Here is a 1,115,823-nt window from a genome sequence, read left to right on the forward strand (position 1 = left end):
TTCAATTGCAAGCATAAGCATCAGTCAAGGAAACAGGCAGCTTCATGATCTCACCCCCTAACTGCTTCTCTTATCTTCCATCACTGCTCACATTATTGTCCTTTTCCCATAATAGTTCCTGATCACGTAAAGGTAGAATTGAGATAAAGATTATCATTCTCCCTCCACCCCACCCTCTTAATATCCTTGTCTGTTCACTGGACTGTGTATTTATGTATGTGTCATCATATAGGATGAGGAAATACTGTAGCTTATATGAGGCTCAGAGAACTTCCAGCGAGGAGGCTGTCATACATTTTGCTCTGAAGAAATGAACATTGAAGCTGGAAACAAGAGAACCCTGTGTGTGTGTGTGTGTGAGCGAGCTGCCCGCTCTCCGCCGTGGGGAGGGATGGGCTGAGGAAGAGTGGTGCACTCTTTAACACAGTGCTGCTGTGTGTAAACGAGGATGCCCCAGACCAGTTGTTGGCTTCCCCTCCCTCATTAGTAATTTTTATATTGATTACATGGTAAAATAATATTTCAAATAGATTAGATTTGTTTGACAAAATATGTTCTTAAAATTAAATTCACCTCCTTTTTACTTTTATAGTCTGGCTACTAGAAAATTTTAAATTACACGTGTGGCTCATATTATGTATCTCCAGAAGCCTGTCACGTGCTTTACACTTTCCGCTCCTCTGAGTTTGGACTGGCCACGTAGAAAGTGCCCAGTCGCCATACACGGCTAGGGGCCGCCAAGCTCCGCAGCACAGGACAGCACTCAACAAGTTCTGCCCTACAGATAGTGAAAATGAGCCAAGCCTTGAACACAAACATTGTTACTGAGGAAAACGGAGTTGTGCCAGCAAAGTAACCAGGGTTGATTCCTTTTTAGGGGGAAGAGATCTGTCACTCTGAGGTAAAATAGGGGTGTATTCCCCTCCCCCTTGCCTCAGCCGGTCAAGAGGGCATTCATTCCTCAACCAAAGTACACACGATTCTTGCCACTTTCCTCTTAATCTCCACTAAGTATCTGGAATTCCTGCCTCCCTCTAACTTAATATTCTCCTTCATTCAGGTGTCTTTTGAAGTCATACTTCTTTGGTAAGCTACATAACAGTCTTTCTCAGCAGCTAAGTTACTATGTAGAAAGGATTTTCTAATTTAGCTACAGTCCACATATCAGCTATTTTCAGTTTCCTAACATGCACCCATTTAAAGTGTACAATTTCATGATCTCTAGTATCTTCACAAAGTTGTGCAGCCAGCACTGTGATCTGACTCTGGGATATTTTCAACAGCCCAAAAGAAGTTCTATATCCTTAGGCAGTCACCCTTACTCTTCCCACCCCCTCCAAGCTCTGGACACACACTAATTTACTTTCTGTCTTTATGGATTTTCCTGTTCTGAACACTTCATATGAACAGAAACATGCTGTAGATGGCCTTTGTGTTTGGTTTCTTTTAGTTAGCATAATGTGTTCAAAGTTCTTCCATGTTGTAGCATGTATCAGTACTTCATTTCTTTTTGTGACCGAATCATATTCCATTTTAGGGACTTAACCAAATTTTTTATCTATTTACCAGTTGATGGACAATTTGGCTTGTTTCTACCTTTTTGGCCATTATAAATTATGGTGCTATAAACATTCATGTAGAAGTTTTTGTGTGAACATGTTTTCATTCTCTTGAAAGTGTGGACTTGTAACTGTTTTCTCACAGCGGCTGGCCCAGTTTACAGTCCCATCACCAGTGCCACCCACCATTATCGTCTGCCTTTTGATTAAAGTTGTCTTAGTGGGTGTGAAGTGTTTCTCATTGTGGTTTTGATTTGCATTTCCCTAGTGAGTAATGATGTTGAACATTTCTCATGTGCTCATTGGCCATTTGTCCATCTTTTTTGAAAGATATTTCAGATCCTTTGCCCATTTTTTTTTCAATTTTAATTTTTTTTAAGATTTATTTATTCATGCATACAAGAACGGGGGTACAGGCCAGATGTGCAAGAGGGTGAGAGGACTCACCAGAGACAGAGAGGGATCAGAACAGGCAGACTGATGAAATACACTGCTGAGGGGAACAGTGGGAGAGACAGGAGAGGTCTGCTGCGCCATGTGGGTATCTCGCCGGCCGGGCTCAAACCCGCGCTGCAGAGACTGCCGATAGCTTCATAGCGCTGTGCTCAACCACCTGCGCCACCAGGGAGGCCTCCTTTGCCCATTTTTAAATTGTGTTTTTTGTGTTGATGAAGTCCAGTGTATTTATTTATTTTTATTTTTTATGCTTTTTGGTGTCATTGCTAAGAAATAACTGCACAACCCAACGTCATAAAGCAATATACCTATGCTTTCCCGTAAGAGCTTTGTAATATTTTAGCTCTTACATCGAGGTCTCTATTTTTCTATTCGGTAGGAATCCAACTTCATTATTTTTTGCATGTGGCTATCCAGTTGTCCCAGCACCATTTTTGGAAGATACTATATCTCTCCTCCCCCCCCCCCCCACTGAATTGTCTTGGCACCTCTTATATAAATTTTACCTCTAAGCACTCCTTGGAAAGCTGTCTCCTAAACAGATGCTAACTGGCGAAGGAAAGGTTGCTCTCTGTAGGAGCAAGTCTTCCATTCAGCCTCTTTTTACTCCGAGCAGTCAGACTTGTAGAGTCAAGCAGGTTTTCTGATTGTGATTATAAGCCCTTTGGAAGTCAAATAATGAAAAATGGATTCTAAGAAATATAGTTTCCAGGTCTCTGTACAGACACTTCTGGATGGGTTTTTCTAGGTATCTCTTGTCTTTGATTTGTCATCATCATTGACATTTTTGTGCCTCAGGAGCCCATAGCTAGACACGTCACGAGTCATTCCACCATGGTTCTTCCCAGTGTTCAAACAGCGGCACCTGCACTGAAGTCCATTTTGCTTCCCTTCCTTGCAGTCTGATAGCCACTACTCCAGCCACTCCAGCAGCAATACCCTCTCCAGCAATGCTTCGAGCGCCCACAGTGACGAGAAGTGGTACGATGGGGACCGCACCGAATCCGAACTCAACAGCTACAACTACCTGCAAGGCACGTCTGCCGACAGCGGCATCGACACCACCTCCTACGGCCCCAGCCATGGCAGCACGGTCTCCCTGGGGGCTGCCACGTCATCCCCTCGCTCAGGGCCGGGCAAGGAGAAAGTGGCACCCCTGTGGCATAGCTCCAGTGAAGTGATCTCCATGGCAGATCGAACTTTAGAGCCAGAGAGCCACGGCATGGACCGGAAGGCAGAGTCTTCCCTGAGCTTGGATATCCACAGCAAGAGCCCGGTAGGCTCCAACCCTCTGACGAGGGAGAACAGCACTTTCAGTATAAATGACGCTGCTTCCCACACAAGGTAACTGCCCTGCCTGGGCTTCTCCCATCCCCAGCCCAGTCCCCAGTTGAGTTTCCTGCCTCATCCCACTTTATTCAAGAATGGATAAGAAAAGGGGGGTTTTTATGCAGTGACAGTTATTTGTATATATTTAATGCCTTTTATTTGTAACAAAAATACCTCATTACTATAATCCTGATGCATCATTATTTAAACTGTGAGAAAAATTTTCAGATTCGTTCTTTATAGTTGTATTTGATTTTATAAAATTTTCCTAACTACAGATCAGAATTAGGGAAGAGTTTTGTGACTTCCACTTTCAGCTACTGATAGAGTTCTAGAAGGAGACAGTCTTTTGAAGATACTTTGGCCTTATTTTTAAGAAAGGATTTTTTTCTCAAGCTGGTATGCCATTATTTATGATGCTGAACACATCCTTTACACGGCCTCTCTGCCAGAGAACATCACTTACCCAGTATTTGCATGGTAATTTTTTACAGTAATTGCCTCCTGACAGTGATATGTTGATGGCAGGGAGCTGGTGGTGCCCAACAGAAAAGTGTAGCTAAAATTAGATGAGCTATCTACCTTTCAGTACTGAAAAGTGCATATTCCCCTGTATCCTTGAAGAGCATGCTCATAGACCATACTATTTTCATATCTGCTTCTGGATTTGAGCCTAAAATCCAAAGTAGCATTAGGTTCTTCCTTTTAGGGAGGAAGCATCTTATCCATATTTTTCTGGATCTGTTGATCTCTGTGTGGTTTCTTTTACCTTTGATGATTTTCAGTCACTGTACAGCTGATTTGACAGCAATCTAACCTTGCTGTTTTCTGGGGGTGTCTCCTTATTATGCCCTACAGGGAAATAGCAGAGAAACTAAATGCAGTTTTACTTTTCAAGTGCGAATCCAGGTACATAATCTATCTGTGAACCCCAGATGATCTTAATGAGAGAGGGCATCACCTATTAATTTGAATTTGTTTAAACTGATCAGTTAAATATTCATTTCTCTCATTGTTTCTGTTTTACTTCCCATCTTGAGCAATTCCAGCTTGACCTTACTGTAGGAAGCATCTCACGACTTTTGTTTCTATTTTCCACTGCTATGTTGCAGTAACAAAAAATGACTGTAGTAGGGCTGAACTACATCGCCACCAAGCCAGAAGGCAGCTGGAAAGTCGTCTCAGTGCTCTTAGATACCAGGCACCCAGCTCACCTCCCACAATTCTGAAGATGGAATGTTTGATTCAAGTGTATGACGGAACTGTTTGGAAAAGTAGAATAGAAAGCTGGGCATTAGGTCCCATAATATTCTGTAGACCTAGAACCAGATGGCAGAGTTGTGACACTTCCCGCTGGCTTTGATGCCTCTCACCATCTCTACATCAACTAACCATCTCCTGTGCATCGACTTAGAACGCTTTTTGGTTCAGTATAATTTCTCTATGGTTTCTAGATTTGGTGTGACTCCTCTATCTCTTTGATTCTCAGTTATTCTATTTGAAAGGAGGATCCCCCCCCCCTTTTTTTTAAAGACTGTTTCACCTGGGTCTGTATTTCTGGTCTACCTTGATGGCAGGAGAAAGTCAGTTATAGAAGTCTTGTCTAGAGTGGCACCACCAGGCAGCATAAAGAAAAGGGCTGGGCATCTGAAGTCAAAGTACAAAATGTGGGCTTTGCCATCTAACGAATCTGACAGATCCCAGGGAACTATTATGTCCCCCTTGAAAAATAGGCACCTGGGCATGCATTATCTGAGTGTGCTGACTGGGGCTGCCTGAAGGCCTCAGGATTATCCCACATGTTCCATTTCACCCTACCCATGCTGAAATCATTTAAATCGTCATTTAGAAAGAACTCTTCTATTGAAAGTCAAACTTACTGGAGAAGAATGTGGCCTTTCAGGGAGGGTGGTAAGGCTTGCCACCCGCTGATAGGTTGAGTCACATTATTTTCTAGACTGGTAAGCGGGATGCTTTGTGACTTCAGTTTGTTGATCTTGGCAGAATGAGCTGGATAATCAGGGCTTTAGCAGCCTGCCTTTTCTGGAGGGAAAGCGGGACTTAGCCACCAAATGCACAATTGCTAGAGAAACTGAAATCGCTGCAAATTAGAGTGTTTGTGTCCTCAAAAGACAGGAACAGCAATTAATGTGGAAATCTCTTGACAGTGCATAAAAGAGCTTGTACCTGGGACTTGGTGACAAAATCTAAATTACAGTGATTAAGTGCCACTGCATATTTCTGGCTGGGCTGTGTTCCTACCCTTCTGTCCCCCAGTCTCCCTATTGATGATTGTGCAGGTTTTTTGTGGCACCCCCTGAGAACTGCACTAATGTAGGTTGGTAATTACATAGGGTTGTTATATTCGAATATCATTAAGAGAAGCCATATACACTGATAACTTTCTACAATTAAAAAGCCTATTAATTGTTCTAAGGTATTGCTCCCTAGAATATATGTGTATTTGCTGTGAAGCTTGGAAAGTTAGGGAGACGTTTTCATTTTATTTTTTACAATAATTTTTGTAATGACAGTTTTATTTTCTGATCTTAAAATGAAGAGAGTTATAATTTTAATGAAGAGAGTTATAATTTTAATATACACTTACTAGCTGTATGCACTTTTTCCTCAGCTTTCTGACTTGGGCATTAGGCAGTACCAGTTTTCGTGGTGACCAGAGGCCTTGTTATGTAGCATGCAGAACTCTGGTCCTGCCAACATCACTGATGCCAGAACAGGATTTGAGAGCACATACGACAAAGCTGAACAATCCCTCTGCTGCTCGCACATGCATGTCTCTTCTGTAATGCCCAGACCTGCTTGAGGGTCTGGACTTGGTGCCCACCCTTGTGAGCCAGCGGTTGTGCTGCTTCCTCTCACTCCCTGCCCATCGTGCTCAGAGCCCTGGAGCCCGTTAGTATCCATTTGTGTGATCACTGGATCAATCTAAGCACCTTTGCTTGGTGTGTGCCATCCCACCTGTAATAGGCAGATGCTCACTGCACCCACATAGTGGACAGATGCTCTGCATATTTTGATAAACAAAAAGGAATAGTATCTCCCTTAATGTTTCCACTTTTTGCACAGTGACTGAGGCCTCCGCTAACAAACCATTTTGAAAATAACATAAACCTCAATTCCTTACTCTTCTAGGAAACCACTACTGCATTTCAGAGTCTATGATATAGACATGTCAATCTCTGCGCAGAGCTGAGTGTATTTATGTACAGCTCTGCCTATGAGTGTATAGAAGGTGCTGGTACAGCATAAATTTTAGGGATCATTACTATATAAGATTTTTTTTTTAAACCTGCAAAATATAACGGAGGGATTTTGTAACAGCTTATATGCAAAAATGCATATCTGAGCATAAGGTGGTCAGTGTCTGACATTCATTAAAGGGGCTGATTAAAGGCCAGGAAATATGCCTGCACAGTTGTCTAGTTTGATTTCATGAATGTGCTTTTTCTGCTGACCTATAAGTTAACTATTCATGCCAGGAAATCTTAAGTTTCTTGAGAGTAAAGGTAAAGAAAGACTTCTTATGTTTAGTGTGCACCGGACAGTAAGGCCATGCCGGGAGCTATCGCAGAATAGCCTGCCTCTATCTGTGTGCCTATGAGCCCGCACTGACTGTTTCAGTGTTCTCTACACTCTGGCATCCTGTGAGTGTGAAAGATAGGCGTCATTTTCGCATTTAGGAATGATCCATTGTCTTCTCTGTAACATTTTTCTTGAATTTCTTCTCCCTGGACTTTTTAAAAAATTACTCTCCACTCACCTGCATTTTTTTCTTAAAGCGGGAATATTCTGTTTCTAAACTTTATAGGCTAATTCAAAATTTGAAAGTGCAGCCTCCAAAATGGCAAACCCAGAACTCCTCAAGGTGAAGTTGCCCTGCCACCTAATGTGTATAGATCTTTTTCGTGAGTAATTATTACTTTGTGGTCTTGCACACAGTCAACATTCAGGACTGCACTTTGTTTTTATACAGCAGAATTCCACGTGATCTGTCCTAAGCTCTTTGATCCCATTTCTCCAGCCTCCAGGAGTGGGTGATTATTTTATCCAAGTCTTCAGTGGCGTTCAACCAGCCTCATAGGCTGAAAAATAGAAACACTGTGGTTAAAGTTTCAAGTGCACATTGAGAAAATGAGGCCTCTGTCAAGCCACAAATGTCAGGTTGGTTGAGGTAGAGCTTACCCACAAAGAGTTTGTCGATGCTTTGTTCTGTGAAACAACTAATGCAGTCACCCAGTCAATGTAGAAAGCCCACATTCTCCAAATGCCATCCAGTCTTCAGACCAATAGAGTTATGAAAGAACAGAGTCCATCCCTTGTCATGTTTAAACCATCTGACCAAGGTGACTATCTAATTGCTTTAAAAAAAGAAAAGTTGGGGGAAGAATCATCTCAAAAGGAGCAATTGCACAACCTTTCGGAATACTTTGAATACTTAACAGTCCTTTCTCGCTTCAGAATTCTGTCCCACATCTACCAATCTGAAATTCCTCTAGCTTGCAGCTTCAATATATAGTCAAGAAACAGTGGTTTTTCTGAGCTAAAGTCTTCTAGACAACAGGAGGACTTTTGAAAACAGTTTTCAACGATGAAATTTTGTGACAGCCGACTGCCTCCAGGCCAGTTGAGGGAGAAATATATGGAAAAAAGATTTGGACTTAGCCTAAGACATTGAGCTGACCAGCCATGTGGCTAGTCACCAAGCTTGTCCCACACTACAGCTAATAATTCTCATTCACTTACTAATTTTTTTAAGCTTACTGAAAATGAAAGGGTTATCAATGTATTGGCAATTCTTAATATCTTTGTAAGACAGCTTTCTGTCACTGCTTTTTTAAGCTTGGCTTCACCTCGTCTGATGCAGTAACTCCTCTTCCTTCAACAGACATGTATCTCCCACCACACCTGAAATTATGTATTTCATTTCATAACCTTATTTTTGCTTCTCAAGTTCCTTGCTTTGTTTTCTTTGTCCTTTTTAGATGCAGACCTGTACATCATTCTTCTCAGTGATGCCAAACCGAATAATAAGAGCTGGGTATTCTGTCCTTAGCTCCCTGACTAGTTCAGCATTGCACTGGTACAGCTTGCAGTCCACAGTGGCCCCGAGGCCTCTGGCTGCGGTGCCCACTCATACCCCTGTGCTGTATGTATTAGGTGCCCTGATGCTTGTTAAATAGCAAGTTTCAGAGGAAATGTTTTCTTTACTGCAGTGACTTGGATGTTTCCCTCTGCCGACTTATCATTCCTGCTTCCCTTGTTTGTTTCCCTCAGTCCTTTAGAATTAGTGTCTCCTGAATCCCTCCTAAATTGTAGAGCCCAGTATTGAATAGAGTTGGCTAGTGCTGAACACAAAAGGGGGAGTCCTCCTTAGTCATTATCCTCCACACTATCTCTCACCCAAAAGCTTATTAGTTATTTGTACAAGTAATCACAGGAAACGTGATCAGATCCCCTCCCCTTGGTGCTAGGCCAACAACATTCAGCCTTTTGCACAGATTTCTCCACGGCCATTGACAGGAGACTAATTGCTGCTCTGCCCCTTCTGGAAATGTCCTTAGCAGCCTGTGTAAAATCCGACCCTCCATGGCAAACCTGAATAGGAGATGATGCCTGGCATTTCCTTCAGCAGCACAGAGCAGGCTGGGAGATGTTTTCCATAGGAGGTGGCGGTCTCCAGGATGAGGCAGAAACTCAGAGCAGTTTTCTAGGTCCCTCTTGGCTACAGCACTTGGGACTTTGGCTCTAACATTCCGGCTCCTCCAATCTGTGTGATTCCTCCTTCCATGAAGTCAGCAAGCAGGTGCAGTTCCTGTGGTATAAAGTGGACAGTTTCAAACTGTTCAGTGGGCTCTCAGTTACCTCACTGCCTCTTCTCATTGTATATGAAGTGCCCATGTGTGTTCTCTTCAATATTCGTATCCTGGGATGATCAAACAAATCAGAGGCTGGTCATTTTTAGGAAAGGGGACATGCCCTATAGTTTCTATTAAAAAATAAAGCTAGTGATCTTTTCGTGTAGAATCCAGGAAAACCCAAACGAATTCTTAGTGGTTTTAGTTTTGCCATATTCAGCTAAACTCACTTGTTATACACTGCAAAAAGTAACGGATATTCATCCCTTCCTAACATTTCTACTGCTGTTCTTTTTTTGTTCCATATTATTGGTTCATTACCTGCTTGCACAATTCCCATGGAGACAGTTAATTTGCCACAGGTAAAATTGAAGTGCACCAGGTTACAGTAACATGAAATCTCCAGCGTAATGAAACAGTCTGACCAACACAGTGCCCCTTAAAAAGTATGAAGCTGACAACTCATTTTAGCTGATTTGTAATGAAAGACTTTTCAGAGATTTTTCAGAGATTCTTTGGTTGGGCGGGGGGGGGAGGGGCAGTTGGAGAAGGTATGTGGGTGCAAGTCATTCCAGATGATTTGAGCCCACAGGGTTGGCCAACTGTGATGAGCTCCACCCTCAGCTGGGCCCAGGAGTGGGGCTGCAAAAGGAGGAGGAGATCCATTTAGAGTGGAAGGTCTGAAGGGGCTAGTGCAGTAGTTTCTAACTCCAGGAAATTGAGACTTTTTGGGGAGTTTGTTAAAATTCAGATTTCTGGGGCAAGATGTGCTATGGGTCAAAGAATCTTCATTCACATCAACACTTGTAGGTACCCACAGTCTACACTGGAGAAAATCTTCTCTAATGCCTTTACCTGCTTCATCTTGACATTATGAAGTTAGATTTTCATGAGCTCATAGAATAATTCAACTTCAAGCAGTTGTTCTCAATTGGTATGCACACTTGGGGGAGATTTTGCCAAAATATACAACCCAGCCACCACCCAGCTCTGTTAAGTTAAAATATCTGGGATTAGGGCCCAAGAATGTGTTTCTTTTAAAGCTCCCAGGTGACCCTAATGTGCTTATTGAATTAGAGGCCGAGTGTGCTGAAGTCCTCACCATAATGTCACGCTGGCAGCTGTATACATTAGAGAAGGAAGCTCTCCCAAGGAATGGCTAACTTTTTTTTTTTTTTTGCTGTTGCCTTCATTCTCATATCTAATCAATTGTTAAGTTTGGCTTTCCTGATTTTAAGCTATCTGTGAACAAAAGTGTGCTGGCTTCTTACTCCTGGGAGCTGATGTTAGCCATCATGTTCACAGATAAAACTAATAATCAGTACCCATGTTCTTCTTTAAGCAATTATCATTGTAAGAAAAGAGAAGACAATTTGTAGATTTATTTCTTTCAACAAAAATAAAGCTACATTCAGTTTTAAATACAGCATGAGTAAAATCTTTATATATAAATATTCTTAACCCTTTTTAAAAGGGTGACAAATTGATCATTTATTTCAGTTTCTTTCATGTGATATTGAGTGACTCCAATGGCAAGAAACTGCTCTAAGAATAGAGAATATAGCTGTCAACAAAAAAAATTTCAGCCCTCATGGTCTTAATTTTTTTTTAAAGATTTATTTATTTTTGCATAGAAGAACTGGGTTATAGGCCAGACACGTGGTAGGTGAGAGGTTTCACAGAGTGGGGAGCAGAACAGCTAGATCTACTGAAATACACTGCTGAGGGGAGCAGCGGGTAAGACAGTCTGTACACCATATGTGGGTTAGCTCCCTGGCCAGGGATCGAAATCAGCGCAGGGTTTCCATTTATACAAGAAAAGAAGTTAAATATATAGTATGCTACATAGTGTTAAAGAGAAACACTTCGTTCAACAGTTATTTTACTGGGAGGCTACTATTTCCTGATTCTGTTAGATATATAAAGGTAAATCCCTGCCTTCAAAGAACTCAGTATCTAGTACACAAACTTACTGCCTGCTCTCAGAAATCATGGTCATAACTAAATTCATACAGGAAGGAAGAAGCCCCCAAGCTGTATATACTGTATGTGCTGCTCCCTCCTTGGAGTTTCTAAGCCTTACAACTTTTCCTTTTATGGAATATTTGCTTTATGGATAAAACCAGCATAGCTGTTTTTGTAAAACATGGATGATTTTTAAATTAACAGGCTATGCCATTTACTTTCTCTTCTCATGGCTAATTACTTCTATTTTGACCAAGCATGTCATCTTCTAAAGCCCCAGGGTTTTGAATACTGAAGTTACCAACAGGCATCTTGGCTTGTTGCTGAGAAATGTAAAGTATGGGCAATTCAAATGTGCCTCTGGTACAGTGGTTTTCACGTTTTAGCAGAGACTGTGAGTCAGGGACCACAATATCACCTGAGCACACATCAGAAGTACATGCTCTCCCGTCCCCAGGCGATGTATTAAATCAGTCTCTGAGGGTGGGCTCTGCAATCTGTATGTCATATGCTTCCTTGTGAGAACCAGTTCCAGTCATTCAACCACACTAGCATTTGCTTGTGGATACTAGTCACGGCAGGTAAAACAAGCACATGATTGCTCAGGATAAGTGATGTGTACCTTCAGCCCTATTGCACAGACACTAGCCAGGGCTAAGGCTTGAGAATCTCCTCATCTGTGCTATAAATGTGTATGATGGAGGTATAGTCTGATGAAAAAATCTGCAAGCCAAATATTCAATCTCTTCTCTAAGTGACTAACAAAAGGCACAGGCCTACATGTTGTTCTGAAGTATTCCAAAAGCTGCATTCTGGAGCCATTTCTGGAGATTCTTTGGCTGTGAGCTGTCCAGTCACTATGTGATGCCGTCACGCCGGGTGTCTGGTGTCCCCTGTGGCACATCCACCTCTGTCCCTGGGTGTCTTCCCTCTTCTTTGTGTCTTTTGGTTCACCTTCCTACTTCCAGCCTTCTCCTTAACATACACCTGTTATTACTTTGTTCTTATTAACTTCATGTACTGCTTGCATGGAAGAGTTTTGCATTCCCTTTTTCTTAGTTTTAATAGCAAATTGGATATTTGTTGTCAAAAGGTAAAAATTAAATGAGATTTCATTGCCTTTCAATTTAAGCTGCCCTTCTCTAGCTGGAAAAATCTTTGGGAGAAAAATATTATTAAAGGGATTAGAGATTAACTAGTCCTTTTTTTAATGATTTTTTGGTAAGGTGTAGGCACAGTTCTTCCTCCTTAGTCATAAAGACAAGGTCCTCTTAGGAGGACCCAATTAGTGTGGAAAATCCTCCAGATCACCATTGCTTTGTGTCCTCTTCCTAACACCTTGCCCTGCTCTCTCCTGTCTGTTGCAGAGCCTCGTGGAGAGAGAGGTCCTTCCCCTTTCAGGTCACCTACTTGATTTCTGTGGGTGTGTTTAATTGAAGTATAACATTCACACAGTGAAAGGCACAAGTCACTATTATATACTGGGATGAGTTTTCCTAAAGTGAACAGTCACTGCCGGGATCAGGAATTGGCGCACCACCCACATCTAGACCCTCCTTCTTACCTCTACCCTCCCACCTCCTCACCAAGGCGAACACAGTCCTGCATCCTAGAGCCAGCACTCATCTTGCCAACTTATGTCTGTATGTGTAAATGGAACCATACTATCTGTATTATTGTGTTTGGTGCCATTAAGTCATAACTATGTTGGTAAGATTCACCCGTGTGTTGATTTTCATTGCTGTAGTATGTGTGCATTGTGGGAACACACCACAACTCATCTATCCTTTCTAGAATTGAAGGACATTAGGAATGTTTTGAATTTGGGCATTTTATGGATTCTTGTACATGTCCTTTGTCACACATGTGGGATTGCTATATCATAGGATATACCTACATTCGACTTGAGCAAAGACTGGAAAGTAAGTTGCCAAAGTGGTAATTAGTAACACTCCCACCAGCAGTGTGTGAGTTCTTACTGCTTCACAGCCTTTCTAGCACTTGGTACTGTCTTTTCAATTTTAACCATTCTGGTGAATGTGGCATTGCAGTCTTCTGTGTTGACCACTAATGTTTATTGGTCTTTTAAGTATCCTCTTTTGTGAAATTCCTTTTCAGATCTTGGCCCATTTTTCTATTGGGTTGTTTATCTTGTTGAGTTTAGGAATTATATATTTTGGATAGAAACCCACTATGGATATGTTTTATGTATAGTCTCCTACTCTTCTGTCTTTCGATGAGTAGAAATTTTAGTGGGGTTCAGTCCTTTGCTATCATAAATGAATTCATATTATAGTCCAGAATCCTTAGATATACATATAAATATGCAATCCAGCTGGAATTGATTGTTTGAGATGGGGATCAAGAGTCATTTTCATATATATATATATAACCTCAGGAGACTATTAGGGTTTGTCTTTTGCTTAGATTTTTTACAAATTTTCATATTTTTTTAAATTGTAGAATACTTCTCGGTTTATAGGAAAATTACAGAGGTCATACAGAGAATTCCCATATACCCTTTACACAGTTTTCCCCTTATCATTATCTTACATCCCTATAGTACATTTGTCCTAGCTAAAGAATACAATATGGATGTATTGCTATTGACTCAAGTCACACTTGACTGAGATCAGGGTCATTAGTTTTTGACAAATGGAAGTGCTGTTGAGGAATAATACTTTAAGACCATGTCCCATTAGGTAGACATCCCATTACAAAGTCCACCATAGCAAGACTCCACTGTCTTTAGTCTCCGTCTAAGCTGGTGAATTCAGCAGCTCAAATATCATGAATATAGATCCTGTGAGATCAGTGGGCAGGAAATATGGAAATCGTACAGTCCAAGGCCCTTCAGATTAGAAGCCAACTTTAGTTTTTATTCTTCATTTTGAAGATTCTGCTTTTGGTTTGAAAAGTGTAATTGAAGTTTAAAACACAGTGCTGAACAGCTTTTTATTTTAATTTTTAGTCACCACAGTGTATATCACATCCCCAGTTACATCTTATAACTAAAAGTTTGTTCCTTTGGATCACATTCCCCCCATTTGTTATGCACCTTCCCCCACCTCTGGCAACTACTAGTCTGTTCTGTTTTTGTTTATGTTTGTTTAATACCAGGTTGTCTAGGTACCACATGTAAAGTGAGATTGTACAATGTATGTCTTTCTCTGAGTTCTTTTACTTAGCAATATGTCCTCAAGGTCCATCCATGTCATCACAGATGGCAGAAGAGTATTCCACAACGTGTGTGTGTGTGTGTGTGTGTGTGTGTGTGTGTTCCCTGTATTTTCTTCATCCATTCATCCATGAGAACATCAAGTTGCTTTCATCTCTTGGCTGTGGTAACACTGCACGGTGTGGGTACAGAGTCTTTTCGCAATAATAATATTTCCTTCAGATAAATATACAGAAGTGAAATTGTTGAATCATACCTATTTTAATTTTTTTGACACTATACCAATATACATTCCTACTACCAAGGCATAAGGGTTCCCTTTTCTCCACATCCTCATCCATACTAGTTATCCCTTGTGTCTTTGATAATGCCAATTCCAACAGGTGTGAGGTGATAGCTCATTGTGGTTTTGATTTGTGTTTCCCTGATTAATGAGCTGAGAACGTTTTCATGGCCTATTTCTTTTTCAGGGTTGCGGGGGGTGGTCTTTTTAGACCTTCTGCTCATGTCATAATCAGATTTTGTTTCCCCTATTGAGTTGTGTATCTATTTTGGATATTAACCCTTTATTAGATATATAATTTGCAAATATTGTCCCCCATTCCATAGGTTGTCTTCTCATTTGTTGAGAGTTCCCTTTGCTTGTACAGCAGCCTTTTGATACAGTCCCAGTCACTTATTTGTGCTTTTGTTGACAAATCCAAAATATCATCACCAAGACCTATGTCAAGAAACTTAAACCTATGTTTTCCTGAGGGAGTGTTATTGTTTCAGGTCTCACATTCAAGTCTTTAATACATTTTGAGTTTTTTATATAAGTGTCATTCTGATGAATAGCCAGTAGAAAAGTCAATAATAATGCCAGACACCATGGGGCAGGAGACCTGTGTGCCCCTGGGCCTTGGACTGAGTGTGTGGAGAGCTGTATGCCCCAGACTCTGCCTGCCTCAGTTTGGGCCTGGGAGCTTCGCCCCCACCTAGTCTGAGGAACGCAGTCTGTGGTGGAGACAGGCACACCTCCTACACCACTGACTCCCCCAACGCTTGTCTCTTCTGGACTTTACTGTAGTAAACCTCAGTGGTTCCAGCACACTGCAGTATCCCTGACAGTCTTAACTATTTTTACTTTTTAACAAAGTGCAGCCTAAGCCCCAGTGGCCATCTGTCACTTCTGACAGCAGACATTTAAATTAGAGAGAGAGAGCAAGGAAGGCCAACCAGTCATCCCCATTAATATTTTATGAAATATTCATTGTTCTTTAACCTGGCCGTAACCTCTATCCCAGACACCACTTTTATAGCTGATGCTTTGACCCCAGGATGCACTCTTGAGTTGTGCCTTCTTTGTCCTTCTCAGCACCATGAGCTCCCGACACTCTGCCAGCCCCGTGGTCTTCACGAGCACCCGCAGCTCACCTAAAGAAGAGCTCCCCGCTGCCTCGCAGCTCGCGCCCTCCTTCTCCTCCGCATCCTCCTCTGGCCCTAGGACTTTCTACCCCCGCCAGGGTGCCACTAGCAAGTACCTGATTGGATGGAAAAAACCTGAAGGAACCATAAACTCTGTGGGATTTATGGACACAAGAAAGTAAGACTTCTTTAGCTTCTCTTGCTGAGTGGTTTGCTTTCAGTATGACAGAGAACCGAAATGGTGGGGGAAGCTTCCTCCAACAGGGGAGGCTGGGCTTGGGGGCTTGGCAGGGGTTGATTGGTAGAGAGGTCCTTTTTTTCCCCTAAGTAAAACTTCAATTATTTCTCTACTTCCTTCCTTAAATAAGATGTATTGCAAAATATTTGAATTCAAGAATATTAGTTCTCCTAGGAAAGAGTATGTCTGAAGAAAAGACTTCAGAATGATGCCCCCCTTTGATGGCATTAATCACAGCCTTCCTGTGTCATGCCTAACTGGGCCAGGAGGCACCAGAAGGGATATTAGAAAGTAAATGACTATCTCTGAATATAAAGAACTTTTTGTCAAAGTAGTGCAGCAAAAAATATACATGATTCATTCAATTATTTTGTTTTTGTTTGTACAAAGGTTGCATTTGGGATTCATACCCCGTGGTCTTTTATTAATAAGTCTGTTGCTAATTTTGGCTCAGAAGAGCTAAGAGTTTCCTGTAAAAGAGTAATTTATTCATCAGACTTTTCATTCTGTGTTTCTTTAACAAGCATTTATCTAAGTGGATTCTAATATCAGTGAACAGAATTAATCCCCCTCTTCTCTCTTTATTTCCCCATTGACTGACATCCTTCAGGGCCCAATGTGCCCTTGATTCAACCTTGTCAGCTTAATGTCTACTATCTTCCCCCTTTCTTTCCAGGCGTCATCAGAGCGATGGCAATGAAATAGCCCACACCAGGCTGCGTGCCTCAACCAGGGACCTCCGGGCATCCCCTAAGCCAGCCTCCAAATCCACCATTGAGGAGGATCTCAAGAAACTCATTGACTTGGAAAGCCCAACTTCTGAATCCCAGAAGAACTTTAAGGTACCGGGCAGAGCTTGGGGTAAAGAGCAATTAGATAAGGCCAGACAGCACAGGCTGCTCACTGCAGTTTCTTCCCTCAAGAAGTGTTGGTTCCCAGAGCCTCTTCACTCAACCCCACTTCCTGCTGTTATCTAATCCTCCCAATAATTAGTTCACACTATTTTCCAAATACTCTGTCCCTGCATTCACACCTCCTTAATCTGGGTTTATGTTAATCTGTCCCTACTCCCGCAGCTTTGCCTTCTTTCAGTGTGCCATGCCCACAGTGCACAAACTCTACTCTGTTCTGAACATTATTATGCAGCTGACATTGCTCCTTAGAACTCTGCAGACACACTTAGTTCCCTTATCAGGCAGTTTTCTATACAGACATTAGTGCCTTCGCCCTAACTGTACCCCTCCCACCCAGAGCCTCCAGTTCACTTCCAGTCATGTGTACCCATTGTGCCCTGCACTCTGACCTCGCCCCGAACCCAGCCAGACAGACCTACTGGCCATCCATTTCATGTTCTTCAGCCACTCAGAGGAACTGCCTGGTCGACACTCACCCCCCAAGGGCCACCCCTGAAGTCTATACCCTTACCTTCAAAACTTGGCAGAAACCACACTTCATAAGAATTGTATAAGTGCCTTTTCTAAAACCCAGCCTCTGGCCCCACAAATGTCGAGCACCTGCTCAGGGTTTGTGGGTTGGTGATCAGACCTTGCAGGGCCTCTTCCCTCCACTTGGAGGACTCTGCAGCCTGCTTCAGGCTCTCCCTTGTCTCCAAGTGTGTAGCCCCAGGGCTCAGAGCTGGTGTTTGCTGGACTGGACCCAAAGGTATTTCTCCTGGGCATCAGGCCTTCTGTCTGTGGTGTAGCGGGCAGCCCCAGGAAGAGGGAATCCACTCCCAGGAAGTTTGTGGCAGATTGGACGTTTCCTGTTTTCTGAGCTCTTAAATGATTTGTAGTCTGCCTGACATGACTAAAATAAGACAAAGGAAACCTTTGAGACTTGCTTAAAAATGGACACTAGACTATTAACCAGTCCCCATCCTCAAACTGTACTCAGAGGAGAAGAGGCGTGGCATGCTGGCTGCAGGAGCTGCAGGGCCTTTACGTGCAAGCTCCACCTATTGTGTGCACCACATGCCCCGCCAGGTAGTTCAGATAAACCAACATTTACAGAAATGTAAGGTACCTAAAGACCATTCTAGAGTTTCTCTGAGAAATAAATGACTTACTAACATAAACATAATAAGTCATTTTTAAGACTTACCATTCTTGATTTCTCTAAATTGCTTTATAAGCCAGCACTGATCAGTTCTGACTCATCACCCAGAGTACAGATGGTTTCCTTAGCAACCTCACAAAAGATAGTACTTGAAACTTCTTTCTCCATCAAAACCCAAAGAGGTGTATAAAATGTTTAAGTACCAGTTTCAAAGTAAAAATTATTTCAGATTTTCCCTGTTAGGTTAGCGGAAAATAAAACTTGCCCTAAAAGGGATCTTTCCTCCATATCTTGGCTTAACATTTTTGGAAGGGGGCAACCTTAGAGCTTTTCATGCTTTTGATTTACTCATGCCATGGAAATAATCAAAAGCAAATGTCTGTTTTGCCCTTATTCCAGGTCTTGGCTTTTATTTCCAGAGCGAATTACTTTGGCATTCCTGTTCAGAACAGGGGTGTGCTCTGTTACCAGAGGCCTGTGCAGAAAGCACTCCTGCCGGCCAGGCTGCCTCTGGGAAAGGCTGGGAGCAGGAGCTGGAAATTCACTGTGATGAAACTCTCCAGTTTCATCCTTTTTGCTTTGGTTCCAAACGAGTTCAGCCATGTGGCTCTAGGCTCTTCAGAGAGTCACTGAGGGCTGATACACTGAATGGCTGCTGGGCGAGAAAAGCCAGCCTTCCCTGGAGCATCTTAGTGGTCACACCTGGCTGAGACATCTGAGCCACTGTGTCAGGCTCTGGGATACCAGGAGCAGCCACTGGCTTTGGGCTCTGACACTAGAAACCCATTCACCGTGTGGGCTTTCTTGGATAGCAAGTGGCACCTCTGAATGGTCGCAAGTACTGAAGGGCAGGGTCACTGCCAGGCGTGTTTGCCCACAGAGTGTCTGCTTTGAGCCATGGCCGTGCTCTGCTGGGCAGGCTGCAGCTGGGCAGCAGGCGACTTCAAGGCCCTCACAGCTGCTGTGGAGCTCCTGATCCAGGAAAAGTGTCAGAGCCGTAACATTTTAAGAAGCCACGTTGGCAGGCAGAGATGGGATAACCTCATGTTCCCTGAGGGCCACAGACAGCCTGGCAAGTGAGCAGAGGTCATGCAATCTGTAGCCCTCACCAGCAGCGCGCCATGTGCAGACCACAGAAGAGGCCACATGCAGCTGCAGCACTTAGGAAGAGCTGATCCATGCTCACTGCCAGTGCGGGGGAGCCAGGAGCCTGAGCTGAGCAAGGTCACCTCTAGGCCTTGTTCCTGGGCTTTGAAATAGAGGACCAGTGTAGATCATTGATGCCCAAATGATAACAAAACTCAGGAACCTTTTTCTAGAGTGAAACTAGACATGGAAACCCAGTATGTAGGGCGGAGAAAGCAGTTTCTCTGGGAGAGGCATGGATGTCATGGACTCCTGGGTCCCACCTGAACAACTCTGAGCAATGATGCTGTGAGGAACCCAGTTTTATTACAGGGCAGGGAGAGGGGCACCCCAGAACCCCCAAACCTGCCTGCTCTAAATAGGTTCTGCCATCTGCCACATCAAGACAAAACATATAGCCCTTTAATGGAAAGGAACTTTAATACAATTAGCGTGTAATATAGGCAAGACGAAGAATATAGTTTCCCAATCAAGCACCCACAGTTACCCATCCCCTCGTAGGTAAAAGTCCATCCAAACAGGATTGGCCCAAAGCAAGGCCTGAAAGCCTGCCACAAGTCTAAGGTACCTTCCAGCAGGGACCCATAGAACATGGTCAGAAACAGACAAGTCTGGGAGGAAAAGAGCACAATCAAAGTCAAGATAAAAGCTGCCATTGTTAACCTCCCCACGGGTCTCTCACCCACATCTATTTCACTCAGCTCAGGATCAAGAAGCAAGCGCAGTTTCTTCACATGTCTCTCTGCTCCACATGCCTCCTCCAGGTCTCCTCCTGGCACTCCATCCTGCTTCCTTCCTTCCTTTGTCTCCTCTCCAGCTTCTCCTCCCTGCTCAGCTCCACCCTCCCTTGGGTGGGGCAGGGAACCTGGAACCTCCCCTTTCTGGGCCCCACCCTATTACAATTTGAACCCCACCTGATGCTCTCAAGCCCCTTTGGGCTTGTCACCAGCTCCTCTGTGGCTCTTTCCCAGGGGCTGGCAGCACTGGGCAGTGGCACTCAGGAGTCTCAGGTGTAACCTGCTGGGAAATCAGAGGGAACTGGACAGGTGGGCACACCTTTAAGACTGGAAGTGAAGAGGGCCGGGGTGAGGGGCCATCCCCAACATGTTGGAACAAGACTGAATCCTCCTCCCTTTTGATGGGCAGGCAGCATCCAGGCAGACTGCTTCCTTCCATCCCCTGCCTCCCTATTGCAGGCTGCCAGAACTGCTGTGAAACAGCTGGCTCAATGGAGCTCTTCAAGATAGCTCTTTGCTTCTTAAGTACATTAATATTTCCCAAAGAGGCCAAAATTAGAGTTGGTGGAAAATTCATCTCCTGTAAAAACACCATTGTGGTGATACTCACTGAGGAAGGAAATCCCTTTGCCAAAAGCAAAGGCTGAGAGCAATTTTTGAATAGAGACCTGTGGTCTGGCCTAGGACCACAGATGGAGAAGAGAACGCTTAGCTTTTTTGTTTGTTTCTTAGAATGAGCAGGCCGGTTCCCTGCTCCAGTGTGTCCTCTCTGCTCTGTAACATGAGGAGGGAAGTGGTCTTTTCCAGACCAAGTTCCCTACACTAAAGACTCCCGAAGCCTTTGTCACAGCAGCTTAGTTTTCTAGGCAAGCACATACGTACCTTGGGAACTCATCATGAATTTTTAAAGTGAATAGGATTTTTACACGATTGGCTACATCTGGGGCTCATTTACGATGCATTTGATTAATAACTTTTCCACATTTACGCAGCAGCTGTGCACACCTCATTGTGGGGAGCCAATTGATGAACCCTTGGCCTGTTGAACAAAAACGTGATAGACCCCCAGAGCCCATGAATGAACTTGAGGGTCAGTTCTGTATTCCTAACCTCCAAATGGAGCCATTGCTATGTCATTGCCTCTCTGCCCCTTTGTGACACGGGAGTCCCCCAGCAGCGACTCAGGCCTCCTACCCACATGCTCACCTGTTCTCACCTCGTTCTCCCTGCCAAGGTGAGCAGCAGTTAAGAGAACCCAAAGGAGGATAACTGTTAACATATCAAATGCTCTGTTTACTCTCAAGGTTCTGGACATTAAAATACTGTTAATATGTCTATTTCTCCATGCGTGGGATTCTCAGAAGCTTGCCTTTTGCAGAAAAATCTCAAGTAAAATCAGATGCAGCCAGAAAGGCAAAAGATAGCAATAAGACAGTAAGCTCCCTGGAATTTTTATTGTTTATATATCTTTATAAATATTTGTCACTTATAAAATGACTTCCCTGTATTTGTCTCATGAGTAGAAATTCATCACCAATAAATGGTCTCAAATCATTAAATTTAGCTGCATTGAGAGGTTCAGTTACTGCATAACTTAGTAGCTCATTGGTTACCAAGATCCCCCTACTATTTGAGTTAATAGATTGAGATGCTCGGTTGCTCTTGTTGCCTAGCAAACGTGGTCACTTGACAAGCTTCTGAGGACACTCCTGGCACTGTTGCTGGGCCCCTGCGTGATTTCTCATGCCATTGCACATGCGCCTGGCGGGTGCAGGGTTTCGGTTCCTCCTTGGCCAGTCTGAGGCCCACTAGACTAGTTCTCAGACCAGGAATTGGGTTCAGAGGAATTACATGATTTAGCAATGCTGAATTCAAACAGAACTCACACTAGTCTGGCCCTCCGGTCTTGTCCTGGACCACAACACATACTGGTGAACCCCTGTAATCATGTCTCTGACGTGCTCAGCCTTGACAGTCAAGGCCTGGAAGAACAATGACCAGGACCCCCACTTTAGCTCCGAAGGAAGTAAGTAGGCTAGTGGGCTCAGGGGTGCTAACTGGGCTCCAGGACTTGATGGGATGTGTCTAAGAGCAGGGACTTTGTTACACCCCCCACCCCCCGACTTGGGTGACAGGTGTCTGAACCAGAAACTGACTTTTGTTGTCCTGTTTTGCAGTTCCATGCACTCTCTTCTCCTCAGTCTCCTTTCCCTACCACCCCCACCTCAAGGCGGGCCCTGCACCGGACACTGTCAGACGAGAGTATTTACAGCGGCCAGAGGGAGCACTTCTTCACCTCAAGGGCTTCGCTCCTGGACCAAGCTCTCCCCAACGATGTCCTCTTCAGTAGCACGTACCCGTCTCTCCCCAAGTCTCTTCCGCTGCGGAGGCCTTCATATACCTTGGGGATGAAGTCGCTGCATGGTGAGTGTGTTTCCAGCGGCCATTAAACAGCCCTGCTGCTGATGACCAGTGTCCCCAGAAACTGCCGCCACCCAGTTGCTTAGAGAATGACTTGGTGCGTAGAGGGCCTCGTCCTGCCCATCCCCTTACCTGACCCCTCATCTGTGTTCCAGTCTGCCTGGTACAGACATTTCAGCCTCACCAGACCCAGGATGCTTGTAAAATTACAGATCCCCAGGGCTTGCCCAAGACTGGCTGGATTTGAATGTCCACAGTGAGTCTGGGAATTAGTTTTTGCCAAATATCCCATTTGCTGTTCTGACTGGACAAATGACGAACACTAGAGTAATTTTTTCTTAGACTTGTATCCACAGGCTCCCCCTAGCACCATCAGAACCCAGACTTTGCTCTTATCTGTCTGTCCCAGGTGGTGGGAACCGTGCCTGTGGTGTCAGCCCTCACATGTGGACTCACTCAGTCTCGTCCCATGAGCAAACACGTAATATGTTAGGGAAAGGCTCGCTGGGGACAGCACCTCCATTCCAGCCATAGGTTCCTAAATGCCTCCTTTCTTCTGTGACCTCACCAGATCCCAGTTGTATGAAGGCCCACATTCTGGGGCTGTGCATTTAAATGTGTTCTTTTCCTTTTTCCAACCTTTGTGTACCCCCACTCCGGGCCTCCTCGCTATGGCCTAGACCGTGACTTCTGTGGAGCTGTGCTCCTGCTTGTTGCACATGTGACTGTGGCCCCACATTCCTGCTGAGAATGTGGGGCCACATATCTCCCTGTCTACTCATAGGCACATTTCATATCTCCCTGTCTACTCATAGGCACATTCCTTTCCCTTTTGCTTCTCTGGAACAGTATTTTCTTTGAATCACTTGCTTGGCTAGTTTGTTTTCTTCCTGCATCATTCTTGAGCTCTCAGCCCATTCTGATGAATGTTCCTGCACTGTCTCCATCCTGCTCATGGCCCCCTGCAGTCCCTTCCCCTTCCATGGCAGCCATCACTCAGGCATCATGCCTGCTTCCTCCCCACCTCTGATTGCAGATGGAACTGGCTTCTCTCTGGTCTAAGAGGTCACCCCAATGACCTTGTAGACAGGCCCGGTGAAAGGTCTCTGCATGTGCCATGCCAAAGTAGACCCTGCCTTCTAGAAGCTTACATTGAAGAGGGCACCCCAGACATCCTACTCTCACACATCCATTGTCCAGTGAGGAAGCCAGGGGTTGAAGGCAGCAGAGCCGACATAACTGTGGGAAGGGTAGGGAGGCCAGGCTGCCCTCTCTGAGTGCCCTCTAGCACTTTCTTGCTTCCTGAGCTGAGCTGCTCTTGTTGGGCTAAGCCCTGAGCCCTGGTCGCTATTGGTATGAATACCACTGCAGTGTGATTAGGAAAAGGGAAATGACAACTTCTTTTTTTCCCCCATATGGAAATTTGGGCCCCTGATATAAAAGGGCAGAGGGCTGTGAGTGACACACAAAATTGTCTGTTCCCCCTACTTAGCCTTGGTGGGAGCAAGTTTAAATAGAACCGAACATTTAATATCTGGCAGTTTTTGTTGATTGCCATTTACTCATAATTTTGCTAATTTTCAGCACATTAATAACTAGCAGCTGCACTTCAGAGCAGTCCTTTATGTAATTTGAAAGGGAAAACAAGCACTAAATATACTCTGGTTTACCAGGCTAGCATAATTGATGAAATGTTTTAACTCCTTGTAAACAGGTATTTCTGGAGTGACTGATAAGATCTTAACGGATAGCTTCACCTTTAGCCTTGTCTTGGCAGGGATTTTACTGTTACAGTCACATTCCGAGGGTGTCCTTTCTCTGCCCTAGTTTTCACCCCGTCTACTGCCCTGTTGATGGCATTTACTTTTCCTGAGCTACAGCTTCCTGGCCCCTCCAGCCCTTCCTTTCTGGCCTCCACATGCATGAACAGTGTGGCATGGCCTCAAGTGGCACAGAGTGGCCTCCTGCTCCCTACCCAGGCTGCACAAGGGTTAGTTGTTAGGATGATTTAATATTTGAATCTGAAATATTGTGAGCGTAGCAGGGACTCCGGATGTTGGACTGCTGTAATCCAAAACCAATCCTTGGAGTTCCTTACTGTGTCCTTGGGAAGGAGAATAGTGCCAGCACCAGCTGTAAAGTCACCTTCCTCTGGTAACTGTGCGGGTATCCAAGGACCGTCATGTGATCTGACCTGGTTCTGCCACCACCACAGGCACTGCCAACCAAGGAACCAGTGGGCCATCTCTGGGACCTCGAGCAGATGGCACTGGGGCTGCGGCTGTCCCTCGTCGCTCCCAGGGACACTGGAAGTCCTCAGAGAGGGCAGGTCGGATCCCAGGTCCTAGTCCAGACAGAAACAAGCCTTATTGTCCCCTGATATAGTTATCAGTAGGCTTCCCTGGTCAGACTCCAAAACACTTTTCTGGTGAAAAGCATCTTCGTCCCAGCCTGGGGCCCTCAGCTCTAGGACGGGCAGGGAGCCCTGGAGCTGCCCCAGGTCCCACTGTAGACAGACAGCTCCCACAAAAGCACATTCCCCCTGTGTACCACTAACTCTTCCATGACACACATTACAGGTCATTAAAAAGAAAAAGATTTCAAATTGGTGGAATCCATTTCCTAGCTCAGCTTTAGAATAGCCACCAGTGGCCTGCTAGCAGCCTATTCCTGGTAACGACTGACTTGCAGATCTCCTGGACACCAGGAATTAGCTTTTCCCTCATCCCTTCCTTTAGGAGAGTTCTCCGCCTCGGACAGCTCCCTCACCGACATCCAGGACACGCGAAGGCCCATGCCTGACCCCGGGCTGATGCCCTTGCCTGATGCTGCTGCGGATTTGGATTGGTCCAACTTGGTGGATGCTGCCAAGGCCTATGAGGGTGAGTCTACTTGAAGACCCAGGTAGAGCAGGTGACTACTCCCCCGGTCATTTCCATTCCCTCTGCTGGTCTGGACACTGTGCAGCACCCGTGCTTCCCTGGCATGGCCAGGAACCAGTAAGAGTCATTGAGCACGGGGTAGGGATGTCTGTGGTGAGCGTCAGTCACAGGGAGCCTGGCGTTCCTCTGTGCAGGAACTCCCTGGATATGGGAAGGGCAGGGCTGGGGAACCCAGCTGCCACATGACTGAAAGGAAGATGCAGCAAGTCTTTCATCATATCATGAAGGTGTCATCGCCAAACACATTGTCTGTATGCTGGTACGCTGGTCCTGCTGGACCCAGCCCCGTCCTGACAAAAATTCAGTGCTCCCTTTGCCCTCATATTTCATCTGGCCCGTGTGGCCGGCACACTTTCTGCCTGCGCTGCTCCTCTGCCAGCTCAGGCCAGTGGGTCGTGAGTTTTTTCCTGTAATTTTTAGATACTGTTGGTGTATTTTGTTTTACTAAGATCTTCTAGGTACTTAACCATTTCACGGTTAAAATACAGTAATCACTTTCCATAAGATAAAAATGGGACAAGGATTCATCATTATGAGAAATATGCTCATAAGTTCATATTTTACAAAATTAAACAAGGAGATAAGCCGGAACCAGTCTCGGAAAGTATAGCGCCTAGACCATTAACAGAAAATGATTAGGAAAACTAAGTTCTCCTTTTCCTGTACCTTGGGAGATTTAATTTTATTTTCAGTAAGCCATAATATTAAGGCAAAATTTGACTTTGCAAAACCACAAGCAAATAAGTTAATAATCTGCCTTATTCTCTGTACCTTTGATAATTAAGAGAAAATATTTATGGGGAGGTTTTTAAAAATGCACAACTAGTGCATAAAGGAGAGAGCAAGTGAAAATCAAAGTGTTTCAGGGGAGTGAGAGGTATAATAGAGGCAAGTCATCCATTGTACGTTTATGGCCAGGATGGGTTGAGAGAAGCAAGTTAAGGTTGACTTTCCCTCACTGGATCTGTACCCATGAATGGCTGAGAATGCGCACTGGCCACGAACAATGTCGCCGTGTGCCCACGTGGCCTCCGTGTCTGTTGCTACATCTCACATGTAGCTGTGGGCACGACTAAATTCCCATCAATGTCATTCTGAAAATGTTCACATGTCGTCTGCTGTTTTAACTCATTACTATTTCCTAAATAGCCAGAATTTGCTGTGCCACATCAAACACATTAAGAAACAGGATCCCTGAATCTTTCACAGGCCAGCTCTCCAGCTGTGGGGAACTGGCAAGGGGGCGAGGCCTGTGCTGCAGAAGTATGAGAACACAGAAGGCCGTAAATGCCCTTTCTTGACCAGCTGACCTTATTCCAAGGTTGTCATTCCAAATTTTTTGATCCCAAAGTGTTCTCTACCAAATGAGGAGACTAGCAGATGATTGGTTTGGGAGTTCTTTTGTTTTTATTGTTCTTACTTGAAGAATTAAATGTAGCTATGCAGTCCAGCTCCATTATTCAGGGGGAGCTGAGCAGACCACAGAATGCAGAGTGGCCAGCAAGGAGTCCACATTCAGCAGACTGCAACTTCCTCAGAACTAACTAGATTTTAGATTTCAATTTTTTGGTCACTGCCCTTCATAGATGATGGTAATCATTCATTTTAAGTTGGTATATTTTGAAACACAGGGGGCGTGGACTTCATTTAAAGTCCACCAAGGTGGCCAAGCATCCCGAGGAAATGTACTTCAAGAAGCTGAACGCTGGCTCTTTGGTGTATTTTCTACCAAGTGGAAGGCCTTGGTCTAGAAGTTTGGCACAAGGCCCGTTTCCAGGGAAACATTTAAGAGTGCTACTTTGATGTGCAAGGGTAAAGGAGGACTAGAAACTGATGCACAGGAACTATTTTTAAAAGGGAGATTACAAATCTCCTGTCCTCACAGCTGAGACGGTAGTGGCTTCTCCCTGTGAGGGCCAGAGGCAAGGCCTGTGACGCATTCGTGCAGGTGACCCGGGTTGGCTGTCAGTGCAGTTATCTGCTGTTGCCTCTCAGTAGACAGGGGCCCAAGAAGTGGCCTGGTTCCAAAACACTGAATGGTTTCCTATCTACCTTCCAGTCCAGAGAGCCTCGTTCTTTGCTGCTAGTGATGAGAACCCTCGCCCCTTGAGTGCGGCATCCAACAGTGACCAGCTGGAGGACCAGGCTTTGGCCCAGATGAAGTCTTACAGCAGGTTGGTCACCCAGTGGCGAGGGCACCACTCTGTACCACGCGTCACCTCCACTAGTGACAGCAGATGTGGGGAAAAGGCGATGGAGGCCCTATGGATTAGCTGAATGAAGCTCATCACCGCAGTGCCAGACACTTCAGATCCTAGTTAGAACTCTGTAACTCAGTACTGTCAACAATTAAACTTCTTGATGACTTAAAGTCGTAATTACGAATATTCATTATTTTTAGTGCCATAATCTATGCCCTCAGGGCTTACTAGGTAAGGAAAATCATTTTTTTACAGGAAGAATCCCCGGGTTCCTGTGCAGTCAGTCCTTGATCTGGTTTTTGAGTCCTTCCCCAGCCATTAGTTGGTTATGTTTGTAAAAAGTACCTGGGTCTTAGCTGCTTCAGATCTCTGCTGGAGAACTGGGTCACCAGGATAGTTAGGATTATATGTAAAATAAAAAGTAAATAAGCAATAATTGGGGCCCAGAGGATTTTTTTATGCGTTAAGAGCACAGACTTTGACTTGTGTTTAGCTGTGCAGAGACTGACTTTTCAGATAATGAGGTTCTTGGATAAATGTGCAGTCCTGCATGTGAGAGCATCCAGCGGTCAGCTTGGAGTGCAGAGCACTCCTGGATACAGAATTTCAAGAATTTGAAACCTCTTCCCTTAAAACCTTTTGAGGGTGATTAGAATCCAGGTGTCTGTAAAACTTGGTCAGAAACAGTAATTAGGAAAAGGGAGGTTGGTATAGATTGTGCAACTATTCTGTGGGCTCACACATGTGGCCTTCACTCAGCGGAGAACTTGAGTGGTGGGTCATTTGTTACAAAAATAACAGGCGAGGCAGGACAGCAGCAGCTACCTGGAGGGGCAGGGAAGAGAGCCCTCAATGTACTTTCTTAGAATGGGGCCTCCAACAAAGAAAAAAGTCTGAGTGAGCAAAGAATGGTTTCCTGAAAAGGGATTTGAAAACAGTTCCTAAATCTCTGTAGACTCATAAGGCTCTTAGTTCAGGGGAGATTAGCAACTGCAAATGAAATTAAATGTTTTTTAAAAATCATCGGTGCACACACAGACAATTCATTCTGAAAACCTTCAGGCATCGAGATAGGCTAGTGAGAGCTGCTTCCATCCCGACCAGCTGCTTCAGCCCTTCGAGGGCTGGGACTCTGGGCTGGGGCCTGTGGAGGACTCCTACCCGCAGCCTGGGTGTCTGTTCGGCACCCCCTATTCAACCACATCGTTGGCCTTTGACCCCTCCAGATCGGCCCAGATTGTACCTTATCATCATGAGGTTGTAGACTACCACTGCCCATTTCCCTTTTAAAATCCATCCACTGTCAGCTTTTACAGCCTTGTGACACTCCATCCCACTCTGGGGTTTGCCTTGTGGGCTTGTAGATGTAAAATTAGCAGGAGACATTGCACAAATCATTTTGCATCTTTGATTTTTAAAGTAAAGACTGAAAATTCAGAGTCACTTCCTCTCCCCCTTTGACTTGTGGAAAGAGGAGTGACATGCCACCCCAGTGGAAGCCTCGAGATTCTCCGCTGTGTGATCCTGTAGTTGCTGCTGGCCAGCACGCACTGGGAAATGTTCTGCAGGTGAAGACAGTGGAGGAAGGAGAATGTCCAGGGTCTTCATTCCTAAGGCCCTGGAGGTAGGCGCTTGCCTGCCGTGCCATCTGTCCTGCCAGTGGGGTAGCCTTCTTGTCCTCTAGTTCGCCCTCCCTTGCTAGTCCACTACCAGAGCAATATATTTAAAATGAGAGCAAATAAGAAAATGGGCCGAATAATTTGCTAACACAGCAATAAAATAACAGAGAACTTAAGTCATTAAACTGAAAAGCTTTTGAGACATGCAATGTTTAAAATATTTTAAGCTATGTAGACTAGCTTTTAAAACATGAACCTGATGACTTAGACTGCCACTGGATATGTATACACAGACTCTTTTATGGGCAACTGGAGACCTGCCTAATCTCAACTCTTCCCCATCCTACATGCACACGCGAGAGACGCTCTCCTCCTCACAAAGTCCACCAGAGATAGGACTCATGATGCTGCTGGACAATTCTGTCTGCCAAAGAAGCGCCAGTTGTGCTGCCAGAGACCATTTTCACTTATTGTCCTATATTCTTTTGTGTGAAGATGCAGCATCTTCAACAAAAGAAGCTATTGATTGGCTGTAGCTCAAGCTTATTATTGCCTTTTGTTAAGATTACCATTTTTTTTTAAGTGAAAATGCACATTGGGTGGCCAGACTAATTTGCCATTGAAAACCACTTTATAAATACAGCCACTTCATTTAAAAAAAAAAAAAAAAAATGCCAAATCCAGCCATGGAGGCTCCTGCCAACATGGTCTTTTGTTTCTTATTCCCAGCAGTAAAGATTCCTCTCCCACTCTGGCTTCTAAAGTGGACCAACTGGAAGGTATGCTGAAGATGCTTCGGGAAGATTTGAAGAAGGTAAACGCGTGTCCTCAAGACAAATTGCCCAGTTTGTGCAAACTGTCCTTGAATTGTGTGAACCCTTTTTAAGCAGTGTCAGTACAGTAAGAGGTGGATGCTTTCCCTGTTCTTGGGACACACACCTTTAGGAGGCTGCTTGGAGCTCACTTCCCACTGACCACATGGTACAAGAAGGCCCTCACTGCCAAACACGGAGCCCCTTTTGTGACAGCCTTTAAAGCTTGGCCACCCTCCCCCAGCCTCCCCACCCTCGTCTAGTCCAGACTCACCTGTCACCATGATGCTTGCACATTAAAAGGTCTGAATCTTGGTTGTTTTCTTAAAGTGGCTTTGACTGTTTGAAACAGCAGCCACCAAAACAGTAGTCTAAAATTGCAGATATCCTTATTAACAAAGACATTAAAATGCACAGCAAAATATTTACATTCCCACATAAACCTGTAGTGAACCTCTGGAAGCGCTGGGCTCTGGGTCAGCCCCCAGTCAGCTAGAGTAGCTCACACCTGACACCAGGCCATGCACACCGCGGTGCAGTAGAATGAAGAATGGAAATGGGCCAAGGGTCAAACAGATCGCTACTTCTAGCTGTGGGCTGAGGCGGCCCCCCTTAGTTCTTTTCTGCTCTGCTCTACCTCCCAGGAAAAGGAAGACAAAGCCCACCTTCAGGCCGAAGTTCAGCACCTGAGGGAGGACAACCTGAGGCTGCAGGAAGAGTCCCAGAATGCCTCTGACAAGCTGAAGAAGTTCACGGAATGGGTCTTCAATACCATAGACATGAGTTAGGGGAGGCTAGGTGGACAGGAGGAGGGTGCCCTCCCGTGCGTGTCTGGAAGCCCCTAGCCATGCCATTGAAAGCATTCTCCAAGTGCCCTCCCTGCACCCTACTTTGCCCCCCTTCAGGGAGTGCACAACACAATTGCAGATCAACAATCATTATCTGCCTTTTGTAGAAAAGAAAAACAAAAAAAAGTAAATAAAAATTTTAAAAAGTAAAATAAAAGTTTAACTGCTAAAATGTGAATGTCTTTATTTTTTGCACAATTATCTTTATCTGTTATGTATTTAAAAAGAAACTGGGCCTGGGCCCAGGGTCCCCCACCACCCCCCAGGCCCATCTGCCACTCTTTCTTATCTATTTCAGGTAACCCAAGCTTTCCCTCCTCATCCCAACAAATGTCATTGTTCCTAGGAATATAAAGTTTTTTAAATTGTTTCTTTGGGGACGGGGAGGGGTGCTTCCTTATTACCCCATTCCTAAATGCCTGGAGAGGGAGGTGCCCTTAGAAAATGCCCACCTCCCTTGAATGAGTTGTGCATGAGCTAGCGCTGTTTGTATCCATCTTATAGATAAGATCTGCAGGACTGGGATTAACAATAGCAAGTGAGGGACCAGGAGCGAGGCAGAGACCGTGCCTGTGGCCACGCTCCATCTGTCCTTCCTTCCCCAGGGAGAAGGACCCAGGTGCTCCTCAGCGCTAAAGCCCTTTCTTAATCTCGTAAGGCCCACTAACTTGAAATCAGCCTGTCCACATTCATTGGTATCATAATTCCTCTAACTCAAATCTTACTTGGATACATTTTGGTCAAAAGGATAGTTAAAAATGTGACAACATTGGGTTTGTTAGCTGCTCAAAATTGGCACTTATAGACAAATCAGTCCTTTTCTCCAAAGCAAGACTTCGCCAGTATTGTAACTAAAAGTGAATGTCGAATTGTGAATTTTAATACTTGCTTAGGAGCAATGACTGTGACTAGAATGGGCTTTTGATCCTGCATGTCCCAGTGTGCACTTGACGCACTGCATTTTCTGCATCTTTGTGTGGCCATCCATAGGTGCCGACTGCAGAAATGACTCGTGCTCTGTTGTCCTGTCTGGAGATGTTGCCTCCTGGAACACCTGGGCCCTTGTTCCAAGGCCCTCAGTCCTGCAGAGCACAGAGACACTGGCCCACTGGTGTTGAGAGCACCAAGGGGAGCCCCTGGTGGCCTTGTTTCTTGCCTTCATAATTGTCTCTAACCTGACCCCTAAGACCCTTCTGTGGTGACTCCGGTCTAAGGGAACATCCAGCAGCCTAATGACATCTGCTCAGAAGCTCCCTGTCCCAAGTCATCTCAACTCATTCCTCTCTCCATCCCTGAAAGAAATGGGGGTGGATTTTCCTCTCTCCTCCCCTTCTGTTGCCTCCACCACCAAACTTTTATGCTACAATTTCATTCATGATTGTGATTTCTCCATGGGATTTTTCTTTTTCTTTTTCTTTTTTTTTCTGGTGACATTCCTATCATGGAAATAGGAAGATTTCAGAGTGCTTTGTAAAGTCTCCCTGGTCTGGCTCTTCTCTCTGACTGGTATGAAGGAGATTGTACATTGCCGGATGCCTCTTTGTAAATGAGAACTATCGCTAACATCCAAGCATTCTGAAGTCTTGCTTATCCGAGTTTAGTTTCTATTTTGTTTTACTTTTGTTGGGGACTTGGGGCAAGCTATTTATTAGAGTTTTGCAACAGAGTTCTTGTTTGAAGCCTTTAAAGACTACTTGTAAAATTCAAACAATAAAATTCATTTTAAATGCTCTTTTAAAATGATTTTGTGTTATTGCTTGACGTTTTCTTTTTTGAAGGACCACCTTCCTTCTATCTTTCCTTTTTCATCAGGCCCCACTGGTACTAAAGATGATTCATGAACGTCTCTGCCCCTTTTAGAATTTTAATAAGCTTTTTCACTCTGTCCACATGTCCATAGAGAATTCCTATGCTTCTCTGCTTATGATTTAATATTCTCAGAGTCCTTTATAATTAGTTCCCCCTTCATTATCCATGTGTGGATTTTCCATAACATTTTCATTCCCCGAGACCAGCACATTTTTGGACTGCCTCTACTGCATCTCTCAACGTTACATGTTGTGTGCTTGGGGAATACAAATGCCTGTTAATACTAGGCTGTGCAAAATATAATTAGAAAAGTTAATCTACTGAAAAAAATCATAATGCATTCCAAAACCAAACAGATCCAAATTTTTTGTATCTGCCACGTCACTGTTCTTCTCCAGTGGTGCAGCTAATTGAGAGCTGACAGTAGAGTTTCTTTCCCTTATTTGATTCAACATTTCTACAAATCTAGAATCACAAGACAGGATAACACTGTATGCCACAAGATACTCTGATTAACAAGGTGTGTTTCGGCCATGACTCTTACCTGGTTTGGAGACTTTACATAATTTCTGAAGCAAGTACTTGGCACATGGGTTGGAAGGTGCTTGGAGAAGATCCCACTGGCCTTGCTTGATGGAAGGTCTTCATCACAGAAGCTGACTAGAGGGGCTAAGGGACTGCACTCCAGATCTGCTGCAGGTGATGAAATGGACTGGGTTGGATTACTTTTTTCCCATTGAAATAACACTGATTATAAGTTTTGGGTACATCAGAAACCAACATCTGCATATATATACTATAAATTCACTAAAAGTCCAGTTCTATCCTTTAGCATACACTTGACCCCTTTTACTTGATTTACCTGTCCTCCTCCCCCCTTTTGGTGACCACTAATTTGGTCTTACAGTGTACAATTTTGCTTTTTTTTTTTCTCTCTGTAAAACATGAGTAAAATTAAACAGTGCTCGTGATTCTCTTTTATTTTAGAGACAAAAATGATAGCCGAAGAGCAAAGGAAGTAGGGCCAGCAAGCTTAAGCCTTTGCCTCTTGTTAACTATAATGATGACTTGAACACATTCCAATATCATAGTACAACATTCCAGCAACTGTCTGGTGCTCCTTCCCCAGAATGAATGAAATTGAGATGGCAGTACAGGATGGCAGGCACACCTTGGGCAAAAAACACGTAGCCAATAATGACTTGGGCATTGTTATACATGAATTGTGTGATCGTAAAAGAATGATACCACAGTAATGTGGGCTATCTTTTCCCTATATGAGTTAATGCCACTGATAGCCTATTTATAAGGAATCATCGTACTCTGATGGAAAGGGCATTTGCCTTAGACTAGGACTCAAAACCTGTCTAATGTAGAGCACCTGTGTCTTTAAGTAAATAACTTGATCTCATTGAGTCTGGTTTCTTCAACTGGTAAAATAGTTTCATATATTGTTTTAAGAATTAAATGCAGTACATATCGAAACACCAACAATGCCTTTTTTAAGGAAATAGAACAATTATCACATTTATATGGACCCCAAATAGCCAAAACAATCAAGATAAAAGAAGAAAACTGGGAGCATCACACTTCCTGACTCCAAAAATATTATACAACAATAGTAATCAGAACAGTATGGAACTTGAACAAAAAACAAAAACTCAGACCAATGGAACAGAACTGAAAGCCCAGAGAGAAGTTCATATAAATATGGACAGCAGATTTTCTATAAAGGAATTAAGGCCATACTAGGGAGAAAAGACATGACTTGTTAATAAGTGGTGCTGGGAAACAGGGATAACCACATCCAAAAAAACAAAGACCGACCCATATTTAACACAATGAATATTCACTCAAAATGGATCATAGATTTGGACATAAGAACCAAAAACAAAGTCTTGAAGGAAAATATAGGGACACGCTACAAAACATTCACCACAAAAAAGGAAACAGCCCCAACAGCAAGAGGTTAAAAAAAATAAACAAGCGGGACTATAGCAAACTTAAAAGCTTTTGTACCTCAAGAGAAACCATCCAAGAACAAAAAGGAAATCTACAGAATTTTAAAAAAATAATTGCATGCCATACATCTGACAAGGGCTTAATCTCCAAAATTTACAAAGTACTTACACAGTCCAACAATAAAGAAACAAAAGACCCAATTAAAAAATGAGCAAAGGACCTCAATAGACACTTCTCTGAAGAAGACATTCAGATGGCCTACAGACATGAAAAAATGTTCAACATCATTTATAGGAGAAATGAAAATTAAAATCACACTGAAATACTACCTCACCCCTGTGAGAATGACCCACAAGAAAAAGAGCAGTATTAACAAATGTTAGTGAGGTTGTGGTTAAAAAAAAAAGGGACTGTTATCTACTGTTGGTGGGAATGCAAACTGGTACATTCCCTGTGGAAAAATGGTATGGAGGTGTCTCAAGAAAATTAAAATGGGGCCTCCCCTGGTGGCGCAGCGGTTGAGCACTGGGTTGCAAAGCTGCCCACAGCCTCTGCAGCACCAGTTCGATCCCCGGCTGCTCCCCGGCCACCGGAGGAGGGTCCCACATGGCGTGCAGACCTCTCCTGCCGCCCGCTGCTCCCCTCAGCAGTGTACTTCAGTCCTTCTGCCTGCTCTGCTCCCCGCTCTGGCTCTGGTGAATTCTCTCACCCTCCCGCGCTTCTGACTGTACCCAGTGCTTGTAGAAATAAATAAATAAATCTTTAAAAAAAAAAAAAGAAAGAAAATTAAAATGGAAATCCCATCTGACCCAGCAATGTTGCTATTAGGTATGTATCCTAATAACATGAAAAATCTAGGACGAAAAGATCTTTCTACACTTATGTAAATGGTAGCATTGTTTACAATTGCCAAATCATGGAACCAACCCATGTCCTTCAACAGATATATGGATGGAGAAACTGGCACATATATTCAATGGAATATTACACAGCTGTGAAGAAAGTTGAAATGGTGGCATTTGGGACAACTTGAGGTAATTATGTTGAGTGAAAGATCAAAAAGTGAAAGATTTCAGATAATTTCACTCATCTGCAGAATATAAATACTCTTAAAACAATTACATGCAAAGAATAGAAATAAAAATTTGAATTCACCAAGAAAGAAGATAATGATTACCAGATGGAATAGGGAAAAGGGGGTGAGGGTTGGAGAGTGAGGCAGATGTGGTATGAGCACTAGTGTTCTCGTGAAGGCTAAAAAAGAATTAAATGGGACCATAATTGTAAAACCAGTGACTAGCAAATTATGGACACTCAATAAGCACATCTGCCTTTGGCCTTTGTTTCTAATATGTTAATACTTTATTGTATTCCTAGGACAGATTATCAGTGTATTAATGGAGTATGATAAAATCAGAATAAGCTTGTCCATTATGTTTAATATCAGTCAGGTGCTTGTAACCCTTTGCTGTATGTTTTATAACTGACTTTCAAGCCTGAGCTTGCATCTGAGTAACTTGGTGGATTTGTTCAAGCACACACAGGTCATTGGGTCACATCACCAGGATCAGTGATTTTGCAGGTCTGGGCTGGGAACTTAGTATTTTCAAGGAAATGATTTAGAAGTTGGGCTTTCGAAGAATTTCAAAGAATAGGAGGCTGTCCATTCCCACTGGTAATTAAAAGTAGGCACTACATGGCACTTAACCATATCCAGGAACCCAAGTTTTATTTTGACATTATTTTGACATTATTTTGACCACAGAATACCTTGTAGGGGTAAACGGGCTTAACTGACATCTAAAAAGAAAGTATTTATTTCTCTTTACTAAAAAGGTCACTTACAGTCCCCTTTGCATGAGATCTTCTTCTGCTTTACTTTCAAATTCACGTGCTACCTGGATGGAACTAGATCGTCCTCACCACCATTAATGACAAGAGCCTACTCAGAAAGGAATGACCTTGGTGACATTGGGGGGCTGATAGTTTGGATGGCGGTGCTGCTGGGGAGAGCAGAGCCTGGGACGGTGGAAGAGCTGGGCCCTCAGTGGGGAGCCACATGAGGGCACAAAGACTGGGATCCTGGTTCTAGGCTGGAGTTTGCAGCTCCAGGCTCAGCCTTCCACATTCAGGCAGTGTCTCCATCCAGTCGCCGTGATCCCACCAAACCTCAAGGTTACTAGGTGAAGCATTTCCCCACAGACCTGCTGCAGACTGAGCAAATCTTCCCCTAATCATGCTGCATAACAGCCTACTTGCTCTGCTCTGGCCAGAGAAGGAAAGGTTGCATATCATCGGTATCTATTAAATAAACTGCCATAGGCTGTCTTCTGCAAAGATCATTCTAACCTTGCTTTTATTTTCTGCTGCTCTCGCCTCTCGCCTCTTACTGCTCTCCTCTCTGCAGTTCTCCTGCCTCTCCCCCAGCCTGATAGCTGTGTGCTCCCTAGGTTCCTTGTCAGATCAGCCGAAAGGTCCTTCAGCCTTTAAAATCCAGTATTTCCTCCTGTCTTGCCTTCAAGCACCTGAGTCATCACACCTGAGACCCAAGAGAGCTTTAACTTTTCCCTTCTCTCATTATACCTCTCATTAAACCCCGTCAGCTTGCCTGTAGTCCCGTAACAGGCATAGCTCAAATTTCTTCCATCACTGACTCTCAATGAGCACATCTCATTATTCCTCTTAAACAGTGCCTCTGCCAGACACAGTCCCGCCCTTAGACCTGTGCAGCCCACTTTCCTCTAACGTGTACACTCGTGACCCATTCGCAGCCTGAATCATCTCCCAGACAGATTACCCTAAACTCTGGTCCCTTACTCGGTGTCTTTTGACAAATGCCTCCTTAAGGGATCTTGTCATGAGCCTCTGTTATTCCTCTCCCTTAGTCAAAGTACTGTGTCCTTGGAAACACATTGCACTCACTACTCATTTTTAAACATTTTACACATTTTACATGTTTACACATTTTAAACATCTTGTTGGCCCACCTTGGAACTCATAATGAGCCCCCCCACACATACTCCCAGTTCATTTCTATAATCCAGCATTTCAAATAGCTATCCTCCAATAAAGTCCAGTACCTTCCACCAAAGTAGAAAAGGCTCAGGAGAGCATGGAGAACCCATGAGCACACTCATGCAACCCGCTCCGCAGGCAGATGTTTGAGTTGGTTCTTTGGGATCAAATCACCAAGCCCAAGCCATTTCTTCTCCAACCCAGCTTCCCATCCTACACACTCTCTAACACCTACCCTGTGTTCCTGGGAATTAAAACTCTTAGAAAATACATTTTAAAGACTTTTTTCCAAGTTCAAATAACAAACTTAGTGACTGGTAAAGTCACCTGGTGGTGGCCCTTTAGCTACTTAGTGACGAGGAAGGATGGGTTGTAGCTCAACCTAGTAATTTTTCTAAAGAGCTTAAGGGCATTGAAAGCAGTTACTTCTCTGAGGAAACTTAAACATTGGTCTTCAATTATAAGATAATGAATGTGCTCAGCAAGCTCTCGTTTTAGTTGGTAGCAAGATAAACTCAGCTCAGTGTAGGCATATTTCAAATTAATGGGGCTGTGCCTATTAAAACATGTGCTGTAAACACAGTCTAACTACAAGAATTTCTAGCTGAATTAGAAGTAGGACTTCACTTACAGACACTAGGCCCAAGCAGTTCCACTCCAAAAAGAAAAGAACTGGCAGAGGCTAGGAAGGGGAAATCTCCAAACTGCTTGCTCTTTGATATACCATGGTGTGAAGGAGAAACAAGGCTTAATCTTTGTATTCTAGAGGCAAAACTGCGACCAGGGAATGTGAGTTGCAGGAAATGGATTTTGTCTCTGAGACAGGTGATCTGTGATGATTGGGCAGGTTCCTAGACAAGATGCCAAGAACTAACAAATTAGTGTAGGAACCACAGCGGAGATACATGGGTAGTTTGGTGGAGGGCAAGTAGAAATGTGCACATATTAAAAAGCAAAATATGTTACCCCCCAAATTAAAAACTTCAAAAAATATTTCCACTATATATAAAATATATCTGCTCCCCCCATATTTATTGCAGCATTATTTCAACAACCCAGACCTGGAAGCTACCTAAGTGTCTGTTGGTGTATGAATGGATAAAGAAAATGTGTTATATGTCCACGATGGAATATTATTCAGTCATGAAAAAGTAGATGCTGCCAACAGATTGGTAGTTGCCAAAGGTGGAGAATTGCAGGGTGGGAGGTGAAATTGTGGCAAAAGTATAAGATAAATAAATCCTGGGGATGTGATGTATATAGCACAGTGATTATAGTCAACAATTTTGTGTTATATATTTGAATGGTGCTAAGAGAATGGATCCTAAAAGTTCTTATAAGAAAAAATTAACGGTAGTGATGGATGTCTACTAGACTTAGTATGGTGATATTTTGCACTATATTTAAATATGCAATTATGTTGAACACCTGAAACTAATACATGTCAATTATAATCTCAATTTTTTAAAAAGGTGCCATAGGAGACATGAAAACTACTTCTCCCCATTCCTCACTGGGTCATGGGGGCAAGAGCAGGCCCTTTTCAAATCCTCTGCTCATTTCCCTCCCCCCTATGCACGGTTCTGGGTTTCACCAGGTGCTGACAGCTCCCATTTTTCTCACCGGCTTGGCCTGAGTGCCATCAGAAGAGACCATCAGGAGCCTCCCTGGTGGCGCAAGGGGTTGAGTCTCAGTACTATGAAGCTATTGGCAGCCATTGTGGCACAAATTTGATCCTCGGCCGAGGAGCAGACCCACATGGCACAGCAGACCTCCCGTCTTGCCCGCTGCTCCCCTCAGCAGTGAATTTCAGTCAGTCCACCTGTTGTGCTCCCCACTCTGTCTCTGGTGAATCCTCTTACCACCTTGTACCTCTGGCGTGCACCCCAGCTCTTATATGCAAAAAAAAAGAAAGGAGACCGGCAGAGGGAGTTAACCTCTCCTCCAGCTCTTCTTCTCCACCAAGATCAAGAATCTCCACCCAAAATTCCTGGCAAAGACTGACAACTGGAGGTTCTGAGAGGGACCCAGCCCAAAGGACCAGGGCCCCAGCATCACCCAAGTTTGCTATAAATTGTGAGCAGCCCTTTTGACCTTCAAATGACCATCTCTGGGCTACTAGAAGGACGAGTAGACAGGGCAGTCAGGAGGTAGCTGGTGGAAAGCAGCAGGGGAGAGGCCGACAGCTGGCAGCGTGTCACTGGCCAGCAGGGAGACGGTGGCCAGAGCTCCAGGGAGAGTCCCCTGGCTGCCTTTAAGCTCCAGTGACGGCGGCTCCTCTGCTGATGGGAAAGGGATGCACCAGAATTCCAGTTAGTGGGGCCCTGATACCCTCTGCCTGCCTCTGGAGGTATAGGAGGCAGCCTGGCTGCTTTGCTTCTGTGCTGGGAGCCCCAGCCTGGGGAGCGTAGTGAGGGAGTGTAGTTAGCTTACCCCCCAAAAGCTCTCCTCCTGAGAGCCTCGTGCTCAGCTGCAAGCCCTGCCAGCTGGGTCCAAACTCTTAACTGGCCAGAGAACTGACCACGAGGAGCAGCAGGAAATGGAATCAAGAAAAACCCTCTGCTGGGGCTTAAGAAGAGCCTCCCAGTGACACTAAAGAAGATGCCATCCAAGGAAGGGGCACCCACCACCCCTCTGACACTTAATTGCCTCTCAACTTCCCAGCTGCCTCCAGCCAGCCCTGCCTTCATGACTTCTAGGCCCAACGTGTAAACAACCACCGCCCTTCTTCATGACCAGCTGTGGGGACTTCGCCACCCGCCTTAATGAGCTGTTCTCCAGCCTGGTGGCCTGAGGGGGCCTGCCCAGGATAACCGGACAGGACAGGGGCCCAGCACACTTCTTTTCCCCAAGGCAGGGCAGGCACCCTTGCTAAATTCTCCCTTGGGGCAAAGGGGGAAACTTGCAATGGCCTAATAGGGTGACAAGGACGCACAAGTGCCACTCGTCAGTGTCGGAACCACCCCAACATCTGTGACCTGACAAGGCTGCTCTCGTGGAGGGGAAGCGCCAGGTGCTAGGAGGCGCTTTCAGCTTTCACACTCCACCAGAAATTGCCTCCTCTAACTGCTCCTGAATAGTGATGGAGATACAGGTGCTCCAGCACTTAGTGCTCCTGCAAACCTTTCCAAGCACTTCACCTCTGCTCCTCCATGCGAGGCAGCTTCAAGCTGGGGTGGCTTAGGAGGGCTGAGGGAGCCTCGGCACATCAGCTGGGTAGGAACACAGATTTGTGGGATTCTGGTGCCCTGTCCCATGTGGGCCTGTCTATCCTCAGAAACCTAAAGAAGCTTTTCCTCGGCTGTCCTTGTCCTTCACCTACTAAGAGGCTGCCTTAGCCTCTCCATCGCCAAGTCTTTTGTCCTGGACCGCACATCCTGGCATTCTCATCGCAAAATCCTGCCTCGGCATTGGTCTCGTCACCTTCCTGGCTACTTTTTTACCTGATTTCTCTTCAAAGGGTGACAGGCACATGCAGAATGGACACACTATTCCCGTGCTGGGAACCACCCTATATCCTATGTGCTGCAGCCTAAGGTTAATCTCTTTCTTGCTAGTTTGTTTTGCCTCTCTATCCCCCCACGAGCTCACAGGCAACTCCCAGACTTTCACAGGGGCTTTTTTGGGCATTCCTTCTGCATCCAAAACCTTTATCACAATTACATTTCATCTTGTTAGGTCTGACCGATTGTTTCAGTCTGTTGATACTTTTAACAATGCTGACTGTCATTTAGCACAAAGCTGTCCCTCAGGGGTCTCATGCCTGAGGCTCACAGGCCTCCTGGAGGACTCTAAGGACAAAAGCGCCTAGCGAGGCTGAGAATGGGCCTGTGGCCACCACATGCCACCAGGCCCGTCCTTGGTGAACAGGGCTCTGTGGGAGGTGTCGCCCAACCAGTTATGAAACTATCACTTAATCCAAACCCCATACTCACCTTCTCCACCACCTTCTCCTGGCCCCTTGCACCCCAGACTGTTTGTGTCTGTCTGGATGGTGTAAAGATCAGCTTCTCTTCTCCGCACTGTCCGCGTTGGCCCACAATGGTAGCGCTGTTCTCTGCAGCGCCTCCTGATAGGATTGAAAGTTGTGGGGCTGATACCTGCGCAGGATCAGGGTGGAGGTGACCAAGAGAGGACCTTGCTCAACAGCCAGGTCTCCCCAGTGGTAGGTGAGGAGGAAGAGCCAGGGAAATGAGCTGCTTTCAAAATGGAAGCGTCTGAGAGTCCACAGTGAGCTGAGTGCTAATCAAGAGAAACGTGCAGCACCTGCCCAGGCCCAGGCACACCCTGGGGCGGGGGGATGGCAAAGAATGGCGACTGCTCAGCCCAAGGGAGGAAGCTGAAACCCTGACTTTGAGACAGGTTGGAGAGCAAATGGGGGTTGCCTTTGCTCCTTTTCTTTGCATTTTTCTCAACAGGCCGATCACCCCAGGCCTTTTCTCTGACTGGGTTCATCCCCTGTATGGAAATGATATTATAGCACAAGGTAAAGGGGTGTCTCACTTTAAGAATAACTTTTAAAAACTCAGAGCTGGCAAAGGAGTTGATTAGTTTCATTACCAAAAGGTGCTACTGACGGACATGCTCTCGGAGCCTCAAAAACAGGGAGCTCCTGCAAGGCTTCTCCACGTGTTCCCAGATGAACCGTCCAAAGAGAGGCGGAGGGAAGGACAAAGGGTTCAAGTCCAGGGTAGGGAAGGACTCTTTACTGCAAAAGAACGAGAAATGAGGGTAAATTCCCTCTGATACTGTACAAGTGAACTTTCATGGGCAAAAGCTCTTTGTCACCTGTTTATTGGGAACACAAGCCCTGTGAAAAGGTGGATTCTCAGAGCCAGAGGTAATACATCTGGAAGGAAAGCACAGTGGGCCCTTGGCAGGCATCCACTAAAGTCAATTTGGGTTTTCGTGCCCCAGCTTCCACGGGGAAGAAGGGACAAGCCCTGGGAACGGTTCCTGTCCTCAGCCCAGCCCGAGCGCCAAGAGCAGGCTGCGGGCGCCCTCTGCTGTCCGCTCCTGCGTTTTGCCTTCGCGTGAAGGAGCTGGACAGGGAGAAGAGCCCAAGGCTGGGAGACCTGGGCCTGGGGCTTGCCCAGCGCCACGATAGCCCCAATTGTGGATTTGGACCAGACTCATAGCCGTCAGTGACCCATTCATTGGCCAGGGGACACCCCTCACCCCCAAAGCACAATTTCTTTCAAGGACTTTTCTGTCTTCTTGGGACGGGGGTGAAGAGGGAGTCTCTGGAATTTCTCGAATTCTCGTGGAATTCTTCACACAGTGATCTGAGAGGGGTAGTATCCAGGTACTGAAACACAGATAGTTTTCTCCCTAAGATGTGTTCCAGAAGTATGGAGAGTTGTCCAGGAGGCAAGGTCCTCAACTAAAGGGGTCCTCAGAGCACCAAGCAAGTGATAAAAGCTTGGCTTCAACTTGGAATGCAGTCAGAGGAAAGGGAAGCTTCTGTTGGTGGTTCTTTGTGGTTTTATGTCCAGAAACTCCAATTTCCTCTCCTCAGATTGATAGAAAACTCCCCACCACCTAGAACCTTCTCCACCAAAACCTGAAAGTCCCTGGGGAGCCAACCTCAGCTACTTTGGGGGAGTAGGAACAGAGATGGGACCCTGAATTCAAGAAGTTGCTCCCAGGGCACTGGTTTTCTGGCCAGGAATCTGGAGGGAGAGAAACCAGATGCTGAAACACAGACCATTTCCCCCTTCAGGTAAGTTCCAGAAACATGGAGGGTTTTCCAGTAAGTAAGGCCCCATTGTCCACCTTTCTGCAGATCCTCTTGCTTCAAGACTGTACGAAAGAAGAGAGGAAGAGTTGCAGTATTTGCTCAACTTATTTATGTGGTGGATTATGATTTTATTGAACAAAATGTAAGACATGTCCCATTTCTTTCCTTTCTTCCTGCTCCAAATCGAATCTGGCTAGGTTGAAAGGGAATTCTATTTTATTTTCGTGCTTCTATTTGTGTTTCAATTCATGGTTCCTGTTCTATTTCACAACTGGCGCCTGTGGTGACTGAGAGAACTTTTGTAATATTATACAATTCCTATTACTCTTAAATGTGTGTATGGAAAGGTCTAAAGGCCACACATTTGAAGTGAGCTAGCAATTCATTTTTATTTTTATATTTATGGTCATTTACACTTTCCCCCCAGCCAATGAAAGGGAAACATTATTGAGGCCCCGGGAACATGGTCACCCTGCAGGCAGAGGAAGAGCCAGTCCTTGGGGTCTTCTTGATCTTCATTTTGGGGCGTAGGTTAGTGTGGCTGCACTTCTTTCGCTGCTGTTGACAGCGCAAGGATGCAGGTGAGCAGAGTAGGTGCGGCTGATCATCTTGCTGCATTTTTATTTCCAGGCGACCTGGTGAAAGGATGGCTTGATGGTGTCATCCCACAAGTGCAGCACCCAGTGCAAGGTGGACTCTTTCTAAATATTGTAGTCTGAGAGAATGCAGCCATCCTCCATCTGTTCTCCAGCAAAGATCAGATGCTACTGGTCAGGTGTGATGCCCTCCATGGGTTTGGTTTGATTTTGACATTCTCAGTGGAATCACTGAGCTAGTCCTGGTGGTGATAGTCTTGCCGTTCAGGGTTTTCATAAAGATTTGCTTCTCTGAGTCTGCTACTTGGCTGCCTCATTGATGAGAAAGAACTCATTTACATGTTTGATAATTGTATGTTGAAATTGTGGGATGTAATTGTATTTAATTTTTCTAGATCCTTGAAGGTATGAGAATAAGTAAAGATGATGAAAATTGAAAATACAACAGTAGAACTTGGAAAAGAAGAAAGGCTGAAAAGGGAAAAGAAATAGAAACTCTTCAGAGAAATGAACTACTTAAAATCTTAGAAACTAAAATGAGCACTGTAAGTGAGCACGCGAGCAAATCAAAATGTACTTATACCATTATTACAACTGACAAATGTACATAGCCAATAGTTAAAGTATTCAACAAAGAGAAATGGGTGTGAGATCCTGAGATAATATCATTATTTGCAATATTTAGCTGGATATCTTATGCCTTTGATGACACTAAAACTACAGTATTTACAGAAAACAATGAATGATTTCAAATATAATAGAAATGATTTTGAAATGTGATGCCAGAATGACTGAAACATTTGTTGATAAAAATGAAATAACCCCTTGATAATATCATGCTCCCTGACTTCAAATTAGACTAGAAAGTGATAGTAATCAAAACAGTAGTGTACTGGAACAAAGACAGACACAGGTCAAAAGAATTGAGGTCCCAGAAATAAATGCACATATATATGGACAAAGGAGTAAAGATCATACAATGGAGAAAGAAAAACTTCTTCAACAAATGGTATTGGAAAACCTAGACAGCCACATGCAAAAAAAAAAAAAAGACAAACAAAAAATAAAACTAGGTCTTTAATACCATGTAAAAAAAAAATCAAAATGGATATAAGACCTGAAACGATAAAACACAAAGAAGAAAACATAGATGATACACTCCTGGACATTACCTCAGAGATGTATTTTCAGACTCTAATAGCAAAGGAAGCAAAAACAAAAATAAATAAATGGGACTACCTCAAATTAAAAGAAGTTTTCTACAGCAAAAGAAAATATCTCAAAAACAAAAAAGTAATGAGCTTACTGAGAGAAGATATTTGTATATCACACATCTGACAGGGGGTAAATCTCCAAAATATATAAAGAACTCATATAATTCAACAACAAAAAAATCAAACAACCCAATCAAAAAATGGACAAAAGAGTTAAACAAACACTTCTCCAAAGAAGATATCCATGTGACCCATAGGCCACATGAAAAAATATTCAATGCCATTTATTATAAGGGAAATGCAAACCAGAACCACAATAAGATAACCACCTATGCCTTTGAAAATGACCCGTATTAAAAAGGCTGCACACCACCTGCACTGGTGAGGTTGTGGGTAAAGTCTCTCAGTGGGAATGCAAACTGATGTAGCCTCTATGGAAAATGGCATGAGTTTTGGTTTTAGTTGTTAAAAAACTAGAAATGGTAATACCACATGACCAGCAATACTATTCCCAAGTATTTATCCAAAGGACGGGAAAACACTCATTTGAAAAGAGCCCCTGTGTTCATTGCAGCATTATTCTCAATAGCCAAGACCTGGAAGCAACCTGAACGCCCATTAACAGATGATTAGATGACTGGATGAAGACTTGGTGATATATAAGTTTTGGGGAATACCACTTAACTATTAAAAATGGTGAAATCTTGCCTTTTGTGACAATATGGATAGAACTTAAAGTGATTATGTTAAGTGAAATAAGTCAGAAAATGAAAAATAACCAGTTTCACACATTTGCAAAATGTAAATAACCAAAGGAAAAAAACTGGCAAAACTCCCTAAAATAACTCCAGGACTCTGAAAATAGGGTGGTGAGCAGAGGGGGAGAGGAAAGGGAGGAAGGGGGGCAGGAAAGGCCAGAGGACGTCACCGCAACCCTGTGATGCCCAAGGACATTGGTGGAGAAGGAAGCATTAATCCTCCCCCTACCCCACCCCCAGAGTCCAGGAGCTGTACGCCCCAAATGACACAGTTTTGTAAATGAATGGTAAGACAATAAAATTTGATTAAGGGCCTCCCTGGTTAAGCCTCAGTGCTATGAAGCTACCCGCAGCCACTGCAGCACGGGTTCCATCCCCGGCCAGGGAGCTACCCACATGGCGCAGCAGACCTCTCCTGTCTCACCTGCTGCTCCCCTCAGCAGTGTACTTCAGTATTACATCTGCCTGTTCTGTTCCCCACTCTGTCTCTGGTGAATCCTCTAACCTCCTGCACCTCTGGCCTACATCCCAGCTTTTATATGCATAAATAAATAAATCTTTAAAATTTTTGATTAAAACAATAAACTTTCTCTAGAATGAAGACATTACAATGAGATTATTAATTTATGAGTAAAAACATGTGAAATTATATCATTCAACTAGATGGCACTAGCTACAAAATCCAATTGAATTAACACTTACTATACAGATCATTGAACGACCACGAGCAAACAAAACATTGACGTTAGTGTTTCAGGACTCTTGTAAAAGAAGACATTTTTGTTCTAAGTGAAGAACTGATCAAGTTTCAATTTTAGGTATTGATTTTAGTGTATTTGATAGGAAATATTTTAGTCTGCCGATGGGCTGTGCCGCCAATCCCTCTAGTTCTTTCAGGCATACAGAAGACGTTTTAGGTTGTCCCAGATGGAAACTTTAGGAAATGCTGAAAAAGACACAGGATCCCCAACCCAGCATGCCTGGCAGGATTCCCATTTACAAATGGACCATGCTAATGGGTCCTTTCCAATTTAGAGACTCTAATCTCAGTATCTCAACATCCTGTTTACCACCTGCTGTGGGAAGGCCAAAATTAGACCTGCCAGTGGCACATTTCATTGAATAATCTGTGGTCTATGCACGTATTTTCTTTGTGAACATTTTAGGACTTTTATCATTTAACTGAATTTCCCATATCTTCTAAGGGTTCCATACTATTTGACTATCCAGATACAGTCTTTACATTTGCAAGTTCAATAAAGAATTTCCTGATTCTTTATACTTACTTTTTTAGGTTCCTTTCTATGATCTAACTCATCACCTTTATATTTCTACAAGAAACATGAAAAGAAAAAGAAAAAAGCCCTTCTCAATTCATAGGGGTTCAGCACATCATACCAACATCCTAGAAAAGCAGAGAGCAGAATTACAGTAAAACTTTTAAAGTTAGGTCTATATTTTATTGTATGCTAATAAACTGCTTTGTTATTTTTACAGTAACACGTGCAAAATCTCCTTTGACTTTAGAATGGTGTGTGTCTTTTCCTTTTTTATTTTTGCAAATGTACCTTAACTGGGGTTGGATAGAGAACTTCAGAGAGAAAAAGGAGAAACTACTGCCTTGAAGTTTGCCTGTGGGTCTCCTAGCAACTGCATCGTGTTTGAGACTCAGTTGAGCTGTGAGGACTCAGAATTGTGTGAAGGGGTACATGTTTGTTTTCCCACTGGCTAATGAAGTTGTTCGTAAATCCACTGCAGCAGCAGTGCAGGAGAGAGGACGTTTTCCTAATGATTTCTCAGAGTTGCTATGTCTGCTGTCATGCAAAGACAATCAGGTGTGTGCTGGCGTGGGTGTTGCCTCTGCCTGGCAGGACCTTCTCCTTCCTTCCCTTCCTATAGGGCCAAGCAAGCTACTGAATGAGTGAGGCCACCAGGTGAGGTCCTGGAGGGCAGAGCCAGGACTAGATGAGGCAGGTGAGGAGAGAGAGGCACCTGGGGTGAAAATGTTAGGTGGGGTTCCCCCTCAGGCTGGTGCAAATACTCTCCTGTACTTGTGCAAGTGAGTGCCTCCTTCCAATAAAGCACCCCACTTATCCCACCTGGCCCTGCTGGGGGTGGGGTCATGTCCTACCTCAGGGCAGCATTTGCTACTGACTGTGAGTTGAGTCACCAGATCACTTGGTTTTTGAAGAAATAACTGGAATTTAAATTTTTGTGTGTGTTAGGGGGGAATGGACTTCAATCTCCCCATATAAAAACATTCTCCTCTAACATTTTTTATTCCCTTGAGCCAGAGTGTGAACCATGATTCTTTGCCTAAAAGTTTTCTAAGCAGGGCCTCCCCGGTGGCACAGCGGTTGAGCGCTGGGTTGCAAAGCTGCCCGCAGCCTCTGTAGAGCTGGTTTGGTTCTCAGCGGCCGCCAGGCGAGGGTCCCACATGGCGCGCAGACCTCTCCTGCCGCCCGCTGCTCCCCCAAGCAGTGTACTTCAGTCCTTCTGCCTGTTCTGCTCCCTTCTCTGGCTCTGGTGAGTTCTCTCACCCTCCCGCGCTTCTGACTGTACCCAGTGCTTGATAAATAAATAAATCTTTAAAAAAAAAAGTTTTCTAAGCACTCTTTGCTTTAAAAAAAAATCTCTTTTCTATACAGTTTCTAAGGCCATCACCTCCCCTTCAAGCAGGGTGATGATTGGAAGTGTGAGAGGCATCAGAGATGTTACAGCCCCAAGTCTTAGGCCTTGAGCTCTGTCCCACCTATCAGGTTTGTGTGGTGAGTACAGCGCTCTCCTTAATGGAGAACTGTGGTGAGAGGGGAGTCATGGGGCTGTGAAAACTTGGTGACCTGGGCTTGTATTTACAGAAGTGAAGAGTCCATCGAGGAAAAACACAGCAGATTAAAGGAACAGAGTGTGTGCATTTACAGGCTGGGGCAGAGGAGCACTGGTTTAGCCAAACTTGTGAAGCTGAGTTTTGCTTCTGGGTTGGTCAGAGTACATCATGGGACATGAAATTGCTCACTGATAAAAAGCAAAAATAAAAAAAACCTGAATAAATTACAAATGTCATATTTTTAATAGCATCAGAGAGTTGAGGAAGCAACAAGAATAAAATGGACTCGCATTGCAGAAAGGAAAGACTGGCCCAGAGGTAAGCAGACATTTATTTCTGCCAGATCATTTACTGATTTTGGTCTGGATCGAGGACCAGAGCTCAGCTCCAGCAGAGATTACCAGCTGGAGAGGGAATAGGAGAGGAGCTGCAGAGAATTCAGCATCACTCATCGTACCCTTGTGGGCCAGGGGTTTAGGGAGTCTCAAACACTTGACTAGTTTCCCCACAAAGCTTTTTCTGAATCCGAGGCATGTGGGTGACTGAAGGGCTAGGTGACATATTTTAAAAGAGTGAAATATTCTATGGTCCAGAAGTGCTAAGAAAATGGCTGTAGGTAAGCTGAAAGCCAAAAGGCAACAGATGAAAGCTGTAGGGAGTGTAGGAATTGGCTATGAGATTCCTTTTACCTGGGACCACTTAATTCTGGGAGCTGCTAGAGTCTAGGAATCCAGGCTTGTTCCTAAGCTGGCTGCTAGAGGACAGAGAGATTATATTTGTGGGGTGACACAATTGACGACTAGAGAGAGATCTCAAACAGATGGCCAGCCTCCCTTTCAAGATATGTATCTAATTTAAAATCTCTGTGAGGTGGGATGCTAAAAAGCTAAGTTGTAAACCTCTGAAGGGAGGAGCTAAATCTCCTGCAGTCTTTCAGGGTGAAAGAGACAAAGCCCTTCCAGGAAATAATTGAAAACTCTGGAGAGTCACCAACTAGGGACAGAGATAAGCTAGAGACTGACCCAGTCTTTACCAAAGCTTACCAAAATTGCATTAGTCTCAATTTCACCCAATCTCCAATGAAGTCTCCCACCTGATGTCTAACAGAGGGAAGGAGAGAGGCAACAACATCTGGAGACTTTATAGGTCTTTTATCCAAATGTCTGGCATACAATAAAAAATTAGTAAACGTGAAAAGCAAGATCATATCACAGATAAGTAAAAATATCAGATGAGAGCCATTTGGACCACAGTATGTCCTAAATGAACTCCACCCACGGATGTTTTATGGATTCCACCCCGACCTTCATGCCAAAGGGATCCCAGCCATGAAGGATTACAACTTCCATCATGCCATGGATCTACCATGACTCTTAACTTCCTGAAGGGGGGATTGCTGGGAACTAGGGTGGAGTTAAACAGCCATGCTTGATATAAAAGCAAACACATGCGCTCTTGGTTTTGCCTGCCTTCAGCATGCACTTGGGGTCCCAGCTCTGACAGCATTACTGGTAGGATGCATTGACCAATTAATCTCTCTCTCTCTCTCTCGCTCTCTTTCTCTCTCTCCCCCCCCTCCTCATTTCCCTCTCTTTTCATATCCCAGGCCACCCCACTTCCTTTTGGGGTGGTTCTGTGTGAGGCAGCCCACAGTCATGTCTTCCTCTAAGTCTGCTCACCTGGGTTTCTCCTGAACTCCTATGTATGGAGTTCCTCAGGTTTAGACTAGGAGAGAAATGTGAGGAAGGAAGATTTCATATATGTATATATATATATATATTATATATATATATAATATATATAAATATATATTATATATTTTTATCTCCCATAGGCCAAATCCTCATTCTCAAATCCAGTTTCATGCGCAATATTTTATTCTCAATTCTTTTTCTTAATTGGTTCAAGCTCCAAGAAGATAAGAATATGGTTTATTATCACTCTTAAAACCACAATGAGACTCATCTCAAAAATTATAACCTCTGTTAAGTCTTTCTCATCCCTTCCATGTATAATAAACAGCACTCTTTATGGCTGTGAAGCTTTTTAGTATAGCACCATGTTGTGTGGTAATTGTTTCTCAAAGAGATATCTTCCTCACTAGGCCCAGCTCTTTGAGGCAGGTACCAAATCCGATCTGTTTTTATTTCCTCATATCACCTGATACAGTATCCAGCACATCCTAGGCATTCAGTATTTGTTTAAGGAAGGAACCCTGGAATTTGACCAAATATTAACTACCTGAGAATCGCTCATGTTAGCAACTAATTCTTGGCTCTGCAGCTGTTTTCTGTATCAGGTTTACATTCTTTAATTCAGAACAATCAGAAATGGGCTGTTTTAGAGGTTAAGTCTCACACGACAACATTTTTTTAAGTGTCAATGTTTTAAAGAATGTTTACCTTCTGAATGAAACTTTTCCATACATATAAGTAAATAAGTAACTTTATTATAGGAATCTCTGTGCTCTCTGTTTAGAATATCTTGAGCATAGCGTGATCCTTGAAAGTCTCAAGCCCTTGTCTCAGGGTGAGAATTCTATTTCAATGGAACAATAAACCGTGTAATGACTACTGAGATGTGTTTCTTTGTGGCGCTTTAAGTAACTGCTGTGATTTTCACGTTCAGGATTTTCTAGCTTCTCCTCTTCTGTTATCTGAACTCACTGCCTCTGATAGGGTCTTATCTCCAAAAGTCAGTTCTAGTCTCTGACGGCTAGGAAACCAGGTAAGGTAGGCATGTCACAATTATTTGTTGAAAAACAGTAAAAAGATTCTGAAAGAGAAGCTTCTAAAGAGAGAAGAACCTAACTTTAGCCATCACTACAGCCACAGCAATCTTTTACCTTGCAAGCTAATTTTTGGGCCTATAAACACACCCCACCTTGGATCCAGTGCTGGAGTCCGGGAGCTATGTAAGGCCAGGAGCAGGAGAAGGTGAGAGTCCTGGCTCTGGAAGAGGCCTGATTCCCTAAGGAGAGAACCAGCATGGAGGATGAGAGCAGGGTGATGAAAAGAACAGCTATTGGAAGCACTGACAGGAGAAAAACCTGACTTGTTGTGCTTTGTTTATCGATAAGCTCATATTTAATAGTAACTCTGAATTAATTCACTTCAAACATCCTAAATACAGCAACTACATGGTTTAGTGCTGAGAGCGCAACAATCAGCCTTCCCAGACTAAGCTGGTTTAAGATCTGGAAGAGTCCTCTAGGGAATTTAACACAGAAGAAATTTGGTTTATTTCGCAAAGCAATACAATATTTTTATTTTATTGGGATAACATTAGTTTACAACACTGTCTGTGATTCAGGGGAATAGAGTCACACCTCCTCAGGTGTGTGTTACCACAGCACTCCCACCCCAAGGCACCATGGTCCACTGCCATTTATGACGTTTCTTCTAATTACTGGGAAATGAGGTTATCGGCTTCTGAATCGCTTCAATAATTTAATCATGGGGTCAGTCTCCCCAAAAGAGTCAGATGGGCTTTTTTCAATATGCTCAGAATAGGTCTCTCCCAGCAAGTGTCACACTGGTATGAACTAAAGATCAATCGAGACTTCACGAGCTTCAGGAATCTGTTCCCATTGCTTAAAGAAAGCAGATTACTTCAAGTTAAGAGTAATGAAGGCTGTTAGGATTTTTTAATCCTTTGTATTTTTTTCCCTAATTGAAGAAGTAATCACGATTCCACCTTTTATGACCTAAAAGATTATACTTGGCGGGGTGTATCATCTGGGTGCAGATTTCCCAGTGAACATGTATGGATTTTAAAAAACCTGAGGATTTTACCTTTTCTCTCAGAGTGAAGATGAGGTCACCCCCCTCCTTGTTTGTCATCTAAAGGCTGCCTCCTCTCTCTCCATAATAGAGGATAAATATCCCTGGTCTACTCCATTATTCTTTAGAATTTACAGTCATGCAAATTCTCCATACATATGTCCTTAAATTTTGACCTTTTTCCTACTAATCTATCTGATGGTAGTTTGTTCATACATCCAGCCTCAGAACAACCCAGGGGTGGGGGGATTTTCCCTCTGTGTCCCAACCTAGCCAGCATCATGGAGGTATAGATGTTGGATTATATGTATTTGGGGAAGATGTGTGCAGGCAGTTCCTCTCAACAGTGTTACACACAAAGTGTAAAAAGTAAGGGAATAATGTACAAGACTTTATTTGTCCCTTGTATTTATATTTAAAAGCTTTCTTATTGCATGTAAAACTGTTTTTGTCATTTTGGGGGATTTTTTTAAATCATTTATTGACCAGTGTAACTTTTTTTTTTTTGGACCAGTGTAACTTGATGTGTTTTCATTTCATTGATAGATATCTTTTTCTGTGTCCTGTGAAGGGACTTGAGAATTCTCTTTGCTCTGTAAATATAACCATTGGATTCACAATCTCGAATTAGAAATAGCAAAATTCTTGAGTTTTTCCAGGGTCCCACAGTATACACGGTTGATTTCCAGAGAGGAAATGAACTAATGGAATAGTTTCTGCGGTTACCTTCTTTCTTATTGAGATATAATTCAAATACCATATGTCTTAAGTCTGCACAGGCTGCCATAACAAAATAGACAGGTGGCTTAAAGGGGTATTTATTTTTCACAATTCTGGAGACTGGGAAGTCTAAGACAAGGTAGTAGCAGAGTCTGTTCTTGAGGGGAGGGTCCCTGCCTGGAAAGGAGCCGGCACCTCCTACTGTGCGTTCACAAGGCACTCTCTTTGGTGTGTGTACATGGAGGGAGAAACTGTTTCTCCTCTTGTGAAGGTGTTACAACTCCATTGCGAGCAGCCCACACTCTGACCTAATCTGACCATCTCCCAAAGTTTTCACTTCCAAATAGCGTTATGTTGAGAGTTAGGGTTTCAAGATACAAATTTGGGGGGCGGAGAGGGCACACACATTCACCCCATAACATAATGCAATATATAAGGCTTAAAATTCAATGAATTTTACTATATTCACAGATATGTGCAATCATACCACAGTCAACTTCAGAACACTTCCATCAACTCAGGATGAAACCCCAAGCCCTTTAGCTCTCGTCCCTTTCTCTTCCCAGTCCCCAACCCTCAGCAACCACTAAATCTACACTTCTGTCCTCCACGTGAGGTGATGATTCAGCAAGAAGAATGTCATCTACAAGTCAGGAGAGGGTCCTTGCCAGAATGTACCTTGCTGCTACCCTGACTTCAGATTTCCAGCCTCAAGCGACATGGGAAATAAAGTGCCTATTGTTTAAGTCACCCAATTTATGGCATTTTTTGTTATAGCAGCCCAAGGTGGCCAAGATAAAGTGCATTAGAAAAAACTTAAGAAACTTTAAAATTCCCTTGCAAAGACATGTATAAGACTCGAACAAATGGCAAAGACAAAATGTTTCTGTATCAAGAACATCTTCACTAACAGAATTTGATTTAACCTAAGACAATTTATGCCAAGATCCTGGTTAAAAAATAAATAGTAAGTATAATACCCAATTAAAGTTGTTTATAAACCCCCCCAAATAAATAAATAGTAAGCCAATGTTGTTGAAAAAAAATGGTCAAACTAGTGATAGTTTATTTTGAAAAATAAATGGGCATTTGAGCCAGGTTATCTCCTGGCAGAAAGCACACAGAAAGAATCTTAAAGGACTTGGCCCGCAAGTGATTGCATCCTCTGTGCTTCATTCAATGGCAAGAACGAGGCACCTGGCCAGATCTAGATGTGACACAGCAGCCTGCCCTAGCGACATTGCACTAAGGAAGGGGACTGCACTGCCTTCTCTATTTCTTGCAAGAAATGACAGGAGATTTATCATCATGCCTATTTTAGAGACCTCCCTGATCTTTAAGGAGGTCCAGTAACTTTCCCAAATTCACTATTAGTAATCAACAGAACTGAGAATCAGATTGGGTTTGCGTCACAGAAAGGAACCCCAGCCGAAGCTCTTTACTCCACAGCAGGTGAAATTTTAGAGCTAGAAGGAGTTTTAGAAGATCACCCGGTTGCAGCCGAGGCTGCAAAATGCATGTGGGCTTCTCCTGAGCGCTGTTCAATTGTACGTGTTACCTGCCGAAAAGTAGCTGGTTGTCCTACAGGTGTGCACACTGAGGTCCAGGCCTTTGGATGATGTCCTCACTCTTCATTGACTTCTGCCAGAAATGCAGAACTGGGATGAGGCCATGTCAGGCTGTTGCTCTGTCTTCTAGGCCACACTGCCATGATTCCACTCTCTCCTCCACATGAACTCCTCCCTGGGACAACTCCACGGGACAACTCCAGTCAGAGGGTAAATCCTATATTCTCACTTTGAGGGTTAACTGTGATGCTCACAGACTAGTGCCCTGCAGTTTTCCATGCCATGATGTTAGCGCATGATAGAGGGGCAACCTTGGCCCCCCTAATTTGTACACTTTAAAGGGATCAAGTCATCTGAGCACAGAAGCAAAGCAGGCTTAGTGTCAGAGAACTTTAATAGGATTAGTGTGCACAGAGAGAGAAGAAAGGATAATAGTTTTCAAGTAAAAGATCCAAAGTTACCCATCCCCTTGTGGGCAAATGCCAGGCCAAATAATGTTGGCCCGAAGCAAGGCCGCTGAGGCCTGAAAGCTGGCCACAAATCTAAGCCATTCTCTGGCAGGGAACCAAATGGAGGGGGTGAAAGAGGCCAGTCAAGTCTGGGATGAAAGGAGCAAAATCAAAACACAAATCTAGATAACAGCTGCCACTTTTAGCCTCCCCACAAGTCTCTCACCCACATGTCTCTTCCAAGTATCTCCTCAAGTCCCTGATGCAAGTCTAAAGCCAAGAAGAAAGCACCCTTCTCCCCACCTGCCTTCCCCGTTCTATTATATCACTTGGCTTCTCTGTCCCACCTCTGTTCCCAGTAGCTAGTTAGGGGGCTGTATGTAAATGGGGTGGGGAACATGGGAGTACCTCCCCTTTCTATGGAGATGCCTCTGTTGCAGGACAACAGCATAGTTAGCTTCTCATGGACAAAGTTGTCATCTCATCTCATGCACTAGCTACATTTCATCTTTGACCACAGCAGTTCTAGATGAGAACAGAGCTCTTTCCTCCCTCTTTGAGTTCAGTTTGGAAATTATCTTTCCCCTCAAGCTCCTCACAACTGGAACTGGTTTCTTTCCAAATTGGGTCTGTCAGGATTGTCTTTTCCTTGCATTCTCCTCTGAGATCAGACTTACATTTGGATTAATTCCAAATCCTTCTGCTTGATAACTATCCCTTGCCATCTCTTGCTGTCATGGGGAAGAATCTGTCCAGCTTTGTCCCCAGATGTCTGCTTAGGTGACACCTGTTCTAGCTCAGAAGGATCACATAATTTAGTTTCCTACCAGTAAACTTCTGTTAAACAACAAAAGTCCAACTGTGTTAATTTTAAAGATCTAATATGCTTTATTAAAAGATTCATTAATCAGGCAGGATCCCATCAGCCTTGCCAAGTAGAAAGGCAATGCAGGTCATTGTACAAAATGGAAAGCTTTACATAGCCAGAAAGAGAGTGGGACAAATTCGTTAGCAAAAGGGAGAATTATTTCCAGGCTAGGCTACCTTCCCTTAAGGGGAAGGTGGTGATGGGAGGGGCTTGTCTCCCCAGGAAGATGATCTCCCTAGTTCTACCCAGAAATTCCTAATTGATTCAATTTCTGCTTTATGTTGATACTGAAACAACAATTACATTAGGTAAATTCTAGGCTTGCATCAAAGATCCATTTTGGACCTATTGTTTCTTTCTTTCCTGCCTCTCTTCCCATCCCTTCCCCTCCTTCTTTCCTACCTACTGCTAATTTATATGTTCATGACACACACATTTACACCACGCACATGCATGCCCACGTACACACATGCATATATACATGCACTCTTTTTTTAAAGATTTTATTTATTTATTTGTCTGTTTGTTTATTTATTTATTTATTTATACAAGCACTGGGTACAGTCAGAAGCGCGGGAGGGTGAGAGAATTCACCAGAGCCAGAGCGGGGAGCAGAGCAGGCAGAAGGACCGAAGTACACTGCTGAGGGGAGCAGCGGGCGGCAGGAGAGGTCTGCACGCCATGTGGGACCCTCCTCCGGTGGCCCGGGAGCAGCCGGGGATCGAACCAGCGCTGCAGAGGCTGCGGGCAGCTTCGCAACCCAGCGCTCAACCGCTGTGCCACCGGGGAGGCCCTACATGCACTCTTTTTATGGGTTTGTTCTTACCTGCAACTAAAGACAGGTACAAATGATGATACCCAAGAAACAGGGTTTTCACTGCAGCAGGCTAGAAACCACATCTGCCCTTGGAGATGAGTGACTTCACTTCTGCCTGCTGGGGATGACTCTCCTAGGTGACAGAGGATTGTGGGCTTGATATCAATCACTTAGATGCATGAACCAGTCTATCAAACCAAAACAACTCATAACCTGAGGCACAGAACTCTAATTAAAACCTCTTTAAAGAGAATTTTGAGAAGCGATGATTATCTTGCTAAGGAACCCCTATTTAAGGTGTTTCCAGAGTAGGAAAATTTTTATCTGAAGATGCCAACATTCTTTAAATTTCATGTGGATGAAAAAAAAGTCATAAGAGATAAATGAATTACAGTGGTTCCTCCAACCCATCTATTTAGTTGACAGTGAAAATAAAAGCTTTCATCACAGGCACAACTGTGTGATATCTTGAGCCTGCAGATTTGGACATTTGATTATATAATTATCAGTGTTTATTTGCATTCACCTTTTGTGTGTTCACATCTTAAAGAAAAATAATATAAATCCAAATAATCACAATGTCATTAAGCCAGAAAGGGTTCTTTATAAACCAACAATATAGACTGTAGCTCCTATTCTTAGGGCCACATCTTCAAGCTAAATCCTGAAAACAAGTGGCAGACTTGAAAAAATCAAACCCCACTGAAGACTTGAGCTCCTTCTACCTAAGGAAAAACCGGAGCCCATGTGATAGCCATGAAGTCAGATCAAACAGCTCTGAATTTCTTCTTGTTCATGTCCTCCGCCTCCTGATTATTCCTCAGCCCAGAAAGGCAAGGCAGATGTTCCACTTGAAAGGAAATTGGAGTGTGAATTTCTTCCAAAGTTAGCTGTCAGGGAAGAGGTTCTGTGGTGAGCACAGAATGGTGGGAGAGGGAGAAATCCAGGCGGTGACCATGCAAGGTGTCATCTGTCTGGAGGGTGCCTCAGCACTGTGTTTCTGGGTACAGAGACCAAGCTGATGAGGTGGAAAAGCGTAGAAGCAGGGTTGGGCACACGACCTGGGAATGGCAGCAAGAAGGACAAGACTCGCTGATGGGACCAATTTTGAGTCAGCAGCCAGGATCCCAGAGAGGACAATGAAAATGCACTTTATGGGGTGTCCTGGGCATAGATGCAGGAACAGAGGCAGAGCCACAGAGCTAGCCCGAGAGGAGGGGCCTGAGCTCAGCCAGTCCGCTGGCAGCAGGGAGAGACAGCCTAAGGCAATGAAACAGCGAGTGTGGAGCTTCTGGGAAAGGGCAGTGTAGCTGGGGTGTTGGATCCCGGTGCTCCTGGGACTGGCAAGTGCAGTGGGGGTGATGTTTTCATTTCCACAGCCTCCCTTTGTCCCTTCCCTTCCAAGCGCTTCGGTCAGACCATGTTAAGGAAGAGCTGTCAGAGTGATGTTCAAAGGGAAAAGTAAAGAAGGACGTGTTTCTTGATTTTTGTATTTCCAAGTGGACTTATACATTCCCAGAAGGGAGAGATCCCAACTTTTGTGTACCAAAGTCAAAGTTCATGCCGCTTGCTGTCAGCCTGGGAAGGACACTGGATCTCTGTCCGCCAGTTCTCCTGCCCTAAGCTTGATCAAGGGTCGGCTGGCTGAGGAGAGAGAAGGAGATCAAATTCTGTGCATAGCATGCCCTGGGCTCTAGTTCCATCGAGGGACCTGAGGACAGAGTCCTGGGCCTTTAGGCAGCTAGAAGGAGAGAGGAGTATACCTCAGAACCATCGGATGCCCAAGGCCCTCACAGACATGTGGGTGGAGGCAAATGAGGCTGGGATGGTGGCAGGGCAGGGAGGACTTGATGTTGGCCAAACCTGACAATGCTTCAGTCCACAGAGGCACGAGGCAATACACACATGAGTTTTCTTGTGTGGGAGAGCGAGGGGTGACTCAGAGTTAGCAACAGAAATGAGAATGGTAAGATACCCAAGGTTGCTAATCTATGAGTGAGTCTGAATGGGATGGACAGAAGATGAAAGCCCTATTAGGATTTATGGTTTTCAGCCACATCTCCTGGGATCAGGAATTCCTTTCATTCCTTACTTGTTTATTATTTCAATTATTCATCTTCATTGTGTTCAGCTTACTATATTTCTAGAGTTTAAATCTTGTATTTGCTATGGAGCCAGACCTTACCAGCTTTCAGAAATGTTTCCTTAATTTACTCTGGAAAGAGGATGTCAAGTCTAAATTGGATACTGTGATCATACTAATTTGCAAGTGGAAGGTAATGTTTTTAGAAAACGTAAACCATAAAACATTTACTTTTGAGTGGATATTTTGAATAGAACGTATTATCTCTCTCTAAAGTTTTCCACAGTGGTGGCATTATTTCACTTATGAAAATATGTGAAGATGCATCTAATTCTCAAAAATCAAAGACACGTAATCTTTACCTTTCAGGAGGGTGAACATTTAACTCCTTTATTGTTGTCAAGGTCACCAGGGCTCAGAGTAAAATTTCAATTTCCTTTTAACTCCAGGCCCTTTGACTGAGTATTATTCTTCTTGGTTCTGTGTCTTTTGAGCAAATCAGGTGATAGCTATGTTCCAAGCACTTCTGAGAGATAAAGTCTCCATAAGTGTTGGAAACTCAGTAAGTGAGCTATAGAAATTTAAGTGATCAAGGAACAAAAATGTAGCCATTCTCAGAGGCTATCAAGAGCTGCTTTCTTCAAGCTTCTTTTATCTCTAAGTTCCTCTAGGGGAAGAATGGGTGGTAAGGATTGGTGGACTATGCCTTGGGTGGATAATCAGACTGTACCTTTCTAGAAGAAACCATGAACACAACAGGAGACACTGCAGATATTTTGTCACCTGTGTATAATGCAAGGTTATTTTCCACACATCCCCAATGGGGAGTATGCATTTTTCTTCTGTAAAGAAGAAAAGTGGTTGAGGTATTTTGCCTGTGTAAGTGCATGGGTGTCTGGACAGATCACTGTAGTGACCGGAGGAACAGTAATGAAGCCAAGGATTTAGTCTATAGTTAAACCTGTTAGCTCCAAGTTCTGACCACAAATTACTCTCCTAATATGCCTTGCAAATACCTTGCTTTGGTCATGAGAACTGATCAAGAAGTCCAGATGGCTCAGTGCATATCCATCACCCCCAGTGGGGAAATAACGCCAATTGCATGCTGGCAGCTCATTCCAGGCAGCCACAAATGGCTTCCTTTCTGGTTGTGTTGAAGGTTGAAGGCTTTTCTCATTATAAAAAGATGTTATTTAAAATATTGTTTGCTTTTGCTCTGATGTGATGGTGGGGGGGAAGCATGGTTTGCAAAGACCCTTTTCCTGCTGAGATGAAACTGAGAAGGATAAGGCTACAAGCTGAGAGGGCATCTGTGGTGTCTTTTTGGTCGCAGATCCTGGGGTAGCAGAAAGACACCTTCAGTCCATTACGGGGGTGAAACACATTCAGTAAAAAAGTGTGAAAACTTCAAGGTCATGGGCTTTCTCTGAGAGGACAGAAAAGCTAATGAAGGAAACCACAAAGAGATGGCAAGGGAACCAAGGAGGACTGAGTCTATCAATAGCAATTTTCCATCTGTTTTTGTTACACACAATTAGGTAACATCTAAGACTGAGTCTTTCAAGGGCAATCATAAACAGCTTTTTCCAGTTTCTTCAGTGGGTTCACAGATTAACTGGGTCAGTGTCTCATTTGCAACTCAAAGATTGTTTGGAGGTTTGTTCTGTGGTCTTTGAGGAATGCATGAAGATAATTGGTAAACTGAAGAATGATGTTCAGAGAATAGTTGGTGTCGGCGAAGGCAGAATCTCTCTGGGGAAACTGAGCCTTACCCTGAGCAGACCTGTACATTTGATTTTGGTGTGTGTGCTCCAAGGTAAACCAACCCAAGGGACTGACTTACACTAACTAAACCCATAGGAGGCAGATGTAAAAGCCCAAGTGACAATTCATTAATTTTTAGCAATAAATATAACTGTTTGCATACTGTGTCAGTTGGTTAGCATGTTGGCTACTCACGGGGATGACAGGACTATGCAACCAGGCGGGTAAAAAAAAAAATGAATGGACCCCCAATTAGATAAAATCATGGAGATTGTCCTGAGTAGAGACCCCTAATCCCCTTCTAAAATATGCAGCCAATAAGATTTCCACCCAATTGTTGCTGTTCAGAGTGTGGCATGCCCAGAATTTCTGATTTTCCAGAAGTTGGAGATTCAGATTTATATGAGCAATTTCCCGATTTATAAATATTAGGAACTAATTTTAAAGTTTTAAAAATCATCATGCAAGCCAAACATGCCTACACACTTTTCAGTTGCAATTGCTGATTAAATTATTACCAGAAGACTGTTTCAAGAGCCATTTTCGGGCCTCCCCGGTGGCGCAGCGGTTGAGCGCTGGGTTGCGAAGCTGCCCGCGGCCTCTGAAGCGCCGGTTCGATCCCCAGGTGCTCCCCGGCCACTGGAGGAGGGTCCCACATGGCGCGCAGACCTCTCCTGCCGCCCGCTGCTCCCCTCAGCAGTGTATTTCGTCAGTCTGCCTGCTCTGCTTCCCGCTCTGGCTCTGGTGAATTCTCTCACCCTCCCGCGCTTCTGACTGTACCCAGTGCTTGTAAAAATAAATAAATAAATAAATCTTTAAAAAAAAAAAAAAAAAAAAAAAGAGCCATTTTCAGGACAAGGAGTTAGTTGGTTGACCTCAATGGTTAGTTTGATCAAACTGTAAAAGCCTGATGTATCTGTTTATATCCTGCAGGAACACATCTGCCAGGAAGGGCTGGAACGGTCTCTGGCTCCAGATAAACAGTCCGATTTGCCTCAACTTCATAGGCTTCATTAAAACCACCAACCACACTGCTAGCAACACAATTTACATTGTATTGTTTGCCAATTTAGGCTCCAATTTTCTAAACCTCTTTTGGGATAGCATTTTTGCTTCCCAACCATATTTGGCAGTCCCTTCTTTTACCTAAGGATCAGGAGCATTTTGTCCATGTGGTTACCTAAATTTAGAAATTAAGAATTGATTTTTCATGTTTAATATTCCAAAGGTAGTAGCAACAATCTTAATAATATCCATCTCTTCAACAAGTATTAATTGAGCTTTTACATGGAACCAAGCACTGAGTTGGATGCTGGGGAAACAGAAACAAGACAGGACTCAAGGGGGTTACATTCTAACCATTGCCAATTTTTATCAAACTCTTCCATGTGCCAGGCTCCATGGGAGACATTTTATATAATCATCTGATTTTATCTCAGTCTAATTCTACTAAGTCAATACTGTAATTATTTCTCTTTTATAGTTAAAACGGTGGCTAATCAAAATCAAATGATCCTATCTGCACTCCCATGGATGGGTCCCCATCTGTCAACTGCAGTGCTTAACTTCATTACTGATGACTCAGTTCCTTCTATACTTTGCTGTCTTAGAAGTGGATTAGGAAGATGGTAAGTGGGCTGTTTTTTCTAATGGAAATTGCACATATGTGTTGAAGATCTTTCTGACACCAGTTATTAGTCGTAATAGTAAAGGATGCATTTACTCACTGCTTACTGTATGCTAAGCTCTAATACTAAGCACTTTACATACATTGTCTAATAAATCCTCAAAGGTATCATATGAAGTAGGAATTATTATTCATTTTATAGATGAAATGCACTCAGAGAAGAAAATAATTTGCCCAAGGTTGCACAGAAGGTCAGTGCACATCCCTAGGGGAGCATTGATTCTGCAGCCCACAGAGTTTAGAGATACATGGTCTAGGCAGTTCTTCCCAGAGTTGATACATGGTGGCCCTAAGAACTGACCCAGAGCAAAATCAGTCAGATCAATAACAGGCATAGGACTGGTGCAGGAGAAAAAAAGAATGGGAAGGAGGGATTTGCGAGAAACCCCCAAAGGAAGTGGGAGATACCACCATGTGGGAAAAGCCAACCAACATCATCATTTTTGCCCAGTCTTATCCATTGAAAGAAATCTAGTAACTGGGCCAAAAGACAAGCAACAGTTTGCTTCACCTATAGGATAGAGTCTTGTTTAGTTATTGTACTTGTTCATCTTTTTTGATCTCACTTATTTAGAAACGGAATTCATTAATTCAGCCAGGTATTTTGACATCATGTGGACAAGGAAGAATAAGTTGTCCACTTTAAGATCCAGAAAGTCTAGATTAAGATATGTTTCTTTTCTTGAACTTCAAGAAAGTCGTTAAGAAGAGTCAGAATATTTCATAGATCATGAGGCTTTCCCTGTTTATGGTTTGTCCTATTGTCCTAGCTGAGTTTGAGGAAGGAAATATTTTCCGAAGGCTTAAAAATAAACAAGTAGAATGCTATCAAAACCATAAACTGAAAGAGTCCCTGGAGAACATCCAAACAGGCTTGTTATCAAGGTGTACAGCCTTCCTGAGCATCTGTCCAATCAGCAGCATGTCAAAGTGGATGGCAAGTGGAACAAGCAGTCTTGGCATTCTAGAATGTTGAATTTGGAAGGGACTCTAGAGACCAGCTAGCCCATTCATCTCCCTTATTTTATAAATGAGGAAAACACTTAAGGACCAGAGAGACAGAGTGACTTACCCAAGGTCACACAGTGATAAAAGAACATTAGGATGAAGCCTTCCTAAAGCCTTTGTACTATGCCAAAACAGCATTTCCTCTGTCCTTGAGGGCTCTTTAGGGTTTTAAAATAAACAGTTAATTTATTAATGCTACAAATTTAAAAATCCTAGTTTTCCCCTAGACATTTACATTTACATTTATGTCTTCTATTTTCATTTATCATCAACCCTATTTAATGCAATTAAAAATCTTTTAAGTATTATTTATAAAGGTGATATATTCTATTTTCGCTTTTAAAGGTTTTCAAGTATCTAAAATAATAGTTTCCAAGTTCTTAAACAAAACTAACAAATTTTATAAATCTAATAGTCTTATCAGTGACTATCAATATTAAAAGTTCCAGTGACATTGTAAAATTCTCTCAACTCCCAGGAACTTACAAACCACAGTCTAAAATTAACTACTCAGCCTTACTTTTTCAGTTGGAATCACAAAGCAATATTTTATTCTCTAATATGACAAATTCTATTAAACATATTTGATACTTCAAGAATCAAATATATGCAGATTTTTCTCAAGGTTCATAAGTCTTTTCTTAAATTGCTAGGAAAGTATTAATTCAATGTAATTGTTGTACTTTGTCATCTCCTTATTTATGCTTACATCTTTCTCATCCCTCATACTCAAGTTGAGGTTTTAATTTCAAAGGATTGAGGCTACTAGCAGAGGACCAAGAGGGGTTGGGCCGTGGTGAGGCACCTCTAGAGGGGCATCAAACACACTATCTCTTGAAGCCTTTTATATATTTTGCTCAAAGAGGGTGATCTTGGAGCCCAGTTCATCTGCCTTGATATTATACATTCCTTCTTTTGACTGACATCTTTATTCCCTCCCTACTCTGCTAAGTGTACTTCACAACTTGATTGGATTCTGCTAATGTATTTACTTCCTTATTATATTCTGGTTTTCCTCCTTGTTCCTGTTGCCCAGGTCACAACTCTTATAGATATTTAAATAATATTTATTTGGATTCTGTATGAATATTGCAGAACTTTGGTCTGTGGTCATTTAGTACAATGATACTCCCAAAGTCCTTTCATGAGACAGCCTCTCCCTTTGACGTGGTCACTCACTGGAAAGGATCTGAGAGTAGCAAGTGACTAAAGCCCTTTTCTTCTCCCTCCTGAGAAAAGCTACCCTCAAATTCTGATTGTCTTGTAGACCTTTAAAAGAGTGTTCATTTCTCCCCAGGGAACTATTTCCCCATTTGCACATAGTCAACCTCCTTAGGGCAGTTTTCTTACATGGAGGAGACTTTAATGAAAAGCTTTTTAAAACAATAAGATTTCTGGTGTCTTTAAACAATTCATGTGAATGATGTGTGAAGGGTGTTTGGGTGTCTTATAATAAATAAAATAGAAAGTATGTGATGCATCCAAATTTAATTTGGAGGGTCCTGGGGTCTCTAAAGAGATTTGGGATCTCACATTAGAGAAGCAGGAATTCAGATAAAATCCAAATGGCTTCCAGCCAGGAGTAATCTACTCTATGTAGTAAGATGCAGTGAACAAAGAAAAAAGGAGTGGTTTAAAAGACAAGTCACAAAACAAAACTCACCAAAAAAGAACTAATGTCCACATTGTGCAAGTCGTTTTTAAAAACATGAGAAGAGGGAAGGTTTCCTAAAAGATTTTATGATGCCAAATTACCCTATCACTGAAACCAGTCAAATACAACCCAAGAAAATTATAGACAAATACCCCTGATGAACATTGACACAAAAATCTTCAACAAGATACTAGCAAATTAAATCCAACACTATATCACAAGGATTGTAGATCATGGTCAAATGGGATTTATCCCAGAATGCAAGGATGGTTTATTACATGTAAATCATTCAATATAGTACATTATATGTACAAAAGTAAAGATAAAAGCCATATAATAGCAATAGATACAGAGAAATGATTCAATAAGATCAGCACTCATTTATGATAAAAACGCTAAACAAGATGGGAATAGAATAACAAAGTTCTTATACCACAAACCAATAGCTAATGTAAGACTTAATGGTGAAAACAGAAAACTTTCCCCTTAAGATTGGGAACAAGATAAGGATGCCATTGTCACCACTTCTTAGTATTAGAGGTTTTGGCCAGAGCTATCAGACAAAAAAGAAAATAAAAGGAACTGAAATTGGAAAAGAAGTGAAACTATCACTCTTTACAGATGACATTATATTCTAAACAGAAAATCCTGAAAATGTGAATAAAAAGTTACCAGAACAATATATGAAAACAGCTAAGTTGTAGGTTACAGTATCAAATACAAAGAACCATAGCCTTATTATGTACAAAAAAAACAAGAAATGAAAAAGATTATGAAAATAACTCCATTTATAATAGTTCTTAAAGTAATTAAATATCTTAGAATTAATCTAACTAACAAGGTAAGAAACCTATATGATGAGGACTACAAGATGTTATTAAAGGACTTAAATAGCAACATAAGGAGATGGAAGGATATTCCATGCTCATGGATGGGGAGAATCAAAACAATCACAAAGACTACCCTGTCTAAAATTATATATTAATTTAACATACTTCCCATCAAAATATAAACAAAATTTTTCAAAGAAACTTGACAAAAAAATATTGAAATGTATGTGGAACCACAAAAGACCTCAGTTTATAAAAGCAACCTGAGAAAAAGAAGAGTAGTGGAGGTATCACATTACCTGACTTCAAACTTTACTATAAAACAACAGTACTAAAAACAATATGGTAAGGCCTCCCTGGTGGTGCAGGCAGTTGAGCGCAGCGCTGTGATGCTGTCCACAGCCTCTGTGATCCCCGCAGGCCATGGAGCAATACACATGGCACGGCAGACCACTCCTATCTCGCCCGTTGCTCCCCTCAGCAGTGTATTTGGGTCATTCTGCCTGTTCTGTTGCCCACTCTGTCTCTGGTGAATCCTCTTAATCCCCCATACCTCTGGCCTGTACCCCAGTTCTTGTATGCTGAAATAAAAAAATCTTTAAAAAATACAAAAACAAAAAAACAATATGGTATTGTTACAAAACATAGATACATGGGACAACAGAATAGAATCAAATGCCCAGAAATAAATCCACACGTATGTATATTAGCCACCAATCTATGACAAAGCAGAGGAAGGACCATAAAAAGGGGAAGGAAAGTCTCTTTAAAAAATGCTGCTGGCACTATTTATAATAGCTAAGCTTTGGAAACAACCCAAATGCCCAAAAATAGATCAAGAAGACTGGATCAAGAAGATGTGGTACATATATACCATGGAATATTACTCAGCATTCAAAAAAGATAAACACACACAATTTACAGCAACATGGATGGAGCTGGAAGGGATCATGCTCAGTGAAATAAGCCAGAAAGAAAAAGAAAAATATTGGATGGTCTCACTCATAGCAGGAATCTAGAAAACTTAAATAATGGACCAGGAAAAAGAATAACTATAAGAAAGAAAATACCAAAATCAACAAACAACTATGAACCAGAGACACTATGGAGGGTGGGGGTGGGGAAGGGAGATGTTGGGGTCAAAATAAGGAGGTTGTAATTGTATGGGGAATATAAAACTAAAATTTAAAAAAAAAATTTCAAGTTCAAAAATAAATGAATAAATAAATAAATAATGCTGCTGGGAAAATTGGAAAGCCATACATAATAGAATGAAGTCAGATCACTCACCAACCCCACACACAAAAGTTAATTTCAACTAGACTAAAGATTTAGCTATGAGGGGCCTCCCTGGTGGTGGAGGGGTTGGGATGCAACATATGAAGCTGTTCACAGCCACTGCTGTAGGTGTTCAATCCCCCGCCAGGGAGGAACCCACATGGCGCAGCAGACCTCTCCTGATTAATCCGCTGCTCCCCTCAGCAGTGTACTTCAGTCAACCTGCCTGTTCTGTTCCCCACTCTGTCTCTGGTGAATCCTCTCAGCCCCCCAACACCTATGGCCTGTACCCCAGTTCTTGCATGCATAAATAGATAAATCTTTAAAAAAAAAAAAAAGATTAGCTATGAGATCTACAACAAAAAATGCATAAAACATTGGCGATGCATACCATGATATCAATGATGAAGATAATTTTAGTGACTTGACAAAAAAGGGAAGGAAACTAACTAATGGGATTATCTCAGGTTAAAAATTCTCTATGCAGTGAAAGGAAATATGAAACAGTTAAAAAAAGACACCATAAGGAATGGAGGAAAATATTTATATTAAAAAAAACAATCAATGGGCAGCAGATATGAACACAATTCACCAAAGAGGATATCCAGAAGGCCAATAGACAACATGTAAAAATATTCTTCATTGCTTCCATTAAGTGACATGCAGATTATAACCACAATGAGTGACCATCTCACCCCTGTGAGGATAATGTATATTAAGAAGACCTACAAAAAGTGTTGGAGAGGCTGTGCAGAAAAAGGAAACTTATTACACTGTGAGTGGCACAACCATTATTGAAAACAATCTAGATTTACTTTAGAAAACTAAAAATGGAATACTGTACCTCCTGGCAAACCCATTCTTGGGCGTATATCCAAAGAATATGAAACCATCAACACAAAAACACCTATGTTCCAGTGTTCATAGAGGCATTCTTTACAATAACTAGGACATGGAGGCAGACTAAATGCCATCAACAGATGATTGGATCAAGATGTGATATAGCCACAATATGGAGTACTCCAGAGCCATAAGAAAGGATAAAATGCAACAAAATGGAGATTGAGAGAATTATGTGTATGTAGTAAGTCAGAATGATTAAAACAAATACCAGATAGTTACACAGCAATTTGATAATGTTAAACACTTTTCAAAAACCAGTTGACATTAGTTAAACCATGAGGTTGGGTGCAGGAGTGGGGAGGTAGAGAGGGAAAGGGACAGGGAATATAAAGGACAGTGGTGAGAAAAAACCCCCAAAAATTAAACAAACAGGTGCTGATTTACAACTGACATGCTTCTCTCATGAACCTACTGCTGGGTGGGGGGCAGCCGGGCATGAGTGAGTCAACATGGCTGAGAGCTTCTCCGGCACAAAACTGGGTGAACCTGAATCTGTTTTATGTATGTGTGTGCATATGTATGTGTACATCTTTTAAATTAAAAAAGAATTCAACAGAAGTTCCTTTAGCTACCTTATTTACAACAATATTTTGCTGAGCAACAAAATTTCTGCTTATGAGCAGCAGATGTTGTAAACTAGTGCTACTCTGGTAAGATCTAGCCTGCAGATGGGATTAGTTTAGCCCATCAGTGTAGGCCCATATGGTGTTTAAAAAACAAAAGAACTAACATTTAAGAGTAGGAAGGTAGCACGTAAATATCTGGGTTTCTTGACAATAGGAATATCTAGCAAGACAGACCATTGTTTCCCCGTGGTGACAGCGCTGTCCCCACTAGGTGGGGCTTGTACTCTCCAGTCCCTCACACCATTATTGAGCATCAGTTGCTGTTTATCATCACACCCATCCTGTTACTTTTCTTAGAGTGGCATTAAGCAGCAGCATAATCCTATCAAAATAGAAAAATAAAAGGCTAAACAAGTGGCATGTTTTCAGAAATAAAATAGCATATTCCTACATGGCAAGAAAGACTGCAGAGTTTTCTGAGGCCAGCCAGCACTGGGCGCTGGCTTTGCCCTGGGGTTCTTGTTGACTTGTGAATATTCAGTCCCTGGTAGACTGTAGTTGGGATGCCCTCCTAAGCTTTGGCTGGCTTCCTGGCAATAGTATCAACTCTATCACCTAGTGAAATCCTCATGGCATAGAACTTGACAAACTTCAGAAGTTCCCCTTTTTTAGTTTCTAAAGGTCTTAGACTGAGCCCTGCATTCTCATGAAATTCAGAAGCCAGTTGCAGTAACTCCACTTCACACAAATGTAATTGTCTTTACTGGTAGCTGCCCGTTTTCAATCTCCCTTGAAATAATTGGGTTATTGCACTGGAAGTGTTCCTGCTGACGAGAGACTTAAAAGCTAATAGAGATATGTAACACGAAAGACTCAGCATTCCCTTAGGAAATTATTGTGGAGTATAGTTGAAAGGGGAAGATATTACAACCAAGATAATGTTGAAGGAGATTGAAAAGGAAACACTGTAATTGGTGAGGGGGAAATGAAAGTAGTTGGAGGGATTTCTTGATTTTAAAATTCATCCTATTAAGAGGATATTTTCAGTTTAGAACAGGCCCTATTCTTAGCTTTTGATTAAAAGGTCAGAAGAAGAAATGAGAATTTCAAACTTCAGTATGGACAGAAATAGCATTATGGATTACTCATTTTAAAGAGGAAAGAGGAGTAAATGTTATCTTGCAGTTGTGGGAAGAGTGCTGGAAAAGGCATATTTTTCAGACAGCAAATCTGATGTACGTAAATTCAGGATTCTGAGCAGCATGAAATCATGGAAATGCTAGAGGGTCACTGTGCTCATGCCCTCTGTTTCACGTATGGGGTGTTTTCTGTTGCAGTCACCTCCCACCAATGGACCATCAACAAAACAGGACTGACTCCTAAGATGCAGGCCCCAGAACAACCATCTTGGCCTTCCCACCTCAGGTCCTGGTCATGGCCAGTACCTTGCAGCTCCTTTTTCTGACTTTTTTTTTTTTTTAATAATTACCTATTTATTTAATTATTTATTTATTTATTTATTTATTTATTTATTTATTTATTTATTTATTTATACAAGCACTGGGTACAGTCAGAAGCGCGGGAGGGTGAGAGAATTCACCAGAGCAGGAGAGGTCCGTGCGCCATGTGGGACCCTCCTCCCGTGGCCTGGGAGCAGCTGGGGATGGAACCGGCGCTACAGAGGCTGCGGGCAGCTTCGCAAGCCAGCGCTCAACCGCTGCGCCACCGGGGAGGCCCCTTTTTCTGACTTTAGATGAGTGCTAGGCCAGGCCCCAGATTTTCTTTGTCCCTCTCCGATAAGGAATCATCTTCTGTTCCCTTTAAGTCACAGAATCAGGCTCGCTCATCTTAGTTAATGGGACTGTTGTTTCCATGAAACAGTTAACTCCAAGTCCATTTAGAGTTAGTGGTTCTTTTTTCCCTTCTCTCAGGCCTGCACAGAAAATGGGGGGCTGATAGGGTTCTTCATGATTTCCCAATCCAGCTCTTTGACCAGTGCTCCCCACCCTCCTTCTTTAGTTCAGCAACCACTGTTTCTGCTCATTCCAGGGCAAAGTAGGGAGAAGTTGAGAGATCAGGAGGGTCTTCTCTGACTGGTACAAACATGGTGGCATTGGGGCTGGGATTAGGACATAAAATTTAAGACTCTCCCACCAGAATTATTAATCGAGGTAAATCATATTTTAACACAAAAATTCAAAGACCTGCCACTAAAGCAAAAATCCATATTGAACAAAATGTTGAGTTTTTAAGTAAGCAGATATAAATTTCAAAATTATTTTAGATAGTCACTTAGTCAAGAGAAATTGTCAAACCAGCAATTCTCTCAATTGAAACTGAGATAAGCAAAGAAGTTCATTTTGAAAATATTGATGAGGTTGTGTCCATTAAAGTCAGCAAATTAAAATGATGGTAAATCTGTTTGGGGAATCAATAGAATATTTAAAGTAAATTTGAAGTAATGTGGTTTCAGTACATTTTTCATTATTTTTCAACTATGCTAATATTCTGGAAATCAACCATTAAAGAGATACATTAAAAATGTGTATGAAGGACAACATCTTTCCTTTCACCTCAAGCTCTGATACAATTTGGTGTGACCTATAATCCACCTTGCCTTTATTTAAAATTTTAATACTTTGTTCATCATGAATGTTTTTAGTTTTGATATTACAAAAACATTATTTAGCTTCATTGCTGAATTTATTTTTGTGTCCCCTTAAGTTCTTTGTCCACCTGAAGTGCCTCACTCCTATCTCCCCAGCCCCAGCACTAGCTGAGCTTCCCGGGCTGGAGATGAATATGCCTCTCTGTACACAGTCATGATTCTGCCCTCCCTGTGGACCGAGCACAGCCCTTCCAGCCATCCACACAGCTGTTGGGCAGGGAAAGCTCCTGGAATGGCTGTCCTAGACCCACATTTTCCCAGAAAGCAGGTACCTTGGACCCACTTCTGGTGGAATTCAGTTACCTCCCAGACCTAGCCCTCTCCTGCTGCAACAGCCACTCACCTGTCCACTCACCTATTAACTTTTTCAGGTGTGTGTTGTAGGCCCCAGGGATTCTATCTAGCTTGTCCTCACTATTGAGGAAAAGGCAGCCCCAGTTTCTCCCAAGAGAGAAATTCTCTTGACTCATCTTCTCTTTAGTCAACCAGCAATTTTTTTGTCTCTCCAAATTCTTATAGACTGGAAAGTGTTTTGTTTTTTAAAAAAGTAACAACTTTATTGAGATATAATTTGTTATAGTATAGTTCACCCATGAAAAGTTTATCATTCAATGATTTTTGGTGTAGTCAGCACCAAATCAAATTTAGAACATTTTTTATCAGTCACAAAAGATATCACATACCCATTAGTTTACTCTTCATACCTTTTACTAGCACCCTACCCCCAAATCCTAGAGAAGCACTACCCTATTTTCTGTCTCCATGGATTTGCCCATACTGGATGCTTCATATAAATGGAATTATGTGATATGAATTCTTTGTGACTGACTCTTATACAGAGCATATTGTTTTCCAGGTTTATGTTATAGCATGAATAGCACTTCAATCCTTTTTATAGACAAAATAATATTCTGTTGTATGAAGAAGTGTCTATTCATATTCTTTGCACATATTTGCTCATTTGCAGTTGTAAGAGTTCTTTTTATATTCTGGATAATTTGAAAAAATAATATTCCCACATTCTGTGGGTTGACTTCTTTCTTGATGCACAAAAGTTTTGAATTTTGATCATATCTAATGTATCTAATTTTTCTTTTGTTGCTTGTGCTTTTGGCATTGAGTCTAAGAAGACTCTGCCTCTTCCAAAAATGCATGGGATTTTTTCTCCTTGTGTGTCCATCTAAGAATTTTATAGTTTTAGTTTTTACATTTAACTCTTTAATTCATTGACTTAATTTTTAAGTATGTTCTAAAGAAGGGGTCCAGTATCATTCTTTATTTTTTTTTTATTGAGGTAACACTGGCTTACAATACTGTATGATTTAGAGGTATAGGTATGTTGTTTGGTTTTATCTGACCCTTTGCTTTGTTACTCTATATTTCACATACAAGTGAAACCATCTGGTATATGTCTTTTTCTTTCTAACATATTTTGTTTAGCATTATCCCCTCCCATTCCATCTATTTTGTCACAAATGGCAAGAATACATCTTTTTTTTTAATAGTTGAATAGTACCCCATTGTGTAAATACATCACATCTTTTTTTTTTTTTTTAAAGATTTATTTATTTATTTATTTATACAAGCACTGGGTACAGTCAGAAGCGCGGGAGGGTGAGAGAATTCACCAGAGCCAGAGGGGAGAGCACAGCAGGCAGACTGACGAAATACACTGCTGAGGGGAGCAGCGGGCGGCAGGAGAGGTCTGCACACCATGTGGGACCCTTGCCAGGGACTGGGGATCGAACCGGCACTGCAGAGGCTGCGGGCAGCTTGCAACCCAGCTCTCAACCGCTGCGCCATGGGGGAGGCCCTACATCACATCTTCTTAATCCAGCCATCTGTCCTTGGGCACTTAGGTTGTTTCCATAGCTTGGCTATGGCAAATAGTGCTGTAATGAACACAGGCACGATTAGGTACATTCTTCAGTTAAATATCCTGGAGTAAAATTGCTGGATCATATGGTAGTTCTATTTTTAATACCTTGAGAAACCTCCATACTGTTTTCCATAGAAGCTGGACCAGACTACATCCCCACCAACAGTGTACAAGGTGTTGTTTTCTCCACATCCTTGAAAGCTTGTTGTTTCTGGTCTCTTTGATATGGGCCTTTCTCACAAGTATGAGGTAGCATCTCATTGTGGTTTTGATTTGAATTTCCATGGTGGTAAATAATAATGAGTATTATTTCATGTGCCTATTAGCCATCTGTATGTCTTCTTTGGAGAAGTGCCCAATTAGCATTTGTGCCCATTTTTTGATTGGGTTATTTGTTTTCTTTTTGTTGAGTTGGTTTGAGTTCTTTGTAGATCTTGGAAATCAATCCCTTGTCAGATGTATAGTGTGCAAATATTTTCTTCTATTCAGTAGGGTGTCTTTTTGTTTTTGTGATAGCTTCTTTATCTGTGCAGAGAGCTTCATTCTTTTGTGTGTACATATCCAGTTATTCCAATATTCTTTGTTTGTGAATTGGTATAATTCACATACCATAATACCCTTATAGAGTATACAATTCAGTTTTTAGTATATTCACAAAATTGTACAACCATTATCCCTATCTCATTCCAGAACATTTTCATTACCCCATAAGAGATCCTATAACCATTGTCAGTCCCTCCTTATCCCCTCATCCCATTGCCTGTCAGCCACTGATCTACTTTCTCCTTGGATTTGCCTGTTCTAGACATTGTATATAATAAAAACCATACACTACATGATGTGTAGTGTCTGTTTTTATTCCCCATTTAACATAATGTTTTCAAGCTTCATCTATGTTCTAGGATCCTTCCTAGGACACAACATTTTATTTGTCATGTCTCCTTCTGCTCCTCTTGGCTATGACAGTTTCTCACTTTCCTTGCTTTTCATGACCTTGACAGTTTTGAGTACTGATCAGTTACATTGTAGGCTGTTCTACTCTTGGGCTATGGGTTTTAGGAAAACCACAGAGGTCAATTTTAGCACATCATACTACCAACCTGATTGATGACTGTTGATGTCGATCTCGATCACCTGACTGACTGAATCAGTGTATGTCAGATCTCTCCAATGTAAATTACTCTTGTTTATGTCCTTTCTGTACCATCCTCTTTGGAAGGTGGTCACTCTGTGCAGCCCTCACACAGATAGTGGAGACTTGTGCTCCCCTCCTGTGGAGTATCTACATAATTTATTTGTAGTTTTTCCACAAAGGAGATTTGTGATTTATTATTCAATAATTTATTTGAAGCAGTAGGACTTACACTTATTTCTTCTTTTTTTTTAAGTATGCATTTCTAGCTAGGGAATTCCCTGTAAGCACTTCTTAGCTACATTTCATAAGTACAAAACAGATTTTTAACCAACTCCTGAGCAAGTCCTTTCCAGTGACTATTTGCTAGCCCTGTCTTGGGACTGAGCTAAAACTTTGAGTGCCATTTTAGCACCCTGGTATGCTTATAACAAGGTTCTCTGGCAGTTTCCCAACCAAAACCTCTTTTATGAAGTCCATGATAGATCTGTATTTAGTTCACATTTCTGTGACATTCAGCAAAGTTCCAGGGTAAGAAGCATCATTCAGTTGGGGAGCACTACAGGAAGGTCCATCCCTTTTGAATGTTCATAGTGGGGACTTTTAGTTTAATTTGGATATGTCCTTGGCCAGTTCCAGCAGCAATGTTAACTGTAGCAGAGTAAACAGACAAATCACCTGTAAACTATCTGGTTAACTTAGACAGGAGTGTGTGTTTATATGTGGAGAGAAGTGATGGGAAATGGAGAGATGGAGATAGTAAATATTTGCAATAGTTGAGGTCTGGCTTATAGTCTAGAAAGGACAAAACTCACGGGCAGTCACAGTGACTCCAGGCATATGGCAGCTTAAACATTCTTACTGGCACAAAACAAACAAAAGTGTAATGTATTTGAAATAGATGCGTCCTGGCCCACTTCTTTGTTTCTTGGTTCTGAAATAAACTGATGTTGGCCTTTGGCCCTTGGAAGGCAGATGCCCAGGCCTGACTCTGGGGACTCTGCTGTGCCCTAGGGGAAGACAGTACCTCTGAGGCTTCCCAGGGTATGATACTGTCACACTAGCCCCTGCTGCTCTGTAATATACCAAGTGACCATGGGCAAACCCCTCAATGACTCTGGGCCTTAGTTTCCTTATCTGGGAAATGGGACTGGAATGGTCTGATTAAATGATCACTGAGCCCCTTCTATGTTAGATTTTTGGCTGGTTTAACCTACCTCCCGTTATAAAATGACCCCCCAAAGAAACAAAGCATCTGTATTTTCCTCCTTTTCCTTTTTTTTTCTCTCTTCACTCTTGCCCATTCTTTCTTGTATTTATGCAAATACCAAAATCCCCCTTAAACTTTTGACAAGAATGGAATTGAAAAAGACACATTGCTTCCCACATGTTTAATACTGGTGGAAAGGCTGTTTAGTTAGTGAGGAAAGATTGCAAGACACAGCACTCCCCAGGGCATCCCTGATTATGTTTTCATCCAGGGCACTTCCAGTTAACAAAATGTAGTTAACAATAAAATAGAATCAAAGCCAATCCATTTGTACCCATTTGCATTCTCTGCACAGGGTGATGCCTAATTCTGGAAGCAATGGTAAAAAAATTACAACAAAGAACTCTGTTGTGATTCAGTTGGTAAACAGCACACTCCAGTTCTGTTCAATATGCACAAGGTTGGGGGAGGGGTCAACATGATTAGATTGCAAGAGTCTCTTTTGGCAAAAGCTCAGTGAATTTTTCATTTGTTTTGTACCTCGATCTTCTGAAATAGATTTTCTGCTAAAAATGTTTCAGAGATTTTTTTTTTTGGAGGGGGTAGTGCATGGAGGAGGGGAGAGAAAGAAGAGAAATACTATCAGGGATAAGGAGCCCAATGTAGTTTGTGCTGTGGTTAGAAGGCTACAGTTAAAGGTCTCTCCAGGATAACAGTGTAGTGTGATGGGACGAACACTGGCTTTGTAGTTAAAGGCCTGATTTTGTGATTTGACTACTATTAGGACCTACCTCAACGATACAACTAATATCTGCCTCACATGGTTGTTGTGAAGACCAACAAAAAAAAAGATTTGCTTTGAAAATAGCAGTATCTCGTCTTGGCCAGTGCCATGAAGGGTCATGTTCCTTGGAAACAGAAATGTATTTCAAAGAAGGAGTAGGTGGAGTTGGGGAGCAACTACATTTGAGGGTGAGGCTTCCGGGATATGCGCTCACCCTTTCCATAGGGTCACTTCCTGTAGAGGCAAACAGGTAACCAGGGAGGCAGAGCCCCATGGGAAGCTCTTGGGAGGAACCAGCCTTGGGGACTCAGGCTGCAGTGTTATTTGAGGACCTGTGATGTGCAAGGTGGGACAAGCACATGGCTGTGGCTCAGGGAATGGCCACAATCTACTCATACATCAAAGGTATTTTTTATTCACACACACACACACCCCATTGCCATCTCCCAATCTTCCCTCTCAGGTACTTTTCCAACCTTTCTAGAGAGTTTTATTCTTCCCTTACAAAATCAAGAGCTCCTGATTGCTTATTTATGTGTCTTGCAAACTTTGGCTGCTTGGGTTTGAATAGGATGTTAGTGGAGGTTTTCCTTTGCTGACTTTAGATGTGTGTGGAAAGTGGGAGCAGCGGAAGGTAAACTGGTTAAGGAAGGAAACGAGCTTGTGTGGATATGATGCACTTGTCTAATTCAGTTCAGGTTATGTGTGCCAACAGCCAAAGTTGGGTTGCATTTCCTCCTAAATTAACCTAGAAGTAAACACACAAGATGTGACCAAAGTATAGACAATTCTGTGTGTGTGTGTGTGTGTGTGTGTGTGTGTGTGTGAGAGAGAGAGAGAGAGAGAGAGAGAGAGAGAGAGAGAGAAGTGGGAGGAACAGAGGGAGAGGGGGAGAGATACCTTATTGTTATTCTATGTTTAAATGGGATGATTTTAAAATTAAATGTTTACATTTTCAATTGGGAGCATGGATAGATGGTTTAAAAGTGTAAGCATTGGGCCTCCCTGGTGGCGCAGCGGTTGAGCGCTGGCTTGCGAAGCTACCCACGGCCTCTGCGGTGCTGGTTCAATCCCCGGCTGCTCCCCGGCCACCAGAGGGAGGGTCCCACATGGCGCGCAGACCTCTCCTGCCGCCCACTGCTCCCCTCAGCAGTGTACTTCGGTCCTTCTGCCTGCTCTGCTCCCCGCTCTGGCTCTGGTGAATTCTCTCGCCCTCCCGCGCTTCTGACTGTATCCAGTGCTTGTATAAATAAATAAATAAATAAATAAATAAATCTTTAAAAAAAAAAAAAGTGTAAGCATTAATGTCTGCATGACAATGAGGAACATTCAGAACAAACAGAAGTGAATGATAATCACAGCAGCCTTGGTATGGTCTTGAGGCTCCATAACGAATTTCCACAATAAATAGCAAAAACATCACTACCCAGTGTATAACAAATGATCACACATCTCATTGAAAATGTCTTTAACTTAAAAAGAAGAGTTTGCAAATTAGCACATTTCTACACACGCGTCATTTAAAATGGAGTGACTCAAACACAATAAATGCTCAATTAATTAATGGCTTTAGCCCAATCAGGAATAAAAATGGAGTTGACTTTGGCCTCTTAGTCAGAGTTCAGGTACATCTATTAAACACGTGAAGATGTATCATTCCAGATTGGCTGTCTCTTTTTGAGCCTAAACACATCCAGAAAGATCCACTACATAGGCATCTACCAGCTTTCTCCAACAAAGTGATTCTGAAAGTTTGAAAGAAGCTTCAAACAATTTTTATTTGCTTTCCATTGTATCATTCTAGCCCAGGCATCTTTATTACTAGCCACAAGAATTTATGAAACTCATTCAAAATTGTGTAGTTAAATTTTAAATGTCACTGAAATTGTGGTTCTGATTCCTTTTAATACACATGGGTTTTATTGTATAAAAGTTTGTGCTCATTTGCATCTCCAGAATGATAAAGTTCATATTTAATAAGCATCTAAGGAGGGAAAACAATGTGCTATGTACCTCTTAGGGATAATTCCGCATCTGTCTCTCCTCAGTAGTTACTCTGATGTTTGAACTCTAAAAAAATGTTGTAGCCATTGTATTTATGCAATATGTACATATATTTATAAATATGATGTCATAAAGACAGAGAATAATATTCTTGGATGGCAAAGGTGTGATGTGTCCCTTCCTGGGCTGCTCCTGGCTTCTGAAGCCTGGAGTCCTGGCCCCTGTCCTGTATGTATGGCCTGGGGGCGTCATTGATCGGCCCCATTTCCTGGGCCTCTTGGTCTCAATTTCAAACTGGGGTTAGCAGGTCATGATCACTTCCTCCTTGCGATGGACTTAAAGGACTGCTTACCCGGCATTTCCATGCAAAAGTCTTTGTGGTTCAAGTCCCAGGTGATATAATAGGTACTTAATACTGTTGAGCGTTGTTCAGCTGCTGTGTTTTGTGGTCTTCCCCATTTGGGGTACTTGTGCTCTCATTTGGGGTACCTGAGAAGTATTCTTTTCATTGTGGTACTCACTTTGATTTTGCTGATTTTGACTGCCAAGTATTTTTGGCCTTTGTCACACAATTCCTCCCCCTCTGCATACCCCTGGAGTTTCTAATAAGTGACCTTTTAAAGTGTCAAGGCTTTCTGTGCATTTGTTTTCTTGTTCTTTAAATCTGGTCTTGTAACTCTTCTTCTGTATTTCCCCCTCTCTTCTAACATATTCTATGTATGCAATGGATATCCTCAGGGTTCCTCTCTTCCTATGGCTAGTGAGGGAGGGGTAAGGGTGGAGCTGAATGGAGAAAACTAACATTTATTATAGTCACAGTATAGACTTTGCGTGTGTTTTTATTTAATCTTCACAAATGCTTATACATAACATTATTTATCATAATGGCCAGTATTTATTGAGTATTTACCACCTTACCAATACCAGGTTTTTGCTACGTGGTTTGTGTGGACTACCTTATTTGATTCTCATGACAACTTTATGGAATAGATTATACTATTTCTATATTTTAAAAGTATGGAAGCTGAGGTTCATAGATGCCAATGACGTGCCCAAGGTCACATAGCTAGTAAATGGTAGAAGTGTGCTTCACACTTAGGCCAACTCTTATGCAGCTGTACACTCAAGCATCCTGTTAACAGGAGCTGTAGCTGGGTCACAACCCAATCAGACTGGCTACAGTGCCCGTTCTCCTGCTGCTACAGCATCCCTGTCTCCCCTATCATCACGTGCATTACACACAACCCCATGGTGTATAAAAGTCTTGGGACTGCTGGTCCATGGTGAAAAGGTCATATCCCTACATTGCCTCTGCAAAGGTTTAAAGCTATGATGTGGCTGAACAACCACAAGCTTAAATTAGTATTAAAGATATAAACAAACTGGTTTATACTGTATTTTGAATAATTTGCAGCAAGTTAGGTGATATTGAGAGGCTATTTCTATATGGTATGCAAAAGATTTCATTAGCCCTGTTTTAGCCTGACCCTATTCCTATTGGGTCTATCAGTCACATCTGTGAAATAGTGACATTGAGCTTATAAAGGACTCTAATCCATTTGCCCAGGTTTCCATTCATTCCCTCACTCAGCCATTCATTCAACAAATATTTATTAAGTTCCAACAATGGAGTAGAGACTGTTGTAGGTCACATGGTTATAAACAGAATAAAACATGAGGTTCCTGTCCTCTCTGACCATGTTCTAAGGGTGATGAGCACCGCTGAGATGTCTGAGTGGGGCTCTTGAACTGTTCTAATAGATGTTTTTCAATGATGGCTATGGCTGCTGGAGTGAGGACAAGCGCAGAGGAGGTAGATTATTTGGAAAGACTTTGTAGATGCCTAGGCAAGTTGTCATGGGGATTTGGATGAGCAAGAGAGACAAAGGTGGAAGGGATAAAAGGAGGTTAAGTTTAGGGGGGCATAACCAATGAGATTTTGATGAGTTTGGGGGAGTGAAAGAGAAAGACAAACATCAACAAATATCCCAAGGGCTCTGAGGTTAAATATGGAAGGTTTTTTTTTGCGGGGGCGGGGGTGGTACAAGGAGTTAAGATGTAGCATTATGAAGCTATCCACAGCCACTGCAGCACGAGTTAGATCCCCGGCCAGGAGTTACCCACATGGTGCAGCAGACCTCTCCTGACTCACCTGCTGCTCCCCTCAACAGTGTATTTCAGTGGATCATCCTCTTCTGCTCCCCACTCTGCCTCTGGTGAATCCTCTCACCACCCCTCAGCTGTGGCCTGCACCCCAGCTCTTGTATGCATAAATAAATAAATCTTTCAAAAAAAAAAAAAAAACAGATGGGAAAGATTTTTTTAAAAATACAGTTAAGAGAATCCACTTGAGGTAACTAGAAGGTATCTTCAGGAAGAAAGTGCCCATAAGTGCTGATTAAAGAAAAAAAAAAACTAAGCAAGCAATAATCTAATCGCGGTGACATGTTTCTCCTGAGGATGAAATGTGCTGACAGCCTGACAACTCAGAGGGCTGAGTGGGGGAAAGCCTTCTGCAGAGGGGTCCTGTGGGAGCAGCAGGCTTGGCAAGCAGCCGTGTTGTGACTACTGTGTGTGGGTGACACGTCCATCGGGTGCGTTTCCATTGGCCTGGTCAGGAGACAGAGGATGTGTTGGTCTAGAGCTCTAGGGAAAAGTCAGGAACTCACTGCTGTTGGCTTGTCCACCTGTACCAGCTCGAGCGGGGGGCAGAGCTACGCTTTCTGCCTCTTCATCAACAGTGAGGCTCACATGGGCCTTTTCATAATATGTAAACATTGTCTTCATATATCCTTGAGCAATTTTTGTCAGTCTTATTGCTAGGTATTTTATCTTTTTTGTTTTTGCTACTCAATTAAAAACTACTCCTCACTGGTCATGCACAAACATAAATAACTGACTATTTATTTTGTGTTCCCACTAGAGTAATGAACTCATCATGGACAGTGACTTAACAGTTGATTTTTTTGTGTTTTATAGATACAGAGCAATAGCTTCAAATAATGATAATTTTAGCCTTCCTTTTTTTTTTTTTTTTTTTTTGTTACTCTTTTAATTTCTTCCTCTTTTCTGGCTATGTTGGCTAGTACCTCTAGGGTAATATTAAATATGCTGGTAATGGTCAGCAAACCTGCTTCTTCTTGCCTTGACAGGGACCACATTTTGAAATTATTTGTCACTTTCCCTCCTTCTGCTTTTTATTTCACAGTCATTTCTTCCTTCCTTCTATTCCTTCCTACTCCCTCATTCCCTTGCTTTCACTCTCTTTTCTTCTTTCCATAAGTCTTAGACTACAATGAAGGAATTGTGATTATTGCTGTTTTTTAAAGATTTATTTATTTATGTAAGAACCAGGGTACAGGTCAGATGTGCAGGAGGGTGAGAGAATTCACCAGAGACAAAGTGGGGAACAGAACAGGCAGACAGACTGAAACACACAGATGAGGGGAGCAGCGGGTGAGACAGGAGAGGTCTGCCTCGCCATGAGGGTAGCTCCATGGCTGGCAGGGATCGAAACGGCACTGCAGAAGCTGCAGACAGCTTCACAGCACTGCACTCAATCACCTGCACCACCAGGGAGGCCTGATTATTGTGTTTTTTGTCTCAACACCTGTGCCTGACAATATGCACTCAATAGGTATTTGTTAAGAGAATGAATACATCGATAAATGAAGATCATTTTTACGTATGGGTGTCCTGTTTCAATAGGGAAATTGGTAAGACCTGTTGTTTACATTGGGCAGTAAACAAAGTGGAAGGAGATCAGGAGACTTTCTTGGAGGGTTGGGTTATAGGAACAAAGAATATTTCATTTTGGAAAAAAAAGTTTTGGAGATAGATATTCATCACCTTCAGACATAGGAAGCTCAGTCTCATAGAGGGGTGTTTTTTTTTTGTCATAAGAATCACCTGAGGAGCTTATTGAAAACACAGAATCTTGGCTTCTTCCCTGGGCTTTGGTGCACTAGGTATGGAGCAGGGCAGGGAAATCTGTTTTTTTGATTGATTGTTTTACTTAGTTTTTTAATAAATTCTCCAAGTACTTCTTTATATCAGAAAATACTAGGCAATGACATATTATTAGAAGTAGTGCTGCTCCTGGGAGAAAAACTAGGATTCGGGGACTAAAATTAGAGAAAGGCAGATTTTGATTGGCCATAAGGAAATTGTTTCAGTCTATAAAGTCACCAGAGCAGGTGAGGCTGCTTCCTGGATGGACTCAGCAGAGCCCACCAACCTTCCAGAGGCTAATCTTGCTGTGGTCCTTGTGGGAAGTGACTGGGATCCCCACTAAAGTGGCCAATATCTTGGATTCAAGAAAATATAAAGTTTTTTAAATGCTTGGGGCTAGCAGTAATTGAGAGAGTGGGGAAAGGCAGGAAACAACAATAATAAAAACAACCAAACACACACAAATCAAGGAAGCTTGGAGTGGCAGGGGGAAGGAAGCAAAACAGTAGCTATAATTAAGCTCTCAAAAGTGTTCAGACAAGAGGAAAACTGACATTTAAAAAATGTCATTGACGTACAGCCTTATATTAGTTTCGGATGTACAAAACAGTGAGTCAATATCTGTGTAGTTTGTGAAATGCTTACTACAATCTAGCATTTTTAATACACAAAATCATAGGACAAACTACAAGATTGATGAGGTGAGCTGCAGTCTCTGTTCTTTTATTTTTAAAGATTTATTTATTTATGCATCAAGACCTGGGGTGTAGGCCAGAGGTGTGGGGGTGAGAGGATTCACAATGACAGAGTGGGGAGCAGAACAGGTGGATTGACTGAAATACACTGCCGAGGGGAACAGCAGGTGATACAGGAGATGTCTGCTGTGCCATGTGGGTAAGTGCCCTGGTCAGGGATCAAACTCATGCTGCAGAGGCTGCGGATAGCTTCATAGTGCTGAGGCTTAACCCCTTGCCTCACCAGGAAGGCCTTAACTGATTGTCTTGAAGGGCCTCAGTGATTAGCATGCAGAATCATTTTGCATTTCCAAATGAAAAATTATGAGCAAATAGACCATGAAGACCATCATGGCTGCAGGAGCAAGAAACTGGCCAGGAACTCTTTGTTCTTCTACAGTCAGGAATTCCCCAGGCAGGTTAGAGCAGAGGAGTGCATGAAGCTGCTCTGACTTCCAGGTGGGGCTAAGTCAGAAGCTAAAGGTCTGGCTTGTTTCTGGATTGGTGGAGGCTGCTATAGAAATAGAGGCTGATTCTAGAAACATACTCTAGATAGGCCTGAGAGAGGCTCAATAAAGCAGGGGTGATCATCATCTCTGTTTCTTAGTCTCATATAAGACATTCTTTAATTCTCACAAAAATTATGATTGCTTGATTTAATCACCCCCATTTTACAGTGAGGAAACTAAGGCTGAACAAATACATAAGTGGCCCAAAGTAACATAATTATTCACTTAACAAAAATACATTGATTATTTGCTAGGGGTTAGAAAGCAAAGAAGATGCCAGGTTTGAACTCCTATGCAATTTCAAGTCCTCCCCTTTTTAGCAAAGGGTTGATTTTAATAGTAGATTGAGCATAATTTCAAACCCATAAGAAAAATTCCAATAATCCAAAAGAAAAATTGGTGAGGTACACCAACAGGCAGTTCACCAAAAATTTAATACAAGTAAGTTTAAAGGACACAAAGGGAGTGTAAAATTTTAAGGACATTTCAATAAAAGGAATGCAGGAAAAAAGCAATGGCCTTCCATTGGGGACTTATTAAATAAATTATGGTAAAACATAAAATGAAATTTACAGAGTCCACACTGAATTACTGACTTTAAATTGTTGTTTTACATGTTTCTTCTGATCAATTTATTTTTCTGATCATATATGAAATATTACTCAATCTTATTGAAAAGAATCAGAGAAACTGGTGTGTGGTTTCCAAGCCTCCTCATTCCCAGAAAATGCCAAGAATATGGTCAAATAACAGGTCAATTTTCTCAGAAAGGTAGGAAACAGAGATAAGCATTATAGGGAAATAAAAGAAAGGCCCTCCTATCCTAATCAACCTCTCCTCATCAAACTCAAGTGAAATCTGAAAGAGACCAGCATCTGACTGACTGAAGCCTGGGGGACAAGTAGGAGGGGTTGTAAAAAAATACTATACTCTGACTCACAAACCTCATCTGCCCTGATGTCCCTTCCCAGGACATTTCAGGGAGACCAGTGGAAGATGCAGAGCAATCCGGACTGTTCCACAATCTTCCATCTGCTATAATGCATTTATCACAATTTCAGTTCTACATACACTTTTAGCTATTTTAAAGAAATGAGCATTAGAAAGGGCTAAAACTAGAAACTTGTGACAGATACTTACTCCCCATATCTTAATCCTCCCCTTTTCCTTATTAATACAGTCACCATTTCTTAGTGTGGCAAATAGTTACCTAAAATGAAACCCCTTTCAATAATTTGTTGAGACCTGATGGTGAAGTTCTGATGAATAAGTTATGAGTGGGAAGATTATGTTAGATTCTAGAAAATGTCCTTAAAGATTCTAGAAAATGTCTTTGTCTTTCCTCTTTTATGTTAGCTTTAATGTAGACATAAACATGGGAATGTTGGTAACTATCTTGGATCATTGACAATGTTGACGAGCAAAATGAAAGGTGCCATAGTTCCAGTTCCTGGTAAGATGGAGCAGACACACAGCCTTGTCTCTTCCACTGAATGCAACTATGAAACCTGGACAAATATTTGTAACTGATATCTGAAGATACTAAAAAGTAAATTACAGTGGGAGAATTGGGAATAAGACCAGAATTCAAAGAATCACCAAATCAGTGATGAATTCCCCTGCCCCTTTTCTTCTGTTATCCTTAGCCTGGACCCAAGGCTGCTTGGAACTGGAAAGTAGTTTCCTGTGCATGGACACAGAAAGCCCCAGGAAAATCCTCTAGGACTTGTAGGTTTGAAGAATGGGAAAGGAGATCCCTACCATATTGAGAAACACCCTATTTCTCTTTGTTTTCTCCATTCTCTTGCCGCTCAGCTCCAAGGACACTCCAGGGTGGTAGTGGCAACAGTGGTGCTAACGGCAGCAGGCAGATACTCAAAACTGAGGGAGGGAAAATTTCCTTTTTGATAAGGTCTGTGGTCCCAAAAATATAAGGTAAATCTCTATTTTCTTTTCTTCCCTCTGTCTTCTTAATACTTGGCAATTATAGGTTAACTGCAGTAGAGTAGAATAAAAAGCCCTAGTCTGTGGCCAGAGGACCACAAAAGGGAGTCTAGGAACAAGAGATTACCAGAAATATGACAGAGTATGGAGAACTTAGGAAAGAAGTCCCATGAAGTTACTGGAATTGTTAGGGGGAAAAGGATGTCCTAAAGCTAATTCCATACAGGCTTTGTGGACTCCACCCCCACCCCAGGTCAAAGCCAAAGACACTGGGAACTCCAAATCCCATCACCACCAAAGGGAAGGTGGCTGGGACCTGAGGGTGGGGTTAAGCAGCCAGGTTGGTATAAAGCCAGACACGTGGGCTTTGGGGGGGGGTCCCCCATTTTGGCTCTCCGCCAGCTTGCAGCCTCTGGCCAGCGCTGAGAGTGCCTTTGGGTTTCCAGGTCGGCGGATTGGGTAGGACGCATTAAAGACTTTATTTCCCTATTTTCTCCCTGAGTTGTACATTTTCCTTATTTCCTTTTCCCTTGTAAATAAACCTTTTATTAACCTTTTGTGTGTGCCTGTAGTGGAGTATTAATAAGTCCCTTGTAAGCGCGAGGATGAGGACCCACAGCCAGGAACCCATTCAATATCGGGGCTGCCCTATAACAGGTTCACCCCAAGTTGTGCACAGATCTGACCCTAAAGTCATAGATAGGCCACCACTTAAGTCCCAAACTGGCCACTGGGTGGCACATGCAGTGAGCAGACATGAGTAGTACAGGAAAAGATTTGAAAACAGAATTGACAGTGGAATTACATTTCACAGAAAGCTGGTCATAACTTGATGCCTAAAGGGAAACAACCAACCATCCAATAGGACTTCATCAAAATTCTAAAAAGTTCCAGCACCGTGAAAGAAACTATTATCAAAAAAACCCATGCTACTGAAAGGAAGACGCTATTTGCGGAATCATGCATCTAACAAAGGTTGCTATCCAAAATATGTAAAGAACTCATAAAACTTAACAACATCAAAATAAGCAACCCAAATTTAAAAAAGGCAGATTATCTTGACAGATATTTCTCCAAAGAAGTGTGCATGAAGTGTACATGGGTACATGAAAAGATGTTCATCATCTCTTATTATTAGGCACATACAAATCAAAACAACAATAAGGTATCACCAGCTATTATCCAAAAGACAAGAAAAGATAAATCTTGGAAAGGATGTGGTAAAAAGGAACTCTTGGATGCTATTGGTGGGAATGTAAATTGGTGCTGCCATTATGGAGATTCCTCAAAAACATAATGGTGCTGCCATTATGGAGATTCCTAAAAATGACAATTCTATATGACCCAGTTATTCCACTACTGGGTATTTACCTGAGACTATGAAACCACTAATTTGAAGAGACATATGCACCCCCACATTGATTGGAGCATCATTTATAATAGCCAAGGATTTGAAACAACCTAAGCCCATTAAAAGATGTTTCTATAAAAATTATATATTTATGTATATATTATTATGTTATATATATGTATTTATATATGTGTGTGTATAAACACATGCATACCACATACACATACACACTGGAAATACCACTCAGTTATTTAAAAAATGAAATTTTATCACTTGCAACAACACAGAAGGACCTAAAGGGTTTTATGGCTAGTGAAAAAAGTCGGGGGGAGAACAACAAACATCATATAATTTCATTGATACGTGGTACATAAAGAGACACATCAAATGAATGAACTAAATAAAACAAAATAAATTTTAGACTATAAGACTAAATTAGTGGTTACCAGAAGAGGATGAAAGGGGTGGATAAATCAGCAAAAAGACGTCAATTTTATGGTGAAGGATAGAATGGACTTTTGGTGTTGGGCTTAATATTGTATATACCAGGGTTGATACATAACAGTGCACACCTGAAACGGTATACTGTAATGTTACTTCAATAAAAAATAAATTAAAAAATAAAAGAACTCATGCCTGAACCAAAAAGGGCAATATCCTGGTAAAACAAAAATAGCAATGTTTGCTATGGAATTTAAACAAGACTTAAAGTCTTATGATACAATATCCAAATTGTCCAGGACAGAATCCAAAATTATTTGGCAAGTTAAAAACCACAAAGATCTCAATTTTAATGGAAAAAGACAATTGACAGGCACCAATGCTGAAACAGCTCACATTTTGAGATTACCTGGCAAGGACTTTAAAGTAAATGTTACAAATTGCTTCAAAAAATAAGGGTGAATACTCTTAATGAATGAAAAGATAGACAGTCTCAGCAAAGAAACAAAAGATATAAGGAAAAGGGAATGGAAATTTTAGAAATAAACAACATGATAAATGAAAAAAAAATTGTATTGGATGGATTCAAAAGCAGAATGGAGATGTGAAAGGTAAGAGGCAGAGAACTTGCAGACCAACAGTAGTCACTTGATAGCAACTTCAGAGAGAGAATGATTAGGGGAAAAATTAACAGAAACTTAGGAACTCATGATTCAAGGTCAAACTTCTGTGGCCTCAGAGTTGCAGAATATGAGAAAGGGTGTGGTGCAGAAAGTAGTTGAATAGAAGCTGAAAACATCCCAAATTTCTCAGAAGACAGAAAGCTACAAAGTCAAGCAGCTCAGTGTATGTCATACCAGAGATACACCAGAAATCTATGTCCAGATACATCAAATCAATTGCTGAAAACTAAAGACAGGAGGAATAAATTCTTAAAGCAGCCAGAGAAAAACACACATTACATACAGAGGGAGATAATTCAATGACCACGGATTTCTCATCAAAAATTGGATGTCAGGAAAAAGCTGAAGGGCATTTTTAAAGTACATGTCAACCCAGAATTGCATTCCTAGGATAAACCAACCTTGTTTATGACATAGTCTTGTTTTATACTTTGCTGGACTTCATTTGCTTATATTTTATTTTTTCTTTTCTTCTTTGTTCATGAGAGAGGTTGGCTTCTATATATATATATTTTATACATTTTCTTTGTCAGCTTTTTATTTCAAGTTTATATTAGTCTTATAACACAAACAGGGAGTGTTTTCTCTTTTTCTATATTTAGTAACAACTGCCTAAGATTATTTGTATTTAAATTTGTCTGACAGAATTAGCTGGGAAGACTTCTGGGGTGCAAAAGTTTTCCATGTTGAATTTAAAAAATTGATTAAATTCTGTAATGGTTTTAGGATAATAGATATCTATTTCTTTTTGAGTCAATTCTTGTAAGTTGTGTGTTTTTATGAGTAATCAAAATATAAGCTTCTGGCTGCGAATCTATTTGCTATTTCATCAATTTCTGTTTTTATCTTTATTATTTTCTTCTTTCCCTGGCCTTTGAGATTATTTTGTTAACCTTTTTTTTCTAAATCTTTGTCTCATTTTCTAACTATAGCTCAATAAATTCTAATTGTTATATATATAATTGTTATATATATGAGATTGTTTTATATATATATATATATGGCTATAACTATCCCTCTCAGCTCTGTTTTTACTTATCCCTTAATTTCTATTTGTAGTGTTGTTTTTATAATCATTCAGCTTTAAATAGGTCTAGTTTTCTTTTTGATGAGAAAAATTATAGCATTTTTATTACAAGTGTGGCATGTAGGATTTTACTAATTGAAGGCAATCCGTCAACTATATAAACTTGGGTAAATCACTTAACTTGTTGGGGACATTGATTGCTTTGTTTGTAAAAATGGAGAAAATAATATTTACCTGAAGGGGATTTTTGTGCAGATTAAATGGAGCCTCACACACAGTAGAAGTAATGGAAGTGTAAGCTGTTATGTGTTAGCTGTTATTTCTTTTTTAATTCATTCACTATAGTTCCTTAATTTCAAGTTTCTAGTTATCCTTCACACTTTATTTTCAGTCTTTGATCGGAGAACATTTTTTTCTGTCTGATTTCGATGACTGTATGACTTAGTAAACAGTTCTGGAAATGTCCTACATATGTTTGAAAAGAAAATACATATTTTGCAGTGTAAAGTGCAATGTTGTACTTAATTGTTGTATAAAGCCAGTGTTCTCTCAGAGAAATGGAAACCATGCTAGGTATTTCAAATAGAGAGAATTTAATACAGGAAATTGTTTACAAATTCATTAGAAGGGTTAGAAGAGTGAAAAAAAGGAAGGGGAGCTTAGTAAAGGCAGAAAGCAATTGGCAGTTCCCCCCACCCCCCCAAGAGAAGAGTTAAACCGGCTTTATCCAGAACCGGCTTTACCCAGAGCCCAGGATGTCTGCCCACCTGAGGATGAGAGAGCCACTACTGCTTAGAATCATTGCTGCTGTTTGTGCAAAATAGAAATATGCAGAATGACAGATGTAGAAGCCCAGTAAGCTGAAGTCACATGGACTGCTACTGCTGAAGTTGCTCTCAGAAACAAAAAAAGAAAAAGGGACTCTCTTTTTTTGCCTTAAAATTGGCAGTGGCTCTCATTGGCAAAATATAAATTGAAGTCAATTAAAAAGGAATCTGAAAATGTATTTGGGGGATTCAAGCCTGAAATGAAGAGCAGAAGCTAAATGACTGACAATGCAAATGTGTTATTCAAATCTTTTATGTCTTTATTGATTTTTTTTTTGTTCTGCTTGTTTTATCAATTATTGAGATAGTAGATTGGTATATTGCTTCTTGTCCTTTTGTCAATTTTTTTTTTCCTTAAATATTTTGGGGCTGTATTATGGGATGCATACACATTTAATATTTTTAGAGCTTCCTGGTAAATTGAATCCTTTAAAAAATTATGAAGTGACTCTCGTTATCTCAAGAAAACATTTTTGTCTAAAAGTCCATTAATGTAGCATTGTAGTTTGTCTTATGTGAATTTCCTTAAGAGCAAAACAGAGACAGAGATTCAGATGTAAACTTTACCATTTTATCCATTTTGAAGCATATGGTTCATTGGCATAAGCACATCATTGCTAGATTTTTTTTTGTAGATTCCCCATATAAAAATGAGGAAGTTTCCATTTTCTTGGTTTGTTGAGAGTTATAAGTGTATGCTAAATTTTGTCAAATGTTCTATGCATCTGTGAAATGATTAAATTTTCTCTTTTCTATTAACTTAATAAATCATATTGATTTATTTGGAATATTCAATCAAACTATTTTGGCTAAAGCTGCTTGTTTATTATGGTGGCTTGCCACTTTAATAGACTGATGAGTTCATTTTACATTTTATTAAGGATTTTTGAGTGTATGTCCATAAGTGGCATTGCTCTGATATTTCCTTTAATATCTTTTTCAGTTTTGCTATGATTATGCTGGTCTTATAAGATAATCTGGCAAATACTTTTTGTATTATTTAGAAGTGCTTCTGTAAGATTAAAATTATTCCTGAAATATTGAAAATAATTCAGTTGTAAATCCATTTGAATCTGGAGATTTCTTTGTGGAACAGTTTACAACTATAAATTTAGTTTCCTTAACAGATTTTCTATCTCCTTTTATTTCTATGGTACTTTCTTTTTCTTTTTTTTAAAAGATGTATTTATTTATGCATACTAGAGCTGGGGTACAGGCCAGAGATGTGGGAGGAGGGGGTGTGTGAGAGGATTCACCAGAGACAGAGTCCGGAACAGAACAGGCAGATGGACTGAAATACACTGCTGAGGGGAGCAGCGGGGGAGCCAGGAGAGGTCTGCTGCGCCATGTGGGTTGCTCCCTGGTCAGCCAGGGATCGAACTTGTGCTGCAGAGGCTGCAAAATGCCTCAGAGTGCAGTACTTCACCCCTTGCGACACCAGGGAGTCCTCTGGTACTTTCTATTATTGACATAAAGTCATTTCTAGTATTCACTTATCCTTTTAATGTTTGTACTTAAATCCTGATACTGGGGCTTTCAGTTTTCTCATTCTATCTATTTTCTTTACTCAGTCTTGCTAATACTTATCAATTTTATTGATTTTTTAAAAATAACCATCTTTTGACTTTAAACTGTTTTTCTATTTTCCAGTATTAAATTATGGTTCATACCTGTATCATTTCCTTCCTATTCCTTGTTGTGGGTTTGTTTTGCTCTTGTCTACCACTTAATTTTAGAGGTTATATTTTCCTTTCAAAGTTATTCAATTAAAAATATTGGCTAGAGGGGGGAAATCTTATACTGCCAAAACACTAGGATGTGAAACAATGACACTTCATTATAAGAAAGACAATTAAAAAATACTGTCTGCTTTCTTCTGTGATTTCTTCTTTGACCTCTGGGTCATTAAGCAGTATTTCATATAATTTTTTTTTAATGTGGAGGTTTTATAGATATCTTAGTGTTATTGATTTCTAATTGAAATCCATTGTAATCAGAACATTAACTGCATAATTTTAATATCTTGACTATTTTTGAGATTATTTTATGACCCATCTGGTGGCCTATTTTGGAGGAAGTTTCATGTACATAGTCAGAGAATATTCTGCAATTTTTGGTCATTATGATCTACAAATATTTAGGTTGAGTTGGCTATAGTGCTCATATTTTCAGTATTCTTACTTTTTTAAAATACCTGCTTGTTCTATCCATTATTGAAAGAGAAATATTAAAATTTCCAGTTATGATTGGGAATGTCTGTTTCTCCCTTTTAATTTTAAGACTTGCTTCCTGCATTTTGAAACATTGTAACTTATAATAATTTAGGGTCGCTGTGTTTTCTTGATGAGCTGAACTTTTTATCTTTAGAAAATGTCCCTCTTTGTCTCTAGTCATAATCCTGTGACTTTTCTCCCTTCACTTAGTACCAGGATTCAAGACAATTTATTTTCCTTACCATCTTTTGTTCTGCTTGTTTAATCAATTATTGAGATAGTGCATTGGTATATTGTGCTTTGTACTTTTGTCAGTTTTTTTCCTTAAATATTTTGGGGCTGTATTATGTGGGATGCAAGCTAAGAGGGGAACAGTATCTTGAGGGAATGAACCGGAACTCAGTTGCCAACATGGTTGAGATCCCTAAGAGACATATAAGTACAAGAGGAGATAACTTTTGAGCCTTTTCAATATGACAGGAATAATCCCAAATACTATACATGTACTAACAAATTTAGTATGTGTAAAAACCCTATGATGAGAATGACATTCTCATTTATGGTTAAGAAACTGAGGTTCAGAGAAGTTCAATTACTTGTGGTGCTAAAAGAGGCAGGGTGAAAACCTCAGCAGTGGCGGTCCTGGCCCCAGCCCTGTACCACTGTGGACATATGGTGACCTATGACCTCCAGCGGACAGTCAGTTTCTGAATCTCATATGCACATCTCTACACAACATGTGACTGCTCAAATCCTTTGTAACTAGTCATGGTTCCTAGGTTAAAGACCAATTTTTTTTTACTTGTCCCTTAAAGATTTAGTGTCTGCTCCTGTCTCATTTTGAGTTTTTTTCTCCCTTGGTCCACCTTATCCATATTGATAGTCTCTAAGATTTTCAAATATAATACATTTTTTCTCCTTTTCTAAGAACATGATACATACTGGATCCTAGGCCCAAACTCTCCCCCTTTGCCTTGTCATCTTTCCAGTCTCAAATATTCTTCCTGCAGGAAACCTCCTTTGATGCTCCTTAGTTTCTCCAGCCTAACACACCCACAGCAACCTCTGGCACTTATGCTTGAAGCTACGGTTCTCTTTCAGAACCGTAGCAAGGCCAGGAATGGGGACTGTCTTATTCACAACTGGGCCTCTATTGTCTGATAAAGTATTTGACACATAGCTCCACAGTAAATGTTATTTTTTAACTGTTTGCATAAGCCCTGGACATAAAATTGGCATCTCTGAAAAATAATGCTCTTTTTAGTCCCATTGTCTCTGAGAACTTGTGGTGTCTTATAAACAGTTCAAGTACTTTTTAAGGCTCATATTCAAGACTTAATTTACTGTCTGAAAACTAGGTCATCATTCTCCTGAGACCATCCCTCAGGAAATGAGATTTTTGGTCCATTTTGTTTATAAAAGTTAAAGAAGCATTTCTTCTGGTATTTTGACCTCATAGATGCCACCCCATCTGGAATCTACAAATTTTGTTATGTATATTTATGAGGGGGGAAAAAAGTGGCCAAGTCTGTGATACAATCTTTTTTTAGACACAAATAAATTTATATTAACTAATGAGAAAGACATAGGGAACATTATTTATACAGAGATTGATTTAAGATATAAAATGGATGCCAGGAAACCCCCGATGCCCCAAGTATTTCCTTAATGTTGCCTCAAGTTCCACTTGTAACATATATTTATTTTGGTTAAATGTAATTTCAACATTTAAGATGCAAATATCACTAGGGATTGAGGGGGTAGGGTTAAAGGATATAGAATGATAAGTTGCTTTCAGTGTTCATTTGTTTGATTTTTTCCCCCCACAATTTTGTGGGAATGAGTAAATAATCTCTTTCCAAATGACTGTAAGTTGAGAATAGGTTACATGAGAAGGAAAAGAAAAAGATTAGAGGAATGTTAACTGAAAATTAAGTCTCCACAACAGTTAATAGATAATCAAAGTGAAGATTCGAACCTGAAACAATTCAACAGATTTTACTCTGTGAGCACTGTTCCAATAAACAGTTTTACTATATAAGTAGGACTAGTTTGAAAACACACACACAAACACATAGTGAGTCTGTGATATTAAGAAGGTAATTATTCTTAATAGGAGGGACTTCTGAGTCTACATTGTCTTGACCTAAAGCTACGCTGATACTAGGGGAGGCAATGCATGATTTAATTTTTTCCTTGCTAATGAATGCACTGCAGTGATGGAAAGGCTGGGTACCCATTGACCACTGTGAAAACTTTTTGTTTGAAAAATCTAATTTACCCTCAGGTTATAGATGTCTGCATATAGAACGTCACTTGTGAAGATGGCTTTACTCAAGATGAGTCAGAAGGAAAAAGATAAATATTGGATGATTTCACTTATATGCGGAATATAGAGAAACCAAACAAAAGATAGGGGAAAAAGACAAAACTTGCAAGCTGTCATAGATCTGAGGCATGCAGCAGGGAGAGAGAGGGACAGGGTTCAAAATAGGGTAGGGAAGAGCCCAAGGGGCTATGGTGGTGTTTATGGGTGCTGTGGTAGTGGGAGAGCTGCAGGGACTACACCTGAGGGGAGAAATCAAATACTGTCCCAAAATGAACCATGATGGAAGGGAAAAAAGATCACTTTGCTCTCTTATCTGCAAGATAAAGTCCCCTGAAGATTTGACAGTGTGTGTACAGTAGCCATGCCTGGGTGATCCTTCATGGGAATAGGATTCAGAAAGGTAGGATCCAGGTGAGCAGGAAATGGCACAGACTTGCAGGAAACTAGGAAGAGCAGGAAGGAAATCTTCATAAAGAAACTGCATCTCATTCATACTGTTTCCAGAGACAGATTTATCTTTCTCATTCAGCTTTGCTTAATGACCTGAACATAACTCTATCCTACCTCTTTTAATTTGAAATAAGGGATTAAAAGGAGGTAGTTTTGTTGATGTAGGAGTGGCATACAATAAACTGCACATATTTAAAGTGTAAAATTCAAAGTTTTGATACATGAATACACCTGTGAAATTATCGCAATAGAAGAAATGAACATATGCACCAACCACAAAAATAAGTTTCCATGTGAAACCTTCCTCCTACCCTTTCTGCACTTTCCTACTAAGCAGCTAATAATCTGCTTTCTACCACTGTAGGTCAGTTTGCATTTGATTGGCTTTTATATAAATGGAATCATACTGCATGTATTTCTTTCATTTGGAATAGTTATTTTGAGATTCATCCATTTTGCATGTGTTGAATAGCACATGACTTTTTTTATTCCATTGCAAGGACACACCAAAATTTGTTTATTGAATCACCTATTAATGAACATTTGGATTGTGTCTAGTTTTCGGCTTAAGGACTTTCATGAATTAATCTGTATAAGTCTCTGTGTGGACAGATGCATTTGGTTCTTTTGGACAAATGCCAAGGATGGGAATGAGTAGGTAATAGGACAGGTGTACTTTAAGTTTTTAAGAAACTGCCAAACTGTTTTTCCAAAGTGATTGTACCATTTCATATTCTTACCAGCAGCACACAAGAGATCATCTTTCTGTATCCTTGTCAACATTTGGTACTGTCACACATTTTAATTTTAGTCATTCTAATAAGTGCGTAGTGGTAAACCTTTTGGCTTTAATTTGCATTTCTCTCATGGCTGATATTACTGAGTATTCTGTGTCTGCTTATTTACCATCTGTATACCTTCTTTGATGACTTGGCTAATCAAATCCTTTGCTCACTTAAAAAATTAGGTTGTTTTCCTACTTTTGAGTTTTGGGAGTCCTTTATGTATCCTGATAATATGCCCTTTATCAAATGTATGCTTTGCAAATTTTGGTTCCTACTCTTTCGGTAGTGTTTTTGTTCTCTTAAAAATATCTTTCAAAGGTAGCAGCACTGACAGAGCATGGGTGGACTTGTTAGAAATGCAGAAACTCATACCTTGCCCCAGAACTGTGGAATCAGAGTCCATATTTAATAGGGAAGCTCTGGTAGGGGGCCACTTCATAGAAGGAAGGACATCTGATCTGAAAGCTGAAGGAAAAGTGGGAAATTTCCAGATGATATACATACATCTTTGAGGCAGAAAGAACAAGAGCAAAAAGCCTGAAAGCGGGAGAGCAAGTTTGAGGAGGTGAAGTTAGGGACCTCATTGGCATTGCTATGATGTTAACACTACTCTAGGTTAGGTCTATGCAAACTATGGATAGTTTGGATCCAACATGCAGTGACTTGATTATGTTCAGATCCTATTTTGAAGAAATCTGTTATAAAAGACATTTTTTGAGACCATTGAAAATTTGAATATAGAGTGGGTATTCATGTCACTGGCTATGCAAATTGCTTTGTTTTTGTACAATAAACTGTATTTATTAGCAACATGTATGGGAAGATTTAGAATGAAATGACTTGACAAAAGTTTGCTTAAGACATTCACAAAAAGGTAAGATGGATGGAAAGGAATAGATGAAGTCAGTGGGAAAAGAGTAATAATTGTTGAATCAGGGGGATGGGTACATGGGATTCATTATATTATACTTTCTTTTGTGTATTTTTTAAAACTTTAATAAAAAGTTAAAAAAGAATTTTGGATTTCATCAAATCTCTTATCTTTGCTTTTATGTGAAGTTCAGCTCATGATTAAACTATCCCAAGAGCTATGCACAAAGCAATATTTCCCTTCTTTGAAGACAATCCAGAAGTCCTTGACAGAAGGTCATTTTGAGCTCAGTGGATCTACATGCATTTTCCACTATTGGAAAGAGCAGAAAAACAGTGGCTTTGTGAAAGTTTTATTCCATTTCTGTAAGTATCTATATCTGAGGCGAGAGAGGGAGGTCATGCCAGAGAGGCAGTCCAGGCCTTACCTTGAAGGACCCCTTGAAGCAGGCACAGCCCAATATGCAGTGTGGTAGGTGGCATTCTGTATTGGGCACAGAAGATTCTGCACTTCGTGGTCCTAGGCTGAGAATCATGTATATGCAACAGTGGCCTTTTATGGGGAGGAGTATAGATTTTTCAATGAGTGTCATTTATTGCCTCTCTGAAAGGATCAGTAACAAGGAAATAAGTGCAGTGAAAGGGGATGGCTTTGGAGCCACTCTTTATCAGCTCTGTAGTCTTGCGAATGCTACTAGATCCCTTTATGTCTCATTTCACCTACTCAATAGGGTTGCTATGAAGACTTAATAATTTATATAAGGCTTGGTTTCACTGGGAGCTATAAGAAGTCAGTGAATGTTAGATGCATCATTTCTGAATTGGATTTCCTAGTATTCTCTATTTCTTAGGCGACTTGTAAAGTTTATTTTTGGCCCTCAAATTTTACTGCTTTCCCTATCTTCATCTCTAATGAGATAAGCATGTTTGCATTTTAACCTGGATCTTCTTTTACTTGGAAAGTTAATGTGATTGCTGGAGGTGCAGCAGCCATCTTGCCATCATGAGGATTATCCCACACAATGTAAGGATTTTAGTGCAGAAAGATAGGAGCCTGGATCCTCAATGACTATGTGGGATGGTATCAGAGTTAGATTGTCGACAAAATTTCACCTTTTAATTATATTCACACTAGAAGTTAGATATACAATTATCTCTAAGATAAGAAAATAGATAAGGAAGTATAAGGGAATACAAACAAATGATGAATCTGTAGAAAGCATACCTGGGTTCACTACCTTTCTCTCTACTTCTATGTGTGTGTGTGGGGGGGGCATGTGCATGCATATGTGCACATATATGTCTGAAAATTTTTCATAATTAAAAGTTTGAAAGAAATCTGAACTTGAAAAAAATTTATATCTTCATGATTATGCAAAACTCTAGCTCATAGCTGATTATTTCCCAAAGCAGAGCACAAGGCCTTTCCATTGGCAAAGTTTTCATTGGCCTCATCTACACAACCTAGGCCTGTCTCTAGATTCCTGCTGTGCTGCTGCCCCCTGCTGGCCTGTGCCATTTTTTTGTGCCCAAGTTTAAGGGTCTCCACCATAACTGAGTCCAAGCTGTGAGCTCTCCACTAACGGTTTTCTGGGCGAGATTTCTTCATTTCAGATGTTAATAAATGAATGTTCTTTCTATTCCAAAATTCTTAATGGCTACTTTGACAAAGTACCATGGCTCCTCTAAAATGGCACATTGGGAGATAAGAGAAATGAAACCTCTGAGGTTCATATTGTGGTGCCAAGGACTCATAAGTATCCCCCTGGAACTGTGCCCTCCCTTTCATTCCCATCCTTCTAATTTCTTCAGCTCTCTGCTTATGGACATGTTCTGGGATATAGCTCTGAAATCCCATCCTTTCTGTTTTTATTTAACCTTCAGTTTCATGGTTGTGATGCTAGTGAAATATTTGAAAACAGAACAATTATTTGAGATGGACCAGGGAGAGATGAAAGGGTAGGTATAGTTTGCTGAAGAGTTCTTGACCTTGTTTTGTAGCACTGTTAGCCCCAGGGAACTGCTGGATGCATCACTTTTGGCTGATTTCTGGAAAAGCCATCAGCAGTCTAGCTGGGTGGAGCAACTACAGTGCTCTTTTCATCTGGCAGAGTGTTAGTGCTTCAACAAGGAGATTATGGAATCAATTCTGTAATCCCAGGTCATAACACTAAGACTGAAGGAGTTGCAATATCTTTTCAAGTTCAGAAAAAGGAATAGATTCACATTCTCTTTTCTTAATAAGGTTGTGGAAATAGTCTTGTAGAAAGCCTTTTTTTTTGTAATAAATGACTCAAATTTCCCATGGCTTTTGGGTAAATGGAGATAGGACTGTTTTGTAATTGATGGCAGGTAAATAAGGAAGAAACTGGCTGGTTTCTGTTTACTCATGGAAGTAAGGAAGGTACCTATTAAAGACAAAAGGGGACTTTAAGGATCATTGCATTGGACTGACTTAAAACAAAAGATTTGTAGACTGTAACATTTAATGGTAGCATTAAATGTGTTTTATTTATTTATTTATTTATTTATTTATTTATACAAGCGCTGGGTACAGTCAGAAGCATGGGAGGGTGAGAGAATTCACCAGAGCCAGAGCGAAGAGCAGAACAGGCAGACTGACGAAATACACTGCTGAGGGGAGCAGCGGGCGGCAGGAGAGGTCTGCGCGCCATGTGGGAGCCTCGCACGGTGGCTGGGGATCGAACTGGCGTTGCAGAGGCTGCGGGCAGCTTCGCAACCCAGCGCTCAACCGCTGCACCACTGGGGAGGCCCCGCATTAAAAGTTTATATTAGAAAAAATTTTCTTCATGATCTGACTTGGGCAAAGAATTTTTATTTATGATAACTGATCATGTGACAGATTGGCCCAAAATAGGAAAATTGTGAAATTACATTTCATCAAAATGAAAGGGATTTTTTTTCTGATGAAGGCATTTGAGAGAATGCAAATACACACTTTATGCTTGGACAAAGTATAGATCACATACCAAAAGTAATATATGCAGAGGATATAAAGAGCTCTCAATATTGAACAGCAAGATAATTTTTTAGATGGGCAAATGCTTTGAACATACACTTTACCAAACAGGACATATGGATAGCAAATAGGCACGTAAAAAATTACCCAATATTATCAGTCAGTAGGAAAATGCAAATTAAATCCATAATAATAGGCCCCTCCTGGTGGCACAAGGGGTTACATCTCAGCACTATGACCATATCGGCAGCCACTGCAGCACAAATTTTATCCTTGCCCAGGGAGCTAACCCACATGTCTCTGGTGAATCTTCTTACTCCCCCTCCCCTGCACCTCTGGCCTATATCCCAGCTCTTGTATGCATGAATAAATATTTTTTTAAAAGTTAAAAAATAAATCCATAATAATACCACTGTAATACTAGTACACATCTATTAGAAGCGCTAAACTATATAGACAGTGCTGACAAAGATGTAAATTGGAACTTTTATACATTGTTGGTGCGATTGAAAAATGGTATACATCTCTAGAAAGTGATTTGGTGATTTTTAAAATAAAGTTAAAAATAACACCACACATAATCTAGCAATCCCACTCCTAGGTATGTACCCTAGAAAAATGAAAACTCATGTTCAACATATCATTCTACTCAAAATCTCCCTAAACTGGAAATTAACTAAATATATATCAATGAATAGTTAACAAAAGGTGGCATCAACGGCATTTTGCTCAGCAGTAGAAAGAACTGAAATATAGACACATGAAATAATCTGGTTAATTCTTCAAGGCATTGTGCTAAATGAAAGAAATCACTCTCTGAAGGTTATATGCTACAGTTTCAATTTATATGATATTTTTAAAAAGACAAAACATAGTGACAGAGACCAGATTAGGAGTGATGTGGAAGTGTGATTACATAGGGTAACAGGAGGCACTGTTTTGGGTAATGAAATTGTTCTGTATCCTGACTGGTGATAGTTACAGAAAAATTTAGAAGTGTTAAAATCCCTAGAACTGTACATCTTATGTTAACTTAAAAAGTATTATGAAGTAATATTTGAGTCTTTAATTGCAGACATTTACTGTTCTGAAACCCCTAAGAATCAGTGATCAGGCAAAATGAACTTTCAAGATTCTTCTGGTAACATGTCTCTGATATTTTTTAGCCATTCCTTTGCAAAATACTAAGGATAAATTCCTCCATGTTTAATTGCTTACAATACTGTAATTTGAGATCAAGATGGTAAGTAGAAGGTGTTTTATTTATCATTCAGATAGTCATTTTCTGTGCGAGACAAGAATCTAGGTGGGGAAGTAAGGAGTCATTCTAATCTTAGAATACATTTGCATTTCAGCCTCATATTGTTTTTTTGACCAGGGTGGCTTGAACACAGAAATCCAACCTATTTTTCTGCTTATCCAACCTTAGTATATACCCTACATCCTCAAGGTCACCTCAGGGTCAAAGCTGATGGATTTCTAACCATTATGCCTACCTTTCAAGTAACAAGAAAGATGAAGAAGAAAAATTGCAAAAGGGTACACATTCTAGCTGAGTCAAGTCCTTTTAAGGAATTTTCTTTGGCATCCCACACATACTTCCTTCCATTGGCCAGAATAAGGGAAATGTAATCTTTTAGCTGGGTCCATTACAGTCCAGAATAAAATCAAGGTTTTATTACTAATGAAGTAGGAAAGTGGATGTCAGGTATTCAACTAGTAGTCTGTTTCAGTGTGGCAATAGATTTTCTTATGGAAAGATAGTTAATTTAATTTCATTAGGAAGAATAGGCAGAAAAGGCTGTTTGCAATAATTCAGAAAAGAAGTTGTCTTTCAGGGAGATTATCTGGTTGAACAAACTGTGAACAAACTATTCAGCTTCAGCTAAACTCCCTTTACCAAGAGGATTGTCAGTCTTATCAAGAGAAGATCCTCTCCAATTTGTCAACACTTTAGAATAAAATATGTCTTCTGTTCCTGGAATCTTTTAGGAAGAATTACACCTTTTACTTGAGGAGCACTGAGTCTCACACTAATGACTTAGAAGCAATAAAAGCCTAATAAACTTAGACATCTATTTTCAAAACTCAGCAGATTAGAAGTAAAACATTAGACGAGAGTAATTAAGCTACAGGAAGGTAAAGAAAAGTGAATTAAAAGGTGAATTAAAAGGTAAATTAAAAGGTGAATGCAAAGGAATGGCAAAAACATGATTAAAAAAAAGTGGTCAGGATTATTGGCATCCACAAAGGCAGAGGCCACTTAGTTCTATATCCTTCAGGTGGCCACAGAGGATATGTGTAATGGAATTATAGACAAAAGTTTTCTAATTTCTAAATCCTCACTCTTAACTGGGTACTGCAATCCATTTCCCAAGTGTCAGGGGCTCTGACACTTGGTCCCAGAGCACCGCTTGTGGGCAGTGCAAGCGTCAGTGGGTGGTGGGCATCTTATCACCCTATTATAGCACCCCAAGGTATGTGGCCTGTGGTTTAGGGCTGCAGGGAGGACCATGGGGACCCACTGACCCAGATCCAATGCTGTGGCTACCCCCAGTTGCAGGCAATAAAGAGGCCCACCTACTTGGTGACTGGATTGTAGAATGGACCAATCAGGTGCAAGTTACAAGCTGATTGGTGCTACAGTCCAATCAGTAGGATTAAAATGGTCCAATCAGACTTGTAGGTGGGGAAGCCTGAGAGAATATAAAGTAAAGCAGGCACCAGTTTGGGACTCTCAGACAGACTCACTCTCTGCTTGAGAAGGACTCTGTTCCTGGACTCCAAAGAAAGAAGTAGCACCCAGCAGACCTCCAAACAAAGAAGGGAAGCCAAAGAGCTTCTCAGAGGCTTGGCCAGCCACACCTGCCTCCACCTTGCCTCTGACATCACCTGGAAGAAGCCCCAGCTTGGTGTCTCAAAGAGCTGTTTGTGGGTGGGCCAAGAATTCACAAAAAAGCTGTTAACATGGTATTCTGACCCCATCACCTCTTGGAGACTGGGTGACCAGCACTACTGGACAGTGCTACTCAGGACTGTTAATGGGTGAATGGCACTCTATGTCTGAGTCATCTCTGAGAGCTGTTAACTGCTCCTGACCACCTGGCACAACCTCATGGTGCTGCTGCCTCCATTGCTATCTGGTCCAGCATCCGATGCTATCCATCCTGACCTTTAGTCTGTTGTTATAGGCAGCTGTGGGGTCCTTTCAGCAACCCCACCTGTGAGTGCCTCCAGCTCAGTGAGTTAGATCTGGTCCACTGCCTTGAGCTCCAGGCCCTGTTGGTGGGATGGCACCATCTTGGACAACCAACATTTTGTTTGGGACTTTTGGACACTGTGGACACTCTGTGGACACTCTGTGGGTAAGATAACTGGCCACCTGTGGCCTATGAGACTTTCCCCTGTTTTGTTAAATTAACCCCATTGTTTTTGTTCCCCCAAGTGTGAGTGGTCTTGCAATTGTGCATGTCGGTGAGGAAGCCACAGTGACCTGTCCTCTGCCAGCTACTGTCCTTTGAGGGGATAGCCCCTGTACGGCTCTTTCAACTGCAGACATCACTTAACTTTGGCTTCAGGCTTAGCTCTCCTTAACTCATTCTCACTGTTGTCAGAGAGCTCATTTTAAAATGCAAACCAAATTACACTTAAAATCCTTCAGAAGTGTATTTCCCAATCAGGGAATATCCCAGATGTCTTAGGGTTTTATACCTTTGAAAGTTTTTTTTCCCCACTTCTTGTCTTTCAGTTTCTATTTTTCTGAATTTGAAACATGAATCTTAGAGTTATTAAAAAATCCCTACCCGTTAGTGGAGAGGAGAAGCCTTTGATCCTCTGTGAGTGGTGTGCGCAGTGGTTAATGAGATGGGAAACTCTCTGGAAGCACTTACTCAGCTGGGTGAGACTACCGACATGCATAGTGGGGGGTTAGATGCTGTACTGTGTAAAGTTCTTTGATTTAATTTTAAAACTTATGCCCATAATGGATTAAGCACTAAAGATAGAACACATTTAGGTATCCATTTTGAAATGCAACTGATTAATGCAAAACATGAGACTATTCTCTAAATCTCTTCAAGATGATTTCATCAGATAGAAATGTTGCAATCATGTAATTAAACTCATAGTAAAATATCTTTGGTGCTTCAAAAAATAGTGGCTGTCATATGCATTGTCTCTGGGTATAAAGACCACGAATACCTGTGATATCCTCACTGCTAGAAGAGCTGGGAAAAAAAGCAGTCTGAAATCCTTTTTCAGTTTCATCATTTAGAAACAAACTGAATGTTTCAAAAATAAACCAGTTGGTATTTTTTTTTAATAGCAAATACAAGCATTCCAGCATTAGGTCATAAAGGCCATTTTAATCTATTTTTGCTACTCTAAAATGTAGTCAAATCATTCTATATTAGGTGTGTTCAATCTCAAAACACACCCACACTACAAGATGTTAATATTAAACATCTTAGTGAAGTAGCCATGTCTTTCTTCATGTAATTAACAAGGTAAAGTAAGGAGCAGGTGTTGCTTATTCATGGAACAAAGAAAAATGCCTTGTAAAATATTAAAGAATATATTAAAAGGTGAAATTTCTAATGTAATCTGTAATATAGTAATCCAAAAGTACTTTTTAAATCAAATATTTCCTTATCATAGACCACATATAAATGACAAAGTTTGAGAATCACCTGTGCATCAAGGGTCAGAAGCTTATTATCATCCCTCCGTGAAAGGAATTCAAGTTATATCTGGACCTTCAAGACAGCCTAGCCTCCAAGACTGGGTCCACATTCCTGCCATTCACCAATGCACAGTGCCTCTGGGGTACCCCAAACTGTTGGAAGTTTTCCTAAAAACATGTTCAAACTTGATTTTCTGCCAGAAAATACATCATCCTCACTTTTTAATGAAAGCCTGTTTTAGTTAATCCTTGACACTGATTTCTCTCTAAATGTTTCCCTGTCTGAAAGTCAGGGAGAGTAGAGGTTACCTCTGCGTTTCCAAACCATCCTATTCACATTCAATGATGAGGAAGTTTCATAACTAGTTGATTAGTTTTTCTTCTCTCCCCTGAGACTCAGAATGCTTTGCCAAGGGGGTTTTGTTTTATTTATGTTTCTATCCCCTTGGCATAGTGCCTGGGATAAAAACTGGCTCCCAAGAAATATTTAAAATAATCCATATAAAGTGACCCCATCAAGAAAAGGCTTACTTACATCCTACTATTCTGTTTAAAAGTTGGAAAGTATATAATGCATAAAATATATTTTGAAAAAGTTTCCCATCTTAAATGACTAAAGCAAAAACAGAGATGTTGATGCTTACCAGGGTGGGTGCCCTCTCAGATCTTCCCAGCACTGAACTTTTCTGTAGACCCCCGTCTCCCGGGGATCTGGACGAGCTTGCCTGGCTCAAAATTGCCCATTTATTTTCCCTGAGCTTATTTCCACTGCCCCCACCTGCTGGATATGACCAGGTTGATCCTTTTATCCCCAGCACTGACTCTGGGTTACCTTTGCAGAAGGCTTTATTGCCAGCACTGATGAGGTAAGACAGAAAAGGACAAAGGAGCCAGGCTATTATTGCCATAAGACACTATTTTAGTGCCTCACCAAGAAAGAGCCCCTTGGAGAAATGAATCCATCCGTGTGCATGAGCACAAGAGGACACATTTAATTTAGCTTCAGAGAAAACCCGAGAAAAGCTAAAGGAAGACAGTTTCATTCTCTCTTTCTGGCATAGGAATCTAAAGGAGTAAAAGCTGAAAGTCCCTCTTTTCTAAAAAGGGTTAAGTGGGTATGCTGGGCATCCTCTCTTTATAGCTGAGGAATGTCAGAAAATCTCTAAATATTCTGAAGAGGTGCTCTAAACTTTTTGGAATTGCATTTGAGCAAAACCCAAGAGATGGCTAAATAAGAAGACAGGTCTTAAAAGTCCACTTCTTTTTTCCAATTGAAAGACCAATAGTGCATTCTACCAACTTCACCTGAACACTTCCCTAAAGAAAGGGATGCAGGTTAAAAGGGCACCAGAAATACCTTCCAAGAGTTTAATTATTTAACTCACTCCAGGTGATTTGGCTGCAAGCTGTTCAAGCAAAAGCAGTTTGGTGGAATATGAGTTGGCCAATAAGATCATTTCGGTCAAAAAATTATTGCTTCTTGGTCATTGATTTTTCATGTATTAATCATTTTAGCAGACCATAGGGGAGCTTTTGCAAACTTTAATGGGTTTGTTTGGCATTTTGTCCCCCTCCCTGCTTCCTTAAAGCACATTGAGTTTTTTCCTTCTTATTCTTTTAATATTTTAAATCTGGAATTAATTTTCAGATAATTGTTTCAGCTCTGTACTGTGCATAATAACAAATTGAAAAATCCTAAATGCCCAGCAAAAGAAATATTGTTAAAAATAATCTCCTGTGGATTGCTCAGAGTTGTATGATTGTTTTAAGGCAGTATGAACATCCCCCAAATTAGTTACTTTTCAAAATGCAGATCTAAGATGCAGGCCATTCTTGTAGAAAAGACATATGATATACCTAGAAAAAATGTGGAATATGAACATCTTGGTGATTACCAAGGTGTGATGGTGGACTTTCATGGGGGTTCTGTATTTTGGTTTGTCTATTTCCTCCCTTTGAGCAAACATCCATTACTGTTTTAATAGGAAATATAACTTGAGAAAATTTCTTAATTAAATACACTATAATAAGGAATGATCTGGAATTTTCCAGCTTTGGGGACGCGGCAGGACTAGCAGTTGCTGTTTCATCACCGTGTAATTAGAGGCAGCAGTGCACTCAGCCACAGGGCTGCCTCTCTTGTGGCTACATGGGCTGAGGGGAAAGTTCTGACCTGGGCAGAGGGGCTATGTGATCTTTCTAGAACATCTTAAAAGGCGTGGCATGGGTCTGGGTCCTTCCCATCTTCTGTCCTACTTTCCCTGGATATGATTGCTGACACCCCCACAGTTAAAGCCAGGGATAATTGACTGCAAATGAAATTAACAAAGGAAAAGCAGCAAACCTCCTTGCCAAATCATGAAAATATTAGAAAAATAGAAAAGAATTCATAGAGGCTGCAAAATCACCTCAAAGGGGTGATTGCTAATACTTTTTTTTTTTTTTTAAAGATTTATTTATACAAGCACTGGGTACAGTCAGAAACGTGGGAGGGTGAGAGAATTCACCAGAGCCAGAGTGGGGAACAGAACAGGCAGACTGACAAAATACACTGCTGAGGGGAGCAGCGGACGTGGCAGGAGAGGTCTGCGCGCCATGTGGGACCCTTGCCCGTGGCCGGAGATGGAACCGGCGCTGCAGAGGCTGCGGGCAGCTTTGCAGCCCAGCGCTCAACCGCTGCGCCACCAGGGGAGGCCCTGCTAATACTTTTTAATGGTCAGTGATTGGGGATATTTATGTAACAGGATGAAGCCAGGTGCCACATGGGAGTCTCTTCTCATATCGGTTGGAACTGATGACCTTATTCCTGAAAACAGAAGCTCCAGTTTTCCCCATATTGAAAGTGCAGAGAATGACCAATTCGTGGGGATGGCAATGTTCCAAAACTACTTGCTGAGAGGCAACACTTTCTGCGGGTTCCACACTGCCACCAACCAACCTCCCAGGACCTGTCCACCCCAACCTAGACTACCACACCACCTCCATCCATATAGGGCTTTGAGGGAAAGGTGGTTTTATGCAGGAAAGTATTAAAGAAGAGCTTTGTCTTACCTTTCTCTCACCCCTTATGGGAAGAGAGAGTAAGTGCCAAGTAAAAGGGGCAGGGGCCTGGAGAGGCAATGTCTTCAAGAAGGGTGGACTGACTGCTCCGGTTGAGACTGGAGAAAGAGTCCTGGGAGAGATGAGGAGGCGAGGTGACCCAGGGACAAGGGCCATCCCTTTAAAGCTTCCATTCCCAGTGATACAGAAAACAGATCCTACATGTGTCAGCAGGTCCTTGGACTCTGGACCTTCTTGAATTGAGGAGGTGATGGGTAGGGTTCACTGGTGACCATCACAGCAAAGAGCTAAGAGCCCAGGCTCAAGAAGGACAGCTGGGGGCCACTCTGAAGATGGGAAAGTTCCTCTTGGGGGAACCCAGAGACCATGGGAAACCATGTCTCATCCCAAGGAAGCCTGCTGAGACCATCACTCATCTATATCCAGGCCAAAGGAAACACTTGAAAACGAGTTATGACCGACCACGGAAAGGGTCAGAGACGATGTCATTTTCCTGGTCTCTCCTCTTAGCCCAACAGCAGAGGGACGAACACAGGAAGGAAGGGGAGGTGTGTCAGGGAGACCCCATAGCGCTCCAGTCTAGCTTGGGGTGGGAGGGCTGGGAGCAGAGAATTGATTTTAAACAGTTAGGACCTGAAAATTTATATGACTGTGTTTTAAGACTAAAGGAGATGACTTTGATAACTGAAGGTAACTGAGGAACTGTGTGTGTAAACTGAAGTGCTGTCAAGGAAGCTCACTCCCCGGTGGGAATGCTGCCCAGGGCCTGGTAGAGGGCAGGGACTGGCAGGGACCTACTTCATGTTTTTATTCCGATGTTGAATTCTCCCTTATTATATTACATTTCTTTAAAAAAATTATCCAGGTGACTTTGTTGCTTCAAACCAAGTGGCATGGTATCCACAAGACTTCACATGACCTTGTAAGGAAGTGGTCATGTTAGGGGGAAAAGGATGTCCTAAAGCTAATTCCATACAGGCTTTGTGGACTCCACCCCCACCCCAGGCCAAAGCCAAAGACACTGGGAACTCCAAATCCCATCACCACCAAAGGGAAGGTGGCTGGGACCTGAGGGTGGGGTTAAGCAGCCAGGTTGGTATAAAGCCAGACATGTGGGCTTTGGAGGGGTTCCCCATTTTGACTCTCCGCCAGCTTGCAGCGTCCGGCCAGCTCTGAGAGTGCTTTTTGGGTTTCCAGGTCGGCGGATCGGGTAGGATGCATTAAAAACATTATTTCCCTGTTTTCTCCCTAAGTTGTACATTTCCTCATTTCCCTTTCCCTTGTAAATAAACCTTTTATTAACCTTTTGTGTGTGTCTGTAGTGGAGTATTAATAAGTCCCTTTTAAGCGTGCGGGTGAGGACCCACAGCCAGGAACCCGTTTTTATATCGGGGCTGCTCCGTAACAGTCATACAGCACAGATGTGAAGGAAAGTCAGTGTAGGATAAATGATTGTCAGGCGTTTCTGCCCTCCCACCATTAGATTAATGATGATCCCGGTGGTCCTAAATGCATGCCTGATGGCGGATACCTGGAGTAGGGTGTGGGCATGCATAGGTGGGTACACCTGGGCTAAGATTGGCTTATAAGGGCGGCATCACGAGGACGTCAGCAGACTAGGAGAGAACCAGGAAGAGAGCCAGAGGAGAAGCAGAGGTCACAAGAGAACGCCGGAGAATCCAGAAAGAGTGAAGGCTTGCCGGGGGGTTGGAGGCCTGCTAGTGTTGTAGAGCAACCCCGATACAAAACGGGGTGCCTGACTGTGGGTCCTCACCCGCGCGCTTAAAAGGACTTATCAATGCTCTACTGCAGGCACACGTGAAAGGTTCATAAAAGGTTTATTTACAAGGGAAAGGGAAATGAGGAAATGTACAGCTCTGGGAGAAAAGTGGGAGACAAAGTTTTAAATGAGTCCTACCCGATCCGCCGATCAGGAATCCCAAAATGGCTCTCTGAGAGCTGGCCGCCAGCCAGGAGCCGTGAAGCCAGGAGGCGAGCGATCGCGAGCCAGAGAGAGAGCAAGGCCCACGTGTTTGGTTTTTATATCCAACCTGGCTGCCCAACTCCACCCTCAGGTCCCAGCCACCCTCCCCTTGGTGGTGATGGGATTTGTCTTTCCCAATGTCCTGATGGCTTTAGTCTGGAGTGGGGGTGGAGTCCACAAAGCCTGTATGAGATTATCTCAGGACATCCTTTCCCCCTAACAATTCCCCCCTTTCACTTTTTGCCACCATTTCCATGGTGATGAAGATCAAACATATGGATTCTGGGATACAGTCTCAGATGAAAATTTTCCAGGGTTCCAGTCTGAAAGAAAACGAATCCCTCCAGGTAGTGTCCATTGTGGAAAGCAAAAGTCCTCCATTCCTGGAAAAACAGTTCATCAGTCCCAGCCAAAAGAAAACATCTGGAGGCATTAGCCAGAACAAGACAGCAGATATGTCAAAAATCACAGGAAAAAAAAATCTTAAAATGGTTCAACTTATGTAAAGACAAATTCTCTCAACCTTGATCCCAAATTTTTTAAACAGCATAGCAAAAGTTTGCAAACCAAATCTACTTTTAAACCATATTGCCTATTTTGCATAAAATCACAGGGCAGAATAACTAAGCAGCAATTTTAGCTGGCTCCATTGGAATACTCCATATAGGATTCAGAGCGAACTGTTGACATCCGGTCCGTGTAGGCTTCTGAAAGATGTTGGTCTCATCAGACTCCACCTGGGCTTTCCTCTTCTCGAGGGTACCAGGGACTTTTCGTTGGCCGGGTTGTCCAGTCCTGCCAATGGAGGCAAGCTTCCTCACCTTCTTTGGAGGTCTCTGGAACCCTACAAACAAGGCAAACAGGTTCTCCTCTTCTTGGTTCAGCTCTGTTTCAACTTTCTGGAAGAGCTCCACACAAAGCCACACAATGAAACTTATGTCCAATTTTTTTCAGTTTAAACAAAATCCCTATGGAAGTTATGCAAAAACAGACTCTGAGATAAGTAGTAAAAGATTACTACCACTATTTTTATGCCGTGTTGGTATCAAGGGGAGAGAAAATGCAAACACAAGTTAGCTTTGTTGGAAAAAAAAATTACAACCTTGCTGCAGATCCTGGTCACCAAAACAAGAAAACTTTGTGGATTTAGAGCAAAATGCAAAAAAATCATCAGTATTATTATGTCAAGGAAAACTTAGTAAATATGAGGTGTATTTCCAAGTCTATTCAGTCCTTAGTAGAAAAGTTTTACTCTCAACAGTTCCATCAATAGGAATCTGTTGAGACCTTTTCTCCCTATATTTTCAGAAACAATTTCTGTAGATGTGAAACAATTGAATTATAATATTATAAGGTGACAATCACCATTGACAATTTACATACATACCAGATACTACTGTTAACATTTTGTACATACCAAAGTTTTACCATTTTCCCAAGTGACAATGCTTCCCTTCCAGTTTTACTTCATTAGGTAAAATCCAAATAGAACAAATTCATCTAATGCCTTTCCCAGGAGGAAAGGGAGAAACTTTGTGGAGTGTCTCAGGAGCTCTACTGAGGTTCCACAAAATTCCTTGCATCAGCCAAATGACAGGCTACCAAATTTGTACTTGAATTTAGATTTCTGGGAAGCTTTGCCATAAATATCAGAAAAATAACAGAAACAACAATGTTCAATCTCTATGAAGGCACCGGCTTAGTTCAGTAGCACAATGTTGACAATCAAACAATAACCTTTAGTTTTTCTCATAACTGGAGACTCTCTCTTTTTTTTTTTTTTTTTCAACGTCTATGGGCACCATGTATACCAATTTGTCAATCACTTGAGGTCAAGACAAGGACACAAGGAAAGGACATACAGACATACAACATATAGACACAAAGAGCTCATTAGTTACCATTTATCACGCGTGGGATATCTCATGCAACTGCAGTTTCACTCATTGGCCAAAGTAACAAAAAGAAAGCAGAGAAAAAAATCTCAAAGGTAAAAAAAAACCAGAAAGTTAAAAAAAATAACAAAATCAAAATCAAGATTGAAAACCTTTCTGTGTAAAAAAAATAGTGGCACCATATACATGATCCTAGATGTTATTTCACGTCTCCTAAACTTTGAAAAGAAGAAGATTGGTTAGAGCATGTTAGTTTTCTCAGGGTTTCTTCAGGAAAAAAAAATGAGTCCTTGGGTATCCTGCAACAATAACTGGAAAAGAAGTCAGTAACATTCAAGTTTTTGTCTGTTTCTTAAACAAATATCTCAAGTCCTCAATGGGTTCACAAGACCAATGGGACTTCGTCTCTGGGTCAGTTCCTCCTGGGGCTTTCTTAACTCTGGAATGATGTACCCAGGGTTTTATGCCTGCAAGTTTCAGAGAAGTATGTGTGCTCAACAAGACATCATAGGGACCAGTCCATTTTTCTGACAGCTGGTTTTGAGCATCCCCGCTCTGCCAAGTCTTCAGTAAGACCTGATCTCCAGGTTTGAAGGGATGCAATGGTTGATCAGGAGGCATAGAGATCCTTGAGGTTGCAAAGTTATGAATCACTGCCAGAACCTCCTGGATGTGTTTCACATATTGCGTGATCCGGCAATCTTGTGTTATTTCCGGACTGGCTTTCAGAACTGAGGCCTGAAAAGGTCTTCCAAACACAATCTCAAAGGGGCTTAATTGTAGCCCACTTCTAGGTGCCACTCTTATGCGGAGGAGGGCAAGGGATAGTACCTGGTCCCAACGAAGTTGTGTTTCTTGGCACAGTTTTGCCAAGGTTTTCTTCAAGGTGTGGTTCATCTTTTCTGTTTGCCCGGAAGACTGCGGTCTCCATGCAGCATGCAATTTCCAGTTTATCTGTAACGCACTGCTCACTGCATGGGTGACGTCAGAGACAAATGCCGGCCCATTATCACTCTGGATAGAGTCCGGCAACCCAAAGCGAGGGATTATCTCTTTCAGTAGCTGTTTGGCAACCTCGGAAGCTTTTTCCGTCTTTGTGGGAAATGCTTCCACCCATCCCGAAAACGTGTCGACAAAAACCAAGAGATATTTGAAATTGCCTGTTGTTCTAGGCATTTGTGTGAAGTCCACCTGCCAGTCCTCAAAAGGACACTTGCCCCGATATTGAACCCCAATGGCTTTAGGGTGGGAGTCAGTCTTGGGGTTATTCCTGGCACATAATTCACAACCTCTGGTGATCCGTTGTGCTATTTTGTGTAAATACGGGCCCTTCAAATATGGGCGCACTGTTTCTAATAAGGCATCTCTCCCATAGTGAGATCCCTCGTGAAGATGTTTTAGCACCGGATATACCAGGGCCTCCGGGAGGAGTATCATCCCATGAGAGTTTACTCTCCAAGTAGAGCTGGGATCAAACTCAGTAAATCCCCATGCACGAGCTCTCTCCTCATCCCGCTCGGTGTATTCAGGAGCATACTGAGTCAGGTCCACAAGAGGGATGAGTGCACCCTGGAGGGCAGAATGGGCAGAACGGGCAGCGACCTTAGCCACCCGATCGGCTGCCCTGTTGCCCTTTGCCATGTCAGACCCACCCTTTTGGTGGCCAGGACAATGCATCACGGCAACAGCTGATGGTAAAGCTACTGCCTTTAACAGGGCCAGGATTTCTAATGGATGTTTGACGTCCTTGTTACTGGCAGTAAGAAGTCCCCGCTCCTTCCAAATGGCCCCATGCATGTGGAGAATCATAAAAGAGTACTTGGAGTCGGTAAATATATTGACTCTTTTACCTTTCGAGAGTTCCAATGCACGGGTCAGGGCTATTAATTCAGCTTTTTGCGCTGATGTACCTGCCGGAAGAGCCTTGGCCTCCACGGTGTTCTGGAGCGTCACCACTGCATATCCAGCACATCGACGGCCTTGGTCCATGAAGCTGCTGCCATCTGTAAATAGCTCCCACTCTGGGTCTGGCAGAGGCTGGTCAGTTAGATCTGGTCGGCTAGCATACACTGTGTCTATGGTTTCTAAACAATTGTGGATTAAAGTGTCATCCTCAGGTCCATCTGCATTGCTTGGAAGCAGTGTGGCGGGATTCAGGGAGTTAGAAACCTGCAGCTTCACATTAGGATTGTAACAGAGCTGCTTGATATTTTCCCATTCGCCCGGCAGTCAACCAAAGTCCACCCTTCTGCTCCAGCAATGTCAAGACCTGATGTGGCACACACAGTGATGGGCTGACCCAATGTAAACATCTCTGCCTCATGTAGGAGGTCACAAGTGGCAGCCACAGCACGCAAACATGGAGGCCATCCCTTAGTGGTGTGGTCCAATTGTTTGGAAAGATATGCAACGGGCTGCATTTCTGGTCCCAACAATTGGATTAGTACTCCAAGGCCAACACCCTGTCTCTCATGTACATAAAGTTTGAATGGCTTCCTAAGATCTGGAAGCCCTAATGCTGGTGCTGAAATCAACTTTACTTTTATTTCTTCAAAGGCCTTTTGACATTCTGGAGTCCAAGACAAAGGTTCAGAGTCCAGGCCTTTGAGAGCATCGTACAAGGGTTTTGCTATTAATCCAAAGTTAGGAATCCAAATCCTGCAAAACCCAGCCATACCCAAAAATCCACGCAACTGTCGCCGGTTGCTGGGGACTTTAAGGGCTGAAATTACTTGTTTCCTTTCTGTCATCAAGCTCCGTCTGCCTTTCCTAATTTCAAACCCCAAATACGTCACCGTTTGTTTACAGATCTGTGCCTTTTGGGTGACACCTTATAGCCACATTCTGCCAGGTGGTTCAGTACCACTATGGTATTTTCCAGACAAGATTTGTAGTCTGGACTTGCAATCAATAAATCATCTACGTATTGCAACAAGACGCCCTGGTTTAATTGAACCTTCCTGAGATCCCTGGCCAGTATTTCCCCAAAAAGTTGGGAGTTCTTAAACCCCTGTGGAAGCACAGTCCAGCAATACTGGAGAGTGCTCTTGGACTTAGGGTCTTGCCACTCGAAGGCAAAAAGCAGTTGATCCTGGACATCTATTGGGATACAGAAAAAGGCATCCTTCAGGTCTAATACCGAAAACCACCCAAAATCACCAGGTATGGCAGTTAATAAGGTGTAGGGATTAGGCACAGTGGGATGTAAATCCCGAACAATGTCATTAATGGCCCTTAAATCTTGGACAAAACGGTACTCACCTGTATGGGGTTTCTTCACTGGCAGAATCGGAGTGTTATACGGTGAGCGACAGGGCCGAATGAGTCCAGATTGAAGGAACCTTTTCAATACTGGCTCAATTCCCCTCAAGGCTTCCTCTTTTAAGGGTATTGCTTCCTCCTCGGGGTTCTGCTCCCCTCTATCACTTCTATTTTTACAGGCTCCGCATTTTTCGCACGTCCTGGGGTTCCATCAGCCCATACCCATTTACTTACTCTTTCAACAATTTCTGGAGGTAAAATTTCACCTTTCGGTGGAACATCTTGAGTAAGTAACATCTGGAACCGCAGAGCATGCTCTGGAGGCACCTGTAGGTGAAGCCTCTGATGTTTTGGTGAGAATATAATTCGTGCGTTGAGCTTACTTAAAAGGTCACGACCAAGGAGAGGGATTGGACACTCTTCCATGTATAGGAAGCTGTGCTGGAGCTGTGTGGTGCCTAGCCGGCACTCCAAAGGTTGCAGGAAGGGTGTCTGTTGTGACTTCCCTGTAACCCCAATGACTGCTGCAGTCTTTTTGCTCATTTTAGTTAATTTCGAATTCAAGACTGAGTATGTTGCTCCAGTGTCCACCAAGAAATCAATGAGACGATCCCCCACAGCGAGGGTTACCCGGGGCTCTGAGGGGGTTATTCTAATGGCTTCTCTAGATCTAGTGGAGCCCCCGGGCACCCCTATTCTGCATCTGAACTTTCTCCATGAACTATCATCTGTCTCCTCTCCTCTGCACTTGGTTCTAGATTCCTTCTACTCTGTCTGTATTCCCTCCTATCTTCACCTGAGGCTCTACCCTGTGCTGTCATTTGTCTCCTGTCCTCTGTACTGGGCTCTCGATTCCTTCTCTGTCTGTATTCCCTGTCATCATCTGAGCCTCCACTCTGTGCTAACATTTGTCTTCTTTCCTCTCTCCTTGGTTCCTGGTTCTGTGTGCTCCTTCTATATTCCCTCCTGTAACCCCTACGTGAATCATCATGTCTTGGGGTTCTCTGTCTTCTATCCTGCCTTCTATAATTATTGCGTCTGCCGCTTCCCTGTAACCTGGGACAACTGTACTTCCAATGTCCCTCTTCCCTACAGAAAGCACACTGATTTCTTCCTAGGGGTTCACGTCTCTGTCCATTATTGTTTCCCTGAAACCCTGTTCTGTGTTCTCTTTGTGAAAAAACAGTCGCAGGTTTCGGTCTCCTGTGCTCTCTATTATTATAAACCCTGAATGCCAGGTCCACTACCTGGGACGGACTCATCTCAGTGACGCCGTCCACCTTAGCTAACTTTTTCTTTATGTCTGGGGCACTAGGGGTAATGAAAGCCGTAGTGATCAGACGAGCATTTTCTGGGGCATCTGGGTTTATGTCCGTGTGGTTAGTGTAAGTTTGAATAATCCTCTCAAGGAACTCTGACGGATCCTCATTAGCTCCTTGCTCGAGTTCCAATATTTTGTTAAAGTTTTTTTGTGTGGGGATCCCCTGCTTCAGTCCTACCAATAAGCATTTTTTATAGAGATCCAACATCGCCGTTCCTCCATTGTTAGGGTCCCATCCAGGATCTCTCTCTGGGACAACAACCTCCGGCTCTGGGGACTGCCTATCCTGTTGGTGGAGACGGTCAGCCTCCTCCCTGGCTTTCCTGAATACCATCCTCTGCTCATCCAGCGTTAATAAAGTATGCAGCATGGACTGTATATCTGCCCAGTTAGGGCGGTGGGAGACAAAGATAGAGGCAAACAAGTTCGCCATCCTCTGAGGAGCCTGCCGGTACGAGGGAACAGAGCTCCTCCAATTTAGGAGGTCCGCAGTACTGAACGGATGGTGCGACCAAAAGTACCCAGCAGGTCTCCCATGTTCATTTAAGCCACCCATTGGCATCTGGCGAAGGGGAAACTGCCCTGCCTCAGGTTGATCCTTCCTGCCAAAATGGGTGCCGAGTCTAGTGTGGGGAGGGGACGCCATTTTAGTGTCCTCCCCAGAGGGCAGTGGAGGCTGTGCAGCCTCAGGGGTCTGCACGGGAGGGGCTTTGTCACGTGGAAGAGGATTTTGTCCTCGTGTATTTAAAGTATTTAAAATATGATGCTCCTCCTCTTCTAACTCTGCTCGCTGGCTGTCCTCATGGAAAGGGGAAGGTCTATCCTTTCTCTGCACCATTAGCCTAGCCTTCGCCTCCGCCATATCTAATTTATGGAGGGCGGCCTGCATCTGGTCCTGCATACCTTTAAAAGCTGACTCAAAAGTCTGATTTTGTTGTTGCACTTGATACAGCATGCTTTGATAAGCTGACTCAAAAACGTTACGATTTTCATCCCTTATACTCTTAATAGTTAAATCAAAAACCTGATTTAGTTGTTGTATGGCCACGTTAAAAGCCTGAATTTGTTGTTGCACATTCTCAGTATGTGAAGTAGAACTTCTACCTCTCACAGAAACAAGAATGTAGCAAACTGCGCTTACACATATTACCAAAAAACTACCCAGAAGCACAGTCTGTAAAGGGATGGCTTGTAAACCACCCATGTATGTATACAATAGTAAAATCACATGCCATACACCAGGCTTCATCAAATTATTTATATTAATGAAACTGGTGGTGATATTTAATGGAAGAAGGCTGCTCAAATTCAAGGCCGGAAGGAAACTGAAAGAACTCAGGCTAGGGATGAAACTGTATAGGCTCATGGTTGAGGCCATATTTGAGTCAAAACACACCCACAAGGGCTGTACGCACAGGGAAAAAAAAACAGACTTTTCAGGACTAGAGACAAATATTATACTGCTAGTCCTGCAGAACTAGTGCGCTTATGGTGACCAACGCAAGGAATGTTACTTTGGGCTGGTCAACCGCGGGTGTAACTTGGAAACCACGCTGGGCGCCAAACTGTTGTAGAGCAACCCCGATACAAAACGGGGTGCCTGACTGTGGGTCCTCACCCGCGCGCTTAAAAGGACTTATCAATGCTCTACTGCAGGCACACGTGAAAGGTTCATAAAAGGTTTATTTACAAGGGAAAGGGAAATGAGGAAATGTACAGCTCTGGGAGAAAAGTGGGAGACAAAGTTTTAAATGAGTCCTACCCGATCCGCCGATCAGGAATCCCAAAATGGCGCTCTCAGAGTTGGCCGCCAGCCAGGAGCCGTGAAGCCAGGAGGCGAGCGATCGCGAGCCAGAGAGCGAGCAAGGCCCACGTGTTTGGTTTTTATATCCAACCTGGCTGCCCAACTCTACCCTCAGGTCCCAGCCACCCTCCCCTTGGTGGTGATGGGATTTGTCTTTCCCAATGTCCTGATGGCTTTAGTCTGGAGTGGGGGTGGAGTCCACAAAGCCTGTATGAGATTATCTCAGGACATCCTTTCCCCCTAACACTAGCATACCTGCCTGCCGTGTACCTGGTAAAATGGCAATAAAGCCTAAAAAGCCACCGAGGGCTCCAGGACTCTCCTTTAACCTGTCTGCTTGGATCATAGAGAACCAGCTCTGTGCCTTCCTGGCACTACAGTCAGTTTTCATTATGTTGTACTAGTTACATTTCATGAACCATTTCTGAACCCTTTGACCTTATCTGTCCCTGGGCCCTTCGATAATTGATCTGCTCTGGAAAATATTTTCTGAAGGACCCTCATCACCTTCAGGAGGGCATAGTTCCATAGCCCCTTGGCCTTTACCACACTCCTCACTCTGTTCAGGGGTGTCCCTATTGATGGGGAGCACAGCTCTGCTGTGAAGCCTGCTGGGGTGTTTATGACAACCCAAAATTATGGGGGTTCATGGCCTGTAGAGTGACCCTTATATCAGTGAGAGACAGGACTCGTGATACACTCTCCTTTTCCCTTGGGACAGACAGGAGCTGCGGTTTGCACTCCAAAAAGGGAGCCTTTGAGATTGAGCAGCCAGTGGGGTTCCCGCTCCCCTGCCACTCCCATCTTCTCCCTCACCCCTCCTTGCCTGGGATTGTACTTCTTAATAAGGAGTAGCACTTGAGCTTTTGCCTCAGGCTCTGCTTCTGGGGAACTCAGGCAGGAACAGGTGTGCAAACCTGCCTTGATTTTCAAAGCAATGTATATATCTTCAGTTTCTGTGCCAGTTTTGCTTTGAAAATCAGCTTCAATGTTGTGAGTGTTAGCGTTGAAGATGCTGCCAGCCAGAGGCAAGCAGGCAGCTTTCTCCTCTGTTATACCTGCAAGCGCCCACTTGTTTGCCAGGAGAAGGCAGAATTAGAAATACTTAGACTCCAACCCATCGTCACTGCCGGGACTGGCCAGGGTTCCTTTCCCAGGTGAAGAAAGGAGATGATCTTCCCTTTGCCTATGGAGTGAAGTTGAAATGACAATTATTGGGGAAACAAAACCACTCTGCAGTTGATCTAGTCACTTCTAAGACTAAACCTGAACTTGACAGGCTGTCTCAAAGAAACAATATCCTTCAATGCGCTAAATATAGTAAAATATCCATTTCAAAAGCAAGAAACCCCCTTCCAGCTATAGAATGCCCGCTAACGGCTGAGGCAAAACCATTGACTAAAACTCCCTAAGCCAATTTGTGCACATCAAAACTTGAGTTTCCCAAAAGAATAAGCTGGCCAAGGTGTCAGGAGGCTGTGTTATAGGGCAACCCCGATATAAAATAAAAAGGGTTGCCTGGCTGTGGGTCCTCACCTGCGCGCTTAAAAGGGACTTATTAATACTCCACTACAGGCACACACAAAAGGTTAATAAAAGGTTTATTTACAAGGGAAAGGGAATTAAGGAAATGTACAACTCAGGGAGAAAATAGGGAAATAAAGTCTTTAATGCGTCCTACCCGATCCGCCGACCTGGAAACCCTAAGGCACTCTCAGAGCTGGCCAGATGCTGCGAGCTGGTGGAGAGCCAGAATGGGGGACCCCTCCAAAGCCCACGTGTCTGCCTTTATACCAACCTGGCTGCTTAACCCCACCCTCAGGTCCCAGCCACCTTCCCTTTGGTGGTGATGGGGTTTGGAGTTCCCAGTGTCTTTGGCTTTGGCCTGGGGTGGGGGTGGAGTCCACAAAGCCTGTATGGAATTAGCTTTAGGACATCCTTTTCCCCCTAACAATTGCCCAGTCTATTTCCACAGGCACACAACTGGCCAATCCTGTATGACCAAAGGCAAAACCCTCTCCACTGATCTTTAGCTTTTTTTTTTTCATTCAACTATTAGCATTTTCCCCCATTCAACTCTTAGTCCATTTGCAATTTGCATAAAGATCACCTAGTAAAGTCAGGAAAACAATGACTCACCTCCAATGTGGGAGGGAAACGGAATAGAAAAGTATTCAGTGTTATTAAGGGGAGCAACAGCATTGCCTCCCCAGGGGAAGCCCAAGGGTATTCAGGAGTGGAGAGGTGTGTGTAGGGGGTGAAATCTGCAAATGGCCTCTGGGTACTAATCCAGATAGCCCGAGATGCAGTTTTTTTTTTTTGATTTATTTTATTTATGCATACAAGAACTGGAGTGTAGGCCAGAGGTGGGAGTGGGGTGGCAGAGTGAAAGAATTCACCAGAGACAGAGTGGGGAGCAGAAAAGGCAGATCGACTGAAATACACTGCTGAGGGGAGCAGCAGGTGAGACTAGAGGTCTCCTGTGCCATGTGGGTAAGTGACTTCCCTGTCTGGGGATTGAATTCATAGCGCAGTGGCTGGTGATAACTTCATCGGGCTGAGACTTTAACTCCTGCACCACCCAGAGATGCAGTTTCAGGAGCTGTTGCTAAAGCAGTAGGAGAGTTGGAGAAGTCACCCGGAGAGGGGAGTTTTGTGGGCTTGTGCTGGCCTCCTGAGTGAGGAACGAGACACTTCTGTGTCTGTCATCAGCTTGGTGTCCCAGGAAGCACCCTGAGGCTGCTGAGGCCCCCCAGAAAAAATTATTCCAAAGGCTGTGGTTCTTTAACTGCTGTCGGGCTCCCTCCCAAAGCCCTGGCACAGAACATCGGGAGAGAGGCCATTAGAGGCCAGATACCAACCAGCAGTCCAAGGAGCAGCTGCTGTTACCGGAATGCCGGCTGGTCTCAGTTCCCTTGGCCCATAAAAGGAAACAGAATTTGAGAAGGAAAGCAGTTTAATTTGCTGACAAATTGAGACGGGCAGCAGACTCGTGTCCGAAAGACCACCGTCCTGCTCTTTGGCAGAGTGCAGGGTATTTATCTAGAGGTATAAGGCAGGAGAAAGGGGAGTGGGCCGGGCAGCATGTCCATCGTTGCAACAGAGCATCAGAGGCTTTGCTTGACACCACCTTGCTTTTGCTGTCACGTGGTGTCAGCAACTCCAATATTATCTTCCCAGTGATGCTTTTTCCCCTCAGAATGTAAGAAAACAAAGTTTAAGCCCAGAGGGTAAAGAAAGGAAGAAAATAGGAGAGCTGATCTAGAGAGAGACAGACAGACCGACAGATAGACAGACATAGTTTGTTGCTGGGTCACTGCGGGGGGGGGGGGGTGGGGGGAGTGGTTGGGGTGGTGGGAAGCCCTGCCTTCTCCAGTGTGTGCGCAGGAGAGCAGGACTGTCTGTGTGGATGGCCGCCGGGGCTGCACCGGAGAAGTGAGCCTTACTAAGGGCCTTGGGATTTCTCTGTAAGGCAGACATAGGTTTATGCGTGTGCCTCTGGTGGAGGGAGAGGTCACATACAAGTCCTTGTGGGCAGAGGGAATGGCCGTAGAGAGGCGGGGTCACTAAAGATGCCAAATCAGCTACTCACCAATCCTGCCAGGCCCCACCAGCCCAGGGTGCCAGCTGACTTCAGAATGGACAGTACAGGGAAGGTAGCCTCCACTGAGACCCTGCTCCCGCAGACTTATTTGGGAGGTAAGATTGGTTTACAACTCTATAAATTTTAGGAGCACAGCTTCATATTTCTTCAATTGCCTGATACCACCACATCCATTACCAAAGTTCTAATAACCCTCATCACCATCTAATTGACTCTGCTCTGGTTCTTCCCACCCACACCTCCTTCCTCTCTGGATTCTTTTGTCAGAATCCAAGTGTTTGTTTGGTTTGGTTTATGCTGTTTGCTTTATTTTCCACATGAGAGTGAAATCATCTTTCTCTTTCTGACTTATTTCACTTAGCATAATCCTGTTAGGTCCATCCATATTGTCACAAATGACAAGATTTCATCTATTTTTTTCTTTATACCTGAGTGGTATTCCATTGCATGCAAATACCATGTCTCCTTTATCCAGTCACCCGTTGTTGGACACTTAGGTTGTTTCTATATCTTGGCTATTGTAGATGAGGCTGCAATGAACATAGGGGTACATATATCATTTCAAATTAGTGTTTCATATTCTGTGGGGAGATACCTTGAAGTGGAACTGTGGATGTATAAGGTAGTTGAATTTTCAATTATTTTGAGGAACCTCCATACTGTTTTTGAAAAATGGCCACACAATTTACATTCCCATCAAGGGCGGGAGTGTGTGAGAGTTCAGTTTCCTCCCTACCCTTGGCAACAATTGTTTCTGATCTTTTCTCACAGCTGTGAGATGATATTTCACTGTGGCTTTGATTTCTAAGTCCCTAACAATAGTGACGATGAATATTTTTATATGCCTGTTGTCCATCTGTATGTCCTCTTTGGAGAAGAAGATTTTCTTTAGGTGTGAGGAGATCTTTGATGAGTGCAGGATACTTTGAATGGTTGAATCAAACCTCATGCTCTCAAAATAATGAAAATGGCCACCACCCTGATCTCTGTCTCCATTATCTCATGCCTGGGTCATTGGGCTAGGAGTCTACCAATGACATTCTTTTGCTGTCCAGTTCATGCCACTCCTTACCGCTGGACAAATTTTCCCTGAGTGTCTTTCAGCAGGTCCTGTCACCCACTTTCACCCAACCTCCAACAATGACTTCCTAACACACTACATTTGAGCTAGACCTGCGTGGAAGTGGCAGGGGTGGTGCAGATGAGAGGGTAGGTGAGTATGTTATAGGGCAGCTCCGATATTGAACGGGTTGCCTGGCTGTGGGTCCTCACCCACGCGCTTAAAAGGGACTTATGAATACTCCACTACAGGCACACACAAAAGGTTAATAAAAGGTTTATTTACAAGGGAAAAGGAAAGAAGGAAAATGTACAACTCAGGGAGAAAATAGGGAAATAAAGTCTTTAATGCATCCTACCCGATATGCTGTCTTGGAAACCCAAAAAGCACTCTCAGAGCTGGCCAGACGCTGCGAGCTGGTGGAGAGCCAAAATGGGGGAACCCCCCCAAAGCCCATGTGTCTGCCTTTATACCAACCTGGCTGCTTAACCCCACCCTCAGGTCCCAGCCACCTTCCCTTTGGTGGTGATGGGATTTGAAGTTCCCAGTGTCTTTGGCTTTGGCCTGGGGTGGGGGTGGAGTCCACAAAGCCTGTATGGAATTAGCTTTAGGACATCCTTTTCCCCCTAACAAGGAGAGTGGCAAGGCAGGCTTCCCCTCCTTGACAGATTGGCCAGGAGTTGGCCGTGGGCAGCCTCCCAGCAGGCCTCTGGCTCTGGTATAGACTGAGGTTTATTCGGTTCTAATTACAAGTGAACACAATACCACCCCCACTCCTTAGCCACTAACTCATGTTACTCTCACTAAGAGGAGATGAGAAATGAGCAGTTTTCCTCACTTCCACCCACAAGATCGGATAAAAGAAGAATCAGTTTAATGACTCAGGGCTTCCTTCTCCCACTGACAATCCCACCCTCTCACCGGTGGTGCACAAAATTTCCCAGAATTACGTCTGTGTGATCCGAGGGGCACAGCTGGATTCCCTGATTAGGACAGAGAGGGGAATGATTCCTTTTCTCTCCAGTTCAATGAAAAGCTTTCTTTCCTCCCCCTGGAGCCTAACCTAGCTTGAGGGGTGCTCACATGCTGCTGTGGATAGCGGGGTCTCTAGCCAGTGCCTTTGTAGGGCAGCCCTGGGACTTTCTTGGTGTTAAAGGGAGTTTTTAATTTAATGCTACCATTAAGTAGAGCCTACCTAGCAAAATCAAAGAGGTATTATAAGTAAACATAGAAAAAGTATTCCAAAGCCTATTAAAAATAAATTTGTAAAAAAAAAAAAAAATCAGCAGTTCACTTTATCCTTGCCATAGTTCTCTTTCTTTAGGAATGCTGATTTAGATTCCTTAGACTTCCACTAAGACTTTCCTTGTGGTTAGTTTTGTGCCATTTCATCAGGCATATTTGTCATATTGGTTCATTTTTCTCCATGTCCTCCGCTTCGTGGCTTGATCTCCTTCCCACCCTGCAAAAATCCCTCGTCTCAGTTCTCAACCCAATGTGCTGAGCCTGAGGCTTATGAAAAGAAAGAAAAACTCACCGATACTGGAGCCTTTATGTTGGAACACCTCAAAGGGAAAAACCGTGTGTTTATGGGAGAAAGCTATTTTCATTTCTTCTTTTTGAAAGCACAACATGAACAAGCTTAGAAATATAACAGGTAGTTCTGAAATGTGCTTTATTCAGAAGTGAAAGACTTTCATGGATAGAAAAGGCAGCAGAGAGGAGTGGTTAAGAGCATAGGGCAGAATGGAGACAACTGAGGCTCTGCTGTGTGACTTAAGGGAACTGAACTTACCTCTCTGAATCTCTGTGTTCTCATCTACAAGACAGAGAACTGATATGCCAGCTATGCCTGGTGCTTAGTACAGAGGCTGACCCACAGTAGCAGACAAAATTACAAGGCCCCCAAAGTAAATGTGAGTCTGACAATTGGACAGCACTATTTTCTTGTCTCCCTTCCTTTTTATTGTGGTAAGTATGCATAAAATGCACCATTTAAATCATTTTAAGTGTACAATTCAGTAGCAATAAGTATATTCACATTGTTGTGCAAACATCCCCTCTATCCAGCTCCAGAAGTTTTTCGTCATCACAAATAAGTTCTGAACACTAATTTCTATTCCTTCCTCCTCCAGCCTCTGGTAATCACTATTCCATATTCTGTTGCTATGAATTTGACTATTCTAGGTACTCATAGTTGTGGAACTGTTTATAATTTGTCTTTTTGCATTTGGCTTATTTCACTTAGCAAATGTCTTTAAGTTTCATTATGTTGTAACATGTGTCAGAATATCATTCCTTTTTATTGTTGAATAATATTCCATTGTATGGATGCATCATTTTATTTATTGTTCAATCTATTGACGGATACTCAGGTTGTTTTCATAGTTGGGATATTATGAATAATGCTCCTGTGAACATTGGTGCTCAAATATCTGTTTGAATCCCTGCTTTCTGGACATTAATTTTAAAAGAAGTGGTTTGTTATAAAAAATAATTCAGAAATGGTAATAGGCAAAAATAATTACTGAATGTCCTTTTGTGCTGGAACCATCCTGCATCGGTGTGATCTGATTTTCTAGGGATGTTTACCTTTGTTTGATTTCCTATTTATGATAGACTCAGCTATAAAATATGTCAGTAAATGTTAGTGTGTAGAAAACCAGTAGCAGTAAAAACAGTTCTTGTCCAATTTCAGTGCAAATGATATCTGCACCAAAGGAAAAAAATGATTATAGTTAATGCCTTATAAGATCTTTTAGAAGGTTTAATAGAGGTAGTGAAAGAAATAGAGAATTTGTACAATTTTAATAAGGATGTTGTTTTCTTCCTGGTCTGTCTTGCTCTTTGCTTCTCAAAGAGTCGATAGTAGCACTTGTTTTGTGGATTTGTCACTTCATCTACTGTTTGTTTCTCCTAAATTTCTCTTCCATTCAAAGAGGTGGAACCTGGGCAAAAACCAGCAACCAGACCCTTGTTTGTGTACTAATGACAAACTCAAAGCTGCTTCCTGTAGCAGGCTCTTACATGAGAATTTACAACCCCAAGGGGCTGAGTTTGAATGAGTGTTTCCTTTTTCAGGGCCATTTACATTTTAAGCTTCCTACCTGTGATCTGAGTACCTTCAGATAAAGGAATATCAGGGGATTGATTGATGGATTGATTGATTGATTGTAATTCCCTGAAATAATTCAGCAAATATTTATCAAGCACCTGTAACATAGTTCTATGTTATTTTTTTGAAAGTGCTGTCTTGATCCAATTTTGAGATTCTGGCTAGAGGGCTGGTCAGTTGCCCCTTTGAGCAGCTGATTAAGTCCACACTGCTAACCACTCCCCTTATGAGATGTCAAGCTCCAGCACACTGTATAATAGCCCCAGCTGCCCAGCACCAGGTATCTAGGGTCACTTTCCAGACAACTAGGGGCAGCTCCTATGCCCTGGAACCCATAAAATGTTTCACATCTTCCAATCCACACACAAGTCAAGAAATCTAGTGTGGTCTACCCCATTTGCTGTCCACCTCTAGCTCCAGCTCTGTTACCTTTCTCTGTGCCTGGATGCCCCCTTACATGATTTCACCTGTAACAAAGAGTTCTGCATTTTATCAGTACCTGCAGCTCACCATCAAAAGAAACTTTTGATCTTAGAAAAAAGCACCTACTATGTGTTGGGTATTCTGTTGTGTTGTGAAGGACCCTGGGCAAAGGCAAGGAAGTCTCTGCCCTTGAGAAATTTACAGTCCAGCAGGAGAAATGAAAACCCTCTACTAAGAAATAAAGTGAAAGAAGAAAGCATCTCCAAGATCAAGAGCTTGTGAGTGTGAGCACTAGGTGAGGTTATTTGGAGGTTGGAGGTTTCTCCACTTATCCTTGTTGAGTTATATAAACTGATCCAAGCAAAAGTGAGATTACTAGAGAATCAAGTCTGGGGGCTCAACTCCCAATACAGCCTCCAGATAGTGCTGGGAAAGTTGTCTGAATTCTGAGCCTCACAATGAGAAGTTTATACACTCTTCAAGGAGAACACATTTTCAAGGGATTTTCACAAGAAAGTCTAGGGAAGTGTTCGGTTAATGTATCTATTTGACGTTGTTTCTGTTTTGAGGAAAACAGGGAGAGTTATTAAAGTTTACCCTATTTACAGTCTGATCTTTTAGGAGAGGGAGTTTTAACAATGTCATAAACCTTGAAGACTTCTTTTTTTAAGTTACTGATTTGCTTGGAGACAACATTTGCTTATTGTTGATGCAGTTAGCTGTATCTTGAAAATGCCAGTTCAACTGTGACTTGGCTCTTTAAATTGTGTCCCTTAACTGAGGCTAGGGGGAGGGGGTACCCTTTTAATTGTTGACTTTACTTCCTTGATTGGAGGCTTAATTTCTTATGCAGAATCCTGATCTCAGTGGGACAGTTCAGATTCATTTCCCTACTCTAGTCACTTTATTACTTATGCTTCTGTATTATCTTAGCTTGGCAGTAGGCCAGGTGTGGAAAATCAAGAGCAAATGAGCAAGCCGGAAGGGTGAGCGGGCGGTTGTCAAAGTACAGGTTGGGTTTTCATAAGCAGCACCTCTTCTAGGGCAAAGTGACCCCATTTCTTCCAAGTCAAGATATGCTTTGTTCCCAACCATAGAATGAGGGCTATCTTCCTTATTAGTAGTGATAATTTGAAAAGGAAAAGCAAAATGGAGTTATCCTCTGTCTGGATTAAAAACCAAATGGGGGCCTCCCTGGTAGCGCAGGGGTTAAAGACAGTGCCATCAAGCTATTGCCAGCCACTGCAGCAAGAGACCCATCCCCAGCCGGCCAGGGACCGTCCCACCTGGTGCAGCAGACCTCTTCTGCCTCGCCCACTGCCCCCCTCAGCATTTTATTTCAGAGATCTGCCTGTTCTGCTCCCCGCTCTCACTGATGAATCCCCTGCACCTCTGGCTTACACCCCAGTTCTTATATGTATAAATAAATAAATCTTAAAAAAAATTAAAAACCAAATGGAGTGGGGAGGTGGTTAAGGTTGGGCCCCAGGGAGGCTTATCTCTGAGAAGGAAATGAAACCATGCCCACACTCCAAGGAACTCTAGGGTTGAAATTCTACCAGTCATTGCTTTACAAATTTTCCACCAATCAGAATGTGCTAACTGAAAAAACTTATCTGCATAAAGCAGACCTGAGTGTAGACTATCCTCTCCTGTGTACAGAAAGGCTTCCCACACCAGACTGCAGGAACATACAGCTCAAATGCTTCTTGGGTTTGTACCTTCCAGGTAGCCTTTCAGGAATAAAGGGTGTGACTGAGCAGGCTTTGGATTCTTGGTTATATTATATTATCAATAGTTTCTTGGTTATATTATAGTATCAATAGTAAATGTGTCCACTCTTCAGAAGTCCTGTTTCTACATTTGCATGCCTGTTTGTCACAGGTAAGAGAATTTATGTCTGGATCCACTCACTTTTTTTTTTTAAAGATTTATTTATTTAGGCATACAAGAACTGGGGTACAGGTCAGAGGTGCGGGGTGGTGGAGGGGTGTGTTGAGAGGATTCACCAGAGACAGAGTGGGGAGCAGAACAGACTGATGTACTGAAATACACTGCGGAGGGGAACAGTGGGTGAGTCAGGAGAGGTCTGCTGTGCCGTGTGGGTAGCTCCATGGTAGGGGATCAAACTCCTTCTGCAGAGGCTGCGAATATCTTCACAGTACTGTGCTTAACCCCTTGCACCACCAGGGAGGCCCCACTCACTTTCTTATAGGTAACAAAATTCAATTGTCCCAGGCCAGGACTGGGGCTGGATGCAGGGCTTTGTTGTCTGGGCAGGAAAGTTAAGGAGGCTCCCTCTCCACGTGGTACAAGTACAGAGTCAGCACCCAAGGGTGAGCACCTCCAAACACTTTCCACACTCACTTGCCTCACTTTGCCCTGGTCTTGTTTTTCCCACCAGGTTGAAGCTGACTCTACTGCTAATGTAGGAACATTTTTCCCATCACAGTGTCCCTTCCTCAATACAATGTTCAGCAGGCCTGGCATAGCTCTCACCCACCCCCTTTACCTACCTTGACCCAGGCTATTCTGACTCAGCCTATTGAAAGGGAAAATTGTATTTAAATCATAAACAAAATTTTGTTTAACCAACACTAATGAACAGGAACATTTCTGACCCACCAACGTGACCAAGTTAGAATTTTTATTTGCTTTATAAAGTTGTCAAAGAAATTCGAGATGTAAGGACTTGTGTCATTAAATCTAGAATGCTTGAACTAGGTGATATTACAGCCATCTCTGGATCTTAGAAATTAAATGTATTCACTTTGGTTCTAAAGTGAATTCTAAGATTCTAAAGGAGGCAGCTTGTTGAGTTTTGGGAGCTCAGATGGTAGAAAGAGGGCAGAGCAACATGGGGAAAGTCTCGGTGGTTCTCTTAGTCTCTTGAGTGCCAGAAATCACATCACAAAGCCCAGGAGGGATTTGAAGAATAACAATGATTGAGGTTATGGGAGAGTTTGAAACACAAACAAGGACTACAAATGAATAACACAGTGCCTTCTTTGGAACATGGAAGAGTTCAAAAGCTGTTCTCATGGGATATTGAAATTTCCTTTCAGTGCTCTCTACTCTCAGCGACCCTCCCTTTTGGCCTTGATTTTTACCCCTGTAACTGGTCTTTGGCCACTGGAGGAAGGCTGTTGAATAGCAGGATACAAGATTTTCTTTCCTGCTTCTCTTCCCACCTCCCTCCTCTTTTTCTTCTTCCTTTTCCTTTCTCTTCCTGCTCTTCCACCTTCTTTCTCTCTCTCTGTCCTCCCTCCTCCTCTCTGCCCCCCCACCCCTATTCATTTTATTTTATTTTTTATTTATTTTTTATTTTTATTTTATTTATTTATACAAGCACTGGGTACAGTCAGAAGCGCGGGAGGGTGAGAGAATTCACCAGAGCCAGAGCGGGGAGCAGAGCAGGCAGAAGGACCGAAGTACACTGCTGAGGGGAGCAGCGGGCGGCAGGAGAGGTCTGCGCGCCATGTGGGACCCTTGATCAGCGGGCGGGGATTGAACCGGCGCTGCAGAGGCTGCAGGCAGCTTCGCAGCCCAGCGCTCAACCGCTGCGCCACCGGGGAGGCCCCCTATTCATTTTAATCAGGAACACATGCAATCCTAAATTCAAAGAAGGGAAATTGACTGTCTTACCTCTTGCTAATCATTAGAAAAACATTTCATTCTTAGGACTTGGACTGTTCAGATTGAAGTGATTAAGATTTAAACCATGTTGACGTGATGGCAGTGAATTGTGCTTAAATGTGGCCTTCCCTGAATACTCTAGGTAAGGTAACTCCATTGCCTACAATACTTTTTTAGTGTTTGAAACTCTTTTAACGGTTGATTGTCTGATCCTTTCATTAGAAGGTAAGATCATCAGGGGTAGTGATTTTTTTCTTACGTATCACTATGCACAATCAATATTAGTTGAATGAATGAATGAATAAAAGCATGAGTTGCATTCCAATAATGAATAATCTAAGTAAATAATAAAACTGTGTTTGAATTTTCTCATTTTGTAATTGGTTTATTCAAGACATATTTTGAGACATATGTCAGGCAGTGTGCCAGGCACTAAGGATAAGGTCATGAACAAGACTAACGTGTGGCTCCTCCCTTCATGGAGCTTAAGGCCTAGTAAAAAATTCAAACAATTAACCCATTATTTCTCTGTACCATACTTTTTGAAAGTTAGAACTTTAATTTTGTTTGTTTCAGAGGAGAACAATTTAATTTTGTTTGTTTCAGAGGGGAATAACTTGAAGACTGTGGAGTAGAACTTGACAGATTCTTGAAAGGAACCCTGGACTTCTGGCAGGACCTATTCAGGAGACATTGCTTTTTCCTGCATATAAAGAAACACTGATTATGGAAGCTTAGCCAGATTGGGATTTATTTTTCCTCATATAGGGAACAGTGTGGCCAGGTAGTATAAGTCTGGTACGGTGTTCCATGAGGGCGCTGGTGTCCTTCTATCCTGGCATTTCAGCTATCAATATTAGACTTTATTCTTCTAGATTCTTAAGTACTGTTTCACCTCAGGCCTCACATTTGTTTTCCATTAACTAAGAAGAAAAAGGAAGTGAGGAGGTGCAAAAGGAGGGGAATTAAACTCTTCCTTCAAGTCACCATGAGACTTCTTCCAAACCTCTGCCATATGGTTAGCCTCAGATGCCTGAGTTGAGAAACTTTTTATTTTTTTCACCTTGGGCAAAATTTACATTAGGGTGGGGTAGGATGGCTTTACAAAATGGAGTTTCCATTAGTAAGGAATAGGGGGAGAGTAAATATTGGGTTAGCAACTAGCAGTCTTCCATAGAGAACTTATTTCCTTCCAACTCTGTTCAGATGGTCTAACAAGCTTAGCTGTGGGTTAGTCACTGGAAATGAGAGTGTGGTGAGTCACACAGAGAATGAGTCTTCAGAATACTAGGGTTTCAGCAGGTGGTGACAAAAGACTGGGTCTTATCAGTAAAAGCCGTGACATGGCCCGACAGAGGTATCTCTCAGTTTAGTGACAGCAAGTTTCCATAGCAACCAGGATCTGGTGTGTGTAATGTTAAATAGGGAGCAAGTTAGGCTGCTTATGATAAGAGACTCCAAAATACAGTGACTTGAACAATATGGAAATTTATTTCCCTCATGTGTAACATTCCAGAGGTAAGCTCTCCTGGGCTATTTGAACAGCTACATGGTTCTCAATTTGTGGCTTCCATGTCAAAATAAAGCAGTTAATTTTTTTCATCTCTTAGACAGAGGAAGGAGAAGAGGGCCAGGGATGTATGTACCAAATTTTTTTAAAAAGCAAGACATGGAAGTGGTGCACACATCGTTTCTGCTTATCTCCCATTGGCCAAAATGTCATCAATGAATAGGCAGATGAAGAGATGCTGGGAAATGTAGTCTTTAACTCAGCAATTGTGTACCCCACTAAATGTGTATCATGGATCTTAGCAGAGAGTATGTATCTTAGCAGACAATAGCAATCTCCCATACTGGTGAAGTCTTCAGCCTCAAGGGATTCTCCTGATTTCATTTGTGATTCAGGAATGTACAGATCTGATGCTGTGTACATTAGGAAGATTTGAAGTCTATAAGGGGAGGAAGATTCCAGAAAGAAAGGCAGACTTTCTATAAAATAGGCAGAAGGGAGCTCAAGCATTGAACACAAAAATTGTCATTTGTATTCCATTCTGTGAGGTGGAACTCCAACTCTTAGTAATAAAATGTGATTATTAAGAAAGGCAACTATTGTAGATTGGCTACTCCAGAAAACAGCATGTGGCAAGGATTAAGGTGCTAATCCCTTTTTAGGGAGGTACAAACTTGAAGCAAGAAGAGTAAAGGAAACAGAGAAAGGAAGCAAGAAGATAGGGTATGACATAATGCAATGTATTTCCAGAGACAAAGGTGGGACTTCTGGAAGGAGAAACCTCATCGTGATATCTAACAGGTGAAAAAGAAGAGGAAGAATTTAGCTTCCTAGTTCTCACTGACCAAGATTTACTTCACAGGAAGCAAACTTTCCCTTCCTTTCAGGGTGCACCTCAATAGACCCTAAAATTGACCATATCTGGTGGTGTACAAGAGGTTGTTTCTAAGTTTGTAAGTGGAAGGGTAACTTGACACAAGAGGACACCAATCAAGAGAGCAAAAGAAGGTGGTCAAGGGAATTTGAGAAAGTGCACAGATTTCTGTCCTAATTGCCAGAACATACAGGTACTGATAGGACCATAAAGGTCAAGAAGCCCTACTTTGGTCTAAAGGATTAGCTGAGCTGCCTTTATATGTCTTCCCTATTTGATCATTAAGGTGCTAAAAAATATATCCCTAGTAACTCCTAAGAGTTACATTATTCAAAACAACAGTAAAACTACAACATTTAAATGTATCATTTTCCTAGGAAGAGTACCAAGTCAATGGTTTTTGATATAGATTGTCTCTTACTGCAGTATTATCATCTGTTCTAATACAAATTGAGTGTGGAGCACGGTGCATCAGAAATTCCAAAGTATTGTTACTGTCCATGTCAAGTAAGAGAAACATAAGTGAAAAACACAACACATGCTAAGGGCCAAATGAGTGATTTAGAATTCAGAGTAGAACACTATCACTAGGATTTGGGGGAGAGGAGAACCCTTTGAGTTGTTGGTTATATTTGATCTGGGCCTTAAAAGAAAGGTGGTCTTAATTACGTGTGGATAGGAGGATGTTCTGTGCTGGGAGCAAGGCACAGACAGAGATATGATTATAGGAAAGTACCTGGTGAATAATAAGAGAAGAAGCATCAATATATGCCTTTGGAAGAGGAAAGAGAGAAAAGCTTTAGCTGGGAAGATGGGTTGGATTTTAAATTGTGGATAGTCTTAAATACTAGATATGGAATCCGGATTTCACTGCCTCTGCCCTGAAGGAAGTGAGAACAATGAAGATTCAGTGGAGGGATTTTGCACCCTGAGAATGGGAAATGGGAGGGACTTTTGATGGGTGGGGGATGAGAGCTGGCAAAAGTCCATATGGAAACTGCCCCTTCAAAAGGACTCAACTAAGTGGGTCACACCTGTTTGGTCAGAGAAGGGATTGTTAAGTGGAGAGGGCACTTGCTGAAGTTCACTTCAGGGGGTGTACAGTACAGAAAGGAAAAGAGGAAGGCCGTGAAGATGATTTTTTTAGGTTGTAATTTGGACAAGTTACTGATCTGAGCAGACGAGAGAGATCTGGTCAACTGGTTCATGCTGGTCCTTTCAAGTGTATAGGGGAGCAGAATCAGTGCAGGAGAGGTATGGTGAGTTGTAGTAGTCTGATGTCTGATGTCAGGGACCTAAGACAATGCTGTGTGTGCGTGTGGGTGTGGGTGTGTGAGTGAGAGAGAGAGAGAGAGAGAGAGAGATCTTGTCTAGAGACTGAACTAGGTCCTTCAGGTCTCCTCTCAACCCCTCATAATTCAATGGCACCTGCTTCCTGTTAGATCAGTTGTCAGGTATATTTTGGTGAGCAAGACCTTTTTCTAACACACTCTTGAAAAGGTTTTTTCCAATGTATTCCATACGTAACCATGTACCTGCTGCTAATCGCGGCATAGTTAATTCTAGGACTGCCTGCAGATTGTGCCAAGCATGTTTTATAACTATTACAACGTATTTTTCAAGATCATTTGGAATGTTTTCCCTGTAGTAACTTATTCTTCTGGAAAGTCTTTAGCTGCTACCCACGCACCACATGAGTCACAACAGAACTTGATTCAGAGCTAGTGAAACCTTTAAGAATAAAAAACTTATTAGTGAAAAAGGTTTAGTTCAGAAGCAACAAAGGAGGATTCCATTCAACATGGGCTTAAAAACAACAGAATATATTTAAATATAAAATTTCTCTTTATTTTATTTTATTTTATTTTTTTTTAAATGTCATTCTTTTTTTTTTTTAAAGATTTATTTATTTATTTATACAAACACTGGATAGTCAGAGGCGTGGGAGGGTGAGAGAATTCACGAAAATATCTTAGTATTTGGTGTGACTGCTGGTAAAATAAAAGGACAGTTTTCCAGAACTAGCCAACAAGTTCACTTATTTTTTTCAGTTAACTTATTGCAGTTTACAGGATATTCTTGTTTGTGAAATTTCTATGCATATCTCCTGTAGATTAGTGAATCAATCCTTGTTCTGATAATTATTTTTATGTTTATAAATGAATTATCCCAGGGCCAGAGATTTGGATGGGCTCAAATATAATTTTCTCTCAGCTTTCATGTAACTGCAGTCAGATGTCTATTGGGACTGCAGTCATCAAACACTTGACAAGGCCGAATGTTCAACATGGTCTATCACATGGTCTGGCAGCTGATGCTGGCTCTTGGCCGAGAAGAGTGTCTACACATGGCCTTACCAGCAGGAAGGCCTCCGAGTAGTCAAACTTAATATGGCAGTTAACCCCAGAGCAAACCTCCCAACAAGGCCAGGTGGAAGCTTTATAGTGTTGCCAAGCCAGTCTCAGAAGCCACTATTACTAGGAGTTGAAGCAGTCCCAGGTATAGGGGCAAAGACACAAGTCTTGATGAGAAAAATATCTGAAAAATATCTGATCATTGCAGCCATTAAGAAAATAATAAGCAAATGCTACAGTGCTTCACATCTCTCTGAGCCCCTTTCCAGAAATTCTTATCAAGTTTACCCATAACTGTTAGCATTTGGATAGTCACTGTCTTCCCAAATTTCTTCCCAGCCTCTCCCTGTCATATTTTTCTATCCACTTGGACACTTTCTCGCTGATTTGATTCTAATCAGTTAATGGATTCTTAACTTGCATGAAGAATGTCATAAAATTTTATTTTTATATTACTGATAAAGCAGAGATTTTAATACAATACCTCATTCTTTGAAATATCTTTCACATGACTACATTACACTTGGATCTTATTTTAATATATATCTTTTCAGGGAAGAGTGTTTTTTCATCTTAATGGCATCTAATTGTCCTTCTATTTGAAACAATACAGTGACATTCCTCTAAAATAAAATACTATGAACAGTCCTGCGGAAACAATTGTGGTGGGTTGGGCCCATGTTAGAAAAGGAAAGCTCTTGGGAGCTGGTCGAATGCCTGAGAAGTTGTTTTCTGTCTTAACATTTTCAAGCAATTAGGCACCAATAAGCCTCATAAAAATAGATTCTTTCTTGCTTTAAAAACTGGATAATTGCCAGTAATCTTCAGCCAGATGGGTATAGTTTTTTACAAATCACCTTAAATTTTCCTCTTCAGTCTTCCTGGGTCAGTCTGAGAGTTATGCTAGCATTCGTTGCTTAATAACGAGTGGACTAAGATTGGTAGGGTGGATCCTACCGCTTGCCCCTATTTAAATAAGGATACAAGAGTGCTTGCTTTTCCCATAGGCGGATGTTCTGAAGATGGAAGGTGCCAGTAAAGAGCAAATGTCACAGTATAACCTGAGCATTTCACACTTAGCTTTTCCAAGGGTATAGACTCTGATTTGCAGATTATCTAAACTGTTATCTGAAGCAAAAGGAAATGGTAAATTTAGAAGGAATAGCACGGCACCGAGATGGCAGTAGGCTCACGCAAGAAACTATGAATGCTTTTTTAGAAATTAAATGTGGTTTATATAAGGCATGGGATTTTAGGGATTTATAAATTCAATATAGTTTCTATAATCCAATGAAATTTCATGGTGGTTTTATATTAATATTGTATATGCAGTTTTGTATTATAGAAATAGTATAGCAGGACAGTAATAATGTGCTTTACAAATAGATGAATAAGTGACCCTAACCAGCCTCATAGGGTGGCAACACTTTGCCTAGGGTATTTATTTGTTAGATCATTGCTAATTTACATTAAAATCCTTCTGTATAGACACTATATATAACTACATTAGTTGGGTTTTTATATACACTCTAAAGTCAGTTAGTTAATATTTGAAGTACTCTAATTATACACAGAAATTATACATCAAAGGGATGGTGGGTTAGCATCTGAAAGTTCTAAGCAAAATCTACACTCCAGAAACTCCTGCTTGTAGAGAGACTTCAGCTTTAATAGAGTGATGTTAGGATCATTTTGTCACTAATGAAATGAGAGGTCCTTACTGTGTGGACTTGCTAGAAATATTGTTTGGATACTCTCACCTTTATATAAAGAGGGTCTAAGAATCTAGTGGTTTCAATACCACCTCTTAGGACTTTGATTCCAAATTTGTCTCATGCTCAGATACTGAATGGATAATTTTTGTGACCCTCCTTTCTCTTGGCAGCTGAATCTGCAGCTGGGACATTACTGTGTCATTTAACATAGTTAAAACTTAGGCCCTGCACTTTGCTCAGCTAAACAACACTGGGAGACACAAAATAGATAAGAAAGGGATACCGATAGAGTTGCCATGGGAACCTGGCCATGGGTCCACGTGAGCAGTGGGGGGGCTATGGAGAATTCCGAGGAAGGTGGAAACATGGCAAAGGGAACCAGGTGGGACACCTCTTGTGTGGAAGGCCCGCCGAAACCTGGTGTCCCCACAGATGGCAACAGGCAGAGACAGACTCCCCCAGTTATGAAAAAGCTGGGGGAAATAGGTTATGAAAGAAAGCCCCAAACCCTTCTTTGCTGCAGATGTCTTCTTTCGACTTGCCAGTTGCTCTTCTCAGCACTGAATTTAATAAGTCCGCCTTTCTGTTCTCTACTCTGCCTCTGTTGAATCCTTTCACCCCACATCTCTGGCCTCACCCCACATTAGGCTGTGGCAATGACCAAATTTGCTTTAAGTGAATTTTTCAAGAAAGATGCTATCCTAGAACCCCAAAGGACAGAAAGCTGCGGCTTCAGCCAGTGAACAGAGTAGGACATAGGACTCTTTGTGTTTATTCTGTTAAAGTAACGTCTCAGGAAAATTAATTATGAGGCTGTATCAAAGGAATTCTTCAAACTCACTGCCAGGAAAGAGACTTACATGCACACTGTCTTCAATATTTTTTCCTTGATACTGATTTTGTTAAAAAAAAAAACAAAAAAAGAGTCAGTTAGATAATCACTGTTTGACTGCAGTTTTTTAAAAAAAGGATGTTTAGATAAAGACTTGGGAAATTGCTAAACAATTTCCAGGGTTGACAGTCAGCAAGCGATGGGTGTGTTAGTCAAGATCTTGGTCACAAGCAGATGGCTCACTTAGATTGGGTAATGTGAAGACAGCGGAATAGACTGCTATGGTATGTGCAGGATCGAGGGACCCTAACAAAGGGCAGTCCTCAGGGCTGGCAAGAGTGGGAGCCACGACTACTTGTAGGGAGGGAGGTCTCTAGACCCATAGAAGGGAGCTATGGAGCAGGCGCTGTCTGCCAGGGGCACCTTCAGTAGAGGCTGCCAGGCCCCCCATGCAATCTCTGCAGGAGAAGAACCAGGGCATGGAGACCTAACCTCACTGTCTTGCTGACACTCTGCCCTCAGACTCCAGAGGGTGCTTCTCACTGCCAAGTCAAAGTGCCCATGAATGCAGACTGGTAGGTTAGCCTCCAGGGCACAGGAAGGAGGAGAAAGATGTGGATTGGAGCTGAAGGGGCAAATAGAAGCTCCGGCACAATCCGTTTTTTAGAAAGGACTCTTAAGCTCATTGAATTTTATCAGAAAATAGTTTATGCAATATATCGGAAATGGTAATTATCTCACCAAAGGAGCAGCTAATCACATCAGATGACAAAGTTCTGCCTCAGTTCAGGGCCAATTTTCTTTTTCACTAAGTGTAGCAGAAATTGGTCTGACCTAAATTTTATTATATATCACCAGCTGGTAGGAGGCTTACTGCTTCATCTCCCATGATAAGTAGCGGTGGCTATCAGGAAGGAATTATCTCCTTGATTCCTCATACCATGAAGAGTTAGATTGGATTAGGTGAACTCACTACATCTCTAGACTCAAACCCTTGTTCTTTTCCTCACTGTACTTATTGTCACTCCTAATTATATTTTTATTAGTTTATTTGTTTATTGCCTCGCTGCCACCTCATCAGTGGCCATGAGACCAAGAGATATGTCTCACTGTACTAACTGCCATGGTATAGGTACACAGTAGGTGCCCAATGATTACTGAATAAAGGAATGAATGGAGGCTCTGGCTAATTGACAGCAAGGCAGCATCAGTGACGTGGAAAGACTGTAGAATAGGAAGGAATTGGGTTTGAGTCTTTGCTCTATTTTGGAGGCAAGAGGTTTTAGCAAACTGCTTATCTCTCAAAGCTGCGAACTTCCTCTTGTATAACATGGGATTATAAATTTTTTTTTCTTTTCACTATGATTATCACTATTAAATGATTATTCTTTTTTAATTTTTTAAATTTTATATATTTTTTACATCATTTTTCATTTTTGCACAATGAATGCATTTTCATCTTGGTTGTAGTCCCCATACAATTACCACGCCCCCTTGTTTTGATCCTACTCCCCACCCCCACCCCCCAGTGTAAAATTTACTCACCTTGTTAAAATTTTTTTTTTAATTTTAATTTTTTTATTTTTATATTCCCCAAGCAATTGCAACCCCTTTATTTTGACCCCAATCCCTCCCCTCCCACACCCCTCCCCTCATAAAGTGTCTCTGGTTCATAGTTGTTTGTTGATTATGATTTTCACTTTCTTATAGATATTCATTTTCCTGGTCCCTTATTTAAGTTTTCTAGATTCCTGCTATGAGTGAGACCATCTGGTATTTTTCTTTTTCTTTCTGGCTTATTTCGCTGAGCTTGATCCCTTCCAGCTCCATCCATGTTGCTGCAAATTGCATGTGTTTATCTTTTTTGAATGCTGAGTAATATTCCATGGTGTATGTGTACCACATCTTCTTGATCCAGTCATCTATTTTTGGGCATTTGGGTTGTTTCCAAAGCTTAGCTATTGTAAACAGTGCTGCTATAAACATAGGGGTGCAGGTGCTCTTTGGAGTTGATGTTTCTGTGTCCTTTGGGTAAACACCTAGGAGTGGAATTGCTGGATCATATGGAAGCTCTATGTTTAGTATCACCTTGTTAAAATTTGAAACAGATACCCATTGAGTGCTTTGCAGGCCTGGAACATGAAGGAAGACAATGGGCCATAGGGTGAAACCTCTCACTGCTCCCATTCATCCATTCTTAGATTCTGTAAAAGAAAGTTTATAGCAAAGGAGAAACTTTCAAAAGAGTGATGCGCATTAAGTTTTTTTTTTTTCCTTGAAGGCATAACCCGAGACTTGCATACAATATAAAAGTTTAGGGTTTTTTTAGGGCCTACTGACATTTCTCTTTTAAATGGTCATTGGTCACTGGTGTTTAGCACAGTCTGGTGTAAATATATTCAGTAAAGTCTGGAGAATTTAGCATCTGATGGACAGGGTGGAATTGGCAATGGATAAATGCCATAGAGATGTTCCTAAAAATATGCAGGCACTTTAATTTATTTATTTATTTTAAGATTTATTTATTGATGCATACAAGAGCTGGGGCACAGGTCAGAGATGCGGGGGGTGAGAGGACCCACCTGAGACAGAGTGGGGAACAGAACAGGCAGACTGACTGTGTAATACACTGCGGAGGGGAGCAGCGGGCGAGTCAGGAGAGGTCTGCTGCACCATGTGGGTTGCTCCCTGGCTGGCCAGAGATCGAAACCATGCTGCAGATGCTTCGGATTGGTTCATAGTGCGGTGCTTTAACCCCTTGCACCACCAGGGATGCCCTAGGCACTTTTATTAATTGCAACATAATTTAAACGTATTAAGAGCTTTCGTCCTGTGATGAATTCTCTTCTTAAACTGGGTGACTCCAATGTTATTTTTTTAATCCAATTTCCTTTAACTGATGCTGATGTGGGAAAACCCATATACTGGTGAAATCCTCTGCACTGGCTTTTCAAGTACTTCTCAAAAAAAAGATTATCCTTTAAATTTTTTTAAAAAAACACACAAGCTGACTATAGAAAAAGTAAGAAAACCAGATAGAGACAATTAAAAATTTAAAACCCACCCAGACTCCAACTTTTAGCAGCTCATTTGTACTTACCCTTTCTTTATAGATTTTACTAAGCAAATTCTTCATTAGCGTTACTTTCTTCTCTGAATTATCGGCAGGATTTCAACATTTTTGTAAGCTGAGTCCCTTTTGCAAATTTCCTCTACTCTCCTGTTCCATGAAAATGCTTTTAAGAATCTGTCATTGTCTCTCCAACATTGATTTTTTTTTGCCCCAACTATATGGTTTAGGTGGGATTGACCCAGCCCTCAGTTTTAGGGAAGGGGGATTTGCAGTCTGAGCCAATCCAGGTAACCCTACTTCCCCTTACTGAAATGATTGGTTCAAGCAATCAAAGTCTAAAGGAACCAATGAGAACTATTCTTTAGACACAGGCATTGCTGCAGACAATCCAATTAACTGTAAGGAGGCTTTTGCTGGGAATTTTGGGCTGCAAAAATTTCTTTTCTGCACATGGAAGGTGGATGTGAAATCTGGAGCACTGGTAGCCATTTTGCTTCCATTTAAAAAGTCAGCCCTAAATCCAATCTTTAACTGATTGATCACCTTGCACTCTGCTCATCTGTCCATCTAATGAAATTTTTAAAATTTCAGTACTTACATTCATATTTAAGAACTGTATTATTAATTCTTTTCCTGTTTTTGTTTTACAAGCAGCTAGCTATTCCTGTTTCAAAGATGCAATCCCTCTCTCATATTTCAGAGGACATTAAACTTATTTTAAATTTCTTTTCTGGTTGTATGAAAGCACTTCTTTGTGTGCATGTCTTCTGTAGCAGTTTATTGCCTTTCTGTTGAGGTGTGAGTTTCTCCAAATGTTGGCGACTCTTTATTTTAAGTACATTTTTGCTGTTGATATTCCCTGCTAGATTGCCTGGAGCCTCTGTGTATACATTCTACCCAGTGGGAGGAGAGAAGTAGCTTTGGGGCTTGTCCACTGCTCCTCTTCAGGGACAGTGAGAGGTGGACAGAATGTCTGTTTGGTGGGCTACCTGACAGGCTGGTCTTTGGACTTGAATGTTCCCCAGTCCTCGGAGGCCCTCTGGTTATTCTAATTCCCCTGTTGGTTCACCTGGGACTCCTGACTTCTACCACATCTGGATGTGGAAAACACATGATGTCACTTCTTTTTTTTTCCTTCTTTAAAAATTGCTATAGGGGTCTCCTTGGTGGTGCATGGGTTAGGATCTAAGCGCTATCAAGCTATTGGCAGCCACTAAGGCATGAGTTCAATCCCCAGCCAGGAAGCTGACCCACATGGCACAGCAGACCTCTCCTGATTTGCCTGCTGCTCCCCTCAGCAGTGTATTTCAGTCAGTCTGCCTGTTCTGCTCCCCCCTCTGTCTCTGGTGAATCCTCTCAACCCCCGCACCTCTGGCCTACACCCCAGTTCTTATATGCACAAATAAATAAAAAATAAATCTTTAAAAATATTGCTATAATAAAGAAATTGATGTCACTTCTGCTTTTTGATTAGTTATAGTTGGCAATGAATTCTGCATGTCTGGGATAGCATATCTCCTGTTTCAGTTGCTCTTAGAGTTTCTGGTCCCTCAGAGGTACCTTCCGGCTTCAGGTCCATGAGACATCCTCATCTTGTTTTTCTTTGTGACTATATATTGATCTAAAAATATTTTACAATTTTACTATTTCAGAGCATAGTCATTTTCCTGTTTTGAAGGTAGAAATATGATTATTCTTGGCGTGCTTGACTGTTGTTTTTAGGTGATTACAAATGTAAGCAGGACAAAGACTGCCTCTTACTCATAAGTGGTTTCTCTTCTCTTCCCTTAACATGGCTAGCATGTGCTTATTAGATGCATGGCATGTACTTCTCAGTAGAACTGATGAAGGCCATTTGAGCTAGTGCCACGACTGATACATTTCTAAATGGATGGCTCTGCCAATCAATTCTGGGATTAACTACCTATATTTTTTTTTTTTTTTTTTTTTTTTTTTTTTAAATATTAAATTTTATTTTTATATTCCCCCATACAATTGCAAACGCCCCATTCTGACCCCAATCCTTCCCCTCCCGCCCCCCACCCCCCAAAAAGTGTCTCTGGTTCATAGTTTTTTTGTTGATTTTGATTTTCACTTTCTTATATTCATTTTCCTGGTCCCTTATTTAAGTTTTCTAGATTCCTGCTATGAGTGAGACCATCTGGTATTTTTCTTTTTCTTTTTGGCTTATTTCGCTGAGCATGATCCCTTCCAGTGCCATCCATGTTGCTGCAAATTGCATGTGTTTATCTTTTTTGAATGCTGAGTAATATTCCATGGTATATATGTACCACATCTTCTTGATCCAGTCATCTATTTTTGGGCATTTGGGTTGTTTCCAAAGCTTAGCTATTGTAAACAGTGCTGCTATAAACATAGGAGTGCAGGTGCTCTTTGGAATTGATGTTTCAGGGAAATGCAAATCAAAACTACCATGAGATACCATCTCACACCAGTGAGAATGGCACATATTAAAAAAACTAGCAACAACAAATGTTGGCGAGGATGTGGAGAAAAAGGAACTCTTGTGCACTGTTGGTGGGAGTGCAAACTGGTCCAACCACTATGGAGAGCTGTGTGGAGATTTCTGGACCTACTAAACATAGAGCTTCCATATGATCCAGCAATTCCACTCCTAGGTATTTAACTACCTATATTAAGAGTATGTTTACAGTCAATCTGCTTGAATTCAAGTTCTGACTCTCCCCCCAACCAGTAGTGTGACTATTGGCAGTTATTTGGTTTCTTTTTGCATCAGTTTTTATCTCTGTAATCTCTAAGCTATGGAAAGCATTTCATACAATGCCAGCACATGGTAAGCATGTGATAATATCTAACATAACCTTTGGCATTATTTGCAATCTGATTTGATCAATAAATCCTTGCTAACATGCCAATGGACATGGGTTACCTGTTTGTCTTTCTTCATTTCAATTAACATATATGCATTTTAACAAAAACCTTTTAGAGAAAATATGTTCAATTCAGAAGAAGAGGCGCAGTGATTGAAATCCCAGGCCAACCATAAGAGGAGCGTTGTGTGACTCCCCCAAGATACTTGGGTTAATCCCTGTTCCTGTGTGTTAGGGGAATGAATCTTGATAATTTCGATTTCCATGCTAGTGACTGGTTTCAAAATGGGTGTTTATTACAATTCTAGTCAATTAAATATAAAGAAAGTCTTTGTGCTTTTAGACTTCTTGACATCTGGAAAAGAAAACATTTTTTCCCCACTATTTTGTTAATTTTTATTTTTTAATAATTTTAGATTTTCACAAAAGTTACAAACATAATGTAGAGAGCTCCCGTAGTGATGAAAAAAATGTGTTGGAATTAAATAGAAGCTATGCACCTTAAATGGTTGCAAACCATTCTGAATGTACTATATGCTGCTGCATGCCACTTTAAAATAACTGCTGGCTTTTATATATTTGTTTTGTATTAACTGCCTAAAATATTCAGTGAAAAGAGATTTTTAGCTGCCAATTCATCATCTTCAGACAATAAGGATTTTGCAGCTCTCTTTTCACCATGACATGTCAAGCCTGAGATGAGAGTCAACATTCTGGGGAGAGAAGCTGCTCCTTGACATTGGTGGGCAGCTGAAAACTGGCCTGTTTCAGTACCTCTCTGCCACACCATAGGGTCGATTAAATCCCTTTATTGTTTAGGCTGTTTAGAGCTGTGTTTTCTGTTATTTGCATCAAAAAAAAAATCTAAATGATTCAACTACTCTTAGATGTTGTTCCTTTTATACAGAGAGAAGCAGGCTGTGGAAAATCAGGACGGCTTTATTCATTTTTTAGACAAAAAATTACTAAAGGTTCTTTTGGCAACTCATTATTTTCATAGTCACTTGCATGACATCAAATCTTACTAGGATTAAAGAAAAATCAAAATCTTTCATTTCTGTTAGATGTGGAATCTTGGGTAAGGCAGAAATACCTTTGGGTATCTCTTGGGACATTTTACTTTATACAATCTTTAAAGTCTGGATACTCACACACAGTAGTGTTGCTTTTGAGGTGTATTTGGGAATATACAATTTCATGTAGGGAAAAAGTCAGCTACAGAGAGGAAAACTCTTAGAACTACAACTTCTGGCAAAGTTAATATAGTTAGAAAGAAGAATAGATGCTGTTTCTGGACCATATATTGACAAAGGAAATAAATCAAATATGTAAACTTATTTGTTTTTGGAAAGTAAAAAATTGTGTGGTATTTATTTAAAGGCAGATCAATTTCTCTGCCCGACGAAATGAGGAAGAGATTAATTGAAACCTTAATGAAAAATAAAACTGGACATTTAGTGATATTGCCTGCAACCACTGTAGAGTGACAAATAATGCAGCCAATCTGTTTACCTTATTGGAATGAGCCCCGGGGAGGTGATGTGTCCTATTCTTAATCTGGGAATCAGATCTTTACTCCTTAGTTTCTGTTGACAGGTTAATTTCTTGACTCCCTGGATATAGCAGGTACATTTTTTATCCCCTTTGTTTCTACCTACAGAGACATAATTATTGGTCAAGGCACAGCAGGGTTAATTCCAACAGGGTGATGAAAAGAACTCCAGGAAGCTGGGGTGCTCCTAAGACCTGGCCCCATCTGTCAGGAGCAGCAGCAGTGCTCCCTTTAAGTCTGCAGGAGAGGAAGGTGCCTTTAGAAGAAAGCCTGCTGTTGTCTCCCTGTCATGTTTCTAGTTATAGGGACCACTCATTGGCCATTGTTGCCCTGAGTTTTCCCTATCTTTCACTGAGCTGGGAACATTTTCCCAGATGAACCACCCCAAAACTTAGCTCTTTGCCCTTTGGAATTTGAACTTTGATTTTTTAACAAGTATGTTGACATAGTCATTTGTAATTTTTGCAGTAGGAATTTTTGAAGGGGACACAGAATTCCTGAAACTCAACCTAAATCAGAAAAGAAATAGGGCATAACCAGACATGTCAATGTTACCCTTCTTCTCCCCCTCTGTGAAAGACAGGAGAGACATAAGACTGCCTGCCCCCTCTTTTGTGAGGTGACCCTATTCTCTTGTAGGTTTGAAAGTCTGTTCCATATTAGGGTCTGGAAGCAAAGATAACTGATGATTTCCTCAAGTTTGATGGCTCTGTTGATGATTATGCTGCATGAGGCCCAAGGAAATGTTGAAGGATGGGATTGAAGGCAGCTTTGAACTGTGAGCTTTTCCCATGACCTGTGCCCCCAAAATAGTAGCTCTCTGACGGTGGCCTTGTGTAGCCTTGATTTGACCCTGCCATTTGCCATGTGGGAGCAGCCGAGCCATGACAGAAAAGGCAGATAAATTTCCCAGTGTTTACAGACTTCACTTGGACTTCTGCATCATCTCGAGTAATCACTGTTTAAAAACACTCGATAAAATTCAAGAACGTGCCAATAATAACTGCCTCATTGCTTGCTGGGTTGGGTTTCCAGGCACCAGATGCTGAATGTTGCTCCCCAAGGAAACACAAGGAGCTGGGTGCTATTGGAGGGGGGTCGTTTTGGGGGCACTGCCATCACCTTGGGTCCAGATCCACCTCTCTCCAAACTATAGGACTGATCCAATGCAGGTCAGAGATGCTGGTGTGGGCCGACTGGACAAGGAAGAACATGTCACCATTAACATCAGCTCTTTTGAACTTCTCTTTGCCATGAAGGTCCTGCAGTTTGTCTCACTATTGTTTCCACCTCTCCCCTTCCCGCCCCACCCAGTGGAAACTGATACTTCAAACATTGTGTAGAAACCTTTGAGTCTCCTGCCTTGATACACCATTAACTCTTCCCCCCACCATGCCCTTCCTTCCATAAATCTCCTTTGTGATATCAGTGAGTGCCTAAAACTTCACCTGCATTGAGATGTTAAAAAATACGTATTTTTAACTTAGAGGAGACAAGGATATATTAGGTCTTCCAGTTGAATCAGGACTTTGAGAGAGGCAATGCGGAGCTTATTTAGGGATCCTTTCCTTAGATGATCCAGGCAGAAGTCAGGAAGTTTGTGCTGGAAAGTGTAAGATAATGTATTTCCAGTACTACAAGGAAATTCAGGAAAACATTTCTCCATGTGTGGGTGAAACACCTCCCTCCCCCCTCAAAAGGGCTAAGGTGAGCACAGTAAGGGATGGGGAACCAGAGGTAAAAGAGATGCTATAGTTAGATGTGGTAACACTTCCCTTTCTCTTGGGAAGGGATCCTGCCAAAGGGAAGACTTGCATTCCCAGGGGATTAATATTTGTATCCTTCAACAAATATTGAATGTCCCGGATGTGCCAGGAATGATATTGGATGTCAAGAATACACTGATGAGAAAACAGGTGTGGTTTATGCTTTCATGGAGCTACCCTCTGGAGGGTTAATGCTAGTAATCAATTACTAATTAAATAAATATGCAAAGGAAGAAGGGATTACTACTGTAAGGAGAGGTCAACTGGGCTATGAAAGGCAATGTTAGGGGGCCTCCCTGGTGGCGCAGCGGTTGAGCGCTGGGTTGCGAAGCTGCCCGTGGCCTCTGCAGCGCCGGTTCGATCCCCGGCTGCTCTGGCCACCGGAGGAGGGTCCCACATGGCGCAGACCTCTCCTGCCGCCCGCTGCTCCCCTCAGCAGTGTACTTCGTCATTCTGCCTGCTCTGCTCCCCGCTCTGGCTCTGGTGAATTCTCTCACCCTCCCGCGCTTCTGACTGTACCCAGTGCTTGTATAAATAAATAAAGATAAATCTTTAAAAAAAAAGAAAGGCAATGTTAGAGAGGATTTGAACTAGACTGATAAGCGTTCCTGAAAAATTGACAGCTGGGTTGAAGTCTGATGAGTAAGAATTAGGTAGATAAAGAAGGGAGAGGACAGGGCATGAGTCAGGGTCTTGTGCAGGTCTGGTGGGCAGAAGGTACTGGGGTAAGGATGGGGGCTAGAGAAGGGGGAGCAAAGGAGAGAGGAGGCGAGGCTGGGGAGGGTCTAGGGCCAGATCTGAAAGACCTGGCTTGTAGATGATGTCAAGGATTCTAGTCTTTATTATACAAGCAATGGAAAGTCATTGATCATGGTAGCAGTGGGGGCTATGTTCAGGTTTGTGCTGGAAAAGATTGTTCTGACTACAATGTGATTGGGTGTGGGAGGGGGTAGATCCAAGGTGGGAAGAGCATGTAGGAGGGGTTTGTAGTGTCCTAGGCAAATAATGGTGGTGACTTGAACTAAGTTGGTGACAGTGATGGGCAGAGAGATTTAAGAGATAAAATCAATATGATATTGGTGTGTGTACCCCCTTTATCACCTTCAAGCTTCCTCAAGTGCAAATCTGACAGGATCCTGCGTGTAGCATGTCCGCTAGAGTGTGGTAGCACAGGTCAAAGCTAAATTACATTTATCAGAACAAACAGCACTGATGCTGGATCCCAAGAAGCATTTCCCAGCTCTCCTGCATCTTCAGCATGAGCAGGCACTGAAAATGAAGCTTGAGGGAAGGAAGCAGTCACCCAGGTTATTTTTAGCAAGCTATAGGAAATAGCCAACATTCTAATTTGAATCCTTCTCATTAAAACCCAGAGCCTAACCCCACACAGTTCTTGTTTCTAATGTCTGCAAACTTCTCTTCTCCCGGATAATTGACAATAGGCCCCCACGGAAGTCTTCTCAGCATTTCTGCAAAAATTTAGGAAACATTAGGTTTGACACTATCATCATGTTTGCCAAGACAGCAAAAATCCCAGCCGGCAAAACTTGAAGTGTGATGAAGTGGAACAGTGAGGGTAGCACAGAATGACTGATCATTTCAGAACATCTTCTAGCAAGAGTTTCCAGTGCTGGAGTTTTCCACTGTCTTGACTCAGGAGCAGTAGGCAGTAGCTACACTGGTATCCTGCCATCGTGATATAGGTAGGGTTTCCTCCTCTTCCTTTTCAACCTATACTCTCTGCCCTCAATTGGTTCCTGGCATTAAATTATTTCTTTTTTTTTTTTTTTTTTTTTTTTTTTTTTTTTTAAGACTGCTCAAAGTGACATCCTCCTATTTATTTATTTATTTATTTTTTTTAAATATTAAATTTTATTTTTATATTCCCCCATACAATTGCAAACGCCCCATTCTGACCCAATCCTTCCCTCCCCCTCCCGCCCCCCACCCCCCAAAAAGTGTCTCTGGTTCATAGTTTTTTGTTGATTTTGATTTTCACTTTCTTATATTCATTTTCCTGGTCCCTTATTTAAGTTTTCTAGATTCCTGCTATGAGTGAGACCATCCGGTATTTTTCTTTTTCTTTTTGGCTTATTTCGCTGAGCATGATCCCTTCCAGTGCCATCCATGTTGCTGCAAATTGCATGTGTTTATCTTTTTTGAATGCTGAGTAATATTCCATGGTATATATGTACCACATCTTCTTGATCCAGTCATCTATTTTTGGGCATTTGGGTTGTTTCCAAAGCTTAGCTATTGTAAACAGTGCTGCTATAAACATAGGAGTGCAGGTGCTCTTTGGAATTGATGTTTCTGTGTCCTTTGGGTAAATACCTAGGAGTGGAATTGCTGGATCATATGGAAGCTCTATGTTTAGTAGGTCCAGAAATCTCCACACAGCTCTCCATAGTGGTTGGACCAGTTTGCACTCCCACCAACAGTGCACAAGAGTTCCTTTTTCTCCACATCCTCGCCAACATTTGTTGTTGCTAGTTTTTTTAATATGTGCCATTCTCACTGGTGTGAGATGGTATCTCATGGTAGTTTTGATTTGCATTTCCCTGATGACAAGTGATGTTGAACATTTTTTCATATGTCTGTTGGCCATTTGCATTTCCTCTTCAGAGAAGTTTCTTTTTAGCTCTTCTGCCCATTTTTTGACTGGAATATTTTCTTTGTTGTTGCTGAGTCTCATCAGCTCTTTGCAGATTTTTGTGATCAGTCCTTTATCATTAGTGTTGGGTGCAAAATGTTCTCCCAGTTGGTGGGGTTTCTCTTTGTTTTTGTTATTGTCTCTTTTGCTGTGCAGAAGCTCTTTAATTTGATGTAGTCCCAGCTGTTTATCTTTCTCTTCACTATCACTGCTTTGGGTGATGTGTCTGTAAAGATGTCTTTGATGTGCAAATCCCGTAGTGTTTCGCCTATATTTCCTTCTATGTATTTTATGGTTTCAGGTCTTATGTCTAGTTCTTTAATCCATTTTGAGTTGATTTTTGTGTATGGTGTGAGGTAGTGGTCAAGCTTCATTCTTTTGCATGTAGCGACCCAGTTTTCCCAGCACCATTTATTGAACAAACTTTCTTTGCTCCAATGCATAGTCTTTGCTCCTTTGTCAAAGATTAGTTGACCATAAATCTGTGGGTTTATTTCTGGATTTTCTATTCGATTCCATTGGTCTGTATGTCTGTTCTTGTTCCAATACCATGCAGTTTTGATGATTATGGCTTTGTAGTATTGTTTGAAGTCTGGGAGTGTGATGCCTCCATTTCCTTCTTTTTTTTTCAGTAGAGCTTTGGCTATTCGGGGTTTTTGGTGATTCCATATGAATTTCATCAATAATTGTTCTATTTCTTTGAAGAATGCCATTGAGATTTTGATTGGAATAGCATTGAATCTGTATATTGCTTTTGGTAGGAAGGCCATTTTAATAATGTTTATTCTTCCAATCCATGAGCAGGGGATGTCTTTCCATTTCTTTGTGTCTTCTTCTATTTCTTTTAACAGTGTTTTATAGTTTTCTTTGTATAGGTCCTTTACCTCTTTTGTTAGATTTATTCCCAAATATTTGATTTTTTTTGTTTCGATAATAAAAGGGATGGTTTTTTTGATTTCTTCTTCTTCAGATTTATTGTTTGTGTATAGGAAGGCTACTGACTTTTGCGTGTTGATTTTGTATCCTGCCACTTTACTGAATTGATTGATGAGTTGAATTAGTTTTTCTGTGGAGATTTTGGGGTTCTCTATGTATATTATCATATCATCTGCAAATAGTGATAGTTTGACTTCTTCTTTTCCTATTTGGATGCCTTGGATGTCTTTCTCTTGTCTTATTGCTCTGGCTAGGACTTCCAATATTATATTGAAAAGCAGTGGTGAGAGTGGACATCCTTGTCTTGTTCCAGATCTTAATGGAATTGCTTTCAGCTTTTCACCATTGAGAATGATACTGGCTGTTGGCTTGTCATAGATGGCTTTTATGATGTTGAGGTATGTTCCTTGTATCCCAAGAATTTCAAGGGCTTTTATCATGAATGGGTGTTGCACTTTGTCGAAAGCTTTCTCAGCATCTATTGATATTATCATATGGTTTTTATATTTCTTTTTGTTGATGTGTTGGATAACGTTGATTGATTTTCGGATGTTAAACCATCCTTGTGCCCCTGGAATGAATCCAACTTGGTCGTGGTGAATTATCTTATGGATACATTGTTGGATTCTGATAGCTAAAATTTATTGAGGATTTTTGCATCAGTGTTCATTAGGGAGATTGGCCTATAGTTTTCCTTTTGTGTTGTCCTTATTCGGTTTTGGTATTAGTGTAATATTGGCTTCATAGAACGTGTTTGGTATTGTCCCTTCCTTCTCAATTTTTTGGAAGAGTTTGTGAAGGATAGGCACTAATTCATCTCTGAATGTTTGGTAGAATTCATTTGTAAATCCATCAGGTCCTGGGCTTTTGTTTTTTGGGGAGGTTTTTAATTACCATTTCAATTTCGCTGCTTGTAATTGGTCTGTTTAGGTGTTCTATTTCTTCTTTATCTAGCTTTGGGTGATTGTAGAGTTGTAGGAATTTGTCCATCTCCTCTAGATTGTTGAACTTGTTTCCATATAACTGTTCATAGTAGTTACTGATTATTCTTTTGATTTCTGCTGTGTCCGTTGTGATTTCTCCTCTTTCATTTATGATTCTGTGTATTTGTGCTTTCTCCCTTTTTTCCTTTGTGAGCCTGGCTAGGGGTTTGTCTATTTTATTTATTTTTTCAAAGAACCAGCTCTTGGTTTCATTGATCTTTTGGATTGTTTTTTTAGTTTCAATTTCATTTATTTCTGCTTTGGTTTTTATTATTTCTTTTCTTCTACTGGTTCTGGGGTTTTTTTGTTGTTCTTTTTCTAGATCTTGAGCTTCGAGATTAGGTTGTTTCTTTGAGTTCTTTCTTGTTTTTTGATGTGAGCTTCTATTGCTATATATTTTCCTCTTATTACTGCTTTTGCTGCATCCCATACATTTAGGATATTGGTGTCCTCCTTGTCATTCAATTCAAAGAATTTTTTAATTTCTTCTTTGATCTCCTCGTTAGTCCAGTGGTCTTCCAGTAGTGTGGCTTTTAATCTCCATGAGGTAGGATAGTTCCTTGCCTTCTTTTTATGATTTATTTCTAGTTTGATGCCTTCGTGGTCAGAAAAGATGGTTGGTATGATTTCAATCTTGGTGTATCTGTTGATGTTTGTCTTGTGCCCCAGTATGTGATCGATCCTGGAGAATGATCCGTGTGCGCTTGAGAAAAATGTGTACTCCGTTTTTTTTGGGTTTAGTGTTCTATAGATGTCTGTTAAGCCCAAATGCTCTAGGTCCTTATTTAGAGCTTTAGTTTCTTTACTTATTTTTTGTCTTGTTGATCTATCCATTGTTGATAGTGGTGTGTTGAAGTCTCCCACTACATATGTGTTTTCTCTGATGTCTGTTTTCAGAGAGGACAACAGTTGTCTGATATATTTTGGTGCTCTTTCGTTTGGTGAGTATATGTTAATGAGTGTTATTTCTTCTTGAAGTATTGTCCCCTTAATCATAATGTAGTGACCATTGGGGTCTCTTTTTATTTTTTTGAGTTTGAAGTCTGTTTTATCTGATATAAGTATAGCTGTTCCTGCTTTCTTTTTTGGCCCATTTGCTTGTAGGATTGTTTTCCATCCTTTGACTTTGAGCCTATTTTTTCTTTTGTAGTAGCTAAATGTGTTTCCTGGAGACAGCAAAGGTTGGGTTTTGTTTCTTAATCCAGGCTGCAACTCTGTGTCTTTTTATTGAAGAGTTTAGTCCATTTACATTTAGAGTTAATATTGATATGTTAGCATCTGTATTTGCCATTATGTTTGTCTTTCCTTTGATTTTATTTATTTATTCTTTTAATAACTTTTTTTTTTTTTTTTGGTCTTCTTTCATTGTTATTCGTCCCTCTGAGGTTCTGGCTTTAGGATTCCTTGTAGTATTTTTTGGAGTGGGGGTTTAGTCGCAATGAAATTCCGGAGTTTCTCTTTGTCTGGGAAGGTCCATATTCTTTCTTCATGGAGGAAAGAGAGCTTTGCGGGATAGAGTATTCTTGGTTGGCATCTGTTTTCTTGGAGTCTGTTGACTATGTCCCTCCACTCTCTCCTTGCCCGTAGTGTTTCTTCAGAGAAGTCTGATGTCAGCCTGATTGGTTTTCCTTTGAATGTTATCTGTTTCTTCCCTCTTGTCAGCTTCATTATTTTTTTTCCTTGTCCTGGATTCTTGGGAGCTTTACTATTATGTGTCTTGCTGTGTTTTTCCTTTCGTCGTGGAAGTTTGGTGTTCTTCTTGCTTCTTGTATATCAATTTTCAGCTCCTTCTTCTCATTTGGGAAGTTCTCTTCAATTATATCCATGAATATTTTCTCTGTTCCTACTTCTCTCTCCTCTCCTTCTGGTATTCCTATAACTCTTATATTTCCTTTTCTCATGGAGTCAGATAGTTCCCGAAGTCTTTCTTCTTCTTTTTCCTTTGTACTTCTCTTTCCTTTTCTGTTTTGGTTCTTTTTATTTCTGTGTCTTCAAGATTACTTATTCGTTCTTCCATTTCATCTATTCTGCTTTCATTGCTTTTCCCAGAGTTCTTTAGTTCCTCCATTAATTCTTTGATCTCCTGCATTTCTCTTACTTCCCTCTTTAGGGACTCAATTTCCTTCTTCTGATCTATCACTTTTTTAATCATGGCAATTTTAAATTCTCTTTCTGGAAGGCTCAGAAGTTCTTCCAAGTTGCTGTGTCGTTGCAATCTGGGGAGTGGTTTTCTTTTTGTGGTGTGCTTCTTTCCTGAGGAGTTAGGTTGCGTGGTGTTCTTCTACTCTTTTCTACTCCCTGTCTGTTTTCTAATTTGTCGTATGCGTTGGGACACTGTGTTGCTCGGACTGACTGACATCTTGGGTGAACTTCTCCGCTCCCCTCTGGCTCTTCCAGGAGCCATCTCTGTCTTCTGGGGGAGCTTTCTGCTGGTTTTAGGCAGTTTTTACTGAAGAAATGTCCCTGTTCTCAAATGGCGAAGCGGGATGCAGTCCCTGCGCCTCCGGTTTCAGGCACACTCTTCTGCGCACCCGGTCTGCCCCGGACGTGGGTGCCTGCTCCCTCTGTGGGCTCAGACTGCTGGTCGGAAGGGGCCTGGCGTGGAATAACTTCCCGGCTGGCCACTGGGTCCTCCAGAAACCTTCTGCCCTTTTCAAGCAGTCTTAAGAAATGTCCTGTTTTTATAGGGTGTTAGTGACTTTTTTTTTTCCTGGTCGCTAGGTGGCGCCAGAGATCTCTCCTATTGTCCTTGGGGGGCTGTTTTTCACCTACCCCAACCCCGTGGGACAGCGAACAGAGCGGGAATGGTAGGGTACACCTCAACAGCTTTGGGGTGCTGTGTCTGCCTTGTGCCCCACCGTCGTGGAGAAACCACGCCCCGAATTTTCGTGCCCCGGGTCTCAGTTCAAAGCCCTCAGTTCCAGGACGCGGGCTGTAGCCCAGTTCAGTGGCGCGGGAATGGCGCCTTTTGCACAGCTCCCGTGCCTGGGCGCCTGGTTCCTGCTCACTCAGGGAGGGACCTTTACCTCAGTGAGGACCTCCGTGCGTCTCCCCGCAAGCCTAGGTCGTCTCCCCGCAAGCCTAGGTCGCAGGCGCGGGGACCTGGGCAGCTGCGATCCAGGTGTGCACTTACTTTTCAAGTGCACGCCGAGCGCGCCGCTTTCCCGCGCAGGCTTACCGGCAGCCCGGGCTGTGTGCGCGTCTCCCGGGGTCTTTGTTCTTCTCTAATGGCGCCCGGAGCCGTTCGCTCACCGCCGCGGCGGATCCTGCAGGGTTCGCCTCAGCTCCCGTTCACGGGGTGTGGTGGCTGCAATAGTTCCTTTCCGCTCACAGTCCCGCTTGCTGCGTCGTTTGTTCTTGTGGGCCGTTTTGGTTTGTTGTTTCCTCCTCTCTGCCGGTCGGAGAGTGCCGCCTCTGTGGGCGGGGGAGGGGAGCAGGGTTCTGCGCTTCCCTCCCTTCTAGTCCTCTTTTATGGCCACTTTCTTCTTCGGGCAGTTCGCTGGCGTCACCCGTTTATCTTCCGTGTCCCAGTTCTCACTGGGACCTGCCGCTTTTCCTCCCTATTCACTTTTTTTAGTGGGAGATCTTACTCGCAGAGTCTCCTCGCCGCCATGTTGCTCCGCCCCCTCAATGTGACTCCATCCTCCTATTTATAAGGGATCTTCTCTCATTCTAAAATGTGTGTGTAATAGTGCATTTTTTAAAAAGATTTATTTATTTATTTATTTATTTATTTATACAAGCACTGGGTACAGTCAGAAGTGCAGGAGGGTGAGAGAATTCACCAGAGCCAGAGCAAGGAACCGACGAAGCACACTGCTGAGGGGAGCAATGGGCAGCAGGAGAGCTAAATTATTTCTTAATTCTCCATTTAATACTCATTCAATAATATTTAAAAATATTTAATATTCATTTAATATTTTATTTTTAAAAAGATTTTTATTTATTTCATTTTGCTTAGAGGAACTTTGATATAGGCCAGAGGTGCGGGGGGTGAGAGGATTCACCAGAGACAGAGTAGGGAGCAAAACAGGCAGATCGACTGAAATACACTACTGAGGGGAGCAGTGGGCAAGACAGGAGAGGTCTGCTGAGCCATGTAGGTCACCTCCCTGGCCTGGGTTGAACTCAGGCCGCCCTCGGGAGGGCTGTCATGGTGGTAGTGCTAAGACTTAACCCCTAGGTCACTAGGGAGGCCACGTTCACTTAATATTTTCATTTAACAGCCACAATTTTATTTCATTTAGTTGGAATTGTATGGAGTAGTCAGCATCTGAATTACTGGTGAGTGATCTTCACATTGGCATTCCAGGCCCTCCACATGCTTGGCCTGGGGCATATTCTGTAGCTTCTATGGGTTGATTCCTTTGCAAAAGACAAGAAAAGGGATTGTATTAGCTAAGCATACTCCAGCTTCAGTCAGTCAAGTCTATATTTGCCAAATTGACCTTTTATTTACATTACTTTCTTAACACTTTTTACTTTAAATGGACTTTTTAAAAAGTCAATAATAAATGTGGAATCATGGGATTAATGTTATAATGACCTTTTTCTAATACACATAAATAAGCACATAATTAAAATAAAAATGCTTTACATGTATATATAAATTAAACCACACTCCACCATAATGATTTATAGACCCAGTCTGGGAAACTGGACAGGCTTATTTCTAAGCCTTCTTATAGTGCTGACGTACTGTAGTTCACATCTGGCCTCATCTACCCCGGCTTATTTCTTATGGCTTCCTAAAATAAAACCTTATATTTGGCCAAGTCAATATCCTTGTTGCTCCTTGTAGACAGTATATGCATGCTGTTCTCTTCATCTGAAACCAATAATGTAGAAAGGAGAGAGAAGCCTGGGCCCAAAGTAAGAAAGAGCAAATTGAAAAAGCACAAGTTTAGAACAAGCTGCCCTTGACCAATAGGTGAAGAAAATTCCTTGGGTGGGAGCTGCTGGAGATAGGTCATATGAAAAGAGTTGAGATATTGGCCACTCACAGGCTACTTATTTTCCTTGAAAAAGATGGTTACCCCATTTACTGGACAAATTTTTGGGTGCCCTCTGGGCTTAGTCAATCTTATCTAAAGAGGAGAAGTACTGGTTAGAAAATTATTGATTAATCATAAACTGCTGCAGAAATTCATGAGTTCATTTATGTGTGATATGTTTATTCTACTATAGTCACAGGATCTACAAAAATCATTAAGATCTTTTCTCTACCCTCTTGGAACTCAAAATTTGCAAGAGACAGAAAGTAAATAGATGAACATGATAATGTGTCACTGGTCCCAAAGCAGCAGTATGTCCAGGGCACAATATGGCCAGAGGATTGAGCATATCAGTTCTATTGGAGAATCAGGTGACACTTCCTGGGGGTGTAAGCCTTAAAGTGGGTCTTTTCTATGAGCCTGTATTGGTTAGGTGAATAGGATGTATAGGATGGGATGCCCTTCCTGGGGAATAAACAGAGTTATAAATGATCTGTCATATTTGGAAAATTGAATGCACTTTAGTGGGCTGGAACATACTGTCTCTGTGTGTGTGTGTTTGAGAGGAGAGAGAGAGAGTGAAAGAGAGTGAGAGAGAGGATGAAAAGAAGAAAGAGATAATTTTAGAACACACTGAAAGCTTACTCAGGCAGCCAGGTAGTAACTGTGTTGGGAAGGGTTCCCAAACTATAGGCCAAAAGACCAATTAAAACACTATTACAAAGACCTGGTGAGTGCTGATGGGAGCAGCAGCAGTGGGTGAGAGTGTATTTGAGAGGTATTAAGAGGATGCGATGATGAAAGAGTTCCAGATGTCTATGAAGATGCCAAAACTTCCAGCATGTGATTGGGTGGAGGTGCCATTCTCAGAGTGGGAACCGAAGAGGAAGGATGCAATTTGGGGAAACGTGGATGTCTTTTTGGAACTGTACTTCGTGCATGACAAAGTGGCAGGGTATGGAGTGGTAGCACCTGTGTTCTTTTCCCAGCTCTGTTGGCATGACCTTGTCTGACTTCCCAAATTCTTATCCATAAAATGTGTCACCTGCCCTAGCTTGATCTGACTTCTCAAAGAGAAGAGATATATAAAAGCACTTTGTAAATGTCTCCAGAAATGTAAATATTTATGTCTTCCGGGAAGTGCAAGGTGTGAAAAAACAGTCATCAGCATATTAGTTTATAAATAGGCAGAGTGTGTGGCTGATTTGCATTGTGACAGAGCATCCAGCAAAGATTTCTCTACAAAATTTCTAATAACACTGCTTGTCCTCTGACCATTAGACTTAATTTCTATGAGATTAAAGGGTATTACTTTGCTCTGCAACACTCCAATTCAAGACACATCATGCCTCTTTATTTTTTCTAATCTTATTACATTGCTTTGCCTTTCTTGCTTGCTAGGATGGGCTAGACATCCATCTTTAGTCAAAATTGGGATTCCCAGTGAATCACCTAAAGCCCTATTTTTCATTGGTGAAATGAAAGGAATTCAAGATGTAGCTGGGCTAGGAATACTACACAGGGCATGAACAGGGCATATATGTATATATGCCCTGAGCATGAACACGGCATATATAAAATTTGTTCTAGGCTTAGGTAATCTCTAACAGCTGTTAATTGAGACCCAGATCTTCCAGATGGTTCCTCTAGGGCTGAGGACACAGGGGACCCAAGGGACTGCCTGACCTGTGCTGGTGGTTGATGTGCCCAAGACAGCTCAGCAGCGTTATTAGCCAGACCAGAAAATTAAGGTCTACTATTGGTTGCTGATGTGTCCATAGTTCGCTATAGGATAATCATATTCCTCATAACTGAGGAGGGCGGGAATGTCAATAGTGTGGGAAGGACAGATGGAAGGAAAATCCCAAAACTGAACAGCTGAGTGTGGGGGCTGATCAGGAGGGCTGATATATTGGCACTGAGTCTACTGAAGAGAAAGAGGCAGGAAATGAAGATTGAATCAGAAAAGGTGCCAGAATGAAGAGCAATAGGACCAAGAAGATATTTTGGGTTTATTGAATAATTTTCATTCAAATTGAGAAAAGATAACTTAGAGCAACCACCCTTAGAATAAAGTTTTCAGGTCAGAGTATTTCAGATGTTAACTCTTCTGGGAGGAGAAGAAAGTATACCTGAGAGCTGCATTTCTCGAGTGGGACCCACATACCGCGGCGGCCAGAGAAATGAGTATTGGAGGGAAACATGAATATTCTATTGACCATCAAGATCTTTGCCAAGTCATTATGTTTTCCAGTTAAGGTGGTGACATGACATTTTCTTTCAAAATAAATTTGCTTTGCTTGAGAAAATAGGGAGATGATTTAAAGAAAAAATATTTAAAAATAGATGATAGAATATGGAAAAAATGGAAAGGTTGTATTATCACTAATATTTGGGAAATATCAATGATTGTGTTTTATTTGGGTGGAGGTGAGTGAGAGAAAGGGGAAATAACCCACAGGGCTTGTCATGAGCCACAGAGAAGTAACTTCTTCATCAGGTTATGTCATCACATAGGCTTTTCTCTCAAGAAGATTATTTCTTGCAAATGTAAATTATCTGAGGAGGGGGGGTCATATTTTATCATATTATAAACACATTTCTTAATGACCCACTTACACTCTGACCAGGACATTTCTGCAAGGAAAAGGGGGTCATTGGGGCTGCAGTGGGAGTGGGGCAGACTCCAAGACAGTTCATCAATCTCACAATTTTGTTCAGGTTTTGAATAGAGAGTCCACAGGAGGTGACCCTCACCTAGTGCAGCCACTGACAAGTGAATGGAATTCAAATGACATGAAGGTTTGTTTCATTTTTTATTTAAAGATTTTTATTTATTATTTATGCATACAAGAGCTGGGGTACATGCCAGAGATGCGGGGAGTGAGAGGATTCACCAGAGACAGAGTGGGGAGCAGAACAGGCAGACTAACTGAAATACACTCCTGAGGGGAGCAGCGGGTGTGCCAGGAGAGGTTTGCTGTGCCATGTGGTTAGCTCCCTGGCCTGCCGGGGATCGAACTTGTGCTGCAGAGGCTGGGGATTGCTTCATAGTGTAGTGCTTAAACCCCTTGTGCCACCAGGGAGGCCCCTGAAGGTTTAGTTTAAATGTGGTGATGAGGGCCTCCCCGGTGGCGCAGTGGTTGAGCGCTGGGTTGTGAAGCTGCCCGCAGCCTCTGCAGCGCCGATTTGATCCCTGGCTGCTCCCCGGCCACTGGAGGAGGGTCCCACATGGCGCGCAGACCTCTTTTGCTGCCTGCTGCTCCCCTCAGCAGAGTACTTCGGTCCTTCTGCCTGCTCTGCTCCCCGCTCTGGCTCTGGTGAATTCTCTCACCCTCTCGCACTTCTGACTGTACCCAGTGCTTGTATAAATAAATAAATAAATCTTAAAAATAAATAAATAAATAAATAAATAAATGTGGTGATGAGTACTCCTTGAAGGCAGACATGAGGAATTATAACATTTTTGTATGCTGACCTTACAGTGCCTATAACTATATATACTGAATATACACAGGTGGTCAAGAAATGGTTACTTATTAAATAAAAAATAAATGACTGTGAAAATTATTTTACATTTATACTTGCAAATGGCCAGAAAAAGACCAGGTTTAACATTATTAAGAACTGAGTTCACCTCCCATTTCTAACCTTCACTTGCTGGGTTACCCTGAGTAAGTTACTTGACCTCTCTGAATCTTATCTATCAAATGATGCCAATGAGTGTTGAGTTGCTAAATGTTGAGCTGATACAACTGATTTTCCAGGGAGAAGGAGAGTTTTGCTTCATAGTACTTGCTGATTTTCTTGGCATAAATATTCCCATCAAGCTATCAACTGTTTAATAGTTAACTTGCAAAATTCCTGCAAATCTGACCATCAGCTCTCAGGAGCCACTGGATATAGTTCACCCCTGGAGGTAATGATACCAACCTCATAGGGGTGTCAATCATTCTCAGAGCACTTACTACCTGCTAAGCACTGTGCTTGGATTATCTCATTTAGTTCTCATAACAGTGCTGTATGGTAGATACCATTTTTATTTCTGTTTTAGGGATAAGGAAACAGATTGGTGGCGAGGTTAAGGGATTTATATGTGGACATACCATAAGTCTGTATCTTCTCTGCCAAACTGCCTCCCCTATTCTTTGATGGATTTAAAAATGACAAGTCATACAGCATCTGACATAAAATATGTGCTTATTTAATGTTACCTTCTTTTCCCTCTTGACCATTTCTCTGAAAAATACATTGGTAGGAGATGTCCTGAACCAGATCTCAGATATCCCTGGGAAGACCTAGTCATAGATTAGGTTAAGACCATTGATATTGGTGGTTTTTTTTGTTTGTTTGTTTGTTTTTCTGGAGAAAGAACCTTAGGTGCTGAGGAAGCGGGGAGAAAAAAACCCAGCATAATGAACTGAAGATACAATAAAATCCAGGTGCAGTTTCAAGTATTTCAAGGACTAAGTTGTTGTCTAATCACCCATGTATGGTTCCTTTCCCGGAGGGACCATACTCCTCTTATGCTACTTCCTGCCTAGTTAAAAGGTTTCACAATGACTCCCGCAAAGTGAGAACTTCTTGGGACCCTGATCCCTCCGAGAGTTGGCCCAACACACAATGAGAAACGGGTTTCTCTAGGAATTTGACATTCAGCTATTCATTAAATGTATAATAATTGAAATTGATATAGTAATATATATTTTCTGCCAGAAGTGTATGAAACTCTTCTCTCAGAGCATATGGGCATAGTGTGGCCTATAGGACATTGGGCTGGGAGACTTGATGAGGTGAATGGGGTATCCTGCTCAGCAGTCATGCCCGCCCTCATCCTCCTGTCTGGCAGAGCCGGTTCAGGGAGAGACTGGAAAGGTCAGGCATTTGCTTGAAGGGGGGATGGCTGTGTAACCCACTTGTTCTCGCCAGTGAGACTTAAGGGGCTGTGTGCTAAGGGACTTCTGGGAACAATTTGCTGAAAAAAGCAGAGGCTGGCAGTCTCCCTGCCTGCTTTTTGCATTTGTGGGAGAAAGTCATTGAGAGAACATGACCGTAGGTTGACCTGTGAGCAGGACCCAGGTAAGTGGGGGCGCCTCACTTCCCTCCCTGTTGTTGGAATGTGCCATTCTGCCCACTGTTCCCGCACTGTTCAAGGGTGCAGCCTTGAGACTGTATGTGTTGTAGAGATCACCCGGCTAACACATTACCAAACCCCCCTATGCCCTCATATAAATCTTTAAGATTTTGGGGGGCAGGTGTGGGGAGCTATTCATCATGAAGCCACCCAAGACAAGCCTTGAATGGAAGATCCTAGCTTATTCAAACTGCCACCTACCTCTTTCTTCATCCTTCCCATAGCCTCCATGTACCAGGGGAAATTTCCAGTTTCACTTGGGGGACTTGTGAAAGTTAGTAGAGGAAAGAAATTTGTCAGTTAGGTGGATCTTTTTCTCATTTGATGGGAGTCCTGCCCTTTCCTTTACCTCTCATGGCTCCTTCACCTGTAGACAAAATAATTTGCAGAATTATTTTGCATCTTGTTTGTGCTGCCTAATTCCCAAGTTAAATTTTCTTTTATTTTTTTTAAAGATTTATTTATTTATACAAGAAGGGGGATACAGGCCAGATGCACGGGAGGGTGAGAGGATTCACCAGAGACAGAGTGGGGAACAGAACAGGCAGACTAACCAAAATACACTGCTGAGGGGAGCAGCGAGTGCGACAGGAGAGGTCTACTGCACCATGTGGGGCCCTCCCTGGCCGGCTGGGATCGAACCCACACTGCCGAGGCTGCGGACAGCTTCACAGCGCAGCGCTCAACCGCCTGCGCCACCGGGGAGGCCCCCAAGTTGAAATTTTTAGCCAGAAGCTGCTGTTTTGACCATTGTGGGAAGACTACCCAGCATCCCACTACTCTTTCCCTATGCTAACAGGACCCAGTATCATGGGCTTAAGCCAATCAGCACATCTGCAGTCACTGGTTCAGGGGCAGGCATGACAGAAATGGTCCAGTCAGGATGACTCTCAGGATGACTCTCATGTTGCTTAGAATGCTGTGGCGGACACATTCTCCTCCCGTGGTCTGTGGATGTGGAATTGGGTGCTGCTGACAGTATGGAAGGCAAAGGAGAGAGGCTGAAAATGAAACAAAAAAGCAGATGGAAACAAACTGAACCAACTCAGGCCTGACCTGGCTCTGGACCTTACAGTGAAACAAGCCAAGAACTCTCTGCACTGGTGATTGAGTTTTCCATTAGCAGCAAGTTAAAAGGGTCCACAGATGCAATGGCTTATGCCATTTGTGTTTACAGGCTGAGGAAGAAGATGCCTTCAAGAAATTTTAGTAAATAGGCCAATGTGTTTTATAAGCCTAGGTTCCTTAAGGCAAATATGTTTTTTTGCCCAAGGGGTGGGGGCAATGAATCCTTTGTGTTTGAGGGTTGGAAAGAAAATTATCCTGATTTCAAGTGTAGAGACACAGGCCTGGGAGGCAACAATGTTTTGTTTTAGGAATTTTCCAGAGACTGGGTCCACACTCTTTCAGAGGCAGCACTGCTGATGTGTGGGGTCTCTGAGGAGGCTGGGCTAGCTGGTGCCTAACAGAACTGGGCAATCAGGGGTCAACGATGGGGGTAAACCTGGTGGAGTGGCCATGGAGGCACCTGCTGGCCCAGAAAAGAGGCTTGTCTGTGTCTTGTGTTAGAAATGCTGAGCAGTGTGTGGAGGACGAGTAACCCACAATTGCCCTGTTTGTTAAAATGAAGATTCCTAGGACTGTAACTGGGCAATAAGGGGCACTAAAGCTAAGCAAGGACAGTGTCCAAATAGTTTACTGGTCACTGTCTGAGTTCACCCACAAAACACACAAAATTGCAAGACCACTCAGGTTCAGGGGCCAAAAATAATGGTATTTAATTAATAAACAGGGGGAAACAAAGAGTCACTAAGGCCACAAGTGGTCAATTATCTCACCCCAAGTAGTGTCCAGTGTTACAGAAGTCCTAAACAAAATGGTGTCCAAGATGGTGTCTTCCTGCCACTGAAGATGTGGAACATGTATTCTGAACAAAATGCCACATTTCCAAAATGGTGTCTACCCTCACTGAAGGATTGCAGCACGTGACAGCCAGAGACAGCAGGCCAGGATCCAACTCTCAAGGACAGCAGGAAACTGGAGCTGTCAAGATGCCCCCCGAGGCAACAGCTCAATATCAGACAAGCAACACTGGAAGCAGCAGCAGCCAAAGTATCCAACACTCACACCTCTAGGCCCTCACCTTCTCCTCTGGGGTGTAATGGCAGCAAAACTGGGAACAGTTTGAGCCGTTCTGCTACCTGCAAAGCTTCTCAACTTTTCTCCTCCAAGGTCGGCTGCTGGAGGTCTCTCCACATCCTTCAGAGACCAGCAACAGCAGTCTGGACATGGTGTGGTGGGGGCTGGAATGAGTGAATCCCATATAGTCCCCATCAGAGTCTCCACCTCCACCGATTCTTCCTTGTCCAGGCCTATCCCATCCTGGCCCTACTCATCCTCACCTGCACCCCCCTTCCCTGCCCCGAGGGGCACCACCTGCAGCAGCCTTTGGCTCCAGACTTGCCCTTTAGGCTCCAGTGATAGAACCACACACCAAAGTCACTGAATCAGAACTCCTGCATGCACAGCCTGGGGCAGGTATTTTGGGAATCATCCCAGCTAACTTAAGAACCGTTGGTTCCCAAAATGGCCCTGGTACATGGAAAGCAAGGAGAGACCAAAGAAAGACACAGGCCAATTTAGACTGGTAGGTGGCAGTGTTAAAAAGCAAGGGAACTTTGCAGGCTTGTCTTCAAGCAAGAGCAGTCCTTTGCACCTGCCTATCAGAATCTCATGAGTTTCTATAGAGGCCTTCACTGGGTTCAGTCATTTGTACTGTCCAGATAGTCTCAACAGCACATTAGTATCTCAAGGCTTTGTCCTTGGTGATGAGAGCACAATCAGGCTCCAGAGAACCTGCGATAAGCAGAATCAGAGATGAAGCTGACAACAGTAAACAATTCCAGCAGACCTGCCCCTGGCGTAAACAACTCCAGCAGACTCCTTCCTGCAGAATAGACCCCCTCACATATGCCAAAAATTCCAGCAGTTGTCTAATCATATAAAGACCTGCTCTCCCCATTTCAGGGGGTGACTCTTGGCCAGCAGAGAATTGTCCTCACGAACTTTCAATAAAACCTGCTTCAGTCTGATGCTGTTGGCCTCCTTTCTTTTCTAACACTTGGGCCCGCGTTTGGTGTGAGGAGGGCCAAGCAGAATGAATGCATGTTGCAAGGATGGGGAAGAGTAAGGAACCTCTGATTGCCTGGATCCAGGTTGTAAGACAACCTGCATCCTGTCAATGTCTTCCTCCAACAGAACTCATGAGAGTGTGTGGAGGGTGAAGCTAAGAAAGTTCAGGTTTGTTATGCCCAGTCAGGGAAGTGAAATGGCTGAAAATAGGTGGCAAGAAAACCCAGGGTTAGGGTTCCAGCTGATGAAGCAATAGGAAACCATAGGTGATCACTTTTGGTCACCCATGGGTCAGGCTGGCTTAAGGTCCAGGGACAAGATGAATCTTGAAATACCTTGGCAGCTTTTATCTTGATTTTGATTTTTCTCTTTTCCTTCTAGACTTGTCTGGTTGTTTCTGATCCTTTTCTGTGTCTCCACTGAAAGGTGCTTTAGACCTGTGGCAGGCTTTGGGGACTTGCTCTGGGCCAGTTCCATTTGGGTGGACTTTTACCCACGAGGGGATGGGTAACTTTTGGTGCTTGATTTAGAAGCTATATTCTTTGCCCTTCCTGTATTGTTTCCTAATTGTGTTAAAGTTCCTTTTCACTAAAGTCTGATGCGGTGGATGGCAGAACCTATTTAGAGCAGGCAGGTTTGCAAGGTCTGGGCTGCCCCTCTCCCTGCCCTGTGACAGTTTTAGAGCCACCTTCAGTGTTGTCAGTGAACTTAGACACTACTCTTACTTCATGGGATCAGTCTGCCAGCTTTGAAGATATGGAGATATGGGGTGATTGGCATATAGACCCCAGTACCATCAGAGCACCCCTGGCCTGTGTCAAGGTCACAAAGTCCATGTGACAGCTCTCCTCATGTACTCTCTTCTCTTGCCCCTGATTTTAATAGTACACAGACGGCAGGAGTAATAATAGTACAGTTTAGCAGGAAAAAGATTTTTACCCGCACTGTTTATAAATGAGGCAGAAAAACTGAAGTATTAGACTTCTCCAAGGTCAAGCAACAGGAATTTGGGGAGATAGGAATCACAGTGATTTCTGTGACCTGGCAGCCCTCAAAGTTAGTAGAAGTAACAGTGTAATTTCCATAGAAAGGGGAGGCTCCAGTTCCCTGCCCCACCCGAGGAAGAGTGGAGATGAGCGGGGAGGAGAAGCTGGAAGACTTGGAAAAGACCTGGAGGAGGCACGTAGAGCAGAGAGACATGTGAAAAAGAAGCAGTGCCTGCTTCTTGGCCTTGGACCTGTACCACGTACTTGGGGCACATGGAAGGAGACACTACAGAGACCCATCAGCAGGTCAACAGTGGCAGTTTTTATCTTTACTTGTATTTTGATTTTGCTCTTTTCCTTTCAGAGTTATCTGACCCCTTCTGCCCCTTTTCTATGGGTCCCTACCAGGAGGTCCCTTAGATTTGTGGCAAGATTTTGGGTCTCCGTGGCTTTGCTTTGGGCCAACCCTGTGTAGCTGGGCATTTACTCATGAGGGGATGGGTAACTTTGGGGGTTTCATTAGAAACTATTTTAACTATAGTCTTTCTCTTCTGTCTATTGTACACCCACTCTATTAAAGTTCTTTTCTATTGAAGGTCTTATACACTAAGAGTATGTTTTGTCTTAATGTTGTGGATGGCAGAACCCATTTAGAGCAGGTAGGATTGGAGGTCTGTCCTGGGGTACCCGTCAGACTGACTGCTAATCTTGCTGGCATCGCCCCATGTGGTCCAGTTGCTTCTTCTCCTATGGTTATTTTAGTCCTGAGTGTTTTTTCAGCTTCAGAAAAGCAAATCAAATAACAAAAACTTTGAAAAGCACCTTTAGGAAGATCACAGGGCTGGAACTGGGAAAACTGAGTTCTAGCTACGTTGAATTTTGGTGTGTATATTGTATTTTCAATTTAAACCTCTTTCATATAAGGCCAACTTGGAGAAACACTTTAAATTTATGTTTTATACTGGTGGATCTTAGATTTTTCACCTTGAATTCATCTCACTTGGAAAACACTCCTCATATTTTCCAACACAGTGATATTAAAGACTGAGGCTAAGTTTATCATTTACAGGCTTATTTTATATGCTACATTAATCAGTTGCTAAACCCTGACCTCATAAAAGGAGTAGTTAATAGATTCTTTCTTTTAATTTTACTTAATTTAGAGACTTCTCTGGAGAATGAAAACACGTGATTTATTGGGATTGGGATTTTACTGCTGAAATTCTTTATTAATTGAGAGGAAATAGATACCGAGATATTGTTTACCCCAAAATAATTTTGTACTCCCATTTGAGTTGATATAGTAGCTTTAAAAAAGGCTTTTATTTAAAAATACTCCTTCAGTATAAATATTTATATGTGTATATTTTCTTAAACCTCTGTCTTTTTCCATTACGTGAAATAGTTTTCATTCTTGGTATGCACTTTTGTTAAACAACCTATCATCCTCAAAACTAAGCACTCTGATAATTTCTTTGGGGATTAGTTTTGAATTTTCATTTTAGTCAATGGTTGTATTTTTGGGATTCTATGATTTTGCTGCATTCTAAGATATATATGAAATGAAAAACAAATATAATGTATGGTAAGCAGCAAGGGAGTTGAGTCACTATGATAGAGGTTTGTTTGACAAAACCCACATGAGGTTACAGAACAGCTGTCGTTTCTAGGCAGCTGCATTTAAAGTATTCAAATTCTTTTCTTCTTGGTTAGAGAATAATTTTTTTCCCAGAAAGTGATGTTCCCAACCAGATCATAAATGATCTGTCCCAGTGCTGAGATAAGTAGGAAAGAGACAAGGGCTCAATTCCTTTGTGGTCATGCACCTGGAGAGGCTTGAGAACCTCCCAACAGGAGTGGATTCTGTTATCTGCAGCTTGGAAATTCTTTGGAGTTGTTCCCAATTTCTCCACAGCATCTTGAACAGCTTCAGCATCTAAAGGGGAAAACAGGGTTTCTTCTCTTGGTTTGCTCAAATTTTTCCGGGGTAAGTGCATATGGGGGACCAGGAGTGTCCTAGTCAGGAATGAGTATTCTAGGAATAGTTAGGGAATTTATAGAGATTCGCATCTAAAGACTCTGTGTGTGTGTGTGTGTGTGTGTAGAGATGCTTACTAATAGCACCTTCAAGTAGTTGTATCCCCAATACAAAACACCATCATCTCTTGTCGTATAGTCACCATTTTTGCACCTCCTTCAAATCACAGCAGCTAGAGTTTAGATAATAAATGTGATTGTGTTATTCTACTGTTCAAATCTCCCCAACAGCTTTCCATTGCACTTCAGATAACATCCAAAGTTTTTATCATGACCTACAAAGTCTTACATAGTCTGAACCCAGGTACTTTTTTTTTTGGTTTTAATCTCTTCCAATTCTTTCCCCTGGTGGATTCTATTGTTTAAACATGCCATGCTTAGTCCCACCTCAGAGACACTGCAAAACTGATGCTTCTGTCTTGGAAGGGTTTGCCCTAGATATATGTGTGCCTGGTTTACAATCTTCAAGTCTTCTCAAATATCACCTTATCAAAAAAGGCCTTCTGTCTCTCTCTACTCTAAAGCAAACTTATGCAGCTTTATTTTTTATTTATTTATTTATTTATTTATTTATTTATTTATTTATTTTATTTTTCTTTGTGACAATTATTTTCTGACAATATTTTTTTTGATCCTCCCTCCCTCCTTATCTTTCATTTTGTCCATCCTCTCTGGAATATATGTGCTATGAAGAAGATTCTTTGTTTTGTACCTGGCATATCCCAAGCACCTAAATAGCACCTGACATATAGAAAAAAATTAAATATTTATTGAATGATATCCTTTAAAGGATATGTCACAAAAGTATTATAACATTAAAAAATTATATGATCTTGAAACTTAAAAGAAAAATTTGGAATACTTTTAGACTTAGAGAAAACTTGAAATAATAGCACAGATTGTTGTTATATACCCATCACCCAGTTCCTCCAATGTTGACATCTTCCATAACAAAGGTACATTTATCAAAGCTAAGAAGTTAACTCAGCTGTGATACTGTTAACTAAACTACAGACCTCACTTGCATATCATCACTTCTTCCACTAATGGCCCTGTTGTGTTCTAAACTCAGTATAAAATACTACCATGCATTTAGTCGCCATCCCCCATAGTGGCTTCCAACCTGTCAGTTTTTCATGATCATGACAGTTTTGAAAAGCACTGGTCAGGTATTTTGTAGACTGTGTTATTTTTATTTGTTTGCCACAGAGGTCAAAGTGATAGTAAGAGGTCAATGTGATAATAAGCCAGCAAACCAGATTCTGCAAGCCCCCTCATATTTTTGCTAGAGCTCACCTGCTATGGGCTCCCTTATGGATGAGTTCCTGATGCCAGAATTGGGAGATTGTGAACGAAGGAGAACAGGCAAGTGGGTAGTAAGGGCTACAAAACCCTTTATAGTAGATTTTCCATCAATTCTTATTGATTATAATTAAGTGACATCCATAGAAATGGAGCTACCACAATTAGCTTAGTCAAATGAAGATGCTCCCGGGTGATATAGAAATATGTCTTCTTCCCTGAGTCATGGCTGCCAGGAAGGGGAGAAGGCAGCAAACAAGAAAGAGGGAGTTAGAAGAGTTTCCAATAGGAGGGTGGGGTAGGTTTGGTGTCTGTTACGAGTCTATGTATTCTATGTATCAGTAAGGTTCAGATACCCCCTAGGAAAATAACATCTCAGAAGTGTGATACTTACCAAAAGATGGTAAGTGTCTGGGTATATTTACATGAAAAATACAAAGACTAATTGGAAGATATTTATGTACCCCCATGTTTATTATTTATAATAGCTAAAAGCTGGAAACAACCTAATGCCCTGGTAGATGATTGGCTAGAGAAGATGATACACACACACACACACACACACACAGATACTACTCATCTATTAAAAAAGATGAAATCCTGCCATCTGAAACAACATGGAAAGACCCAGAAAGTACTATGTTTAGTAAAATAACTCACATGGAGAAAGAAAAATACCTTATGACTTCACTCATATGTAGTACATAAAGAAACAGTGAATGAACTAAATAAAACCAAACTTTTAGACTATTAGACCAAATTAGAAGAAATCAGAAGAAAATGGAGAAAGAGCATGAGTAAACTGGGTAAATAGGGTACATATTCAATGATATGGTCAAGAATCAATCAATGATAGGGTGAGGAATAGAACTAGACTGTTGGTGGTGAGCTTAATGTAGTTTATACAGATATTAATTTAAAATGATGTATACCTGAAACATAATGCAATATTACTTTGATTAAAAAAAAAGAAAAGAAGTGGTTAACAATAAACTATCACCTTAGGGAGAAAAAAGATGGCTGGTATGGATATACAAATTGGGGTATCTCATATAATGAAACATTACTCAGCAATAAAAATGAACGGCTGCTGACACATGCAGCATTCTGGATGAATCTCAAAGGCAATATGTCAAATAAAAAATTCCTGACACAAATGACTATGAACTGTATGATTTTCTTTATGTAATATTCTAGAAAATGTAAACCCATGGGGAAAGAAAACAGATCAGTGGTTGCCAAGGGCTGGGTATACAGGGAGGTGACTGAATACAAAAGGACTTTTTTGAGCAATGAAAATGTTCTATAAACAGAGTGAGCTACAATTGGGTCTTGGGTGATGATGTAAAAGGTAATGAAGCAACATTGCAGCAAAGTTCATTTTGAGCATAGGGTGCAGTTCTGTTGTCTTGAGAAACAGGGTCATCTGCCCAGCCTTTGGTTTGGACAAAATGTTTTTTAGAACATCAGTGAGGAGTTGGCAAACAGGATTCTGAAGAGGATTGAGAAAAGCCTTTGAACTGAGTTCTGGTTCTTAAATACCTGCAAAAAAGTCTTAAAGTAATTAAAATATGGTTCTCCTTAAGAGGAAAGCTGCCATGTTTTACAGAGAGTGTTCCATCTTCAATTTGTGTTATTATTTGGACTGCTTGGGTCTTAGATGACCAGAACTTCTGAGTGTTTGACAGATTTTGCCTCATTTAAGGAAATTTCTTGCTGACATACATTTCTGACTACTCACCACGGACCTAAGCAAACATGCCTGTAATTGGTTATGACAAGCTGCGAATCCCAGCACCTAGCAGGGAGGCAGAGGGAGGTAGAGTGAGGAACAGATAGTTTTGATTGAGGTAGAGTGAGGAACAGATAGTTTTGAACAGATAGTTTTTGTTTAACATTCCAAGTCACATCCACAAGAAGCTGCCTATTCTGTAACAATTCCGACCACAAAATCCTGGAGGGCAAAGCCTGAAGTGGTGCACAGGAGATGAACTGAAGAAGAAGCTTGGTCCAAACAGTTGGTATGAACAGAATCCCATGGCTATTTGGGGACTGATGTAGGTTTTAAAAAGGTGTTATTGTTGATGGAAGTTTACACCCTTTTGCATTGGTAATATATATACCACACACACATATATAATAGATGTATGACCTATATATAGATCTATACCTGTATCTATATCTAGCTCTATCTCTGTCTCTCCCTGTATCCTAATTATTAAGCCCTGGAACTTGGTAATATGCATTGCACTCTGACATAACATTGCTTCCATTTTTCAAAATGTTGCCATTTCAGCACTATGATATAAACACATCCATTCCCGGACCCAAAATTTTCAAAAGTACAGCTCAACTGTCAGTCCTAGAAAGAGAAAAATATCCCACTTCACATTGTAATCTGCTTGCCTGCCTTAGACTCCTCCTGAAAGGACATTATGCCACTGGCGACGACAGAAATTCTGGGTACTCTGAAGGGTCTACTGACCCCACCATCCTTAAGTCACAAATTTTCATTCAAAAGCAGGTTCCTGAGTCTGTCACTAGAAGTATCTACTCACAGATCTGAGGTGGGGCTAAAGAATCTTTATTACTAAATTTTAAAAAATACATCAGGTGCTGCAAATGCCATGGCCTTTGAGTTACCCTTTGAGAAAACCCGTTTCTAAAATCTCTAACCTGGAAATTAATTTTCTTTCAGGATTGAAAGCTCACTGATTATGCCAGCCAGTAATATCATTTATAGACCTTAAATCCCATTCAAGATCGCCTGTTGCATTTACTCTCGTCTTCTCTCGTCTCTTTCAATCCTCTACAACCTTTACATCCATAACTTTGACATTTTGGTAGAGTACAGGCCAGTTGCTTGAATTTCCCTCAATTTGTGTTTGCCTGATGTTTTCTCATGACATGTATTTAAACATAAGTACTTCTACATCCTTCTCAGTGTATTTTAGGAGGCATCACAAAGTTGATTTGTCTCATTATGTTTTTTTTTAATTTTTATTTATACATTTTTACATCATTGTTCATTTTTGTGCAATGTTTGATTTCTCCTTTCAGGTGCTGTTCCCATAAAATTACCAACACCAAGACACCCATGAACCATCACCATAGACTCTTGTGCTCTTCCCTCCCATTTTGACCTCCCCTCCCCCTCCCCTGATGAATGTCTCTGATTTATAGTTTGCCTGCTAGCTTTGTCTTTTCTTCCCCCTGATCCCTTATTTGGCTCCCCTATATTCCTCCAATAAGTGAAACCTTCTGATATTTTTTTTCCTTCTGACTTATTTCACTGAGCATGATCCCTTCTAGCTCCATCCATGTTGCTGCGAATGGCATAAGTTCATCTTTTTTGACTGCTGAGTAGTATACCATTGTGTATATATACCATATCTTCTTGATCTGTTTTTGGGCATTTAGGTTGTTTCCATAGCTTCACTATTATAAATAGTGCTGCAATGAACATAGGAGCACAGGCTTCCTTTTGAATTAATGTTTTTTTGTCCTTTTGGTAGATTCCTAGCAGGGGAATTCCTGGGTCATATGATAAACCCATTTTTAGTAATTTGAGGGTCCTCCACACAGGTTTCCATATAGTTGGACCAGTTTGCATTCCCACCAGCTCATTACTGGCTTTTATTTATATGAACCCTTACCAGTTAATTAAGATGGTATCTCCGAAGTATGACAGCTTCTTCATCTGTTTGTTGTGTTCTCTTATAAGTGTTCTTTTCCTTTTTTACTCAAAGGGTTACTACCTGTTGCTGTCATTTATTTTGATGCTTAAATTGTCCTAGAGTTGGCCAGTGGGAACTTGTTCAAACTGGTTCCTATAGCCTTTTGACATATCTCTGTAATTCTTCAGTTTTCTTATACAGCAAATTATTCCAGATTCACCCACTACACCACTGAGCCACAGTTCCTTTTACTGAGAATGGTGTTTTAGAAACCGAGGTCTGAGTGTTAGGGGTGTCGATTGCTAATGAGGTGCTATTGCTTTTAGGCTCTTTCAGTGAACAAAGTTAGGAAATAGATCAGCATATACACAGAAATACACAAATACATGTATTTTTCTGTCTATCTAAATTCAAAACCATTTTACACTATCATCACCAATTTCAAGTTACATCAGCGGGTTTTTTTCTAGTCTTTCCTCTTTTTATATGTGTATATTTAGGCAATGAGAAACCTTCCCCAACAGTGAGAAACCTGTCTTCCAATATCCTTGATATATTTATTTATTTTCTTAATGCTCCAGTATATAAACCAGTCTATAAGCCATGCCAGTATGACCTGTCTGTATTGGTATTTTAAAATAATTATATATTTAAAAATTCCATATAATGATATTTGTAATGTAGTTTAATCATATAAAATAATATTTATATAAAATTATGTATATAGTGTATATATATATGCCAGTGCTATACTGTTTTGATTACTATCACTTTATAATAAATTTGAAATCAAAAAAGTGTGATGCCTTCCACTTTGTTCTTTTTCTTTTTTTTTCCTTTTTTAAAAAAGATTTATTTATTTATGCATTCAAGAGCTGGGGTACAGACCAGAGATGCAGGGGGGTGAGAGGATTCACCAGAGACAGTGGGGAGCAGAACAGGCAGACTGACTGAAGTACACTGCTGAGGGGAGCAGCAGGCAAGACAGGAGAGGTCTGCTGCACCATGTGGGCTGCTCCCTGGCCAGCTGGGGAGGGAACTCATGCTGCAGAGGCTGTGGATTGCTGCATAATGTTGTGCTTAACCCCTTGCGCCACCAGAGAGGCCCCTTTCTTCTTTGTCTTGATTGCTTTGGCCATTCAGGTTCTGTGTAGCTCCATATTGAATTTTACGATTTTTTTTCTATTTCTGTAAAAAATGTCACTGGAACTTTGATAAGGATTGCATTGACTCTATAGTTGACTTTGGGTAATTTGGACATATTGACAACAATAATTTTTCCAACCTACGAGCACAGGTTATCTTTCCATTTGTCATTCTCTAATTTCTTTCATGTTTTGTAATTGTCAATGTACGGCTCCTTCAGCTCCTTAGTTATCTTTCCTGTTTTATTATTGTTGATGCTGGAAAGTGTACAGCAAGGCCTTTCTTCAGGTGTACCTGGAACCTTCTACTCCTACTTTCAGGTAGCTGTCCCTTCATGCCTGATCTTCAAGAAGATGCTGGTTTCAGACATGTAGAGCTCCCCAAAGAAAGAGGAATACTTGTAATCACCACCTCTCTCTCAGTAAGTAAACTGCTCTTAGTGCTGCAAATAGTCACCACCAGCTCTATAACCTTGCTGAAGTCAAATGCTGAACGTGGGGAAGGGGAGATTTAAATTTCATCTTCAATAATGAAGTTACTGGGATACCATTGAAATGACATTTTACTCACTAAGTTGGGTTTCATTTCTTTAGGTTGTAGGTTTTCCTCCAAGTTTCACTGGACTCTCTTAGGTGGAATTAGCCCTGGTGTAGTGTCCTCATGAGACAGGAGGCCTAACACAGGGGCTGCTTATTTTATCCATTTGTAGACTTAGCAGAGGGTTTTACGCAGGGCATGTTAATTATTGTTTGTTAGATAAAAAATGAATGCGTCCATCAGTCTACATAAACACCAGGAAAAGAGATATGTGTTGAGGAGACTTAAGTTTCAACCTCTGGACTCACATGAATGAAGACGGTCCAGGTCATTATCCATCCTTAAAGACACCTGGGTATTTTATTTGTTTTTGTTTTTTTTTCCCCATGGAACATAATACAATTCAAAATAATAAAAAAAAAAGGATAACACTGATATTGCACACAAATCCCATAGCTACCACCCAGCCGCAGCAATCTTGTTCTGTTTCCACCTGCAGCTTCCTGAATCGTCAAGCCTCAAATTTCAAAACACCCACATTAAAGAAAGTCGGCAATTTTTTTTTATCCTTTCTCATTTACTGCCTTCACCTCTTCCTTACTCAAGAACATGTGCACCATTATTTTTTCTTGAAAGATTTTTTTTTTTTGGGGGGGTGGTGGTTAGTCCTCCAGATAAGAATAATCATTAAACACTCCCAATACAGCAAGTGGCGTAAATGTTGAATCAGTAAAAACGACGCGGTCAGTAACAACATCCCTGGCTTTCGCGGCGGCTCATTTTAATTTAGAGGGCGCCAGCGACCTGTCAGCAAGAGACTCAAAAGCTACAGGGCAAGCCACTCCGGGCCAGGGATCCCTAGCACGACTCTGACGCCACCCAAGTTTGCAGACGCGGGCAGCCCTCGCCACCGACGGAAGGCGTCTCCGCGCGGCCGAGCCCGTCTGCCAGTTTTCTCGCAGGCGGCCAAAGTGCCTGGAATCTCTAGGTGTTCGCTTCCTCGGGCCAACACCGGCCGCCCCTTCCGCGGCGCCGGGAACAGGTGAGCCCCGCGGCGGCGCCCTCGGGACGCGCTCAGGTGCTGCGGCCCCGCCCCGGCCGCCGGGTCCGGGCCCAGGTGGCGGCGCCCAGGTGCGCGGGGCGCGGGCTGCAGCTCCGCTCGGCCCCCGACAGCGGGCGCCGCTCAGCAGCAGGCGAGCTGTGGAGCCCGGTGGCTCCGCGAGTTGGGGCAGCTCCTCGCGCGCGGCGCGGCGCGGCTCGGCGGCCAGAGCTCCGCCCGGGCGCCGGGGACCCACGGCGGCGGGAGCGGGCGGGAGCCGAGGGGGCGGACCGACCTCGGCGCACCCTCTGCGGGCCTGCGGCGGACCCCGCGGGCCTGCGGCGGGGAGAGGCGGGCGAGGAGGGAGCCCCCCGGAGTGCTGAGAGCCGGGCGGGCCCCGCGCGCGCTGGAGACACCCGAGCGCCCCGCGCCCCGGCACCATGCGACCCGCCGCGCCTCCCCGCCGGCCCCGGGCTTCGCTCTCCACTCGCTGAGCCCCCGCGCTCCGCGCCACGGAAACTCGAAAAGACCAGCGAGGCGTTGGAGAGCCGCGCGCAGACGGACTCACACGTCCTCTGCGCCCCAAGAGGCTGCCGGCCCCCAGGTCCTTGGGTTGCTCTAGCTTTGCCATGAACCTGGAGCAAGCTTGGCTTTAGGAGAAATTCAGAAGCCGAGGGGGAGTCAAGGCAATTCTTTGGTTGCTAAGGTAATTGTAGTTGTGACAAAAATGGGCAAGAAACAAATGGGAAAGATGGCTCAAAATGGTATGCGCCCCCGCTCCCCCAATGCCTGTGTGCTGCTTTCTTCCATCCCTTGGCTGTGATGCTTGTCCATTTTCGATGTGTGACAGGTGTCGGGGTGTGAGTGCGCGCGCGTGTGTGCAGTTTGGGACTGTAGAGGCACGAGCTTACATAAGTGTTGGCATGCTGGCGTGTGCACTTGTGTGGGATGGGTGCAGGTCTGCATATAAATCATGTTTCTGGGTTTCTGGGTGTGGAGCGCTCACCGTTTGGGATAGGCATGCAGAGGGGACAGGCTTCTGGGCACTTGCTGTCGTCTGACTTTGTGATCGCAGGTAGGCAGCTTTACCTCCAAAGCAGACGTTTATTAACTTTTTCTCTGAATAAGCTCGCCCATTCGTGCTTGGTAAGGAAGCAAGCCAGGGGTGAGGAGGTGTGGAGGGCGGGGGCTGTGGGGGAGGTCTGTTCTTTGGGGTCTGCAGCTTGGAAAGGGAGATCAGGTAGGTATTGGTTCTGAGAGGGTTTCCACTAAACCGGTTGAGGGGAGAGAGCGCGTTAACTGTCTCCGTGAGGCTGTGGGAAAAGTGGCCCAGTGAGACTGGGAAAGTGACCCAGAAAATTTAATTTTGCTCAGAATGAAAGAAGCTGTATTTTATTTTATTTAAAAAAATTTGATGGAGTAGGGACGTTATTTCTTTCTTGTTGAGAGGAGTGGCATCTCTATGCTACAGAGTGAAGATATTTTGGGTCTTATTGGCTTGGAATTGTTCCCTCAGCATTTATCAATACTTACAAGCTGGATCTGCAGGTAGTTTCTAATCAATACCTTTTAGCAACCCTGAAGTCAAACTGCAAAAATAAGCAGCGTTAGGTAAAAATCTAACACTGGACCCCTTTCTCCTCAGCGGGGGAGAGATGGAAGAATAAGAATTGGACTTTTACCTGTGTGAATGGAAGTAACTACCAGGCTGCACGTTTGTGCGTGATCTGTCAAAAAGTGTAGATTAAAAGGAAACTGCTAGGTTTGGCGTCCTGTGTCAATGACGAGGCTGCCACAGATCCGTTTTCACAGGCAGATGGGGCATTGCATGAATTGGCAACTGGGGGTTGGTGAGAAACTTTCTGAGTTGTGTGTTTTTTTATTCTTGATCTTCTTATTGATGTACTAATTTTGCAATATGTGGGACTACCCTGTGAAAGAAAGTAGGTAGAAGATTGAGGGAAACTTCAGACTCTTCAGAGATACACCTTTGCAAGCAAAAGCTTGCATGCTGAATAGCAAAAGCCAAGATGATAAATTCTTTGAGTTGTCTGACACCATTGTCAGCTAGGTTGTGTAAATATGGTGATTCCATATTTACCATCTCATACCCAAATGTCAGGGTATGCCATATGTATTAGAACTATTTGTACTATATGTGATATATGCAGCATATATAATATATATGACATAATATACCACTTACATGTTTTATATATATATATATATATATATATATATACACACACTCTACATAGTTTCCCAATAACTCATCTTCTCCTGAAAGTGCCTAAAATTCTAGAAGCATCAGTTATTGTGAGGCATTTGGACGAAGTAGGTAATCATGGGTATTTCTTTTTTTATATTCATTGCATTGATTCTTAACTTTACTTCCCTGTCTCCTTTAAGAAACTAATTAACATTCATGGAATTTGCATTGCTGAGAGTTTCAGTAAAATAATGCTAGTGTTTCTTCAAAGCAATACATTTGTTTTATCCAAATGAAATGTTACAAGAATGCATTTATGGTAGTAATGCCTCTTTAAATGAGACAGTCTTTTTTATTTATTCATTTATTTAGTTATTTTTGTTAAGTAAGCAACCATTTCTTGGGGAAGAAAAAATAATTTTAAGGAATAATTAGGACAATGAAATTTGCCAATAATTTTGGATTTCTTAATGTCCCCAGATATAGAATTTTATGGTAAAGTAGGATCATTCTGTTTCTTCTTTCTTTGATATTCTCTCATGCATTTTATCTCTTGAACTCCTAAGACTTTGCCAGGAATTGCTGAACATTCTGTTTCGAGCCAGGGGTTAAACATCAGGGAGATATGAGTAAGGAGTGATGTGTCACATGAACCCTTTTCAAAAGGGATGCTCTCAGTGATCTCAATACTGGGATTAATTTTTCCTTTAACTTCACAGTTAGTTTGTCTTAATTCATAGCGCTTTGAACCCAAGGAAGCATTTAACCTCCTCATTTTCAGTGCCAGCTGAATTTATTTACTGATTTTCATCTTCATTGTAACATATGGCATGATATAAATAATTACTACACACACACTGTCCCGCTGTATGGAAGGAAATCGAATTGGAAAATAAACCTTCATGTTGAGTGATGTGGATGTAACATTGCAAAAAACAGTCCTACTTTTTTTAAGTACAAAAAGTTAGCTAATCATTGGGGAAAATTCAGGAAATGCACAATAAAAATAATCATTTGTAATTCACCCATGGAAAGTGACCCGCTGTTGCATTTCTGTATACTGTATATCCTTCCAGAGTTTCTTATTTGGATTACTTGTCTTTCCCTTCCCACTCTCCAATTTTCAAATCTTATAGATGAAACTTGACTGCGTGTTAAGGATTTGAGTTACTGTTAGTTTACTGGATGGTTTTGATAGATTTTAAATTTTTAAAGAGAATAGTTTCTCTTTTTTTTTCCTGTTTGGTTTTTAAAAAAAATCCCCTGAAAACCAAGGTTTGTACTTTGGGTCAGTAATACTTGGGACTCCTCATAAGATTTAGGGATTAAAGCATCAGAAAAGAAATGGAAAGACTTTGGTTGTAGTTCTAATTGGAGTTCTAGTTTCAGTTCCTCCACCAACTCTTCATGTGACCTTTGGCGTCTGGGTTTCTACGTCTTCTAAGGACACTTTTAGAGCTAGCTCAGTCAGCTAACCTAGCTGTTGTTTTAACATCAGGTGGGGCTTTTATTGAAGCAATCTTTTTCAAACACAGACAGTTGGGTGTCTTGCCCAGAGTTTCTGATTTAGTAGGTGAAGTGCCAGCAAGGCACAGAACAGGTTTTCTATGATCCAGGCAGATGGGTAAAGGAGGATTCCTGGAGCCCTCAGTGGCTTTTTCAGGTTTTTAATGATCTTTCTACACCATTTGTAAAGAGGCAACCATTTTCGGGGCAGGCAGGGGATGCGGGTGGGGGGGGGGTGAGGCCGGAAGGCCTCCTAGCCCCGGGCGGATCTTTACTCCTTCTGGGCTCTCTGCCATTTTCTTGTCCACCGCGTCCTCTGCTGCCAAGCTCCTCTGCTCTCTGCACGATGCCCTTATATGCCCAGCCTTCAGGCTCAGGTGTGCCCACATTATATTCCAGGTGTCCACCATCAGGCTTGCGTGTAAGGCCACAGGTGTCGATCATTGATGCCAGTGGCTGGAGGATGGAAAAAAACCTGATCGCCTCCACTTGCCCTACAGTAGGTTTGGGATGGAACTTGAGAACTTGCATTTCTAACAAGCCCAGATAATAATGACTCTGCTGATCTGGGATCCATACTGAAAGCTAGATGATAAACTTCTGGGGTGCAAAAAAACCCTTTTCACTTTTCTCTAAATCCATCTACCCAACCATGTAGCTGATAGGCTAGTGGGATCATTAAACACTGGTTAAATTAATATTAGTTTTCTACATGGGGGAAAATCTTTCTGAAATTGTCAAGATAGAAGAGATAATCATCTCGAACCTGGAATGATTATGTCTATAATAAGACTAATAATCAGTCATGAAACCCAGTTCTTCAAACTCCAAGGAAAGCAAAAATGCTTCCAAGTAGGTAGTTAACATGAACATTAAACCTAATGAGTTATATAAATAACAACCCAGTAAGTATACCTGCTTGAGATGTTACAAACCACGAAGCTGATCAAATGCCTCACTCTTGTCTCCCTGAGACCTTTAATAGGCAATTCATTTCTACCACATACCTGTTCCAAAAAGGGGGAAGAGGAAATTCATCATTAATTACCCCAACCACCAAAGGAGCAGGTAAAGCAAGCAATGGCCCAGACCTCCCCCACCCCTGACCCTCAAAGGCAGAATAGCGCTCATTAGAGCACACAGCCATTATGAGATGGGTCCCAATTTATGATGGAAGAAATGAAGAGAAACAGATTAATCTGTGCAAACCCACAAGACAAATCTATGGAAGCTCCAGAAATCTGGTCCAGGGCTGCCTGACACCAGAGGGTGTTTGTCACCATTCCCTCTACTGCCCCTGAGAGAATGCATTTGATAGTAGCAGATTCACCCCAGGCTGAAATAGCCCCCATGTAGGGTAAGTAAAGTATCAGGCTTTTCTGCCCTCGGGGCATTAGGATTGATGATGGATTTTTGTGATCCTGAATGCATGCCTGATGGTGGTCACCTGGAGTAGGGTGTGGGCATGCACAAGGGGGTACACCTGGGCTGACAGACTGCACTTATAAGGGCAGCGTCACGGGGGCGCCAGCAGAACCACAAGGAAGAGCAGAGAGAGAGAGAACTCCAGGGAGCCCAGAGTGGAGACTAGCCTCCCGGCCCCCTGGCGCCTCTGCCTGCTATGTACCCAGTAAAATCCCAATAAAAGCCTGAAAAGCCAGTGAGGGCTCCAGGACTTCACCTGTCTGTTTGGGTCATAGAGATCCTGCTCCGTGTCCTCCTGCCGTTACACCCCACTTTTTGGAAGTTTCAGTTATATCACTTGGCATTTACAATAGGTCCACCTCAGTACCAGTTTTTCCCTAGCTGAAAGAGATTTGAAGGGGATTTTGGCTTTTACCAAAGAAATCAAAGGAACACATAGCATTGAGCGTGAAGTTTGCAACAGCCAGCCACTCTAGAAGCAGTGGCACCTCTTGTAGAGAAAGTGGCCTCACCAAGCTCCTTCCCCTGGAACGTACGTAATCAGCTTGAGTATTATTCATGTCATTCCTGCTTTTAGTATATGTTAGTATTACTTTAGGCTTTATATGTTATTGCTCTGTGATTTGGTAGGTTACTTTTGGGGTCTGAGAACACTATTTTTTCAAATCTTTGAATAGTACTTGCTTCTTTGCCTTATGCCATTTTGGCTTCTGAAAGCTCTCATAGGAATGGATGGGAGGGCAAAACTGTATTCCTGTTAGAACTTTGGCCATCATTCTGTGGCTACTTTGTGAATAGAAAATGAATTCTTTCCTTCTACTAAGTTGTTAGAAACATAGGGTACAGAGAGCATACATTTTTATGCATGAAACTTTAAGATATGTGTAATTATTTGAATATGGATATAGCAGATGCTCACCTATCTGAAGCCATCCAAATGAGTTGTGGTGGAGACAGCTGTCTTGGCTTTTCTAAATATTCACATAAACCATCCCCCGAAAAATAACATGGTAGAATTTCCTTGCTCACTATTATCTGCCCAACCCAAGAAGCTATTTTCATTCCCCAAGAAAGTGCACATGAAACAGAGCCTCCCAGGTGGTAGAGTCCCGCAGGAAGGGCCACCTGTGGGGAAACTCTGGGAAGCACCAAGGCTCCTGCGTGGTGGGCATTAAAGCCAACCAGCTCAGCCCTTGATGGAGAATTGAGAATGGTGGCTCTTAAATCAGCATGACAGGCATTTCAAAACCCTGTAAATTGTGTTTCCAAACATCTGTTTCCTCATCTATAAAATAGGAATAAGAAATATACCCTGTGAGTTTTGTGTGGCTATGAAGAAAATAGGATGCTGTCTGGTGTTCCAGGCAGGGGATCAGAGCAACTTGAGAAGGTAGGACTGTCATGCTACACCTTCTATTTTCTTATAATGTTGAAAATGGCTTTGTTGGGAAATAAGTATTTCAGGGTAATGGTTCATCCTACCTTTTTTTCTGTCTCTGAGGTTTTGCTATATTACCTACCTTTTGAAGGATTCTTAAGCCCTTTGGAGAATCCTGCTCCAGAATTCTAACAGTGGATTTGAGGAAACTTGTAAAAAGCAAGTGTGTGTTCCCTTGACTCTAAAGGCCATTCACTAGTCACCAGCAGGAGAAGTGAAGAAGAGGAACTGCTACGACATTGGTATCTCTAGTGCTAGGTTATGGCCCACACCCAGAGTAAAGCCATGTGTTACTTTTCCTTTGTACCGTTGGTGTCTCTTATGGTGCTTGGCATATAGTGAGGGTTTGCAGAGTGACAGCTGTGGGTGGGTGAAAATTGGAGGCAGGGTAGATTACTAGAGGTGCAGATGCCTGGATTGGTTCAGGTGTGGCTGCATGGGCTTTTCTGGGTGTGGGTGTATGGGCTGAGCCAAGTGTGGACACGAGGTGCACATAGTTATAACCCCCAGTGTTATTGTTTGCTGCATGTTACCTGGCTAGATCCGCTCCCCATTCAGGATATAGTGAGCCATCATGTTAATTTGTATTACATGTTAATGTTAATGTTTGTCTCTCCCACTAGACTGTGGTCTATCTTTATTTCTTAGCCATACTTTTATCCTGCCCCTACCACAAGGCCACATGCATCATAAATGATTGCAAAAAATTGGTTGCATAAACAAAAATATTCCCAGTCTGCAAAGTTATGGATTTGTCATATAACGATTGAGCTCACAAAATAACAATCCACTTTGGTAAAGCTTTTTGTAGACCAAAGCCCTTTGATAAGAATTAGGTGGCTTTACTCCCATTTTATAGATGAGGGAAGTTGAAAATAGGCTCAGCCACTTACTATAAATCAGATAGTTATTGAGTGGAGAAACCAAGATTTAAACTCAGATTTAATTTGACCTCAAAGATGGGACTTTCTTTGACATATCACAAGATGGGGGATTGAAATTATTTCAGTTGTCTTGAAGAGATGGTAAAATATAAATAGAAAATTAACAAAAAGGATATTAAGTGACAGTTTAGGAAAATAATTATGTAATTTTAAAGATTAGGTAGCAAATAGATGCCAGAGTACAGTTCAGAGAGAATATTGAACATGTTTCCCCTCTCTGCTTTTCAAAAGCTTGGGTTATATCACGTTGCTTGTACCAAAAAACCTATGTTAGTACTTGTTTCTGCTACCTGAAAGAAATTCAAAGAGGTGCAAAGTGAAAATGCCATTCAGTGTTAGTTTTTCAGCAACTCTTCTAGATCCATGTTAATAGCGAGTGGCACTGCCAAGCCCCTTTCCTGGGAACAACTTTATATAGACTGTATCATATCATTCCTGCTTTACTATATGTTAGTATTACCTTCGATGTCATGTGTTATTTGATATGATTTGGTAGGTTGTTTTTTTCCTATATAAGTTTATGGTAATTACTTTTTTTTTTTACTTTGCATTTTTCCGGCTTACAAAGGTTTCATGGAAAGCTCTACTTTTGGATTGTGGGGGACACCTGTATAATGAGACCTAGAAGAGACAGGTTTTGGGAACTAGTAGAAATTTTATAGGTGAAGAAAGGGATAGTAGCCAGCTTTACAATTGAGAGGTATTAACAATTGGTTGTTAAACCAAATATTGTTTGCTTTCAGAGTGAGAACTAATATTGTAAAGTCTTCATCATCAAAGCCACCCCAGATTACCCAAGCTAAAATAGTAATGTTTCACCTCTGTATTGCTCTTTGTTGCCTTTTCTGATCTAGTTTTCTTCATTATCATCATAACTGCATACTATATAGATTTGTATATTGTTTTGTCTCCTCCTAAAATATATGTTCCATGAGAGCAGGGACTCTGTTTAATTCCCTGTTATAACTTCAACATCTGCTACAGATTCTGGTTCATAGTCATTGCTTAAGAACTATTTGTGGAATAAGTGAAGGAAGAAAAAGTCTTAGAAATAAGGTTGCAAGCTAAAACACAGAGCCAGTTAGGTAAAGGTAAAGTAAATGAATGAATCAAATGGAAGTTTTTTTCACAATAGTAAATTAAGTTGCATTTTTCTAACAAAAAACATGACTTGTTTTTGTGTTAAACATATAGAAAGTTTTTACTCCCAGAAGTACATTTATACCCATTTGTATTGAAATATGTGGCCTCTGATACATTTTTTTGCTAGAAACGTACATGGATACCAGTCACACTTTTTTTTTTAAGATTTATTTATTTATTTATACAAGTACTGGGTACAGTCAGAAGTGCGGGAGGGTAAGAGAATTCACCAGAGCCAGAGTGGGGAACAGAACAGGCAGACTGACGAAATACACTGCTGAGGGGAGCAGCGGGCCAGACAGGAGAGGTCTGTTGAGCCATGTGGAACCCTCGCTGGCAGCCGGGTATTGAACTGGCGCTGCAGAGGCTGCAGGCAGCTCCGCAGCCCAGAGCTCAACCGCTGCGCCACCAGGGGAGGCCCCCACTTTTCTTTTTTCTGAAAGCAACACAGCACCCATGTGTGGTGGTGGATGATGCTGGACCTCAGGCCTGGGAAGATGAAGGACAGGTGAGGACTGTTAAAACAAAGGGTCTGTCCTGCTCAGAAAGCCCTGCTGCTGCTGTCCATTTGTAATCCAATTTTAATCACTAGCAATTCCAATTAGAAAAATATCTTATAGATTTACACTGTCCCATCCAAACGAAATACTTGTTAGAGCTGACTGTGGTTTTTTTTTTTTTTTCTGTTTGTGACCTCTCTAGAAAAAAGACAACTTCAAAAAATATCCCATGAATTTCCCCCTTAAGCTGCTATCTAAGTGCTGCTATGTTCACATTCCAAACCAAGCAGGAAGATGCCATTATATTATTTTGCTGACCATACATCCTAATACAAAAACTGAATCAGCAGCTGGTCAAAATAGAAAGGATGTATACACAAAGAACGCATGTATTGATTATATTTTAGATTTTTTTTCTTTAGGGGAAGGCACTTTACCTTTCAGGATGGCAGGTAGTTTAGGGGTCTGACAGCTGGTTTCTGCCCATCTCCAGGAGTATTAGACAGAGTAACTTAGAAGTGGTCTGCATTCTCATCAGGTGCAGAATAGGACTGAGAATTGTGATGGCTTTGACATTACTGAAAAAAAGAGTGTTTCTGGGAATAATCTTACGTTTTGTCAACTCTGGGTTAGGTGGTGGTAGTGGGAGCATGGGGAGGGAGGGCTCTTGCTCATGCTTGGTTCAAGGTCTCCAGTGTTCTTTCCTCCTCCTGCTTATGCACATCAGCAGTAAGACCTATTAATCAGATAGCACTCTTGTTTTCAAGACGTTTAGAATCCTGTGAGGGTAAAAAGATGGAGAAATACCATGTGGTAAGACAGGCACATATTCTTGGAACGAGTGGCTGAGTGGATAGAATGGACTTTGGAGGACCAATGATGGGTTTAGAGCCTGTTGATAAGGGGCTACAGGGGACAGAGGTAGCAAGGATCCTTGAGTCATTTTAATGCAAATGAAAGGATAGAGGTGACTAAGTGTGCAAAGAATACCTAATACCCCATACTGAGAGTTGGGTCTTTACAAACCCTTCAGGCAGGAGAAATCCACGTTAATGAATTTAGAAGTTGGGGGGAATCAGAATACGGGAAAACCATATTGTAAGCCAACGGATTTAAAAACCTTTTGCTTGCCAAAACTAAAATGAGAAAAAGTAGACTGAATGACATTTTACTTACCTTATGTTGGCAATAGAAGGTGTATCACATGAATTTCTAGTTACCTCTTAGTATTTTCCGAGGGGAACACTTCCTTGCAGTGAAATGCTTGTGTTTTTGCAGGTTTTTTTTTTTTTTTTTTTTTAACAGTCAGTGCACAATTCCCATGCAAATGGGCATTTCCCCAACTCTGTCAGGCTCTCTGTCCAAATGTTCAGTTCCTTTTAGACTTTCATTCTGAGAAGTTGACTGCTGACTCCCAGATCTCCCTGTGGCTCAGGGTAAAGTGCACAAACTTCGGGATAAACTTTATTAACTTACTTGGTATAACTGATTAGGAAGTTCTCAGATGTCTCACCCCATGCATTAGGGCATTTAGCTTCATTTTCAAAGCATACACTGTCAACTCCAGGTTTCAATTTCTTTGACTTCCTTCAGCTTTCAAAAGCTTTGCTGCAAAAACCACTTCCACTGTCTGCCATCTGCCCTACAGCCTCTCCCCCCACTTAAAAAATCTGTTTCTAATCCTTATTTTCCTGTTATCCTTTACAGAAATGACCAATTGGCTATCAAAAGTGTATTTGGAAGTAGGTTGATTTAAGTAGAACATCACTTACTGAGTTTTCTTGGTTGGGAAGGTTTCCTGTGCTGAGATTCTCCATATGAAAATGAACCGTGATTGACAAGACAAGAAGTGCAAATTTATTGAGGAATTTGAGTGCCACATGAACATGTAGATGATGATGATCCTGTTGCTAACGATAATGGTGATTTTGTGGTCTGTTGGATGCAAGAACCAAAGTTGAACTCAAGCACAATTCAGAAGTTAGTATCTGACTCCTATATGAGGATTCAGGCATGGCTGACTCCAGGGACTTAAATGATATTGACACCCCATCATCTTGACTTCCTTTTTCTTATGATGCTCAAGAAAAGAAGATGGTCACTAATATCCCTTCCCTCATATCCTTTCAGCACAGACTCTCACAGGGACGGAGTCTTCTTTTTGTCCTTATCTCAGTTTCAGGGATGAACCCTACTTGGTCTTGAGTAAAGTCTTAAGGGTATCATGGTCCAGTCAGTGTGTCCAGCAATATGGCATGCTCCAGCACAGTTCACAGGTCCATCCTTCTTTGCAGAAGATGTGTAGTATACATATACACATATATACATATATACATAGACATACACATACATCATATACACATGAGTGAGACCAGGCAACCAGAGACAGTAATTGAATCAATCTTCTAAATTGGCTGAAGAACATTGGATTTTATCTACTGGGCAGTAGAAAGTTATTAAGAACAAGTGCAGAATATTTCAATACCTTTTTGGAAATTCTGAAATATTAGAGTTGGAAGACTTTCATTATATAAAATAAAGCTTTTGGATAGTGTGAGGCATTTCTTCAATGTATGTTTCTAGTTTCATTTCATTTCTATACCAGTTCTTTCACTCATAATTATTGCTCAATAATATTCTTGAAAAATATTTTAGGGCCTCCCCAGTGGCACAGCGGTTAAGCACTGGACTGTGTAGCTGCCTGCAGCCTCTGCAGCACCAGTTCGATCCCCAGCTGCTGGTGAGGGTCCCACGTGGTATGCATACCTCTCCTGCTGCGCCTGCTGCTCCCCTCAGCAGTGTATTTCGTCAGTCTGCCTGTTCTGCTCCCCGCTCTGGCTCTGGTGAATTCTCTCACCCTCCCGCCCTTCTGACTGTACCCAGTGCTTGTATAAATACATAAATACATCTTTAAAAAAAAAAAGAAAAATATTTTAAAATATAAATATGCACCATGCATTCTTATATGTGTAAAAGTATTATACACAATATGATCCTGTAATTCATTATTATTTATTTAAACATACAATTCCACTGAAATATATTTACAGAAAAATGTGTAAATCATTGCTTCATGAATTTCCAAACAGTGAAAAGATCCATGTTACCTGGCCTTCATCAAAAAATGTTATTCCTTCATGTGCCCACCTAGTAACTCCATACTCCCCTCTCCTTAGTCATAACCACTAATCAGATTTTTAATACCATAACTTTCTCATTTTAAAATGAGAAATACAAAATGTATTTGGGGTTTACATATATTTATGCACACTTTTCTGGCTTCTTGTCAACATCACTGAGAATCTCATTCATGTGGTGATGTGTAGCAGTAGTTTATTCATTTTTTTTGATCTGTAGCAATCTTCCTTGTAATATTCCATGAGCTTTATTCATCTACCATTGAAGGGCATTTGAGGCTCTTCAAGAATAGGGGTTTTATGACTAATGCTACTACTAACATTTTTCTGTATTATTTGGTGCATATATGACAGCATTTCTGTTTGGTATGAGGCTGGGACTGGATTGCTAGGTCATGGATTTAGGTCCTTACATAGAGTTCTCCTTTGTATCAGTTCATACTCTTATCAGTTTATGGGTGTTTTGGTTTCTTTAAAACCTTGTCAACACTTGGGATTGTCAAACTTCTGAATTTTAGTAATTATGGTGGGTGTTTAGTAGTGTCTTGTTGTGGATGCCATTTGCATTTCTCTGGTGACTAATGATGTGCCTTTTTAATATTTTTATTTTGGGCAATTTTATTTAATCTTTTGTAGTCCCTATTCACAGTTATTGCCTGTTTTCCTATTGGATTGTCTATCTTTTTCCTATTGGTTTGCAGACATTTTCTCTTTTAAAAACAAACTCTGAGTTAATATATTTGTAGCAGTCATATGAATTCAAAATATCATTTCCCATTCTGCTATTTGATTCCTTTTTGATGAACAGGACCTCTTACTTTTCATGTAATCCAGTTCATCAGTCTCTTCCATTGTTGTTTTCTGTCCTTGCTTATGAAATGGTAGTTGTTTTCTGTCCTTGCTTATGAAATGTTTGCCTGCCCTAAGGTCATGAAGCTATTTTTCTGTTTTAATTTATAGAAACCTTATTGTTTTTGCCTTTTATCTTAAGGTGAAGAAATCTACCTGAGTGTGAGTTTTGGCTATGACATGAGAAAGTGATGCACATTTTTTTTCCCCCATAAGCTATCCTTATTGAAATCTCTTGTTTTCTACTTCTTTGAAATACTAGCTTTCTTATAAATCAGGTGTTCATTTATATCTGGGTCCATCTTTGTGCTGCCCTTTTTTTTTTTTTTTAAGATTTACTTATTTATGCATAGAAGTGTTACAGAGCAACCCCGATATAAAAAATGTTGCCTGACTGTGGGTCCTCACCCATGCGCTTAAAGGGAACTTATTAATGCTAAACTGCACACACACACAAAAGGTTAATAAAAGATTTATTTACAAGGGAAGGGGACATGGGGAAATGAATAACTCAGGGAGAATAAGAGAGAGATAAGTTAGTACACGCATCCTACCTGTTCCACTGACCTGGAATCCCAATGACCTGCTGAGCTGGTGAAAAATCATGTGCTGTCAGGCCAAGAGAGCGACCCCCCGGCCACATGGCTGGTTAAATACTCAAACAGAGAATATAGCTACTTAACTCCACCCTCAGGTGCTCACAACCCTCCCTTTGGTGATCATGGGATTTGTAGTTCCCAGTGTCTTGATGGAGTAGGGCTGGAGTCCTGTATGGAGTTTGCTCAGGACATCCTTTCCCCCAAACAGAAGAGCTGTGGTGTAGGCCAGAAATGTGTTGGGTGAGAAGATTTACCAGAGACAGAGTGGGGAGCCGAATAGGCAGATCTACTGAAATACACTGCTAAGGGGAGCAATGGGCAAGGCAGGAGAGATCTGTTGTGCCATGTGGGTTAGCTCCCTAGCTGGGATCAAATTCAGGCCACGGGGGTGATTGCTCTGTGACTTAATCCTTAGGCCACCAGGTTGCCCCACCATCTCTGGGCTTTCTAACCCATTCCATTGTTCAATTGGTCCATTCTTATACTGATATAACACTACCCAATTACTATAGCTTAATAATAAGCTTGATATCTGGTAGTTTATGTCCTTTAGAATTGTTCTTATTAATAGGTTAGTTATTCTCATCCAGTTGCATTACTGTATACATTTTGAAATTATCTTTTGATGAGATTTTCATTGGGGTTGTGTTAAATCCCTATCCCAAATTGGGAGTAAATTAATGTCTTTAGAATGTTGACTATACCAGTTCATTAATATCTCTTCATTTATTTAGCTCTTAAATTTCTATTACTGTTTTGAACCACTTTATGTTTTAAGGGTATTGCCCATCTTTCTTTAGCTATACTCCTAGTTGTTTGAAGTTGTTTGATGCTCTTATACATGCGTCTTTAAAATACATATCGGGGGTCTCCTTGGTGGTGCAGGCGGATGAACACTGCACTGTGAAGCTGTCCGCAGCCTCTGCAGTGCAGGTTTGATCCCGGCCAGCTGGGAAGAATCCCACATGGGACTGCAGACCTCTCCTGTCTCCCCCATTGCTCCCCTCAGCAGTGTATTTCGTCAGTTTGCCTTGTTCTGTTCCCCAGTCTGTCTCTGGTGAATCCTCTCACCCTCCTGTGCATCTGGCCTGTACCCCGGTTCTTGTATAAATAAATCTTTAAAATAAAATAAAATACATATCATATACAAAATAAAACACCTGTTTATTGCAGGTATGTAGAAACACACTTGATTTTTATATATTGACCTTGTAACTAATGACTGCTAATTCACATACATATTTTAATAGTCTTGTATAGATTATTACGGGTTTCCATATGCACAAATTACCTACTAAGCAGTTTTTACATTTTCCTTTGCAATCCTTATGCCTCTATTTTTTTTTTCCTGTTGCATTGGCTGAGACCTTTAATATATAACAGTGAAGGGAAGTGATCATAGTGGGCATCCTCTTATTCCTAATTTCAGTGGGAATGTTTTCATGGTGTGGCTGTTCAATGTCATGGTTGCTGTGTTTAATAAACATCCTATATCAATTTAAGCCAGTTCCTTTACATTCAGAGTTTGCCAAGAGTATTTTCATGAATAGAGGTTGTGCTTGACTCAATAACTTTTTTTTTTTACTTTTTTTTAATTTTTATATTCCCCATACAATTGCAACCCCGATTTTGACCCCAATTCCTCCCTTTCACCCACAAAGAGTGTCTCTGGCTCATAGTTGTTTGTTGATTTTGATTTTTTTTCTTTCTTATAGTTACTCTTTTTCCTGGTCCATATTTAGGTTTTCTAGATTCCTGCTATGAGTGAGACCATCCGGTATTTTTCTTTTTCTTTCTGGCTTATTTCGCTGAGCATGATCCCTTCCAGCTCCATCCATGTTGCTGCAAATTGCATGTGTTTATCTTTTTTGAATGCTGAGTAATATTTCATTGTGTATATGTACCACATCTTCTTAATCCAGTCATCTATTTTGGGGCATTTGGGTTGTTTCCAAAGCTTAGCTATTGTAAATTGTGCTGCTATAAATATAGAGGTGCAGATGCTCTTTGGAATTAATGTTTCTATGTCCTTTGGGTAAATACCTAGGAGTGGAATTGTTGGATCATGTGGAAGCTCTATCTTTAGTAGGTTGAGGAATGTCCATACAGCTTTCCACAGTGGTTGGACCAGTTTGCACTCCCACCAACAGTGCAGGAGAGTTCCTTTCTCTCCACATCCTCGCCAACATTTGTTGTTGCTAGTTTTTTAAATATGTGCCATTCTCACTGGTGTGAAATGGTATCTCATTGGAGTTTTGATTTGCATTTCCCTGATTGCAAGTGACGTTGAACATTTTTTCATATGCCTGGTGGCCGTTTGTATTTCCTCTTCGGAGAATTTTCTTTTTAGCTCTTCTGCCCATTTTTTGACTGGATTATTTTCTTTGTTTTTGTTGCGTCTCATCAGCTCTTTGTAGATTTTTGTGATCAGTCCTTTATCATTAGTGTTGTGTGCAAAAATGTTCTCCCAGTCGGTGGGGTTTCTCTTTGTTTTGCCTATTGTCTCTCTCTCTCTCTCTCTTTTTTTTTTTAAGATTTATTTTTATTTATTTATCTGTCTATCTATCTATCTATCTATTTATTTATACATTTATACAAGCACTAGGTATAGTCAGAAGTGCGGGAGGGTGAGAGAATTCACCAGAGCCAGAGCGGGGAGCAGAGCAGGCAGAAGGACTGAAGTACACTGCTGAGGGGAGCAGCGGGCGGCAGGAGAGGTCTGCACGCCATGCGGGACCCTCCTCCATTGGCCGGGGAGCAGCCGGGGATCGAACCGGCGCTGCAGAGGCTGCGGGCAGCTTCGCAACCCAGCGCTCAACCACTGCGACACCGACACCTGGGAGGCCCTGGCTATTGTCTCTTTTGCTGTGCAGAAGCTCTTTAATTTGATGTAGTCCCAGCTGTTTATCTTTGCCTTCACTATCACTGCTTTTTGGGTGATGCATCTATAAAGATGTCTTTGAGGTGCATGTCATGTTGACTCAATAACTTAAAGCAACAGTTGTGTAGAATGCCAGACTCTTGCCTCCACTCCCCATGTGCTTTGTTTCCCCTCCCTTTTCAATTTTATACAGTTGTTCCAGTTGTTTTCTAGGTTTGTATTATTGTAAAGTAAGCCCTCATTGTAGGTGGTGGTACATTCTACTTATAATATTTTTGTCTTCCATCTATATAATGGGAACAAAACTATAAAACAAACTCACAGAAACCCACTCAATTGTTATTTCTTTAACCTATATTACTTCTTCCTGTTGAGTTTTATGAATACATCCTTTTTTTTTTAAAGCATTACTACCTCCAGAAGAGGAAAAACATACTCTTGCTGCTCCAAGTATATGCATTATAGAATCATAGAAGAGTCTGTATTTAAATGTATCGTTTTAAGGTCTAGAATACTGATTTTACCTGCTCTTTAAAAAAAAGAGAGAAGAAAGAAAAGAACAAAATTCCAAGGAATAAAGCTGACATTCTTTATAAAAAGCCCATAGGAATGCCTTCCTTTTTTTGAGTCCTTTGGGAACATGTTATCCTCTTCATCTCTTAGTCATCCCCTTCTTTTGTGTAAAAATTGGCAACGCTTTTCTGTCACTCCTACCTCTTCTCTAAGAGTCATAATCTTTCATGTAGTCCCTACACTCAGTAGTATTAGTCAGTGGTATTAGACACTGTAATCTTCAAACTCATACTTACTAAAAGGTAAGACCTCTCATGAGAGGAAAGGCCGGTGAGCTCTCAAGGCCTGAATTCTAATGCCGAGTCTATTACCAACTTCCACGGTGGTGTTAGAAATATAAATTAATGTCCCCAAATCTTATTTACATCCTCTGAAAATTTGAATGACTGGACTTGTTCAGGAAACAAAAACAAATTTTATTTCAAGGACCAAATAGTAAATATTTTGAGCTTTGTGGGTGGTCTGGTCTTGGGCTGCAACCACCCCAGTCTGCCATGGTTACAGAAAACAGACAATAAGTAAACAGGTGGGCACAGAAATTTGAATTTTATATAATTTGCACACACCATAAAATTTTTTTAAGTTCTGTCAACCATCTAGACATGTAAAATCCATTCCTACTTGTTTTGTCTCACAAGTGCTGGTTTGCCAGCAAAAGAAATCATCCCAACTAATTGATTGTGTGGGGCTGTTCCAGAGCATTCTGTTAGGCATTGGTGTGCTCATTGCTTTAAAATATTTTTCTATCCCATGGACATTGTTCAAGAGAAAGTTTCTCTTAGATCAATTAAGAATAAGAAAATGAAAGTTCCCTCCCCTGCTCCCCCCACTTTATTCCTTCCCTAATGCTTGCCTTATTATTGTTCTTCTTGCCTGAATAACTTCTCTTACTATTTCTTGCTGGGAAGGTCGACTAGTGATGAATTTACTCAGTTGTTTCTTGTTTTTTTTTTTTTTTTTTTTTTTTGTCTGAGAAAGTCTTTGTTTCCTTCACTTTTTTACAGAATTCTAGATGGTTGGATTTTTTTTTTTCTTTTAGCATTTTAAGTATTTCAGTCCACTCTTTGTCTCATGGTTTTTGATGAGAAATCTGCTGTAACCTTTAGCTTTATTTTCCCAGAGGTAAGGTTGTTTCCCTCTGGCTTCTAAGATTTTTTTTTTTTATCTTTTTTTTTCAACAGATTATTTTTACAGGCTGTCAATAGATGTAGTGGTTTTGGTTTTGGTTTTTCATTTATTATGATTAGTGTTTTTCTGATCTTCCTGTATATGTAGTTTGGTGTATGTTAATTAATTTTGGAAAGTTTTCAGTGATTCCTTCAAATATTTCTCCTGCTCTTTTCTCTCCTCTCCTGGTAATCCAGTGATACTTTTGTATACCTTTTTATATTGAAAAGGTATTGTATACCTTTTTATATTCCAAGAATTTTATAATTCTTGGAAAGAATTCTGTTGTTTTCCAGGCTTACCGATTCCTTGGCCATTTTGAGCCCATCAAAGTCATTATTCATTTGTTAGTATTTGAATTTTCTCATTTCCTTTCTTTAGAGATTATTTTTCTTTTAAAGAAGAGTTTCTGTCTCTCTGCTTGCATTGCCATCTAATTTCTCATTAGAACCCTAAACATATTAATCATAATAATTCAAATTTTCTTGTTTGGTAATTTCAACATCTGTGTCATAGGAGAGTCTGGTTCTGACGATTGCTTGTTTCTTCTGATTGTGTTTTTTCTTACCTTTTTAATAAGTCTTCTAATCGTGCCAAATATGATGTATCAGGTCATAGGAACTTAGGCAAGTAGATTTTTAGTGTGAGGTTTCATGTCATTTCATTGAGTTAGGAGTTGGGTGTGTTTAATGGGTGCTGCAGCTTTCAGAGCACAACCTCAGCCTCCTCCTGTGTTCTTGTTTTTGTTTCCCCTCTTGGCTCTTGGTTTCCATAAGTACTCCTCAGAGAGTTTAGGTCTTAAAGGTCTTTTTGCTGTACCCACTGTTATTATCCTGGACCCCTGTTGGTGTGATGGTAGGGTGGACGTGAGGAGCGCTGTCCTATTATGTTCCAATTAAGAACAAAAGTGAAGCAACTTCCCTTTAATAAATGCAGTAACACTTCCCTTTATTCAATAGGAGGGAGCACAAAGCACTTGGTGGTTTTTAGATGGGGCTGTCTCAAGATGAGAGGCTTTTCCTTTGCTGGTTTCTATTTCTTCATTGAATTTTAAAGTGAGTCCATCAACTAATATTGTGTGTGAAGTTTGAAAGAAGAGATGGTATGAGATGGCCAGTTCAGAAAGGGAGAAAGCAAACTTGCTAGGAAACATTTCAGATTTGGTGGGCACTGTTGAGTAATTCATTTATAGTTTGTGTTCATGAATTTAAAATGTAGCTCTCAGCTTGATGTGTGATTTCTTCCACTCCCCGTCCCCAAAGTGTTCACCAACTTGGATGTGAGCTTAGATATTTGGATATGGTATGAATATGGTGAGGTGGCTATTCAGTGTTGGAATTATGCCAGGAAAGGAGGAGGTGAGAGAATTGAGAATATGTGCAACGGAGTGATTATAATCATGGAGCCAGTGAGAGAAGAAAGTAAAAGCAGAGGGAGAAGTAATGGATAGTAAAAAGGTTTGGGGCGGAAATGGATTGGAGGCCTAAATTAATTTGAAGAATGTTTGCAATGTATGTAGAGTAAGTGAACTGGACAGAGGGAAGGTAGACAGACTGGGGAATGCTTGTATTAGAATTTGAGGTGGTCCTGTCACTGGTGATGACAAAGTTTAGCTTGTGGCCATGTGTTTCCATGAGGCAGGGAGATGGAGTTAAAGGTTTCAGGTGAAGAAATAAAGGAGAAAACAGTTTTTCAGTGAAATCCTGGACTCTGATGTTAAAATTACTAAGGCTGACAAGAGAGCAAAGTATGGAGGAAACCTCTGAGAACTGAAAGTCAAAGTCACCAGGAAATGAAAAGACATAGCAGGGGAAGGTGAGATGGGTAGCAAGTGGCAGATCCAGATAGTCTAAGTGTCACAGGAGTGGAGATTTGCATAGGAAGATAGAAGGGAAATTGTTTGAAGCACTGATGGAGAGCCAGGAGGATGCTTACCTTTCTTCCTATTCTTGACATATGTGGGATGAGGACAGTAAGGGCATAGGGTAGGGGATGTCCTTGGGGGAAGCCAAGTTTCCATTAAGGTCACAGAATCTCACAGTTCAGTGAGGAGACAAAGACACAGTAGTTCATGCTATCTACAGAAGAGTAGTTCAAAAGGCAGGAAGAGTTGGTGGTGACTTGGTAGGGCCAGGGCGTGTCTAGAACAGAGTAGAGTTGAGTCATAGGGAGAGAAGATGCCTGGGTGGGCCTGCTTTGAGTAGTTGGCAGTCCTGCAACAACAGGACTGTGGGGCATATCACACAGACAAACACTTCTTTTGTGTGAACGACTTTTCTACTTCTCCCTCCAACCTTTCTAGGACTTGCTTAATGTAAGGAATGCAAAAATATTTTTCTTTATAAGCAGCTTTGGTAGATTAATTTGGGTTGTCAGGCAGCAGTGATAACCTAGAGAGGATTGTATGAATTTATAGGTCTTCAGGTAGGATTGGTTTGGGGACATCAACTTCATTGATATATTAGGATGCCCAAGAAGAGAAGATTAATAGAGGACCTACTATTACAGTTTGTATATGTATCAGTGGTATCCTGTACTAAGTACTTTATAAATAGTGTGTGTTTTCTGAGTACTTTCTATTTAAGTATATACTTAAATTTTATATATTTACACAATTTTGTTTTAAGTACTTTATATAGGTGATTTCACCCAACCAAGATAGACATGTTAGAAGGTGCATGGGAGCTGGAGTCAGTCCTGGGTTTGACTTGTAGTTTCTGTTTTTTAAAGATTTATTTTTATTTATTTATGCATAGAAGAACTGGGGTGTAGGGGGCTGAGAGGATTCACCAGAGACAGAATGGGGAGCAGAACAGGCAGATTGACTGAAATACACTGCTGAGGGGAACAGCCAGCAAGACAGGAGAGCCTGCTGTGCCATATGGGTTAGCTCCCTGGCTGGGGATAGAACTCACGCAGCAGTGGCTAGTAGCTTGATAGCATTGACACTTTAACCCCTGCGCCACCAGAGAGGGCCTTGACTTGTTGTTTCTTCACTGAAAAACTATGTTGCTTTGGGAAAGTTACCTATGTTTTTGATCCTTAATTTTTTCATCTGTGGTGGGAATAATAGCCACCTGTTACAGCTACAGTGCCTCACCGTCTGGGTGATTCTGATGAGCAAGGAAGGCTGAGAACCACTGATAGATGGTAGTTACTATTTGTTCCTTTATTTAGATAAGGAAAACAAAGCTCAGAGAGGCTAAATTAACCAAAGCAATAAGTTGCTCTTGGTCACAAGCACTGAGTGGCATGGATTGAGGGCACATTCTTTGATGTCAGAACCCTTTTCTTATCCATTACAGCAGGTTTCTGCCTCATACAAGGAAGATAGAGGAACCATCTCCACACCCAGCATGACTGCCCAGACAGTGGGCAGCATGGACATGGGAGGGGATCAGGCAAAAAGGTGGTGGCTTCATGGAATGTGGAGGCTTGGGTTAGTGGTTCCCAAGCCTAGCTATTCCCCAAGTCACCTGGAGAGCATTTAGATTATACTCCAGGGACTACCGGAACCTACTGGTTTAGAATTTCTAGATCATGGAAACTGGAAACACTTTTCTTTTGAATGTCCCCCAGGTGATTCCAAAGCTGCTAGTTTGGTTCAGATCCTTGGACCAGCTTTTGGGAACCACTGAATTCTAACTGAAGTCCTGAATTGATCAAGCAATAATATCCCACTAAATACTGGGTGCCTGCATTGCCACCAAAATTGACCCCTAGGGGTTGAGCGCTATCATCTTGACTTCAGATTTTTGGTGCATTACATGAAGCAGATCCTCAAACTGTCACTGAGCATCTAAACTTTGAGTATATAGGAAATGTCAAGTTGGCAGATTCTGCTCTAAGAGAAAGAGTTATTTGTTCTTTAGAGCTGTTGTTCTTCCTTCTTCCCCCTTGAGGTTCCTGCCCACTCAGTAAGATTAGAGCTATATAAACAAGCTTGTACTACTGAGCTCGCACATATCTTGTAAATTTTGTTTCTGAAGTGCTTTAACAATGCTGATGTCAGAAAAAAAATCCATTGTGTTTTAATGGACTAAGGCAAACAATGTGAATTTGATAAAATATGGAAGAGAGGAAACAACATCAACAGAAATTTTTACTTGGCAGCAAACACATTGAGACTATGTTTCAGTCAAGGTTTGATTACCTCTCCTACTAGATATTTCTTGCTTTGAAGGCTGGGCACAGTGACTGGCAGGGATGATGTTTAAGGCTTTTAGCTGCAGGTGACCCTGATGTTAGTGTCATTGTGGTGTGATTGCAGTTGGACACCTCTTAGTGGGAGTATCAGGATCCCCTGAGAAACTGGTCAAACAGAGGCACTGACTCAGAGACACTGAGTCAGAATACCCCAGGTGGGGAGGGTCCTTCTTCAAAGATCCTGATGCCCAAGTCTTAGGAATTTCACTTGGTCAGACAGTAAGGAGAACAAACTGCCCATGAGTTGCTACATTCATTCTGTGCTCGGGAATTTGCATGCCTTGTTTTATTTTATCTTGCAAAGCAACTCTGCAAAGCAGAGCATTCATATCTTCTGGATAAAGAACTGCAAGTTTAGAGTGGAACAGTCAGAATCTTTGGTGTGGCCAGAGCTGAGTGCACTTCCTGATCTGACTACAGAGCCCTTTTCCTTCACTCAGCCTTGAGGTCCTCCCTCCCTGCTCTGCTCAGCATTGCAATCTGTTGGAGCTTTGGCTTTGCTTGTTCCTAAGAGGCAGGCATGACAAAGGCACAGCTGGCATTTGTAACTGCAAGCTACAAATGTAGTGTAAGTTTGGAGTAAATTGCATTCTTGACTTTCAAAAGGTTTACTACTCAGAGCTTGAGTCATAAATGCTTGATTGTGCCGTTGTTCACAAGGGTCTGTCCTCACTACATCTTCTACCCGCCCACATACTCCTTACTTTAAATTGCTCATGGATTCCAAAAGTGTGTTCCTGAGCGTAGGGGTGGCCTGTCTTGATACATCCTGGGGAACATCTTCATGTGTGAGTCCAGAGACCAGGACCCTTCATGGGTGGGTCTTGGTTGACAACCTCTTTCTTGAGCAGTTTTAGGTGAGATGGGGTGAATTCAGGGTGGTGTGGGTGCAGGCGCTGGGCAGTTTAATGGCTTGTTATCCACATGTATGCTCCAGAAGGAGAGTACTGGACCTTGGTGGAATCTCATCAGTTCTATCATTCATTAAAAAAAATATTTGAGTACCTACTGTCTCAGGTTCTGTTGTAAGTGCCAGAGATTGAGGGATGAAGGTATCTTCTTTGCTCCAAGAATAAATGTTGAGTATTGCAGCACTCAGTGGCAGGTGCTGGTGTTATAGGGATTGCTCCTGGGAGGCTTGGTGAGTCTGGAGGGGAGGCTTCCCAACAACAGTTCTGTGATTCTTGGAGAAGTTTAGCAAAGAGTAGGTTATAGGCACTGATGATGGCAGAGATGTGGCATAGGACATTCTGGTGAGTCTTTGAAGGAAAGGTAGAAATTTGAAGTTCTGGGATTTTAGGTCAGAGCTAGAGGGAACACTAAGGATGCTGGGTTTATAGCTCATGTCCTAATGTGGTCCAGAGAAAGTTGACTTGGTTCTGACAACTAGTGGCAGATCAGGTGGAAATGCTAGTTCTCCCCATTCAGAGGACCGTCTCCTATGTCGGGACTGTGCTTTGTGACAGATACAGAAGCAGAAGCATAGAGAGGTGAAGTGTCCTGCCCCAAATCACAGAGTAAGTGGTGGGGCCAGGATTCGGGCATACATTTGCCTGATGACAGAGGCCAGGTTATAACGATGAAGCTGTCTTGTCTCAGAGATTGTAAAATGCATGGTCTTAACAAATTTCAGTTGTCCTAGTGCCAGTGCTAAACAATTATAGGAAGACATTATTATTAACATGTGTTCTTTCTACTGCACTGTTGTTATATCTTTTCAGGAAAGCACTCACATCCTCCAAATATTGAAACAAAAGTCCCTGAATTATTTACTTTGTATTTATGCACATATAGTATATATAAATACCAGGAAGTTTTTATTTTTCTCTACTGCTAAGTTTAAACTGCTACCCTTTTATTTCTCTAGTACTTAATCTATTTTTTATAAAAGATTTTTAAAATTTTATTAATATAAGAACCAGGGTACAGGTCAGATGTTGGGGCGGGGCTGAGAGTATTCACCAGAGACAGAGTGGGGAACAGAACAGGCAGACTGACTGAAATACACTGCTGAGGGGAGCAGCAGGCGAGACAGGAGAGGTCTGCCACGCCTTGTGGGCTGCTCTGCAGCTGGCGGGGGTGGAACCGGCGCTGCAGAGGCTGCAGACAGCTTCACAGTGCTGCACTCAACCTCCTGCACTCAACCTCCCTCTCTAGTACTTAATTTAAAAATAAATATTTCATACTATATTGTAATATGAAAATTTATTCCTTTAATTTCATGAGCCCCAACTTTGCAGTGAATGAATTTAATTAGAACACCCTTGCCTTTGTAGGTTTGGCATCTAGTTCTTTCTAACATTTGTTGACATATGGCCTAAAAAGTGATTTCATCATGATTTAGGAATGATTCTTTGTAGACATAGAAAAGTTAAAGGACTTGTCTGAGTTTCAAAGGAGTTGACAGAACCAAAAATACAAACTTTTCTACCACAGACTAGATTCACTAAATTCTTAACATAGAGACTACCTGTATTCACTTACCAGTCTAAAGTCCAGATGGAACCTCAGCCTGTTTAACAGAGAAATGTTTCTGTTGTGGGGGTGCAAGGTGGGTGGCCAGGGGAAGGCGAAGGGAGGGCTGACATGATTGTTTCTAGGTCATTTCCAGCCATGCTATTATAACAGCGTTTTCTAGGTGGAAGATAATGTGCTCATTAAAGTGAACGTGTTCATTTTAAAATAAAGCAATAGAAACTCAGAAATGACTCTGTTACATAGATAAATGAGCATACATAAATGGACTCAATTTTTGTTTTTCATGCTCTGTCATACTCTGTATGAGGCAAAAGAGTAGGCAAATAAGTAGTTTAAAATGAAGCAGTATGTTGTTCATTTTCTTTTAAAAGTCACTGGTTAGAATAATAATATGTTTCCATGTAGTGCTTTATGCATAGAAATTCCCATATTATGATGTGTACAGATAACAGAATGATGTTCTTTATCTCTTCTTGTAATCTAACTTTTAAGATGCATTGCAATTTATAAAGGATAAAGAAAGCAAGAGACATTATTCGAATGGATATTTTGGACAATTATTATTATTTTTTTAATATTTTATTTTATTTTATATAATTCTTACATCATTTTTCATTTTTGCACAGTGTATGCATTTTCATTTTGGTTATATTCCCTGTACAGTTCCCACCCCCCTTATTTTGACCCTGATCTCTCCTCTTCTCCCTCTCCCTTCCTCCCCATTAGTGTGTCTCTGGTTTATAGTTGCTTGTTGATTTTGATTTTTCTTTATTATAATTAGTCTTTTTCCTGGTCCCTTATTTAGGTTTTCTAAATTCCTATGAGTGAGATCATCCGATATTTTTCTTTTTCTTTCTGGCTTATTTCGCTGAACATGATCCCTTCCAGCTCCATCCATGTTGTTGCAAATTGCATGAGTTTATCTTTTTTTGATTGCTGAGTAATATTCCATTGTGTATATGGACCACATCTTCTTGATCCAGTCATCTACTTTTGGGCATTTGGGTTGTTTCCATAGCTTCGCTATTGTAAATAGTGCTGCTATAAACACAGCAATTAAATGATTAGTATAAACTTCAGATTCTTGTCTCTTCCCCATCTTCCACCCAAATTTCTTTTTATGAAATGACCTTTGGTACCAACTTATTTTCTGATAAAATGTTTACTGAGTTTTTATTTTAAATTGAAATGGCCTTTTCTGTCAAGTATGGTATTTATAAAAGTTTCTTTGATGAAAAGCCTGTGAGTTTTGTGCAAATAACCCAGGCAGGCTCTTAGATTAGTGATAACATTTGTGTAGGACTTTTATGGCTTTATATGATACTTTTACACTCAGCTGTTTGATCCTGACCTGTGAGGACTCAGTGGAATTCACCTTTGCTGATGAGAGTGATGTAGAGGAAGGTGCCTTGTCATGGTCCTGAGCATGTAGCAGGCATACAACATGTTCGTTTTAAAAGAAGAAAGTTCAAATCTTGGTGTGGAGAGGTTTTTTAAATTGCTTGAGGTCATATGGCACACATAGTGTCACAGCAAGAATTGAACTTGCTTCTTTACTCAAAAATTCCACATGCTGTCATTGTCTCTTGTTATCTTTTTAGGCTTTTGAAAAGGTCAAATTAAAAATAATCTTTTTTCCTCATGGACGTAAAATGGACATAACATAAAATTAACCATTAAAGTGTGCATTTCAGTGGCATTTAATGCATTCACACTGCTCTGCACTCATCACCTCTATGTAGTTAAAAAATACTTTCATCACCCCCAAAGGAGACCCCATCTCCATTATACAGTCATCCCATCCCCTCCTCCTACAAGCTGTTGGTAACTACCAATCTGCTTTCCATTGCTATGGATTTGCCTATTCTAGATGATTTCATATAAGTGAAATAATACAGTATGATTGTCATCATACAATGCATGCTAATTATACAACACATGCTATCATACTCTATCAGAAATGCTATAATGAAACACTCCAGAATGGGTGGTTTGTGAGCAACAGAAATTTATTGTCTTGGTTCTGGAGGTTGGAGAGTTGGAGTCTCAGATAAAGGCAGATTTGGTGGCTGGTGAGGACCTGCTTTCTTGCTTATAAGTGACCTTCTCATTGGTCCCCACCTGGCAGAATGGAGCTCTCTGAACTCTTTTAGGGCACTAATTACCTCCCAAAATTTCACCTCCTAATACCATCATATAAATTTTGACAGGACATAAATATTCAGTCCATTGCAATTACCTTTTGTGTCTGCTCTCTTTAAGTTAGTGTATTTTTTCCAAGTTAATCTATAATGTAGTATGTATCGTGTGTTATTTCTTAGGGCTGAATTATATTCCATTATGAGGATAGATCATATTTTGTTCATAATTTGATGGTCATTGAATTGTTTCCATCTTTTGACTTTGGTGAATAGTGCTGCTATGGCCATCCACATTCAACTATTTGTTCAAATACCTGTTTTTAGTATACACTTTTGGGAATATGCTTAGTATTGGAATTGCCAGGACATGGTAATTCTGTGTGTTTAACTTTTTGAATAGACACTAAACTTGTTTTCTTTGGTGACTATACCATCTTACATTCTTGCCAACAGTATACCAGGATTCTGATTTCTCCATCCTTGCCAATGCTTGTTATTTGAGTTTTAAAACATTATTATAACCATCCCACTGAATATAATGTGCTATCTTCTGATAAATTATTCGTATCTTAATGCATAGAATTAATCAAAAAATGAACTTTGATAAGATAAAAATCAGCATCAAAATGATTGGTTCATCAGTGTGCAGGAGATTCTTTAGGACTCGCATACGATTACCCCTAAGGTGCATGTTACTGACCACAAAACAAAGAACATGTGGCTTTGAGATTAAGAAGATGTATGTCAATAACACCATAATCATTTTCTAACTTTTTAAAATGCTGCCTAAATTAATGAGGAGAAATAAGAAATGACATCATGTTTTGTTTTCATGCCACCTGCAAAAAGATACTTAGTTCGCTGCATTTCAAAACTTTCTTTAATTTTTTCATGTCTTAATGGTCTATTCATTTATTTTTGCAGGGTGAGTGAAGATACTGAGGATGGCTCAGGGACCCGGGGAACCGAAAGCGGTGGGGACGGCTGACCCAGAGGACAATTCTCCGAACATGATAGTCTACCGCAAAGTAAGGCATCTGATTCAAGGCTGCCAGTGTGTGTGCTTGTGATCTGTGTAGGGCTGACTGATGGTTGACAGCTCAACACAGGTATTCTTCCTTGACTTCTAAATGAAAATCATGTTCTTCTCTTATGTTCTTATTCTCTGGTGCTAAAATTCAAGGAAGTTTGCTTTTGCCATATTTAGTATTGAACACTTGAATAAGATCATGTGGTTTAATTTTCTTTAAAGACTGCCTAACTAATATAGATGGAGACAGACTCTGCCTAGGGGTATCTCTTGTGGTGTAAAGGCCTTAGCGTAACATTTATGAATCGAATGTTCTCTAGGCCCACGGTGTACACAAGCTCTGGTGTACTAGATGCTCACTGTCAGCAGGAGACATAAGATACACACACATGGCTGCAATAGAGACAGTGATAATTTCCAAAAGTGACATGAAGGAAGTGTTACGTAAGTGCGGAATGCTTCCCAACTCAGCTAATTTCCCACCTTAGATTATTTCCCACCTGATGTCTCTGAACCCCATTTTAAAGGATCAGTAGGACTGCTTTATGTGAAAAGCAGAAAGAACAACATTGCAGGAGAGATGTATCCTGCAAAGGCAAAGAGCTGAAGAAAGAGAAGAGCAACAACCTGAGCCTGTTATCTTGGGCATAGAAAGAAATACTAGGAGTAAATAGAGGTAAGATTTTGGGAAGAGTGACTGCATGGAGTCAGATTTTAGAATGTTCAACTACAGGCAATATAATGAAAAGCATTTGTGCCGGGAGTGGTAGAAACAAAATTTCTTGGGGATTCTTACCCCCTTGTGTCAAATGTATTGTTCCCAGGACAGATTGGAGACTCTGGGCGGCGTGGGGTGGGGGTGAGGGGGTGTCAGTGTTTCTGCCTCTGTGAGAAAAGTAAGGAGGATGTTAATCTAGTAGAGGGAATACCCATAAAAACAGAGGCACCTGAGCAGAGGGATTAAAGAATCTGAATTAAAAATGACTTGGAAATTGCATGGAAATGAAATTAGGAAGTGAAGGTAGAATCAAAGATGACTGGGTCTTTGACCTTGGGTGATAAAAAGGCATGATGCTACTAATTCAACTGGACACATTTAGAAAAATGCATTTTAAAGGAGGAAAATATGGTGCATAAGTTTTAGTTGTGTACATGTTGAATATCAGGAAGAAAACGGTGCTTTTTACATACCTTTTCAATGTTGGCATTTTTGTGAAAATTTAACCTAACTATATTATATATTAATAAGAAAATGAGTTAATGTTGATTGATTTTGCTAACTCTGAGTTGTCTGCTAGGGTCTATGTGTTCTGCAAGCCTATGCTTGATCTGTGTTAGTCATATGGGCAATGTTGAGCTAGATATTCCTGGATGATCAATATGGTGAATTTTTCTCTTTTCCTTGCAAAAATAGAACTCTCAAACTATTCATTTTCTGAGTCCCAAATTCATTAATCCTTTGCAAGAGATGGTTAGATAACTCATCTTGAAAATAGATGCTTATTAAGTTGTAGGAAAGAAAAAAATAGGTTAATGGGGACAACTAATAGGTGAGGCATACCGAATAATAGGAAGGCATTTATTCATGATTTTCATCTTCATCCACTCAAAACTGGGAGACACTGTGCCGAGTTCATAGGAACATGGACTTTGGGTTCAGATTTGGGTTGAAATAGAAACTCCCACTTTCTAGCCATGCAGCCTTGAATCAGCTATTGAACTTCTATGAGTCTGTTTTTTAAAATCTATAACAAGGAAAAAAAGGTGGGAAGAAGGATAGTACCTCTTTACTGAGTTGCTGTGAAGCTTCATTTATAGAAGGTAAATAAGACATTTGGCATCCTGCTCAGCGTGGATGGCGTGGACGTGTGCATAATGAGCACTTCATGTTCTTTTATCTTTAGGTCTTGTAGAGACAGTGCTACTTGGAAGGGAAATAAATTATAAAATGTATAATTGTTGGTGCTGTTAATAAGATGGCTAATGTTCATTTATATAGCAAGTTGCCTTTTTCTTAAGACACAGAAAAACAATACAAATGTTTTTATATTATTCAGGAGATTACAAATCCATGGATTATTAAAGGTTAATAAGAAATGTAAAGGTCAGACAATCCAAACACCACTAGGATGTTTGGCATTATGTTGAAAGGAAAAACTTCCTACAAGTTTATGGGAACTTGATTTTTATTTTTCAGGCAATAGCAGGGAATACTTTTTTGATTTTATTTAGTAACCAAATTGTTAGTTGTAGGTCTGTAGAGAAATGACCACTAGCCATTTGTTTTCTATATTGGAAATAGATTTGCTCCCTCATAACAAATTTGTGTGGGGGGTATGTATATGTTTGTGTTATTTGCTATGTAGTTAATTCCCATGTATTCAATCTGTTAGAAGAGAGAAGGTACAATTATTGTCCAATATGAGCTCAGGACCTGGAATCATTTAAGCCAGTTAATTTGACTAGCTAGAGCCATGGTTGTGTTTGAATCATGGGATGTTTACCTACCATTACCTAGTTCCCTATTCCTAATGCTTTTGGCCACAACCAGGACTGACCTACTGCAGGACATTATCCTCAAGAAGTCAGTAAAGTTCAAGTCTTGAAACCCAGGTCAATTCTAAATATTTTGTATAGAAGTCCTCTTGTGCAATGATTTATTCAAGGTCATAGCTATATGACCAAAACTCTTATAGATGTTCAGATGTCTACAAGTAAAATTGACTTTTAAATATTACACAAATTGTGTTTTCATGTTGGTTGTTTCTTTCTCTTGTTTTCAATGTGAAATTTTTGCTTGGACTGTGTTGTGTTGATTCAGATGCTGACATTTAAAAAGCCAAATCTAGAGAAATGGAACTTTTGGGTAAACTTCTGAGTAATAAGTGGGATGATGGTGTCCATAATGCTGTTATGACTTTAAAATGCCATTTAGGATGGTAACCTTCTGACTTATGAGTAATGATGGGTAGGTTTCCTAAACCCACACTTTTCAGAATACTTTTCATTCTCTTTTCATGTTTCCCATGTCATTAACTGTGAGAAGTTGTACTTTCCCAAGGCATGATTTATTTATTGTCTTGAGCAGACTTTCTAATTTAGTTTTCCATCTTTCATATTCACATTTTGGATTGGAGGTGTGTATGAAAAATGTATTGGTCACATTAAAAATCTATTTAAAAGAAAACCTTAATTATTCATGAAATCACCCTTTCTTAACCTTTTTTATATTCCTGGTTCTAAAAGATCTTGGGTCATTGAATTGCTCAAGGTGGAGATGATATTTGAACCTGACTATATACTTCAGGTAATTTAGGGGAGCTTTATAAAAATGTTCATCTTCGAAGGACCCCTCTACACCCAACTCAGCTGGATCCTAGGAATTTGAGTTTTATAATATTCTTAGGAGTAATCTGATGCCCAGCTTATTTTGAAGAATACTTATTTAGAATCTTTTACAATATGTGCGGCACAGAGTAAGTGTGGCATGGAACATGTGTGGCAAAATAACGGGGATGCTGGTGTTTTGAAGTGGGTTTTGGACTTCATTAACTATTTGTAGATCTCTCAATATGTAGACTAGGCTCTTTTCATAGAGTCAGAATGAAAGGATCTTAGCAGCTCCTTCCTAGGTTTTTCTAATAAGACCTTGATTTAATAGAAGAGAAAACCAAAATATGGAAAAGATAGGTAAATTGCTTAAAGTTACTCATCATTTTCCCAGTGAAGCTATGATTGTGTCCAGGTAGCATGGTCTCTGTCTGTGACCTTTCTACCATTATGTTATCTATCATTCCCACATCGCTGGGACTCAATAGCCGTTGTTTATGTGAAATAAATGAAAAGGCTGTGCAGCACATATTTGGTTTTCATGTTTATTTATGGAGATTTGATGTGGGCTAACTTTATTTTTTTTTATTTTTTTTTTTATCTTAAATTTTATTTTTATATTCCCCCATACAATTGCAAACGCCCCATTCTGACCCCAATCCTTCCCCTCCGCCCCCCACCCCCAAAAGTGTCTCTGGTTCATAGTTTTTTGTTGATTTTGATTTTCACTTTCTTATATTCATTTTCCTGGTCCCTTATTTAAGTTTTCTAGATTCCTGCTATGAGTGAGACCATCCGGTATTTTTCTTTTTCTTTTTGGCTTATTTCGCTGAGCATGATCCCTTCCAGCGCCATCCATGTTGCTGCAAATTGCATGTGTTTATCTTTTTTGAATGCTGAGTAATATTCCATGGTATATATGTACCACATCTTCTTGATCCAGTAATCTACTTTTGGGCATTTGGGCTGTTTCCAAAGCTTAGCTATTGTAAACAGTGCTGCTATAAACATAGGGGTGCAGGTGCTCTTTGGAATTGATGTTTCTTAAACATTTGTATTGCTAAAGCTCCATTTTACTTGCTATTGGTCTTATGCCTTGGCTAAAGACTTTCTGATAGGTTTACTTTCTTACATAACTGGGCATTCTTTTGAGTAAGTGTAGCTTGCTTTCTGACTTTAATTCTCTGAGTGGTGTTAATAATGTCTTTTGATAAATTTCCAACTGGACTGGTAATTTTATTTGATAGAACTTTGGGTGATTAGATGGTAGGTAGACAGAGAAAATTGTAGCTTAACTTGGGTCAAGAGGCCGTACAGTATAATAAAACAGCTTGCCTAGAGCTCTGAGAATCTGCTCCCAGCTCCCACACTTGCTACTTTGGCTCCTGGCTGGGGGACTCCATCTTCCTGGCCCTGTTCTTATTTTGTCTTTTCCCTTTCCTCCTTCCTTCCCATTTACAAAATACTTCTTACACAAAAGAATGTATTTAGTGTCCGTGTAAGGTAGAAGAGAGCATAATAAAACAAATCATGTGTCCCCACCAGCAACTTAATAAATAAAATATTATTTTGGCTTCATTTTATGTTCTGAAAAGAGAGGGGATTGGACTAGATAATATGTAGGTATCTTTCACAATGATTTCAAAGTTTCATGCCATAACTTTTTGATCTTTTAGAACTTAGTACATTGATTTCAAAACAATGTTGTGAGACTATATGCATGTTAAGGGTCTTTTGAAATTTGTGGAAATATTTCAAAAAGTACTAAGCAACCGAATTTGGATAGAGATTAAATCCAATATAGACAGGCATCAGAAGGAAAAATTTTAGTTTTAGTGATTCAGCAGTTAGAGTGTCTTCTTAGTTTGATAACCTGTTTCACTGACTCATAAATAACATTTAAGGTATCTGTACAGTTATAATTTTTTGCAACACTGATTGTAAGCTATACAGGTAGCAGGATTGGTGTTTAAATAGCAACACTGGACACTGTCAGTAAAATATAGGGATGAATTAGGCATGTTATTAGAAGAAGAAAAGCCTGTGATCTTGTATCAACATTCTTACAGTTAAGTAGCCTTGTCATTGCTGATTTTCTTCATCCATTAGTTTCTGGCTGTGGACTCCTTTTATGATGGAATTTGGGTCTAACCATTGTGTTGCTATATGATACCCCAGGTCACCTTCCCTAATCACCTAAGACCCTTGAAGTCTTGGGCAGTAATTGGTTTAGGTATATTTCCAGAAAGTAAATGGAGCACTATTTTCAGAACACAGGCAGTGATATACAGCAAGAAGAGAAAATCTAACCTGGAAGAGGTTAGGGCTGTGGAGAGAGATAGGAATAGGGTATTGTTTTGTAATTAACAGAAGGCAGTCATAGAGACCAGCACAATTGAGGAGAGGTGAACCTGCAGGTCCTGGTGACTAAGACATGATGAGGATTATAAACTATTTAATCATCAAGTGCATATTGAGTGTCATTCGTGTGCCAGACTAGGCATGCAAGACGAGCTTAGTTCTCTAAATAAGCCCATAGGTTGGTGGGACCATCGCCATTCTGGTAGAGGGTGATGAGGGCCTGGGAGGCAGAGGGGTCTGGGAGGAGTGAAAGGGGTCACATAGCTCACATCAGGGGAGAGGATGATGATTCTGTAGAAGATGCTCAGATCTGTCTTAATTCTTGAAAGATGAATAGTAATTTACTTGGCAGAGAAGGAGTGGAAATAGTATAGGAGGTAGTAGGGAGGGCCTGCACATGAAAAGGGGCAGAGTTGTGATGTATTTATATATATATATATATATATATATATATATATAAAATATATAACATATACATATATTATATAAATATATAACATACACATCATATATACTGCACATTATATTATATATTATGAGATATATAATATACTATGTATTGTACTATATATTATATATTATACTATGTAATTATACTGTGTACTATATATTATATAGTATCATATATTTTATATATATATTTTTTAAAGACTTATTTATACAATAGCTGGGGTACTAGCCAAAGGTGCCAGAGGGTGAGAGGATTCACCAGAGACAGATGGGTTGCAGAACAGGCAGACAGACCAAAACTGCTGAGAGTGTAGCAGGCGAGACAGGAGAGGTCTGCTGCACCATGTGGGAATCTCCCTGGCTGGCTGGAAATTCACCCTGTGCTGCAGAAGCTGCAGACAGCTTCACAGTGCTGCATTCAACCCGCTGCACAACCGGGGAGGCCCTATTAAGGGCCCTATTAAGGGCCTCCCCGGTTGTGCAGCGGGTTGAACGCAGCACTGTGAAACTGTCTGCAGCTTCTGGCAATTTCAAGTGGCTGTTTTCATGGAACAATGTTTCCAAATCCATGAAGGGTTGAAAAATAAAGCTGGGGAAGTAGGACCAGACCATGAAAGATCTTATACACCATGCAAAAAGTTTGGATGGTGTTGGGGTGTCTTCCCTTTGTGCCCCCACATCCTTGCTGCACCCAGCTGCCTGCTGCTCTTTGCCCCAGAAGCCAGCACTATGTGAACTACGGCATCCTGTGACCTCTGGCTTTCAACTGGATTCAGTCAATGGAAGCCTGGGAAGAGATGGGAGGAAGGAAAAAGAGCAAAGTCATGGTATTTCTTCACCTGGCTTCTTCTCTGGAAGGTCTTGCTCTGGCTGTGTCACTTAATGTCTTTCTTCCTCTCAAGTGGTCCACTCTCTTCTATGGGTCCTGATACCCTTTTCCTTTATTAAGTCTTTTGAACCCTCAGGGAAGTTCCAGTTTGTGTCAGTAAACTATGGCTATGTAAGGAATTACTCCAAAACTCAAGGGCTTAAACACAATATTTATTATGTCCCAGTTTCTGTGGTCAGTAATTTATGAGTGGGCAAGGTGGGGCCTTTGGCTCAGGGTCTCTTACAAGGCTATCATCAAAATGTTGGCTGGGATTGTACTTTATCTGAAGGCCTAATTGGGGAAAGACCCAATTCGAAGCTGGTTAACATGGTTGTTGACTAGATTCAGTTCCTCAAGGGCATCTGTTCTTCACTAGTATTCTCCAGTGTTGTTCCTCACTCCAGTTCCTCCCCATGTGTTGCTCTGTGGGGTGGCCTGCAACATGGCAGCTCATTTCATCAGCATGAGCAAGGGAAGAGGCTGGGAGGGGGGTGTTGGTAGTGGGAGTCTTACTGTTTTATAGGTTAATCTTGGCTATAACATCCCATCCCTTTCAGTAGGAGCAAGGCACTAGGTCTACCGTGGGGAAAGGGATTATATAAGGGCATGGGTAATAGGAAACAGAAATGGACTGCTGGTGCTTATGAAGTTGTGGTGCCTGAGTTCTTCCCTGACTCAGAGATTCCTGATGATCTCCTTATGGTTCTTCTGTATCCTGTGGCTGCTTTATACTTGGTCCTTTTTGAAATAAACCTTCCTTGGATTGTCTTATATTATGTGTGCCATCTGTTTACTGATAAGGCTCTGACTCATTTAGAAATTATCCCCCAAGCAAAGGATGCCACCGAGACCTTGTTTTTCTTCATAAGGAAATACCTTATGAAAGGATTTGAAGCCGGAAAGTCTTATGTTCAATGTGAAGAACAGGTGGAGGGAGGGTGGAAAGCTAGGGCTTTAGGCAGGAGGATAGTTTAGTGATTTTACAGCAATTGAGGTGAGGGAAAAGTGACATCCAATTGGTGGCAGTGGTAACAGATGAAGGGATGCATTTGAAAACTGCTTAAGAGGTTGTATTAACAGGATTTGGTGACACTTAAGATTTAGGGAGGATGTGAGGGTGAGGAGGAATGTGGAGAGGTCTTTTTATGAGGTTATAGCTGGGAGTTATTAAAAGATCTCTTGGGACCAACAAAAGGTTAGAACAAATAATCATAGAGCTGGGTTGTCTGCCTGCCCCTCTCCTCCCTGTATGTGGGTAAATTAAGAGGGTCATGAAAGAGATGGCATTTGTCAGTTCAAACATTCAATGGATTTAATAATCAATAAATTTACCTTTTTTGTTTATACAATTCAAACCTTATTTAAATTGTACAATTACCTTCTGCTAATCTAGTGTTCATCCAAAACCATATAATTGACTCCTTTTATGTTACTCACCTTCACCACTTCCCCTTAACCTTCTTGTGTGTTTGGTGTGTTCATTGGTTTTGCTTCATCTCGCACATATGAGTAAAGTCATGCAGTATTTGTCTTTATCTGACTTACTTCATTTAGCATAATCCTCTCAGTGTTCATCCATGTTGTTGCAAATGGCAGGATTTCATCTTTTTATGGCTGAATGGTTTTCTGAATAGTTTTGTGGAATAATACATATCTTTTTATCTAGTCATCTGCTGGTGGGCACTTAGGTTTTTTCCAACTTTTGGCTATTGTGAAAAATGCTGTGATGAACATGGGGAGGGTGTGCAGAGATCTCTTCAAATTAGTGAAACTATCCACATTTTATTATCCAGTTATTCTTTCATAATATCCTTTGCATTCTTTAAAAAAAATAGCCCAAGAAAAACTTGAAAACAGGCAAATCACTATGTTTAAAGTAAAAGCTTTTTGGTTTTGAACATTTAGGGCTTTCTTTCATTATTTTTTGTCTGTGTCTCTTTTTTTTTTTTTTTAAATGTTAAATAAAATTCCCAAGGACTAATTTCAGAGGGTGTTCTGGGTGACTGTTTTAATTGTATAATCGACATTTGAAAATTTATTTCATTATATATTTTGAAGGGTTTTTAAATTACCTTAGGAAAAAATGGTTTCCTATGTTCTTTTTCTGTACTTTTTTAAATTTTTTTTAGATTTATTTATTTATTTATACAAGCGGTGGGTATAGTCAGAAGCGCAGGAGGGTGAGAGAATTCACCAGAGCCAGAGCAGGGAACAGAACAGTCAGACTGACGAAATACACTGCTGAGGGGAGCAGCGGGCCAGACAGGAGAGGTCTGTTGAGCCATGTGGGACCCACGCAGGTGGTCAGGGATCAAACCGGCACTGCAGAGGCTGCGGGGAGCTTCACAGCCCAGCGCTCAACTGCTGCGCCACCAGGGGAGGCCCTTTCTGTACTTTTGATCCCTTGTCTGTTTCATGTTTCAAACTCAAACTTTGTCAATATTCTCTACAGACCTATTCTCCAGTTCATCAATTCTTTTCTTAATTGTATCTAGTCTGTGGTTAAACCATCTCATTGAATTAATAACTTTAGTTTTTTTTTAAGTATTAAAATTTTAGCTTAATTTACTTTCATGGTTTCTAGTTTCCTTCTAAAGTTCTGTCATTTAATTAATTTCTTAGCCATGTTAGTCATTGTTATTTTAAAGTCTCTACCTGATACTTCAAAATCTGTATCATTTGCTGGACTGTTATTTTGTCTTTAAAAATTTTTTCTTATGTTTTTAACTAAGTTCTGGACATTGCTTATACAGTAAGTATTGGAGAGATAATTTAAAGCTCAGAGGAAATGTTATCTTACCCCATAGAGGTTTTAATTTTTTTTTCTTTTCTAGACTAGGGACATATTATCTTAATCTAAGTAGATACAGAGATTATATATAACTGAACTTTAGTTCTTGTTAGTGCCAGTATATTTCTAGATTGCCTTTGTTATTGGGAGTCATTTCTGTTCCCAACCAGTACTTTGGGTGTTCATTCAATCCCCTCAGCCTTAGTGAGCTCTGACCTTTGATTTTTGCCCCTTAAGCTCCATGAGACTGCTGAAAGCACAGAAAACTTTTCAGTTATACCTTTTGCTTAAGAAACTGAAAATCCCTTGAAAGGAAATAGCAGCTTCAATTGCTAGGCTCACCTTAGCTTTCTTCTTTCATATTGTAGCTTCACAAATTCTTCCTCAGTTGCTCTCCAATGCCCTCAAATATTTTTTTTTAAAGATTTATTTATTTATTTATACAAGCACTGGGTACAGTCAGAAGCGTGGGAGGGTGAGAGAATTCACCAGAGCCAGAGTGGGGGAGCAGAACAGGCAGAAGGACTGAAGTACACTGCTGAGGGGAGCAGTGGGCACGGCAGGAGAGGTCTGCAGGTCATGTGGAACCCTGGCCGGTGGCCAGGGATGGAACCGGCGCTGCAGAGGCTGCGGGCAGCTTCACAGCCCAGCGCTCAACCGCTGTGCCACCAGTGAAGGCCCATCCCTCAAATATTTTTAACAAAACATTTTCCCGTCTTTCTCAGCAAGAGAGTGTTTCTGAAACATTAGTTAGCCATTGCCAGAAGTAGAACTTCAGATCATTGCCTTTGAAGGAGATGGGTCTGTTTCTTATAACCTCTGTTTACTCTCTAATATGTTTCAGAAAGGACATTTCCAGAATGATTTACTGGTCCCTGGTCATGGTGGAAGAGATGAAGAAAAGTGAGAGAAACTTTCAGTGTGTTTAGGAAGCACTGTTGACTTGGAGAGTGAGAGAGAGGGATTTGAGGCTAGTGTCCAGGATTTGGGCCAGAGTGGTGGATCACCAGTCACTGGGGAAAAATAGCAGTCGAAGATGCCACTGAAACGCTGTGTCATTACAAGAACTGAAAGACAGTTATTCATCCCAACCTGGCTCTGCAATCTGAAAAGGGGCCAGTGTCAGGCAAATATCTCTTATCTGAAATAGATCTGAAAAGAAGCCTTATTTGGAGGAAATCTTACTTGGCTCCAAAAACAGTCAGGAAGTAGCTTATATCTGTCAGTATAACGATTCTGACCATTCCTGTATTAGTTTTCTAAGGCTTCTGTAATAAATTACCACAAGCTGTGTGGCTTTAAACAAGAGAAATTTATTCTCTCACAGTTCAGAGGGCTTACAGTCTAAAATCAAGGTGTTAGCCAGACCATGCTCCCCCTGAAGGCTCTAGGGGAGAATTCTTCCTTGTCACTAACTTCCTGTGGCTACAGCAACTATCCTTGGTGTTCCTTGGCTTGTAGCGCATCGCTCCAGTATCTGCCTGTCTTCACACGGCCCCCTTTCTTCTGTGTCTACTTCTGTGTCTTCACAGGATCTTCTCATAATGACACGGGTCATTGGATGTAGGGCACACCCTACTCTAGTCCAGTTAAGACTTCCATCTTCACTTTGCTCATTACATCTGCAAAAATTCCATTTCCAAATAAGATCAGAAACCTACAGACTGGGTGTTAGGATTTCAACATATCTTTTAGGAGGACACAGTTCAACCATAACAGTTTCTATTTTGTCTCTGTCTGAAGCTTCATGCTTCTTGCAAATACCAATCCAACAGTGTATGAATTGAACTTCTACTTCTGGCAAAGCATTGTACTTCATTCTCGACACACTGTTATGTGGGGGCCATAGCACATGTTTCCTGTCCTAGGCAACTTTACAATCTAGATGGGAAGAACAAGAGTGGCGTAGGATTAAGGAAGAAAATTCGTACTTATTGATCACTCACTATATACCGGGTACTGTACCAGGTTCTGTACACACAGGCAATCATTTAATTATCAGACAGCTTCTTAGATAGGTGGTGGTGATCATCCTATATTACAGATAAGGAAACTAAAGATCAGAAAGATAATGACTGGTAAAAATAACTGGTATTAGGACTTGAGTCTAGGTTTGCCTTATTGTAAAGTCTGCAATTTTTTTTTTAAACAAATTGAATTATGTAAACAAAGGAACAAAAAGCATATCTCAAGGCTGTTTGTAATTGATTTTAGAAAGGTTGATGTAGGCAGCCTGGGCTTACAGAGAAAGGAGAAATTTGAAGAGGAGTAACTTGAATTGTGTCTTTAAGAAAGGGCAGGTTTTGGTCTGTCAGAAAGAACTAAGAAAAGATTCTAGGTGATAGGAGTTGTGTGAGCAAAGGTGTGGTGATAAGAAAACATAATCTGTATTTAGGAGGAAGTATATTTTATAATACTAAATATAGGAGTTATCCCTAATGTAATAATAGTCTCATTGTTCATGTGGAGACCCTGAAGCAATAAAACATAAAATATTTTTAGTTCTGAAACTCACATGTAAGGTATTGGTAAAACTAAGCTTTCTGCCAACTGATTTTCTTTTTTCCTTTTCTTTTAAAAAATAATTGTTTTCATCTTAAAAGTATCAAAGCCTGAACAAAAAAATAAACCTCACACATTCTTGGGCCTCCCTGGTGGTGCAAGGGGTTAAGAAGCAACCTATGAAGCTGTCTGCAGCCGCTGCAGCACGAGTTTGATCCCTGGCCAGGGAGATACTCACATGGCACAGCAGACCTCTCCTAACTCTCCCGCTGCTCCCCTCAGCAGTGTATTTCAGTCAGTCTGCCTGTTCTGTTCCTCACTCTGTCTCTGGTGAATCCTCTCACCCCTCGCCCCTCTTGCCTGTACTCTAGTTCTTGTATGCAAAAATAAATAAATCTTAAAAAAAAAACAAAACAACTCACACACTCTTATCAGGCAAATGTGACTACAGTTAGCATTTTGGTCTATTTCCTTCTAGTTTTTTAATTTGTAATATACATATGTAAATATATGTGTCAGTACATATATATGTTAAAACATATATTAATGTAGTGGGTCATCATAGTATACTATTGTATGTGTTTCCCTTTCATATTTTCAGCATTAATCAGTGTCATCATAATCACAGTTTTTTTTTAAATTTTTTTTAATAGAGGCATGTTTTATTTTATTTATTATTTATTTGTTTGTTTGTTTGTTTGTTTATACATGCACTGGGTACAGTCAGAAGCGCGAGAGGGTGAGAGAATTCACCAGAGCCAGAGCGGGGAGCAGACCAGGCAGAAGGACCAAAGTACACTGCTGAGGGGAGCAGCGGGCGGCAGGAGAGGTCTGCGCGCCATGTGGGACCCTCCTCTGGTGGGCGGGGAGCAGCCGGGGATCGAACTGGCGCCACAGAGGCTGCGGGCAGCTTCGCAACCCAGCGCTCAACCGCTGCGCCACCGGGGAGGCCCATAATCACAGTTTTAAACATTGTATAATGTTCTAAGTGAATAATAATTAAATTAATAATTTAATTATTTGGTCTCTTATTTGCTATTAATAATGAAACTAGGATGCCTAGGCCAAAAGGCATGGCTTGTGTCTCAACTCCTGATATAAATGGGTTCAGTACTGGTTTCTACATATACAGAATAGTCTTCTTTGGGTTGTCAAAATTTGTGTCATTGAACTACAGAAAGAGAGGAAAGGGGTTGCTAATTGGAGACAGGTGTTTTCTTCAGGTGTTTTCCCTCTAAAGCAGACCTCCGCCTTAGTGTCTGGCTAGCTTTGCAATATCACCTTTATCTTTAGAGCCTCAATGCTGGGATACTCAGAAATTTTCAAGTTGGAGCCTCTCCAAGTCATTTGCTATTTCATCCTCTATTTGTTTTTCTTAAGCAACTAACTAAATAAGAATAACATTTCAACCTCTTTCCATTCCCCATAGCATTTTTCCTGCTGTACCAGTCTGCCTACAGTTTAACCATGGGTTGCTTCTTATATTTTAAAGCTAAATACAAAAGCACAGTTCTGAGAAGCAGCCAAGTTCTGCAGCCAAGTTTGAAGAATAAAACTTTAAAACAGCTCTTCTGTCACACACTTGAGAAGGGAGGCAGGCTTTGCTATAAATAAGTCACATTCCATTTCTATCTCATCTTTTGCAGGACTCTTGGGTAATGCTTTTTGTACATGACTACAGTGTTCTCTAACTGCCCACTCACCCCCTTCAACCTTCCATTTTATATCTCATTTTATTTAAATGTTGGGTGGTTGTGGGGTTTAAGGACTGTACATGAGAGAGTAGAGAGTAGCTCTTCCCTTTTGTTCTGTAAGGTTAAGTGTTATGAGATAAAGAAACTTATTGGAAACTACACTTTATCTGTGACAGTTTTAGCAGCTGCCTGTATTAGTTTCCTCTTGCTGCTATAACAAATTGCTATATTCTGTGATGTGTGAAAATTATGCAAAATTCAATGAGTGACTTAAATTTATTCTCTGACTTTTCTGGAGGTCAAAAGTCTGAAATAATTTGCCTGGGCTATATTCTTCCTGGAGGCTCTCAGAGACAATCCACTTCCTTCCTTTGTCCAGCTTTTTGATGCTGCCCACATTCCTTAACTCATGGCCCGACTTCATTGTGGCCTCTGCTTTGGTGATCATATCTCTTCTCGGACCTTGATCCTCTGGCCTCCATCTTACAGGAAGCTTTGACAACATGGAGCACACCCAGATAATCCAGGATCACCTCCTCACCTCCAATCCCTTATCTTAATCACACTTGCAAAGTCCCTTTTGCCACATGAGGCAGCACATTCAGTTTTTGAATATTAAAATGTACATATGAGGGGGAGGGGGCACTATTTGCCTACTGTATTGCCTATTTTAGAAAAGGAAAGGCGAAATTATTCTGGAATTTTATCTTTTTCTCCATAGCTATGGAGGAGATGTGCTGAAGGATTGTTTTTTCTTTCAGTGTTTAGAATGGTAGATGTGTGGCAACCGAAATTAAGTTTGGAATATCCGCTTGGATTGGCTGAAGTTCATTTGAGAGAGGAAAAAAGGCCTTTCAGTGACTGCAGTGAGGATGAGAAGGTGTCTTGGTTAACAACCTTCCTCCCCAGATCCTCACTGTGTGGCCAGATCAGACCCTGCTGGGGCACACACAAGCCCTTCCCATTGAGGGGAAATTTCCAAGCAGGTGCATTAAAAATAAATGAAGGAAAACCTCCCTTACAGTAGCCCTATACAGAGTGGCTTCCATATCGGACTGTTTATCTCTAGTTATTTTATATTCTAGAATATATTAAAATAATGGAACTGAATGTAATTACCAAGCATTTTCCTTGTGGTTAGCTGACCAGTACAGTAGAAGATCATAACCTTGCTTTTTTTTTTTTTTTTTTGGTCAAACCATAGGGGCAAAGTGTGCTCCCTTTAGCCTGCGGGGAATATACCAGTCTGCTTCTTGACTCTCCTGAGGCCCCCACTTCCCACTCTTTTTCAATAGGTGAGGAACCATGACAGATGATGGCCAACAAAAGGCGCGTGGGTGATGGTGTTGGCAGTAAAGCTGTCAAGGGAGAACATGACCCTTGGTGCTAAAATGACTCAGGGCAATGAGCCCCTTCAAGGAGCTCATTAAGGAAACAGATGACAAAGCCTGTCAACGAGATATGGGAGTGAGCTCTCCCTTCCTGGAAGGAATTATTAATATCAATAACTTCACTGCCTTCCTGGGAAGGAGAGGTCAGTAGCTGAAGAAAAATCTGCTGTGACTGATGAGCTGCTACAACTTTAAGACAGTGGTCAGCAAACTACTTGCCTTTGGGCCTAGTCTGTCTCCATGACAGTTTGTGTAGCACTGGAGCTGAGGACGGTTTTTACTTTTTGAAACATTTCAGAAAAAAATCAAAAGATAAGCTGTATTCTGTGATATGTGAAAGTTATGCAGAATACAAATTTCAGTGTTCAAAAATCAAGTGTTCAAAAATTAAAGCCATATCATTGGTTTATTAATTCTTTATGACATTTTTTTGCTAACACACAGGAGTAGCATATGACAGAGATTGACCATATAGTCAAGAAAATTCTAAAATATTTACTAACTGGCCTTTTCCAGGGCAGTTTGCAACCTGTGTTATAAAGAGTTTGGAAGAAACTGAAGAAACATCTGCAAACGTCCTTGATGGGACAGTATTTCCATAGGAACCAGGACCCAGAAATTCTGCATAATGCAGACTCATTTCCAGGGACCCACAGAATCTAACTGGGGAATGGGTAAGACAGCTCGGACTCTAGCCCCATGCTATAAATACTACACAGGTCCTGCCATTCATCCTTTGAATATGTTTCCTTTACTGAGGGGTCACATAGGTTCTACCAGTAGATTATTGATGAGATTTTGTTTGTTTTAAGTAAAAACCACACATCGAGTTGCTGGAATTGTTGGCTGCCTGTTCTGAAATATCCTACTGGGATAAGCACTAGCTCCCTACTTTTCAGGTGTGGTGTTGAAGTAAGTGATGCTCACATCTGCAGGACTCCCCTTGTCTCTGCATTGGGCCAGTGCTTTGGCACATGGTTGCTCACGCTGACAGCACGTTTGCAAGATCATTGCTGTTGCTTCCACTCTGCCTGTGAGGAGAGAGGGTCTTGCAGTGGACGCACCTGTGTCAGTGTGATGCCCCTTCATTGAAGACCATGCTCTTCTCACAAGACCTGGAAGGAACCGGTCATTCACCTGGGGAACTGCTTAATTCTGTCCTTTTCCTTGGAAGAGAAGGGTTATCACAATGTCATAAGCAAATTACTCTAGTTCCTGAGTTCCAGTGGTCAGGCATCACTTCCATTGGTGGACATGTAGGTTGCTTCTCTATGTAGGCCATTGTGTGTAATGATGCAGCCAATATGGGAGAGCAGATAGCTATTTAATATACTGATTTTTGTTTCCTTCACTAGATACCCAGAAGTGGGATTGCTCCATCATATAGTGCCAGTATTTCTCATTTTTTGAGGAAGCTTTATACTGTTTTCTATAATGATGACATCGATTTTAATTCCCACCAGTAGTGTACAGCCTTCCTCATCCTCAGCATCCTTGCCAAAACTTATTATCTCTTGTCTTTTTTTTTATAATAACTACCCTAACAGGTGTGAGGTGCTAGCCCATCGTGGCTTTGGTTTACGTGTACAAGCCATGATTTGGAGACAACCAATGTATTTGTCAAAGGATGGAGAAAATGTGGTATGTACATATAATGGGCTATTGTTTAGTCACAAAAAGAAGGCAATCCTGCCACTTGCAACAACATGGATGTCCTTAGAGGACATTATGCTTAGTGAAACAAGTCAGAGAAAGGCAAACACCATATGATCTCACCTATATGTGGAATCTAGAAAAAAAAGTTGAACTTTTAGAACCAGAGAGTAAAATGATGTTTGCCAATGGTAGGGAAATAGGAAAATGTTGATCAAAGAAGTACAAATTTCAGATACAAGATTAATAAGTTCTGAGGATTTAATATACAGCATGATGAATATAGTTAATGATATTGTATTGTTTAGTTGAAATTTGCTAAGAGGATAAATATTAAGCATTCTCCCCCACACATACACAGAAGTAATTGTTAGGTGATGGACGTTTGATAACCTTATTGTGGCATCTATTTCAATATATATCTATACACCTATATTCTCTCTATATACATGCACACATGTACATATGTATATATATCAGACAGTCACATTGTATATGTTAACTATATAATTTTATTGATTATAGCTCAGAAAATCTGGAAAAAAGTTAACTGCTACTTTATAGTTCCTTCCAATACTCCAAATGCTTTTAATATATTTGTGAAAGTCCTATGAAGTATAGAAGGCAGATATTATTTATTTCTACTCTGAAAATGAGGAAACTGAGACTCAAAGAGGTAAGAGATTTGTCTAGGGTCAATTTGCTTTGAGGGACAGAGCCAGACCTTCTAACCTGGGGCCTGGTGTCTGGTCTACTACTTCCGCTGGCTTCTCCATGAGGCAGGGTCATGCCTTCAACCCTCAAGCCTTGTCATTCAAACTGACCTCAGCAGAGGACCACAGTCCAGGCATTTGCTATTTAGGTTCGTCTAATGCTGGTCACTAATCGACCTCCAAAGACCAACTGCACATGCTAGGTGTTTTTGGCATTGCTTTAAAATCGCCTAAGTTGAAGACAGCATTTGCTGAATCCCTTTCTCTTCCGCATCACCACATCTGTTGCTTGTGTTTCAGCCCAAACAAAACAAAACAAAACTAAAAATGGATTCCCATTCATGTTCCCTTTACCACTTGGCTCCAAATGAGGAAGGGCACAATGCTTGTGTTGTGCTTAGAAAAAGGCTGAAAAATTGTAGGCAAAAGCATGTTCAAAGAAAGATTGTGTTCTGTAGGACACAGGAATATGTCATTAATCGGAGCGGCTGCTTCCAGCTGCACAAGTGACGGAACAGCTCATATTGAGAAAAATTTAAATACTAGAGAAGATCATGTTATAGCACATTTAACAAGTACTCTGTCCTGGTTTTGCCCCCGTCTCTGCACATTTGTTTACAGACTTCGTCAGTGAAGTAGTTTCCTCTGCCTGTCCCCCTTCTCTCCGGCATGATGTCTGTGCACCATCTCCTGCACCCTATTCTTTGATTAGCGATCCCCAAATTACTATCTCCTCTCCAAACTCCAAAGGCCTATATCTAGCTGCCAAAAGGACATCTGTTTGAATCCTTCTCGCTTACTGTAACTCGACAGGTAGCCACATGACTCCTTGCTTGTCTTCTGAAACTCTCTCCCTCTGGGATTCAGTGGTGGGTGTAGTGTCGTTAATCCTGTTGGCGTCTGAGTGAAAACTCAGCGATCTCACCTCTAATGCCATATAAATACTTTTATTTTTTTATGTGTTACATTTTGTATTCAATTCCCTACGATACTGTAAATGCTTGGCACTAAGTAGGCAATAAATGTTTGATGGACAGACCTATTGATTAAACACTCCTACAACATACTTCATTATCTTTCCTAGGTGAGATTTGCTGCCACATGGTCTCTCCTCCTCACGCTGTATAGGCTGTCGCTTGACCTTTGGCTCAAAGATTGCTCGTGTCTCTCTAAGTTTTGCAAACTCAATTTATCTTAGGAATTAAATAACTAGGTTGATCTCTATATCATGTGACAGTTCTGCTACCACATTTGCCTTCTTGCTTTCTTTCTTCCCGTGCATTCCTTTCTCATTCGTATCTGTGAGAGAATGAGAAGAAAGGAAAATATTTTCCCATCTTGTTTTCTCTCTGTCATAATTTCTTTTAACTTTTTTCGTTTTGCAGAAATGATTCAAGTTTATTGTTGAAATAGCAGCAATTATAGAGAAACATAAGTAGGAAATAAAATGTATAATCCCACCTCCTTACTCAGAGAACTATATTTAATGTTTGGAGTACCTACTTCCATATACTTTCCCACCCCCCATATACATATTTTTAACAACAGTGGAGCCTTACTATACTTGCTTTAGGGAAACTTATTTTTATTTATTAGATAAACATGAGAACATGTTCTCATAATAGTAAATATACCTCAAGATCAGGGATTGGCAAATTTTTCCTGTAAAGAGCCAAATAGTAAATATTTTAGATTTTGCAAGACATGTCGTTTCTATTTCAACTATTCAACTCTGCTGTTGTAGTGCAAAAGCAGCCATAGACAATATATAAATGAATGAGCATGATTATCTTCCCATAAAAGTTTATTTACAGCACAGGCAGGGACCAAGCTTGTTCATGGACTAGGCTACAGGTTGCCTATCCTTGCTCTAGAATACAATTTTAAATGGCTAAGCAGTAGTCTACTTATTGAAATATCCTGATTTACTTACCTGATTACAATAATAGCTAATGGTGTTTGTGACCTTGTACTGATTTTGGTACATTGCTAGATTTCTTCTATCTACTTTCTCACTTTTGCTGCCTGTAAAGCTATGCAGTGATGATATCATTGTGTCTATTTAATAGATGAAGAAACTCAGGTAATTTGCCTAATATTAGGTGACTGAATTAGAAAAGATAAATTTAAATTTGCTTGATTTTTAGAGGCCAAATTCTTAAATACCCATATTTTTTACACATATCAGCGGTTATTTCCTTAGGATAAATCCCTAGAATCAAAACAGCAAGTGCTTTTAAGGCTTTAATCCGTGTTGCCAGGTTGATATGTGTGGCTAAGTCTTATTTCTTAGGCGGTATATTTAGTTGTAGCATAGTTGTTCATGTCTCCTTTCTCCAGCTCTCTTGGAATGCCCTGGAGAACTGGCATCTAATTCATTTTTAAAAATCTCCTGCGTGGAGATTTAAACATGGCAGTTTTCCAGAGCTGAGTGATGACATGCCTTAATCCTGTTCTCAGGGATCCTGACTCTGGAAGAAATGAAACCTCTGCTTAGAGTTTTGTTCTTCATTGAATTGTGTCTCCAAAAGCCATGCAACTTTACCTTAGAATGTGACTTTATTTGGAAGAGTTATTGCAGATATAATTAGTTGAGGTCATATAGGAGTATGATGGGTCCCTCAATCCGCTATGATTGGTGTTCTCAAAGGGAAATTTAGAAACACACATGCAGGGAGAATGCCATGTGAAAATTGAAATTTTGCTGCCTCAAGTCAGGGAACTACCAGGGGCCAGAAGAATACCCGGAGCACTTCCTTCCCTAGAACACTCAGGAAAAGCACTCAGACTTCCAGCCTCCAGAACTGGGAGACAGTAAACTTGTGTTGATTTAACCACTCAGCTTGTGGTACTTAATTATGGCTAGCCCAGGAAACTAATTCCAGCCTGATGTTTCCACTTTGTTCACAACAAACAAGATGAGGTGTTTTAGATAATCCTCTGTTAGATGAGATTGAAGTCTCAGTTCCGCGTAAGTCTGTTAACACAGTCACCAGAGTCTTCTCTGTGTCTGAACCCCCTGGTCCAAGCTCCAGCCCCAAGGTGCTCCCAGCCCTGTGGGCATCTTTCGCACCACAAACTCAGCATGTCAAAACTGGACAGTCATCTCCAAACCTTTTCCTCTTAATGCCACTTAATTTTTGTTATCAGAACAGTCGTGGCTAAAACCTTCTGTGATTCCTCCTCTTCCTTATCCCCAATTAAAAAAAAAAATCTAGATTTCTGCCTTCTTTTGAAATACTGGAATATCTGGCACCAATAGACTCTCATTAATGCATGGCAATAATTGACCAGACAGAGAGGGACTAGGCATTCATACAGAGAGCGTGTTCTTAGTGTGGTAGAAAGCACCTGCCTGGACTGCATGCATCCTGCATCATGAGGGGATGCTGGCAGACCAGAGTGCAGAGCGCTGCCCCTCCCTCTCGGGGTGGAAGTGCAGAGCTTCAGATCCTGGGCTGAGTCAGACTGGAGGTTTGCATCCTGCTGTGTCACTTCCTGGCTGGGGGGCAGCTGTGGGGAGGCTCCTTAATCTCACTCGGGCTTCTCCATTTATGAATCTGTAATAGAGATAATAATGGTGCTCACCTCATAGTGGCCTTGAGAAAATTAAATGATTTAATGCATATCAAGAGGTTAGAACCTGGCGTATAGCAATGCTCTGTAAGTGTTCACTCGTATTACAATATATTCAAGAAAACCTCATCAGCATTTATCCAAACTGCCCTGTTGTTTTTCATAAAGAAGGATATATTTACTCCCCAGTTTTTCTTTGCTTCTCCCCATCCCCCACCAGTTTCACACACATTAAGAAATGTGGCATTGGTTTGTACACACAGATGCAGGGCTGGCCAAGCAGGGAATTTGGAGCAAAGCTCCTGGGATCTAACTCGGCTGAGCTCCCGGGTGTCTCCTGGCTGCCAGGTGCCCTGTGCTTAGCTGCCTTCTATGTTGTCTAGGTTCCAGTGACCAAGGGCACAGCTTGGTGACTGGCCTCCTGAGGCCCCCGCAGCTGCTGAGGGGTGCCTCTAATTAGGTACACTGTTGAGCAAGCAGGTATTTATCCTGGAGGCAGGAAGGGCTGCTGGGAATAGCTGCTTACCATGAAATGCAGACAGCGAGTCCACTGATAGAATCATGTTGCCTATGATCTGAGGCATTGGCCAAGCCCAAACAAGCAAACAGTGAGGACCCCCCAATCCATTTGTTTCCATTGTATTTCCCTTGTAGGACCACTCCTAAGAAGAGCTGATTCATTCAGCTGATTTTATTGCCTCAATTTCACCAACCAATAGGTACTTATTTAGCAATTCCTGGGTGCCAGATACAGTACTGGATGTCAGCGATAAATGGAATGAAGGAAAGACACAGAATTTCTGCCTGCAAAGAGTTTATGGTCTGGTCATTGGGAAAGATGAATGAACCAACAGTGCTGGGAGGTTGGGAAGCCATAGATGTGGATTTGGGGATCCCAGTGTTGGGGATCCTGACTCCAGCTAGGGCTGGGACTTGGGGCAACTGAAGGATTATTGTACTTGTCATCACTGGCCTAAAGTTCTTGTGAGATTGAGCTTTGTCAGGATGAGCATTGTGATTTTCTTTGTGTTACTGTCTCTAGTGCTACCAGTGGTGGGCTTGTAGTAGATGCTTAATAATATTTGATGAATAAACTGAGGAAACAAATGATATCTAAATTGACAGTTGAAGGATAAGGGGTGAGCCAAAAGGAAAGAATGTTTGTGTCTGGGGTGGGGTGGTAAAAAGGGCTGGTAATAGGAAATAAAGTGGAGAGGAAGGACATTATTGGGAGGGAGTAGTATGTGCTCCTTGGTGGTGACAAGGACTAATTCTGAGAACTGCCAGCTCATAGGATGGGTTGGTGTTGAAGCCATTTTGGGAGGTATGGAGAGAGCTGATGGTGCAACTAATGCGGTGTTAGTTATTAAGGGTCTCAAACAGAGGAAAGATATGATTTGATTTGATGTATATGTTTTAAGGTGCAGGAGATGGCTGGAAGAGGACAGAGGGGAAGCCATGAACCCACAGTGACGGCCTCAGCAGATGTGATGAGAGATGATGGTGACTGGATAAATGTCTGACAACTGAGATGGGAATGTGGGCAGATTCAGAGGGGCTTAGGGATATGGATTGGTCAGGACCTGGCAATTTTCTGTGGACAAGGAAGGACAGAATGCCCATGTCTGTGGGGGCACTAGCATCATTTACTTTTGTGATGAATAAAGAGGTTGCCTGTGGGAAGTCCAGTGGGTAGTTGCATACGTCAGTCTTAACCTCAAGATATAGGTCTAGCCATTCATCAGCATAAAATCTCATAAATTTCATCAAGTAAATTTCCATAAATAAAATTCAAATGACCCATGAATCTTTGAAATTATGTAGAAATTTTAATGAACGTGCATTATTGTGGAGAGTTGGCCTTGTGTCAGTTTTCCAAAGTACTCATGTTCTTAAGTAAATTAGCACTTGAGAATATGGTTATTGAAGCTAGAAGGAGAGATGAGGTTTTTCTTTTTTTTATTTCTTTTTTATTGAGGTAACATTGGCTATAACATTATATAGTTTTCCAAGCATAGTGAGCAGGGAAGAGAGCTGATGACTGTGCTGGGGGGTCATTGATATTGCAGGGATGGGAGGCACTGTGCCAAATCAGGGGTGGGGGACCAGAGTATGGTGGGGGGGGGGTGAGATGATTTACAGAAAAAGCTTCACTATTTATGAAGCACTTTCACTGACGTCGTCATTTCATGTCTCAGTAACTCAGCTAGATATTTGTCATTTGGCTCTGTGTCAGTGTTCAGTACAAGACACAGACACTGGGCTATAAATTTTAAACAAGAAGTGATTTAATACAGAGAATTAGATGCTTACAAAACCTTTGGAAGGGTGTGCCTCTGAGAGAGATTTCCAGAACAATCTGGGGGTCTGGTTCAGAGTACACTCCTGTACCTGCTGTTTGGGCATTGGGAACTGCTGTGCTGCTGCCACCACCACACTGCTTCTTCACCCTGGGAAAGCTGGAGGAAGGGTACTGGGGTGCTGCTGTGGTTAAAAAGTTGCACATTTCTGTCACCTCCTTCACAGTGGTGAGCAGTCCAGGAGGAGCCAGGAAATGTCCCCATTTCACTTCCACTTTCTGGAACTCCTTGCTTGAGTGCATCTAGCTAGTGGAGCCCCTGTACTCTAGATTCAGGGAAGTCTGGAAAATATTTTTAACTGTTCCATGTTTCTAACTAACAGGTGGGTGAAGTGGAGGTAGAGGAAGGGGTCTTTTTTTCCCCCTAAGAGTCCAGATAGCAAATATTCTAGACTTAGTGGGTCATATGGTCTTTACCATAGCTACTCAGCTTTACATCTCAGTGCAAAAGTAGCCATAGAAAGTAGATAAATGAATTAGCCTGGTATGTTCCAATAACACTTTATAGAAATGGGTGGCAGCTTGGATTTGGCCCATTGGCCATAGCTTGCCCACCACTGGGGTAAGGAAGTCAATGCAAAGTAATTAGTAAGTTCTTTTTACAGATGAGGAACTAAAATCTGGGAGATTCAAGGTCATTTCACTAGTGCAAGTGAAAATACATACTGGTTATTTTGGTCTCATAGCTCATCTTCTTTTCAGCAAACCATGATGCTGAGCCCTTCCTTTGGGGATATTTGTGGTCTAAAAGATGAGACAAAATGTGTGTGTCATTGTCATAGACATTGGTAAAAGCTCCAGGAATGGTCCAAGATGCTTTTGCATGCAAGGTATTTTGGACAGGAAAAATCAGGATATTTCATTGTGGAAGTAGTTTGAGCAAGTTGTTGAAGAAAGGTATGCTGCACAGGTGAAGATGGTTGGGCAAATCAGCTCAAAATACATTTCAAGTGGAGTGAGAAACTTCCAGGCAAGTTTCAGGAAACAGCTAGGCCCAAACTCATTGGAATATTTCGACCTTCTAGGGTGTTAGCAGAGCTAAGACTGGATTGTGGAGAACTTAGGTGTTAGGATCAGGAATCTGGACTTAAAATACAGAAGCACTGGTGATTTTTGAACAGGGCTGTGATACATAACTTCAGGAAGATTTATCCGGCAGAATTTTTTGAAAGTCAGAAAAGACTGCCAACAAGGATCCACATAGGAAGTTATTGCAGTATCTTTGCACAAGGATGCAGAAGCAGCATTTGTGGGACTTGGAGACTGCTAAATATGGGTGGAGTAGATGGATGACTTTGAGAGTGAGAACTGAGAATAACAAAGCTTGGAATGCTAGGAGCAGGAGCTCACTTTTTGTATAGGAAATGCAATGGGTTCCACTTTGGTGATGAGGTGCCGAGGGGCAGAAATGGAATTATTTTGTAGGAAGTCAGAGAGGTGGCCTTGAATTTCAGGAGACAGGTGGTTGGGAGTTGTCACATACAACTAGCTGGAAGAGAGCCCCTGATGGGTGGGGATCACTCAAGGAGGGTGGGTAGTGGAGGATGCCCGCTGCAGAAAGCAGGGGACTTAGGTATCAAGAACTGGGGAAGGAACAGGAAAATGGAGTACAGGCTATGAGCAGAGTGCCAGATGGGGATTATATCAGAGGAATCGGGGTGGGGGGGTTATTCAAGAAGGAATGTCCAGAAGTGCTGGCCACCACAGAGAGGTCGAGGGTTGGTATGCCCAACCCCTTATAGGAACTGAAGGGGTGATCATATAGTCAGATGGTGACCCCCCAAGAGAGCTGTGTGGTAGGTGGTGAGTAAATGTAGGTGAAAGACTGGATTCTCTTGAGGAGTTTGATATTGAAAGGAAGGAGTCGAGAGGATAGTAGATTGAAACTTTTTGTTTTAGGGTTGATTAATTCTTCACTGCCTACATACCACAAATGAGACACATCATAATACATTTTGACTTTTCTCCTCTGACTAGGTCTTCCTAAATAAAGAATAATAATTTTTCTAAAAAGCTGGAAAGAGGAGTCTGGTTGTTTCCTGATTTCAGGATTACTTGTTTGGTCAGTTGTTTGTCTCTGTCTTGACTATGCTCTCGGCTCTGCCTGTGGCCTCTCCTGGCAACCTGTGAGGTAACACACCCATGTGTGCAGTTGTTAGGCAACAGCTTCCAGCCATGTGGCTCTGCTAAATTCGGAACACATATTAGTCCCAATTTAAGTCTTGGTTCAGTAGGAAAATATAAATCCATGCCTTTGAAATTTCAGAGGTTATACGTTTGTGGCTTATAAAATCAGTGTGTTGATGGTTTTGTCTTACCTCACAGGATTCCTTTAAAACCCACTAGAGAATTGCTGTGTAGTGCTGTGAAAATTTAGTTTTCTCCAGGGTATTTTTTTAGAAAAAAAAAATTGGTACGCCCAACCCCACAGAGGAACTGAGTACTTCGCATCAGTGCTTTCAATGATAATAAATAAAAATAACTCACACGACAAAAACAACACATGAAACAGATGCTAGAGTTTTAGGTGAAAAAATTTTTATCAGTTTAAATCAAAGGATATACCAGCTCTTATTTCCTTTCACACCTTGGCCTATGGCGTCCACAACATAATCAGCTTGGTCTCAAATGGGTTATGAAATGGATGCAAGATGAGGTAACTTGGATTAATGTTTTTCTCTCGGTGGAATTCACTTCCTCACTCTCATATTTAAACAGCTCTGTTATACTTAAATGGCCCTAAGCTATGTTTCTCTGGAGCTCTCTAGAGATGGGAAGTGTTACAGTACTCTCACATTTGTATAGAACTTTAGTTTTTTGAAGTGTTTAGGCATCCATTATTCTCACTTCACCTCACATAGTCTGTGAGTTGCCAGCATAAATATTACCATTAATTCCATATAGCAGTTAAAGGAGCTGAGATTCAGAATAGTTAATTAATTAGCTCAGGGTCACACAGGTTGAGAGTAACAGATTCAAGGCTGAAGCTTGTGTTTCCCAGATCTAAATTCATCATTTTTCCCAACGTGCTTTGGGTGGCATTTTTTTTTTTTTAAGATTTTATTTATGTATTTCTACAAGCTCTGAGTACAGTCAGAAGCACGGGAGGGTGAGAGAATTCACCAGAGTCAGAGGGGAGAGCAGAGCAGGCAGAATGACGAAGTACACTGCTGAGGGGAGCAGCGGGTGGCAGGAGAGGTCTGTGCGCCATGTGGGACCCTTGCCTGGTGGCCGGGGATCGAACCAGCACTGCAGAGGCTGCGGGCAGCTTCACAACCCAGCGCTCAACCGCTGCGCCACTGGGGAAGCCCTGGGTGGCATTTTTGACATGTTTTCTTTCATTCTTAATGTTTTGTTGTTTAAGCTTCCTATATTATTAAGTTGGCTTCTGGTAGCACATTGATTGTGGAGGGCCAGGAGCCTCAACCACAGACTTTAAATGACAGTTACCCTTATTGGAGGTTTGGCCTTTATTGAATGGAGGTCTTTTGTTAAGGGTAGTACACATTGAGATAAGAGGCTTGTCAGTCATACAAAAATGGAAACTTCTGGATACCTTGGGGATGGCTAATGATAGTGATTGTGGAAGGCGTTGCAGATATGAAGGACTTTGTAAGTTCTGGAGGCATGGCCATGGAGTATCTGGGCAGATGGATTTTTACATTCACTGGACACTGGTCTTTCTTGTCCTGTTTTTATAAAAAAGCCCATGTTGTTTCTCCCTTAGAAGCAGGTCTTCATTTAGTTTCACTGTTGTTATCTGTCTGTGTGAACAGCACTTTTGTTAAACTGAGCCCTTCTACTACTGCAAAACTGAGTTTCGGGATGTGGCCAATATCTTAGTCCTCAAGTAGTCTTTAAACATTCTTAATCCTGGGAGCTGGCCCAAGAAATTGCTTTTTGTTTTCCTTCTACCACTTAGCATATAAATCCTGAATTACTGCTGACCAAAGATACATAGAGTACAAATCAATAAGCATTTTGTTTCTATATTTTAGGGAATGAGACAATGAGTGAAAGAAAACCCCTAGATGAGGACCTAAAAGTATTGTCATTGTTTTATGGATCAGTAGATCCGAGCCTACTCATTATAAATGAGAATATGACTGCCTTGTCATTACATTGCACTGAAAGAATTTTTAAACAGTTTTATTGAGATATAATTCATATACCAACAATGTGCCCACATAAAATATACAGTTCAGAGTTTTCAGTATATTTCTTTATTTTTTAAAATTGTGGCAATCTATGTTTATATATAATATATATAAATATATAAGACTTTCCATTTTAACCAGAGGGATTTGTTTACATTCACAATTTTGTGCTATCATCATTATAATTTCCAGCTATTACTAACTCCATAAGCTCTTGTTTATGTTCTGCTGATGAGATTTTGCTACTGGGATTTAAAAAATGTGAATGGATATGCTTTTGGCTGGGTGGGAGGGCACTTGTAAATCAAAACAAAAACATTGAACATTTTCATGGCAAAGACAAAAGCATAATTCACAGAGATGTCTAAAATGATCTCTGCAAACATTTGAAAATATAGTCTTAATATATTAATTGTCTGTTTTTCATGTCTGAAGAAATGATATTAAGATTGTCTGATTATTGTACTCAATAATGGTGAAAGAAATGGTTAGAAACATTTTATACTCTTAGTTTCAGTGTGCAATGGAACAATATTTATTGTGGATCATGCAGTAATCTGTATAAAAATTTTTAAAAGTGATTATATTTTGACATGGAAAAATCTCATGCTAGAAGTTTATCCTGAGGGAGCAACAGATAAGTGTACAAAGATGTGTATATAGCAGTGTAATTCCTGGCAGTGGCGGAAAATTGAGAGAAACATAAATGCTCACTAATAGGATATTGGTTAAATAAGTTAGGTATACGCCTATCTGGAAAAATATAATCATTAAAATGAATAATATGTTGTGCCTGTATTAAGAGAGGAAGATAGCCACATACTTTTAAAGGAGAGAAGCAGTTAATAATTCAGCATGAGCCTATATTTTGCATTAAAATCATATTTGCAATGAAAATTGTTTTTAAGAAAAATACAGATATTAATAGTAAACAGTATTCTCTCCCCTGAGTAAAAGAATTACAGGTAAATTATATTTTCCATCTCTTCTCTCCATAATAGACTTGCAAAAATTACCCATATATTAATTTAAGTTTTGTGTTAATTTTATATTCATGAAAAATAACCATTTCCAAAATAATATATTTACAATATCACACACACAAAGTTTATACAATACATATGTACATATGTACAACAGATAATATATATTCACATATATAATATGTGTGTTTTTATATCCAGCAATCTGAAAGGAAATAGTCTATAATCCGATTAGTGATTATCTCTAGAATTTGGATTCATGGGTGATTTTTATTTTCTTTCTTATGCTTATTCTTTACAGGTTTTTATAATGAGATTGTAGCACTCTTATAATGGGAAATGCTTCGCTCATAATGAGAAATAAAAAAGTAGCTTTTAATACTGCAGCCTGCTTGCCTGACCTACTTTTCCATCTACTCTTTAAACAGCATTTGCAAGTAGAGGATTCTTTGGTTAGCATTTCTTTCTCCATGTCTTTCTTATTGCCTTCTTATTTAAATAATCACTATTATGTGTTGAATAGTCATGTGCTTATCCAAATTAGGGGCATTTATTCCAACTTGCACATTTGTTACCAAGCTGTGCATTTTCATTCTGTTCATCAAATTTTTAAAGTAAAGTTTGACCTTCAGGTAAGGCATTTGCAAGCATAGCATCCATCATCTACCATTGTGCTTTTGATTCATCTATTATATGGTGATGTGTCCTCCAAAAATATTGGTATTAAATGAAATCATCCCATATTTACTCCTAGGTAGAGCTTTAAGGTTATAAAATTTACCAGACAGGTAGGTTATGCAAAGAGAAATGCATGGAGCATTTGCAGAAGGCAGATTGCCCATGTGTCTCACAAATCTCCATCCCTTCAGGCCCTAAATTAAACATCACATCTGCTGTCAAACCATCTTGACTCCCCTGGGCTAAGCTGGTGCTGACTTCTCTGTGGTTTTTTGTGGCCCTTATTAAACTATGTTGAAGATGTTATGTATGTCTGTCATCCCATTAGACCTCTAGATAGTATATGTGGTAGCCATCCACTTAGACGTTCCTGATGATTCCCAATTCCTGCTTGGTGTTCTTGCCCTTGACAAATAGATTATGACAGAAGGGATATGTCATTTCGATTATATTATAAAAGGCTAAGTTTTCCATCTTGGACTCTTTTTCTTGCATCTTTCACTCTGTGGAAAGCCGGCTACCATCTTGTGAAGACACTGAGGCAAAGTATGGAGAGAGTCTTAGGGTGACAATGACCCATAAAAATGAGCCTGGCCAGCAATTATGTGAGTGAGCTTAGAAGCAGATCCTCCTGTGGAAAAGCATTCAGATGTCACAGGCCCTGCCATCAGTTGGACTGCAGTCTCATGAGAGAGCTGAGTCCACACCACCCAGCTAGATGACCCGTTTCTGACCTGCAGAAAACATGGGAAACAATAAATGTCTTAAGTGCTCAGTTTTGGAGTGACTTACTAGAAAGCAAAATAAAGTTTGTAATATTTCAGTACTAGGAGAGGGGTACTGATATAACAAAAACTGAAATGTGGTGGAAGCTTCTTTTTAGGTAGCACACAGTGGAAAACCTGTAAGGATTTTGAGGAACACACTGGTAAAGGCTCAAAGTCTCTTGAGTACATTGTTCATAGAATTTGGACTTTGAGGAGGCTGCCAGTGAAGCCTTAAAGGCAAATGAGGAAAATCATACTGGAGAGTGGAAAAAGGGAGAGTCTGTGTTATGTAGTGGCAAAAAATTTAGCAATTCTGTCCCCTGTAGTAATGTAGAAAGTAGAAAATGTCCCTAATGAACTGGGAGATTTAGTTATGGAGATTTCTACCTGAGAGCTGAAAGTACCTTTATTTTTTTTCCCTGCTGCTTATAGTTAGATGGTAAGAAGAGAGAGAAAATGAAGGCAGAACTAGTAAGCAAAAAAGAGCCACGCCTTGCTGTTTTTGATGATTTTCAGCCTCTCTAGATGGTGATTTTGATGATTTTCAGCCTCTCTAAATGTAAAATCTTAAGATTCCAAAGTCATAGGTAGTCTCAGAGTACTAAGCAGTCAGCCAAAGTTCTTCTGAAGGAATTGAGGTTTTGCCTTAGAGATACTTAAATAATAGGGGTCCCTTGGAAGCCCAAGGATAGTGCACTTCAGCAAAAGTCCAAGGTTAAGAAGTAGGCGTGGCTTTTATATAATGGAATGAAGCCTAAAAGGATTTACAGAGGGCAATGTTTTTTAAGAGTGTTATGCTTGAAGAGGTACGATTCCTCTGAAATGAAAGGGATATAGAGAGTGCTAAATGAAAAGAGACCTTTGGGTGGGATAGGAACGTGGGAGATACTTTCTAAAAGAGCAGCAAAGTCTTACTATAAGATGCAGCAATGATACTGTTAGTATTTATCCAATGGGTTTGAAAACTCAGTCCATAAAAGTATCAGCATGGAAATGTTTATATCAACTTTATTCACCCTTGCTCAAAACATGAGAGATTCAAGATGTCTTTCAATAGTAAATGTATAACTAATTTGTGCTATACCTACCTGATGGAACGTTATATAATAATACAAAGAAAAAACTCTTAAGCTAATTAAAGATGTGAATGAAGCTTAAGTGTATACAGTAAGTCAAATAAACAAGTCTGAATGATAAAAAAAGAAAAGAAAGTATCAACAAGTAAGAAGCAGACTGAGAAAACTACTCAGCTGTAAATGCTTGTTACCTTTCATGAAAATAGAAAGATGACTGAGAGGCCCAAACCAAGTCCAGGGGGTGCAGGTATACAACATAGAGAATTATTCTCAGACCTCAACTCAAGACCTGACTAAGGAACTCCCAACATTTGCTAGGCTGGATTTCAGATTGGCTCCCCCTATACGCTTCCCTTTTCCTCCTTTTTGAGCTGCACTGTCTATGGTGGCTGTTCCCTTCTCATCCTGCCATCACCTGTATATGTGTACGCAGATAAGTTGTTGCTTTAGCCGCATGTCTATAGATTGAAAGGAGTCATATTTAGGGACTCATCTGTCAGGGACTGTACTCAAGGGGCCCCCATCTGTACCTAGACCTGCTTTAGATGATGAGAATCTAGACGTAGAAGTAATGCTGTGATGGGGTGAGACTTCTGGGAACCAAGGGAGGGATTGGTGTACATTGCATGCAGAAGAGATGTGAATCATTGGAGCCAGGGGGTGGACTAGGGTGGCTGTCAATCCCCACCCCTTCACAGAGTCTACTAGGATTGGTCTGTGTGACCAGTAGCTGAAGTGATGGTGTGTCATGTTCAAGATTAGTTTAGTGAAGATTGCAGCTTCCATTTTGGGCATGCTCTCACTCTCCTGCTCTCTTGGATCACTCCCAGTGGGGAAAGTCAGCTGCCATATGTTTGTGTCTGGTGAAAGAAAAAAGAACAAAAAAGAAAGGAGGGACATGCCGAGCACAAAATGAAGCGTGACTTCTCACATGCATAGATTTGTGGCAATACTACGCAAAAAGCTGATTTCTTTTGTGGATGGCACCTGTGCCCTTGGTTTCAAGTGTTTGGTTTGTCAATAGTATCATACATTTTTTTTTTCCCTTGGTGATCAAGCTTACTGGAAGTGTGAAATCAGAGAGTGTAAAGCCAGATTGCATACTAGCAAATGATAACACATCATTTTGCAAAACTGGTTTCTTAGTTCGTCAATGGGATATGAAACCAAACTGACAACTAGCTTAAATATATTAAAGTTGGCCAAAGAAGAGTGATTGATTTGTCAAGGGAGAAATGAAACCAAACTTCCAACTAGTTCTTTTCTCTTTCATGGCAAAATTGCCTTATGGCCAATTAATTATGTGACAAAATACCTGCAGTGAAGATGCTTTCAGTGAAACCACCTGGAACTGGTAAGGACACTCAGGCAGCCCGATGGAGAGACCCTCATGCAGAAGAACCTCAGCCTATAGCCAGGTTATAGTTTCTTCTAAGTATACCTTCCAACCCCTATCAAGACTTCAGATGGTGGAGACACAGCTGAGAGCTTGATGGCAGTGTCATGAAATACCATGTGAAAAAGAATTAACAACAGTAGGCCTGAGACGGCTGTCTCTAGAAGGGCCTACTTGCAAGATTGGGTCCTGGCCAGCATTTGGGAACTTGGATTTAGGGAGGTTCCTAAATGAAGAGATGAAAGTGGTGCAAACAATATCATTTATGATAAACACCTGCTTCTATTTGGGAGTCTGGAGTTTTGGTATGTGCTAGACAGAGGGTGTGTACATGAGCAACTCGCAGTAAAAATCTTGATCACTGAGGCTCCAGTGAGCTTCCCTGGTAGACAACAGTTCACAAATAGTTGTCATGATAAAATGCTAGAGAAATTTAGCCCATCTTGTGTCACTCCTTGGGGAGAGGACTCTTGGAAGCTTGTCCTGCTTTCCTATAGACTTTACTCCATGTACTTTTCTCTTTGCTGATTTTGCTTTATGTCCTTTTGCTGTATTCACTCACAGCCATGAATGATACATTTGAGTCCTGGGAATTCTCCCAGTGATCAGTGAATCTGGGGGTGTACTTTGGGATTCCCAATGCAGAGACCCTAAGCCAGAAATCCCTACTCAGAGAATGCAAAATTAACAGTTGTTTGTTATTTTTTAAGCCACTGAGTTTTGGAGTAGTTCCCTCCCAGAGTAACAGGAAGTTAGTCATTTCTCTCTCCCCAGGATTTAGCTTAGTGTCTGGAACACAGGTGTTAAAAAAATATTTGTTGTACAATTGGTATTTTTGCCTTTATGGAATTATATTGTCCTTCTGGTTTCTTAGCAGGAGAAATCTAAATCCTGGGATGTTATCATGAAGCAGACTTACCTTACTTTTTTGTCTGGAGAAACCAGTCCCAGTGGCAGCAGTGTGCCTCATACTTGTCAGATCCTGCTATCTTCCTTTTTGAATGTGGTCCCCGAGATAGGAACTATTGTATGGCCATTCTTCTTCTCTGTTACTAGTTTCTTAGGTCCTTTTATTTTTTTTTCTCTCTCTCTGTCTTATGGCTTGGCGATGATCGCTGTTCTTACCACTGGAATAAAACTTTCTTCCTGCTGAAAAATTAATTACTGAGTGTTTCAGGGCCTTATAAGATATTAATATATCTCTATTGGGTCTTGCCTCTAGCACTATCGTATGAGCACCTTGACAGAAGTTCAGACAAATTAACTCATGTTTTACCTTGCCCCCTCCTCTACACACTATCTTGAAATAGACTTATATACAAAGATAGCAATCATTCCCGCTCAGATGATTTAATGTGGGAGAAGAACCTCAAGTATATAATAAAGTAGGATACTTTTAGTTACTTATAGTTTCTTATAAAAGTATTTTTATCAAAGGGAATGTGTGTACACGCATACACACACACGCACACACACAAACCATGTTGATTCCTGTGGCATATCCTTTGCCAGAACTTTCCCCCTCCCTTCAAGTCTCCTTTAGTTTTAGCAGATGACTTTGGGTTCTGTTTTCTTGACAATATCAAGGTGACATAATTGAAACTCTTTCTTTTTTTTAAAGATTTATTTATTTATACAAGCACTGGGTACAGTCAGAAGCGCGGGAGGGTGAGAGAATTCACCAGAGCCAGAGCAGGGAGCAGAGCAGGCAGAAGGACTGAAGTACACTGCTGAGGGGAGCAGCGGGCGGCAGGAGAGGTCTGCGCGCCATGTGGGACCCTCCTCCATTGGCCGGGGAGCAGCCGGGGATCGAACCGGTGCTGCAGAGGCTGCGGGCAGCTTTGCAACCCAGCGCTCAACTGCTGCGCCACCGGGGAGGCCCTGAAACTCTTTCTTTTGATCTTCTTTTCATTTAACTATTTAGAAAACTTTTCCCTTCTTTCATCAAAAAATTTCTCTATTCTTTGAAAGTATTCCCCCTCTACCCTTTCCTTCCTCTTCCTGAATGTTATTTCTCTGTCATTCTGCTTTTTATTCTGTTTTTCTTTCTTCCTCTTCCTACCAGTTTCTATAGGGATGTGCAGGTTTCTCTGAACACTAAGTACAACCACTACCATCTTCCTTAGCCTGCTTTCTCTGGCAACTATAATTCTATGTATTTCTTACTTTGCTGCCACGCTTCTTAAAATTAGACCTTCTGTTGGCCTCCTTCATGTCTCACCATCCACTCACTGTTTAATCCTAAACCCCGTGTGTCACCCTTTCCATTTGGAAATTCCCCTCCAAGGTATTTAATGACCAAGTCTAAAATACCCCACCCCCCACCGCATGTATAGATTGTTTGCCTTACAGAAACAAGTATCTTTGTTGATAAATTCTTTGAAACTTCTTTTTCTTCTTTGGCTTCTGACACTTTTGTTTTGGTTCTTTTCCTATTTTATAGCTGTATTTCTGGTTTTTTGGTATTTATTTATTTATTTATTTATTTATTTTAGCACAGAAGAACTGGGGTGTAGGCCAGAGGTGTGGGGGGTGAGGGCATTCACCAGAGTGGGGAACAGAACAGGCAGATCTACTGAAATGCACTGCTGAGGGGTGCAGCAGGTGAGACAAGAGAGGTCTTCTCTGCCATGTGGGTCAGCTCCCTGATCAGAGACAGAATTCAGGCTGTAGGGGTGATAGTGCTGAGACTTAACCTCTAGGCCACCAGGGAGGCCCAATATAGCTATATTTCTGATTATTGACCAATGAGTCAATCAACTAAGATTCGTCCAAGTGGGAAAAAGTGGTTTCTGGATGAATGGTCCATTTACAGAAGGTCTGTTTCCTCCTCTCCCCTAGAGCTGTGTTGCTCACACAGAGTAGGAGACCTTTACATCTGAATGTGTAATCATGTACTGTTGATTGTGCCATCTTGTTTATTCATTTGGATATGACTCCAGAATTCTATATTAGCCAAGAGGTATCTATATCAACTTAATTGTATCTGAGGTAATGAAATTCTAGCTGAAACCAAAGTTTTCATTTTCCTTCCCCAAATAGCTCCTTTTTTTTGACTTCTCTAATTTTTGTCTGATTCTAGAATCAGTCTCAACTTTTCTCCTCGTCTACACTCAAGTCCAAAAGACCCTCACATCCTGTCAGAGCTACTTATATAAATATTACCTTTATTTGATATTTTTCTATTCCCAATACCACTAGTATTTTCTCCTAACTACACTGTCTTCATTCCTCTTGCACTCCGATTGTAGTTGTGCTCAATGATTCTTTCAAAAGTGAAATCCTTGCCCAGTTATGTTACCATCTGAAAACAATACATGACTGTTTCCTGATAAGTAAAGGGTAAATGTCCCTCCCCAACCAGCCCCTCAGCCACCTTTCCCCTCTTAAATATCCTTACTTTCCTGCCTTTCTTTTGCTCCTGTTATTCCCTTGAAATAGGTTTCATGAGTGGAATACAGCTTTGAAGGTAATTCTTGAGATTAAACAAAAAACCAGGAGTTTGGAGGAAATTAGTATTTTCAAAGAAGCACTTAAGTGTATATCACTTTTGCCTATTGAAACTCATCCTCACCTTTGAACCTTATCTCAAGTTTGTGAGGTTTTACCCCACAAAGGCTTTCATGCATTCACAGTGACATCATCGACTTTCTTCTACATTGTGTAATGCTTCATTTCTAGTACTCTGATGACACCATGAGTCTATGCTCTTTTGGTATTTAGGATTCATGTATAAGTCATTAAGATATGAAAATAAGATATTATAGGGCCTCCCTGGTGGCACAAGGGGTTAAGACGCAACCTATGAAGCTATCTATAGCCACTGCAGCATGAGTTCAATCCCCAGCCAGAGAGCTACCCACATGGTGCAGCAGACCTCTCCTGACTTGCCTGCTGCTCCCCTCAGCAGTGTATTTCAGTCAATCTGCCTGCTCTGTTTCCTACTCTGTCTCTGGTGAATCCTCTCACCCCCCACACCTCTGGCCTCTACCCTGGCTCTTGTATACGTAAATAAATAAATCTTTTTTAAAAAAGGAAAATAAAATATTATAATTGCTATTTACTTTGTTTTTTAAATTTCTATTTTTATGAAATTTTTAGATATATATAAGTTTAGAGAGTATATGCAATTTCAAACTAACTAAATATCCATGTATTAGAAATATATGCTCAAATTTTTAAGTGACATAGAAACAACCAAAAATGATTTGGAGATCCATAATAACTAGGCATTTTATAAATATTAACTTTGGATATAAGTGATTTTACTGGCATCTTTCATCAAAATTGATTTCTGCTTTGTAGAGAAAAAATGTTAAATTTAGATACGTGAATGTTATTAAAAGTTAATAGATTTATGAGTTATCATAGATACACATATATATTATTAAAATTTTACTGTATTCCTTTCAGGTAGTTTTCCTTTTTTTTTCCATGTAGTTTTCTATACATGTAGCTTTCTTTTAAAAAGGAAAAATCATGTTATATTTATAATTTTTATAAATTTCATGCATTTTTCTTTGTACCTTAAAGAATTCCGTGAACATTCCTTTGATACTAAACATTCTTTCTACATATTAATGACTTTATCTTGTGAAGATATAAAATTAATTTACTTAGATACCCTGATTCATGTGCTATTGGATATTTAATTTTAGTTTTTTCTCTTTTTGCTTTGTCAACATTTCTGTAAGAGGCTATCAACCATGTCTTAGATATCCATGATATTTCTCTAGTAGAAATGCCTAGAATTTGCATTTTCTTTTAGAGGTAAAGGTCAGCCTTCATCTTTGTTGTCTGTCTCCAAGTCAATTTTGTGTAGTAGTGAACACTCAACACTCGACCTGGGTGACTTTGGGCAAGTTGTAAGACTGTGTATGCTTCATTTTTCATCATGTGTAAATTGGGGGGGAAATAACACTCCCATTGCTTGGGTAAATGAGTTAATAAGTGAAAAATACTTAATAGTGCTTGGCACAGAGTAAGCAAGCAATGCATCTTGGCAATTATTTCTAGTGTATATCCCTTGCCAACCAAGTAAGCCAAGTTAACTATCAAACTGCTCCTGTAGAATAAGACATGGTTATATTGTTTAATTAGGTGAACTGAATATTGACTCCATCGTATCAGTTCTAATATCCAGGAACTATGAACAAGTTCAACATGTGGTAGTTCACAGGGATAGTATGCAATCTTGCAGGTTTTAAAGACAAGTAGGAGCCCTTTTGTCATATAATGACAAAAGAGGGGAATTAAAGTCTTGTTAGAAGAAATTTGCCATTTGATCTGAGAGCATTATTGTTAGACCATGGGTGAGGGCAGGGATATGGCTATTTCAGTCTGCCATTTATATCCCTGCCTAGCATGTGGCTGCCTAGCATGTACTTAAACGAAATGAAGGCTTTCTGGGATGAGCTGACAATGGACAACTGACTTCTTGTCTGCCAAGCGGAATGTGACCATTCGGCTTTTCTCCTGATTATTATTGGATGAGAGGGTGAGAAGATTCAGAGATTATGCAGGCAGCTGTTTCCCTGAGTGAAAACCTCATTCTGTGCTGGTCAGGCTCTTGGTTGCCCTGTGGTTTCCTTGTGTGTGCTCTGTCCTTATTGCAGCTGCTGGATCTGATCTCACTGTGGAAATAGTGTTTCTTTTCTGCTGACCCTTGGGGTTCAGTGTTTATTAACAAATTTCCCATTTTCTGAGCAAAATACCTAGAGGTAAGTCCCCTTTGGATGATGCAGGACTCCACAGTCATTTATAGACACCTTATGAGGCTTGTGTTGTATGACGTGCTCTGTCCAGCGGTGGTGGCATTTATGATGCTGGCACCAATGTCCACTCCTAGGGCATTCTCAGTGGAATGTGTCAACTCCCATGTTGGGTAACATTGACAGTCATGAGAGGAATGACTTTAGCTGCTGTGATTAATTAAAAAAAAAAATCAGACTTGCAATATAAATGGGTTTTACTCTCTTCAAAGTGGTGACCTTGGGATAGATGTAATGCTTTGATGCTTCCATTGATGTTGCTATTGCCCCAAACATTTCCGGAATCCTTCATTTTATGTTGCCTTCAGAACCTATGGCACATTCTTGTGAATATTTTCCAGTGTGACAAATTCATTCTTTGTAGGAGGCTTTGATTTTTGCAAGAATAAAAGGCACTGGGTCCAGCCACTGAGGTGATGGACCAGGGAGTACTAGTTCTGTCCAAGGCAACATAGGGGTTTAGACACCTTGCAATTATGTCATGAGGTGTGCATTTGTTCTGAATAGAATATTTTCTAAAAATAATCTTTTATATTATAAAATATTTCCAACCTATAGAACACTATGGAACACTGTATGACAGGCAGTTTCCCAGAATTCATGTCAAACAAATGCTAACATTTTGCACTATTTGTTGGTATGTGTTCTTTCATCTTTTTGTGATCCTTATTCTTTCTTTGAAAGAAAATATTTTAGGTATTTCTAAAACTTCACCTGCCCCATGCCTATCTCCTTTTCTCCCTGCCTCTCTGTCCTCCAAAGTTGCTATGCTTCAACCTGTGGTTGGAGGACTGCTCAACATTTTGGAGGGACTGTTTAAGGATTTACACCAATTGTATTATGTGTATATGTCCCTCTGACATCGTTTTTGAGGCTTATCCATGTTGATTTCTTGTTCATTGAGGCACTGTTGTTTCACCACACTATTCAAGTGTCAGGAGCACAGCTTCACACCTTGACAACCGTATGTGCCACAACCGGGGCATCATCAAGGGTCTGGAAACCACCCACCACCACCTGACTGACCCTCCTCTACCTGTTACTCCCATCCTCATCCTCAACCCCCTTTCATGTTGATTTGTTTTAATTGCTCTTTAGCTTTGCAGGATGTGGATAGATGAGTTTATTCATCCAATTATTTAAAAGAAGGTTAAGATGCTATTACTGATAGTGCTGCAGTGAACATCTGTGTCTATATCTGTCTAGAAATATGTGCTAGTGATTGTATAAAGCAAGAACCTGAAGGTGGAACTGCTAGGTTCTAGAATATACACATCTTCAATTTAGTGGATGTTTCCAAACTGTTTTCCAAACCACTGGTAATTAACTCTCATTAGCATTACTGCTTCCCTGTATCCTTTTTGGCTTATCAGATTTTTAATTTTTTCTACCTGATTGCATGGAATCATAGCTCATCATTTTAATTTGCATTTATCCACTTGCTGGTATGATTGGGCATCTCTTCATATGTTCAGTGGCCATCTGAGTTTCCCGTTTTGTGAATTGCCCATTCATAGCCTTTGCCAGTTTTTCTCCAGCCACCAGCTTTTTTAATTAATGATTTGTAAGAATCATTTTATATTCTAGATGCTAATTCTTTGTCAGTTTGATGGACTACAAATATCTTCTCCTATCCCATGGCTTATGTTTTCACTTTTTATGATGCTATTTATTAGGCAGAAATGTTAAATTTTAATACAGTTGTATTTATCAATATCTCCTTTATGGTATGGGCTTTTTGGTGTTTTTACAAAATCCTACTTTACCCCAATGCCAAAAGAAAAAGTTCCCTATATATCCTTTTAAAAGTTTTGCATGTAGGGCACAGGCAGTTGAGCACAGCGCTGTAAAGCTGTCTGCAGCCTATTCAGTGCCAGTTCGATCCCCGCAGGCCGAGGAACAATCCACATGGCGCGGCAGACCTCTCCTGTCTCACCCACTGCTCCCCTCAGCAGTGTATTTGGGTCATTCTGCCTGTTCTGTTCCCCACTTTGTCTCTGGTGAATCCTCTTGCCCTCCTGTGCATCTGGCCTGTAGCCCGGCTCTTGTATAAATAAAAATAAATCTTTAAAAAAAAAGTTATGCATGTAGCATTTTATAATTACCCAGCACTGATTTTTGTGTATAGTGGTTATTGTCTGGTGGTCTCCGTTCCGTATACTGAATCTTTTCACCACCATCACGCATTATGTCCCAGACCCACACGGGTGTGTTCTGTAGCTTTCTGTTCTTTGTCAATGCTGCATTTGTCTACTGTGCATCAGCTCTACTCCAGTTTAATTACTTTGGGTTTGGAGGTCTGGGTTGTTTAAGTTTCAACTTCAGAATTGTTTTGCTATACCAAGCTCTTTATACTTCCAAGTATATTTTAGGAATATGGAAGCCTTGTTTGCCATTGTTGGGAATTACTCAGATGTTTTTCCAGATATATTGTGAGAAATTTTCCCCTTATGATACTGTATTATCCACAAACATGGTATATAGCTATGTTTATTTCATTCTTTTTTCACATCCTTCAATAAAATTTCACATTTTTGGCCATCCTTTTTATAGGTCTTTGTTAAATATATTTCTAATTGCCCCATAGACTGTGTTGTAATTTTTGATAGCATCTATTATTTTCTTTTCTTATTGTTACTCGTTTATAGGAACATTTTTTGGTATGCTTTACTGATCTCTCATTAATGTTCATGGCTTATCTGTAGATAGTCTTGCATTTCCTTTGCAGACAGATGTTTAATCCTTTGATAATAACAGATTTTTTTTTAAATTTTTCAAGTTGTATAATGAAAGGAAAACTGTTTCACTAATCACAATACTTCTGACACCAAATGTGTGGGTTTTCCCCACATTTCAATTATCTGATTTTCTGTGGCTACTTACTGGCTCTCCTGCAATTTAATTCAATTGTGGTACTAACTACTTGGAATTTGCAGAGACACTACAGATTAAAGGCTCAGTCCCACAAGACTAGCTCCTTTTAGGTGATAATCGCAAGTCAGCACCTCCCATACTTCTGACAGTTTTCCTGTGACCTTCTCCTTGGGTTCAGTGATTCACCAGAATGGATATTACTGGTTTATTCTAAAGGATAAACTCAGGAACAGCTAAATGGGAGAGATGAATAGGGCAAGGTTTGTGGGGCGAGGGGAGGAACTGCATGGGCCTTCCATGTTTTCTGCAGACATGCTACCCTCCCAGCACCTCCATGTGTTCATTTTCCATCATTTATGGCTTTTATTAGGCCCTATTACATATGCATGGTTGACTAAATCATTGGCCATTGGTATTTGATGTCAATCTCCAGACCCTCTCCTGTTCTCTGGTAACCAGTTTCTTTTCTCAAGAGTCATTTCATTAGCAACAACTCAGGCAGAGTGACAAGGGGTTTATTATGAAAAGTACCCTTATCACTTAAAAATTCCAAGGGTTTTATAGGATCTTTGTTCTAGGGACAAGAGGACAAGGACCAAACACATATACATATATGTAAAATATTTAATATCACAATATCACAGTAACTTTCACTTATTTTTCTTGTATTAATGTACTGTCTTTGACTTCCACGATAGTATCTGTGTTTGTAAATAAAGTATTATTGAAATATAGCCATGCCCATATTGTCTATGGCTCCTTTTGCATTATAATAACAGAGTTGACTGCTTATAACAGAGACTGTCTAGCTTTCAAAGCCTCAAGTATTACAGAAATTTTACCAACTCCTTCACATAGTGGGGAGTTGAATGTGGGAAGCAATGGTGACCTTTCCTGTCTTATTCCTGACTTTACCAGGAGAGTTTGTGATGCTATGCCTGTAAGAATGAGGCTGCCCATGGATTGGTTGGCATGGGCCCTTTTTTGACTTAAGAAAATGTAACCCATTTCTGAGATTTGTAAGAAATATTTTCTGCTTTGATTTGTTATTTAAAAAATTGTGAATGGATGTTTTTGGCATCTATGAAGATTTTTCTCTCCTTTTAAATATACTTAATTATATTCTCTTCTAGTTCTATTATTTCCAATTCTTGGGGCTAGAATTCTCCTGTTTATAATGTGCTTTTACAGCTTGGGAGCTGAGTGGGCCTGATTTTCCTGAGGGAATGGTAAAACAGCATGGATCGTGGGAGTTCTACTTTAGTTTTCCCCATGTCTATCATTGGTCCAGGATCAATTTTTATCTTAATTTCCCAGGTTGGGCATTTCTGGACCATTCAGGTCTGTACTCAAAATGCTCCCAAGGAACAGACTTGGGGCTTAAATTTTTCAGGGTGTGTTCTCTCCTCCTGAGCCAAACAGATCAATAAGCAACCCAAGCTGATGGGAAAAAATTTTTTTTAATTAAAGTTTTATAATCTTTTTTTGTTTTATTTTATATTTTTGTACATCATTTTCCATTTTTGCACAATGTATGCATTTTCATCTTGGTTATAGTCTCCACGCAATTCCCACCCTCCCTTATTTTGATCCTACTCTGCCCTCCCTCCCTTGTAATGTGTCTATGGTTTTTAGTTGCTTGTTGATTTTGATTTTTACTTTATTATAATTAGTCTTTTTCCTGGTCTTTTATTTAGGTTTTCTAAATTCCTGCTATGAGTGTGATGGGGAAATGTTTTTCAAACACTTTTCTCACGTAGGGCAGCAGCCTTCCCCCTTGGCTTTGCTTTTTGTGGTAGCTGAAATTCAAATGCTTATCACCTATGCTAGGTATTTACCCAAATATGAAAACTCCATTACGAGGAGACCTATGCACCCCTGTGCTCCTAGCAGCACTGTCATTGAACCAACCTAAGTGCCCATAGACAGATGGCTGGATAGAGAAATTATGGAATATATGCTAAAGGTAATACTGCCAGCAATTTAAAAAGATGAAACAGTGCCTTTTGTAACAAAATGGATGGATCTTGGTGATTTGTTGATTATGTTAAGGTGATTATGTTAAGAGAAAAAAGTCAGAAAGTGAAAGACAAGCTATCAGATGGTTTCCTTATCTGTGGAATATAAATAACCAAAGATAGATACTGGCAAAATACAGCAAAAAGAAATCTTAAGCTTAGTGAAAAATTCACTGGTTACCAGAGGGGACAGGAAGGAGGGAAGAAGAGAGAGGGAAGGCAGGAGATAGGGCGTTGGCACAGAATGTTTGGTGAGGATGCGTGAAACATGTGCACATTTGGAGGTGTGTACCCCAAAGTTATGTAGACATGTGAGCAACTGACAAGTTTATTTATTTATTTTTCATTTCTTTTTTTTAATATATAAATTTTATTTTTATATTCCCCATACAATTGCAGCCCCCTTATTTGACCCCAATCCCTCCCCTCCCCGTCCCCCACCCCCCATAGAGTGTCTCTGGTTCATAGTTTTTTGTTGATTTTGATTTTCACTTTCTTATAGATATTCATTTTCCTGGTCCCTTGTTTAAGTTTTCTAGATTCCTGCTATGAGTGAGACCATCCGGTGTTTTTCTTTTTCTTTCTGGGTTATTTCACTGAGCATGATCCCTTCCAGCGCCATCCATGTTGCTGCAAATTGCATGTGTTTATCTTTTTGAATGCTGAGTAATATTCCATGGTGTATATGTACCACATCTTCTTGATCCAGTCATCTATTTTTGGGCATTTGGGCTGTTTCCAAAGCTTAGCTATTGTAAATAGTGCTGCTATAAACATAGGGGTGCAGGTGCTCTTTGGAATTGATGTTTCTGTGTAGCAACTGACAAGTTTAATAAAAATGAAACGAAATGTGTATGTCTCCTGGATCAATACTTGCTCTATTCCTCCCTCTCCTCAGGGGCCCTCAGCCCACAAGCAGCTGTGCAGCTGATTCCTCTGCTTACTTCTGGATTCCAGTTGCTGCTTTGTCTCTGGCACCTGGATTTCCCTTGCTTATTGCAGTTTCAGCTATGCGTTATCAAAAATATTACATCTGATATTTCCAAGCGCTTGTAGCAGGAATGTGTGAATCCCTGTTTTCTTAACTCTCTTGCTGGAATGAGAGACCATCCTCTAAATGGAATTTCACTACTCAAAAAAAAAAAAAAACCAAAAAACAAAAGCAAAACAAAATAAACCCAATAAAACAAAAAGCAAACTGCTACATCAGATCTCTATAGGATATAACCATGTGGCCAACAGCATGTCAAGTCCTTTGATATTAGTTCATGTCATTCTTACAAAACCCAGTAGCCCTTTTTAAACAGACAAGTTGACTAATTGGCCTAGCAGCTGGGGCGGGACAGAGTCAGACAACGGACTCAGCTTTATCAGACATGGCCTCTTAAATGGTCTGAACAGTGGAAAACGCTGGGTATTAAGTATGTCGCTCCTCAAGGTGACTCTGGTAAAAGTCAACACTATTTCCATCAAACAGTCTAAAAATATTTACACAGTCGTCACCTGGTAATTCTAGAATGGAATCATTATCAAGCTTATCTGTGAGAATTGGCAATTTGGTGTGGTTTTAAATTAAAGAAAAAGCTGAAAACTAGTTGTCTAGGAGTTTTCGGCAGCTGAGAAAGGAATGTGGGATTACTGCTATCTGTTCCTTCTGAGCAAGATAGAGCTTTAGGGATTCCAGAGAGCCATTATTTTTTTTTGTGTTGGCAAAATATACCGTGCTGTCAGGCTTACTAAAACATGTTTTAAGGATATATTGTCATGCATACAGCTTCTGGAAAGCCACAGCAGGTGGATTTTAATGTCCCCTCAGTTTAGTTATTCAGATTCTAAAATCAAGGTCTCTTTGAAGATGGAGCCAGTGGTCATTTTATTTTGTGAGGAGGGGGCTGCAGATGGCTGACATTTTAATCTTGGTTGAAGGCCAAGGGTAGACTCCAGTGCACTTCACCATAGCTCACCCTTGTCACCATCTAATTCTGCAGCAATATATTTTGCATTGAGGTCTAGGGGCTTTGTGTGAGAGCTTGTAAGGGCATTCTGGAACACTCCATGCCACCTGATACTACCTGAGAAGAGGAATTCTGGCAATCATGCCCTTTCTGAGCCCTGACTTATCTGAGAGAAGTTGAGGCGAGGTGGAACGTCTAATCGATCAGGTATGTAGATCTGTATCACGAAGTTGTGCTAATGACTTTGCCAAGAATTTTCTCAATGCAGAGTAGGCACATTTGCTGGAGGAGCTGATCTCACAAGCCCCGTATATCTGGAGCAGTCAATTATGAATCTGCTAATTAGCTTGATGTTTGGTCTCCCAGCTAAGTGAGCTCTTGTGAACTTTGCCAGAATCTGAATTTCCAAATGATCTGACAGGAGGAAAGGAAAGGATTGGGCCAAAGAGGTTCAAGTAGGTCAATTTCTTATAGTCAGATTTTTTTTTTTAAGATTATTTATGCATACAAGAACTGGGGTGCAGGCCAGAAGTGAGGAGGGTGAGAGGATTCACCAGAGAAAGAGTGGGGAGCAGAATAGGCAGATGTACTGAAATACATTGTTGAGGGGAGCAGCGGGCATGATAGGAGAGGTCTGCTGTGCCATGTGGATCTCCTCCCTGGCCAAGGATTGAACTCATGCTGCAGTAGCTGCAGACTGCTTTACAGTGCTGCTGCTTAACCCCTTGCACCACCAGGGAGGCCCCTATAGTCAGACATTTACTCAACCCAAGTGCTTTCCTTTGCTGTTGCTAAAAAATACTAATTCTTCCCCTTTCATAACTGCTAACCTGCCCCAAGAGGAGCTGTTTTTTACCTCCCTTTCCTGTTTCTGATATATGGTCTGTGGTGTGACCTCCTCAGGGCAGATCTTGCCTGACTTCTGTAGCCCACGTTTCCTAATCTCTGTAACTCCAGCTGCCCTAATGGAATTCTTCTTTCTCCTGATGATTAACTATGACTTATCCAAGGATCTTCCCATCTACCTTTCTTTTTTTTACAACATTTTGGAGACAACTCAATAAATGCTAATATATATTAAATGTATTTTATAGGCCAGGCACTCTGGAAGGTCCTTTAATAAAAACAACTAATGTTTCTTGAGCATCTACTATGTCCCAACCAAAACAAGGGCCAACCCTTTTGGAGCACAACTTTGATTGGGCAGCCAGACAGTCCACCCCATCAGGGAATTAATATATTCCATGTCATGTGCTCTGAAGGGATGGGTATGGTGGAAAATGATTGTATATAAAGGGAATGCAGATGAGGGCACATTTGGAAAGGAAATGAAGGCACAAGTCCCCACACCATGCGGTGTCTTGCCACATCTTGCTCATCAGACAGAGCATGTCTGGTGGAAGATTTCCCTCCTCTCCATATTTGCTGATCATGACACTGCTTTGTTCTAGAGCCCAAGTTCAAGGCCTGAATCTTGACCTTTTCCTATTCTTGTCTTTGTCAAGTTGCCAAATCTCTTCAATTTTTCCTTTGAAATACCTAAGGCAGCAAAACCCACTCCCTTTGTGGAAAGGAAACTATTGCTCAGTTGAGTATTTTGCTGTTGCATTTCCAGATTCCAATGTGAGCTTTTGTCTCACCAGCCTTTTCCAGCCACTGGGCTGGAACATACAAGCTACCATTTGAGTGCTTCCTCTGCCAGGTGCTAAGTCCTCACAAGAACTTGATGCCACTGCTGTAATTTTTATTCCTGTTTTGCAGGTGATCACATAGACTTTCTCCAGGTCACTCACTGAGCTAGTCAGTGATTAAGCTAGAATTTATTCTCAGGTCCAGCTGAATCCACACACATCTCCCAGCTTCCTACCTGAGCCTATTCTAGCTCACTCTTTTGTATGACCAAGATCCTGCTTGGATCTCTTACTCCCTTACTCAGGATGCTTTTGTGTGTCCAATCTGTGGGGACCTGCACCATTCTTCACCTGTCTTCCAGTTTTCTATTTGCGTTCTCTGCTGTGACAACTGCTGCCTGCTGGACACACACACTTGATCCTGCAAGAAAACTCAGCTCTGCCTGTGCTTATAAGGTGAGCATGTTTCATTCCCTCTACATAAAGTCACTCTCTTCCTGCTCCAGCTCATACTCTCTACCTCCCTCTTATCTTCAGGTGTGTCTACCTTACTTCTACCCTCAGAAGGGGTTCTTTGTTTTAGCCAGTCCTAACTTCAGAGAATGCCCTGAACCATCCCATTGACACTTAACAGCTCTCCTAGCGCCTGTCTCCAGCTTACCATTCCTGTTAATCTCCTTAGTACTTTTTTATGTGATCCTCAAATAATAAGATAATGTATATCCAACATGAGAATAACTTTCCTAAGCAATGGTCTTGGGAGATGAGTACTTATTTCACTAAGGAGTCACATATATAGAGCTCATTCGGAGGAGTTCCCTTTTCTGACTTGCCTTCCAGCTACTCAAGAAATTCAATTTCCTCCTTTAATAGCTGCATCTCATTTTTGGACTTATAATGACATGAATCCTGTTCAGTCACCCATCTGAGTCATTAGTAGGGACTCCCCTTGAAATTTCCCTGAATCAAATCCATCCTCAAGGGATTGAAACTAGATATTCACTAGGACGTGCTGCAGGAAATACTGAAATAAGAGTTCTGAAATGTTTGTTTAAAATGTCAGCTGATGAAACAGAGAAATGTGGGACTGGTGTGGTCCTCCTTTTTTTAGTTCACCATCTCTCACTTACCTGCTTCTTTGAAGACCCAGGAAAAGGGGGAAAAGGGAAGTGTGGAAATGAAAGGGGTGCTATTCAGATCAACCTGAATCAAGGTGACGAAGTTCAAACTTAGAAGAAAGTGAACAGCATCCCCTCCTGACCCCAAGCCTTCCTTAGGGGAGGACTGAGCAGCAATTTCCATTTTGAAAATGGAGTGAGACCTGGTCTACAAGGTTGGAAAGATGGATGGCAGGGGCAGCAGAAATAAGGCAGAAAGGCAGTCATGCAAAGGTAAGCTATTTGCTTGCAAATACTTCTGAGGTAAGGGAGAGAACTGCACAGAGAGCAAGCCTAGAACGCAGAGGGCATGGCCCATGCTACCTCAGGACCTCTGTCTTCTTGCAGCTGCAAGCAATTCCATACTCACAGGTGGTCTCGACAGTGAACTCACTGAGGGTCCGCTTACTGTCCTTTACTTTGTGCATCCAGCACTGACCACTTGTGTGGCTCATAATAAGGACTCAGTAAATATTTACTAAGTGAATAAATAAAAAATAATTAGTTGCTGGAAGAGGTGCAGAGGCTAATTCAACGCTGTCTTTTCTGGTAATGACCACCAGGTGGTGCCTTCATAAGAGCAGGAGCAAATGAAATCTTGACTCTTCAGTGGAAACCTGGGAGAATCATCACCAGCACGCATGTCCATCAGCAAGTCACCACACTTTTTTATTCCTTCTGTGGAGCATGCAAACAGAATTCAGATAAGTTGCCAGCACTGAAACTTTCCTTGGTCAGTTCCATTGGAGGCCCAGAAGAATGCTTCAGAAGGGTTTTTTTCATTTATAGATAAACTTTGGGTTTGAAACCAGTTCCACCCCAGGCCTACACTGTGCCAAGTAGGTTCTTGTTTTTCCTGAGAAGACATCCATACTGCTTCCATATTTTCTCTGAGATTCTTCCCCTGAGTCATTTATGACTGCAGACCTAGGCCTGGCAGCTAGGGGTTGAAGTATGGTGTACCCTCCCTGTGTTCCCTGTTACCTGATGAGTACCTGCTCTATGCCTGTGGTTTCTGTGTTGAAATTCTCTGTGCAGCCCAGTCTCTGAAGAAGCCAGCTCAGTAGGCCTAGACAGCTTCCCCAGAGTGACACAGCTAGTAAAGGTAGGGGTGGAAGAGTCACACCCAGGGCTGTCTGCTCGCAGGCCTTGCTGTGGTCTCTATTACATTTCACAGAGAGTACAATTGAATGTGTTGGTATTAATGAGGCCCAGGGGCAAAAATCATATCACAAAATTGACATAATGTGAAACAATGTCCTATAACTAGTACAGTTGACTATCAGTGGGAGCAGATACACACAGATCTTGTCAGCTTTCAGAAAGCTCCAAAGGAACAAATGTTCAACTTGAGGCTCCTTGTGCCCATAAACTTAATTAAAGGTATGAGAGGTTCTGATTGGCAAGAACTGGGGACAGAGATGCTGAGTGATACTTTATGGGTCTGATGAGTGTGTGTGTGAGAGAGAAACAGAGATGAGAGAGGGAGACAGAGAGGAAGAGAAGAAATAGGAGAAAAGAGGAGAGAAAGGGGACAAGGACAAAATGGAAGAAAGAAGGTGGGAGCAATGGAGAGGGAGAAGGTGTTAAATGATACAAAGACCTGGAAAGCAATCATTTTTGCCAGAACTGGACTTCTGCAAAACAACAGCTCTTCTTAACCTTGAACCTCTAGCCCCGCGGGGCACCTGCCCCATCAGGGCCAAATAATGCGCCGAGCAGCACCCCCTCTTTGAGACTTATCTGTCCTATGCCTTGTTGTCTCGACTTCTGCTGTATGATAAGTCCCAATGAATCGGGCAGGGTTAGTCCATTAAATAGGTAAACAGAATGTACTTGCTATATAGTGTTTCTCTGGGGAGAAAATGAGCTAATCAAGTTAAGGTATTTCCAGGCATGGAAGATGTCAGCATGGGGAATATCAGGAGTGAGTGGCCTTTGGGGAGGCTGAAGAGAGGGGAGAACCCATGTGATGATGAGGGTTGAGGCTGAGTGAAGGGAGGGTGGGTAGAAATGGGGAGATTCCAGTCCGGAGCACCTCTCAGGGTCTTTTATTTTAGCCCTTAGTTTATGCTTTTCCGCATGGCCAAGCCTGAGCATCCTGGTTTTTATGGTTTGACATGTCTTCTTTGCAATTTTGAGGGACTTTCCAAGTACTAATAAATATGGTTCATATTTTTGCATATTTATGTGCTAGCAACTGGGCATTATTTCTATCATCCTCAGAAAAGCCTTGGGATAGAGTTACTGTTGTTCTTCTCACCCACTCTTCTTCCAAAGAAGAAAGTAGAGGTTCAGGTAGAGCATAAGCCATATATTTAATGACTAAGCCAAAAATCCAAAGCCAGGACTATCTAATTATAAAGCCCTTAAATTGCTATATCGTGCTGTCAGAATGGAGTGACAAACTCATTATTAGTAATCTAGCAAAAAGAATGGTTTATTATTCATTCAGCAGTGAATGTGCCAGGTGCTGTGGCAGCTATTGGGAATACAGGATGAATAAAACAGGCAAACCTGATCACATGGAGTTTACCTTCAGAATGAAAAGTAACCCCCAAACTTAGGAAAAGCCTGATTATTCTGTAACCATGGGAACAGGTAGCCATCAGAAACAATTTTAAATCTGCTCATTTAGTCAATAACAAGTTGTCTTGGTGAAAATTGGTTTCAAAGCCAACCAATCTGAGTCCCTCACTTCTGAAAATCATCCAATCAGGAATGACCACCTTCTAGAAAACCTGCCTCTGAGGCCTGCCAACCAGCAAGAGCCTTACCTGAACACTCACCTGATATAGGTAGGTGAGATTGCCTCTGAATCTCCACCCATCACAAAATGCCAGACTTTCTAAAGTTTCCCTAACATCTGCTGTCTGCTCTGCTTGGAGTGGCTTTTTGGCAAACATAGCTCTTCCTTATTATTGTGAGAAACACAGTGAGCCTTGTGGTTCAATTTCACATACTAAGTAGTGATCTCAATGTCTTTTGACAAAACAAACAAGTATACAGGTCAGGCAGTATCTGGCTGCCAAGAAAATAGCACAGGTAAGAGGTTGGAGCATGGCAGGCGTGAGACTGTTACTGATAGAAAGCTCAGGAGAACCTCTTGGGTGGGGGAAATGTCTGTGGAGAGACCTGAATGATCTGAGAAGTGTCCACATGCATGTGTGGGCCTAGGCCTTCCAGAGAGGGAAGAGACCTAAAGGTAGGAGAGGATGCCTGTGTGTTGGGGGGGGCAGAGACTGGGGTCAGAGTATCCCCAAACTATTGTGAAGCCTGCCCAAGTCAGAGGAGGGGCGGTTTACTCTTAAATGTATCAGACATTATTTTCCGTGTTGTTACACAAAGAGCTCAAAGTCGATGTTTCTCAACGATGATTTATCCTGATCATCGTTCTCACAGATGGAGATAGGTGCCAATCAAAAGACAAAATATACTCCATTTTACTCTTTTTTACACTGATGTTTCTTCAGCGAGATCATCCATCTGTCTTCTCCTGGGAGTATTTTCATTAGCTAGTACTTGAAGAAAGATATAAATTGCTGTGGGATATGAATGTCATGCCTGCTCAAGCCTTAGTTTTGGGGAGGCTGCTGCAGTGGGTCACTTGTGCTGTGCTGCTGACTCTTGCTAACATGGACATTGAATTTACACTGGGTGATGGCCTTGCCATTTGGGTGGGTGGGTCACTCTTTAATTCCAGGCTGCTTTGTTCTTTCTTCCAAAAAGCACTCACTTAAATTAGGGTGGAAATTGTTCTCCTTTTCATCAGTACCAATGACTGAGCGCATTCCTTCAGCCACACCTCCAAATTGCCCTGGGTACTTCGGGGATGTATTTTGCCTGTTCACATTTGAGTGGCAGCCTGGCTTGTGTTCCCTCTCTAGAATGTCATTTGTTTGCAGAATTCCTGAGCACAGTTACAGCACATCACAGAAAATAAAAAGGCAAAAGGGGAGCTAGTGCTGCTCAAGGGGGGAAGCCCTTTGTCATTCTTCCCTCTTTGCAAAAATGTATTGTCTTTCTCTCTGAAAGAAGAATTTGTGTAAACATACTAAACATGGTGGATAGCGACTGTCATGTTTATCATGAAAACAGACTGTTAATGTTGCGTCTCCAAATACAGTGAAGAGCCTTTAGCAAAATGGCCTCATAATACTTTTTTGAAGGACATGCATCCTTCTGGTACATGTTGCTAATGTAATTAGCATGCAAAGACTCTATTACAAGTTGTCTTTGCTCCACTAATGGGTTTGGATGTCTCCAAGATTCACTATGGTGGGTAGTTAGAGTTGCTGCTCATGAGGATTTAGTGCTTATTTGGCTTTGTGGCTCTGGGGCAACTTTCAAAGACATAGTTGAACAATCAACTTGGGTTGGTTCACTCTTCTCTTTACTGCTTTGGTTGTCTAGTGAATCCATCAATGATGCCGTCTGCATGAGAAGATCCAGACAGCTTGTCCTTTATGTCTTATGTATATTGTGTATGTCAACTAGCATAAACAGTAGGAGCCATCAAAGCAGAATTTCTATGACACATTAGTTAGCTGTTTTCTAGCTTAATACTGACTCTTACTGTTTGTACTCCATGGAGAAGTTAGGTGGGATTAAATTTTGTTAAGAATCTCCTATTATCAGGAAGAATGAACAGAAAATGGGAGGGCTTGTTGGATGTGGACATTTCTTATAAATCACAGTGCACTTGTAGGCACTATGAAGGGTTCCATATAGCAGGGATCAATTTTTCATTATCCCTCTTACAGTGGCCACTAGCTGGGTCTCTATTATTAAAGCCTACAATACATTAATAATTTCAGGTGAGTAGCAACTACATAATCCTCATCATCCCCAAACTGCACAACTTGCTAGGATTTGTGTAACAAGGGCCTTGCTGATTATTGACATATATTCATCTTACCACTTGACCTTGGGAAAAAAATGCAGCCATCATTGCATTTTAAGATAGAAGACTCTGTGATTAAATCCTTAGATTTCTTGGTCCTGGAGATTTCAACACCACCTGATGCTCAGTGATACTAGCTAAGAAAGTTCCCCAAATGTTCTCTGCCAAGTTTTTCAAGTTATTTCCTTGTGAAGAGGCCCTGACACTTGCACTTTCACCCGGCATTCAGAAGTGCTCTGGTTTGTTGCAGTGGCAGGAAATGAAACTGAATTTTGGTGGAAAACATGTTTCCCAATGGCTTCTAACTAGGGGCATAATGTGATTTTGTATGCTGCAACTTTGTTCAATTGTTTATTCTAACAATGCTTGTGGAATTTTTAGCTTTTTTTTAAAAATGTGATGTTATCTGTGAACAGAGATAGTTTTACTTTTTTTACATTTATGTGTTATTAATTTTTCTTTCTTAATTGCTCTAGCTAGGACTTCCAGAACACGGTTGAATAGAAGTGATAAGAATAGGCATCCTTGAGTTATTTCTCTACTTAGAGGAAAAGATACCAGTTTTTCACCATTAAATATTTTATTAGTGGTGGGCTTTTCATATATGACCTTTATTACATTGAGGTAATTTCCTCTGTAGTTTGTTTGAATTTTGTCAAAATATCTTTCTGCATCAATTGCAATGATTGTGCGATTCTTCATTTCTTGAGTGGTATATCACATTTATTGATTTTCATAATTTGCACTATCTTTGCATCACAGAAATCCCATCAGCCGTGGCATATAACCCTTTTAACATACTATTAAATTCAGTTTGCTATTATTATTACTATTATTATTATTATTTTAAAGATTTATTTATTCATTTACACAAGAATTGGGGTATAGGCCAGATTCATGGGAGGGTGAGAGGATTCACCAGAGACAGAGCAGGGAGCAGAACAGGCAGACTGACAAAATACACTGCTCAGGGGAGCAGTGGGCGTGACAGGAGAGTTCTGCAGCACCATGTGGGACCCTCGCCAGTCGGCCGGGTATTGAACCGGCGCTGCAGAGGCTGTGGGCAGCTCCGTGGTGCAGCGCTCAACTGCCTGCGCCACCAGGGGAGGCCCAGTTTGCTATTATTTTGTTGGTGATATTTATATCATTGCTATTGATTGTACTCCTGTTTCTTTGCAGTAACTTCAATCAGGTTTTGAAATGAATTTAGAGCGTCCTGTCTCAGGTTTTTGAAGAGTTTGATAAGTATTGACATTCTTTGAGCATTTGGTAAAATTATCAAGTGAAATCATCTGGACCTGGGCTTTTTTTTTTTTATTGAGTTTTTGATTATTGATTCAGCCTTCATATTAGGGTCTATTCATATATTTTATTCCTTTATAATCTAACCTTGGCATTGTATTTTTTAGTAATTTATCCATTTATTTCTGGTTATCTAACTTGTATATAATTGTTTACAGTTCTATTTTAGGATCTTTTCCCCCTCTTTTATTTTGGTCTTCTCTTTTTTCTTAGTCTAGCTAAAGGTTTGCCAATTTATGATCCTTTCAAAAAATGTTGTTTCATCAACTTATGCTATTTTTTCTGTTACTCCAATCTTTATCTCCTTCATTTTCCTAACTTTGGTTTGGTTTGTTCTCCTTTATCTAGTTCCTGTGGGCATGAAATAAGATTGTTGATTTGAGATCTTTCTTCTCTTTAATGTGCATATTTATGGCTATAAAATTCCCTCATGCTACTACTTCTGCTGTATCCCATAAATTTTGGTGTGTTGTATTTTCATTTTTATTTAATCTCAAGATATTTTCTTTCTTTTTAACACTACCTTTTTAAATTAATATTTTATTTTATATAATTCTTACATTATTTTTCAATTTTGCACAATGTGTGCATTTTCGTTTTGGTTATATTCCCCATACAGTTGCACACCCCCCCCCATATATTTTTTAAAGATTTAGTTATTTATTTATACAAGAACCGGAGTATAGGCCACATGCGCAGGAGAATGAGAGGATTCACCAGAGACAGAGTGGGGAACAGAACAGGCAGACTGACTGAAATACACTGCTGAGGGGAGCAGTGGGCGAGTCAGGAGAGGTCTGCTGTGCCAGGTGGGTATCTCGCCAGCTGGCCGGGCTTGATTCCATGCTGCAGAGCTGCAGACAGCTTCACAGCACTGCACTCAACTGCCTGAGCCACCAGGGGAGGCCCTCTCAAGATATTTTCTAATTTTCCCTATCATCTCATCTTTGACTCCTTGCTGTTCAAGAGTGTGTTGTTAATTTACATGTTTGTTAATTTGCCATTTTTCTCTTACTATGGATTTTTAGTTTTATACCATTGTGTTTGAAGAGATAATTGATGTGATTTCAGCCTTGTTTAATTTCTGAAGACCTGTTTGTGACTTAATATATGACCTATCCTGGAGAATGTTCTATGTGTGCTTGAGAAGATTTTTAGTCTTTCATTGTTGGATGAAGTGTTCTCTATATATCCAATTAAGTCTAATTGATCTACAGTATTGTTTAAGTCCTCCAATTCCTCCAATTACCAGACTGCTATATGTCCATTACTGAACATGGGACATTGAAATCTACTATTATTGTGCCACTATCTGTGTCTCTATTTAATTCAGTAAAAGTTTGCTTCTATATTTGAGTACTTCAGTGTTAGGTGTGTATGTATTTATAATTATTATATCTTTCTAGTGAATAAATATTTTTGTCTCTTGTGACAGTTTTTGACTTAAAGTCTATTTTGTCTGTTATAGGTATAACTATCCTTTCTCTTTTTTGTCTACCATTTGCTTGGGATATCTTTTTCCAATCTTTCATTTTTATTTATTTTTTTATTTTTTTCCCCAACCTTTCATTTTTAATCTTTGCATGTCCTTACCTCTAAAGCGAATCTCTAATAGACAGTATATAGTTGGATCTTGGTTTTTCACCCATTCAGCCACTTTATGTCTTTTTATTGGCAAGTTAATTCATTTGCACTTAAAGTATTTATAGGGAGGGATTAACTGTTGCCATTTTGTTGTTTTATGTATGTCTTGTACCTGTTCTTTTCTCTCACTGTCTCCTTTCGTGTTTTGTTGATTTTTTTTTTTTTTTTTGTAGTGACATGATTTGGTTTCTTTCTTATTTTCTTTTGTGCATCATCTGTAGATATTTTCTATGGGGAGTACACAGAGGTATAACAATTTTTTTTCCTAAACTGATAATTTAAGTTCTGTTGAATATAAACAAACACTCCTTTACTTTTTCCCATCTCTTTGTTTTTGGTATAAAAAATTACTTTCTATTGTGAATGCATGATTTTATAATTAGGTACTTTTTTACACTTTTACCTTTAAAATTCTATCCCAGAATTAAAATCATTAATATTTACACATTTATATTACAGGATTATATGATTCTATATTTGCCCATATGTTTAATGAGAGCTTTATAGTCTATGCAGTCAAGTTGCTATCTAGTATCCTTTCAATATAACTCGAAACACTTCCTTTAACGTTTTTTTGTAAGGCAGTTCTAGAACTCCTTTAGCTTTTGTTCCCAAGAAAAATCTTTATTTAGCCTTTATTTTTAAATGACAGTTTTTCCAGATATAGTATTTTGGGTTGGCAATATATTTCCCTAAGTACTTTGAATGTATTGTCCCGCTCTCTTCTGGCTTACAATGTTTCTCCTGAGAATTCTGCTCACAATCTTATAGGCTCTCCCTTGTATATAATAAGTCACTTTTCTCTTGCTGTTTTCAAGATTCTTTGTCTTCGTCTTTTGACAGTTTAATTACGTGTCTCATTGTGGGCTCTTTTAAGTTCAATCAAAATGGAGTCCTTTGAGCTTCCTGAATTTAGGTGTCCAGAATTCTTGGCAATCATTGCTTCAGATAAACTCTCTGCTCCTTTCTCTCCCCCTTCTCCTCTGGAACTCCCATAATGCACATATTGATTTATTTAAATAGTACCCCTTAAATCCCTTGAACTTCCATTCATTCTTTTTTTCTTTTTGCTCTATGGACTGGATAATTTCAAATGAACTGCCTTTCATTGATTATCATGCTTGATCAAGTCAGCTGGAGTTGAATTTCTTCAGTGGATTTTTCAGTTATTGTATTCAGTTATTGTATTCAGTTATTGTATTCTTTAGCTCCAGAATTTCTGTTTGGTTCTTTTTAGTTATTTCTGTTGATATTTTTGTATTGTTCATCATTTTTATGATTTTCTTTTTTAATGCCTGTGTTCCCTTTTAGTTTATTGAGCATCTTTATGGAGATTTTGACTTTTTTTTAGGTTTATTTTGGTCCTTTGGGCCATGCTTCATTACTTCTGCTTATGCTTTGTTAATTTTCCTGGAGTTTGATCATAAAGAAATAGCTATGCTTATAGTCTTTATGAATTGGTTTCATATAGAGGGAGACCTTTCTCAGTTAGCCTGACCAGAGAATCTGGAGACCTCATCAACCTTTTGTAGGAATGCATCTTCTCTTGCCTTATGTGCATAATTTCCCAATTACAGAGGTTTGCTGATTTCTTTTTCCAGAATTATCAGTTATTGCTCCCTCTGGTGTCTCTCTGTAGTACTCTGGTTCTCTGGTACAGTAACAAGTCACCAAGCTCTTCTTTGTTCTCAGTTACTTTAGGCATCCTATGCCAGTTTTCCAAAATCAGAGTTAGGCCTTCAGGAAGCACCCTGAAATGTCAGACTTTAGATGTCTGTTTCACTTTTCTATTTCCCATCCAGAGGGAAAATATGCAAGTTGGGTGTTTTGTTTTTGTCACATCAAGCTGTCCAAGGGAAAGCCTTTTGAAGGTAAAACACAATGGCCTCTTACTTATATCAATGAATCTTTTCTTGATTTTGTGCTCATCTGGGGTACTGTGACTTCTTAACTTGTTTCTGGAATTCTCATATAAACCTTTTGGACCACTGATAATTGGTGTCTTTATGAGAAAATGATATCTAGGACTTCCTATTTTGCATCTTGCTAATGTCACCTCACAAGAAGATAAAAGTTTATAACTGTCAGTGTGTGGCAGTGGAAAGTCTATTGTATGCTGTAACTAATGATAAACAACTGCTACCTCATAAAAAATTTAAATGATACTAGAATATAAATTATATATAATAGCATTTAATATAAAGCCTGAAAGACTTTATTGCTTATCATCTTCCTTCTTAGAGTGTTAAGAGTAAAAAAATTTCCTTTAGTAATTTTACTGTTTTTCTAATAATCTGTAATGAAGTCAGTTGACTAATAATTGTCAACAATTTGGAGTATTTCCTTTATACTTTGGGTGATTATGATTAATGTGTTCAAAAGTATATATTTTTAAATACTTTCTGTACAAAGTTCTGTTAACTCTCTGATCACCAAATTTATATAATGAACTTTTTTTTTCCCTGTTGAACATTTAATGATTTTTTTTCGTAGTTACATTATACTAAAATATGGCTGTCCTATATCTTATTTAACCATAACCGTATCTATATTTCTGATTGGGGAGCTTATCATAAATATGAGGTCATGAGTGTTTATGTAAAATAGGAAAATGAAAGGGGTTTCTAAGGCTACAAATGGCCATCTGTCCTACCTCAGATAGTTTTCACAATGTCCAGTAGTCCAAACCAAGCACTGCTCATGAATGGTGATGTCCTGCTGATGAGAGTCTGCAGCTGGTGGACCAGAGGCCTGAGGATCATATCCTCTTCTGCTGGGCCATATCCTCTTCTCTTTTCCCCATGTCTTTTCTTCCTGCTATGCTTCAGGAGCAAACCTGTTCCTCTTCATCTTTCTGAGCAACTCAGGGGAAGGGGGCAAAGGGGAGAGAAAAAGAGAGGAAGCACAGTGGAGTATGGTGGAAGACTATGGATGCTTTGATGGGGGATGTGGTTTGATAACAACACCTGAAGGGGGAGATCCTATATCTCTAAAACACAGGTGACAAGTTCTGGGTATCTATTGCATTTCATGTTGTCTATTATTAAATATTGGATGACTAATATTACTTTCATCTTAAGGGTGATTTGTTAATAGTTTTCCAGAGTTAATTCACAGAGATCTGAAATTACAGTCATAGTAGAAAGTCAGAATTTTATTTTCTCGTTTGGAAAGTAGGAAAAAGATATAACCTTGAAATTATTTTCTAAGTGTATTTTTGTGTTGGATGATTTAAATTTCAGACAGAGAAAAGTTTTTGATTCCTCCCCTGATTCATTCTTAGAAACAAGTAGAATTGTTTTCCCAACAAAACTATGGAAAACCCCCAAGTCGGAGCTAGTGTGATAGGAGAAGGAATATGGATATGGTGAATGGCAAGGCAAAGGTTTTTAACTTGGAAACTACCACTGTTTAGATTGCTAAAGAGTTGGTTGCCACTTTTACTTGTGCTTGATTAGGGCATTAGTTTCAAAATGAAGGAGGGGCTTCAAGTCTTAGATCAGGATATTGGGAAAGTTTAGTAAAAACAGTGATAAGTCCCTTATGATAGCTACCAGACTTATGGCCTGTCCTGTGTTAAAAACAGATCTAATCTTTTGAATATGCCCTAATATCCCACCAGTAGAAAGTGAGGGAGCCAGGAACAATCAGCTACAACCAAACAAATGGCTTTGGACATATCAACCCAATAGCCCACACAAAGTAGCTGCTCCATTTGACCCTTGGCGATCACAGTTAAGTGTAGTTGGAATTGTTTGAAGTCCGTGGCAGTCATCTGTTTCATTTGCTGATAGGTTTCTGTTCTGAACTCTTAAGGTGAAACCATTAACCCATCTTTACGTTTCAGACAGGGAAGTTCTGACTTCCCTCATCCTAGGAGTCCTGTGCAAATGTTGCATTCCATGTTACCTACTCACTAATCATTGAGAGACCAATGTTACTTTTATTATGATGGTGATTTGTAAATGACTGCTCAGTGTTAATTCATGAAAAGTGGGGTGGGCATAATTTTACCTACTGTGTATGGTCTGTAAACCTTTTTCTTTGGTAAAACAAAATCTTACAAAGGAAATCCCATTCAACTATGAAATAAACTAAAATGTGTCAGAATTCTGAGTAGTTAGTGCTATGTAAGAAAAAAGAATACAATTGAGCTTACTGCTTGCAACTGGTAACAATAACAAAGGATTTTATCTCCTTTAATTGATCTAACCTCACTATCTGGATATACACAGAATAAAAACATTTATCTACTAATAATATCAGAAACATTTTATTAGTTTTCAATTTCAATATTAGCTTATGTGCAAAGCATGAAAGATAAATTATTTTTAGTGAACACAATGAAAATACTATAAAGGTTGACGTTGTAGAATAATGATATAGGTGATAAAATATTATATAAGCAGTAGAAAGGGTTAGGAGATGAATCAAAGCATGTGGGTGTAATTTTCTTTGGTTTTGTAATACATGGTTGAATGAGACTCTTTAATCTTGATAAATAGAGGGAGATTTAGCTATATAATTATGTGATTACAGTAACCAATAAAATATTATATGTGAAGGAGACAAAAGGGAAAGGAGATGATAGATACCGAAATCTTTTTCTTTCATAGTAGGGAATCAATACAAATTTCTTAAAATTTATAGAGCCATATGGGAGCAAGTCAAGCTTATACTTCTCACTCCTTGTCCTTGCTTAATTTATGTTGTTTTTTAAAAACATATATGTGCATCTTTTGAAATAAAAAGACAAATGCATGCTCTGTAAGAAGCTCTGAAAAGCATTTTCAAAACTTCAATTAATTTCCCTGTTAGAACAGAGTTTCAAGTGCAGTAAAAAAGCACAGTCTGCCTCTGTTTACAAAAGAAGTACATGAACAAAATGGCACCAATTTTAACAATAAATAGGCAAGATTCTAGGCAAGCCCCAGCACAAAGAAAGCAGGGCTGGCAACTTAAGCCTTGAACAATGTCAAGACAAAATGTGTTTAGTGGACAAGAGGGGATATTTTAAAATATGAAAGTTACAAAATACCAGGAAATTATTACAGTCATGTATCTTTACACTTGGGAAAATAGCATGGAAATTGGTAAAGAAAAAGGAGGAGTTAAAAAGAATCAAAGAATAAGGCAAGAATATGTTAGCACATAGAAAATTAAAATAGCCTTTAAATGACTTAATTTAATATTCTAAAAAGATAACATAGTTAAGCAAATGGCTACATTTATAAAGGAATCTTAAAAGGCAGGGTTCTTGGGGGTTCAGGGGTAGTAAAGGGGTACAAGGAGTTTATCCTAATCATAAGTTTCAGTCACTTTCTAATAGAAGAAGGGAAATGTTTTTTTTTTTTCCTGTGGCATTTTCTCATAAAAAAATTCCATAAAACTGAAATCTTTGAGATAAAGGTATTATCTAGAGATACTGTCATGATTTTTAGTATGTGAGCTATAAATTCTGTTCTTATCACTAAGTCACTGAGAACTAAGATAGCTGATTTTCCAACTCAGTAAAACAGAGTGACCCAACCAAAAAAACAAACAAACAAACAAAAAAACCCAAACCAACCCGATTCTATTGACCTTCATTCTTCCCATCCAGCCCTAATGCCCTTCCTGCATCTATAGATTCCAGTCGATACAGAAATTTTAGTGGCATTGTAGACTTCCTCTAATGGAATCTAAGGTTGAGAGCAAAAGGAGATCTGCTCTGACCTTGTGCAAATATCAGTTGGAGGGTTAGGGAGGAGGCAGGCAGGGAGCTGTGGAAGCTGTGCTTTGAGTATCAGAAACAGCTTTTTTAGTGGAAGAGAGATCTATATATAAGCCAGAATAGCACATGTTGTTAAATTAAAAACAAAACAAAACAAACAACAACAACAAAAAAAAACAACCTTTCTCATGTATCCTGGTATACACCTTTTTGATACAATAGGATTGTGATCTTATTTTAATCTGTGGGCAATAGATATGTTTATTATATTTGCTACTTAAGACATGCCAATGTGCTATTTCATCAAAAGCTTTTTAAGGAGTTTATTAATGGACCACTAGACTCAACATACATGGTAGCAATTCCTACCCTCAGTTCCTCCCGTCTTTTCATACTATACTGATTTGTGAAATCAATACAGATAAATTAGCTATGTTAACTTAGTGAGTGACTGCTCTCCAGTGTCTGACTGAGTGATGAGAAGGCTCATTCCACATAGACTTGATACCAGATGGTATACAAGACTTGTTCTAACACAAGGACCAAAAAAAAGGGCAGATCAGGGATTGGAGTCAAATTTGTTTGGTGTTTTAATCTATAAAGATCTCATGGATTTTTCATACTTGAGTTTTTAAATGCCATTATTTGTCAGTTGTTTATTTGAATTCAAACTTCAGGAGAGCTAGGAACAGTCACATTTCCAAGGGATTAAAAGTGGTTCAACACTGTATTTCTGTTTTTATTTAGTTCCTTAAAAAAAGGGCTCTCACGGTCCTCCCTGGTGGCATAAGGGGTTAAGACACAGCCAATATTAAAAAAAAAGAAAAAAAAAAAAAAAAAAAAAGGACACAGCCAATGAAGCTGTCTGCAGCCTCTGCAGCATGAGTTTGATCCCCGGCTAGCCAGGGAGCAACCCATATGGCTCAGCAGACCTCTGCTGACTCGCCTGCTGCTCCCCTCAGCAGTGTACTTCAGTCAGTCTGCCTGTTCTGTTCCCCACTCTATCTCTGGTGAATCCTCTCCCACCCCACACCTCTGGCCTGTAGCCCGGTTCTTTTTTTTAAAAGATTTATTTATACAAGAACTGGGGTACAGGCCAGATTCGTGGGAGTGTGAGAGGATTCACCAGACACAGAGCGGGGAACAGAATAGGCAGACTGACGAAATATACTGCTGAGGGGAGCAGCAGGCGAGTCAGCAGAGGTCTGCTGCGCCATGTGGGATCCTCGCTGGCCGGCCAGGATCGAACTGGCTCTGCAGAGACTGTGGACAGCTTCACAGCACTGCACTCAACTGCCTGCGCCACCAGGGGAGGCCCTGTACCCCAGTTCTTGTATGCATAAATAAATCTTTAAAAAATAGGGCTGTCAAGTTTTATAGCAGACTGAAATATTCTAAGTGCATTAAAGTTCACAAGAGTTTCTTTTAAAACTATTGATGAAATCCAGTGGATATAATATCAGATATCTCAGAAGTTCTTCCAAGGTGTCTAGTATCCAGGACAGAGCATGTCTATCTGAATTTGCATTGTAAATCATGGAAGACACTATTTTCTACAATGTAGCTTTGGGGGTTTCTGGCATCTGATTGGCCCTGAGGCACTTGTTAGAGTGGTAGTTTCCTGGTCCAGTGCCCCAGTTCTGCTACAGTAGGTCTGGGCTTACACTTAGGAATTTTCACTGTGACATGGTTCTAGGAAGATTTTCGGCACACCAGAGTTTGAGAATCTTTGCCTAGGGCCCCTGGGTTTCCTAAGGCAAACCTACTTTTCTGTTTTCATTTTATATCATACAAAGGTAGAAGCTTAAGAGTTTATTTCTGTTAAAACTGGAACACTGTCTTCAAATTAATAAGGGCCCTGTTGTGTAAGAGAAATATTCTCTTCAAAATTCCTCTACGAAATTGATCTTAAAAAGACCTGCTGACTCAAATGCTAAACAAATCTGTCCTCTATTCGACTACTGCCTGTCAGAATTGCTGACCTTAGGCTTATGTATTCAAATGCTTCCTGAAAGTCAAAACATATTTTCAAAAGTTTTTAATGGAAAAGAACTGAGCCTGTCACTTGGTTTTAAAAGGAAGAAATTGAGATAAGACAAAATGGCTCAGATAAATTTTACATCGCAAGAGTGGAGGTGGGAAGTGAGGGATAAAATTTTCCATAACTGCTATCAGCTGTCTTTTGGGTAAGACTTGTGAAATAAATAACCCTCTCTCCCAACCAACAATAAATATTAGCCACACCTGCCATGTCATTCCTTGTGTGTCAGAAAGTGAATTATAATAATCCAGTATGAAAAATCCATTTGATCTTGATAGATTAATGGAAATATTAACATAATCCTTTGAAAATTGGGAATTGTTAAATTGGAAACTGGATTATTTCCTATTTGGGTGATTTCCCCCTCTGCCTAATGGTTTGTTCTCCACTAGCTACACCAAACAGGAAGTGGGACACCATGATTGTCTTCCTTGTAGTGTAAATGGAGAAGGGAGCAGTTTTCCTGTTAGAGGGGCAGGGATTTGCTCTGGACAAAGGGTTAGTGGCTACTGATGTCAAGGTAGTCAAAACAGTTGATGTCTAATTTTGTTTCTTTTTCTTTTTTTTTTAAAGATTTATTTTTATTTATTTATACAAGCACTGGGTACAGTCAGAAGCACGGGAGGGTGAGAGAATTCACCAGAGCCAGAGCGGGGAACAGAGCAGGCAGAAGGACCAAGGCACACTGCTGAGGGGAGCAGCGGGTGGTGGGAGAGGTCTGTGCCATGTGGGACTCTCCTCTGGTGGCCGGGGAGCAGCTGGGGATCGAACCGGCGCTGCAGAGGCTGCAGGCAGCTTGGCAACCCAGCGCTCAACTGCTGCACCACTGGGGAGGCCCAAATTTTGTTTCTTATCCAAACAAGGGAATGTAATTTGGTGTAGAATAGTATGAAGAGATCTTTAAAAAATGGAAATACCATATGGTCCAGCAATATCACTGCTAGGTATTTATCCCAAGAATATGAAGGCTCTGTTATGAAGAGATTTATGCTTGCCTCTCTTCATAACCGCAGTCTCCACAGTAGCCAAATCACAGAACCAACTGAAATGCCCAATGATAGATGACTGGGTAAAGAAATTGTAGACGATATACTCAATGGAATACTGTTTGGCTATTAAAAAAAGATGAAACAGTCCCTTTCAGGACAAAATGGATGGATTGAGGTGATTATGCTAAGTGAATATGTCAGAAAATGAAAGACAGATACAGGATGGTTTCACTTATTTGTGGGCTATAAATAACCAAAGAACACAAACAGGCAAAACACAGCAAAAGTAATTCTTAGATTCTATAACAATATATTGCTTTGCAGAGAGGATGGGGGAAGGTGGGTGTGGCTGTGGCAGGAAGGAGTCTGGCAGAGTTTTGGTAGAGGGTGAGTGAAGCATATGTATGAATGAAGGTGTGAAAATGTACCTCCAAAGTTATATAGACATGTAAATGACTGAAAATTAATAAAATTTGAGGAAAAAGTTCCATGTGTTCATGGCTAATTTGTGGGGCCAGAGTGTCTTGATGTGTTGGCTGCTTGTAGAGTGAACGTGTCAGGCTTTGTTTATGTATAATTAAATTTCCTGGCAAATCCTTTCCTGTAGAATACAGTAGACAGGTTAAAATTGCCATTAGCTCAAACCTCTTGATTTTGATTTTGAGGTGGATTGACTTTTGAGAGACAACTGCATGTAGAAGGATTCTAATTAAAAACTGAATCTGCAAGAAAATCAAATGTGATATATCTGATCTCATTTGGCCCCTAACGAATTATTTCTAAACAAATGGACAAGTAGATGGAAGCATTTCGTTGCACATTTTATAAACTTGTATTCCATGCATGTTCTTCTCTCCAAATTAAAACTTTACTATGAAATCTGGGCCCTTGGCCTAAGTATTTAAATGATATTCATATTGTACTATGTCTGCAACCATCTGTAATACAGCTGTGTATTTCCACACAAAACACAATATACTTTTATGTTTTTGTTCCATTTGTGAGCAGATGGTAGTTTGTCAAGGAAGTGTCATGGTGATGTCTGTGTCCATATTTTGCCATGAATATCTCATAATCACTTTCAATAATTATAAATCCTTCTCATGTTATCTATAGTAAGTGCTATGCCATCATATGTGCTGGCATTGTGATGTATATACTTTGTGTGCAAAGGTAATTTTCTTTTTTTAAAAGATTTTATTTATTTATACAAGAACCAGGGTACAGGCCAGATGCATGGGAGGGTGAGAGGATTCACCAGAGACAGAGCAGGGAAAAGAACAGGCAGACTGACGAAATACACTGCTGAGGGGAGCAGCGAGCAAGACAGGAGAGGTCTGCCTCACCGTGTGGGATTCTCGCCGGCTGGCTGGGATCGAACCCACGCTGCAGAGGCTGCAGACAGCTTCACAGTGCGGCGCTCAACCTCCTGCGCCACCAGGGAGGCCCAACGGTAATTTTCTTAATGTCACTACAGGCACATTTCTGGTCACACTGTGACATGTTCAGGGTTCATTCCAGTTTGTATCTGTAGCTGTTCAAGGAGGGCATCACTGGGTCTGTGGTTTTGCTCTAGTTCAGTCCCCATCCGACCATTTCCCAGTGCACTTGCTCCAGAAGAGCCGCTGGTTCTGTTGGCTACATGTGAAATGTATCTGTCTGTGGGTGCTGTTTCCATTACAAGCTGCTGAGCTGCTTCATAGCAAACTTTGCTTTATTCTCCTTGCTCCCCCTCCCTCCTGTAACTGTTCTCATTTTAACTCATTATCAAACCAGCAGACTTGAATTGCAGTGATTTCTTCTTGAATAATTTCCAAAAGGCTTCATTCCAAGAACCTTTTAGGGTCATTTGTGCTCTACTTAATGCTCATCTGTGGTACGAAGTTAACTGCTCAAGAAGCAGCCCTGTTACCCATGACCTCTCCAGGTATCCACGGTGTTCAGAAAGTTAGAACTTCATTCTTTGTAGGATTTCTATCTGACTTGGCAATGAAAGCTGCATTAGCTCCACACACTCTTCGCCACTTCTTGAGGGGTCTGCCAATCTCTTTGTGGAGTCCTAGTTCAGGATCATACCATTCCTGAAGCCATGAGGCAAGAATTAAAAACTGTTATTAAATCTGCCAGGATAACCAATCTGCTTATCCTGGTATATGATGCTGGTTATCATATTGTCAGGTCATGCCTGTTCTGCTTGTCATCTTCCATGTGAGTATTCTTGAGCACAAACATTGACTTGCAGAAGGTGTGGCTGTAATCAACCCAGTTCTCTAAGATGTGCTGAAGTTTCAGCAAGGGTCTTGAAAAACTCATGTTAAAACACCCATATTCAAAAATTTCTTTGAAGTTGATGCAATGAAGCTACTTTGAAGCTGATGCAATTGAGCATCAGTTTTGAGATGATTTTCTTTTAATGGGACTATCTGCTCATCCTCTTTTTCAAGTATTCCTGGTGTTAAACATTTTGAGATTGCTGGCTAGAGTTGGATGTTCCTTGCTTGTGAATAGTAATGACAAAACTTTAAAATCATATGGTTATTCATCATCAAAAGCTTTTTTTTTTTTGACATCCAATATCACTCATTTTCCCCTGCCCCCCACTTGCCCCAGTTTTATAGAGAAATAATTAACAAATATCATTTGTATAAGTTTAAGATGTACATATGGGGGTTTGATTTATATTTATAGTGAAATGACAACACAATAGGTTCAGCTAGCATCCACTTTCTCATATAGATAAAGAGAAAATAAAATAAAAATGAGAACAGGAGAAACATTTCTTCTTGGATGAAACCTCTTACGATTTGCTCTCTTAATCATTTTCCTTTGTATCATGCAGTGTTAGCAAGAGTCCTCAAGTTGAACATCACATTCCTCGTCATTTATTTTTTGTAACAGACTCTGAGGTAGGTATAATAAGTGTCTTTGTTTTTGGCCAAGTGTTATTTAGTAGCAATCATAAAACTTGAGAAAGGAAAACCTAATTAGTGATTCTCACTCTTAACTCCCTCATGTTACAGATAAAGAAACTGAATTCCAGAGAGATTAAGTCACTTGCTTATGATCCCAGAGCTAGTTAGCCTCCCAGCAAATTGTTTCCCAGTCAAAGATGAATTCATGGATAAAAACAGATTGTTTGGACCTGATTCTCATATTTTTGACTGTTTGATTTTAGCAAATATTTAGCATTTCTGGGCTTCTGTTTATCTGTAAAATGGATGTCTGTGATTATTATACTACTTCTAAAAAAGCAACTTACTCAGTGCCCAGGATCAAGTAAGCAGCAGTTCACAACTGGACTTACTGTTAATGCTCTTTTCTCAGGGCCCTTGAGAACCAGAGCAGAATGGGAATTTTTCAGCTTTTATATAATGCCTTTGTTTAGAAGCGTATGTATGTGTCTGTTCCATCATTTAAAATTCTAAAGCCATTTAGGATTGTTTACCCTGGACAAAGCAGGCACATCCTCTGGGAGAATCTGATGAGAACTTGTTATGTGCTGGTTCATGTCAAATTCTGAATGAGTTCTTTTTTCATTCTTACTTGCACACTCTCATTTAATTGTGAGGTATCCTGGCACTTAAATCAAGGTGCCATATTGTTTTAAACTCAGTGCTATGCTTTGAACCCATGTTTCAGAGAAGAATTCATGTTTCATTATCACTAAATCATAGTTGGAGTCTTGTAATGGGCTTAGTATCCATATTTATATTATGAAAATCCCCCAATGTGATGGTGTTTAGAAATGGGGCCCTTAGTAGGAAGTTGGGGTTCATTTAGGTCATGCAGGTGGGACCTTCATGAGGAAATTAGTGGCTTATCAGAGGAGGAATAAAGAGATCTGTGTGTGTGTGTGTGTGTGTGTGTGTGTGTGCGCGCGCGCGCAGAGAGGAAGGCCATGTAAGGACTCAGCCTGAAGGTGGCTTTCAGCAGGCCAGGATGGGCTCTCACAAGAAACCAAACCCTGCCAGGCCTTGGTCTGGACTGTCCTGTCTTGAGAACTGTGAGGAAATAAATTTCTACTGTTCATGCCACCCAGTCTGGGGGATTTTGTTATGGCAGCCTAGGTAGATTAAGACACCTCAGCTGGAGTAGTTATTTAATCATCTCCTTTTTTTGTTTTCCTAAATTAAATACTTTCCTAATATTTCTGTGATGGAAGATCTAGAAGGACTGTTTAGATGTGTCAAGAATGTTCTTTCCCTTCAGGGTTCTGTGTTGTGAGCGCACTGTCCTCAAAGGGGACTGGTCATCTGCCCTTTTGCATCAGATATTGACCACAGGTTTGTGTGAGATGTAAAAGCTTTTATAGTGAAGTTCTGTGTATGGCATATATATAATTTCCCTGTAAGCATTTTTTGGTTTACTCTTCATTTCCATAATTGCTTATAATCTTTAGATTTAGCATTGCTGTCCCCCACCTCTTACTTTTTTTTTTTTTTACCATGATTCATATGCTTTAATGTAACTCAACTACAAAAGACTGTGATACTACAGATATTTCTCCATTTCATCTAATCTGTCAATTCTCTCATTTTCTTATAAAATGTACTTAGTCTGTGAAAAACAAATCTCTGTATAGATACGCATATTCTTATCTATTTTTTAATTTATTTTGTTCCTTTGGCTTCTGGATCATCTATTTCATTGGGGGTGAAATCATCTGAAGTTAGAGCTTGCTTTTATACAAATAGATTAGGGGCCCCTAAGCCTGTGATATAACCAAGAAATGTTATCAAATGGCTGCAAAATTAGAAGTGCCACCAAGGGAACATTAGCAATTTTGTTAGCTGGCATTTTATTCTTAAATATTTTTTTCTTACATTGGTGATGGAAAGTTTTGGTTACTATTGCGAAACTCTTAGGCAATGTACATTGTTGAATTTTACTTTTTATTTTTGAAGTCTGAATTCTTTCTTTCCTTCCTTTCCTCTTTCTGGGGATTTTGTCATCAGGGTTTGGGGCTATCCATTGAAGTCATCTGTGTTCACATATGTGAGTGGGTAGAATGTATGAAGTAAGCGGGAATGTCTTTACTTGCTGTTAGTATCCAGGTGTCTATAAGAAGAATGTTGTAGTCATGAAGGTTGAAAATATTCTAGCAGGATTGCAGGATTCCCCTTGCCCTCCACTTTGAAGGTAGGAAGCATATGTGACTTGTACTGGCCAATGAAATGTGAACAAAATGTTAGAGATTTTATGCTTTCTTTTTATTGAGTTATATAAGCTCTTTGTAGATTTTCTGCATCAATCCCTTAGCACTTGTATGATGTGCAGATATTTTCTCCCATTCAGTAGGGTGTTTGTTTTGGTTTCTGTCTCTTTCACATTCTTTTAGTTTGATACAGTCCCAATTGTTTATTTTCTCCTTTGTTTTCCTTGCTCCTAGAGATGAGTCTGCAAAGATGTCTGAGGTTTATGTCAGGGAGAATTTTGCCTACATTTTCTTCTATGTATTTTATGGTTTCAGGTCTTATATCCAAGTCTTTCATCCATTTTGAAGACTGTGGGCATTTTGGTGGTGAGAAAACTATGGTGATGTTAAAACAACAATAATATATGATCCACCATATCCCATTGCTATAGTGATTATAAAAGCCAGTATTAAAATAGAACCTCTTGGTACTTAATCAACTTTGATAAGCTGAATTGTAGCCACCCATATTCGACATATATCTTTAGCAATAATCTTTCTTTATATTTAATAAAGTACCATTAGTTTATGTCCTTGTTAATATCTTGACAGTATAGGATTTCTCCCCTAAGGTGTGGTCAGCTTTGCTTTCCCAACACCAAAGCACCCAAAGTCCTCCACCATTGTTCATTGTACTCTCCTGTTCTTACCATACCCCCTCACCCCCATGCTTCAGATCTGTGATCAGTGTCAAGGGTTAGTTTTTAAGCTTGTCTTTGTCTGACCCTTTGTTTGGCTTCTCTATATTCCACATATAAGTGACTCCATCCAGTATTTATCTTTCTCATTCTGGCTTATTTCACTTTGCATAATTCCTTCCAGCTCCATCCATATTGCCACAAATGGCATAAGTGTATCTTTTTTTTTTTTTGATCAGTGAATAGTATTCCACTGTGTATATACACTTTCATCTACTTGATCCACTCATCTGTTATTAGGCATTTAAGTTGTTTCCATGTTTTGGCTATTGTAAATAATGCTGCAACAAACATATGAGTGCAGGTTTTCTTTTGAATTAGTGTTTTTGATGACTATTTTATTCTATTACTATTATTATTTCCTTATACCCAGGATAGATCTAGCTGGGTGGACAAGATATACTTTCACAAGGAAGAAATATCTAGACACTGTACCTCTTATTTGGCTACATTTAATACTGTGCAAAAGAGAGAGCTGATCATAGCATAAGATTGAGCCTTTTTTTTTTAAGATTGAGCTTTTGAACCTAATTTTGACACCGTAGTTCAGCTGGGGGAAAAAGCTATTTTTCATGAGACTTTTAGATCACAGTTGATCAAAACACTGATAGAGGAATTTAAGTTTGCTGTTAATTAGTCAGTAGATATAAGATATCTTCAATGTGAAACTGGGGGTAAGGAGACCAATTATGAGTTATCTCTCCAATGTTATTTCTACCTTATTTACCTGGAAAATGGAATGAAAATCTTTAAAACAATACAGATTTTCTTTGATGACATCTATTAATCAGAATTGTCCTTTTTTGTTGTTGTTGTTATATGGGGACAGCCTGCCTGACTACACATACTCATGGCTTGTATTGGTTAAATTGGTAATTCATTCATTGCTTAAATTGGTAATTCATTCAACAGACATTTATTAGGCATCTGGTATGAACCAAGTGCAGCTCTAGATTCTGTGGGTATAGTGAGGAACAAAACAGTTTCTAACTTCATGAACCTTACATATGAGTGAAGGGCAGTTGAACAGTAAAAGAAATAAACAAAGATACAATGTAGCATCACTGAATAAAGACAAATAAAGGAGGAAAATGTGATAGAGAATGGTAAGGTATAGGTTTAAGATATGGCATGGGATGAGTAGGTGACATTTTGAGCAAGCAATTAAAAGAAGTGTGGGGGGAAAGCTGTGTGAGTACCTTGGGAAAGAATATGTTGGGTGACGGAAATTGCAATTGTGAAGGCTTGGAGGCAGGCATCTCATACAGTATTGGGACAAGGAGGCTAATGTGGCTGGAGATGAGGGTGCAAGGGGAAACTGGGAGCTGAGAGGAGATAAAGCCAGAAAGCAGTCAGCAGACAGACAACCCAGGTCTTCCAGACATATTCTACATCGATTGGCGGCCATCAGGATTTTGAATGTGTTTTATGTTTGAAGCAGATGTAGTTTGTAGAGGTTAAGAGAACAAATAGACTGATTAGAAGGCTTATGGATAAGTCTGGCAGGAGGCTATGGGGTTTGGATGCAGTTGGTAAGTGATGGTTGTGAGAAGTGGTTGGATTTGGGATATGTTTTGAAAGTCTAACTGTTAGGATTTAGTCTTGACTTTGCCTTGAACATGTGGTTGACTGTTGTCATTCGTCTAGATGATGTTCTTGGGCAAGTCAATGAAATCAGTCAGCTCTTTCTGTGTCTTGACCCATAGAAGGAAACAAGTGAGAAAGCAGAACTGAATTGAACACTTAGTGATTGTTCCATTGCACCGAATTTCACTGCTTTGTTGCTGTTTAACTGGCAGGCGAGAATTGCAGGGAAGTCATTGCAGCTGACCCCCCCAGCCTCAGGTAAGGAGATAAAAGTGGAAGATAAAGTCTTGGTTGGTACAATAAAAGAAGCTTTGGTGTGCCACCAATGAGAGATTGCTGGATAGGTGTCATCTATCTGGCTGTTAAATAGTAACACACAAAGAGATATCCCTCCTATATTTTTGCCATTTGTATTTATCTTGTGAAACATCAGTGAATAAAAAAACTTGCTTCAGAAATATAAAAGGGACTTTGTCAAAGATATGGCAATTGTAAGGTGTGTTATAGATGTAGATTTATTTAAAATCACAGATGAATTTTTTCCCCAGTATCAGGCATTACTGGCTAGAACTATTACAATAGTCAGATTTATTTCATATTTTCTGGAAATCTACAGGCATTCTCACATATATTGTTTTTAGGACACGTTACCAATGAATAACATATGTTTTCTAGAAGGAGAGCTTTCTGAATTGAAACTGAAATATGATAATTGCCATTTTTATTAAATATCCAGCTGGCACACTTTGAAAATGTTATCTCAGTATCTAACATTGGTTTTATTTCGGTTGCCAGCTTCCCTATTTATTTTATCTGATTTTCTGGGAGGCAGGGGTTAAGGTTATAATTTTCATTTTTTCCCTGTACTACTAATTTCCTCAGAGGTCAACATTTTTGAGTCTGTTGGGATTTTTATCCCAGAACTATCAGCAACAACTATTTCTTACAATAATTTTAGATTGATTCCTAGATCTAGGAATTTAGATTCATTTAAATTTGGGATGAACTGATGATGCATGATATCTCAGGTCTTCATATGAATCTTTGCTTAATTTTTTAGCGTTAGGATGAGGTTCACTTGTTCAATTTACCCATGCTTAACTGCCTCAAAATATTTCTCTCTTAAAATGATCTCTTTCTATTGCTGTACTCTCCTTATCTTTAAGACAATAGCAACAAACCCTCACAAGTCACTGGGATCATCAGGAGATTTCCTTATTTTCACACCTTTGTCAGTGCCTTTCCTCAACAATGAGGGTTTTCAAGTTGACCATTTTAAAAGGAGCAGGGAGTAGAAGGCACTTGTGCATCAGGTGGCTTTGGAAAGTGGCTTCACAGAATTAAATCAAGGTTGCCTGTTGACTGATGTGTTACCTGTTTTATAGACTCAGTTCAGAGTGTCCTTGGTAAACATTTGGGAGTATGTCTTCTCTCTCTAAGGTGAAGTTTCTACATCCCTCACAAAATCTGCAGGGCTCTGGAAAGGAGCAAATGCAGAGATACTTGATATGGCCATTTATTGCTGCCTTGGAAATACTTCTGATCTTTGAAAGTATGTGGTTTGACAGGGTGGCAGGGGGAGGGAACAGGTCACTGAAGATTTTATCTTTGCAGACTCCAAGATTCATGCTTTGAGAATCAAAGGCAGATAAGAGTTGGGAAGAACCCTGTATGAGACCAAAGATTTTTCTAAAGCTTTTAATGTCTATATATAGGTCTGTATGTTACTACTTCAAGCTCAGCAACTGACAATTTTGGTTTCACTGAGACTGTGCTTTCTTTAAATAAACAAGATACTAGCACTTTCCCAGGAATTACATTTTGTGTAGATGTATTTTATTTCGTATTGTCAAAGTTTTTTTTTTTTTTTTTTTTTAGTCAATTTTAAGCTAATTTGGCATCTACCTCTTTTTAGAGAGGCTTGTTTAAGGAGATATCATTGCTTTGCCTTGAGGATGCTCAGTGACTGTCCACTTCAAAGCTGAAATTAGGCCAGTGTTATTTTGTCTTCAGGTAACAAAAATAAAACCCCGAGTGAGCAATGACTTGGGATTTTATTTAAGTACTTAATTTCCTGAAAAACCAGTTTTGAGACTGAATAATTATTGTACTACTGAATAATTCTGTTTTCCTCTCTGCTTCCAGCGTTCTTAGACTTTAGAGTGAATGTTTTTAAAAAGACCACAACACTCTAATTAGTCGAAGAATGAAAGAAATGTACTAAAGGTCCATAGTCCGTTCTCCAAAACCTCGGGAACAGGTATATTTTGGAACTAAAGAATTTATTTTTACTTTAGTAGTGTTGGAGCAGGTTGTTGCAAGGAGGTGACAGTAGGGTGCCTTCCCTTCCCCGTCTTCCAGCTGGGCCTGTGTCATCAGAGCCTCTTCATCCCCTCGCTTTCCTTGGGATGTACTTTCCACACTGTTTTCCCTACCCTAGAAGCTGCCCCAGGGACACAGTCTGGAAATGGTAATGTGTCACTGAGACCATTGTATATGTGACTGAGCCCAGTTAAGACCACTGCATAAAAATTTAAAATTCTGGAGGGCAGGTGCAAGGATCTACTGGTCTAGTGGCCTGAGACGAGCATTTTAAGTTCCCTTGCTTGTTGAAACTGCCACCTCCCAATCTGGAGTTATCTTTCTCTTTCTTTGGTCTCTTCTTGCCCTTATGTAGGGGGCCAGTTTGCAAACTAACAGGCAAGGTCTGATGTGACACTTTTCACTGGGATTTGTACAGTGAAACATATGTGTATTCACAGTGGGTAAAGACAATGATGATCTCACATCAGTTCAGGTAATTGAGGGCACCAAATCCTAACTGCTAAACAACTGAGGAGTTGCCTGCTATTGAGTGCCATCAAACTTCAAAACCAATCAAACAAGCAAAAAGAACTTTGTCTTCAAGGTTTTAAAATTTGGACCTGCACTCAGATCCTGGGCCTGTCCTTGCTTTTCTCATGATCATCTATACCTTATTTGTTAGTCTATTTGTGGAGCAATTAAGCCTTTTTATTTTTATGTTTATTTTTTTTATCATATCCTCTAATTTTACTTCTCTAAGTATAATCCAGATCCAGGAGCTGCTGGAAATACAGAATCACAGGTCTTGCCCCAGAATTGCTGGGTCAGAATCGCATTTAAATAAGTCCCTAGTTAAATAAATCCCATGGGTTTTTAAAGATCAAGGAACACTGGTCTACAATTGCATGGGATTTCATTTAGAAACCAAGTGTTAGAGGGAAAAGGCACAGGTGAGTACACTTCAGCTTTTCAAGCCCTTGGAGAATGGTGTGTCCTGTACCCCCTCATCATCCTGGTACCCCTCTTCTCTGCAACCCCACCGAGATGACCCCAACATAATCAACTTTTATAGTCACTGTTTCCTCTTTTTCCCTCTCTCCTTTCCCCACTTCCTTCCTATCTTTCCTATCCTTCCCCCTCTCTTGAGTCTGACATTTGACTTTTAACTGGATCATCTAGTCCCTTTAATTTATTGTAATTCTTGATGCATTTTTATTTATATCATTCATTTTATACTTTTTATCCATTCTCCCTTTGTTTCTTTTCTCTTTCTTGCATATTTTTAGTGCCATTCCTTTCTCAACTAGTTTGTTACATATTCTATTTCTATGTTTTAGTAATAATCCTAGAGATTTTAGCATGCATCCTTTACTTACAGAGTCTAAATTTAGTCAATCTCTTTTCTTCCTCCCAAGTAATGCTTTAGAACATTTTAGCTCCCTTATTCTTTCTTGTGCCATATGCTATTGTTATTGAGTTTAGTCTATTTAAAAAATGTTATTAATCACATCAGGTTTTGTTATTGTTTTAAAGAAGAGGTTTATTTACATTTATCCCAATGCTTGCCACATTCTTTGCTTACTACTCATTTTTGAATTTTAGATCTTCTCTCTATTTTATCCCACCTGAATACTATAGACTTTCTTTAAATGAATGTGACAGATTCTCTTGTTTTTTCCTGAAAATGCCCTTTTTTGCCATTATTCTATTGTTAAATTGACCCATTTTTTGAATTTCAAAATTCAATATTTTTTATTTGTAGAACATATTTAGTTTATTTAACTTAATATTTGCTTGGTTGTTTTTATTTCAAATTTCTAGTCTATTGGCTGTAAGCACATGAAATATAGTATCTTATGTTTTGAAATATAGTAAAATATAGTATCTTATGTTTTGAATTTGATAATTCCAGTAATTGAAGTCTTTGTGAATCTCATTCTGATTCTACTCTACACAATTAGTTACTCATTGTGCCTTGCTTTCTAGGTTTGTGTGTGTATGTGTGTGAGTGTGTGAATTAACTAATTAATTCCTTTTTAACTGAGTTACTCGCTTTTCTACTCACTTTGTGGAGATTCTCCAGGTCTAAGTTACAGATTTCTCCCAGAAAACATTTAAGATTGCTTCTGCCATATGTCTGAGATATTATCAACTATGCGTAACATGAAAATTTCTAATTTAGGGTTTTGGGGGATTTTGCTTGTTGTATGAATTTGTGCTGCAAACTTGTATAAGTTTTGATTTATTGTAATGAATTCTTAGTGCTGATTTTCTTTTTCTTTTTACATTCATTGCTGAGACTGGCATATTGCCTGCTCCTCATCTAGGATTGTGGTTTGATGTGTTGATCTTACTGGTGGTGCTGCTGGGGGGAGCTTCTGACCACCCTGTCTCTGGCAGGCCCTAAGCCCCCCTGAGCCTTTCAAGCAGTGATTCTGAGGGTAGCTCAGTAAAGGTAACACAAGGTGGATTTCAGAAACATCACTGCTTGCTGTGGTTATGTCTGCTGAGCCTTAAACCAAAGCTCAAGTCTATGGAGGCACATCATGACAAGGCAAAGCCAGCTTCCATGCTTAGTGGACTTCACAGGAATCACACTCTGAGGTACACACACACTCGCACACACACATAATTATCATATATAAACATATATACACACAAGCATAAGACATGTATACAAAAATGAGCCTGTGTGTACATTTGTACATATACATGTACATGTGTAAAGAACAGGTGGATGTAAAGAAGCATTTAAAGAGAGAATGGTCTCTGGCTAAGGGCAGCATCATCAGTCCCCACTAGTGCTAACATAACCCAGTCTATATCTGCACCTGTGCTCTTTTAATATAAGCCCCTCCCCTCTTTGGGAGGAAGTATATGTAGGCCTGGGAAATTTGATATCTCTTAAATTGGGGGACAGGAACTCTATTTTAAGAAAACAGTGGTTTCCAGTCTCTAAGGTAATCACCAGTCCTCCAATCAGTTAGCAACTTAATATATGTTTTATAGACAGTGTTTCAATGTTATGTCAATTTTCACATCAAAATGTATTAAATGGTGCCACATAAGAATTAAGGTTAGTCTGGTAATCATCAGAGCAGTATGGCACTCTGCTGTGGATGTCACACTTGTCTGCACATTGGATCTTCCTGGGGAGCTTTACATTTTCTTACTGCCTGTAAATCACCCTCAGAAACTCTATGTATCTGGTGCCATATGGTGTCAGGAGTTTAAAAACCTGCCCATGTGTTTGTAATGTGTTGATATGGTTGAGTATTACTTGATATTACTTAAATATGGGTGCCATATCTAGACTAACTGGGTTCAAATTCACTTAATATGTGACCTTAGGCAAGTTTCATAATATCAATGTGGCTCATTCTCTTTATCTGTAACATGGAGATGATGATGATGATGGTAACAGCATCTTAATCTCAAAGTGTTTTGGTCAGAACAAAATGAATAAACACAGGTCAAGTGCTTAGTGTAGTGACTAGCACAAAATACACATTTGTTGTTGCTGTTTTGAATATACAATTGACAAGAAATTATTATAATTATTGGATATTTCCATCTCAAAGACATTTTGGGGGCCTACAAATTTAAATCAGTTTGCGTAGCACCAACCTAACTTTGGTGTTTGGTTGGTTTTGTTTAATTTTTTCCCCTGGTTTTATTTAAAAGTTAGTCCTAATCACCCTTTGAATTTAAGAAGTACTATTGGAATCATTTGAGATGATTGCAGAAGTTAAATCAAGATGTTTGCAGAGAAGTGATGGCCAGCTTGCAGGTAGACTAGAGAAAGTGCTCCCCTCCATAACAAAGAGCAGAGTTGGGTAGCAGGGTACATTTCCTTAAACCGGAAACTAGGACCTTAATAATTTAATATATGCTGCATTGATGAAATAAATATTCAAGATTTCAGAGGAGCACTTTATTAACACAAATTATATCATTTTTTTTGAAGTAATACCAGGTAGAGACTGTATTTCCAAGGATCTACTTGCTAGATGATTTTCCCCCAGTCCTATTTTTAATCCTATATCACATATAAGAGGTTTTGAATGTTTGTGCTCTTGGTTTTATATTTTTATTTCTCAAGCAGATCATACACTAGCTCTCAAAAGGGGTTGCATTAGTAAATCATTTTCTGTTTTCCTACTAAATGATTTGATAATTTTAGAGAAGCTTTATTTGCATTTTTGATTTGTGCAATTGGTATCCCCTGTATTTCAGGTGCTTTTGTTATTACTGAAAAATCTACAAACTTTTGAATGAACTGTCTTTTTAGGAAGATATTTTATATTTTTAAGTATTTTAATTTATTTTTAATTATATTATTTTTCACTGAGGTAATATTGGTTAAAATACATTGTATGATTAAGAGGTAAACATTCACATCTCTTCAGATGTATGTTAGCATACCACACCCACCATCAAACACCCACAGTCCTCAACCACAGTCCACTGGGCCCTCCACACTTTGCTCTCGATGTTCCATCCTCCCCATCTGGTAGCCTCAATTCTACAGTTAGATATCTAGGGTTAGTTTTGGTCTATTCCTTCATTTTTTTCCCTCTATATAACATGAGTGAAATCATCCTATATTCATCTTTTCTCTTTTGACATTTCATTTAGCATAATTCTTTTTTTTTTTTTTACAAGAACAAATCCACTTTTATTGGGCTTTCAGTATATTTAAATCCTTGAGGGGTACAGCATCACACGGATTCTGTGTCCTATGGCCTTAGCTGGAAGGTTGCTTCGGAATTTTGCGCGAACCATGCCACTGTTTCCATGGGCACGTGTCACTTTTCCCCAGATTACTCTAGTTTTATTCGGTTTGCCACCAGGAGTCACTGTGTTGTTCTTTGCTTTGTACACATAAGCACATCTCTTGCCTAGATAGAATTCTGTTTCATCTCGGGCATAAACACCTTCAATTTTAAGAAGAGCTGTATGCTCCCTCTGGTTCCGGAGACCCCGCTTGTAGCCAGCAAAAATGGCCTTGGACCATAGCCTTCCAGCCATATTTTAGAAGTCCTGTTCCCAGCAGGCCTCCACAGCGACCAAGATGGTGGAAAGAGCTCATTTAGCATAATTCTTAAGAGGATTTTGTATTACAATGAAGGATCTTTTTTTTTTTTAAAAAAAAAAAAAAGATTTATTTATTTATTTATACAAGCACTGGGTACAGTCAGAAGTGTGGGAGGGTGAGAGAATTCACCAGAGCCAGAGCGGAAAACAGAACAGGCAGACCGATGAAGTACACTGCTGAGGGGAGCATTGGGTGTGGCAGGAGAGGTCTGCATGACATGTGGGACCTTTGGGATACCTCGCCCGGGATCGAACTGGTACTGCAGAGGCTGCGGGCAGCTTCGCAGCCCAGTGCTCATCCGCTGCGCCACCAGGGGAGGCTCAGAACTTTTTTTTTAAAGATTTACTTATTTATTTATACAAGCACTGGGTACAGTCAGAAGCGTGGGAGGGTGAGAGAATTCACCAGAGCCAGAGCGGGGAGCAGAACAAGCAGACTGACAAAGTACACTGCTGAGGGGAGCAGCGGGCGCGGCAGGAGAGGTCTGCCACTGTGCCACCAGGGAGGCCCCTGAAGGATCTTTTTGAAAGGCAAATAATGCTCTTGTTTAGGATCCTCTGGAGACATCATTCTTGTTTCTGTAAGTCATTGCCCCCACACTGGCTATGCTTCATTTATTTTTTGTTGTGAGTAAAGTCATGCAAATATGGTTTTGATTATTTATCTCAGCCTGATCTATCTCTCCAGTTAGATATCATTATCATTAAGAAAACCAGCTACTCTCACATAGTATTGGAAAGTATAATGGGCTTGTGACATTAGGCCAATCAGAGCATTTATGAGATATTATTAATTTCTTTGTTCCTATATGAAAAGTCATTTCATTAATTCATAGATTCATTTACTTATTTGCATACTCAGCAAGATAAATATGATATAGCCTTGCACTTAGGATTCTATAGTTTAGGAAAAAATATATATACACAGGATGTATGAAGATAGGAACAGACATAGATGAAGGTAGAATCCAGATCAAGTTTTTTTGTGTTTTGTTTATTTTGTTTTTAAAGATTTATTTATTCATTTATACAAGAACCGGGGTACAGGCCAGAAGCACAGGAGGGTGAGAGGATTCACCAGAGACAGAGCAAGCAACAGAACAGGCAGACTGATGAAATACGCTGCTGAGGGGAGCAGCGGGTGAGTCAGGAGAGGTCTGCCGCGCCATGTGGGACCCTTGCCCTCCGGCCTGGAGTGAACCCGCGCTGCAGAGGCTGCAGACAGATTCACAGTGCAGCACTCAACCACCTGCGCCACCAGGGGAGGCCCTCTTTTGTGATTTTCCCATAATCTAGACCACCTTTTCTTTCCCACAAAGTAGGGAAAAGATAATTGAGAAAGATACATAAACATAAAAGAAAGAACATTATCTGTGATTTCAACATCTGGAAGTAATAGCTACTAGCACTTGGTCATTTACTCTTAGAATTTGGCCTCTGTACTCATGGCTGTTACAATGGTTCAACCCAGCATCACTTATGCATGCCATTGGAATGAGTTCCTACCTTTTCTCAATCCTGGAATCTTGAGCTCTTCCAGGTGGCAAGCAGTGCAAGTATGGATGGGGTGGGCTGATGGAAATGTGCTCCAACCCATACCTAAGAGCTCTTCCCAACATATGGCTAATACTACTTTGATGCATTCCTTAAATTCTTCCATCAAATTCTAAACTCTTGTGCTTTTTACAAGGTAACATCTTTCCTAACTCCTACCCAGAACTTCTCAAGAGGCCCTGGCTAGAGCACATATGGTTTCCACACCTTTACATTACTTTGCATCTTGTAGCTTCTTTCTGCAATTCCATTACCAGAAGAAAAGTTAGACCTTTGCTAGAGCCACCTGGAGCTGATGATGCGTTGTGCTACCTTGAGCACCTGACCCTGCATGTCTGAATTCCCATTTTAGTCTTTACTTCACCAGGGCACAAAGAGGATAAGAGATACTATAGCCATACCTTTTTTCTGTTCTTGCTTTTTTGTCTTCTTTTCTCTATCTTTATGACTGATCTTCCTAGTTCTATGTTTCCAATTAATAATTTAATAAGTTCTTTTTATTTCTCCTATTTGGTAGAGTTTTAGTCTGAGTTTCTTCTCTGATCAGTGCTATTCAACAGCAATGGGTCATGTTATACTTGGGGCCATGGATTACTTGTTTTTTGTCTTCTTATTGACATCTATATCATTGGTACTGTATCAAAATAGTTTTTAATAGCTATAAACCAGTGCACTGCAAAGATATCCCATGACTTATATAATCAATGGTATAACATTTATTTTTAGTTTTTCCATATACTAATTAATGCTACAATCAATCTCCTTTTACTTTGGATTTATTCTAGATGATAAATTGCTGCATTGAAAGATGTGTGATATAGTATATATGTGTATGTAATATCTAATTTTCCAAATTATCCTACATAAGAATTATGCTAATTCATATTCCTGCCAACACGGCACTGTAATTTCTTTCTCCCAGAGTCTTGCCAACACTGGTTATTTATAATTCTTTCAAGATTTAGAATTGAAATAAATAATAACACATTTATATTGATTTATAATTGTTTACTGATGAGAATATTTCCATATATTTTTTACATTTATATCCGATGTCCCTCTTCATCTTTTCTCACTTTTCCCTTGGATTGTTTTTGTTATTGATTTGTAATAGATCTGTGATAATAGATGGTAAGAGCATCAATCTTTGCTGATGTTATGTAGCGCACATAACTCCAGTTTTCCATAGGTGTCTTAACCTTAATTAGTTTTTTTCTTCCTTTAGATATGCTAAATTTTATGTAATCCTATCTTTTGATCTTTTTCTTTATTGTTGCCAACTTTAATGGTGCACAGAAAGTTATGGTACACCCCAAAGTTATAAAGTTATTGAGAAAGTGATGTCGACTTAATATCTGTTAAGTGTTCTTTCTGTTCTAATATCTGTTAAGTGCATAATCTGGTATATTGAAGCACTTTAATTTGCCTGTGTCTTGTCCTGTGTCTAGTCCTTACTGTTGTGCTTATAGCAGGACACGTGTTTACATACACACATAAAGTCATACAGAAGCAGCCAGCACACTCGAGAGTAAGGATAACTTTCAGCCTATTCTTGAACGATCATCCTTTTAAATGAAGGTTAAATATTTTGTAAAGCTCTAAGAAAGACCCCACTCATGTTTGTATTTAGATTATATTTGACTTTCAGCTCGTTCATGGGAGATCAGCATCTGTGTTGCATGTGGGCATTGTCTTTCTTTATCCTCTCAAGTTTCTCTCAAATCCTCAAGGATGATGGAAACTTTCTCAAGTCCTTCTCCACCAGGATTCCTCTCCCCCAGACCTCCAATGGCTCCCCAGCCCACAGTGTCCCAGCCTAACATTCTGCTTAGATGTCCCTTCATTACTCCTCTGGATCTGTATCTCCAACTGGACCTAACCGTTGTGGTCACTGCTTATGTCTTTCATTTTATTTCCACCCTCTTCCATTATATTTTTTGATATCTTGTTTTCTGTTTTCTCCTTCTGTACTTTTACTAGGTTTATGAGAATTTGAAAAATCTTCTTTACTCTTAGTAATTTGTTCAATTAATTACATTTTGCATGTGTTCATTGTCCTGTTTATAACAGCCATAGATCAAACTATATTTTTTTATAAATAAACCAAAATTAATGGTCATATTAGACTTCCTTTCCCAACTAAACTTTGCTACCATTCTGAGGCTTCACACACTCTTCCAAATTGATGTAGGGCATTTAAAATACTCTTGTGTTCTTAGCATTTTCCCAGTTTCTTCCTTTAAAAGTCTGGGGTTTATTGACTTAATTTTTAAAATTTTTTTGCAGCATACTTCTATAGTTTAAAGAATCAAAGCTTTTTATACTTATCACTACTCACATTTATGTCATGTACTTTAACAACTACATTATCATATATTTAATCTCATTTCATAGAAAGTACTGCTCAGCCTGAATTCATATTCTCTTTCTCTTTCCCCTGAGAGCTTTGTTCCTGTTTAATTTGTATTTGATTAGGATGCTTTCTTAGAGCCAGAGTTTGTATTAGGGTTTGTTTCCAAAAATGTTTTTCCCCTCATGTTTTTCAGTCATGTGGCCTTGGGTTGTCCTTCTTTTCTTTTACATGTGTATAAACAGTGTCATTGTCACCCCGTGTTACAGATGAGAAGTCTGATGTTAGGTGGGTTCTTTCCTGTTTTTAAGTTAGTTGCTTTGTTTTTAAGAAAGATTGAAGAAATTTTTTCATTTGTCCTTAAAAAAATTTCTCCAGAATATGTCCAGATGTCTTTTCATTAAACCTTGCTCGGATCTCTACAGCCTCTTTATCCTGAAAACGTGTCTATCACTCGGTGAAGCTTTTTGAGCTGAAAACTGAACTTTCAAAATCACTAAAGCTTTCTTTTACCTTAAAAAGTTATTACAACACCTACTTTTTCTTGTTGTGTTTGTTTACATTTAAAAACATAACAGAAAGTATAAAAAATAGCATAGTAAGTTCTTATTTGGCCCAAGCAAATTCTTATTTGGCCCGAGTTCTTATTTGGCCCAATTTGTTTCAATTTTTTTTTTAAAGATTTATTTATTTATGCATACAAGAGCTGGGGTACAGGCCAGAGATGTGGGGGGTGAGAGGATTCACCAGAGACAGTGGGGAACAGAATAGACAGATTGACTGAAGTACACTGCTGAGGGTAGCAGCAGGCAAGTCAGGAGAGGTCTGCTGCGCCATGTGGGTTACCTCCCTGGCCTGCCTGAAATCAAACTCATGCTGCAGAGACTGCGGATTGATTCATAGTGTGGTGCTTAACTCCTTGCACCACCAGGGAGGCCCTCAAATTATTTTTAAAAAGTATAGTGTACTTTAAAATATTTTCTAGAAAACTGGAATAATAGCCATTCATTTATTACAACTTAGATATTTGTTTGTGAGTTGGAGCATAATGATATGCAAGGCATACCAGTAGCTGCAGAGGGAAGTCTCAGTGGGAAGCATTAATTTAAGATTCATGGAACTTTAATCCTGAGTGATAATACTGATTTTATAAATATTTGTAATATACAGTGCACTAGGTAATTGTATCAGGATGCTTTTTGCTGCAAGTTAGAAACCCCTTAAGTCTTCCAATTGACTTAAGAGTAAAAAAATGGGGCCTCCCCGGTGGCGCAGCGGTTGAGCGCTGGGATGCGAAGCTGCCCGCGGCCTCTGCTGCGCCGGTTCGATCCCCGGCTGCTCCCCGGCCACCGGAGGAGGGTCCCACATGGCGTGCAGACTTCTCCTGCCGCCCGCTGCTCCCCTCAGCAGTGTACTTCGGTCCTTCTGCCTGCTCTGCTCCCCGCTCTGGCTCTGGTGAATTCTCTCACCCTCCCGCGCTTCTGACTGTACCCAGTGCATGTATAAACAAAAACAAAACAAACAAACCAGCAAACAAATAGATAAAGCATGCCTCTATAAAAAAAAAAAAAAAAAAAAAAAAAAAAAAAAAGAGTAAAAAAATGGCTTCTCTCCAGTAACAGCGGCTACTTAGCTTCTCCACAGGCCAATCCCTCATATGGACCCATTGTGGGTATAGCAGTTCCAGGTGTTCCCACACCTGGATATGCACCTACAGACATACAAATGTCCTCAAGAATCAGGAAGGCAATTTGTCTTTTTTGTTTAGTTGTGAGAAACCCTTTTCCAGACTCAAAACCTATCTATAGGGTCTCAACAGCCAGAATTCACTGACACACTTAGACCAATCAGTGATAAGAAAGAATAGAATTCCCATAACTGGCATAGACCAGGGCTTCCCAGCCAGAGATGGTTTTGCCACCAGGAAACACTTGGCTGGAGACATCTTTAGTCATGACAGTTGGGACACACTATTGGCATCTTGTGGTTGGGGACCAGAGGTGTGTCTAAACATCCTTCACTGCACAGGACACCTTCCCACACAGTTATCCAACCTCAAGTGTTCATGGTGATGAGGTTGAGAAACTCTGACAGAAAAAAACCAGGATTTCATCCCAGGGGCTGAAGAGAATCAGGAAGGCACAGGACTACAGAGGGACTGTGTGGGTGTTGTAGAGACCACAGAGTCACAGGAACCTGCTCCCTGAGAGAGTTGCCTCTGAGCTGCTGGGAAAGGCAGCTCAGAGTTGTGAGTTTTCAGCTCTCACTAAAAATGAGCCAAATGCATTGAATTTCATATTCTTCTCAAATTCATTCCCAACCATTTCGTTTGCCAAACTCTCTGCTGAAGACATTTCTAATGAATTTAAGCAGGTACTTAAATTATTTTAAAAAAAGTTTGAGTGCCTGTGTGTTGCTTGACTAGAAGGCCAAAGAAGTGACACATAAGGAAAATGGCCCGACAAGATTTCCTGTCAGTCCTGCACTTAGTGACAGGGGCAGTGGGAAGACACAAGAGAAGTTCATTTGTACTTGTGCCTCCAAGCATTAGGGTTGTGAATTGCCAGAAATTCTCATTATCAGAAGTGGCAGTAGTGCTGTGAGGAAATTCCACTTTGCACAGAACTTCACATTTTTTTCCTCCTAAAAACTCACTGGCTTTGGAATTAATAATATACTGGAACATTCTGCATTAAGCAGCTAAGGATCTTCTGCAAATCCCAGCACAGCCACTCAACTTTGAGATGCCGTTTGACTATTTTCAGCTTTGGGTACCTCATCCCTAAAAGCAAAGAGTCGAATTACCCAATGTCACAAATCCTGTAATTCACCTCACCACTGACAAAAAATAGATCCCCTTCTCAATTCAAGAGAACTCACAATTTTGATGGGAGCTCATGGATGTGTGCTGTGCTTTTATTGGTCTTAACAATCAATGGTAAGCACATCAGTTGAAGTCTCTCAGGCCTGTGGATTATCTGTTCAAAACTCATGGATTGATTTTTTTTTTTCTGCAGAAACTTGCATATATACATATATATTAATAAAGAGACCAATGTGAATTTTCACCAACTTATAGTACAGTATTGTGGCAGCTCATCCTAAGTTGTTCTCTAATCAACTAAAGTGTGAAATCTTTAAAATATTTGACCATTGGAAAGCCTCTCTGAAGGCTCATATGTTTGTGTAATTGATATTTAATCTTAATCCCCCTGATTTGTTTCCAGGGAAAACCAGCCACATAAGGAGTCTACCATCTCGGGCAGCACTGTCTTCCCTGTTGGCAGGATTGGAGGCTGATTACCTTTGTGGGCTTTATTTGGAATAACTTTCTTCTTCCTTATAGAACATGGTGGAGACTATGTATGTAGAATAAGACTATGTATGTATGTAGAATAAGTCATTAACTTGGTAGCAGTGAGATGTGGAAAGAGGGAATCAAGTAAGCAAAAAGGAAAGGAATTAACATTTATTGACTGTCTTCTACACAAGAGCCACTTGAATATTTTAATCACATTTCAATAAACTTTTCTCATTTATTGCGAGAGGAAGCAATGATAACATGGTTCTGAGTTCATTACTACTGCGTGAGGAAATTGCTGCTCAGAGAGGTTAGGTAACTTGCCCAGCATCTCTCCATCAGTATTAATTGGTAAAACAGAGGTTCCAACCCAGGGCTGAGGGGCTGTAGATGCTTTGGCCTCAGTCTAGAAGCAGTGATGCCAGGGCTCATGTGTGAGATGGGCCCAGCCCAGAGACTCACCTGGGTCATCATTTTTAGCAGCCACAGATTATTTCCAAGAGCATAGAAAGTGGGACTGGGCTTAATAGAAAGCGGATAAGCATGAGAAGGGTTAAAATGACATTTACAACGATATTTCCTGATTCAGAGCTTGTTATCGTTGCTGCGTCCCACAATAAATGAGAAAATTTTGCTTCTTTGGACTCTCTCCTATTTGTCTTCCCCGGCCCCTTCCTTTTCTTGCTCTAATGCCAAGAATGTGGTGTTTATTTCTTCTCTTTTTCCCTTAGAGACCCACACGAAAAGATATTTTTTAAATCTCAGCAATTAAATACACTGAATGACTACTGTCTTAGAAAAGACTCAAATTAAGCTGTGTTTGAATCCAGAAAAGCAACAGGGTAACTAGTTTCTATCTGTGATCCCCACTGCTAAGGTACTGGGGAGATAAAGCAGTTTTCCCAGTCATTGTGGATTTCAAAGGTATTTGCTGGGGGGGTTTCTTGCCATCTTTGGTCTGGAGGCATCAGACTTTTTCTCCTACAGCGCTGGGCTCTATTATTTTAATTGATGACAGCCTGCGTATTGGTGTTCTTCCTTCGGCATTCATGTCTGACCCTTGAGCGGCAAAAATAAGCAGTACGGCATTGACTTCAGCCTCGGCATACCTACTTTGCAACCTTAAAACGGTCCCCAAGGATATTTTGCTCCTTATTGAGGCCTTGTATTTTTCTTCTTGTCTCCTGCACCTTCTCTAAAATCCCACTGCATTCATCGTTGTGCGCATTCTTAGTTCTTCCCTGAGCCCTGCACAGAGGAACTTTCCATGTCTTGAGCTATGTTTTTTAATGGGGTATCAATTCTTTAGACTTCCCATTTTTCTGGTTCCAATTATGAACTCACCTCACCCCGTTATTCCTCCCCACAAAGATCCACCTGAAATGCTAACCAGGAAATTTTGGGGGGTTGTTTCAAGGTTTGTCTGACATATCTGAAGTTGACTGGTCCCTTTGCAATTAAATAACAGAAAAAATAAATTGGTGAACTGGTTCTTAAAAGTATATGTATTTATACTAAATGTAAGATTTAACCTGGAAGTTAAAAATGAAAGTTTTTTTCTTGATTCAGATTCTAATCAGTAAACTAAATAGTGTCTGAGTATTTGTAGCTAATGGACAAGACCCCAGTTAATGTCCTGACTGCTAAATACCCAGCCCCCTATGCACTTTCCTTGCAATGTTTACCACCATGTGTCCTTAGGACTACAATTATAAAATACTGAATTAGGAAGAGTTGGAATATTTTGTTCTGAGTATTTTTGTTTCCTTCATCACATAAAATGACACACATTTTACAAAAGATAGGGAATGCGCTGGAATATTATGAAGTAGTGAAGCATGAATAACTCATAGATATAGTCAGCATGGATAAATCTCAATAATTGTTATAAGTGAAAAGGATGGTCCAGAAGAATACAATAAGTATGATGACATCTTTTTCATGAAATTCAGAAACATGCAAAGTTCAATGTAACACATTTGTTTTTAAAGAAAGAATTAAATGGACAAAAATTCATGATAGTGATTATAGCAAGGGTGATGTGAGCACCCAAGTAAATATTGCTAATGTTCTTATTTTGGAGTTTATTTTAAAGTTTGTGGCTCTTCAATATAGTATTAAAACTATTTTTTGTAAACCCACTGTGGACCAATGATAATAGTTTCTCCTGATTATCAACAATCTGATCATCCAAGAACCTTTGCAATAAATTGCACGGGTGAACTTATCTACTATAAATTTTGGATTTTTTAAGTTTCTGGTGTTCCCTATTGTTTTGTATTTCTAACTGTCATCCTTAGGGAGCCTTTGTAGAAAAAAATATTCAGATACTTGGTAAAGATGATAAGGGGGATTTTATTCTAGGGAGATTACTACAATCAGGCATTTAAGTAGAGGAGAGAGAAGGTCCAACTCTGAATACAAGGACAAGTGGAGATTTATATCCAGGGAGCAGTGTGATGACCAGTGGATGCAAATGACCAAGAAGAATCTCAGGGGTCAGGAGGATGTCTTACTGGGAAGAAATGGCATGCTTTGCTCATCACTGATCTCTGGAGCTCAATTTTGTTTGGAAGAAATCAATTTGGGGGCCATTCATTTGAATCAAAGATGGATCTGCCAGCTGCCATGTGCTTCTGTTTCCCATCATCACATAAAGGTTTTTCTGAGTGACCAGCATCTTGATTCTGCAGGTTCTCTCCTGTGCTAGTGGCTGGCTGAGCTGAGGTTATCTCGGCTCAACATTCACCACAGATCCCTGCATTCCTATTAAGGCTCCGCTCTCTTTGGCAAAACTGAAGTGGGACTTCATTTGGAATGGTTCATTGACATGCTGCAAAGAGAGAATGGGGCATCTCACTTACAGTCATGAACTGTAAGGTTTCTCTACTCCCTTCATGCCCCCCACCCCTTGTCTTGACCTCAGCCAGAGTTCTCTTTGGAGGTTTAAATAGGACTAGTTCATTCTCTCTCTTAAAAACACTCGAGTGATTTCCCACTGTATTTTTATCATGTGCCAATAAGATCACCACTCGCCCCTGCCTGTGATCCCCACCTTATCTCAGGCCAATTTGCCCTTTGCTCACTCTGTTCTGTTCCCCAGAGAGCACATTCCTGCCCGAAGGCTTCTGAACACCCTGTCCCCTCTACTAGAACACTCCTGCTCCACAGATCTTAGGAAGGATGTCATCTTCTCATTGTTCCCAGGGGGACCTTCCCTGGCCATCCTGTCTAAAGTAACTTCAGCCACATTTCTAGGGACATGATCTCATTGTACTTTTGTATTATCCTCATTGCATTTACCATTCTCTGAAGTTATTCTAGTCTTGGATTCTAGTCTAATAAGTAGTTATTCTAGTAATTCTATTTATGGTTGTCCCAATTAGAATTATTTCCACCAGGAGAAAAGGAATCTTGACTGGTTCACCATTGAATTCCTGGAGTCCAATACAGTGCCTGCCACATAGAAAGTGTTCAGGAAATGAAAGCAGGATGGAATGTTGAGACTCACTCCCTCCTGTGTATGGCTGTCACCTACGTAACCCAATGAGGTCGCTTCCAGCAAGCATGGGGGAAACCTTCCTAATTTTCTGGCGTAGTATCACAAAGGGTGGAAAATAAGCACACACAGCTGGAACAACACTTAATACTGCTGTGACCTGCTTGTGCACATTTAAATAAATATTGCTAAAAGAATTAGGCCAGCATCACATGACCTCTGCTTGTATTCTACACATTGTGTATTAGTTTCCTGATGATCAAAACTGGGTTAATCATTCTATGCTCTGTCTTTCCTGTTGGGGATATGAGGATCATCGGCTCTATCCAATTTTTTTTCCTTAGCTAAGAAATCTCTGTTGAGTTTAAAAGCTACTTCCTTGACCCTGTTTCTTGATCCGCTGATGAAAATGGTTTAGTGGGAAAAAATATTTATTAGAGCTAGATAATTGAATTGTTTTATGTATTTTTTCATATGCTATTGCTTTTTGTTCTTTGAAGGGATAACTCCTTCCCAAGTGCAAAGCAGAATGAGGAGAAAAATTCTCATCCTTTTCCCCAGCGTCTTCCCCTGGCTAAGCCTGGAGCTCTTCCTGCTTGTTACCAACTCTCAATTCCACTTGGGTGCAAGCCTCTCAGGTCTGATGGGACAGCCCTTCCCCCTGCCTTCACTAAACATTATCCACACGCTGGGGCTCCAGCTTCCAAGAGGGTTGATGCAAAGGAGATTGAAAACTTTAAAGTTAACTGGGACTTTCATGGGGCATGTAAATGGAAAAATATAACACAAAATTTTTTTAGCAGTAACATTCTTTAGGAACTTAATTTCTACAAAGCAACTCTCCGAGTTCTCACTAATCAAAAGTTTACATAGATTTGAGAATCAATGAGTAAATGACCATAGCAGTCCTCTCGTTTTAACTATCAATCTGGAGCTGGATAATCTAAATATGAGCTCTGTGTGGGAAAGAGTTTTTGTGTGTTGATTGTGCTTGGAGCTGTCCTAGATATTTGCACATCTTTTCTCGATTCATCTTTATGTCTCTATAAGGCAGATATTATATGTTCCATTTAACAGTTGTGCAAACAGAGGCTCAGTGGCACGATGCAACTTCTAAGTGACAGTGCTAGGATGGGCAACTGAATTTGCAGGTAAGGCCTATCCTTTGTCCATTTCAACATACATTCTCTGGCTCCATGGCTTATAATTGAATTTTTTTGCATATTAGGATCCTCATGTGTGGAGGGGGAATCAGAATGCAGCATGACCTAGCTCCCAATGTGTTAAGAATCAAATGTGGGCCTCCCTGGTGGTGCAGCGGTTGAGCGCTGGGTTGCGAAGCAGCCTGCAGCCTCTGCGGCACCGGTTCAATCCCCGGCCACCGGGTGAGGGTCCCACATGGTGTGCAGACCTCTCCTGCCACCCGCTGCTCCCCTCAGCAGTGTACTTCGGTCTTTCTGCCTACTCTGCTCTCCCCTCTGGCTCTGGTGAATTCTCTCTCCCTCCCACGCTTCTGACTGTACCCAGTACTTGTCTAAATAAATAAATAAATCTTAAAAAACAAAAAAGACAGATTGCTAAAAAAAAAAAAGAATTAAATGTGATGTGAAACAACTTTGAAAATGATGTGCAGTTCTTCAAACCTAAGAATTAATGGAATGAACAGGTAGGTTTCATTAGCAGCAAAAGTCAGAACACATATTCTACCACAGTTCCTTCTATTTATTTATTTATTTATTTATCTATCTATCTATCTATCTATTTATTTATTATTTCAGTTTTTAATTGAGGTAATATTTGGATTCCCTCATGATGTATTATTGCAGTGCACCCACCACCAGCTCACCCATAGTCCACCACCTCAGTACCTTGTGCTTCCCTTACTCTTTTTCTTGTTGCATCAGTTCTGTAGTCAGCTATCATGGTTTTTAGCTATCAAGGTTTTTAACTATTTAGTTTTTAAGCTAGTATTTATAGTTCTCTTAATTTAGTTACTTTTTAATCCACATATTAGTGACACCATCTGATATTTGACTTTATCCTTATTTATTTTACATAATCCCTTCCAGATCCATCCATGTTGCCACAAATGGCGTAAGTTTATCCTTTTTGATTGCTGAGTAGTATTCCATTGCGTATCTAGACCACATCTTCCCGATCGACTCATCTCTTCTAGGACATTTCGGTTGTTTCCATAATTTAATAAATAGCACTGCAATAAACAATTAGTGTTTTTGGGTTTTGGGGATAGATGCCTAGGAGTAAAATTATGGGGTCAAAGGGTAGATCCATTTTTAATTTTTTGAGACTCCTTCATACTTCTTTCCATAAGGACTGGACCACAGTTCCTTCTGCTTTCCCCTCTCCATTTGTTCTCCTTACCATCTCCCATACAGTTCATTTCTTCATGGTGAAAATCCTTCTTCATGTCAGTTTTAAGTTGCTTAGCAAAAGGGCTAAGCTTGGACCCTGGGCATACCCTCTTTCTCTTTATGTTTCTCTTATGTTCAACTCCATGTACTGCAATTTTGCCCCTTCCACTCCACAAAAAGTACAAGATTCTTTATAGGCACATTTGGTACCTTTGTCCCAATTAGGAAAAGAACATCCTTTTTTCATGGGGACAGGACAGCCTGCTGTCCTTGTGGAGTCAATAACTAATACAAATATCTTTGGCCAGTAAACGCTTTGGCAAGTTGATCAATAACTTCCTGCTGGTAAAATATGATGAATACTTCTCAAACTTCATATTAAGCTCTATGTGACTTTTGACACTGTTGAGAATGCCCTCATAGAACCTACCCCCCTTCCTCAGAAAATGTGATACCAGTATCTTCTGTTTCTGCAGCTCAAGGTCTGGCAGTTTCCCTTAGCCTCTTTCACTGGCTCTTCTAGCTGCTTCTAGGTTCTATCTGTCTTGATTCCACTTTTTTCTCACTTCACGCCATACATATATATATATATATTTAATTGAGCTAATATTTGGATACCCTCACCATAGTGCCCCCACCCAATTTGTAGCACTGCAATAAACATGGGAAGGTGTACTTGAACTGTCTGAACTTTGAGGGAAATACAGCAATTTGGGGGGGAGGTCAAATACACACACACACATACACATACATTTATACATATTTATTTATTTAAACCCTTCGTTAGTAGCTAGATGGAGAATCTGCATCCCTTTGTATTTCTTAAGGTACCTTCATAGTTCTTTCACACTGTAGGTCCTTGTTGGCAAAGTTATTTTTTATAGGCAGCTCTCCTTTAAATGGTCAAATCCACTCACGGACCAGTGAAAAAGCAGGTCTTCTTGGAGAAGACTAAAGAGAAAGTAGCACTGTCCCCACTGTTCTCTTTTTCGAGAACTCCATGCTGTGTACTTGGTGGGCCAGAGCCCTAGCGGGCCCAGTGTGGCCTTGCTGGCATCTGTCATCTATGCCATTAGGGTCTGCACAGGTTTGGCTCACGCCTCTGTTTCCACTCTCCGTGAATTTCCTCCCTCCTCCCGGATTGCCCACGTTTCTAGTCCTGCTTCAGTGATTTCTACTAAATGGACCCTCTTATATTATTTTGAATGTGGTGGATTTCACTGAAGATGGAGGGAGAAGGAGTGTCCAGTGTTTATAGAGCAGAAGACAGTAATGTCCACACCGGCTCTCACAGGCCCTCCAGCCACAGGAGGGGACTTCCCCAGCCAGAGTCTGCCCTTTGTCTCTCACATTCCTGGCCGATCTCTCTCTTTCACCTACTCTTACACAGAGCCCTTGGGCCATCCTCCTTGCTGTGCTGGCCCTCCCCCTCGCTGACATCCTCCCCAGTAAGCAGTGCTTGGGTGATTCCCTCCCTGAGAGGATGCCGGTCACTGCTGAGGCCACATTTTTCCTTATTCACACAAGGAGGGCATTCTGTGCCCTTAGCCTGTGAGGGGCATATGGAAAAGGGCCTTCACCAGATTGCTGCACCTCCCTGCACCTAGCTTGACACCTTATGTGAGGAGGCCATGGAGCAGAGCTCCCAGCTCCCCCTTGGCTGGAGATCTCTGTGACTTTCCTCATCTGAGGCTGGCTTTGAGCATGCAATCCCTTTAAATATATAGGAAACCATAGGTATAACTGTATCTGCTGTGGCATCTTTTTTACTCGTATTTTATTTAAAGAGGATGTAAACAGTTTGGCTGCACTTGACGATGAAAATGGCCTAAGCAAGCAGGACAGAGAAGCTGCCTGGAGAGGAGGAGCTCAGAGTGGAGGGAGGCCAAGCTTGTTATTAAGCAGTTTGCTGGAGGCCTCTGTTCTCAGATGAACTCACTTTATGGGAATGAGGTCAGTTTGACTGCCCTCCAGCTCTCATAGAAGGCGCACTTGAGACTTCTGATCTTTGAGGGAAATGCAGCAATCTGGGGAAGGTACTCTAAGTTTTTTTTCTATAAGTTGGATCATGAACACCGCCCCCCCTCAACCTACCCATGGACCCTAATATCTCATTGTCCCCTACAGGGTGGTCTTTATTAAACTTAGTGGTTTGTAAGAACATGTGTCTTTTTTGAAGGCTTGCCATAAGAAAGATCCATTTGAAGAATGTCTTGGTATTGTTTACTTCTTTTGAAACAGACTTATTTTATAATTGTTGTAGATTTATGGAAGGACTATGATGATAATTCAGCAAAGGCACATATATCCTGTATCCAGTCTCCCCTATTATTAATGTCTTGCATTAGAATACTACATTTATTACAACTAATGAAACAATATTAGTATATTGTTATCAACTAAAGTCCATTTTTCCCCATAGTTTTTACCTAATGTCCTTTTCCTGTTCCAGGATCTCATTCAGATGACCATATTACACTCAGCCATTATGTTTCTATGTCTCCCCTGGTCTGTGACAGTTTCCCAGAATGTCTTTTTTTTTTTTTTTTTTTCATGAAATACTCCAAGCATACAAAAAGTGTGTGTGAGTGTCGCGCGTGTGTGATTGAAACCCTGTGTGAGCCCTCCTGGATCCCATTTTCTCTGTCTCTGAAGACAACCAGTATCTTAAATTGGGTGTTTTTGTACCAGGCAGGCTTTGAAACAATTTATATAGTGTTCTTTTGCATATTTAAAAATGGTATGAGGGCCTCCCTGGTGGTTCAAGGGCTTAAGTCACAGCACTACAAATCTTGCTGCAGCTACTGCAGCACGAGTTCGATCCCCACCCAGGGAGCTACCCACACGGTGCAGCAGACCTCTCCTGACTCTCACGCTGCTCTCCTCAGCAGTGTATTTCAGTCAATCCGCCTGTTCTGCTCCCCACTCTGTCTTTGGTGAATCCTCTCACTTCACCTGCCCCCCTGCACCTCTGGCTGTACCCCAGTTCTTGTATGCATAAATAAATAAATCTTTTAAAAAAATGGTATGAGAACTATCCTGTCAGCCTTTTCTGCAGTTTGCTTTTGTCCCCACATAATATTTCTTGATCTGCATGGCTCCAGTTAGTGATTTTAGTTTCTAAATCAGGTTCCATTGTAGGAATACAGATTTTTCCCTGACCAGGTTGCCATGGTCATTGCAGTGCGCTGAGCAGATGTGTTGATGTGCCTCCTTTCTGCCCATACACGAGCATTCTTCCTTGGGGCTTGGGGAGGGTGGTTTGTGGGCCTCAACTTTTATCTTTGACAAAATAGTTCATTCATTTAATAAATATTGATTGAGCACCTAAAGTGGGTCAGAAACTGAGCCAAGCTCTGGAAGTACACAGAACAGAAATAATCCCTCCCTCATCATTGGGATTACAGGTTATTTAGAAAAACAAACATTCAAGATATGTATCTAGATGTATTTTAAAAAAATTGGACAATATATTGTGTTGTGTTCCATAAGAAAATGATAAGGACTAGTGAGAACCTCAATATTTCTTGTGTCATAAATTACCAAAAGCATTTCCTGCTAGGACAAAGTATCCCTCCTATTTTATTTATGTGCTGCTTTTTAACAATTTAAGCAATATAAATCAAAGGGTTTCTCTTTTGCCTTAGCTACCAGCCATCTTTCATCTAAATGTAGTGCCCAGTTACAGTGCCTGGCACACCCCCCTAGTTTCCTTCAGTGTATTTTTTATTTTGACTTTTTATTTTATTTTTTAATTTTTGTTTATTTATTTTTTTGTGGGACCCTCGCCGGCGGCCGGGGAACGAACCGGCGCTGCAAAGGCTGCTGGCAGCCTCACAGCCCAGCGCTCAACTGCTGTGCCACCAGGAGATGCCCTATTTTGACTTTTTAAATCATGGGTTTTCTTTTATTTTTATGTGTCTTATTTTGCATAACAAATTATTGTGAAAGTGATTAAGGTAAACAGCTGAGGAGAGGATGAGATATCGGTCACCCTCGTTGTTAGCTTTTCAGAGACTAGTAGACTTCCTTTTACCTGGGGTTTGAGGTATTTGTGTAGGTATCATGTACAGACACTATTGCTTAATTATAATATAAATTCTCCAAATTAACTTATCATCCATCAAGAGGCAATTTGTTCCCTAAATACTTCACTTAGATGGTGATTCTTTTTAATCACTACTAACCAACACACACACACACACACACACACACACACAAACAGAACTCCTTAGCACTTGGCTCTACTGCTATCTTTAGGAACATTTGTCTTGCCTTAGCTACTCTCCTTTTAAAGCCATCTAGTTTTCTGTGACACTGTTTACTTTCATTATGCCTTAATTATGGGATTCTGATAACCATGGAGGAGTAGAGAGACAATAAGTGGGGTTTTGTGGGTGATTAAATACTAAAGCAAAACTGAGATATTTGATAACCACAACAGTTGTTTCTGCAAGTATATTTCAAAAGCAGGGATATTATTGCCATTATACAACAAGCAAGCAAAAAAAAAAAAAACCTCCCACAAATCACTGTGATACTTTCCTTAATAAGCACTGTGCTTTTGAAAGTCTGATGCTTTTTAATCTGATGTCTATTTGATTGTCAGTCTGAGTAGTTGGCTCTTTGTGGCAAATGCTATTTAAAGCACAAGTTCTCATTATCATTATGACACTATCTAAATGAATGGTTGAAATGGCAAAAATGTACCTCATCATCAACCATGTGAGCCATAACATAGTCTGCAAAAAATTATATTTGAGCTCAAACTTATGAGAATTTATTAGGTTTTAATGAATACCTAGCAATGCATTTGGCTGCAGGTAATGGAAAACTGAATTGATGGCTGATTTTTCTCATATGATGAATCTAGAAGAGACAAATCTAGAATGGAATATCTAGACTTTCTTTCTTCTAGACTTTGTTGGAAATTCCAGCAAAAGTCTTTTGTACATTTGTTGTGATTTTCAATGTATTAGCACGATGCTCTTGCCTCATGGTTGCAAAATGGCTGCTGCTGACTGCAGGCATCACATCCATATTCTAGGAAGGAAATATGAAGTGGTGATGCTGGTCATAACTGTTCCTCTTTATCAGGATAGCAAAAGTTTAATCAGAACTTCCCCCCAAAATTTTGCTTTTATGTTTAATGGCTATTATAGTGTCACAAGGTTGTGCCAATTTCAAGTCTCAAAAAGTTGGGTATTTAGCTGACACATTAAATTTACAAACAAAATGGAGGGCATCAACAAGGAACACATGGAGACTGGATACTGACAGAGCAAGTAACTGCCTGTCATTGGTCTGTCATATATTGTGCAGGAGAGTTGTTGTTTAATTATCAAACATAAGAATGAAAGACATTACCATGGAAAAGAAAAATGATTGCATTTTTATGTCATGCCAATTTCATAGTTAAAATGGAAGGGCAGGAAATGCTGGTGCCTTGTCCATATCAATGTACTTAGTTGTTGACTGCATTTAGGATATTGGTGGAGAAAGGCTAATTTTGCTCTGTTTCAGAAGATTTTGCTTCTGTTTTCTCCAGCTAAAAACAACCTTGGGGAAAATGAAGAAAAATACATGGACATATGAAATGGAGCTTTTTACTTTAGTATATATTTTCAGAAAATGTATACTTTTGTTCCTTGATTATTTTCAGGTAATCAGTAGGGAAAGGGGATAAGAAACAGTAACTACAGTCAGTTAAAAAAAAAAACTCAGTTGGGCCACAAATTTCAATCTCATCTCTCAAGTTCCTCTTCACTTCATGTTTTCCTTTTCTTCCTTTGATGTTTATCTTCTTGTTATATCTTGCTTCATCATAAGCCACATGTCTGTGGATTCAATGGACTTAGCTGGGTGGTTCTCACTGGGGTCTCTCATGCTCTAGATCTCAAATGGCAGCTGTTTGGGGTCATCTGTAAATTCCACTGAGCTAGATATCCAAGATGGCTCCTCATCTGGCTGGCAGTTGACCTCAGGTGGGCTCCTGCCTGTGTCCTCTCCATGTGGCATGTGGCCTCTCCCAGTCTGGTGGCTAGGTTCTGAAGTTAAAGCTTTCACGAGATCAAGGTTGATGCTCCAAGGCTTCTTTTGATATAGTCTTGGAAGTCAAGCATCCACCTTCTACTGGATTTGCAGGACAACCCAGATAAAGTGTGTGGCAGGAGATATGGCCCCTTGGGGACCATCTTTGGAGGCAAACTATCATAATCTCCTTCCTTTCTTTCCATGGGAATTGAAGGGACTATCAGAAGCCATTCGTAAAGAGAAGAGGATAAGGATACTCCTGAATGTAGCAGGCAATGAACCAGGGATGCTGAGAGTTGTCGCACTTTTCATATCATTTTCAAACATGACAATTGTAGTTGTGAGTACAGTTGAAACCTTGAGCTTTATAACTTTGACATTTTCCCTTTTAGAGCAAAAATAAGTAAACGTTATCTTAAAAAAAATCCTTTAATATTAATGTTGCCAACAAAACACTAACCATATGACAACATCAAGCTCAGATAGAAACTAGACCTGAGCTTTGATGTACAATTTCCATCCTTTATATGTAAATATCTCCACTCAAATTAGAGACCAAGCAGAGAACGCTTGATTCCAAAATAACTGAGATTGAAATTGATTTTATTAACAGCATTGTCTTCATAAGACTTTAAGAACATACTTAAATACATCTGAATGGAATACAGGCACTTTAAATCATTCTCTTTATCTTGGTTTTTGGGGGTTTTCCATCTTTGCTGCCTTTTTATGGGAATGAATGGCAATAATAGAGCAAGTTTTAGGAATCTTCAGGGATCCTTAGAGATTCCTGTCTTGCTGAAACTCATGAAGGCCATAATTAGCAAACAGACCAAGAAGGAAGAGGTGGAAAAGAGGGCGGGTATCCTTGCTGCTATAAACTACTAGCTTTCACCATTCTCTGCTTTGGCCTGTGTTGCTGCTGCTACCTGGAACACCCTTTTCTGCTTGCTGACTCCCACTCATCTCCAGATGCAGCCCAGCTGGTGGCGTCTGTGTGAAGCCACCTCAAGTCCCTGGACTGTGTGCTTCATTGCATCAATCCTCTGTCTTGTCACCTTGTCTCTGTGTAGTCCTCTCCCTTACTCGATGTGGCTTTTTATGGGCAGAGGCCATCTCTGAGCCTGACATCAACAGACAGACAAAGCATCGTGTACAGAAGCTCCGTAAATGTTTGAAACCAAAATGCATAGTTAAATACACCAACATGTAGGTCATTTTATTTTATTTTTATGTTTTTATTTTATATATTTTTTACATCATTTTTCATTTTTGCACAATGTATGCCTTTTCATCTCGGTTATAGTCCCCATACAATCCCCCCCAACTCTTATTTTGACCCTAATCCTTCCTTCCCTCCCCCTACCCCCCATAGTATGTCTCTGGTTTATAGTTGCTTGTTGATTTTGATTTTTACTTTAGATAGGTCATTTTTATGATGACTGATGGCTTATACCTTTCCATAACTAAAATACAACAGACACTAAAACAACAAAATGAACCATACAGATTTTTCCAGTGTTAAATGGAGGGGATGTTACACTACCCTGAGATAACTGTGCTGTTGTTCCTTTTGCCTATTACCTAGAGGATACCCTCTGTCTTCTCCCATTCATGAGAAAGTTCCCTAAAGAGAAAATAGACCCCAAAGTAGGCATGATACACAACTGTTTCAGGGAATCCTGTACCAAGGACTGATGTTTTCGTTATCTGTGGTCAATTTGTGTTCCTATACAATAGATTTTCTATAGGCAGTTCTATATAGACAATAAGGAAATAACAGCAGGTAGCTAGAGTGATAAGACACATTACTGAGAAAAGACAGACTGAGTTGCTTAGAAAATGAGATGCAAATGGATATTTATGCAAATCTATATTCTTGTCAAAAATTACCTGACAATGTGTATCCAAAGTCATCACAGTGCTCATTCCTTTTAATCCAGTGATACAACTTCTGGGAATCTAATTTTGGGAAATATTTCCAAATATGGAAAAATCCATATGCATAGAAATTATTCATTTTAGTTCTATTTATAATAGCCCAAAATAGGGAATGCTCTGCATGTCCCTCAGTGGAGGCATGCTTAAGTAAATTAAAAACATTTCCTTGGTGGAATGTAATGTAGTGATTACAAGATGATATCAAAGATTATGAAGTAACCTGAAAAATCCCCAAATAATTGAAAACTACAATAACAATTGTTCACTGTGATCAAAACTATATAAACATGCAAAGGAAAAATAAAATATGGGGAATACAGCTAAATGTTTATAATTATTGAGTTAGATGTAGGATTGTGAATATAAAATGACTAATTCTTGCACAAAACCTAGTTCTATGATGGATTTGTGATTACTTTCTAAAAATAACAATTTAAACACTTAACAATAATATTGTGATGTGCAAGTAATAGAGAGGCAGAGGCAGGAGCCTTAGCATAATATTTAAGTAGAATCTATGGACATTTTACATGGGAGATGATGTTTTAGTTGAGTCAAATGAAAGGTCTGGCTTGAACCAAGGGTCCAAGAAGGTGGATATAGAAGCACTGCAAAGGCAAGCAAAGGGCAGACAATGGCACCCTTATTGATTTGAGAATGTCTTTTTGACCATCCTTTGAGAGTGACATGGTCTTTAACACAGCTGATTCCCATCCCACTACAGCTGGTTTGCCAAGGGAAGTGTTGACTTTTCTTTCTTTGGAGACCCTTCCTTCCATTTGATTGGTTTAGTAAGTCTGGGATTGCGCTTCTTGGGAGCTATGGACACCCTGGAGAAAAGTTGAGCCAGACATATTAAGACAGTCCTGCCTCTTGTCTTATGAAGGGCTTTCCTTCTCTCTTCCTGGTGCTGTTGACTGCGATTATTTGTCTTTGAACTTACTCCTTTTTAAAAATTTATATTTATTTTTAAATATTGAAGTAATGTTGGTTTACACTGTTGTTTGTATTTCGGAAGTATAGGATTCCCCCTCCCTTCACCCCCCAGTGTTCCCAGTGTTCCCATAATGCTCCCACTATCAGAGCACTCATAGTCCACCATCAGAATATATGGTGCTCCCTGCCACTTTGTGCTTGTCCCTCCTTTTCCCGCCCCAATTCTCAGTTCTACAGCTTGTCTTCAAGAGCTGGTTTTTGGGTGTGTCTTTATCTGCCCCTTTATCTGGTTTCTCTATATTCCACATATATGTGACATCATCTGGTGTTTGTCTTTCTCCTTCTGACTTATTTTGCTTAGCGTTGAACTATTGAGCTCATTCTTTTTAAAGAAAGTGATCATAGTGGTACTCTTTGTAGCAGTCACTGCTATCTTTGTGGAGTGTTCCCAGGGTCAGATGTTATGGTAAGCACTTTACAACACAAGGAGATGCTTACTAGACTCCCCATTTTATAGGCGAATGTATAGAAGCTTTTAGAGAGTAATTTACTCAAGATTATACAACTAGTAAGTGGCAGAATATTCCTTTGAACAAGGGGAAATGAGTCCATTTAATATATTCCGAGCAGCTAGTTTGAATGGATTCTTCCTGATATCAGCTTAAGTCATGAAGTTCATTATCTTGAAATACCTTTATTTGCTTAAAGTTGCTCATCTATATTTATTCTCTCATTTATTTTTCATCTCTAAAAGTCTACACATTCATGAAGTCACAAAGCCCAAGAAGACATGAATTCCTTTCTGAACCAAAATCTCAGGGTCCAGAAATATTTGTAAAACGTCCTATAAAAGCTAAAAGATTATCCTGAGATTCTGAAGAACTAAAGGCTTGGTTTGCTGCTCTAAGTTGAACAATGAGCACATAATAAGCTTGGCCCCTTCACAACTCCATTGCATCCATCAGCATCATCAGCATTAGCCAGTCCTGCTAGGAATCCCAGCTCAATCACCTTTAAAAAAGATTTCCAAACTGTAATATGTGGGTATCTGAGTGTCACATGTGGCATGCGCTGTATTTAAGACCCACTTAAGGAAGAAAATTAAAAACCTCAGCACTTTGAAATGATTAAAAATGATGTTTTGACAGAAAATTCCTACCATAAGCAACCAAGTATCTTTTGTGCAACTTTACCCAAATTCTTAAAAGCACAAGAGGAAAACAACTTTTCCTTTCCTCCTTTTATCCCACTAACAACCATCACCAAGGTAACTTCTACCCCCATCTCATTCTATCTAACTTATACATTTTTTAATAAATAAAACAACGTAGGGAAAAAAATGACAATAAAAATTTCCCATAAATGTAAAAAAAATTACAGAAAAAATCATTTATTTTAAACCCACTGAAGAAAGAAAATCAAATTGTAAAAGGTTTTGTTTTTTTTTTTTCCAGATTGAAATGAATGTCCTTGGGTTTGTTTCTGTGGTGGGACAGGGGTCCTGAGCATGTGTGTGGTAGCCTGAGGAAGGGCCCGTCATCACTTTCACCGTAGTCTGTTGGTCAAAGCAAGTCTCTAATGCCAGCCAGATTCAGAGGGGAAGGAGATTCCACCAGTGAGTGAGGGAGTGTGGCCATGTTTAAAATCTACCAAAGGAGGGCCTCCCCAGTGGTGCAGTGGTTGAGCGCTGGGTTGCGAAGTGGCCTGCAGCCTTTGCAGCGCCGGTTTGATCCCCAGCCGCCGGGTGAAGGTCCCACATGGCACACAGACCTCTCCTGCCTCCCGCTGCTCCCCTCAGCAGTGTATTTCGTCAGTCTGCCTGTTCTGTTACTCACTCTGACTCTGGTGAATTCTCTCACCCTCCCGCGCTTCTGACTGTACCCAGTGCTTGTATAAATAAAAGATTAAAAAAAAAATCTACCAAAGGAGAAACTTTGTCATAGGTTATTAAATGGAGTTAAGTAAGTTCATATAAGTCAAGCGTTTAAAAGATGTCTGTTACACAGACATCTTTTGCTATTTTGCTATTATTTCTAGACATTTCTCCAGGAGCTTATTAGGTTTCCTTTAATATTACCTTTGTTTCTTAAAATTATATAGGAAGAACAGCGTGAGTTTTCTGACCCTGAAATTGTTATCTATGCATTATATCCTCTGACTTACAGAACAAAGATCTGAGGTGGGAGATATTTTGTCCACTTTCCAGATGCCCCTCTAGGTGGTGCTGTTGGGGACTCCCAAGTATCTTGTGTTTTTGTGCTTTTTCCTTTATTCTTACCATTGTGGTGTTTACCAACTATGAATAATATTTTCCTTTCAGAATAAATCAGTCTTGTGAATTTATAGTTTTATTATGATGTTAAATAATACAAAGAGCTGTGTATAAATTGTGCTTATCTATAGCTTTTGTGCATCTGTAAAATTTGAAACAATTGAAAGTGAACCTAAAAGAACAGATTTAGATTAAAGGCAAGAAAAATTAGAATTTCAAAATAACAGCATTAGTCTATATGACAGATCATGTTATTTTTACTACAATGATATCTGACTCAAAATCACTCTGACCTTTGACCCCTTGGTTCTCCCACAGTTTTCTCTACCAAAAAAGTGGCAAGCCACGGCCTCCCCTGGTGGTGCAGGGGTTAAATTTCTTAGTGCTATCAAGCTATAACCAGCTACTGTGGCATGAGTTCAATCGCTGGCCTCTAGCCGGGAGCTAACTCACATGGCGCAGCAGACCTCTCCTGTCTTACCCACTGCTCCCCTCAGCAGTGTATTTCAATAGCCTATTCTGCCACCCCACTCTGTCTCTGGTGAATATTCTCAACGCCCCCCCCACACCTCTGGTGTATACCCTTGTTCTTGTATGCATAAATAATTAAAATATAAATCTTTTTTTTGAAAAATAAATTGCCAGGCCTTTCCATGTCACAGTGATCTGTGACACTATTTATCCTTTCTTTGGCTTGACAGCATTATTTAATGGTCAGGTCCATCTCTGTCCACTTCCCTTTGGCCTGCAGTAATTGGCATGCCATTACTTGGTGTTGACTTGACTATAAGCTAGAATATCAACACTGAAATCACTTGCAGTGCTTGGTTCTAAGATGCCTATTTAAATTTAGTGACTTTCAAATTTTAATGCGCAGATGAATCATCTAAGAATCTTTGTAAAATGCACACTGGCTCAGTAGAACTTGGGTGGGGCACAGTATTTTTGCCTATCAAACAAGTTCTCAGGTGATATTCTTGCTATTGGTTCAGGGATAGGGTCTTTATAAATATTTTTTTGTGGCATTGATTGTGCCTCTAGAAGTACTTGTTAGTTTAAATGAAAGACACAAAAATTTACATATCAGTAGAAATTTTATATATATATGGATATATCCATAGTTCCCAGTCTTACAATTACTGTGTTAATTATTAAAGCATTATACTGGCCCTATGAGAGTCAAATCCGGACACTAAGTAAGAAGTTGCATAGCAGGCATTACCAGTAACATAGGAGGAAATGGAACTTCTAGAGGCTTCTCTGACATTCCAGACCTAACTCATAGATGACCCTTCTTCCAGTGACATCCGTCAACAGTGTTTTTACCTCCTATAAATCAAATGTCTCTTTTTCACCCAAGCAAAATATTTTTTGGTCCTTTTTTTTTTAATATCACCATTCATATTTTGCCTGCTCTTAGAGTTAAAAACACAGCTGAGTTTTCTTTTTCAATTTTAATGTCCCGAGGGTAAGGATTTTTTCTATTCATTTTTATACTTTCATACAGCAAACATAAGCAGTTGTGGGATTGAATTTATTAGCTAGATGAGTCTTCTGAGTGCTCTTTCCTATTTGCATAGCCAAGTTTTGCTTTTCTAAAAATTATAGGAATTTTGCTCTTTTGTATTTCAGGACACTTGTTATTTACTACTTCTTCTTTCCTTTTCTTTCTAGGAAATATTCCTTAAACTCAAATGACTAAAACTCAGTCACTGATACTTGAATTTAACATTTTTTATTCTTGAATGTCAGGTACAATTTGCTTTTTATTTTGATCTGAGGATAAATGTTAAAAAGATAAGAAATGTTTGTAGATTTCCATTTGATAATTTGTATAGCCAGCATTTATCTTTTCTGAATAGTCTGATACCAGTCTTCTGGGGAGAAGTTCTGTCAGAAGAGACAGTGAGTGAATGTGTCTTCAATAAGAAAGCTCAAGGTTGTAGAAAGATCACAGATGTAAGCTCTGAGCATTTACTGTTTCCCTATAAGGAAAAAGAAACTTGTGCCCAACCTTATAAAAATAAACCATTAAAAGATGTCATCAACATTGGTACTAAGTACATAATAATTCTTCTTTTGAATGGAGAAACTCTCAGGTAATGATTGGGAGAAAAAGATGGGACAATCACTTAGTAAACGTATGATTTAATTGTGTGGCACCTCACTGCTCTAAGACCAGGCAGATAATATATGAATGGAAAGGAAGTCTCATGGTACTGATTTCTTTTTCCTTATTCTGTCAGTTTCCCAACTTCCATCCCCCCAATCAACTTAAGCCATTCTCTCAGTCTACCCATCATCTGTCCATCCATCCATCCATCCATCCATCCATCCATCCAGCCAGCCAGCCAGCCAGCCAACCACCCACTCATCCATCCTTTCAACCATCCATCCATCCATCCATCCATCCATCCATCCATCCATCCATCCATTCAATCTTTATTAAAAAAAAAAAAACAATCTCAAAAACACACAAAGCAAATATAATTTAATGCAAAGACTCTTGAAGTCTTTGAAATATAATTTAGTAAAATATTGAAATATAATTTTATGCAAAGATCCTATCAGCAGCATCAGCATTGTCTTAGAACTTGCTAGAAATACAAATACTAGAGCTTCTGTGGAGGCTTATTAAATCATAAACTATGGATCTGGGGCTTCTGTTTCAACAGACCCTCCAGAGGGTTCCTGTACATATTTGAGTTTGAGAACCACTGACTTAGTGGACTTTGATAAGGTGGACATCTTTGTAACTGCCACCAAGCTCAAAAAACAGAACTTTAACACACACTTCACAAGTCCTTCTGTGTGTTCCTTCCAAGCCACATCTCCTTCCAAAAATCCTTGAGTTTTACGGTCATTGTGTTCCTGTCTCGCTATAGTTTTATCACAGAATTGCAGGTCCCCAGATACTCTAGTCTTGACCATTGATAATAACTTTTTCTCTATAGGCTTCCCTCACTGCTGCTTTCTTTCTCATTCAATGGAACATAGATTGTTTGACCTGTTGGAGACCCCCAGAGTGTGAATTTTTGATAGTTGCTATTCACAGTGCAGTTCAAAACATTCCTCTGCATTTCCTGCAGATTAGCAGCTGAATAGATAGTCTTTATCAAACCCAAGTTTAATCCTTTTACCAAGAATAGAGATGATATCAAGTTCTTTCATCACGAAGCACATAATGTCTAATTTTACTTTTTTTTTTTTTTTTTTTGATGTTAGGAACATAGATGTTCAATGCCTTGATCTACTGGGAGGTATATTTTGGTGATGTTCTGTCATTGAATTTTCTTTATTATCTGGAATAATTTATATCACTGCGTGTCTATTCAGTGATAGATTTCATACATGAAAAGCAGATCAAATGGTCATCTTTCTTTTTATTTACCTAGTTTTCAAAGTGGTGTATTGCTTCTTTGTCATATTCAGAAGATGACCAATATTTTTTTAAATATCATTGTGAACTACAATCAGTAGTTCTGAGCTATCAATAACAGAATAAACGCATTAGCTGTTTTGACTTTCTATATTTAATTATGCACCCATATAGATATATTTTATGTACATAGAACAACAGACATTTCTCTTCAGACTCCTTTTATCCTTTTTTTTTTAAGATTTATTTATTTATGCATACAAGAGGTGGGGTATAGGCCAGAGATGTGGGAGGTGAGAGGATTCACCAGAGACAGAGTGGGGAACAGAACAGGCAGACTGACTGAAATACACTGTTGAGGGGAGCAGTGGGCGAGACAGGAGAGGTCTGCTGCGTCATGTGGGTTGCTCTCTGGCCAGCCGGGGATCGAACTCGTGCTGCAGAGGCTGCAGATTGCTTCACAGTGCGGTGCAGATTGCGCCACCAGAGAGGCCCAGCTTTTATCCTTATGTTGCATTTTATTTGTCAATCTTCATATCTTGTCACTTTTCTTTTTAGCATTTTTTCTTCATTTCTTGATTTTTAAAATTTCCATTTTCCCCTCTTAGGTTATGATATTTTTTAAAAATTCATTCTTAAGTTCCTTCTAATTAAGTCTTTGTTTCTATAATTTTTAATTCCTTTAAGTTCTGTCACTTCATGTCTAATTTATTTCTAGGTCACATTTATTCCTGGGAATAAATTGTTGTTCCCTCACGCCTAGTATATTTTCTTAGTGTCTTTTGCCAAACTTAGAAATTGTGTTTCCATTTGTGGTATGATCTTTGACCCTGTTTTGTTGGTGCACTTTCCTTGCCTGTGGTGATATTATTATTTTATTCCTTTTTCTCATTTCTTTCCTTATAGTAATTTTGTTGAATTTGATCTCAGTGCTTTCCTGTTGTTGATTTTCCTGAAGTTCTAGGAAGAGACTTGATTTAGATAGCTTTTCTGACTTCACAGAACTCCCTCTTCTATTCATGCAGTATTAAAATACCAGCAGCAATAACAACCTGTTTTCTGAAATTTCCTGGGTTTTTTTCCTGCTTTTATGTTATCAGGCTCTTCTGTTTTGTTTTTTAATATTTATTATTCATGTTCATCTCAACTTTTATTTTTCTCCAAGTAGTTTCTCTCTTGCATGAAACTCTGTCCTGGGGGCAAGTGTTGGCTAGTCATTTGCCAGTAGTGGCTTGTCCTTACCTGCTTGTATTTTGGTATTTCTTGGGGCATCTTGTCACCTAGTTTTGCTGTAAATGTTTTCCATGAATTTTTAGTTTTCCTGTTAATTTCTCTGTTTTAGGGATTCCAGAATATCTAAAAACACTGTGTTACTACCACACCAGTATGTCAGTTTTTAAGATGTTGATTTTAGAACTTTAGACTCTAGAACTTGAAAGCAATAGCATTTTTGGAGCTGGGACAAGAAAAAAAATAGAAATGTAATTATGAGAAATAGTGGTAAGAATTTGCTAAATATAATGGATTATAATGCAGAGATGGGTAAAGTTATTCTCTTTGTCTTGCCCAATTACAGAGCAAAATAGGAATAAAAATGATGTTACAGAAAGCCTAAATGTGATCTGGAGCTGAAGCAGGTTAATCAACATAGTTTATTTCCTCTTTAGGACATATACTTTATTTTTTCACAAAGTGAAGACATTTACATGGTTTCTTATAGCACACTTACATATTATCTTAGGTGCTTTAAAAATATGTTGATCTTTGCTACTTGGTTTGCCTGCCCATACTGCCATATACAAAATCATGCACGGAGGGCCTGAGAGCATATGGGGAAGTGTAAGGGGGAGGGAAGTGACCTGTCTGCTACTGCACAGTTCCTTTGTGGATTAGATTTCAAGCCTACATTTCCTTGGCTCCCAGTCCAAGATTCCTCAACACAACATTCTGTCTCATCACTAACTATAAGGAAGATGGATTTGTTCACCAAAATAGAGCTTCCTGACATGGAACATGTGGTCATTTTCCCAAGAATATTGTGAATTCTCTTTTCTTAAAAGTCAGCAGTGCAGCCATCTCTGCGGAGTTGCTTTGCCAGGCTCACCTCGCTGACTTACTGTGGCTTGCTGTCTTCCAGACCTCACTGCTGCTTTGCAAACATGTTCTTACCTAATCCTCACCACCTGGCAATGTATCGTCATCATCCCAAGTTTACACACGAGGAGACGTAATACAGCTCAGAGAAAGTGGCCCCAAACTTTCTACTAATAAATCCAAATGTATGGAAATAGACGTTCTATTATTTTAAAGCGTTCTAGGCAGCTAAATGCCTCTCTCCTTTCACTCTGGACACCATGGTCTGTGTCCCACTGCCTTCCCCTCTCTGCCTCACTGCACGCTTGCATGTACACACACACGCGCGCGCACACACACACACACAAATGAGAGGAAAGAGGAGGATGGAAGCATCCTGGATGATTGTCTTGGCGGGGAGCCTATCCTTTCTAATGGGTTTTGTAGGAGGGAGGCAGCCTCTTTTGTTTTCCTGCCTTTTCCCTTTGTGCTTCCCTCCAAACTTAATCATTTCATTGAGAATAGAGGCTTGATCCAATGTACATTTCTGTGCCGTTTTCTATGTACAATTTTTACTTGAAGTCTTTATAACCTGTTGCCTCGGTGTCTATATTATAGAACAAGTAATAAGTAAAACAAACATGTTTAGGAGGCAAGAATGTTTTGCCTGAGCCTTTCTCTTCGTTGGCCCTGTTAACCGTTGCAGCCAGAGGCAGGAGGCGCTGCCCTCTCTTTGCCACCTTCATCTTTTCAAGGGCTGATGACAGCCAGTAGCCTCCTTGCTTATCTCCTTGTTGTGACCTTCATCTTTCTCAGATCCATCCAACACACTATCTGCAATTCAGGCCCTAAATCTCCTTTCACTCAGTCGCCTTCCTACCCAGCACCCATCGACATTTTCTCACTGTTCCCCAAATCTAATCCAACCCTGACTTTTGAGATGCTGTGCCCTTGTCTCCCTGAGCGCTTTGGGAGGAGGGCTTAGAATTACAATGGTCTGAAATCTTCCTCTTCTTTCCATCCTGCCTCTCTCTGACCACTTGTACTTTCACTGAGGAACATTTTCTTTTTCACAGTTACTGTGAAAAGAGATCGAATCTTTTTAGCTAAATGACATGCAAATCTCCCTACATGGAAACAGCCACTAAAGTGCTGACAGGTAGCCTCTCGGGCATGCACACGTGCTCACACTGGCTCCTTCCAGGGTATCGGCAACATGCGTGCCCAAATGCTCATTCCCTGTGGAGGGGAGGTGTTGGCTCATGCGACAGTTGTACACCTTGCAGCAGGTTTCAGTGTTTCTATATAATTTGCCAATCACATATTGCAAATCTTCAAATAGGAAGACAGGATGGATCAGATACTCTGTCCATATTTAAAATACAGATTGAATAACAAAACCACACAAATGTATTAAGTGGTCTAGTGAATTTCCTAGAATGTAGTAGAACCTCAAAAATTCTGATTGCTGCTATATATTGTTCACACCACCGCCAGCAAGTTTTGATACAATGCATTTGCTAAAGGAGGTTCCTGCCTCCTCAGATCAAAGGGCGGGGGCAAGACTGCATTTATGTGTAGCGAGCTGCATCTGTGGGGAGCACAGATCTCCAGGAGCTTCAAATACCTATTCAGTGCAGACTCAAAAGGGGAGCCTCTGAGGAACGTTTAGACCATTTGCTTAAATCACTGTATGTAACAAAACTGGCAGACTTGGCAGCCTCAACTAGTGATCCAGTGGTGAACCCAGGTTCCAGACTAAGTTAATGTTAATACTAAAGAAGATGGGCAGGTTGCTTTCCACTGCTGCTTATTCTGTTTTGCCTTCCTCGAGCTGTCTCTTTGGTATAATCCTTCTGGGAGGCCAGAATCCACTGGCAGGGCTCTGGGTCTTAGAGAAATATGGCTGTGAAATGCATGAGGTTTATTCTGATGGTGCTCGTTATGCTGGGCAGGTGGTGGTATTTACCATGCAGATCGGCAAGGAGTGTTTGTGATCCCAGGCACAGATGGTCTGGGAGGTCTTCCCAGCGGCAGCAGCTCTGCCCCCCAAAACACACTGTAGCATTAGTTGCAGTCCCTAAAGCTATAGCACTTAGTTTTGCATTTCTTTCTTGCTAGCCAGTGGTGGTGGTCATGCATACTGTCAGGTCTTCCCGGCAGGGCCCTGGCTTCTACTCCAGACCTTGTGAGGTTCAGCACTACCCTCAAGGTCACAAAACACTGTGTGACCATGGTGTGGGATTCCAAGCTTTATTCATTAATTTCCAAAGCCCAGGCTCTTAATTGGAAGGCTTGTCATGTCCTAGAAATCATAATGGTGTGGTTTTAGGGAAAAACAATGGGCGTGAAATAGCCCACTGTCCAATGATAATTACAGTGGTAATTGCTTATTGATATCAAGAAACCGCACTAATCATTTTATAGACACTATTTCAGCTACTCCTTCAGTAAGTGCTATGCATAAATAATGTGATCACCATTTTCAGATGAGGAAACTGAGGCTCACAGAGATTAAATGATATTCCAACCAGATCACACAACTACTAAGTAGCTGCAGCTTTCACATAGTGAGGTGTGATTCCCAAGTCCTGGTCAAATCTGCCGCACTAAGAGCCTGTTGGCACACATGGCCTTCAACATGCAAGAAGCCTCCAGCCTGGGAGCCTCTCATCTGCGTGTTTTTCTTACTTTACCAATGCCCAGACTCTGTAGATCACTTGTTCCTTGAGCACAGGGAACACACAAGGGAATAAACACACTTAAAATGAACATATAACCTGTCATACACCTGAATCGAATTGTAGAAATAATTCTATGTGTTGTCCCACTTTTTGCTTGAAGTCAGTGGAGAGCTTGGGCGGGACTGTTGAAAACTGCTGCAGCCTCAGTCAGGGCCCCAAACACATCTCACCTCTCACCAGTTTAGGGCGATGGGAGTGGCTCTGGGGCATCCAGCCGCCCCTGGGATGAGCACGGAGGGGGTGGTGTGGTGATGGTGGGACCTCCTGAGTGTAGCCTGGTGACCGAGGATTGCCTCTGCCCTTTCTGTCACACAGGAGGGATCTGAATCTCAGAAGCAGTTTAGTGATGTAGAGTGGATCTGAACTGAGGATTTCTATTTTCTGACTTTGTGCACAGTGCTGGAGTACTGATTTTCAAACTGAGGTGCCTCCCAAAGTATTAGGATGAGTGGGGACCAAGCAGCTCAGGGACCCACATCATCTCTCAAATGGTGCAGCTCTGCTGTCCTCTGATTGATTACAGGGGTCTGCATGTAGCTTTGCTTAATAAAGCCTCTGCATTCGATCAGTTCGCTGTTGCCATGCTACAACTCACTGTGACATGCGGCCATTTGTTACTGTGCAGGCATGTTTGTGGGATGGGTTTGATGGGCTCTGCCAGGCTGCTGTGCTTCTGGCTGCAGCAGAGGGACATCTCTGCTCCTCATTGTAGGTGTGGGGGTCAACTGGGGCAGTTCTTCTCCGAGGCCTCACATCCTCCTTGAACCAGTGGGCTGGCCCACACATTCTTTTCATGTCATCTTCCAGATGTAGACATGGAGCTGGCAGCTATCACTTCTGAAGCAGATCACAGATCACACAGCCAAGCCCAAAGTCCAGGATGGAGCTGCTCACTGCTTATGGGTACAGAGTAGGGTGACAAGCTGGGGCCATCATAAAGCCCGTAACAGCTGCTTTTAGCATCGCTGCTGTGTTTCCGTTTGAAAGTGATTTAGTTCTCCATGCCATAGGATCAACTGGAGGTGGCTGCTGTATTTGTACCCAGGGATAATCAGGTCTGAGCAATGTTGCTTGTGAGCAGCTGTCAGCTTGGGGTGTGGTCAGTGTCCTTGTCTTTCCACCTATGCCTTGTTCAGGTTGGGTGATGTTTGTGTGTGTGTGTGTGTGTATGTGTGTGTGTAAGAGATGGAGTGATATCTGCAAGGTACAATGTATATTTATCTGCCAACCTTGTTAGCTTCCATCCTTATTGTATTTGAAGGCTTCACTCTGTGCTTTACCTTCGACTCCTGTCCTTTTGTCCTCCAACATCCATATTAGGCTGTTCTATGGATCTAGTTTTTCCTCTGCCACCATTTCCTTGCCCATGGATGTCAATTGTACCTCTGAGCTTCAAGCCTTTACCTGCTGAAAGCTGTTCCCAGGTGGTTTGTACCTTTTGACCCTAGACTGGCTAATTTGCCTCCATAAACTGTCAGATTCTCCTAATTCTGTCTTCTTTGTAATGTGGTTCAAGTAAATGGAGAAGAGGTCAAGCAATGACAAATCTGCCTTGGAACACAATGTGCCAGCAATGTTCTATTGAGTTATTGAAGAAGTGGTGTAAAGAGTTACCTATAGTAGCATATTTTCTGAAATGGACTCCATAAGGAGTTTGTACAGACAAATGCACAGCACTTCAATGCACCATTGCAGTTGCAAAATAAAGATTCATTCTGGAGGATCAGGGCAGACAGAATCTCCCCATCTTACTCACTGCTGTTTTCCCCAGTCAGTTTAATTACTTGGGTGACAATCTCTAAACACTGCAAGTCACGCATCCAAGTAATCCAAGCGCTCTTCACTGAATGTCTGAGCTGGAGAGTGATTACTTTGTGGGACAAATGATGATGATAAAGGGAAATAAGAAAATCATCCGGTGATATGAAAAGCCTCACATCCATTCTGGTTAGTGAAAGTAATTTCAGTGGTTTAAAAAGATGGAGAGAATCACAACCATAGAAACTATACAAGTATGACCACTTGATCTGATTTAACAAGTCATTTTCTAATTATCTGGCATTAAAACTGTGTGTATCTAGGTACTATAATCCCCTTCTTTCTAATAAGATCCTATCCACCTGAATCTACGGCAATCTTGTTGATAAGTAACAAATCTCAGAATATGAGCAAAAGGATGTAGGAAGACCAGACAATCATCAACCCTGTGTCTTAGGATTTGATCAAAGAAGCAGAAGCAGTGGTATTTATCTTACAGGATGTATTACCTGGATTTCATTCATGCAATTATGGGGTCTGGTTATATGTCAGTAAAGGGTGTTGCATTTGTATCTGATACTGAGGTCAGAAGGGCAGGCCGCAGGAAGGAGAGATGGACATAGAGTCGAGGAAGACACAAAGATGAACCGAAGCCTGCAAGGTAAGCTGGAATCTTTGATGACCCATATTAGTCTCTCTCTGCCTTCAAGCAATTTCCATGATGGGGACAGCCTCGAGGAGAAGTCAACTGACCTGCACTGTGGACTAAACATGCTCCTGGTCAGGAGTCAGTGCAGGTAAAGGAGGAGTTCTGGGCTAGGCTGGCAGGCACATTTGCCCTTGGACTCCTGGGTGACCACAATATAAATGATAACACTCAAGAACTGTGGCAGTACCTGATGTCCTGCACAGACCTTTCAAATGCAAAAGGACAACAGCTGCTCTTCCACTTCTTTCTTCCAAACCTCATGCAGAATGCCTCCTATGTTCATGTTAATCCAGAACTAAGCAGGAGAAGGAAGTTTGGGAAACATAGTTCCAGCTTGGCTGGGTTGATATGATATTCCCCATATCACACTTATTCTCACTGAGGCCATTCGTCACACGTGGTCCATTCAGACTGGGGTTCCTTTTGCTTTACCATTTTAAAAGGGGCCACTCTTTTTTTTTTAGAGATTTATTTATTCATTTACACAAGAACTGGGGTATAGGCCAGATGCACAGGAGGGTGAGAGGATCCACCAGAGACAGAGTGGGGAACAGAACAGGCAGACTGATGAAATACACTGCTGAGGGGAGCAGCGGGCGCAACAGGAGAGATCTGCCATGCCATGTGGGACCCTCGCCGGCTGGCAGGGATCAAACCAGACTGTGGACAGCTTCACAGCGTGGTGCTCAACCACTAAAAAGGGCCACTTTCTACCTAGTTTGTTCAATTAAGGCACTAGATTGCTAGATACAAACATTAGTTCTCCATTACCTGTTAAGGATCTCCTTACCTGATAGGAATCTTTTAACTCTTAAATTTGAAAGTTTACATTTGTAAAATCTTAAATTTGATGTCGAAAGGATTATTTGAGAATAATGAGTATAGTATAGCAAATTGCACTGATAGTCACATCTTATGTGGAGATACATAGAGGTGCATGTTAAATACTTATATGCACTACAACTAATATGCAGGTGTTGATAGAACATGGCCTAGTGATGGCACCAGACGATTCCCATCAGTGAAACCTAGAGCAGCTCAGCTTAGTCACTCAGTCAGCAGGTGTTGATGGTGCACCTACTGTGTGTCAGGCAGTACCAACAGGCTGCATTGTTAACAGAGTAGTGTTGCCCTGTAGAGTATGCATCTATTTCAGGATGTTCAACTATGACATTTTTGGCTGGATATTTCTTTGGTTTTGGGGATTGTCTTGTGCATTGTAGAATGTTTAACAGCATCATTATCTCTAGCTACTAGATACCCCAGTGGTCCTCCCTCCTTCCACTCTCAGCTGAAATAGTAAAAAATGTCGCCTTAGGTCACAATCACCCCCAGAGACAGGTAATATATACCTCTGACATACTTTCAGGTATGAATAGGTACTACTGAGAGTATCAATTAGGATGGCATGGTTACATGACCCAAACCATCATGTTCAGGGTGGTTTGGAAAGGCTTTGTGGAAGGTTGACATTTTTTTTTTAATATTTTATTTTATATAATTCTTACATCATTTTTCATTTTTGGACAATGTATGCATTTTCATTTTGGTTATATTCCCTGTACAATTGCACCCCTTGGCATTTGATCAAATGCAGATAGCCATTCTGAGATCTGGGGACAAAATGTTTTAAGCAGAAGGAAGACTCCCATGCTTGGGTAGAAACAAGCTCAGGATGTCAGAGGGCAGAAATGCCAGGGGACCTGGAATATGTGTAAGAAAAGGAGAGGGGATCGCATGGGACACAGGTGGAAGGGAAGCTGGCCATGACATGTTGTGGGATGGCTTTGTTCAGGGGTCCTGGTATGGAATCTGCACTTAAGCCTGGCTGCTTTAAGAAAATGTGAAGGAGAATGGGTCAGGGGAGTGATGTGTTCTGATTTAGTCTTGAATGGACAATGCTGGTCACCATGTGGTGGGTGGACAAATAAATTCCTTGTTCTGCAATGTCTGCTCTGCCTCCTCCATCATGCCAACTACCTACAGCTGGCTATTTCCAGCTACAAAGACTGATCATCTATGGTAAAGAGTTTGAGTCTCTTTGTCTGCTCATGATCAAAATGGTGTTTGAAAGTCTAGTACTTTCATCAGCAGCATTTCTGGAATACTGGCTGCATCTGCTTCTGGCCCTGTATGCACACATATATATCTTTGCCAAAAGTGCTGGGCCCCACCTCACCCCTGTTTTTAAAACAGCCTTTGGTAAACATTGACTTCTTCCTGGGGCTATAATAAGAGGGCTGCCATTGATTGATTTTGAGTTTGGGTGAAATATGAAAGTCTCCTGCCTGATTACTGCCCTTAATATTCTTTTCTTATTGATCAAAAAGTCTGTACTCTGTGGGTTATTTCCCTCCTCCCCTCCCCCACTCCTCTACTCCATACCTTCAGGAGGTTTCTCTTTCCATTTATATGGGCTCAAAGTGATGAGTGATGCAAGCGTGAGCCGGTGCGCTTCACTCACAGGAGAGGCGCTCCACCTTTCCTGAAAGACTTGCTTGCTTGCGTTTTGAATGTGTCTTGAATACATCCAGTTGAGCAGAAGCAGTGAAGTAGATGGCAAGGAGATCCTGCACAGGCGAGTCATCCGACGGGCATCTGCCAGCCTGGGAGCAGATCAGTAGACATGGGGTCCAAAAACCTCTCCCCAGTCAGCACAGGGTCCCCTACCCTGGCAGCAGCATCCCAATGTCATCCGAGGCATATTATTTGAGTGACAGGACCGCATGACAGTGGGTCTCCTGCTGTGGTCAGGAGCCACAGAGTAAAGCTCTTATCCTTATAGTGTAGTTTACTCAAAAATGCAGGAAAAAGTTACACTTTTAAATTATACTTTGATTTAAAATGAGAATATGGCTGTGGTGCTTAAAGAATTACTTATCTGGGGAAAAATCAATTACTTACCTGGGGAAAAAATTGATGATCCAAAATATTTTTCTAAAAGTTATCTCTTCCCCAAATTTTATTAATTGGTGTAGGTCTCCCTGGAATCTTTCAAAAGACATTTATCCATTCTTCTAAAATATGTTTTCTGGATGGATATTATCTATTTTTCTGCTTTAAGGTTTCTAGGACACAAATAAGTTGGAGAATATATAGTTGATGCAAAATAATTTTATGAAGTATTGAGGTTGATTGGGGGTGGAAGGAGTAACCTAAGGCATACAGATGCCTTTTTTTCGGTTTTCTTCAGAGGATATGGAAAGGAACAGCATCTGAAACTAAGATAGGAAACACTGAGCTGAGGAATAACTAAATAGGGACCAGGCTGAGCTTTTTTAACACAGCTCCAGACAGCTGTTGACTTAGACCACGGCAAAACCCAATACTGTAAGGACTTAGGAAGCAGTTTTGTTAGATGCTGTTGGACTTAGACAGGTAAATCATATCCCAGTGGTTCTAAAAGAAAATCAGCAATAGTTTTCCATGGGCCGTTTGTGCCAGTGGCAGTTTTGTGGAGGACGAGAATTACAAAATTGACCATGTATTTCAGAGGTCATTGGGGAAGGCGAGCCTGTGAGTAAATGCTCCACAAATGTCCTTTAAGCTTTGCCATTCTGTGAACAGCCTGAATTCCACTTGGTTTAAAGATGAAGGAAAATTACAGTCATACATACTCACAAATCAAATTCAGTCAGTATTGATTTTAGCCTGGTATGAGCAAGGACTGTTCTTGCTGCTATCTGTGAATCAAAGGACAGAGAGAGGCAGAGCAGGACACTGTCTCTTATTCTTTTGATTTACAAGTGAGGGTCTAGAGACACTTACAAGTAGCTATGTTGTCATACACATGGATAGCATATGTGTTCTTATGGACATGAAAAAAGGTCTCAGTGGGTTAGGAAGATTTCTAAAAGGGTTTGAATTTCAATCTGATTTAAAAGAAAAGGATGAAACCTTGGCAGATGAAATCATCAAGACTAATCCATTGTAGAAAGAGTGTGTGTGTGGGGGGGTAGGTACAGAGTTGGGTGTTGCCTGCTTAGTTTTGTTGGGCATAGATTGGAGCAGTAGGGGAAACTGAAGTTTTGGAGGTGATCCTAATAAAGCGTTCAGACCAATTTGGAGAGCAATTGTGAAGGTCCTGCCAATGGGTTTGTGTTGCATTTTCCATGCAACAGAGGATCCATTAGAAGAAGTTGAGTAAGAGATTGTCATGAAAAATTTAGAGGATATAATTTAGATATAAACTGTGAAATTATTTTCTTGAAACTATTAAAGAATTATAGGTTCTTAGAGCTAAAAGGGACACTGGAGATTGACTGTTGAGGTTGTTTTCAAATATTGTATGGGATTCTTCAAATGACATCTTACACAAATGCCTCATCTGTAAGATAGATAGAAGAGCAGTTTTGGTGAAAACGTGACAGGAAAATCTTGCATTTGCTGTGTTCTCCCTTCAACTCCTGTAGCAATCTCAAGGTACCTCCACAGAAAGTACAAATTGGGGGACACCATGCCATTTTAAAGATGAAGTAACTCAGGGGGACCCCTGGTGGCACAGGCGGTTGAGCACAGTGTTGTGAAGCTGTCTGCAGCCTTTGCAGTGCTGGTTCGATCCCCGCTGGCCATGGAGATAACCCACATGGCACGGCAGACCTCTCCTGTCTTGCCCACTGCTCCCCTCAGCAGTGTATTTCAGTCAATCTGCCTGTTCTGTTCCCTACTGTGTCTCTGGTGAATCCTCTCACCCTCCCGCACATCTGGCCTGTACCCCAGTTCTTGGATAAAAATAAACAAATCTTTCAAAAAAAAAAGATGAAGCAACTCAAAGGAACAAAAACATTTGTTTACAAAAAGACATGTACAAAATATTATCAGCAGCTTTATTCATAATAACTGAAAACTGGACCTGAACGCCTCCAGACACGTGTAACAATGTAGATGAATCTCAGAAGCATTTAGGGGAAGAAGCATGGCACAAAGGAGTACACATTCTCTGACCCCATTGATCTGATATCTGAGACCTTTTGCAACTAATTTATGGGGGAAGAAATTAGAAAGTAGCTGCCTCCATGGTAAAGTAGAAAATAAACTCAAAAGCGGTATAGGGGAAATTCTGGAATGTTGGGGAGGTTCTTTATCTTGTTTTACAAGATGATTACATTTGTGTATTCAGTTGTCAAAACTCATCACACAAAACACCATTTTATTGCATGTTCATTATACATCAATAACAGTTGAGTTATCAAAAGCCCTTAGAGGGAAAGTTGCCCAGTTCCCAGCTAGTCAGGAGGAAGACTAGGGCCTGGAGTTTAGGTTTCCCTAATTTGTGGTCAAGTGTTTGCACTGTATCTGCCCTCAGAGACATATATCTTCTTCACCAACACATCATCAGGGCTGACTCACCTCTACCCCCAACTACTCCCCACTCCCACCACCAGCTCAAAAGTGTCACTGTTGCTGAGAAGTGTTAACTTGACAGCACTGCAGAATTTCTGGCTCAGTTTTTAAATTTTCCCATAATGAGACCAGAGGTGGCAAACACAGTCACACAATTCTATACTGTGCCTCGTTCGTATTGCTGACCAATTGATAAACAGTGTTCAGTTTCATAGTCAGGGGATCCTTTGTGCTTTAGCCATTTTAGTACTAGATGGGAGTATGCCAGAGAAAAAGGCACTGGTGGCTTCCACTGTAAATCTGTCTACATAGATGGAATGTCAGCTCTCAAGGCCATCTGGTTATTAGATACTCCCAAGGAGCACCTACGAAACATGTGCAGTCCAGCTCCATCAATACTCACCAAAAGGAGGCCAAGCATTGCTATGTGCTCCAGTGTGAACTTCAGGAAGAAGTGGGTGGTGATCATGGAAGCACTGGATGTCAGGGCACTGGATGTCAGGAGTTGCTGGATGTCAGGAGTTGCTGGATGTCAGGAGTTGCTGCTGCTGTTCAGGAGAATGTAGGCCTTTAACCAGCCTGAGCGTCGATGGTGCTCTGGAGTGTGTTGGGCTCCTTCGCCTATCCACAGGGTCACATCTATTCATGCTGACTCTCACTCTACTGAGGGCTGGAGATGTAACTTCATCATCTTTGTGTTCCCATTAGCCACAAGAGTGTCTTAGTCTGGAAAGAGAAGTCTTCACTTGGAGTTATTTTTCTTTCCCCCATTACCTCAGGAGACATTTTGCAAAGTCCAGAGATACTTGGTTGTCAGGGGGATCTGGGGCGGGGACGGGGGTGTGTTACTGGCATCTAGTGAGTAGAGGATGCTGCTAGTTGCCTATAGTGCATAGAATAGCACAATCAAAATCATCCAGCCCAAAATGTCAGTAGTGCCAAGACTGAGAAACACTCATCTAAAGTATGCTTTATTGTACATAAGATAATAGCAATAATATCACGGAATCATTGCTTATTCAGGGACCAGTGCTTTTCCATTATGGTGAATCACTCAGCTTCTATTAATGTTCTTGATTCTCTAGCATCATAGTCAAACTCTGAGATGAGGGTGTTTGACTGAGTGAGGTAGCCACTAGCTAAACTAGAATCACATTCAGCAGACTTTGAACCAGTTCATCTCTAAAACCAAATTGCTTGATTCTGGATTGATCCATCTATGAATATATTGCCAGAATAATAGGGGTTCCTGGTAAAACTCATGGAAACCTGCCCACTCTGCTTAGAATGGGTCTGTGATGTGCAAAATGAACTCAGATTGCCCAAGGTCACCAGCTAGAATTTTTGGAGTCAGATCCCATCCAGATTGCTAATGGCTCCCAAGGTTGTCATTTGTCACTCTACCTGTTTCTTTTTTAAATTTCATTTTATAGTCTCTCCTCTCCCTGGTAAAATTGATTTTACTTATCACAGATTCTCTACTACTCTTGGTCCAGGGCGTAGGCTCTTCCAAAGTGCAGGGACTTCATCATGTTAGTTACAGGCTGTAGTTTCAGCCATTCTGTTCTAAATCTGAATTAGGCCAGCTCTCACGTGCTAGCTTGTCTTTTTGTTCACCCCATGTGCTTCATAAGAATCTTTTATTTAAGGTAAAAATTAAAATGTAGGGAAAAACTAGAAAGAAATGGAGGACCAAACATTTTCTAATTAGGTTACTAATTAACTATGTGACTGAAGGCAAGTCCTCATCTTTAATTTGGTAGATAAGATTTCCTCCTAGATCTTAAAATTTATGACCATAGGGTCAGATTTTTTTTTCTTATTCTTATACCACAGCCTTTTCTTTTCTTTTTTTTTTCCATTTAAATCTCCAGTATTCACCAGCTTGAGGTATAGGAATTAAGAAAGGAGAATTGTTCTAAAGCAGAAAAGGCAGGATTAGTTACAATTGAAATCGTGAAATATAATTTGAAAATTTGGGTGTGGCTTGGGATACTATTTCTCTGAGCACTTAGTTTCTCAGGTAGTCTTTCCACTGTTAATTTATGGTCGTCAGTCTAGTTCTGTTTTACAGGCACAAACTTTTTATGCTTGATTTCACTTATTTTTTTAATTTTTATTTTGGTTATAACATTGGTTGGCATCATTGTTCATCTAATAGAATTAGAGGATCTCCCCCACAGGTGTTGTTACCATACCTTCCCCCCACACCAAGACACCCATAGTCTGCCACCATAATTTATTGTGCTCCCTCTGCACCTCGCTCTGTCCCTCCCCCTGCCTTTTCCTCTTGGTAGCCTCAGTTCTATAAGCCTCAGCTTCTAGGTCTCTGCATGTTTTAATGAGGGGCTCAAACACAGGACATAATTAAGCGTGACGTGATTATAATGGAAGTAGGCACCAAACTTGGAATTTGGTAAGGTAGGAGTCGCCTTTTGTGTTGGGGATGGAAAAGTATTTGTAAAGCTGAAAAATTGATAAAAAGATTCTTTAAAATAACAGTCTCAATTCTGAATTTTATGTAATGTAATTTGCCAAAATTTAACCTAAACAAAACCTTTCATAAGCAACTTACATAAAGCAAGGCTGATGTATCTTTAATGAGAAAAAAAATGTTCCTCAACACTTTGGAAATCACTTAGAAGACTCAGGTGAAAAACACGAAAATGGAAATGCTGCTTCTTGACTCTGTAACAGATGTCCCCAGCCCTGGTCTGCTCAAGGACTGACTTTAGCTCAAACTGGCTTGACTACTATGGGTAATGATGCCAAAATGTCAATAAGAGACAGAATGTACAGAATCACAGTATGTAGCGTTCACTTAAAACTCCCCCTTAAGTGGAAGGAGCACAATGGACTGTGGTGGAGGAATCTGGGTAGTGGGTGTGGTATGGCGACATACACCTGAGGATTGTGACCCTGCGCCTCTCAATTATACACAGTATTGTAATCCAATCCTGCCTCAAAACAAACAAACAAATAAACAAAAAACAACTTACCCTTAAACTGCTAACACAAGCAAGAATGAAGATCAGAACCGGAAGTTAGGTAACACCTGCTTTGTGTCTCCTGCAGCTTTGAGTGTGGAGCTCATTCTTCACTTACTGTCTAATAATAACAGGCATTTAATTTCTGGCTGATACAGTTGTCTTAGCTTTATTTTGTGGTTTATTCCATGTGTGTTTTCAATATTAGTGATAAAAATGTTACTGGTCTAAACTTGCATTTTCATCTTGTAAATTCAGGGATCTCATCCATTTAACTTACTTTGTAGAGTTTGCAGCAAACCATTACAGCCAAAGGTAAACTTGATCCAAGGTTTTTTTCTTATTAATGAGCATACTACACAGGAAAGCATAGCAATGAAGGAGCCCATGTAAAGACTTATTATATGAAAATCTATATTTAAATTCACAGCGTTGCAATAGGATTCTTGATTGTACAAGAAAAATCACCATAGGATACCTCTAAATAGCAAATGTACCCTAGGCCTTTGGAATAGAATTTAATCTATAAACTGATTACCTTAGGTTTGAAGCACTCCATTGCTGGTGAAAAAAATGAATCTGAATTCTTTAAAATAGAAATAGAAAAGCATTTCCAGTAACTGGCCATTATTATAGAGAAGTACAGAGGTAATTTTCTTTTGTGTAATTTTTGAATTACAAAGTATTTATCTTTCCTGAATAATTTTCACCATAGCAAGAGCTCGTTTTCTTGCTCTGTTTCTATGGGTGTCTGGAATAGTGCAGTGACACAGATGTCTGATGCTTTCACCCCATTCTCCCACCGGCTTGCCCTTATCCAGTACTAAGTAGTGTAAAGGCCAAAAGTCAGACAAAATGGTGTGAAAAGACATGACAGCATGGGGGACCAGAATGAGGCTGCCTTATATAATGGAGAGGCACCAGTTGACATTTTCCTGAGATGGTTAATGATAATCATTTTCAAAGGTTCTCTTTTACTAGTCAACAAATATGAAATACGTTACCTCCCTCCAGACTCCCAGTTCTTGTAATAGAATTAGCAAATGCTCCAACCTTCCCTTCCAGATATCCTGAGAGGGAAGTCTTTTTGGCACCTCAGGCTGAGTCATTCAGAACACCTGGGGAAAGCTAGTGTTGCCTGACTTCAAAGCAAGACAGCAAAGGCACTCTGACCTCCTGGCAGGTACTGACCAGAGCCTTTGCAGACTGTGGCCACCCGGCTGGGTGGCACTTGTGTCCCTTAGGCTTCCCCAATGGTGATGTGAAAATCTGATTCACCAGTTCTTTGTGTTGGATGCTGCCTCTTTACCTTTTCTGGCAACCTCGGTCCTCTCTTCCACCCTCCTTTTCAAGTATAGGTACTCACCTGTCTGACAAATACAGGGAACAAATAAGATCCAGTTACTTCTTATATACTTTTCGAGGGGGCGGAGGGTAGTCACATTGGTGTGGAAGTTTCAGGCTCACAGCTTCATACATTGACTTCTGTGTACTTTAAGCCACACCAACCACCCAAGGTCTAGTTTCCATTCACCACCCAATTGACCCTTTCACCCCAATGCCCCCTCTCCCGTCCTCTTCTCCATCTAGTAACCATCATTTTGTTGTCAGAATCTAAGGTTTTGTCTTTGTTCATTTGCTTTGATCATTATCTTCCACATATGAGTGAAGTCACAGGGTGTTTGTCTTTCTCTGGCTTTGTTCACTTAGCATAATCCCTTCTAGGTCCTTCCATGTTGTCACAAAAAGCATGACTATCTTGCTTAATGCCTGAGTAGTATTCCATTATGTATCTATACCATATTTTCTTTATCTACTTATCCATCTATGGACATTTAGGTCATTACCATATCACGGCTATTGTGAATGATGCTGCAATGAACATAGGGTGCATGTATCTTTGGGGATTAGTTTTTTCATATTCTTTTTTTTAAAAAAAGATTTATTTATACAAGAACTGGGGTACAGGCCAGATGCGTGGGAGTGTGAGAGGATTCACCAGAGACAGAGCGGGCAACAGAACAGGCAGACTGACGAAATACACTGCTGAGGGGAGCAGCGGGCGAGACAGGAGAGTCTACCACGCCATGTGGGATCCTCGCTGGCCAGTGGGGATCAAACACACACTGCAGAGGCTGCGGACAGCTTCACAACTTGGCTCTCAACCACCTGCACCACCAGGGAGGCCCTGTGTTTTCATATTCTGCAAATGAATACCCCAAAGTGAAATTGCTGACTCGTGGTAATTCTTCTATTTTCAATTTTTTGAAGAACTTTCATACTGTTTCCACAACAACTGCACCAATTTACATTCCCATCAGTAATGTGCCAGGGTTGCCTTTTCTCCACATTCTCAATACACTGGTTGTTTCTTGTCTTTTTGAGAACAGCCTTTCTCAGGGGCATAAAGTGCTATCTCATCATGGTTTGGGTACATTTCCCTGGTGATAAGTGATGTAGAGCATCTTTTCACGAGTCTATTTGCCACCTGTATGTCTTCTTTGGTGAAATGTCCATTCAGATCCTCCAGCAATTTTTCAACCAGGAAGAGTGTTTTTTTATTGTTCAATTGTATTAGTTGTTTTATATATTTCAGATATTAGCCTCATGTCTGGTATGTGATCTACAAATATTTTCTCCCACTCTGTAGGTATTTTCTGTATTAACACTAAATATTCATCTTCAAGTTTTAAATTATGAAATTTATGTCACCTAAGTATAGCCTGAATATATTTTAATATTTAATTATTTAATTTTTCTTGTTGTGATTTGGAAACAAATAATAATTCTTAAGCTGTCTTTCATTACTTTGGAAGACAATTATGTTTTGTAGTAGAGCACATTAATGGTTTAAAAATCTAAGGTCAAGAAAAAATAGTATACACTTGCAGTTTCAACAGAATTCTAGCACAAGCCATAATTAACCAAGAAGTTTTGTTTAATTAAACTTTTAATTTTGAGTAATTATAGACCATATGTACTTGTGAGAAATAATACAAAGAAATCTCATATTTCCATTTACCCTATTTCCCCTCTCACAATCTCCTCCCACCCCTCCAAAGTAACACCTTACAAAACTGTAGTATAATATCACAATCAGGTGTGGTCACCACCTGGTTGTTGACATTGATATTGTCAAGTCCATTAACATTAACACAAGCATTCCGTTAACACAAGTCTTCTTTGAGCTTCCCTTTTATTTTTATTTTTTTACAGATTCATTCATTCATTCATTCATTCATTCATTCATTCATTCATTCATTTATACATACAAGCACTGGGTACAGTCAGAAGCGAGGGAGGGTGAGAGAATTTACCATAGCCAGAGCAGGGAACAGAACAGGCAGACTGACGAAATACACTGCTGAGGGGAGCAGCGGGTGTGGCAGAAGAGGTCTGTCGCGTCATGTGGGACCTTGCTGGTGGCTGGGGATCGAACCGGCGCTGCAGAGGCTGTGGGCAGCTTTGCAGCCCAGCGCTCAACTGCTGCACCACCGGGGGAGGCCCTGAGCTTCTCTTTTATAGCCACACCCCCTGCTTTCCATATCTGACCCCTGGTAGCTACATATCTTTTATTTCTATAATTTGCCATTTCCAGAATATAGTCAGAGAGGTTACCTTTGGGAAGAGTCTCTTTTTCCCTCAGCATAATTGCCTCAAGATTCATCCAACTTGTTACATTGAACAACAGTTAGTTTCTTTTTATTGCTGAGTAGTGTTCAGCGGCATGGATGTAGCATAGTCTATTTAACCATTTACCCACTCAATGACATCTGAGGTGTTTCTAGTTTTTGCCTTTTATAAAAAAAAATAAGCAAGACTTTTTAAAAGCACAGTTACAGAGATACTTATATGATTATGTCTTATTACAGGGTACTTATTGGTCTGGGAAGAGAAAGAGTTACAGGATTAGAGTTATATGGGACTGAAAACAAATCTCACAAACTGTGACAGTCCTGCCTAAAGTACTTTGATTTTGTAAATGCAGTTTACTTATAGTGTTTGATCAAACTAAAGTTTTTTTATTGGCAAAGTCCACTAATAGATTTTGCAAATGCTATCTTGTTCCCTGTTTTTAGATCTGTTCTCAATCTAAATGATTGCTCACTATGCACTATAAATATTTGCCTTTATTAAGCATTGCTCACACATCTCATTGTGTTTATTGAAGCTAGTAATGTGATAGCACATGATTATGTCGTGGGTTTTTTTTTTTTTTTTTTTTTTTTGCTGCCAAGCTCAATTGTTGAATGTTTTAAAAACATTAAATGCCCTTATGCACTTGGTGTCCCTGATAAAATGGTCTAATTAAATAAACATTTGATTATGAGCAGCAGTGCCAGCATGGGCACGATCCAGGAGTCCACAACTGACTGATAGATGGTAGGTAATCAGCTGAGGGATGCTCAGACACATGTGGTTATGTCAGTAGGAAGTTGAAAAAGCCTGTCTGTCCCCTCTGCCACAATCCCACAAAGTATGCTGTGCATCTGTTCATGCTCCATGCCCGCCCAGGCATGACCAGAGAGGCAGAATGACTGACATCTGCTCATCAGATTCCCCAGGTAATGGTCATTTATAGACATTGTTTTTAATCTGATTCACCAAATTTGGGCAAACACATCTTAGTAGACAGATGAAAGTCCAGTGTCATCTGCTTCGTAATTTTTTCTAAAAGGTGCTGGGGCCTCCCTGGTAGCGCAGCAGGTTGAGCACAGTGATGTGAAGTTTTCCACAGCCTCTGCAGCGCAGGTTCAATTCCCAGCCAGCCAGGGAGATTCCCACGTGGCGTAGCAGACCTCTCCTGTCTCATCTGCTGCTCCTCTCAGCAGTGTTTTCAATTGTCTGTCTGTTTTGCTCCCCGCTCTGTCTCTGGTGAATTCTCTCACCCTCCTGTGTCTCTGGCCTGCACCCCAGTTCTTGTATAAATAAAAAATAAAATAAAATCTTTAAAATAAATAAAAGGTATAACCTTTTTTCCCCTTGCTTTAACCTCATAACAATCTTTTAGAAATACTATTATTTAAGGCTTTGGGGGACTCTTTTTAAAACTGGAGAAATTTAAGCCAGTTTGTTCTGGGAAAACTTTATGGAGAAAGGTAAACTTGAGTTAAATCTTTTTTGCCCTAGAAGTGGGGAATCTAAAGATGGAAACAGTTCTGGGGGATAAAACTTGACAGCTTTATTAAAGGAGGAAAAAGTAAGAGAGGCTTAGGCTGCAAACTCCTTGAAGGTAAGATTACTCTTTCATCTGTGTCCTTCATACCTAGTCAGAGTTTACCCAAATAGCAATGCAATAATATTTGTTCAAAACATAAATAAAACTATGAATGGGCAACCATGCTGACATGATTTTTAATGTTGGTGTTACTAAACACTTCCTCAGACTGTTCTATACACCTTATCCAGATCATGTCGTATTTACCTCAAACAAAAGCAACCAGATATTCTAACAACAAAATGGACTTATTTGGAAGCCAACAACAGCTTGGAGACCCATGAGCATGTCCTTGAATCCATGACTAACAACCCTCTAAGTAACCTCTGGAGGATCTCCCCTCAGTTCCGAGGGCAGGAAGTAGCGCCATTTCTCTGGGGACATGCAAGGCATGTTGGGTCCTGTAGTTTACTGATTTACCTGTGCATGAATACAATCTAGCTTCCTGGCCTCATTTAAGAAGAAAGTAGGGACAACAGCTAAATACACCCTCCCCCAGTACCACAGGGGTGATGACAATTTGTAACCATCTTTATTTTTTTTAATTTTTAATATTTCTTTAAGCAATAAGTTACAATTGTTTTACATCCTTATAAATTTTTTTTAAGATTTATTTTATTTATACAAGAACCAGGGTACAGGCCAGATGTGCAGGAGGGTGAGAGGATTCACCAGAGATAGAGAGGGGAACAGAACAGGCAGACTGACAAAATACACTGCTGAGGGGAGCAGCGGGTGAGACAGGAGAGGTCTGCTCGCCATGTGAGTCGCTCCGAGGCCGGTGGAGATTGAACCAGCTCTGCAGAGGCTGCGGACAGCTTCACAGCACTGCTCTCAACCGCCTGCGCCACCAGGGAGGCCCCCTCATCCTTGTAAATATTTTGACAGTATAGGATTTCTCCCCTCAGGGGTGGTCACCATCGCTCTCCCAACACCAAAGCACCTTTCTATTGTTGATTTGGAAAATAACCCTAAGCACCTAATCCCATTGCCCCAAGAGCAAACTCCCAGAAAGCTGATGCTGTGTCTATGTACATGCAAAATATATAAATGGATTTATCAGAAGAAAAACCATTGAACTGATGTGTAAGGGGAAGAGAGCTGTAACAGGCCCTCCAACAGGTATTGTTGGTGAACTCTGGCCGCCTATCACAGCTTCTTTGGCATCTTCCTCCCTAATCCTCTCAACTCGCATGTCCAAGAGGCTCTGCCTCTAGGAAAACTCAAGCTGTTCTGATTTCCGTGAACATGACTGTCTCCATCATCTCCCTCCCTACCTTTGTGTTCTCTGCACTGATGTCTGACTCAGCTTCTGGATTTTGTCTATTTGTTTTCTTTTCCTTTAGATCATATTCCCAGCCCCCATCTCAGTCATCTTATTCTGGCTTTGCAAATATTTTTTCAATCCAATCTTATTAAAAAGTTATTTTAGGATTTGACTGTGACTTTTTGGCATTATTATCTCCCCCAGTCTAGCTTGGAGATTCCTCTGGGATCTTGTGCTCAAGTCTTCTGTTTAGGATTTCCCAGTGCACATCAGCAACATGAAGAACTTTACCACTGTGTCCTGGGAAGAACCTTCCTGTCACCATTCAGATGGTTAAGGGTCTGCAGTGCTCCTCATCTAGCATTTTATTTTGTAAGGGAGATTTTCAGATAGGCAGCCAGAGGCAACCTACAATATGAAATTTCATGTGCTCTGGTGTGTTCAACGGTAATCTTTATGAGGTAATTTTATTCCCTTCTCTCTGGTTGTGTAACTGAAATCCTCAAGTGCAAAGAAACCTGCATCCTTCCCACATCCCAGAGCTGGCTTTGAGTTTGGCCTCAGGCAAGAACCAACTAACAGTGCCTTGAAGATAATTCTTTGGGGAGTTAATTAGAATAGCCTGAATAATTTAAGGAATAATTTTAGTGAATTAAATAGAGAAGAGAATTTCAGGTGTTAAGTGTTGAAGCATCTCCTCCTCCATTATTTCAGCTCATACCTCTACATTCTTCATAAATATTAAAGAAAAGTAAATCTATTTTAGAGATTTGATACCATTAGTTAATTTTGGTGCTTACTAGGGGCCTACCATTAGACTGGGCTCCATGGAAGTCTTTCTCAAAAGACCATACTTTAGTTTTCCAGAGTTGCCTGAAATGATAATTTAGCATTTCAACAATATTGAGGCTTAATTCTTACACATGCATCTCCATTTTCCCTGGTTCTATTATGTGCACAACGTGGTCATTAATCAGATCTCTGAGCACAGAAATTGAAGCAAGACTATACTATTTAAAATACTTCACTTGTTTTTAAAGTAGTTTAATTTTTGTCTATGTTTCTTGTGCATGCACACTGGCCTAGGTACTCACTTGAGTTTTCTATGAGGGTGGGGCAACACCTTGTGGTCCTCTTTATGGCATTTAATATAACATCATAAAAAATTTGACTCTAAGTATTTTTATGATATAACTTCATGGTATTTTTGGTGTTTTGAAGAACTTCCTGGCCAGTGAGGCAGCAGATTGCCTTAGTTCTAGACCTCGCACTGGCACTAACTTGCCGCCACTATGGGTTCAGCTAAAGACTAGGGTCTCAGTTTTCTCAGCTGTAAAATGTGAGAGGGGACTTGAGTATATCCCCACACTCCCTTCCAGATCTTTTCTGGGTCTTCTTTTCTTCTCCTCTGTGTCCTCTGCTTTCTGGCTTGACTTTTGTATTTAATATTATAAATTTGTCCCCACTGTAAAACCTGTTTACAGCATGAGAAAGAGGTGAGAAATAGCTGAAAAATTGTGTTCTGAGCAGCCCAATACTTTTGTTCCTGCAAAACTTGTCTTTCCTCCTTTTCCTCCAACATTTTGTGGGGGGTGGATGGAGGGGTGGGTGGCTGTAGCGATATTGATATGCAGAGAGGAGTGGAGAATGCAGAATTGCCAGGGTTCATAACAGATGGTTATATGGTGCCATTTTAAGAGCGTTATTAAAATAACAAATCTATTTTCCTGAAAGTAGGATGTCTTAAGTGTTTAGTCTTCAACCTACTGTTGAAATAGAAAAAGGAGGAGGAGGAGTCAAGGAAACACCTAGCTAGAACGTTTTTGCATGATCTTTATTTTCTTACTGTCTCTAATTGTCTTAATTTGGACAGTGATGTGTATTTGAGATTCAATGCAAGGAAATTTGTTGCACCATTTTCTGGAAATTATCATTTCTTTTTCTAAATTTGGCTTTGTTGGAGTTGCCCTGTCCCTTGCCTGAGTGACCTTATCTGCCCATGCCATAGATGAGTGGGTGGACACACCCTTCCTCCTGAGGAATCACATCGTACTCTGTGTATCTATGTCATGTTCTCACTGTCCCCCAAAGGAGACACACTATACTGTTAGCTACGAAGAAGGAACTGAGCCTAGAAGCTAAGCACCTCATAGCCCCAATGCAGAGAAAGTAAATGCCCAATGTTAGGTGTTTAATAACATTTTTTAATATTAAGGGAACTGAGATATGGGGAAGTAAAGAAACTTATCAAACTTTTTAAAAGAAAGCACTTTTGTAGCCTCTCTTGCTCTGTTCATTGGAGTTCGCTGCTCACCAAGTTGATAGTTCAGTACATTCATGTAACTATTGCCCTAACATGCTAACATGATACCACATGTAATTTCTAAGTGAAATGGGAACAGGGTGTCTTAGACTCTTAGATCTCTCATTTTTACATTCTAATCTCAGTTCAGTGTCCCCTTTCCTATCCACCCTGGCACCCTGCAAACTTTGAACAAAGGAAAGTCACATGGATTGCAATGGTCACTGGACATTGGTGAGGGGGGTACTCGGGTAATAACACTACCAGGAAGCACTGAAGGTTTACACATTAAGAATAGAAGTTTTTGCTCTAAGAATAGAAGATAAATATGGAATCCTGAAATGCCAAAGACCTGTTAGAGACCAAATGAGAATATAAATTATGTCACCTGTTACTGAAAATCAGAATGCAAGTGTAAAATTGACCAAAATCTGTGCAGAGAAGAAAAAGTTTGATATGTTCCAGCTTCATCATCAAAATAGGCACCATGAATATACTAAGGGGGAGTGAGAATGTCTTCATTGCTCTTCCTGTGGTAGAATTATGTTTGTATCCTCCCTGATGGAAACTAATATTTCACTGCAGTGGGTATTTCCCTGTCCCTTCCTGAACCCCTTTCTTTCTCAGAGGAAGATACCTTCTGTCTCAGAAGGGGAGATGACTAGATACTCCCTCCTCCTGTGCCCCCTAGTGGCTAGGACAAGGGTACCTTACGTAGGCATGGCCAATGAAGTGCTCTGGTTCTGGACTTTGGCTCTAAGGGAAATTTATAGAAACCAAAGGATGCTGAGGAAGGTTTTAGGAAACAGAGTGGATGGGTAGTGAGAAGCAGCCTGGGGTCTAATGTGCCTGAGGAAGATAGTGTGCCGGTAGGGCAAAAGTTCTGCCTGACTTTCCAGCACTTCTGTCAAATTCTCTGTTCTTGAATGTTTTTCCAATACATTCCATTTCTGCTTAAGACATGGACCAATGACCTTGAATTATTTCAGTCACTTATATTGTGACTTTGCTTAGTCTCCTGGCATAAGTGACCTTCTGCTCAGTTTAGAGACATCTGTAGTCCTTATAAATCACTATTAATTTAACTTTCATGGTGAAAACTTGCTCCATATTGACAGCAGAATTATTTTGGTTTGAATTTTCTTAATAAGCAGAAAACAAATATAAAGAGTACTATTGTAGTGGGCATTAAAATATAAGGAAATAAAGTTAATACGTAGTTTCAAGTAAGCTCAAAAGGTTTATTTGTTATATATTTTCAGCATGTTCATTCAACAATTAAAACTATTGGGAAAGCCATGGGAAGGAGAAAATAAAGCATTAATGAGGCTAAAAATGTTGAATAAAGCATTGGAGCCTAGAACACTTAAGTCTTTAGCATTCGTTTTGAGAGTCCTTCACATTTCTCAAGTGGACTTTTTTCCACTTGGTATTCTGGGCCTATATTTGCATATTCAACTAATAATTTAAAAATCACATAAGAAGTGGTCAGACTTTTTTCCCATTTGACTCTCAATTATTATAATTCTATGAGACCTGTTAAAGAAGCCACTTAGAGTTATTGATGTCACCAAGTCACACCAAAGTAAAAATTAGAAATTCTCTCACGATTCTTAGTGAAAAATGCCCTGATGCTTCTTGATGGAATTGGCCTGAGTGTTCATTCACCAGTGACCCTCCCACCCCTGGCCTAAACCGCACCCCGGCCACCCCAGAACAGACATGGCCTGTATGTGAGGCAGAGCGGAGCTTCGGAGGCATTCATAGTCCTAACCAGCTTCTTGAAAAGCAGCTCAGATTCACATTTAGCTTGCGTACTGGGCAGGATCTTTTGAGAAGGAAAGGGAACGGTACTTCTGTCACTTTCATTTTCTATACGTAAAATCTTCATAACTGAAAAATATTTTCATGCATATCTTCTCACCAAAGTCCTAGGTATGAGATTACTGGCACCATTTTCTTAAAAAAAAAAAAAAAAGGCAGGGGGCCTGCGTGTTAGTGAGATGGAGTTGACACAGATGCTAGTTGGTGGTGATATCCTCAGAGTGACTGACGGCAGGAGGACTGACTCTCTGGCATCTTGGCTGTTCCTTCATCCTTTTTGAGAGGCCTAAGCAGAGTGGAGGGAGGGAGTTGATGACTGTTATTGTTAGAGGTAAAAAGGCATCATTAGAAATGCGGACACATTGTGTTAAAGGGGTCAGCGGTTTGGTGAAGGATAGAACTGGGCTTTTGGTGGTGAACTTGACATAGTGTATGCGCTTGTGCATGTAATGACACATCCTTGAAACTTGCATAATGTTCTCATGCAGTGTCACTTTAATGAAAGGAGAAATGCTAACAGAAGTCTGTTGCAGAACTCACGCACGCTGTCTCAAAACACACACCTGCTGAAGCCACCTTGGTTACAGCAGCCAGTGTGTGGCCAGTGCTGAGAAGAACACACCTGAATCTGCCCCTTTCTAGAATAACTGCTGTGCTGACTTCTTGCCTTTGGTCTCAGACTTTTTCAGCTGGACTCATCTAGCATAATATTCTGAACTTTAGCTGGATTTTGGCAGGCTGAACCTTGATTGTGGGGACGGGAGGTAGGACTTTGGCCTCTCTCTGGTGGGAAGGGAGGCCTGTCTCAGGTTTTCATTCTTGATGGATTTGACACAGCTGCCTTCCCCTTGAATTGGGAGAGGTTGTCTGACCCTTCTTACTCTTTCTGTGTAAGACGTGTGGAGTGCCTTGTGAAGACATAGCAAACTGTACTCTAATGTTGCTTTCCCATTTGCTGTTGTGTGTACACGAGCTGTATTTTCCTAGTCAGATGGTAAGTTCCATCAGAGCCCAGGCCCTGTCTTTCCCTGTTTACATCTTCTGCAGGCATCCAGAGTCTCAATTATATTCCAAGTCTATATTATTGATCAGAGCCTTCACCTGGAGTTTCTTTCACTTAGTAGATGATGACAGTGCACAGTGAGGGAACAACACCTAGCTAGAGAGTGTTAACACTCTTTTTTAGTGACCAGTCCCCATTGGGAAGCCTTCCTGGTGACTCAGGCTGCACGTGAACACCATCAGCCTGAGGACTCACTTTGAGTCTCCACAGCATCCCCAGGTTCTCTTTTCTGCATAAAGCACTGGGTTCACTCTCTCCATCAGCCTGTCCTATTGCTGATGCTTCTCAGTCTTCTGGGGAATGACCAGTCACTGTGCCTCAGTGGACCCTACAGGGATAATTCTGAGTTTCCAACCCTCTGTGTAGTAGTTGATTCTCTGAAGAATATATATGTATATATATATAAAAGATTTATTTATGTATACAAGAACTGGGGTACAGGCCAGAGGTGTGGGGGGTGAGAAGTTTCACCAGAGATAGAGTGGGGAACAGAATGAGCAGATTAACAAAATACACTGCTGAGGGGAGCAGCAGGTGAGACAGGAGAGGTCTGTTGCGCAATGTGGGTATCTCCCTGGCCGGGGATCAAACTCGTGCTGCAGTGGCTGCAGATAGCTTCATAGGTTGCATCTTAACCCCATGTGCCACCAGGGAAGCCCCTGAAGAATATATTTTACTCTTCCAGTCTTTTTAATTGAAATGTATTTGATGCATAATATTGTGTAAATGCTAGGTGTATGACAAGTCGATTTGACACACTGATGTATTGTAAAATGACTGTCATTGTGCCCGTAATCAGCATCTCTTCTCTTCCGTCATCCCCTGGTTGCCACCATTTTACTCCTGTTTTCATGATTTTGATGTTTTCAGATTTCACATACATATAGTACTTGTAACTCTCTGTTTAACTTATCTCATTTAGCATAATATTCTGAAGGTTCATCTGTGTTGTCACACATGGCAGTATTTCTTTCATTCTTTCTTGTTGAATCATATTCCACTGTGTATCTCCACATACCTGTATGCATATATACTTAGGTCTGAAATCTTCACCCATTCATCCAGTGCCTATTGTAAAAATAGGCTGGCTATTGTGAAAAATGGTGTGATAGGGATACACTGTGATAAACATGGGAACACACATATCTCTTTAATAACATCCTATTTACATTTCCTTTGGATATATATCCAGATGGGAATTGCTGGATCATATGGTAGTTCTATTTTTCAATTTTTGAGGAATCTCCATCCTGTTTTCCCTAGGGGCTGCACTAGTTCATTCCCACCAGCAGTGCTAAAGACTTCCCTTTTCTCTAGATCCTCACTAATGCTTGTTCCCTCTCTGGGGAATAACTTAAACTCTCTGAAGCTGTAGAAATGGATAAATCTTTGTCAAGTCATCCTGATTGCTTCCTGTGAGCTTGTCCTCTGCTGGACAGTGAGAAAAGGCTGAAGGCCAGTCAAAGTCCTTGACTCCGGGTGACTTCTCATATCTTCCAAGCTGCTCTTCCCCAGTGGACCCTTTAAAAGTCCATCACCTCCTGTTGGCTGTGTCCTCATTTGAGTTGTCCAGCAAGAGGCTTCAACCCTGAAGTATGCACATCTTTGTATATTCCCACATAGGACCTTGGGACTCATAGTAACCTTTACTGCCAGAAATAACCTCGGCTAACCTTGTTTCATAGAGTTTCCATGGACTTGAGTTACATTCCTAGATTACACATCTTACTTTAAAAAATTAACCCCCCAAGCTATTTATGACCACGGTGGTCAGAGCTAAATGCTTGTTAACAACAGGCCATCTGTTAAATGTGTATTTAAATACCTTTCCTCTGGTGATACTCCTCTCTTGATTTCTACTTATAAATCCCCCTACTTTAGGGAGCCAGCCACTCAGCCGGGATTTTCTGAGAGAGGAATTGGTATATTTAGTAGTCATCAGATAGTTACTGTTATGGTGCTGAGTTTTTAAAAACCTGTTAATTGTACTAGCTTAAGGCTAAATTACACGTTCCTCTCTTCATACGGTGATGATGATGATTTTATAAATGTAGGTTGGCTAGCACTGTAATTAGTAGGCACCAGCTTCTATTTTGGTAACAATTTATTCTTATACTACATTTAAGAGGTTTCTCTTTCCTGTGGTCATAAAGAGGTAAAAAAAAAAAAATGACATCCTTTTTAATAAGGCATCCCAAGCAGTCTAAGTACCTATGAATTATAAATGAAAACTTTTCAGTGATTAAAATAAGTGTACTGATGGCGTTCCCTTCTCTGCGTCCTTGCGTCACTAGCCTGCATGAAAATCACTCAAAGGGAGTCCCAAGGGTCTCTGAGATTCCATCCATCTGTTTCATGTTTTTCTCTGACATAAATCAGAGGGAGGCAAAGGCAGTGGCATTCCAACCTGTTTGGGGAGAAGGGCTTTTTCTTCCAGGGAGTCATCAGCCGATTGCTGATGGTCAGAGAAGGATCTTGGGTTCAGTTCTTCATAGACTAGTCTTTGGAGTAGTGGTCTCATAATATAACGTGGTCCGTATTTTGTTCTCTCAAGAGCATTTGATGTCCATGGATACATTCATTTAGGCTAGTGTTCAAAGGTAGTTAACTCCATTTCTCTTTCCACAGGTGAAACTTTATTTAGTAGTGATAGTTGAGTCAGATGCTGGGGTTTAATAGGGCTTTTTATGGCAGAGAGGCCTATAAACTGAGAAATCTTGAAGACTGTCATGCAAAGACAAAAGCCAAACACAATCTTAGATGGGCACTAATCAATATTAATTAACATAATGTATAGGAATTCCTTTTCCCTTCATTTCTCAGACTTAGAGCAAAGCTTTTACTATCATGGTCATCGTGTAAAAAAAGATGGTCATAAGGGCCTCCCTGGTGGCTCAAGGGGTTTAGCACCACATTATGAAGAAATCTGCAGCCTCTGCTGCGTGAGTTGGATCCCTGGCTTGCCCAAGAGAAACCCACATGGCGCAGCAGACCTCTCCTGTCTCACCCGCTGCTCCCCTCAGCAGTGTATTTCAGTCAGACTACCTGTTCTGTTCCCCACTCTGTCTCTGGTGAGTCCTCTTACCCTCTGCATCTCTGGCCTGTACTCCAGCTCTTGTATGAATAAATAAATATATCCTTTTAAAAAAAAAGATAGTCATAGGAAAATAACTCTGAAAGACCATAAAGGAGGTACCTGAAGAAAAAGAGGGGGAGCTGAGATAAAGAATACAACTTTTTTTCTAGCTCTATGTCTCCTTGTCCTCCATTTGCCTTTTATTTGATCAGTTGTTGATTAAATAGCATTATTTTCTTTGAGAATTGTATATAAGATACTACTGACATTTATGCTGCTTGAACTGGAAATGAAAAGTTATGAGAATTACAGGTCATCAGTTCTAAAACGGCCCTTTTGCTAACATAACAAAAGCTTTAGAAGATCAATTAATGCCAAGGCAAAAGCAATGAACTCTTCAATGTGAATGTGGTTTCTAAGCTAAGGGAATACCTACTTAGCCTTTCATAAACTTTTCTCTGTTCAGAGCATGTCTATAAGGTCTAATGTCTAATATTTTAAACATTTAAGTCAAAATTTATAACTTACTTAGTCTTTTTGATGGTTTATTTAGATAGTTAAATCATGCTTTCTCTCAACAATGTATATAATGAATAGTAGTGCTGGAAAGATAGTTCTTAATAAAATTTTTGGTTAAATGACAATAATATCTATTTCCATAAGATTAGAAACTAGTTAACATTAGATTAGTAAGTGGCATCTCAATCACAGGACAATTAGGGATGTGTGGTAAGAAGACCAAAGAAGCTGAAGAAACAACTAGACTCATCTTTGGAGAATTTCAAAATCATCATTAAGACACTGGCAAGACTTGGAAAATTATCTCTGAATCTTTAGCCAGTGATGCCCCATTCCCAGATCATTTGACCATTATGTGTTTGGAAAACTGTCATACTTTTTGGTGTATTTACTTAGAATACCGTTTACTCTGAACAAACTAGAGAAAAACTACCACATAATAATTTGGTCTCAATTGAATGGCTAAGACCAAGTCTGGGAGCCATAGTGCAGTTCACAACTAGTTAACAAAACTGACAAAAAAAACACACTCTATTAGACTGCTAAGGAAAATTTTACAAAGTTGCATTTGGAAACTAGTTATAAGGTTCCTTGCCACGCCCACAGGAGAACTTCCATGAACTCATAGATCAACAGTTGGAAGATGACTGTATTTTTAAGCCTGAGGTTCTATTTTTTTCCTCCTTTAAGTCTTTTATGCTGCAGGAACAATTTGGAGTGATTGGAAATAGCTTGTCCATTCATTCATAATTTATTGAAAATCTATTTGAAGCAAGGTACCATGGAAGATTTAAAATAGAGGAGAAATAGTTCATTCACTCAGCAAATATTTGTTGTACACACTGTGTGGCTAAGAACTGAGGTCAAGAAAAGACACCTACCCTCTTGGAGTTCAGTCCAGTAGAGGAGACACCCATGAAACAAAAATCACACTTTGAAAGTACAAAATTACAACTGTGGTGTATGATAGAGATGTAACACAGTACAGTCTCATTGTCTGGGAATAAAAGTCTCCTCTAAAGAAGTGATATTTGAGGGGAGACTGAAAGGCAAGGAGAGATTAACCTGGCAAGAAGTTGGGTGCAGGACTGTGTTGCAGGTGGAGATGGCAGCTGGTGCAGGGTCTCTGCACTGAGGGCAAGCACAGAGCTAGTGGAACACAAAGGTTACGGTACAGTATGGGAGCCCAGACAGCAAGGGGGAGCTCAGGGTGACATGAGACTGCAGTGGGTGGCTAGGGCCAGTCCCTAAAGGACCTTATAACTACTTTAAGAATGTGGGGTTTTATACTAAGAATAGTGGGAAATCCTTGAAGGGTTTTAAGCATGAAAGGTGACGGGAACATGTGTTTTGCAAAGAGTACTCAAGTGCCATTGGAGGGCACTATTGCATCCAGATGAAAGGTGGCAGTGACTCAAGTGGTCATAATGGAGAAGGGAGAAATGAATGGTTCTGGGTATTCGGAAGAGGCAAAATCAATAGACCTCAGTATTTATTGACTATGATTTGGGAAAGGTGTGTTAGTTTGACTCCTAAATTTCTAACTGACTCAGTAGGCTGAGTAAGTAGTACCATTCCTGAGAAAGAAATCTTGAAAAAAGTAGGATTTGGGGAACAAAACTGAGTGTTTCTTTGGATGTGTTGAATTTTAACTGATGTATGGTGCCATAGAGTAGACTCTTGGTACATAGAATTGAAGAAATAAATGAATTTTAGAAAGATCAAGATGGCTGGACATAGAGGACTCCAGTTTTCTAGCATTGCGTAATAAATACTTAGAAGTTATAGTTGAAGACATTTACTTTGTTCATGATTCATTTGCAGTGTTGGCCAGCTTTGATATAGATAGCTCATCTCTGCTCCACTTGATAGCAGCTGGGGTAACTTGAACTTCAGCTAGCATTATCAGAAAACTTGCTCACTCATATGTCTGTCAGTTGATGTTTGCTGGAACCTTAGCCAGGGTTTTGGCCAGAACACCTGCTTCTGGCCAATCCATGCAGGGGTTCTGAAAAACTTGGTTGACTGGGTTCCAATGTGAGTGTCACTGAGTAGAGCAAGAAGCAGGCCACCTTCTGTGACCTAGCTTCAGAAGCCATCCAGACTCATTGCATTCTAATCAGGCCATATCCAAGGGGTGAGGAGTTGGAGAGGTAATTATTAGTGGAAGGGTCCATCCTTTGGTGAAAGGACTGTTGAAGAATTTGTGAACATGGTTTGAGTCCTCTACATGGAGTAAGAGGTAAGAGAGGAAAACAAGACCATCCAACTGGGGGAACAGGCTGAAGCAGGAAAGGAGAAATTGTATTCACCAGAAGTGGAATGTTTGCTGTTGACTGAATTAGAGAATTCATGAAGGGTCATATATTGTGGGAAACATAAGTTTATTTGAAAATTGGAGACAAATTATGGTGGAGCCCAAATTTCTGAAATTCATTATTTTAAACCCTGAAACAAGTTTTCAAAGAATACAAGTAAAAATTTGTGAAATAAAGATTTGTGGATATAGTTCAACAACTAGCATGGGTTAGGAATAATTCTACTTGATGATAAAATGACTCCTGCCAATTTTCTAGTTTTAATCTACAAATATTATATCCTGTGTCTTCAAATTTAAACTATGGATATGCTCAAATCTCTGGGAATATGAGTCAAGAAAAAGCATGCCTGGATGGTTCCACCAGGAAAAAGCTCTTCTTCATTATCCCTTAGTGATTAACTGCACAAATCTCAGTCTCTCTGTTCCTGATTGTGTCTTCAAATTACTCACTTATTACTATTTTTTTTATTTTTTATTTTTTTCACAACTCTTTTTTTTTAATTAATTTTATTTTTATATTCCCCATACAATTGCAATCCCCTTATTTTGACCCCAATCCCTCCCATCCCTGCCCACCCCCCACCCATAGAGTGTCTCTGGTTCATAGTTGTTTGTTGATTTTGATTTTCACTTTCTTCTAGTTATTCATTTTCCTGGTCCCTTATTTAAGTTTTCTAGATTCCTGCTATGAGTGAGACCATCAGGTATTTTTCTTTTTCTTTCTGCCTTATTTCGCTGAGCATGATCCCTTCCAGCGCCATCCATGTTGCTGCAAATTGCATGTGTTTATCTTTTTTGAATGCTGAGTAATATTTCATGGTGTATATGTACCACATCTTCTTGATCCAGTCATCTATTTTTGGGCATTTGGGTTGTTTCCAAAGCTTAGCTATTGTAAATAGTGCTGCTATAAACATAGGGGTGCAGGTGCTCTTTGGAATTGATGTTTCTGTGTCCTTTGGGTGAATACCTAGGAGTGGAATTGCTGGATCATATGGAAGCTCTATGTTTAGTAGGTCCAGAAATCTCCACACAGCTCTCCATAGTGGTTGGACCAGTTTGCACTCCCACCAACAGTGCAGGAGAGTTCCTTTTTCTCCACATCCTCGCCAACATTTGTTGTTGCTAGTTTTTTTAATATGTGCCATTCTCACTGGTGTAAGATGGTATCTCATGGTAGTTTTAATTTGCATTTCCGTGATTACAAGTGATGGTGAACATTTTTTCATATGCCTGTTGGCCATTTGCATTTCCTCTTCAGAGAAGTTTCTTTTTAGCTCTTCTGCCCATTTTTTGACTGGATTATTTTCTTTGTTTATGTTGAGTCTCATCAGCTCTTTGTAGATTTTTGTGATCAGTCCTTTATCATTAGTGTTGGGTGCAAAAATGTTCTCCCAGTCGGTGGGGTTTCTCTTTGTTTTTGTTATTGTCTCTTTTGCTGTGCAGAAGCTCTTTAATTTGATGTAGTCCCAGCTGTTTATCTTTGCCTTCACTATCACTGCTTTGGGTGATGTGTCTGTAAAGATGTCTTTGATGTGCATATCACGTAGTGTTTCACCTATATTTCCTTCTATGTATTTTATGGTTTCTGGTCTTATGTCTAGTTCTTTAATCCATTTTGAGTTGATTTTTGTGTATGGTGTGAGGTAGTGGGCAAGCTTCATTCTTTTGCATGTAGCAACCCAGTTTTCCCAGCACCATTTATTGAACAAACTTTCTTTGCTCCAATGCATAGTCTTTGCTCCTTTGTCAAAGATTAGTTGACCATAAATCTGTGGGTTTATTTCTGGATTTTCTATTCGATTCCATTGGTCTGTGTGTCTGTTCTTCTTCCAATACCATGCAGTTTTGATGATTATGGCTTTGTAGTATAGTTTGAAGTCTGGGAGTGTGATGCCTCCATTCCCTTCTTTTTTTTTTCAGGAGAGCTTTGGCTATTCGGGGGTTTTGGTGATTCCATATGAATTTCATCAATAATTGTTCTATTTCTTTGAAGAATGACATTGAAATTTTTATTGGAATAGCATTGACGGTGTAGATTGCTTTTGGTAGGATGGCCATTTTAATAATGTTTATTCTTCCAATCCATGAGCAGGGGATGTCTTTCCATTTTTTTGTGTCTTCTATTTCTTTTAACAGTGTTTTATAGTTTTCTTTGTATAGGTCCTTTACCTCTTTTGTTAGATTTATTCCCAAGTATTTGATTTTTTTTTGTTTCAATATTACTGTTTTTTTAAATCACAAATATCTTTTCACCTTTTTTTTTTTGGAAATTTATTTATTTATTTATACAAGCACTGGGTACAGTCAGAAGCACGGGAGGGTGAGAGAATTCACCAGAGCGAGTGGGGAGCAGAACAGGCAGACTGACGAAGTACACTGCTGAGGGGAGCAGTGGGCATGGCAGGAGAGGTCTGCGCGCCATGTGGGGCCCTCGCTGTGGCTGGGAATTGAACCGGTACTGCAGAGGCTGTGGGCAGCTTCACAGCCCAGCGCTCAACCGCTGTGCCCCCAGGGGAGGCCCTACTCACTTATTACTATTGGACTACCCAGAAAGGATTGCATCAGGACTAGTATAATGGGTTGAATAATATCTCCCCAATTCATGTCTACCCTGAACGTGAGATGTCATCTTGTTAGGAAATAGGATCTTTGCAAATGTAATTTGTTAAGGTTCTCAAGATTAATTGATCACAGGTTTATGATGAGACTTACATCCAATAACTGGCATCCTATATGAAAAGGAGTGGTCACAGCTAGAAGGATGAAGGCCATGTGAAGATGAAGAAATAGAGATTGGAGTTATGGATCTATCAACCAAAGATCACTAGATGCTAGAAGAGTCAAGGATGGATTCTGTCCTGAAGCCTTTGAAGAAAGAGTGACCCTGTTGACACCTTGATTTCTGGCTTCTGTTTCCAGACTGAGAGAATAAATTGCTGCTGCTTTAAGCCATGCAGTTTGTGCGAATTGTTATGGCAACATTAGGAAAGGTATAAAGAGAATCAGACCTGAAAGGTATGGCTCTTGGTTTACCGAACAGAAAAAACTTTGAGTCTGTTGAATATTATGTATTATTTTGACCCCTTCTACCTTCAGGAGATCAGAACTAATGTATATGAGGGTGGAAAAGGAGGTAAGAAGAGTAAATGATGGGCTCCACCAAAGTGCCCCAAACTCTGGGCTGGTCCTTTCATCTGCCCTGGTGGGGATCACAACGAAGCAAATAGTAGAATGGGGATGTCTGGGTGAGTCTCCTGATGCCTAAGGAAGTTCATGCCATGCAGGAGGCGTTTGCTGTGCTCCAAAGAAGGGATCCTGGTTTTTTGTCTCTATGATGACGCATAGAGAAGAAATCAAGTCTTCCTGTGGCAACGGGGGATTTTTAATGAAGTAAAGGAGACAGAAGAAATGTCCCAGTGGAGAATGAAGTGTGTCAAAAACAGTTTGTGAACATAATTACTTTCTCAGACCTTCCTGACATTATCAGCAGGACTGGTGTTTTGATGAAAAAACTTAATTAAAACTTAATTTTTTTAAGTGGAAAAATATTCAGCATGGTTACAGGAGGATTGAAATCAGGGCACTGTGTAATTTTAATTGCCTTCAAGAGATGCGCTCCACGAAGACTGGGATGGGGGAAAAGAAGCCACAGGGATGAAAGCATAGGTGAGCAGCCCTGTTGAATCCCCAGTGTTGGCAAGAGAGGTGCTAGCTATGCACTTGGGTGGGGTTTTTCCCTCTCTTGTTGGGGATAGGACCTGGGTTCAGGTGCCATGGGGGACACATCAACCCAGAGAGAGTGGATCAGTTCTGGAGTGTATCTTAACCAGACCACACTCGCACGAACCATTACAGGAAGAACCTTGACTGTTTTAAAGATAAAGTTTGTTCCCCACCAAAAGGCAACAGGTGGTCAATATATGAGGCAATGGTTTTTAAATGCTGGTCCCTGAATTGGTTCTATCAAATCATCTGGTTCTGATTCATTAAATCTGTTCTGGAACCTGTGTATTTCTGTTTTTAAAATGAAACTTCCCAGGGGACCCTGAGAGTCAGGTGTGGAAGCCACAGGTTTGTAATGAAAGGGGCATGGACTTAAATGCAGATATGCATGAGCTTGCCCTTTCCTTCCTGTGTAGATTCGAGCAGATGGCTCAGCTTTGTCAACAATTTGGGATAATAAGCTTACCTAATGGGGTTTGGTGATAATCAAAGATAACATTGGTAAAGTGGCTGAGGCATAGCAAATGATCTAGAAATGATAAAACCATACAAGGAGAGTTGAAGCAGGCCACTTGCTAAATTGAGAGAGATGAGGCAGCTTTCTTCAAATATTTAAAGGACAGTTGTGTGGAAAAGATAACAAACTTATTTTTTGGTGGCCTTTAGAGGTCACCCCCCAGCTCAGCAGGTGGAAATCACAGGAAGATAAATTTCATGCAGAATAAAGTGGAACTTTCTAATTAATGGTTCAGGGATGACTTCCACTTACTTCAGAGGGCAGTGCTTTTTGAACCCCTGCAGCAGTGACAACAGCTGCTCTCTTGGAGTAGCTGCTGGTGACCTCCTGACCAACTCTGGAGTGGGGTTTCTGGCATCCTCTGGGTCAGTGACCAGCATGCACTTGTTTGAAGGACGCTTTAGCAAAAAGAATACATGAATGTCCTGTCGTAAGAGCAGGGATATCCTATCAGATGTTCTCTCGGAGGGGACATTATTGTTGTAACCCTCACCCTGGACCTTTCAGGAAGAAATAGGGGCATATTTAGGTTTCTCTGGTGACTGGAGAGCTCCACAAGCATTTTAGGGGGAGCAGCTAGAGCTGTGAAATGTCCTGAAATGAGTGGGGCAGTCCCACCTAGTGAGGAACGATCCTACCCCAGTGCTCTGTCGAGAATCTCTGCACCTGGTTGACACCTTGATGGCCCCAGCATCAGCCCTGAGGTCTCTGTTTTGGAGCAGTTTGGAAACCTCTGGGGTAGGGAGGATGGCGTTATTGGGCTGCTCACTTTCCATCCTTGCACTCCCTAGGGTCCCCAGAGTTTAAAGCAGAGCTTCAGGAAGAAGGTGGACTTTAGTAGAATATAAAGTAGGGAGAGGGGCCGTATTTACTGAGCGTTGACTAATTTTTGAGAAATACAGTTAACAGTTCTTCCAATCTGTTCTTTTTGTTATCAATGAGACATTGGAGGGGAGGGAGGGAGCAGTTTGGTCTCCCAGAGTTTGGTCCTCCTGCATGGTGCCAGCAAGAATGTGTGGGGCCATTTGTCTGATGTTAGCCTTGGTGTCACACTGCAGTCAACTGACATGAAAGTAATTTGTAATTTACTTACTACTCTAGATATTCAAGTTTCCAGATCTTTTCTTTCTAAATAGATACGTGATAGTAGTGTTCCTTCCACCTACCTTATTATTTGTCTGTTGCAAATGCCTATCTACAGTATGTTTTATTGTTTGCCATAGATGCTGTTTTCCGGTAAGTGGGAAGACTCCACATCCCTTCTCCATTGACATTACCCAAGGTCATGACCATGTTATCAGGCAGCATGCAAAGCAAAACACCTCTTCTCAGTGGTGCTCAGCAAGCCTAGGAGCAATGACACACCAATTGGTGGTGGGTGGTAAGAAAAGCCTAGAAAAAATTTGGCTCTCAATATGAAGGTGACCAAAGGTGAAGAAAACATTTCTGCCCATACGTGGTTCTCTCTGCCGTCTTCATTGTTGGCTTTCTGGAAAGCCACTAACAGATGGAGAAATGATTATTCCTCCCAGAGTGCTGGGCCTCCCAGCACTCACACTGATCCTCTTCACTATCACTTTGTGTCACCACTGCAGCTTTCTGGAGCTAGTTAGCTCAGGTCTTGCAGTGATGCCCAGTCCCACCTATGGCACTGCTTGAACAGCAGGGTATTCTGTTCCCCATGGCTTGATTTTAACTCTGTAGTTTAGCTCTGTGTGATGCAGAACAGTGGCCCAGGCAAACAACAGGTCATTTCCTTCCTACCATTCTTTAGACTCCTGAGCACTTGTCACCTGGAATCAAAGACTTGCTAGAACTAAAGAGGACCTTAAAGGTCAGGTAATTCAACCTCCCACCCAGGATATGCCTGACAGAACTAACCACCCACATTGCAGATTAGTAACATTATATGTGGTTACTCAATGAAATTGTGTCATTTCAGAGGAATAGACCTATCCCTGGGGTGTCACGAAAGCCAGGGTAATGAGCTGGGTTAGGATGGAAGTTTACTTTGGTTTCCAATCTTAATTATTAGTGGTTTGGATTCCTAAAGTTTATGATAGGTTTTCTGATTACCAATTACAATTCACTGCATGCCATTTTTTGAGTGTAACATGAAGCCCTGACCTACTTTCAACAACACAGTAACAAACGCCCAGCAATTGGCAATTTCCCCTCTAATATCAGTCGTTTGAATCATCACATCTATTGAGGCACCTGGGAACCACTTTATCTTCATTCTTTCACTCAGTATTATTTCCTGGTGTTGCCATTACCTATCTGGGTGTCAGCTTGGGCCTTGCTGGGACCCCAGCTCTGTGCCAGTGTGGAAATGAGGTTGATTTGGGGAAAGGATGTAGAGCAGCTGGAAAGGATGAGAGTCGACTGCATGTTAGACTCTCCTGGGGACCTCTGAGAAGATTGTGATGCCCAGGTGCCACTCCTGGAAATTCTGATATAGTTGCCCTGGGGTACAGCCTGAGTAATTCCAGTGTGCAGGCGGGGTAGCGAACCAGTCGCTTGAACAACGGCCCATCAAAAAGGGCAGGTCAAACAGTGGTAGCTGAGAGGAGTTACAACACAGTTTTGATATGTGATAGTGTTTTCACCCCCAAGGTCTAATTTGGTGGTAGCAGGAGTTTTGGGAGTTTCCAGGCCGATGAGTGTCTAGGAATAGGAGGAGGTGGTAAGGGTTAGACTGCTGGAAAGACTGGGCCGCTTCGCAGTTCTCCTGTTCGGGCAGGAATGTGTAGCTAGATAAGGAACTCAGAGGGCTGTGTGGAAAGGGCTGCATTCGGATGGTCACACTCACATTGGGCTCCACTCTCTAAGGGACAGAGGCTGACTCCAGAACCCGCCTTCTGATGGGACAGTTGGTCTCTTCATTGCTCCCCAGGCTCAAGACAGGAAAACAAAGACTAGAATTCCTAGGTTACCCAAGCCTGAGGCAGTCAGAGATTGATGCACTTGGGATCTGGGAGGTCTGGACAAAAAACCTGATTCTCAGTTCCTTATAGCTATTAGTGTCATCATTAGAACTGACTGAAAAGGTGAAGATGTTCTTGTTGTGTCTCTTCATGAAAGTAAATTTATCTACCAACTGGTCTGATAACACCCATCAGCTCTGATCTAGGAAGCGCTGAATTAGGTACTGTAGGGTAAATGGTTTTCAGGCTTTTCTGCACTCCCACCATTAGGATTGCCCTGTCTGATGGGGCACCTGCAGTTGTTACATTGTTATAAGCTGTCTTATTTACTTCTGTGGGCCATGGGAGGAGTATTGAAATAGTCACCAAGAGAAACAGAAATAGGAGAGGAGGCAGGAGAGAGAAAAGATGAGAAAGAAGGCCAGAGAAGCCCAGAGTGAAGACTTGCTGGGGGCCTGGAGGGCTGCCTACCTCTTGGCGCTCCCGGCACCCCTGCCTGCCATGTACCTGATTGCTACACTACATGTAAAAGCTCAATATAAGCCTGAGAAAGCCATGGAGGGCTCCAGAACTCTCCTTTGCCTGGTCTACTCAAATCATAAAACCTGCCCTGTGACCATCATGCCCCTACAGGTACTTTCTGTAAAGATCTCTAAGATTCCTTAGAAATATAGATCATTTGAACACTATGCATAGGCAAGAAAGAAAATACAGTTTGTATTCACCTTTCAGTGGGGTCCTAGCAATTGGAGGCAAAGGATTCCACTTAAGACTAGATACCTGCCTAGTAGAAGTGGGAATATAGCTCAGTTTTATGGCCCCAGAGGTTTGAGAATCTTTTGATGTCCGGGTGGATGTGTCTGCTCCTTACTTGAAACTGGGGTGAGTCTCTTGTGTAGAAAACCTCGCTCCGTGTCCCTTAGCAGCACAGACCTTGTGTGCCGTGTCCGACTTCCCCCTTGTTCTGGGAGGTGAGCTTGGAGGCTGCCTTCAGCACAAGATGGCGGACATGCAGGGCTGGGCCAGGAGAGCTCTTGTTCTGTGACTTATAAATGACAAGATATTTTCAGGACCGCTTGGGAGGAATTTGAACTTTTTCTTCAAGACAGTGGGGAGCTCCTGGAGGTGTTTGGACAGGCGGGCAACATGCTGAAAGAAGTATTTTAGGAAAAATGCACTTGGCAGTCATGTGTAGGTGGGAGATAATAATACTTAACCGCTGGCTTGTTGTGAAGAGTAAATGAAATGATTTAAGTGGATGTGAAGATGCAGGACCACCATTTTATTTTCTATTCTTTTTGCTTTCTCTGAGATCTGGTGTTCGCAAGGACACAATTTCCTTCTTCCCAGTGTCTTAGTTTACTAGAGCTTCATAGCAAAATGCCACAGACTGAGCAGCTTAAACAATAGACATTTATTGTCCCAATTCTGGAGGCCAGAGTCCGGGGTCAGCAGGCCTGGTTCCTTCTGAGGGCCATAAGGGAGGGATCTGTCCCAAGCCTCTTTCCTTGGCTTCTAGATGGTCAGCTTTTCCCCGTGTCTTCATGTCTTTACCTAATCTTCTATGTGTGTGTTTCTGTGTCCACATTTTTCCTTCTAATCAGGACATTAGCCCTATGCATTAGACTCCACCCAAATGATCTCATTTTAATTTAATTACCTCTGTACAGACTTTATTCTTGGGCCTCGCTGGTGGCATAGGGGTTAAAGTCTCAGTGCTGTCAAGCTATCACCAGCCACTGTAGCACAAGTTCGATCCCTATCAGGGAGCAACCCATATGGTGCAGCAGACCTCTTAGGCCTCTTCTGCTGCTCCCCTCAGCAGTGGATTTCAGTAGATTGGCCTGTTCAACTCCCCACTCTGTCTCTGGTGAATCCTCTCACCCCCGCACCTCTGACTTATACTCCAGTTCTTGTATGCATAAATAAAATAAAAATAAATCTTTTTTTAAAAAAAGACCTTATCCTCAAAAATGGTCATATTCTGGGGTATGCGGGAGGGTGGTGTTAGTTTCAATAATGCATTTGTGGGGGCACAATTCACTCTATAACAACCAATCTTTTGGAAACTTTCTTTTTGGGGGGCTCACATTTAAGTCATTACAGGCTATTTTAAGGGATATTTTGAAACCCAGCAGCCCCCTCCTCTACCCACCATCTGCCTAAAATTATATTCATCATCTCTTGCTACCTATTACCTCATCATCAGAATTACTTGGTTGAATAAAGCAGTGTTTTAACATAGTTTCTATAAACATGAGCCCCTTTTACATAAGAGGAACAATAATAGCAGCCAGTGATCTCTTGGATGAACTTGTTTACCAAATTACATACAAGTACTAATGTTTCATAGCTAGTTAGGGAGCCTAAGATGTGTGACATGCTAAGATAGGTGGCACAGTACACTATTTAGAATAGTCCATATGACATTGTGGGAATTAGCAAAGGCTCCATAGCCCGTCTGCCTGGATTCAAATCCTGCTCCTCCTCTTTCTCTCTGTGTGAGAGAAATTAAAATTATTTAGTCTTTCTGTGATTTTTAAAAATCTGGATGTTGGGCATCATAGTAGCACCTGCCTCACATCATTGTTTATAAATAAATGAGCTAACATATAAAACATGCCTGGTCAGCTCTTAACTTACGATAAATGTTTCACTGCAATGTGGCTGTTACTATAATGGTTTGTGAATTGCAAAGCATATATCCCTGTTCTCTTCTTTGCTCTTAAGACAACCCTGTGGAATAAAAGGAATTAGTCCTACTTTACAGGTGAAGAGACCGAGGCTGTAAGATATTAGGTATGTCATCCCAGGGCATATGGTAATGTTCCTAAATTCTGCCTCACCATTGAGGGTGCTACTAGAACTCCAAAATGAAGCAGAACTCCAAAATGGCAAGAAGGGGAGTCCAGAATAGGGCCTACTCTTGGCTGGCCTCAGGGCAGAACAAGGGGGTAATCTCCTAGGAGGCATCGTCAGAAGTGCTGAGAGGGGCGCATGTCGGGTGAGAAGGCTCTCAGAGAGCTTTGCCTCCTGGCAGGTCAGCGCACCACAGGTTGCAATACAGTCAGGAGGTCGGACTTAGAGCCTTGCATGGCTACTTGATGCTGAAGGCGATCATTGACTGAAGGTTTCCTCTGTCAGGTTTGTTTTTCCTTTTTTCTTTTTTTTAAGATTATTTATTTATACAAGGACCAGGGTACAGGCCAGATGTGCGGGAGGGTGGGAAGATTCACCAGAGACAGAGTGGGGAACAGAACAGGCAGACTGACGAAATACACTACTGAGGGGACCAGCGGGTAAAACAGGAGAGGTCTGCCGTGCCATGTGGGACCCTCGCCTGCTGGCCGGGATCGAACCGGCGCTGCAGAGGCTGTGGACAGCTTCGCAGCGCTGCGCTCAACTGCCTGCCCCAACAGGGGAGGCCCAGGTTTGTTTTTGTGTTGCCTCAGATATCCCAGTCCTGTGTCGGCGGCTATGCTAGGTCACCATCATGGGGGGGTTTTATAATGTTCCAGTGCTTAACGTACAGCCTGTGACTATTTTATTCTAGAACTTTCAATAATACACTCAGCACATGGAAGTGAAAAATGTTCCTCTTTATTCTCCCAAGTGTGGTGTCACCAGAGTCCTTGTTGCATCCTCCAATGTGGACACAAAGAACAAACGGGGAGACATCACTATTCTTAGAGACGAGGCAGGGCAGCATTAACATGACCCATAATATGCTGCCCACTTGGAACTTTGAAATTACCTGTACTATAGGCCAGTCTTGCTAATTTCAAAATTTTGACTTTGATTTAAAGTGCTTTGTAAAAATATTTTATCATTGAAATATAGTTTCTCAGTTATAAACCAACTCATAAGACTTAACTTTGTATCACAACACTAAACTTTTTATCAGCCTAGGAAATAGTAAGTGTTCAATCAATGGTAAATATTGTTCAGTTCAACCAGAAACTTATATATAATCTAAAACACGTTCATGGCAATCAGGAATGCCCATCGCATGCCTTGAAGCCCACTGAATTCAGATACAATAATAGGAGAAGTTATTTAACAAGCCCAATGTGCTTTGATAATAGCTATTTAATTTTCCCTTTATCATCAAAGTAACTTATGAAACCGGAAGCTAATGAATTTATAAAAGGGTCATCAAATGCCATAGGAGAGGACACTGTTAGGTTTACAGATAATTTCTGATATTTAATTGCATGTGACAAGAATATGAGGAGGTGGCATCAGTTGGAGAAGACTCAGTCCTGTTGGTGAATTATTTACCTTGACTACTTTTAGGGGCTGATGTGTGTTCTCCCAAAATTGCTATGTTGAAGTCCTATATCCCTAAGAATGTGACTTATTTGGAAACAGGCCCTTTACAGAGCTGATTAAATTAGGGTGGCCCCTCAATCAATATGACTGGAATCCTTAGAATCCATAGTCAGGATACCAGGATTAGAAGAGGAAGCTGGACTATGCGAAGTGACCACAGGGGTATGTGTACACTAAGGAAAAGCCAGGTGAGGACACATCCAGAAAGTGGCCGTGTGCAAGCCAAGGAGAGAGACCTCAAGAGAACATAGACTTGATCACACCTTCATCTTGGACGTTAGCCTCCAGACCTGTGAATAAGTCCATGTCATTTCTGCCACCCAGTCTGTGGGACTGGGTTCCAGCAGCCCTAGCAAACTAGTATAGCTGCCGCCACCTTTCAGCATTTGCAGGATCCCAGAATTAGCAAATGTGAAAATGAAGGGGTGGGGATGTTAACAGATGTAGACCTTTTCTGGCTTAATGAAGTAGTGTAAGTAGCACAGGGGACTATGAAAGCCTCAGCGTGCATTTTGCTCACATCTCTCAATTCTGAGGCCAGAGTCAGTCTTGAAGGAGACCGAGTGGAATCTTCCACACAGGTGTCATGAGCTAGGTGTCAGACACTGTGGTGAAGTCATTATTGAAATATTCTGTTTCCAGGAGGCTTCTGCCTGTCCTTCTCGGCCCTACTCCTCTACCCTCAGCAATCAGCAGGACTTCAGCAGTGCTGAGCGACAATGCCCTTGACACAGAATTTTGTTTATGGCCAGCCTTGCTTGAATTAAACTATTTGTCCATATCTACCAACTAGAGTGCTGGATAATGAATGAGAAAAAGGAAATGTGAATTCTTTACACCATATAATGGTGCTTCTGTCTTCTTTGTTTTCCTCTTGTTCTTAAGTTCTGTAGGAAACCCATGGGAAGTGAGAGGTTCTATCCAGGGTATTTGACTTCAAATCATTTCATCTCCTTTGTTCTTCCTCTCATCTATTCCACTGTGTTTTTATAATATACTCAAGGGCAAGATTAATAGCAGAGCAGAATTCTGCTTTGGAATTTGAGTGACGTGAATTTTTTATTAAGATTTCAAGATCAAAACTTTGATTATGTTATAGCCCTTAATTGGCACTTGTATGTACTTGACTTTGTTAATTTGCATTCACTAGCATAAAATGCTTAATTAGCACAGCAGAAAGGAAAAAAATGCACTATTTGAAAAAAGAAATGATTGCTCTTATTTTGCCCATTCGAGGAAAGGGACAGGTTCATTTCAACTCTTTATTTAGGAGAATGCCTTTGATGTGTTTTAAGGCAGGTAAAGGGAGTAGATCCTGGCCCAACTTTCTTCCCTTCAGCATTGTGTGGAAGGATGCTTCAGAATAGCGATTTTGCCAAACTACTCTGAAAAATGTAGTTGGGGGATTCTTTGAGTTCTGGGGAGTGAAGAGAAATAATGGGGTGAGATATAACTAGAATGATGGGTCTCTTAGACAACATCTGGAGCCTGGAGTGGTTTCTTAGGTCAGGTATGGGGCTTCAAAGGGAACTTCGGGGACAGGCATGCCTAACATCACTGAGCTTTGCTGCTTTGTAACCTCTTTGCACCACACTCCCCAAAACCTTCATAGAAGACTATACACTCTAGAGCCTTTTCTCTGGCCAAAAAAAATTAAGACAGGAGATGAAGAGCAAATGTGATTCAGTGGGACCAGCCATCAGTTGTCAAATGACACACTGTAAACCCATCAGGAATCCCCAGAACATTCAAGGTCACTGAACCCCCACAAACATATGAGGTTAGTGAGGATTTATTTGTTTTAAACCATTAAGTAAATAAATGCATGAATAGTAGCTCTTAGGAAACTGGAGAACTTGTGGACACCCCAGCTACAGACCCTGGGCTTAAGCCACACTGCAGTGTAGAAGCTTCAAAATCCCAACAGTGAGGATAGAGAATGAGAATGTTTCTGCTCAAATGCCAGCTGAGCTTGGGATTATCAATCTTCTCCTGGGAGGGGTAGGGTGTAAGGAAGGAGGCGTGCAAAGTGGGAGGTAAATAAGATGAGAAGATTCCATGTATTAGTGGTCAGTTACCCAAGAAGATTTTAGGAAAGAAAAAAGGACCTATTTTACCCAGGAAGCTGACTGATTTAACCTGTCCTGTACCAGACTCAGAAGACCTTCCAGCTTGCCTTCTCCCTTCTAACACTTTTGTATTCTTTTATGCAAAGAGATTTTTCTGATGAGAGCAAAGGCAGGGAAGGCGCTATTACCCTCTAGGCATGGGGTGTAAGAATTGTCCTGCTCTACTGTGGTGAAGGAAAACTCAGTCTTTGATTTGCAGGTTGTTTTTGCTGTATCAAGAACAACTCAGATGGAATATTTCATCTGGCTGCTCTCTGGATGTTCTTCACAGCTCCCTGCCTGGACAGTCACAGCGTAGGACACACAGGGAAGTGGGAGGGGTAAGGAGGGCGAGGACAGGCCTGGAATTCATTGTTGAAGGTTTCTGTGAGATATCTTTTATCAATCGTCTCATCAAATCTTTAACACAACCCTTTGATAGAGAGATTTCTTTCCCGTTTATAGATGAGGAGACAGAACCTCAGACTGAGCAAATGGCCCATAGTAGAAGGCACAGTTAGGTTTCCAAAATGGTGTTCTTTTGTCAGAATTGGGAAATGTCATGACTCAACCCTCTCTCCTTCCATCCCTGGTCTATCTTGAGATGGGTGGTGATGATGCTTAAGTCCTAGAGGTACATTATGAATGAACCATGACTGACTTCAATTTGTAACTGTATTTTATCCTGTTCTAGAATTTTAGCAAAAGAAACATGTTTGGTGTCACCAACCTTTGTTTTCTCTCTGTAAATTCAGGGTAAACTTGCAGATCTCTAAAGAGGACATGGCATCAGCAACCTAGTGAGGGTGGGACTCGGAAGGTGGGAGCTCATTGGAGGTCTTCTTCTGTGGCACCTATTTCAGTGGTAGCTCAATGACCACTTCCTGGGTTCCAACAAGGAGCCAGGAACCCTGCTCGGGATAGAAGAGCAAAGAAGCCAGGACTCTTGCTTTGGGTTGTTCATTTCGGGCAAGGAAATATCAGCATGCTGTGTGTGTGTGTGTGTGTGTGTGTGTGTGTGTGTGTTTGCACGTACACATGTACACATGTGTGTGTGCCTAAGTAGGGTATGTCCAGGGATAATGTTTTAGCCACACTGGAGATGCAGGGGATGCTTTCCAGAGGACATCAGCCCATCAGGCGGGTTCCCTCATGTGGAATGGTATGAGGCAGAATGAAGCAGTTCCGTAGTTACCATCACAAAGAAAGATAATGTGCAGTGGTTCTTTTTCCACTTTATCAAGAAGTAATTGACATCCATCACTGGATAAGTTTAAGGCATAGTGGAGGATGGTTTGATTTACAAATATTGTGAAATGATCAAACAGGTTTAGCTGACATCCATCCTATCATATACGTACAATAAAAATAAAATGGAGAAAAAATTTCTCCTCATGATGAGAAGCCTTGGATCCACACTCTTAACACACTCTGCACCCCTAAATGTCGCAGGCAGTGAGCAGTCGTCTTTGTGACCAGGCCTCGCCAACAAGGAGCATTCCATTCTAACCTCCACGTCACCTGCAAAGAGTTATGCTTTACATCCAACAGCTCAGGGTTCAGAAGAGGGTTACTGAGTTTCCTTGGGGACCCTGCTTTTATTTGTTGTGGTTGTTCTGGCAAAATGTTTCACATGGATTTTTACAGCTTGGTTTGTTGCACGGGCATCTTTCTACCCAAGCAACATGTTTACAAATGCCAGCCCTTCGTTTTTTGAAAATACTGCTGAAAAGAGCAGTGGTGTTGGGATGGGCTGTGTGTTTGAGGAGCCCAGGCATCCAAACACCAGCACTGGCTCTTCCTGGCGACACTTGCCCAGAATCGCTCTTCACTGCACCTCACTCTCCAGGACCCCCTCTTCCTAACATGTTCTCTGTCAACATGCTGTTATCTTGAAAATCAAAACCCTTTCAGGCATTTCCTGCTATGTTTAGGGTAATACACTGATTCAAATTTGTCACACATTCTAGAAAACCTTTTTTTATAAACTCCTTACATTACTGAATTTACTGTAATTCCTTAGGGAACATATTTTGAGAGGTTCCATAATTAATCTATCAATTCAATTTGAATGTTGTTAAATTTTTCTTTCCTGTGCAAGTCCTTTCAAATCACCCCTTCTTTTATATTACCATGTTTGAGAGAGAGAGAGAGCCCCCACACCTTACAGATTTTTAACCTATCATGAGATAAGTCTCTCTTCTCTGCTACTTCCTTTATCTTCCTGCCTTCAAAATCTCCACTCCTGTTTGTAGTTTTGTGATTCTTTTACCGTATTTCTTGCTTTCTAAAACATAGTTAAGTGGAAATTAGAGCACTTCCAATTATATTTGTAAACTTCCTTCTCTGTGTATTTATTTTTCCAGTGTTAATTCCAAAAACAGACTAGCAAATTGTATGGAGAATGGGGAATGACATTGTTCCACGCTCTCAAGAACTTCCCAATTCAGGACTTTTCTGGATGGGAAGGTCACACCACATGGGGACACTAGCCATCAAGTGTGTGACTGGAACCTGTCTGTGATCAACTTCAGAGGTAGACCAAAGATGGAGGGAGGTTTGAGAAATCTAAGGAAGCACAGGGGCCCCTCAAGTTTTGAGGTCAAAGATGAATATTGTGGATGGGGCCATCTCACAAGCTGAAAATCTTCTAAGGGAAAAATGTACTTTTCTAGAGACATATTAAGGGTTTTGGTGGCTCTAAAGGCAGCTGGTAGGGACAGGGATCATTCTCCACTCCCACTCTATTTTCTTCCCTGTCAAATGTTCTTGATTTATGGTGACTGTTTTCTCTACCTAATTTTTGAAGATGATTCTCAGGGCTGTTGCTAGACTAATTTAATTCTTATTCATTTATTTGTTCATCTAATCATTTTGTGTGTGTTTTTGCCAAGTACTGTTAGAAATGTTGGGCACTGATTTCGATTCTGTAATTTAATTTCTTTCAATTTCTTGCTAGCTCACCTGCATATTTCAAGTGAATAAGTCATTTTAAAAGGTATTTTTAATGGCATTTCTTTAAAGAGAGAATTATTCTTTTTAAGGGAGAATGTTTATTGTTGGGTATGGTGGCCTAGAAGAAAAGATAGTAATAGACCCAGCTCCTCTCCCTGAGTCCACATCCTTTGTGCTCACCTCCTGTTTTAAGACTCGGCTCTGCAGGGCCTTCTGTTACTTGTTCTTAGAGAAGGCACTCAGACATGTCAAGTGGGGATTAAAAGCATCATCTGAAAAAGTAGGAGGTGAAACAGTACCTCCTCTCCAACTCAGTCTGAGTTCTTTAATAAGGTACACACCTTCCCTCACCCACCTGAGGCCCTGCCTGTGAGGTCAGCAAGATTAGGCCTTTGAAGGCCCATTACTAGCAAAGTTAATGCCTCAGAACTAGGGCTTATATTTTATTGGCTTAACAATTTTATCCTAATAAATATAGGGTTGAAATTCAAAAACAAATATATTTTCTTGGAAAGATTATATTATTTGGAACAAAATTCTCTCAAATCTATTCAAACTGGATTTCAAAATTTATAATAATAAAACATGATGTATGAACCTAAGGTATGAACCCAGGCCCCTAAATCATATACAGTGTTGTAAATCAACATTATCTCAATTAACTAATAAAGTAACTAAAACATGAGCACTGCATCAACACTGTAATTGTACAAAAGGCTATACAAATGAAGTAAACTCTTCCTTCTCTTTCCTGAATCTGAGTCTCTTTCTCTCAAAGTAAAACCAGATTTATTAACCTAGAAATTTGCTATACATATATAAAATTACGTGCCTATTTGTACATTCAACCCAAACATGTTTGCTAACTGTGCTATGGTGGTGTAGCAAAGGACCATGGAAGCAGGTGCTTTAAAAGCACATACATTTATGGTCTCACTGTATCTATGAGTCAGGATTCTGGGCTAGGCTCCACTGAGTCCTCTCCTTCAGGGACTGGGGGACTATTATGAGGCTCTCATCAAGGTAGAGGGGATCCTTGTCCAGAATTGGAGTCCTATCTGAAGCCTGAGTGGAGAAGGATCCATGTTTAAGATCGTTTGTATAGTAGTTAGCAGCAATCAGCTCCCTTAGGCTACTGGATTGAAATCTCTCAAACCCCCACTGATAGGGGTCAGAGACTACCTTATCAAATGGACCTCCCTCTTGAGGCAATTTACTTCATCAAAGTCAGTAGGGAAGAGAGTCTGCCAGCAAGATGGGAGTTATAATTCCATATAATAAAATCACACAAGTGTTCTTGCCATCATCTTTGTCATAATCTGTTGTTTAGAAGCAAGTCATAGGTCCCACCCACATTCAAGGGGAGGAAATGATAGAGGTGGATGAAAATCAGGAGGTAGGAGCCCTTGAGGTCTGTCTCAGACTCTGTCCTCTGCACCAACTGTACCCCGAGTGTTAGCATCATCTGTATCTCTACATTAGCAACACTCTGCAGAGGGAAACCCACTGTATGCCAGCCTATACTGCTGGTCCTCTTGTTTCACCTTTCCTGCTCCATCTATGATTATTCCGAACAAAACTTCAGACCTGTCAGTGGTAAAACAGAATCCTAGACCAGAAATTTCATTAACAGCCAACATGAAATAAGATCCTTTGTGTATTGTGGGTAAATGAAAACATTTTCACCGGGAGAAGTGGGCCAGAATATACAAAATACAGTAGCTAATGTTATATAGCCTGGGGTGATAGGATAATGAGCAGCCTGTACAACAGGGGTGTTGGTAGTTACTCTGGCCCCTTTGGAACCCCTGCCTGAAAGACCCAACCTGCGCCTGGTATTAACCCATCAGTTGCTGGGTAGGGGGTGATTTCTGGTAATGATTCTGGGGAATGGGTCTGAATGGTGGTGACAGAGAATCCTGGGGGAGGTCAGGACAATTAGTATTATGAACTGTTAAAGACATTTTAATAACAATAATCAGTGTTTTCCTACCAGCACATACTCCCTGAATATCAGTTCTCTTATTAATGGCTAACAATAATAGCTAACCCTTATTGAGTGCTTTCTCAATAATATCACTTGTGATGTACAGAAAGAGCATGTAGCCAGTCTCACCTGTGCCAGTGTCTCAGCTCTGTTTAGAGGGGCTAGCAGTCCCTGTGATATATAGGTTTATATATAATGTGTCGAAAGTAGCGAGGACAATTTATTCAAAAAACATTTATTGAGTACCTGCTATGTGCCAGATCCTATTCTAGTTGCTAAAGATATGGGAGTGGACAAAACAAAAAATCAAAGGCATATTTGAACTGCAATGCTTTTTTTTTTTTTTTTTTTTGTATAAACATACCTAGCAAAATCTTTTGCGCTAAGCTTTTGAGGACAGTGACTCATCTGAAACCTTGCGGCCCCTGCGTGCTGTGGTCTGTTGAAAACAGTAGAGCAGAGGCCCAGTTCTGCCCATGGTGGCAGTGTTGGGAGTCGGGGGTCATCCATCATTGTGCAGGGAGCTCCCTGGGCCTTGCAGATTGGCTGAGCTCATCCCCCACCTCGTTTTGAAATTGACGAATGAGTTCGCTCCTCTCCCCTGAATGAGTGCAAATTTTGTCACTAGTCAGAGTAGCTGCTGCTGTTAAGGTCTTTATCTGGTTTTGAAAGTAGCCCCTCCCCACCCCTTAATATTTATGGGACTGGACCAAGAGACATACAGATCCATTTGGTTAAATATTTAAAAGCTATAAATCAACAAAATAAATATATATTTCTTCTAACCTTAACAAACTTGCCCTTATAAGGACCTGCAGGCCAGCTTTGAATTTAGCATTCTTGGAAACTTCCAAGGCTGAGGTCAGTGCATGGTGGGGTGGGAAGGAAGCTTCCTGGCCTGCATCCCATTCTTCTTTTTCCATCCCTTCCCCACTCCTCACAGGGAAGTTCCTGCTGGACACTCATGAGACCGGCCTGTATGGCTCACCCCACCACACGTGACCCAAACAGCTGTTCTTTGAGCTCTGTTGGACCTCAGAGCATGGGCTCATAAGAGCTCCCTCAGACACTGGGAGTGACCCCAGGCTCCTGTTAGCAGGGGATTTGAGGGTGTGTGGCCCAGAGCCTGGGCTCGAACGGTACTGTGCAGCACAGCAGACACCTGTGGCCACTGAGACATTGAGATGTGCTGTAAATGTGCAACATGCATATTGCAGATGTAATGTGAAAATGACCACCATAAAATGCATTGATATTTTTATATAAGTCACATGTTGAAATGATCATTTTTTAATATAATGGGATAAGTAACATATAGCATCAAATTAATGTTGCCTATTCCTTTTTTACTTTCTAATATTACAACTTACAGCTTTAAGATCATATATGTAACTCGCTTTTATGGCTCCCCTAACATTTCTGTTGGGCAGTGCGTTTAGATGGATAAAATATGGGTCAGCTAGGGGGTATGTCCACGTGGTGCTTTGACCTATCAGGAGGAAGAGCCAGAGCAGAACACTCAAAACCATGGGGTTCAAGGCTGGAACCTCTCTTGTCCAAGAGTGGTTTTGCTTTTAAATGGTATTGGTAATTAATTGGCTCACCCATTCTCTTGTGGTGAAATGACCTTCCAGTCTTCCTTTGGCTCACACGTGATTTTACTGGAGCAAGAAGATCCCATCCCACAGCCACCTTTAAATCAATTTGTAGCAGGCACAGAAAGCAAAAATGTTTTGTATTAACAATTATCTTTGTGAAGCTGCTGTTCTTTGGATGAGACAGAATCTAATCACTAAGCAAATTTTCGCAGGCACAGAGCCTCTTCTCTCCCTCTCTTTTTAGCTCAGAGAACACATTTATCTTTCTCAATTGATTCTTCTAGTAGAGTGATGACACAGGATCAAAAATACCTTTTTGGATACAAAGGTCAGCATTTTGTTGTATGTTTAGGGGTTAATATAAACTATTGAATTATAATACAGACATTATATTTCTATTTTTTTCAAGATTTATTTTTTTATATTCCCCATACAATTACACCCCCCTTATTTTGACCCCAATCCCTCCTCTCCCCGCCCCCCCCCAAAGGTGTGTTTCTGGTTTATCGTTGCTTATTGCTTGTTGAATTTTTCTTTATTATAGTTATTCATTTTCCTGGTCCCTTATTTAGGTTTTCTAGATTCCTGCTATGAGTGAGACCATCCAGTATTTTTCTTTTTCTTTCTGGCTTATTTCGCTGAGCATGATCCCTTCCAGGTCCATCCATGTTGCTGCAAATTGCATGAGTTTATCTTTTTTGATTGCTGAGTAATATTCCATTGTGTATATATACCACGTTTTCTTGATCCAGTTATCTATTTTTGGGCATTTGGGTTGTTTCCAAAGAGGAAATGCAAATGGCCAACAGGCATATAAAAAAACGTTCAACATCACTTGTAATCAGGGAAATGCAAATCAAAACTACAATGAGATACCATCTTACACCAGTGAGAAAGGCACATTTTAAAAAAACTAGCAACAACAAATGTTGGCGAGGTTGTGGAGAAAAAGGAACTCTCCTGCACTGCTGGTGGGAGTGCGAAATGGTCCAACCACTATGGAAATCTGTGTGGAGAGCCCTCAACCTACTAAAGATAGAGATTCCATATGATCCAGCAATTCCACTCCTAGGTATTTACCCAAATGACAGAGAAACATTAATTCAAAAGGACACCTGCACTCCTATGTTTATAGCAGCACTATTTACAGATATTATATTTCTAAGAAGAAAATTTACTTATCTAGTCTCTTAAAAAGGAAACTTAGGCAGACCCTTATGACTTGTTTAAGAAATTCATGTTTATGGTATATTGCTTTATGACAGATTTAAGAATTTACAATGAATGCTTTAGACTGTGGCTTTAGAGTTTCAACAGGATGTGATGGCTTTTTAAGGGATATTGTGCATTTTGCCCCTGAATAAGTTTGATCTGAGCTTACTAGTAGGAAGGATTAGTGATTTTGATGTTTAGAATCTTTAATTTATTTCTTCTTTTTGTATTGTGGATGTGTATGTCTGTGTTGAATTGGGAAGAGCCAATAATTTTAAGCCTTTATTAAAATTCCCTATACTGATACATCTGTTTAAATTGTATTACCTTTTATTGAGCTAACATTGGTTTACAACACTGTATATGATTAAGGGGTATAGTTTCACGCCTCTTCAGATGTATGCTACCGTACCACACCCATTGCCAAAGCACCTATAGTCCTCCACCATAATCCAATGACACATTTTTAGTTAGGAAATACCAGTAATTTTTGCTTATTGGTTTAAATCACACATGGAACTGAATTATTAAAGCACCAGAATATTTAAGCCTTATATTTTCTTTAGCTGCATACACACCCATGCATGCATGTATATTCATGTGTGTGGATACACATATGTACATGTGAACACATATTGAAAGAAAATAGGCTAAAGGCATTTGTGCACACATTCATACAAACAAAAGTATGCATATACACATGAACAAGCAAATCCCTTCAGCCTCTCTTCTTTTTATTAGCCAGTCATTGTGGAGCAGAAGGACAACTTCTGCAAATATAATATACAAACTAAATGCAATATATGAGAACCACCAGCTTGTTGATGGAGAAAAGAAGATTTTTTGAAACTTTTCCCATTTGGGCTACACTTGTAATAGATCTTTATTCCCCAGCAAGTTGTCGAAGAGATTAGGCACTACTGTGATAAGGGTTTTCCCAAATTTTAGCCTTCCTCCATTGTCACCTAAAATATCTTGGTGGCAATATGTACTGACATTTTTTTTTTAAGGGGAGATGTGCCTTTCTGAAACAGGAGAAGTAAAACTGCTGTCTGCTTTCTATTGTCAGGCTTCGTGGCCTTGTGGCGCATCTTGCCTTCACTGCTGTTACCTTTCCTAGCAGGAAAAGGGAACAGTAAATTAGAAACTATACAATGGGACTTAAATTTGCCTGAACTGCCAAGTTGAAATCTGAATTATTAACACATATTTTATGTGCAATTTCTCATTTAATCCTTACAAAAATCCTGTGGTTACTGGGCACACTGTGTCATTTTCCAGAGGAGGAAACTGAGGCTTAGAGAAGTTAGGCAACCTGCTGGACTTCTCTGGTGATTCTTCTCTGTTTGGCTCCAAGAAATAAGCTCTTCATCATGTTCCTCTGCTGAGCTTGCCTCTGCCTCCTGGTCATGCCTGAAGGTGGTGTGTCTTGTGATTCTGGATCTGGCTAATTCACTTAAATTTGGAAGTTTTACAAAGATTCCGATTGCTCAGGGATATGAAAATGGCTCATTGACTGGGTGGGGCTTCCAAGGAAATCAATTTCATTCCCTTCCTAATGGGCTATGCTAGTTTGCAAAAATCAAGAACTGTGATGATTTAAGATGCATTTGAACTCTTTTAGATTTCCATAGATCCTCACTCAGCAGTCCTTTTGAGATGATGTCATAGTTCTTTTCTATAAGCTAGTGATTCCTTCCAGCGGAGGAAGCCAACATATTTTACAAATGTTATCTTATCCTTACAACACCCTTGAGGCTCAGTGAGTAATATTTAGTTACCATTTGGGACTATAAGTTCCGCTTATTGAGACGATAAAAATTAGATTGAGGTTTTTAAAGTTTATTTTTATGCCATTGGGCACTCATATACTTGGATGCATCTACTGTATATTTGCTGTTCTGTATTCTGCATTATCTACTGCATACAGACACACAAATACGCAAACATTTCACGAGCACTCTTAGTGTGTATGATACACATCAGTGTATTGCATTCTGGTCTGTTCCTTTCCACTTAGAAGAATGCTGACTTTATTGCCTCCAAATGGGAGAGAACCTACAGTTTAATGAACATAGTACTGAGAGACTTGGTAGATATTTATGGGGAGCCCACTGTGTGCCAGGAATTGGGATTCCTTCACTGGCAGTGACTTACACAGAGTCATTCTGCTTGAGTCCCTGAGTCTAGTGGAAGAGGCAGAGAAAAAACATTGTGTGTTATCTGTCAGGTGGTGATAAGTTCTCCTGAAGAAAAATCAAATAGGCTGTGCTACAACAACATTTTGGCACAAGGCTAGGCTCTAATTCTTCCTAGGACCCCTTAAGTCTCACCGTATCTGAGGTTTTTCTTGCTCTCACAGGAGTGATGCAACCATTCTCACAGGAGTGTTTTGGGGCTCCTGGGTGATTTGGCAGTAGCTGGAGACATATTTGGTTGTCATGAGTAGGGGAGAGGGCAGACTGGTCTCTAGGAGGTGGACATCTGGCACGCTGCTCACATGCCACAATGCACAGGACACCCCCACCACAAAGGATTCCAGCGCTTGGAGTGCCAACAGTGCCAAAGCAGAGAAAACTTGCTTCAGAGCCATGTGGAGGCCAGCAAACTGCCCAAAGAAGGCATGGAAAGCCAAACTTCTTTCCCCTGGGGCTCCCTTTTCTGGCCTAGGAGAGCCCAGGCCACAGCCCATTTGGTGATGGCCAGTGTTATTGACAATGGCTGCTGTCTCCTGCTTGGACTTGCCAAAGATGCTCGCTGATAAGATGCATGTTCAGGGAGCAAGCCATCATGACATGACGTGATTTCTGTTCCTGCATTAACCTCATGCCTTGAGTGGGTGGTGGATGTTTCAGTAGGAACTGTTCAGCTGGGCCTTGGGGCTGCCTCGTGAATTTTATTTAAAAATACTCCACAATCTCAAGATTCTTTGGATTAAAATAGCCCTACGGCACCTTCCTACCCCTCCCCTCAATAGAACAGTGAAAAGAAACATCCTCTTTGTTGTGGCTGTGGCTCCACTAGAAGAGGAAAGATTCACTTCTTTTTCAAAAGCACTTCAGAGTCTCTCCCTTTTGTATCCTCTCAATAATTGCCCCTTGACAGCTAGAATTTCATTCACAAAGTGACTTGAGAGGATGCTCGGCCTCCTGAAAGAGGACATACCCTTTTGTATTTCTAGCCTCCCATCCATGCGTGGACCTCACCAGCAGGCCCCTTCCTGCCCCCAGTGTGCAGGAGGGAGGACTGTGAGGTGACTGCTCCCCGGAGACAGGCCTCGGCGCCCCTGCTTCTTTGTGCCAGATTGCAAGCAGGACTGTTCAGCCACTGGTGCTGAACCCAATGCCCTGGCCTCCTGAGATTCCTGAGGGTTGCCTCTGGGCTTCCCAACAAAGGCAGAAGAGCTTGAGATGTTTTCAGGGGTAAGCTTGAGAAGGGAGGGGAGGGATTCTCAGCAAAAATTCTTCTCAGAATATTCCATATCATTCAACTCTTGGGGGGTCTCTGGCAGACCTGCTCTATCTTCGAAGGGTCTGGGCAGGGGGCATGGGCTGTTTTGTAGGTATTATGTCCTGGGCCCCATCCCTCCTGCAGGCCAGGAGCCTTGCAAGATATTCCCAGCTCAGGAGGGACTTGGAGGCATGGCTGCAAGTCCAAGGACTGGTAGCCACACAGAAGCCCATATACAGAACAGACCCGTAAAAGATTTTTCTCACCGGATGTGAAATGGGAGTGGATGCAGGAGCTCAACTGTGCCGCAGAAAGGTCAGGAGTCAGGGTGCTCCCTGAGCCTTTGTGCCTCAGCAGGTCTATTCTCCGGGAACACAGATTCACCCCAAGAGTGCAGTGAGGGGGCCAGTGCTGTGTGTCAGGGAGTGGCCATTCACCAAGGAGAACTATTTTTAGTACTGAAATTATTAAATGCTTTCCAGGCAATTTCTTTGCTGTGACTGGAGTTCCTCATACCCCCAAATCACCTTCTGTCCTCACAGAACTCTGGATAATTCTCTCATTCTGTTTGTCATTTTCATGCCAAGCACCTGGAACTCTTGTATTGTGGATAAATATTCATCACAAGAAAAGAAAGCAAAAGAAGGCAAGAGGTGGTTTGTTAGAATACACTATTACTTCTAAAGAATTTTCAGTTAGTCATACTTAGTTTCATGGCCTCTGTGCCAATAATCAACAATTTTTCTTCCACTGGAGCAAAAGTTGTATGGCTTCACCTATCAGCTATTGAACGGCCTGCTTCTTCATTCATGTTTGCATGCCTTCCTTCATTCAATGAAACTTGAGTGCATATTCCAGTCTAGGATTGGGCTGACCTTGTGAGAAATGCAAAGATGAAATAGGCCATGTTCCTCCTTTCAAATAAGTTTGAGTGGCATGGAGAAGACAAGTATTGGCTTTGCAAACTGTCAACAGTCCTGGAAGACAGTGGCTCAGGATGAAAGAAAGCACCACATAAATATAAAGTCAGTATCCAGGCCCCTTGGCAGTGGCACTGTGCTGGGGTGTTGCTGGGTTGCCTGGTGGCTGGTGTGTGCTTGTCAAGTGTCAGGTGAACTGCTATAGATGTTCTGTGGGGAGCTGCTTTCTGGAATGACCCATGGAGGATATGGAAGTAAGGAGTTGGGGAGATTGACCTAGGAAGATGGGCAGTGCTGGGTCCCTACCCTTCCTTAGTATGGTAATGAATGCACTCTTCGTCCATGTTGTTTGGGTGAATGTGTGTGTATGGTGATGCCATGAAGTATCACTAAGAGATGCCCTGCCTTGCTCCCCAGGTTGCTACCAAAGTTCTTTCTCTTCCCCATCTCAGGACTTGTTGGAAGGACATGGAATCTCATAGAGGGAGCCCTCATTTGCAAACAAAGACAGTAAACTCCAAGTGGTAAATCTCATGTGGAGCCCCAGGTCACTGTGCAGATTCTTGCAATCCACACCTTGGTTAACTGAGATAAAATGTGTTTGGTCTCCCATAGCAGTGAGAGGAAGCCATTATTATCAAGCAGATTGGCCCAGTAGTGGGGAAGCATGTATTTTGGAGAAGCCATGTTCGAGGAACTCAAGACTCTGGTGCATTGTCCCTTCTCCCCGTCCCCCCGATGGGAGAGAGGGCACAGGGTGTGCTTCCCATTGCAGGTTGGGTCATTGCAAAATGGGGAAAATGGTGTTCTGCTCCTTAACCTCAGTTCGCTGAGGGCAGCACCTGTAGACCTGCTCTGTGCCTTCATCCGGAGCAAGGGGGAGAGGCCACAGGGCAGATGCCACCAAAAGGGGTGAGGATGCCAGGCAGCACACAGCTATGCAATGAAGACACGAGGACATGGCAATGAACCAGCTGTGTCCTGTTTCCACTTACATGCCTTTACCCACATTCTGGACTCTTCTCTGTCTTCACTGCTAAGGAAGAGCAAAGAGTAAGCATGAAGACTTCTGGGAATTGGGATGCTAGATTCAGGTATGGGGAGGGTTGGGAGAAGGTGGAAAGGAAGCTGGGAAAGAGACAGTTTAGGGCTGTGAGTGATGAGTTCATGAAAATATTTGAACCTGCTTGAAAATTTAGCAAGTGAAAACATTTTTAAATATAAGAAGTTGAAAATATTAGGTGCACTAATCTTACCTGTCTCGGTGAAATTTTACACACACACTCAGTGCACATACAACTATGTAACCTTTATTTAGGTCAAAATATAAAGCATTCCATCTCCCAAGGTGGATCCCTGTATTCCTTTCCAGAAGTTTCTTTCCCAGAATAGCCATTATTCTGATTTCTACCACCATTGATTAATTTTGTCTCTTTGCAAACTTCACATAAATGAAGTCAAAGAGGTACCCTTTGGTGTATGGCCAAATCACTAAAATTGTCAGTAGCCCATCCCCAGAGGACACCCCTCTATCTTACTGCTTCTCTTTTAGCCATTAGCTCAAGAATGAGAGAACACATGCCAGCCCTAGCCTTTCTGATGCCCACCGGGGCTGCGAAGTGACCCTCCCTTTAGATGTGGGGGGGCTCTGTAGAAATAAGATGGAGCCTTTGGGGGCATCTAACTCACAACCTAATGGATCGGGCCACATTTGTGACACCTCAGGTCGCCTCCTCCACCTGAAGAGTCCAGCTGCCTGGAGGAGGAAAACCCCTTTATCTGCTAAGATAGCCCCAGGGAATAGGCTAACCACAGAGGCCATGCCTTCCTGACCTCCAGCTCCAAGCAGTTCTAGACCTCACTTTTAAGAGCTGCATAATAATATCTCTGTAACTGGTGTATATTGTTTGTTGAAGTTTGACTATGTTTAATAAAGAATTAACATTTCTGCTAAAGTAAGGGCCAGATCAGCCCATCTTTCTATTCTCAATTCCTAGCTTGATATCGAGCACATAGGAACCCTTCATAATTGAATAGAGAGGCAGTGGGAAGTAGTTTTCTTAATCACGTGCAAGCTAGAGATGCTGGCATCGCTGCCCCCCTGGGGACAATTTACCCAGGATGCAGGGGCACAGAATATGCAACTAATGACTGGATCTCAACAGTGAACATCAGCTCATGTGACAAAATTTTTCATAGAGGGAACTGGTCATCATCGTTTTTTATGAGTAGTTCAACATTTTGAGGGAGACTAGTCTTGCACTGCAACTGTGCTCTTGTAGCTTGAGAAAGAATTGATATATCATCTTGGGAGAAGTCCCTCCCTTATTTTCTTAAACGCCAGTAAATACAATACAGTCTCTAACCATTTATATACCACCTTTTGTCACATGGGATCCAGCATATTGTTCTGATTTGGTGAAAACTAAAAGTAACGGACCCAGTCATCCAAACAATCAGAAAATTATAAAACAGAAACTGGGTCCCCAGACCGCTTCTTGGAAAAATAAGATGCTGCTGTGAAAATAGGCGAGCTCTAGTGTCAGGACAGTCTTCCAGACATTCCAAGCAAAGATATTTTTTTCAGTTATGCAAGTTTATCTCCGTTGTTCCTCTTCTAGGGCTGAACTATATGGTTAGTCTGCATTTGACACCCCTCAACGATGTGATGGATCTGCTGAGACCCCTCAAATCCAGCTAGCTTGGTTAAGGAGGACTGTCAGGCTAGATTTCATGTTTCAACAATGTCTGCCCAGTCCCCCTGCTGGGAAACACTGTTCAGTTTGCAGTTGTGCCTGGCACATGGTGAGTCCAGTGGGGATTGACCTAGTAGATCTTTGCCACAGGTATAAGCAGTAGAAGTGGTGACTGGCAGTAGCCCCACAGCAAGTAAAGCAAGCTTCTCTGAGTCCCTGTTTCATACAGAGCTTGTCTCTGGTCACAAAGTAAGCAGGGCATGCTCAGTCGAAAGTTTTCACTGACCTCTACTAGCACCAATTTTGTATGACCTGGTTGTCCCCTCCCCTACTGTACTGGTTGCATCTGTGTTTCAAGGTCTGTGCTTTTAGGCTGTTTGTGAATTGAGTCATCTCTCACAGCAGTAAATCTCAAATTTTGGTCTCAGACCCAGCTAGATAGACATCACCTGGGAACTTGTTAGAAATGCAAATTCTTACAACCCCACCCCAGACCTACTGAATGTAACCTTAATACATCCTGGGGGTGGAGCAATCAGTATTTGAATCAGCCCACCAGATGATTCTAAGGCACATTAAGATGTACAAGCCACTACTGTATGAGGTCAGATACCCACCTAGCATCACAGATGGAATAATGTAGTTTTAAAGCTGTTTTTCCTGGGGAGGGGGGCGGTAAGTATTCCCTATGTTGGTTCTCCTGCACATCACTTCTACTGATAAATACTTGGATTTTCAGAATTAGAGGTGGGAAGTGAATGGGAGGTTAATAAGGAAGTTTGGGCTTACACTGGTGAGAGAATCATAGGCCAAATTCATTTCTTCATCATTTATTTGGTAACTAAAAGTGCCAAGCACTGCTATGATGAGTGACATTTCAGTCCCTCACAACTCTGCTGACATCTGAGACATCATATTGGGTTTAGTGCCAAGTAACAGATGTGTCCCCAAGTAAACGAAATCTTAGCAACCAGCAGCCTTGAGTTGGATTAGACAGAGGCACTTCTCCATAGAGCAGCTGTTGTTGGGCTTCAATGTAAGAGATGCTCAATCAGTGTTAAATTGAATGAAATGTATGTGGTGCTGAGTGGTTCACTCCAAACTTTATAAAAGGCATGTGGCCACAACTTGGCTCTTAGTCTTTAATGATACATATGCTTGCTTGCTTAAGAAAACCTCAGTCTCTGACCATTATAGACTCGTTCAGCCACCATGGGTGATTCTGCCTCAGAAATATCCCAAATTCTGTTCTCCTGAGGCATATTTAGGGTTAGCAACAATTAAAAAAAATTAAAAATTCAATCCGTGTATCCTGAGATATCAAGATAGCCAAAATATAGGAAATCTGCTACTTTATAGTTTTCTACCTTTCATGTATTCCAGTGCCTCCACAGTTCTAGAAAGACTAGTCAGGGAGGCAGAATGTGACCTATGCACTGCATTCCTTCAGTGTCTCCAGTGTTGCTTTAATTAAAATATTCTGATTTATTTATCCCTGTTTAATTATAATTCACATATTAAAAAATCCTAGTTGGCACTTCTTAGTTATTTCTGTGTGAGAAATGGGATTTCCCATCCTTGACCTTCATGACGAAGTGAGTAGCAGATGAAATAACTTGTTTTGCTGGATAAGTAAGCTCTGTTACTTAATGTTTTGATCCAGGCTTTTGTAATTGCTATGTAGACAACGTTCAATGCCAGATTGTTCCTGACCCTAAGGTGTTGACAGGACAATCATTTTCGCCATCATTCAGATCTCTGAAAAAGAGCAAATTGCCGGTTACTTAAATGTGTCTGTTTGAAATATAAAAAGGCAAATTGACACTGCTGGGATTTGAGCCTCCAGGTGTGAGATTTTGGGGAGCCTGTGTATGACGTAGGTTATATGACTTCACCAGACCATATACCTGTGTTTGTTGTGTGATGTGAAGCCTTCTGTAACCAGATTTGATTATTTGGAAAATATCTTGATGATATGATAAAATAATCAGGTGCTCCAATGACCTTGTCCTACTAATAAAGTGAGGGTCTTTTCTTCTAACCGGCATTTGAATGCCTTCTATGTGCCTAATAAATGGCATAAGAGTAGCTCACATTACAATTAATTTGAGTCACCAGCAATTTGTCTTTATTATATAAATGTACAGTGGCAGCAAAAAGAATGATTGTCATTGCTGAATGTGTATATACTCACAATTACTAAGTGACTGATTTACTACAAAAAGGAAAGGAAAATTACTAGATGCGTTGCTTTCTGCTCCTTGTTTTGCATTATATTTCAGTTTGGATTTTTGCAACAATTCAGAAATGAAATTTTTTCCATAAGGATAACAGGTTTGATTTTTTTTCTAAGCTAGTTTTTTCTTTAGAGAATATATAGCTTATATTTTTCTATTAACTAAAAACAAAAATACAAAAACAACAAATTTTAAAAAGCGAGGTTAGTGCTGGGGATGAGCCTAGCAACACTGTGGTTTAATCCACTGAGAGATGCTGACAAGAACATCCACCCACATCAAAAGTCGAGTGGAAACTTGGTCCAGATGAAAGTGAGTTATAATATGAGTGATATTTCCAAAGAAGTGAGGGAAGTGAGGAATAAATTGCGGAAAACACACACTGTTTTAGGTAAGATCAGCCACAATTTTCTATTGTGTACAAGGCAAAATCCTTCCTGTGGAAAGATGCCAATGACTGTTTTTGGTTAAAGGTTAGAATGGCCAGGAGTTAGCAGAACTGACGCAGTTTAGAAAATCATCCTGTGTTGCTGTCATTGATTTTCCCCCGCACACTGTCTCTTGTTCAGGTCGTATGTGAGTGAAAGAAAGAAACATTCTGTGCCAGTGCACACCCCTGGCTTGTCCTAAGCTAGTACCTTCACCACGTGGTAAATTCCCCATAACATTTGAGGGAGACCACACAGGTCAAAGGTAGATGCTTTTGTGGTGGTGATTTTGGAAGTATATTCTTCCTGGCTTCAGATATGCTATTAATTATAGGTTCAAAAATCCTTTTCTATTTGATCTGATAATATAACCTTCCTTATGTCACCTTAAAAAAGAGGTTCAGCTAAGTACTGCAAGATATAAAGTATTCAGTGGCAGTTCTCCATTTCTGCTAGGACAGAGAAAGCCTGGCTTATGTCATTGCGCTGCAGTGCTCAGACCTGGCCGAGTTACTTCTATCCCTGAAAATCTGTCTTCTTTTACATTCACAATCACACAAGACCCTGGATAACCTCTGATGTAACTTGTATGATAAATGGACTCTGGGTCTGACCTATTGCTTCTGTGGTTGGTCTATAAATTAGCATCAGAATGTGGTCATAATTGCAGGTGTATTTTTGATCTGCCTCATTCTGTTTTGTCATTCCTTCATTAAGAACAATTATTAATCTTCAACTCCAAGCACAAGGTCATAAATGTACATAAATAGTGCATCATATGGGTTAGAGGACCTAAGTAATACACTGCACCTGGAGAGGACACCGGGTAGCAAGTGGAGAGAGACAAGGCAGAGAAGTTTACAAAACCAAGAACAAAAGCAAACAATATTGAAGCAAGTGTGTGCTCACATCTGGAATTCAACATGAGGAATTCTTTACACTTTTATGAACGCAAGCTGCCTCCATGTGACTTCAAGCGCCTTGGGGAGCGAGGGCTATGGTAAGTGGGGAGAGCTCTTACTCTTAGGAGATAAACAGGCTCATGTGGGCTCCTCTTTGGGTAAAGTTTCTAGGTTAGTGATATTCAAAAACCTAATAACATTCCACGTGGGGGATTATTTTTATTAGCAATGTACACATTTCAAGTCTTTCCTGTCAGTCTGCACCCTCTTTAGCTCTGGAGTCAAAGGTTTGCTTTTGATAGAAATGTTATAATTAAAAGCAAAGGTTTGTCCCCTGTGTTTTGTCTCTGGAGCCTAGCCTCACCCTCTCTCAGGTCACGTGTTTCTACTTCATGAAGCTCCTTACAGGCAGGACCTCAGTCATGTGTTATCTCTTCTAGTGCTCTCCATAAACATTTATTGAAAAACGAGTGACAGAACTTAGAGTCTGCATGACTCACAAATGCCTTCTTAAAGATATTTAATAAGGCAATAATCATCCTGATGTTTAGGGATCACTTATATCACTTTTGTTCATATAACAAAAGTGTTTTATATTCTCACACAAACACACACACACACACACACACACATGCCAACCCCCATCCAACAAAACACTTAAGGGAAACCATTAAAATGATATCACTATTGCTAGTTACTGAATGTATAGTTAGTTTATGCTTTCCCTTGAACATATGTTACATCATTATGTAAGAGCTCCAGTGAGCTACCCCCATTTCTATGCCTGTCATAGATATTCCAGGCCTCGAAATGCTTTGTCTGAATAACTGACAAGAAAGGAGAGCTTGGAAATATTCCTTTATACAGTTTGTCTTAGGTTTCTTATGGAATAGTTGCAAAAACGTCAAATTAGCTTTTTTATTTTCATTTGGCAAAGTTTATTATTTACCTAAGCACCAGAAGATACATCCTTTCTTTCTTTCTTTCTTTCTTTCTTTCTTTCTTTCTTTCTTTCTTTCTTTCTTTCTTTCTTTCTTTCTTTCTTTCTTTCTTTCTTTCTTTCTTTCTTTCTTTCTTTCTTTCTTTCTTTCTTTCTTTTTTATATATTTTTATATAATTTTTCATTTTTATACAATGTATGCATTTTCATATTGGTTATGGGGGGGTGGGAATTATATGGAAGTACAGCCTTTGTACCACTGGCACAAAGTATTTTTTGCACAGATGTAAAATCCTGTTAAATATACTTATATGTATTTTCCTATCTGAGTGCTTTGTAAATGACATGCTTCATTTTGTGACTGGTCCAAGCCTATAGAATGCCCTCAGAAAACTCTTCATGACAATGATTATATCCAAGTCCTCCCAACTACACATTTGTTTGACTCAGTATTTATACCACAAAATGACAATACTCCAGATGAAAAATGGGATGTGGTTAACTGCTTTATAGTGTGAGTTATTTGGACTGGATTGTGAAGTAGTTACAAATGTTGCACATGAAAGAAGTTGTAGTACTTATAAATAATAAAAGTAATTATTGGTACACAGTTTTCTGATATATGGACCCACTTTCCAAAAGTTCTATCAGTCATCCTCAAACAGTCCTGTGAGAATCATTAGCATCTCTTTTATGTAATGGATAAACTGCCTACAAGGAGATGGGGCTTCAAGCAGCTTGTAAGGAGGGAGCTGGTGATTTGAGCCCAGTGCTTTTGACTCCAAAGCCTCTGACTAGAGATGTTTATCTAACCTGCTCTTCTGGCTTTCACATGCCAAAGCAGATCACCACTAGATCTTAGTTCTCTAAGATCTAGGGAACGAGATGGAGCCTAAGGATTCCTCTTAATGTAGACAAAATCTGCAGGGGCCCTGCATTGTGTTCTTTCTCAGTGTATTCTGTTGGACACTGGTGCAGAGGAAACACAGTCAGAGTTTGCATATAAACTTACAGCATGACAACAGCCTTCTAACAGAGCCCACAGTTGCCACGAATTGAAGATAGATTTCATGTGAAAGGCTTGGATATGTTTATCTTCTCCAGGAATTTTGGTCTGTCTCCTTTGGAAAGAAAAAGTCTTCTGCTAAGCATCTACTCCCTTTATCTCTAAACTCAAAAGAAGTTTAATTGGTCAGCTCGGAGTACACTGAGGTGACCTATTTATGTCTGGAATAACAAAATCACTCCAGATGATTGATGCTTTTTATTGGGGACAATTTGACCTGATTCTAACCCTCCTGCTCTGCTTGCCAAAGAAGATGATCACTGACAGGCTTTGATGTCAACTTTTTTGTATTTCCTCTACATTGTTTGTCTATTTTCTTGCAAAAATAGCAGACTTGTCCAAGTGCTTAGCTACTATGGCAATAAGTGCTATTTAAATAGATGCTGAATACACGTGTTCTGGTTCAATGAGTCAGTGGAAGCAGTTGGGGGAACTGATTGCATAAATGTATGAGAATAAAGTCTGTCTCTGGGACAACTGAATTCCTTGAGAGGACTATGTGCAGACACAAAAAATTGAGATAATGATCACCTACATTTAGGTGGGTCAGTTTCTCTCTGAATGGAAAGCATCAAAAATTGGTCATTTGTCTTTTTTTAACCAGAGCAAATGCCTCAAGAAAGAGAATGAACAGGAAGGTCCTCCAAAGTTCTAAAGGGCTTGCAAAATGCAAAGCCATTATTGTTGGCTTATGGTCTTTATTTGCCTAAGCAATTGTCTGGGCTTATTCAAATATATGTATTGATTTTTTAAAATTTGTAATAGACATTAAGAAACTTGAACCTAAATAGATGAACATTTCCTTAGAGAATGCTGCCAACTACTTTCTGAGTACATCAGAAAGCCATACTGCTCTGCACAACTGCAAATTTGCCAAACTTGTTTGGCACAGAGAGGGCATTTTTTTCGAAGTCATCTCTGTCATGTGACTACTGTGTATCGTGTTGACTCTACCACCCTAAACAGTCATGGTCTGTTGGTGCTAGCTGGCTATTAGCTCTGCTATGAAAATAGGGCTTTTTCCTTACATTAGATTCCTGGAGTTGATAGTGGATTTGAGTGCTTATTATGCACGAAGATTAGCTGTCTTGGCAGTAGGCAAAGAAGCAGAGAACAAACAAGCTTGCAATTGCAGCCAGTTAAGTGCTACATTAGAAATGACTTCCTGATTTGTTTATTTTTTTTAAAGATTTATTTATTCATACAAGAATGGAGGTGCAGGCCAGAGGTGTGGTAGGGTGAGAGGACCCACCAGACACAGAGTGGGAAGCAGAACAGGCCACTCTAGTGAAATATACTGCTGAGGGGAGCAGTGGGCAAGACAGGAGAGGTCTGCCACACCATGTGGGTAGCTCCCTGGCCAGGGATCCAACTCATGCCACAGTGGCTGGTGAAAGTTTGATAGCGCTGTGTCTTTAATCCCTGTGCCACCAGACTTCCTGATTTTAAACATTCACCAAGTTTCCTTTGGGGAAAAAAAAAAGTCTGACAAACTACCCCCTCCTCCTCTAATTCCTCCCCTCTCCTCTCCTCTCCCTCCCCTCCCTCCCCTACCTCTTCCTTGTCTTCTCTTCAGAGATTCCCCATCTGTAAAACTGGGAAAATAATACATTTGATCCTTATTATTGACAGATTTCAAATTTATTTATTTATTTTTAATGATTTTTTTTTTTATGCATACAAGAGCTACGGTACAGGCCAGAGGTTTGGGAGGTGAGAGGATTTACCAGAGACAGAGTGGGGAGTAGAATAGGCAATTTGACTGAAGCACACTGCAGAGGGGAACATGCGAGTCAGGAGAGGTCTGCTGCACCATTGGGCTGCTCCCTGGCTGGGGATCAAACTCATGCTGCAGTGGCTGCAGACAGCTTCATAGGTTGCATCTTAACCCTTGTGCCACCAGGGAGGCCCAGATTTCAAATTTACCATTTCACTAATTACATGTAACCAAAACTTATATGTAACCCCATAATCAATACTTTAAATGCTTTTGTGGCCATTTGCAGACTTGCAGGGAATTGGAAAATGTGTGTTGCTCAAGTATGTCCCCAGCTGAAAATGAACAGACCCTAGTCTGCTTATTTCAGCTTTCTGAATGTGAAGATAGTATCCTCTTCTGTCTATTAGATGCTATGTTTTTCCTCATTTTTGTGCTTTTTGTTGGTGTTTTCATTGTTCAAAATGTCCCCCAAGCATAGTGCTGAATTGTCACTTGCTTCTAAGAACAAGAAGGCTGTGAGATGCTAGGAAAACATGTGCATTAGATAAGCTTGGTCCAGGCTTGGGTTATGGTGCTTGGTGATAAGATGAGTCCAGTGATACCAAATCAACAATGTCTATTAAACAAGGTGTCTTTAAACAGAAATATATGTAAAACAAAGTTTACATTTGATCAGTTCAGTAAATTATAACCAGAAGCTCTTAGGAATCTAACCCTGTATTTCTCCTGGGAGCAGTGATTGAGCATTTGTGATTCAGTGTTCACAGCAATTTTACAGAATGTAACTATCATAAATAACAGCAAATGACCCTACGTACCTTTTGAGGTCCTGGTGAGGGTCACATGAGATAATGCCTATAGAATGCACAGTCCTGGTATAATGCCCAGTAACTGCCAGCTGCTGTGGTTGTCATCATTATAACTTAAAACTTGGGAAAAGAAAAAAATTACCAATATTTCCATCATTTCATCTCAATACTAGGCTTCATTTTTGAGTATGCCTTTGTTTCTCCGTATGCACATTTTCACAAAACTGCATGAAAATGCATACAATTTCAAGTAATTTTTTTCACTTACCAATCTGTCACACACTTCCTTCTGTGTTATGACACAGCCTTCATTTCCCTGGTCTTGTTGACTGAAAGTGTTGAAAACGTTCTTCCTGGAATGACTTAAAAGCAGTCCTTTTCCAGTAGGAGACTGATTAATCTCTCACGACCCCGACAAAGTCTTAAAATTCTGTGATTAATTGTAAAATATAACTCAGCAGTAGAGAGAAGACTTTTACTGAGTAGAGAAATTTATTATGCAATCTTTTTATCTCCTGTGAAAAACTGTGTTTTAAGCCAGAGAGTTTGGGTCATTATTCAGTGGAACAAGTGTGCTGAGAGAGCTCAAAGGGAGAGTAACTCTAATCTTAGTGAAAGTGATAGTCTAATTCAGCATTCACCACACTTTTCTTTAAAGGGCCTGAGAGTAAAAGTGTGAGACTTTGTGGACCATGTGGTCTCAGTCACAACTGCTCAGCACTGCACTGTGGCTGGAAAATAACCATAGATGACACTTAAGCAAGTGAGTGTGGCTGTGGTCCAAGAAAATCTTATTCACAAGTGAGGTTCAGCTCTAAGCAGAATGTCTGCACGCCAAGGTGGACATTTCCCTCATTTCTCTATGCCTGCTACAAAACTTTGAGGATCTGTCAGACCTTGCTGTGGTAGGTACTAGCATCAGCAAGTGAAGCAAAACAAAATTTTCCGTGTCTAATAAGTTTGCAGTGTGGAGGGATAGAAAGAGCTCTTAATGCAATGATTGTGTAAGTTAAAGTATAATTACACATGATGGTAAATGCCACAGAAGAAGAGGGGGTAGGCAGTGAGGCTATATATACACACACACAGATCCAGGCGCTAAGTTTAGAGCAGGAGCTGCTCATCGAGGTTCCCACTAGATGCTCACTGACATCCTGGGTTTTGGTCGTTGTGAAATAAATGATCTTCATTATTAGCGGTGAATGATATGCATGCCCAGTAGTACGCTGGTGCTGGCTCTAAACAGATTTTCATTGTTCAGTTGGTCATTGAACCTGGGTGAAGGAAGGATTTTCTACCTTGAACTAATGATCTTACGATGACCCTTCTACTGTTACCCTTGGTTATAACAACCATGCCATCTAGATTGTTTTGTTCTTTGTATGTAATAGCCTCTTTTCTTATGGTTTTACTTACTAACTCCTCATTTACTGATTCAGGGCTGGATTTAGTCAATCAATCCCTTAGTATTTTTTTTTCCCCTATTCTTGGTCTTTCAAAGAGAAATAAAGAGTTCGTGGCTGAGATACACACAAGACCCAGAGCTATTCTTGGCCTTGGGCACATGTTTCTGGTAACTCACATGTCAGCCAAGGTCCAAATATTTTTTTTTAAAGATTTATGTATTTATTTATACAAGCACTGGGTACAGTCAGAAGCACTGGAGGGTGAGAGAATTCACCAGAGCCAGAGCGGGGAACAGAACAGTCAGACTGATGAAATACACTGCTGAGGGGAGCAGCCGGCACTCTGGTAGGAGAGGTCTGTCACGCCATGTGGGATCCTCGCTGGTGGCCGGGGATCGAACTGGCGCTGCAGAGGCTGCGGGCAGCTTTGCAGCCCAATGCTCGACCGCTGCACTACCACGGGAGGCCCCCAAGGTCCAAATATTTAATTGTAAGATCTCAGGCATAAAACACCAACATCAACTTCTAAATACTCCCTTGCTTGTTCCTCTTTAGTCCTCTCATCCCCTGGCTATAGTTTCCTTCTTCTTCAAACCTTCCTTTTCTTCTCCAGTTAAGGGCCTTCTTTATTCCCTTAGCCAACCACTTGCAATGTCTTTTCTCCCGTGGAGGCACAGGTGCCCCCTCCAGCCTACTCATTAACTTGGATCTATGTAGTTGCCAATTCTGACAGTCTCCTGGGTTCCTGTTAAGCCTCTTTTTTAGGGAGAGAAGTAAGAGGAACTCTCTGGAGTGGGCAGTTTTCCTCTTACTCTGTTAAATAAAATGTTCTACTTCATTATACTCCACTGTTCTATTCAGTCACTCTTCGTCTGAGTGGCAAAGGACTGTTTTCCACCTGTTGGTTCTGTGAATTGAGTGGGGAAGGGGAGATGACGTCTTGGAACTTGTGTGCATGGCAGATGGTGGTATATGAGGTGCACTGACATTACGTCCACTCGGGAGGCAGAGGCCGAGGCCCTGGGGCAGCTGCCCTCCAGCAGATGCTCAGCAGTGCTGGTACTTCAGTGGCAGTTGAGAATCCCTGGGGCAATGCCACAGGCCCTGACCCTCCACAGGCTGCACTGTGCAGACCTGGACAATTCCAAGTTCCTTGCAATGAGATGTGTCTATGCAATTATGTAGAAGAATCCCAACAACTTCTGGAAGTATGTGGAGGAGAATCTAGGGGGTGCAACGTGGAGGCTGAAACCGAAGACGTGCAGTTTATTACTGTTAATGGGACTCCATTATCTAGATCTCCCATAGGCTGTGTGGCCCATCAAAGCATGATTATACTATTACCAGGCAGAATGCCCTGATTGGATGTCTCTTCTAGCTTTCAATCCTTACATTAGTCCTTTTGAAATCTCTGTAAATCCTTGAGATTAGAAATGTAGGTCATGCTATAAAGTGAACTTGTGAAACCACTACTGGGTATCAAGTAGAACTAGATTTCTCTCTCATCAGTAGCAATATGTTTATTTTCCCAGTGGGTTTTTACCCTTTGCTCATTTTCCATGGAAAAGTCATCTCATCAGTATTACTCCAAGTGAATTTCATCATATCTTTTAAAAAGGGAAACAAGTCATAAGAATTCTTTGCTTAGACCTTTCTGTGACACCTTCCCCCTAAGAGTGTTAGGATTAATATGGTGGAACAAGGGTGCAAAATGAAGGGAAAGTTTCAAGAAAAGGCAGTATTCAAGATAAAGATTTAATGCACCATTAAAAAAAATATATCGGGCAGAGTATGACTCTGGATCTGTATTTGTAATTGCCATTTTCACCCACACTCATCTGAAAGATCACTGCAGAGTGACCAGACCACTCTGCCTCCCAGGTGAAAACCCATGCACCTGGGCCTTCATGGCCATATCCTTTCTGAAGCCCACAGCGCTTCTTCTCCCCCAGGCCCTTGCATGGGCTATATCCTCTTTGCCTTCCTCCCTCGCCTGGCCCTGCTCAACCTTCAGAGTTTACTCCATTGTCTCCTCCCAGAGTCAGACTTCTTTGCACTGTGTCTTTATGGAATTGAGCGCCCTTCTCTAAGAGTGTTTGTCAAGTACGATGGTTATTTTATTAACTACTCACTCCTCCAGTTGATTGGAAGTTCCATGACAGTAAGACTGAGTTGGTTTATAACTCTCATTGCAGTGTGACTTGCCTGTTGATTAATGAGCAATTAATAGGCATTTATCTAATGTTTTCCAGTGAAACACAATATCCCATAATATGATAGAAAGTTTAAATGGGGTTGTTTTCATGGTCATGTAACTACATCATCTTGATCATCATTTTTCCCCATTTCCACAGTAATTCTGGAAGGCAGATTGAGCAGGTAGATAGAGCACCTCTGTTCATAGCTGTATCGAGGAACATGAACCCCAAAAGGGTTATAAGTTACCCAGGAGTCTGTAACATACGAGAACTCAGACCTGAGTATTAGGATTCTGAGCTTCATCCTCAGTCTACTCCCCTAAGCACGCTCTGCCAGGAGAAGGGACTGGAGGAGATTCTCCCTTTACTTTCCAGCAAAAGGATAAAGGCAATTAGGAATCATTTCTAGTGCCTTGCCAATTTCTAGACCTTTTCCCGTTAATCCTGACAACATCCAACTTACATGTCTCTTTTCTTAGAGGCTGAGTATTTGGTGTAAGTCCCACAATAAATAAAAGGTAATACAAAAAACCTAAAAGTTCTCTCCTGGTGGAACATAATTTTCTTGTTCACTCTCTCAGGTCTACTTTATCCTCTTCACCAGGAAGCATTTAATTGGAACTGGCTCTCTTATTAGCCTTCCAGTTAAATTGGCTTCCACAGAGGTACTGACTCCTATCAGACTTGTTAGCTGGATAGATCTTTGCAGAAGTTAAGCATAAGCTGAAGTGTTCATCAGTGTAAGGACCCAACATGTGGTCCCAATGTCTCCATGTGACCACCGGGGAAGCACTTGACTGCTGTGTGCACTTTTGCCTGAACTTCTGCTGTGGAAAGGACAGACCTTGGAAATATTCCAGTGCTAGTGATTGCTCCCTCTAATTCAAGGCTACATCCTGTCTCCCATAGGCACCGGGGCCTCAGAGAGGATTGTGTGCTTCCTCAGTGGATTTCCACTTGTTCAATTTTTCATTCAATGAATATTTACTAAGCACTCACTTAATGCTAAGCAGTTCTAGGTTCTGGGTATATACTGTGAACAGCTCAAAAGTTCCTGTCCTCTTGAAACAGTGAATGAAAGTAATGAAATAAGTTTTATTCCCAGTAATAAGCACTGTAGAGAATGAGTGAAAATAGGGATAATGTTTGATGATGGTGGAAGATAAAAGATGGAGTGACCAAGGAAGGCCTCTGCAAACAGGGGGTCTTTGAACAGGGATCTGAGTGGCAAGTAATCAAGTTGCCTGTTATCACTGGGTATATAGTCACAGAAAGGTGTGCCCTCAGTGTGTGCCCACCAAAACATGAGGGCTAAGGCCATTGTGTTTGCTGGTATTGATGTGTTAAGAGGAAGGGATTATTCTCCAAGGCACTGCAACTGGTACAGTTCATGGGTGACTCTGAATGCCACACATAAGAGTTTGGACTTAGCTTTACAAGGCTTTTGGGATTTAGACAAGGTTTTGAAGCAGGGCAATGACATATTATAGCCCGGTTCACATAGATATTTTGGGGAGCAGGAGGGAGGAGGGGTTGAAGTGTGGAGAGGTGGTAGGCAGGGAGAACTGGTAGGAAAACTCTTTCAGCAGTTGAGGCATGAGATGGAGAGGAGTTGCATCAGAGGAGAAACAGTGAGGATGCAAGGGATATAGGAGAGACATTGAGAAGGTAGAGCTGACAGTGTGTGGTAAGTGATTGGAGGTAGATTTAAGAAAGGAAGGATTGAAGGCAACTCCTGGGTTTCCTCTTGTGTACTTGGAGGTGAAAGCCCACTGGATTTTGGGGAAATGATCAAGGGGAGGGGCTGTCAGATTAACCAGTTTATGGATTAATTATTAAGACACAGCAGGAACCTGGGAGCTCCCCTCCTCACTAATTAGTTAGCTGGTAATTAAGCAGTGGCTGATTAATGCTATTGCCTGCCCCCTGTGGGGTAGGAGTGAAGTGGCTGAGCCACCCCCGGAGTCACTGTGGTGAAGGAAGGGGGATCCAGAGTCTCTGTCATATGACACCCAAACTTTCCTCTCAGAAACCCAGCTCTGCAGGGGTATCCTTGACATCAGTGTTTTTGTCTTCTCCATCACGTTTCAGATGTTCTTTGCCTAGAGGAGAAAAAGCAGGGAAAGGGAATAATATATGTGCCCAGAATTGTCATTCTCAGTAGTGGTGTTTTGCAAAAATACCTTGGCAACTTTTCTCTTCATTTACTTTTTGTGCCTTTGTCAAGTGCACATCCAAGTTTAATTTTCCACTTTGCAATGGCAACTTGGATTTGTGTCCCCCACCCTGGACTTTTCTCCTCCTCAAAACTGCCTGTTGTAATATGAAATGAAAGTTTCCCAAGACTGATATGGCAGCTTAACAGGAAGTGTTCAGGAGAAACGCAAAGCCGAATTTGGCATATGTGTTTGAAATCTATAAATACTCCAGAGACCTGAGTCACTTTAATTCATAAAGTACATCCTCACCTCCTGTGGGAGCAGTGGGTTATTTAATTGGAAGAAATGTTTGGAACCCCCCTCTCCAGCTCCTAATTTCCAAGCATTCTTAACTAATTTCCAAGCAACTTTACTAAAAATATCTGGGCAGGAGTCCTGTGTCTACAAGTTTCCCCTCCTGCAATGGGTGCACAGTAGAGCACTTTGCAAATACAAGAAGACAGAGCCTGGTGGAATCATGGGCAAAGGGCAGAGAGCACAGCGGCAGTATACAGGCATGATAAAGGCTTTTATAAATAGTGTTTTTAAAAAGTAACTGCCAAATTTGAAAATTAGTAATTGTTATTTTAAAAACAAAGAACCATAACTGGATTTAAGTAATCCAGTAGCTGTAGCAGTAGTTCTCAAACTGCAGTGTTCTGGTGCAATCTCAGAGAACTTTAATTTCCCTCGAACACAGTGAATATTCATCAGATATTCTGATCTGCTCCTGAATTTCAGGATTCTTGTTCATTTCCATGAGCAGGGATGACCTTGTCCTGACCAGTGAGGGTCGGGAAAGCAGAGGAATTGATTTGTCAATGATATGCATACATTAATGAAAGCCCAGTGATGACATGATGATGTTATGACATAGTGTGGGGCTGTGGCAGCAGATGACATGTCATCACAGCAGAACACCATCATCCATTACAGTATTTTATTGCAGTTGACTATTGCTGGTTCGTATTAAATTTTTACATTTATTTTGGTTCCAGAATTATGTAAAAGCTATAAGAAACCACCTTGCATGGGGTTGTTTTAGTTTTATGCACATTTAAGCAACATGGCAATAAAAGTAGTCTAAAACAATGCTGAAGGCCCAGAAGATGTCCTCTGTGTCTACCCTGTCTTCCTATGACATTTGCATTTAAGTCATGAGAAGCTGCTGATGGGCGTGATCAGCTCAGTGGCTGAGCTCTTCTGCATCAACGGGTGAATTACTTAGGAGGGAGACGTGATATGTTCTCCTTCAGCAGGTGGCTGTTCCCATAGGCCATTGTGGCAACAATGAATCTGAGAGGTAATTCTGGCTATGGTTTTGCTAACTTTAGAACCTAATCCTTTTTAAGGTTTTATGGTAGACGATCCAAATGGTGAAAAGGTCTCCCTTCTCTTTAGCATGATGTAAGCTAGAGGTCAGCAAACTGGCCCATGGACCAAATTTGGCCCACAGACTCTTAGTTAATAAAGTTTTGTTGAAGTCTCACTGCATGCATTTGTTTTCAGACTGCTTGTGATTCCTTTCATGCTGCAATGGCTTAGTCCACTTGGGTGACAGAGACCCTGTGGCCTGCTAAGCTGAAAATTTTTACCCCCTGGTAGACTCCGGCATTTGCCTTCTAAATACAGTCAAGTCTGCACTGTGCTTTCAGCTTATGGACTTCTCATGGTTTGAGCTTTTAAGTAGCTTAATTAATCTGTCCTGGTAGGATAATTAAAAAGTTCTTGATGGTCTTTGCTTTGTCTAAGAGTCCTTGATTCCTGTAATGAATCTAGTCTATTCTCGACATTGATTGCTACTTTCTTAAAATAGCTAGGAAATTGGAGGCTGGCAAAATGCTACTTTATTCATTGACACCTACCTGGTACAGCTGACCTGAGGCTGAGCTGTGAATTAGATGCTGGGTTTTCGTCGTCAGACCTCCCTTACTGTGTCTCCTGCCTTCACCATGTCTTTCTCTCACCACCTTGGGACGCTGTGCCCTTTGCCTCTCAACCACATCACTGAGGGCGCTGATATCTCATTTTTATCTCCATTTAATATCATTTAGTTTGTCCACTTATTAATTCCTCCCAGGGTATTTGTACCTGATGATTTTTTTAAAGATTTATTTATTTATACAAGAACTGGGATACAGGCCAGAGGCACAGAAGAGTGAGACAGAGTGGGGAGCAGAACAGAAAGATGGGCTGAAAACACTGCTGAGGGGAACAGTGGGCAAGACAGGAGAGTTCTGCCGTGCCATGTGGGTAGCTCCCTGGCTGGCCTGGAATCAAACCCATGCTGCAGAGGCTGTGGACAGCTTCACAGCGCTGCGCTTAACCCGCTGTGCCACTGGGGAGGTCCTGTACCTGAAGATTTTTATTTCCATTATGGAATCAGAAAATTTTCTCTCTTAAAAGTGCAACAAACTTAGAAGTGTTGAGGGACATTTCAAGGATGGTGATCACACAACAGAGAGGTGGGGAAAGGGATTTTCCTGGAAATGCTACAAGTCTCTCTTAGTAACGCTGTGGTTCCAGGCAATCGGCCTTGAGCTGCAAAGAACAGAGTATGTCTCCCTTACCTCAAAAGTCCTAAATCTCCAGGGGGATGCCAAAGTGAAAAAAAAAGTCTCCTAATGTGGTTGACATATTTATGGAGTCATCTAAGATTAACATGGAGAGCAGAAGATCCAAAACTCTTTGGGAGGCATGAATGGAGATGCTTTTCTATTTAGACGCACCTAGGGAAATCATCAAAACACCAGGGAGCTTGGCATGATTTAGGATTCTTCCCAAAAGGAGAGATTTACTGCTGAATGTACTTTGCTTTAAAAAATTAAGGAAAAGAGGGCCTCCCCGGTGGCGCAGCGGTTGAGCGCTGGGTTGCGAAGCTGCCCGCGGCCTCTGCGGCGCCGGTTTGATCCCCGGCTGCTCCCCAGCCACCGGAGGAGGGTCCCACATGGCGTGCAGACCTCTCCTGCCGCCCGCTGCTCCCCTCAGCAGTGTACTTCGGTCCTTCTGCCTGCTCTGCTCCCCGCTCTGGCTCTGGTGAATTCTCTCACCCTCCCGTGCTTCTGACTGTACCTAGTGCATGTATAAACAAAACAAACAAACAAACCAGCAAACAAATAAATAAAGCATGCCTCTATAAAAAAAAAAATTAAGGAAAAGAAAAATTGTTTTGGGGAGTAACCAAAATGATGTAAGACTCTGGCTTCTTAGCCAACTTGGGCTGTTCCTAATCATGCTGGCATTGCTCACCCTGCGAAGATTAGGTCAGCCACAGCAAGCTTCTGCAGACAGATGGTACCCGTAGGGAGCCAGCAACTGAAAAACAAAGGCAGGTGGTCCCTAAGGTGCTTTTTTAATATGTGGAGAGAAGAACCCTCTACTCTCTTGACGTCTGCTCCATGTTCTTGCCTTTGCTCCAACTATGTCAAGATTGTTGTAAATTAATTGCTTATTCTGGCAACTAATAATTTGCTGCATATGTTTCCTATGTGTTTCTTCAACTGACATTTATTGAGCACTGCTGTGTTCCAAAAGACTCGGCACAGCGGTGAATGAAGACCCTAATCTGCCCGCCCCCTCACAATCCAATATGAGCAACAGATTTGTGAATCATTGCAATCTAGGCTGGGAAATTAGGAGAATTCTTCTTAATACTATGTTCCCCTCATTCCTGTTACTGGATTTGACTTTTAAAATTCAGCTGTGATCATCTGAAGCCTGAGCTTTTCCACTTGCTACTATCAGTACTCCAAGTGAGTCGACAAGAATTTTCATAAAGAAGTAAATTTGGACTCATGCAATAGCAGCATCTGTGACCCCACCCCACCCTTCCCACCTGCCAAAAACCTGGTGAGATAGAGTCCAAGTGTCAAGGCTAGAGGTTGGCGAACTACAGTTCAAGGGTCAAATTCACCTGGTTGGCTGTTTTTATCAAGTTCGATTGGAACACAGATGTGTCCACTCATTTACACAGCTTCTATGGCCATGGCCATTTTTGAGCAGAGATAGGAGAGGACCAGTGAAACTTAAAATATTTGCTATCTGGCCCTTCACAGGAAAAAGAAAAGTACCAATCCTTGGTGGAGATGATACCAAACCCCCATATAAAATAAAAAGAGTATTTTAGGTCCTCTGACTGGTACCACATAAAAACTGGTGCATTTTAACGCTAGTTAACAATCGAGATAGATTTGGGTTTAAATCAAAATCACCTCTTCTTTGATAAGTATTAACATGCTTCCAGCAAATTTTTACCACTCACATGCTTGAAGTGTCTCTTGTTTCGATGTGTGTCTCTTTATACAAACAATTGACTACTGAATGTGTTTATGAAGCAAATCATCTTCAACAAGAGTAGTAATACCCAGATCACTGATGATGCCATGAGGAGGGAAAAGACAGCATTACCCCCACTGCAGAGTGAGAAGAAGGGCCCATGACTAGCTGAGGGTACCCACAAATCTCTTTGCAAGAGAGGCGGTGTCCAAACAGAATAAAGCACATGCAGTGTGGTCCAGTCAAATTTCCCTTGCTGTCCCACATCTCCGGGCCTGCCCAGGGTCTACCCTGCAGGAGGACTGATCTGGATCTGAGAAGCTCGGTTCTTGCCCATTTCATAGGCCTTTCTTTCCAAGATGCTGGCAAGAGGATACACAGCCAGGCTCTGCCCTGTGCTTCACAGAACATTTTAGAACAACTGACTCTCCCGATTCTGTAGTCAAACTCAGAAACAGAAGGCCACTTCCTTCTCCAGGAGAGGAAGCAAGGTCAGTTCTCCGGTGTCCTGGCACAGTCTTTGCCTCTGGCTCAGCTGCAGTCTGCAAAGGCCACTTCTGTACAGGTACTGGAAATGTCAGCCTCTGGAAGGAAGGGTGGGGTGTGCAGGCTGGTATGTTGGTATACGGAAGCCAGCATGGCTGCTGTTGCCACTTCTTGAATGGCAAGTCTATTCCTTGATGTTAAATCAGAAATTGTGTAGAATGGATGTGGTTGTTTAGGAAAAATAGTCTGTTAACACATCACTCTGTGTTGTCTCTAGCAGGGTGTTAGGCACAGACACAGGTACACATTTGAATGAAAGAATGAAGACCTTGCATCTAGGGACAGGCAAAACTGAGTTTAAATCCAGCCTTGCCCATTAATACCTGTGAATGATCCGTTGTTGAGTAATAAATTACCCCAAAGCATAGCGGCTTTAATTATTGTCTCACAGCTTATGTGAGTAAACAATCTGGGTATGACTTTGCTGCGTACACTCAAGGCAGCAGTCTTCTCTGGCTGGGCTGGACCTGTTTCCATCCTTACTTAAGTTTGTTGGCCAGAGACATTAAGTTCCCACCACCCAGGGCTCTCCAGAGGGCTGCTCGAAGTGTGGTAGCCAGGTTCCCTCCCAGAGTGAACCTCAGACAGTCCTAGGACAGAAGCTATAGTATTTCAGTTTCATTTTGTAAAATTTTTATGGTGGAGATATATACATATATGTAAATAAAATTTGCTATTTTAACCATTTTAAGAGTACAACTCAATGGTGTTAATACAGTCACAATGTTGTGTGACCACAATTATTTCCAAAATTTTTTCATTACCCAGAAGGAAACACAAAGCTACTGTATTTTTACAGACTAATCTCAGAAGTGACATAACATCCTTTCTATTCCTTGGAAGTGAGTCACTACATCCAGCCCACACACATGGGACGGGATTACACAGGGCAAGAAACCAAGAGTTTGAGCTCCTTGGGGTTCACCTTTGAGGCTAACGCTATAAAAGCCATGTGATGTTGGGCAGGTTATTTGACCTTGCTCAGCTTCAGTTTCATTATTTGCAAAACAGAATGATATCTCTATGAGAACTGTGCTCAAATTCAGTGGGACACCAAACTTTCTACTCATCAAAGTGAGATTAATGCAGGGCACTCAATCACGAAGTTGACCACTTGGGACTCCAAACCATGTCTTCCTGCACAACCTCTTGGAATCTCCATGATGGTTTAGCAACCGTCACATCTTTGGACCCCCAGCATCATGAGCAGATAGAAGCAGAACCATCAAGAGCCAGAATATGATCCTGAAATGTGGATAGTATAATCTCTATGCAAAACACAGATTCCTCTGAAACCTGGACTGGACAATGCATAGTTCATCTGTTGGCATCCTACCGTCTCTGGAAATTGGTCCATCCCTCTCTCGGTTGTTCATATTCACTATCAAGATGCTATCCTGGTTTCTGCTATGATTTATTCTCCTTTTTCCATGCAAATTCCCATATATCTCTTTAATGCATCTCTTCTCTTTCCTGGTGAGCAGTCCTGTGCAATGAATAAGAAATAGTTCCCCTGGAGCTCTGTCTGGTATTATGCAGTGAATCTGCCTTTAAAGCTATTCTTAAGCATTTACAAAATGGCAGTATATTTTTCTCTTCTGGTCCTCTCTCGCAGGTCAGTCCCAGGAAGATCAGGATTTCATTCCAAACACCAACTTACAGAGTGTTCTGGAGGCACCATACATTGCAGCCTTATACTAGACTTCTCCCTCTGTAGTTCCTATTGGAGACTGGCAGTTTAGATTCTTAACTAACTGCTGAAAAGTAATTCAGATGATTGTATGTATAAGTCAAAAAAAAAGTATTAATATTCTGTACAAAGGTTTCCAGTGATAAGTATTTTGGAAACACTATTTAAAACATTTCAAATAAAAATAGTTTACTGATTCATGCTCTAAAACCAAAAATAATTACTAAACAGAGCTCTAAAGTGTGCTCTGTGGAATTAAATACTATTTTCCCACTGACCAAAATTAAATCGACACTCTCTAGGGTTCATGAGAATATGGTGAAGCAGTCGTCGTAGTCTGTTAGTTGCTAGGAGTGTAAATTGGACTAGTCTCTAGGGAGACAACTTGGCAGTTTCTATCAGAATCTAAAATGTTCATACCCCTTGACCCAGAAATTCTACTTTTAGAAACTAATCTTAAATCATCCTTGTACATGTACAGAAGGGTATGCGTATGTATTTGTATATATGTACGTGTATATACATGTATACTGCATATATGTGCATGTATGTATACATGTGTATATATATTTATATGCATTTCACTGCACTACTGTTACCATGAGAAAAAAATAAAAACAACTTAAATATGCCTCGATAATAGACCAGGTAACCAATCACAGTGTGCCTCTACTCCAGAGTACTGGAGAGCAGTGAAATAATGAAGTGTATTTATATGCCCTCACATAGAAAGATGAACAGAAGTAACATGTTTATTTATAAGCAAAGAAAGAAAAAAAAGCCTTATATTCCCTCTACCCAGATATAATTACAACTAATCTTCTATACCTTTTCCTACACATGTATTGTTTTTTTTTAAAAATCATTCCATAGAGACTGTTTTGCAAGCTATTTATTTTAGTTCACAATATATGATAAATGAGATTATCCCCTAAAAAGTTACAGAATAAGCACATTTATGTGTCAGTAGCTGTTCAGCAATGGGTCTGGTGGTTATAATATTATGGTTTGTGGAACATGGGATTTTTGGAGATGAGGAATTAGAAACGGGGCAAGGTAAATCTGGTCCTTGCATGCAATCTTTGCCATCTCTACTGCAACCCTGCCCATGCTCATACCTAAGTCCTGTCAGTGTCTTGAATCAAATCTTCCATGGCTGCCACTGTCCTCAAGATAAAATTCTACCTTCCTTATAAGCATTACAAGGTCTTTTATTTTCTGTTTCCTGTTTATCCTCCAGCACATCTTTAGTCTATACTTTTACCCCCAACTCCTGTCACCCTCCCATGTTTTCCTGACTTCCACTCCTCTTCAGCTTTCAGCTTCGCTTCTGCCATGTCTTAGCCCCTTCTCTGATTCCCACCGCATCCTGTGCTTGCCTTTAGTCCTGGCCATCTCTTGCTTTGTCAGGCACTGTCTCCTTTCCTGACAAAATCATTCATTATGGAGAAGGTTATTAAGCAGTCAGTGCTTCAAGCTCATCATCTATTTTAGGATAATAATGGTATTCTCTCGTTCTTTGTTTGATTTCTCTATATTCCACCTATCAGTGAAGCCATCCAATATTTATCTTTCTCTTTCTTGATCACTCCACTTAGAACAATTCCTTCCAATTTCATCAGTGTTGCTGTAAATGGCATGAGTTTATCTTTTGTGATCGCTGAGTAGTATTCCATTGTGTGTATGTGTATATATACACACACATACATAAATACAACACATTTTCTTAGATTTTACTCTCTTTAAGGATAAATAACATACCCCAAATACTACCTTGAATGTGTCCACATAATCTATTTAATACTGCTGGCTTACCCATGCCTAAATTTCTATTGATTCTATCAGGAAGACTTACAAGGACAAGGGAAGGAACTGACATTATTGAATGCCGATGAGAAGGTAGGTGATGTATATAATCAGTTATTTTATGTCATTTATTCAAGAAACCCAGTTTCTCTACCTCTATTCTTAGTCTCCCATGATAGGTGAATGATTTTATCTATCAATGAGATAATATGAAATAATGAACTAATCATTTGCAAGTGAGTGATTTCATCTATTAATGAAAAAAATAATAAAATGTCAACAATCTTTAAGCATCTAATAAGTAAAGCAAAAGTAGATTAAAAGCATGTAAGCTCTGTTCTTTAGAAAGAAACAAACATTTGAGACTTTTGAGTTTCAAGATGCTAGGTTTTATAAATTATTATTATTTTTGAAAGGAGTGATTTCCATCAAAGTATGTCTTCTCAATTATGAGACATTGAAATTCAAAAATCAATCCCCTCATGATTACAATAAGCGATGTGCTTGTCTCCAGCCCCTTAATTTGCAATGCGGTTGCCTGTGTAACAGGCTAATCTGAAGGTCACAGGAAACGTTTTCCCTTCTCCAGGCTACAGTTTACTGTTCCCTTGGGGGTGACATTCAGCTCAGGAGTAAGTGGCCAGCAGAGAAACACTGAACAGCCTTCAATCCAGACAATTTTCTGTGTTGACTGTCCCTAACTATCCCCGACTCCCAGGGAGCATGCAGTAATAAGGATACCTGAATTAGAAGGCTTTTCTCCCATCTATGAGCAATTTGCATTTGTTTTGTTTGTTTGTTTGTTTGTTTGTAGAAAACTGGGGTGTAGGCCAGAGGTGCAGTGTTTTGCTCCCAGAGACGGAGTGGGGAGCAAAACAGGCAAATCTACTGAAATATACTGCTGAGGGGAGCAGCAGGCAAGACTGGAGAGGTCTGCTGTGCCATGTGGGTCAGCTCCCTGGCTGGGGATTGAATTCGGGCCTTAGCAGTGATAGCACTGAGACTTAACCCCTCAATTTGTAATTTTTTTAAAATTAGTTTATCAGAGCACAAGAATAAAGATTATAGTATAGCTCAGCTCTTCCTTTTGTAATTATTCTATGTAAAGCTATCATAGAAGTATAATGACCAATTAAATATGGCATATTAATCATTCATTTATATGCATAATGATACTGAAAAATTCTCAAAATTGATTATTGCTATGCTTACTCAGCAAATACTTAAAGAGCACCCCCGCCAGCCCAGACTCTTCATGGAATACAAAGACACACTATGTCTCTTTGCTTCAAGGAGCTCATGAACAAGTTGAGTTGTTCTTGAATCCTGTTTTTCCTTTACAATGGGAATTTTGATGGAGAGAGAAGTTCATTTAGAAAGGTGTGTTTGGCCTGCTCCTATGTTAAGGACCAACATGTTAGTGAGGTGTAGGCAGATGGAGCCCCTGTTTGCCCAAGAGAAGCATGCCATTCATGCAGAGAAGGATGAGAAATGACAGACTCTCTCTAATGCACTTTTACTCACTGTCAGAAAAGCAAATTTCCAGAGGCTTCGAGATCAATTATTTTTACCTTTCTCACATATCTGTGTGTAGTTGGGAAGGACATAATACTATATTTTGAGTACACTTAGGTAGAGTAATTTTTTTTTCTTTCTGATAAATGTTTTGATCTTACTTTACTTTTATTTTTTATTGAAGTAACATTGGTTTATAAAATATAAGCTTCAAGTATACAGTGTTATAGATCAACATTATAGTCAATCTTTGGGGAAAATCATTTTCATGTCATGCGAAAGAAAGAAGAGTTTGAACTTGGCCATTTTGGAAAACTGGGAGTGATTTGCCAGATCTCTGACACCTCAGGTCTTTGTTCTGGTAACAGATTAAATCTTACTTAAATTGTTCTCACTAAGAATGGTAGTGTATATGCCTGTTGGCCATTTGCATATCCTCTTTGGAGAAGTTTCTTTTTAGCTCTTCTGCCCATTTTTTGACTGGATTATTTACTTTGTTTTTGTTGAATCTCATCAGCTCTTTGAAGATTTTTGTGATCAGTCCTTTATCATTAGTGTTGTGTGCAAACATTTTCTCCCAGTTGGTGGAGTTTCTCTTTGTTTTGGTTATTGTCTCTTTTGCTGTGCAGAAGCTCTTTAATTTGATGTAGTTCCAGCTGTTTATCTTTGCCTTCACTATCACTGCTTTTGGTGATGAGTCTGTAAAGATATTTTTGAGGTACATGTCATGTAGTGTTTTGCCTATATTTCCTTCTATACATTTTATGGTTTCAGGTCTTATGTCTAGTTCTTTAATCCATTTTGAGTTGGCACCTGCACCCCTATGTTTATAGCAGCACTATTTACAATAGCTAAGCTATGAAAACAACCCAAATGTCCAAAAATAGATGATCAAGAAGATGTGGTACATATACACAATGGAATATTACTCAGCAATCAAAAAAGATAAACTCAAGCAATTTGCAGCAACATGGATGGAGCTGGAAGGGATCATGCTCAGTGAAATAAGCCAGAAAGAAAAGAAAAATACCAGGTGGTCTCACTTGTAGCAGGAATTTAGAAAACCTAAATAAGGGACCAGGAAAAAGACTAATTGTAATAAAGTAAAAATCAAAATCAACAAGCTACTATAAACCAGAGACATACTCCGGGGTAGGGGGGAGGAAAAGGAGGGATGAGGATCAGAATCAGGGGGCTGGGAATTGTATGGGGACTATACCATGATGAAAATGCATACATTGTGCAAAAATGAAAAATGATATAAGAATTATATAAAATAAAATAATTTAAAAAAAAGAATGGTGTGTGTGCCTGAAAATGGCCAGAATTTTTAAACTATAAAGTTAAAATAGCTGTGACCACTGAGAGTGCTCTCCTGATTGACCTTCAGTTGCCCTTCCCTTGTGTCCGTTTTGGAGGCTCAGCACCAAGACTTCGAAGGCATGAATCGCTGGGCTTTGAGAACATCGCGATGCTAATTATGCTAAACACTGATAATGAGCTGTCTAGTCTTGTATTTATCTTCATAAGTTAACCTAATCAAAGGCTCACTTAGACCATGCTGACCCTGCTGATTGCCTGTGCTGGCCGCCCACAATTTCATCAGAGAGGAGGGCAGCAGGGAGACTGGAGGCAGATTGTGTTATGATTTGTGTGGGGCCACTGGAGGCAGTGTGTTTGTCAGTAGGAGCTGTGAATAGATGTTGTGGGCAGCTGGATATGCTTGAGATTTTTCAAAAATTGGCAGGAATGTTAGATTTGGAAATTCTCCAGGGAAACATCAGAGATTTAATAAATTATTACACTTTTACGCTGTTGCTTTCTTTGACATCGTTCTCTTTTATGTTAAATCAGTGTTTATTTTCTGATATGCATTGGTCACTGCTTCCCTTTGTGTGAGATACATGAAAAGCCCCCAGTTGGTATGTGTCCTCAAGAAGTGGTTCTCTAGTCCTCTTGTTGGACACAAACTCACAAAACAGACCCTTTTGTAGGCTCAGGCAAGAGTAAAAGAATTTAACTTCCCTGGTGGTAGGGTGGGCAGGGTGCCAACATCCTGTACATCAGGAGAAGAAAAAGAGCACCCAGAGGCATTTCATTCCCTTTGAGGCCTCACCTACCATCTGTAAACTAATTGGAAAGGGGTAAATTGGAAAGGCATGGAAATGAGATTAAAACTGGTGAAACCAGCCATCTTTGGGTATTTTAGAGTTTCTTACATTCGTCTTCTGAGGACTGTGGTTAACTAGTTTCCTTCTAGGGGGAGATAATTTTGCCAGCAACCTTGGGCTGCGTTCCCAGTTTGTGACCCTACTCCTATGTTTCCCTCTTTGGATGCTGTGAAGTGTGTAGGATGGCTGCTCAAGGCTTTGTTTGAGTGCCTTGTTGATGTCACTCCAGGGAGCTTCTGCAGTGGGTCAGCAGAGATGACCCAGCTCATACTTCATTAATGTCATCCACCCACATTGGTCAGCAGGCCTGACAGAGCACTCCAGGTCAGCAGCACTATGTAATGGGAAAATAGATCCCTCTTCCCAAAGACATTTGCATCACCATCAAATTCTCATTAGCAACATCTTGAGAGACCATGTGTAAGGTCAGACTCTTAGAGCATCATCAAACCATCAGGCCCTTCCTTAAAACCTGGAGAGCAGACAGGTCTAAGTGGGCAAGAAGGTTTATCTCTAAGCCCAAATTGTCAGCAGTTTTGGATTTAGATGGGAACTTTTTTTAATTTTTATTTTTGTTGTTATTTTTAAAATTTTTTTTTTATTTTTTAAACAATATTTGCTTCCCCCCACCCCCTCAGGTGTAGTCCCCATAGAGTTTCCTTCACCAAGGCACCCGTGCACCATCACCAAAGTCCCCTGTGCTCCTCCCTCCCTCTGATCCCTCTCCCTCCTCCTCCCCTGCAGGATGTCTCTGATTTATAATTGTCTGGTTTTGCTTTGTTGTGTTTTGTGCTATTATTTTTTTTACACTGATGTCTTATTTGGTTCCCCTATTCCTGTTATAAGTGAAACCATCCAATATTTTCTTTTTCCTTCTGGCTTATTTCACTGAGCATAATTCCTTCTAGTTTCCATCCATGTTGCTGTGAATGGCATGAGTTTATCTTTTTTGATTGCTGAGTAATATTCCATTGTGTATATGTGCCACATCTTCTTGATCCAGTCATCTATTTTTGGGCATTTGGGTTGTTTCCAGGTTTTACCTGTTGTAAATAGTGCTGCAATAAATATAGGTGTACAGGTGTTCTTTTGAATCAATGTTTTTGTGTCCTTTGGGTAGATCCCTAGTAGTATGGTAACTCTGTTTTTAGTAGACTGAGGAACCTCCAGGCACCTTTACATAGTGGTTGGACCAGTTTGCACTCCCACCAGCAGTGCAGGAGAGTTCCTTTTTCACTACATCCTCACCAACATTTATTGTTGCTTGTTTTTTTGATATGTGCCATTCTTACTCGTGTAAGGTGGTATCTCAGTGTGGTTTTGATTTGCATTTCCCTGATGATAAGGGATGTTGAACATTTTTTCATATGCCTGTTGGCCATTTGCATTTCTTCTTTGGAGAAATGTCTTTTAAGTTCTTCTGCCCATTTCTTGACTGGATTGTTTATTTTGTTTTTGTTGAGCTGTGTAAGTTCTTTGTATATCTTTGTGATCAGTCCATTATCAGTTGAATGGAGTGCAAAGATTTTTTCCCAATCAGTGGGGTGTCTCTATGTTTTGGTTAATGTCTCTTTGGCTGTGCAGAAGATTTTCAGTTTGATCTAATCCCAGGTGTTTATCTTTGCCTTCACTATCACTGCTTTGGATGATGAGTCTTTAAAGATGTTTCTGAGATGTATGTCTTACAGTGTTTACCTACAGATGGGAACTTTTCTTAACTACTGATGATGTTGAACTTCACCTGAACTTGCGCTTCTAGAAAACAGTGATGATTAAGAAATACTCTTTCCGTTTTGTGTTTGCAGCTCACTGCAGAGTCACCTCCCTCATAGATTTTCTGGACTCATGGATAAATCCCCTGTTCACCTCTGACAAGGTCAGATACCTACCCTCAGGCACCCCCTTCTTGGTCTCATAGTAATTAGCTGATTGTTTGCCCCCACTGATCATTATGCCTACCAATTTGACTTGACCAAGCTCTGCTCACCCTGAGGTTAATTGAACATTTGAACATGGAACAAACCCTGCTCAAGGCTGTTCCTGAGAATCCACTTACCACAGCAAGCTGTTCGTGCTCAGATGCACACCCTCCCTGGATTTGTTTATTTTTATCAATGGGGAAGCCCTGTCTGCCTGTACTTTAAAAACCTTATAGATCTCATGGCCAGAGCATTCTTCCTATTTCAGGAATCCTCCCCTTTCGAATGGTCTTTTAAAATAAAATCTTTTTTTTTAAAAAAATCTATGTCTAGTTTTGCTTTTATTTGACAATACTTTCTCTATTTTACTCTTTAATACTGAATATATTGAGTATGACTGGACTTTCCTTGAGACTAAGACATCAACTTATGCTGGCGAGGTAGTTATTGATGGTATCAGCCAGCCTGGCACAAACACCGGGGCTGACTTATTTTTGGCATAGAGTAGCTACTTTTCTTTTTTGTATTTAAGCTCATTTAGATATGGAATAATGAGGAAATTTCAGCTGACCAGAAAAAAAAAGCCAAAATGCTGTTGAAAGAATAATCATAGAGTTCATACTTTTCATCTAATTCATGTATGTATGTGCATATATATGTATATATATATATACATAATTTTCTTGTGGTTTCTAAATATGATTTCTACTATATGCGTGTATATACATATATATACACAGAGACACACACTACATAAAATATATAATGTGAACTAACTTTCTTAAAGAGTATTGAATTGAGATGTAGGCATCTGGCCACCATTTTATTTTATCCTAAAACATGCAAATGTTTGCTGAAAAAAAAGTAATAGCAAATGATAATACTACAAGAGCATAGCAGTATAGTACTTTATCAGAAATGGGTAAGGAAAGAAGCATATAAGGATAGAAGAAAACCATCCTGCCATGTGTCTTTACAGGGCAATGTGATATTGAAATCATTCCCATTATTCCCTAGTGAGCGCTAGGTAACAAAGACCAGAGACAGTTCCAGTTTTGCTTTCTATTAATCATTTCACTGTAAGACTCTGTAAGTTGTTGCCTCCATTGTCGCTTTCAATACACAGGCCAGCTCTGCACCGTCTCTTCTTCCTTCCCTAGTTTGCCTTCTTATTCCAGTGTGTTTGAGTTCACTCCTAACTTCAGAGCCTACCAGAGGCATGTCCTCAATTCTGTCCATTATCTCATTGGGTTGTGTCTGTTTCTGAGTGCTTGGGTGCTGCTGCTTTGCTGACAGAGGTGGGAGTGGAAGCAAGGGGGTGTTTGCAGTCCCTCTCAGCTTCCCAGATCTCCTGAAGAGCCTCCTGAGATTCCGAAAAACAGATACTAAAATAGTATTGTATTCCACTAAATATCCATTCTACTATCAATAGATCCCATGCGCACAAGGTGCATAAAATACATTCACCTTGTGTCATACAGCCATAGTCTCTTTTGAGAATTAGGTGGATGACAAATCTAGTTTATTCAGAAAGACTGAGTGATAATCTTATAGCCTTACTTAGTAAGGCACATGCCTTACCCAGAGCAAAGGATAGCCTTTATTCTTGCCAACCTTGCTGGATGCTACTCAGTATTTTAGCTGTAGGATCATGCTTTCTACATAACTGCAAAGATGCCATATATATTACGAAGGGACCCAGATGTATTCAGAGCATGCAGGCGTTGCCATTTACCCTAACTCTCTCTCATAGCTACTGTGGGGACGACACAGCAAATGGAAGACACATCCCCAACACAAGGACTTATCAATCTTGTTATTGAGAGGAGAGCAAAATCATTCCACATCAGGTAAATTTCCTTCAGGGATTTTATAATGTGAAATGGAACAGTATATTTAAAGATCATTTCACCAACATGTAAAGGAAAATACGAACATGTGCAATTAAATTACAGGTCTCACAAATTTGATACTAAATAAATGGTAATTAAAGTAAATTCAAAATGATACTTGTTGAAGGGGAACAGCTATGGTGAAATAATGATCCTGTAAAAATAATATTAAAGAGCTAACTGAGCTTAAAATCACTAAGTCATCTCTCTCACTTAGCTCTTGCTTTTTTCTCTTTGCTACCCTCTTTCTGTGCCTTTCATGAGACACATAATAATTTTTACTTTGGGCAATAAAATCATAATTCTCTTTGATAATTACAAAGACTGAGAATATATTTGTTTGGGAGGGAAGAAACATTTACTTTACAAATGTGGAAAAGAAAGAATGAATTTTGACTTCATGGCAAACATAACCAAACTCTCCCCTCGGCAATGAATAATAGGCTCACTGGGGTGTGGGTCTCCTGTGTAGTGATGACTTGCCCTAATAAGGACCCAACATTGCTGCTTCATCGGGCGGGCGGCAGACCCCTTCCCCTAACAGCTTGAAGATAAGGGAAATCAAGGAGCCCCCTGAGGATTAAATGAGTAAAACTTCACACAGTGGATGCCATTAGCCATCTGTAATGGGGAAGTAACAGGTTTTCAATCAGTGCATGGATGGGGAGTTTGAGAACACCCAAAACTCCAATCAAGGTGATCTGGGAACCATCTCCTGAAAGTAGAACTGGATGATGGTGCATTTAGCTCTGACACCTCATCGGTCGAAACCCCAAAGGTAGATTGAGTGGCGAGAAGGGGGCTGTCAGCCCAGAGCTGTGCTCCTCACCGTACAGGGAGAGCACCACCAGCCTAGGAATCATCCGAGGTTTCTGTGAACATGCAGAGTCTGGGGCTTCATTGCACAACTGAAAATTTGGGGGTGTGGTCAAAGAATTGGCTTATTTTCTATATTCAATGGAATTTTCTTTTATAGATTTCCTCCTAAAGTTTTTAAAAATAAAATATAGACTGATGGTAAAGAAGACCGCACATATGATGCAAAGTGGGTGTTAGCTGACTCCTCTGTCTCTTGCATCTTGTGTGGCCATGCGGATGGCGTGTGAGCAGCCTTTGACCCCATTCTGCATACTGCTTATTTAGATGTGTATACAGTCACCAAGAGGGTGTTGGTTTTCTTTCCTTTTTGCCTCTGTTGTTTTATAAACTGGTTTATATGATACACATTCTTTTGAAATTTATTTTTCTCAAGCCATAATAGAAAACCCTTGAGGGTTGTTTATTGTTGTGCACATCTATATATAGACACACACATATACACACATATATATGTGTGTTAGTTTGGTGAAAAATATAGCTGAGAATAGATGGTAAGTCTATCTAAAGAATATATATACATATATGCACACATATGTGTGTATTAAGTGATATGTGCATATATACATTCTTGTTTTGTATATTTGCACACTATATATAGTTATATATACATATAAATTCTCTTAAATTGTGTAATTTCCATAGTGTGACTATATTAAGTTTCAGCATCTCCTTATTATGAATATTCAGGTAGTTTCCCTTTATTGTTGTGTATCTTTTTTTCGTTACCATCAGAAACAATGCTTTTATTTTGGGGGGATAGATTTGCAGAAATATAATTTCTGGGTCACAAGCTATATCCATTCTTCATTTTGTGAGTGTTGCAATATTACTTTCTTGGAAGCATGAGGCTAATTACAGTTATTACCATTCTGCTTAACTGGGTCCTAGACTGTCAGTGTGAATACCGAAGTAGTAAATACTGAATCACTGCCCTTAGAGAAAACACAGGGTGGAGGTCCTGTGAGCTTCTGGTCACGACATTTTCGTCAACTAATCAATACATTTAAAGACAGCTTATTTATTATACATTGTGAATTCATTAACATCGAACTCATAGCCAGTAACACTTTAACTTATGCCTCGACAAAGTTTATTATCACATATTTTCTCTGAAAGCATACCGCAGACATCTTGTGCTTAGAAAGAGGACACATTTCAGCCCTATACTTGGGGGCCATTTAAAACAGCAAAATCACCAACAAAAAGCACAAATATGCAGAAATCATGCACTGAATTCATGATGAGAAAGACATTTGTGAAGTGTTAAGATTGCAACAACCTCAGCTCGCACTGTGCATGCTGAGTGATTCCACTTTTTTTCCCAGGCTGTGTATGACTACAAATGAGAGCAAATGACCACAGAGGCAATGCAAACTTGACTTGGGGGCTACAAACAAATTTTTGCAGTAGGCAAACTTGTGAATGTCAATCCACAAATAAGAAGGATTGATTATATTCCCACTAGCAATGTGTTTGTTATGCTCATTATGTCCTTCATCTTCACAGAATGTTATCATTTTTAAAATATTTGTGAAACTTTTGTGAAAATATTTCCTTTTTAACTGCTAGTGAAGTTGAACATATTTTCATGCAGTTTTTGTACATTTGAATGCATTCTTTGACCATTTACCTGTTCATTCTTTGCCCCTTTTCCTGTTAAGTGCTTAATTTTCTTATTAATTTGCAGAAACTTTGTATATTAGACATGTCAGCCTTTTATCATATATTATGTGGATATTTTTCCATTTGATTGCTTGTCTTAATTTTGGCTTCGAATCTTTGTTATATATTTAAATATTCAAGTGTGTCTCTCCCTTTTGTGAGTTAATGTCTCCTATTTTATATATCTCCAAGTTACATAGCCATCAAATCTTTATATATTTTACATTGAAATCTTGAAGCCATCTGGAATATTTTTGTATGTGGAGTTAAAAAGTGTTTGTGTTTATTTGTTTCTCAATGAATATTCTCCAGTTCTCATGTTAATTAATGTTTGAGAGCAACAAGCCCATGAAGCAAAAAATAGAAACCTGATAAGCTACAAGTTGGCAGTGCTTATTCAAGCACTATGCAGAAACAAAGAACGCATACTCAAGGACTGGATCTGTATGTCTGCTTGCTCGGTGTATCTCTTAAATCACTTAGGGTACCATGTTGCCAACATTAAATAGCCAAACTCAAATGGTGTAACTAATTACAAATTCATCACTCACCGCACTGGAAAAATCCAAGATACAATGGATTTTCCTTTGCTTTGATCCAGCTGCTCAAGAATATTTCAAGACCCAATTTCTTTCTATTCATGCTCAGCCTTCCTCAGTATTGGCTTACAGTTGGCTTCTTCATGTTCATAAGGTGTTGACCAATAGCAATGACGACTACATGCTTTCTCACCCATGCATAGTTGCTGTGGTAGATGTATTTCTACATTGCTGTGTTTCTTTTGTGGTGGTTGTGACAAAATTTTAGGATCTAGAACTGAGTAGCTTTGGTGTCAATTCATGGATATCAATGTCAGTCTGTGACATGACTGTTTTTTCCTATCAGAATTATTTCTGGGTCTACATCCAAGCCTGCATCCCAGAGATTCTGTGAGCTATCTAATATTTGTATTAATCTCCTTCTACTTAGCCTAGTTAAAATAGATTCTGCTTTTGAAACTAAGTTTTACAACTAAAAATAGTAATAATTGGTGCTGGAAATATTTGCACATAACAGACTATTATGGGAATCTGAGATTAATTATTTGATCTAGTTGGATTTAAAAGCATGTGGAGGGAAACATTTTCTTAAATGTTGGTGTAAATTGAAGTGAATCGAAATGTGGTTATTAAAGGCCAAGGCTTTGGTACACTCAAGTGACTGTTTCCATATAATATTTTTTAAGAAACATATTTGTACCAGCTACATAATTTTTGGAAGAGCTTCAAGACAGAAGAAATGCTCAAGGTTTTCAAGTCCTGCCTCAATACAGGCTCAGAAAAAAAGGGGAATTCTATGATTGTTCTAAAAATATACCATCTATCAATAAGCCACAGGGTTGGTGAAGCTGATTCCTGTGGCTTGCTGAATTACCATCTAGGCACAATTCATGGATTTGTTAGATTCTTTAAATGAAAGTTATGGCATGTGGAGGAAAAGAATGGGGCTGATTCTTGGGGTGTTTGGGAGGAATCAATGACTGATATGAGCTCACTCATACTTGAAGACCCTATAAAAAGATGTCAGTTCCCTCCATCTCTCCATTTTCCTCCTCCATTGCTTGCATTCATCTTTCTGAAATCAGATCCTAGAATGTCACGAACTAATCATAAAGTCATACCTTGAATGAAAAATTATTTCTTCTAATATTATTGTTACTGTTACAACTTCTTACATAGCATAAAATTGTAAGATTTTTCAATTTATATCTGCAAAATCCTACCTAATACTAATCTATTATACTCCTTAATGTTCTTCCTAACAGGAACATGTGTTTTTGCAATGACTTAGTTAAAATGTCAATAGTTCCTAAACTATTAGCATCCAGGGATGACCATAGGAGATAGCCAATGAGACACAAGTATAAGTCTGCTGGTTATTTCTTGAAAAGTTTTATTTTCCAAAGTGCTGCTCACTCCTTTTTGCTGTCTGGATGGTCATAATTTCTGGAACTGTAAAAGCCATCTTGCTTTTATGAAGAAAAGGCCAGCGAATGGCTAAGACTTTAATTCTGACCTTTTTAAGTCCCTGAACAAATGACCACTTTTCTTCTTACTCATGGGGTGGAAAAGAAACATGACTTATTTAAATCATTCTTTACTTGAATTTACTCTTACAATTAGTCAAACACAATCACGAGCAGGTGGTGTGGCAAGTGAAAAGCCTTTCCCTTATAGAAACATAAAATTCCCTTTGTTTCACTGATGGGGCCAATTTAGATTCCACCCCAACCCTGTATCCAAATATTTTGGCAAAAGAAATGTTGTTTGCTAATTGACCTAGGCCAGTAAGGGCCCTCCTTTGGAGCTTGAGTCAAACCCATTAAAGCCATTTATGCATAGTTCCATGGGAGAGAAGTGCTGGCAGGAAGAGGAGAGGGAGGTTTGGATGTGAAGTAGGTAGGTAGGTAATATGTCCACCTCATCTCTCTTGTGATGAGGCATTAGATATGGCATTAGATATGGCATTAAAATTTATATTAAAATATAAAATAAATATGGCATAAAAATAAAATATACATATATATATAAAATGTTAGTCTTATTCTGCTTTCATGATCACTGAGCAATCTACTAGTTAGACTTGACTCCCACATAACTTATAACAGAATGAAGGCACTAAATATGAACACTGTGGTCTGATTACTGGCTTACCTATTATGTTTATGTACAAGATTTCATGAATTGGCATCTCTGAGCTGAGTTAATTGAGCCCTTCAGACCTACCTCCAAGATATGGGTGGTCTGCCTGTAATATACTAGGTCTTCAGTCTGGGAGACTAGGGACCATATCCTATACAGGAAAATTTTCCAGGTATATGGCACCTTATAGGCCACCCTGGGCCATCCCACTTGCTTCTGACTTCCTCTGCTGCACTTCTTCGCATCTGTTTGAATCCTTGCAGCTGTCATAGATACCATGGGTATTGTCTGTTTTAATGAAAGATTCCAGCAGTATCATTTGCTGCATCTCCAGAACCCAAGATACAGTGCAGGGTGGCACTGATTTGGTTCCTATCTTCACACAGTCAACAAGATTCATGATTCTTTATCACCATAAAATGGAATCACTTTGATCAGTTGCAATTCAATTAAAAGGTTCTGTGGCAGATAAAAACAGCATTATACCAGTCACAGAAATGTAGGGTGATTATGAAGAAAAAGAAGAAGATGAAAGGTCAGATTGTGTGAATTTTATGCCACTAAGTGCCCCAGCAAAAAAATCTGTGTGACAGCTAACTCACTTAATACATATGTATTAAGTATGGTAAGATACACATCTGACTAATAGAGTAATAATCAATAAGGTGAAGAGAGTCGTGGACTGGGAGAGAGGAATGCTAAGAACTAAGATTGTTTATTGTAGATGCAACTATGAATAAATCACCTTAATGTTTAAGTTTCTTTTCAGTTGCAAAATGAAGAACTCTTTAAGGTTAAATATTTCCTGCATTGTTTATTTATCTCATTGATTTACTTTAAAAAAAAAACAACACACACCTTTCTTCACAAAGTCTAACTTTATTGTGGTTTTTGAGCAAATTATAACAAATTTTGTGTTCATGGAATCCAAATTAATGAGGTATTACTTCGTGCTAATTAAAACTTTTTAGAATTCTATGAAGACTTTCAAAAGTTCATATTTGTTGATGAAATTTTCTCATTAGTCTTCACAATGAGCTCGGGAAACAAATGATCAACCTGTCAACCCCCAAAAGAAAAACTCAGGCTCCATTGTGCTCACTGTGGGAGAGCATGATGGGCCAAGAAGCTCAGCCTTCTGGATTCAGCATCTTGCAGATATCTCTCACTCTTAAAGACATCCTTGTAATGATATAAAACCAAACTGCAATGTAGCAGTGAAACTCAATTAACAGATTCATTAGTTGGGTCTTGATCACACCTCTGATTATCACCACTAATAGATTGAATTAAAGTGTTCATTCATTACAGTCATTAATCTCTGTCAGTGATAAGAAAAAATCTGTTTGTGTTGAACTTCTAATGAGTGTGTTAGTGGCGTCTCTTCTTAGAACACAGTGGTTGTGGTTCAGGTTGGTGTGACCCATTTAAAAGCCATTTATGCAGTTCTAGCCTGGGAAGTTTGACTGGAACTGCTGAGACAGGACATCATCACACCGTCTAGCAGTAGAAAAGGACACCTTTGCAGGCCAGGTCTTCCAGAGTCTGGAAGGAAAGTGGAGACTGCTTCAACCCATCCAGAAGGGTGCTTGGCAGGAAGGGAGGATTGTGTTAGACCAATTTTACTACTCTGCCAGTGGAAAGACATTTGGGAAACTTGTAAAAAATATGAGTCCTTAGGACACACTCAAGATAACTGGGGGAGGGCCCAGGAATCTGTGTGGTTAAGCCTGACTGATTATTCCTGGACTTATGTTTGATAACCTGAACAGTAAATATTTGCAAAAAGAGACAGAGAAGCAAATTAAGTGCAGCTTAGATTTTAGAGCATTTGTAATAAAGTACTGGGAAATCATTCAATTTGTATGTATTGCCAGGATTTTTGCCCTAAACTGAGATAAGTTATTAAGCGGGAGAGGGATCAAATTTGCAATAGATAATAAGAGAATGGATTTTTTTTGTTTGAGGTTTGGTTTTTCTCTTTTGCTGAATGTGGTCTTGTTTAATGATGTATATTTGAGTTGGCTGCATTATTGTTCTCTTTTTATTATTCCTTTAAGAAACATGGATGTGCTGAATTATTTTTTTCTTTCCTGAAAAACTGTACAGCAGTAATTTGTAATTTTTTACTAGGGTATTTTACATTTTGAGAATCTGATGAACAGCACAGATTCTGATTCCTATAAATGCATGTACATACATGTATAAAGTACATTTATTTTGGGGGACGTCCCCCTCCAACTTAATCCACAGAGCCCAGATTGAGAACCTATGAGCTAAGCTTAAATCACTCATCAGGTGATTCCACTCACCATACAGCTGTCACAAGGAGAGAAAGGCACAGTGTGTGTGGAACAAGTAGATAGTGACAAGTCTGAGGAATTCAGCTTCCCTTAAGCTGTGACTCAGACCTGTCAGAACTGCCATGAAAATATTTGCTTCCCTGCAAGAGTGATAGAGACTTATCTAGCTCAGATGCAAGTCCCAGGTTCCCCTCATTTTCTCATTAGGTGAGAACCAAAGTACAGGCAGGATGACTGCATTCAGTGTCTCCCCTCATGACAACAGGCCCCACAGACTATGTTTGGCCACATCAAATGGAGATGATATCTTCTAGCATTCGAGGCTTACAATCTCCAAGTTTATCTAGGATTGTGGAAGTGACCCTTGACTTAGTCTGCTTCCAATACAAATTAGATTTTTAAGAAAACTGTTCATTAGCTGTCCGCAGCCTCTGCAGCACTGGTTTGATCCTAGCTGGCCAGCGAGGGTCCCACATGGCGCGGCAGACCTCTCCTGTCGCGCCCGCTGATCCCCTCAGCAGTGTATTTCATCAGTCTGCCTGTTCTGTTCCCTGCTCTGTCTCAGGTGAATCCTCTCACCCTCGCACGCATCTGGCCTATACCCCGGTTTGGTTTCTTGTATAAATAAACAAACAAACAAACAAACAAATAAATAAATCTTTAAAAAAAAAGAAAACTGTTCATTCTGGAAAAAAGAAAAATTTAATCTCCTAATATAATGTTACTATTCCTATACTATTGCTACTACTACCATTACCCCCAAAACCACCTCATATTAATATTTTAGAGTGTCTTAGCCTAGCATACGTTATATACTTTTAAAAAAGGATACTTATAAGCCCTTAGGATATACTCAAGATATCTGGGTAGGGCCCAGGAATCTGTGTGATTAAGCACTGCTGATTATTCCTGGACTTATTAAGTTTGAGAAGCAGCACAGAAAATATTTGCAAAAAGAGACCGAGAAGCAAATTTTGTTTAGTAAGCAACCCAGGATATTGTTTAATGTAATCAAATCTGATATCTTCGCTTAGTATGCCTTAAATATCTGCATACCAATAAAATATTTCTACTTTATCATGTTTACTGGCTGCTAGCATTCTGTAATATTTATGTATATACTTTATTTAACTAAGTGCTCATTAAATGGATGGTAGGCTCATGTTATAAATTATGTTTTTCTGATACCTTTCTGTGCTTAGAGCCATTAATATTTGAGATTCTTGGTGCCATTATGGATAATCTTGAAGTGTCTGAAGGGACTTCTCTACAAGAGCTTTGTAATTAGATTTTCTTGCTTAAAAGCAAATTCTTTGGATTCAAGGTTTATAGGGTTAGGTGTAATTTTCACTTTATTCTGGAAAACTAAGGTTAAATAAAATCAAAATCTATAAAATTTCCACCCTTCTCATGAAAGTAATCAGCTCTAGTCTATGAAAATTTCAAAGGAAAAAACTGAAAATGCCAAAGAAATCATTTTTAATTAGGCATTTAGCAGCAGTTTCTAAAGCAAGTTATAAATTGGCCTTCTAAAACAGTATTTCAAAAGAAAGGGCCATTTTAATTGGTATATTCTTGTTTAGCATTTTACATCAGATGGTAAAATTTTAAAATTTAGATGTCATAGCAAGTATACCAGACTAAGAATATGATTTTTTTTCTTTCTTCTAACTAGTTAAATCATGGTACATAACTAGATATGTATGTGTGGAAGTCTGGGGGAAAAGGGAAGTTTTTCCATTGCTATGGCTTAATATCATTTTGGGGACCCCAGAGCTCCACTCTTATTATGTAAGCACTGCAGAACCTGGCTACTCAAAGTGTGGTCCACAGACCAATGGCACTGGCATCACCTGGGAGTCTGTTCAACAACAGAGCTGTGAGTCCCACCTAACACATTCTGAATCACAGTCTCCATTTTAGCTGGATCCTCAGACAATTCTTATGCACTTTAAAATTTGAGAAACACAATGTAAAAAGATACCCAATAGACCAGAACAACCAAATGCATATACAATCTCCATTTACTGCTCCCCACTAGATACATAGCATTACTTTCAAAGGAATTGATTCCTGCAGTAGTGTCTATCAAGTGACTTCAAATATGATATGTGTCGATTAATATTGGAATGCATGTATTCAATCAAACTGACATAAAAATATTTATATATAGTGAATCTTATTCTCACTATATTTTCATAATAAAAATTGATATTTCCAAATTAAATTCAATGTGTCCAGATATTCCAGTATATTAGAATGAAGACTAGGATGAGTTAAGGCACTCAACAACCCTCTGCTGTTTTGGGTCACAGTGATCATAAAGCTTTTGATTCCCTTCCCAACACCAGCCATTACAAAATCTTTTCAGAAGCACCTACTATGTGCCAGGTAATTTACATGGGAGGAGGAATAATCAAGTCATGTGCCAATAACAAAGACCTAAATGTCTCTGTGATTTGTAAGAGACACTAATGTGACAGGGCACCTGATTTTGTGCGAAGGCACCAAGAAAGCTGAACAGTGAAACTGTTGAACTGTGCTTTGAACTTTGAACTGAATCTTGCTGGTTACATATTATTTTCCTGGGGGAGCCAGAGGAAGGAATATGTCAAGTAACTGTGAGAATCAATATAAACACACAAAGGTGGGTTACCATGTTAATAAATGTGTTCTGTATCCTCTTGATAATGGGGGAGTCATTAGAAGTTTCTAATCAGAAGAATGATAACATTTGTATTTGAGAGAGATAATTCTGGAAATCAGCAGAAATAGAGGAGGGAGGCGGAGGGCAGAGGTAGGGAGATAACAAGGAAGGTGTTGCAACCATGTGAGTGATAGAAGATGAGCTTGAGCTGAGACTGTGATGGTGACCATAGCAGTGACAGGACTGAGTTCAAAGAGATGCTAAAAGTAGAATGGACAGAATTAGGGACAGGCAAAGAGATGGAGCAGGGAGAGTAAAAGGACATAAAGGCTTTGAAGAGTCCTTCTTCTACAGTTGCTCCTTGTTTGCATTGCCCCTTCCATGTGAGATCATTGCAGATACTACTAGATCATTTCAGAAAATACTAGAGGGAGATCCCATACATTCTTCATCAAATTTTCCTAGTAGTAATCATCTTGCATAACTGTAGGAAAACAAGTCTTGCTAAAAATATTATGATCAATCAAGAGCAATTTTGAGTTAAAATATCCATATACTTTCTGCTAATTTTTTAACAGTAACTTCCCAATCTCCTCATCCACTCCCCATTTAATGGTGCTAAGTCCCAGCCTCTGTCGCTATGCTCTCCTGGTGGGGCAGAGCTTGACCCTGGCATGGAAAGTCAGGGCCCTGGGGATCACTAGGTGCCTCATGCTCTGGAGTTCACACAGCAGACTGGGGTCTACACGGAGGGACTGCGGTCTCGGCAGTGCTCTTCACCATATTATTGAATGTGTGTTAGGTCAGGACTTCGATTCTGGCACTGGGCCTCCCCAGGTCACTGACAGTTTCTTGGGGTCCTTGTCCCACATTTCTGGAAAATCTGTTCCTACAGTAGGTAGGACTTTGACATGTCAATGACCAATGCACAAATTAGCTTAACTTGAGAAGCAAAGGTAGGTCTACCAGCACATTGAGCTAGAAAATCCAGGGAACAAAGCTCCCCTTGAGATTCCTGGGACACAATAGTGTGATGAGAACTCTCTCTCTTGTTTGGCAATCTGTTGACGTCATGCTCTTCATGGCATAGTTTGTATGGTTACTGGTTGATCTGGAGTCATGCCCTTACAACTCCAAGGGATGACTGAGGGATAAGTCTTGCTCCTCCACCACCCATTGGGGAAGAACTCTGTTTGGCCTAATTTATATCCTATGCCCTTCCCATGGGCCAATCACTTTTTTGTATTGAAGGGCTAAGTAATATAAAGGACACAACCTTATCTGTTTGTGATAAGATGAACTACATATTTTCTACTCATGCTAAGATGAACTGGCTTATCTGATGGTCCTGGGATTGGCAGTCTTGTAGGGAGCCAAATGGAAGAGGAGAAATAATTCCTGCAAAAGAAGGGATAATGCTGGACTGGGTAAAACAACTGCTGTTCATTTTAGTTCTGATTGGATCAGGCATATTCTGTAGTGAGGAGAGGCAATGTTACATAGAACCAAGAGCTGTCCCTTGCAGTAAGTATGGACATTGTTGAGAGCAAAAGATGACAACTGCAAATAGAGAGATGTTTCTAGGTAAAAAATGGAATTGCCAGGAGTTTGTGCCTAATACCTTTAATTGTCCTTGTAACAACTAAACAAAACAAAGTCAGCTGCTAAAAGAGAGCAGGGTGGAGTGAAGAGTATGTAGAGTTAGTTGCAAATTTGAAGAATGAGAGGTGTAGGTGAACAGGGACAACAGAGAGGACTGCTAAGAGTGCTCAAGACCTGGCTATTTAGTCAGGAAAAATAGAACCTATAGGATATGTGTGTGTGTATATTTGTGTGTTTTTGTGTTTGTATATGCATATGCAAACATTTTTAGGGAAAGATTTATTTCAAGGAATTGTCTTTTGCAGTTGTGGAAGCTGGCAAGTTCAAAATCTGTAAAGCAGACCTACAGGATGGAAAGTGTCAGATGGGAGCAGATACTAGAGACTTATAGCAGAATTTCTTCTTCCTTTGAGAAAACTCAGTTTTGCCTTGTAGGTCTTCCTATTGATTAGCTGAGACCCTCCTAACATTATTGAGGATAATCTCCTTTACTTACAGTCAAGTAACTACTATATTAACCACATGTACAAAATACCTTCACAGCAACATCTGGTTAATGTTTGATTGAATAACTGGGTGGAATAACCTAGTCAAATTATTATAGAAAAGTACGTGCCTGACAAAGACCATAAACACTATGCACCAGTCTGCATGATATACCCTTTTATCGCTTCCTTCCGTTCATCAAAGCTAAGTATCCAGCATATGGGAGCAGAGAAGGTGAGCCAGTAAACTGATATATGGTTGCAGGATTTTTCAGAATGGGAATACTGAAACTTAGGGCATATGGTGGTGAGACTGGACAGTCAAGCACTGACTGTCTCTCAGTGTCAAGGATGGACTTAGAAGCCAGTTATCCAACTGTTAATTGATGATAATAAGAAATCAACCACATAGGTTAACATAAATAATGAAAAAATACTTACATTGTGCACTGAACTAATTTTTAATTATTGCTATCATCGTGGTTTCATTTAACTCACAAGGAAATGACAGTTGCCATAATGTCAATAAGTATTTTAGTGAGAGTAAGATAGTGAGGTAAGCATGGTCTATTGTGATTTATTAATTCACCCAACAATTATTTAATAAGCAGCAATTATGAATCATGTATTGTTTGAGGTGCTAGAGATATAGCAGTGAATAGAACAGATAAATTCTCTCTGCCTCCCGGTGGGTTAGGTTCCATGGGTGGGAGGAGACGTCAGCTGTGAAGCAAACAACTTAAATAAATAAATCAGTAACTGGTCCAATAATAAAAGTGCAATAAAGCAAGAGAGTCAGGATGTAGGGAGTGATGTGGTGTGCCAGGCAGGACTGGAATGGGATTGTAGAGTCAGAAGGGAAAATCTTTCTTATACAGTGACATTGAAATAGAAACCTAAAGGAAAAAAGGAGAGGAGTGAATCACATACATATTATAAAGAGTATGTTTTAGGAAAAGATAGTGGTACATGTGAAGATCTTGGGGCAGGATGCTCTAAGGAAGAAAGTGGTGAGAGGTGATCAGGTAGGAGCAACGGACGAGATTAAGTTGGGTCTGATAGGACATAAATTCTCTGGAGTTCGTGAGGTAACAAGTCAATGAAGAATTTTGAGCAGAGAAGTAACATGATATGACTTACCTTTTATAAGGGTCATTTTGAAGGCTATGGGAGGAATGGACAACAGAAGAGCAAGGGTAGAAGAAGAAGACAAGTTAGAGTTGTTACTATAATCCAGGAAAGAAAGTTTGTCATTTGAGAGCAGTGCTAGGCATTGACAAGACATGGCCATGGAGATGCCCTACTGTAGTGCTGTGCTGGCATAAGCCAATGGGGTCCAGAACCTAGAACAGCATGTCTGAAATGTTCTTCTACATTGACATGGGGCTTGTTCGCAGTGGAGGCAACAGGGATAGGGATACTTCTTAAAAAATCAGTTTGACCTATGTATGGGACTCAAGTTGGTGATAAGCAGTGGTACAAGAATGTAGAAGTTCTTTCACTGGCATGATTGAAATGAACGTTGATGCTAAAGAAAGAAACAATTTATCCTGCCTTTAATATCTTTATAGATGATATCTGGAGCCAGATGAATCATTTACAACTTCTACTTCCTTTATCATTTTTATTTCAAGTATTTCCATCTTTGTGTTACATAAAGGTAGCACCATTGACCTGATAACAGCTCCCAGCATCTTTGACATTAATATTTAAAAGAGAATAAATTGGCTAAGTTACCTTTTTGCAACTGCAAATGTGGAATGTGATTATATATAGTCACTTCAATATAGTCCACTAATTTGTTCATTGTTAATAGCTGACTGATGGACATATATATATGTATTCTGAATATTCTGTGAATAACCCATAACATTTTAACTTGTATGTCCAGTATTGCATGTAAAATGCACCTCTGATATAGAGATGCAGAAATTCTAGAAATTGTCCTATATTTATTCTATTAGAAAGTGGAATTATTTTCTCTAAATCTTCTTAAAGATACCATGTTCCAAATCAGATGGAGCCAGAGAGTTTTATACCATTTTTAATAATTAAAGAAAGCCAGAAGATTTATAGATAATACAATTTTCATGATGCATTGAAAAAAATGTGTTCTTATAGCAGCTGTGTTTATCAATCAATTTCATTTTCTTAATATCTTAAAATTGCTTGACAAAAATGAAAAAGATGGGAGAGTGGTCAAGAGCTTTCCAAAATGTTGTTAGGATGATTTTCAAATAAACAGAACATCTAAAGGAATTGCACAGGGAGTACCCATGTAACTGTCCCCTGTGTTTTATAATTAACATTTTACTGTATTTTAAAAATTCTTATCTACCCATCTATCAATTCCTCTTTCCATCTTATTTTTCAGGTATTTTAAAATAAGTTATAAAAATTAGTACACTTCATCACTCAACACCTCAGGATATGTATTATTAGCTAGAGTTCAGTATTTTATATGGGTTGCTTTAGGTCAAATTTACATATAGTGATAGACACAAATTAAAAGATTCAATAAGTTTGGACAAATGCATACACCTGGGTAATACCAATCACACAGAGGTAACCAATATTCTGATTTTTCTCAACATGGATTAGTTTAACCACTTCTGAAACTTAATACAGTTTTAGAATTATATAGTATATGTATAGTATGTATATGATTTCGAGTAAGTACGTATGTATTAGTACATATACTATTGTATGCATATAGTATATGCAGTTATATTGAGTGTGTGGCTTTGACTCTGCTTATTTTTGAAATTCAGTTTTTGCATGTATCAGTTATCAGTGCCCCTTTTAGTACTGTGTAATATTGCTTTGTTTGGATATACCACAATTTTTTACCTATCCCCCCGTTGATGGTGACCTAGAAGTCTACATTTCCACCCTAAGTCTCTCTGTACCATTTCCACCAGCTGGTCTGTGACAATGAGCACTACTCTCAGACCTGATTCTTCTAAACAAAGGAACATTTATTAGCAAGCAGATTCAAAAGCCCTCTCACTGTCTGTCCTGTAGCCTCCATGGTCTGTCATCTGTCCTGTCAAGCTCTCCAGTGGGCACCTCTTGGCACACTGATCTCCCAGCAGCATCCTATTACTTCCTTTTCAGGCCAGAGCCCTGTGATGTCCAGACCCCAGCCCTCCTCTTAAAAGGCCAGTTTAGCTGAGCCCAACACCCTTTTCATGCAAACTTTGGGGTTTCTAGTCAATCCACACAACTATCATCCCTCATTTCACCAGGACATCTAATGTCCCTTTACGCTAATCAGTGAACTTGTGGTGCAGTTTCAGATAGGAGTGTTTGAAGCTTTAGTAAAAGTTGCCTCTGGGAGGGTGAGCTTTTGTAGTGCGTGCTTATACCATTGTCTTTAGGCTCCTGCTCAAGATAATTCACATATTAACTGATAACTCTCAGGGGGTGACTTAATGTGAATCCACACACACATCAAGCTTACTACTGATGCTGGAGTCTTTCAGTTAAACCCAGATCATGTTGGGGAGGTAGAAGAGTCCATGCATTCATCCTCCACTCTCAGAACCCCCAATAGTGCCCCTTGTCATGCTGACATTTCCTTTGGAATCTTGAGTATTCAGTTTGAGAGAATACATTTGTATGTTTTTTTTTTTTTCTGTATATACTTAATGTCCTTAGCACTCCAGGCTTGATCCCCATCACCCTCATCTGCTCCCACCCCACTGACAGCAGCCAATCGGTATGCAAGTTGACTGTTTGCTACTCAGCGAGGACTTACTGCCATTCATTCCTGGGGGATTATTCAATGCAAATCTAATGTTTAAATGCAGCTCTGATTATGGTTTGTGGATATCAGATTGTGACTTGCATTTGGATAGAAAGTCATTCTACTCAGAGCAAACAGCACAGAGATGGAGCAGCGGTGGAAGGAATGCTTTCGAGTGATTCTTCAGGCTAGTCAAGTACCACTCACTTCATAACTATTGCTGTTAATTAAGTTTACAGTCTCATTATTAGTTCCTGGCTCTGATACTGTTATTAGTTATGCTGATACAAATTTACAGTCATAAGCAGTACCTCAGGGAATATGTTAAAGTTGTATATTAAAATCAGAAATAATAAATATTTAAGTTTCCTTATCAGTGTACTAAGAGTTTAGTGACTTGATTTGCTGCACATTCTATACGTGAAAAATTGTGTGATGCTTTGAGAGTTGAACTTTTAATTGCATTTCCTTTCATTACTAAAAATTTATCTTTGGTGTGTATAGCAGAAACTTCTATAACATTTAACCGTATGGTTTAGTATTTCATTATTTAATCCATTCAATGACAATTTGTAGCTAATTCCAACAATTAAAATTATGCTTTTATTAGAGAAGGAAAAGAATAACAATGGCATGGGATTTTACATATGATGGGAACTCAGTGTTGTGCAAACATGGGTGTTTGTAAACATGTCTGAGAGTGTGTTGACAAGGACCCCCCACCTTTAGCTAAGAGCATAGCCCTTCCCTCCCTTCCTCCCATCCTTTTTTATTTTTTTTTTAAGATTTAAAAAAAAATTTATACAAGAACTGGGGTACAGGCCAGATGCACGGGAGGGTGAGAGGATTCACCAGTGACAGAGCGGGGAACAGAACAGGCAGACTGACGAAATACACTGCTGAGGGGAGCAGCGGGTGAGACAGGAGAGGTCTGCTGTGCCATGTGGGAATCTCCCTGGCCGGCCAGGAATCAAACCCGCGCTTCAGAGGCACAGCTTCACAGCGCTGCGCTCAACCCACTGCTCTACAGGGGAGGCCCTCTTCCTTCCTTTTTTAGAAAGTACTTTAAATCCTTCCCTAAGCCTTGATCCAACTCTCCACAGTTGCTAAATGGGTTCATAGGTAATTAGTGTATATTTTCATTCTCTTACCTACAGCTTGGTATTTTCCTTTTACTTCTTTTTTCCCCTTAAGATGAAATAAAAAATCTCCCATAATACTCATAAATCAATGGTGGCTGCAAAAGTCAAGATGTGAGAAAACATGTACCTGGCATTTGAATGTATTCCCTCCTGGATTCCTTTCCAAGATTGTATCTCAAACAAAATTTAGATCACACAGTTCTGTGACCTTACTTTACCCCTTAACATTTTATTTAATCCTTCATTACTGGAAATGTGTAATTTTTGCTTTTGTAAAAAATAAATATGTATTGTGTTGAAATGTTCTTTAAATCTAAAAGCATCTCGATCTCCTTAGTTTCTAGAAATTATATTTTTATGCCTAATGGAAAGGACATGGTTAAGTTTTTGGTACATATTGAAAAATTGCTTCCCACGAAATTGTACAAATTTCCAGTCCACTAGAAGCATTTTGGAGTGCCTTAGATCACTGCAGCTAAATCACTTAATATACCTATAAGTCAATAATAATATTCACTTGCTAACTTAATAGTTTTCATTCATCAGAAATTTGATGAATGAAATATGCTGGGATGTCAAATAATAACTTTTCAAAGCTTCATTTTGCTTTTTGTTAGGAAGAAAAACGTTTGTCTGTCCTCCAACTTGGGTCCAGTGATGGGGACCTGCCCTGCAAATCAACTGACAATACACAGATTAAAGGAGAAAAAGACAAAATTTATTCACACATGCACAAGGAAGCTGCTTAGTTATGGGTAGCTCGCAAGACTAGTCAGAGAAAAGATTTATATACCAACTTAATGAAGAGCTGGGTGTGGAGGGGACTGTTAGGACATCTGTGAGAAACTACAGAGGATGATTTTGGACTTTTAATTGCTCATAGTAGTGGGAAATCCATCTCCAGGGCGGCGGAACTTACAGCAAAGTTTGGGAGGAAGTTCTTTGTAGCTGTGCTCTTTGGGGGAAAGACTCCAATTTAGTCAAATAGGGAGAGTTCAGATAAATCTCCTTTTGAATCTTTTATAACTCAAAAGTTTTTACTTTAAAATCATTTTTATACCAATTCTGGCAGCCTGAGTGGATACCTACCTTCCTTTTTTTTTTTTTTTTGTTTTTAATGTATCACCAAAATACTCAATGCTAAGTCCATTTTTGACCATTAATTATGCTTAGAGTTAGTAATAATGGTGTTTTCTGTCATTTTTAACAGGTAAAATTTACCAGTGAGGGATGATAGAAGAGGATGGGGGGGAAAATGGGGGGAAGAAAGAAAAAACCAAGAATTTTTTTTAATCACAAGTAGAAGTAATTTGCTTGGAACTACCAACTGCTTTATAAGACAATCAGGCAGAAATTGATTCTAGTGAGTGGGATGTGAGAGGGATTTTAATTGTGGGTTTCAAAGAATTTTTAACAAGCCTCTCAACACAGTCTTACCTGGTGTTCATTGATTTCAGATTGTAGTAGTGGGATATGTCAAAAACTTATGAATTTGGGAGAAATGGCCATAAGTATCAAAGATGGAAATTAGATTAATTTTACCTTGTTTTGCTATTCACCTACCAAATAATTTGTTCTACAGATATTATTCAAGCAAATCTCAGTTCCTTGAATCTTGACTTTTGCAGCCACCATTGATTGGAACATCCCCTAGCAGTGTGGTGGATGATGCCATGTGAGAGACATAATCAGAAGGAATGACAAGTGAGAAAATGGGTTACATACCTCAAAACAAAGGTTCATTAGACATGACAACGTGATTCATTTTGGGTTCTCCATTGCATACTTGCCACATACATACATTCATTGCCTCCCAGTTCTTCCCAGATCTGTTGCAAGTTCTAAAGGCATAAATCATATCCCCTTCTTTTAGATTTAATATGAAGCTAAATAGCATTGTTTGCAGTGAGGCAATTTGTTTCTTTTCATTTTATTTGGGGAGGGAGGCATTTAAACATCCCCTTTAGGAAAAGACTTCTTTTCTCTATCTTTATAACCCTGATATTTGGTGTCACTGATTCAGCTATTCAGTCTGGGACAAGGCAACTTTTCAGATGCTAGAGTTAGGAGGAAGCTGTAAAGGGAATGCAATTCACTGCTTTAGAGAAATAGCAGTCTGAGAGCTCAGGGACCAGAAATGTTGCTCTCTAAAGGTTTGTGAAATCTTTACTTTGAATTTTCTTCTTCAATATTTTTGTTGGCCTGTATCAGTGATTCTAATTATATATAGAAGATAGAAACAGCAGATATATTTAGCAAGTTGAAAAAATCCCCACAGCCTACCCTAGGAACAATAAACATATGGAGCCAACCTGCGACTCTGGAGACCCCATCTATTCCCTGAGAGAGACTGATGACTTAATATCCACAGCCCAGGGAAAACAACAGAGCTGGAATACCAGGCATGCAACGTCATCAATAAGATCTCCAGGAGAATTCCAAGCCCCTGCCCCCAAGCATTTGTCTACTGTTTATCTAGCTTTTTATTTTTAGTTTTGGAGATTTTTCTGTTTCAGACTTTTATTACTGTCTTCAAGCGTCACTGCTACCCACCTCCCAAAGCAAACAACCCACACCTATACCTTCCTGAGAAAACTGCTACAGGAGAATAATAGCTCCCTCTGCTTTATCATCCTGTTTCCCACCTTCCCTGCCTCTCAAGGAGAAGGGGTCCAGCTGTAGGTGATCCCTTACTGCCATACCTGGGCCTCCAGTGGACAGTGACTCCAGGGAGAGTCACCCTCCCCCCCACTGCCACTGGGCCCTCCCTCACGCCAGGAAGCCACTCCGAGTGATAAAACAACCAATGGGGGAAAGATGGAGGGGAAATGGGCCCTAAAGTAAGCTCCCCCATCCCTGTATCCACACCCATACTCCTCCCTCCGGTGACCAGGTCTTTGGTCATGAACCAAGATTGTTACCGGAGTGCCAGCTGCTCTCAGTTCCCTTGGCCAGTAAAAGGAAACAGTTTGAGGAGAAGGAATGTAGTTTAATTTGTAAGCAAATTGAGGTGGGCAGCAGGCGAGCATCTGAAAGACCACCGTCCTGCTCTTTGGCAGAGTGGAGTGTGTTTTTTTAGAGTTATGGTGGGGGTGGGAGGTGTGCAAGGGTCAGCTTGTCCCTCCTCGCAACATGAGCCTCTGGAGATTTCGGTTGATGCCATCTTGTTTTTGTTGTCACCTGGGGGCCAGCAGTTCTGATCTTATCTTCCCAATGATGCTCTTTTTCACTTGGAATATAAGAAAACAAAGTTTGTTAAACCTCGAGGGCAAATAAAGAAAAAAATGGGCGAGCTTACCTGTTGGTACAAAGAGACGTAGACTTTGTTGCTGCATCAAGATGAGGCCCTGGGTACTGTCAGTTTTACTATAGGCAGCAAGGGGTGCGTTTTCTGAGGAAATTTTTAAATAATGATAAAAGTGAAGTCTATCTGCTTTTTGTTCCATTAAGTCTAAATGATATCACTGAGAGAATACGCCTCTGCAGAAAATATTTTTGTTGATCTATGTTCCAGAAAACTACCAAAATACTTGTTGGGTCTTGATGATTACAACAGCGATGATGATGATGATCATGATGATCATGATGGTGGTGGTGGTGGTGGTGGTGGTGGTGGTGGTGATGATGGTGATGATGATGATATGGTGATGATGATGATGATGGTGATAATGGTGGTGATGAGGCACATTCATGATTTACCCTTTAAGAAATACTGTTTTCTACTTGGAAGTCAATTTGGAAAACTCCCAGTTATACCTTAGACTCCTTAAGCATCTGGACTCAGCCACAGAATCAAATGTGTAATGATTAATTTTATGTGTCTTTTTGACTGGCCATGGATTGGGGGCAGGGGTCCCAGATTAAACATAGGTGTTTTGGGTATGTCTGAGAAGGTGTGTCCAGATGAGATTAGTAGTTGAAGTGGTATTATCAGTCAAGCAGATTCCTATCCCCATTGTGGGCAGGCATTGTCCAATTCATTGAGGACCTGAAGAGAACAAAAGGCAGAGGATCAAGGTGTCAGGGCATGAAGGAAATCATCCCATACCACTCTGAGGCTCTGAGTCCTTCTTGGGCTGGGTGAGTAATCAAAACAACATCAGATGGTTAGCAAAGGAAAAACAATCAATTTTATAACATAACGTGTGGAGAATTTACAAGGTTGTAAATTCTAAGGAATAATGGAGTAGACCAGGTGTGTTTATCCTGTTTTAGGACCCAGGACATCAAGAAAGAGGGGTGGTGGGACTTCATCTGACAATAAATAGCAGTTACCTCACCCTTACTCTGAGATTAAAGATGAGATTTTTTATTAGAAAGGATATGTTCACTGATAACTGGATGAGACCCCCCTCCTTTCTACATTTTTCTAAGTCCTAAAATGAGGAGTAGTGACTGTTTATTCAATTAGAAAAAGGACAAAAGCTTGGGATGTGAAGATCTCTGCTTCAGTTAGGGAAGGGTGAACAACTTAGGTAAGGACAGGAACATTTCAACTTCCAGGGATTTCATTGCTCTTGGTTCAGAATACTCTCCATGTCAGAGCAGGGCATCTTGAGGACATGAGGTCTGAGAATCTTGAGGTGGTCTGATTTGGACCCCTTCAGAGGAATTCACCCTCCTTTTTTTCTCCCTCACCATTTGAGCTGGGATCTCATCTCATTTTCTGCCCAGCTGGGAGCCACACCATCTGCGCCCATGATTCTAAGACCTTCAGACGCAGACTGAATTACACCACTGGCTTTCCTGGGCCCCAGCTCACGATGGCAGATCCCTGGGCCTCTCAGTCTCCATAATTACTCTGAAGATATAGTTAGATAAATAAATAACGTGAATTGATTCTGTTTCTCAGGAGAACCCTGACTCTCACAAGTGTAAGTTCGTGAGGATTGAACTCATTCTCACTGGCTGCCTAAGAGAGTTACTGTCTCTAAGCCCTGCAATACTACATATCCCTGCTTTTAAATAGAATATGCAAAATAAATAATGGCAACTCAGAAATTTTAGGGATAAAGTAGGGCTTGCCTTACAGCAGTTTCATATGTGACTCTTTCTCTGAACTTACTCCTTCAAAAGGGTTTCTTTTATGTGCCTTTAAAGGAAATACTTTACTGTAATTAAAAAATATTCACCCTTTTTCCTTTTTTTGTATTATAATAATTACCAACCTAATTATATATACAAGATTTAATTGTTTTCACTTCTTTTCTGGCTTTATTAGTGCTTATTTATTGTAAGCTCATTTCTGAAGATAATTGTGTTGACTGGAAGGCTGAGGTCTCACAAGGCCCACCCCGGGCACAGCCCTGGCCCTGGCCACCACCCGAGCCCACCCAGCTCCTTCCTTGCCCATTCCTGCATCTCTATGAACACAAAACACATTGACTTCCTCCCTGAAACTCACCCTGATGACTCACCCATGTTTCTTTCTCCCTGAATTCTTCTAACATGTTACAGTTTCCCAAGATGGAGCCCATGACTGTTTGCCGGCTTGGATGCCTTTCTAAGACTTCTCTTTTGAAATAGAATGGAAGCCCCCAGCAAGCTGGGTTATGCTTAATATCCTTCTGCTGTGTCTCCCTCAGCACCCCTCATGGAAGGGCTTGATTGACTAAGATCCATGCTCTGCTGTACCTCCTTGAGTCCTTCCAAAGTGACTCTTTCACTGGCAAAAATGTCATTGTACTCTCATAGCTTTATATCACCCTTTTTTTTAAAAAAAAAAATATTTTATTTATACAAGAACCTGGGTACAGGCCAGATGTGGGGGAGGGGGCGTGGGGGGGTTGAGAAGATTCACCAGAGACAGAGTGGGGAGCAGAACAGGCAGATGACCAAAATACACTGCTGAGGGGAGTAGCGGGCAAGACAGGAGAGGTCTGCCGTGCCATGTGGGTATCTCCACGGCCAGCGGGGATCCAACAGGCACTGCAGAGGCTGCAGACAGTTTCACAGCACTGCGCTCAACTGCCTACGCCACCAGGGAGGCCCTATATCACCATTTTTTATCAGCATTTTCCAAAATGTTGATCTGGGTGTCCAAGTGCAACTGCTTTTCTTCCTCCTGGAACTGGCTTCAGACATTCATTCTAAAGACATGTGAGAGGAAAGGTGGAAAATCAATAGCAGCAGTTTTTTGGTTTTATCTGCAAAATAGGTACTCTTGCAACACTGAAGAGGTCCTCATTGAAGAGACATGGCAGATTCTCAGCTGTGTCACTGAAGGCCTTCCTTGTGTATATTGCCTAGCTAAGGTGAGCAGTTCACAAAGTATGATCCAGGGAACCCCCGTAAAGACCTTTCAGGGGTTTGAGGAGATAAAATGATTTTGCAACATTACCCAGTTATTATTTACCTTTTTTATTCACCCATCACATGTGTATAATGGAGTCATCCAGACCCCACGTGATATGTGGCAGCAGATATAAAAATCCAGTTGTGTTCCATTAAACCAGACAGTAAAAAGATTTGCAAAGAATGTAAAACAGTGCCACTTTTTTCACTAAATTTTTTGTTTGCTAAAAAATAGTTGTTATTCATAAAAACAGTGTTTGTTAACTTGTAACAGGATTATTATTAAGTTTAAATAAACAAGTATATTTTATATTCCTCAGTTTTAATTTTGAGTTCAGCAAATCTTGCTAGATGTACCCCACACATACAAGCAAAAAAATAAAGTTCGTAAGAGTATAAAGACCATCAAGTGTGAGAACTGCTCTCTTAGACCAAAGCAGATATTTTAAGAAACATATTTTAGAAGATCTTTTGATGCTTAGCTTCAAATCAGATCAATTTGTTGCAGTTGAACATACCAGAAATATTAATTAAGTCTGATGTTAATTCTCTCTACTCCAAGCCTGGTCTTTGGGACATCCGGACCATGAGCATCTGTTAGAAATTTAGAAGCTCGGGCCCTGCCCCAGGCCTACTGAATCTGAACTTGAATTTTCACAAGACTTCAGGTGATTTAGTTAGACACGGTGTACATGTTATGAATGCTGCTCCTCTCTGCCTTCCTGCAATGGCTGGGACCTTTTCCCAGTACTCCTGATCGCCTTTCAGTGATGTCTTCCCTGGTGAAACAGCTCCTGTGAAACACAAGGAAGCCTGGTCCCTGGATGATGAAGCCTGAATGGAATGAAACATCAGTGTGCAATTGCATTCTTTTATGATTTTGGATTTATGGAGGGGAGAGATGGGAGAAGCTCACACATGAGGTCAAGTAAGGAGAAAGGGAGAAGCAACTGTCCAAAAATGCCGGTTTTCCCTTTAGTTTCACAGATCCTCGCAAACTCTCCCTCAAGTGCTCCTATGGATATTCACCTAATCCCTCTATATTGAATTTACAAGGAAGTGACCTTTGATTTTACATGTAAATTAGGTGGTCAAAAAATCCCAAGCCATCAGAAAACATTGACAAGATTCTCCAAAGTAAAGCAACCAGTTCATCAATATGACTAGAATAATGAAAGAAATTTGGGGCTTCCCTGATGGCGCAGGGGTTAAGTCTCAGTGCTATCATTACTGAGGCCTGAGTTCAATCCAAGTCAGGGAGCTGACCCACATGGTGCAGCAGACCTCTCCTGTCTCGCCCGATGCTCCCCTCAGCAGTGTATTTCAATAGATCTGCCTGTTTGGCTCCCCATTCTGTCTCTGGTGAATCCTCTCAGTCCCTGCACCTCTGGCCTGCACCCCAGTTCTTCTAAGAATAAATAAATAAGTAAGTAAGTAAGTAAGTAAATAAATAAATAAATAAATTTAAAAAAGAAATTCCTAGGATCTGAGAAAGAAGAAGAAAAAAGGAAAATATTCTGTTTCTCGTCAAATTGTCTCATTTATTTACTCTTGATAGATAGTCATCGAGTCAGTGGGTTTTAACCTTGGATATACATTAGAATCACCTACTAGCTTTTGAATAAAATACCCATGTCTGGGTGATTGAATCAGAATCTGGTAGGGGCCAGAATGTCTGGTATATTTTAAAATTTGGGTAAGAGGATTCTGATACATAATTATTAAGAACTAATGACACATTCAAAGATGTGAGCAGATACCAAGCAACAATGAGAGGATGAGAGTGGTAAAGTGCTTCCATCTAATCCTTTAGCCTTTACCCTTTATCTAGGCCTCGGGCCTACTGGAAGATTTGAATTCGAGTCCTGTTAGGCTGATTGTTTGCCCCACTGGGAAACTTGTGGAAGATGAGGAGAATTCTGCTTAACTCCTCCATTGTGGTTTACTCCATGGTTGAGCCATGTCACTGGAACAAACACTCTGAATGGAACTAGTTTTTCCATTAAAAGATAGATTTGCCTTTGTTTTCTTAGCCCAGTAATCCAAACTCATGGGCCCAGAGATCCCTGGAGGGTAAGGGAGATATTGTAAGTAAATCAGATGCATAAAAACACCAACCATTATCTTTAAGCATGTTGTATGATTCACTCACACATGTCAGTCATTCCTTTTCAAATGCATGCATGAGCTTGATTAACAGAAAAGATAAAATTATTTAAAAGCATTATGGGACACATGATTCCTTGTATTAATTAGTTTAGAAATGATAATGGGCATGAGCTAGCCTAAGTCCCTGGAATACAGTATTGCACGAGACAGCTCTGAGTCACAGAGGTATACAGTTTAACAGATGATTGCCATCTAGTGAATTTATTGCCAATCCCATTATATCTCTCTGCAATTTATATTTAGGTGTCTGCACTTCTAGAAAAATTGCCTTTAAAGCCAATGTGTCTGCTCCCATCTCCCTGTTAGCCTGTACAAATCTGCTAAAGTGTTAATTAGCAATCCCAGGAGAGAAGTACTGTCATTCAACTGTCTGAGAATTACCTTTAGATATAGTAAACTGGCTCAAATTGGTAAATGTGATGGTTTTAGCTAAATGCAAACTATAGATTTCTCAATCTATAGTTACTCAAAGTAGAACTGTAGTCACAGTGGGTGGAGGGGTTGCTGCTCAAATCAGTTGACATAAAAATGTCGAAAACACTGATGCAGAACAATGTCATTTTATAGAGGTGGACTCTGAATTTCAGAGAGAGGCAACAACTTGTTTTAGATCCATGGTCTATTAACTCTTGGTCCTGTTTTCTCGCAGTACTGGGCTGATTTAAGAAGTACAGCAGGGTGACTTCTTAACACCCCTGCTAGTCTTTGATGATGTCCTCTGCCAAGTGACTCACTGGCAAGAGTGGTCAATGTTGTTATTATCCCAGTGTTTGTTCCATCCCTGCACAGAGTCAGGTAACTCAGGGTGCCTCCTTGTAATGGGGAGTACACTTCTATATCCAATGATGCCAGACTTTTATTGGCCAATATAATATGAACAAAAGTGATGTCCTAATGTAGCTCCAGGCCTTAAGCTTTAAGAATCATTGTGGGATTCAGCCATCCTCTTTCTCTTTGCCATGAGAATAACATATTGAAATAGGAAATTCTGTATGTTCTTATGAAAAAGACTCAAATCAGCCACAACCTGCCTACAACTAACATGTCTGTGAATGAATAGGAACTCAGCTCTGTTCTTGCAACCACCTCTGACTTTGAGGCTTTCTGTTACAGCAGCGTAACTTTGTAAAAGCTAACTATAATAGCAGGCCAGAGATCTGCAAACATTTTCTTAAAAGACGAGTTAGTAAATGTGTTAGGCTTATGGACCACATGTAGTCTCCATCACAACTGCCCGACTCTAAGGTGAAAGTAGCCACAGATTTTTTGTAAGCAAACAGGTGTAGCTGTGTTTCACTAAAACTTGATGTACCAGCACAGGTGACTGGCTGGTGGGCTGTAGTTTGCCACATCTCCTTGATTTAGGTGTGGCCAGTAAAGCTGAGTGTGATGCTTGCTCTGGCTCTGGTTAGTAGAAAGCCAAGCATTTCAGATGAAATATGAAGCCTGGCTACTTTGTCAGCCTGAGTCTTGAGAGAGACTATTAGAAAGCTGGGTGCCAGCTAATCCATGATGGATATATGGCATAACTAAGAAATAAACCTATTGTTTTATACCAGTAAGACCTGTGAGATGTTTGTTATCAAAGCATAACCTTGTCTATATTTCAGAACACAGGTCTACCTGACACTATGTAGAGAAACCCTGTCCACTACCATCCCAGTGGCCCACGTGACATTCTACATTATTGTCTTCTTAATTATGTTAAGGTTGTTGATCCTAATAATAATGTTTTTGTTATGATAATGTTTTGATTATATATGAGTGTGGTATTACTGGGGATGGGGATTGTTGCATTGATCCAATGCAACTGCAATTATTTTACAAATAGATCAATTAGCAAGCTCTTGAATATTTTCTTTTTTTTTTGAATGAGCAAGTTTTTATTCTTTCCTTTTTAAAATGGGAAAGAGGGGACACAGTGATCAGATTTATAAAGGGCTGTGACAAAATAAAAATATAAAATATTTGATTTTGTTCTTTTTTTAAAATTTTTATAAATTTTATTTTTATATTCCCCATACAATTACAACCCCCTTATTTTGACCCCAATCCCTCTCCTCCCCGCCCCCCACCCCTCACACCTCATAGAGTGTCTCTAGTTCGTAGTTTTTGTTGATTTTGATTTTCACTTTCTTATAGTTATTCATTTTCCTGGTCCCTTATTTAAGTTTTCTAGATTCCTGCTATGAGTGAGACCATTCGGTATTTTTCTTTTTCTTTTTGGCTTATTTCGCTGAGCATGATCCCTTCCAGCGCCATCCATGTTGCTGCAAACTGCATGTGTTTATCTTTTTTGAATGCTGAGTAATATTCCATGGTATATATGTACCACATCTTCTTCAACAGCATGAACTCATCTGAAGTAATTTTGATGTTGAATTTGTGGTGGACAAGATCTGTTAGCATTTGGATTCATAAAGTTCATCTTTGAAAAAGAACAAATCAGAGATCTCAGCCCTACCCCTATTTTCCCTGGTACACAGGATTTAATAATTAGACTTTCACTTGGTGCAAAAACACAAGTTCATTGAAGTCATCACCTATATAACCAGAGCAGCCTTTCTTCAACACTGTCAGGTCCAGCCAGGCCTTATGTGTGGTGACCTTGGACCTGTGGCTGCCTTTGTACACTGCCCTGCCTTTGTAGCCCTGTCTGCTTGTGGACATGGCATGGGCTGTCCCCGTCCCTCCCCCAGGCCTGTGTTGACCAGCAACCTTAATTTGTTGCCTAGTTTGAGCTTGCCAGAAACCCTCTGCCCCATCTCTGTGATCTCCACTGTTATTTTTGGAAAATTCCCAACTCACACGGGGCTCTTTGTTTCCATTCTTTTATGCCTAAGAACACATCATGGGAAAAGTAGCAGTCCTCTTGGTCTCTATAATTTCTGGAAGTAGCCACAAAGCCAAAGGCAGAACCCCTTTGTTGCCAGTCCTGTCAGCTCTCGCCCAGTATGTTCTGGGCTCCTGACACCACAGGAGGGGCTATGCCTTCCAGACAGTCCTTCTGGCATCATCTACAATTAGTCTTAGAGATTTTCTTTATAGTAAAAGTTTCTAAACTAGTGTTTTGCTCATATTGCCTTGATCTTTATATTTTTATATAAAATATAAATATATATATATATTTCTTTTCTTTGTATTGCCGTATCAAGAAGAAAATATGGCCAGAGTTACAATTGTGCTCCTCATAGTCCCCCAAAGGAAGTCAGCCCTCTCACATGGTGGTTACCAGGCAGAGGAGTGTGAGAGGACAGTGGCAAACCTGTTTATTGTGATTTCCCCAGGAAGGAAAGAGTGAGACAGAGCAAGCAGGTTTAGGGTTGAATTTGAATAATTCCAGCAGATGCCAGGGCAGAGGGACTGGTTCCAGTTCCCTGGTACCTGGTACAGTTAGGATGGGGGCACCTTGGTGCAGAGTGAGGAGTCAAAATATGGGAGGGGGCCTCCCTGGTGGTGTAAGGGGTTGGGATGCAATCTACGAAGCTATTGCCAGCCACTGCAGCACGAGTTTGATCCCTGGCCAAGGAGCTGCCCACATGGCACAGCAGACCTCTGCTGCCTCGCCCACTGCTCCCCTCAGCAGTGTATTTTAGTAGATCTGCCTGTTCTGCTCCCCACTCTGTCTCTGGTGAGTCCTCTCACCCCCTGCACCTCTGGCCTGTACCCCAGTTCTTGTATGCATAGATAAATAAATCTTTAGGAAAAACAAAAATATGGGAGGTGATTAGGGGTGTGGACTTAATCGATAACTCATGAAGTAGGCGCTGACAGGGCCTCAAAACTGGGTCAAGACAGCACAAAAAAACTAGAATACAGCTAAAACAGAGACCAAGGCACTACCTGGTGTGTAGCTGACACAATAGTTTCATGAACTAAAGTTTTGGGATGTCTCATAAGAGAGAAATGAGTGGGGTATTGAATTTAAGTCTGTTTCTTCAGGCAGAGCTTCTGAATTTGTGTCCGTATTGCTTCCCAGAAATGGACTAAGGCTTATGTCTACCTCAGGCAGGCTAAGATTGGGTGACCAGTGTTCTTTCTTCAGTTGAAGCCCTTTAGGGAAGGCTTTGAAGAAGTTGATTTTCTGTTACCACTAAGTGCAGACTTCTTTTTTTCCTACTTCACTTGCATATTGCAAAGTTGCATAATTGCATATTCTCTATAACTATTTATCATATACTCTGTACATGAAAGGGCATTTCTATTTATTTAGAAAACTTTAATTTCCATTTCATATTTTTCTACCGCACCATCCTAAATTCAATTAGTTGCGTTGCTTGCATTCAGTAGAGGTAGAACTGAATAATAACTTACAAGGAAAGTATAATTCAAATATGTATATTACTCCCTGGCTTTTATGAGTGTAAAATGTTTTTTCCTATCTTTGTAGCTTTCCTTTGCAATTTCTTTTGTGATTTCTGACATACACATCTTTGACACATATTAAATGTTTTAAAATTTAAATAATAAACCAGTTGTTCCTCATAGACAGCAACATGCTAAGCTTTATTCAGTTTTAGAATTTTATTTGAACACAATAATAAGCACTGGAAACTGTCAGCTTACTGGACTTTGGGTTGGGGATGGGTTGTATATGATATGGAGTATAGTAATACTATATGAAGTATAGTAATACTCCATATCATATGTGCACCCCAATGTACACCAAGGAAATGGGCTGATGCTGGTAATATGACTACTTGTTGAAATTTTTCTAATAAAGATGCTTTCTACTTCAGTGGGAGTTTTGCCAGTAATGTTACAAGTTGCTGTGGAAACCAGAATTAGCTTGCACAGTGTTTCTGATTTATTCTAGTGATGTTGTAAAGTCCCACATAGTGCATCACTCAGGCAGTTACTAGAATGACCATATGTCCAGAAAAGGAACAGTTTTTGAACTGTGTTTAGAGGGACCCTATGATTCTTTGGAGTTGCTTTAGAGATTCCCCAAATCATTAAAGCAGGCTCAATCATGAGACAATCAGTGAGTATTAAATCCATAAACAATTGGTGTATTATTTAAATTTTAAAAACATTTAATATGTGTCCAAGATGTGTATTTCAGAAATCACAAAAACAATTGCAAAGGAAAGCTACAAAGAAAGGAAAAACATTTTACACTCTTAAAAGCCAGGGAAAAATAAACATATCTGAATTAGACTATCCTTCCATCGGTCATCCTGTGGGAGAGAGAAAAGGGGTCAAACTGTCTTCCTAGCAGCTCTGGTCCAAGAAGGGCAGCCCCTGCAGGGCAGCCCACTTGCCTCCTTCATAGCACCCAGCCGCCCAGCCCAGAGCACCGGAGTTGCATGAACTGTTTGGAAAAATAGTTCTTTTGCTTGAGAGATTTAATAAACACAGTTCTACAGCACAATTTACAATAGCCAAGATATGGAAACAACCTAAATGTCCCAGAACAGAATAGTACATCAAGAAAATGTGGTGTACACACACACACACACACACACACACACACACACACACACACACACACAGGAATACTACTCAGCAATCAGCCATTTGTAGCAACGTGGATGGAGCTAGAAGGGATTATCCTAAGTGAAGTGAGCCAGGGGAGAAACATAAATACCCGATCATTTCAATTATAGGTGGAATGTAGAGAAGCCAAAATCAGAGAAAGCCAAACTTTAAAACTGACCCTCAAAATCTGACCGTAGATCTGAGGTATCCAGGAAGGCAGAGGGGAAAGGAAGAAAACGGTGGGAAAGAGAGCAGAGTGGACTAAGGTGAAAGACTATGGGTGCTTTGGTGGTGGGAAAATTATGGTGACCACACCTCAGGGGAGAAATCCTGAATCGTCAAAAAACAAGCATGTAAATAATGATATATCTTAATAAATAATTTTTTTAAATAAATGAATTTTTAGACCAGAAATTACTGGTTAGCAGAAGGGGGGTGGGTAAATTAGACTGAGGGGGCAAATGTATGATGAAGCATGGAATTGGACTTTTAGTGGTAAACACAGGAATTATACACAGGTGCTAATTTATAATGATGCACACCAGAGGCCTGTATCATAAGGTCATATTATTTCAGTAAAAAAAAAAGTTTAAATATTTCTTCCTTCTTTAATAAAATTCCTTATGATAGATTAAAAAAGAAAACACTGCTCTAGTATCCTTTATGAGAAAAGAAACTGAGAATAAGAATAATACTCATTTTGAATAAATAATTCCTTAACACCTTAGGACCTATGAAATCTCTGCTCTTACACAGCTATAATTTAGTCCAAATACTTTGGAGCAATACTATAATTCAGTTCCACACAAGGAATAGTGTTTTATACACAACAGATTAGCTTTGCACCACTCTGGAGGTTTGGTTACAGAAAAATCCAAAGGACTTGTTTGTGTTCTCTCACCCGCAAAGCTACCGTATCGCCCAGATTTCAGAGCTCTGGCCTCTCCAGCACCTGCCCCAGTGTGCATCATTTCATTTCACAAGGCTACTTTGAATTGTGTTCTCTGTGTAGTGTACTTACGTGCTGCATCTGAGCAGACTCCAGAGCCTGCTTCTCAAACTGGGGTTGCAGAGCAGCCCATTTATTTATTGTTGTTTTATTACACTGGACTTTAGTGCCTTCAAAAAATATGTGCTGCATACACTGCACAACCCGAGGGGGCACCACGTGTGTTGTGATCACACTGTGTTCTAGGAAACTGGGTCCCTTCACAATGCAGTCACTGCGGGCAAGGCCCTCTCCGGAGCCTACAGATCCAAGCCTGGGCTGCATCTGACTTTGAGATCTCTGCTAAGTGACTGCATTGATTTCAGTAGTCAGTAGGGCATTGACTTAGATCCAGAAGAGATAGGATGGTTTTTAAACTTCTTTATTTCAAAAGTTGATTCGTTGTTAAGTCAGTTAATTTTGTGGGGTTCCAGTTTGTTCTTTTGTCAAATAGGACCCGTAATGTCTATTTCACAGGGATTGTTGTGAAGAACTTTTATACCCTGCTTTGTTCAAATGAGGCTGTGTAGACATCTATAAAATACAGCCGGATGACATCAATTAAAAGTAGAAGAGGGAGAAAAAGTGCCATGTCTGGATCTGCATGTTTGCTGGGAGCACGCAGCAGATTTGCTTCTGTGCTTTCTGGCAGCCAAGGGAAAAATAGGAACTTTGATCATTTTCTTTAATCAGAGTATTCACAAGATCAGCGACAAAACTAGCAACTTAGGGAGAAAAAAACCTCTTCCAAATACCTTAATTAAAGGAGATGGCTCTCAAGGGTCTGCATAGAGAAAATACTGCATAATACAACCTACAATATCTCCTACAAAGAAAGGTTGCAAACTGGCAGCCCATAGAGGTCAGCTTTTTCAGGGGCTTGGTTTTGTTTTGCTTGGTTTGGATTTGATGTCTAAAAAATTTGATCCAATACTTTAACAATCAGTAGATTAAACAAAGGAACTATAAAGCTTATTTGAAAAAAAATCAGATGATCAGCAAAGTAATAGATCTTAAGTGTTCTTATTAGAAGAAAAAAATTGTAACTAAGGTGACAGATGTTAACTAGAATTATTGCAATGATTATTTCTCAATGTATACAAATACTGAGTTATGTTTTCTACCTGAAGCTAATATGTTATTGTTAATTATATTTCAGTTTTAAAAAATCAGATGTTCTGGTAGCATGGAATGGACTTGCATGCCAAAGATAGTGGCACATAATAGCAGCTGCTTTTTTTATGTAGCACTGTGATTTCAGGTTTGCATAGACCCCACCATTCCCTAATGCCTTGCTTCCTATATTATATTACCTGCTTGTTAACCTAGGCAACTCGTATATTGACTAATCCTTGTTGTGGGTTCAACAATAAGTTTTATCCTTGAGAGGACAGGCTGAAGTGTAGAAGTGTGGAGTGCTGTTGCTATTAATATTCTAAAATTAGGTCACTGAGTATTAAAAAAAGTGCTTAATGAAAAAGAGTTTGAAATAGTTAACAAATCCATGAATCTCTAAAAGAACTCTTTCCCTAGCTTGTAGCTTACTCAGGGTAACTGTTCCATTTATTCATTTATTAAATGAAAATTTAAGATTTCATTTAAATATTCACATAGCTGTATATTTTTAGAGAACAGTGTTATAGCAAATATATATTTCATGTATGCCTTTGCATGCTAAAAGTATGATTGATAAACTGTCTTATATGGTTATAATAGTCATAAAATATTATTTTAGCTGAATTCTGTAAGGTTGGTATTTCAAGCCAGAGTTGAGTTCACCTTTGACTTCTAATATTCATCGAGTTTGATAAGATGTTTTCAGCACTGAGCTGCTAATACTCTAGAAACATAGTTTGAAATGAAGATGTTGAATGGGACTTTTCCAATTATCAGAAGAAATTAATGCTCCAAAGTTGAAAATGAGTGATAATTATCTAGTGCTCTAAAATGGGGTGCTAGGCATGTAAATAAAAGATGTCAAAATTGGTCTAGTAACTCCCTGCCCCATCACAGCTCTAGCCTACATGCAAGACAAGGAATGATTCAGGAGATGGAAGAGTTGCGGGCCTTGAAAAGTGCTGGGACACTTCCCCTCTGTGACCATGGACAGAGGAGGAGAGGACCTCTGATCTAGAGTTTGGGGTAATGATGTCTCACAAGGTTGGCATCTCACTCCCCAGGCCATCCCTGCTGAGCTTTGTCCAGTCCCATCAGAGTGTACCACAATGAAAACTTTGGGGGGTGTGATTATAGAGACAGGGGCCTGCATTCCATGTAGAGAATTTGGGAAGTTGCTAAGGAGCCCATGAATGTGAGACACAGGGAGAGGTGTCAGCAGTGGTGAGCTCGACTTCCGCCAGCTGACCGTACCGCGGGCAAGGCAGAGAGCTGAGTGATTATTGCTAGTACCTTGCCTGGGAGGTAAGGTCACCCAGGCAGTGGGCCCAGAGTGTGAAGTATAAGCCGAGGAGGTGGTTATGTATTTGTGGGGGTGGGAGGGGACAGTCAGTCAAGTGTTTTATCAACCTCTTTAGGGAACTGGGCATGAGGAGTTCTAGGTGAGCCTCTGAAGAATGTACAGGTGCACCCCATGAAAGTACTAAGACTTGATTGTTTGCCTCACAAAGACAACAACTTTGATATCAAGAAAGAATTACAAATAGCATAAACTGATGTTCAAAGATACTCAGCTCTAACCCCCAGCGCCCCCTCCCCACACACACACTCACAGTGATGTCATTTCCCTTGTGTTGACCCTAGAGGAGCAACAGTGGCAGGGTGATGGTGGGGAGCGCAAAAGAGGTGGCTGAGAATGAGAACAAAGGCTGCGACCCCCTCCCCACTACAGGTCAGGCAGCATGCCCCTGGAAGAGGGAAGCTTTGAATTGGCCGAGACTGAAGTTCTGCTGTGAGGTCACTGCACCTTTAATAAATGAGTGTGTCTTTATATTCCACAAAGACTGTTCATATAAGTGAAAGTGACTGAAAAGCAATGGAGCCTCCAGAGATGCTGTTCAGCTACAGGGAAGGGAAATCCAACAGCACCAAATATAGTGATGGGAGAAAAATGAAACCATTTCTCAAATTCCCACCATTTGATAGACTGGTTGGAACACTCAGGCGTTATTTGATAGGATTCTAATATGAATCTTTTCACTTGGAGGCTTCTTCTGTTGCCATCTTGCATGTCTTATAACCATTTGGGTGGGGGGGAGGTAGGGTGGGAGTTTCCTGTTCAAAAGCCAAAAAGTCAGCATCATATTCTTCTAAGCTTTCCTCAAAAATATTTTCTCTTACAGTTGAATTAAAGCAAATTGTCTTGGTTAATTAGTGTTGAAGGGGAATCTATTGTAGAGATAATTTTTTGAGTCACGATACCTTCGTTAAAAACTCTGTTTTGATTTTGATCTTCAGTCTTGGTGATTTCAATGAGGTTATTAAATTACCATAACTTCACATTCTGGAGAAAATGGAAGTTAACCTGAAACATGTTGAATCTCTTCCTTTATTGTGGGAGGGTCATGAGAGCCTTCTAGCTTTCCCAGGTTAGGGAAGGTCAGTCAGAGCTTCCTCCTTGTCCTTGCATGACGTTTCCTCTGGGGGTGATGGTGGCCAATAAGGCAGTGACACTCACAGTGCGACAAACTGTCAAACTGGCCCCCTCAGAGATGTCACAGGAGTGTGTAAGCGAGCACAGGCTGTCATAACAAAATCCCAGACTGGGTGACTTCAACAACAGAAGTTTATTTTCTCACAGCTCCAGAGGCTGGATGGCCAAGGGGAAGGTGGTCAGGGTTGGCTTCTGGTGATGCCTCCCTTTCTGGCTTGCCTGCGGCCACCTCCCCACTGTGTCCCCTCACGGCCTCCTTTCTGTGGACATGGAGATAGAGCACAAATGGACTCTGGTCTCCCTATTCTTGTAAGGACACAAGTCCTATTGGACTAGGGTCCCATTTAGCCTTAAATCACCTCCCTAGAGACCCTCTCTCCAAATATGTTGGGGACTAGGACCTCAACATGTGAATATGAGGAGGACATAATTCAGACCTTAACAGGAAAGAGAGTCTTCCAAGTTTCCTCTTCTTAGAGTTGACATTTCTGAAATGTATACAGAATTTCCAAATTTAGGAAATTTCTAGAGCCAATTGCTTTTATAATTTTCATTCTCTAGTGACTAAAACCCAAAAAAAGACTAAACAAAACTGGGCTTTATTTTTTTATTGCTCACACAGCACATGACTATGGGTCTAATTTGTCTGCGGCAGCCTGTCCAGGGACCGTGCTGGCAGATCTCTGTCCTCTCCCACAGCCCTATTTTCCACCATATTGCCTCCTCCTCAGGCGGGTCCTCTCCATAAGGTGGCACTGAGGACCTCAGTCACACCAGGTTGACCTAGTCATGAGCATTTACATCTTTAGAAGGAAAGAGAGTCTCTCCCAAGAGTTACCTCTGACTGTTCTGCATAAGGTGGGGACACTCACTGGTAGCTTGGACCCCAGCAGATTGAAGAGGACCAGCTCTTGAGAGAGAGGATTCTAGGTATATTCAACTCTAAGACATGCCACAATCTTCCCTTCTAAATTTCTAAGACGATTTTGTAACTTCTATAATATTATAACTGATAGTTCAGAGAAGGTCCAAATTAGTTCATCCTTATCATACTCTAAGAGATTCTATTTTAAGAGAATCTTTTAGAAAGTCATTAGAATCTTTTAGAAAGTCAGTTCCTGTCATGTTAACCTTTGCAGGTGTCTGCAGACACAACCCTTCAGATTACACAGTCTTGTCACCATCGGCAGATTTGGCTCCAGCCTCACTAGGCTGTTCCTGGATGGCCTTCAGCTCTGCCCTCCCCTCCAACCTTCCCTTCTCTGCTCCCTTCTGCAGATGTGGTGTAGCCACTCTCAGGTGGAAGCAGGTGCCTGAGCCCTCACCTGAAATTCTTGAGGTCAGTTATATTTCCAGTTTTAGAAAGGTCACAGTATACTGGCCTGTATACCCTATATACAGGTCCTCCTAGCAGGGTTTGGAGCAGCACCCAGAAATCCAGCTCCAAATTTCTGCAATGCAAATATAAGTGTTCACACTAGGAACAAAGGAACTCTAGCGACCTTACTGGGGTACAGATCAGGTTTGGTCATCAAATGAGTGGAGAGAGAGATTTGCCTGCAGGACTCTTTGTATTTCAGAAGTGTAAACAAGGATTCCTGGTCTGTACTTGCTGGTACAGGGTAGATGCTCATAATTACCTCTGTTGGATTCTCAGTGGCTCTGACTGGTCTCCATGAAATTTAAAACTCAAGAAACATTTTCACTTAAAGCAGCAATTGCCAATGTTAAAAATATAAAAGTATATCTGTGTGGGTGGCTAACTATAAAGAACAGATTTTATGCCAGTGTCTTCACGTTGAGAGATTCCTGGGGGGCAAAGAGGTAGAAAGCCACTGTACTTGAAATTAAGTTTTTATGTATTCATTTCTTTAAAGTACCACTTACTATCCGAGGAGAGGCTGTTACTAAGTGAAATGAGGTCAACAAGGACTTGCTGGGGGCTCTCCTTTACCAGCAACCCTCGGGGATGTCACAACAGGGCTTTCCAAATCTTTTGTATTTGAACTTAGGAATTAGAAACACTTACCAGGAGTGATAAAAACTTGAGCATCAAAAAATAAATTAGTTTACCACTTGGAAACATGGAGTCCAAGAGAATTTTCAAGTTTACAAACTCAGTCTCTGCCAGGGAGTGCAGAGGGCAGAGTCAATTCTAGCTTTGCTAATGTTCTGCCAGCTTGTGTCAACCATTTACCATCATGGTATCTCAGTTATCCCATCTGTCAGCTCGAAAAGACTTTGATGTATTTCAACATATCATGTTTTCAAGAACTTCTCAGCGATACATTCTGGAGCTTGGCAAATGTCATGGGTGAATTTGATGCACTTCGCTCTGACACCTCCCAGAAGGCAGCTGGAGGAGGGGCTTAGAGAACCTCCTAGAAATTCCAGATGATCATGTGTAGCTGCCAGGGGTGTGTGTGAACAGAACTGGGGACAGCTGTCTGATTAGAATTGTGGAAATGTAGCTTTCAAATACTCTGTGTGAGGACTTTTTAGGGTTGGCCATGTGCATGTGAAATGTCCCAATCTGGAAAACATGTTTGGATTGGTAAAATTAGTGGCATTTATTATGTTTGGGTAGGATGGTGGCACAGGACTCAGCATCCTGGCATAAATGCAGCATCAGGAGACTGGCATGCCAACCAACTCTGTCAGCAGGGCTGTAGTTGGGGTCTGAGCCCTCTAACCCCATGTCTCTCCCTGCTGGGATATGCCACCTGTCTTAGCCATGGCCCTGCTGGTTTAAATGGAGCATTCCTTGCTGGGTGCTGGTCAGTATCCTGGAGGGCAGGAAAACCTCATGGGAGCTATAGACTGACTGCTACAAGACTGCTTGCTTGTTACATGACAGACCATTCAATCTCTCTCCACTAGTGGTGAAGTTTCCAGAAGCAGAACTTAGAATAACTCCCTTTCCACAACTAGTACCATCACACCCACCACGAGCTACCAAAGGCTACTCAACTGCCAAAAAGAAACTCGATCCTCACCAAGCCAAATCCTGGCTTGCCCAGTGTCACTACTGTAGCTTTATTTATTGAAGGTCCTTTCTCCTTTGCCTCCTTCCCAATACCCCACTCACTGTTTACACACTTACCTCCCTCCCTATCCTAGAGTCCCATTCCACCCTCTCTACCTTCTCCCCAAGCTGTCTGTGCAGTCTCTCTTTTCTGTTCTGTCTAGCTCCCAGATATCCCCATAGCTTTCCCCAACTGCTGCGGGCTCTGGACCTTTTCTTTCTCTGAATTTCAGTCATACTACTTTTTCTGGAGTGTGGGGGATAGAGTGCATCTTAATACTAGCTGCTCTGCTCATCTACACTCTATAGCAAACTACCCCAAAGTTTAATGACTTAAAATAGTCAACATTTCATCATATCGTATCTCAGTTTCATGGATCAGAAATAATGGCAGAGCTCAACTGGGAGTCTTTTGCTCCTGGTGCCATCAATCACAGTTACTTGGTGATTTTGGTTGGCAGATGGATGACTTGGAGGGCCCAGGGAAACTTCGCTCACATGCCTGGTGCCTGGATGGGCTTGGCTGGAAGTCCTGCTCAGAGGGACTGTCACTGGTACACCCACACCGACACTTGGTGACATCAGACTTCTTGTATAGTCACTGGCTTTTGCAAGAGTGAGCATTTCAAAAAAGAAAGTGGAAGCTACTGGCCTCCAAAGTCTGGGTTCAGAGTCACTTCTGCCATATTCTAATGGCCTAGAAGCTACAACATTCTCCCAGTTTTAAAGAAGAAAACCTAGACCACCCCTCTCAGTTGGGTGGAATAGCAGAGTCACCACCATATCTAATCCACCATACTTGCCTCCTGTGTCATCCAACTTTCTTGAGTATTAGCTGTTTTCTCCTAGGTTGTCTCATAAATTTGTGATACCTAGGGTAAGTTTCAAGTAATATTAATTGAAATGAAAAGAATTAGAGGAAAGAAAGTTTCTCCCACTGACTCCTTTCTTAGGAAGTATTAGGGCTTTTTGGTGTGATTTGAGGATACCTCTTCCAATCTCATATCTTGGGCTCAGACCTAAGCTGGTTGTCATTTCTGGATTTCTTCCCAGCCTTCACCTTGGGGATGTGGAGCACTGCTCTTTCTACACAGAGCTCATTGTGTCAAGGCTGAGCCTGAGCAGTTCTCACTGCCAGGTTAACTAGAGATTCATTTACTGGCCCTGCCCCAGGCCCCATATCATAGCATCTTAAGCCAGGGACCAGCAAAAGATGGTCTGCAGGCCAAATCCAGTCTGCCACCAGTTTTCATTTAGCTCATGAGCTAGAGGTCATTTAAATGATTTGGGACAAGGTGGTAACTGAACAGTCGACTGTGATCCAAAGTAATAGGTACAATATCATTTTGAGAGGCAGAGAGAACAAGAGAACATTCACATAATGTTTACTATAATATCCTGTTATAGTTGTTTTATTTTGTTATTTTTTAAATGACTGTGAAAAATCAGAAAGGGAATGTTTATGACACATGAAAACTCTATGAAATTCAATTTTTTGTCCATAAATAAAGTCTTACTGGACCTCAGCCATCCTCAGTCATTCATGTTTTATCTACAGTTGCTTTTATGTTACAAAGACAGGAACAAATAGTTGTAACAGACTGCACTGTGACCCTCCAAATCAGCAATATTTACTGCCCTTCTTTTTACAGAACAAGTGACATTTTACTGATCCGGCCTAAAAACAGTTGCATTTTCCCAAGCTGGACTGCAGACTCAGGGTCACAGCAAAAACAGAAAGAGTCGCTTGGGATTGGTGCTGATGTGACAAGGGGAAACATACAAACCTTTAGGAGTGTTAGCAATGAATATTTTTCTTTTGGTCATTTCAACTCCATGGAAGCAAATGAGAGAAGAATGAAAGACTTCTGTTGTTACAATAGCCCTTCAAGTTGAAAAACCTTCTTTCAGACAACTGTGTATTCCTGATGCTTAAAAATGTATAAGCAAAAAAAGGTTTTTTTTGTCCACATATCCAATTAATTCCTGCCCTGAAACATAAAATGTTTATACCTGTCATTATAGCTTCCAGAGTCACTCATATTCATACACACACAAACACACACACACTCATGTAGTACCTCATAAAACATATCAGAAAGATCCCACTTAACTTTTAGGAGTGAAACTTTTCCCCTAATTGCTCTACAAAAGGTTTTAAATATATTTCTATATTGAAAGTTGCTAATCATGCAGGCCTGTCCTGTAGACAGTGTTTCTTATCCGCAGGGCATTATAGGAGGTACTCATCTGAAATAGCCCACTCCAGTTCCAGGTGAGCAGGACTTTCCAGTACAGCCCGGGGCATTTGGGACAAGGTGGTATCTGAAAATGGCTTTTGACCTGAGGGATGGTATTGGGAGTTTTCTGTTTTCTTTCCCTCTTCTGTGCTATTTTTTCCTCATACATTCCGAGGCAATTTTAGAGTTCCTCACACAGTTGATAGGCAGTGAATTTTCTCTCATGGGCGGCTCCACTTGAGGGAACGCAGGGCACACCCCGCGATATTTTCCTTGCTTCCGTCCACCCCCTTCCACAGCAGTGGGAGAGATGGCAGCCCTGTGTGCGGTACCGGCCCCCAGGCATGGTTTTTCAGTCACTCTCACCCAAAATAGGATTTCATTCACCAGTTACTGTAAGTTACTCATGACTTCTAATAGTCTTGGCAGCAGTGATTCATTTACCCTTGACTCAGAGAGGAAAGATTTTAGGTGAGGAGGGATAATGGAGAGAGGGGCGGTGGGCAGGCAGAGCAGCTGTGGCCACATGCCTCCCCTTTGAGGCCATGTCCGCTCTCAGGGGACATGCTTTGTACCAGGAAATGTGTCCCCTCCTATGTTACTCTGGTCAAGTCTTACAGCAATGCTGTAAGTAGACATTATGGAGACAGGTTCAGAGAGGTTAAGTGACTCACCCAGTGACGTTCAGCTGATAATAAGATCAGGTCTTCATGGGCTGCTTCAGCCTTCTCCATTTCAGTAACTGGCAGTGCCATTACTGATGCTCGTGATAAACACCTTGGTGTCATTCTGTGTCTCCTGTCTTGCTCTTGCATTCTTCTTTAGTCCAGTCATAGCTCCCCTTATCAGGTGCTTCAGTTAACTGTCAACTGTGATCCAAAGTAATAGGTACAATAACATTCTGAGAAGCAGAGTGAACAAGAGAACATTCACATAATGTTTACTATAATATCCTGTTATCATTGTTTTATTTTGTTATTTATTGTTAATCTTGTACTCTACCTAGTTTATAAATCAAACTTTATCATAGGTGTGTACGCTTAGAAAAAACGTGTGTGTGTGTTTCAGTCCTATTCATGGGGTTAAGGATCTACTGGGGATCTTGGACCCCAGTAGATAAGAGGAATCTACAGTATACCTAAATCTATCAGCCTTGCCACTGCCATTCTGTTCCAAGCCACCACCTTCTGTCTCCTGGACAGCTGCAATAGCCTCCAATCTGGTCTCCGTGCTTCTTCCCTGGCTCCCCTAGTCAATTCCCAACATGCAGGCAGGTAGGTCAGATCAGTCTCTTCATTGCAAATTCCATTTCATTCTAAATAAAAGCAGAAGTTTTACAGGGCCTACAGCCTGCCTCCAAATCCCATTGTCCCTATGGCCTTACCTGCTGTTGCTGCTCATGGCTACCCAGCCACACTGGCTTCCCTGCTGTCCCTGAGTGGGCAGGGCCTTTGCACCTGCTCTTCCCTCTGCCTAGAGCATTCTTGTCTCAGAGAACTGCATGCTTTACTCTCCAACCCTCTTCGTGTCTTTCCTGAGATGATGCCTTTTCTATGACCATTCTGTTTAAAAACCTTTCCCACTCCTTCCCCCTTACTCAGCATTGTATATTTCCTACATCTGCTTTACTTCTCTCTGTTACACTATTCATAATCTGACATACAGCACAATGTATTCAAGTCCTTGTGTTTTGTCTGTCTTTTCCTGGAATGTCAGCTCCTAGAGGGATAACCTCTGTCTGTGCTGGTCAGTGTGGGTCCCCAGTATCTCTCCACATACTAAAGAGAAGAACATGACTGACACAATATTAGGATTTGAAATCCAAGCCTCTCTCTTCTTCCCAGATTCCCACAATTCAACTGCTTAATTTTTATATGATTACATTGATTTAAAAAAAAAAACAAACAGCCAGTTTCAGGAACTAGCTAAAGGATTTATGTACGGGAGGGGAAATTGTCCTGATATCTGAAATCCATCTGGACTTTGATAATCTATGACTACAAAGGCTGATTTCATGATCAGAATTTATTTCTGTGTCACAGAGAATCGGTTTTCCAGATAAGTGTCCTTGTGCTATGGATGTCACCCTCTTGGTCCTCAGCTTTCCTGTCTGTAAAATATGCAAGTTTGGTGCACAGTCATTCCTCTTCTTTCCACATCAAACTGGATACCTTTTGATCCACTAAGTTAAGCAAAACAATCTGTTCCTTAGTTTGTATTGTCTCCTCCCGAATGTATATCAAAGACTTCAGTTCTCTGAAAACCAGAACTAAGTTTTCTCTTTCTTGGTTTATTTCTTCACAGTCCCAGATATACAATCCTGTCCTCGGCTATAGGTGAATATGACTTGTTAACACAACTAAAGGAAAAATTGTAGTTGTTACTGAACTCTCCCCTAGATTGAAGTCTGAGAAATTCATTCTAAGACCCCTGCTGCCAACATCAGAGGTCACTGCCCTGGATGCACAGGCATGGGCACTCAGGATCTGGGCACTTGGGATCTGAGCAGGCAGGGCCTAGGCACTCACAACCTGGGAACACAGGGCTTGGGCACACAGGATCTGGGCACACAGAACATGGGTACACAGGCCTGGGCACTCAGCACCTGGGTACTCATGATGTGGGCACTCAAGACCTAGGCACACAGCCCTGGGCACTCAGAACCACAGTCATCCTAATCAATACTTCTGTTTGGTAAAGTTAACATTGCACTAGGCTCAACATTCCAGTCTATCAAGAAGTATTAGAATTCTGGGAAATCATCCAGTGGGGAATCTTATTGTGGCCTAAGGTAAGATTCTGAGTTCTAAAGATCCCTTAAATGAAGGAATGAGGTAAAGATACTGACATGGCTTGACGAAGGTTGAGGAGCTATTGTCCATTATGTAAGATTAGAGGAAAGTGCATATAAAAAAGCAAACACCAGTCAGTGCCCTGAATCCATGGCCTTAAAGAGACTAAGATATTTGAGATAATTGAAAAATGAGATTTTTTTTAAATGTATATTATTTCAATATATGATTTTATAGATAACAGTACAAAATATTCCTTCCTCCAAAGGAGTAGATCTGCCTTACTTTTAGAGAGAAAATAAATATTATAAGAAACTTGCTTGCCCTCCCTCCCAACAAACGCGCACACATACACACAGTTTCATCTTGATGCAATTCCAGATAGCTTTAATTGAATGCATCGAATATGGGTTTAGTCCCTACTGTGTAAACTACTCCATAGGGAAATTAGAGGATAAAAATATAAAAGAGTATATATGTACTGCCTTCAGGAAATTTACGTTTTGAGGGAGGAGAACACAAAAAGTTAGCATTTACACACCAAAAAAGGTTGCAAGTGAAATGTTGTGCAGGGAGAATGCAGCAGAAATCTGGAAAGATTACCTGGAGGAGGGACTGGAAGAGGAGATGAAGCAAGTGAGGGTGATTTAGATTGCGTTCCCTTATGCTGCATGCTCCTTTCAAAATGCTCTTGTCTGCAAGATTTCAGCTCACGTGCAATTTTTCTGGCACTCAGCCATCATCAAAAGTGAGATTCATGCCCACAGTGTTGGTCCATGGAAAAGAATGAGACTGGGTGACAGCCAGAACAAATGGAATCCTCTAGGGCAGGAGAAAAAGAAAGACAGGAAACGAAATGGCATCCTCCCAGGAACTGCCGATAGGAAAGGATGGGAGAGAGGACCACTGGCAAAGACTGTGATGAGTTGTTCATTGTCAACTGTCCAGCCTTTTCAAATGTCACCCGAGGACACTGCCACAATTAGCATGCAACCAGACGCACACAATGACTACACATTTTGGCTTGGTTGGCAGCAATAGTTGAGTCTTAAACAAAAGCAGTTTCAGTTTCAGATCTTGTGCCAGGCTTTCAGAAAAAGAGAATAAATTAGGCTGCTGTGACAAGCTGTTCCATTGTAGCGACAATAGTTTGGACTTCCAACACTGCCTGTCAACTGGTCTCAAAATACATCTTCATTTAATGTTGGAAGTTGATCCTTAAAGAACTTTACAACACATCGAAGGCCATGATTTCTAAGGTTCGTGTAGTTGCACTTCATGCTACCCCTCATTCTGCCACAGTAAACACTTTAGTGCCCCCAAAGTTAAGTAGAATACTTTTTTTTTAACTTATGTGCTGTGGACATATTTCTTTAAGGACTGAAAAAAGACATAGGACCTTAAGGCTTGCAATTAAGCTCTGTCAACATTTATAGACCACCTGCTGTATGCCAAGCATTGTGCTAATTGATGAACGAAGACGTGTTGGAGGAACAATGTGCACCAAGGTGGTTTCCAGTGCTGGAGAAGTAGGGTCAACAATGTGTTCAGAAGGTCAGGAGAAGGGGAGGCTGTGCTTGTGATAGGGTGAGAAACTAGTGGGTCCATTCTCCTGTTTCCTCCATTGTATACATGACCAGGTGTCAAAGGAGCTAGTTGCAGAATGGTGCCACATCCTCCAATAAGAGCACAGCATTTTAACATGTGATAGATCACATGGCATATTCTCAACTTTATTGGTTGTCTGTGCTGCTGTAACAAATCATCACAAACTCAGTGGCTTAAAGCAACTCAAATTTATTCTCGTACATTTCGGGTCAGAGTCTGACACTGAGGTGTTGGTGGGGTGTGTTCCTTCTGGGGGCTCTGGGGAGAATGTCTTCTTCTCTGTTATGGTCTGTAGAGGCTGCCAACATTCCTTTGTAGACGGCCCCCTCCCCCTTCAAAGCCAGCAACAGTGAGTCCGGTTCTTCTCACATCATTTCACTCTGAACTTTTTTGCCTTCTTCCCTTTTGTAATTGCATTTCATAATTACAAGGCCTCTCATCATTGCATTGGGCTCACCTGGATAATCCAAACAATTGCCCTATTTAAGGAGAGCTGATTAGCACCTTCCTTCCATCTGTGACCTTGATGCCTCCTCTGTAGAATGAATGGGGTGGGTTAGAGGTTCTCAAGCCCCTTTCTGCTTCTAGCTTTCCTTGGCCCTCTACTAAGAAATATACTGAAAGTGGAGAAAAGCTAGCTCTTTGATAAAGTACTACCATCACTCCAGCATCAAAATGTTAGAATAGTGTAGAAAATGCCCAATACACAGCTCAGTGATTCTAGCCTTTTTCCTCCTGGCCCAGCCCTCACCTGGGCCTGCTGACTATCATAAACGGCTTCCACCTCAGTCTTTTTTTCCTAAGCTGGAAATTATGCCAAAAGAGTAACTCCAGAGAATTAGGTGAATTAGAAATAAAATCATGGTTCTACAGTTGAAACGTGGCTTTAAGAAAATCGATTTGGAGATGTATGAGGTCACTTATAATTGAAAGTGAGCATTCTAGAGGCTTGAGAAGGTTGATTCAAGCTTTCAAAGCTTGCATTATGGGTAAGAAACCTGATCCTGAAAAGAAAAATAGGTATGTGGGTCATTAGACAACCTCCTCTCTCACTACTTTTTTCCTTTAATCAAAAAACTATACATATGCAAGTAACTGGATCACCCCTTCTCTCTCTTTTTTTTCCCTTTAATCACAACTGAGAGGAAAATTTCCAGCTAGGCATTAAATTGGGTCAACAGCTAACACAGCATGAGTATAGACAGCAGGGACAGTAAGTGGTTTATACACAGGAAATAAATGACACTGTGCAGCCAGCATTGATAAGCTGTTGAATAGTGCAAGGGACCTACTAAGATTTAAAGTAATAAGAGAAGAGATATGGTTACCAGCAGCTGGGAAACATCCCTGCTTCGTGAAGGCATTAATTTCACTTACTGGCTTCTAAATGTCTCAAGTATAATCTCTCTTGGTTAGGAAATGTCACCTCTGTAGTTACTTAAAGAATGGCTTTGGGTTACTATAGACAGATCTAAAAACATAAAGTATGGCAGGTACATGGAGTTGCATCTACTTGCAAAAGCGATCATGGATTCAGCTTAAGAAGAAAGTATAGAAAAGAAGGCCTTAACCCTGGTACATGCAGGTAGAAGTGGAATTTCTTCAGGAGTTAAATAGAAACATTGCCTAACTGCACAAAAAGGGTGTTCTCTGCTCAAGTGTAGAGACTATTTGGAACCATTTATTGCCACTAACAGCAATTGTTTCTCATCATGAAGCAGCTAACTTTGAACTAGGACAGCCCACACAGCTGGTGCAGTGTCCAAGTCTGAGATCTGAGATGGTAAGCCTTCCTTCCCATGCCACACCCCTTTAGGGGAGTACCAGAGAATCATTTTCCGCAGGCAGTCCTTCAGACCTACTTAATCTGAAGGTGAGTCCTGGTTCATCTCATCACACTCCAGTGCAACAGGAACACAGGTGCATTTCCAAAAATCTATGCCCTACCAGTGCTGCTTCTCAAACTTGGGGTTTCTGCTCCCTAAAATCATTGACCACACACATAAGGTAGCGAAACCCAGCACTCTAGACCTCCCACTGGTTCCAAGTGACTCCAAAGGCCATGAAAGTCACTTCTCTTTAGATTCAAGGCTTAAAACAATAGATACAGGCCTCCCAGGTGGTGCAGTGGTTGAGCGCTGGGTTGCAAAGCTGCCCGCAGCCTCTGCAGGCCGGTTCAATCCCCGCCGCCGGGCGAGGGTCCCACATGGCGTGCAGACCTCTCCTGCTCCCGCTTCCCCTCAGCAGTGTATTTCATCAGTCTGCCTATTTCTGCTCTCCCCTCTACTCTAGTGAATTCTCTCATCCTCCCTTGCTTCTGACTGTACCCATTGCTTTTATAAATAAATAAATAAATCTTTAAAAAAAAATAGATACAATCCTGGCCCTCAATAATGTCCAGAGCTCATGTGTATGTTACCTTATGTGGCTAAGGAACTTTGCATATGTAAGTAAGTTAAGGATCCTAAGAGGGAGATAGAGAGAAAGACAGACAGACGGTATATAGAGATTTCTTAGGAGGAATTTGCTCATGCAATTGTGGAGGCTGACTAGTCCAAAGATCTGCCATGTGAATCAGCAAGCTGGAGACCCATGGGGTAATTCAAACTTGGTGATCAGCACGTTCAAGATCCAGAAAGAGCAAATACTTTAATTCAGGTCTGAACGTAGGGAAAATGAATGTTCCTGCTAGAAGGCAGTCAGCCATCAAGAATTCCTGCTTATTCAGGGGACAGTGGGCCTTTGGTTCTATGCAGGTCTTCAGCTGATTAGATGAGGGCCACCATGTCAGAGAGAGCAATCTGCTGTATTCATTCTATCAATTTAAATGTAAATGTAAAATCATCCAAAAGTCACCCTCACAGAAAAACTCAGAGTAATGTTTGACCCAACATGTGGGCACTCTATGGCTTAGTTAATTTCATGGACCTAGTCAAGTAGACCCATAAAATTAACCATCACATCACAGTATAAAGAATCTGTTCACTGGAGTAAAGTCAGCCTTGCCATAGTGGTCACCCTTTCATAACCTCCAGCTTTTCAATGTAATATGGAAGCAATATATATTTTTTTAAAGATTTATTTATTTATTTATACAAGCACTGGGTACAGTCAGAGGCGTGGGAGGGTGAGAGAATTCACCAGAGCTGAGCGGAGAGTAGAACAGGCAGAGTGACAAAAGTACACAGCTGAGGGGAGCATGGGCGGCAGGAGAGGTCTGAGTGCCATGTGGGACCCTCGCCCAGCAGGCGGGGATCGAACCGGTGCTGCAGAGGTTGCGGGCAGCTTCACAACCCAGAGTTCAACTGTTGCACCACCGGGAGGCCCTGGAAGCAATATATTTATCTCCCAGAACACTTATAAAAACCAGCTGATACTGCAGGTACTCACAATGTAGGGGATACCAACTAAAGCCAGGCATTACCTGAATAGGGGAGCCAGCCATAAAGGCAGAGACCACGTCCTTGCTCTCACAGACCTTACAGCATAGTGAGAAGAGATGGACTGAAGCAAGTGAATAACTAATTTATTCTTCAGTTGTTCAGTGCCTACTAGCATAGAGATCATACCTTCACTTCCACCCAGGGAAGTATCACTAGTTATCCTTCCCCTTTACAAATGCCAGAGGAGAGCGTGCTTGCTCAAGACCTTTCCGTTACCAATTGTCAAAGGCGAGACAGCCCAGGTCTTTTGGTGCCATATCCAACACTCTTTATCCTCTGCATGCAGCCTAAACCCTCTTCCAATAAGAAATAGAAGCCTGCAGTTCTCACCTTCTAATAAAACTTAAGCGGAGTATGTTATCTCAGGGGAACAGATGGTTATGACTTTATATACTAAGAAAACCTATTTAGGCAGATGTTTCGTTGACAGCAAGAAGAGTAAACATGGCCCTAATTAATGAATTTGCTGAAAGTTATTGGTTGCTACTAATATGAAATAGTTATTTGTGTATTAATGTGGAGAGTAAGATACATATAATATATATATATATATATATATATATATATATATATGTAACAAGCTAAAAAGTGAGAAGTGAAACAAGATTCTTAGGGCAAGAGAAACCACTGGGAATTATCCACATTTATTTCCTGACTTCAAATGGTATTGAGCTTCTGCTACTAGGTGATAAATATAATAAAGAAAATAAAGGGGGTGGTGAAGCAAGTGACTAGGAAGGAGGTCTGTTCAGACAGATTGGTCAGGCAAGATCTCTGAGGAGATGACTCCTAAGACAAGACCTGACAAGGCAGATAGGCAAAAATACGGAGGCTGCCCATTGTGGAAGAGGAGTCCAGGTGCATAGGCCCTAAAGCAGGAGAATGAGATGCATGTGCTTGAGAAGTGGCAGGGAGCAGGCTGGAGCTTGGTTCATAAGTGGGAAGTGAGAACCCACGCTCCTGGAAAGGTAGAGAAGAACCAGGTCCCAGGGTCCCATAGGTAGGGGTTTCTGTTTCATATAAAGTGCATGGGAGCTACTACAAGATTCTAAGCAGTGCTGAAATGATCATTTGTGTTTTTTAAAAACTCACTGTGGCTGCTGTAATGATAGCATCACATATAGGGCAATTCTAGATATTTAGCTCTTTTTAAACATTATTGTACACTAAGTTGTTTGTGCATTTCAGACATGAAATGGACAAGATAAGGGAAAGTGGGAAGTTCTGGAACATCAAAGAGTAGAGAACAACTAGGATCCTGGCAGTGGTACAGCCCTTAGAGCGGGGGCCTCTGCGAGAGATGGGTGTGCTGGCAGTCAGGCCCCTGCTGTCACTTCCCTCCACACGCAGAGCTGACCTTCATAGGACACTTTCTACCACTTGGTGACTAGCGTTAGCATCAATTAGTTTTCCGGTCACTCTGACAGATAGTCAATATGCTACCCTTTTCAGGTAACAGGGTTCCTTAAACCATTTAAAATGCCCAAATTTTCAGAAAGCCTTAGATATGTGGCTGACAGAATTGTGGTTTCCAAGTCTACAGCACGCCTCTGGAAGAAGAGCAGGAAGACAGGTTGAAACCCAGAGGCAGCAATGGCCCCCTGCTCTGTCGGTGCCTGTGCTTCCCCTGGCCGAAGACGTGATTCCAGATTTTTTTGTAGCTGGTAGGATAACAGAAATATTACGCTTGTATAATTTTGTAAGTCAAGAATTGCCTCTAAAAAGGTATTAGCTCAATTCTTCGTGACTATTCTAATTCTGTTGTCTTGCTTCTTACACAACACCACAATACTGAAATTCATTCTGTAATATTATTGGATAAAAACAATGCACTGCTGGAAACAGACTTAAGTTTGACTAGATGCAGCCACCCAATACCAGAATAAGTTGACTATGGGTCAGGCCCAGGGGTAAGAAGAAAGAACGGAAGTATTCGCTGGGATACAAGAGCAAGAACTCCAGTGGCCGGCCAGAGTTTGCCAGGTCACAGTGGAAAGAGTGAAATGTTAGACTGCAGGGAAGTCAGCGTCAGTCTGGGTAGACTGGGTTGAGCTGAAGGGAGAAAGCTAGAAAATGGTGGCTGCCAGCAGTGAGGGTGTCTGGCCATGGAGATGCAGACAATGAAGCTAGGAGTGAGGCTTGGAGGAAAGAAAACCAGGCAGGCAGCTCAGAAGCTGAGAGTTCTAGAAGAGTGAACAAGGGCCTGGCAGAGCGATGGCTCCTTAATGTGGTGCTTTTATCAGGGATTCTCACCCTGCCAGAAATGTCTTCAGATAGAATTTTAAAGGGAGGCAGGTGAAGGATACAATTGGTCCTTCAGTGGTGCACATAATTTATTATATACAGACTTGAATTAAACACACATGTAACCTGCATAATATAACCAGAGAAATCATTATTTTAATAATTTTTTCAAGAAAGGAAGACAGTTTCATTCATTTTGCACATTCTGGATTCACATACTGAATTTTGATTCTAAGGCTTAGGTAATGTCCAATTATTCTAGATTGGCTGTCTTCACAGAAGTACGGATGTTATAATGCTTCCTGGCGATGAAGCTAAGTAGGATCCTCCACCCCTGCCCTTAGCAAAGGCTCCTCAGGACATGATTGTTTAATTGCCCAGTGCCCACCTTCAAAGCCATTATACATTCACTTTCATGCTGGGAAATAGTTACTATTTCCCTTTTACAAATGCTGAATCAATTATTTGCCCAAGACCTCTCTGCTACTAAGTGTCAAAGTGAGACTACTCAGGTCAGGTCTTCTGGTTTACATCCAGCACTCTTTGCAGCCAAAAGCCCTCTTCCAACAGAAAATAGAAGCCTGCAGTCCATACTTACAGAACCTAAGTGGAGTACATTATCTCATGTGGACAGATGGTTATGACTTTATATACTAAGAAAACCTATTTAGGCAGATGTTAAGTTGACGACAAGAAGTATAAACATGACCCTAATTAATGGATTTGCTGAAAGTTATTGGTTGTTCTTTGTCAGAACTGTTGTTTTTCCTGTCACTCCTAAGAATGGATACCCAACAAAATTAAGCATCAAGAAAATTGGCATCTAAAATGTGTTTATTCCTCACCATCAAGTTTATTCTTCATCAGAACAGAATGAAAAGTTCATTTTGGTGTGGAAAATCACATCAAACAGGGGAGTAGAGAGAAATCTAAGGAAGATCAGTCTCTCAAAACAAAAAGGTAATAGGAGAAATGACTCCTTAGAACAAATTTGGCACAAAGGCTAAGATGGGACTGATCTATGAGGCTGGGCATTATACCCAATGTGTCACTGAAAACCTGTTCACATTGGAGTTCATTCTCAAGAAGACCACCTCATACCCATACCCCCACCCCCTACTCACATGGCGACCTGCTCCACAGACATCTTCTGTGTAGGGGCAGGATGGCACAGTGCAGATCTCTATGAAGCTATGCAGATGGAGCCCTAGGTGGCTTTTCAGGCTTTTATTGAGCTTATCAGGTACATGGCAGGCAGGGGTGCCCGGGGGGCGGGGGGGGCTGGAGGAGCAGGAAGCTGGCAGATGTTGTAGCCCCCGGCATATCTTCACTCTTTCTGGGCTCCCCGGCGTTCTCTTGTGCCTCTTCTCTGCTGGTTCTGTTCTCACTTCTTCTCCTTCTAGTATTTCTGTTCTTCTGATGTCCTGTGACACCGCCCTTATGAACCCAGTCTCTCAGCCCAGGTGTACCCACCTACGTAGGCCCACACCCTGCTCCAGGCGCCCGGCATCAGGCATGCATTCAGGACCGCAGGGATCCATCACCAATCCTAATGGCAGGAGGGCAGAAAAGCCTGACAATCATTTACCTGCATTCTGCCTCCGGTTCTCAAGCAGTCATCACGTCCTCATGAACCTGGCAGGTGGTAAGGTTCGCCAGACCTTCCGCAGTCCTACTTAGCCTCACACTTAGGCTAAGTGTGAGCTTAAGGTATTTTAGGAGCCACTTTAAACTGATCCTCAGGGGTGAAAGCCCTTTATTGAGTCTCAAAATTTAAAAAGTTCCTAGACTCACAGGATCCCCTCTTCTAGTTGACTCCTTTGGGGTTGATTTGCTCATACATTAGTGTTGCTTCTGTTGCTGTGGAAGCGAGGGGAAAGCAGGCTTCTAATGGGAGAAAAATTCTGCTTAATTAGAAATTGGTCCTCATAGAGGATCTTAAGGATACGTTTCCATTTGCACCTATTTTAGCAGATCCTCACATCAGTTAATTAAAAGCGACTAGTCCCACCAGTGAAACCTTCATGGCTGGTTGGATTATTTTCAGCTGCCACACACAGGCAAAGGGGAGTAAGGTTTCAATCTGGGTGCTTTCAAATGTGGAAGGTTCTTTCATTTCTCAGACTCTGGAGAGCTGACATCTCACGGGAAAAGACATGGAAGAGCAGTGCGGGTGAACTCTCCCCTTTTGCTCTCCCTGAACTACCACAAGCTTCTCAGCTCTGTCATCTGCCTTTCCTGTGCTCCAGCCCGTTGTCAGCCCATCCCCATCTGCCCTGGCCAGGCAGTGGCCATATTCTTCTACTTGCTCTCCCAGCCTCCAATTTTCAGCTCCTTATTGCTGTATTATTAAGCTCAAGCCCTGAACATAGAATTTCTCCTGACCTCCTGAGTCAGCGTCCACCTCCATGTCCTTCAGGAGCTCTGTCTAGCCACAGTGGACCCTGCTTGTCTCTCATATACCCTTTCCCAGGTCATGGTTTCAGCCCCACTGCCCCTTCTCTCTCCTCACCTAGGAAAATTTTTTCAATTCTTTGTGACTGTGCTCAAATCCACGTTCTCTCCCCAGGACAGATTGCTGTTCTTTTTCAAATGCTTCTAAAGGACTCCTTCCACAGCATTGGCTGCTTTGTACTACAGCAGTTTGTGTGGCTTTTCTCCCAACTGAATTTCAAGTTTTCAAGGGTTGTCCATGTCTTACTCATCTCTGTAATCTCACACACCTAATAGAATTCTTTCTACAAACCCAGTGTTGAAAGTGTTTATTGAATTGAAAACAGCAGGCCAACCTTTCTGATGCACTACAAGATACAGTTAGAAAGGGAATTGTAGCTTCTGGAAAGATGTGAAGGGCAAGGCTGACCAAAATCTATCTCTAAAAAAGATTTTCTGTGAGGATCCTCATCACTTCACAAGAGCAGGTTTGAAAAAAAATTAAGTTCAGATGAGCTCATCAGTAGTATTTATGGAGTCTACACATATGCAGGGCCAAATCAAGTACAATAGAAAGATACCCCCCAAAAAAGCCTCTTAAAAAAAACACAAACAAAACTTCCTTTTCAGAGATTTTCATGTAAAGTCCCAAAGTCCCTTCTGTTATTAAACCTGGAATAGTCGTACACGAATGTCCAGCTGTATATACACCTACACACACTGGTGTGTGTGTGTGTGTGTGTGTGTGTGTGTGTAGGTGTATACATACTTATGCACATATATATAGTGTTTTTCAAAATCTAGTCCAGAGGCGCACGCATCTAAGAGACATGGGCACAGTGATTTGATTCGACCTACTCTCCATAGCATACTTGACCGGACCCAAAAGAGGCTGAGTGGACCCCAAAAGGGCCAAGAGATGTGGCACCTGCTTCCCCCACTTCATTGGTTTCCCTGACAGCAGAAACAACGCTAGTCCCTAGCCGGACTCCAAGCACACTTTGTAGTAAATTTATATTCGAGTCACAAGCAGATTTGACACCTCTGTGGTCATCTCGACTGTAGTCAGCTCTGCTCCACTCCTTCCGGCAGAGTGTCTGGAACCTGTCTCAGATGTCACAACACTTCACTTTCCCTGACCACACACAGCCCTCCCACTGCCGGGGACTACGGAAGAATTTGAGACTCTGGGCTGACAGAACGAAGGCTGAGCCAAGGCGAGTAGAACAGTGGAATTAAAAATGTCTGAGGAATCCCATATGCTTAGAATTACCCAGATCTGCAGGCTAGAGGGAAAGGAGTTGGTCCTGGCAATGAAACAAACCTGTATTTTCTCTTCTGTGTTCCTGTGACTGACATTTTCCCCATCAGGCTTTTTAACAGCCCTCTACAGCTGTTTCCAAAATTACAGTGCTCTGCGGGCTGGCTTGCTTCCCGCACTTCTGGTTGAGGAATTCCTTGTGTAGGAGGGACTGAACTCAAGCGTTTCTTGAGGCAAGCGACGTGTTATTGATTTGTAGAGTCTTAAGAGCACAAAAGCGGACTTTGTCACTCTACTGGAAGGATGTACTCTTGCCCTTGCAAGAGATTTCTTGTTTCTCCTAAACATTCTTTGATGAGGAGAATTTGCAAAGCCTCATCTGAGCCATCCTAGAAGAGCCAGGACATGAACAGCTGATGGACTGAGAATGTCGCTCTATTTCCTAAATAGATCACTCTGCTGAAGTTCTTAGTCTCGTGAAATATTCTCATCTTTGGAGCATAGTAGTTTTTCTCTGGTGTGAGTTTTAATGGTGTATATTCTGCCTCAGTCAGAGTTTCAGCCCTTAAACTCATCTTCGCCCCCCCAAATCACACTGAACTTGTTAGTAAGATTTTCTTACTAAATTCCCATCAACTCCCCCTCCAACTGGTTATTCATTTTAAACACTGTCATGTAAAAAGTTAAAGAAAAATTGCACTTTCATCCCCAGTTATTATTCACAATCTTGCTTCATGTTAAAATATGGAAGCAAAACACACACAAAAATAAAAGCCACAGATGAGGTCTATTTTAAAAACAGTGGAACTGGTATACAGCATTCCTCACATTCCGATTGGGGTGAGGCTTTCAAAGTTTCTTCTAATGTGTTCTTTCTTCCAACCCCTTAAATAGAATTACAATATTCTATCATCATAGATAGACCTGATTTTCCTGAATTAGGATTAGGGTCAATTTTTGATCCAGTTATTATTATTGAAATGAATGAGGTCCAGCCCCACACAGGTGGGCTTCCTTGGCCACACCTAGGGACTAGTAGTGGGTAGTGAGAATAATACCAAAGAATTGGACATGTAGAGTAGGCAGGTGTATCCTCCTTGAAGGAGGTAAGTTCATTTGGTTAGAGATGGCTATGCTCTGAATATCTATGCTCTGAATATTTGTGTGCCCCAAAAATTCATATGTTGAAGCCTACCCCAAGGTGATGGTATTAGAAGGTGAAGGCCTTTGGGAAGTGATTAGTTCATGAGGATGGAGCCCTCATCAAGGGGATTAGTGCCCTTGTAAAATGCTGCTTGAGAAAGGCCCCTGCCCCTTGTGCCATGTGAGATCACAACAAAAAGAGCCATCCCTTAACCATGAATCAGAGTCTTACCTGAGACCAAACCTAGTGGCACCTTGATCTTGAACTTCCAGCCTCCAGCATTGTGAGCAATAAATTTATGTTGTTTATAAGCCACCCAGTTTATGGGATTTTGCAGTAGCAACCTGGATGAACTAAGATGGTCTATTATTAGTTATTATTGCCAAACCATAGTCTCTCTAGAAAGTTTGTCCTTGTTCTAAAAATATGCTTAGGTGACCATTCCTATCTCACATTGGTAGAATATTAGAAGTAGGAGGAAAGAAAGCACTCTTTTCAAACTTGAACATCATAGTCCTTTTCTCAATGAGATCTGTGGCACTCCATAGAACAATTGCAAAACAAGAACTTGCACTGGTAAACTGGAGAAGTAAGACTGAGTGACAGGCCTCGCTGGTTTCCCTGCCTCAACCTCTGCCTGCCCCCAGCTGGCTGCTGAAACCCTCCTCCAGTTGGAAAGCAGCTGATAATACACTCCATAGAGAAATTAAACAATTAGAATAATAACCTTTTCTACCTGTTTTTGTTAGTTAAAACATCTTTCCCTTAAAATCCACCAGGTGGGAGTTTAATTCCCCTACTCTAAATGTTTTTTGTTGCATGTGTATTTGGAATATTTATATAGAAATATAGAATTGGAAGGCTTAGTGTAACATTGGTATGTGTAGGTATCCTGGAAGAGAATAAATACAAATAACTGTAAAAGAAACTACAGTTCACGTTTGTTCACATACAAATAGAACAGCACAACTGCTATGCATATAAACATCTTCACAGAAGTTTTTTCAATTATTTCTTTATTGAGGTGCATTTACACACATTAAATAAATGCAGAGCTTTAGGTGCACTGTTTCAGCTGGGTTGACAAATTGTATTTACATGTGTAACCATAGCTCATCAAAAACTCCATTTCTGTCACCCAGAAATTCTTATTCTCCTTCCCCCAAAAAAATCCCTCCTCACCTAGACGCAGCCACTATGTGAGTCTCTCACAAAAACTGTTTTTCTATTGTAGAACTTCATAGAAATGGAACCAGACCGTATGTGCTCTTGTGACTGGCTCCTTTCGCTCAGCATGCTCTTCTGAGGTTCGTCCATGCTGCAGCCTGTCTCAACATCCCTCCCTCACCAACTGGTGAGTAGGAGGCAATTGGGACAATTACATATTAGTACACATAACAAAAAACTATGTTCTTTTTTAAAGTTATAGAGTTCCATCTTCCAAATGCAAACTAATTTTCTCATTTTTGTCTTCTATCAGTTGACATTCGTTTCTACTCTAGTCTCCCTGTCATGCTCTAGTAAATTTTCTCAAACAAAGGTCATTTTTATTATATTCTATGTTGTCAAATAATTTTATATATGGATTCTTGCTTTTAGATAATGCACAGAGAGCTATATAATGAAATTCTCTTATTATTTTTTTTTTTTTTTTTTGGTCTGGGCTCTAATGGTTCAGGGATTATGTTTAAATCTTTGATTCATCTGGAATCCATATTGATTAAGTTACAGATAAAGACACCAAACTTTTTTTTTTCAGTTGAGTATTCTATTTGAGAATAATGCATCTTTTCTCTACTAACATGCAATATTACTTCTATCAAATACTAAGGGACTTCTTTTTATGTTTTATTCCATGGATCTTTCTGTCTCTTCATGTACTGATGAAAGTATGTTTTATTTTTTTTTTAAGATTAATTTTTTTATTTATTTATTTATTAAACAAGCACTGGGTACAGTCAGAAGCGCGGGAGGGTGAGAGAATTCACCAGAGCCAGAGCGGGGAGCAGAGCAGGCAGAAGGACCGAAGTACACTGCTGAGGGGAGCAGCGGCGGGGAGAGGTCTGCGCGCCATGTGGGACCCTCCTCCGATGGCCGGGGAGCAGCCGGGGATCGAACCCGCGCCGCAGAGGCCGCGGGCAGCCTCGCAAACCAGCGCTCAACCACTGCGCCAGCGGGGAGGCCCGAAAGTATGTTTTAATTATTATATGCTTAAAATATTTTTCTCATTCTTACTCTGTTTCCCATATAAACTTTGGAATCATCTTCTCTACCATTTCATGAAAAAAATTATATTGCTATTTTGTTGCTAGCATTCAAAATTTATGTACTAAATAAGAAGAATCAAATCTTTAAGATGTTGAGTTTTCCAAGTAAAGATGGTTTATTTCTTTAAAGATCTTTATACCCCTGAACAGTGTTTAAAATTTAGTTCACACAAATCTTACACATTTCTCATTACATTTATTCCTGGGTGTTAATAGTCCTTTCTTTCTTTGAGATTTTTTAACTAGTTATGGTTTACACATATTAAGGCTTTTCATTTCTAGATATGAACTTCCCCCAGTCATCTAATTCAGTTATTATTACTTATAATAATTTTCCAGGTATGCAGTTACATCATCACTAAATAATGATTATTTTACTTCCTCACTCTAATTTCTTAGCCCTTATTTCTTTCCCTTGCCTGTTTTGCAGTGGTCTTTAGAAGAACTCTGAATGAAGGATAAAGAATGTCTTATCTTATTCTCCACTTCCTTCTGTGGTTTTCCCACACCTAATCTTAATCGACTGTCCACTGTATTCCAGATACCAGACTGTCTCAAACCCAGCTGTCATTCAAGACTCAGCCAAATCCAATTTCTTCCAAAACATTTTTGATCATCTCAAGCAGAAGTTGTCTTTGTCTTCTCTGAACTTCATAGTTTTCTCCCCATGTCCTTAATACTTTTTATCCTCGTTTAGTTATTTGTGTCCTTGTCTTATATATTCCCCTAAATTATGTAAGCTCAGAGAAGGCAAGGGCTTTGACTAATAATTTAGTCATGCTCAGCATTCTGCCTTGTATGCAACAAATGCTCAACACCATGCTGCTTAATTAATTATTAATTAATATGAAGATGTGCTCCAATAAACTCTAAGTCAACATCTGCTCAAATACCATATGGGATTCTTATACAGAGCACTTAGCCACAAGTAATAAATATAAATCCAGCTGACAAAAGACATACATATGCATATTCCTGTTCAGCACTAGCCAAAAAGTTGGTGCAACATTCACCTTTAAATTGTAATGAAGGTAATAAGATAGGAAGGAAAAGCCACTTGCAACCTTTGAACCTTGATCAGTTCTCCAAATCTTGATGAAATGGTATGAATCATCAAATCACTTCATGCCTTTTAGATTTAACCTCAGAATCTTTTTTTCTAAAAAGCCTCTCTCAATGGGATAATAGAATGAGTGACTGGAGTATCAGTGTTTGGTTTCTTTGTAATGTGCAATTGGCCCTATCTGGTGTGGAATGTCCTCTTGATGTTAAACTCCTATTTTTATCTTCTCTGTATATTGTGTTATGTGTTCGCTCTCGCTTTCCACCCCCTTACACCAGAGATTTATCCACATACCCATTGCAAGTGTATAAAAAAGTGTTCAATGCTGAAGTGGAAATGTTTGGGGTTGGGGGCTGTCATCTTGCTGGTACCTACCAACACCCTCAGAGGCTTGAGGGAGGCTGAGCACAGGGCAGAGGATGTGGGGGTTGAATTTCTCCCCTGTCCTCCCTCACCCTAGATTATAAGGCATACGAAGAAGAAAGTATATCAAAATCAGGAACCAGGATTTGCCCCCTAAAACCTAGCACACTGACTGGCATGCATCTGGCTCTAAATAAACATCTGTCCCCTGACTAAATGAATCGTGAATAAGTGAACAGTCGTGTGTCCACAAACATGGCTCATGCACTAACTTTCACTACTGGCTTTTCTAGTTTTTCAATATGATTGACATTGGCAGCTTGTATGTTTGCATTTGGTTTAGAAAAGTTCCCTTAACCTGGTCTCTCACAATATTATGAGCTCAAGTTTGCTTACTTGATAAATTGGGTTTTATTATTAATTCATGCATTTGAAAGAACACAGGCCTTGAAAGCAGCAGCAAATCCTTTTAAGCTATATGCTCTCTTGCAGAGGTTATGTCTTCCATAGTCAGGAAGAAAAAATAAAAAACAACACTGGTGATGATGGCAACTGACTGGTCCCTCAAAGCTCTGGTCACAGACCCTGGAGGAGAGAGTCACACTTGCAAGCCGCCTGTATCATCATCTCTGTGATAGGTCGAAACTGTATTACCAGTAGTTAACTTAAAGAGTGGCTTTGTGATTAGAGACTGATTCTGGGTATTGTGACAGTTTGTTCCCCACCTTAATATTCTGGTGCTTTCATCATTCTTTCCTCACTTCCTTTCCCAAGCTGAGTCTGTGTGTGTGCTCTGCCTGTGTCAGTTCTTTCAGAGGTCAGCTTCCTCCCCCTGCTGCCACCTGGCCCTTCCTCCCCACCAGCTCTTCACGCCATCTTGGGCATCCATTATTGATGGCCCCTCAGCACTTCCTCCACAGCAATGTCCTTTGGCCCCAGCTGGGCAGAGACAGGTGCAGAATTAAGTGGGGGGCCAGGACTCCTGCTCCCATGCTGCTGGGGCACCTTCCTCTTCCTGGCACCCGAGATAGGATGGTAGCCACAGAACCACTATGAGGGGGGGATGTTGTGCTCCCCCTCTGTTCTCTAGGAAACAAAAGCCTAAACTGTTCATTTCAAGAACCACCCTCCCCCTGCCGGGTATAAAATACTGAGCTTTGTCTTTCTCGAGTGACACAAACTGCTCATGCCTTCTGGTGGTTTGTTCCCATTTTCTACTTGGGCAGGATGAAGGAGGTCAATATGTGTTGCTGGTTTAGTTTTTGGGGACAAGCATGGAAGGAAAAAAAAAAAACTGATGCTCTCAGTTTCCCGTCTTTCTTAGTCAACCAAGTTCTGACAAGATGCCATTGGGTGGGTCATTTCCACAGAGTGCCTTTACTGAAGCAGATTCTTTGCTTGAGGATTCTACAAAGAAAGCTGGAATCATACTGTTAGGGCCCATCCAGATTCACATTTGTAAGCATCAAGCTCTGTCCCCGAGTTCATAACCAGCCTCCCCTGAGGCTTCGCACAGGCTGCTGCTTTAGGGAACGTTAGCAACCCAGACCCTGCCCAGGACTCACTCCATTCTGGCTTCTCCCACCTTGGCCAGATTTCATATATGAAAATTCAGAAGTTGTAGGGACTAGGGTAATTTTGGAAAAAGACAATCAGACTTCTATCTCACAGTTCCCAGAAATTAAAGCAGGTGTTCTTGACAGAATAAGGAAATAGGACCCTGCTGTTTCGGGCATCAGGAAACTCACCTTAGCATTAGCCTAGTCTAGAAAGTAAGAGAGTAAGCGTGTAATCACTCTAGCCAAGAAGCTCAAGAGAGCAGAGAGAAGCAAACCATCTCTTTAGTCCTGATCTCCTATGAGAGACAATGCACCTAAAGTTTTCGAGCCTTGCTCAGAATTGTATCACAAAAGGAACAGTTTTTTGCTCTGCAAAATATTTTAATGAAAGCAAAACAGGCTAAGCGTCTCATGTACAACCGGCCCTGCCTATTTCACATCTTCAAAGACCTTTAATAATCTCCATTATGTGGCTATGTGATTTTTATCACACAACTTCAGACTCTTACATTTTTTAAATAATTCACCAGCAAGAACCAATGTCAGAACTAAATGCTAATAAGATTTGGCCTGGGAGACTAACATGGTAAGACTGTTAATGTTTAATGCACTCACATCAAAGTGGGATAATCCTGCTGCTGAAGGTCAAGAGAGCCTTTTTTTTTTTTTAAATAAGGGAGAAAACATTATTGTAGCTGTTCCACTTTTCTCACTTCCATGAATCTAGCATAAACTACTTATAACCAAGCCCAGGACGGACATTTACTGGTTATCTGGCAATTTCTCTTCATCATTCGTGTGGTTCATCTCTTCCCTCTTCCTCTTTCATCTAAATGATGCTGATAAAGAGCATCTCTGGGCCACGTCACATCTTTCAAGAGCGCCTCTCGTTGTTACCCTGAAAGATCACTCTTTGGTTTCATTACAGTCATTGATATACATGCTTAATTTGCATACAGAATCATGGTTTGGTCTTAAAGGTATGGCAATGGAAGTTATCACTTCCGATGGGAAAAAGAATGACCTTCAGCTCTCTAGGAGGAAATTGCAAAGAATTCTACTCCCAGTTCTCTTGTGAAATCAAAAAATTACAAGGGTCAAGATTGATTTCTTTGGTTTTTGTTTGTTTGTTTATTCTAGGTAGCATTCTGAAGAATCCCCAGCAGGAAACTCCAGCCTTAGGGTTTCTAGTAATTGAAAAAAGCAGCACCTATGGGTACCATAGGATGCCCATATAAAGGTACTGGCTGCTGGAGACAGCCTGGAGCTCCTGGGTTCAGTCTATTCCTTCCATATAAGGATGCCCCCGTAGAGTTTGTTTGTGTGTGGGGGGGGAAGGGGGTGTGCACTCCTGGATTCAGTATTAAACTTCTGTCCAAAGTTATAGAGCTGCTTAGTGTAGTTGGTAAATATCTTTTTAGTGTCCAGCCTTAATTTTCCCAGGCAAATATCATTCCATACCTTTGAAAAAAATGCATCCATCAAAAACTCTGGAATACATTCTCATGTTATATTCTCACTCATTATTTTTGCCTGGAAACATTAGTGAAGTAAGCTATAAAGTGTCCAGTTAAGTTTTTGTGGGCTGTTTTGTTTTTTTTTTTTTTTTTTTTGTTTGTTTGTTTTGCCTTTTTATCTTTTTGTGTTTTATGGGAGATGAATCCATATGAGATGAAAGAACCAGATTGTAGCGTTAGCTCTTTCTGCTCACTTAATGTGTTTTGGGTTTTTTTTTTTTTTAATGCAAAGGTCTGGATCTTCCTGGGAGTTGATTTCTTTATTTGTCGAATGGGGCTAATAATACCTTCCCTAACAGACCTATAACATGGTAATGTGGGTAAAGTAAAATCACAGATATAAAAATGTTTGCAAAATTCTAAAATGTTTAGATACCATTTCCTCTTGTAATGAATTACACTGCTTTTGCAAAAAGGTGATTATGAGGATTGAATATCAAAAGGCTTAGAAGAGACCCTGACACAAAAATAATATTCAATAGATGGCTGCTGGAAGGCTGAGCAGTAGGAGTGTTACCCCCAAATCCCTTCCATAATCCTCTTCCCATGTGAAGCAGAGGAACCTAAATAGCTTCCAAAGGTCACTTCAATGCTAATGTACTCAGATTTAGGAGATTTTGCTTTTTGGGAGCCCTTGTGTTCCAGCTTGCAGAGTTTGACCATTCTATCTAAGGGATTCCAGCATCCACAGGGAACAGCCTTGGAGTTGGAATGACCTTGGTGCTGCAGCAATGTGGATTGTTAATTTTAGCTCTCGCTTGCTGGCCGTGTTCTTAGGCAAACTTCCTCAATACTTTGTGCTTCATTTCCTTCATCAGGGAAGTTAAATGGGTTAAAATGACACAAATGCCACAGTCAGGAGTGGCCACCTAATTTGCAGGATGCATTGCAAAATGAAAATGAAATGTCCCTTGTTGTAATATATTAAGAATTTCAAGATGGTGACAGCAGCACATCCAGCCAAACAGGAGCTCCTTCTGAGCCCCAGGTCCTGTGCAACTGTGCAGGTCATACCCGGGAAGTCAGCCTGGGCCACAATTTCTGACACTCAGCAGAGACTGCCTTTCCTTTCTTCTCACCTTGTTTCTCTGCTTCCTTTATAGCTCTATATCCCTAGGGAGAGTTGGTTTTACTGGTAAACCTTCTGCTGCAATTTCTCTCACAACCCTCTTAGGATGCTTCCCTTTGATGATTAAACTGCTCCCTTCCTTTTGCCTCTGAAATTATGGAACCAGGTGGCAGGACTAAGAGAAGATCATTTATCTACTTAACCCACCTATCTCTGTGTTTCTATTTCCCCAATTCTCTCAAAGACAACCCAAGGAAAAACCGAACTGATAGTATTACAATGTATAAAAGGCTAGGGGGTGTGTATATGTGGCGGATTCAGGATGGAGAATGTAAACTGAGGCAAGGAAAATAATGCTATTAGAAGAAGATAAATGCCTTTACTTCCCTAAGTTGTTATTTTGCTACCATTTGTCTAAGCACAAATGAGACAGAGTAGTTATAAAATCACCTCAGAATTCTTTTCCCAACTTTCAGTCATTTCCAGGAAATAAAGCAAGCAAGTATTTTCTTAGGTCTTGATTCTCTTATTTCTGAACTTTTTAATTAACAGAGTATTTTGTTTATTCACCAGTCTCAGGATCTGTGGGTTTGGTTATGCTACCTGTGCCTTCCTTTTACAGAGGAAGAATAAAAGAACCCCCACAGTTACTATGTCAGGTGGGTGTGTTTAAGTTCCAAGGTTTTCCAGAAAACCTGAATTACTGTGTGTTTGGGAGCAAGAGGGCCTCCTGATAAGAGACCTGGAAACACACCACGGCATCAATTTGGACAGTTTCCTATACCCTGGGCCCCTTCTGCTATTCTCTTGACTTTTCCATCAAGGTCACAAGATGGCCACCTTCCTCCAGGTGACCACAGTTAGGAGAAGAAATGTGGGAAGGAGCAGTATTAGTCAACACGTTCCCTTTTCTTATGTTAGTTACTTTCTGAAGCATCCTCTGGCTTGTAGAATTCGGCAGATGTCTCCTTGGCCAAATCTGTGCAACATGGGGGTTCTGGGCTACATTACAACATACTTTGAGAAAGTATGTGGTTACTTCCTAGTCTTTATACAGGTGGTCAGAGAGAGGGGTGTTGAGACACCTCTTGGATGAAGCACACAACAGCATAGGCCATAGTGGCACAGATAGCAAGTGGCGGGACAGAGCCTGTACCTCAGTCCTTCAATCCTGAGTTTAGTGATGTTGCCATATTCTCTACTCTTTAAAATGTGCCCAGCACCATCTAACTAGGCCACTTCCTGCTGAGCTGAGTAGACAGAAGTCACTTCACATTATGGAAATTTAAAAATAGGGAATATATTTACCATGCCTCGCCTTGAATCTCCTCAGAGAAAACCTCTTCCAATTTATGTAAAATTAAAAAATAGGTGACTTCTAAACAATTTATTCCGCACATGAAAAAGTCTGTGCACTTGAAGTTTCATGGAACTACTTGTGGCATATTTGGAAACATAACAGAAATTGTGTGAAATGTTGCTTTAGGCTCTTCCTCCCCCCACCCTGCTGCTCTTCAAATCACAGCTGACTTGTTTTTTTCATAGGGATTATTTACATATGAAGGTCATATTTGAATGCCCCTAGTAATTTATTAAACTCACTTTTCTAAAGCAAGACCAGAGTCAAAACCATACATAAATATGAGCTTGAGAGATTAGAAATGAGAGCCAGGATGGAATTTCTCCACTGTAATCACCACATGTAGCTACCACAGCAGGAAAGCTAAGCTGTGTAATTCAATCCAAGGTAGAGCAATAACAGTCTGGAAATGTTAATATGTTCCTGTTGGAGATGCTTGAAAGAACATTATCACCAATTTCTTTCTTTTTAGCTGAAGGATGTTGTGTGAGGAATTTTTGTTGTGTTTTCTTTAAACGCTCCCGTCAGTAAGTTGGAAGTATAGCATCTGATAAATATTTAGTCAGTAGTTGAAACTTTGAATAAATCATGAAATCTGTAGGTAAACTGAATAATAGCTGCCCTGGAGAGAATTGTAATTAGGTGTTGACAAAATAAGTCCCGTTGAATTTTTTCTGGTGAATCTTTTATTTTTAGCAAGGATGTTTTAAACTCCTAAGTTAATTAAGAGTGTTTGGTAAATTGGAATGTTACTGCGCCTAGAAGGAATATTTAAGAACTACCATTTTTGTGCTAGGCACCAGCACAGCCAATTTTTATAATCATTAGACCATAAGTTCTCACCCAGTTCTTAGTTTTATTTTTCCAGAGAACTAACAGGACACTGGGAGCTCATGTAAGTCATCCAAGACCACAGTTAGGAAGGAGTAAAGTTCTTTTGTTTGCAGGTAGGGTGAGGGGTACCCCGAGACTCTCAAATCTGCCTGCTCTAAATGGGTTCTGCCATCTGCCACATATAGACAAAACATACTTTTAGTGTGTAAGGCCATCAATATAAAAGAACTTTAATACAATTAATGTGCAATAGAGAAAAGAGAAAGAACATAGTTAAAATAGTTTCCCCATGAAACACCCACAGTTATCCATCCCCTCTTGGGTAAATGCCCAACCAAACATGGTTGGCTCAGAACAGGGCCCCTGAGGCTTGAAGGTTTACCAGAAATCAGAGGCACCTTCTGGTGGGGAACCTCAGGAAAGGGGCAGAAGGGGCCAGGCAAGTCTGGAAGGAAAAAAGCAAAATCCACATCAAGATAAAGGCCAGAAGGAAAAAGAAAAATATTGGATGGTTTCCTTACAGCCGGAATATAGGGGAACCAAATAAGACATCAGTGTAAAAACATAATAACAGTACAATACACAACAAAGCAAAAATGGACAATTATAAACCAGAGACATCCTGCAGGGGAAGAGGAGGGAGAGGGGTGAGAGGGAGGGAGGGAGGAGCACAGGGGACTGAGGTGCTGGTGCACAGGGGCATTGGGGAAGGAAACTCTATGGAGACTACACCTGAGGGGGTGGGGGGCAGCAAATATTGTTTAATAATGAACAATGATGTAAAAAATAATAAAATTTAAAAAATAAAGTATACAAAAGCAGTAGAAATTTTAAAAAAAATAAATAAAGGCTGCCATTGGCAGCCTCCCCACAGATCTCTCACCCACATCTCCGTCTCTTTCAAGTGTCTCCTTCCATGTCCCCAAGTCCCTGGTATAAGTCCAAGGGTGAGAAGCAAGCTCGGCTTCTCTGCATGTCCCTGTGCTCCATGTGCCTCCCACAGGTCTCCTGCTTGTCTTCCTTTTCTTCTTCCAGGGTCCTTTTTTCACTGCTCAGTTCTACCCTCCCTTGGGTGGGGCAGGGAACCTGGAGCTTCCCCTCTCTGTGGCTCTCTGTTACAATTTCACCACTTATCCATAAAAGTAAGGTCTTCCCAGGCAGTGTGGCACACCCAACAGATTGGCCCACTTGCCCCTTATTGAACCCCTTCTCTCTTGTCTGTTTTCCACCACACAGGCCAGAGGCCTCCAATTTCCAGTTTCTTTATGGCTTGGTGTGGGTGGCCAGGAGACACAGGTCTGTGCAATGATGTGTAGGGAGAATTCCCAGGGGAAGCTTCTCTCCCCATACTTCAGCCCCCCGATAGGTAAAGCCTCTTTGCTTTCTGCCCTTTATTGTTGCTCATCTTCTTTGTGAAATGGACCGGCCAGCCAGCATCCACTCCTCGCGGAAGAAGGAAAGTCACACAGTGAAGTTTGGTGTAGGGGGCAAGACAAAGGAACTCAGTTCCTTGATGTTGCCAGACTGCCTGATGTTATACCACTTGGTGCACAAGAAGAAAAAAAGCTGAATTCAATCCTCAAAACTTACACAAAAATAGGGCCTCCCCGGTGGCGCAGCGGTTGAGCACTGGGTTGCGAAGCTGCCCGCAGCCTCTGCAGCACTGGTTCGATCCCCAGCCACTGGGCGAGGGTCCCACATGGCGCGCAGACCTCTCCTGCCTCACACTGCTCCCCTCAGCAGTGTACTTCATCACTCTGCCAGTTCTGCTCCCTGCTCTGGCTCTGGTGAATTCTCTCACCCTCCCATGCCTCTGACTGTACCCAGTGCTTGCATAAATAAATAAATAAATCTTAAAAAAAAAAAAAACTAACTGAAATTGATATTTAAAAACAAACAAACAAACAAAAAACTTACACAAAAATAAGTGCCAGATGATTCAAAGATTAAAATGTAAAAAAATAAACCATGAAGACATTAGGGAAAAAAATGGAAAATGTTATCAGCCTTACATAGGAAAGCCCTTTCTATTTTGACCACACATGCAAAAGTTAAAATTTTAATTAATTCTATTTACTACAAAAAAAATTCCTGCATTGCAGAAAATACAGTAAAATAAAACAAAAATGACATACTCAGAAAAATAATTTGTAGACAAAGGACTTCTCTTTTAATATGTTAATATTTAATGATTCAGTATTAAATACTTAAAAATTTGTTATTGCCACACACACAAAAGAATAAGACAGAAGAAAAAGGAACAGGTAGAAATGCTTGGAGGTAGTGGGTATGTTTATTACTTTGTGACTGTGTGACAGTTTCACAATTTGGAGGCCTATATCAACTCTTTCTTTAAAAAGAAAGAGAGAAAAATTGAAAAGGGCAATGAATGTATGTAGGAACTTCCCAAAAAGAAATATCCATGATTGCAAACAATTGGAAAATACCTAATCTCACTCAAAATGAGAATCATTCCTTTAAGACTACTGAGCAATGCCAGATTTCTAAAAATTTCCCAGATTTCATATTAGCAAGGGTCAAAAAACTTAATTACACTTTGTTGGTGGCACTGTAGGGAAATAATTACCTTTGGAGATTTTCGGTGGGACTATTGTTACAATGTTGGTTAGGAACAAATTGTCAGTATTTCTTTTTTTTTTTTTTAAAGATTTATTTATTCATGCATACAAGAACCAGGGTACAGGCCAGATGTGCGGGAGGGTGAGAGAATTCACCAGAGGCAGAGTGGGGAACAGAACAGGCAGAGTGACTGAAATATATTGCCAAGGGGAGCAGCAGGCAAAACAGGAGAGGTCTGCTGCGCCATGTGGGTGTCTCGCCAGCTGACCAGGATCAAACCGGCGCTGTAGAGGCTGTGGACAGCTTCACAGCACTGCGCGCAACAGCCTGTACCATCAGGGAAGGCCCAGTATTTCATAAAATGTGATTTGCGTGTATCTTCTGACTCAGAAATTCCACTTTTAGGTATTTTCCCTACATTACACTTGGGTGATTACCTGTACTTAGCTTTGTAAGAAGTGTTATGTGTGTGGGAATATTCATTGCTACCTGGTAAGATCAAGAGATTATCAACTGAGTGCTGATCAGTATAGACTCGAAACCACAAATATCTAGTCAACCTGTGCAAAGGAATCCTATGGCCTTTAAGGATATGATCTCAAAGAAAATAAAAAGCTGACAGTACTGTAGGATACATTACCATTACTGTGAAATAATAATAGTAATACTGATTGTTCTATATAAAGTATGTACTTACAAATGTTAATAAGGGATCACAAGCCTGATAACAATGGATACCTCTTAGAAGGAACTGTGTGGCCAGGGTCAGTGGGGAGAGGTAGATCTATATTTTAATGTTCCTCTTTCTCTATCTGGTAAAATTCCTATCACTGATATGATATGTATTCAAAAAGTTAATCCATTTTCAGTTCATTTAGGTCCAAATTCAAGTCCTACATCTATTTCCAGTTTTATGACCTTGTGCAAACTGAGCCCAGTTTTCTCTCTGTGGGGCAGGGATGTCCTAGCTGCCCTCCCAAGTGGTGGTCAGGGCTACGTGAGACCAGACAACCACTGTAAAGGGCCCACCCAGCACCTGGCAACTTTATATGGGTGCTTAGTAAATGCCAAACTTAGACTAAGTTGCATCTGACTGCTACTAGTAATTAGTAAGTTGTCTAATTGTGCTCCTCTGCATTTTTACTTTTCTTTGTGATGCACAAATGACTGAAACACCTGGCTTCCTTAGGCATCACTAAGAAAGAGGGAGAGCCGTTGGCATACATCACCAGTCAGGCCGACATCTTTCCTGTTGTGAAAGTGACAGTTTTTATTTCAAGAGCCGAGTCTAGGTGGTAACCAGTCCTTGGCACAATTAAAGTAAAACTAAAAGCTGCTGAAGCATGATCATGTACAGACCGTGGATTCCAGATTCCTGGGTTCATCACTGGAGACATTTTATCACTTCTCTGCCCTTCCATAGGGTCACCTTAACACAGAAATAACTCCCTTGCAGAGGTGCTGTGTGGATTGTAACATCAGTCTAGAAGGGTACTACCGGATACATAACCGGCATCAACAAATACTCCTGCTGATGTGCAAGGAACAAGAAAGTGTTCCTGCCTTCCATGTCCTCACAAATTAACAGAGAAATGAAACCACCCAGCCCTTTAGCAGTCGAGCATGAAGCAAGGGGAGAGCATGGCTACTGAGGAGTCATCACCAGCCAACTGGTGGCCACGCTGAATCACTGTAAGAGGAAGAGGAGAAAAACCAGCAGCGTGGGGATCAGACCTACATACTTAAACTGACCGTGCTCAGGAGGGTCTCAGAGCTGCCAGCAACAGGAGGAAAATGGGGTGAGATTTAAGAGGTAGCAAAAAGCAGAGCCATTTTAAACTTTCCTGTTCTCACACAATACATTAAAATCTTACCTGAGAAAAAATGTGAACGATGTGCTACACTCACACTTGCATACTTTTTATTTTAAGTGTTGGAAAAGTTGTAATGAAAATTCTCTTGCTTGCAAGTTCTCTCCTTTGTATGCATGCACACACATACACACACACACACACTAACAGGCACGTATACATGCATGTATACACTCACTTGCATACACATGTGTGTGTGCGCACATGCATTCCACAGTGCTCCCCAACATTAATGGTGATTTGGTGACATCTTGGTGAGACTAATAAATCAGATAAAACCCCAACCACACACTCATCCAGGTTTCCCGGGCCCCGGTACCCCCAAGTAGCCAAGGCAGCATGCCAGTGCACACAGCATCGCCTGCTCAGAAGGGGTGTTGGTGGGAAACACTGGGCAGGGTAGCCCCAGTGGTGCTCTCCTGCTTAGGCTTGTGCTGGCATTAGCTATCCAGAAGGTCCCTGTCAAAATTCTTCTATAAGAAAGACAAAGTATCAATTAACACGTCACAATTTTTTCATTTTAAGAAAAAAGAGGAGGCTCCTGGAATCATGGGGCTCAGGGTGGACTCATTCAAATGTCAATAACAGGTTGGCGAAACCCACAGTATGGATGCATATTTTTGGGAAGAGCAGGCCAGGTGGGGGCCTAAGTGAGGAATCTGGGGGGGGCAGGCAGGAACACCAGTTGGGCCCTTGGAGTAGAGAGGAGGGACTGTCAAACAAAGGAGGAAGGGGCAGGGAGAATTATTCCCTGAGCAGGGTGTAAGCTCTGCTCTGGGGGCACTTCCGGGTGTAGCCGTTCTCAGCACATCCGACCACACAACTTCCTACTTTCTCTCCACCATGAATTCTGAGGTCAGAGGCCAGTGCAATGGAGTGAAGGTTCCTGCCTGGTGAACCCTAACTCCTTGACAGTCTCACATACATTTTGTGTTCCTCACAACATCCTATACAGTGCGTGCTGAGTAAATGTCAGTGAAAGGCTGACCTTGCAGCTACAAATGTTTCTCCAGCATCGGGAACCTTGCTAGGATCTGCCACAGGGATCCTGTCCCAGAGTGATGGCTTTAAAGGTTCCATTCCACCTGTCCCTGCTACCAGCCTTTGCCTGTAACAATAAATGCTTTAAATGCCAGCTCTAAATACCCACTGTGTGCAGGTAACACACTGCCAGTGGTTGTGGGGTGACCCCCTAAAGGAGCAACATTTTTGCAAAGGAGGAGATTTCCCAAGCCCTTTTTATCTTTTTTTAAAGACTTTTTTTTTTTAAAGATTTATTTATTTATTTATACAAGAACCGAGGTAAAGGCCAGATGAGCAGGAGGGTGAGAGAATTCACCAGAGACAGAGCGGGGAACAAAACAGGCAGACTGATGAAATACACTGCTGAGGAGAGCAGCAGGCAGGACAAGAGAGGTCTGCTGCGCCATGTGGGACCCTCACGGGCCGGCTGGGATCAAACCAGCATTGCAGACAGAGGCTGCAGACAGCTTCACAGCGCTGTGCTCAACCTCCTATGCCACCAGTTGAGGGCCCTTTTTATCTCTCTTTGGCAAGTCTGTGATTTAGGGGTCCCCTGGTGTATCTGTTCTTGAGGAGTATATTAGAAGATGAGAAAGTGCTTGAGACCCGCAGCCACACCCAGAGCATATGTGAACTGGGAAAGATGGGGCACACAAAGAGCCTGAATATCCTCTTAGCAGATTTCCCCCTCCTTGTGCCAGGGAGGTTATTGGCAGGTTGAAACAAATCAAGGCCTTTCCCACACTTGTCTCTGATTTTGATTCATCTGCAAAGGGAATTAACTTTTCATATACCTCACCTAAGTAGGATTTTAAAATCTGAGTTAGTGACAGGATATTTCATTTCAGATCTGCAGGGCCCACATCTAAACTTAATATTGCATGCTTGTCAGAACAAATTCCAAACCCTCTCTCCACAGCCATGCATGGGACCTGGGGACTCCTGGCCAGATGGGGGTGAATGGGCTCCATCACAGCTTTCAACGAAACACCTGCGAAGATTTTTTTTCACCCTGATGTGACATTTTAAAAAGTATTTAGTGTGTCCCATCTTCCCAGAGGAGATGCGAATTCTATGAGTCTGTGCTCTTTCCAAAGCTGTGTGGTCGGCAGAGCTCCTGGGGGCAGGGAATGCCCATGATGAATCAGTTGATCAGGGGCAATGCAGACAGGACTGCTGGAGGGTCGACCTGTGGAGGGAGACAGCCAAGGCAGCGGCTGGCCCAGGACCCTGCCTGGAGACAGAGGAACTGTCCGAAAGTGAAGGTCAGGGAGACTCCCAGGGAGGCTGGGTCCACCTGGTGCTTTTTCCCGCAGCACCTGCGCTGGCTTGCTGAGGCCCCGGTATGCTGTCATTCAAGAAGATGGAGCTGGTTGCCCATGGGGTTGAAAACTGTCCTTGCTGAGGGTAGCCATTTGTTAGGGAAGTGACCAGGTCTTCAGTTTTCATTTACAATCTGGAAATAAACACAAGGCAACCAGATTATATATTTTTGAGGGGTTTGTTGATATCTTCTGTTTTGAAAGGTGGGACTGCCCTGCTAAGTTGTTATTATAGAGGATTGGTTGGGGTGAAATAGCCCTTTGGGGACAGTTATCCAGTGGAGACCTACTAGGTGTCAAGCAGGGTTGAATGACTTGGGACTTCAAGGTTCTGTTCAGACCAAGTCTCCAAGGTCAGGGGAGTACTGCTCTTTTCTTTCATTCACCTTCTCTGTCTTTTCCACTCCCTCTGGTGCCCTCCTTTTCTTTCACCGAAAAAGAGGTAGCCCGTCCCTGCTCACACCCACTAACCTCCGGTACTTTAAGGTTACTCACCTGAGGGAAAAGCAGAGAAACAAAGGTGGGTCTAACTTATCAATGTAACAAATGCCTAATTTTGTTCTTCTCCATGGGCAATCCAGATGAATGCTTCTTGTACAGATTGTGTTTGCAATATTCTGTTCTTTAAAGAAAAAAATAGTTTACAAACATGTAAATTATTTCAATGAGCTAATCTCTGTTGCATTCCTCTGCAATGCAAAGAGTTAAATGATGCATGAAATCACCTGTCAACCTGCATTAGCCAGGGTGTGTGTGCACACCCAAAGGCAGCCTGTGCATTATTTAACTGAAGGACTCTTGGCTCGGCGTCCGGCCGCACACAGTTCAGCCCTTGTTACTTTGAAGGTGCTGTTTGTGGGCCCTCGAGCTTCCACTTGGCTGAGGAAACCATCTGACAGACATTGTGGGCTGTTGCCAGCCCCAGGTCTCCTTGAGAACAACTTGAACTAAGTTCCTACAGACTCCAGATGGTTCACAAACTACAGCAGAGTTTCGCAGAGCCCCGAGAGCTTTGCCAGGAAGGAGAGCTGGCAATGTTTCAGTCAGGCATTAGGTTTCCCCTCATGCTATGAACTCAAGGGTTATTATTGGGCTCTTGGGGTCCATTTAATAACACACCGATTCCCCCCTGAATCTGGAATCAGTCAGGCTCAGGAAGATGAGACAGGTAAAGATCAACATGTCACCTGGACTACCCCTTAACCTGTCAGAGTGTGGGGAACAGTGGCCCTCCCGTGACTTGGGCCCTCACGATGGAGGTACACTTCCTCCCCCAGTGCTGGAAACCATAAGCCTGGCCCTGTGGGCAGGATCCAGGACCCTTTTACCCTGGAGCAAGGAACAGATGGATCAGACTTTCTGAAGTAACCGGCACCTGAGCAGAAACAACCGGGAACCAATTCTGTGACCCACACGCACCTTGCAGGTGGGTTTCTCCCATCCGTGTGGGAGAGGGCAGAGGCTGTGGCCAGAGGCAGAGGCATATGCAGGGAACCCACCTCGGGGAAGGTAGCAGTCCATGTTCGTCCTGAGGGACGTGACGTGCTGTGTGTTCGGAGAGGAAATCCTGTATGCTATAAGCTGGGAGGATCTTAGAGCCTCTGGCACCTGGCCATTTGCAGAAGGACTCTGAGGTGCAGAGCTTGTTAGGGTAAGACTGAGCTGAGTGTGGCACTTCACCAGGTAACCACTTAGCCCCTCCCCGATGCCAAGAGCACATGGTGGATAGCAGCGCAAAGGCCTTTCACACCCCAATCTCACCGGGGTGGCCAGACAACCTGCCTGCCCATGGTGGTCTCAGATCCCAGCCCCACCCGGCTCACCTATTCCCCCTGGGCAAGGGATGAGCTTATAGGATACACAGTCATCTGGCTGCCATCCATAACACATGCTAGTTAAGAAAAAAAAAAATCAGTATCTGTGAAATCAAGTCAGAGAAAGGTCTTTATTGGTGCTTTGTCCCTGAGCTTCCTTGACTCCAGCAGAGAGTTGGAAATGCAGGCAGCTCCCGTCTGCACCAGTGGGCAGGGCAGCCAGCTTGGGGACAGACAGGAGGAGGGACACCTAATTGGTGTATCTTTGGAAGAATGCTGTTGCCTCCAAGTCAGATGGGCTCCTGTCACCCTGCAAATGCTGTCATTCTGCAAACGTCCAGAGCTCTAGGCAGCTGCTCGCCCTTCCTTCTGTCCTTGGGACACAGCCTCCGCTGCTCTGTTTACCTCGGCGACAATTTCCATTGTTAAAAATCAGATTTCTCCCAGCCACTCACTGCATTGCTAGATTTGTGCACTGTCTCTCTTCTTATGCTCTTTGGGGTACAAACCAGAAGTGCTTTGGTCTGGGCCCCCAAAAAGTACCCAGACCATGAGCTAGAGCCAGCAGGGAAGGGTCTCCCCCACAGGCTCTCCCCACCTCCCTGCCAGAGGAGACACTGAGATCTCAAGGTCCACTGGCTGAATTTTATTTCCAACATTGACAGGTAACAAGTTCATACCTGACCTAAGTGACCTAAGTGAGGGAGGTGCGCACATACACGGGCACACACACATGCACACACAAACAAGTCTTCTATTCCTATCAGATCTCTGCATCCCCAAATGGCCTACATGTTGGCAAAGGCTTTTTATCTGTCAGAAGTTATTATCAAATGGAACTTTGCTGTCTCCCTGCTGCACAAGCATTCTCACAAATGTGGGTTGTACAGTCCTCTCCCCATCTGTCCCCCGCCCCCCAAAACCCTCTGCCTCCCAACTCACTGGGATCTTGAATGCCCAAGGAGAATGCTGAAACCAGCATGTAATTGTTGTCCAAGAGGAGGCCCCTTGGGGACAAAAAATTTTTGAGAGAACTCAGCCATATGTTTACAACATGGTCCTTCTCCATAAGGCTCAATGCTGGGGGGAGAAAACAGCTATGCAGAACCTCAGGCCCTGAGGCTCCTGCTTAATACCCACTTCTCTTCAGGGGTAAGGGGGTGGGAGCTGGCCAAGTACAGCCCCTCACAGTTCTCTGAAGAGCTTTCATCCAGGTCTCATTTGAACTTGACACTAACCTGAGAAGCAGACAGGGTGGGGGGCTCCGAGGTTAAGGTTATAGGGTGGGCAGTCGGGGCCGACTTCTCTTTTCTTCCTCCCCACATCCCCCTACTTCTGTACCCCTCCCTCATGGAGGCAGCATTCACCTCGTGAAGGCAGGAAAGAAGGTTGCTGGTCTGGACTGAGCTGGAAACATCCAGAAATGCGAAGGGACCCACTGAGATTTGAATTTCAGATGAGAGGTGTCTGCTCAAACATTTCTGCAAAATTTTGTTCTATCGTGGGAACTTTTCCAGTTCATCATGAGGAGCATAAGACCTTCAGAAGGCAAGTGATTCTTTGTAAGCAAGAGCAAGGATAAGAACCACGTGCAGAATAGTCACCCAGGGGCCTAGAAGCTTCTGTCCACCCTACTTCTAGCCACTCCCCTTCTGCTGCAGTCTTCGGCTGGGCCTGCCTGTCTTAGAATCCAGGCTTCAGATTCCACCCCATCTTCCATGCCATCATTCCCATCCCCCAGTCCTTTGGGGTGTCCCCATTCTCTGGGATCCCTGGTAAGAGTTAGCTCACCTGATGGACTCGTCCATCCTAGGGAGGACTCAGTTCATAGGTTAGCACTTTTCCCTTTCAAGCCCACTAAGGTGCATTTTAAGGTGCAAAAGTACTCCTGTGGACCAAGATCTTGGCTCAAGAAACGCTTCTAGAGCCAGGTAGTTGTAGATCCAGAATCTTTATATAGAAAAGGCCAAGAGTTGAAGCCCTTGCTTATAAGCTCCATTTGCAGAGCAAGCACACTCATTCTACTTGGACCGTGATTTTATTTAAGTTGATAGATATTCTGGGAAGAAGGGCTGATAGTTATGCTGCCAACCTCTCTCCCTGTCATTTAATGCTTTCACCAGATCTAGGTCACTTGGTTTTATGCTCACTACAGTTTGTTAGTATCCTCTTGGGTCTGGCACTGGTAAGGAGCTTAAATATTCCTAAGGATGGCCTAATCAGTGCATCTGAGGGCCTCATCACTTCCCTCACTTAGGTCACTGTGCTTCTGTTGATGCACTCTATGATCAAATTAACCTCTGTGCTGCTGTTACTATATTATACTCTAAGTTTTCAGTTGACTCAATTGCAAAATATCATATTCAGGCTGCTGAATCTATCAAATTGTTTCTGGGGTGTACTATCTATATATCTGTGTCCTAGGTATAGGAGTTACATTTATTCCTTGTTACAGGTAGCTTTAGAACAAGCAGAAGACCAACTCTAGTTATGTTACTCTTCATTCCTCAACATAGAAACAGTGCCCAGCCCCTGCTGGAGCTGAACTGGTCCATGAAGCAGGTATTCGTTCTTATGCACATTATGTACATAATGTACATTTCAGAAAGTTGGAGCTTTGATGTACCGTGTGGTGTCATTTCCTGGGAATCAGACAATATGCAAGGTGTGAAATTAGTCAATTTAGCATGTGGAACACTGTCTAATTTGGAAATAGTCATCACCTCCTGAGAGAGAATTTGGGGGTCGGTGGGGAAGAGAGGGAGAGAGAAATGGAGCATGAAAGCAAATCATTTCCATTATGTGTTGAAAGAGTGGGAAATTTTTCATTTCTGTGATCTTTAAAGTCACTTTAGGGATGTAAGCAAGGATAAAAATCATGTGCAGAAAAGGGGTGCCACACAAGGCATTACATTTGTTTGCTAGGGGTGCCACATAAGGCATTACAGGCTGGTTGGCTGAAACAGGATAAGGTCACTGTCGCAGAGCTCTGGAGCCTGGAAGTCTGCATTCAAGGTTTCAGGACTGCTCCTTCATGAGGGCTGTGACAGGAGGATCTATCTGTTCCAGGCCTTCCTCTCTCCTTGGCTGGGAGATGACTGTCTCCTCTCTCTTCACACCATCTTCCCCTTCTAGATTTCCAGGTCCAAATAGCCCCTCTCTATAAGGACACGGTCACCTGGGACAAGGGCCCAGCCTAATGACCCCATTTAACATGATGGCCTCTGTGAAGACCCTCTCTCCAAATAAGGTTACCTTCTGAGGCTCTAGGTTAGGACTCTGATGTCTGAATTTGGGGATTCATGATGAGTGGGGGAAAGATCATGCCAGTGCAGCAGGGACTCCTGAGGAGCGGGCAGCGACACCTGCGTGGAAATCATGTTGGAGGCAGCTCTGGAAATGGTCCTTATCCTGACCCCCACACACACCTTTGGCCTAGTCAACACCCCTCCCCAAGTCTTTCAGGCCCGTGAAAGTCTTTCTTCTTGGGGAGTGGACAAAACTCACACCCTTCCAATTGCCGTGGTCAGTATTTCTAATCCAGTCCTGGTTCCCTGCAACTCCTTAAACCACAAGAAAAGGAAGGAGAATGTCCTTCTCTTTAGAGAGCTGGCACGAGGCCTACTGTGGAATTCCTTTTTTCTCCCTCTCTGTGGGGTAAATAGCAACATCTCCATCAAGCAGGAAAGGTTGGGCCCTGTGGCAGGTTTAACGACCAGCAAGCAGGTCTTCCCTCCTGTTGCCCATGGGTGAGGGCTGGGCACAGGCCTACATGCTCCACCAGACACTTACCTGCCCTCCTGTTGTGGAAGAGCTGCAGGAGCCTGCAAAAATGAGTGCAGACAGGGCCTTGCCCTGAGTGTGATTAGTGGGCGTGTTGGCAGGTGACCCTGCAGGGGGCAGGGGGCTTGCCCTTGTTATTTTCCTCGATTGATATTTATCGCACAGATTTTCAGTGTGTTGGGCAGCAGTCCATCAAATGCTTCCCAGAGTCACTCAGACTTTTTCTTAGATTAAAGTCAGAATTAAATCCAGTAGATACATACAGCAGGCATGCCTCGCTTTATTGAGTTTCTTTTTTTTTTGCACCCTCCAGATATTGCATTTTTCACAAATGGAAGGTTTTGGCAAAAAGCTTTAGACTTGCTGAAAATTCAGATGATGATTAGTATTTTTTAGCACTAAACTATTTTTAATTAAGGTAAGTACACTGTGTTTTAAACATAATGTTATCACACGCTTAATTGACTATAATAGAGTGTAAACATAACTTTTATATGCACTGGAAAATATTCATGGGTCTTGCTTTATTGTGGTGATGTGGAACCAAACACAGTATCTCCCAGGGGTGCTTGTACTGTATTAAATTTCATTTTCTTGGGGATGAAAAGTAAGTTTCTCTTCCAGTCTATAATTTCAGGAGCAAAAGGCAAAGAACTTGAAAATTAAAAAAAAAAAAAACACCTATTGTTGATCTGCAAAGAATATTCTTCCTCCTGTCAACCTCCCCATGCCAAGGTGCTACCTGTGGGCAAGAAGGACCTGCAGGAAATTGGGATATAAGGCTACTCTGGGAGCTCAGAGTTAGCACAGAGGTAATACAATTACCATTTTCTGTGTAATTGGAGAGCTATGCAAAGTGGGACCCACTTAGTGACTTTAGTGATACCTGTTTGGGAAGTGGCCCTCCAATCTCAGCTGCTGTCCTCTGAAGCCTCAGCAGAAGGGCAGGAAAGAAGGCTCAATTACATGCATGTGAAGGGAGCACTTGGATCTGCTGTGATTACTCATAGTCAAGCTCAAAATAAAATCTACTTTTAAGAAAGAGTAATTAACACTTACCAGTAGTGACTGTTAATATGCCAGGCACTATGGTAATACTATTTGGCTGCCTGTTCATTTAAATTTTAGAAATAAATTGCTATATTTCAAAGTAATAAAATAGTTCATGGGCATTCGAGAGTATTATAAGAATCAAAGTCCCATGGCTCCTTAACCCATCCTGTTGAGTCCTATGGTGGCTGGATTGACAGGAAGAGATTGGCCACTTCAGACCAGAAGGACAGGGTGGAAGGGTAGGTGGGTTTGTGCTCCCTTCCATGGAAGGGGTAAAAAGGTATAGGGGCATTTTATGGTGTAGGAATGCAGTGAGGGGAAGGACCAAATCCCACAGGAGAGAAAGCAGCCTCTTGGCAATTATAGGCCAGGAAGGGCTCTGACATCATTTACATTATTCTAGAAAATATCAGTCTGCAGGCCTGTTCAGAAGCAGCATTAATTATCAGTGGAGAGGCATGAGACATGAAGTCCAGAACAGAATGTTTGCTGTTATCCCTCTGGCAGAAAAGAAGGCAGGGATCATGGGATCCAGCAGGGTCTGAGTTGCTGTGGGCAGTGGCTTAGGGGTGCTCTGGTGAGAGGAGGTAAGACTCCCCCTATGCCAGGATATGTCACCCACGGCCCCTGTGGGGACTGCTGTGTTCTTCCTTAGGCTTATTTAAAATCCTGGTGGGGGCTTTACCACCAGAAGGTGAACGCAGTGGAAGGATGTACCTGCCTGTCTGTCTCCCAGCAACTCACACATAGCGAGTGTTCAAGTGTATTTGCAGCTAGTGGTGATTCTCCTGGGTCACCTTCAGGGCTGTTTCATCAGATATTACCTACATAAGATTGGGGTGCCCCCTCTGTGCTCCAGCTCCATCTCTCTCCTCCTGGGGGCTTCCATATGCTCATCCCCTAGAGGCTACGGTGGTTCTGAGCAATGCAGCTGAGGGCTTGGGGGACAGGGAAGCTGGGAAGACACCACAGAGTAAGTGAGCAGTCTGTTGACACCCCTATAAGAGGAGGTGGGGTCAGAGGTGGGAGGAGAATGGGATGACAGGGCCTCAGATGCTGGCCTGCCTTTTCATTTGAACTCTGTGAGGCCTCTGGAAGCTCTCTGGTTTTAATTGCTGAGAAAACATCTTTCTAGCCTTTCATGTCCCATCTGGAAGTGCTCTTCTCTCAAATTCTGAGGGACTGGGAAGGGCTCTCCTACTTCCCTGAAAGAATTTTTAAGGAATGAGTATTATCCTCTGTATTCTCTATTTCCATTTGGTGCCACCCAGGGATGGAAGACCAGGGAAGCTTCAGAGATGACAACTGTCTCTTCCCTCCAGAAAACTATATTCCAGAGGAAAATAAGCAGAATCACAGCAACCAAGCATGAAATAAGCCCTAAGCAAAGGCATATGGCACTTACCATTGGAACAGAGGGAGAAATAGTTTATTCTGGTTCTTACCTCACATTCTTGGAATGGAAAAAGGAAATAAAAACTATAGACATTCATAATGCATATGCATGCTTGCACTGGAAATATCCAGGAACATTTCCTAGAGGAGATAGCTTTTGGGTTGGGCCCAGTACAAGGTGAGGATCTGGGTGGGTTTTCACAGATAGAATGCAGGGACTGGCTTGCAGATAGGTGTATTTAGATTAAAATGGGTTTAGGAAATTGATGCTGGAAAGGTACATGATGCCAAATATTAGAGAACCTTGAATTTCATAGCAGGGAGCATGGCATGTGTTGTGTAGCAGTAGGGGCCAGAGCAGGATCTCAAGGAGGAGATAATTTCCATACCTTATTCCAAGTCCTAAAATTGCTCCAGTTGCCAGTTTTTTGTTCCATTTGGAGTAGGGGAGGGCTCTAAGGAAGGTTCAGAGAGGAAGTGAGCCAGAAAACACGAGTGATTCCAGAGTCAGGATGTCCTCGGGGTCAAGGGAGGACAGGGCCTTGTATTCCAGAAGGATTCTCGCCAGGAGGAAGAAATTGTAGTAATATTTCAGGATACCATATTGGCCTTTGGAAAAAAGGGTATTGACCTCTCCAGCAGTAAGGGGAAGGTGGCATGCTTGTTAAAACTTGAAGATTCTGCAGAGTCTTAATGTGTTCAAATTTGGAGCATTTTACTGTGTTGTTCTAATATGTTGTCACATCCTGTTCTCTGTACAATTCTCTGGCGGACAGGTTGAAGATGTGTCAGGGTAAAAGTTGAGATGGGATATGAAAAAGGGTGTTTATTTTTCCATAGGTAGGATGTAGTGACAGAGTTTATTGATGGGCTGCTGTGGTCCATTTAAGAAGCTCCTGGAAATTACCTGATCTAACTGGTTCCAGGTGCACCAAAATCTGAAGCATTTAAAATGCCATGGGTTCCCCCACTATCTAAAAGTAGAGTGTTCCTATTTAGTATGATTTGGTAGGTTATTTTGGGGTCTAGGAATTCTATTATCAGTAATTTATATGGAACATTTGTTAGTGTTCCCAGACCCAGCTCTGCAGCAAGACTGCCTGGGTGATGCCAATAATCTCATTTATTCAACAGTCCCAACTGGCCTTGGACAGTTTTCCTTCCCTAAGTATCAGTGTATTTATCAGTAAAGGAGGAATGGTTCCCAATTAGAAGCAGATGGCACGATCAAATTAGAGTAATTTGCGGAGATTTTAGGTCCTCTGTCATTGCTAGAATGTTCCATGGTCAGTGTCTGTTTTCCTCATTTGCATTGTAGTTGGTCTTCTGCACTCAGAGATTCCTTATTCCATGACCTGTCCAAAGGACTTGCTTGCTCATATTTCCAAGCAGACAATAGATTCTTACACAAGAAAGATGATGCCTTCTTGGGGCTTGGCTTGGCTATTCCAGTCAAGCTCAAGAGAAAGTCATTTCCTCTAAAGTATCATTAAACAGCTATTTGTTCACTGACCTAGAGCACCATTCTTATCTGCTTTTCTCTTCAATTAAAGGGGGAAATATGTTTTCCATAAAAGTAACTTATGAAGTACCATATTGATATTAAGCAATAAAAATCAGCCTCTGGGAGACAAAGCAGATAACCTGCTTCATGACTCTAGCTTGGCACTACCCTGGGTATATTGGGGATCTGGTTCCTATTTCAGTGGGTTCTCTGATGCCTGTGGAACTTTTCTTTGAATGTGGTTAAGGTTCGTGGAATCTTGAGATTTCTCTTTATTTAACTCTTTTCCAAACAGAATATAAAAAATTAAATACCAATTACTTTAAATTGCAGCTATCACCATCCCTAAGACCCTGAACCATTAAGTGTCCCAGTCAATGCTGAAATCCAAGATAAAGTCAAGATTATGGCATGCATGTCATTCATTCATTCATTTATTGAGGCATTCATTCAATCTATCATTCTATAAATATTTACTGAGCATAAAACTATTAAAATTCTATGGTGTCAGCAAGACAGTCTAATGGGAAATACAAATATAAAGTGATAATTAATGTAGAGAAAACATAGAGTCCTTGAGCTCATGGCAGAATAGGCGCTGAGAAATCATAGATTTTAAGTAGTTGATGTTCATATTTTCCCTTTAAGAGCACACACAGGCTGGGCCTCCCCTGATGGTGCAGTGGTTGAGCGCTAGGCTATGAGGCTGCCCGCAGCTTCTGCAGCACCGGTTCGTTCCCCGGCCGCCGGCGAGGGTCCCACTAAAAAAATAAATAAAAATCACCATTAAAAAAAAAAAAAGAGCACACACAGGCTGAGTGTGGAGAACAGATCATAGAGGAATCAGGGTATGCCCAACCGTCCTTCATGAGTATTCTCTAATACAGCCATTGTAGCAGACAGTGTTACTCAGTTAACACCCCACCTTCATCTCCCTCTTCCCTTGCGTCTATGTGAGGTGCAGGCTGGAAAAGCTAACTACCCTCTTCTCTTTGTAGTAACATGAAGCCCCAAGACCCTGTTTCTAGCCAGTGAGACTAGAATGGAGATCTTTTGGGATCTTCTGGGAAGAATATAGCTTCCTGTATAAAAGGAACAAGCACCTCTTCTTCCCACCTTTCTTCTTGAATGTAGAAGTGATGGCTAGAGCTAGGGCAGCTCCGTGGAACCATGAGGGAAAGGCCAAGATGGTGAATCACATAAAACCGGATAACTACAGCAAGGTCATTCATCACTCCAGTGGCCACCCGCACCCAGACTACTTGGAATGGAACCACCACTCGCAGTTGGAGATTGAACCTTTTTTTAACTTTCTTTTTTTTTTTTTTAACTTTGGACTGATAACAGTGAGTCAAAAGTTAATTTAATGAAAAGTAAATTAGCAGGCATGTCATTCACTGTCGTCAATATCACAGAATCTGAAAACTACCCTCATGCCATTGAAATCAGTCTTTTGAACGGAAGGGTGAAAAGGAAGTTCTGCTGATTCCCTTTCCAAAAGGTCTCTGAAAGTGATATTTCTTAGTGCCTCACTTTCTGACTTCTTTGAAATGACTGCTTAGCTCTGTTATCTCCAACACATGCTTAGCCAGGAAACTGCAGCCCTTAATCTTTCTGAAATGTAATAGCACGTGATAAAGGGGAACCATTTCTGTGTTTTACCCCCTTTTGTAACCACAGAATTAAAACAGTGCCTGGCACTTTGTAGGTGTTCTATGTCTGTCCGACTGTCCCCTGAGCCAGGAAGTGAAGTTGAATGCTTTTAAAGGTTGAGAATAACTATGCTTTCAAAAATAAATGTGATCTTATGGGGCACATATGGGACAGAGCATGCTCAGTGAAGCATGCCCATTTTGGATTAAGAAATATGATTATCATTTTCCAGCTCTGATTCCTGCCTCCAGGCTGATAAGATAGTGCCCAAAGAGTTATTTTCACTCCTGCACAGACACCTAAACAGAAGGGGTCTTTAATGAAATGCAGAAACCGAAGTGACAGTCATTAGTAGCTAGAAATAAGCAACTGATCATGAAGTGAAGATGAAACGCTTCAATAAAAAAGACCTTCATGCCCCAGGGATACTCAGTCTTCTTTGCTGAAGTGCTTGTGGATTTTATTTCTTTAATAATCACAGCATCATTTACCTACTCTTGAAGTTTTTAAATCTTCCCCAGAGAAAAAAAAATTGGAGGAGCTAAATAAATTAGTTCAGTCAATAATTAGTTTACACAAGCAAAACTAACTTTGGCCCTTGGTCATTTCTGTTAGGCATACCATCTACCCAAGCAGGGGTAAGCAGGTCTGGGCTGAGCAAGAAACGGTGTCAGGACCTTTTTGGATCACATCCTGTCTGGCTTCTGATTTGTCCAAAATTATTTTGAAAAATATCAAAAGTACCTGGTCCTGCCCAGTGCTCTTGGCCCTCACGGCACAGGGAGCAGTCCACAGATCCCCTGAGAAGATGGGTGATGTGGAGAATGAGAACCCAGAGGTGGCCTGCCTGTCCTGTCCTTTCCTTGCAGACGCAACTCTGTATTGTCAAGCCAGAGAAGACTCGTGTTTTAGAACAAGACACCTTAGTTTAGCAACCAGACCCATGACCTGTAAGAGATGAGGAACATGAAGTTGAGAATAGCTAAGTAACTTGTCCAAGGTCACAGTGAGTCAGTACAGTAAGTCATGCTAAGGTTAGCATGATGCCTGAGCCTCAGTCTAGTGTTCTTTCCAGGGTCTTGCTGTGGCTTCAGTTTGTAAAGAAAGCATTGCTTCTCCTTGCCTTCTCATACCCCATCCCTAGTTCAGTGATTGCACCTACCATCCCATAATATCTCTTGTTTCAAAGAATCACCCCCTCACCCCACCCACCGCACCCCCAGTGTAATGCTTTCCCTTTTTTCCTGCCGTTTGGGTGAATGTCTTACCTGCATGTCAGTGCTGAGCTTTGAGCTCTTTGGAGAAGGGCATCCTGGTTGTTGTGACCCATCCAGGCAGAACTGCCGAGCTGGCCAAGTGGTTTCTCTGCATCGCTTGGCTGTCAGATAAGGGCCACCTGTTTATTGATTGGCACAGTGAAACTTAGGTCCAACATGCTCCCTAATGACACAGAACCTCAGAGGAAAGGATGTCAGGGAATTGATTTTGCTCTTCTTCAGGAACAAAAGATGTCAGAAGTAGATGGAGCTGAGCCATCAAGATAATCTAAGTATATACATTCCCATTTCCTTGTTCCTGAGCCAGAAGCTGTGATCTACCAGTAGAAGATAAATCCAACCAAGCCCTGGGACAGAGAGAGAATGCTGAGCAGCAAAATACCACAGCCATTGGGCAGAAATCAATCCTAAAATGACTGATAATCTGATTATCTGGATCAATTTCTCTGTTTCTTCCTCTTCCCCCTTAGGACTGTGATAAACTTTCTCTTTGATGCAAACTGTATTAAGTGCCCTGAAAAAGCATGTCAGCAGGCATTGATTGAAAATAAAAAAAGGTGAATCTTAGATGTGATAGACAGAGCTTAGGCAGATAGACAAGTGCAGCGTCAAGAAGACTGGGGTAAGAGTTCTGGCTTTACCACTGCTAGCTGTGGGTTGTTGGGTAAGTCACTTAACCTTTCTGAGTCTCAATTTCAACAAAATTATTTTTTAAATAATTTTTAAACTGAGAAATAAATTAGATAATTTGAAGTATCTGAGACTATTGATCATAATGGTATTCTAAAAAAGCTCGTCATCACATGTTATAGAAGCTCTTAAGCACCCAGTTTTACTTTTTGGATAGGGTTCTAAACTCTTAGCAGTTGTCCAGAAACCATGACAAAAAATTCAGAGGTAGCGACTGTGCTCTCGAATGAGACTGAGCCACACAAAATTGTCTAACATGGCAATAGAATGAGCTACCAGAATAGCATAGTGCCTAAGAGTTTTGAAGTAGGTGGGTAAATGGTGGGATTTTTGTGTTCTTAAAAAAGGTTGCGCTCTAAGATACTCCACCTCTAAGATTCATTTATTCTCATTTTAAGTAGCTGTTGTGGCTTTAACAATTTTTGACAAGTATAATTTTTTTCAGAGCCCTGTTGTATAAGTCAGCTATAGCCCCAACTTGGTTGTTTAGCAATTCACCCCAAAATCAGTGTCACACAGCAGTAAACATTTATTTCTTCCTCACGTGTCTGCAGGTCATCTAAGGTTTCTGTATATAGCTCTGGCTTGAGTCCCTCCTGCTCCAGAGGTGTCTCATCTTCCTTAGAAAAAACAACAGCTATCTGATGCAGGAGAGCAAGAGAAGTTAGGCATAACCATGCAGGTACACTGAAAACCTTTATATCATGTCATATTTAATAACAGGCAAGATCACATAGTCAAGCCCAAGAGTCAAGAGCAGACTCTGCCCACCAGAAGGCAAGGGTGAGGATGTAGGTGTATATCAACATCATGGAGGACCCACGAATTGGGATCTTCCAGCCCTGATGCTGTAAACTATCGCTATAGCATAATCGCCTTTCTGGCACAGTGTGAACCACCATAAGGTGATAGCTCTTCCTTTTTAGTAAATAAGCTCTTTGAAGATTCAGTGTGTGAGCAAGCAACTAAACAGAGCAGAAGAGAAAAGAATCTGCACAGCCAGCTTCTAACTCTAGTCCAAATTAGCAGACTGATAATCATTGCCATCTAGTGACGCCAGGGTCTAACTGATCTGAAATATTGGCTTCCCTCCACTTCCCAACCATTTTCAGGCCATCCAGTAGAAAGCAGTCATGTAACTGACACTTCTGGTTCCCGATCATATGCTAGATCAAAAGCAAAGATTATTCTGGAAATGTGACCATTTTTTAGGAGTGACCCTCTTGACTGTCAGTAGTCCTCAAACTACCCTGAACTGTTGGGCTGAGGAGAGAAGGTGGAGGAACACCAGCTGAGACTATTAACAGAATGCAGATGAAAATCCTTCTCATCCTTTTACTTAACAGCATGAGGTCTTTAGAGAAAGGCCCTTTCTCCTAGCATGATAGATATATCCATGTGCTCTCTGAGAGCTAGATGCTTAGGATTTTTTCTAACTATCAGTACTTCTCAAGGAAACCCAGAAATATCCATCAGGGGATGGTTTCCCTGATTCACTGGTTTTCTGGGATTCTTACTGGGAGACAGAACAGCTTAGGTGGGAGAAGCCTAAGCTCTAAGATCTGTCTGTGACTAGGTTCAAATTCAGAACCCAGTTGGGATTCTGGGAATGTTGCTTAACCTCTGGGGTGGCCCTTGGTTCTGCTCACAATGATTAGCTCCTGACACCCAGAAGACAGGATCCCTCAGGTCCTTTGTGGTTATTTGGTACCCTTTGACTGGGTCTGGATAGAGACTTATGAGCAGATGTATTATATGTAATGTCTTGGCTATAACATTTAATAATCAATATATGAGGCTCTCCAGAATTCTCTCTTGTCCCTCTGGTACAGTGACCAACAGCAGCATTCAAAAACACTGTTTGCTCTATCAGCCGGGGGCCAGAGAAGTTACAGTGGCAGAGTCCCCCCTTTACCCTGCAGAGTAGACTTATAGCATAAAAGGGAAATAAGAGGTTGTTTATGCCACTGAGAGGTTGTTACCACATTGAATCCACTGCCTTGATTAGTACAACTCACCAAATCTTAGGTTTTTTAATCTGAAAAATGGGATAATGGTGGGATCTAGCCTGTGAAGTGATCATGAGGATTAAACAGGATAATCTATATGTAATTCTTAGAAAGGAACCTAGCACATAATAATTAGGTAATTATTAAGTTATGCCATATCTTAACTGTGTCTGTAACAGGCTCTCTCTTTCTATTGAACAAGATATTGATCTGAGGGTTGTCTAGAATTGTAAGTAGTAAAGATGATACATTGAAAGGACTTCTTAAATAAAGCCAAGTCCTGGTCCTGGTTTCTAGGAAGAAGCTACTCATCACCAATCATTAATATGATCTTGCCATAACCAGCCCTCCCATGTGTGTCTAGGTTGAGAAACTTAACCTCCATTTACAATCTTGTATGTTAAACTGGATGAACTACATCTTTAAATTTCTAGACGTAAAATTTTAGAACTCTATTATGTAAGTGCTCGGAAAATCCGTCTCATGTTTCAAAGTTATGTTGTTGCTAAGGAGAACAAATGTATGAAAAAGCAAACATTAACGTCTTCCCTTTTCCATTTGCCCCGCATGCCATTCCCTAAACAAAAAGTGTATGTCTTTATTACAGATTGTTCTGTGGTCTGTTCTGAAGATTTCTGCCCAGGAATTTATATCTGACTTAAAACATCTAAGCTACAAATAGGTTTCATAGTTTAGGGACCTATATCCTTGGTAGTCCGTCACCTCTCTCTGTTCTATTCTCAGTGTATGTACATGTTTCTGTTTCATCAATAAGGTTTTACCCGGCTAAAGGTCACAACACACATGGTCTTTCTCCTGATAGTGCGGTCTTCCTTAGTCCAAAAGGAGATGCTCCTGTCCTTGTTAACCTTGTTTCCAGCTCAAGGTGATCATCCTATACCATTGCTCCCAGCCAGTGAGATGTGTCCTCCAACTTTGCAGCATCAGAACTTTCTGTGTTTTGATTTACAATCTTTTTCCTTTCACCTGATTCTGGCTCAAAGGCAGTCCATGCTGTGCTTCTGAACAATAGTATGTTAATGTATTAAGTTGAACCCTAGGAAATTGCCATTTATTAGGTTGAATGTGGTGGTTCATATGGTTCAACCCTATGTAAAAACCCAATTTGGGAGAGGGGATTTTATCACATTCAATTTGAAGTACATGTTGCATCCTATCAAGAATTCTTTTTTTTTTTTTTTTGAATATTTAAAAATATTTCATTTTTTATTTTTTTTTTTTATAAATTTTATTGTTATATTCCCCATACAATTGCAGCCCCCCATTCTGACCCCAATCCCTCCCCTCCCGCCCCGGCCCCCTAAAAGTGTCTCTGGTTCATAGTTTTTTGTTGATTTTGATTTTCACTTTCTTATAGTTATTCATTTCCTGGTCCCTTATTTAAGTTTTCTAGATTCCTGCTATGAGTGAGACCATCCGGTATTTTTCTTTTTCTTTTTGGCTTATTTCGCTGAGCATGATCCCTTCCAGCGCCATCCATGTTGCTGCAAATTGCATGTGTTTATCTTTTTTGAATGCTGAGTAATATTCCATGGTATATATGTACCACATCTTCTTGATCCAGTCATCTATTTTTGGGCATTTGGGTTGTTTCCAAAGCTTAGCTATTGTAAACAGTGCTGCTATAAACATAGGGGTGCAGGTGTTCTTTGGAATGGATGTTTCTGTGTCCTTTGGGTAAATACCTAGGAGTGGAATTGCTGGATCATATGGAAGCTCTATGTTTAGTAGGTCCAGAAATCTCCACACAGCTCTCCACAGTGGTTGGACCAGTTTGCACTCCCACCAACAGTGCAGAAGAGTTCCTTTTTCTCCACACCCTCGCCAGCATTTGTTGTTGCTAGTTTTTTTAATATGTGCCATTCTCACTGGTGTAAGATGGTATCTCATGGTAGTTTTGATTTGCATTTCCCTGATGGCAAGTGATGTTGAACATTTTTTCATATGCCTGTTGGCCATTTGCATTTCCTCTTCAGAGAAGTTTCTTTTTAGCTCTTCTGCCCATTTTTTGACTGGATTATTTTCTTTGTTGTTGCTGAGTCTCATCAGCTCTTTGCAGATTTTTGTGATCAGTCCTTTATCATTAGTGTTGGTGCAAAAATGTTCTCCCAGTTGGTGGGGTTTCTCTTTGTTTTTGTTATTGTCTCTTTTGCTGTGCAGAAGCTTTTTAATTTGATGTAGTCCCAGCTGTTTATCTTTGCCTTCACTATCACTGCTTTGGGTGATGTGTCTGTAAAGATGTCTTTGATGTGCAGATCACGTAGTGTTTCGCCTATATTTCCTTCTATATATTTTATGGTTTCAGGTCTTATGTCTAGTTCTTTAATCCATTTTGAGTTGATTTTTGTGTATGGTGTGAGGTAGTGGTCAAGCTTCATTCTTTTGCATGTAGCGACCCAGTTTTCCCAGCACCATTTATTGAACAAACTTTCTTTGCTCCAATGCATAGTCTTTGCTCCTTTGTCAAAGATTAGTTGACCATAAATCTGTGGATTTATTTCTGGATTTTCTATTCGATTCCATTGGTCTGTATGTCTGTTCTTGTTCCAATACCATGCAGTTTTGATGATTATGGCTTTGTAGTATAGTTTGAAGTCTGGGAGTGTAATGCCTCCATTCCTTCTTTTTTTTTCAGGAGAGCTTTGGCTATTCGGGTTTTTTGTGATTCCATATGAATTTCATCAATAATTGTTCTATTTCTTTGAAGAATGACATTGAAATTTTGATTGGAATAGCATTGAATCTGTATATTGCTTTTGGAAGGATGGCCATTTTAATAATGTTTATTCTTCCAATCCACGAGCAGGGGATGTCTCTCCATTTCTTTGTGTCTTCTTCTATTTCTTTTAACAGTGTTTTATAGTTTCTTTGTATAGGTCCTTTATCTCTTTTGTTAGATTTATTCCCAAATATTGATTTTTTTTGTTTCAATAACAAAAGGGATGGTTTTTTTGATTTCATCTTCTTCAGATTTATTGTTTGTGTATAGGAAGGCTACTGACTTTTGCGTGTTGATTTTGTATCCTGCCACTTTACTGAACTGATTGATGAGTTGAATTAGCTTTCTGTGGAGTTTTTGGGGTTCTCTATGTATAATATCATATCGTCTGCAAATAGTGATAGTTTGACTTCTTCTTTTCTATTTGGATTCCTTGGATGTCTTTCTCTTGTCTTATTGCCCTGGCTAGGACTTCCAGTATTATATTGAAAAGCAGTGGTGAGAGTGGACATCCTTGTCTTGTTCCAGATCTTAATGGAATTGCTTTCAGCTTTTCACCATTGAGAATGATACTGGCTGTTGGCTTGTCATAGATGGCCTTTATGATGTTGAGGTATGTTCCTTGTATCCAAGAATTTCAAGGGCTTTTTATCATGAATGGGTGTTGCACTTTGTCGAAAGCTTTCTCAGCATCTATTGATATTATCATATGGTTTTTATATTTCTTTTTGTTGATTGTTGGATAACGTTGATTGATTTTCGGATGTTAAACCATCCTTGTGCCCCTGGAATGAATCCTACTTGGTCGTGGTGAATTATCTTATGGATACATTGTTGGATTCTGATGGCTAAATTTTATTGAGGATTTTTGCATCAGTGTTCATTAGGGAGATTGGCCTGTAGTTTTCCTTTTTAGTGTTGTCCTTGTTCGGTTTTGGTATTAGTGTATTGTGGTTCATAGAACGTGTTTGGTATTGTCCCTTCCTTCTCAATTTTTTGGAAGAGTTTGTGAAGGATAGGCACTAATTCGTCTCTGAATGTTTGGTAGAATTCATTTGTAATCATCAGGTCCTGGGCTTTTGTTTTTGGGGAGGTTTTTGATTACCATTTCAATTTCGCTAATTGTAATTGGTCTGTTTAGGTGTTCTATTTCTTCTTTATCTAGCTTTGGGTGATTGTAGAGTTGTAGGAATTTGTCCATCTCCTCTAGATTATTGAACTTATTTCCATATAACTGTTCATAGTAGTTACTGATTATTCTTTTGATTTCTGCTGTGTCCTGTTGTGATTTCTCCTCTTTCATTGATGATCCTGTTTATTTGTGCTTTCTCCCTTTTTTCCTTTGTGAGCCTGGCTAGGGGTTTGTCTATTTTATTTATTTTTTCAAAGAACCAGCTCTTGGTTTCATTGATCTTTTGGATTGTTTTTTTAGTTTCAATTTCATTTATTTGCTTTGGTTTTATTATTTCTTTTCTTCTACTGGTTTTGGGGTTTTTTTGTTGTTCTTTTTCTAGATCTTTGAGCTTCGAGATTAGGTTGTTTCTTTGAGTTCTTTCTTGTTTCTTGATGTGAGCTTCTATTGCTATATATTTTCCTCTTATTACTGCTTTTGCTGCATCCCATACATTTAGGATATTGGTGTCCTCCTTGTCGTTCAATTCAAAAAATTTTTTAATTTCTTCTTTGATCTCCTCATTAGTCCAGTGGTCTTCCAGTAGTGTGGTTTTTAATCTCCATGAGGTAGGAAAGTTCCTTGCCTTCTTTTTATGGTTTAGTTCTAGTTTGATGCCTTCATGGTCAGAAAAGATGGTTGGTATGATTTCAATCTTGGTGTATCTGTTGATGTTTGTCTTGTGCCCCAGTATGTGATCGATCCTGGAGAATGATCCGTGTGCGCTTGAGAAAAATGTGTGTACTCGTTTTTTTGGGGTTTAGTGTTCTATAGATGTCTGTTAAGCCCAATTGCTCTAGGTCCTTATTTAGAGCTTTGGTTTCTTTACTTATTTTTTGTCTTGTTGATCTATCCATTGTGATAGTGGTGTGTTGAAGTCTCCACTACGTATGTGTTTTCTCTGATGTCTGTTTTCAGAGAAGACAACAGTTGTCTGATATATTTTGGTGCTCCTTCGTTTGGTGAGTATATGTTAATGAGTGTTATTTCTTCTTGAAGTATTGTCCCCTTGATCATAATGTAGTGACCATTGGGGTCTCTTTTTATCTTTTTGAGTTTGAAATCTGTTTTATCTGATATAAGTATAGCTGTTCCTGCTTTCTTTTTTGGCCCATTTGCTTGTAGGATTGTTTTCCATCCTTTGACTTTGAGCCTATTTTTATCTTTTTAGCTAAATGTGTTTCCTGGAGACAGCAAAAGGTTGGGTTTTGTTTCTTAATCCAGGCTGCAACTCTGTGTCTTTTTATTGAAGAGTTTAGTCCATTTACATTTAGAGTTAATATTGATATGTTAACATCTGCATTTGCCATTGTGTTTGTCTTTCCTTTGATTTTATTTATTTATTCTTTTAATAACTTTTTTTTTTTTTGGCCTTCTTTCATTGTTATTCGTCCCTCTGAGGTTCTGGCTTTAGGACTCCTTGTAGTATTTTTTGGAGTGGGGGTTTAGTTGCAATGAAATTCCGGAGTTTCTGTTTGTCTGGGAAGGTCCATATTTTTTCTTCAAAGAGGAAGGAGAGCTTTGCGGGATAGAGTATTCTTGGTTGGCATCTGTTTTCTTGGAGTCTGGTGACTATGTCCCTCCACTCTCTCCTTGCCCGTAGTGTTTCTTCGGAGAAGTCTGATGTCAGCCTGATTGGCTTTCCTTTGAATGTTATCTGTTTCTTCCCTCTTGCCAGCTTCATTATTTTTTCCTTGTCCTGGATTCTTGGGAGCTTTACTATTATGTGTCTTGCTCTATTTTTTCTTTCGTCGTGGAAGTTTGGTGTTCTTCTTGCTTCTTGTATATCAATTTTCAGCTCCTTCTTCACATTTGGGAAGTTCTCTTCAATTATCTCTTTGAATATTTTCTCTGTTCCTACTTCTCTCTCCTCTCCTTCTGGTATTCCTATAACTCTTATATTTCCTTTCCTCATGGAGTCAGATAGTTCCCGAAGTCTTTCTTCATTCTTTTTCCTTCGTACTTCTCTTTCCTTTTCTGTTTTGGTTCTTTTTATTTCTGTGTCTTCAAGAGCACTTATTCGTTCTTCCATTTCATCAATTCTGCTTTCATTGCTTTTCCCAGAATTCTTTAGTTCTTCCGCTAATTCTTTGATCTCCTGCATTTCTTTTACTTCCCTCTTTAGGGACTCAATTTCATTCTTCTGATCGTTGATTATTTTTCCCTTATCATTGTTTTCCTTTATGACTTCTGTCAGTTTTTTAATCACGGCAATTTTAAATTCTCTTTCTGGAAGGCTCAGAAGTTCTTCCAAGTTACTGTCGTTGCCATCTGGGGGCTGGTTTTCTTTTGTGGTGTGCTTTTTCTCTGGAGAGTTGCTAGGTTGCGTGTGGTTCTTCTCCTCCCTACTGTCTGTTTTCTAATTTGCCGTATGCGTTGGGACACTGTGTTGTTGGGACTGGCCGGCATCTTGGGTGGGCTTCTCTTCTCCCCTCTGGTTCCTCCTGGAGTCATCTGTCAGTTTCTAGCAGTCTTTATTGGAGAAAGGTCCCTGTCCTAAAATGTCGATGTGGGGACACACTCCCCTGTGCGCCTGGTCTGCCCCGGCGGTGGGTTCCTGCTCCCCCTCTGGGCTTGGACTGCAGGCCAGAGGGGGTCTGGCGTGGGCGAACTTCCCCCGCTCACCTCTGGCTCCTGAGGAAGCCTTCTGCGGGTAGTCTTTACTGAAGAAATGTCCCTGTTCTAAAATGGTGATGTGGGACACACTCCCTGCGCGTCCGGTGTCAGGCACACTCTTCTGCGTGCCTGGTCTGCCCTGGCTGTGGGTGCTCGCTCTCCCTGTGGGCTCAGACTACTTGTTCGGAAGGGGCCGGGTGTGGGCTAACTCCCCAGCTGGCCACTAGCTCCTTCAGGAGCCTGTGCTGTCTACAAGTCGCTAGGTGGCGCCAAAGATCTCTCCTAGAGCCCTTGGGGAGCTGATTTTCCATGCCTTGGGACAGGGAGCAAAGCGGGGATGGTAGGGTACACCTCAACGGCTTTGGGGTGCTGTGTCTGCCTTGTGCCCCACCGTCGTGGGGAACCCACGCCCCTAATTTCATGCCCCGGGTCTCAGTTCCAAAGCCCTCAGTTCCAGGACGCGGGCTGTAGCCCAGTTCAGTGGCGCGGGAAGGGCGCCTTTTGCACAGCTCCCGTGCCTGGGCGCCTGGTTCCTGCTCACTCAGGGAGGGACCTTCACCTCAGTGAGGACCTCCGCGCCTCCCCGCAAGCCTAGGTCGTCTCCCAAGCCTAGGTCGCAGGCGCGGGGACCTGGGCAGCCGCGATCCTGGTCTGCACTTGCTTTTCAAGCGCGCCGAGCGCGCCGCTATCAGCGCCAGCTTACCGGCAGCCCGGGCTTTGTGCGCGTCTCCCGGGGTCTTTGTTCTTCTCTAATGGCGCCCGGAGCCGTTCGCTCACCGCCGCGGCGAATCCTGCAGGGTTCTCCACAGCTCCCGTTCACGGGGTGTGGTGGCTGCAATAGTTCCTTTCCACTCCCAGTCCCGCTTGCTGCGTCGTTTTTCTTGTTGGCCGTTTTGGTTTGTTGTTTCCTCCCCTCTGCCGGTCGGAGAGTGCCGCCTCTGTGGGCGGGGGAGGGGAGCAGGGTTCTGCCCCTATCAAGAATTCTAATGTATTTCTCTTTCCTTACCTTATTCAACTAGGTTATTTTTCTGATAGAGCGTGCTACCATGAATCCTCAAACTCCCCAACCCCAGCACTGGTCCATAACAGATCCTGCTACTATATTTAATAACTGACCAGTTGAAGTCTTTTTCTGGTATCTATTGTTGGTATTCATTTTGGCACATATGTTCATTTTAGCTTTTTATAAAGGTATCCTTTACTATTTGTGGGGGCGAAATGACACTTCTTTTCTTTACCTTTTTCAGATTGAAGATATCATTGCAAAGATGCAAGATGACAAGACAGGGGGTGTACCCATCAGAACAGTCAAGAGCTTTCTCTCTAAAATCCCCAGTGTTGTCACAGGTAAATGATCTCCTAACAAGGTATTGGTGGAAATAAGACAAGGCTTATTTCTGGTTGTATAGTTTTGATTGTAAGATGAAGGGTGTCTAAGAACTTATGAGCAGTAAAGATGATGTGTCCAATGTACTTCTTTCTACAATTCCATCTGGTCCTTTTTTCTATATGCTTGATCATTCATTCAATAAGTATGTATTGCATATACTACTTTATAAGAATTGTTGGGGACTGGATATTCAGAAGTAAGTGAAACAAATCAAAATTTCTGAATCAAATTTCTCAGAGAATCTCATAGATTCTAGTGGTGGTCACAAAAAAATAAGTCAGGAATTTTTGAGAATTTTAGGCAGTGATAAAGGCCAAGGAGAAAAAGCATGGAAAAGGGATAGGTGTGTTACAATTTTGGAGCTGTGGTCAAAGAAGAATTCCCTAAAAGGTAACATTTAATTTACCTCATTTAAGATGAGGGGTTGACTCATATGTATATTGAGGAAAGAACATTCTAGACAGCAAATTTTAGGTCACCAACGCAGACATGTACTTGGCATAATAAGAAACTAAGTGGAGGGAGTCGAAATAGAGTGAAGTAAAGGTTAAATAATAGGGATGAAATCAGAGTGACAATGATGAAGGCAAGAAGATGGAGAAAAATAGGAGATTGAAGAGAGTCTTCTGGTGAAAGCTGAGACAAGTTTCTTCCAAATGACTATCATTGATGTAAAGTATGTTCCAATACATCCAGGACCCCATGGCTAACAGAAGCTCTGGAAAGCTTCTTATCACCATTCTCTCAACAGCATGGTGAAAATTAAAGATGAGAATAACATTAATCTGCAGAAAGTAGCCTTGCTGAAATATTCTTTTGCATACTGCCCAACGACTATTCTGAGTTGGAAATCTCCCAACGGTAAAAAGCAGCAGCACAGATATATACAGTTAGGTACATTTGTGATGTATCGAATGAGTAAGTCTGGGTAGGAAAACTCTAAGCTTTTAAGACTTTAGACTATAAGGAGAAGGTTCAAGAATAATATATTTGCCAAAAAAAAACATGTCAACATTGAAGTCAAGGGGAAAATATAGACCTGGGGATATGGACTTTCAGAAAAGTGAGGAATGAAGGTAGGGAGGAGGGGGAGCTGTATTTATAAACACAGTCAAGCACTGGGATAAACAAAGTTCTCTAGAATTCACAGGCATGATCGGAAGGGATCCACAGCACCCCATGACACAAAAAGATCAGAGTTGAGTGGTATTATTACCTTCTGATGATTTCCTTTAAAACAGACTTCGTGATACACTTGTTTACAACCTTCCTAATGTATTGGTGTCTATCTGTTGGAATCAGTTGCCCAACAGGTTATAGGCATTTCTTGGCCTTCCATCTTTCTAATTAAATTTGTGCAAGGCTTTCATCAGAACCCATAGAGAACCTAGATAGAAAGCAACAATTTTGATTATCTATGCTGAAAATAAAGTCTTTTCCATCATGTTTTTCACTACTTTGTCTTCTGGTCTTCAAATAGCTAATCTAAACTTACTAGTCAGCTCTTTATTAATAATAAACACAATAAAAATAAATATAAATTTGATAAAAATAAAGATAAGTTTTATTAGTCTGGATACCTTTACCCAATATAGGTCTGGAATAGAAGATAGATCAATCTTGATCCTGTTGAGTTGGAGGTTCTGAAGGGGCTTTTTAGGTGGTGCTGTCCAGGAGACAGTTGGAACTGTTGTTCTGAAGAACATTTTATCTGAGAGATATGGACTTGAAAGTCATCAGAGCTTAAGTGGCAGAGATATGGGTAGCTACTAAAACTTGCATATCTTCATCTTTGAGATAGGTACTAGTCTCACCTTCTAGAGGCCGGTGTATTCCTGAGCTAGTTGCCCATAGATAAGGCACCGCATGGTTATCTCACCACTCTTCAGGACAGCTGATTTACCACCTTAGCCCTCACTTTTCAATAGTAAAAAGTAATGAAGTGGTTAGAGCCAAATTGGTCAGGTTTCTGAGTTTCCAACTTCAGTTCTGCCACCCTATCCACTCCCACCTGCCTTGTGTGACAGACATAGCCAGGGCTGAATGCCTGCCAACTCCAGGAAACCAGCCAGGTCGTGAGGCCTTGCTCAGCTGTCACAGACAGTCATTCCAAGATAATTCTCTATCACCTGAATGTTGCAAAGAATTTTCCAGTGACTTTGAAGATTTGTTTCTTCCAGGCCACCCTCAGAAACCCACATTTCTAGCTTGTAAGACCCATGAGATACATCTATTCTCACTTATTCTTGCAGACAGGAAAATTGAGTCTTAGGACATTATGTAATGTGTTCAAAAATCACACAGCTTGTCAAGACAGAACCAAGATAGAATCTGGATTACTTGCTACCATTGCAATGTGGTTTCCATTACCTCATGGAGAAAATTATAGACTCTTGAATTGGAACAGTTCCTTATAGATGTCTGAAGAATTCCCCCTGGAAATGAGAATCACTTGGATAATTATTTGTAGGGGGGTTATTGTTTTTTTTTTCAAATATTTATTTATTTATGCATACAAGAACTGGGGTACAGGCCAGAGGTGCCGGGGCAGGAGTGAGAGGATTCACCAGAGACAGAACAGGCAGACTGTTCTGGGGAACAGAACAGGCAGACTGGCTGAAATACACTGCTGAGGGGAGCAGCGGGTGAGACAGGAAAGGTCTGCTGTGCCATGTGTGTAGCTCCCTGGCCTGCTGGGGATCAAACTCATGCTGCCAAGGCTGCGGATAGCTTCACAGTGTTGTGCTTAACCCCTTGTGCAACCAGGGAGGCCCACGCTTAGATAATTATTAACAGCACACATCCCAGGACATTACCATGGTCCTATGCTCAGGAATCTGATTCCAGATTGTTAGGGCCCTTGGACACTTGGAAGAAGTACATAAAAATACTTTCTGGAGGAAGATAACTTTATTCTAGTCTTCAAATTATTTCTATGAATTTCCAAATATAAAGTCAGTACATAATCAAAGATAACCAGGCACATAAGGAGATGAGTTAACATGAAGGAAAACTAGTAGAAACAACAGATGATAGACACAAACTCAGAGGAGCTCCACATATTGAAATCATCGGACACAAACTTTAAAATAACTGTCATGACTATTTTCAAGGAGATAAAGAGCAAAAAGGGGAACTTTCAACAAAGAAGTGCAAATCATTTAAAAAAAACCTCAGAGATGGATATTACAGGATCCTAATAAATTTAATAACCATGATTAAGAAATCATTTCAGGGGCCTCCCCGGTGGCACTGCAGTTGAGCGCTGGGCTGCAAAGGTGCCCGCAGCCTCTGCAGCGCCGGTTCGATCCCTGGACACCGGGAGAGGATCCCACATGGTGCGCAGACCTCTCCTGCCACCCACTGCTCCCCTCAGCAGTGTATTTCGTTACTCTACCTGTTCTACTCTCCGCTCTGGCTCTGGTGAATTCTCTCACCCTCCCGTGCCTCTGACTGTACCCAGTGCTTGTACAAGTAAATAAATAAATCTTTAAAAAAAGAAAAAAGAACTCATTTCATAGCATATTGAATGTGATTAAAAAGAGATTAGTTGCATTGAAAGATAAGTTAGGAAAAAATCAGAATAAAGACAGTAGGTAGAATGAAAACTAAAAAAGAAAATATATAACAAGGTTAAACAAATATTTAATGGATTCTTATTGTAGAAGAGAGAGGGAATAAGGCAGAAACATTATCTGAAGACAAATTAACTGAGAATAGTTCCAAAATTAATAAAAGACACCAGCTAGAATGTCCAGAAGTGAAAAGAATCCTCAAGCCAAAAAAAAAAAAAAAAAAGCTACACTTAGCACTACTACCCTTAGGAAAATTACAGAAAACAAAAGACAATGATAAAATATTTAAAGACAGCAAGAGGGAAAAATAGACAAACCTTATGTCAAAAGAGCAAAAATTAGGTTGGTAGCTAATTTTTCTTAAATAGTAGAAACCGAAAGGTAATAAGCTGAAAGCAAATATTGTCCATCTAAAATTCTATACACAGCAAACATGCCCTTGTGCCAACAAATTTAACAGTAAATGAAATGTTAAAATTCCTTTAGATACAAATTACCAAAACTGACATATGATAAATTTTTAAATTGAGTAGGACTATAACTTTTTAAGGAGTTTAATTCATAGTTAAAATTTTCCCCACATACAAAACTATGGTCCCCGTTGGCTTATTAGGTAAATTCTATTGAAGACTTAGAAAGGAAGAAATACTAGTTCGACACTAAGAAGGTGAGAAGTGTTTTCATCTCACTTTAGGAAGCTAAGTTTACCCCATAACAAAATAGACCAAGAAAATACAAGCAAAGAAAACTACAACACAATGTCTCTGTGAAAATAAGTGCAAAATCTTAAGATATTAGACATTTTGTAACAGGGTGGTCCTCTCCCTGCCCTGTAACAATTTGAAACAAGTAGTAAATCTTGGTCCCACGAGGGTCCCACAAGGCGCAGACCTCTCCTGCCGCCCGCTGCTCCCCTCAGCAGTGTACTTCGGTTCTTCTGCCTGCTCTGCTCCCCGCTCTGGCTCTGGTGAATTCTCTCACCCTCCCGCGCTTCTGACTGTACCCAGTGCTTGTATAAATAAATAAAAATAAATCTTTAAAAATAAAATAAAATAAAATAAAATGCCCCCTTAAAATGTTAGTTTTTTTAAAACTACATATTTATGTCTGTAAAGTTTCACTGTAAAAATTTTCTTTTTTTTTTTTAATAAGAAGCAATTCCAAGTGAATTTGGGGAATAATATTTGGGAAATACTAATTGCCAAGGCAAAGTTGATTTTGGCATAAAGTAGGACTTTGAATAAATGAAGTTGGTTTCCTTTAATTGAATTCCACTTCTTCATAAGTTTATTTCCAAAGAGGATTTCTAAAAGCATTGGTAGCACAGCCTGTATTGATTGAAATAAGGATATATAGTCATGAGGGATCAATGTGAGAAAGATGATGCTTAATTAAATATTGATTATGGTATGTCTTCCTTAACAAATATACCTCTAACAGATTTATTTCAAATGTACCTGTTTTCCCTTTCTTATGAAATTCATTTTAATAACAATATCCTGATGTTCAGTTAAGTTATAATTTGAAGCAAAAGGAATAACTCTGATCTCCTTGGTCTTTATACCATTAAAATTTTATTCCATCACATTAATTCATCCTTCCCAGATTTTTCCTTGTTTGATTTTTTTTCCTTTGAGAAGAAATCATAAGTTAATGAAAAAGTAAAAGACAGCTTATTTGCTAAAGGTAAAAATATAGCAAACAGCCCTCTAATTTGTGCTCTTAATTTTTTTTTAAACGCTTCTGTTTAAAAGTCTGTTTCAGAGTGAGATGAAATTTAAGAAGAGAATGAAATACAGATTTATTGTAACTGACGTAGGGCCAAGGAGTCATTTTTATTTTTATTTATTTATTTGTTTGTTTATTTATTTTTAAGATTTATTTTATTTATACATACAAGAGCTGGGGTATATGCCAGAGGCCAGGGTGGTGGGGTGAGAAGATTCACCAGAAGCAGAGTGGGGAGCAGAAAATGTGGATCCACTAAAATACACTGCTGAGGGGAGCAATGGGTGAGACAGGAGAGTTCTGCTGCACCATGTGGGTTAGTTCCCTGGCAGGGGAACTACTTGTGCTGCAGTGGCTGCTGATAGCTTCACAGTGCTGACAGTTAAACCCTTGCGCCACCAGAAGGTCCAAGGAGTCATTTTTAAAGAAAGCATCAGGAAGCTGTCATGAGCACTGGGCCCTATAACAAGGGGTACAGGCTGGCAACAGGGACTGTGGATTCCTGTGAATTGAAAGTTGTAGCACTAAATGCTATCCACTGAAATGGCCAGATGAGTGGCTGCAGGGAGGACACTAGCAAAATCATGTTTTTGTCAGGAAGCCTCTGCAAAGACTTTGAACATGGGACAATTAACTTTTGGCTTAATTGCTTGCACAGCTGATTTTGTCATTCTTTTCTACTAAGGACAGACCACTTTATCTACTATGTAAAGCTTTAGTGGAAGCACATATTTAAATTTAAATCATTATGGCATGTGGTATATATAAAAATTTAAAACCATGTTTAGAACTTGTCATTATGTCATCTGTGAAGGCTTTTTCCCCTTAAACATTTTTACTTTAATAAGCCGTGTTCTGTACACATAAAGCCTCATTTTTTTTTTGCTCTTTTTCCTTTTTTAACGTTTATTTTTATTGAGGTGATGTTGGTTTATAACACTATTAGGCAGTTAGGTAACACACCTGTCACACCATGCTCACCCTCAAAACACCAGTAATCTTCCACCACAGAACATTGGGTCCCTTCCCTTCTTTGCTTCCTACCCCCTAGCTGGTAGCTTCTATTCTGCAGTTAGACTTCTAGAATTTCTTTTTATTTCCTTTTGTCTGTTCCTTAGCTTGTTTACTTGTCATAGTCCACCTATGAAATCATCCATTATTTCTTTCTCCTCTTGATTTACTTTTTTAAATCTAATCCCTTCCAGTCCCATCCATTTTGTCTCAACTGGCAAAATTTCATCTTTTTGTATAGCTAAGTAGTATTCCATTGTGTATATATACCACATCTTTTTAATCCACTCATCTTTTGTGGGGCACTTGGGTTGTTTCTATATCTTGGCTATTGTGAATACTACTGCAATAAACATAGGAGTATATATGTGCCTTCAAATTAGTGTTCTGTATTCTTTGGACATATACCTAGGAGTGGAATTCCTGAATCATATGGTAGACCCATTTTTAATATTTTGAGAAACTTCCATACTGTTTTCTTTAAGGGGTTTGACTGGTCTTCATTTCCACCAACAAGTAGGAGGGCTCCTTTTTTCTCCACACCAACAACTGTGTCTGGAGACAGAGGCACTAGTATTATGCCATGAGGTCTTTTTGACATGAGTCTTTCTCACTGGAATGAGGTGGCTTTCATTATGATTTTGATTTGCTCTCCCCTAACAATAAGTGATGAGCACTTTTTCACATTCCTGTTAGCCATTTGTATATCTTCTTTGAAAATTGTCTATTTAGTTCTTCTGCCCATTTTTCTTGTGTTGTTTGCTTTCAGTTTTATGAGTTTTTTATAGAACTTAGATATTATCCCCTTGTCAGATGTTTGATTGTCAAATACTTTCTCCCATTCACTAGAGTGCTTGTTCATTTTAATGGCAGTTTTTTTTTTGCTGTGTGGAAGTTTTTAGTTTGATATATCCATTTGTTTATCTTTGCTTTTATTTCCCTTGCTGTTGTTAATTCCCCAAAGACAACACTGGAGTCAAAGTTGTGGAGATTTTTGCCTGTGTTTTCTTCTATGTATTTTATGGTTTCAAGTCTTGTATCCATGTTTTTAATCCATTTTGAAATAATTATTGTATACGGTATGAGGTAGTGATTTTGTTTTATTCTTTTGTGTGTATGTGACTGTCCAATTTCCCCAACATCATTTATTGAAGAGACTTTTTTTCTCCATTGTACACTCTGGGATCCATTATCATAAATTAGCAGTCTATGTAAGTGTGGGTTTATTTCTGGGCTCTCAATTCTAGTCCATTGATCGATTTTTATTCCAGTACCATACTATTTTGATTATGATTGCTTTGTAGTATAGTTTGATGGAAGCACAATAGATCCATTCTTTTTTTGTCTGGATTGCTTTGGCTTTGTGAGGTCTTTTTTTGCCCCATATGCAAATTGCAGTAACGTTTGCTCTATTTCCCTGAAGAATGCCACTGAAACTTTGATGAGGGATTGCATTAACTTTATATATTGCTTTGGGTATGATGGAAATTTTAATATTGTTAATTGTTAATATTGTTAATTCTTCCAACCCGTAAGCAAATAATATTTTTCCATTGCTCTCTGTCTTCTTCCTTTCTTTTAGCAAGAAAGGTCTTTCATCCCCTTTGTTAAGTTTATTTCTAGGTACTTAATTTTTTTTGATGCAATTATAGATGGGATTTTTTTTCCTTATAATTTATATATTTTATGTATATATTGATGTATTTCACAATTAAATTTTTTCATATGTAGTTTACAACTACATATATAATTATATATACTTATACATAGTTATATAAACTACAATTTTATATATAGTTAAATGCATAATTAGATATACTAGAGTTGCAACATGTAAAAATTGAATATACACATGTGTGGATGGGTGAGGGAGAGAATGAGGGAACGAGAGAGAGATTTTAAAGGAATATAAAATAAAAATATATCATGAAATGGAGGTAACTGAACGCTTTGAAAAATCTGACTTTGCTGTTCTTCTGGATTATACTCTGTCCATAAATCTAACTTTGGACTTCTGCCAGACAGAACACCAATCAAGTCTATGTATTTCAAACAGGTTTAGGGTATTTCAGCCATACTGTCAAGCTTCTGTAAACAAACCTGCAACATGACCCATCTGACTGCTTGCTAGTTATTATCCAATTATCACCTATTATGTTTACTAACAGCCTTAAATGAGCAGTAATCCTACATGGAACTGACTCTCTCCCTTGATAGATCACAGAAGATCAGGGCAAGACTGTGAAGAAAAAGTAGAGAGCTTCATCTACAATGCTGATTTCTCTCACCTAACTCCTTTTGTTTTACTCTTTCCCAAGGAAGGTCACTTACCCTCTGGTAGATAACAAGGGCAGGACTGTGGGGGCCATCCACTCCAAATGCAGGCATTAAGGTTGGGGGTCAAGGAGAACTGGGACACTTTCTGTAGAGAATTTTAAAGTAGTGATAACACTAAATAAGAGTCAGTTTGTTTTATAAAATTATCACCACGCAATTCTAAATATGTTGGTGCTAAAATCCTCCTTCACCCACAATTATTTTGTTGGTCTAAGAATTCCAAATTGCTACAGTTACTAGTAAGTTATGATAATATATGGAAGCTTCCTTGCTTTTCTATACTGAGAATGCACCTTTGCTTGCCATTTTGGTTCTGTGGCAGTCCTTTTCCATAAACTGGATGCTTCAAACCTGCAAGGTTTTGTCAAAAACATACTTAAAGCTCAGGTGTGATAGATATTACACCTGAAATTTTATCCTTGCTGCCATTTCAACATCCTTTTAAAGATTTAGATGTTTGTGTTAAAATATGTAAGGGGATCCTGAACGTACCAAAATTCTTTTGGGATGACATGAAGAGGAAAAGTTCTTAAAGACTGCAGCTGTAAAGTGGTATTAGCAGAGCATGCACCTTTGAGGCAAACCTCAACTGCCAAGTCTCCTCAATGTTCTTACAAAAGAATTCTTGAGAAATTTTGGGCGATTGGGATATATTCCTTAAACCACAGAGTAGGAAGGTATTCCTGGGAGTTTGTTAGTGATTAACCAGTTCACACTCTATGTTCTCTTACTTAGTGCTCTGGATAGCAAAGTGAATCCTAGCTGTGGAATTCTTTCAGTGAAGGTGGAGTTGGGAGTTGGGGACCCCATACTGGTTGGTAATGGGAACAGGATTTTCACCCTGACCACCAGGGGCCTCACCCCCTCCCCCTATGTTTAGCTCTGCTGTGATCTTCAACAAAGATATTCAGTATAATGCTCAACAAAGAATTCTAATGGAACAGTGAGGAAGCAGCACAGTTCCCAAAATGCCTTCTCATTTGTAAACATGACTCAAATCTGTTTCCAGTCTGGTATGTTTTCAGTCATGAATGAGGGTGGAAAAAGCTTCTGTGACAAGGTGACCTTTCATTTTGTCACTGAGAAAATGTCAGTCCTCTTGATTGTTCTAAAAGAGAACTCATTCCTTGCCAGGGGCTGCCCAAACATCGTCCTCCCTGGGCTTTCCTTACTCAGTCACCAGAGATGACAGACATGCAGGATGTGAATGGGAGGAGCTGACTGGCATCTTGGGCAGAGTGGTCACCTGCTCCCATTTCTAGGCCTGGCACCAACCTTGAGTATTCCCTTATCCTTTCCCTCACTTCCTCCATCTGAAAATTATAAATGCCAAGGCAAGACTAGCAGGGCAAGAGTTTTATCTGAGGCAACCAACCTTCATAGTAATATTGGGGGGATTTTCTTAGAACATTGGGGACCATTGGTATGTGAGCAAAGTCAGTGGGCAAAGGGCCAACAGAGTTTAAATCGGGACAGGAGCTTAGTGCCCAACTCTGCCTCTTATTAATATCAGATGGTGTTGAATTGTTTCCTCTGCTGTGAAATGAGGACAATGGAACTTTCTACACAGGGTTGTCCTTCAGACAATGAGAAAATATCCAATGAGCCCAGCATGGAGTGTTGACCTCGGTCATTATCACCAGCTCCACCATCATTATCGAAGAAGCCAGGGCACTTGTTTCTCTTTAGAGGAAATGGAATGACTCCCCCCAGGTTTTGCCTTTTGTGTAGAGTCATAGAAAGACCCTTTACAGTATTGGAACCCAACACCTGGATCACTCCTGGCCCAGCTAAACATTTTTCTCATCTTGAGTTCTCCACCTGCTATACATACACACAATGGGAAAATAAAGAAACTTAACTTTTCTCAAAAGTTGTCTCAAAAATTGGCCTACTTTAAAATCCTAAACTACAAGGAATTCTTCATTTTGACAAAGCTTTAGAATCCCAGTATGGTCTGGATCTCTTGGGCCAATGTCTTTGTGACCAGCAAATAGCGGGGAATTTGCCCCATGTCTGACCACTAGCAAACCTGGAGGAAGGGAGCTCGTTTAAAGTCCTCCTCAGCACATCCTGGGCTGGCCATTTCCTGGGCTGGCTCGGGTGGTGTCCCAACCCCCAAGCATCAGAGGTGACAGCACATCTCCTTTATGCCCAGCCAGGCAGGGCAGGGAGGCCAGCCGAGATCTATCTCAAACCTTTCTTCACGCACCATCCTACTTTAAGTTTCTTTCTAACATCCCTATAAATAAAAAATAGCATCCAGTAATCTAAAGTAAATGAAGCATTGCCTTTTTAATTAAGAATAATCTCCAAAAATATGGCAAATGTTCCATTTATCTGAAATTTTTAAGACTGCAAATTTATAAGAACAGAAAGCAGATCAGTGGCTCCCTGGGGGTGGGGTGGGGTGTGAGAGAATCTATCTGAAGGAGTGCCAGGAAACTTAGTTTTGAGAACTGTTTTATTGTGATTGTGATAATGATTATACAATTGTGTACAATTACCAACATTCATTAAATTGTACACTTAAAATAGTGACTAATACCCTTATACATATTTTACATACTTTTTGCAATTAAACTAATTATATATATATATATATATATATATATATGTCAATCATCCCTTTCTGCCTTCTCTCCTAATGTGGGGATGAACAAAGAAGTCTGGTCAGTGGAAACTATGGGGAGAAGGAAGATAGTGATGGCAAGTTGACTGCTATGGCCTCCAAAGTGAGTTTCCAAGACTGAGTGACTAGAATGTATTTACTTCTTAGATCCGGAGACTGGAATTCCAAGATCCACACTGGGTTTTTTCCAGGTCTCTCTCCAGGCCTTGTAGATGGCCTTCTTCTCCCTGTCTTCACATTACCCCCTCGTGGATGTCGGTGTCCAAATCTCCTCATCTTATAAGGACAGTTGTCATACTGGATGACACTCACCCAATGACCTCATTTCCACTTGATTACCTTGTTAAACATTCAAACGCCATCACACACAGAGTTTCAACATATGAGACTGGCAAAAGAAGCTACAATTCCTACAATAGGAAATGGTGTCTGGGGTCCTTTGTTGGCTAATTTACTAACTATAGCGATAGAGTTTTTTAGTAGGGGCATGTGTAATATCACCGAAAGAGTGCGTGTGGAAGAAACATAGATATTCCAAGAAAGCAGAAACCTCTAGAGACCCAAGAAAGTGGTGATGAGATCAGCAGACTGGGCCCCTCTTCAATCTCCACTGATGAATCACTTACATGTTACCTTCCGTGTTGAGGTCAGAACCAGCACAGCCCTCACACACATCTGTGCAAGGAGTATTTCTTCTGTAAGTAGACTTAGCCTCTAGACAAGTGCTGCTTTTCTGAGTTGTATCTGAGTTTGTGGCAGGGGAGGGAGGCGTATGAGATCAGGCAGGCGAGGTAGGCAGCTCTTCATTTCTCTGAGATAAGACGCCTAGGTCTCACTCCTGCCCAGCCTCCTGTCCACATGAGTCATGGCCATATTCTCTTTGTCCTAATCTGAAGGCCTCTCCTGTTTTCAATTGCTGGTCTTTCACTTTATAAAAAATGCAATATTGGTGAAGTGTAATAAATCAAGTTACAATAAAATGAGGTATGCTTGTGGATTCCAAATGGTTCTCTGGGTCATATATCAGGATCAGGTGGAAAATGACTCTGACCCACTGTGTCACTTATCCCCGGCTACCCCTGGGGTGCAGGGCGGGGACACATTGGAAACTCTGGAGCCTGTCTCCCTAGGTTTGAATACCAACTACACTTAACTCCTCTGTGCCTTGGTTTCCTCATCTACAAGAGCTATAATAATAGCATCTACTTGCTAGAATTATTGGATTAAGTGTGTTAATGTGTAATAGTGTCTGCCTCCTAGTAAGAGCTATGTCCTATAAGTGTTCCCTGTTATTAGTGTTAGTAGCAGTGCTGTTCTTCTTATTTTATGAACTTCATTGTTGCTTTTTTTTTCTTAAGTGTATAAAATACTTGATTTTCTCCTCTTAGCTGTGAATATTGCTGGGAGTCTTGAGTCCATCTGCCAGACAAATTATTTCTGTTACTACATCATTCTATGAATGCAGATTTGGGGACTGGGTGCAATGGGATATGGTGCCTTGTAGACTCCCTGCATCCACCTTGGGAGGTAGAGGGGTACAAATTGTCCTAGATGCCCCAATATTTTTTCCACTAGCTGCATGACTGGGTGCCCTACACCTTCAGGGGAACTGGCCCCTCAGCTCCCTTTCCTGCTCCCCTTTGCTGGGAAGACAGTTTTGTTTGGGAGGCCCCTGTAAAATGAGTGGGACTTTCAAGACTCAAATGCAGGGCTGACTCTAACCCACTGTGTCACTTCTCCCTGGGTATCCTTGGGGTGCAGGGCAAGGTGCACACTGGGGAACAGAGTGCGAGGACAGGCTGGTGATGGGGGAGTCACTTGAATTCATTTATCAAAATTTCCCCAACAACACCAGAGAAACTTTATAAAGGCCTTTCCAACATCATCCTAGAGCAAGGTTGTATCACCCATGTCCCATCACCTGGTCCCCAGGACCTCCTGACACATGGTCCAGGGAACATTTGGGGACCACAAGCATACCTCATTTTACTGTATTTCACTTTATTACACTTCACCAATATTGCATTTTTCATAAATTGAAAAACCAGCAAAAAAGATTGTGATGTTTGCTGTAAGCTCAGATGACAGCTTATTTTAGCAATAAATTAATTAGTTTTAATTAAGATATGTAATTATTTATTTAGACCCAATGCTATTGCAAGCTTACTAGACAGCAAGATAGAATAAGCATGACTTTTGTAAGGCACTGAGAATCAGGAAAGAGTCATATGACTTGTTTTATTGCAGTGTTCACTTTATTGTCCTGGTCTGATACCAAACCTGCAAAAACCCCAACGTGTGCCTGTAAATGTCATGACTCACATGGCAGGAACAGCTCAATGGTATAACTGATGGTCTCACACAATCCATCAAGAAATACAACTGGGTAGTTAATTGTTTTAGACACCTAGAAACAAACCATTTTTTAAGAATCAGGCAAAAGAAAGATCCCACAAGAAAACTATTTAGATAGTGCATATTCAAGTTTGAATGTTTTGTGTAAATTAATAAAATTGAAGTCTGTCCTAGGTGAATGAAAATCTTGGAGTCACATAAATTGAGTCTATTGAATTAATTTTCATAAATTCTTCTGATTCCATTGCACATTCTCAAATTAACAATAAAAGTCAAATTAGAATTGAAAGTTAGGGTCCAAGGAGAACACGTGCTGAATAAACAGACTTGTGTAGTTTAAGGCTCAACAACAGATGGTAAGAACAGCAAAGTGTAGGAAAACTGCAAAAACTACTTAAAAAAATAAATCAGCCCTTAAAATAGATGAATGCCAAATAAAACAGAAGAGTGTAGGGAGCCATACTTCTCAGTGGAAAGTGAAACCTTTCACATCAACTGTAGTGGAGCCTGGAAAAGCCCAAAGTATGGACATAAGGAGAAGGCTGAATTGGGAGAACAAGAGTGTTGGTACAGGGGGATTAGTTGTAATTACAAACCATGACTGTCCTATAAAGCGAGAGTCATAGGATACTTTCACACAGAGAAAGATGTTATACTCAAGCTTAAAATGTTTATGTGGAAAATGTTCAGAGGTAAAATGTGTTGAGGGGGAAAAAATACTTCAGGAAAGGTAGAGATAAATAAAAATTTCATAAATTTAGCCATTGGACCAGCCTTTCCCAAAGTCATTGTATTTGTCTAATCAAAGTCATTTCCTGTGGTTGCTGCCAGAAAGGTAAACCTTAGAATCACAGTATATCAGAGTTTAATGTTCCTTTTGTGATCCAGCTGACTCATTTTACAGTCATGGAAAGAGACTCAGAGAATTGGTAGAGTTCTCCAAGGTCCTGTAGCTACTTAGTGGTAGAATCAAGAACTGAAATCAGACTTCCTGGCTCTTATTGTAGGGCTGAAATGCAGAGCTCTACAATAAGTGGTTTGTTTCTGTGTGGTTTGTTTCTGCTGGCTACTTCCTTTTTGGGCCACAGATAAACACTAATCTTCTAGAACCTTCTACTTAGACTTCATACTCTAGGGTTGAGTCCTGAGCTTAAGAGGGTGTTGTTCTAGGCTGGAAGCAGAGATTGTAAGACATAAACATGCCTTGGCAAATGCAAGCAGATGGAGAAATCAACTAAAATCAGGGCAGAAAGCTTTTCTTACATAAATTTCTGTTGGAAAGAAAGGTGAAAACTTAACCATAATTCATGGATGTGTTAATTGTCTTTTTTCTTCCACAGACATGCACTAATTTATTCTGAAGGGAATGATACATTTCCAAATTCTAGTTTTACTTTAAAGACTTTAAGCTTCAAGAAACAAAAAAGTTGAACCCTGTATTGTGATGGTTTTGAAGGTTAAGAATATCAACTGTCATAACTTTGAAAAATCACTAGCAAAAATTGGCCCTGGGAAAGGAAAATCTGTCTAGTTCACAACAAATGCCCATCTTACATGAGTTAGTCATCCTGATCTCTTGTAGGAGAAAAAACATAGCCCCTGACTGTGTGTGGTCAGGATGGGCCTCCCCTCAGCGACTGACCTGCTAGACCCCCAGGTCTAACTAGGCTCCAAGTTTGACTTTGCCTCCTACTCCCGCAGTTGCCTCCTTCAGCAACTCCTTCATCTTTGTCCTCTGTTGAGATCTTTTATTTATTCATGTGTTCCACGGGTACTTATTGTGCCATAAAGAAAAGCTAATTGTGTGCTAAGCAAGGTATAGGGCATAGGGAGCACACAATGTTCTGGGTATAGGACGCGCCCTATGTCCTGGGTATAGAGAACACACGATGGAAAGCAAAGCTAACTCTCCCTGCCTTCCAAACTTAGAATCCCACAAATAAATGCACTGCCATGTGTGTGATGATGCTTTAGGGAGAAGCAGACAGTGATGTCAGGGTTACCGCAGGAGCAATGGGCGGCATTGGCCAGACATGGAAGGCAGGTTGGAGTTAACCAGGTTGTGATGGCCCAGAGAGGGAGCCAGGCAGAGAGGACAGTGTGCAAAAGCTCTTGGGACTAAAGGATAATCCTCATGACAACAAGGAGGCTAGAGGAGTGGGTAGAAGCTTTAGTCTTTTGAGCAGTGGGAAACTATTGAAGGTTTTATGTTAGGATGATTTGATCAGAGGAGAATTTTTAAAAGATCACTCAGGGTTCATTTGGAGAAGCAGAACCACTGGGATATAGCATTCTATGTATTTATGTATGTAGAAGTATTGTGTGTATAACATATATGCATTGCAAGTATATATACAACTGTATGTATTTTTGAATTATAAGTATATAGATATACCTTTTACCTATATATGTATGTCATACACATATACTTATATTTCATAAGTATAGATGTGAATATATATATATTTGTTATAGGGATATGAGGCTGTGCCAATGTGGATGCTAGTTAAGCTGTCTCTATAAAGCTGTTGTCTTCCATTTGATCATCTGATGTTGGAGTTTGGAGTCTGCAGGACAGACAAGCAGCAGGATAGACAGAAGTGGAGAGAAAGGATGAGTTGGGACCACATGAACTGGGACCCATGGAAGCCCATGTCAGTTCTCAATGCTTCCCGTGATAATGTAGTTGTCCTGCAGGACATGCTGGCTCCCATCATCACAGAGATGAACACACACCTGGCCCAGTAGCGCAGCTGAAGAAAAGTCTGGGGGGAATGGTGAATCAGTTGCAGGCCTGGCTGTTGCCCCGCAGTGGGGTGAGCCTGCCAGTAAGGAGGTAAGGGACATGTGGGAGCTATGTCCCCTACAAAACAACTGCTCTTTCCCTTCCACCCTCCAGATCCCACACTGGACTGTGTCTGTGACCCACCATAACTAGAGACATTGAGGAAAGGGGTCTGGGTGCTGGAGTCTAACCAAGTCAGTGCTTTATAGAACCTCCCAGGTATACCCTGGCTGCAGTGTGAGAAGGGCTGTCGCCCTCATCTCCTGGGTCTAGTGTGTGCTTTTAGGGGACAGAGTTTAACCAGGGAAACATTTGGAATTTCCTGATGAACTGCCACTAGACAAAGGTGGGGAAGCAGCAACTAATTCCATTACAGGTCCATTTTGCAGCAATGCAAACCTTCCCTATCATAATTACAGCAACTGGGAGAAAAGAGACTCTTTGTGGCCAAATCAAATCAAGAAGTGGTGGGTTGCTGGAGATAGATTTAAACCCTGCATGAACAAAGAGTCAGGTTGATTTCAGCTTTGGTTTGTCCGCTTAGCTGAAGTGTTTTTCTGTCTTCTCCCACCTAAATATCTTCAAGGCATGCAGGAGGGTCTGACAGATCTGTCTGACACTTTTCCAAGTGCTGGGATGTCAGGACCGAGCCTACAGCAGGATATTCTGTGATGTAAGATGGGATTTGAGGAAAAGGGTATTTTGGCGATGAGGTGGCTCAGTCGTCTTTAATTCCAACATTAGAATCACCGGCAGCATTTTCCAACCCGAGGTTACAGGGGTGAGAACAAGGCATTGCATGATGGCCAATCCTCCCAGGTGATTCTAATGCACAGCGAGGGTGGAGACCTGGGGATTAGTCCAGTCCTCTCATGGAGCTAAGTCGTGGAGAAATTAGGTGTGCTGCCCAGCAGTGCCTACAAAAAAGGACCCAACTTCGGACTTGTAAACTCACCACTTTCCATTGTGCATCCTGCCATATGCCCTGTTGAAAATAATAGGAAACATGTATTAGAATTGTTCCCCCTTGTCCCCATAGAATGTCTTGATTTTGAAAATATACATTATTTGTAGAAGACAGATTGATGCTTGTCCTTTGCTCAAACTCTTAAAGCACAGAGACAAATACAGCTGACTCTGAAGCCTTGGAGCTTCCTGCCTGTCTTGTCCATTAGTTTATCTTGTCCATAGTGTAAGAAATAGAAAGGAAAATAGATGAGTCTAGGAATGTATTGTTCAGAGGAATGTGTTTTGAAATGACTCTGTAAATTACCGGACAATCTTAATAGCCAATAATTATGTCCCCAAAATGGAGACATCTCAGCTAGCATTCAGTCACATGCTCAATCTAAGATAGACTTGAGCCAGGAGCTCTCTGAGACAATCCACTTTAAAAAGAAAGACAGTGGGGAAAGAAATGGTGAATTGGATGATGAAAACTTAGTAAGTAAACAGAGCCACCTTTAACCTATACTCTGTCCTCAAAACCTTGTCAATTATTCCTTTTAAAAGAAACAAAATCAAATTATTGGATGTTTTTGATCTGTGTGGCAATAACATGATATGCCAGTATCTGCTTGTATTATCTCTTTATTCTTTTTTTAAAATTTAAAGAAATTTGCAGTGTTGCCTCTATAGAAATTATATACACTCATTTTTTAAAGAATTCAAGGGTTTGCAGAAAAGCATAAAGAAAATAGTCAGTCTTCCAATTCTCGCCATCAGAAATAATAGTGTCAAGCAATAAATGTGTAGTTTCATCGACTGACTCCCTGCTAGGAAAGAAGAATACTAACATCTTCTTCTTTCCTATCCCCTACCTCCAAAATTTCATAGTTCATTATCAAGTGTTGATTGAGGGTCTGCCTTGTACAAAACACTTCCAAGGTGCTGGGCTTATCGCTATAAACCGTAGACAGAGCAGACAGTGTTCTCACCCATCTTGGCTCTTGCATTTTAATAGAGAGAACAAATCAATTACAATTTTGATATTGTGTTGATTCTGCTCACTAACTTTAGTCTTCTCATTGCTCAGTATTGTTTCTATATTTGAATGTCGTCTGGCAGAGAGAGTCTTTCCTAAACACACATTTATGAAAATGGGATGATTCAGTACATTTACTTCCACCATTGAAAGCTGGCGCCATCCCTCACTTCACTTCTTGCCTTCTTTTCTCCCCCATCCCTTCCATATCTGCTGCTTTAGAACAGGGAAAAGTTCTCTCCTTTCCAGATTCAGCGTGTTTCCCCTTAGTGCTATCCCAAGGACTCGGGTAGGGGTCACCCCCTCAGGCTGAGCCTTTCTCCACTACTTTTTGGCAATTTCCCAGACTGTCAGTATGGGGAATGTGTGGTATTAGGTTATGTCATTTTCCCTTTTTGGTTGCAGCTGATCAAAATTTTGATTGGCTTATACTATTTTGATGTTGTCATTGTTCATTTTATGTATTGTTAAGTTTTATTATGTATTGTTGTCATTGCTGTCATCTCTTTGCCCAAAATCTAACTTTTTACTTTAAAATTATGTCATGAACACAAATCTTTGATATACAATTGAACCATAATGTGTTTCCTGGAGTTGGGACAGAGATGTGCTAACTAAATTTTCCTTGTTGGTTCATTTGAGATCTGTTTTTAAACAATAATTTCTACTCTATCCCATTTAAGCTTTCCCTGCCCTCCTGGTTCTCCTGAAGAGCTTCAAAGCAGATGGTGAAATCTTTGATCATTGACTGGGTTGGTTAGATTCATTGTTGCAACACATTCCATCACTTGGGAGGATATTGCCATGACTTTTTTGCTGGGAAGGAGGAACAGAATTCACTCCTATATAGTGATTATATATGTGTGAGATGTTGCCCAAGTGAGAGGATGCTGAATGCAAAGGTGACCTTGCAGGCCCCTCCCAACCTTCTTTCTAATCAGAAAGAAAAGATAAAGTATCAGAAAAAAATCAGAAAACTACATAGGATGCTTTCTGAGGTCAAAAAATATCAAAAAGATGCATGGAATAAAGCAAGGGAAATAAGCACAAAGTAATCAAAGCTGAAAAAGTAATCTTCAGACAGGCAAATGTTGGGGAAGATTGGAGTCTTGTGAAATACCCAGAGGTCAGCCACAATGACAATGGAAGACAGATTTGGAGTGACAGGATGGACATGGGAAGGCTAAAACAGAAACAGATGGCTCATGATGGTATTTGAAGATATTTTAATAAAAAGAATTTTAAGAGGTAAGGGTAGAGTATAGGGAAGGTACCAAGAGTTGAGTAAGTTGGAACCCTACATATGCTATCTCTGTATAGGATCGAGTCATTGGGATAGGACCCAAGACAGAGCAGCAGCTCTCACTGGCGCCCCTCAGCCAAACATAAGCCACGCGCCCTATTGGGCCCCTGAGTGTCTAGGTCAGTGGATGCTGAGGCTGAGGCAGCTGCACAGGTGTGGGTGATGGGCTGGATTGCACAGGGGCCGTCAATCATTCATGGGGGGACCCTAGGTGGGGAGGCAGGGGACATGCTCATTTCTGCCACCAGTGATCAGATTTATCCCATAGACAGAAAACTCCATGTATTGTGACAGGTTCCAATTTTGTGTTTTGTGCTTGGCGATGTTCCTTGTGGTTGATATGCAACTATATAGGTGTGTTCCCATGAGTGTTTCAGGAACAAGACTCACAAAGCAGTCACCACATGAAGGTATGTGTGGGTTACAGGTGCTAGAGGCCTGGAAGTCAGCCTCCTCAAGGCTATGTTGGGAAAGGAAGGTGGTAGGCAGGAAGGGGCCACCACTGTGGGCATCCAGGCTTGATGCAGGGTTGGTCCACACCATTCAGATATTTACAGGTAACATTAAACTCAGTCTTTATGAGAAAGATTAAACTCACACTTGGTGATAAACATCATGTACAGTTTTCTTTAGTTACCTTGACATTGTTACATACAGTTCTTAGTTAACGCTATTGATCAGTATTATATCATGCTTGCTTGTACTGCAGGTTGTAATAACAAGCCTACGGTCTTACTCCCTTAAAGATTGGTGACCACCTTTAACCCATGAGGCAGAGCATGTAATATTCTGAAATAAACTGCAGCACTGCCCCGTGGGGAGCGAGGTCGGGTCCCCACCTTGTGTTTGTGTGGTCCTCTTAGTCTTGATTGATCTCTCGTGCAGAGGAGAAGCATCTTGCAGTTATAAGTGTACATTTTATTGTCTGTGGAAAGCTTTGCTTCCCTCTAGGACACACTGGTCTTGCTTTCCCTGGCTCTCTAACAAGCTTCATATTCATTAGCTGTCACTTTCACTCCTGGGAGATCAGTGTTATTCCATCTGGTGAGCTGGAATAGCCCCTCTTTAAAGCCCCCTGTGTCAAGACACGTTATTTCCATTTAGTCTCTGCCCTTGCATGAAACACGGACACCATGACCTTTGCAGTGTAAAGATATTAAAATTCCCCCAGCGGTGGCAGCTCCAGGGAAATAGGTCATTGCTACTATGGAGGGGCTGTCAGGCTCCCCGTCACACCATCACCATGGACATTTTACCTGTGTCACGACATATGCCGTAGCCTTGTGCAACAGGGAGGTGGACCCGTGTCAGGAAAGGAGCCCTGAATGTCACACAATTCAGCCTGCTGTTCAGCCACAGGGTTCACTTCACTTGCTGACATCAGGCAGTCTTCCCTCTGCTGAGTAACTGGCCCTTGCTCCCACCAAAGTTGTATGTAAACCAAGTTTTAATAAGCTTAATAAAAACCATGAATCCACTAATAGCACTTACTCCTTAAAGAAATCGTTGCAGAGTCTTTGTGGCTCCAGCATGAAGACTGACTGAAATCAGCTCTTATGCTGACCTCTCTAGATCCCCCACCCCGAAATTTTAGCTTCAGTCATTTTGTTTAGAGGCTTAGGGCTTCTGGTGAGACCTAAAGGGAGTAGAGTGAGGCTGGCCTTGGGTTCTGCTGCCCCTCTCACCATGTCCAGTGGCTGCCCTTTGCTGCCAGGAGGCAACCCTCCAGAGGGGGGTCAGGAGGAAGCAACCCCCACTCTCTCTGAGCTCCCTGAGGGAGCAGGAAAGAGTGCCTGACAGTATGGGCTTTGACTACAGACGGCATGGCTTCAGATCCTGCCTCTGCCATCAGCTATTTCCTATTTGCTCAGTGCCTGGCCAGAAAATGGGCCTAAGAATAGTGCAGATACCCCCTATATCCCTGTAGGGGTGACAGGCGACCTGGCACATATAAATGCTTCCAGCACTGGCTGGCACGTGGAGTACCCCAAGGGAAGAGGCCTCCCAAGCCCTTCCACTCTCACTGAGATGGCACCTTCAGGGGAGGACAAAGGCGTTACCCCTCTCAGTGTCTATCAGCACTGGCCCCTGCTGTGACACCCCCATGGGGGAACAAATGGATCCTTCTGCCTTCAGGAATGCCCCCTGCCAGCTGAGCAGTGTGAGCAGAACCTGGCTCTGAAGGTAGTGGGAAGTTTTATTGAGATCTTGATTATATCACCCTCAAACAGTGGAAAGACATGTGGCTAGTAAGCCTGGGGCCTTCCGTCCCCCTCCACTGACTCTTCACTCTAGGGGGCCAGCGCCACAGCCACCTGGGGGGTGCCTTTGAGGGACAATGGGCACTGAGCCTGGGAAGGCCCTTTGGTGCTAGGGGATCTTGATTGGGTTTGTGGCTCCAGACAATAGGAAGCTGGGTTTTGAGGGTGGAGAGGCTTCCAGGCCCTCTGGCCCTCTGGCCCTCTGCAGTAACAGGACAGCCACCATGAATCAATCTGTCCTAGAGAGGCAGGAGCGCTGGTGAGGGCGCTGGCGCTGGTACTGGCTCTGGGTTCACTAACCAGATGGTCTTGGGGGAGAATCTAGTAAATGTGTATCTCGGTTTCTTCACCAACAAAACACATAAAATAGTACCTTGTGGTGTTGTTCTGGGACTGAAATGTATGCTTGGAATGGCACCCTGCACCCCCTCAGAGCTAGGGGGGCACTAACTGTTAACACTTTCCAACTCTTTGGGCCTCAGCTGCCTCATCTATAACAACTGGCCCACGGAACATTACATCCATTCTTGTCACATCTTTAACCAGCAGATCCAAGGCCATGTGTTCAGCTTCGCTTCGCCAGGAGAGGGTCACCAGGTGATCTGGAGAAGACCAAGGGGCACGACTGGCCTGTCCATGCCCTGCTTTTGTTCCCCAACCTAAGGATGCCAGCAAAATGCGCTGCATAGATAAATGAGCTTCGGGCTGAAGGGGATTTGTTTCTGGGTTTTTTTTTTTCCTGATTGTTGTGTGTTGTTTTTTTTTTTGGTCATCTTTTTTTAAAATTTATTTTATGTATTTTTACATCATTTTTCATTTTTGCACAATGTATGCATTTTCATCTTGGGTATAGTCCCCGTACAATTCCCACCCCCTTGTTTTGACCCTAATGCCTCCTCCCCTCCCCACCCCCCATAGTGTGTCTCTGGATTTGTTTCTTTTTTACCACGTAAAAAAAGACATTGCTAACTGGCAAGAAGTCCTGAGGTGTTTATATTGTAATTAGCAATCATAAAAGGCTATTGAAAGCATTTATTGAGAATTTGCGTTGCACTGGGTACTTTTTCACAGCATCCCCATTCCACCATTCTTCCTCCTTCCCTCCACCCCCAACCCCCAGCCTGGACACCCAGGCAGAAAGCACAGCCCATTTCACTAGCTCCACGGGGTGGACACAACTGTGTCAGTGTCTTACTTCAAAATAAGCCTCTTTGCCAGGAAATGGAATGGGAGGGGCCAAAAAGTCAGAAAGAAAGGGAACTGTGCTTCTCGCTGAAGCCCTAGGAGCCAGGATGCAGATGGAGCAGCCCTGGGGTAGGGAGGCACACCCCATGGAGCAGCCCTGGGGTAGGGAGGTACACACAGGCTCAGCTCCCAGCCCTGGAGGACATCCCAGATCTCCCTTCCAGCAGGTGACCAGATCCACAGTCATTCTGCAGGTTATTCTTTCTCACCTCTCTTCATTCCTTTTCCCATCTTCTTCTGTCCCTGACTCCCAGCAGATAAGCGCACAGATGGGCTGAGAGGACGCATGTCACTAAGGGGTCAGGTGAATTACAGCCATAACACCATAGAGATAAGAAGCCGGCTGGCGCCTGGGCCGCCTTGGAGGGGGCAGGAGGACACTGCCATTATCAGATTGTGCCATTTAGGGAATGGCCGGCAGCAGGCTGCAATGATAGCGAGCTAATCTGTTTTCCATGCACTCAAGACTTCTGCCAAACACGGGTTCACACGGAAGATCCAGAGCTGGTACCCACCCAGGGAGCGGGCTGTCTGGTCTTGCTTTTCCTAGCCCGCTGCAGAGGATGCCAGGAAAGCTGACTGGAGACAGGAATGGCCAGGGGATGAGGGATATTTTTTTCTTACTATAAAAGAAAGATATTGCTAATTGGCAAGAAGCTTTGAGGTGATTCTATTATAATTACTCATAATAAAAGTACCATCCGATGCTGGCATTTACTGAGTGCTTCCTTTGCATGGTACTTTCTCATGCAGGTTACACACAGCGGCCCATTTTATCTTCACAGCATGCATGGAAAGTGGCCGTTGGCATTACCTTCACCATACAGGTGAGGCAGTGATGCTCAGAGAAGTTCTGCCACTTGCCTGATGTCACACAGCTTGTAAGTGGTGGGGTCAGGCCACTTACAGGGGTCAGGTCTGGGGCACTCTGGCTGCAGAGTCCAGGCCCTAACTGCTCTACAGCCCCCACCCCCATGCCAAAGGCAATGGAGACTGTGAGGTCCCCACATGCCAGTCGTGTCAGCTAAGTCAAGCTCAGAGGCTTCGTGCAAATACAGCTATAGCATGCATGAGATGGTTCACCCGCCAGCCGTGTCCTGTACCCCTGCCGTGTGCTGGCCACTGGCCTGTCGGATGGATGAATCAGAAGTAAATCAAGACCCTAGAGATCCCCTGGGGATAAAAAGACCCCCAAATCATGACAACACGAGGGAGAAGTGAAGATAAGGAGCTGCAGAGTCATAAAGAGCAGGCAATGCAGCACCTACTGCCTGGGGAAGGGTCTTAGAGGGGGGACCTTTGCTCTGGTGCTGGGAATAGGAATAACATTTGGAAATGGAGTGGGGGTGGGGAAGAATCTTCCAGGCAGGGGGACTTAGCAAAAGTGGACAGATAGGAAAAGAGGTTTTTTGCTGGGTGCCTTTTAAACGGTCCAATTTGGCCACCTGGGGGCCTGTGTCATGGAGACAGACAGATGGACTGGAGGGCCAGGAAGGCTGTCAGAAGTGGGCTGGGTAAGGGGTGAAGAGGGTTGGTGAGAATCAGAAGAGACTTTGAGGGCAGCTTAACCAAATGCCTCAAGCTACAGACAGTGACCCCCAGCCAGGCTGAGTGACTTACACCATACAATGACTAGCAGACCTGAGTCTCACATTTGGGCCTGTGTACCCCAACTTTTCTTTGTAGTGCTCACTGGTACAAACACCAGAAAGCTTTACTTTTTCATAATGTATTCTCTAGGAAGGCCTTTGGATACACAGCCTATCTTTGAAGTCACCATATTTGGAATTAGTATTAGCCAAACACTACCCTAGTGTGCAGGGAAGGATAAGCACCCCCTGTATACTGGGAGAAGCTGGATTTGGACAATTGAGGTTGCTGCAGACACTTTGAGGAAGGCAGGCTTTCCATCAGTCTCCTAAAGTTTGGAACTGCCGGCCTAATTATTCTTTAATAACCAGCCATCGCTGCTGCATAATTCACGAGGCCTGGTGTCATATGGTTCCTTCTGGCTTCAGCTAATTCAGCTCCCCACCTCTCACCCTCCCCATCATTCAGTAAATCTAAAACTTTTTTTTTTCCTGCTGCTCATTTTTCTCCCCTTTTATCTTTTGGACGGCCACAATTAACATGTTAATTTAATTCGTGCAACCTGAAGGTTCAGGGACACTTTTAAAGTCATGAAAAAACCTTCACAAGTAACATCAGCTGTAACCAAAGGTTTCCCTGGGCCTTCATTACCTGCCTCTGGAAAATGCTATAAATGACATCAAACAGACTTCAGATCTCTACTTCGAGGACTAAGACATTAAGCAGTTATTCAGAATACCAATGATTATTAATTTAAAAGAAATAAGAAATCAATATCACGAGCCTGGATTCTGGGTTTTGTTTTTTTTTTTTTTTTAAATCTAATTGGAGGCGCTGCACTGCCAGCCAAACGCTGCAGCTTTCAAGGGCAATAGCGCCCCCGTGTGGTTAATATGTGTATTGTTCCCCAAGAGCAATTGAAAATTTCAAGGCAGGAAGGCAGGTTGACCTGGAGCAAGGACCCTCCTTTACCCCTAAAAAACTTCCCCTTTATATGGGGGGAGGTGAGGAGAGGGTGTTGGAGGGGAGGAGGAATTAGGGTCAAAATAAGGGGGGCTGGGAATTGTATGGGGAATATAACCAAGATGAAAATGCATTCATTGTGCAAAAATGAAAAATGATGTAAAAAATATATAAAATAAAATTAAAAAAAAAAGTTTTTAAAAATTTAAGAAAAAACTACCCCTTTAAGCTGATAGGCAGTTTTTGCCCAGAAGACGAGTACTGTTAGATGTTATTGTACTGAGATTCTTTCTTAAAACTTGGAGAGAAAGATTTCTTTATCCTGTAAAACCCGGGCCGTGGCCTATCATTTTCTCCTTGGGGTTGGCAGTGATAAACTGGGGTGCAGAAATGTGAGCACATCTAGAGGAAGGAGAATCTGGTCAACAGGTTCTAAAGGCAGGTTGTGTAGCTTCTGAAGACTTGAAAGTGATCCAGAAGTTTTACTTGTTGAGAGTTCTATTAAGAAAATCCTAGAAAGTATGAAAAGTTGCAACTGTATTTTGTTTATCATTGGAAAATAAGACAAAGTGAAAAACATCTTTAACTATAGTAACATAGATATGATAGAAAAATACTAACCATTAAAAATAAAGAGGAAAATGAGAGAGAATCTAATCTGAGGGAGAAAATTATATCTGACTTTTAAGTTTCGTTTTACTTTAGCTGCGCCTTCTGAAGTTTTTATTAAAATTAACTTACTTTTACACTGGCAAAAAAATATTTTTTCTAAGATTGAAAAGTCATGACTGTTTAAATAATAATAGAATTAACTGATCTAACCCATATAAATAAGTCTTTACCAATAAGTCTTCGAGTTCACCTATTTGAAACCCTTCATGACTCTGAGTTAAGCAGAGCAGGTGACATCATCCTTTCACAGGACAGACCTGAGACTCAGAGAAGGTAATGACTTTCCCAATAGCACACAGTCCATAAATAGCAGGCCTGGCCCAGAAGTCCGGGATGCCACACCCACAGCTGCGTAAGCGCTCCTTCCTTCCTCTGTGGTCTGTTGCTGCGGACCAAAAATCTAAATGAGCATTGGGCCATTGTTGCCTGTTTCCTTGGTGATCTGTCCCTAGTAAATGACTGTGAACAGATCATAGTTGAAACCAGAAAGAACTTCCACCTCGACAGCTTGGGGGGACCGGCCACCCTCCTCAGTTCGTATAGGCCACTCCAAGAAGCCGAGTCAACCTAGCTATATAAAAGTCTGTTGGGTCGAGAGCATCTTAAGCACATCTTAGAGAATGCTCACTTGCTTAAAATCTATAGCTTTTAAGCTCCGGCATGGCTTGCCTCCTCAATTGTCCCTCCACCTTCATACCTAGCCCTCCCTTGAACCTTTGCAAAATGGTAGATTCTGGAGCCAAGATGCCTGGATTTGAATCCCAGCTTGAGAGACCACATGACTTCAGGCAAGTTACCCAACCTCTGTCTGCCTCACTTTCTTGTTCTGTAAAATGGGCATAAAGACAACACCTGCTTCCTTGGGTGGGTTATGCACAATGTGGAGAGCAAGTGCGGGAATCTGTCCAGCCAGAAAGTATCTGGTAGCCAGGTCTGACCTAGGTGCCCTGGTCTAAGCTCCTAGTTTCCCACCATGTACTGAAGAACCATCTCGGTGCACTTGTGGTGGGGAGTCCCTCGAGCACACGAATGTCTGTGGGATTTGGCACCTGGCAGTTCACGTCGCCCAAGGACATAGTGAGGCTCTCTAGTTGGATGAAACCGCAGGAAACTCCATTAAGTCCCTAAGTGTATTCACTTGCTCATTTACTCCTTCATTCATTCAAAAGAGCAGCCTATGGCAATGTGTGACCCACCAAACACTATCCGATGCTCTGTCTGTAATGCTCTGTCTGCATCGGCCCTTGCTTTCAGCAAAGACAAAGACAGGGAATGGATTCTGAGCTAGGGTTTCTCGTGACCTGACTTTACAAGAGGAATGTTGGGACCAAGTCTTATGATAGCTGAGTGAGTTGTTTCCCTCAGATTCAAAGCCCTGCTTTAGACTGCAGACTGACAGCTGGCCCAGACAGCCCCACGGCCACGGCCCAGCAGAGTGGTCACTATCAGCTCAAATAGGCACTGCAGAAAACTTCCGTCAAAATACTGACTTGAATCACTTTTGGAATCAGTGGCCACAGTACATTTAAAGCTATTGATGCTGCCTTCCCAGCTCTGTTTCCACAAAGTGGATTCAAAGTGTCACCAGTTCTATTTGGAGGATAGTTTTCTATGGTCGATATGCTGAGACCCCTCAGTCTGGATAGCCCCAAGGGGAAGTCTGCTGCCCCCAACCCCAGTATCCAGTTTTCCTCCCCTCTTTAGTGATGAAGCCCCATTTTTGTCTGAGCCACTTGTGCCCAGAGTCCAGGACTATTTCCCTGCTCTGCTGGGGCTAGGTGAGCTCAGGTGATTGCGTCCTGGCCAGAGATGTGATGTGTGTGTGTTCCTGCTGCAGCTGCAATGAACTACCACCAACCTAGTGACTGAAGACAATACACTGCATGGTAACACAACATGTGCGTGTAAGAGCACACAGGTGTATGGCCGTAGGGGTCTGCAGGGGGCCAGAGCCTGAAGTGGGTCTTCCAGGGCTGAACTCAAGCTATTGGCAGCACCTCATTCTTCTGGAGGCTCCAGAACAGAATCTGTTACTTGCTTTCTCCAGCTTCCATAGGCTGCCTGTGCTCCGGGCTCCTGGTTCTTTCCTCTGTCATCAAGGCCAGTAGTAGCAGCCAATGCTGACTCGCTATCTCCTCCTCGCCCCTCTGCTTCTCTCCTCCTGTCTCCTCCTCTCTCACACCCCCGCCTCTCCTTCTAAGGATTCCTGTGACGACTTTCACCGCGTCTGGATAATCCAAAACCATCTCTCCACCTTGAGATTCTTCACATCTGCAAAGTCCCTTTTGCCACATGAGATAAATATTCCCAGTTCCAGAGATGAGGACGGGGCGTGTTTGGGGAGGCTTTATTCTGTGTGCCCCAATGTGAAATACAGTGTGGGATTTTCAGGAAAGGTGCTTAAAGTGGGGTGTCTGGCCTGGGACTCTTGCTCTTCTGCCTCCCTCCTGCCCAAGGCTGGGGTGCTGGTGGGTGTTTCGCTGGGCATGGTGAACAGCAAGGGATCTTGGGGATGGAAGCCTGGCCCTGGGAGGGCAGGAGAGCAACTTAGCCATAAGGATCGATGAGGACCCCCTGGGCTAGACTCCCCCAAATACGCCTCTCTCTTACTTAAGCCATTGTTATCTTGCTTGTTTTTGGTTTCTCTAGACTGCGCACTTGCATTTAATCCCAACCCCTCAAAACTATACACAATTCTCATCTTAATAAACTGCAGGTCTGGGTCTCTCAAACCACCCCCTCCCTTTGGCACCGATAAGAGCATTGCTGAGAAAATGTTTTAGGAAAAGGGACAGTTTTTGTCATCTATTGATGGGACACCACCCCTGGGTTCTGCCTAGAAGGTGATTCACACAGCTTCAGTATTAAGCTGGGCCTTGGCCCTCCTCTCAGAGCCAACCATGTTACCGCGCAGAGAAGCAGGGTGAGCAGAAAAGGGTACGGACATCGCAAATCCTAGTCCGGAACAGGCGAAGATGAAGTTGTGTTTTAGTTCTCTCTCCTTTAGTATCAATAGTCTGCAATGGCAAACTGCAAGATGACTTTCCACACTGAAAATCTGACCTGTCTAACTATCAGGATTCAGGCGTAGCCCAGAAGGAACCAACTCCATCAAAAACAGTGTCTGGAAGAGAAACAAGCGTACCGCTTAGCTATATCAAATGCCATGGCTGGCCCGCCAGCATGCCTTGACACAGTCAGCAGATGTTTCTTAAAAGTCCCTGATGTGCCCCCCACATCCGGCTGGGGAGGCAGAGCTGAGGGGAGGGGGGAGGGTCTCTCTCCTAAGAACCCCCATGTGCATAGTGGAGAGACAGGTGAAGGAAGAAGACTAGTCATCGTTTTGTTTTATATTTGGGACCGTAAGCTGAGTTCTGTGATCCCTTGCAGAGCCTCCTTCCTTGGGGTTCCCGCCTACAGTTCTCCACACTCATTATTTGGATTCTGGGCCTCCCAGGTGGCGCAGGGGTTCAAGTCTCAGCACTATGGTTATTTGGATTCTGTAGTCTCCTTGGATTAATTATAACAATTTTTAAATTATGCCATAAATTTAATCCACTTTGGAAGTAACCAGCGCTTGGGAGCAATAGTGAAGAAATTGGGGCTGGAAAGAGTCAACTCCTGATGGACTTTCTGTTCATTCTGTCTCTTGCTAGTGATAGGGCCTCTGCGTCATCTAGGAAGTTCTCTGGACAACATCCAGCTCCTCTGGGTGTGGGGTGGTGGGTGTGAGCTGAAGAGGGCACAGCAGAAGGTGCCCTAACTAATGACATGGCACCAGAATCTTCTAGCAGGGGTGGGCAGGGCCTGAGTTCAGAGTCACCCCCTGCTGAGGGACCCTCTTGGCTCACAGCACCCTCCCAGCTGGCGGCGGTGGCAGCAGCTCCAGTGGCACAAGACACTCTCAGGAGTCTGCTGGAATTCGTGATAAAATAGCCAGGAAACAAGTTTAAACTTGTTATAAAGGGTGGCATAAAACATGGCAAGCACTGAGCGCAGGGCTCCTCACCAACCTGCCTCCCTCACCAGGCGTCCGGGGAGAGAAGCTGGAAATGCAGGCGTCCATGCGGCATTCTGTCCACTCCACCCATGAGAGGGGCCCCGGGTACCCCACTCCCGGACAGAGCCTGAGCCCATTCGCTTCTCTCAGCCTCGCTCCCTGCCTCCTCCGAGCTAGCAGGCCTTAGATTTCTCTGACACCCTAAAAGCCCCTCCTCCTCCTGGTCTCCCCGCTTCTCCTCTGGTCTGTACAGCCCCTTCTCCGCCAGCAGGGGAAGCCGTCTTCACTGAAACACACACCAGATCCCTTCCCTCTTCCAAATCCTTGGGAAGCTTCCAGGGTTGGGACCCTCCGCGGGGTCTCCCCCAGCCTCCTCCAGGTCACCCTGCCCACACCTGCCATCTGCCTGCCCCAGGCCCCCAGGCCAGCTCAGGCTGGAGTATCACTGACCCCTGGTGGGGACGCTTTTCCTCCAAAGACACAACCGCTTCCTTCCTGCTGTGTTGGCCGAAGTGCAAGCCAGCAAGGTCCTCACAGCCCCCCCAGCCCCCTCCTGTGCCCCATTTTATCTCCTGTGTGGCACTGATTTTCATGTTTCTGTGTGGCTTGCTTGTTCATTGTTTGACTTCTCCCAGAGGGTGAGCGTAGAGGGGGTGGGGACTGCACCCATCTCGTTCCCCAGGGCACGAGACACCAGACACATCCCGGGGGTGGAAGGGAGGGAGAGAGGGAGAGAGGGAGGGATGGCTTCCTGGGCCTCGGTTTCCCCAGGTGTGAATGGGAGTGTGTGTGCACAGGCGCCCGGGTGCTGAGGCAGTGAGTGCGGCACCCACATCTCCTTAAAGGCATGAAGTGTCAGCCTTGTGGGCACCGGGCCCTCACAGCAAACCCTCCAGTAGTGGAGTGTGTGAAAGAATAAACTCATCTGAGTCTACATGATAAGCCCTTTCTCTCCCCCTCTGAGCTGGCTCCTCTGCCTTGTCGCTCCAGAGCAACTCTCCTCCTTCCACCCACTCTGCCCCTCAGGGCTGTCACTGTGGGCTGCACCAGCAGGTTCCCTTGCCCTCTGGGGGAAGGGAGCCAGTCTGAACGCACCGCTGGGTGACAACAGCGGGAGATCAGAGGAAGAGAGCAGGGCGCAGCGTGTCTTCCCTGGTGAGCCTCGCCCTGATGGTGGTCACGCGCTTCTGCGGAAGGTCATGGCCCTGCCCAGCCACCCTCTCCTCCTGCTGCCTCTCCCCCCTAGCCCAAGGGCCTAGCGGTGGAAGCATCTATAGCTGACACTCCAGCTCCAGGCCTCCCCACCAGCCTTAACCCAACCACACTTTGACAATACAGCTTCTCCCCAACTGGTGTTTCAGGGGTCCCCTGCTCCCCACCTTACTGACTTCATGCCTGTGGTGACCACACTTGTTGTGCCCCTAACATACAGGCTTCTCTTTCCTGCCTGCCTTTTCCCACCTAATCTAACCTAGTGCTCTCACGTCAAACCCACCCCCTAACCAAAGAAGAGCAAAATCATCTAGGACTGGACAAAACAGGCCTGACGTCTTGGAGGTGAAGGCAGTTATTTCTCCCTTCCCCACCCCCTCTTGCCTTCTCTCCAGCTACTGTGTGAGACACTCAAGATTATTTCTGGCAAATGGGTTCATGGCAGTGGATGTCTGAGTAGTGCTGAGATTTACCCTGTGCTCTGGGTCACTTAGATTCCTAATGGATCAAGGCAGCTCTTATCTCAAAAAGAACCTGAGCTTTTCTCATTTTTCAGGATTTTAGGGGTGGGGACTTATTACGAAAGCAGCTAGAAGCCTGTGAGCTATGAGAAGCTGCATGCCTGTGAGTGTGAGGATGCGAGTGTGTGTGTGACTGTGTGCTGTGGGTGTGTCTTGAGTGGGTGTGATGTGAGTGCATGTGTGAGTTGAGTGCGTGTCTAGTCTGTGTGTGTGGATGGGTGTGCACATGTGACAGCAGCATTGGTGTTCCAAGGGATGAGCAGTCACTGGCACAAGTGAGGGGGTGGCTAGGATAGCACGAGTTCGATCCCTGCCCAGGGAGCTCCCCACATGGCTCAGCAGACCTCTCCTGTCTCGCCCATTGCTCCCCTCAGCAGTGTATTATTTCAGTAGATCCACCTGTTCTGCTCCCCACTCTGTCTCTGGTGAATCTTCTCATCCCCACACCTCTGGCCTACACCCCAGTTCTTGTATGCATAAATAAATAAAAATAAATATTTTTTTAAAAAGTGGGATGGAATAAAAAGCCAGGTCCTGCTGCTGTGAGACCTGAGCTCATTCCTTGGCAACTCCAAGGACATTTCACCTTGGCTCTTAAGTCCCATCCTTCTCCTGAGTCATGAGTCTCAACCTCTGGTATCTGGCTAAGCGCTTTGCACATAGGTGATGCCAGAGCATGCTGGTGGTCTTCTAGAACTCTCTTCCCTTTCACAGAGACTTGCTCTTCCACCCCCTTGGATACAAGTGTTTGGATGTCACATGTCTCTCTTGTAGGGGCTTTGGGCTGCTGGGTTGGAGTCCTTGATTCCACATAGAGTTCTCCTTCCTCAGTTGTTTTTGTCACTATTTCCCCTCAGCCACAAGCCCCTCCTCTGTGAACCTCTTCCTGACACTGGGTCATCTGGAATGACACACTCCATGTCTGTGGCCCCAGAATCCCCACAAGTACTCCAATCATCGCCCTTGCTAACACCCTAGTGCACCTCTTTGTTTAAAGACAGAGCTGTCTCATTGCAGGTAGATAAATGAAAATGTTCCTATCAGCAATAATAGTAATAATAATAATAATGGAATCAACATTTACTAATCTTACGCTCTGTGCTGGAAGGCAAGCGTGCCCTCATGCCCACCCTCACAGGCTGGGCCTTTACCGCATCATATAACAACTGAAGCTTAGGAAGGGCGGGGCACACCCCTGAGGTCACAGAGTGGTGTGAGGGGGAGCCGGGCTGTACCCAGCCACCTGCCTCCTGGCTGCCCTGTGGGAGAAGCCGAACTAAGAGCTTGGTTGTAATTGAAGTGGAGAAGGGGAGACCTTGGGGTGCCTCTGGGGTTCTTCTGATGTTTTGCCACAAATATTGGAAATTGACCTGAGATAGACCCTCTGCTTATGGAGAAGAACCAAGACCTATTTTGATAGAATAGGCTCATACATATGAATGAAACCGCTTGAAAGAGCCAGGCTGGAACAAACTCTGAAGTAACAGGATCCATAGACTGGAGCATAGATTGGGGAGGAGGCAGGAAAGGGGCTTGGTTCCAGGCTAGGGATCTCTGCCCAGAAGATAAGCTTCAAATAAGATCCAGTGTAGGCAGAAAGAGGAGTTGTGTATGGCTTGAAGGGAGGGAGGGTAGCCATGGACAGTGGCCTGGCCTGGTGGACGTGAGGGCCTATGCTCAGTATCTGCCTCCATTTTCTCATTTTAATACTCAGCAGAATCACGACGCGGTCTATGACCAGCCACTTGGAAGGTGGTAAACTGGGACACAGAGTAGTTGAGTAACTTGTCCAAGGTGATGCCCTGGCCAGGAGTGCAGCCAGGATTTGAGCCCAGTCCACCTAGCTACAAAAACTAAGTTCATGCCATCAGGCAGGATCTGTTTTCTGACAAAGCCTGAAGACAGACTCTGGGGAACTGCAGCTGGAATCAGTGCAAGTCCAATAAGATCTTTGCTCAGGAGCTTGTGGGTCCCCAAGGCCTTAAAACCTGTGCTCCCTGCTGTGCACACTTTGCCTGGCCCTGCGTGGCGGTACAGCCAGTGCACTTGGCAGCCAGTCAGCATTCAGGCCTGCTGGGCGTGTGTCAGACCCCTGCCCCAGTGGTGTGGTTAGCCAGATCAGGTTCCAGTGTGACTGCCACCTGCAAACCTGGGCATCTGGCTACCTCTGGACTTCCCTGCTCCCCTCTAGTTTAAACACCAGATGTTTAGTTTAGTTTGAAGATTAGTTTAAACACCAGATGTTCATGAACCACGTCTCAAATTCAAATTTGCTCAAATAAGGTAACTGTTGGACCACATGGCAAGGCAACAGAGCCCCCGATGCCTTCCAGGACTGGCCCCCCACCAGCCCTACAAACGCTTAAAACACCTATACTGGTCCCTGGTGGGTGTTTTAGACACCTGGCATGAGCTCACTTCTCCCCCAAAGCCACAGCTCTGCTCACTGGTTTTCATTTCTGCCCTTGGATGGTGTGGAAGGCGGTCCTCAACACAGCCAGCCTCGGGGAACAGAGGCTATCCCCACAGCGACCACCACCAGCCATTTCCCTGCATTGAGACCCAATCACAGCAGCCATATTCAGCCATCCCTTTAATAAGCTGATTGTTGAGCTAAATCCCAAGCACACACCACCTCATCCTGGATGCTTTTGATTGACAAAACTAATCTCTCCTCCACCCCTACGTCTGCCACAGCCTGCATCCTCTTGCAAATCATGTACTCTGCAGCTGACAATTAGATATAAGACTTGGGATTCGAACGCATGAGGGTTATGAGGTTGTGAATCAATCTTGGGGGCTCGGGTGAGATAACAAACCGGAGAACCCATCTCAGACACCTCGCCACAGCCCTCAGAGCCTCCTGGCTGATTTATGAGTTGGTAATAACCTCATCTGGTCTCCTGCCCCCTATTATTTTTCATAATGCACAGGGAAGCTTTAAATTTCAGAGAATGGGAAAGTGCAGCGTCTGAGCAGGGGAGGCTAGGGCTGCTGGGGTGAAGGCCCACTGGGGTTTCCAGAAAGCTGATTGTCTTTCCTACTATGCTGGCCATGAGTCACTGAGGGGCACAGTTACCCCGTGCCCATGGAAGTTGCCACCCTGATTTTGTCTGGAAGAAGACCTCAGGCAGATGGCCCTGGTAGGCCCTGGTTTAAGACAGGGTACAGCGGCGATTCTCCTGTTTCACTGGGGTCCAAGTCATATCTGCTACATCAGGATTAACTCCTCCAACCTGTTCAAAACCAAGTCAGATGGATGCAGAAGCTTCCCTGTGACAGCGAGAACAATCGCCCACTGGATCAGAGCCAGGCAAAGCCAGCTTCAACTCTGCAGTCCAGATGCCAAGCGAGTGAGGAGCAGTGACAGGCTGGGAGGTGGCAGGAGGACAAGGACACTCTTCTGGACCAAAGAAGAGAGTAATAGGCCACCTTCCCTCCTCCTGCCCTCCTCAAACAATGGCCAGAGTAGAACAAGGAGAAGCAGGGAGCTTTGATTGACTGCCATACATTTTCGAAACATTCACTTGTTGAGAGTTGTTTTTTTAAGGAAAGGTGTGACTTTTGAAAGAAATTGATGGCCATGGATGGAAAGTCCTGACTCTTTCATCAGAAGCAGTGGTTGCAAAATGCCTGCCCATGGTCACAAGAGCAGAGAATCTCTTGCCATGCAATGAATATGTGCCTTTGGGTGTGTGTGTGTATGCTATGATGTGTATTTAAATGACCGTTGGTCAATCGATACCCGCTGCATGCTAACTCTGTGCCAGGTCTTTGCTGGGTGCTGGAGCTAGACCACCTAGCAGAGTCCTGCTCTCTCTCAGCTGTCATTTCGGAGGTGTTATGGGTTGAATTATGTCTTTCCAAAAAATCATGTTGAGATCGTGACCTCCAGTACCATGAATGTGTAACCTTATTTGGAAAGAAGATTGTTGCAGATCTAATAAGTTACAATGAGGTAGTTGGGGTGGACCCACATCTAATGTGACCAGTGTTCTTATTAAAAGGGAAATTTGAACCCTGACCCACACATGCAGGGAGAGGCCATGTGAAAATGAAGACAGCAGAGGGGATGGTGCTTCTCCTAGCCAAGGAACTCCAGGCTGCCAGCAAACCACCAGAGGCTAAAAGGCATGGCACAGATGCTCCCTTATGGCCTCAGGTGAACCAATCTCATCAACACCTTCATCTCAGGCCTTCAGAACTGTGAGACAATACATTTCTGTTGTTTAAACTGCTCAGTTTGTGGCACTTTTTTATGGCAAGACCCAGAAACTAATACATAGGGGGGAGACGGTAACTGGTGAAATAATCACGTCATGAATGTCTAATTCCAAACCAATATCACTCCAGAGAAAAGGAGTCCCATCCTCTACCAGTGAAAGTCAAAGGACTTTGATCTGGAGTCTTTCCAAGAGTCAGCCAGAGGCAAAAGTGGAGTGGAGAAAGGGGAGGGCATTATTGGCCCAGGGAATAGCACGTGCAAAGACCCTGGGGTGGATTCTAAGAAGGGAAAGGTAGTATGCAGTAGAGAAAAGGGAGGGAGAATAGAATATAGGCATGGTTGGAACCACATAGAAACAGAACCATACTCAGTCCATTACATTTGCCTGAGTGACAGTGGGGTGAGGGATCCTGTTTTGCCTTCTGCCTTTGCTCTCTGGGAAATGTACATCTGGAATAGCAGGGCGGAAAATCTCATATTAGAGACAGGTGTCTAATCGAGTCATCTGCGTGGCTGGGAAAAACAGCAATAACTTGGAAACAGTTGCCAGTAGCAGGTCAGAAAGGCTGCCAGGCAGGGTCCACTATCTCAAGGAGGCAACAGCCCCCCTTGCTTCTTCTTCCACTCAGCAAGCTACACTCTGCAGACTCCTACCTAAAAAAGCATAAGAAAACATTTTGAGATACTCTAAGGCCTAAAACTGAAAAAGCAGGCAAATAACACAAAAATTCTCCATTACTCCTGTTTTTCCCAACAAGGCAGTCAACTTAGACACTTGAATCCAATATGAGGTCCCTAAAACATGGACGCCACCGGGCTCTGTTCCAGTATTGCACACATAACATGTTTGTAAGCCCACAGGACCTATGCAACAGGTCTTATTAATATTGTCCTTATTTTCATGTGAGGAAATGAAGGCACAGAGTATCTAGGTGACCTGATAATTAACAGGCGCAAAACCATGTACCAGCCTTTGTGGACAAGGTGTTGTCTGGATGATCTTACTTTATCATGTAAACAGGCGGTATTTCCCCCCTCCCCATTGGCCCATGAGGAAATGGCCCATGACGGGTGGGGGAGGTTGAGGGGCTTGCCCAGGTGCAAGTCACATCGCAGGAGCCGAACTGAAGTCCAACATTACAAACACTGCTTTATTGCTTCATGTACTTGGTAAGCAAGTATGTAACTGTTTTATTTGCCATGGAAATTTGTCCTTGGGAAAAATTGAAACCCATTAACCAAACAATATTACTCAAAAAGGCCACTAAAATGCTCTGCTTAGAGTGTCTCTCAATTTGTCTGCAAAATGGAGCTAATCATAATCTATTTACATCATAGGATGATTGTAGTCAATAGGATCTTTCCAAAGCCAGGACACTAGAAGTGGTCAATACATTGTTAGCTCAAATAGCTAATGATAGTAGTAATTATTATTAACACTAAATGAATGTCAGCTTTAGGCAATATAATTGAGTTCAGAATATCACTTTTCCAATTGTTCTTCTGTAGATGATCTGGAAACTTGTCCCACGATAAGGGAGACAGACTGCTGTAGTAGAAATAACATTTGGCTTGAGATTGCCTGGAATCCAGCCTTGACTTTGTTACATGTGGTCTTCACCTGGTCTTTAAAATAAGCGTAATGGTTATCATATTTTACACAGTAAGTGTCGAGATGATGTGTGATAACAGGGTGAAGTACCCAGCTCTGCCCTGGTTCACAATGGGCACCTGGCAATGTTGCTCCCCTCTCATGGGCATTGGCCTGTCCGTGGCACCCACACTGTGACAAGGTGGAAGGCAGCCACCCACTCTACCCACCGGGGCAACAGAGATAGAGGCAGGTACGTGAGAATCCAGTGGGAAACCAAGTTAACCAAGTTATAACCTTGACCTAGGAATGCAGGAAGCACACTCATGGTGGAACCATCGTATCTCCGGTGGGATTTCCAAACCAGTTTACTCAAAAGGAAATGTCTTTCTCCAGCAACAAGGATTGGTAATTAAGTTATCAATCATTTCAGTTATCAGTACTATGATATGTAAACTACCATGTTTCAGGCCATTTGAAATTTGTAGTTCACTGGAACCAGTCTAAGTTTGCATTATCTCATTGGGACTCAGAATGGTACAGTGGGGGGGGGGGGGGGGTTCATCATAGGGTCTGCTCAAGTTCTGACTTACTTGAGAGGGAGTTCCAGGTACTCATGTTAGATGATAAATCTTTGGGGATGCTTAAAACACCTGAAGGCAAAATCCAAAATAAAACCCTTCTGTAAGGGTTCCCCCTAAACCAGGAATGGAAGTCCCCAAATATTAGCAATCCTTACCAACTTACACAAATCCAGTTTTCATTGATCCAGAGGTCATGTCAGCTGGGACATCACCAGGAAGAGGTCACTGAGTTTCACTCTACCTAAGTAAGTAAGCACAAGGGAAGACACTGTTCCCAGCCCTGGTCCAGGAGGATGTGTGAGCAGTCATTGGCACCCCCAAAGGCCACCTGAGGCTCTGGGGCCAGGCAGGTAACCAGAGGGAGCAACCAGTTTGAGGCCCATGATCGATCATTTCCACTCCTCAGGGAAAAGACAACTGTGTGATGCTGTGTTCATTCCTCCCTGCTCTCTCCCTGGGGAACAGAAAAGGCCAATGCCTGGGGGCAGAAGGAGGCCACTCAATTCTCCTCTGCCTCCATGCTTTGCGTCTGCAATCCTATTCCCCATACTCTCTCCACTTGAGTCTCAAAGGCCAATTGTTCCCTCTCTGCTCTTTAAAATAAAAAAGTATTTATCTCAGTGCAAAAGAAATATATTAATTTTCAATGTAGTGATCTAAAGAATCAGTGAGCTTCAAATTACAAGAAAGGTAAAGAATAAAAATTTCCCGTAATGAACACCATCCTGCTCCCCAAGATATCCCAAAGTTAGCAGTTTAATTTTTTTTTTTTTTTTTGGCATAGAAGAACTGGAGTGTAGACCAGAGGTATAGGAGGTTAGAGGATTCACTAGAGACAGAGTGGGGGACAGAACAGGCGGATTTACTGAAATACACTGCTGAGGGGAGCAGCGGGTGAATAAGGAGAGGTCTGTGTACCATGTGGATTAGGTCCCTGGCTGGGGATCATACTCATGTCATAGTGGTGATAGCACTGAGACTTAACCCCTAGGCCACCGGGGAGGCCCTAAAGTTAACAGTTAAAATATACATTGATAAGTTGGCCTCAAAAAAAAAAAAAAAAAAAAAAAAAAAAAAAAAAAAACAACTTTCAGCGAAGTGTTCTAGGACATGTTGGAATAAAGGATACCTATCTGCACTCCTTCCTACTGTTTTCATACTGCCTTAAAGTCCTTGGCAGGGCAGCTTAACCAACTAGAATCCAATAGTGGTCACAAAAGATACCAGTTCATTTTAGATAGAACAAGAAAATATTCTACTTCAAATTCTTTCTAGAATAGGAAGGAAAGAATGTTTGGAAGTTAGTGGGAGGGCAGAAAGAGGGATTAAAAGAGAAGAAAGAAAAGATTTAAAATGCTTTCTCCGCATGGTTGTATCTATTATCTTGCCTGATGCTATAGTGTAATAATTATCAGTCTTTTAAAGGACATAATATTATGACAGACTTCCCTGCCCTACTTCTTCCTGGGCTGAACATGCTGTGCTTTCCCTCCTACCACTCACCTGGCTCAGTATCCCCTGCCCAAGAGCAGGGATGACCGCCAGCCCCTAGGCGTGGTGGTGTTTGCTGAAGCAGAGCCCATGGCACGTGAGGGATGGGCCAGATGGAGGGCAGTGGCCTGGGGCAGCCAAGGGTGGCGGGTCAGTCCTCACCAGGGCCTGAGGACAGTCACGCCAGCCGCCTTCTGAGCAGTGACCGTCATGGAGGCTGCACCGGGGACCAGCAACTGCAACCCAGATGAGTTTCCACAGTGCTGGGATGGAAGGCGAGGGGCTTTTGTGGCTTTCTCTTATTTACACACACACACACACACACACACACACACACAAGTGCTTAGAATGTGATCCTTTAGCTGTGAATGCAAACTGGGGCCTGGTGGACTGAGGGAGAACAATTAGGCTGGACTCTGAGTGTATAAAGCCAAAAGGGGGTAGAAAAGCAAACAATGGTGTCGAAGGCTGGGGTGGGCTGCAGGGGGGGAGCGGATATGATAGCAAGGAAGGAGTTTCAATGTGAATGAATACTAATTAGTGACATGGATATTAATGATGACAGTAATTAACAGGGGAAAGGAAGGGCTGTCATTGTCCCAGGGTGAGTAATCAATCTTGGCAGGTGATAAATAATGGTTCAGCAAGCTCAGCAGAAAGATAATCCGCCTGCCCGGGGGAGAGCTGTTGCTGATGCTGGAAGCCTCTCAGTTTCTAGGCAACCCACAAAAAAGAACTATTTTTCTTTTGAGGAAAAAGCAGGTTAGAGTCTCTCCCCCACCCCCAACTTGGGATTATAGTTCTTATTTGATTTCTGCTTTGTTCCTTATTTCCTAGGACAAATGTTGAACTTGTATAATTTGGAGGAAATGGACACACACGCACAAACACACACAGACTAACTCCCGCTCCCTCTCAAAGCAGGGGAGTGAATAGGAGTGTTTGTGATCCAAAGTTTAGCTCATTGACGCCATCCGAGAGCAGGAGCAGGGAAAGCTTAGCAGCCATGCCTTTGAGGTTGCAATGAGTGGAGCTTGCAGGGCCGAGTCAGCAGAGGCTAGTCCTGGGGAGGGGGGCCAGGGGGCAGGAAGGGCCGACTGGGACAGGCCCTGGCAGCCTACCTTGCGGCTGCATTCACTTCCAGGCGCCTGAGAGGAGCCAAATGACCGGCAGAGGCCTGAGCTGGTCTCATTTCTGGCCACTAGTCAGATTTCTGGGAAACTTTCTTCCCGGAAAAAGGGCCATATTCATTAAGCCCCTCTGCTGGCCGTCCAGTCTGCAAGCTGGGAATCTATCCCAGGAGAGCTGTAAGCTCAGACCCATGACTCACACGTAGAAATGTTGCCTCTTTCAGGTTCTTTTCCGTTGAACAGTCCATGCTGCGACGGCAAACTCACCTTTGAAGGTCTGTGGGGGTTTGAAGTGAGATTTGTTTTTTTAATCTATTGTTATTGAAGTTACATTGTTCCAGAATTTTGACAGTATAGGATTCCCGCCTCGGTGTAGTCACTGCCGCTCTCCCACCACCAAAACACCCACATGCTTCCACCGAAGTCCACTGTGCTCTCCCTACCCACTCCTGCCCCTGGTTCTATGCTCAGCTTTCAAGGGTTGGTTTTAAAGTTTGACTTTGTCTGACCCTTTGTTTTCTCTGTATTCCTCGTATAAGTGACACCTCTTGGTATTTATGTTTCTCACCCTGGCTTATTTCGCTTAGCATAATCCCTTCCAGCTCCATCCATTTTGCTGCAAATGACACGAGTTTATTTTGTTTTTTTGATCACTCAAAAAAACATCCACATCTTCCTGACCCACTCATCTGTTCTGGGACATTTAGGTTGTTTCTATAGCTTGGCTATTGTGCATAGTGCTGCTATAAACATGGGAGAGCAGGTTTCCTTTTGAATTAGTGTTTTTGTATTTTGGGGGGCAGATAACTTGAGGTAGGATTGCTGGGTCATATGACAGAGGTATTTAAAGTGAGATCTTTGAGTGATAAATGTGGGTAGGTGAGAAGTTCCGAACCTTCCAGAAATTTGGGCTCCTCCACTCCTTGTAAAATGTGCTGCCCAAAGAACATAGGTTCTAGGTGCCCAACATTTCCAAAGGGAGTCATACAAGTGAGAACATATTCAGAGAAATGTGACCAAGATGGAGAGGCTCAAGGTTGTGTCACACAAGGAAACTGCTGAGAAACTCAGTTGTGTTTCACCAGGAGGGAGGAAAACTCAGGAGAAAGTTGGCAGTGTGTTGGATGGACTGCCCAAATATTTGAAGAATTAACTCACAGAGCAAGACTGTCTGGGTTCATTTTTCTGTAATCAGAAGGAAAGGCTAAGGCCTAAGAGAGGAAGTCAGAGAGGGGCAAATTTCTGGTCAGAGAGACCAAAGACAATTTAGCTGGAACAGGCTAGAATAAGGGATTTGTGAATTCCACAGAAACATTAATTCAAAAGGGCACCTGCACCCCTATGTTTATAGCAGCACTATTTACAATAGGTAAGCTATGGAAGCAACACAAATGCCCCCAAATAGATGACAGGATCAAGAAGATGTGGTACATATACACAATGGAATATTACTCAGCTATCAAAAAAGATAAATTCATGCAATTTGTAGCAACATGGATGGAGCTGGAAGGGATCATGCTCAGTGAAATAAACCAGAAAGAAAAAAATACCAAATGCTGAGGTTTTTCTAAATGGAGATCAGGCACTTCTTGTCCCAGGGGTTGTGTGCATTGGTAAGGTTGGGGTAAGTAAGCTTTAAAAGTCCCTTCTACCCTTTGGGATTTTAAATTAGTTAAGATAATGCTAATTATCCATCAACAAATAAGTGGACAAAGAAAATATGGTATATATACTCTATAGGATACTATTCAATTATTTAAAAGAAGATGGAATCTTGCCACTTGTGACAACATGGATGGACTTTGAGGGGATTATGCTAAACAGAATAAGTCCAAAGGAGAAAAACAAATACACAATTACCATATGATTTCACTCATGTGTATGTAAAGAAACAAAGCAAATGAATAAATGAAAAATAAAAACAAACCCACAAACCCTTAGATTCTAACAACAGAATTATATGGGGGGTTGGGGAGACAGGAAAACGAATATGATTTGTTGTTGGATGGAAACTAAACTTTTGGTGGTAGGTATAATATGGCATATATAGCTGCTGAGGTGTGAGGGTCCACCTGAAATTCATTCAGTGCTGTAAACCACTATTACCTCAAGTAGAAAGAATAATATTTCTTTTAAAAAAGATAATACTGGGGACCTCCCTTGCCCGCCTCCATGCAAGGGGTTAAGATGCAGCCTATGAAGCTATCTGCAGCTACTAAAGCACGAATTTGATCCCTGCCAGGGTGCAACCCACATGGCGCAGCAGACCTCTCCTGTCTCGCCTGCTGCTCCCCTCAGCAGTGTATATCAGTCATTCTGCCTGTTCTGTCCCCGACTCTGTCTCTGGTGAATCCTCTCACCACCCACACCTCTGACCTATACCCCAGTTCTTGTATGCATAAATAAATCTTTTTTAAAAATTTAATAAAATAAAACAAAAAAGGTGATGCTACCAAAACAAATAGACCCCAAACTTCTGGGCATCACCATGGCAAACTTACAGTCAGGTCAGAGCCCAAAATGGCCATCCATCTTCATGGTCATTGCCTAGTCTCCTTCCATATTGTGACTCTGCCCTCCCCTGGCACCCTCACCATTCAGCCAGCAAATGGAAAATGAAAGGATGTTTGGGGAGGGGTATCACATGGGAGTTGTTATGATCTGGTTCGGGAATTAATGTCATTTCTACCCACATTCCACTGTCAGAACTCAACTGTCATTGTCAGTCTACACCCAACTGCAGAAGAATCTGGAGATGTCATCTTGCTGTGACCCAGGAAATAGAAGAAAGTGGTCTTGAGAAACACATCGAAGTTTCTCCCATGGCACAGGGGCACTTTCTTTCAGGGCGGGCCCTTGCCAGAAGAAATTAGAGCTATTTTTCAGAACCCGTCAGCTTTCCGTGTTGCTCAGCCCTTGTCAGTAAGAGTGAGGAGCTGAAAAGGCTGCTCTCTCAGGAAGTGGCCTGGGGGCCAGTGTGATAAAACTTCACCTGTCCTGTCTGAGAAACTCATCAAATCTGTACTCACAGCAACTCCTTTGCAGGCACTCCCTGGAAGTACAGAGAGCAGGTCATCCTGAGTCACCAGAAGTGGATTTGTGGGGGAAGTATGAGATTGTGACGATGAAAGTATACCAATGGGTGGAAAGGGTTGTTTAGAATGGAAAATTGTTGATATTAACACCTCTCTGTATGTGCATTTATTAATGGGGAGTCTCTTGGGTAAACATGTTTCTTCTGCCACAGGGTTAAACTTCCCTGAGTCTTCAATGGATATTGCTCTATCGTTGCAGGTACTGACATTGTGCAGTGGCTCATGAAGAATCTTTCCATTGAGGACCCAGGTACCTTACCCTTGACCTTGACTTTACCCCATACCCAAGCCCCAAAATAGTTTCTTCTACCCACCTGGGAACTGGCTTATAAATATGAATTCCAAGATGTGGGATAACTCCATTTACAAATAAAATTAATTTATTTTCTCCACTGAATATCTATCTTTAAACTTAAATCATCCTTTGAGGAAATGAACAACTATTTAGAATGCCAGGGAGCTCAATACAATAACATGTGAAATGAGATGAATTTTCCTTAGCCACAGCAATTAAAGATAAGTTGTAGTGCTGCCACAGAACAGTCTTCCAGAGCCAGCTCTTAAAATTAGATTGCTGATCCACAATTAAGATGTTTAATTATTTGCTAAGACTCCTTCTGTTTTCTGCTTCTGCAAGAAGTACAGGAATGATTTTTTTTCCAACTTTAATTGTTCATTTCAATTAGGGAAACCTTACCAGAAAAACAACAACAAAACCCTGGCTAATAAAGCAGTTTCCAAATCTGTCCTCCCACCAGAAACTAGTAGTAAAAAAATTGTTTTCACAGCATAATTGGAAAGTGGGGGGGGGAGGGGTTTCCAGAAAAAAATGAAAATTCTAGATAAGTAAAACTCATTATGTCTGTGTTGTTAGTTAATACTTCTCTGAAATTATTATCCACCCCCTGTCTTAAGTATTCTTGATGCTTAAAGGTCATATTTATAAATATCCACTAACGTAATCTGATGTTCTTGGATCTACTTGCCCCAGATTAAATGACCTCCAAATGCTATGCTTTTTGAAGATACTTTCAGATACCCATTCTGGCTGTCTGACCTTCAGCTGTGATTCCTGCTAGGGTCGATATGTCAACTCAGGCATTCCTGTATTTTAATCTGATGCTCCTAATAGACTGTAGACTATGAAACAGAACAATTTACATGGAGTTCAATTAAATATAGCTGCCAGAGATAGGAGTGCCAGGAAATCAGGCACTAGCCCTGTGGAAGAAACACTAGCCCTTTCACTTCTTGATTAATAGCTACTCTCATAGCTAGTGACAATTCTTAATTCTGGTCAAGTTCTTAATCCAAGGGGGAAGCTATGAATGCTTATCCTCATAAGGAAAAAATCCATATCCACTGCTCTCGGTGTTTCTCGTATGCATCCTGAACTTCTGATTGTCCAGTAGTAAACTCTGGACTGTGTAAGTCTCTATGAGTTTAGTTACAAGCATTTAAGGTCAACATTTCTTTTGAAGCTAAACTCTGGAACGATCTTCTTCATGGCTTTCTCTTCCAAGTGCACTGGTTTCTTTGCTCTTCTAAAATAAACATTGTGTTTCTGATATATATTTTACTTTCATCATTGGTGGTGGAGGAGGTGGTAGTAGGAGTAGCAGTTGTATATTGAGGACTCTGAACCAGCTAGGGAGAAGTACATAGGTCCAGGAATCCTCTGGCCCTGATAGGAGAAGCCTCTGTGAAGGTCCTGAATGATGAGGGTAGTATCTTTGAAGCTTTGTTATTCTTTGATGCCCTTGAAAGGACCTTGAGATGTTGAGATCTATTTGGGCTTCTGAGAAGTCGTTGAGCAGGAGGAGTTAAGAACAATTCACCAGCTTGGACCAGAAGGGCAGAAATATGGCAAACCAAGACCCTGGGAAGCCAGGCATGGCCAACATCTGCCCCATTTCTAGTCAAAAGCTCTTAGGATGAATCAAAAGTTCTAGCTCCGGGATGTGTGGTGTCCAAGTTGCCGCTGCACTGGACTTTGTTCTTCCTTTCCTGGAGAAGGAGCAGCTGAGGGTGAGAAACCTTCCCTTTTTGCTGGATCTGTTGTTCTTGAACAGACTCTGAAGAGCAAACTGGTCATAAGGACAGGAATGAACTGTTTCTCCATTATTCCAGTTACCACTTCCCAGTGTCCATGCTCCTTCTGAGGGAGGATGGGTGATTCTTAATGAACAAATGCTTGGATGATTTGCAACCTCTGGAAACATTTGCAAGTAAAACCAAAGCAAGTCACTTTAAAATTTCAGTTATTTGAATTTGAATTTTAATCATGATTTCAAAATATAAAATCAACAAAAGTATTAACTCCTAGAGCCTCCCCAACTGAGACTCCTCTCATATCAACAGCTTCCATGTCCAAAATTTAGTTTTTACCAGTAGAATACTTTTATATTTTTTTCCTTAGCTCTGCTCAAAATAAATATAAATGCTCAACTATTTATGTGAATCTATTTATGACTGGTTTTAACATTACAAAGCAATAGGTTGATTGTGACAAAAATATCAATATTTCCATTTCCATTACACCTATTTTTTTATACCATGGCCAAAAAAATGAGATCTTACCTCATGTCCAAAAAAGAAGTGGAACACCGTTCACATCGGTGGTGGAACTGTCTTACCAGAAAAGCAATGTGAGGCTCCATGCTCATGACTGGGGATGATAAAAATGATGGAAAAAAATATGAATCAAGGCTGCCTGTACTTATCAAATACTTACTCTATACAGACACTGGTAACTGTGAAATATCTCAATTAAGTACAGGTTTATCTATGCCAAACTAGTCTCTTGACCATGAAGCTAGACTTTCTTCTGAAAGACTTGACAAAGGGTTTAAACAATGTCAGACTCTCAGAGCTAGAATCCAGAGAAGCCCAAACACATGACTGCCTCTCTCAACCACTGGCGTCTCCCTCCAGCCCAGTGAATTCACATCCTAACTGCAGTTGTCTAGGGGTGATGGCAGTTGACTGAGGGTGATGGCAGTTGACTTCTGGTTGCCTTTATACTCTCCCCACTTACATTTCAGCTAAGTAGATCTGTGTTCTGACAGCTTCCTAATCATGTCTCCCTTATGCCCTGTCCCTGCAGTTGAAGCAATACATGTGGGAAGCCTGATAGCTGCCCAGGGCTACATCTTCCCAATCTCGGACCATGTTCTCAGCATGAAGGATGATGGCACCTTTTATCGTTTCCAGGTAGGCCTGCTAGACTCGTCCTCCTAAAGAACATTTTATTTTCATCATCAGCTGATCTCAGTTTAGAGCTACATAAAAAAAGTTAAGGACATTTAAGGAAGCAATCTTACCTCTCACTAATGCTGGGAAAACCACGCAGACTTTGGTCTGGGCCATTTCTGGTTCCACCAAATAACAGCACATGGCTCTCCTAGGGAACCTACTGTTTTTGGACACTTTATACCTATTTCCTCATTTATTCTAAAGGTCAAACTTTGGGGGAATAAATATCACCCATTTTACCAAAGAGAAAAGTGAGGTGCTGGAGAATTAATAGGGCCCTTGGTCAATCTAGGAGGCAGCTTTGATTTGAACATAAGTGGTCCTGCTGATGAAGTCCTTGATCTTTCTACTAAATCATGCTGCCTTCCGGGTGTGAAGTTTATTCACTAACCACGAAACTGGAATTCCCACCCACTTTCCACTCCTTTTCTCAGATCCTATCCTAGAGGGCACAGGGGCAGATACTAAAGGGCATGTCAAGGTCAAAACCAAAAGGTTTGTGTGTGTTCTTCGGATGGGGTCAAAGAGGCTCTTAATCTTCTGAGGGCTCAAACAACAAAAGTTTATTCTTCATTATTCTAAAGGCTGGAAGTCCAAGGTCAAGCTTCCAGCAGAGTTCAGTTTGTGGGGAGAGTTCTCATCCTCGTTTGCACATGGCCTCCTCTTGTTTGTGACCTCTATGGTCAAGTAGAGAAGAGAGAGGAAGGGAAGAAGGGAGCACCAGAGACACAGTGCAAGCTCTGACATTTCCTCTCACAAGGACACTAATCCTTTTAGATTAAGGCCCCATCCTTATGACCTCATTTAACCTTCTTACTTCCTAACTCCTAACAAAATGCTCTGGAGAGTTAGGGCTTCAATATATGAATTGGAGGGGAGGGGACACAACTCAGTCCATAACAAACAAAGGGATAAAAAGAAGTTAGCACTTATATAAACTGTACCAGCCTAACATCTATAGTTAGACTCCCACTGTCATGGGATAAGAAATTTTTTTTCTGTAAACTTTTTATTCTTGTGTTTATTTTGCTTACATGGATTTTACTACCTAGCACCTAGATTAAAATGTTGACTGGGCTCAGCTACAGAACTGGAGATAATTGGGATATGGTGTCAGCGAAAAGGAAATGAAACAGAGCTTGGCATAGGGAGGGGTCCTCACTGGGTATGAGGGAGGGCAATTGCTGGCCCACATGAGTCCTGACACCTGTGCTTTTTTGCAGGCCCCATACTTTTGGCCTTCAAACTGCTGGGAACCTGAAAATACTGACTATGGTGAGCAGTGAAACCACAACCCACACTTTATGTTACTCCTAGGAGTGCATAAGACAAGTGCTTGGTGTCTAGTGACCACAGAGCATAGGGAAGAGGGCCTTTATCCTGCTTAGGTTTTCTCATACTGTTGACAGCTAATAAACTTCTTATCTTACCTAATGAACAAAGGCAGCCCACACTGAAAGATAGAGCTGTCGGAAGGGCAAAAAACTTCTATCAAGGTTGCCTGATATGCTCATTCTGTGGAACCATGGCAATATTATAAGACAATGATTCAAACCTTTGCACGGCATCCTGCTCACTGACTCAGCTGCTGTGCAGTCCACAGTGCTCTTTTTGACACTGGGACACCCAGTGAGATCCACGGCTTTGTCCCAGGTTCTTTGTAGGATCATTTGTGATCCTACAGGGGCCACTGCAATGAGAGGAAGACAGGTCTGCACCTGGTGGACATTCAGGGGAGCCTGTCCGGGAGATGTGTGAGATAAGTTGCGCCCTCTGGATCACGCATTTGAGTGAGGGAGAGGCAGCAATTGGAGTGGTCTTGAGGATGGAAGTGGACAAGCCTAATAAGGCTACCGTTGTTTTGTTTCCAAAGGCAAGGGCAGCTCCTCTGTTGTCTCATCTGCTATCTGCAGACACCACGGTTCCTCCCTCTGGAACTGTACTGTGCCCTCAGTGATGTGATAAGTGGACACAGCAAAGTTTCTGGCTCAGAATAGGAGCCACATTTGGCTGTTCATAAAACAAGTGCTCCTGGGGCTGATACACCACTCAGGAAAACCCAGCTCAGAATTTGAATAATCATAACTCAGTTCCAGGCAGCAGGCAGGTGCCCTTTTAAATGTGAAAACCAGTATCTTCCCAGGCAATGTAAAGGGTGGTGTTTGTGGTAGTACCAGATACCCAGATATCCTACTTGGGCCCATAAAGTGGGCCCAAGTAAGATTAAAATATTTATCTGAATATAAATGCACAAAGTTTAGGTCATCTTACACTCATATAACTGGGTATTACTTCCCTTTCTTTGCAAGATTTTTCCTTCTCATCATTTTAGTTTGTAGCCTGAACAGAGATAAAATAACAATTTCTATCAGGCGCTCATTAAAGCAAAATTCTTCTGAATTCCTTTCTCAATTTTGGTAAATTAGATGGAGAAGTTCAAGTGTAGGATGCAAAAGAACTATTTTAACCACCAAATCAGTAAGTATTCACAAAGAGAGAACTCAGCACAGTGGCCCCATGATCAACTAGCTCCACAAGCTGTGTGACATTGGACAGTTACTTAACCTCTCTGTGTCTTGGAAATCTCCTATTGAAAGCATAATAATAATAATAGCAGTACTCCTCTCCTGAAGTTAGAATGAAATGAAATGCATCTGAAGTTGGTGAGTAGCAGATAGTAAGGGGTCATTCAGAACTGGGGTAGTGATTAGTATTACTACTAGTAAGATAATATTTGATATTATTGGTTCTGCAGTGGCTCCCTTGCCAGAAAGGAGTGAACTTGGAGCTGAGAGTAGGTATGATCAGGTATGACTTAGGTTGATGAAGAACCAAGAACTTTCATTCATTCAACAAGCATTTACTGATCACCCACCCCCCATCAACAGCTGTTACAGAGGCAAGTCACCGGTTTGCTCACCCACCATTCTAGGCTGGGGGAGACAGTACAGTGGGGGCAAGAAGAGGATGGTGAGGAGTGTGATCTTGGTATTCAAGGATTTATGCTAATGAAGACTATTTGAGGATGTTGAATAGATTGGGAAGGTAGATTTATTTTTTAAAAGACTTCATGAAGGAATGTTCAAGTGCTCTTGTAAATGAGGAAAACAACATTTTTCCAGGTAATGTAGTCCATTCAGAATGGATTCAACAATTTTATGGAGTGGTGGGCCCTCCAACAATGGGGAATGACCTAGAAAAAAGTTCCCTCATCTATATAGTAAAGATATTAACAAACAGAACCCACCTCATAGGGTCACAATGAAGGTTAAGTAAGTGAATATTTTGAAAGTGTCTAGAAAGAGACTGACATTCAGTGATCTCCATGTAAGGGAACTGCTATCACGGTGATTTCCCTGGCACCTAAAATAGTGCTGTTGGCACATAAGAGTCATTCAGTACATTTTTTAATCATTGAATGAATGAATAAATGAATGAATAAGTGGGAAGTGAATGTCATAGTGGAAAAAGCTCTGAACTAGACCTCAATTCTAATTCCACCTCTACCGCTAACTAGCCTGTAGGTAAATCACTTCATTTCTCTTGACCTTTCACTTTGCCATCTGTCAATGATGGGTCTTGATGGTTTCCAAGGTTACTTCCTTTTCTAAAGTCCTGTTATTCTAGAAAGCAATTAGAGGCATGAGAAAAATAGAGAAACATGTGGGTTTTATGTTCCCTTGTTAAGAGATGGAGGTAAAACAAAGGCAAAAGTTTGGAAGGAAGTCAGTTTTTTAAGCGTATTGAAATAGGATAAGGTCAATATATGTTTTGACATTTAATTAAACATTTAACATGTAGTACATGACCCATTCACTTTATAAAATTTCTTTGTTTTCTGTTTTGTCATGGTGAAATGCAAGTTGTTGAGGTGGCAGTGGGTCATTCAAGTGATGCCATGAGGTGGGAATACCAGGGATGAAGACAAGGAGACAAAGTGTTTTCAATGAGAAATCAAATATCCAAGAAAAACCAACATCTGAGCATGACACAAGTTCCCTAGGTATGCACTCTTAGATCGGCCATTGTTAGTTAGATGTAAAAGGTTTGTGCTAAGAAAAGCCCTCCTCAGCAGTTATATCTTTCTCCCAAGAAGCAGGGACAGACTTCCTAAGGTGTCACATTAGCCAAGGGGAAGTAGCCAAAAGTCTGTTACCCTATAAGTGCTGGTCAGAGAGAGAGGTGCCAGCTTTGCATTCATGTATGTAATTATGTCATTTGATTTCCAGCCCATTTTGACCAAGATGGGTTGAAAATGTCTCAGGGTGATTTTGCTTAAACAAAGCCCTAGTCCAGAACTGGGTTAGACTTTCCTAAATTTTATATAAGATTGTGTCTGGGGCAGCCTTTTCCAGTGTCCTGTGCCAGATGGGGCTGGTGATGAGCCAAGCTGCCTGCTCAGGTGCCTAGACAGTGGTCCTGGAGACCAAAGGAGGCACCCTGTAATTAAGCAGAACCCCCTTTGTCCAGCACAATGGACAGCTGTAGCTGCCTCATCCATTGCAAAGTTGGTGATTGGAGAATCATAAAAAGTGATACTTCCCTACCTTAAACACTTTGTAATAATGTAAGATATATAAAGAAACTTTCCTTCAACAGCCTTTTGAGGTGGGACCAAAGATGCTTTATGAATGTGTCTCAATAATTTGAGTCTCTTTCTTAAACAAACCATATTTGAAATAAACTATCAAGTGTTATGCTAAGTTAAATAAATCAGAAGGAGAAAGACAAATAGAAGATGATTTCACTCATGTGGACTATAGGGAAACAAAACTAAACCAAAACAAATACTAGAGATATGGGTGCAGAATTGAGGCTACTGGAGGGGGGTAGATAGGGCTGGGAACAAAGCAGGGAGGGGACCCATTAGTTTATGGGTGCTTCAGTGGTGGAGGTGATGTGATCACATACATCTGAGGTGTAAATCTGGTCCCCTAAAGCATATACAGTGTTACTGAGATAGATAGATAGATAGATAGATAGATAGATAGATAGATAGATAGATAGATAGATAGATAGATAGATAGATAGATAGATAGATAGTTCATTCAGTTTTAGTATCTTTAAAGTGCATCAGGGATTTAAAAACACCTTTGAAGCAGGCTATGCATTGACCTCTGCTAGATTTTTATTACATTTGTCCCATTTCTTCAGTTACCTCACTTGCGTACTTTCATTAGCAATTATCTTAACCAACTCTCCTTTGTCAAGTTGTTCCAAACCATTCAAGTGGATTTTCATAGTAACAACAACACGCTCTCTCTTTGCATTCATTTCATTGGCCTATCTAATATTTAATGAATATTATTAAAATATCAGGTATGCCTGATTTTAGAACAAACACAGCTCTTGTCCACATACAGCTCAACTGGTGAGAGCAGAAGTGTGGAAACACCAGAGTGGGCTGGTCGCCACAAGCCTCCACCGGATGTCGGCTGCCATCAGGACATTTTCAGCCCACATGGAGGGGCTTGGTTGATCCAGCATGGAGTTGGCTAGACCTCCTGGCATAATTAAGTTGTCAAATGACAGGTTGGCCACAGGTCCTCTCTGACCTTCCCTCCCGGTCATTCTGTTGTTCATTCATATCATTCATCTGTTGTCTTCCTTGTCTTCTCTGAACATTCTGGTCAGCACTGGAGAAGAAGAGGGATACTGAAGTAGGGTGAAGGAGTGATGAAGTCCAGGCCTGAGGAAGAATGCCCTGGAAACTGAGGGCCTAGCACCCATCTTTAGCTTGGGAAGAGAGACTTAAATTGTCTCCACCTGGCAGACCAGGTACTGGTGCTCAGTGCAGGGATTCAGGCTGATAGGACACACACAGCCTCTGCCCCTGAAAAGCCTTCATCCTAGAGCAGGGGACAGCTTAATAAGTCCAGGATTGCAGTGCCCTGGAATTAGTTTCCATGGTTGTGGATGCATTAGTGCTTTCTAGAACACTGGGCCAAGTCTTCAAAGGTTAGTAGGAGTTTACCAGATAAAGGGAAAGAAGAAAGAAGAGAGAAAGGCCTTCCAGGCTGCTACATGTCCACAGAGGAAGAGTAGAACTAAAAGCAGTTTGGTAGCCTGAGGAAGGGAGGGAAGAGGTTGACGAGATAAGCAGAGACAGGATCAGAAAGAACCAAACATGCCATCCCAAAGAGCGTGACCATTCTTCTGAGGTGACTGAAAAGTCAGTTCAGGGTGTTTAAGGAGGGGTAACTTGGTCATATGTATGAACCTGCACAGAAGATGTTTGGGGTCAAGCAGAGTGAGAAGGAAGAAAGCAAGGATGGGAAGATGGGGTCTTCATCTTATCCTGACCAAAGAAAGATTCCTAGGGTCAGGTGTTGTGGCTTCCACATTGAAGCATATTCTTCCCCGCAGAGTGCTAGGCATAGAGGAAAGGATGGATGGACGGACGGACACATGGCTGAGTTCACAATCCCACCACACTTCTGGTTTTGTGTTTGTTATAATTTTCTCTTCTTTCCTCAGCCATCTATCTCTGTAAGAGGACGATGCAGAATAAAGCAAGGCTGGAACTAGCAGATTATGAAGCAGTAAGTATGATTATTTTGGAGGACAGGTGTGGGAAAAAAGTAAACATAGCAGTTTTTTGTGTGATAACCAAATGCTAAAACCAACCTAAATGCACTTTAACCGATAAATAGTTAAATAAACCCATTACATCCATATACTAGAATACTACTCTGCAGTGAAGGGGAAAGTGTTATTCATACACACAACCACTTGAATGGCTATCAGTGATATTATATTAAATAAAAGAAGCCAGTCTCAAAAGATTACAATCTTTATAACCCCATTTATATGAGGTTTTTGAATAACAACTTTGTTATGAGGGAAAACAAATCAGTGGTTGCCAAGAGTTATGAATAGTGTAGGTTGTGTCTGTAAAGAGATAACACAAAGGAACTTTGGGGGTGATGGAACTGTTCTGTATCCTGATTGTGGGAGTGATTATATGAATCTATACTTAAGACCAAAAAGGAAAAAAAGTAGTTACCACATGGTAATTTAAAAGTAAAAATTGCATCTTTCTATCCAACTCCTCTGTGGTTGGCAGCATTCACAGAATCTGATATCAAAAATCAATCAGAAGGTCATGTAAGGTGTATATCAGATGATGTATCTACTTTCCCAGCTTTCTTCCTCCTCCTTTCATAATATGTGAGTCCTTACAAAAAATTGAAGCCCTGCCATGTTCAGATCTATTCCCATCTAACAAAGCCAACACAAGAAAACTAAAACTCACAGATAACTTTTTATCATTCATGTTTTTGGTGTCAGCATCTTTCCCCCATACTAAACCTTATGTGGGTCATGGAGAATTAGGGAAATTGAGTAGACTTTCATGTATCCTCCAGAGGGGGTGCTGCCAAATAATGACATGATGGAGGGGCGGCAGCTAGGAGGAAAGACAGCATTAAGGGCAGTGAAGAGCCTTTCCTGGATAACCAGCATTAGCAGACCCATCATAACCCTCCCGCCTTCTAATGTTCCCCCACTGTCACTGCACTAGTCTTCCAAAACAAACAGGCTGCACTCCATCATACCTGGTCATCTTGGGTGCCTCTGCCCAAGTTAACCAACCCAACTGCGCCCTCACTCCCCTGTCCACTCCCCAAGGGGAACGTACATGTCATCAGTGGGCAGGACCTGAACCTGGGCATGGCCCTCCCCACTGGCATCAGAGGATCTGTAAGTGGGGGAAATTGTAGAGGGGGAGGCTGTGCAGGAATTCATCCAGAACTTGGGAACCTGGCTGAAGTTTGCCTATCAATAGGGATCATTAAACAAAAATATGTTGGAACATAATCTTCCCATGAAAACCCTAGGATGGCTGTTCTGCAACTCTGAACATACTGGGCACCCAGTCCCTGCCCACATCTGTCCCATATACCCACAGCCACCCCTCTGTCAGAAAACCCCCTTCTTATTTCACGCATTTTATGCAAAATGCTTTAACTCTGACTTGCCTACATCACTTCCCTGACACGACTGCCAGGAAGGGCCCTAGTGCCGAAGCATGCACCCCTCTACCCTGTGTCTCTCTTCCCCACATTTTCCATGTTCTAGAAAAAGTCCTAAACAAAAGCAAGACAGCACAGCTCCTGGTGTGTGTTATTGGATTTTTCTCTTCTCTTGCCTTAGTGTTGTGCTTTGGTGGTTGTAAAGAAAGGCATTAAAATCCTCTTCGAGGTTGAAGTTCTGCCTAAAAGTGGTTAGAAACTAAAACATTTTCTTTTTAGATTTCAGAATTTTATTATCTTTCCTGATTATATATCCCTTTTGGAAAAATATTTGAACAGCAAAGAAAATAACCTGCAATCGCTCTTCACTAAGCTTTCTTCCATACATACATTTTTTTCTTTTCCAAAAATGTCGAATCATACCATGCACATCATTGTGTAAGTCGTCTGTTTCTAAAATCATATATTCTAAGTGCATTGAGACACTTTCTATGTCAGTGCTAAGAATCTGATTTACTATCGTTAGTGGCTGCCAGGTCATAACAGTGACCTGGCTGTGTCATAATGTATTAACTCCTCTCCCCCGATTGACTGACATTCAGACGTTACACTCTTGGCTTCCTGTGAACAGTGGAAGAATCAAAGGAGTAGGGCTTGTGGTACTCATACACCAAACCTTGGTGATAACTGAGTTTACATGCAGTGATTGCCCAGGGAAGCTCCTTTTATATTAATAATCCACTAATGAGAGTAATCAATTAGTGTTGGCATAAGCTCTATGAAAATACATAGCAGAATGAGGGCTCCAGCCTTGCATTCCATCAGAATTAGGTTGATCATTAGGGGGCTGTCAAATACCCCCGCTCGTTGTCCCACCTTGCTTCTAGGCAAGTCAACAGCCTCAGAGGAAAGTGTGTGCCCTTCTACCTGTAAAGGCAACTCAGGTGACTTTTCTTTCTTTCCGTTTTTGGGGGTTCCTTTCATGAACACCACAAACATAGGCTCTCCCTTTTTTCCACTTTCAAATCTGACTTTCAAGGATCAGGGCCTTTTGGTTCTCCTTTCCTTCCACCTTCCCAGCTTCCTGCTGAAAGGCGAGCCTTAGGAAATGCATTCTTGGTTTTGCTCTCTGAGCTGTCCAACAGGTTGCAATCCACCCCCGCTTCCATCCCTTCCCCAAATCCTGCATGAGTAGCCACAAACCATCCTCCCTCTCTTCAGTCCCCAGGAAAAGTGTTGTGTGAGTTGTGTTCTTGTAAAACACATATTAGAGGAATCAGGTAAGTCACAGAGACTTCAGACTGAATGGCTATTTAAATGAATATTAATAGTTCTGCTCTGTACAGCACTGTTTGGTACAAAGTCAAATAGGGTTCATGTCCAGTGGGTTGAAAGTGAGGCCCTGCTATTTTGTTGAGAGTAACCAAAATAGATGGCTGCCTTGTAATAAGCATGGGTGTCGATGTGCAACCTGCAATGATTAATACCTTCTCTTGGATTTTCATTTCTCATTAGGAAAACTTAGCAAGACTCCAGAGGGCCTTTGCAAGGAAGTGGGAATTCATCTTTATGCAAGCAGAAGCACAAGTAAAGTAGGTGAACTTCACAAGGTTGCATGAACTTTTCTTGCAAAAAGAAAATTTTGGAGGTGGTGTGAAAGTGGGGTGTTCTCCCACACCAGGTCAGCCATGGCTAGACACTCTAATCTCACGTGAGAGCAAAAATTAAGGTCAGGATGGATAAATTTTATCTTTGCAACCAATGGCACTCTAAAATAATTTCTAAAGTCTATATTCCAGTAGGCAATGGCATGCCTCCAAACGCTGGTTATAAGAAGATACACCTATTTCCCAAAGAGATTGACAGTTGTTTTTCTGTGCTAAGAGGCTGGAAAGCATCTGGCCTACTTGATCTGTAGGTCTAGAGAGTTTGTCTTCAATGGAAAACATGTTGAAGTTATGGGGAGGCCAACATCTCAGTCCCCCTCTTTCTCCCCTGGGAAAGGGTTCAGAATCAAAAAAAAAAAAAAAATAGCACAGATGTCAGACATTTGGAGCCCAAAATGTCAGCTAATTACTCATAAAAGCTAAATTATAGGACTTGATTTTGGATCTGTGACCACAGATCTTTACTGTGGAATTAAACTTACCCATCCCAGACAAAGCTGAGCATCTGCAGTACACCACCACCCCCCACCCCCAACCAGGGCAGAGTTGACCCCTTTAACTTTACTGCATGTAGAGAACAATCTGACCCAGAAGGATCCAAAAAGAATCCATCTGAGCTTCTTGATTTCTTCTTTTAAATCTGCCAATAATCTGTGTCTCTCTTCCTCTTCTGGAGGACCAGAGATAAAAGGAGGAGAAAAGTTGGAGTGTATTTTTCCCTCCTGCAGAGTATAGCAAAAATTCCTTCTTTACCACAGAAACATGAAAAGTGAGGAAAGATGTCCCCAAGATTACACCCGTGATGTCAACCAGATCCTTTTAATTCTGGGAAATGGACTTGCTCAGACTGGGTCCTCTCGACCTTTCCAGCAATGGTTTCTGGTTTGGCTGGGATTGTTAACAGAAATGGGTTGGAAAATGCATATATTGTACAAAGATGAAAAATGATGTAAGAATTATATAAAATAAAATATTTTTTTTAAATACTATCTGTTGAGTACTTAAAAAAAAGAAGAAGAAAAAAAAGAAATGGGTTGTGGGAATTGGGAGTCTGAGCTGGGAGCAGGCGAGAACTTTTCCTCTGGGTACCCACTGTGTCTGGCGCTGACCTTAAGCACCCCCTCCTCCAGCACACCCTGGGCAGCATTGTAGCCACCAGTCTCAGGCAGTGTGGGGGAGCCTTGGCACTAGGTGTGGTCACAGCTGGAAATGACCTAGCCTTGTGCCAGTGGTGATATTGCACTCGTCTTCCCTTTGCAACCTCAGCCTTGCTTCCCCCCATGATGTGAGTGGCCTGCTGACTCCCCCAATGCTCCCAGCAACTCCAGAGCAAGGCACTGGGTGCTGAGCTATACCAGGACCCTAACGCTGAAGGAAAGAGAAAGTGGGTGAGAAGGAAGCAGCATTGAGCCTGCATCCTCAGGAGCCACCCGGAAGCAAAGAGGAATGCTAATTTATACTTTCAGGACCAACTAGGGTCACATGTTATCAAAGGAGGGGAAATTGTCACTTTGCACATATGTGGTATTTCTCGATTAACTTTTTTGATTAACTCTGTGATTACATTATAATTTGGAACATTTAAGTACACAGTAATTATCACAAGAATCACTGGGTGATTATGGGTTTGTTTCAGTCCAGTAAACTAAAGTGCTCCCAAGAGAACCAAGTAACAGAAGTTACAATACAATTAATCTCAGTTACATTTTACTTAGAAGGATAATATAAAGCAATGCAGACTTTTTAAAAGATCTCTTGTCTATGCTCCTGATCAGAACATTAAAAATCTGGCATTGTCGCCTGTCACTCCCCCTTTGTAATTTGTATCTTCCCAGCTGAGGCCACTGATATTTGCCTTCTGGATCTTCTCACCTATTAGGGCTATTACTCTGCTTTTTGAAAGCCAGATGGTTTAAGCGACTTTCCAAACACATAATTGCAGAATTTTGAAGACATTTCTACTGTCTCTGAATCTAAACTTTCAAATTTAAGATGAGACACCTCAAGCCTGTGGTTAGATTCTTTGTTATAATTTGTATATGCGGTATCCACTTGGATGGGGGTGGGTCCATGGATAATTAAGTCCTTAATCATCCAGATCCTAATCATTCAAGTGGACAGTTGCATGTGTGCATGCTTAGACCCACCACATTTATCACATACCTACGGTAGTTTGACATCTAGCCGAAAGCATAAGTACCTAAAACAAAGGTACAGACTTGAGGTTCTCCTACAGGGAGTTAACATCATATTTACAGCTGTGCAGAGAGCAGAGACCGCGTAGGTACCATGTCCCTGTTTGCACTGAACTTCTAGAAACAGGAGCAGAGAGCTGGGGCAAGCATCAGGAGGAAGTGCCAAATACAAAAGCCTCTGATTTCCTTTCTTTACTCTTTCAGGATTGATCGGAAAAAGGACAAGACAGAAAGGAAAATTTTGGATAGTCAAGAACGGGCCTTTTGGGATGTCCACAGGCCAGTGGTGAGAAAACTGCTTGGCTCTCCACTCTCTTTATTTTCCTCCTTCTTCCACTTAAAAGACTGCTTTTTGCCACAAGGTGTCTCATTCTTAAAATTGCTAAGCTTTGTGAAATTGCTTTTACCACTCATTCATATAATTTCAATAGATTTTCCAGAATGCATGTCAGTACCACCTTTTAAAAATTATCCTTCCATGAAAACATGGAATCAGTATAAGGGGCACTCTGAGAATTCCACCTGGGACCTTTGGACCTTAGAAGTTGTCATTCCCCAAATAAACAGTTTCCATTTTTCCTGACATTCTGTTCAAAATCTTAGAATATTCTCTTTCAAATGCAGCCTATTCTCATTCTTCTCAGTTGTTATATCTAGAACATCTCCATGAACATTGGACTAGCCAATATTGAACCATTGCTCCTTGGAGAATGAGAGTTAGATGCCTGTGAGCTCTGGACACAATATTTGTATAAACAGATTAGTACATAACTTTGTTTCTATTTTAAGACACTAGCTATGTGCTGTTGATTCTTTAACACTGACCCCCACAGGGTCATCAGCACAACTGGAGCCTGGAGGATGCTTCTCTAACATATATTTTTTTCTCCATAAGGCACATCCAGTCATCTTGTGCTTAGGAACCCTGGATAGCACCTCCGGCCTGTGCTTGGAGGTCATCTTAACCAGTCATACCACCAACAATCTCAAAAATGTGGGAAACGAGGCACCACTTAGACTGAAATGAGTGTGAAATGACGCTTAGTGTGAGATGCAGCCATCAGGCAGAGCCACTTTATCAGCCTCAGCTGAGCACATGCTCATGGCGGGCTCAGAATTGCGGCCGCTCAGGGCGAGTCCACAAACGAATGACCAAGAGTATTGACTTGGGGAGCAGGAGTAAATTTTATCAGGTGGACAAAGTCAGAAGTACAAACTCCTTGAAAAATGAGGTTCGACTGTATTTTTAACTTCATTTAAAGCAAATATTGTGTTCCCCTCATGAAATGGAACTAAAAATGAATAAACTATTTTGGCCTTCCTAAAAGCCAGTGAAAAGCAAAACCAAAGAAATAATTCCCCATCCTGATATTGGAAGGTTTTTTTTGTTTGTTTGTTTTTTTTTAATAATGAACTTTTTCTCCGTAAAATCTTTTTTTTTTTTTTTTAAGATTTATTTATTTATACAAGCACTGGGTGCAGTCAGAAGCGCGGGAAGGTGAGAGAATTCACCAGAGTCAGAGCAGGGAGCAGAGCAGGCAGAAGGACCCAAGTACACTGCTGAGGGGAGCAGTGGGCGGCAGGAGAGGTCTGCGCGCCACGTGGGACCCTCTGCAGGCAGCTTTGCAACCCAGGGCTCAACCTCTGCACCACCGGGGAGATCGATATTGGGAGGTTTTTAATGTCTGGGTCAGTGAAGTGACAAAGGCTGTGGTGAAAAGACTTGGCCACTTTTTGAATAAGTTTACTCTTAGAAACTGTAGCTATCCCCTCTACCTATCAGCCTTAGATAGTATGAGGTAAGCTTTTATGTTTCATATGAGAACTCTGTGGAGGAATACATATTGGAGGCAAAACATCTTTGTAAAAAAATTATAAAAGGCAAAATGGAAGTCATCGTGAATTATCTGTGATGGGAAAGATACCAGTTGGTTCTGATGGTGTCACTTGGGCTATATTGGAAGAGGAGTGATTTTTACTTAGTAATTTATGTGATCATCTTTTTTTTTTTCTCAGCCAGGTTGTGTGAACACAACAGAAATGGATATCAGAAAATGTCGACGTTTGAAGAATCCACAAAAGGTTAAAAAGGTTCGCTAGTTTAGCTGAATTAAAAATTCGTGATGTGAATAGCCCTTCCATTTCTGCTACTGTTCAAACTATAATTTGCTGTTTGGAATTCTACTGCATTTTATCCTTTGAAACTATTTCATTCATTTATCTTACAAATATTTATGCAGTTACTGATGTGTTCTTGGCACTGTTCTTGCTGCTGAAACACTGTGGCAAATCCTCACAAAGCCCATAGTCTGGCAGGGGATGAAAGGCACCAACAGGCAGCAGTGTCCAGGCTGTGTTGGAAACGCAAAGGATGTCAGGAGTGGGTGCGGGCACCAGAATGGGGGCTGCTACAGGGACTTCCCATGTGGGGTCACCATATAGTGAGGTTGAAGGGAGAGTAGCAGGTGTCTCTATGAAAGGAAAATAAACGCGGAAAGTAGCAAAGTCTAACACATGAAGGTAAACTTGATGTTTGAAACAAATGGAAATCTGTTAGTGTAGTTTAATCTTCCAAACTCAAGTTACCTCTTGCCCAACTATGAATGAGTCAAAGATCATGGTGTTTCACTATTGGAAATGCGTGGTAATGGTACACCCAAGGGTGTCACACTCAGGCCATCCCAAGTTGGTACATCCCACCCTTAGAATAACCTTAGAATAACACCATATTAGGAGGACAAAGCAGTCCTCCATAATATTAATTCCAAAAGGTGAGAGATGGGTCCCCAAACATCTGTATTTCTTGTCACGAGTAATCCTTTTACTCACTCATATAGATAAGATAAGAAATATAAACTTCTTGAATTTGCCTATATATTTTGTTCTTCACTAAGATAATGATGCCCACTGTATTATAGTTTATAATGTTAGTTTTAAAATGTCCTCATTTCATCTTTAAGGACCCCCAAAATGATAGTATTCCAGAATTTCATGGAGCCCATTTCCACCCTTATCTGAGCCCTTCAGGGTTTTATAGATTTCAACTACACATTCGCAAAGATTATTTTTAATCTGCTCCCAAACACAAAGAACAGCTTAAAAAGTAGCCAAAGCTGTGAACATGTAGAGAAACTGAGGCCAGGAGACTGTTTAACTGGAAAGGAAAAAATCTGAAACTCTGCCATCTCAAGTTTGCACCAGATGGGTGTGTCCCCTGTGGGCCAACAGAAAACCTAGAGATCTTTAGTGCATCATCTTTAGCAATTGTTCTTGAATTTCTTGTGCCTCAAAATCACCTGTGGGTATTTTGTGCAGGTTCCCAAACCCCAACCACACAGTTTCTAATTCAGTTACATGTGGGGTGGGGCTCTGCAATGTTCAGCTTTACCAAGTATTTCTAAATGAGTCTTTGTACATGACCTAAGGACCATGTTTGTAGAAACACTGATACTCAAGGCGTCCATTTTCAGCTTAGTAAGAGGGAATATTTTCCAACAGCCATTACCCAAAGATGGGATGTGATGTCTCAAGAGGCAGAATTGCCATCATTGAAAAAATTCAAGCAGATACTGATCATTTCTTGTCAGGATGTCACAGAGGGGATTGGAAACATTGGATAAGTAGTCAAACTAGCTGTCCCAGGAGGCCCTCTTCTACATTCAGGGTACATGATTCTATGTTCTTGCTTCTTCTCTAGTCAGTGTATGGTGTGACTGAAGATGCCCAGTCAAGCCCTTTGCACATACCCAGTCAGCCAGTCAGAAAAACTACGAAGGAGGACATCCGGAAACAGGTGAATGAAGTGACTCCTGCACTCCCATGGGGAGGCATGGCCAGTTTAAAAATGCTTTGAATGTTCACCTCTGAAGGCTGTGGAAGCTTTGAGTTCCTGTAAACCACAGTGGAATCCAGCTGTGGGGCACTTGAGCCTTTGAGTCTGTGTGTGAACAACCCTGGAAGCTTGAGAGGGAAAACTTTCTGCTGCATTCCTCCAGCAACTCTAGAGAAGGACATCAATGGGTGATCCCAGTGCCTTGGGTGACTGCTGTGGGAGCTGGAGGAGGGAGGCACTCAGACACTGTGGGGTCTTTAGAATTTTAATGCACTTCCAGAGCAAACCAGTGCCACACCACTGACTTTATGGCTATAGTTCAAAAGGAACATTTGAAAATAAAGAAACCCCCTTGTCAATGTCATTTCAATGCTACCTTGTTCTTGATGATGGGTTAACTGGTCAACCCAGGTCAGAAGTCAATATCTAATTATTACTCCTTTTTGGACTTTCCTAGTAATGAAGTAATTTTAGGATCTACTCTTTACATTATATCTTACTGACTTCTGGGCAAGAATTCAAAGGAATAAATTGTTAGGTGTCTGCCCATGACAAGTTTATTGTTGACTGGAGAAGAGGAAACAGGTGTATATAAAATAGCTGTGGAATGATTCTAATCTGCCATGTAGGCATGAAAAATGAGCAGAGGAAGGTCACTGGAGCTAGTTAAGCCAGATCCTTACAGTGTGTGTTCATTACTTGTCCATGCTGTTGCTAAATTTTGCAGTATACAGTCATACCTCAGAGATACTGCAAGTTTGGTTCCAGACCACTGCCATAAAGCAAATACTGCCATAAGAGTCACATGTTTGTTTGTTTGTTTGTTTGTTTTGTTTCTCACCACATGTATGCTTTACTGGAGTTAATTGTGCAATGGCATTATGTTTTTGAACATCAGTGTACATACCTCAATTAAAAATACCTTACTGCTTAAAAAATGCCAACCATCACCTTAGCCTCCTATGAGTGGTTCTCTTTTTGCTGGTGGAGACACTTGTAAAAAAAAAAAAAAAAGATGCAGTGTTTCAAAGCACAATAAAGCAAAGTATGATATGAGGTATGTCTATGTCTATATATGCTCCCTTTCAGTTTGCAATTACTTTGGGGGATCAAGACTTTAGCTAGAACACAATACTGAAGGCTAAGTGACATAGGCTAAATTGAAGTATGAATCTTAAGTGTGGCAGAAAAATACAAAGGTGCTGAATGGTTGCTGAAGTGCAAAGTCTTTCCAGAAAAGGTATTTGGATCTTGATGAAAATGTAGAATTTGAATTCTTGGGATAAATAGAGGTTTATCTTGGTCTTAACACCCCTGTTTTCTCTTCCCCCAGATAACATTTTTGAATGCACAGATTGACAGACATTGTTTAAAAATGTCCAAAGTGGCTGAAAGGTATGTTTCCCCTCAATAATATTCCAGCTGTCTTCTAATGTAACAAAGGAGAAATGTCCCAGGGTCATTGCTAATAAATAATGCCAAGAGGCAGACCACAGTCATTTCTTAAACTGATGGGTGAAAAAACCACAGGCCCTGTGTTAGTACATCTAAGGTAACAGACCTCCCTTGAATGGTGTCAAGAAATCTTCTGTTGCTAAAGCTTTTCCAGGGAGGTGGCTATGGGTCCTTGTCAATCAAGGAAGAGCATCCTTAAAAGCTACATCATGCGCTTTTGCCTTCAGCCTCTTGATTAATTCAAATGGAATTGCTCTGTTCCCCTTTAAGCTATAAAATGCCTAGATTCACTTTATAGGATGAAGGAAATTATCTGTGCCCTTTGAGGTGCTGGCTGCACAAACAGGAGGGGACTGGACCATCAGGAGGCGTTCCGCCTCCACACACCATCAACCACTGAACTGCATCGAATCAACTGGAAAGAAAATATTTGGCACCTCCAGCCTGGCTTGTGCAGGAGCATTTGTGCTACAATCTGCACCAGTAGCTGGTTCCACTCCGTTAACTCATGGGAGATTCAATTTTGTCAACTAAATAGTCTGTTTTTGAAGTCTCAGGAAAGAGGGGTGACCACCTGGGAATCTGTATGGGATAAGTCTGGTCAGGCAGCCTAATGCTGAGCGTTTGTTCATCCATATGCTACTGTTAAAGCAATGACAGATAGCTGAAGTATCAAGGGTTTAGGTGGGGTCTTAGCATTTAGCATATCAGAGTGAAATGTTCTGTAAGCCTGGGTCATACAGGGGGCTGGTGTTTTCAGCCTTTCACTGCTGGCCCTGGGATGATTCATATTTTCTTTCTAGATAAATAACAGCAATGTGAGGCTAAGGGAAGCCCACTCCCCAGTCAAAAACCTGAATTAATGCCTGCCTTCGGGGAGTCACGGATATCCCTGGATTTGGACTCATGTCTCACAGGCTAGCTCACGTGTACACCAAAGTTCCTCAGTAGTGTCTCTATTGACATTCTGAGCCGAATTTGTTGCAGGAAACTGTCCTATGCATTATAGGATATCCAGCAGCATCCCTGGCCCCTACCCAGTAGATATCAAAACTCCACCTCGCAATTGTAACCAAAAATGTCTCCAGTCATTACCATACATCCCTAGGGATTGGGGAGGGGGTGGTAAATTGACCCCATTGAGAATCACTGATATTCCTATTTTCCCTACTGCAAATGCTTCGGAGGGTTGCCTTGGCTGGAGCTCGCCTTTACACCAATTATTCTGGAGTCCCTGTTTTCTGCTAACTCCGTAGAAGCCACCTCACCCCACTATCAGTTAACCCATCATTAAGAAGAAGAGATTATTCGTACTCCCAGAGTACCTGGTTTTAATACTGCTTTTCAGATCTCACTGTGGTTGCCTTTGTCCCAGAAGAGTGCCTGTGAGTGAAATCACTGGAATGATCTAAATTCCATTGGTGCCACGGCCTGTGAGGAACTATGAACTTTTTTTACCGCCCCCCCCCCAAAAAAAAAGAAAGAGAGAGAGAGAGACAGAAATGGCTGCCTAGGATGTTGTGAGGGTTGTGCCAGCTATGTCTGGTCTGCAAAGGACACTTGAGAGTCTGCAATCCTAGGTGACTTATCTGAGGGTGCATCATTCTTGGGTCTATTATTCAGATCCCCTGGTTTGGAGACTGGTAGTCCAGGTGGCAGATGGGGCTTAAGGGGTTACGAATGGAAATTCCTAAACCCTGACTCTAGGGATTCAGATTCAGTGATTGTAAGCAGATAGCAGCAACTTGCTTTCTGAATATTCTTCCAGTGGCTTCATGGGACCCCTTGGGAGCTTGGAGAAGCCACTGCCAGCCTCTAAGACTGACCCAAGAAGTCACAGCAGAAAGGACACCCAGCTTTTTCTTACATTCAGGAAAGAGCCTGAACCTGAGGGAGGCCGAGCCCCCCACCACCGGGCAGGTGTGCTGAGGCCCCAGGTGCTGAGGCTGGCCAGGAAGAAAGCCTCAGTGTGGTAGGGGAGAAGGCCGCAGTGCCTATTGTTTGTTTATGTGCTGTCAGGGAGGTAGGGGTGCCACCTGGTACCATCTAATTATGCTGGAGAGGCCTCTAGCCTTGAAGCCTTGAAGAGATTATTCGTACCAGCCACTCCTCACTCCTCAGCCTAAGGCTTTCACGAGTCTCCGCCCAGAAGTGACTGGATTGTATTCCCAGCAGCAATAACTGGCAACTTTTCAATGTGACACCAGGGTTTTTCATTAGCGCCACAAGGAAACTCCCAGACAGAGAGGGCAGAAGGAGAGGAGCCGGGTGGTAGCAGGAGATAAAGCAGCCTGGAGCCCTGGTCTGTCGGCAGCTTTGGAGGGGTGGGGACAGGGAGGTGGTGCTGGCAGCTACTGGACACACCAGAGGTGAAGGCTGAGTTATCTCAGGTGGGCACACACCCACTCCAGGTCTGGCTTCCCAGGCCGGCTCTGGGTGGTGGGTGGTAATTCGCCAGGAGGCATCTGGCAAAGGATTTTATCCCTTTTCAGTTAGTTCCTTGAGAATTGATATTGGGGAGAAGCAGGAGCAGTGGTGTCATGAAAATCCAGTTCCTGAAATTCAAGGGCCATAGGTGGGGGGAGGAGGTGTCACAGGGTGCATCCGGGCCCCGCTGGGATGGGAATAAGAAAACTGTGAAAAGGGGCAAAACAGAACAATTTGGGGGATAGGTGGGAACCATTGGGTTTGATGCTGCCAGTGCCTTTTCTAACTGTGTGACCTCGAGGAAGTAACTTCGCCTCTCTCTGCCTCTGTTTCCACCTCTTTAAAGGGGAGAGAGCAATAGTCCTTACTGACAGGGGAAGGAGTTAACCCATGACAGAGCTTGCTTCAGTGCTTGGTACTTAGCACATGTGAGTGATTATTACTATTTTCCAGTGTGGTGCCTAATGGTGCTTTGGAAGGGAGCCAAATTCATGTGCATGAGACTGGAATGAACTGGTGGATGGCATTCAAAGGAACAAAGGGCTGGCCAAGGAGTGAGGCTGGCCCTGCAAATGGCAGTTTTGTGCCCACCCTCTCTCTACACAGAGAACCCTTGAGGCTGCCCTGCCAGCCACAGTCGGTGTGTCTGCCTCGTCTGACCCCTGTGTCACTACTACCTGCCACCTTTGGGTAGAGAGGGGTCCCACGAAGAGGTTAGCATCCAGCACAGATTTTCTTACTCAGCGGTTTCATTATTCTGCCCTATTGTCCCTATGAGTGTGAATACCACCGCAACCAAACCATATTTCCCAGGCTGTCCATTGCACCTGGAAACAGTGCCTGAGATGTTACCCAGCTTTTGCTTCAGAAAGTATGATCCCATATGCACAAATGCAATTTCTGGATAAAATACCCTTAACACCTTAAGCTCTTCCTTTTAGCTCTTTTAGATGAGAATCTTCCTTAGAAATGGTTTATGTGCTTGCTTCCTAAAGCCGAGACACCACCTGTCAGTTCCTTCTTCTGGATGACTGAGGGTCATGTTCCTAGACTGGGTTTTAAAGCTCGGTGACCGAGGTCATACAAAGTGCCACAACTGCTTCCCTTTCCCTCATGGCCCCAGACCGTTAAGCTCTTTGAGTCTCTATTTCTGCTTTGTAGCTGTTGGCTTATTTTCTTGTTTCCAGTCAACAAACTTTAATAGTTCTTCCTCCTCTCCAACCAACCCTATATCTTGTCAATAGCAAACCAAGTGCATCAGCTACTTATTGCTGAGTAACAAAACCCGTTAAAACATAGTAGCTTCCAACAATAGGCATTTTCTCACCTATCTATGAGCCCGCTGGCTTCATCAGCTCACCCTCGTGTCCATGTGCAGCTGGGATTGAGTAGGCAGCTCAACTGATCTTACCTGGACTATCTCAGATGTTTGGCTTCAGGTGGCTTGGGATGACCTCAGCTGGGACAACTGTGCTCTCCCCTGTCGTGGTCTCTCACTGCCAGCAGGCTTGTTGCCCCCACCGGCACAGCAGCATTCTAGGAGAGAGGGCAGAAGCATGCAGAGCCTCCTGAGGTTTGAAACTGGTGCTCCTCTCTCCTGCTGCATTTTATCAGATAAAGCAAATCACAAGTCCAGACCAGATTCAAGGGTTGGGAAAATAGACTCCAATTTTTTGTTTGAAATTGATCGATAATAACCGTGTCCATAGTCTTGATTCTAAAGCAAAAGAGTCTTCTTCTAAACAAGAGACAACATGCCAAGAGGCATAGAGTTTATTCATCTGCATACACTGCTTAGAGGTGCCTCTGGTCACTTACCTCACCAATTTTTTCTCAGTCATTGAACTTGCTAAATAATAAATTCTTACTCTTCTTTGCCAGCCTGGAGGGTGTTTTATTTCAGTTCACCCAAGCCTAAGAGTACTGGACAAACCAATTTTGCAAGTGCAAAAATCTATGTGCTGTAGTTCCAAATTGTCTGGAAAGCCTTAATGTTTTGCTGGACTTTCCGAGATACTTTTGCCCACTGGCAGTGACCCTGAGCCACACCTGGCCCTGCAGGCATCATGCCATGCTGCCCCCACCTGGAGAGATGAGCTGTAGCATTTTATATCTGTTCCTGTACTTGACTTGCCCTTACCTGTCCCTGGAGGTCATGTGTGTGTCACGGCTGACTGCTGAATTGATTTCTTCACCATCACCTTGCTGGCCCATCTCAAGATCGCTGCTGCTCCCTGAAATTGGATGCTGGTTCTTCCTCTGCCTCTTGACCCTCTGTGATCATGAAATGTAATTAATGAAATGAGATAAGACAGCGAAGGACTGGATACCTTAAGGGTCTATTAAGAACCTGCTAGGGTGATAGAAGCCTGTGAATTTCATGTCTAATGATAGCTTCAGAGAAGGGGGGAAGAAGGGACCAAGGAGGTCATTACAACTTTGCTTTTATGAAATTCCAGACACCATGGATCCTGGCTCCTCCTTTCTCCCAGCCCATCTTAGGTGACAGGAAAAAAACACAGAGGAAACATGATTACCAGGTTGCTTTTATTCAGATCCGTATCTGGAAGGACAAGATACGTGGCCTGACATGTGCTCTTCTTTCTGAGAGGCTGAATCCACTGCCACATCCCGACAGTCATCCTGAGTTTCTATATTAGATAGTTGTTTTTTTTCTGGGTGACCTGCAATTAAGTTCTTTCTTTATATTCGCTCTCCTCCCCACCTTCTCTAATGTGAAAAAGATTAGTTAATTGACAGGAACCAAACTTGCTTTTCTTTCTCTCAGTGCTACTCTACTTTTCATTCCTTTTTCTAATCAGACCATCTTCCTGCCCCAATTCCCTTTTGTGGCTTGTAGTTTAGAAAATGCCCATTCTGGGCCTCCCTGGTGACGCAGGCGGTTGAGCACAGTGCTGTGAAGTTGTACACAGCCTCTGCAGTGCCGGTTCGATCCCTGCCGGCCTCAGAGCAACCCACATGGCGAGCAGACCTCTCCTGTCTCGCCCGCTGCTCCCTTCAACGGTGTATTTCTTCAGTCTGCCTGTTCCATTCCCTGCTCTGTCTCTGGTGAATCCACTCACCCTCCCGCGCCTCTGGCCTTGTACCCCAGCTCTTGTATGCATAAAATAGATCTTTAAAAAAAAAAGAAAAGAAAAGAAAATGCCCATTCCACAGGGGGGGGCAAATATATCCTGCTATCCAACCCCTTTTCACACAGTTTCCAAGGTTCCTTCCCAGTTGGAGGTCCTGATTTCCTAGTGTGTGCTCAGCCACATTTCGATTGTATTTCCAAGTAGAATTGAGGTTCCCTCTTCCTTAATGCTCTGCCTGCCTTGCCTTGTTTCCCCAGGAATGGGCCTTTCTGTAGCAGCCACCTCGCTCACTGCCCCTCCTCCCAGAGCAGAGGGGATTTCGCCATCTCTCCCCTACCTGCCCTGTTGGTAGGATCCCAGACGTGAACTCTGCTCCTCAGATTCCTTCCGAGGAAGCCTCAACCCACAATGAACAGCACCTCTTCTTTCTCCAGCTTACCCCCCATGCTCTTTTAGGTCACATTCTATACAATTTCTAGCAGCATTATGAGTCTTTCTTTTTTTGGTAAGGAAGAGAAGGTAAAATCTAAAACTTTTTCTCCAAATTTTTCAAGAGGTCAGACTAAGTCTTCTGAATTTTTTTTCACTATTTCCATCCTCTCTAGGTTTCTCAAAGGTAGGACCTAACCAGCAATCTAAGTTGGGAAGTTATCATGATAACAACCTCCATTGTATATACTCCTCCCAAATTATGTTTTATATAATACATGTTTTACATAGGTATAAATATATGATATCATATGCATATATAAATAAATATGTATGTATGTAAAATATGTGTATAAATATAGCTATAATACCCAAGAGTGATCAGTGTAATGGGAAGCCGTGAGTTCTGTTAGCTCAGCACCAGCACCTTCCTGTGATCCAGAAGTGCTTCACTATTTCATGGCACCAGTAGGTGCTGGATAATGTTGATTGAATGACTGACTGATTACAGGCTTTACCTTGGGTGGTCATGTGGTGACTTTTTGCCACTGACTCTAAAGAGTGGGACAGGAGTGTGTGAACAAATCAGCCAGCTCCACACCTCCACCCAAGAAGCATCATAGAGTAGCCGATGATGGTGGTGAGAGCATTCACTAACCTGTCTAAGGATGTGAGTTTATCATTTGAAAATAACAAATCCATATAGTAATCAGGCAGAAGCAGTGCTAAGGGAACAAGCATGTTATAACTGCTTGATGAGAAATTATTTTCCTAATGAACTTTCTATATTTTTTCCATTTCCTTCTGATTAGTTAACACAGGCTACCCTAACAAAACACCACTGACTGAGTGGCTTAAACAACAGATATATTTTGTCTGGAGGCTGGAAGTCCAAGATGAAGGTGCCAATGGGGCAGGTTTCTGGTGTTGGGCCACTCTTCCTGGCTTGCAGGTGGCCATCTTCCTGCTGTGTCCACATGTGGCTGTCCCTCTACATGCACACACAGAGGAGACAACCCTGGTGTCCCTTCCTCTTCTTTTAAGGACAGTCTTCTAAGATGAGGATCTTGCCTGTAGGGCCTCATTGAAACTTAATTGCCTCCTTAAAGGATCTATCTTCAGAAACAGTCACACTGCATGTAGGGTGTCAACATAGGAATTTGGGGGGGATACACTTCGATCCATGACAGCTCCCAGTTTCACTTTTGTGCTACCCAGCTTGGGTTCGGTGACCATTCCTGGTCATTCTGCCATGACTAGATGCAGGACTTACATATACATGGCAGCCCCTGAAATAGCCCTCTACATGTGCAGGGGGCACTTCCTGGAAGATTAATAAAACTGAGCAGGAACCCAGCAATGTTCTCTGTGCTAGCTCCTCCATGTTGGCAGATTCCTCACCCTCCAGGGTCTCTACCTGCTTCATCCAACCCCCTAGAGAGACAGCATGAGGGTTAACACTGTATTCCTCAACCATGTTGCTCTCTCCATTTGCACTACCTTTCACTCCTAGGAAATGACCTCAGCCTCGGAGCAGACTCAAAGGCCTTTTACCCTCTCTGCATAAAGTACAAATGGTATCCTGTGTAGTCAACCCATTGTTTCTATCCTCTCCTGCAGCTTGATCACTTACACGGAACAGTATGTGGAATACGATCCTTTGATCACACCGGCCGAGCCGTCCAATCCCTGGATCAGCGACGATGTTGCTTTATGGGACATAGAGATGAGGTAAAAAAAAAAAAAAATGCATTTTCATGTTTAAGAGTAAGAGGGATGTGAAAGAAATGTTATGAAATTATGAGATCACAGGATTTCCTCTCGTATTTTGTCACCATTCAGAGAGCCCTCAAGTAACTTCCAGACTGAGTTCTGCTTACTCAGTTTGTCTTTCATAATTCTTGTTTGTACATGGATCTTTCTGGCTTCCCTCTCACCTCTCTCTGACTCTTTGGACATTGCAATAACCGGGACAGTCCCTCACATCTCCCATTTCTGGTCACTGAAGGGAAAGAATCTGTTGGTCAATTGGTTTTTTCATATTAAACAGCAGCAGCAATAATAACACCAAGCATTTATTCCATACTGACCACATAGTAAATGCCTTACATGGCATCCCCACAACAGGTCAACATTATTCTCAGCAGTAAACAAATGAGGAGACTAAGGCACAGAGGAGTTAATAAACTTTTCTGAGGTCACACAGCAAGCTGGTGGCAGAGTTAGGATTAGACCCCAAGCAGATGCTCCAGAGCTGTGGTTTTCTGCACTCTGCTCTTCATAATGGGCAACAGCTATCACATTGAGCCCCTCCTTTCCCATGGGGAAAGCAAGCGTGTCTACTTATTGGCTGAGGGGCCAAGCCTAGAGGGCTCTGGACTGTTGTCACAGTATGGAAAGAAGTACGTGGATGATGCCGGTGTGGTGTGACTTTGCACCTTCTGCCCTCAACAAAACAACTTTCTATTTGGGTTTTTCTTGGTATCCCCTCATTCACTTTCATGCTTGCTCTTTTTGTTTTGTTTTGTTTTGTTTTGTTTTGTTTTGTTTTGTTTTGTTTTGTTTCTTGAATTGGAAAAAACTAAAGTCATCAATGCTTATTATAAAAAATTCAAACTAGGGCACAAGGGGTTAAGCACAGCACTGTGAAGCTAACCACAGCCACTGCAGCACGAGTTCAATCCCTGGCCAGGGAGATACCCACATGGCGCAGCAGACCTCTCCTGGCTCACCCCCTGCTCCCCTCAACAGTATTTCAGTCAATCTACCTGTTCTGTTCCCCACTCTGTCTCCGGTGAATCCTCTTACCACCCACACCTCTGGCCTGTACCCCAGTTCTTGTATGCATAAATAAATAAATCTTTTCAAAAAAAGAAAAAAAATCAAACTAGTGAGATGTACATAACGTAGAAAATTCTCTCTTTCTCCAACTCCATCTCACTTTCCAGAATGAACCTTTGTTCATAGTCTAATGCCATGTTCCCAAATTGCACCAGGGACCTTAGAGTCACATTCTAAATCTTTGAGGAAACACAGTGGTATTTGACATATGATCACACTACATTCCTTCCAATGATGTCATCTCTTTGCAAAGCTGGGTTTTCAGTTGCTGTGATAAAAAGCAAGTACTATGCAAAAGTCAACATGGAATAGGAATGAAGGTAACAGGCACCAATTGATTCCAAAGCATGAGAATGATGCATGGAGTCCAACAGGCATGCAGTGTGTTTATTTAAGAATAAAGTGAATTAGGCCTCCCTGGTGGCACAAGGGGTTAAGCACAGCACTGTGAAGCTATCCGAAGCCTCTGCAGCACAAGTTCGAACCCCAGCTGGTCAGGGAGCTACCCACGCGGCACAACAGACCTCTCCTGACTTGTCCGCTGCTCTCTTCAGCAGTGTATTTCAGTCAGTCTGCCTGTTCTGTTCCCCAGTCTGTCTCTGGTGAATCCTATCACCTACCGCACCTCTGACCTGTATCCCAGTTCTTGTATGAATAAATAAATAAATCTTTAAAAAAAAGAATGAAGTAAATTGATAATTTTTCTTTCAGTGTATATATACTTCAAATAGCTACCAAGTTGTTAGGACACAAGTTGTTATTAAATTTTTTGGAGCTGACTTAGGATTTGTTTGCTTTTTTGTTTGCCTTGTTTTTTGTTTGCCTGGGGGCAGCTGAAACACTAAGGATGCCATGAACTCAAAAAATTTGGGAGCCTTAATTGAGTGTCTAATCATATTCTTTTGCACAAATGAGTTCATTATATCTATAATGCTCTATAGTTTTTAACTAGTGATATAACAGTCTTTCCATGTGAACACACATAGATCCTCCTTATACTTTTTAACAACTACATCGTGACCCCTTGCATGGGTGTAATTTATTTAATTAATAAATTGGTTATATGACCCAGGTGATAAAATTTTTTCAAAGATGTATTTATTTATTTATTTATTTTTAATTTATATAAGCACTGGGTACAGTCAGAAGTGCGGGAGAGTGAGAGAATTCACCAGAGCCAGAGTGGGGAGCAGAATAGGCAGACTGACAAAATACACTACTGAGGGGAGCAGCTAGTGCAGCAGGAGAGGTCTGCACGCCATGCGGGACCCTCGCCAGCCGGCCAGGGATTGATCTGGCGCTGCAGAGGCTGCAGACAGCTTCGCAGCCCAGCACTCAACCGCTGTGCCACCGGGGAGGCCCTGTTTATTTATTTACGTGTAGAAGAACTGGGGTGTAGGTCAGAGGTGCGGGGAGTGAGAGAATTCAACAGAGACAGAGTGGGGAAAGCAGAACAGGCAGACTGACTGAAATATACTGCTGAAGGGAGCAGCAGGCAAGACAGGAGAGGCCTGCGGCGCTGTGTGGGCAGCTCCCCGTCCTGAGATTGAACTCAGGCCGCAGCAGTGATAGCACTGGGACTTAATCCCTACACCACAAGGGAGGGCCTGATAAATATTTAGATTGTACTTTTTTTCTTTTGCTAACAAAAACAATTATGAAATGAACAGCCTTATATGCGAGTCCAATTATTTCTTCAAGACAAATTCCTAGGGGTGGAATTGCTAAGCATGGTATGCATATTTTAATTTTAGCTCATGTAGACAGATTCCTCTTGAGCAAAATTCTAACAACTTTTTTCATGCCTCCACCTTAAAAGTGCCCAATTCCTACATCTTCACCCACTCAGCCAGTATTAATCTTTTTTTATCTTTGCAGATCTGATAATGCAAATCTCATTTGAATTCTCATTTCTTTAATATATTAAGAGTCTTTTCTCACAATTAGTAGATATTTATTCTTGTTTCGTGGTTTGGATATTTTGTGTTCCTTGCCCACTTTTCTAGTAGTGTGTTTGCTTCAGATGTTGGGATACAAACAGTCACATTTACCTGTATCGTATATTTTATCTTTTTTCCTGATATTGTATGTTTTATGAATATCATTCCTCTTTCTTATTCCTTTTCTTCTTCTCTGACTTTTACTTTCTTAACCAACTTTTGTACTAGCTTTGCTACTCTGCTTTCTATTCTAGTCCATGTACTTTAAAATGTTTCAATTAAAGATGTCATTAATTTATGCAAATAATAATGGTGCATATAAAGTGAAAACTCTCCCTTAACCTCCCAACCCCTTTCTCCCCCAGGGATATGTTAACCTGATATATTTTAAACCAACATTTTGTGACATATTTCTCTGTTGACTTTAAAAGAAAAATGATATGTAGATGGTATCTTCTTTCTAATATTTCTGACATGCCCTGGGATTACCTTCTAATCTGATCTAGGAACTGAAATCTTTCTTTAACTCGGCGTCGTTCTCTCTCTCTCTTTTAAAAAATAAGCTACTGCTGCTCTTTTTCTGCCCTAACCTCCCATTTCAGGAAACCCTTTTGTAGGAATTCTGGGCCTCTGTCACAGGGAACCATGTCTCTTATCTTCTCTCTCTTAGTCTTTTTTATTCTCTATTCAATGAGAGAATTCCTCGAATTACTCTCAGAGTCACTCAGAGTTTGGTTTTCAATGATGTTCGTTCTGTGATATTTATACATTAATGAGTTTTTTCTTTTCCTACTGAGTACTGGGAGAGTGGTTGACAATTATGCTTTTCATTTCAAAGAATTCATAATATTTCTTGGACTATTTTTTTCTTAGTAGCCTATTCTGTTCATTTGATGTTTATCCTCTTGAATCCCTCTAAGGATGTGATACATATATTTTTATATATCCCCTCTCTATTATGTCACTTAGTCTGTTTGACTAGGGGTCACTGATCAGAGAATCATTGTCTCTTGTCATTGTTTCCTTAATATCTGCTCATACATAGCAGTCTTTCCATATACTCAGAAATACTCAGTCTTTCCATATACTTGCTGCATGATTTTCATAAATGAAGAGCTTGGCTCTCAACCCTGGTCAAACAAGAATCATCTGGAGGGTTTATAAATATACCAACATTTAGACTCTTCCCTGGGGCTTTAAATCAGAATTTCTGGCTATAGGTCATTGGTATTTCTGACCAAGTGATTCTAATGTTCAGCACTGGTCCAGATGGGCTGTATCATAGCTGATGAGGGCTCCCTCAGCCGCTGTGTGGGTCCTGGCTCCCAAATCTTGGGGTGCACCAGAATAACCTGGGGTGCTCACTAAAAATCCAGATGCTCCAAGTGGCATGCTTTTAGCAAGCATTCTAGGCTATTCTTAGGCACAGCACAGTTTGCATAGTTCTGGGTCAGTGGGTTTGCCCCACCCACGCCAGCAGGCTTCCCTCTGAGCAGTTCCCCTAAGTGTGTTCATGAGAGGGTACAGGTAACTCCGCAGGGTTCTTCCTGGGGTCCTGGGAACATGGTCCAGGATCAGACTGAAGCTGGGCCCTCAGAGTGAGGGCTGGGGGGCTCCAGCCTGCCTGCCTTCATGACATCCAGTGGCTGGGTGCTCGGTTCTGTGTTTTAGGTCCTGAGGAGTTTCTGAAGTTCGTTTTTTTCCTCTCTACAGTGCTCCCCAATAAGTCCACTCTTCTCATTTCTGCTACAGGATCTTAGGGGAACTGATAAGATTGGCAAAAGCCAATGAGAAGTTGGGGGAAGGTGGCAGTGTCTGAAAGTCTCCCTAGTTGGCTGAGGTGTCTTGTCCTCTGTATTTTCTGTTTCACCCCTAGGTCAGTAGAGACCTCTGGTGTATTGCCCATATCAGAAACTGAGCAGAAAACATGCCCCGTTTCCAGAGAAGACCCTCTCTGCCTCATGGAGCCTGGATTCCATAGTTCTGAGTTTCTCCCCATGCCCTCTGTCCAGTGCCCACCAATGGCCTCCAACTCCAGTCCTGCAGATCAGAGCTGGGGACTTTCCCCGGACTTCTGCTGGGGACACCCAGTTACATTCCTCTCTGATGGTCCAATCGGAATCATAAGATGCTCTCAACCAGCTGTATCACCAGTTTAGTCCATCTGCTTCCTGTCTTCCCAAGATTGCTCAAGGTTTATCATCTGCTGATGGGAAATGTGTTCACCTCTACAGACTATGGGGTTATAAATAGATGTGTATATTTGTGTATATAGTTTATCTCTAAACTATAATTTTTAACATGCATATATATTTATATATAATTATATGTGTATATTTAAATACTTGTGTATGTGTATAGATAGATAGATATATCTATTTCACTGAACTCTTACCTGGCCTGCTCCCTCTTTCTGAAGCACTCTGCTGGGTCCCCACGTGGCTGGGTTTCCTTCTCATCTATGTCCCACCTGGCATCTGTGTCCCTTCCTCGGAAGGGCCTGCTGTGACCACTCAGTCCATAGTGGCTACCCTGTCCACCCTGTCTTTTCTTCCTACATCCTCCCCTTAGTTCTTTTCCCAAATAGGATTTAAAATTATCTGTGCACCGAGACCTGTGTTTGGTACACAGTAGGCATTTGGAAAGTATTGGTTGGATGTTAGATAGACGTGACTATTCCTCTGCTTGTTTCACTGGTGTTCGGGAATGGAGGAGAGGGAAGTGCATGAACTTGCTTGCCCTGGACGATGCTGGGACTCCCTCCTTCATTCTGGAAGTCACAAATAAGCACATGATAATTTGTGGCAATGGTGGTCGCCTGCCTGTTGGCTTATCTCAGCCTGTCAACACTTTGTGCCCAAGCGGGTGACACCTGCCCCTCCCGGCAGTGCTGCGAGCCTGCTCTGATTGCTCAGGCTTCTGCTCTGAGCCGTGACCCACCACCCACAATGTCTGTCCACCTTCAGGCAGAATCAAGCTACTCAGATGCAAGTGAAATAAAGAGAACGCATGAAAGCCTGTTTCCTCTCCCAGTAGGACCTTCCTATTCACTCGATGCTGGCAGTGACTAGGAACCTGTCTGGGATCAGCGCCAAAAACCTGCTTCAGCCTAGAGATTGTTCCTGTCCACAAAACAAAGGCTGGAGATGACCAGTAAAGTAATCAAGTCATTTTTACTCACCTTAGCTTAATTCTACAAATATGTATTGAAAACTTATCATGTGCCCAGTTCTGATCAAGAAGGGCTCTCAAGATACAAATGGGGGCCTCCCCAGTGGTGCAGTGGGTTGAGCACAGCACTGTGAAGCTGTCTGCAGCCTTTGCAGCACCAATTCGATTCCCAGCCAGCCAGGGAGATTCCCACATGACATGGCAGACCTCTCCTGTCGTGGCTGCTGTTCCCCTCAGCAGTGTATTTTGGTCATCTGCCTGTTTTGCTCTCCACTCTGTCTCTAGTGAATCCTCTCACCCTCCTGCACCTCTGGCCTGTGCCCCAGTGCTTGTATAAAAATAAATAAGTCTTTTTTTAAAAAAAAGATACAAATGGGGCAAGGTAAATAAAACGTGTATCCTGCCACCTGGCCATAGGCTCCCTCCTCCTTTGACAAAGGATATTGATAAGTCACATGTAACACAATGTCAGGCTGTGAGGGCAGAGCTGTCAGCAGAGCTGCCAGGAGAGGGCTGGGCTGTGCAGAGTGGGGAAAATGTAGTTTTTGCTCCTGAAAGGGGAGACCAAAGGACAGTGAAAAGCAAGGAGACAGGAACTAGTGATGAGAGAGACCAAGCCCTGAGCAGGGCCAGGAAAATTCTAGCACTAAGCATCCAAGAGCTTTTCAAGGATTTTTAAATTGTCTCAGACTCTTGAATTTTAGTGAAGTCTTCTACCCCACCCACAACACCTCATATGAAAGAGGCTTCGAGCGAAGACAGGTGAAGGTGTGTGGAAGAGCAGACGTAGCGCATGAGGCAGCAGGATGTCTTGGGATCCATGTGAGGCTTTGGCTTCTACTGGGTGTGAGTGGGGTCCAGGTGGGCTCTTACCATGTTTAGGGCAGAGGGCATACCTAAACCTGTGTCAGCAACATCTGGATTCTAGAAACATGAAGAACATTCTGTTTCTGCCGTATGTTGACCATAGGCAGCCCTGGGGAGACAGCACAGGGTTTAACAGAATCACTGGGAAGATGATACAGGATGTTGCATAAATAATAAAACGTTCCACTTTAATCATCTCTCATTCTCCAACTATGAAGTCTAGAAATGAATGTTTTTATTCAGAGGGTAAAAAGACTGCCCTTAAAAATTCTGAGAAGTAAAGTTAAGTTAAAGAAACTAGTGAAAGCAAGGGCTCCCCATTGAGGGAAAAATACAGCCAAAAGTTGCCAGATCACAGTTGGAGAGAATGCTGTAGTCTAGACACTGCCAGGAGGGTGTCTCAGGAGCTACTGGAGAGTGTTCTGTTATTGCCGTTAACCAGACAGTCGATCAAACAAAAACCTGGCCTTGCCAGCAGAACTGTGGCTCATCATTTGCTCTCACCACAAGATTTAGGGTTAGATTCCTCTCTCCGCTGGGTGTGGCAAATGAGCAAAGAGCTACAAGGAACCTGACTCATCCTGCTGGACCACAGGCATCCTCTGGCATCCTGCCAGCCCGACCTGCCAGAGGCAGACTGTCCATGCTCAGCAAGTTTGATAGAACTATTAATCCAGGATATTAGTCACGCTCCTTCCCAGTGGTAGTCAGATTCTAAATACGGCCCCCTCCGTGCCTTCCCTTTTTGTCTGCATGGGCAACTTTTCACATCAGAGACCCACCTCTCCCTTTTCATCTGGACTGGCCTCGGTGCCTCATTTGACCAATGGAATATGGTAGAAATAATGTTAGAGAACAGGTGATAGAGCAGCCCTGAGGCTTCTCCCTTGGTTATTTGAAACAATTGCTCCTGAGATTTTCCTTCTTGGAACCCACCAGCCATGCTGTGTGAAGCCCAAGCCACTGGAGAACCACAAGGTCGACAGTCTCAGCTGAGCTCCTGGCCAATCAGCAGCATCCACTGCATTGGATGAGCCCCCCTGGATGCGCACCCCAGTCAAGCCTTTAGATGACCCCACCTCCAGCCTCTGACTACAGATATTTGAAAGCCCCCAAATGAGAAGCACTCAGCCAAGGCCAGTGGAATAGTAAGAGAGGATACCTTGGTATGAAAATAGCAAATTGCTCTTTCATGCCACTGAGATAACTGTGAGATAGTGTTAGATATCTGTGATATCTGTGAGATAGATAACACTGAGATAATGTTACACAGCAATAAATAATGGGCCTACCCCCCCCCCGCCCTTGGTGTATTTAGGACCCTTAGATTGTTCTTGAAGCATTAAATAAAATTGTGATGGTTCTGTCAGTAGCTTTGGCCATGGGAAGGGGTCACTGGACATTCCTACTCTTGAAGAACTGTCCTTTGTTTCATAATTTTTGCAATAAATCAAAAACCTTTCTAAGCTAGCTGGTATCTTTCCCCCAGTATTGGTTTAGATAATAAATCAGGGAAATACAACAAAAGGAAAGATATTTGAAGTGGAATAAAAGAATCAGCTTTGAAGACAGGCAGACCCTGCTTCTAATTCACACAACTGCCAGCTGTGTGGCTTTGGGCAATCTGATGAGTCCTTTGAACTCTGGAAATTTAAATATAAACCTCCACCTCTCTCACTGATGTTGAGACTCAAATGAGCTACTTACTGTAAGGGAGGCTCCTTGCACCATGCCTGACATTGTGTGGCCCCTACAGAAATGAGTGTTTTATAGGTACTTGCTTCCTCTGAATATGGCTTTCTTGCCTTCACTTAGGGAAATTCCCCCACGTTCTTTTGATTGGAAGGTCAGTTGGAATGAATGATGACTTCCTTGGAGAACCATCTGTCCTTGCTAGGTGTTGGTTTGAACTTCCCAGGGGAAAGTAAGAATTTAGTGAGACTCAATGGGTAGAGAAGACAAGTAAGAGTTAGGAAAAGGCATCCTGCTAGTGTTAGAAAATGCTAGATAACTCACATCACCTACATCTCCATACACACTTTTTTATTGATTTCCTCTTGATGTTGAACATTTTCTATGTGAAAAACAGTGTGGTGAATACAAAGACATGAGACATGGACTCCGACTGAAGGAGTTCACAAGATAGTGGGGGAGACAATGACATAGCCTTTAAGAAGCTAAATGATGATACAAAGCAATAGTAAAAAATATACATATCACAAGGAAACATTTCTACACAATGGATAGTAATAAATTCCATGGATAGACTGATTGAGCCTGGCCAAGAGAGAGCCGCTGTACCTATCACCTGGGGGAGAGTGTCCAGAGATCTTAATTTTCAGAATTATTTCAGAACCACAGAGACTATTCAGCAGTAGTAGCATGTTCAAATCTGATATTAAAACATATAGGGAATGATGCTTGGAAACACCTAAGTGATACAGGAAAGATGCATATAAAGGAGTTATAGCCAAGGACCTTTTAATAGAATAGATCTTGAGGGACAGATGTCCTCGGAGGAAAAAGGGGCAGATGTGGAGCATTCAGTAATAGAAATATGATTATGAATGATGGATAGTCAAGAGAACACAAATGTGCTAGGTTGAAGGGTGTCACCCCCAAAATGCATGTCCTTCCTGGAATCTCAGAATGTGACTTTACTTGGAAACAAGACTGTTACAGATGCAGTTGTGCTGGAGTAGAGTGGGCTCCTTGTCACCATGATTGTCATGTTCATGAGACAGCAGAGACACAGGGTCTATGCCATGTATAGACACAGATACATGGGGAGATGATCATGTGACCACAGAGGCAGATTGGAGTGATGTGTCCACAGGCCAAGGAATGCCCAGGGTTGCTGACAACATCAGAAGCTTAGAGAAAGGCAGGTGTAGATGCTCCCCTTGAACCTTCAGAGACTTCAGACTAACTCTCCAGAACTGTGAGAGAATAAACATCCACCATTTTAAGTCACCAGTTTTTTGGTAGTTATGATAGTCTCCCTAGAAAACTACAACAGGGTTTCCTCCTCATCTTGCTGAAGAGAGGGTGACCTGTAGCTGTCTGTCCTAAAGTGATACCTCAAGCTTTCTGTCCCACTGCCCCCCAAAATGGCCCCTCTCCCTTGTCTCACCCCTGAGACCACCGAGGAAACTGACAGGATGAATGTGGACTCACTGCTTGAGTACCAGAAAGTGGGTGACACTGGTGGTGGGCATGTACCCCAAGGCAGCTGCTGCAAAGACTGAGCAACTTAACACATCTGGTCCTCTGGGTACAGCCTTTGATTGGGGTGCACCTGCCATCAGCACCATCCCTGCATAGCCTGCCACCTTGACTGGCAAAGAGCAGATGATTGAACCCATTCCAGGTCACAGCAAGACCCTGGCAGAACGAGACAGCATCCTGCTGCTCTCCAGGGCTTACGTTTGCTGCTGGCCTCAACCCCGCGCCTGTTTCTCTGAAACACTGCTTTTTGTCCAATAGAAAAGTATCAAGTTTGACTGGTTCTGTGGCTTGAGTTTGAGAGAATCCAGTATTTGTCTTCCTGTCTCATTGTAAAAGGTCCAGGCTGGTGTGTTGGAAGAGATCTTTCCCAGAATTCTCCATCGTTTGGCCTGATGGTCTTGCTCTACCTCCTGTGACCCTATTGGGCCAAGCCTGGAGGCATGGAGCATGCACAAGAACCTCCCTGAGCCCCCAAGGACACAACCTCAAAATTGGAAGATCCTGCTGCTGCTGAGCACAACTAGCCATGCAGAAATAGAAGGGCTGCACTTGAATTGCTTAAGTCCAGAACTGTGCTTTCCAATACAGTAGCCACCAACCAATATGGCCATTTAAATGTAAAATTTAAACATTAAATTAAATTTTTTAATTAATGAATAAATGTTTTCCTAATTATGTTTATTAAGTTAAAGTAGGTTTACATCTTTGTATCTGCTATAGATTATAGGTTCAAACCTCTACAAATGTCTACTTTCATAGCCTGCCAAAACCCACACATCCCTCCACCATGTCCCATCAGGCCTCTTCCCTCCCCATGCCCTTGCATCTTCCCCTCAGTTAAAATTTAAATTTAGGGGCCTCCCCGGTGGCGCAGCGGTTGAGCGCTGGGCTGCGAAGCTGCCCGCAGCCTCTGCAGCACCGGTTCAATCCCCGGCCACCAGCGAGGGTCCCACATGGCGGGCAGACCTCTCCTGCCGCCCGCTGCTCCCCTCAGCAGTGTACTTCGGTCCTTCTGCCTGTTCTTCTCCCTGCTCTGGCTCTGGTGAATTCTCTCTCCCTCCCGTGCTTCTGACTGTACCCAGTGCTTATATAAATAAATAAATAAATCTTTAAAAAAAATTTAAATTTAAACTTAAACTTTAGTTCAAATTTATTTAAATAAATTTATTCCATCACTTTCTAGTCCCTGGACAAATGATCATTCTGTCTTGGTTTCTCAATCTATAAAATGGCAATCATGTTAGTACTGTTTTCCCCAGAATAGTTGTGAAGCCCCAGAGAGTTAACACATGTAAATGCTGGGAACATGTCTAGAGCTGTGTGAGCACATGCAGGTGGAATCAATAAGTGGAGACACCCCTCTGTCCTAGACAGCGCGGAGGCCTGCCTAGAGGCGCGGATGCACTCTGACCTGGTGTCTATACACGGGATTCCTTTCTCCCCTGTGCATTGAGGAACAGATGGAGGGTGGGAAATATTAACAAAAGGCTGCATTCACAAGACATCCTCATTTATATTTTTTAAAATGGTGGAAAAGTGATGAAGCCAACAGTTGGGCTTATAAATAATGGGAATGGTCCCGGGACGCCAGATCAGTGAGGTGGTTGTCTGTCCTGCAGCCACTCAATGAGCATCCTGTTGTCCTTTTTAAGGATATTTTTTATTGTTTTGTTGGTTACTGTTGGCATACAAAAGACTTTGGAGTTTGCATAGGTTTTATAGAATCTATTGCTTAAATATGAGATTTTCCCATTGTTGTATGGCAGCAAAATAGATTTACAACATTCAAGACTGTGACACAGTTTTTCCCTGGTATTGGTCATTTTTAACCTTTTTTGTTTCCTCCAAAAGCAAGGAGCCCAGCCAGCAGCGAGTGAAGAGATGGGGCTTCTCCTTTGATGAGATACTGAAGGACCAGGTGGGACGGGACCAATTCCTACGATTCCTGGAGTCCGAATTCAGCTCAGAAAACCTCAGGTAAATATTATATTATATATTTTGAATATTATATTCAAATTTCAGCTAATCTGGCTAAGGCCAAAATGGAGGAGACACTTTGTAGGGAGCTTTGTCATCATATGTTAGCTCTCCCAACACCAGCGTTTTTAGTTCTTTCAGTCCAGATGACAATTTTCAAGTTATTGAAGACATGCCTTCAATGATAAGAAAATGGTCAAGTGGATTGGATCACACCAATCTTTAGCTGAAACCATAGAACCATGGAGCTTCCGAGTGGAAGAGGCAACCAAGAGACCCTCTCCATCAAATCGCCCCCAGCCTGGAGTCCTACAGACTCAGCAAGCTAAATAGAAGGAAAGAGGAGACTTGGGCTCCACTTCAGAATTTCAAAAAGCCAAACTAAACAGCATTCAATTAATGGAGGCATAACTGTGAAAGTGAATTAAATCAAGCTTTTCCTTTAGCGGGAAGTCCATCCGTCTACATAGCAGTTAATCTGGTTGCTGATGCCAGTGAGAACAACTGATTGTTCCTATTGGTCTCTGACTAATCAGGATCAGGGAAATGTATTAACATATGAATGCTATTACTTAAAGAAAAAAATACAACTTTCAAAACACAGGGCCCATTGTGAGGAGGAAGAAAAGGGAAGATACTGGTTACAAGGAGGGGGTCCTTGGGCTTCTTGGGAGACCCTCATGGTATTTTGCATGGAACACAGAGACCCAGGGAAAACTTACCACTCATCTAAGCCCCTTTAGTAATCTTAGCAAACTGGTGACTTCTTGGTGGCTCGGATGGAAATCTCAGTGTTTTCTTGTTGGCACAAGCTTCTCTTTCATATATGAGGTTGACTCCTGTCTTCTAATGGCCTTTTTTTCAAAGAGTGGCATTATTAACTTTTTAAAAATAATTTTTAACTTTAAAAAGTCAGAGCATATACAGCAGGTGAAAAACTGTTTGTTACGGTGTTAATGTGCGAAATCCATTTTATTTATTGGGCATTAGAGACCCTATCAGTCCCACACATCAATCAAGTGATATTTATTACACACCTATGCTGTATCAAGAATCTGCTGAGGGATGCAGGAAAATCAAGATTCGGGATCTCCACCTGCAATGACCTTGTAGGTCCTTGAGGAAGAAACTATTAAATCATTAATTGAGTAGAAACAAGTATAAACTCCAAAAAACATATGGAAAGTTTTTATTTATTTATTGTTAAAGATTTATTTTCATTTATTTATGGATACAAGAACTGGGGTATAGGCCAGAGGTGCAGGGGTGAGAGGATTCACCAGAGACAGAGTGGGGAGCAAAGCAGGCAGATCTAATGAAATACACTGCTGAGGGGAGCAGCGGGCATGACAAGAGAGGTCTGCTGTGCCACATAGGTCAGCTCCCTGGCCGGGGATCAAACTCATGCTGCAGTGGCTGGCTTGATAGTGCTGAGACTTTAACCACTGTGCCACCCGGGAGGCCCTGGAAAGATTTTTAAAAGGCAGGGAAGAATATAAGCCAGAGTAGGCAAACCATAAACTATACCTGGAAAAATACACAGGACACCAATAGATGAAAAAGAGGAAGGGAGCCCATAGGAACTGAAAGGTCCTTGGAGCAAAGGTGGGGCAGGGGGACTCTCCCACACCGTGATGTCCTGGGGGAGACATGTAGATGCCATGAACGTGTGCAGAGATGCCTCTTGAGGTAGCTACATGCCTGGTGTAAACCAGATGAGCTTTGACACAAGGGTTCTTTCCTTGTGCTGAAATATCTGAGTTTTGTTTCCATTCCTAACCAGGTATTTGTGACAGAGGTTTGACTTTAAAAAAAAAAAAAAAAAAAAAAAATTATTTATTTATTTATACAAGAACCGGGGTACAGGCCAGATTCATGGGAGGGTGAAAGGATTCACCAGAGACAGAGTGGGGAACAGAACAGGCAGACTGACTGAAACACACTGCTGAGGGGAGCAGCAGGCGAGACAGGAGAGGTCTGCCACGCCATGTGGGACCCTCGCCAGCCAGCCGGGATCGAACCAGCACTGCAGAGGCTGCAGACAGTCTCACAGCGCAGCACTCAACCGCCTGCACCACCAGGGGAGGCCCATAGGCTTGACTTTTAACCCTCCTCGTTAGGGTGGTATTCAGACAGCTTCTAAAACTGCCTGGAGGTGGGTCCCGGGGCCAGCATGATGCCCCAGGTCACCTCTCTGTATGGCCAGCTCAGCCTTCAGTCCACCTCCAGGGTTCCTTCCCATCTCTCTTCATCTTTGGTCCCTGTGGGTCTCCATGATGAGGTGGTATAGAGGCCCCCTCTGCCCAACTATTTCTCAGTTTGTGAGTAATCACATGGCCTCTGCCATCTGCACTGGGACGACACTTGAAGAATGACCCCAGGATGCTGGTCCTTAGAAGGAGCCCAGGAGAAGGACCACCTGCTGGCTCAGCCCTGCCACCTAAGCGCAGCCAGAGCACTTGGGGTTCAGGCTCGTCTCACACATGTGCTTCACCATCAAGGCCTGAGAGCCAGAGGAGTGGGTGTCTGGCGGGGGCTCAGAGCTAGTCCTGTCATCACCTCTTGTGCCTATGCCAGCGCCTTCCTCCCGAGACAGGAGGACCACATTCAGTCTTGGGGGAAGGAGCGTGTGTGAGCACGTGTGAGTGAGCGGGGACTAATCTACACCCCCAGCATGAATGCATAAACCCAGACTTAAAGAGGGTCCCCTCTGATCCATGACAGGAGAGAGGATAAAGAAAATAGAACAGCCAGAGATAAAACGTATAGCCCAAGAGCTTTTAAAATCCTCTCTGGAGGCCCAAATTCTACTTTTATGATATTCAGCATAATTGGATATATGGGGAGAAGCTCAGTTTTAAATCATATAACTTTAGGATTCTTCAGTCACCCACAACCAGGTTTCTTCCCTTTCCCTTTGTGTTCATTCCTTCAGCCACAGCTATCGTTTTAGCCCCTTCCCTGACCCAGTACCAAGGATTCAGAGCAGAACGTTTTTTTACCCTTACCAAGGGCAACCATGTAGGCAGTACAGAGTCACCTGTACTGTGTTCCATGTGGGGGCAGCTCCTGGGAGCTGCAAACTGGGGCCCATCTGCTGCATTGGCCACCCTGGGGTTGTCCCTTCTGCCCAGAAGTGATCTAGAGCACAGGCAATTGGCACTGGAGCATGGGCAGAAAAGAGAAAGAGGATGGTCAGAAGAGATGCATTGCCAAGGGCCTCTCCCCTTCCATCTCCTGTGCTCCACGCATCTCCCTGAAAGGGATAGTGAGATTGGAACACTTTTGCACAGCACCCTGAAAAATTTGCCAGTGAAGTAGCCAAGCAGTTGAATTTATACGGAGCTTCAGAACAGAAGAGATGTGGGTATTTCTTCCACAACTGCAAAGTGCCCCCTGGATTCTTTATGGAAGGATACCTGTGGTCATATTATGTAAGTTGAAGCCTCCTTTGATCAGTTTCTTCTGGGTGAGCTTGGAGATGAGGGAGATACATTCCCTCCAGGCCCTGGCAGAGGCATGACCAGCCCCCTTTGCTTCAGACACCCGGCCGCGTGATTGTATGCTCCCTGTGGCACCCTGAGCTGGGCCCAGGTTTCCACTTGGCTACGTGGGCCCTTGGAGACTGTTTGCTTGAGGCCTTGGGGGTGTATGTGGTCTCTCATCCATAGGTGGGGAGTTCTCAGTTCCGAAGCAGGGAGCGCCAGCAAGTAATCGGGCCTCCTCACTGTGTTCTCCTGAATGGTGACAGGAACTCCTTGCCAACTTTGCCCCCTCTTCATTTCCCGGCTACCACCTTTGTCCTTCCTGGCTCAGCATCCTCTGCCACGTGGCAGGGCACGAGTTAAAAATCAAAACCTGCAGCAAAGAGCGTCCCCCGTACATTTTTTATGAGCTGTAACGTCTCCTGAGAGAACGTGGTTGTTCTTCTAACCTGCAGATTGATTATCCTAGTTCCACACAGTGTCAGCTGAAGAGAGAAGCAATTAAAGAGAGCGCAGGGGAGCTGCCAGGTTCGCCTGGAGAGCTCCCATCTCCGACAGTTGCCCTGAGTCCTAGGGAGACCTCGGAAGGTTCACTAGGCCCGGCAGGATTTACCGCTAACCAAACACATGATTAATCTGAACTGAGGTGACTCGTACCCTGCCGTGACAATCTGCAGCCTTTCAGCCACTGCCCAGTGAGACAACTCGGCTTCTGTGGGGCTGATGCTGATGGTGGCACCAGAGGGTCTCAGCCCCACCAGAGATAGTCAAGTGGAATCCGTCGTTCCTGTGTCTCTGCTGACCAGTAGAGGGCACAGAAACCCTTCCTTCTGCATGGAGTTTGCTTTGCTCTGGGAGTGAATTAAAAACTCGATTTTCCTAACCATAAAAATCCTACTTGATGAAAAGATAGGTAAGCTAGAAAGTGGGGGCGCTGCCCAGATCCCTGGCAGACTCCAGAATGACTACCTTGCTTGGTTCCTTTTGTTATAGCCAACCGTGAGGAAAAAACCCACTTCCCATCAGCATCCAGTGCAGAGAGAGAGGAGAGGCCTCCAGGGCAGCCCTGGACTGCCCATAGTCCCGTCCACAGCCACCTGGACTGGTGCTGTGTGGGCCTAGCACGCTTCTCTCGGAAGGCCCATTTCAGCCTGCATTCCTGAGCCCTTGACACGGATCACATGCCAGCACGCCGGCTGCCTCTCGTGGCTCTGACAACTCAGGCGAGGCAGGACAGGTGGTCTTCCTGATACCAGCATGTCCTTGCGGCTTGCCAGTCACGACAGCCTTTCGGCTGCAAGCACAGAGGCTTAGTGCAGGATGGGTGGGTTTGACGCTGCTGCTGGTGGCCCCCTCCCTGCTGGCGTCCTCAAGGAGGAGCAGTACCTGCAGGCTTTTGATAAGAGCAGAAGCTGCTCAAGCCCCACCAGTGCCCCGTCGCTGTAGATGTGCAGAGGGGAGCTTTTGTGGTTCTTTAGAGGGGCGTGTGGCTGGGCAGCCCGGGCCCGGAGCTCCCCGCTCAGGCCTGTGGGCTCGCAGATGGCAAACACAAACCAAAGCCTGTTTTGAATTTCAAATTGACACAAAGGTTTTTCAAAGCCAGTGATGGTAAACACATATGGGATATCAGGATGCTGTTGTGACAGCATTTTTGCTGTCACCTGAGAGGGATAAGGCAGGTCATCTCCAAGGCAGACAGAAGGCAGAGAGGGTCCCCGCGCTTGCGAGGAGAGAAAAACTGCTGTCTGGGGACTGGCGCCCCCCCTCCTCCTCCGTCCCTCCTCCCTCCCTGTCCCCTCCAGCACACCATTGTTTCTCTTTGTATTTTTTTTTTAATTCTTGGTTTTCTCTGACAAAGGGAACCTTTTAATTTTTTATGTAAAAGTTTATTAAATTTGATTCTGAAATTTCCATTTACATCAGCTGCAGACCTCTCGATACCCAGCTGAGCGGTGTTCATTTATGTGGCTCCCCAGTCGTCCAGCCAAAGGGTTCCTGTGGTCTCAGGAGCCACAGGGAGCCCCAGACTGCTGGGTCCTCAGGCTTTCCCAGAGGGGCGCCATGGCGCCTCCTCAGAGCAGACTGGAGCAAGGAGCAAGGGACAGAGGGCAAAGCCTTACATGACAGTGATTGAGGGAGCAGGAAGTCCCCCCTGGGGTCATCCATTTGTGTGAGAAACTGCAGCCCTGGTGGGCTTGGGAAGGACACTGGTCCAGGGAAGTAGCTTCCAGCCTCGGACCCAGCCGGAGGCGACTCCCTGAGATGGGGCCTTCCTCCATCTGCCCCCTGCGAGGACTCACTGACAGTCTTTGATGGGTTATCCATTAGCGCTCCTTCCAGGGCTTTGGAAAAAATCAGCTTTTTCCTTAGGTGCTGGGTTTACTAAATCTCACCTGCCAAACACAGTGCTCCAGGACATGAAGGCCTGAGAGGCACTGTCAGCACCAGTGGGCCATTTTCACCTTTACATGTCCAGCCACCTCCTTCCTTGCACGGTGGACCTGGAGGGTGGGGCAGAGAGGTCTCAGGGACAGACCTGGCAGATGGAGAAGAATTTGGACCCTGCCAAGTTGCAAGGATCCTCCTGAACAATTGGACCAGCTAACACCTCCTTTCAGGCACTTCCTGCCCACCCCTCTGGCCTCTGGTGAAGGACCCACTCAGTGTACTTCTACCTGGAGAGCCAGAGGACATGTGCACCGAGCACCTGGGAACAAAGAAAGGACTGGAATTGAGCGTGGGTGATGACAGACAGCTGCTGCCCAGGTACCTCGGGGAGAATGAGATGGGGTGCAGGGGGTTGGGGCTGGCCCTGTGTTGAACCTGTAGCCATCACACCAGCCAGCCCCTTCACTCTTCTGCCCTCAGCACCGGCAGCATTTCAGGGTCTAGCCTGCACAGGAAGTTTCTCAGGCTCGTGTCACACATCTCCCCACTCTGTAGGCGTTTTGCAGATGAGGGTAGAGATGCCAGAGAGTACAACAATGCAGATGGTGGCATTGCCAGGATGAGGACAGGGCTGTACTTCTGATCTTCCGGTTGAGTGAAGTCATTAGGCTATTAAGTTTCCTTTCTGCCTCTTGCTCTTCAGGATCAATGAGGGAGCCATGATGCTTTTCTTTAAGGAGATCATTAGAATCACAAATGGAAAATCGGAGGGAGACTTGGAGACACACACACACACACACACCCCCCACACGCACGCACGCATGCACGCACACTTTCTCTCCTTGTGGACTAAGAGTTGCATTACCTCATGTAGCCACTGAGTGGTGTGTTTGGGCCATGCACTTGGCTCCAAAGACATTTCTCTAAACAGCAACAGAAAAACATGTTTAACCTTTTTTAAAAAAAAAAAAAGAAGTACATCTTACTTTGGGTGAAATTCGATGACAGATTGAATGCACTTTCCACCATGTCCTGGCTCCACTTCTCTTGTCTTTGTCCTTTCATTGACTTGACTGCATGTGATTGCCATGACTATGAGACCCGCATAGCCAGGGGACTGTCCTCACATCTCATTGATGGGGAAATTGTGCACCACTCAGACCTAGATTCTCCTGCAAGTCCTCCCTAGGGTGCTTGGAACCATCCTCAGGACATGGGGAGCAGATGTCCAAGCTTTGCCTCTAGTCACTGCTGCTCTCAGCAAAGAACTCACACCCAGCTCTCCCAGCAGCCTCCACTATGCTGATTCTCAGGGGTTCACAAGAGGCAAATGTGGATGTGAAATGGAGATTTTCTCCCTGATGCTTCCTAGAGATTTTCTTATCAGAGTGATCCCCCTATGTGCCTCTTCAGCTTTGTTCTAGATGAGCCATCTTCTATCCTACAGCTGTTTATTGAGATCCTTACATAGGCTAAGCGCTGGGAATCAGCTCAGTTTCTCCATCTAGAACATGAGCAGCTGGATCCCTCCAGCTCAATTTTTTTTGTGATTCCCAGATTCTGTCTGCTTCTGTGATCTTTCATTTTTTTTTTTCAATGCCTCCAACTGATCCCAACTGCATCATAGCATCCATGTGGTTCTTAACCAGGGGTGATTTTGCCTCCCAGGCACATTGGGTAATATCTATCACGTTTTTGGTTGTCACATAGTGGGGGTGGGGCATCACTGCCTTTAAGTGGGTAGAAGCAGAAGTTGCTGCTCAACACCCTATGATGCACAGGGCAGCCCCTGCAACAGCATCACCCAGCCCAAACTGGCAATAGTGTTGAGGCTGAGAAACCCTGATGGAGAGAGAAAACTCTGGTAACCAGAAATATGGCAATCTTTGGATATGAGCTGCTTTTCAAGTCTCCATGATGGTGGAGCCCCATTTGCATTTTCAGTAGTCTTTGTAACCTACAAAGTGATAGCAGGGAAGACTGGGGGGGGGCACAGTGTGAGTTTTACAGGATGTCATTCCTGGGGACCACATCCAATGGCGTCCATTCTTTGACTGAGCCCCCTGGAACTGACTGTGTGTATGTTCCACTTTAGGTTCTGGTTGGCTGTCCAAGATCTCAAAAAACAACCCCTCCAGGATGTGGCCAAGAGGGTGGAAGAAATCTGGCAAGAGTTTCTGGCTCCAGGGGCCCCAAGTGCAATCAACCTGGATTCTCACAGCTATGAGATAACCAGCCAAAACGTCAAAGATGGAGGAAGATATACATTCGAAGATGCCCAGGTTTGCTTATCTGCTCAGACGGTTCTGTTACAAGCCATTCATTGGCCCATCCCACCACCTCACCCTGTACTATGAGTCCGAAGCATTGCATGTAGTGAGAATTTCAGGTTTTATTATTTATAAGGCCATCAGCAGAAAGCATTCCACATATGCACGCAATGAAATTCTAGGAGGAATTAGTGGCATTATTACATAGGAATAAACTTTGTAGTTATATGTGTTATCATTTCCAGAAAAAATCTCGAGAGTTTTATAAAATCTCAACTCCATTAATAAGTCAGTCATAACACATCAGCGAAGTGGGTAGAGGTGTCACGGGGCCATGAGTCCAGGCCATGTCCAACTGTCACGTCCATGCTCCACATACCACCAGCAGGACCCCCAGTGTGCTTTGCTCTTTGGGGAGCACTCTGCATTCCAGGCCCTGTACTATGGGATGAGATGCCACAAAGAACAAACAAAAGCCTTAAGGAGGTTACAACCTAGTGGGGGAGTTTGAACAACAGAGATGTGCCTCACGGTGTGAGCTCTAGGAGGTGAGGAAGCCATCATCACAGGAGGCACCCCTCACTCTGTGTGGTCCAGTGACAGCCCAGATGCTGGGGCGGATGGCAAAAGAAACAGAAGCCACCCCAGACAGTAAACTTTATCTTGAGGGCTGGGAGCCACCATTTCCAAAGATAAGCATCAGATCCGTTTCTTACTTCCTGGCCCTTAAGTTTCATTTCCTCCTGCCATCCTTCATCCTACCTCTGGGCTTAAGGTTTTGCTCTTATCTCCTCAACTGCCTTCATTTCTCGCACCTGTGGGGTCCCCTGTTGAAAATTGGGCAGTTCGCCCTCCCATAGACATTCTTATCGCACTTGGGAAGCTCAGAGGCTCCTAGGCAAGTAATTGCATTGTGTCCCACATCATTTCGAATTGCTTTGTCATTTGCTCAGAACTTCAGAATGGAAACATTCACCAACCTCAACAGTATAATTATCTTTTCTCTCCTGGTCGTGAACTCCACTGAATGCCTATGCCAGGTGGATTTGGTTTGTAGAGTTCATTGTCTTCACTTTATGAAATCATGAGTTCCTCACACCCTTTGCAACATCAAAGCAAAATGTTTGAGTCATGATAAATCTCTTTTTTTATTGGATAGATGTCTGTATGTGCATATGTATATGCTCCAAAGGACATATTGACATAACCTGTTGAGGAGGGTAATAGAGAAATTCCATGTGGGAGGAGAAGCTCCATAAGTGATGGAGAAGCTTTCTGATTGATGGAGAAGTCCCGGGTAATGAAGAAGCTCCCTAGGTGAATGATCTGAAGTGCAAAGTTCAACCATTCATGAGGCCACTACTCAGAACCTTGACGCATCAACCCAGTATCATCACACTGCACATAAGATAAGAAAGGATTTATTTTAATCTTGTATTCTGGAAATGTGTAGACCTGTGGAAACAAATCTTTAGGGACTGTAATCCAACCTCAGCAATCGTTAATATAAGACTGAGTTCATCATCTATGTCCACACCCACTTTTCCAACTACAACTGAGTTATTTTAAAGCAAATCAAAGACATTGTATCACTTCACCTGTAAATGCTTAGGTTTGTATCCCTACATGAAACTGGCATGACCACAATACCATTCTCATATTTCAACAAATTATCAATATACCTCAGGCAAGACTTCAAATTTATAGTATTTCCATAAATGCCTATTATAGAAACCTAATTTAAAATCAGAATCCAAATAAGGGCCACATATTCCAGTAGATTGCCTATGCCTTTAAGTGCCTTTTAATCAACAGGTTCCTTTTGCAGTGTTTGATGAAAAAATTATATCCTTTGTCCTATAAAGATTCGCACAGTGGATTTTTTTCTGATTGCAGACCTGTGGTTCTATTTAATGTGTTCTTCTACCATCTGTATTTACTATAAATTATAGTCTGGTTTAGATATGTAATCAAATTTATAGGGTTTGGGGGCAAAACCATTTCACTGATCGTGTTGTGCACTTTTATCAGAAGGTACATCATGTTTGACTATCTCTTTTGATGATCTTAGCTGTCATAGATGTTTATCATTTAGATTCATTTTTAGTAATTAAGGATTAGTGATGTTCTGATTCTATCATTCTTAATTTATTAGCTGAAATATAAATAATTAAATGTATCTACTATTTGTTATCTAGTATTACAGTGAATATAGGAAAGATGCAGTAATTGACTCTTTCCCCTTTTTTGGCCAGTTGTCAAATAATGTATGGTTTACTATTCTCATCCAAAGGTGAACAATTATGATCTTTAATATTTTTTTAGTATGTTTGTAAGCTCATCGGATTAAACATATTTGGTGTGTTTTAATTCATTTTGTTTATTGTTTATTGATGGGTGATAGCATCTCTAGCCAGTTGGCTCCTTCTGACATGACCCTCGTAGCCTTTGATATTATCTAAATATCAAGGAAGCTAAGATATTCCAGGCTCTGTTGCAGACCTAGAACTAGCCATGTCTCCATGGGCTTTTGTCCCCCTTAGTGGGAAATGCTTTATAGAGACCATAATCTAGAAACTTCAGGGTGCTCATTGTTCCTCACTCCTAGATCTTTACAGAGGACAGAGTAGGAAATAAGTGGTTATTGTTTATAATAAAAATATACCATGAGTTCATACTGATTCTTTTTCAAATTCAAAACAATAAGGATGAGTTATTTATAAAATAAATATCTGTGCCTACTTTCTCTATGATGAGAATACTGGTTCTCAAGACAGCATAGATAACAGCATCAGTTTTTCACACCAGTTCTCACTGACTTTATTCTGCATTACCACAGAGCAATCCTAGTGCCAACAGCAGCAGCAACAATATGATTACCATCAGGCACTTAATTGTTGCATAGTATTCTTTTGTGTGGAAGCACCACAGTTTAGTCAACCAGTCCTCTGTTCTTGACATTTATATTGTTTCTAATTCAAGAAATATTTGATAGGGAAACTTAAGAAGTCAGCACATTGTGCCTTAGCGAGTCGTGAATACACACCTTCCATTAGTACCATGCCCTGCATGTCTCAGGGACTTCCAAATACATTATATCACATTCTTGAGATTGCACTTCTCTAATTCCTCACTACCTGTTAGGATTAGTCGCCTATGAATTCAAATGAACCTTCTTCCTAAACCATTTTCTGACTATAGCCTGTTCCCTTTTGGTTTTTAGTGTGTTCCCACCATAAATACACAAAGTGCATCTGACTAGCCATAAATTCCCCAAGTCATCCTTCCCTCATCTGTAGAAGAGATGCAGTGGTGCCTACCATAGGGGCAGAGAGTGGGGCAGGAGACATGAAGCCTTCTTAGGTAGTTAACTACCAGTGTCTGGCCCGGAGTAAGATGGCAAATATTTACTATTTTCTTTTTCGAATGTCAGTACTTCTGTTTTTCTACTTTTATGTTTAGTACCAAAAAAGTCAAGTAATTGCATGTAACCTTAGCACCCAGAGATGACCCCTGTTTTGTTGTATTTTCTTCCTCAATTTATGTATACTGGGTGATTCAGTAGCCTGCCTTTTGCACAAAACTAGGGGTTGGTTTAAAACTCTAATTTTTTTTTCTGTAAAAGGACAGATAGTATAAATTGTAAGCTTTGTGGGTCATACAATCTATGTCACAAATACTCAGTCCTGCCCTATGAAAGTAAGCACATTGTAAGAATGTGACATTTTAAACAGCAGAAATGAATGGGTGTGGCTGTGTGCCAAAAGTATTATGGACACTGAAAGTTCAATTTCATGTAACTATTCATAAAATATTACTCTTCTTTTGATTTTTTTCAACCATTTTAAAATGTAGGAGGAAGGGTTGAGGGTAATGTACTAGAGCATTGGCTCTGAGCTTTGGTGGGGAGTCAGTGAAACTCATGCACATGTGGAGGTATGAGGCTGTGCTCCCCAAATTACATAGTTATGTAGTTGAATGACAAACCAATTTTATTTTTTTAAAGATTTCTTTATTTATGCATACAAGAACTGGGGTACAGGCCAGAGGTGCTGGGGGGAGGGTGAGAGGATTCACCAGAGACAGAGTGGGGAACAGAACAGGCAGACTGACTGAAATACACTGCTGAGGGGAGCAGCGGGTGAGACAGGAGAGGTCTGCTGTGCCGTGTGTGTAGCTCCCTGGTGGTGATTGAACTCGTGCTGCAGTGGCTGTGAATAGCTTCATTGTGCTGCAACTTAACCCCTTTTACCACCAGGGAGTCCCACAAACCAATTTGACTTAAAAAAAAAAATAAAAATGGGAAAATCATCAGTTCACAAGACAAAAAGAAATAGACAGCAGACAGTAGTTGAGCCACAGGCCATATCTGAAACCCCTGAGCCAAAGGAAACCAGTGAAATGCTTTACAAAATCCACAAAGACAGACAATAGAATATTGAGAGTATACTGTAAGCGCAGTCTGTGTGGAGAGTAGGCTGAGGAGACATCCTCTTGGGGCAGGAACAGCAGTGCACCAATCAGAGAAGGATGGGGCAAAGTGGGACTGAGCGGACCTTGGGGAATCAGCCAGCCCTGGACACTCAGCCGGGGAGTTAGCCAGCCCTGGACACTCAGCCTGCCTTCCCTTCCCACCCAGTACTGAGCCTGCTCCCTGGTGCTGGCCGCAGGTATGCTGCCAGGTCACATTCATCCTGGATTATTAGTGCTGAGGGCTTGGTTGTCATACTGAGACCTGGAGTCATTCTGATCCCTAAAGAAGGGCCTTGAACAGGGGAGCCTTGAACGGGCTCCTATCCTGTGTCTGCCAAACAGTTTACCTGGGATTGTACAGTGATGTGCTTTAATCTGCTCTCCTTTGTTTGTCCATCTGCTAAGTGGGAATTGTGACACCTTTGAAACACACACACACACACATACACACACACACCATTGAACTACTGAGCTCCTGGTGGCTTCCTCAGCTAGTCGTGATGGTTCTTGGAGTTCCTGGTGTTGAGCAGAATGCTAGTGTAAGTGAGCCTGTGTCCTCCTGTTAGGGGTCAGTAGCCAGAGTGAAGCCTCAGCCAGATTTATAGACTCGCTTGAATTGGGGGCTGAGGGTGAGGTGCAGGCTCTTTCAGAGGATTTTGGTTTTTATCTGGCCACATGCATTGTTGTAGCAAAGTTAATTGCCTGTGTTTGCTTCCTGTGGAAATATTTCACAAGTCACCCTGTCAGCACGGTCCCAGCATTTGCACTTGTGTTTTTGCTGATCCATTTGGGTTTTTTGAAAATTTGGGCCAAGACCAAATCTTCCATAAAGGTCTGTGGGCTGTGACCATAGCCCTCAGCCATTTGCTGTATTGTTCCAATTTCAAAAATTTAGCCTTGTGAAGGGAGAGAAAAAAAAAACAAACAACAGAAAAATGGGCCATGCTTTTTTACTCAGTTCTTTATGCTAGGAGTTGACTCTTATTGGTGGGTGGCACCACAGCACCCATGTCGCCACCTACCTGCTGTATGGTCTCAGGCAAGGCCCTTGGTCTTTTCTGCTTTAGTTTCCTTGTCTGTGAAATATGGATTTTGGGGGAGTAGATGAGCTAATAACTTTGAAAATTCTTTCAATGTGTGAACTCGCTGAAATGAATGAGTTTAGTATTAGCTGAGGTCCAGGTTCAATCAGAAAATAATTCTCTGAAGAAGATATCTGGTCTTGGAAAGAGTTTTTAGGGTGAAATAGAATTATGTAAGAACCAAATCAGGGGACCTAGAGTGTCATCCTAAGGAAGTAAAATTTCCTGGTCTACAGATTGTAGGAAAACATTGAAGATTCTGAGCTACAGGTGGATGAATTGGATGGTGGTGGGCAGGGTGGCTGGAGTCAAAAGAGATCTGGATCTCGGGACATGTTGTCTAAAGCTGTGCTGGCAGGTTTTGGAGAGAAGGATGAAACCACAGGAAGTAGAAAGAATGAGGACTACCTCTGAGGGCATTTACCTCTTTCCAGAACCCCCACGGGCTCCAGGAGGGAGATGGGGTTGACTGGCTGATACAATAGCTGCCTGGCTTCAATTTTAAAAGTCTCAGAGCATCCAAGGATGTTCCAAGGACTATGTCACTGGGTCAATTCAATCATTTGTCCATCTCCCTAACCATTCATTTCATGAACATCCTTTCTCTCACTCAAGTGTGAGACCTTGACCTGTGGGCACAAAGTTCTATACTGAGGAAAATTACAAAGGAAATAGGAGGCCCGGGTGGCTTGCTGCCATCAGGCAGAGCTTGTCTAAGAACATGGCATTCTTTACAGACAAAACAAGCCTCAGAAAAACACTTCATGGAGATTGAATTGGATTGAAAATCTGTCTGTCAAGTGGATTGACAGTTGAATGGGGATTGAGGCCCAACCCTCCACTGACTTTGGTCCCTGAATATCCTCACCTAGACTTCCTACCTGTCTGAGCCCCACTTCTTTAGCTTTTATAAGTCCCTATGACACCAAAGCAGTGTTCTGCACATGGCTCAGGTTTTTTAAAAAAAAATGCCCTGACCACTTAATACAGACTTTTAGCACCCTTAGTTATACCTATCCATTAAAAAAAAAAAAGCTGGCAATTTTCCCCTGACTTCCCACTTATACAAAAGCTTGCCAAACCTTGGGAGCGTATATAGTAGGTGATCAATAAACACTGGTTACATTAAATTTCTACAATATGCCAATTCAGCAAAACTGGGAATACCCACTAAGATGTTCTAGACATGGGGACTAATTGGCTGCATAGGAGGGTCCTTCCCCTTAAGCAGACCTCCATTTTTTTTTAAAGATTTATTTTTATTTATACAAGAGCTGGCGTACAGGCCAGAGTTGCGGGAGGGTGAGAGGATTGACCAGAGATAGAGCAGGGAGCAGAACAGGCAAACAGGGCCTCCCCGGTGGCGCAGCGGTTGAGCGCTGGGTTGCGAAGCTGCCCGCGGCCTCTGTAGCGCCGGTTCGATCCCCGGCTGCTCCCCGGCCACCAGAGGAGGGTCCCACATGGCGCGCAGACCTCTCCTGCTGCCCGCTGCTCCCCTCAGCAGTGTACTTCAGTCCCTCTGCCTGCTCTGCTCCCCGCTCTGGCTCTGGTGAATTCTCTCACCCTCCCGCGCTTCTGACTGTACCCAGTGCTTGTATAAACAAAAAAAAACAAACAAACAAATAAATGAATAAATAAATAAAACATGCCTCTATTAAAAAAAAAAAAAAAAAAACAAGGTCAAAAAAAAAAAAAAAAAGAACAGGCAAACAGACCAAAAGCACTGCTGAGGGGAGCAGCGGGTGAGAAGGAGAGGTCTGCCTCACCATGTGGGATTCTTTCTGACCGGCTGGGAATCGAACCAGCACTGCGGAGGCTGTGGACAGCCTCACAGCACTGTGCTCAACCCGCTACGCCACTGGGGATGCCCAGCCCTCCATTTAAGTTACCAAAACTCTACTTGGTCATCATCTATGCAGAGAACCATCAAAGAGCAACCTCAAAGCAAACTATGACTGAGGGATAAAAGAACTGAGAAAGATACCATGAAGTCTATGCCCACTTTGAACAGACAAGAAGCTTCGGGTCAAATGTTTCTATTATTAACTCAATTTAGACATTGAAAAGCAACTTGATTAAGGGATGCAAGGTTTCTAATGTTTGCTTTGTTTGAAAATCAGAGCCCCAAGGAGTACACATTTAAGTTTGCCCCAGATTACTCACAAGTGGAAGTCCTCCAGCCTGGTGAAGGTTGTTAACCTTTGCTCCAGTGGTGGAGATGTGGGCATTGTGTGCCAGTTTCACAAGACTGCACCATGTTTCCTGATATTAATCCTCAGCTGGAGGGTACTTCCCGGTATATTTCCCAAGCCAGACATATTTTAATAAAGAATGCCATGGCATTGCTTCTCCAGGAATTACTCATTTTATTCTGTGGGTGGTTTTATTTTAGGGAGATGAACTGCAGAGGGAGGGATGCATTTTGAAAAGAACAAATCAGTTGTTTGTGATCCGGTTCTGTTTATTCCCACACAGACTAGTAGTTCCTGGAGAGAAGGCGTCAGGGAACTACATTCCAGAATTTCTTTGTTGATTCTTCAGAGCATAGATTTCTTGCCCCAAACCGTGTGACCTTGACTAGAAAAAGGAAAGCACTTGCCTAAGTTAAAACTCATGGCATTTGGGTAGGTCAAAGGCATTATGCAAAGCTGTCTTTGAAGCTGCCCTTTTCTAAGAAGAAGGATTGAGCATCAGAACACTCTTCCCTTTGGCCAGTAGAATTGAGCATGTTTATACAAATGCTTGGCCGGGCAAAGGCAAATGATAATTTACTGTCTTATGGCTTGATGCTGCATTATGTGGAAGTAAGGGGTCCCCGTGTCCTGCTTCAAAGGACAGAGAACTGTAAAAAGGGCTTCCTGCTTAAGATCCACACGCTCCTAAGATGGTCATCCAAAGCCGTGTTCCTGAGGACAACACTCCTTCACTCACTTTAGCTCACATCTTGAAGTGTGTCCACATTGCAGTGGCATCTGTGCCACTGCCCCTTCTGTGTTCAGTTAGCAGGTACTCAGGGCGGGACGACCTTCTGTCATCCTTCGACCCATGCTGAAGAAAAGGCTTCAGCTAACCAGGCCTGAGGCCCAACAACCTTTGGTTTAAGATACTCAAGAGCCTTTTGGAGAGTGAGACTTCAAGGTCTGGGTGACTTTAATTGATACAGATTCTTGCTTATGATTTCCCAAGGACCTCAGTCCTCAGCGCTCTGCCAGGTTGAGTTCTCCCTTCAGGTATCAAAAGCACGAGTGTTCTTTATGAGGTGACAGAGCTGTGTTCAGCCAGCGCCATCGCTGACAATGCTGGTGGTGAGTGGTTCCCCAGTGGGAATGGTCAGCAGTGGTCACATCTGCTACTAGGTTGACTCAAGTCAGGAGAAAAGGCCCCTCATGTTTTTGCCTAACACATGTGGAGGACTTTGTCTCTGTCACACAACACCGACTCCCCTCCAAACCGCAGCCCAAGGACAGTGAAAAGCAATCTATTGCTGGGGAAGTAAAGAGTGAGCATTGGATTCACATGCTCTGGGTTCAAATTCTGCCTCTTTACAAGTCAGTTAACAAGTCAGTTAACCTTGTAGAATTTCCCTGTCCTCATCTATGAAACAGGATTAATTAAACCTGAACAGCCATTCAGAGCAAACAACAACAGCAACAAAGACCGTGTGCCTGGGCTCTGTGCCCCAAGCCTCAGCTCTGCCTCTCGGCCCCCAGGAATCGCTCGGTCTTTGGTCTCATCCCTGGCCACCACACAAAGGCCAGTGATCATTACTTTCTGTGTATATAGTTGTCATAGTGCTTTCATTTATATTTCTCCTTTATGTGCTAGGGCTGGAAAGGGGCAGAGTCAAAACCTAAATCCAAGCTGTTGACTCCCTCCCTAGGCCCCGCCATTGCCACATGCAGCTCACCTTCTGCCCTCAACCTCGTCTTTCTTCAAGGGGCCAAACAGTCCCAAAGTCTGGAGGTTATTCCAGGAAGCATGGGCATGGAGGGCAGAGAGGAGGCGCACACACCTGCACAAGCAAAACAGGACACTTGAAATCACAAGAAGGGCTGTTGGCAGCTGTGTGATGCGCCAGCCGAGTGGCTCCCCACTCCAGGAGGGTGTTCTGAAGCTGGGAAATGAGATCTCAGCCATCGCAGGAACCCACAGCCAGGAGGAGCACATAAGGGTGCTCGTGAGTAGCTCAGCTGCTCCTGCAAGCTTGGGACCCAAGGGCCCAGGCATTTGTCTGAATACCTTCTCCAGTGCTTGTGAGAATCACTGTGTTTTGTCTAAAAATAAAAGAGATTTCCGAATGACGACTATGAACGACAAAACCCTGATTTGTAGCAGGTGTGGTGTGGAGACGCTTGCTCCCTCCAGCACCCACATTTTTGTCTCGGTCCCCACTGATTCCAGTTGTTTTTCTTTCTTCAGGCAAGCAGAGATTCCACCCTGAGGCCAGGCCAGAGAAAGGAAATGGCAGTGGAGGTGGGGGGGTCTCCTCAGTGTGACCGGCCCCCACGCTGAGCGTGCTGGCTGTTTAGTGTAATTTAGGGCACTAGAGCCTCGATTTCTCAGTCTCCATGTATCAGAAAGGTGGATATGAGCCCTGAGTTCTGCTCTTTCAGAATAACTCAATCACCTCTTTATTGTGGGGTGGGGGGCAGAGAGGAAGGAAAGGAGAGAAGCAGGAGGGAGGAACAAAAGAAGGGACAAAGATAAGAGACAAGGAATAAAATGGGGAAAAGAAAACTTCTTTTTTTCCAGCCCCTTAGAAATCTTTCTCAGTGGGGGTTTGCTGGTACTGCCAGTGGCTCTCTTGCTCTTCACAGATTCTGGATGTACATTTCCCTTAAGACTGGTTGTCTGCAGAGCATGGGGAAACAAACCAGAACCCCTCATAAATCAGTAGAGGTCACTGCCAAGAGCTTTGTACACTTGCTGTCCCTGGCAGTGATAAACTCATTGCATTTGGGAACTGGCCAACGACCCTGAGTCCTATCTTAATTCTCATTCCCAGAAAAACCTCAGCTCTCCCTTCACCCACTCCCTGTTTACTGTCTTTGTGTTTCTTAGACAAAGCTGGCAAGGAGGAAGGAGCAGAGTTCCATAACTGGGTACATCAAAGCTCCATTTCTTTGCTTGTGGGAGGAGAGGAGTGTGGAGGAGAGCCACGGATCCATAGGCTGTGGAAAGCGTGGCCCGGGCCAGGGGGGCCTGCCGTCATGGGCTCCCACAGAGGTTCTTGGATTATTCTTGTGCCTGGCATCATCAATATGGCTTTGAGGTTGGCCCCTCGCAGGGTAATTTGAAACTGTCATAGTGATGGCCAAGCGCTAGCAGAGGCTGCCCCTCCTACAACCCCCCTCCCACGGGGCCTGTTCTCTCTCCCTGCTTTCTGCCCACACCTCTGCCACCTTGGTTCTGATGTGGGAGTTGGCCATAGGACATGGGCGTGGGGGGGTGATGAGAGTGCTGTCCAAACTGCTGCTTGGCCCCTATGCACCCCTGGAGAGTGGACTCGCCACTGTCTGCCCCACCTTCCTCCCTGGGTTGTTCTTCTTGTTCTGGGTGACCAGACTGTGAAGTTGCAAGATCAGACTCCTTGGGGGACACATTTCACACTGTCTTGTCTTCCCATCCTGGTGAGGATCCTTCTGGTCAATAGACAACAACTCCAACCTCTGGCAGGGCAGGCCATCCCCCATCACACACTTCTTCTTTGGGGCTCTTAGCGCACATCTTTGTGCATTGATCTTGCCTGATGGAATCTAAACTTTATGGCCACAATGACCTCTTTTTTTTAAAAAAAAAAATTATTTATTTATTTATACATGCACTGGGTACAGTCAGAAGCGCGGAAGGGTGAGAGAATTCAGCAGAGCCAGAGCGGGGAGCAGAGCAGGCAGAAGGACCCAAGTACACTGCTGAGCAGCGGGCGGCAGGAGAGGTCTGCGCACCATGTGGGACCCTCCTCCTGGGAGCAGCCGGGGATCGAACTGGCGCTGCAGAGGCTGCGGGCAGCTTCGCAACCCAGCGCTCAACCGCTGTGCCACCGGGGAGGCCCCACAATGACCTCTTATTTGGGCTGTAATCTCAGTGCCTGATACCGAGCCTGCTATTGCACCTAGCAATTCTCAATAAATGTTTGCTGGATATTTTTATCATTAAATGTTTAAACATGAGCTTTCTCCTGCTCTTTTTCAATGGAAAAGTTGTTTATTTTAATGGCTGGACTTTTCTTGCCCATGATGAGACTGTAGGCATTAGCTGGATTGGAGGGAATTTGTTTAGAATGACACCAGAAGGCCTAGGCAGGAGAGGTGTCCTTACTCCCCTAAGGACAATAGGGGTGTCTTTTGTGAGATACACCTGGAGACTGACGTTCCTTTGAAAAACAGAACAGTAAGCAGTGACAAGTTGCCTTGGAGAGGGGTTTGGAGAAGGTCCAGCCATGAGTGACAAACCTCTCTAGATGACTCAGGAGCCACCTGCCTCTGCCAACCAGACAGAAGCAATGCCTAAGACAAGAAGTAGACAGTGAGTCATTTTTACTATGTGTTAACATCTGTGCCTAAGATTTAAATGTTAGAGCTATGTAAAGTGACAACAAATGAAAACAAAACAAAATGATGTCCCTCATTCTGGGCTCTGAGGCCATCAGGGAGGAGCCAAGATTCTCACCTGCATCTTCTGCTGAGCTGAGCGTGAGTCCACTCTCCTCCCACACAGAGCAGGCTGCCTCTGACCACAAACAGAAATGAGTATGGAGTCTGCAAGCATGCTGAGCATTCAATCAAACCAGCATTTCAGTGAACCAAGACACAAATGTAACTTCAACTAACATTGGCCCCTGTGTTGGACATGGCATCTATAAGGGATTAAAACACATTGTTCCCACCCTCAAGGCACTGAAATGAGAGTGTGCTGGATTTTCATCTGAAACTTGCAGAAAAACATTTAACAAGGCAAGTTCTCACTAGGTTTATAAAATCAGAACACATCTGGACCATCAAAGCAGTCTCAGACCCAAGTCACTATTTAATTTCACTTGGCTTGTTATATTGGGCCCATTGCCATAAGTAGGGTCCTAGCCTGCTTTTATAAATATGGGGGCATCTCAGGAAGAATGAAGCTGGTGGCCAAAGAGCTCTGCGTCTGGTCTAGCTGAATCCATATGGTGGAGAACGATCCACATGTAGTCAAGGTGTTTCTTGCTCTCTGCTTTCAATTTCTTCTGAGCTGGCACAGGAGGGCGTGCTGGCCAGCCCTTGCCATTCATTGTCCCAGATTCTTCTGGGAGGCACCGGCAGTTTGGGGGGAATATCTCTAAAATGGTCCCTGCCAGCCGAGGGGCATTCTCTGCCTCCTGCACTCACCCCTCCCAGGAGGAGGACCCCAGGAAGAGGTCCCTGGTGATGAGCCCAGCCTCTCAGCTGGACATCTCCCCTCACTGACCCATTCCCCCCACCCCTAGCACTGGTGCTCCTGTCCAGCATCATGGAGTAAACAATGAGTATACTTTAGGGAAGGTCCTTCCTCTACCAGGCCAGCTCCTGCCTAACAACCCCAACCTCCTTACTACAGACCACACTCCCTCCTAACACACCCTCTTTGGGACAGCCAAGCTTGCCTGCGCATTTCAACTGATAAAGATCCCCCTTCCCATCAACAAGCTCCCCTTTTAATGAGCCAGGCTTTCCCAGTCCTTAATGAGGACAGAACTGCTAGGAAGGGCCCACAAGGCTATAGGAATTAGCTAAAAGTCAAGGGTGATATTTATTGCCAAGGTCTGAATGCAAATGCCACCAAGAGCCCAGAGGAAGAGAGGGCACAGTGCCACAGCAGCTGTCCCCTGGGTGTCATCCTCAGGCCCACCTGTTTGCCCACATGCCCATGATCTGGTTCCAAGGGCACACTTCAGAATGAGATGGTGTCCCTGACATGACAAGCACAACTGACCCTATTGCATTTTTAATGAGACTGTAGTTTGTTTTGATTTTTATTAAACTTTTATAATAGAGATCCTTCTAGATTCACATGCAATTGTAAGAAATAACACAAAGATGTACCATTTACCCAGTTTCCCCTCATGGGAACACCCCCAATTTTACTTGTATTTGTGTGTGTGTTTAGTTCTGTATGTTCTATCACATGTGTGAGATATGTTCAGAGAGAGAGCCACTCCTGCCCCAGAAGGGTCCTTCCTTGTCTTTTATAACTACCCCTCCCTCTTTTCTCCTCCATCCCGAACCCCTGGAAACCACTAATCTATTATCTATTTCTATAAATTGTCATTTCAAGAATATTATATAAGCGCAGTCACACAGTAAGTAACTTTCTGGGGCTTGACTTTTTCACTCATCATTGTCCCCTTAAGGTTCATTCCAGCAGTTAAGCGCTTACTACCTGCTCCTTCCTGTTGGCGTGTCTGCGCTTTCCATCATCAAGCAACACTGCAGCCCACTGCGGCACTGAGGCCCAGTTACAAAGCCTTTGGGACATGATCCTTAAGGATCTTTTATTCAAAGAGAGAAAATATGTGTTGTTGTTTGGTGTTTCTGAGTGGGGGGAAAAATAAAACCCCAAAACAAACATATTTCAGGACTTTTCTAGGAACATAAGCACACACCTAGGTTTATTTCTTTCCCCCAAACAGCGACTAGTTGGGTGGCAATTCCCTTTTGCATTGGATGACAGTTCCTGTGTTTCTGCCTCCTTCCTCCCCAGGAGCACATCTACAAGCTGATGAAGAGTGACAGCTATGCCCGCTTCCTCCGGTCAAATGCTTACCAGGACTTGCTGCTGGCCAAGAAGAAGGTATCTTTGGGGAGGACAGCCTTGCCTTTCTTAGCACTGTCGACCTTTGCCTGCTGCTTGCTGCTGGTGTGAAATGAGAATAGCATCCCTTGGGTTTTCTTTCTTTTCTCTTTTCTTCTTTCCCTTCTCTGTCTGCTCTCACCCCAGTGGAAGACAATTAGCATTGTCACCACCTCCCCAAATACCCCTAAGATCCAGGATGTGGCATCCTGCCTCCACATGCCCATTTCCTCCACTGTGTGCCTTCCCCGCAGTGGGGAGTGAGACCAGATACTAAGGCCACAGTGGCTCAGCCTGGGATGCAGCACTGGCAGCAGCAACAGGGGCGCCCTAAAAACCCAAGGAAGCCTCACTGCTGAGCCCACCCCCTCAGCACAGACTTTCTCTCCCTGATCATCCCAGCAATAAGTATAAGGCAAGGACTGCAGTAGAAAATCTTACAGGTTTTAAGGAAGCTACAGGGTACCTAGGTCATTCCTGGGATTGTTTCCTCCTTGACATCCCTTTCCCCTACCTCACCTCCCCACTGTGTTGCTGTTTATTTTAACCAAGAAGTAATCGCATAATAGCTCCTTCTTCCTCCCCCAGTTATAACTACATCATGGTTCCCTGCAGCCCTTGGCATCTAGATCTCGGTGCCCAGGAACCCTCAGCATGCAGGCAATGAGGGGTGACTGAAGCAGGAATGGACGCAGCTGGATTTCTGGGAGGAGGGAAGGAAGAGCCAGAGGGCATTGGGGCCTGGGAAAGAGGAGCAAGAGAGATGGCTCATGACTCCAGAGGAGCGCGGTTCCTCTGCACTTGTCAGCTCTGATCTGAGGCCCACGTGTGGTTCAGTGTGGCTCTCCTTGCCCCAGATCCACGACCTCCATGCCATGCCACAAAGGAGCATGTGCGCCCCTTCTTGTCCCCTCTCAGCCTGCCAACCCTCCGCATGTGGTTGTCCCTTGACATGCTGTCTGCCGGCTGCCTGTCTCAGCCACACAGCCCTTCTCTCTGTGTACTGTCGACCTCATGTGCCAGGATCCTGTCTGCATATCTGGCTGATCCTCCAGAGTCTAGAAAAGACTTTAGATCCTGCTTTCCTGCCCTCAGGTAGTCCTGAGCAAAAGAAAAGGACTTCTGGAATGCCCAGATGGTCACAAACCCAGGTCCTGTTGCCAGCATCCCTTCTATCAGGTGTGGCTACCCTGATGAACAGGGCCAAGCCGTTCCTTTCCCAACTCCCTTGCAGGAGGATGGAGGTGGAGGGGCCCGGATAAATGCCCCCCTCCCCAAGTGGCTCTGATGCCCATTTTTTCCAAGAAAGGTTGTAGAAACTTTTGGTAGCTCCAGCCCAGGTTGCACGGGAGTTTAAAGTAAGTGTTCCTGATTTTACTGTGGCTCATGGTACTGGATCACAATTTGGGGAAACTCTGAAGCCCTAGCTGCCTGCCCAATCTGGACCTGTCTGCATAAGAAGCCAGAGGCCAGTTTCTTTGTGGGTTTGAGCACCAAGGGAAAATGCACCATAACTCAGGGAGTTGGGCTGAGGTACCTGTGCCTGCAGGGCCTCCCAAGGAGGAAACCTTGTCAGAGGCAGCCTCTGGATTGAGGAAGGAGCTCTGGCCTTCCTGTGAAGTGTTACAAATGAAGTTCACAGTGTTATCCTCCACGCAGCACACAAAGGGCTGTTCTTGCAGCAGAAAGCCCTGGCAGATGCCAACACCCTTTCAATGCCCAGGGATTGTTTCCAGAAGCAGTGACAAGCCTACTTTTTCTTCCATTTTTCCCTGAGTCTCCAGGTGTGGATTGGATTTGTAACTCAGCACTTTCAGGTAGGCCTAGGTATCCTCTGACCTCAGAAATGCTTACCATGTGACTGTGATAGAAATGTCCAGGTCATAACAGGTATGTGAGAGTCAAATCTCCAGTTAAGGCAGGAAATGTGAATTAGCCTCACTTTTCTGCTGAGAACAACCCCTGGGGGTGTCTGGAGGCATAACCTTTATCCCTAACCCTTCTCTATCCTAACATCGTCACAGATAAGGTTAGTCATACTGAGGAGCCAGCTTCTCAAGGGGTAAATGAGCTGGGTTTTGATGGCTGCTCCAGGACAGTAAAGTACCAGTGATGGCGGCTTTCCAGGCAGCTCAGAGAACCTGCACGGGCAGAGAAACCCGAATGAGTCAGGCCCCTGGCTTCCCTCTGTAACCACGCCGCCATAGTTAGAGGACCATGTTAGCTGCAGGCTAAGGGCCTGACTAGAGCCAAAGGTAGACCTGACTCGAGCCTGACTCCAGACTGCCCACTGGATGGAGGCTGTCCTGCCACCCCCAGTCAAGGTTTGCTGTGCTCCCCAGGGATCCTTCAGTTCCATGTGCAAGAGAAAAAGCCAGCTCCATGCTGCGGGTGTGTCACTGGTGCGGTTTATCGTCTGTGTGGTGTTCTTCCTATCCATGTCCCTGCCACAGGGTAGTGGGGCTGCCTGCTGAGGAAGCCCACCAGGAGTGTCCATGGACATGGCAGCAGCTTGCTATCTCCTCTGCTGTCAGCACGTCCTGCAGACCTTGGGCACCGGCTGCTCCCCCAGACCCTACCTTCCATCATTGGCTCTGTGTGTGTGCCCGCCTGTGTATCTGTGAGTGAGCACGCTCTCCCAATTCCCCAGTCATGGGCTCAGGACCGTGAGAAACTGATGGGTGTTTGAGATGTAAATCCCTCCTGAAACCCCTCAGGCAGGTAACTTGGGAAGAAAAGTTGGTGAGACCTGCACCCTCGTGCCCTTCAGTAGAGGAGAGCAGCTAGGCCTGGGGCTTTGCACCGGCTTACTCTTGTCCAGGGCAACCGGCTAAGAGTCCCCAGGGAGGTTGCTGAGCCTACTGGAATCTGTGTGAGTAAAGCGTGGATGGGGTCACCTGCCTGGAGACAGAGAGAACTCCTCCTCCTCCTTCGGAGGCCCGAGGCCCTTTGTCATTGCATATATGCGGGCAGACCCTCTTTACTTTAAGGGCACACCATGAGAGTCACAAGGGCCACTAAGACATTCCTGCAGTGGGCACACTGGCTGCCTCTAAGGCCTAACTCTACTCACAGAGGAGTTGATGACCACTTCCTGGTGTTTCAGCTGCATCTTGCACACACCCATGGGCCCTCAGAGCTAGTCTGCTCCGTGTCACCACTGAGGCCTGCGACCTCAGCGACACCACACCAGGCAAGCACGGCTCAGCCATGCAAAGCAGTGAGCAGGCAGCTGTGAACCGTCCCCCACCCGACCTTGGCCCCCTGGCAGACGTCCTGCAGCTCCGGGCCCAGCCCTGCTGCATGATGCCCCCAAGGAAGGAGAAGCAAACACCCTCTCCCCTCACTGCTCAAGGAGGCAGTTCTGCGGGCTTCTGTTTTCTGTCTCTCCCACTAAGTCTCGCATACAGCACTGGCTGCTTCTCTTTCCTGTTTCTTCGCCCTGTTTTGCTTTTGTTTTTGTTCATTAGCTGCCGCTGCTGCTGTTTGGAAACCACGTGTAAGCTGAAGATTTTTTTTTTCTGTATTTTTCTCCCTACCTTTTTTTTTTTTTTTCCCTAAAGCCAGAAAGTGAGCAAGGTCGTAGAACTTCCTTAGAAAAGTTCACTCGCAGTGTGGTAAGTTCAGTTGGTTTTCTTCCCTCGAAGTTCCTTTTGTTTTGGTTTTTCAGTTTTTTCTGTTGTCGTTGCCTTGGGGTGGGAGGGAGTGCTTTCCCCCAAACCCTTCTTTTCTTTTGCGAGTGTCTGCAGCTTCTCTTCTAGGGATGGATTTGCAAAAGACCAAGCAGCTCCCTCTGCAGAAGGCGCACACAGGCCCACCCAGCCTTGGGCCTCGCATTTGATCTTCTGTTCAGGGCTTTCAGGGGCAAGGGCCCCACTGCACTGGGGGCTGAGCGGTTTGTGCATCTTCTGCAGCTGCCCAGGGAGAAGGCCATCGAACTGTACATGAAATAAATTGGCTCAGAACCATCGCTCATGTAAAAAAAAAAAATTCCAAATTTCCCTCTGTGAACTCTGGCGATCACACGGGTGGGGGCTGAGCTGAGGCTGCTGTGTCGGCAGCTTTGCGTGTGCAGGCGCCTCCGTGCTGCATGGGTCCTGGCGATGTGGTGTAGCTGGTGTGCGTGTTAGTGGCCTCTGCATGAGTTCTGACCTCCCTCACAGCCCTCTGTCAGCCTCATTTGCATAGCGTGACAGGGAGAGGAGGGCAGCAGCTCTGGGGTGAGGGAGAAGCAGGTCCCTGCACTGTCCTAGTCTTCCCGGCTCCCCAGGCCTTGATTCTGGGAACAGGGAAGCAAAGACAGGCTTTAGGTTCACTGTCACTCCTGGGCATAGTCTTACTCCCTGGCCCATCCCGCTGAGAGGGTGGTAGAGACCCATACAGGGTCGCAGAGACTCCACAGTAGCAGGTGAGAACACTGAAGGGGTAGATCTGCCTGCCCCGGGGTACACAGTGGAGATTCTGTGTGTGCATGATAGCACAGATCCAGCTCCCCTTTCTGTTATGTGCTCTCCAAGATTTGAGCATTGGGCTTGAGGTACAGGAAATACTCGATCTTCTCATCCATGCACTCATCAAGAGCTAGCTGCTAGCCCGGCCTGCTCTGCTAACACCAAAACCAGAGGCAACCAGCATGGCAGCAGGGGATCAGGGGTCCCCCACGTGAGACTGGCCAGTTTCCGTCCCAAAAGTAACCCCCCATGCTAACTTGCCCCCCTCCACTCTGCTAAGAAGGAACATCCTTGTAAAACCTGACTACGGTATGATTAGTATCTTTAACTCATCCTTATCATGTAGATTCTATGAGTTTTGTGTTAAAGCAAGTTTTGTGTTAAAGTCATTTACCTGTCATAGTTCAATGCATTTTACCTGAATTAAATCATTATTTTGAATTTGCTAGATGTAAACATCACAATAGCCCTAGTAGGTAGCAAGTGAAATATGGATACTCATCCCTTCTCTTCGTTGGTCTTTCCTCCTGTGATCTTGCTTGACGAGAAGTCAGGACTTGCAGGAGGCAGGGCCCCCTAGACGCTTCTGCCTTCATGGCGGGTTTGCCAAGGCCGCGTGGCTTCACACACCAAGGTGCCTCAGGCCAGGTCATCAGGGGCAGGGGCTGCAGTAGCTCCTTCACCCTGAGGGTCCACCAGGGAGCAGGTGGTACCTACCCCCTCACTGTCTCTTTGGAGGCCTGTGAGTAGAAGTTTAGGGATTTTGTCAACCTGACCAAAGTGTACACTGAGGCAACTTGGACTCTCAAGTGTAAACTAGAACAGAACCCCCACAGCTACATGGAGGTTCTCAGGTTGGCCGCTCAGGCTAAGGATTTGAGAAAGGAAGCCTGGTACCTGGGCACGATGCCCAAACATCTCCAGACTTTTCATGAGGGTAGGTGTGGGGCAAGGCAAACACCATCTTGATGCAGCTCAGTGAAGAGCATTATTAACGACCTTTCATCCCAGCAGTGGTGAGGCTTCCGTGGCTCTCCAAGGCCTTTTTAACAAAGTGTTTGGAACAAGAAAGCACCAGACCCCTTCTAAGCATCTGAAGTGCACACTTGGGAGAACTTAGAGAACTGATTTCAGTGCCAGCTAAAGGAGAAAAATCTTCCAAACTTCTAAGAATTTTAGCATCTATATGATAAAAGGCCAAACTTTAAGAAGTTAAGCTTCCTGCTACTCTTTCTATGAAGACCCTAATGGGTCTTCTGATGCCGGTGTGTGTGTGTTTGTGTGTGTGTGTAAATGGAGAAGAATCTGCAATGATCCACCCAGGCTCCTTGTGCTGTTGGGATAACACTATGTCCCCGTAGATGTGGCTGTGTGAGGAAGTGGCCAGGGCAGTAGGACAGTGGCAGCTCTCCTAGTACTTGAGGCTAGAACCCAAGACCCTGGTCTCAACAGCTTGGTCTTCTAATTAAATGGAATTAACCAGCCAACTGACATGCCTTGCAACTTGAAAGCCATTTTCTGAATGCAATGTTCATAAAGTGCTTGATTTCTCTAAAAGAAGGCACACATGAATATTTCCTCTGCCACATACTACAAACCATAAAACTCAATGAAAGGTTCATTCAGTTTCATCCTCATAGTGCTGGGGAAAATGCTTAAAGACAGCATCCATGGCATGGGGCTAAAATTGGAAAAATAAGAGAGTGAAGCTGGGCAGCTCATGGACCAACGACATGAGGTTGGCTGCTATTTAGGACTAATTGGTGACAAGAAATGTTGATATGGGCAGTTGGTGAGCTCAGCCAGTGGAGCCTTGTCAAGACTAAATCTAAATCTAGAATTTCTCCCATGACAAGGTCCTTTCTTTTCTTGGTAAAGGAGAAACACTTCGAGAAAGTAAATATACTTTTCCAAGCCTCAAGGTGTAGCATGATGTGGTAGGATTATCCATTGAAGGCCATGGAGAATCCCCTTTTACTTGAGGTAGCAGTTTAACACGGCTTGTAGAAGCTGCTGGCACTAGGCTGGTGTGAGGGCAGAAAGAGCCTACCAGTCCCCAATACAGAGGGTGCTATGTGAGTTTCCCCTTCCAATGGAAGTTTCATTTTTAGTCACCCAGAACTTGTATATACAAAACAGACTTTGGGAGGGTATGCTGTGCTGGTGTCTGTGGTTTGAGGGGTTGGAACGACAGTCTTTGTGAAGTCCTGCTTACTTGACAGGAAAGGCCCAGGCTAACTAACATACGCAAAACATGGAGTCCATGGGATGGCATAATTAGTGCATATTGTACCTTTATTCAAAACAGAATACCGGACTCCTTCTGGTGGGCCCGCCCCACAAATGCCCAGCTCACCTAGCAAAGCACAGGCTGGATTTCAGCCCCTGCCTTTGTCTCAGCTGACCATGTGCAGTGTGTGACCCACACTACTGGACATGGAGGCCCTGCTACAGTAAGCCTGAGTCTCAGGAAGAGCTGTAACACATAGCGACTCCTCACAATTTCTCAAGGCAGGTGCCTGTCACGGCCTCAGGTCACAGGAGTGGGGCCTCTCTCTGTGGGTACTTCTCCCAGGGTGGCTGTGCGGCGTGACAGCCACAACAGAAAACACTCGGCTGCCCATTGTGGCTGTCTATGCATCATCTCCCCTCCCCTCTTCTATTCTTTGGTGGGAAGTCCCGGGCATCACCAGTGGGGGGAGAGAGGCTTCTTGACTAAAGGCCACTTCCTACCACCTAGTGCCATGCCAGCCGGCTTGGGACTCTGTCGTCTTCCTGCTTATGCAGTTGACAGATGAAGAAGGGGGTATTAGGTTACCAGATCAGAAAAGCTCACTCACCCACACCCTGCTCTCTTAGGTGTGCTCATTCCTGTAGGAGCTACCGCAGGGGTGGGGGGCCCTCACATAGAGGACCAGGGCCATGTGGGAGGCAGGCAGGAGGCACAGGGCCTTTTGCAAATCTCAGCAGCCGCGACGAGATATCCCTCTTTTGAGTGGTGGTCCGAGCCCTCTGGTGAAAGGTCCAAGCCGGCGCGGAGAAGCCAGAGCAAATCCCCTGCTCCTGTGTGCAGCTCCATGGAGAAAGCCACAGTGGGGGTGACACCCTTAAGTTAGGAGAAATGGCAGCCCCAGTGATGCTGGCCTCCCTCGACACCTTTGCCTGCAAGCCCAGTTGCGCCTTGGTTGCCCTCTTGAGACCTTCATCAGCTGCAGCCTTGGGCTCCAAGGAAGAGAAATGGGATAGCTGGTGCCAGAGGCAGCACTCGAGGCCACAGAGGAGAGCAGGGGTGAGGACCAGGTGCCATCCACCCCCTAAGAGAGCATCTCAGTTGAGCTTGGTCAAGGTGCCTCTTGGAGTGAAACAGCGAGAGCCGGAAGTGGGGGGATCCTTGGCCCGTTACGGGTGCCATCTCTGCCACAGGCGTTTCTGTCCTGCCTGCCAAGGAATGCAGCAGGAAAGTCAGATGGAGACCAGGAAGCTCTGGGAGCCAGCTGTCATCCCCTGCCTCCTCTCCCTTCCCTCCCTCCCCGGCCAAAAGCCAAGGAGAAGTTAATAAGAGCTAAAAAGTCTGCCGCTCACCATCCCCCTCTAGCAGCTCTGCAGGAAGAAACCCCCAGCTCCGGGGAAGGGAGGGCTGAGGCTCCTGGCTAAGGAGGCCCCCGTTGCTTTCCCCTCCCCGGCAGTGTGTCATGGGGAATGGCCCTGCACTGGCACTGGAATAGGTTCTCAAATACCTCGACTCAGCAGAGCCCCAGAGGACTTTGACCTCTGTGGAAAACATCTTTCCTGCCTCTAGCAAAGGATGACTGGCTAAAAATCTTTCTGCAGGCTTGATTTTGATTGCAAACAGTCATTGGGTTCCTTAGGGACCACTGGGTCACAGACGAGAGACCCAGCCTCTCCCATCTCAGAGCACTGAGATCCAGCAGTAGTGAAGCCTGGCCTGCTGGAGGGGGGGTGACTTCCATGGTTGCATTTGGGAGGAAAATTTTGACAAACTGCCTTGCCTTCGTGGGATGGACTTCTGGGACTCTGCGAAACGACTCTGCAGCCCCTGTGTAAAGTGGTTCCTACCACCAGGCTCCGCTTGCTAGCTGTGTGACCTCAGGTGAATCACTAGCCCTCTCTGAGTGCTGGTTTTCCCCTATGTACAATGAGTTGGGGTAGATAACAGACTTTTCCTCTGGGAGTGCTCCATAGGTCTGCACTTCTCTTTATGCTGAGATTTTTGAGTTGTATTAATCATCTCTTAGAATTAGAGAGGAGTTGCCTTTCTGCCCAGGCAGAGGCCAGGAAACACCCCAGATGGCAGAGAGGAAGAGGTCACAAGGCACAGGGGTAGCAACACACACCCTGTCAGCCTGTCCAGTTCTACAGGCCCAGCCCTCTGGTTTGATGCCCAGCTGGGTGTGTGTCGGGAAAATGGAAGTCAGCTGGGCAGGAGGAGGGGTGCCGTGCGGGCTCTGGCATCACCATGCACTGCGGGGCGTGGGAGGAAGACATGTGAGCATCTGGGGACCACAGCATCATTCTGCTTTCATCTCCTACAGCATTTTCCTGTTCCCTGGAGAACTCTGGGCCAGCTTACCACTGTCCTCTTTTATAGACAGGCAGAAAACGAGTCTGTGTTGCCATCCTGGTTACAGGCAGTGGTGGCTTATATCTTTGCTGGTCTCTCTCCCTCTCTCTCCATCTTAGCTCCAAGTGAAGTTTGAAAACGCCTACTTAGTATCCTAACTCTGTAGCTGCAAAATGAAGATATAAAAGTCAATTTTTTACAAACAAATTCTGAGATGCAAAACAACCGAATCAGCTGGTCTGGTGGCCTGCAGAGAAGACAAAGTGATAAAGTGATTCTCTCCAGTGGGGATCTGAAATTCCAAAATTCTGGGGAGGAGTGAGATTTTTATGTATCCAAAAGGGTCAGAGGTGGCCATTTTTTAGAAGCTTGGTCCCAGACCCTATCACTTCTCTTGGAAGGAAGAAGGCCCAGCTGTTACAGCTGATAGTTCAACCTGTCAACAAAAGCAGCCAAGAAATCCCTCCCCGCTGAGTCCCCTCTCAGAGAAGCCCAGTGGTGACTCAGCCTCCCACCCCTGGGGCGTGGGGTGCTGTGGGGGAAGCTGTCCCCCCACCGCTTCCCCAGGCAGCCCTCCCTCTCCCCCCACCCAGGCCTTCTCCTGCCTTCCCCAGACCCCAAAGTGCCAGGCAGTCAAGTGAAAATCAAACTCCTCTGAGGCAGAAAGGCACAGCTGTGTGTTTACAGCGGCTGATTCAGATCCAAATCGCACACCCTGCCAGTCTCCCGCGAGGCAGGCTGGGGATAAGCTCCGCGTGTGTGCCAGGCGGGAATCTATTTCGGGAGGTGACCTGCAGCCCTTTGCCATAACAGAGCCTTCCTCCTACCCCCACCCGCTTCAGGAAGGATATCCTTCTAGAAGGCCCTTTCACTGTAGGAGGGGCTGATGGGGTTGTGAGATTTCAGCCTGTTCCCTGTCACTCAGACAGTCACACTTCTGGTGCCTATCCCCAGGCAGCCACACGGGAACCACCCCGCCGTGGGCTCCCATCTGTGCAGTGAGAATGCAGAGGGTGAAGGTGAGTGCAGGGCCCTCAGCAGGAGGCGGAGAGAGGGCTGTACGTGTGCAGCAGGCTCAGAGGATAGGATGCTCACTACTGCAGAGGACAGCCCCCACCTGACCTGCCAGGGGGAGCAGCAGCCTTGCAAAAGGGTCAGGAAAGAGAAGCCCCCGTGTGTGAGTCAGCCTTTGGCAGAGCAAGAATCTAGGAAGGGGACAAATCTGCCAATGCCAAGGTCAGGGAGAGGAGACCCAGCTCTGCTGTGTCCATACTGGAGAGTTAAAGTCAAAGAGCCCAAGGTCTAGGGACCTCAAGGCTATTTGATGGCCATGGGGTTCCCTCCCAAATGAGTTCTTGGGGAAAACAACTCAGAAGTCTTCCATTTTGCAAAATAGCACATGAATATGATGTTTGGGAAACACAGCGTTCTGGAAGGAGGGCAGGATACAAATCCCCACGTAGGAACCATCTGTAAAGTGTTGCTATGAAGCAGAATGCTAAATGGGGCCCCGCAGGGGTGCTGGGGAGAGCTCAGAGCCATGGGATTTTCAGCTTAGTCATGTTACCGGAAGTCCAAAGAGAGAAAGACCCTTGGGCATTTTGGGTGGCCTCCCGCCAGGTGGGGAAGTAGGACAGGTTGGAAGTATATAACTGCCCTGCGGTGGCAGGGCCCAGCTGGCATGGTTCTTCCTGGTCCCCTAACCAGTCAGTTGGTTTTGACCTGATCAACTAAACAGGAACAGACCTCTTGCTATGGCATTTGGCAGGAACGTCCCATGAGCTCTGTGTCAGCTCAACTTACTTGGAAGGGTGACCATCGTGACTCCATCCCTGCTCCTGAAAATACTTGTGACCTCTCTAGTGCAAGAAGGCTGCATTGAGCGTCTGTTCCACCCTCTGTTTGCCCTCACTTAGGTAAAGCAAGTCTAGTCACAGTGTCCTGATGACTGGCGAGAGGGCGAGTCAATATCTATGTCAACAGGAAGGCAGTTTCTGGTTGTGGTCCAGCCACAGCCCTGTCCTCATCAGCATCCTTTTTGCCAGCCCAGGTGACACCAATCCTAGCCAGAGATCCAGACCTGGCACTGTCACTCATTTGGAAGATGTTAGAGTCATATCTCCTTTGGGTGGGGTGATGGGTCAAAAACAATTGCATAAAATTGAACCAGATAAAACACACATTAAAAAAAAATTCGTCTCACAACAGCAGGAAGACCTTAGCTGTAAGTCAAGTGAAAGTTTCTAGGGTTCTTGTTGACTACCAGCTTAGAATAAACAAAAACAGGGTATTTTTATGTTTTGTTTTTTTTTAAAGCAACCTTTAGGCTGTGTTAACAGAAGTGGAATAGTCACAATTGTTGCTCTAGACTGTGCTGAGACTTGGTTCTAAACCCCATATTTTATCAGGAACTTTAACCAACCAGAGAAAAATCCAGAAGAGAGTAGCTGGGGAATCTGGAAGCCACGTCAGCTGAGGCTGAAGGAGATAAAGATGTCGAGCCCCTAAGGAGACTTGACAACCACCATGAGCTGTATTTGTGTTTGTCTTCTAGAGCGAGTGGACATTTCTGCATTGCTCTGACAAAGCTAGAACAAATGGGTAGAAGATATAGGGAAGGTCATTCTACTGAAGAATATTCTAACACTAACTACTTCCCAGCAGTGGAATACGTCACCTCAAGAGCAGCGAGCTCCGGGACGCCTTCAGAAGTGAATAGCCAAGGGGAGTGAGAGTAGCTTTCAACATTGGATTCCATCACCTCTTCCAACTGGAATCCTCTGATGCATTAAATATTTGTTAAATGGCTCCTTCTGCATTTTATTCTGTGGCTAATAAAACAGCCGTGGAAAAGGGAAATGGATCCTGTGCAGGGAGTTTGCTGAGGCTGGAGAACAAGGATCCAAAAGTCAGATGATGACACAGTGAAAGCAAGGGAGGCTGTCAAGGCGCGGGATTACTGCCCTTCACATGTCATCCTTGCCTTTTGTTTGCTTATTTTTTTAAGCCAATTGCTGCTGCTGCAGTTGAGCTCTGGGCAACAGGGTTCTCTCTGCTGAATGCCTAAAAGGAGGTCATCGAGCAGAGGACACAGGAGCCTGCTGGCACCAGGAGGCTGGGTGACTGTAGTGCAGTAGGGCTGAGCTTGAGGGGTGGGCTTGAGAGTGGTAGGGGGGTGCCCCAGTTCTGAATTGGAGGAAGCTTAGCCTGTCATCATTCCATCCTGAAAGGGTGTTTTGTAGGAAACAGAAAAGCTGATAAAGTCATTTTCCACAGTGCTAATGGTGGGTTCCAGGAGGGCACACTGGCACCAAAGACCTCTCGGGCTGGCCAGGTGCAGAACATGCCTGCAGAGGCCTTGGATGGAGGAGAAGTTGCCCTCCCAGGGCCTCCTCTTCTTCCCGGGCCCTTCCTCAAGGACTCATCTTCAGCCCAAGTCAGAGGCAGGGAAGGGCCCCATGTCACATCCTTGCCAGCTGTCCTGTGAGCCTAGCGATTGCAATGACATGGCCGCCTCGCACAGGCTTCTCCAGGACTGCTTTCAACTCATCATGAGATTGTGTAATTATGGTGATTACAGCTTATGGCTTTTTTCCTCTCTTCATCTTTGGCTTTCAAATTCTTTGAGGCCTCTCATTAAACATGGTGATCCTGGTAAAGTCAGCAAAGTTTTAAGAAGACATTTTTTGAAGATAAAGAAAATCCAGTCCGAGCTGATTGTTACTATGTTTGTTCAGACAGTCTTTTAAAACTCTGTCAGGCAGAATTGGTGTCTGGATATAAGAGGCAGGGAGAGAGGGTGTGGGAACCCAGGGGGTACCCTTATTTTCACAGGGTTGGAGAACCGTTTTATACGGGGCCCCTGGTCTTTCTCAGTTGCACCAAGAGCCTGATGCATCTGCACTCTGTGCCTAATGGGAAAAGACAGACTGTCAAGCAAGGACAGAGGGCCTGGCCTTCCCATCATAGCAGATTAGGTTGGGAAAAGGAGATGGAACAACCCAACCTTGTAATCTGCAGCAAAGTCATGGGGAAATTCCCATGGTTCTTTGTCCTGGATGGATGATACTGGAAGGTTCTGGGGCATCCATAATTCTAAACATGTAAAAGAATCCACATTAGCATGTGTGAGTGACCCTACTCCAGTGGTCATAATTTGGAAGATTTCCTTGGAAATGACACAGCTTCCCAACCCATCACATGCTAGCCCTCAATCCTGGCTTCCCTGAATTGTTTCTAGATCTGTGGAGCTTCATCAGAAGGGTGACCAAGAAAGGGTGTGAGTGAGGTGGGAGAGCCAGAGAGCCCCCCACCTGCCCTTCAGCAGTTTCCCTCAGGTCTGGGGTCAGGGTCACCCCAGCGCTACAAGGGGGTACATTCTGCCCCTGCAGGAGGAAGCTTTAAGTACCCATTGTGTTTGTTGCCTGTCCTCAACCACCCAGACTGCTCCTTAGCCTCTTGGTTGCCCACTGTCTGGAGCATGACTCAGCAGCAGCCAGCATTAAGTGTTGTCAAAAACCTGGCAGTGACATGTCTCCCAGTTGCACTGTCATTCCCTACTAAAGATGACCTGTTGGCTTTGCCCCCTGAGATGTGTTCCCTTTGGACCCCCGGAATATAGAGAAGTGGGCAGCCTGGTGGGTACCCAGCTCTCCACCCACTGCTGCTATAAAACCCCAACAAGTGACTCACTTGCTCCCCAGCATATGGCTCACCATGAAGCCCGCTGTGTGGGGGATGTTGGCACTAAATGTGGGCATTCACTGCAGGAGCTGTTGTTTATTGGGAGCTCCGGGGTTGTACCATGCGCATCCGTGTCATGCTGGGCGTGGCCTAAACAGTGCTTTGTTCTCCTCCAGGGCCACCTCTTAGCTGGGTGACCGGGGCAGCTCCTCTTCAGTCTAAGTTTTCTCACCTGTAAAAGGAAGATAGGAGCACACGAGGAAGTGGGGGGATCCACCAGGTGCTTAGCACCGTGCTTGTAGTACATGTGTCCAAACACAGCTCTTCCTACTGTTCTTGCCATTGTTATAAGGTTATTTGTAGCCCTTGCTTAGCTCTAACCACCATCTTTAATTTCCAACAAGATTCTGCCAGGTAGGTACCTTGGTATTTGTTTCACAGTTGAAGGTGGCTCCGTGGATATCTCATACATGACAACGTGTGCTGAGCACATTATGCATGACAGGGAGCCACTTGTGGAGCTACTCGGTACATGGTAGCTATTTTTATTGGCTTGTTTTTTTAAGTCAAATCACAGAGCTGGTTTTTCTGCTTTCCCTTGGAGTGGAAGGACATGGTGCCCAGCAGGCCAGCTTCTGCCTGTTGTCAATTTCTCAGGGCCCCTCAGCACTTCCCAGGAAACTGGGGGACTTGCAGATGTGTGGTGCTGGGAGGTGGGAGAGCCGGGGAAAGGTAGCAGACTGGCTCAGGAAGTGGCATTTACCACCACCCCCCACTGGGATGCAGGAGCCTGTGAGGCTTCCTACTTCCAGACACAGAACAGGAACATGTCCCCCCCACCATAAGAGTGTGCCAGCCAACCCTCCAGATGTAGTGCCCCACATGGCAGAAAACCTCCCTCCCGAAACGCTCACCTTCCAGCTGTCTGCCTGCCTGGAGACACCATGAACAATGCAACCTCACCAAGGCCGGTCACTCCATCTGCCAGATAAACAAAGGCATCTATTTTTTAACCACGTACAACAAAGTGGGGTTGTGGGAGGAATCAGAAGTAAGTGGCAGGTGATGCTTTGAAACCCTCGTAAACCAGACCCCTGGGGAGTATGCTCCCAGTGCTTGTAATATTGACAGAACCTGAACAGAGAGGCTATTTCCATTGACACAAATGGCTTTTTCCTGGGGAGAATTCAGGTTTTATATATATACCGAAAGGTAATGTGTTAAGTTTGCAGTGTTTGTCCAAGATTGGCATCGCAGGAGCCTGGTATAAATCTCCACAGCCAATCACGAGGCTGCATACACACCGTGCATGAGATGCTTATGTAAGTGCCCACGGTGTAAATAGCACGTGAGTGCGTGCACAGCTGTATCCACAGGTGCATGGGCTGCCGTCTGACCTGTGCCTCCATGTTCAGTGTATGGTACGTGTGTAACATACGCTGCAGACCTGCATGTGCCTCTGCGCTTGGCTTACCTACCCCTGCAGCTATGTGCATGTCCGGGCAGGGGCTCCCCTAAAGCCACAAGTCTTCATGGTTTCAGCTGGATAAGTTATTCTTCACTTCCCTTCCTAAAAACACAATTGCCTAGTGCTGCTGGCGCAGAGTCAGAATGGCCGCTGCATTTCACCCCCGAGGTGGCTTCCTTCCAGCAGTGGGTGAGTGATCCCGGCGTCCGTCTGCACTCTCTAACCTTCTTTGGGATCCTTCTGCACAGAAGGTGTAAAAAAATCCGGAGGAGGTGATCTGTTTGTCCGTGGCCTCGTCTCCACCCACCACTCATTCTCACTCCCTCATTCATGGAGAGTCAGTGGCATGTATTTTTCGGTGTCCCATTTTTACTGCCCATTTTTGTGCTCAGTTTTTCCTTCTAAGAGGCAAGGAGCTGAGGGGTCCAGAAATGGTGCTGAGCCCCTGTCCTAGAGGCACCACACAGATGGTGTCTCTGGATATTGATCCTGTCACTCACTTCTCCAGGACCCCTAGCAGAACAGGACAGAAATGCCCACTGTCGTTTAAAGATGCTTTTAAATCCAAAGGCAGCAACCTCTGACTTATCTCCCAGATACAGCTTCCATTACCCTTCCTCTGTGGCCCAGGGCCAAGTCCTGCAGGAAACTTGGAAAGCTCATGTTTCTTTCTACATACTGGACCGCCAAGGGAGAAGAAGGCTAGGCAAGCCCCCATTTTCTGTCCCACAGGAACCAAAAGCATTGTAGCTAGAGGAAAAGGGTCTATAGGGAAGTAAGAAGTATCCCCATAGCTAGGAATTCCCTCCACCAAGTTTAGATCCAGAGAGCTCTTGAAAATGCTCTTTGACCTGACCCCTGCTGCACTTTTTTAGGGCAGAAATACATGTCTGATAAATACCTGCCGAACTGCATTATGGTGATAGGGAGGAAAGAGAAATGAGCCAGCCTTCTTTGCATGTTTGTCAAAATGAATATGGACATCCACAGAAAGATTATTCTTTGGGGAGGTCTGTCAGAATGCATTCTGCATTTTAACCCTGAGCTGGCTTCCTCCCAGCAGTCAGTATGCTGATCGCCTGTGCCCTCTGGACTCTGCCTGGGCAGCTGGCTTAACCAAGGGCATGTTTGGGGTGTACGTGTTTGCAGATGATAAGTGCCCTCAGGAGGGTGGAGTGGAAGTCCTCGTGGGTCCTTTGGAGAATCACACACTTCCAAGCAGTGATTCCTCCACTAAACTTCAGTGGTGCTCTCTCCTGTAGCCATAGTCAAGGGTCACTTGATCTTCCTGTTGGAAAAAGGTAACATCAAGTTGTTGCCAATAGCAACACAGCCAAGTCCCTGCTTCCTTGAATCTTTTGCCCTTTGCCTAATTTGAAGTGGACCATGACTGAGAGGCCAGAGTACATTGCGGGAGGAGGAAGAAAAAGAGAGGAGACAGGCGTTGTTTGATTGTATGGGCTAGTGGATGGTGTGCTCCTGAGGGCCTTTACAGCCGAATGCCCGCCTGCAGCCATTCCAGAGTCCACCAAGAACTTCCTGCAAGCTGAGCATAGAAAGAGCCGGGGACTGCTCACTCAGAATTGGAGGAAAGAAAAGAGATCCGGCTGTGAAAAGGGGGCATTTCCCCTGCATGAGGAGAAAGAATGCAGGGAAAGTGAAAATGCACAACTTGGAACGGAGGCTGGGGAGCCTGGGCATTCTGCCACCAGCATAGGGCACAGCTGCTGAGCCCTTGTCATTCCCGGCATGCCTGCCAGGTTTCAGATTTGTCCCCACACTTTGCCTGGGGGAGCCAGGGAGGAAGGTCTCCTACCACCCACCAAAACTAACAGGCAAAAGTTGATTGTTGTGAAGAGGCGTGAGGAATACGCCCCACGAGGGCTTCCCAGCCTGGCTGGGACACCCAAACTTGCACATTTGGTTCTAATTGGAGTTGAATCTAGTTGAAGTAAGGCAGCTCTGCTGGCTCCCCCTTAGGAAGGTAAACATCACACCTGTTTCTCTCCTCCCTGAGATGGTTGCTATGGAGATCCCAGAGGCGTCAGCACCAATAACACAGGACCACAAACAGAAATGGTGGCTTCACCTGCCTGCCCAGCAGCCGCTTGAAATCCACATGCACCGATCAATGGTGACCTGCACCCCACTTGCCATAGTAGGTAGAGGTTCACTTTGCCAGGCTTGCCAGTCAGAAGGTGGCACCATCCTCTCTCAGGAATCCCAATGTGATGGAGGAGAGGCAATGAAGGCAGAGTAGAAATGCCTGAGCTGGTCTTAAGTGTGCCCAAGAACTAGGCTGAGAAAATTCACTGTGTGCTGCACAAAGGGTCTCCTGGTACGGACATTGTGGGGCATGGAGGAGCCCTTCATCCCCACCTGCCTCTTTCCTCGAGTGTAATGGTCACATACAAAGCAGGAGGTGCAAGTGTCCTGATGGCCAACCCCCTTGGCTCTGCCACGGTGCACTGTATGCTTCCAGGCAAGTCCTTGGTCTTGATTTGAGCCTGATTCCTCAGCTGTTCAGAGGGGGTTAAAGTAATACCGAACTGGCAGGGCTGATGTAGAAATGAGCGCCAATGCTGGAGAAAGCTTAGTGCGCTTCGGGACTCTCTGTGGCCTTCCGGTGGCCACTAGGAAGTATCCCTGGCACATGGTACTGGCACTGTCCCCACCCCACCAGCAGCAAGGTCTAGAGATTTGACAGGGGACGTACTGAGATGTTGATGTCACCCCATGGGGCAGGAATAAGGAATTAAAAGAGAAAATCACTGGGACATCAGGAGGTCACCCTTAATTCAGGTAGGAGGACTGGTGACCTGCCCTTTCTAAATTTTCTATTTAGAACAAGAGAAGTAGCACTGGTCCTTTGCAACGGAGGCCAGAGTGAGGTGTCTGAACTTGGCGATGGTGCCACTGACATTTTGTGGGAGTTACTTTCAGAAGATGAGGCTGCTGCTAACGTGTATAGACTGCATTTACACCCCCCCCCCAAAACCTGCTCATTACACCACTGTTCTAAAGGCAGTGGGCTTCTCCAAAAGAATACTTATTTTTATTTTGCTCATATTCCTTCCTTTATAAATAGTGTACCTGAATGTATGTTAGTTCTTCAGCCCATGAATTTTTTTATAAATTCAGATTTCTCTTTCTTTTGATTTTTGCATTTGGGTGTTTTTTAGGTTTGTGCTAGGTCTTGTTTTAAAAGTTGGATAAAGAGAATATTTTAAAACTAAATAAAATGCCCCATAGCACCTGAGAGAGATCAGAAAGCTTGGCAGGAGTAATACACACCCCAGGAAGGGCTCCTGCCCTGCAGCTGGAGCCGGCAAGGCACACGTGTCCTCCCATCCCCCAGAGCCCTGTGGCCTGCCCCTCCAGCAGTAGGTCATCTTTGGCTACCCCATAACCTGATTTTCCCATTTCATCTGTCCTGCCTCGCTTCACAAAGTTGAATAGAAGCAATGAGAGAGGGAGAGTTGAAAAGTTTTTTGAAACTATTCTATATTTAATATGAATTTCCCTACCACCTCCTGCCAGAGTATCTCAGACCCCTAAACAATCCCAAGCAAATGACACTCTCTCCCCAAAGAAAAGAGAGGACACTGAGTTGCTTGTGCCCCCTTTTAAAATTACTCCTTTTGCTTTGCTTCATGGAGAAGGGGTACCAGGGACCCTAATCTCCAGAGAAGTTGCCTGGTGAAGTTAGGTAGCTCCTTCACTCAGCAAACCCAAGCCAGAGCCTTACCTCTACACCTGGCTCTTAACCCTCCTTAGCAAGTCCCCTGAAGCCTGTGGTTTCCCCACACAGTCATCATTTATGAACTTGAGCATCATCTACTCAGAGGTGACCCCCAGTCTCCTTGAGAGGATAGTTCGTCCCTGGCACCTCCTACTTTGCACCTGCTGGGTCACTTGGCAGGCCCTGTTCAGCCAAAGACCATTTTTCATTATCAAGTTTGAAAAATGCCTGTGTGTTACAACCAGGCAATCTGTGTGGATCAATGGAGACTAGAAATAGTGTTTCCAAATTAGTTCTATTGCAAGTTCTAGTTCCCCCAGCAGAGAAACCTGGCTTGCTCCTATACTGAAGGGGGAAGCATTGAATTTAGCCTGAAAGCAAAGATATCCCAGCAACTGAAAAAGAGCAAGAAGTGGGAAATTTCAAAGCAGAGATATGATAACTGAGATTTTTTTTTTCTAATCTTTTTTCTCCCTTTTGCGGTTTAATTACATACGGCAAAATGAACAGATCTAGATTGTGTGGTTCAATGTATTTGACAAATGCAGGCACCCCTGTAACCTATGCCCATCACCCTAAAAATATCCTCATGCCCCTTTCTAATCTCATCCTTTTCCCCTGTGGACAACAGTCGATTTCTATCCCTGTAAGTAGCCTGGATTTTGACTTGCTGCACCTGAGATCTAAAAGTTTGGTCTTAGACCATCTGGGCAAGTCAGCAAGAGAATCTCACCAGCAGCTCCGCGTCCTGGCCTCCAGTCACGTTGAAAAGGGCCCTTCTGAACCCCTAGTGTTTGGTTGGCTCCTTGCTGCCCCAATATGCCCTTTAACCCCGGGGGGCGACTCTCTGAGCCACAGCCCTTCTCCCAGCCAATGACTTTAGCATCAGTCTCCCAGGTAAGTAAGTGGCGAGAGCTCTTGGCAACCCAACCGTGCATGCTTTGTTGATTAATATCTGGAAGCGCAGTGCACAGAGCCACAGCATGTCAAGCAGCATGTTGATCCTTCTTAAAGCGCCGCACAAAAGGGAGCTATTCCTTTTGTGCCTTTCCTTTTGGAAACAAAGGATTCCATGACCACCTTCTTCCAGGTTTCTCGCTATCAAGATGGCCACAGAGTTGAAATGACTAGTTAGGATGGAGGGCGGAAATTGGATGTGTGGGTGTTTGTGAGCCCAGCACTGAGCTCATGGTCCATGAAATTGAAGGATCCCTAATTCTATTGGATTAAACTTTGCCAAATATTTCAAAGGTGAAAAAAGTATGTTGTCTGTGTGCAAAGCTTTGGTATCTCTGGAACATACCTTCTGCAGCTCAGTTTTTAATCACTGCATATTTTTTCACTCGGACAAAGGCTGCCTGCTAATAGCCTTTTCAACCACCTTCGGCTGTTTCGCTCAGCTACGCCAAAGCCTCAGGCTGAGCTTGGCTGCAGTTTCCTGGCACCGTGACCGGTTCCCAACTGACCGGCACTAAGGAACATCGCACATTCACAGTCTGAAAAAAACTGCTTCCCCTGTAACTATGCAACATGCCAGGCAGAGACAGAATTACCACTCCCCATTCCTTCAGAATCATTCAAACTGGAAGCCTGGTGGAGTGGGGTGGGGTGAAAAGGAGAGAGAGAAAGAGAGAGAGAGAGAGGATAGAGCCCCAGGGGGTGGGGGCGGGGGCGGGAGTTCTCTGGGGCAGAGCAGGTAGCTCCCAGCCAGCCCCTGCACCTAGACTTGGGACAGCTCATCTCTGACTGAACACAGGTAGCCTCTGCTGTCAGATTTCACTTTGATCCCTGAAAACTACCGGAGCCTCAGCTCTTCAGAGGTGTCAGCTGCTGAGCCAGTGTGATTGCAGGATTTCTTCCCCAAAGCCGGAGGCCAGGCATCTCGCCATGCCTGCATCCTGCATGAATAACTGCTTCCATCCTCACCCGGGAGGTCACTGTGTAGCGGACAGATTGCAAGTTGGGCTGAGCCGCCTCCCGAGCCAACCTGAACCCGCATAACCTCCTCGAGCAGCAGGACTGGCATTTGGTAATGCGTGAGTGCAGGAACGGGGAGAGAGAGACAAAAATGTGAAGGAGCACCACCTGGTTCGCTGAGAGGTTGGGAACAATGTCAGGGTGTCTTCTGTGTCAGCTGCACCCACCACCCCCAAGTTGTGAGAATTGAAAACAACTGGGGGGAGGGAAGGGGCAGGTATTTGGCTGGTCACAGGTCCTGGAATCAGAGCTATGAGGCTGAGCTCCAGGATTTAGACAGGAAGAGATTAATTAGCACCTCTGAGCCCAGCCTAGCCCATTCTACAGACCCGGGAGGGGTGGAGGGTGGGTCCCCTCAAGGCCAAATTCCCCCAAAGCTAATAGACAGACACACAATCCTCCAGAAATAGACACTCCAACCTCCCTCAACCCATGGCCCCCTCTCCAGCCAAAGTGACCTCACTAATGAGAGTGGAGCTGTAATGAGGGCTTGGATGCCTGGTAAACCTCACCTTCTTTGTCTCTGGGTTTTTAACATCCCCACTGGCAGCGGAGTGTTACTCAGAAGCTCGGGTGATTTCTTTTCTCACATCGCTAGCTACATCAGAGCCCCAAATGCCATGTGTGGCAAACCCGGAGTCTATCTATTTGGGTACACAATATGTAATTTCTGGCCCTGGTGGCACAGAGATGGAAGGAGGGAGGGTAGTCCACATTTGTGTGCAGCAATAAGCGGCACCCAAGTGCAAAGCATGTCCTTGAGCAGGTATGGCCATGGGTACGGGGAACGGGGAGGGGTGTTAGAGTTCTCCAGCTAGGAGGTCCCTAGTCGCATCCACTCCACAGCTCCCCAGAGACCTTATACACCACGACCACCACCACCCCCAGGCGTCCAGCCTGCAGGCCTGCACCCAAAGGTGCAGTTCCCAGGTAAACCAGCCAGGTGACAAATGCCCAGGGTGCCATCTAAGAAAAGGCATTCCAGGGAGTGATGGCTGTGAATGTGCCTGAAGCTCCAAATGAGGGCGTCTTTGAAGGTCAGTATCTGCTGGCCACCAGCGATGGTCATGCCTAGGCTTCTCTACATGCAGCTATAGCCATCCTGGTTTCAGTGATTTGCAAAGACTGGCATTGCAACCCTATTGGATTAAAAAAAAAAAGAAGAAAAATCTGATTACAAAATCCTGAGCCTTGTAGAGAGGTGTCCTGCTGCAGGCTAAGTTTAGTGTAATTGAAGATTCAGAAAAGGTTGCCGATGGGGAGATTTTGTGTGCACATGTGTATGTTTTTGTAAGACAGGGAAGAAAAAAATGTTTTGTCTCACTAGTGAAATTGGGAATGAAAGGAGAGGGTGGAAAGAACAAGGAGAGGTAGATGCAGACTTTCCAAGAGATCCTGAATGCAATTCCATTTCTGGACATGCTCCCACCCTTGCCACTGGAATTCTCAAAGTCAAGCTGGTCCCGTCCCTCCATTGAGAGCTAAGCCAGATGACACATTGTCCTGCATCCAGCAAGCTCACAGCCCTGTTGTTTGTCTATTAGTTATAGCCATTATCCATCAATTCATCAATCAGCAGGTTTACTGCATACTTCACAGGCTTACGAAAGGGATCAATTTTTTTTAATTACATCCAGCTCCCACGAAGCCAAGTCCGGTAAACATGATGAGCCCTCATACCCCACTTGAAAATGAACATGAGCAATTGCTGGCTCTTGCAATCCCACACTACCCAGGCCGCCTGTGCAGACCTCAAATCACGTGGTGCCCTTTGCAGATGGTGATGTTGTCTCTGACCTGCTGTCAATATCAGGATGGGCTTTGACTGTTTCCTCAGACACGGTGATCAATCTGCTCGGGTCCAGCCACACTCCCAGGCCCCTGTCTGGTGCTATGGATTTCTGAAGTGGGTGAGCAGGGAGCAGGCACAGATTATGTGAAAGGAAATAAGCTGCTCATCCTCTTCATCCCTTCCTGGGCACCCGGTATCATGTCAGAGGCTCCTCAGCCAGCTCCTCCTGGGCATGGGAGCAGTTGGTCTTTCTCAGGACCTCTGTGCCTCACGCACCAGGCCTCACAGTCTGGTACATTATTTTTAGTTTTCAGAAAGAACTACTTTAGAGGTTGGGTGTGAAAGGTGGGTAGGCTTCCTGATAGAGTCACAGCCTTAGCTGGGTGCTGTGGATGGGAGCCAGGAAAGCAGGAGATGATAGGTGTGTACTGCCCTGGGTCCTGTGGTGGCACCTGGTCACTAGCCTAGGCTCCAGGGCTCCGTAAATTCCCCCATACTTTCACTGTCCCAGACCAGACATCAAGAACACTTAAAGCCTGTGTTTCTGTCCCGAGGAGAACTTTGTCCTGCATTTCAAGCCTAGTTAGTTCTTTTGGCATTCTTAAGCCTAGTTAGTTCTTTTCTAATCACCCAGATCTTTAGCCATCATCTATTTGAGTCAGTCCACCCTCTTGGTCTTATTATTTCCCAAGCCATATTATTCTTCCTCGCTTGAATCAAGTTTAGGGCAATCCACAAACATTGAGAGGCACTCTACCAAGGGTTTAAATGTCTGGTTTGGGGTAAGTAAAATTTCCTCACCCCAAGAAGAGTCACCACACAGCCTGGCTCCCTGACCAGCCCCCCAAGTCTGATCGCTCTGACGCTTTGCTGTTAAGGCTCCCAAACCCATCAGTCATGTGGGCCAGTTAGCTAGGTCGTTTGGCCTTTGTGGCTGATGCAACAATTAATTCACTTATCTGGCTCTCTGTCTCTGTCCCTGTGTGTGTGTGTGTTTGTGTGTGTGTGTGCATGCACTTGTGTGTGCCTCTCTGTCGCCTGTCTCTGCAGGGAAAGTCGCTGGCGGGCAAGCGCCTCACCGGCCTGATGCAGTCCTCCTGACGGTCCCCAGCCCAGGGCCCGGGCCCGAGGACCTCGCGGGCAGGCGGCGGCGTTCCACCTCTGCAGACAGAGTTTCCCTACGGGGAGATTTGGTCACTGTGAAAGAAAAAGAGTGATGGCAATAAAGGGCATTGGTGGGAGACACGGTGGGCAAACAGAACGGGGAGACCAGAAAGTGTCCACAAGGCCTGGGGTCGGGCCGCTTGAGGCCCCTGTTTACAACCCTCACTTCCTTGTACAGTTGTGCTCCGACACCCCGGTCTCTGAGAGGTCCTTGTCCCTAACCCATTCAGAGGAGGATGCTCGGAGCTCCTGGTGTGACAATCACTCGAGATTCTATTCTTATTATCATCGCTCCTCCCCCTTTGGGGGGATCATGCCTTCCAGCAAACTCAAGAGGGACCATCTGGCCCTGAGCACACCCAGTATTAAGCCCCCTCCCCACGGCCTCTCTGGTGCACCCACCTTAGTTGCAGCCACTGTGTCCTGAGCACCTCCTGCCTCCTCCCATCTCTGTGGACGCCCCACGTAACGGCTTGGCGCCAAGCGTCACCCTCATGTCCCACCGTGTCGTTGGCCCTGAGAGGCCTCGCGGATGGCTTCCTCTCAAGTCCTTCCAGCCTCCTTTGAGGCCAGCTCTCGAAGAGGTCTCGGCGGGCATGGTGGCTGCCCTGTGGTCCTGTCAAATCTCTCAAGGGTCCAACACCAGAGGAAACGCCGGTGTGGATGAAAGAGCTTGCTGTTTCACAGCCATGGGGGTTCTGATGACCACCTTTTAAAATTTTATTATTTCGTAAATTATCCTGTTTGTGTCCCTGCTCCTTGGTTTGTTCCCTCATGTTTTACTCAAAATAAACATGGCCATGAACTTGGGGGCCATTCCACTCCGCAGCCCCGGGTGGAAGCTGGGAGGGCTCCCGGCCGAGGGGAGGCTGGGTGGCAGGGCTGGCTGCCCCACACCTTCCTGGCGGGCATGGCCTATCTTCATGTTGGGAGCTGAGGCAGAATCTGCTATGGAGAGACCAGCAGGGCCAAATGGTTCTCTGGCAGCCCAGTGGAGGCATCCCACCCAGCAGTGCTGGGAATCGAGGAGGAAAGCAGACTCTGAGAACAATCTACAAAGACCCACTTGTATTCCCTGCGTGTGTGTGTCAAAATGGCTCTCCGCCAAACCGGCTGTGAGGTAATATATGTGAAGCACCAAGTCAGGTGCCTGACGTGTAGTTGGTGCTTAGCAAATGGTAGCTATTACTCTTCTCATCGTCACTGTCCTTGTGACTCCCAGGAGCCTTTGGACAGAGCGGTATTAAGTGACATGTTTTTGAATTCAGACGCTCACTCCCCCATCTGCTGTGACTCCTCCTTGGGTCTATTTTTGGCCATAGGTGGAAAATATCCCTTGGGAGTACATAAACAGAAAAGAGAGAAGCCCAAATGTGATCACTGGCCTTTCTTTACTCACGCAGGCAAATTCCCCAGCTGGTGACCAAAGGCTCATAAACTTGTTTGCAGACCCTGCCTGCTAGGTGTTCCCCTGAGACCGCCTCCATCCCCCACCTCCACTCCCTGCCACCCATCTGCTTCAGGAGAGGTCTGTCCCCATGGCACCAGCCTTCCCTGACTCCCGGGGGAGCCACTATGGGCGTTACCAGGCCCAATTAGCGTCACCCCACGTGGTTTCTTGACCACCACCCTCAGCCTCCCCCATGGGCAGTAGTTGCTCTCTCAGTGAGGTGCAGAGGAAATTAGAGAGATGACATATGTTGAGTCCTCAGAGGAACTCCAAAAGTGGCAATACAGACTCGGATTCTTGTTGGAGACTCCCACACCCTCGGTCCACACGACCTCACACAGCCCGGCACTTGGCAGACACCAGGAACTAGATGATGAGTCAGTGAGAGAAAGGAAGCCCTGTCCCGCGTTGCAGGGTCTATTGACTCCTCCGCTCCTGATTCTACCCTTTGTTGTTTTTTTTTTTCAATCCCCTTGCACTTTCACCCAGACTTCTTGTCTCAGAACCAAGTTGCAGTCTAAGTTCTTTGCCCACAGGCAGCTCGCCTTGCCTAGGGGCCCCAGGTTGTGCTGGCATGGAGGCACAGGGTATGTGTACAAAGCATTTTCCAGAACAGGAGGCACCTCTGAGCCCTCACTTGGCTAGAGCCAGCACCTGGCTGTTTCTTGCACCTTCCCCATGGGCTGCAGGCAGGCAGGGTCGGCTCCTACACTCCCAGCTGCTGAATGATGCTGGCCTGAAAGTTGGCCTCATCCTGGGGGGTCCCCAAAGGACCCAGCCAGAACCAGGTGGACCGTGGCTATGAGATGGAGCAGGCTGGAGGTTTCCAAACACCTCTGGGGACATCAAAAATGAAGTCAGGCCAACAAGCTCAATAGAGTAAGGGCATTTCAGATGCTTTCAAGCCCAGAGCAATACCCCCCATCCTACCTCCCAAGAAGACAAGCTCAGTCCTGTGACTACCATCATGTGCTCCCTGGTAGATCATGCCAAGAAGTGAGGGTGTCACAGGGTTGCTCTGCCCAAGTTAGACAGTCCAAGGTCAGTCTACCACGCAGACCTTAGCCTGTAAGCATGCTTAGCAAATCTGCTCTTGCCTGGCCCCCACTGGCCTGGTCAACACGGCCAAAAGATAAGAACAGTTTAGACTTTTGAAGGCAGTTCAGCAGCAAGACAGGCAATGTGTTTCTGCCCTGCCCTACCTTAGCTGACCTGACTGGGGATTGTCCCTGGAATTCTTCAGATGAAGGCTCACGGGGAAGAGGTCATATTGACCAAAGCATCAAGGCAGCCTTAGAAATGACCATCTACCTATAAGATCAGACACACTGGTACCAGGCAATGGGCATCTGACTAAATAGCCTTGCCTACACGGGAAAAGTAAACTTTGTAAGTTGCCTGTATAAATGTCCAGCAGCAGCCACTGGCCTGACTAAAGCAGCAGGAACTCTGGGCTGGGGAGAGGGCTCCTGTCCTTCCAGAAAGTGAGGCTGTGTTCTACTAAGAATGTGCCCAGCAGGGCCTCGGGCCCCAGTGCAGTCTGCCGGACTGTGCTCCAGGCCCCCCAGTGTGGAGCAGCCCAGGGCCAGACCAGCTCCCTGAGGGATCGCTCAAAACTCAGAGATGTTTCTAGAATCAGTGAACATAGGAGACAAGTCCCAGCGGCTTTTTCCTCTGGTGGGATTGCTGGTGTGTTCAAACTACCTCACCAACAGGGCACTGAAGTAGGATTCTGCCACCTGTCTGGCCACTGGGCTTGTTGTGGAAAGTTGATGTTTTCCTAAAATATACCCTCTTCCACTCAGCTCCCAATGCAGGGGCTGCAAAAGCCATGGCTAGGAAGCCCTTCCAGAAGCTAGAATGGATTGCAGGTTTATCTTTGGGCCTTGCAGAATATATTGGAGGAAGGTGTTCCAGCAAGGTCCAGGAGCCAGAAAAACTGGCTGGGGTGGGGGTGTGGGGTCAGGGAGAGGACAGTGTGCTCCCAGCCTCCAAAGGGGCTGGCTGAGTTGAGTATGTAGCACAGACCATGTGTGGCCTAGTTGAATAGTGGCCAAATGAATCCCTGATAACTCACCACAGGACCCTCTAAAGAGAGGCCTGTGCTTGTGTAACCATGGCAACGGCAGACGCCAGCAGCCTACTCATTAGTACCACCCAGTGATAAGGCATCCCCTGGGCACAACCCTGGGGCCATAAAGTAGCAAAGTAGCAAATGTAGCAATAAGGGGCCCAGGGCTGTAAAGAGACAGGGTCCAAATGACCCCACCTCAGCCCTCTCCCCAGCCCCAACAAGGGCTCAAGCCAACTGTCAGCTGTCCGGGGAAGGAGGCGCTCCATGTCGAGGGCTCCTGTTATATTCTATGCCCACTCACTGCATGATCACGGACACGTCAGAATGGCCTTCTCATAGTGCATGTGGTTCTTACTAGTTTATTTTTCTGGAATTTGGGGATTGGACCCCAGAACCAAACATGCTGGTACAGTCTGAAAATAAATGACTTGAACCCACTGTAATCTAACAAATGCTGTGTGACTCCTTGGCTTGGGGGTTTCTTGGGCAGGATTTTCCACTAGGAAAATGTCTATCATCACACGGCACTCCCCACTCCCACGCCACTAAAACACACACTCAGATACACACACACACACACACACATACGCACACAGACTTTCGCCCTCCATTCCCAAACAGGACCTAGATGGTTCAGGAAAGTCAGCTTTCTGGGGTGTGAGATCCACTCTGGGGGATTGAGACAGTGGTGTCACCAGAGGTTGAAGTCCCTGACTCTACCCAGGTCTCCTAGCTGAGGTCTTCATGTCCATTTTCTGTGCTCAGCCACAAAGCCCAGAGGCCTGACCAGCATCAGCAGTGGGCAGACATCACTCTGATGCTGCTGAATCAAGTCCCAAGGTGGAAGTCTGCTGCGTACAAACAGCACTCCTTACAGGGAGTCATGGTTTCCTGAGAGATAGACAATCTCATCTCCCACTAACACCAACGCAGGCGACTGTGCGAGCCTGGAAGTCAGGCTGACGAGAGGAGGAAGAGAACACGGGGGAAGGAACCACACGACTGTCAATGCCTCTGTTAACAACGGGGCTGACACCCTGCAGCTTGCTTCAGTAGCAGAAATGTTCTCCCCAAAGTAGAAATGATCTCAGAGGCCTGGGAAGAGGTTCTCAGTCACACTTGCCTGGGAAACAACTTGTCTCCCAGCCCCTGGCCACCCCCAGAGCAGGATTTCCTGTCCCGAGAGGTCAAAGTCAAGGTCACAGCTGCCACAGTGCCCAGAGTGTCATGTCCACAGCATATCCCGCTGTCCGGTCCTGGCCCACCACGAAAGAGCCATGCTTCCCTGTCTTCTTTGATCATGGCCACCACCTCCAGGGACCCTGGAGCTCCTCCTACCAGCTGAGCCATCTGGCTTGTTTCCAGAGTCTTTGTTTAGCAAGCTGGCACTGTGCACGCGAGTTCTGCTGACCACTGAGAGCTGATCTGCGGCAGGGCCAGCGTGGAGGTGGGGATGTAGCGCTGCCAGCTCTAGCACCGAGTGCTCTGCTCACCCAAGAATGTCTGACACCCCTCCCAACTGCATCCTCCTCTCAAAAAGACTCTGCCCTCTTTTGGAGACTTCCAGCATGAAGGGCATGAGACTGTCCCTTCCCTTGGAGCCAGCTTCTCAGGACTGGCCTGGCAAAGGGCAGCCTCCAACACGGAGGCTGAGCAAGGCAAGCAGGAGACCCTCTGTGGGGCACATCCCTCTGGGTGCGGAGTTCTGCTGGCTCGCTTTCCCTCAGTCTTCCTTCCCTGGCAGATGCTCCAGCCTGAGCTCCTGACTCTCCTTAGGGGACTTCCAATGCCCATGGCTGGGCCCCTTGGCCTGCACCAAGCCACAGTGCTCAAGTGGGGGCTACAGTATCTCATACATGGAGGGGCAGGCCTGCTGAGGCAAGGTGAGGCTGCAGGTCTGGCTCATGTTAAAGGACTCAGGTGGAAAATGCAGCTTGGCATGAGCTCCACTGGGAGCAGAGCTCTGTTATGCTCCTGATCCCTTATAGCACAGGCTCTGCCTGCTCAGAACCAGGGCCTAGCCTGGCCAGGTCTGGCTTATTTCAGTGGACAAAACAGAGAAACAGCACTTGATTGGAGAGGCCCAGCCACACACCTCAGTGTAAGTCCTAGATTCCGCAACTAAAACAGGGGTAAGAATTTCAAAATCTTATGGTTGTTGTAAATTAACACAGAAGGCTAGCCTGTGCCTGGCAAACAGTAAGTGCTCATGCAATGAGTGTGGGGTCAGCTATGGCCGCAGCTGAGACAGTCACTGAGAGGCCATGAATCCCAGCAAATCCCTGCTGGGCAGCTTTCCCCTGCACCTGGCCCCTGAGCACCAACCCCTGAGCATCTCTCTCACTGTGACTGGCCACTCACTCTCTTCCCAGCTCAGCCTGGTCCCCTCACTACATGTCCCTAGCATGGCCTCAATCAGTAATCCTGCTTAGGCCTCCGTAAACAGCAGAGCAGAGACTAAGGGTCTCTTCCTTCAGATGCCGGATGGAAAACGGAAGCAGAAGTCTGTACTCTCCATTGAGATTCCACTCTGTCTGATAGGCTCCCCTTGGCCACTTTGTGGGGATATGGATTCTGAGCTCTTGTTTAGAAATATTCCGTCCAGGGCCAGGGACTCAGCCCTCAGACCTGGCGTGGCATGGGTGAGGGGCTGGGCATGTCCTCGAGCACAGGGACATGAGCACCCTCACAGAAGGCGAAGCCTCACCCCTAATATGGACAATCAGGAAAATGAAGCCTCTATTTCCTCCCTTCCTCATGACATCATGGAAAGACTGTTTTTGATTGGAGTAAGAGGACTCAGGGAGAAAAGTTTTAAGAAGAGACAAGGCCCTAGATAGCTCTCCCTTCTGCCCAGCCCCTTGATGGTACCCTCAGTAGAGAATCAGTGACAATTAGCACGGAGAGGAGTATTAAGGGTTCTCTGGTCCAATAGTGAATGTGTGTGGCTTACATTTTTCTTTTGTTTGTTAAGGTATCATTTACAAACAGTAAAAGCTATTCTTTTTAGATAGAGCATTATGGATTTTGGCACAGTGAGGCAACCACCACCACAAATCAAGATAAAAAATAATCCTATCACTCCCTCCCCAAAGTTTCCTCCTACCACTCATGGTTGATCCCCTCTCCTCAATGCCCTGTTCCTGTCAGCTGTTGACTTGTGTTTTGACCCTGTAGTTGTGCCTTTTTCAGAAAATCACTTGAGGGAATCACCCAGCACATGGCCTTTGAATCTGGCTTCTCTCCCCAGCACAACACACACGGCTGCCTATGTGGGTAGCACGTTCCTCCATGTTTTTTTTTTTTATCCATAAAGAAACCAAGGCCCAGATGGGAGGTGGGGGAGCGGGGCCTGGAGCCCACCCAGCTCCTCAGGCCTGTTGGTCTTACTTCTTCAGTAAAAAGTCACCTTTTGAAACCCCCACATTCATGAGCCCTTGATGCAAAAAGCAGATGATCGCAGAACCCACACACTGAAGAGAATGCACAACTGCCCATCTCACAACATCTCTGTCCTGGGAAACAGAGGGAAGCAATGGTGCATGTCAGAGCAAGTCATGCATTCCTTCAATTAGCAGCTAGTGCTTTGTACACCTGCCAGTACTCTGGAGCAATCGTGCCTTCTGCAATCAGATCAACATGGATGAAGAAAACAATAAACACTGCCTAGAAGCAAAGTGCTGGAACAGACCCCAGGGAATAAGGAGTCTAGGGTAGAGGGATGCACCCATGAATACCAGGTCAAGTGGAGGAGATGGGCCGGGGGTTCGCTCAGTTAGAAATCTCAAACCCCACAAGTTCCAAATCATTAGTTTTTTAAGCATCATTATGAATTCATGAATGTAAATGTATTTGATATATTTCAACCCTGCACATTTATTATCCTTATTGATGTATAAAGAGCCCTATTTTTGGCCAGTGAGAGCCTCTTCAAGTTGACTCCTGAGTCCCTTAGACATGATCTTAGTAGTGTTTGATAGATTCACTGCTATCTGTTATGACAATGTAATCCAGAATCATCTTGTACATTTCCTGCCTCGTACCTGAGTTCCAAGTGAGTTAAAGTCTAATGAATGTGTTGCTATAAACTTAGGGGGGCCTGTGATAAATTTTGCCTGTGTAAACTGAATCTCCCATGCCTCCAAAATATCAGAATTTAAAAATTCCCATAACAATCAAACAGCTCAGAGCATTCATTCTACAGAATAGGAAACAAAAGCCCAGAAATATCCAGCGATTTATATATGGTTCACAGAACTATGACAGGGATAGAGGGAGGAGGAAGGAAGGGAGCGAGCTGTAGGCCAGGAACAAGTTTAAGTCAGTTTTTCTAAGTCACCAAGAGAACAGGGCTGGTTCCTAGAGATAGCAGAAGAAGGAAGCCACAGAGGACTTCGGAATCCCGCTTAGTACAAAGATAGGGTCAGCAAGTGTCAGGCACCCCAGAGCAAGTGGTCCATTTCAGCCATCTCTGCCCATTCTGGGAGTTCAAGTTTTTGAGCCCCCCTTGTAGGGAACTAATTAAATTAGGTAGATTAGTGGTCTTCAGGATAGGAGATCCACCCAGCACACTCTCTTACATCCAATATTAGACTTTTATTAGAAGTTTCCCAAGGCTTTAAGCTCTGGGAACATTTGGAGTCAGAAGACTCAGGTTCTGGTGTTGGATCTGCCATCATTGGCCACATGGCCCTAGGCAGTGTGGACACCCAGTTCACCTGGAGCAAAAGTTAAAAATAAAGAGTGGGTCTCCCCTGTGGCACAGTGGGTTGAGCACAGCGCTGTGAAGCTGTCTGCAGACTCTGCAATGCAGGTTCAATACCCAGCCTGCCAGGGAGATACCCACACGGTGCAGCAGACCTCTCCCATCTCACCCGCTGCTCCCCTCAACAGTGTTTTTGGTCCATCTGCCTGTTATGCTCCCTGCTCTGTCTCTGGTGAATCCTCTCACCCTCTCACACCTCGGGCCTGTACCCCAGCTCTTGTATAAATAAATAAATCTTTTTTAAAAAATAAAAAATAAAGAGTGCCAGGCCTGACCCTCAGAGTTTCCAAGTCAGGAAAGTTGAGATGATTCCCAGGAAACTCTATTTTCAATAAGTAGTCCCATCTGCACCACAAAGGAAAGCTATCAACAAAATGAAAAGAAACCCTACCAAAAAGGAGAAAATATTTGCAAATCATCTAATCTGACAAGGGGTTAGTATTAAAAATATGTTAAGAACTCATGCAACTCAATGAACAAAAAATAGAAAAAACAATTCATTAAAAAATGGCCAGAGGACCAGAACAGACATTTTTCCAAAGAAGACTTATAAATGGTCAACAGGTATGGGAAAAGGTGCTGAATAACTAATCATCAGGGAAATGTAAATAAAACCCACAAGGAGATATCACCTCACACCTATTGGCATGGCTATCATAAAAAAAAAAAAAAAGATATAACTAGTTTTGGCAAAGATATGGAAAAAAGGAAAGCTTTGGGTACTGTTAGTGGTAATGTGAATTGGTACAGGGACTATGGAAAACAGTATGGCTGTTCCTCAGAGGTTTAAAGCTAGAATGACCACAATGTTCTGCAATTCCACTTCAGGCCATATATCCACAGGAAACAAAATCACTATACGGAAAAAGATATCTGCACCCGTGTACTCATTGCAGCATTATTTACAATAGCTAAGACATTAACAGATTAATGGAGACATATCCATCGATAGACAAATGGGACAATAAAAATGTGATATATATATCTTTAATGGAATATTATATAGCCATAAAAAGAAGGAAATCTTGTCATTCCTGACATGATGGACCTCGACAACATTATGTTAAGTAAAAATAAGACAAAGGCAAATACTGTATGATTTCACTTATTTGTGGTATCTTAAAAAAAATTAATTCATAGAACTAGAGCAGATTAGTGGTTTCCAGAGGCAACCACCAACCAGAGCAGATGGGGGAAATGGATGAAACAGAAGTGATCATGGCACTTCTCACTCCAAAGCCCTTTGCACTAAAACTCACAATTATATTCAGAATTCTAGATATATGTAAGCCAGGGGAATATAATGATGGCTATAGTTAAAAATACTATACTGCATATTTGAAAGTTGCTAAGAAAGTAAATCTCAAAAGTTCCCATCACAAGAAAAAATTGATACGGTGTATGGTGATGATATTAATTAAACTTAACGTGGTAAACATTTTGCAAATACATATATCACATCATTATGTTGTACACTCTAGCCAATGCAATATGTCGATTAAATCTTAATGAAACTAAAAAAATTCAGTAATCCTAGGTGATTCAGAAACACAAACACAGTCAGATGGGAACCACTAGGCCAGATGATTTCTACATTGTCTTTCCATCTAAGAACTCTATGGGAAGAGGGTTTGATGTCCAAGAGACATAGAACACCTGCCCACCTCTTCTCCAACCAAAGATGCCCACCTCCATCTTCCCCAGAGTAAAGGGAACTGACACCTGTGCTCTGCGGTCTGGCTGCCCCCAGAATTTCCCTAAACTTCCCCTCCGCTGGCTTTCTGCTTGCCACTCTCACAAGAAACTAATCCTGACATTAAAGCACTGCATGTATGCATGCACAAACGTATGCACAGAGACACACAGACACACACAGGACTGTGGACTAATCTACCAAGTAGTTTAATGCTTCTATTCCTGCAGGACTTTGCCAGAGTGAACTCACTGGGCCTGCAGATGATGCACCAAGTCAGAAACAAAGGAAAACTTTGGGATCAAAACAAAGATAAATTACAAATTGGATCACTGGCACTTCTCTTGCTGTGCTGTGGAGGCATGCTGTTAGCTGTCTGGACATGCCCAGTCGCTGGCAGCACACATGCATGCACACATGCACACACACCAGCCACAAGGCCCTTCCCTGGCCAGCCACAATGCAGAGGTGACCTTGATACTTCTCACTCCTAAGCTTCAGAGCGCTATACTCAAGCCTGTGCTCAGGATTCTGAGCTTGGGACAGGAAAAACAAACTTTCCCTTTGGCTCTCCCACATGCTGCCAGCTGGTGAGCCCACAGAACTTCTGCCAATTCACTACACAGCATTCTGTACCACCCCAACCCCCACCCCCTCCTGTGCCCTCCATGGCCCAGCCCGGTGTTATGGCAGAATAGGAATGACCACCCAATAACTGGCCCCACAAAGAAGGAGGAACTTGGAGGAGGGCATCTCCCCCAAAGTAGATAGGTTGGAATGAAGCAGACAAATAACTGGCCCTGGGGCCGGTCTGGTGGGTGGCATATCCTCGGAAAAGTAAGTCTACAAATGTTTACTGGGATCAGCCATGTGGTGGGTATTGTGGCAGCTGCCAAGCTCATAGAACTGAGTAGAAGTGGTTCTTGTGCTCAAAGACCACAACTTCCAGTAGAAGACACAGGTCTGAACCAACCAATTAGGACACAGTTGGGCATGCCTGCCTCCACCTTCACCCAGAAGGTGAAATATCTGGATGAGCATATCTCTGCCACCTCCATCACTTCTGGAAACAAAAGCCAGTCCTTTCAGAAGCTTGCTGTGTGTGGCAGTCTGTGCACCCCTGTGTCCCCCTGGGCTGGATGAATTCTGCTCTCTGGCCTTATTCCCCTCTGTCCTGTGCCTCTCTGGGAAAGTATCCTGGGGCGACTCGGGACTCCCTATCCTGGTCTTCAAAGGCCATAACATAGGGCTGCCAATGATGAAGTTGTTCCTTTGATTTTTTGGTCATTGGACCCCACAGTAAGGTTCAAGGTGAACAGCCTCATACCGAATTCCAATCTCCATGAACCCAGGTGAAAGGCTCTCCATTGCTTGCAGCTCACCGGTCTCTGTTTCCCTTCCTTTCCACACGAACAGCACAGATTTGATTCTCCCAGTGTCTCTCTTCAGGATGTTTCCTACAGGCCCTACAAAACCAGTCTGGATATCTCTGCTCTCCCCGTAAAGATGGGCACACATGGACTCACCACACAAGGTGTTCCCCACAACAAAACAAGATGGTGTTCTTCCCGTCCCTCCCAAAGTGCATACATCATTTTCATTGAATAGCGTTGGCCTGTAATGTGCACCAGGATAGAATAAATGAGGCCCGTGTATAGCGGAAGGACCCAGCTCTCCAACACACCATGATGTCATTCCTTTAATACACTATTAAAGCAGCAGACAGATCACAGTCTGTCATCTCAGAGTGCTTTGTGCACCTTGAAGCATAAACCTTTTTGTCTGTTTTAACCATTCAGAACAGAACTTTTTGCAACAATGTCATCTAAACCAATTTTTTTTTTTTATAGAGGCATGTTTTGTTTATTTATTTATTTGTTTGTCTATTTGTCTGCTTGTTTATACATGCACTGGGTACAGTCAGAAGCGCGGGAGGGTGAGAGAATTCACCAGAGCCAGAGCGAGGAGCAGAGCAGGCAGAAGCGAAGTACACTGCTGAGGGGAGCAGCGGGCGGCAGGAGAGGTCTGCGCCATGTGGGACCCTCCTCCGGTGGCCGGGGAGCAGCCGGGGATCGAACCGGTGCTGCAGAGGCCGCAGGCAGCTTTGCAACCCAGCGCTCAACCGCTGCGCCACTGGGGAGGCCCAACAATGTCATCTAAATGAGGCTCCATGGGTTCTGTTTCCCGAGGTGGTGGTGTCCTTGGAGCTGGGCTGCAGGCTCATGAGGTATGGATTTGGAGAGCTGGAGTCTGGCTCTTCTCTTCCTCACCATCAGACCGTCTCAGCATGGTGGGCCCAACTACCCTTTCCCAGGTGTCCAGTACCTGCCACCTGCTGTCCACTATCTCTTGCAAAAAAAAAAAAAATCATGATTTTCAGAGATCTGAAATTAAGCAGATTTCATCACTATATTAATTTACACCAAATTCTAAGTCTGGGCTCCAATTTGAGAGCCAATGGCTCTGAAATTTCTTGTGCCTTCCAGGTGAAATAAATACAAGGGCTTGGTGAAAGCATTTGCCTCTGTTCAGCGAACTTGATTCTTTTACTCTGGAACTACTGGCGCCATCTGAATAGGAAAACTGCTGGTAGGTGGCCCCCAGATTTACAAGACTGAACCCCCATTTTGTTTATTAAAGTTATCTTCATGCATATCTTCCCTGAAGCCCCCAACAGGGCCTATAAGAGGCAGGTATACGGTTTGATACTAACAGAGGCCTAGTCTGTCTTTCACTCAGGAGTGATACCAGTTTAATCAATAACTTTGTCTTGTCCTGAATTCTCTATTTATATCCTTGTGAAGTTCACATCTATGTGACAAATTTCTGAGCAAACTCACTGAAAGTCTGAAATATCACCTGCTCGAAGTGGCCCACTGTGCCTAAACTCCGGAGATCTGAGCAAAACCTCTCAAACGATAAACAATCACCAGCTCCCGGCTCCTGCCCTTACCTCCGCCTCTCCTACCTTCCCTGCGTCTCTGGTTGGTTGGTCCCTTTCTATTCCACTTCTGAAAAGCACACACATTTGGTACAGCTCCGTTTTTGCCGTAGCAAGTAGCTGAAATGCCACCAGGAAACATCAAGATGAGTATAATTTAAAGAAAGCTGGGTTAGGGTGCCCAGGTAAGTCACACAAACATTTCCAGGGACAAGTGTTGGCACATCGCACTCCTGTCTGGACCACGGCCCTGAGCTCCAGGCACACGTGCCCCAGGACACACACCCCCGCCCATGCAGAGAGGTGACTGATATCTGCGGGTCCTTGGAAGGAGCCCTGTGCAGCCCCCATCACAGAGAGCCACTCCCTCGTGTCACCAAGTTGCTATTTCCAGGTCTGAGGGACACAGGAACAGCTTGGGTTAGAGTCACCTAACTTGGACCAGCAGCGCCTTAACAGATAAACATTGCTCTGGGGAGGGAATCACAGCTCACTGTAAATAGACAAAGGAGTTGAAGTGGGTCACCTTCAAGGGAAGCACAGAGGCCACAGAAGTATCCTGGGAATTGGCGCAGGATAATACTTTCCTTCCCCGGCAGGGGTTAGAACTCTTGACCTCTTCGCTGCCCAGGTCCTTATAGTCAAATGCTGAGATTAGCTTCACCTTACAGCTGGGCCAGACAGCCTTGCCTTCCTTTCTCCTCAACCCAGAACACCCAATCTATCTGACCATTAGAACTTAATTCCTACTAATTTCCTCATATTTACTAATACCATAAAGGAAATGCTCTTGGAAGTTTCTCTCAAATGGAAAGGACTTCGCTGTCTTCTGGGACAAGCTTACGCCCACCTCTCCCCTTAAGACATGCCTTCCCAGGGCCCTTCCCAGTGGCTCAGCGGGTTGAACGAAGCGCTGTGAATCTGTTCACAGCCTCTGCAGCATGGGTTCAATTCCCGGCCAGCCAGGGTGAAACACACATGGTGCGGCAGACCTCTCCTGTCTCGCCCGCTGCTGTCCTCAGCAGTGTCTTCGGTCCGTCTGCCTGTTCTGCTCCCTGCTCTATTTCTGGTGAATTCTCTCACCCTCCCGTACCTCTGACTGTACCCTAGCTCTTGTATAAATAAATAAATCTTAAAAAAAAAAAAAAGACATGCCTTCCTTGGTTGGTACTGGCCGGCCAGCCCATCGCCTAACTCCTCGGAGTCAACCTCTCATCCTCCACCTGCAGCTGCCTCGCCCCCTGACATGGAATCCTGTGAATTCTGCTTCTCTCTGTTTTTACTGTCTCTGCCTCAGTGGAGGAAGCACTTGACCTTGACTGTTTGCACTAACATCCCTGTCTCTGGTCAAAAACCTCCTGCACTATAAAAAATTTCCATTTCCTACTTAACATATCTCAACAGCTCTGTTCTGCTCCCCACTCTGTCTCTGGTGAATTCTCTCACCCTCCCGCACCTCCATCTGAATTCACCAGTCCAATCCTCCAAACGATGTGGCGGGCACTGTGGCCTGGCAGGCTGGTGTTGAAGGTATGAAGGTGGATGCAGGCTGAGTCTGCACCCTTGAAGATCTCACAGGAGGGTGCCCACAGGATAGGCACATAAATGAAAGTGGCTTCACATGAAAAGTGACAAAGTCTCTATAAGACATTTGGGGTTCCAGGGTCAGGGGTTGGGAGAAGCTACAGAAGACTGGTGGCATTTGAGTTGAGGCTTAGCAGGTAGAGTTAGACATTGGTCAAGTGGACACTGATGAAAGGGATACAAATAGATCTTTTAAGAACAGGAAATAACTTGGAAAAGACAAGAAATTATAGAAGCCCTTGAGTGTTTCAGTGCCTCCAAATGCATCATCGTTGTCCCTGGCCATCACTGTCACTTGCCACCAGTCACTTGCAAAAGACCGTCAAATTAGACCAACAAGCAGCACTCTGTCCTGGCTGTTACACCAGGCAGAAACCAGCCATCCAAACAGCAAACTGAATTCAGAATGCACCCCCTTCCTATAACTCTACTAAGGGCATATGGAAGGGTGGAAATGGGAGCCAATATCCAGCCCTGCTGCCCAGTGACCGCAAGGAGAAGGCTTGGGGACCAGTCTTCAGTGGCATCGCTCCCGGGATGAGGCACCCCATGGCCTGCAGGTAACAGACCCAGTGATGATGACCAGCCCAAGGAGACTCATCCTTTAGAATGCTGGCTGCTTGGCACTGACCACAGGAGACCAGCAAGCTACAAAAAAGGACACTGCCCTTGGCCACAAAGTACTCACATCTCGGTGCATGGATGAGACCCCATCAGAGCAACCGGTGAGCCTGGGAGCATACAGCAAAGCACCTAGCCTTGGGTCATAGTGAGCTCTGCAGACAGTAAAGGTCAGATCAATGTGGGCTGGGGTCTTCAGAGATGGGTTCCAGGTAGGGCGTGAGCTGAATCCCTGGAGGTTGTGTGGGATTTGGATAATAAAAAAGAGGCACAAATTGGGGAACACTAGGCCAAGGAATAAGCCAGGATGCCTAGCCCCTCAGGACGGGAAGATGTCTTGACCCTCATCCATCACAACTCTTAGTCACTGCAATGCCCTCCTGCCCTGCCTTGGCCATTTGTCTCTTCACTGGGTGCTTTGGGGCAAAAGAAGGCCATAGAATGGAGGTAGCATGTGGCAGACACAAATTCCTCTCTATGCAACCTCTCCAAAGAATGACACTTTCTCCAAGAGGCCAGCATCCTGTATCTTAAAACATCCTGCCTGGGAGCCCAGGGAGCACCCTTCCCTCTAACCCGGTATCTCTGCAAAAATGTCATCCCCACCCAGGGTGACAGCCTTGCCCTGCAGGACAGAAGCAATCAGCCTCCATCCTCACATCCATATTCATGGGAATTGTTCCTGCTCTGACCTGTAGCCCCCTGTGAGATGTCAGCCTGGGAGCTGGGGCTGATGATCCCCAGAAGTGCACTTCAGGAATTAACCCACAGTCATCTGCCTCTCCTCCAAGTAACTCGGGCCCTGGGAGGAATAAACAGCTGTTGTCACTGCAGCCCCAGAGAAGCATTGAAATCGGGCAAGGAGTGAGGGAGGCAGGCCTGCCCTGGAAGGGAGATGACATCTTCCAGAGCCAAGGCTGCTCCTGAGAGTATTTGAAGGTTATTAGTGTGGCTGTAATCAGGCCATTAGCCAAATGCAGGTGGAGAATGAAGTGGCTTTGAAATTGCTTTCCAGAGAAAGCAGAGCCCGTGTTGGTATAATCTATGCATATGATTTCTTTCAAGTAGCTCTTCGGCTTCCGACGTGGTGGAGAAGCTAGAACTCAGGTCTCCAGTTAACCACAGTCAGAAATGCCTACTTTACTGGCTTTCACAGGGGAGCAGATTCGCCAGCCAAAGCTGTGCCCTTGACCTGAGCATTGACCTATGTGGGCACTCACACACCATGGACCTCCTTCCGTTATTCCAAGTCAGGGTCTAAAGACCCAACTGGCTCATAAACACCTCTTTTAAGATCGCAGGCAGGTGACATCATGCTACATCCCAACATGGGCAGTATCAGGGCCCAGTGTGGCCCTCCCAATCCCTTCAGGCTTCCCAGGGGGCCCCACAGCAGTCTCGGGTCAAGGAGCAGCTTCTTGATGTCAGAGGGGTCTTCAGAGTTCCCTGTAGATGAAGCCTCCTGCCCAGGCCCTTCTGAGCTTAGCAGATCCAGGTCTTCCTCTAAGGGGCTCCCACCTGCCCCTCCAGGGGGAGGAGGAACATTGATGTTCCCCATCCATCCATTTCCCCAAACCTAAAATTTGAGTCTCATTCTTCCCTTCTCCCCCTCCACATCCAATCAGTTACAGACTCTAGAGCTCTTCGGCCCAGCCACTCTCCTCCCTCCTCTCCACTTGTTTCTGGCACCACCCGAGCAGCCTAGCCAGGCCCGCTCCAAGCCACTGCCCCACTGCAGCCAACATCCTGTCCCTGAAGGTTCAGGTCTGAGCCTCTGAAGCCTCTGATCATCCTCCCTCACCCTTGCTGTCTTCAGGAGGGTGCCCCAATGCCTCATGGCACCCTTGTACCTCCACCAGCCTCTTTTGGGGCCGTATTGCCACAGCTCATGGTGCCCCGGTGATTCCGAATTCTCTCACTAACAGGAAGCCTTCACACACACTGGCGGCTGCCTTTGCCTTTGCCTTTCCCTCCCATACTTGAAGAAGTCCTGTTCCTCCTTCAGACGTGGGCTCAGGCTTCACCCCTCTCCAAGAAGTTTGGGATAAGGGCCCCTCTTTGTGGGATTATTACAGTGTATTAGCTGTGCATCTCCACTGCCTGGCTCTGGGTTCTCTCAAGGAAAGGATGCTGTTGTAGTCAACTTTGGCTCCCCTGTGCCTATTATGTCACCTATGAAAGCACTTCAACAGTATCAAATGATGGCTTTCATAAAAGAACAAATAAAATAGTGGCAGGGGCACAAATCATCCAATGACCTGACGAACCAGTAGCTTGGGGTGAATGTAATTGAGGATTAAGAAGACAGAATCACAAGTGCAAATCTCACACGAAGAACTTAGAAATGTCTCCCCGTGGAGTACATTCCTGTGGCTTCAACTCAGTTTTCCCTACGCTTGTGACCCGTGTGTTCCGGCCAATAGACCATTCAATTGAATGTGTTGATTCTTGGTTCCATGAGTCTGCTCTCGCTGACCCCAGGGGACTCGTTCGGTAATTAGCACCTAGTGTAGCCCAGCTAGGTGCTGGATGAATGACTTGGCTGTACTACAAGGACTAGAAGCATAACCATGCCCACCCCCACCTTGCCATGGGAACTAGGATGTGCCAGGAAGCTCTTTTCAAATCTGCGTTGGGTAAAATCACCTTTGACGTATTAGTCCAGTCTCTTCACAATAGATTAGTGGGAGTGATGCCAGAATAGACTTCTGAACAAGTGTTTGCTGGTTCCATGCATGCACGATTGAAGGAAGGCCGAGAAAATTGTAACCTGACCGACTAGTCAGTAGAAACTGTATTCCTCTAGCTCAGCCTACCTCTTGGGCCAGTTTTTCTGTTAGTCCTCCTTGGTGCCCCCCAGGCCTCCCCAGTTCTCTTTTACAAGCTGGCAGATGTGTTTGATGCAGTACTGGCAAAATGACATACAGATGGTCACCCATATGGTGCCAGTTTGGATCTGACTCCTAGAGAAAATTCTGGAAGCCTGATCAGCTCTGAAAGATAACCACCAGTTTTATACACTGGATCCAAAGCTGACTGCTCATGGTGGGGTGGGGTGAGGGGACATGCAGGTGGGAAGCAGGTGTTTCTCATAAATGGACCACCCTCTGCTAATCACCACCAATCAAGCCAGTGGTGCAGGAGAAAACAAGATGAGAAAGAATCATTATCTAAGGGGCGAAATGAACTGATGGCTACAGAAGCAGTGGATGGGTCCAGATTCCCATAACATAAAAGATCATATTTCAGGCAGGCTTCACTTCAGGGCATGCCAGAAACTTGAAGACAGAGAGTGTGAGAACTTCAGATTTAATTCTGGTTGATGCAGTGCCTGGGGTGTTCGATCTAATAGGGGCCCAAAGCAGCCAAGAACAGATTCATTCGATGTTTATTGAACACCTACCATTTGTCAGGCACTGTTCTGTGTGCCGGAGACAAAATGATGAGCAATTTCCATTGGTCCTTTTAGAAACTGACATCCAGATGGGAGAAGACAGAAGCAAACAAATAAGGAAATGTGAAAAATAAGTATTATGCAGAAAAGGAATTAGGGTGATGTGATAGAGAAGAACTGAGTGGCTACTTTAGGTTCAGACAGTCCTCAGAGAGTCCTCTCTGAAAAGCTAACATTTGAAACTACAATCTGAACTACAAGGAGGAACCAGTTAACCACACAGGTATCAGGAGGAGAGCTATTGCAAAGACCCAAGGAGAGACCAATGGCACTGAAAGGCAGGTAGAACAGCAGTATCCTGTCAGAGGGGACCCTACAGACAACAAAACTCTGGCCATCAGCAGAGGGGTCCAGAAGCTGATCTGGTCACAGGTTGAAAGCAACACACCTGTAGACGAGGGGACCTGGGGAAGGTGGGGTAACAAACTCAACAATACTTACCATTGGGATGCTCAGACTTATAAGAGGGATTTGCACCAAGAGTAGACTTGGCATTGGATCGTGGAGACAGAGAAAAACCACAAGGAATGAATAGATTACATCCTTGTACCAGAGTAACATCCCCGAGAGTATATTAGGACTCTGTGTGGCCACGACAGTCATGGACATAGATTTAACAGAAGCTGAGGGTCAGCCATGGCTGTGTGTTTCTGATAAGCTGTGGGGCTTATCTATGAGAGGCCCACTGTGGTTCACCTAACACAGTGCCAAGTTCCTTCTCACCTGCCCTCCTGCTCTACAGAGCCGGGAACTGAAAACCACTTCCATTTCCAGGTTCCACATGACCTACTTCTCCCCAGCAGACTCACCCATCAGAAAGTGGGGAAATGGAAGAAAGTAATGTAAGGTAGCCCTGTGTTGGGAGACCAGAAGTGGTGACAGTTTGGTTCTTGGGTGAAGCTGTGTTGAAAGTCCTACTACCTGCTCCCTGGCATCAGAGATAATGAAGTGGGCCTACGCATTAGGCATATCTCCTGGCTGGTTTCCTGACTCTTCTGTAGGACTTTGTATTTTGCAATATGTTCCTTTACCCTTAAGCTAGCAACTGAGTAGTACACCCATTTATGAGGAAACCTGCAGATTCTCCTTGGAAAAGGTTCATCCTCGGGGAAGTAGCAACAGAGGCAATCAGCTTAACCCAGCAACAAAGTTCTGTCATCAGAATAATTCTGCCCTTCAGATGTGCTTCCTAGCAGACCCCAAGGCTTCTATCTGAATCCCATAAGGACAGAATTGTCCCGCCTCCCTGGTGGCACAAGGGGTTAAGCCTCAGCACTACGAAGCTATCTGCAGCCACTGCAGCACGCGTTCAATTCCCAGCCAAGGAGCTGACCCACATGGCACAGCAGACCTCTTCCTGTCTTGCCCACTACTCTCCTCGGCAGTGTGTTTCAGTGGATCCACCTGTTCTGCTCCCCACTCTAGTGAATCCTCTCAACGCCCCCACCTCTGGCCTACACCCCAGTTCTTGTATGCATAAGTAAATAAAAATAAATCTTAAAAAAATAAAAAACAGAACTGTCAGTAAAAGTGGAAAGAACTGTTGACTAACATGTGTAAAACACCAAAGGTCAACCAGCCCCGCTGGCCACCATCCCTCAGAGGGAAAGGCTCTATCCCACTTTGCTTCAAATTATTCAGCAGCTTTAGCATCCCAAAAGCTCTACTTAGGGGTCACATCATCACCTACTGAGACATGACAGTCCATCAGATGTCCAGTGGGAGGTTCCAGAACCTGTGGAGCATCGAGCAGGAGCGGTGGCTGCTCTGGAAAAGGGGAGGGCTCATTTGTGAGCTCAGGTGCAGCTCTCCTCGGGGAACCCTAGGACAATGTGGGCAGAGGAACCTATTGAGATGCAGATGTGAGATACTGCCTAGGGACCCCCCATAATATTGGGGGCATGCTTATCTGTGAGGCCTTGTGAAGTACCCTGGGAGTTCCCAGAGTTATTCAGGACTTGTTTGTGAGCTGCTGTGTGGGACTCCCCAGGGGCCCCCATAAATGTTGTTGAGGGTCTCGCATCTGTGAGTGCATGTGAGACAAGCCCCAGGGGATGCAAGAAAGATCTGGGAGGGACTATCACTCATGAGCCCCTGGGAGACCTCCCTGGGAACACCTCTATGTGGGGTGCTTCCTGTGAGAGTATGTGAAGCCCTCCAGGCTCAAATCATTCTGGGGCCCTTTGTAGGGGTTAGACATTCCACATGATCCATTTGAGGCAAGATACAGTGAATTGAGGATTATAACCCCTGTAACATTCTCTTTACCCACAGGCCTAGGAGCATTTTTATATTCATTTTGATTACTGAGAAATGCACCAATTCCAGCCATCCAAACTTATTATTTGGGTCTGGCAATTCTTCTGTTGAGGTTACTTTCAAAACTACTGGCCATTTTGATCCCGTCTCATGAGTTACTCTTAGAATGCAACCTTTTATTCTTCCTTTTTGGGGGGATTCACTCAGTGTTACTCCCTTGCTATATACAAGGAAAAAATGGGAGGTTTCATGAACTGGTTGGCTTGTGTTAGAAAGAAATAGAGAGGGCTCTCAGTTGTTCTAGTATACCCCATTAATCTGGCACCCCACTCTCTGGTCAGCCAGCAGCACATTTCTCTACCCTGCCCCCATCCCCACTCCAACATTGAACACTTCCATTCCTGCAACTTCTTATAGTGTGGGTGCCTCCAAAACCCATTTGAGAACAAGAGATATGAATAAACAATTCACAAGGGAGGAAACACAAATGACTCCTTAACGCTTGGAAAGATGTCCAACCACAGTAATTATTTAAGAAATGAAGCTTCAAACCAAGTTGCTGTTTCCATCCATTAAATTAACATTTTTTTTTTCAAATAAAGATATCCAGAGCTGGCATTGCACTTCTTATGGCAGCACTTTGAAGTGATACAAATTTGGAGAAAGCAATTAGTATTATATACCAAAAGCCCTTAATAAGTTCTGCCCTTGACCTTGTTGCTCTGCTTCTAGAAATTTATCTTACAGAACAAATCAGATTTTGCAAAAGAATATGGTATAGTGCTATTATTAGAGCAATTGCAAAACAAACATGGAAACATAAATGTCCAACAAATAAAGAACTACTGAAAGAAATAATGATATATTGATACATATTTGTAGCAGAATTAACAAATACTGTACAACATGTATTCAAACAAACGATTACATGAAGATTTGCTTATAGTAGAATATTAAATGGGGGAAACATAGGGTTCAAAGACATGCATAAGGACAACCTGACAAAAGACCCGACTCCAAAATACAAAATACAAGACAATCTTACAATACATAAGTTGCTGACCCACTTAAAAAGTGGACAAAAGATTTGAAGTCTCCTCCCAGAGCAAGACATGCACATGGCCAGCAAGCACTGAAATCATGTTCAACATCAGTAGTTATCAGAGAAATGTAAATGAAGTGAGAGAGCACCACACACTCACTAGGATGTATTGTAAAGATGTTGGACAACTGGAACTCTCATTTATTGTAGATGAGAGTTCAAAATAGTCCAGCAACTTTGGAGAACAATTTGGCAGTTTCTCAGAAAGTTAAATATACTCTTACCATGTCAGCTCACAATCCCACTCCTAGGTATTTAACCAAGAGAAATAAAAGTATATGTCACAAAAGTACCTAAATATGAATGCTCATTGGAACTTCATTAAAACTGGTAACAATCCAAATGTAGAGTAATAGAAGACTGGATAAACAAATTATGTCCACCTACATAGAATGGAATATTGCTCAGCAATCCAAAGAACAAACAATCTGGAAGAACCTCAAAAGTATTACAAGTGAAAGGAGTCAGACCAAACATAAACAAATTACATGTTCCATTTATGTAAGATCCCAGAATAGGTAAAAATAGTAGTTACTTGGGGCTGGGTGCAGAAAGGGATGTAAGGTCTGATGGAAAGGAGCACAATGAAAATTTTTGAAGAGAAAATTGTTCTATCTCTTGACTAATGTGAATTTGTTAAAATTCAGTGAATAATACACTTAAAAGGGCATGTTTATTTTATTTATCTCAATGTTTTTGTTTTAAAATTTTTGTATTGAAACTTTCAGTAAAAGGTGGCACATTAACTGTAGGCACTGTTCCAAGACCCCACAAAATAATAGCTAAATTTAAAAAAAGGCAAGTAGGAGGCCCAATTTCAAAAAAACACAGGCAAACTAGAAATCTGATGGAGGAGGAGTGGTAACTGACCCAGTTGGGTAGTGGATCTCTCAACTTAGAGCATGTCCAGTGAGTGATTTGGACAGAAGAAGGTTAGGCACTCAGAAATGCCAGGTGTGAATAGGGCAGGAGTACAGCAAGGGGGTGACGGCAGAAGAATAAATCGAATGTCTGTAGGTGGAACAGCTGTTCCCATATCCTGCCCTAATGCGGCAACAGAAAACAGTCAGGTGTCCCCTACCCCCCCCCCAAATAAAACATCATTGTGCTCCACTTTTACACACACTAGGAGGGGGAGAGAGATTAAAGACCCAGAGAAAATTGCAGGAACACTCCAAGAAAATAAATTTAAAAAGAAAAGATAAGGAAATCAAGTCGGAATCCAGAAACTCCAAATCCAGATGTTAGGTGTTTCAGGGAAAATAGAGAATATAGAAGAAATCATCAAAGAAATAACAAATTTTTCCAGAGCTGAAGGACATGAGCCTGTAGAGTAAAAGGACTCAGACACGCTTAGCACAGTGACTGAGAAATCATTGCACTTGGCACATTACTGCAAAATTTCAGAATACCATGGATAAAAATAAAATCCTAAAAGCATCCAAAGAGGGAAAAATAAGTCACCTACAAGGGAATTGACATCAGCCTGGCCTCAGCCTTCTCATAAGCAATGCAGGGACAATGTCAATGTTCTGAAAGTAAATTACCCTGAACCTAGCATGTTCTATCTAACAAAAGCATCAATTAAAAGTTATGGTGAAATACCACGGGAAAAATGGGGAGGTGGGGGAGAACCTACCATCGCACCATATTTTTGGAAGTTATTTGATGTTCTGCAACCAAACAGAAATCTCGACAAAGGAAAACATGGGATCTGTGAAAAAGATGAGCCACACCAGGGAAAGAGTGGGAGGAAGTCTCAGCTGGGAGGTGCAGCAGGCTCAGGGGCAGGAGTCTGGATTAGAGCAGAACAGAGGCCCCTGGAGGAGGGTCTGGGGGAGAGGGGATGAAACCTGGCTGAAATACCTGGCTGGATGAGGTGAACTAGAACTTTTATAAAGGAAAAGAAAGTAGACAATCAAAACTTAGGCGAAACAGAGAAGATGTTTAGAAGCACGTGCCCTCGAACGCTGCCTGGCTGTGCTACAGGGGTGGTGCGGCAGCTACCATGGCATGCCAGTGTTTACCGAGTCTAAGTTCCAGATGAACTTAGAGGAAAACGGGAAATGGAAAGTGTTGCTGTGGAGAACCGCATGAATGTTGACACTGAAAAAGTACCGTTGATGGAAGTGGATCTGTAGACTATGGGGAAGAGAGCTGGAAAAGATGGAGTGTTAATAGTCTCCCTGTAGAAAGGTGCTGTCAAAATAACTGTAGAAAGCGGATAGAACAAGATTTAAAAGATATGTGTTTCTTATAGTAAAAAGCAACCAGCAGAGGAATTATAACCATGGAGGAGACAGAGACAGAGCGACCTCATCGTCACAGCAGGAAGTCTAGCAGAAAGTCTAACATTGAAGCAGGAAACAGTGGTCAAGACCCATGTCAACTGGCGACCCAGGCTGACATAACCAGCAGAAGAAAACCCCAGAGAGGCTAAAAGCAGCTGCCACTGAGGAGCAGGACTAGGCCTGGGAGGGTGTAAAGGACAGAACCACATTTCATGCTGAGCTCTCCTCTGCTTGCCACTTTTACTTAATCATGTGCACACACAATTTCACTAAAGTTTTTTTTTAAACATTGTAAAAAATTTTACACAGCATATGGCTGCTAATATTGTAAACATATAGAAATAAGTTCACAGGAAAAAAGACTTGAAAGAAATATAGGAGCTCTCTCTGGGTGGAAGTTTATGGTGCTATTTAGTCTCTTTATACCTTAGAGTTTTCTGAATGTCTTACCCTCCACATATGTTATCAGCGATAAAAAAATATATATAAAGAATTAAAGAATATTTGGAGTGAAATGAGGGGAATGAAACTGAATATCAAATCAACTCAATTATTTAAAATAATGTGCTGAAAGTAGAAATAGTCAAGATAATCTTAAGTCCAAGACAAGGATGAATAGCAACAAACACCTGGGATTCTTTACTGTGCAACCACACTTGACTCCAGGAGAACTGGGCTTAATCAGTCTCCCCATGGAGAAGGAAAGAAGAAATAAAAAAAAAAGAGGACCCAGAACTCTCTCTGCAAATGCCCTCCAAGGGGAGAATGAGAAATCACCGGTGTGTTCTCTGGCCAAGTGCACTCACAAGACTTTCTGAAAACCCCCATCAAATTTGCTGGTCTCCAAGAGACTGTCGGCAACAAGAAACATATGGCACAGACATGGATGCACAGTGGTCTGTATTTCAAGCATCAGAAGTTCCTTGGCTGTCCCTGTCGCCACCTGCAATTGCCTAAGACCAAAGTAAATATAACAAGATGTTGAATAGGAAGTTTTGCCTGGGGCATCATGATACAATAACCATGACATTCCAGAATTTGGTGCCAACGATGATGCAAATTTTCAGAAGATCCCAAAATTTGATACAGAACTCAGGCTTCATACCCAAACCCAAAAAGGGGGTATAAAATGATTTGGTTTTAAGAGATTAAAGGGGTGTGGGGCCTCTCTGATGTGCAAGGGGTTAAGCACCACGCTATGAAGCAATCCACAGCCTCTGTAGCCGAGTTCAATCCCTGGCCGGCCAGGGAGCAACCCACATGGCGCAGCAGACCTCTCCTGTCTCTCCCGCTGCTCCCCTCAGCAGTGTACTTCAGTCAATCTGCCTGTTCTGTCCCCCGTTCTGTCTCTGGTGAATCCTCTCACCCCCCGCATCTCTGGCCTGTACCCCAGCTCTTGTATGCATAAATAAATCTTTAAAAAAAAGAGAGATTAAAGGGGAAAGATTTATTTGGGGAAAGAGTCTTGATATGTTGTGAGCATTCTCACTTTCAAGAGGGAGGGTAAGAGGTACCTTTTCCTTATTTCAAGCATAGCAAAAGGGACTTCAGAAGGGTCCTTCAAAAAATTTGATTCATGTCCCCTGTGATTGGGAGGGGGACACAGGAAACCCATGTTGGATTCCAAACCAGGGAGGGATGGACTGGCTAGTTTTCCCCACCATGAATAGAAGATATTCCTGCAGCCTTGGACTGACCTACAAATTCCCAGATATTCCAGTGTTTCCCTCGGCCCAGATGTGAGCCAGTGATGCAAGAGAGAGAAGGTGTGTTCACATTGAAACTTATCCAAGTAGAATCTCCTGGACAGTGAAGAATCCTCACCAGGGAGAAGCTGAAATGATCTCCAGCTGCTCTGAGATGTGGGAAGAGTGTTGTGTGTGCTGGAGGGGAGTCACCCCCCCCCACCCCCAAACCAGGAGAGCTGCAGGGAAGGGCCCCAGGGGAGGAGATCCTCCCAAGGACACAGCCTCACCCAAGAACATCAGACTTCCAATCAAGTAAGAACTTCCTGCCTCACTCCTCTCATTTCCTCTGCCTGCTTCAAGTCAAAGGAATCTGACTGGGGAGCCAGAGGAGAAATCATAAAGAAACCCACTGTCCCCACCCCTGTGCCTTTCCCCACTATCACCAAGCACAGGCTTCCTGCATGTAGTAGCTCCTGCTGTTGAGTTTTGGGGTTTCAGTCATTGCAAGGAGCTGGACATTCCAATTTTTAGGTGAAGACAGTGCTTGGTGACTTGGAGTGGCTGCAGGACTTACCTGAGAGAGGAATGAAAAGCCATGGAACTGCAAAAGTTTTTATCCAGGGCCTCCCCTGGTGGTGCAGCAGTTGAGCACTGGGCTGCGAAGCTGCCCGCAGCCTCTGTAGCACCGGTTCGATCCCCAGCCACCCTGCAAGGGTTCCACATGGTGTGACAGACCTCTCCTGCCACCCGCTGCTCCCCTCAGCAGTGTATTTCATCAGTCTGCCTGCTCTGTTCCCCGCTCTGGCTCTGATGAATTCTTTCACCCTACCGCGCTTCTGACTGTACCCAGTGCTTGTATGAATAAATAAATTAAAAAATCTTTTAAAAAAAAAGTTTTTATCCAGTGGACAGGGAAGAACATCCATCCTTGAATAAATCTGAAAAGGAGGCTGGAAATGAAAATAACACCACTTTGTAATCACATCTCAAGAATACTCATGGTTTAATGTCTAGAATGCTCCCTCTGCCTTGAAATCCACTGCTTCTTGAAAACCAAAGGAGGGAACTCCCCATGGCCAAACTCAGTCCATCCTTTACATAGAGGTATAACCTAACCAATGAAAATGTTAAAAAGGACAAATAAGGTGTTCCCAGAGGATGTGAAGTGACTTGGGAGTACAGGAAACTCTACAAGGGAAGGTAGAGGCCAGTTGAACAGCCATTGCTGTTCTCAGGACCCAGATACTCTGCATCACCAAAACAGGAGTTCCAGAAAGTTCTATCAGCAGCACCAAAAGGAAGTAACCATGGAAAGAAATATAGTTCTGGGAGAAAAGAAGCAGAGAATGATGTTTTGATGAGCACATTCCATAACTAGTAACTTTTACATACATCATGTCATTTAATTTTTGCCATCGTCATGCCAGGTGATGTCATTATCCCCATTTTACAGAGGAAACACTGGGGCTGGTAGAGACTGAATGACTTGTTCTTGGCCATTGTGTGTTTATAGGGCCCATCTCTCTTCCACCTTAGCCAGCAGCCTTTCTATATTGTTAAATATTTATGGAACAATTCCAATGGGCAATGTAATGTGAGGGGCTAGGAGAGGCTTGGCTAATGGGTCTATGAATGATGCCAGAAAGTCGATATAGGAAGACAGTGTGCCAGGTAGGCCAAGCCCCAGAACACAGGCCCCTTTTAAATAAGGGATGTCTGCCCACAGACCCTTGCTGAGAGAAGAAGATCCCAGGCCCCCAGCTACCATGATCATTCACAGGCAGGCCTGTGAAGAGACCTTGTTCAGTCACATTCTCCAGAGAAGTAGAACCTACGGGAGATCAGATGATTAATTGATTGATAGATGATAAATAGATAGATAGATAGATAGATAGATAGATAGATAGATAGATAGATAGATAGATAGATAGACAGACACTGATAGCTTTATTATAAAGAATTGGCTCACACAATTATGGAGACTCAAGAAGTACAAGCTCTGCCGTGAGTAAGCTGGAGGCCCAGGAGAGCCAGCGATGTAGGTCCAGCCCACGGGTCTGATGGGCTGAAGCCCAGGAAGCCAATTGTATAAACTGCAGTCTAAGAGCAGGAAAAAAACTAATGTCCCAGCTCAAGGCATCTGGCAGGTGAGTTTCTTACTTAGTCTTTTGTTCTAGTCAGATCTTTAACTGATTACATAAGGGCTACCTGCAGGAGGAAGGGCACTCTGCCTCACTCAGTTTACTCATTCCAATGTTAACTTCATCAGAAACACCCTCACAGATACACTGGGAATGACTGACCAGATATATCTGGGCACTTGTGGCTCACTCAAGTTGACATTAAAATTAACTATCACGTATCTAGAACAAAAATCTCTACTCAAACAGGAGCAATGGGGATTAACCAGACCAATTAGATTCTCCCCGATATGGGGCAAGAATCAGGAGTAGATGTCAGAAGATAAGCCTAGAGTATGGTAAGCACAAACTAGAGAACGGAAAAGCTCCGTGATAGAGGAAAGATATATCTGCAACAGGGGTGAATTTGTTGATTGGCTGTGGCAGGATCAGCTGAAGTGGAACTAGGAGCCAAATCTCCAAGATGGCAAAAGGGAAAGAATTCTTGCTGCTGAGAAACCAAAAGACTAACTCAGTCCTAACACCTCAACAGAGACTTTGGGTTCCTGAACTGTATTCCAGTATCCAGGAGGCCTAGTGATTTAGCTGTTCTTGCCTTCCCATGAGATCTCCATCTTCTTTTAAAACAGTCATCAGGAAATTATTGTCTTTGGGTCAAATCCAGCCTGTAATTGTCAATAAAGTTTTATTGCAACACAACCACACCGATGCGATTACAATTTTGTTTGTGCCTGCTTTGACAAAGTTGAGTAGCTGTGTCAGAGACCTTATAACCCATAAAGCTTGGAATTTTTACTGTCTGGCTCTTTCCAGAAAAGGTTTGCCTTCAGGTAACATTTATTATTGAATTCTTTCAATATGCCAGACACTTCTTAATGCTTTACTTGCAAAATCTCACCTTGCTTTCACAAAGCCCCTGTGAGATTAATCCGGTTCTCTCATTACTAGAATTTTACAGCTGAGGAAACAAAGGCTTAGAGAGGTTAAGTAACGATTTGATCCAGGTCATATAAAGGAAAATGCACACCAGACAGCCTGATGTAACATGTAAAGGAAATATGTAACATGTAAAGGAAAATGCACTCCAGACAGCCTGATTCTGGAATCTGTTTTTAACTTCTGAAGCGATACTGCCATCCCACCACTAAACAGTGGTCCATGTATCTTCCATGTATCTTCCATGTATCTTCACAGTAAATACCTTGGTACAATAGTGTTTTTGGTTTGTTTGGTTTTTTTTTTAATGCCAGAGACATTAAAAAACAAAAACAAAAAAAGGATTTTTTTTTTTTTTTAACCCAAGAACCATTTTGGGTGGGGTAGATCGGATACTGACGGGCTGATTGTAGGCAGTGACTTGCTGCCACTTGAGTGCCCAGGATCTGGGCAGAGCCGCTCCAAGGGCCGGGGCAGACATGGTGGCATCAGAGAGGCCGGGACCACAGTTGGGGACATCGCTGCCATCTCTACTGTGTTGAGATAAGCACAGGGTCCATTCCTTGCAATCAAAAGCCCAAAATAGACTTTTGGGGAAGATATAAGATGCCACCACCATCACAAATAAAAATAAGATAAACATGTAACTACTAAGGCCAAATTGAAGCAGAAGGAAATAAGGAAATTCAGGAATTGCTCATGGTTTCTGCTTCCCAAAGTTTAACAGTGTAGGTTTTGATAATTGCTTTATGAAGGGATGCATTCCATGAAATAGTTTCTGCTGCTATGGCCCAGGCACCCACCAGTCAGAAGTGAGGTGGGGTCAGAGCAATAAGACAGGGTCCCGGGGCCCCCCTGAGTGGCAGGTATTTACCCTTTGGTGACTGGGTTGTGCAGAGGTGGGAGAGGGTCCTGGGAGGAGCTAAGGATACCGGGGTAGAATGCTGGGGGAGGTGGAGGCAGCAGCCATTTACCAACTGGATGGAAATGCGTCATAATTTTATACACAATATGGTCAGATCTGTGCATCTTAGCTAAACATTAGCTCAGAATGGAAATATCCAGACTCTGACCATACAGAGAATTTAGATTAGCATTTGTCAACCATACCGGATCCTGTGAATCATGCTATATGCTGGCTAAAACTGCGACTTTCCAAGTCTCAAGGCTAGAGGTACTGAGGTCTGTATTTTCACATCTACCTGAGGCAATAATCTAGTCCAGTATTTCCAAACATCTCCAGTGACAAGAAACACATTCCTGGGCTCAGCCCACAACTTCTGAATCAGAGCTTACAAGAGAGAGGCCCTACAATCTTCCCAAATGATGTGCATTTATTAGCCATCTACCAATCCTCATAACAAGGAAGGAATTTGTGAGATAAGTATTTTGACACTTTCTTTACAGAGGAGCCCAGTGCAAGGAAAGTGACTCATCCAGGGTCTAACAACTCAAACACGGTGGAACAAAGACTCAGAGTGGGGCCCTCTGTCCCCAAACACAGGATTCCACTTCCTCTTTCACCAACCACCTCCCCAGCACAAAGGCTGCTGTGATTCAAACACACCTGTAAGAAACAAATACACTTTCCCTTAGTGATCGACTCTAAAGGAAACCAAAAGCCTGCGTCAAAATGTACTGGCAGGCAAACTCCTGCACAGTTCTTTAGTTAATTGCTTCCCCAGCCTTCTAGAAAGATCTTAACAAATTCTATTTATAGGTGACCCAGAGAGCATCAATTCTTTCCTTCTTTGGGCTCCTGAGACCCCTGTCTCAGGCCTCTGAAACTCTGAGGGTGGGCAGAATGGGGATTTTAACACCTTTGCTGGTTACCCAAAAGCCCTGATAACATCACACCATCTTTCTCTGCACTGACTGTGCAGAGACCACTTCCTCTTTCCCCTGAACTGCTTGCATAGTTAAGAGTTAATTACCAACCTCAGTTCTGCTGAATTAATTGCCTCTGCAGCTGACCTCTCCTGTGCGGGCCTGCAGTGGGAATGTGAAGGGAAGGAAGGCGAGTGACCCCTTCTCAGGCAAGGGATTCTTCACGGCAAGGGTATCACACCGTGGAAGGCTGCACGCCTCCTCTTGGGCTCAGCCTATGCCCACACATTTTCCCTTCCACCCTGAAGGCTTAAATCCTTCCAGTGCGTCCAGACCCAATTCTACGGTCAGTAGTCACGCTTGAAAGCTAACCAGAAATAGTGACTGAGTTGCCCTTAACAGCCATATTTTCATAGTCTTTGCTAAGCATGGTGTCTTCTATAAATGATTCATGGGGGAACTCTAAGTGCATTTTATTTTCTAATAACCATCTCTCTCTGCCAGTCCATTATAGATGAACTAAGATACGGAAGAGTGGTGAACCCTTATGAAAGATTACCCCCCGTGTGCCCAAAATGACCACGCTGACCTTAGCAATATTAATCCCTGGCCCAATTTTGCTGAATATGTCATACACATCCTCAGGTCACTGGAGCTATGGTTCACTGTATTTTTTTTTCTCTCTGTATTAAGCAACCTGTATATATGGTTTAATCATGAATGTGAATGTGCAGACACAAATCACAACTTTTGGGTCCTAGAAGTAAAAGGTGGCATGAACTATCCAAAGGTCGTCTAATCCATCCCCCTGCATCTCCAAAGACATTGCCTAAATCATTCCAGTCAGAGGCATATGCCATCTCTTGTTTGAAACAAATTTTAACATCAGGATGAAGCTGTCAAAGCTTTTCCCGTCATCCTTTTGGTGTTCAGCTGGTCTCATGAAGATCCTCACACTGTTATGATGGATTTCCTCCTTCTTTAGTGGAGAGGGACAACAGCCCACCAAGCGAATAAGGCTGATTTACCATCAGTAAATTATGAGATAGTACCTGGGTTTACATTTCTGTTCTCCATCAAGGCATCTGTTTATTTAATTGATGGCCTCTGCCTTCTTTAAAGGTTACCCTGATATTTAGCAAGGTGTCTGGAGAGGCTGAGACGTGATAAATTATACCTGTATTTATTCTTCTCCATCATCACCACCATCTTATAAGTGCAACCCTCACAGTCTAGACTTCATCCATTCGGTACTGCCCAAGTTGCTCTCCTTTGTGGAAAGTTACCAATGATCCAATAATTTCAAAACTGAATGATCTCTTCTTGATCCTGATGTGGTTTGAATTCTTTAAAACACCCATGTGAAGAGCACAGAGTTATATAGCCTAGAGAAGACACTTGGGAATGGAACGCCAAGCTTAAGGATCTGATTTTCTGGGGATGCCCTGTATTCATTTTTCTGTTGCTGCTGTAACAAACATAGTGGCTTAAAAAAACCACAAATTTATTATCTTTTAGTTCTGAGGATCCAAAGTTCAAAAAATCAAGGCCACATTCGATGCGGGACATTCTACAGGAGAATCCACTTAATCTTGCCTTTCCAGATTACTAGCAGCTGTTGAAATTCCTTGATTCAAAACCCCTTCCTCCATTCTCAAATCCAGCAGGGGCCATTGGCAGTCTTTCTCACATCACCTCCCTCTGATAATGATGCTTGGCCTCCTCTCCCATCTTTTAAGGCCCTCGTGAGTTCATAGGACCCATATGTATAATTGAAATTGATCTCCCTATGTCAGCTGATTAAGGTCAGCTGATTAGCAACCTTAATTCCATCTGCATCCTTAATTCCCACCTTGTCAGGTAACAATGTATTTTGAGGATTAAGACATGGGCATCTTTGAGGTGTCATTGTTCTGTCTCCTGTGGCTCCCAACTGCTAGAGTCAGGATGGAATAGATAGAATGTACTAAGTCCCGTTTCAGTGCAGTTCAAAGGTTCTGGAAAAAGAGAACTTTTAAGTCAGAACAGCCTAGAGGTAGAATGGAATGCTATTGAAGATACTGAATTCCCACCTCCTAAGGGCTTCAACATAGGGTAGAAGGCCACTTTATCACAAATAAGTGACAACAACATGCCAAGTACTTTGCAAAGCACTGTCATGCCCTATATCACTTATCTTCACCAGAATCCTACTAAATCAAAGTTATTATTTTTGAGGAGATAAAGCTGGTGTCCTAGGAGGCTGGCATGAGAATCCCAGCTCTGTCCTTTATTATCTGCATGATCTTAGGCAAGTCCCTTAACTTCACCAATCTTCAGGTTCTCCATCTGTAAAATGGGTAGAAGGATGAAACCCACCGCCAAAGAGATTTATGAAGACTAAATGTTGAAGATTAATAGTAGCACTCTAGTTCATTGGTTTCTTGAATCTTCCATGAAGTATGCTGAATCCAGAAACTGCCTCTTTGTAAAGGTTCAGTAGCTCTCACTGTAATTTAGAAACGTACCTTTGGTAGGTGGAGTGGACTTGTTGGGTGTCTGCCAGCACCTGGAAACCTCCGGGAGTCAGGTTATGAGCCTCAGGCTGTCTTATCTCCTCTGACCCCGTGGCTATACCTGATTGGCCCAGAGGTGGTCACCTGACTCACACCAAATCAATAGATGTTCTCCCCCAAGAATCTGGAATTAGATCCCTGACAGACATTTGACTTAGTCTCCATGAGTCACTTTCCCTGGACTCAGATTTGTGGGATACTCATTTTCACCATATGCACTTGAGAAGCAGAAAAAATATCAGGAGAGAGAGGATTAAAGCAATTGGCCAGAAAGGAAAAAAGAGATGGAGGCACCAGACAGCTCTCCACATGCTTCCCTCTCCTTCTGAGCCCACCATTGCCATGCATGTGTTCTTGAGACACCCTTGAGTCTTCCTAATAGGTCCCTCTATTTCAATTTAGTAGCCTTGAATTGGTGTCTGCTATTTACAACCAAAGAGCTTCCATGCACAGGTGTTCACAAATCAAACATTTGCAGCCGTAGGAGCTTGAAGTCACCTCAGCCCCCCTCTTGGCTTACCCATCTCTGCATTGTGGTGCCAAGTAATCAGGTGACTCCCCCAGAGAGCACTGGACCAGAGTGAGAGCCAGCCCAGCACCTAGAAGCTCTTGGCTGCCCAAGTCAAACCCTGATCTCTGCCTGTGGCTGTCTTCAACTCTAACTCCTAGGGCTTGGGCAGCTAATACGACTGGAAGGTGGGTGGAGTTGGGCAATGGGAAGCGCCCCAGAGTCCTGGAAGCAGTTCAAAGGAAATTTCACATTGGGAAACCAAAAAATCCATTCAAGAAGCTAATTTTGATGCAGGATCTGGGACTCTTCCAACAGCACCTGGGTCTGCCTGGATAATGCCGGGAAAGAGAAGAGCCAGGAGTTCATTTGCATATATGCAAACAAGGCCTTCACAGCTGTCCAGAAGCCACCTCTGCTTCGAGCACTGAGCTCGGTGGCTGGGCCAGCTTTCATTTGTCTGCTCAGCCTTGGAAATGAGAGAGAGACTGGCTTGCCAGAGCTTCCCACCAAGCTGACAGGAACACAGAGTCAACCCCACACCCCTTCAGAGTATGAAATCAGGGCCCTCACCCCTGCCAGTTTCTCTGCTGGGCAGAGTTGAAAACCAGGCCCCTGATCCAAGATTCTAGCAGGTGGACCTTGGGGAGGACTTCTCCATGCTGTGTCCCTTTCTTGAACCCCCACACTTCCCTTTTCCTGGCCCCATCAACTCCCCAGGCCCAGGCCTTCTCCTATGCAAGACCTTCCCTTCCCTTGCTGAGTGAGCCCAAGGAGAAGGGATAGAACAGACAATGGGCCAAGGAATTGGGAGGCCTAATTAGAGATAAAGATTGGCCCCTAGATTCCCTATCACCTTGAGCAAATTTCTGTCTCTGTTTCTCTTCTATAAAACTCAGGGAAGGGCTGAAATTTTGTCTTTTAGCCAAGGAATGCCTTCCCAACAAACCCTTCGATGGACTGCCAGTCGCTGACAGCTGCGCTGCTCTGGTGGTCACAGCACTGGGAAAGGGGTGGGGATCCATCAGCTCTCTCCCCACCTGTTCATCTTATGGAGCCTCTGAGGCCCATCAGAGCACATTTTGACAACCACTGGATTCACTGGTCCCTGAGGTCCTTTCTTGCCGCCACAGTCTCTGATTTGGGTCAGTCATCACCGCCTGACGCCAGTGGGGTAGGAAGAAATGGTGAGGCTGAGGATCGGCTGAAAAGGCTTTTATCACCAAGCCCAAGAGCAGCCAGCAGCGCTGCAGGTAGACACACTCAGCCTGATATTCATGGACCTGCTCTCAAGAACATCCTGGTAGAGGCCCTCAGCTCCCTCCACCTTTGCCTTGAACCATCCCTGCCCCAAGGCTCCTTCTGACTGGGTTCTCTCTCTGTCTCTGTCTCTGTCTCTGTCTCTCTCTCAAATTGTTACTGCCCTCAATCTCTCACCCTCCTGTCTCCCATCCCCTTCCTCTCTGCCCCACCCCTACTCACCCAACCCAGCCCAGTCCATCCCTGGGAAAATACTGGAACAATACCTGGAGAAGGAGATCAGGTATCCTGGGGGGGAACTGGCCCCTACAAACACACAGATGGTTAATCCCTGGGCAATTCTGGGATTTTCTTTCTTTCCTCCCCCACCCCCACCTCTGTTTCTGCTCCTGGGCCACCTCCCAGCACCCCTGCCCCCTGCTTTCCTGACAGGTATCCTTCTCTGCCTTGGATGACAGTTAACTAGTTGTGGGGCCTGGTGAGTCACTTTTCCTCTGTAGACTTCTGTTTTCTCACTAGGAAAATGAGGGGCTTCCATGGACAAAGGGGTTAACTTTGGTGATATCACAGAGAATTTAACAAAAACCAGACACGTGTACAGTTTTGCAGGGACCACAGAAAGGCTCTCCAGAGGACTTCTCCGCATTCACACTCTGGGGCTCCCCCACACCTTGCCGGCAGCATTCATGCCCTGAGCTGGAGACACAGAGGGGAGCCATCCTCAGCTTCCTGCTTCCTAGCCTCTCCTGCTTCCTCCTCACCCCCTGCTGCCAGAGCTCTGCCCCCTGCAGGCTTCCCCTCAGGCTGTTGCAGCCGCAGGAAAGAGGTAAAGAGGAAGGGAGAAAGGGGGAGGAGAGGACAGAATAGAGGGCAAAGGGACTTCAGCATCTGTCCCCTCCTTAATCCCAACCCCCCTGGCCAGGAGAGTGTGGTCTGCAGCACACCGGCCCACACCCAATAGGCAACTGGCCTTAGTCCAGCAAGTCTGTCCTCCTGCAGGCCTGAGTGACAGGGCTGAGTGACAGGGCCCTGGTCCAGGACCCAGGGGCTCTCTCAGCCTCTCCTCAGAATTAGCCTACTTAGCGAGGCTCACAACACCCCCTTGCTCAGGAACTCTCGGCAGCTCTCCTTTGCCTCCAGCAGAAGCTCCCAACTCTGTTTCCTCATAGGACACCCTGTCCCCTCATTTCCAAGTCAGACTCCAGCTCCCGGTGTCTCTGCCTCATCCCCCAAAACTCCTATTATCCTGGCCAGACTGGACCAGGGGCCACAGTTTCTTGTCTCCACACAATGGCATGGAATAATCTCTCTCCTGCCTTCTCCCATCACCTAATACCCAAACTAGCTCAAATGCCAACTCCTCTCTGAAACCTTCTTAGCTTTCTCTATAGTTGGAAGGCCTCTGCTCTCTGAACTCTCTTGGCATGTTATCTGACAGCCCTGGTGGCCTTGGCCACATTCTCCTCATCTCTGTGAATAAACTTGACAATGTGAGACCACGTAACTATTTAGTGGTTGTTTATAGTGTGCCAGGCCTAAGCGCTTTGCCTATGTTTTCTCATTTAATCTTCCTACAAATACAAAATATAAGGTACATGCAATTATCCCACTGAGACAAAGAGGCAAAGCCACATAGTTTCCTCAGCCCTACTCTGCCACCTAAGTTTCTTCAGGGGATTTATGTCTTGAGGGCAGAATCTTAGTCACCTTTTTTCCTAAATAGAAGCTATTGCCACATCTGTCATTAAATGGTGGGAGAGAGGGCAGAAAGAGAAGGAGAGGGAGGAAGAACCCTAGATGCCATATGTGTGATCGTGTTTAATCATCACAGCAGCTCTCTCCAGTATCCCCATTGTACAGATGAGGCAACTGAGCCTAGAGGAGGTGATGTAACACACCCGCCGTCAGCAGCCTGTGAGTGGCAGTGCCAGCTGCGTGTCCAGGCCTTCCTAGGCCCCGTACCCCCTCTACTGGCCATCTCCTAGTGCACACTAAGGCAAGGAGGAGCTTTCCTGGTGCCTCCCTTCCAGCCAACAAATGGGTTCCCAAATGTTAAGAGCCCAATGACTTTTGTCATTGAAATGTATTTTCTAACTGACTTCCATTAGGTAGCTGGAACCATATTCCCAGCACTAATAATTCTGGCCTCAAGATATAATTAAAAGCATACAGGAATGCAGTGTCTATTTTTTAAATGACATAACTAGAGGAAAGCTAATGATTTTATGACACAACAAAAGCCCAACTAAAGATCACCCCAGAAACTGTGTTCCATCCCCCCAAAATTAGATCTAATTGGAAGAAGATGGCCTTGATTCTTACCTAGTCTTTTAAATCAAAAGGTAGTTGTAAATCATTAAATTTTAAACCCTGTTCTTCTAGATAGTCTTTATCAATGGCTTTAGCTTGTAGTTGTCTGTAGTTCCTTAGGGTCCTTTATGAGATCTTTAAGGAGAAAGCTGATCTTTTTGTCCCAGAAAAGCACTGAGATCATTTTCCATCATTTATTATTTTTTTAAGTGTGTAGTAGATATCCTTTAAGAAGAACACAGGGTGGCCCACTTAATATAGATCCTATTTAATAATGCAGTGGGAGTTGAAAGATTCAGGTTTTAAGTGGGCCAGAGTAACTCAGCAGAAAGAGATGGGTAAAAACCTTGCTACCCAGGCCTTCCCAGTCAATAGAGATACTTTCGCTGCATGGGGCGAGCCCATGGTGGGAGATTTTGCCAGGGAAATGCCTCAGAGGGTGAAAGACCTATATCTGGTCCCCCAATCATCCCACTTTATTTCTTCTACTGCTCATTCATTCACTCACCTATAACCATCCATCCATCCACCCACATGTACCAAGACAGTTGGGGTTCAACAGTGAATTAGACATCCTCCGTGCCCTTGAAAACCTAAGTCTGATGGGGGAGCACAGGAAGAAAGCTGACAAAGCAGCAGGAAGTGCCAGGTGCTAGAAGAGAGGTAGATGCCAGATGAGGTGGGGCTTTGTGAAAGGAGCTGCTGTCCTGGGGGCCAGTCAGAAGTCTCCACAAGGAGAGAGGGTGGTTGAGTGTTTATGGGGGAGAGAGTATGAGTGTAAGAGGTGGGAACATGCAGGGCAGTGGCATTCTAGAGAGAACACAGTTCAGACATAATGACAACAGACAGAACAGAAGGTTGGTGGAGCTCTGAGGAACTGTGGAAAATGAGGATCATAGGAAACACTTGAAGTGATTCAGGCTAAGGTTTGAAAAGCTAGGAATAGCCTAATGAGCTAGCCTTTGTGAGGACAGAGGTGCAATAGAGGATATGTGTGGATAGAAGGTGTGAGAGGGAAAAAGTTTCAAAGGATCCATGTCCACAGAGCAGACAAAATGGCAGATGAGTCACCAGAAAACCCCAGCCTCCTCTCTCATAGGTTGAGGACTTTAAGAGCATCTGATACCAGCTCTTGGCTTCAGAATAGGGGTCTCTCTGCAGTCATGAGAGTAACTAGAACTCCATGGAAGTTTGGGTCCAGCAAGTCCAGTGTTCCTAGAATAAAGAGAGGCCTCTCATTGTCCTCTCCCTTTGGGAAGCCCACCTCCGAGCCTAAAACCACTGCTATCCAAGTCCTGTGCATTCCTCAAGGTGCTGCTCCAATGTGCCTAGTCCTTCCGAACATGTCCTCCCTGCTGTGTGCATCTGGGGCCATGTACCATGGTTTCCTCCTGAATTAAAGTCACTTGGTGCCCTCCATGGCCCATTGTTCCCACTGGGAGGTTTGAACGTTGACACCAGCTCTACCTGTCCTCCAAGTCTGCAGTAATGGTCAAGCTGCATTCATCAGCGGCTTAGGTGACCCTTCTCAGCATCCCTGTGGACACAAAGGACCCAGAGGTGTAAGGAGAACCAAAAGGGGAGACAACAGAGGGTCTGGACCGTGCTGGGCTCTCACCCCCCTTCGCCCCTGGGGGCTCTCTGGAATTGTGTTTTCCCACTCTTTGGGGCTGAGCCTGTGTTTAGTCCCTGGAGGGCTTGGCATTATTTTCCTTAAGGCTTCAAGGGGGTTGACGAGCCGTTTCATATTTCTCTGTTTGGCAAATAGTCAGTCCCCTGCCTCCCCTCCCAGGAATCAGGAATCCCAGAAATTAAAGCCAGAGGGACTCAGGTTTCTTTCTGAGGAGGGGCTGCCACAGCAGATGCCAGTCGAGCCTGGGAAATCCAGCCTGGAGGTGGGGGCACCCTGCCTTGGGTTTTCTCTGAGGGCTGGAAGGAACAGCCCTGGTTCGGGCGGGCTCAGATTCCCTGCCTGGGAAGAATCGTCCTGTCAAAGCTGAGCTGGAGCTGTGAGGACCAGCGGCAGCCATTGTGCTCTCTGTGTTGGCTGTTTCTCTGGGGTGGAAGGGGGAGCAGGCAGGCGACAGCTTTCTGCACTGCAGAGGGGCGGGCAGGAGTGAGTCCCAGCTGAGAGAGGCAGGCCTGGCCCAGATGCCAGCAGACTAGGAGCGGGAGTTGGAGGAGGGACAACGGGAATGAACCAGGCTGGGGAGCAGAGGCTTAGAGATGCAGGCGGGTGCGTGAGGAAGAGCCGAGCTGACACCTGAATCTCGCGAGCCTCCCCCTGGAGAACACTTTAATGAGGCTCACAGCTGTAATATCACAGAACGAACATTAACAATGCTAATTACCTAAAGTTTAGCCCGAACATTCTCAACCCACCCGCCTTGGGAACACTGTTGTTCTGGCCCTACTGATGGGCTGAAGCTTAGGCCCAGGAGGTGAAGCCACCATAGGCCTGCTGGTGGGGACAGAGTATATAGCCACCGTAGGGCTGGTGGGGACAGAGTATGTAGTGAGAACTGCAGGCTGCAGGGACCCCCAAGAGAAGAGCCACTGAAGCCTTCTGGCCATGGCACGTGTTTCGCTACGCTGCTAAGAGAACCCCAAGAGGACAGTCTCCAGTGGAAGTCAGGCCTCTTGGAGAAAGCTGGCCTAGGAATCCTGTCCATTTGCACCTGGCTGAGGGTCATGGGCCCATGGTGTCCTTCCCTCATCAACAGCCTTCTGCAGCCTCGGGGGACTGCCCCTCCTCCACCCTCCCATGGGTAGACCCAAAATGGTCTTCAAATGCTGTGGCTTTTTAGCCACTTGGAAAACCAGTGTTTCAGAACTACCTACCCCTCTGGCTTCACTGTGTCCCATGTGAGACCATGCTGTCCCCCAGGGGCGGCACAGGGCCGGCTTTGTCAGAGACCCCAAATGCCACTGACTCTAGGGAACTTTGGGGTTGAAGAACAGGCATGGGCACTGGCATGTAGAACCACCTTGATCTGATCTTCCCCAAACCCACCAGAGTCTAGAGCTAGTGTTACAGAAACTCACACCTGTGTCTATAAAAGTCAAAAGTCACCCAGCAAGATATTATCAGCCCTGGACCTTTGGACTCTTCTCCTGATAGGCTCTCTGCTACCCTAGATGGGGAAAACACATTTATCTCTGTCATAATGCCACCCCTTAGATGTTCTCTAACTTGGGATATTGGAGAGCAACATCAGCATCTTATCCCATTGGTCTGTCGTCAGTCTCCACCCATCCACCCCAGTCCATGCTTTTTCCTCTCCCCAAAGAAAGAACAAAGAAAATCCATTCTTCTCTGGATTGGCCTGAACATAATATGGGCCCCTCCCATTTTCCCATCCCTCCTTGGTCTCTCGACACCCTTAGAGCCACATCATAAGCTCCTGGCCTGTGTTAAGATATGGACCCAGGCCCAGTAGACCATGGTGCATTTATTGCCTCCCAAAGCCCTTTCCAGGTAAATGGTAGAGTAAGATTGGGGTGCAAAACAGGGTTCCCTGGGGCAAAAGGAGAACCATCACAACCCTCTGAGTGGGTGAAAGACCCATGTGGGAGTGTTTGTGTGATCTCTTTCCTGCCTGGACTTTGTCGTGAACCTGAGTCTCCCCACTACTGGTAGGAGTAGCTCATCTCAGCCAGCCCAGATCCTACTGGGTGGGATCCCACTTCACTCTGATGAAGGCCTGGCCTCTCTGCTCTGCCCTCTGTAGAAATGGCTCAGCAACCTGCTCGGAGCCCACATCGGCAGCAAGAATCAATGGCTTCTCTGCTAGTAATAACCGCCCCATATTATGCTTGGGGAAGGAAAGGCTGACAGCATATGATAACTTAGGAAGGATAAAAGGAGCACTTAAGCAGCAGTGGGACCAAAGATGACCTGGTATCTCCCCACGACCATGGCCACCTGTGTTTATGACAAGCGCAAGTAGATTCTCACTAAAAGTATGAAGAATTCCCTGCTTGTATTCTAACTTCTCCAGTGCCCCTCTTAACCCACTCATCACATGTTGTGTTATTATTACCTGTCTGATTTTTAAGCACTAGGAGGGATAGACCTTATCTTCTCTGAAGTATTCCCAGTGCCTAGCACATAATAGAAGCTTCATTTACTTATTTGTCTAGAATTTGTTTTTGGAATACTGACTCCTGGCTTGCAGCCCCTGGGAACACTTCCCTGTGTGGTCCTGGATCTTCACCTGGAGGTTGTATCTTTAAGGCAGTTGCTAAGCAGGTTGGGGACTCTCTGGGCTGACTGTCTTCTGAAAAGCCTCCCACAGCTCACCCTGGGGCATCTCCCTGCCTTTTATGGAAGGAGGTTTCTGACTCCAGAGAGAAGGAACAATGACTCAGCTGGCTTCTCCATGGGTCCTGCTCCTCGGGTCTCTCTTTCTGCCACCAGATTTCCTCCCCCCACCACCTTCAGTTCTGAGTAGGCTCTGAATCATCCACTTCCCCATCCCCAGAAATTCCAGATGGGGTCTATTCAGAATGTCCTGCTGCTTCTTAGGGGGTTCTTCTCAGATGAAGCTGCCATGGCTGTGGCAGAATTCTTTTTGCAGGTGAGACCTGGAATGCATCGCTTCTGGAGTCTTCTCGCAAACCTGTAAGCACCAGTGTTTCTCTGGAAACTGACACGCATGCATGATGTGTATGCACATCCATGTGTGCCACCTACACTCACACGCGTGCGCGCGCACACACACACACACAGCTCCATTGTACACCCCACCGTGAAAGAGCTGTCCTCCCACAGGACCGATATACTTGCAATAATTGATATTTTCAAGATTTAGTGTGTGATGTGTGTGTGTGGAGGGGAGAAAATAACCAAAAATTCCCAAGAGTTTTAAAGCCTTTTATTTATTTACGTTCTCTAAACTGCAGACAAAAAAGATTTTGCTACGTAGGTTGTCAACACTGCTAACCAACCACAGAACAAGATACTAACCACAGCGAAGTAGGGACAGAGGTCTGTGACTCAGTCTTTGCAAATGTGCAAGAGTTCTGCAGAGGGCTGGGATGTCCAGGGGTCCCGAAGTGATGCCCACAGTGCTCTTCATCACATGAGCTGCAGGTCTGGATGTCGATGAGCCCCCTCCCCCGAGGAACCCGGAGCCATGGCAGGGAAAGAGGGAGGGGTCCTGGGCAGCCTTTCCGGCAGCCACGGAAGGAAGCAACTGCCTCTACCTCCAGGCAAGTCCTGGGCAGTGAGCCCCAATCCAGAGGTGGCTGTTTCCAACCTGGAGATCCTTCTGGAGACAGTCACAGTACTCCAGCCCTCTGGGAAGTCACAGAAGCTCCGTGTCCCTCCGGACGATGGGAGAAGTGACACAGCCTCCTCTCTAATACTGAAACACTGAGAGATCTCGATACATCCCGTCGACAGGGCAGAAACATCACAGCACTATTCACAGCGGGAGCCACAAAAGAGTGGGAACTTGACACACGGAAGAAAGGAGCGGCCCCAGAAAACCGAGGAGCCGCGCACGCACATACCTAGAGACTGAGACTATAATCACATCAAGAGGGGGCTTTTCATTTGCCTGTGACCGTGGGTGCTTTTCGAGGAGCCGGTGGATAGGGCTTCAGACCATGACGCACAGCTCCCCAAGCCCGGAGCTCCTTTCTCCAGCGTCGGGAAAGCCGTGTCCGCCTCAGTCCTGGAACTGTCCCAAGCACCCAGCAGCGCCAGGCAAGCACACAAAGATGTCCAATCAGGACATAACCTGTGTTGGATCCCAAGGTCCAGCGGGGATGGGGGGATCCCAGGGAGCATGAAAGACCCTCACTAGCAGGAATTTCTGTGGTTAGACGCCCACTCTGTGGGCCATTTTTGAGTTTCAGAAGAGTTGGAGAGAAGGAAGAGGGGAAAAGAGACAAAAGAGCATTTTGGAATCACGGGAATATACTGTGGGAACGACCGCCCTCTCTCTCGCTCCCACCTGGAAGAAGAGAAGCTGCACCCGGGTCCTGTCTATAGGCCTAATGGGGTAAGTGGAGACGCAACAATCAGATCATTGGAACATCTCCAAGGGCCCCCTATCAAACCACAGCCCAGAGCTATGGGGGTGAGGGGTACATTCCCGAGGCTGCGGGCACGCAGGGGCTGTGGTGACACTGGAACAGGATGGTGACAACAAAGTCGACCCCTCCCCAGACCCCCGAACTGACACAGCCAAGTCAACCAAGGGGCTTCCGTGCCCCCAGCGGAGTCTGCACAGGAATAAGCTTCTTCCAGGGGACCTCTTCTCCCCTTCTGCTCCAGGGGCCAAAGCCCTTCCAGGGGAACCCCAGGATTTGAATAGCGCGGGCAGCCTCTCCCTGAGAAGCAAGCGCAGTGGAGCGTCAGGCAGCTAGAAGGAACCAATTAGTTTTGGCTCCCTGCCAGAGATGCTCCATTTCTTGGCTCTCAGGGGGGAATGTTATGGAAGCCAGGCTTTAAAAGTGCCCTCATCCTAAACACATTTGGAAGGGGCGGTGGGGGCAGAGCTGGTGAGGACTGGTTATGGCTCTCTCACAAGACTGGGCCAGTGCCCGCTCTAGGCCTTTGTCTCCTCATTGGTCCAGCGGGTCAGCAGCAGGTCAGAGGGGATTCTGAACAGACCTGTGCCCTCATTCTGAGAGTAGACTCCAGCAGAGGTAGGAGGGGAGACCCTCCGACAGCTCAGCCCCTGGGCTCCCAAGTCTACCCCTCCTGAAGTTGGGGGACCGGCGAGCTGAGAGTGTGAGGCCTGCTGCCAAGGATGCAAGCCAGAATCTGCCCCCTCCCCAGTACAGGAGACCAGGAGAAGCCTGGTCACTGCAAACAGACTTGAGTCAAAAGAACCTTGCCCAGGGGCTTTCAAATGGGTGGGTGGTCACACCCAGAATTGCATTTTGCATTTGAAACCAGACCAGCAGCCGAGCATCACAAAAATCTCATGTCCCTGACTCTCTCCACAGAAGTCACCAAAATTCTTCTCACTGGGAGCCATGGGCTCCCAGGGACCTCCCCACATAGGAGTCAAAGGCTCGATTAAACCGGCACCTCCACAGGGGCAGTTTCATGCCCGCCTTCTCCTAAGCCCGAGCACTCAGCTGAAAATGAGCCGGGTACAACTTCTTCAGGGGCAGTGAGAAGCTGAAATGTGCAGAGGAAAGGAAAGATGGAAGAAACAGTTTATTTCTGCTGCTGTCATTATGGACAACGGCTAGTCCAGTGAGGTGTGGCGATGGAATCTGCTGCGCTCCTGGCCAAAGGGGGCCTAAGAGGTGTACTCGAGGCGCCTCGACATTGGGTCTCCAGCTCCCACACACTTTCTGTGCCGCAAACACCCCTTCACAGCCGAGACATCCTGGCTGGGGTCTCTGTGGGGCCACCCCCTCTGTGTCCCACCACCCACCCGCCTGCTTTCTCTAGTGGGGTTGGGAAAGACAATTGTGTGGGTCTCTTTCTGCCTCTGCTCAGGTCGTGCCAGTTGCACCTCCCTGCACCCCTGGAGTCTAAAAGCAGCATTTGGAGGCCCAGCATCAGATTTCCATAGGCTGCCGGGCATACTCCAGCCCAGGTGACGTTATCATCTCACTAACGTTCATGTCGAAAATGTTCATCTCCCAAGGACCGCCGGTTCTTGGAAAAGCAGATAGCAGCAGCTAGACTGAGGTCAACTCGGTTCTCTGTCCACATCCCCAGAGGGTGGAAGGAGCTGGATGCTTTAGCCTGTGCCTCTTTTATGGGTAAACACCAAGCAAACAACAGAGAGGCCGAAATACACACACACACCTTCCCCAAAGGCACTATTTGAAGTGATCAGGATGCCCTGGGAGAGTGTCATTTTAGAGTTGAAAAGCTACTAGAAGGCTAGGCCAGAATGTGGTTTCTTTTTCTAGCCCCCATGGGACTGGGCATGTTACCCTGCACAAGGTGCCCTCCAGAATGTTTTAGCCAATAACAACCTGCCCAGCAATCCCCCATGACAAGCCAGAAATGTGCTCCTTTTCCTTCAGAGGGAAAAAGCCCAGAGTGTGCAAATATGACATAGGAGTGGTGGTCAAGGGGGGTGGCACCCCTTCCCAGCTGGAGGCACAAATGCTCCCTAAGCCTCTGACCACTTAGGGCCACAGTGTGACTTCTCTGCTTTCCGAAATGTCACATGGCCCAGACGCATCAGGATTCTACTCCCTACCCACCTCTCTTCAGCCACCTGCTCCCACCTCCTCAGCCCCAACCTTCTGTATCTTCATGCTCTTGCTCAGATATTCTTGAACAGCTTTTTTCCCCTAGCCCCCATTTCCGGCCTCTTAAACTGTGTTGAAAATGTGCAGGGGGGTGTATGTTTTTTTCTTTTGTGCCATTATTTCTTCCCCTCTTCCCCTCTGCCTGGCATGGCAGGAGGGAAGGGAAGGAAAGGTGCAGAAAGGGAGAAGGCAGACTAGGAAGGGAAGAACCACAATCTCCATGGGGAGTAAATCTGAAAGGACAAAGGCAACAGAAACCACAACCCAATTCCAACTATAAAATTTTTGCTTCCCTCCCACAAAAAGGAAACTCGAGAACTTTCAAACAACTATTGCCAAACACTGTCCCCAAAGAAGCAGAGGTGAGTGGAGAGGAGAGATGATAAATTCCTGCAGCCCATGACTTTTCAAGCATAAGGCTCCCTTTCCAACCCTGTGCAGGGTCTGAAAGCTTGGGGAGCCAGTCTGGTAGCACCTCGAGGAAGGCTGCACCTCGTCCAACAGCTCCTGGCTAAGGGCAGGCTCTCCCTCTCATCCTGGAGCCACACATAAGGTTCACTTAAGTTCCTTAGGTGACAGGTGTGTGTGTGTATGTGTGTCCCTATTTTTATCATCAATATTAATAACACTGATAGAAAAAATGGAGTCCCTGGCATACAAGCAAACAGGTGTGAGTGTCAGTATAACCTGGAGACTCATGGAGTGGTGAGGCGGAGGGAAACTTTAGGCTCCAGGAGCTCACACCTCTCCCTGCCCCCACATTTCCTGCAGGGACTCATAGCTGCCCCCCCCTTCCCCACCACAGCAGCGCTTATGTGGGAGACTGGGCTGGTGCCGTCCTGAATGGCCACTTTACTCGCTGCCTGGGCTAGAGGTCATTATTAGTAATTATATCTCTGTCGAGGAGGGTTCTGGCTGCCCGCCAGTCCCGGTGCCTGCCTTCCTCCGGCCTGCCCTGGGAAATGTCACCATCAGCACAAATACTTCCTTCTCTCCGTGGGGCCAAAGAGAGGGAAACCCTGCAATGACCCTCTTTCAAGGCACGGGTGCAAAGAAAGGATGGGTGTCGGGAACAAAGAGACGGTGACCGAGGGGCAGTGCTGTGCCCTCTGACCTCGAGGGACCTTGGGGAGTTACCCCAGGTCTCAGCCATCTGAGGGGACACAGTCAGAGTTCACTCAGAACCCAGCAGGAGCCTTCTCTGGGAACCTACCCCCTTCTAAATCTTTCTCCTCACACAGGCAACTCCCTGCTCCTTCTGGAAAACAACTGGATGGGGACCTGGCAGGCCCGGAACCCTCCTCCTACAGTTTCCTGGAGGTATTTCCTTGGGCCTGTCTTTCCAGCAGCCTGGGCTGGAAGCACAAGAGAGGGCCCCTCAGCCGAGCCTTCCTAGGAGTAGCTGCTGAGATGCCCTAAGGAAGGCCCCCAACCCCCAACCCCACCCCTGCAGTGTCTATCTGGGGGCTCTGTTTATCCTCCCACCAGGACGCCCAAGCAATCTCCCCCTCCTCTTGCCTACCTCTCAGAACAATGACCTCAGCTGGCTCTTCCAGCTTCCTCTGGAAGGCTCTCCTCTTGCCACCCCACAGGCCCTGAACTTACCGCCAATCTCTTTTGCTGTTTCTACACTCATGGTCAGTGGCCATACACAGAACCCAAGCCCTAGAAATATTCAGGAAGGGGAGAGGAGCCCCAACCCCAAGCTACTACAGATCCCACTTCTAACCATTAGGCCCAAGGAAACAGGCCAGGCCAAGGGCTTGGGCAGGGAGGCTTGCAGGCCTGAGGCAAATTCAAGTGTCTCTTGTTCCCACCATCTTCCCCACGCCTACTTAGTCTCAGGATCAAACGGCTAATCGAAAAACCAACAGCTTCTCTTCAGGAAGGAAGTAAAATTCCAAAAAGGGCAATAAACAAGGGGAGAGGAGGAACCCCATCTACTTTGCCAGGTGGTAGGGAGGTAGGACTGGTCGGATCCCCCCTCCCAGCTGGACTCGGGGACTGGAGGGCTCCCCTGATGGCAGTGCCTGGAAACCATCTGCTGCCCAAGAATGCAGGGTAAGAACTAGCCTGGCCTTCACTACCACACAACTCACACACACACACACACACACACACACACACACACACACACACATGCACTCACACACACATTCACACCCACGATTGCTCACACACACACTCTCAAACCAGGAGGGACATCAGCAGCTTTTCTAAGACAGACAACGCTCCCCTGGGGGAAAATCTACAAGGACACACTGCACCTCCCACCTCCGCGGGGGGTAGAGGCCCCATTCTCACCCGCTGGGCCCACAGAGGCCCCTGCCCCACACACACGCACAAGAGGGAGCCAGGGGGCCTCAAGAAAGGGCTGCTTGCTTGGTGTACAAAGGTAGCAAAGGTTTGGCCTTTATAAACTTTAAATAATCACACTGCCCAGCACCACAGGCCTAAGGGAAGAACGGGTTACAGCAACTTTCCATCCCAGCCCAGTTAGTTAGTTACTTTGCTCCCTCCAGCAGTGGAAATCAGGTTTCTGGCCCCCTCCTCACCCATCTCCTCATTTTGGTTTACCTGACCAGAAGACCTTTGACCCTGCTCACTCCTAACACCCCTTCCTCCCTCCTTCTCCAAGGGCGTGAGCCCACTACGGGACGCAAGCGCAGCTCTGACTGGGGCCCAGGCGAGGCATGGGTCATCACTGGAGCAAGTGAGCATGGCCCAGGGATCCAACGTTCCCTTGGGTTGCGCAGTGGCAGCTGGGAACAGCCTAGGGTGGGGGAGGAGGGAGTGAGAGAAGGAGGCTGCTGTCCTGGGGGGTGGGGAGGCTGGTCCTCAGGGTTCCCCTCCCCCCAACATGCACAATCTCAAAGAGGAAACTGGGGACCCCACCTCTCTTGAGTCCTGGAGCCTGAGAAAGCCAGCAATCTTTCTTCAACAACACCGAAGAGCACAGATCTGTCTCCTAAACTTGCCAGGGTAGGAAAAGTCACAATAAGAATCTCATTTTTCTTCCTTAAAATATCTGAGCTTTTTAAGGGGAGGGCTGAAAGGAATCGTGATGAGTTCAAAGCACAAAGACTAAAATGCCACGGTGAGTGTAACTCTCCAGGGTATCATGAAACCATCACTGTGAAACCCAGACCCTCCCCTAACCTTAAAACCGGTTATCTTCTCCAGCTCTGCAGGCACTGGGCCTCCCTCCCTCCTCCCCTAGCCCCCTCCCTTTCTCCCACCCACAAGCTCCCACCACACTGAGCTGAGCCTGGAGAAGCAGAGGCTCCCTCTGGGCTGCCTGGGCTTCCCACCTGGCCCCCAGGCAATGACAGCAGGGGAGCCTGGGACCTGCTGGCTCCCGCTTTGGGTGCTATGAGTTGGGGGGCCAGGGGAGGAGAGGATGAATGTGATTCTCCTGTCTCTGTTCCCGCACTGTGCTGGATTTGCTTTAGTATGAAAGGCAGGAAACACGCGTTTCAACTTCGGGCTTGGATCCTGAAGCTTCACCTCCTCCCTGGTCAGATGGAGCCACAACATAGGAGTAGAGGCACCCTGGATGTTCCAGGGCTCTGAGTGGGGAGACATGATTATCTCCATTGGGTGGGCTCTGAAGACAACAGGTGCCATCAGAGTGGGGCCTTCATCGTGCCAGTGTCTTTACCGCCATTGCCTCAAATTCCTGCAATAGCTCTGCCCAATAGGCCCCACGGCCCCACCTCACTGATGTGGAAAATTAAGCTCAGAGAGGTTAAGTCATTTACTCAAGGTCAACCAGCGACAAAGTAGTGGAGCTAGGCTTTAAGCGAAAGTTTCGAAGTATATGTTATTCCAAAGTGAAATGAATGGTAGCCCCCTCTAAAAGTTAGCTCCCTATTCTGACCCGAGCTGATCTTGCAGAAGGGAGTAGCTTCATTCTTGAATATCTTCGTTATGAAGTCCTCATGCCCACTCCAGCATGAATCCCTCACCTCCCACCACAGACCCAGGCATGGTCACCCTTTCCTGTCACACCTTTGGCCCAGGGACACTGACCAGAGGCAACCTCGCCCTTGAAACATAAATCACTTTTGAGCAAAATAGATTCCAACAAAGGGTCTGACCTTTGCTATCTCAAGGAAGAGGGGGGCACAGAAATCATGCGGACCCCCTCCCTGACAACCACTGCTCTCCAGTGATTATTTATATAACATTATGCTTTTTAAGACTCTCAATCACACTATGAAAAAAGCAGAGCAGGTATTATTATTTCATCTCACAAGTTGCGAAACTGAGGTTCAGATTTGTTAAGTGCCTGCCCAAGGTCACATAGCAGCTCAACAGCAGAGGCAAAACCAAAACCCTCATCATCCATGTTCATCCATGATTCTAGCTTATTCTCTGGGGCTCAAATAAAGACCAACTAGAAGTTTACTTGCACTTTTCTTTTTTTCAAATACACAAGGTGATAATATGACTTGGAGAAGTTTGTCTGCTTATAGTACTTTGGAAGTTCTATCCCTACTTTTCAGAAGGAGGAACTGAAGTCCTCAAAGATGAAGAATTAGCCCCATCCTGCAGGGAATGAGAAAAACAGGGACAGGACATCTGGGCCTCCCTAATGTCCAGTCCAGAGCACTGACCACTCCCACTACTGTGAGCAGGTGACAGCACCCTCCACAGTCGGTGAGACCAGTCCCACCCTTGCAGCCCCTTGGCAGGTGGCAGACAGCAGATTCAGCTAGAGAGAGCAAGGCTTCCCCATCATATGTGCAGAGGTGGGGACTAGATGTCCACACACTCTAAAGCAGACATGTCAAGTATCGGAGTCACAGTTTTTGGATTCAGATTTGCTTTTTTAACTTGAAAGCCACTGTGGCACTTGAGAATATTTTGCTCATTTTTTCCCCAAAACTAAATCAAAGTGATTTTTCCAAGTCAATAATCAGCCTTCAAGGACTAGGTTTTGTGGGAGCATAGCACACCAACACAGTCAGGGAAGGAAATGCACCCCTCAGGTGAGCCTTCCTGGTAAATGGATAACTCTCCCTGGGTCTCCAGAATCCAAAACAGGTTCACCAACCAGCAGGAGGAAGGAAATATCTATGGAGATGAAAATCCCATCTGGACAGGGCCCTTTAAATGAGATCATTATGTTTGAGGAACTCACTCCGAGACCATGAGCCCCTGCAGGAGTGACCCCTATTTCTTCCCACAGGTCACTTTGCAAAGGACTGGGGAGACAAGCAGGGCCTGGCTCCATGCCAGGCTGCCCTGGATCTCCTGGCCAAGAGCAATTAGGCCAGCAGGAAGGCTCTTGCCAAGTCGCAGAACAAGTACTGCAGCTGGGCATGAGTGGCCCAACTAGCCCGCATCCGAGTCTCCAGGGGCTTCTTCAGGAGCCGAAAGACTAAAAATAACCTCAGCCTTTGTTGTAAGCAGTCGGGCCACAGAGATGGAGCTGATTTCAGGGAATCCGAGCATGCGCCAGGGTCTCACTCACTGGGACCTGCCCTTTGGGCAAATGATTTTTCCAGAAACGTGTCAGTTATTGTGCGGCTGCTGTTGCCACTGCTGCTGAGATTCAAAGGCAGCCTGATCCGCTCCAGCCTGCAGGGCTGCCTTCCAACACTGACTTCCGGAATCTGAGACTCGGCCTCTTTCTTCATGAAACACTTTGAAAACAAGAGTCCAGCACATATTGCAGCATTTAGGAGACAAGAACAGCCCTCGAGCTGAAGGTTCTGTGTCATTGCCACAAATCATCACATCACCACAACTGTTTGTTTAGGTAACTGTCATCTCTCTCCCATCCTAAAATTTCCAGAGTCAGGTCTCAGTAGACAACCCAAGCAGACACCATGTGGAAGGGAGAACTCACTTGGGAAGAGGAATCCGTGATGTCACATCAATACTGCATGGTTTCTCAAAGTTACAGTTCTTTGTTCCAAAATTCAAATTCTTAACCAGATGGCCTTGGCTCAACTTCTTGCCTCCTGAGTCCTACCAGGGAAAACTACCTGAAGATTCAGGTTGGTCAGGAGGGGGAGTCTCAGCATTTCTGTCCACAGGTTGTAGCTAGTCTCACCTCAAGGATGCCTTACTTCTGAAGGTGAAGGAAACACAAAACCAGGTCTCCTGCACAATCATTCCTGACAGAGAACAAATACTGACTGGCTATGCAGGGGCTTCAGAATTGTCTTCACAATATTTTCTCCCACCCCTCATTGCCTCCACTCCTCTCCCCAGACCCTTTAAGAGACCACCCTGGCTGTGGATGCCACTGGATATCAGCTGGCAGTGCAGAAATCACCTCTTCCTCTTTGTAGGGAACAACAAGGGATTTCTGGGCTCCATCATCAAAATGGCCTCCAGGCTCCAAGTCTAGAAGTTTCCAATGAGGTGTGTAATTAAAAAAAAAAAAAAATTCTCCACAGCCCTTTGCTCCTCTGGTGACTTCAGGGTGAAGAGCCTTGAGTTGGGAGGTGAAAAAGATCGTGGGAAGATTTCTTGGAGCACAATAGAAAACACCAAACTACACACAAATAACTGATGAGTGGTCACAAAATGGCTTCCTTTAAAATGGGAACCAGTGCGAGGGCCGTAGGGCTGGGGAAATGTGAGAGGTATTCCACAGGGCCAGGGCTGGGGGTGTTCTTCAAAAGTGCAGATCCTCCTGGTAGAAGCAGGAGGGTCTGGCTGAAATACCAAAACCTGTGTGCAAGAGGTAAGCAGATACCTCACCCTTTGATTCCACATCTTCATGCCCTCTGCAATTACTGATTTTCCTTACAGATGGTCTGCCTGGGTATAGGGGATAGAGGCTCAATCTGGTTTCATGTGGGCTCTGTTTTAGCCTTTCCAGTGGCAAATCACACTTTGTGACCAGGGGCCCTAGGCTTGGCAGCCAAAGGCTGAGGCTTTTTCTTTGAGTAGTTCCCAGCATAAGTGACAGCTCCAACTTCCTATAAAAAACAAGATGGCATTATTAGGAGTCCCTCTCCACCCCACAAGTCCCACCCCTGGGCCTAAATTCTTATAAGTTCTATTTTCTTCTGAGCTTCACAATTCAGAGATTCAGTCCAGCCTTAGAGCTCAGGAGAGAGTAAATGCTCAGAAATGATTGGCTGAATTGTTGTGGAAGCTTCCTCAATTGTGAGGAAGACCCTTGCTTTCTGGTGGTTCCTCTTAAATAGCATCACCAGGCCTAGCCCAACTCTGGAAGCTTTCACCTCCCCACCATCTCAGTCATACCTCCTAGGGCCTCAGGTTGAATTTCAGCTGACTGCATTGTGCCTCAAATGTAAAATGGTAGCAGTCACACCTACCCCAAATGGTCATGATGATTAAATGAGACAGGACATGAAAAACCCTTAGCACAAGCTAATAAAGACTTAATAAGGGGGTGGTAGTAGTTGTTGTTACTGTCAATCTTGTCACCATTACCTTCTGGGGGCTCAGCCACGGGGGGATTTAAACAGTACATGTGATAGCCACGATCACAGTCGTCACAGAAGAGGAGCTGGTCCTGGTGGAACACAGAGTGGTGAAGAGGAGGAAAAGATTGCATTACTTAGAATAAGCATTACAGTCTTAGTTCCACAGATCAAACTTCCTGGATGTCCCCATTTGGGGTCCTCAACTGTCCACTGAATATGCTTCATACTTTGCCACATGTGGAATTCCCCCTCTGCTTCCCCAACTATGCAAATCCTACCTCCACTTTAGGGTTTATTCTGAAATTATACCTTCTTAAAGAAGCCCTCCTTAATTACCACCTCATACTCCAGCTTAGAGGAACTCCTTTTCTTCTCAGTCATTGCCTAATCACCCTCTTAGTCTTCAAATACTTCTTCTCTTTCATAAAGACTTACTTAGTCTACCTCAACTAGAAGGTCTCTCTCCCCTCTTGCATCCCTATAGTACTTTCTCTTTCCTATGATACTTAAATGCATTTTCCTTACTGCAAAACATGGCATGTGGTAGACATCTATACAATTCTTCTATTGGCCAGTTCATTTGGAAAATGCCTCTTTGGTCCACTCCTTATTGGACTGTAAGATCATGGGGGCAGAGTCTTTTACTCACTCTGCATCTCCTTCAGAACTTCCTTGCACATAGTAGCTATGCAATAAATGTTTATGATCTGATCCCATTCTCCAGGTAGAGTTCTATCCTATTACATGACCTATGGACCTGTTTGGATGGCTTATAAAAAGTTTGCAAAATTAAGTCTGTATTAAATCTCACCTTGGCTCCCACCAGTGTAGAGATACTAGAAAAAATAGATATGGAAGTTGGATACCTCAGTGAACAAACAATGAGTCAGGAGAGATCATAAAAGACCTTCTTATTATACTAAGACCTTTCAATGAGGGCAATGGGAAGCTTCTGAAGAGTTAGCAAACAAAGGAGTGTCATGGTCAGACTTGTGGTTTAGATAGCTCTCACTAGCTGCTAAATACCCATATATACCCAGGTGGGGAAAGGTTGGGTCTAGAGGCCAAAGATCACTTAAAAAGATGATTCAGACATCCAGGTAAGATGATGGTGACCGGAAACTGGGATCGTGGGCCAGGGGAAAGGAACAGGTCTTATTCCCACTTAAGAGTCATTGATTAGATGTGGAGAGTGATGTGGAAGAAATTAAGAATGTCTCCTATCAGCCCACCAGTTGATGCAGCTACCCATTGAGACATGGACTGAGGAACAGATTCATGGGAGGCAGAGAGAAACCTCAGCTATAGGCACACTGCATACAAATCACCCAGTGGAAGCAACTGGAAACAACTAGATATTGGAAGACTAGTCTGGGCATGAAACATAGATTTGCTTGGTGATGAGATGGCACTGGAAGTCCTAAGATAGGAAGTCCAGTGCTGGTGAACACAGATGTCCTTCTACCTGCATTCAGGGAGGGGTATCCATGAACTTCTTGAAATGAATTCATAACCTTATTGGCAGAAATGTACATTTTTCTGAGAAAGAGTAAATCCATAGTTTTGATGAAATTTCATGAAAAAGTACTAAAAAAAGATTACTATGACAAAGACCAAGAATAAGGCCCTTGGGGAACACCAATTTTAACAAACAAAAGAAGAATAAAGAAACTAAGAAAAAGCAGTTAGAGCGATAAGATGAAAACAAAAACGGTGTGGTTTACTCTAAAAATTGACACCGTTATTGTTGGACCTGAGGTAAGCTACATGATAATTTGGATAATATGAAGAGGAACAAGTTAGGATTAGCATGGAGACCACAATCAGGGCGAGACTAGTATTACTAGAACCCTAAAGACACTGATAACCTCTACTGTGTTGCACATGAGAAATACAAGAAGGCAGAATACCCTGGATTGGACTTTCCCAAAGAGGAAAAAACATTTGTACATTAAAATATGTTTCTCAAGGTTAATCATCATCTGGCACCATATTCTCTTCTCTTTCATCTGCTTTGCAGGATAATTGCCTGTTAAAGCTATCAGGAAACCCTATCTGTTGAAAAGCACAAGTTGAGGACTTCTTACTACCAAGTATCCAAGAACCTGGATCCACCTATGGCTACAATTCCAGAGAATAGGAATCCCTGGGCGTGGAGAGGAAGTCAGTAGCCCAAGCAACCACACATTGATTCTCCCCTAAGGCTCTGCCAAGTCAACAAAAAAACTCTGCTTTAACACTATTTGTAAAACCAAAGCCAAGAATCAATCCAAATATTCATCAATAAGGGACTAGATGGATAAACTAGTGAATTCCTGTGCAGCTACAGGAAGGATGAAAGTTTTATCTATATATTGCTGTTAAGTAATCTCCAGGCTAGTCAATAAAAACATGAGGTGAAGAAAACATGTATATCTGTTACCATTTTCCAAGATGCTTCCATTTTCTAATGATTCATATGCACATAGGTATACTTTCATATAAAGAAAATGGAAAGATAAACCATAATTTTTTATAACAGTTACCTATAGGCAGAGTGAGGGGATAGTGTGAAAGAGGTGAGAATGGATTTCTTTGATGGTACTGTTTATTTTATAGATTTGATTCTGGAACCAGTGAATATTTTACATGCTCATAAAGCAAAATTAGCTTACAATTGTTACTAAAAAACAAAAGGAAAACGAATCTATGTATTAATTTGTGGCATAACCACATAGAAAGCAACTATTTAAAACAAGTAGTTTGATTATACATCTTTAGTCAAATATGTCTTAAGGACAAAAAAAAGTGCAGATACAGATATAGACATAGATATATTCAGTAATCATATTGTGGGTGGTAATAGAGGAATTTATATTCTGATATTTTTATGTGTGTAATAATGTTGGTTTTGAGAAGCAGCAAGATTTTGACATAGTTGGAAAAAAATACAGATGAAAGGTCAATAAGGTTAAGTAAAAATTCTACTATTAGTCCTGGGTATAATTTGGAAGAATTGGTATAAATTCATGGTGCATTTTATCTTTAAAACAAACAAAACATATTTTCTAACTCTATCCATTGATAATGTCGCCATACAGTAACTAACACCATGAAAATTAGCACTCATATTATGGTCTCTAGTGGCAATGGTCTTTAGAGAACATAATATGAGTGCTAATTTTCATGGTGTTAGTTACTGTATGGCGGCATTATCAATGGATAGAGTTAGAAAATATGTTTTGTTTGTTTTAAAGATAAAATGCACCATGAATTTATACCAATTCTTCCAAATTATACCCAGGACTAATATACACAATGGAATATTACTCAGCAATCAAAAAAGATAAACACATGCAGTTTGCAGCAACATGGATAGAGCTAGAAGGGATCATGCTCAGCGAAATAAGTCAGAAAGAAAAAGAAAAATACCAGATGGTCTCACTCATAACAGGAATTTAGAAAACCTAAATAAGAGACCAGGAAAAAAAAGACTAATCAATGCAAAGTAAAAATCAAAGCAACTACAAACCAGAGACACAAAGCGGTGGGGGGACAGGGCGGGGGAAGAAGCGGTGGTAGAAGAATGGACTACAGTCAAAATAAGGGGGGAGGTGCAATTGTATGGGGAATATAACCAAAATGAAAATGCATACATTGTGCAAAGATGAAAAAAGATTTATATAAGAATTATATAAAATAAAATATTTTTTAAAAAAAAAGACCATTGCCACTAAAATGAACCAGAAGTCCTTAGAGAAAAGGCTGATTCTCTATCTGGGTCATGAAATGAATATCTTTACATACTTGGAAAGCAAGGAAGTGATCAAATACTATTGGAGTCTTGTCAAAAGGACTCAGGATTCAGCCTGATTATGCTCCCACTGGGCAAAAATAGTATAAATGCTACCATAATGGATTGAATTAAATCAAATATATTTAAATCCTTGAATTCATAGACATGATTTTTAAAAAATTGTCACCTTTAGAAGATGTTAGAGAAATATGCCATTATATTTTTATTTATCATTTTGAAATAATTTTAGATTTAGAAAAAGTTTACAAAACTAGTACAAAGAGTTTCTGCATAGACTCTGCTTCCCTGAATGTTAACATCTTACATTCCCACAATATGATCACAAAAAGGAGGAGGTAATTACTATTGGGACAACACCAACTAGTCTACAGACCTGACTTGAATTTTACCAGTTTTTCCACCATGTTCTTTATCCCAGGATGCAACTCAGGACCCCACAGTGCATTTACTTGTGTCCTTGACACGGAAACAGTTCCTCAGTTTCTTTATCTTTCTTTATCTTTCTATCCCAAGCCAGTGACTTCATAGAATGTCACTCAATTTGAGCTTGTCTGCTCTTACTTCATGAGAAGATCGAGGGTGTGTACCTTTGGCAAGAATAATAGAAAAAAGATGGTGTCCCCTTCTCAGTGCATTATATCAGGGGGGCATTGATATCAGTAAGTCTTATTACTAGTAATGTTACTGTGGTCGTGTGGTCAAGGTACTATAGACCAGTTTCTCCATTGTTAAGCTATGACTTTCCCTTTGTAATGTATTTATAAGTAATCTAATGGGGGAGATACTCTGAGATTATGCAAATATCCTCTTTCTCATCATACTTTTTTTTTTTGATTCATTTGTTTTTTTTTTAATAATAAATTTTATTTTTATATTCCCCATACAATTGCAAATGCCCCATTCTGACCCCAATCCCTCCCCTCCCGGCCCCCACCCCCCAAAAAGTGTCTCTGGTTCAGTTTTTTGTTGATTTTGATTTTCACTTTCTTATAGTTATTCATTTTCCTGGTCCCTTATTTAAGTTTTCTAGATTCCTGCTATGAGTGAGACCATCCGGTATTTTTCTTTTTCTTTTTGGCTTATTTCGCTGAGCATGATCCCTTCCAGCGCCATCCATGTTGCTGCAAATTGCATGTGTTTATCTTTTTTGAATGCTCTCATCATACTTTTACCCACTAATATTAGCATCAATTGATGGTTCTTACAACAACCATAACTATGATGATTGCCCATTGGTGACATTACCTATTGGTGATTAGTTGTTCTCTTCCCTCTATATTTATTAATTGCAATTCTGACCTGCAGTAGAGTTTACCTCTTCCTTTTTTTTTGTTTATCTATTCGAATGTTTTGTTCTTGTTCAAGATTAGAATTATATTTATTTTACTCTTTGCCTTGTAATGTCATACTGTCTTTAGTTTGTTACCAAACTGTCCCCAATTTTGCAAATGGCAGTTCCTTCAATTTGACTCCCGTGTCCTTTGGGCATGTCCCATCACTTTTTTAGAATACCCTTACTTTCTAGTACACAGGATGCTCCAGACTCCTTTTGCATTTTCCCTACCCCAGTATTGGCACTAGCCATTTCTCCTGGTTCCTTTTTTTTGAAAATGGTATTTAGAAACCATTGTCTGAGTGGTATGTATTTTCATTGCTTTGGGTTGTCACTGCTTCTAGTCTCTCCCAACTGATGCAGATAGGAAACAAATAAATGTGTAGGTAGACATGCATCTATATGTGTATGTAAACTATATTACATTATACTGTAATAATGTAATACATCGATACCCACTATTCCAGCCCAATGCCACAGGGTTCAGTCCAGCCTGCTCCCTGCACTCGGAAATTCTTTCTCTGGCATTGAGAAACCTGCCTCTCATTATTCACAATTTGTAGTTATTAATTCAGACCTTGTACACACATGATTTCAGAATGACTAACTCATACACCTATGGGAAACAAATTTACTAATGAGAATACATTATTTGTGAATTATTTCTGACTTTAGCCTTAGGATACAAATACTGCTTTCCAGAGTTACTTGGTTAGTCCCTTCCTGCTCCACACTTCAGTATGGTTATGCTATATATTTATATTATACTTAGGTTCATTTGTTACTGTTTCTATTCCATCTAAGTTTTCCAACATTCTAGTAGATTTTTAGCATTTCTCCATTGGAGAACATATAAAACAATACCTTGGTTCTTAGAATTAGAGCTATACAAAAAGGCATGCTCAGAGAATTGTTTTCCCCTTATCTTTATCAACCCACTCATAGGCTGTTCTTTTTCACAGCTGCCTAATATCCCATGATGTTTCTGTGCCATCATTTGTTAAACCATTATTTGGATCTCTGAGAATTTAGGTTGTTTCCAATATTTTATAATTATAAACAATGTGAACATGAATATACTAATGCATATGTATTTTCATATATTCTGGGTATATCTATAGGATAGATTCCAATGGGCAAGATCAGAGTGTAAAAGTAAGTGCACAACAGGTGTGTTTGGTATTGCTCAATTTCCCTCTAGAAAGGGTGCACCACTTTGTATTCCCAGTTGGTGGTTTTCACATAGCTTCATCAATAGACAGTATGGTCACACTTTTAATTTTTTTCTAATTTATAGATAAGAAATGATACATTTGTTTTATTTTAATTTGTTTTCATTTCTTTAATTAATAGTGCATTTGAACGATTTTTAATGTTTAGGAGTCATTTCTTATATCTTTTATGAATTATCTGTCATTCTTTTATCTTATTCTATCTAGCTTCTGGTCCCTGGTCCCTCAAATTTTAAGAGTTCTTTGTGTATTAGGGATAGTAGCCCATTTTCTGTGGTGTATGCTACAAATATATTTTTCCAGATTTTCAACTGCCTTTTGATTTTATGGTGTTTTATGTTATGAAAATTTTTATGTGGTCAAATTTATCAATATTTTCTTTAATTGCCCATGAATTTTGAGTCACAGAAAATCCTCCTTACATTTATATTTAAAAAACTCACCCATGTTAACTAATATGTTTTTATTTTTTATATTTGGATCCCTGGCCCATTTGAAGAGTGTTCTTATTTATTTTGTGGGCTATGGACCTAATTTTGTCTTTTGCCAAATACATAGCCCCTTGCCCCAAACCACTCATTGAAAAGCCATCTTTGATCCAGTAATTTTAGCTGCAACTTTTATACTGAATGTATGTAGTTGGGTCAATTTATGGATTTTCTAATCTATTCTATTGGTCTGTTTGCCTAAACTGTTTTAGTATAGAAGTCTTGCAGTATGTTTAACACCTAGTAGGGCTAGCTCCCCCCGCCCCAATAATTTGGTTTTTGGTGTGTGTTTTCTTTACTGTTCTTGCAAATTTGTGTTTCCATATGAATATTAGTATAAAGGTATCTAGTTTTATAAAAACTTATTGCTGTTTTTATTTGTCTTGAATTAAATTTGTCAACTAGAAAGAACTGACTTCTTTATAAAGTTGAGTCATTCTATCCCAAATCATCTGAGGTCGTTATATTTTCTCAATTCTACTTCTTTGTCTTTTCAAACATGTTTTAAAATTTTCTTCATAGGTTTTACATATTTACTATTAAGTTTATTTCTAAGTATTTCTTCTAGTATTTCTGCTTGTAAGTGGAATTTCTCTACTACTATGTTATCTAACTGATTGCTATTAAATTAATAGAAAACTGTTAATTTCTGTATGATATTTTTATATAATGTTACCTTTACTGTTGAGTTAGCTTAATCATTGATTGTGTGATGCTTTCTAGATTATAGTTTCCTACTTTATTGCCATTCTTATGACTGTAGTTGACTTATCATATTGCATTAACTATAATATCTCTAGAACAGTGATGAATAGTAGAAATTATGGGCATCCTTACCCATTTTCTGACCTGAATAGAAATTCCTTTATATTTCTCTATTAATAAGATAATGGTTTTAGTTCTAAAGTATAAATAGTTTATCATGTTAAGAAAGTGTCCCACAATTCCTATTTCCTTGAACATATTTATCATGAACAGTTGTTCAACCCATCCTGTTATTTTGAAACTGTAAATAAAGGAGAAAAATGAAGTATTAATCTGGCCTTTCCTGTGCCTTAGGACAATCAAATATGAAACTGAAAAATGTTTCTTTTTGTAAAATTACTCCAATTAATAAACAAAGAAGAAATTATAGATTAAAAATATCACTATTCTGCAACTCTTAATGAAATTATCAATCTAATTGAAGAAAATCAAGAGCTGTTTACCTTCACAAAAAGAGAGACACCAGGCATTCCATACCTCCTGGTAGAAGGACACGCCACCATTTATGTACATATATATATATATATTTCATTGTATTTTATTGTATTATAAAGTATATGTGTAGAGAGAGGTTGAGATAGAATGAGTGCAAATCTGGATCTGATAAAGCTCTAGCTCTAAGTAAAAATGTATAAGAAAAGAGACAGAGGAAAATGTCCACCACTACCACGGGATGCGGTCAGTGAAATACAGTCACAGGAAACACTAATGAACAAATTAGCTGATTTCTTCAACAAAAATTCAAGGGGAAAAAGGAGCAAGATGGAGGGAAAAGCGATATATTAAAAGAAGCTTTAAAAGCAAGTCAACTAATCACAATTATAGCCCTGATTTACATCCCAATTCAAATAAACAAGCTGTGTTAAAAATATTTATACATAGGCAATAGGAAGTTTGACCAGATATTTGAGTATATTAAGGAATTAATGATTTTTTTTAGCTATGTTAATATTTTGGTTATTTTTGTTTAAAAGTACTTATCTTTGTGAGATTAGGAATATTTATATTTATTTATTTGTATTTGAAATATTTACAGATGAATGCCATTGTGATCAGGATTATCATGGGGTCAAAGGGCAAAGGGGAGGTGTTGACTGACATTTCCCCCAGCAGCCAGTGATGAAAGTCCTTCCAGAGACTCTGCCCCTCAAAGGTCTCCCAACTCTTGGATCTCTCTCTGACAAAGGATGCCCAAACTCACATCATTCTCTGAGGTCCCACAGAGGATGCAGGACTTGCACTCTATGCACTGCCACTTGTAGGTCTTGACGGCCTCGGTCATGTTCAGGGTGAACTGCAGGCAGGTTGGGTGACCTGGAGGAAGCAGATATGGCAGCATTAGGGCTAGAGGATATGACCCCTCAACACCACTAATCAAAAACATATTTTTGCCTAATTTGTAGGGAGAGTGGGGGTAGAGCACAGGTTGGGAAATAAACTTGGGGACTTGATGGCACTCTACCCACACTTACCACCACCATCAGACTGAGGCCCAAAGAGAGAAATGAACATTAACACTCTTAGTGGGGGATAGAATCCTTTCCCATTCTCTTGCTATATGAGCATGGCCCCTCAACCCCACCCAGAAGTGAAACCAGCTAATGAGGACAGAAAGTGATAAACAAAGAGAAAGAAAGAGAAAGAGAAAGAGAAAGAGAAAGAGAAAGAGAAAGAGAAGAGAAAGAGAAAGAGAAAGAGAAAGAGAAAGAGAAAGAGAAAGAGAGAAAGGCACAAAGCACAAGGCAGCACATGGAGTCACCAGCGTTGTTTCCAAGCCCCAGCACCAATTGAGGCAGGAGTAACACATAAGAGGTATTTGGAGCTGGACTTTCCATGTGCAAAGTTGTTCATGTTGCCCCAGGGCACAGGACAGGAGGTCAAGGGAGCTGTATGGTTCCCAGGGACTGCGCAGGGGCATTATGAGGGAATGCACTGTTGCCTGAAGTATCCATGCCCATGCCAGAAAACTAGCAGAAATCTACATCCTGCACAGAAACAGGGACTTAAATGGAAATGGCCTGGCAGAGGGGGCAAAGAAATGGATCATCACAGCAAAGGGCAGACAAGGCCAGGTCTATCCTAAAAGGACCTGTTGATGGCTCTAGTTCTTTTTTCCATCCCAAGAATCACATTAGCCAAGCCAATAGCAAAATTAGGAAGGGACAGTATGTTGTGAGCTTAGCGCACACACGCCAGTGGACCAACACCCATGGCTTGACCTGCAGAGTTAGACTCTCTTCTTAGCCAGTTCTCACCCAAAAGAGACACTCGGGCAGGGAGAAGAGAGCTTTGAGGCACAGGATGTGAAAACCCTTGACCTTTTGTTTTGGTAGGAAAGGGAAAGTTGGATGATGTTCTCAGGTTTCCAGTGCTGTGAATCAGACAGGACTCTGCCCATAGTTCCCAGGGCAAATCCATTACTGATCGTCAGAAAGGAATTGATAGCTTGGCCTTCTGTGGGGTTCACCCTTCTCCAGCGCTCCCAACTCTGCCAAATCCACCATGTAGTGCATTGTGTTGTCTCTTGTATTGAGGGATTATGTGCTTCTAAGGGACACTATTTGTGTCACTCCACCAACCTAGTACCCTCCACAGTTGGTCAGGGTCCCACTTGACACCACACCCCCAGGCAAAGACATAGCCTGTGGGAAGCCACCATTTCCTCCATCCCAGATGCTCAGGGAGCTGGTTACATCATGATCATTTGGGGGAAATACTGTCAATTCAGTCAACATACAAACCTTTCCAATTTCAGACTCCACAAGTACAAACCATGTGGTTATCGCTGAGAGTGGAGAGAGAAATCATTTGTTGGTGGAGACGATGAAAGACACTTAGCAGAGAGGAGGTAGAAGCATCAAGGAGAAGACTGACTTAAAAGCTTTCCCAGGACTTCTCAGATGCCATAGAACTCAGACATGCCCCCAGCTCTGAACTGATGAATGACCCTCCTGAGGTGACACTGTGGCAGGGAATCTGAAGAGAAAGAAGCTTGAAAGCATCTTAACAATCTAAGAAGACTTCTGATCAGAGTTATTCCCTATTCCAATCTCTCAGAGAGACTGCTAGGCTGGGATTAAGAGGGAAAATGCCAAAGTGTGATTCTGAATGGTGGGGACCCTGGCTGTCCAGCGCTCGGACAGGGCAACCTTGGAAGACTGAAGATGAGGTCACGGAGCAGACACCCATATGAGCAAGTAGACTTTGCCTAATTCCATGGCCTCCAGCTTGCAATAATAGTTCATGAACTTTAGTATGTACTGAGCAATAGCTGGATGACCTATTGAACAGATACACAGAAAAGATAAAATGGTGGGCAAGACAGCCCAGTCTAGTCAACTCAAATTAATAAGTTGCACACATATCTATATATTTACAATTGTTTAAGTGCCACAAAGGAATATTACGGTTGGCAACAAAATAAAACAATAAGGGAATCTAACCTAGTCTGAGATGCCAAGGAAATCTTCCCTGAGAAAGACCTTTAAACTGATACCTGACAGATGAAGAGAAGTTAGCTGGGAGGGGGAAGGGGGGAGTGATAGCAGGGGAGGATTCCAAGTGGGGAGAACTGCATTTTGCGGGTGGGGGGGAAGCTCTAATCAGTGAATGAGGTTATCAAATTTAAATGTAGGGAAAGACCAGTGAGCAGAGGCTTGGTAGGGCAAGAGACAGCCAGAGGGGTAGCTGGAGCCAGATTACACTAACACCCATAGTCCTAATTTGAGGATTCAGACTTTACAACCATGACAGGATTTTAAGCAAGGCAGTGGCTGGATTATATTGTGTTTTTAAAGGAGCATGAGGAATCTTTACTGTGATGAAGCGGTTCTGTATCTTAATTGTAGTGGCTTAATTGTGGTTCTGTATCTTAATTGACATTGATGATTGCTCATCAATGTCAATTGCCTGGTTTTATATTGTACTATTGTTTTACAAGATATAACCATCAAAGGAAACTGGGTGAAGAGTGCATGGGAACACCCCATAAGATAGTTTGCATTTTCTATGCAACTATACTTATTTCAAAATAAGATGTTGAAAAGATCTTTTTAAATAAGAAAAGCCCCATAAAAATTAAAGTTATCATAAAGGAAGGAAGAGAGGGAGGAAAGAAGAAAAGAAGGAAGGAAGGAGCAGCTGTCTAAGGAGAGCATTTGTGCAGACAGGGAAAATGTAGAGATGGAAGAATTTTGGAGACACAAGTTAGGAGGCTGATGCAGCTACCAGAAGAGAGAGAAGCAGAGAGAAGCATGATCATACTAAAGTAAAGACTTGAAACATTTTAAGGGTAAGACTGACAGGACTTGAACATTGTTTGAACAGTGGGAATATGGGAGAGGCATGAGAAATATTCCCAAGTTTCTAACCTAAGATAGCAGATGTGTTGCAGTGAAATTTACTCAGATAAGGAAGACTCTAGAAAGAACATAAGGACCAAATGGAGGAAGGGAAGAACTGACTCTGTTTTGCACATGTTGAATTTGGGAAGGCTCACAGGCTCCTGGCGAAAATGTCAAGGTGATACTCAAATATCATGGGTTTAGAGATCAAAAGAGAAGTTTGCAGTAAACCTATAAATTTAGGAGTTCTTGCCAAATAGGTGGTCATTGACGCCATGAGAATTAATGAAATCATCTAAGAAAGGGGACAAGAGAAGAGAGAGGAAAAGGGGAGAAAAGAAAGAAAAAGGTCTAGGACTGAACTTTGAGGAGTTCAACTCCTCAAAGATCAAAAGAACCAGAGGACGCCCAGAGAGATAAGATGCAAACTCAACAAGTATCACACATAGCAGCCAAGGAAGAGATTTCGGGAAGGAGAAGGTGATAAATTCTGTTGACTGCCACATGTTCTTGAGTTTGTCATTGCTCAGTAAAGACCCTGAGCCAGGGAGTATTGATAGATCAGTGCAAAAGCTGTCCTATTAATGACACTTTTCAGTAGTGTCATCTTCCCTAGGAAGGAAGGTCAACACATTCCAGGACAGGAAATGGAACTCAGCGGCTAACTGAGCATCTGTAGCTGCCTCCACTGGTGAGTGCAGGAGTTAGTGAGAGTGCTTCATGCAGCCAACAACACTCCACAAACATTTATTGAAAGCCAATCCTATGTCCAATTCTCTCTGACCACTGTGCTGAGCTCTGAAGACATTTTTGAAGAGCATCTTCAGAAAGAAGATCGTCTAAGAGTCAATCTGATGTGGATAAGACTACAGTCTCCTGATCTCAATGAAAAAGAGAAGACAGGACCAATGAACAGAACTTCCATTGGAAGTCTTTGAAAAAAATCCCATTGGCTTTTCCTGTGTTCCCATCTTGAGAAAGCCATCAGCCTCCTCCAAAGACCCTCCATACCCAAAGGATGGAACGAAAGTTCACATAATCTCCCCAACCTCATCCACTTTCCAAGTAAAATCAGAAGTAGTAGGAGTGTCAACATTGGTTTTAGAACTCCAGAAATTAAGACATCACTCAAATCTGCGAGAAAAGTAGGGGGTGGAAATTAGCCTGGTAGGAATAGGCACAAAAGCTTGTTGCCCAATCAGCTTTTACAGGTACAAAAAGTATGTCCAGAACTAAATGTCCAAAACTAAACTTTTGACCGTGCTACCTCAACCAGATGGCTGTCTGTTGTCTTTCTCTGAAAAAATGGAAAAAATCATGAGCAGATACAACTGTAAGAATCAGACTTCTTACCTACCATGGAAATGAAAATAATGCACTGTTGGACCAAGGGAAAGGTTTTAAGGAAAGTGACAGAAACCCTTTTCTAAGGTTTGACTTATTTTTGCCCAGAACTAAGTCCTAAAACCAGTGGAGGAAGGAAATAATAGATGCAATTCCAGGGAGGTAGGAAAAAGAGGCACATGGTTGCAAAGACATTTATTCATGGCCACGTGCAACTGAAAGATTCTTTATATCTTTAACAAAGTTAATCATTGTTCTCTAATGCACTTGCTTGGAAATCTATATTGTTCAAATGTTTCTTAAATCAAGGAATACCTGTATTGCTATTTAAATAGCCCAGTGGAGTGGAGGGAAACAGTCTTTCCCAGGTCCTCACCCCCGGGTGAGATGATTCAGCAGGATATTTGTAAGAGTCCAATGACCAAGATGAATTTAGAAAGTACGACTGTGTGCAGGATTCCTCCCATCCAGATCACTGAAGTCCAAGTCATTTCTGGGTCTTCCTTCAGATTTATTCTATTAAGAAGGTTCAGTAAATCTGCCTACTTGTTTAGTTGGTCCAACAGTCAATTTGATATGAAGAAACATTCCTTATTGAGTCTAGAGGCCTTCAAAAACTGACCTCAGTCATTCCTAAAAGTTAAACAGGAAATGAAACCCAGGGCCACCATGTGCCAGAGATCTAATGTCTACTTGGGACTTTCAGACAATAGGATTTGATTCAGGGTGCTCTTTCAGCAGATAGGAAGAAAAGGGTCAACCAGTGGGGTGAGGGGAGATCTTTTAGAAAGAAGATTGTCCATGAGGCTGGTATGGATGACATTTGTCTTCCAAGTTCAGTGAAAAAGAGAAGGTGGGCATTTGAAAACAATGACTGTACCCTCGCTGCTTTAAGGACACTTCTGTGTCTCTACAGAACATGTGTGTAGAGACGCTGAGAATGTTCCAGGGACAGCAACCAGGATTTCAAGGCATTGGAGTGAGCAGGCACACAGATAAATATTCAGGCAAAACCCAGGGCTAGTGTCCTATACATAGCTGTCCACTCCACACATGCTCACACACAACTGCCCATCCACAAGGATATTTCCAACCTTTTAGGGATAAAATATTAAATATACCTTGTTGGTTAAGCTCACATTACAATTAGAGGCTGACTTCAGTCACTAACCAGTCAGTCAGTGTTATACATATTCAGCAGAATGAGAGTAACAATTCATTTCTTGCAAAACCTGGGCAAAAAAAAAAGTATGCTATGACATGTGTCTCTTACATTATGATCCTTATTAAAAGAGTTTTTTATTTCATTATCGCCAATATTTAATTTGGACTGGGCTAAGTTACATCACTGATTAAATTAGAGCTCCAGGAAGAGAAAAAAACACATTATCTTGGTAGGTATGTGCGGAAAGCATAAATAACACAGACACAGAGAACTACAGATCTAGTATGGTCAATTATCTATTCATTGTGAAATTGTAGATACCTAATTATATTTTATTACCTGATTTATCAGTGGTGATCTCTTCTAAAACTAATTTCTCAGGAAAGGAGAGCCTAAACATCCAGGGTTCACATGTAAGAGAGAGCAAAACTCAAGTTGCACCCCTTGGTCTGATGCCTGATTTATAGAAATTGTATTCCAAAAAATACATAGAATCAATTCCAATCTGAAATAGCACCCAAACAAGCCTCCATGGACATTTATTAGAAAATAATTTCTAACAGTTTTCTATATCCATATACATATAACATTTCTAAAATTTACACATTGTAAAAAGTATAGAAACTTCAGGTAAAGAATATGCAAAGCAGGGCCTCCCTGGTGGCACAGGTGGTTGAAAGCAGCGCTGTGAAGCTGTCCGCAGCCTCTGCAGTGCAGGTTCGATCCCCACCAGCTGTGGAGCTACCTACATGGCAAGCAGACCTCTCCTGTCTTGCCTCAGCAGTGTATTTCAGTCTGCCTGTTCTATTCCCCACTCTGTCTCTGGTGAATCCTCTCACCCTCCCGCACATCTGGCCTGTACCCCAGTTCTTGTATAAACAAAATTTTCTTTAAAAAAAGAATATGCAAAGCAGTCAAATCTAAATCATCTATGCTGAAGAATAATTTGAGGAGGAAAAAATGTTACTAGATTAGATCACTTTGGAAAGTCACATCCATTCTTTCCCAGTCATTTCTCCTCTCTCTCTCTCTCTCTCTCTCTCTCTCTCTCTCTCTCTCTCTCTCTCTCTCCCCATCACAATCAGATGAAAGAAAAGAGGCTCTGACGCATTATACTTAATCTTTATAGGAGTGGGCCAATTCTGAACAATCAAGAATTCAACCTCTGTACATATATATTATGATAAATACGTTAACTAGGCTCTGCTTCTTTATATGGATTTTTTCTCAAGCCCTGACTTATAAACCCTCTGCAGTGGTCCTAAGGCACACCTCTGATCTACTCCATATGTTACTTCTAAGGCTAAGACACCTGCAAATCGATGACCACAATGACACTCCAGAGGCATCTGTGTGGCTCCCTTCCCCTATCATTTTGATTGTACTTCAAAGAGACAATGAAGAGAAAGAGAAGGGAAAGGATAAAGACCAAGCAAACAAAAACACATTAAAAATAAATGATGGTGTGAGCCATAGTTGCCTGGTTCACAGTAGTGAGTAAAATACAACTGCAGCAAGTTCGACTGCTCTTACAGGTCTGCTTATCCTCCCTCAAAGCTGACTAACTCAAGGGCACCCATGTACATGAGGGGGGCAAACCACAGAAATTGTTGCACTGGCCATTATCATCAATAACCATACAGAGTATATTCATCCAAGAGCATTAAGGGCAATTTTAATTGTGCTAAATAGCTAAGGGCTAATGATACCATTTTCAAATGGTCTTAGAAATTCCCAAGTTTTCATGGTCAAATATGGTTCCAGACAGAATCCCCTGGAAGTGCACATACACCCATCCATGAACCATTATTTACTCATTCCTTCAACAGTATTTGTTGAATCCAGGAATGTAACAGACTCTTCTAGGCAGTGGGGATAGAACACCGAGAAAAACCAAATCCTGCCCTCATGGAGCAAGCATCACAATTGAGATACATTCAGCATCTAAGTCCTTTGGACAAGTCAGTTTGCCTCTCTGGTCATGAGTTTTCCAATATGTCAATACAAGATTAGGAATCTGCTATCCATGATGCTGTGGATGCCACTTATAAGTAGTATTTTTTAAGGTATTATCGATCCCAAAATGCCCATCTGCTTGGGAGATAAACAAACTTACTTAAGTCACCAACTAAAACTCAAAGTGAAAACAAACAAAAAAGGAAATTAAAATAGCAAATAAGTACTGCCTGAATTCATGTCAGCTTTTTCATGTTGACCAGCCCAGTCTCAGTCCAAGTCATCACCAAACATGGCGATGACAGAAAGCCAAAAAAAATCTAGAATGATAAGTCACATTGCATCAAGCACACTTCCCACACTCAACAATACGTTGGTTTTACAATGGGGTATCAATGAATCTCCAGGCAAACAGGGGTCTTGAGTGAGGTTTCATTCCTGAGGAATATTAGCTCTGGATTGGCTGGTCCTGTGACAATGGACAGACACTGCCAGACAGGGGATGGGAGATGAGGGCCATCAATGTGAGCAACTTGCGTGGACACTTCTTTGACTCTTTCACTGGATTTACAGACTATAGGCAATCATCTGCCAAAGAAATGCACACATAGCAGAGTGTGAAGGCCAACCTGAATCACAGTGCAGAGCCGGGCATCACACAACCTCAGATGTGGCCCTTTGACACTGGCCCTGCATGTCTGGTCTCTCCAAATAACAGAGCATCCAGCCTTGGACCCTGCCTAAGAGGTTCTGGATTTTCTTCAGGAAAGTGAGCTTGGAGAAGAAATTGTTGGATTAGATTATTATAGGATTGGAGACCCTGTAATATCTGTGCTTCCTTCTGACTTGAATATAGTCCAGGAGTATTTTCTGGTGTAATTGATGGGCAGCTGATGGCAAAGAACAGTGATTAGTCAACTTGATTGCCTGTGATCCAGCAACTGCTGATCTTCCATGAATTAGCAGTTCTTGAGTTGTCTGGGCACCTTTGAGACGGTACTCCTATTTTGTTCTTTCAAAAATATTCAGAGTTGTGCTAAGTCAAAAGAAAACAGTCTTTTTAATTTTTCTCTCCTTTTCTGTGTGAGACTGGAAAGCAATAACAGAAGTGCCAAGAAGCAGGGGTCTGTGAGAGAGGCCTGTGACACTCAGACACTTTGCTTTACAGTTTATTTTTAAAATGACTATAATACAACACAGTAAATGCCACAGTAGGGGAATGAATAAAGTGCTTATAGATGGAGGAGCAATAAATATTGAGAGGGTAGGGAGGTTGGGGAAAACCACTGAGAGAAGGTGGCATTTGAACTGGGCCTTAAAGAACAAATGGGCATTTTCTAAGTGAAAAAAAAAAAGAGGGGAAAAGATAAAAGAGAATAAATAACAGGAAATTTAAGGCAAAACAAGGACAGAAAGGGAAAGGGAGAATGACAGAAGGTGATGCTGGAAAGGTAAGGAGAAAGATGACAGAGTGCCTCCTATGTGGGTGTAAAGATTTTATTTCAACTCTCAAGGCAGTGAGGAATCCTCTGAATTTTTTTAAGTGGAAACCTCCTTTATTGTTCCCGTGCTTTAGGAGGAGGACAGAGGGTAGATACAGCAGAGGGCAGAGTAACTAATTACAGTATCCATTTATTCAGTGAATCTTTATTGAGCACTTCTGATAGCACTGTGATAGAGGCTAAGCAGTAAATAACACACAAAAGCTCCTTGTGGGGCTAATTTTCTAGTGGGGGCACTAGTCCAGGATCAGCCTCATAATGTGGCAATAAAATTGGGAAATATTTGAGAGGTAGAACTTGTCAACAGGACCTGACATCCACAGTGAACAAGAGGCAAGAGTCAAACATTGCACTAAAATTCTTAAGTTGGGCCACAGAGCACATGCTAACACTGGCAGCTGAGATGGGAACTAGAGGCCTGTAGAAAGTAATAATAAAGTCAGTTTTCACAATTGCATTTGTGTGCAGTTAAGACATTCCAAGTAGGGTCCTCCCTGGTGCAAGGGGTTAAGTCTCAACACTATGAAGCTATCCACAGCCACTGCATCATGAGTTCGATCCCCAGCCAGGGAAATGACCCACATGGATCAACAGACCTTTTCTGTCTCACCTGCTGCTCCCCTCAGCAGTGTATTGCAGTCAATCTGCCTGCTCTGCTCCCCACTCTGTCTCTGGTGAATCCTCTCACCACCACCACACCACCACCGCCCCCCCCCCTACTTCTGGCCCATTCCCCAGTTCTTGTATGCATAAATAAATAAATCTTTAAAAAAAAATAAAAGACATTTTAAGTAGAGGAGTCAGTGAGGAAATATGGGTCTATATTCAGGAGAGAGGGCCAGACTATAGGTACAGATATAGAATCATCAGATGCAGTTTGTAGATGAAGCCTTGGAACTTGGTGAGATATTCAGGGAGTGACCAGAGTGAAAATTAAAAGGATCACTTTGGCAGTATGTAGAAGGGTATCCATTAGCACTGAAGGGAGTCAATGGGAGAAGTCAGTGAGAAAGACTAATATTGTGGTCATAAAAGGTGAGTGCCCTTCATGGTGTCCAAGGAAGAAGACAGAATGGCCACCACCATCAAGTGAGGTAAGCAGTCTCCAAGAATAGTGTGTCATCCGCACTTCTCTGGATGACTGACTAGTTTCAACACGGTAGAGGGAAGGAAGAATTCATGTGCGGACCTTCTTACACTATGCTCTGCCTTTCACAGGCCTTGTCCATCATGCTCAAGCTTGGAAGCACCTTGTAAAACACTTGGGAATATTATATTTAGCTGATTCCATTCATTGGTAGCAGGGGTCATTTCTTCCTTCCTTCTTTTTTTTTTTTTTTTAATGTAGGTTGCTTCCACGGCCAAAGGTAGGCCCTACCAACATCAGTTTCCATCCTTGCTCCAGGAGATGCATTGAGTCTCTGAAAGCCAGTTCTTTCCTTCTGACCTTGGATTCAAATTCTTCCATCCCAGGTGTCAGAGCCCCACCTGCAGGTCCTACTGGAATCTTCTCCCCCAGCTCAAGTCTGCAAGTGGCCCAGCAAATTCTCTAGGAATTTTCAGTCCAAGAGCAACATCAGCACCAAAGGTAGGTGAGTAGCACTATTGATCAAACTGAATAGGGAGGTGAGGATGGAAATGATCACCCAGCAGTAATGTTGGTGACTGTTGTGCTTTTTTAAAAGACCTACAAATTCTTTTTCCCTCCTCTTTTCGAGGGGTGGATGTTATTCCCCAATCCTTGAACATAGGCTGGACTTAATGACTAGTTTTTAACAAATACAGTAAAAAGGATGTGATGATAAACAATTTTGGAGACTAAGTTATAAAAAGGCACTCAGGTTTCCATTTTCATTGCTCATTCTCTCATTTACTCTCTCTTTTCAGTCACTCTGGAGGAAACCAGCTGCTGTGCTGTGAGATGCCCTTTGGAAAGACCCACATGTCTAAGAATTGAGAGTGGCTTCTGGACAATAGCGTCAAAGGAACTGAGGCCTGTCAGCCAACATATAAGAGAGTTTAGGAGTAACCTTCAGTCAAGACTTGTGTTGACTGCAGGGCCAACACCTTGACTACCACCTCATGAAAGAGCATGCACCAAAACCACCCTGCTAAGCCTTTCCCAGATTCCAGACCTTCTGAAACTAGGAGATAATGAATGTTTGTTGATGAGTTTTGGGGGTAATTTGTTACACAGCAATAGATAACTAACTCAATGGCAAAGTCAGAAGTGATAGGAAGGCTCTAGAAAAACCAGACATTCCACAGGAGTCCTGCTTAGGCAGAGTGCAGCTATGATGAAGCCCAGCATTGGGCTGAACAAGGAAGGGTAGAAAAGAGAATTCAGATTTTATTTCATTTCTTCTCCTTCATAGAGGGCTGTTATTCTTTAAGTGCACCTTCTTTAAAAAATCTAACAGTGGGAATTAAAATAATCTAATTGACTTAATGTGGAGATAACTAAAAAAGGAAGAGAATAGGTAGGAAACCTCACCATGTAATAAAGGACATCCACAGCTTCCTGGGGCCAGCCTGTTAGCACAGTATGAGCCAGAGAAGACCCCCAAAGAGAGCCATGCCTTCAATTCCTGTCTTTCTCTTACCCCGACCCTCCTTCCTTCTTGGGCCTATATCTTACCTCTAACAAGATTTTTATGAAGGTTCCCCATAAAAAATCCCCATGTTAGAAATTCAGGGACCTCCTGGCAGTTAGACAATCTGATATGCACAGAGTAAGAATCTGAAATTTTGGCTTGAAAAAAATCAGTGCTTGGATATTTTCATGATAATTCTAAAATTCCCAGGTAAGCACATTTATATTGACTGGTTTCATCATTAATCAATTCAACTGATTCCTACAACAATCCTGTGTTGTGGAATAGAAGTGTTTCTGATTTATAACTGAGGAAACTGAGGCTCAGAATAGCTCAGGCAATCATCTAGTGGTATAATCAGGGCTAGAATCCACATCTTCACAATTTAGCCCTTTGTACTCTATTCTTCACCCCGTGGTTTCTTACATCATCATGTTCCATGATGGTTAACCCAAATGCAGGGGCCCAAGTTCAGATCAACTCCTTCTTATAAGTGGTTAAATATAACATTTTCCCCCTTTATTCACAAGAAGTTTCCTACGGCACAATAATATAGGTCTCAGAATTTCTCTATGCCTGTTTCCTCAATTTGTACCATACAGAGGTGGACCAGCTGAACCCTATGGCCTTTGGAGGCATCAACCTTCCATGCCTCTAGCAAAATCCCTCAGAAAGCAGGGCTTACTCACATGAGGCAAGATATCAAGTCCTCACCATCTGCCTGTGACTAATCCTTGAAACCCCCAGGGAAGAATCACCCAGGAGTAAGCCAGTCCAGCCCACACAAAGGGGCCCTCAAGTCTGCAGGAAGTAGGTGAGCACCCTATGGTGGCATATTGGGCTTTGGCTCCTAAGAATCTCAATAGACACCACTTGACCTCATTTGTTCCTCTGCCAGAAGTTAAAGAGAAGAGATGTCATTCCCCTCTCCCCACCTCAACATCATACTCAGCCTTTCTGGGCCACATGTCTAAATCCTCCCTAGAGACACCCTGAATGAACCCCCATCATCATCTCTCCCCATAAAGCCTCTGAGAGGAACACAAAAGACTTCTGTTACCCAAAGCCAATTGCAAATCATCCCAGACACCTCCATGACATTGTCAGTCAAGAAAGGATAGAAATGTCCTTTACTTACCTTAATTAGGAGAGAAGCGAAAGAAGACAGAATTGGCCCCCCTCACAATCATAAGATTTACTGCAGTCAAGATGCTATAACCTTATTACACACCTTGATCATCTAACAAGTTCACTATCTCCTTTTCATCCTTTGCCCTCTTTTACTCTTCACCCTCCAATTCCCCCAAGTCACTGATTCATTTTCCAAACTGTAATGGCAGGAGAATGGAAAATGAGGATGATGATGGTGACAACCAGCTTTCCCTGAAGCCTCTCACCTAGGCTCCTTGAAACCCTGAGGTCCCTGATGTCTTCAACACCCTCAACAAAAAGGGAACAAAAATCACACTGAACCAGCACTGCTTAAAAGAGAAATATCCTTGAGTTCCACAGGAGTCCATCAAAACACAGCACCGTCTTGCCCTGGATTAACTCAACATTTTCTTCAGTCGCCAATACAGAGCTACCACCAGCTCTGTCCTTGTCCGGCATGTAGGGCCACTCAGTCCCCCTGATAAATGATTTTTCCACCAGCCAAATTCTGGCCTAAGTTTAATCTGATTTTTCCTTACAATCAAGCAAATGTTTACCCAACAAATTCACGAATGAGAATTGATCTCACTATTTACTTAGAAAGCTAGAGGAGTTGATTTTACATGGGCTTTATTTTTTCCCTCTGGTAAATTAGGGAGTTGAGATAACACAAGAGAAAGCAAATCAATGACTATTTCCAGTTACCAGCATCTGTCTTCAGATTTAATAGAAATGATGCCCTAAGACACGTAGTCTATTCAGTCTACTAAGTACAAAAGCACCCATCGATATTAGAGTAATGCAGAAAGGGAGCCTTTCCTGAAACTTTGTAAATGTAGACAAGAGCCTCACGATTCTTCTGAGTAAGTAGTGAGCAATTCCATCCCATAGCCAGGGGAATGAAGGCACCAAGTGTCTCTGAAATGGCTCTGGTTTACCTGAGGAATGTGTGTGTGAGCAATAAGAAGACACCATCAGAAACTGGACGTAGCTTCAGGCATAGCTAAATATGGGTGATGTGTGCCATTTTTCCATTCCATACTCATAACAGACATCATTAATCAATTCAACATTCTCTCCCAATCCTTGTGAATGAGACTTTAGGTTCTTTCTCAACACAGCACTCCAAGTAGCCATAACTAGTCAATGAGTTTGCATATAAGAGGAGACCAAGTTGCTAGCTCTGAGTCTGAAGGTATGATTAAGCTCAAGAGGTTAATAACCTCATGTGAGAATTAAGGATGCATTGTTTAGACTCATCTTTCACATCCACTGACCCAACTACCACTACACCCTATGCAACAGTCACCCAGAAAACTACTTGCAATGTCAGCAAATGAAATAAGCACTTCATACTTTTGCACACAAAGTGCTCTCTCTCCAATCACTCAACTCCCATTCACAGGCAGACCTATTAAGCAGGTTGTCTACATTCTGGCTACATAAAGTATGAACGTCACCCACAAGCTGGTGAGAAACGTCTACCCCAGACCGATGGAAAATCTAAACCTTCAGGAACCTAAATCGGCATTTGAACAAGATTCTGGGTCATTCACATGCACAGTGAATTTTGCCACACATTGCAATAAACTCCCTCCCTCCCTTCTGGGAGTGCCGGTCTTCATTCTCTCTAATCTCACTTTCTTCTCCCCCTCTCCACTGAAATAACTCTCATCAAATGAGTGAATCCATCAGTTCACATGTGAATGAAAGAATCAGGAAAATACCAGTTGTGCCTTTTGCCTGCTCTGGAACTTCTAAACATCGAGTCCAGCCCAAATGGCCCCACTTCTGTAAAACCTTTCTGACGTACACAAAATACCCACAGTGCCGAGAGGCTGGGAAAACGGCTTGACTCCACACCAGGGACACACTGAGCACCCGTGTGGCCACCTGGACGAGTGATACCCAAAGATGTCCACATCCTCCCGCCGGAGCCCCAGCAGCCAGTGTCAGGGGTGGCACTTCATAGCCGGGACCAGGATGAGAAGCCCAGGGTGGCTTTGTGGGCAAGACCCCAACTGGGCTGATCTCAAATCCATTCCCTTGTTCAGTCTCTTCGTCCCCCTGAAGCCCTTTCTCCATTCTCTCCCTTCCAACACACATCCCAGGCACCCACCTCTCACCCTCCTTGCCTCAAGGGAGAATTTTTCCTTTTCTTTGGCAAACAAGGGCCTCAGCGAGAAAGTATCAGCCACTGCTTTCCCATCCCCCAGGTTCCAGCAGTGCCATTGGGTGACCCAGCAGCTTTCAAGCTTCCAAGTGCCAAAGAACCACCAGAGATGAGGCTGAATCTGTATCCTCCTGCAGGGGGTCCGTGGCCCACCGTGGGTGGCCCTCTCCTGCTAGGGTTCCTCAAACCTCTTGCTGATCAGCAGGTTGTGCCTCAGTGCAGGCCGTGCCGCAGTGCAGGCCTGGCCCCACGCACGTCCACCAGCCACACTGGCCTCAGGCTGTGCTGGGCAGATGCGGGCTCCAAACCTCCCTGCCCCCCACCCCATCCTTTTACCATGAGGATCGTGAGGGACTGCGTCACTGCTTTGTTAAGCTGAAAACACTATTTAAAAAAGCAACAACTGGCAAGTGTTCACCACCCTTCTGCTTTGTTTTGGCACCACCAAACAAACCTCTATTCCCAAGCCCAGGGAATGTATTCCTCTGAGGCTCATAGCCTCCTGTCAACACAGCCCTGAGTGCTTCAGGCAGGCCCGTGATTATTGGCTGCAAGGGACATTAGCTCCTACTGGCCAGTGTCCAGACAGGCACTGTCTTCCTTCTAACTTCTGTTTGCCCAACACCTGTGGGTCTTATGCAGAAGCAGGAGGCCTGAGCTCTCTTCTAGCAGCTCCAGACAGGCAACGTAAGGGCTCCCCCCAAGAAAAGCCTTTAAAAAAGCGCTCAGAGTAGGCTCTGGTGAATTCTCTCACCCTCCCATGCTTCTGACTGTACCCAGTGCATGTAAAAACAAAACAAACAAACAAATAAAATAAATAAATAAAACATGCCTCTATAAAAAAAAAAAAAAAGTGCTCAGAGTAGTTCCTTTACATCAATAAGAGCAAATACAAGTACCCATCTCAGCGTGGGTAGCACTGATCCAAGAGAGGCAGAAAAGATTTAAGAATTGTCTCTATTGTATCTTTATGAACCCTAAATATCTTTGCCTCCTCATTAATCTGCCCTCATTAAATGATGAAAGAATTAAGCAGCCCCAGGACGAGCATTGCTTTCTGCCATTTTCTATTTTAGTGTCTCTTCAATGATTTTAAGAGGAAGATATTGAGCCAACATCAAAAGGGTCAGTTAGTAATAGTCAGCGGGGCCCTCACAGATTGAGGAGACCACCACTTCTTGAGCCCTGTCAGGAGCTCCCACCCACAGACCCCGCCACTACTCCCCACACTCGCCACCGGTGTCCCACATACAGAGACATATCCCATTCCTAAAGCCACACCTTCCCTTACATCCACTTATTCCTATCCCCCCCTTTGTCTCTTACCTCAACTCAAGCCCAACCTTCCACTGGCCCCAGGCCCATACCAACCAGAAAAACACACTGTGCCCATTTCCCTGCTCAAATCATCCTCCCCTGTCTCTCCATCCTCTAGAATTCCCGAACCTCTCACTCTCCCGCCCACCCTCCTGATGTAGTTGAAAATATAGAGGGGCTTCCCTGGTGGTACAAGGGGTAAGTCTCAGCACTATGAAGCTATCCACAGCCACTGCAGCATGAGTTCAATCCCTGGCCAGGGAGTTACCCACATGGCGCAGCAGACCTCTCCTGACTCGCCCGCTGCTCCCTTCAGCAGTGTATTTCATCAGTCTGCCTGTTCTGTTCCCCACTCTGTCTCTGGTGAATCCTCTCACCCCCCACTTTCCCCGCGACATCTCTGGCCTACACCTCAGCTCTTATATGCATAAATAAATTTAAAAAATCTTTTAAAAATAGATATAGAATCAGAATAATTAGACCCCGACTACTATAAGCACATCCCTTGTCTCCCTACACCTGTGTCCCTACCCTTGACTCCCTCTACATCCAGGCAAACTCTACTCTTTCAGCTCCTGCCCAAGGCCAAGCCTCAGCCTCCCATACCTCCCTGAGAATTCTGTTCCTGCCAGCACTCCCTCGTGCATCATCTGTCTCGTACCCTCTGGTCATTTGTTCCTTGGCATCCCAGTATGATTTTAAAATGCCCATCTTTCAAAGAGAGAAATCCTGACCAAGCATCCCCCCTCCATCCAGGCCCCAACCCATGATCTTTTTAGCGCAATTCCTTTACAAGGCCACTGTGCTCCATCTCCCTTCCCAAATACAGTCTCCAGAACATTCCTCCTTCCCTACCTGGCTGTCCCTTCTCATTCTCCTTTGCTGGATCCTCCCCTTCTCTCTTACTCCAGGCTCTTCCTATCTAGCCAGGCTCACTTTCCCTAAATATCACCTATGTACCTGTAACTCCCAAATCACTCTCTCCTGTGCGGACCTCTCCCCAGAGTCCCAGACTTCTATGTCCATGTACCATGGTTTTTGGAAACCAAAAGAACAGAGAGTAAGACTGAAGATGACGAAGAATCACTGTGGGAAAACTCTGTCTCAGGGGGTGGTGCTGATCCTGCCGCCAGGAGGGAAGCCTTTGGTGGGGGTGGAGGGGAGTAGAAGTATCTTCATGTGGGCAAGAAGTGGACTAGCAAGCCCAGAGTCAACTGGAGGGCACCAGTTTTCAGCACTGCCAGATGCACTTGCTTATTCAGGAGACACAACCAGAATTATGGCCAAATTATTTTTAAAAAGATACAAGAACTCAATTCCGAGGCCCCCCAACCCCACCATTAGTATTAGAATTCTTACTATTATATACACTCATTGTAGTAACTCATAACTGCAATCCAGATGCTTCCTGGCTGCTAGGCGCTTTGAACAAACTTCCTCATTTAATTCTTAAAGCAACCTGACACTCAGCTTCCCATTTTTGTGGAAACTGAAACTTGGAGCAGTGAAGTAACTCACTCAGCCTAGCAAGGAGTGGAAGAGGCTGGATGCAAACCCACATCCTATTCCAACATCCACGTGGGTAACCACCACCGCACTCAGACAGAGGAGACGGGCAGTGGGGAAAGACCCTTTTCCCAACACAGGAGGCCGAGGAGTAGGTGAGCAGCACCCCCAACAGCACCGGCATCTCTCTGCCTGGTCCTCAGCTTCCCAAGTCAGAGGGCGGCCCCCTGCCCCAAGGCCCTGCTTTTCTCTACTCAACCAGCTGTTCCTGTCCACACCCCAGGTTGCTCTTGAGAGGTCCATGAGGACAGAGGAGGGTGGCAGGAATATTTGGGGGAACTGCTCCTCCCAGCCCTCACAGCTAATCTAGGACCCTAGATTAAAGGCACTCTCCAAATCATCCAGGACACACCTAGGTCAAGGCCACCTCCAAGTTCTGCCCTCACAGAGTTAAAGGTGAGGAATTGGAATGGCTAAAATGACAAAGAATTTAATGAGCTCCCTGAAACCAAATGGAAAGTAACAGCCTGGATAAAGGAGGCAGCTGGAGGATGAGCCTGGCAAGGGAGCACTCAACTGTGAGTCTAGTGCCTCAGGCCTGCACAGCCCCCCACACCTCACTCCAGGAGCCTGAGATGTTGGTGGTGAATCTGCTGCATCTCCATTTCCTCCTCTGTCCGATCAGCTCTAAGACCACATCCCTGCCCCCAACCAGACAGGGCAGCAGCTGAAACACGCTCAGCCTGCAGGTGATGATGCCTGACTTTGGAGGGCCAGAGCCGCGAGAGACCAACAATTCTCCAGGTGTTCACCCACAGGTGCCCTGAACCCCTGCAGGAGATGCCCCGTCTCACCCCAACCCAAACTGGCTCCCCATCGGCCTATTCAATCAGGGAAAGAAGTGTGTGGCGTGGGGAAGGAGGGCCCAGGCGCCACAGGTGGAGGTGGACAGGGAGAACCAAGGAGGCATCCACCACAAGGTGTGACCAGTGGTCACGCTGGGATGGAGGGAGCTATCAACTGCCATCTCTGTCTGCATTATCAATAGGATAATGAGAGGCAAAGAAATCCCAGGAAAGGGGAAGTGCCTGCCAGGGAGTGAGGGGAGCAAAGATCTCAGTGTGCTCAAACCACCTAAAACAGTCCTGCAGAGCTGCCCACACTGTAACAGGACTGCAACAGCCACCACTGAGGCTACCCCGCTGGTTTCAAAACTTGACTTCCCAGTAGCTGCAGATGGATGCAAACCGGTTTCTCAGACAGCACAGCATTGTCACGGGGCCCTTACTTGGTCCACTGATGAGCCCAAGTCAACCATGTACAACTCCACCCAACCCCTTCTTTAAAATTGGCAAAGAAATCAAGCCCCCAAAAGGTAAAGTGACTTGCCCAGCATCATAGGGCAAGGTGGAGGATGACAGGATACTCAGCGGTCTCCTGTGGCTCCCACAGGTGGGCTGGCCCCAGGGAGTGTGGCCCAGGTGTTCAGGAGTCTTGTCTCTCTGCTCCCATGCCACCGCTGTTCCTGCTCAGCCACCACCACACACAAGAGCCCCAAGGGTCTCGCCTGGCCCTCCTTCAGGAAGGACAAATGCACATCAAAACCCTGGAGCCAAAATATTCCCAAGTAGGGTCCACTCTGCACCCAGCCTTCTAGGAGGGAGAAACTTCTAGAAGGCATAGTTTTAGAAGTTGTCACAGAAAGCAGGCACCTCTAAGAAACATTCCTGGTTGGACAATGGGAGGAAGACAGGAAGATAGGGGGTGGAAAAGACAGTAATTTTTTTTATGCCACATTCATACCAAAATGGCCATGCTGGAATTTTCAAGACTAGCCAACTAATTCCAGGTTGAAGTCATTATTCACAAAGATGACTGAATTTATTTGGAAGCAGGTCAACCAAATGATGCCTGTGGCCTTCAGACATAATGAGACATGGAGAAGGATAAACTGGATGTTTGGTGGTGAACTTAATCTAGTATATATAGACACATGTTGATTCTCAGTGATACACACCTGAAACATATAATGTTATAATGCAACATCACTTCAATAAAGAAGGAAAAAGATCAATAAGATAATGAGAGGCAAAGAAATCCCAGGAAAGGGGAAGTGCCTGCCAGGGAGTGAGGGGAGTAAAGATCTCAGTGTGCTCAAACCACCTAAAACAGTCCTGCAGAGCTGCCCACACAGGAAGCCCAGCCGGTGGCTCCACGTGTGCAACTGCTCCGCTTGTCCTTGCCAGGAAACCGGATGCACTAGCTTACAGGCTACACTCACACTGCTGACCAGCCAGTGGGCAACAGGGGTTCCAGCCACAACGGGTTCTCCCAGGAGCCAGCAGGACTCTTGTTACTACCTCAGGGGACCTTGGAGGAGAGGGGACAAGAACGAACAGAAACCCTGAGCCCTTGCTTTATGGGAGGAAGGGGAAGACGCGGGAGGGGGTTAAAAAGGAAAGAGCAGGGCCTCCCTGGTGGCGCAGGTGGTTGAGTGCAGCACTGCGAAGCTGTCTGCAGCCTCTGCAGCAGGTTCGATCCCAGCCGGCCAGGGAGCAACCCACATGGCGCGGTAGACCTCTCCTGTCTCGCCCGCTGCTCCCCTGAGCAGTGTTTTTCAGTCAGTCTGCCTGTTCTTTTCCCCACTCTGTCTCTGGTGAATCCTCTCACCCTCCCACACATCTGGCCTATACTCCGGTTCTTGTATGCATAAATAAATAAATCTTAAAAAAAAGAAAGAAAGAAAGAAAAAGCACACACAGCCTTTATGAAGTCAAATAGACAGCATTTGCCTGATTTCAGGCAAGTTACTACTTAGCTGTTCTCAACCTCAGTTCCCTCAGCTGCAAAATGGGTGGAGCCCTAGAGGGTTGAAAAGTAAGAAGCGATCAGAGAATCTATAATAACTTGCACGAGGGACTCAGTGAGGCTGGTTCTCCTTTCCTCCCAGTAAAAAGCCTGTCCCGCCTGGTCCAGAAGAAGAGCCCGCAGGGAGCCAGCCACCCAGCGAGCTCTGGGACAGGGCACACAGCAGGAAGGGGAGCTGGCGGTCCCGATGGCAGTCCTGGTAGTGATGGACTGGCTCATTGGCCAACCATTCTTAATTTCCTTCTTCTCATTTTGGGAGCCCTGGAGCACTGTTCCCCCAAATGAGGCATGCAGCATAAATGAACTGTGATTAGTTCAGCAGAGAGACCAGAGGGGTGGGGGGGATAGCAGGGAGCAAGGAGAATGAGCTGCAGAGTTTCCGGGAATTAATGGAGAGGGAGCAGGGAGGGCAAGTTGCTGTCTCGGAAGATCTCTGTCCCTGAGCCAATCACCAGGCAGGGCCTTCTTTTAAAGCCAACCTTCTCAACCTCTGCAGGGCAAAATCAACTCAGGGCTGCCTTCCATACATCTTGCATGGCCATTAGAGGTAGGCCTGGGGTGTGTTCTGCAGGGCACATAGCAAAATTTCAAGGCAATCAAATAGGTGATATAGGCTGGCTGCATGAAACTGACACAGAACATTGAGCCTGAGCACAGTTAACCCTCAGCCCTGGAACACAGGCTCTGCCAGCTCAACATCACTGTTGCAGTCTGCAGGCACGTGGGAGAAAGAGGGATTTTGAAAGGGTTCGGCCAGACAATCTGTCCTCAGCCCAAGTGCTACGTACGTGCTGCAGGTGGAGGGAAAGAGGGGTGCATCCAGAGGCGGCACCCCATTGTTTTTCCTTTTCTCAGAGGGAAGGAAGATATCATCTATTGTATCAAGTCTTTGCAGTCAGATAACCTTTTCACTCCAGGGCTCTGCGACTTTTAGACAGACCTAAGCCAAGACTGCTGTCACGGAACATTCTCAGCAGCAACAAGCCATGGCAAATGCACTGACATGAATATCACAACATCTGCAATCCAGTCCAATCCAAGGGGCCCTCCACTTCTGCAGCCTTGGTCAAGTCACTTAAACCTTCTGAGTTTTGCTCCACCCATCCGCTAGGTGGGATAGTAACCCCAGGGGAAGCTGCTAGGGAGGTTATTTTGAGAGTGCGGAGGCTCTTGTGTGGCCAACAGGAGGTGCCCTCCATTCTTGACCACAGCGGGAAAGATGGTATACGTTCGTTGGATGCACAGTCCGTATTCCTCACCTACGGCTACACCCTTTCAGCCACAGGGGCCCGTGGGGGAGCCCTGGGGAGGATGAAGTGGGGAAGAATTGAGCATCCAAGACAGAAACGGAAGAGGACTTGGGGATCACAATCTCAGATGTCCTGATTCCTGCAACAAGCAAATCAGCTGGAGGCCTTCAGACAATCACATGAAGGAACATCCACACCCCAAAAAAAGCAACGGCCAGAGCAACCCGCGTTCCTTGCTGCCTCTCTCACCTTTAGCCACCAGTCGGTCTAAGAGGTACTTTTTCAAACGAAGACCAGGACACAATTTTGAACCCAAATTGAAATTGGTCTCTGATACAAACTCTCGGACCAACCAGTCTCTGAGGACATCCTGTATCCTCCCCCGCCAAAATGCATTACAAGTCAGTAGGTAGGCACAATAAAAAGAGAAGATAACAGCTTCTCTGGTTTTAGAATAACACTTGATGGAAAATGCCCATGGAATCGATTGATACTGAGAGGAACATTTCACCCATTGGCTAAGTGTCAGGATGAACTGGGGCTCTGCTCCAAGGCACTTAGAAGGACTCCTGGCACGTCTTTTCCCCACAAGGACTAGGATCCCACAACCATGATAGGGTCAGAGGCAGCCTGATGGGGAAAAGCATAGAAACCCAAACTTCTGCACATGCCCAGTTCAGCTACCCTTGAACAACCATCCTAACATCACATTAGTCCCACTTGAGAACTCACCAGGGCCCCAACTTCCCACTGTTCCCCTTTCCCTTACTTTGGACCCAGCTGCGCAGTGTGGATGCTATGGATGCTATGACTTCTTGCCACAGGCCACAGCCCCTCTCCCTCCAGCACAAGTGCGTGCACACACACACACACACATGCACACATACACACAGTTTGTGCTTAGTAGTTCCCACTGCTGCTTTCAGGGGCTGCTTTCTCTTTACCCATCCCTATTCCACTCATCTCTCCATGAAGACTCACCCCCCACCCCCACACTTCAACCAGCACTGGTATATACCTGCCTAGGTCACACATTTTGCGCCAACATGGCACTTAATTATAATTGTCTTGTCTTGAATATTATGCAAATAGCCTGTCTCTCCTGTTCAAGAACAGAGAAGACGTTTTATACAATAGAGAGAATTTTAGAGCAGAAAATCCTTGATGGGAAAAATCAGACTTTAATCGCCGTCACTACTACCTTTATCAACTCAATGTCCCTGAGCCTCAATTTTCCATTGCTCTGAAATAGGCATCATAATTTTAACCTGAAAGTGTTGCTGAATAACAACCCCACTAACACCTTTAAGAAACCCATGGGTAACTGGTACTTAGAAAGTATACCCAAAAGTCTGTTTCAATCCCACTTTGCTTTTTCTTTCATGACTTGCAAAACCCAGTACACCATTGCAACATGGAAGGTGTTCAATAAATATTTGATTAATTGATCAGCAGCATAAAGCAAACCAATAACCAGAGGGTCATTATACAAAGTAACAGCGTGTGGTCAGAATGCATTGATCTGGTTTTCAATTATGGAGGAAAGGTTATTGTCAATGGAAGGCAAACGATCTGTTTTAACCAAAGAAGTTCTCAGGATTACAAACTGCCAGTCTTTCTAAATCCATCACTCAGCCAAGTAGAAGTTCCAGTGTATTAGTCATGCTAGCAAATTCATATGCCCCTTCTTTACCCCTTACACAATGTTGCTCCATCCCCAAGCTCTTCTATATTTCTGGTCCACAGAAAGTTGACTTCACATGCTAAATATAGTATGATCCTTGCTACCTCTTCAAATCAAAACAACAGAGCAAGACTATTCTGTAGGAGTTCTTTTTTAGGTTATTTAGAAAGAACCCTGATTACTTCTTTTCCCAAGCAGAATTTTATCATATATATAATTAACTTTGTTTTCTAATAAGCTCTTTCTTCTTCTCCTACTAAGCTGAGGAGAAGGGAGTAGATAGCCATGAATATTAGTGATGTCATTCAACCAAAATCAGAGAATAATATCCAAGTCCAATGAGCAAGCACAACATTCATGCACCAGGGATGATGTCAGATATGGTGGGACTCAATGGGATGGGAACTGGAGTGGGACTCAGAATGGGGGTCAGCCAAAACATTTTCATCTTGTGACCTTTTGACCTTACTGCCCTTTTCAGTTGCTTCTCACTATTCCTTATTCATATACTTGGTATTTCTCTGGAGGAAGATGTCTCTTGCCACAGTAGTCACTTTCCAGTGAGTATGGAAGTCCCCATAAGGGCACATTGCCTCAGTCTGAATATGAACAAGCCTAGAAATGTAATTTTAATGATCATTCTAAGCATTTATGAGACCATTGCCTGGTAAATGAGCTGGGTACTAACTGTTCCAGGTTACCCAGCTATAGTTCTAAGCACTGCAGAGCTAGACAGGACCCTACAATTTTTTTTTTTCTGTGGGACCCTCGCCAGCGGCCGGGGAACGAACCGGCGCTGCAGAGGTTGTGGGAAGCCTCACAGCCCAGCGCTCAACAGCTGTGCCATCAGGGGAGGCCCAGAACCCTACGATTTTGCTAGTCTACATTCCTAACTCCACACAGGAGAAGTGCCTGGCTATCACTGAGCTCCACATCAGCCACTATAGTCAAAATGTCTCTGTCAAAATAACTGTTTATCAGTTTGTTCTGAGTCCCAAGGTATTTGCTTCTCTTCTGCTCTATAGATCAAAAGCAACTAGTCCATCTTTTTCTCAATAAACTGGTCATAATAACAGTTAATAAATGACTCCTAATTTTATTCCCCAAGTTAACCCCAACTCCTTTAACCATTCTTAACCAGCTTAAGATCTCTTTAAGGAAGTGGTTTATAATCTTTTCTGTATTTCTTGGTTCTTACAGTTATTTTCAGCCACTCAAACATGGTGGTGTCAAATATTAAATAGAGGTGGGGAACTACTTCCCAGCCCTTGCACATTATTCACAATATAACACAGCATGGTAGCACATTCACTTGAAAAACACCACCACCATAGTACCCCGAAGCTCATGTTCCACTGGGGCTTCCAGATCCATCTCAGCTATGGCTATGCCTTGCCAGTGAGCACTAATAGCATAATCCACATAAACACATCATCAAGCTGGTGCTAAACCACTGATTACCTCTCTCATCACCTCCCAAGAAAGCATTTCCTATGAAGGTATAATGAAAGATCAGATATTGAGGGGTTGTGGTACTCACCCACATTTACGTAAAATATAAAAAATAAGACTTTCTAATTTGGGGTGTAGATAATCTTTCTCCTTTCATTCTATGCCTAAAAACTGATGTCTGGGTGTCCTCGGGGACTATTGCAGAGTAGAGCTTGGAGCAAATAGAGCAAACACTTCATAGACTGATCTCAACCCCTGATTTTTTTAAGGAAGTTGGCGATAACTTAGGAAATTTAGCAATAAGCTCCATTAAAAGATACCTTGAGATCCAAAGTCAGTGATCATCTTAAAACAATTGTGCATCCTCTAACAATGGGTAGAGAGCATCTCTTGGGTAAATTTGGCTTGGTTACTGCCACCTAACATAACTCACTCATAGCTACCTTTCATCCACATTGATCTTCCTACATTCAATTTGTAAGAAGCTTTCCATTTCATAATAGTTCTTATATCAGAAATCCTTGTCATCATCCAAAGAAGAAAATGATTTATCAGTTCCTTGGAGATAGGAGGTAAGGAGTTGGGGAAAGTGTTTTGATTCTATATATAACCACGAAAATCCAAATTCTTAGGAAGAATATACCCCAACACCCCATAATTAACCATTTCAGGGAGCCACAGACACGGAAGAAATGGTCGTCAGCAAAAAGAACCTGTTTCTTTAGCAGCAAAACTCTGCACCTCCCAAGTTGGGCTCCACTAAATGTATTTTATCACTTATCTCCTACAGATGAAACTCCACTATCTATGTTCATTTGGTCCCAAGGAGTCATTTACATCAATTTGACTATTTTTAAGATGGTGATCTTTCATACCTACGTGCACAGAGTTGGAAGATATTAATCATCACATCCTCGGAGTCACTGTTATATTTGGCTAGCACAGAGCCTGACTGGATTCTTCAGATCCTTTTGGCAAGCATTGTACTACTGTAGTTAAGCATGAGTGAAAATGAGAAAATCTAGTAGACAGCTTGTGGTAGAATTATTTTGGCTCTGAAACATTCGTGGATATAGGACTCAACACCACCAACATTACTGACCAGGATGCTCCTCCAGCCCTTCATCTGTTGATGTGAAATTCTTCTAGTCTTAGTCCTGAGGCTTTAGAAAATGCCTTAATTATTACTGCTACCACCACCCAACTTAATAGTGTAATACCTACTATTTCTAAATCAGAGATTAGCAAACAATGGCCCATGACCAAATCTGACCAGCTGCCTGTTTTTGTGTATAAAGTTTTATTAAAACACTGTCATGGCCATTGATTTATATATTGTCTGCAGCTACATTCATGCTACAATCCCAGAACTGAGTAGTTGCTCAACATATGCTGGTTGACAAAGTCTAAAATATTTACTATCCAAGCCTTTATAAGAAGAGTTTGCAGACCCCTCATTTTAAATCACATGGAAAAAAACTGCTAATTCAGAATTATCTCCCAGCAGCTCTCCTCCTGGCCTGCCTGTGACTATGCAGGTGTCTCTTTTTTCCTTTCTCCTTTTCCTAATAATCTGTTCTTTTAAAATCTTTACAAAGAGAGAGAGAGAGAGAGAGAGAGAGAAGAATCTCCTCCCCACCCCACCAAAAGAAAAGAACCGTTATCTAAGTGAGTAGCCTTTGCATACAATTTTGCATAAAATTTGGCCTGACTCTCTTACAAAGTATCCTCTGTAATAAGATGCATATAACATGTAAAACACTTTAAAGACAAATTGAAATAATGGAAGTTCTGAATGAAGATATTTATATTATATATAATACTTAATATATGTGAGATATAAGTACAGGTAACAAATATATAAAATTATATATAATACATAAAATTTATCATATATGTATATAACAAATAACATATAACAAGAACTCTGGAGGAATTATGTGTAAATAATATATAATATCTAATATTAAAATAAATATCTTCTTCCAGAATTTTTAAGTATGCTTTTAAGTGTTTTATACTTAAATATTCTGTAAAAAATATATGTATATAAACAATAAAATATGTAGTGATTTAAAATATTCCTTTAAATCAAAGGAAGAACTGAATTTGTTGATTTGAGGATACAATGAAACTTTATCAGTTCTAGTCACATGGAGTATTTGGAGTTTTTAGAAAAGGGTAAAAAGAATATGATGCAACAGGTGCCTGGCCCGCAATAAGAATGAAGTAAAATAAAAAACATATCTCTAAGCTGCCCAGAGTTTTAAAGGGAAGGGATTGTTCATTAACATGCAGAGGGAAAGGGACTAGAAGGAGATTGTTTTCTACTAGAATCCCTAATACACACTGAATCATGAGCAAGATCCATCCAGAGATCAAGCCTGGAACCTGTTCCCAGCATGTAAGAGTTCTAATTCAGAATACACGAGACACATCCGCAGATGAAGTCAAGCACCTGCTGTATGAAGACTTGCATTCCAACCTCAACTTCAGCTTCGCCCCCCATTGGCAGCCCTTGGCAAAGCTGCCCCAAGCCATCAAAGGGTGTCTAGCACATGCTCACATTTGGTTTAGGCCACACAAAGTTGATTTCTGGTGTTTGTGTTTTTAATTTACTACCAATAGTTTTAAATGGGGAGGTCTCCCCAAAGGTGCCCTTGAAACATCTGGGACCTGAGAGCCCTAGGTCCACATCCCTGAAGTTGGGGTAGTGAGGACCCCATTCAAGCACAGGGTCTGCCTTGTCATGCTTCACCATTCCCCATTATCTCCCTGTGACTTGTGGCTGAATATCAAGGGCTTCCCCCAACCCCATCCTCCTGGTGCTGTTGATTTTCTCACATTTGACCTGCTTCATCACTAAAGTTACCTGCTCCTAAATCTCCAACCCCAAGCTAACACTTTATACTAATTAATGTCTCCAAATGGATGTGGAAAGTGATTTTTCTCTTTTTCTGGCTCACATGTACACTTTCCCCCTCCATCTTGGCCAGCGACCATCTGCAGACATAAAACACATGCATGCTTTGCCAACTACTCACCATCGGACAGTCCCTGCCCTCGCAGCTCACCATTAAACATTTGATTCTCCAGGGTATCCTCTGCCCTTAGCTATTTACATTGATACTACAGCTCCTTGTTAGTCATCTTGTGCCTATATAAGCAACCAGAGATACTATCTACAAAGAAATCCTTAGTCATAAGGTGCAACATACTTTAGGTAGACAAAAATCCATCCATCAGAATCAAGGTTCCCTTTACCCATGATATAGATAGATTAGAAGAAAGATTTCACTCACTTCTTTCCTAAGAAGATATTTAAGACTGCAGGTGACCTCTGAACTGGATCTGCTGTCTAAAATGTGAGCCACTGGAGGCAGTGAGTAGTGTGTAATAAACGTACAAAACTTCTTTTTTTACTCCTAATGTCGACAGATGAATAAACAGAATGTGCTACAATGGAATATTCATTCTTAAAAAGGAATAAAATTCTGACACATGCTACACCATACATACACCTTAAAGACACTATGTTAAGAAATTTGTCAATCACAAAAGAATAAATATTGAACAATTCTACTTATATGAGGTACCTAGAATAGTCAAATTCCTAGAGACAGTAGAGTAGTGCCTGTCAGGGGTTAGAGGGAGAAGGGAATAAGGAACTAGTATTAAATGTGTACAGAATTTCAACTGAAGAAGACAAAAAGGGTTCTGGAAAAGGAGAGTGGTGATGGTTGCACAACAATGCAGATGTACTAAGTGTTGCTAACCTGTACAATTTAAAAATGGTTAAAATCATAAATTTTATGCTATATATATTTTACCACAATAAAGGGGCAGGGGTGCCAAAGGAGGATTACAGGTATGTAAGGTTCTTTTCACTGCGAGGGAAACATACAAAGTCCATAATGAAGGTCACAACACGGCATTCATTCTAAAGGCAGGTAGGATGCAGGCACAGCAGCATCCAAGGAACATTCCTTCTCCACCTGGGCCACCTGGGCTGGCAATACCTGGAGGACAAGACCTGGCCTGAAAAGTTGGTCTGACTCTATCTTACTTAGCAGACCCATCAGAGAAGAGTGTCCATCTCCATACACACAGACAAGAGCCAAGCAGAAGGAGCACTCTACAGTGGCACCCACTGGCAGCATGCCCCACCAAGACCACCTTTCAGGAATGGAAACATTAACCTCCCAGCTTTCCCCAGGAACACCAAAGCTCACATTCTTGTGCAAAGCTATTTTCAGCACTGCTGGGATGGTACCACTAGCAGGCACAGTAACTCTACACACATACCCAGGCTCTCCATTGTCTCTTTTGGCCATGTAGAGGGCAAAGGTGGTGGTCGTGACGGTGGGTGGGTGACAGCAACTCTGCACTCAGAGAGCAGGTTCTGGCTCTCAACCACCCACCTGGTATGTCCACTTCCTCTGCCATCACCTGCCAGCCAAGCCAGTGCAACAGCTCTTCTAGACTGTGATTCTAAATAAACAAGAGGGTTCAGCCAATCTCAGGAAGGCAGGTGGGCAGAATCACTTTAGCAGTCCCTTCTACAGGACAGTATGAAAGTCGAGCTCTTATAGGATGAGGTTGGTAAAGCAAAATGTACAGAGGTGCTATAGGAGCATTGGAAACAGACTTTTATTTAACAGAAACTTACACAAACGATACAAACCCTACATTATGCAAATATCACAAAAATCCTATACGTTATAACTTATGGGAGTTGGTTGGAGACAGGGCTATTACTATAATTATCAGCATCTTGAAAAGGGACATTTTCTATCAGAAAATGTCACAGAAATGGGATAAAAAATGATACAAAGTCACTCTTGGTGATCCCCCCAAGGAACGGGCCTTGAATGAGAAATCTGAAAGAGCTGGCAGGAGGTCTGTGCCCACCCCATCTCGCCTTTCAAAGGCAAAAGAAACACCGAGATTCTGAACCATCTCAGTAACGGACATCTCAAGGACTTTTACTGACAAGAATATCCAGCGTTAGAGTGTACATGTATTATTCTCACTCTGCTTACAAGTAAGGAAAACTCAAGAGCATGGACATGTAGAAGACTGGGAGTAGAACCCAGTAATCCAGCCAGTCAGCCCAGCTCCTCCCTAGATGCCATGTTGAATCCATGTCCTAAGCCACCACGTGCACCTCCTCCAACACGGCCATAAAAGGACATGTTAGGACGCTTGCTTTTCTCCTTACCCCCACCGGCAACTGAATCTGAGAGGTCACCATTATTCATCTTGGCTTTCCTTGCCTTTGGGGACAGTTCTAGAATCCCAAGTCAGGTCAGCAGAAGGCTCCCTTTGCAAATGTCCTCTAGGATTTGTTAGATGGCTGAATTCATAAAATCTCAGCTGGTATTTATTTTTTGACATCTTTTAAAAATTTCCTTTACTGTGTTATTTTAAACAAAACTGTCCACGTTCCAATCTGCTGAACTCGTGGAGCTACATCACTAGATTAATCACTAGGTGGGGTTCCTTTCACGACTAGGTCTCTTCAGACATAACCAGGAGGCAGGCTGCTTCTTGACATTCAGATAAATGGGGCCGGCCTGAGGTGAGGGGAGAGGTTGTTTTGTTTTTGTTTTGGGGGAGTTGGGGTTGAGGAGACTGCTAATAGCCCCTGTGGCTAATTTATTTCAGTCAGTTCTGAACACATGATCATTTAACATCACAACACTTTCAACAGACTTTTGAAGAAGGGAAAAAAAAACTGATCACTCCTCACTTACCACATCCAACTCGCAGAAATAAAAATACCTAAAGCACATACATGAATGGCTTTTTACAAAGCCTGAGAGAGCAGAGTTGATCTTTATTTTCTTATTAAAAATGTGGGGTATTTTTCCTTAGAGTTAATAGGCAGTCTTTATTTTACATTAAGCACTCTTTTGATTTCATGTCTTCACAAAATTCTTTTAATTTTTGAAGCAGAAGTAACTTTAAACAAAAATATTGTGCAATGCCAGCACTTTTTCTCTTTTAAATATTGAAATAAATAAAATAACTCTCTTTTTTGTCAGTTTGTTGTGTTCAGTTAGATCGTAGAGCAATCAATTGCAGAGCAATTCCAGTCTGACCTGGGTACTTTCTCACAGACAATTAAAGAAAATGTAATGAAGAATTTTAAAAAGGAAAAAAAAAAATCTTCTTATTGCACAAACTGAGGCCATTCCCAAGACTTTTCTGAGCTGATTGCACTGGAGGTTTTTCCACAATCCAGGCTCCTGTGTCGGCTGAAACACACACGCAGGAGGGGGCCAGGCAAGGGAAGAGGAAGAGAAGGAGAAGGAGTAGGTACAAATCATCGTGGCTTCTTTTCGCCTTCTTCGGAAATGGCTTGCTTGAAGGATGCTGGAGTCCCCAGGTCATAGAGTTGACTGCAGAGGGAAAGGCAACAAAAGATAAAACAAAAAACAACAGCACATAACAACTACCTAAAAAAAACAAGAAAGATTAAAATTAAGGGGTGGCGGAGATGAAATGAATTGAAAAGAAAAAAGAAACCAAACCACCAACCCATGGCCACAGTAACGAGGCAGTGGCCATGAACCAGGAGAACCAGACTAGTGGCCACACCTCCAACATCAGCAGTGCAAAGTCAGCCAGGAACAGCTTCTCCTGGGCAACTGAATGACACAAGAAACAGGACACAGCTGACATTTGCTGTGTTCTGAAATAGGGGGTATAGTGGGCAAAAGTGGGCATTAGCAAAATCTTTTCTTTTTCCATACACTTGGAAAGCAAGCCAACCACCTTTAAGCATATCCTGGGTAAAATATCCCAGAAGGAGCATCATGATCCAATCTATCTTCCTGTCACCTAAATGGGAATGAGTAGTTCCAGGAGTGTAGGCCAGGAAACTCCAACTGATGCCCCATTTGGCCTAAGTCCAAAAGAACACAAGTATACATCCTCACCCCAACTCTGCCCAAAGTGTTAGAATTACTCATTGAAAGCACCGAGCCAAGAGACCCATTCCAGTCCTCATCTAGTCCAGTGATCCCAAGCAACCTGGTGGCCAGTGATGCTAGGTGGGTCCTTTAGCCCAGATGGGTATCAAAGAGGCATGGATTTTGCTTCCAGCTGAAATGAAATCTGCTAAGTTATTTTGGTCTTTGGAATGGAAAGGTCGGCACAAAGGACTAAGCAATAAGACCAAGTACTATCACATTTCACCCCAGAAGCAGTTCCTGAGGGCAGAGATGGGTGCCCCTAACAGTGCCTGGTTCACATTAAGTTGAGTATCCAGAGAGTGAGGAATGAAGAAGGGGTTCAACTGGGAACAAAGATCAAAATCAAAAGAGAGGCTCAGTCTCTTCCAAGTTGAAACTCCCCTCCCCACCCCCCTTCTCTCCTAGTACCCAAGCCATATGCTCTGGTCAGGCACACACGACTGGATCAGATGCAATTCCAGAGCTGAGTCTGCTTACTTATGTTTTCAAAGGGAGGCTCAGAAAGGTCTCATTGCCACCCATTTCCAGGCACTCTCTCCACATCTATTCCTCTCTCTTTCCCCTCCAACCACCCATCCCACCCCGCGGCCCAACTGCACAGATCTGCTGTTGTGGTGGACCTTCAGGCTCCTGTCTTCTTGCCTAGTGCTCATCTCTTCTTGATGTTCTACTGGCCTCCAGCCCCTTCACTCCAGTGCTAAACCAGTTGGCCTTTCTCCAGGCCTCCCACAGAGCACCTGCCAAATGTTCCCCTGTAGGGCATGGTCAGACTTTCACCCCTACAGGAGGGTTTCTGTCCCAACATCCCCGACACCCCTGCTCAGAAGTCACCAGCCATTCTTTCAGTGGGTCTTTAGTTTCCTCAGATTTCCACTTTTGGCCCCACCCCAACACATACTCACTTTTTTCCCTAAATCTACCCATTTGAGCCACCTCAAAAATGACAGGTTAGTTGCTTCCAACTACATGTTCCTAACATCCGTTTTTCCTTCTGTTTCCTTTGTCTGGGCCAAAAGTGGGTCCTACTGTGTTCTTAGTCCTCTGCTCTCAGCGCCCCCTCGAGGTGGCTTAGCTTTCCATCCCTCCAGGCATCTTCAAATTCTCCCTTCCCCTTGACTTAAGCCCCATCCCCCTCCCCTCACCCTTTCACCACTCCACCTCCAGACTCTATCTACCCCCTTTGACTGGACTAGTGGAAGCTGTGTCCACTTAAGACTTCCCCAACCTTTCTGTCACCAATATTTATTGAGCATCCACCATGTATAGAATGAGACCCTAAATCTTTCCACTAATTAGTAGCTCAGAATCATTGCTCCATTCTCAGTTTACTTCAATAAATACTATGGCACAATGGTGCCAGGCACTGTCTGAGGGACCTGAATGACATCATCTTTGCCCTCAAGAAACACATCTGTTTGATGAGAAAGACTAAAATTGTAATATATTGGGACAAGGGCTATACTTGTGGCATGAGAAAAATGCTACAGAACGAATCTTAAACATTTTTTAATACTGTGATTTTTGCCATTTTACAAAGTTCAGGTTGTGATTCCCAGCTTTGCTTTTTGTTCAGCTCTGTTTCTATTCTTTCTGACAGCAGACACTCTTGCCTACAGATTAAACAGCAATGGGCAGTCTAGACTCCTTGTTGATTTGCATGGCTTCCCCCAACAAAATCTCCCTGACTCCTGTGCTCCACAGCAAAAATAATCACATACCACCCCATGAAGCTCTCACAGGTTTTTAACCACTTGTGAACATCTAGTATGCCTAAATAGGTTGCAATAAATCCACTGGCCCCTTGTTTAATTTCCTTCTATTCTTCAAGGGACTGAGTAGAAAAACAGTATACTCTGTTACTCAGATTCTAGTTGTCAAGTGAACAAAGGTATATATGAATGAAAATATTGTCATATATGCTAACCTGAACCTCAGCTGAAAGACCAAATTATCTGCATCACTATTTTTTTTAAAGATTTATTTATTTATACATACAAGAGCTGGGGTAGAGGCCAGTGATGCGGGGGTGAGAGGATTCACCAGAGACAGAGTGTAGAACAGAACAGGCAGAATGACTGAAATACACTGCTGAGGGGAGGAGCGGGCAAGTCAGGAGAGGTCTGCTGTGCTGTGTGGGTAGCTCCCTGGCAGGTCAGGGATCAACCTCATGCTGCAGAGGCTGCGGATTGCTTCCTAGTGCAGTGCTTAACCCCTTGCACCACCAGGGAGGCCCTGTCTGCATCACTATTAATGGAATAAATCAACATGTACCCCCTGACAATCACTGAGAAGGATACAACATCATTTCTTTGATATTCTTACCAAAAATGCATAAGCTGATTTTAATCATTAGGAAACAACAAACGAACCTAAAGGTAATGAAATAACTAGCCTATAATCATCAGAAGTAGCAAAGTTATGGGAAATGAAGACTGTGAAGCTAACTACTTAAGATTAAAGGACTTTAAAAGTACGTGAAAGGTAAATGCAACATGTGATCCTAGACTGGCTTGTGGGCTACAAAAAGGACATTAGTGAAATAATTGTCAAAATCTGAGTAAAGCCTGTAAATTGTAGAATCACATCAATATTAATTTCTTGATTGTTATTATTGTATTATGGTTATTTGGAGAATGTAGATGATGAGGAATGGGAATTCTTTACATTAAACTTATGAATGTTTTTTGTAAGCCTGAAATTATTTCAAAATTTAAATTTTTCTTAAAAATCTTAATCATTGATTGAGAGTCAGTATTGAGTTGCTTAGAAAACCTAAATACCAATGTTTTTTAGCTAATACTTCAGTTCTGACAGGAATTTTCCATAAATCTCAGCTATTTTATAAATTGATCAATGTAGAATGGTTTTCCCCATTCTGTTATTTTAAGTAAATGGTTAGAAATCACTAATTAAGCACAACAATATTATATAATTCAATGTTTCAGTGTTAGAAATGCTTGGGTATGTAACCAAAATAGGGCTAAAGTATTCACTCCCTGACATATCACCATTCTCACCACCCTTACCCCCACCCTAATGCCAATACCAAAACACTGACCATTATGAGGCTCAACTGGAGGTCCTTGGGAAAGTTCATGAGGATTAAGTCATTGCTATTCTCTATGGAAATCTACTGTGATCGCAGATCACATTAGATAATATAGGATGAATGACCTCAAAGCCCTTTACTGGTTTTACTCAAGAACCCTTCAATCTGACTTATAGGAAAGTCAGTACAGGCGGATTAGAAAGTACTAGAAGACCAGACACTACTTACTGGTCCTAGATCAGTAGACAAGTCCCTCAATCTAATCAAACTTCAGTCTCCTCATCAGTAAATGGGGACAAATACTATTTATCCTCCTCTCATGGTTGCTTTAAGGATCATCATGAGGTGCTATTGGTTCTACATTATACCAGCATAAGAACTGTCTCTATCCTAGGGACCAAGGCACTGGGATGGAGATTCATGGCAATGAACTCACAAGGGACTGAGTCCAGAACCCAGAACTTTTTACTCTACTCTAGGCTTCTCACTACAATAAAATGCCTCACTCAGAAAATACACAAGTAACTTCACTAGGCTAGACAAAATCCCCTACAGAAAAACTCCTAGTATATGAGTCTGCTCAAACTTTTAAGTATAAGTTCAAGATAATATTCATCAGATGTAACAGGAGGCATACTGAGATAATATTAATTAATCTTATTCCACCATGAAGTGAGAACCTCCAAACAGCCCTTAGTTCTCTCCCCAAGTAAAGATCTTATGTCCCCTCAAGTGCTATAGAAAGGCAATAGCAGGCTGCAGCCCATTAGGTACATACAGAGATGCAAAGTAAGCAGGAAGACTTAAAGGGGTACTATTGATGCGAACATCATATTTTTATTAAATCCTTCTCTCTCAAATATCAGTAGCAAATTGCATTACTGACTTCAAAGTACCTTTAAAAAATTAAATGCATATTTCTTCCTCCCAGTGTTCTAGTGATTAGAGGATCTGATTTCTACAGAGCCTCAGTAACAGAAATAAAAGATTAGATTGTTCTAGGTAGGAAAAAACATCAGATAGACAACAACAGTAATCACCTTTACATCAACTGTTCCCCCAGGGGCTTTCAATGTTGTACAAAACTTAGGAAGTTCTATATCTCTGATTCTCTTATCTTTCTGCTAAGACTCAGAAAATTAGGTGACATTTTTGAAACATTTTGGGTGGTGCTGTACTGAACTGAGGACAAAGGAAACTAGTCTGATTATTTTTACCTGGATGATTCCAATTTCTTCTATTTTAAAAATTGAGTGGAGATATTTATTTAATAAAAGCAACAACAAAACAATAGATTTATTGATTGCTCACACATGTAACTCTTACAACTCCCGAGGTCACAAAAAAAGGAGATCTTTGTCTCTAATAGACATCAGAAGGAACTCTCTAGAAAGGATGGTTTAAAAGTTGAACTCTATTATATTCTGCACATAATTTTAATTGAAAGTATCTTCTTGGGGATCTAATTGCTCACTCTTCAGTTATGAAATTGCTCTTAATAAGGTTACCTTTTGAAGTTAGTTTCATTACAAAGTCACCTTTCTTCACTTAGACCTGAGAAAAGGTAAAAGGAGATATCTCTGTGCGTGTGTGTGTAGAGTCTATCTACCTAGATATCAATTACAGATGCATGAACATGGTTATAAATGATACAAAATACATGCATATATGTAACTATGTATATGTATTCATGAAATGAATACATTTACCTTTACACTGGTAAAGGTAAAGAGTACCTGTCCTGGAATCAGGTTGCCAGGGATCAAAACCTGGCTCTTACTTAGTTGTGAGGACTTAAGAGCATTTCTTAACCTTATTACAGAAGCCTCAGTTTCCTTGTCTGTAAACTGAGGTACCACTTCATGGGGATGTCAAGAGTGTTAAATGAACTATTCCAAGGAAAGCACTCAGATCAATGCCTGGCATATAAATGTTGGCAAAGAAAGGGAGGATGTAGATATAACATCAGTCACCAAGATATTTGAAAACCCAAGACTGCAAGCTTCCTCCTCTTAAGCTTCCTCTGAGTTTTCTTCCTTCGCTTTAAGATTTTTGCCTCCCACTCTCTCAAACTTAATTCAATGTCCATCCCACTCTCTCAAATTTAATGCAGCCTCTCTGGATTGATCTTTCTCAACTAAAAAGTGAAAAATATGAACTTGATCTTCAAAGTCTTTTCCAGTTCCAGTTCTTTTCTTTTTTTAAGGATGTAAATTCTATTGAAAGATACTATAATTAAGGTGAGACAAGGTGCTCAGGCCATGCTGAGATACTATATCAGCACTGGCTACTACGTCAATTGAAAAAGATAAGGACAGCTACCCCACCCCCACCCCGGGGAAAGGGAAACTGAGCATCAAGCTATACTAGTAAAAATAAAGTAGATAATAGCCAACTTCAGACAAATCTTTCCATGAGCTTGCATTGTTTATTCTGGTTCCCCTTCAAAACCCCAAGCCAGACTCTAAAATTAGGTGGGTTGTTATCATTTAATTATGTGAATTTTTAAAAAATTCAAGTTGGATAGCAAACTGTCATTGTGAATTTCAAGACTACTCACAATGACACCAATTTCAAATGATAGTACAGGTCGGGTACACATATTTTTATGGGAGCTCACACTTCATCGATGAGAACAAATCTCAATGTTCTAAATGCGATACCTGAGCCAAAATATCAGAACAGATAAAGGGGTGAAGAATGACAGCAAGAGCTGGTTATATCCCCTTAGCAGAAACCAACTGGAACCAACTATATTGACTTGTTCATACGTGTAAGCATGCAGGAATATTACACTGAAGGTTTAGCCATATTTCCCAGGAACAGAGTCACAAACAGATTAGGTAGAATGTCCAAAATGGGTGAGGTCATTACCTTCATTCTCTCACAACTAAGAGCAAATGCCAAGCAAGCACTTTCCAAGCAGGAAAAAAGTAGAAGCCCTTTCTGTCTCAGGCTACCAGGGAAACACAAAGGGTCCATTTGTGGGTTTTGTTGCTGGGTCCTTGCTTTTGTTTGGTTGGTTTGTTATTTTAATAAAAGGTCTAATTCAAGAGGAGCTGCAAAGGCTGGACTGTCAAATCAGATCTTCCCAGACACTTACAAACTGCCTGTTGCAGCAGTGGCCACTGGGATCTACCAACCCAAGACGAATGGCAGTGCTTGTCTTTCTAGACTTATATTTGCATGGAGGCTGGAGACCCTAACCACACTTAGGGGAGTTCAGAGCCTTCAGATCAGCTCGGTAGAGGGCTGTGCCTAATCAGAGATCTTGTTCAGTTTGGACATATCCCTCTGGCTGTGAAATTGGTACCTGAAGCAAAGCCCACCACCCTGGATATGCAGCACCCCCAAGGTCACACACCCTCATTCCACACAACACAGCAACCAACTCCAACCCCAGTTCCCTGGAAGCCACTTCCGGGTGTAGCCAAGGGAGACAGAGTGAGCCAAACACTTCCCCAGCCATTCTCTCTTGCAGTTGAGGCCAGAAGCCCACCGTTCTCCACACAGAGCCCCCTCCCACAGTCCACACAGGCCTCAGTTCCCACAGCCAGGCCCAGCCCGCGTGGGTATGCATGCACACACAGACAGCAGAGGGCTGGGGAAGCTGCGCCAGTAGCCACTCCCACACTATCCGGGGGGCCTAAACTCAGGCAAACAAAAGACAATCTAGGCATGGATGGGGAGATAGAAAAACTGAAAATATAAAACAAAGAAACTATGATGGTGTGTCCTCATGGTAAGGCAGGTCAGTCGAGACCTACCTTTGGCCCAGGACCGCACAGCCGTTCACTCGTGGGACTGCCAACGAGGCGGAGGGTCTTCTCCATCTCCCAGGGGCCTTGAGCAAGTGTTGCTTTGGTTTATTTCAGGAGGTGCTATTGGAAACATAAAACAAAGTGCCTGGAGGACACTATAAAAAAAAATAGAAGAAACACGGGAGACTTGATCATCCAACAGGAATTTATAAGTTTTTAAACAAGGGCGAGGGGAGGGGCAGTATACTGTGAGGTATCATTCTTTCTTCCAGGAGGGTGGCATCCGCTTGTTGGGTCACTGCTGAGTCCATGACTCTCTGCTTCTATTCCGTTCCTGCGTTTGGAAATTGCTCTTCGCCAGAAGGAAAGCGAGGTAAAAGCCAGCAACAACAAAACAGCGGCTGTGCTGTCCAGGAGCCCGGGTGGCTGTGGGTCGAGGCCCGGGTGCTGGAGGGAGGCCACGTTCAGCCCCAGACTTCTCTGGAACTGCTGACATTTTCTCACAAGCAGGGAGGAAGATGGAAAGGTCAAGGAGGAGAGATGGGGAGGGGTCTGCCATGGGGAGCCACAAACTCTGTGGGGTACAGAAAGTGCAATCATCTCCCATGGAGGAAATCCTCCTGGCTAGGTCTCCTCCGTCAGTCAACCCTCCCCCAGTGGCTTTCTTCTAGACAGGATATTAGTTCAATTTCTTTGATTTCCCTTCTCTCTCTCTCAAAGAAAAAGGTCCATTTCTAATAATAGCAAGAATACATAAATAACAACTGTTTAATGTTATTGGCTCTTTGTTTCCAAACCCAATGTTCCTCCTCTTTTCACTTTGCCAATAAATATGAAAACTGAGAAAATCAACTCTGCTCATGTCAAAAAGATCCCCTCCCCCCAAATAGATAATCCACCTAACTCCCCACGTCTATGGAAAATAAATAGGACATCACGATGCCGTCACGCTGAAGGACTGTTACGCTGCTCTTTTGTCCTGTTTTGTTTTGTTTCAGTAGTTTGTGCTTCTGCTGTACATACCCAGAACAGAGGGGAAGGAGGGCAGGATGTGTGGAAGGTGAGAGGGAAAAGCAAGGAGAGGGGGGAAAACCTAAGTTGTCTCTCATTAAAAAAAAATATATCAGAACCAGAACAATGACCAAAGTCAGAGGGTGGTGGCTAATTGCCCAGAGAGTCTGTTCCGTGGGTTTAGCAACTGCCCTTTTTATCTGCTGTGGGCGAGCCCCGGCCACCGCGGCGTCCTCGGCAGGTGCGAGGCTCTTCCAAATCGTCCTCATCAAAGCCGTGGAAAGTTGAGGTGTCACTTTCTGACGTGGAACCGAATAAGTCCTCCGTGGTGCGTGCTGCGGCCGCTGCCTTCTCCTTCCTGCCTTCTCCTCCCAAATGAGCTGACATGTATGATGAATATATCAGCACATGGGTTAAGCAACAGACAGCATTATTAATATTCTTATTACATTACCACAATGTTATTCTTAATAGCAAGATCATAAACCATTTCACACCACAAGGGATTAACTGGTTCATCACCTGGACGATTTGGGATAGCAGGACAAAGCAAACAATTCCAGGGAAAAGGATTCCTCCTCCCTCCCTGAAAAGATATCATCTCTAACCATGATATAGAAGGCCGCGGCTTCTCACAGAGAACGAATCAACCACGATCGTCCTTGCTTCTCCTCCGTAGGCACACATACGCATGCACGCTCGCTCCACCCGCCCCAAACAAAAAGTTTCCTTGGTAGTTTTGAAGTCTGGTTGGTATTTCTTTGGTGCTTTCAGTTGGTGTTTATCGGAACAATGTTGGTCCTTAAAATTTTGACAGTCAGCTTTACAAAGGGATTACTGTCAGGTAACACATTCGAGGTGCTTAAGCCTCCATCCGCTTTATTTTTATTTTTACTCATTTCTAGCCTCATTCTCTCAGTACCCTTTCAATTCTGCCCTTACATCAGGTAATTCATTGCCCTGGAAATAAAAAGTAGTTGGAAAGTCTGATAACTGTTAAGTAGATAGAGTCATCTTTTTTAACCACTGGAGGAAATATCTGTGATCCGCATCCACACACAAGAGCATGTGCATACATGTATGCGTGCGCACACACACACACACACACACACACTCTCTGTTTCTCTCTCTCTCTCTCTCTCTTTCACTCCAGCCACTAAACACATCAGGTCTCAATTACTCCAGAGAAGTCCCGAGTCATCAAATCTAACTCAAAGCATAAGTAAGTGGGAACTGGGGGTTAAAAAACCTAGTAAGATAGAGTTAATACTGAAATCTGTAAAATTCAGATTTAAACCTTTTCACATTCAAAATGGGCCCCAGGACTGCCCCCAAATGAGGCTATGATGTGCCACATCTGGTGTCCATTTCAGGAATCTCACTTTCTCCCCAGGAAACAGAGAAAGTGGGGCAGATGGAAGAGAAAGGCAGCCCTACCGAGCTCCATGCTCTCCTTGGAAGGACTCCAGGAAAGCCCTAGAGAAGTATTTCCCCCCTCTCTGAACAAGCATGTTCTAGGGGTTAATGCCACCCATTTGTTATCTCCAAGGTATCACTGTTTCAGGAACATCAAAGTCAGACCTTGACTAAAGTATCCACCAGAATTAATCCTGGACAAATACAATGACAAGGCCTAGGCTGGTGTCAAATGGTCCCCTGAGTCACAGAGCACACAGATCCTGAGAAGCCAAAGCTGAACAAAGACTGCATGTGAAGAGAGAGGCTCTGGGTAGAAAAAAACAACTGCCACTTCTAGTACCCCAAAGATCAGACTCAAGGGCTCCATCTTATGCAGGGAAAGAAGGAAATGATAGCTGTTTTTTTAAAGAGAACTCTGAAGTTGCCCTTTCTAAAGTACCCCAAATCCACAGCAGTCCTTAACATTCTGCCTAGAATATCACGCCCCCAAGTGACTTTGCTGGGTAAAGATTTTGTCTGATCACTTCCTTCTAAGAAACAGGGAATTGAGTTTCAATGGTTTTGTTTTCTTTTTAACTATCTAAAACTTAAGGCCCACTATCACTATCACAAGGGCCCTCTCTCTACTGGCACCAGTAGAGTAATAGGTTCAGGGTTTGGATAGTAAACGAATTGACAGGAAAGCAAAAATGGGCCACTATTTTAGGGTCCTTAAAAATTACATGTTAAGAGTTGTGTGCAATGGAAACCACAGTCCTTTTCTGATAACTGATTCAAGTCAGTCTTAAAATCTAAACAACATAAACACCAAATATAAAAGGACTAATGACAAGGTTTGCAGACAACATAAGGGAAAAACTAAGTTACTAAGGTAAACCGAGGTGTGGTCATCTCAGTCCGTCTCTTGGGACTAGGAGTTGAAAAGATATTGGGCAGACAGGTAGAAACAGGAAGGACCCCTCATTGCTGAAACCAAATATACAATTGAACAGTATCACCTACTCGTCAGCGGTTATAAAACAATATAAAAAAAATAGGTAGTAACAGCCAACCAGGACCAGCCAAAAATCATGGTATGGTTAGAGTTGAAAAACAAAAGAGCTTGAACAAAACTTGAAAAACTGAACTCATTTTAAGGATGAAAAAATAAGACCAAAATCTTTTTTGTTATTACAGTCTTTGAAGAAGTTAAAGATGAAAATTTAAAAAAAAATGCTAAGTCTATTCCATATTAGCCCTTAGAAGGCCTGCTCTTTCACCTCTCTGATCTGTCAGGGTCTCCTTTGTCTGTTCCACAGGAGAAAATGAGATGAGTGGTCAATGGAGGTGGTGTTTATGCATCTACCCAGGAACCCAGGGGTCTCTGACTCCCCCAGTTCAAGATGTACGTGCTCTCCCAATATTTATGTTTCCATACTCTTCCAGTTTTCCCCCAGACACTTCCACAGGACAAACACATCTTTTTGTTCCATGCACATCACCCGACACAAGGAAGCAAGCTGCCTTTGTCTCCAGGTGTCTACACTATCTCACGGACGTCCATACCAACACATGCAAGGAAATAGCCACCTCATGGAAAGGCCCGGACACAAGTCAAAACTTCTTTCCCCTTTTCCCCGGATCCCAAGACATAACTTTTGATTCTTAAGACCCAAAGAAGAAAAATAGCAAAAGACCTGCAAACCCCTCTCCACCGGAAATCACCACTCCGCCCTTTGAGCCCCACCACCCAAAAGATGGCAGAGGAATGCAAGTGGAGCAGTTCCTGGCTACCGCACACCATGCAAGAAGGGGCCACACTCACCAGAGCGTCCACAGTCTGCACACGACACCAGCTCTTCTGGCCGCCCACTCTTCTTGTTCAAGTTAGAGCCCCCCAAGCAGAAGTCACAGTAGTTATTGGGAATGACTGTCCCATCCGGTCCTTTCTGGGCTGTGGAAAAAAATTTTTTTAAATCCACTGTTAGACTGACATGAGTTTCTACTGACCCGTCTCCTCCCAGAGTTTGGCCAGATCTGCTCCAGAAAGAATACAAAGCTTAGTATCTGAGATTTTGTTACAATCGAGTTGTTAAATTGGGCTGTTTTCTCTCTGCTTCTTTGTTCAACAGTAATAATGCCTTGCAAGCCATGCAGAGTTGAGTTTGATTTTTGCATTATTTTCCAGATCTATGTTTTCGTAGAAGTTACCTAGCTCATGTGACCACATTCTTAAAGGCACAAAGCACCAGAAGGCCTACTACTCCTTAAGTGAACCCTGAACAATGAGCTCCAATGAGCCAAGGATCCAACTGGCAGGTGGCAACCACAGACAGTGGTTCACTAGAGGGACAGAGACAAGTCAATGCTGGATAGATGCTCTCGTTTAGAAGATTCTCCCCCTGTCTCTTTTGGAAAACAAAGCATCACCGAGGGGTGATCATTTCCAGGAAGGACACTGAAGATGCTCTTGGGAGCTCTGAAGAATATCTTGGCAGGTGCACAGGTGTCCACTCTGGTGTGGTCTCATTTTCTTGAAATCCAGAATTGTTGGTCATGGAATGCATCCAGGACTAGTTAATCAATAGACCCCAACTGCCAGACCCCAAGAATCAGAACTGGACACTTAGCTCAGCCTCATGCCAGAGATGGGTTAAATGATGAGTGAGCAAGCACATCTCGAGGCTTTAGATCTTCATAAGCCAGTCATGCAGACAGGTGTTACACAAAAGCAAAGGAAAATCTTAGGATATGTTCTTGAAAACAAAGCTTTGCAAGAACAGTCCATATCCTGGAGCATTGAAATCATGCTCGGTTTCCAGGGGCTAGTTGAAAAGGCTTGGCCAGGTAGTTTCTTTGTATGGAGAAATGCCTCCATTTTTCCTGTTTTTCTATCCCTATTGTGGACATTTCTTTGTCACATTAATACGCCCTGTTTGCAGCTAAGAAGAAAGGAATGGAGGTTTATAGGATCAGCCTAAACCACTAGGGTATCTTCCTCCACGCTATACCCAATGTCTCCTGCTATCTTTCATTATTCACTGGCTAACATTAATCAGGGTCCCGTAGGGTACAAATCTGTAAAAGGAAGCAGATATGTGAGCACAAATACCATCCAGACAGTAAGTGATAAACGGATTCACCCACTTTAATATGATTCCCTCTGGCCTTAGCTTACTCCATGCCTCTGCTTTGCCTCCAGGAATAGAAAAACTTACCTGGGGAAGGCGGAAGACAAAAGCTTGTGGAATTACATTATAGAGGGTTAATCCATTTATCAGTTGCTATTTGGATTGTTTAATCAGTTTCTAAGTCATTGATTTTCATCTTCAGGGAGGCAGACAATTCTCTGCAAGAAAAGTGTAGGCTGTTTGGGGCAGACAGAGAAGCTGGCCATACCCTGTGGCCTGCTGAGTGTGGGTTTTTCTTTATCAGTCACTGCATCTCAAGACATCTGCACATCATACAGAACGGTTTTACAAATCATCTCCAAAAATCAGCATGTCTGCAAAAATTTTAGTCTACCTAGAAAATCTTCATTGCCCAAATCCAGAAGCACTAGTGTCCCTTGTTCCTTCTTGGTGCCATCTTAACCATTTTTAGAACTCTCTTACGAAATTCAAACATGCCTAGGAAGCAAATAAACTCAGGGTTTCCTCATTAGGAGGCTATTATGAAAATCAATCAAAAGGTGAACAGGAAGAAGGGGATATTAAATTTAAGGGCTAAAGGTAAACCAAAGCTAAATTTCATGATTGACAATTATTAAATATAAAATATGGAGATGCCAATCACGACTTAGGTCGCTTCTTCCTGCATGAAAAGCAATCAGAGAGACTCATGTATATCAACCCACTAAAACTCTCAAGAGGCCCAGTCTCATCATCCATCTCTTTCCCCCTCTCTCAGGGACTTCCTATTATGTGATTTCTTCCCCTTTCATAAAACCCTTAAGCCAGTAAAGAATCTGTTTTTCTCTAAGACACTGTATCTCTTGTGAATTATGAGGATGAAGAAGTAGAATACGGAATAACTTCCAGATAATTCTTTACAGTTTATACCAGCAACAGACCATTGGTAAAACACTCCATTGGTCAAGGACTTGAATATTGCCAGAAATAAAAATTTCAGGAATGATCTAGTAGAGAAAAGCAGTGATGGAGAAATGAGCCTATATAAGAAGACAAAAGGAACAGAATTGAATATATCTGATGAGGAGAAGTTTCTGAGCAACTGAGTCAGAGCAGAGTCCCCGCACAGATGTGTGCTGGTTGTTGGCCATAAAAAGTGTTTAGCCAAGGCATTGAGGAAGATGCTCAAAAACTAGATGTAAACCCTGATGTGTGCAGTTATGACATATTTTGTGGGGAGGGAGGTGTAGGAGGAGGATGGGGGTTACTATATTCATCTATCAATGGCCCAATATAGAAAGTGATAGTGAACAGGTGTGAGGTATGCTTGTTTCCAGCAACATTCTTTTCTTTTCCTCCTATCTTCCCACATTAGCTCAAAGCTTCCTTCCAGCTAGGTAAAATATCTTGGGATAGATAAATCAATAGCTTTTATATCTGATTCTCTTAAATTTTGGGGTATTTAGGATTGATTTTTGGGGTTAAGAGTTCTCCCATGGACCTCTCCCATATTCCCCAGCCAGAAATGACCTTGGAAGAGGACAATGTTGCCATCACATTTATGACCCTTCTCTTGCTCTACCACCTCATCACCCCATTTTTAAATGATCTTCAGATCCCTGTGCAAATAGCACACAGGGTACAGAGTTAATAGTTACAGGAAATAGTTAACAACAGGTGGGGTGAACAGCCTAGAAAAGGAAGGCAGAGAGGCAGGTAGGCAGCTTCTTGACCAAGCATAAGTATGGAAATGGCGGGGCCCTTGGAGATAAGGCATTTGGCCTCCTCCAAGGGGGACAGAGCACTGTGGTTGCTTTCCCTGTGGCAGAGCCACCTGTCTCTGAACACCATTCACTGGTTTATTTTCCCAGTCCTTGGAGAGGAGGGCTGGACCATGACCTAATGGATGGGTCAGCCATCTGGCCTGGTCCCACACTGCCTTCCCAGAGTACACAAGAGCAGTAGGTCAAGGGCCTTAAGCTGTAAAGAGTAATGCTGGATCTCCACTATGGTAGATGAAACACCAGCACATACAAACATGCCCCAAAAAGCATAAACTATGATTCATTATCTCCTGAAAAGGGACACCAGGCTGCACCCACCCACTCAGCCTCTCTCTTGGTTCAAGTTTTAGAAGTAAAAAAACAGACAATTATTAAGCTACAAAGCTGTGATAGATCTTATGGTAGATGCTTTGCATGTAATTTCATTGATTATCACAAAAACTGAGTAAAGTAGGGATTAATTGACAGATGAGGTAACTGAAGTCCAATGAGATTAAGACTCTGGCTTGTGAAGCACCTCAGGTGTCTGTGTCCCAAGATAGGCTCTGCCTCTAACCACACTCCTCTGCCTCCTGGGAAGTCCACAGGCAAACACTTTTGGGACATCCTTTGCATATAAAATATTTCATAAATCTCTTTAGAGGCATCTTAATTCACCCAATATGATATTTACGAAGCCCAAAGTGATTAAAATTATTGAGACTGTCCTAATAAAAACCAGAAATTCCCTTTGAACTTAAATGTAATGCCCTACTACAGTAATCCATCCCAGGTGATCCTGTTTATTGGCATATACTCTGTGAAAACACATCTCCAGAGAATTCCAGAGGCTCATGAAGAACTTTTTTTTAAAGTAAAGCTCACACCATGGCTATATTGGCCTATGGCCTGACCCAGCCGTGAGCAATTTCCTGGTATAGTATATGAGATCATTATAAAAAGGATTTTACTATAAATAGGAAGCTCTCCCAGACCTCGCAAGTGGGATTTAAATAGAGATTCTGCTTCTGCTTATGGGAAATTGAGTCCTGCTTTATAGAATAAGATGACGGGGAGGGCAGAGACCAGAGTGGTATCTCGATGGCAGCATCTGCAATGATGGATTTGGTTTTCTGTTGATTAATGTTCATGGACTGAGATCATATAAGAGCTACAAGGAAGCTGCTGAGAAAATAAAGGAGCCTTAAGAGTTTAGGAATGTACCTGAGGGAGATAGCTCTACAAAACGCAAAGGGAGGTGGGGGGAGAATGGAAATCAGGATAAAGGTTCATGAGGAAATGCAAAAGGAAGGGAGGAAGGGTTCCAGTAAATCAAACTCAAGAGTAAAAACCAAACCCCAAACAGTCCACCGCCACACTCAGTAAAGGGTGAGCATCATTCTAGAGCGGTATTAGTATACTTCATAGGGTTTTTCACTTCAATCGGGCCATGTGTCTAAGGCAAACAAGGCCCTAAATCTGTGAAACTACCACCCGTGCAGGGCCGCCTATTCCCCCATCCATCTGATGTCTGCGGCGGGAGGCCTGCCACTCTTTAGAAAGGACAAGTGGCAGGGACAGTCTGGCCACAGTAAGCGGCAACAGCCCTCATCAGGCTCTTCCGAGAGCAGAGCTGCCTCCCGAGTGTCCTAGTGAAGTGGGAAGCAAGCCAGAAGTTGAGGCTCCTCCGTGGCACATACACAAGCGTGTGACTTCACATCCTGAGCAGTCTCTCAGCCTGCCTGCCAGGGCCTGGTGCAGACAAACGAGGCCACACTCCGTGCCCATACCCAGCCCCAGGCTCAGCCCCCGGGTGTTCTTCAGAGCCTGCTAGTTGGGGTGCACAGTCCTTGGGGAATCTGGGGACAATGAGGAGAGCCCTCCAGGCGGAGCTGTGCCTCTCCTTGCCCCTCTCGCCAGTCTCCCCCACCACCCTCCATGGCTGACAGTTCCTGGCCCTCCACAGGTCTGACATGTTTCCATGGCAACCGGAATCCTGGGCTCCGACAGCCTCTGGTCTTGCCACCTGTTATTACTTCATCTCTCAAGTGTAAAGCATCCTAGCCCAGTGCCACTTGGCTGTGCAGAGCGCATCTTTGGAGGACAGAGTAAAGAAAAGGGGAGAGGGAAAGCAGAAAGGCAGCTGCCCCAGGCTGGCCACACAGGACACGCTGGACCAGCCAGGCCAGCGCAGGAAGCTTCAGAGACTGGGAGGGTGAGGAGCGAGGGTGTCAGTCAACGTGCTTTCCCTTCAGAATCAGCAAGCAGGCCTCAGCTGGAGGCCACGGCCACATCCTGCTCCCTTCCACCCAGTCCTTAATGAGGGACATGGGAGGGGCAGGGAGAGGCAGGCGGAAGGCTGGGGCAGAGAAGGCAGCTGTGGAGAGCTCTGTGGCAGCCGATGGGGAGCAGGACAGGAGAGGGTTAAAGTGGCGAGATGAAGACTGTGGGGAAGGCTGGACCAGAGGGCAAACAGAGCCTCAAAGCCTGGATAAATGGCCTTAATTCTCATGCTCTTGCTCACCCTACTCCTTACGTGTTTACTCATATAAATTATCCCCAAGACCTGGCACCTTTTTTTCATTGCTTCCTTAGAACTGATGAAAAAATAAATCCCACAGATCCAAGGAATAAAAACATTGGGATTCCATTCAGACTGGTTCTTCTTGGCTACCTAATTACAGCTCAGGTCCTGCCCTGGGGCCCCCGGAGGAAGACAAATGATGCCTTCCTACCTGAATGTGGAAAGGCAGGGGGTGGGGGGAACCTGGTGAAGAAAGGGACAGTGGGGTCCACTCACCAGTGGCCTTTAGGCCATTAGAGCCCTCAAAGGCAAAGAACTCACTCTTGTTTGTGGGCCATTTTGCCACCTGCATTGAGGACAATGTGAACGCATGGGAAGGATTAAGGAGAGGCGGTGCTGCTGATGCCTGGGATTAATCTACCTGAGGAAGAAAGGCCAAGAGCTGACTTAATACATCTTCAAGTTTATGGATGGAGCTAAATCGCCACACTCCATATTGCCAAGGACAACATGAGGCACAATGAGCTAAGATGGCAGCACAGGCCACTAGAGAGCTGGAAAGGGAGGTGATTAAACAGGGACAGGCATGGTCTGGCCAGGTTTCCCTAGCTGTGAGCTGTTCGAATGGGTCCCTATCTAGAGGCAAGAGACTATGCTAGATGATGTATTCAGTTTTCTTTCAGGTGTACTGAGGATTTGTAATAGGGTGAAAGAGCCAGGAAAGTGTCCCAAACCCAGAGAAACTCCGTCTTTCATCATTGCTTCTTATTTGTGCCCGCGTCTCTTTACAGATTAGCCATGAGCTCCCTGAGGGCAGGAGCACGTCTTTCATCTCCGAATGCCCAGCACCTGGCACAGGGACTGGCATAGCACTCACGATAAATAGTTAATGAAAGGATGGGCAAATCTTCAGAGAGGCTTTTTCAGGGGTTAAAAAAAAAAAAAAGGTTGAGCAAAGGAAAGTCAAGGATTAGGAGTTCAGGAGATGTGATGAGTCCCTCAAGTACTGAGTGGCATTCTAAGGCACCGGCAGCAGCAGTTCTGTTCATAAGAGGAGCGAGGAAGAGTGGGGAGTAGGAGTCCTGGGGTGCAGGGGGCCTTAGAGAGAATAGGGCTGTGATGGAGATAGCCTTTGGGCCTCCCCTCCCACAGGAATCCACCCCCTTAGACATTTCTTGGAAAACCAAAATGGGAGGAATTCAGCACCCCCAGACTCTGGGTTGGTCCCAGAGTCCCCTGGACTCCATGCTTGGTCTCTTGCATGGAGTCCTGCAGCAGCCAATGAGAACATGAGCCCCATCCTACTGTGTGTCTGGGCAGCTACAGGATCTCCATAAAAGTATTTAAATGTAGTGTCAGTCATCCACCTTTCCGGTTCCTTCCTTCTTCACCATCTTTACAGAATCTACAACTCACACAGTTACATACACACTTTGCAAATACTGACTCCAAAAAACCACGTGTGCCGTAAAAAACAAAAACACATCTGTGCACATAAGGAATCTCAATGGCTGTATTTGGTTAAGAATGGCAATTTGCCGGGAGTTTGGACCCCAGCTCTGCAGCTAGGTGGTCATGTGACCCATCAGCAGTGACCTCTGTGCTCCTGCCTTAGGCCGGCCACCCCAGCTCTGTCACTGATGTTTCAGAAAATGGAGAAAAAGATGAAGCAAAGCTGATTACTTTTCTTGGCGCTGATTAGGAAAAGCACAGGAAATATTTCCATTTTCCAGTGGAAGGTCATGTGGGTCAGTTCATGCCCTGGTGTAGCAACTTATTGCCACCAAATGAGTCAGTGGAAGGGGTAACATTTAATTTGAGAGTAACTATAGAGTCAATAGGGCTTGGAATGAAGTGGTGTCATTCCCCTTTGAGAATTACAGGACATCTCTGTGCTTTAGAGCCAGATAAGCTTCACCCATTTATGATGCCAAGATATTATTATTGTGTGTTAGAATTAATCAAGCCCCTTAACTCTCTTAAGCAACCTTATCCCTCCTCACCCCCACCTCCACCGGACTCACGTATGACAACCCCAAGCATCCACAATGGATTAGTGGGGTTTTTTTTAATCATCCAGACGGAAAAACAGTGTTCAGGAAAAGAGAAGGATGAACCTCCAGCATCAGACCTGAGTATCAGGAGACAGTCACGAGACCACAGAGCCAGGGGCAGCCCAGCTCAGTGACGAGGGCCCTGAAAGAGTCTGGGAGGCCAATAAAGAAGTTGTGATGACCCAAGCGGGAGCCAGCAGAGGGTAGGAGGATGGAGACAGATTTGGGGTATATTTTTTGAAGGGGAGCTAATATGGTAGTGAAAGAAAACAAAGAGCCAAGGATGAACCCTATAATTTTTCTGGCACAAGCACTTTTTTAAAGAAGGAAGGGATCAGAAGAGTCAGAAGAATTAAAAAAGACAATTAGTTACAGACTAAAAGAGAAAGATATAGGAAAATTATTGAAGGCATTATTGTGTGGGTTTTTTATGGTAAAACTCATTTATAAATTAAACTCAAGCAGAATTTATATTGGGGAGCAGGGTCCACATGACATCACTAAAAGCTAATGTTAGTTTTGAAGACTACGGACTGAATTATGGTTCCCCCCAGACTCCTATATTGAAGCCCTAACCCCCAAAGTAACAGTATTTAGAGATGGGACTTTAGTAGTTAACTAAATTTAGATGAGGTCATGAGGATAAGGCCCTCGTGGTGGGATTGGAGTCCTTAGAAGAAGAGGCCCCCGCCCCCATAAAGTTTTCTTCTCTCTCTCCACCCACATACATCAAGGAAAGGTTACCTCCAACCCAGGAGAGTTCTCACCAGACACCCTGCTGACACCTTTATCTGAGACTTCCAGAAATAAACTCTTATTGTTTAAGCACCCAGTTCTATGCTATTTTGTTGTGGCAGCCTGTGCTAAGATGGTGCCCATTAACACATTCATTACTTTTAAAAAATCACTATTCAATATAATGCATTTGACAACTGGCTTATAGATAAAAATTAAGCAACAGCAGTAGGATCTTGACAAAGATCCTAGGCTAAGACAAGGCTCCCTCATTTGGGGTTCCAATACCCTGAAACAACTGAATGGCGTCCAACTCAAGCATTTTCACATCTCAGCTGCCACCTTGCTGACCATGTGACATGGGACTCAACCTTGCTTGGCCTCAGTTTCCTCTTCTGTAAAATGATAACATAATGGCATGTGCCTCTTAACTTGTGAACATCACATGAGCTGATGCGTGTAAAGTGCCTGATAAGAGGTGTTTAATTTCTTGCCCTCTTTCATCTCCTAGATGAAAAATAACTTTATTTCTGATAACACGGGGTGGGGGGGAGGTCAAAGGTCTAAATAACTAAGCTTTCCCAAGAAGGGACAGATGATTGGAGAATTCACATTCACGCTCCATGTCCCTGGCCACATCCCTCGGCCTTAGTGTGCTTGGTGTCCTCCGCGGGATACAGCACCTACCTCATTGGGTTACTGTGAGGAATGAATGAGATCAATGTGGCCGCTTAGCACAGTATCTGACACATCCAGGGAATGTCAGCAAGTATCACTGTTGTCATCAGCATGGCTCAGTACCTGGAAGTCTTCCATCCTGAACACTCTAGGTAATTAGGCCAAAAATGAGAAAATAAGACAGGCCCACAGAAAAGCAAGAGGCAGGTGGATGTGTGATTCCAGGGAAATGGGATCATAAATAGAGACACCACACTTGACATTGCTGGGTTTCATGCACCCATCTTACTTCTCAATCAAAAAGGAAGTTCTCATAGAGCTGAGACTTCGTTATGTCTGTTCCGAAACCCAACTACACTTAGCTCCATGAGTGCCCTGTGCACAGTGAATACTCAATAAATGCCCATGTTTAGCCTATGAAGAAGGAATCCATATCTAAGATTTAGCAAGGCACATGCCAGGGCCAGCTCAGGCTGCAATAGTTATGCCTGAGACCCCACAGACATCAGCTGTCCAGTATCACGTAAGTGCAAATGGGTCCTGACTCAGATCAGCCACCTGTGGTCACAGACAGGCTCTGATGGTCCAAACAGGACAGAAATAGGATATTAGCACTCATGATGTGCAGGCGTGATACCAAACACCTACGTCATCTCATCTTCATGCCAGTGAAGACCCCTGGCAATGCCATGAGATCAATAGGATTACTCTCTCCATTTTACAGATGAGGCAACAAAGGGGCAGGGCAGCATAGGTAACTGACCACCTTTACACAGATGGAAGATGGCAGAGTGCCAGGGCTCTGATCACACCCTGGCCTTCCCGATTCCACAGCCCTGCCCTCAGCCACAGGACAAGAGTGAGGATGATCCAGAGATCTGGCAAATTAACTCCAACTCACCCTCCAAGGTCAGAGCAACTTTCCAGGTTCTTCTTGGCTTTGTCATCTGTATACTGATTAGTTAAATAATAATTCATCTAAAGAACACTTATTCCTAGTTTCTAAATTCCCTCTGCAGAAAGCAAGAAGCAGCTCACTTTTCCAATCAGAACCTATATCTGAATCTTGCCCTCTCCCCTGTAACAAAGCCTAAATTCCTGCGTTGAGGTTGGGCACGTGGCTGGTTGTGTTGGCTTTCTGGCATTTCAGGCACCTTTCAGAGTGATCCAAAATTCTTAAGCTGCATCAAAGGTAATTCTCTCTATCTCTTAAAGCTGCATTCATTGCCCCTGGGCCATATGTTAGAGGACAGAGATGTCAGAAGACTAATAACATCTGTTAGATCTTTCCCATCAGTGAAACAATGACATCATGCACTTCTTTTAGACAATTTGCACATTATCAGACTAATTTTCAGATTATCTAATCAGCCAACATTACCCTTAATCAACTCAGCCCTCCTCTTTCAGTCCCACAGAGCACAAGATGCCCTCCCGAGGCACACAAGCCGGGGCCCTTTCTTCCTGCACAGATGCTGACAGCCTGTGTGCCAGACACAGCACCCAAAACAGAGGACCGAGACATCCGGGCCCCTCAGGCAACCCCACTTCCATCCCGGGGACCAGAGAAATAGGCTTGAAGTAATTTTATAGACCCATATTTTAAAAAAACATTTCCCTCTTAGGAGCTCCAAGTATGCTATAGAGCATTTTATACTTATTTCTGCTATTAGATAAAAGAGATAGACCATATCACAACTAATAATGTGCCAGACAAATTTATTTATAAATCATCTGTTATTCTAGTAATTGTTACTGTGGTTCTCAATTTCCTACAGGATGACAAATACATGGTCCAGCGTAGAAGACACATCCAACTGTGGCCCCTGACTACATCTCCACCTTCTTCTACATCCCCAAAATCCTATACTGTGCTCAGTCCCAACTATAATCACTGGCTGGATGCACCAAGCTTTTTCAGACTTCTCTGACTTTGTACATATAGTTCCCTCTGGATAGGAGCCCTCACCCGCCCCAGAAATCTTTCCTCATTCTAACTTGAACATCACCTCCTCAGTAAAGCCCTTGCAAATCCCCTCATGCAATGTTCTTAGGCTTTCTTGTGCATCAGAATATCCTAAACGTCAGTTTAAAACATAGACTGCTGATCCCCACCCCCAGAACTTCTGTTTCAGGTCCTCTGCCTTTCCAAGAAGCTCCCCGGGGACACAGAAGCCACCCTTTGAACACCACCATCCTAAAAAGTGTGCTGCGTCCTTGGGTCTTTTGCTCCTTCAACTTTTTGTGTCTGCCCTTATTAGACACTCCCACTTTAGACTGTACGCTCCTCAAAGACAAGGGCCAAGACAGCATTCAGTAAATGCTCACTCAGTGGAGGGGTGGATGGATGGACAGATGGACAGATGGACAGGCGGGACTAAATTTATTTATATAGCTTTTCCATTCCGGTCCAGGATCTCATAAAGGCCTACACCAACCCACTTACCCCACCCCAAAAAAGTACCTTGAGAACATCTATAATAGGTTTCCATTGTGCAGAGAAGGAAAAAAGAAATTCAAGAAAAGTCTTGACATTGTGAACCTATGTCAAAGGACTTTTGAATTCTAATCAAGCACTTTCTGTTCCCCTGGTCCCTCTAGACTGTTTACCAAAGTGGCATTTTAGGGGTTACAACAGAATGGACCTCTCAAGTCCTGACTGCCCAAGCCCTCTTTCCTTGTATTCACAGATTTGTGTGTGACACACACACACACACACACACACACACTGATTTCATTTCATTTGTATGAACAGAAGGTAGTAAGGCCACGGAAGAAAGAAGAATCCAGCCTCACACAGGGAGGGAAAGGGTGAAGCTTGGATGAGGAAGACCCCATCAGAAAAGTACTATCTCCCAAGGGGGAGACTTTGTTCCAAGCATCTCTGGCTGCTGTAGTTGAGGCAGAACGGCAAGGGCACAAGGGAAGAAGGCAAACCTACTGCAGGACAAGAAATATACCTCAGGAGAAAATGAGAAACTGGGTAAAGAACAAAGGCATGAGACCGTCAGCTGGGAGGGGCAGGAGGATGGGAGGAAGGTGGTCAAGTGCTGAGCTGGCAGCTCAGGGCAGCTTGGGGCTCGGGCTGGGGGCAGGGAGATCAACATGGGCTCCAGGGCTCCACTCTGCCCTTCAGCAGCAGCACACACAGGGATGAGCCACGGGCTTTGCTGGAGACACAGTTGGAGGGGAGGCTGCAAGGGACAGCGGGAGAACCAAAGTCAAAAGGTCTCTACTACCCCAGGTGGTGTGAACCCAGCGCCTGGGCCTGAAAACTCCTGAGTCTGTAGGACTGTTTTCCCTTAGGCCTGTGCTCACAGGCAGCTTGGGGCCCCCTGTAGCTCTGCCAAAAAGGGAAAAGTCAGCATTTCAAAAAAGTCCAGATCTTTTTGGGGGAGGGATGGTGAGCTACAGATTAGCCTCCAGAGTTAAGCTCACCTCCAAAAGACATACCCAAGGAGGATCATGAAGCTGAGACCTCAGGAGGCTGCAGAGCTGTCACTTCAGTTCACCACACAGCCCTGGTGGCATTTAGGGGCAGGATGGATGGGAGCCCACCCCACCCCAAACAGTGGGAGCAGCTAATGACTAGGTATTAATGATGCTGGCAATTAGCACTCACGAGAAATGGTTAGGGGGCTGCTCGCCAGGGGAATGTGGGAGGGAAAGGAGCACACATTCGGAACAGCAAACAAATTGGTAGTGTGTGTGGTGCAGAGAGCCTGGGAAGAGCAGCTGTCTCTTGCATTTGTCTAGAAAAATTGGGAGGAGAGAAAGGGTGGCTTCTGTGAATACTAAGGGTCTTTCTGCATGCCCTCCCCACTAGAAAATTGGGGTTACTCACAGAATTCTCAGAGAGGGAGCTATGAGATATCATTAAAAATGTGTTTGTGAGGGTTCTGGAATCTTCCTCAGGTGAGGAAGCCTCAGAGAAGCCCAGGGACAGCCAGTCTCATCTTGGTGATTTGAAAGCCTTGAGTGGTCAGATGATTCCTTTCTGAAGACTCTGATTTCTCATCAGCAGGGTGAGAAGAGGGCAAAGGGGGGTGTGGGAGCAAGTATGCTCGCTGGTGAACACAGAGAGGAGAACAGGTAGCTGGATGAGATTTTTTTAAGGACATGTCTCCATTTAGGAGAAGGAAACACAGATTCCTTCCTAAGCAAGACCATCTGGCCTCCAGGTGAGGAGGCAGAAGATACCAACCCATGGGTGTGAGAGAAGATACCAGTGAACAGAAAAATATGGCAGTGCCCATCTTGGTAGTCCACAGCCCACCGAGAGGGGACCACAGGAATATCTGAGGAAAAGACTGCCCTGTTGCAGTGAGGGTCTGCAATATGTCGGGTTGTCAGAAAAGCTGTGATCCACTTTTGCTTTAGAAATATAGGAAAAAATATGTCATGACTTTTCCAACAACCTAATACCTGGGGACCATGAGGAAGCTTCCTCCGCTCTTGTTACCGTGCACACAAAAAAGAGACAGTGACAAAAGAGAAGCATTCCAAACCCCATAGCATGAGTGAAGTGCCTATACCAGGAATAGGATGGCCTGACATTTGTGAAGAGACGTAAAGGAGATAAGCCAGCACTGGAGGGATGGAAAATAATACCAGCTAATAAATACTTTAGAGAGAGTAATCATCGCTAATAATACTTTCCAGATAGCAACCTAAATCAAAGGAGACCATTCTCAGCCTCCTCGTGGTAGGAGATAATAGCTATGCCTTGGCCACTTAGATCACAGAAGGGATAAGAGGCGAGATGGGGAAATGCAAATATCAGCCGCTCAGTACAGGTCAATATATTTTCCTTTCTGAAGGACATGGGACCAAGGAAAGCTGTCCCCAGAGAGCAGACAGAGACCTCAGCATTGTAGCTACTCAAGCTGGCAAGGGGAGGTGAGCCAAGTTCTGTCAGACCCTCCCACCCTGCTTCTCAGGTTCGGTCCAGATGACAATAGTAGGTAAGAAGTCAAGGGTGTCACACAAAAGGCTTGAATCCTGAAAGTAAGATTTAAAGCAGGTAGTATGGGCCAAACTGTCTCCCCAGAATTCCTATGTTGAAGTACTAACTCCCAATAACAGTGACTATATTTGGAGACAGGCTCTTTAAAGTGATGAACCAGTGAGAAATGGCCCATATTAAAAAGACCAAAACAACAATGGTTAGCAAGTGTGTGGGGCTGCGGGAAACACACATGAATGCAAAGAAAGGTCTTGGCCAAAGGGTGTTATTTCAAATATTTAGTGAAGGTAGCCGATGGACACCAGTTGGCTGAGCTGACTGCCTGAATGCACTAGTCACCTCAAAAACAAATGGCATGACCACAATTCTTCCTCAGCGAATGATCTCAGAATGGTCCCCATCTTGAAGCAAGCCCTGATGATTCCATTTTCCCATCCCATTTAATATTGTAGAAGGAAGTCAAGTGGCGAATGCTGTCCTTCCTGTGTCCCTCATTCACAAGTGGAAGTTGAGGAAGGAAAGAAAGGATAAATGTGTAAGCAAATCTTTAGGATGAGTTTGAGTCTTCAGATCCCAGCAAACCACCAAGGATCCCCCTGGACATGTTTGCCAGTTGAGGGCTCAAGTGAAGGGCCAGGAGGCCCCAAGGCAGTATTTCTAAGGCAGGAGAGTCCTACACCAAAATCGCAACCCCTACAACAGAGCCTACAGAATAGGTCAAGAATATTCCACATCTCTTGGTGACCAAGAAGACACTGGCTTGTTTCTGCATTGACAGCCCTAAGGGCTATGCCCAATTCCAATTAGGAGCTGTGAATGGATCTCTGGAGCTGGGGGGAAGGGTAGCAGGTCTGTTATCTGACAGTGCTCAGGGAAAGACGTTTCCCTGCTGCCTTAACCCTTACCTTCCTTTCTCTGGAGCAGAACTGTGTGCCCCACCCCGCCCAGCCCGGGGCTTGGCTGAACCACAGAGGCAGCTGGGGTGGGGGGAGGAAAGAGCCAACTCTCCACAGGAATTGAAGCCAAACAACAGGTGCCACCAGGAGATGCCAGAGGTGGGGAAATGGCTGCTCCACATCCCTGCCCACCCACGTCCTCCCTGTCCCATCCAACAACTGGCAACTCACGTCTGTGGTTCTCGTTTCTGTGGTTGGGTGGGGACCGGGTCTCCTGGTCTTGGGCTTCATCCCCCTCCTCGCTGGCCAGGTGAGTGTGAGCGTAGTGGTAGCTGAGTCCTGGACGGTTCTTGTAGCGCTTGCCGCAGACTAGAGAGGAAAAGAAGAAAGGAAAGGGAACCGAAATGTCAGCAACCTCGCAGCCACTGCGGCCATTCTCCCGGGCGGGCACGCCCATCCATCCACCCCAGAACTGCGTTTCCCTTACAAAGTGTTTCCTACCCCCAATATCCCTTGCCCCCAGACAGAACCAACACCATTATCACAACATGGGTCCAAGGAAAGAAAAAGCATAAAAGCAAAAGTGAAAGTTGCGTTGCATTAAAGCTTCATCGTTTTCTAGCTGTGAGACCCTGGGCAAGTCACATACCCCCTGCTCCTCGGTTTCTTCAGAGGGAAAATGAGAACAGTACTTACCTCATGAGATAGTTCTGATGGTTTAACCTCTGTGCAAAGCACGCTGAACAGTGTTGGAGACAAGACAAGGGCTGATGATTATTATACCTTTGAAGTCAAAGGGGCCTGGGAGTCTATCTAGTCCAATACACCATGGCGCAGATGAGGCAAGTGAGCCCAGCAAGACTAAGTGAGTTGCCTGGGGTCACACAGCTAGTTGTGGCAGACCCAGGCTCCCGGATTCCCATGCAGGGCTCCTTTCTCCACCCTGTGATTGACTCTGTTTGAAGGACAAAATCTTCCTACGCATGGTATTTTTGACATATCACCCAGGGATTTTTGTGTCCAAAAAATCCACTTCTACCATGAACCCCTGAAGTTGAGTCATTTTTGGAAGATGTGGAAACCAAGAGCTTATACCCATGGTCCCCAGGCAGCCTCTGACATGCAGAATCTCATCAAATCTCTCAAATGGACAGTGTGAGACAAGCAACAGAAATATCCTGGAGCCAAGAAGAAGGAAGGAGGAAGTTCCAATAGCTGGCTGCCCAGAACACGAGAAATCTGACTAAATGGCTTAAGACCAGACCATCCCCCCTACCTCACTCCCCACCTGCCCCCTCCACATACACACAAAGCACTAGCAGGTCTTCCAGTAAAACTCCTGTGCTAACCTTTCCATTCTGTGGCCACCTCTCCCTGGCACACCAAACCCCACTGATGTGCCAGCACCCCCGAGGCCACAGGCTTTAGGAGACTCTCCCTCCACGTGACTGGGTTATAGCCGTGAGCATAAATGTGCCACAAGATGGAAGGAACACAGACTTCACCATCACACCTGAGTTCAAATCCCATGTCCTGGTACCAAAACTGACTGGCTGCGTGACCCCAACAAGTATAGAAAAGAGCCCTTCAACCATCTTACCCAATTTCTTTATTATTTCTAGTCAGGTTTCTTTCCTTACTAGATGCTTTTAGGTGTTTTTAGGTATTATGGTAGTTTCCCTTTATTCACAGGAGATGTGTTCCAACACCCCCAGTGGACCCCAGTCTGCAACTGAGCATAGCACTGAACCCTACATGTACTATATTTCTCCCTATACATATAGATGTATGGTAAAGTTTAATTTGTAAGTTAGGCACAGTAATTAACAACAACTAATAATAAGATAGAGAATTACAATATACTATAATAAATGGCCTTTGGATATGGTTTGTTCTCTCTCTCTCTCAAAATATATTATTTTACATGATGTCTTCAGACCACAGTTGTCCATGGGTAACCAAAACCTCAGGAAGTGAAACCAGCACAAAGGACCTACTATGCAGCTATTGGCAAAACTAGATCACCTCATTTCTTTCTTCTCATCTTTATACCAACTGTTTTATCTTCTTAACCTGTATATAAGAGTCCCCAAGGCAATATCTAAAAATAGCAAAAACAAGCATTTCCTCTTTTAATGAAATAGGATTCAGTGTTTCACTTTTTTAGAATGATATCCATGGCTAATTTTTAATCTTCATCAAATTTAAGTTGTTTTTTTTATTCCTTTTAGAGTTTTATTATAGGAGAATTTTATTGGCCACCCTCTCAGCATCTGCTGATATATGGCTCCTTAGTTTGCTGATACAGTGAATTATGGTGATTTCCTAATGATTCCTGTGACTGGACCCTGCCTCCTCCCTAGAATGTGCTCCCTTTGGTCAGAGTATTGCCCATTTGATTCCCTGCTATATTCTACTTGCTAATATTGCATTTTGCATCTATATTCAGACTTGAGATGGGTCTATAATTTTTGGACTTTCATCACATTTCAATTTTATGGTTATATTAACTTCCAAACATAAATTGAGGACTTTTGCTGGATATAAGTAGACAAGACAAATACTCTCTCTGTACCTTTTATCTGAAAATCATGAGATTACTACTTTCTTTGAAGAATTATAAATAACATTTGTAAAGTATCTCACTCAGTACCCAGCACATAATAGATGCTCAATAAGTGGTAGTGAGGGGCAAGGGGTTTCAACTTGCCCTGCTACCTCATAAGTCCCAGAGCCTTCTGCAAGAGGACTTTGACCCCAACCTCAGATTATGGGACCTGCCAATTGGCTAGACTTTCTTATAAGGTGAAAGTCTAAAATCCAATCTAGAGACTAACTATAAATTCAAGTCCTACAATTGGCTAGTCTCTCTCTCACTTTTTCTCAGGCACATGTGTGTGTAAATATTGCAAAAAAAAAAAAAATGGCATTATATATCTCAATTCCCATTTGACTCAGAGGCCCTGCAGCATGCATTCTGGGCCAGCCTGCAGCTTTTTCTATTTAGCCTTTTAAAATGACCTGAGCTCAATAAACAGCAAATTATGGGGTCACTGGATATAAATTCATCTTGTCACCAAACATACCATTGGTGAGGAATAAATGTTTATTAAAAATAAGATGATAATATCCGTATTTCCAGGAGGAGGCCTCAGCTCTCCCACTATATGCTACATAAAACTCCATTTGTGCCATTTTATTGTCTTCCTTAATCACAGAATATTCAGGATCTTTACAATCATTTGGTCTATCTAACAAATTGCTTAATTCCCACTATTACTCTGGAACCCTGTCCTGGGACAATTCCACTGATGGGGAGCTCACTACCCATCTTTGAGTTCCTTGGATTGTAGGGACGTCTGTGCTGGAGATCTCTCCAAAGGACAGTTTTACATAGATTTCATCTCGACATCAACTTATATGCTGCCGTGACAGAGCACACCTTCAAAACATACTCATGGAAGAGCTGATGAATGAACACAGAAACACTTTGTGGGGAAAACCAGGAGCTGGAGGAGGAGGTGGTAAGTGTATAGAAGCTGTTCCATTTATCCACATTAACCTCATACAAATAGTCCTACAAAACCAAATCCAAGCAAAGAATTTGCTGTGTCTCCTTCCCCAATACCACAGTGAGTAATTATTTTTAGAGTAAACCCTTTCTTCAGAAAAGAGATTCTCAAAAAGTAGTCCATAGACTACCATCAGCTTCACCTGGGAACTTGTTAAATATGCAGATTCTCAGGCTCCAAGCCAAATCTATTCAATCAGGAACTCCGAGCATGTGGCCCTGTGGTTTACATTTATGTTTAAACATAAATGTTTAAACAAACCCTCCCGGTGATTCTGATGGACAACTGGTTTGAGAACCACTATACTGGAAGACCAACTCCATTCTTGACTGACTTCCTGCATACACCTGGCCATCTGGATGGCTGCAGGTGGCAGCTGGGGCAGAGGGAAGCAGTCCCGAGGCCTGTGTTCGATTATTAGAAATAAAGGCAGACAGCACATGGCCATCTTGGGACCCAGACCCATTGCCAGGCCCCTGGATGCACAGCCATCCAGGTGAAGCTTCATGTCACCACCTGCTTATGCCAGGTCATTCCTTCACCACCAGGTTTTCAAGAAAATATTGACATTTAATATGCGCCCAGTTTGGTGGCCCCAGCAGGAGAAAGAGAGATGCGTTCCCTCCTCCTGCCCTCCCTCCAGCGTCCGCAGTCTCACAAGGTAGCACACATGTCAGAAAGCAAGGAATGAGGCAGGACAAATAACACCAGCGTGAGCATGTGCGTGGCCAAGAGGAGAGGCCAATACAGCGCCTGAGTGGGTGGGAGACAGCTCCCTGGAGAGGTGGGATGAGTCACACTCAGGAAGATGAGCAGACAAAGAAAGCAAGGGCACTCAGGCACCAAAGCACAATCTGCCCAGCACTTTTTTGGGAACTGCAGGCGAGTCAGCAGAGCCCCGGTGAAGGGGACTAACAAAAGAGGAAGAAGGGCAGGACTCTATCCTGCCAACAGGGAGCCAGGGGAAGGACTGGATCCTGGGGGCCAACTTAATCAGATTTATGCTTTAGAAATATCACTTAAGACTGTGGTGCACAAGATGGATTTGAAGGTGGCGGGAGGTATTTTAATTTTCTATGTGTGAACAATGAGGATTTCAGAATGGGAGAGAGCTAAAAAAGAGAAGGGTAGCGTGAGCAGTGAGGAGGAGCCCAGCGAGACTAGCACAGCCTCCCTGGCCGGGAATCGTGCCCCCCCCCCCACCTCCCAGCCACACTCCCCCCTCCTCTTCTATCCCCTCTACTTCTTAAATGTGTTTTTTTCCCCCTACCACAGAGTCTTTGCACAAGCTCTTCCCTCTGCCTAGATTGTCCCCCGGCCCCAATTTAGCTGATAAATGCTTCCTCATCCTGCAGATCTCAGTTCAAATGTCCTTCCCCAGGGAAGTCTTTCCCATTAAAATTAGGACCCCAGTTTATTACCTTCCTAGGACTAATTGTGTATCAGAATGTGTGTCTGCCGCCAGCTGCCGCGTGACAGGCCTGGTGTGTTTGTTTGCACCCTGTTATATCCCCAGTGACCAGCAAGGGGCCAGACTCGTGGCTGGCACTAGTGTCAGGTAAGGGAAGCAGCAAAAACAGCCAGGTTTCTGACTTGGACAGAAGGATGCAGGAGGAAACCCAGATTCAAGGAAGGAAGAAAATGAGTTCATCCTGGGCTTGGTTTGCACACCTGGAGCTTGGAAAAGAGAGGTGGATTTTGGAGGTGGCAAGGTGGTGATGGAAGGCATGGATATGGAGAAAAGAGCCAGCAGAGTGTGGAGAGAGAAAGGGAAGGTGTGTACATAGGGGAGAACTCAGGAGACACCAAAATACGAAGAGTCTAGTGGAGAAAGAGAAACTGATTGTTCTTTTTTAAGTTTGTTAGGAAAGACTTCCACAGGAGTGAGCAACATAAGGCGAAGGAGCAGAGATTCCAGATGACAGCAGCAATCCCACCCCCAACCACAACAGCTCTCAAGGGTACACCACGTGCCAGGCCCATTCTGGGGCTTCAAGTAAATTTGCTCTCAGGAACCCCCAGCCCCATTTTACAGATGAGTAGATACAGAGACAGAATGATGTCAGATAACTAAGAAGGGTCAAGCAGGATGGGGACCGAGGAGAGCACCAGATTGACAATTAGGGGTTACTTAATGGGAAGGGAATCTGCAACCTCGTGGAGGACAAGACAGGCTTCAGGGAGCTAGGAGGTTCCCAGAAATGAGGAAGTGGAGATGGAGCCCATAGGCTTTTCCTTCCAGCATGGCTGTGTAAGGAGAAAACAGTGAGGCTGGGGGGCGAAAGGGGTGGGTGGGGATTGAGGCTTCAAGGAGGCTGAGTGGAGCTAGTTCTCCAATACAGCGGGTCATCGAATAGGCTAAAGGGAAGGAGAGAGGAAGAGTGGAGTTTGGAAGGCAGGGTTAGGAGGGATTGGAGATAATAGAGTACAATGCTTAACCCCAGCAAAAAGCTTATGACCCAAGTCTCAGCCCTTCAAATGACTTCATCCTCGGGACAGGAGATTTTTAAGATTTATTTTGGTTGAAATGCATCTGTATCAGACTGCTACATTTAGATGGAAAGAAATGGCTTGGAAATCCTGCTTTGACTGGATAGCAGAAGGAAAATCAGCACCATTTCCCATTCTCTGTTTAATCATATCTTCCTGCAGTCTGAACACTTAGGGGCCAGCTTCATGGGGAAGCAATCTGCGGCTTCAGACAGGGTCCATGCTCAGAAGGGTCCCATGCTTGGTTGAACGTTTTGGTGCCACCATCTTGAAGTCCTTAATATTTCCTGAACAAAGAACTCCTCATTTTCATTTGGCACAGGGCCCTGTAAAATTATGTAGCAGCTCCTAGAAGCCTGTGAGGGCTAGGGGTGGAGATCTGGGACCAAGTTATTCCTGTCAACCTGGTGAAATAAGAGCAGCTGCTGTGAATACAGGACCCCACAGCCATGAGTTGGGAGTGAAAGTCCCCCATGAAGTGGCCTTGGCACTCTGGCCAGAGCAGACCACTCCAGAGCAGGTCACTTCAGTGCCATCAGCCCCTCTGGCCCTGCTTCTGGGTCTGCCCTGCCCTCAGAGGCAGGACCTGTAGTGAGTAAATTGGGAGGCTGGATCGGAACTGTCCGGGTTCAAATCCTGATTCTGCTACTGGCTTGTGCAATCTTGGGCTTTGTGAAGACCCCTCTCTGTGCTTCAGCATCCTTTCTGGAAAAGAGCGTGATGGCGACAGCATACCTACCTCAGAGCTATGAGGGTCATGGGAGAACACATTTCAAACAGTGCCTGGCCCACAGTCCCAGCCAGTGTCAGCTGTTATTATCACCACTGCCATCAAAGTGGATCAGCAAAGGGGGAAAGTCCAAAGGGGGAGGTGGGGAGGGGGGCAAACTTGCAGCTTCTCCTCTGAAGTCTGGAGTGATGGTGTAACAAGAAAAAGAGGGCGGGAAAGATGCATTCTGAAAATAAAGTATTAGAACCATCTGCTATCCTTTTATCATGTCAGCAATCTCACTCTGGAATTATCTGTCGTGTGGAATCAGACAGAGCCCCAAGACTGCTGAAGCATTCAAAGAGGGCTGTGCCCCCATCCTCCCATTCCAGTCTCCTTCCCTAGGGCAAGCTCCTTTGCGTCAGGCACTTCTGAAGCCACCACCCCTGGGACCAGTCGAGCCTGCCTGTGCACAACCTAAGGTCCTCCTTTTCACCTTGGCAAGCATGCACCTGGATTTTGTGTTCCTGGCACAGCACACATGGAGCGGAATGGCTGTGACAATAAGGAAGGTCCAGCTTGCCTGCCTCTCTCTCCTTCCCCTGGGGCGGATCCATCTGTCAAGCTGCAGAAATAGTGTTTGCCCACTTCCCAACCCAGAGCTGGATTCTCCAGGCGGGACTCCTGTCTGGAGTTATGAATGCCTTCAGTGTTGCCCCAGAATATTTACAGCATGTCCCCCACGCCAGCCCTACCCCACTTGCCCCTTGGGGGGAGAAATGGCAGGGGGAGGGGGAGGGAAAGCAGGAGGAAGGAAGGAGGAGGCGAGAGTCAGGGGCAGTTTGTGTGAACAAAGCGGCTGCAGCAGACAGCAGAATCCTTCCTGCCGGGGAGAAGCGGCCGCCTTCCCCACTGATAACTTAATGACTCTGGCACATTTTCATCAGCCCAACTTGGAGCACGCAGTGGGTATCTGAGCCAGTGGTTTCCGAGAGACTGAAAGCAGTGACTGAAAGCAATTACGGGATGAGCGTCCCAGAGACAAAGCCTGGGCCTTGGGAGGCACCTGGCCGCCTCTCATTCCCAGCTCTGCCCTGTGGCACTTACGGACAACGCTTAGAACTCACTTCCCTCGAGTCACCGCAGCTCACCCGCCTCAAACCACCTCTGCAGCGCCTGTCATCAGCCCACGCCACCGAGGCACCCCACACAGACTGTCAGAGGGGCACACATTCTGACCCTGAATCTCACAACAGCTCCCCATTTTATAGCTGAGGAAATTGAGTCTGAGGGACTTGAAGCAACTCTCTAAATGGCAGAGCCCAAATCTGAACTCAGGCCCATCTGGCTTTAAAGCCCCTGGCCTGCACTAGTCTGGCACCGGATTTGTATCCCTCCTAGTGCCTGGAGCTGAGCTCCAGGTCCAGTCCTCTGCTTCTGGCAGTATGGCCAGCAGGGAGCACTGGCAGGAGAATGGAGGCTGAGAAGAGGGAAGATGAGACTCTGTACCCTACTGTTCCCTACTCAGGCAGCCTGTGGTGCAGGGGCTAAGCCTCTTGGGGGAGGAGACTCCCAGGAATCATGAGGGATCCTTGGGATCAGGATGAGGCATGCTTCCCCCTCCTTCTCCTTGGTCAGCTTATGCTACCCACACCCCCATAATCATCCTGTCACCAAATTCTCCCCATCTAGCCCTTCTGAATGGAACCTTATGCCTGCTGGGGCCATAGCAGGAAGCTCACTCCCTGCTCACCCCTTAGACTGGTTCATAGACGTTTGGGGCTCCCCACATCTTCCCCTTAACCCTCCACCCTCTCTATGCAGAACCATCTGGGGCTGGAGAAACGCCTACCACTGATCTCCCCAGGTGGGGAGAGGCCCCAAGTGAGAGAAGACCTGACGTGACTCAGCTTAGGACAGAACCCAGGGATAGTTCAAAAAGCCACCAGCTCAGACTTGTATACTCAAGGAGCAGTTTAATCCCTACAATTATTTTAAATATACAGGTGTCTCAAGAGCAAATGGTAACACTGAGGTATAGTTTCTTTGAGTATTTTTGCCAAGTGTGTGAGACTATATAAAAATTTTAATATAATTTTCATTGTAAAACAAAAAAAAGAGCACATGGTAACTACTGAGCTCATGTAATAAAGTGGAGACTTCAAGTTGGTCCAGGTTCTGCAACAATTAGGCACCAAGATGCTCCTGTTGGGCAAGCCCATGGCTCCTCACACCCAGGTGGGTTTCTCCACACACACCCCCACTGGAGCCCAGAGGCCAGGGGAATGGGCGGCCCTCTGCAGCTCTGGGGTCCAGCCTGCCTCTGATGCTAATGTACTGCGCACTCTTGGATAAAGCCCACATCTCACTAAGCCTTGGATTCCCCATGTGTTAACCATGGGGCTTGATCAGGTGACATCTAAGGCCATTATAGCACTTCATGACCCTTTTCTCTAGGTGCCTGTATGTCTCTGATGCCTGTATGTCTCCTGTGTGTCATCCCTCTGGGACGCCCAGGAGTTACCTATGCCTCTCTCACCCCAGCAAGGCAATCTGCAGCTGCCTTCCTTCAAGCCACCCTGAATGCTTATTTTAAATTGAATTATTCTGGACAGAAACACAGGCAGCTGGAATAGGGGTGGGGTGTGAGGTCTTGATTTTTGAGAACCATTCCTGAGGCCCTGGCACTGACATATAGCAGGCGGGAGCCCAGAGACAGGTCTATCAGATGCCAGGGATCAAAAAGTCCTAGATCTTCCTCGAAGGTGTGCATTCAGGGGATTTTGGAATTTAATGTATGTGAATATGAGTGTCAGTTGAAAAATGGAGATAACCAACAAAATTTTCATTTTAAAATATCTCATTCTGGATACGCAGCTGAGAAATGCAGGGACTCCCCAAAATGAAGCATTATATGTGGGACTCTTTCCTGCCCTGCAGAGAAGTCAGGGAACAGAATTCTGGGCTCAGCCTTCCTGGTCAGTGTGTGACTTGCAAACCTCAGTTTCTGAGTCTGTAAAATAGGGATAAAAATAGTTTGTCCTTACAGCTGTTGTGAGAACTGGATGTGTTTATTCATGTAAGGTGCTCAGTCCAGTGCCTCAGCAGAACAAATATTCAACAAAACATTTGCTAGTTTTGATCATTCATTGGATTTCATTCAATTGCCTCCCTGGTACCTGACAACTTCAGCAGTCTGTCCACAGATCACACTGGAACCCAACCTCAGTGTGAAATAAGTACCCTTTCTTGATTTGGTATAAAGAAAATAAATATTTATTGAGCACCTCTATGAACCAAGCAGTGAGCTAATTGTTTTTACATGTGTCTCATTCAACCCTCTTGGAAACTCTATAAGGTTAATCTTACAATCCTCACTTGACAGAAAAGAAACCAAGATTCAACAAGATTTTGTGATTTGCCCAAGGTCATGGCAAGGAAGCAATAGAGCAAAGATTCAAGTCCTGACCTTCTTACTTGAAACCCATATTCTTCCAATCATCATCCCTCGTGGGAAAAGGGTCTTTGACTATCGTATTGTGTCCAACTTAGCACGTCCTTAATTAGCTTATGGAGTAAAATTTAATTTTTAATCTTGCATTAATAATAATTTAAATAATAAATATAATTGTCAACATTTCTGGGGAAGATAAACAGAGAAAAGCAAAAATTCAAAACCATGACCAAGGTGTGACGGCCCCAGACACCTGGCCCTGTGTGGGTCCCTGGATGACTGTTTCATAGAAATGCAGCTCAGATGCAAAGCAGGTGTCATGTGTGAGCCCAGCCTACCTAGTGCGTTTCACTGACCCTTACCTGAGGCAGACACCCACCACCTGCAACATCGCTATAAACACCTCATAACTTTGGAGAAGCAAATGTCCATCAGCATCTGTTAGACTTCTCTGCCTGCTGTCCCGCCATTTCCACAAACTCAATTGTCAAAGTTTCATCACTCCCAAAACTACCTCCAGCACTAGAATATTCTTGTTTAACCCCTTCATGTCTCCACTACTCAGTATCAAGACCTCAAGTCATCATGGCCACCTCCCTCTCTCTTATACCCCATGCTTCCACCCTCTGCCAGGTTCGATGGATTTTTCTCTCATAAACTCTCTTATTTGCCCATCCACCTCATTCCTGCTGTTACCACCATTCAGACTTTGTGTCTTCTCCACGGTACTTGGAAAAGGCTCCTCTCGGCCATCAGACTTCAGACTTTCTCCCCTGAACAGCTAATCCTACAGATTAGCCTTTCCGGAGATGTCTCCAGAATTGTCATGATTCACCATTGACTATGTAGGCCAATCTCTGAGCAATTCAGCCTGGTGTTTCCTGCAGTCCTTGTCCGACCTTACACATTCCAATCTCCCCACCCAAATGCACTGCCTTGGCCAAACTGGTCTATTCTGTGCTGGTACATACATCCCACATCCCTCTACATTATGGGAGCAACCATGGGACTGGAACTAGGATGCAACTTGAACATGACTGGTCCTTCACCTTGGAAGGCACACAGTCCAGCTTGAAGGAATAGATCGACCAACTGATAGACTGACCATATGATGAGAGAGGTAGCCTAAGTAAAGGAATATGGAAGGTAGGCAGGTTCTGGGAAGAGATGGGTGACTAGGGGGAGGGAAAGGAGAGATGGGCTGGCGGGAGGTTGGAGGTGAGGAGAGAGAGATTGCTGACTGGGAGCAAATCCTGGCTCTGCCACTCATTCACTGTGTGACCTCAGGAAAGTTAATCCCTCTTCTTCCTAGTTTCCCTATCTATGGGATGGACATGACCATAGCAACTAGCTCATGGCACTTTTGTGAGTTAAAGAATGAATATAGATGAAAACCATAGAACACCCCAGGCTATAATATAAATCAACAAATTCTGCCATTATTATTATTACCACATAAATCGTCACCCCCCACCACGCCTGGGCACTAAAGTCAACTCAATACACACTCACTGAGGACCTGTCAGCTTCCTAGAGAAGGACCCGGCACGCATGCACACAAACACACACACACAAGACCACTCCCTCCCCTGAATCCTTACTTGGTGGTGTTATCACCCTCATCCTGCTGGGACACTGTGTGTCCATGACAGAGACGGAGGGAATAAGGAAAAGGGAACAGTGGAAAAAACATTCATTAAGCACACACCATGGGCAAACATCTTCACATACACGCTGAGATGTAGCTTTCCCAAGCACGCATCACCCGCTTCACGTCTGAGGAAATGCAGACTCCAGCAGACCTTGATTTTCTCCAAGTCCCAGATAATCAGCGACAGAACCACAATTTGATCTCAGCCTCCTCACTCCAGTCATTGCACCCAGGTCTTCTCTGACCTGAACGGTCTTCTCCACCCAGGTCTCTCTGACCTGAACAGCAGTGACCTTGCTGCCTACTTCCTCACACCCTCACCATGGAGTGAAATTAGAGAAACCAAAGGCTGTGCACCAGGCCCTGTGCCCACACCACCAAGCGTCTAGGAAACTCACACTTGAAGAGACAGCTGCTATGTTGTTTTCAATAGTGAACAAATTTTTAAGTGTCTAAAGATCCATCAGATGAAAGAGCCACAAATGAAAGGCCCAGCGATTGACTGTGGTAATAGGGACATGTCCATATAAGGGAGCACCGCGTGGCCCTAAGACTTGGGGAGATGTGTGTTACATATTGGTGAACAGGAGATGGTTAAAATGGCATCTGTCATTTACTGGGGTTTTGTGTGGACAGAGACAGAGCGAGATAATCCTAAAATAATCCACAACACAACAAAATGTAAGTTATCTCTGAGGAGTAAGAAGACTAAGAGTGATTTTTATAGTTCCCTTTTTGCATATCTATAATTTCAGACTTTTCTGCAGTGAACCTATATTATTTCCATGGGAAAAAATAGTTTCAAAAAATAAAAAGAACATCTAAAAGTACCTATCATTGGTGATCGATGTTTTCAGAGGAATTATTTGCCACAAAGTTTGCATCAAGTAACAGCCAGCTGAGAATAAGGTTCAGAAGGGATGAGAAAATAACTCAAGAGGCTGCGGGTTACAGCCCAAAAAAGGCAAAGCTAGGTTGGTGCTCAACAGATAAGATTCTTGAGGGGGGCAAGGGTCAAACAAGGGGCAGAGCAGGCTGGAGGAGCAAAGAAAGAAGAGGGGTACGCTTATGAGGTATCAGAGGGAAACTTCAGCCCCTCTCCTGCCTCAGGCCAGTCCTGCCAGGACACTGCAACCTGTGTCCATGACACACGATGGCATTTAAATATTTAAACAGGCCCAGCTCTGCTGTAACAAATACACTCAATCCCCAGGGATCAATCCCAGGCCATGGGCCCTGCTCCACAAATCAAGTTTCTGGGGCCCAGCGCCTTTCCCACCCCTCCCCTTCCACTCCTCATCAAGGACCTGCAAGATAATAGCTGAGACAACTGAGTGATGAGCCTGGCTTCCCTTCAGCGACAAGGGCAGCCAGCCTGAAGGCCGCAGTATTGCCTTTTCCACTGCCGCTGGAAGCTAAAAGCACATGAGCCTCAGAGAATGTGGGGCCCCAGTGCCCTCAAAAACATTTTTAATAAGACTGATTCTCCCTGTGCATTCGGGTATGGGGAAACCAGAGTAAATTTAAGGAGGCTAAGGCCAGGCAGGTGTTCTGGAGCTGCCTCTGCTGCAAGTTGTAGCTACGGGCATGCACTGCTCCATCCACCACAGGGATTTGTAGGCCGAGCCTGGCAGTCTGCTTGATACCCACTGGTCCAACATCTTATCTCCCAGCCAAAGATCCTCACTGTTAAACAGCTGCCTAGGAAGAAAGGAGCCCAGTGTAGAGAAGGTGTGCTGATCGGGGAAGTCTGGAAACAAAAGAAGCCCCCCCAACCCCCACTGACAACAGAGAAACTGTAGCCACTGAGGGGTAGAATCAGGACTAGACTCTTGGCCTGTAGCCCTCCCTCCAGTAGGCCACCATCAAGAAGCACAAAATTCTAGAAGGACCACAGACCCTATTCTGATACTGCCCCAACTATACATAGATATACCCCCACAGGACCTCTAGAAGGGAGACAGCATTGTGAAGTGGCCACATTTTCAGTCACAGGTCACAGTTGAAAATACGTGTCTGTGGGGTAAGGGTGATGAGGAACAAAGTTCTTGCTGATATGGAGGTTGAGTTGGGAGGACTCACTCTTGAAGTGAGAATACCAGACATAACTCAGAGGTGAGTCACACTCCCATAAGGGCCTCCATTGAGTCTGTTTGCCTTTTGTCATTAATCCATCCAAATGCCCCAGTTTACTTGGGGAGAGGGGAGATATGATTTTAGTAAATTTAAATTTAAAAGGTTCAAAATTATATTATCTACTCCATTCCACTGCAGGTCTAATTACTATCTGGGTCCAGCCTGTTCATCTGACAGCCGGAAGCTGTCTGTCAACAGTGGACAGGGTCGCACCTCTCAAACAAGATGTGTGTCTTGATTCATCCATTTTTAAAGCATATTTTTTCCTCAGCTTTCAGGAAAGCCCAACTCCAGAGTAGGAGGGCATATATAACCAGCAGCTTGTGTAGGGACATCAGCTCCAGGTCAGAGAAACCAGATTTAGCATCAACTATTTGTGTGACCCTGAACAAGTCCCTTTACCCCCTGAGCCTCAGTTTTTTCACAGTATAGTGAGATCAATTGTTTGTGCCTCTTAAGATGAAAATGAGGGGGCTCCCTGGTGGCGCAGCGGTTGAGCGCTGGGTTGCGAAGCTGCCCGCGGCCTCTGCGGCGCCGGTTCGATCCCCGGCTGCTCCCTGGCCACCGGAGGAGGGTCCCACATGGCGCGCAGACCTCTCCTGCCGCCTGCTGCTCCCCTCAGCAGTGTGCTTCGGTCCTTCTGCCTGCTCTGCTCCCCGCTCTGGCTCTGGTGAATTCTCTCACCCTCCCGTGCTTCTGACTGTACCCAGTGCATGTATAAACAAAACAAATAAACAAATAAATAAATAAAAATTTATAAAAAAAAAAAAAAGATGAAAATGAGGATTTACAAAACCAGCAAATGTAAAATGCTTAAACAGTCCCTTTTTCGCGGCACCTCAGAGGTGGTCGGCTGCTTGAACATAAAGCTAAACGTCTCTCCCAGACACCTGCTGCCAGAAACTCACTGAAGCAGGGAAGGAATAGAAACTCCATATCTTTTATGAGAAGATAGCACCACAGAAGTTGGTGCTAGTGAAGAATGGAAGGGTTATATGGTCTGAATCAGTGGTGGAAACCACAGGCTAGGTTTCCCCGTGAAGTGGGGAGTCCTGACCTATGGGTGGGTTCTCCTGCTACAAGAGGCACTCCTGGGATAGATCAAGGAGGCCTGGAGAAAGAACATGCAAAACTTTTCAGGGATGCATTGTGGGTTCCAATCTGAGCATTCTCAGCTCTGTCGTTGTAGGAAAAGGGGAGAAGGCTATTCCTGGATTTGCTGATACTGCTGTGCCTGGTCGCCTGGGGCCCAAAAGAGCTGGCAGAATCTGCGAATCTCTCAACCTCTCTAAATAAGCAGAAGCTGACAGTATGTTATACGAAAGCCCGTAATCAAAGAAATCTAGGACCAAAGCACCCAAGGCTCAAGTCTTGTTACTCCACAGGGTCCCAATACAAACATTCTCTGAAGAAACAGCACACTGAGAAAAGCAATGAAGAAGCTTCAGTGTCTGCTGAACTTTGGGCCTAGAGAATGAAGGAGGCCAAAGGAAACCTCCAGGATAGACTGCCAAGGGGCAGAGGCTGTCTTCTTTGAGAACTTTCATCTCTAAGTCTGAGTCCAGTCAAAAATGAGATTTTCTGAAAGTAACAAATAAATAAGACCAGATATCAAAAAAAGAAAAGCTTGGGCCTCTCTGGTGGCGCAGCGGTTGAGCGCTGGGTTGCAAAGCTGCCCGCAGCCTCTACAGCGCCAGTTCGATCCCCGGCTGCTCCCCGGCTGCTCCCCGGCCACCAGAGGAGGGTCCCACATGGCCCGCAGACCTCTCCTGCCGCCCGCTGCTCCCCTCAGCAGTGTACTTTGGTCCTTCTGCCTGCTCTGCTCCCCGCTCTGGCTCGGTGAATTCTCTCACCCTCCTGTGCTTCTGACTGTACCCAGTGCTTGTATAAATAAATAAATAAATCTTTAAAAAAAAGTTTAAAAAAAAAAAAAGAAAAGCTTAAGACAGTGCTGTACACACTGTAAGCCCCTATTAGCAGGTATTATCTCTATGATCATGAAAAGCTAGGAACAGAAGGTAAGTGTTGGTGAGGATGTGGAGAAACTGGAGACCTGGCACACTGTTGGTAGAAATGCAAAATGGTGCAGCTGCTTTGGAAAACAGCATGGAGACTCCTCCAAAAATTCAAACTAAAAATTACCATTATGATCCAATAATCCCACTTTTGGATATTTACCCAAAAGAATTGAAATCAGGATCTCAAAGAGATATTAGCACTCCCGTGTTCACTGCAGCACTGTTCACAATAAGGAAACCACCTTAAGGTCCATCAATGGATGAATGGATAAAGAAAATGCGGTGTGTACATACAGTGGAGTACTATCCAGCCTTTAAAATGAGGAAAAGTGAAATAAAGCCATCAAGGAAAAACAAATACCACGTGACTCCACTTCTATGAACTATCTAAAATAGTCAAATTCATAGAATCAAAGATGGGGTGGTGCTTGCCAAGGGCTCGTGGAGAGGGGGAGATAGGAAGCTGTTGGCCAACAGGCATAGAGTTTCTGTCAAGCAAGATGAATAAGAGTTAGAGATCTGCTGTATGTCATTGTACTGTAGACTTTAAAATTTGTTGAGGGTAGATCTTATACCATGTATACACTCCACAATAAAATTAAATTTAAATTTTTGTTAATTTTCAAAGAAAACACCAAAAAGGAGGGAAAAAAACTCACAAATCATTTCCACTGTGTCCAGCAAAAGAGCAAATAGGTAATTTGTTCCTCCTAAAATAACTAATGCTTGGAGACAAAACATTCTCCCTCTCCCTGAGTATCACCCCCCCACCACCACCACCCTTCTTTCCTATGATGCTCCTTGAAATAGAAAATGGAAAAGTGGGAGTCTCATCAGAAGCCTGGCCCAATGGTGCTAACAGAAAATTGGGGTAGGGAGCAGGTTAGGAAGAGAAGAGGCAATTTCAAATGATTTTTAAAACACCCCAGTCATTCAACCCAACGATTCCTTTCAGGTATCTATCCCCAGGTACCGTCCCACCTCTAAAGTTTAGCTAATGATACTGTTAGGATTTAAACTTATTAAGTAAATTAAAGTCAAGTGTTGGTTTGCTACATTTAATATTAGACTGCTGAGATTTATATCAATGCTGAAAGAACTGGAAAGGAAAAATTCTAAAGAGACCAAGTAAAACAGTGGTGCAAACCAATGGCACCCGGCCTGGAGAATGCCTGGAGACTCTAGAAATTCCAGACATAAAAAGCAGGGAATAATAAAAAGGCTGAGCAGTCAGAGACCTTAACTCTTTGCATTTGAATGAAGTGGACCATGGTCTCAAAAGTCAGTGTTCATAAATGCCCCCTGTGGAATTCTCAAAAATGCAGGTTCCTCAGCCTGCCTGCAGTGGTCCTGATGCAGAGCTTCTGTGGGGAGGCCAGGGAACCCACATTTTAACAAACATTTAGGTTATCTCTGTGCAGGTTGTCCATGTTGACTCTGACCAACTCTGACAACTTCCCTACAAAGCCATGTTGTTGCTTTGCTTGTGGGTAATGAACACCTCTCCTTCAGCAAGAAATCAAAAGAGAAGAGACAAAACTCTCATCCTAAACTTGGTAAACATCAGAATAATTAATGGAGATTGGTTACTTGCTAGAAAATCAAGTATTCATCTACACACATACCATGGATTGGGTGAAAAATAAATTATGTCCAGATGATTTAATAGTTCTCTGGGAGGGAATAAATTCAATGGCTGAGTGAAAGGCAACAGACAAACTATCCATCACCTACATTAGCAGCTGGATAATATTTCAACCACCCATCTTGAAAGGGAAGCTTGGACTAAACATAGTAAGACAACTGTATTTAAGAACAAATACTGGGAAGGGTTAAATACAATCACATCTGAAAAATAGCTATAGCTTCTCCATATAAACCCAGAAGGAGGTGCTAGGGTCCACGGTGGCCTAATTTTATCATAAATAATGGGAAAGATGGAATGGGGATTATGCAAATCAAACCATATATGATACAAAAATGGCAAGGATTGTGACTGCGTGGACAATGAAATTTAAGTACTGGTCAATGTCTTTAAATTTGCCTTTATTGAATCCTATATATTGAAGTCACATATTATTATATCTCTTTATTGAAACCCCAAAGTGCCAAATGTAGAGTGATTTATGGAAGAAGGAATCATCAAATGCATAAGTAGAAAAGAACACATACCTGGAGAGGCACTAACATGGGGATCAGGGCAGGCACTGTGTGGAAGTTAGTGAGATGGTACACAGTGCCGTGGGGTGGCCCAATATGTCTATTCTCTACACTTGGGTTGTGCTAAGAGCTGATGTGTAAAATAAACAAGGAAATGTGTCTGTTACTCTCTGAGACACTTGGCCTTGGCATAACTTCCACTGGGAGTGCTGGTCTTAAATATAAACCTGGAAGGGACTTCACAGCAAGCCACCACAGAGATTATGGGATGTGGCATTGAGTAAGCTAAGAATCCAGGGATGTTAAGAGGGCCTCCATAACAGACAAAATGCTGACTATGCCTACTTATTAGGAAAAGAGGCACCAAAGATAAAGGGTCCATAGGAGGGGAAACTCTCAGCTCCTATTAAGGAGAAAACAATCACTCAAAAGCACAGTTGGAGACATGGAAGAAAGGGCAGCTGATGGTAACACCATCCCAGGGGACATTCCAGGAGGTGACCAGACACCTCTCTACTTAGGATGCATTAGAGATTATTAAAAGCATTCCTTGCTCAGTTCAAGGGTGGAGGGATGGGCCTCATGACCTCTCCAAAGGTCATTTCTATCCCAAAGGATCACATATCTGAAGGGCACCAGATAAAAATAAATCTATTAATCACTGAGCAGCCATACAATTTCCTAAGAGAGCCAGAACAGAGAAGGGCAATCTACAGGGGATCTTGCTCCACCAAGGGAGGAAGAGGGAGGCAGCACTGGAGCAGGCAGAGCCAAGAAATCAGTGGCTGAGACTTCCAGAAAGCCAACATCGGGCCTGCCATCAAGACTCCCAAGTAGCACATGGTAAACAGGAGGAGGAAGAGAGCCTGTGGGGAGGGGAACAGGAAATAGCAAATGGCACTAAGTTCCCCCTAAACAAAGCCACAGGAATATGGGGGAGAGGCCGTGATGCAAGCACTTTGTATATAAAGAGGGGAGCAGGCAAGAGGGAGACATCCGTAAAGGGAGCTTTGTGGAGATAATGAGAATGAAGGCAGACGTCAGAGGCAAAGGAGCGAAGGCAGGACGTGAGCTTGGGTGAAGGAGGGCGCACGGGTGTGTCTGAGAATATGAAGAATTATTATTGGCTGAGAATCCAAGGAGAGCGGCAGAGATGGTGCATCTACAACAGCACTATCTACGGTAGCAGACAATCACATCATGAAAATAAAGCTGTTTAAAAGACAAATCAAGGGCCACTGTCCCAGTTCTGAAGTAGCTGTGAGCATTCCCAAGGTATCTGCTCCAGCCAGAGGCACAGCCGGTGGCTGCTCCACGGGGTCTCCGGGGCCCTCACCACCCAGAACCAGCCTCCAAGGGCTAACATGCTTAGGTTTGATGCATCAGAACAAAACTGAACCACGTTAAGGAAGTTAGACCCAGACACAAGCAGCCGCCTCCTGATATGGCCAAGACCCCACGCTCTGCTCCCTCTTACTCCTGGAACAGAATGGCTTTGGGATGGAGATGTCACCTCCAGGCGCCCACTCAGGAGTGTCACCTGCACGGTGTATTAAGCAACCAAAAGAGGGTCATGGAGTTGGCAACAAAGCACAGAACAACTTTTCGACGTCAAAAGAGGCTAGTGAAGGGGGGGACATCACCCAGATGTCCTGTGCCCACCTTTTCCAGGCTCTGCTTTCTCAGAGACACAGACACTGGCAAGACGGGCATGACCCCGAGGTGCCACTGTGCAGGGTCCTGCCTCGGCGGTGTCACTGGTCCTCTCGCTGCAGCCCCCTGCGACCTCAGAGAGGAGAAGAGGGGCAGGGAAGGCGGCTTTGGGGGCTGTCCTCACCATGGAATGAGCAGATGAGCCCGCTACAGTGAGAAGGGAACTAGGACAAGATTTTCACCCCCACCAACGGCGCTCTGGCAGGTGGGAAAGCAACTCGCTGGCGCGGCGGCCATCCCTCCACAGCTGAAGGTCTGCGCAGGACCGCCCGCTGCCTGCCCGCCCTGCAGAAGACATTTCGGAAGCAAGCAAGAAGAGCTGGAGATGGACTGAGGGCCATGTATGAACCTAAGTCATCATCAGAGATTCATAATTTGCCCTACCCAGGACAGGACAGAGAGAGACAGAGACAGAGAAACTGAAAGGGAAACAAATGAAAAGTCACAGCAGCCAAGTACCTTTGTCGGAGGATTTTGAGTTATGCTTTTGTTTGTAACTCTCTGAAATAGAGAAAGAAATAGAGGATGAATCTTATGGAGACAAAGTAAAGAGAGTCGGAGAAAAGCCACAAAGGAGGGCACTGCCAGAGAGAGGAGCAGGGCACCAAAGGCCTCCCCGACTTGCTTCTCCCTCATGCAGAAATGCAGGGAACAGTAGCAGCAGCAAGAGGAGGTGGTGAGGGCAGCAGGCATGGGAACAGCGGTGCAGACCCCAGCGGAGCCACCTGTGAGCCTGAGGCTGGGGGCTGGCAGCCAGGGAAGAGCAGGGGGTGGGGCAGGGCCAGGGAAGGAAGGCACATCTGTACTTACTGTCACAGACGTAGGGTTTGTCGTGGTCTTCCTGGGAGGCGGCATCGTGCCTCCTCCTGCCACCTGCAGAGCCACGGGCCTGGAGAGACACAGGCACAGGGACAATTGTTATTATGACAATCACTACAGTTTCAGCACATGCGCCCTGTGAGACCCTGAGCCTTCCCCTGTTTCTCCTCGTTCAATCTGCAGCAGTGCCAATAACGACCCCATTCTATAGGTGAGAAGAGTAAGGCGCTGAGAGGCTAGGTAACTTGCTTCAGGTCACCCCTCTATACACCTGGAGTATCTCAGAGGTTGGTACTACTGTTATTTTACAGAAAAGGAGATTGGAGCACCAGAGAAGTTAAGCAGCTTGCCCCAAGAGGCTCAGCTACCAACACAGAGCAGGACAGTCTGACTCCAAAGCCTGTACCAAGTTCACACACATACATACACACACACACACTCCACTCCTCCAGCTTCCAGGCCTTCTAGCTGCACTGACACCACGTGAAGATGCCAAGCCCACTCCCCTTGGCTGACCATCTGTTGAGTGTGTTGGGAGCAAACAGTGCAGTCATCACACAGCTCCCCTGTGCAGAGCTCCCCTCAAGTCACTCGAGTCATCCAGGTCCAAGGCATGAATCTGGCCATGTGGAAAGTCCCCTGCCCCACTTGGCCTACCCCATAGCGAAAGGCTTCAGCCAAGGCCTCCTCTGTGGTCTTCCTCGGGCCTCCGCCAGCAACACAGAGCTTGACACCTCACAGTTTCCTGGGGCTGCACTCCTGATCCCAACAGCCTGAACACATCTCTAGAAATGGTCGGTGTAGCCTGGGGTGGGGGGGTGGAAAGAGCTCTACCTTCATGAAGAGCAAAGACCAGCCAGAGAAGAAGCTGGTAGCTCTGCAGCCCCAGGATAGTGGCTATGAGAAATCAGCAAGGTTTATTTTTAAACCTTTGTAAGTCCCACACTGGTCACGTGTGTAACACCTTGTCTCCTTTAGGTCATTCTCTGGTAGTGAAGTGCAGTCAACTCCCAACCCAGGAAAAGGCCTGCTAGGGTCTTTGGGGACAGAGAGAAAGATACCACAGATAAGAAATAAAATATGGCAGCAAAATGGAGTGCAGGGTCAATGGAGCAGCCTCAGGGGTCCGGCCTGGAAAAGTCTCCCTCGGGACCTCACAGTCAAAAGGCCCAAGATGTTCTCACACACACTCACACTGACACATACACTCACACATACTCACTGAGGACTTCACAGTGGGAAGGCCTGCACCCAGGCCAGCGATAATACACACACACACACACACACACACACACACACACACACACCCCACCATCAACACCACCTGCCAACCTACCACCTCTACCACCTCCTCAGCTTGTCTCTCTCTAATACCTATTACAAAATTCTACCTTGCTCTGTCCCTCCTCCCACTGGTCTTTCTCTCTTTGCCTCCCCACCCCCAGCCCTGCAGGCAAGAGCCAGCAGCCCCCTCCTTTCACCTTCATGACTCAGACTTGACCTGAGGAGAGAGCTGTGAGGCGCTAGCAGTCACCCCGAGCCACTGACAGGCCACCTGCCAGCAACACCACGACACCAAGGGTGGTCACCCCCAGCTGCCCTCACCCCACACGCACGCCCCCACAGTGAAGCCAGGGACAGCTTGACGGGTGCAGCCCAAGGCCCTGTCACAGCCGCCTGGAAGCAGGTGGAAAGCAAGTCAAGCAGAATGATGGAGGCAACAACCAACTCAGGGAAGGGGCTCTGAGGGACTAAAAATACTGCTGGGAGAAAAGGAGGAGATGTGTGGGGCTGGAAGCACAAGGACTTTTGGGGGGGAGCCACCAGCGGATGGGGGGGCCGCTGAGAGCCAGGGTTTAATCTCACTCTGCAAGGCTGACTGCATGTGCCCACACTCTCCCTGCACCTCAGTTTCCTCAACTGCAAAATGAGAGTCACGGTCACAGGACCTTGAGGGGATCAGCAAAGGATTCTTTGTGTGACTATTCTCTCAGTCTCCTGGAATATTCCAGCTTTGAAACTCGGGCTCCTACTTGTCTTGCTGAAATGTCACCTCCTCAGAGAAGCCCCCATCCCCTGACCAATTATTTCCACTCATGCCCCCTACCTGTTCTCTTTCCCTCCTTTACATTTCATCACAGCACTTGGCATCATCTGACATTATATTACACATGCATCTCCCCACATAAGGGTAGAGAACATGTCTACTTGGGCCACCACTATATTCAAAACCTGGCACAGGGCCAGTCACTGAGGAAGCATTTAATAAACGTTTGCTGAATAAATGGATCAATCAGTAGGTCAGTGCGTCAATCACCGTCACTTTTTCTCCTTCATGCTCTATATTCAAGTGCTATCATTTCTCCTTCAAAGGTCATCGTGGGCATTTCCCTTCTATTCCACATCTGAATCAAGGAATTCATCAATTGACTTCTGAACTCCTCAAAGAACCCGCCAGCCGGGCTTCTACCTCTGTATTGCCCTCCCCAATCCATCCTGCACAACTCCCAGATGAATCAGATAAAACAAATGAAGGACAGGGAACCCAGGGTCATTCATTCATTCACACATTCATTCATTCACTCATTGCCACCTAAGTCCCAAGGACACTTTCACGGAAACTTGGTGGAGTCCACCAGGGCCACCGCATGCTCATGTTATGACAACATGTTTGTTTCTGTCCATCCCTATCATGGGCCAGCCTCTCCTCTGTCCATGCGCTAGTCTGCCACTTCCCACTTCTCCAAGAATCTTTCTCTTGTCACACGGAGGAGTAAAAAAAGAGCATCAGAATTAAAGATGGACACAGGATTAAACACTAGCCATGTATCTTTGGACAAGTTACTTCTTTAATTTTCTCAGCTATAAAATGGACGAAGCAACACCTCTATCACAGAGCTTTTGAGGCTGTTAGAGCAAAGGGTGTGTGAAACCACAGAGGACAGTGCTCTATCCACAGGACGTGCTCAATAATCATTTCCCCTCCTTGCCCATGTTGATTGCTCTCTGTCCCTTACTGCATTTAGTGCACAGTCAGAAGTCTACTGCTTTCTAATTGCATCATGACTATTAGTATTTTCTCCTCAATTTATTTCAAAGGTCCTTGAGAACAAAGATGGTATCTCATTCTCTATTATGAACCCCCAACACTTAGCACTATACTGGGCAGAAAGCATCCAAAGCTCTTTTGTATATATTAATTAATTCCTATGATGCCCTGAGTTAGGCCAAGGAATGCTCTGATTCCCAGTTGGCATTGGATGAAATAGGTTTAAAGGGGATTTGTGACTGCTCTAGTCACAGAGCCACTAGAAGAAGCAGGACATAGCTTTCTAGACTCTGTCATAGAAAACTTTTAAGTAGACTGTCCAAAAGACATCAGTCCTCCCTGAGAACTGCCCAACATACTCCACCTCCCATTCACACACTGGTAGGTCTTGGAGACCATGATCCTACATGGTGCTGCCCCACTGGCCACAGCTAGTTGGCTGACCCAGGAGTAGACACCTAACGCAAGGTTAGCCAATGAGATTCTACCTCCCATATACTTGGATTAAGAAATGTTTAATAAATGCCAGTTGAGCCAGAAACCAATTAAATCAAGCCTCAATATCAGGCCATATGCAGAGAGAAATAGGAAAGGCAGTTGTGTGAGAGAAGACACAGTGGAAAAGTGGATGCTAGACGTTGCCTTGGTTCCTTACTCTTTCCCAACCCTAAAACTCTACCATTTTCTTATACTGCCTGAGGTTTGAATCTTCAAAAATTGTTCAAATGTGGAACAGCCCAGCAGCTTTTCAAATAGATCCCAGCTCTGCTTAACCGTCGAGTTTTATGCAACTAAAAGACGCTCAACCAGGATTCATAGAGCTAGTGGTCAAGGGATCCCTGATCCTTTTTTTTGGTGGTGGGAGGGGGAGGGCTGCAATTGTAATAGTACTAAAATGTTATTTGAAATGTTTCCCTCCATTCACTCAGAAGTGCACCGTGGTGTTTTCTGGAGGTTACATGCCATGGTGATGTCATAGTCCTGCGTGCTTGTGAAGTCTTAACATATTTTCTGTTTTGATTTCTAATGTGGTATCACTAGTTTTAACCCATGGAAACAATAGCTTTGGGGGCCCTAGTATTTTTAAGTAAAAAATTCCTGGGCCCAAAAGAAGCTGAGAACCACTCTGTACATTTTTGTTATTTTAAGTGAGAACCTCAGACCAGCAGTGTCAGCATCACCACGAACTTGTTAACCAGGCAAAACCTCAGTGCCCAGGCATGGACCTTCTGCATCAGAATCTGCAGATGTTGACAAGATCACCAGGTGTGTCACATGCACATTAAATTTTGAGAAATGCGCAACTATGCCACAATGCATAAATAAATATTCTTCCATGGAAGGATGGATGGATGGATGGATGATACATGGATGACTCACAGAAATTTCATAAATTTTAAAGAACTCTGATTTCTTGAGCTAAAGTTACCACAGACACAATTATTCCATGTTGGACCTAAAGTTCCCTCACATCTCAGGGAATCTCCACTGCCAAGACTCCAAGAGATGTTCCCTTTGCCTGCACCCTCTTAATAATATCTAGTCTTTTTAAGTACTCGAAACTAGCTATGGATTATTACCCTCATTTTAATGATAATAGTGATAATGAACTGAGATCCCGAGGACTTATATCATGTAGTCAAGGCCATAAAAGTTACATAATTCACTTAGTCTAGTAAGTGGTAGAGCTGGGATCTGAACCCAGGTTCAAACAAGGCAGTAACTGTCCTTGTTATCACTGCCTCAGCTTCAGCGTCCCCAATAAGCATTCAAATCACAGGAGTTGTGTTAAAGTGCAGGCTCTAATGGTGTCCGCTGGAGTGGAGTCTGGGGTCCTGCATGTCCAGCAAGCTCTGGGGAGAAATTAATGCTGAAGTAGGGGACCACACCGTCTGCACCTTGACTGTCCCTCAGTCCTGACCACAGAATGGGAGGGACTCTTGTTCTGAAGCAGCCAACAGCAGCTTAAATATTCTACTTTATTTTTTTTAAGTATTTCAATTTTATTTATATAAGATTGTATCGTAATATTAGTATTACATGGGGAAAAAAATTTAGACTTCTAGTCCAGTTGCACATACCACTTGACAGGGTGGCTTAATTGAGTCTGTGAGTTAAACATCTTTGTACCTGATTCCATCTCAGAAAGCTCAGCCACACCCTTCCAGGGCCTGCCACAGCTCCCACCATGGGAGACGTGTCCACATGTCACTGCACAGCTACCTCTTGGCTAGCATTGGGAGGTCCCTATCCAGCCCCCTCACTGTATTCAGGCCTCTCAGCTCCCATGAAGCTGAAGTGCAACACTTTTTTTTTACCTTTTTCCATCATGCAATCATTCATTCAAAAAATTAGTCACAGGCCACATGCTGGGCAGGGGGCTGGGCCTGACTTAGCAGAAAAAAGCACAGACTTGCATTCAAACCCTGCCTTCTTCTCTGCTAGGTTGGATGACCCTTAGCAAGTTACTTAACCTCTCTGGGGGTAATAATACCACTTTCGGGAATGAAAGAAGCAGCAAAGCAGCACTGGCCAATAGAAACATAATGTAAGCCATATATGTCATTTTAAATTTTCCAGTAGCTATTTTTAAAAAAAAGGAGTAAAAAGAATAACAGGTACAATCAATTTCAATAACATTTTATTTAACCCAATATACCCAAAATATCATTTCGATATGAATCAATATAAAAAAATATAAATGAGATGTTCTGCATTCTCTTAATATTAGCAAGTGTGCGCTAAAAAGGCATGGAGAAAAAGAAAACACAGTATACAGCTCTCAGTCCTCACTGAACACGGCAACTCTTATGTTTAGAGCCTCATCACATGGCCTGGTGTACAGCAAGGACCGGGAAAACATAAACAGCCGTGGCCACACTCCTGCTGGTGTTCTTACAGCGAAGTCATATTCACTGACTGAGAGTCCAGTTGTCTAGATTCAGGTTGGGAGTGAAGACGTGAAGACCTTCCTCACAATCTACTCTGATACTTTTGGTTTGGGATGAGGGAGGGAAGGGAGCAAGTCTGGAGGCACACAGTCTTGGAGTTCACAAAAGGCCCAAAATTCCACATTCTAAAACCTTGAATGGTAACATTCCATGGCCATTATTTTGTAATCCTCAATGAAGCCACGGGTCAAGGCAAGTTCCTCAATGAGCATTACAACACTTAGAGGACACCTAGAAGGGCAACTTCCTAAGTAGAAATCAGCCTGACACCCAAATCCACTGATCAGCTGGCGAACCACTGAAAGCAGAACAGCTGGATAACAGACACCTTTCGGTGTGATGTAATAAGAAGAGTCCATCACCACCAGGAAGAAACATTTGCCCATAATATTTACATACAATTATCTTGATCTGAATCAAGGCTTATTCAAACCACCAGTTTTAAGGAAATGAAGATAGAGGAACATATTAAATTCCACCAGTCCACCCAAATTTAGATTAAGAAATTCCATAAGACCAACCACCCAAGTTCTTCAACAAATAAATTTAATGAATGAAAAAAAATAATAGGTATGCAGTAGGTAGAGCAAGGAACATACATGCTATAGAGTAAAAGAGGCTTAAGTTTCATACAAACCAACTGTAATAGGAGCATTTTTTATAAGATCAGGAGAAAATGAACAGAATGGATAGTAGATACTAGAATAGCTCTTTTTATTGAATTTTATAAAGTTATCTGTTAGCAAAATACATGGAGGTATGTACAAGTTAAATGATAAAATGTCTAGGATTTGCTTTAAAGTATCACAAAAAAAAGTTAAACATACAAACCAACAAAAAGTGGGAATAAAGAACAGATAAAAGAAGATGGTCAAAATGCTGATAATTGCTGAAGCTGGACAGTAACTATAACATATAAGGACTCTCCATCACATCTTAGAAGCACCTTAGCTAAGGGTGGGCGGCATTAACTCACATTAACATCACCCAAGAACTGGCTAATCAGAGAGCTTCCCAGGCCTGCTAAATCAGAACTTCTAAGAGTGGGTCCCAGGGAACCACATTTTGATAAGCTCTCATGGTGATTCTGAAAGCCCAAGAACCAAGGTAAGGGCCTTGCCTAGAGCCTGAAGGGCCAGACAGGCCAAGGCAAGTTCATTCTCTAGATGGAAAGCAGCAATTTACCCTGGAGGCTATTACCCTTTACCTGGTAATAGTCACACCCTTGCAGAGCCCTGAAGGTGACCACAGAAAGCCTCTTTGGGTTGGAACACAAGGACTCTGGAGAACCCACCTGAATGCACCACTAAGGCTTAGCTTCCTCCCTTCCTGAACTATTCTCATATTTTTATTGCTTCCACCATGGGTTTCCCCTCTGCCATTTTCCCAGGCTTCTGATCTTTCCTTGCCACTTTCCAGGCCCGAATAACTGCAAGGTTCATGCCAAACCCACTTGGGAGCCATTCACTATGGCCCCCATGCTTTCCCAGCTGGCACATACTCTGTGTAGTCAAGGGTACTCCAGAGCAGACTCCTGACCCTGCTTGTCTGGGGCAGCCCCTGGGACAGGAAACTTTCAGCACCTTCTTTTATGACAGAGGAGCACAGGCAACAGCCACATTCCCTCGTCCTCCACCTTCACCCTACCCCACCCCACCACCTTCCCCGACCCTCATCTTCCTGTGCCTCTTCGGCCATCTGCAAGTTCTAAACTCTTGCAGGATATCACCTGGGTTCAGGGTTCTTCCAGAGTTTTCTTTCCTAATAAGAAAATCCTCACTTTAGGTCATCAAAAGGTTCTTGAGAAGTGTGACTTTCAGCAAAATGATGTATATTATGAAAGAAGGTCCTTAAATAAAGTCATTTCATTCAATATCAACCAAGGCTGTTTTTTTCTCACCAACATTATAACTAAATGACACTGAACAAAGCGTTATTTGAGAACCAGCTGTGTTCTGCAAGGAAGATCATGGCTACAACTTTAGCTAACTGCAGCAGGACCTGGAGTCTGGGGCCAGTTGTTTGCCCAGCCCGGTCTCTATGACCTCTTCCCTCCCTCATGGGGTCCCAGCTTACCCGTCCTCTGGTCCTGTTCTTTCGCTTGGGAATATCCTCTTCTAAATCCTCTTCTTCATTTCCTTCTTCCACATTTTCATCATTTTCCAAAACCCTCTGAAATGACAAGAAACACAAGTAGATGTATGAGAGATTAAATGCAAAGGAGAAATCCATCAGCAGGAAATGTGGAGGTGTTCTGCTTTCTTGTTGTTTGTTAACAAAGCAAAGACCCTGCCATTGCATGAAAAGTCAGGTGCCCAAGATGCTGCCAGGACTTGGACTCGGGTGGTACCAGCCCTCTTCTCAAACCCACAGGATCCTCCTAGGCAGGCCCTCCCAGAACAAACACCTTTTTCAACCACCTTTTCCTAAGTAGAATTTTCTCAAAAGAGAATGCTCTGGGAGGGGTGGTTTCCTATGTGGGCTCAAGTGTTTTGTCAAAACTTTCTTCAATATAATTTTCCTTTTCTCCCTAAAGCATCACCTCCAAAACATGAAATATGTTTCTCCTTCCCCTAGCACTCTGCAGCCCTGCCCTATTTGATGAAAACAAGTAACTTTCTGTTCATTTGACCAGAATTTGACATTAATGTGTTGCTTATAAGCATCCACTGTTATATTTTTAAAATAGAACATTATTTGTAATGGCACCTAAAGATCAACAGCCCTGCAAGTCACACCGCAGCAGAAAATCCAACTTCCATTTTACAGGTGAATAAACTGAGGCTGAAAACAGCGTGGACTGCTCAAGGTTATAGAGCAAAACCACGGCTAAAGGAAGGTCAGATTCTCCCGCTCAGTTCTCAGTTCTTGTGTCTGAGAATTCCAAGGTATGTCATGGCAGGCCATTCCTATAGGGGCCTGAGTACTTCATTTCTTTGGGGGAGGGAAGCAGAGAAGGGGAGAAAAGGTATGTAACTCTAAGTTTAAGTGAGGGACAAAAAATGGTGACGGGAGACCCAGACCCAGCATGAAGAGGCATGGAGCTCACTGGATTCCATGTCAGCGGTCCTGAAACTTCTTTATGGGCTCATTGTGTGGCCTCTCTGTATGCCTGTTTGTCTGGTTATAAAACAGAAATTCACTCACTCAATCAACAAACATTTGTCTAGTGCTGACAAATGGCAGGTATGGTGTCAGACAACTCACAGTTACAGTCCTGGCTTCAAGTGGCCTCTACAGACCAGTGAATGGAGGACAGATTTAAACAACATACACACCATATCATTACAACTGCTACAAACAGTGACAGGCAAATTCAAGTTGCTAGGAGGGAGTCGCAGAAGAGAATTTTACCTAATCCAGGGACCTGGTAAGGCTTACCTGAGGAAGTGACCTAAGGAAGTTGAGATGTAAAGGATGAGCAATGACTAGCCTGAGCCTGGGGAGAGAGTGAAGGAAAGTATTCTAGTCAGAGGGAATGGCATGAGCAAACTCCCTGAAGCAGGGAGAGGGACATGGCCTGTCCATGAGGCCAGTGCAACCAGAAGTCAGAGGCTCAGGGAGAGGTTGGCATAACATAGGACTAAAACAGCAGCAGCATCACATTATACAGAATAGCAGCACCCACCTATCCTGTGATGGTGGTGTGCACTGACCGTCACAGCTATGCAAGGGCTCAGAGAGCAGCACATACTACCTGATGTCTGATGTCACCACCACTGCCCATGTGCCTCTGGACAACGAATACCTCAAAACCCAAGAATAAGTTAGGAGCCACCTTCCCCCACTGTCTTTAGTCAGAGGGTTCTCTTCCAATCAGAGGGGTCAGGATATTGCTAATTACCAACCTCCCAAAGAACACAGAACATACCTACTTCTCTACCAGGTTTGCTTAGGGAACTAGCAGCTGACAGGACCTATGAGTGTTTGGGTCAAGCTTGGCCATCTAATAGAGCAGCAGCATTGCCTACTGGGAAACATCAGCTCAGGCCAGAGCGAGCCTCTCTGCATTGTGGCTGTAGGTGGAAACACCAGCCACTGTGAAGTAAGACAATGACCAGTCACATGCTCTGCAGCCTTCACTAAGAAGCTGTAGTAACAGCAAGGCGTTGCTACTAGCCCTGTTGTCGCTGCTAGTATTCCCACCTCACAAACTTTCTGGGTCTTGAAAGTCCTTTAATCAAGCTAAGTTTCCAAACCCTCCAATTTAAAGGTCATTGCCTCTGGCATCTCAGTACAATTCTGACTCCACTCTCATTTTTTATTATGAATTTATTACCTGAGAGATGGACTCAGCTGGAAGGCAAAAGACTGAGAGAAGGCAGGGAGCCGGTCCCCAGAGTGCCGCCTGGCCTCATGTCCAGGGCCACGCCACCTTCTCCCTCGGCTCCATCCCTTCCTCTTCCCATGGACTCCCTGGGTCCCTAGAGCCTCTATCCTGTGCCCCAAGCCCAGATGGAGTCGCAGCCACCCAGAGTATGTGCATTTCCTGCAACGTGGCCCTGACCCTAGAGGCCTCTCAACATAACTGGAAGACCAGGAGTTCCTGACACACAGCTCATATCTGGGGCTCAGGAAGCAAGGAGCATCCTGTATTAGGAGCAAAGGGCAGGGGAGTTCAACTGGAGATGCAGCCGATCCCCCAGGCACATGCTTGTATATTCCCTGTCCATGACCATGATCTGGAAAATAAACACATTTTAAAATAACTTTTCTCCCTGTTTCTCTAAACAGTTTTTACAGTGTTGATAACAAAAGTTTGTGGTTATGTGAGGGGGTGAAAAAAGGCAGAAGAAGGAATTCCTTTTTAAAGACTCCACTGTCTCTGAAAATCATAACTGACTTGTTGGTCCTGCATCCCATCTCCTCTCCCTGCAGCAGCCAGAGGGATCTTCATGAAACAAAAGCACTGTTCTGGTTAAAATCCTTCCGATGACGTCCTTTTTAATTTCCCATGAAACGAAGAGCCTCTTCCACGGCCCGAATGGTCTCTTCCCTGCTCAGTGTCCAAATCCATACGCAGTCCTGCTGTCCCTGGCTCCAGGCACTCCAGTCAGTCTTCTACCCATTCTTTCAACACAGTGGATGTGGACCAGTCTCAAGCCTTCAAGCACACTGTTTCTCTGCCAGGAAAGCACTTCGAGGGATCCACACTTTGCTGGCTCGTCCTCATCCCATAGGACTCAGGTTAAGTCCCTGGTTTCCCTTAGAGCACTACCTAGAATCTGTCCCTCCTCTTACACTAACTCTTCACACTCTGTTCTCTTCATGGTATTTATCCTGAAATGCAGTTACTCTGCCTGAACACTGCTTTCTGTCACACTAGAATTCAAGGAGGGGTGCAGGAGACAGGTCTCTTGGTTTCTCAGTTTCCCCAGAACCTAGCACAGTGTCTGCTCACAGGAGGCCCTCAACAAACTTTGGTTGAATGAATGAATGAAAAATGAACAAATGTAGTTCACTTTCTACATATTCCCTTGATTTTAATAACATAAAGCCAGTAAAGATAGATAAACTCTTCTGACTTAAGGTCCTGGTTTCAGCTTCTAGCACCATCTCAGCACATCGTGGACATCACAGGGATGATGATAATGAAGATGAGTCAACAGTGAGGACTCATGTACTGGCTCAAGGCTGCCCAGAAGAGCTCAATCCCCACCCCCCAATAAGGGCAAAGGGAAGGGCTGCCTGTCACTGCCACATCCAGGTTTCTGGGCAATATTCTGTCCCACTCACAGATTCAGTTAAATTCAGACAAATTATAGTAACTGAGCAAAAAGACTCTAATGGGCAAAGCAGGTGTAATAGACCTTGACTTAAAATATGCAAAACTCAAAAAATGGGGGAGGGGGTATTCCTGAATAGACCAAAAACAAAAACAAGGAAGAAAGTACTAGATACACGACATGCCAGAGACAAGAAGAGATCCCTCCTGCTATGGGGGACCAAGCAAGGCTTCATGGGGAAGGTAGACTGGGGCTGAGCCTGCATGATGGTGGAATCTTTGCACATGAAGATGGAAGCAAATTGTTATACAGGGATATAAAGGCACAGCATGGCCACAGCACAGAGGGAAGAGGTAAAGAAGTGAGGGGGGAAGCCTGAAGCCAGGCTAGGAGCAGAGCCAGATGTCCAAGAAGGCCATGCTCATCTTTTGGGATTTATTTAGTAGAAAACAAAAGTGTTTTAGCTAAGTGTTTAAAACAAGGGCATGATGCAGGCAGAGCTTTGTTTGGGGATGTAAAGTCAGATAGCAAATCAGGACAGGTAGAAAGAGAAAGGACAGGGACAAGCGTTTGCTCACTCACGCAGTCATTCGTTATTTATTGTGTACCTATTATGTGCCAGGCACTGTTTGGGTGCTTGAGGTACATAAATCATTACATTATATTACATTGCATTATCCAGGGTGCTTGAGATAGATTAGTGAGCAAAACAGGCAGAATTAGATAAACAATAATATATAAAATCATTATATTACAGATATGTTAGATGGTGATAAGAGCTAGAAGAAGAAAGAGAAGGGAAAGGAGAGCAGAGTTAGAGGGTCAGGAGTGCCCAGGTGTGTCTCCCACAGGGCGGTCAGGGAACCTTCATGCAGAAGGAAAAGGAGCAAGAACTGGGAGAAGGTGAGGATCTGGGCGAGGACTCTGCAAGCAGAGGATGCAGAGGCAGGGCCCCCAGGCAGAAGTATGCCTGGCATGTTCTCAGAGTAGCACAAAGAAGTCACCCTGGAGCAAAGAGTGTCAGAAAGAGGTAGCAGGGCCTGGCTTGTATTCTGGCAGAGTGGGAGCACAGAAATGACAGAATCTGACTTCGATTCTAAAGGGCTCCCACTCCACCATTAGCAGGGGGCCACGTAGAAAGCAATGGGCAGAGTTCAGACAGGAGGCAGGAGTGGCTTGGACCAGGGCCTGGCAGTGGATGTGTAAGGAGGAGGTGCACTCTGGATTTAGGCTGGAGGCAGTCAATAGGACTCCTGATAAACTGAAGATTGGGTGCAAGAGAAAGACAGTGTGGAAGATGACTCGATGGTGTGTTTGACAAACACTGAGGATCTTGACTAGGGTGGTAGTTCCTGGGAAACAGAGGAGGGAACAATACAAGCCATGTCGTGGCAACTAAATGGAAAGTACTTGACAAGTCATCTGAACAAGGAGGCCACGTTCATGGATTTGTCCAGGTCTTCACTGGGACCTGAATTTTCTGGGTAAGTGAGAGACCCCAGGGTACAACCCTCAGGGCCCCTGACTTGACAAAACTCACAAAAATTTAACTTTTATTAATGTAATGATCATTTTAATGAATTAATACATTAATACTAAATGAGAAATAAAACTGATAAATGTATACTATAATATATACATGTAACATAAAAGATAAAATTTGAATAAAATATGTGTCATCTAATTTTAATAATTAAATTCTGTTCAAATATTTTGAGAAATCTTCAAAATATTTCATATTCTTCTTTGTTTTACCTGAATTACTCAAATAAAGATACCAAAGTTCTCTTTGAAAAAAAAAATAATTAAATTCTGTTTAATCATTAATGTTATTGTTTAGTATTTGTATTAATATTATAATATTCTGTGCCAACCATTGCATCTGGCTATGGGGATTCAAGACCAATAAATAAGGAACAGACAGAGCACGCCAGTGTAGTGCTGGTAATAAGAGCCTCCTTAGTGCTATTCATGAGGGAAGGAGCCACGGAAACAGAAGTAACCAACCCTGCCTGACCAGAAACTTCCAAGCTGGCCTTGAAGGGAAGGTGGGGAGTGCTATGAAAAACTGAGACACCAGGTCAACCAAGCCAAGGGAGAGGTATGCGGAACCAGGCAGGGGTAAGGAAGGGACTTGCTCAAGACTAGCTGGTGCAGATAACCCTGAGGTTTCAAGCCAGGCCATGAACTATTTGTTTCATCAGGTGAAGACTCAATCTGTTCTGCTCACCATGGTGTCCAGCACATGAGGACTGATGCACTGTAGGCTCAAAAATAACATCTTGAATGAATAAACAGGGAGGTGAAGGGAGAAGAATGGATGTGAAGGGAACAATGACTTCTTCTGGGGGTCACCTTAGATCAGAAAGGAATTTGTAAGCTTCCGGATCACAGTGCCATGAAACTGTTTGAGAGGCAGCCCTGACCCTCAAGCGAGCATGGCAGCCAATGCAGGGCTCTGGAAGCACAGTGGGGGTGCTCTGGTGGTCTCCCCACAGTGGGCCCAGAAATACCTGTATCTCCTGGATGCTCTCCTCCTCTCTGGCATCCACCTTCTTCTCCACCCCCTCCCCTCGGAGCAAGGCTTCAAGGGTAGTGCTTTCTGAGGTGAATCCATCCTTCTTCAGGGGCAGTTCCACTTCTGGAAAACAAAAACAGAAAGTCAGGTCACTCAAAGCAAGAGGAACAGGAGAGACGAGAAGGATAACCCTGGAAGGGATGTGGGAACCAAGCACCTGGGTCTGACTCAGATGGGCTGCGCTCTTTCCTCTGGGCAGAACAGGAACACGGTAGATGGGTGCAGCTCCCCCATCTCCAATTCACAATTCCAGACGTGGAGTCCAACCCTGCCTGCATCCTTGGAGGCAAATGAGGCAGGGCAGAGAGGGCACAAGGTGCACAAGGTGTGAGAGGGGCTCAGTCTCAGTCCCTGCTTCAGCCACTCAGACCCTGGGCAAGACCTCTGAGGATCGCAGAACTCTTTTCCACAGTGAAGATAACAATGGCCAGATGTTTTGTCAGGCACAAATGTGTTCCTTTACATTATATATCTTTGAAAAGTCTAAAGCAATACACCAAGGCCTCAAGTATTATTATTATTCTCTCCCTCCATCACAGTTTTTGTCTGGCAACTCCATGATCCCCACCCCCCACCCCACTTTGGTCACACTGGGAGTCCAGCAACAGGGAAGCAAAGGTTTCTATAGCCAAGGAAAGAGAGAGCACAGGTGCCAAACAGGCCCCTGGACAACAGTTGGGAGTTGCAAAAGCTGTACGCTGTGTCATTTTTTCTGAAGGCATCGAAGTTTGATCAGCTACCTGGGACTGGAGGCTGTGGGGCCATCTGAGCAATGGCCATCCTGCCCACAAGAAACCTGTCTCCATAAACACCCCAAACCTCTTTCTCCAGAAACACCCCAAATTCCTAACCCAAAGGAGATTTGTTTCTTACTCTGAACTCACGAGAACCAAAGCGAAAAGACAAAAGATCCTAGTCTCTTTCTCCTTCCATCTATGGCCACCCAGTGTGCTCCCAATGGCTTCCAATGGTCAACCCCAACCAGACACCAGAAGGCAAGGATCCCAGTTGATGACCCAACACACCAAGGTCAGCTTTGAGGGCACAGGGCAGTGGGAAGGACAGAGAGTAGATCTGGGGGAGGAAATGGAACTAACCAGCACCAGCAAGCCCTACTCCCCTGGTTCTAGTTTGACTTAAATGGAAATTCCTTCCTTCTCATTCACCCATCATTCCAATCCACAAGGAAAGGCTGCCTGCCATCCACACTCAAGAAACATACATCCCAGTGACAGGCCCAGGAAAAGTCCCTTGACTGTGGAGAATTACAGATAAGGTCTTTGGGATTTTTTTTTTTTAACCAAAAAATGGTAAGCAAAGGATGCACCTCCATCAAGAAGCACTGCCACCAAATCATCCATGTCTGAAACTCATCTGCCAGCTACTGTTTCAAGGAGTATTTACTGAGAACCTGCAACGTCACAGCCACTGTGCTTGGAGCACCCACAAGGGGTGAATCAAACAAAGACTCCCAGTGACACCTCGAAGCCCAGCAATTCCACGCCTGACTCCAAGCCAATAACAGCCTTTAGCTTTGGGTGGGTTACAATCTAAAGAGACAGACATTAAATGCTAAATGGCAAAATAGATATGTAATTACAAACTGTCATAAGTATTCTGGGAAAAAAAAACACCAGATCTACTCCGATCTACTTAGATCAAAGGGTCAGGGTAGGCTGTAAGATGAAGTTCCATTTGAATGTCAGAAAAATAGTCAACTCTCTACTTTTGTGAGTTCAGAGCGCACAACTCCAGAGCCTTCTCCAATGACAGATTACTCTTCCTCCCAAGTCAGAAAAGGTTTCCAAATGTCTAATCCAAAACAAAGCATGCTGCCTTATGTCCTGTCCTCAGTCAAGAGAACAGCTGGTCACCATCTCTCAAACTTATTGTGTGTGTGAGTGTATTTGAAGTTCATTTCTTAGTACCCCCTTAGCTTTCTCAACACCAAATAAATCCTATTGCCAGAATTGCACAGCATTTTCAAGTTGAATAAGGCCTTAGAGATAATCTGCTTTAATCATTTCATCTTATAAATGAGTCACCTGAAGCTCAGAGAAGTTAAGTAACTTCACAGAAAGCCACACAGCAAGACTAAAATAGAATGCAGCCAAACGATCACTCCAAGATGCCATTAGGATCACAAGAGCCTGTTGTATTCATATTCATACTGACAGGCCCAGGCTGAGCCCCCGAAGGTCACTGTGTGTTTGTGTTCACATAGAGAGCTTGGCACACAGTGAACATGCTGTTATTGTTGCAAGGCTGTTATTGCTATGTGTCAGATGCCTACTGTCACCCAAAAGGTGAGCAGTCATTCCACGAGGACACTGCAGCTTACGGAGGCTTAGAGCTTGCTTATTATCATAGAACTGGTGGGGCAAAGTCCAACCTTGACCCCAATTGCCTCCAGAACCCATTCGCTTAATCTCTAGGCTGTGGGAATCTACTTTGCCTCTCTTTTTTTTTCCTTCCTTAAAAAGTCTTTTTCCAAGTCTTTGTGCACCTGCCTGCATTCTTAGATTTTCCATATATTAAAATAAAATGTTGATTTTTGCTGAGGCTGAGGTCAGATTGGGGTCACAGTTCAGGGCTCTGCTGTATATGAGTATCCCCGTAGGCTGTCCAGCCTTCCACAACAGTGTGGACTCCACAGAGAATTTTCCACCCATGGTGAACTTCCTCCTCCTGCTTCTTTTTTCTCCATTTCTGACTTCTTCCTCTCCTGCTAAATACTCCTCTGTCCTGCTTTCCCATAATTCAATCTACTCTATTAATCCACTCAGTCTATTCTTTTGGTCCTCTGGTTCTTTACTAGATGAGCACAGTTGAGGAATGGAAAGAAAGTAAAACCAAAAACACAACAGTGAAATGGGTTCTCCTATATGCAAAGGTCAAGAAAGGACCTCCAGGGCCTCCCCGGTGGCGCAGCGGTTGAGCGCTGGGTTGTGAAGCTGCCCGCGGCCTCTGCGGCACATGTTCGATCCCCAGCTGCTCCCCGGCCACCGGAGGAGGGTCCCACATGGCGCGACAGACCTCTCCTGCCGCCCGCTGCTCCCCTCAGCAGTGTACTTCGGTCCTTCTGCCTGCTCTGCTCCCTGCTCTGGCTCTGGTGGGTTCTCTCACCCTCCCGTGCTTCTGACTGTACCCAGTGCATGTATAAACAAAACAAACAAACAAACAAATAAATAAATAAAACATGCTTCAATAAAAAAAAAAAAAAAAAAAAAGAAAGGACCTCCAACAGGGCCTAATCCCTTCATGAGGAAAGTGGAACACAGAAAGATATAGAGACTTCCCCAGGGTCACAGATAAATTTAGTGGCATCATTTTTGCCATTACCAAAATATTTGTTGACTCATATAAGCCTTATTTTTTTAGATAGTCCTGGAATCAAACACTCCCCTTGCCATGTTAAGGGACCAAAGATTGGCTACTTAAACCTCTCTATGACTCCATCTCCTAAATTCTGTTAAATAGGGATGATCACACTATTTCACAGGGTTGGTATAAGAATTGAACAAGGTAATAAATACACTGCATTAAAAAACTTTGAAAGGTTCCACAAAAATACTAGTGTGGAAAACAAGGCTTACCTATTTTTTTTTTCCTATTCGAAACGTAGATTCAAAATTAGATCATATATATAAAGAGTATGGGATATTGTAAATGCCCTGTAAATGTTACTTGTGATTACCATCAGCTTTTAAATCATTCTATTTTTAATGGTACAATAGCACTGCCCAGTAGAAATAGAATGCAAGCCACTGGTAGAATTTTAAACTTTCTAAGCACATTTTTAAAAAGCAACAGGTATAATTAATTTTAATAATGAATTGTATCCAACCCAAGAGTCCCAAAGCATTATCATTTCAACATGTAATCAATTTTTTTTTAATAATGTGATGTTTTACATTCTTTCATTCACATTGTCTTTATAAAAAAAAAAAATACCATGCTGGTGTGCATTTTATACTTCCAGCCCATGTCAACTCAAAACAGCCACACTTCAAGCATTTCACAGTCACATGTGCCAGTGGCTATTGCATTGGACAGGGTAGGTTTACAGCATTAAAAGTAATGTTTACCATGATCTCGTGGCAGAAAACAGAAGGACATTAAATATGGTTCTTAACGTCATCTACTTGAGAGCTGGCCAAGTGCCATTCCAGGGTGGCATTCTAGCTGACCCTGGTTTCCAAGCACTATGGGTAAGGTTTGCAAGGTCAGGGTGAACGGGTCATAGAGTGCCCTCCCTCCTCCCCACCAGAGGGTACATTCTCTGACTCCTGACCACAGGAAGTCCAGAAGAAAAGGGGGAAAATAGGTAATTGGTCCAAAGCTCTTGCACAATGCATGTCCTAGACACGCTCCCTAGTCAGCCCTTAGGGATTTCATTGATTCTGTTTTATTCTAATACATCTCATCTAGATAGAGGATTTAGTGAGTCTTTAAAAGCAGACTCATTTTGAACCTCACACAAATTTGGGGATCACACAACCCGACAAGAGCCATCAAACATTTAACATTAAAAGAAAATGGTCCAAAACACACACATAATTCATCTTTAAATTAGCCTGATTTTATACACATGGATATAAAGCCCACGGATCGTTACTCTCTGCAGAGCGGCAGCAGCTGTCACCCAAGCCAGCCGCCTCCCTGGGCCCCCGCAAGCAGCTCTGCCTCCACTTCTAATTGGGAACAGAGATACTCCTTGGGTGACTTCCAGCACGATCCATCACACCAGAGACAGCTTCTGTGCAAACCGAAGCAAATCGGTTTCCAAATAAGAAAAAACCTCTTAGACAAACAAGGATTGAAGCACAGAAAGTCTTTAAAAAAAAAAAAAAGGCACAAATAAAAACAAAGCAAAAAAAAAAAAAAATAGCCAGTGAAGAGCACGGATTTCTCTCCAGGGCTATGGATAAGGCAGTCATCCTCTCAGGGTAGATCAAAGCCACAGACTTTTGACACAGGTGCCCCAAGCCTGCCACCCAACACACCAAAAGCAAAGCTTCCACTGGGTTGTAGGTGCCACTGAGCTCATTAACAGGATGCAGGCGAGATGAGCCCAAAAGTGCAACATGGGAGCACAGTGAGTAATTAAATCCCAGGTCATTTAAAAATGCAAACGCCTGGATGGCACAGGCTCACAGAGTCTCTGACTCCTCGTGTGTTTTTTGGCTCAGGATGGAAGACTGGGAACCTGCAAGTCATACATGGATTATAATAAAATATGCCATATAAAAAACAGATTAAGACAGTTCTTCTTTGGGGAAATATACAAAGAGAGGGGCTGTCTGTTAGCTGTCGAGTTTGCAAAAGATACCATCTTTCGGGAGGCTGTGCTCTGCCAACAGACAGACTGCCCCCAGGGAAATTGTGGTGAAACACCCGACAAGGCACATCCATCCGTCCATCCATCACGGGCTCTCTCTGACTCAGGGGCCTGGAGATAGAGTTATGGTGCAAAAGGGAGGGAGAAACCCCGCAGACAATGGCAGACAATTTTCCTGCTGTACCGTGAGGGCTCGGATTTTTTTCAACCTGCCTCTAGTTTTTCTTTAAACATACAAATGTGCAGTTTTCTCTTCTGGGTGCTTATTATTTTGAAGAGTTAAGCTCATCATATTTTCTTGGATTTATACAACAACTTACACCAAGGGGTAAGTTGCTCAAGAACCATCATTTCATTGATTCCCATCAGACTCTCAGATTCATGGGGAGGGAGAAAGGAGGGCACTGTTCTCTCTTACCCGACAGGGGGAGAGATTGGGGGAGGCCAATGTCCTGATTTCTTGAGATGGTAGCAGACCCAAGAATCCATCCGCCTATTCCTCAGGGGTGCCATTTTCCTGGCGGCATCTGACTCCCTGTTTTGTGATTCATAAAGCTGAAAATACACGATGTTTCCATTGAGGACCCATCGCGGAGGCTGCACCCCACAAGTCTCTGTTCCCGCTGGTTGTAGAACTCCACAGACCCCTAGGATAGTGAACAACAGAAGGATGGATCATCCTCCCCACACTGCCCCCCGCCCCCAGGCCTCTGGTTCCCAGTTTCCACTGTGCCCAGCCACTCACCCCTAAGCCGATGCCCAAGAATGGGCCCCTAAAATCAGCAGCCATAGAATGGGGCCTCAGATAAGCACTCTCCCACCCCTGGTACACAGAAAAACCCCCACGCTGTCAAAGGAAGCACACTGTTGGGCTGGCCACGACACCACGTCACGCCCTTTAGCAGGAAGGTGAGGGCGTGAAGGACAGTGGGGATGGACTGAGAGGTGAAATAGTGCCGGGGCACCCAAGTAAGTGGGAAGTACTAGAGGCCTGTCAGGGGTGAAATCTCAGCCTGAACCACACACTAGGCCTTTGCTCCCCTCACCTGTAAAAGTGGGAGAAGCAAACTCACTTCCCAATGTTATGGGGCCAGACGATTTCACAAAGACAGCGCCTGCCTGCAGGGGATGCTCAGCCAGGTGAGAGCCCTCCTTTCACCCTCCTCAAGTCCCCTTTCCTTGTACTTTTCTCAAGAAAAAGTCCTCACTTCCTGACAATCCCAGATTATCAAAAGCAGCGAGGTGAGCGGCCCCTGGCCCTAAGCACAGGCCAGGCAGAGTATAGAGCAAAGAGGCAGAGTATAGAGCAGTGAGCGGGAAGAGGCTGAGTGCAAGACACAGCGCTGAGCCGAGAGGCCAGCCCGCTCTGGCCCAGGGCGGCGCGGGTCTGGAAACCACGCAGCACCACAGGGGAGATGTCTGGCTTTATTCATGCATTTGACAAATGACTATTGAGCACTAACTGCATATCAGACTGTGTTCTAGGTGCTGGGGACACGGCTGTGAACAAAGAGACAGAAACTCGGAAGTTATATTCCAGTGGGGGAGAAACAATACATTAGACAAACAAGTGCAACCAGTACTATGACGGATGGTGACCAGTGCTTTGGAGAAAAAAACAGAGCAGAGGAGAGGAAGCTGGAGTATGGGGTTGGGGGGAAGGGGATATACTTTTAACATGGCCAGGAAAGCACAAACCTGGAGGACAAGAGAGGCACCGAGCTGCTATCCAGGAAAGGGCATTCCAGGCACAGCTCTCCTCAGTGCATAGGGTCAGAAGCGGGTCCTTCTGCCTGGAGCCAGGGATAGCAGTGGGAGCCCCATGCAGAGAGGGGCAGGGTCTGGAGGGGCCACGGAGGTCACCACGAGAATGCTGGCTTCTGTGATGGGAAGCAACCGGAGGACTTGAGCACAGAGAGACATGGCAATGCCTATAGTTTTAAAGGAGCCTCTGAAAATAACTGAAGGGGAATGAGGGCAGAAGTTGGGAGACCAATTAGGAGTTGCTGCCATCTGGGGACCCACCAATGTGCCCCATGCTTAGGAAAGGCCCACACATGATACAGACAGAGACACCTGCATCCTTGTTGCTAAATACATCCTAGAGATGGTATGTACTGTGGGGAGAGGCTCCCCGGTCCCTGACAGGGGGCATCCCCACACAGTGAACCAGGCCAGGCTAGCAGCTGGGTGCCCAGTGTTCCAGGGCAGACAAGAGCAAGTCCCAGGAACATCCGACCTCCAAGAAGATGACCAGCCTGGGCCAGAGCAGGAGAAAAGACCCCACCAGACAGGCCTGGCCCAGGACACCACAAGATAGCAAGTGCCAGTAAACGTAGGAAGGAAGCTTCCAGGTTTATCTCTATGCCTGGGTATTGGAACATGGAAGATTAGGTTCTGGGACACAAGAAGCGGGTGCATGGGAGCTGCAGTTCTGGTAAGGTGGGGCCTCAGCCAGATGCAGGACTCCTTTCCTCAGTGTAGAAGATGCTACATTTGGGACTTAACACAAAGGCAGACTGTGTCCCCATTCTAGGCCAAACAGCACACCCTCTTCCAGCCGGGCAGGAGCTGCCTGCAGTGAGCACATCACTGGGGCTGGGAGCAGGAGCCTTGGTAGCTGAGACCCCTGGCCCACCCAGGGGGGCACACAGAGGTGGCACTAAGGTCTCTCCTCACATTCACCAAGTCCTCCAGCCCCACCATCCCAGAAGACCCAGAACAACCCCACAAGGTGAGCAAAAGCTGCCATGATCCTATTTCCCAGGTGAAACAGGGCTGGAGTGGTTAGGTTGGTGCCCAAATCACACCACCAGGGGATCCAGGGGGCTAGACTGGAACCAGGCCTTGGGATCCCCTTCTAGTGCCTTTGCTCCTATAGAGTATGGCTGCTCAGCACAGTGAAGGCTCCCAGGACCTAAAACCAAAGAGAACCAAGATGGCAATGCCAGGAAGACCCTCCCACAGGCAGACTGGAGATTTCTCCTCTGCTCTGTGCCCTCGTCTGTGAACTGGGGCCACATTCTCCAAGCCTGAGGTCAAACACAGGACATGTTTCTTTCCTTCATCCTGTTAACAAATCTTTACTGTTCATGTACTATGTGCCAAGCCATGCTGAGCACTGGGGATAGAGATGAAGAAGTAGGCTGGCCACCTCCCCCTAAGAGTTCACCTGGAGGACAGACAGTGAGCCAGCAATGGTGTAACAGGGATTCCACGGCCTTCCCTCCCATACCCTAACCGTGGCTCTGCCAGGTCCGACTGCAAAACATGGGCAACTGCAACCATGGTGCCCATGGCCCTGTTGACTCTCACTGCCACCTATTTCCTCTGCCAGCCCAACTGAGCCAGCCTGCAGAACCAAGCAGGACCCTCAGACCCAACTGTTCTCTCCAGGCTGCCAGGAAGGCAAAGGAGCAAAAACTGTCTGGCCTGAAGTGGGGTCCTGAGAGGCCTGCCCACCTCTTTGCAGCTCTCCTCATCACAAGGCCAACAAGAGCTGAAGAGGCTGCTGTTGCAGGCCTCCAGGATGGATGGCTGCAGGCTCTGACACTGCAGGAAAGAGATAAATGACTGGTCATTTCCCCCTGATGCACTTGAAGGCATCCATTCTCCCAGCCGTACCAAGCTCAGGCAACCCCCCGTGCAGACAGATAAGCACTGACAGATGGGGGTGGGAGCGGAGCGTCCTTCCCCCTCAGAAGGACACAGCCAGACTCCTCTGCAGCCCGCAAGAAGGTCACGTTGTCCATTGGCTCGCACCTGGCTGGGGGCGCCACGGGTGCCTTCCTTCACCTCCCCCATCTCACCCACCCCCATCCGGCTCATCCCTGTGACGAACACATGGGAAAGGGGGAGGGCGGGGGGCAGAGGGAGCCAGCTGACAGGCTCATCAATCTCAGGCTACATGCTTGGCACATTGGCGTTCCTTGAGTTGTTCCCGGACTGGGAGGGTGCTGGAGGAGTCAGGGGGACTGTCTTGAGGAGAAGAGAAATCACACTGAACATCAGAGAGCAAATGGTGGAAGAAGCCTGGAGACTATTAAAATGTGGGCCATGTACAAAAGCAGTAGGGAACTAATTAAGATGCAGGATTTTCAAAAGCTGGGAAGTTGGCCGCAGCCTGCTCCCATCTGGAGAGTTCTGGCAGTTCAGTCCGGCAGGGACAGTACCCTAGGTGGGTGAAGCAGGCCTCCCCAGCCCTGGCCAAGCAGGAGGGATTCAAGTCTCTCTGCTTCAGTCCCACCTGGGTCACCCCCTTAGGGGAGACCCCTCTCAGGGTCACTGTGACTTGCTAGTTGGCCAGCCCTCCTTTGGGGTACCCCAGGCTACCATCTCCTTTAGGGTTCCTACCCTACTATTCACAAGCCCCCACCACATGTGGGGGGCATGATTATCCTGGTCATTCATCCCCTGTCATTGAGTGGTGGCCAAAAAGACAACCAAGAGAAAGAACCAGAACGCTGTTCCTGGCTGCTTTCCCTTCTGTCACCCTTGGAATCTGGAAGGGTGGCAAAGAGCCGCTGCTCTTCAAGTGTCCCGGAGCAGACGGGATTTAGAAGGCCTCAGGTATACTCAGGAGCGGCATGGACATCTGTTGCAAAAGACCTTCTGGTCTGAGATACCAGGATGACTGTGTGTGTTGGATCCTGAAGGAACATGGCGCCAGTTCCAACAGGCTCCCTGTTCAGCGCCTCCCTCAGCTTCAGCACCTACGGCCCCTGGGAAATTAACTTCCTCATTCCATACCACCATTTCCCAACCTTAAAACAAAGACAAAATCTGCACTAGACCACAGGGACCAAACGGTCTAGGGATAGAAGGTGCTCAATTGAGCTAAACAGACTATCTGAGCATTTGAGCCAGAGGGGCACAAGTAAAATTTGCCCCCTGACTTTTTCCTTTTTCTATTAAAAAAAAAAAACTAAAGAGAGATGGGGAGTTGACGACCTTTTTTAATCAGCTGACTTTTGCCCAACATCTGCCTTGTTTCAGAGCCTTGAGTCCTGCCATACCAAGCTCAGCAACCGGCCTGGTGGATATTTACTATCCACCTTTCTCTCCTGCCAGCCAGGATCCCCCTTAGCAAGGACAGAGCTCCAGTCCTGGGGAACTAGTTCAGGAAGGACGCTCTCTGGCACTGGGTCCTGCCCGAGTCGTCGCGTTGCACGAGTGGTGGAACACCTTGCATTTGCCGCTGCAGCCAAGTGCGAGCCGCAGAGAACACTAAACTCCGTTGTCAGTCAGTGGAGAGAAAGAATGTTGCGTGTGTTGTCCTTCAGACGCCCAGGCAATAAGAGGCTGCAAGATGTTTATTCAAGACTGCCTGGAGGAGTGATGTTAGGCGTGAGAAACACACAGGTCCAGGGACACTAAGAATGCTTTCCATCCTAAGAGCTCCCCCCCAGCTCTCAGCCCGTCCCACCCCCACACAGACACAGTTTTATCTTCAGCAACTAATAATGAAACAGGAGGGACGGCATAGTCACGGTGAGGAGACAGGGTGAGGACGGCAGGACTGGGGACTACTCCATCAGTGTCTATTTTAGCCCAGGAAAAAAGGACTTAGCTGCAGCCACAGTCTGGGGCCCCACACCCCACCTCGTGACATATACTAAGGCCAGATGAGCTCTGTGCTCTGGGGTGCTGAAGCACAAGAGGATGGTTCCACAGCCCTGTCCCTGGACCTTCTCCAAGGTCCCTCAAAATTCTTGAATCTACATGCACACACACTTGCCCTGACCTGGTTTCCTGACAGAGCTGTCTGCTCTGCAGACTTGGGGCCTAGGACATTTCTACGCACATTTCACCTGGCTCACACTGGCTGGACTCAGTCCGGACACAAAGGAGGATGGGAGGAACGAGCTGGGTGGTGGCATGATAAATTAATCGTGGCATCTACTCATTATCATGGAAGGATCAGATGTGGAAGGAAACCCAGGTCTCGAGACAATTCTGCTCCAAGCCAGTGCCCCTGTCTCTCGCAATTCAGGCAACTCCTCTCCCTCTCCCACGAGAAGAGAGTTCTGCTGGCGGAGCCCAAGAGTCATAGACAGAACTACATTCCTGGAGCTTCAAGGGGAGCTCAGGAGCAGGGTAGAGGGAGGGGTGCAGAGAGAAGGGAGAAGGGAGGAAGGGCCTCTTAGAGCCGGGTGGTGGAAGGGTGCCAAGGGTTGGTTCATTTATTCATTGGTTTTCTTTCAACATAAACTCAGTTTTCTGGCTTCCATAAATTTAAAGAAATTCAGCCCAGGATAGACAAATTGATTATCGAATTTTCAGCAAGGTTTGCTCAGAGGATTATGTATAATGTTATGCAATTTGCATTTTTTCTGACTTAATATATCTTAGATATCTTTCCAGTCTTTTCTATTCATTCCTTGAAAAGACAAAATATTATTCCATTTTACATATGTACTATATATTTAACTACTCTCTTATCAATGGACCTTCTGGCAGTTTCCACCCTGTTGTTAAAGCAATGCCATAATGGACAAACTTACATAATGTGAATATATATATATATTATATATATATATTTATAGGTAAATTCCTGGTAGTAGAATCTCTAGATCAAAGGGCATGTGCTTGTTAAATACTGATAGGCGCTATGCACTGACCTCCAAGAAGGTTCCACCCTACCCCACTGTAGTGTGTAAAGGAGAGCTTATCCCTAGCTACTCTCCACCTTTTTCAGCTCCTCCTCTCTCCTGGGGAAGGTCAGCCTCCACCCAATCACCCCACAGACCATGCACCCCTGGGGCCAGGGACCACCTCAAGTCACACTCCAGAGTATCAACCAAAAAAACTAGTTCTCTTTGAACACAAATCAAGCAGAATAAAACCAAGTGATAGTCATTTTAAAATATTCTCCAAACCAACCCTGGGCCTAGAGAGAACATATCCCAAGAGAGGGGAAATGTCCTCTCACCTGGAAACAGAGCATGTAAAAATGATGAGGCAGAGCCACCAAAAGGTGGGCAGGTCATGGCTGCACAGGTATACCCCAAAGGGCCAGGAAAGGGGTGAGGTCCAGCTTGTGCTCCTCTAACCCACCAGAAGGGACAGCATTCTATATCATCCACCCAGAGGGGACGCCTTCTACTTTTGCACAAGGGGGTCATATGGAGTAGTGGAGGCCCCAGATAAAGACCCTTTTCTAACATCTGGGCTGTGTGAAAAATCCAAGTGCCAACTTGCATTGCCTCCAGGAAGAGAATGGTGTGTTTCTTTGGTCATGCTGCTTCGCCTTCATCACCTGACTGTTTTCAAGCACCACACAGGTTCCTTGTCCCTGACTCAGACTCCCCAGCAACTCTCTTCACAACCTCCAGCTGGTATGGAAGGACTTTCTGAGACCTCAGTCCAGCCCAGCAGTACAGACCCAGAACAGGATCTGGAGATGACAAGCATTTGGTTCAAAGTTTGGGGCCTTTTGTTTCAGATTCTGTTTTCAGCAGGTCTGGTGACTCGCATGAAGGAAACATGTCACTGAGAAGAAGAGTTGCCATTTCAAAAGTCATATTGGCTGTTTATTGTTCCCATCTCCTGGGTGCCATCCATCTTGGGGAGCCCAACTTAGTGGGGGTCTTTTGCCTCCTTGGGATATGGCTATGCCTCTGAGGACCCATCCTTACCCAGGCTCACACTCTTCTTTTAAAGAGAGTCTGGATCCCACAGGGCTCAGGCTGTCTCAGGGACTGGGCTTGACCAACTTGAGATCCAGAGCAGCCAGCTCCGCCTCTGGCCCAGGCACAAGGTCAGAAGCCAGGAAACCCTCCAAGTGCTCACAGGTACAGACACCATGTGCTGGCGGGCACCTGGCCTCAGCAAACATCCACCCAAAGTTTTTCCTCCCTCCACCTACCCCCCACATCAAGGATGGGGCATCTCCAAAGCCAGCTGTGACCCCAACTGTTCCACATGCAGTCACTGGGAGGCCTGTGTGCCCAAAGTAAATATCTGCAGACTGGAGGACCAGAAGCTTGCAAAGTAGCTTCTGCCTCTGTCCCGTCAACATGAGACTGTCAGTTCTCAGATACGTGAGCAGCACAGTAAACTTTTCCTGGCTTGTCCACAGCCCAGTGTCCCCAACCTCTGAAATGAGTTTACAACACTTTCACCCCTTCTTTCTCTCTCCACGGAAGTGAGATAAATGAACATGCTTAAAAAGGACTTCGTAAACTACAGTGTACTATTCAGACACTAGCTATGATGATAACGATGATGATTCCATCACAGTGCCCAGCCCCTGTGGCAGTGATTGGTGGGATGGACATAAACCCAGTCAGCTAATCAATCCTCCCCTGGACTTGGCTGCCACAGCTATTGAACATGACTGCCCTTCTGCTGGGTGTGGTAAGTGCTGCCTCTGGGGGTGCTCGTGGCCACCAGACCTCCCCATGAGGAGAAAATATAGCAAGAAATGACAAAGTCCTGGGTGCAGCTATGCCTGAAGCCAGGTGAACTATGGGATTTACTGTTACATGAACCAAATTATACACCCAATTCCTCCCCCCATCCCTTTTTTTTAAACGTAGGCCAGTCTGATTTGCATGTCTGACATTTGTGACTAAAGGAATTCCAATGACCTTCTGGGTATATTTTAATAATTAACATTCATTTTCTATAATCATAAAATAAAGTTTTAAGGGAAAAAGCTTTATTAAAATTTCATTGAGTAAACTTAACAGCAGCATGAGAAAAGAGAAAATGCATCAGAGGAAATCAACCTGAGTTCTCCATAGTTCATATGAGAATCGCTGTGTGATTTTAAGCAAATCTCCTAACCTGTCTGGACCTCAATAAAATGAGGAATTGGAGTTAATGATATCTGAGGGGTTTTACAGTTACAGTGCTAAATGTCTTTGATTCCACAAAAGACAATAAAATTAGTCTAATATTATGTCATTTGAAAAGAAATGAGGAAACTCTGCATGTTGATATGTCCAATGCCTGAGGCACATTTTTAAATGGAAAGGGCAAAATGCAAGGTGACTGTGCTGTAGAAAAAGAGAAGAGGAAGGTCATACAGATGTAATTCCCGGTGTGTACAAAGACTATCTCTTGAAGAATCTCAAAAAAACAGGTGCCACTAATTGCCTTTTTGGAGACTAGGTTTTATTTTTCACTACACAATATATCCTTTTTATCTCTTAGAGTCTAAACATGCACTGTATTACCTACACAAAGTCAAACAAATAAAATGTTTTCATTAAAAGGGTTAAGAACAACTACTATCACACAGGCTCCTGTGCTCCTTGCGATGCCTCTACAAGGTGAGCTAGGCATCCCAACACCACTGTGCCTGTTTTACAGGTGAAGAAATACACACAGAAGGTCCACATACTCAGTGAGGCACATCCAACCTGTGACACCCGAACAATCCCCTCCCTCAAAGTCCACACAGCCCACCTGGCACGTACCTACCTCGAGCAACAGCAGCTCCTGCAAAGCTCTCAATGGAGCAGAATTAATTGGGCCCAATGGGGATCTTACCAGGGGTATCCTTTCACTCATCCAGGCCACTTCCAAGAGGCCAGGGCCAATGGGTTTGGAGCAAGGAAGGAGGGAGGTCCCACGTTCTCTCATGTCAACACTTACTTATGTTTAGTAGAGAAATGTAGATGGGGTCTTGCACATGCTCACTGGTGGTCCAGTCACCTATTAAGTGTTTGACAGCCACATTTCTCCAACATCAACATGCATGCAGGAATGCAGTCCTGGAGCTTTGATAAAAATGCAAATTCTGATTCAGCAGGCTTGGGGTGAAGCCCAAAATTCTGGATCTCTACCAACTTCCCTGCCTGCACTACTGGACAAAACCACACTTGGTGTGTATTCTAGAACCACAATGACCAATAAGGACACCACGAGCCACATATAGCAACTGAGCACTTGAAATGTGGCTAGTCTACCATGAGATAAGCTTAAACCATAAAATACACACTGGATTCAAACATAATAAAAAAACAAAGTCAAATATTTCATTCATGATTTTTATATTGATTACATGCTAAATGATAATATTTGTGATATGTTAGATTAAGCAATCTATTATTAAAATGAATTTTACCTGCACTTTTTTCCTTTTTCTAATATGGCTACTAGAAAACACTAAACAACACAGGTGGCTTGCATTCTATTTCAATGGGGCTGCACCATGCTGGGAGGCTTGGCTTTCCTACAGCCTGCATCTCAAGAGACTTGGAACAACCTGTTGTCGCCCAGGAGTGTTTGCAAGGACCTGTAAATTATGCAAAACCATTTGAAAACTTGAATGGAGCACCCCAAAAAGTCTAGCCCCCTCCATCCCAACAAATAAATCTTAAACACAAGTAAAATCTGGGTTAAAGTGAATAGGCAAAGCACACGTGAACCATGAAACTGGGAACAAAAATATTCCAAAGAACTAAACAGAGAAACTACAGTCTCGGGGTCAGCGTGGAAAGCTTTGGTGCCAGTAGAAAGAAGCATGGCCGGCCCGCAATTATTTGGCAGCTCTGTTCCCACCACCCTGAGTCACATCCCAGCCCTGACACCCCCCAAAGCAGAGGTTCCTTTAAAGTTAAGGACTCAGGGTCACTACCTAGCAGTGTAACAACAGATCAGAAGTCAAGAAGCAGCCAATCCTCAGTGAGGCCAGAAAGCCATCAGCATCACACAGAAGCAACATTTGAATACAAACTCTCCCATTTTGAAATCCAAGATGGGTTCTATTTTTAGCAACCGACCCTTTCAGTATAAGATGCACCCAAAGTTCATGCTCAGGGAGTGTGGCAGAGGGTAGACCAAGTACTGTCCTTAGATGGTGTACGGTCCTTAGAAACACACAAGTTGGGACAAGACTTCTTTATGTGAGGAAGGTGTAATCAATAAAGCCCCAGTGCCTTCCACTCTGTTAGGAAAGAAATTCATCCTGGTAGCCTGCTCCCACCTTGCAGCTGCTTACTTTACTTCTCTGGGGTGACAAGAGGGAGAGGAAAGGAAGGGGAAGGCACAGGCACCCAGAGGAGAGAAGCTCAGATGGACGCAGGGACGCAGGCACACTTCTGAGCACGAGGTGGGCACATTCCTCCTCCTGGAAAGCTCAGTTCTACAGACAAAGGAGCAGAACAACCTTGTCCTAGGCCTGTCCAGCCCTCCCACCTCTCCCATCAGGGTCCCAGCCAACTCCAGAGGGACTGACCAGGTTTTATCTCCAACAGCCGCAGCTTTGGATCCTCAGGTGGGTGCAATCTTCTCTTCTTACGCCAGCAGCGCGCAGGGTATGTGTACAGCTGGCCAGGGGCAAGGCCTGTAGACAGAGACAGTGTAAAGGTTAAAGATCCCATGCTAGAAGGGCCCTTGGAAACCACTCTGTCTAACCCCCATCATTTGTAGTCAAAGGAAACTAAAGTCAAGAGAGGTGAAATGACCTGTCAAAGTCACAGCTATTTGGTGGGAGAGGGGAGGCAGAATCTAGGCCAGCTAACCCCAGGACCCTTGTTCTGTCTGCTCCATCAGGATTTTCTCAGTAAACCCAAGCCATCACCATCACCAAGATTTCTGCTGTCCAGATCTGGAGCAATCAGAGGGACCTTTCCAGATTCAAGCTCACCACTTTTCTCCCAGGCAGAGGATCTCCAGCTACTGCCCATCAACTACCCATCTGTCCAGGACCAGGTTAAGCAGGTTCCCTTCAAGGTAGAACAGCATGACATATCTGCCTACCTATATAGCCTGGATTGGAAAACACTTCAAAGAAATATGATCAAGGAGCCAAATCTCCTATTTATTGGATGCCTCCACCCCGTTAGCAGCTGGTTGATCACTGAAGCCAAAGAGAGCCCTGAGCAACCTCCAGCAGAATGGAAGCCTATGGGCCAGGCTCCATAATCTGGACAGAGAGCAGGCCTGGATATCCCTGCCCAACTCTAGGGCCTGGGCTTATGTACCACTCTGTTCCCAGCAAGCCTCTCTGTTTAGATTTGGCCTTTGGCACTGAGGTTCCACACTAGCATCACCTGTTATGCCAAGCACCCTATGAGAAACCTCAGATAACACACAAAGAATGGCAGCCAGAGACCTTGGGGGAAGGTGGCCTTCCCATACCAGACCACACAGCCTATTCACAAAGGAAAGAGCAGGGGTAGAGGCCAAGGGGAGAGGAAGAGAGCTGAGGACTGGTTAGATGATCAGCAAACTAAAAAGACTGTCTGGTGTACCCCAAAATAAACCAACAAGCCAACCAACCCAACTCACTAGAGTAGAAGATCTGGTGAGGACAGGAACTTTGTCTTGTTCTCATCAGAATCCCCAGAACCAAATGTGAGTCTGACACATAGAAAAATCACACTAAGCACTTGCTGACTGAATAGATGAGTAGCATAAATGAAGAAATGAATGAATGTGTTCCAGTTTCATTTGGATCAAGTCACAAGTCCATTTACATATACATAAATGTGGCTTGTGACAACTGTTAGGTGCAGGCAGCCTCATGTAAGATGGTCACTTTCTAGACTAGGACCATAGGAAACATCAGGACCCTCGTCCTATCTGCTATCTTCCATTTGGGGGCCTTCAAAAGTTCATAGGAAAACTGGCTTCACTTTTACCATTTATAGAGAAAAGCAACAAAAGTTTCATTGCACTATGTCCATTCATTTTGCTGTGTGATTTTCACTAGGTTTCTTTATCAATGTATTGGTTTGGTTCCAAAGAAGAGACAACAATCCCAGCTTTAAATGAATTAAAATTTCCAAATTCTCTTTCTGTGCTATGTTTCACTATTAATCACACAGCTGCTTCCACAGGTTTCAAGACTGAACAAATTGGACTGCTCCACCCCCTTTGAATCTTAGAAATCATTCAGGACAATGGAGCTAGAGACTCCAGAAAAATCTCCAGCGTCCTGAGCAAAGCGCTTGTTATGTCCAAGAGTCAACCTAATACTTGAATTTGTTGATAACTTTACAAGTTTCTGCATAATAGGAAGATCCTGAAGCTCTGAGCTCCCTGTACTCAGAGGACCAGACTTGTGACTGATTTATAGAAAACCAAATTTGACTTCTCTCTGAGGGACGGCATCACTAGGAACAGTTTAATGTTTCTGGTGTAGTTCATTCCAGGACCATGTCATCTTGACCCTATAATTTCCAGATGGGTACAGTGAGTTTGGACACCTTCCAGAAGTCTGTGCCACCCCGGGGCCTGGTGTTCTCCAGGATTCCAGAGAAGGTGAAATACAAGGGTTGACTGACCCACTACTCTACATCCCAGATCTAGACCCACTAATCCTCACTCATCTTGGGCTAGTGAGTCCTAAACCAGGCTGAAACCAAAAATCACCTAGAGAACATAACACCAATGTGCCAGGCCTATGCAATCTAAATGAGGTGTGTGTGTGCGTGTGTGTGTGTGTGTGTGTGAGAGAGAGAGAGAGAGAGAGAGACAGAATGGGGGGTGGCAACTACTTTTTTAAGAACCTTACATATTGGTCCAATGTCTGACCAAGAGCCTTGGATGTCTAAGCATCACCTAGTTACTGCCTAGATGTTCTCTCTGCTGCACAAGACTAGTTTTAATGGCTGTCCCTGTAGGTTCCCAAGGTTCCCTGTATCCCCCCTCAAGGTATTGTCATTAATTGCCTGCCTACTGGACTGTCTTCCCTATTAATTTTACAAGATCCAGGATGGCAGGAACCAGGTCCATCTCTAGAATCCCTAAGGCTTAACACAATGCCTGGCAAGCACAGCAAGAAACACTTCTCAAATAAATTCAACCACAGCTGAACCAGACTTAGAAATGCAGACAGTGAAGGCCCACTGCCCTGGCTGTTCCCAGAGGTTCATCCACCCACATCCAAACCACCCAAGAGGAAGGTGGTCCAGAAGTGACCACACCCCACCCACCCCAGCAGGGTAGACTCTGTATCTTAAGCTATTCCTTGTGCCATCAACTGCTTCAAGGTATTTCCACCCTGACCAAAAATAGGTGAGTGAGTAGGACCTGGGTCAGACCAGCACTCTCAAGAGGTCTAAATGGCAAGAGCTCAAAACCATCAACTCCTCGCCAGGTAGGTCCTCCACCCTCCCCAAGATGATGGCCACTGTGCTTGCTGTTCAGTAGCACCAAGGCAGCCTCTGGCCACTCAGCTTGTATCTGTGGGCCAACCTTCCCACAAGTCAATTTTAGCAAGTAATCTGAATGTCCAGAAGCAGGGACTGGTTTTATTTCATTCCTTAACTTTCTCTGATGGGTTAGAGAAGTTCTACAATGCAGAGGCAAAGTACATGAATCCTCTTCGTGTATTGTCACCTTAGAAATATGCCGACACCTTTCTGAGCCTGAGTCCTAACCTCTAAGATAAAGGTGTTAATAATACCCACCTTACAGGGACTGTCCTGGGGATTAGTTTATATTTAAGAAGAAACCTTAATAACCATGAACCTTGTACAAATGTCAGTTATTAATTATCATGAGTTAGCTGGCTTAGATGAGTCTGAACGTTATACCCCTGTGGCATGACAGGCCCCCCCGCACACCCCCACCTTCATGCCCATGCTGTTCTTTGCTCCTTCAGCCACGAGGATAGAAACAGGCCTCCCTTTAATGTCTGCTTTGACTCCACCTTGTCTCAGCAAGCAAATGGCCTCAAGAACTCTCTTGGGGCACCTACCCCCCTTCCTTGCCCTCCTCCCTAGGCTGACAGGCACCAGGGTGCCTTTATAGGACCAAACACATTCAGCCCTGGAGTTCCACTTATAGAGGGACAAGCAGAGCCCCATGAGAGTTATGTTGTTTATCTCATTAGAACAGGAGGCACATAACTCAAGCAAGAGAGAGAGAGAGAGAGAGAGAGAGAGAGAGAGAGAGAGAGTGTGTGTGTGTGTGTGTGTGTGTGTGTGTGTGTGTGATGGAGGAAGAACGAAAGGAAGGCGGGGAGCAAGGGGGATAGGGAGGAGAGAGTCACAGCTGCAGCCAAGGAAATTAACCTGGAGGGGCGAGTCTGGGGCCAGGGGTTGTGGAGGAGGGGAGAAGGGAGACAGGAGACAACAGTGGGGACTAGTCCTCCCTGGTAACCAAGACCACAGCAACCCCTCCACTCACATACCCACTAATGTGGGTACTTTTGAGCTGCAATTCCAGTTACAACACACACTCCTGCATAAGCACAGGCGTGATGAACACACACTGACATGCACGCAAATTCATATACTTGCTGGGGGAGAAATGGCTCCTGGAAAAATGCATCAGAATGAGCATTTTGGTCCTTCTGTATGGTCAGCAGACTGCAGACAAATTTCTTATTGCCAATATTGCCCAAGTTTAGCAGGTAGACCCTGATCATGAAAGCTCTGACAGACACATTGTGGCCTATTCATGCTCAGTGAAATAAGCCAGAAAGAAAAGAGAAAAATATTGGATGGTCTCACTCATAGCAGGAATCTAGAAAACTTAAATAAGGGACCAAGAAAATGAATATCTATAAGAAAGTGAAAATCATAATCAACAAACAACTATGAACCAGAGACACTTTATGAGGGGCGGGGGGGAGGGATTGGGGTCAAAATAAAGGGGTTGCAATTGTTTGGGGAATATAAAAATAAATTTTAAAATAAATAAATAAATATGGCTATTTTACATATTATTACATTTGTGAGATGATAGTATGAATCTATGTATTCAAAAAAAAAATTCAGAAGGTGAAATGGGATAGAAAAGAGAGGACAGGATGATATAGGAGAGGTATAAGTTTGATAAGAAGAAAAAACTGGAATGGCTTCCTCTTCCCCCCAACCAGAGTTAAACAGTAGCAATTCAAGTCCACCCAGAAGGCTCTCTCTGCAGCATCTCAGTAAAGGTGGGCCGCAGCTGCTGTTGACCCCTCTCTGCAATGGGAAACTTATTACATCACAGGACAAATTTCCTGCTGCTGTCAAATTATTATTGTGATAGAGAGTTTTACATCATTCTTATTCTGAAACAAATCTACCTTCCTGTAACTTTTGCCAATTTGTCCACCTTCTGTCCCAAGGGCGGACATGTGTTATCTGCATCCCAACCTCATCCATCCCAAGTGAGAGACCAAGGAACCAGGGGGAATGGGAGTTGGAAGAAAGAGGCAGTAACTACACCTGCTCAGAACTGGGGTAAGAAGATTAAAGGCTCTAAATGTTGCTTCCCTTTTATCATCTGCCCCACCCCCGCCCCCAGCCCACCCTGTCCCAGACCAGAAAGGGATGGAACAGGACACTCCGGCGTAGTCCATCACTGCCAGTTAAAGAGCTTCACCAATTCTTGCTCCTACCATGTGTCACCATGAATGGGTCATTAACAGCCTCCATGTTTGGGCCTCCCTGGTGGGGCAAGGGGTTAAGCACAGCACTGTGGAGCTATCTGCAGCCTCTGCAGCATGAGTTCAATCCCCGGGGGGCCAGGCAGGGAGCAACCCACATGGCACAGCAGACCTCTCCTGTCTCGCCTGCTGCTCCCCTCAGCAGTGTGTTTCAGTCAGTTTGCCTGTTCTGCTCCTTACTCTGTCTCTGGTGAATCCTCTCACCTCCTGCCCCTCTGGCCTGTACTCCAGTTCTAGTATGCATAAATAAATCTTTTTAAAAAAAATAGGCTCCATGTTTATAAAGTTACAGACATGAACCAGGGCTCTTCACCAAGACTGGGCATCATAACTATGTTGAGTACTTATTAAAATAGGCAGATGCCTGAGCCACAAACCTCTCCTACTGAACCAGAAGATGAGAGATTCACCAAGTATGAAAAACTCCCACTTCTTAGGAATGGGCAAGATATATCTCATAAGCATTTAATCCCATATCCTTTCCTGATGCTCTTCCCCCATCTCTCCAGTTATTTAAGAGCTGTCCTGCCTTATCAGTCCCCTCCTCAGTGAAACATTCCTGAACTATCATAGGCCACCGTGTTTTTTCTTATCCCTGAAAGCCTGGAGTCCTGGGCATTTGGCACCTCTTGCCAGACTTAGCCTAGCACTTAGCCTTCCAATTTTTCTTCATGAGCTTCTCTATCTTTAACAAGATTAACTCTAGTGTCCCACATGCCAAAACTACTCTGGCAAGGTAGACCTCAGATCCAGAACACTATCTGCTTCTTCTGGACCACAGATTTCCATGCCTCTCACTGTTCCTATTGCATTCAAAAGCTGACACACTAACAATAACTAACATTAACTAAATTCTTCTCTGTTCTAGGCTAGTACCTTACACTCACGGTATTCTCACAGTGACAACTCTATAAGGCATTTAAAGGATGGAGACAATGAGAGTAATAGTAATTAAGTAACTGGTACAGAGTCATTCAGCTCATAAGGGTCATCCAATCCATGGCCCGCACTCAAAACCTCTCCACTATTCTTCCTAACTTCCCACTGAGCCACCCCATTGCTGCTCCACATAAGCAAACAGAGTCCTGCCCTTGAAAAAGCAGCCCATTTACACCAACGCAATGAGGAAAAGAGCACCCAGCCCATGCACTCCTGTGGAATTGATATTTCCCTTCCTACCACATCATCAGTTGAAATTCTCTTAAAGAAATTCATCTTCATGATACAAAAGCACTGTGGGAAGGCATATAAAATGTGCGGAGAATCAGAAAACCACCAGGTCATATTTTCTAGGTTCTTTGGAAGGTTTTTTGTTTTTTTTTTGAATAATAGGAGCATAATGTAAGACAGAAACTTAGAACTTATTGGGTCTGAGTCTTCCCTGATAGCAGAATTACCTCTATAACGAGAAGAGTCCCCAATCCAACCTCTGCTTTAGCAATTCTAGTCCTCGCCCTCCCATGAAGCAGTCTACTGTGCTGTTGAAATATTCTATTGTTAGAAATATGCCCATCAACCTCAACCACCATTGATAAGAATGCAAAATGGTACTACCCTATGAAGGGAAATTTGGCATATCCAGCAAAACTGCCTATGTATTTGCCCTCTGAATTAGCAGTTTCACTTCTAGGACTCTGCATCACAGAGTCACATGCAAAAATACAAAATCATGTTTTCAGTGCAGTTAGAAAAAGATCAGAAATAATCTACAAGGACCTGTTTGAGCAACCAATACAATATTCACACAATGGACTGCTGAGAGAGAATAAAACTGCTGAGAGAGAGAGGAAGGGACATATACACTGTAATAGGATATACTGTTAAGTGAAAAAAGCAAGGTGGAGAACAGCACACATAATACACTACCATTTATCTAGCAAAATAGGGATACATATGTATGTATACATAAACATATGTGCTATGTGTTTGCATAGATTTTTTTTTATCGAGAAGATAAACCAAATGCTAAAAAAAATAAGTTACTTACAGAGAGCAACAGCAAGATAATGGGAAGAAGAAGTGGGGGAGGAGGAAAAGGAAGAAGAAAAGAAAAAGCTGTCTATAGAAAGCAGAAAGGCACAGGGTAAAAGGACAAAGGTAGAAATTGGCATTCTCTGAATAGAGCACACTTTACATATTTTCCTTTAGAACTATGTAAATGTTTTATGCAACTGCAAAGTACAATTAAATTAAAATATAAAAGGCAATCATTTGCTTCTAGCTAAGATGAAGTAGCAAGTACCAGGTTTACCTTCCCACCTGAAACCAGAAGAGAGAGAAAAAAATGAAACAGACACTAGACATCAGCAATGAAGGACAGTGATCTCTGAGACACTGCACCAAATAAGAGGACCTCTGTGATTGGCCAGTTTGTGCCTTGGGAGTGTCTTGACTAGAGCAGAGAGAAGGGGTTCAGGTGGAACCAGCGCACTCCCCAAGTCTGAGTTGAAGAGAAAGAGGGAGAGTCTCAGGAGACCAAAGTAGCTAGAATGTAGTACTAAAAGAAAGAACTGTGGCGATCCAGAGGCTCCCGTTTAAATATTCAGCTCAAACACACATACAAAGTGCATGCTTAGGAGGAAACTACTCAATGCAGAGAAAAGGACCTCCTGATAAGAATAGAGGTACACACGAGAGGCAGGGAATAGTCTATTCCTACCAGCAAGGTGGGTATACTTCACAATTCATGGAATATTGGGTAGAATACAAAGAAAGGTCTTGGCCCATTCATGAGGAATAATTACTCTAAACTATACACTGTTGTAGTTCCACCTAACAAATCTTAAAAACAAGATAAGATAGGATCAAATGGTTTCCAAATAACTTGACTGTGTGCCAAAATAAAGCTACAGAATATTTATAGAAATAAAAAATATAGAGCACCAGCAAGATAAAATTTACAATGTCTGGCCTCCAATCCAAAGTTACAGACCATCTAAAGAAGCTGGAAAATATGACCTAAAGGGAGGGGGAGGGGTGGATAAATCAATTGAAACCACAGCCAGAACTGACACTGATATTAGAATAAGCAGGAGGAACATTAAAAAGGTTATTGTTCAAAAGTTAACTAAAAACAGGATATTTGAAGGGCTAATTTCCAACATCTAGAAATGAAAGCTACAAAATGTGAGATTTTGAAAAAAAAATATATTTAGTGGAATTAATGTCAGGTTAGTCATTGTAGAAGAAAAGACTGGTAAACTTGAAAAGAGCAATGGAAATGATCCCATAGGAAATGCACAGGAAAAAAAGAAAACTAAAAAAGAACTAAGAGAGGGCCTCCCCGGTGGCGCAGTGGTTGAGCGCTGGGTTGCGAAGCTGCCCGCAGCCTCTGCAGTGCCGGTTCAATCCCCGGCTGCTCCCCAGCCACCAGAGGAGGGTCCCACATGGCGCGCAGACCTCTCCTACCGCCCGCTGCTCCCCTCAGCAGTGTACTTCAGTCCTTCTGCCTGCTCTGCTCCCTGCTCTGGCTCTGGTGAATTCTCTCACCCTCCCATGCTTCTGACTGTACCCAGTGCTTGTATAAACAAATAAAAATAAATCTTTAAAAAAAAAAAAAAGAACTAAGAGAACTAAAAAAGAAGAACATCAATGCACAATGGGACAACTTCAAACAGTCAAATCTATATATAATTGGAGATTCTGAAAGCAAAAAGGGGAAAAAAGAATATTTGTAGAAATATAGCCAGAATTTTTTTTTATATTATGAAGACAATAAGCCTACAGATCCAAAAACTCAACAAAAACTAAGCACAAGAAATATGAAGAAAACTATAGCAAGGTGCTTCATAATTAAAATGGCTCAGAAACACACAAGGGACTATGGTGATGACTCATGGGTAAAATTGTGGTGGGAGAACTATGAGGGACTACACCTGAGGGGAGAAACCAACTACTGACAAAAATGAGCAATGATATAAAAAAGTAAATAAATAAATAAAATTGCTCAGGATCTATTATAAAATTGCTCAGGATCTATTATCTATTATATATAAAAGGACCATGTTATATGGAGAGGAACAAAGTTAAGGATAAATTCTCATCAGAAACAATGCATGCAAGAAAACAGTGGTTCAGGGCCTCGCCTGGTGACACAGGCAGTTGAGCACAGTACTGTGAAGCTGTCCGCAGCCTCTGCAGCGCCGATTTGATCCCAGCTGGCCTGCAAGGGTCCCACAAGGGACCCTCCCATTGCAAGGGTCTCCCACGGCATGGCAGACCTCTCCAGGTCTCACCCACTGCTCCCCTCAGCAGTGTATTTCGTCCGTCTGCCTGTTCTGTTCCCCACTCTGTCTCTGGTGAATCCTCTCACCCTCCCTCCCATCTGGCCTGTACCCCGGTTCTTGTATAAATAAATAAATAAATCTTTAAAAAAAAAAAAAAAGGAATGAAAACAGTGGTTCAACATCATTACAGTACTAAAAGAATAAAGTCTTGTCAACTTGGAATCTATACCCAGCAAAAATGTGCTTCAAAAACTAAAGATATTTTCAGATACACAAAAGTAGAAAAAATAATTTCAACAACAGAACCATAAGAAATGTTATAAGCATTACTTTAGGCAGAAGGAAAATGATGCCAGATCTAAATGTATAACTACACAAAAGAATGAACAGCATCAGAACTGGTACATGGGTAATTATATAAGATGTTTTTCTTATTACTTAAAACTCTTTAAAAGATAATTGACTACTTAAACAAAAAACAGTGACAATGCAGTTTTTACTTATGTAAAAATTTAAAACTATGGCAATTATACAAAGGTCAATTGAAAAAAAGCTAGAATAAACTTGCATTAGTCCCGACTGTCTTTTCTTTTTTGTTGCTGTAACAAGTTATGACAAACTGAGAGGTGTAAAATAATACAAATTTGTTATCTTAAAGTTACAGAGGTCAGAAATCCAAAATCAATCTCATTGATGTGAAATTCAAGATACTGACAGAATTGCATTCTTTGTGAAGACTCAGTAAAATGTTTCCTTGCTTTTTCTGTCTTGATATCAGGTAGTAATAGCCTTGTAAATTTGTCCTTTTTCTAAGTTATTTTGGATATTCTAGGTTGTATGCATTTCCATATATATTTTACTATCAGCTTGTCCATCTCTATAAAACATCTATAAGAATCTTAATTGAGATTATGTGGACTCTACAGATCAGTTTTGGGGAAATCAAGATAGTCTGATATTAGTGTAAAGATAGACAAATTAATTAAAGAAATAGAATTGAGAGTCAGAAACAGATGCATATGAATGTGGATATCTAATTTTTGACAAAGGTAACAAAGGCAATTTAGGGGAGAAAGACTAGTCATGTCAACATATTATGCTGAAAAACTGGATATCTACCTTTAAAAAAGAAACTGTGATCCATACCTTGCACCATCTGAAAAATTAATTCAAAATGAATCTCAGCTCTAACTATAAAACCTAAAATAAAACTTCTAGGAAAAATAAGAAAAAAATCTTGTTCTTGTGGTAAGCTATGCTTTCTTAGCTACAAAAACAAAATCATAATTCATAAAAAATAAAATTAGTAAATTGGATTTAATCAAAATTACAAATGTATGCTCCTTGAAAGATGTTGCTAAGACAATGAAAATTCAAGCCAGTGACTAAGAGAAATACATGCTAAGCAGATATCAGATTAAGGTCTTGTATCTTGAATATATAATAACTATTAAAATCTAACAGTAAAAAAATAAACAACCCAATTTAAAAATGGACAAAGGACTTGAAAGCCTCACCAAAGAACACATGACTGCAAATAAGTACATGTAAAAATGCTCAAGAACATTATTAACTAGAAAAATGCTAGGTAAAGCAACAATAAGGTATCATTACTTAACAATTAGTATGACTAAAACTTTTTAAAAATAATCATATTGTGTTGGTGAGAATATGGAGGAACTGTGGAGTAAATGCAAAGAAATAGAAGATAAAAAAAAAAGAGCCAAGTGGAAATTTAATAAAAATGAAAAATACAGGACCAACAAAAACAAGAAAATCATCAAAGAGTGGACTCAACAGCAGAAGGCAGAGCAAAGGCTAAGGAAGCAGTGAACTTGAAAGAGTACAATAGAAATCACCCAGTCTGAGTAACAGAAACAAAATAGACAAAAAAATTAACAAAGCCTGGGAAAACTCGTGGGACTATAACAAAAAGCCTAACATTTGTGTCCAAGGAGTCCCAAAAGGAGAGGAGAGTGGGACTGAATATATATTCATAGAAATAACAACTTAAATGTTCCCAATTTTGGCAAAAAACATAAACCTGCAGATTCAAGAAGCTGAATGAATCAAAAAGGACAAATCCAAAGAAATCCACACCAAAACATATTAAAGTTAAAGTTCTGATAAAGAAAAATCTTGAAAGCAGTGAGGGAGAATTTACACCTTACTTACAAGGGAAAACAATTTGAATGCTAGTGTATTTCTCACCACAAATCATGGAGGCCAAAATGGGAGTGGCACAATATTTTTTAAGTGCTAAAATAAAAGGACTATAAACCAGAAATTTATATCCAACAAATATATCCTTTAGGAATGAAGGAAAAATCAAGACACTCTCAGATGAAGAAAAACTGAGAGAAATTGTTACCAGCTAACACACATTAAAAGAAAATACCTAGTCAGAAAAAAATATATAAAAGAAGGAACCTTGGAAGAAAGAACAATAAAAGAGTAAAAATGAATTAATGCAAGAGAAAAATCCTTTGTTTTCTAAATTATATTTGATAACTAAAAGCATGTAAGTTTCACTGTATGTAAGGATATGTTTAAGACACTATATTATAAATAAAGCCTGGTAAAAGGTTTTAAACTGAGAGAGATTGGTGTGACTTTAAAAGGGTAGTATGTGATGGAGATTTTTGTGGTATGGAATAGTTCTGTATCTTGATTGTGATGGTGATTGCATAAATCTATAAATGTGATAAAATGGCATAGAACTATGCACACACATCTTACCAATGTCAATTTTCTGATTTTGAGGATGTACTATAGTTATGTAAGATGCATACATTGGGAGAAATTGGGTGAAGAACACAAGGGATTTCTTTGTACTATGTTTGCAACTTCCCGTGGATCTATACTTATTTCAAAATAAAAAGTTAATTTAAAAAAGACAAAGAAATTATGAAATTTTTTAAAAGTAATACCTAATTAGTGAAAACAAAATGAAACAAATAAATCCAAGTGTATTAACTGAGTTAATGGAATAACCACACAGAGGAGCTATTCAAGTGACCTTACAACATAGTAATTTGACTCTACATCCTTGATAGGAAATACCCTAAGGACAAAAAGAATTGCAAAAAAAAAGAAAGAATTTTAAGCGTTTTTTTAGTAATCTTATTGTTGGTAGTCTCATTGTTATTCTGATACTGTTGTGCATATATTGCAGGATAAAGAAAATAAGTAATTATATTAGCATTATTAAGAGCCAGGATTTCTTTGATAGAGAAAAAAGGAGATATCGGATTAAGATAGTTAAGTAAAAACTATAAAACTGAACAGAAAACACCAGTATAATTTCATTATTTATTTTCTCTTAAAAGAAAAATCATATTTCTTAGTCCTGTTCTCCATAAAGACCCAGAAAAATGACCAACCTAGGAGCAATGAGTCACCAGATTGTGGTCCCTAAAGAACATTTCCTATAAAAAGGAAAATAGAGTTGTTGTTGTTATTGTTGTTGCTGCTGTTGTTGTTGTTGTTGTTTTACATGACTGATTACGGGCTTGACACAGGAAATATATAAGATGAACCTGAAAATTTTGTCCTTATATTAGGTTAGTAAGGAAGCTATCAGAGTAAGGAAGCATTTGGTTTAAAACACCAGACTGGCCAAAAACCCTACACTGGTGAAAGATAAGACAAATGAAGCATCAGTAAGAACTGCTGCAGTGGGTTAAAATGCATCCAATATATTTAAATCTGTGAATTCATAATGATACTCAAAAAAATAACTTTATCGATCGTCTTTGGTGAGTACGAGGAAAACAACTCATTATTTTGAAAACTGGTAAATAAAGAGGGGAAATCATTTATCCTGCCTTTCATATGTGAACTATACTACACAATAACCAAAATTTTAATGAGGAAATGTTTCTCTTTATAGAAGTTACTGAGCTAATAAATGAAGAAATAATGATTGCCTCAAATTGAATGCCACCTTTTTGCAACCCTTAATGGAATAAAGGATCTAGGCAATTATCATCAAAGGCAGCTAACATCAGTAAAAGAGAGATAACCAGACCAAGTGAGCCTCCTGATGAAAATACACATCACCACTTAGGGATTGTGCTTGCCCAGAAAGCTGAACCTGAATCTACTCAAGTCTCTAGACCTCACTACCAATTCACAGGAATAACACCATGGGGATGCAATGAGAAAATCCAGTCTGGGAAACCCTACAGTGCAAACAACCCAGTTTCTTCCACAAATATCATTCAAGGGAGGGAGGGAGACCCACCGATTTATAGAGACTTAAATTGAAATGCAGGAATCCTATTTGGATCCCAATTTAAGCTAAAGGGAATTAAATGCTGACCAAAAACTTGATAGTCAAGCTCTCGTTAACTTTGGCCTACTGTGGATTTGTTTTTTTAAGTTCTTACCATTTAGAGATAAATTCTGAAACATTTACGCATCTTGAATTTGCTTCAAAATAACCTGAGGTCAAGGAGGAAAGTGGGGGTGAGAAGAAATGAAACAAGATTGGCCATGAGTTGATCTCTATTGAGATCTGGTGATAAATACATGGAGATTCATGTCCCTACCCTCTTATTTTTGGATTGGCTTGAAGTGTTTCATAATTATTTTTTACACAGAGCCAGAAAATTATATTTTTAAACTTGTCCTCTTACGCTCCAGCCGTCGGTCTTTATTCTCTGGAGCATAGACGTAACAGTCTCATAATAATGGTACTGGTAATAGTAACATCAGTAACAGTAAGCATTTTTGGAGCACATATTTATTCCCTGTGAAACTTGTGTGATGAGTTTTGTGTGAAAATTTCCATTTAATTCTAATAAAGTCCTGCAGTAAGTACTATTATCTCTATTCTACAGCTGAGGAACCTGAGGGAGAGCCATCTGATGACAAAGCTAAGCCTCAAGCCCAAACTGACTGCACATTTCCAGCTTACACTCACTAAGCTACCCCAGCACTCAAGGGTAAAAGATGAAAATGGCTTCCATGTCCCCAGGCTGCTCTTCTGTGGACTAAACATCTTGAGATCTCAGGCTTTGCTGCTCCTCCTTGAATGTGGCTTCAATGCCCCCAACCATCTTTGCTGTCTCCCTTGCAACACCTGCCAGAAACTGTAAAAGTAGTTGAGTTTCTTGAAATTATCTCACCCCCTGAGTTTCTTGAAATTATTCCTCACAGTCTAGACTATCCCCAACCCCACCCTGGCTGCGAAGATTCCAGAAGAGCTCAGCTCCTCCGCTATGTTGCCTAGGAGCTCAAACATGTGCACATCCCAGGGGTGGCATGGCTCACCTGGGCCACGGTGTCTCTTCTCCATCCAGATGTAGCAGTTGTTCTGGGCCACCCCGGTCTGTGAGTCCAGGAAGGGGAGACGCACGCTGCGCTCGGCGCACAGCCGCGAGTTGTAACTCCGACAGTGCTCAATGGCTTCTTTATAAAACTGGTCCCCGAGCCTGGCAGGAGACAGAGAGAAGGAATGAGGCCAGGGAAAAGCAAAACACACCTGTAGAGAAACTGGGTGTCATGCCCACTTTCCAGGTAGATTTTGCAGTTGTGAAGACGAGGCAGTGAGCACCAACCGGGACCTGTTACCTGTGCCCAATCTGCAAGGGAAGCAGGAAACCCCTTTAACAAAGAGCCTAGGATCCAAGAATAAAACACCAGTCAATGGGACAAGTCCCTGTTTTAGGAAGCATGAGGTCCTACTCTAGAATGGAGGTAGCTCTGGGATAATCTTGTGTGGATTTATGGGGTATCGGCTTCTAGAGCCCCCTCATGAAGAGCCTCCATTGGCCACACTTTGTACCCAGTGGTCAGCAGCAAAAGCACCATAAGAGGAATGCAAACCACCAGCATAGATGTGTGAGTTTCCATTACAATAAAAAATAAGCACTCCGTATAAAGACTTGGACAGAGGAAACGCCCTGTGAGCAGAGCTAGTGTGGAGGGAGGGAGGTGAAGAAGGGCATGCAGCAATCTTTTAAAACTACACACTTAAGGCAAAATAACTTCCTAATGAAAAGCAAACAAAAGGACCATTTAAAATAGTAACAGTTGAAATTTGAACCCACAATAATTCAGTTCCTGGGGGTTATAACACAAATAAAAAGACTTGTCTGGTTTGATGGAGTGGTGATCTGATTAAGTAAATTTTACATTCCTGAATGTTTGGTATCCTTGGACATGTGGTGATGCTACTAATTTTGAGAAAATGCCCTTTGCAAAGGCCAAAAACATTGTATTGATATAACTAATCACCGCGAAGCAGAAAAATAATCAATGAGATCAAATAAAAGATAGGCCTATGGTGGAGGGTAATAAAGGACTCAAGGAAACACAAATGTAATAACATCACCTCTGCCAGGTAAACTTGAGCTTCGTAGTGAGGAGAGGAGGACAGGCAGGCAGGGGAGGAGCACAAGGAGAGCCGGGCCAAATGGGAGAATCAAGTCGTTCATTTTGAAGCAACATTATGAATGTCCCTTTGTTTGATTCGCTCTAGGTTTGAGGAGCCAAATTAGAAAGGGAAGTCTCTTAAGTTAAAAATAATATATTTCTTAACCAAAATATCTTTAGAAGAATAAAGAAAGCTAAATTTTAAATGGATTTTTCTATACTCTTTTTTTTTTTTTTTTTTTTTTTTTAAGTCACTGGTTCAGAGTCAACCAGAGTTTAAAGCAAATTTCTTATTCTGGGAGGACACAACCATTGACGTGTCTAAAGTATTTTTAGGAAATTCCTTGTTGACATTTCTCCTTTATTTAAAAAAAAAAAAAACTTAGCTCTTTTTTCACCTCTGAATATCTTCACTCTCCAAGGAAGGCATATGCACTCAGAAAGTGTCCTAGCAGTTGCAGAACTAAACTGTAATCAAATTATAACAGTCACACAGCTGGAAATGAATTGGGGAGGGGGAGAGATGCCTATTAAAATGCTATAAAACGAACAGCACATACGCTGATGTAATCAAAGTTGGTAACAAGGATCATGAGATTGATCAAATATAAAGAACCACTTCCGACAAAGTGTTCACATCTGCGTCCCACCTTCCAGAGTGCCTCCTCCTGCTAAGGCAAGGAAGCCCCGTGCAACAAAACTTTCAGGGGCAGCTCAGCCCAGGCAAGGTGACACAGTCTGTGCAGGTGCCCCAGGTACTCCCGGCCCCCCTCCAACCAACATGGACCAGTCTCACCACAGAGATGAGAACTGACAAGAGCACGTGACCCAGAGGCGTCCAATGTGAGAAACAGTTATCTGGCTTCCCACGATTTTTTGACAGACTGCCAAACATGATGTTAACTATTCCAACCCCAGAAAATCTGCTGAAAGAGAATCCATAAAATCAGATCTAAAAGAAAATCACACACTAAGACTCACTGAGTGGAAAGAAGAGGGTTTCCATGTGCAAAACAAACCCTAGAAGTCAGCACAAAAGAAATCTGTAGTAGTATCTCAAATTAGACTCTCCCCAAAATGCTCCATAACTCAGGTCCAACTGCTTGGATCCCAGAGAGAGGAGCAAGAAAGTAAACTTGCTGAAAAGGAAAAATGAGATTGGCCAAGTCGATGCCCCACACCAAGTGGAACAAGAAAGTCAAACAGAGTGGCACGCTGGAAGAAAATTAATTTCACCTTAAATACTTTCCACATTCATAACATGCAATGTTATTAGTAACAGGCATGCTAGGGGGGAAATGTGTATTTTTAAATGTAATCTTTGTGTGAACGATACCTCTCTTACATAAACAGAAAAGACTTTCTGTGCACTGGAACAACTATATTAGAGACTGAAGCTGCAAAAATGTGATATCCAACACCCTCTCTGCCATCGTCTCCAGGGAAGTCACTTTTAAACAGACCAGGCGTTGGCAGAGATTCGGAAACAAATGTTTAAAGCCGTTTTCAAGACCTGGGAAGAGAAAAGAGACTTCACCCTCCTTGATAAATTCAAGCAGCACTTCTCCAAAAGTTAATTAGCCAAAATCTTCACAGGACTTGCTCTGCTTTCTAGAAGAAAATCAATGGTCGGGTCTCCCTAACCCATGGAAAGCAATTTAAAATAAGACAGAGGACAAATGTCCTTTTCAATATGGTATTTCTTAAAAAAAAAAAAAAATCCACAATGATAAGATCCCAGGGGTGACATTTGCATGAAAGTTGCAAAGGGCAGAGGGAGCAGGGAAAGGCTGGCAGTGAATGACTCATTTTGTAGAGTGGTGACCAGCGTGCCCCAGGCTGGGTCAGGCACAGCCCAGCCTCAGCCATCTCCTGCCTGTCCCAAAGCCAGGGGCTGGATTACCACGGGATGATAGATGTCTTGGGCTCCAAGAAGCTGGCACAAGGCAGAGTAAAATGATGTTCTCATCAACAACTGACTTCAGGCTACTCAAAGCTGTAATCAGAAGCGGGAAAGGCAAGGGGGACAAATTGCTGGGCTCTGCCAGAACCAGAGCCCCCAAGGCCTGCTGCCTGGAGCAGAGCTCCGCCCCGTGCTGGGGGAGGTGTGAGATCCCTACACTATCCCACCTGGAGTGGAGGAGGAGGAGTCACCCCAGGTCTGAGAGCTGTACGTTCTACAGATTTCCAGTGACCCTCCTAGAACATAACCAGAGCAGGGCTTCCCAGGGGCCACAGAGGCCTTCTAGGTGGAAGGAAAAACTGAAACTTCTAAACGATTGCCATCTAGACTCCAAATGTGATTTTCAGAAACTCTGCTCCTCTTCTTCCTCACACATCCACCTTCCTCCCTCGTTTGTTCTCTTAGATTCCACATCTACTGACTCCCAGCTTAGCCCTCCAGCCCCAACACCTGCGCCCCCTCCCTTCCCACTGTCCCTCTGGCCCTGCCTTCTGAATCATGGGCAGGTGTCCCGCCATACCGCAAACACATGTCCAAGAGTAAACCCCTCCCTTTATGCTGGAAGCCCCCGCTCCCTCCCCCAGTGCCTGGCTTCTGGGGTCCGGCTGGGGGGGGGGGGCTGAGGAATGCAGCCCTGGCTGGTGCCTCCCTAGCAGGCTGTCCTTGACCCTCCCCTTTCCTTCCTCCCATCAGGCACAGAAGTCTTTCATTTCTCGGGGAGTGGTCCCCTGCTCTCCTCCCACTGCACGGCCACAAGTCCCCTCTGGCTGTAAAAACAGGACCTTGGCCCTCCACTGCTATTTGTGCACACAAACAGAGATAAGCAGAGATAAAGAGCAGCCCTGGCCCATGCAGGGTTTCTGGCCGCTCCTCCCCCAAGAGGCCCCTCTTTTTCTCTGTGGGCACCTGGATTTCTTGCTGTCTCTAGCTGCCCACGCTTCCACAACTCCCCCCAATCACATTAAAACTCATCTACACCAAGATGCTAACTTCCCCCAACTTGTATTTTAACATGCGTAACTCTGTGACATGGAAAAGCCTGGCTCACAACTACCAGGTGGGGGTGGAGGAGCAGTATTTGGCAAGGTGAAAGAACTGGTCATTTTCCTCAAAGTTACACAGTTCCTAAAGCTGCCCTTGAAAGAAAACCTAGTTTAGTGTTTACTCTGAATGGAATTGTATCCCTGCCCACACCCCCAAAAAATAAATTTATATACTTAATTTCTAACCTAAGAGCTAGCTTGCTAAGCATGATAGTGTTAGGGGGAAAAGGATGTCGCCAGGAACCCGTTCAATATCGGGGCTGCTCTATAAAAATAGTATTTAGAAAGCGGACATGGGGTGGGTAATTAGGTGATGAGGATGGAGCCCTTCTGTTGGGATTAGTGCCCTTATAACACTCAAGAAAGTTCTCTCCCCCCCCACCTCCCAAGAAGACAGCTGCAAGTCAGAAAGGCTGACCTCACCAGAACTGGACCATACTAATAGACACACTGATCTCAGACTTCTCAGCCTCCAGAACGGTGAAAAATAAATATTTGTTGTTTCACACACCCAGTCTATGGTGCTTTGTTATGATAGCCTGAGCTGATGAAGACAGTGTTTCTGGATATTTCCAACAGGAAAAGGGGATAGAAAATGGGTGAGAGTGTGATTTCTATCCCCTTCCTTCCTCATTTAGATTCTTTCTACAAAGACAATACTATTAATAATGTCAATGTCATCTCAATACCATGCTCAATATTTGCTTTCCCTATTAGAATCTAAATTCCATGAGTACAGGGACCACTGAACTCAGCCACTCAGGCTGTGCACTGAACAACTCCAGGGGGCGCCATGCATGTTAACTTCAGTGTGAATGGCACACCCTGGAGCAATGTAATCCTGAGCCCCAGCATTCCTGGAACTTTTACCGATTCATTCCCACCGTTCAGTGCAGAGTCCAGCACACAATAGATGACAATTAAGTCTTTATTGAATCACATTCAAAAACAGCTCATAGACTACTTACCTCTGGTGGGTATTTACATTAAAGCAGTGAAGCATACAGAGCATTGGGTGTGTAGTCTTCAGTTTGTTGCATGTGTAAGCAGGTGATTTCAATTGCATGGCTGCCTACTTGCAACTTTAGAAAAAAATCAAGAGATGTCTGCTGCAATCACTCTCATTTAGCTCTCTTCACCGGGTTCCTGGCTTATTGCAACAGACTCCTGACTGCAATCACTACAGTTCTCCTTCCCATCCTAACAAAAAGAAACCCCTCAAGTCTAGTTTTCATTCTCACTCTTCAGCATAGCAGCCAAGATGGGGCCCAGATGCCCCCAAATTCCTCCATCTCATCATCAGGGCCCTTGGAACACTGAGGTGTTGGGACAGAGAGGATGTAACAGGGTGGTCCCCAGGAAAGGGGGAGGTTCCAGGTTCCCTGCCCCACCCAAATGGAGGGTGGAGCTGAGCAGGGAGAGAAGAAGCTGCAGAGGAGACTGAGGAAGGAAGCAGGATGGAGCCAGAAGGAGACCTGGAGGAGGCACATGGAGCCTGGAGACACGTGAAGAAACTGCGCTTGTCTTTTGGTTGTGGACTGGGTGACACGGATGTGGGTGAGACCTGTGGGGAGGTGACAATGGCAGCTTTTATCTTGCTTTTAATTTTGCTCTTTTCCTTCCAAAATTGTCTGGTGGTTTCTGATCCTTTTCTGTGGGTCTCCACTGGAAGATGCTTTAGACTTGTGGCAGGCTTTGGGGCCTTGCTCTGGGCCAATCCTGCTTGGGTGAACTTTTACCCACAAGGGGACGGGTAACTTTGGGTGCTTGATTTAGAAACTAGATCCTTTGCCTTTCCTGTATTGTTCACTAGTTGTAATAAAGTTCCTTCCCATTAAAGTCTCACATGTTTTGTATTGATGCGGCGGATGGCAGAACCCATTTTGACATTGAGAACAGGGACTTGGAGTCAGGCAGCTCTGAGTCCAGTTACACTATCCGGGGCACATTTCTTACCCTCCCTGAGCCTAAATTAAACTACTTAAACTACTTCCTGCAGTTTAAGTTATGTAATCCCTACTTCACATCTGTAGAGAAGTAAATGAGATCGAACCCCTGCCACCCTAAGGTAAATGCTCTTAATTAATAGTGGTTCCTTTCTCCTCCCCGCAAATGGAAGTATTTTCTGCCATGTTGTGACACGCGTTTCCGGTCCCACCCAAACCTGTGTCCCAAGCCAGGAGGCAGCGGGTGGCCGAGGCCAAAGCTCATGCATCAGGAGAGCACAGCAGCCTGATGAGCCCCACCATTCAAAGCCCACCCCGAGTGCCCAGACTGCACATGGCTGCTCTGTCCCCAAGGCCAGCATTTGTCATATTGGCAAACATGAAGCATAAATGAATCCTCATCTGACCTCCCTGAGTCTGTGAAGTCAACAGACCCACCCCAGGGCCCTGAAAAACCTCCTACAGAGGTCCTTCTTCCTACCTGGAATTCTTACCTCCTGCCCTTCCCTCTATCAGGAATTTCTCCAATTATCCTGCCAAGAGTGCGTATTCCTTAACTTCTCACAGCAACCTAATTCTCTCACTCAAGTTCAGCCAGCCTCTACCACCCTCCTTATCTCTCCCCACCCAACTAGATTACAAGCATCTTAAAGACATGGATTAAGAGGCATGTACTTCTATGCTACCCAACCAAGCTCAGTGCTGGGAATGTGGACACAGGTGATAAACAGAGGCCATTTAATTGAAATGCCATGCCATCCTTAGCAAACTAATGGAAACTTCTCAGTTGAGAGATGCTTGGGACACTCTAACTTTCTGCATATAGGAAGATGGGGTGACTCTGAAGCTACCTGACTTCTCCAGAGTACAGGTTTGGCAATCTGAAAACAGGCATCTTACAAGTTCAAATCCTACAGAATTTTCCCCATCACCTTTAAAAAAGGCTCTTTGACAACTGAGATTTTCCTTCCTCCACCTACACAGCCCATGCCACTTCGCAAGATATAGAACTTAAATTCCCTCTTCTCTGAAATTTATAAGCTCACTAACTGCTCTGCTGTGCTGTCATCAGACCCACCAGAAGGGCTAGATCTGCTGAAGGAAATGCCCTTTGGTGTTCATCAAGAATGCCATTGTCCCACCTCCAGCAGAATGGTCTGGGTTGTGGCTCTCAAACTGCCAGAATCAATGGGGGGGATGGGGAATTGTAAAATCCTAACTCTGGACATCTAGCATATGATCCAAACAACTGTATTTTTTGATAGATTTCCCCCATGATTCTGAGAAACATGAGACTCACTGCCTGAGGACAGCTCCCCAGCCTCCAAAGCTAGGATGTGAACAAGAGGGCCTTGTGAGGCTCTTTCACCAAGTTTAATGGTAGAGCTGGAAAGCCCAGTGAACTAACTTTAACTCAGCTGGTTTTGTTCCTGTGGAGAAACTGTTTTCAGGCAGCTGACTTGGATTATCTTGGCAGCAGTAACCTGAAGCAACTTAGTCCCACAGAAGTCCTCATCCCTAACAAAACATGCAGGAGATTGGGTCAGGCGAGTGTTAGGAGAAGCTCCTGACATCTTTGGAGTGTGGCTCAGCCAGTAACTGTGACCTTCATCACATCACCAGAAGGGCACCTTGGAGTCAAGGTGATTGCATTACAAAAGACGAGTCAAACAAAGGATGAATGTGAACCCTAAAACTCTCATCATGACTCCAGTACCACTCAGTCTGGTGTTCAGGCCCACCAGGCCCCATAAATCCCTTTTCTGGCATCTACTCTGGGGAAGACTTTTCAGGGACTTATTATGCAAAGCTGCCTAAGCAAGACAAAATTTATATTGAACCTGGCCATGATTTCTGAGCTGCCACTGGGTGTTCTGATGATGAAGTCAAGTGGCTGACAAGGACAGGAGACTGGAGGCAGGAGAAAGCAGTGTGATTCCTCCCAATAAATAGTGGGGTGTGTGGGAGACAGGGGGCAGAGAAAAGCAGATGCTCCGGGGGAGGAGGAAGACCCGTAATTTTTCTCATAACCAAGGTTTTCCTTTCAAATGACTTCTGGACATGACCAAATAAATCTGTCCTCCGGAGGCTAAGGAAAGTGTAGAACACAACCAACTTTCAAAACTGAAAACAAACCAAGCAACTGCTTTATCCAGGGGGAAGTGTACTAGAAAGAAAACACACCCATCACAGAAATGTCACTAGTTGAGAAAATACTTCTAGTTTCCCTTGCTCACCAGCTGAGTCCTACTGGAGCCCCAGCGACAAGCTGGGGCCGGTGTGTCGGCCCCAGGGGGTGATCAGCTGTAGAAGCAGACCACCGGCATTTCTTGGACAAAGGCATCCTCAGGCTCCTACACTGCTGCCAGAATACATGGGCCTCAATGCTGCCTCCCCAGTAAAGGGAATATTGGTCTGTCATTTAAAAGTCACAAATGGTGAATCCTTTTGTAGTCAGTCCTCAATACAGCAGCCCAAGTGATCTTTTTTTTTTTAAGATTTATTTATGCATACAAGAACTGAGGTACAGGCCAGAGGTGCAGGGGGTGAGAGGATTCACCAGAGACAGAGTGGGGAACAGAACAGGCAGATTGACTGAAATACACTGCTGAGGGGAGCAGCGGGTAAGTCAGGAGAGGTCTGCTGTGCCATATGAGTGACTCCCTGGCAGGGGATCAAACTCATGTTTCAGTGGCTGCAGACAGCTTCATAGGTTGTGTCTTAACCCCTTCCACCACAAGGGAGGCCCCCCAAGTGATCTTTTTTTTTTTTTTAATTTTTTTTTAAAGAGTGTAGAAGAGTCTTTTTTTTTTTCTCTTTAAGATTTATTTATTTATTTATTTATTTATACAAGCACTGGGTAGAGTCAGAAGTGCGGGAGGGTGAGAGAATTCACCAGAGCCAGAGCAGGGAGCAGAGCAGGCAGAAGGACCGAAGTACACTGCTGAGGGCAGCAGCGGGCGGCAGGAGAGGTCTGTGCGCCATGTGGGACCCTCCTCCGGTGGCCGGGGAGCAGCCGGGGATCGAACCGGCGCTGCAGAGGCTGCGGGCAGCTTCGCAACCCAGTGCTCAACCACTACGCCACCAGGGAGGCCCCCAAATGATCTTTTTAAAATGGAAATCAGAACATGACTTCCTCTGACTTAAATTCTTCCAGTGGCGCCTCACTGCACTAGGAATAAAATTCCAACTCCTTCCCATGGCTACAACCCTGCCCCTCCAGACTGTCTGGCCAAGCAAACCTTTCCTATTTCATCTTGTCTCCTGCCCCCCTTCCTACTGCACTTCATCCTTACTGTACTTTTTTATCCCTCTAATATACCAAGATCATCTTACCTCAGGACCTTTGCACATGCTCTTCCCGCTTCCCGGTACACATTTCTCCCAGATCTTCTAATGACTGACTTCTTCCCAGAGAAATCTTCTTTAACCCATCCTATTTGGCATCCCAACCTGCTCTACTGCTCTAGTTACACTATCTCATGTTTTATTTTAGTCTCACAATAACACTAAAATTTATCTGAGAGTGTACAACATAGTGACTATAGTTAATAATATTATATTGTATATTAGAAAATGGCTAAGAGCATAGCTCTTCAAAGTTCTCATCACAAGAAAAAGAAATTTTGTAATTATATGAGGTGATGGATGTTAACTAGTCTTAATAGTGATGATAATTTTACATTTCACAAATATGAAAGTATGTTACAAATCTAAAAATTAATATAATGTATGTTGAGTATATCACAATAAAAAAGTGGGGGGTTTTGTTAGTTTGTTTTCTCTTTGCCTACTGATTATCTCTACAGAACTAAATTGGGGGCTCAAGGAGAAGAGGGTCCTTGTTTCTCTTGCCTGCCACTGGATCCCTGCACACAACAGAGCATTTGGAACACAGGAAATATTCAGCAGGTACCACTGAACAAAAGAATGAAAGATCTAGGCCTACCTACAACAACTGGATGGTAGGGAAACCTGGCCTTCCAGAAGGCAAGAAAGTCAGTGCTAAAGGGAGCACCCTACCCCCACCCCAACATAAGGAATAAGAACTTCACCCATCTTCCTACTTTTGATCCTCCTTGCTCAATATACTGATATGACAGTAGGTTAGGGGCCCACTCTGCTGTCAAAACTCAGATCTTGTTCATGACCCCACAATGCCACCCATACACCCAATAACAGGAGAGAGTGAGGCCCAGTGGATAAACACTGCAACATCAGTCACTCTTTCTATGCCCAAAAAGGACATTCCAGGCCTGATATTGGCACTGTTTACTGCAGTGTCAGGTGCTGATCCCCCAAGTCCCCATCCACTTCCCTGGAAGGGCCTTTCTCTGAATTAACCTCCTCTCCATGTTCTTTCTCAGAGAGTTGATCCACATTCCTTTCCAGAACTGAGCCTATGGGCAGGGAAGGGACAGGAGGGGGTGGGGACGCACTGCTTGACGGGAAATCAATGGGAACTTGAAGGTCATCAGGAGGGCGCTGTCTCCCCATCATGCACCTGCTGGGATGGGATTTGTGGTCCTGACCTCACTTGGGGCCTCTGCCCTCCTGTCAGAGTTGGTTAAAATCAGCCTGCAGAAGCAAACACTCTGCAGACCAAATGATCTCCTGGCCGCCCTTCGAAGGGACATCAAGGCAAACAAAGAAGCGCAGTCTCATATAACAGCCACAAGGTTGAGAGTCACCCCTTATTTCTCTCAGGAGCCCCCTGGGAAAATTGTCTCAGGCTGACCGTTGTTTGATAAAACACATTTGTAAACTTTCTAATAAGGACAGAACAAAACTAGGCCAATCATGAAACTGGCCATGTCCCTAAATTTAAGTTCTCTGGGAGAAAAGGTAGAAATATCCTGGGAGGCTAAGAAGACCAAAACCCAAATCTCAAGTGTACCCTAGAAAATACCCAAAACTGCTTCATAGTTCTACATCCATGACAATGACAAAGGGTACCAAACCTCCACATGGCTTCAAGGAGGTCTACTTTTCTTCCCATCCCAACAGCTAAAAGGATACATGACTAAATTTAGAATCTGACCCTCCTTTTCTCACAGAACCATATCCCTATGTTCTGTTTCCTTCCCTCCTTCCTTCCAATGCCTTTCCCATCCACTGTCTTCCTTCCCCAGTCCTTCCATCTCAGCAAGAGTCTACAGGTCGGAAGCAAAGCATTCAGCTCACATGTCCAAACCAAAAGTTGAAACTAGTATAAAAGTGAGGAAGAGACACCCTTAACATATTTATAGAAGGATATCAGATTGGTTGGCAATAACAATAATATTGGCATGGCTCCCACTTATTAAGCACTTACTATGTGTGCCGGGCCCTGTTCTAAGCACTTTACATGTATGATTTCATTCTCACAAAAAAATCCCATCTTATGATTTCCTCCACCCATTTCACAGATTAGGAAACTGAGGCATAGAAAGTCTTAAGAAGCACTGTGAAGACATAAGCCCAGGCAAGTTTCCTTTAGTTTCCCAAACAGCCAAACAGTCCAGAGATATACTTTCCTATCACAGAGCCACCTCTCAATCACTCAAATCTAAAAATTAAACTCTTTCAGTGACACCTCACTGCACTAGGGTTTGCCTGAAAAGATACCATGAGGGACATAAAAGATGTTATTATGCATCTTAGAAACCAAATCCAGCTTGAATTATGAGCAAGGGTGAGGTCTCTTAGAGGCCTGTGGTTCTGAAGGGAGAGGAAAATTGCCAGGTTATCATAAACTGAGTAGTCAGATTTAAGAATCCCAAGGTGTTAGAGATTATGTAGTCCGGGTCCTTTGTTTTATTCCAAGGAAAACCAGTAATCAGAGAGGAGAGGAGATTTCCTCCAGCCACATAGAGGCAGGGCTGAGGTCAGAGCCTCAATGCCCAGGCTCCTCATTCCAGAATTTCTCCCCTATTTACAGCAGGGGTCTACAAACCACATCCCCTGGGTCAAACCTGGTCCCCACAAAGTTCTATAAAGTTTTAATGGAAGGCAGCCAGGCCCATTCATTTATGTATTGTCTATGGCTGTAATAGTGGAGTTGAGTAATTGCAAGGCCTGCAAAAGTTGAAAAATTTACCATCTGGACCTTTACAGAAAGTTTGCTGATTCCTAGTTTATAGTGTAAGCCTTGAACAACGAAAAGACTCCACCCTTGAAATGAAAGAAAATAGAATGGGAGGCCCAAGAGTCACACAGCTTAAGCAGATAGTTTTACAATTATCCCAGCTTGGTACAACTTAATAAAAACCCATAAATACAGTTAATAATAAGGAAAACAAGCACTGGCTCGCCCTACCTATTTAATAATTATTGTTAACCACAGCAAACAAAACTCATCGCTCTCATCGCTAAATATTTTTTCTAGTCTCCCTTAAAATCTCTCTCATCTAGGAAACCCCAGTGGTCAGTGGGCAAAACAATGCTCCCTATGTTTGCAGGGGCCTCATTTCCTCCTGTTGAGTTAAAGACTATTGCTGAGGCCTGGAGGACTGAGAGCATTCCCCCTGGAGTGTTCTCTTTTGAAAAGGATGGTGCCAGAACTTTGCTTGTTCCTCTCCAAATAAAATCATCAGGAGCAACCAAGCATAGGAGAGGCATGTGTTTGGACTTTTTCTCCCTACTGAGCCTCCCTACCTCAACGATCCCTCTCTCTCTCCTCTCCAGAAAGTAGACAGGATCACCCCTGGCTATTTTGGTGAGGACATTCTATCTTTCCATGGACTGGGGGGCTGGGAGAGACCTTGAGAGGCTAATATGGGAATCAAGGCCTTGGTTCCAAGGTGAGGTTGGAACTTAGTCACTGTGGCTCATGACAATTCTCTCAGCACCATTAGGTCCTGGGTTACCTGTATTGAGTGTCATATACAGAATATGTACAGAGTCAAATTAAGGGGCAGGCAGTCCTGCCAGACAATGACCAGTGTCAGTCTCTATGTCACACTAAACATCCCCAGGAACGTACACTGTTGGAGAGGCTTCTATTTACCAGCATTATCTCCAGCACAGAACTTTGATCAACAGGACCCGGTTTGCATGAAACAGTCACAGTTGGCATCAAGCTCCCTGCATAATTATGAATAACTCCAGCTTCCCCTCTCAAAAGTGCCTTACTTGACTGATAAATAGTAAGGTTGTTCTATATATGCTGTTTGGACTCAGAGACAGAATGAGACATTCCCCTCCCCTCAGAAGAAATCCATGGTCAGTGATGGCAGTAAATGAACATCTAAGGAAATCAGATCCACCTTGGTCAAGAGCTGGGGTAAGGTCTGGAGCCAGGACAGAACAGCAAGGGCAAGAGCAGAGAGGCCGGTGCAGTGGCCCTGCCTCTCCAGCTTCCCTCACAGGGCCTTCTGCTCTTCCGATGTACATGAAACAAGTATTCAGGGAACACAGCCAACATTTGCGTTCCCAGGGAGGCCCACATTTGGAGAGGAGAGGCATCCAGATGCACTCTGAGGGGAAAGAGATGTGCTAACCTGCCTGCCAGGCTCAGCCTGGATCTACTTCTCAGCACCCTGGGACCAGCATAGTCCTGGCCCCTCACAGAGTCTGACTCTAGAGCACTTCAGAAGCGCTTGCTCTGTAGAAGCTCAGGACTCCTGTTCTTAGGACTTCCCCACTACCGGGACTGCCCCTATTCCACTAGTCCTGCTGAACCACTGGGATACACTAGGTCGGGCTGGGTTCTAGGACCACCATCTTTAAGAGAGCCCAGAACCAAGCAAAGAGAAAGGTCCAGAAGAACCAACAAAGCCAGAGGCTGTGGTCATTGGGGGAGGAGGAACAGGCAGAGCAGCTGGTTAGAGGAAGAGCAATAAAGAAAGAAGAGTAGGGGGAGGAGGAGGCTGGGCGACAGGAGTCAATATGTGGAGGGAGAGCTGGCTCCAGCACATGCCCCGGGTCATCAATATCTCTCCCGAGGACAGGTTATCTGGGGGATTTATGCTCTCTAATAATTACCTTGCAGAGGGTCCCACTTATCTTACCAGAAGAATCTGCCAGTTGCCAGACTCACTGGATTCTGGCTAATTCCATCAGCACTGCCCTCTACCTCTACCCCACCCTCCCAGTCCCCAGCTCCTATCCTCTGACCTCTAACCTTTCCTCTCCTCTCTGGCCTGGTGGGAGGTAAGGGTAGAAGAGTCTCAACAACTTCCAGCAGATTTAAGGGCGCCATAGGAGCTAACAAAGGGATTTGGGGGGCTTCCCTTACTGATAAACAAGAGAGGTGGCTTGAGGCCAGGCCTGAAGAAGTACAGATTGTGGGCTGCACAGGCTACAGTGGGAAGCAATGCTTGACAAAGCAGACTGATCTGGGTGTTTTGGTCCTCACCTGACTGATGCCATCAGATCAATTTTATTTTCTGGTCGATACATCCCCACTCTAAGCCGTTCTGTCCCCAATCCAGTCCTCTGATGATGCCTCCCTCCAATAGCGGCCTGACCACATATTCAGTAACCACATATGTATATAGAGGAGGCTCAGCTAGCTTTCTTTTTTTTTTTTAAGATTTATTTTTATTTATGCATACCAGAGCTAGGGTGTAAGTCTGAGATGCAGGGGGGTGAGAGGATTCACCAGAGAAAGAGTGGGGAGCAGAACAGGCGGATTGACTGAAATACACTGTGAAGGGAGCAGCGGGAGAGACGGGAGGTCTGCTGCGCCATGTGGGTCACCTCCCTGGCCAGGATCTAACTCAGGCCATAGCAGCAATAGCATGATAGCACTGAGACTTAACCCCTAGGCCACCAGGGAGGTCCCCAGCTAAGATCACTTTCAACACAAGTCCCAGAATGGACTGTGAGCTCCTTGGGAGCACAGTCCTGGGTTCTCACCCCTGGTGCTGACCTACAGCTGAACCGTAGCTGTAGCACCCTCTAGGTAGCCCTATGTGAGCCAGGCACTGTTCTAAGTGCTTTAGAAAGCCATGCATTTTATCTTTACAGCAACCCCAAGACAGAGATGCTATTAGTATCCCTATTATACCTAGGGCACAACTGAATCAGGGTCTGAAGCAGGCAGTCTTGTCTCAGCATCTGGGCTCTTCACCACTCCATGCCACACTGGCTGGGCAGTAAATGCTGCTAATCCACTGGAACATTTTGTATTATAACTACCCACTTACTTACACCACCCTTTACTAAAATAATACTTATTAAAGTATTAATAATAGCCAGCAGCTAGAGGTTATGGAGCAAGTATAGATGCCAGTCAGAGCTTTCCACTTGGCCCGTACATTCACCCCAGAGGGAGAAGCTGTTATCAGCTCCATATTCTATTTCCCAGACACCTCTCTGCCCCAGAAACACCAACCTCCTCCTGGTTCAGGGCCTTTGCACCTGCAGTTCCCGCTAAAGACACGCCCTTCTCATCTGTACAGGACCAGCCGCTCTGTTCCTTCCATTACACTCACTCCCACCTCCCAGAGGCCTTTCCCAAACTCCTAATCTACCTCACTCATTCTTTACCATAACTCTGGTTCATGGCCTTTGGAGCCCTTTGCCAACTGTCAAAAATTACTTTATTTATATATACTTACTATCTATCTTTCTATAACAGATATATTAGGCTACCTATAAAAAAGACTGGTCTAACTTGTTCACCCCTCTGTTCCCAAGGCCTAAAACTGGGTAACTGGCATATTGAAGGCATTCAATAAATATTAGTTGGAAAATGATGCCCCCACTGGGCCTTACACAATACCTGTTGGCCACTCAGTTGGATACCTCCTTTCATCTAACCCCTCCCTCTGCTCTGTCTTCACTTATTAAGCCTTTCCAGTGTACCTTGCTAAGCACTTTAGTATTTTAGACCCCATTATGAAGTAGAGAATATTATCTCTATTACTCCATTTTACAAAGAAGGAAACTGAGGCAGAGAGCATTTACACTGAAGCAGGTTAAGAGTCAGTCCCCATTCTGTATGCCTGCCTGAGTCCATGACATTAACTAACCATTCTGCCACGAGCCTCTGGCTGGGTCCCCTCAATAACTCAGCGCTCCTTACCCATGTATCCCTGAATGCCCCCAGATGCGCTTCTCCCCTCTGAGCACCCCAACCACTTTCCCTCGCTTCTCTGTGCTCTCCCATCAGCCCTTCCAGGTGCTCTCCACCACTCTAACCCAAGCTCAGTGCCCCGGGTGTCTGCCTTGTGTGGTCAGCCACTTGCCCCTTCCCTCTGCTTCTGGCAGCCTGGACCAATGGCAGATGCCAGCGGTAGATCAGAGAAAGGGAAGAGAGAGATATGGGTTATTTATTCTCTCAGCCCCCTCCTTGCTGGGTCGCTGGGGGTGGCTGCATCCTTCTACCGAAGGTCACAGCGCCTGTTGGGCAGTCCCTTGCAGACAGCTATCCTCTGTGACCCCCCTACCTTCCCCGGTGCCCTTGACCTAGTCCCTTTGTCTGTCTCCCTGCCCACACTTTTATAAATAACCATCTTATTAAACACACGTCAGTGTATTCTGTTTGACTCTGCTGCTTTCTGCCGGAACCTGACTCTGCAGCACACAAACGCCACCTGGCCACTCCACCTCCCCAAGTGTCCCCACTGCCACTGCCCCCTCCTCTGCCCCCTGCAGCTGCCCACACCCGGCCCTTCTTCATTGCCTGGGGTGCTATCTCCCTCCAAGACCTATAAATAAATGTTGACTGGCTGGCTGGAAGGTTTGACTTGGCAGCCTCTGCTCTTTAGCTGGGCCCTACCCACCCCTTTGCTAACCTCTGAGGCCATGGGGGGCAGAGGAGTGCTCCTGCAAAGACCTGCAGGGGCCACAACAAGCTGCCTGCCTGCAACTGGAATAAAAGCAGAGGTTATCAGGTCCCCTTTACTGGGACCAGGCTTCTGCTTGCAGGGTGTTGGGGAGACCCTGCAGGTGGTAGGCTGGTAGCTCAAACTAAGCCAGCATCACAGCTTCTGGAATCATGATCCCATTTTTCCAGCAAGGGCTCATGGCAGGTCCCATACTCACCTGCCATTTGCCCATTCACTCTAATATTAACAGATGAGGAAATAGAAGTTCAAAGAGGTCAGGGAATTGAACCAAAGGCACAGGCTACAAAGTGGCAGGACTGGGATGAGAATTCAGGTCAGCCCAAGTCCACAGGCTAATTTCCCACCCATTCATGCTGCCGGAAGGCTGGTTCCTTCATCTGCAGGAGGCCCACAAGCTTGAACCCTGTCCAAGCAGGCAATTCAGAGGCACTGGCCACCCACCCACACTGGAGGTCAGGTGGAGAGGGGGATGGGCTAGGGGAAAGAGAGTGGAGGTCTCCACGCTGCCCCCCACTTTTCACCTTGCCCCAGGGGCATGGCATCCCCTGACCTTAGTGAGCAGACTGGCCCAGGGCACTGGATCATGTCCACACTGCGCCTTCCTGCAGAGCCAGCAGGAGCCATGTGCTGTCCTTGGGCATACACCAGCATTTCAGCAAAACACGCCCAGGCCTGGGACAGTCACAAGGAAATTCTGGAGGAGAGTGGGGGAGGGACCAGGCAGCCATGAAAGGGAAGAAGCTTTCCTGCAACAGGAGCCCACTGTGCTTCCTTCCCTCCACCCTGCAGCTGAGATGCATATTCTCTAAAACACAACTCAAGGACTAAAGGGGTTTTTTTCCTTTTTTTTTTTCCTTTTTCAGAAAGAGGCAATGGCAAAAAACTACATTTCTAGTGTCCAAGATAATTCTGGGAAGTAAACACTGTCACTTGTGAGGACACATAGCACAGGAGCACGCACACAGACACACAGACACACACACACACACACTCCCAGCTCTGCCACCACACGGCCCAAAATAGTCCACACTTCAGTCCTGGCTCTCCTGGGCTCCTGGAGAACCCGGCTGGGCACAGGGTCCTGACCTCAGACCACATGACTGTTGGGCAGGCCTCCTCCCCCAGGAGGACAAAGCGCCCCAGGGCCCCACAGCAGGGACACCTGCTCCTACAGACCCTTCCACCCCACCCAGCTGGGCCATCGCCAGGGCCCGGTCTGATGTGTCCTGACAGGACAAGGTCCAATTAGCAGAGGCCATGTCCAGTGACCCAGCGTGAGATGGGGCCCGGCGCTCCAGAGCTGTCCTGAATCTCCTCTCCCCCACGCCCTCCAAGCCTTAAATCGTTGATGTGACATCTCTAGGTGAATGACTCCCATGACAGGGCACACGCTGGAAAACATCCAGAACAACGTGCTTATAAAAGAAAGTCAAACCCTACAGCTGAAACACAAAATTGGGTTCCATCTCAACATCTGTTCCCCACTCGAATCTGAATAATCTCTCTCCAATCAAACACGCTCTCTATCCCTCCCCTTTCAACACCAAAACTGTAGTCTCCCCTAAAGATAGAAGGATGGCAACATTGTGAGACCTGATGAATAAATGGAGAAACTGAGAACGAAAGAAAGAAAATCCATCAATTGCCTTGCTCTACCCGCCGCTGGGTGTGAGGCGATAAGCTGAGGGAGACTTGGTGAGGAAGGAAAGCAAGAGCACCGGGATGCAGCTGTGGGGCAGGTGAGCAGAGTGGGGTGTCCGGGATGAGCTGGTCAGGCAGAGACACCCGCTAAGGTTGCTAGGGCATTTCTGGGAATGAGGGAAACAGCCGGGTTTCTAGCCTCCTGTTCAGTGTGTGCCATGAGGCCCACCGTGATCGAGTCTCATCTCTCTCGTAAAGCAAAACATCCAAGAAAGTCAAAGAGAGGAAGCAGTTGAACAACCTGCCAGTCTCTCAGGGATGTGGGTCACTTCTAGGCAGGCAAGGGCCCTGTGGGCTCCTCCTATAGCTTTATACTAAGTCAATTTCCATCGCTACTCTCCTCCTCACCGTCTTTTCCAACATTCAGGGAGGAAGAGAGGAAACTAACAAGCCCACACCCAACATCCATCCTGGACCACCAGCTGAGCCATTAGGGCATCTGAAGATGGGGTGAGAGAAGCCACAGGGCAAAGAGAGGCCTTGAGAAATCACCATCCCCGCCTCCTGCTCAGCGTCTGGAGCTCTGCGGGATAGAAGAAGATAGAAGCTCAGCAAATTCTACAAGAATTTAGTTGGGCCTGCCTGAGGAGTGCCAGATGAGAGATGCTGAGGAAGATAGGCGGCTCCATGTTATCTTTGCACCTGCAGGAGTAAATTCCTCCAGCTGGAAAGTGCTGTCTGGCTAGGTTTCCCGACAGTCCCTGCTGCCTCTGGACAGGCTTCCTAGGACTGCCCCTGGTTCTCTAAGCAACATCCATTTAGCCGGTATGCAGAGCCCTTCATTAATTACATCTGTGAAGTCCCTTTTACCAAGTAAGGTAATATATTCACAGGCTCCAAAAATTAGGATGTGGACACCTTTGAGGAGGGAACCCAAAGGTCGGTTCTGTTGCACAGCACCTTTGGGAACTGTCATAGCAATGGTCAGGGATTATGGCAAATAAAGTTTGCCCTATGCTCAGAATATTGAAAACATCTCATTTTGTGGCAAAAATATAAAGTGTAAAGTTCACAGTGCCTAAGAGCATGGGCATTGGAGACACAGCTCTGACTCCACCTCTCAGTGCATGAGAGCTTCTATTTCCCCAACTGTAAGTAATAACTGTGCAGGGTCCTTGTAAATTAAGGAACAAAACCTCAAGTTCACCTGGAATCCTTCACTCCGTGCCTGGCACACAGGAAATGGCAACAAATGAGCTTCCCACTAGTCCTGTTACCTGTTACTTTGCTTCTATCAGTTCCCCTCCATAAACAAACCAGCTTGACATGAACTACTTGACCGGCAACAAATACCAGCAGGCCCTGTCAGGCCCCAGGAATCAGAGAGGCCACCCAGTCCATGCCGATCGACCCCATTCATGCTGAGGCCTGTGGGCCTGCCCCAGCAGAGACACTCAGAGATCTAGACTTATGATCATAATTTCCTAATCAGGACCTGGTGCAGATACAAGAATCTCAGTTTACCTTCTGCACAAAGGAAAGTGTGGAAGCTAAGCTCTCTCCCAGAAACTCGTACTCCATTCCCCTGCATTTTTCTTTATAAACAAACACATGGTGATCAGTTTGGACTACAGGTTACAGTCAACAATTCCCCCATCATTGAATCTTTATGACTTCCCATTTTGTAGATGGGCAAACTGAGGCAGCGACTAAAGAAATAAGGATTTTATCTTAATGTGATAACCTCCAAAGTCATTTAAGTCTATCACTGAAGTATCTCAGGTGAAATTGGAAAAAAAAGTTTTAGAATTTAAATCTCCATGACTTTAGGAAAATTGCATAACATAAGTTGAGCACCTCATTCCTCATCTGTAAAAGGAAACAGGAAAATTTGCTTCTTATAATATTGGATTTATGGAGCATTTACAATCTCAGACATTGTCCTAAGCATTGTATGCATATTACTTCATTTAATCCTTACAACAATTCTGTGAAGTTGATGTTGTTACTCTTTCCATTTTGCTGAAAAGTAGGCTTGTTGAAGGTAGGGAAATTTTTGGCATCTTTGGCCCCTCACTCAAAATCCCTGCGAATGGGGAATAGAACTACAAGTATTATGCTGATAAAAAGAATTTACAGATCAGTGGAGTCTGGAATCACCCCCAAAAGGTTTTATGAAGGTAGAAATTAGAAAGTAGATAGAATTAGAGAAAGGAGGAAGGAATGAGGACAGACCTTCCCAGGGGTAAGGAAAGGTGTGAAATAACGAGAAGTTAAGGCATATAGGAGATAAAACTAGTAAGCACCTGGATAGGAGACTAAGTAAAACTGCCTTCCTGCACCTGAAGAGCTTCCTAGGATACACTGACTTGCTTTGGCAAATAGAACATAGTGGAAGTTAGCCTCAGCCAGTTCCAAGTCCTGGCCTCGAGTGGCCTCACAAGCTTTAACTCTGCTCTCCTGGAATCCTGCCTAGTTGCTTGGCATATGAACAAGTTTGGGCTAGCCTGCTGAAGGACAAGCAGAGATTGGAGCAGAGATAAGCTCTCCTGGCTGAGGCTGTTCCAAACAAGTCAGTCCCAGCCTACCCAGTAGCTAAACACAGACACGTTAGTGGGCCCAGCCAAGATCAAGAAGAACCACCCAGCTGAGCCCAATCAAACAGTCAACCCACAAATAGTAAGCAAAAGAAAAGGTTGCCACTTGAGGCCAATATGTTTTAGAGTGTTTTGGTAAGCAACAAAACTAATAGGAACCAGTATAAATATTTCATGAATAAAATATCAATTCAATCATTCAATAAGACTGAGTTAATGGGGCCTCCCCGGTGGCGCAGCGGTTGAGCGCTGGGTTGCGAAGCTGCCCGCAGCCTCTGCAGCGCCGGTTCGATCCCCGGCTGCTTCCCGGCCACCAGAGGAGGGTCCCGCATGGCGCGCAGACCTCTCCTGCCGCCCGCTGCTCCCCTCAGCAGTGTCCTTCGGTCTTTTGCCTGCTCTGCTCCCCGCTCTGGCTCTGGTGAATTCTCTCACCCTCCCGTGCTTCTGTCTGACTGTGCCCAGTGCTTGCATAAATAAATAAATAATCTTTTAAAAAAAAAAAAAAAAAAAAAAAAGACTGAGTTAATGAATGACTGCTGGAAAGCTAAAACTCTCATATGATCCTATATAGATATTTTGGTTGAAGGAATATTTTCAGATTCCTGAAATCTGCATTTAGCCCCTACTCAAGTTGGGGATTAGGTTGCCAGGTGCTTAGTAAAAAGATTCATTGTCTTTATTCTTCACATTCAACATTATTTTTCACCAAATTTAGTTAAGTGAAAAAGTAAGTTTCACATAAACTTATGATGTAGGGTGCTGTGATTAAAAAGCTAGCCTCATTTAAAGATCTGGATTCTAGACTTACTCTCCCAAAAATCATGAGATCTTGCTAATTCTCTTAATTACCTTTTCTACATCTGTAAAATAGATATTAAGAGAAAACTGCCTTTCCCTGTCAGCCTCACTGGATGTCTGTGGTCTCTGAGAGTGTGAGGCTCCTGGGTGTTCTCCACCATCAATAATTACACTTCCTCTCTAAGTACAGTTTTTTTAGTTACTGGTGGTTTTGAGGTTTTTACAAATATACCCTTTCAAGAACTCCATTTACTCCTCTTCTATCTTCCTTTTAATATTATACCTGTGGTAGATATTTTCAACAACAATAACAAAAAAAAAAAAAAAAAACAAGGTGGGAAACAGTTAAAATGATCCTTGACGGTGAAGAGAAAACTGTTGCTCAATCTAAAGAGCTGGTATTTCTGACTCTGAGCACTACATGTGACGAGGGTCAGACCCAACACCTGTCTGATTTACTCTCTGGGACCAAAGTTCCAATTAAGAACGTAGGGCCCCAAATAGGACACCCCAGGAGTGCCAGCTGTTCAGTATGCAATCTGGTGCCTCCCCCCTTCTAGTAGCTTCTGCCCAGGACTCCAAATTCTAAGCATGGCTCTTTCAGGGTCTCAGTTCTTGCTTGGACCAAGTTGTGGGATCAGTGTAACTAAGTTCTGAGCCCAAGTCTGGCACTTCAGAAAGGAAACTCTTCATTGTGGCAATTCCTTCTATGACAGAACGAGGTTGGAAGTTGTAAGAACTTCAGGACTCTCTTGGGTTATGATCCTCCCGAATAACTCCAAAAACCAAAAGTCACAGTTCTGGTGTAAGTTTCCAGTTTCCATACCCAAGCATCTCTGGAGTGTGTAGGAGGTGATACAAGACAGTCTCTGCCTACTAAGCATGATACTCTCCTCATTCTGTGCAAGATGGGACTGGACAGAGGTTGGGGTGGCCGCTACTCAAATTGGGGTATGGGACTGAAAGGGTGGGCAGTTCTGGTCCTCTCAATTCGCTGGGTCTGAATTCACAGAGTGATTTTAAGAGCCCAACTTTCCATCAATCCCTCCTCTCTGTGGTGGGTGTGGGCTGTCTGCCTACTAAGCCACCTTTCCACATCCTTCCAGTAAGATCTCCATTTTCCTCCAGGGAGCCAGCTCTTCACCTTCATCAGCTGAGTAAAATCACACCCACTTCCACCACTCAACTATCAAGACCCTGGTCAAGGAGAAAACCACCCTCCCTAGACCTTAGTGATCACTTCAAGGGTGAACACATGGCCTAAGGCAGGCAATTTTGAGCCAATCCTGGACTTTTTGAGGGAAAGAGGTGCTTCTTCCTTTTGGTATGGAAAAATTGATAAAAATGTTGACCTGAAGCTGCTGGGAGACAGCCACAAAGCAGCCTGTCTGCAAAGGAGGACAATATAAAGAAAAGCAGAACTGGAAGAGGAAGGGGAGATGGAGGGAATCCAGATGACTTTGTTGAGTCCCTGACCCCAAGTGAAGCAGATGCATTCCTGAGCTTTTAATTGCATAAGCCCATACATTCTTCTTTGTGCTTAAGTGTTTGAGTTTCTTGCCATTTGCAACCTTAAAAAAAAAAAAAAAAACCTGACTGATGCACATTCCAGAGTTTGGTTTTACTCACACACTCTATACAAGGCTGAAAAGGAGCACAGGGCCCCACCCAAACACCTCTAGGCTGCTGAACCCAAATGCTTTTGAGGCAAAGATGGTTCCCTATGGTCATCAGATGTCACATAGCAAACCTTAAAAGAGTCAGAATCAGGGAACGCTGTAGATGGCAGCTAGTGGACTGAATTCTCTAGCTCACCACAGTCCGCACCATTCCCTGTTGTCTTTACCAAGTCCATTTTTCTCACTAATTTCTCTGCCTGATCCCTTTAAGTACATAATTTACTATCCCTCATTGTACAGATGGGCAGATGAATGGAAAGATGGAAGGATCAACTGATCAACCAGTAGATGAATTAATGAAAGGTTGGTGATGGCAGACACAAAAATGATTATATCTTTGCCAATGAAGCCTGCATACAAATAGACATAAGACAAAGACTATTGCAATCAGGGAACTATTTGATAATATGAAAAAGGGAATAACCACAGACTTATTCAATGTGGTGTTGGTCTTTGGAATTATGGGGATCATTCTCTAGGTAGCACTCAGCCAGCAGTATTCTGCCTCCCAAGCCAGGGTGGTTAACACAATCCCATCAATCCTGCAATATATGGAGGAACCATTCCTGGCATTCACAGGAAGCTACGTCAGATGAAACATGGGTGCTCAGCAGCAGTCTCTCCCCAGTCCCAGCTTCTACTCAGATCTGGGCAAGTCACAGAAACAGAAAGAGTTACAGAGAATGCAGGCCCTGGGCTTGGAGTAACTGCAGGCAGATGTCCACAAATGTATCCATGAGGCTCTGGCCTTGAAACAAGGACATGAGAAGTCCAGGATGGTCCGGGAGGGAGAGTAAGTGGTTCAAAGAAATGTGGGGGGGAGGGGGATAGAAAGAGATTAGCAGTAGTGACCAGGGTCAGGCCATAATAAGGCCTCTCCCCACAGCCATCTGGTTGAAGGCATCACCATGACTTTTAGGGTGGTGCCTGGTGTTTCAAACAGAACCCACTGTGGGGGCTGTGTGCACTCACATACTGTTCACTCCTCTGTGAACGACACCACCCCTTTCATTGTGTGAAGTTGTCACAAAGTTCTGAGCAAAAAATCCTTCCAGGAATTGCTAAGGAGTAATCCCATAACCAAATGGGTTCAGTTGCCTCTTTGTTCAGGATGCAGGTGCCCACTGAGGACAGACCAAGAAGGCAGCCCCCAGGCTGAATGTGCCTGGACAAGACCTGTTCCTGTTAGGTACACCATCCCAAAGGATGCTCCACATCTTGCTGCTCCCAACAGCTAGGGAATAAAGACATAGAACAGTGGAAGAAACAGAGCAACACACATAATTACTCAGAGTATGTCAGACAGGGGTAGCTACTCAATGGTAAGAAGTACTAGCTCTCTTGGGGACAATTCTTCATGGTGGATACTATCCTGCCAGGCATCCACCTTCAGGGTTACTCTGCCCCAGAGTAACGAAAACACAAGCATGGGGTGAACTATAGAAAATATATTCCCACTGCAAGCAAAGAGAGTGACACTAACAAAAGCAGCCAGTGAGTACAGGTCCCCCCTGCTATCCAAAAGTATAGCATCCCTATGAAAATGTTCATAAACCAAATGGTATAAAGCAAAGAAGTAATGACCATTCCATTCATTTATATGGAATATTTTTGAGTGCTCCTAGACCTCAAAAGTAACCTACCAAATCATTCTAAATAGTGCATAACACCTAAAATGACTCACATATAATAAAAGCAGGAATGATGTGATAAATACACAGCCTGTGTAAAGTAGTTCTACAGAAGGGGCTTTGTGGTGACACCCTCGTTGCTTGAGGTCCGCGCTGTCTCTAGAATGGCTGCTGCAAAGCCAAGGCCAAATGCAGTATATGATTTTCACCTTTGGTTGTAAAAGCAAAAATCCTCTTCAAATTTTTTTTCTGTGATATTCTTTTTGTCAAGGTAACATCTGGCTACAACACTATAGATTTAGGGAAATAGGTTCACTCCTCTTGAGATATATTTTACCACCCCACACCCACCACTAAATTACCCATAATCCTCCACCATAGACCACTGGGCAATTGCCACCCCCAGCTCCTCCTCTAGGAACCTCAACCTACAATCAGATTTCTAGGGTTTGTTTTGGTTTGGTTGTGTCGGCTTGTTTTACTTCTGTATCGTCCACATATGAGTGGAATCGTAACGTATTTGTCTTTGTCACTTAGCATAATCACCTCCAGTTCCAACCATGATGTTGCAAATGACAAGACGTCATCTCTTTTTATAGCTAAGTAGTATTCCATTGTGCGTATCTATGCATCTTCTTTATCCTCTCATCTTTCAATGGATGCTCAGGTCATTTCCACAACTTGGCTATTGTAATGGTGCTGCAATGAATCTAAGAGTGCTTGTATTTCTTCAAATTAGTGTTTTTGCATACTTTCAATTAATACCAAGGAGCGAAATTGCTGAATCATATGGTAGATCTTGTTTCAATATTTGCAGGAACCTCAGACCATACTGCTTCTCATAGGGACTGGAACAATCTACATTCCCAACAGTATGAAGGTTCCTTTTTCTGCACACCCTCCCCAACACTTGTGTTTCTGGTTTTTTTTGATACAGGCCATTCTCTCGGATATGAGGTGGTATCTCATTGTGGTTTTGATTTGCATTTCTCCTCTTTAAATTTCTTTCAGTCATTAAAAACAAGCACTAAGTAATGTAGGTCTTTCGTAGAAATCAAGCAGTGTAAAGAGAACTTTCAAAAACCAGAGGATACCTGCACCAGTAAGCAAATGCTTCCCGTTCTGCTGCCATCAGGCACAGTTGGGTGTGCAGGACCGTCACTGTCCCTCTGGAATGGGACACTATGAAACAGACACAACACATGATCTCTGATCTCAATATGCTTATACTCCAGAGAAGCAACAGAACAGGTGAACGTATAGTCATCGTAAACTGTATGTAATCTGGGAGTCAGGAGACCTGGATTCTCCTGCTCTGTTTGATTTGGAATTGAAACCCATTTCTGAGTTTCCTGGATTTGGATTTCCTCATCTGTAAAGCAAGACCTTCTCACAGCTCGTCAGTTCTTTGAGTTCTGGTTCTGAGATTAGTCGATGTCCAAGGGTCGCCCATCGTTCACATGCTGTGCTTCTGAAGGTCACATGCGTGGGAGGACTCAGTGAGCTCCTGGTGTGGGAGCAGCGGTGCTGAGCCCCAGCTTCCGTGTCAGCACACACCTCCGGGCACAGGCCTTGCAGCAGCCCAAGCCTGAGACTCACTTTGATTGACCTCAAGGTGTTTGTTTTAACTTACCAGGAGGAAAGAATTTGGATTCTTTTTCAAATATATACAAAGGGAATGCATTTGGTTCTTTTACAGAATGTATTTTCAGATACAACGGGTGAGCAGCAAAGCTAAAGACTGTTCTTTTTTTTTTTTTTTTTTTAGATAATAAATTTTATTGTTATATTCCCCATACAATTGCAGCCCCCCCATTCTGACCCCAATCCCTCCCCTCCCGCCCCTGCCCCCCTAAAAGTGTCTCTGGTTCATATTTTTTGTTGATTTTGATTTTCACTTTCTTATAGTTATTCATTTTCCTGGTCCCTTATTTAAGTTTTCTAGATTCCTGCTATGAGTGAGACCATCCGGTATTTTTCTTTTTCTTTTTGGCTTATTTCGCTGAGCATGATCCCTTCCAGCGCCATCCATGTTGCTGCAAATTGCATGTGTTTATCTTTTTTGAATGCTGAGTAATATTCCATGGTATATATGTACCACATCTTCTTGATCCAGTCATCTATTTTTGGGCATTTGGGTTGTTTCCAAAGCTTAGCTATTGTAAACAGTGCTGCTATAAACATAGGGGTGCAGGTGTTCTTTGGAATTGATGTTTCTGTGTCCTTTGGGTAAATACCTAGGAGTGGAATTGCTGGATCATATGGAAGCTCTATGTTTAGTAGGTCCAGAAATCTCCACACAGCTTTCCACAGTGGTTGGACCAGTTTGCACTCCCACCAACAGTGCAGAAGAGTTCCTTTTTCTCCACACCCTCGCCAACATTTGTTGTTGCTAGTTTTTTTAATATGTGCCATTCTCACTGGTGTAAGATGGTATCTCATGGTAGTTTTGATTTGCATTTCCCTGATGATGACAAGTGATGTTGAACATTTTTTCATATGCCTGTTGGCCATTTGCATTTCCTCTTCAGAGAAGTTTCTTTTTAGCTCTTCTGCCCATTTTTTGACTGGATTATTTTCTTTCTTTGTGTTGAGTCTCATCAGCTCTTTGCAGATTTTTGTGATCAGTCCTTTATCATTAGTGTTGGGTGAAAAAATGTTCTCCCAGTTGGTGGGGTTTCTCTTTGTTTTTGTTATTGTCTCTTTTGCTGTGCAGAAGCTCTTTAATTTGATGTAGTCCCAGCTGTTTATCTTTGCCTTCACTATCACTGCTTTGGGTGATGTGTCTGTAAAGATGTCTTTGATGTGCAAATCACGTAGTGTTTCGCCTATATTTCCTTCTATATATTTTATGGTTTCAGGTCTTATGTCTAATTCTTTAATCCATTTTGAGTTGATTTTTGTGTATGGTGTGAGGTAGTGGTCAAGCTTCATTCTTTTGCATGTAGCGACCCAGTTTTCCCAGCACCATTTATTGAACAAACTTTCTTTGCTCCAATGCATAGTCTTTGCTCCTTTGTCAAAGATTAGTTGACCATAAATCTGTGGGTTTATTTCTGGATTTTCTATTCGATTCCATTGGTCTGTATGTCTGTTCTTGTTCCAATACCATGCAGTTTTGATGATTATGGCTTTGTAGTATAGTTTGAAGTCTGGGAGTGTGATGCCTCCATTCCCTTCTTTTTTTTTCAGGAGAGCTTTGGCTATTTGGGGTTTTTTGTGATTCCATATGAATTTCATCAATAATTGTTCTACTTCTTTGAAGAATGCCATTGAAATTTTGATTGGAATAGCATTGAATCTGTATATTGCTTTCGGAAGGATGGCCATTTTAATAATGTTTATTCTTCCAATCCATGAGCAGGGGATATCTCTCCATTTCTTTGTGTAAAGACTGTTCTTTTCTCTTGGTTAGTGTGAGTGCTATTCTTCCATGGAGATTTCTCTAGTGACCACATGCAGAGATCTTTGAGTTCTCATCTTCTGGCCTGCCTCAGCTTGATATCCTGGCCCCTGGGGACTGCCATATCCTTCAGGCCCTCAGTGCTTCAATAACTGCATCCTGTCATCCTCACCCCAGTGGAAAGGCGGGATCCATGCACCACTATCCTCCTCTTTACCCACATCCACCCCAACTTGTAAGGCTACCAGGTAAAATACAGGGCCCCCAGGTAAATTTGAGTATGAGATAAAATGTAATTTTTAGGGGCCTATCTGGTGGCGCTGGAGTTAAAGTCTCAGCTATGAAGCTTTCAGCAGCCACTGTGGCATGAGTTTGATACCCAGTCAGGGAGCTGACCCACAGCAGACCTCTCCTGTCTCACCCGCTGCTCCCCTCAGCAGTGTATTTCAGTCAATCCCCCTGTTCTGCTCCCCACTCTGTATACAGTGAATCCTCTCACCCCTGCCCCCACACCTCTGGCTTACACCCTAGTTCTTGTATGCATAAAAAAAGTCTATTTTTAAAAAATGTAATTTTTTAGTATAACATTCAACTTCCCAGACAAGTGAATGATTGGTCTTTTCTGAGAATAAAAAAAGTCCTCCTGTCCTTCAACCTTGAGCTCATAGAACCTCTGCCAGGTGGCCAGTGTCCTCTGGTGCCAATGGAGCCTGTTCTTGCCTCTTTCAGGGTGAGCGATGAAGGTCACAGCTTCTGATACTCAAGGTAACAAGGAGCTTATGCTGAATGGATGATTGAATGAATGAATGTCTACATTATCCACGATGTCCCAGGAAGTATCATGAGCTTTGGGGTACAAAGGTCTCTAAACCACTCAAATGAGGAACATTTGACAAGGTGGCCTCCAAGGTCATCTGCAATACTGTCAGGCAATAACATCACTGTAAGACTCTAAATACTTCATTCAACATCTTTGATCAGTACCTCTGGCTGGTGTCTCCAGACTGGCCATAACCCCAAGAGGGAACGAGGTCTAGAAGCCCACAGAGGAACACAGTGAGGAACATGAGGCACAAATAATAGGGGAACCGGGCAGAGGTGGGTGAGGATCCAAAGAAGGAAGCAGAAAAACGATTTAAGATGAAGCATGGCCAGCCAGGACACACACAAACACAAAGCTCCTCCTTCCAGACCCACACACGGCACCCCCCGCCAGCCCCATCCCCTCATTCTGTGACAGTGCTTCTTTGTGGGCTAGAACAATAGGTACATTATGCCAACCTATAATTATCCTAGGAGAAGCCATAGTGAAGTCAAGGCATTACGTGAACCCTGGAATACTGGATACCACCCCATAAGAACAACAACAAAACAACAACAATCCACAAAATCTCTAATTTAAATAAGCATTAAAAGCTGCCCAAGCCAGTATCCCTTCACATTTATAGAAGGGTGGGATTTTTTTTTTTTTCTTTTCACATGATTATTTAAGTACAAGGCCTTCTTTCATTGGGAGTGATAGAGTATTGGGGGGTTGAGATGCTGTATCTTTTTTCAATAAGGAGGGAGAAAGTAGAAATGGCAGGGAGCATGAGAAAGCGCAGGGGCCGGGCTAGGACCCACAGGAGTGTCTCGAAGGTAGCTGAATTTGATTCTACTTAGCGAGCCCATTTCATTAATAAAAAGATTCCCTTTTCTCTACTTCAAAGAGTCTCTCTTTACCTAAGCAGGCTTAGTGATCTCTAAAAATGGTTCCCTACGCACCTGACCCAGGAAACCCTACAAAGTCACGCAAATCAAGAGGTTCAAGTCTTTGCGTCCATTTTAAGAACACTCCCGAAGCTGCCCAGGTGATAGAGGGCATGCATATCCAAAGAGGCACCAAGTAAGGGGAGAATGTCACTATGTGTGCCATTCTGTTGTTCCAATGGTGGAGTTGGTAGGTGTGCCAGGCCAAAGAGAGGGGCTGAACGCAGGATTGGGCCCCCAAAAAGAATGTTGAATCTTTACTGCACATGCTTAAAAATGCAGAGAGTAATGACAAACTGTAGATTCTCTGGTCATTGAGCACATCCTGGGGAACCAACCTCCAAAATGTGTCAAAGAACTGTCACAGCTCATGTTTGGAGGAACCCTTTCATGAGCTCCCCCTACACCTCAAGATGATCCTTGCTGAAAAGATTGTTTCTACACCAGAAGACGAGGTTGCACAGAAGAAAGCAATATCCCAGAAGAAACCAAAGAGGGCCTCCCCTTGTGGCGCAGGTGGTTAAGCGTCACGCTGTGAAGCTGTCCGCAGCCTGTGCAGCGCCAGTTCGATCATGGCCGGCCGGCAAGGGTCCCACATGGCACGGCAGACCTCTCCTGTCTCGCTCACTGCTCCCCTCAGCAGTGTATTTTAGGCAGTCTGCCTCTTCTGTTCCCCGCTCTGTCTCTGGGGAATCCTCTCACCCTCCCACACATCTGGCCTGTACCCCGGGGTTCTTGTATAAATAAATAAATCTTAAAAAAAAAAAGAAAGAAACAAAAATCTATAGCCCCAGAATAAGTTCAGCATAAAATAAATGGAAATAAGAGTGAAAAAAAAAAAGTAAGAAAGAAACTGGTCTCCAGGGACATTAGTATAAAATCCACAGGACCCTGGGTGGTATCGTGGAAAAAGACAGTGGCAAAAAAATTAGAATAGCAGAATTCTCATCTCTCTGCCATCATTAGCTATTTCTTTGGTTTACCCAATAAACACACATTCCGTATCTGCCACATGCAAGGCATTGAGCCGGGCAACTGAGGGAAATAACAATGAAATAACCGCTTTCCTCTCTGAGCATCTCTGAGTTTCCTTCTAGCAGCCCTGGAGACATGTGCTTCTAAATTCAAGGTACAGACCCAGTCTCGCCTGGGACCTGCCTGCACAGGTCTTCACGGAGGAAGGAGAGATGTGCTGTCTCCACAACGGAGAAGCCTGAACTCACAGAGCGAAGGAAAAGAAGATGCATGTGTGAGCAGAGTCATATGGAAACCAGCACTGTCTTTCAAACATGTCTCTAGATTCTAAGAGAAAAATCTCTCTTCCTTCTAATGGGGATCCCACCTCTCAAACTATAGCCCCAGAAGTTCCACCTCTTCCAGGCTCAGGTCACAGCATCTTCCCTCTCAGCCACCAATACACTTCTAGGCTTCCTTTCCCTCCACCTTCTTCAAATACAAACCTAGGACCACAAGATTATTCTTTTGTATCATCAGAGGCCCTTTCTAGCAATGATTCAAACTCCTTTCATTCACAGAAAAGCTCCTCAAATTTATGAGTCTCATGTGTCCATTCCCCTCAGCTTGTAACTAATCTTCCTGAGAAGCTACTTTTGGGTAGTAACTAATTTCCTCCTTTTCTCACCAAATCTAATGGCCATCTCTTGGCCATCACACTGCTTGACCAACATTGGCCAGGAGTAACCATGTATTCCATGAAACTCTCAGAAACTTGATTCTGCTTGTGCGTTTTGTTCCCTCCACTAAAGTTCCTTGCATCCATCCTGCACCGGTGGGGCTTGGGGAGAGGGAGAAAGACAATGAATAAGACTCAGTCCTACCCCTCACTTAACCCCTCCCTCTCTCAACCCCTCCCTCTCTAGTCCATTCTCACCTAATACTCAGTCCCCTTGCAAGAACAAAGGTCAGTCCTGCGCATTTTGGAAAAGCATTTTAAACTGTAATTGTTTCTTTCACTGGGAAGGAAGAGCGCCTCACCTTGCAACCAACAGCATTCTAGAAGCATGGAAAACATCTAATGGAAGTACAGTTGATCCCATCCATAGGTTGTAGGAAACCAACCCCTGGGACAGTTGAAAATTAATATAAAACTTTTTTGACTCCTCCAAAACTTAACTACTAGTCGCTTGCTGGTGCCGGGAAGCTGTACCAATGTTTATGTTTAAACAGTGGGTTAACACATTTTTTTTACAATTTATGTATTTTATACTTTTGTATGTCTTATGTATTACATACTTACCGTAAAGTAAGCAAAAGAAAGTCATAAGGAAGAAAAATGCACGTACAGCATTGCTTATTGACAGAGTCAGTTTACAGCACCTGTTTACAAGAAAATCCAAGGTTGAACCTGTGCAGTGGGTCAAGGAGCACCTGCACCACAAATGACTCCTGAAATGGACCATGATTTCTTGTCATTACCACCCCAGGCTCCCCACTCTGCCTCTCTCCCCCGTAGCACTTTGCTTGTGTTCCTTACCACACAGTTAATGGTGTCAGTTGTGAGTCCGAGAGAATGTAGAAGAGATTGGCTCCTCTTTACTTCCCATGCTGCCCAGTGCAAAAAGGTAGCAAGAGCAGGGATAAATTTAGCACAAAATCTCACCTCTAAGCTGTTCCTCAGGATGATGTGTCCCTTTAGAAGCCTATCCCCAGGTTTATTTCTCCTGTGACCCAGGGGAGGGCTTGACTACCTGGTGGGCCCAGGAGATGAGTGTTGTCTGACCTCAGGCATTTCAGAGCCCACTTTTGTTCCACACAAAAATATCCAGGCAGACCCACAAGCTGGGACGTCCATGGCCCTTGCAGCAAATACTTCATCTATCCAGACACAACTAAATGAGTTTGTGTCACTTAGTAATTCTGCAATTGCTTTATTTACTCACTGCGTGCCCCTGGGCAGACTCCTTAGACTATTTGTTCCTGTTTTCCCATCATAAAATAAGGATTAAAACACCTGTCTCAGGATTATTGTGAGGATTTGACAAGCAAGCACTAGGGAAGGTGCCTGACGATGTGTTTAACACGTAGCAGAGGCTCAATAAACACCCTCTCATCCTCACTACAAGTGACTCCAACCTAATGATGGGGCCCACTTTGTTGTGGCTAGCTTTGGCAGAAGGCCTTTCAACAATGCCTAAAAATCAAACCACTGAACTTTCAGATTTTAAAAAAGACCAGGTTAAGTGAGAAACTGCCATGCTCCCTCCTTCTCTGAGGTCACCACATCCTGATAAACTCAGAGATGGGGGAAGGGAGTTGGGAGTGGGGTAAAAGTCTGAGGCAGAGTGAGAACAGGAAAAGGGAGTATTAAAGATGGACAAGGGTCTGGAAGGGGGAGATCAGAATTGGAGTAGAGTAAGGATCAGAAAGCAGCAGAAAAAAAGATGAAATTTAGGATTATCTGACTGCTGCTCATATCCATCAATTTATTTTTCACCATCTACCCTGCCCCTGCATCATCAAAGCATCCTGCTTCATAAAGCAGGAGTAGCGGGGCCAGAGGAAGAAGAAACCTAAAGCCAGTGAGCATTATTAAACAAATAAGACATTTTGAAGACAAATAGTAAAAGTCACTCTACTGGTCAAATTCGCTGGTCCTCTTCCACAAATGGGGTTGGCCAGAAGGTTCTAGTAACCAGCTCAGTATGCAGGACATAAAATGCCTGGTGAATTTTTCATTCCAAGGACAGGAGTTTTCCAAATTAAAATTTTAATAGTGTGTGAAAATAGTTCACCATTTACTTTTAGGATGAGGTAGTGTTTAGAATGTCAGCCTGGATATCCAAGCCAGCACTTTTAAGGATGCTGTCTATTCTGGCAGGAGGAGGGGAGAGTCAGCTTGTTGCTTCTCTCCAGATCCCTGAGACCCTGAACCCAGAAAGAGAGAAGGGATCTGAACAGCTTTTCCTAACAGGAAGCCAGCCAGAGGTCTCTGGGCTTACAGGATATACGTTCTGTTCCTGAAGCCGTGACTTAGATTCGGAAGCTCAGGAATAATCCTGTTGATGTGGGTTCCAGCCCCAGCCACAACACCAACTCGCTGTGCAAACTCTGGCAAATGATTTCCCCTCTCCAAGCCTCCTCTTGCTCACCTGGTCCTTCTAGATAAGCTTACCTTGGCAGTGCCTTTCCTTCCTTCATCAGGAAATGTTCACTGAGCGCCTACCACATGTGAGCACTCTCCTCAACTCTGAAGCCTGGCAGTTCCTGCTTTCATGGCACTGACACTCTATCTCCAATGTCCTAGGGCTCCTGAGAAACCATAAAGACCCCACCCTGCATGAGGTGCCTATATAGTTCAGAAAAGAGATGGGCATGGGCTCCGTGGCTAGAAGTTAAAGCTGTGGGCCAGGGCCACCCTGGTGGTGCAGCGGGTTGAATGCAGCGCTGTGAAGCTGTCTGCAGTCTCTGCAGCGTGGGTTCAATTCCGGGCCAGCCAGGGAGATACCCACATGGCGCAGCAGACCTCTCCTGTCTCACCTGCTGCTCCCTTCAGCAGTGTTTTCAGTCAATCTTCCTGTTCTGCTCCCCACTCTGTCTCTGGTGAATCCTCTCACCTCCCAGAACTCTGGCCTGTACCCCAGTTCTTGTATAAATAACTATATCTTAAAAAAAAAAAAGCTGTGGGCCAGTAACTGCTACCCAGTCAGTAAAAGGGACAACAGTACTTCTTGCTTCAGATTTCTAACATGGTGGAATGTACTCGATGTCTGATTTGTGTGTGTGTGTGTTTCGGTGATGTTTTTACCTGAGGAGAGGGTACAAAATAGCCCTGCAGAGCCAGGAGAGAGGGAACAGGGTTGAGGAAAGCAGAACTACAGTGGAAGACAAAGCAAGAGGGTGGCTGAATAGTTCTAAATGGGGGGCCCTCGGGAGGAGCCAGCACTTAAGCCAGGGTCACTCCAGAACAGTCACTCCTTTCAGAGGGAAACTTCAATGTCATCACCAAACAGGGGTCAGGCCTGCCCAGCTCTGGCCTGGCTACTCCATGATGATGCCTGACGGCCCCTGAATGAGGGCTTCGGGGTGGAAAGCAGCAGTGAGCTCCAGAAAGTGAGAAGCGACAGAGGCCAGCAAGGGCTGCCCTCTCCTGACCCCTGTGCAACCTGGTTGCCCTGCTACCACCCAAACCTCCACAGGGCCTCACTACACGCAGGAGAGAAGAAGGGGCGGCGGCGTACAGATGTGCTGCGGTGCACACGCGCCCCGTCTGGGGCAAATGGCAGGTCTCGGCAGCCGGGTGGAATGGAAAGGGAAGAAAGCACTGGGGGACATAGCCCGGGTGGTGACCATGGGTACAAGACTCTCCGGGGAGTGCTCCTGGAATGTAGGTTCTGGCCCCACCCGCTCTCTTCTGACTCATTGACCAGGGGGTTCAGAACCCGACTTCTCCCTCAGGTCCCTGTGATTTTAATGCCAGCAGACCATTGCCCACCTGTAGCGGCAGGATGACCCGGGGCAGGATCTCTATGATCCGAGCAGACAGGTGAAGGAGGAGTCCTGGAGCCCTTGGTGGCTTTTGCAGGCTTCTATTGGGATTTACCAGTACATGGCCAGCAAGGGGTACCAGGGGGCCAGGAAGCTGGCAGGCCTCCCAGCCCCCATCAAGTCGTCACACTTTCTGGGCTCTCCGGCCTTCTCTTGTGGCCTCTGCTTCTCTTTCACTCTTTTCACTCTGTGGTTCCTGGTAGTTCTGTCCTCTGGCATCCCCTGATGCTGCCCTTATAAGCCTCATCTCAGCCCAGGTGAATCCCACTACGTATGCCCACACCCTACTCCAGGTGCCCGCCATCAGGCATGCATTCAGGACCGCAGGGATCCATCATCTATCCTAATGGCGAGAGGGCAGAAAAGCCTGACAATTACTTACCCTACACCACCCTTTGAGGCACTCTATGGACATGAGAATAGGACTTGACAGGCTAGAAACAGGAAGTCAGTCCCTTGCTAGCTGAGTGACCTCAACAGCCCACCTGTAAAATGAAGATGATGTAGTACCTGCCCCTTAGGAATATCAAGAGGGATAGATGAGAAGAAGGATGCAAGTACTTAATATCGTGCCTGGTATATGTTAAGAATTCAGTAAATTCCCCTCTTTTATAAATGCCTTTCTCCTGGCCAGCCCTCCCCAAATTGAAGCATGTCATAGGAAGATGCAGAAGGCGAGACCGAGGTACCCCTGAACCTTCCAAAGAGCTGCAGCCCTCAAGTGCAGGAAATTTGCCCAGGATCCCACAGACTCAGAATGTGCTTGCACAAGTACCTCGGGATAAGGGGGTACACATGGAAAGGGGCATTCCCCCCATCTGAGATATGCTCTGGAAGGAGACTGTGACAGGAGAAAAAGGATGGGGAGCGGAAGAGAATGTGAAACCACATTTACCCGGGGGTTTCCTGTCTTGGCAACTATGTTCCCAAGCTTCAGTGTTGAGTCAGGGTCAATCCAGAACGTTCACTCCCTTTCAGACCCACCAGGTGGACCCTGCATGTAGGGAGTTAGTGGCTTGAGGGGAACAATGGGCATGAAAAGGAAGAGGGTGTGAAGAGTCAGAACAGCTGCTACATTTGCATCTAAAACATGAACGGATTCTATTTAATAGGACCTAACAAGTAAAAGTAATGCTTGCATAGACCCCCCCCCTCAAAAAAAAAATCCAGGAAGGTAGTAGAAAATGGGGTCCTTCACCCAGCAACGGCCTGTATCTGCATCAAAATTCTTTTTCCTGGCTGGTCTGGCATTCTGCCTTGGCCTTCCCCACCCACGGCTGGCCCCAGGGCTCAGAAGACCCCTGTCTACATATTTAGAAATAGTCTTCGAAGATGTAATTATTAATAGATAGAATTAGGTCACTAGGGTGGGCCCTAATCCAATCTGACTTCTGGTCCTTACAAAAGGGGAAATCTGGACACAAGGAAAGCAGCATGTGAAGATGAAGGCAGGGACAGGGGCCAAGGAGCACCAAAGGTCACCAGCCAACCCCCAGCAGCATAGACAAACCTGGAAAAGATTCTCCACTCATAGCCCTCACAGGGAACCAACTCTGATCTCGGGCTTTAGGCCCTCGGAACTGTGGGCCAAAAATGTCTGTCGTTTCAACCACCCAGTCTACGGCACTTGCCACAGCAGCCCTAGAAACAAATATTCCCACAGCCTTACTTTGCTTCATCGCCCTGATCACCAGTGGAGCAAATGAGAAACTTCCAGAAAGTCATTGTATTTACTTTTCTATGCAACGAACCAGAGAGATATCATGGAAGTATATAAAGACAAACGAAACATAGTCCCCACCCTGTAGCTGCTCACAGGTATGCCAATGTTTGGCACTTTGCAGCTTACAAAACTCACATATGTGGTCTCTTGTGGACCCCCGACCTTATACTGTGGTGGAAAGGGGGGCTGTGGGAGCCCCACTTGGAAGATTGGTGACTTATCCCAGAGCCCACAGCTGCTAAGTGGCAGAAAGCAACTGCAGCAAGGTCTTCCGAGATCAAGACGACGTTTGGTGTTTGTCTCCCTTATTCGGTGTCGCTGCCTCTCTGGCAATCTGGCAGCCACCAGCATGCAGAAACCGCTACGCTGAGGCAAATGGAAATAAGCTGCTAGAATTCAAGATCTGTCCCAAGCACATGCCAGAAGGCAAGAAGGGAGGCCAGCAGGGCAGGATAGAGATTGTCCCCTCATCTGCCTGTCTCAGGCCCCTCACTCACTGCAGCTGTACCCATCACCCCTCCCCACGCCCACCTAAAGCCCCCAGCCACTTCTATCTCACAGGCCAGGCCGGTTCCTGGTAACCGTGCCATCCGGTGTTGTCAAAATAGCAAGCAGCTGGTTAGAATTCCAGAATGAAATCTATTCTATGTGCCTCAGCAGCCTCCTAAATGACTGCAACTGTGGCAGCTAAACCCGCTAATGTGCTAAGCATTTCTGGCTGGGCCAGGAGGCAGGGCTGGTATTTTGGGAGCCGGGAGGAGCTTGGAGGCATCATCCTTGGCAAGTTGGGGAATGAGGTGGAGGCAAGGAGAACCAACCCACAACGCTTCCCATGAAGTCACCCACAGCCTCCTGAGCTGCACCTCAGGATTTCTAGAGCAATGCTGGTGTGCAGAGGGTGCTTAGCCTGGCGGGCTGGGCTGGTGGGTGGGCACAGAGAACTTGCAGGCTAGGCAAGGAGTTCACAAGCAGCAGGGAGAGAGGCCTCTAAAAGGCAAGTTATGGTGGATACTTTTTCTGCTGATGCAGAGCAGTGTGTAGTGCTGTCCACGAGGTTGGGCAGCCAGGGCCTGGCCCTATCTCTGTTTGCCTCTGAGTTGGCAGAGGCAGGGCCCGTGGTGACCAAACAAAGGACAAAAAGCCAAATGCCCAGAAGCCAGCAGGCAAGACTCCAAGAGGGTCTAAGGATGAGGGCACTTTCGAGTGGTCAGGGCCCTCGAGGGCATGGAATCGGGTCAGGGACGAAGGATCTGTCACACAGGGTGCCCGCTGGCCTCCCGGCCTCTCTCTGTCTCCTCCACAGTATTCTTGCTTTTCAGGGGTTCCTTTGAAAAAATTTCAAAATGTGAAACCTGGAAGGGAAGCAAACCCCCACATCCGGGATCAAAACAAGATCCGGGCCTTCCTTTATCCCTGGAACACTCAACTCCACTCATACTTACAAACCAGAGGATATGGCAGTAGCCTTGGAGGGGAGAGGCTGGGAGCCAAAATGAGAGATGGGTGAAGAGTTCTCCCCTGGGAGTCACTGGTGACAGGAAGTGGTGAGTGACAAGGCAGTGAGCGCAGGTGAGAGAGACATGGGGTCATTCTGGGAACACATAAGCCAGAAAAACCCTGACAGGATTCAATCTAGAGGGAAAAAATCCCAACTGATAGAAACTGCTGAGAGCTTGCAGTTTTTAAAGCCCTTCCAGCAAAAGGATCTGTGGAAGCTTTGCAAACTCTGACCACGCAGCCAGCCAGCCGCAGCCCAGCCCACAGCACTAAGAGTGTTTTTGCTAAATCAGAACAAGCCCACTCACAAGTATCTTGTCCCGACCTCCCCCTGGCATCCTTTCCTTTCCTGCCTGTGTGCCTGCTTTCCTCAGAAATTAAGTTTTCTCATAGTAGAGGGAGAGAGTGCTGCAGGGGCCAGGGGAGCCAGCAGCCCGACTCCAATCTCAGCTCCTCCACTCACAGGCAGCTGACCCTGGGCAAGGCGTTTAACCTTTATGAATCTCATTTCTTAATCTGCAAAACTAAAAATGAAGCTGCAGTGTAGAGATGGTGGGAGAACTAATGAGATCATGTATTCAGGGTGCCAAGCACAGAGCCACAGGGCTGCCCCCCCTCTTCCCACCTTCTTCTCCAGGGCCCTGGAGCCCCCCATTCAATGGGGAGAGGGCACAGGTCAGTGGGAGTTTAATTTAAAAGCTGGGGAGGCAAAGGCCTCCTTATATAAAACAACCAGTTGTGAGTTTAATCGAACCCCTCTGACCCGGAACATCATTTCCCGTCCGCCCTACCCACAGACCCCCATCTCCACCCTCAAAGTTCTTGCTATAGACTTATTTCATCAGGATCACTGCATTTTACAGCTCCATGTAGGTGCCATCCACATTCTCTTATAGGTGCCCTGCAGGGAGCACCCTTGAATACAAAGTCCTCTGAACAGTGCCCCTGAAGATTGCTGGTGTTGCAGCCCTACTAAAGCCCTTTCTTAGCATTACCTTCTCAGGGAGACTTTTCTGAGGCTTCCCAGGGTCCCTTCTCTTCCTTAAACACCAACAGCAGTTCATCTGTACTTTTTAGGGGCCTCATCAAAGTCTGCTTTTATTGGAGAGGGAGTGTGTGTGGGAGGGGGGTTGTGTGTGTGTGGGGGGGGGTGTGTGTGTGGAGGGTGTGTGTGATTCCAGCAGTGCTTAACTTACCTCTCTGCTCTTAGCCGTCCCTAACACAATGCTAATTCAGTTTGTGAGGCCAGCATTACCCTAGGTGTCCCCTGATTTCCCAGACAGGCTTCATCTCCTCCACAGTATTCACACCAGCCAAAGATATTAACACCAAAAAAATTTTTAATTTTAAAAAACTTAACTCTTACTTCATACCCTATATATTAACTCAAAATAGATCATAGAGCTAAATGGAAGGGCAAAAACTTTACAGCATCTAGAACACTTGGAAGAAAATCTTTGTGACCTTGGATTGAACAAAGACTTCTTAGATAGGACACAAAAAGCATCAGCCTTAAAAGAAAAAAAAAAATGGTATATTGGATGTGGTCAAAATTTAAAACATGCTCTTTGAAAGGCACTAATACAAAAATAAAAATACAAGCCACAGAGTGGACGAAAATATTTGCAAAACATATATCTGTAGTCAGAATATATAAAGAACTCTTAAAACTCAATAATAAGAAAACAAATGACCCAATTTTTTTAAGTGGTCTAAAGAACTGAACAGACATTTCACAAAAGAGGCAATACAGATGGCCAAAAAGCCTGTGAAAAAATGTTCAACATCATTAGTCATCAGGAAAATGCAATTAAAATCACAATGAGATGCCACTAAACATCTATTATAATGACCAAAATTAAAAAGACTGACAATGCCAAGCGCTGGCAAGGATATAGAGTATCCTTGGAACTCTCATGCACTGTTGGTGGGATGAGTACAGCCACTTTGGAAAGCAGTTTCTTATAAAGTTAAATATACACTTAAGACCCAGCAATCATATGCCTAGGCATTTAGCCAAGTAAAATGAAAACATATGTCCACACAGAGACCTATATATATGAATGCTCAGAGCAGCTTCATTCATAATAGCCGAATGTTAATCAATTGGTAAATGAATTGGTCCAGCCACTTGATGGAATGCATCTGTACACACAATAACATGGGTGAATGTTAATGTATTAGATTACTTTTGTTTCACTGGTGTAAATTACCACAAGGTTGGTGGCTTAAAACAACGCAAATTTATTATCATTCTGGAAGTCAGAAGTCCAAACTCAGTTTCACTGGGCTAATGTCAAGGAGTCAGCAAGAAGGGTTCTAGCTGGAGGTTCTGAGGAAAAAAAAACCTGTTTCCTTATTCTTTTCAGCTTCAACAGACCATCTATATTCCTTGGCTTGTGTTCCTTCCTCAAAGTCAGTAGTGTAGTTACATTAAGTTTCAGGGATTTATCAGTAGTTATGTATTTCCAAGTATATAATGTGACATTTCAAAGATGAGGAAACTTAGGGTCAGAGAAATCAACTATCTCACCCCACATCCCGGATATGGTGAAAATCATATTCAAACCCAAGACTGCTGAATGCAAATTCAGAGTTGTTCCCAGCATATGTAAGTCCTCATTCCTCCCACCTTGACCTTCAAGTCCTCCATCCTTGGAAGCTAGTTGAGCATCTTCAATCCAATTCAGAGCCCTTAGCCCCTCTCCACTCTGGGAAGCGAGTACTAGAGGTTGGCGCCTGAGGTCACCCAGACATCCTGCCAGCTTGCCCTCCCTCTCTGGAGGAGATGGCCCTGCCTCTGGTCATCTCAGCAGCAGCTCTTGCCAGGAATCAGTATGACACTGTCCTCCCCATCTCTCTGCTCTTGGAGCCCAACCTCAGTTTGATGAGATTAGACCCTTAATAAGATTGATATTTGCATCCTGTTTCATATTGGGTTGTCGAAAAAGTCACGATGCATTTTTGCTTGAAAAACATTAAAAAATACATCATGACTTTTCTGACAACCCAGTATTTGTTAGCACTCTGTCATGTTAGGTTATTTTATCTGGCCTTCTCCCATTGTATGAGGCTAATGGGCAGCCCATTCAACAGACAAGAAAGTTGAGAAAAAACGGTGGGAGTAGGCTGGCCACACTCACACAGCAAGTGGGTAAAAGCCAAGATCAGAATCTGCTCCAGGCTTCCCCTCCCCACACCACAAGTGCCTTTCACCTCAAAGAAGTTGGGCAAACCTCCCTAACTAGCTGAGCCTCACCTTCCTCATCTGTAGAGTGAAAATGGGGTAATCTCTGACCTGCCTACCACACCATGCATACATGGGGGATAGAGAGGGAAAGGTATGTAAAAGCCAATCAGAAACTTTAAAATGTACAAAATATAAGGAACCATTCTGATTACATTCTCAAGGAATGTCACAATTTTCCTCTAAAAGTTTCTTTTAAGGTTTCAGTTGTCCTAAAGTTCCGCTTCTGCTCCCATTTTCTTTATTTCTGGTTAAAGTAGAGAAGTTCCACCCTCCATCTCAAGGTCAACATTTATACATTCTTCCATCTTTACCCTGTCTGAAATCAAGAACTGGCCATCCCTACCATCTACCCACATCCCATCCTCTCTGCCACATCAGTTCCTCTTTAAGGCTAGAAATTTCCAGTTCCCATTTTCAGTCCGCATTGCTCTTCCCCAGTCAGAGCCAATCTAATAATGCTGAAGCACCAAAGTCACATCTCTCAGTGACTAAGGACCCCCAAGTGGGCAGAGTTCAGGGCTCCTCCAGCCAGCTTCCAGCATATCACCCACAACCACCCCTGTGACCCCATGCAAATCCAAGTGGCTCCCATTTCTCTAAAACTCTATAGTTTTCTCCCTGCTAGGTACTCCCTTTAGGAAAGGCTGGGAGGGACAGTTTGGGGGGAGAGGGAGTCAAGAGATCAAATTAGTCCCTCAGCTCTTAACATAAACCTAAACATAATCCAAGCAAACCAAAGAGTTGAAGTTTTAAAAAAAGAAAAAAGCCCTAAAGTAATATTAATAACAATAATCCAGGAAATAGCTATCTGATAACTGAGTATGGGGTGAGGCTGAGGGAGGGTTAAATAACAATGGAATATATCAGCAGACTTAAAAAAGGAATAATACTGTCTTCTTATTTTTACTTACTTTAACTGGTTATCAATATTAAAAATAAATCAAATTTGACCTCACAAAAATAATTCCACATGGATCACAGTATTTGACACTAAATTATGAAACTTCCAGAAGAAAATGGGAATATGTCCATGACCCTTAGGCAGGCAAAGAGTCTTAGGACACCAAAAATAAGAACCACAAAGGGAAGAATTAAACTGGACTTCCAAAAATTTCTGCTCTTCAAAAGACCTTGTTAGGGCCTCCCTGGTGGTGCAAGGGGTTAAGATGCAACCTATAAAGCTATCAGCAGTCACTGCAGCATGAGTTCGCTCCCCGGGGAAGGGAGCTACCCACATGGCGCAACAGACCTCTCCTGTCTCACCTGCTGCTCCCTTCAGCAGTGTATTTCAGCCAATCCACCTGTTCTGTTCCCCACTCTGTCTCTGGTGAATCCTGTCACCCCCCACACCTCTGGCCTGTATCCCAGCTCTTTTATGCATAAATAAATAAATCTTTAAAAAAAATACTCACAGTGAGTATACATATCTAGCAAAAAAATGAAAGACACCAATTTCAAAGGATATAGGTACTCCTACATTCATTGCTGCACTATTTACAATAGCCATGTTATGGAAACAACCTAAGTGCACCATGACAGATGAGTGAATAAAGAAAATGTGAGATGGATGGATGGCTGGACGGATGGATGGATGGATGGGTCAATAGATAGATAGATATATAGATAGGCAGACAGACAGACAGATGGATAATGGAATACTACTTAGCCATAAAAAGATGAAATCTTGCCATTTATGATAATATGGATGGAACTAGAGGGGCTTATGCTAAGTGAAATAAGTCCTAAAGAGAAAGACAAACACCAAGTAATTTCATTCATATGTGGAATATAGAGAAATAAAACAAAGGAACATGTAAAACTAAACCCTATACAAAACCTAGAAATCTAATTGCAGAAGTGCGGCTACCAGAGACAGAGAGCAGAGTGAGGAGCAAAGTGGGACAGAAGCCAAATGAACAGTGCTGGAGGATTATGGATGCTTTGGCGATGGGCATGGTGGTAACAAAGATTTGAAGAGGTGTGACCCGTTACCTCTAAATCATACACAGGGCTAAAAACTATCCTTACCTCAATTTAAAAAAAATACAATTTTCAGAAATAAACAATGCATGATTAATGCCACGGAATCACACACTTAAAGTATTCAAATGGCATCATATGTGTGAGTGTGTGTGTATACATATCTATATACAATTTTATAAAAAAGACTGGAGAAGATGAGGAGGCAAGCTGCAGACTAAAAATGTTCATGAGACATACATGTGACAAAGAATCTATGTCCAACACCCTCACGATGCAAGTAATCAGAAGACAATAATCCATTTTTCAAATGGGTGAAGACTTGAACCGTCTCTTCGCAAAATAATACAAAAGGACAGTTGCTAAGCCCATGAAAATGTGTTCAGTATCACTAGTCATCAGTGAAAGGTAGGCTAGAACTAGGAGACACCTCTCACATCCACTGAAGTGGTTAGAATTTAAAAGGTTGATAATACCAAGTGCCAGTAAGGATGTGTAGCAATCTAAATGCTTTGATATTGCTGATGGGAATATTAAATGGCCCATTGGAAAAGCACTGCAATTGCTTATAAAGAAACACACTCTTGCCATATGACTATTTGCCCAAGAGAAATGGGGAAAAAATTATGTCCACAAAAAAGATTTATCCACAGATGTTCATAGCAGCTTCATTCACACTCACCAAAAACTATTTGCGCTTGGGAAATCACCCAAATACACATGAACTAGTGAATGGATAAAAAAAAAATTGTGGTGTGTTCATATAATGAAATACTCTCAGGAATAAAGAGGAACAAACTATTGCTAAGTATAACAATATGGACAAATCTTATTTTTAAAAAGGCTTAATAATATAGATTCAAAAGAGTACACACTGTATGATTCTATTTATATGAAATTTTAGAACCAGCAAAACTAATCTATAGTGACAGAAAGCAGATCAATGGTTGCTTGGGGCCAAAGCTGGGTTGGATTGCAGACCTACAAAGGAAATTTGGGGAATGATTAAAATATTCTCCTGTGCTTGTCATCACAGAGGTATATAGATCTGTCAAAACCTACAGTACTGTATACTTAAAAAGAACTTTTTATAAATCAAACCACAAACTGGTGAAAATGTTTATGACAGTTACAAAAGTCAATATCCTCAATATATGAATGTGCCCATACAAGTTGATACAAAAAGCATTAAGACCTTAATAGATAAAAGGCCAAAAGACACAGAAAGCTCACAAAAGAGTAAGTAAGAATAGCTAATAATCAATGTTAAAAGGATGAAAGGCCATATTTCACATGCCAAATTAGCAAAGTTTTTGGTTTTAATAATGCTAGTATTGGGGCCTTCCTGGTGGCTCAAGCGGTTAAGTCTCAGCACTATGAAGCAATCTGCAGCCTCTGCAACATGAGTTTGATCCCTGGCCTGGGAGCTACCCACATGGCTCAGCAGACCTCTCCTGTTCTGCCCGCTGCTCCCCTCAGCAGTGTATTTCAGTGTATTTCAGTCAATCTGCCTGTTCTCCCCACTCTGTCTCTGGCGAATCTGCTCACCTCTCTGCACCTCTGGCCTACACCCCAGCTCTTGTATGCATAAATAAATAAATAAATCTTTAAATAATAAATAATAAATAAATAAATATTTAAATGATAATAAATAATAAATTTAAATGATAATGAATAAATGAATTTAAAAAATAAATAAATCATTAATAATTATTATTATAATAAATGCTAGTATTATTGGGCAAGATGGGCACTCTGCTGGTGAAAATAAAAATTAGTGAATTTCTGGAACATAATTTGGCAATCAGGGTCCAGAACCTTAACAATTTCCAAACTATTTAAGCTACTTCTACGAACCTACACTAAAGAATAACCAATGAAAAGGAATCAAAATCAGTGATCTATATGCAAGAATTTTCATTAGGACAAGCCATCAGACTGAGTAAATATTGATACATTCAATATGATGGAATAGCAAATATTTGTCCATGGTAGGAATTTAACAAATATTTCTTAAATGTATTCTATTTATATACTTTCTAAGAACTTTAGGAAGGAGTGAAATATACAGGTGACTTACACTTACAGATAGAGAAACTTTTTTTCATCACAGCACAGATTGAAAATCACCTAAATGTCCATCAAGAGAGAAGTGAAGTTAAATAAATCATGGTATATCCACATGACAAAATACTATGCATATCCTAAAATAGGATACCTGTATACTTATTTTTATAGGCAGATAAATAGGTGTATGCCTACTGTATTTTAATATGAAATGATCTCTGAGATATATCGTTAAATTTAATAAGGCAAAATGTAGACAGGACATTTAAATGCAACTATCTGAAGGGAGAAAAAATAAAAGGACAGCTATACATCTCCACAAAGACGTGGAAGAAACAAACTGAGTACAATGGTTAACCCTTATTAGAGAAGGAGGGTCTGAGGAAGGGGGACCAGGGGTGAGAGACTCGGATTTGCTTTTTTTCTTGGTTGACTCTTCTGCAGTGTTTGATATTTTCACCACATAGAGATCTTTCTTTTTCAAAAATTAAAACCAAAAATAAGACCCACTTTGTTTAGAGTTGACCTACTTCGTTATGGGTTAAACTGTGCCCACTCCGCCTCATGCTTATGTTGAAGACTTAACACCCAGTATCACAGAAAGTGATCTTATTTGGAAGTAGGGTCACTGTGGATCTAAGCAGACTTCATCCGGTACCTCTCATGTCCTTATAAAAGAAAGAACTGTGGCCACAGGCATGCACACAGGCAGAGCACCATGTGACAATGAAGGTATCAGTGGGGTGATGCTTCTATAAGTTCAAGAATACCAAAGATTGCCAGCACACATCCAGAACCTAGTAGATGTATGAACAGCCCTCCCTCACCGCTCGCAGAAGGAATGACTGGCAACACCTTGATCTTCAACTTCTGGCCTCCAGAACTGTGAGGCAACACATGTCTGCTAAAACTCTCAGTTGTGGTACATTAGTACAGCAGCCTATGTGGACTAATACAGGGAGGAATATTAACATGAAATCAAACAAAAAATAATAAGGTTCATAATGATCACACCAAACATCTAGAAACAAACATTATCAGTTTCTGTCCTATAACCAGTCCCCCTCCACATACACTCTCTCACATACATACACATACTCACACGCACACCCTTGATTTGAAAATGTAAAATAATAAGCAAAGGCATCTGACTTTATTATAATCCCAAGCGTCGGTCCTGCCCCACATAGTTAAGAGGAACTGAGCCACTGCCCAGAATCCCATGGCTGTGTGTGAACGGCAAAGGAAGAAAAGAACACCCCAGAAAATCACTAGTAACTTTAACTGGTGACTCAGCTTTTGTCTAGGAGTGGAAACTATCCATTCTATCCGTGCACAAGATAGCTTCAGAAAGGAAGCTACAGCTTTCACAACTGTCCTGTTGTTCTAGCAACAATCAAGGATTCTAAGGTGTCCAGCTGTGCACCCAAAACAGAGCGGCTCCCAGAGCAAGAGTACTAACAGCAGGGCCATGAACCATCTGCCTCACTGCACCTCCAGTGCAGGCTCCAGACCCCCACATAGACCTCATCGAATTTCCCAGGAGCCCTTGCTCCCATTACAGTCTTTTTTCCAGAGACCTTTCCTTTTCTCAGGACAAAAAGCAAAACACATAAAAGGAAAGTGGGGTAATAAGTGAGAGAAAGAAAACAACAAAATGCAAAACAGAAACAGAAGGGCACAAAAGCAAAACCAAAATTTTGGATCAGAGAAGCCAAGTGAGTTTGGGGGTGGGGAAGCAGAGGATGAGGGGGCACAGGGATTTAACAGGGAAGAATTTAAGCTCACAAGTCCCTGAGGGTTCAAAATGGCAACTACCTAACGCCATTTGGTCAATCTGCTCACCCAAAGCTCCCTGCCACTCGCCAAGGGAATCCATAATTATTAGCACCGCCACCTGCACATGTGGGATCTGGATCTGCCTTTTTTTCAAAGATTAGAGAGGTGGGACCACAAAGATTAGTTCCCAATGCCAGAGAAAAGGCTAGAAGGGGGAAAGAAGGGGAGAAGGGAGACCTTCACACGGCATGCAAGGACATGGTGGGCTCCCCCCACCCCATATCTCAGCTATTATGCATTCCCAACTGGCTTGGCCAACATCCAGAGAGACTCCAGGCTGGTGAGTCTGTGAATGTGAGGCAGAGATAAGCACCGCGGCAAGGGGGAGCCTGCCCAGTTATATATGGGCTGCAGCGCTGCTATAGCAAGGAGCCAAGGGAACCTTCCATTTCCAAGACATTTCTGTACTCAGTCCTGCTCCCCAAGATTAAGAATTCTCTTTCTGGGATCCTCCCACTTCCTGGAACAAAACTAAGCAGTTACCTTGAGAACATGAAAAATTGGGGGATTCGGTATGAGTTTTCAAGTGTGTGAAAGCCACATTGATCCTGAAAGCATATTTGTCATAAAACTCAAAGACAAGGAAGCTCCACTCTTTCCTTCCTCTCTGGGGTAGTCACCCATGGGAAAGCATCTGAGAAACAGGGAGGGCCCGTTTCCAACCCTGCCAGCAGACCTCAGCAGGAGGATGCTTCGGGAGCCCAGGAAAGGATGTGCTTCCTCCCAGAAGGAGGCTGGGCTTTTGGGGAACGGTCAAATCCTTTGGACAAAGAGAAATTGGAGGAAGGCCTTTCTGGAGCACAAACGAAGTCAGAAGGGTGGGCCTGGGCCTGGCTTTGGGCACCAATGGGCAGGGGCAAAGAAACAGCTTATGGAGCTAAGGGAACTGGCGCTGGGAGCTTACCCACCTTCAACAAGTGCAGGGCACCTCTGACTTTGTCCTCCAAAGAGCAAAATCCAGCAACACAGGGCACCAGCAAAGTCTGGAGGAAAGGAATGTCTGCCCTTAGCCCTGCCCCGGGGTCAGACGCCTGGAAAAAATTCCTGGGATTATTCGGAGTTGTCTGAGATGGATTTGGAGCCACCCCGGCTGAAGACAGATGTGGCTTTGCATGGGGGCTGCCAGGCCTGGTGTATGGCAGGCTGAGGACACACTCATGTCTCAGAACTTTCATCCTTACTACCCACCAGCCTGGATCTCCTTTCCCTTCTTTCCCCCCATTCAGATAAATCCTTAAAAACCATGCTCCCCTCATTCAGAATTAATTAATCCACCCCCCGTTTATGTTCCTTCAGCAAGTTGCTTATATTGTTGTGTCCATACGTGTTTTGCCTGCCTTGTTCTAAAATTAGCCTCATTCCCTTCTACATACAAACTCTTCAATGTCAAGAACTAGGTCTTATACATCTTCTTCGCAGCTAGCACCAACTTTTCCAGAGCAGACACTCAGTAAATACTTACTGAATTCAATGCCCAGATCCCCCAGAGCAACCTGGTATTGACTGACATTCCTTGTTCCGACACCCATTCACTCATTTGTTCAACAAACATGAGTGCCAAATAAATGCCAAGCTGCTTCTGGTTCTCTCTCTCTCTCTCTCTCTCTCTCTCTCTCTCTCTTTCTCTCTCTCTCTCTCTGCCTCTGTGTGTGTTTGTGTGTGCGTGTGTCTGTGTGTGTGTCTCAGTACACTTGAACTCTTTTATCAAGCAGCTAGAAAGCAAGTTGCAATATCCAAGCTCCAGTACAGGGCTTTATTTCAGGTTGAGGACAAAGAAGATCCCACAGACTCGCCAGGCAAAAAACTGGACCACTTTAGGGAGGTAGACTGGGGGACGTGGGGGTGTGTTTCCTATACCCCATACCTATATCTGTCCAAATGAAAAGTCACACCCTCAGTAAGACCCCTGGAGAGACAGATTATCTGAAACATGGGTAAGAGCCCTCAAGGGCTCTCCCCAGCCCACCCAGAAGCAGCCTAGATACACCTATCACAGAGGGTGACAGAGTTGAGACAACCCATTCATCTATGCAACCATGCTGGGAGGGTGCTAGGAAAGGAGCTGGTAATGGGGGGGGGAGCTCTGGTCATGGGGGGCTTTGGTAAGGGGGAGCCACAGAAGCTCTAAGAAGTCCTGTCAGCACAATAGATGAGCTCATGGAGGTGGGAGGATTCACTGAAGGTCATGAGAAAAGTCTGCCCTCCCCCTCCTCACAGATCAGACAGTACAAATTACTTGAGAAGCTGTTGAATCCAGGAACTGCCCAGCTGTGGCAGGGAAATGAAGGTGAGTGTGGGGGTCTTAGGGACAGGCATTTATCTCTGGTTTCTTTCCAACTCCAAAATTATAGGATTCCAATCTGAGCCTCCCCTGGCAAGAACTTGAAAAAGTTGACTGAGACCAGGGACATTTAGACAAAAAGTTGAAGAGCACATCAAATAATAAACCAAGAAGAAGTTCTGAAGTCAAAACAGGGGATAAATTTTCCTTATCACCCTAAGACATGCCTCCTCACAGCAGCTAGATGCTGCCTGCCAGGCCTGGGAAGATGATAATGGCTTTTAATGGCCTGTAAACAATAGGACAAGCCTTTGTCATCAAGTTTAACCTCTTCAGCCTCCACCCTCAACAGGGTAAAAGGAAGAAGAATCCTTCCTTTCAGAAAATACAAAAAAATAAGAGAGAGAGATGATGAACCAAAGAATGGCAGAAGATGCAAACTTTGTTCTTACTCATAAGCTCATCCACTCACTCAACAAACATCCATGTTACCTACTATGGTTCGAAGAAAATACTTGGCTTCAGGATTATGCTCAGTGAAGTAAGTCAGAAGGAAAAAAATACTGGATGGTTTCACTTATAGGAGGAATATAGGGGGGGTCAAGGAAAAAAATAATAATAACAACCAAAAAAAACCCCCACAACACAATAAAAATAAACAGACAACTATAAATCCGAGATATTCTGCCAGGGAGGGGGAGAGAAAGGGATCCAAATGAGCGTGGGAAGAGCACAAGGGACTACGGTGATGGTGCACGGGCGAACTGGTGGTGGAAATTCTATGGGGACTACAGCTGAGAAAAGAAAGGAAACATTGTAAGAAAAAAGAAAAAATAAATAAATTTTTTAAAAAATAATAAAATAAAATTAGTAAATTCCCCTCCCCCTAAAAATAGAAAGAAAAAAGAAAATACCTGCCTTCAATGGAATTACAGTCCGGGAGTATATGTTCAGTGCTGGAAATAAGATACATTTGGAGATAAATACCAATTATAAACATTTTTTTTAATATTAGTTTTGAGGAGTTTTTTTAAAGATTTATTTATTTATTTTTACAAGAACAGCTGGGCAGTTCCTGGATACAACAGCTTCTCAAGTAATTTGTACTGTCTGATCTGTTACAGTTAGAGGCACGGGAGGGTGAGAGAATTCACCAGAGACAGAGCAGGGAGCAGAACAGGCAGACAAATGGAGGACACTGCTGAGGGGAGCAGCAGGTGAGGGGCGCCATGTCCTGGCTGGCCGGGAATCGAACCTGCACTGCAGAGACTGCGGACAGCTTCACAGTGCTGCGCTCAACCTGCTGCGCCAACAGGGAGGCCCCAATTACAAACATTAATATGACAGGTGTTTGCAAAGCACTACACAAGTCCAAGCCTCTCTTTCCATTCCTTTTCTGTTTCTTCATTGGTGCACTGTGTTTAGTTTGGGTGCCTGGAGCAGAAAAACAGAAGAATCAAGAATAGAAAGAAAATGGGACACAAAAGAAAAAGGAAGGCAGCCCCCTCTTTGTGGCCACGGCTCTCTCCATGCTCAGTCCTGGTGCTGGGAAAGAAAAGGGCAAGTTACCTCTAGAGGCCTCTAGACTCATCCAGGCCACTGAGTCACAGCACATGCCACAGTTGCTCCTTGAACTCACCAGGCATATCTTCAGTTGAATTGTATAAAACTATGGCCATTTGGGGTTTTGTTGTTGTTGTTGTTAGTATACCATTTCCTAGTACCTGACAACCATTCCCAGGTGGCATAATGGGAAAAATTCTGAAGTTTTTCATCTATGATTCAAAGGTTAACAATCATCATTTTTGAAAAACAATCATCATACTTTGTTTTGCATTGGTAAAGGCGCTCACTTTTCAAAGTTCTTCCATAAATATTATCTCATGTTCATGCCACAAGCAACCTTGGGTAATAACAAAAAGCAAACATTATTATCTCTACCTTAAATTTTCCTCCTCTATCCATTTGTTTTCCATTCGACAATAAGCACCTACCCTGTGCTGCCCACATCGCTGAGTAGGAAGTTTACACCACAGAGCAAGACACATGCCTTCAACAGGTCCACAGGCCAGTGCGGGGAGAGATGGGGGAATGAACTCTGTCTCGAAGATCTGGGGCAGCTCCCAGAGGAGATGAGTGAGGCAGACCTTAAAAGGTCAGGGTGACTTTGCCAGGTGGAAAAGAAAGGAAAGAAGGTTCTAGAATGGATCAGCAATCTGTACCCAGAGAAGAGTGGGTATCTGGTGTGTCTAGACCCTGGGGTAAGTAGCAGGAAAGGGTGACAAATGAGAATCAAGATTGAAGAGGTAAGCTGGGCACAGAGCCACGACAGCCAAGGAGTTAGGACTTTATCCTGTGGGCAATGAGGAAACCACTGAGGGTTTTAAGTAGATGCAGGTGACACGGTCAGATTTATGTTTTAGCAAGATTATTCTGGCTGCTGGATGGGGAATGTCCTGGAATAAGAAGAGAACAGGCAGACTCTAGAGACATTTCCAAAAAAGAATCAGCAGGACTGGGTGCCCCATTGGAGTAGAGGGGAGAGAAGGTATCAGAGGTGGCTTTCTCATTTGGACTTGAGGGAGTTTCAGCCAAGACAGGGAACCAAAAAGAAAGCAGAGGCAGGGAAATGAAGTGTCTTGCCAAAGGCACATAAATCACTTGATGGCAGACCCAAGTCAGGAACCTAAAATTCTTTCCAGCAGAAACACTGGATTTGCCATGTTAGCATTACCCAGTGACTAAACTTAGCTATTATTTGCCAGGCTATCTTGTTGCCCACTTGATTTAAGCATTCTCACTTTTTTGTCCCATGGAGATCACAAGTCTATCAAAGCAAAACTCCCTCTGGCCTCCCTGTGGACCTGACACAGTACTAGGCAATAAGTGCCCATGAATGTCGGTTATTAAATCAAACCCCAGGAGCCCCAAGGGCACCTTAGGCTTTGCCTTACTTGCAACATGAGATCCTTTTCTTCCTTAATCCTTAACAAACAGCATTTTTTTTAAATAATTCCTAGATCAAGTAATTCCTAGATATTTGGAGTTCACAGTCTAGGAAATTTTTAACAACAAAAACTAGAGAGATCGACATAGTCTCCTTACTTTTTAATTTTGCCCACTAGGGACATTCTAAAACCCAACTGCCATCTACTACATTATTTCTTAAAAGAAAGGCCAGCTAATACATATCCCAAAAGTCAGAAAAACATCATTTTAAGATTTAGGATAATCTTTCAAATTATATCAGAATTCCTCAACCTTAGCTCTATTGACACTTTGCACCAACAAACTTTGCCGGAATGGGGGAAGTGGGGGAGTTGTCATGTGCTCTACGGGGTATTCTGGAGCCTCCCTGGCCACTACTCATTATATACCAGTAACAATCCCAAGTTGTGACATCCAAAAAATGTCTCCAGGTATTGCCAAACATCCCCTGGGGCAAAATCATCTCAGTTGAGAACCACTGAATTAAATAAATTAAGCCTTATTAAAACCTAGTTATATTATCCTTATATTTTCAACCAGCAGAAACTTGATCATAGACTGGCTTCGGTCCACATGGCAGCTTTTAGGAATAAGAGGCGCTGAGGTTAAGAGGGTGGGATTTGAGGGCCTCCCTGGTGGCGCAAGGGGTAAGACACAACGTATGAAGCTGTCCGCAGCCACTGCAGCACAAGTTAGATCCCCTGGCCAGCCAGGGAGAAACCCACATGGCGCAGCAGACCTCTCCTGCCTCGCCCGCTGCTCCCCTCAGCAGTGTATTTCATTCAATCTGCCTCTTCTGTTCTCCACTCTGTCTCTGGTGAATTCTCTCACTCTCCACACCTCTGGCCTATACTCCAGCTCTTGTATGCATAAATACATAAATCTTAAAAAAAAAAAAAAAAGAGGGTGGGATTTGAAATCAGTCTTGAACTCAGTGCCAGTTCTGCCTGTTACTCATTATCTGACACTGAGCGGGTGACTCAAGCCTCCTTTTCCTTCCCTACAGAATGAGGACAGCATCCACCTCATCAGCGGTTGGGAGAATTAAATGGAATAGATGTAACCCATTTAGCAATATGCTTGGCACATGATTGTCAGAAAAGGAGGAATGGTTAAGATTATTTGAATATTATATCTACCACTATGTAACTCATAGCACAGTGCCTCATTTTAATGATGGCTATCTGGATTTAAGACTTTTCAGTGAAGGGGACCTTGCATATAATGTAGCAGGCCCTCAATAAACATTCATTGAATGAATAAATGAACCCCCAATCACCCTGCTCTCCCCAGTTCCTTTCTTCAACTCTACCACATCTAAGTCCTTTTCTCTTTTACCAGAACTTTCTCTAATCCTCCCACGGGGATAAAGTCCATGAAAGAGCCTGATCAGTCCAAGACTCCCACACTGGTTCTGTAGGTGGGAACTTTATGGAACCTTCTAACCAACACTGTCAACAACCACACAATACAAGCTGGCCTTTGACTACATCTTAGGCCCACCTAGGAGAGTGCAGCCTTGTTCAGGTTGCCATTCAAGACACCCATTTCACCACCACTTCAGCTATGCTGTGCTCCTTAGATATTTAACATGGAGGTGGGCTAGGGACAGAATAAGGAGCTGGCAATATCCTTGAGTAAATGTGGCTATAAAGAGGTGTGGGGAGAACAACAAATTAAGCATAGGCAACCTCAATGGAAGGGGGGGGTTCTAACAAATGGGTCGGAATCCCTGCTGCTTCCTGTCCCCCCCTCCTTCCCCACTAAGCCCACCTCCAGCCACAGCAGGCACTGAGCGCTGGTAGCTCACACAAGGGGAAAAACACTCCTCATTATAAACCAGACATAGTCCTGGCCGCAGCCCAGTCAGCAATAAATTTCTGGGGTTCATCTCACAAGTACATGAAGTCTCTTCTGGCAGTTTCCTGAAGGATTGGGTTTTTCTGGTCACCATGAGGTCACAGGATGTGAGCAGAGGAAGGGGCCTTAACAGATGGTCCAAGTGCTCAACATAGATGGGGAAATTGAGGCTCAGAGAAAGGGACTTGTCTATGTTCATTCAAGTCAGGGCACACTGAGCCAAGAGTTCAGGCTTCTGTTTTGGCACCAAATTTTGCAGAAGGCTCAAAACATACCCAGCAGAAGAAGGTGTATTATGAACTGGATGTCACACTTCCTGAAAATATAGCTGATCACATTTGCAGCCTCAGATGAAAGGAGGATTAACAAGTTCTCGGAAAGGGCCATTGATCTAGTCCCATGGCGTCTCCGTCCATTTGGAAACTACAAGAAAATAAATCACCCTCCACAGGAGAACCCAGAAAGTTCTTTCTCTCTGTCCCATCATGCATCATCTATCTTCTGCAGACTATGTGATACTTGGACCAAAATGCCAAAGACCCTGAAAGATCACTTGGGGGAAGTATGTACATAAGGGGCGTGGGTGGGGGGCGGGAAATGTGTGTGTGTTCACACATGTATATAAAAGGGAAAGACAGGAAACAAGTGTTTTCTAGCAAAATGCCTATAGGTGAACTTAAGAAAGGGTTTATGGCTGTTGACTGTACTACTATTGCAAGTTTTTAATGGGTTTGAATTTTTCCTAAGTAAAATTTTGAGAAATAGAAAGCAATAAATAATAACCCAAATTAAGTTAAAAACAAATATTTTGAAAGGGTCAGGAGTCACACCTTCAATTTCATTCAGTTTCTCCACCTAGAAACAAATATACTTAGAAAAAGCTCTAAGACAACCCAGAGGTTAGAGGTATAAGGTACCAAACAAGTATTTGATGCTGGTGTTCGGAGGGGCTAGTAACTGTGGCAACACTGGAATACAAATCTAATTTCAAATATGTTGTCCCATCAGCTCCCAAAATATACATATGCTTGTCACATCATGTATTCTGGTGTTTTGGGTTCAGAAAGTAAGTAACAACAGGCTATGGATGAGACAAATGTGAGAAATTTTCCAAGAGTTTGTCACCTTTGCAGTATACGTGGTTCACAAATACAATAAAAAGTAGTTTCATTTCTATACAGTTTGAAGATTCTTTCACTTAACTAAATTATGGAATCAAAATCTACATCCAACCCACAGTCACCATGTTCCCTATTCATGGTAGTATTTCAATGGGGTCAAATTGGATCTAATCCAGACCTAGAAATCTATCCTTGACCACCATATGTAAAATCCATGCCAACATCATGCATTCAAGTTAGGGAGGTTGGAGGGAGTGCAACCCATTCAATAAATATGAAGGTTAAAAGAGGGTTAAAATAAGGACTAAAGGGAGAATGAGTGGGGGTTTTGAGTTTGGAGAGACAGGTTCAGGGGACCCTATGTGCTCAACTAAGGAGTAGGAAATTTATCTTTCAGGCAACAAGGAGCCACTGATGGGTTTTAAGATGGGAGGAGTTTAATTGGATCATTCTGGCAGAGAATGGATGGATGGAGGAAGTAACTCAAAACTAAGGAGTCCAGTTGGAATGACAAAGGCCTAAACTAAGGCAGAGTAGGAGAGACAAACTAAAGACAAATTAGAACAGGCCATTGAAGAGAGGGCAGGACTTGGCAGGAGGAGGGCAGATGTGCCTGAGAGAGCAGAAAGCGTCCAACATGACTTCCAGTTTGGCTGACTTGGTAGATGCTGCTGTCTGTCTTCCAGATGGTGGTCCAGAAGGCTTGGCAGAGAAAGTTTTGTGGGAAGTTTTGAACACTCAAAGTTTCCACCTGGACATGTAAATATGGATTTCCAGAGAAAAAAGTCTAGGTTGGATACATGCATTTGGGAGAAATCAGCATATATATGGTGATAGGTGCCATGTGTGTGTATGAAGTCAGCTGGGGAGGAATTGAGAGCAAAAAAAAAAAGATCTGGATCAAGAGCAGAAACTCTGGGAGAAAGAAAATTGCTACAAGAAAACAAGGAAGAGGAGAGTCCCAAGAACACCAAGGAGTGGTCTAAGGAGCAAGAGAATTTGGTCTGCTGTAAGTGACCCACAAACTCCTCCTTCTCCATGCCAGCTGGAGTGTGGGAAGGTACAATGATGTATTATCAAAATAAATTCACTTCTTAACAAACAAAAAGATAAATGATCAAGTAAAACATGGACTTAAAGACATTTCTCCAAAGATTCACAGATGATCAATAAGCACATGAAAAGATACTCTGCACCATTTATCATTAGATAACTACAAATCAAACCACAATGAGATACCACTTCACAAGGGTGGCTAAAATCACAGAGACAGATAATTACAAGTGTCAGCAAGGGTGTGAAAACATTGGACCATCATACATTGCTAGTGGTAATATAAAATGAGTCAGTCACTATGGAAAACAGGTTGGTAGTTCCTCAAAAAAATTAAACATAGAGTCATCATATGACCCAGCAATTCCACTCCTAGGTATATACCCAAGAGAACTGCAAACATGTCCATAGAAAAGACCTGTACTTGAATTTTCATAGTCAAAAAGTGAAAATAACCCAAATGTCTATCAACTGATGAATGGATAAATAAAATGTAGTATATCCATACAATGGAATACTATTCTGCCATAAACAAAAAACATACTAAGAGTAAAAATCTAGACACAAAGAGATACATATTGTCTGATTCCCTTTATATGAAATTAATGGTGGCAGGGACAGGACAGCGGAGGGAGGAATGACTACTTTTTTTTTTTTTTTTTAAAGATTTATTTATTTATTTATTTATTTATACATACATACATACAAGCACTGGGTACAGTCAGGAGCGCGGGAGGGTGAGAGAATTCACCAGAGCCAGAACGGGGAGCAGAGCAGGCAGAAGGACCGAAGTACACTGCTGAGGGGAGCAGCGGGCGGCAGGAGAGGTCTGCGCGCCATGTGGGACCCTCCTCCGGTGGCCGGGGAGCAGCCGGGGATCGAACAGGCACCGCAGAGGCTGCGGGCAGTTTCGCAACCCAGCGCTCAACCGCTGCGCCACCGGGGAGGCCCTGGAATGACTACTTCTTAATAGGTAAAAGATTTGGGGGTATGATTAAACATGCTCTGGAATTAGGTAGTGATGATGGTTAAATATTGTGAATGTACATACGCCAATGAATTGTTAAAATAGTGAACTTTATGTCAGGTGAATTTTATTTCAATAAAAAATTTAAATGATAAACTCACTTTACAAAATTACCCAGAGCCAAGAGGGGCTGAGTAAGCAATTTCTCCATTTTACCCAAGATAGTTTGAAAAGAGCAAAACTTCAGGTAGTCTAGGTAAAGAAGTCAAAGAGCATTATTCTCAAGAGACTCTTCAGTGCCTTAAAATGTCCACAGACAAGTGGGCAGCTCTGCCGAAAAGCAGAGGTGGAGGCTCCAGCATCTTGATAGCTTCACACGTGGTCAGCCTGCCTTACTTCTAAGACCCCAAATACTTGAGTGACAGGGAGACAAGAAAACAACTGTGATTTGACCTACAGATAGACAGCAGCCAGGTGTGGCATGGACTTAATCACCCCACAGTGACTGGCAAGGAGAAATGATTTCTGAGCCCAGGTTACCCAAAGCCCCCACAGAGCAACCTCATGGTCATTCAACTGTTTAATAGCTAAAATCCTTACACTGTATTCCACACCACCCCCTACAACAACATCCCAGCTGCCCCAGAGTGCCAGCACGTACCATATATATACCTGCTTTAGGTCCACACAGTGCTTCGGGGAGTTGTTCTAAATCCATCCTCTCTTTGGGCTTTGAACACAAGTGACTTCGAAATTAGCACCACTGACACAGTTTATACCCAGGTCAACACCGCCTTCTGTAGAAGTCAAGGCCCAGAGAAGCCAAGTGAATGAGGCAGGTTCATCATCATCAGAGGAGTTCTGAGCCTCACAGAAGAGCACCTGACTATAGAGTTCCAGGTTCATCTCTCCACTTCACTCACCTTTTTGTTCCCCCTTCCCACCAAGCCCCCAGGGATAATAAAGTGACACAATGCAAATGCTTTGAGGTGGCACACCAACACCCCAGAGACCGTCAGAGCTGGAAGGCAGATCTGGAGTGAAAAGCGAAACCTCTGGCCTGCTTGAGCCACTAGATAAGCAACCCCTCCTCCGCCTCCTGCTCCTACCTGCCCCCTGGGAAAAGGCGCACAATGGAACTAGGCCTTTCCCTCGGGGTTCTGACCACCTCGTGGGGAGAGTATGATTACCCTGCAGTTGCCATGCCTACTGTGATGTCATTCCTTTTATCATTCCATCTGGGTGGATTTTTTTTTTTCCTTTCCTCTGAAGGACAGCCTCCTAGCCTGGGAGTCCACTGGGAGCTCCAACCCTTGTCTTATCTGGATCTGGGTAAGCGACACTGTCAGGACCTCAGACGACTCTGTGGTCCAAATGGGAGTAGGGAAGAGTGAGGAGCCGCTTCCAGGATGCTGAAAAGCTCTCCTCCCAACCTGGTACATCCTTCCCCACATTCAACAGCCATGCAGAGCATGTATTTCACCATCTCTTCTCAGAAATGCAAACAGAAGAGGCACCTGGGGTAAGGTCCAACCAGCTTCAACTGGTCAGAAGGAAATCACCTTTCCAGTAAAATAAATGCAAAGAATAAGAATGGAGGAAAAGGTGTACAAATACCACACTTTACCATGCACAGGAAGAAAAGAATTTTTCTTAAATGAGTTCTTTTTATGCTGTCCAGTCATAGATCTCTAGGGGCTCCATGTGAATAAGAAGCATTGCTTTGAGTTTCTACTGGGTGGCACCGTGCCAGGTACAGGAGACCAAGCCCCAGTCTTTAAAGACAAGATCAAGATTCCTGTTCATAATCATGGCATCAGCAATAATTTTGCTCCCCTCGAAAGATAAAGACCAAGGCTCTGAAGGACCAGTCAATCTGACGTGGCGGCGATGCTCAACCTCGAATCTGTGGGCAGAAAGCACAAGTGTGGGTATGGGCAAGAACCTGCCCCAAATCCTCCAGATGGGTCTACTGCACTCTTCCTCCTGGTTCTGTCCTCCCCTCTCAAGGCCTGTGGGCCCGCCCCCTGCAGTGAAGGAAGTGAAGGGGCCTTGAGGGAGGCAGCGACAGAGGTTGCAGGTCCAGCTGCTGCAACCCTGCCTGGGGCAAGGTGGGGTGGAGAGGGCCAGGGGAAGCAGTCTCTGCATTTCTGCAGTGAAGTTAACCTTTACATAACAGGCCAGATCCTGGAAGTCATCAATGCCATTGTTAAGACACAGCACCCTGGAGAAAACAGCCACACCAGAAACATCCAGACTTATTAAGTGAAAATGGCGATTACTGTTGGTGTCAGCAGAGCTATTGCTCTCAGCCAAACCGAAAACATAGAACTGGCCATATCTTTCTAAATATATGTGGTCCCTTGTTTAAATAGAGAGAGCAACAGTATACGTGTGTGTGTGTGTGTGTGTGTGTGTGTTCTTTTCATCTTAAGCAAGAGAAAAAGCCAAGCCCTGTTTTATGAATGAGGAAAACAAGGCAAAGAAAGACGGGGTCATGCCAGGTGACATGGATTGGCAGAACTGAGATTTTTATCTAAGTACTCACTTTGGGGGACCCTTGGCAACGGCACAGGCGTTCAGCAATTTGAGTGGAAGTCACATTACCAGGCCACCAAACAAGCCACTACTGTTAGTTCTTTTGTGTTCAGTGGGGGTGGGGTGGGGACCAGGAGGGCGGGTGCAAAGGGAGGGGGGTGGAAGAGAAACCCCCATGAAAGCCCAAGCATTTTCTCCCAACGCGTCTGCTGATACAGTTGGGGGCCAGATGTCAGACTTGGGAAAACTGGCTTCCTTTTTAACGAGCCAGTCTGCCTTTCACCTGTCCTGAGGTAGGTGTCCAGATGCCCTACTTTTCCAGGCAGCCCTGCTCCCTCGGGGACAGAGGCCCAAACAGTCTGCTTTCCCCTCACCCAGGTAAGCTTTGCCATCCAGAACCAGGCCAGCGAGTATGCACAGGAAACAGTCACCAGATGGGGACTTGGTTGATTTCTAGCGGCAAAAGCTACACTTCAGGATGCACACCTGTGAGAGAGGGCCCTACAGAAATCTCAGCTGGAATCAAAGCAGGCCAGCCCTGATCACACTTCCCCACAACACCCTCCCAGAGTGGCTGGGATGGAAACTCTGAATTCCAAAAAGCAAGGAGTTCTGGCATCACACAAACCTGCCCCTCAGTCTCTGCACCACTCACAATGTGGCCTTGAGCTGTGTGTTCTCAGTTTCCCTCATCCATTAAGTGGGGAGGAAAAAAAATCTAACTTTGAGAAATTTTGAAAACACCAGCACGCGGTAGGCAATTCAGGGATGGCAGCCATAACTATTGCCCTGTGAATCCAGCAGGGTGTCTGTGCTCAGCCGCCCACACAGTTCCCCTGATGGACTTCTGACCACTGTCCCCCACTTGCAGCATAACTGACCTAGAGGTGAAGCCTTCCCTGCAGAAGCCAGTGATTGCCCTTGCCAAGCAAGCTGCCCCATATAGGGGTCACAGCCTTGTTCTTTCATGAGCAACTCTTTTGTTTCATTCTTTTTATTTATACATGAACTTTTTATGTGTTTCTTTATACCTAGGCATACATCTGTATGTGCATATAGGTAATGTATCACCTATGCTATTTTCCCATACCCCGTTCTCCCATATCAGCACCCCCATCCCTGACCCTGCTTGCCCATGTTAACAGTTTATGACTGTCCACATTTTCCCCCATGTTCATGTAAATATTAGACACATACAAATATACATGAATGACTTGCAGGGGGGTTAGAGGGTAGCTATTGTTCGTTTAACAGAAAATAGAATTATATATTATACACTTACATCTCCCCATTTATTCTGCCATACTTTACCAAAATCCTTTCAATGGTTCTGTAACAAGCCATGATATAAAGGCACTAGATCTTTCGGGCTATTTCCTACTGATAAGATATTCACCGAGTTTTGATTTTTGACCACTATAAACAACACAGCAATTAATTCCTTATACACATGTGCTTACCAAAACCTTCTTTCTAACCAGACAAAATGCCAAGCACCTTTGGAAAATCACCCACCAAAAGAATGAACTCCAACACAGACACATCATCATTAAAATTCCTTTTAGAAAGAGGGCCTCTCTGCTCCTATAAGTGCAAATTGTAGGCATGAGGTCTGGCTTCCAGCCCTTCCTTCTCCCACAGCCTTACTGTGTCAAGCCGATTCTGCAGGTCTCAATTTCCCACCTGTAAAGTAAAATAATGACCACCCATATGGCAGGGCTAGCGAACGCTCTTGTGAGTGATTTTTAGGAGGAAGCAGAGTGTGAAGTAATATTTTTGCTGTTTGTCCACAGGATGTTGTTGTTAGCTTATTGTTTGGACATCGGAGAAAGGAGGACAAGCCAAAACAAAAAGAGTCCATTAAGCTCTCTCCAGAGGTCCCTATTTGTAAGTATCTGGGGTTGGATGTAGAGGCCTTCTCTGACACACCTTATACCATGATTATTTACACCAAAAAGTTAGGAGGAGATAGAGGGACCTTTGACTCTGCTCCTGCCCAGCTTTGTCAAAGTCTGAAGAGGGGAAACTGTAATTGAAGTTATACATGGGCTGATCCAGTGAGCAAATTTGGGGAAATGGGTGAGCTCATGAGTGATTTTCACTCCAAAGTTCCCCAAGTTCCACCTATCAGTCAGCATAGGTATAGGGCAGGTGGGGGCAGTGGGTGGGAAGATACCCAGGCTTCTTTATTGACTTACTGGAAGGTAGTAATTCATATTTTCTGTTTTTGAACAAAAAGAGACAAAGAGGAAAAATCCCAAACCTGCCATTTCAAGTGGCAGTTCTAGAAAGTCTCTCCAGTGTCTCCCCCAAGAGGAGCAGTGACAGTGCTGGAGCTGCCAAAACACTCAGCCGCCTGATAGGGAAGCAACAGGAAGGGAGGAGTCCCCACAAAGTCATAGCACTGTTCTGTGGTTCTGCTTTAAAACCCAAGTCCAACCTGAATGTGGAATGAACTTCATCAAAATCAAGCAAATGACTGGCACCCCTACACTGGAAGTGCCTTTGGCCCCAACTACTGACCTATGGCTGGCTACCCCTCCAGCAGGTATGTGCACTTGGGCCTCCAAAAAACACACACCACCATGCTTCCCACATGCAGCTCCGAGAAGAACCAGAAACAGCCACCTGCCCACCATACATAGAATGGCAAAGAAATCATGGGGTACTTCCTGTGGGGAGTACTATGCAGCACTGAGAAGGGACAGAGGAACAGAAACACAGCTGCACCCCTTCCAGTACTACTTCACCTCTTACCCAACTCAGCTCTGCCAAGGGTGACTATCCTCAGTCTAACCCCATCAAGTAGAATCTTCTAGTATGTCCATTTTGGTGTCTGGGCTTCTGTACTGTTGATTTTCTAATCTGGGTACTGAAGACCCAAGTTCAACTTCTGAACATTTACTGAGTTGAACATGTGTGTACTTCTCTGTATCCAGGTTATACTTCCAATTTTTTTTCTTGAAAAAAAAGTCAATAAATAAAAATAAGAGTGATGGTGAATAAAGTAGTCAGACTCTTAGAGTAAGATTTTACCTGGTGTGCTTCGTTCCTGTAGCCTCTTACAGATGCAAACACTGATTCGCTGAGTATGGAGGAAGAGCATCCTGGGAGAAGATGTGAAAGGAGAAACCGAGGAGCTGGACTTTCTTGGAAATGAGCCATCTCACAAAATCCCCATGCACATCCTACACTGGGTAACTAATCCAATGTACTATCCAGGCCAGGTTTATTTTTGTTTTTTGCTTTTCTTCCCTTAAAAATGGAAGGAATTGAAATGAAGCACTAAGCTCTGTCCACATAATTTGACCACAACGTACTTGTTCATGAGTTTTAGGAAATCGACAGTTGGAACAAACAGTTCAATTTCAATATTTGCAAAATGACCTTGAAAACACCCCACATGGTCAGGTTCTCCACTCTGTGGCTGTTGGAAAGAGAAAGCTCGGGTGGGTAAGGCCTGCGTGCACACGCTCACCCATGCCACCACCGGCCAGTGCAACCAAGGGGCCGCAGGTGTTGCCCTTGAACCTTCCCTGTACTTTGTGATTGGAGACAAATAAATTATCTTCAAAGAAAAAAAATAACTTGAATGAGGAGGAAAGGCATAATTATTTCATATGGAAATCAAATCTAAGTTCATGAACAGAGACTAGAAAGAAATTCTGAAAAAGGGGGACAACATAGAAGCCAAAGATGGAAAGAGATTTCTTTATAAGGCCAGCTTGGGTTCCCCTTAGTTCAATAACAACATATCTGATAACTGGCACTTGCGATGCAGGGTTTACATGTGCTAGGCATGGTTCTAAGTACATAAATCAACTCATTTAATCCCATCTATGAGGAAGGGATTAATATAATCCCCAGTTTACAATCTGGGATCAAGGCCCAGAGAGGTTAAGTAACTTGCCCAAAGTCACACAACTACTAAGTGGCAGAGCTAAGGCAGTCTGGCTACAGAGTCTATTCCTAACCCATTATACCACATTGCTTCCTAATAGGGTGCTGGGCAGGGCACTAAACTAGTGGTCAGCATGGCGACTAAGATCACACAGCAGCTAGGGGTCTAACTTTGGGATGAAAAGGTATCAACCTGTCTCCAAATGGATATTAGGTTTTCAATGACTGGAAACAGTGCTTATTTTCTCACTGATACTACTCTACTCAGTAGAGTAGGTTGTAAAAATAAACTTTCCTTTAAGCCCTTCCCACCCCTCCACGCCTCTCCACCTTTCTCCAACCCCATCAGGAGACTCAATAAAGCTCTTACTTTTGATTGGGGGAGAAGGGTGACCTGTAAATATGTTTGTTTGTTTTTCCTGAATTGCCCTCTTGTGTAAAAAGGATTCTCACCGGTGATCTAACAGGCTGGAATACAGGAACTCCCAGAGGGAGAGAGAGGCCCAGGCTCCTGGGTTATTAAAAAATGAAGACATGCAAAGTAGGATTACATTTATGGCACATTTTAAATGATCATGCTTAACAAATTCATTGTTTTCACATGTACGCACTCACACACTCACACACACACACACACACACACACACACACACATTCAAATACAATGGAAATAATCATGCTCTCTAGAGGATTACAAAAACTATTTTTAAAAATGTTAAGGCAGAGTGCCCCATGGATGGTGTGGTGTAAGCAGAGACTATGTGCTGCGGACCAGCACAGCGATGGACGATGAGGCCGTCTCAGGGTTGAGAGATTGCGCAGGGTGGTCAGGGATTCGATGAATAAATGACACACAGACACACTTCAAAAGAGTGAAAATCTGAGTGCGCTTTTATTAAGTTAGTGGTCAGTATATATATGTTTTTTCTAAAGGCATAGGAACAGTGAACATCAAAGAGATCAGTTTGCTCATAGGCTTAGCTTAATTGACAGGGCAGTGATTTATGTCCGAAGTTACACCTGGACCTAGCCTCATTCCTAATTGGACAGGTTATTAACTCTTTCTATATTCTTGTACTAACTACTACTACTATTACTTACTTATGTTTACTTATAATTAATTGTCATAGGTAAATTTATATTATAATGCAGTTAATATCAAAGGTACTAAGGTTAAGCACATAATAGAAAGATTATTAAACCAACAATTTTATTATAACACAGTGTTTAGTAATGTTTCATTTGCATTAGTCTAATTATTAAATTACATATGTTTTTTAATTAGCAATCAATGACCAGAAAAAGGAAAGATTTTAGAGAGACAAGTTGTAGCAGAATAAAGTTTGTGGGCCTTGAGAAAGCGAGATAAGGTTCCAGGTGGTCAGCATTTTTTTTAATCATCTTTGTGGCAGCTTTTGGTGGTCATTATTTCTTGGCAGGCATTCGGCTTCTCTGCATCTTAGGGAGTTTGCTGTTCTCCCCCTGCGCGCATGGTTCCTTGCCCACGCTGGACCTCAGGGACCATGGCAACAGCCATTAGCCCTGAGGGTCACTGCAGTGGGGGGTGCAGCACTATGCATTCACTGCTTTGTGATGAACAGCTTGGCAACTACAGACATAATCTCATGTAGAGATAACAAAGTTTCAGAAGAGACCTCCATGAATGGGAGACCAAAGTTTAATAGGCAATAGTGGGTAGCTCCCACTGCTGCCCCACCACCTTGATAAGCCTTCCTGAAGGGAAGGAGATAAAAGATTGGAAGAGTAAAGGCCCAGCTGGTGATAGAGGAGCAACGAGGTTCATAGAGCTGGAGAAAGTAGAGGATGGAAATCCTGGGACATGGCCACCTATAGAGTCAAACTCCTGGGTTTAGGATCTTTGTGACACCTTAGACAGAGGTCAAGTGCAGAATGTCAGTTTGTTACCAGGCAGGGTGAGGGGCACCCTGGGACCAACAAACCTGCCTGCTCTAAATAGGTTCTGCCATCTGCCACATCAACACAAAACATATTCTAGTGCATGAGACCTTTAATGGAAAGGAACGTTAATACAATTAGTGTGCAATAAAGAGAAGAGAAGGGAAAGAATAGATAATACAGTTTTCACATGAAACATCCAAAGTTACCCATCCCCTCATGGGTAAATGCCCAGACAAACAGGTTGGCCCAAAGTGGGACTGCTGAGGCCTGAACACCTGTCACAAGCCTAAGGCACCTATTGGTGGGGACTCATAGAAAAGGGGAAGAAGGGGCAAGTCTGAAAGGAAAAGATCAAAACCAAAATCAAGATAAAAGCTGCCATTGTTAACCTCCCCATGGGTCTCTCACCCACATCTGTTTCAAGTATCTCCTACCATGTCCCCCAAATCCCTGGTACAGGACCTTAGGCCAAGGAGCAAGGGCAGCTCTTGGCTCCATGTGCCTCCTCCAGGTCTCCTGTTCTCCCCTTCCTGCTTCCTTCCTTCTCCCAGTCTCCTCTCCATCTTCTCTTCCTCGCTGCTCAGCTCCACCCTTTCTTGGGTGGGACAGGGAACCTGGAACCTCCCCTTTCCCTGGGGACCACCCTGTTACAAGTTATGAAACACAGGCAGGAAGACACAACCACCTGACTATGTGCCCATGAGCCAGCTGCTACCCAGGCCTTCAGACGCTACACTCCTGCCCCGGCCCACCTCTGACACAGCCTAGTGGGGGTTCCACTCTATGTGTGAATCTTGAACATGTGCCCCCCTCCCTATACCTAGTCTATTTCCTAGGAGTCTATTAAATGTTTTTATTGTCAAAAATGGTACCCAGGTGATGTGGCATTCCAGTGCTGCATGAGGTTCAAGTTCAAGACTTATGGGGAAAAGGGATATTAAGGTTCATTGGATGCCTAAAAACGAGACAGTACAGAAAGCTGGTTGAAAACCACTTTCCAACACCTGCTTCTTTTTCTGCAAGAATCTACCTACTATCTGAGTTGCCAAGGAAAGTTAAGGCTCTTGTTCTGAAGTAAAGAAGTTCCCTTTCCACATGACACCTGGAGAAGATGGGAAACACAACACCCTCCGCATATCATAGGACACAGGCACCTCGTAAGAGGACACCCCAACTCCTGCCAACACAGCATTCAGCAAGGGCGGCTTTTCTATTTTTCCCTCTTGCTGAAGGGGCCGTTAGAAAGGCTGTCTGGGCCTTCCCCAGGGGCAAAGTTCTCCCCAGGCCCCTGGGATGCTTCACTGGTTTTATTTAGCTAAGTAGCAGAGAATAATTTCTAGAGTCCTTTACCTGGAAATACACCAAAGAAGAGGGACTCTTACTCTTCCCACAGAGACCTGTGGACCATGTGCTAAATTCATTGGCTCTCAATCAAGCCATAGAACAGTGAGCAAGACCTTGAAACATCCCCTAAATTCCTCCCCTAGGTCCTTTCTAGGCAAACACAAATTGATTCTATTTTTTTTTTCCAAGACACTAGCCTCTTCAGATGGCCTTGTTTATCTTCATTAACATTTCTCAATGATGAGCAGGGCCAAGGGTTCAATACCCAAACTAGCATTCAGAAAGACAAGGTCTGTGGGAAGCTGTAGAACAGGCAAATACACAAGAGTTCCTCATATATCCTGGCCAGTTGACTTATTCAAACACATCAAGCCACATTCCCCAACAATAGCAGTTTACTCCTGCATATAGACTCGAGTTTCATGTGGGTTAATTCATTTACTCCTCAAACCACCCCTACAGGCTAGGTCCCAGAGGCAGGTGATAGAACTGGGATTTGAACCCAGAGGTCTGATTCCAAAGCCCAAGCTCCAATAAGGGCCACAGGTTAGTTCTCTACTCAAGGATTATAAGCTGATGTTCTTGAGAGAAGCAATTTACCTCACCACATTGTGAGCATTCACTTACTTATCTCCTTAAATCATGTCATGCTAACTACTCCCTCAGTATTCAGTCTCCCTTCTTTTTTATAATAACCTCCACCCCCAAGTTTTACCTAAACAGATGGCCATCAGTTCCAGATTACATTTCCCATCATCCCTTACAGGTAGACATGGTCATGTGACTAAGTTCTAGCCAGTGGGAACATGAGAGAAAATTCCTTAAGACAAGCTGCTTGCCTTAGATTTCCTCACCTCCTACTCTCCATATCCTGAAACAGAAACTTAGAGATGCAAAATAGTAAAAAACTGGGCCCATGAAGTCCTTCATGAACCGACCTTGCCAGTCTGGTGTGCTCACTTATATGAGAGAGAAATAAACCCATCTTATTTAGCCACTCTAGTTGGGGATCTCTGTGGTAGCAACTTACCCTATATGCTAGATTCAGTGACTCAAGGCCCTAAACTAATCTTATTCTGCTCCACGTTCCCAAACACCTTTCTTCTTTTTTAAGATTTATTTTATTTTATTTCTACAAGAACTGGGGTACAGGCCAGGAGCTCAGGAGAGTGAAAGAATTCACCAGAGACAGATCTGGGAGCAGAACAGGCAGATGGACTGAAAATACTGCTGAGGGGAGCAGCAGGCGAGACAGGAGAGGTCTGCCACACCATGTGGGTATCTCCCTGGCCGGCCAGGAGTTGAACCAGTGCTGCAGAGGCTGCAGAAAGCTTCACACCGCTGCATTCAACCTGCTGCACCACCAGGGAGGCCCCCAAACCCCTTTCTTCAGCTTAGAACATAGTAGTTGCTAAGCAAATATTTGTTACATGAATGAAAACACCATTATGTAAACCAGGTGGCACTGGGGCCAAACAGACTGATCTAAGCTCAGTAGATGACCCTTATCCAGAGGGGAACAATGTCTCCTCCTTTCTTGGCAAACATGCTCCGGTCAGAGAGGCTATGTTTAGGGGAGCATTTGCAATAGGGGAGGAGTAAACTTTTACTGCCTCTGTTGTCGACTTTGCTGAGACAGTAGATTTTGTGCTGAACAAGTGAGCTGAGCTTAGCGCTTGTCTCACAATAATAATGAGCTCAACCTGAGCACTTGCTGTGGGCCAGGTACTGTACTAAGCACGTCATATACATTATGGTGTTCACCTTCCTTTATCCTCACTTCAACCTTACGAGGCAGGAACCACTATTATCCCCAAATGAGCAAACCAGGCTCAAAAAGTTAAGCCACTTGCCCCGGCTGCATGACTAGAAGTAACGAAACTAAGATTCAAACACAAGTTGTCGGAGGCCTAAACTTAATCTCTTTTTAGCCACTATGCTAGTCTGCCTCTCTTCATATATAACAGGGTTACACTCCCCGCTGTGATGACAAATCTGGAAGACTGGACCAAGTTTTGTGTTTCTCTGAATAAATGCCAACGCAGAGCTTCTAATGTGGCCGTGACCCTTTTCCCTGTGCCTGGTTGTAGGGGCCGCACACACTCACCACCTTGCAGCCGGGCAGAGGCCAAACAGCCTTGGCTGCAGGATCCACCGAGCTCACTTTTGCCCTCTCCTGCTCTCTGGAGTGTCCTTGTTGCCCCCGGACCTCAGCACCTGACCGTCCACGCCACTGCCACCCACAGCCGCTGCCCTTTCCCCTCAACCACCTCCCCCAGGTTTGCCCTCCTTCCTGCCTCCAGGCACAATTCTCTCCAGGCTGGCAACTCTCCTTGCTGAAAACAACAGGGTCTAGATCTGCCCGTTCAGCCCGGTAAAGATGTGGTCCAAGTTTCACACCCCACCTCCAGGCCAGCTTTGGCAGAGATGTCCTCATAGCTTCCATCTCCTTCCTCCTCATGCCCTGGACTCTGCAAAGTAGAGTCTGCATTCAGGAAAGGAAGAGCCGAGCAGACATTATCCCAGAGGTCACAAACTGAGGGACTATGAGCCAAATATGGCCCCAAGTATGTTTTATTTGGCTGCACTATGCTTTTTGAAAATTGAATTTGTAACATCAAAAGCTGTTAGAATTCATATACAAATTCAGATTTCAAGCTTCTCTTGAAACACCAGGCATCCTGGCAATACTGGGCTCGTCTTCCCACATGGCAAATGGCTGGAGTTGAATTTGGACAACCCCCTGTACAGGCATGAACTTCTGGTTTACCACAGTCCTCTCCACTCCCTATTCTACTTTTCCCATCCAAACATCCTTCATTTATGGGGCTTGCCAGGTCCCTGTGGCCATCTGAGTTTGCAGTGCCTGCTGAGCAAACTGAGAAGAGAAGAGAAATTATTCTTGCAGGTGTCAAAGTTGGGTTCATCAGCAAATCCACGACTGGCTATCATTAGATATTTATCAGGCTCTGGGATATTCCAGGCACTGACCAGAGCATTAAGAATTTCAACACAAGTCCCTTGGTCCTGCCTCTCTCAAGACACTGCCTCATCCACCTTGCTACTCCAAACTCATGGACATGCCAGATAAAGGCACCTTCATTTTTCAACATAGCTCACAAGCATCTCTTTTTAGTGTGAGCCAAAATAATCTGATTCTCCTCATCTCCCCCCAAGATTAATTTTTCTCAGATCTGTTGTTCAGACTACATATCTTTTTTTTTTTTTTATGCATACAAGAGCTGGAGTATAGGTCAGCAGTGTGGGGAGGATTCACCAGAGACAGAGTGGGGAACAGAACAGGCAGACTGAATGAAACACACTGCTGAGGGGAGCAGCAGGCGAGACAGGAGAGGTCTGCTGCACCATGTGGGTTGCTCCCTGGCTGGCCGGGGTTCAAACTCATGCTGCAGTGGCTGCGGACAGATTCATAGATTGCATCTTAACCTCTTGGGCCATCAGGGAGGTCCCCAGACTACGTATCTTGAGCCTACTGAGGTGTAACCTCTCTATAAGGCTATAAGGTAATCCCCTCTGAATCCTCATGATGGTGATGGTGATGGTGATGGTGATGATGATGATGATATATATGTATATGCTTCTGGATTAACACTCTACTTTTTCATTAACTTCTCAGACAGGTGAGAAGTAAACATTCAGTGAGCCAGAAAGTATTTTTCCCAAAGCCCCATCAAAAGAGGCAGTGGTTGTTGATGATAGCCTTGTTGGAATGAAGGTTCAGGGTTGCCAGAAAGATTGATTTTTCAAGAAGCCAGATATATGTTAGAAAAGTAAAACAATAGTTTCTAGTAATAAACCTGTGCTGAGAAGCAAGTTGCCTAAGTGCTTAAGAGATTTTACAAGGGGCCTCCCTGGTGGCACAGCAGGTTGAGCACAGGACTATGAAGCTGTCCACAGCCTCTGCAGCACAGGTTCAATCCTGGCCGGCCAAGGAGCTACCCACATGGCACTGAAGACCTCTCCTGTCTTGCCCGCTGCTCTCCTCAGCAGAGCTTCCGATCCATCTGCCTGTTATACTCCCTGCTGTCTCTGGTGAATCCTCTCACCCTCCCGCGCCTCCCACCCTCTGGCCTGTACCCCAGCTCTTGTATAAAAACAAATAAATCTTTAAAAAAGAGAGAGAGAGACTTTACAAGGTCAGAGGCTGGAGGGCTAATTAATGGGAACACCAGATGAGGGTTCTTCATGAAATGCCCCATTGGAACATAAGCAACAGGTCTCTGCGCCCAGCACCCTTGGCCTTGGAAAAGGACCCCAACCTGTTTAACTGGTTTTGCCCTCCAACCTTGTCCTCCTTGATGACAAGACAACTGAGAAGTCTTTGATCATTTTTTTTTTAAATTCCTTATTTGGTCTTATCCTTAAAGTCAACTTTTTTTCTTTTTCTTATCCCTCTTCTCCTTAGGACCCTCAGGTTCTTAACTGACACTGCATTATCTGGATCTTTCCAATAAGTAGGTTGCAGCTTCCTTTTCTTTGATTAGACAATGCTAATAAAGAATTCCTTGAGATGGAAATGCTTATCATGAAGCAGGTAACAAACATCCTTTTTCTCCCCAACCACATACAATTAACATATAAATGGCCAGGCAGAGGGACTTCTTTGAGAGATGGCAGATTATCACTACTCATATCCTACACTTATGAAGCTTTAAAGAGAGAGAGAGAACAATTTCCAAATGAGAAAATGTCACAGATGGCCACAAACTAACTTCCCAAGGGATGATTATTTTCATGCAAATACTCTTTCTCCAAGTAAAAAAGGTACAATGTACAAAATGTCCACTTGAGGATTTGTGCCTCTTATTTGGGTAATTGCCCTTCTTCTGTGGGTAATGAGCAGGCAAACGATATGCCCAGAAAGGCGGCCAATGAGGGGCCCACTCACCCCACGTGCGGATTGGCCAAGCCTGGCACCAGCTGGAACCAGGGCCAGCTTTGAGGACAGCAGAGCGACTTGATAGGATTCTCTCTTCAAAGCATACAGCAAACATCAATTAATCCTCAAAAGACACTTTCAAGGAGAACATTATCCCTTTTCAGGATGTGGAAGCTAAGAGGTACCTCAGGTAGCTGGGGGGAGGGCAGAGGAGAGGAGCGAGCGGGAAAAGGGAGTGCTGGGCTCCTAGCCCAGGTCTGGCTCTCAGGAGAGAGTCAAGTTGCTGGGAGGAGAACTGAACCCACAGAATTGGGGCATGGGAGGAGGTGGCGGAGAAGTGGCTGCTTTTGAACGTGCCCCTCGGGCTCCTCCAGCTCCATCCCAGAGGAGGTTGCAAAATGAGACAGAGTCTGAGCTTTGAGCATAGCTCCACATGTACCAGGCCCAGAACCAGAGAATGACAGCAAATGACTGGACCTGGGCTCAAAACCCCTTCCTGAAACTGTGGGTGGAGAAGAAAATGAAATCTGGATCCAGTTCTGCTCCCTGAGCCCCTGTGGGTAGAACCCCCTCCCTCCTAGAAATGGGGAGAGAGAGGATTTGTTTGTATGAACAGAGATGACGCCCTGCCTGGCTGGTCTGTCTATCCTCAGAGCACCCAGCCAGCAGAGCAAATCGGAGCTCACACACAAAAGGTTCACAGCCTTCCCTGAGCATAGCAGTAAACATCACACATTCTCACGTTACACATTTATTCGAACTTAAATATTTGGCTCTGAGATACCTGGAATAAATGTATACCACTGATCACCGACTGTAAAAACACCCCACAATCTCTCTTCTCCACGCTCAGGCAGCATAACGCCCTTATACACCAATTTCTTCATTGAATGTTTTCAGCCTGCATTTTGTTAAAAAAAAAAAAAAAAAACTTAGAATTACTTTCCTTGCCGCATACTATGTGCTATTTGCACCGCTAAACAGAGCCCCTGCCATGTGCAAATGCTAGGCTCACTGGAGATATTTAAATGTTTAGAGAAAGGATTTTCCTAAAGGGCTTGAATGGGATTTCTCTCCATTTAATATGAAGTTAAAGAAAAAAGGAAAATCATCTTATGACTTACTTTTCCAATTCAACTACCAGTTTTCTGATACAGCCTTCTACATACATATGTACGTTCTCAGAAGCACAGAAAATATCTGGAAGGATATAGAAAAAAACTGCCCTGAACTGTGAGGAACAGAATGGGAGACTGGAAAGGAAGTCTTTCTCTTTTTTCTTTTCTCTCTCTCTTTTTTTAAAGCATTTATTTATTTATTTATTTATTTATTTATTTATTTATTTATTTATTTATTTATTTATTTATACAAGCACTGGGTACAGTCAGAAGCACGGGAGGGTGAGAGAATTCACCAGAGCCAGAGCGGGTTGCAGAGCAGGCAGACTGACGAAGTACACTGCTGAGGGGAGCAGCGGGCAGCAGGAGAGGTCTGCGCACCATGTGGGACCCTCATCCGGCGGCCTGGCCGGGGATTGAACCAGTGCTGCAGAGGCTGCGAGCAGCTTCACAACCCAGCGCTCAACCACTGTGCCACCAGGGAGGCCCCTTTTTCTTTTTTTTTTTTATCCCCTTCTGCGCTGTGCATTTTTACAATCAGCATATTACTTTTTAAATATTTATCATTATAAAATGAAAAAGTTACTCCAAGCTTATTTCTTTGGTCCTTCCTGTGACATCTGTCCTCCATACCTGTGCAAAGTAGGGCAGTAGGTTTTGGAAGTTCCTTGCTGTTTTTTACACAAATCACAAACTATCTCTGAGAACTTGTTAACACTCAGTCACTTCATGCAGGATGCACCACGCTAAAAAAGGACCCTCCCTTGAAAGTCACTTCACAGAGGAGGAAGAAGAAGTTCCTCTTCAAAAACAGGGTTCCAAGACCAGGGAAACAACTCAGGCTTCTTGACTATCTTAAGGATAACATAAGAAACCCACTGAAAAGCTTCCTTCTACACAATTCAGACCCAGCTTCTGCTCCCTAGCCCCTCAGAATGAAACACAGAAACACACAAAACCAACCAACAGACTGGAATCCCTCCAATTACTCAAATCATCATTTTCTTCTCTTCAAGGATGGACTTTTCAAGTCACACCAACCTCTTCCATCATTTAAATGTGTATTTAGAGCTTTTCCAGGTGGAAGCTTGCGAAATGGAGATCTAATCTCAAAGGGCTTTATCAGTTGCAAAGTAATTAGAAATGAAGTTTAAAAAAATAAAGGGTTGAAGTGATGAGGTCAATAAGAAAATCCAATTTGTTGACAAAATTTTCACTTACATCTGTTTTTCTCATGTATAGTTAGATACACTTGTTATCAGTAAATCAGGGACTTGGAATCTGAAGTGAAGGAAAATGTATATTCTGAGTCTCTTAAACTCCTGGTATTTGGCAGAGCTAGGCAGCAGGATCAAATTGTCAATTGCAGCCTGACCCCAAAATCAAAACTCTAATAATCATGGAAGTTCTGCAGTGAATCATTTACCGTTCACACCTCACTCATCAAAACCCTGAACGTCACCAGAGGGACCAGAATCTGCAACAAACCAGAATGCCTTTCTTTTGGGGCTAGATGTCCTTCCTATTCTACTTGTGCTCTCTCCTTTCCAAGACTGATTTTGAATTGAGGGGAAATAGGCTAAGAAAGCCCTCACCTTTAATATTAATAAGAATGGTGCAATCCCTGATGATCAGAGCTCAGACTACATAGGACTTGAAAGAACGACGGAGACTTTGATATGGAATATGAAAAAGGAACAGGCAGAAGGGGCAGGGAGACCAAATGGGAAAGCCCAGGGCCCAGCTCCTGCCAGCTCCAGTACTGACTTACCGGTGACAATCTTGCTGATTTATTTAGCCAGGATAAGGTACACTTACCTCGCCATATTTTTATCTGTGAGATGAGGGAGATGAAGTCCCAAATGTTTTATTTGCTCTGAATATATATTGTGAGGGAACTAGGAATTGAGCCCACTTTTGCCTTCTTCTCAAAGAGATTTCACAGATGCCACCTCATCATTATCCCTTGTGATATAGAGAACACTTAATATTAGCCCCATGTTACAGACAAACCAACTGAGGCACAAAGTGGTGACCGGACTAGGGCACTGACCTTTTTAGCACATCGTATGGTATTCCAGTGCTGTGGGTCTATGAAGTTCTCTCCGAGTAATGTCTGGAAGCCTCAGACACATGAGAGGAGATAGAACTCAGGCCTCCTGCATTCCAGCCTGGAGCGCTCTCCTTAGCCTCCTTCTATATAGCTTAGTTTTACAGAAAGCTTTTTAACTAAGAATATCAGTAGCCAGGGGTGGTGGAGAAGGCAAAGGATCCTACTGAGCCAGTATATAACCCATGTGTGACATGAGCAGCCCTGGGTTAAGAGGGCAGGAAAGAAGATGGCGTCAGGAGTGAGCACCTGCTGGGTGAGCACCTGCTGGGTGATCTGGTACTTCAGCTCTCAGAGTCTTTAGTGGCGTAAGGCCTGAGGCCTGAGGCCTGAGTAATCAGGCCTGAGTAAGGCCTGAGTAAGTGGCGTAAGGCCTGAGTAATCAATAGGGACCCCAGATCATAATATCTGCGCTCAGTTATAATTCCTACTTTGGGGCAGAAGATGCCAAGCAACTCAGGTTCTAGAATCTAGATAAACTACTACTATCAAAAAGTTGGGTGAGGTGAGAGGACAAAATCAATTATTTAATTAGCATCTCCTCTAGGCCTGGCCTATTCAATGGGTCTTCACAAAGCTCATCTCACACAATGGCATCAAGCAAGACATAGCACGGATCTTCCCCATGGACCAAATAGGGAGGATGTCTATGGTCCCTGCCCCCCCAGACACATAGTCATCATGACCTCACCCCCCATCCCAATACCCAAATTCTCCTGTGCAGGAGACATGGGATACTAATGGCAAATGGCTCCAACCCCACAGAATCCTCCCCCCTGGATTTTTCTCTCTGAAGCAGAAAATCATCTTCTCTTATCATTGCTATTGTCACCCAGCAAGGCTATCTGCCAGGATACCCTCAAAGTACTAAGGACTCCACAAGGCAACTTTGAGGAAGGGAAGCAAGAGAGGTAAAGGCAGAGGAAGGTGGTCACAGAGGCATCCTGGCCCTTGTGGAAACAAGCATTTCCCAGCCTGTTGTGTGAAAGCCCCCAAACCTTGTGTAGGGTAAAGAAAATGTCGGGCTTTTCTGCCCTTCCGCCATCAGGATAGATGATGGATCCTTGTCCTGAATGCATGCCTGATGGCGGGCACCTGGAATAGGGTGTGGGCATAGGTAGATGGGATTCAGCTGAGCTAAGACTGTGCTTTTTAAGGGCGGCGTCACAGGGACGCCAGGAGCAGCAGTAGAAGCTGAAGCCGAAGCCTAGAAGCAGCAGAACGAACTCCAGAGAGCTCAGATAGAGTGAAGACTTGCTGGGGGCTGGGAGGACTGCCAGCCTCCCAGCCCCCCAGCCAGCACCCCTGCCTGCCATATGCCTGGTGAACCCCAATAAAAAACCTGCAAAACCACTGAGGACTCTGACTCCTCCTTTACCCGGTCTGCATGGGATCAGAAAACCTGCACAGTGGCCAGTCCGGCCCTTACACCTTGCATGGGTTGAGGGAGGGAAACTGCATTCCAGGAATCCAGGAGATCCAACATGCCCATGTGGAGTGTGCATCTCACCCCATAGATGACAATATTTTGAAAAGAGCAAATATGTGGCCAGGGAAGAAGAGACCTGCTCAGGCTGAAAACATAGCTGTTTCTTCCGCAACCTGACTGTTTTCCCAGCCTCTACTTGGAGCAAATGGTTATGCCAAACCAAACCCAGAAGTGTGAATAATGCACCGAGCCTACTCACAGGCCTCCCACACAGGAGGGCGTGACAGGCTGCACAGATGGCCTCTCACATAGCTCTGCTGTGGGGGGCTGAGATTCCAGGGCAGCCTCGATGCTCCTCAGCAACCATGCAAGAAAAAGTGGGGTTCCCCAGAAGAGCTATGATGTGTGGGGTGAAGACTTATCACGGGAAAGCGCCAGCCATCCTTGGGCAGACTTCAGCAGCTGGAGTGATTTGTTAGCCCTTTTTTCAAGAGTTAATTTGCTTCCACCAGATTCCATTAGTGACCCGACAGCTTTGGGGCCTGGAGGAGGGCCCTGGAGAACTGCTGAGTCAGCGGACTGCAGGGGCATCTGAGAAGGCCAGACATCTTGCACCCAGCCCTCTTGCACCCAGCTGGGGGTTTCTCTTTGAAGAGCTTAGACTAAGTATTGGCAATGCTGTTATGGCAGCACCCCTGAGCCAGGTATAGAAAGAAGACACACACACTTTGACCACCAAACATAAACAGCTGACACCATACAGTAGGTTTCCCGTATGAAATCATCTTTTCTTCCCAATAGCAGGAAGAAAGTCAGAGTTATAAACTGGTTCCATCTGCAGCTAGAAAGCTGAAGGGAGGGAGAAAGAAGAAGGAGTTGTTTCTTTGAGTTCCAGTTGACAATTCCAGTAGAATAAGAAATAAGGATACTCTTACTACTGCTGCTGCTATTACTACAAAAAATAGTAACAATTACAGTTAACATTTATTTGGCACCTGTGCATGCTAAGAAGTGTGCTGTAAGCTTCTCAGGCACAATCTCATACACTCTTCAACACAGCCCTGCGGGTAAACTGTGGGTAAGAGACACCACACAGCTGCTAAATTAAAGGCAGAGACTCGGGAGAATTGATCAGGAACACCTGACTTGAGGCTTGCACGTGACCCACAGCTGAAGGAAGAGCACAGGCTCCAGCCCTCCACGTACCAGAACTAGCTATGGGGCCCTGGCAAGTGACTTCAACTCATGGGCCATCCTATTCCTTAAGATACCTGAGTGATTTCTTTTTTGAACTTTGCATTTTTTTTATTAGTGGAATTTATCAATTCATTTAGGGAACATCAACACTTGCAACATCCCAGAACAGTGATGCACCTGTTTGTTCAAAGCATCTTTTGTGTCCTTCTGTGGTGTTTCTGGTTTTCTCCACTTGGGTGTGGCATGTTTCTTGTTGTGTCTCTAGGTCCTTCGTGTCTCTATCATACTGTGTCATATATTTTCAGGCCACGTAGTTAGATAGGTACTAACCTATCTAAGTGAGTGAGTTATGAAGGGCCCCTTCTATTCAAACCACAGTTACTGAGCACCTAAGGGCCAGTCATGATGATGAGGAAGGAAGGGTATAAACATAACTGAGATAAGACACTGCCCTCAAGGGGGTTGCGGTCTAGCAGTGCTTTATACAAAAGCTAGAGAGCCTTAGCTGCCCTTGTGGCTCTAAAACACCACTTGGTGATGCCTTTGTAATATAAAAAGTATTTCTGACAGCATTTGTACCCATCTCTGCTAGTTCTTCTAGATGCACACATTCATGGAGAGGTATCTGAAATGACAATCAGCTAATGGGTTTGGGGAGAGGTTTTCATTGTCATCTTTTTACTCCTTTATGTTGCTTCAATTTTTACTAACAAATACACATCAATTCCAGGGCCTCCCCTGGTGGCGCAGTGGTTAAGCGCTGGGTTGCAAGGCTGCCTGCAGCCTCTGCAGCACCAGTTCGATCCCCAGCCACCGGTGAGGGTCCCACAAAAAAAAAAAAAAAAAAAAAAAAACACAAATATCATCATACATCAATTCTATTAAAATGATAAAGTCATTTTTAAATACTGCTAAAACAATGATTTGTATAGGTGGGTATACACACAGACATTTCAACACTAACTGGTATCTCATAAAATTAAGAAATTAGTAACTCTGATGAGACTATGACTATGTTTTTTTAAAAGAATCCTTAATTTTTGCCACTACTTACTAAAATATTAACAGATAAAATGAAATGGGATTTATTTCAAAATAGTCCCTTGTGTGGGAGGGGTAGGCTGTAGGTGAGATAAGACTGGTTATGAGTTGCTAATTGTAGAAGCTGGGTAACAGATAATGAGGGTGCATTCTGTATATTTCCATAGTATACTGTAAAAGAGGAACCTTTTTCAGGGTCAGGTGGAAGCAACATTTTACAAAATCTAAGCTAAGTCCCCTGCCCACAATCTTTGCACCTGAATTTTTCTCCAGCCTTGGCTAGCTCTTCCCTTGGATAACTACAATTTAACTTTGTTTTTCTCTCAGGCTTTCTCTCACCCCCACACTATTCCTTCCAAACCTTCCTTCTGGAATCACCCATCAAATCTATTGGTATTATTTGGTGCCCAGACTGACCACTCTATCTGACCTTACCCTTGCCCAGGGGACAGAGGGTAGAGCTAAGCAATACTCCCACACACCTCCGTTCAAAGTCAGCTCCTATCAGGCTCTGTTTGCCTGAGACAGAGACAGAACAGCTTGACTGGTGGGGGTAGGGGACACATTTCATTTGTTCACTTAATAAATACTCGACAATCACCTACTTTGTGACTGGTAACAAGCCAAGTCCTGGGCCTTCCGTGGTGAGCAAGACAAAATCGTCACCTTAACAGGGTTCTCATGCTTGAGATGTCACTAGATATTAATTATCTCTCCAAACTGCCAAGATTTAGGGTCAAGTGTATATTCTCCTAGACAAACCTGAATCACCTGGGATCTTGTCTAAAATAAGGAAATGCATATCTAATGCCAAGAGCTACCCACCCCAAGCCAGCTCCTCATTGCAGGACAAAGAAAAAAGGATACAAGACCACCAGTAAGGGAATAGCAGCAGAGGAAAGGCAGCCAGCCACACACCCCCACTCATATCAAAATTTTTATAATCTTTGCTGCCATTTCATAAAAATTTCTCATCCACTGTGAGGTTTAACTAGGTGAAATTTTACTAACATGCATGATTGTAACAGTTTTAAAAAACAAAAATTTCCTGCCAGGAACAACTTAGATAACAAGGATAAAATGTTCAGGGACCTCCTATCCGAATGCTTGGTCATGGAGAAATGTATAGCATTATTCATTGAATCACTTATGCCTGCGCTCAAGACACAAGGATGTCTAAATCAACTTTTTTTGGCAAAAAAAAAAAAAAAAATTCAGTTTGGAGAGACCACATATATTTTCAAATTTTCTTACTTTATCACAATAATGAATACAGAGTGTCTTGAGTAAAGATTTCAATTTATTCATAGAGACATAGGGTCTATTCTATTAGTTGTGGACTTACCATTGCTCTAATGAAAATGCAGGCTTTATATACTTCTCCCCCATTGACTATCAGTGCCATGAGACAAAAGCCATCTTGTATTATATCCTTAGCACCTAACACAATACCTGGCATACTACTGATAAGAGTATACAGTTCTTGAATTCAATACAAATACGCCGTAAAAATATTTTTTTTTTTTTATTAAAGCCCAGTGGCACACACCTAGAGGTAGTTCCCTTGCCTCTATAGCAACTAGTTTGTGTCCAGGTCCTAATGAGACCCACTAGACAATGTGCTGATCTCCTCCCTGGGTGGAGATGCAACCAGGGCAGGCCCCACAACACCCCTGACTATCGGGCATTCCTACCTGAAATCAGATCAACCTCCCAAGGCTTCCAAGTGCAAATCTGAGCCCACACCCACCTGCTCCCTCATAGTCCTCATCATCTCAACAATCCATTCTTCTACTCAGGCCAAAGACCTCCAAGTCATCCCTGACAACTCTCTTATCACACCCTACTTCCAATCCCTTTGCACATGCTGTCATCCAATCTATAAAATGTGCTCAGAATCCAGCCACTTCTCACACCCTGATTTCAGCCACTGCCTCCTCCTTACTGGTCTCCCTGTGTAATCCCTAGTTCCTCCTTTTACTCTCAACTCAGCAGGTTGATGCTTGGTTAAGGTCATTCTCATCACCAGAGGATGCTGCTAAAACCCTTCAGTGGGTTCCCAACTCCAAAGATAAGTCAAATTTCTCCTACCACTCTCCCACCCTCTCACTCTGCCCCAGCATCACTGACCTCCAACGCAGTGCGCACAGCTGGCCCCCAGAAACATCTCAACTGCAGCTCCTCTCCAGGACTTCAGGACATTTGCACTTGCTGTTCCTTCTTGACTCTTATTTCTCCAATGACTTCCAATGTCACTCTCAGTGAGGTTTTCCCTCAACACTCCCTGTCCCTGCTTTAGTTATCTTTATAGACTTATACCCATCTGACTTATTTACCTTCTTAGATTACCATGTATCTGTCCCCATTAGAATGTAATCTCCAGAAATGTAAGCTCCAAGGATTTTGTCCATTTTGTCCACTGTTTATGTCCAACGTAGTGCTAGGTGCTCAATAAATATTTGCTGAATCAATAACTAATCCCTATATACCTGGAAGTATTCTTAGCTCCCTATTATGGAGTGGAAATCGCAGAATCACCTTAACGGCAAACAATTTCGTTCATAACAATATATGTAATATATTATATACATAATATTATATATTGCTATGAATATATTTTCTCAGGCATTCCTCAAGTAAACAAATAAGCTCTAATGAATTTCTAGAGGAAAGGAATTCCCATTTCATTTTTACTCCTTCTCACCTTTCCCAAAGTGTGACCACCTTACCTCCTCTCAGGCCCAGAGCTGGAAAATGTCTGCTCAGAGGCTGCAGGAGGGGTGCAGGTGCCCCCAGACCTAGGCTGTTACAATCCACAAGTCTGAGGAAAGAGAAGATGACTGAGAAAGGGAAGAAAAATTAGCACATAGATAAGAAACACATGTTTAAAACCCCTTCCCAGGCTGTGAGTCAGCGGAATGAAGCCAGCACCGGAGTGACAAATTCATCTCACGACCCTATTGCTTTCATTAGAAACTGTGGGGCTCTCTTCAAAAAAAAAAAAAAAAAAAAGAACTGATGTGTAGAAAAAGTGCATTATGTCTGCCCATGTGTCCACAAGGGATGGTCTGGCAACAGAACAAGTGTTTTCCAACAGAATTTTTTCTGAATGTACATTAAGCCACCTACTCTGCCCAATGCAGTGCACACAGCTGGCCCCCAGAAACATCTCAGCTTCAGCTCCTCTCCAGGAGCCCTGGCAGGTGTCAGTGGCTGGCACAGATGCAGCGCATAAGAAGTCACTGCTCAGGGCTCCACTAGCAAGAACAAGGCACTAGGGGACCCACAGAGGGGGTGACTGGCCGTGCCTACAAGCAGTGCAGGGCTCGAAGGGTGAGTAGAAGCTGGATAGGCTCATCAGACAGAGGTGAGGGGGCTGGGGAGGAAGTCCTGGCAAAGACAGTCACAGAGGCAAAGACCTGGAGGTGGGAAATCCAGGGTCTGGCGTGGACCAGCATTCACAGGTGTGCAGAACATCAGGCAAGGGAGTTGGGCCTCCTCTTTCGGCCTGTGTTCTGCCATAGCCTGGTCCCTCCAGACAGAGTGAGTCATCCCTCTTTTGTATTCCTCCATTCCTGTACACACTCCCAGCCACGTGGTCAGTGCTCCGTCCCATGGACGCTGCAGTGCCTGAGGTCTGTGTTCTCACGGAACTTACATGCCCAGAGGAGAGGCAGACAAAAGACATGAACAAACCATAGAGATAGTTTCTGATTGTTGCATGTGCTATGCAAAAAAGCATAGCAGGATGATGAGGGACAGTATTAAAGGGGTGTCGGGAGAGGCCCCCTTAGGAAATGGCTGTGCCACAATGAAGCAGAGGACAGGAATGACAAGGAAGTCCTGGCTTCGTGGTTTCGATTTTCTTGTACAAGTCTGGGGTGAAATCATGTGCTGGGAGATAGAGGGTAGAGAGGGTTTTCAGGTAAATAGCAAAATCCTGGAACTGCTGTAGGAAAGAAATGGAAAGGGAAGAGAAAAGAGGTTGTGATGGGGCACCAAGGACTTGCTGGGGGCTGAAATCATAAACGTGCCAGGGAGCCTATCAATGTGGAGCAGGCTTGAATTTTACAAATAGTATCTATTGATGAAGCTTTATGTCCCTGCAGCTATATTGACACCAGCACTAATATCCTCATAGTGATCTGGATCTCTACCCCTACTTGGTATGAGCTGGGTTTGCTGGAGTGTTTATTTGATTTTAATTAAGTTTGATGGGCTGTGAGGGTTTTCATTACTTGGTTTGACCAGGCACATTCCCACAGCCCCCTCCCCCGCATAGACCCCAGTCGCTTTGGTCTGTGTTTCTGCCATAGCCTCTCGACTCAAGCCATCCAGCAAATTAATCGCCCGCAGTGTCCATGCTGCCATGCCTGAAATAGCTCCCAGCACCTACAGGCTCAGTGGCCAAGTCTCTGCACAGGTATATCTATCCAAGTCCTTCATCACCTTCACCCCCCTTATCTCTCCCAAATACCCAGATTGGTATTCACACTGTCCCTTTTGAACCCAAGCGCACTTAGATGAACAAGCCCAGGAACAGACCTCAGGGTCTTAAGCAAGTTGCTTAAAACCTTCAGCATTTTCTCATCTATAAAATAGTTCATTCTACCCGCTTCCTGGGAGGACTGAATGAGTCAATGTGTGTAAATCACACAACATACGGCTGCTGAGCAGAGCATCAAGGTTCAAGAGATGTAGCTGCCACATGTTAGGATATTAATTTAAGAGGCTGGTATGTAACAATACAGACATCGCCACGTCCAGCACACGGCCACATACAGAAGACATTGGGTACGTGGCCACTGACATCGTTACTATGTTCTGCTTGGTGAATTGTTCTTGGTTTCCATTGCACTCTTCAGGCTTATCTTAGAGGTCAACTTTCACCTTACAGTCTGATGGCTTCAATTTACATTCATATCCAACCTATGCCCTGTCCCTCAACTAGACAAAAAGGTCCTGGAGAACAGAAATTGCACCCTCTGCTTCTTAGTGTCCTCCATAGTGTGGCGTACAGAGGCTTCCACTTTAGGAGGTGCTGAGTAATTCCTGGTTGGTAGCTCTCAAAAGGGAAGCTGCTCTGTCCTCGCCCCCTAGCTTCTGTCTATCTGTAGAGACCCAGTTAAGCCTTGCCTCCTCCATGAAGCTAGCCAGTGAAATTGATTTCTTCCTTCCCGGAAAGTCTACAATACTCTTTTACCACAATTTTCCTTAGATTTTCTAGAATTGTAAGGTAGCGGAGCTGCCGGGAATTGAACTTGTTGCCTACCTTTCTTCTACCCGTGTTCCTTTTATAGGTGTCATCTTTTCCAGCCAGACCAGGAGACCATCAGGCTACCACTAGGGCCTTTTTTATGAGGAGAAAACAAAGACTGAGGTGGACAAATACTGGTATTTCAACCACAGGAGCCCTGAAGGGCTTTTCACAGAGGTCCCATCTCCCAGAGCAAAAATGCCAGGAGGCCCTCTGAGGTTTAAGGGAGACAGGGCTGGAGAATCTAGAGTCCAGGCCCAGCTTTTATGAGCTGTATGAGCCAGGAGGAGAATATCCCCAGACCTTGCCAGCCCTCTGCTAACCTGTCTGAACTGTGAGGAAGACCACCAGCAGTCTTTGAGGATTTTCTAAGCACTAGCTCTACCTCAGGACGAATTGAATCCGAGGGACTTCTCCCTCTCTGATCATTAGCTAATAGGAGTATTATGCAATCTTTTTTTTTTTTTTTTTTTTTTTTTTTTATAGAGGCATGTTTTATTTATTTATTTGTTTGTTTGTTTGTTCTGTTTACACATGCACTGGGTACAGTCAGAAGCGCGGGAGGGTGAGAGAATTCACCAGAGCCAGAGTGGGGAGCAGAGCAGGCAGAAGGACCGAAGTACACTGCTGAGGGGAGCAGCGGGCGGCAGGAGAGGTCTGCGCGCCATGCGGGCCCCTCCTCCGGTGGCCGGGAAGCAGCCGGGGATCGAACCGGCGCCGCAGAGGCCGCGGGCAGCTTCGCAACCCAGCGCTCAACCGCTGCGCCACCGGGGAGGCCCGTATTATGCAATCTTTTCTGTTCCTTCTGCCCATTCTCCTACCAAGTACTTCATTTAATAGACAAAAAATGAGAGCATACAGAGCAAAGTCTGAACAAATGAAAAGATACCTCCCTCCTCTACCTCCCTGCTCATGATGGCTGAAGCTGGGTAATAGACACATGGGGTTATTTATACGGCTCTGTATCCTTCTGTATAAGTGTGTTCTTCCATGCTAAAAAGCAATAGCAAGCTCGCCACATTCTACCCTGTCACATACTAATTGAATATCCACTTCCTAGATGAATCTCATAGGTTGTCATGCGCCCCCACTGCCCTCGCAATGGTCCTGAATCTCTTTTTTTAAAAGGAACTCCATCTGCAATTTGTAAGAATTCAATACTTTTTAACTTTGCACCCTGGAGAAAAGAGTTGTAAAGAAAGAAAAACAAAGTGGGGTGTCTGGAGCCCCACATGTGGCTCGGCGCTTCCTCCTCCTACCAAGCCCATTGCTTTGTAAGGGTGTCGACTAGGATTTGAAGTGACCACAGCCCGTGTCCTCACTGCTAAGCCTAAAGTAGATCATCGGAGTCTAGAAAGCACTTGGTACCCATAACCCCTCTTCTTCCCCCCACATACGTATATTAAAAGCCTCATTACAATTGTTGTTGCCTGGGGTCGGGGGAAGGAGGGCTGGGAAGAACAGTGGTTCTTTAGAGGCCTAAGGATCAGATGGCAGAACTTGTGGCAAGCTTTTGGGCCTCAGAGACCCAGTATGAGGCAATCCTGTTTGGCTGGGCATTTACCCACAAGGGGATGAGTAACTTTGGGTGTTTTATTGGGAAACTATTATCCTCTCTTCTCTCTATGCACACTAATCCTATTAAAGCTCTTTCACACTAAGAGTATGCTTTATCTTTATGCAGCAGATGGCAGAACCTAGAATTAAGAGTCATGCAAGTTTGAGGGTCCCAGGGTACTCCTCAGTCTGCCCACTAACAATACTATGAATGAATAGAAGGCTTGGGAGATAAGTGCTTAGGTATGATCCACAACAGGAAATCAGTTCTTTGCGCAGTATTGCCATGAATCTAAACAGATTTTTTTTTTAACATATTTGAATATTTGGGTATTTTTGCAATATATTCCTATTTGAATATTTGCCTTTTGTCTCTTTAATTTTGTTACAAGTGATTTGTTGTTAATTTCAGTTAGTTTTGTGGTGAAAATATTGTCATTATGTCCTTTTGAGTGTCCTTCTTCTGTTTTGCAGCCTTTTCTCCTTTGGCAAAACTGCCTTGCAGCCAGTTAGTTCTGCGGTGAAAATGTTCATGGCGAGACTGCTTGCAAGATGCTTGCAGCGAAACTAACGGACACACAGACACTCAAGGGAGAGCAGAAGGGAGCAAAGTGCTCCAGACTCTACTTGGGAGGAAAACCAATCCACCTGTAACATCAAATACTTCAAGGATGAGAATGGGGTGTCAATTTCTCCAAACTACCAAATGGGAGAGGGAATGATAGGGGAGCTGTTAACGGGAAAGCTCTATTGTCACAGCTTTGCCCAGCTAATACTTTGTCCTGCATGTACACACTCAAATCTCATTTTTATTTTCTAAATTTTACCCCAAAAAGCCTCCTCAGTCTCCTACCCTTCCCAGGCCCTATCATTAAATCTTCCACTGGCCGGGAGGAAATTTTGGGAATACAAATTGGATCAAGTCACTTTCTACCTTAAATCCTTCTATTGCTCCTCACTGCTTTTAGGAGAAAGTAACACTTCCTTAAAATACCCATCAAGGTCCTCTGTGTTCTGGACCTTTCTGAACCTTTCTGCCACACTTTCCCTCTGGCAGTCCCAACCATAGCAGCCTCCCTCGTTTTTCCCTCCAACATGCCACAGGCCCTTTGCATGTGCTGTTCCCCCTTTGTGGGATGAAATGTTGCCTAACCACACAAGATCATTACAGCTCCCCCCTATACTTTTTATATCATCCTGACATCTCCAAGATGACACAAGTCCCACTTTTATTTATCCACAAACATGACTTATATCTGTCTCCCCAACCGGACTGTAAGCGCCACAAAGACAGTCCATGTCAGTTTTACTCACTTTGATACCCAGGGCCCCAGACACTGGTACATTATACATGCTCAGCTAATACAAGATAAATGCCAACTACACTGTGGCCCGGGGAGACATAAGAATGAAGAAGAGAAAGGAAACACAGCTGGAGAAATGGGAGAGGGGAGGGGGAAGGGAGAGGAGGTGATAGGACATTAGCACTGGAGCTTTGGGGGAGGGAGAACAGGCACGTGTACCTGTGGAGGTGTGAAGTTGTACTCTCAAAATTACATAGTTTTGAAAATGAATGGCAAGTCAATAAAATTGGAGGAAAAGAATAAATAAAATGCAAAACAAAAAGCAGTGCCGGAGAAATCCGTGATACAAATGTCAGGCCAGTGTGAGATGGTGAGCTGCTTCTTCTGGACACAGGCAACTGACAACCTTTTCCATTAGCACAAGAGTCGGGGTCCTGGGTGCCACACAATTCTCAGCCTCTCTTAAAGAAGAGCCTCTGTCCAGGACAGTCCCCAGAGGACAGATGAGAATGTGACTTACTCCTGGGGAGTGTGGAGGCTGAAAAAGAAGGCCAGAAGAGATTGAAGGCCAACCTCCTCACGCCCTTCCTGTTACTTACTATCTCTCTGAAAATGTAGCTTTGTCCCTCACTATCGGGACTCACAGAGAGAAAGGAAGAGAAGGTCGCAGACAGAAATGATCTTCCTCCCTCCTATCTGGAGTCACAGAAAAGGGAGCTCAGGCTATCTCTGTGTTCGCTTTTGGTCTCCAGAGATGGGGGTGGAGGGGAGGGAGGAGGCGGGAAGATTTAGAACAGTCAACTCAGAAAGCGCTGTTTTTCTACTTGGTCATCAGACACATGCCCAACCAAGGGATACAAAACAAGCTGAAGTTTAGGTCCTCTGAGGGGGCTGTTGCATCCCATCAATTATACCACGTGGAACAAACTTGGGACAGTTAAAAATAACAGAGGGGTCTGGTGTTTGGAAGATCTGAAGTTTGGAATGCCAGCTTGTCCTGCACAGATGCTGCCTACCAAACGTATGTGTCGGGGAGGTGGATCTGCACCCCCACCGGGATGGGAGGGTGTCTGGGCTGTCACCTAACACCCTGATCATGTGTGTTGGACCAAGCTGGGAACATGCACAAATCCCCTCTCAACCACCTGCCTCACTTTGGTCTGAAGGACTTTGCAGCCCCTTTCTAGCTGAGGAAAGGGCAGCGCTCACTAGGCAGAGAGCACCCCCTCCCCTGGGAGGCAGCAGCATTATTGACAGCCTGAGCCAGGGAGCTCAGCCATATCCCAGTCAGTTCACCTCTGTGTGTTGTTTCTGCATCTGTGAAATTCTCGTTCCTATTCAGTAGGACCAGTATCAGCACCGATTAAAGACCGTGTGAGAATAAACCCGTGGACAAAGCATCCCTCAGGTAAATCTTTTTTTTTTTATCAATTTTTATCTCTTTTAAAGATTTATTTATTTATACATACAAAAACTGGGGAACAGGCCAGAATTTTGGGTGGTGAGAGGACTCACCAGAGTCAGAGGGGGAACAGAACAGGCAGATTGACCGAAATACACTGCCCCTCAGGTTAATCTTTCTCAACATCTCTTCTAGCACATGTGTTGTAAGAGTTAAAAAATAAATTAGTAAACTTGGCCTCCCTGCTGGCGCAGGGGTTGAGCACAGCATTATAAAGTTATTTGCAGCCTCTGCAGCAAGAGTTCAATACCGTCCGGCCAGGGAACTACCCACATGGTGCAGCAGACCTCTCCTGTCTCGCCCGCTGCTCCCCTCAGCAGTGTATTTCGTCAGTCTGCCTGTTCTGTTCCCCACTCTGACTCTGGTGAATCCTCTCACTCCCCCCCACACCTCTGGCCTGTACCCCAGTTCTTGTATGCATAAATAAATAAAATAAATAAATTAGTAACTATACCAGAGTTCTAGAACTTCTTTCTTCTGAGAAAAACAGAGCTTCTCATACTTAATATCTCATGTTCCTTAAGATGCCAATGTAGGAAAAAATCAGCAAATATGTCCTTCTACCTACAGATGAAAAAACAGGGTCTCTGTGAAGGTTTATCAGAGGGTAACATGTGCCAATTCTTCTAAGCATTTTACATACATGAGCTTAGTTCAGTCTCCCAACCACCCTCTGAAGGAAGAAACTCACTCCCACCTTACAGATGAGGAACCAGCACATGGCTTGGGGTCCTGGGACAGCCTAGGAGGTCATGGGATGGCTTTTGAACATACCCACTTCAGCTTCAGAGCTTGCATCCAAGACATGGGCCACATATGCCCGCTTGTGGCACCCCTGCTCCCTGCAGGGATGTTTGAACTTTCAGAGTGCAAGAACAAGGAACTCTGAGGTCTGGTGAGATACCCAGCCTCCCCAGAGAGCTAACTCCCTGGACTCCCACTTCCTGTGGACGGCAATGGATGACATGTGGGTGGAGAGTTTGAATGGTAACAGGGGTGTCAGTGAGCCTGGGTGGCTGTGGGGAAGCCACCCCTTCCAAAGACAGCACCCAAGGCAGGATTCCATTCAACCTTAGTGAGAGGGAGCCATAGGAGATGGAACACCCTCCTTGCTGGGGGACATGATGACCACCCCAGCCTGCCCCTGGAGCCTCTCTTTCAACCTCTGATCTGTTCAAGTACTTCCCAGAATTGGCTGCCAAACTGGGGTGCCCTCAGACCAAACCGACCCAGGCTAGTTCCCATTTTCACCTTCTGCATCAACACCCCCCTCCTTCCCCACACAACCAAGTGGATCCAATCCTTCCCACCTGGCCTTCCCCCAGAAAGGACGGCTTCTCGAAGGAATTAAATCAAATGCTTTCCAAATCTTTGTTCACTTCTCTTTCATGCCTGAACTGTCCCAGCCTCACCACCTCCCACCATCCTTCCAAACTCAGTTCAAAGCCACCTCTTTTCTGAAGCCTTCCCAGACCCCGGTGGGGGGGCTGGACAGCATCCCCCACCATGCACTTCACACACACCCTTTCTTCTCTCATGACTTCGTCTTCTCCTCTATTTGCTGTATGCCAGCTTCATCCTTTTCCTCCCTCCCTCCCCGCCTCTACTCCCACCCCAAGAGCTTGAGTGTGCTCCTCTCAGAGACCCAGCAGAGAATGCTCCGCCCTCCCTTTCCTGCTCCTCCAGTGTCTGAGGCAGGTGCAAAACAGGAGGCAGGAGAAAGATGTCAGCAGGCACCAAGGAAGGGTGTAGAGGTCGGAGGACTCCAGGCTGAGTGCAAAGGTCCACATGAAGCCCTGAGTGACGTCTCCTCTATCTAGGGCCCAAGCATGTTAGGGAGCCTCAGGTCTGAGTCAAGAATGGAACAAGTTGCAGAAAGCAAAAGCAAAAGCAAAGCAAAAAAAAAAAAAAAAAAACAAAACCACAGTGGGCTCTTCCTTCTGGGGACTTGAAAATTGACCAGAGAGCCCAGAGGAAAACGCAGGGGCCTGGCTTTTCCACAGCTGCTGGCTCTGGGTCTTAGAGAGAAACGGGATATTTCATAGCTTTTCCATTGTCTGGATCAGTTCATTTGGGTCACAAAGGAGACAGGAACTCTGGGCAACACTGGGCAATAAGAAAGGTTGTTCCATTGATCGAAGTTTCTTTTGTTGTTTCTCAGGAACCTGAACACATTCCAGGCAGGTAATGGGTAGGAACAAATGGTGGCCAAGAGGACCTATATTACCGGGTCTTGGGAATTTGGCTGATCATCAAATACAAGGATCCTATTGCTCCAAGGGTAGCAGAGCTAGCTCGGTCCCAGAAAGGCTCCTACATTCAGACTCCAGAACCAGTCGGGCTCCATCGCTCCCAGCGCTGGCTGGCCTCTCTAGCCCTGAGGGGGCAAACAACACCCCCGGGTGTGCTCTGGGCCAGAGAACTCTGGGGACTCTCTGAATTTCATGGAACCCTATAGATCAATGTTCATTCCAGCTACCCTGTGCATCACTGACCTAAAATTGAATGATCCAGACCTGTTCCCCATCCCCCAGAGATGTGTGTAATTAGATAAAATGAGGACAGAATATGTATAAGTATCTGTTATACTGGGATGGCTGCCCAGAAAGGAAATGAGCACCAGGAACTGGTCGGCCCGAAGTGGCCCCTCTGTACTAAAGGGACGGCTGCCGGGGCTGAAGGAGAGTTACCTTTGGGAGTTGGTGCTGGTAAGGTATGATCTTTCTGAGTTCACAAACACTTGGGCGCTGTGGTGCCAGCAGGCACAAGGTAGGTTCTCTATCGATTTGGGCACAAGGGTAAAGGATAGTCCTGGAGCCCTCGGTGGCCTTTTCAGACTTTAATGTTCTTTCTACGCCATTGTGGGGCAAGCCCCCAGGCTGGTAAGGCAGGGAGACCTTAGGGGGTTGGGGGCCAAGAGGCTAGCAGGCCTCCCAGCCCCCCGTGAATCTTTACTCTTTCTCTTGGGCTCTCTCTTGTGGTCTCTCATAGCCATTTCCACCATAGCTGTCTCTGAGTAATGCCGCCCTTCTAGCCTCATTCTCTAGGCTCAGGTATGTCCACTTACATATATGCCTGCACCATACTCCAGGTGTCTACCGTCAGGCATGCGTGCCCAGTGCCTACACTCCCAAGCGCCTCCTGCATTAGCACAATCAAGGCCACAGGTGATAGACACAGAAACCAATGGTGTAAAAGCCTGACCAATTTTCATTTACCCTTCAGGTACAATTCTGCTCCTATACATTTATTTCTTGCACTGTTAGCATTTTTCTCTGGCTGTCCACGCTGAAGGCTGTCTAGCAGACCAAGATCCAAATTAAAACAACTCAGGTCACTAGTCTCCACCTCAGGCCTTCACCTTCCTCTGACAAAACCAGTTCTCTCCAGGGTGGCACCTTCTTCCAAATAGCCCCAACCATGAATGATTTGGTATATGGGAAAAAGGACATGCAAAAGTTAAACTGACAGATATTTTTAACGCCCACAACATGAAAAATGTAGGTTCTTGCATAAAAGCTGGCACAGTACTTTTATGTCCCCATCAAGTCCATAGATCTGCACTGGACAGGGTAGGAAGGCTGAGTCACCGGTCCCATGTAAGTAAACAAAAAGCATTCTCTCAACAAATATGTAGATGAAAACAGTAAAAGTCTATAATTACCTACAAAGCTCAATAGGGTGGGCAGTAGACTTGTACCAGATCCCAGCGCTGGGTTAACCATTATACACTCACATCCTCACAACTTAAAAACCCAGAAAAGTTCTCAGGTATAAATAAGGGTAAAGGAAAGCCCACACCAGCTGAGCACATAGTAGGTACTCAATAAAAATGTTGATTTATCAGTAGCTGTTCCCAAGTCTCAGGTGACTGGCCTCTGAAAGAAAGCAAAGCAGAAAGGCTGGCCTATATTTCCCAAAACCAAAGAGAATAAAGTCAAGTTTTTTAGATCTACAAGGATGAAGTGATCAAGAAACAAGGGGCTAGAAAAAAATGATGCTGACCCTCATCACTGCTGCACATGCTTCCTGCAAGCAAGGCCAAGCTCATGTTTGTTTGCTGATTCCTAAAACTGAAGAATTGGAGGGAAGGAATTCTGCCACAGGAATTCTCTCATTGACAAGGGAGAAAATGAGAAACACATCTACTCTAAAGGGTTAGAAGCAAATTAGGTGTCTGCCTGTTGGCTACACGTGCTCACTTATTCCGCAGATATTAATAACATGTCCATTAGGCTGAGTCCTAGGGATAAAGGCACAGGTGGCCACCATCCAGCTTTCCAGGACCTTGCCTTCTAACTAGCCAGAGTTAAGTATCTCAATGGTGAGAAGGAAGCACAGACTGTGGAGCTGAGGGCATGTGTGGTCAATTCTATGCAAGGGTCAGCAAGCCCTAGGAGTATGGGATGTTTGAAGTGTCAAGAAGACAAGCAGGGAAACGTTCATCAAGTGAATCTGGGGGCAGGATGAGGCTGGAGGAGCTACAAGCAGTTCAGTAAGATGACAGCAGGATGAGGGGATGGCCTCTCTCAGCCAGGATCAGAAGCATCCTTTCCACATAACACGTTCACCCAGGTGTCTCTTTCTGAGGTTCTGAAGTTGGAGCCCACAGATCTCTAGAGTCTCCATTGATGGGCTCCTCAAGGTCAGTGAACCCCAAAAAAACCATAAGTAAATGAGCATTTTTTTCCTAGGGAGATAATCCACAACTTTAGGATGGCCAAAAGGGTCCGTGTTTACCAAGGAAAGGTGAAGAAGAAACACTGAGCAGCCTGAACACCAGTGCTGGTGAGAAGCCATGGTTTGCCAGTTCAGGATCCTGCACATAGCTTGGTATCTGACACCTCACAGGTTTTCAAAATGAACAGAACTAAAGGGATGAGTGCAAAGACATGGGATGAAACCACCATTTTCATCACCAAAACAAACATTTGCGAGCAAGCACTGACTGTGTACGAGGCACCGGGCCAGACTTCGGGTACCTCTTTCCATAAAGGCACATGGAAGACTGTCTTCCCATCCTCCGTTCCCAGAGGCAGCATTGCAAAGCCAAGTTTCTCAATGTGGGTACAAGTCACCCAGGGCAATTCACTGCAATGCCAAGATCAGGTTCAAACTCTAGTTGGCAGTTGCCTAGCAACAGGTAACCCTGAAGACACATCCCCAAACTGAGATACCAGAAAGGGCATTCAATGGACACACTGACCCCATGCAAGTCTGCACACCAGTCCTTTCAGGAACAATTAAGGGAAGGAGACTCAGCAGTCAAAAGGAGGCAGAAGGGGAAGCTGGGAAGGTGTAGGTCTTCCCACCTCTGGGGAGTGGGCACAGGAGTGGGAACTGAGGATTGAAGGAGACAGGAGACTCAGGAAGAGAAGACAATTGGTACATCTGCACTTCCTCTTCCAGACCTACCTACAATTACTCTTCCAAGCAGTTGCTGAGCAGGTCCCAGCCTAACCTAAGGACCCAGGGAGTGGCAGGAAGGCTTACCTGGACCTGTGCCCAGCCCCACCCTGAAGTCATCTTCCCAGTAGCTCCATTGGAGAGTAAGAAGGAGGGCAAGATGACAGGCCTCAAAGTGCAGCTGATGGGGAAGAGTTTCACCCAGCGGCCCCGGGCAGCTCACTCCCTCCAGAGGCAGCAAGCACTACAGAGACAAAGAGACCTCACTTTCTAAAACTCAGATCTTTGTAGTGAGACTCCTTCAGCTAAGAGTCAGGTAAGACCGGATTTCTGAAAACAATCCATCACACTCCAGGCCCCTCTCCCCGGGTAGGAGGTGGAGAGCTTGAGAAGTCAGGTCTTTCCTTGGAATCTATCATCCCATCTCCAGAAAAGTCTTGGGGGCCAGGGAGGAAAGGGCGAATAAATATATCAGTCTGGAAGCGATTCAGGAAGAACAAATGCGGAAGTCAAACAACAACAAATAAGGCGGATATAAATCCAGATAAAATATTAAAATCATTAAAGGGCTGCTGCTCCCTGAAGATTGGGGAAAATGAAGAGAGTTAATTAAAAGCAATCTCCATGCACTGCTGAGCCAGCCGGCCCTGATAAATCAACAGCTGGGGCTGCTGTGGAGGGCGGTCAAGGGACTTGGGGGGTGGGGCTGGGACTGGTCAGGGCCCTGGTGAAGCCAGAGACAGCAGTAATGATGAAAGTTTAGGGCTTTATTAAATATTTTGTGACCACTGAATAAAGTTGCTAGGGGGGAAGGGGTGGGAGGGATGTGATCATCCAGGTGAACAAAGAGGGAAGAAGATAATGATGAAGAAGTGTTGTTTGATTCAAAACAGATTGAGACTGTAAGGTCAGCATCTCTGATTGGCCCCACGAGCTGAGGCTTCTGGCTTTTATCTCCCGGCCAGATCTGCAGAGGTGGATGAAGACTAAAATCTCTCTAGGACCCCGGGGTTATGTCTGTTTTGGGGGCGAGTGGGGGAAGCAGTGCAAAGTCAAGGAAAGCAAGGTCTGGAAATAGGAGATAGAAGGGAACTTGAAAATTCTTTTTGTCTAAGCCAGACTTACAGCACAAAACTAAAAGGTCAGCAGAAATGGTGCTAACTTTCCTTTTACTTTCTTGCTTTTTCTTTCCCCCTCCCTTTCTTTCTCGACTTCCTTCCTTCCTCCTTTATTCTGCAGCCAGATAGTTTGTTTTTCCATATTAAATTAAAAAAAGCTCAGAATTTTCAGACCAACCTAAGTTTTAAAAACAGAATTTTATAGGTATTTCAAGAACAACCCTTCTGTATTTTGAGGGAACCCTCCAGTTCTTCCTTGATGGAAATATAATCAAGAGAAATGATTGGGGGAAAGTGGTTTTTTTTCTTCCTCCATAGAACTGGGATTGGAAGGGGAGTGTGTGCATGGGGAAACATAAGGAATTATGCATTTGGATATGCATTTTAATTAGGTGGACAGAAGCAGCCGCCTGTTAATTTTTCTTGCTTGTTTCCACTTAGCATTCATCACAGGCAGAACCACCATAGAGCGCTCCCACGATAATAGATGCTTCTGCATTGGCTAAGTCCTCAGGGAAAATAATTAGCAGGAGAGAATATATTCTCTCCACTCCCACTATCCCATCCACCCTGCCCTCCCCCCAACCCCTATCCCCACTGACAGTGGTTTCCCCAGGAGAAGCCTAGGGGAACAGTCAGCCTGCTTTTGCCCTGCTAAAGAACAAGAAAGGGTCTGGAAGGAAAAAGAGACAGGCTGGAGGACCTTCCTTGGAGTGGAAGCTCCTGGATGCAGGAAGGGAGGCTGCAATGCTGTTACTTCAAAGGCCGACTGGCCATCAGAACTGGCAGGACAGGATGAAGAGTACACCCAAGGAGAGAAGTTCTCACTGGGCTTCCCTGGCAGCAAACAAAGACCTGCAAGAGTGGTTGGTTGAGGATAATGGGCATCAGGAAGACGTTTCTTACTCACTTGGCTTTTATAAAGTACAGGAATGTTGTCATTTTGCAGCAAGTCTGAATGGGAAGCATTTCTAAGGCTGGCAACCAAGACAGAACTGTAATTCTGAGATCTGACCCAGCCACCATGGTCTCAGGGTCTACTTTTGCATTAAAAATCAACTCCTGCGGGCCTCCCCTGGTGGCGCAGCGGTTGAGCGCTGGGCTGCAAGGCTGCCCGCAGCTTCTGCAGCGCCGCCGGCGAGGGTCCCACAAAAAAAAAAAAAAAAAAAATCAACTCCTGCCACTGATCTCCTCTGTCAATTACATGTCCTCCTTGCTCACTAGCAGATTTAAGCTCCAGCCCCATCTTCTCACCCTTATTCTCCCCCAGTGGCTCTTGGTAGGAGGAGGAGCGAGAGACTGGAGGATAACCAGGGCTCAAGTACCAGGAAAGCCTTCAGTCGGCCAACTTCAGCTGCCTCTGATTTCTCGGTTCAGGGCTGACAAGGGGAAATGAAATGAAGGCCTTCCCCTGAGTTCAAAGTCTCACCTATTTCAAACCCAGACCATGGGAAAATCCCAGTGAGGTGCCACGGCTATTTACACACAGCCGGGTAAGTAAGCTGTGCATTTCCTGAGGTACAATGATGAGACATGAAGTGTGATGCCAGCACCGTTTTGTTTATTTTAGTTTTAATGTACTAAAGTTATGTTGAACAGATGAGGTATAGTGGACTCTGAGATGGCCTCAGACAGCTAAAGGGAACTTGGTAGTTCTAATAACACCTCACTTTTGCCCTTCACACCTTCTGTAATGTTTTCACATCCATTATTTCCTGTGGGCCCTTTGCAGGGTGAGCAGGGGGAAGGGGAGAAAGGAGATACAAGTTCATCTCACCGTATGAAAAGATGGGCCTGATGTGCTCCCTCTTGACTTTCAAGCTGTCCTAGCTCCCAAGGTGCGCCCTTGGCCTCTGGGGCCAGATGAAGCCACCGCTATGCCTAGGAGACATTCCTTTCCAGCCTCACCAAGTTAACCATTGTGGCTATAGCTCCTGTAGCCTCCCCAAACCCAAACCCTGACCCAGCATGAAGGCCCTGCCCAGGAAGGAAAGGGGACTTTGGGGGTGGGGTGGGCGGGGAATCAAGGCAAAGGCAATCCTTGTGGCTGGGAGGAGAGAAGCAGTCTCTGGGTTACCAGGGCATTTACTTCTCACCCCTCCCCCACCACACACACACACACACACACACACTAGTGGTTTTTGGGCCTCCCTGGTGGCACAAGGGGTTAAGCATCAGCACTGTGAAGTGCAGTTCAATCCCCAGCCAGGGAGCTACCCACATGGCACAGCAGACCTCTCCTGTCCTGCCCACTGCTCCCCTCAGCAGTGTATTTCAGTCAATCTACCTGTTTTGTTCCCCACTTTGTCTCTGGTGAATCCTTTCACCCCCACACCTCTGGCCTGTACCCCAGCTCTTTAAAAAATATTAATAATAATAATAATTCAAAAAAATAGTGGTTTTCCCATGAGGGAAGCTCAGAGGGATAAAGAGGTTGAATTCTGTGATACTATTAGTACTTTTTCTTTAAGTGTATGAGTGGGGACTTACCTGTGCTATCTAGAAATGCAGATCTCAATTTTAAAGAGTCTAAAATTGAAGGGACCCGAAGAATTGAAATTAGGGTTCAAACAGCTACTTATACTCCCATGTCCATAATAACTTTATTCGCAATAGCCAAAAGGCAGAAGCAACCCAAGTGTCCATGTTTGGATGAACAGATAAACAAAAGGTGGTCTACATGACAATGGAATGTTATTTAGTCATACAAAGGAAGGAAAATCTGATACATGCTATGACAGAGATGAACCTTGAAAACATGCTAAGCAAAAGTAGTCACAAAAATACAAATAGTGTGTGATTCCACTTAGGAGATGCTTAGAATAGACAATAGATGCAAATTCATAGAGACAGAAAGTAGAAGGTGGTTACCAGGAACTGGGCAGAGGGTGCAGTCAGGGGCAAGTAGGAATAGGGAGTTATTGTTTAATGGGTACAGAGTTTCTGTCTGGGAAGACTGAAAAAAAAGTTCTGGAAATGAACACTGGTGATGAGATACAACATTACAAATGCACTTAGTGCCACTCCACTGTACACTTGGAAATGGTTAAAATGGGCCTCCCAGGTGGCACTGGGCTGGCGAAGCTGCCCGCAGCCTTTGCAGCATCGGTTCAATCCCCGGCTGCTCCCCGAGGAGGGTCCCACATGGCGCGCAGACCTCACCTGCCTCCCGCTGCTCCCCTCAGCAGTGTGCTTCGGTCCTTCTGCCTGCTCTGCTCCCCGCTCTGGCTCTGGTGAATTCTCTCACCCTCCCGCCCTTCTGACTGTACCCAGTGCTTGTATAAATAAATAAATAAATCTTCAAAAAAGAAATGGTTAAAATGGCCCACTGTAGGTTATGCATATCTTACCACCATTAGGGAAAAAAAATTAAGGGGCTACCCCTCTCTGCTGGAGGTCAAGGTGATCATTTGGTTTTTCTTTCATTTTGCTTAAGTCTCAGAATTTATACACCAGCTTCTGTGAATTCTGTGATGGGTTTTACAACCCCCTCTTCCTCCTTTAGGCTTATAGAAAATTACCCAGGGAGCTTTCAACCAAAGTAGAGCCTGCTAATAATACTCCTACTACCCCCCACCCCCTCCCCAGACCCTAGAGCAACCTGGGATGTTCTGAAGGCATGCCACTGAAGGAAAGGCAGTGAATTCCAATTTAGACACTGCTAATACCCGCCTGGGTCTACAGCAGCCCCTGTGTGTCTGCTGGTCTCCTCCAACTCCTCAGCAGTAACGTGGCTGCACTAGAAGAAGCTCCGTGAGTCATCAGAACAGGTCCATCTACTGCAGATCACTGAACAGCCAGGTGTCTGCAACTCTCCACAGGAAAGTAAACCCCACGCTTTATTTCCACGTTCATCTGGATGGGCCCTGTGTCGGGGAGGAGGCAGGTCCCGGGAGATTAGGGATAAATGAAATCCGGAGGAGAAAAATCTTGCTTGGTTCCCCTTCTTGCTCCACACATTTAAAAAATAGAGGAAAAAAAAAGACAGATGTTCTCAGTAATTCCAGTCTTTCTCACAACCAAAAACTTCATCTGATTGCTTATAAACAGTAAAATTGGCCAATTCATCTTCCCACTTCTTTCCTCTCTCATCCATCCTCTGGTTGGGGAGCTTACAAGAAGAAAGTATTTGAAAGGGAGAATCAGAAGAAAGCCCATTTCTAAAGGGTCTACCTGGTCCTCAGTCTGAGGCCCTGAAAAGGGAGAGGAAGTTCCGTCCTGGTTAGAACCCAAGCAGTAGCACGACATGGCAAAGGATGAGACGGTGGGAGAGGCTCCCAGTCTTAACAACTCCCCTTTAAAGCTACACTTCAAAACCAGGAAGAATTCCGACTCTGGCCCCTGACGGTCTTCTCCGTCCTCATGGACCACAGTCAGAGCCCTAAAGTGTGTGGCTTGAAAGGGATGTGGGAAATCCAGGTGAGTCACCCTCACCTTCAAGACAAGGAAGACACAGCTCAGAGATGTGCCCAAGATCACAGAAAGAGGTGTGTGGGAGCAGAGCTCAAGCATCCGGGATCCTCTCCAGGAGCTTCTCTATTACCACGAGTCAGCAAAGCTACAAAAGACCAGCCAAGGTAAGAAAGAAACGTGGCACAGAGAGAGGGCCACACTGATGGCAGGTGAAAGTTTGGGAATCAGAAAGCCTTTTCTGGTGGAGCGTCCAGTTGCAATTAATACAAGCAGCAGATCTTTGAGGTGAATAACAAGAACAAACACACACACACACACACACACACACACACACACACACAGGTTTCACAGCAACCTGAGATGACCACAGTCTCTGGGTGCAGGGAGGGAGGACAGGGTGCATAAGGGGGATTAGATATGTGCCCATTGTTCCCCAGGCTCAGAACACTGGCCTGGGTGGTGGTGGACTCATGGAGGCTATTTGAACCCCATTATTAGGCGCTTTGAGACTAATCTGCTCACCCTTCCCTGCTCCTAAGTCTTAGCCTCCTCAAGGCTCCTCTCCCTTCGCTCGCCACCCCACGCCACTATGACTATTCACAAACACACACCTAGAAATTCTCAACACAGCCCACTCCTCTTTTCCCACCACCCCCCACACACACCTCCTAACCACTGCTTTTAAAACTGATGCAAATCACAGGCTTCCAAAACCTCCCCTCGGTGACAGTTTTACGACGCTAGCTCCATTCATCCATATGGTTTGACAGACTGTGAAACACTAGTAACCGGACCAATAAGAAAAACAAATTACAAAAACACCACAACACCTCGTCTCTCCCCAGTCACTCACACAACTGAAGAAAATTTGGGAACTTAAAAGGGATCACAGTATCAGTCTCTCTTGCTGTTCTGTTCAACACTAATCTTTCCAGAGTTCCAGACCACACCATGGTTTTATCCACTCACCTAGCCCCCTCCCTCCCCCAACGCCACCTCCAGGCCACTATTATCTTCCCTGGTTAAACACCTACAGACTTAGAGACTATTTAAAGCGAGGGTCATGCTTACATAGGCCCCTGCTGGAAAACCCTAGCTGGGCAAAAACTATTTCAGTGTTTGTGGTATATCTTTGGCCAGGGCCTTGCCACATTTGGCTACACTGCTGTCTTCCAGTGACTTTCAGAACACTCAGAAACCACAAAAGTTACTTTGCGAGGTTGGGATAATAAACAGGCCTGGATTCTGGTGACTTTTTATGACCCGGCCCCCATCACCTCCTCAATAGTCAGTTGCCGAACTCTTGAAAAGAGAAACATCAGCCTCAGTTTCCTTTCTTTTACTAAGGCGTGCTCAGAACAAAGCATCCTGACCATGGCATTTTATTTTTTGCATTGATCTGAGCAGATGGCTCTGAAACAGCTTTAGATAATACGGTCTTTCTCAGATGTGTTCAAATTCTAGCTACCTGCGTGATTCCAAAAAGTGGATGTGAGGAAGACAAGAAGTCTGATGTAAGTTGGCCCTCCATTCCAGCCCACCTTATGGGACTGGCAGCTCCCATTCCACTGGTGCTCACTGGCTGTCTCCCAGGTGGTCTGCAGACCAGACTATTTTCAGAGGTTTACCCTGTGACAGTGCCTTCACTTGGGTTCTGGCAGAAATTAATATCCTTTATGGGTATCTCATCAAAACCAGACATTCTTCCCACTGAAAAATAATGTGTGCTAATGAAGTTTGGAGAATTTAAGGCTTTTTTTTTTTTTTTCATCAGCAACCAGAAGCAGATGGAGAAGGTGGTTCCTAGGCATCTGTTGGCTTAAAATGTCTGAGGGTCCTTTTTCATAAGGGGCTAATATAATGTCCATAAAACGCTGCAAGTTCTCAAAGTCCCAGCCCCAATGTTCCCCACTTAGTACATACCCACCTTCCCCCACCTCAACAGAAAACTCTAAGAGATTAGAACCAGGAATGTGTATCCCCTGAGCGCTCTCCTCTCTGATATCTAAATTGAGTGCCACAGCAAGAGCCAGGCCTAGCTTCTAGGAGGGACAATGATATGACTTTCATATGTACAAAACCACTTTAGATTAGAACACACTGTATCCAGATCACACAATGGATAAATCAAGGTAGATCTGAGGTCCATCTACACACACGACCCGCTGCTTGACCTCGGCTAAGTAAGTAGAATTCTACCTACACAACTTCTCCTGGAGTTGTGTCCTTAAAAATTACCAAAACAGGGATATAAATATCTACCTCCCAGCAAGAATAATTCCTTACAAAAGAACTTTTCAATACGATTATGTATTTGTACGTTCAGTTATAAGCATGACATAAGTGTTTACTCTTTCCATTCCTTATGAACAAATAGTTTGAGGTAAAGCCCTGTTGGTTTATATGGGATAATTAAATAATAATAACAGTTATTCTTTCTTAAGTAAGCAGTTATAATAATAGATACATATGTGCATAATCAAGTCTGGCAGAAGGTGGCAGACATTTCCAGTTAAGTGTAAAGAAATGAGGGTTTTGATAACTTAATAAAAAAGTAAGTTGTTTAAAGTGTTGATAGCAGATTTGGGGGAGACTTGTTTACCTGATTTAGAATATCCAGATTAGAGTTTATATTAAAAGCACCTGCTTCCCCAGTATATAAAAATTAACCTATACAATATATAAGTGATTGACTTGCACACAGACTTTTATCAAATACGTTTTATCAAACATATTTACGTTACCTACGTGTGTTTATTTCACTCAGTCATCCTTATCTTCCCTGCAGTAGCAAGAAAGGAGGGTGATTCTCACACTTCTAGGCTCAGGCAATGTAGCTGCTAAATTAAATAACGTGTAATACACATTTACGCATCCTACATGTCCATCAATGCTTTTCAACTCTATTTGTCCAGATGTGACTGCTTGGTTGTGGGGCCACCTGCCGAGTCCCCTTTGTGATCTGATCAGTCCAGGCGGCTCCTGTTTCTGTCTCTAACACCCTGTTGGGCAGTAATAAGATGTTAAAGGCGACAACAGAGAGAGGAGCCAGGCTGTCAGCTTCAGAGAGAAGGGGGTGAAGGGAACCCGAGGAGGAATAAGAAAGAGAGTTGAGGGGAGATCAAAGACAGGCAGGAAGAAAGCCAAATTGCTTATAGAAGAGACATGTCTCCAGAAGCTGGGGGGTTGGGGGGATAGAGGGAGCCTACAGAAGACCCCCAAAGCAAAGAGATTCAAATTGTGCCATCTAGTAAAGGGAGCTACTGAATTATTTAAAGTTCCACGTGGAAAAAAAAGCTAGTATAGTATAAAAATAAATAAATAAATAAATAAATAAATAAAACGGTCCACACTCAGGGTAAGCAGAGCCCTGCAGAGGTGTTGCCTGAAACCTGAGTTAGTTGTTCCCAGTACATTACCTACCGGTACTTTATCCCCCGTCCTAGAGGAAACCTTTGTGTGACCAGTTTCTGTAGGGGGCGTTCGGTGATGTTGGCTTTTTTTTTTTTTTTTTTTAAAGGGGAGGGAGAGAGAGCAAGACTCAGAATACACACAGAGAAAATGCTAATGTTGTTCAGCTCCGTTTCATTGTCAGGAGGGACACATGAGGATAAAAACATAGCTCTCCAAACCACTCTCCCTCCTCCCAGCACCACCATCCATCCCTTCAGCTTGACGTGTCTCTGCGCTTTGTTCTAATTTATCCCATGCATAATTTATTCACGTGTGTATTGTTTCCAGAACAGCAACTTTTACAAACAAATAAAAATATCAGATGCTTTATTAAACATGTTGTATTTTAAAATAAAGGCAAATGGCGTCTCCCAATAATATGTGTGCTCCTGCGTGAGGAGTTTAAAAAAACCATCCAGAGCCCTGGAGGTTCGGCCGGTCTCGGGTATTGTTTACACCCTCTTAACCTCCGGGGAGAGGAATTGGGATGCAAACAAGGAGCGGTGAATTTTCAATGACCACTCAACTCCTACCTAAAAAAAAAACCAGGCGAGGATGCAGTGTGTGTGCTCGTGTGTGCGTGCGTGACGACACCGAATTACAAATACCTCACATTGCAACTTCCAATTATAAAAGTACAGATATAATTCAGAACTCGTTCCACTGCCCGGCCCACTTCTCTGCCTCTTCCGCCCACTTCCACCCCCACCCCCACACGGACACCCTCCCCGAACGTGCACCCTTCCACAGTCCAAAACACAAAAACAAAAACTGGGGCGAGCGGGGGAACCCCGGAGCGCGGAGCTACGGCGCCCGCCTGCCTGCACGTCAGCGGGCTGCGGGGGAACCCCGGGACCGCGCTCCCAGAAGGAAACCAACCCGGCGCACAAGTGAAATACATTTCCCCAACTTGAGTTTACCAGGTGGCATCAGCGCGGCTGGGTGATTTCAGCTGGAAATGGGGTGACTGCTTATCAGTTCTGGGTTCGGGGTGGCCGCGCGAGCGACGCGGCGCGAGGATGCCACGAAGTTACGCCCCTTTATTCTGCCATAAAACATTTTCTTTCTTGGGTGAAACGCCGTGGCGTTCAAGTACAATGTACCCGGGCTTCCGAGCCAGAACTGGAGCCAGGAGCTCCTCCCTCCGCAGCCTCGGCTCCCAAAGCCCTTTTCACAGCAGCTTTCAATATGGATATTTAGAACTCCGAGACCCGGGGCATTCCCACCCCTGGTTCCTATTCCTGAAGATGGACGAGCGGGCGCGGGCACCTCTCCTCCTCCCGGCGAGTTCCTGCGCCTGCCCCCGACGCCCCCCGGTGTGAACGTGGCTTTCAACTCCAGCCGGAGCCGGGGTGCGGGTGCGGAGCGCGCGGAGTTGGAAGCGCCCGGGTGGGCGTCCGCCACGCACCCAGAGGCCCTCCGCGAGCCACCGCGTCCACCCCCCTCCCCGCGCCCGCGGCTCCCAGCCCAGCTGGGAAGTGCTGGTCCCCGGGGCGAGGATCCCGAGCCCACGTCCCCCGGCGACGCGCGGGGCGCTCCCCCCCGCCGCCAGCCCTGCCCGCAGCACCCCTTTCAGGGCGACGCTCATTTCCGAAGCCACCCCCGGCTGCGCGATCGCGAGCGGACTTGGCGGCTTAACAGTTCCACCGACTGGAAGGAAGGAAGGAAGGAAGGAAGGAAGCCAGGATGAAAAGGAGAGGAAGGCGGACAGGCAGGGATCGGCTGTCGGGCTCGGGGACGGGCCCCCGCGAGTCCTCGCCCAGCCCGCCCCCCTCCGTCCCGGATCTGGGCGTCCGCTCAAAGTCTGCGGCGGCGGCCAGAGGCACCTGCCCTGGCGCTGGCCGGGAGCAGACGCCCCCGCGCGCCCCTCCGCGCGCCGGGCTCCGCGCCCCGAGGAGGGCGCACACCCGAGGACCTGCAGCCTCCCGGCGCCCCGACAGCCGCAAGTTAACCCGGGTCGTTAATTGGCTACAGCTAGCTCGCCCACAAACAGACACACGCATGCACACGCATGCACACGCATGCACACACATGCACGCACACACACATGCACACACACCCCGGCGACCGCCCGGAGCGCCGTCACGCTCCGGGGCTGCCCCAGCAGGAAAGCCCGGGGCAACCACCTGGGCCCCGGGGCTCCCGGGACCCCGCGCTCCCCCCGCGTCCCGGAACTCCGGAAGGTTCGCGCCAACTCCCCGCCAGCGACCCGAGGGCGGCGAGCGCCCCGCAAACTCCGCAGCTCCGCGCTCCGCTCGCCCCGGCGGACCCGGCGGCCGGGCGGGCACGGCGGGCGCCCGGCGCGCGGGGCTCAGCCGAGCGCACCCGGGCGGCCCCCGCCGGCCGCCCGCCCCCGCCCGGCCGCCCCCTCGCCGCGCGCGCCCCCCCGAGGCGGCACTCTCGGGGGACCGCGCGGTCCCGGAGCCGCCCGCGACCCCCCGGGCTGGAGCGCGCTCGGGCGCCCGGCTCCCCGCGGGCGACCCCGCTCGCTCCCGCCCGCCGCCAATTAGGCAGAACACGCACGGAGCAATTTTCCTCCTGTTAATTGCATCTCCTGACATTTCTGCGCGTTGGGGGAAAAAAGATGAAGAAGTGGGAGCTGCAAGGAAAAGAGCGAGCCCCGCCGCGGCCGCCGGCGCCGGCAGGCGCGGGGCCGCGGCCGCGCTCGGCACGCAGAAGGCGCCTTTTTTTTCATATTGAAACCACGCGGAATATGTACATTTTTGAGTCTTACTTACGCTTTCAGGGGGTTGTGAATGACAGTCGCCATTTTGCTACAATGTAACAGAATATTGTCTGTCTCAGAGTTCTAAAGGTTCGCTCAGGGGAAGCGGCGAGCCAATCAGAGCGCGGGATACCGGCCCGCCGGCCAATCGGCGCGGCCGGCCGCCGGGGGGCGGGGCCTGCGCGCGGGTAGTTATTAGGGGAGCTGTCAAAGCCCAGAGGTCACTCCCTTTTGTAGAGCCCGAGAGCGAGCGGGTCTTAAAGGGACAGGACCGCGCCGGCAGCTCCTGGTTGCTTTAGGGAAAGTGGCAGCGCACGGGAGAGTATTCCAGCTTGCTCCGAGCTCCTACTTTCCAAGGGACTGCAGAGTTTGCGCTCCCGGACAGGCATGTTTAAGAATTGCCCACGAACCGTTGAGCCCCCATTCATTAGCTTTTGGCTTTGCTAGTGCGTTTTCAATCTCCCAAAGGGCAAATCCCCCAGCTCCCCCTTGCAAAAGTTGGAAGGCTGCCGTTCCGTCTAACAAATTGCTCCACGTGCCCTGCCTTTTTGCTAACGCTCCGGGTCCTGCGGCTTTTTAATATTCTTATTCCCGAAGGGCTTTCTTTTTTATCTCCGCCACATTTCTCTCGGTTTCTTGGAACTGCTGCCGCTGTTCCTGGCGACTGCAGGACAGCAGCTCCCCTCCCCCTGGAATGTCTCCATGTCAGGCCCTCTCTCCTGCAGCGAGGGCTTTCGTTACGTAAGAGGAGGTGATCACTCGGCGCGGTTCCCCACTACCACCCCTTCTTTCTCTCCACACGCTAGAAAACTTCCAAAATGATCAGACTCCAGCTGGCTGGGAAACTAGGTGGGACCTGGCGCCCTGACCTTTAGGCTTAGGGGTAGGGGAGGTTTGAGGAACTTTGGGGAACGCTTACTGGACGTTGCTGTCCCTTTTGTGGAGTAGCACGCGCGATTCTAGCGTCCCCTTTCATTGCTTAGACAGAAGGTGAAAAGAATTTGCTAATGAATAATCCGGTGAGACCTGAGACAGACGTTCAGAGTCTGTGTCTGCTTCAGGTCAGTGTGAACTGCTCACTGGCGAACCCCCGACAAAACTGGGAGACCTCTGTGAAGTCAGACTTCCACTAGGCAGCCAGGAAGTTTGGGTGGATGGAATCGCACTACATCATGAATAGGGGCCTCGTTTGCATACAGAAATCTGGCTACCGTCCCAAAGTTGTTTAATCAGGTCAAATAGCTAAGATAGTGGAGGAGGGGCAAAAGAAGAGATGCCAAATCACCAGCTCTTCAAAGCTATGCCCTCTCGCTTTCTTTTGCCCGGCTCTTCTCAAGGCAATGAATACAATTAAAAATTCTTCTAAATTTCCAGAACTTTGAGAGTTCAGCTCCACACACTATTAGATGCAGATAAACAGAACAGGGTTGAATCAGTGTGTTTGTGGTTCACTTGGCTGCCTTAACCCTTTCTTTCTGCCTAGTCAATAACAGAGCCAAGTTCTATAGGTTGCTTTGTAACTACTTTGCACAGCATCCTGCACTTTGAAAATGTTATCCCCTTTTCTAAAATTAAAGTTACAAAAATTCCTTATTAATTTGTCAAGGGATTGGTTCAAAAGCTAGTGCTTTGCCTGTGGTGGGCCTTGACAGCATTAAAAAGCAAGCATTATATTCTGACACAAGAGGTGTGATGAGTTTGAAGTATCAGTCAGAATTCCCACCAGCCTCTCCATGATATCAAAAGAACAGCAATTCAGATTGAAAGACAACAAGATATTCTAATATATGCACGTTGATTTTTAAAAAATAGGAAATATGGAGACTGCCTTGAATAAGGCTTACAATTTAATGAAACAGGAGAGGAAAAACATATATATTACTATTAAAGAGAAATATATCTCATAAGCATCTATCTTATAAGATATAAGCAATATACCTTATAAATATACAATCATTTGTTGTGTTAAGGTCCAGATGCAGAAACCAGCATAATTCCTAACTACCTGGCACACTTGATAATGGCAGAGTAGATCACCTCTCATCTTGAGAAATTTTAATCTAGAACACTTAAGTTGGAAGATTGGATTGAAAAAACAATCCAATGAATTAAAAACAGAGTGTTTTTTTTTTTTAAGTGGGATAGCCTTGTTTTTTGCTACTTGATGGAATGTCATATTAACTCTATCGACATTAGGGATGACTTAAATGAACAGAATTGTTGTAAATCCACATTTAAACAATTCTAAGACATATAAGAGTTATTACTTTAAGTTTCATTTGCTCTCATAGATCAAGAACCCACATGGTGGGTTCTACCTGCCAACTTGCAGATGGCCTGGCACATCTGAAATGTGGCCAAAGTTTCTAGATAAACCTTAAAATGTACCAATCCTGCCCTACAAAAAGACATTTTTTGGTCAGAATGATCAAAAGTGAGGGGGCTTAGAATTGACCTAGTGAAAGGAGACAAGAAACTTGGACAGCTTGGGAGGCTGTTGTTTTATATTAGTTTTGCATGGAAGTACTATTCATGGTTAGAAGTGGGGCCATGGATCCACCTGCCTGACTTTCCCACTTACCAGCTGGGTTATCTTAGGCAAGTTTACTTAGCAACTTGAATGTCACAGTTTCTTCATCTGAAAAAGGGCAATAATTAAAGTAAATTTATATGGCTCATTCCAGGATTGAAGGAGATAACACATGTCAAGTTTCTAGTACAAAACAAGCTTTCAGTGCATATTGATTACTATTTTATATAAATAATTCTTTGATCAGGAAGTGATAAGGAACCCTGATAGAGAACATAGGGGATGTGAATAAAACGACACAACAGAAACTGAAATTATCCACCAAGTTTAGTTTTATATATCTCTGAGTACAAGAAAAATGAGCAAAGAATACATTTGATGAGAACAAAATAAATAAATAAATAAATAAATAAATAAATAAATAGGACTATTTGGATTAGGGATCACACAGCTACTTAAACCCAAAATATATACCCTCACTAATTGTGATAGCAAGACACTAAAATGCCATCTCTAAATCTTGCTAGATATTCATATACTTGAATACACTTCATCCCTCCCCACCTCTTTCATCCAGATCTAGCTGGTTAGGGAGCTTAATAGGGACAGCAGAGTGGGCCCAAAAATAACCACTGCCCCACTCCACTGAGAGAGTCTGAAGCTATACTGTCCAATATGGAATCCACGATCACATGTGGCTACTTAGCACTTCAACTCTGTCTAGTTCAAAATGAGATGTGCTGTAAATGGCAATAATAAAAGTACTTTATATGGCTCATTCCAGGATCAAAGGAGATAACACATGTCAAGTTTCTAGCACATAACAAGCTCTCAGATTTCATAGACTTAGTACCCAAAAAAATATAAAGTATCTCACTAATAATTTTCATATTGATTGCACGTTGAAATGACAATATGTTGAGCTTGTTGGGTTAAATTTTTAAAAGGCTATTTAAACTATGTTACCTATTTCTTTTTACTTTTTTTAATGTGGCTGCTAGGAAATGTGAAATTACTGATGTGGCTCGTGTTGCATTTCTATTGGACAGCATTGCTCTGTACGGTGAGAGTGACCAGGGAAAGACGGATGCCTTCCTCAACCGTGTTAATCCATCTCATGTGGCCTTCTCAAATTCAGCCTTGACATCAGTTAGCAGACTCCCTGGTGTGGCTCAAGTAGATGTTCAAGGCCACCTATCAAAGGAATATTTGGGGTATGACCAAGGACCCAAGTACCTGAACTACAAGGGACACTCAAATCTGTTTCCTCTTCAAAAACTTGGAGATATTTTCAACTGACAATGAGCGAAACTCTGGAGCAATGTTCATCCAGAAGCAGGGAAGAATGGCATTTCTGAAGCAAGTGTCAATCTTTCCTGCTATTATAAGGAATATTACAATAGGAGAGAGAAGTCAGGGACAGAAACGCAGGCCTCACCACAGAGAGTTCATTCGAAAGAGAAGCATGCCACAAAGACCATCCAGTGGGCTCTGGGAGCTGACAGTTTAAAGTCCTGTGGTATTTAAAAAACAAGAGCAAACTCACCCTCAATCCTTCCATTCATCCACAGAACAATCAGTCATGGCCTTGGCAGCTGGCTGCCCATACTGCCCCCGAGCCCCAGAACCAGCTCTGGGATCTAAGCACTGAGCTCAAGAGGAGCCATCAGAATGGCAATCTGGTTTTGTTGAGGATGTGGGTAAAGGGGTTCTTATTCCCCTCCCAGTATCTCAAAGCACAGGAGGGTGTTGGGGAGAATCAATGTCTCACTATGGGGGATGCCCCCAGGGCCAGACCTAGGAAACCTCTTATTTCAAGGTAGTGAAACAGAAACCAGTTGTGTGCTGCTTCCGGCTAACTTCGGTCCTTCATTCACTCATCCCTGGAGGCTTTTTATGAGGAAGGCATAGTGCTAGGCACAGGTGGCGAAATAAAAATAAACCAGACATGGAAACAACCCTCAGAATGCAATTCCCATCCATCTGGAGAGAGAGTGAAGATAGTAGGCCCAACCCTATGAGCATGCAGAGCAATTACTTGATGAGACTTAAAAGGGAAAGGCGGCCCAACCAGCCAGTCTTCTCCTTTTCCTGGCGTGGTGCCCATTATTCCAAAGGCTGCATCTCTGAGTGTTTATTGAGTACATCCACTCTTTTGGGTTTTCCAGATTTCGTGGTATCTGGACTTCCACGAATTCGTATAAGACAAGGGTGAGGGCCTCCCTGGTGGCGCAGCAGGTTGAGCACAGCGCTGTGAAGCTGTCCACAGCTTCTGCAGCACGGGTTCAATTCCCAGCCAGCCGGGGAGATTCCCACATGGCGCAGCAGACCTCTCCTGTTGCGCCCGCTGCTCCCCTCAGCAGTGCTTTCGGTCCATTCGTCTGCCTGTTCTGCTCCCCACTCTGTCTCTGATGAATCCTCTCACCCTCCTGCACCTCTGGCCTGTACCCCAGCTCTTGTATAAATTAAAAAAAAAAAAGTGAGGCAACAGATAGCAAAGAACCTCAGAAGAGGGAACAAGTACCTCTAAAGTTGGGGGGAAGGAGAGGCCCCATGAAGAAGGTCACATTTAATTTGGCACTAGGCTGGGTATATTATAAAAATGAGCCCACAGGTAAAAGGCCTTCCAGATCCAAGCATAACCTTAGAACAGCTAATTCACACAACAGCTATTTGTAGATCCCTACTCACGCCTCCTGGGACCATGGGATATAAGACATAAGACAGTCCCTACCTTTGAAGGGTTTATATTTGAAAGGTGATGGGTAAGGAGGGAGCAGGCAGGACAATGCAGAGCCCTGGGGTTGGCTGAAATGCACTAACAAGACAAAGTCAAGATTGGCTTCTTAGAAGAGGGGATGCCTGAACTGAGTCCCCAGATGACTGCAGAGGGGGCAGAACATATAAAAGTCTTTGGGGAAGTGAGACAGGGTCTTGTGATTTCAGGGGTTCACTTTGGTACCAAAGTAGTTGCTGGGGAATCCGTGGGGCAGAAAAAGTGGGAATTCATCTGGAAGGCAATCAGGCAGCATTGAAAGGTTTTAAACTGAAGATGAAAAGAAGAGGTTGCCTTTTTAAAAAGCTCATTTCCCCAGCGGCCTGACCATGGTTTGGAGGGGTGCTGCGCTGGAGGCCTGGGTACCTGCTGGGGAGGCTGTGGCACCCTGGCAAAGAGAAGGGGCAGAAGGGCAATTACTAAGGCAGCAGAACCTGTGGGACTGGCTTACATAAACCTTGAATTGAGGGGACCCAAGGTGATACCAGGTTTCTGGCTCCTAGAAATGGACATCAGTCACCTCCAATTGACTTGAAAAACATGAAGTCAAGGCCAATGTCGGAGGCTAGAAGCATCCTGTTGTGGGAGAGGGATCGCCTCACCAGGAGACCTTAATCTCCCCACCCTCCATCACGCCCCTAATGTTGGTATAAAACTCTTCTCCTGGGGGAAAGGTGACCTAGGCTGGGTTTCTCTTGAGCCCCTTTCTCTGGTTCTTCCTTTCCCTATGGGCTCCCTTTCAATCCAGGGCCTCTTCCTAATCCCCAACTGCTAATCCCCACCTTTTCGCCCAGGGCACACTTAGAATCGGCTTAAAGGAGTCTCCCTCCCAGGTAGTCTTATGAGGGGATTGCAGGACACCCCAAAACCCTCACAAGGCAGAGATTGAGACTTTCTGAGACATGTGGCACGCACCTGCGCACACACACGCACGCACACGCACTCAGGCGTGTAGTGGCTTGATTAGAAGCTCAGGCACCAGTACAGGCAGCGGATGGGATATTTTCATACAGGAGCTTTTTCCACTCAAATCACAGGGAATAATCACAGTCTACTCTGAGGCCTGGCTGCGACCCCCACCCTGCCTCAGGAGTGCCAGACAGTTACAAGTGGGCCTCCATTCTGCTTCCTGATAGGGCTCTGGCTATAGAGCCTTTACCATGTCTACTGTGTTGTTTTTTAAAGAGAGCCAGCTCCGCTCTCTTCTCCCCTCCCCGACATGCCAAGTCCATGTTTTCCAAGCCCTCCCTCAGCCCATCCACAGAGACACCATATCTGAAATCCTGGCAGCGCTTACATCCTAAATCAAAGCAACTGGCAAAGGCCTCCTGCAGAGAAGGACCTAAGAGGGCAGGGGAAAACCCTTCCGCCCTCACCCACATGGGAGTGCCTGGAACCAGGTCTGGAATGAGACATACACAAACCAATTTCCCTTTACGACCATATCCCTGTGTAGAGAGATCAATTCACCCTTCAGTCATTTCCTGGGTAAAGAAACTTCTCTTCATCTGCCAAAGTGGCAGCCCCAGGGCCCCCAAAGAGGGCTTTCTATGAGGCATTGCTTTAAGTGTGGTGACACTTGAGACACCTGTTTCCCTCACTCACCCCACTTACATGACCTCAGCCATCTACTCCGCCATCCATCCAGGAGAACTCAAAAGCCAAACACTGGAGAGCACATTCGGTCTGGTTGTTCTGCAGATATTAACACCAGTGTATAAAAATAGGTGTTCACGAGCGGGAGAGATGGGCAGAAGCCACAGGACCTGAAATGTCCCACACTCTGGCACAGAGGAGGATGGAGGCCTGTGTAGTTACAGCAGAGCTTTTCTTTTCTCTGACAGTTCTAGGAGATGAACTCTGGCCTGGATAGCAGCCAAAGGACCTCAACTCCATGTTTATTCTACCCGGAAGGGAAAGGAGGGAGTGAGAAAATGTACCTGAGGTCCACACTGCCCCAGTACATTTTATTTTTTTTTAAAGATTTATTTATTTATTTACACAAGAACCAGGGCACAAACCAGATGAGCAGGAGGGTGAGAGGATTCACCAGAGACAGAGCGGGGAACAGAACAGGCAGACTGAAGAAATACACTGCTGAGGGGAGCAGCGGGCGAGACAGGAGAGGTCTGCCTCGCCACCCAGTGCATTTTAAATGCATCTAAACTAACAGGGACTAGCAGCCTGAGGACAACTTTCTGCAATGCAGCACAGCCCAGAGGGCCCAGGACCTCAGAGAATATAAGGCTAGAGGAACAGAGAAGGGGAAATCAGTGCTAGGAGAAGCCATAGAATAGAAGCAATGGTCCTGATAAAGAGGAAAAGCAAAAATCCACCAAAATAGGGTTATTAAGTTCAAGGTGAGAAATGAAATTTACTTTGGTACCTGGATGCTCACAGTCATTAGATGTTCTCTGATCTCACCAATCAGCTTATTTTCCCCCACACCACAGAGAAAAATATGTACAGTTGCCATATTGTTATTGTTGGAACTCAGTGACAATTCTGAAAACCAGGGCTATTTTCTAGAAATAGGTGGGCTCACTAATAACCACTCTGAAAGCTATCGTGCTTCGAGGGAGCCTTTTTATAAAGCTGATACTAAAGATTTGAATCTTACCCATTTAGTATCTTGAATTTAAACCTACACAGATTAAATGGATCTCAAATCAGTCATCTACTACTTTTGACTTTTGTAGAGTTTTATTAAAACTAAAATATTTGTGTCATGGTGCATCTCATTTTGTTTCCCTGCTCCATAAGATTTAAATCTCCAAAGCCTGGCTCAAGGCCTCCCAAGTGGTTAATAATTGGTAGCTGAAAGAATTAATAAAAGTATAAATAATTCAATGTAGTGATGTTCCATTCTACTTCACACCTTCTAGCATGGCTAGAATCAAAAAGTCATGTAGCAACAAGTGTTGATGAAGACGAGGGGAAATCAGAGCTCTCATACGTCCCTCACACTGCTGGTAGCATTGTCAAATGGTCCTACTGCTTTGGAAAACAGTCTGGCAGTTCCACAGTCAATGAAATACAGGTTAGCATAGGACTGGGAAATTCCACTCCTAAGTATATGTACCTAAGAGAACTGGAAATATACCTCTAATAAAAACTTGTACATGAATATTTATAGCAACATTGAACATAGTCTCCAAAAGATGGAAACACCCAAGAGGCCCATCATGCAAATGAAAGGTAGTGTATCCCTACAATACCATATTATCCAGAGGTACAAAAGAATAGAATATGCATTCAACATGGATGAGCCTTGAAAACATTACACTAAGTGCAAGAAAAAAATACACACTACATGATTCCACTTATATGCAAGTCCAGAATAGGGAAATCCACAGAGGCAGAGAGTAGATTAGAGGTTACTTAGAACTAGAAGGACAGGGATAGGGGAATAGGAGGGTGAAAGGCCAAAGGATACAGGATTTCCTCTTGCTGAAAATGTACTAACATCGACTGTGATGATGGTTGTACATGTCAGTGAATACACTAAAACCCATTCAGTTGTACACTTTAAATGGGTGAATTCTGTGGTATGTGAATTATACCTCACTGAAGTTATTTTAAAAAGAACTCTACTCATAATAAATGTCAAAAGTCCACTAACCTAGAAATTTCTATGGCTAATTTCTCCTTTAGAACTTCATTATACCTGTAAAAAACAAACTAATGGAGGAAATTCAATTTTCAACTTGATGATTCTATATTCATGTTGGCCAACATCTTGCTTCATACCAAATAAGACAGAGAGAAATTCCTTGCCAAGGAAAGTTTGAAACACTGAAGCTATAACTGTGACCAAAGGAGCAGTTAATGGATTTTCTGAAGGCCTTTGAATTTGTAGAAAGTCTTTCTAAGAAGTCAAATACAAGGATTTAAATCTAGCTTATTAAACACTCTGGGTTTACTCTAAGGTACAATCTCATAATGCAGAGACTGAACAGCTGTTTCACAGAATGATCAAAGTTACTTCTATCTCAAGTTTGGTTTCTTTTAAATGTTGGGATATAATGGGAGTAGGAGGGACAGTTTCACCAAAATTGAGGTCCATTTTTATTTTTATAGTGTATTTAGTGAGTTTTTATCAAGAATTGTGTATTTTGATTGAAATTTCATATTCAACCAAGGAACATGACAAGGAATAATACAACTGAAAACACTGATGATGAGACTCAAGAATATGAAAATGAGCAAGAAGGAGAACACAGGAGAAAGTATACAGATGAAAACTTACAGTTGTAAGAAAATCTTACGACTCAATGCTGGTCCAATTATTTGTGAGGTAACTTCATCCTGAAGCTCAGTTTATTCCTCTGTAAAATGGGGGTACTGATACCAGTTTCTAAGAGTTATTGTTTGAAATACATATAATAATATAAGCAACATAAAGAGAAGCAAATGATACAGAGAAAGCACTTGAGAAATTCTTCTCCCTTCTCCTTAGATAGAGAATGAATAATTGAGTACTGGTTGGTGCCTAAGAGAAACAAAGAACAGAAGATAAGGAATGGTGCAGTTAAGGGGTATCAGAGGTTAACAGAACGTGAGCCACTAAGTCAGCTGAAGCCAGATAATCCAGAGTCAAAATGGAAGGCAAGACTTACCTGTGTTCAAAGGAAAAAGGCATTAGACAAAACAGAAGGACAACAACAGCCAAATTGGCCTGTCTGTAATTTCTTTGAGTCTATAAAGGAGTCAGTCCTTTCAAGAATTTCCTTTTATAATACCATGGAATTAGATGTGGGTGTGGTGGATGACAATAGGATGTGATTAAATGTAATATCCAGGATGGGCAGTTACCAGCAAGTTACTCACCAGTAACAGGGATATTTCAAAAACCTGGATTTTTGAGGAGACAGGCTTCCTGAAACCAACATCCAGCCCAAGTTAGAGTGTCTCCTCTTCTGACACCCCATTAGGAGGAGAAGGGAGCCTAGCTACTGTTCTTTACTAAAGAAGAAAAAAAAGTAAAACCAAAGTCTTGAAATAGTGCACAAAGTCGAAGAGCACAAATTTGTTACTGGCTATTGAGCGCCCTCTAGTGTCAATTAGTGGGGATGACAGCCTTTGAAAGTGACAAAGTTGGAAAACGAGGCCGGGTTCCAGAAGACACTGCCAAACTCAGCCTTCTTTAGCCCAATGCCTCCACGACAGAAAAAAAAAAAGCTTGAAAAAAATATCAATATGATACAAATGAGTCCTTCTGTCATGACCTTCTGAAACATAGTGCAGAAGTCGGAGTGGAAATTGCCCTCTATTCTTCTGGAGTGTTCTCAGGTTCTTTGAGTTATCAAATTACCATCAAATGAATTAGTATGAGAAAAAAATAAATTCAGTTACAGACAGATGGAGAATCTACACGGGTGTACATTCTAAAATAAATAGGACAACACAAGTGTACTTGCCCTGAACTAAGAAATCAGATAGCAGGCCTCCCTGATGGCGCAAGGGGTTAAGCTGCAACCTGTAGCTCTCTGCAGCCTCTGCAGCACGAGTTCGATCACTGGCCAGGGAGCTACCCACATGGTGCAGCAGACCTCTCCTGTCTCATCCACTGCTCCCATTCAGCAATGTATTTCAGTCAATCTGCCTGTTCTTTTCCCCACTCTGTCTCTGGTGAATCCTCTCACCCCCCACATCTCTGGCCTGTACCCCAGTTCTTGTATGCATAAATAAATAAATCATTTTTTCAAAAATGGGATAGTAACCTAGGGCTTCAAGGAGAGAGGAGGAGGACTCATGACAAAGACCGGATGCTCTATAACTAATTGTTGCCCTGCCATGTAGAGGTTTCTGTCCTAGAAATGTTCTTTCTGGATGTAATGCTAAATCTGGGTAATAGCCCCAAACTTCATTCTTCTAGGTGGTTAAGGGAGTGATAATACTTTCCTTTGAGACTGCAGGGCCTCAATTAACCTTAGCTTGAAATAATCCACGCGCCTAGGTGATACATCTTAGGAAGGCCTGTTCTAGACATCTTGGGGAAACCTATTTGAACATCTGGAGATTTATCCTTGAATAGGGATTCACAAGATGCTCGTTCGATGGTGAATGGCATTGGGAGCATGGCAAACAGTCCTGGATTAACACGGATCCAGGCATTGGCATGTGATGAATACACTACCTGTCTAATGGATGCAGCAATGGAAAACTTACCGCTTGGACTTTTAGATACTTTAAGTTCTTAGAACTAAAAGAACTATGGGTAAGAACTATGGTTGGGTCAGCTAGTTGAAATTAAGGAAACTCTTCTACTAGGTCAACCAAAATGTGTATGATGTCAAAAAAGCAAGTTGTCTTTTCCTCTCTGAGCTTTGGTGAGCCATCAATGAAGCTGGGGGGAGTGGGGAACACGGCTTGTCTCCGAGAAAAGTGCCCATGGTTCCACAGACAGTTAGAGCATTAAAACATACTTGATTTATTTATCACCCATGCTGAGTCAGGTGGAAAAAACATGCCCAGTTTCATAAGCAAAGCTGTTTTGGCATCAGATCTGTTGTTCCTTGGGAGGGGAATAAAAAATATTAGCCACACAGACTAACCTGAAGTTGCTTGTCAGTCCAGGTTCTTTTTGCCAGAAATTTATGTTCAGTGGACTCAACAGCATATAGAGCAGGTGTTCCCTGGTTATTTCAATTTTGCCCAAAAGAATTACCCACTCCCCTCCACCAAAAAAAACCAGAACAGCTCTGGCATAAGATGATCCACTTTGATCAAAGTGCCTGGATCTCTGGGGAAGCCAGTAATGTGTTGGAACCTGCCTTCTCCCTGCTCCAAGAATTTGGAAAGATGTGCTCTATACAACTTTGGTGTGAATGTATGATGTGCACCAAGCTTTCTATGCTTATGAGATCTACAATACTTCTGCTTCTTCCTGTGTGCCATGTTATAGCTATAGGCTGTATTCATGGCCCCCCGTAGTCAATTACCTAAAATTGAACATCCAGCAGACTGGCCTGAGATGCTGTTTTACAGACCAGAAAATGCCTCCAAAGCCATACCTACTGATGGTTGATGCTTCTGATAACTATTCATTTAGCCAAAAAGCCACAAATGAATGCCTCTGACATCCTGAAGAGAGATGTCCAGAACATAGACTATCAGAACTCAAATGATTGCTCCCAATCTTCTTTCCAGGTCGAAGAAAATAAAAGGAGACCAGATGCCTTCACTGCAACAAGGACATACAGTGCTGCTGGGGTATCAATCTGTCCCCCAGACAAAGTTAGAAGAGAATGCCAACACAGGCTGGAACTTACGCGACATTTCCAAAAGTGAGGCAGGCAGGTGAGCACTGGGAGTAAAAATTCAGGCCATCAACTGGCCACCACATTGAACTGGTTTCTATTTTTAGTAAGGACTATAAGGAATGAGGTCAGAAGGGGGCAGAGTCCTTGGCATTTGCTCTGCACTCACACAATTGTCATTACACACCGGGGTGCTTTTAAAATCTGGGTGCCCTGCAGGGGGTTTCTTTTGCTGGCTTACAGTTAATGCAGAGGAATGAGGTCTTCTCTTTTCTTGCCCTCTTTCAGGACTCCTGGCCTTCCAGCCCCAGAGTGCTCTCCCAGTGGGTGGGTCAAAATAGCTTATCCAGCTCTCAAAGACAGAGGGTGAAGGAGGTACAAAGAGTTAGTAATGACATTCAAGGACTCTGCTCTCAGAGCTATTGAGGTCATTGAAAGGGTAGGGCATTACAACTAGGTGAAAGAAAGCACCAAACCTAGGAGCAAAACCCCTTAATTCATCCTCCTCACATGATATTGTAAAAGGTTCTTCTGCTAACTATTAGAAAAAGACAGCCTTGATGGAAACTGATATGCCACTAAGTGACTCTGTTGATGTGTCCTACCCCTAACAGAGACCCGGGAGCTCCTGATTTTATTGAAAACTACTTATCTTTGAAGAAATCAAAAGTATTTTTAATATCTTATAAAATCCTTATGTCTCAGGCCTCCCTGGTGGCCCAGCGGGTTGAGTGCAGCGCTATGAAGCTGACCACAGCCTCCACAGTGCCGGTTCAATCCCCACCGGCATCAGAGATACCCACATGGTGCGGCAGACCTCTCCTGTCTCGCCCGCTGCTCCCCTCAGCAGTGTGTTTCAGTCAGTCTGCCTGTTCTGTTCCCCACTCTGTCTCTGGTGAATCCTCTCAACCTCCCGCACATCTGGCCTATATTCTGGTTCTTGTATAAATAAATAAATCTTAAAAAAAAAATGCTTATGTCTCATCCATTATGAAGTGACTTTAAGGAAACCTTGATTTATTTTTGCCATCCAGCAGATGTTAGTGCCCTTGAGTTCATGGTGTCGGGAGAAGCATTACATGCAAAGTAATCCACACAGTATCTCAGAATCTTAAGCTCCACCAATACTTTATATGAAAGGCCACTCCCTCAACCACCTCCAAAAAAGTGCTTGCAATGCAGCAGGGAAGCTCAACCTATGATAAAGATTAATAATAATAGTAGTGACAATAACACCACCTCTTGGGTATTACTCCCAAGTACAGGCCTTTCAAGTATGTAACCTCTCAGAGACCCTCACACTGGCTCTGGGGATGATTGTTTTACAGGTTAAGAAAAAAAAAAGGTTCATTTGTTTCTGTTAGTGAAACAGTACCAAGTAAAAGAAAACCCATACAAACTACCTGCCTCAGCTTAAATCTAGGTCAACAAGTTTCCCAATCTCTAAACCCCAGCTCAAATAACTCTTCTCTCAATTCCAAAGCATAAAAACACATTTCACTCTTAACTACAAATTTGCATTTCTGGGTTCGCAATATCCCACAATGCTATTTTCTATTAGTCATCTAGAAAGCCGGGAGGAAGCCTCTTTCCCACACAAATAAGCCAGACATGTTTAATGTGGAAGGCGCCTGAGCCCAGGGCCCCAACTGTTGGAAAGGCTGCCCCACCTTTTACTTACACTGTTCCTTCTCTTCTCATGGCCTCCCCAGCCCCACTATGCGTGTCCATCAAAAAAGAAAAAAGCAAATAATTGAACTTCTACTAAAAGTTTTTAAAAGTTTGCAAAAAGCAGCAAATAATTCTGCTGACATGGTGAAACCATCAAAAATATGTGCTGTTGGGCCTCCCCGGTGGCGCAGCGGTTGAGCGCTGGGTTGCGAAGCTGCCCGCAGCCTCTAGAGCGCCGGTTCGATCCCCGGCTGCTCCCCGGCCACCGGAGGAGGGTCCCACATGGCGCGCAGACCTCTCCTGCCGCCCACTGCTGCCCTCAGCAGTGTACTTCGGTCCTTCTGCCTGCTCTGCTCCCAGCTCTGGCTCTGGTGAATTCTCTCACCCTCCCGCGCTTCTGACTGTACCCAGTGCTTGTATGTATGTATGTATGTATCAATCAATCAATAAATAAATCTTAAAAAAAAAAAAAATATGTGCTGTCCCAAATATATGGGTGATTTTAAACATTTTCCCAGATGTCCCATAATTTGCGATGGATGTCATACTTCACAGATGCACACACTCATTTTGTTCACTTTCTTGTCCTTTTTTCAAGTTCAGTCCCCTTGAGCCTATGACAGATAAGAATGTGTGTTCCTGAATCATATTAGTATTGCCAGTTTGGGGTTGGTTTGTTTGTTGCGGTTTCCTTATTTTTGCCATGAAAAGAATTTTATCTTCTCCCTGGAGGTGAAAATAATACATCTTCAGACCTCCCTGGTGGCAAAAGGGATTAAAACGCAGCACTATGAAGCTATCTGCAGCCACTGCAGCACAAGTTTGAATCCCAGCCCGGGAGCTGACCCATATGACAAAGCAGACCTCTCCTGTCTCGCCTGCTGCTCCCCTCAGCAGTGTATTTCAGTAGATCTGCCTGTTCTATTCCCCACCCTGTCTCTGGTAAATCCTCTTACTCCCCCCACACCCCTGCACCTCTGGCCTACACCCCAGATCTCGTATGCATAAATAAATAAATCTCCAAAACAAAAAGAAAATAATACATCTTCAAGGTAAAGAATTAGAATGATACATAGCCAGTCGTGAGAATAAAAGTCCCTGAAATCTCACCATCCTAACCGAGGTGTGCTTCCCTCAATTCCTGTAAGTGCTCATGTATATAAAATTTCACATAAATGGGACATAGAATCCTATTTTTACTGCACATGACTTTTTCCCTTTTCCTCTCTTGCCCCAACATTAACAACCTAGACAGTGTCCATATAGATTTTCCTTTGTCATCAAACACACAAAGATTCAGATTCACATACACCCACATACATCGGGAGGCTTATTGGTTCTATTTTGTGCAGTAATGGGATCATCTTACACTCATTTTGCCTCTTGCTCTTCTTACTCACCAGTATCTTGTGGAAATCTATATCAGACATCTGGTAAGACTGTAATTCATTCCATTTAATGGCCATGTAATATTCTATGGAGTAATATATTTTAATTTTTCAGCCATTCCCTGATTAATGGCCATTCACCATGTTTCCAGTTCTTGGCAGCTACAAACACTGCTGCAATAAACATTCTCTCACACATGTCCTTACAAATTAGCACTTTTATTTTTATAGACTAGATTCCTAGGAGCAGGATTTGGGGGTCAAGGGGAATATGCATTTTTAATTTTAATAGACATTGCCAGATTGTCCTCCAAAAAGGCTGGGATGCTTTACAACTCCAGTGAATAAAAGCACCCTTCCCCCCACAGCCTTGCTGGCAACAGGTATTATAACTCTTTGAAAGTTTTTGCCAGTTTAATGGATAGAAAACAACATTAATTTGCATTTCTCTGAGACTGGACCACTACATACATTGTGCTTTTTGGGCATCCTTTGAAGGGGCTGAAATCCAGTCCACAAATGACAAACCCAACCATCCTGGCCGTGTTCAGTGCAGCAGCAAACACTGACATTTTCCAGATTATTGGAAGGTGCTCCAAAGGCATGTCCTGAACACTGAGGTATCTGAACTTCTATTTAATGCTGGTGAAAATTAGACTTGTTCTGTGAATTTTCTATCTATTGCCCTTTTGTAGTATTCTTTAGTATGTTTTGTCAGTTTATTAAGAAATTTGTAAGACCTATTTTATAGCTATAAACTCTGACCACCACATTTCAGATATTATCTATCATTTGCCTACTAACTTAGCTTATGGCACCATTTATAATATAAATTTTTTAAGTCAAATATGTTTATCTTTTATATCCTTGGGGTTTTCTGTTTTAACTAAAAGGATCTCCTTGAGCTTTAGAAAATACACGCAGTCTCTTCAATGATCTTGTAAAATATTTTTATTTGAAATAAAAAATATTATATATTTTATATTGATCTTTTCTTTCTATCTGTAATTTATTTGAGTATATGAAATAAGATAGGGTTCCATACTTACTTGCTTCTAGCAGGATAACCAGTTGAAATTGCATCATTTAAAAGTGGCTCACCCTTTATCTACTGATTTCAAGAACAACCCTTTTTATAGTTTAACCTTTCCTGTGTGCTGATTCTGGATTCTCAGCTCTGTTCCTCTACTCTAATCTATACCAGTACCAATTTCTGTACCAGTAAGTTCTGATATCTGATTTTTTTCCCCCTACGGTACCTCAGTTATCCTATGTAAAAATTTAAGATTATTTTATCTAGTTAAGAAAAAAAACCTATGAGCACTCTAATTGGAATTGCATTAAATGTAGATATATTTGTGAAAATTTGGCATTTTAAATGCCAAATCACCTTTACATCCAAGAATATGGTATGCCTTTGCATTTATTCAGATCTTTGTGTTTTTTTAACAATATTTTTCAGTTTTCAAAAAAAAAAAAAATTTCAGTTTTCTTTAATAGGTCCTGTACCTTGTTAGATTTATATCTAAAAAACTCATTACTTTTTGTTGCTATTGTAAATGTAATACATTTCCACATTTAGTGAAGTTTCTTATCTTTGTACTTATCTGTAATATATTTTCATTACCAAATTACCTTATTCATTATGGTCCCTTTTTTTTATTTTAAGAAAAAACTAGTGCCTCTAAGTGTGCAGCCACATCATCAGGAACAAAAGGATAGTTTTTATCTTGGTTTCCAGTTTGTCAGCCAAATTATAATGCTGATTTTAATGGAAATTATTTTCGTGTTTCATCATATAAGAGAATATTTTCTGTTCTTGTAAATAACTTTGGACATATAAATTGTTTCATTCTGTTACTGTTTTCTTAGTTTTTATTAGGAATGACATGATTTTGTCAAATGAATTTTTAACATGTATTGATATGATCGTGTGATTTTTCTCTTATTTAAATTATGGGTTTTCTTGATATTGAATCACTTCACAAACCTTTCCTTTTTCTGGTATACGGGAATGAGTGTTGTTTATTTTGGTGGTTGTGTTTCTGTGTGTGTATAGGGGAGAACGGGGCTTATGCTCTTTTTACTAGTTTCTTTTTGTTAAAATTTTTTTAGAATTTCTGCAAATATATGTCCATTACAGTGACCTAGAACTTTATTTTTTGTACTGTCTTTGTCATATTTGGGTTGTAAAATTATGCTGACTTTATTAAAAAAAAATGGGAAAATCTATAGGTGGAGACATTTTAAATAAAGGTGAAATAAAATTCACCTTTGTACCTTCCTAGTTCATTTTGGAAATGACAGATTTCTAATTATCTTTCTGATTTTTTTCTAAGGTAAGTAATCTATTCTGGTTTTTCATTTGTTTTGGGGTCAAATTTGATAGTTTGAATTTTGAAGGAAATAATATGTTTTCTCTAGGACTTCAAGTTTACTGCCATAAAGTTGCATGTCGCAGACTCTAAAAGTTTTTTTTTTTCTGCTTGTGCTATGGTTGTGTCTCCCTTCTCATTCTTAAACTAGTCTATTTTTACTCTTTTTTTTTCTTTCAAGCCCTTCAAGTCAAATGTTTACAAGAAATGGATGTGTTTTCAGTCATACTCATTCCTGTGTTTCCCTAAAAATAAATTCTAAGTGTATATGGTATGAAATTTAAAAGGTAAAAAGGATATGCAATGAAATGGAATTCTTTCTACCTTTGTTCCTAGTCACCCGATAACCTCCAAAGACACAGTTACTAGAGAGTAGTTCCTTTTCTCTCTTCTTGAAATGGATGTTTATCTCATTAAATTTCAGTCTTTCCTCATTTTTAACATATGCATTTAAGTATACAGTTTCCTCTAAGGGTTGCTTTAGTGGCAGCCAGGGTTTATAATTTTGGGTATTTTAATTATTAATTCAGTTTTTTAATCAAATATCCATTGTGATTTCTTCCTTGACTGTGGGCTATTTCACAATGAACTAGAGCAGAGGACTGTGGGTGCCTTGGAGATGGGTGTGGTGTGGTGACATGCATCTGAGGAAGTCTGATCCTGTGCCTCTGAATCACATACAGTGTTATAAACCAATGGGATCTCAATTAAAAATATATATATATTTCTATATGTAAGTCATAGATACATTGTTTTTCTCAATGATTCACTCCTTCTTAACCTGTAGTAGGGTAATACATGCCCATTTACTTTGGATCTGACTGTGTGGCTTTCTTGGCCAATGGGCTGTCAAGCATATGGATGGCATATTGGAACAGAGCTTTGCATTTGATTGGGTGGGTTGCCTAGGCCTTTTGTGCCCCAGGGCCTCTGCCACAAGAAAGGCATGTCCCACAGAGGGCTGTTCCTTCAGCCCCAATCCCAGAATAAAAAGACATGGAAAGCAGACCTGAAGCTGTCCCATTGCTCTGAGGAGAACTACAGCAGGAACAACATTAACATGAAGGAGGAATAAATGAGCTGTAAGTCAAGGAGAGTTTGTTTGCAGGGTCATGAAAGCTGACAAATATCATTTGCATACACAGGGGATTTATTTTCTAGTTATCTTTATGTTATTGATCTGGTATAATTCATTGTGGTCACAAAACAGGCACTCTATGATTTCAATCCTTTGAAAATTGTCAAGGATTGCCTTACATCCTAGTATATATCCAAGTTTTGTAAATATTTTTTGGCCTTGAAAATAATATGCATTCTGCATTTATTGGATGCAGTGTTGTATCTATTGATACATTATGTCCATCAAATTAAATTTGTTCAGCCCTTCCTGGTGGTGATAGCCCTATCAAGCTACTGGCAGTCACTGCAGCACAAGTTTGATCCCTGGCCAGGGAGCTAACCCACACGGCTCAGCAGACCTCTCCTGTCATGCCCGCTGCTCTGCTCAGCAGTGTATTTCGTTCAGTCCACCTGTTCTGCTCCCACTCTATCTCTGGTGAATTTCCTCTCACCCCCTCCCCACACCTCTGGCCTACACCCCAGTTCTTGTATGCATAAATAAATAAATTTTTTTAAAAATTAAATTTGTTCATCATGTTGCTCAAATCTTCCATGTGCTGACTGATTTTTGTCTACTTACCCTATCAATTACTGAGACATATATTCAAATAACTCATTATTGTGGATTTGCCAGTTTCTCTTTGTAGTTCTGTCAATTTTGATTTTATGTATTTTAAGCCATAGTTACTAGATGCATTCAAAAGTAGATGTATCATATAACCCTCATAAATTGACCTGTACTCATTATGAAGTGACTCTTTTATTTCTAGTTATGCTTTTTTCTTTAAAATGTTGCTCAACACAACCACACAACTGACTCTTCTGCTTAACCTATTTTTACTTCCCTTTGACTCTCAAACGTTTTATGTCCACAAACACAAATAAGAGGAGTTGATAACCAGAGACTTTGAGTTCTCTATACCACAAGCAGAGAGATCCTAAGCAGAGAAATCTTGGTGTTGTGATGTACAGAAATGGAGAAGAATATTAAACCATATTCAAGAATTAAAGAAGTTTTATAGCCTATGGTTTAGATGTGCCTCTTATACACAGCAGATAGATGGGGTTTTGTTTTATCTAGTCAGATAATATTTGCCTTTTAACTGAAGGAACTTAGTCCATATACAACTAATACTAATTATAGTATTTACAATTAAAATTTGTTCTATTATTATGTGCTTTCTTTTTGTTCCATATGTTTTATGTTCTTTTTCTCCTTTTTACCTTCTTCTGGATGGAATGAACATTTTTCATCCTTTTTTTTCTTACACTCTTTGAAATTTTATATTATTTTCTGGTCTTAAAAGACCAGAAGTATATACATTGTATGCTGATATAATGTATAATTATAATATGGACCCTTGATTGACCAAGATCTAAATAATCAGTACATCTGTCTTCCTCCCACAAAATTCAATAAATGTTTAGAAAATTTACCTCCACATATCACTTTCCAACTTATATGTTATTATTATTATCTTTTTTTTTTTTGTGGGACCTTCGCCAGTGGCCGGGGATCAAACTGGCGCTGCAGAGGCTGCAGGCAGCCTCACAACCCAGCGCTCAACCGCTGCGCCACCAGGGGAGGCCCATACATTTTATTTTAAATGTAAGATTGTTCAATGTTTTTCTAGAATACCCATTTATTTACACCCCCCTTTTTTTTTTTTTTTGCTCTTTATTTCTTCATTTATCTCTAACCTTCCATCTGAGATCATTTTTACTCTACCTGAAAAAAATATATACTTTAAAATTTCCTTTAGAGGGTTTGCTAAGAGTGAACTCTCCCAATTTTGTTTGTCCAGTAACATATCTTTATTTTACCTTCACTTTTTGTCTAGTTAGATTAAAAAAAAAGTCCTTTGTAAGTTAGAAATAATTTCAGCTGCAAAGTATTCAAGACAAGAACAAAGACTCTCTTGTTGATCTAATCACTTGGAAACAAGTTGCCAGCATGATGCTTAAAGACTTTAATGTATAATTCTTTCTTTTTTTAAAGATTTATTTATTTATGCATACAAGAACTGGGGTACAGGTCAGGGGTGAGGGGGAAAGGATTCATCAGAGACAGAGTGGGGAGTAGAACAGGCAGATCTACTGAAATACACTCTGAGGGGAGCACACATGAGACAGAGAGGTCTAGTGAGCCAGAGAGATCTGCTGTGCCCTATGGGTAGGTCCCTGGCTGGGGATGGAACTCATGCTGCAGTGGCTGGTGATAGCTTGAAAGAGCTTAGACTTTAACCTCTGCACCACCAGCGAGGCCCAATGTATGATTCTTACCATCAAGAACATTCTCCTACATAACCAAGACAAAAACATCAAAATTATTGTCTAATCTACATATCCATTCAAGTTTTTCCAACTGGTCCATTAATATCCTCTGGAAAACTAGAAGATCCAATTCAGGTGACATGTTGCTTTAACTCATCATGTTTCCTTAGTCTCCTTTAATCTAGAACAGTTTCTCATATTTGTACTGTCTTTCTTGACCTTGACAATTTTGAAGTGTCTTCCATCTGCATTTGTTTGCTATTTCCTCACAGTCAGATTCCGATTATGTGTTTTGACAAGAATACCATAAATGTGATGCTGTTTTCTCATCATATCCTATCAGGTGGTACTCAGTCTAGATCTGTGTCACCATGGTAATATTTTAACTTTGATCACTTATCAATTGACACTTATCAACTGCCAGGTTTCTCCACAATATAGCTTTTTCTGCTTTATAATTAACAAGTATTATAGGAGATACTTCAAAATATCCTTACCTCATCAAAATTTAGCCCTCTAGGTTCAACATCCATTGATTTTTTTTCTGTTAATTATTACTATGATGGCTCCCAAATAATGATGTTCTAATTCCATCATCCTTTCTCCATTTATTCATTGGCATTCTACTGTTTTTAAGAAGTTTCTTCCCTGTTCATTTAATTAGTTGTATCAGTAAAGACTCAATGATTCCTGCTTACTCAATATGTTAGAAAACCTATACTGTCGAAACACTAACAGGGCCTACCCTAGTGGCGCAGCGGTTGAGAGCTGGGCTGCAAGGCTGCCCGCAGCCTCTGCAGCACCCGTTAGTTCCCTGGCCACCAGCGAGGGTCCCACAAAAAAAAAAAAAAAAAAAAAAAAAAAAACCACTAACAGGAATATAAAACAATAGTACTTCAATAAAAAATTAACAACAAAAATCTTTTACTGCCATGGTTAATTTTGATGCTCTAATATCCTAGATTTGACCATATAGAGTCCCTTCAAATTGGATATTCCAGATTCATCTTGGACTTCCTCTGCACTAAGCCTAGAATCAGTCATTTCTTAAAAATAATTAAAAACTGAAAATAGTATTGAGAAACTAATTCTGAACAGTAGATATTGTACTTGTTGCTATTTTGCAGCTCCTGAACCTTCTCAGTGGCCAGAGGGAAGGAATACACACACTCACACGCACACACACACACACATTTAGTCTGTACTTGTTTTTCTATTTATATTGGAGGCCATGATTTCATTTTAGTACTTTAATTCCAATCGTTTTTTTCTCTCCCTATATTTACAGCTCCACCCTCCAACAGTGAGAAGCCAGTCTCCCATCATTCCTGATATATTTATTCACTGGGTCATGTTATGGACCGAAGTGTGCCCTCCCTTCTCAAGTCATATATTGAAACCCTAACTCCCAGTGCCTCAGAATGTGACTGTATTTGAAGAGAGGGGTTTTAAAGAGGTGGTTAAGTTCAAATGGGACCCTATCACATCCGACTGGGATGCTGACAAGAAGAGATTTCAGACACACACAGAAACACCATGAATGCTTGCCCAGAGGAGAGACTAGGAGGGGACTCTGCTATCTGCAAGCCACAGAGAGAGGCTTCAGGAGAAAAGAGTCCTGCCAACACCTTGATCTTGGATTTCTAGCCTCCCAGAACGAGGAAATAAATTTCTATAGTTTAAAGCTACCCAGGGCCTCCCAGGTGGCGCAGCGGTTGAGCGTTGGGTTGCGAAGCTCCTCTGCAGCACCAGTTCGATCCCCGGCTGCTCCCCGGCCACCGGAGGAGGGTCCCACATGGCGCGCAGACCTCTCCTGCCGCCCGCTGCTCCCCTCAGCAGTGTACTTCGGTCCTTCTGCCTGCTCTGCTCCCCGCTCTGGTGAATTCTCTCACCCTCCCACGCTTCTGACTGTACCCAGTGCTTGTATAAATAAATAAAAATAAATCTTTAAAAAAAAAAAAATAATAAATAAATAAATAAAAATAAAGCTACCCAGCCTGTGGTATTTTGCTATGGCAGCCTGAACTATCTAACACAAATCAATCCCTCCCCACCAGTCTCCATCTTCACAACCCTGCCCCAGAGTGTAACCTGTCTCCTATCACATCCTCCCAAGATACCCCTCAGCTGAGTCGCCCTCCCCGTGCCTCCTCAGGCTCCAGCCGCCGACATTGACAGATACTGGTGCTGCTAACATTCTGAATATCCCTTTCCCCATGAAGAAGCCTTGTGCAAGCTCTGACTCCCCACGCTGGCCCACCATGACCCCCACTGTACCCCTCCCCTATGCCAGAGGCCTCCTTACTCACTCAGGTTCCAACATCTGGGGCTGGTCATTACATGGATCGCTACCTTACTCTCCTCACCTGAGGACTTCAGGACTAAATCTCGCATTCATTCTTCCAGGGAATTTTCCACCTTTTCCATGCCAGCTTTCTCTAGGTATCAACGCCAAATAGAAGAACAGGCGAGGCTGCAAGGACATACCTCATGTATTACCTGTGTTGCCTAGACCTGAGTCACCAGGACAGGCCTGCAGAAATCAAAAAGCCCTCAAGCACACAGACCTGGTTGCTGTGTTTAGATTGCACAAAGGAAGACCAGTGAGGACACGGTCAGAGTGTGGCCATCTGCTCTCTTTCCTTCTGTGCCCTGTCTTGACTCCATCGGGTCCTGCAGGGCCCCTGACTCAGAGGGGGGTTGACAGGGCTGGTTCCCTTCTGTAATATCCTGTTACTATAATTCCAGAGCCTGCACATCTTGTCCCTGTTATCTCATAGTGATGCCAATCACTGCCAAGGGGATCTGAATCTTTCTTCATTTTGCTTGAACTTTGAATTTTACCTTTTTCCTTTTTCTTCCCCCCCCCCCTTTTTTTTTTGGGCAAAGGCCAAAAAAAAATCTTTTCCTAAGATATTTTTTAGTTACACCTACTCATCTCTAAAACATTGTTAGAGCCTTCCTATTTCATCTCACTGCTCATCAGAGCAGGCACAGAGCTGCAGAGATTTGCGTCAAGGAAAAAAATCAGATGAGCAGAGAGAAGCAGAGATTCCAGCTCGGGTAGCCCAGAGAGAATCACCTGGGTTCCTGACATTCCAGTTTCTAATTCCAGTGCCTTCTCCTCACAGAAACCACAAGGTGCCCCAGAATCCTTGTAGTAGACTGTACCTTGGCTTGTTAGCTAGTCTGATTGGGCTTCTGGTGCTTTGCCCAAAGAGACATGACTGGGACATTCGCTCATGTGCACGTCTCAGCCCTTCTAGCATCCTCAAATAAAACCAGTGCCCACAAGGGCTATGTGGCAGATGGCCCTGCCTGCCTTCAGTGGACCCCAGAACAGCCTTTTTCTGCGGCAGTCTCCTTCCCATAGTCAGTGTTCTCTGCCAACCAACAGGCTGTGTACAGTCTGTGTTTGCAGAGGCCGGTTTGGCCTTAGAGATTTTTTTTTAATAATTTTATTTTATTTATTTATATACAAGAGCTGGGGTACAGGCCAGAGGCACAGGAGGGTGAGAGGATTCACCAGAGAGTGGGGAGCAGAACAGGCAGATGGACCGAAAACATTGCTGAGGGGAGCAGTGGGCAAGACAGGAGAGGTCTGCCGCACCATGTGGCTTTCTCCCTGCCTGGCTGGGAATGGAACCTGCTTATTGCGCCCCCGGCGGACCTCACAGACCCAAGGCGGGGGTCAGTGGAGTCGCGCACGTTGTTAGGGGGAAGCAGGGTTTTATAGGGTGAGGAGAGGTCAGGTGGGTAGTTGGGCTCGTAAGGCGGGAAAAGTTTGTAGGGCAGGTAGAGGTTCTTTGTCTGAGATGAGACTCATAGGGGGAGGGGGGAGGCTCATTGTCTGAGTCCTCCAGGCAGGTATCCGCATTCCTGCCCCCCAGGTGGGCTTCCGGGTAGGCTTTTGCATTCCGGCCTGCTGCATGGACCTTTCATACCAGCCTTTTGTTGATAGGAAAAGGGGCAACGGTTCTTTCTTTGGCTACTTCCTGCTGAAAAGGGGCGAAGATCAAGGGGGTGGCTCAGGCCTGGTTATGAGGGTCTTCTGCAGGGATGCGAGAATATGGGTGGAGAAGGAGTTGGTTAAAGGTGGTAGGAGACATTTCCCGAATGCGAGCCTGTATGAACTTTAGGAGGCAAGGAGCGAAAAGAAAAAAATAAGGTTATTATTAGTATTGGCCCCAAGAGTGGGAGGAGCCATGACACTATAGGATTTTGAAACCATGTCAGCAGAGAGTTGGAGTCCCAGGTTTTACTAGTAATAACATTCTTCCCTGAGGAACAGTCAGGTACGCTGCAGAGGCTGACAGACAGCTTCACAGCTCAGCGCTCAACCTGCTGCACCACCGGGGAGGGGTCTTAGAGTTAAGGAACCCAGGGATCTTGACACATTATACACCCTGTCACCACATGTGCTTCGATAGTCCCCCTTTCACTCTGAAGACCTCCCGTTTGACTCAATGGACCCGCAGCACCCACCACGCAGGTGTACTGAGCACCAGCGAGCAAGCTCCCGCCAGAGAGTGCAATCTCCAAGCAGGCCAGTCAGAGCTTGTGCCTTAGAGGTCGTGGCTCAGCTCGCTCCCCAGTAGGTTATTCAGAATTTCAGAAACCTGAAAAATGACTCTAAATCATATGCTCTCAAATCCTTGATCTCACCCATTTTTATTCATCTTGAAATTTATGTCCTGACTTCACGGTCTGAGAATGATGGCTGGGCTGCTCACCGCACGAGGTGTGTGTGGGGGAGGGGGGGCGGGAAGCCCCAGCTGTGCTCTCTGCCTCTGCTCCCCCCAAGGCAGTAAACAGAACACTGCCCGGCTCCCCGAAGGGCTCCTGCAACCGATAGGTAGTGGCAACCCCGCCGCGGGGCTAGTGGGAACAAATGTTTATTTGGTTCCAGAAAATGAGCCACTGTTAGACACTATTCACAGAGGCGTGGGGGAAAGAGTCGTTTATAGACAGAAAAACTTGTTTTGCCTAAATGTCCACGGTAAGATGAAGAGGTTAAAGTCTTTATAACAGAAACCCGCCATGGCTGACACAGCCTCGGGTTGCGGGAGAGGTAGGAAAATCTCACCCACTCTTCAGACAGCTGCCTAGAAAACCTCCCTCTGCAATTCTCTTTGACCTTCCCTGCTTTTTCTCAAAGAACTGCAGTGAAGTTGCCAGGATTCCCACTATGTAGAAGAAGGTTATGATGTAACTTTTGGGGTTCAGTTTCACCAAGATCTCAAGTGGGTTGGGAACTGGTCTAAGTGCTTTGCATGGTCCAAGTTAATTTAACCCTCACATTGAGGATTCAGGTGAACATGCTTAGAACCCTCACTTTTCATTTGGGGAGACAGAGGCTCAGAGCAATCAAGTAACGTGTTCAAGGTCCCACAGCTAAATTGTTAAGGAACAGGAATTTTAACACAGGCTGCCTGGCTCCATTGCATAATCTCAACCTGTAGGCTAACAATAACAAGTGACATTTATAAATGTCTTCCTTCCATTATACAAAACACCTTCAAATATGTTGTCTCATTTATCTACTGGGTAATGCTTTTCTGATCTGGAAAGGTGAGGCCACAATATCTCAAGTTACCTGCTTGAATGCATAACAGAGGTCTGGGTAGAGCAGGGGAACAAAAATCTGCCAACCCAAAATATAACTTTTTGGCAAAAGCTTGATAGGGAAGGGCTCTGACTGCAGTTTCCTTTTGATATTTATCTGTAAACTTCTCTCTGTAAGGGCACCTCAGGGGACCACCTTATCTCCTTTCAAAAGAAAAGGCTGAACTTGAATCTGCTTGCCTTTGTCTAATGTGCCTTTTCCCAAAAAAAAAATCCCGAATAGAACTTCCCCTTTCTCCCCCCAACATCCTCTGTCTTAGCTAAGCTATTTAGCATCTAAAGTCACATGAGAGAGCTACTCAGTACTGCTGGGTCTCAGGAGATACACATGTTATTAAATTTCTGGGTTTTCTCTCTTATCAATGTGTCTGATACTTCTTGATAATTTGCCAGCCTATAAGGACCTCGAGGTATATGGAATGATTGCCTTTGTGCCCCAACAGTAGTCAAGTTTGGGACACAATAAGAAATTAATATTTTGAAAGCATGTAGCTTTCAGTGTTGATTCATCTCAGAGCTGGAGAGGGGTCATTATTTTGGGACCCCTTACTTTACCTTATTCTCTACATATGTGATTCCAGAAAATACAACAGAAAACTTATCCTAGTCCATTATATCCTCTCCTGGGGTCAGAAACAATATACCCATCACATTTTTAAAAAGCATCCCTAGGCACGAGCACCTGGAGTTTTTTGATGAATTCAGTTCTCCTTCAGGTCCTCCTCTAGATTCCTGTGGCTAAACTGAAGTGGAATTCCTCTCCCTTCCTCAAGTTCCCTAAACGCAATCCTGCTATCAGCATTAAACAGAGATTCTAATGTGGAAGAAATCAAGGAGGCAGCAATATTTGAAACAATTACATTGCCTCAATTTTTTTGTTGCTCTTATTCTGCAGGATTTTTCCCCCTTCTCTGCATTTATAGCTTATATGTTTATGAAGCTGTTGACACTGATAAGGCAAATCACAAGAAACAACACACATCCTTTTCATGTTCTTCTATCTTGCTGAGCACATGAATGATGCTCACAGAAGCCATGGCAGGGTACTCTTCCTGTAAGCCTCTTCTCACTCTCCAACCTAGGCAATCCTTGGAAGATGCCAGGCTTGCAAATGGGGAGGAAATGTTGAAGAAATCATTTGAAAAATCCTGCACATGAACACACAGTGGTTGGTACCACATAGACATGGAAATAAAAGAAGGTAGAAAAAGCAAATCCCTACAGTTCCATTAGTCCACAAGAGTCCCACTGACCCATAATGACTGAGGCCCTCCATCCCTAGGGTGGGTTTTGGAGAAAGACTCAGCTAAGGAGTAAGCCTGATGAAAATAAACATAGTTCTGTGTGATTAAGAAGCCCAAAATGGCATTAGTTGGATCATCTGGATGCCTGGGGCTGAAGGGTTACATATGACCCCCTTTAAAACATACCTCAAGATACTTAGCCCCCAGGTCAGAGGAAGATCAAAAAGGGGATCATTAGCACTCAACTCCAGAAAGACAAACCCAGCTAATGTTTTCATTTTCTTAACTGATCAGATTGAGGTTTGTTTTTTTTTTTTAATCATATTGTTTAAGAATATGTTTGGCCAGAATAAAAATGGTTCATAATAATTGTTTAAACAAAAAGAACCCTTTTGTGTAATAGAATCCAGCTCAGATTGTTCAAGAGACTTTAATGAAGAAACTTAACAAAGGTGTAAGCAGGATAAAGGGGGGAAAGGCCATGGGAGCACCCAGGAACTAGCAACAGTGGGAAGCAATTATCCCCAGGAGGCTTGAAAGGATGAGGGGAGGAAATAGAATTTCCAGAGCCGGTGAGAGCTGGAGCCAGAGGAGTGGCCACTCCCAGAAAATACATCCCAAAGCAGGAAAGGATTTCTCTCTCCTCTCACCCAACTATCTGCTATTGGTTGAGCTTGTGAAAAACAGACATAAGTGGAGCCATTTTAGGGTCAGAGTTGTCACGGAGGAAAAACTGCTTATTTTCTATTTGTACTGGGCCAAAAGCCCTTTGAACTGGGCCAAACAGCAATTGTTTCACAAACTGAACTGTTGTTTGAGAAACCCAGCAGGAGAACAGACACCCTAATCACAAAGACTGATGATGATGGACTTTTGCCAGAGGACAGAATCAGTAACCAATTTTGTGTAGCCAAGAATAGCTTAAGCTTGTTAACATGAATTAACTCTTTTCTTTAACCACTTTCCTCATTTTCTCTTTTCTTCTCATAGACACCCCCCCCCCCGACAGTTACCCCTTCTCAGAGCACATGTTCAGTTTCTACCTAAAATTGTGTACCCTGAATTGCAATTCTTTAATCCTAAACAAATGCTTGATTGCTGCTTATTTTGGTCAACAAACTCAATCAGAAGGCAGGCAGCACAGAAGCCAAAGTAATGCCTTGTCTAGATATGCACAGAACAAAGCAAAGGATAATAGAGTGGGCCATAAAGAGAGAGAACAATCAGCAACACATTACCAATCAAAAGCATCACCCTATCACTTCTTATCATGCTATCCTGTGTATTTTTTTCATTGCTTTTACCATTACCTGATGTTTTATTTTTATTTCCCCTTGCCCTCTCCTGTTATTAAAATGTAACATCCTTGAAAGCAGGTTTTGTCTTGTCAAAACTATATCCTCACACGGACCATCGTTTGCAAGAGGGGCAAAGAAGACATTCCTTTTGGTGTGGGGTAGAATGAATGCCCTGGCACCGGTTCTCAGAGCCTGTGTGGAGTTAGGAGGGCATCTGCACTGGGGTAGGGATGGTGGCAGAGGAAGGAGATGGCCACACACAGAGAGGTTGATCAAATAAAACATTCAAGATAATGGGAGCACCACTGTTAAGAGAAAGGAGATGCACATATGGAATGGGAGAAAATTGGAATGTGCCCTGTGGTGATAAACTGGAACTAGAGGTGTTCATGTGAACTCGTGAATGGGAGGTTGGGGGGGTGAGTGGGTGGATGGATGGATGGATGGATGGATAGATAGATATAGGTAGACAGATGATGGACAATAGACGGATAGACATGTACCTTAATAGAGTTGTAGATGTGCATATTATTAGTGTGTGTGTATGTGTTGTATATGGGAGTATATAAATGTATATTCCCAACTATGACCACTGAGCATGTCCTAGAATAGAGACACCCTAATAGCAATGAGTACACTTAGCACTCAGATTGTCTAAATAACAATCTCCACTAAATGGGACTAGGACTCTTTAGAGAATGAACTCACTCCAGGGTTGGAGCAGGTAAAGTTTAAGCCTAAAGTGTCTTTTGACAAAAAGGAAGGAAATGATCAAAGAATGACAAATACATGTCAAATACACCTAGAATTCAGCTTGAAGACACTTCCACTAGCCAAACTGGAACTAGTTGAGAGTTAAAATAAGTAATAAAGAGAATGCACTTAACCTATTGAGTAACACAGGAAAGAGTGAGTCCATGAATAAATTAATAAATTGAATGTTCGATAAATAATAGGATATTTACATAAACTCACAAATACTAAGCAAATTACAAGAAAAGGAGCAATATCATACTATGGTTATATAAGATGTTACCACTGAGAAAGGTACATGAAAGGTGCAGGGATATCTTTGTACTACTTTGCATATCTTTGCAACTTCCTGTGAGTCTATACTTATTCCAAAATTAAAAAAAAACAAAAAGAGTAACTTCCTGTGGGTGAAACCTGGTCAACATCACCTTAAATAGGATGTGAAAATTAACGTCATCTGTAATGGGACAAATCAAAATCCTATGCCACCAGATAGGATGCACTAAGAAGAGGGCAGTGTCACTTCTCTGATTTTACTGCTGAAGATGTAGTCTGAATCTAATCATGAGAAAACATACAAAGACCCACATTGAGGGCCCAAATTGACTGACCTTCTACAAATTAAGAAGCCTATAATCTTCAAAAGGGCCAATGAAAATTAAAGACTGAGGATCGAAAGAAAAAAGTGACATAATTAAACACAACATGTGATTCTGAACTGGAAACTTTTGCCATAAAGGATATTAATGGGGGGCCTCCCTGGTGGCACAAGGGGTTAAGAAGCAACCTATGAAGCTGTCCGCAGCCTCTACAGCATGAGTTCGATCCCCTGGCCATTGAGGGAGCTGCCAACATGGCGCAGCAGACCGCTCCTGTCTCGCCCGCTCCTCCCCTCAGCAGTGTACTTCGGTTAATCTGCCTGTTCTGTTCCCCACTCTGTCTCTGGAGAATCCTCTCATCCCCCACACCTCTGGCCTGTACCCCAGCTCTTGTATGCATAAATAAATAAATCTTTAAAAAAAACTATTAATGGGGCTGAGAAATGGATGGTAGTGGTGTGTCCATGTTCATTTCCGATTTCAACGATTATATTATAGATACATAGGAGAATGCCCTCTTTGTAGAAAATATCAGCAAAAACTATTCCAGTATGAAAGTCCTCTGTACCATAGTTGGGATTTTTTCCTATTGGTTTGTGATTGATACAAAAACAATTGTTTTAAAAAAAATACCCAACACCTTGAACAGGCATGACATTCCAATCAATCAATATGTGTTGATTGAATTCATGAAAAATATAAATAACTACAACAAACATGCTTAGAAATAAACCAAATATTAACAGTGATTTGATGGCGGGATGTACTCACTTTGGGTAATTGGGGTTTTCTTAACTTATGATTTTTTTTTTAATTTCTTAAGTTTTCTGCCTCAAACAGGTTTATTGTTAATTTTGTCAGGATGCTAATTAGTTAAGAATAATATTTTAGGGCCTCCCCGGTGGCGCAGTGGTTGAGCACTGGGTTGCGAAGCTGCCGCAACCCCTGTGGCGCCGGTTCAATCCCCGGCTGCTCATTGGCCATAGGAGGAGGGTCCCACATGGCTCGCAGACCTCTCCTGCCGCCAGCTGCTCCCCTCAGCAGTGTACTCGGTCCTTCTGCCTGCTCTGCTCCCCGCACTGGCTCTGGTGAATTCTCTCACCCTCCCGCGCTTCTGACTGTACCCAGTGCTTGTATAAATAAATACATAAAATAAAAATAAATCTTTAAAAAATAATAATAATAATATTTTAGAGATTTTGATTATATTTCTCTTGTATTTATATTTTGGGTTGGTATCTCCTTGACAGGATTTGACATGGATACTCATTCCTTCACGACACATTTATAAGTCATCTCTTGAAATGGGCACCTTCTGCAGTTGGTTGCTGCATATATATATACAGCAACGTATGTTTATGGATGTGCTGATTTTTCTTCACTAACATTTAAGTTTTATATTTTAATAGGCAATATATTCACATAGTCAAAATTCAGCAAATACAATGAAGTAAATGGTAAAAAGCTCCATCCCATCCCTGTCTCCTAACCACCCAAGTCACCTCCCTAGAGGTAATCAATGTTATCAGTGTCCTATGTATTACTCCAGGGAAATAGACATACACACATATTTTTCACCCTCTATAAAACTTTCCGGGCTGGGGCCTCCCTAGTGGAGCAAGGGGTTAAGACATAACCTATGAAGCTTTCTGCAGCCACTGCAGCTTGAGTTTGAACACTGGCCGGGGAGCCACCCACATGGTGCAGCAGACCTCTCCTGTCTTACCCGCTGCTCCCATTCAGCAGTATATTTCAGTCAGCCTGCCTGTTGTGCTCCCTACTCTGGTGAAACCTCTCACCCCCATACCTCTGGCCTGTACCCCAGTTCTTGTATGCATAAACAAATAAATCTTTAAAAACCAAAAAAAAACTTTCCCTGCTGCTCTTTTTCAGAAAGAATCTATCTTGGAGGTAATTTATATTATTATATAAAGAGCCTAGTCATTTTTTTTAAGTGCATAGTATCATTGCCCTTAGAAATTATATGAAACTCTCACTGAGTATTGTTAACAAACTTATGAATTTTTTTCTATCTGGTGATGAAAACAATGTGTTAGAGGAGTTTTAAACTACATTTTCCTTATACTGAATGAGGTTGAGTATCATTTCACATTTATTTTCTTTTCTTTATAGTTGGTATAGCCACTGCTTATTTTCCTATTGAGTTTATTTGTTGGAGTACTTAATACATTAGAAAAACTTTTGTGTGATATGAGTTGCAGATGTTTTATACTAACTTGGATTAGTCTTTTAATTTTCATGAATTTGGGGCTTGAGAGTACAAACTCTGGAACTGGGTTCAAATCCTCTCTTTGTCATTCACCATCTACATGACTTTGAGCAAGTTACTTAACCTCTCTATGACTCAATTCATCCATAAAGTGGTGGAATTAACAGTAATTACCACACAGAGTAATTGTAATTAACAGAATAAATATTTAAACCAGGTTTAGAAAATATGTAGCACTAACAAGGACAATGAAAGTATTGGAGTTTTTTTTAACGTAGTCATGCCATTTCAAAGAAAAACTTGTATTTACTCTGGCTTCAAATTCTGCAAATGAAATGACTAAAAGAAATTACTTTTACTTTTGATAGTACTATGCACCGTCTAGCTACCAAGCCAAGCTCAAAACAGAGTCAATCTCTCAATTAAATAGAGCTGCAGACCAAGCAGTGAGGGGCTCTAGGGTGCCTTTACTCCTCATAACCATCTTATCACTATCCTCATAGGTAACTATGAGGAAACAGGGTTTCAGAGATGCCAAATGACTTACCCCAGGCCAAGTGTCCTTAATGTGTTGATTTGCAAAGACTGTTTAATCTTTCTTCTCCATTTGTCAGCTGCAGGTCAGTAGATATTCAATAGAGCCCGTGGGCTGGCTAGTTGCCTTTCATTCACTCAGCAAGCCCCAAGCCAACTCCTTCCAACTTCCTCCAGTGACCCCAGCTCTTAGGTTTAGAACCCATCAGACTCTTCCCACAGTTCATCAAATTCAGCAGATTCTCCCTCCTCTGAAATGTGTCTCCCACCTTGGCCCCCTTCCATCTCAGCTGCCATCATTTCTGGCTCAGCCCTGTAACTTTCACAGGGACTGTTGCTGCAATAAGCTCCTGCCAATCTGCCACCTGACCTCCACAATCTTCCTTCTCCGCTCCTCTCTGCAGTGCTGCCCACAGGACTGTTCCACAGCATGGCTCTAGCCCAGTCACTACAACTCTCAAACCTTCAGTACCTTTGCCTGCCTCTTTCCTTGACATTTGATCTGAGCTACCTTGTCAGTTTGGCTTCTGAGATTCCTCTCCCATGCAACCTTGAACAGGTTACCAGTCAGGTTGCTGAGCTTAGAATTTCTCTCTCTGCCCTCTCTTCCAGGCTCAAGCTTCATGAAGCTATCTTTAATTCTAACCTCTAAGGTCTCTTACGCCAATCACTGCCTCTCCCAATGCCACATCCTGCACATGTTTGTACACTCAAGACCGGAAATTCTACCTTCTTCAGTACTGACTGAAATGCTTTAACACATGAGTATGACACTACAACCCATTTTCTAAAGGGCCCAGCCACTTACAGGGGCCTGAGCTAAAGGGGCCTGCCAATAGCAATATCCAAGACTCATCCAGCCAAACCCAGCTCTCCTCACAAAACCGTCTGCTTCTGTCCAACTGCCCATCACAGGCTTCCATTTTGCTTTTAGAAGAAACTGGTGGCTATCAGTTGATACATGGAACAGGTACAGCTCACAGAAAACATTACGGAAATGTTGGTTGTATGAACAAACTTTGCTCTGGAGAGATAGAACATTACATCAATTTGTTTCAACAGAAGAAATAAAAAAAAGAGACCTGCCTTAGATCGGTCACACACCAAATAGGAAAAGAACTAGACTTAGCCGAGTTCTCCAGCTCCCAAGGCGGGGCACGCCCCTCTGCATCTAGGAGCCAAGCAAACCCAGCTCGGCAGTCTCAGCTACCTGAGGTCTCCACCACTTGTTAACCACCTGTTCTTTTTCCTCACCTTCATCTCAGAGCTTCCTTTGCCCTCCCCACAACACAATCTTTCCTCCTTCCTACGTCTCAGTTGTGAAGATAGTATCCGGAGCGAGGAGAGGACTAAGGATTAAACGGCTGCAGGCGGCGAGGTAACTGACTCCAGAGAGGGGTACCTAGGACACCGCCAAGGTGTTCCCGGGGTCTGGGAGCGGGCTCTGGCCCCGCCCCCAGCGCCGGTCCCGCCCCCTGAGCAGGTCCCGCCCCTAGCGCCGGCACCGCCCCCCAGCGCCGGCACCGCCCCCAGCGCCGGCACCGCCCCCAGTGAGGCCACGCCCCCAGTGAGGCACCGCCCCCAGCGCCGGCACCGCCCCCAGCGCGGCACCGCCCCCAGTGAGGCCACGCCCCCAGCGCGGCACCGCCCCCAGCGCCGGCACCTCCCCCAGCGCGGCCCCGCCCCCCAACGCCGGCCCCGCCCCCCAGCGCGTCCGGCCCTGACACGCCTGGCGACGCTAAACCTCCTCGCCAAGCCTGGGCGGGCTGAACTCCTAATCCCCGCCCACCTGGTAAAATCCACCCTATGACGTAGATAGTCGGAAGCCGCGTCCAATGACAAGGAAGAGGTGGCCGCTGCTGCCCTATCCGCTGCGACAACACCAGGACAGACGCCACTAACTGGCGGGCGCTCCTCCGGTCTTTCCGCGTCCTTCCACGTTTCGCCCGACTCCTGCCACTGCCCGGCCGGAGCGGGGGGACGGGAGGGGCCCTCTAATCTGGTGAGTCTGTGCAGGCCGGGGTGCCCTTGGGCACCGGTCCGGGGTCTGCTGCTGCTCCCCTCCCAGAGCTCGCGGTGGGGTAGGGGCGCAGGGGGAAGGCCGGAGGGGCGGGGAGGAGCCGAGCACGTGGAATGCCGGCTCGGCCGGGCCGGGGCGGGGATCCGGGCCGGGGCCGGCCCTGGCGAGCGCCGGGGTGCAGGATTAGTGGGGCGTGGAGGCGGGCTTGACCTGTGGAAGGTGGATCTGCACAGTAAACGTGGGGGTGGCGATCCCCGAGCCTCGCGGCTCAGTGTCCTCCCGAAGCAGTGAGAGCCATAGCACCTGCCAGTGGACAGCGGCGGCGGTTTCCCCGAAAGTGGAGGTTGTCCTAGACTTTTCCAGACAGGTTAGCAGAACAGCCGACGCACATTGAGCGCTTGCTGACTGTCAGGCACTGTGAGAAGTGCTTGGTAAGCGGTAGCTAAGTTTTCTGTACACCCAGCCGGTGAGGTAGTAGTACCATTTTTTTTAAGATCTATTTATTTATGCGCACAAGAACTGGGGTACAGGCCAGAGGTGCGGGGGTTGAGAGGATTCACCAGAGACAGAGTGGGGAACAACAGGAGGAATGACTCAAATACACTGCTGAGGGAAGCAGCGGGCAAGACAGGAAAGGTCTGCTGCACCACGTGGGTTGCTCCCTGGCCGGCCGGGGATCGAACTTGTGCTGCAGAGGCTGCGGACTGCCTCATAGTGTTGTGCTCAACCCCTTGCGCCACTACTGGGAGACCTCAGTAGTACCATTTAGACGCGCAAGAAGGCCTAACTGAGGTCGTCCCTTGCCCTGGGTAATTAGCAAATTTTAAGTGATGGAGCCGGGGTTTGAACCAAACTTTCCTGGGAAACCTCCACACCCAAGTCGTATGATAGGAAAACCACTTCTGACACTCTAGTGAAGCCTCAGTCGCCTCCCCAGTTGACCTCAGAAACCATGATCTCCTTCCTCTCCTTAATGGGGATGGAGTGGTTAACAGACATTGTCTTGTAATCAAGCAGCAAGAAGAAAATTGAGGCAGCAACTTCCTGAAGGAAACAAACAAAATTCCAAAGCCACCCAACTCTATTATTAAATAACAATGGAAGATGTAGTTGAGGTGGTGCCCTGTAGGTAACTCAGACCAGCAGGGTGTAATCCCTTTTCCTCCACACTGTCTTTCTGGATACCATATTTAGTCCTCTTAGCCTCGGTTTCCTTATTTGCAAAATAGAATTAAAAATACTAACTCTGAGTTGGTGAGCCCTTTTGTGTTCGACTTTACAAACATGACAGTAGCATTTTCCACTTCTCAATCCAGGTGTCTATAATCTTAATTCCCCGGTTGTTGGATATTTAGTATGTTTCACATGTTAAATATTATAGTATTACTGTAGTAAGTCTTTTTTGGCTTTGAAATATAATATACTCAAAACTTTTTTATGTGACTAATTCAGTGAGCTGTTTAGTGTAATCACCAGGTTATGCATCCATCACCAGTAATTCCGGAACATTTTTCATAACTCCGGAAAGAAACTCTGTGGCCCCAGTGCTGCCTTGGCACCTCCCAGAATTGTTTGCCTCCAGTTTTGGGGGGGAAAAGATGTCCTGAACAAACTCCACAAATAGGTTTTATGGACCCCTACCCCAGACCAAAGAGATCCAAGACACCAAGGACTACAAATCCCATAATGTCATCACCACTGAAGGAAGGATTGCTGGGAACTGAGGGTGGAGTTTAGCAGCCAGGTCTGGTATATAACTAGACATGTGGGCCTTGGGGGTCCTTGATTTTTCGCTGGCTTTCAGCACGCTATTGGGGTTCCAGCTCAGCAGAACTGGTAGGACACATTCACCAATTTATCTTTCTTTCTCCCTGAGTTATTCATTTCTTCATTTTCCTTTTTTGTAAATAAACCCTTTATTACCCATTTTGTGTGTGCCTGCAGTTGAGTCTTGTAATAAGTACCTTTTAAGTGTGCAGGTGAGGGCCCACAGTCAGGCCAGTCCATTTCACATTGGGGTTGCCCTGTAACACAACCACATGCAGGAGAGGATATGTGGCCCTGTGGCTCTGCTGCCCAATTTAGGGTTTAAGTGGGGGCAAGATGACTTCTTCCCCAGCCAGAATTACAGTCCTGACAGGAGGATGAACTGACACCCCCGCCCCGACCCCCCAGCTCCAGGGCCCATCGAGTGCAAGCTACCACCATCCTCTGGCCAGCATGCAGAAGCCGAGAAGGGAAGTTGCCAGCAACCTGCCAAGGCCCAGTGAGCTCCCATTCCACCCCAGAGCCTCCAGGTCCCCTGTAGGGAGGGGAAGGGATTTTTTTCAGCCCAGCCCCTCTGCAAAGGGTGTCTTGGGGGAAGGGAAAGGCCCCATTCTTATGCAGAAATTTGCCAAACTATGAGGCAAAGCAAATTCTAGATGAATGAGATCCAAAAGTGGGTGGGCCACTACAGCATCCCAGATTTAAAGTAGCACCTGAAAAACTATTCAGGAAGGCACTGATTTAAGGGTTATCGACAAGCTAAGGTTTTAGCCAACAGAGTTTAACCTTTAAAACCTCAAGGAAATTGTAAACATGAAATGGGGTCACCTCAAAGCAATTAATAGCAAGGACTAGAGAAGCTAAGGACAAGATGGCAAACCCCTCTAGATGATCAACATGTTACATCACAGGCAGAACCAGCTACAGAGAGCTACAGTGGGTCTGCCCACACCACTCTTATCTAGAGGAAATATTAGCAGTTTTGGAAAACAGAAGAAAGCCTATAAAGGCTGTATTTTCAGAATTTGTCACTATTGAAGTGCCTTTTCACAGCAAAACTTTAGCAGTATGCATTGCTACCTACCAAAATAGAAAAAAGATTGATAGGAATAAAATTTGAAAGTTTTCATAAGCTCTTGGTATTAGATATTGTAAGAGCAAATTCCAAGTTGCCTTTTCTGAGATCACTGTCAGCCCAGTGTGTATCCAGAACAGGAAAGGTGGCCACCTGCGGTGTAAGAAAGTGGAATAAGAAAGGATGGACAAGCAGTAGACAGATGATGAATTAGAGGTTACAAAATTGGTTTTCCTGAATTCACTTTGATTTTCCATTGTCATCTTAAAATGACTCAGAATCCAAAATTACTATTTAGTAAAACTTTACTGGCTTGCTATGTTAAACCTCAAAATGAAAAGCTTCCTCCTGCCTCCCCCTTTTTTTTTAAAAGAGATGGATTTCAAAGAATTACATATTAATGTGTTGTACCTAGTTTGGGGGTACACATTAGAAAACTAAAACCAAAAGATGGGGCCTCCCTAGTGGTGCAATGGGTTAAGCACAGCACTATAAGCTGTCTGCAGCATGAGATCCCAGGTCAGACAGGGAACTGCCCACATGGTACAGCAGACCTTTCCTATCTCACCCACCAGCTGCTCCCCTCAGCAATATATTTCAGTCGGTCTGCCTGTTCTGTTCCCCACTCTGTCTCTAGTGAATCCTCTCACCACCCCCCACCCCACACCCCTGGTCTGTATCCCAGTTCTTGTTTGCATAAATAAATAAATCTTTAAAAAATAAATAAAACCTAAAGATCTATCAAGTCCACTTAGCTTCTTTTAGCTTAGCTCCAAGAAAGGATCTTACTAATAATTCTGATTAAATACAAATTCTATTCAATGAAGCTTTAAATAAAAAGACTTGTTTAACTAACTGAAACATTGTTTCATCCTTTCATCTGTAAATTTACCTTTCACCAAGTAAAAAGGAAATATGACACCATTATATTGGCATTTTACAAATGCAAAAAGCGTAAATTTTACTTTAAATAAGTCACATTCAATCTGACTCTGGTTTTAAAACAAATAAAACTGTCACACTAAAGTATTTTATATGGTACTATGGTTATTGAAAAGCTAATGATTTGGTGGAATGTTGCCTAAGAAAACATAATTATATGGAAGGTCGTAAATCATTTAAATTCCTACAAAAATTTTGCCATACTACCACCTAGTTAATAAAAGGAAGTAACAGTCATTTTCATTTCTGAAAATATAGTTTAGTCAGAGCCTTTATCAAATTATTTGGGATAACTTGAAAAAATTATTACTCATAACAGAAAAATTGGCTTTCAAGCAGCTTAAGAAATAGGAAAAAACCTCTGCAGCAATAGTTACTCCCCATTTTCTACCTCTACTTCCAGTCCCTGGAACCCACTCCCCCTCCCCACCTTTATTGGTTTGTCTGTTCTGGAGATGTCATGTACTTTTGTTATAGGGCAGCCCCAATACTGAACGGGTTGCAATTAGCTATAGGACATCCTTTTCCCCCTAACACTTTGACTCAGAATATGTGACCTTTTATGTCTGTCATTCTTGTCTTAGTACATGTTTTCAAGGTTCATCCATGCAACATTCTGTTGTGTGAATGAGCCACATCATGTTTATCCATTCATTAGTTGATGGAAATTTGGGTTGTTACCATTTGGAGGCAATTATGAATAATGCTGCCAAGAACATTACTGTCCAGATTTTTATATGGCCATATGTTTTTGTTTCTGCTGGGTACATACCTAGGAGTGGAATTGCTGGGTCATGTGATAACTCCAGTTGAACCTTTTTTTTTTTTTTTTTTTAAGAATTATTTATGTATACAAGAGCTGGGGTACAGGCCAGAGATGCAGGAGGTGAGAGGATTCACCAGAGACAGAGTGGGGAACAGAACAGGCAGACTAACTGAAACACACTGCTGAAGGGAGCAGCGGGCAAGTCAGGAGAGGTCTGCTGTGCCATGTGGGTTGCTCCCTGGCTGGCCGGGGATCCAACTCTTGCTGCAGAGGCTGTGGATTGCTTCGTAGTGTGGTGCTTAACCCCTTGCGCCACCAGGGAGGCTCCTCCAGTTGAACCTTTTGAGGAACTGCCAAACTGTTTTCCAAAGTGGCTGCAGCATTTTCATTCCCACCAGCAATGTATGACTCCCACTTTCTCCACATCCTCACCAGTAGTTGTTATTATCCATCTTTTTTATATTACCATGCTAATAGGTATACAGTGGTATCTGATTGTGGTTTTGATTTGCTTGTACCTAATGACAAATGATGTTGAGTATCTTTTCAAATTCTAAGTGGCCATTTGTATATATTTTTGAAGAAATGTCTGGTTTTTGGCTTATTTTTAAATTGGGTTTTTATTAAATAATTTGTACAATCTAGACTACATACTTTGCAGACACGTGATTTTAAAATATTTCCTGCCAGGCTGTGGGTTATCATTTCACTTTTTAATAGTGCCCTTTGATGCACAGAAATTTTTAAGTTTGATGAAGTTCAGTATATCTACTTTTTCTTGTTTCAGGTCATGTCTAAGAAGCCATCTATGATCATGGTGATTTACATCATTGTTTTCTTCTAAGAATTAGCAATTCGAGATCTTGGATCCACTTGTGTTCATTTTTGTACATAAAATAGGTATCCAAATTTATTCTTGTACAGGTAAATACCCAATTCTCTCAGCAGTGGAAAAGACTGTTTTCACCCTACTCATTTGTCTTGGAATCATTGTCAAAAGTCAGCTGGGGGGTAGGGGGATGGGTGTGTGTGTGTGTGTGTGTGTGTGTGTGTGTGTGTGGTTTCTCTGCAATCAAGTTGTCTTCCCCTGAGTTATACCAAGGGTTTATTCTAGACTCTCAATTACTCTCAACTGATCTTCATTCTATCCTTGTGCCAGTACTGCAGTGTCTTGATAACAGTAGCTTTGTAGTAAGTTTTGAATTTGGGTAGTGTGAGTCCTCCAACTTGTTCCTTTTCAAAAGTATTTTTACTGTTCTGAGTCCTTGCATTTCCATGTGAATTTCAGGACTTGAAATTCATGGGGGGGGTGGGGGGGGTAGTGGGAAGGCTTTTGAAATTTTGGTAGGAGTTTTATCAAATCCATAGATCAGTGTGGAGGCAGTCTTAAGTCTCCCATTCCATATCATAGATGGGTGTCCATTTATTTAGGTCCTCTTTAACTTTATTCAATACTGTTTTATAGTTTCAGTGTACACATTATTATTTTATTAAATTTAGCCCTAAATATTTGGTTCTTTTTGATGCTACTTTTTTAGTTTTCAGAGTGTTCATTGTATATATAGGTTTACAACTTATTTTTTGTATCTTGAGCTTGTATCCTGCAGCCTGGCTGAACTCATTTATTAGCTCTAATAGCTTTTTTGTGGATTCATTGGGATTTTTTTATATTTAAGATCACATCATTTGCAAATAGAAACAGTTTTCCTTTTCTGTTTGAATGCCTTATATTTTTCTTGTCCAATTGTCCCTGACTAGAACTTTCAGTACAGTGTTAAGTAGAAGACATCCTTGTGTTCTTGATCTTGGGGGAAACATTTATAATCTTTCACCTTTATGATGTTAGCGCTGGGATTTTTGTAGATGACAAAAATCAAGGTGAGAGTTACAGTCCATTCCTTTTTTTTTTCCTTCTGAGTTTTTGGGTCATGACAGGATATTGGATTTTGTTGAATGTTTTTTCTGTATCTATTGAGACAAAAATGGTGGAGTTAGTTTACTTGGTTTAGTTTTTTCCCATTCTATTAATATGGTATATTACATTGATTGGTTTTAGTGTGTTGAACCAGCCTTATATGAATCCTAGTTGCTCATGGTATGTAATACTTTTTATATGTTTCTGAATTTGGTTCACTAGCATTTTGTTGTGGATTTATGTCTGTGTTCATACAGTATTTTAATTTATAGTTTTCTTGTGATGTCTGCCTTGTTTTGGTAACAGGGAAAACTTGCCATATATAGTGAGTTGTAGAGTTATAGTAAATATCTTGCATATAATTTTTACAATCTTTAGGCTATTTTCTTACGATCAATTCCCAGAAGAAGGCATATACATTTATAAGTTATTTGAAAAGTATTACCCATAAATCATGGGGGTTTGGGGCCTCCCTGGTGGTGCAAGGGGTTAAGCACCCCACTATGAAGCAATCCGCAGCCTCTGCAGTATGAGTTCGATCCCCGGCCGGCCAGGGAGCAACCCATATGGCACAGCAGACCTCTCCTGTCTTGCCCGCTGCTCCCCTCAGCAGTGTATTTCATTCAGTCTACCTGTTCTGTTCCCCACTCCATCTTTGGTGGATCCTCTTACCCCCCCACACCTCTGGCCTGTACCCCAGCTCTTGTATGCATAAATAAATAAATCTTTTTTTAAAAAAAATCATGGGGTTTTTGTGGCTTGAGATTAATATTGAGCCTTTTCAGAATAATGTTCTTTTAGAAATTTTTCTTCGTTAGTCTTTCCAGTACGTAAAAAGAGTTTCTGAAAGGAAAGCCAAGCTCATTCTCCACAACATTGTATTTCATGTGTGTGCTGTACAGGGCAGCTCCTAAGGACCTGGGATTCAGCACTTCACCCAGCTGTTGTTACTGAGAACTTCCTTTGTGCAACAGCATTTCTCAATCGCATCACTATTTGGAGCCAGTGGTTTGGTGTGGGGGCTGTCCTCTGCATTGTAGGAGGTTTAGCAGCATCCCCGGCTTCTCCCCACTAGATACCAGTAGCAGCATTCCATCTTCCCACCTCTTAATTGTGGCAGACAAAAATATCTCCAGACATTGCCAAATGTCCCATTGGGAAAAATTGTTCAGTAGGTCACTGATCTAACTGATATACAGTGGGTTTCATATTAGTGTCAGATAAAATTGTCTCTGATTTTACATTTGAATCTTCACTGTATATTTGGCTTTGGAACTACATATGTGTCACCATGTTCTGATGATTTTCAAATTTTTATCTTTAGCCTTGGTTCCCCTCTGAATTCCCAATCCTTTTTTACAATTGGCTTGCCAGGGTATTATATAAGCAGCTTGATATTGGCTTGTTCGAAATCAGACTTCCTGCCTTCTCTTCCCAAAATGCTCTTCCTCTTTTATTCTTGGCCACCCAGTTCATGAGGTTACCAGTTATTCACTTAACACTTCTGAGCTCCTCTTTCACCACCTCTTCCATGAAATTTTTACCTCCTTAATCTTTCTTAGGCTCCTCCACTCCAAATGTTCACTTCTATAGTTGGTAGGTTCATCTCACCTGGGTTGCTGCAGCAGTTCTTGACTTTCAGCTTATTCCCTCCTTGGCCACCCTTCCAGTGCCCTTTCTAAAATACAAATCCAAGCATGTCATCCAAGCACCCAGAGCTCTCATGGTCTAGCCCTTCCTTCCTCTCCAGTCTCATCTCCCAGTCCCTTGTACTTTAAGATCTGGCTATAGCAAACTGCTTACAAGTCCCTTGCCTGGCACATTCATTCTTCAGTCTGCAGTTGAAACTCTACCCTCTGGACCTTCTGTGCACAGTGATTATTCCCATTTCTCCCTCTGTATCTGAATCTTCAACCCCATGATGTGCTGCAGGAATTGATTCATGCATCTGTCTCCCCTACTAAATAGCAAGTGCCTTGAGAACAGGGAATAAAGCTTATTCATCTCTGACTGCTTTGCAGTACCTAACATGGAGTGGGCACTCCAAGTGTGTGTTGAAGAGCAAATGAAAATTTCCAGAGCAGAAGGAAGCTACCTGGTATTTTGAAATAGTTGTGAGTTTTTATTTTGTTTTGTTTGTTTTCTTAAATTTAGCCAAACATTTACAGAGAGCCAGCTAGATCATGGGTGCTAGGAATAGGATAAAGAGCAAGGCAAGATGATTGCCTTAGAGAATTCACATCTTGTGTAGTACAGGATGATCAAGTACAAACAAATACTGTTTTGATAGAGTGACAGGTGCAAGTATAATCCATTTATGGATATTGCATGCACTGTGTTTGCATTTGGGGGGGAGACACATGCCATACCTATCGCTAGAATAGGGGTATTAACAGGATGAAAAGCTGCTATTTTCATCCTGCTCTTAACCTGTCTGGGTTTAATGTGACTTTTAAAGGACTGACATACCCTTGGTAATTAATTCCAGTTAATGTTCTCAGTCTCCTGAATTCCCCTGCAGTGCCTGAATGTGCTTTGTGAGGTAGTGGTTTAGAAATTGTCCCCTGGCCATAGTCAGCATGCACCAGTTGTTTCATCATCTACTGTGTCTTTCTCATCGTGTGCCCCTCTCTTGATGATAATGCAATGAGCAGGACGTGGTCCTGCCTCCTGATGGGTGATCTCAAGTCCCTAACTGGATTCATGCATTATTTCACAATTAAAGCAAACTGGGATATGTTCAGATTGTGCATTCTAAAGAGATTTTTGTCTTTTTACGAATTGGTGATAATAACCTTTATGTCAATATGGCTTATTTATAATACCAGTTTTCTTAACACTGGTCATCCTTTTTTCCCTTCCTATGCGTGGTGCCTTTTAGCTTGTGACTTAGCTAGTTAATAAATAAATCTTTATTTTTTTACTAGAACATAAGATAATTTACCCATAGGGAACCCATGCATGTGGTGTTCAGGAACCATTAAAATGGTTGCTTAGGAAGATGAATGAAATTATGCTTTTGGATGAAGGAGACACTGAGAAGCACACTGTTTACAGAGAAGGGGAATACAGATAGGTAAAACAGCAGGTTAGGACCAGGGAGAGATCATGAATGCACTTTCGAACCTCGAGTTGGCTGGACCTATGGAAATAGACACAAGGCAGCAGTATGCTTAGGAGGCTTCTAGGCTTGGAGATGAACCTGTGTTGTAGGTGAGATGGCATTGAGTATGAAACAGAAGGTCTAGGACAGCACAGTAGAAAACACACATTGTGGGTGACCCAAGAGAAACTAGATTTTGACAAGAGAACCAAGAGAAAGTTGGTCCAGAGGATGGTCCAAAGGAAGAGTGAAGCTTCATGGTGTCCCGTATTGCAGGAATAAGGGCTAAAAAGTGACCACTAACTTTGGCATGTAGGTGATCATTGGTTAATATCTTAGCAAGAGCATTTTAGCAGAAATGTGCAGAGAAAGGAGGCCTCCGTGCACTGCAGTGGTTGAGGAATGGTTGGGAGACAAGTGGGATGTATGCTTATAGCCTGTGCTCTTGGACTATTTCTACTAGAAATGGAACACATACACATGAAAAACTTAAGCATCTTTATAAGCTGAGATAAGGAAAGGGGGGGCAGAATTGATTAAATCGATAGGGCAATTGATTTCTATAGAATCTGAGAAGGGATGAGACCCACTGCCAGTTGAGGGACTTGCCTAGAAAGATGCAGGAACACCCATTTCTCCAAGACATGGGAGAAGACAGTAAGAAATGGTAAAGCTAGACATTTTGTGGAATGGATAGGACAGAAGTTAGGGTATTCATGTCTGGTAACATCTGTCTTCTCTCTGAGGTAGGAAGCTGTGACTGGAAGAAGTGGAAAGGGATAGTAGGAGAATGATAACCTGGGTCGTTGGGGATGAATCAAAGAATAAAGTTAGGTCCATTTATAATGTCCCAGAAGAGGATGAAAGTGAGACATTTTGATGACTCTGAGTCAGCTATATAACTGGTTCAGTAGAGCTTACTCATTCTGTCACAGAACTAGCATATCTGGTTGAACTACACCTGTGTTGTGGAATGTAGAATGGTCCAGTGGGGAAAGCAGACTGATTCTGGAGCAAGCACTGTCATTGCAAAGTTTGCGAAATGTTTGGTTTAGTACTGTACTCACTGAATTCCTTTCCCTTTATGTTGAGTTAGCCTCAAATCACAGTCATAGGTTGACATAGAAGTCATCGTATAATACTGGGTTCTGGAACGTAGGCCCAGACTTCTAGTGCTCTCTTTGGCATCTCTAACAGTCATTGCTTGCTGGTAAAAGTTAGGAAATAAAGGCAATTGATTGCTAATCTATTCGCTGGTTGCATTCAGCTCTAGAAATTTTTTTCCTAATTTTGTGATTTTGAATGTGGTTTAAAATACATGCAGGGCCTCCCCTGGTGGTGCAGCGGTTGAACGCTGGGCTGCGAGGCTGCCCGCAGCGTCTGCAGCGCCAGTTCGTTCCCCAGCCGCCGGTGAGGGTCCCACAAAAAATAAATTAATTAATTTAATTAAATACATGCAGTAAGATGTCATCAGTGTCTCCAATGAGTGGGGAGAAAGTCTGCAAGTGGTAGGCAAAGGGGAGACCCTTATGCCAATTCAAAACTCCTATCAGGTCCACGTCTTCCTCAGTCTTTATAAGAACTAATGTGATTCCCACCTTTAAAACTTGTCATGTTTTGGGCCTCCCCGGTGGCGCAGTGGTTGAGCGCTGGGTTGCGAAGCTGCCCGCAGCCTCTGCAGCGCCAGTTCAATCCCCAGCTGCTCCCCGGTCACCTGAGGAGGGTCCCGCATGGCGGCAGACCTCTCCTGCCGCCCGCTGCTCCCCTCAGCTGTGTACTTCGGTCCTTCTGCCTGCTCAGCTCCGCTCCGGCTCTGGTGAATTCTCTCACCCTCCCGCGCTTCTGACTGTACCCAGTGCTTGTATAAATAAATAAATAAATCTTTAAAAAAATGAAAAAAAAATAAATAAAATAAAACTTGTCATGTTTTTATGATAAAGTGATAAATTTAGGCTATACAAGATAAGACTTTGGAAAAGACCACTCAAAATAGTTATGGCAATATCCGTGTCATTAAATGTGTTTATCTCATTCTTTATTTCAAAAAACGCACGTACTTGTCCATCCCTGTAATAGCTAGTGTATTCAGCAAACTAAAACATTCTTTATAAAGCACACTGAGAAGTCATACACACAGGCCCTGGTAAATTTTGTTCACAATTTTTCAATACTGAAACAGTATAGGAGAAAATGTTGAATGTCAGCTATTCTCTGTGAATAAGGACCTTATGTGAACTGAAAGAAAAATTAGTATATGCTCTGGTGTTATTGAGTGGAGAAAGAAAGAAGAATAACCTAAGAGTTCTCAGCCAGGCTCACACTGTCATTTTAAGGTAATTGTGAGAGTCCTGCGTCCTACAGAGGCCCAGTCAGTGGAGGCTAGAGGCTAGGAGGAGGCTACAGGTGTGCTGGATTTTACCTGGAGGCAGCCTTTTATAGGCGAGCTTGGTGTGGCGGCTATGATGATAACCCAGGGTGGACCATCCTCTGAATATGAAGAAACAGAAGCAAGCACAGATATGTTTGTATATGATTTTTTTTTTCCTCTTTTAGGAATAGAAATGCCTAAAAGCAACTGGCACAGTAGAAGACGTGGGAGAAGGAGCTACCCGCAGAACTCTTGGTTCAGACAACAGAGTTCTAATGAGAGGCAAGTGCTGTGCCCAGTGCCACGTGAGCCTTATCCAGCACCCTTACCCCATCAATCCCTGGGGCTCTTATCAGAATGTGGGCTGAGGTATGGCTCCCAAGCCCCTAGGGCTGTTGCTGCTGCAGGCTGACCTGCCTGCCTGCCCACCCCTACACTTCAAGCAGTGAGGAGATGCACCCACATTTCTTTTTTGGAGTGACTGCCTTCTGGCGAGAACATTGGCCGTAGACTTAGAAGTAGACATTATCTGACATGGCTGGAGAGCTGTTTCTTCATTTGTATGTGTTTCTTTCATTTTTCCAATGAAAATAGCTTTTTAGAAGTTTAATTTCATTAATTCACCCTAAGAAAGGATATATATTTTATTGCCTTTATAAACACAAAGATATAAAGACTAAAGCATTGAACACCATGTACCCACCACTGAGCTTAAAAAATAAAACAAAGTCTATACTTAGTTGAAGTCCCAATGTAAGCATTTTCAACCCTCTGTTTATTTTTCTGTGTGAAGGCAATGCAGTCTAGTCTCAGAACAAGAAACACTGCACCCACACCAGGAAAGGACACCTCTTCACAGTTCATCCCAGTTCACAGTGACATCAACAGCTCACCCTTCATCAAAGGGGAGACCCTTATGCCAGTTCAAAACTCCTCCTATCAGGCTTCCTTTTTAAATGGGCAGATTTCTAGAGATAGGTTCAGAAGATGGAGCACAGCTGCTAAGATGCTTCTCTAGTACAGACTAACCCAACAGTAACAAAATGCATCAAAATGTGGAAAAGATGAGAGCTTTGGAATTAGGAAACCTGGCGTCAGCACTCGGCTTTTCCTGTGGGAAGCTGGGCAAGCCCTTAATCTTTCTGAGTCTCTTTTTGTATAAAACAATACTGATTTCTTCCCTCGTGAGGTTCACAATAGTGTATATAAAGCCACCAATGGCTCCTATGTACATCGTAGTCCTCATTAGGGAGAGAAGAAAATCTACTCATCTAAGCCAAAGTCCCAAAGCTTGACCTATATTGTAGAAAGGTCCGGACAGTGCCCAAGGTTTATATGTTTTTTAAGGAGACCCACCTTGTAGTGGCAGGACACAGTGCAGGTTTTCTGATCCCATGCAGACCGGGTAAAGGAGAGTCAGAGTCCTCAGTGGTTTTTGCAGGCTTTTATTGGGATTTACCCCCTGCAAGTCCTCACTCTGTCTGGGCTCTCTGGCCTTCTCTCTGCTTCTCTGCTCTTCTGTTCGTTCTGCTGCTTCTCGGCTTCTCTTTCAGCTTCTACTGGCGTCCCCGTGACGCCGCCCTTAAAAGTACAGTCTTAGATCAGCTGAATCCCATCTACCTATACCCACACCCTATTCCAGGTGCCCACCATCAGGCATGCATTCAGGACCACAAGGATCCATCATCTATCCTGATGGCAGGAGGGCAGAAAAGCCTGACATTTTCTTTACCCTACACACCTGCACCCCAGGCCTTCCCACAAGAGCACAATATGTAGCAAATATGATCTGTGCAAGAAGAGAGTCAGCCTTGGCAGTCTCCTGGAAACATGCTGGACAACCACCTTCTGGGCTCTGTGGAAAGATCGGAGCAGCAGCTCTTGGACTAGCGCATAGACATTTGTCGTGACACATAATCCTCCTGCTGCTGAGCACAGATGAGCTGCCTTGGGAAGCTCTAGGCCTTAAAAAAGGGAGAACAAACAATTTTCTCTGAAGCCATGCATAGTTAGTATTTATAGATGAAAGAGAATGTTCTTTCATTCCTTCAACCTATTTCTACAATGTGTATTCCTTTTGGTGGGAGGAGGGTGGAGAATTTTATCAGAATTCTAAAATTAAGTTGTATACTTTATCATTATATCCTTCAGTCTATAATTGCTACAGAAGCTGCTTATGGCTTTGCACGCCAAGTGTTTAAAGCATGGTTCTATACCAGTGTTACTGAGCAAATCACATCTGTTCCCTGAACCCTAATTTCTCCATCTGTAATGTTAGGCAGCCAAGTAAATTCAAACTCTTTGTATAGTTGAATCCAAAAAAGAATGAAATTTACCTGGCCTTATACCTGCTGTTGAGTTGACAAGCAAGCCCAACTAGTATCATACTTATTAGCAAAGATTTCTATTTTCCTTTTCATTGTAAAATTCCAAAATGCTCGAGTGAGGAAAGAAGAAAAGGAAATGACTGACTGTAGCGGCAGGAGGACACGGAGCAGGATCTCTATGATCCGAGCAGACGGGGTAAGGAGAAGTCCTGGAGCCCTTGGTGGCTTTTCAGGCTTTTATTGGGATTTACCAGGTACACAGCAGGCAGGGGTGCCAGGGAGCCGGGAGGCTGGCAGGCCTCCCAGCCCCTAGCAAGTCTTCACTCTTTTTAGGCTCTCCGGCATTCTCTAGTGGTCTCTGCTTCTCTCACTCTGTCGTTCTCTTCTGCTCTCTGCTCTCTTGGTACCCCCGTGACGCCGCCCTTATAAGCCCAGTCTTAACCCAGGTGAATCCCATCTACATATGCCCACACCCTATTCTAGGTGCCCGCCATGAGGCATGCATTCAGGACCACAAGGATCCATCATCAATCCTAATGGTGGGAGGGCAGCAAAGCCTGACTGACATGCATTTGCTTTAAAAAAGAGGCACCAATCATGCCATTTGCAGCAACATGGATGGAGCTGGAAGGGATCATGCTCAGCGAAATAAGTCAGAAAGAAAAAGAAAAATACTGGATGGTCTCACTCATAGCAGGAATTTAGAAAACCTAAATAAGGGACCAGGAGAAAGACTAATTATAATAAAGTAAAAATCAAAATCAACAAGCAATTATAAGCCAGAGACACACTACGGGGCGGGGTGTCAGGAGGTGGAGGGATTATGGTCAAAATAAGGGGGGTGGGAATTGTATGGGGACTATAACCAAGATGAAAAAGCATACATTGTGCAAAAATTAAAAATGATGTAAAAAATATATAAAATTTAAAAAAAAGAGGCACCAAAACCTTGTCCTACCTTTAGTGTATTTGCAACAGATCAATTGCTTTCAAAAAAAATGATAGGTCAGTGCTCCCTGAATTATCAGCCCAGGGTTGAGGGCTGCAGGACTCCACAGTCAGAGAATAAGTGGGACTCAGGCCTTCTCTGCAGCTTACATGACTGTGTGTCAGCAGGCGTGATGCAGGGTCACAGCAGAGCGCCCAGGACTCCGCTGTCCCTGGCGGCGATGAGGCCCCATCCACCTCATCCAGCGCAGCTGGGAGTTCCTCTGTGCCAGGTAAGGCAACCTGCATGTAGGACTCCTGGCCCTGTGGGTGGGGAAAGATGAGGCCTCCTCCTGCCTTGTCTGTTCTGACTGCCTTTCTTCCTCTGCCCTGTGTCTTCACTTGGGTAACTGCATGTGTCACTAGCCCTTCCCTGCCTTGGAGGAGATTTTGGCAGCAAAGTAAAACTAAAGGGAGGATCTGGGTGTGTCGAGAACTGTGATCCTGAGGCCAGCAGCTCCCTCCGGACTGCCTTGGCCCCGGGATGGTGACTGACAATGCCAGCCCACCTCCTGCCCTCTGAAAAGACAGGTGGCGTGAGGGCTGGTAGACCACCCACAGAAATCCATTACTCGGGGGCCCGGTCACAGTGTTGTGAGTTGAGGTGGATTTTCCTTCCTTGGACTGCAGACCTACCAGGGTATTACTTTGACTCTGAAAAGAATCGCTACTTCCGCTTGCTTCCGGGACATAACAACTGCAACCCCCTGACGAGGGAGAGCATCCGGCACAAAGAAATGGAGAGCAAGCGGCTGCAGTTGCTAGAGGAAGAGGACAGACAGAGAAAGGTGGGCACCACACCCCCCTGCTCGCTCTGCTCTTGCCCACATCCCCAATAGATACCTGTAACTCAACACAGTGCACTGTCAGGGTGCTCCCCACAGGACCTGATGAAGAGAATAAGGAGAGGCAAGAAATGACTTCCTCCCTCTTGTTTATTAAGTTCCATCACTAATTCTAACAATTTGTCCTGTCCCCAGGGCTCTTGGGAAGCAGCATGACACAATTTCAGTAACTGTATGTTTTAAATAGAAAGCCAGGTGTGTGGTTTGGACATGAGGGTTTCTGGTATCCCTTCTGGGCATTAGTTGCCAGGATATTTCTGTGGTTTATGGGGTCAACAGAATGGAATATCCTGGCCCAGCATTGCCTTAGGCCGAGTGGAAAGCAGATGCAGACCTGTGTGTTCTGTGCTCGCCAGCCTGGGGGTTTATCTCTCCAGGGTGTAAGCTAATGGGGGGCTTGAAGAGAGGTGTTGACCAGCTTTCCAGTATACATACTTTCTGTGGTGAACTTTTCCTCTTGCTGAGGAGATTTAGCAAAGGAAACCATCACATTTTTATGCATATAATTTGTGCCAGCTTAGTACCTGTTAAGTCATTGCATCCTGTGAAATACTAAGAACATTCTCCATTATCTCATAGCAAAAACCCTCACTGAGTCTTTTCTTTATTTTTTTATTTTTTCAATTTAGAAAATAGCCAGGATGGGATTTAATGCATCTTCCTTGCTACAAAAAAGCAAGCTGGGTTTTCTCAATGTTACCAGTTATTCCCGGTAAGACAATGCCTCATTGTTACATTTTCTTTCTGATTGTTCTTTTCCTATTTTTTATTTCCATGGTCTGATGTTAGGCCATGAAATTACTCAGGAGTCTTCACAGTGGAGGGGTTCCAGCTCACAGCCCACCTTTGCTGCTGCAGCCAACCCTGACAGATCCTTCTCCCTGTAGAGCAAGGGGACAGGCTCCTGCAGGAGGCCAGAGAGAAGGAAGGGGACCTAGGAAGATAGATTGGTAGAAATTTCTCATATTTCCTTTATGTTACTTTTAAATGATTTTAAAAATAGAAAGTCCTGAAATTTCATTCCCGTGAGCTTTTTACTTCTTCTTCCCCTTCTGAGTTGTCACCAAAAATGGAGCGATAGGGGGATGTATGTTGGTAAACCTGAAGTAACTGTGATCTGTAATAATCTTACTAAAACCCTGTGAGATAGGTTGATCCTTCTCCCAGTTTCCAGAAGCAACTGAGGCTCAGAGTGGAGGAAGGTAAAGTTAGAAAAGGTGGTGTCTTACTCCAAGGCCAAGGTTCTACCCCCACCTCCTGCCGTGTGGGGGAAGGTGAAGAAACACCTGAGTCTGGGTGGCTGGCAGGGGACACAGCTCCCATCGCAGAGCAGGGCTGCTTTCAGGGAAGGCCAGCACTGTGGCAGGGTTCAGCCAGGGCAGGTGGGACATGCCTCTCCTTTATTTCCTTCCGTCTGGGAGGGAAAGAGTTAAAAGTTTAGACCCATTCTTCACCCCAAGACATGCTTTGTCTTTAGTGGATAGTAGCCGGATGTGAAGAGGAAAAGGGGCAGTAGGATGGACGGCCACATACCTGGGCTCTTATTAGCCGGGCGCCCTTCGGCTTGCGGATTCCTCTTTCAGGCTTAGTCTCTTATGTCTTCCCAAAAGAGAAGTTTGTACTAGATGACCTCAAAGCAGATGCCTCCAGTTCTAACTTATTTTTCCTCTGAATGCACCACTCATTTCTTTGTCTTAGTTTTCCTAAGAGTTCTAACATTGAGATTATCTGGGATATTGTTTAACCCCTGTTGCTAAGAAATATGGAGAGGGCTGATTGGGGCAGTGGTTTTCAGTGGGTGGGACAGGGTAGAATTCCTGAATCTTCATGAATAACCTAGTTATGGCATCCATGCCCTCCCTGCCCCTTCTGTCTCTCTGCAGTTTAGCCCATGAACTGCGAGTGAGCTGCATGCAGAGGCACAAGGTCCTGATTCAGAGCTCGGATCCCTCTGCCTTGGCAAGCGAGCGATTTAACCTCATACTGGTGAGTGGGAGAGAGCTGTGGCCATGGGTGCCGGGGGTATGGCGGTCATCCCCTGATGCTCAGGAGGTTAGCATTGACTTTCATCAAGCCTGGTTGTGTACAAGTGAGTTGCCATGCACTGTGAGGTAGCATCCTCTGGTTAGTACAAGCATTCATAGGCTACCTGTTAGCCGGTGCTAAGCCGGCAGGCATGCATGGTATGCTGTAACTGTTGTCATCTTCCACTGTTGCTCTGTCATTTGACATTAGCACCTGGGCCCGCTACACCTTGATTGAGAACCATCACAAAGTAACTTTCCCTTGGGCATTGTACAAAATTGAAAAGATACCAGTGGACGGGGGGACTTCCAATCCTTCCCATACTGGGCAGGATTTGGTAACCAGACCTGAAGCTCCAGTGTCCTTCCATATCAATAGCTTCCACTCCCCTTGCTTGCTGTCCCTGACTTTAGTGTTCCTTCCTGCATGCCTGTGTTCCTGGGCTTGCACACCCAGCACGCTTCCATCTCACCACTTGCAGGGAGTGGCATATCTTCTCTGCTGTTGGGTAGAGAAAGATCTAGCTGGAAACCAGGGCCAGATACTTGAGTCCAGGCACTAGAGAAGGGTCCAGAGGTTTCAATGCAGGCAGGAGGAACCAGACCACTCAGCTAGACTGGAAACTTGAAACCACAGGAGAGCACGATGGCCTGCCCAGCAAGCTCTGTCCTTTCCGAGGCCAAGAGAAAGTTAAGGAGAGTGAGAAGAACTCAGAACTGAGAATCTCACCTCGGTGACATGCTGAATAGACTGGAGGCTGAAGCTACAGCCGACCTTTCAGTCTTGCCCCAGGAGGCCTGGACAGTTTCCGTCCCTATATGAGGCTAGAACTCATGTTTTCTCCTGTGGCTTTACCCCTCTCTGTGATTGGAGCATAATTTGACCTGAATTAATGAGTGGGCTTTCCTCAGGAATATCCTTCCTCGGGTCAGGTGAGGTCACTGATAAACATGCTACTTAGTATAGCCTGAGCCTGCTCCCCACGCCCCAGGTCCTCACACTTCATCTCAACTTGTTAAAGCTGTGTGCTAGCCCTTGGCAAATCTTCCCCATCACACAAAGTTGCCATAACCTATTAGCTGCTGTGACCAGAGGACTGGAAATGGCTCTTTGCCAGCCAACGACCAATTTTTCAGATCTGATTCTAGTCACTGGTAATGATTCTTCAGGAATGTAACTAGTCTTCCAAAATAAACCTGAAAACTGAGTTTCACCAGCATCCAAACCCTTGTATATGTGTGTTCATGTATTTATAATATATATAAGGTTTTTGCTTTGAAAGAATTATTAACCACCTCTTTTAATGAAAAAAATCTTAAAAATAACCCACATCTGAATGCAATCTTTTCTATTACAATTTCTCTTCAGTGCACTGTCTTTTCTTTTTTTAACTTGGTGGTATTCATAGTGCCACCTCCTCCTCTGTATCTTCCTTTTACCCTCTGACAGTTAATAACTAGCATTTTCCACATCACCACATGGCTTTCACAGTGGCAACATTGCCCTATTGCCCTGTGACTCATCTGAACAGTTCCTCAGGATAGCATTGGAACTCTTCAAGACCCAGTTCTGAGTAGACCTTCCTGGTCATGCCCCGTCACTGCTCTGTGAAATCAGATTCCTGTTAGCTTTGCCCGGTGATGCCTATGCTAAGGAAGGGACAGCTAGGTCATCTCCTGCTTGCTTGTGGATGGGAGCATTTACCAGATAAGAAGGTACAGAATATGGGGCCCAGAGAGATGGACAGATGGTCTAGGCAGTGTTCCTGGCTCAACCTGGAAGTCACCTGTGGTCCACTTTCCCCTCCAGGCGGATACCAACAGCAGCCGGCTTTTCACAGTGAATGATGTCAAAGTTGGAGGCTCCAAGTATGGCATCATCAGCCTGCATGGTCTGAAGACCCCCTCACTCAAGGTGCAAGTGCATGAGAACCTCTACTTCACCAACCGCAAGGTACATCACCTTTGCCTTAGATGGCCAAATTCAGCATATAGGAGAGAATTTTGTGAAGATCATAGGGCTTCCTTACCTTGTTTTACCTTGGGAACATGAAGATTTAGATCCCGAGAAGAAAAGGGCCATAGGGTTTCCTTGTCTTGGAAGATAAATGAATTCAGTTCGGGGAAGGCCTTTCCCTCCAGGAAGAGGGAGTTGACCTGAAGGCTCCCCTGCCTGGGCAGAGTTCCTAGAAGGCAGGTGCGATAGACTGTGTGAAGGGTCCTCCCAATGCACCAGGATGCTGCATCAATCACTCTGTGACCACTGCTGACATTTAACATCAGTAGGCTCACTGTTTAGGGACCAACCTTTCTGTTATAGTGAAATGGTAGTTTCATCTGTAAGACCCTGTGCCTTTCTCTTCAGTTGGGACATGAGCCACCAGACAGGTTGAGGATGGTTTCTGGGTGAAGTGAGATACAGGATGTCTTCAGAGTTGGGTTTGTCCTCTGCCATTGCAGAGAATTCACCCCTTCCCCAAGGGTATACCAGGTATCCACTGTGAGGCCCATGCTGATGGCGAGGGACCCAGTCCTGGGGGGTCCTTCCTCCCTGTCCCTCTCAAAGTTTTATATGATGAGACAAGGAGCTTCCCTGTGCTCAGAATGCTTGTTACAGCTCTCTGCAAGGAGCAAAATCTGAAGAAAGTCACAAGTCTAAATTGTCCAGGTTATTTTACAAGAAAGCACTTGTCTGTTTCTCTCCTTGAATTGGCAGTCATACCACTCTTTTCTTCTTGCTGTGTGCTTTCTCACCAGGTGAACTCAGTATGCTGGGCTTCGCTGAACCACTTGGACTCCCATATTCTGTATCTTTTGGCAGATGAAGAGGTTTGGTGGGGAGGCTATGCCCAGATGTAGACCTGAGCTTCTGTGGGGTGAGATGACATCTTAGTGGTCAGAGGCCTGGGCCAATCATTGTTCATGCTCACCTCGCCCCTTAAGAAAGAGCAGTGCACCTGGGTAGAAAACCATGGTTCCCACAGAGCACAGAAGTAGTTGTGGCCTTGTGATGACACTCCTGTCACTGTGTACATACACATCACCATGTGCCAGACACTGTCCTGGAACTTGAGTCAGTGCTTTAGGAGTGGAATACAGCAGGAAGGAGGTGTCAGGAGCTACATTGTTCCCAGGGCATGATGGGCCTCTCAGGCGGCACCAGAGAAGGGGGTTCTTTTGGCATTGAACACACATCTGTCATCTAGGCCCTGGACCTAAGCTCCCCGCCAGAGACAGCCTTTTTTAGAACCCACTTCATTCTGGCCTGCCTTCCCAGTGCCGTCGGGGCTTTTACACTAGGACAGTAGGGTAGTGTCAGGGTAGCTGGGCCTTTCTGTTGAATCCCTGAGGGCTCTTAATGCACAGGACAACTGTCCATCGCCTGTTTCAGGGAGTAATATTGTTTGACCCAAAATCAAGACCTCATGTCAATGAGTCTTGGCCTTGGCTTATTTTCAAAATAAATAAGCTTTTGAAACTTTGTACCCACTGGTCCCTAATCCCTGCTTCCTGAGCCTTCACTAGGTCATTAACATTTTTGAAGGTGCCTGGCACCTCCTGGGTCCCCAACAGATAATGGCAGCCCAGTCAGAACCTATGGAGTTCAGGTGGTGGTTGTTGTTATTGTTATTCAATTTGTTCTACACCCTCTGTTTCAGAGGATTTTAAAACTTAAAGTACATTAGAGATCCGATTATAAATTTTGTTAAAACACAGAAAACTATATTCAGTAAATTGAAATTTTCACATGACTTCCTTTCAGTGGGGTTCTGTGCGGTGATGGGACCCCTGTTACTGTGAGGATCACGTCAAAGGAGAAAAGTCTTTAAAAAGAAAATAAGAACCTCACCCTCATTTCTGATCTAAAATTAATACGGCTTTTCTCATGTTTCTCTCAGTGGGGTAAAGCAAGGATAAAAATCCATAGAACTGGGTTCAAAGAGTGGTGTGCTGAGTTGGGGGAGCAGCTGCCCTCTGGTGGCCATTTCAGTTAATCTTCAGGCTTTCGTGCACCAGCCCCCTCTGTTGAAGGTCACTAAACTTTTCTCCCCTTACAAAAATGACATCTTGTTCAGAACTGCGGTCTGCATTTTTTCCCCCAAAACAGGGGAGGAGACTAGGTTGAATGCTTTCTGAGCTCTAGTTGACCTGTGGCATAGGATTACTGTCCCCATGAGCTCCATACAAAGTTTCAGCCATAGCCACTGAAAGTGCGCCTGGGTAAGGATTCTTCTCACATCCTTGCCCTCCAAACCCAGAAGCAAATGAGGCTTACTGAGGAAGGCGTTGAGCTGCCCAGCTGCAGGGTTCTCATTTATAATTTCAGCAGCCTCTATACTAGAAATATTCAACATGGAGCTTACCACCGAAGGCAACAGGACATTCATACATATCACACATTCAGATTGATGGTCGAGAATGTTGCTGGATTGCTTTGTAAATATGTGTAATTGTATCTGCATCTTTCAAGGAGGGATGTTTATGTGTGTTTATTCCACATCTATTAAGCATTTACAATCCCCATTCAAGGTGCTGGAGATGGACAGCTCAGCAGGTGATTGGTCTAATCAGTGATATCTGTAAGGCATTAGGATACAAGGGAGAAAGAGAAATTGAGGCAGCCTTTCTGGAGGCAATTCCCAAGTGGGAGTGAGGGCTTGGAGCTGCCATGGGCAGAGCTGAGAGGCTCGCATGTCTAGCAGCAGCGTGGTTTGGCCACCTCAATGTCTCTGGCCAGGCAGCGTCTTGCAGAGTGGGCCCTCGGGCCTATGGGGTACACTTTGAGGATTGTGGTCATGGATTCATTTCTTAGATAGCAGCATAGGTGATAGACTGGCCAGGGTGAGACCTAGATGGAAGGCTGCTGCAAGGCTAAGAGGCAGTGGAGAGTGTGTGAACTCATGAGCAGGACTGGACAAGAGCACAGATCTCAGATGCTTGGGATCTAGGTGGCTGCTTCTTGGAGTCAGAAGAAGGCCCAGAGATTGAACTAAAAGAGAATGGTGTTGTGGAAGCTACGAAAAAGCAGTTAAAAATTGTGCTACGTGGCCATGGAACAGAACTGGAAAGTTTTCATCAGATTTAGAAAGTACAGGCTCACTGGAGACCTTGGGGAGAACATTTCCTGGGAAAGACGAAGGTGAGACCTGGGTAAAAAAGTGAAAGAAAGGCAAGGGTATGGGGATAAACAGACATGTCTAGAAAGTTTGGAGAAAAGGAGAGGAAACCAATCAATCAGAAGACAAGTAGAAAAGTAGAAAAGTAGGCCAATGCCTCCCCTGTGGCGCAGCGGTTGAGCACTGGGTTGCGAAGCTGCCCACAGCCTCTGCAGCGCCAGTTCAATCCCCTGTCGCTGGGCGAGGGTCCCACATGGCGCACAGACCTCTCCTGCCGCCCGCTGCTCCCCTCAGCAGTGTACTTCGGTCCTTCTGCTCCCTGCTCAGGCTCTGGTGAATTCTCTCACCCTCCCGCGCTTCTGACTGTACCCAGTGCTTGTATAAATAAATAAATAAATCTTTAAAAAGAAAAGTAGGCCAATGTATAAAGACATAAAGACTGTCATCAGATAAATGAACACATCCAGTTACACTCAAGGAAATGCAGATTAAAATCATAATGAGTTGTCATTTCATATCCATACAGATAAAGTAAATTTTAAAGTCTGATAATGTCAAGCACTGGAGAATGTGGAAAAGAGTCGATGTAAGTAGACTGGAGTAATAGCCACGTCATGGAGTTGAAGATGCACCTCCCTGGCCTGCGACTCTGCTGTAGTGGAGATGCTAGAGCAAGTCATCACCTCTCAGACCATTGAATTTAATTTACCGAACAGTGTATTTTTAATAAAAGAGAGTAGAGAATATCAGGGCTTTATATTTAGTGAGAGTAAATACTTTATATTTTATGGAACTTCTGTCTCAGATATTTATGCTCATATAGCATGGTGTAGTATGAAATTAAATTCTTACCATGGGTTTAATAAACAATGCCTTAGAGAAACCTCCCACTCTGGATTGGGAAACTGGGTGACAGGAGGAGATGCTGCTTCCAGCAGCAGAGCAGAAAAAAACCGAAAGCAGCCTAAGTGTCCCTCATTAGGTGACTGGATAAATAAGTTGTATTGTCATGCAAAGGAATGCTCCTTGGTGAAGATGAATGAGCTGGAGCCACAAACATCAATAAAGATAACTCTAGGAGAGAGTAGAGGTTGTAAAGTTGCAGAAGATACTCTGTGTGATGCCATTTACCAATGTTTTCAAAACATGAGCAGCTCTTTATATGCTCATGGATAAATACCATCTAGTGTAGATACTATGGCCCAGAACTCAGACCAATTTTAGAAGAGTGTTTTCTTTCTCGGTGGGGAGAAGAGAGTTGGATTGGGAAGAGATCAAGGGAGGCTTTTAGACATATATGTGATGGGTTTTTTCCCCCCTTTTAAACAAGTCTCAAACTGTGGAATATGTTAAATGTGTTAAATCTAGATCAGGGTGTTAATTCTAAGAATTTTTAAAGGGTACTAATGCCCATTCTCCTCCCAGAGAAGAGCCTTGTACTTGACTTTCCTTAACAACTTTTCCAGACTCTGCCTTATGGGAATTGCAGAGACTCCGGGCTGTGCCACCCTGCTCCCAGCTTCGCTGTTCGTCAGCAGTCACCCAGGTACAGGCTACTATTCTTCTGGATAAGGAGGTGCACTTTGAAGGCAGTCTCTGTCCTCTGCCTCCCAGATGTTACAGCCAACACAGCTTAAGCTCAGTGACAAAGGCTTGGAAGGGAGGGGTGCAAAACACAGGCTGGGTGAACCCCAGTTAGAATCTGCAGGGTATATAGAGAGAAAGACCTGCAGAGGACTCCTTAAACCTGGCCAGAATTTAGCCTCGACACTTGAGCATTTTTACCTAGCCCCTCCATTTTACCGCTCTTGGGTTATTCCAACAGAAGTATGTGTAACTGACATAGATCAGAATACTTGGACTACCTATACACATCCTTCAGAAAACGGCTCCTAAGCTCCTGCCATATGACAGGGTACTTGCCTTCTGACTGGAGGCATTTGCACCTCTCCTTCCTGGCAATATTATGGATATTCAGTTTTCAGTCTTTCAGATAATTAGCATCAGGTAGACAAGTGTCAGGCCTCTAAAAATGCAGACACAGGCAGACCTGGTGTGAATCCCAGCACTGACCTTCGCATCTTAAACAGATTGCTAAACCTCTGTAAAGTGAAGGTAATACCCGCTTTACCGGATTAGAGGATTAGAGGGAATGCACTCTTAGCCTGGTGTCTGTATTTCATTTGCTCCAAGCTTATGAGACAGGTGTATGTATTAACACCATTTTCAAATGAGGAAACTGAGGCAAGGGGTTTCAAAATCTACCTTAGAAAACTAATTTATGGTGTTAGAAGTCAGGATAGTGTTTCCGTTCAAGGGAACAGTTAGAATTTTTGGAAAGGGATAAGCAGGATCGTGGAGTACTAAATTTCTTAACCTGAGTGGTAGTTACATGGCTATATTTGCTCCAATAACTTATTAAACAGTATACTTACAATTTGAATCCTTTATGTTTCATCAGTAGAGTTGATTTTAGTTTTTTTATTTTTTTTTAAGATTTATTTATTCATGCATACAAGAACTGGGGTACAGGCCAGATGCTCGGGAGGGTGAGAGGATTCACCATACAGAGCGGGGAACAGAACAGGCAGACTGACCGAAGTACACTGCTGAGGGGAGCAGCAGTTGAGATAGGATAGGTCTGCCGTGCCATGCGGGATTCTACTGGCTGGCCGCATGAACCCGCACTGCAGAGGCTGCAGACACCTTCACAGCACTGCACTCAACCACCTGCGCTACCAGGGGAGGCCCTAGAATTGATTTTAAAAGATGCTTTACTTGAGATCACACACCTAAGAGTATGATCTGGGATTGAAACCCTACTACCTGTGATACCATATTGCTTCCCTAATAACTATTAGGGTTTTTAACACTACTGCTGGGAAGTCAGGATAGAGTTCATACATTTACTCTCAAAATAATCTTTCTGGGGAAACATGCACCCCTGTGTCCATTGCAGCACCATTACAACAGCCAAACCATAGAAAAATCCAAGTGCCCAAATATATGGTAGTAGTTCAGGAAGAAGATGTATATATATATATATATACAGGATGGAATACTACTCAGCTATCAAAAAAAGACAAACTCTTGCCATTTGCAAATGAAATTAAGCTAACAACAAACCCTAGAAATGTGATTATAGAACTGAGACAACTAGAGGGGAAGGGGTGAGAACAAAGTGGGCCAGGAACAGTGGACTATAGGGATGAACTGTGGGAAGCTGGCTCATGGGTGCTGTGGTACCAACACCTGAAGGGGGAGCTCCTATACCTCTTAAACAAATAACGATGTAAACCATTATTAACTCCAAAAAAAAAAAAAAGAGAGAACCACATCTGAATCAGGTACTTCTCTTTTCTGCTACTACAAAAACCAGAGTATAGACTCCTCTGAGCAGCTAATTCTAGAGATTTCAAAAATCTATTAGTCACTGTCTGGCAGCATGAAGGGAAGAACTCCCCCCTTGGGGGCAGCCACTCTTTACATTTACTGTTCCTTCAGCAGGAGACCGGCCCGGCATGCTCTGCAGTTTTCGAATCCCAGGAGCCTGGTCCTGTGCGTGGTCCCTGAACATCCAGGCAAATAACTGTTTCAGTACAGGTGAGCCATGGCTGCCTCCCGAGGCCCCTACCCCCAAGTCTAGCAGTCCCTAGACTGTCAGTGACACTGGTCTCTCCACCCGATCTCTGTCAGGCTTGTCTCGGCGGGTCCTGGTGACCAACGTGGTGACAGGACAGCGGCAGTCATTTGGCACGAGCAGTGATGTCTTGACGCAACAGTTTGCCCTCATGGTTGGTTGGATTGGGAAGGGCGCAATAAAGTTTCCAAGAGTAGAAATTTTGCCAGATTAAAATTGGATTCCTTTGTATGGCATCTAGTCTTCCTGCCCCTTTTACAGAGAATCAAAGCAGGCATCAGAAAGGATTCATGGGCTACCTTGTGAATATTTCTGAAGTGAATGCATCATTAGCTAATCTAGAAAGGCTTGACTTAATCTGGCTTTACTAAGTTGTTAGCAATTCTTGAATATTTGGTTTAGTGAGCAGGATCCAGGTTTTCTAATCTTTAAATTAAGTCCTAATTCATAGTATTTAGTAGTTTCACTTACAGCTTTAACATCGCCCATTATATAAATTTAAAAATCAAAATTTTAGTCACTACTACATTTCAGACTTGCCCCATAGAAAATACCACCTTTCTTTAAAAGTGTGCAGGAGTCTGCTGGCCTGCTTTCAGAAGTAAGCAGAGTTTATTACTCCAGTTTCTTCACTCTATTTGGGACCCCTGTCTAACCTGGATCTCTGCTCTCTCTTCCTCTCTCCTCAGCCCAGCTTCTCAGCCGCCTTCCTTGTAGAGAAGGACACTGTCCCTTGGGCTTTAGAGTGAGGGGAAGGGAACAGTGTTGCTGGACACACAGGGTCTACTTTCACCCTTTCTCAGGGACTCATCTTCCTCCCAACTGCACTGAGGCTCAAGCCCTGATCAGCCGTCTCCACTCAACACCTCTTGTGGGCGAGGATAGTGGAGATGAAACAGCAGTAGTATTTCTGGAGGGCACTCCCTTCTCAGCCTTACAGGGAGGCACTGAGCAGGCCCTCTTTCCACAGACTCCGTTGCTGTTTAACGGCTGTCGTTCCGGGGAGATTTTTGCCATTGATCTGCGTTCTCGAAATCATGGCAAGGGCTGGAAGGCCACCCGCCTGTTCCATGACTCAGCAGTGACCTCTGTGCAGATCCTCCAAGAAGAGCAATGCCTGATGGCGTCTGACATGGCTGGAGCGGTAGGAGTACCACTGACCTCTGCAAGCCACCAGAGCTGGTGGCCAGAGTCTTCCAGGTGGAGGGGGGCTGTTGAAAAGGAGACCCTCGGACCAGGAAGCAGGCAGCAGGATGGTCGCCGGAGACCAGAGAGTTGTAGACTGTGCAGGGCAGCAACTTGGCTGCCACTGGGAGCCTAATCTGGCCTGGACAGACTCAAAACTGGTTCTGTGGTTTTGATGGGCTTCTAGGGCTCAGAAATATGAGATTTAGATTGCCTTCATCTGAAAAGATCTTTGGAAACCCTCTCGAGCCCTTCCCTGACTTCTGCACGTAGGGGTCACCAGAGCACCTGCTGAGCCCTCCTTAATGGCCCCTTGTGCTTCCTCCCACAGATCAAGCTTTGGGACCTGAGGACCACTAAGTGTATAAGGCAGTATGAAGGTCACGTGAATGAGTATGCCTACCTACCCCTGCACGTGCACGAGGAGGAAGGAATTGTGGTGGCAGGTACTTGGGGGGAGACTCCATCCATCAAGCACTATACTGTAGGGCCTCCGACAATATAAACAGCAGGAGAAGTTCCTCCAAAACAAAACTGGATAAAAGGGAATGTAGACTTTGGGGGACAGGGAGAGTAGATGGGACATACAGTTAGATATTAGTAACCAACAGTTTAAACATCCACCAATTGGACAGCCCTTTGTTCCCAGGTTAGTGAGCAAACATTGCTTCAGATACAATTAAGTACAGCTGCTTGGGGGACTTGAGTTCCAGTCTATTTACCAGGTCAGCATTCAGTGTAACCCTTACCCCATCATGCAGCTGTCCTCTCTAAAAACTTGAGCTCCCTGTTCTTTGTGCTCACATTTCCATCAGAGGATGCTGAGAAATTAAATAATTCAATGTGTGTGCATGACAGTGAGTAATGTGTACTTTTTGAAAATCTAGCTATAGGTCATCCTGGCTCCCTAGAACCCATAACTGGCTGCAGGTATTCAGAATGTCAAGATGCACAAGGTACAAATTCATTGTAAAGGAACTGATTCCTCATCCTTGCAGTGCCTTCCAGTAGACCACGACCCATGGAACAGGAGCAGAGCTCTTGAACACTGTATCCCCTTGAAAGGAGTTACAAGTTGATCACAGATTATGTTTCTGAGCTACAGAATATTTATTTATTTATTTATTTATTTATTTATTTATTTTAAAGATTTATTTTTTTTTTTTTTATTTATACAAGCACTAGGTACAGTCAGAAGTGTGGGAGGGTGAGAGAATTCACCAGAGCCAGAGCGGGGAGCAGAGCAGGTAGAAGGACCGAAGTACACTGCTGAGGGGAGCAGCGGGTGACAGGAGAGGTCTGCGCGCCATATGGGACCCTCTTCCGGTGGCCGGGGAGCAGCCGGGGAGCAGCTGGGGAGCAGCCGGGGAGCAGCCGGGGAGCAGCCGGGGAGCGAACCGGCGCTGCAGAGGCTGCGGGCCGCTTCGCAACCCAGCGCTCAACCGCTGCGCCACCGGGGAGGCCCTGAGCTACAGAATATTTAATAGCATGAAAGATCGGTGGTTTGATGTGCAACAGTAGGCCCCTGACATAAGGAAGGTGTTCTCAGACCTCAGGTTTGCTAATGTTCCCACAGAAAGCACTTACTCCGCGGGAAACTGTCTCAGATGCATATAGTTAGAGCTTTTTAAGGCTTGTTTATTGCTCTCACCATCACCTGCTATTAACTTCTTTAAGTCTGTTTCCCACACATTTTCATCTCAGAAGAGCCTCTGTGTTCTGGATAATAGAAAAGAGGTAAGCCTTGATGAGGCAAATGAGAGTAGTGGGCTGGCTGCAGTAATCGGTGGGTCACACAGCCTGAATTCATCCGTGGCTGACCATTCCTGTGGTCCTAGAATTATTTCAGCATCACAAATGTGAAATCCATGAATGCCTAAGGTCTGCCTGCCCCTTTCCCGTGAAGACCTCTGAACCCTGAAGGCTAATGGTCTTATGAACTGAATCATAAGGAGAAAGAACTCCAGGAACAGTTGCCACCTGGTTTGCCCCCGATGTTAAGAATCACAGAGATCAGCCGGGCTACTATTTCATAAATAGAAAGGTCTAGATCAAGTGGACCTGGCTCCCTCTTGAATAGCCCTCGACACCAAGTTGAACCACCCTAGGTGTCTCACAGCCAGCCAGTGCACCCTGTCACTTTGAATACCTGCAACTAATTATGGGTTCTAGAGCACCAGGATGGCCCATAACTTTGATTTTCAAAAAGTGTGTGTTATCAATAGGAATAATTTCCATTTGTGAACTTGTATTTGCTCACCTGGAGTCAGGGTTAGCTGGTAGGCAACAAGACACATGCCCACGTGTATACATGTTGCCCTCCGAATTCTCTTGCTGACCTGCACGTGTCTCTCCTCTCTTAGTGGGCCAGGACTGCTACACAAGAATCTGGAGCCTCCATGATGCCCACCTGCTCAGAACCATACCCTCCCCACACCCCACCTCCAAGTCTGACATCCCCAGCGTGGCCTTCTCCTCTCGGCTAGGGGGCTTCCAGGGAGCGCCAGGGCTGCTCATGGCCGTTCAGCAGGACCTTTATTGCTTCTCTTACAGCTAACTTGCAGGTGCAGCCTGGAGTGTGGGTTTGACTTAAGGGAGTATGGAGTAGCTGTACCCCTGCCGCAGTGCTGTTTCCAGTGAGGGCATTTTAAATGGGTGCTCCCTCTGCGCAGCTCCTGTTCATCTGGCTGCTGGGGAGAAGGTGCTGTGTTTTATGTGGAGCCACTTTTGTAAAGTTATTTCAGTTAAGTTGTGGGCTCAGAGAGCTTAAAAGTCCTTTTCATAAAAGGTATCTGTATCTATTTCCATTTTTTATTCAATTCCTTAGCATAGCTCTCCACCCACCCACCCACCCACACACACTTTTTTAACAAAAAATTAATCTAAGGGCTGAAAATTGGCAGTAACTAAGGTTTTTTTCTTTTCACCAAAAGCCCTTTCAAGAAATAATGAGACTGGCTGAGACTTCCAGAGTAGTCAGTGCCTGGATTCCAGAAAGACATGGCGTCTGTTCTTGAGAAAGCCACCTGGGGAGAGAGGAGGGAAGTCATTTCCCTGAGTCTCTAGAGAAGGATTTAAGGCTGGAGTTGGGAATCATTAAACCAGCCTTCTTGTGTAATTTCACTCGATAATAACAGATCTCTGTTATTTTATTATTCATATGCAATGGAAGGAGAGATGAACCTTTAGATAGAAAGGGTTTTTAACAGGCCTTGACATGCCAGGATGTTAGGTACAGCAGTTCCTGTTTCTATCATCATGATTTGACTGTCAGATTCAAGGACCCCAATCTCAAAGAAAATTGGCTTTGACTTTTTGTAATCTAAAAGAAGCAGTTTGTGGGCCTCCCCGGTGGCGCAGCGGTTGAGTGCTGGGTTGTGAAGCTGCCCGCAGCCTCTGCAGTGTCGGTTCGATCCCCGGCTGCTCCCCGGCCACCAGAGGCGGGTCCCACATGGCGCGCAGACCTCTCCTGCCGCCCGCTGCTCCCCTCAGCAGTGTACTTTGGTCCTTCTGCCTGCTCTGCTCCCCGCTCTGGCTCTGGTGAATTCTCTCACCCTCCCGCGCTTCTGACTGTACCCAGTGCTTGTATAAATAAATAAATAAATCTTTAAAAAAAAAAAAAAAAATAAAAGAAGCAGTTTGAAAGATGTTTATACAAAGTACTAAAGATTCTTATCTTTCTACCAAAAAATAAACTAGAACGAACTATGGTGTGGAGTGTTGCTTCAGTTAATAATTTCGAAGGTCATGTGGCTTAGGCTGCTGTAGCAACAGTGAGGTCTACTCAGATCTTGGGTGAAGCTAAAAAAGGGAAGAGACTGAGACCAGCTCTAACGGCTCTGTGGAGCACTTCTGTTTGCCCTCCCTCCGGGTCCACTCTGCCCTTCCCCACCGATCAGTGGATTGAGTGAGTGGGCTCCCTGGACCCAGCAGGAAAGCAGAAGGTAGGTGGACTATGAGATGAGATTGTTAATTCCCTAGGTCCCCTCCTGCTGGACAGAGGGGGATTCTGGCTGTGTTCTTCCACCCAAGACCAACTTATACTGCAGCATGGCTCCTGCTGGATTCCAGTAACTTCTCTCCATTTGTCACCTCAAACCTGTGTCTAGAATTTGCACCTCATTGTTGTTGCTAGCTGAGCATGTGTCACCATTTAGGCTAAATTCTTCAATTTCCCCTCAAGTGTTACATGTTTCCTGCGAAGACCCTAATACAACATAAAATACTGCAAGTCAAATCCAAAAGAAAAGGGTGGGGGAGGGGGAATTTGGAAAACATAAGATAGGTCATCTGATAGATTTACATTGTACAAAAACAATAAAGAGGGCCTCCCCGGTGGCGCAGCGGTTGAGCGCTGGGTTGTGAAGCTGCCCGCGGCCTCTGCGGCGCCAGTTCGATCCCCGGCTGCTCCCCAGCCACTGGAGGAGGGTCCCACATGGCGCGCAGACCTCTCCTGCCACCCGCTGCTCCCCTCAGCAGTGTACTTCGGTCCTTCTGCCTGTTCTGCTCCCTGCTCTGGCTCTGGTGAATTCTCTCACCCTCCCGCGCTTCTGACTGTACCCAGTGCATGTATAAACAAAAACAAACAAACAAAAAAAAAAACAATAAAGAACTTTTCCCCATTTTATATGAATTGATCAAAAAAAGAAGGTAGGGGCCTCCCCGGTGGCGCAGCGGTTGAGCGCTCGGTTGCGAAGCTGCCCGCGGCCTCTGCGGCGCCGGTTCAATCCCCGGCTGCTCCCCGGCCACCAGAGGAGGGTCCCACATGGCGCGCAGACCTCTCCTGCCGCCCGCTGCTCCCCTCAGCAGTGTACTTCGGTCCTTCTGCCTGCTCTGCTCCCCGCTCTGGCTCTGGTGAATTCTCTCACCCTCCCGCGCTTCTGACTGTACCCAGTGCATGTATAAACAAAACAAACAAACAAATAAATAAATAAAAACATGCCTCTATAAAAAAAAAAAAATTTAAAAAAAAAAAGAAGGTAGGACAGTATAGTAATATCAATAAGATAAAAATGGTTAGTATTTTTTACAGGTAGAGATGCCCAGGCACAGACATTAAGTGACTTGCCTTGGATCACAGATCTGTTATATAAAGAGCTGGGACTTAGAACCAGAAGACTTGAGATCTGATCACATTTTTTACTTTCTGCTTCTCCAGTCATTGACAATACTGGGTATGTGTCGCAGCTAGTGCTGTGGGGAAACCAGGAAGTGACTCGGTGTAAACATAGCCACATGATCCTGGAATTGCACAGTATTTAGTCACCATGTTAGTGGGTTTTTCTGACACTCACCAGTGGGTAAGAGGCTTGCAAATTACCAAAATGCTTATATGTTTAGATTTTGTCCCTGTTGCCAGAATGCAACCCTAGCTTCCTGACCTGTATGTAAGCCCCAGGAAATGAGCTATACAAGTGAAGTAATCTGTAGTTGAGATGCTACTGTCACTACCGGACACATTTTGGTGACAAGCCCCTGCCCAAGAGCACAAATAAGCATAATAAATCCTGAGCCATGACCATCATCCATCCAGTACTTTTTTTCCCCCTCAAGCTCTTAAGTTCATGCCAGGACCCTGCAATTTAGAATCATAGGTCTTAGACCTCTAACTCAGAGTTTTCCCCACTATTCTCTACTGAGGGGGATACTTGGTCCAAATTTGATCTCTTCCCAAACAGTGGTGCCCGTCTGACCACTTGAATATCAAGGTAAGTTCCGACATAGGTGGCCCTATCCCCATAGACTTCAACCTGCTCCAGCTGTGCTGGAGCCCAAGTGTCTTGTTGGGTGAATGTAATTGTCAACAATTCATTTTCCCTTGGGCTTTAAAAAGGGGAGGGAGTGTTCAAAACTTTTTTTTAAAGATTTACTTATGCATAGAAGATCTGGGGGTACAGGCCAGAGTGGGGGGGTGGTGAGAGGATTCACCAGAGACAGAGTGGGGAAGTGAACAGGCAGACTGAATGAAATACACTGCTGAGGGGAGCAGCAGGTGAATCGGGAGAGGTCTGCTGCGCCATGTGGGTAGCTCCCCTGGCCGGGGATCAAACTCGTGCTGCAGTGGCTGCCGATAGCTTCACAGGTTGCATCTTAACCCCTTGCGCCACCAGGGAGGCCCCCAAAACATTTGTTTAAACAGCAATTTGTTCTTTTTTTTTTTTTTTTTTTTAAGATTTATTTTATTTATTTATTTAATTTATTTATGCAAGCACTGGATACAGTCAGAAGTGTGGGAGGGTGAGAGAATTCACCAGAGCCAGAGCGGGGAGCAGAGCAGGCAGAAGGACCAAAGTACACTGCTGAGGGGAGCAGCGGGCGGCAGGAGAGGTCTGCGCGCCATGTGGGACCCTCCTCCCCGGTGGCCGGGGAGCAGCTGGGGATCGAACCGGCGCTGCAGAGGCCGCGGGCAGCTTCGCAACCCAGCGCTCAACCGCTGCGCCACCGGGGAGGCCCAGCAATTTGTTCTTGATCCCTAGTTTGCTGTCACCATTCTTAACATTTGATCTAGGCTGAATGAGAAGAGGTTCCACTTAGCTGAGAAGTTGATTAAGCATTTTGGCCTATTGGTTAGCAGTACCCCAAAGATGAGTAAGTTATACGGTCTGAAAGCATTTTTCACACAGATCTATCAGGGCATTTTACCTATTCCTCAGGTGACAATGGAAGGCAGACAATGAGTGGATAAGCTAGGTAGGGAAAACCTTTTACTAAGTGGCCCAGTGTTTGCTCATAACTTTCTAAATAGAGATGAGGGGACAGTGGCACAAGCTAATTATCAAAAATGCCCACCAGCCTCACACTTCATCTTGCGATGGAGTCACTCTAGAAAGAATTCAGCTGCTCTAGAGGGTGGGCAGCTTCTCAGTGTCCCTGACAAGGGTCCCCAAATAGGTTCTTTGAGATCAAGTTAGACCCTCTTACCTTTCAGCCCTCTTTCTGTCCTGAACTGTCATGTATCTACAAAAAATTTCAGTCTAAACTCAATTTCTACATCCATGTCTCCACTTGTGTGTGCTGCTAAAAGCCTCTCGGCCCACTCCTCTGCCCTTACAGGCCACTTACTGCACAGTCACTGCCGTGGGAAAGTCTAAATGACCCTTGTTCAGGGGCTTCTTGTGCCGCAGAATAAAATGTGTGGCCTTTTGATATTTGATCACTGCATACCTCACCCTGATGCACCAACTCCACCTGCCACTAAGTGCTCGCAGAACACCCATGAGTCAAGGACTGCTGAAGTCATCCTCTACTCCTTTTCATCTGTAAAAGTCCCAATTTTAAGTCTCAGCTTCAATGACACCTCCAGGAAGCTTAGTTTCCCCAATACTTGCCAACTAGTTACTTGGTAGGTTGGTTGACCAATTTTTGTCACCATTGTTGCCTACAACCCTAGGAAGGAGGTGGTCACACAGTTTACTGAAAAGTGAAAAGTGATTTTCCCAAAGTCTGCCAGCAAATGGCAGAGCCAGCTGGGTCTTTTGCTCAAGTCCAAGAATCTATTGGAATGGGATTTTTACTTTTCCTCTGGAAGTTTAAGTTCCAGTTCAGTTAAATCTAATTTTCCCCTTTTCTCTCAAGACCAGCTGCCTGTCCCCTCCAGATGACTTTCTGGGGGGTTGTCCAGTTTTGCTCACAGCCCTGCTTGCTTCTACCCCTTACCCACTTGTGTTCTTGGCTTCATTTGAATAAAAGCAGCTGTTGGAAGAGCAAAAGACATTCTCTGCAAGACCATAATCCAAGCAAAAGCACACATACAGATGCTGGCAATGGCCCAGGGCAGCCTGGACTGAGGTGAGGTGACTGGGAAATCTTAGGCTCCAACTCGCACCCCATGCCACGTGGCTTAGTTCATGGCGTAATTTAACAGAAGGTAGAGCTCAGGTTTTGCACAGTAACTAATTTCACTAGTGATGATAGGTGCAAGCTAACATTGTGGGTTCAATTTTCTCCTGAAATGATGGTGCTTCTGACATTGAAAATGGTTACAAATTACTTTTTTTTTTTTTTTTTTGGACAGAGACCTAGCTTTTGTATAAACCTGACTTGCTTAATTGCTCTGCAAGTTTCTTCATTGTTTTTAGTGAGAAGCATTACACTGTCCTTGACCATGAAAAACTCCAAAGACAGGGCCTCCCCGGTGGCGCAGCGGTTGAGCGCTGGGTTGCGAAGCTGCCCGCGGCCTCTGAGGTGCTGGTTCGATCCCCGGCTGCTCCCCGGCCACTGGAGGAGGGTCCCACATGGTGCGCAGACCTCTCCTGCCGCCCGCTGCTCCCCTCAGCAGTGTACTTCGGTCCCTCTGCCTGCTCTGCTCCCTGCTCTGGCTCTGGTGAATTCTCTCACCCTCCCACGCTTCTGACTGTTCCCAGTGCATGTATAAACAAACAAACAAACAAATAAAAAAAAAAAACATGCCTCTATAAATAAAAAAAAAAAAAAAAAAAAAAAGAAAAACTCCAAAGACAACAAAAATTATTAGGAAAAAAAACCCTCCGGACAACAGTAGCAAGTACCTTGATTTTTTTCCCCTGATCTTATCTGGAGATGCAAAACAATTCAGAACCCACAAAGGGGAGGGAAATTGAACAGAAGCTCTATGGCATCACCCAAGTCATTGGGCCTGCCTTTGCCAGGCGACCTGGGCTTCAGAATCTGTATTCAACATCGAAACTTAACTACTCCTACCTACCTACTCCTACACCCCCGTGGCTGTGGGAATTATCTAACATAAAACTCCTAACACAGTGCTTAGCATGTAATAGTCACCTAAATATCAGTACTCTTTTGCCCAATGCCCAAACAAGTCACACCCAGCAGAATTACACTTGATGGGAAGATTCATTAAAAAAAGAAAAAATTGCTATCACAGCTCAGGGTCAGGCTGGTGAGCTCAGTGGGTGCTGCGGCTCCCTCACCCCGTAACTGACCCTGTACCCCGCAACAATCTGGTCCTACAACTGCTGTGCAAACCTGAAGAACAAAGCGCAGGACAACAGTGTGGTAAATGAGCAAATGTGGAGCCCTCTAATTGCTAGAAAGTTCTGTGGCCATCAGTTATCACACACACGCTAAAGGAAAATCCATGACCACCAGGCTCCTGGTCCCAGTTAGCGAACATATCCAGGCATGGTGAGATTAAAACCCGTATGATAATGGTTTTATAGTACTTGGCTATGAGTATGGTTTTTTAAGTTACTATTAGTGTAACAAACTGAGGTATTTACAGGGAAAATATTGCCACCCTAGAAATATGGCTCTCACGTGGCTCTAAAGCCACCAGCTACTTTCCCATCAACTAGAAAGAGCACAAGATTTACTGATGAAGGTAAAGAAGAGTCAGCACAGTCTATGTTCAGTAGGAAGATTCCTTTATAATGTTTAATACACAGTTCTAGAGCAGGGCCTCAGTCACTGGACCACGCGGGGGCAGGAAGGGCGCGGGTCTGAGAAGGACCAACACATTCCAAGGCTTGCCTCAGACATTCCCACCAGGAATGACACCTGGCACCTCCTTGAAGGTCCCCCCCCCACCGTTAAGAACTGTCACTTTCAAGTCTTCTTTTTTGGCTTTTGAAGATAAACTCCACCATGATGACAGGATTCCAGCACAAGTTTCTTTCCAGTCACGATAGATACGGATGTCCAAGATCTTGAGAAATAAAGTTCACTTGACTTCTCTTGCAAGGACAGGAGAGAGAATTTTTTTCTAATGATCTGTTGAAATAGTTATATATACTTAAAAAAACAACTAACAGTCCATTCTGTGCTCTGTTTCCCTGGAAGAGTTCTCATGATTACCCCTCCAGTAGCTAGAGGGGTCGTGTGTCTGGGAACAAAGAATTAAGACACTTCAAAATAAGCAATAAAAATCCTAGTGCAACACTCAGAAGCAGATGGTGGGCTCAAGGGGGCTGGAGGGGAGAGAAGCAGGTGTTCTTATTTAGGAGCAGGGCGCAGCCTTTACAGAAGCCGGGTGGATGCAGACAGCGGGAGACACTGCAGGGAGGCCAGTTTCCTTCTGTGCTCCCCCCAGGTACAGGGAACATCACCTCACCTGCATTTTGACTTCTCAGGGCCGAAGACCCTACCCCTCACCCTCCACCCACCCCGGTGACCTGCACACTAAGTTGGGTGGCCTCTGACTGAAAAGCTTAGGCCAAGAATTGGGATTCGACTCCAGAGGGCCCAGGCAGACTCCCTTTACACTAGTGCAAGAAAGAAGCTGCCGGGAATCTCGCTTCCCCAGGCTGCTGCGAGGCGGGAAAGGAAAAGGCAAGCATAGGAGAAAAGCAGCAACAGGTGACTATCAACGTAGTGGCTTTGGACCTGGCTCGGTTTTGTGGGAAGACCTGCTGCCACCGCCACCTTATCCCTGTGCTGGGGACAGACTGGTTAGTCTTTGCAGACAGCAGCAGCCTGAATACAATCCAAGTTCCTTTCACAGGTATATGTGGGTGCATATGTGTATATTATTAACTGACATAAATGCAGTGGGTTCAGGTTCATTCCCCTTTACAATAAGCTGTTGCCCTGCCCCAGGGGTTATTCATGCCTTCGGGCCTGCTGCCAGGCTCACCCTGGCTTGCTGTCTGCCCCACCCTCCACCAAGGGAAAGTGGCCCCGGGATCAGTAGAGAGGACACACACCACGTTAGGTGACCGGGAGGAGGGCCTACCTCAATGCGACTTCTGTTTCTAACCCTGAGAACCTAAGGAATTGTGAAGGACTTGGAGCGGGAGCTGGGGTTAAAGGTCACCGGGCTTTTTATTGCAGTTAAAGCAGACTCGGACAGGATGGTCCCAGCCTCGAGAAGGGACAGCCCGGCGGTCATGGGAGCACTCGTCACAGAAGCCCTGTCCGCAGGCCCGGCAGTGGTGCTTAGAAAGCTTGATGCTGAACTCCTTCCGGCAGTTGTGGCAGTGCAGGATCTCATGGTCGGGCACCCAGTACGCCGGCCTGGCCGCATCCTTTACTAGACCTGCGGCAGGAAGGAACCACGATAGGAGGGACACACAAAACCCAACACCCCAAGACCACTGAGCAGGAAGGCACCTGCAGACACTTCACTACCTCCCAACCCATGTGCACAGAGACTAGAGCTTTTCAAACACACAGACACCCAGCCTTGATCCCATACCACCCAGATCAGAATCTTTGGGGCTAGGGGCTAGGCGTTGCTATTTCTGTACATCTATTAAGCCCTCCAGCTCATCCTAAAGTACAGCTGTCACAGGAACCAGTGGAGTAAATATAAAAGTCCAGACTTCAGGGTCAGGACATAGCGTCACTGAAATCCCTATTCCATTGAGCATGAGTTAACTAAAAGCTGCAGGATTGAGACGTTATTAACTTCTTGGGGTCTTGGCTTATTCATCTTTTTAAAAGAAATAACATGTCAACACACTGGTATCCAACACCCAGGGGCTGCCCCTGTGCCAAGGGCAGCCCCTGCCACTTCAGTTACCCTGAGGGCAGATGCAACCAGAGCTTGAAGCTTGGGCATATCAACCTATCCCTACACTCTTGAGTGGAAAGCTCATCATCTTCTCATTTTGTGAGCCACAATGACTATCTGATCCAGTTGTTTTCATCACCGTCCACCCAGGAGTTGTAGGTCTCTCCCCTGCAATCGGCCAAACTACTCTAGGCCCACCAAACCTGCCCAAACCCTCTACCAACATGGTTTGGTTTCCCTTCCTCTCCTGCCAATCCTGACACTCTTTCACAACAACTGGAGCTGAATAGCCATTTTAAATCCTTAATCAGTACTACTTTGGCTATTGTGGGGATTAAAGGGAGCCCCAAATTCTTTGACATATCCCCAAACTCTGAAGTTCCTGCCCCTTCCCTTGGATCTAGGCAGGCCCTGTGACTACAACAGACTACACAAGAGCCAGTTTCCAGGCCCAGGCCTGGAAAGACTGGTAGCTTCTACTTCCTGTCTCTTGGAACATCAGCTTTTAGACTCCTGAGCCATCATGCAAGAACCACCACTGGAGAGGCCACAAGGAGACACCTGGAGAAGACACGGAGAAGAGCAGGGCCCTACTCAGCCCAGCTACCAGGTGCCCCTGCCAAGGCACCCAGCATGGTAAGTGAGGTTGGCTTGATCCCTCAAGTCCAGCCCGCCCAGCCGCCATACTAGATTATCAGGCAGTAGCTCCAGGCAATGCCATTTAGAACAGATAATTACGCTTCCTGACTCAAAGTTGTGAGACCTGATAAAATGGTGGTGGTTTTCAGTCCTAACATTTTCAGGTAGTTCGTTATGTAGCAATAGATGGTAGAAGAGGCTGGCTCCAGAAATAAATGTGAAACTACGACGGAATCAGCAGAAGCAAGCAGATATAAATTTTTAGTCCAACTCCATCTAAGTCAGCAAGCCTTTGCCAAAATGACAGCCCAGGGCACTCCAAAGCCCCTCATCCCACATCCACTACAACCAAGAGAAGCACTGCCAGGCCCACCTAGTGGTATGTCAATGGCTGTCACCACGGCTCCCAAAGTGTTCTGCACAGCCTCGCCCACCTTCCGAGCTATCAGCGTCCCGCCTTCATCATCTGCCTGTGCCTCCGTCACATCTGTAGACAACAATGGAGGAAAAGCCATCACCTCTTAGTCAATTTCCAAATGGAAAAACCAGGGGGCAAAAGTAGAACACTTCTGAATTCTTTACCCAGGGGACCACTGTGCTGAGCTGCAATGATCGTGAGGGTCTGGGCTGTGGGTCAGGTCAGCCAAGATCCTGAAACTAGGTGACATCTATCAGTTTACTCTCAGTCCTCAGGAGCCATTTTATAACCTTCCTTTAAAGTAAGCCAGAAAGGTGCATGACCTACAACCTCCAGGGAAAAGGTTCAGTCTAAGGCATGTCAGTTGAATCCCCTGAGGAATAGCACATGGGGGAGGCTCTGCTGACAAAGAGCTTAGAGGATGACTGGCCTAGACCAGCGGAGCAGTTGCTCTCAGAAGACTGATGTCGTTCGGAACAGTGCTGGGACATGTGGAAGTCCAGTTCCCGACACCCAGTGCCAGGAGGGAGGTGCCTCCCTCCACCCCTGCAGCTCCAGGGCCCCACGTTACCTAACTGGACATTCCTGGCTTCATAGCAGTTGTCACACACCCGCACGGGTGCAGGGCCCCAACCCCGCTCGGGCACTGGCCGGGTCTTGGATGAACAGCTGTCACAGAAGCCCTCCCCACAGGCCCGGCAGTGATGCTTGGTGTCGTTATCTTTAAAGGATGTAGCACACTTGTTGCAGCTCTGTTCCAAACCCAAAACAAACAGAGGCAGGTATCATTCATGTCTGCTCAGCTGAGAAAGTCAATGCGACCCAGGGGGAGGACCACAGGACCATTGTGGAATAGTAGAACCCGTCAGTCCTAAGAAAGGGAACCTAAGACCTCCACACACACAACACCCCCGCTGAAGCACAGTTATGATTATCACATTTTTCAAAAAAATGCCAAGAGAAGCACCTCAAATATATTTGGCTAAGTCAGAGTTCTCAGAAGGGACTATGCTGATTCTAGCCAGAAAAATAACGAGAATTCATTTTTATCAGAACTTCTTCAAAAATGACCTCAACAGACCCCTCTTTGCTCCAGACTCTGTATCTATGGCCTCAGACTTCCAGCCAATAATAATCGGCCCTTGCAGGTAAGGAAACTAAAATCCACCACTAAGAAAATATTTGTGGGATAACATAAAGGGAAATTAGGGGGCGCTGAAGACAATGGCTGTCCTGAATACATCCCACTTTTTCCAACACATCAGGAACTAAGTTGACTGAGAGAAACTCTGAGCCTCCTTCACAGAACAAGCTTAGCACAGGGCAAAGCAGCACAAGCAGAATGGCCGTGCTAGGGGTACAGAGGTGGCCTGTCCCACCATACCAGGATCTGGGAGTTGGGTCTCCAGTAGGCAGGGGCAATCTGGTCGGTCAGCCACGAAGTCACAGCCTTGGTGGGCCCAAGGCTAAGCTCAGACACTGACTGAGCCATGAAATTCATCCCATCCAAGAGGCGCTGGGCAGCGTTGTTGTTGTCCTTCAGAAATCCATCAGTCTGAAATAAAAACGCAGGCTCCCATCATACTCGGAGTAAAAGAAAGGGGGCAACGGAGTGTCTGCTGAGTTGTACACTCACTGTGGTCTACTCAGAACCACAACCCCCATAGAGTAGAATGGAGACAGACCAGGAATCCTCCTGGCTTCTAGACAATGTAACACACACACACACACACACACACACACACTTGTCACCACTGATTTATTCTCTTCATGGGTGACTCTAGACATGATGCACAGCTGTTCAATTCAGGACTTACTTTTCCCGTAAGCAAGATACATAATTCAGGAGCTACTCGGGTAAAGATGATATCTCCTCCAGAAAGCCCCCCACCCCAGTAAAGAGCCCATCCTCTCAGTTCCGCTAATACTGTGCATCTCTAGCAATTCTATTTCACATGTAAGTACATTATCTGTTCCCATATTCGACTCCCCATTACACTGTGAAGTCTGAGAATAACCTGTATTTTATATTTTTTTATTTCTCTAAGTATCTAGTTCAATTCTAGACATACAGTATTCAACAGCATATGTGGAAATAATGAATGAAGGCATGAGTGACAGAAGAGGAAAAGCATGTATTTCTACAGCCCCACAGACTGAAGAATGCAGACTAAAATTAAACTATGATATAACTGTTTTCTTAGAATATAAACTAACCATAGAGAAAATGGCTTCCACAGGAAAAACTAACAGATTAAAAATCAGGATTGTTAACATGGAAGCCTAGTGAGAAAGTTACACTAGTTTCAAGGCCACACTACATCCTTGGGAAAGGATGGCTTGGACCATCATGTCAAGTGGGGTGGGTTCCAGAAATGAGACCACAATGTAGTAACAAATCTCAGTGGGCCTGGAAACTGGAAAGAAGAGAAATGAAACAAGAGAAATCAAACAAGGAAATCTTCAGTCTTATGGTAACTGAGGGTCCCGGAACGCTCCAAAGGTAGATGTGCAGGTTGGCCGTCTAGTTCACCTGTCACTTTGGGAATCTCCCAGCCTCAGGCATAACCCAAAGTGAAATAGGTCCCTTAGGGAAAATTGCTTCTTTGCTCCCTGAGGGAAGTTTGGAACCTGTTACAAGGATGGGTAATTCCAAGCGTGAAGAGTGGTTTGATACAGAACGAAAGCACCACAGAATATCTCACCAACAGGTTTGTTTTTTCCAAAATCTTGAATCGAAAGTCAAATTTAAAGACTAGTAACAGGGCCTCCCCGGTGGCGCAGTGGGTTGAGCACCACACTGTGAAGGTGTCCACAGCCTCCGCAGCGCCAGTTCGATTGCCGGCCAGCCAGGGAGATTCCCAGATGGCATCGCAGACCTCTCCTGTCTCGCCCACTGCTCCCCTCAGCAGTGTACTGTGGTCCTTCTGCCTGTTCTGCTCCCTGTTCTGTCTCTGATGGATTCTCTCACCCTTCCGGGCCTCTGGCCTGTACCCCAGTTCTTGTATAAATAAATAAAAAAATTTTTTTAAATCTTTAAAAAAAAAATAATAAAGACTAGTAACAATGGCTCCATTTATAGAATATATTTCAGGAAAATTTCCCCAAAATAAATATTGTCTTAAGAGAAGATGGTCATTATAGAATTAAAAAATCATAACCAACATGAATGTTCAAAAAGAAGGGAATGGAGGTTCAAACCACAGCACTAACATTATGCTAGAGTGCAATAAATGAGAATCATAGAAAGTGGAAGCAATGTGGAAAATAAAATTGTGGTATTGAAAAAAAGATAAATGGCAGGTAAACTGTAACTGAATCTATAAAAACAACATGTATGGAAAATGAATAGGGAATATGAGAAAATAGTTATATTTGCTAAAGCAGTATAATTATGAATAGTTTTAAATTCACACTTGTGCATCTAATATTTATACAAAAAGAAATGAAAATATTTAAGGCTCCAGAACAAGAATAGTTCTGATTTAGGCCTTCCAAAATTTTGAAATTTTGAAATTCATGGTTAACTTTAATGCTAATAATCAAGTTCCACTTTTCCTTACACAGGATAACTGAATGACAAGAAGGAAAGTAACAGTTCTTACTCCAGGCCACACATGCACGATCTCTGTCCGCACGACTGTATCCACAGGATCTTGATTCCCAAACCAGTACTGCCGGCTCCGATAGACCACTCCGCAGTTTGGACATTCAATCACATACCTGCAAGGAAGGCAAACAGATGCTGTTACCCAGCCAGGTGCTGGGAAGACAAACGACCCAAACAACCCTTAGCTGATCATTTAAACTCACCCAGACCAGGCGTATTTTGCAAGACCCATCCAAGGGGAGTCGGTGGAAGCAGATGTCTTGGGCACTACGCTGACTTCCTTGCCTCTCTCATAGCAGGCCTGAAACACGGAACACTGTGCCAGCTGCTTCCCTATTTGCCAGTCCCCGTTGCTGCCTTACTTCCCCAGTCAGCTCCCCTCCCCACAAACTATCCAGATCCCAAGTTTAACATCATAAGGAAATTCATTCTCTAAAGAAGCCACTGCTCCATTGCTCTGAATGTATGCCCATCAGGGCCCGAAATTGAGCTGTAAATTATACCCCGTCACAGACAGGAGAAATGATTCAAGAACAGTTCTCTCAAAAACAAAGGGTCAATGTTTATAAGTATTTGCATACAAGCAAACCAGAAAAGGGGGAAAATAAGCTTTAAAATATAACCAAGGAGTCCCAGCAACAAAGACGTGCCAGGGAGATGTTCCCAGGTATTCAAAGTGAATACCAAATTCTTTGTAATGTAGCAAAGAGCAGTCCCAAGCCAGTCTTTCCCAACCAAGAGAGTGAGTATTAAGCTAGGTGCTGGACAGGAACAAGCGCTAAGGACTCACCTTGCAGGTAAAAACTCGGTTGTCATACTGATGGGAGTATCTGCACCGGCTACTGGCCTCATGGGGTGCACCTTCCTTCCCATGGTTCATGCTGTTCTTACATCCGGCCCTGAGTGAAGCCCAAACACTGACAATGAGGCAGTTAAAGGGGCCAATGACACTTAGGCAAATGAATCTGACCCTGAACCAGACACAGGCCTGAAAAAGACCATCATTAACTAGGCCCTGGATGCTGAACACAAGAGAGGGCAGGGCAAATTGTCTCAAAAACCCACACGCCTCTCTTGCACTTGTGATCAGTAGCACTTACAAAGGCAGAGAAACTATTACTCTTGTCTGAGAAGAAAAGGGGAAGAAGAAATCTCTTCTGGGAAAAATACCTGGTCCTCCGTAGGAATGGAGGAGCCAGGAAACACCCAGACAAGACATGTAACCTGAATGGCTCTCAAGAAAGTGAAAAACCCTAACAGGATAAATTGGGAGGTTTAAGCAGAGCAGGTTGCCAAAGGGCAAAACAAAAACCAACCCCCAAAATTTGGCAATTCATTTGAAAGGAGGCTTATGCTGAATAAGAAAACCTCTGAATGAAAATCAAGCTCTGCCATCCTGACAATGCAAAAAAACAGATGAGGGCTTCAGAATTTCACTATGAAAAAGGGAAAGTTCTAGAAACCCTGGTGCAGCTCAGTTAGAATGGAAAAGTGATGATCAGACAGAGCCTATGCCCCACCCCCCTCCTGGGCTTGTGGATAAAAAGGTAAGTCACACACAATATCCCACTTCCATTTCCAAACCAAAGGCTCCAAAAATAATCCTTAGCTCTCCCTACCCAAGATGGAACAGTCCAAATCCTTTTCAACAGTTCAGAGTCGGGACCTCCCTGGTGGTACAAGGGGTTAAGATGCAACCTATGAAGCTTTCTGGAGCCTCTGCAGCATGAGTTCGATCTCCGGCCGGCCAGGGAGAAACCCACATGGCGAGGCAGACCTTTCCGGTCTCTCCCACTGCTCCCCTCAGCAGGGTACTTTGGTCAGTCTGCCTGTTCTGTTCCCCACTCTGTCTGGTGAATCCTCTCACCCCCCCCACACCTCTGGCCTGTACCCCAGCTCTTGTATGCATAAATAAATCTTTAAAAATAAATAAATAAATAAAAGATCAGAGTCAAGGCAAAAAAAAAAAAAAAAAAATTTATAAGAGAAGTAGGCTCCCATCTCTCCTCTAGAAGGCCAAATGTGGTCCTGAGCTGAGCAAAGACAATTCAGAGGTCAAGGGGAGTGTCTGCAGAACATAGAGACTGCAATCTGACCTTGACATGCTACATCTAAATCCCCTGGATACCAACAGACATGTCACCAGACTGTGGTTTAATAGCCACCAATAGCTCAAATTATCTGTGATTCTCAAAGAGTGGTCTCCAAACAAACACCAGCCTCAGCGAGGAGCTTATTAGTAATGCAAATTCTCAGGACCTCTGTCAGATGTACTGAGTCAGAAACTATCAAGGTAAGGCCTAAAGATCTCTTTTAACACATTCTTCAGGTTTTCCTGATGCATGCTAAAATTAGAGAATCACTGCTCTAATCCCCCATAACAAAGTGGGGTCCACGGACCAGCAGCACCATTATCACCTGCAAGCTTGGCAGAAATGCAAACTCACCCAGATCCGCTGATGCAGAATCTGCATTTTGCCAAAATCCCAAGGCAATGTGCTCACAGCTGGCAGTTGACAAGGACTGTGCTAACAATGCTCTCAACTCAGGTTACACATTAGAATGATCAGAGGAGCCTTTTAAATACACAGATGCTGAGTCCCCATCCCATGCTCCTTCAGTGAGAATCTTTGGAGGTGAGGCCTAGGCTGTGATCATTTTGAAAGCTCCCTGCATAACACTAATGTGCTCCAGGCTTTTGCCATTATAGTAAAAGGAATCAACTAGGATCAATACCTGTCACAGTGCTTTTGCACATACTGGGTACTCAAATATTAGTTAAATAAATGGAATGTTTAACATCAAAAGCCCTGGTAGAAGAAACATGGACAAACAGGAAACCTAAAGTTTTCTGCCATAAAAAATACCCAAACCGGGCCTCCCCGGTGGTGCAGCGATTGAGCGCTGGGTTGTGAAGCTGCCCGCAGCCTCTGCAGTGCCGGTTTGATCCCCGGCTGCTCCCCGGCCACCGGAGGAGGGTCCCACATGGCGTGCAGACCTCTCCTGCCGCCCGCTGCTCCCCTCAGCAGTATACTTCGGTCCTTCTGCCTGCTCTGCTCCCCGCTCTGGCTCTGGTGAATTCTCTCACCCTCCCGCGCTTTGACTGTACCAGGTGCTTGTATAAATAAATATATCTTTAAAAAAAAAAAATACCCAAACCAGCCACTGCAGCATGCGTTCGACTCTGGCCAGGGAGCTAGCCCATGTGGCGCAGCAGACCTCTCCTGTCTCACCCACTGCTCCCTTCAGCAGCATATTTCAGTAGATCCAACTGTTCTGCTCCCCACCCTTCAGGTGGTTCTTCATAACCATGTGTCCTCAAATCCCCCACAACTCAAAGCTGGACCACCAGAGTCACCTAAGCAACTTGTTGGAAATATAGTATCTCAGGCCCTACAGCATCTTTAAATGAGAATTTGTGATTTAACCTAAGCCTGGGTGATTTGCAGGCACACCGAAGTCTGAGAAGCACCATTCTAAGTCTCTATCCCAAGAAGGCAGGGGACAAGGGAGGGATTACGATAGCCACCTCACTTACCCACAGCTGAGGCACAGGGAGGAGCAGGTGAAGTACTCATCTGGAAAAAAGGAGCTGTGTGCCATCTGGTCATCGGGGATCTCACCGCTGAAGCGGTCGCTCAGGGCCTGCCAGGGAGGGAGGGCGGCATGTGAGGTGCTCGGGCTTCGACTCTTCCACTACTTGCCTTTCTAAATACCCTCACTACTGGCACATTTCAGAAACCGAGTGACTTCTCTTTACCCTCAACCTTCTTGGCCTGACTTGTACCAACTCACAGGAAATGTCAGAAAGAACCAGCCCATTGCCCAAGAGGTCAGAAGTAATCAAAGTTACTGTTCTCTCCCAATTACCTGGAGGGTATCCACCCCTCACACACTCAGTCTTCTGCTCAAGGCCCTCACAGATATGGCCTACTGCCCATTCCATCTTTATGAAGCTGGGACCAAGAAACCAAGACTCGAGAGAACGATGGTCTTTATGTCAGAGAGGCAGAGCTGAGAAGCAGCAGCAGGTTTCCCAGGCTTCCAGCCTACGTGAACCATAGGTGCTCAAGGGGAGTTTACTAGCCACGGTGCTATCTAGACGCAGAAGAAATGTCATCAGCCAAAAAAACAGGAGAGAATTATTGCAGTGGCTGGCAACCTTTTATCAACTGTCTAACCTGAAAAACAACAAATGGCCAAATAGACGCCAAGAAGCAAACTAGAAGCAAGCTGGAAATTTTAATCAAAACATTTCTCTCATTGTATTGAAAGTACTCTTCAGGCTGATTTTTTTCCCCTCCAGGCCTTAGTAATATGCAGTGGGAAAAGTTTTATAAAAATTAAACAGAAATGGACTTTCCAGGTTTTAAAAGTGATGAAATGCCCACCGTTCCAAGTTTCTAACTTAGTCTTCCATTCTGAGATAGTCAGATACATTCAAGGAAAAGTGTCCCAAGACAAAATGACACAGCATTACTTCCTTGAGTAAATGAACAAAACAAATTTTAACAATGAGATTTGGAAAAGGAGCAGATTAAGTTTAACTAAGGTTTTCAAGCTCTGAAAAGAACTTCAGTGAGAACTTTTTTGTTAAAATTCCATTTTTCGGGCTTCCCTGGTGGCACAAGGAGTTAAGCACCACGCTATGAAGTGATCCACAGCCTCTGCAGCACAAGGTCGATCCCCTGCCAGGCAGGAAACAACCCACAAGGCAAGGCAGACCTCTCCTGTCTTGCCCGCTGCTCCCCTCAGCAGTCGGTCTGCCTGCTCTGTTCCCCACTCTGTCTCTGGTGAATCCGCTCACCCCCGCCGCATCTCTTGTATGCATAAATAAATAAATCTTTAAAATATAATAAAAATAAAATTCCATTTTTCAGTGAAGTTGTAACACCGCAAGCTGCAAACTTTAAGTGTTTCCAAAGGTGTATGGCCCAGAATAAAAAGAGTAGCAGCAAGGAATGTGTCAAACTGGGGGAGCAAAACTTGCCTAAGGGCATTCAAGTTCACCTGCAAGCATGATACACAGACCCATAAAACAACATCCCGCCAGCCCCAGCTGACCAGGTGGCGATTCTCCTCTCTCCTACTTCTAAGTGTGACTAATCTGGGATTTTTTGGTCCCACCAATTCCACGAAACCTGCTCAACCACTCTACTCTGCCTTCTCTGAAGAGCTACTGTACTCGACACCTGAACTAGGTCTTAAGTAATTAGATGATAAGGCAAAGGTATGGACCTGTAAAATATAGTTTACCTCCCTAACCAGATAATAAACACCGTGAAAGAAGTTCCATACCTTTATATCCACCACTAAATCCTAGCAAAGGTCCTAGTGGGTACTCAACTAAGACCTTTGGAATGAGTGCTCCAGCCCAAGCAAGCCCCCAAGCACAGCCCCTGGCCAGGCTCCGCACCCTGGCCCTGCCGCTGCACTAGGCTTCATTCCAGAACAACAGCTCTTCTCAAATTTAAGGCTAACTACTCCCTGATTGGCTAATTACTAGTAACACTTGAGGCTATATTCTCAAACAGGTGTATGCATAATTCTCTGGGGATAGCTGGTGGGACTAGTGTTATCTTTCTAATGCATCAATTCACTATAAGATTTGGGAAGTTACCTTTATTTAAAAAAGTAAATGACTTTAAGATGAAGCTAAATGGAAAATTTGCATAAATAGAACAGGAAGCTTACCCCCAAGTCATTTCAACTTGCAGGTGGCAGCTCTGCACTTTCTAAGTCCCTATTTCCTGATAAAAGGCAGTGCTGGCCGTACCTTTCTCAAGAAGGGTCTTCATGGATTGTACTTTGAGGATCAAATGAGGTTTACCCATATGAAGCAGGTACCAGATTAAGAAGCTCAAAAAAGGCCACCTGCCATTATTAACATTTGTATTGGTTTTTAATGCAGACAATTTTCTCATTTCTTCGACAAATACCTTCATTACCTAATCATTACTAAGAAGCACGGGAGATCTAAGAACCTCCCCTTTCCGTGATAGCTTATTGGTCTTCATGGATACTTGCATTTGTGGGTGACTATCTGAAAAAAGATGTTTATGCATCTGATGAGGTGATAAAAAGGTGGGGGGGAGGATAATTAAACAATAGAGAAGCCACTAAAGTGGTATAGGGAAAACCAAAGAAAAGCATTTTTAAACCCCGAGTTTTTCCTTTTAAACAGGCAACTGTAAGGACTAGTGTAGGGTAAGTAAGTTAACCAGGATTTCTGCGCCACTGTGGCAATCTGTGGCAATCACCTGCAAATTTGATCGCGTTAACACGGAAGGCACTTGGGAATGTGGGCACGGGGCACGTGTGCCTGATTGTGAACACCAGAGCATGGGTGTGCGCGCATGCGTAAGTGTGCACACCTGAGCCTAGAGGTCAGGACTATACGGGCGGCGTCACTCAGAGACAGAGGATGGCCCTGGGTGGACAACTGACTACAGAAAAGAATGCCAGCAAGAGCCCAGAGAAAGCCAGAAGATTCGCTGGGAACCGGGGGGCTTAATTGCTGCCAGCCTCCCTGTCTTGCCAGCCTGCAGGATTGTCACAAGAACTAGGCAATAGTTTTCCTCAGGAAATCAATCAAATCTAGCGTGAGTTCAACAGCTGGGAAGAATTCAGGGTAGATACCACCTCTAGTAAATGTAACACTGAGTCCTGTGGCAGCACTAGGGTCTTTCAGTTCCAGCTCCCCATAGTATAGCTCACATCTCTGAAAATTCTTCAGCAAAATGGGGGCATTTCTAAGAATCTCAAGACTTGGCATGAAATAATCTGAAGCCTGATCCCCATGGTGCATAGGCCCATGAAACCTCCACTGTCACCAGCCCTAGACAAGGTCACTGTTGGCTCATATTGGCCAAGGCAACAGTAACCCCTTATGACATCAGAGACAGAACTCAAAGCAGCCTGCGCACTGCTGATGCTGGCCCCAGCCCTCTGTAATGCTGGGTAACATGATAAACCCTTCACTGCCCTTACAAGTCACTCAAGAGCTGGCAGTTAGTGATAAATCAGACCTCAATGAGCTTCAGAAGGAGGACAAGACTCAAGAGTACAGGAATGTAACAGTTTAAAAAAAAAAAAAAAGTTGATGACAGTGTGTTTTAGATACAAGGGTAAAGAGAAAAACTGTCCTCCTTCCTATAAAACCAGATTTTTCCTTTTCAGGGTACACATTGCACCCCCTGACCCATACACTTAGTTCAAAAGTTCCAAACCTCACATCATTCCAGGGTTTCTTGGGCTCTCTGCCTCCTAAGGCCCCAAGCTGTAAGAGAAAGGCGGGGAAGGGCCTCTACTGGGAAAGCTTGGGAAAGCATTTGAAACAAGTCTGGAAAAGGTTGCTTAGAAACCCGGTGATCTTAAACTTCAGTTGCTTTGGCAACAATAAGGCTCTTTCTACTCTACCTGTAAGGTTTGCCCCAGTGATCAAGCACTAGCAGTGAATTTTCTGATTCATGCTGGACACCCTTATGTAATTAATAATGCCACCTCCCAAGAAAATATAGTAACTTCATAAAAATAATGCTTCCTGATGTTACAGAACTGGAAAGTCAGAGTATCTACATTTAGAGGTTACAAATTTTGAATATGCTAGATAAAGTCTATATGAATTCAACTTTAAAATGGTTCTCCCAATATTTAGAACTGTGAAACACCAACAACAGTTAATTCAATATTCAATTGTCCTATTTAATATGAACCTGAGCATCTCTTTCCTTTAAGCAGATTTACCTACTCAGAGAAAGGATATCTGAGCTGTTGCTGCCATGGAACCTGAGCATAGGAGTAAATAGCTAAGTAATAACCTAGATTGAAAAAAGGGGACTGGCAACAGTGTAACTGAAAAGCAGAAAAGTGAGGACCAGGTCAGCAGGATGAATCAAGAAACACATGGCCAAAGAAAGAAAAAGAAAAATACCAGATGGTCTCACTCTTAGCAGGAATTTAGAAAACCTAAATAAGGGACCAGGAAAAAGACTAATTATAATAAAGTAAAAATCAAAATCAATAACAGGGCCTCCCCGGTGGCGCAGCAGTTGAGCACTGGGTTGCGAAGCTGCCCGCAGCCTCTGCAGAGCCGGTTCAATCCCCGGCTGCTCCCCAGCCACCAGAGGAGGGTCCCTCATGGTGCGCAGACCTCTCCTGCCGCCCGCTGCTCCCCTCAGCAGTGTACTTCGGTCCTTCTGCCTGCTCTGCTCCCCGCTCTGGCTCTGGTGAATTCTCTCACCCTCCCGCGCTTCTGACTGTACCCAGTGCTTGTATAAATGAATATAAATAAATAAATCTTAAAAAAAAAAAAAAAACAAACTATAAACCAGAGACACAATACAGGGGGGGAGGAGGGAGTAGGATGAAAACAAGGGGGGTGGGAATTGTATGGGGACTATACCCATGACGAAAATGCATACATTGTGCAAAAATGAAAAATGATGATGGGCCTCCCCTGGTAGCGCAGCGGTTGAGCGCTGGGCTACCCGCAGCCTCTGCGGCCCGCTGCTCCCCTCAGCAGTGTTTTTCATCAGTCTACCTACTCTGCTCCCCGCTCTGTCTCTGGTGAATTCTCTCATCCTCCCGCGCTTCTGACTGTACCCAGTGCTTGTATAAATGAATAAATAAAATCTTTTTAAAAAAATGAAAAATGATGTAAAAAATATATAAAAAAAAAAACACATGGCCAAGCCAGAGAGCAGAAAATGGCTGCAAGTCAGTATCTCTCTCTTCCCCCCTCACCTGAATTCTTTCTGATTAAACACATTTTCAGATCCCTATTTCCTATTCAATAAGGAGCATGAGGGCCTCCCTGGTGGCACAGTGAGTTGAGTGCAGTGCTGTGAAGCTGTTTGCAGCCTCTGCAGCGCGGGTTCGATTCCCGGTCGGCCAGGGAGAAACCCACATGGTGCAGCAGACGGCTCCTGCCTTGCCCGCTGCTCCCCTCAGCAGTGTATTTAAGTCAGTCTGCCTGTTCTACTCCCCACCCTGTCTCTGGTGAATTCTCTCACCCTCCCACACCTCTGACTGTACCCCAGTTCTTGTATAAATAAATAAATCTAAAAAAAAAAAAAATAATGAACATGAAATGTAGCACTTTGGGATCCCCCTTTGAATCCGAAAGTGTGACATCAATCAGGAAGAATCTCATTGATACAATATAGCTGATATGATTTTTTAAAATATCTGATGGGGGGGCCTCCCCGGTGGCGCAGCGGTTGAGCGCTGGGTTGCGAAGCTGCGCGCGGCCTCTGCGGCGCCGGTTCGATCCCCGGCTGCTCCCCGGCCACCAGAGGAGGGTCCCACATGGCGCGCAGACCTCTCCTGCCGCCCGCTGCTCCCCTCAGCAGTGTACTTGGGTCCTTCTGCCTGCTCTGCTCCCCGCTCTGGCTCTGGTGAATTCTCTCGCCCTCCCGCACTTCTGACTGTACCCAGTGCATGTATAAACAAAAAAAACAAACAAACCAGCAAACAAATAAAAAAGCATGCCTCTATTAAAAAAAAAAAAATAAATAAATAAAATAAAAAAATAAAAAAAAAAATAAAATCTGATGGGGGCCTCCCTGATGATGGAAGGGGTTAAGACACAACCTATGAAGCTATCTGCAGCCACTGCAGCATGAGTTTGAGACCCAGACAGGGAGCTGGGTGCAGCAGACCTCTCCTGACTCACCTGCTGCTCCCCTCAGCAGTGTATTTAAGTCAGTCTGCCTGTTCTGGTCCCCACTCTGTCTCTGGTGAATCCTCTTACCCCTCACACCTCTGGCCTGTACCCCAGATCTTGTATGCATAAATAAATAAATCTTTTAAAAATAAATAAATAAATAAAATAAACAAACTAGCTGATGGCATTTATGTTCTAATATAGAGATAACCCAAGATTCATGATTACATGAAAAAAGCAAATTATAGAACAGTGTGAACAGTAATAATATAGTAAGACATTTATAAAGGTATATGGGGAAAGGATTACAAATTTACATCTTAAAGTTATTTTTTAATGCACAGTTCACTATACACTGTAAGGGCACACATTAAAATGTTAACAATGGCTATCCTTAGGTGGAGAAATTAGGGATAGTCTTTGTTTTCAGTTATACTTTACCATTATCCACATTTTCTACACTTGGCGTGTATTCTTAATCTAAGTCAGAGAACATAAACTAGACAAATATAAGTAGATCACTGAACAGTCCTAAAATTAGAAGTCTTATTCCCATAATGATATCAGCAACTTCTAAATATCTTTTGGGAAGAATTTTCCCAAAAGTCTTGGGCCCAGGGAATGTTCACCCAATGTTTCATTGAGCCCAGGGAATGTTCACCCAATGCATATGTGATAAAATTGCATTGAGATGCCCAACCAATTCTAGACTGGCAATTTTCAATAATCAGTAACACCACACATCAGTTTTCAATTACCTCATTCTTTTCCCCCCAATGCCACTGTCCTTGTGATTTCTGTTGATGGTTGTAAGAATGCAGGAGGGGGAGGCCAGCTGTACCACTATAGGGGTGTGGTGCTAAAATCCACCACAGTGATTACCGCATACCCAGACACCTGTGAGGCCTAAGATCCTATTTGATAAAGAAGGTGCATCCTTGAGGGCATCAATGGGCTGCACTGCACTCAAGGTTGAGGGGACAGCTCCCACCAGGTGGCAGGCTCTCCGTGAAAAAGAAGGAAGGACCACCCACCAGGACAGGGGAAGTGGAATCTGTGAAATGGAAAAGTGCTTCCTAACAGGGATTTTACTGTTTCAAACAACATGCTGATACTAACACTGAGAACCACAAGAAAAACAATTCACATGGTTTTAAGGGACAAAGACACAATGCTCAGAGCTGAGTTTCTGAAAAGGTGGCCTCACATCACTAGTGTATACAAACCAAGTTTAGGTGACATAGGCCATGATTATAAGTAATTCCACAGTAGAAGTAACTCAAGTTTCAATTCTCTATCAAAATTTCTGATTGCTAAGGAGAAAGTCTCAATTCAATAATAATACATCTTTATCATCCCTGAACACTTGGCTAATCTCCCTTTTAAATAAAGAAAAAGCAAGTCCCAGTCTCAGAACATTGCATGAGCAACAGTCTCTAGCAAGATAATATTTTATATGTTGAGAAACAGGAAGGTCTTCCTGGTTACGAAAAGAAGTTCTAGAATTAAATAACCAAGGGTTTATACCTGTTGCCACATGGTACCGGTGTGTAAATAATTACTTCATCTCTCTGTACCTCAGTTTCCTCAGCTGCAAAATGAGTATGGTCATAGTACTTATCTACACATAGTCCTCTAAACTTGGTACATACTAAATAGTAATTACTGTCATTGGTTTTTGTCCTGGAAAATTCCTGTGATACTAATTTTCTATTTATCGCAATAATAAAGTTACTTTATTGAATAAATTAACTTTGGTTTAAAAAAAAAGGATGAATCCATATAAAGAAAAGGGCAAGGAAGGGCTGTCCAGATAACTGGACAACTCACCAGGGATATGCCAACCCACTGAAAAATGAATGCTTTTCTCTATTCCCTAAAAATCCTAGATTTTCTCCCATATGAAGACTTGTCACCAAGACACCTCTATATCTGCACTCCTAGCAAGATGAGGTCACTGAGGGGCCTCCTTGGTGGCACAAGGGGTTAAGACTCAACACTATGACGCAACCCACAGAGGTGACCCCCATGGCGCAGCAGACCTCTCCTGACTCGCCCGCTGCTCCCCTGAGCAGTGTATTTCAGTAGATCTGCCTGTTCTGTTCCCCACTCTGTCCCTGTTGAATCCTCTCACCCCCTCCCATCTCTGGCCTGTACCCCAGTTCTTGTATGCATAAAATAAATAAAGCTTAAAAAAAAAAAGATGAGGTCACCGAACAGGTGCAAACTCCACTCAGGCACTTCCTTTCTTATAAACTCTCTTTCCAGCCAGATTTCCAAAAACCAGGACTAACATCAGACTGAGGAACTGAGTGTTCTCACCACCCACATACCCGGATGAGCAGCATCTGGGGGCAGAAGCCAACTGACCTTCAGGGCCTTGAAGATGACCCCAGGGTGGCGGGGAGAACGGGTGGTGTTGTTATCGAGTTGCTGCTCCAAAGCTCGCCGAAGCCCAGAGAAGTCTGTGGGAGGGTTATAAGTTCTTGTTCCCTTGTAGTGAATGGAACTGAAGGCTTCAGGGAAGCGGCCCAGCTTCCGGAACCGGTCCTGAATGAGCTTCTCTGGCACCTCTGAGGGGTGATCTGCAGGAGAAGAAACCAGCATATGAATAGAGTCACCTGCATTTCATTATAAAAGTTAATATATACTATGACTCCATCTCTATAAAACATCTAAACCCCCAGAACTACTAGAAGGGAGTGTAGACAGGGCTCCTTTGAGGTAAGTGCTGAAGTTTCATGAGCTGGTACTGATTTCATGGGTATGTTCAGGTTGTGAAAATTCCCCATGTTATATGCTTTTGATGTCATGTACCCTTTTCTGTATGCATATTATATTTCAAGGAAGAGCCTATTTATTTTAATCTGCCCATTGTAAAAAAATCTAAACATGTCAAAGGATAAAAGAATGTATGTTCTCTGCTCCCTCCTACTCACCAAGGTAACTACAGTTCAATGTTTACCCTTTTGCACTTTTTTTAACCTGTCCCTGCCTGCATTCAGTTACTTAGCAACACATATATGCAACTTTTTTTAATATCATTAATAACATAGTATACTTGTCATGATATACTGAGAAGTTCCTTATTCTTTCTAATAGCTACAATGTCTTCCATTATATGGACACATTTAACCAGTCACCTACCCTTGAATATTTAAAATAATGTAACTCAAAAGTAACTGGGGTAGGGGGACATATCCCTGAGGGGGCCTAATGGCCTAGGGTAAAGAAATATGGGTGCATGATAGTGGGGAGCGCATCTAAGGAGGTGTGGACCTATTCCCCTAAATCATGTACAGTGTTATAAACCAATGTCACCTCAATAAAGAAAAAAGAAAGAATCAAAAAAAAATAACTGCTCTGAAAATGCTGTCTTATGCTGGTGACATTGTAGCAAACTGCCCCTGTATGAGGGGATTAGCTTGCCCAGGCTCACCAACATTTATCCAGACATTTGGATAATGGAGTACACAAGGAGTCAATAAAAATTTAGAGGTAAAAGTTGGAATCACTTTTCATTTTAAATTCTTTTAATATTTTGACAAAAAGAAAATTACTCTAGTTAACATTAGCTCAAGTTCATTTGCCTATGAACTCCACCTAAAAATCCCCTATCCAGAAAAGGAACAGGATTAAACAGATAGTCTATGAAGTAGAGAAAAATCTACTTATCAATTTGCCCATAATTCTGGCATCTTGCTTCCTATCCTGCATAAACCCTCACTGCCTTGGCTCCATCTCAAGGTTTCAAAAGTAGCAATAGTATTCTAGAAACAGCTCTAGATTATGGAGTTAGAAGACCTTGTTTTCAATTTTGTACTAAGAATCTCTATGATTATATAACTTGAGTTCAGTTTCTTCATCTGTAAAATGGAGCAGCTGAATAAGAAAGACTATACAGTAAGTTAACTTTTATATTTTTTTAAAAACCCACCTAGTATAGTGTATGATACAAAGCAAAAAAAAAAATTACTTGATAAGATGAGCTATGAGCTATTCAAGAATGGGAATTGTGGTTTTCTTCCCCAGCTCGGTGGTCCAGTGCTCAGCATATGACATTGTGTACTTAATAAACTTTGCTAAGTGAACAGGTAAATGATATAATTATTTTAGGGGCTAACACTATTGTCTCCACCTGCATCCAATTACTGTTGCTGCAGCATCCTCTCACTCAGGTGATCTTGTTTCCCATTTCTCTAGGAAAATAGAAACAATAAGACAACCTGCACAGAGCAGCCCACCACTGTCTACCTACTTCATACAACTCTTCCTATACTCCACTCTCCTGTTAGTACAGATGAACTTTCCACATTTCTAAGGCCAAGCCTTCCCTTAGGGGTCACTCCAACTACTCCTGCCCTCTCTATCTTACATGTGCACAGTTCCCTTTCCAATGAATCATTCCCATCACTACACATATATCTGCAATATCTCATACCTTAAATTTAAAAGCAAAAATTCCTTGAAATCCCACATCAGCCTCCCACTATCATTGTATCTGTTTCCCTTGGTAAAGCTGAATATATTCACTACCTTAATCTCCCCTTAACCCCCACTTTCAAGTCCACCATCCCTAGGAAACAGGCGTCATCTAGATTACTAAAGACCTGACTGCCAAAGTCAATCAGAAATTCTCGATCTTCATGCTGACCATAAGCAGATTTTTACATGACTGATCAGAAATTTTTTCTGGGCCACCAAGTTGTTACCACAGTCCAATAGTTGCTTGCTTTAGCCCAGGAAAGCCAATCTGTGGCACAATACCCCATGTACTCACCAGAACCCAGTAGTTGAGTATGCACAGTCTCATGGAAAATGATAACAGCGGGGCCCAGGGTGGACAAGGGAACATCCAGGCCACAGCGGGCAGTAGTAGCCTTGAGCTCCTTGGTGAAGTGCTTTAGATAAGCTTCTGAGGCATCCCCAAGGAACTTGAAGAGGTCATTATGCAGCCTGTCTGCATGAGTTCGATAGATGACGAGGTCTGAGATGGCCAGGACCTTCAGCAGCAGCCGTGTTCTCTGGCTTAAATTCACCGTGGCCCCCAAGAGCCCTTCTGTGTCTATCACGGTTACTTTGTGCACGGGGTCATATGCTGCCCACACTCCCACGGTACAGGACTCCTGGGCAGGGGAGGTTTTGAAGACTTCACGACCATAAAAGAAAGTGTGGTTGAGGGTATGAGACTTTCCATCACCAGTATTTCCAAAAATAGAAACCACTTTCAGATGCTGATCAGGTTTGCAGTCCAATTTCCTAATAAATTCCTCTTCATTTGTCACCTTAAAAAAATTAAATACAGAAACTGTAAAACAGCTAGAAACACCTGCAAGAACATTAAGTATGTCCAGGGTCAAGATCCTTAATTGACTCACCAAGGGATTGACTTGTCAAGGTCAAAAGGACAGTAGTATTCTTCACCAACCTTTACCCCTAGCAAGCAGCTAACAGGACTTTCAAAGCCTCAGTCAGTATAAGAACTTGGTGGTCACAAAAAAGAGCTAAAACTATAAAACTCTAAGAAGATGACACAGAAGCAATCTTTGTGACCTTGGATTAGGTAATGGTTTCTTAGATATGAAACCAAAACAATACAATAACAAAAAAATAGATAAATGGACATGATCAAAATTAAAAATTTTTCATCTTCAAAGGTTACTATCAAGACAGTGAAAAGACAACCCAAAGAATGGGAGAAAATATATGCAAATCATATATAAGGGACGTGTGTGTGTGTATATATATATATATATATATATATAAATATATAAAAAGAACTCCTACCACACAACAGGGAAAAAAAACATCTGATTATATATTAAACAAAAAGCCTGGCAGGGCCTCCCCGGTGGCGCAGCGGTTGAGCGCTGGGTTGCGAAGCTGCCCGCAGCCTCTGCAGCGCCGGTTTGATCCCCGGCTGCTCCCCGGCCACCGGAGGAGGGTCCCACATGGCACGCAGACCTCTCCTGCCGCCCGCTGCTCCCCTCAGCAGTGTATTTCGGTCCTTCTGCCTGCTCTGCTCCCCGCTCTGGCTCTGGTGAATTCTCTCACCCTCCCGTGCTTCTGACTATACCCAGTGCTTGTATAAATAAATAAATAAATCTTTAAAAAAAAAAAAACATTGCTCATAATAGATGAAAGGTAGAAAAAACTCACAAGTCTATCAGCTGATGAATGGATAAATAAAATGTGGTATATCCATACAATGGAACACAATTCAACCTTAAAAAGGAATGAGATACTGACTGATAGATGTTACAACATTATGCTAAGAAAAAAGAAGCTAGACGTGCTACATATTCAATGATTCCATTTACATAAGCTGTCCACAACAGGCAAATTCATGGAGACAGAAAGCATATTAGTGGTTGCCAGAGACTGGGTAAAGGCGGGACTAGGAAGTGATAGCTAATGGGTAGGCACATAGTTCCCATTAAGGCACCTATTTCCAATTTTAAGGAAAACATTTTGGCATTAGATAGTGGTCAAATTTGCACAACTTCATGAATATATTAATAACATTGAATTGCATGCCTTAAAAGGGTGAAATTTACAGTATATGAATTATAACTCAATAAAACTATTATTTCAAAAAACCTTACTAGTAAAGCTACATGTATCCTTAACTCCTCTGTTTACAAGTTAAAAAAAACATTGAAGTCCTCATAAAAAGTTAGGCCAGGAAGCAAGATACCTGGTGCCAGTGAGATCCCAGAACGGAACTCCAGAAAGGTGCCCAGGGTCCCAACTCTCAGCATACAGAACCATAGGATAAAAGCTCCTAATCCAAAAAAGTAAAGCTCTACTCCAGATAAAGGAGTGATAAACCTTTACACCAAGTATCCCCTAGCCCTAAGAGAAAAAACACCCTCCTAATCTCAAGAGTCTGTTGGTTTGATAAAGAGCGTTAGAGACACGGGTACAGACCACGGAGTGTGATAAGATAAGTCCTCAATTCCCATAACCTCATAAAGATGGTAAACCACTCATTGCTCTATTACTAATATCACATTGTTATATCAAGTCTTAATGTTCATGCTGATACTAATAATTTGCCGGATGCCTACTGCAGTGCCCTTCACCATACCCATGAGAGCACGACTGTGTCTATCTTGTGTTTACCTTCTCGGGACTTGAGACACAACCTGGCATACAGGAAGACTTCAATATCTAGCAAATGAACAAATGAACACACAATACCAGGTATCTTGCTAGGTATCGTAATCACTCTATGTCTCTCCCTTAGGGCTTAATACACAGCAGCATTCAGTGAGCCTGGTGACAGAGTCACAGATCTCCCAGAAAACTGAGAGGAACAAGAAGTTACATAGAACAGCCATTTTTAATCAATGTCACTCAGCCAGCCTGGTTCCAAGCTGCTGCATTGACCAGCATGTTAAACAAAACAAAAACTCCACAAAACTCTACCATCAAGGGCCTCCCTGGTGGCACAAGGGGTTAAGATGCAGCCTATGAAGCTAACCACAGCCTCTGCAGCACAAGTTCGATCCCCAGCCGGCCATGGAGCAACCCACATGGCGCAGCAGACCTCTCCTGACTCGCCCACTGCTCCCCTCAGCAGTATATTTCAATCAATCTGCCTGTTCTGTTCCCTACCCAGTCTCTAGTGTATTCTCTCACACACACACCCCGCCCCACACCTCTGGCCTGTACCTCAGCTCTTGTATGCATAAAAATAAAATAAATCTTAAAAAAAAAACAACTCTACCATCAAGAATCAGATATGCCGGGTCTCCCCTGGTGGTGCAGCAGTTGAGCGCTGGGTTGCAAGGCTGCCCGCAGCCTCTGCAGCACCAGTTCAATCCCCGGCCACCAGCAAGGGTCCCACAAAAAAAAAAAAAAAAAAGAGTCAGATATGCCCAGGGAGACCAGCGATAGGAGCCATCTACCTCCTCATACAGTCCTGGGGAAATACTAGGCCTAGGGATTGTCTCACCAGGAAACCTACTCCATCATGAATCTGTCAGCCCATAAAACAACTGCTATCTAGAACAGTTAAGGGCAGGCACCTGAAAAGGGGCATTTGGGAGGAAAATTTAATACTTTCTGTCAGATTTGGGGATATTGTCTGGCCTTTGCTGTCACAGGGTATATTAAACACACACGCACACATGTAAGCATCTGAGTGCAAAGAATTCTGGGAGGAGAAGCTCAAAACCCTAAGCTAGTTTTTCTACTCATGAGCCCTGAAGAATCATTTAACATGTACCAACTCATTTTTTTTTAAGATTCATTTTTTATTTATTTGTGCATACAAGAACTGCGGTTCAGGCCAAAGGTACAGGGAGGTGAGAGGACACACCACAGAGAGAGTAGGGAGCAGAAAAGGCACAGCCACTGAAATACACTGCTGAGGGGAGCAGCAGACAAGACAGGAGAGTCTGCTGTGCCATGTGGGTTAACTCCCTGGCCAGGGATGGAACTCGTGCTGCAGTAGTTAGTGATAACCCCTTGAGTTACGAGGGAGGTCCCACGAACTGCATTTTTTACATGTAAAACAAAGATATAACTATCTTCACCAACCCTTTCTGGGTAATAGTTGCTAATCAAATAATTAAACAAATGAGAAAATGCCTGGACAATAACATGTTTCATTATTCCTTCTGCCTTTCACATTGGTTTCCTGCCTATCATACTACTCAATTCATCCTACATGTGTGGGCATTTCCCCCTGAACCAGAAAACCTAGGTGGCAGCAGTTTTGATTTTCAGTCAGAGGAGGAAAAGGTAAAGAAAGAGAAGATAAGAAGATTCCCTTTGGAAAAAATAAAATAAACAAAAGATTCCCTTTGATGAGAGAAGGAAGACACCAGGAGGGCAAGAGGCGCCTGCTCTACTCGCTCTGCCTATTTGCAATCAATGATCCCACTTTGCTCCATTTCTGGTGGGAAACAAACTCCCCAACTCCCGTCCTGCCAACTGGCCACCCCACCCAACTCTACAAAGTGTATGAAATGGTCCTCAGTTCTTTTACAACAGCAGAAGCACGAATGACACTAAAGCCACCCTTCCCCAACTGTGGCCTGCCATCCTCCTGAGCTCTTAAGCCATTCTTAGACCTCAGCAGGTTTGGAAAGCCTGCCTGACTTTGCACTGTGGGACATTAGAAAAGTTACCTAACTGTCAAAGTCTCAGGGAAGTGAGACAATAACAGATTCTATAGTTCTGGCTGTAGAATGAGATAGTGTATATAAAGGGCATAGCATGAAGCCTGGGCACACAGTAGGCATGGCAGTAGCAGCTGGGCACACCTGCCTGATCCTCAGAAGTTGCTCATTTGGGGATAAAATTTTTCATGAAAATGAAAGAGCTCGTAGCTTGCGTCCGTTAATTCCTTTCCTCTCCTGTTAATGAAAACAACACATTATTATACTCCTGGCTTTATAGCTAACTCTTCAGTAAAGTGACCCTCTACTATCTATAAGCTTTAAGAAACCAGACAGTACCCCCTCCATCCTCTCTCTCTTTCCCCCACAAAGCTTTTCATTTTCCAAGTCAAGTTTATAAAATATCAGATAATAGGGTCTCCCCTGGTGGCGCAGCGGTTGAGCGCTGGGCTGTGAGGCTGCCCGCAGCCTCTGCAGCGCCGGTTCATTCCCCGGCTGCCGGAGAGGGTCCCACCAAAAAAAAAAAAAAATCAGATAACAGTGCTCAATAATGTCCATTGTTTCCATCAAGAACTCAAGGTAGGGCCTCCCTGGTGGCGCAGCCGTTGAGCGCTGGGTTGCGAAGCTGCCCACAACCTGGTTCGATTCCCGGCTGCTCCCCGGCCACCGGAGGAGGGTCCCACATGGTGTGCAGACCTCTCCTGCCGCCCGCTGCTCCCCTCAGCAGTGTATTTCTTCGTCAGTCTACCTGTTCTGCTCCCCGCTCTGGCTCTGGTGAATTCTCTCACCTTCCCGCGCTTCTGACTGTACCCAGTGCTTGTATAAATAAAAATAAATAAATCTTAAAAAAAAAAAAAAAGAACTCAAGGCAATTCAAGGCAATGTACAGTGCCTAGCAGTCAGGTTCTGACCCAAGCAGGCAACAGAAATTGGTGACAGTTTCCATCAAGAAATTCCTTCTTAACTTTCTGAGAACCATTCCAGAAAGAATAATCATATGGGCTTGGTTCTGAATAGGCCTGGGAAGGGAAAAGAAGAAATGGGGAAGCAACTGAAACAAAGAAATTTGGAATGAGAAAGTTAAAGAGAGCACAGTTGGGGGACATCAGAAAAGGCTAGAAATTAAACCCTGAAGACATCAGAAAAGGCTCCAAAGGAAACTAGCTCAGCATTCAGGTCCTTTCAGTTCTAGTCTTTCAGGAGGAAAAGCATCTAACTTCTACCAACCACAATCATAGAATCCGATAAATTTTTTTTTTTTTTAAAGGACTGAAGTTTTTTTTGTTTGTTTGTTTTTGTTTTTTATTTGTTTGTATTTATACAAGCACTGGGTACAGTCAGAAGCGCGGGAGGGTGAGAGAATTCACCAGAGCCAGAGCGGGGAGCAGAGCAGGCAGAAGGACCGAAGTACACTGCTGAGGGGAGCAGCGGGTGGCAGGAGAGGTCTGCACGCCATGTGGGACCCTCCTCCGGTGGCCGGGGAGCAGCCGGGGATCGAACCGGCGCTGCAGAGGCTGCGGGCAGCTTGGCAACCCAGTGCTCAACCGCTGCGCCACCGGGGAGGCCCAGAATCCGATATATTTTTATAAAGATGCTCCCTACAGTTGAGGGCAAAAATTAGCTTCAAAGTATTGTAAAGAACTAAAGGAAGCTTGGTTGCTCCTAACTACAACCTATTGTTTATAAGAAATCACACCTCTGAGCCAACCAAGATTATTTTTGCCTCTACATTCAGATTCTAAAGCTAGCCCAAGTTAACAGTTATTCTCAAGTTAAGTTCTTATTCATTGGTTTTACCTGTTGGTATCTGGTTTATTTGGCTTTTATTCCACTTCTGGATGAGATCAAAGAGACAGAACCCAAAGAAACCAACAAAATTCTTATTTTTATCAGAACTGGGGCAACTATCCCAAAAGTCAACTAGAACTCTCCTACTCCATTTAATCAACAGACATGTATCAAGACATGTGTTTGGCACTGGCCTAACTAGGACAGCATAGAATTTCTGTTTTCCTTCTGGAGGAGAAAAAGTAGGAAAAGGTAAGGAAGTCTTCCTTCAAAACTCCAGAGCCACTTCATCATGTTAAAAAGAACTCCATGGCCTAATTTTCAGAGAAGATTTTAGTTAAACTATGTCAAACAAATCACTATTTTTAAATCCAGATGATAAGAGGTTCCATTCCAGTAGGAAATCCCTACTGCCAGAAAGTTCTTGTTTAAACTTGTTTTCCCAACTCAGCAAATTCAGAAAATTTCATTTCATTCTATGCTAAAAGGAGTGTATATCTTTGTGTTTATCCGTGTGTGTCAATAGTTTCATATAAAAACACAAGTGTTTCTCAAGCAAATGTTTTCTTAAGACCACTGAAGTCACGAGATCGACTTCACAAACACATTGAGCACATTTGGTAAGGGCAAAGATCACTTTCTTCCACTCCAGTGTCCCCAAAGAGTTCCATTACTTGAGAGGTCAGGAATTCTCCTCCAGTGTCTTTTAACTACCAGTGGTGCTTCTGACAGATGGCCTCACAGGCACTGCCTGCAGTTCCTCTCCCACTCTAGCAGAAAAGAGAATGTTTCCATGCAGAGATGAGCCACAAAATGAATTCTTTAAAGAGTCATTTTTAGTTCTCTGATCTATTTCTTTGGCCTCACCCAACTCACCCTCTTTAGCTTTCCATTTATATCTGAATAAAAAGCTCTCCAAAGCAAAGCTGAATTTTGAGGACAGACTGGAAACACCAAGTCTTCCTCAAAACCCACATAAACTCTAACGGATTCTTCCAAGGCACTTTCAGATGGGAGATGCAGCCCCCCTGAGAGGTGGCATGGTATTTGGCAGGGTTCGGCACTGGCAGAGCTCTGAGATTTAACAATAAAAGCACCAAGCTAGACAGAAGACAAAAGAACTAGGGTTCAGTCCACTTCTACCTGGATCACATCATGGGCACACTCATTAGCACACTACAAGTATCATGTAACTACCTACTATGTGCCAATATATATTATACAAAATGTCCACCGATAGGTCCTCCCTGGTGGCGCAAGGGGTTAAGACACAATCTATGAAGCTGTCTGCAGCTGCTGCAGCATGAGTTAGAGCCCCGTGCAAGGAGCTTCCCACATGGCACAGCAGACCTCTCCTGACTCTCCCACTGCTCCCCTCAGCAGCGTACTTCCATCAATCTGCCTGTTCTTTTCTCCACTCTGTCTCTGGTGAATCCTCTCACCCCCCCCCCCACACCTCTAGCCTGTACCCCAGTTCTTGTATGCATAAATAAACCTTTTAAAAAGTCCACCGATACTTGTGTATAGATGAACAAACTGTGGTCTATCTATCTATACAATGGCACATTACTAGTAATAAGAAGGAAGGGAGACAGGCAACAACATGGATGACTCTCAAAAACATTATGATAAGAAGCCAATGTATAGCAGTACTATGTGATTCTACTGATATGAAACTCTAGGAAAGTCAAATCTACACTGATAGAGACCAGATCAGTAACTTCTGGGTAGTGACTCTCTAGGGGTACATGGGAGCCTTTCTAAGCGATGGAACTGTTCTGTGCTTTGAAATCGGTTGTGGTTACATAAATGTACATACATTAGTCAAACTCATAGATCTGTACACTTAAAATGTTTTTGTAACATTATGTATAAGCTGTACCACAATAGAGTTGATTTTTTAAAATGTGTGTTATGTCAACTGATAAGTGGTGTGAAGAAAAATCCAGAAAGGGGACTAGGACTACAATGTGCAATTTAAAGGTTGTTTGTTTAAATATAGTGTTCAAGGAGGCTGCACTTGAGAGTCATTCTTTTTTCTTTTCAAATGTAGGAAACTCAACTTTCTGTGGTAATGAAAGGAAGATAAATGTCATGAATCCAAAACAGACATAAACCTATAATAATTTATATTTAGTTCTGGAAAAAAACTTTTCCCCCGGCAGTGGCAATGGCAGTGGCAGTGGCAGAGCTTCTTAATTCATTAAAAGGGGAAGGGGTAGGGAGGAAGGGAGGAGAGAAGAAGAAAAAAAGGAGGCAAGAGAGAGAGAAGGAAAGAGGGAGGGGAAGAGAGAAGGGAGGATGAAAGAAAGGAAGCAGAATGACTGCCTGCCAGATAACCCAGGTCTAAATAAAAATTGACTAAGACATGAAAAAAAAAAAAGTGCACCCCGTTTACAATAGCTAAGCTTTGGAAACAACCCAAATGCCCAAAAATAGATGACTGGATCAAGAAGATGTGGCACATATACACCATGGAATATTACTCAGCATTCAAAAAAGATAAACACATGCCATTTACAGCCACATGGATGGTGCTGGAAGGGATCATGCTCAGCAAAATAAGCCAGAAAGAAAGAAAAATACCGGATGGTCTCACTCATAGCAGGAATCTAGAAAACTTAAATAAGGGACCAGGAAAATGAATAACTATAAGAAAGCGAAAATCAAAATCAACAAACAACTGGATGAACCAGAGACACTCTATGGGAGGGGGGGTGGCGGGGAGGGGAGGGATTGGGGTCAAAATAAGGGGGTTGCAATTGTATGGGGAATATAAAAATAAAATTTATTATAAAAAAAAAAAAAGAGCACCCTGTGGCCTTCTGACCATAAACTAAAGCCATGGTCAGCAGGACCAGAGAAGGGTGCACAAAAATATTATGAGAGGGCCTCCCTGGTGGTGCAATGGGTTAAGCACTGCACTATGAAGCAATCCACAGCCTCTGCAGCATGAGTTCGATCGCCGGCTGCCCAGGGAGTAACCCACATGGTGAGGCAGACCTCTCCTATCTCGCCCGCTGATCCCCTCAGCAGTGTATTTCAGTCAGTCTGCCTGTTCTGTTCCCCAGTCTGTCTCTGGTGGATCCTCTCACCCCCGGCATCTCTGGCCTGTACCCCAGCTCTTGTATGCATAAATAAATAAATCTTTTGGGCCTCCCCGGTGGCGCAGAGGTTGAGCGCTGGGTTGCGAAGCTGCCCGCAGCCTCTGCGGCACCGGTTCGATCCCTGGATGCTCCCCGGCCACCGGAGGAGGGTCCCACATGGCGCGCAGACTTCTCCTGCCGCCCGCTGCTCCCCTCAGCAGTGTACTTCGGTCCTTCTGCCTGCTCTGCTCCCTGCTCTGGCTCTGGTGAATTCTCTCACCCTCCTGCACTCCTGACTGTACCCAGTGCATGTATAAACAAACAAACAAACAAACAAATAAATAAAACATGCCTCCTATAAAAAAATAAAAAATAAAAATAAATAAATAAATCTTTTAAAAAAAAATTATGGGAGGCTCAAACATCCTCCACTCAAAGAAAAGCACAAAAGAAAGCTGAGCTTGGCTGAGAATGACAACCTCTGCCTTCCCTCCACAGACTCACTTAACCTCTGAATTTTTATTTTAAAACATTTTTCAGAGTCTACTCAAACTGATAAGGCATATAACTGACACTCAATAAATGTGATTGCTGTTGAACGATACTTGTAAAATGAACTGTGCTCTTTGAAAGAAAAGGTTATGATTATGGAAATCAGTTTAGCCATGGAGATGACAGTCACCAAGCAGAAAGGACTGGGCTTGCAAGTACAGGGATTTCTAGAATACTTTATGATTGCAGGATTGCTCAGGATTATGTTATCTCCTAACTGGACCCTGCATGTCTGTGACTATATGCCAGAACTAGGCTCTGTTAGTTCTTTTTAAGCATTCTAACATCTAGAATCAAAATCCGTGGGAAAGACAATGATCCAGTTTTAAGTAAAAGCAAATCAGGAAGGGAAAAAAAATTTTTTTTCAGGAGCTTCTAGAAAGCAGAATCATTGTCCAGTGAAGTCAAGCCAGAGGTCAGATGCCTACATATTGCTGGTATACATAGCTCTCTGCCCAAGAACTCCAGTCACCACCAAGCTAACCACACAAACCAGTCAAACAGAGCCTCTTAATTGCTGGCCAAAAGCCACTGAAAGAGGTGCAAAATGAACAAAACATCCTCCAGGAAGCATCCACCCTTTCCTGCCTCAAGAAGTCTCTCTGTCTCCCTTCCCACAGGTCTTTTCCATCCTTCTTGCCTGAAACTTTCTATATTCTTTGTTTTCTTCCCCTTCTTCATGGTCTCACCCATTAGCTTTCCTCTGGTTTCACCATAATTGATCAAATGTGCTCAATACATTTAGCAATTATAACCTCAGATCGAAATGATCACACAGACACTCCTTCCAAAGCAGCTTCCAGAAAAGTCGAGCCAGACATCAGATGTTCCTTGTGCTACACTATCTCTGGGATAAAGTCAAGGGTTATACAGCCAGGAGATGTACCTACATGGAAAACAGGGCCTCCCTGGTGGCACAAGGGATTAAGTCTCACTACTATCAAGCTATCATCAGCCTGAGTTCAATCCTCGGCCAGGGAGCTAATCCACATAGCACAGCAGACTCTCCTGTCTTGCCACTGCTCCCCTCAGCGTGTATTTCAATAGATCCGCTTGTTCTGCTCCCCACTCTGTCTCTGGTGAATTCTCTCATCCCCCACACACACACCTCTGGCCTACACCCCAATTCTTGTATGCATAAATAAAATATAAATCTTTAAAAATAAATGAATAAATAAAAAAGAAAACAGATAAGGTGAACTTAGTGAGAAATCTCTGTTTTATTACCTCTGGCTCAAAAAGTCAAATGTTTGCCAAATTCCAGAAAAAAATATAATCACACAAACTGGAGGTAACCTGAAGTAGTTAAAGATAGGTTCCCTGAAAAGCTGACTCATGATGGTTTTGATGGCATAAGGGTCAAATTTTAAACAGCCCTGTACTAAACAAAATAGCCTGCCAGGTTAAATGCCAGCCGCCTGGTATAACTGAATGAGTCCAGGGCTGAGAAAGCTCAGAAGAGTAAGAGCAGAAACTAAAGGCATGTAATATAGTTTCTTTCATCTTTCTGCTTATCTGAGTCATCCTCTACCCTGCATTTATCAGTAATTCCATACAAAGCCCAGCCTGCCTCCACCCGCCACCCTCCCCTCAACTACCACAAAAGGGGCTTTTTACTTGGGTTTCTTTTAGCAAAGGGCATCAGTGGGGGAGGGACCTCTGTTACTCACCCAATTATTGCATATTATTTTGACAGACAGCTCTTAAGCAGAGCTATAAGGGGGAGGTTGTTATATTTTTATATGACACTTTAGAATCAACAATAAATTTAATCATGACCAGAACTTGCCAAAGAGCTGAGCAGTCACAGCACAAAATTAGTGCCTACGATATAACTATTTGACCATTTGAAGTGGAAAAGGGGGAAGTTTTCACAATTTAGAAGATTCTGATTCCCCTGCCTCATGGCCTATTGACTAGAATTAAGTACCGAGGGGTTTCCACCAGCGTGTCTGAAACAGAGGACCTGGAAAGAGCAAGTCCTAGCAAGGTACCCTAGACCAGGCAGTGGGAGGCAGGGCCAAGGTGGACCAGTTGGAGAATCGGACACAGAAGGAAAACAGAAATGGGGCAGACCAGCACAGCCAGCTTGTGGTCAAGGATTCCCATACAGTACGAAAACACCTTCTGCTATTTTCCATTCCTGAATCCCACTAGAATAATGTCTCTTTTAGCCAATTTGGAAAAAGAAAAAAAAAAAAAAAAAAAAGCCAAGTCCCAGTATTTTGAGTCATACTATTCTGGGACTGTAAACAAACAAAGCAGCCAAGCAACATGATGGGTCTTCTTAAAGGAACGGTCTCAGTGAGGTGAAGTAACTTCACTGAAGGCAGAGCAGGGAAGATCCCCTTGGCCTCCACTGCAAAGGGCATAAAGGCTGCCCATTTCTTTTTTTTTTTTTTTTTTTTTTTTTTTAAAGATTTTTATTGATTGATACATACAAGCACTGGGTATAGTCAGAAGCGCAGGAGGGTGAGAGAATTCACCAGAGCCAGAGCGGGGAGCAGAGCAGGCAGAAGGACCCAGGTACACTGCTGAGGGGAGCAGTGGGCGGCAGGAGAGGTCTGCGCACCATGTGGGACCCTCCTCTGGTGGCCGGGGAGCAGCTGGGGATTGAACCGGCGCCGCAGAGGCTGCGGGCAGCTTTGCAACCCAGCGCTCAACCTCTGCGCCACCAGGGAGGCCCAAGGCTGCCCATTTCTGAATCAAAGAGGGCCCGCCTCAGAGGACAGTTTCCTAGCTTCTCACTTAACCACTCCTAGGTCACTGGGCCACCTTATAATCCTGCACTTCAGCTTGGGGGTTGACTTAACTCCTAGATTCTTTTGATTTGAAAAGTTCCCGGGTTCACCCACCTTCCCAATCTGGGGTCAGTCAGCAAGGTGAAACTTTCTTACAAGTTTGCTGCTGTATTCTCTTGGATGGGGGCAGTCACATATTTTGCAGAAAAGTGAAAAAGAAGAGAAGAGGTGGTGGGGAGAGAGAAAAACTTGTATGGGGTTTAAATATATTGAAGAAAAAATGTCATAATTTCTTCACTTTTTCTCCCTGACAAGTAAATATTCAGATGATAAGACTAGAAGATGCCTGAACAATTCACAAGACCCAATAGATCAGAAATACTACTCTCTTCCTCCACTGAGAATGCTAAGTTGTTAGAACTTAATTCTCCTAACCTTTGAGTTATTTGCTAACAGTGTGTCTTTAACTTCAAAAGATTACAGATCACTTGTCAGTGGAGATCATTCATTAAGTCCTTTGCTCTTCCAAGTACAGTTCCACTAAGGCCTAGTAAAATCAATGAATACAATGCAGAAAGTCTAACCCTTTCAGTAGAGACATTACAAAATATGCCAGAAGAGAATACTGACTTCAGCTAGATTACCTCTGAGGAGCAAACAGAACTGAGAGAGGAAAAACTGGCATAAATGTTTTGTCCCTAATAGGTTTTCTACTTCACTGAAATCCAGATTTCCTATTAGACAAAACTTCATCTGGCAGAGCAGTTTCCCAATCTCAGCACTACCAACTTTCTGTATCATATCATTCTTCCTGTGGGGGACTTCACTATGCATTGTGAAGATATTTTGCAGCCCTCTGGCTTCTTAGCCAGTAGCACATCCTCCCCACCCCCATTGTAGCAGTGCTTGGATAATACCAAGGGAGACTAATTTAACTCCCTTTATTGTAGGAATTCTAGTTTTACCTATTTGAGTTAATAAAATAGGCAGGTGTTATCTGCACAAAGCAAATGCCAAGCTGTCACCACTAAATTCTCTCATTCCTCACCCCTGCACCCAACATATCAATATATTAGCATTCTGGTTTCACATCTAAACTTCATCCCAAATTCACCAATATCTTTCCATCCTTTCACGTTAATAACAAATGTAAGTCACCTCTTACTTCATCTTCTGTAAGAGTCCTAAGTAGTCCCCCTGCTCTCCCTCTTGACCATGCCTCCAATCACCACAATCTCTTAAAAACTTCCGTAAAATCATGTGACTTTCTGCATAAAGCAGGTTGACACTTTCCATTAAATTTAATATTCACATTTATTTCTATGGCCATGTGATCAGCACCTATTTACCTCTCTGCCTCTTTCCTTTACCTCTCTCCACCAGCTTACTCCCAGCCACAGTTTATCTCAAACATGCAATCTCACTTTCTTTTTGCTCCTATTACCCTGTACCTGGAAGTCTATTTCCCCAAGTAGTATTAGTGATCACGTCTTTGTGTAAAAGTCACATCTACAGGGCCTCCCCTGGTGGCGCAGCGGATGAGCTCTGGGTTGCGAGGCTGCCCGCAGCCTCTGCAGCACCAGTTCGATCCCCGGCCTCCGGCGAGGGTCCCACCAAAAAAAAAAAAAAAAAGTCACATCTACAATAAAACCCTCCCTGACTATTCTACAGAGTGGCTTCTAAGTCATTTATCCTCAGTATTACTTACTGCATCTGAACCATCTCTTTACCTGGCTTATATGTGTGACCTCTGCTTTTCCCACTTGAATGGTAAATGTTATCACAGTATGGACATCAAGTCTTGTTCACCACGTACCACTGGATGTAAAAATGCCTGGCACGTAGTACACGCTCAATAAATGTGCTCAATTAATAAGCGTTTTTGACTAGCAGGCCAAATGTGTCCTTTTAAGAGTCACAAATGAGTTCTTCCTTTTGAAACCAAAAGTCAGCCTCCTCTCAAGTTTACCACTAGGGTACATACTCAAATGACAAGGTGATGAAAAAAAAATTTCACTTCTGAAAGGGAGTTTTTGCCCTTTTAGGTTTTCCAAAAGAAACTGAGTAAGAATCAAATTATAAGCAACGTATCAGTATATGATGACGGCCTAGAAGGTCATAAGAATTTGAGAAATCACCACAATATTTCCAAACTGCTAAAATAATCCCCTCGTACTACATTGAAAATGATGAAAAGCCACAAATACCTAGAACCATGAACAGAGGAAAAAAATATATACCTGGGCCTAACGCAGAATCTCTACTATGAGGAAAGAGCCCTTCAATGGCAATACTTCATTTTGTTCCACATGATCCTCACAGCAGCCATAAGAATTGGTGAAGTGATGCTACTGACCATAATGAAGCTTAACTACAAAGTTTTTTTTTAAAGATTTATTTTATTTGTGCCTACCAGAGTTGGGGTATAGGTATAGGCCACAGGTGCAGAGGGTGAGAGTATTGACCAGAAACAGAGTGGAGAGCAGAACAGGTGGATCTACTGAAATACACTGCTGAGGGGAGCAGCAGGCGAGACAGGAGAGGTCTGTTATGCCAAGTGGGTTAGCTCCCTGGTTAGGGATGGAACTCATGCTGCAGTTGCTGCTGATAGCTTCATAGCCCTGAGATTTAACTCGACCAGGGAGGCCCAATTAGAAAGTTTAAATGGGACCTCCCTGGTAGCACAGGGGTTAAGTCTTAATAAGTCTATCATGCTATTGCCAGCCACTGCAGCATGAATTCGATCCCTGGCCAGGGAGCTGACCTACCTGGCACCGCAGACCTCTCCTGTCTCGCCTGCTGCTCCCCTCAGCAGTATATTTCAGTTAATCCACCTCTTCTGCACCCCACTCTGTCTCTAGTAAATCCTCTCATCCTCTGCACCTCTGGCCTACACCCCCACTCTTGTACGCATAAATAAATCTTAAAAAAAAAAAAAAGACCCGATTTATTTCATTAGTCCCAACCCAAACACTGTTTGCAATTATTCAACTGTTATCCTGGAAAGTGGTCACTGTTTATGAAGAGAGGAAAAACAGGAGGAGTCTTTACAAACAACTCAATTATACATGTATTACCCAAGAAACAAAAAGATAGACAAATGTATCTTAGTTGGATGTGTCCTCTTTATTACACTTAGTTATATTTTCTTAACTCTATAATAAGGAAAAATAAACATCCTTCTCCCCTCAAAAATTTTTTTAGTACCAACACAATATTCATGAGGGTTACTGCTTCATCCCAATCTTTCTCTCCTTTTATGAATGACAACAATCCAAAGTATGACTTTCCAAAGGCTGACATTAAAGAAAATTGTTGGCAAAGCCAGTAAGAATTATCCAAAACCAAGTGTTCCATTTATAAACTCTTTAGTCCTCACTGTCACCCAATTAGAGCATAATCCGTAATGAAGACATTATTTCTAACAAGGGAGGCAGAATGAGATCTGGGTCACTCTTCCTCTTGGTCAATAAAGAAAGGTCTGTGCTAGCAAAGTGTTTAGCTGACAATGGGAGTACACTGGAATCATGTAATTCATTTCCATAAGCTTATCCAAGCAGGTAAAAGGCAGAGATGAAAGACATTAAGTGGGTAATTGGGAAGTTTTTCAGACAGTAACTTAACACAGATACTCCTCCAATCTGGAACTTGAGGAGTCATCACTGCTAAAAGTACTGAATCACAAATAGTCCAAAATGCCCACAAAACCAACAGACTGGTAGTGGACCCTATGGGCAGGGTCCTGTGATAGGTCCTTGCCATTAGTAATCTCTTTGAATCCTCTCCACTACTAGGAAGGGCAAGTGAAACTGAGGCACTGGGTTTAAATCACTTGTAATGTAGTGTTCAAGTCAGGATGTGAATTAAAGTAACCTTCAATGGAAAATGTAGACATCATACTACCTTTGCTAGAAAGTAAAAACATTACATTACCCCTTTCCCAACAATCCCTGTCACACACTACCGTCTCCCCAACTTAATCTGACCACACACTACCCTCTCCCCAACACAGAATCAAGTCACATATTCTCTGGTCTTTCTTTCTTTTTTTTAAGATTTATTTATTTATGCATACAAGAACTGGGGTACAGGCTAAAGGTGTGGGGGGCGGGGGGAGTGAGAGGATTCACCAGAGATAAGAGGCAGATTGACTGAAATACACCGCTGAGGGGAGCAGCGGGAGAGTCCCAGGAGAGGTCTGCTGCGCCATGGGGGTAGCTGCCTGGCCGGGACCGAACTCATGCTGCAGTGGCCGCGAACAGCCTCACGGGTTGCGTCTCAACCCCTTGCGCCACCAGGGTGGCCCTTCTCTGGTCTTTCTTAATTCCAGATGCCCTCACTGGCTTTTACTGATGGGAAGCCTATCCATGAAAATAAGAAATCAACTGGAAAAATACTATCTTAACCAAAAGCCACTTTTTAAAGACTTACCTCTGTAAATGGAGATAGCAGGTTTATGGCCTAATAATTCGCACACCCAAAGGACCCACTGTATTTTCCTGCACAAGCACAGCCCCTCATCACTCACATTTATTCACACCTTGCCAAAGTGCTCATTCAGAAAACTTCTCTAAACTAGTTCTTCCAAATAATAATCCTAATAAGAACAGCCACCATATACTGAACATTTATTATGCAACAAGCTCTACAAACACTATGTTATTACATCTTCACAACAACTCAATGAAGTAGACACATTTATTCACACCTTGCCAAAGAGCTCATTCAGAAAACTGCTCTAAACTAGTTCTTCCAAATAATAATCCTAATAAGAACAGCCACCATATACTAAGCATTTATTATGCAACAAGCTCTACAAATACTATGTTATTTCATCTTCACAACAACTCAATGAAGTAGACACCGTTCCCAATTTACAGATGAGAAAACTAAGGCTCAGAGAAGGAAAGTATCAATAGTTCAACCCAAGGGCATGCAGCTGGTAAGTAACTAAATGGCTCCATACAACCTAAACTTTCAGCAGTCTTGCTGATAAAGATGTGAGCTCCTCTCCTGGACTTTCCTTTTAAGAGCTACATTCCAAGACAGATCTGCTCCACGACCATATTAATCCCAAGCAACCCAAGGGCTTACCTGAATTTCTTCATTTTCATCTACTAGAAGGAAACTGACAACCTTCTCAGTCATCTTCTTCCTCTTGGTCTCCTCATCCATCTCCTCTTCTCCAAGTAATTCCTGGGCTTTAGTGACATGATACACAGTAACAGGGTGTCTCCTCTTGTTACCCCCAGAATGAGTCCGCTTCTGGCACTCCAGGCACAAGTTGATTTTACAGGTCTGGCACCTCACGGCTGCCCTCTGCCTTACACCCGGTGAATGCCCATTGGGGCCTTTGCAGGGATCACAATATGGAATGTGGCCAGGTTTGAGTCTTATCCGCTCATGGTTTCTCAGACGCTCCTGCCTATGGAGCTCCTCCTCACAGCGGAGACACTGCAGACTGCAACACTCATCACACTCAAAGACAGCTTCATCATTCCCGCTGCAAGCGTAACTTTCCTGGCACATCAGCCCTGGATTCAGGCTCTTCTCTGCTGGGGAAGTCTGGGAACTCATATTCAGATTGGTAAGAAAATCACCTACCCAATAAATGGTCACTGAACTTTGCCCAAGAGTGAAGACAAAGTCTGAAGACTACACAGAACTTCCACGAGGTGCTGAAGACCTTATTTAAAAAAAAAAAAAACCCTCAGTGTCCTATTAGAATTCACACACTCACCAATGTTTGTGTTTCTAGTGTTCTGCCTCCAAGACACCTGTATCAGCAGCAATGTTGACCCGATTCGACGCTTTCACCCTCCATAAAGTGCAGGCAAATATGTGGTCAAATTTTACTTGAAAGGGTGTTTTATGGCTATCTGAGGTCTGATGGATTCATTGAGATGGGGCTCATCTGTTGGGATTCAGCCACAACGTTTGATAAGGAAGAATGGTCAGGAGCTTTCAATATAATCCAGTCTCAATTGAATATTTCAGGGGAAACCTAGAATAAGGAAGAAAAGGATTTCACTCACCTAAAAACAGAAGTGCACCTTAAAAAAATAATATTTTGATTAAATATAAGACCAAAACTCCTGAAACAAGTCTCCTTCTTGATTACAAAACAATGGCTCATTCTAATACTAGAAATTTCTTCTCAAAAATCATAGCTAACTCTCCCCCATTTGAAAACAAACACTACCTCTAGGCCCAAGGCATTTAAGAGACTTTACTGCTTTATTCTCTAGATTGAAATTTTCTGTTCATTCAGTTATTAAATTTAGAATCAAAATCACTGAGCAAATAGTCCTTGGAAAAGCAATCCTAAAACGTTAAAAAATAATAATAATAATAATAGCAAACCAAGCCCCTTAAAGTCCTGAGCAGATCTTTTCACCCTTGCAAGTGGATTGTTTCAACTCTAGACAGATGCCTATTAAATAAACCTGGAAACAAGAGTCACCATTATATGTTTAAAAACAATCACTATACTTCCTTTTGTCTCTTCTGTAATTGCAAAAAAAAAAAGGAGCAACAGGAGACAGAATTCCTCCACTATGGCTCACCGCTGAGCCAGGCCTGCAGTGAGTTAAAACAAATCATTCTTCTCACTGTCACTCAAATACTAACTTAAAAATAATTTCAAAAGAAAAAAGATAACCCGGGCAGGAAAGGGGGCTTTTTTTCACTTCTACAATGTATGTCTAACTCACCTTAGCCTTGACCCCCATTCTAGCGCCCTAACAAAATGTATTGCCCTCCTCTCAAGATACTTATCCTCTCCAGTAATCAGTCTATCAGTCTTATTTCTGGGTAAACAAGGAAGGCGAAGGCAAAGGGAGTGACTAGGAGACCTTATTTACACCCGAACTTCAGACATGCCCAACCAGCCCCCAAAACGGAAACAAAAATCAAATTGTGTCACTACCGAGAAAAATACAAAATCCACCCTCAAACACACCTCACCACCTGCCAGGCCAGACAAACAATCTGCCCACTTGGGCCCCCTCTCTCCAGCCGGGGATTCTTCACCCTCTCTTCCTCCCGGGCCACACCACCACCTCCGAGGGACAGAAGCAAGCCTCAGAACAAAGAAGGTCCCCCCAAATCCCCCCCACGCTGGGAGAGGCCGGAGACGAATCCATTGTTTATACCACCCCACCCCCACCGCAACCTCACCGGCCCCCCCTCCCTCCCGGGGGCAGTCGGCGCTCCAGGACTATCGCTCGCCCGCGCAGGGCCGTGCCCGTCCCTCCCCGCCCGCGGCGGCCGGGGACCCCACCAAGTGGCAGCTCGGCTGCGGCCAAGCCGCGTGGTGGAACAGTCGGGGAGCCGCTGGAGGCCGGGGGCTGTTCCTTAGGGCACCGGTGGATCCATCCTCATCTCCATCTCCGCCCCCCCTCCTCCGTTGCTTCGCCGGCTTCCTCCTTTCCTGTTGTCAGTTGGGATCAGCTGATCAGAGTGAACTTCTCCCAGCTCGGACTAACAGGAAGGCGTGCGAGGTGCAGCCCAGGGAGGGAGGAACCGAGTGGGTGGAGCCAGCCGCCCGCGAGGGTGGAGAAGGGGCGCGCGGCTTTCTGGGAAATGTAGTCCCTAGAGGTGCTTCCTCCTCTTGCCGCTTTCTGAAAACGAAGGTCCTGAATGACTACAACTCCCAGTAAAGAAGAGGCTGTTTTTGAGAGGAGGCAGTGGTCACACGCCGTCGAGCATTTCGGTACTTGGAGTTTTTGCATTTATTGTGGGGGGGTTTTTGTTTTTGTTTTTGTTTTTTTTTTGTTGTTGGGTTTCAACGCCTTGTTTTGGGTAGTGGCCGGAGATGGAATGACGCTAAATTAGAAAAGTGATGTGTAGTATAGAAAAGGCAAACAATTCTGTTTCAGTAACCCTTACTGCACGCCAACCCTTCAGAAATGCGTAAAAACAGGCAATCTCTGCTCCCTCAATTTCACCTTACGTAAACTCGGAAAAGATCAGAAAGAATTGGTACAAGAATGTAAGTACTCTTGGGGGAATTTTGTTTTCCAAGAGTGTTGTGGAACTATTAATTTCTATTATTTTTTCTGACCTTTCTTTGCATAGTTTGAGAACTTATGAATTTTAGATCACTTTTCAGTTGGAGAGAGTACATTTTCAGATAGCTCCTAGACTAAGTGTAGGCTAATGGTTAACACTGTTATCTGACTTCATGTTTGTTTAGTGCTTTCACTTTTTGTTGTTTGCTTCTTGAAATAAGCTGAAAAGAGCACTGATCTGCGATGCCAAAGACTGGGTGCTTTCTCTAGAAAGCTACTTGGATATGTCACTCAGCCTCTCCATGAAATGGGAGGGGGGGGGAACCTGCTATGTAATCCCTGAGGTCCCTGACTATTCTAACATCCTATGATTCTATCTTGATAATTGTTAACCCAGGAGACACAACTAAAGTGACTTGTCGAGGTCACACAGCAAATTATCGCACTGAAAGAACTATAGTCTTGGAGCTGCAATTGTCCCCACTGCAAGTAAGATTCTCTTTTACCATGTGATTCATGGTAATTAGACCATATAATTAGACCAAATCTACATAATAGTGAAGGAATCTTTCTAAGGGCATAATAAACTGTAAAAGGTGTTTTAGGAAAAGGACCCCCTTAGTGCTCTAGCTGCCAGGAGAGCAGGGTCAGCTGCATGTACTTGAAGTCTAAAACAGCTATGCACAATCTGATGCATGTGAATAAGCTCAACCTTTTTCACCCCCCACTGTTGATCAAGGAGTTTGATAAAGATTTAACACTGGGGGGCCTCCCCGGTGGCGCAGCGGTTGAGCGCTGGGTTGCGAAGCTGCGCGCGGCCTCTGCGGCGCCGGTTCGATCCCCGGCTGCTCCCCGGCCACCGGAGGAGGGTCCCACATGGCGCGCACCTCTCCTGCCGCCCGCTGCTCCCCCCAGCAGTGTCCTTCGGTCCTTCTGCCTGCTCTGCTCCCCGCTCTGGCCCTGGTGAATTCTCTCACCCTCCCGTGCTTCTGACTGTACCCAGTGCTTGTATAAACAAAAACAAACAAACAAACCAGCAAACAAATAAAGAAAGCATGCCTCTATAAAAAAAAAAAAAAAAAAAAGATTTAACACTGGGTAGCTAGCCTTTGTATCTCTACAATACATTTTTTTAGAAAGAGAGAAATTAAATCTTTTATTGCCTTGCATAGGTATCACCAACACATATTTAGGTGGGGACAGGTTAGAACTGAAGTCCCCTATCAAGAATAATCACATTCTTAATGTCAGTGACACACTGTAACCATTTATATGTGAAGCTGTCTGCAGCCTTTGCAGCGCGGGTTCGATTCCCGGTGGGCCAGGGAGCTAACCCACATGGCACAGCAAACCTCTCCTGTCTTGCCCGCTGCTCCCCTCAGCAGTGTATTTCAGTACATCTGCCTGTTCTGCTCCCCACTGTGTCTCTGGTGAATCCTCTTACCACCATCCCCACCGCACCTCTGACCTGTACCCCAGGTCTTGTATGCATAAATAAATATATTTTAAAATTTTGCTTCATACCCCTAATTATAAAATAAGGATATTAACATATCCTAGGAACAAAGTGGTGTTTTACCCCCCTTAAAACCAACAATGTATTCATGGACAACTATACAATTTTAAATTATATTTTAAGTGTTCATAGTAGAAAAGCAGGTCCCAAAGGGAGTCCTTCATGAACTCTTACCCAGACTTCTCCCAAAAGTGTAATCCTAAACAAGTCAATCTGGAATTTCCTAATCAACCCCAGTGAGGTATTGCATGATAAGGGAATAAGACCCTCCTGCCTTCCCTTGGATGGTTTTACCTAAAATAAACTTTTTTTTTCCTGCTTGTTAATAACCTTGGCCCACTCTCTTTCTATAAATATCATTCTTTTTGTGTGAATGCTTGCAGTATCTAGACAAGATAATAATGCCCAGTTGGCTTAATAGAGCCAATTAGATCTATAAAATTGTGAATTTTGCTTTTTACCAACAGTTATAATAACCCCTAAAGTTGAATAAAATAATTGCCTTTGAGGATTATAACCGATGAGAAAGGGCCTTCATTTAAATATATTTGCACTCTTAAAATTTTTTAGTGTGTACCTATAATTTCTCAATTGTTCTGGAAAAAGTTAGTTTACTTTTATTTCTCTTAACAGATAATTGAAATTGTCCAATCTGTTTCTGTAATCAGTTGGTTTTGCCCATTCTTTGTGTGCTTTGTAAAAAATTGTGAATTGCATTTTCCTTGGAAAAGTATTTGTAGGAATGCTTTGAGATCAAGGATAAATGTTCATTCCTGTAGAGAGGATTTGTTTTCAATTATGCAAGGAGGAACCACTTTATTTTTTTAAAGATTTATTTATTTATGTATACAAGAGCTGGGGTGTAGGCCAGAGATGCAGGGCTAGGGATGAGAGATGATTCACCAGAGACTGAGTGGGGAACAGAACAGGCAGATTTACTGAAATACACTGCTGAGGGGAGCAGTGGGCGAGACAGGAGAGTCTGCTAAGGGAGTGAATGTGACTGAGGTACAGGGCAGGCTTCTGGGCATTGGCCGCATTTGACTCAATCTAGGAGCTATTTGCACCAATCTTTACCTGATAATTTTGCTTTAAACCATGTATATGTCTTTTAGATTCTTCCATTTGTATTCTATAACACACCATGAAAAATAAATCTAAAATTTTAAATTAGGACAAACGAAGGAAAAGTAAAAAGTGACATAAAAGTGATTCTTCAAAATGAACAAATCAAGCCCTGGACTTAATAAGATCATTTCCTAAGTTATTCAGTGCAGGCTTGTTAAGGTCTTAATATTATTTAACCGTAACAAAAGATACAAAACAAGCAGAAAACAGGTTTCCTCACTTGTCTCCTTCAATTTCCCATCTTACTTTTCCTTAATTGGAGTCCTCAGTAGAAACAGACACACACATATAAGTGGTCTTTAACTACTAAAATGCTCCTAAATTGGTGGCACAGGAATTAAAGTCTCAGCGCTATCAAGCTTTCACCAGCCACTGGCAGCATGAGTTTGATCCCTAGCCACGGCGCTGACCTACAAGACACAGCAGACCTCTCCTGTTTTGCCCACTGCTCCGCTCAGCAGTATATTTCAGTAGATCTGCCTATTCTGCCCCCCACTCTGTCTGGTGAATCCTCTCACCCTTTGCACCTCTGGCCTACACTCCAGTTCTTGTATGCACAAATAAAATAAACCTTTAAAAATAATAATAATAAGGGCCTCCCCAGTGGCACAGCACGTTGAGCGCAGCGCTGTGAAGCTGCCTGCAGCCTCTGCAGCACAGGTTCGATTCCCAGCCAGCCAGGGAGATACCCACATGGCGCAGCAGACCTCTCCTGTCTCACCCGCTGCTCCCTTCAGAATGCTTTCGGTCCGTCTGCCTGTTCTGTTCCCTGCTCTGTCTCTAGTGAATCCTCTCACCCTCCCATGCCTCTGGCCTGTACCCCAGCTCTTGTATAAATAAAATAAATCTTTAAAATGATAATAATAATAATAAAATGCTCCTAAATTCATGTGGCTACATCCAAATATCCAGTGCAGACTAAGCTAAGCCAGTTTCCCAAAAGGTACTAAGAAATGGTATGCATTTTCTTGATAAACTGCCAGAGTCCATGATCTAACCTTCAGTTTTGCAGGGACAGAAATTTGATTTTATCACTCACTTAAAGTGGATCCACCTCCGAGGGGTAGACACACAGTAACCAAGCTTACCAGAACAAGAATGCCAGTTCAATAGGTTAGGATGAAGTGTTACTATTACCCAGACTAAAATGTTCAAAGTTAACAGTTAACATGTTTGTTCCCAGGAAAAAACTACTGAAAAGGTGGTTGGTGAGTATAGACTCAAAACCAGCAGAAAGTAATCAGATCAATTGAATATTTGTGAAAAAATACTAACATGTATAGAGTTCCTGCTAGAAATGGTCTTTGCCCACAGAATTGAATTCCTGTACAGTTACCTTTCTCCTTGACATTGTATTGTTGTCCATGAATACAGAGCTCAGAAATACACTTTGTATAATTTAAGAAGTTAATATATTGGAAGGCTATTAGGTATCTTAGAATTGTGGAGAAGATTGATAAGCCTGTCTCAAAAACTGGTGAGGAACTAGGGAGGCAGTTAGCCAGAATCACAACTATGTACTCAAGGTGGGACGCCATTTTTGTCTCCACTGAGCCTCTTTCCACCGTGCTCTCTCCGGACTACTGCCACCACTGATGGCAAGTAACTGGACAGGAAAGAGTAATGTCAACATCCTGATTACTGGAATGTAATGGTCCTTAAACTAAGTCATATGAGCTGGGAAGAAAATCTTGGGCTAATGAGGCAGGCCTAATCTAATCGTAGAGTCTAGCTTTCCAGACGCAGGAACAGGGCAATGAGCTAATGAATGGTGAGCATTTCTAGAAGCTAGAAGAGACACATGAACATCATTCTCTCCAGCCTCAGCCTCCACCTTGATTTCAGTCCAGTGACTCATATATCTAACTTCTGACTTGCAAAACTGTAAGATAATGAATCTGTTCTTTTTTTAAATCTATATTATGTTAAGCCACTAACTTTGTGGTAATTTATTATAGCAGCAACAGAAAAATGAATACAGCAGTACTGCTATGAATAATTTCTAAACTGTCTCTGCAATTATATGTCTCACTCTCAAGATTCAAAATCCTGGATAGGAGAATCTAATTTTCCCACAGGAATCACCAAGCTGTGACCTGAATGTTAGAGAGTAGAAAGAGGAAGGATCTTTTCTCTTGATTTCTCAAATGGGAGGAATGACATAATGGGACATTACTTCTAAATAGGAAAAGAAATTGACTGTTCCTCCACAAAATAAGAACAGATGTCCTTTATGGACAATTCTGTATTTTGCCACAACAACTTTGCTTCTCTTCTACTTTTTTATTTAAAATTTATTTATATATGCATACAAGAACTGGGGTGTAAGCCGGGGTGGGGGAGGAGGGGAGGAGAGGATTCACCAGAGCAGAACAGGCAGAACTACTGAAATATACTGCTGAGGGGAGCAGCAGGTAAGACAAGAGAGGTCTGCTGCACTATGTGGGTTAGCTCCCTGGCTGTTCAGGGATCAAACTCCTGCTGTAGTGGCTGGCAGTACTTTTTTTTTTTTTTTTAAGATCTATTTATTTATACAAGCACTAGGTACAGTCAGAGGCACGGGAGGGTGAGAGAATTCACCAGAGCCAGAGCAGAGAGTAGAACAGGCAGAGTGACGAAGTACACTGCTGAGGGGAGCAGCGGGCGGCAGGAGAGGTCTGTGCGCCATGTGGGACCCTCGCCCAGTGGCCGGGGATCAGTGGGACCCTCGCCCAGTGGCCGGGGATCAAACCGGCGCTGCAGAGACTGCGGGCAGCTTCGCAACCCAGCGCTCAACCGCTGCACCACCCGGGAGGCCCCTGGCTGGCAGTACTTTGATAGTGCTGTCTTTAACCCCTGTGCCACCAGGGAGGCCCCGCTTCTCTTACACTTAAATGACTGACTTATTCCACTTTTGGTTGATGGTTTTTCTTTAAATATGATAAAATGTTTCATCCGATTATATTTGAGTCAGAAGTCACAAATCAAACTGCTTAATCAATAAAACTAATGTATTTGACATACATAACTGAACAATCTGGGCAAATACAGTGGCAATTGCAAAAGCAATTCCTAGAGGAAAGATGAACTTGGAGCAACTGAACAAAAAATAGGCCAAAATATTAACTTCAATCTGGACATCATACCTTACATAAAATTTAATTTAAAGTTGATCATAGGGGGCCTCCCCGGTGGCGCAGCGGTTGAGCGCTGGGTTGCGAAGCTGCCCGCAGCCTCTGTGGCGCCGGTTCGATCCCCGGCTGCTCCCCGGCCACAGGAGGAGGGTCCCACATGGCGCGCAGACCTCTCCTGCCGCCTGCTGCTCCCCTCAGCAGTGTACTTCGGTCCTTCTGCCTGCTCTGCTCCCTGCTCTGGCTCTGGTGAATTCTCTCACCCTCCCGCGCTTCTGACTGTACCCAGTGCATGTGTAAACAAAACAAACAAATAAATAAATAAATAAATAAAAACATGCCTCTGTTTAAAAAAAAAAATTTAAAAAAAAAAAAAAAAAAAAATAAAGTTGATCATAGGGCCTCCCTGGTAGCGCAGCAGTTGAGCGCTGGGTTGCGAAGCTGCCCACAGCCTCTGCAGCGCAGGTTCGATCCCCAGCTGCTCCCCGGCCACCGGAGGAGGGTCCCACATGGGCGCAGACCTCTCCTGCCGCCCGCTGCTCCCCTCAGCAGTGTACTTCGGTCCTTCTGTAACCCCCTCTCCCTGTCCTATAACACTTCTGCCTGCTCTGCTCCCCGCTCTGGCTCTGGTGAATTCTCCCACCCTCCCGCGCTTCTGACTGGTGCTTATATACATAAATAAAGAAATCTTTAAAAATAAATAAATAAAGTTGATCATAGATTTAAATGTAAAACTATAAAACTTTTAGAAGAAAACAGATGAGAAAATTATGAGGACCTAGGCTAAGGAACACAACTAATAAAAGAGAAAAAAATTATAAAAGGAGACCTTATCAAATTAAAACATTTTTCTCTGAAAAGTCATGTGGAACAACATATAATTGTAACAGGGTGGTCCCCAGGGAACCTCCCCCTTTCCTGGGGATCACCCTGTTACATAATGAGTGGAGAAAATAAACTAAGAGATCACCAAAAGTTATATTCAACCTATGAATTCAGGCAGTATTCAAATATTGTCCCTTTATTTTTTTATGGTTTTTAATTTTTTTTTTTTGTTTTGTACCTTTATTTTTACCAAGGCTGACACAACTGTGTTGCTTGAATCTGGAAACTGATGAACTCTCTTGAAGCTCTATAATAAGCAGAGAAGGGGAAGTAAAGAAAATCTCCTTATTTAACGAAAACTGTAGATTTTGACACACACTAAATTTGGTACACCAAACTGGAACCTCTGTGTAGTGACACATGGTTGTACTTAACTCTGTTTACACATTAAAGTCTATCTGTGCTTATTGTTTAAAATTACTGATGTCCAGTCGTGCCTCCTAGAGATTCTGATTTGTCATGCCTGGCATCTGTCTCTTGTTTTTGTTTTGCTTTGCTTTCACAGGTTCCTAAGTGATTCTAATGTGCAGTGGAGATGTATAGAACTATATATACATAAATTCAAGATGAGCAGAAGAGCCTCAAACAAAACTATTGTCCCATTGGCATGAAATATTGAACTTAGAATGAATCCCTTAGGGGATATCAGGGATAGATTTGCCAGAATGTCTGTTAAAATGTATCAAAAATGGCTAATCACATTATTTAGATCTCACCTTGGAAAATAGAAAACACACCTAAGAATGGTTGCAGGGTAAATATGTTTGCATGGAATTGGGGAGAGATTGATTTACATGTAGTAATTGTAGTCTTTTGGAGCAGGAAGGAAAACGGAGTACATTTTATCTATTTGAGGGGTTGGCAAACTTCATGACCTGCAAACTAAGAACTGTTTCTACATTTTCGAATGGTTGAAAGAACTACTCTTAATCACTTCTATCAAACACTGAATAGTTTTGGAAATTAGCTATTGTTGCAGACTTAGTAATGTTGTTTTAATAAATTCAACCTAAAATTGCAAGACGAAAGTCATTTAAATGCATGATCTTTATGCTGCAGTTTTGTGATTTCTATGACAACTAATGTCATTTGAATGATAAGGAATGTTAAATTATTTAATATACTTCCTGGACTATGAAAGTTAAAACAAGAAGCAAAATCACCATTCCACAGAAGTTTGCAATGGATATTTATTCTAAGCCCAAACTTCCATTCCAGCAGCATTATCAGACTTAAATGGAAGTGCAAAAGCAATTTCCATATTTCAAAATCCATTTTAGCTGTTCAATAGAAGAACTTGCACCTAACCTTCAACTGGAATTGATTAAGTTGCAATGTAATAGCAGACTAAACAGCAAATAAGGAGAAGAATTTATCACTATTTTAAAATTCCTTCTAAGTGTTGAATATGCTCCATGAAAATCATATGCTCCTGGATTAACACTAGTAGTTAGAAGTATCTATCTGTGTTAAAAGACATTTTCAGAGATAAAATATCATTACTGATCAGCATTTTCAATAGATGTTGAAGATGAGAATATAATTTTGTTTTTTTTTAAAGATTTATTTATTTATACATACAAGAGCTGGGGTATTAGGTCAGAGGTGTGGGGGTGGGAGGGTGAGAGGACCCACCAGAGACAGTGGGGAGCAGAACAGGTGATGTACTGAAATACACTGCTGAGGGGAGCAGCTGTCGAGACAGGAGAGGTCTGCTTCACCATGTGGTTTCTCCCTGGCTGGCGGGGGATCGAACTTGTGATACAGAGGCTGCAGATTGTTTCATAGTGCGGTGCTTAACCCCTTGTGCCACCAGGGAGGCCAAGAATATAATTTTGAATCCCAATTAAGCAAAAATTTTATTCCCCAAAACCAATTCTATTTTTTTATTAGTATACCTACATTACAAAAAATTGTTCTGAATTCTGTCATTAAAAATTTGTGGAGGGGGCCTCCCCGGTGGCGCAGCGGTTGAGCGCTGGGTTGCGAAGCTGCCCGTGGCCTCTGTGGCGCTGGTTCGATCCCCGGCTGCTCCCTGGCCACCGGAGGAGGGTCCCACATGGTGCGCAGACCTCTCCTGCCGCCCGCTGCTCCCCTCAGCAGTGTACTTCGCTCCTTCTGCCTGCTCTGCTCCCCGCTCTGGCTCTGGTGAATTCTCTCACCCTCCCGCGCTTCTGACTGTACCCAGTGCATGTATAAAAAAAAACAAACAAACAAACAAATAAATAAATAAAACATGCCTCTATTTAAAAAAAAAAAAAAAAAAAATTTGTGGAGGGCCTCCCCTGGTGGTGCAGTGGTTGAGCGCTGGGCTGTGAAGCTGCCCGCAGCCTCTGCAGCGCCGGTTCCATCCCTGGCCACCGGCCAGGGTTCCACATGACCTGCAGACCTCTCCTGCCGTGCCCACTGCTCCCCTCAGCAGTGTACTTCAGTCCTTCTGCCTGTTCTGCTCCCCCACTCTGGCTCTGGTGAATTCTCTCACCCTCCCATGCTTCTGACTGTACCCAGTGCTTGTATAAATAAATAAATCTTTAAAAAAAAATTTGTGGAAATATTCTTTCTTGTTATTATCATATAAACCCTTAAATAATGTCTTTGAATTTGCTTTTTGCCTGGAGAAGCCTAAACTATTTATTACCTGGTCCATTATGGAAAAAGTTTGCTTATCCCTGATCTATACCAAAGCAGTTGAAGAAAGGTTCCAGGAGGAAGTGATATCTAAGGTGTGATCTAAAGGATAATTTGAGTTATCCAAGGTAGACCGAGTACAGAGGAGGATGTTCCTGACAGATGGGAATGACATAACTGAATGACATGCCAGGAACTGGAAATAGTTCCTTATATAGTATGTAGGGGTGGAGTGGGAAATTTATCAAGAGTGGATGACAAGAGATAAGGCTGGGAGGTAGAATATGGCCAGTCCTGATGGACCTTATAAACTATTGTCAAGGACCAAAAAAATAAAATAAAAATTAAAAAAACTATTGTCAAGGGCCTCCTTGGTGGCCTAGGTATTAAGTCTCAGCACTATCACCACTATGGCCTGTGTTCAATCCCCGGCCAAGTAGCTAACCCACATGGTGCAGCAGACCTCTCCTGTCTCACTTGCTGCTCCCCTCAGCAGTGTATTTCAGTCGATCTGCCTGTTCTGTTCCCCACTCTGTCTCTGGTGAATCCTCTCACCACCACCTCCCCCATCTCTGGCCTACACCACAGTTCTTCTACACAATATAAATAAATATAATCTTTATCAATAAATAAACAAATTATTGTCAGGTTTGCAATTTATACTGAGGACCATGGCCAGATATACAAGATTTGGGGGATGAGAGACAGGAATGATAGCTATGATAATGGTTTGGGAAGTGGTAGGATAAAGGCCTAACTGATAAGGAAGATGCAGGGGTAAAAGTAGTAAGTCAGTGAAAATTGCAGGCTATGGAAATTCAAGTGTATGTCTGCTCCCCCAGCCTTCGAAGCAATAAATTGACAGAAAAAAAATGACAGAAACTAGCAAAATGAACATTTTCTCAGAACTCTGGATACTAATAAAAAATTTGTCACTGAGATAATGCTTCATTAACAAAATAAGTCAAATCTTGATAAAAGATTGTTACAGCTTTTTTTCTTATTTATTTATTTATGCATACAAGACCTGGGGTACAGGCCACAGGTGCAGGTGGTGAGAGGATTCACCAGAGTAAGGAGCAGAACAGGTGGATTGACTGAAATACGCTGCTGAGGGGAAGAGTGGGTGAGACAGGAGAGGTCTGCTGCGCCATGTGGGTTAGCTCCCCTCTGGCAGGGGATCAAACTCACTCAAGCTGCAGTGGTGGCTTCATAGTGCTGCATATTAACCCCTTGTGCCACCAGGAAGGCCCTGTTATGGTGTTTTAACTTACACTGGACTCATCCCTATACCTAAACCCAGCAGTAATCTTGAAGACAGCCTAAATTCCTGGTACAAGTACCAGAGTGAGTGGAGTACAATTTATGCTCAAAGAATTGTGGTTATGTTATAGGGCAGGGAGAGGGGCAGCCCAAACCCTGCAAACCTGCCTGTTCTAAATGGGTTCTGCCATCCGCCACATTAACACAAAACATAGGAGACTTTAATGGGAAGGAACTTTAATACAATTAGGAAACAATACAGGAAAGGCAAAGAATATAGTTTCTAAATCAAGCACCCAAAGTTACCCGTCCCCTCGTGGGTAAAACTCCATCCAAATGGGATTGGCCCAGAGCAAGGCCCCAAAGCCTGCCACAAATCTAAAGCATCTTCCACAGAAAAGGGTCAGAAACAACCAGACAAGCCCAGAAGGAAAAGAGCAAAATCAACATCAAGATAAAAGCTGCCATTGTCACCTCCCCACGGGTCTCACCCACATCTGTGTCACCCAGTCCACGACCAAAAGACAAGCGCAGTTTCTTCACGTGTCTCTAGGCTCCATGCGCCTCCTCCAGGTCTCCTTCTGGCTCCATCCTGCTCCTTCCTTCCTCAGTCTCCTCTGAAGCTTCTCCTCGCCCTGCTCAATTCCACCTTCCCTTGGGTGGGGCAGGGAACCTCCCCCTTTCCTGGGGACCACCCTGTTACAGTTATTTGTCTTGATCTGTCTTGGAAGGCCCCCAAATGAAAGATTTAAAGACTTGTTTTTATTTCACCTTACTGAGAACTCTCCTAATGCTGAGGCAGCTCCCCAGGAAGCATGGGGCAAGCAATAATAGTTGGAGGGAAAAAAAAAGCCTATTCAAAAAGTTAAAGTTCTGGAGGAAAGGATGGGAAATAAGCTTCCTAGTGGAATAAGGGCATTGAAAATTCCCAAATATACAGGGAATGTTTTGGATAAGTACATGTCCAGGACTGGGCATATGCTCAGGAAAGACCTAAAAAGACCCTAAACTCTCATCTCTGGTGGGCCCTCATGCTCTGCACAAGCAGGAATTGAAAGCTAAGGCAGAGTTGTAAACTGTCTGGCTGAGTGTTGGAGGCATGACCCAATGAAAGGGAACTGCTAAGAAAAAGAAATCTTTCCCTGTTAAAGAGTCATAGACCTAGAAATGTAAAGTAAATAATAAGTTTGCTTCCTTAATAAGCATATCTAAACAAGGCCTGGCAGCCTGCTAGGCTGATTGATCTCCCAAGCCCTCCGGGAAGATCTGTATCCTTCCCCTTTTCCTGTGTCAAGAATTTGTATGCTAACTAACCAACTTTATCAATGTAAAATGGTTGTGTATAAAAGAAACTCTTTGTCTCTAGACCAGTGCTCAGACCTTATGGGACTACTCAGGTCTGAGACCTCATGCATGAGTAATAAAGCTTTCCTGGCCTCACCATTCCTAAAAATACCGCTTATTCTTTCCCTTCCTGGGTAAAAGGCTAGAATTTATTTCTGCAACACCAGCACATACCCAAACACACACGTCCATCTATCTACAAAGACTGGGAGGGGGTTGTGTGTGTGTGTGTGTGTGTGTGTGTGTGTGTGTGTCTATTTTGTGCTGTGCTCTGGGCATTTAAGGAAATTTTTGTGAACTCACTAGTTGACCACTAAACTAACAGAGGCTTCAGTGAGTACACATGACAAAAAGTACAGACTTTACAAAATGTGTTGAGAACAGACACCAAATAAACCAACAACTACAGCAAGCAATAAATAAACTCCTGGGCCTCCCCTGGTGGCGCAGCAGTTGAGTGCTAGGCTGTGAAGATGCCCGCAGCTTCTGCAGTGCTGGTTTGATCCCTGGCCACAGGGTGAGGGTCCCACATGGCGTGCAGACCTCTCCTGCCACCCGCTGCTCCCCTCAGCAGTGTACTTTGTCACTCTGTTCTGCTCTCTGCTCTGGCTCTGGTGAATTCTCTCACCCTCCCAAGCTTCTGAGTGTACCCAGTGCTTGTATAAATAAATAAATAAATAAAACTCCTAAGTAGGGAACAGAATCTGATTTGTGTGGTTCCACAGAATGGGAGAAAAGTTTGCGAATAATTTATCTAATAAGGGATTAATATCCAGTATATAGAGAACTTCTGCAATTCAACAACAGAAAGCAAACAAGCTGGTTTAAAAACAGGTAATGGATAGAAACAGTGCTGGCACAAGTGAGAACCGGGTGGGCACTAGATAATTCTGTACCTTGCTGAGGTAAAATAGTTAAATATGGACAAAGGAAACCTAGAAGCTGAGAGGCAAAATGTGATCGCTTGCATTTTTTGTGCAAATTTGCCGGGAGGAGCACAAGAAGCACCCAGAAGCTTCAGTCAACTTCTCAGAGTTTTCTTTTTCTTTTTTTTTTTTAAAGATTTCTTTTATTCATGTATAGAAGAACTGGGGTACAGACCAGAGGTGTGGAGGATGAGAGGATTCACCAGAGACAGAGTGAGGAACAGAATAGGCAGATTGACTGAAACACACTGCTGAGGGGAACAGCTGCGCCATGCGGGTAGCTCCCTGGCCAGGGATGGAACTCGTGGTGCAGTGGCTGCAGATAGCTTCATAGTTTGCATCTTAACCCTTTGCACCACCACGGAGGCCCAGCTTCTCAGAGTTTTCTAAGTGCTCAGAGAGGTAGAAAAGTATGCCTGCTAGGGCCTCCCCGGTGGCTCAGCGGTTGAGCGCTGGGTTGCAAAGCTGCCTGCGGCCTCTACGGCGCCGGTTCAATCCCCGGCTGCTCCCCCGCCACTGGAGGAGGGTCCCTCATGGTGCGCAGACCTCTCCTGCCGCCCGCTGCTGCCCTCAGCAGTGTACTTCGGTCCTTCTGCCTGCTCTGCTCCCCGCTCTGGCTCTGGTGAATTCTCTCACCCTCCCGCGCTTCTGACTGTACCCAGTGCTTGTATAAGCAAAAAAAAAAAAAAAACCAAACAAACAAATAAAAATAAATAAATAAATAAAAAACATGCCTCTATAAAAAAAAAAAAAAAAAAGTATGCCTGCTAAAGAGAAAGTTTAAAGCAATGGCAAAGGTGGATGAGGCCCATTAAAGAGACATGAATAGTTATATCCCCCCTAAAGGGGAAACAAAATAGTTCAAGGACCCCTCCCAATAGACCCAAGAGGACTCCTTTGTTTTTTTTCTTGTTTTGTTCTGAGCATGGCCCCCAATCAAGAAAAACATCCTGTCCATTGGTGATGTGGCAAAGACCTGGGAGAGCTGTGGAGTTACACTGCTGCAATGACAAGCAGCCTTATGAAAAGATGGCTGCTAAGCTGAAGGAAAAATACAAAAAGGATATTGCTGAATATCAAGCACAGCACAAATTAGTTATATATGGGAATGGAAGTTTTTCATCTTCAGCGTTTGTTCTGTTAACTGAATACCACTCTGTAATTGAAAACAAAACAAAGCAAAGTTGCAGATGTTTTGTTGACATTCTGAATTATTCTAAGTAAATACATTTTTTTATGAAAGAAATAAAAGTGGATTAAGGAGCTTAATAACCATTTTTCTAAAGAACATATGTAATCAATAAACACCTGAAAAGATACTCAAAATCACTAATCAGGACCTCCCCGGTGGCACAGCAGTTGAGCAATGGGTTGTGAAGCTGCCCTCAGCCTCTGCAGCGCCAGTTCGATCTCCAGCCACCAGGTGAAGGTCCCACATGGCGCACAGACCTCTCCTGCCACCCACTGCTCCCCTCAGCAGTGTATTTTGTCAGTCTGTCTGTTCTGCTCCGTACTCTGGCTCTGGTGAGTACACGCTTCTGACTGTACCCAGTGCTTGCATAAATAAATAATTAAATAAATAAATCTTTTAAAAAAAATCACTAATCATTACTAAAATACAAATCAAAGTCATTAGATACCACCTCACATCCATTGGAGTGGCAGTAAGTAAAAAAACAAAAACAGAAAACAAGTATTGGTGAGGATGTCGAGAAATTGAGCCCTTGTGACTGTTGATGGAAATGTAAAATGGTACAGCTGCCAATGAAAACAGTTTGCAGAGTTCTCAAAAAAATTAAAAATATAATAATCATATGATCCATCAGCCCTACTTCTGGGGCTCCAAAAATAGTTGAAAGCAGTATCTCAAAGAGATACTTGTACGCAATTGTTCAAAACAGCCTTATTCACAATACCTAAGAGGTGGAAGCAAGCCAAGTATCCACTGATAGAGGAATTGACAAATAGAATGTGTTACATACATACATTGGAATGTTATTCATCCTTAAAAGAAATAAATCTGGGCCTCCCCGGTGGCACAGCAGTTGAGCACTGGGTTGTGAAGCTGCTCTCAGACTCTGCAGCGCCAGTTCGATCCCCAGCCACCAGGTGAGGGTCCCACATGGCACACAGACCTCACCTGCCGTGCCCACTGCTCCCCTCAGCAGTGTACTTCATCAGTCTGCCTGCTCTGCTCTCCACTCTGACTCTGGTAAATTTTCTCGCCCTCCTGTGCTTCTGACTGTACCCAGTGCTTGTATAAATAAATAAATAAATAAATAAATAAATAAATAAATAAATAAATAAATAAATGAAATAAAGAAATCTGAAATATGCTACAATATGAATGACTCTTGAGGATATTACACTGTGTGAAATAAGCTAGTCACAAAAAGACAAATCTGTACGAATACACTTAAGTACCTAGAATTGTCAAATTCTTGGAGACAGAAAGTAGAATTGTGGGAAGGGGAGATATTATTTAATGGGTACAGACATTCAGTTTTGCAAGCTGTAAAGAGAGATGAATGATTCGATGAATGTACAGATGAAGCTTAATAAGATGGTATATTTTCAGTATTTTACCACAATAAAAAAGTGGAAAGATTTCTGTAAAAAAAGAAATGAGCTACCAAGCCATAAAAAGACATGGAGTAACCTTCAAAGCATATTGCTAAGTGAATCAAACCAGTCTGAAAAGCTTATATACTGTGTAATTTCAGCTACATGATAGTCTGAAAAAGGCGAAACTATGGAAATAGTAAAAAATGGTTCAGTGGTTTCCGGGGTTTTATGGGGGAAGGAATGATAGAGAAATATGTGGAGCACAGGGCTTTTTAGTATACTGTAATGGTGCACACATAACATTATACACTTGTGGAGAGCATTAGAACTGTATGACACAAAAGGTAGGCTCTAATGTATACATCATATTTGGTTGCTAATGATGTATGAATGTTGATTAATAAGTTGTAACAAATGTAGCCCACTTATGCAAGATAATAATGGGGAAATTGGGAGGTAGAGGGAACATATGAGAAGAGTATTTTCTGTCATGGGGGGAGAATATGGCGTATGCCAGAGACACGGGGCTGAAAGAATTCACCAGATCAAGAACAAAATAGGTGGGCTTATTGAAATACACTGCTAAGAGCAATGGACTAGACAAGAGGGGCCTGAGAGACAGAGTGAGGTTTTACTTCAGGCATTAATGACAGGTTAGGATGACTAGACTTGGGTGTGTCCTGACTGACAAGGGATCATCAGCTCTTGGGATCATCAGCTTAATGTCCAGGCTCCCAGGGCAGCCCCTTGTACCACCAGGGAGGCCCTAGACTTTGTATTTTTTTTTTAGATTTTTTAATTTTAATTTATTTATACAAGCACTAGGGTACAGGCCAGAGGCGCCGGAGGGTGAGAGAATCCATCAGAGACACAGCAGGGAGCAGAACAGGCAGAAGGACAGAAATACACTGCTGAGAGGAGCAGTGACGAGACAGGAGAGGTCTGCTGGGCCATGTGGGACCCTCTCCAGCTGGCCGGGAATCGAACCGTCGCCACGGAGGCTGTGGACAGCTCACAGTGCTGTGCTCAACCCGCTGTGCCACCAGGGAGGCCCTAGACTTTGTATTTTATAGCAGGTTTTGGTTTACAGAAAAATTGAGTGGAAAGTGTCACGATATTGGTACTACATTTAAAAACTAAGTCCCCGGTGGCGCAGCGGTTGAGCGCTGGGTTGCGAAGCTGCGCGCGGCCTCTGTGGCGCCGGTTCGATCCCCAGCTGCTCCCCGGACACCGGAGGAGGGTCCCACATGGCGCGCAGACCTCTCCTGCCGCCCGCTGCTCCCCTCAGCAGTGTACTTCGGTCCTTCTGCCTGCTCTGCTCCCCGCTCTGGCTCTGGTGAATTCTCTCACCCTCCCGCGCTTCTGACTGTACCCAGTGCATGTATAAACAAAACAAACAAACAAACCAGCAAACAAATAAATAAAAAGCATGCCTCTATTAAAAAAAAAAAAAGGGCCTCCCTGGTGGCGCAGCGGTTGCGCGCTGGGTTGCGAAGCTGCCCGCGGCCTCCGCGGCGCCGGTTCGATCCCCGGCTGCTCCCCGGCCACCAGAGGAGGGTCCCGCATGGCGCGCAGACCTCTCCTGCCGCCCGCTGCTCCCCTCAGCAGTGCACTTCAGTCCTTCTGCCTGCTCTGCTCCCTGCTCTGGCTCTGGTGAATTCTCTCACCCTCCCGCGCTTCTGACTGTACCCAGTGCTTGCATAAATAAATAAAAAAAAAAAAAAGGTTGTCTTTAATAAAAAATAAAAACTAAGTCCCTGTTCCTTGCCCAGCAGTTTTTTTTCTATAAACCAAAAACTGGAATGGAAACTAGGAATGGAAGCTATTTCTTTAACTTGAAGATGATCAATGAAAAACCGTAGGGCTTATCTTAGTGAAAGTACTCAGTAGCTGGACATAAGAGAATTCAAGAGATCTAGACTGTAAATATAAATCTGGCAATAGCTGGTTATTGAAGTCCTGAGGGTGGATGAATCAGCTGGAGAATCACTTAGAGTAAAAAAGGAAAGCCTGGGATGGGACCCTGAGGAAGACCAACATTTTAAGACCTGAGCAGAAAAAGAAGATGGTCCTAAGGAGATTGAGATTGAGGAGTGGTGTAGTGGTAGTAGTAAGAGTTCAGAATATGAAAGCCAAGGGAAGAGGATTCACCTTGGTTCTGATCAGAAGTGTTTCTAGGAGCATAAAATAAGTTGTAGGAAGATATCTCCATATGGGAAGTCAGGGAAATAAAAATTAAACTAAATTCTGGCCTCCCTGGTGGCTCAAGGGGTTAAGTCTCAGCACAATGAAGCTATGGGCAGCCACTGCAGGATGAGTTTGGTCCTGCCAGGGTACTGACCCACATGGGCAGCAGACCTCCCACTGCTCCCCTCAGCAGTGTATTTCAGTAGATGCACCTGTTCTGCTCCCTACTCTGTCTCTGGTGAATCCTCTCTCCTCCCCTCCCCCCCCAGCACCTCTGGCCTAGACCCCAGCTCTTGTATGTATAAACAAAATAAATATTTAACAAAATATATAAAGGATAATAAAAACCAAAAAATCCAGTAAACCTTTGATTGAACTTATGAAGTAGAACATTAACAAACCAATAAAGGCTACCCATGTGCATTTTTCCAGTCTCCTCCTCTTTGTTCCCTCTATGAGGGAAATAGTAACTTTAAATGGTAACCACTACTCTATTTTTTTCTACTAATTATTATGTTGTTATGATGGTGCACAGGTGCATTGGTGAAGGAAATTCTATGGGGACTACACCTGAGGGGGGAGAGAAGCAAATATCCTTTAAAAATGAACAATGATGTAGAAAAATAAATTAAAAAAAATTTAGAAAAGAAAGTAAAAATACACGTTTACCTCCATACATGTTTTTTTTTTTTTTTAAAAAAAAGATTTATTTATTTATGCATAAAAAAACTGGGATGTAGGCGAGCATTGTGTGGGTGAGAGGATTTACCAGACACAGAGTGGGGAGCAGAACAGGGGGATCTGGGCCTCCCCGGTGGCGCAGCGGTTGAGCGCTGGGTTGCGAAGCTGCCCACAGCCTCTGCAGCACTGGTTCGATTCCAGGCTGCTTCCCAGCCACCAGAGGAGGGTCCCACATGGCATGCAGACCTCTCCTACCCCCCTCCCACCCGCTGCTCCCCTCAGCAGTGTACCTCAGTCCCTCTGCCTGGTCTGCTCCCCGCTCTGGCTCTGGTGAATTCTCTCATCCTCCCGTGCTTCTGACTGTACCCAGTGCTTGTATAAATAAATCTTTAAAAAAAAAAAAAAAAGAACAGGGGGATCTACTGAAATACACTGCTGAGGGGAGCATCAGGAGAGACAAGAGAGGTCTGCTGTGCCATGTGGGTTAGTTCCCTGGCAGAGAACTCATGCTGCAGTGGCTGGTGGTAGCTTGATAGTGCTGACACTTAACCCCTTGCTACACCAGGGAGGCCCCAATATGTTTCTTTAAACAATAGATCCTTAATTAGATCAATGTATGATCTTTATAATAAGGGCATCATATTATATACAGATTTCTCACTTGCCTTTTTCACACTATCTTGTGTGTAAATATAGTTTATTTATAGAGGCATGTTTTTTTTAATTTATTATTTTTTTTGTTTATACATGCACAAGCGCGGGAGGGTGAGAGAATTCACCAGAGCCAGAGCGGGGAGCAGAGCAGGCAGAAGGACCGAAGTACACTGCTGAGGGGAGCAGCGGGCGGCAGGAGAGGTCCGCATGTGGGACCCTCCTCCGGTGGTAGGGGAGCAGCCGGGGATCGAACCGGCACCGCAGAGGCCGCGGGCAGCTTCGCAACCCAACGCTCAACCGCTGCGCCACCGGGGAGGCCCTAGTTTATTTATTCTACTTCTATAAACTTCCTTAGTGACTTTTTGAAAATGTTTATCTGTTTTCTTGTCAGATATTTGAGTAGTTTGCAGTATTTTTTCCCTTTATGAACAATGGTGTCATGCCAAGTATTCTGGTGCATATATTTAAAGCTTTCCCCATAAGCAGTTCCACTACTATGGGTCTGGGGAAAGCACATACTTCATTTCTCTAGATTATGCCAAAATGATTGTACCAATATACACTTCCACCAGTACTGGCTAAGTGTCCCTGGTTTTCTATATCCTTGTATTATCAGACACCTTAATTTTTACCAATGAAATGGCTTTAAGGTGATATCTTACTACGTTATTAATATTTATGTGATTACTAATGAAGGGTAATTTATTTTTTTATATTTTGTTCATTTTTTTTTCCTCTGAAGTCCTGGTTAAAACATAACTTGGGATTTTTCCTTCTGGAAGCCTCCCATGACTTCCTCAGATACCCAGGCTAGATTAAATGTGGCTACCCATCGTTTGCACTTTTCTATTATTATTTTTAAAAAGATTTATTTATTTATTCATACAAGAGCTGGGGCACAGGCCAGAGACGTGGGGGCGGGGGTGAGAGGATTCACCAGAGACAGAGTGGGGAACACACCAGGCAGATTGAAATACACCGCTGAGGGGAGAAGCAGGCGAATCAGGAGAGGTCTGCTGCGCCATGTGGGTTGTTCCCTGGCCGGGGATTGAACTCGTGGGACAGTGGCTGCGGATAGCTTCATAGGTTGCGTCTCAACCCACTGCGCCACCAGGGAGGCCCCGCATGTTTCTATTATTACGTTTCGACAAATTCCATTTTTCAAGGTTACCTGAGAATTTCTTTACTACTCAAAGCATAGTCGGGCCTCCCCGGTGGCGCAGCGGTTGAGCGCTGGGTTGTGAAGCTGCCCGCGGCCTCTGTTCGATCCCCGGCTGCTCCCCGGCCACCGGAGGAGGGTCCCACATGGCGCGCAGACCTCTCCTGCCGCCTGCTGCCCCCTCAGCAGTGTACTTCGGTCCTTCTGCCTGCTCTGCTCCCCACTCTGGCTCTGGTGAATTCTCTCACCCTCCCGCGCTTCTGACTGTACCCAGTGCATGTACAAACAAACAAACAAATAAATAAATAGAGCATGCCTCTAAAAAAAAAAAAAAAACATAGTCATCACTTTACATGGCAAATTCCCCTTTTCAATTCTATTTCTTTTGCACCCAATATTATAACCCTTGACCCTTGAATAACATGGGTTTGATATGTGGAGGAACACTTGTTAGCAGAAACTTTTTTTTTTTTTTTGTGGGACCCTCGCTGGCGGCCAGGGAACGAACCGCCTCGCAGCCCAGTGCTCAACCGCTGCGCCACCAGGGGAGGCCCAGCAGAAACTTTTTATCTGCGGATTTTTTTTTAAACCTGCGAGTTCCACCTTCAGTCAATCAATTGTAGATGTTGGCTGTCATTGCAGGTAAATGGCTTGGCCTAGCCTCCCAAAGTGATATACAAGTCTATTATTTAGGGCTTTTTCTGAAGGGATAAAAAAACGCAATACAAACTTACTACGAAAAGGACCTCATCAGCTGATAACACAGAAAAACCCAGAAGAATGGCTGAATCCATGTTCTGAAATGATATTGTCAAAAACATCTTCTAGCCACCTCTTTGGTCCCATCAGCAATCAGAAACTCTTTCTGTGCGTGTAAATTTGCAGTTAAAAAAAAAACTATTACTGCTTTAGTTAGTCTAAAGTACATCTCTTGGTATAAAGCACAGTTTATAGGGAAAGATGGGTGCTTGGGGTTTCTACGGAGGTGCTGGGTGGAGCCCCATCTTCAGTCTATCGAACCCCAACCACTGGGCTAGGTAGGTTCTGATTCCCGAAACACAAACTACAAAAAGTGAGAAATCCTAAAAGAGCCCTCGCGCCACGACTGTAGCCGGAACCTTGACCTCAAGATGGCGTCGCGTAGTCATAAGATTAACTCGGATCCAATCAAAAATGGCAGGGTGGGTCGTAATTTGCAGCTCAAGCCTTTCTAGTCCCCACTAGGCGCTTCTTCTCTATGGTTATTCGCCGTAGCGTGGTGATTCCGAGCCAACAGTGAAGACTATCTAGCTTCGTTCTTCTCTATGATTCTTCTCTCCACACCCCCGGCCGCAGTGCACGCCGGGCAAGAGGAAGCCCTCCAGAAGCTCCCCGCGCTGCGCGGCTGTGTTTGCGGCCTGTGCGAGTAGGCGCTGCGCGGAGCCCGTCTCCCGGACGAGCGGCGCGCAGAAACCTCGAGCCGGTGGAGCCCACTCGTAACCTGAAGCTCAGAAGGCCGCGAAGACAGTGCTGTTTCCTCAGCGGCGGGTGAGTTCACGCCACAGAACGCGTGTGGAAACGAGGAGACCGGGTACCCCAGCTGGGGGAGGAGGGAAAACCGGGGAAGCTGCTAAAGGGCCGGGGCGGGGTAGGGGTAAGGAGGGGGGGTTATATGGGGGAGGGGACGGGCACGAGGCTTGGGTTTCTCCACCTCTCCAAGGCCTCAAAAACCAGTGGGCCCAGCAAGAACCCGTGAAGGCCGGACCTGCTGCCATAGCTTTCCTCCTCGCTTTGTCGCCCGCTTTCCCTTCCCTTCCACCGTCCGCCAGAGTGAATCTCCTTGCCTCCCTTTGGGCTCCACGTTTGCCCACAAAACGATCGGTCGGCCCCCGGGGATCCTTTCCCTGGGTCCCCTTTCTGACCCGAGCCTCCGGAACCTTACGGTAGATTTTCGGGGCCTAGGACACACTAGCCTCAGACTCTGCCTAGAAGCCAGACAGCACCCACCCAGAGCGAGGTGCTGGCCTTCAACGGATTCCTTTCCCTTCCTCTTGGGTCATCTGGAGCCCGCCACCGAGTGAACTGGGCCCCACCCACCCTTAATTAGCTAATGCCCATCTTTTTAGCATTCTCCTGGTTTGCTTGTCTGAAGTTGTGATGACTATTGTAGTCTTGCCCCTTTCCTCCAATGGAGGTTGCAGTAAATTGTTTGTCCATTCATTCCAGGCTATTAGCAAGCCCTGTATTAAAATGAGTGCTTTCTCACCCTTCTTGGTCTTAGTTTTACTTTTGAAATAGATTTTTTAAGCTAGATGTAGGACTATTACTTTTGAAGTTACGTAATACGGATTTATATTTCCTTAGAAATGCCATTTTGATACTGGACAGAAAGGAGCAGACCCAAAGGAGGGACTTGATTTTTCTTGCCCCAGTACTGTGCATAAGATAGTTGGCAGTGGTGCATAAAGTTTTTACACGGTCTTCTGAGCTTTAGTTCTTAAAAGATTATTTCCCCAAACATTCAGAAGCTGGAAAAGCATTCCATTGGCCATCAGTTCCTCATGATTCCTAGCTTTTCTTATGTAGAATGAGTATTGTAATAGTACCCACTAATTCAGTTTGTTGGGGTTCAGGATTGGGAAAAACGTATGTGAAAAATTTGATTGCAGTACTCAAGTAACTTTGTGTTCAAGCCATATTAACTGATATTATTTGTTATATAAGCTTTTTCAATGAAATACAACTCTGAGTCTTAACATTTCTTCCAGCTACCCTGAATAGACTATAAATAAAGTCAAAGTCAACTCTTAATAAGTTTTTCATTGATATGTTATTACTAGAAAGAGGCCTTATAATGCAGTGAAAAAAGGATAGTGGGGACATTGGAGCCCCCACCCATTTATTATGTTCCCTTGGACCAGTTAGCGTCTTCATCTCTAAAAGGAGACTATATCTACACCAGGTAATTTGGGAGATTAAGTGAGTAATGTATTTTGAAGACTGTTGTAAACAAAAGTAAATATGTTAGTTGATATTTTAATTAAATAATTCCTCACCTATGAGTTACCAGATTCCCTTTTTTGATCTCCAGAGTGGGGTTTTCTCCCCTTTTTTGTAAGGTACTAAAATATTTTTAGGGGAAAAAGTCTTAATTGTCCCACTGCTGCATATAAATAAGCACCATATATTAATGATTTCAACTAAGTTTTTTTGTTTCAACTAAGCTTTTTATTTTATTTTTTCCTCCTTTGTGTTAAGGTTCCAAATACATTTTTAAATAAAAGTGATTCCATTTAAGATTGGATAGTTACTTCAGATTTAATTTAAGTTTGGGATTTTCGAGTTGCGTTTTTGGCTACAAGTTACCCACATACTTTCCTCATTTACACATGATTTAGGAAAAAAATTATATTGACTGTTTTATAACTTTGGAAATGAGTAGTTGCTGAATCTTTTTTGTTGTTGTTGTTGGTGCCAAAACCCTGGAGCCAACTGTATCACTTAATATCTTGCAAAAACATTCCGTGTATTTTGTAATCTTTCACTAAAAAGTCTTTTCTGACACTTCCAATGCCATTCGTAAGAGAGGATTCTGACTGTTTCCTTGGGATTTCAATAACTTTTTCCTTATCTTTTTTTTTTTTTTTTTTTAATTTTGAACCTTCAGAAAATAAAAACAACATGTTTCTGTTAGCCAGAATTGTTGTTATTGCTTAATTTTTAAAAAAAAATTATTTATACAAGCACTGGGTACAGTCAGAAGCACGGGTAGGGGGGTCAGCAGGGGGTGAGAGAATTCACCAGAGCCAGAGCCTGGAACAGAGCAGGCAGACTGATGAGATACACTGCTGAGGGGAGCAGCAGGCAGGGCAGGAGAGGTCTGCACGCCATGTGCGACCCTCGCCTACAGCCAGGGATGGAACCGGCGCTGCAGAGGCTGCAGGCAGCTTCGCAGCCCAGTGCTTAACCGCTGCGCCACCAGGGGAGGCCCTTATTGCTTAATTTTTTACATTTTTGACATAAATTCAAACTTAAACATTGCAAGATTCTCATATCTTTTACCCAGGTCCCCCAGATGTTAACATTTTACCAATTTGGTTTCTTCTGAAATATTTTGCTAGTAAATTGCAGAGATGATATCCCTTCACACAAGAACATTTCATTATTTAAAAACTGAAAAGATTAAAGTCAAGAAATCAGCTAATACAGTTTTATTTAATCTGCAGGTCTTAGTTGGATTTTGGATTTTGCCTGAAATTGCCCTGTCTTGGGTAATTCTTTTTATTTCTCAGTGAAAATATTTTTTTTATTATTCAGTATTTTATTTTTTTAATTTTTATTTTTTTAAAGATTTATTTTTTATTTATACAATAGCAGGGGTACAGGCCAGAGGTACGGGAGGGTGAGAGGATCCACCAGAGACAGAGCGGGGAGCAGAACAGGCAGACTGACCAAAAGCATTGCTGAGGACAGGAGAGGTCTGCTGCGCCATGTGGGTTTCTCCCAGGGTGGCCCGCACTGCAGAGGCTGTGGGCAGCTTCACAGTGCTGCGCCCAACCCACTGCACCGCTGGGGAGGCCTATTCAGTATTTTATTTTATATCCTTTTTTTTTTAAAGATTTATTTATACAAGCACTGGGTACAGTCAGAAGCGCGGGAGAGTGAGAGAATTCACCAGAGCCAGAGAGGGGAGTAGAGCAGGCAGAAGGACTGAAGTACACTGCTGAGGGGAGCAGCAGGCAGCAGGAGAGGTCTGCGCACCATGCGGGACCCTCCTCTGCTGGCCGGGGAGGAGCCGGGGATCGAACCAGCGCAGCAGAAGCTGCGGGCAGCTTCGCAACCCAGCGCTTAACTGCTGTGCCACCAGGGAGACCCGTATTCAGTATTTTAAAGCAGCCTAATTAAAGTATAATTTATATATAAAATTCATCTATAAATGCCAGCTCAGTGATTTTTAGTAAATGTACAGTTACACAACCCTTACCCAAAAGGATCCCTCTTTCCTGTTTGCAAGACCCACTACACCTCCAACAAACCACCAATCTTTGTACATAGCATTGTTTTTTAATCACTGAAAATTATTTTTTAAAAAAGAAACTCATGAAACGATCAACTCCCTTTTAGGAGGCTCAAAACACTTGAATAATTTCATACCTCTGGAAAACTTTCTTGTTAAACTTCTCATTAATTAAATGTGGTCTGTTCGTTATACATTGAGGAGTTTTTCTTAGGAAAGTTTGAAGACTCCAGTTCTGTGGGAATTCAGTTGAGAAATCATGCTTTACTTAATGGGGGCAGTGGTGTCAGTACAGTATAACAGCTGTAAGCAACAGGTATCTCAGTACTATGGTAAAAATCATGTATTGATGTAGAGCCATTGGACTTTGAAACTTTATGTAATAACTTAAAATTTGCTCTTTCAAGACTAATAAAAATAATACCTAATAAGAACCTGGTACAAAATTGTAGCTAGGTAATGAATTAATGAAAAAGATGTACGAGTATTTGCTGAGGGAATATCTTGTTTGCCTCTTATCATTTCATAAATTTGGCACACATTGCCCTGATGGGGTCAGCCTATAAATCTATCTTTGGTGAAATGTTTTGTTTCTGTCGGGATAAATTCTGCAGTGGAAAAATGCCTATAAGCAGTAATGGTGTTCTTGGGAGGACACTAAATATGGATGATGTAAGAGTAAGGGGAAAAGTTGAGAAAGGCAGAATTCATGCGTATTTGAGTAGCAGAGATACATTATTTAGAAATGTTTGTTTTCACTTTTTTGGACTGCATCTTTTGAGATAAAATACATATTTAATAAAGTGTATCCATTGTCGTTTCAGTGAGTTTTGCCAAACCTGTGTGACCAGTGACACACTAGAGAGAGGTTATACTTCTGTTATAGGTGCTTGTTTTTGTTATTTTGGGCCATAAAGTGTCATACTTAAATTAGGTTAAAAATTCTCTGAACCTTCTAAAGTAAAGCACTATTAAAATCATTTCTGTGCTAGTAAAATAGCTTCTGTGTCTCTTTTATAACTCATATACAACCCCTTAGCAATTGACTGCCTTCAAAGGCTATCTAGGATCCAACAGCTGGTTACCACTTTTGCCACTACCATCTGTTTCAGGTCACCCTCTCTTGTCTGGATTATTACAGTAGTCTCTTGATTCTGTCCTTGTTCTCCAGTCTTACCTTAACACACTGGCCAGTGATGCTGTTAAAATGTAAGTCAAGTCAGAGCCTTTCACATATATTCTGTTTCATTCAGAGTAAAAATTGAACCTTTACAGTGGCCTATAAAGCCCTACAGTGTCTCAACCCCCTTGACCTTTAAGCAGAGCTTACTCTGCTCCAGCTGTTGGCCTTGGTGTTTCTGCCACAGATACTCCATGCACACACCTCAGGATCTTTGTATTTGCTGTTTCCTTTCCTTGGAACATGCTTGCCCTCAGATACGAATAGGGCTTCCTGCCTCAATCTCTTTTAAATCTTTGTTCAAATTGAGGCCTGACTGGGCAGCAGTATTCAAAATGCAGCATTCTTTTGCTCGCTTACCTACTTCATTTTACAAAGTACCTACCAATTTGAGTATCTGACAATTTATTTTAAAAGAGTACAATTTATCAATTGTAGATAAAAACTGATAAGCTTTGTGGTTGTAAGTTTATTCTCATCATTTTTACATGTTAAAAGGTAGAAACTTATTTTATGTTGAACTAAGGGATAGATACTCTGATTTTAGGATAAGATTGGAGGTTTAGTGTTTATCAAAGGTCACCAAAAATGTTTGTTTTCTGAATTTCTGTAGGAAGGGACCATTATCTTAAGAGGTTAAAAGAATATTCATAAAAATCAGTCCAATACCTGTGGTGTTTTCACCATCACCTTTGAAGTTAAGCCTATGAATAAACAAGTTTTAAACAGTTCCAAATAAAAAGGAAATATTTCATAGAAAAATTAGGAGTGGGATGGGTATACTGATACAAACTTAAAGTAAAAAAATTTTGTTAATGCTAATGAGTGAGCTGTACATTTGAAAATCATGCAATAAAGTTTAAACACCAAGAACATAGAGTTTTTAAAAATTAATACTTTTGATACTTGCAGATAAGTGATTCTAAAGATGAATTTGTGGCACAATATTTGTATCCATCATGAGGCTAGGGGTCATTGCTAGCATAATACTGACACGTGGTGGTTTCTTAATAAATGTGTTTAATGAGGTCCTCAGTTTATGTGTTTACTGATTCATTCATTGATTAATTTATTTATTCAACAGGTATTAATAACGAACTGCCTTCCTAAGAAAGTGCTGATATAGAATATTATAATGATAATACAAGAACTTCTGTAAGTAGGACAGTAGCCCTCTATGTTTTTAAAGGGAGATATACTCCTGCCCCCTTCCATATGTAATTTTTTTCTTTTGGGGCAAACAATATTACATAAAGATTATTTAAATTTCAACACAATTTTAATCTTAAATTAGTTGCATTTTTCTTTTTTAATTTGTACTGATACCTACCTAATATTTTAAAGTATTTCCACTATTTTATTTGCTAAGTATATAAAATCATCCTGGGATTTACTTTACCTGTTAAGTTTTCTAAATATTTTCATTATACTGTGTTTTCTGAAATTGAAGTTTAGACTATAGAATACTGTGTTATCTTAATTTAATAAGTCAAGATAGCATTATGAGGAGAAATAGCTGTGAGCATGAAGAATGTACTTTCCTAAGACTTAAGACTAAGGAAATGTCTAATAAACAGGTGAAAGGATACTCAACCTCATTAGTGATTAGGGAAATACAAATTGAAACAGAGAGTATTTTTTTTGCATACCAGATTATTAGAAACACCAGCAATGATGAAAATAGGAGGAATATACAATACACTGATGGTGAGAATAGAAATTGTGTACTAGTTTTGGAGGATGATTAAGAGACAAAGTGTAGATGCATAGAGTACTAGTATTTATTATACAATTATTTGTATAGGTAAATGGGGGTATATTTCCAGTATATCTGAGAAAGTTTAATGTTTTGTAAGAGCTAAAATGTGTTGCCAGTCATCAGTGTTGGTTGAATAATTATGGTATATGTCTATATTATAATAGTTTACTGCACTATGGAGAATGGAATAAAACTATGAACTTACATGGAGAGCTATTTATGATAATGAGGAAGAAAATGCACATAACAATATAGTATGATTATATTGTTTACAGAAAAACAAAAGTTTATATATTAGCTTGTATATAGAAAGATATTTAGAAGAATACAGCGATATATACCAAACTGTTGGGATTAGGGGGCGAGGAAATGGAAGACATGCACTTTTTATCTTCTCTTCTGAAGGGTGAGTAAAACAATGTACAAAACATGAAAAAGCAAATAGACAAGCATATTTTAAAGACGTTTAACTCTGGACTCTTTCTGTTATAACACCTATTGGGGGAGGTTTTTTTTAGTGTATTACAGAAATACCTTCTGTTTAACAGATTTTTAGTGGCATCACTGGTATGGGATGAACCTACTTATTTTGGCTGATTTTTAAAATTGGAGCACAGAATCCTAGAACATTCTAACATTTGTCTACTTTTTCCAGTGGGGCAGAAAAGTCTTAGGTACTTTTGTTCACAAGACAGAATTAAGTTTAAGTAATAATGCCAGAAACTAAATGAAACGCAGTTCATAGTGTTCTTGTATTTTTAAAAATCAAGTTTTAACATCTGATTCTTGAAGTTCACTCAAGTGTGGCTAAGAGGTTTGCTTTTAAGTTAAAGAAAAATTATGGTTTTTTTTCTCATTGTCACAAATTGTATGTTCTCTTTATATTTGAGTGGTTACTATGTGACCTGATACATGGTTCCCCCCTTTCAGGTTTGTAGTTCACTGACACATTCATTTGTCCTTGAGGAACTCACCAACACTGAATCAACAAATACTTTGTAACTTTGTAAACTTAGTTTTCAGAGTGCTGAGTGTGTAAAAAAATGAATGCATCAGAATACTTTAAAAATAAATAAATAAAAACTGTTCTATACCTTCCTGGATTCTGAGTTTGGTTTAAAAAGATTCATTGATGTTTGGCATTTAATTTTTGGATATTAACTGAACCTCAAAATTTTTTTCTTCCTTTATATGTATTCCCATATGATTGTAGGAGTCTATCCTGAACTTAGATCGTGTACATTTTGGGAACTTATTTTAGAAAAGATCTAAGTTTTAAAAATTCTCAATGGACAGACAGAGAAAAGAGGGTCTTTGCCAACTCCTTTGGGTAAGAAAACTTTAGAATTTTGCAGATACTCTAAAAATGAAGGCCAACAAACCAGGCATATCAAATTGTAAAGTCTTCAAATAAAATGATTTGTCACGATTTTTTTCTTTAGACTGCTGCAGTAAGAATGTCTTTTCCCCCTCATTTGAATCGCCCACCCATGGGAATCCCAGCACTCCCACCAGGGATTCCACCCCCACAATTTCCTGGTTTTCCTCCACCTGTACCTCCAGGTAAGTTTGGGAATGCTCTTGTTTTTTTAAACTGTACTATTGTAATTACAATATTAGCTTTAGGAAAATTATGAGTTTGTTACTGTGTTAGTAGTAAAAATGTTTGTTAGCATCATTCTGGAGATGTAGATGTCTCATTTTCCTGTAACAGTAATTTTTATAGGTAGTTGGATATCATACTTACCTGAGAAGTTAAAAAAAATTTTTTTTAAAGATTTATTTATTTATTTATACAAGCACTGGGTATAGTCAGAAGCACGGGAGGGTGAGAGAATTCACCAGAGCCAGAGAGGGGAGCAGAGCAGGCAGAAGGATCGAAGTACACTGCTGAGGGGAGCAGCGGGGCGGCAGGAGAGGTCTGCGGCCATGTGGGACCCTCCTCTGGTGGCCGGGGAGCAGCCGGGGATCGAACCGGCGCTGCAAAGGCTGCGGGCAGCTTCGCAACCCTGCGCTCAACCACTGTGCCGCTGGGGAGGCCCAATTTTTTTATTTTTTAAAAAGGTGCAGTACATTCATTTGGTTCAAAAATAAAGATGTTCAGAAAGGTATATAGTGAAAAATTTCACATGCCTACTTTACTATTACTATTCTTTTAGTAAAAGAGAGCAACTGTAAATAAAAATTCTTTCATCCCTTAATTTTTTTTCTTTTAACACAGATAAATGGTAGCATCCTGTACATGCTTTTTGGTTCCTTGCTGTTTTGTATTTGACAGTATAGCTGGCGAGCTTTCCAAATCAGTATATAAAAATTCCCCCCTTTCCCCTACCCCAGTCCTATGAGGTTTTTCAGGTCTCATCCCAACCCTGCTGAATTAGATCCTCAGAATTTGGGACCCAGGAATCTTTAGTTTTAATAAGTTCATGAATAGGCATTCATTTAAGCATATTTAAGAGAATTCATATATAAAAACCACTATCTTGAGGTGTATAATTAATATTGCTTGGCCAAAGAGATAGTTTTCCTTTGCATATAGGTGGTAGCTTATATATTGTTGTTATTATATTTTTTTTAAGGATTTTTTTTTAAGATTTATTTATTTTTGTACAAGAGCTGGGGTACAGGCCAGAGGCGCAGGAGGGTAAGAGGATTCACCAGAGACAGAGGGGGAACAGAACAGGCAGACCGATGAAATACATTGCTGAGGGGAGCAGCAGGCAAGACAGGAGAGGTCTGCTGCGCCATGTGGTACCCTCGCTGGCTGACCGTGATTGAACCAGCGCTGCAGAGGCTGCGGACAGCTTCACAGCGCAGTGCTCAACCGCCTACATCAAGAGGGGAGGCCCTATTCTTACATTTTTTATTCTTATATTTTAATGGGATTAAAGCATTTCATGCAGAATCCCTCTTCCCCAAAAGAAGTCTCTATGAGCTCTCAATTTGCATATTAGGATTTTCTTTTGACATAGAATCTGTGCAATTCAAGTTGAAATCACCAAATGATCTTGTGAATTATCCAGATATATTTCTGTGTGAGGTAATATAAAACAGATCAAAGACCTGTTTTTTTAATCATTTGCTTATCTGAAATTACAGTGTTTTGCTAAAGAGCTTAAGTGTTGCAAAATCAAAAACTACCTTGCAGTTGGCTGGTATGGTGGGTTAATTCATAACATGTACATTACCAAGAGATTATAAAGAGCAGAACTGTCTTTAATTTGAAATCAACTGCTAAATTTTTTTTTTTTTTTTTTTTTTTTTTTAATAGAGGCATGCTTTATTTATTTGTTTGCTGGTTTGTTTGTTTTGTTCTGTTCATACATGCACTGGGTACAGTCAGAAGCGCGGGAGGGTGAGAGAATTCACCAGAGCCAGAGCGGGGAGCAGAGCAGGCAGAAGGACCGAAGCACACTGCTGAGGGGAGCAGCGGGCGGCAGGAGAGGTCTGCACGCCATGTGGGACCCTCCTCCGGTGGCCGGGGAGCAGCCGGGGATCGAACCGGCGCCGCAGAGGCCGCGTGCAGCTTCGCAACCCAGCGCTCAACCGCTGCGCCACCGGGGAGGCCCAACTGCTAAATTTTTAATTTTGAATTTGTTTACTACCATAAACTTAGCTTTGGGCCTCCTACCCATAAATCAAGTACACAGTATGAAAAATCATAAAATAAACATGGTAGTTTTTATGAAATATTAAAAACTTAAAGAGTTTGACAGTAAATCCTAATATTAAAAATAAGAGTTATTATGCTTGTATATTATTATAATTGCAATATTTATAAAAAGAACAGCGGTCTAGGCCAGAGGCACAGGGGGTGAGAAGATTCACCAGAGACAGTGGGGAACAGAACAGGCAGACTGACTGAAATACACTGCTGAGGGGAGTAGCAGCAAGGCAGGAGAGTCTGCTGCACCATAGGGGTTAGCTCCCTGGCTGGTATCGAACTCATGCCGCAGTGGCTGGTGATAGCTTGATAGCACTGAGACTTTAAAAGTGTATGATGATGAATACTATATCAAATTATTACTGGTAAATGGGACATGTTTCTCTTAAGTCTCCTCCCTATTAAGATGGGTTACTAGATCCCAAACTCAGATTTTCGGTATATCTTGTTGCATGTTTAGTCAGTGCCATGCTTAACATGGGCATTTATTCACAGTGGTTATGCTGTTAAATAATTTTGATTCCACTTGTAAAAGAGTACAGTATCATTCTGCTTAAGGAAAAATACCTGGTTGATAAATCATATTTTAATTACAGCTCATTTTCTACATGCATTCTGTGTGTAGCATCAGTACTTTGAAAGGTAAATGAAGAAGTATGCTGAACTAGAGCAATAATGCAAACCACGTTATCCATTTTCATCTATAATTTTCTTGCCTCCTCATGTAGTTACTTGAACTTTAATTGCTATGTGGTATTTGCATTTAAATTAGAAAATTGGGGCCTCCCTGGTGGCGCAAGGGGTTGAGTGCAGCGCTGTGAAGCTGTCCGCAGCCTCTGTAGCGTGAGTTTGATCCCAGGCCAGGGAGTGACACATGGTGCAGCAGACCTCTCCTGACTCGCCCGCTGCTCCTCTCAGCCGTGTACTTCTGTCAATCTGCCTGTTCTGTTCCCCATTCTGTCTCTGGTGAATCCTCTCACCTCCCACACCTCTGGCCTATACCCCAGTTCTTGTAATCATAAATAAATAAAAAAAAAAACTTGAAAAAAATTAGAAAATTGAAGAATAGGTACAAATTTTTCCATACAAAGGAATGTGTGCATATGGAAAAAGGAAGTTTTTTCCTCCACAGTTTCTTAGATTTCTTGTTCCCAAAGATAGCCTTTCTCACCAGTTTCCAGAGTATCTGATATATGCCAAGCATATCCAGTTACAAATGGAAGTAGAATGAAGTGGACATTCTCTTAAGCCTTCTCTCTCTCTCTCTCTCTCTCTCTGTTTTTTTAAAGATTTATTTATTTATGCATTCAAGAACTGGAGTACAGGCCAGAGGTGTGGGGGTGAGAGGATTCACCAGAGACAGAGTGGGGAACAGAGCAGGCAGATGTACTGAAACATTCTGCTGAGGGAAGCAGCGGCAAGATAAGGGAGGTCTGCTGAGCCTTGTGGGTCGCTCCCTGTCTGGGGATTGAACTCATGCTGCAGTGGCTGCAGATAGCTTCATAAGTTGTGCCTTAACCCCTTGTGCCACCAGGGAGGCCCTTAAGCGTTCTTTTAAGGCTGTTCCCTTCATCTCCGTTTTTGGTTATGTTTTCTCTTTTCTCATTTTTTAAAATTCAACCAGTAACACATTTGACATTTTGTGTTTTTTTCCCCTTTAGTATGCATCACTTTTGTGTCTTTGTAATGAGTAGTAATACATTCTACATTTCATAAAATTAGAAGTTGAGGTAGGAAACATTAAACTTTTGATAACTTAAAAGGAAAAAAGTTTTCTTTAACAGTTTCTCTTTCTTGTATGTTTTCTTTAATAAAAGTTTGCCTATGGGAGAGATTCCACATGGATTACCGTTGGTAAACAGCAGAACATTTGTTCATTGGTTTGCAAAGTTAAAAGTGAAATTTAGATTCAAGTTGATTAAGCATCCACTATATTTAAGTGCTCTGCATTTAATCTCATGGGCACTCTGAGGAAATAATTACCTTACTATAATTGAGGCAACTGAACCTGAGGTTAAATCACTTACTAAAGGTTACAGAGCTAAAAGCATAGACCTCAGATTTGAACCCAGATTTGGTTCTGAAATTATATAATTTCTATTGTGTACAGCTTTTGGTAGGCTTATTGAATCTTGATTATTAGCTTTAAGAATTCTTGTAAAAACCTTGAAGTTGGGGCCTCTCTGGTGGCGCAAGGGGTTAAGACACAACCTATGAAGCTGTCCGCAGACACTGCAGCATGAGTTCGATCCCCGGCCAGGGATTTACCCACATGGTGCAGCAGACCTCTCCTGACTTGCCCACTGCTCTCCTCAAAAGTGTAATTCAGTCAATCTACCTGTTTTGTTCCCCACTCTGTCTCTGGTGAATACTCTCACCCCTCACACCTCTGGCCTGTACCCCAGTTCTTGTATGTATAAATAAATAAATCTTTAAAAAAAAACAAAACCTTGAAGTTATAAGTTACATTAGAAATAAATGGATAGTGTTAAATCTTTAAAAATTGACCACTCTTAGAATTACCTTAAATTGATGCTAAATTTGAACTGAAGAGCAATGTCAGAATTTCTTGTTATATTTAGAATTGTTTTAAAATTTATGAGTGTAGTAGACAAATATCACTGATTTTCCCTATTGTAACATTTATCTTAGTTCTCAAATGGTAAGATTTTTTTCATTAGTTATATGAACATGCACAGCACCTACTATTAGTAAACAGTGTAATTGAAAACAAAAACACAGATTCCTTTAAAATGTCAAAAGTAGGTGGTAACCCATTGATAACTCTCAGAGCTATAAGTTCTTTTCTTAGATTTTCTCTTTGACAATGACCAAAATTAATGATCTTATTTCTTGTATGATATTTGTTTTTATTTTTTTTAAAGATTTATTTATGTATGCATATAAGAACTAGGGTATAGGTCAGAGGTGTGTGGGGGCGGTGAGAGGATTCACCAGAGACAGAGTGGGGAGCAGAACAGGCGGATCTACTGAAATACACTGTTGAGGGTAACAGTGATCGAACTCATGCTGCAGTGGCTACAGATAGCTTCATAGGTTGGTCTTAACCCCTTGTGCCACCAGGGAGGCTCGATACTTGTTTTTATTAAAGAATTGGGAGTAACAAGATCTTCCTTGGTTTCCAGATTACTATCTCACTTCATAATTTTTTTTTAAGTTTTAAAGGCTTTGTTTTTACCTTTAACGGAGTCATTAATGCCATTGTTGACCAGGCAAATCTATATTTTTGAAAAGAGCTGACTTTGAGGATATACCAAAACAAATGAACATGAATCAATAACCGCAGAATTTGAGACTTCTAAAAGCAATAAACATGTTGTGGTAGATTTTTCACTTTCTCAGTAGTTTTTGTTGTATGCAAATTAATACACACCTATGCCATTGGTTTTGAAAACAAAGCATCAGTATCTTGTTTTTTTTAGTCTACATTTCCATTTATAGTAATTATGAGTGAGGTACTTATTTTTATGATGTGTCGTTGATAGAGGATTGAATAAAATACTATTCTTAAGATTCATGCTTTTTTCTTAGGGACGCCAATGATTCCTGTACCAATGAGCATTATGGCTCCTGCTCCAACTGTAAGTATAATTTTAAGGAGGAATTAAGTGTTACGGTTGTGCTACTTTTAGCTTTTAAAGTTGAAAAACTTGATAAGCGTAAGCTAAATTATTTGAAGTGTTAAGGAACAATGCTTGTGTATCATACTGCTTACTGAATTTACTTGCCTATCCATATTATGCAATTATTTCTAAAATATGCCACTTGGATACTTTTATGATTTAGGTCTAGACCCTTTATCTCTAGACTCTTCATATATTTGTAATTTTAGATTTAGAATGCTGGCTCTCATCATTCCCTTATCTTGGTCCTGTGAGTTAGGGGAATGATCTAACATGTCTGATTGCTTAAAAGGGGGGAAAAAAGACTGCAGGAAATGATTCTAGCAGAAATTTAAATGTTGAAGTGAACTGGTGTTGAACACCTTCATAACTACCTAGTGTTTAGCACCTTCCAAACTTTTTTCTGCCTTCCAGTGTGATACCTTCAAGCATTGTGAAGTTTAATTGAAGTCTTTTTTCTATTAAAGTGGTCTACAAACAGCTTGAACCTTAATTCTCCACAACTTTCAAAGCTGTTTCTGTATACTCTAAGCAATTATTTAAGAATGCTAATATAATACAATATACAAAAATAAATAATTCTGTTAACTGTTATTTAACCAGAATTTTTCTTTGAGTCAATTGGTATCATACTTCGCTTGGAATTTCATTATGGGGGAGAATAGATCGCATTATTTTCAGCTAATTTTTTTTTTCCTACCATTGAGTTTTGAAAAAAGAGGGGAGTGTTGGTTTTCATGTTAAAAGGGAGCTGGGAACTCTGGGTAAAAAGGAATGCTGAGACAGACCACTAAGAAGATAACAGTCCTGCAGAGCAAGGGTAAGTCCTGCTCTTCTGCGTTGGACACCACCTGTGTGGCTATTTTGTAAAAGTTGCACATGACAGGTACTCTTCCTCTTGCATTTCATCCTAAGAGATAGGAATTGGTTTCTGAGCAACTTCTCCAGTTCATCACTATTATTTAGTGCCTATTGTGGATTATTTGCTAAACTCAGTATCAGATAAAAAATTGAGTAAAGCTGTCTGTTTCTTCCCCTGTGAAGTTGAAAGTTACTGGGGGGTGGGTAAATAAGATATAAGCAGGTAATTGATAAAAAGGAAAATTTAAGTGCAAGTAGAGGGCTATGAGAGTGATAATGCTACAAGAGGGTTAGCAGATATGATTGAAAGTTGCTTTCAGTGTAGAATACAAACAAAGAAAAATCAAGACATTTTGAGAATTTAAAATGGTTTAAATGTCTTAGACATAAAAATAACTTGAGATATTATTTTTATTTGCTTTTCCTAGTTTTTATACAAAAACAGTGAAATGTCATTTCTCGCAAATAAGTTTACATTAATGAAAATAATGTGTGCTTCAAGACCTTTAGATTAAGTATGTAGCAGAACCTTTAATAATAATGTACTATGTGTTTACTATTTTAAAATTGATGTTTTTCATCTAATTAAACTTGATAGATTTAATTACCAAATGAAATTTTATTGATTTTTTTCACTGTAGGTCTTAGTACCCACTGTGTCCATGGTTGGAAAGCATTTGGGAGCAAGAAAGGATCACCCAGGCTTAAAGGCTAAAGAAAATGATGAAAATTGTGGTCCCACCACTACAGTTTTTGTTGGCAACATTTCTGAGAAAGCCTCAGACATGCTTATAAGACAGCTTCTGGCCGTAAGTTAAACTTTATTTTTCTTTAAAAATTTCTGTTACAATTTTTAAACTTAAGAAAAAGCAGGAGGGTTCTGAATAATTCAATATTTTTTATTTTGAAAGTATGTAATGCTGTAGAAATGTTGAACGACCTGTAAAGTGAACGTCCTTGTGACACATTTTGCTACATTTACTTTCTATATGTACAAACTACTTGCACACACTTTTTTCCTGAATAATTTGAAAGTAAGTTAATGACATGCCATTTTTACCTCTGAATATTTCTTGCATCTCCTTAGACTAAGAACATTTCTACTGCGTCATCACAGACCATTATCACACCTAAGGAGTTTAAAGCTGATGCGGTATTACCAGCCAGTATACATATAGCTTATATTTATTTCCCAACAGTTTTCATAATAGGTATTTTTTTATTTTGGTCTTTAATACAGTTAAGGATTATACATTACATTTGTCACCCCCTCTCTAGTCAGCTTCTTTAATTTTGTTAGCCTTATTGTTTACCTGTTTTTTTTTAAGATTTATTTTTATTTATTCATCCATTTATTTATTTACTTTTGCAAGTACTGGGTACAGTCAGAAGTGCGGGAGGGTGAGAGAATTCATCAGAGCCAGAGCGGGGAGCAGAGCAGGCAGAAGGACTGAAGTACACTGCTGAGGGGAGCAGCGGGCGGCAGCCATGTGGGACCCTCCTCCAGTGGCCGGGGAGCAGCCTGGGATCGAACCGGTGCTGCTGAGGCTGCGGGCAGCTTTGCAACCCAGTGCTCAACCACTGTGCCACCAGGGGAGGCCCTACATGCGCATTGTTAAGTAGAATAAATACTGATTGTATAATGAGAAAAGACAATGCCTGGATTTACTACCTCCATAATCTCATCTATTCTTTAAAGAAGTTATTTATAAATCTTTCCCCTCTTCATCTTATAAGTAATGCACTTGATTGCCATATCTGTTTTATAAATTTTACAGTCCTTAGGGGCCTCCCCTGGTGGCCCAGCCGTTGAGCGCTGGGCTGCAGAGCTCTGGTTTGTTCCCCGGCCGCCGGTGAGGGTCCCACCAAAAAAAAAAAAATTTTTTTTACAGTCCTTACATTAAGTGTTTAGAAAACGTAGTACCCACAAAACCTAGCTTTGTCAGATTTTAGTATTTTGTGGTACTAGCTTCAGAGTTTTTTCCCCAAAAGAAATAAAACATTGCAATTGAAGACCCTAAATCTGATTTCTTCATTCCACAGAATTATAACAAGTCAAAGGTAACCAACTATCCTATATTTGGTATTTACCATTCTTGTGCATATATTTTACTTCAGTTATATATTTACAATTTATATTTATAATTTATATTCCTAAAAGTTATATTGCTGATAATATATCTTCCTGGTGAAAAAATGTTTTTTCATGTGTTCTTTTAAAATAGGAATTTCTGAGTTATAGTATTTGCTAATCTTCAGATTTATAAGAAAATGCCAGTTTTTTCCCAAAATGGAACATTGAGGGCATTTTAAAAACATCTTTAGTGATATAATTTCTATGCCATAAAAGTTACTCTTTTATACTGTACAATTCAGTGATATTTAGTATAGTCAGAAAATTTTATAAACATCTCCCCTAATAGTTCCAGAATATTTTCATCATCCCAAATAGAATGGGATGATGTACTGTACTTGTACTAACTGTACTTGTACTGTACTGTATTTGTGCAGTACTGTACTGTACTATTCTGTACTTGCACTAACTGAGTCCTTTTTCATTCTCCACTCCTCTTTGCTCTGGCAACTACCATTCTACTTTCTTTCTCTTGATTTGCCTATTCTGAATATTTTCTACAAATAGAATCATACACTATGTGGTCTTTGTGATTTTCATGTAGCATTAAGTTTCCAAGGTTAATCACTGATGCAGTTTGTGTGGGTATTTCATTCCTTTGTATGGCCAAATGTCTGTTTAATGAATAGACTTCGTTTTGTTATCTGTTCATCAGATGATGACCAATTGGTGAATTTCCACTTTTGGGTTATATGATTGCTGGTGAATATTCGTGCATTCATCTAAATGTATATATTATCAACCTGAAAAGTCCTTCTAAATATGTATATTTTCAATTGAAACATTGTCTGTGTTCAGCAAGAAATTTTTTTTAAGATTTATTTATTTATACATATAAGAACTGGTTTGTAAGCCAGAGGCGTGGGGGGCAAGAATATTCACCAGAGAGTGGGGAACAGAACAGGCAGATCCACTGAAATACACTGCTGAGGGGAGCAGCATGCAAGACAGGAGAGAAAGGTCTTTTGTGCCAAATGGGTTGCTCTCTGGCCAGCCAGATATCGAAAAAGCCATGCATTCTCAGCTTTGAGAGGTGATCTTGCTTTTCACAAATACTGTTTTACTTTTTACTTTAATAATTAGAAATAATATTTAAAAACTGGAAATAATAAGTCCCATCCTTTAGACAATCTGTCCAGATGATATTTGGGGGTATTTCCATTCATTTTATGCATCTTTTTTCCTATTACATAGGACTCTTTTTTTAAAAGATTTATTTATGCATACAAGAACTGGGGTACAGGCCAGTGGTGCAGGGAATGAAAGGATTCACCAGAGACATGTGGGAACAGAACAGGCAGACTGATTGAAATACACTGCTGAGGGGAACAGCGGGTGAGACAGGAGAGGCCTGCTGCGCCATGTGGGTTGCTCCCTTGCTGGCCGGGGATCGAACTCGTGCTGCAGAGACAGGCTTGCTTCATAGTGCACTTCATAGTGCAGTGCTTAACCCCTTGCGTCACCAGGGAGGCCCAAATTTTGTTTTTGTTAAACTAATTTGTATATATTGGCGGACTGTGGTGATGGTGCATGGGTGCCTTGGGGAAGGAGATTCTATGGGGACTCAATCTGAGGAGATTCTGTAGGGACTCAATTGAAGCAAATATTGTCTAAAAAAATGTAAAAAAAGATAAATGTTAAAAATTTGTATATATTTCATGTAATAGGAGAATTGGGAGTATTTTAATGGACACTTAGTTGCTGGTTTTACCTTTTTTATTTTGGTTCTATTTATTTCCTACTAGAACTGTTATAGTACTCTTATTCAGATTACAAATGAGTTAATTTTGTTAAGTAGTAACAACTTTCTTTTTTCTTTTTTTTTTTTTTTTAAAGAAATGTGGTTTGGTTTTGAGCTGGAAGAGAGTACAAGGTGCATCTGGAAAGCTTCAAGGTAGGTCATTATTTTTCCATTTTGATTGAAATAACTTTAACTCATACGCATATTTCACATTTTGTATCTTTTGCTCTTATTGTCCTTATTAACATTTGTCTCTTGAAATAAGATTAAAGGCAACTGGGAAAATGTTGGATGAGAGTTAAGATTAGAAAGTATTGCAGGAAGGTGGTAGGAAAAGGGAAAAGAATTATTGCGACTAACTGGTTTCTTTTTTTTTTTTTTAAAGATTTTATTTATTTTTTTCATAGAAGAACTGGGGTGTTTTAGGCCAGAGGTGTAAGGCGGGTGAGAGGATTCACCAGAGACAGATTGAGGAACAGAACAGGCAGACTGACTGAAATACACTGCTGAGGGGAGCAGCGGGCAAGACAGGAGAGGTCTGCTATGTAATATGTGGGTTAGCTCCCTGGCCAGGGAATCAATGATAGTGCTGAGACTTAACCTCTAGACCACCAGTTAGGCCCCGAGACTAACTGGTTTCTTACAACTTTAATAAGTCCTTTTTCTCTCAGGGCAGGAGTGTATAAGTAAGATGAACCAAATTAAGAAGAAAGTGGGAGATAATATATGATGACCTCTTAGTCTTGAAAGCTGTCCTTTTCATACTAATTGGTAAAATACCTGTTTGATACATATTTTTAAAAGCTTTTTATTATAAAATTAATACATATATAAAAATAAGAACAATTATGATAAACTCCCATGAATTCTTCGCCAAATCTTAACATTTACTCACGTCCAGTTGTGCTTCACCTGTACCGTACATATTTCTCAGAAAAAGCAAGTCCAAAGCACCATGTCATTTTATATGTAATTATTTTGGTTGGTTCTCTAAAATATAAGTAAGTGTGTGTGTATGTGTATGTTTTTTAAACTACAGGACATCCGCTATTTTTTTTTTTAAAGATTTATTTATTTATGCATATAAAAGCTGGGGTGCAGGCCAGAAGTGCAGGGTGGGGGGGGGCCAGGATTCACCAGATACAGGGTGGGAGCAGAACAGACGAATTGACTACACTACAGAGGGGAGCAATGGGCGAGTTAGGAGAGGTCTGCTGTGCTCTGTGGGTTAGCTCCCTGGCCGGGATCGAACTTGTGCTGCAGTGACTGCCAATACTTTGATAGTGGTGAGACTTAACCCCTTTCACCACCAGGGAGGTCCAAGATAAGTGCTTTTAGAAATACATATCCTAACTGATTGGAATTCTTCCTTTCCCTGTTTTTGTTTTCTCTTTTTTCTTTTGGTTGTTTGGTGGTGCTGAAAGGGAAATCCTTGTCAAAGGTAATTGAAGGAAAGGGGGAGGATTAATAACATGAATAATCCTTAAATTACAACGTTTGGTCTCTTAATGATTTTAACTTTTATAAATATTTTTCATTTTTCAAAATGGCTTTGATATTTCACTGATTCTTTACATTCATTGCTAGCCTTTGGATTCTGTGAGTACAAGGAGCCTGAATCTACCCTCCGTGCACTCAGGTTATTGCATGACCTGCAGATTGGTGAGAAGAAGCTACTTGTTAAAGTTGATGCAAAGACAAAGGCACAATTGGATGAATGGAAAGCAAAGAAGAAAGCTTCTAATGGGGTATGTTTTGTATTGTGTTGTCTTCCCTAGGCCACCTGTACTCCTTCAGTGTATTGCTCATTATTAATCAATCCAATATGGGACTTCACAAGGTCATCATCATCATTATGATATGTGCTTATGGCTAAAATGCAGGAGGGTGTTTTATAGTTTATAATTATTTTAAGTCTTTTATCTACCCATAGTGGGTGGGTGACTGTTGGTTTGCTTGTTCCAGGTTGGGATGAAGGTAGTAAGGGAGACTGGATAAGGTTAACTTGCCAGAGAAAACACTGGTACAGACTATTCCAAACAGAGCTAATTCATTAAGGCAGCTTTGTAAGTAAGTACAAAATATATTTCAACCTACACAATTTTTTCTTAGTTGCCCTCTCATTTTGAAGTACACAGATTCTAAAATAAGTGAAATTGAGTCATTCTTTTCCCCTGAAGCTCTAAAGTAAAGGAATTTTTTTTTTGGTTTGTTATGTTGTATGCTTCATTACTGCTTTCAACAAAATGAAAAATAGCTAAAACCTGCATTTATATTTCCTTGTGTTTTCTTCCTAGTTTCTTTTGGCACCTCAAGGTAAACAGATTCAATAGATTTTTACCTACCTGTCTATAAAAGCAGAACAGTATTTTTGCTCTCTTCAGGCTTTAAATCAAAGTACAGTTTTCTTGGTTCTACCTACTCCCTCTTTTACAATGAAGTATGTTTTTGTAAAAAAAAAAAATTAAAGCAAGCTATAAAGAAGCTAAGCAACACTTATAAAATCACTGTTAGTAACCATTGTAGACATTTTTTTTTAAAGATTTATTTATTTATGCATACAAGAGCTGGGGCATAGGCCCAGAGGTGTGGGGTGGGGGATTATGTGTGAGAGATTAAATTCACCAGAGACAGAGTGGGGAGCAGAACAGGGGGGATGACAAACATGTGGCTGAGGGGAGCAGCAGGTGAGACAGGAGAGGTCTGGCTGTGCCATATGGGTCAGCTCCCTGGCCAGGGATGGAAGTCACGTTGCTGTGGCTGCCGATAGCTTCGTGGTGCTGAGATATAACCCCTTGTGCCACCAGGGAAGCCCCACCACTGTAGACATTATTACTGCATATTCTTCCAGGCATTTTTCTCCATGTGAATGAGTTGTTTTAATTAGAATGCACAGATTTGTTTTTCTCTTACAAAGTATGAAATTGAATTTTAAGCATTGTTTATTAACAGCTTGTTTCCATATTTAACTTTCCTTGGACTTTTAATAATATTTTAACTGATGTCTCTGATTTAGTTGCCTTTTTTTGACTACTAGAGTATTGCCTATATTTCTAAAACTTAAGTATAATTATGTTATGCCCCTGTTCAAGCATCCTTAATGCTTTTGTATCTCTTATAGAATAAAATCCTTACTCTTAAAATGGCATTCAAGCTTTGCTCCAATACACCTTTCTAGATTCCCTGGCCTCATACCAGTGCCTTAAAATCTTCTTTTGAGGTTTGTTAATAGCTCATTTCCTTGTTGCTCTTCCAAATTCCCTCTTGAAATTCTATCCAAATGGTTACAATTAAAGTGTTCCTTGTTTTATTTGTTCGTAAGTCCTACCCCTTTTCCTTCACAGATAGAATTAAATCTTCCCTTCCCATATAAGGCAGGTTTTTACTGCTGTGTCAGTTTGCTTTTTTTCTATGCATGTTTGTATTGCTCTCACAACTTCTTGTATCCTGTTTCCTTCCTATATCCTCGCCCCACAGCATCCCCCATTATAAGATAAGAAACAGTGGTGATTCAGACTCTCTCTCTATTAACCTTGTTACCTCCATAGCACTGAGGACAATGTTTTGTCCATAGCAAGAATGGAATGAACATTTACTGTTAACAATTGCAGTATAATTGCTCACTGATAACCTTACTATCCTTTCCTGGCTTTATAAAGAAATAAACAATTTCTCTAGAGTATAAGTTGTATCTCACATCAGCAGTATTGCCTTTCATGTCACTAAAATCTTAGGAAAAACAGCTGCCTGTGCAAGACTTTTCAGATTTTCCTTGCAGTGATAACTGAATTTTAATTTAAAACAAACAAGTATTCAGTGTCTTTGAAGTTATTTGTATGATTCCCTGGGCCTCCTTGTTTTATTGTCTAATCATTAACATGTGAAATGGTATTATTTGTAGCATTTGCAGGTGTACTCTCAACATGAATAATCAGTTTACTATATATTTATACAAATTTATTCAAATAAATAATTCATATTTATTATAAGAGGAAACACTAAATCTGTTTATACCTTTCATTAAGAATGAAACTGAAACCTACAATAAAAACATAACAATTCTTTTAGATAAAGTGAAATCTTAAAAAATTAATAGACATGACTTCTGGGTATAGTTGTGCCCAGACGTACTTGAAGTCACAAGACAAACATGACGTATTTTCCTGGAATGTAAATTTTACTCAACAGTATTGGTGGCAAAATGAAAAGGTTGAGCAACTCCATCATATAAAATGATGTTTTTCAAATAACAGGCAAATATAACTTCATGGTGCAGTGGATTGCAGATTTACCATGATTTTTTTCACGGTAAATATGAAAGGGTGCTTATTCTTTCTCTTGTTTTGTTGATTAGTTGAAGAAATGTTAGAAAACAGTATTTTAAGGTAGATTATGAGATTGAGATTTTGAGAAACTTCCATTTTACTTTATCCCGGGGTGTCTTCTGACTCCCAGTCAGAAGAGGAGCACAATTAATTACATCGATATCCTTGACTTAAAGGAACAGGAATTTGGAAAGAGGATGAGATATTTTTCAAGATCCACTATTTTTTTTTTTTGATCCACAAATTTAAAAGGAATTATGTGTCTTACATATTTGAGAAGTTTTTATTTAAATTTTGCAGAATTTATAGAAGCAACTTGTTCATCTTTTTATAGTAATAATGTTTCATTTAAGGTAGCCATGCAGATCTAGCTCATGTTCTTTTGCTTTCTGGCTGTTCAGCAATAGCCATGTAGTAGAGATAGCTCGATTGTCATAAGTAGTGGTTTGTTCTAGAATGAATCTGGCAACTGTTGGAAGTACAGTAATCTCTGGAAAGAGCCACTTGCATTGCATTTTAATGGGAGGCAGTTGCTGCAGGTAGTAACATCTTCACGTTTTTGCCTGGAAATTAGTCTCGCTGAGAGAGACTCTGCATTTGCTTAAGTTCCACAATGCCAATGAGTAAGCCCACAGCTGTTTTTCAACTTTACAATCAGTAGCTTTACTATTTAATTCCTCTGACGAGAGCCCAGTAGGTGGGCAACATAAATATCTCAGATTTTCTGTTGATATTTGTGATTCCCCTTGTACTGTTAAGCCCTTTACCTTGCTGCTCCTTAATATTGAATGTGCATTTTATGTTTTTAAAGTGGAGGAGAAAATGAAATAAAAAAATCTTATTCATGGTTGAGGATCCAGAGGTAGAATTTAAGCTGATGTTTGGTCAGTCTATGGAATGGGATCTCTAACCAACTGGAGTGTGGGTTCAAATAGTGTCCTAGGAGCCACAATTTCAGTTACAAGTTACTGGAGGTCAATTGTGTAATTTAAAGCCCGTGGAGAAAAAAAAAAATACAACCTATAGAGAGACAGATAATCATTGAAAGAATTTTAGTGAGAGCTGCATAAAAACCTGTGATAACATTATTAAGAGTGAGAAAGAAACACAACTCCACAATTATAGTGATAAATTTTTTAGAAGTTATGTGCACTGAGGTAATGTTGATTATTTTTTTTAACAACACAGTGTATGTTTTAGGGGTTACAGGTTCACACCTCTACAAGTGTTGGTGGTTTTTTTTTTTTTTTAAGATTTTTGGCGGGGGGTGCATAGAAGAGCTGGGGTGTAGGCTAGAGGTGCAGGGGTTTGAGAGGATTCCCTCAGAGACAGAGTTGGAGCAGAACAGGCAGATTTACTGAAATGCAGTGCTAAGGGGGAGCAATGGGCGAGACAGGAGGGGTCTGTTGCGCTGTATGTGAGTTTGCTCCTTGGTTAGGGACTGAACTCAGGTCACAGAGGTGATAGCACTGAGACTTGACCCCTCGGCCACCAAGGAGGCCCTTCAGGTATATCTGTCCATCATCAAAATCCCAGTAACCTTCCACCATGATCCATTAGGGCTTCTCTTTACTCCCACCCTCCATCCTTCTCTGATAGTCTCAGTTCTGCAGATTTCAAGGCTTTGTTTTGATTTAGTTTTGTTCCTTTGTTTTGTTTCTCTATATTCCATATGAGTGAAGGAGTCTGGTATATGTCTTTCACTTTCTGACTTATTTTCTTAGCATTATCCTTTCTAGTTCCATTCATTTGACAAAATAGCAAGGTTTTCCTCCCTTTTTATAGCTGAGTAGTATTCCATTGTGTATCTGTAATACATCTTCTTTATCCATTCATCTATCTTTGGGCATTTAGATTGTTTCCAGAGCTTGGCTAGTGTAAATAGTGCAACAGTGAACTTAGGAGTACATAATATCCCTTGCAGTTAGTGTATTCTTCAGGTAGATACCCAGAATATGGATTCTTGGACCAACTGGTAAATTTGTTTTTAATGTTTTGAGAAAAACCTCCATACTTTGCCATAGAGGCTAAACTTGTCTACATTCTCACCAGTACTGTCATTTCTTTTTTTCTTCACATGGTCACCAACATTTGTTATTTCTGGTTAATATGGGTCATTCTATAGGTGTAAGAGTGGTAGCTCTTAGTTGTGATTTGCATTTCCTGATAAATGACAACCATTTTCTCTTGTGTTACGCACTTGTATGTCTTTGGAGAAGGTGTCTGTTTAGCATTTCTGCCCATTTTTTGATTGGGTTATGTTGTGTGAGTTCCTTTGTTTATTTTGTGTGTTGATTTTATAGCCTACCAGTTTATGGATTTATTTTTTCTATTAGTTTTTTTAGTGGGATTATTAGGGTATTCTTTGTATATTAAATGCAGATACACCATATCATCTGCAAATAGTGATAGTTTTACTTCTCTTCCTATTTGGATAGTTTTTATTCCTTTCTCTTGCTTAATTGCTTTAATTAGAATTTCCAATACTGTGTTGAATAGTAGTGTTGAAAGTGGGCATCCTTTCCACGTACCTGCTCTTAGAGGAAAAGCTTTTAGTTTTTCACCATTGAGTATGATGATATTTGCCATGGCTTTGTTGCGTATGGCCTTTGATGTATTGAGGTATATTCCTTCTATTCCTATTTTGAGTGTTTTTTAAAAATCATAAATCGGGCCTCCCTGGTGGTGCAGCGGTTGAACGCTGGGCTGCGAAGCTGCCCGCAGCCTCCACAGCGCCGGTTCGATTCCTGGCCACTGGCGATGGTCCCACATGGCACGCAGACGTCTCCTGCCTCTCCTGCTGCTCCCCTCGGCACTGTGTTTCGTCAGTCTGCCTGTTCTGTTTCCCGCTCTGGCTCTGGTGAATTCTCTCACCCTTCCGCGCTTCTGACTGTACCCAGTGCTTGTATAAATAAATAAATAAATCTTTTTAAGTTTTTATTTATTTATTTTTTTAAACAGGCATGTTTTTATTTATTTATTTGTTTGTTTGTTTTGTTTACACATGCACTGGGTACAGTCAGAAGCGCGGGGGGGGGGGTGAGAGAATTCACCAGAGCTAGAGCGGGGAGCAGAGCAGGCAGAAGGACCGAAGTACACTGCCGAGGGGAGCAGCGGGCGGCAGGAGAGGTCTGCGTGCCATGTGGGACCCTCCTCCTGTGGCCGGGGAGCAGCCGGGGATTGAACCGGCACCGCAGAGGCCACGGGCAGCTTCGCAACCCAGCGCTCAACCGCTGCCCCACCGGGGAGGCCCCAATAAATCTTTTTTAAAGAATCATAAATCGATGTTGGATCTTGTTAAATGCTTTCTTTACATCTATTGCTATGATCACATGACTCCCCCCCCCCTTTTATTGATGTGGTGAATTATATCAGTGATTTTCTGGTATTAAACCAGCCTTGCATCTCTGGAATAAACACTTGCTCATGATGTATGATCCTTCTAGTGTATTGTAGTAATGATTTTGCATGTATATTCATGAAAGATACTGGTCTATGGTTTTGTTTGGCTTTCTGATATTGTCTCCTTTTGGCATGAGGGTAGTGTTGGCTCCAAAAATGTATTTGAAACTGTTGCTTCTTTTTTTGGAAGAACTTGAGAAGGATAGATTAGTTAAAAATACATATTTTTTAAGATTATTTCATTTATTTATACAAGCACTGGGTACAGTCAGAAGCGCAGGAGGGTGAGAGAACTCACCAGAGCCAGAGCAGGGAACAGAGCAGGCAGAAGGACTGAAGTACACTGCTGAGGGTAGCAGCAGGCAGCAGGAGAGGTCTGCACGCCATGTGGAACCCTCCTACGGTGGCCGGGGAGCAGCTGGGGATTGAGCCAGCGCTGCAGAGGCTGCGGGCAACTTTTCGCAACCCAGCGCTCAACCGCTGCGCCACCAGGGAGGCCCATTAAAAATATTTTTGATAGGGCCTCCCCGGTGGCGCAGCGGTTGAGCGCTGGGTTGCGAAGCTGCCGGCGACCTCTGCGGCGCCGGTTCGATCCCCGGCTGCTCCCCGGCCACCAGAGGAGGGTCCCACATGGCGCGCAGACCTCTCCTGCCGCCCGCTGCTCCCCTCAGCAGTGTACTTCGGTCCTTCTGCCTGCTCTGCTCCCCGCTCTGGCTCTGGTGAATTCTCTCACCCTCCTGCGCTTCTGACTGTACTCAGTGCATGTATAAACAAAACAAACAAACAAAAAACAAACAAACAAATAAATAAATAAATAACATGCCTCTAAAAAAAATATTTTTGATAAATACTTGATAAATACTTTAAACTACAATGCTTGGATAAAATATATTTACCAAGATGTCAAGTAGAAAGTTGTCTACAAGAAGATTAGATGAAGAGGCAAATTTGAGAAAATAAGACACTGTGTTTAGTAGATTAATTTTGTTATAATTACATTTATTTTTTTTTTTTTAAATAGAGGCATGTTTTATTTATTTTTTTATTTGTTTGTTTGTTTGTTTTTGTTTATACATGCACTGGGTACAGTCAGAAGCACGGGAGGGTGAGAGAATTCACCAGAGCCAGAGCGGGGGGCAGAGCAGGCAGAAGGACCGAAGTACACTGCTGAGGGGAGCAGCGGGCGGCAGGAGAGGTCTGCGCGCCATGTGGGACCCTCCTCCTGTGGCCGGGGAGCAGCCGGGGATCGAACCGGCGCCGCAGAGGCCGCGGCAGCTTCGCAACCCAGCGCTCAACCGCTGCGCCACTGGGGAGGCCCTATAATTACATTTAATTATATTGAGTTAATCTATGAAAATAAGCTCTTCTTACCCTGTATTATTAAATTATTTCTTTGAATTTTGAGTTTTTTGCTCTAGCATAGTATCTTGTACACATTAGGCTCTTAATTTATTGAGAAGTTAATTTATGAAATAAATACACTTGTTGAATAATTATCTTACAGTAACTTCAGAATGCCGGTGCTCAAATTATAAATTACTACTAGATTATATTAAGGAGCCACAGTAGCTGAAACCCACTCAAATAGAATTGCATTGTTGTGACAAAGTATTTGTGCAGAAGAAAGCATGGTTCTTATTTGTATCTGAAATTGTGTACCATATGTGCTTACTAAGTTAATTGATTACTTTGGGGTATGGTTGTATATGTAGCTTTAATTATAAAAGTTTTTATGCATACATGTCTTTATGTTTATCTTGTTTTGCGATACTTTTCCATCTTCCCAAGTTTTTTTTTTTAAAAGATTTATTTTTATTATGCATGCAAGAACTAGGGTGTAGCCAGAGGCGCAGGGAGTGAGAGGATTCACCAGAGACAGAGTAAGGAGCGGAACAGTTAGATCTACTGAAATAACACTGCTAAAGAGAACAGAGGGCAAGAAAGAAGAGAAAGGTCTGCTGTGCCATATATTGCTGGGGATCAAACTCAGGCAGTAGCAGTGATAGCTTGTTAGCACTGAGACTTAACCCTTATGCTACCCAGGGAGGCCCAGTCTTTCCAAATTTTAAGAAGAGGAGTTTAGAGTAACTGGAAATTGTCCTAAATTTTGAGGTCATTCCTTATGTTTTATAGTCTGAACTGGATTAATTCCTTAACCAGGGGCTTAAAATAAAAGTAAGATAGAAATAAGAATAGTAGAATATGAGAAGGTAGTAAAAAGTATTTTCATATTCACACAATTAGTAGTCTAGACTTAAAAGATTATTAATAAAGTTCCACAAGTAGTTACTTGAAAGAAACATCACAGCATGAATTCTGTTTTTTGTGTTTTTTTGATGATACATAGGTAGTCAAGTGGAGAAAGTTGTATGTAGTATTTAGAGAGATGATTAGTTTTTAGTGTCTAAAGTATATGATTTTTATAACTGGTACTCCAACATTGCAGAAATTGTACAAAGCAAATGTGAAAAAAGAAGTCATTTCAACCCCTAATCTCTCCGAAGACTGCATTTTGTTGCATATAGCTGGTTAGGGTTTTTTTTTTCGCTTGTTTAATCTACATGTAGTTTTGTGTATTTGAAATGGTTGGCTATCAATGTGTGAATAAAATTGTATTTTCTTTTTTCCACATAATTAAATTTTTAACTGTAGAATGAGCTGCTTAACAAACATTGTTCGTGGCAGTATTTAGCAAGACAACCTGAAATATTATGAAAATTTTGCAAATGTGTTGTAGTAGCATTCTAGTTCTGTGATTTAATATTTCTGTAGCTGGTTGGGGGCTATAATATTAGCTATCAAGTAAAGAAAAAGAAAATGATAAAGTACTATTTCAGGAAAAAACAACACAACTAATATACTGTTGTTTAGGAATGTGAAGTTAAGAACAAATTCAAATCTGTATTTAATAGGAATATGGGTGGTGTAGAAAAAACATGTTTACTATGTCTAATAACTTTTATAGTGATTTTCATTTTCTTTGACTTTTTTTCCTCACCTATTCCCTGAATTTGTCATCTCTTTTTAAGACTGCCAGGCCAGAAACTGTTACTAATGATGATGAAGAAGCCTTAGATGAAGAAACAAAAAGAAGAGATCAGATGATCAAAGGGGCCATTGAAGTTTTAATACGTGAATACTCCAGTGAGCTCAATGCCCCATCGCAAGAATCTGATTCTCACCCCAGGAAGAAGAAGAAAGAAAAGAAGGAAGACGTATGTTTTACTGATTTTTGACATCTGAATCATTTATATGGTTTACTTTTTATGGTATTGCTCAGATACTTTCATTGCATTTCCTCTTTCAAGGGGAAAACAATGGCTAGCATCTATAACAATGTACTGTCAAACTTGATGACTTTTATTACTTTTTACTAGTAAGTTCTGGTTTTATTGTTTGGAAGTGCACCAAAAAGCTTATGCTTATCTGTGAGTTCAAGTCAAGTTGAAAAAATAAAACGAAGGATATTTGAGTGATTAAGTAAGAACTGACATTAGGGATAAGGAATTTTTGTTTGTTTTGACATTGGCGGGACTGGCCTTGTTTTGCTTTATTTCCTAATTATTGTTATTCTGTCTCTGCTCCAAGCAGAATACCAGGTCTCCTTTGCTGAGGATTTTCACCTATTTTTGAAATTTTAGCAACCTTTCCTTATAAGCTAGAGATAGTAATGTTATTAAACTTCTGACTGGGGAAGTATGAAAGAGCAGTCCAAGATGAAACCGCCCACCCTCCCCCCTCATGTATTACTCTTACCTTTCTACTTTGTTGGCTTAAACTAGTTGAATAGTGGGGAGTCCAGGTAGAAAGAAAATATGCTTTACCCAGACTGATTTCTTTGGATAAACTTGGAGAAATTATGGAGAATGTTCTATAAAAAATACTGGAAGTGTGTTCTATGCATGGATTGTATACAACATGAAAAACTCCAAAACATATTGTGATTTCATCGTTTTATGTAAGCCATCTTTAATTTTTTTTGTGGACAAATACATTTTTATTTTTCGTCTTCATGTCATCTTAAAAAATCTGTGTAAGTGATGTGCCAGTTATTTAGAGTGATGGCTGGTAGATCATCAGATGGAGGGTAATTTAGATTTCTTCTTGCTCTTTAGTGGGAAAAGAGAAAAAACTAGGCATATTTGTTTGAAATACATTGGGGAGAGGAGTAAATAAATTCTGCCCTATCCTAGGAATTAAGGGTAAATTTTGTTGGTATGATTGTTTACTATGTCTTCGTGAAAATGAAGGAAAAGTCCTTACTAGTATGAGACCCTCCTCATTCATTGGTTAGGAAAGTCAGGGAGCGTATGTTAAGAGTGATTGGCGGTATTACAGAGAACAGGTGAAAACATTTACTGTGAACTAGTTTGAAATCAATAAAATGTCATAGAAAGCTTGCATTGCTTACAGTATAATCATAAAGAGCATTGCTTTGCAGAGTAATGGGAACTCTTGTTTTATTTGTGTGTGTTTTTTTTTTTTTTAAATCTTCATGGATTTTCCGTAGATTTTCCGCAGATTTCCAGTGGCCCCGCTGATCCCTTATCCACTCATCACAAAGGTTCGTCTATATTCTAGACTATTAATAACTTTGTTTACTATAATTGCCAGATTTATTCTTACCTATTTGATTTTCCACTATTTAAATTGTTAGATTTTGTTTTTACTTTGTAAGTTCTGTTTATTTACTAGTATCTTTTGCAAGATTGTACAGAATATCCAACCTTCAGTTTTCTTTTTGTATTCATAAACATTGATCTTTATTCATTCCTTCCTGTTCCCCAATCCTTTAGGAGGATATCAATGCTATAGAAATGGAAGAAGACAAACGAGACCTGATATCCCGAGAGATCAGCAAATTCAGAGACACACACAAGGTAGTATTCTTGTCTTTTCACTTGGTGCCAATCTAGACTTTTTACAGAATCCAAAACAAACAAACAAAAAAAAATCAACCTTACATTAGAATATAAGTTTGAATGGTATTTATAGGTTTGATTGCTATTTAGAAAGAAACAGAAGACCAAAACCAATATTAAAAAGTGTTCCTTGACATATTTTACTTAGTTTTTTCAGTTACTAACTACGCTGCAGTCATCTCACTTTGATATGAATAAAAGCTTATTTTATTTTTAGATTTCAACATAAACATCAAGGCCAGACTTAAACTAGATTCAAGGGGGCAGCAGAATAGCAGACCCTATAGTGTATTTCTGGGGGCAGTTATTTAACTTAATCTTAGGAAACCTTTACTTTAGAGCTGAGATTAAAATTTAAGATTTATATTTGTGTAGATTTAAGTTGAGTGGGGGAGATTTTAAAAAAGTAGGTCAGTGGTTACCAGCTTACCAAATTTTAGATGCATGGAAGAACTGTAAATTCCCATAAAGCTAATCTATTCATTGACCCCCACCATTATGATAGAGATCATATGGTGACTAATGCAAGATGAAACTCTCAGCTTGGAAAGTAACAAGGAATAGGATGTAAGTATGAGCTTCTGTTTTTTATTATATTTATGGATGCCCCCTCAGAAAAATATGCAAAGGGGTAACTGGCTTGGAAATGGGTATTTATGCATAGTAAATCCCACTCACGAGTTTTGCCTATTGAAAGCTTCTCTCAGTGTTGGTACCTCTGTGAATGTTCTCATTGAAGGTGATGCTTACAGATAGTGAAATGCAAAACACTGCATGAGATGTATTTTGATGTTAGAGATAAGATTTTAACTGAGTGACCTTTAGCTCAGTAAAATGTTGTGTTCATTTCTTCTTTGAGTCAATCTCATTATTTCTTTTGCTCTAAATCACAAGTTGACAGTTAATACCATTGATTCAGTGCTGCTAAAGACTTAACAGATATCAGTGCTTTCTCGGGAATTAAATTTGTCTGAAAGCACCAATGCAGTTATCCCAAATTACTTCTGATAGCTAAAAAGAGTTTGTGGGATATCATTTTAGAGGAATACTTTTGGTTAGGTTTAATATTCAAAATCAGGGTTCTGAGTAAGCTTGAAAATGGTATACAGTTGTGTGTGTGGTTTACCCCAGCCCCTTTTTTGTTGTTACTTGTTAAACCTTGTCATGTCATTGATAAAGTATAAAAATTAATTAAAAAAAAAAGTTTGCTTCATAGTTTGAGAAGCTGTCGGGCATTGACTGCCTTAGACTTACTTCACTGGGGTAAGAGGGTTGGTGTTTTAAATTTCAAAAATGTGCTTTAAAAAAAATCAAAATGAAAAACAGTTTGTTTTATTGGGTGGTATGGTTAAGGGGATGTTTGAAACTACAATAACAAAAAAATGAGCTCAGTGAACCTTTGCATGTTTTGGTATGAGTTTATTAAATAACCACAGACTTAGGGTATCAGCGTGGCAGGGGGCGTCCATTTACAGCACGGACGAGTCTGAAGAGAGAATAAGGTAAGATTTACGATTTTTTTTTCCCTCTCCTTTCCTCTTCATTATTTCATTACTTAACATCTATTTAGACTCACTTCAGTTCCTCTTTCTTTAGTCTGTCAGAAAAAATATGTTTGTGTGTATGTAGGTGTGTCTGTTTACTACATACAGAAATCTTTTTGAAATGCAGTTAGTGTGAACCAGATTCACTTGCTTTTTCAATTATTGAAAACAAAACTTTTTAAATGGATTATGAAACATTGTTATTTAACATAAGTGGTGCTATACACCTAGAAGAAATGAGTAGTGCAGTGAATAAGCAAGAATTAAATAATTGAGGAATTCTACAAAAGAAATTATTATTGGAACAGCTAAAATAATCTGTAAGTATTATCTCAGATATAAAAATTTCTTTATAAGTGTATGATACTGAGGTAAGTTTTACATAGTATAGTCTAGCCTCATTTCACAATATAAATTCTAATATTCCCTTAGAACTGTTTCAGAAGTTAGAATTTGCCCTTTTAAATACCTTTCAGTTTCTGTTTTCTTTCTACCATTCCTTTTATCTTCCCTTTCTAATTTCAATGTATTCAGTATTGGCTTTGCCTGTATTCTACTTTGGTATTGACTGGCACAGCAGCTGAATATATTGATTTCTCATGCATTAGCTTTTCTTTCATAATCCTCTATCAGTTCTCTGATCCATGAGCAAGAGAAAAAGAGTATAACAGGTAAGATTGCTTTTTAAAGTTGTTTTAAATGCTTTACCTGACTGAGAAAAGAAAAATGCACATTTTATTGTTACAGTTTAAATTTCATTTCGGTGACACTAAACATGGAACCAAAGGAGTAAATATGTGTTTTGTTTTGTTTATCCTATTTTGGGTAATTTTTTCTTGAGTTTTGTGTTGAAATCGTGTGGTACACTGGTTGTAATCTTATCAGGGAACAAACTTGGTCTTATTTTGTTATTTGGTTTATTTGTGAACCATGTACTTGCTCTTCCTCCCAGAAACATAGCTTTATAGGCAAGGTTAATCCAGTGTTGGCGATCCATGTCCTAGCACAGCATCTGTAAGTTTATATACAACCGTTCCTTCCAAGGATGGATTTATCACTGTTGATATATTATTGTCTTGTAGGCATAATGGAAATAAATATGTCACTTTAAAAATTAAATGAAATGAAAATATTATAATGTACATTTTTGCTTGAAGTGAGTTATTTTGAAATTTTTTTATTTGGTGGGCTGTCCATCTTGCAATGGTGGGAGTAATGTTTCCATGGATAGTAGGGCAGATCTTGACTGGATTCAGGTTATCTTTTGGAGGGTGGGTAAACTAAAGGGCAGATTATTTAGTTGCTTTATAATGATCTTACTTGTACTCCACCTCCCCTCTAAACCCTCAACTAGTAACCTGTAGATAATGGGAAGACTGGGATTGTAGTGAGTATGAATAGTCCAACTGATTTACAGAAATTTTTAATGGGAGGAATTAAATTTCTACCAAGTGATTGTATTTCTAGAAATTATGAATCACCAATTTACATAATCATTGGGTGGGTAGCCACACTTGACACAATCTCCCAGCATCCAAGATTGGAGATTCCTGGTCTGTTAGAGTATATGGTTTTGCACGAAATTTATCTAGTCTTGTCATTACTTCAGTTTGTCAAGTAAAACCACAGGTATTTAATGTTAAAGTACCAGTGGTTTGGTTTCTTGTTCCCACTATTGGGCATTGCGCCGGGAAAAATAGGAAAACTGGAGCTACAGAGTTAACTCTAAAAGCACTTTTATTGGTTTCTAGAAACTGGAAGAAGAGAAAGGCAAAAAGGAAAAAGAAAGACAGGAAATTGAGAAAGAACGGAGAGAAAGAGAGAGGGAGCGTGAAAGGGAACGAGAAAGGCGAGAACGGGAACGAGAAAGGGAAAGAGAACGTGAACGAGAAAAGGAGAAGGAACGGGAGCGGGAACGAGAACGGGATAGGGATCGTGACCGGACAAAAGAGAGAGATCGAGATCGGGATCGAGAGAGAGATCGGGACCGAGATCGGGAAAGGAGTTCAGATCGGAATAAGGATCGAAGTCGATCAAGGTAAGACTTTATAGAAGTACTGTTTTCCTGATAGCTTTGGTGGGACAACAGGTTCACATTCTATAGGATAATTTACTATATGGATGTGATGAAGGACTTCCTTTCTTGGCTTGCTGTCTCACCTTTGTAATACCTGTGTGATTGAAGTAACAATTTTCAACATTTAAGGTTAGTTTCTGTCGGAAGTCAGTCTTCACAGAGACCTGGAACACATCCAGTGTCCTGGACAGACTTGCTTTCCTGTCGTTTCCCTGGTTGGTGGGCAGTTTTTCTACTCATTTTCATTAAGGGCTCCTGTAAATGGGGAAATCAGCTCTAATACCATTGCTTTTAGCCCCTGCTGTCTCTGTTTGGTTCTGTAGCTTACTGGATGGCCACAACTCACTCTGCAGGCCCTGAATTACCCTAATTATGGCTCCAAGTAATTTCACCTTTGGCTTTTTTTTTTTTTTTTTTGGGGGGGTACAAGCACTGGGGCACAGTCCAGGGGCGCGGGAGGGTGAGAGAATTCACCAGAGACAGAGCAGAGAGCAGAACAGGCAGAAGGACCGAAGTACACTGCTGAGGGGAGCAGCGGACGAGGCAGGAAAGGTCTGCCCCGCCATGTAAGAATCTCCCTAGCCGGCTGGGAATCAAACTGGCGCTATAGAAGCAGACAGCTTCATAGCACTGTGCTCAATCCGCTGCGCCACCTGGGAGGCCCTGTTTTTTTTTTTTAAACTTAAGGATTTTTGCTCATTACATTGAATTTATTTCATGAATTATTACAAATTCTTTCAAGGGTGAGGTACAGCAAAAATGAATAAGGAAAATGGAAAAGGGAGGGAGTAGAAAGGAAGAGGAAAGTTTTTTTTTCCTAAGCTAGTTTTCAAATAGACATTTCTATGTTGGCACATTTTCCATGTGATTGTAGCAGAAGGGAGGGGGTAAGTCCACTTTAGGTCAGTCCACTAGGTGTTGGAACTGAAGGTCCAGTACTCTTAATCTTTAGTGGGCATTAAAGTCCTTCCCTCCCTTCCTCTTAAATAACCATTATTGAGAATTTGACATAGTCAGTGCTTTTACTATAGGTATGAACCACAAGTGTTTATTGTTACATATGTATTAAAATATATATTGCTATTTAATTATTTTTTTTTTTTTTTAAATTTTTTTTTTTTTTCTTTTATAGAGGCATGTTTTATTTATTTATTTGTTTGTTCGTTTGTTTTGTTTGTACATGCACTGGGTACAGTCAGAAGCGCGGGAGGGTGAGAGAATTCACCAGAGCCAGAGCGGGGAGCAGAGCAGGCAGAAGGACCGAAGTACACTGCTGAGGGGAGCAGCGGGCGGCAGGAAAGGTCTGCACGCCATGTGGGACCCTCCTCCGGTGGCCGGGGAGCAGCCGGGAATCGAACCGGCGCCGCAGAGGCAGCGGGCAGCCTCGCAACCCAGCGCTCAACCGCTGCGCCACCGGGGAGGCCCCTATTGCTATTTAATTAGACTAGTGGCAGAATACTGTGTTCTGCATATGGTTTTGTCTTTCTAAATTATTGAGAACTTTTCATTCCCAATAGGTATAGTTCTAATTTATCTATGCAGCATACGAAAATGCTCATTTCTCTACACCTTTGCCAATACCATTGTTCTTTGATCACTGTGAAGTAGTAGACTATCTTCTAACATGTGCATTAGCTCATATTTTTGTTTTCTGAGATATCCATGAGTATTAATATTGAATTTAGATTGGAATTCAGAATTTGAGACTAGAATTATGCCCTGTCTTACTGAAAATTCACAGAGGAGTTTAATTTTATAGAAATCAAATGCTAAATTCTGACTTGTGAGTTTGTATACTGTAATAATTGTTGTCTTCCATTCCCTTAGTTTTTAAAGGAAAACAAGAGACTGACAGATTTTTAAATTTGTTTAAATAGAGAAAAGAGCAGAGATCGTGAAAGAGAACGGGAGCGTGAAAGAGAGAGAGAGAGAGAACGGGAGCGCGAGAGAGAACGGGAGCGCGAGAGAGAGCGAGAAAGGGAACGGGAACGAGAGAGAGAGAAAGACAAGAAACGGGACCGAGAAGAGGATGAGGAAGATGCTTATGAGCGAAGAAAACTTGAAAGAAAACTCCGAGAAAAAGAAGCTGCTTATCAAGAGGTAATTTGAGGGAATGCCTTTATGCAAAGATTGGTACTTAGTAGGTTAGCCAGAATTTGTGGAGCCCTTTGTATACATTTTTATTTATTTATTTATTTATTTGTTTTGTTTATTTGTTTTTGTTTATACATGCACTGGGTACAGTCAGAAGCGCGGGAGGGTGAGAGAATTCACAAGAGCCAGAGCGGGGAGCAGAGCAGGCAGAAGGACCAAAGTACACTGTTGAGGGGAGCAGCGGGCGGCAGGAGAGGTCTGCGCGCCATGTGGGACCCTCCTCCGGTGGCCGGGGAGCAGCCGGGGATCGAACTGGCGCCGCAGAGGCCGCAGGCAGCTTCGCAGCCCAGCGCTCAACCGCTGCGCCACCAGGGAGGCCCCCCTTTGTATACATTTTTAAAAAAGATTTATTTATTTATGCATGTAAGAGCTGGGGTACAGGCCAGAGATACAGGGGGTGAGGAGGTGAAAGGATTCACCAGAGACAGAGTGAGGAACAGAATAGACAGTCTGACTGAAATACACTGCTGAGGGGAGCAGTGGGAGAGCACGAGAGGTCTGCTTTGCCATGTGGGTTGCTCCCTGGCCGCCGGGGATCAAACTCGTGCTGCAGAGGCTGTGGATTGCTTCATAGTGTAGTGGTTAACCCCTTGAGCCACCAGGGAGGCCCAGGCCCCCTTTGTATACATTTTTAAAGCTCTGACAATTTATTTCTTAGCGCCTTAAGAATTGGGAAATCAGAGAACGGAAGAAAACCCGGGAGTATGAGAAAGAGGCTGAAAGGGAAGAAGAAAGAAGAAGAGAAATGGTAATATTCTAGATTTTTTAAGAAGTGATTTTTCATGTAAAAATCAGCTCAAATCATTACTGTTAGCTAGAAATAACTTTATAATTGAAATGTATAAGCTCCCAGTTTGTATACTTTTAGAACATATTCCAGGTAACTGTGAGAAAATTTCAGTACACCAAAACCTCTTTTCCTTCTATTTCTTGCTGCCTACAAACAAAATTATGTTAGGTGTACTGTCAGTATTTCTTGCAAAGGGTTATGAGAATTTATAGAACATTCTTTAAGAGTCTGCAGCATTTTTTATGGTACATTTAGATGACAGCAGCAGTAGTGTGCAAAGACCTCTTTATAAATCAATATTGTCTTTTTAACATGAAATAGTTTTTTTTTTTTTTTTTAAGATTTATTTATTTATTATTTATACAAGCACTGGGTACAGTCAGAAGCGCGGGAAGGTGAGAGAATTCCCCAGAACCGGGAGCAGAGCAGGCAGAGGGACCAAGGTACACTGCTGAGGGGAGCAGCGGGCGGCAGGAGAGGTCTGTGCGCCATGTGGGACCCTCCTCCGGTGGCCGGGGAGCAGCCGGGGATTGAACCAGCGTTGCAGAGGCTGCAGGCAGCTTCTCAACCCAGCACTCAACCGCTGCACCACCGGGGAATCCCAACATGAAATAGTTTTACCTATGTTTACTGTTATCCTTTCTTTTGACTACATGATAATCACAAAAATAAATCTTGATTTTTGCATTTACACTGAGTAAGAGTGAAAAAATTGACATAGTATGTGTGATGATACAAAGGTTGTTACTAAGTGAAATGATACAAAGATAATTTACTTTGCCATAGTATTTGCTTCACTAGTATGTTCCATGTGTTCTGTCTTTACCAGAATTTCATGAAAGTTTCTTTATCTCCAGTTTGGAGATTATTCTTCCAAAAACTTCACTGAAGTTAGGAATCTTCTTCAAATAGCTTTTGAACATGAGACATAGAGGGAGTTTTTGTAAGTAACCAAAAGGGTGCTTGCAGCAAACTAGACAGATAGTGTGGGCTTTCCAGATAGTAAACCCTCTAACCTCATAGAATAAATTATAATTTTGGATTGTAGCTCCCATTTTACCATCCTTTTTCATCCCTAGGCTAGAAAATAGGGGGAGAATATAAAATATAATTATTTGAAGAAATATTTCCTATCAATTACACTGTTAAGCAAACATGAAAAAAATCATTCTGCTTTCTTTTGCAAATCTGAAGTCCTTGCTTAAGAAAAATTTATTTTTGTTCAGGGGCTTTACAAAAAGTCCAGAAACAAATTACTTGCCCATTATAAAAATGTTCGTGTAATGGAAGTATAGGATGTAAAAAGTGAAAGTTGCTACTCAAGAGTGGTAACTTTTAGAATGTGCTTTATGAGCCTTCCTGTTCTTTATTTAGATATTTGTAATTATTGTCCTTGCTACCTGGCAGTTTACTTTTCTTTATTTAACAAATTTTTAGAGTACATTATATTCCAGCCTTGTTATAGGCATACAAGAATAAATAATGCTACTAACCTTAAAAAAAGTGTGTGGTGTTGTCAGAAATAAGATAGTTACTATGGCTTGTGTGTGAAGGTGTGTTCACAGTATTCTGAAGTACAGAGAAAGAATGACTAATTTTTTCTGAGGTAAGGAGTCGCGCACATAGATGGTTAGATTGGGTAAGTCTTTATAGAGAGGTAACATTTAAATTAAATGAAATGTGTTTAAGTTTTACTGTAGCCAGAAGACTATCATTATCTGCTTTGTATATAGATAATAAAGAGAGTTAGATTGTAAATCAATGTTTATATAATCGTTACCTGTAGTTACTTTAAGCACAATAGTTGTATTTGAAATTCTCAAAATAGAAGCAAGAGATCGTGAATTTTTATGGTTCGTTTACTCAAAGTTTAGATAGGCAGTACCTTTAGATTTATGCATGAAAGTGATTTAAATTTTTAATCCTGCGTTTTATAACAACTACTTGTTGTATTACCTACCTCTAAATGTAAAATATTTTTGCCCAGTCAACAAATTCAATAGCTTTCAATTTTGTCTTGGGCTCAGTTTCATTTGAAAATAATTGCTTTGTAGATTATACTCAGAGAAATTTTAATGTATTATAAGTGGTGTTCATTTTATTACAGATGAGTCCTAAGTCTGATTTGTTTTACAAGAGACAATATATAGCTAATGTTGTGAAATAAGAGAATTATAAAGTTAAGTGATACAGATAAGGAAAATCTGTTACAAAGAAAGGGGAAGGGGGTTAATTTAAATGACTTATGTTAATTTTGCCCACTTTGTTCTTCACTTCCTTAAAGGCAAAAGAAGCTAAACGGCTGAAGGAATTCTTGGAAGATTATGATGACGATAGAGATGATCCCAAATATTACAGGTAAAGAAGACTTGCTTTATGAACTCATACATAGCTCTTCCCCTTGTTTATCCCTAACTTAGTGGAATAAGAAAGAAATCCTGTTTTGTTTTGTAATCACCCGTAGATGATAGGGTGTTTTCTTAGCAGCTGCCGGCAGCATGGGAAGAGCTATTGGAAAAGAATCAACAATTCTATGTATCTTTTTTGGGGAGGTAGAAGTTTAAAGTGGTCCAATTTTATACCAAGTTAATAACTAATTTTTATGACTTAAAGTAGTCTAGAATTATCTCTCATGTCTAGCATGATCCAGGCATGTATTTTTAGATATATAATTAAATAGACACTGTAGCCAAAATAATTGGGAATTAGCAATTTAAATTGAAAGAATGTCAAGATTTGACTTTGCAAAAAAATGTGAAAATAATGGCCTCCCTGGTGGCACAGGGGTTAAGTCATAGCTCTATCAAGCTATTGCCAAGCCACTGCAGCATGAGTTTGATCCCGGCCAGGAAACAGGGAGCTAACCCACATAGTGCAGCAGACTCTCCTGTCTCACTGCTGCCCTCCTCAGGAGTGTATTTCAGTCAGTCTACCTGTTCTGTTTCCCATTCTGTCTCTGGTGAATCCTCTAACCCCCTGCACCTCTGGCCTAGACCCCTGTTCTTGTATGCATAAATAAATAAAATAAATCTATTTTAAAAAAGTAAAAATAAAAAATGAGCATAAAGATTAAAGCATAAAATAGCAGTGTTATATAATTTCAGCATTATGAGATAAACTGCTAGATAGACTGTCTGCCCTCTGTTGATTGTGTACTAGTTCCTCCTGGGATTTTTCCACATGGCAAAGAACTAGTCTGAGTGGTATTAATGCTTTTCATATTTTTCACAATTTCATTTCCAAGAAAAATCAGATTATATATATTGGGTTTTTTGTTTTGGAACACGCGTAAGATGAGAGTTTTCTTTTCCACTCTCATAGCTACTTTTGTACTTGTTTAAGACAAGTACAAAGTTTAAGACCTATTTTATAATGACTAAAATGAGATGTAGTGGTAAATAACAATGTTCAGTTATCAACCTTAACATGTAGTACGTATGGTACCCTGGGTGGTCTGCAAATACAGAGTTTGAAGATAGTCTCAAGTCCTCAGTGCAGCTTTTATTATAAAGCTGGTGCTGTTGGAGACATACATGTGTAATAGTTGATGATCTGAGTATTAAATAAGGACCATTTATTTTTACAGAGGTAGCGCTCTTCAGAAAAGGTTGCGTGATCGGGAAAAGGAAATGGAAGCAGATGAACGGGATAGGAAAAGAGAGAAGGAGGAACTAGAGGAAATCAGGCAACGCCTCCTGGCAGAAGGGCACCCAGATCCAGATGCAGAGCTCCAGAGGGTGAGATATGATACCGTTAATAACAACATTTTATGTATCTTGCTGTTTTGGGGAAGAAGCTTCTAATACTTTTTCCATCAATTTTACTTGATTTCTAGCTTGCTTCAAACTTTTTATCCATGTCTTATTCCTTTATTTATGTGATGTATTACATGAGATAACTGAATATCTTAATAAAACTTAGCTAGAAACCTGTCCTATAATTTGCTGTAATACTTAGTGGATTTTGTAGTTTTAATTCCTTCTGACTGATCCCCTACTTGGTTTCCAGAATAAATTAAAAATGTCTCCATGAACAGCTTGTCATTTTAAAAAGGAAAGTACTGTGTTTTAGTGCATTCAATTTTTATCATTCTGTCTCGCAATTTTGGGGAGAGTGTTCATTTTGGCATAGGCCTTTGACACCAAATTTCTCTTTTATCCCCATATAACTTCTTTCTTTTCCTGTTGTTCATAAATATAAAAATCATTACCACCAACCCTTAGCCATTACTTAGAAATAACAAATGATTGTATCTGACAAAGCTGGGGGTGGAGTTGCCTATTGTGTACTGTTCTAAAGCAAAAATACAAAAACATGTTTTCATTTTTATTTCAGCCAGTTATACCTGTTTACCTTTTTTTTTTTTTTTAAAGATTTATTTATTTATTTATTTGTTTGTTTATACATACAAGCACTGGGTACAGTCAGAAGCACGGGAGGGTGAGAGAATTCACCAGAGCCAGAGAGGGGAGCAGAGCAGGCAGAAGGATCGAAGTACACTGCTGAGGGGAGCAGCGGGGCGGCAGGAGAGGTCTGCGGCCATGTGGGACCCTCCTCTGGTGGCCGGGGAGCAGCCGGGGATCGAACCGGCACCGCATAGACTGCGGGCAGCTTCGCAACCCCAGCGCTCAACCGCTGCGCCACCGGGGAGGCCCTATACCTGTTTACCTTTGTTATCATTGAAGAGTTCATAGAAGCCATTGAAAAAGAGCAATACATGGGTAGCATCAAAGAAAACATTTGTAGAGTACCTAATATACTCTACAGATATATTTAGCATTCTGATTATAGGCGCAGAAGTGTTGTTTCATCATTACTGGTGAAAAAGAAAAGTAGATTTTATGAAGGATCATGTAAGACAAAAAGCTGATTGAGTCATGTATAATTGTAGTCTAAATTAATTAGATTTTTTGGTGGTTGTTTTTGTTTCAGATGGAACAAGAGGCTGAGAGGCGCAGGCAACCACAGATAAAGCAAGAACCAGAATCGGAGGAGGAGGAAGAAGAAAAGCAAGAAAAAGAAGAAAAACGAGAGGAACCAGTGGAAGAGGAAGAAGAGCCCGAGCAAAAGCCCTGTCTCAAACCAACTCTAAGACCTATCAGCTCTGCCCCATCTGTTTCTTCTGCCAGTGGCAATGCAACCCCCAACACTCCTGGGGATGAGTCTCCCTGTGGTATTATTATTCCTCATGAAAATTCACCAGATCAACAACAACCTGAGGAGCATAGGCCAAAAATAGGACTAAGTCTTAAACTGGGTATGTTACCATTCCCTTTCTCTGTTCCTTCCTTTATTCTTCTCTGCCCGCCCCCTGCAAATACCTAAATTTTGCCTTAAGGAAAAAATTAATATGTGCTGCTTGGTAGGTAGATAGAAAAATATTCAAAATGCCTTTCTAGCTCACGATTGTTTTCATAGTTCTACTAGTGCTCCTATATCTGCAGCTGCCTCAAGTTCTGAGAAGAAGTGAAAAGTTAAATTTTCTAGCACTTGTGAGTAGCGAGTTATTTTTTACAGTTGGGATCTTTCTCTGAGATTTGTGGAAGTATATTTTGCATTGTTTTTGAGGGATGGTGGGTTATAAAACGTAACTTTTAAAAATTAATCATACTAATAGAGTGTTTTTACTATAGGTGCTTCCAATAGTCCTGGTCAGCCTAATTCTGTGAAGAGAAAGAAACTCCCTGTAGATAGTGTCTTCAACAAATTTGAAGATGAAGACAATGATGATGTACCCCGAAAAAGGAAACTCGTTCCCCTGGATTATGGTGAAGATGATAAAAATGCTGCCAAAGGCACTGTAAACACTGAAGAAAAGCGCAAACATATTAAAAGTCTCATTGAGAAAATCCCTACAGCCAAACCTGAGCTTTTTGCTTATCCCCTGGATTGGTCTATTGTGGATTCTGTGAGTAGCAAACTGTATTTCATCTTTTTATTGGAAGTGGTTCTAACTATAACATGTAAACACAGTTAATTACATTAATGACAAGTAGGGATAATGATGTGGCTGGAGTCTTGATTCAGAGTAAATGCTATGGCCAAGGGATTTAGTAGATTATTAAGGAAATTCTTGGTGGAGCTTCTAGTCTTCATAAATTAAAAGCAAATAATTATATCTTAATACATAACTTTCTTACTTTAATTTGTAAATTATACTGTGGTACTATGGTTTAGTCTTAAGAAAAATCATAGAGTTATATAGCCTTTTTGTAAATGTAATAAAAAGTTCTTTAATTAAACATGCTTTGTTTTGCAGATATTGATGGAAAGACGAATTAGACCATGGATCAATAAGAAAATCATAGAATACATAGGTGAAGAAGAAGCTACATTAGTTGATTTTGTTTGTTCTAAGGTATTTTACTCCCTCTATTCCCAACATTTGTTATATACTTTAAAATACTACTTAAAATTGTAAATCTTAACGTGCTGAGTTCACACAGCTTAGCTTCAATTGAAAGATTCATGGCTTTAGTTCAAGTATCAGCACTATCAAGCTATCACCAGCCACTGCAGCATGAGTTCAATCCTTGGCCAGGCAGCTAATACACATGTTGCAGCAGACTCTCCTGTCTTGCCTGCTGCTTCCCTAAGCAGTGTATTTCAGTAGATCTTCCTGTTCTGCTCCTCACTCTATCTCTAGTGAATCTTCTCACCCCATGCACCTCTGGCATATACCCCAGTTCTTGTATACATAAATACATCTTAAAAAAAAAAGATTTATGAGCCTCCCCTGGTGGCGCAGGCAGTTGAGCACAGAGCTGTGAAGCTGTCCGCAGCCTCTGCAGTGCTGGTTCGATTCCCAACAGGCCAGGGAGAAACCCACATGTCTGTTCTGCTCCTGGCTCTGTCTCTAGTGAATTCTCTCACCCTCCCACACCCTCACCTGTACCCCAGTTCTTGTATAAATAAAAAAAAAAAAATCTTTAAAAAAAAAAAAAGATTTATGACTTTGTTGTTAGTAGGTATTGTGCTAGACATTTTATAGAACTTGATATTCTTTAACAACCTTATGTAATGTTATTAATATTCTTATATATATATATTTAAAGATTTATTTATTTATACAAGCACTGGGTACAGTCAGAAGTGCGGGGTGGGGGTTGGGGGGATTTGAGAGAATTCACCAGAGCCAGAGCGGGGAACAGAACAGGCAGACTGACGAAATACACTGCTGAGGGGAGCAGCAGGCACTGCAGGAGAAGAGGTCTGTAGCGCCATGTGGGACCCTTGCCGGTGGCCGGGGATCAAACCGGCACTGCAGAGGCTGTGGGCAGCTTTGCAGCCCAGCGTTCAATTGCTTCGCCACCAGGGGAGGCCCAGTATTCTTATATTTTATCTGTATTTTATCCACGAAGAAATTGAGGCTTAAAGAGAAACACTGTTTATATTATACCATAGTTAAACAGTAAGTACAGAGCCAACCCTGTAAAAATTGTTCTTTTAACCACAAGGTGTACTGCATCCTCTATCATTTACTGAAGGCAAAATTCTTATCTTTAATAAGACAGTTACTACAGTTGAAGTGCCTTATTCCTGTAAAGGGAAATAATTACATTTTAAGGAAATGCTGTTTTCCTACTATGAACTACTATGTTTTCATTAGTAATTGCAAATTTAGGCTGCCCTTTCCATTTGTAACTGTTGTAGCACTAAAAGTTGTAAGTCTGGATCTGGTGTCAAAGGTCTATTGGCGAGTGGACAATGTTCTTTAGCCACACAATATTCCTGAACTTGTTTGAGGATTTATAATTAAAAATATCTTTAATATATTGCTAATTTTTTGTTTTTAAAGTCACAGTTGTTTGTTTCTTTTAGGTTATGGCTCATAGTTCACCTCAGAGCATTTTAGATGATGTGGCCATGGTAAGTTAGAAATTCATTGTTATTAACATTTTAACTAATATCAGTGTGAACAAATTAACATGTGAGAACTTGATTGATTTTTTTTTTTTACCTGTTTGTTCTAGAATTGCTTTATAGCTTTTGGATTAAAATTTGACTATGCATTAAAAGAGGATAAAAGTACCCACAGCAAGTTATCATTAGACAACACTAAAGTTAGGGTTTTCTTTTTTACCAGTCTCTTCCTCCTCTGCCTTTGGTATTTGTGCTTATTATGGTAGATCCTAAAAATGGTGGAACATGTATCCTTAAAGATTTAGCATGGAGATGGGCATACCAATAATTGGTCCTTTCGTGTACATGTGTATAATGGGGATAGACATAAAAAAATAATGGTAGCGGGGGCACAGGACTTAAGGACAGTTAGGGAAAGCATGACAGGAATTACCATCTATATTGAGTCGTGTATATTATATAATTTTTTGTCACTTGGTCAGATGTCTGTTGATTTGGCAGTAAACATTCAAATCCCCAATTATATTTAATTTGGATAATGAGCACAATCAGTGGTTGTATCTATCCAATGTTGTGATTTTGTGAGAAAAAGAAGTGGTAGTAAACGTGAGAGAGTGAATACTGAACTCCAAGCTAAAAAAAGAAGAAAATGTTAATTGGAACAGAGCTGGTAGTTTGAAAACGGTGGTTCCAACAAAGTTGTGGGACTGAAATAACTAGAAAGAGAGATTATAATCAGAGAATAGAATGTTTAAGAAAATGTGGTGGATTAATCCTGATAGATGGCAGGGTACAAAATGATTTCAGCCATGTAAGTGTTTAGGGGGCACACTGATGTCATGCATATGGAAATTGAAATTTCTGCATGTTGAGACAGGGATTGGGGATAAATATGGGAACCAGCTTGCCAGAGTGATTATTTTTTTTTTAAAAGATTTATTTGTTTATACAAGCACTGGGTACAGTCAGAAGTGTGGGAGGGTGGGAGAATTCACCAGAGCCAGAGCAGGGAGCAGAACAGGCAGAAGGACCGAAGTACACTGCTGAGGGGAGTAGCGGGCAGCAGGAGAGGTCTGCGCATCATGTGGGACCCTCGCCCAGCAGCCAGGGATCGAACTGCACTGCAGAGGCTGCGGGCAGCTTCGCAACCCAGCGCTCAACCGCTGTGCCACCGGGGAGGCCCTAGAGTGATTATTTAATGTGAATGATAGACTAGGAATTTGCTGGATGGCTGCTGTTGAAATGAAAAGGTAGTATATAGTGAGATCTCATGTACCTCAATGGAGATAATTTCTTATAAGAATTTTTTATATATATTTATTACATCATTCATCATGTATGATTTCCCCATATAGTTCCCACCATTTCACCCATGCACCATCTCCATAGTCCTTGTGCTCTTCCTACCCTATCCTGATACTTCACCCTCTTCCTTCCCTACAGAATGTCTCTTATTTATAGTTGCCTGTGGATTTTGATTTTTACTTTATTATCCTTCCCCCCCCATCCATTATTTGGTTCCTCTATATTCCTCCTATTTTATAAGAAATTTTTTAGAAATAATGGATATCCAGCCATTTCCCTATTGTGTGGATACTAAGACATTTTAAAATGAGGAACTTTCTAAGAAAGCTACTGGAGGGTCAGGATCTTTAAGGCACAGACCATATTTTGCAATAAGTAAAAGAGATGAAAGTTTCATTGAAGAAGTTAAGGATGGTTAGTATAAATTGGAATTGTGTTTCAAAGGGCAGAGCGGGATGGTAGCAATGGGAAGTCAGGGAGGAAGAAGAAACATCAGACAACACTAAGATGACAGATGACATGGGGAACTTGCATTTTGAGCTGTAGAGATGTCAGGGAAGAGTATAGTTGGGGTTCCAAACAAAAAGGAACTCTACTGTCAAGGTCTTTTGTGTTCAAATACTGTGTGATGTCTAAAGCCAGATGGTAGTTTTCTGCTATCCAGCCTGTTGCAGCTTCGCAACCCAGCACACTACAGCTGCGCCACCGGGGAGGCCCAGAAACCAGTTTTCTTAATCTCTACAGTCCTAGCAACATTCGGCCACATCCCACCGTGGCAGTGATGCCCTGGAGCTCAGCCATAGCTGCCTCCTGTAGGAGGACGTATGCTGTTCCATTTAAGCCCTGGAGTAGAGCGCCAACTGTTTGGTAGGATAAAGGCAGGAGTAGAAGCAGGGATGCGATGCACCTAATTTATAAGTTGCTAAAAGAATAAGAATAAGAATTGATTTATTCATTTGCTAAGGGGAAAAGACCCTTTTTGTGTCCCTTGTGGTGATAAGTGTTCACTTTTTCTGTTGCTATGTCCCAGACATTTTATTAAGTGCTTTATAGTGTCTCATTTAATATTTAATTCATTGTGACATACATAATAACTTAGTGAGAAGGTTGCAAGGTTGTTTTGAGAGTAAATGAGATATGCTGGATTAAATTGCTAATTGTGTGCGTCTAGTTCTACCAAAATTACTGCATTTTGTAAACATTTGTTTTCCATAGGAATTTTTCCAGATATGTATAAATATAATTTGTATTTGTAAATTTAAAAGTTAGAATACAATGGATCAAAAAAAGTATTGTCAGTATTTAGTAAGTCATGGGGTTTTGCTTATGCTTTATTATTATCATAATTGTACTATTTAATACAGTTCTCATACTTTCATTTTATTGATAGATTGTGGTTAATTAATATCAGTCACTATTGTTGGAAGGTGGTGATGATTGCTTATCTTAACATGTGTTACTGATTTTTTTATCCCCCTAGGTACTTGATGAAGAAGCAGAAGTTTTTATAGTCAAAATGTGGAGATTATTGATATATGAAACAGAAGCCAAGAAAATTGGTCTTGTGAAGTAAAACTTTTTACATTTAGTGTTCCATTTCAGATTTCTTCTTTCACACCCTTCAAAGGACTTTGAATTTTCTTTGTCTTCAAAGACATTTGTGACATCTGTAATTTTTTTTAATGTAGAAAAATGTGAATTTTTTTGTCCTCTAATTTGTTGAAGCCCTGTGTACTCCTTTGGTTGTAAAGTCATCTGGAATCCTACCTTGGTTCTCTTTATACTCACCAGGTACAAATTACTGGTATGTTTTATAAACCACAGCTACTGTACACAGCCTATCTGATATAATCTTGTTCTGCTGATTTGTTCCTTGTAAATATTAAAATGACTCCCCAATTCTTTTGCAGAATTGCACTTAATATTGAATTGTACTGTATAGGAACCAACATGAACGATCTTAATTGACAGAATACCAGACACATCTATTTTACTCCCTCCTACCCCTCTACCCCATCAGAAATAGTAAGCCCTCAATGAAGGCATAGAATTTAAAACTAGAGTGTGAAAATTAGAAGACAATCCATTCCTGCTGTATCTCTGTATGAATGTGTGTGAATGTATGTATAAAAAAAAGTCTTTTCCCTAGTTTGCTTTGGAGGGTTCCCTTAAACATTACCCAGTTGAAAAATAGAATCATAAAGGAAACGTGATATTGTGCCAACCCTAATGTCTGGGATAATTAGGTTATTAGTCTCCCAGAGTGTGGTATTCTCTTGTGACAAGCAACAGTTCATTGAATGCAATGGGATTTTCCTGTTGTTAGTTGCCTGCTTCAGCTTCTCTTTTAAGGGAGTGTGAATCACAGTGGTTTCCACCCCTAATTTCATTGTTCAGAAATGACGCAGACCATTAGATTCTGGAGAGCTTTATTTAATGCATTTTTGCACTAGTTGGTCCTTAGTTTAATTTTTGTGTACCCTGTTTATTTGTTGTTGTTTTTTAAGGTCTTAATTTGGAAAGCATAAGAGAAAAATCCTTATTAAAAACAAAGATAAAATAGACAATTTTACAGGCTAGGGAAGTTTGACAAAATAGAATAGGAATTCAGCATGGCAATTTACAAAGTTTACTTATTTCTAAGGATAAGGTAAATCATTTAAGGCAGTTACCACTAAGTTTTTGTTTTGTAAAGGGTTTATATCTTTCATGTGTATGTGCACACACGGCTTGCTTAACTTAGCTCATCAAAGTTTAAAAATACATTGATGGTGTGCTTAGAGATATATATGGGGCTTTTTTAAATTGTAGATTGGAATTTCACCAGGGAACAAAATTACTTGAAGATACAAGTTTTAAGAAGGTCTTAACGTAAACTAGGTGCAGCTATTCCTATGTCTGAGTATTTATTTGAAAGAAAAAGATTGGGAGGGGTGAATATGTTAAAAACATAATTTAGTTTCAGTTACTAGATTTAGGTTTTTTTTTTACCATCTGAAGAGGACATTTGAAAACACTGTTCTTAACATTGAACCATGACATGGTTCCATTATGTAAATATTTCAAATATTAAAAATGTATATATTTGATCTTGGGGGCTCATTCTTTCAGAATCTTGTTAAATAAATAGCATCATGTTGTAATTGTGTGGTGCCTACTAGAAAACTTGAAAATATGGACTTGATTTTTATGAATATTAGTAACTGAAGGTCAAAGGCATTTTACCTTATTTTAGTTAATTGTTCATTTATAGAGAAACACCCTATTAGTGTACTAATATGAAATTCTGGTTTCTCAAGAGAACTTTTTAGGAACATGCTTCTTTGCATTTACAGATTCATTTTGTAAATGCCTTTTCTCAGATTGATACCCCACCAACTCAAGAACTTGTTCTAGCAGTTTATTATACTTGTCTGTCTGCTCTTAACCACATTACAACTTCCATGTTGTTTTTATATAGCCAGCATTAGCATGAAAGTTCATTCACGTAGATTCAATTTCCCTTGCTTTTAGTCTATTCTCTTTCCCTGAATTCATCTTAAAAGACCCATTTCTGAAAATCTTAGGGTTATGCACCATATACTGATAACCTCTGCACCATATACTAATAACCTCTTCAGTGAGATTTGTGTCAAGACCCCAAATTCATAAATACTAACATTTCAGCAGCACAGCATTAATATTGGTCACTGGGAAAAAGACTGCTACATTAATAGCTTTTTAAATGTTAGTTCAAATCAGGTTTTGCCACCAGGCTTAAACTTTCAGATTTTCAGAGTTTCTTGTTTTTCAGATTTGTATATAAAGAAATGGTTGTGTGTGAAAATTGACATAGTTTAGTGTCTGAAAAAATCCACAGAAGAAAATTTTTACTAACTTGCTTGAGCTTCCTGAGTTGTCTTTATCATTTGCCCATTGATTGATTTCAGTTTGGAAGCTTTAATTCTGTATTGGCCAATTGTTATACAACTATACGAAAGTTTTTAAATTAATCTTGATCAAGCAGTTTGAAAACTAATATGCTCTTCTAACTTGACTGTATAAATAAAATAATTTTAATTATACACATCTGTTCACAGGAGGAAAAATATTTTCATTAATGAACTTTTCCTCAGACATTACCATGCATCTGAATCACCTGGGGGAATCTTGTTACTAAAACAGACTCTGATTTAGTAGTACTAGCGTGGTGCCTGAGAGTTTGCATTTTTTTTTTAAGATTTATTTTATTATGCATACCAGAACTGGGGTACAGGCCAGAGGGGTGGGGTTGAGAGAATTCACCAGAGACAGAGTGGGGAACAGAACAGGCAGATGTACTGAAATACACTGCTGAGGGGAGCAGCGGGCGAGATAGGAGAAGTCTGCTGTGTCTTGTGGGTTGCTCCCTGGCTGGGGATCTAACTCGTTCTGCAGTGGCTGAGAATAGATTCATAGGTTGCATCTTAACCCCTTGTGCCACCAGGGAGGCCCAGAGTTTGCATTTTTGACCATCTTTCATGTGATGCCAGCACATTCTAATCCATGGACTACACTTAGATTAGCAGTTTCACCTGTCTACTTAGTACTTGTAGTTTATTCTAATTAGACTACTCAAATGCTGCTTATTTTTCTTTGTAAGTAGGTTTTAAAGAGAACATTTTTTTGAGGCACATATACAGATACATATTATGTAAATTCAGGAAGGTGAATTTCAAAAATGATGCCTAAGAACAACTCTTAATATTCTAGGTTTTATCCCAATCAATCTGAGAGTGTTTCCTCCTTAGAGAGCTAAATGGTTTTTACTTACTCTGAATCTTGTAGCATTTCCTGGTGAGCTATGTAATAGCAGAGGCTAATAATTATTTTTGTGTTGAGTACTGTTTTTAATCATGCATTTGTACTAGTTATGGTGGATAATTTGAAAAAAACTGAGTTTGAGAGTCAAATTGGATATACACTTTTCACATTTTTTCTCTTTTCATAGAAAGTAAAACATTTTTTTAAAGTTCAAATAAATGTTGGTAGGCATTTATAACGTCATTTATTTATTCAGCTCTTTCTAATTTCTGTGAATTTTTCAATGTTCTTTCCAAAACTGCTGCAGGTTTTTATGTCAAAATGGTTACAGGTTTTTCCAGGTCATCTTTCAGTCCTCTATTAACAATGTGGAATTGAGAAATAGTTTTGCTTAGTGAAGATGGTGAAATTGATTTGTGAATGTTACTGCATGTGAAAGGTATGAGAAGGAATCCCATATAGGTGAAGAAATACTTTGGATATCAGGAAGAAAACTGGAAAATTTGCATATTTATTTTTAAATCCTAGAACTGTTACATTCATAACTATAGGCCAAAGTGAGCTTGTAATTTTTTAAATTGTACTTTTTATTGAGGTAACATTGGCTTACCACTTGTATATGATTTAGGGGTATGGGTTCACACTTTTACAAATATGTCAGCACACCATGCCCACCTCTTTAGCACCAATAATCCTCCATCATTGTCCATTGTTCCTTCTCTCCCTTTTGCTCGCCACCCTCCCCCTCACTCTGGCAGCCACAATTCTACAGTCACATTTCTTTTTTTTTTTTTTCTTTTTCTTTTATAGAGGCATGTTTTATTTATTTGTTTGTTCGTTTGTTTTGTTTATACATGCACTGGGTACAGTCAGAAGCGCGGGAGGGTGAGAGAATTCACCAGAGGCAGAGTGGGGAGCAGAGCAGGCAGAAGGACCGAAGCACACTGCTGAGGGGAGCAGCGGGCGGCAGGAGAGGTCTGCGCACCATGTGGGACCCTCCTCCGGTGGCCGGGGAGGCGCCGCAGAGGCCGCGGGCAGCCTGGCAACCCAGCGCTCAACCGCTGTGCCACCGGGGTTGCCCTACAGTCACATTTCTTGAGTTTGTTTTGCTTAGTTTTGTCTTTTCCTTTGTTTTTACTCTTTATAATCCACAAGTGAGACTTGTCTTTCTCCTTCTGACTTATTTCACTTAGCATAATTCCCCTCCATTTCCATCCTTGTTGTCACAAATGACAGCTTTTAATTTTTGATATATTGGCAGTTTTGAAATGTGATTAACTTTTTTTTTTTTTTTAGAAAGCATATTCTTTTGGGCCTCCCCAGTGGCTCAGTGGTTGAGCGCTGGGTTGCAAAGCTGCCCGCGGCCTCTGCAGCGCCGGTTCGATCCCCGGCTGCTCCCCGGCCCCCGGAGGAGGGTCCCACATGGCACGCAGACCTCTCCTGCCACCAGCTGCTCCCCTCAGCAGGGTGCTTCGGTCCTTCTGCCTGCTCTGCTCCCCACTCTGCCTCTGGTGAATTCTCTCACCCTCCCGCACTTCTGACTGTACCCAGTGCTTGTATAAACAGAACAAACAAATAAATAAATAAATAAATAACATGCCTCTTTAAAAAAAAAAAGCATATTCTTTTTTTTGTTTTATAGAGGCATGCTTTATTTATTTATTTTGTTTGTTTGTTTTGTTTATACATGCACTGGGTACAGTCAGAAGCGCGGGAGGGTGAGAGAATTCACCAGAGCCAGAGCGGGGAGCAGAGCAGGCAGAAGGACCGAGGTACACTGCTGAGGGGAGCAGCGGGCGGCAGGGGAGGTCTGCGCGCCATATGGGACCCTCCTCCGGTGGCCGGGGAGCAGCCGGGGATCGAACCGGCGCCACAGTGGCTGCGGGCAGCTTTGCAACCCAGCGCTCAACCGCTGCGCCACCGGGGAGGCCCGAAATGTGATTAACTTTTGAAACATCTGTTCATTTGTCTTTGCTTTCATTTTTATCTTTGACATTCTTTGTCTTTTGTTTTATTTTCCAGTTGCTTATTTAGCATAAGTAAACCATTCCTTAGCCAGCTAATTATGCTGCATTATTCAGAAACACATGTCAATGACAAACTTCCATGGAAGTCTAGCCAAATAAATTTTTTTGTAGTTTGGTGTTTTTTTAAAATGTAGGTAACACTGGGATATGATCACCCTTCAGATGGATGTTACCCTACCATACCCACCATCAAAGCACCCTCAGCCCTCCATCACAGTCTGGTGTGCCCCTTTCCCTTCCTTATCTTAGAGCCTCATTTATAGTCAGATTTATAGGGTTGGTTATTGGGAGCCAAAGAAATCCTTTTAATTCTAAAATCAGCTTTGCATTCTGAAAGATAACAGCCATCTTCATCTCAATCTTTCATGGAATCATAATTTCTGTAGAAATCTGCATAACGCCTTCCCTTCTTGCTCCGGTCACAGCAAACTTAAAGCTGCAATCCCAGGGATATAATGAATGCTCCACACACCTGAGATTGGGTCAAAGCACTGGAAGCTGTAATAGTTATTATCAACATGGATGTCCTTCTGTACTGAAGGAGAGATGGCGAATGTTGCCTTTCATTTTATTACTTGATTCATATGAAGACCAAATTAGGAGTCAGAAAAGATTATCTAGACATGGTTTAATGACTACCAAGTCTGCCTACTCTGCCATATCTTGTATTAGTTGAACTGATGACTTTTACATGCTTGTTCATTGAGTAGGAGCTGAATTGTTAAGCAGGCAACACTGCTCTTTTTTTTTTTTAAATAACCTAGCCATTGGGTCTCCCAGCTGGCGCAGCCAGTTGAGCACTGCACTGTGAAGCTGTCCGCAGCCTCTGCATCGCTTGTTTGATTCCTTGTTGGCCAGGGAGAAACCCCCATGACACGGAAGACCTCTCCTGCCTCGCCCCTGCTCTCCTCAGCATTGTCTTCGGTCCGTTTTTCCTTTTCTGTTCCCTACTCTGTCTCTGGTGAATTCTCTCACCCTCCATGCCTCTGGCCTGTATCCCAGTATAAATAAATAAATCTTAAAAAAAATAATCTAGCCATTGAAGCACACTTAAAATGTGGTGTTAATGTTATAAGCTTAGGGGAACAATAGACTCAATAAGACAAGCTCGCTGCAGTGGTGGGAAATATTGGTGAAGAAATGAGACATCAGTAGACATATACATACATACATATATACTACTATATGAACTATTGGGGTGGAACAACAGGAAGATTTTTTTTTAAAGTTTTGATTGTATACAAGAACCGGGGTACAGGCCAGATGTGCGGGAGGGTGAGCGGATTCACTCGAAACAGCAGGGAACAGAACAGGCAGACCGACCGAAATACACTGCTAAGGGGAGCAGTGGGCAAGACAGGAGAGGTCTGCCCCGCCATGTGAGTTTCTGCAGTTGGCGGGGATCGAACCGGCACTGCAGAGGCTGCGGACAGCTTCGCAGCGCTGCTCTCAACGCCTTTGCCACCAGGGAGGCCCAACAGGAAGATTCTTAACCCAAGTAGTAATACACTTAACTCTTGAGCAATGTGGGTTTGAACTATATATGGGGACTAATTCCTAGGGTTTCACATGCCTGGATTCAACCAACTTAGGGTAACAGATGCAGAACCCATGTATGTGGAGGAGTTAACCACAAGTTCAGAGATACTTTGATGGTGAGGGTGGTAGGTACTTCTAAGCCCAGTGTTGGAAAAGGAACCTTAAATACTACATTTATCTCCTCAGTGCTACGATATTCTCCACAAGTGGCTAAGTGCCATCATTTGGGATTCTGATTTTTTTATGCTTAGGCTATTTTAAGTTGTGTCAGCGCTATATCAGTTTTTTTTTTTTTTTTTTATAGAGGCATGTTTTATTTATTTATTTATTTGTTTGTTTGTTTTGTTTATACATGCACTGGGTACAGTCAGAAGCGCGGGAGGGTGAGAGAATTCACCAGAGCCAGAGCGGGGAGCAGAGCAGGCAGAAGGACCGAAGTACACTGCTGAGGGGAGCAGCGGGCGGCAGGAGAGGTCTGCGCGCCATGTGGGACCCTCCTCCGGTGGCCTGGGAGCAGCCGGGGATCGAACCGGCGTCGCAGAGGCTGCGGGCAGCTTCGCAACCCAACACTCAACCGCTGCGCCACTGGGGAGGCCCGCTATATCAGTTTTTAAATTCACTAGTATATAAAGCTCAGTTCTTCACTAAGTCATTTCAGGTGTTCCAAAGGGTAACTAGAAGTCCATTTGTTGAATATTTCACATTTCAAATATTTAATAGCCATGTATAATAGCTAGTGGTTACCAATATTGAATGGACACTGCAGATTATAGAATGTTATGATTGCAAATGGTTAGATTGAACACATCTGGTCTAGATACTGACATTGACCTAAGCAAGGAAAGTGCTTGTTAAAATTTCTTTAGGAAGCAATTTTAACAAATCTTCAAGAAGTATTAAGTGTGAATTTTAAAAAGTTGTAAATTAATTTTTCTGATTTTTTATAACAAAAAATGAGTGAACTTGTTATCTTGCAGAATCCAGAAACTCCAAGTTCATTTTTTTCCTTGTCAATTAAAAAAAAAAAAAAAAATCAGTAGAGAGGCTCAGGTGACGACACTTGGCTAATTATGACCGTAGGTGGAAAGTTTAGATATTAAAGGTTAATTTTAAATGTATTTTTGAGGCAGGTTTTTTAAAAAGAGGGTCCAAGTTCTTGGGAAAGAAATTAGATTTAATAGTGATAATGACATTCAGAACTGAAAGTTAAAACAGCAAAATGAGTACAGTAAAGCCAATCCTTAAGCAGGTCTCTATAAGGAGACCTACCTTACAAAGAACCTTAAGCAATGTCAACTTTTGAATTCCACTATACTCCCATAAGAAACATGGCAGAGACATTGTATATAACTAAAGGCAAGCTACTTTTATATGGCAAGTGTTAGTGAATTGAGTTGCCTTGCAATCATTGATGTAAATGACTCACTTTTCTGATTAACCAGATCCTAACGACTGCTTTAGGCTCTAATTTGTAACATACATTTACCCTACATAGTTTGAATAGTTTCAGCTTTGAATTTTCTGCCTCATTCTTCACTACTTTATCACTTGTGATTACATTCCTGCACCCAAGTTCCAGATGTTTCCAGGGAAAATGTAAATATACCGCACCAGATGGTCTAGACTATCTGTGCTATTTATCTCATTCTTTTACAGAACTTAATCTCCTTCCCCCACACTGCAGTTTTTATTGTTTGTATACTTCCATTAATATAGATGGTATGGTGAAAATTCATTGAATGAATTTCCCCCTCACTTAGCAAATAATTCTTAAGCATAACAAAAATTTAGTTACGTTCTTTCCAATTATAATTCTCCAGTTTATGATGACATGCATTTTAAACCTTTGCACTTTATACTTAGTAACAGTGCTCCATCTATCCAGCAGATCTCCAGTGGCACTATTTTGTAAATACATTTCTTTAGTTTCTTGAATCTTGCTCAGTTATTTCCATTGTGTTCTTCTGTCCATAATATATTTTAAAGAACAACATTGGGTCCTATCTTCATTCCACTGCACTACTGAGATTCCAGAGTAACTTAGAGTATATGTGTCCTCCAAATTTTTAAAGTCCCACAACCTATTTTAGTTTGTAACTCACATTCTACAGTATAATGTTTTAAGAAACTACATTCTAGTAATAGTGTATTTCTTAGAACTATGGATATTTGCTTTCAACTAGGGATTCATCTTCCTTGGACTATCACTTTTGTTCTAGTCTGTTCTACCCAGTGTCTTCTGCTAATTTTCCTCAGTGCTTTCTGGGTGATATTTGATGAAGAATATCAAGAAATGATATGAAAAAATACAAGAAAACTGGAGAAAAGTTACCTACAGTCCAGTTTTTCAAAATCACTAGTTGCTTTTTTATCATCTCTTTTTGCAAGATTTTTTTATAGTTGTGTTTATGTATACATATAAATCTTGTCTTTAAAATTTAACAGTATTTTTTAAATCTTCATAAAAACAGTTCAATAAAATCCTGCGAAGTGGGTGAACTATTAATTTATTGTACACCCAGCTTTCCATGTTTTTTGCTATATGCAATACTTCATGAAAATCTAGAGAATATTTTTGTATTGCAGTTATTTCCAAGAATATCAGCATTTTAAGATTTTCTATTCAATACCAGATTGCATTGAAAGAAATTGAACTACTTTACGTACAGTTTTTAGCCTATGCTAGTTTGACACATTTTATGTTGTAGGCGCTGTTCTCAGTAGTTGAATATGTAAATTGACAAACAGGCAAAAATTATCGTTGGGAAGTTTTGGTGGGGTGGGTGGTGTCAACCTTTTATTCTTACAATTATCATTTCCCATGTTAATTTTAAATTACTTCTGTTCTTATATATGAAGTTACTGTCAGTAAAATCTATTTAAATCTGTTATTGTGTGGGGGCTGGGGGGAGGCAGTGCGATCGATGCTCCAGGAATATGAAGGGTTGTCTTGAAATTTAAAAGAAAAAAATCTCATTTGACCAGATGCTAACTCGCTGATTTCATTTTCAGTGTTCTGTGTTTGCACATTTCTCCACTGTCATAGTGGCAGATTCATTATTTACTATTAGCTTTCCGATGAATACATGAATGCCATATGCTATCTCAGGAGTTAGTTTTTGGTGCTGTTTTACCGCAATTTGGAGAAAAGCCGGCGAATGCAAAAATCAAGTCACTGTTGAGGAACCCTTATATTTTGGGATTACAAAAAGATTTTGCTCTCCGGAAGCTTTCAATCTAGAAGACTGGTTAGTAAACTTGGAGTGCAAAAATCCCAGAGGATATTTGTTTACACTCCGCCTTTTCGGGCTCTACCCTTAAGTTTTGAGTCATTGGGTAGGG

The 1,115,823-nt window shown here is 43.0% G+C and overlaps 7 protein-coding genes, 3 long non-coding RNA genes and 1 pseudogene across 52 annotated transcripts in view; 7 read left to right on the forward strand and 4 right to left on the reverse strand.

The window, feature by feature from the left end:
• The window catches only part of LOC119239252 (uncharacterized), a 24,724-nt gene extending 4,511 nt beyond the window's left edge, over window positions 1–20,213 (reverse strand). The window contains exons 1-2 of one of the 2 annotated variants that reach the window (XR_005123788.2): window positions 19,896–20,213; window positions 8,961–9,177 (exon numbers count right to left, since the gene is read on the reverse strand). This is a non-coding gene — a long non-coding RNA (uncharacterized LOC119239252). Of the gene's footprint in view, window positions 1–8,960; window positions 9,178–19,891 lie in introns of both variants that reach the window. The other variant, XR_005123787.2, reaches the window with a different exon arrangement.
• The window catches only part of SIPA1L1 (signal induced proliferation associated 1 like 1), a 517,634-nt gene extending 486,673 nt beyond the window's left edge, over window positions 1–30,961 (forward strand). For 10 of the 11 annotated variants that reach the window (XM_054691354.1, XM_054691347.1, XM_054691371.1 and 7 more), the window contains 8 exons: window positions 2,917–3,359; window positions 15,721–15,948; window positions 16,685–16,850; window positions 22,124–22,370; window positions 25,106–25,249; window positions 27,369–27,483; window positions 29,859–29,943; window positions 30,586–30,961. In XM_054691354.1, coding sequence (XP_054547329.1) covers window positions 2,917–3,359; window positions 15,721–15,948; window positions 16,685–16,850; window positions 22,124–22,370; window positions 25,106–25,249; window positions 27,369–27,483; window positions 29,859–29,943; window positions 30,586–30,729 — 1,572 coding nt within the window. In that variant the 3' untranslated portion in view covers window positions 30,730–30,961. The remainder of the gene's footprint in view (window positions 1–2,916; window positions 3,360–15,720; window positions 15,949–16,684; window positions 16,851–22,123; window positions 22,371–25,105; window positions 25,250–27,368; window positions 27,484–29,858; window positions 29,944–30,585) is intronic. The other variant, XM_037503618.2, reaches the window with a different exon arrangement.
• Window positions 30,962–119,879: 88,918 nt separating this feature from the next.
• Window positions 119,880–631,425, forward strand: RGS6 (regulator of G protein signaling 6). 14 transcript variants are annotated; one of them, XM_037503639.2, is made up of 19 exons: window positions 174,867–175,092; window positions 202,507–202,610; window positions 496,886–496,985; window positions 541,518–541,568; window positions 544,425–544,531; window positions 545,797–545,848; window positions 551,051–551,115; window positions 554,062–554,138; window positions 556,613–556,694; window positions 558,425–558,499; window positions 560,106–560,201; window positions 561,574–561,635; window positions 569,267–569,377; window positions 581,545–581,670; window positions 589,639–589,825; window positions 604,084–604,173; window positions 607,737–607,790; window positions 619,480–619,546; window positions 627,919–631,425. In XM_037503639.2, the coding sequence occupies exons 2-19, from the start codon at window positions 202,527–202,529 to the stop codon at window positions 628,083–628,085; spliced, it is 1,653 nt and encodes a 550-aa protein (XP_037359536.2). In that variant the 5' UTR covers window positions 174,867–175,092; window positions 202,507–202,526; the 3' UTR covers window positions 628,086–631,425. The 14 variants fall into 14 exon arrangements, with proteins under 14 accessions (XP_054547372.1, XP_054547371.1, XP_037359532.2 ...); XM_054691397.1 differs by lacking the exons at window positions 174,867–175,092; window positions 619,480–619,546; window positions 627,919–631,425 and adding exons at window positions 119,880–119,957; window positions 607,935–613,379; XM_054691396.1 differs by lacking the exons at window positions 174,867–175,092; window positions 619,480–619,546; window positions 627,919–631,425 and adding exons at window positions 174,221–174,389; window positions 607,935–613,379.
• On the forward strand, window positions 217,818–219,930 carry LOC119239253 (uncharacterized). Its single transcript, XR_005123789.2, has 3 exons — window positions 217,818–217,906; window positions 218,519–218,676; window positions 219,550–219,930. It is a non-coding gene; the product is annotated as an uncharacterized LOC119239253 (long non-coding RNA).
• Window positions 281,791–282,222, reverse strand: LOC119239254 (60S ribosomal protein L35a). Its single transcript, XM_037503631.2, has one exon. It carries the CDS (start codon window positions 282,170–282,172, stop codon window positions 281,840–281,842), a length of 333 nt encoding a protein of 110 aa, XP_037359528.1. The 5' UTR covers window positions 282,173–282,222; the 3' UTR covers window positions 281,791–281,839.
• Window positions 631,426–675,184: 43,759 nt separating the features above from the next.
• Window positions 675,185–920,929, reverse strand: DPF3 (double PHD fingers 3). 4 transcript variants are annotated; one of them, XM_054691433.1, is made up of 12 exons: window positions 920,888–920,921; window positions 888,069–888,185; window positions 814,220–814,380; window positions 799,566–799,673; window positions 782,972–783,099; window positions 776,809–776,904; window positions 768,724–768,802; window positions 748,242–748,379; window positions 733,089–733,217; window positions 689,960–690,072; window positions 681,152–681,233; window positions 675,185–680,670 (listed from the first exon to the last, which is right to left on the reverse strand). In XM_054691433.1, exons 3-12 carry the CDS (start codon window positions 814,242–814,244, stop codon window positions 680,600–680,602), a joined length of 969 nt encoding a protein of 322 aa, XP_054547408.1. In that variant the 5' UTR covers window positions 814,245–814,380; window positions 888,069–888,185; window positions 920,888–920,921; the 3' UTR covers window positions 675,185–680,599. The 4 variants fall into 4 exon arrangements, with proteins under 4 accessions (XP_054547408.1, XP_054547407.1, XP_054547414.1 ...); XM_054691432.1 differs by lacking the exon at window positions 888,069–888,185 and having other exon boundaries at window positions 920,888–920,929; XM_054691439.1 differs by lacking the exons at window positions 888,069–888,185; window positions 920,888–920,921 and adding an exon at window positions 863,321–864,852.
• Window positions 748,839–763,597, forward strand: LOC119239519 (40S ribosomal protein S6-like; annotated as a pseudogene).
• Window positions 873,927–878,812, forward strand: LOC119239259 (uncharacterized). 2 transcript variants are annotated; one of them, XR_008550335.1, is made up of 4 exons: window positions 873,927–874,014; window positions 877,014–877,107; window positions 877,460–877,768; window positions 878,279–878,812. It is a non-coding gene; the product is annotated as an uncharacterized LOC119239259 (long non-coding RNA). The 2 variants fall into 2 exon arrangements; XR_005123791.1 differs by lacking the exon at window positions 878,279–878,812 and having other exon boundaries at window positions 877,460–878,107.
• A 35,446-nt stretch (window positions 920,930–956,375) lies between the features above and the next one.
• On the forward strand, window positions 956,376–988,170 carry DCAF4 (DDB1 and CUL4 associated factor 4). Of its 7 annotated transcripts, XM_037503643.2 has the most exons (16): window positions 956,376–956,554; window positions 961,910–962,046; window positions 968,694–968,790; window positions 971,952–972,055; window positions 972,453–972,610; window positions 973,297–973,379; window positions 974,551–974,653; window positions 976,502–976,645; window positions 977,449–977,498; window positions 981,275–981,354; window positions 983,313–983,411; window positions 983,505–983,602; window positions 984,419–984,592; window positions 984,965–985,079; window positions 986,997–987,197; window positions 987,567–988,170. In XM_037503643.2, the coding sequence occupies exons 3-15, from the start codon at window positions 968,702–968,704 to the stop codon at window positions 987,188–987,190; spliced, it is 1,491 nt and encodes a 496-aa protein (XP_037359540.1). In that variant the 5' UTR covers window positions 956,376–956,554; window positions 961,910–962,046; window positions 968,694–968,701; the 3' UTR covers window positions 987,191–987,197; window positions 987,567–988,170. The 7 variants fall into 7 exon arrangements, with proteins under 7 accessions (XP_037359540.1, XP_037359539.1, XP_037359543.1 ...); XM_037503642.2 differs by lacking the exon at window positions 987,567–988,170 and having other exon boundaries at window positions 986,997–987,480; XM_037503646.2 differs by lacking the exon at window positions 987,567–988,170 and having other exon boundaries at window positions 983,316–983,411; window positions 986,997–987,480.
• A 5,788-nt stretch (window positions 988,171–993,958) lies between these two features.
• On the reverse strand, window positions 993,959–1,035,227 carry ZFYVE1 (zinc finger FYVE-type containing 1). Of its 7 annotated transcripts, none has more exons than XM_037503648.2 (12): window positions 1,034,997–1,035,227; window positions 1,032,809–1,033,718; window positions 1,015,197–1,015,701; window positions 1,012,787–1,013,001; window positions 1,004,288–1,004,394; window positions 1,001,540–1,001,648; window positions 1,000,953–1,001,050; window positions 1,000,745–1,000,862; window positions 998,524–998,694; window positions 997,711–997,891; window positions 997,095–997,208; window positions 993,959–995,605 (listed from the first exon to the last, which is right to left on the reverse strand). In XM_037503648.2, the coding sequence occupies exons 2-12, from the start codon at window positions 1,033,289–1,033,291 to the stop codon at window positions 995,373–995,375; spliced, it is 2,334 nt and encodes a 777-aa protein (XP_037359545.1). In that variant the 5' UTR covers window positions 1,033,292–1,033,718; window positions 1,034,997–1,035,227; the 3' UTR covers window positions 993,959–995,372. The 7 variants fall into 7 exon arrangements, with proteins under 7 accessions (XP_037359545.1, XP_054547445.1, XP_037359547.1 ...); XM_037503649.2 differs by lacking the exon at window positions 993,959–995,605 and adding an exon at window positions 995,619–996,643; XM_054691470.1 differs by lacking the exons at window positions 1,012,787–1,013,001; window positions 1,015,197–1,015,701; window positions 1,032,809–1,033,718; window positions 1,034,997–1,035,227 and adding an exon at window positions 1,007,984–1,008,195.
• Window positions 1,035,228–1,057,129: 21,902 nt separating this feature from the next.
• On the forward strand, window positions 1,057,130–1,109,152 carry RBM25 (RNA binding motif protein 25). Of its 3 annotated transcripts, none has more exons than XM_037503655.2 (20): window positions 1,057,130–1,057,299; window positions 1,064,921–1,065,037; window positions 1,065,150–1,065,270; window positions 1,070,924–1,070,973; window positions 1,072,518–1,072,685; window positions 1,075,847–1,075,904; window positions 1,077,339–1,077,499; window positions 1,086,508–1,086,693; window positions 1,087,989–1,088,042; window positions 1,088,275–1,088,358; window positions 1,091,696–1,091,982; window positions 1,093,899–1,094,121; window positions 1,094,834–1,094,923; window positions 1,097,250–1,097,323; window positions 1,098,552–1,098,702; window positions 1,099,898–1,100,222; window positions 1,100,599–1,100,873; window positions 1,101,225–1,101,323; window positions 1,102,787–1,102,834; window positions 1,105,614–1,109,152. In XM_037503655.2, exons 2-20 carry the CDS (start codon window positions 1,064,996–1,064,998, stop codon window positions 1,105,704–1,105,706), a joined length of 2,589 nt encoding a protein of 862 aa, XP_037359552.1. In that variant the 5' UTR covers window positions 1,057,130–1,057,299; window positions 1,064,921–1,064,995; the 3' UTR covers window positions 1,105,707–1,109,152. The 3 variants fall into 3 exon arrangements, with proteins under 3 accessions (XP_037359552.1, XP_037359554.1, XP_037359551.1); XM_037503654.2 differs by lacking the exon at window positions 1,057,130–1,057,299 and adding an exon at window positions 1,063,033–1,063,103; XM_037503657.2 differs by lacking the exon at window positions 1,064,921–1,065,037.
• Window positions 1,109,153–1,115,823: the final 6,671 nt, after the last annotated feature.

This window comes from Talpa occidentalis, unplaced genomic scaffold (assembly GCF_014898055.3).
Source record: "Talpa occidentalis isolate TD23 unplaced genomic scaffold, MPIMG_talOcc4v2.1 talOcc4.11, whole genome shotgun sequence".
In the NCBI taxonomy this organism is placed as follows: Eukaryota; Metazoa; Chordata; class Mammalia; order Eulipotyphla; family Talpidae; genus Talpa; species Talpa occidentalis.

Bases quoted from the DNA above. Each gene is read 5' to 3' on its own strand.
- RGS6 (XM_037503639.2), top strand. From the start codon at position 202,527: ATGGCTCAGGGACCCGGGGAACCGAAAGCGGTGGGGACGGCTGACCCA. The intron at 554,139-556,612 runs GTAGGTGAACTT...TTACTCTTTCAG, and splicing joins CAAGCAGAAGCACAAGTAAA to GATTGATCGGAAAAAGGACA. The intron at 556,695-558,424 runs GTGAGAAAACTG...TTTTTTTCTCAG, and splicing joins GGGATGTCCACAGGCCAGTG to CCAGGTTGTGTGAACACAAC.
- LOC119239254 (XM_037503631.2), bottom strand. From the start codon at position 282,172: ATGGCTGGAAGGCTATGGTCCAAGGCCATTTTTGCTGGCTACAAGCGG.
- DPF3 (XM_054691427.1), bottom strand. From the start codon at position 873,400: ATGGATTTAGAACAACTCCCCGAAGCACTGTGTGGACCTAAAGCAGGT. The intron at 814,381-815,282 runs GTGATGTTATTA...GTCTCCTGCCAG, and splicing joins CTCAAGTTTACCTGGCAGAG to GCTCGGGGACCAGTTTTATA. The intron at 776,905-782,971 runs GTATTTCTGGGC...TTGTCATTTCAG, and splicing joins AGAGCATCCAGGAGATACAG to AGGGTTTTGGAAAATGATGA.
- DCAF4 (XM_037503643.2), top strand. From the start codon at position 968,702: ATGCCTAAAAGCAACTGGCACAGTAGAAGACGTGGGAGAAGGAGCTAC. The intron at 972,611-973,296 runs GTGGGCACCACA...TTTTCAATTTAG, and splicing joins AAGAGGACAGACAGAGAAAG to AAAATAGCCAGGATGGGATT. The intron at 983,412-983,504 runs GTGAGCCATGGC...GATCTCTGTCAG, and splicing joins AAATAACTGTTTCAGTACAG to GCTTGTCTCGGCGGGTCCTG.
- ZFYVE1 (XM_037503648.2), bottom strand. From the start codon at position 1,033,291: ATGAGTTCCCAGACTTCCCCAGCAGAGAAGAGCCTGAATCCAGGGCTG. The intron at 1,013,002-1,015,196 runs GTGAGTACATGG...CTTCTCCTGCAG, and splicing joins TACTCAACTACTGGGTTCTG to ATCACCCCTCAGAGGTGCCA. The intron at 1,000,863-1,000,952 runs GTGAGTTTAAAT...CCTTCCTTGCAG, and splicing joins GCAAAATACGCCTGGTCTGG to GTATGTGATTGAATGTCCAA.
- RBM25 (XM_037503655.2), top strand. From the start codon at position 1,064,996: ATGGACAGACAGAGAAAAGAGGGTCTTTGCCAACTCCTTTGG. The intron at 1,070,974-1,072,517 runs GTAAGTATAATT...TTTTCACTGTAG, and splicing joins TTATGGCTCCTGCTCCAACT to GTCTTAGTACCCACTGTGTC. The intron at 1,094,924-1,097,249 runs GTAATATTCTAG...ACTTCCTTAAAG, and splicing joins AAGAAAGAAGAAGAGAAATG to GCAAAAGAAGCTAAACGGCT.